Below are 1,037,500 nucleotides of genomic sequence, written 5' to 3'. Positions count from 1 at the left end.
AGGGGTGAAAGGTTAACAGGAAGCGGGACCAGCGCTGACACAGCTTTGGTATGAAGCCTGGACAATGCCCAGGTGCTCCCACTGACAGGTCCATGATGCACCTCGGTCATTTTCCTTTTAGAAGGCACTCCTGGATATGGTGAGTATTTGTAGTGGTGATGGTTTTAAACATGCAGCTGAAACTGTTTGTTTCTGGTTTTATCTTCAAGTGGGTTTACTGTTTTGTTCTGTTTTTTTCCCCAGAAGTTAATTTAAAACACATGAAGTTGTGTATTAGCACGCGCACAGTTTGTGCACATGTTTGTTGATTTTATAGCATGGTTAGAGTTCCCTTAGGTCTAGCCTAGCCCAGCCTTGTGGCATTTTTGTCCCGAGCTTGGCTCAGATGTGTTTGGGGAAATTTATTGTTTAATGGGCCAGACATTTCCTGTCATTTTCTCCCACACTAAATGCTTCAGTTGATCCATAAATGTGAGAGCGAGTCAGGAATAGTGCACACACACACACACACACACACACACGCTCTCAGTGGGTGCTCTAACACTTAGACCCCTTTTTGAGTGCTGGAAAAATATTTTGATAAAAGGGCCGTGCTGTTAGGTTTTTATTGCTGTTGTTTTGATTAGTCATACTTAGGATGGCTATCTTATGGGAATAGTTGCCTCCCAGCTATGTTCAAACTGGGAGGGACACAGCAGTCAGTGATGTCATTAGAGTGGGCTGTTGGGATATGAGCAGCATTCTTATTTCCAGTGGTTTGACTTTCTCATCCTAATCATGCATAAGAGATTTAATGTCAGTGCACTCAGAAAAGGACTGATGTCTTATTTATTTATTGATCTTCTAGCTTCACCACGTTTTTGGTATGGTGCACAGTATTTTAGGATTATCCTGGTGTAAACTGGTGCATGATGCATGTAAAAGCAGAGGGATAATTCGGTTGACATATCTGCTTATTTTGCACAGCATGTGCATGATAAATGCATGAAATAGATGTCGAATCTAAAACCCCGCCATGAACTGAGTGTATTGTTCGCCTTAATATTGCAAACATGGGACCATTTAGTGACATTTCCAGCAGAGACAGTGAAAATTCTGTAGACGTGGAAAGAGCACAGAAGAATAAATGTGATGAAGCAGATGGATGCGATACACGCAAGCGTGTCCACCCAGCTAGTGAGACATACGTATACAAACACACACTTGCATGCACACACAGGGTTTGCTTTCCAGTCAGGTAGCGGATTACAAAAGCAGTACCTCCTTGGTAACACTGTACATGCACATACTGTAAACAGATACACAGCAAAACATCCTGGTTCCTTCTTCTTCTTCTTTCCACATACACTGAAGAGATTATCATGCATGCAATGTCAGGTTGTGTAAACATAGCCTGGGACTATAGGGGCCTATTGTGTAAAGATTAAGTGAGTTAGCCTGTAAGTGGTAAGACGCTGTACATTACCATCCAAGCCTGTCTTAGGTTTTTGCATTTTCATTTGCACCTAGTTTACTCTCTTGTTGCTTCACCTGAAATTCACAAGCCACAAATGATAAACAATCATAAATAATCAAAGCTATTACAGGTATTTGTATAATCTTCCATGGGTGAGATTCTTTGATTTATTGGAGCAAAATCTCACTAATGCGGTTCACAGTCTGCTGGAATGCACTGCGGTGCTGAATTGGATGGATGTAGCAAATATCGTGACAGTGTTGGACAATTCACGCCTGTCACAGTTGTCAGAGACTTGTATCTGAAAATGGGCGATGTGCTTGTCAGACTCGGTTTATACCTCAGGCAGGATTCCCCCCTCTTTCTCTACAGCAGTAAATCTATTTGAGTGATATGTTGGTGTGTGAGTGAAGAGGAGCTATTCATTGCACCGTGATAATGGACACATCCCCTTCTCTGCGTGTTAAACCTGTGGCATACGAGTCAAGAAGCACTGAGAGAAGAAGGCTGATAAAGATTAAAAAGATAAATCCATTCCTGTCTAAAATATGAATTCATATATGCACTCACCCACACGCGAATACGTAACTGGATTCGTTGAACCTTTAAATGCTAAAATAACGCATTTGAGCAGATGCGACTCACTGCACAAGCCATGGAAGAACATTATGCACCCTCTCTTTCTCTCTCCCTCTTTCTGCCTCCTCACTGCATTATTGTCAGGTTATTTTTACTTTTTGCATCTGTATCGATCACCGTGCTTCCAGCCTCTGTATACCTGAAGTTAAAATACCCAGGCTCTCGAGAGCTGTGCAGTAACTGCTCCGTCCTGCAATGTTTGACTGTGCTGGGTGTTGCCCACAGGCCCACAATGAATAAACTGAGATGTATGATTGTCTAAACTTCATTAAACACTAACCAGAAAGGAAATGAAAAGTGTGTGTAGTAATCCAATTAAGTGAATCCAGCGCCTCACAGGCTGGGGAGAGAGAATAGACAAGGCTATATTTAGAACATGGGCTGGAAATGAATTGCTGCATCGCTTTTCTCTGTTCCTCCCTCTGCTTTACATTGGTGGTGTGTACTGTCACTGTCAGATATTACTGTACTGTCAAATATTACATTTTTGAGGGGTATTTAAAAAAAAAAAAATGCAAGCAGTTGGAGGACATCAGGTCTCATTCCCTTCCATTTCTCCCTCCTGTCCTTAACTGTCGTTGTCCCCGAGGGTGGCTACCTCAGATGTACCGCATTTTGTCAGTAAGATAACAAGACACAAGACATTGTTATCTCATTTCTTTGAGGCCTTCTCCCACTGCACATTGTCATTGATTCTGGGCCAATCCCAGCTAAACTTTAGATTGCTTTCTATCACTCTGAGTTACTTTGCTGGGACTGAGGCAGAGATTTTAAAATGGGCTTTTTGGAGGCTGCAGAGACCTGCTGTCACTTTTGGGGAGACAAAGTCATCAGTCACTGGCGTCCCGGAGAACAGGAGTATATGTATGTATGTGTGTGTGTGTGGGAGAGAGAGAGAAATACAGCGTTACTGCTCACCTACAGCATCAATCTTTGCCAGCCTACTGTGCAGTGTGATGCTGATATATTCAGCCTTATTAAAAGCTCTCCCAATTCACTCCCCCCTATAAAGGCCACACAGTTTAACACGGTTTCTTCTTCACACATTTTCTCACGCCGCATTCTTTCTACCTGCTTTGGATCGGTGTATGGTGAATGAAATGATTGATAACTGCTCCTGGCTTGTATGCAACTCAGATTATTTTGCATTTTACAGTGCAAATCAGAGCATTAGGAAAAGAAAAATACTAGCTATAGTCTGTGCCAAGAAAGCTGTGACCCAGCAGTGTAACAGGATATTATTGAATGGTGTCTCTTGAAGCAGAAATCTACCAGGTTCTTCTCTGCACTGCTGGTTATATTTTAATGATATTGGCTGCTACGGTTTGCATACACAAATGCATCTTAAATCGATTGTAAATTTTAAGCTTAGCTAGTCTACAGGGTGCTTTGCAGCACGGTTGCCGTTCATGCACAGACACACTCATGTACCAGCGCCTACAGAGCTGCCATGTAAGGTTCTTGCCTGCCATTAGGATCAACTGGGGCCTCTGTGCCTTGCCTTAAGGACACTTGGATGCATGTGGATGGGTAGGGGGGAGCCAACCTTGCGATTAGTGGACAAGCTGCTCCACAACCTGAGCCACGTCTGCCCCAGAGCAAATAATAAAATAACCAATTTCAAATGCATCAAGTCAACGTGATGACCTGTTATAACTTGTCTGCACTCTCAGCCATACAGAGAAGCCAGCAGCTGCATATCTGACAGCCCAGTCAGGCCAAAAAATCTATGACTATTTAATTAATCTACAGTGCAAAAGCAGATCGGTTGGCAAACACCTACGACAAAAGGGCTGAATTATTATTGTATCTAGTCTCTGCTCATATAAAAGTCATACATTGTGCAAGCATTCCTTTAGTAAGAATTTAGTTGGAGCTTTGCCATCCCAGCTTGAATATAAACTTCCTTGAAGCCTGGCTGACATGTTTTTACTGATATATTTGAGGTTCTCTGTTTGGCACACGCTGCTGCGGAGTTAAAGACTCAACAGCAGTGTTTCCATCTCTCTGTTGGAGAAATTTCATTTAGCCCCTTTTTTGAATTGCTAAATGATCATTATTTCACAGCTATTTTCCCAGGACATCTTGCTGTTGGTGCGTGTTTGTCAGAGCACACACAGTGACTCAGTCAGTACTGGCAGTCTTGAGATTTTCTTTTTCCCCAGCCTTCCACTTGCTTCATCATCCAATGTATCTTTCACACATTGCTGCTCCTGGATTTCTCATTGTGTTATGCTGCCTCTTATTCACGGTTGATCCCTTTCTCCTGTGTGTAATACAGCAACTCCTCATGTGTTACATGAAATATACCCAAAGAGATGCAGTCCATGACAACTAGCGTCCAAAGGCGCTCTTGTTGTTGTTCATTACAGCATCGCACAGCCAAAAGCACGCCTTCACTTTGGCAGACAACAATGGGCTAACGCATTTTAGCTGCATTGGCAGTATTAAAATTATTTAATCAATTATCAATTTTATCCAGGCCAGACAAATAAAATGAGTCAACCTTTGTCTGTTTGCTGAGTTAATGATGGACTGCTTTCAGCATTTAAAAAATGATTGAATAATCATATGCCATTTGTATCTTTGCATTAATATTCTGGTGGGTGATAAAACAAAAAATGCACTCACAGTATTTAGTGTGTTGGTCTTTTCAGCTTTGAACTTTAAATACAGCTCTCAACTGGAAATATACACAGATATGATTTTGATTAATAGACACAGATCAAGGGACAGGGAGATTATCTATCTATCTGTCTATCTGTCTGACTCTTTTGTTTTGGCCTGTTGACTGTACAAAAGATGGAATGTTAAGATTTGGGCTCAAGGCAACTATAATTAGCACTTTCTTACTTCCGTTGTCCTTCATGCTACACAGCCTATTGACAAAGGTCCTTCACCGCTCACTGTTCCATGATCATTTTTTTTTCTTGACATTCAAATGTCATTGTGATTCAAAAGTGCTGATGGCAAAAAACAAAGAAATTAGGAAATATCATTATAGCTTTGTACGTCACTGTTTGACCTAAACAAAACCTCTCTTTTGCCAGCAGATGTTATCAGGCTCAGGCCCTTTCCTGGATGAACAAAGCCGCCCTCTGCGGCAGCTCGTTATAAACTGTCAGCGCAGCTAAAAACAAACACTTGTAATGAAAGAAAAAGATGTGGAGAATAGAAGGTGTGTTGGGGTCAAGGGTCATATGGCTTCCATTTCTTGGCTGCTTGTTTTTGTTATTTAATGATTAACCCCTTGTAGGTTTTCATTGCCAAATAGGTGTTTAGTAATCCATAAAAATTATGCTAATTTTCAGTTCTTAGTCACCCCATCAGCCGGGTCTAATTGAGACACCTCCCTTGCGATGCGTATCGTAGACATAGGAGACGGACACATCACACACGTACTGGGAGTTACCTCATATTAGCAGGAAAACATGTTGATGACGGAGTTTGTCTCTGGGGGGAATTGCTCGTGACGATGATGGGGATTAGGATTGCCATGATGACGGCAGCATTTATGAGGAGGCATAGAAACAGATTAGGAGGATTTAGGCTGAGAGGGAGTCCCCTCACACTCACACACACACATTCTTGCATGCGCACATACCTGACTGGATTTGGAAATATTACAGACACAAGCAGTTTTGTTATTTCAACTAATTCCAATCCCAAGACAAAGGAAGGTGAAGTTGGTTGTTGAGATGTATTTCTGGGTTGTTGTTTGTTTGTTTTTTTCTATATTACTATATTTTGCTATATTATAAAGCTGAGCAACAAGTAACATTCAGGCCCACATAAAACCACTAACCTGGACAGTCAAAATTTTACTGCAATGACTTGTTACAGATTTTCGGTTTCAGTTTTATTGGTGCATTGAGTCAGAGATCCTTTACAGGGGCTGCACATCCATTCTCTTTTTATAACCAGTAAACTAAACAGACAAAACAGTCTACATAATGTGCCTTTCTCGGTATTCTCATAAACACTGGCATTTTATGAATGTATTTGTTGAGTGCGTCCTTTGAGGGAACTCCCACTTGCACAATCCAAACTGTTACATTTCTCATCCATCCGGTAAGACAGACTCTCACTCGCGGGGTGGAGATTAACACTCTCGCAGCAGGAAAGGAATGAACGTGGACACTGAGCGAATTTGTGACAACACTACCTGCACATGTTCTCTATTTAACTTGGTACACAAGGCAAGCGCTGAAGCTGTCTGTTAGAGACTTTCTGCCTTTGTGTCTTCTCTAAATAAGTAAAAATCAGCCTAGTTTCTTTGTGCCCTGACAGTATTTACTAAGCCATTAAAGAAGCCTATGTAAGCATTATGCATTTGCATTAGTACCACTACAGACTTGTAATTTTTGACAGTGCAGCTCAGCAGTCTTTACTGTGAGAGGGACAAAGTAAAGGCAGGAACATGTTCAAGAGAAGAGCCTGTTTTTTAAGTGTAGGCTTTGGAAGTTTTAAGCTTTGAACTGGAGCAAATTTGGGTTTTTGTTAAAAACTTGTTTAAAATAATTGAAGATTTTTCAGTTATTTATCCATCCAGGCAGTCTGTTGCTTCTGCTAGTCTTAGAATTAGGAATAGTTGAACTAATAAAGCTGTTAAATTAGTTCATGCTCCCAGATGTGGTGACTGTTTCCTCCCTGTTAATTTAGTTGTTGTTATTTAGGAGATTTGCAACAGCCTAAACCAGAAACTGTCCAGCAGCATTACTGTTGTGTGTACTAAAAGTGCATGAATAGCTGTTTCAGTATTTCAGGTTTCATTTGCTTTAACTGCATTATCACATAAGCCATTTTCTGCCATGCAAACTGCCAGTTAAACTTCAGTGAGCTGAGTGAGGCTTGCAATCCTGCACAGTGGACAACACCTGGATAGATCCATGCTGCTGTCTCTAAATTTAGACCTTAATAGCCAAGTCTTTGGGCCTGGCAACACACTGTTGAGTTGTCCCATTTTGAGCTTTTTTTCAATATCTTTGTCGCTTAGAAATCAGCCGACTTTACACATCTTGCTGATCCAAGCCTGCATACTGGGTTGTCTTCAAAGCATGGTTTAGTTAAAGTATTTACTTTGCTAATTTTAAGCTGCAACATAACTCACAGAAGCTTTTCAAGACAAGGCTTAGTTCCTTTTGTCTTGCTGAATTTGAAGTGGTAGTCCTTATTGTTCGCTATTTGAACTGCAAACACAGTCGTGGTCTGCAGTTCATTAACCCTTCATGTAAGGTTAACAAGATCCCATCAACCATTTCTGGAGATTAGAGCTGTTTGTGTGAAAGGGAAGGCGTACCTAATAAACTTCATATGAGGAGAGACTATAATTAAGCTAGCCGCTCTGACGCTAGTGTTCCCTGGGTATGTTTTGAGGAACAGCTTAACCTGGATAATCTCTTACGGAGGGCATCCTTGGCGTATACTGGCAGGGGATCCCTTACATACGTAAATATGTGGCCTCGGCTCTTACTTACTCTCAACAGCGTAGTGATGTCATCAGGGTTTTAATGAGGGATTATTCTGACATCACCGGGACTGCTGCCAAGTTAAGCCTATTAGCCTCACCATGTGCTTGAGGTGCGCTAGAGCTGGAGTTGTGACCCTCTGTGTGTGTGTGTGTGTGTGTGTGTGTGATATGTAGGAGCTTATTGAGCAAGCTGTGCAGGACATGGGCATTTGCATTATCCTCCATCTATTCATCTTCCCATTAATGTGTCCTTCAAAAAAAACTGCCTCAGCTTGCCAGCCAAAACAGTATCTGTGATGTCCATAGCTGAGTCTCTACTGAGTGGTTTTGAATTAACAACATAGCTGGTCAACAGCCATGACAATGAAAAGCACTTCAAGACCCATATCATAATATTATTACTCAATATGTATTGTCAGTACACACTGGCATACTGCCCAAAGCACACAAAGGCTCATGGAAGTCATACCCAAAACAAATTTTATGTCAGCGCTTTGTTCTATTGTTCTAACGCACGGCAGCAAGCGTCACTGAGAAAAACCACTTTTGAGATTAATAGTTAGTGCTGTGATCACATTTGGACTGTACAAGCAAAGGCTACTTAAACTGTTTGTTTGTTTTTTCCAGATTATAAAACCGCTAAATAGCATCAGCCTTAATTGTAAACAGTTGTCTTTGTTGGGGTTGCAGCCAACAGACTAGTGACTAAGTCTGTGCACCACAGCTGTTTCTAACAATGGAATATTAAAACCCCTGATGATATATCAACAACAGCTCCATGCCTGCAAGCCTAACCCCAAAATGTTTGTGGAACTTTTTTATGGAGACAATGTATTATAAATGTATGCGATAAATGCTTCTATGTAGGGCTGGGCGATATGACCCAAAATTCATATCTCGATATTTTTTAGCTGGATGGCGATATAAGATATATATCTCGATATTTTTTTTAAAGCCATAAAGTAAGAACAAAAAGAGAGTTCTTAGTCAAAGCTGTGTCCCAGATGTCACACAGGCACTTTTATTAACATACAGCATAGATGTACATGAAAAAAACTACTCAAAAATAAATTATGAGCATTTATTAAAAATAATGCTCCATAAATAAAAGAAAAGTATGTTGTTTTTGTCCATAACAAAAAGCTCACAATTGTGCAGTCAAAATATAAACTAAAAGACGCTGAGCATAATAACAAAGACAGACAGATTTCACAGGTGCTCTGTTCCCAACTTCTACTGCGTGACTGACAGCCTGGAGTTTGAAATCCGCTTCAGGTGCCATTTATGGTCCTTATACACACACAATACGGTAATATTACGTTGAAGCACAGTGCGTATTACTACGCGAGGCTCCTCGGTAGCCGTAATGCTCCGACAATCCATCAAGCGGTGCAGCTCCGTAGCTTACCAAAGTCGTACTAAAACATTTTTTGACAGATTGCTGAGCGCCGTGTTCCACATAAAATCGGTTCGCGGTCATCAAGCACAACCAGAATTCATACATAAGGCGCGCTGTCGATTTTTGAGAAAATGAAAGGATTTTAGGCTGTGCAGCCCCTGTGGGCTGCATGGCGTTAGCGTGGTTAGCTCGTTAGCACGTTGACGCCGTCCAGCCCCACGCACGGAGCGATGCGCAGTAACTCGTTAACGGAGATTTGCCGTGTTCATCTTGTCGCTGCCTGAAGGTGAAGCTATGGGGGAGGAGGGGGAGTTGTGTTCAGTGAAGGAGAGGCGAGGCGGAGTAACGTTGCGTAAAGACAAAAGTGGACGAAAGAGAGGCAAACTTGTGGCTCCACAACTATAATTATAACGTATATATCGATATAAAGGATATGGTCACATCTTATATCTCGTATAAAAATATATCGATATTTTTAAAAAACTCGATATATCGCCCAGCCCTACTTCTATGTGAAATATATAGAGAGAGGTATTTCTTTCAATCTTGATCCTTCCTTAATCTGCAATGTGTGGGAGCACATGTAAAAAGAAAATTAAAAGTTTTGCCTGTGAAAGAAGAAATAAATGGTAGATATCATCCACATGTTTTATTTTACAGAGGTGGAACATGTAACTAACCCACAGCAATGAGTAACCTGTGTCCTGAACATATTAGACTGCCCCATTTTTCTTAAACTGTAATAGACACACAATATCAGTCATTGTGCACACAGGCTCCCTACTTTAAACCCCTTTATATTTAGATTAGACACTTCTTTGTTTCATTACACCTAACAAGAAGATCCTTTGTCTTAAATGGAGACTACAGGTAAACTGACACTTCATTTAGAACTACCATCTTAAAGCAAGTGGCAGTTCATCCAAGTGTTACTACCCTAACCTTTAGGGACAATATACGTTACCCATAAGATCAGCTTCCAAAAAGATAAAGATTGGGCTAGTTTCAGAGAAACGTGCAATCATAGCAAGACGACATTTTCGGGGTGTCTACACTATTATCGTGTGCATTTGACATTGTTCATTGCACGTTGTCCTTTGTGTATTTGCAAAAGTCAAAACATGTCTTGCAAAACTGCAACATTGCGAAACACGATATGATGGTAATGTTGCGATGGTGGTGTCAAAACCTGTGTACCACCCACCCCTGCCTGAAGGAAGAGTAGTATTTGTTGTACTTGCAGGTGTTAAATGTCTAAATATGCCTGTTTCAGATATAGTTTGGACGCTGAGACACAATTAGTCAGTCTACATGAAATCATAAGAAAAGACCTTCTGATATCACCCTCCATCATGACGATGTTGACCATGTAAAGCATTCAAAATTTTGCTATTTTATAAACTAAACTGTGAACAAAAAAATGAAATTGGCAGATTCAGGAGGAATGAGTGTTAGTGGTTACTTGAAGCCATTTATGATCCTGTCCGCCAACTTTCTGATGTGACTCTGAGAGCTGTGCTGACACAAGTGTTTTTATGCCTCTGAGACAAAATCCTTCATGCTGGTGTCAATACACGGTTCTCACATTCATAATGTCCGGCTTCGCTTCAGCTTTAACACATCACGACATCTCTCTCTCGCCACTCTCTCTCTCGGTACTGCATGCAGCAGAATGCATCTGCACTTACAGAGAGCACATTGCACAGCATAACTAAGAGCTTTTGTTGGTCTTATCTTAAGCAGTCACGCTTCTCCAGCCTTTTATTTCTCTCTCCGGTCTGCGCTGCATGTGCTTTCTATTCTCCTCTGTACTCTGGTGAGTTTCTGACCTAAACATTAGGTGAGAAAGCTTAAATCCTCCCCAGCCTGTGACTCAGCTGGACATATAAATAGATCACAGGTAACTCATGCATGGCGGCTGTCACACATTAGGTGGCTGCTGTTTAGAACGAAATTCTTGGCAATAGACGTCCTTTCCCTGAGTGGACCTTAACAGGTAAAATATTAACTCTCTGAAATGGTCTCACTGGCTTGACCCTGTCAATTCTCCTTTTCTCATTACACAGTCTGCCACCGTGTCCTTAGCAACTGATGCCTGATTGGCTGCGAGGACCTACCTGTCCCTTTTGAATTCTGCCAGGTCACCATGGCAACCACATTATAAACATGAATCTAGCAGGGGGACTGTGAAGGCAGGCGGGAAGAGCAAGTCAAGCTGAGGCGAAGGAATTGCTCCTTGACACACATGACAGCTGCCTTTAATGCGGCATGACTGGCAGAGAGCTGCAAATACAGTACCGCCTGAAGCTCAATTACCATTCAGTTGTTGTCTCTTAATCACATTACCTTTGCTGATTTATCTACTTGAAAACAAATATCCAATCACTCTAATCACAGTCAGTTTTCTTGCAACGGCAGGTGCAGTTGCCATGGCCCTGAGCTGCTTCAGTAGCATTAATTCATAGTTACGACTCTCTTTTTCTTCTTATATCACACTACTGCCGTTCAGTTAGCTCAAATGGAGACGCTTTCTTCATTAGCTTCTCCTCTCATTCCCTGTCCTCGTATATAGAAAAAGCTTGGCAACAGCGGGCCAACTAATAAAGCCCTTTCCCTTTCTTATGCCTATTCCTCACAGCCCATCTTAATAATTGTCTTCTGAGTGCTTTAATAAGGTTATCTTACTAATCTGCTGCCCTATAATCATTAAATCATTGAAGAAGCCATGAGTCAGAGAGCAGTGAGAAGAGTATCTTTGCTGTTGCCCAAACTCTAGCGATACTCACTAAAAAGGCAGAGTTGTGAAGAAATAGTAGTTGCACAAGATAACAAAATATTACAAAAACTGCAAGGTGCTGCATACTAGTCAGTGTTTTTTTGCTTTCTGGATCTCATTGGAATATTAAAAGAGCAGCCAATTAAGTGTAAATCAGTCCAGGCAATGAGAACATTTTTTATAATGGTACTACTCAGTTTTGTGAAGTCTAAACCACATTATTTGAAACTTTTGCCTTGTTTAACATGAGAATACACCTTTTCAGCGGTATTTATGACATGAAATGAAAGAAACGAATAATAATTTTAGTGACTTGATGTCATACAGTATGTCCTGCAGATTGCTTAATGCTTCTGTTTCTGTCCTCTCTCTGCCTCCTTCCCTCTCCCACTCCCAGGGTGCATCGTCCCTGCCAGTCATGAGAGGACGCAGTAAATCGAAGCCCTCCTTGTCTCTCTGGCACACAGCCAGTTTGTTAGGCGTGTACTGTATTCACCTTTGTACTAGCCTGCTACTACTACCTAACCTAACCTACTACTCTGCAACCCTGTCACCTGGCCTCGTCATTGATTACACTATTCAGCTTTTCCCTCCACTGTTTTCTTTTCATTTTTCTTCTTCTGTGGCTCTGCAATATTTTTTTTTCACCCTCTTTCCAGAGTTTAGTCACAGCACAGTCATGGTGATTAAATCCCTTTAAGTATGATTTACAGAGTACTGTTAAAAATAGTTTGTATAACACACACCTTTGGTTTGAAAAGGTGTTGCAGCCTGCATGTAGCGCTCAGATACGGTAGTTCCAGTTTTATAGCTCTGATCCTCGGGGACACTGAGTGACGACAGTCAAACCGTCACCTGGCGCTCTGTCACAGCATGTCGCTGGCACTGATGGTGTGTGGCTGACTAGGCAGCTAAGCAAACATACGCTTGTGTTACAGGTTGTGTTTGTGAGAATACACAAGAGATGTAGAGGTCTGTATCACGTTGGTGTAATGACCTGTGTGTTTTATGTCTGTATATGTTGTGGCGTGTGTATTTATAATACTTGCAGTCAGACAGCGTTGTGTAGGTGTGTGTATGTCTGTGTAGGTGTGCTCATATGGTGCCGGCTCAGTACGAATGAAGAAGCCTGTTTTGTCTGTCATTGCGTCTGTGACTTTGACAGCCTCCTTGTCCACCCAGGAGCTGTTGTCACATGCTGGCTGCTTTTGTCAGAGCAGAGCTGAAGCCTCAACCCCACAGAGGTTTACCGCTCTGTGGGTTTGGGCTGCTTTGTGTTTGCCTTCTTTACCCACCTGTGCATACATTTTCCCTGCAGACCAGACTGCCCCCTGCTGGCAGCTAAGAAACAAAACACTCCAGTGATTTAGAGCTCTTTGTCTTTATAGCAGTGAAGTATCTGAAAATGATATAACATAATAAATGATAGTTGTGTCTTTTAAAGGCCATAAATCTCCTTGCTTAGTGGATCCCATTCCACTCGCAGCTCTAATTATGACACCTTATCTTGCAAAACCACCCATAGGCGTCATTTGAAATAAAATTAAAATAAAAATAATAAACATGTCTTTCCATAATTCGTTTACAAGTGTTCTGGCTCAAACTTAAGTTACTACTGTTCATTTTACATGTGTTATTTTGTAATATAGTGTAAGACATGTTTTGTGCTGCTCTGCTGCCATCAACAGGTAAAACATAGGAAATACTAGGGTGAAACGTAGTTCCTATATGGAATGAGGTACTTTACTTCTTTTGTTGCTGTTATCTTTCAGGTCGTCATATTATGTGTAAATGTGCACAGTCATAGTTGTGGTGCTGCCCCCCCCCCCCCCCCCAAAAAAAAAAAAAAAAAATAAGAATTTAAAAGACACTGTTTGCATTTGTGCTAACTAGCATCTGGTTTAACATATATTAAAGTATATTATAGCAATGTTATAAACAACCTTCCTCCTGTTTTGTGTAATGCTTACTTGGAGTACTTGGAAAGTATTATTTTACATATGGTACCATCAGTGTAAGCTAATTTCATCATTTGCATGATGGCCCATAATAAGTGGCTTAAGAACTCTTAAAAAACTGAGAGAGAGTTTAACATTAAAACACTCCTAAGAAGCTCGTTATTTTATTGTTCCTCTATTTCCAAAATAGATTGGTTTAAATGCATGCAAGCCAGTGTGCAATTTTCACACCTAGTTTCTTGCACATTTTTTAAAATCTTCTAGTAGTTTGCATGCAAAAGAAATCAGCATGGAAGAAACAAATTCAAGCATTGCTTTGCTCAATTTCATTTTCTGAAAGAAAAGCTTCATTAGCTCCCTCTTCCTCACGTGTATCTCCCCTTCCTCAGTCTCCATATTTCTCCATGCTTTCCTCTTTTCTAGTCAAACCCATACTGAGCCCTCTGCTCGCCTCTCCTCCCCTCTTCACCTGCCTATCTCTCCTCACACACTCCTCCCTCCTTCCTTTCGAGATAGCTTTATCAGGCGTGCCACTCTGTCACTTCTCCCTGCTTCTCTCTCCACATCTGTCTTTGACGTGAGTCTATGTTCATCACCGGTTAAGAACCGCGTCAAAATGAGTTTGCCAGTTAATTATCTGTCTTTGGAAAGGATAGCCCGGTACCGGCACGCCTGCTCCACCGGGTCACCCTGTGCTACAAACAAGCCCATCGACATCAAACCTCGTGGCAGGAGAGGGTATGGCTCATCTTAGAAACTGAAACTATGTTGCGGAGGGTATGCCAGAGAAGGGACCTAATTTTTTCTCATCTGCATGTTTCGAGTTGTTGGATATTCAATGTATTCTGCTTTTTTTCTCTCTTTTACTTTTTCTTTTGTCTCGTGTGTCGAAATTATGGAGTAAATAAGAAAATAAGAAGTGGTAAGAGAACTCAGAAGGGAAATTTAGTGACTCTCAAGGGTAGTTATGCTTCAGAGTAATTTCTCTTTATTGCTTTGTGTGTATATTGAGACTATGTTATATGCATGTGTTTTAATTTGTGTTTGTACTACTTCTATAAATGTACACAAAGTCTGTGTGTTCTCTGTTATCAGAGCATTAACTGATAAATAGTTTCACCTGGACAACACAGACCTGGAGCAGTGTTCACACCCAAGTGTTGTGTGAATGGTCGTTGCTTGGTGGCTGCTTGTGTTGTTAGAGTTTAGTTCTGCTTTTTTTTTCTTGGCTCTGCTAAACCTTTAGTGCTGGACTGAATTGCGTGTGTGTGCATTTTTGAGTGTCATTGCATCTCCATGAGGAAAAATGTCTTCTGCTTTTACAAAACATGGTTGCGAGCAAGGTAAATGAAAAATATGCAGGTCCAATCAAGTCATTATGGAAAGCTTCAAGTCCTTCTGCAGGACAGGTCCCTTCACTAACTAGACCTGAGCGTAAGCCAATCATCAGAGCACTCTGTCCATTAAGGCTCACACAGAACTGTTAAGACCTTGTTAGGTCAATTTTACAACTGCATTTCTCTGACAAACATGTACCCCTGAAACTAAATGTGCTCATCAGCCTGTGCGTGCGTGTGTGTGTGTGTCTGTGTGTGTGTGCGCCTCTGTAGCATTTAAATATGAAGCAACAGTAATAGCTGGTGGCAACTTTAAACATATAGATATGGATGGAGCCCTGTCAATACTGTGACCTGCCATCTGTGCTTCACTCCCTTAGTTAAGTGCTATTTATATCAGCATTGGCTCGGTGTGTTTGTCGGCACCATATACTGAACATCGTCTACAAGAGAGGCTCTTTAAAAAAAAAAAGAGAGAGCGAGAGAAGAAGAAATCAATAATGCTGTCAATTAATGAGGTTGCTTCATCCATGTTACTGGTTTCATAAGAGGAATATACACATTTCAACACTAGGTGGCAGTAGTGTTTCTCTGAGTTGCACTGAATTGCAGAGTCTGCTATGCAGTTGTTTTAAAGCCAGTAATTTAATGTGCTTATTAGAGAGTAGTTAAAGTATATACAGTATATTCTGAAAATGTACGTATACATGTTATAGTAATTGGTTATGCATGTGTTATACATAGCTTACTATAAACAATATATAGCTAAATATAACAAGGCATAAAACAAGTGCTAATAGCAAATAAAATGTAAAAATCCCCCAAGGGTACAAGAGTACAGCAAGTAAGACCCTCACTTCACGCATGTCTAAACCACCCACTCCCTCCTCAAACGACCACACCCAACTCTCTAGGATAATTTTGTTCTTGATCTTTGTGTCTTGCACCTCTGTGCCCCGGGGATAACGGCTTAGTATAGACTAAATACTCACTATGTGTAAATGTGTGTTTGTGTGAATAGATGCGTTTGCTTGTGGGTTACATTTTTATTCACAAGATACAGTAGGGAGGGGAGCCGTTTATTGGTTATGCTCAGAGGGATTTGGGACTCATGCGGTTTTAACGTAGAAGAGAAGCTGCCAGTTTTCTGAGGAATGTCTTTTGTTGTTCTTTCTCTGACCACATGGAATGTGCAGACCGTGGTAATAGGATTAGTTTCACCACTTTGGCCATGTTATAAAGTACATCATTCTGCCATGCTACACTGAAAGCTTTAGATGTGCCTATTACAATTACTTGTGAATCACATGACTGCATTTTTTAACTGTATAAAAAACTACCAACCCATCTAAGGCACTGCTTATACAGGCAGAGGCACTGAGATATCCATCAGAGTGAAAGCTCTCAAAGTGTTCATTTTTGGTCTCCCATGAAATTTTAAGTGGATAGTATTAGGGCTGCCACGATTAGTCGACTAGTCACGATTACGTCGACTATCAAAATCGTCGACTACTGATTTAATAGTCGACGCGTCGTTTGAAGCTTTGTAAGATCATAAAAGACGCAGGAATAAGTAGTAGGATTTAAGAGTGTAATAACGGACTGAAACAGAAGATGGCAGCACTGCATGTACAAGGATGCCAGCTGCCGTTAAACCCCGAAGAAGAAGAAGTAGCTCTGTCCCAGAATTCATAGCGCGGCCCAGCGCAGTTTACAACAATGGCGGCAGCTAGTTAGTGTTAATATTACTCTTATTATTCTTTCTGGGTCACAAAATAAACGTTTAACATATTTTCAGGCGAGAATGTAGCTGTGTAAACCTCAAATATCTGCTCAGTTTATCAAGACACCACATATTTTCAAAAGCGCTCCGACGTTTTCGGAGACGTCTGTTACCCACTAGCTCGATAGCTAGCCGGGGGCAAGGCTCACTAGAGCCCGTGAGAACACCGGACTCCTGGCAAATCGTTTTCAAACCCACCGCCGTCTTTCGCTACTCAGGTTAAATATATATAAGTCACTTAGATAACTTAAAAATGTTATTGTTTGGCTTTTTTTCAGTATTTTATTTGTTCCTGAGTAAATCGGTTTGGCTGAGATTAAAGTTATAGTTTTTACACAGCTGAATAAACGTCAAGCAGACAGCTGATTATCAGAAGTGTGAGATGCTCGAGAATTTACTCCGGTGTCCTGTTATATTTTAGATAGCAAGGAGCAGACGAGACTGAGTTTATTAAACTTCACCGAAACAATCTGCAAACTTCATTAAAATGTAATAAACTATCATCTTGTCTTTATTTTTAGTTAGCACATACCTTAAACACTTAAAGCTGTAAGCTAATGATAGTTATATAAGAGCAGATGCTGCTGGTGCAATAAGCTGTACATTTTACGTCCAATGGATGATGATCTGATTAGTCGACTAATCGCAAAAATAATCGGTGACTAGTCGACTATCAAAATAATCGTTTGTGGCAGCCCTAGATAGTATGTAAACCTAAACACAGGGCCTCAGCATGGGATTTAAGACAAGCAGACTAGTGCTTTGTAACTGTGCACATATACGTTTTTAGTGGGGATTAATTTGTTACATGTATACATGTACGGTTAGTGGACCATGTCAATACTGTGACACTTTCACTTTCCTCAGGTGCTCATGGTTCTTCCCTCCTGTGCATTGGAAGCAGATCCTTTTTATATAAACTCTGTCCAGTATTGAATTGTATATGTAAGTCCTTTTTCTGGTGCTTTTTATCTCTTGCTCTATTTCTACTTTTTCACAAAAGACGAGGATAACTCAACTGATGTCACTCGCACTGCGGGTGACAAAGAAAATCTTCTCGGCGCTTTCAAAATAAAAGTGCTCAAATAATATTTATTGTTATATGGATTGTTTTTTTTCCCTGTTTTTGCACTTGGTTGGAGATTTTTATTTCTTAGGGCACAATTGTTGTTTTTTTTCCTTTGATCCCATATTTAAAGCATTTTTTAAGCAAATAAGCAAGCTGTGATTAAATATTTTTTAATCAGACTCTCAATAAATGCACCATACTTGCATCTGAATATTCCCTGTGTTGTCTGCTTGGAAGGTGCCATATTTCTTTTGGGATCACATGCTGCAGATGCTGAATGACTGGTGTGACAGACAGCTGTCTGTTTGGGCCTGGTAGAGCCAGTTGAGTGCTAAAATGAGATCACTTAATGTTAAAATATTTAAGATAATAGTGGAAAGAAATGTATTTACCTGAATACAACAAGGCAGCTCATGAAGGGAGTCAGACTTTATCTTGTTGCCATTTTTAGAGGTTCAGAGGTGAATAAGTTAATTTTAATATATATATATATATATATATATATATATATATATATATATATATCCAAATATATACCCAAATTTCCCCTTGTGGGACAGTTAAAGGATTATTCTATTCTATTCATATCTTAGCAGTTTATTCCCTCAGTGTTTACTCTCAATTTGAGTGATGAGTCTTCACAGAAGACACCTGTGTAGTGTGGTTGTACCTTTCTGTATCAGACTGTCTTGACCAGTGGCATTCATAGCTGCTGGTTTCAGGTTACTGTGATAGCAGAGTGATTGACACTTGAGACTATTGTTTGAATTGCCTGGGGATACAAGCCCCGCCCTTTAAAGAATTACTACTACCAAAACAACTCCTCCCACCCAGTACATAGCCCATAGCTGCTGCTCAGGGAAGTAGACAGAGTGGAGAGTCATGTAACTCTTTGACAGGGACACATATAAAAGACAGAGCAAGGGAGACAGAGGTAAGGGGCGGGAGGGGGGGAGGAACAGGAGGAGATCTTATTTCAATCAGTCAGGGGGGGAAAGAGTGAAAAAGAGTAACAGAGCGAGTGCATGGCTGGATTAGGAAAGTGGAAGACCACATGCTGATCTGGCAAGAAAGATAAGAGCAATTGAGTGAGAGGGAGAGGGAGAGCAGGGTAACAAGCCGCCTACTTTCAAATGATCTGAGCTTGACGAGGAGCAGCGGCGTGGTATTGTGCCGGGACGGAGGTTTTGCTGTTGAACAGCTCGGCAGACCTAACCACTCCACCGGACTGTGGGAAGTGAGCTCTCTCTGGATCTCTTCAGACCAGAGAGGACTTTAGGAGCACAGCGGAGGCTGGCCAGTGGGCTCCAGGTGGCCCAGAGGGAGGGTGTGTGTTTGGTTCTATGTGCATGTGGACTGCGCATATGTTTTGTGTTTGGATGTGGAAAGAAGAGCGAGACCATGAGTATCATTCTTAAGCCACGGTCACGCTCCACCAGCTCATTGAAGAACACAGAGGGAATATGGTAAATAGACCAGAAACTTTTTCCCTTATGGCTGCGTTTCCATGTTAATCCTGCTGCATGTGTTTGTGTGTTTTTTGTGGTTTGTGTGTGTGTGTGTATTGCTCTATTGTTCTCCATCTGCCTGTTTGTTTCTGTCGCAAATATTTTTTGCTCTTCCTTGCTGGCACAGTCAAAAATCCTTCCTTTCATTGTTTTTGTCGGTGATGCTTTACTGTGTGGTGTGTAGCATCATTCCTCTCCAATCAAAACTTCTCCCATATGCCAGTTACGTGTTTCAGGGACTGTTTTCTGTGGCTTCCTCTGAGATCATGAACCTTCCTTTTTGCTAGACTGCATCAGAATACTTCATTGACATGAGTCTGGCTCGAAGTGATCCCAGAGTCTTACCCTGAGTATGCTCTTCCCAACTCTCATCTATTCAGCCGAGGAGATTATTTAAAACACAAGACAGCAAAGGCATCATTCATCGAGGAGCGTGTCATGTTGCACCATGCGCTCTCATGTATGCACATGGCTCCCATTAAATTCAGGATACAGAATGCAGTGCCAGAAGCGCAACTTGTCCTGGCGTCCCCGGCTTGTCTCCTTCCCCCTCCTGCCTGAGCTTGTCCTTGCCTGTTAGCATTCATGTCTGTATAAGAAACTGCCCTGTGGCTTGAGCTTTGGCAGTTAAAATTCACTTTTTTCACATGGATAATGGATCAGAACAACCTTAGACAAGTGTATAATGTGCTGAAGTGTCAGAGGTGATGGCAGTGCTTGTGTGGCCCAGCAGCACGTGTTTTAAACCTGACCGACCTTGCGTCAGTCTTCTCACACTGGTATATTTTAAACAGCTCTACAACCTCCCCAACAGAAACAAGGTTTAAATGAAGTGAAGACATGCAGCAGTAATTAGGTCTTCCACTGCACTAGTTTCTCCAAATAGTCCTCTTAACAGTCATTACTGTACCTGATACGGTTTGAGAGGGTGTAAAACTCACAATGTGGCCGTGCATAAAACTGACACTGGTGCTAGTGGTGACTGCAGCATGTAGCTTTCTCTCAATAAAGCCGAGAATCTGGCAGTGCTAGGTTTGTATGAGCCATCTTTTTGAACAACTACCAAAAGCAGCACTCAGCTGGACGAAGCATGCCGCCTCCTCAGTCTGTCCTGCCCTCCTCTCTTCTGTTATTTACTGTTATGTGAAGGGTTCTTTCACTAATTCACAGCACTGCTTTCTTTCATGGTTGTTATTGCTACACTTAGAAGGCAAACATAGATTTGTGACTAATAATGGCGCTTTAAATATCTGAATTGTAGGTCTGGATCGTTAGCGTTGTTTCAAGTTATGGGTGACTGTAGGCTTTTTTGTAGCTATATGGTTTTGGCGACAGAGCGTGTGTCTGTATGCTCGATTGAATGCTCGTGTGATTGCGTGTATGAGTCTGTATAACACTGTTCCGCGGCCTGGATGTGCGATCTGTCCCTTGACCTGAACAAACTCAAACAGACCCCTCTCCACCCAACCTTGCAAATGTAGGTTTGTGTACATGGACTTTTGGTATCCATCAGAGTGTTAGCTCAGTAAACATGGCTTGAGTTTTGGAGGTGATGGATAAGGAAATGGGAAGGATCGGATGTTTGTGATATCTGGTTAACTTCATACCTGAAGAAGCGCTTTTTCCCCTTTTCCACCCACTTTGTAATCATCAGTAATATCCGGTGTGATCAGATAAAGAATGAAAGAGCAGGAAATGTGTGATTTTAAACTTGAGCGTTTGCATCTGGCTTTTGTCAGTCCCCGTTGAGCATTTCAGGCAGGCAGTAAATGCCGAAGGTTACGTGTCTGGCCTGTCATAGGGCCTGAAAATGTGCAAGTTATCTAACATTTTTCCCAGGTTTGACCTTTAGCAAGCCAGTCCTAAGATGATGCATTAGACAGAAAATAGGTCTATATTTAAGTGGAGCTCAATGTATGTAGGAGCAGAGCTGTGTTGCTTTGCTTTGAAATATGTGAACCGAGATGACGCAGCATTGCCATGGTGACCAGCGTCTTTGTCAGTCTTTCATGATTGACTGGGTTTTCTGAATGGTGCAGAGAGTGTGCGCTAAGGTAGTGTCACAGCTTACAGTGAAGGATTGGCATTATTGTATTTGACAGGGCAAGAAAAACCAGATGGAAGAAGTGGGAAAACAAGAGACTCCAAAAAGCTGGGAATTAAATTCAAACAAACATAAAGCTTTACTGAAAACAAGGACATTACAATTTGTTTTCTTCTATGTTAGAGTTACACTTAAATAAACTCCTATATAACATGTTACCATCACTAAAATTCACTAGTCAGTGAATTTCAGTGATGATTTTAAACGCCAAAGACAGATTTTTGATGCATTTGCCAACGGATGGGTGCTAATTTCATGTAATGTGTGTGCATTTGCAAAGCTGCTTGTGGCAATGAATGTGTGACGATGAAGGGGTGTGCATGAGTACGGGGCAGATAGATGATGAGTGTCTTGGTTATCAGCGAGTAGTCTGCCACTTATCAGCCTGACCTAATGCCTTTAGGGTATTGACCTCCTCATAGTTTGTTTTTTCAGTTACTCATGTTGTTGTTGTTGTTGTTGTTTTTAATTTAATCTGAAAGTACCCTTTGCTGTCATTTTTAATAAAAGATGACAGGGAAAGTGCTGAGCATTACCATGGTACAGTATTTTGGCCAGGTCTCTTAGTATAAAAGCGGAACAGCAGACATGACGGAGCCATTCTCCCGTTATTAGGTTCACCATTGTGTTTATAAGCCTGTGCAGAGAAGAAGGTTGAGCCTACGGTTGCCAACTCCCTGAAAAATAAATAAGGGACACCCCGTGGCCAGGGCCGGGCAACCCAGTTGTCTTCACCTTTCCCAGTGTGGTAGCTCTTTTTTTTGTGTGTGAAATTATTTTTTAACCATTTGACTTGAATTTGATTTAAGTATATGCATATTCTTTGTGATATGACCATATGGGAAACAAATGATCATTTAGCCATTTATTTTTAGCTCAAAATGACAACATTAACACAGTAAAACAGGTCTCTTTCTTAAACAGAAGCCTGTCATGCTTAACTTTTGAGAATATAAGTAAATCTTTCTTTAAAAGAACTCTGTCCTGCTTAACTTAAAATTATATAAATTAATAGAAAACAATAGAACGAAAAATATTCTTGTAACAGTGCACATATAGTGCTTTTAGTACAATTGGCTTCAGTTGAGGTATTATTTCAGCTTTTCTAATGCTAATCAGCTGCTCCCGTTTGTAAACCTGCTTGTTCCCATGATTACGCATCTTAACTCATCATCATTATTCATCTAGCTATTACTTTTATGTATTAGTGATCTATTTGTTGTAATCATCTATCCTTGCAGTTGTTTATTACACAAAATAAATTATATTATCACACTTCTGGCCACATAGCGCTGATATTCACTGCACATGCCCATATTAACCTTAACCAGAGGGTTTAAAAAAAACAAACCAGTGTTTACATACCATATCTGCTTCTGCCATGGCCTGGTGGACAAAAAATTGGTTAAGGGTTCCCCGAGCTTTCCCGCCCGTCATGTTCTTCATGTGCCCACCACTAGAAGCATGCCTATGGAAAAAGTGCGCCGGCACACAGTGCAGTGCGCTTTATAGGTGTTATCGTGCACTTTTCCAGCCAGGTGTTTTCCTTTTCCCATTCCTCCCTGTACTTTTGCAGCCTTTTTTTTCTTTCTCTGAGCGAACAAACATTGCTGCTCTAATGCTGGGCTTACACTGTGCGATCTTTGGCCCATTTTGAGGCGATTTTTTGAGTCGTACGACCGATTTGGTGATCGGCCCGATTTTGGCCTTCATCGTGCATCGTGTAGTATACGTGGGGTAACGAGAAGCGATTAACACCTCACGACCAGCTCCCGATCGTCAATCGCTCGTGAGCCGCTCACACTGCTCACGCGCAAACACGTAAACGTCGGTGAAAAAGACGGAGCAGCACGGCTGTGCAGCCTGTGATCTGGACACAAGCGATGGAGGCACAACTTGTAGAACTTTGGAAAGCTCATCCGAGCCTTTTCGATGTGGCATCACAAAATTATCACGACCACAACAACCGTGAAAATAGTTGGATTTACATTGCTGCTCAATCACAGCTGCCTGATCAATGTTTTTCATTAGCAATTTAGCAAAGTTGATGGTGGTGGTGTGTCTGTGTGAGTGAAAGAGAGAGCGACAGATTTTCTGTTATAACCTTCATTTTATGGAGGCACAGTGTGAGCACTCAGGTCGCATCAGAGCATCGGGCGGTATAGTGTGAGACCCTGCATCGTGACCTACCAACTTCTAACCCCTGCGAGTCAATCGTACAGTTTGAGCAGGAGCTGAATAACGTGACTGAAAAAATCGCACAATGTTTGCCCAGCTTTAGGTGTACTGTCATCCGAGACTTGCACCGCAGTGTCGGTGTTTGTTTCCCTGTTGGCCATGCTTCTTGTTGTGGTCATCTGTTGTCTTCCGGTATTTTCTCCGCAAGCGACCTTTCCTCGACCATTGAGATGAGCGGTAATCTGAATTGTCATACGCGAATTGTCATAAGTGTGCTGTCAGCTCATTGGTCACAAAGCAGGAGAGGGGCTGGGAATTATGTTTTCAAACAAAGCGTTAATTCCATAAACATTTATAGACTACTTTTGATTCTCACTGTATTACGGGACAAAGTGCGTCCCTTATTAGCTCAATACGGGACGTGTACTTTTGTTTCTAAATACGGGACGATTCCGTTTTTTAAGGGACGGTTGGCAACCCTAGTTGAGCCCCAGTTGCTCGCACAGCTAAATTTCTTTCCTTTAGAGTCTGAGTCGTTTCACTGAATTTCCTTTTTCTAGACTCATCACAACTTAATCTTAGAGGTATCATAACACTGTGGCACAATAAATGAGCGTTCATCAGTCAGAAATGTGCTACTCTGAGGAGTATGTTCTTTAAAAATGTTAGCGAGTTGCTACAGCAACAATAGCTAGTTATAAGCTAACATTATACCAGCTAACAATATCAGAACCAAAACAGCTCTTTTTGTACTTCAGAATGAAGAATTTAGACATAATTTTAAAACCTCAAAAAAATTGTTGCTTTTATTTTAAGTATGCAAAATAGTCAAGTCACTGTATTTAGTTTGGAAACAGAACAGCCACTGTCTAGCATGGTGAATATCATTAAATACCAGTTAAAACATCCAATTTAGTGCTTGAAACAATCCTCTAACTCATTAGAGCGATTTAAAAAACTCTGTACTGTATTGTACTGTATTTGCATTACATCCAGTGTTACCTTTAACAACTAACTATTCAAAAAGTTTGCATTCATAGAAACTAAAATCAAGCCAGGTGCACACGTACTACCCAACAACATGGTCATGTTCCGAAACAGGTTCTAAACTATCATAATTTTAGTTTCAGACATATGCTACTTTTTTTTTTTTATCAGAGCACATTGTGTTTAGCCTGTGTGTTTTTCAGTGGTGAAAAATCACAAAATAAACCACGTATGGTTAGGACTGATGATACCATCAAGCAGAGGTGTTGGCTCTGCAGTATCTCCAGCAAACAAACATAGCTTTTCTGTTATTCAACATATGCCTGCAACAAATGTGTCATCCGTACCCACTCTTCCATCTGTGGATGTTACAGTACTGTGTTTTTTTTTTCTTCTTATCTTAAGTCATGGGTGGTTGTTTTGCATTTAGAGCAGGGCCAGGTTTACCACACACTTCAGGATCACGTACCTCACGCCTACAAACATGCACGGGATCACAATCCTCTTAAATGCATACACATTTGAATGCTTATGCATGCGCAGTTCTTTCCTTGTCCAACTCTGCTGCCTGCTCCCCTCTGTGCTCTCGGCTTTCTAAAATAAATCCAGTGTCATCTTTCCTCTGTCTGCTTCAACGCGTCTCTGTTCTGATTCGCACAACTGCACACTTTCCACACTTTCCACATTTAAATATGCATCAATTTGATTATTTATATATTTTTAAAAAATGATCCCTTTCACTTTTTTTCAGTTTATGAGATCTTTTTAGACACTGTGCATAAACTCAAAGGAAAACATTGTGTCTCCATTACGTATTGTGTCTGGTACTGGTGCAGATTTTCTTGTCCACCAACTCTGAATGACTGTTGGAAAAACAGAGCCTCACTACCTGCAACTCGGCTTATTATTTGTCAAAGACACTTGTGCACTGACCTCTTTCTCCAGTGCATCTCCCCGCAGCTCTGTCACGTCATCTCCCGTGGTGTTTGTAATTGCTCAAGTGACCCAGGGCTAAAAATGAATGAGTCAGTGATCTATGCCATTTAGAGTGTGTGTGGGAGACGGACGGACAGAATGGGAGAACTGACGGAAACAAAAATGATGGAGAGCCAGACACAAAAAGAGAGGGGATAAAAGAGCTGTGCAGTGTCCTTAGGCATGTATGTGACCCAGCCACGTCCTGCAGTAGAAAGTCACAGCAGCCACTATTCATCTATCTCAGTGCGCTTAAAGTTTCTTATTTTTAAATGGACCACTGCTTTGCTACAGTAAATTTAAAAGGTTTTTGGCAACAGTCCACCCTCCCTTTTCCCCCCCATGCAACCCAAACTCAAACATAAAACTCCACTCCTGTGAGAAACTTTGCTCCAAATATTCATGTACGCTAGCTGCGCACTGTTGATGCCACGCACTCTTTAAGGTACTTTTATGTTAGCATGTGTGTCATCTTCTCTTTTTTTTCAGTGAATCATCTTCTCACACGGGCCTGATGTTGAGCTTTAAGTGTAAAAGAGAGACATATATTTATATAAATTAATAGGTTGGAAAAGTGCATTTAATGAAGTTTTTGTTATAAACTTGTGTATAACTATAGCTATTTGCCATTTTAGCTCAAATTGGCAAACCTATTCCAAGGAAGCTTTCTGACCATGTGCAAAAAAGGAAAGGCCAGTGCAAAACTAGCCTGGACTCTTATTATCTATTCTTCTGTCCCTTATTTTGTCCAAGACAAAATAGTGAGGCGACCTTAAACCTTTCAATGTGGAATAAGACAAATGTTATCCTTATGATGTTCAGCAGATGGGATGTCTGGAACTCTATTAAAGAGCTTTCTGTCATCAATCTAGTGCTTGCAGATCAAATGTTTATTTCCTTGCCTATTATATATATCTCAGTTCTGGGTCACTCCTTTTTGGGTAAACAGAGGTTTTCCATTCTCTTAAGCCCTGAGGTAACACAGGGTTTTTTTCCCCCTGTTTTTTAAACAGTAATTCTCATGTATTTACTCGTGTTGTTGTTGATTGTCACAACATAGTCATAGGGGTGTTGACGTTATTCTGTTTTTCTGTTTTCTGCTTGCTGAACGCAGGAAAAAAGCGATATATTCCCACTACGATGTCATTGCCCGTTCAATACCCCACTAATTCAAGCACATAGATCCATTGTGTCATTCCTGAAGAGGGTGTGTCTGTGGAATGACACTGTACACATACCACCGCATGCTGTGAGAGGGGTTACGTGTCTCTGGTTTTAGGCGCAAATGGGAGTAGACGGTGATGTCAAAGTAGGTGCGATAATGAATCGGTCGTTACGCATATGCTGAGTATTCTGTTTCAACACTTTCACGGTGTCATCTTTGTCCTGTTTGCACACATGAGCCGCACACCCATTAACACTTCACTACAGAGCAGCTGGGGAACGGACCGACTTGTGCAAGGAATGCCAACTTATCGGTCACTTGTGTGAGTATGTGTTTTCACACCTGCAGTGAGGAAAACAGATGGATTACCTGACGTGATAAAAGAGTGTGTGGAAAAGGGGGTTGTGTGTGTGTGAGTGAAGATAAAACTGGTTTAGAGTGACACACTTCTAGAAGAGAAGTACTTTGGGAAGGAGATGGGGGTGATATGCAAGGCAAGAGCTGCTATAAGAGTTTGAGTAGGCATGTGTTTGTATGTGTGTATGTGTGTGTGAGAGAGAAAGATAGATATAGTCATGTACCATGACTGCAAACTACTTTGCAAGGTGACAAGGGCAATACCGTTGCCTTTTCTTGCATAAGGCAGATAGCCAAACTATCAAATTCCACAATCAAAGCTTGCACTTGTTTATCTTTCTGCCACTCCATGAGATTACAGCGGCAACATTTAACCATTTAATTACTGTAGAAAATATGCCCAGCATGTCCTGTGTATTACCTTGGGTATCTGACCATTTAGATGCACAGATTACAAAGTAACTGCACTGCAAACGTAATCTGCATTATTGTATTCCTCTTTCTATACCATGTATGCAATTCATACATTGTGCATCAAATGGATATCAGTGACACTTGGATTATAACATGTAACAGAGAGAGTGAGTGGGAGAGAGAGACAGCCCATCCATAATGAATGGTCCTAGGAGTGTAAGGCTGATACTTGGACTGTGTCAGCGATATTGCTCTGGGGGAGGAAAATTCAACATAATGACTTGTTCTTCCTCACAAAGTCCCTCGTGTTCACAAACAAAAATCCAGATTTTTTCATTATAAAGTCATTAGATGTAGCTCTTGGGTCAGTGAGTTGTCTTTTGCTTAGCCCCCTTTTTTTGTAAAAAAAGCAGCGGCGGGCCCATCTTATAAGCAGTCTTCAAACGACTGTAACACCTTTACCATTTGTGCTAGAGACAAAATTCAAACGGTTTCGGAAAGAGGAGAAAACAAGCTTTGTGAAGATATTTGGTGTATCACAGTAGCACAAAGCACTCACGAGGCACTGCTGTCTAAACACAGTAAAAAAAATCAGCACTTCCTAGATTTTACTATGTGTTTCAGGTTACCGTAACTCCTCAACCAATTTGGGCTAGAAAGAACATTAAAATGGTTCCTGAGAAATGAGAATTATGACTCTATGATACATATGAAGGGTTAAGTTGGGAAATAAACTGCAGAAATCATACAAGATCAATAATTTGTCATTTTGTAGTGAGAAGGAATGTTTCAGTAATGTTTTAGGGACATGCTTTCTATACTATGCAAGCATGTATTTGTGCACGCTCGAAGTGCTCGCTCTGTTCTTGGACATCCTGTGCTCTTCCACATGGAAGATGATCGAGTACTGGCACGACACCACTGACAGGTTAAATCTGTGTTAGTTTTATTTCAGAGGATGCTGATAATCAAGAAGATAATAGTTATAATGATAGAGATGTCATTCTTATGTGCATTGAGCAGCTTCCTGAGGGGAATCCCCCTGACCTTTGCATTTACACAGACAAGATTGTGGGACTGCTTAGTAGCTGCAGCAATAAGGCAGATATCCCTGATGATTAGCGTTAGTCATCACCTGGGTGAACAATCACCCAGGAGACTAAGAAGCTCACCATGACGTCCCAGCCGGAAATGGTGTCACTGGTTAAGAAATACCTCTCAGCTATGAGTCAGTGGCGTTATTGGAGCAGGGGTATTCCCAGTGGCTCTGTGCAGTCTTTAAACAAAGGTTAATGTCTGTAGTTGTATGTTTGATGGCTCTGTATCGTGCAACATTTGTCGTTTACTGTTAATGATGTGCTAATTAGCCTGCCACCAATCATAATCAGCCACATAATAAATGAATGGCTCATTATAATTGTAATAGATGAAACTCGTGAGTAATTTAATATCAGCCAACAGTCCACGAGTAGCGTGGACCCGTGGGCTGACATACCTATAGACGTGCGTTATGCTTTTTCACAGCTCATCACCTTGGGTAATGGCTGAGCATGTTATCCCTAGAGCTGCAGAAGTCAAATGCAACAGTATGTAAGGGAGAAAAACGGAGGGATTGTGTGACTGTGTGTTGAACTATTTCTTTAAGAGCACATTTTGTGTTGGTGGACAGGGCACATGTAAGAATATAAGATGAATAACAGCATTATGTAATAATATGCTAATTAGCCATATGCTCATTTTGCTCATGCTAGTTAGCCAAGTGGAGCTTGTAATGACTTGTCAAGGCAAGCTAGTCTCTACAAAGCTAATGTGTAAGGCTCATTCAGATAAAGAGAACTAAAAATGTGTCAGAATTACGTTGATGATCCAATCTTAAATTAATTAAGTGATTGTGATTGGGGTGATGAGATACTTTTATCTCTCCCTTAAACTCGTTGGGAATCATAGACTGTATAGAAAAAAATAAGGACATTTTTTTGTCTGTCACCAGCTTAGATTTTAAAGTGTGATGTGGATCTGATTGTGAAGAGAACATGTGAGTAACAAAGTAGGCCAGCTCTAATAGGTATGTTGGATTACTACCCTCATGGGCACTAGCAGGTACCATAATATACAAAATGATTATCTTATTCCATTTAATAAGTTTTTACCGTGGTAATTATCCAAGGGAAATATAAATTTGTTTTCACACTGACCTTTCTACAGCTGGATTTCTGTTTTTTGAGCCACATTATTTGCTTCCCGCTGGCAAATAAACAGAATGCAGGTTGTATGCTTTGCTTTTCAGACCTGGAAGCTAAGCTTTTAAAAGTTTCATTAGGGTGGAAAATAAGTCCAGCATGTTATGCACATTAGATTGGGCAGATTAAGAAAAAACTGCACATCAAACTTCTTCTGTTTTATTTTATTCCTATGCCATGTATGCAATTCCTACACTGGACATCACGTGGATATCAGTGACACTTGGATTATAACATATAACAGAGAGAGTGAGTGGGAAAGAGACAGCCCATGCATAATGAATGGTCCCAGGAGTGTAAGGCTGATACTTGAGCTGTGTCAGCGATATTGCTCTGGGGGAGAAAAACTCAGCGTAATGGCTTAGTCTTGCTCACAAAGTCCCCCAACCAGAAATCCAAAAAAAATTATTATAAAGGCCTTCTTTTCTGTACGGTCTATGTTAATAATTAAAACCATGTCTGGTATGAACCTAACTATGGATTTGGAGAATTACGAAACCAACCAGTGGACATTAGAGCCTGGTGCTGCAATGAAAAGTCATCAGCATCGCTAACATGTGACTAATGTGTGCATAAATCCTGTGTTTTCAGGAAGCATAGATAATTGGGTTTTATTCTGGAAACTTCCCTTCCTTTTTTTCACCATTGAACTCAGAAATGTTACTTGAATCTGTCAGTGGTAGAAATCTCAGTTTGCAAGATCAAATAACTTTTTTCACATACTGATTCTGATATTTGTTCTTTTCTCTTCATCTAATTACAGTTTCGATGTGGACAATGGCACATCATCAGGTCGAAGCCCCCTGGACCCAATGGCCAGCCCGGGCTCAGGCCTCATCCTGCAGGCCAATTTTGTCCACAGTCAACGGAGAGAGTCATTCCTCTACCGCTCTGACAGCGACTATGACCTCTCACCCAAGTCCATGTCGCGAAACTCCTCCATTGCCAGTGACATGTGAGTAAATGGTATCTTCTGCTTCCATCCCAACTTAACAATAATCCTGTTGAATCCTGATAAATGTCTTCTTCTTCAGCTTGAACTTGAGACCGGTAGATTTTGGGATTAGTGAGATAACTTTAGTTTTAAATCTGGGTTTGCAAAGTTATGCTGGTTTACTTCTAAAAGAGTTATATAAAGATGATAATTCAATCATAACAGATCACAGAAAACCATGACCAGCTGACCAACCCATTCTCTAAAAAAATAGCAGCACAATTTTTAGAAGATCCTGTGTTGCTCAATGTAGGGATAGTGTGAGTGTCTCCAGTTTTGAGAGGAATTTGGATTCTCGGTCATGGCTCCAGCTGAAGGAATAAGGATAAACATGTCCTACACACCTTTTGAATACATATAAGAAACACTTTTTATAGCGTACACAGATGTAGTTGCAGAAATATCTTCCTTTGCTTTAATGACAGGACAGAGTGTGCAGTCTTTCCTTTCTGGCTTTGCTTGCAGTATCTGTATTGCTTTGAGCCTGTATTATGTTCTTTTAATTCGTCATACTATTCCTAGATTAAAGTTTATTCTTCATTTGAAAAAATGTGCAGCTGTCCGTGTCTGCGATTTGTCATCTGGCGACAGCACCAAGCTTTTTACATGAACTTGCACACAGCTAAGCCCAAAAAATGTGGATTGACTTATTGTGTTTATAAGCAGTGTCAGGGTCACTGTGACTGCTTAGCATTGTTGTGGCTGTTAGGCTTAGTGGAGCCATGTGACAGAAAGATGTCCCAGGTATTTTCAGCTTGCCCTGTAATACAGTCCCCAGGTCTCAAAGCTTCCATCCTTTGGGCCTTATGGAACGTGTGCATGGCCTGCAGATGATTCTGGTGTCATATCTATTCTTGGCCACATTCAGCAGCACAGAAAGGGCACTGTGTAACAAACCATTCACAAGCATCTGTCTATAGGTTTGTTTTCTCAGAGTTACTGGTTTGTGTCTCCTAAAGATAATGGGAAGGATCTGTGCTCTGAAATGTTTACTTTTATGTCTTTGTTTTATCATTTATCTTTTATAATCGTGATTTTACATTATCTTACAGCTGTAGCAAAGAACTCAGACTTCCCAGTAACACACAAATCAGCTGGTATCTCCAGGGTCAGAGTATATATATTGATAGCTCTTTCGTATTTCCCACACAATGGTGCCTATCCAGTTACATGTACTGTACACTTTGTGCTACAGGAAATAAAAATATTGACAAAAAGAGCACTTGGATCTGCCCGAAGGAAAGACAAATAGACAAAAGGATGAATAATAATGAGTTGCAGTAACCTTAGACCTTGTTCTTGCTGCTGCTTTTTGCTCTGTGGTATTACACTAGTTACCATGTTTTTAAAAAAAAAACCTGCATGTTTCTCTCTTTTACATCTTACAGGATGAAATTTGGAAGTACAATAAGAAAGCTTTATGAAATACTTAATAGCATAGCTTTATAAACATAAATCCAGATCAAGTCAATGGAAGGAAATTATTTTCAGTGACCTCTAAAGTTCAGAACTCTCCAGAAATTTTAGGGAAACTCAAAATTCCATCCATCCATTATCTTCCGCTTACCCTTATTACAGTCACAGGGGGCTGGAGCCTATCCAGCTTCTCTGGAAATAGAGGTAGGACAGGATGTATGCCCCCCCCCCGTCGCGCCCCTGCCTGTTACATTTAAAAAACAGAAGTCGAACTAAAGTGCTTTTATTTAGTGGAATTTGCAAATTGATGACGTTTGCTTTATAAATCAAGATAGGCTGCTTTCCCCTAAGCTGCCTTTTTAGGTTAAAACTTCTGGTATCAGTATTGGTAGTGCCATTACTGGCCTTGTATTTGCTATCAGATCGATACCAAAATTTGCAGTATTTACTGCACTGGTGCTGCCAGGTGTTCGCAGAGCAGAGCCGTGGGGTTGTTCAGCAGAGCAGTAAAGCAAAGAGGCTCTGTGACACTAATCATCACCTGAAGCTGTTTATGGTGTTCACATAACTTGGAGGTCAGCAGGTACTGACTCAAAGTTTACTCATTAAATTTATTTTACCTCGGTTGACTGAGAAATGCTTTTCTCTCCCTTAACAGTGTTCACTAAGGTGTCCTTAAGCAAGGCTCATAAACCCCAGCTCCAGGAGCAGCGTGTCTAGCAACAATTTTAAAAAATGGGGGCAATCAGTGAAGACAAGACAGAAATGTGCTTAGCTAACTTTTACCTGGATAAATTAAAGTCAGTAAAAACATGAAAGAAGAACGTAATGATCCCTATAGGTGTAGTTAGGGGCAAAGAAATGGAAAGAAGAGGTGCAAAAACAGCTTCCATGTTTTACATTATCCAGTACCATGAGAATAGGTTTGGTAGTTACTGCAAATGTCATTGAGCTACCTTACGTGTACAGTTACACAACAATAAAGCCCCTCAGTTCTCTCACTGAAGCCTGATACTGCCTTTAAACTATTGAACATTGTGAAGTATATGGCCTCCTCTGATTTGTGAACATAAAGACAAAGGCATGGAAATGAATCACCCTTCTGCTGCTGAATCATTATCATTATACTGTGAGTCTGCGTCTAACATAAAACTCTCTCTGTTTCTTCCAGTCATGGTGACGACATGATTGTAACACCCTTTGCACAGGTGAGCGGTTGCACCAGTTTTGATGTCTTGACGCCTTACATACTGCCATAATGTGACGTTCAATTCTGTCATGTCCCCCTCAGGTTCTTGCAAGCTTGAGAACTGTACGAAACAACTTTGGTGCATTAACTAACCTGCAACAAGACAGAACATCCAATAAGTAAGTTTGGAAGGCTGCAAAGCTTTACTGAAACAAAACCTTGCTGTAGTGAGAGGACTCTAATAATCAGTGTGACCAGCTTATGATATCTGATCACAGTCACCTTATGGCTGAGTTGTTCTACTCTGCATGTGGCAGTAATTTGTCATTCACATCCAGTGGCGGTCCTAGCCTGTTTGGCGCCCTGGGCGAACACTCCCTCTGGTGCCCTCCCCTCTCCCCCCACACACATAAAACATATTAAGGATTGTACATTAACAAAAAACTGTTGTCGGAACCATACTGAATTTCACCAGAGAAACACACACACACATATGAAGAGAGAGAGAGTGCGCATAGTATGCAAACAGCTACCAAACAGCCATCATAATTCATCATACAATGAGAACAGGACAAATCAACAATTGACAATGACTAATTAATATTAAAATCTGTAACATAATGTATTGTTTGGAGTTTAGTCTGTTACTGTTACTGTTTTTACCATTTCTTCTTGGAGCAACTGTAACCCACATAATTTCCTTAATGGTTAATAAAGTATTCTGATTCTGATTCTGATTGTTTCAGGATGACCTGCCATTATCCAATCACACATCTGCTTACCTGTATCTTTTGCTCGTTTCTCCTCCTCTTCTTTTCTATTTTTTCTAAACTGAGCACCTGATGGCTTTGAACTTTTCTTGTCCATCTTCCATTGGTTTTAATTTTGCACTCCAGTATGAACACAAATCCCCCAACTCGAGGATCGCCACAACATAACCTAATAGACCTACACCTTAGTTCACAGATTCGCTTTGTCTAGGGTTTATTTCTGGGATTTCGCACAACTCAGGACTCAAAACATGAATACATAATGGGCTTGGATTTACAACACTATGAATGAAATGTGCTCTGTTTGGAAGCAGCCGGCCCCTCCCCTTTCGACGGGTTGTGTGTTTGAGACTTTAAATCATCAAACTGTATAATAGAAATTTTAAATTGTTATTGATCCCTTTACCCCGAGTCCTAAAGTGTATGTTTATTTTCTTACTCTTCTTATATTTATTGTTTGTTTACTTGCACTGCTGTAACTGGAGCCTCGTCGTCTCGTCTCTCTATATACTGGACTGTATGTAGCGGAGATGACAGTAAAGTTTACTTTGACTTCAGCAGCAGGCTGTTTGTCTGGTGTTTTTGTGTTTGTTGGTTTGTTTGTTTTTATTTTGTTTTATTTTGCGAGTTGGTTATTAGATGCTGCTTCAGCCAGCCAGAGAATCCCTCGCCGCCCCGCCCTCTCCTCCCTGTGCCGCACGCAGCAGGCGCACCTCGCAAACGGAGGGGGCCCTTACTCCCAGCAAATGGGCGATAGAAAACCGATCGGTGCCTGTGCCATTCCCAATATGCGCTGGCATGACGTCGGGGCAGCATGAGAACGAGCAATTTTTTTTTTTTTTTTGCCGATGCCCGTGATGCCGCCCCCCACCACGATGCCGCCCCGGGCAACCGCCCGTGTCGCCGGTATCAAGAACCGCTACTGTTCACATCCTTCACCTGCCTGCACTGTCTCCTGTGCTCACACATAGTCGGGCTTTGCTCGCCCTCTGCTGGATATATTCAGTACTACAACAACAGTGTGACTGTTGTAATAGTTACAAAAAACCAGCAAAAGGAGATTACGTTTCTTTACTTACTGTTATTTTTAAAGTTAATAACCGACTGTTTTGTGTGGCTCTTTGTTTCCCCCATGACAGAAGATCACCCATGTGTAACCCACCACCTATCACCAAGACCACCTTCACAGGTACGTAGACAAAACAGCGGCATGACTTGATGATCTTTGTCTACTGTGTGTCCTTGTGTGTACGCGTGTGGTTCACAGCACTTTGTAAAGCAGTATTTACCTCACTTTGGCACACAGGGATCTCTAGTGTGGAAGCAGATGATAAACAACGATAGTGAAATACAGATAATAACTTAAAATATGTAATAAATGGCTCATTCATTGTCTAAAAGCTGGTGATCAATTCTGAGTAGAACTAAAAGGAGAGCCTTACCAGAGTAGTCTCATCCATAACTGAAACTGGGATTAAATAGTTTATAGTAACAAAACGGAAGCGCTATCATTATCATGATGTCTTTTATCAGTTTTAAGATGATAAATATGATAACAATGAAGGGCTGTCAAGCACACAAAAAGTTGTGCAATAAGCCCAAACAAACAAACAAACAAACCCATGAGCCACAATATAAATATGAACTGTATATTTTGCAGAGAAGTGGTTCACAGCAACAATAATTAGACTGTCCGATAGTATGGTGAAGTGTTTGTTTTTATTTGGTAACACGTCTATTCTAAGAAGCACTCATGAGTCTGTAGCAACAGACGGATCACTGTTCCCATAACAGATTAATAGGTTGTGTGTGTGTGTATATATATAGTAATACTTGTCTTGGATAATCTAATGTGTTGAACACATTGGGCAGATACCCTGTACTGCACAGATTGTCTGGTCTGCTTTAAGTGTTTTTGGTGTGAGGAAGACATGGCACTTTGCTTTTTAGCAGTGTCAATGGCTGCGACCTAGCTTGTGTTTGCAGGAAAGACCAAATAACCTTCACCATTAATAAATAATTTCACTGTGCATTGCTCGGTAAAATGATCATGAGCGCGCGCACACAAACACACGGACATAGTCATTCATAATAAAAGGACAAAACTATATATTATTCTATATATTTATAATAGTCATTTATTAAGGGAGCCAAATTTTTGCTTACTCTTGTATTTGTGGGCAATCCTTACAGATGTTAAAATCGAAATCTCGAGACTTACCAACCTGCTTATATATTAAGAACCGCTGACATCGTGCTATATTTAGAAAATAATCTGGTGCACAGCCCTGCCATAAACTGGTGACAGCTGTGAGTCATGAGCATAATTATTTGAGACTATTGACTGATACTTGTAACGCAAAGGCTTATTGAGCCTGCAACAAGTCGCGTTGCAGAGAAAGACAATAAAGGGAGTATAATTAAAATTAAGTCGGTAAATCAGTCAAGGAGAAGATGCTGGTCAATAAAAGTGAGATTGCATGTAGGGCTCTTTGCCCCTTCCTCTGCTTGTCTTTCCATCTTTAGCTTCCTGCCCCTGCTTGCAAGAGCAGTTTTTTTTTTTCTTCTGTTATCGGAAAGATGCACTAATAGTTCTTTGACCTTTTACCTGTTGTGGATGAGAATAGTTGCTGGTTAAAGTAAAAAGGGAGAGACAGACAACGATTTCAATAATCTAGAACTGGCAAAGTAACAAGGCTAAAAATCAAAGTTTCAAGCAATGCAGGCAGGCAGTAATTTGCATAATTGATTCAAACGGTTATGGCAGCTTTTTAAACATTTAGGCACTGAGGTGAGTTTAAAGAGATGCACGTGTCATTCGCATTCAGTATTCAACACAGTAGACTTATGTTAGAATTGTGTTTTTGGTTACATTAATTCTTTTTTTTTTTTATTGCACACGATGCGGCCAGAAGCTATTTTCAAAGCTGATGCTAAACTCAGTGTTACAAGAGCTGTCCTTCCTCCCGAGCTCTGCGTTCTCCTTCCTTTTCCTCCTTGCTGCTCCCCTTCCTCTCTCCTCTTCTCATCGTCTCCCACTCCAACTTCACTGTCAAGCTGTTCCGGTACATAGTTTGGCTGCAGCCCTGTGTCTGTGCAGCAGAGTGGCCTCTCTGAGCGCCGGTGTCTGATGTCGCACTAAGCATGAGAAGAATGTCATTGACGTCAGTGCAGTTGCTGTCAGAAAGAGTAGCACCCCAGCCACTGACACCACACCAGGGAGAGAGACACCGAGAGAGAAAAGGAGACTGAGGGGAAGCGAAGCGAGAGACAAAAAAAAGGAGCAAGAGAGAGAGAGAGTGAGAGACAAAGAGGGGAAGGATGATCAGTGGAGAAGTGTGGGAGAGGAAGGGGACTAATGGAAGCAGGATGGGAAAGATTTGTCAAAGACAATGAAGCGGGATAGGGGTTCAGAGTATGAGGTCATAGAAAGGCATTGTTGTGCACAAAACAGACCCATATGGTAACAAAATTAGTGTGCATCTCTTCCAAATATAAAGCATGAGATATTAATAAAATTTACTGATCTTGTCCTACTTGTGCAATGGAGAGCTATGAACTTGAAAACTTAATTGTGCACATTTACATCAGTAAAGCCAATATGAAGACAGAACAGTGTTTCCCAAAGCACATTAAACACTTCCTACAAATGCTAAGTTGATATGTCATCACGAAACTAAATGTAGTCCTCGTGTGTTTTAATCTGCCGCTGCCTTGTCTGTGTAACTGAATTATGGCTTTAGTGACCACGCATTACAGATCACATTGCATTAAACCCCTGTGTGCTTTCCGAAATTAGTTAAGGCATCAATATTAATTGGCTTCTGATAAGGTGACATTTTCTGCTAACATAGACTGACTTTGAGAGGGTCATGTCTTTGATCTCAAACGAAAAGAAAAGGATACCGTGGCACTGCGATGTCGGGCTCATCACGCTAAACCGCTGCCATCTTCACCATATGGTCTGCCATCTATTTGTTTACCTCTCTCTTTTGGTGTATTTGTATGCTGAGCACATATTGGCATGCATGCACACTCAGTATAGGGAGCTCCCAGCTCTGGCTTCTCACCTCCAGTAGTCCAGTCCATGTTTTGATGATCTCCCTTCCCCATCCACAGTGCGGTCCTCTCAGGCTTTAGGTACAGCTTGGGGAGAGCAGCACGTTTGGCTACCAGGGACGCTGAAGCAACAGCAGCCCACCCCCTATACACACACACACACACACACACAGCATCCATAGGAAACACTGTCCAGCGTACACACACAGCACTGGATTATACCCTTTGCTTCCCGGATACCATGGATGTTTTCATTGGCAGAGAGGCTATGGAGACAAAATCATGATGTGTTATGGTTAGCATTTTGTTTGGTGTGAGTGTGCATGTGTATGCATGTGTGCGTCTGTTGGTGTCCGTGTATTTGTATATGTGTGTGAATGTGAGATGTATTTCTTAACCATGTCAAGATGCTGTGAACGATCTTGTGTTTGTTCCACCCTGGACAATAGTGACATGGATCTTTCCTGGTTCTGAGCCTCTCACTGGATCCTCTTTTCCCTGATCCCCGTCTTCGCTCCATCCCTCCTATGGCAGACATGGGCCTGCTAAGCAGACTGTTGTTCATCTTGCTACATGACTGGAATTATACTTCTCTTATGAATCATACAGTAAACCCTATACACCCAGATCACTGAGTAGAATATGTGTGCTGTGCATGGGTGATAGTGAGGAAGTCTGTTTTTCTGCTGTTGCTCTCTTTGCTCTGTGGTTTACGTCTCTATTCTCTGCCGATGTTTCCTTACTGTTAACGAGCATCTGGACACACTGAATTGACTCGGGGTGGCTGTTTGCCAACCATCTCTCACAGCCATACTCCCAGGGATTGTATCTGACTTATAAGGAAGAAGCTGGAAACTGTGGGACTGCGGTGAAGGTTTCTTTTCTCCATGGGGAATCAATGAGCTTGGCTACAGCTGACCTCTGCTCATCTGCGGGTTAGGATACGGGACATAAAGGCCCTGCTCCCACGCCCCCCACCCCTACCCCCCTCAGCTGGCTCACCTGTCCAGTATGAAGAGTCACCCATGTGTCTACTCGGGGTATCCCAGCTTAGCTGTTTGTGGGGTGGGAGACCCCGGGCCTGGACCGTCCACTAGCCCTCTGAAGCGGGCCCTTACTGATCCCCTGCCCTCCTGTCTTGCCCCTGCAGAGGAGGCCTACCAGAAACTGGCCACTGAGACCCTGGAGGAGCTGGACTGGTGCCTGGACCAGCTGGAGACGCTGCAGACGAGACACTCAGTCAGTGAGATGGCTTCAAACAAGGTAAGAATAGCTAAAAAGTTGTTGTGTTTTCTTTTTTATTCATGGCAATATGTGTTATAAGTATTGATGATTTCAGATTCATAGTTGCTGTAATGCTCTGTCTCTGTAATGTGGAAGTTGCTTCCTGGGTTTCACTTTAGTGTTTGTCTGCTTTGTTTTAATTTTGTGGCGTTTGAGCAAAATATAGTGTAGTGCTGATGCTGTGTGGGACATGCAGTACACTGTATGTGCTAAACTCTACTTGAAGTTGCACTTTTACAAATATTTACAGTATATACAGAGTTTCCTGCAGATTGAAAGTGCTAAGAAGCTAAACTACTAAACGAAGCTTGACTGCTTAACAGAACTGTGTTCAATGATTAACTTTATATATCTTTTACAAAGAAATTGTGCAGCACACTTTCATGGGAGTTGTCATGTTGCTAACCCACGCCTGTGTTTTTACACGTCCATCTAAAAGAAAATGAAATGTAAAAATACAGTCATTTTACTCATCTTATACAAAACTCTTGTATAAATTTAAATGCCGTAATGGCTTGGTTTTTTCTTGGACAAAGCTTATGTCACTTTTAGCACTGCATTAGCAAACTAACAAACAATAGTGAGATCCATTGTATCACAGGCTGTCGATGTAGTTGATTTTAAACATAATTCCATTGTCTTTAGACCTCCTCATCCCTAATAATGACTCGTTATGAACCCGCTGTAAAAGCAGCACTGTAGAAACTTGATTCTTCTACATTTTGTTTGTTTGTGTGTGTGTGGTTGATCTATGTGCTGCTTGATTATGTGGTTTAATGTCTTTCATAATACTCGTCAGTCATTACACCGCACATTGGTCTGTTTATGTTGTATGGTCTATATATGTTAGCGATAGCATCGTCATGCAAGCGAGGAGTTTTGGTATGAGCATGCTCAGTCGCTTCCACTGCGTGTGTGTGTCCGTGTGTGTGAGAGTGTGTGTGTGCTGCTCTGAATGCTGATCAGCTCTGGGCTGTGGTGATGTCACACACTGTGATGTCACACGAGGTGGGACGAACCAAGAGGAGAGACAGACAAAGGAATCAAACAAAAAGCACAGGTTCACCTCTGATGTTAGTGCGATCACACACATCACGCTGCACAGCTACCTCATTTAAATTTTAAAAAATCACTTCTTTAAAAAGAGAGAGAGAGAGAGAGAGACAGAGAGAGAGAGGTAAAAGAAAAACTGTAACATGCTCTCTTTTATCAGCACAGCTATCTTCGGTCGTCATGGCAACAGCCACAGGCTCAGCCGCCCTGCTATCTCACTCCAGCGATGCACACATACACACTCACACACGTACAGACAAAGACATCACATGTAATACAGTCGCTACATCTCCCACACATGGCCATTACTTTATGTGTGGAGCCCGCAGACTTTAACATCGGTGTTTAAAGGCATCCTCAGCTCATCATCGAGATAAATAAAATAAACCAAAAAAAAGATTGAATTGATTTGAGGAAAATGGAATAAAATTACAGAAAAATCACTTCTCCTCTCAATGTTTGGGACCATTGTTAAAACTCACCGCCCATAAAGAACAGTTCCTAGTGGGTTCCCATTCATCATCTCTGCCCTCAAATCAGGTCACAATATATTCTGGTAAAATAATGCACGTCACCTCGGAATATCACTATTCCCAAGGTTACTCTGTTAGGCTTAGAGGCTGCTGTAACAGTAGGTTAGGCAAGGTCAGTTTGCCCTCCAGGATATTCGTACTGCCATTCTACTTAATGCACTTTCACATAGTAGCTAAAAACACACACAGCACACACACCCATTGTACACCAAATGAAACAAGTTGTTTGCAGTTGTAACACCTTCTTTGACATTAAAAGTGCACATGTCTCTGCAACCCAGTATCACGGCAAAACTTGTAATAGAATCGCTGAGCCACTGGCATAGCTTGTCCATTTCAAGCTTTGACTCTTAGACATTATTAACACAGTTACACGGACAGTCTGTACATATTAGCCACCTAGCTTAATCGATTCTACTGATTAAGGACCCTAAAATGTACTTCACATGTTTTTTTACTCACTACTGACTTCTTGGCTTTTTTAAAATTCTTCTTCTTCTTTTATTATTATTATTATTATTATTATTATTATTATTATTATCTATTATCTCCCCCTGCTGGTAATTCAACTTCTGCATGTGTGTCTATTTCACCCTTTTGCAGAGGCAAAGTGTGAAATTGACACACGTCTAACAGACAGCGTGTCTATTAGACGCTTTGCCGTGATGTCGTATAGGTCTCTGAGGTGACACTTGTTGGTTCTCTGTGGGTTCAAGTTCAGGATACTCCCGTGGTTAGATGTTTTTCCTTTGTGTGTGATTAAGTATTTCTGGGATTCTTTTGCTCTTCTGTAAGATTGATGTGCACTAGTCAAGTCTGATTAGCGTTGGCTGTTTTCTCATTTGAAATATCAGGGTGTCATGCTTGGATGTTCAGGTTCGAAGGTGTCCTTTTTACTAAAGGCAAGAACTCTTTCCCCCTTTTGGACTCCTACTATGGGCAACTCTTGTTACTCTTTTCTGAACTGAGTGGTTTCTTCCAGAACAAAATGACAAGGTGTGAATCAGAAGTTAGTGAGGGTGATCTTTTTGTATACAGCTTACTAGGGCGTCCCTTGGAAAAACCTAGAACCTATTCTGATGGTCGTCAAACAACGTCTTTGTTGATGTTTATTGAGGTCTCAAAACTCGTCATTAAGGGTACTGGGGAGGTGATCAAATGTCTTTTTATGTGGGAAGGAGTTAAGACTTGTGTATTTTGGTTGTGTCATGATCTCATCTGCGGCTCTCCTGGCATATGGCAAGTGACTCATTAAAACTTTCTTTCTGTTTTTCTGGCATCACTGTTTTAGTAAGTCTGATTCACTTGCAGTGCGACTGGAGCGACACCTGAACAAGAATCGGGATCGTGTCACTTCTCTTTTTAACCTAAACCTGTAAGGTTGAGCTTCCCTGTCTTTTGCAAATCAGCAGCAGCCAGTGGGTGTTGGTGGATATCTTCTGTTTTCATAATGACTCTCTAATTGTTGCAGCAGGTAAAGTAAATACCAAAGTCTATAATATGGACCTGTGCTAAATGATGCTTTTCCTGTTATATATGTACACTGCTATAATGGCAGGTGCTGTTATTGAATGTGGCCAAAGTTTCAAATAATGAGGCCAACAGACAATATGTGCAAGTATAACCAGTAACAACTGATTATATCTCCTCCACTTGTTGCAGTGATACTTTTAAATGATTAAAAGTATTATTCTTTTGATATTTCACTATTTTCAAATTAGTGTTTCTTAGCAGCTCATTTCAAGAAAGAGCAAGAGGTTCCTTAGGAAACACCTAGTTTAGCAGCCTCACATCACTGGTCTCAGATCTGTGCAAGGAGAGGTTTCTGCTTTTTCTTAATAAGATGCAGCTTCCCTTTAGAATTCCTTTAGTATCAGTATCAAATTCAAAAAAAGAAGTTACATTCACATTTTGAACCTTTTCTGTGCTCAAGTGTTGTTAATGTTTTCCAACAAACTGTCTTGTCCCTAAAAGTTGGATCTAGTTCAGCGAGGAGGGCTTACACATGCGGTTCAGACTCATTCTTCAGTGGCTGAATTAGTGGCTAGTTCTCTTTGCTTTTGCATCTTGCTGCTGATCTTAGTTTTCATAGGTATACTTTGTGCTATAAATGGTACATGGACTAGTATTTGTGTGGTACAGCCCTTTTCCTAACAGTCATGCACTATGTATTGGCCCTGTGACACATTTTTACGTGTGGATTGGAGGAGCCGGGGGATCGAACCACCAACCAGTCTTACCATTACCTGTTTGTAGCCTTCCTACATATGGATTTCCTCCTTGGTGTCTTCTGTATGTCATGAATGGGTGACAGACCCATTTCATCTATAACACTGACAACAATTAAAGTGTTCCTGCTCCCTCTGCGGAGAGGAGGCGTCTGCTGCCCGAATAAATGCAGAATGTGAGAAACGAAAAAAATACATTGATCTGGAGGTGTTGCGAGCTATATATACACAGCAGGAACAGATATTTTTGGTCACAACACACATCTATGCTCGGTGTGACACTTTCCAATTTTTACCCAATAGTTTGAGTTCACACCTCTTGGCTAAGCTATTGCTTTGTGTGTGTTTGCGTGACAGCGAGTGGGAGTTTGTGTGGATTAGTGAGGTGTAAGCGGGCGTTGTTTAAACTGTCCACCTGAGAGGAGACCATGTGTTGTGCGTGCACACATGTGCGTGTGTGTTGGGCCTGTGCTGGCCTGCTTGGCTGTGAGTCAATCAAAGCGACTGGATCTCAGCTAGCCGGTGGGCTCATCTGCTCCAGTGTAGCTGTAAATTACTCACAGTGCCAAACAGGCTGTGGAAGTGGGGTGTAAAGTAATCAGAGACAGATTTGGTCCCTTTTCAATCAATGTAAACACTCGACACATGCATGCACACATGTGCGTTTACACACACAACATGAAAAAGAAAGAACAGACTCTAAATCTAAAGAAACACAGGGGCTGTGGATGTTTTGTGTGGGTGTGCTCAAGTTTCAATATTCCTGATTATTCTTCAAATTTTCACTGTTTTTTAAAGATTTAAATTTTTAAAAAGAAGTTTATATGAACCATATAAAGATCTGGAATAATCTTTTTAACTTTGACAATTGTAATTTTATATTCTGTTTATTAATGCTCATCAGCATTACTAAGGCCTTTTGCAGGCAGCCTTAGCAGTGCTTTCGACGTTAGCTATGTTAGCGGCCGACATCATCCCTGACATTTATGCTTGTGTGTCATGGATTACGTGTTAATTACCGTGCGGTTGTGTTCCACTGTTTTACATGTGGTGCCAGCCGATAGAAATAAATAAAATGCTGGGCCTTTTTTCCCCTCATCTCCCAGATGTTTGATGTGGCCCTTTTTTTAGGGGCAAACATGCTCTTCTCTCAAGTTTTATCTCTTCATTGTACATTCCCTGCCCTGCAACAGACTGGCCATCTGTCCAGGGTGTACCCTGCCTCTCGCCCTATGGTAGCCGGGATAGGCTCCAACCACCCCCACAACCCTAATAAGGATAGGACCATGTGTCAGACACCCCTGGTTTATGGGGTAGGGTAAGTTAGATGGTGGTGATGATTAGAAAAATGATCCATCATCATCATCATCACTGCAATATTTATCAGTAAAGCTGTAATATCAAAACTTGCACGCTGTCTGAACTCTGAACATTGATTGGAAATGTTTTTGGACCAGTACCTCAACAGGTAATTTGAAGAGCATAAACAAGTGTTTCTACTAAGACATTTCTTTAAATAAACCAAAGTCCAAAGTAAACATGTTTTCACCAAAGTTTGTCCAGATCCTAAGAATAGTATCACAGTTCAGAATTTTCCACACCTGCAATTACAAGAAGCAGTCCAGTAATTATTTGAGCTTACACATCTAATATCACTCATTTTGGTAGGACAAGATTCAGATGCCCTGTACATTTGAATTGCAGCAAACTGCAAACAGCTCTCTGTCAATGCCCTCTGAGAATTTTAAGCCTAATTATGAGGAATGTCTTCAGAGCTTTGTAATGATTTATTTTTTTTTTTTTTCCACTGGGACGTCGTTGGTGAGCTGACTCAACGTGGGTTTTCCTGTAAAATTTCAAATTTAAGACTTGAGATTATCGGCGGATAATTCAATGATGCTGGATGTCAACATTAAAAAATGACTGCTGGAGACATGAAATGCACTCATAAAGCATTAGGTGGATATACTCACTTTGGAGGTGTTTGTCGCTTGGCACTGCTTCAGAAAGAAAAACAAAAAACTCCTGCTTGAATAAGGTTTCATCTTTTGCTTTTGATTAAAGCGACGACCTCCCGAGCTTGCTGACACGCACACGGAGCAGCCTGTGTGGCTGCAGCACTTTCAGTTTCTGTCCTATTGAGCCCACTTCAGATAACTGTGACGCTCATTCTTTTTGTAAGTCTAATGATGGGTTTTTTTTGTGTGTGTGTTTACATCATCTCATCCGTGATGCTGCTGTGACTCACCTCGCTTGAATACCGGGGTGGAAGGTGACCTCAGTTTTTTAAATATTATATCATGTTGGATGAGGTAACCTGCACTTGTATATCAAGCTGTGCAGAAGGTTAGAACAGTCGGCCATGCATCTTATATGAACATGTTTTGCATACACACAAATGTAGGTGTGTACTGTACACACACACATGCATACACAAACTAACATCCCCCTTGCACCGCAGGAATTAAAGGAAAGGGAAGGGGTAGATTTTTCCACTGACCTCAGTCCCAGCCAATCAAACAGCAGGCAGTCTCAGGTCTGTTCCAATCCAAACCAATCAGAGATGATGATGAGCTCACGCTTCTTTCATATCCGGGCCCTGATTCGCTGCCGTCGTACGACCGTGTGAGGGAGGCAGCCTGTGTGCTTCACATGGGAGCTTGTGTCACACATACAGAAGCAGCCAGGCAGTCCTGTTTGGGAGCTGCTGAGAGAAAAATTTTGCTGTCCTGGTGCTTTGGCATCTACTAAGCATCCGCACCATCATCAATTATTCACAGACTCAGCAGTGCATCCCTGTGCCTGACTCTGTGTGTGTGTGTGTTCACATGCCAATCTGTGTCACCGTGTGTGGTCACAATATGCTCGCATCGGATCTTTGGGGAGACACGTTTCTTCCGCTTCTCTGTCAGAATCTGTTTTTCTTCGGCTCGGTTCTTTGGTTATTTGCAGGGCAAGAACGCGATGCTTCACTTACGGACTCTGCACAGCTGATTTACTTGGAATCGAGCTCTGCGGGCTCCTCAGGTTGAGGTCTTTTAACTGGCGGGAACTGCCTTTGTTTTACTAGCTGTCTAGTGTTTTCATTGACTGAGCAGTATACCGGGCTATACACCTGCACCTTTTCTGGTTCTGGATCTGTTTGCTTGATTTGTCAAAATGCCTGAAGCAAATTATTTGCTCTCTGTGTCCTGGGGATACATAAAGGTAAGATCCCTTCTTATATTAGTGTAGTTTTTTTATATATTCATTTGCTTCACACCTAGTTTGATGTGATTGCTTAAATTAATTTTCATCGAGAGGACGTGGTTTTTTTGTAACTTTCATCCGTCAGACCAGTTAAGATATACGAAGCACGTCATATATCTCCTCAAACTGTTGCTGCATTGGTGTGAGATTTCTGGGTCCGTTTTCCATTTTGATGCATTTGTGATGTGAAGAGCCGATGTTGTGCTCGCTTGGTGCTGCCTGGGTGTAATTCACAGAAAAAATAATAATTTAGGTGACTTTGGATTCAAGAGCAAAGATGTTTTCACAAAATCTCTGGATCGTTATTTCCATTCTGGTTGTTTCAAAGGTTAAACGGCACGAGTGGCCTCTTAGGTCAAAGAAAACAGCAACTCTTAGGTCTCTCCTTTTTAGGTCCATAATCTTTTAATTTTAGGTTATACAGATATCTGGAAATCTTGTAGGTTGCATTTTTATTTATATGTTGCTATTTTTATATGTTTGTAATTATTGTATTTGTCGCTTTTCTGCAACAATGGCTGCAAGTGGCTCGCAGCCTCTGGTGTCATCATTATAAAAAAAGCCTGTGGGTGTTCTTAAATCGGACTGAGCTCTAAAGAGACTGCTGTGGTGTTATGGCTTGCTTAAAGTGATCAGTATGGCTTTACATAAATCATTGATATACACTGTGCATTTTACAATTTCATAATTAAATTCATTCATAATTAAATAATTTTTAAATATCTGTTTTGTAACTTTGTGGTTTGGAACATCAGTGATTTAAAGCGTTTGCCTCCACATCAATCAATTTGGTCTTCAAACCCAAAGCTGCAGCTAAATTTGGGCCTGCCACTTCAATTAGGCACCGGAGAGCTAAGAGCAAATGAGGAATAAATAAATGCTGTCAGTTTTTCCAGGGCAGCAGCCCTCTAAATCTGTGTGTGTGTGTTAAAGTGAGAGAAGGTGACATTTCTGGGAATAACTACTGTATTGTTCCTTGAAATTTTAAAAATCTGTCTGCAAAAGACTGTTGCTATTAGGAATGTGTATGCCATCAAATCATCTGTTTTCTTTACATGCATAGATTTTATTTTTTTTCACGTTCTGGAACTTGAACTATGTTTTCAGTTTCTGTTCTTTACTTGAAAATGACATTATTAAGTGCCTCTGAACACCTCTGACCTGAAAAACCAAGTAATTGTGATTATGCCTTTTTCCGAGACACTGAACCCATTATTCATATACGTGTGTGCTCCGCTTTCAGTTCAAGAGGATGTTGAATAGAGAGCTCACGCACCTCTCGGAGATGAGCCGCTCTGGGAACCAAGTCTCTGAGTTCATCTCCAACACCTTCCTGGGTGAGTGATGACACGGGTAGATAGACTCGCCCTCCTTCCTGCATCGTGACAATCTTTGTATTCACTTTTCTTTTTTTTTTTTCTGCACTGTGTCTCTCCAGACAAGCAGCATGAAGTCGAGATGCCATCCCCTCAAACGCAAAAGGAGAAGGAGAAGAAGAACAAGCCCATGTCTCAGATCAGTGGGGTGAAAAAGCTGCAGCACTCATCCAGCCTCACAAACTCTAACATCCCTCGATTTGGGGTCAAGACCGAGACCGAAGATGAACTTGCTAAGGTGTGTTTGTGTGCATAGTTTACATAAATATAATAGTGTGTGCAATTTGATGTATATAGTTGAGGGAATTTATTTCTGATCTTATCTCATTGTTTTTTGGGGTTTTGATTTTTTCAGGAGTTGGAGCATGTGAATAAATGGGGCCTTAATGTTTTTAAAATCTCCGAATTTTCTGGGAATCGACCACTGACAGTCATGATGTACACAATATTCCAGGTAAAGACTTCCTTCTTCTGTTTTTCTGGCTCTTTTGCTGCTTGATGAATCCCCAAATTGTCCAAATCGTCTCACTTGTAATACCCCCCCCCTTTGTTATTTCTTATTTGCAGGAGAGAGACTTGTTAAAAACTTTTAAAATTCCACTTGACACCTTTATAACCTACCTGATGACCTTAGAAGACCATTACCATGCCGATGTGGCCTATCATAACAACATCCATGCTGCTGACGTCACCCAGTCAACTCACGTGCTGCTATCCACCCCTGCCCTTGAGGTGAGGTGCAAGTGCACGCACACACACAAAGACATGGAGCACTCTTGTACACATGCATTGACATGCATATACTCACAAACACGTAGGCCATGCTTCCACAATCAGCTTCAATCAAACTCCTTCTCCACGTCCAATCAATGGCTCTAAACTTGAAAGGGTATTTTTATCCAGCGAGCTGACTCTCGCATCAGTGCCCTCCGCTCTCCCTTCAACACTTGCTTCTTCTTCTTTCCAGGCTGTGTTCACAGACCTTGAGATCCTCGCTGCCATCTTTGCCAGTGCAATTCATGACGTGGACCATCCCGGAGTCTCGAACCAGTTCCTCATTAACACCAGTAAGCCTGAATATGAGTGTTAGCAACTGTGTCATTACCAAGTATTCACAAATTCGCACACACTCTGGCACAAAGGTGAGAACATGAACATTGATGCCTCTGCTTCGTTAGCAAACATACATATGCACACACTCTGCATTATAAATATAATTTCTCTCATAAATCACGTTTCATAATTAATCCAAACTCTGAATTGATTCTTGCATCAACTCCAAATGTGCAGGTTGGGCTTAAACACTTAGTGCCTGCACACATGCACGTGTTTACCAGCATGTTTTTTGCAGGCACGTGTGATGGCTTTGACATGTGATTCCAAAGCAGAGGAGTTCAAAGAGACGATCAATAATTGCCCTAATCCCTGTACTCAACATCATTCAGGATTCTTAGGAAAACGTCCTTCTGAGGACAAATGTAGCCACACTATATGTGCTGACCTCAATATTTTCTTGTTTACATCAAGTGATAGCTAATCAACGCTGAGAGTCTTATTTCTTTTTATAGGCCATTGCATTTTGGTTGCTAAATTCCAGTAATCTCCATTGTTGAGTGAAGGGTAGACATCACAAAGACAGATTTATCAAAACCTGAAGAAATAAAAGCCAGATAATCTGCGTGACTCACTAACACCAAGAGTAGTGATAGAAGCATCTAAACTGAGCTTATAACCAGGCCAGACTTGCATGCCTGCTTCATGCTGTTGTGTTTGTTAATGTATCCCTGAGCTAGACACTAAACCCCTGCTATCTCATTTTAACTGACTCACTTGCTTATGGTTAGCGGTATCACAAATATCACCTTAATTTGGCGGTTTAGAGGAAAACTCAAACAAAAGCAGTTTATATCCACTGGGCACAAATGCATAAGAGTATTACTAACACCAGCCTCAGAACAGAAGCCACACTATGCAGTCGCATACACGTAACACACACATAAAATGTGTAGTGCTTACCATAAGCCCCAAATGGGGAATCCCTGCAGTAAAGGCAGTGTGAGTCATCCTTGTTAAGTGCCACCAGAATGATCTGCTGTCAGCCAGAGAGCAACGGAGCAGGATCCCCTTTCTCTGTTCTGTTGCTCGGTTTCACTGTGGCCAAGACTAATGCATCTTAATGGAAAATCTAAATACAGCTAGAGGTCCTTCAAATGACCGCGAGTGGGAAATCTCTCAGCGGTAAACATGATGGGGCTTTCTTCTGCTGCTCATTCACCAAGGAATCCATAGCAGCACACATAAAATTCAGCAAGACACCATTAGAGAAATTTGTTGCACTAATGGGCGATTGTTGCACATTTATTGTCTTATGGATCTAATTAAACTGAAATGCACAGTTTAGAATTGCTGTTCCCATCTATGGTAATTTGTATTTGGCGGTATGGTTTTGGCACATGCACATGTGTGGAAAGCACAAGGCACTGAGAGCAGCAGCAACACCTCCAGAACAGAACAAGAGCAGGCATGCATGACTGCAGACACTGATTTAACAGGACAAAGCATGAAAAGGAAGAGATGGGGTGGGTTACAAAGTGGTGTGCAGCTTAGCCTAAAAGCAACTTGAAAAGAATTTCCAGTTGGATGTACAGAAGTGTACCAGCGGACGTATCAGCTTCCTGCTAAGTTTCTGCAAACTAAACTAACCAACCGTTTCCCCCCTGCAGATTCAGAGTTGGCACTGATGTACAATGACTCGTCCGTCTTAGAGAACCATCATCTAGCAGTCGGTTTCAAGCTCCTGCAAGAGGAGAACTGTGACATCTTCCAGAACTTGACCAAAAAACAAAGACAATCACTGCGAAAGATGGTCATTGACATCGTAAGTGAAAAGAGTTTCATCTTTTGCCACACAGTCTGAGTAGAAAGCCTTGTGTAGTATATTACGTACAAATTAAGCGACAGTGTTCTTTGCTGAGTACTAGTAACAGTTTGTTGTCTTTATAAGGTGCTAGCTACAGACATGTCCAAGCACATGAATCTGCTGGCTGATCTGAAAACAATGGTGGAAACTAAGAAAGTGACCAGCTCTGGTGTCTTACTGCTGGATAACTATTCTGACAGGATACAGGTAAAACTGGCTGTCTAATATCCACGTCTCTGTTGTAGTATTTCCTGCTGCTGTCTATATTGTCTTTTGGGACATTGGCGCTGTGTTTTAGACTGTGTTACCGGTCACATTCAGGTTCTCCAGAACATGGTGCACTGTGCAGATTTGAGCAACCCCACCAAGCCTCTGCAGCTGTACCGGCAGTGGACGGATCGCATCATGGAAGAGTTTTTCAGCCAAGGTGACCGAGAACGGGAGAGGGGCATGGAGATCAGCCCCATGTGTGACAAACACAATGCCTCAGTGGAAAAGAGCCAGGTAACACACACAGGCAGATAAGTGTACTGTACTTGTGTACTGTTTAGACACACACTGAGAGTCCTGTTTTCCCTGCGTGTCCTCTGTAGGTTGGATTCATAGACTATATCGTCCACCCTTTGTGGGAGACGTGGGCTGACCTGGTCCATCCAGATGCCCAGGACATCCTGGACACGTTGGAAGACAACAGAGAGTGGTACCAAAGCACCATCCCCCAAAGTCCCTCCCCTGCGTTGGACGAGCCTGAGGACAGCACTCGACCTCCAGGAGGGGACAAGTTCCAATTCGAGCTCACCCTGGAGGAGGACGGGGAGTCGGACACTGAGAAAGACAGCGGCAGCCAGCCAGAGGAGGAGGAGGAGGAGGAAGAGGAGGAGGAGGAAAACAGCTGTACTGATTCTAAAACACTCTGTACGCAGGACTCTGAATCAACAGAGATACCTTTGGACGAACAGGTGGGGGAGGACGATGACGATGATGATGAGGTAGTAGAAGAGGGAGAAACACCCTGCTCACAATCATGTGTTGTCGAGGAAGAGGTAGCAGAAGAGGAGGAGGAAGAGGAGGAAGAGGAGAAAGCGAAATCCCCTGACACATAGCAGTTTATGGACAGCATCTGATTAACTCTTCTTCTTAGTAATGACAGATGATTATTTATAGAATATTTTTTGGGTTTTGTTGAATCTGTGTGTGTTTTTTATACATCCATGTTTCTGGTTCCAAAGCGTGCGCTGCTCCCCACCTTGGCCACTCCTCCCTGCCCGCTTTGTTCAGACACGCCCACCGGTACTACTTCAAGTTTTTTTGCACTCAGGAAAACTCCTTTCCATTCCCATTTGTACTGAAGTGGTGTGTCTTTATTTCACCTTTACAGCCCCCTCCCTTTTACAGGCTTAAGTTTAGGATGTGGACCAGCAGTTCACAGTCTCCTCCATGCTGTTCTTACTGTACGTAACATCACGTTTTCCTCCTTTTCTGCTTCGTCTCAGCCTCGCCCGAAGGTTTGCCAGTGTTTCCGTGTTTTATTAAGTGCCCATACTCTACAGAGACAGTTGTTGGCGTGTTCAAGGAGAACCTCCCTCTCGGTTAGGTCATATCCCCCCCTCCCGCTACAAATTAGGAGGCACGTTATGCTGTCATCCGGTCGAGAAAACCTGACGGGGCACCGCAGAGATGAAAGCTGCAGCACACCGGGGAACTTTTTGAGACACATTTCTGCTGTGGAAGTCTTCCTTGAAAACCTGACTGACACCAAGCTCAAATCGAAACGGCTGTGTTGCTGTCCTAGACCTCTTTAATTTTTTTGTATCGTACTGTATGTAAGATTCAGATATTTTCTAGAATTTACTTTTGCAATCTTAGGCTCTGTTTTGTTAGAAATAAAGAAAACGAGGGAACTTTTGGAAACTAATGGGGGAGAAACGTGTCGTAGATATTCAGTGTTTTTTTGTTTTGTTTTTTTTCTTGAAGGGGATATCTTTACAGCTGGGTTACATTGAGTGTTCTGAGCTGTTTGCACTTGCTCCAATAGCATTTATACTACTATTTCCATGCCACTGTACTCATATTTGGTTTGTCCTGTCAGTTTGAATTTTGGAATTCATTCATAATAACTATTGTTTTTGGTGAGCGTCTTCACCGAGAAGGAAGCGTGAAAGCCGAGGTTTTCACACTTCAGTTACATTGTTACAAGCCTTTAAATTTAATTGTCGTTGCCTGCAGTTCTTTTGAACACATCCTAAGACAATGCAATGCTTTGTAGTTGATACAAAAAGCACCTTTTTTAGAAGCTTGTTTAGTGCTCCAAGTATACAGAAATAGAAATGGTATTATAGGGTGATTTTATACAAATGCTACGAAAGCTTTTTATCGTCCTTCTTTTCATTTTCTTGCCCTTATTTGACACGCACATCAAGAACTGCTGCTTTTTTTCCAGTCACTGTGGTTTCTTTTACCTGTTGTAAATGTGCTTTTCATCACGAACACGTTTTTGTTTTTATAGGGGTTTTTTTGCCTACACGACGTTAACTCCAGTTACTGTCTTTGTTTTCGACAAGACAATCAGCTCCATCGTGCAGTCGTCAGATATCCTCTACAGATATCCAGATACTCTTGCACAGATACATATATTCGTTTATGATTGCATTTATTGTTTTATTTAAACTCGCCAAAACGCGTGCGCACATAGGCTTGAACGTTGTCGCCCTACATCACAGCCAAAACTCTTCACTTTTTTCTATCATATTTTACGCCTCAATTTATTATTTATTGCTTGATTCTTTTTTTTCCCTCTGTGTGTGTGTGTGTGTGTGTGTGTGTGTGTGTGTGTGTGTGTGTGTGTGTGTGTGTGTGTGTGTGTTTTTTTGCATTATGAAGATGGTACAGTAAATATTTCACTGTAGCATAGACCACATCGCAGGCTTGCAGGTTACAATATCCAAATATACTTTTTAACCCCAGTGTACATACAATATTTAAAAGAAAATCCACCTCTTTAAAGAAAAAAAACCACTTGAAGTACTGCACACCGCTTTTTAAAGAGTGCTCGTTTTGATTATGTGTCATTTTAAAACTTTTTATTTAATCTTTCATTTTGTGCCAATACTTTTCTTTCTTTCTTTTTTCCCCCCATCCTCACCCAGAGCCCTTACCTGTAATAAAAAAATTTCTGGTTTTATCGCTGTTTACAAACATATATTTATTGTGCTGTACATAATATATAATTATTAATGTTATTACTATCATAATGCAGTTTGCTGTAAATGGTTGATTCTTATCATCCCTTTTGGTGATGGCGTGGCTGTATTATGTACCTCTTGTTGAGAGAATGTTTATTTACACATGAACTTTGGTGTAAAAAAAGAAAAACAACAAAAAAGGAAAAAAAACAAAACAAAAACGATCCATCGACATGTTGCTTAGCTGAGAAGTAGCTCAGTGAAGAGAGAGGGAAAGCCAAATTGTTTTTTTTAAGAAAAAAAAAGAAACTGTTCCTTGGCCCATGGGCTGTGCCTTAAATTCAACACGTCATTTACTTTTAGCCTTTTTATTTTTTGAATTCTCTAGTTCTCTTTTTGCTGCAGTGGTGAATCTTTTTGGCTTGGGTCGGCCCGATCTCCTGCTGAGAAAAGTTGCCTTTTCCACAATCACAGCCAAGCACGGTTTGCTCTGTCTCGCAGCTACGGCGCTGCTTTGAAAATACGCCGTCGGTGCAGACGTGTGCGGAGACTCGGTTCGACCGCAAGCCTGAGATTTACCACATGAGTGATGTGTGGCCTATAGCCAGCCGGATGTCCCAAGAGTCGAGTTTGCTGTAGACCTGGTCTGAACAGCTCACACTTCCTTTACGCTCTGCCTCTACACTCACAGATGTGATTCAGCCTGTCAGAAGGAGACGTGATGCGGGAGTCGCTTTTTTGGCTACCGCATCACCTGCTTCTGCGTGGCTGTCTCGCAGCTACAGAAACACTGAATGGGGCGCAACAGTAGTGTATAGCTGTTGCTTGACTACGGCCCTACAAAGCACAGAGGCTTCGAGACACATCTGCATGTTCAGCCACTGCTGCATTAATTATGGCTGAAACACTGGCGGTGTGTTGCTTATCTATGCTCTGCCCGCACGACCACTCACATTACTTGCAATATCCAAAACCACTGACATCTCTCTGCCTGCACAGGAGAAGGGTTTATTATATTTGTGTAGTGAAGGGAGAGGTGGGGGTGGGGGTATGGGGTGGGATTCAAGGGGTTTGGGCGACTGCATCATTGTCCTGAAACATGGACTCTTATTTTGACACACATACTGTAGATTCTAAACAGCCCTGGACCAATGGAAATAGTGGGTTCTTTTCTCATTATGTGTTCTATTTTTTTATAGTATGAAAGGAGAATACAAACTGTAACTTTAAGACAAAAAAAAGAAGAAAAAAAAAGGTCTTTGGGACAATTATATTTTGGGTTATGTCTTTAGAATGCCAACTTGTCTGGACGTTTCACAGGACAATTAAAATTTTATTTTAATGGATTCCTTGTTAATTGCAGTCTATTGGATAGCACTGTAGATCATACAACTTTATGTAAAAAACAAATAAAAAAGAATGAAAAAAGTTTTTATATGCAATGGATTAAATAAAAGCATGGGTTGATTCTGCCTAATCATTTCTTGCTTGGATTGTTTTTTAAGGTATTGGAGAATTGAGTCACAGTTTCCTCATAAAACAATCTCTTCATACCTACTTCAAAAGAATCAGGGTTCAGCAAGACCACTTGTTGAACTCTGAAGGTGTCTCATAAGGTGATTGAGGCATAAGTTTTGACACTTTGGCAGTGAAAAAATATCAGAAACTTTCTGCTGATATGAATATAAGCAGTGCCTTGAAATTGTGGCTTGCCCTTTGGTGTGCAAAATATTAAGGCAAACCACTGCTGTAGAGCACGTGTCTCTCAGCAATTATGAATGCACAAATTGCTTTGAAATGCTCAAGAGGAAGAGCCAAGACAAAGCAGCTGTACATCTGAGTGACATGATGTCTTTGAGGCAAAGACATGGGTATTAGGGTAATTCGTGATTCTTAATTGGCCATAGGTGTGAAAGATCCCCTGCATCTATGCGTTAGCCCCGATAGACTGGCGGCCTGTCCAGGATGCGCACCAGAGTTTGCCCTGTGACAACAAGGATAGGCTTTGTGAGCAATTTAGGACAAACAACATTAGCATCTCATCAATGCAAATATCTAATAAGCCAATCACGTGGCAGCAATTTGGTGCATTTGGGTAGATACGTAGGTAGACATGGTCAAGATGACCTACTGAAGTTCAATTGGAGCATTAGAGTGGGGAGGAATGGTGATTTAAGACACTTTTAACATGGCAGTATTTCAGAGGCTGCTGATCTACTATGATTTTTCCTCACAACCGTCTCTGGGGTTTACAGAGAACAGTCTGAAAAAGAAAAAATATCCAGTGAGCAGCAGTTCTCAGTGTGAAAATACCTCGTTGATGCCAGAGGTCAGAGTAGAATGACCAGACTGCTTCAAGCTGATCAGAAGGCAACATTAAATAAATGAAAGACTAAACCAAAGTATGCACAAGAGAACAGGGAAAACACAACATGTTGAACACTAAAGCAGCAGAAGACCACACTGGGTGACACTCCTGTCAACTAAGAACTGTCAAAAGTGTTAGACAGTGTGGTCTACAATTCACGCAGGCTCAGCAGATTAGGACAGCAGGAGATGAGTCTTAATTTCTCATTTTCTGCTGCAACGTTTGGATTGTAGAGTGAGAATTTGGTGGATTCCTCCTGCATCAACAGTTCAGGTTGTTGATGGTAGTGTAATTGTGTGGGATTATTTACTTGGGGCAGTTTGGGCTCTTTAGTACCAAGTGAGCATTGCTTAAATGGACTGGTTCTTATATAGTACTTGAAGCGCTTTACATTCACTTGCCTCATTCGCACAAGCACTATGGTATTTCTTTCCAACTGTGATGGATGCATCGGAGAGCAGCTTGGGATTAGTATCATGCCAAAGATATTTAGCATGCAGCCTGGAGCAGACAGGGATTGAACCTCCAACCAACCACCAAGCTACAGTCACCCCGAAGTACACCACAGCCTACCTAGCAAACTGTTTATGTAGCAAAGCTCAAATTATCTCAAACTGTTGTCTTAAAAATGACAACTGTACTCAAGTGGCTTTGACAGTCACTGGATCTAAATCCATCAGAGCACCTTTGGGATGTGGTAGAAGGGGAGATTTGCATCATGGATGTGCAGTAACTGTCCGATGCTATCATGTCAATATGGACCAAAATCTCTAAAGAATGTTTTCAGCACTTTGTCATGAAGAATGAAGCAAAGCTTGACCCAACCAGTACTAACAAAGTGTACCTAATGAAATGTCTGGTGACTGTATACTTAAAGTAGCTTCACAATTGTGTTTTTATTGCACCGCCAATGGAGTTACAGTTAATAGGCATTGTCATAGGTACACACTATCAGGTAAAACTATAGTAAAAAAGTAAATAAAGTGATAAATACAACATTTTCTACTCAAAATAAGTGCGATAAAAGTACAACGTTCAAATGTACATTATAGTCATAGTGGGTTCTACTCACCATAAATTCGTCACTTCCGCTCTGGTGCTAATCCAGCATCGTGTCACTAGGTGGCGCACTTTGCCTTAAAATGGAACCAGAGCAATTTCACTGAAACATCAGGTGTGGGTTGGAGAGCAATCTTCACGCTTCACGAGTGAACAAAGAGTCACGAAGGACACAAACGCCCGCAGATAGAATTGGATTTATTTCCTATAATCTCAAAAACATACTTCTTAGTCTGCTTGCACTCCAACAAATAAATATATTCAGTTATATGTAAAGACATAATGTTTTAAAATGGCATTTTTACTAGAGTGACTGTTGGGCTGAGGCTAACCATCCCTCTATGAAATGAATGCGATCATTACAGTAATTTATTTCATGGCTACTGGCATCAAATCATAATGTCACACACATACACAGATGTGTACATGCAGGCGCTTTAAACTAGTTCATGTGTATTCCTATTCTTGGCATTAGTAAAACAGTATGGCATATGTCATGGACTAAGTTTTCTCCCTGACTATCTGTCACAACAACACTGCATTTTGACATGATAATACAAGTTCGGTCAACAACCAACAGTTAGCAGGAACAGCATATAGTATGTGAATACATTTGTACAAAAGGTATACACAAACAGTACACTATACGTAATTTGTCTCTTCAATATGGCAGGTACACGCACACATACACACTTACAGTCGCACATTCAGTTACTGAATGAAGCACATCCTCGGGTTTTACGAGTTATTCTGACCTACTGTCACTCACATACGGCAGCTGGGGTCATTGTACTCGAGGACGGGAGAAACTATGTACAGGGTATAATTCATAAAATATTGCACTTATTGGCCCATTGCATCTCACGGCGAACGCCATGACAATGCTCCTAAATCTGTAACACAGCGTGATATATACAGTATCTTATCATATAAATCTACACAGGTATATCAGGACTGACTTCATGCAATTGTTTAGAGCTTTTATTCAACTATGTGACAAACAACCGACGATGTGAAAAGAACTGTAATGTTTTGGCACAATTTATTTTCTTCTAAGACTAGCAGAACTGAAACTTTTCTGGCTTTTCAAACAACCTACGACGTTTCTATTACATGGAATTAACATTAAGACACTAGAGTACGCTATGAGAAGTTTCCCTTTTTACATTGTTGTCAATTTTTTCAGAGGGTGGGGTAGGATGGAGGACTTCATTTTATCATACAAACATGGAATTTAAGCATGCTGAGTCAAAACTTAAACATATTTTAATATATGGCTGTTTATTCCATGACAGAGCTGATCATTTGTTGTGTATCGCACACGGTGAGCTGTGCTTTGACAGTAAGAGATTTTTCCTTTAATGGAATGCTAAATCATTGTTTTCATATGGAGCAGGGGATGGTTAGGTTTGGATAAGGCCTATCTTAAAATAAAACAGCACACATTATTGAGTTTTTGGCAGCATGCTCATTGGATCGAACTATAAAAGAGTGTCTTGGAGGCTAAGCACATGGAAATGGTTGCTTAAGATATACTTATTAGATATACTTAGAGGAATCACATCTACAGACAGCGGAGGGTGGAACAGTACTCACGTCAACGTTACACATACTCCAACAGTAAAACAGGACAGAGGGACTTACAGAGGCCGTATTGAAGATGCTAAAAGGCCACTTTTTTCCAAGGTAGATGATTTTAAGATGGCGAAGTTGCAGTCGGACATAATACTCGCATTCACGCAAACCCGCACTCACTTAGTGTGCAGTCACATCAACAGCCACACGCACACGCGTTACACAAAAGAAAGCCGCTACATCCTATAGTGCACTATAGTGCAACTTCAGGAACCTATAAAAGGAAAAAACATACTGTACAAAAACATAAAAAATAAAAAGCTTATTAAAGCACTCACTGACTATCCTTCAAGGTATTATCATCATTATTATAGGTTTTAAAGGTCTTAAGGATTAAGTGTACAGTGTGAACTATTTGCAGCCTATGAAACATACTTGGTTTGTAACCACACTAACTAGCCAAAGAATGAGAATATGGTGTCTGTGTATTCAAGTTATACTGTAATGTTATGCATCTTACAATAGCCACGTTTGTTTTCCTGGTTATTTGCTATTGATATAAGGTGATAAAGTTAAGCGATAATAGGACAGATTTTTGTAATTCTACTACTAAACGGGGTTTGAAGTGTAGTCCAGGGGAAAGCAGCACTATAGCAGGAGTGATAACGCTCAGGGAGAACAATTTTTTACCACCTTACAGGACCTGTGCTGCTCTCCTTCTGCTCCCTGACATGGCTCACTAACAATTGCAGCCGGGCTGCTGGAGGGGTGGAGCGCTGTCTGTGAGTTTGGCAGTGGGCGCTCCCGTGGTGACAGCTGGATCAGCGTCCAAACTCTCAGACATCTTGTCGCAAATTAGGTCGACGAGACGCTCAAAGGTCTGCTTCACGTTGATGTTGTCCTTGGCGCTTGTCTCAAAAAATTCGAAACCTTGGGATCAGAACGTAGAAATGACCGATTAGTGATCACAAGATAAATGTGGGGTGTTTTTGTTTGTTTAGAACAACCTTGACTGTCTGTACAAAACAAATAAATGTCAAAGGTCTTTCTGCAAAAACCAGACTGTGATGCAACCCAATTTTAAAAACACCAAGTGCTGAATGTTGCTCTGAGACCCACCCAACTGCTCCGCCAGCAGTCTGCCATTATCCACCGAGACCACTCTCTCTTCTTCCATATCACACTTATTCCCAGCCAGCACCACCTGCGCGTTATCCCACGAGTAGGTTTTTATCTGGGTTGACCTGCACGTAATCAGAAAGAAAACACAACAAAAATACATCACATTCACGTTAGTGCTGTTTGCCGGGTTTCTCAGAAAGTGCTAGAAACAGATTCTGTGCCACTTTTTTATTGGACGGGAAGAAAGGGCAAGATGTAAATCTGTCCACCATTTGGGCCGGTCATGAACAGTGATTGCATCTCCTTTTGTTTGGCATCGTGTCATATCTGAGTCACTGATGGCATTGCGGAAAAGTGGGTCAGTGGCAGCTCTGTTCTGAAAACTCGTAGTCACTGTTGCTGTAATGTAGGTCATTATTTGCTATTTTTTAGATATTTACAATTTATATTTAGATAGCTATAAAGCTTTTTGGCTTTAGTCACAAACACACACACGGGAAACACTGGATTCCATTGTTAAAATAGTTTTGTGAACTGTGTCAAGTGTTAATATCATTACATGCTAATAACGACATCCACATGAACAAGGATTTCACAGCAAATCAGTGAGCTGCTTGAATGGCTCTTACCTCTGCAGGCTGCTTGCAATCTGGGAAGGAATTTAAGGAACAAATTCCTCCCGTGGTGTTGCAGTTTTGACAGAAAGTAGGGCAGTAAACACACCACAGGCTGAAAACAGGAGAGAAGGAGCCAGCCATAGAAAAAGGAAGAAACAACATCTCAGAGAGAGAGAGAGAGAAAGCAGCATGATGTCGGCACGCCGCTGCTCTCTGTCCAGTTCTGTCTTGTTTTATTGCTTCAGATGTGGGTCAGTCTGAATCTACGTGCAGGTATTATTCACTGACCAAGAAAAAAATAGCACTGGTGTTTGTATCGCATTTAACGAAGCAACACAAGTAATTAAGAGGTGTTAGATTAAACAGGTAAGTGCCTTTTTTCCTATTGCTGTCCAATATTTATTTTATTGGAATCTTAAGCAGTTGATGTCAATCTCACAGCGCTTCCCTCATTTTCCTATGACACAGGCAGGAAATGAGCGCGTCACAAGCTTTAGTCAGCCACTGTCAGGGAAGCAGCCGTTGCCTTGGCAACCTCTATTTTTTTCCTCCAACCTTGTCACAAGGAACAAGGTAGAGAGAGAGAAATCAGAGCTGAGGCCTGTGGTAAAGGCAAAAAAAAAAAAAAAAAAAAGGATTCTGGTTATGTGGCAGGTAAAAAAAGAGCCTCTTCTTTTGTGTACAGCTGATGGATTTGTGCACCGTCTGGTGAACAAGTTCACAGGTGACTCTCCTGGATGGTTGCTGCGAGTGACACACTTGGCTCCATTAATTGAGATACCCATCACAGACTGTGCTCAGACTGCAGCGCTCTATTAAAGTGTCAAGCAGGCCTTAAAAGAATAATAGGTGTGTCTGGCTCTGAGCTGTCTTTACAAGAAAGCTTTTCTGGCTTACAGTAACAGAAAAATCGCTTGAATACCAATCAGGCAGATGATATGAAGCGGTTCCTGCTGAAGTACAGAACCCCAGCAGATTTTTTTTTAAAACATTTCATTTCCAGTTAAACAACAAATATGCGTTTTGTTAGATTAAACACTTTAACAGCTGAGTGACAGAAGCGGAGAAGACAGCGGTCTTACAGTAATGGTATTTATCATACAAGCCACACAAAGAATTTCTCATGCACCCCACTTTTATGAGGACCCCACATAAAAGTGGGGTGCATGAGAATTTTGTATAGCCCAGCTTAATATGATTTTAACCTTTGTACTGTAGTTCCTTTAATTCCAACAACATGATCCAACTGAGAGACCGGAGATGAAGACTTTCTCCAGGACCTCGGAAATTAAAGAGAATTTAGAAATGAAGTATGAAGTTGGATCAACTGCAAAAGTGCCGCAATATGTATAACTCAGTGCAGCTGCTACAACATTTACATCATAAGGATGAGCCTCTGATGATTCACAAATCTTTCCTCTCAAAAATGCACAGTTTGAGCTCCTGTAATCTCTTTTGGCTGGCATTGGGTGAGGCTGGGAAAGTGCAAGAAACAGTGTAAATAAACTACAAGATGTTTCCCATCCCAACACTTTTGTACAGTCAAGAGGAAGGATCAGCAAAATGTAAACCAAAAGACATGTCAGGGCGGGTGGATCTGATGTTTTAATGCATCTTTGATGCTGTTGTGCTGTAATGGTTACGCTGAGGAGAACTTCTTGTTGCTAGAGTGAAAATTCTAACCCAAAAACCCACTTCCTGATTCGATGAAGCCTTCTAAGTCCCATTTTAGACTTGGGTGCATCATCATAAATCACAGATATTTGGACTTGGCTCAGACTTACTGTTACACCCCGCAGACACTTGAGTGACTCATGAATGGACCGCAGCCATGACCTTGACAAGTTCCCTTCCTTGATTCTTAAATCTGACAACAGCGCTGCAAACACTACATAACAAGCCTGTCAAATGTGAGACAGTGCTGTGGCCACTGCGAGGACTTTGGAAAATTAAAACAGCTCAGACTCACAAGGAACTCAAACTATCTCCGCTAACAAGTTAGGTTAAGTTTATATCCATGACTATGTCACAGTCTTATCTGCTATTCCACATTTGTGGTGTTGAATAATTGCAAGGAAAGTGTTGTCCCACAATATGAATAAACAAAGTAAAGGTGAGACTTGACCTACGCCAGTGTCCTAAAAGAAAGACCACCAGAATTTAATCAGTCCATGCAAACAGTTGCTGCACACTCAAAGAAAGCTGCATAGCAAATGCATTGATATTCACAAGAGAGGAATAGAAGAAGTATCGATCATGTACAACATTAAGTCAAGTTTAGTTTATAGCACACTTAAAAGCAGCTGCTGACCAAAGTGTTGTACAGTTAAAAGAAACAAATGACATAAAACACTGAACAAAAAGACAAGAATTTAAAAAGGAAAACATTTAGTGAGAAAACATGAGAAAAGCAACACAAATAAAAATACTCAGAACTCAGTCTGATTTAAAAGCCCAAGAATAAAAACGGATTTTCAAATGCAGCATTTATCTATTTATCAGAAGTAAGAGATAACTCCCAGGTTCCTTGCAAAGGGCTTTTTAAAAAAACGTTAAAAAAGGTCAAAGTGGTGGAGGTGAGGGTTTATAAAAACACAATAAAATCTGTTTTTGTTTTTTTCAATTAAGAAAATTTAATGCATCCATGTCTTAACATTCTCCAGACAGCCCAGTACGCCTTTCAGAGGAATCACAGATTTATGTTTCAGTGGCAGATAAAACTGTGCAACATCAATATGAACCATACTGAGACCAGTATAAAAGTTGAAAAAAAAAAGTCTGAGGACCCCACATAAAAGTGGAGTGCATGAGAATTTTGTATAGCCCGGCTGAATATGATTTTAACCTTTGTACTGTATTTGCTTTAATTCCAACAACATGATCCAACTGAGAGACCGGAGCTGAAGACTTTCTCCAGGACCTCGGAAATTAAAGAGAGTTTAGAAATGAAGTTTGAAGTTGGATAATTTTTAGGAACAGGCTCCACCACAGCATGTTTAAAATCAGACTAAAGACTGCCATTACTCACATCAGCCTCAACAGATATGAACTGCATGCATTATGAAAACAAACAGGCCTGATATGCTGATGTGATGCAAATGATATCCAGAATAAAAAGGGCCTAGAGATGACACCTGTCACAAAAAACTGACAAATATGGGCAGCCATAACTCACCAGTCCTGCACAGCACCAAAGGACTCCTCATTGGTGATGTCGTACATGAGGATGAAGCCCATGGCCCCGCGGTAGTAGGCAGTGGTGATGGTCCTGTAGCGCTCTTGGCCCGCTGTGTCCTGCGCACAGAAAACAAGATTTATCACTGCTGTGAGCAGCTAACTGCACTTTACACTGTCAGGTTCAGCCACATGCAACATATGAATAAGCCGATTGCGCAAACATGATTCAAATGGATACTTTTGCTTGGTTTAAATCAAATAACTTTAAGTTTGGAACGTTATATACACATGTTCACAGCTTCATTTACTGTGCCCATGATGCAGAAACAATCATTATACTAATTGCCTCACTGGTGATGCATTGATGAAGTGCCAAAAAAGAGCAATTCAGTTTTGGCTGATGTGATTGATTCTTTTCTCTCCTCAGTAATAATTGATAATCACTCAGTAGTGTTGAATACTCAGTGGTGCAGGATTAAAAGCTCAGCTTCGTGACATATATTTCTTAGAAAAAGGGGGTTAAATATAGAAGTACAATGATCTGAACCTCGAGAAACCTGCTCGCTGTTTGTGAGTCTGGACCAAATGCTCAGAAGCAAAGCGAGTGATTACACAGCATTTGAGGAGCAGCACACTGCACACAGATCGCCCTGGCAAAAGCAAGCACTCGCCACAGGCTTTGCTGAGATGTCAGTACAGACAGATGAAGTTTTTTGTTCATGAGAAACAAAGAAAAATAGATCCGGGCAGCTTTATCACGATAAATGTTCCTGTGATTGCTTAAATATGTGCAGACCTGCAATTTTACACACAGTTACATAACCAGAAATCCCAGTAAGATACTGTATGTTTACTGAGCTGTTGTTACACCCACAACAAGTGTGCTCACAGCCGTCTGTGAAACATGACAGAGGACTTCTGGCTGATCTACTTGGCTCTTGTTAAACAGAAGCCCAGAAGGCAGCAGTGGATTGTATTTGCCACAGTACTTTTGCTTTCTGTCATACTGCACATGACCGCAACAGTGTGCCTGTTATAGCCAGAGGACAGCTCTGACCTTCACTCCACAAAGACAGAGCTCACAGCCTGCCGAGCTTCCACGCACAGCATGGCTCGGACCTTTTGTCAGTTGACAATGCTGCAAAAACGAATGCATGCAAACATGCGCATTTTTAATGTCAGCAGCTAGTCTGTGTGGTTCTGCATAAACAGCTTCTTTTGTGGACTGACCAACATAAAAAGGGGAAGATATGTTTCAGAAACTTGTTCACTCTCACTGTGCATATATGAAGTTATCCTCCAATCGTATGAATGCTAGTGTAACCACAGTCTTGTTCCTTTCTTTCAGTTTGAAGTGTTTTAGAAGCCTTTTGATTCTTGGCCGAGTGCTTGACAATGACCTTTGCATTTCAAGGATGTTTTAGTGAGTTGCTTAAAAAGATGGAGCGAGAGGGAAAAAATCTGCTTGAGTACAGAGAATTTGAGCTCCTTGAAAAGCTTTGCTTGTAGTCTGCAATTCACCAGAAATCAATCCAACAAGCTGACTGCTTCAAGTGGAGAGGGAGCCCGACTCTCTTCTTCATTGAGTGAAGTGAGTTTCTGTTTTTCCACTATGATGACGCTGCCAGCACTCTTGGTTTCATTCAGCTCAGCCTAATGCGACAGTAAGGACAGCTCTGTGATGCAACATGCAGTTTTATCCCTCAGCAGATTAAGGATGTGCATACCGCAGTGACATTAGCCAATACCCATCACCTTAGATGGGCACTTAGTGTGTGTCACAGCTGTTTCTTAGCCCAATTAAAAGCAACAGGCTGATTACATGAACGTGAGGCCAGTGATTTTCTCTCTCAATATGCTTTTCTGTGCTTATGATGGAAACACATTAACTCCATTAGCCAATTATTTGACTGTTCAAAGTCCGTTTCCACATCCTGACGAAGCGCCTTTGCTTTGTCTCGCTATGTGATTTGCAGACGTCGAATGTCTGGGGGATAGCTAATTGCTGAGAAAGTCAGCTATGATGACAAACAAGAGAGCAGAACCTCTGAAGGAAAGCTGACACTTGTGGCAATACAGAAAGAAAACAGAAAGTAAGTGAGTGGAAAGGAAGTTAAAGAAACAGAAAGAGATCAAGAAGCTTTCTGCTTCTCCCCACTATCTCAGAGGTGTAGTGAGACAATCTGGTTTCACAGCTCAGATGAACTCCTAATTAAACAAACTCAGACATTCTTCAGTTTCCCACACGTTCTAGAGAAGGTGTTGCTTCTGTTTCCTCTCCCACTGGGCGGCAAACTAACACTTACTAGTATCTTGTCAATGATGTTGAAGCTTCCATCTGTCTCAGTGCTTACACTAGAGTGTCAAACACATTATAGCCTTTCCTGAAGCTTTATGGAGTTAATTAAGCGACCAGCTTAATGCACCACACGTTTTCTAAGAGCGTCTTCACACCTAAATTCTCCACGTTCTCCAATAGTCTAGAGCACAGCACCTTCTTCCTGTATTTACTTTTGCTGCGTCGCCCACGGTCACATCTGGCCAATAAACAGATTGACCATTCTCACGTGGTTTGCAGTGATGCATTTTGGTTCACTTGGAGTTCACTTGGATTTTTCTCTGTGTGAAAAGACATCAATCACGGGGAAAATTTTACAAACTCATCAACTGATTTGGAAGAATGTAAACAAATTAGAGAGAAATGTGAGAAATCCCTAAGAATGATGAAGAAATCACTAGAGATATGTTTTGATGTGAATTGAGATAATAGATAAAATTCAAATCCAAATACAGAGCTAAAGTGGTTATGTTCTATCCAATATCTAAATTAATACCTTTGTGTGCAGTTGTGGGGTTTTTTTTTTTACTTTGCCAAATATAAAGCAATCGAATCCTCGAAACACAAGAAGATATGGACAGAGGTCAGGACAAAGTGATAGATTGACAGCCTTTTACAAACAGGGGTCATTCAGCAGGAACACAAAGGTGGAGGGAAACGAGAGATTGTTGTATAGTTTTCATTTTGTATTTCCTTATGCTTATGAGTTTTTCCTCCTGATGCTCAGGATTGTAGTTGTTTAGTTGTAGTTTAGGCATAGATGACTTTAGGTTTATTAGTTCCCTTTAGTGTTCCCATTTTGTTCCTTCAGTCTCATCTTTGTGTTGGTCTTTTTGTTTTTATCAGTTCAGTTGTGGCTCTTCCTGTTTTATTTTGCTAAGTGTTGCTCTCTGTGTCTGTGTTCCTTGCAGTTTCCACTTCCTGTATTACCTTTTATATATTTTATCTCAGTCTCCCCTTTTCCTTTGTCGAGTACTCCTACTTAGCTGATGTTCCTAGTGATTACTAAGTTTTGGAACTCCTATTTTGCAATTCATTTTATAGATTCTGGACTTTGTTTATGCCCTGGACTATCACCATTAAAGCTTGTTTTGGTGTCATTTCAGGTCTCCTACGTCCTCACACAGACTCAAATATGACACAAACTTTTGCCTGTGCTCAGACGGCATTACATAGGAATCCGATTTCTAAAAGAGCGTTCCTTCTCAACAAAATTCGTCAAGTTGTTTCTTCTGGCTAGGTCGTCAGTCAAATATTTTGTGGCTCATTTCTAAATGTTTAATGCTCGTGTTTGAATATTTCATACCCAGATCTGCAGTTTGATCCTCTTGTCATTCTTGTACACAGTCTTCACTTTGAAGTCGATGCCCACGGTGCTGACGAAAGCTGAGGTGAAGGCATCGTCTGCATAGCGGAACAGGAAAGACGTTTTGCCCACGCTGCTGTTACCAATGATCAGCAGCTTAAACATATAGTCAAAATTTTCCCCTCCCTCTCCTTTTCCTTTCGCATCCTGAGTGGCAGCCATCTGCAAAAACAAGGAAAGAGATTGGGGAGGGGAGGTTAATGCAAAGGGTTGGAAACATTTTTAGAAAAGTGCTTTTTAAGATGGTTCATATCTATTGACCACAAAGTAAAAGAGAGTGCTGCAGACAGATGCAGAGTAAAAAGTGCAAGCTTGTTCTACGAGGCCAGATCAGAGGTGACAGAAGGCTGTGTAAGGCAAACCAGCATGAGCAGCACCACAAGCTGTTGTATCGATGACTATTAGATAACCAGGACTTTTAAAAGCCTGATTTTTTCTTAAAATACTTTCTTTAACATATGAAGACGATTGATGTTATGGCAGAGAGAGCGAGGGCAATATTTCTGATTCAGATCTTTTAATGTTTAATTTTACACAACTCCTATTCATATTGTATTGAGCTATTTAAACCTTAAGACTCACTGATTTTTTTCCTCTGTGAAGTTTTCTTCTAGAAATTGACTTCTGTTTGATAAAAACGTCAAATCTCATCCCATATTACCACACACTGGTGTTATACAAAGGGCAGAGCACACATGGATCTTTCACCTTAGCAGAGCATCTACCCAAACCGTTTCAGTGCAAGCTGTCAGCAGCCAGCGACCTCCGAGGAGAGAGTACTACGAACAGGACGACACCAGCACAGTCATATCCGCCTCCAAGGTGAATGTTCCGACAAAGCCTCTGTGCCAAACCTGTGCAGTTAATAAATGATGCCGGACCTCCATCACGCACAAGATCAGGACTTCCGTTCGATTCCGCGTATGAAACAACACCACCGAGGAGTGTTTTTGCAAGGACACAGTTTTGAAAATATCGCTGCAACGATGTCATTTACACGCACCGCATAAAGCAAGAAGCTCTGCTATAAAATTACACCCCGCGGATGAGCGAGAAGCCGCATGCCAGCTAGTGTTTCGGCGACCAATTCTGGGCAGGTCATTTTTATCTATCAATGAAATTCTTCCACGCAATTACGACTATAAGCTACAGAAAAAAAGAGAAGAAGAAGAAGAAGCGTTGATGACATTTATGTGAACAAACCTGTTTTTGGAGGCCTCGGTTCTATCTGTATCTGGCCCTGTTTTTTGTTTTATTTTTTATTTTAGTAGAATGCGTTTTCTTTTAAATCTATATTAATATATGTATATATCTGAATCTAATGCGGGCGCTGGTTTTCTTCCCCCCTCTGCCTCTCGCTTTCTCTCTGTGGAGCTCCGACCAATTTCAGCACCTGGGAGCTGTCCCCCTCCGATCTGGCACGCGCCCGCCTCTCACCCCTCCCCTCCACCCCGCGAGCTGACGAAAAAGGCTGGCTCGCGTGAGCCGAGCACGAGCACACGAGGAGGGTGGAAAAGCGGGTTTCGTGCGTGTCTGTGACGTCACCGTCACCCCGTAGACGGGGGTTGTAGTTTTGCACCGGAGGAGAGTGGAGGAAAACTGCAGCATCAAAAGAAGAGATTTGACTACATTACTCAGCATGCAGCTCAGTCCAACTGTCAACAACTGAAATATTTAGAGAAAGAGAAAACCTTTGTAGTTCACCCTTTGACGGGCGTCAGAGTAACAGATAACAGTAGGCTATGTCGTGTACAGACCCCTGCCATGCAAAAGCAAGAGTGCAGGGATAAAAACCTTTTATGGGTATCTGCTATAGTTTGCCTATATATTAAAAAATGGCGAATCTTACCTTCCCATACAAGTCCATTCTATTATCAGTTTTTTTTTCCCCCCAAATCTTTGTTTTACAGCTCTCTCTTGCATCCAATAAACTCCCGGCTCAGGAGCATAATTTCGTCTTTTTTTTTCAGGAAGCAAATATATTAGCCTCTCCTTTTGCGTCACTGTCGGTCGGTTTTTCTGCCGTCCCCCCGCCCATGAAGCAAAAAAGCCCCACTTCAGAGAACAAGCGGCTGTGCAAATAAGAGCCTACCCCTGAATGCTGATGAATATTGTTATTGTGAACCTTTCGGCTCAATGAGTCTGGGATGAGGCCGCGGCGGAAATGAACAACAACAACAACAACAACAACAAAAATCTTTGCAATTATAATCGCGCCTATAATTAGATGGAGCAGAGAGATTCACACCTGAAATGTATGATCGTAATTAAACACCTATTTGAAGCATTTTAAACACATTTATTTTTATATAACAGCCTTAATTGAAGGCTTTTTTACGCGTTCACACCTGAATCCTAAGTGGCTTATCTTATACTATTGCGCCATGCGATAAGCAGCACAGACCCAGGAGGCATGAAATTACCGTGGAGTACAACTCGGTTTCAGTCAGAGCTCATTTGTCAGGCAGTAAGCAGACGTTTGATAGGGCGTGCGTGAAGTGCGTGAAGCGAGAGGGCGGGACATGCTGACTGAACGCTGTTTGACTGGACGATCTGTGCGTGCGTGCGTGCTGCTGAATGCGCAGGAGACGAGGGGGAGGGTCAGGTAAGGTAGACAGACTTAACTGTCAACAATAGTTGAGTTTTTCAGGTATTGTTAGAACTTTGCACATTTCTCCAGTCTACACACACACACACACACACACACACACCGAACCGTTTGTCTGTCCTGCTGTGAGTGGGTTAACTGTGCATGCGCTTGCATCGACTTCATCCAGAATCTAAAACTCTTATAATATGTCTGCGTGTCTGAAAGTAGCTCTTTCGGGATAGTTTGTACTGGTAAAACTCCTTGTTGTCGAGAATAAACAGGATTGTTGCTTCGAGTAGTTTCGGTGCATGACCTAAATGTTGTCAATATTTTTTTTCTAGAAGGTTTGTGGGCGAGTGAAAGGTCACTGTAGCCCCACCTGCTGTCGGAAACGCTGCTCTGCTGGTATGTGCTATGTGGTGTGGAAATCAGCTTGCTTTATAGTCTTAATAGTGATAAGAGGAATTAAGTTGTTTACAAAGAGAGAATTTGAAATGATTTCTTATGTTGCTTTCCTCATGAAACACAAGAGGTCGATAGTAAGATTTATATATATATATATATATATATATATATATATTTACCAAATTCTTTTTAGATTGTGTGAAATATATAGTTTAAAACTTATAACGATTTTTGCTGCAAATGCTGATTTATGTGAATATTTTAAGGCAAACTCACACCATGATCATTTACAAACTTACATGGTAACCAGTTTCTTTAAAAAGGTGCCGATGTATATATGGAGTATTTCAGAATCCAGCAGGTAAGCTGTGTCAGAATGATGGCCACTACTGGTCTTAAGTTTTATTGTCCAATTAGAAACTACAGTACAGAAAGGAAGTCATTTAAATTAGAAACAGTCTCTTTATTATATAGAATATTTATTTATGAAATGGAAAATGTCGAGCCAGATAATCACAGTGAATTTATTGAAATCTCCAATTTTTGTTGTCTCTAACTGCTCTGGTAACCACAGTGCTGCGCAAAAGCCTCGAGCCTCTCCTCTTTTCTTTATATTTTGCTAGGAAAATGGAAAATAGACACTGCAATTTGTTGAAACGAGTGCAAACATGCATGGAAATGCAGTATATAAGGCAAAAACAGGACAATTCTAATGAGCTTGAAAGTCCATGTTTGGCATGTCTTCTTTTATTTTTCAACATACACTGAACTCTTGTAGACAAGCTTTCTGGTAATTTGATTACATAGTCTTGAAGTCTTAATAGTTTTCCAGGCTTCTTGAAACGCTCAAAGCTCTTCTTTCAATGTTCGCTGCATTTTGTTCCGTTCTCTGTCAAGATGATCCCACACTGATTAAGTAATGTTGAGGTTCGGGCTCTGGGGAAACCAATTCATGACTGATAGTGATCTGTGTGTCTTTTTCTATTCATGCTTGCTTTTACTTTATTAGCAGTGTGTTTGGGATCATTGTGATGCTGAAAAATGAAGCTGTCACCAATCAGTTTCTTTCCAGAATGTGTTGCACGGTGGATCAAAATCTAACAGGACTTTTCTGCATTCATAATTTAATAGATTATGACACAATTCCCAGCATCACAGGCTGTAAATGCAGCTCCAAACTTTCCACCGTGTTATTTATTTATTTTTTAGATGGCTGTAGACACTCACTGTTCTCCTGATCTCCTCTTGTGTAATTGGTCATACCTCAGCCTTTTCTCGCTCTTTTCCTTCCTTAAGAATTTCTTCTAAACAGCCACGCTTCCACTTAGACAATTTCTGAAGGACCAAACCACTATCACAAAAATACTTCTGAAACCCTGTATCTTTATCTATGTTTAAAATAATCAGTATTACTCAACATGAATAAATCAGTTTCCTTCTATTACAACAGAGAGTAAGTTACTCAGAATATCTCACATACAAGTAGAATTTTGTTTCATACAGGCTGCAGTAATATTTCCACTTATTTGCTGTATTTTAACCCCTCCTGCCACAGTTTGCCATGGAAGACTCCATTGAAGTAATCCTGCAAAACTATAGCGGGGTCTTCCCTACCAACAGACCTCATCCCATCTTCTCAGCCTGCACAGGTGCTCTGCTTACAGGCCTGTACGGATTATGGAGCCTCTTCACCCTACCGGGCTTCCGCAAAATCCCATGGAGGCTCAAGGTACCTGAGATCGCCCTGAGATTTAGGGTTTTTAACTACCTGCTCTGACTCACATATCAAATGTTGCGTGTGTGAAATCAGATCATGTAACATAACTTGCACATTAACATTGATTTGCTTGCTTTGGAGCATAAAGCTCCATGCAACAAATATGGGAAAGAAAACAGCGGTAAGTCTAATCATGATTACCTTCTATGGAGAACTGCACCATGATCTTTTGTTAATGTGAATATGCAATAATTTAAATTGCTTTTACCAGTTTACCTCGTATAGAGGAGTGTGTGTACGCATGCGTGTGGTTTGGATTAATGACATGACTCCAGCTATAGCTCAAATAAAACATGTTATGCTAGGAGAAAAATGGTTTTGTAAAGTGTTTACCACAACTGGAAACCAGAGAGTCCTGCTGAGATTGTAATTTGGAAGATTATTGTGAGGCAGTTCCACTGACAGTGAGTGGGAGAGCTGACTCAAGGCTATAGTCACAGCAGGCTTGACTGTTGTGAAGAGAAGTACATTTAATTTGGAGCTTTAACAACAGATGGAAGCAATTTGTATTTTATTTGGGATATTTTCATGTCAATTACTTTGTAATGCATGCTGTCAGTTGTGCAATAGGGCAGTGTTGAAAAGGAGAGTCTTGAGACTAGCGATGTGTTGGTCGCAAACGAAACAGCTCTTAGAGCCGGATCTTTGACGTGAGTGACGCGAGCCGGCTCCTTATTGGGAGCTGTGGGGTTTATTTTCTTTCTCTCACCCTCTCTCTCGCACTTTTTTCACTTCACTCCACATGTGAGCCTTGTGCTTTGCGCTGAGAAGAGGGGGGAGGGGCGGTAGTTACACTCGCAGTAGAACAGGAACAGAGCAGGAGGGAGAGACAGAGAAAGAGAGCCAGGGACAACAGCGTCACATTAGAAAGGTATAGTAATCATCCACAACTATTTTCGGTTGCAGATGATAAAGGATTCAGAAAGTTTATTCATGCAGGCCCATATGACAGAGAATATGCATCTTCTTTTTGTTTTCATATTTTAATTTATGTTTAATTGTATTGTGGTTTGCAGTGTTTTGTGTTGTTTCACTTTAAATTTGTTTAAAAGGAAAAAGCTGAAATTTTAAATGGTTAAAAGTTGAAATGTGAATAGTTGGTTTTTGTATTATATGATTTATTTATTACGTTTTATGTGGAGTGAATAAATAAAAGTATATTTACGGTGGCCCCTAGAGACAAAACACGTACAAACCCCAAAACACGTAAAAACTCAGAAGAACGTAAAAACTCAGAAGAACGTAAAAACCCCAAAACACGTACAAAAGACAACAGAAGTGCTGCAGGATGCTCGGGCGCAGTGTTGAGCTTTTGTTACCCAGTGGCTACACAAGCCAGCAAGTACCAACGACCAGATTTGGTGTGTGGTAGTGACAGGTAAATGAACATTTTTTTTTAAATTATTTGAATATATATGTGTGCCTGTGTATAAATACACAAACAATACACACATGCTTTCAATTGTGTAATTTAAGTGATCTAGGTAGCTCTGTTTTGGAAGTTCAGTTAACGCTAGAAATGTGTTTTGGAGTTTGTACGTGTTTCGTCTTTAGGTGCCACCGCATATATTTATATATAAATATAAATAAAACCACTTTTTTTTACTTTAGTAATTCCTTTTGTGCATAATTTTATATTACTGTTAATAATAAAAAAATTAAAGTAACAAAACAACCTGAAGAGCCGGTTCGGAGCCGAAAGAGCCGGCTCTTTTTAGTGAGCCGAGCTGGAAGAGCCGGTTCTCTAAAAAGAGCCGGAAATCCCATCACTACTTGAGACATCATGCCTGCCATGTGTACTGACTCACTGCATGTTTGCACTGTTGTCCAGGTGCCCTATTTGCCCTCCAGTAAAGATCAGACTGCGAACGTGATGAAGCTGCTTGAGGGTAGATCAGGTCGCTTGGCAGATCTGGGATCAGGAGATGGAAGACTGGTGAGTGAGTGTACCTGTCTTAGAGAAAAAGGTATCTGTGAATATGCTGTGAGTTGAATCAGTAACTGTTTTGGAAACTCCTCCTGTTTGCTTGCCAGGTATTTGCAGCCTCTGCTGCTGGTTTCCAGTCCACAGGCTTTGAAATAAACTCCATTTTAGTGGCATATGCCAGGAGCAAGGCCTGCTGGACAGGAGTCCCCTCCAGGCAGGCAGTCTTTGTTAAAAAAGATTTCTGGAAGGTAAGACTGTGATAGAAATATAGTCTTTTATACTTGGTAATAGCTGTAATTTGACCATATTTTTCTCTTGCTTTTAGACCGATTTGTCTTCATACAATAATGTGACAGCGTTCCTTGCTCCAGGAGTGGTGAGTGGGTTTTTTTTCCCTGTGAAGAATGATTGTTTTCCTCTGCTTTTGGTCATCTGATGCTGTGCTAATTTGCTAATTTGGCTCTTCTCGCTGGTTTACAGATGGAGGTGCTCGGAGAGAAGCTGTTGAAAGAGCTTTCAGATGACGCGCTTGTTATCGCTTGTCGCTTTCCTTTCCCTAACTGGCCACAGCAGTCATCCACTGGCTTCGGACTTGATCAGACCTTTGCTTACGACATCAGCACTGTGCGCTCGTACCTTAGAAGCAAAGCAAAACCAGCAGTGCAATAATAATACAGCACTTTCTAGAATTGGGACAGTAAGTGCAATATAATATGATAAGAATCCCAGACAAAGAGAGCATAAATTGGTAGTCTGGCAGTTATAAACACTGACCAGGAGAGATTGTTCAAAGAAGTCTTTGAACATGGAAGGACTCTGACCAGGCAGCAAAATGTCAGGATGATTTCACCTGACGCATGTACTATTTTTTTTTTTTTTTTTAAGTCTTTGCACTTTCAGAGCCAATGGAGTTTAAGCCATAATGCTGAAGTCCTTGTTTTAAATGTTATCATGCTTCACTATAAAGAATATGTTTGTGACTGACTGCAACTCTCCTCGAGAGCTCTCACACTGCAAGCCATTTATTTCCAGCATCAGCACTAATAAATGTCCTCACTGGGATGCTGCAGGAGAGAGTCTGTGAATAGTTTTCTTTCATTTTGGTTTTGTGACACTGACATTAAATTCAAATGCTGTGGTTTCTTGTGTGTGTGTGGCTTTTCTAAAATAAATGTCTGCGGCCACAGCTGGAGGTCAGGTTTAACATTGGTTTGTTGGGTCTTTCGACACTGCACGTAGTTGTTATGGCCTGCACAGCCACGCCATAACTGCAAGTGGTAATTTGAGCCCTTTGCAATACATGGGTGCATGCACTTTGCCTGTTTGTTTACAGCAATCTGAACAACATGTGTTGGAATATTTCACTTTTAGGCAGAGAAGAGGGGAAGTTTTTGTGTCTTTCTGTTTTTGTTTCAATTCAATTCAGTTTTATTTATTTAGTTTTCACAACAACAGTCACCTCAGTAGTATTAGAAAGAAAACCCAACAGTTGTGTGAATTCTGAATTTAACAAGGAGCCACTGAAGAGAAGATTGGAATGGATACATATGAGGTTGGGTTTTTCAGCCTTGCACATGGATGAATCTGGTCTTTCTACTGCCACAGGCAAATGACTCTGAAAACAACATTTTCTACATCTATAGATACAACCGCTAACCAGCTGAGTGAAGTCCCACGTGTCACTGCTCAGCTGGCATGCACTACATTGATAAACATACTGCAGGTCCCAAAGGTATGTCTGAAACCCGCATTTTAATCTGAATAGTGTCCAAAATCTCCACCTGAGGGCGCTCGTGCTCCAACCTGACCTCGGTGCAGCAACCGGATGGTGTAAGCCTGAAGAGAATGCAAATGATTCTCTTCAGCATAGTAGATATGTGCAAGCATATATTTTTAAAGGGGCTATTTATTCGATGAATTCAGATTCGATGAAATAAATACTACAGTACAGCACGTGTCTATCTTCATTATCAAACTGTATGTGAATGCCTATATATATATATATATATATATATATATATATATAAAGCATATATATATAAAGCATATATATATAATGCTTATTAAAAAAACAAAGTTTCGCACGCCGCTTTACATATTTCCATATCTGTGCCACCACCAACACAAACGTACATGTGAGGTAATCTATAACAGCCAGACCCCCGTTCTCTCATGCCCGTGACGTCAGAGAGAGGGCGGCAGACAGGGGGAGGGTTGAGCGCCAGAGTATAAAGACTCCTGGCCGAGCTCTCCGGGATCCATTCTGAATTTTGTACGACAGACCTATAACTGATGGAAGTACAGAGAAGCGCCGGGCACCAACAGACAAACGGCAGCACCATGTGTGAATCCACGCAGAGGTCCTGCGAGCCTCGCCGAAAGAAAATGGATGAGCGCAGTGCACCCTCAGAAATGGCCAGGATAATCACTGATCCTGCCACGGGGAAGTGCTACTGCCGTGGAAAAGTTTTGGGAAAGGTAGCGCAAGCATTCCATCGTTTTTTCTTTTCTTTTAAAAAAAAAAAAATTTCCCCCTTGGGATTTACCTAACCCGAAGACAAAACATGTTAACAGTGTTGTTCCTTTTTCCAGGGAGGATTTGCTAAATGTTATGAGATGACCGACCTCTCCACCAGCAAAGTTTACGCAGCCAAAATCATCCCTCATGCGCGCGTCTCCAAACCTCACCAACGGGAAAAGGTAAGCGCGCAACTCCGATCCTTGAGCGCAGTGATGTTCAACTTATATGTTTTTATATATATATATTTAAGACATGTTTTGTCTTTCGTTTCGCTAGATTGACAGAGAAATTGAGCTGCACAGATTACTACACCATAAACACATCGTGCATTTTTATCACCATTTTGAGGACAAGGAGAACATCTACATCCTGCTGGAGTACTGCAGCAGGAAAGTAAGTGCTGTTTTTTCCACATGGTAAATTTGAAATGACTTTACTGCCGCCGTGTTTCCAATGTGAACAAGACCTGCATTGCACCCAAAATCCAGCGAGGCACTACTTGGTATTCAGAATGTGCCCCACTCTATAAAGAGCTTTACTGTTTTAATTAACTGTCGAAAGTAGAAAACTTTAATGTGTTACCACGGGGTTTGAAATTAAGGGAAGTAGTCAAGTGTGATAAGCTTTTCTGCACAGAGGACAGTGCTTATATCTTGGGAAAGCTCTATAATTATTCTCATCTCTATGCTTTGTTTTTTTTTTCGCAGTCATTAGCCCATATCCTGAAGGTCCGCAAAGTGCTTACTGAGCCAGAGGTGCGTTATTACCTGAGACAGATTGTGTCTGGACTGAAGTACCTGCATGAACAAGAAATCCTTCACAGAGACCTGAAACTTGGTTAGTGATATTACAGTGCTGTGCATAATCTTTCATTGTGTGCAGGGAGAACATCATTCCTTGTAACTAAACCTCAGTCTGTACATCTACATTTGCTGTGCTCATGCTTTGATCCTGGCTTGAATATCAAGTGTTCATCATCTCATTCACTTTCTTCCCGACAGGTAACTTTTTTGTGAATGAGACGATGGAGCTGAAGGTCGGGGACTTTGGTCTGGCTGCCAAGTTGGAGCCAGCGGGAAACAGGAGGAAGACGATCTGCGGGACTCCCAACTACCTGTCCCCTGAGGTTCTCAACAAGCAGGGCCACGGCTGTGAATCAGACATCTGGGCCTTGGGCTGTGTAATGTGAGTCGGATATCTATAAATTTAGCATTAGGGAACTTCAAAAGGTTTAGTAATGAATTATTAAGAAACTATCTATATTGGCATCGGGTGTCATGGACAGGCATATTCTTGTCTTACTTCTTTCACTTAGAAATATGTGATATATGTGATAAACTACCCATGCATCTCCTATGGCATAAATAGCTCCCTCACTCAATGCCCTCTATCCTCCTCCAGGTACACTATGCTGCTGGGCAGACCTCCTTTCGAAACCACCAACCTGAAGGAGACATACAGGTGTATTAGAGAAGCCCGCTACTCCCTCCCCTCGTCCCTGTCACCACAGGCTAAGCAGCTAATCGCCAGCCTGCTTGCCAAGATGCCAGAGGACAGGCCCAACCTGGACCACATTCTGAGGCATGACTTCTTCACACAGGTTAGACACGATTGCCAACTCTATGTCACTCTATGTTGAACACTGTAAATGTCACAGCGTAGGAGTTTAACAATTACACCCCCCCCACTTCCCACCAGATGACCCACTTTGGTTCTTCACAGGGCTTCAGTCCAGAACGTCTGCCTGCTAGCTGCTGCCATTCAGCACCAGATTTCCACATCTCTAGCCCTGCCAAGAGTTTCTTCAAGAAAGCTGCTGCTGCGCTGTTTGGTGGGAAGAGGGACAAGGTCAAGTACTACGAGACTCTGAGTGAGTATTGCAACAGCATTTAAGTTCTCAGTGTACTACTCGTCACACTAATAGTTTGTATTTGAGTCTGAATTTATGCTCGAAGCACGGGCATCATTACACCTAGCGTTAAGACTGAGTGTGCATGACACATTTTATCACCCTTAGGCTGGTCATGGAGGTCACCCTCTCATTTTTCTGCACTCCTTTTGTCCTTCATAGATAAGTTAACCAAAGAGGAAGAGGAGATCTACAAGTTGCAGCATGACTTGGAGAGAACTGCCATCAGCCAACAGCACAGCAAAAAGGTGTCTGAGGTAAGAACTGAAGACAGGATATTTGCAAGAGTGTGGGTGATGTTGCAGGTAGATTCATCATAACGGCAGTTAAATAGATCTGAGATATCACGTTGAGGAGAATCCAGTGAGTCATTCTGGGGCTGTGCCAAAAACTTTATAACGAGCACATTTTTCCTGAACAAGCTAAAAGCACTTATTTTCAACCTTTAAGCCAACCTCTTTGCATCTGTGGGTGATCACTGAGTCATAGTAGGAAGGGATGATCTAAACTCACAGATTCTAAACCCTGTCGTCACTCATTCCCACCTCAGAATGGAAGTCTACTTCCGCCATCTGCCGAGAGCCCCGTTGCCCCGGCAACAGAGAGCCAGTCCCCGACGACGCAAGACACCATCCGTCTGATCGTCAGGGGGAGTCTGGGAAGCTGCAGCAGCAGTAGTGAATGTAAGTTCACCCACACGTTTAACAGAGCGCAGACAGACTGGAATTATTTTTTGATGTATTATGGAAAAGAAATCAGTGTTACAAGAGCTGCTGCCATAGCTAGAGTGTTTAGTACCATTGTCATGTCAAGCTGACTGAGCACCTGTTATTGCTCCAAAAGGCCTGGAAGACAGCACGACAGGGAGTGTGGCTGAGACTGTTGCAAGTGTGCTGAGGGGGTGTCTGGAGAATATGCCTAAAGGTGAGTGAACTAACAAAGCCTTGACCTCTACATGCATGCCTTAGCTGCAATTAATAGTGCACTTAAGCTCACTGTTTCATTATACCTTTAACTGTATTCTAACCCTCCTCCTCTTTCTGTTCACCCTGCAGCCAGTGACATTCCTCAGGGCTCAACCAGCTGCAGTCTTCAATGGGTGACTAAATGGGTGGATTACTCCAACAAGTACGGTTTTGGATACCAGTTATCTGATCACACCGTGGGAGTTCTCTTCAACAATGGCACTCACATGAGCCTCCTACCTGACCGAAAGTATGTATTCTTTCTCAACGCCCTCCCTTAAATTTAAAAGTTATTAGTCACAACATTAACTTGTCTAAACATGCTGCGGTTATCGTGTCAAATCCTTCAAAAAATGTCATCTAATCAAATCTGACCTTTTTTGTTTTATTTTGGGTTTCAGGACCATCCATTACTACGCAGAGCTAGGCCAGCGCTCTGTCTTTCCCACCTGTGAGGTTCCTGAACACTTTGTCGGGCAGGTCACTGTGCTTAAGTACTTCTCCCATTACATGGAGGAAAACCTCATGGATGTAAGTAAAAAATCGTTATTCCTCCACTCCTTTATCCATTTTTAAAAAAATTGTTATGTTGCTGTTATGTTCCTTTTGTATTTCCACACCTTGTAGCCTTAGAGACGTTGCAGCTTGTCTAAACCTGATGTGCTACTCTTTTGCTTTCTCAGGGCGGGGACCTTGGCACTATAACAGACTCACACATGCCCAGACTTTACCTGCTGCAGTGGCTCAAGTCAGACCGCGCCCTCATGATGCTGTTTAATGACGGCACTTTCCAGGTAAACACACATTATCACAGGAGCACAGCTGCTGCTGGGCATGCTCAGTAGAAGCGTAGTTACACGTGCGATGCATGGCATCAAGGAGCTTTAAACCACAAATCAAATAGACAAAAAGATTGTACTCCAAACTTATCAGTTTTCTTGTTTGTTTTTATCTTCAAAGGTCAACTTTTACCACGATCACACCAAGATCATCCTGTGTTGCCAGAGGGACGAGTACATGCTGACATACATTAACGAAGACCGCGTCTCCAAAACCTTCAAACTCAGCTCCCTGTTGAAGTCTGGCTGCCCTACTGACCTGCGGGAGCGCATGGTGTATTCCCTCAACATGCTTCTGCAGAGATGTAGCTAAACCCACACAGAGCGTGTGCTGGACAGACGAGCAAACCTACCGAACGTGTTACTGCGGTGGAATGAGGATGCCGAAAGAATCCGTGGAAGACGAGTGGATTTCAAGGATGGATTTGAGCAGAGTAAATTAATCCAGCTGTGCGGTGTCATAATCACTCGGGCACCAGTGCGAGGCGTGGAAAAAAATAAAAAAGCAAGAGACTGAAAGACTGAGAAACTGAAATGTAGCACAATAACTGTGGATGGAAAAGGGCTGACTTGTATGTGGATTGTTGGAAGGAGAGAAAGGAGGGCGTATGTTGGTACGAATGCCATCCCCAAGTGTTTTATGGGGATGGGGAAAGAGGGATATTTGGGAAGTAGAGAGAAATGCTGGGCTGGCACCAGCTTCACTGTATAGAGTATAGCTGAATTAATCCAGAGGGAATCCATATATTGATGCTCTGAATGTCAGAGCCTGACTGTGGAATAATGTAAATGTTGTACAGCTTATGTCGTGGCCAACTCACCAGTGCAAAGGAATTACTGGCTAATATGTGAGGATGCTACAGAGTTTGGCTGTGTGTATGAGTGAGTGTGTGTCTGAGTGGGAAGGGTGTAATGTCACACTAACTTTAAAAACTGTGATTTGTTCTCTTTACTGACAGATGGGTTCAGCTTATTAAGTTGAGAACCAAAGGGGTGATATGGGGGAAGGGGGCAGGAGGAGAAAATGACGTTAAAAAAACAACAACAAAAAAACAACTAAAAAACTAGTACCATACATCCTCTGAGGATCCTTTAAGAGCCATTGTCACCTGGGTAAAAAATGTCCTGCATAACTTATTGTGTAAAAAAGCGCAGTATTTATTTATTTAATAAACAAGCTTTTTCTATTAAAAAAAGAGTACTTGTCCTTTTTTTGGGGTGTGGCCACAGTCAAAGATGTTCCCAACATCAGCCAGTAGGTTGAATGTAAGCTTCACCCCGCTGCCGTGCATGTGCATGGGTGAATGTGAAGTGCCGTAAATTGATTTTTAGAGCCTTGCTACGTTAAAAGACAGTATACAAGTGCAAACCTTTCACTGTTGTTATTTTCAAACTCCCTGAAGATGTTGAGATGTTTCGTGCCGTTACTCTTTCTGAGAGTGGCCTTAATAATAGATTAGGGACATGCCATGTATTAGGGTTATTCTCAAACATACTTGGGGGAGCGGGGGGCTGCCCTTGTTTCATAAGAAAATAAGCGGTTCCTGTTCAGTGTGGTGAGAATTAGATTCAAGCTAATTATGCCCATATCTGTGCAGTGGCCTAGGTCAAAGCAAGTATTTTATCTTCCCTATGTTTAAACTTGCAGCAGGAAATGGGTGCAGTGAGAGAGATGGGTTGATAGAGGTTGTGTTTACAGCGCAGTTGTTTATACGGTGGTTCAAGGCCTCTCATTTGCTGAGTTTTCTTCTGCAGTGATAAATGGAAGACGGCAAAGATGAGTGACTGTGCAATATGGCTGGCCTTGTCTCAGAAACACATGGGTTTGTTGGATTGTTCAGAGGAAGAGAAAGAGAGAAGACACTGACAGTGACGTAAAGCTACGAGGCGAGACGCAAAACGAAAGAGCTGGCCCAACTATGTCAGCGATTGCATCACAGCTTTTAAGGCAAAGTGGCTTCAGTGGTTCTTGGACATCCTTTCACGTTCACTGGCTGTAACCATAGAAACAAGCCAGCACCGACCAATTTTGCTCGAGTCGGAAATCGATGAGGGCTGCGTGTAAGACACCTGCCACGGCGTCTCCTCGTTGAGAGTCAGAGCTCGTGTCATCACACAGTTGTGATAAAATTGTGTAACTTGTGTCTTTTGGTCAGGCTTTTCGCCGCTCTCTCTTTGTTCTCTACCGCGAGTATTTGATTTAGCTGTCTGCTGAGCACCTCTTCACCTTCCCGGCTTATGTAATGATGGAAGTTGAACATGGACGCTTGAGTCATCCCTTTGGATGCTATCTCAGAATATCTGTGCTCTTCAGAGTTCAATAATGAATGCCTCATGCATAAACGTACCCACACAGACAGAACCAGAACAGGAAGTAGCCTGCAAGAGTTGCTCAGGAATTATTCATGACGACACCTCCGGGTCTGAGTGTGTGGTTTTTTTGACATTAATGGCCTCTGAAATGGATGCATCTGTCAGACAGAAATAGATCCCATTGTCGATGTAAAGTTTTTTTGCTCTTCAAGGGCATCTACTGCTGGTCCTAACATCTTAACATGAGTGCAGCATCTCTGTCTGATGGATACACTGGGCAGAGCTAAATTGACAACAGGATGGTAACTCTTTCCTAGCAGGGTAGAGGTAGAGGGGCACTTACTCTGAGGTTGTTTGATCGAAAACAAAGCGACAGCCCGTGGGGATGAAAAATGAAGCCAATGCGAAAGCATCTTAAATATTGAGCAGGAGATGACTTCACTTGCTGCAAAAGACATTCTGCTTAGCTCCTTTGCTGCAGTAAACACTTACATATTACGACATTGTGATTTCAAGTTATACTGACGCTTTTGAATTTAGTTATACCACAGTAAAGTCAAAAAGGAGGCCTATGAATATGCAGCATCCCTTGATTTCCTGGCTAGATTCGCTCCTCATTCATCACAGTGAAAGAACAGTAAAAGAATTGTTTATTCACAGAAAATGTTCTTCTTTTTTTTACTGGGAACACATAAAAAACAAACAAACAAAACAAAACTTGTAGTATATAGTAGTGAAAAAACAAAAACTTTTCTGTCATTTACCGGTTTTTTTTTTTACTTATTACTTAATTACTTTAGTGTAGTATGAACTGCCATGGGGAAGTTCTTAGGAAAATCTGTAAACTTATTTAGATGCATTTTAAAAAGGCCAAAACATTCTTCACATTGTCCAAAGCTGTCTTTTGGGCTGGACTGGAATAGTTGCCAGGCTGATTCTGGCCCCTGGACCTTATTAAGCCTTGTCCCATCCCGAAGGGAGGGAGTGTGTAATCTGTTCTATGTGTTTGTCTATTTGCTAGCATTCTAGCATCCACAGTTTTCAAGATATCGCATTTGAATTTTGTGTGACGGTAGATGCTACTAACAGCTTTTTAATATTTTGGTGGTCAAGGTCAAGGTCACATGAAATGTGAAAATCAGTAAAAACTTTATATTTCCTACATTATTTATGGATCATCTTCAAACTTCACTATACATTGATATACTATGACTTGGGCGACATGAGTAACTAGGCTAAGCCTTTGACCTTGACCTTCATTGTTAGTGCCAAAGGTCAAAGTTGACCTTGACGGTTTTTTTCTTTCAAAAAACCATATCAAGAAAAATAACAAACGAAAGAGCAAGGTGACAACAATACAGCACATGTTTTGTTTTTGTTTGATGCCCTGTGATGTGACAATGATGCCATAACAGGCTGACATCATTGTACTAATAAAAATATCAAAGTTTTGATAAAGCCCTTACCCTTCGTGGGGAGTTGAGCTCTCTGAGTGCTATTATTAATGTTTAGTTAGGAGCATATCCACTTTGAAGCACAGATGCTTTTTCAAATTAACTGAAACATACATAGCCACTACCTGCTCCAAAAAAATCCAGCATGTTGACGGCCATCAAGCTAATATTGAGGGGTCAGCATGCAGAGTCCTGAAAGTGGGTGATGTTATGGTGGCTAGATCATACATATAAATGATTCTGCCAGTGAGTCAGCAAATGTTACCTGACTAGCTGCATTGGCTTTTTGTGAGTAAAGCACTTAACCTTGCAGAGACCAAAAAGGAAAGCAGTGCAAGCTTATTTGATGTTCTTAGTGTCACTGCTGTTTGGAGGGAAAATGTTTAGACTTGCTAGTTTTCAGTGTCACCCACACAAAGCTGCTACTCTGCTATGTCACGTTGACGGTGGGAAAAGTCTTGTGCACGCGGGCAGGCTTAGCTCTGGAACGAGTCTAAGCTGAAATGACAAAGGCGATCTTTATACCTCAGCGTCTATGATGAAGTTCTCTGCAGGCCAAAGAATGAGTCAGTTTAGTATTAAAAGTGATGGTAGGCATATTTTTCTTGAAGAGAAAAGCACTCTTTCTTACACGTACACACTGGGATGCACTCGAGGGATTAGAAAGCCTTTGCATATGAAATGTCAATGCTCCTCCTCCTACTATGTGTACAAAAACAGATGTACTGTAGAAAGAGCTGCGATGACTGTAGCTTTGCCCATTCTCTGCTGTAGCCTACATTATTGAACAGAGCGATGAGCAATGCTCAGCAGTCATACTTGCAAAGTTGACAGCACAAACTCCAGCTAATTACTGTAATCTTATTAAGAAAATGTGCTTCCTGAGTGTGCTCAAGCATGCCAAAAATTTGTGTGCACGTGACTGCTTGTCAGTATGTTTGGTTTTCTTTCAGGTGTTCAAAGACGTATAATGTTCCCAATGAGTCACCCTGCACAATGCAGTGGCCATTCAGTGGCTCAGTAGAGTGACGTTCATGTTCTCCCATCTGAATCCTATAATTTCCTACAATCATCTCTCGGAAAAGGTCTTTTACTCTGGCTGAAAATAGAACCTTCTTGAGTCTAAAATACTTCCTGCTCTATTCATGGATCACAGAGTTGTCCAGCTCAATTTCAGAGAATGTAAGAAGGATAAAGGCAGATTTCATGAGCAAAAGCAAACATCACTGGATCACTGCTTGTATTTTATTCCAATAAAGGTTAGTTTCTTTCACTTGCACCATGTTGTTAGAGACGGGAATCAAAAAACGGTACTAAATTGTGTAATTTCATGTAAAATGCATATCACATGCAAAATGTTTTTAGCCACATGTAAGCCTGTTTCTACCAATTCTACTCTGATGTTAAAAACACGCATTAGTAATCAATAAGGGTATTGGTAAAGATCTAACCTTTCACCAGAACCAGTAACACAACTGGTAAATCAGCAGTTTTCTATACTATCCATTCATTCACAGTTTCCACAAGATAATAATTTTGTCTGCTGCAGTTCTTCCTGTTCTCAAACGCACTCTATTAGTTAAATGCTTGAGCTTCGTCTTTTATTAAATGCATCTAATTACCACATAATTACATGGGGAGGGGGTTCTTTATTCAGATATTAGTCACATGTGTCAGACTAACTATACTGGAATGAACCGAGATGAACCACTGCAGACAGCCTGCGTAACAAGGCTGTTGGATTGTCGTACACTGTCACATGCAGTGGATGAGCATCACAGGCTGATCATTATATTTCAGTGACTGATTTTTTTTTTTTATTTCTTGTGGGTCCCTTTCTGAGAACAGATTGTCTTACGTCTTCGCTGACTCTGCCAGCATCCTCCTGTGTGATGTCAGTAGAGAATGTGACTTGCTGGTGATTTCTACAAACACATCACATGAATGTGTGGGCAGACCTCTGACAAGAGGGAAAAGATGAAACTAAAAGAGGGAAATTAACAGAAAAAAAGTTTAAAAATCTGCAAGAGGTTTATCTGAAATGAAAAATTCTGCCACGTAGAAGTTTTAATCCATTATTGCTAGCAGAAAATAGCACACAATTAACTGGGATGATTCAATTCGCTTCTGCCTGTGGGGACTGAATTGCTTTTAGAGCCTGCATTAAAAGAGGGGCAACCTCTGGGGGTGAGAAATAAAGCCAGCGCAACTTCCTAAAACTGCAGTTCCTCTAAAAGCAGCTCAGTCCCTGTAGACTTTCATGTTAAAATACCCAACTCTGCAGCAGATGTTTTCATCTTGGTCAGTGAAATCAATCAATAAATAAACTTTTGCTGTCATTAGATTCTCATTAGCTTTAGTCACTGTTAATGCAACTGTGTTACCAAAAAAATGACTTGCTGTGTAGCTAATTCCACTAAGATGCCAACCGAGAAGCCTGTGCTTCTGTTTTGGGGAGTGAAACTGTGGTATTTTAATCGTCTATTACTTACCATGAATTATTTGGTCTGGCACGGACCCATGCAGTGTCCATGGAAGCATTATCCAATTATTTACAAGTGTGCTCTCTTGTCCTCAAACATGTGGTTACCATTATCTTTCACATACCCTCTATGGCATTACCACATAAAACACGATACATAATACAGATTTTCTGTAGACCATTGATTAGGATAGCACAAACAGTCAGACCTGTCTCTGTCACCAGCATTACAGGCATTTGGTTGCAATTCCTGTTGAAACTAAAGCTCGTCCAAAAGTCCTGCAGCATCCTCCCATCCGTTTCATTATAGCGTTGTGGTTTTACACATGATCACTGAAATGCATCAGGTTGGGAGATAATTATGGTTTGGTATCGCTAAGTAAAAATTCCATCCATACCAGCACATAAAAGGATGTGCTGTGAGGCTTTCTGAAAGTCCCTTTCTCATATTAAAATTCTTACATTTGCAAAGTTTCAACATGTCTGGGAGTTACAACTGAGTCACTCGCAATTTTATTTGTTCCAACTATCACCTGAAGCTGTCATTTTGAAGGTCAGCTTAGTGATTTTTTTAAAAGCTGCCACAGTAGTTTGTAAAAGTACAATCCGGCTAAGTAATACAATACGACCAAATAAAAATACAAAATAAAATTCAAATTAAAAAGCAGACTGACTGGTTGCTGTACTGCTCACACTGCGTGAGCCCTCAGTAAATTAAAAAAAAAGTGTGGTCCTCTCTTCATGATTCTGTCACGCCAAATAATACAGACACACGGCTCAAAGGGTACTTAAGGAAAGCAGTGTTAGTGTCACCAAGTGTGGAAAGCTTTTAGTAACGATCTGCAACGTGTGGCAAGTGTTGAAACACAGCCCTTCTTTGTGGAGGGAGGAAACTCCTGAGGCTTCAAAGCAGCATTTCAATCCAGTGATTCACATTGGAGACACATGGACAAAGCAAATCCTGCACGGCACTCACATGCACACACGCTTAGAGGTGGGGCTGGGTTGCTCAACAAGTTCACACTTTAATGTTAACCTGCCTTTCTAGAGTTGTGCTGAAGCTGCTCATGTGCTGCAAAGATTAAACATAATATAAATCTTATATTTTTATGTAAATATATGTCAGAGTCACGGAATCTAGCCGATTCAGCATTGTTGATACAAAAAGCTTTGATTCAGTGCTGCACCTTTCACATTGTCATAACTTGCCCACACACTTAAGTGCCAGTAAAACTGCTCGATACAGAGGACTGTGTATTCTTTAAGCTCTTCAGAAGCTCTTGTCTTTTCCTAATATCGCTGTAGGAATGTCAACTTGCTGTAACAAGATCTGAACTTCAAGGAGTTTAGATCTCTGACTCAGTAATAAAGTTTGTTCAGCTATTCTAACTGAAAAGTCTGTGTCAAAAAGCCACGGACCTTTGGCATTTCTCCATGCCCACATTAACACGCCTTCGTCTGGTAAATGCCAAAAGTAATGTTACCCAGATTGCCATTCTCCCAGCATGCACTAGGCAAGTGCAGGGGTGGACAAATGGACTGTGGTGCTGGATGGAGGAGGACTCTCCATGATGACGGCTGGGGGAAGATGAATCTCCACAGGGCCAGTGCTTACACACTCAAGGGAAAACATTTTTAAAGTTATATTTAATTTGCGATTTTTCAAATCTAAATTTCTGTTTGAGAATAGCTACAACCTAAACTGTATTTGCATGCTGTTAAATATAGGTTATCAGGTGCAAATATTCACTGAAGGGAAGAAAAGAAGCTGTCATTATATAGCCGAAACTGCCTTTTGTTGATGCTCTTGCTCTCTCCATTGTCTACACTCACTCATTCATGAAAAAATCAGCTTTGGCATAGAAATAGCAAGAGAGAGAAAAATTGAAATGCCAGGACAGAGAGGAAACGGGAGGGTCAGGTATGAGGTTCGCGTGGTCAAGATAAATGTTTCCGGCGGCTTGCCTGACGGCCACCACAAAGAGCCAATCAATGCATCATCTGCAATAATAGATCTGCAGTGTGCACTTGCTCTGCTATTGAGCTGAGTGGGAGACACTACTGTTCCTATGGCAACTGGCACTCTCATCCTCGCCCGCACGTAAACATCCAGCTGTTATTAATTTGGCTGCTTTGTTAGTCATCCTGAATTGCGTGCACACCTTCTTGGTTAAACATTGCAATAATATTATTTCATAGACTGATAACCAAGTCTCACAGGGTACAAATGCAAAAGCATTATATCTAAACTGAGATCTTTCCCTACACATCATTTAAAAAATTCAACCGAAGAAAAAAAATGGGCTCATAATGCTTTAAAGAGCAAAAGTTATGCAGTTAGAAATGTGTATTGCTCATAGACAGTATGGATGTAGTTGCTGTAATGTCATGCACTGACTTGTGAAAGTCCTGTTTATGAGATATTTCTTGCATATTCAATATACCTGAAACAAGTAACTGAAAGCACAAATTAATCAGGAACGTGTTTACTGAGGTCAATTCGGAAAGCTGTTTTCCTGTAGGCATCTGTGGGACTGAAACCCGTTTTATAATCACAGTTATCACCATCTGATGGCCTTTATATACGATGCAAGTACACTTTTGCATTGGGTTAATGTTTCCAAGCAACATCCACGTTTTATACATATTTCATGACTGGTGGGTGAGTGTTTGCTAGCAGTTGCTAGGTGAATACTGTTACACAGAAGTACACATCAGTACACCAGAAACCTCTGTGTGATTGCTTTGATTGTAGGCAGGTTGCTGCGGTCGCCCATAGTTTGTATAGCAAACATAGACTTGTCTCAAAACACTCGTTAACTACTCTCAGAGCAGTAGTGAAACTGCACACAGTGAAAGTGCCGCACAAACCTGAAATTGAGAACGCTCACTTTCAAAGTAATAGTTTTGCCATCCCTGCTGCTACAACTAAGGTGTTCCAAAAGGTGCAACTGCATTGCACTGTTTCCAGTTTCACTCACACTTGGCGAATAGTTTTGGTAAGTGTTTGTCGACGACGACTTTCCATACAAACTAAAGGCAACCACACCAATCTGCTCGTGACCAAAGCAATTACAAGGATTTGTTTCTGGCAACACGCTCTTTGCGACTGATTTCACCCAGCAACAGCCAGAAACCTCCAACAACCACTTGCCAACCAGTTGGAGAATAGTTTTATCTAGTGATCAATAGGTGATGGGTGGTCATTGACCCTTGGACTGTGTCACTGAGGTCATAGTAAAGACGTAGGTAAATGAACTTATCATTTTTCTTGGCTTACTGTAGACATAATATGAATTAGATTTAATCAGTGATAATATCTAAACAATTTTTATGTTATGGTGACCAAAAAAACTAAGGCTGTGAACTTCATATTGTTGCAAGAGTTGATTCACAAATGACTCTCCTAATCACAGCTTTGTTCTTTTCTCTCATTGCTTTCAGCTTACTGGTAACTTGCTCATGATGCATGCAACAGTATTTTCAGACTGTCTTTGTCTTAGCTTTTTGCCAAAACTTATCTTCCTTATCACCATGCTTTTACTTTACACTTGTGTTTATTTTGTGTAAATCACCTGACACCCACAGGAAGTATCCACCCAGATAACACCGTCTGCATAAACAAGTTACACAGATGTTTTACTTGGACCATTTGACAATACCCCGGAGTTAAGAGCAAAGTTTAGGCATTTTAAAATAGACAAAAACATGGCAAGTAAATATGCTATATAATATATAAAGTAAAAACCCATATGATATGGGTAATTTGAGAGCCATAATCACTGCATTACAAATCGGTTTTGCTTGTTATACAACAAATGGGGAGCAGCTGCTGCAATGGCTCTTCTGAATGATTGAAACTGACTGAGACAGGAGTGATAGACAGTGACAGTCACTGAGGTACATGCGTTCATGAATAAATTTTCAGCTAGCCAAATGTGACACGATAATTGTTGACGAACTGTCATGCCATTTACTGTTAACGAAGCAGCAGGACAATAGCAGTTGTCACTGTTTGTATTCCTTTCAGAGGAAGTGAACAGGAACACATCCTACTGGATATCCTCTGTTTAGTTTAGCGGATGAAATGGGAACAATAAGCCACATGAATTTAGAGCTGGAAGGAGAATGGCGAGCTGGACTCTAACCCAACAATCCTGTTGAAATAGCAGGATGAGCGTGTGATGATGCTGGATTTTGATAGTAGATAAGGGAAGAAAGGTTAAGCAGATGTATAAATTATTAAAGCAAAATACAGCCAGTGGGGTAAATAGAGGGGAAAACCAAGACATCACCGACAAACTGAATGTTCAAAGATGCAGGTGGAGTAGCTTGTGTTTCATAAGTGATGTCACTTAGATTATGTCATGTCCAATTTTGTAGGGGAGGGTTTCCCTTGAGGGGTTTCAGGATAAGGCTAAGGGGTAACAAGGAGATACAGTAAAGACAAAACAAAAAAGAAAAGAAGAAAAAATGTTTTTTCTTTATCTTTATCCCCAAAGTTAAAATGACATGAAATAAAATGGCATGAGAAAGATGCAATGTTTACTTTTAGACAGTTGTTGAAGAAGTACAGAGAAGGAAAGGTACTGCATGAGGAAATCAGGAGTGGCAAGGAAGCATGTGAGGGTGGTGTAGCACATGTATGAAGACAACAAGACAGTGGTGAGGTGTGCGGTAGGAGTGTCGTGTGGTTTCAAGGCGGGGGTGGGATATATGAAGGTAAATATATTGCAAAAAGTGGGATTACATCAGACGTCAGGTCTGAGTTACTTTTTGTTTACATTGGTGATGATCAAGCTGACAGATGAAGTCAAGCAGGAGTTTCTGTGGACCATGACTATTTTTGCAGATGACATTGTGGTCTGTAGCGAGGGTAGGCAGCAGGTGGAAGAGAGCCTGGAGAAGTGGAGGTATGCTCAGGAGGAAGAGGAATGAAAGTAAGGAGATGCAAGACAGAACACATGTGTGTCAATGGGATGGACACAGGTGTCACAGTGAAGCTGCAAGGAGCGGAGGTAGTGAAGGTGGATGAGTAACCATCCAAAGTTACAGACACTGAACAAGAGAGGTGAAGAAGAGAGTGCAGGCAGAATGGAGCAAGTGGAACTAATGGCCACAGGAGGCAGAGCTGGAGGTGGCAGACTGGAAGATGCTAAGATATTCACTGTGACTGAGTAGAAAGGACAGAAACTAATGTGGCAGTGGGATAGCTCAGGTTAGGTAGAAGGTAGAAAAGTAAGGCTGAAATGAATTGTACATATACACATATTTATAATCATGTATTCAGATTCTAAAAGAGTACAAAGAAATTCACAACCCTATGTATCTGTTTTGGACTTTGCATTGTGACTTCCATATAAGGACTGTCTGGTTTTCTTTCAGATACCTTTACACGTGCTGAGGAGCAGGTGTCAGCACGTACTCTGAGGCTCTCCTGAGGTCACCTGTGTGACTACACCAGCTAAGTGCAGAAACACAGACAAACAGCTTTACTCACTCTCCTTTCAGAGTGATGCGATGACTGTAATTGCGAGTTGTGTCTGTGCATCTGTGTGTGTGTCAACTAAAAGCCCACCCGCAGGCCCGTATCCATGCTTGACTAACACCTTTTAAATGCATCTACGGTGGCAAGTTCACCGCTGCACAGCAGGTCAGGGGATTTAAATCTCACACTTGTAGCAGTGTTTGTTTTTTGTGTATGGGTTTTCCCCAGGTTCTCAGGGCTGCTGGCACAAAAACAGACTCTGAGCTATAGAGTGTAAATATCCTGCAATGCTCTGATGACCTCTTTTAAGGATGACTGTGACTGTGTGAAGTGCTATGATTCCTTGCAATTGTATACTTGTATTCTACTCTGATATATCATTTCTTTTTATGTGTTTATTAAGGAGTCTGTGAGATTGCTTTGCTTTTAGAGCCACTACACACACACACACACACACACACACACACACACACATATATCTTTTAATGCAATTATCTGCCAAATAATATGTCTTGCTGTGTGGTTTATTGTCCTAACAGCCCATCAAAGTCCTCCAGTTTTACTGAGTGAAATAAAAGTATTTCACTCATACAGTTTATGGATACATTTAGCTGTTACCACCCTCGGATCATTTTTGGCTCCAAACACAAATAAAATTAAAGCTTCAAACCAGAGTCGCAAAACACATGTCTGACACCACAGTGTCTATGTTCATTATGTCTGTGAACACTTTGGATATGGATGGACTTGTGTCTCAGTTGTTTGTCACTGTTTGTCGCAAATCAGAGGAGGCACAGGAAAAATAGAAACAGGATTTTGCTCGTTACCAGCCTGTCAGTTTTGTTGGATACAGTCTACAGCACCTTGCAAAAAGAATTTCACCTCTATCAGCTATCAGCAAATTGATAAGAATGATGGAAAAACACCTCCTTGACTATCCTTTCAAAACAAACATGAAGTAACTCTTTGCAAGAGTGTGAACAAGTCTGGGCATGCTTCCTAGTCCAATGTTCAAACCTATCAGGAATGAGGAAGATATTTTATGTAGTTAGACAATAAAAATGCCTTCCGGTGGTTTATCTTCTATCTGCCTCTGCAATCTCACTCTGCAAGTGGTAGCTTTTGTTTATTGTTCCTTAAGTTTCTTAATATGCGGATCCTTTGTCCAAAATCAAAGAATGATAACGATACCTACATACTATGGAGATGCAAGTTTCTAAGCTGGCGTCAGCTGTCTTCTTTGATGGAAAACTGAAAAATCAAGCAGTGGTGTTTAGTCAGGGCAAGTAAGGCAAGCAGTATTTGTCCAGTGAAATCTAAAAGCAGAGACCAATTAAAACTTGCCATAGTGAAAGCTAGTAATCTCCTATATTACTGCCATGTTGTGGCCAGTCTTGTGGCTATTGTCTCTGGAAGCAGGCTTAAGTCTCCTTGATAAGGAGCCATTGCCACGGTGTATATCGAACCCCCCCATTATGAAACACAGTATGACCAAGATTAATTTTTATTCAGTATGACCACAAATGGTTCAATAAACTCGGCTGTAAAGCAGTTACAGAGATCAAGGTATAGAATTCCTAAAGACTTCTATAGAACCAGAAGTCTTTTTGTAACTTTCACTATTGCCATCTGGTGGCCTTACAATTCCAAGTTAAAGACACCTTTGAACTTGCTTTATTTTTTTGTTTTTTACTGTCCAATTGTCTAACTAATAAGCTGTGAGGCCAGAAGCTTTTTTCTGGTTGGATGAGATGTGCACTGTGAATAAACCGTTGGTGGTCTTTGATGGGAGACTGATGGTGAACTAGCTTGCTAGACAAGCTGCTGCTGGTTCTGCTTTCACTGCTGTGAGATCAATTATGATATGAGTTTTGTGTGGAAACAAAGCCAGCATTAGCAAGTAAATTAATGTTCTGTCATTTATCATTTTAACAGATGACTTTTCTGTTATTAACCACCCTGGCCAGAAACTCCTTCAGCACATTAGTAAGGAAAGCTTTGATGATGACCCAACTTCTGCCATGCTGGGTATAATAAAACAGGCAAGCTTAACCGGTGCAGGCCCCAATATAACCTTCAGATTAGCTCTGAGAAATAATTTAAATGTACTGATTTTAACAGCTGATTTGCTAATAAGACACCTTAATTAATTATTAGTCCTATTTTTATCCCCTGTAGATAGAAAGAGCTAATCACATTACACACAAAATTCCTCCAGTGCTCATCATTGCAAGCTAATGATAAATATTGTGATGAGAACGAGCCAGGAAGACAGGAAAGAGTGCAGAAAGGTGGAGATGTCTGGGAATCTCACATGAAATACACATACTAATACACACACAGAAAAACGCACATGTTAAGGGTTTTCCAAAGCTCTATTTGTAAGTATTTGCAACATTCCAGGAAGCACTTCACAAGGCAGTGGAATAGACACAGTAATTAAAGTCATTTTATTTTTGTCTTTGTCACTGAAATTCAAGTCGACTGGGTAGCTCAAGTAGAAGATTGTCAGTGTTTCTCTCGCTGATTCACCTCACCTGGAAATGAGAGCTGCCACGGTGCACATTTCTATTCACTTCATTAAAACATCCTGTCAGGTATTTTCATCGATCTCTCCGTTTCCAGATTTTGAGTCAGTCCTCATGCATTTTTCTCAGAGCGTTTCATTACATGAAAAATCTGTCAGTGTCTCATGTCTTTGCCTCTGCTGATGATGATGTCATTTATTGCCGATCACAAGATACACACAAAATCAGATCACATGTTTACACAGCCTGTCGTGGGAGGTAGACAAGATGAGCTCACTTGTTCACCCACCCCCCCAAAATCTCCCTTCTGACACAGTGACTAGACAAGAGTCCTGTGCGACTTGACTGACTTCAGCATCAGTGCCTCGGCTCAGACATTTTACTGCCAAGAAAGACTTTAAAAATTCATTAAGCTTAAACTCCTCAAAGATTATGCAACACAGAGGAGAAAAGTTGTTTTCAGCAGCTGTATTTCACTGATGTCTAAACACTTAAAGTGGAATGCGTCACTGAAAAAAGTGAGAATGACAGTACAGAACCCCGTTTCATTTACAGTTAGTCTGTGTGACTTTTATATCTGAATAGATTTACTTGCTGTAGTGTTTATATAACATGCAGATAGATGGAAACCTTCCCCCAGGGGGCTTGGTGGAGTTTTTCCTCTCTGCTTCGTTAGATACTACACTAAAGGTCTTCTGCGTCAATCCAGTCATCCATGACAATAGACTACATAGCCCAGAGGGTTATTTTTATTCTCAAACTTTCCCATTTTGACTAAAAACTAATAGGTCATACAAGGCTCTCTGTTGCTGTTTATAACACTCATATGACTTTACTGGTAATTAATGCAGATGGGTCATTTCTGGGTCTTCCGATGTTAAATGCATGAATTATGTTTAACAGTAAAAGAAAGCCTCACAGTAAATTACAAAGTAACCCCAGCATCATATTCAGATTACTTTCATATTGCTAAACGACTCACTTTAGTTTTAAATACATATTACATTATTAGGTTGACTTTATCAGTGCTATAATTAACATATTAGGGCAACTTAATCTGTAATATAACACAGTTATTATAATGTAATTATTATATAACATAGCTATTTTAGAGTTGTGCGCTAAAGTATTGCCATGTTGTAGCCAAAGACTTTTAAATACTGGCAAACATTGTATATCTGTGAATCCAGGCAGGGGTGTTTTTGTGTGTTTGCAGGTTTACCCCCTTATGTGAAACTCCATCGTCCTCCCACAGTCCAAAGACAGATAGGTTCAGGTTAACTCGTGATTCAAAATTGGCCATAGGTGTGAATCTATGTGTGTCTGAATGGCTGTCTCTATGTAGGTGTTAGCTTTGTGACACGTTGTGACCTGTCCAATTCCTTGCCTCTCACCCTATGACAGCTGGGACAGGCTTCAGTGCCTTGAACTGAAAAGTACAAATAATGGAAAGAAGCAAAAAAAAATAGAAACAAAAAATATTTTTGTTTTTTTTCCAGTTTTGAATTAAACTACCTTGGTGTTTTATCCCGCTTTAAACAATGATAAAACATTCTACTGTACATCTGTGAAGTGATGAAACTGTCAGTGTAAATCTTCTGTTAGAACTTAGTATCATATTTAGACTGAATTTAAATTTGCAGCATCATGTCACCTACAGTGCAGTGACAAAAGAGTCAGGAGGTTGTTTACGTAGCATGAGGGTTTTTGTTTTCCTGTGTCAAAGGTGCAGGAAGAATGAAAAAAGAAAAAGATTTTAGGCTGGCAGGAGAGCTGATTTGTTAGTCATTACCGGTGAAAGAAAAATCACCTAATGGTGGAATTAGGTGCTAAAAAGATTTGGTGGAAGAGTGAGGCATTGGTTGTTACAGTAGGGGATCTGGAATGATGATGAGGTGACGTAGCAGCCTCACAGCAGGACCCATAGTTTCAGTCCATTAGCAATCAACTGTCACAGCACTGTGGAGAATGCCAGCTGCACATATAGCAAACCAATTAGTGCAAAGCCTGTGTGTATGGCAGCATGTGTGTCACATGGTTGTGTGCTACATGGCAACACTTAATTAAGAGAAAGCATTTCTGCAGGAATAGAAAGTAGTTGTGTGATTCCTAAGAAATAGAAAGTACTACTGGCCCAGAAAGGGCAGATTGGGATTCTCAGTGCTCATAGGTAAATGCAACCAAATCATAAGAGAGCTGCCATTTGCTTGCCAAATATCCACGCTAAAGAGAAACATTGGTCACTGAAGTTTTTAAGTCAGTAGGGACCTTGTGAATATTAACTAGGTTTGTTCCTTTTGTTTCCTGGAATAGACTTGCCGAGATAAAGTTCACAAAAAGTGCAGCACTGAGCAGCTTGTGCAAAGCTCTGAAAGACGTCAGCAGAAATGACAGCTCATTATTCAGCTGTGGGAGAGCTGTTAAACTCTTCTTCACAACTTCAATGGCTTTGTCTCATGTTTATGCTGAATCATTTTGACTGCCCAGGAATGGGATAAGGACTGAACTGCCAGCTAACAGATAAGCACATATATGCATCACCACCCGAAGCAATCGCATATTTTGCTGTTTAACAACAAATCGACACATGAAACATGTATACCCTTTAATGCATCTTTAGGTACTTGTTGATTTGCCAGTTGGCAATCAGGTGGACCATTTCATCGACAGAGCCATAACAACAACAACAACAACAAAAGGCTAATAGTGCTTTATGTGCACTGATTTTCTTCTTCTGTAAGTAATTTAACGGAAGCTGTCAGACTGTATTCTGAGATGAATATTATAATAAGGTGTTACCTAGATGTTTTTCAACAAAAGACACGTCACCAAATCCATAGCAGACCTTAGTGCTCATAATAAAAGGAAAGCCCCATATTCCTGAGGACTGTGCTGTTAGATACCCACACATTTTTTCAGAAGATAAGGAAGTCATTCTCGCTGCCGAGCATTGGCATTTTGTTGTTATGTGTCACGCAGCTTGCGTGCGGTTATTTTCACTGACTTACACTTAGATGGAAAAAAAGGTTTTCACATGAATCTATTCAGTCAGGTGGAAAAAATGAACACACCTCATGATCCAGGAGATTGTGGAACCACATTTAGCAGCAGTAACTGTATGACTTTTTGCATGACTTCAGTCACTATCACTATCTGGATTCTTTTCTATTGAAGACTTCCTGGTGATCGAGGGCCCTGTTGGATGGCTCAGTTTCAGCCAAGCTCACATTTGACTCTGTAATACTTTGACATACAGAGGACATTATTAATGAGCTGTTTGTGCTGATATTGTAATAAATGTTGCAGATTATGGGCCAAACGTCACTACTTTGGTCTCATCTGGCCAGTTTCTGGCCAATGAAGAGCTTATTAATTAAGAGTGAAGAACCTTCCGATATGGATGTAAACAGTGGCATCTGTGTGTGCGGAACAATGATCAGTATGCAAAAGTCGCACACAGAGTGATTCTATGAATGCGTTGGTGTGAAGTGGTATCTTCGCCTAACGTTGCTAACATGCCATTTGCATACACACTGTGCAGTGTGCTGATGCCCTGCTGATGCCAATTGCTTAGGCTCATAACTTGAAAACTTATTTAATGGCTATATTGAAGAAACGACAGCTAACTGTGTACGTATTGTGTAAAGACCTCTCTAATGGCAGGATTTCCCCCCCCCCACTTAGCATATAGAACAGGAATGTTAGTTTTATATACAAAGGTCTGCAGCTGCAGATCAGAGAGTGCATCAATGATCACACCTTTCCTTCCAGCAGGAAAGAGAAGGCTGTCTAAGCACAAGGCTTCCTGCAGCCTAATTTAACCCAACAGTACTTTTCCTGCCAGACTGTTTCCTGAGTTAATGAACCGTTGCTAGCCTCTTACAATGAAAATGTGCAGCTGCAAAGCGCTTTCTTTGTGGGTTGCATTCAGTAAATCTGCTTTAATGCTCTGAAGGTTCTTTTAATGTCACCTTCTTCAAATGCATTAACTCTGACTTCAGTTGATCTATTTAGTGATCCAAACTCAAGTGATATGAGATTTGGTTGTCAGTCACGCACCCCTGCTTTGTATCTCTGTCCCACACAGTGTTTAGCCTTCCAACCAGTGGGTGGAGCAGATACAGCTACGCTTCCTGCACAACAGGAAACAGAGATCAGGGCGAGAGAGATGGGAAGGGCTCAGAGGAGTTGATGGATGAGCTCGTTTTACCCCATTGTCTCTGCTTCCCTCGGCAGGTGCAGCAAAGCCTTTAGTGGGATAACAAAAAGTGGCTTTTCTGTTAAAACGGTGTCTCTTAAACTTCTTATGCAACAAAAACTGCAAAGTTCCCATTGGGCTGAAGAGTACTCATGTCCACTCAGTTTTTCCAAATCCAGAACAACTGACTACTGTGTGTACTCGATTTGTGACCCTGAGCTAATTATAATAACTGATTAATACAATTAGTATTGCTAATTTGTACACATTACTTTGATCTCTGTGTGAAAATTCCCCTGCCTCACATAAATACAATATGAGGCAATTAAAAAAAGACAGAACTAGTCAACTAGTTTGCAGAAACTTGTTTTGCACTTGAATTTATGATAAGTTGCAAGGAAGGGCTTGGAAATTGTATCCTTAAAATATGTGTTACATTCATTTGGTTGCATTAGAATCAGTGTTTGTGCAAATGTATTTTAATCTGATACTATATCCAAGAAGTATGTTTTTAAAAATAATGGTTTAATGGCATTCAGCCTGAAGAACTCTTTTAATAAAAAAAACTGTAATCAGTACTAACTTTTTTTTCAGACTTTAAATATCATATCAGCAATTCTGGGAGTTGCACATATGCCAGAGTTGAAGAGGTGGCATTAAATAATACAGCACCAAGATATTTTAAAGTATGCACAAGACACAGTTACATACATTATTTGAGGTTAAACACCAATAAGACCAAGAATATGGTTGCTGATTTTAGGAAGAGCACAATTTGTTCTCACCTATTAACCATCCCACCAGCCCAAGTATCTGAGCACCATTATTAATAATAAACAGAATTTCAATGCCAACACTCAGTCAAGTCTGCAAATTTTCTATAAAAAAGGCCAGCAAAGATTATAGGTCTGCCCAAGATTGCACGTCTTCAGTGTTGACAGGAAAATTATGACACTGTTTTATAAGCCTATTTATTGAACCTGTGCTTTCTTGTTCTCTAATTGCATGGTTTGGAACCTTAAGTGTGCAAAACAGGCACAGATTACAGAATGTTGTGAAACAAGCAAATAAAGACACTCGGTGAACAGTGTAATCTCAGAACTGTTTTTGACCAAAGGCCACTTTGGAAAATATTTACTTATCTTCATGATGAAGTTTTAAACTAAGCATCACAGGCAACCCAGATCTGGATTTTGTATTTTGCAGGTTTAGATGGCATGTAGTGACTGAAAGGGCACCGGCCCCTAAATTGCATCAGCTGCTCACCAACACTATGGCAAGGATTGTAGAACAAGGGAAGGCGGTGCACTCCCAAGATCCATTGCAAGTCTGTCATTTCAGTTATCAAAACAGATAACTAGATATAGTGTAAATGTTTTCCAGAGACATTGTGTTATGGAAAAGTTGTCTGCCAGTTTTTGCATCTCACTGGGATTCTGTGGATTCTCCTTTAGATTTGAAAACTCCAGCAAGAATAAAAAGCCCAAACTATGCATGTAAATGGGTTCGATCCATCTTCTTCCACCTTTTTCCCCTATACATTATTGCAATAAGAACGATTTTCTGGATGTCATCTGGGTTGATGTCCTGGACATGTTGGCCCTGGTTGTATCTTTGTCACACTGACAGCACTGCAGTGCGACACTGTCTTTGTCAAAGAGATCATTCAATTTCACTGTTTTTTAACATCCATATTCATCTACTTCCTGTCTTTTGATGGGCTGGCTGCTGACCAGATTGTTTTGCTCAAGGTCAATTGCGTCCTCATCCTGAAACTCACTATCAGACTCTGAAGTGCCAGAAATGTGATCTTTAAATTCTGAAAACTCATCCTCTTCATTATCTCCTGCAGCTTCACTCTTTTTTAAAATCATCTTTAAAGTCTTGCGAACAGAGACCTTTTTTGCCATCTTAACTGTGATGCACAGGAAAAGCTATTTATTTGGTGTGCCCCACCTCCTGATTTGCTGAGTGTGAGAAAATATAGAATGGTTCTCTCAAGACAGTCAGTACAAGACAAGGCAGCACAGTTTTATGCAATTCAAAATTTATGTGTCATATCACAGGAAATTGGCCAAGGCCAGGAAGTCACAGGTTGAAATAATACTAAACTCAATTGTGTACCTGAGCACCACAAAAGTTTAATCGATGACATGTTCAAACACATCAGTGTCTATCGGCTTCTTTCTGATGTGACAGTTAAACGTTTAAAGTAAGTGCTTGTTGTGTTGTAACAGGATCAGGAGACTGCTCTGCTAAGGCTTAATTTTAAGCCACAATTACAGAGGTGGCCCAAGCATGTCTCACATAAAGTTCAAGAGCATGAAAGCAAGCGCGAATACCAAAACTGCAGGTTTTGCAGATTTTATCTATTGTCTTTATGATAACCTTGCCTTCCTGCTGTCAGCTGCAGGTTTGAACTGACGAGTGATTTTGGCACAAACTAAAGATTGTTTAGTAAAGCAAGAATGCCATGGTGTTTCCTGCAGTGTGACTGTTCCTTTGAAAGCTTGTTCATACCAGTTATTAGTTGCTTAATGGCATACCAACCTTCCCAAAGCTGACTCACCTTTCTATTGCAGGCAGTGAGGTGAGAATTAAGGTGGGGTTGCATCAGTGTTTACCTGCAGTGTCTTAATATTTCAGAGGTAAAATGGCTCACACACACACACACACACACATCAAAGCCCACATTACTGACAGTGCAGGACTGTGTTTTTTCTACGAATGAAGAGATAGCATCAGCATGCCAGAAGTGTTGCTTAAACCTCCGGCTTCATGCAGAGGACAGTGTGATTTGTCCTTGAATTTCACTGCGCTCTCACAGGACCACAGACTGAAATGACTTTGTCACGGTGTGCTCTTGCGTGGGAATACAAAAAGAGAAAGGTGAAGAAGCAGTTCCGCCATCCTATGCTCAACCAAATAAGTACAATTTCAAAATAAAGAGTGACTGGGGTCATACAGTGCATGCAGGCAGCTAGCTTTAATCTGATGGCAAAGTAGGTTTTCCTATCATCTGTGTTGTGTTTGTGTGATACTAGTCAGCATTTCCAACTAGACTATCTTTATAACTGAGAAGGACAACATGCACATATAAGACACACAAGCAGCACTTGAACTCAATGTCAAAGTATTGAATAGAAGGAAGCATTACTAAGCAGCAAGGTAATGAAGTTTACCGGGTACATTGTATTGATTCTTCAGGGTTGTAGAGCAGGATGTTGGCTGAGTAGGCTGCATCATGTGGCTGTACAAAAAGAGTAGAATGATTAAAAAACAGAGCTAAGAAAGCTCCATATTGTTTTCTTGCCTGTAGTGAGACTCATATTGTTTTGTTATGTGATTCCTAGTTTTTCCAGCTATTGGCTGTAAAGATGTGTGCGTTCTCTGGAATATAATGGAACTAAATGGCACTTGTCTTATGATGCTATAATACAATGCAATAATCTGTGATCTAGAGTTTTTCCTATAAATGTTAAAGAACTTCCCTATTATTAATAAATACATTAAATATTCATGAAATTAGAAAAATAGAATGTGAGTTAAAATTTTATGTTTAAAAAATATCAGTGGAAAAAAAACACTAAAAATTGACAGTAAATAACGACAAAATTTCATTTATTTATTAATTTATTACAGAAAAAGACTGTAAAATACAGTTGTGAATATAACCTAATTTTCCATATATACAGATAGTTAAGGTTACAATATATGTACCATTTTCATTTTCAGTTTGGTCATGTGTGGGGTCGTTATAGCAATGTGGCCAAAACAGGATGTTGAGGCGATGGTACACCTGTTGCTCAGTGTATGGCTTTTTTGTCAGACTCAGTGGTGTTGTTTGTTGTGCAGCCATTTCCCTCACTGGTAGCTTTTAAAAAATGGTGGTTTTGATTTTCGTGAGAGAGACGCACTGATGACTAATCGAATGATGCCATATACTAGCCAATCAGTGTCATGCAGTCTGTTGATGTCACATTTTCAGATGGCCTCAAATCACTTAGAACCCCAGCCGAGTAGGTACTAAAAAGTACCTGATACCAAGGTATTACTACTTAATGGAAAGCCCTAAAAACAGAGTGGAAGTTGAGTTGAGCCAACCTGAATAGTTACTAGTAAAAAAAAAAAAGGCTACCAGTTTGTGATACACATTGCACCTACACATAAATGACAACACACAACACTATTTGATTTAATAAGAGATACTCAGTTTAAGAAATTTACTCATCAAATTTACTCATTGAATATGTCTGATATCAATCCTCTGTTGTCCGTGTCCTCTTTTTCAACAGTGTTTAGCGGCTGAGGTTGCTCCTAACAAAGATCTAAGCCTTCTTCTTCTTCTTCTGTTGAAATTTACAGTAAGCTAGACACAATTGCTCGCTGCTTCCTGCTTTTGGTCAATTGAAGATTAAGTGGAATACATTCAAAATAAACAATGGAGAAAATTGATTCCAGCATTTCTCAATGCTCCATACAGTTTTTGCTGCATGATGTTTGATGGGATTTGATGTGGGGCTTCATTTGGGTGCACAATCTGCCTTCCCATAGCTTAATTAGTTAATGGGCTGATTATGAAAAGTGCAGGCAGCAGCACAGCTGTGTTAACTTCACTGTACCAAGTCTTCAGCATCAGTAGGTGAATTCATATTCATATTAATTTTTAACTTAAGGGATCTTTAGCCTTTTTTTTTTTTTTTTTTGCAGTTTTTTGTCATGCCTTTAGTTGAGCTATAACAAAGCAATCTAGATTTAAACAATAAGTATTTCAATTATTTAAACAATTTAACATACAATGCCTCATTAGGGTTCGTTGTAAGGTGTGTTAATTCCTATTGTTATCACATCCCCTTCAAAAGCCTCCGTAACAATGTTACATTTTACATAACTGTTACAACTACTACTAATACAGGCCTGGTGATAGTCCTATAACAAAGGTTGACCGTTACCACTAGTTTCATTAGGACATTTGTTGATTCATTTATTGAATAATGGTTTTAGAATGTGATTTGTGTAACACGTGTTAATTCCAGTGACTGAGACAGTCACTCGCTATGCTGTTTTTATTTGACTCATGTCTTGCACATCATATTATAGGAGTGCCAAATACCAGTACAAAATATATAAAGAATTTTAACAGTTTTAATCATTTTCCCATAATGTGATCAAATAACAGCAACACACCACTAAGATATGACACAAGCAGCAAAACAGTGGCATATCATCACAGTGGCATATGTCAGTATGAAAAAGAATTTGCATGCGAGATGTAGTTTATGAAACTGGAATGAGTAGAGCAGGGGTGTCCAATCCCAGTCCTCGAGAGCTACCGTCCTGCAGGTTTTAGATGCATCCTTGTTTTGACACACCTGAATCAAATGAATGGCTTGTTATCAGGCCTTTGCCAAACTTGATGGCATGCTGAAGAGGTAATCAAACCATTAGGGATGCATCTAAAAACTGCAGGACAGTAGCTCTCGAGGACTAGGATTGGGCACCCCTGGAGTAGAGGATAGGAGATTTTTTTTCCCAATGACAACATCACTCATAATTGAGAGGTGGTTTATAAGACTGCTGCTAATCATGGTGCGATGGAAAAAGGTAATATTTAGTATGTTTGTTGTTAGATTGTACTTTATGAAGTGGCCAGAAACCACAGATGGTGCCAAATTAGTGACAAACTTAAATGCATCTTTCCTCTCTAATGTTGTTCTCTTAAAAGGATTCAGTTGAAAATCTTGAGCAGCATGCAACTTACAAGTATGTGTTGAATATGAGAAGACCACATGGTTTGTGTGGCGTCAGTGTCATGGTCCCAGGTTTGAGTATGAGAATATATCTGAATATATTTGAGTTTGAGTTCCTGTTTGGAATTTCAGGAACCCAAAGTTTTGAAACTTTGGGTTCCTGATTTCATTTATTATTCTATTAGATTGTGACTTTCATTTCTGGCGATTTTATTACAGAGTTTTTGATTCCTTCATCTACTTTATTCGGGTGATAAGTTTTTTGTCTTGAATTTTATTACCAGAAGTAAATTACCTGTAGCAGCTTCAGTTCCTTCAGTGTTTCCCTGTTTATTCCTCCCTCGCTCTCTTCTTTCTGTGCCTGTTCCCCTGTCTACCTCTTGTCTCTCTGATTAGTATTTGTCTTTTGTTTGGTTTAATTTCCTTCAATATCTTGCAATATTTTAACTTCCTTCCCCGTCTGTTTGGTTTACATCTACATGATTTTGTTGTATTTCCTGTTTTACTTTGGCAGTTTCTTCTCGTTTTGCTTCCTCCCTGTCTGATTGTCTCAATCAGCTTCAACTGTGTCTCATTCACCACCTTTCTTCACTCGTCAACTCTCAGCATATATAAATAGCCCAGTATTCTTTTCCCTGTTTGTTTCTTTGGACCTCAGTTTATTTTCTTCTTTCATGCACATCACACAGTTTATCCTGCCAGGTCTCTGCAGTGCCTTTTGCTCATATCTGTTGTCAATAAAACTCTGCCATCCAAAGATTCAGCACATTGTGTTTGAGTTTTCTTCCAAATACAGCCTTTGACAGTGAGATGTGAAATCTGCAGAACTGAGCACAGGGCTGTGAAGTGGGACTGGGATAGACTTGTTCTGTGTTTGTTCTACATGTCCACATTTTTTCCTGTAATAGATCCCAAGGACAACATCAAACCTTTGATACCTCTTCACAGTGTTGCCCGAGGGCCAAAGCTCTGCCTTTATTTCTCTGAGCAGCCCTTGTGTGCAATAAATAGCGAAAAGAGAGTGGAAAAACATGAAGGCTTGGATGTTGTAGCATCACTGAAATTATGACATTTTTGCAGCAGGGGCTGAAGCACCCTTCTTTGCTTGAGTTGGCACTGAAGTGTGAATTACCATATTCTGCTTCAGTGGATATTTGAATGTCTTTACAAATGCCATCTGGGTTGCTAAGATGCAGCAGGTATTCAGTGAGAAAAAGAATAAGTCACAGCATGGTGCGGCCCAGTCCCTCAAGGCTACACCCTTGAGGGACTGGGCCATGTTTATAATATGTGCATGGACATCACGTGGAATGATTTAACTTGCATACTTGCACCACACACATTCATCTATGATTGATGGTAAATGAAAACGCTGTTGCTATCGACTCTGAAAATTCAAGGTGACTATGCCACACTATGCCCCCTCCCCCCCCCACCCTCTTCTTTTGCTTTGTCATGCTGTATTGTAGCGTGCTGTTGAACACTGTGTTGTGTGTCGTGATGTCTCAGGTCTGCATTGTCCTTAAGGACTTATCACAGGCAGAGACTGAGACAGGCTGCATTACAGCTCTAATGAAATCTGTCAGAGCAGACTGCACTCAGGGGCAGCTTGCAGCAGCAGCAGCAGCAGCACTACTTACCACCACGCAGGGGAGTGAGAAAGATAGCGGGGTGGGTGTGGGGGGACAGGATGACAAACAAAGCTGGGTAGATATTTAGCAAGTTGGGTTTTTTGTGAAGTTATTTGTTTGTTTGTGTGTCTCTTTCAGTAATTAAATTCTGATGAATAAAGCTTCCTGCCATGCCGGGGTGCCTCACTCCAGTGGCTTCAAACTAGAGGAGCAGACACCCACAGCCTCCCCGCTTAGACCGACTGGGACTGAACTGAATACTAATGCGAACAGGAGGCAGAGAGAAAAAGAGATAGAAGGAGCCGGATGCTGGAGTTAGTGGGGAGGGAAGAAGAGAGAGCTAGTGTGACAGGAAAAACACAGGGAGGGATGTTAAAGAGTGGGTGCGAAGAGAAATCCTTAAGACCTGAAGACTATGAAGGGATTGTCGAAAGAAGATGTGACGTGTGAAGGTCAAGAATGTGAAGCATGACTCATGAATTATAGCAGCAAAACAGGAGAGTTCAGGATGATGAGAACAGCACACAGTGATGTGAGGACACGTCTTTCTTAACGTCAGTGATAGAGAGCGTTAGTTATTTTAAAAAAGCGTTCTTAGGATTATCGCTATCCTCTGTTATACCCAGATGGGTGGTCCTCATTTAGTATGCACCTTTATGTTATTTTAATGACCTGTTGTAGTGTATATAATGTACAAGACAGAATGTTAAAAAAGTGCAGCTTTCTCTAAAAAACCGTCATGGCAGAGGGAATACTGTTGGAATTTGAAGAACATCTTGGTATGAATCATGATTACAGCCCAAACTGATTGAAACCATGTGATAACAAAACAATGGTGAGTACTGAATGGGAGCGAAGCAGCCTGGGGTAATGCTGCTGAATTCAAATTCTGATGCAGTGTCTGCTTCTTCTCCCTCTATTTACAACCTTAAGCAGCAGCTAAAATTTCGAGCGCCTATAACACACACGCACACACAAATATTTCCATTAGAGCACATGAATGAAATATGACATCATCCCTGCTCACCACATAATCTTTAAGGTTGATTAATATTCATTTTTCACTTCAGCACTGATCGCTGAATGGGAAAGCAGGTGCTCTCTGTTCCTCATCTAGTGCATTTCCCCCATTTTCATACAGACAGTTTGCAACGTGTTTGCAGGCATAAGTGCTTTTTTTGTGTGATGATGATTCTCTGGCTCCCATGACATTTTATGCCCTATTACCAAAAGCAGTCTTTCATTTTTAATCTGGATGGCTGTGATTTGATTTAACCACCTTTCGTTTCTGTTTTCTGGTCTTTGTCTCTGTTGCAGCCTCTTATTGCTCCTGTAGCGATCAGCGCCCCCCACCACAAAGGTTACATTGCACATGTTATGCAACCACAAAGAAACACTATAAATGAATAGAGATCTTTGCCAGGGTCCATTAGAAGCTCTGAAATTCATCTTAGAAGCGGTCCTGTTGAATTATTCATCATTAATGAAGGCTGACAACATTATCAAACGCCAAAAAATTTGATAAATTAATTAAAAAAATGTTTGTATTTTTGTTCGGACACAGCTGAAATACCAATATCAAAATATGCTAAAGGGCATGTCAGCATTATTAGACAGTGTCCCTGGATCAAGGCACAGAGAGCTTCCATTCCTATCCACAAAGCGATTCTCCTGTTAGACGTATTAAAATTATTTGCTTGGTAGTCTATTTTGCATAATTTTGTAGTGAAAAAAATATATACTGAGCTAAATATACCAGAATATATGAAGACAAAACAATGTAAGTAGTGAAAAAAAATCAAGCAATGGAAGAAAATCTCTAATCAAAAACAAAAAAACCCCAACAAAAAACCTGTTGCAATACTCTTTTGATGATCTTTAGCACTGGCTTCTCCTGTGCCATGCTGTGCATAAACAGCTGAAGCACGTGTAACACTAAATCAGATTTGTTTAGCCTCATAGCAAGCCTCATAGAAAAGCATGTCTTTGTTATTGTGACAACTCTTAACCAAATTGCAGTCACTGATGCTGAAAAATTATGATTGCATGAAAGTGCTAAAAACTGCTGTTCATCATATTGCTAGTCATAGCCCCAGAGACTCATATACCCAATCTTACCATGCAGTTTTCAGTATAACTATTTGTACAGGGTACATTTTTAGACTCATTTATTCCAGTTTTGTTAAACTTGGGCTGTGGCTGCTTTGAGTGACAGACCCAAGCCAGATGCTAGCTGTTTGCTAGGTGTTAGCTCAAGTCCCTGAACTGGCCCTCTTGAATCTGTTAGTGGGTTAAAATAATAATAATCATAATAATATGGCCATGCAGATAATTGTCCTGACATACTGTCCAAGGAGTATGTGCTCTGGCATAGAGAGGCACCTTGGAGGGGGGTTGACATAGTTAATATAAGTGTTAGCTTAGCAAAACATGCAAAATATACTCAATTTTGATGTGAAAAACCAAGACGCTCAATTCAAGAATTTCCACAAAGTAAGGTTACGTCACAGTGATTACATATCTATCTATCCTTCTATATATGTACTGTTTATCTTTCTATCTATCAGTCGGTAAGGAACTCAGGCTACTGCATGGTCCTTTGTGTTCATTTGCAAGTTTTGCTAGTCAGTCATTATAAAGCTAACTTCAATCAGTCATATATTTGCACTGTTTTGCAGTTATGCGACCTAACATGGGCGAGAATATAATGGTAAGTGATGTAAAAAAAAATATAAAATGATATATTTGTAATTGTTCCATGAAAAATGAATAGACTAACTTTTAAAGCCCTTTACAACTTGATTATGATGTTCAATAGAATTTAATGCACCATCGTTATTATGGCTTCTTATGACCACAAAAGAAATGCCAACCTTCACCAAAGTTGAGAGCTTTAAATAACAATAAAATCAGGCATAGGTTTTGAGCTCCCAAAGCTTAAAACATGCCTTGAAAACATTTTATGCAATATACTCATTGCACACAATGGTACTGCTGTCTTTTCTTTTTCTATCTCAAATGTTGGTCTAGAGAAACTGTTAAATAGTTGCACTTGTAATATCTTGCCATGACATCATATCCTTCCCTTGTTAACAAAGCACTATTTATACTGGCAGAATAAAACAGTCTGCTCTTTTACTGTGTGCAGTGACTGAATTATTACTGTTCATTAAACTCAATTACACGCAGATATTTGGGCAATGTAGAAATGTCATCATTCCTGAAAAATCTTGCCTCACTTAGAACAGCTGGCACATTCATAGCATTATTGGACTGAAAATTAAAGCTACCAAACAAGGCCATTCAGTCACCAAGACGCATCACGTTGGTTTTAGATCATCATAGCTCAAGTTTGGCCTGGTTCCCGTTGTAGTATCCATGGTGATACACAGATAATGTGTCAAGGAGACGTTCTTAAGGTCATCCCCATCAACTACAATTCCTTTCCTTGCTTGGATGAGTCACTGCTAGTGTTAACATTGCAGCAGTTCACCTAAAACAATATAACTATAGTAATCAAATAAAATTATTTAATATTTTATTGTAACAATCTAAACTGGATATATCTGGGTGTATATCTCTTAGCAAGTTATTGGGGTTCCAAAACCAAATATATGTAGCAAAATGTACATAACATCGTCTGATAGGACAGAACACAAATAGGAAGTTAGAATGATGATTATTCACTACTAAATCGTGGAGAAAATAACATAAATAAAAACAATAATATATAGAAATATTTGCTTGGTAAGAATGATACAAACCTCTACTAACACAGACAACTAAATTATTTATAATGCAGAAGGAATTGCAGAGATAATGAAGATTAGTATTTTTTAGGTGTCTTATTTATTGGGTTTGACAAATACTTACGTGTCAAAAGTGCTAATAATGTGACGTGACTAATTTGAAGCAACATTGTAACAATGCTGTGTAAATACTGCACTGCGATAACAATAATGAGCCTGATGATGTGTTTTTGTATATTGACATTAAATTAAAAATAGTAACAATATGATGAAAAAGAATGACTACTTTTGTTAAAATTGACAAATGTTATTTTTGTGCCTTTGAGCAGGTGTTAACCCACATGTGTCTCTGCTGATATCGTCCGTGTCGATGCTGCTGAGAAAGAGAAGATTTTCTTTTGAAAGTCATTTTCAGTCTCTTCATGTCTGTGCAAAGCCTCTGTTAATGCTGGGGGTGAAGTTCAGACAAAGAAGCTTGGAGTTACTGTCAGCTCCACTGGAGCCTTGGTCCCTGCAGCCACACACAAACACTTTCATGTAGAAACACAACCACACAGACACTTTGTCAAGAATCATCATGTCCAACCAACCACCAAGCAACACTAGCCACCCTTACCCCATGTGGCCATTATTTAACACTTTTGGGTAACATACATACACACAAGCACAGACACACAGTAGCGCTCACACGCACAGATGCATCCTGTCACGCATTTAGAGAACGTCCTGCCCTTCCTTCTTTCTCTTGCACTAAATAACTTGCATATGTAGCACATAAAGTACTGACATTACTCCACACTTACATTTAATATGCTTAGTTCAAGGCAATTGACTAGTAGAAAAAAAAACACCCAAAAACCAAGAAAAATAAATTGGCTCAATGTATGAAATCGTATTAATTTTGTGTGCAAGAAACATGTAGATCACAGGTCTACACAAATCAAAACAAGCATGGTTAATGCGCCAATTTAACATTTTGAAAAGGAGTATTGCAGAATAAACACTTGAACATTTAGGGCTTAGTTGAAGTACATTTTGCTGCCAAATTTAATTATAGACTAGAGTAGTTTTGCACACAGTGCCAATCACTCCGACTCACTTGCCCTAGCTGACTGCTCTGTCCTCTCATCTAGATGGACTAACATGTAATTACAATGAGTTAAGCACCCAGAATCCTCTCTGGCTCTTCAGAGAGCTGGAAAAGATTGTGCTGCTCTTTCCAAACTACAGACTGTCTACTAAAGGTCACACACTGTCTCCTCTTCCTTTCTCTGTGTTCTTCTATAGCATGCTTTCTGCATGGTAACGGCATATAAGACAGTTTGAAGACTGACCTTTACTACACACAAAATCAGATGTTTTTTTTCCTCAATAAAACATCTAAGTGGGTGTTTTTTTCTTTTTCTTTTTTGTCCATCGACTTGAATACCATTGCCATGTGGCTGTGAAAGGGAAAACTTCTTACAATGGGTACAGCATGTACTGCTGTTAGCACTGTGGTATGACTGACAGGTCAATGGTGTTTAACTCGCGGCTTTCAAATGTGGTGAACTTCCCCATACTAACCAGAGTTCAGGGCAACAACTGCCCCCGCGTTGTCCAAGCAGCTGCACTCCACTTTTTAATGAGGACCCAGATGATAGGTTGAGGGTATATAGAGGAGGCTCTCTTGCTCGAGTGCATAGGTAAACAGGATGGGAAACAGCACGGGAGAGGGGCTACGTCAGGCATAGTGAGACAAATATTTATGAACTCAAGCTGACCTTCTGTCCAAGAAATGTCTTACTATAGCATGTCACATTTATACTGCTCTCCACGGTTTGTTGTGGGGACATCTAACAAATAAATGAATGTAATTTCAGCACTACTCTGTTTTAACTATGAGGCATTATGTCAGCAAATGAGTCTGGGTTGCTGCAATCAGTGAGTGCTGGACTGAATACGGAGATGAGAGACTGCTCCACAGATGATGCAACACATGTCCGATTTTTGCAATTATTTTACAGGAACCTGCATGCAAGAATATCTTGATGCATCAAGATTTATATATGTCTTCTCTCTGCCTGCCTCTCGTGCTGGCTCCCCACTCATTACAAAGGTGATGCAATGTTTCATCCAGGGGGCTAGAATAATTAAATTTTGCATGCTGCGACCAAAATCAAATCAATCTGTGGTTAAAAAAACAACAACAACAAAAATAGCAATTGCAGCTCATGAATAAGAATGATAGACTACAGAGAGTAGAACAATAACTGACAAAATAAAAATAACCACACGTCAATGTTGGATGCCAAGAACATTGCATACCACCCCTCTCGTTCACTTATTTTCAGTCTTTCTGATGACTCAGAGGACACTGGAAGCTTAGAGCGGTGTTAACTGATAATAACAAGAATGATGGACGTTAATTAAGCTTTACTTCAGCTGATTTTCATTGAAATATAGCACATGTAATTGGGGATGTTTATATTCAGAATTATTTTATGATTTTTTTTTGTAATCTTCCAAAGTCAGATTGTGATAGCAGCAGACTAAGCAGGGTATTCCTGGGGTTCTTAGTCCCAGTCACACTTTCCTGTTCCTCTTGAGGGATCCCAAGGCATTCCTAGTGTTACGGATTCAAATACGGATTAGATGACTAGGCTAGATGACCTATATAATCTCTCCAGTGGTTATGGGTCTACCCTGGGGTCTGCTCCCAGTTGGGCTGGATAACCTTCAAAGCAGGTGCCCAGAAGGCATCCTAACCATCCTAACTAGGTTGTACCTCAACCGACTGCTTTAGACAGTCTGCTTGACAGTTTATTTATAATTCATGCAATAAAACGTCCATGTTTGTCTAACTGAAGTCAGCAGCCTCAGTACCTCTGTAAGGCTGCACTTACAGGCACAGCAGTGTTTTGAGGTAAGTGCTAACATAGTAATCTGGGAATCTAACATCAAAGTTAAATGTTAGAATATGAACACATGTCACTGGCTCCAAGCTGATTTGAACCACCACAGCTCTCCTCGCCTACAGAAGGGGTGGAAATTGGCACCATTTTAAACTAGTGTATTTTTAACCAACACAATCATGCCTAAGTCTAACCGAGTGGTGCCGGTGCCTAAACCTAACCAAACAACATTTGAAAGCTGGGTATGTTTTTGCTACTACTGCCCAGCCCAACTCCTTAAGGGGACTTTCTGGTTCCTTTAATGTTGGTTCATTGTGACTGTTTAGTTTAGGGATTTATTAGAAAAATGTCAAAATGTATCCAGAGACAGAAAAGGTCTCAATCTAACTTTATGGTAAGTCATTTAATTAATAACGGGCTCACTGTAAACATCATACCTCATCCTCTTAGGATCAATATTGTCTGTGTAATGGTAATTTAGACTCACTGGTCACTTTGTCAGGTACACTGTGCTAGTACCTAGTATCTTTACAAGACCTTAATTCCAAATGGCATAGATTCAACAACGTACTGAACATATTCTAAGATTTTGGTCCATCTTGACATGATAGAATCACACAGCTCCTGCAGATTTGTTAGCTGATAAAGTGAATCTCCTGTTCCACCACAACCCAAAGGTGCTCTCTTTAACTGTGAACTGGTGACTGTCATTTGAGTCCAGTGAACTCTCAGTTTAAGTTTGAGATGATTTGTGCTTGGTGACCTCATGTGTTATCCTGCTGAAACCATGTGCAAGGCACATGATCAGGTAGGTAGTGGTGTTTAAACAATACTCAGATTGACATTGACGTTACTTTCCTCAGAGACATGCTTCTAGCAAGCACACTAAAAATGTACAGCTTTCTTAGCTTAGCAATAAAAATGGACACCGGACCATCTGGTTGCCTGTGCTTTCTCACCGAAACTGACTTTGAAGTTAATTATTTCTGATGTCATGACAGCTTCAAGTGATGGTAGTGCCTTAATCACAGGCTGTCATATTATCCTCCAGGTACCAGAGGGGCTTTCCTGAGGGAGAGGTCATATTTATTTCTTTCACTGTTTGTTTCACATTATTGTTTTGCTCCTGCAGCTGCACACATCGAGAGCCAAGGCCTACAAGGTCCTCCCCTTCCTCTCCTGCCTCCCCACTTACAATGCCCAGCCCCTATCCTGTGTGTTCAAAACATCCCTAGAAGACTTTTTGCCAGCAGAAATTACCTCATCCATTATTTCCGGGCTTAGTAATTTAGCTCTAAACACTGACACAGATGACATCGACCTTAGACTGTATTTTGTAAACAGCTGGGGGGGGGGGAATACAGTGTTTGTTGATAGAAAACACTGTGCCTGAATCAGATTAAGTTCAGAGCCGAGGAATCACTACCACTTAATCACTTAAGACTTTGACATATTCAGTGTGAAACTGTAAAGCTAATGATGATAATGTTCCAGAGTGTTATATGTTTAGAGCAAAGATTTTGATTTTGATTAGCTCTTTACATTTTGATATTCAGAAATATCGCTCATGAGAGAAAAACATCCAGTGAGGAAGCTCTTTCCACATCCCGCCTTGATCTACGCCTTTTCGATTGTAGAAGTTAAGTTCAAGATAAGTAAGTTTCACACTATAATTCATAATTTTGCAGTAGTAGCATTGCTTAGGAGTTGACCAAAACAATAGTTAACATAACTACAAACAGAGTTTGTAAGATTGGTAATATTCACTTTGCAGATGGGCTTTAGTGCAGGACTTTCAAGCTCTCTCTGTGTCAAAGAAAATTTGCAAAGTCAGAATTTCGTAAAGGGGTAAATGTCAGTGTGGTTGATATTTGGGATTATTATATAAAGGACTGTCTGCCCATGCACCTCAAATGCCATGTGCAGCCACTGGGCTTTTGGGGAAGATTTGAAATACAGTAAAACTCACATATTTTATATACATACATACATACATATATATATATATATATATACACATATATATATATACATATACATATACATATACATACATATACATATACATATACATACATATACATATACATATATATATATATATATATATATATATATATATATATATATATGTATATGTATATATATGTATATGTATATACACATATATATATATACATATACATATACATATACATACATATACATATACATATACATACATATACATATACATATATATATATATATATATATATATATATATATATATATATATATATATATATATGTATGTGTGTGTGTGTGTGTGTGTGTGTGTGTGTGTGTGTGTGTGTGTGTGTGTGTGTGTATTTGCATCTATGACAGCCTGTTTCTTTGATCAATCAGCAGGCCAACATGAAGCTGATATCTTATCTTACTGTTTTAGATGGCTGAAATAGGACATTTCCTTTAGCCACAAAAAATATCCCTAATTGAGCAGTACCCCACCTAGCTAAGTGTTGTCACATAAGCTCTCACTGGGAATGGCAACATAGCTAACAGAGGAAGTACAAGAATAACAGCAAATCACAACAAACATTAGTAAACAATTTCTGTTATTATACTGAAGAATGTGTTAGCGGTGATAAACTAAAAATACAAATCCAGCTGACTTCCAGTGCTTCACTATTTCCTGTCAGATTAAATAGTCAGTACGGTATTGCAGCAAACTCTGGACCCAAACTGCAGTGTCCAGCTGAGTCTGACTCCAAAAATAAGTTAGTCCCCAGTGACTCCCATGTTAAATTGCCTTATTAAGCAGCATTAAAAAGCTGCATACAGCCAGGTACAAAATACAGTTCGGGCCTTCTGGCATTGAAAATTAAAGTATGTTATTTTTATACTTGCTATTAATTAATGGGTATATGTGCATGTGTGTGTGGGTAGCATCTATTCAGTCTATGGATGAAGCTCGCTAATGTTAGCTGATAATTCTCCACCTTTCTTGTCCAAATATTGCAACTTCTGTCTAAAAAATTGACCCCAACATAGCAATGGGCTAAATGCTAACACTGAGGCTGAAAAATGCATCACAACGTCGGTCGGTCCATCTTTTATCTACAGTCTATACGTCATGATAAGCTTTGTGTCTTTTTGTTTCTTTGTAACTAAAAATAGAATGCACAGTTTTATTTTTGGACAGGAAACCGAATGGTACTTTATTCACACAGTAGTTGAACTACATGTAGAGCATGGAGTCATTTCTAATAAAGTTTTTGAACAATACTTCTTCTTATAACAGGGCTTTGAATATACTGTTACCTTAAATATGTCGTACTACTAGTTGTAACTGTGCCACTTGAATGACATACTTTTCATGCCATGCTAAGGCATGCCTCAGCTACTGAAATTCATTCAACGGGCACAAAGGTTATTTAACCAGAGTAGAATTTAACTCTGTTTGCCACATTTTAGAGATATTTTCATGTATTTCATATGACATGCATCACAGGATTTACTTTTCTGTTACTGTGCCCTGCTGGATGTTCACATTAAAAATTCTGTTTGCAAGTTGAGATTGCTGAAAGTGCCAATGACATGAATTCCGGCTTACTACATAACCACGCACAGGTGGGTGAAAACTACGTATTCACACATGTGGGGGTTGTGCAAGCCAGGCCACATTCACAGGGACATTCCTACACACGTGTGAAAAATCAGCACAAGCCTTTCAGAGGCTATGAAGTAACATTTTAAATATGCCAGAAATGTAGACAAGTAGCCTTTGACAAATTGGGGAAATGTGGGCATGCATTAATTTTCTTGAATGCCTTTTAAGTGAGCTGAAAGCACCCAGCATTAATCTTTAATGACTCTGATCAGGAAGTGGGCTGGCAGTGGGCTTCAGGTGTTTTACAGCATCCAGGGATTCTGATACTTCTTGATCTGAGTGATCCCAACTTTATTCACACCTTTTCATCTTCAGATGACCGAACTTTGAAGTTGAGGTGAGTGCTCCCCTGCAGGAGGAAGCTCTCTAGTTCTTGCATATTTGCCCTTTGGGAGATTCTTCCTCTGAAAGTGATATGAGGGAGACTTCACCAACCACTCATGGAATCCCTGTGATGACTCACTAACCTTCCTTGGTCTCGAGCATATTATCCTCTCCTCTCTTTGCCTGTTCCGACTTTTCACTCCTCCTCTTTCCCTTTAGTCAGAAAGCCTTTCCTTCTTTTTATTTTCAGTGAGTCACAAGTAAATCCACGGATATAGATGCCCTGTGTGGGCAGATGGTGCCCCATGTGCTCGACTGCTGTTATTGCAACTGCAAGCCTCATCCAGCCATCTTTAGAGACTATGAAAAAGAAAGTTCCCCCACATTGTCCTCATTTCCACTGAAATATGCTTCGCATGAATTGTCTGCAATATGAAGTTATGTTGTTCTTCTGGTGTGTCAATAAACCAGTTATTGCTTTCCAAGTTGAATCACATACCAATGCAGAGATTTAATTCCTTAAACAACATATCCTGATCCCTGGAGTGCTACGGCTTAGTGTTACATTATAAAATCTGGGCTATGTTGCATAAGCTTACAGAAGAACTTCATATAAAATGTCTCAAATTGGATTTTCTTTTGATTTTTCTTGAACTACTTATGACTTTCCCAGACTGTTTAAATAGCCCCTTGCACACAAAGCACATATATTTCCCATTCACTCAAAAAAATGCACAGGCACACACCCATAATTAACACAGATGTGATCGGGATTTAATGTATGAAACAATGCATTACTTAATACTTCACACCCAATCCAGGATCACTGGGTCAAGGATCTTAAGTGAGGAAAGGGTGGAACCCTCCGAGTGGAAGAGGTGTGAGTGGCATCCTCCTATAAAGGAAACACATGGATGGTACTGAAGAGGAAGCAAGTTTCCCCAGAGGGTAAAACAAAGGATATGGAGAGGAAGCCCAATTAATTATTGGAATGTGAGAGATCCATTTTCATTTTTCTTGAAGTCAGCAAGTATTTTAAACACAGCAGCTTTCTTTTATGAAGGATGTGCTTGAAGAGTACCTTGCAGTACACCCTTACTTAGATGCAAAAGATAAATATGAACAACACTTGAAGAGTAATTTGATTTCATTAGTCACCATTGTTGCTCATCACCTAATACTGCCAGTGATGGCTGGTTAATTGTGTACTTGTACTCAAATGTACTCAGCCATTGTGTTCTTTGCAAAGGAAGAACCACAAATGAAATATTTGTCTGCATTCTTGTTTTTTTTAGTCCCGAGTGCTCGTCTCGAATGGCCCCGTTGTAATTTGTCACCTTTTGAAAACACTGATGTGGACAGATGAGAATCAGGAAGTGAAATAAACGTTATAATAAAAATTTCCACTGATGAACTTTTACATATAGTAATTTTTATTCTTTAAATATCCAATACATCAATACATAGAGAAAAAAATGTTAATTCAGTTTCAAATGTCTTTTATGCAGCGTTTTTCTTATACTGTGAGTAATCATGCATACTACTCAAGGACAGAATAATGCCAGTGTTAATTAACATCAAACCTCCTACTTACATTTTGCAATGGGACCTTTAAAATTATGTAAAGTCTCATGCATCTATTTTTTTTAATGGGTTCCCTCCAAACCTTTATTTCTCCTCTCACACTCCAACTCAAACGGACTGCAGCCTAAATTTTCCCTCAGGTATGGGAGAGGATGTAAAGCCTGATGGATTAACAAGATGTCCAGAGTATTTTCCTGCCACCCCACCCTATAAATGTGCTGATAAGCTCAAATCCCCTGTGACCATGGGAAAAGTGGGCCAAATGAGGACCAATATCAGTGCAAATATTAACTCTGTTATGGGATCTGATGCAACTAGGCAATGGATAAATAAAGAATTTAAGTGTTTGTCATTTTTGTGTTGGAGAGCTGTTTACTCCAATTTAACTGTAAGGGAGGTTTTTCTTTAAAAGCCGGTGTTGATACACAGAGTGCAATGTCGTACTCTGTGAATAACAAAATACAGTGCTGATTTCACAGGATCTCATTAGTGTTACTTTGAGCATTCTTTCAGACAATGTGTCTCTGGACCAGTATGTAATGAGGCTATTCTACAGCACTATAGTTGTGTAGTACATTTGTGTTACTGGTCTTCCCACCTCTACAGAGTTCCTCATAGCTTACAGTTGCTGTCCATGAAGAATTTATTTTGTACCATGAGTGAAGGGGGATGAATGATATAAAAGCAGTAAGCTACTTTCACAGCACAGTGTGTGTTTCCAGGGTGTACCCAGTTTTTCATCCAATGACACTAGATAGGCTCCACCCCTCCTGCAACCATAAATTTGATGTGTGGTTAAGAAACTGGATGGATGGACATTCTCCCAGCTCTGTTTAATACAATTTTGCTTGAAATGGTAAATATAGTGTTTGAAATGTCAATCAGTGCTACAAGACTTAAAAATAAGACTTCAATAAGTCACATTTGCAACTCCTTAATTTTAATAGACAGAGTCGTGGTTAGCGTTAAAAATAAATATGACGGTGTTAATGTTTGCTAAAACACGCTCATCTTGCATAACGTCAATCCTGACCTGTGTTGACAAGTGTTACATTTCAGTTATTAAGGGAGTCTCTGCAGCTCTCATGGTGTAAAGTATCTGACACATTTTTAGATCTGTAGTTTTAACTCTCTGTGGTGTGGACCAAACTTTCAAAGTGATGAATTTAACTCTACTGGTGCTGAATGAACAATGCTGCAAATTTCCATCTGATTTTTGCTCTTATCTTACAATAAACAACAGATTGACACCCGGCTGCAGAATCAAGAATTCTGTGTCTGCATTTGGTACTTTTGCCTTTAAAGCCAAAAACGTGCATTTATGCTTGTGAAGGCTGCTCATTAGCATCAAATAGCCTATGTGATCTTTATGTGCTGAAAGAATGTGAGTGATTGCAAACCGTATGGTTAAAGGACTGGAAGACAAAAAGGGTTATCAGAGTCAGTGCAAATGAGGTGTCTGAACAATTGTGTGATGTAGTTGTTGATGCCAAGCTAATATCAACATTCATTCTCCAGGAACTTTTTCAGCATGAAGACTTGAGGGCATCAGCTTCTCAGTAAGAACAAGGTCATTAGGTGTTTTCCCACGGTTGTAAAATTGCCCACATTCTGTGCTATTGAGAAGGATCATGGTTTTATTTACATTTTCATGCTGCGAGAAATACTAAATACAAAAGTAATGATTCTGAGAACACATTCCCCGATAAATGAGAGATTTCTGGAAAGACCCTACAACATAATGCATTTTGTTTTATACTCACTGTTACATTACTCTAACTGCTAATATTCCTAGCGTTGGAGCTAGTTCAGAAGTACCTGTATTTTGCAATATTTTTACAAGCTTTTTGCACACGTAGCGCTTACGTACAAGAAGCGATGCTGTCCTCAAAAGAAAAGCATACATGCATTTGGCTTCATCCCATCATTCCTGGGGGTCATCTTCACATCTGAAAAGGGCATCCTGAGCACAGGCTGAGGGGAAGCACAAAGGAAGGGGATGTGTGTTTACTGTTGTGTTTTAGTGTGTGTGTGTTTTTGCCTGCAAAGCTCTTTAGTTCGCAATGCTGGGAACAGCTGCAAGCAGGACTTCCTGACCTGCACAGGAAACAAAATGGCGGAGAATGGGAGGCTTGGAACAATGCTGTGAAAGTCAGCCACCACCCAGGTTAGGGGGTGAGGTGCTTGTGAATCAGAAAGCAGAGAGGTGAACGGAGCACGTCCCTTCGCTGCTGCATAACCACGTGTTGGAACACCTATCGTCTAATAACCTAATAAGAGAATTCAAAGATGTCTGTTTCCATAGTTTGTACAACATAAACACACAGACTGGAACCATTTTCCACCTCAGCCTTGACAAATCTTCAGTTAGAGATATTTTTAGGGGGGGAAAATAAAAACACAACAAATGTTTAAAACATAAAATTAAGTGTAAATGTAATTTTATTATATTACTAAGGTATCATTAAAACACAGATAGTTAAAACCTTCATGCTTTTAAATTATTTTATGTTCAACATTACAGCACATTACAGTAAAGCTGCTCAGCAGTCAAACTAAGACTATGACTTTTGTCATGAGCATTCTCACGTTTCAAAACTGATCAGAATAGCAAGGAAGGTGGAAGTTTACAGCCACGTACGTCTTTGTTTGCAGGATGTTTCACAGGCACTATATTTAGTGTCGTTGGGATATAATGATCTCCTTTGTGCCTGTTTTGTGTCTTTTGTGGATGACAAACCGGCTTTGACACTCTTCTGTGACTGTTCTCAAAAGACTGATATTAATAGCAACAGCAAACAAGTTGATGCACTTGAATGCTGAATTCGGAGCATCATTAGATATCTTTATTTCCAGCGGTGCATTACTAGGGCCGTACAGAGGAAGAGATGGAGGCAATACACGGTACAAGCTGGTGTACAGCTTGTACCGTAATACTGAACTATTATGTAATGTAACACTAAATGCTACTCCACCAGGGAGTTCCATCCTTTATTCCTTTTCCAATTTAACCACCTACGGTCTCCCGATAAAGCCACAGAAAATAGAGGTGTGATAAAAGCAGGATTCACACATTTCGAACACGTACGTGTAACTTCAAAGACTCCATTCTTCAGAGGTATCAATGAGCTAACGCTCGCAAGTTATAAAAAAAGAATTGTACAGCAAAATATATTCTTTGATAAGCACTTTGATAGAATTTCTCAGTTGTTAAAGTTTGGGGAGACTCTAAACTCATGCATTTAGAGCTACTCTCCTGGGAGCCAGTGTTTCAATAAAGAAATCCCTTATCATTTCTTCTCACTAAGTTCCTTTTTTAACAATTTTTTTGGCTCTTTTCTTCCTCTTTTACCAAATTTAGAACAGTGTCAAAAGTCTGACAAGTGAATAGAGATATTTAACAATCAGATATCTGCACTGCTTTTTCGTCACCCATCAGATTTCTTTGTGAAGCAGCACAAAAGGCAGTGACACTGTCTGCCTTGGCTGAGAACCCATGGGATAAAAATTTTCAGGTGAGGAAATAGTTGTAGATATATATATTATCCTCTTATCACACTTTGCAGATGGCTTTTACATAAAGACACACAACTCTGGATACAGTTGAGCGCTCTTTAAATGACGGGCTTTCTGTTTGAAGATAGCATCAATTATTTCTACTTCCTTCAAAGTCAAATTCATTAATTTTTCAATTTAATTAGGCACCACAACTGATTCCTATCAGTATAACTGACAACATCAGAAGACGTTCTTACTTTTAGTGTGTGATAATGACAATCTTCTAAGTTTATTTTTAAGAAAAAGTCCTCCCACAGATTGGCTTTCATCCTTTAATCACAACTTAATAGAGAACCATGGCCAGATGGCTGGACATCAAAAGATATAGTCACTCAGAACTAATTGTTGACCTAAATTTAGGTCATAATGTTCTCTTCCAACTTCAACTTGCATATAGTACTGTGCAAAAGTATTGAACCGCCACTAATATTTTTATATTTTGTAGGAAAATGGGAAATAGGTACAGCAATTTACTGACATGTATTAAAATACATAGAAACACAGAATACACATGACCACTTTTATTCTTTAACACAACCTGAACTCTTTTAGGTAAGCATTAAGTTTTTAGAAATAGTTCCCCAGGCTTCTCAAAGGACATCTAAAACTCTACTATGATCATTGTCATCTTAAGAAATGAAGCCACTGGCAATCAGATGGTATTGCATGGTGGATCAGAATCTGATGGTGCTTTTCTGCAGCAATTTTGACAAGATCCCCCACACCACTGGCTAGATTATGACCCCAAACCATGACAGAGCTCCCGCTGGTTTTTACAGGTTGCTGTAGACTCTCAATATTGTACCTCTCTCCTGACGTCCTTCATACATATTGACAATGATTTGAACCAACAATTTCAAATGTTGATCATCAAAAAAATTTCAAATTTGTACTCAACACTCCTGTTGTCACAGATTTTTGCTCCAGTCCTTGTGTAATTTGGCATACCTCAGTATTTTCTCCCTGTTTTCCTTCCTTGAGAATGCCTTTTTGACAGCAATGACAGCCGAGACCATTTCTAATGAGGTTTTCGTGAACAGTAGATAGATCAGCTGTGCCAGATGTCTCAGTTCCTATGTCAGGTCTATACAGATAGCTCTGCCACTTCTTCTTCACTTGTCCAGTTCCCTCACATTTTTTAAGGACACAGTGCACACCATAGGGCGATCGTGGCTCAAAGAGTTGGCAGTTCGTCTTGTAACCGGAAGGTTGCCGGTTCGAGCCCCGGCTTGGACGATCTCGGTCGTTGTGTCCTTGGGCAAGACACTTCACCTACCACCTACTGGTGAGGGGCCGATGGCGCGATATGGCAGCCTCGCTTCTGTCAGTCTGCCCCAGGGCAGCTGTGGCTACAACTGTAGCTTGCCTCCACCAGTGTATGAATGTGAGAGTGAATGAATAGTGGAATTGTAAAGCGCTTTGAGGGCCCCGAAAAGCGCTATATAAATGCAATCCATTATTATTATAGACACACACCAAGACATAGTTGGATTTTGCAAAAGAAATGGGAACAAATGATGGAATATTATGTTAAGCATAAAGATAAAGTACAAGTAATGTTGCTATCATAGTCAACAAATCTTTTCTGTACTAAACAATATCATCATCTTAGGATGTGCATTCATGTGTGTCTTCTTGGATAAAGAAACTATCGCAAGCAAAATATAACAAAAAGAAAAGTTATACTCTGTACAACCAAAAATGAAAGATTCAGAAAAAGCCCAAATAGTTCATTGTAAGTGCACAGCTTCTTTGTGGAGTTATCAGAAGAAACCTTTTTCCCATTCACACAGTAATTTTCTCCTTTGTTGTTACAAAAGAAGTGATTAATATGACTTTGAGAATTAAAGTAATCTAAAGCAGTAGCTCTCAAATTTCTAAAGGCTCGTTCCCCCTTCAAAAGTATTTGCTATTTTCTGGGTTGTATATGGCTTTCATAGATGTGAAAATTAGTCAAAGAGTAGTAGTTCAAACCATTTCACTTGTTCCCCTAATCGAAAAGCCAGCCGTGTCCTTAAGGCATAAGATACAATTGTCTAATTAGTCTCTTTTTCTACAATTATTTGGGAACGATCGAGTAGGTGGCTAACCGCGACAGCAGACCATTGTAATAAAGAAACTGTAAAAATGTCTCTGTTAGGAGTGGGAGTTGTATGTGTGATATCTGAATGAAATTATACTCAAAGAAAGGAAAAGAAAAAAAGTTCAAAAACGTCCCAAGTTTTCAGCCTCAGCATCTTCTGTTCTCCTCCTTTCACAAACTGTTCTAGCGGTTGAATCTTGGGTTGCCATGGAGACAGAATCACCCACATGTCTCATCATGAGGATGCTCTTATCGATGACAACACAGCTGTTTCCTCTATCTTTCACATTTGGTACGTTGCTCATCACTTTGCATATTCTGCACAATACTCAAATTAAAGGATCGTTTAGAGCACGACATCCTGCTCACACTAAAAACCTTACCCACTGCTGAGAACTGGCGCTTAGTAATGTTCAAGGCTACAGCTGAATCAATGCTTTTATAGGGAGCATAAATATAAGAAAATAGACATTACACGAGTCTACTGCTGGATCCAATACCTCGTTTTCTCTTCTCCACTTTGTGTTTTTTGAGATCGGAAATTCTCTCAAGCGTTTAATGCCCATCATTCTTACAAATATGGGCATTTCCATAACTGCTATTTAAAACAAGACTTTGAAAGAAGTGATCTCATATTAAAGCATGTGAGTACACAGTATGACGCAGGTTATGGATATATACAAACACCTCCACAACTGCGTCTGACTACAGAAAGAGAGGAAATTGCAGTGCCCACTCACTGTTACTCCGCCTTGAAGTGAGCTCTCACTACTCAGTGTTCCAGCATTTGCAAGAATGAAGAGAGCACACGCTGAACTGCCAAGCTTTTACTACTGGATTTATTCAACATTTGCAACCTCTAACACTGACTGTGCACTGATAAACAGTGTAGTAGGACGGATTTAAAGCACTGTTAAATTAGACTGCATTCATACATGATGTTTTAAGTTAAATCAAATCAGACAGTTAAAGATGAACTCTGTGGTGTTCTGCTGTGGAGCTCAGCATGGGTGCAGAGATGGAGCTCTGCTAATACTCTCAGTTAATGCATGCCTCAAATTCCCGACCACAGCATCACCTGAAAATATATAACAGATACCCAACAAACCGGAGAAGTCCGTGTACCAGCCCATGATGGCTGCATTAAAGTAGTGTCAGTGGGTGCTTTAAGGGCTGATTTAATGAAAAATCTCTCAGTCTGTCAGTCTCAGTTGCTACCATCTGGTACAGTCCACTTAAGTGTGAATGAAATGCCAATTTTCACAAATTGTTTGATGCTGACTGAACTAATATAAGCAATAATGATAAGGTAAGGACAGCCATTAGCAAAGTCTGTGATCGTAATCATGCTATTTCTGACCACTTAAGGTTATTTTCAACTATGCTTTACATTTTTAATAATCTGTACTGAGCTAGTGTCGCATCTCAGGCACAGACAGCGATGTAAAAGTACTACAGAGTATTCTTTCATTTTCAAAGACCCCTCTGCACCTGTATGTACCAACTGCTGCTAATGTCCCTTTAATATAATCAAAATCCTCCTCAGAGACTGAAAGGGTTCATTTAAATTTAGACAAATTAATATTTCCAGAAGCATTTCCCTTTTTGCACATAAACCCATTTTGCATTTGTGGTTTGTGCAGACAAATTTGAGGTAGAGAAAAACGAGCCAAAGTCAAAATTTCAGTAAGACGAATTTGTTAATACATCTTTTAAAAAGAAAAAAAAGTCCTGGATTTAGAAGGCTGAGTGCTGAGAGCAATATTTAGTAATAAACATGCTCAAATCTTGGGTGACCAAACACGTGTCGTTATGTTACAGCACCACTGACTCAGTTTCGTGCCTAAAAATAAAACATCTAACGCTTCAGTACCAAAAAACAGAACTACTTGAGCCTAATAGGCCTTTGAATGTCCCAGTAAAAAAACTGTTTTTTAAAAAACACACTTTTCCATGTTGCATGTAATGTGCAATAACATCCCTGAACAAATGACTCATTAAGTGGGACATAATAGATGTGCTAAAGGATTACAGTATCTTTATGGCATTTATAAAACATAATAATCTCCCAGTGAGTATGTTAAGATTTCCTTCATATCTTCCTAAAAGAGCATCTGACGGCACTAAAATAATGGTTGCACCAGTCTTGCAACAACAGTTACATTTGGACTATTCTAGCAAGCAAAAGCTGTTGATAGAGTTAAATTTAGTGCCCTGTAAACTGTTTGCTTGCATTTTTAGCCACTTCATGTCATCTTATTTTACAATTATTAATGTGCGCAATCAGTATTACAGGATTTCATGGAAATTGCAAAATACTACAGGAAAGAAAGCAGCTTGTTTGTGTTACTGGTGAATAATATAAACGTTTGAAATGGCCGAGTACTACAGAAAATTTATTGATGCTATAGAACTTGCTCTGCAGCTGCTGACTGTTTAGTGAGCAGCATGTGGGAATAAATACTGCACTTCCAAACAAAGCTGTGTCATTGCACATGCTGGAGTTTTACATGATTCATGCTAAAATATCAACACAACACATAGTCAGTGCTCACACTCACTGTTGAAGCCTGAAGGATGGTGTTTGGGGCACAGAGGAAATGGAAAAGGCTAAAGCTGAGTCATGAGGAACACAAATCTGTCACATATTGCCACCTGGTGGTGCATAAATGTATTACTTCAATTAAGTAAACAATGAATTACTACAGCGTTTTCTATAAAAGAACAGCTCATATATGATGTATGTATTTTTATAATTCTGAAAATACATGATTATGAACACATTTAATTTAACAAGTGTGCAGCCACTTTCAATTTAGATTTAAAAGACCATAATGTACAAACCCCACTTCCAAATAAATAGGTGTGTACAAATGTAAAGAAAAAGAAAAAGCAAGGATTTGCAAACTTCATAACCTCACATTTTATTTACAATGGAGAGTAGAAGATAAATGTCAAATGTTTAAACTGAGAAAATCTACTGTTTTAAGAAACTTGGCTCATTTTGAATTTAATGGACCAAATGTTCTCACCTAGTGATGATCTGGACTGCAGGCAGGTGAGTAGAAAATTTCAGATTTTTATACATTTGAACACATAACCGTTTTCCAATTGTCCTCAGTTAATTTTAAATGAGTTTTGGCCCAAAGAAGACAGTTACTTTTTGCATCAGTGTTCATGTATGGCTTCTTCAGCTTTTACCGGCATTTGTGGAAGGCACAGGGAACTGTGTCCAAAGAGTGTGATTGCATGCAGTGTTCCCGAATCCATGCAGTGATTTCCATGGCAGAATCATGCCTGTTTTTCATGCAGTGCTGCTGGAACAACCATCCAGTATTGATTTTCTGTCTTGTCTCTTGTCTCCGCATTCACTGAAATTTATGATATTATGTACTTTAGATGATGAGCTAGCCAAAGCCTGTGCAATTTTATGCTAAGGATGATAATTCTGTCCCAGTTTGCAGATTTTTTTGTTTTGCTTCATTTGCAAGAAGGTGAACCAATGCTCATCTTTGCTTCTGAGAAAAAAATTTTTTGGTACCCAGTTATGTTTCTGACTTGTTATGAATAAAATATGTTTTTCATAAATTTGCAAATTACTGTATTCGTTTTTTATTTGTAGGGTCTTTACCTTATAATATAAAGAACCTCGATGGTGATTTGTCTCCCTATACGGTAATTAAAATTGAATTGAACTGAATTTGCATTTTACACAGCATCCCATTTGGGATTGTAATCTGTGTACAATTAAAGGTATTGCATGCGCTGCATTTTCTACCTTTCATTAGTTTCAGTATGCAAAAAGAATATTGTTATTCTCATACAGTACGTTGCAAAAGTCTTGAGCCAAATAATTCAATAAAAAAAGTCAAAAACAACACCTAACACAGGAGATGAACCAGTTTTGTGCCCACAAATAACACACACACATTTTATCTTTAGGTACTTCAGGGCCTGAAAACACATAATTAGTTCCTATTTTCTTTGTTTAATCTATGAAAAATACCAAAGATAACTGTATTTGTATACTGTGTTTTTGCATCAATAATTATGAACATAGAAAAGTACCATCTAGGAAGTGTGTAATTGGCAACAGCTTCATTTCTCAACATGACATTAACCCCAAACACACTTCCAATGTGGTAAAAGCATACCTAGATAGAAAAACACACAATTGAGCACTGTCAGTCATGGATTGTCCTCCTCTCATAGCGCAGGCAACAAAATTATTGAACCATTGTTGCATCATCAAAACATCAACAAGCCAACATCCAAAGAAGAGCTTTGGATGTCCTTCAAGAAGGCTAGAAAACTATTCCTGAAGACTTTATAAAGAAATGCCAAAAAAAAATGTTTGGGCTTTGTGAAAGAATAAAGGTGGTCAAACCAAATATTGACTGTAAAGCTTTTTAGAATTGTACAAACTTAAAGTTATATGCATGCATGTTTGCACGTATTTTCAATTTTCCTAGCAAAATATAAATAAATGAGAGGTGGCTTGACACTTTTGCACAGTAGTGATTTAATGGTCTTCTTGACAAAATTGAGGAGTCTGTTCCTGTCCTGCTACATTTGCAAAGAAGCATGGTTATCTAACACATTATACTGTGTTAGATAACCATGGAAATTAGATTACAATTTTTTTTTAGTGCTTTAGGGTACAGAATCAAAAAATAATAATACTAATTTTTTTCAAGTCTAACAGTTCATTCAGTGCAACATCCTCCAGTGATGTCTAAATCCCAGAATATGTGGTTGATGTTTTCAGATGGCCTGAAATATAATAGATAATTATGCGTTATTACAGTTACAATGTATTGAATAGCACATCAGTAGAGTGGGCATTTGTCGGGAAGCTGAAAAAACGGTGTAGGTTAGCGTCTGTGTTAATTAGCCACATCCGTTTTTACTCTGCAACAATGTACTGTGACCCTTTATCACCGCCTCCCCATAACCGACGTCAGAGGATAACTTGTTGACCTGACAGCTTCACTCATTGGGTAAGGGCCCACATCTTCCTGGCTACATTGTTGTTTTTTTAAAACTGGGCTTTCAAATAATTATGGCAATCATAAATTATCTACAGAGTAGAGAAGGAAGAAAGACATTTTACCCTGCTTTAATTATTTACTCTACTTAGTATGCAGATGCAAACATGACCACCTGTGCAAAGAGAAACACAAAAAAGAAGAATCATCTGCCGGATACGATGACCTAAACCTTTTGGGGAGGTTATTCATTCGTTTAAGATGTCAACTCAATGCAGTGTATGCATCAGTGGTTGTTTAACTTTTAGTGGTCTAAAGTAGCTTAGATAATTAGCAAATGTGGTGGCCTACAGAGAGATGGGTTTCTGAACTCTCCGAAAAACAGTGACTCATCTGTTTGTAAAGTCCTCCAAACGAAGCCCACGCTGCCCTCTTCCTACGCCTTCTGGGGATTCTGGTTTGCAGACACAGAGGTGTTTACTTGCTACAATAAGTTTAAAACGCCCACCACTTGAAACCCACAAATCAGTGTTTATTAGTTAGATATTACTTCTGGTTTGCATCACAAAGTTAAGATGTGTTTATCCGAGTGTAGTCTTTGTATATATACTAACCACCTCCAATGAATACAAGGTTTTTGGTCAAACACAGCAACACCATTGCAATTCTGTGTCATCTAATTCAGTGCTGGCAACCATTACGAGCACAATCAAGCAGTTCGACCCTCTTCTACGTGTAATGTGGATTTTAATGTCACATCACTCCTGTGGAAACTCCACTTTTTTGTTTGTGCTCTGAATGGCCGAACGGGACAAGCGGAAACTGGAATATTACCTTTTTTAAATCCTTTTTTTGTTCTTGTTCTTTAAATCATACAGACACAAAACCCCTTCCCCAGCTTTTGACACAAAAAAATGTATTCACGTCCCTAGTCTAAGACAAATGTAGTGGTTGACATGGCAAAAGCACACAGATAACTTTGTTATACTTCAGGAAGGCCCCTCACCTCCTACTCTGAATCTGACCCGACCAGGAAATAAGCTCCTTTATCTTTGACGTGCTGTGTACAAACATTTGAAGGCTTTAGTAGCAAAAACTCAAGTTACAACTTTAAGAAACCTTGCTTACTGGCCTGTGAACCCAGTTCAAGAGCTTGAAATGCCTAAATAAATACAGAAACAACGACAACAATTGCCTGTTACCTTATAGATTGAAATCTGGATTCTCCAATATACACCACTCCTTGCCAAAACTGTCAGTTTGTTTTTATATGTGACTGCATGAACAAATAGGATAAGAGCTTTCACGACTCTTATCCCATTTCCCTCTTTTCCAAAACAGGAAAAGGGGGAAGATTGTGTGGGGAGCTCAGTTTTGTGAACAAACTCCTATATATTGTATGATCAGGCTACCCCCTGTTGGCCTGTACAGTACATTTTATATTGTTTTAGTATTTCCCAAAAGTAATTCTCTGGTATGCAGAACTCTTGCATTAAAGGGGTAGTTCACATTTTATGTCATACAGAAATAATTACAACAGCTATTCAGGCAAAATTTGACAGCAGCATATCAAACAAAATTCACACTCTAGTATTTAGGCGAGCAGACACGCCCAATACAACCTGCCGAAGTGAATTGAAATTTTGAGGTGAAATTGTTTGAACTTGGGAAAGGTTGTTAAGGCCAGATGGACTGGTCTGAGTATTTCAGTATCTGAACCCCAACAACTCTAGGGTTTACAGATAAGAGTCTGAAAAATAAAATACCCAGTGAGTGGGTGAAAATGCCTTGTTGATACCAGAAATCTGGAGAGAATGGCTTGTCTACTTCAAGGCGATAGGAAGGCAACCGTCAATCGAATAATCACACCTCAATCACTGACATAGATGAATTGCAGCAGAAAGCCACAACAGCAGTCCGTCCTGAACAGGAAACTGAGGCTACAGTTCAAACAAACTCACCAAATTTGGACAACAGAAGGCTTAAAAAACATTGTCTGGTCTGATGAGTCTTGATTTCTGATCCAGCCTTGCTGATTATGTCCCTCTCTTTATGACCACAGCCTAATGTTCAGATGACTGTTTTCAGCAAGATAATCTACCATGTCACAAAGATCAAATAATCTTAAAGTTGTTTCTTGAACCTGTCACTGAGTTCATCTTAGTCAGATTGTCTCCACAGTCACTTGATCTCAATCCTATAGAGCACATTTGCCATGTAGCGGTGCAGAAGATCCATATCACGGTATGCAGCTAATAAATCTGCAGCGACTATTTGGCCAAAAATCTCAAGAGAAATGTTTCCAGCACCTTCTTGAATCTGTAGTACTAAGGCAGCTTTAAAAGAAAAGGTGGGCGCAACACAGTGTTAGCAAAGTGTTGTTAATAAAGTGTCTTGTAAATGTAACCAGTGTCAGTGCTGGGCATTGTACAGCCTGGAGGCCACATCCAGCCCATTGGTAGTCTCTTACCAGCCCACATGATGTAAATGGGAAATTAGCATTTAACCTCCTAAGACCCGAACTCTTCCACGGCATGCATTTTTAATTTCTCTTTGATATTTGGGCTGATTGGGCCCGATGAATGTAAAAACAAAGAATTACCAGATTTTTTTTTTATCTTATTTTTGTTTTTAAGAAAAATAAGAGCCACATATGAGGATATTCATTTAAAACTTTGATAGAACAGTAGCAGTATAATGTCCTCGTAAGTGGATATCAGGCCCTTGTAGAGCAAAATTGAGTATTTTGGTGTAAATAACCCAAAATGTGATGTTCACATATGTGGACGCCAGGTCCTAGGAGGTTAAACATAAATACACTATAACTATTAAATCACTGATCCAAATTGTTGAATTCAGGTTTTTCAGTTAATGCCATGGTCTCTGGTTTATGAAATCAAGCACCTAGGCATGCAGACTGAAGCTGCAAAAGGGTGAAAAGGGTGGGCTTACATCATATTCAACCCCATGGTTTAAAAATGGAATACATCATGCAGTTTGTCCCATTTTAGCCCCCAAACACTCCATAATGATCCCCATAAGAAAATGATTTACTGGTTTTTGTGATTTTGTGGGAAATCATTATACAAATTTATTGCTTTTGTTTTAAAGTTGCCGGCTATTATTTTTTAAATTTACATACAAGCGAATGCAGCGTCGTGTTTGAGAGATGTGAGTTTGCCAGCGCCGAAAGATGCCAGCTCACACTAAACAAAGAAAGACCGATGCAGAATGTGGAGTTTTTAACAAGACTTGGACTTGTAAGAATGCGTTTACTCAAATCAGAGGCAAAACCGCATGCTTAGTTTGTGAAGAGCTGATTGTGTGTGTAACGATTACAATCACATTCTCCATTATGAAAGTAAGCACACACCGACATACAAGCTCTTGACTGATGCAGAGTGCGGACAGACATCTGAACCTTTGCTAGCAAAGCTGCAAAAGCAACAAGGACTTTTTACCAAGCTTTACATATCCAGGGATGGAACTTTCAAGACCAGTTTTGTGATTTCCCACAAAATTGCAAGTTTATCAAAGAATGTTTGGTGGCGCTTAACTTAAAAAAACCCAGTTTAGTCTGTTTTCTCCTTGGCTCCAGATGAGAGCTCTGATGTTCACCACACACCTCAGTTACACATCTTTGTACATGTGGTAACGAAAGAGTCTGAGATTACAGAGGAGCTGGCAGCAATGCACTGAGTGAAACAGACTCCGATAGTAAGTGAATTGTTCATGGAGGTTGAAAATGGACAAACTGGTATTGCAGCCAATGGCTGTCCAAATCTGACAGGGAAAAGTTTCAGACTTTTGAAGTGGATGCAAGATAAAGAGACATGAAATGACAGCAGGACTGAAACTGGAGGTGTTGTGTGAGTCAGTGCTAAATATTAACCATGTTGTTGATGTGGTAACAAAAATAGTCACCTTTACCACAAGCACTTTTGATTCACTTCTGGCAGATCACTCTCAAATAGAAGAACTTTCCACACATGGTCAGAGACATGAATCAGAAGATGTTGGTTCTCTTTGGATCTATCTTCATATGAGAACAAACAATACAGATCCTCTCTCAGCGGTGAGCATGTGTACACTGTCTTTAAAATTCGCGCCCAAGCAAAACAGAAATAGCACTTTGGATAAAGTTATAAGTCTCTGAAATTTTGCAAAAATATGCACATTTCATTCACAATTGTTTTGGGTGATGTTGATTAAATAACAATAAAATGCTAGGAGACTTCAACGCTCATGTGGGCAACAGCAATAAGACCTGGAGGGGTGTGATTGAGAGGAACGGCCTCCCGGATCTGAACCCAAGCGGTGTTTTTTGGTTGGACTTATGTGCAAACCGCAGTTCGTCCATAACAAACAGCCTTATGTTGAACATAAGGTTGTCCATAAGTGCACGTGGCACCAGGACACCCTAGGCCGCAGGTCAATGATCAACTGGGAATGCCTTGGTGTTCCCTCGGACAAGCTGGAGGAGAGGGAGGTCTGGGCTTCACTGCTTAGGCTGCTGCTCCCGTGACCTGGTCCCAGATAAGCGGAAGAAGATGGATGGATGGATAAAATGCTGCTACTATTTATTTCACATTTTCATTGCCTAATTGTAACGTCTAATTTACTCTTACCAGTAGGTATTTATAAAGAAAGAAAAAGAGCTATAAAAGAGATAAAATAATTATTGAGCAGAATTAAGTTGAGCTTCTCATGAGAAAGTTAAATGCCCACCCCTGTTATATACCAACAGTACAATATATCAACATATAAAAAAATGATTAAAAACATACTTAAACTGTAATTATTGCTATGTTTATCTCTAAAATAATTAGTATGGTGCTTTATAAGAGTATTATTTTTCAAATAGAAATACAACAAATTGCTCTTTCTAGAGTTTGAGGAATGTGCAGACCAAGGAGTTTGATTGGTAAGGGATCAAAATTCAGGTAAAATAATTTTATGAACTTATGTAACTTGATGAACTTAATAAAAAAATGTTTATCTATAGCTAAATTGTGCATTTTTATTTAAGAAGACAGGTGTGTTAGCAGCAATATTACAGTAGCATACAAATTACTGTCCTAATATCCAGTGTTACAGCTGGAAAACCTTAAATGATTTCTATTTGAATTCCGCATTGGACTGTTCTTTCAGAAATACAGCGAAAAACAAGACGGTGTTGAAAACACAGTAGTTTAGATGCCATAGCTTCGATAAATACGGTAAGAAGGAGAACAGGAAATCAGCTGGGATGTACCGGGAATGTTCTAGTAAACCGTCTTTGTGAAAGGCACCGGCCAACGCCATGACAATGATATGTTGTAGGTAGAATGTGTATCGGCAATTTGACTTGTAATCTCAGTTTTTCACATTTTTACACCGTAAATTACCCGTTTATTAGTAATTACCGTTAGTCTGACCAGTAGATGGTTTGTACGGCGTCACGACTCAAGCAGTCACCTGGATCTCTGATTGGCTCAGAGCGCTGATCCGGGTACTGCGCTAGAAGGAGCCCATTAGCTAAAGGTACCAATATGGCGGAGGTAAGAGGGAAAACAGGGGAGAAGCAATCGATGTTAAATCGACATTTTTAAAATTTGTGTGCTGTATTTTTCATTTTTACGCAATCGATTGAAGAAACAATGCTTTTTGCCTTGTGTGTAGCGTGTTTCGTCTCATAATTGTTGTTTTTATTTCTCTTAAATATGCTTAAATGTCTGGACTGATCCTTCACTACGAGGCCTCTGCGCCTTCGCTCTCAGCTGCTTCGGTGAAGCGGCTGTGTAAATTCATACGTAAATTTAACGTTAGCTTGCTGGTTCAAGTAAATTGCAGACCATATAATCTTTATGGTGACTGGAAAAATATTTTTTAATGTTCAGGCTGGAGTAGCGGCACCTACGTTTAAAAGGTTGCTCGACTTTATCGATTGCAGTACCGCGCAAACGAAATTAGTGTTTACATTTTTCGGTGGACAGCGTTAACATTTGGATTTGGAAATAGCTTTCCGGCTAGCTAAGCAGTACTGGATCTGCAATGACATATACAACCGATTATACAAGGTTTTTTTATTCAGTCCTCTGGGGAAATTTTTTATTCCAGCGTTTAAAAAAACGTATCTTTCTCTGAGTGTGCAGCTCGGCTAGCGTTGTATTAGCCACCTATATCAGGTAACATTAGCGACAATTGCAGTTTTCCTGCCCGGCTATTTTCTTGGGTCATATTACACACAACGTAAAAATATTTTATTGGTCATCCTGTTTTAATATTTGAGGTTAAAGCCCCCGAGTAATTTTTTTAATTCAAATTTTCTGTCTTGCTCCAATTTATGGTATTTTTTTCCTTCTTTTCCAGGCTTCCCTAGGGAGTTCAAGTCCAGGTAATACAATTTACTGTGTAATCTATATTAAGGTGTGCTTTCAAAACTCTATTTTTACTTTTCACAAATAATAGTAAACAGAAATATCGAGATTAATTTCTGAAAATGTTATGAGTTTGTAATAAAGTAAGGTTTTGCTTATTGCACGATAACAATTTGGTATTTATAATTCTTTTATTTTTCTTTCCATTTTTCTCATTCAGTTGGCTCTTTATCATCAGAGGACCATGACTTTGATCCAACAGCAGAAATGTTAGTTCATGAGTATGATGATGAGAGGACTCTGGAGGAGGAAGAGTCTCTGGAAGGCGGAACAAATTTCAGATCTGAAATTGCAGATCTGGAAAAGGTATAATAAATCAGTAAATCCATATGCCATTCCAAATGCCATATGATAGGTGCAGTGTATAAATTTGTCCAACTTGAACATCTTGTACTTCGTACATGAAAACGGTATAACCCTGTGAAATGGAATTGATACATTTTTCCATTCATTTTTCTTTTAACAGGAAGGGAACATGCCTTTAGAGGAACTGTTGGCCATTTATCGCTATGAGGCCTCAGCAGGCTCCAGTATAGACAGCTCCTCTGGAGACCTGACTGATGAGCTCCCCGACATGACTTTGGATAAGGTAAGGAGTTGCTGTTATTTGGTAGTTATACAGTTGCTAATTTGTAAAACAATGCTATATTTGTAACTTATGTTTTTTGTATGGTGTACAATTTATATTCCTTTTACTCACTAGGAGGAAATAGCTAAAGACCTTCTGTCTGGAGATTATGAGGAGGAGACCCAGTCCTCAGCTGATGATCTGACTCCTTCAGTTACCTCCCATGAGGCCACTGATTTCTTCCCAAGAACACTTAGATGTAAGTGATAGATTACTACTTTTAGATTAAAAGTATTTTATGTTTGCAACTGTCAGAATTAAATCTTTTTATTGTGTGCAATACAGTGATTAATGTGCTCATTATTTTTTTATATTAATATTATGCGAATACTGAGAATACTAAGATGTGTAGTTTGCTAAATTTCATATTTAGATTTTGGTTGTGAATGCTAAATGTAGTAGCAGTACACTTCTTATTTTCACAGATATTTGGTGCAGCTGACTAGTTTTAATTATTTTAAAACCTAGTGTGTAATATGTCACACAATAAAACAGTAATTTGACTGTGGATCTTGGTGTTATAAAGGAGGGTCACTTACTGTTGTGCACTGTGAGATATTCACTTCTCCCACTCAGCTGTTAATGAAAAAGTTACTGTTAAGGTTATAAATTTTGACAAGGCCCGTTGTCTAACAAAACATTTAGATAAAGATGTGTTAAGTCTGCAGCTAATGTAGTTATTTGTGTAAGTTAAGCGTAGCTTATCTGTCTCTGACTGCTGTTCTCAAGTCCATTTAAGACTAAATTTAATTTTTAGCATGTCCAAATAGATCCAGAATCAAAAAAAAGTACAAATAGGCTGGACTGGAAAAGTAACTCAAATAAAACCATAATTATAACACTGTAAAATAAAGACAAACAGCTGGGATTTGTTATGCAGTTTGCATAACAAAAAAGAATCATTAGCTCAGTCATTTTACTGGAAAAATATTTTTGTCATAAATTCGTTTTTGCAGCTGTGTTACTTACTCAGCCAACTTACCGTGGGTTTGTGGTTTGAAACAGTGTTGGTTCTTTACACATAACTTTACCTAAATTCTTTGGAAAGCTTCAAGTATGTTTGTGTTTGAGGAGATCTTACAACCTTTAGCAGAAAAACTGGAAAAAAAATTTTGGGGTAAAACATCAGGCTTCGGCATTAAGCAGCTGCCATTTAAATTCAGGGTGTGCTAAAGTATTTAAGATTTACTCATTTTTAAACATTTTTTTCTTTAAAAAAAAAAAAAAAATCCCCAGCAAACGCTATTTCTGACGGTGATAAAGAGTCAGAGTGTGATGAAGACGGCCCAAGCCCAGAGGACTCGAGAAAGGTAAATGATTTGTTTCATTTGGAAACATGTAAAGGATATAGTTTACTCGCTGTTTCATGTTAAGTTAGAGTCAGGTTGCTTTTGAATTCAGACATGCCCTCTTATGCTTTGTAATAGGAAATAATGGTGGGATTGGAATACCAAGCAGAAGTTCCTTCTTGCCTCTGTCACTACAAAGATGAGGAGAAAGGTGAATACTACTTGTTTTTGCTTTCATCACACGTTCCTAATCTATTCTTTAATGTTGCTGCTTACAGAGTTGTTAACCATTCAATTAAGAATAGGTGATGTACATCTGGTGATTCATTTTAACATCATGTATTTGGTTGTATAGCATATGAAGATGAAGATGAGTTACTGTGGAGTCCAGGTGTATTATCAGAAAACAAGGTTAGAAGTTTCCTGTGTGAAGTATTGTCACGGACGACAGATGAAAAGACGGGGTGTGACAAACCAGGAATGCATGTGCGAGACAATGAGCAGGTCAGTCATGTCTTACTCAGTCCTTTACGTGGTTTGATAAAATGATGAATGTGTTATTAGCAGTGCACCTCAAGAAATGTATTTTCTCTGACATTCATATCTGTTTAATTGTTTCTGATCAATTTTGGCAAATGCTATAATTTTTACTCTTTCATTCTTTCAATGTAGGCTTTATGTGAGCTTGTAAAATGCAACTACAACACTCGCGAAGCACTAGAAAGATATTGCAACCATGTAAAGTCCTCAAAAGGTAAGCAAGTGATTTCTCATAGGAAATGTCATTGTGATTCGTTTGCACCTCAAGACACTCAAAATGCTTCACATGTAGATTTCACTTTCATTCAAAGTCATTATTATACATGGGCCCCCCATTTTCATTAATTAGACAAATGAGAATTGATGAACAGTTTCTTGATCATGTGAGGTCGAGCTGATTGCAAGTATTGGACTTGATAGCTGTTCACTGACATCAAAATATGAGAGATGATAATGCAAATGTAGGAAGCCAGGGGGCCAGGTAGGGCATTAACAGGGAAAGGGGGGCACAAAGAAATGCTCTACTTTCTTATTCTCATTTAAAATGTCTAGCTTTTAATAAATAATTATCTGAGTCTTACAACCAAAGTGGTCATCTGATGTAAAATGTCTAGAAATCACACATATACCAACAAGACCGTTACATCACTGTCACAACAGCGTTTGTTTTCATTCACAGGCTTTATGGCTTTTCCTACAAATACCTGGTGGCCCGGTCTCTAGTCAAAATGCCCGGGCCGATTTCTTTTTTTTGTCCCAGATCTTGATAAAAGATGTGTGTCATGAAGCCGTGTTGGCATTTATTTGCACTGCTTTCCACTCTGGATATCTATTTATGTTAAGCTTTAAGTATAAAAGGGTCCATTCTACATTTTTTTTTTTTAAGTTGTTGAATATAAACATTACTTTGTGCTGATATTGCACACTTTTTTCAGAACAAGAGTTTTTGAAATCTGCATAAAATTGCATTTTAAATTACTTTTGAATATTACTTTAAATATTATATATTGAATATTACCTTAAAGTTCTGCTAAAAGTTTAAATAAAAAGATTAGTATTGCTGAACTGCAAAATATTTAGGGTGTATTTTTTGCATGCATGTGTAATAGAATAGCTTTAGTGTTTTGTTTGTTTAAAATTTTAGTATGATTTTAGTATTTAGTACAAAATGCAGCAAGGTGTTTAAAAAAAAAAAAAAAAAAAACAGTTTTCTTGATTATAAAATAGACTATATCGGATTCATATCAGTAGCGGCAGATATCCAAATTTATGATATTGGTGTTGGACATGAAAAAGTGTTATCATGCGATCTCTAGTCTAGTGTGTGTTACAATTTGCAAGGTAGCCGCTGTGAGTGTTACGGGCCCTTAACATTTGCTGAAGATTGAGCTGAAGGCAGAAGATCCACAAACAAATAGAAATTGAACACGGCTCCAATGAAAGCATCGCGACAGAAATCAATACATTTGGTATTGTCCACGGGTGCTAGATCTGAGGCAAATTTAAACATTTGTTAAAAATTATTAATTTGTCCAATTACTTTTGAACCTTTGGAATATGGGAGACTATATATAAATGCCTGTTATTCCTAAATGGTTGATACTAAGTTTGGAATAATGGACCATTCAGTTGGGCTGAATTTTATTGGTGGGGCATGTCTTGGTTTCGACATGGCCTGTGGTTACCTTTGCACACCCATTGTTAAAATGGATTCATGGTTTCATTGCAGAAAAATTACCTCCATGGTCTGAAGAGGAATGCAAGAACTTTGAACATGCTCTTCAGATGTATGACAAGAACTTTCACCTCATTCAGAAACACAAAGTGAGTGTGAATTTATGGTTCCGTTTACAAGTGTATGCAAATAAAAATGTATACAAAGTTTTGTAAACTCTGTCCCCCTCCTCTCCTCTCAGGTCACAACAAGAACAGTAGCAGAATGTGTGGCATTTTATTACATGTGGAAAAAGTCAGAGCGCTTTGACTTCTTTGTGCAGCAGAATCGGTTCGGGAAGAAAAAGTTCAGCAACTATCCTGGAGTAACGTAAGTGAAATGAAACGGAGTGTCTGTCTTTATTGCTTTGCTTCAATAAAATGGAAAAAAGTTCACATAATATGGAAGAAACAAACCCAGTGACATTTCTTTGTTTCTAGTGACCTGATGGACAGGCTGGTGGATGAAGCGGAGGGGTTAGCTGTGGACAGTTCCTCCTCCGTGTGTTCAGGTGCTGGTGGTGGTGGAAGGCTGGAAACAACCACAGAACAGCAGCTTAGCCTGCTCAACTCCATCACTGCCAGCGACCTCACGGGTTAGTTACGGACCTCAGTTGTGCAGCGATGGTTTAAAAAAAATAAAAAGAAATGACTACTTCTTGTTGTTAACTGTTTTGTGTCTTTGCAGCTTTGAGCAACACTGTAGCCACAGTATGCAGTCCTGCAGAGGTTAGCTGCCTGGACTCCTACAGCTTTCCTCCACTGGACAGTCTCCATCGAGGTTCCCTGAACCACGAGGAATCCCTTGGGTTCCCTGCTAATGGTGCAGAACCTGACTGCCTCAATATGCTTGAGGCTGGCTTCTACCACTCAGATCTGGGCCAGCTGGGAGGCGTGTGCGTCAACAAGGACTGTGAGCGGCCCTCCAAGAGACTCAAGATGGCGCTGCCTGACTCCTTTATCAATGACGTATCCGTGGGTAACCTCGGAGTGGACTTTGATGCACGACGGACGACGACGCATCACCACCGAATCACCGGCGCCAAAATGGCAGTATCTGTCACAGACTTTGGGAGCTTGGCTGGGAGCGGTGAGCCCAACGGGTTTCTGGGAGCACATGCACGGCACCACACACAGCACACTGCAGCACTTCAGTCAGAGTGATCTTCCTCATCTTCTTCCCTGTTCTTCCCTTTTAAGATCCCTTTTTTTCCTGCTTGTACATAAGACTGACCTCACTGGAAAATTCAATTTGTTTAAATTCTATTATATATATATATATATCTATATATATGTATATGACTATACTTTTTGTTTTCATTTTTTGTGTAATATGACATCAGTGATGTCTATCATATAGAACTAAAATCTTGATTTCTCTCAAGAGTTTATATAGCCATTTATTTTATTTTTGTTTTGCGGTCTTGAGATGTGTAACGTCCATGTACAGCAGGGCCCAGGGGCTGCAGTAGGAGAGATGTGTCTCTTCCTCCTTCACATCTACACCCACCATCTTCAGAGCTTCAGTACCTTATCCTGCCATTCTTCTAGCTGCCAAAAACTTAGTTTCCCCAGCTCTGGTGTTAGCATTTAGTTGCCTGTATTTGTTGTTTAAGGTGGTACTATTTTTTTTTTTTTTCTTTTTTTTGTTTACAGGTACTTTCCAGTAACCCAACTTGTGCAAATGGTTTTTATATGATTTGAATCTACCTGGGTACATAACTGTACGAAGAGCAACACTAGCATGGAGATTAGCTTGGAAACCAGGAAGTGTCGTGGCTTAAGCTGCTAAGGCCATCTTGTTTGGGTTTCTTCTCTTTATGTTCTCTTGTGCTTTGTAGTCTGTCTGCTTATTTACCTTTGTTCAAAGTGGCCAATACTGGAGGTTTTTTTTCCCCTTTTCTTTCAATAATGCCCATGTAGTCAAACCCAAATGAATGGCCTTGTTTTTTGGGGTTTTTTTGTGTTGTTGTTTGTTTTGTTTTTTCTTTACATTTTAAAATAGGTGATTGAAAAATACCGGAGCAAGTTAATATACTGGGAGTCACCTTGTTTTACTGTTGAGTATATAAATATATTTTTAAAATCCTGCTACTTGCTAGAATATCAACGAACCATAACAGCAATATTGCAATGCAAAGATTTTTGGTTGGGTTAATAGCCATTTAAACCTCGACACAGTAAAGTATGTATTTATTGCATATACTTTTCTCTTTCTAAAGTTTTATCTCACCCTTTCAGTTCATGCTTTCACTCACGCTACTCTTAGGCAAGTTAAGCTGTGTGTGTGTCCTAATTAAGTGGATATGTTCCTAAATCAAGTAGCGCCTTTTTTTTTTTCCCCCAACCTGCTAGCAGTATTATTTTTTTTTTTTTTAAAGCTTCTGAGTTTGTATTGAACCTCTGCCTAGCCTGTACTGCCTAGTTATGCCTTTTTGAAATCCGGTTGACAATATTTTGGAGCCTAGTAGCAGAAATGGAGCTGTTTTTCGCTTGACTGAAGTTCATAATTGTGAGTTGTAAAACGTTTAGCAGGTCAGTGTCAGTTGATTGGATGCAGTAGTAGTGTTTACTTAATTTATCTATGCATTGTGCTATGACTATTTAGTTTGTTTCAGGGGTACATCATGTTTGTTGTGTCCATTCATGCCTAATAATCCTTAAGTTTAATCAAGCAGTTCAGTTTCAACGGCCAGCATCAGAGAGGATAATCACATCTGTGTTTCATGTAAATAATTAGCAAATAGCCTTTAAAAAGTCTATTAACTGACCTCTTACACTTGTGAATCTGTGTTGATAAAAAGGTTTTACTTTGATTCCTTCTCAGAAAGGCAATAATTTGTAGATATGTACAGATATTTTGGGTTTTGCATTTTACTGGATGACTTGGTGTTTTCATTTCTTTTCTCTCCTTGGAAAGTCACCCAGACACCAGGACACAGCTGAAACCACGCATGCCAGCTGTGCCCTGTTTCAAGTGTACCACTGAAAACGGCTTTACCTGAAGACGTATTGATATTACTCAATGTTGCAATTTTTGCATTCAAAACATGCAGCCATGTGTAAAAGACACTCATGTTTCTTTCCTTAAAAGAGTTTTTACATGTTGTCGTCGTCTATATTTGTCTCGATGGTAACGGGATGGCTGCTGCTGTAAGTGTGTGGAGAGCTAGTTTCTCTTTTAATGCAATGTGCATAATGCAGTAGGTCCTCCAAGCTCTTCTAGCTTTAGCAGTGCAGTGATATTTATTTCACCTGTGGTTTGTACAAAGACTCAGAAAAACTGTCAGAATGTAAAGGCCATTAAGTAGTAGAAGTAGGTTTTTCACCACCCTGTGAACTCTCGAAAATGTGATATTTTATTGATATCTCTGGTATGAGACTTGTGTGTGCAAGCAAGCACTAAACAAATTTATTTTATATTTTGTATTGTGTTTTGAAGTTTAAAAAAGAAAAAAATATAGCAGTTGTGGTTTTGAAGAAGGAAACAAAGTCCTTTGATGGAAATAAAAACACCTTTGTGAATAAAAACCTACAAAACTTAAAAATGTATATCCAGAAATATAGACAATCAAAAACTTCACTATGAGAAATGTTCAAGAAGCTATCTTTATTGTTTATAAAAATTGTACATAAACATTGAGTTTTTGGTTTTTTTTTTTCTTTTGTTAAACATTTTGTATTTTATGTTGTACTTTAATACCTTGTGTACAGATCCAGAAATAAAGCTCTGGAAAAGGTTCGAAGATTATTGCTGCATCTTTATCATTACGTTTACTCTTTACATGAGAGCGGCAGTTTAACAAAACTTGAGGCTTAAATTCCTCGTGACATAAAAAAAAATTTGTTTTAGTCATTAGTTTTTGGACCAAGTATTATTTACAGCCCCCCCAAAACCATTCTTTAAACTGACAAAATCTCAGCTCAAGTTCTGCTTACCTGCCTGTTCCATCTGAACCAGCCTTAAATCCTTGCAACCACAGGTTGGTAGGGAAAATGTATTGCCTGATTGGTTAGCAAGTGGTTGCTGATTGTTGCTGGGTGAAATTAGTCACAAACCACATGCTATACCAAAATAAAACCTTGCACTTACTTTGGTCCCTATCAGATTGCTTCAGGTGCCCACAGTTTGCATAGAAGACAGCAACATGTCTGCAAACACTTGTCAACTATTAAGTAGTAAATGAAAACATTTGTCTACAAAATAAAAGCTGTCCAATCAACACAAAGGTGCAACCTTTACTTTGTAGGCAAAGCACTAAAAAGTACTTTTCCTAGTCACACTAGGGAAAACTGGCTAGAGATTGAATAATGAACAACATTATTTGGACTGCGTGCAATAAACTTGCTGTCTTTTTCTTTTAAAATTGTTCCTTCCTTGATATGAGATCAGGTTTACAACCACTGCCTGTTTGTAATTCATTGATTAATTAACTGTTAAAAATCTGCGAAATAGCTACAGAAATTCTCAACAACTACTTATATTCAGCCAGAACCTTACAGAGACATTCCTCCACAACCAGTGATATAGTTGCTGGAGGACAGTGATTTAACTGCAAAGTGACATTGGCACTCAGCAATTTTGCTTTTAGGAACCAGAATATAAGACTTGAATAAAGCAAATTAATCAAGCCTGAGATGAAGCATATTGGCCACTGCAAAAACTGCCATTGCCAAGCTCAGGTTCAGAGCCAACATGTATTACAGGTAATAAAATTCCCTAAAATAGAAAAATAGTTCATGATAATATAGATTATCAACGTAGATTGCAAACAAGAGGACCTTGAGCTTGACTTTTTTGTCAGTTCACTAATTTGACTTTTAATAAAATAAAAACAAGTTAGACAAAGAGCAGACAATTTCACCTTACATCATAAAATATACAGACAATTTCTCTGCTTTTAGCCAAAAACACTACCAGCTTTATACTCACTAAACCAGCTGCTTATTACCTTGATCTTCTGAGAGAGATCTGTAGAGTGAGAAAGTCCTCTGCCAGAATCACATCTACCCCAGTGTCCTGCAAAGCCTCTTCAGCCTGTCTCTTTAACTCTGAAACATGGTCTTCATCTCCTTCCTTCACCATGGCGCTGGGTTTGTACCGCTGACTGAAGTGATTTAGCACCAGCCTCCGTGCACAGCAAGCCCGTGCTATTGCCGCTGCCATCTCAGGTGTGCTGTGCCCATGGTCCACTGCTTTCTCTCGGTGCTCGTTCCCAAGGGTGGCCTCATGAACCAGAATGTCCGCTCCGCTGCACAACCTCTGCGGCCCTTCCCCAAGCACCGAGCTACAGTCCCCTAAAATGCAGACTTTCCTCCCAGGAATAGCTTCTTCTACCACCTCACTAGGCTGCACCACACGCCCGCTTTCAAGAGTTACTGACTCCCCAGCTTTGAGGCGCCCATAGAGAGGGCCTGGTTTCAGGCCTGTAGGATACAAAATGAGACCAGCTGCAAGGGTTGCTTTTCTGAAATTGTTTCTTGCATTAATAAATATTGGTGACGACAGTTATTTCCATCTACTTTATATGCAGGGAATTTATATTTTTAATATTACACAAATAATGAAGAGATATCAAAAGAACAGAAAATACCTCTCACCTAGTTCCTTCAGTAGTTCTGTTTTCAACCTTCCAGGTCGATCTCGCTCCTGAATGCAAAAACCAAAGGAAGGGATGCGGTGAAACAACCTGAAGGCTTTGACCACAAACTTCTGGTCTTCAAAGAGAAGATAAGTGTCACTGGAGACATCCAAGGAGATTGTTCTGCCTGGTTGCTCCTGAGGATGGAGAGGACCGCACTCTGCTGCCATCTGGGGAGACAGAGAGGTGCTAGTATTCGTCAGAAAAAAACAACATACAAGTGGACAAAATATAAAATGTAAATGCTCAGGTGGAAACTGCCATAACTGGTGAGCTGAGGAGATATGCTCAAACATGTACCAACGCAAGTCAAAGGAGGCACATCAGCAACAATTTGCACACTGATGTATTTTAAATAAACAACTAAACTATCATGCACAGTAATAAAAAATAAAAAAAAACAGAAAAAAGCTACAATTTAAAGATGACCCTAAACACATCACACACAGAGAAGTGATCATGTAAAGAGGACAGCTATGAAGATGCACTTTCTCTGGAGGAAGAGTATGACTGTCCTGCATGACAGGAAATCGTATATATTTTTATAAAAACATAAATGAAATGATGAACCCACAAAAAGGGAATTTTTAAAATCTTTTTGGCCAACATGGACTTTTTCATACCTCTTCAAAGTCTGTTTTTAGGGCTAAGATCAACTTTTAAAGTAAAAGTTGGAATTAGGTTTAGATTGAGGGTTTAGCACACAGTTAAACCTAGGGGTAAGAATCTTAAGAAGGTATTACTGTCAGTGAATGTCCTCACAAATATAACCTGCGCCCCCTAAACCTAAACCAAAATTAGTAGCAACAACTGCAATCAAGCATTTGCAATAACTGGCAATGAGTCTTTTACAGCGCTGTGGTGGAATTTTGGCCCAGTCATCTTTGCAGGATTGTTGTAATTTAGCCACACTGGAGGGCTACGTGTTCCTTTTTGGTCAGCAGTGGTTTTCTCTTTGAACGGTCCCATGGATGCCAGTGTATACAGAGCTTTTTAATAACACCTAAGTGATGCATGTATTATGTGAAAGGTATCGGTCCCAGCACAGAACCCTGTGGAACTCCAAGACTACCTTTGATGGGTCACTGTTTACACTTACACTCTGTCAGATCAACACGATTGGTGTAGCCAGTGGTGTATTTAAGTCTGTATTAAAATGTTGTGATGAGCAGTACTGAAAGCTGCACTGAGGTCTAGCAGGACGAGGACAAAGACAAGACCACTGATAGAGGCCATAAGATCACTAGGAACTTTCACTACATCTTTATCATTTTCTAAATAGAAAATATGGATTCCAGATTTCATCATTTAGTAAAAACAGGGACTGACAGCAGGGAGGCGTGATATTCTACAACACAGGAACATCAAAACAACAAAATCAACGACTTACCTCTGGGTTAAGTTTCCCTTCTTCTGGGCTCTGGTCAGGTGTGGGCTCCAATTCATGCACTAAAAACCAAGAGAAAAGATGTGAACTATTATATCTTTAACCAGGGTACAACTTAGGTATAACTTGAATTATTTGATCAGTGTCCATCAAGCAGCATATCTAAGCCATCTACTAGGTTTCTTAAAGATTCTTTTTTAAAATGATGCAGCTGCATTAAAAAAAACAGCAGCAAATTATAAATAGCTCAGGGAACAAGATTCAGACTCAGAGAAACTAGTAAACAGAGCATTCACAACAAACTACACTGTCTGCTTGTTCTTAGACCCCTGTATTGAATGCTTTCAATCTTGTATCAATACACCAATCAGGCATAACATTATGACCACGTGCAAGGGAAGTCAATAACACTGACTAACCCATCATGCCACATGGTAATCAGCGGGATATATTAAGGAACAGCTGAACATTTTGTCTTCAAAGTTGATGTGTTAATCGCAGGAGAAATGGGCAAGTTTAAGGATTTGAGTGAGTTTGGCTCCCAAACTCACTCAAATCCTTACACTTGCCCATTTCTCCAAACTAGCCAAACTGTGATGGCTAGATGACTAGGTCAGACCATCTCCAAAACTGTAGCTCCGGTGGACTGTTCCTGGAGTGTTTCTATTAAAAGTGCTCCAAGTAAGGAACAGTGGTGAACCAGCATATGGGTCATGGGTGGTCAAGGCTCACTGATGCACGTGGGGAGCAAGGGCTGTGTATAGGGCTGCATAGCTGCAGACCAGTCAGGGTGCCCATGCTGACCCCAGTCCACTGCCAAAAGCGCCAACAATAGGAATCTGAGCATCAGAACTGGACCACAGAAGTTGGCCTGGTGTGATGAATCACATTTTCTTTGACATCATGTGGACGGATGGCTGGGGGGGGGGGGGGGGGGGGGGGGGGGGGGGGGGGGGGTGAATGAAAATGCACTGCAGAAGGCAGTGTGATGCTTTTGGGCACCTACCTAATCACTGTAGCAGACCATGTACACCCATATAGCTTCTGTGGTATTCCCTGCTGGCTGTGGCCTCTTTTAGCAGGATAATATGCACTGCACACTTGATGTGTTGACTTGGTTTTCAAATTCTTCAGATCTCAATCCAATTGAATCTGATCCATGGATTCCCACTTCGCAAGTTACAGACTTAAACGATCTGTTACTAACACCTTGACGCCACCACAGCACACCTTCAGTGGTCTAGGGGAGTCTGTGCCACGATGGGTCAGGGCTGTTTTGGCAGCAGAACAGGGGCAAACGCAATATCAGGCAGGTTATCAGGCCTTGGACCTACCTGCGTAAGGGAAAAGCAGCTGTGATCCAGTGATGCCAAGAGTGACTCTGAGAAAGTGTCTGAGACCCCGTGGCCCGTAGATGTCCACACAGTTCAGGTCCTGCTGAGATTCAGAGCTGGTGTTGAGGCTCACAGTGCAGAGGAGACCAGGTAAACCAAACAGGTGATCTCCATGCAAGTGGGAGATGAAAACCTTGGTGATTCGCCCTGTGTGAAAAGCACATCCCATTTTTACACCTTCATATCAAGTCAGGCATTTTGCTGTAAACTGAATTAAACTATATGCACTTAAAACAGGTTCATGTCACGATAGAGATGAGGAATTTTTTTTTTCTTTTCATAAACAACACTGTGCACTGTTTTGTCTGTTTCATATTTATGAGCACTTATAAAAGGAAGTCTTAATTAGCCTACAAACAAATGATTTGGGGTATGGAAAGGCATGAACAGATTTGTTTCAATGACAGGACGTTTATTCAGGGGAAAACTTTTTTTTTATTTTTCCAGAAATATTTAAAGGACAGACAGACTGTGTGTGTGAGGATCTGAAGTGGCACACCGGCTCTGAGCTGGCTCTTCATTAGCTGGGTCTGGGTTCCCTCTCCGCAGTCAAACAGCCAGCACTCCCCGTCCGTCCGCAGCACCAGAGCCGAGGCACCGCGGTGAGGGGACGGGTACGCCGAGCCCGTCCCGAGGAAAGTCAAATCCATGGTCATCCTCCCGGAGTTACAGAAAACTGTTAACTACTATCTGCCACACAGTAGCAAGCATGCCATGTCAATGAAAATACTGTCGCCCGCTGATGACGTAGGATGCGTGACGTGTCCGGTCAGGTATGATTGGTCGTAATTTTAAGATCACATATCAAATACGATGTTATATTCCCTCTGTATCCTATTGGAAAAACTGCGGGGAGAAATTGAACTGGGTAAAAATATGACCTCTTCCACAAAATTTCTTAATTCTTATTAAGTTAAAAAAGTTTCTTTTATCCAACCAAACACTTCCTTCGGAAATATAAAGCTTATGTAGATATCTCCTACTCTTTCTGTAAGCTTATCCGTGGACATGTATTCATTTTTTTTTTTTTTTGAAAATGTACCCATTCACAGAACTTTAGGAAAGACATTGCTGCTCTGATCTATATTAATGTCAAACCTGATTTTCTGCTGTTTGTTTGTTTGTTTGTTTTTTAAAAAATTTTGGTTGGAATCACAGAGCTTAATGTGAAAGACTCATCTGTTGTATTTTTTATCAGTCTGATTTTGTTTCATGCAAAATTGCTATATCTATAAAAGCAAAACAATGAATGGGAAACCGCTTTTTGACCTCTTTGTAAAGGATCTGTCCGGTAAGTGGCGCAGAGTGTGTTCAGGGTGGATAACAGTTAGCTCAGTGTCCTCCTTTCCACCACAGCTTCAGAAGTGTCCATTTTGCAGTGAATCACAGAGCCACCCTTCCTGATCACTGTATTTAGTCTATTGTTTACCGTGTTACCAGCTCCAACCCACCTCCAGCAGACCACAGCAGAGTGTGCTGGGCCCACCACGACTGAGTGATAAGAGTATCACCATCATTTCTGCAGCTTACTTCTCACCCCCTTTTGGTATACAGCCTCTGTATTGGTTTTCCAGTTCAGCTTGTTGTCAGTATGGATGCCCATGTACCTGTACTTCTTCAAAACAAAGGACGTCACAGCCTTGGGTCTGATGCTGTCAGGGCCAGCAGCCTTGCTTTGGTTCTCAGGCTGTCTCCTAATCTGGCCAGAAGTCACACTCAAACAGAAGGTGTTTAACCGATGTGGGGGTGTTATCTACAGAATTCACTTGAAGGAACAAGTGCAAATTAGTGAAGATAGTCAGGGTGTGTGGAGGCCAGCGTGTGTGGTAGAGAAGGCAGTAGAAAGCTGTGAACTAAAGTATCTGTGTAGCTCTTTGCTCCCTCCATAGAGTGCTCACTGGCTGGCTGTCACCTTAAACCCAGAGATCTTCTTTCCACACCACACATCACTTATGTTGTTCGGCTTGAGCTCAGCCTCCAGCTTCCTCCTGTAGGAGTCCTTGCAGTTCCTCAGCTTTCCCCCTTAGGTCGGGCTGCACTCTCCTCAGTTCTCCTCTTCCAGCTTTCTTCTTCTTTTTATTAAGCAGTTAAGATCAGTAGTGATCCAAGTCTTATTGTTCTCAAAGCAGCATGCAGTCCTGGGCTGGTAAGTTGGCATGTTTACAATTTGATGCATTCGGTAACGCAGCCACGAAAACTGTTAGTGTTCTCTTTAAGTGGTCCACAAAATATATTCCAGTTGTTGACTCAAAGCGGACTCATGCATCGTCCTCCTAACAACTGGACACAGCTAGCTGTTTAGACGAACGTACTTTGGTATCAGCAGGATTAAATTATAGTGAGAATATAGAGAGAATTCAGTAAGGGTTCAAAAAGGAGGTCACTGTAGTAAACTGCCTGTTAAAAGCAGTTTAACAGATGAATCTGTTAAGAAAGAAAAAGAAGAAAAATAAATGGGATTTAAAAAAAAAAAATTGAAAGACAAGGGAGCCGATGTAAAAATAGGTTTTATTCTGGAGTTTTCACACCTCAAGTATAATAAAGCATCACAAACATACTGCACTCTGGTATACAAACATGACTGCACCAAAAATAAGTGTCAGACTGCATGGGAATACTGAAACCACTAAGAGTCACATGAACTAACCACTCATCGAACAAAACAGCAAAAACTCAAACTGGACAGTTACAGTCAACAACATCTTAACAAACACGTGAGCAACACACCGATGGCATTGCAGTGTTTACATATCATTAAACCATGAAAAGTTTGCATTAAATCTAACATTTATTAGAGAAAGCACTGTATGCTCAATGCTAGTTACACCATTTCATAACAAAACAATAATGTCAATAATTATAGTGTGGCTATCTGCATGGTTAACATAATGAGGCATGGGAGTGACTATGAAGGGACACTGTAATTTGTGCAGGCACTTCAATGTATGCGGTTGGAAGGTCCTTGAGTTAAAGTTTTACAGTGTAAATTGATGGATGACAATTTAAAGGAAAAAGAAGGCGGCTTTTTGCTGGCATGGTTACAGGGAGCATTCACTGCATATGAACCATGAAGCACTTCTATCCTGATAGATAGGTGCCCTCTCCTTGTTAAAATACTCATTTTCTTTCTTTAACCTGTCAACCATCTCCATTTTTACACACATCTCTGAAGACCAATGTGCAATGCTGCCAATGCCCCTGTCATAAAGTAGTTTAAAGTCTTATAAATATGATCAGAGCATAGATTGAATCCTGCATTTTACAGGAAACACTGTGATATACCTTTAGTTTATTTGCTATTACAATGCAGCAATCTGTCACAGAACTGAACAAAAACAAAGCGCTAACAGAGAACCTCAGCAGGTTAACGGTCAGCAGTGTGTCCTACTGGTATTAGGTCAGTACATCAAACTGACACGTGGATTTGTACACTGTATAGCCGACTTGCACTTTATCACAAAGATATTTTTCCAGTCTATACAGTGCTTAGGCACCATTACTATTCAGTACGAAGGACTTAATCAACCAGGGCTTTTCAGTCACTATTTTCTAATGCCAATATTATTTTCAAACAGTTCACAGTTTACATCACTTGGCTGAGTCAAAACAGACTTATTACATGAGGAACACTTGTGTTAAAATACATAGCCTGTGTTTTAACCTCATGGTGGATCATAACACTGAAGAGAAGCTTGGCCTGTGAGTTTGTACAGTCTGCTCAGACGAAACGATAGTAGTAAAACCAACATACCTCAATGCCACACACTACGCATCAGACCAAAAAAGTACATTTAACAACATAAATGAGTATCTAATGAATTCATATAACACTTAAGCAAAATTGTTCATTTTATGGGATACATTCTTCATAAGACCATTCCTTGAGTGTTGAAGAGAGGCTTTTCAAAACAGTTGAATACAAAATAACATGAATTCAAAGAAATAAATATTAGGTGACACAATTAATCAAACAAACAAAAGGCTGGAGTGGATGTTAAAAGGTTGTCTGCCTACATTTTTTTTTTAATATATAACTTTCGTGTATTTTCCCTTCAGAAAATCTCAATTTTAGTGAATCGGTCTTTGTTTGTCTCTAACAGAAAAGCTCTCCTCTTTAGTCCTCTGCTCTGCTAGATGTCTTATACTGGGGTATTAATGAGAAGAGGAAAACCGACCAGAGCCTTATTTAAGGTGGACAAAGGCAATACACAAATACATACTGGATATTACTAAATGTTATGAAATTGAGGTAATTTCTTGCAAGCTTGCAAGAATACTAGAAGACGGAGTACAAGTAAAGAATGGAGTTTGTGCGTGCTAACTGAAGACAGCTATATATCAGAAATGTACCCAACAAAATGACAGATTAGTCTTTATTAGATTAAAGATACAGTGAAACAATAACATCTTAAAAATTAATGGGAAAAAAAATTCATGAAATTTATGCAAATTTAGTGCTGAGTTTTTGATGGAGCAGCATGGAAAATAGATGTAACCACTGCCCATTTCCACCACCAGGTGGCCATCTGGCTTTGTGCAGGTTTCTACATTATGCACATAACGGAGAAGTGTAATTTAAAATGAGAATGGCTGATCTCATTTGAATGCCCTTCTCTTCACTTTCCACTTTGACTGTTCACAGATCCAATAAGACTGGTTTGGTGAAAATGTAGCAGCATGGCTACTGTGGTCTATTTTTAAGCATATGTTTAAAGTAAGGCAATCTTACAAAATCTGTGATTAGGTATAAAGCAGAAAAAAAAAGGAAGAGAAGGCCATTATGACATGAGCCACAGTGAGTGTGCCTTATTTCTAGATGGACTTGGGGCTAAAGTTGACACCTGGCCAATCATAGGTGTCCGGCAGGAAAGATTCATAGTCGGTCTTCCAGACAGTAGCCCGCACAAAGGCATCCTTGTCCACTGGCTCAGGGTAGTGGAACGCCATGCCTTTAGCATAGAGATACTCCACCACCTTTAGTGGGAAAGAGAAAATTTATCACTGACCAAACGTAAGGGGTGACGCAGGAACAACAAGATGACTTTGACCAAAAGGAGAATAGTGTTTGACAGGTTATGTTACGGTTTGTCTGGCTGCAGGGCATGAATTTCTTTTTCAAAAAATCCGCTGAACACAGAGATTATTACTTGGAGACTGTTAATATGTAAACTGACCTTGACAATAACCAAAATTTAAACTGGAGGACGCTTACCTTGACAGCCATCTGGATAGAGACCTCCCTAATGTTGGACAGAGGAGGGTAGAGTCTGCCTTCTGCGAGCTCTTTATCTGTCAGCTGCTCTGCAAGTGTCTGAAAGGAACATAAGATTGCTTTTACAATGAAGAATAATTTCTAGGTCACAAAAAACAGACAAAACTACTACTACTGTTTGTCTACCCACACTAGTCATGTGCTTTTGGCCAGTTGTAATTACAAAATTAATCAAACCCCTTCTAGTACTATTAACACCATGCAAATCACAGTGTTTCTGACACTGAACAGTAACAAAAACACTGGCAACAAAGCACAGTGATCATCTGTTGCACTGATTAGTGTTAATGTATCAAATGCAGCCCAGCAAAGAGAAGCTCTTCATCTGTTATGCCAGTCTAGAAAGAGAGGGAAGAGGAGACATCGAAGGGTTAAACAGGGCTGAGATGAGCATATAGTGAATATACAGGGTGGGCCATTTATATGGATACACCATAATAAAATGGGAATGGTTGGTGATATTAAAGTCCTGTTTGTGGCACATTAGTATATGTGAGGGGGCAAACTCCTCAAGATGGGTGGTGACCATTTAGAAGTCGGCCATCTTGGATACAACTTTTGTTTTTTTCAATAGGAAGAGGGCCATGTGACACATCAAACTTATTGGTAATGTCACAAGAAAAACAATGGTGTGCTTGGTTTCAACATAACTTTATTCTTTCATGAGTTATTTACAAGTTTCTCTTTGTTCACAGCCATTGACATGTCGAAGAGGTTAACACGTGAGGAGCGGATCGAAATTGTGTTGATATCTGGTGAACGCAGTAACCGGGTCATTGCAGCAGATTTCAATGCAAGACACCCTACAAGACCACCCATCTCCCATGCTACAGTTAGCAAACTGCTTGCTAAGTTTGGTGAAACTGGTTCAGTGTTGGATTTGCCAAAATGTGGACGCAAGAAAACTGTCACTAATGAAGAAACATCAGTGGCTGTCCTAGCTTCATTCAGCAAGAGCCCACAGCGTAGCACTCGCCGCATGTCACTGGAGAGTGGCATTAGTCAAACATCCCTTCGGTGGATATTAGCTACTCACAAATGGCACCCTTACAAACTCCAGCTACTGCAGCATCTCAACGAGGATGACCCAGATCGGCGCACAGAATTTGCAGAATGGGCAAAACAAAAATTGGAACAGGACCCTCAGTTCACGCACAAGATTTTGTTCAGTGATGAGGCAAACTTTTATGTGAATGGTGAAGTTAACAAACAAAACCACCACTATTGGTCTGACACTAACCCACATTGGATGGATCCCTCCAAGACTGTTGGAACAACAAAAGTGATGGTTTGGTGTGGTATATGGGGTACAACAATAGTGGGTCCATTCTTCAGCAACGGAAACCTCAAGGCCACTGGATATTTGAAATTGCTACATGATGATGTGTTTCCCTCTTTATGCACTGAAGCTGGCACGTTCCCTGAGTTTTTCCAGCAAGATGGTGCACCACCACATTATGGGTGCCAGGTCCGAGCATTCCTAGATGAACAGTTTCCTGGAAAGTGGATTGGTCGTCGTGGGCCAGTTGAATGGCCCCCAAGGTCTCCCGATCTGACCCCCTTAGACTTTTATCTTTGGGGTCATCTGAAGGCAATTGTCTATGGTGTGAAGATACGAGATGTGCAGCACCTGAAACTATGGATACTGGATGCCTGTGCTGGCATTTCTCCTGCGGTGTTGCGATCAGTGTGTGAAGAGTGGGAGAAGAGGGTTGCATTGACAATCCAACACAATGGGCAGCACATTGAACACATTTTATAAGTGGTCAGAAACTTGTAAATAACTCATGAAAGAATAAAGTTATGTTGAAACCAAGCACACCATTGTTTTTCTTGTGACATTACCAATAAGTTTGATGTGTCACATGGCCCTCTTCCTATTGAAAAAACAAAAGTTGTATCCAAGATGGCCGACTTCTAAATGGTCACCACCCATCTTGAGGAGTTTGCCCCCTCACATATACTAATGTGCCACAAACAGGACTTTAATATCACCAACCATTCCCATTTTATTACGGTGTATCCATATAAATGGCCCACCCTGTGGAATAGAAGAACAGAATGCCTTTATTGTCACTATACAGTTGTACAATGAGATACAGAGCATCTCCTACTCAGTGCAAACATGCTGGGGGGGTCAGTTCTGCAGCACTATATACATATGAACAGTATTAACAGAGAAAAAAATATATAAAATGTACAAATATACAAACCAGTGTAAAAAAGTAAATATGTAATAAATAGTGTTATGTATATATGGATGGATATAAGGGTGGTTATGGGCTTTGGGAAGAAACTGTATGAAGAAAATGCATCGATGAAAGAGTCAGCAAGACAATACAGGATGGAGTGAGGGAAAAGTTAAAGATGAACTTAAATAACAGGTAGAAAAATATTTAGTAGTGTCTTCAGACCTTGGCAGCCTCTAAGAAAACCGTGTCACTGATGTGTCGCACTCCACTCAGGATCACAGCCAGGCCCACGCCTGAAATGCATGAAGACCAATTACAACATACTGCATTCAAATTTGCATGATGTAATGCAATTCATACCATCTTAAGAGTGCTGCATTTAATGTAAATAATGAATAATCAATATTTTTTTTCCCCTCTCACCTGGAAAAATGTAAGCGTTGTTCCCTTGCCCTGGTGTAAGGACGCGACCATCGCTCAGAGTCACTGGACCGAAAGGGCTGCCGCTCGCAAAAAGACATCTTCCCTGTGAGACACAGAAACAAAGCTTGAGAGGTGATGAAGTAGGAAAAACACAATTTGAATGCATAACTTAAGAGTTTGTCAAAAAAGACAAAAAACTGGAAAAAAGTTAAGCCTAGAAAAAAAAAAAGTGTACATCTGTCAGAGTGTAGGCCTCCTCTGCTGTGCACTCTGCTTTATTGGTTGGGTTGCTCAGGGCAAAGATGATTGGCCGTTCATTCAGGGTTCCCAGGGCCTTGATGACATCATGGGTAAACAGACGTCCAGCTCCTGCCACACCTGGAAAAAAGGAGAGACTGATTTATTATTACTGTTTAAAGAAGGTCTGAAATAAGACTACAACCTTTTTGTAACTGACTGAGTTTATTGTTTATTATTAACAAAAAATATTTTAATAAAATAGATATTTGTATAATTCTTTCTGGTTGGCAAGCAGTGCTACAAGGCTACAATTATATGAATACAAAAAAATAAATAAATAAATAAATTAATTAAAGGTCCACACCAATGATAGCTGTAGGTTTGATGGCATTGACAGCATCTAGGAAGCTCTGTACATCCCCTGGACTCTCATGGGTAAATGCTTCCTGGTTAGAGTCCGTTCCCTGCTGTCTGCCCTGGAGTCACATGTGACACATTAGACACAATTACTAATCAACACTTGTTCAGTGAAAATGCCGTTGACTGTTTAGACCGTGGACCAGCCAGGAAAGTAGACAAAATTGTATCATTTTCTTATTATAAATTCCTGTGTCACACACTTACCTTTACAAGTAAGCCATCTTTATCATACATCCAGATTTTCCTCCTGGCCTCAGCTTGGGTCATTCCCGTCTCCATCATGGCCATCACAATCAGATTGGCAATTCCAAGGGCAGCCTACCAAATAATAAATAAAAGAATGAATAAACAATAAAATAAAAACACAAAAAATTTTACACAAAGAAAACATGAACAATTATTCTCTAAATAGACAATGGAGCAACTCCTCAGGTTTTTTGTTCTGTTTGTGGTCAGTCGGGAACAGTACGCTTCTTCCAATTGTGCCTTTTTTGCCATTTTCAAATACGTAACTTTCATATAGCAAAGTCAAGAGAACAAAAAAAACAAAGAAAATCTTGAGAAGTTCAATTGATTAAAAGGATGAATATCAGCTTACCTCTCCTGCTCCCAGGAACAGCACCCGGTGTTCAGTGATGGGTTTGCCAACTGCTCTCTGAGCTGCTAACAGACCGGCAAGAGCTACAGACGCAGTGCCTGGAAACATGTAGACAAACAGAAGAGTAAACAATTGAGTCTCTGCCTCAAAGACATCCAAACACTCATGATAATTTGTCTAAAATCAGAAAGATTTTCAAACAAAACAGCTCATGAATGCATCTTATTTCAGCATCACTCACAACAGATGATTTCTGAAATGCTCCACAGTAATTTAATCCAACAATAAAAATTTACATTGAGTTTCAGGTGGACTCTAATAAAGCAGTGATCCTTTTAGAAACAGCTCCAGTAACTTAACAGTTAAGGCCGTAAGTCATTTGTATGGATGGGCCTAAACTTGCAAATCTTCTAGAACTGTTCTTAGGAAATACTCCGATCTGTAAATATTGCTAAACTTTGAGCCTTTGAATCAGCTGGAAAAATACATAAACATAAAACTGTAAGTTAAGCACTTTGTGTGGTGTAACCTGAATGTGAATTAGGACAACAGAGTCATACAACAAGGTAGACGTTGTCTGCACATATTTAACTACAGTAGTCTCAAAGTGTTGTGCTGTGTCAGGGGTTGTGTGAACCTTGGATGTCATCGTTGAAGGTGCAGTACTTCTCCCTGTACTTTCTAAGGAAGCGGAACGCGTTGTGGTTCCCAAAGTCTTCAAACTGGATCAGCGTGTCCTGCCCGTATTTGTCCACGACAGCTTCCATGAACTCATCAATGAGATCATCATATGCTTGGGAGCGGTCTCGCTTCTGGTACAGCCCCATGTAAAGCGGATCCTTAAGGAGAGTCTAACGGGAGGACAAGGGCAACCATGAGAAGCCAAAGTAAACACAGTTATTATATTTCTCTTCTCTCACACATGCAATAAACAGAAAGAAAAAAACAAAACAAAAAACCAACACCTAGCCTTCCTACCTCGTTATCCGTCCCAACATCGATCACCACAGGGAGACATTTCTCAGGTCTGATGCCAGCACAGGCAGTGTACAGGCAAAGTTTCCCAACAGGTATTCCCATTCCATAAACACCCAGGTCCCCTAATCCCAAGATACGCTCTCCATCAGTTACTACTACTACCTACACAAAGAAGAGATGGAGGAAGCACATTAGTTGGAAAACTGAAGATTAAAATTTGACATATTTATAAGCAATTGTCATATCTTTATGACATATTTTTAGACTTTTTTCCAGTGTAATATCTGAAAAGGTTTTACTATAGTGAGGATTTTGAGACTTACTGCAACATTAGTGTCTGGCCAGTTGTCAAGGATGGAGCGGATATGTCCTCTGTCCAGAATGGAGATAAACAGGCCTCTAGAGAGATAAACAGGATGACAGTTTAGCTATTGCAGCAATCGTGATTAAATCATAACTTTAACTAAGCAGAAAAAGAAAATGCATCTTCAGCATAAAACCACTTTTTAACATTATGTGCATAAGATTCAATACGCCTGCCATCAAAAATAAAACACGTAAGAGCTTTTCCTGACTAAAGCAGGTCTCCCTTCACTCGGTAAGGTCTCAAAGGTCTCGCCTGAAAGGAGCTTCTGTCCTAATTTTAGAAGAATCAATAGGATCTTGCATACATAACATTCCTGCTCCTTTAGACTGAAGATAAGAGCTGTGTTAGCCATATTTGGATAGACAATCTCAGACATGAACACAGTATTATTTGACCTTGTTAGGATATAGCCTTCAGAACTGGCTGTCAATATGCTGTGTCAAGACATGTAGCAATCTCTCTTCTCTTCCATATCAAGCTTTTCTGCACACCTCTGGACGATTTTCTCCCAGCGACAAAATACATGGCTGTGTAGGACTGGAGCAACAAAACCTACATTAAAAACTCAAATTATCTGCTAAGGCCTTACTTTGGTCTTCTAAAGATATGTCCATACTGCGTACAGGCAAGCCCTACAGTGGGAGTGTAAACAATCGGCATCAGCTCCTCTATGTCTTCCATCAACACCCTATAGAAAAGCTTCTCATTCCTTTCCTGGATGCCCATCAGGTAGATGTACCTGTATGGAAAAAGAAAAGTTAAGCTGTGTACAGGAAGACAAATGCTCGGTTTTTATTTAAAAACATGTTTACGCTTTCCAGTACAACAAGAAAAAAAGCATCCTTACTTCTCCAGGGGATCGTGCAGCTTTTTGAGATTTTTCTGAAAGCGCAGGGCCTGAATTTCCTGAGTCTCCACTTTGGGAGGCAGCAGACCATGTATCCCCAAAATCTGACGCTCCTGAAGGGAAAAGGCCATACCCTGTGGAGGAACACAAAAACATGACATTTTAGTTTCTTCAGCTCTGCCTTTCTTTTCCTGACTGCCACCGTCTCCAAACCACACACAACAGGTCTCACCACCATCTTTTTCCACTCTTACTGCTATCCTTCTGTCACAAATCACCTCTGACACTTGCCTCCACCTGCTCCACCCTGCCTGCACTCTCATGAATTTTTAATGGTATTTTTAATTTGTGTGGTCAGGGTTGTTTTTATTCTTCAGACTACTTAAAGAAATTGAAAGAAAACTTGTCTGAGAGTTCAGCCTGTATTATAGAATAAAAGGTGGCCTTGTGTTTATAAGACATGTTTATATAAATCTGCACATGCTTCAATAAATTGCTCCACCTAGTTCCCATTTTTCTAGCAAAATATTAAGAAATAATGGGCGAGTCAAGATTTTTGCACACTACTGTATATTGCGTCTATTATGTCAACCTCTACTTGGGACGCTAAAAGTACTAACGCAACACCTCCTGTAACCGTCTGACATCAAAGTCTGCTGTAGCCATTTCTTAACAGGACCGTTTTTGTGAAATTTACTGGCAAACCATAAAAAACAGGACTCCTCCTGCGACCTGTAGTTGGGGGCAGGGCTTTGTTTATGCCAACCACCCCCCTACTCATGGCTAAGGCATACCACAGTTTTCTCTTGTTCTTTATTAAGTATAGCAGTTTCTGGACTAACTGTTCATGTACTGTAATGTAGTTTGTTTAGACAGTGCACTGACTCATTATGGGACCTTTAACTGAGTTTACCTATTCAGCGTTTGCAGAAATAAATTCAGGCTGAGGGAATGAAGAAAAACAAAACGAAAGCAATTTTGCAGCAGGACAAAGACGGACGGAGAGTGGGGGTAGTAGTGGAGGAGGAGGAGTAGCCTCAAAGAAACCAATGAAGACCACTGTGGGCTGAAACACCCCAATTTTTAAATGAGAGGATGGGGGAGGTGAGAGGTGGATGCAATGTGTTTGCATGTCCCTGCAGTGTACAAGAGCATGTGTTCATGCATTTACAAGCTCCTATCTGACTGAAATATGGGCGTAACAAAGAGGCCGCCATGCCTGGGGCTGCAGAAGGGGGCTGATTATTTTGTCAGAATGATGAATGCTAGGGCTCCCCTCGAAAAATGCTGAGTCATGCTGATAGAGCATTTCACTTCACACAGCTCTACCAATCAGTTCCTTTCAGCGCAATGCCACATGCTGCAAACACCTCAATCTAGCATTTGTCCTTTTGCATAAAATTGAAAGTAACATTTTTGTAAGATTTCAGCAGCTGAGCACTTGCCTATGAAAGACCATCTTGAGCAAGCCCATGATTAGCACTTTAGAAATGCAATTTCAACACTTCCAAGACAGGAATATACTGGATAAAGGTATTAATACATTCTGTACAGTGAACACTTGCCCTGCACAGCTCATACCTACATTTAGGGTGAAGGAATTTGAGATCCTAGCCCTTTTAACAAAGTCATACCAGAGTACATTTCAAACACAGTGACCTTTACTGCTACAGTACACTGCTGATGCAAGTCACATTAAGTACTACTCTTATATTTGTAATCTAGAACTAGCTGGCATGTTCTCGTTTAGAAACTGAGACTTTTAATGCAAGAAGAATTTCAAGTTGACCTTAAAATAAAAATTTTAAAGTTTTATATAACGCTGTTTACTTATTATCTCAGTTATGTATGTGGGTGTCCTTTTCCTGGATGCCTGCAAACTCTCGGACTCCCACTCAGGATTTTTAATGGGTGCCAATTACAGTCATTTTGCCCATGCCTTTAACTTTAGATTACGGCATGCCTTATAATGTCTGGCAGTGCTTGGTTGGTATGGTTGCTAGTTGTATTGTGAGGTAGTCAGGGAGGAGGGGAGTACTGACAGACCTGAAAGCAGCTCTATAGGCCTTTTATATCAGTGTTTTTCTATATAGTCTTCATTGCAAGCCTGCTTTTACAAACCATTATTAAATCAAGTATGGAGCTATGCAGGAGCTCAAAAACTGGCTGAAAAAAAAAAAACAGTAGTTGAAATCCCAGTTTGTGGGACCACTGGTCAGCTGGTCTGTGTCCAGTTTGCATGTAGGTTGGAATTTCTATATTTATCTGGTATGGGCTAAGTTTAGCAAAAGGTCAAATCACCTCAAGTAGCAAAATGTTCATGTTACAAATATCATTTGTAACTCTCAGTAGTTGGCAAACCTCCTGAAAAATCAAACCCTACAAGCCAAATGCTTCACAGCATCATTTCAATTTAGCAAATACACAACACTTTAATTGTCTCACTTGTATGCGCACTGCTAGATACCCTGCTGTGAGCATTTTAAAACCGACAGCGAAACTTCACAAATACCTTAAAGAAAAATTCAGAAAGCAGCCAAATAACAATGTGCTGGAAAGGCATTGACAGACAGGCACCATTCATCATAAATAGTCAATAGCTACAGATATGGGAATACAAATAACTGAAGCATAAACTTCTTTTACAACTTTTGTATCTTGGTTGCAGACTACTAAAAATGGTTATGCCAGTTTATATCAGTCACACTGCAAACAAGCTTAGCTCCCCACTATTCTTTGTCTGAGATATAAACAGATATTGGCATCTGCAGTGGGATAGAGTATGGCATTTAAACGTGTGGAAAATATGCAGGCCTAAAATTTAAAAGCTTACATTATAACCACTGTTATGACATCTTGCAGTAAATTTCTACCCATTTCTGGACACTGTAACCAAACAATAACATTTCAACAATTCATTATAGTTATTTTCTGTCCAGGCACACAGAGAAAAATAATCCTTCTTCACATAATGACATAATTAACATTGATCAAGACAAAAACGGGCTGTCGTCACCGTGTCTTAAAACCCCAACACAAGGTAGGTCCACCTACTTTGTTGGTGCGAGGGCTGAGCATGAGGGGCTTGCCCTTTTCTTTGGTGTGGACCCATCTGCAAAGAGAGATGCATGGCCTCAGAGACCAGGTTGTCCTTAATCTGGACAACATGGTAGACAGTCACTGGTGTGGGTCCACTGGTGCTTTCTAGAAGATCCACTGGTTTCTGAGGGAGACAAGACAGGGAAAGATGAAAAAATACTGACCATGTGCAAATGATTTGCACAACCTGGCTGTAGAAATGATTATAGCTTTACTGACAAAAGTATTGATGTGCAGCACAGTGATTACATCACCATGGTGACACATTTCAGATTTTAAGTTGTTAAGTCTTAACTGTCTACATGGTGCATTACCATTTGGGCTTTTTGGCAGGTTAGAGTCAAAGACTTAATATTAATTATTCTTGTTTCTGACAGTCAAACCGTGCAGTGCACTGTTACCAAAGCCTTTTAATATGACAGTATCAGATTATCACATCTTAAGAAGATATAAAGCTAACCGCAGTCAGTGCTGTCAGCTTACAGACACACACACCTATTCACAGTAGCCAATGAATCCTCTTTGTGTGCATGGACAGCACTTGAGGATTACAAATGCTGGAAGCAGTGGCCAACATTAATCTGGACGTGGCCTGAAGTGATTTAGTGTGCGCTCTAAGAAACAAAGCTTTGACAGATTGTCATAATCCCTTTCGTGATGAGCTCTGCATGAAGACACAGAACAAGATAAATCGCTATGGCATCATCCAGCAATGGACCGAAGGGAAAGGCAGGCAAACAACAGGGATCACATGACAGAAAGCAAGACTCCAACTAATAACTGCAGAAATGACCTGGCATGTGGACTGCAAACAAGAAGGAATGCAAAGATTTTCACTACTTTTAGACTAAAGCAGACAAAAAAAACCAGTAAAGAACTTGGAAAGAAAGCGATTGGACTTCTTTAAATTTTGTGAAGATGTTAAAAGAGATGTAAACCACTTCTTACAAATTTTTTGTATCTAGCAAAATTCCTGTTAGCCTTCCTTAATGTCACAGGAAATGCAATTTGACAACATTGCAGTTTCTATATCAGTTCCTTTTAAATAAGCAGCCAAGGCTTGCATTTCTGCTAAAAACATACTAAACTGAAATGCAAGACACACAAGGAAACCATAGCCGATTATTAGGAATAAGAATTGACAAAGTGTATTTTTCCATTGCAATTTCATCCCAGTGAGGCTTGAAATAGAATTTGTATTAATTTCTTGGCCTGGAACAACATGCAGCTGAGCTCAGCTGGCAAAACAACAAAGTTGGTGTCAGTTAATGTGACAAAAGGCACTCATGTGTGCGGTCAGTATTATCCTGCCCCCTTCCTTTCCTTGTTCATCCACATTTTATCATAATTAAAAATTACCAACACAAAATGAAGTTGTATTAAGCTAAACAAATATTAAAAATACAATATCATGCTATGCTGATGAGCAGCTATATCAAAACAAGAAAACAACTGAAAAGCAAATTAGCCTATCCTTTTCTGATCAACAAATTCAAGCACTTCACACTGAATTATGTATCCCTCTATTTGACCATAATGTCTGGATGAAGGAAACAACAAGTGGAGCCAGCTGGACGAGATGCTGCTTAGAAAGCAGCATTAAAGCGGCAGACTGTATAAGCAGCTCCAACAACCAGCAGACATTTTAATGATCTGTTGATTTAATATCAAAGAGGATGCTGTCTCGACGCAGCGTCTGTGAAATGTCAGTCTTTATGACTCAAACTGTACAAAGATCTTTTCTTGTCCACAGGTTAGGTTTGCGACCTCTTTCAGAAGCAAAAAAAGGCCACGGCTAATGGGAAGGATAATGTTTGATGTGGTGTAGATACCAAATTATTTTTCCATTTGTAGCAAACAAGGTAATCTTTGTACATGTGCCAGCTTCACATCATTATTGTAACACAGAGCATGAACGCACACTATTACAGCCAGAAAGTGCTTGGGACTTTTTGTAGGAGTAACTGTCTGCAAACAGAGTATGAATGGAGACAAGAAACCTGCCTATAATTATGCACCTGGACTGCTCTAAATGGGAATCAAAATGATAGCAAAATTGGGCTGAGATCAGAAAATGTACAGCATGAGCTCACCAGTACTGCAGCTAGATACAGATGCTCTGTAAGTTTAGAAACCATAACTTAGAAACGTTTAATTAAATGCCATTGAAAATCAGGCATCTCACTTGCCATCTGTCTTCCTGTGGAGTACTGGTAATTTAATTTCTTTGTAAACAGGTGAGACAAATTAGGCAGTACAATTTAAACTGCTAATAAATCTTTTCTTATTGGTTCTGGAATAATAACTGGTGCAAACAACAACTGTGTTAACTAAACCAGTCATAATGTAATAACATGCATTCAATCCACCCTCTTGTGCACACTGGGGACCTTTTTTCAAGCTCCGAATCTCACCCACATGCATGATTTTAAGTGTAAACCTTTTATGGTCTCACATGATCAGGGTAAAGTGGTTTGAAGACAGATGATACTTTAGGTTATTAGTTTCCTCAACTGACCAGACAGACTTAACACAGCTGTTAGGTGTGGCCTTACTAACAGGTTATTGTTCTCAGTCTTTCTCACTCACCCTGTCAGTGTGTCTGATCACTGAACGTAAAAAACCCACCTGTGGAGGTTAAATATTAGCAGAACCTGCGATAAAAGGCAAAGAAATACTCAACTGTCTCAAGCTTTAACACTCAAGGGAATGAGAAGATAGTTGGGGGCAAATGCCAAATGTGACCTTATAACATGTTGGAGATCTTTCAAAAAGAAAAAAACCCCAAAAACTGATATCCACCACAACTGCAAGCCATTAGCCTCACAATCACAGGAGCTAAAAGCTAACCTTTTGCTAACTTTAAGTTAAAATAAAGCAGAGGGTGTCGTCATTTGAACACCTCTGTCACCTAAGTCTTAATGTCTGAAGCTGCTAAACTGATTAAGCACACCGACACTAGGCACTTTTTATTCGGGTGACTTAGCTAAATGCAGTCACTTACTCATCACAGCCCTGCTTGTTGCCATCTCTCTTGGCTGAGTAAGCAGGAAGTTCTCAAATGACACACACTTTCTACAATTTAGAGAACAACGACTCCGCTTACCTGCTCTTGAGTAATATAATACTGCCGTTCAATGTCTGTTAGGCACAACTCTTATGATGTTCGCTGTGCCTAACTTCTGTGGACTGACCCTGGGATTAGCCTGCCTGCCAGCACACATACACCAGATTGAGTCGCGAGGAGAGGACACGCTGTAGAAGAACCCGGCCGCTCGACCAATCAGATGCTGGGGTTTCCCCTCTCGATTACCGTAAATACTCCAACACGCGCATTTTATTTTGCGCATGTTATGTCATATTACTAGCTTATCCTAAGCTGTGGTACTGTATTGAGTAGAAAATTTGTTTGTGGCTATGTGGTGCGTGTGTGGTTTACATATTTATCTAAGAAGCAAAACATCCCTGTTCAGTCTTAGGAGAAGACATCTCTCTGGGATGTGTCAGGAAGTGCATCCAGGGTAAAGAATCTGCCAAATCAGACATGCGGAGCTACCAACTGTGCTCACCCCTTGTGAATAAGGAAGTATCTACCATATATTTATTTGAAGGCTACACAGAAACTGGTAGATAATGATGCTCTGAGTAAACACTCATTGCTCCCCTAAACTAACCTACAATAATATTGACAGATTAACAGATGTTAGGATATTGCTAGAGGTCTTAACAGAAGAATGCAAAAAGATCACGAAAGGCATATTTATATATTTATCTGAAAGCAACAAAAATGGAATGTATATTTATTGGCATGATTTAATGAATGCTAAATGTAGATTGTACATAAAACTGACAGTGTCTTTCAGTCAATATGTATGCTGATATTTTTTTAACACACTATTTTATACAAGAGAATGCATTTACATTTTAAATGCATTTTAAAATACAAATTTAGCGAAACAAGCCAATTTTCTAACAGTTTTTTTCAACCCTCCCCCCAAGTTCATTATCATAAACTGAGTAACGAAATATACATTCTGTATTCTGATTAGTCATAACATTTCCCCCTCGTGTTGCCAAAACAACTCTAACATGTGGACATAGAAACTGTGGGGGCTTCCTGTGAAAGCTGGCAGATCATTTGGATTCTGTGGATTTTGGGCTGAGACTCCCATCTGTGCTTGACAGAGTTAGGATTGGAGTTGTGCTAGGAAGTGTTGCTGCCTGAGTTTCCCCACCATTACATTATTATACCACTGCAGTCAAATATGACATCAAAAAATAGTTTTAGTACTGTTTTATTAATTTTCCAGCAAGAACAGAAACTCCAAAAGAGATACTATCAATATAGAGAGAATTAAAAATGTCACAGATTCTCCCAAATGAAAAGCTGAGGCCTCCTTGAAGCATGGATACAACATAAATAGGTGCCCACAGAAACATGACTCTTATCACAAAGTGACACATGATGAAAACAACAACCTTTGAGCTTTTTGAAGAGCCATGCAGAAGGAAAGGGACACGTTACATTCAGCAAGCTGGAAGTATTGAGGTGTACCGAGGCACATTTTCTACATTGCTTTAAACACTTAAAATAATTAACTTCGGCTCAGTACCGACATGTGTTACAGATACTTTTCAGTGACGTTATTGCTGGCTTTGCTCTACCTGCAGCTCAGAAGAAATTTGCTAATGCAAAATATGATCCTTTGTGTTTGACTTAAAGCAAAATTCCTTTTGATTAGGTGGACCGCAGTTTACTGGCAAAAAATAGGGTGAACTCCTGTATTTCTGTATGTGCTAGTGACACTACCTGTGCTTCATTGTGATGTTTAAAAGAACCAACTCGGCTTTGCTGTCTCGTAGGTTGTACTTATGGCAAATCTCATGTATGGCTCAATTCTTTGGAAGTCATTCTAAGTTGTGCAAGTGAAAATGTGCCTACAGCATCTGTATGTAGGCTACAGCATGCATTACAGGTGCAGACAGCATGAGAGTCAACAGTTTTAGAACAACTTACATCTGCACAGTTAACAGCTAAGACTCGAGACAACTTCGACCTGTGTGTGGCTTGTATGGATTTTAAGGAAGGATTCAACTTATTATTTGATAACACGAAAGGAATAAAACATTCTTATTCTGTTGTGTTGCTGGCAGTATGTTTCACGTACACTATATGGACAAAAGTGACAGGCCACACCCTTTAATCTTTGAATTCAGGTGTTTTCAGTCCTGTGGTATATAAAATCAAGCATCTATGTAGTCTACCTGTACAAACATATGTGAAGGAAGTAATAGGATGCTAAACACACAGTTACACAGTAAGAATGCCACTGTTGCAATGCCAGTTTGTATTTATGTGTGTCTGTGGATGGATTTTGTCACTTTTTGAAATGTATTTTATCTTCCATTATCAACTTTAAGGGTTATTTTTTGCACTGCTGACTCAATAACTGCAGTGATCAAAACCTCCTCTGGCATTCACATCAGGACAAAAACTGTGCACTGGGAGCTTCATGGAATTGGTTTCCATTCCAGCTCCTGTAGGGGTAATATATAGGTGCCCCAGTACTTCTATCCATATAGTGTATTTCAGCATTACAACTCGACTCGTACATTCTTTGATCAGTTAACAGCAGAATATCACATTTCAAACAGTGACATTTGAGATGGAGGGATTGAGGCCACAGAACACAGGGAATGTTAAATTAACTGGGTTACGTTTTGGCACTAGCGTTGAAGAGTTTTGCAAAGCCAGTTTTAGCTCCACAGTTCAAGAGAATGTGAGAAGCTCTTGACTAACAGACTATGAGGCACAAGCCAGCAGCATTCACCTACTGCTTAATGTTCACCTGCCATTTAGCCGGGTCTATTTTTTTTTTAAATTCTTTTTATTTGAGTTTCATGTATTAATCTGGCTGCTGCAAACCACTAAAAAGTTTTGAGTACAAATAATTTCCTGCAAAGGTTGTGAAGTATCCATATACTTCAAAATATAGTATACCGTTGTTTGCATGAAAGCTTTCTGTGTGGCTGTCTTGGAACGAGAGGATAGTATATGTTCAGTGTAAAACAGACCTTGCTTGGTGCATCAAGCAAACAAGAAACCACAGCTGTCTGATAGTCAAAAATTACTACCACAGAGCATTCCACATTCAACAAGAACACAATTCACTCCAAATAACATGAACATGGGTCGTAGCAATGAACAAAGAGCACAAGAATAATAATAATAATAGTATGTAATTAAATCTGACTGTATTTTTTACAAGTTGACAGGCCGTTTGGAGCAGTGACAAAATGAAGTTGCTGTTAGAGTGTTAAACTCCTTATGGGTCATCGTGTAGCATAATATGATGGATTATTTTTCCAATAAATACATTCAGAGACACACCGGAAAAACACCTTCTGTGTCACTATTATTAGCTGGTGAAACTCACCGCTGGAAGACCACTTGAATTTTTGTTCCGAAAAGGATTACAAACAGTAAGAAGTAGAGAATAAGTACAGAATCTTGTAAGAAAAACAAATTGAAAGCAAGCCTAAAACAGGCTTAAGCTATCAGTTATTAATAGCGTAGGGAGGTGATGCCAGCAGCTGACTGTTCCTTCTTTTGTCATTTGCAAATGTTTGTGGCACAAAATGAAATTGTTGTCTGATTGATCAGAGCAAACCTCAGTTAATAAGGAATGTCAGCTGATTGCTTTAAAATATGCTCATGTAAATCAAATCTTTGCTGCTTGCATTGGCAAATATGGTCCACATTTCTGACCTCTAACTGCCTGAGAACATCTCACGACGAAGCTGGAAGATTGCTTGCTTAAGTCAGGGGGTTGTTTTATCACAGCATATAGTGCGTCATTGCAATAGTACCAAAAAAGACAAAAGCTGCTAACACTATGGTCTAATGTTTAAGCAGCATATTAAACCACGGGCACCGCTCACAATGTAAAGCACTATGAGCATTTGGGAGTGCTACCCGGTATGATGCTGTGGTGTACCTGCAGTTGAAATTCAACATCAAGAGTTGGGAGTCTGTGGTGTCTGTGGTGATGGAGTCCTGTGCTCTGGGAAGCCGGGTACTTTTCGGTTAATGTTTGGCTGTTTGCTTTCTTCCATCCATCCTCCTTCTTTCGCTTTCTTCCCACTTGCTTTCTCCTTTCTCTGCCTGCACAGTTTCAGTGCTCGGGATATAAACACATCTAGGTCAAACAGACGCTCTTTTTGTTTGACAGGAAGAGACTCCAGGGAGTCAGCGTTTACTGGCTGAGAAAGGGAAGAAGTGGAAGAAAGCGGCTGAGATTCTGTGGGCTGGAAAAATTGTGTGGTGGTGGTGGGGGAAGACACCGTTTGATATGACTGAGGAGGATGCAGGGAGGTGGGAGATGAAGGAAGAAGTAATGGGAGGGCATTAGAGGAAGACATGATAGGGCGAAATGGGCTTAGTCTGCCTTCATCGTACTCTGATGGTTGCCGCACAACCTCCGTGTAGCGGAAGACTGGAGTTGGGAGGTCAGTAGGGGACAGAGGGAGAGGTGGCGAGGAAGTGTAGCAGGAAGGTGACTGCTGCTCCAAAGAAGGACTGGGACTGGGTGAGTGCAGACGAGACTGGGTGCTCTCAACCCAGCGAGAGATTTCCTGGAACAAATCCCCCGTCTCCTTGTCTTCCTCTTCCTTCTCTGCCTCCTCCTTCATCTCTCCCAGGTCCTCCATGCTGCCACCAATAGGCTCAGGAGGCACAAGGAGGCTGTTAATGTTACGCTTCCAGTGTGACAGATCAAGGATGAGCTTAGGCTCTGAGTAGTGTTGAGGTTTTCCCTCTCGCCAGGCAATTTTATCCAGATATGAAGGAGAGCCCACTTTGTAATCACAGGAGCGGCCACAGTCAACCTCCCCGTATCCCAAACCGCAGGCACGTTCCAGAGATGAGTGAGAGTTTTCCAGGAAGCGCTCCGCCGAGCTGCTGTGGGAATATTTGCGTGGATCAACCTATATGAGACAGTTGGTGAGGGAAAAGTAATTAATTTCAATAAGCAATTAATTCTAGTTGTGTTGACTCATATCCCATGTGTTCAATGAAACTTAAGCTCATGACAGAATAAATACTAGAGACAGGCGAACGACAAAAGCATGGTCAAGTGTGACACAGTCAAAAGTTGCCAGAATAAGTTATCAGCAGGTCTGAAATATACTCAGAAGCCTGGCCATGTAGGGCTTTATATGTAATTAATAACATTTTAAATGAATTCTGAATCTCTGTGGAAGCCAGTGAGAGGAAACAAGAAGAGGGGGGAATTATAGGAACTGAGACAATATGGTCATCTCACTGTGACAAGAGCCAACAGGGTTACAAGAACTGCTGACACTTGCAGTATCCCTGCTTTAAAATATAGAAAAATTATTGACCAACATCCAACATCTTCACACACTCCTAGTATCTAGAAAAGGGAGGAAGCATATCCAACCTGAGCCTCCTCTACAAGTGAGCTGGAACTGGCCCGGGGGTCTCTCTGCACCTCCTCTTCCTCTGTAGTGTCTCCCAGGTCAGAAGTAATGTGACAAGGGGGCACGCAGCGACACCTCCCACCTGATTGTTGCCAGCACATAACTGTTGATAAACTGTTTTCGTACCTGCAGAAAGGCAGAAATTACAAGTCAGGAGTAAATAATTTGTGCTCAAACACAAACATTTAAGTTGTAATCTGAAAATACACGAATGAACAGCTGAGATTGGTAGTTGATTTGATGAGAAAATGATCAACAGATCATTTTAGTAGTATTTTTATTATTAAAACATACTAAGAATGACTAGGAAAACATGATCCAATTTTCCCCACTGGTGATTAAAAAAAATCCACACACCTGTCCCACTGGATGCTGGAGGCCTGACTATTGCTGTTGCTGAGGCTCTGCTCAGTGATGAGGCTGTCCTCCAGCTCATCCTCAATGCGGAAGGGATGTGATGAAGTGGGCTCGTCCTCTGGACAAGAGTACTGCTGAAGGAAGGGGTGAGACAACGCCGCTTCAGCTGTCAGGCGATCCATGGGGTTAAAGGTCAAGATACGCTCAAGGAAGTCCACAGCTGGGAGGGGAAAAGAAGGTGTGGGAGTAAAGCCTAAATTATATGTGTTAGACCTCCAAACATCTTCACACGACTCCAGCATCCCTTCATCTGTCACAGGTCAGAAGAGCTGTGGTTTTCTATATATTTTTTTCTCCCTTCTAGCACTTCCATTATTTGTTCCCCTCATACTTTAAAGTCCTTGACCTTCTCCCCATCACTCAGTCCCCATCACTCACCCTGAGGATCCACTTCAGGCAGAAGTTCAGAAAAGGGTTTCTTCACCTTCCATTCATGACTGACATATGAAGGCATCACCTAGAAATGCATGGTTAAAATATTACTTATGTTTCATTATTTTATTTATTTATTTTGTTTACATTTAAGGCATTCCACGCTGAAAAAAAGACACATTTAACCTTGTACAAAATTAAGCCTTTCACAACATCAGACTTTAATAACTTGATTAATAAAAATGATAATATCTCACTATTTAAAGAAAATTTGGGGAAAAAGTAAAAGCAATAAAATGGTCGCGTGAATGAAACATATATTTTGTTTATCATGTGTCTTTTTTTGTTAGATTTATTAAATTCAAAATGCAAGTTCACAGAGGTGAAGCGACATAGTCTTTAGTCTACATTCATAACAAAAACAGGGGGGAGTGCATGATTATTTCAGATATTATAATATGTGCAGTTCTTGACATAATCAATATTTCTTTTTCTTTTTTTCTTTTTTTTATAAATTGCTCTCCAAAGCTGGGAAAATGAATGTCAGGCTTAATAATCAGTCAGACATTATAATGCTAATATGACTTGCAGCAGCCTCTGATGTTTGACCTGTAGCAGATCCTGCCTGTCCTCCTCTCTCAGCACCGGCACTGTGTTCAGAATCAGCTGCATCTGCTCCAGCTCATGAGCTCCTGGGAGCAAGACACAACCAATCAGAAGCAAGTTCAGAAGAGACAGAGGATCAGTTACATAAGCTGGGGGGAAACGTCAACTTTAAGAGTCAAGCATGAATATCTGGGAGATGGAAGATGTCAATTTAAAGACACAGTAAGTTAACAGCTAGGTGGAAATTACTACTAAAGCATTCAAATTTCACACCACACCCTGTGGAATCACTAAACTTGAAACTTTGGGCACACTGTTCTTTTGGCCACTCTCACATTAAGGAATAAACATCCTGCAACCCATTTACACTGGAAAGACATCTACTCTAACTACCCTAGCTTGTTGCTGTGCCTGCATCAACTGGGAGGAATCAGTTGTTGTAAGTTTCCACTCAGTTATAGTTCACAAAGAGCATTTTACCTCTGACAGCTGGAGGGAAAATTCATGTTTTGAAGTCACTGAATGCGGAGTAATCAGAAGTGTAGCATGCTTCTGTGGCATGCAAGTCTTCTTCTAACACAGAGCAGCAAAGCAGCATTTTCAGCTCATCTGACACATGGTGAAGTTCCCTTTAAATGTTTCATGAAGCCAATGGACACCAGCAGGTGGAGCTAGTCATTCTAGTCAGGCAAAGAAGTAGTGTGCAGAAAGAGAGCAAAGTGTCTTTGGTGGAGGACACTGTCAAAGGAAAAGAAAAAAAACTCTCTTTGCTCTAACTGGATGGCGTCACTAGTGTGATGCAATTATTATAATTATGTTCAGTTCAGTTCAGTTCAATGACAACAACAGTTGTCTCAAGGTGCTTTATATTTTAGAGTAAATGCAAAAACCAAAACCAAAAACCCCCCAAACAACAATCAGATGAGCAAGCACTTTGGTGACAGTGGGAAGGAAAAACTCCCTTTTAAGAGGAAGAAACCTCTGGCAAAGCCAGGCTCAGGGAGGGGCAGTTATCTGCGGTTTGGGGTGATATATTAGTAATAAGGTTGAAAATGACAGTACTTAAACGGTGAACGCATTAAAAACAGTAGACATACCTGCAAATAACATGCGTCCAGTGAGCATCTCAACCAGTATGCAGCCCGCAGCCCACATGTCTATGGCCTTGGTATAATTGTTGGGTGACAGCAGCAGACGTGGGGAGCAATACCATTTAGTTACCAAACCTTCCGACAGATAGCCCTGGATAAGTAAAGCAGAGGGATAAAATTGTTGAAAGTGAGAAATACAGAAAATGAAAGCTCTGAGAATCTTAATAAGTTATTTTCATATACGACGGGCATGCATCAGATTGGACTGTTAGCAGGCTGCATGTACTTGAATACGTATAAAGTTTGCTGGTAGTTGTTTGTCTTTAAAATGGATTGCCCTGATTGCCCACCGAAGCAACAACATAAGTCCTCATTAGTGCTGCTCTGACAGGATTCAGAGGACTCTATCTAATTCTCTAAAAATTCCTCTTTGTGAATAATGATGTTATGCACAGAGATACGCCAGTCACCACAGAGATAAGTCCGCATATTCCCTGATGTAGAGATAATGAGATGTTTCTGCCTGTTGCTATCATTAACACTTTCCCCACCTCTTGTATATCACCCCACCTCTCATTCCCAGCCTTGTAAAATCTCAAAATACCTTCACTTACTACGTCATATTTCTATTCCCCTCGTAGTTCTCCTGAGCCAAATTTCGCTGCCCCGGGCTCTTAAACTTCTTCACAGCCCAGCTTGAAAAGAGAGCAGACTGCACGAGAAAATGCGGTTATATTTCCCCTCACACATTTTTAGATTTCTTGGCAGGAAAAGGCAGATGTAGTCTTCACTGCTTTTCCACTCAGCTGCTGTGAATTGTTTTATAATGACTGACATCACTCACATAAACTTTTCATTGTGCTGGGACGCTATTCTGTTGCCCATCTGTCAGGCTAATTTGAATTTGATGATTAACTGGCAAAGATCAGAAATAGATAGAAAATGAACCCCACAATGGCTCATGGCATACATGTCTAATCTGCCTCTTAGCACTATTCTCTTATCCTTTCTGCCTCTCTAGCCCTCATTTTTTTTTTATCCTCGTTGCTCTTCTTCCCTTCTATCCTCCGCTCTCCTAAAGTAATTTTCTATTCTCCTTTTCACCAGTCTCCTATCTTCTTATCTATTTTTTTGGGGGAAAGAGTTACTCTATTTAAGCCAATAAAATACAGACAGCTTGAATTTTTTCCTCATTCAGATAAGCTATCACACTTGAAATGAATACCAGAGACTGCTCTTCATGTCAGTAAATCATCTGGGGGTACCATGCCAAAAAAGTGCAGGCCCGCTTTCTCACGCTTTTGATGCGTCCCAAAGCTGCTTCATATTTTCGACAGCTTGAAAATAAGTGCCTTCTCGATAGGAAAAAGAAAAAGGGTAATTTTTCTTGATCAGCAGGTTATGAGTATGACTCAGAGTCTTCTTCACTGTGGGCCACCCACACCAAGATTCCCACTTATACATCGCTGTGTGCCTGGCCGAAGTAGGTTTTCTTTGCATGTCAAAACGACTGTACGACTCTTTTTTTAAAAGTTAGACTACTCCTACGTGCATTGAATGTAACTGCTAAGTCACTGCCTGTTCTCTTCTTTGTGGCAGGAGACAGTGCAAAAAATGATGCTGACTACTCAGTGACCTTATCTTCTATCTGTCTGGCCCTCTGTTGCCTTTTCATATCGGAGCTCTTGTTTACGCTCCCTGGTGAGAGTTTGATAGATGTTTCAAAAGTACCAAAGTACATTTCTTTTAGGGCCAACCCAAGCCTGGACACAGTTTTTAAGGGAAAAGCAAATTTAGGCCTCAGTTTTATAAAACAATGCATAGATGTGGTCACATATGTCATTTGTAGCTGTGTTTGCTTTGTTTCCAAAACTACCCCCACTTCTGTTTTAGTGTTTTTGCTACTCTTTAAGATTACGGGGTGATTTCCCCCATCTTTGCTTCTTCTTTGTCCCCATTGACCTTCTTCCTTTTGCTTTTTCCTCGCACTTTCTTTATCATTCGTTCATCCCAACCTCCCACCTCAGTATTTCTCTGCGTCATCATTAGCTGCGCCTGTTCCCCTTCCCTTCCTCTTTTCTTCACACTTATTCTCTTTCTTCTAGCCTTCAGTGCATCTCACCAAGCTTCCTTTACCTCCTTTCTCATCTGTTTCTTCCCTCCTTCTCTTCTCTCCAGGTACTTTTAAACACTCTGTCCTTATCCAACTGTCTTCCCCCTTCCTCTGCTCTGACCTTCATCCAGGTAATGAATAATTTCTGGGCAGATCCAGCGCTGCCTCAGCAGGTGGCATTCACACATACACATTCACAGAAGCACCAAGATCTTACCGGTGTAGACTGTAAATAACATCACAAATAATGTTGTTTTCCCCCTCTGTTTTCTGCCTCTCTCCTCTCAGCCCTTCTGTCATCTCTCTCTGCCTGAGTAAATGTTTGCTCTGTGTAGTCAGAAACACACTTCCAGACAGCTCTTCAAACAACCTCATTTCAATGCATGGACTGAGATACAGTACAAGTATTAAAAAGTATGGCTAATACAGAGAAGAAGTCTGTCAGGGGATTGATCATTGAGTAGCAGTGTTGGGTAAGTTACTTTAAATTAGTAACTTAGTTACATTACTAGTTACTTCTATCAAAAGTAACTCAGTTACTTCAAGTTACTCGTTACTTTCAGAGTAACTAGTTACTAGGGAAAGTAACTTTGGTTTTACTCAGAATTCTCTTGTTAATGTGTTGCTTCCGTAACTGGATACCCAGCCAGACTGCCAGTCTTCTAGCTTGCTAACTTGCCACAAGTGCACTGTGCCACCTACCAATAGAAAGGAAAAAAATAATGTACACATTTCCACAAGAGAAATCCCACGCCTGGACCGTCGTTGACCGCCGCATGATTCTAGCCTGCTTTTTACATCCAACACAAAAACTGCAGTCGTGGTGCTTTCGATTGTACTCAGAACTCGGAAATTCTGCCTTCTGAATAGGAAGATGTAGGTAACACCAGACTGCAGATGAGCTGCTTACAGGGCTGGACTGGGACAAAAAAAAATCGTCCTGGGGAATTTGACAATTATAGGAAAAATCATAAAGCCTTTGAATGAAAACAAACGCTGTTGTGACAGTGATGTACACTGTTCTGATGGTATATATGTATCAATCTATCAATTGTTTGTTGTAAGACTCAGATAATTATTTTTTTTAAAAGCGAGACATTTTAAATGAGAATAAGAAAGAAAAGTATTTCCTTGTGCCCCCCTTTCCCCGTTAATGCCCTACATGGACTCCTGGCAACACTTTGCTAGACCCGCCCCTGCACAGTTACCAGCTGTCAGCTAAGTAAAAAAAAGGATGCTGGTGTTATTTGTCTCTCAGAAACAGTTCATAACTTCCCTTCAACTCATTCATGTCACCTAAAAGGTAAACCTGTTTCTCCATCACCTGTTCAGCTCTGATGATTCAGTAAGGACATCTCCTGGTTTCATCTTCATGTTTCCCTCTCACCACATATCCAAACCGACATCATGACCAGCAGCTTTACAGCTGTGGCTCCAGCAAACATCAGCTGTACTAGAAATTAATATTAAATAAATTCTAACATCAGCAAGCTTAAACGTGCTGCTGTTGTTTAGCGCGACATCCGCTGGTTTCCTCTTTCTGGCGCAAAGTGGGCGATAAATAAACAAGAGAGAAAAGCCGATCAGCTGATCATTGATCAGTTTCATGATTGAAGTAGAAACAGGAGAGGGAGGGGAGAGAATGAGAGGAGAAGAGGCAGCTGTGCAGCGTAAACACAGAATAACTCCAGCTTTGTGTCTTTTTCATTGTAGCTGAAGTCCGGGAAAAAATGTTCCTTTTCACCTAAATACGAAACGCGTAATATTTTCTCCGAATACGAGACGATTCCGTTTTTTTACGGGATGGTTGGCAACTCTAATAATTAAACATATGAACAAAATAAAGTTCGACATCAGTAACATAGCACCACCCAGCTGTATAGAAACTCTGTCATGCTAGCTAGTACGCAGTACGAAAAAGTCAGCATAACGAAAATAAACTCCACCTAAACTTGGTTTATATGTGACTCAGATACACTGCAGGTCATAACTTCTTACCTGAAGTTCAGTTCACCTGATACTCGGACCACCGGCCGCTTCGGGTCTCTCCTCTTGCCTCCCTTTTCCTTCATCCACCTGCTGGCCTCCACCACTTGCTAATGTTATTGAATCTGTGGAAGCTCTGCGATAGCCACCACACGAAGTAACGAATAACGAGCCTATTTAAATCCCAGTAACGAGTAACGCGTTCCCGGTTTTGGCATAATAACTAGTTACCGTGCTCGTTACCACAATAATAACGTAGTTACTGTAACGCGTTACTTAATAACGCGTTAGTCCCAACACTGTTGAGTAGGAAGAATTACACATCGCAACTTTCTTTCAAAAAAAACATGATATAAAATCTTCATAAGTTCTTCTGTGATACTAAAGCCTTAACCAGTCTTATTTAAAGTTAACAGCATTTGTGAATTTCCGTCACAGCTGAGGTTAATGCGGCCTACGCCCATTAACAGAAAATGCCTGAAAAGGCACTTTTGGTTTGCATTATTGAATAAGAGCAACAGAGAGAGGATGCTATTGTATTCACTGAAAGCATCTGCTTTGGTATCAAAACTGCATCACAAATAGCCCAAATAGCATCAGACGTTATCCATCCATAATAATTTGAGAAATCCTTTGCAGCATTGTCTAACTTATGAATGAGATTATTCTTCTTTTCTTGAATATTTTGCAAAAATCTTTAGACGTTTTTAATTTGTGTGAGCTGTCATGTGAAGATTAGTCCATGTTGTTGTCAAAATCTGCTGAGTCAATTTAAAGCATATTTATAGAGCTTAAGTGCAACACAGATGCAGCACTTTGTGAACATACTGGATTCTGCCTAGATAAACATTCATGGGGGTAATAACCAACCACCTTGAAGATGAAGGATGTGATGTGGGTAGAATACAGAAGACATCCCCCTGTTGCAGTACAAGGAAGAGTATTAAGTGCTTGGTCATGTCGCCAAACAGAGGGACAGAATGTCCACTGGTTCCTAAGACTATTTTGCTACTATAATAAAGCCTATTTTTGGCATTGACAGTCTGCATGCCATTGTTCTGTTTTTTATCTTTTTCTTTTGTATTGCTGTATTTTACTTCATTTTCAATTATAGGATTCTTTTTCTACAACAAATACTAATCTTTTGCTTTATAAGGTAGAATTTAAAACCTTGAAAACAACATCCAAAGAGTATTAGCTTTGATTCATATTAGCAGTCAGTTATTCTCAGCAAATCAATGGTCTGATATAATAATATCAGTCATGATATGCAGGACAAGAAACAGTCGTGTGAAAAAGAAGAGACACCCTGTTTCAGTGCTGATGACAATAAACATAATTTAGAACATTGTCTGTAGTCTAAATTATTTAAATACAAACTCAGATGTTAAACAACAAAACATATTATACCATGTCATTATTTATTAAAAACTAAAGCTAAGCCAAATATAGAAGCAGTGTGTGAAAAACTAATTACACCCCATCATTTGGTGGTTTGAGGAAGCACCTTTGGCAGCAATAACTTGAAGTAAGCATTTTCTGTCTGACTTTATGAGTTTTTCACATTGTTGTGGAGGATTCCACTCAAATTTGAAATATTGCTTCAGTTTATTGAGGTTTGTGGGCATTTGCACAGTTCTCTTAAAGTCACACTACAGTATTTCAGTCAGGTTGGGGCCTGGACTTTGACTGGGCCATTTGATTCTTGTCGTTGTGACTCATTCTAATGTAGACTTGGTGGTTTGTCTGAGATCATAGCCTTGCTGCATGACCCAGTTTCAGCCAGGCTTTACATGACGAACAGGTGACCTCGCATTTGACTCTAGAAAACTTTGGCAAACAGAGGATGTCACGACTGACTCGATAACTGTAAGGTGCCCACTTCCTGTGGCTGCAGAACAAGCCCAAATCATCATCCCTCCACCACCATGCTTGACAGTTGGTATGAAGTGTATGTGTTGATATGCTGTGTTTCAAATCAAATCAAAATTTATTTATATAGCACATATTAAAACAACAGTGTTGACCATAGTGCTTCACAGTCAATAAAAACATGAGACAGTTAAAACAAACAATAAAAGAGGACAACAAACAATAGGTAACAACGCAACAAGCTAAAACAGCCAACTAGACAGAATCAAAAGCTAAAGTAAAAAAATAAGTTTTAAGACGTAATTTAAAAGACTGGATAGACTCGGCAGTGCGAATATGAACGGGGAGGTTATTCCAGAGTCTGGGTGCCACGGATGCAAAGGCCCGGTCGCCTCTCGACTTCATTCGAGTCCTAGGTTGTGCTAGGAGCCTATGGTTGGACGATCTAAGTGCCCTGTTGGGATTGTATGAATGGAGTAAATCAGAAAGATAACTGGGCGCTAAATTATTCAAAATATTAAAAGTGAACAAAAGAATTTTAAAATCTATACGATATTTAACAGGGAGCCAATGTAATTTGGCTAAAATTGGAGTTATGTGTTCATGAATTCTCGTACCTGTTAAAAGACGCGCAGCTGCATTTTGAATTAACTGGAGCCGGCAAAGAGAGGAGTGTTGGAGGCCCGAGTAGAGGGAGTTACAGTAGTCCAATCTGGATGTAATAAATGCGTGAATAAGCTTTTCAAGGTCCTTTAAAGGAAGGAACGGCTTTGCTTTGGAAATCTGACGCAACTGGTAAAAGCTGTTTTTTACCACAGTGGACACCTGTTTCTCAAGTTTAAAAGAGCCATCCAGGAACACTCCGAGGTTTCTTACAGTGGACGAAAGATGGCTAGCGAGAGGGCCTAGGGCATCAGCTAACTGGTCTAGCGGAGTGTGACTACCAAAGACTATGATTTCGGTCTTATTCTCGTTCAATGTAAGAAAATTATGTGATAACCAAATTTTAACTTCATGCAAACAGTTGAACAGAGGTTGCAAAGAAGCAGTCACATCGGATTTCAAAGGTAAATAAATCTGGATATCATCGGCATAACAGTGGAAGGAGATGTTGTATTTACTAAAAATTAATCCCAAGGGCAACATGTACAAAGAGAAAAGAGCAGGACCGAGCACGGACCCTTGAGGCACACCACAATAAATAGGGACAGAAGCCGAGGAGTGTTGCCCCATAGCAACAGAGAACGACCTCTCTGAGAGATAGGATTTAAACCAAGATAAAACCGTACCTTTGAGACCAACAACATGTTCCAGTCTTGATAGAAGAATGTTGTGGTTAACCGTGTCAAAAGCAGCAGACAAGTCAAGTAAAACTAAGACCACAGAATATCCAGAATCAACAGTTAAAAGAAGATCATTAAAAACTCTAAGTAAGGCTGTCTCTGTGCTGTGGCGAGGTTTAAAACCAGACTGAAACTTTTCATTAATACCATTTGCATCTAAAAAGGCCTGAAGTTGTTTTAGAACTACCTTTTCCAATATTTTGGAAATAAAAGGGAGTTTAGAGATCGGCCTGTAGTTGGTGAGATCAATTAGGTCAAGATTTTTCTTTTTCATAATAGGTTGCACAACAGCATGCTTAAAGACAGACGGTACACAACCTGATGACAATGATGCATTCAGCAGAGATAAGATACAAGGACCAATAACATGTAAAGCTTCCTTAAAGAAACGAGAAGGAAGAATGTCATGCGGGGAACCAGAGATTTTGAGATGATCAATTATATCTTTTAAAGCAGAATAAGACACTGGCTCAAACTGTTGAAAGACAGCCAAGCATTCAGAGGCTGGAACTGGGTCTAAAACTGATGATGGATGAGATGGATGAGAAGCCCTTAGAGCTGAGATTTTATCAGAAAAATACTTTAAGAATTTATCACAAAGAGCAGGGGAAGCATCCCTATAAGTGGTAGTGCGAGGGTTTATCACAGAATTAAAAGTATTAAAAAGTGCTCGGGGGTTGTGGCTATTAGTCATAATAATGCTAGACAAAAAGGCAGATTTGGCAGCTTTAACAGACTTTTGATACTTAGATAGACAATTATGGAGGATGTCCAGAGAGACGTGGAGTTTGTCTTTCCTCCATTTTCTTTAAGCACGACGACATTCACGCCTAAGGGCGCGAGTAGTATCATTTAGCCAGGGTTGTGAGGATTTGGCACGTTTAATTCTCAGAGGTGCCACAGAGTTAAGGATGTCAGCGCATGTAGTATAAAAGAGGTTAGCAAGCTCATCCGCTGATAAAACCCCATTACAGTTAGCATCAGAGAGGGGAGAGTCAAGGAAAGCATCAATGAAGTGGGCGATTGACTGGGAGTTAATCGTGCGCGATTGCCGCACAGGACCATCACTGTTCAAGTCCACAGCGCTCGCTACAGTATTAAACAAAACCGGAAAGTGATCTGAAATCCCAGAGTCCTCTATGTCCGTGATGCAAATATCCAGACCATAAGATAGTACCAAATCAAGTATATGACCTTTAGTGTGAGTTGGTTCACTTACCCACTGGGTGAAATTGAGGGTGCTAATAAGAGCGAGGAAATCCTTAGCTAGCGAACTGTCCTCACAGCAAACATGAATGTTGAAGTCACCAACAATTAATATACGGTCATAACGTGGCACTAGGCTCCCCAGTAGATCAGCAAATTCTGGAAGAAAATCCTTAATAAGTTTCGGGGGACGATACACCACAGCGCAGAGGATGCAGTTCACTTCCAATAACTGCACCTCGAAACTGCGGTACAGAACAGGTGGCAGCTGCCGACATCGACGTTTGTTTTTAAAAACTGAAGCTAGCCCTCCACCTCTTCCAGTGGTCCGGGGTGAGCTAATAAAAGCATAGTCAGGTGGGAGCAGCTCCGAGAAGGGAAAAAGTTCGCCGGGGCGAAGCCAAGTTTCCGTCAGGAATAAGAAATCCAGTCCCGACGATAGAATAAGGTCATTTAAAATAAAAGTCTTATTCGTCAGTGACCTTGTATTTAATAAGGCCATACGGAGAGTGGTCACACTGTTACTGGTAGGAGAACGCCGCAGCAGGCGAAGGTTGCCGAGATTCGCGCCTCCTCTGGAGGACCGCACCCAGCACCGACCGGGTGGAAGATCAGCTGGGAGGTCCAGGTAACCATAAGGTCCAACAGGGCGAATCCAGCGATGACAGAACAGTCTGAAGTTAGCATGGTCTCGGAGGGCAGAAATAGATGACAAAATGTTTGTAGAATAGCGATCATTTATTGCAACATAGGACTTTAAAAGGGCCTTGATACGAACACGGATGCCGCCACGTTTACCCCGTCTCCGTGAACATTTCCTTTGAGAGAAGGTTGATGGTAAGTGGCGGAGGTAATCAGGAAAGTCCTTCGAAAGCGGAGGAGGATTGTCAGATCTCCATTTAAAATCTTGTGTCTGGTAGTCCAAAGGCCGGAGATTCAAAAGAGTTTGGCGATCATAGACAAGTAACGTGGAGACATCAGAGCAGCACATAGAAGGACAATAAACAACAAAAAAAAAAAAAAAAGAATCTGCTGTATATTATAGCCACGCATTTCCACCTTCGTCTCATCTGTCCAAAGGAAATTTTCCAGTAGTCTTGTAATGTGGTGAGATGCAGCTTTTCAAATCTAAGCCATGCTGCCCTGGTTTTTTTTTTTTTTTTTAGAGAGAAGAGACTTTCTCTTGTCTCCTAGCAACCCTTTCAAACAAGCCATACTTGTTCAGCTTTTTTCTAATTGTATTTCCATGAACTTTAACATTTAACATGCTAACTGAACTCTGTAGCGTCTGAGAAATAGCTGGTAGATTTCTTTTGCTTTTTTTTGCAGGGTCTCTGAGCAATACACAGTTTGACCTTGGGGGGAATCTTCTGTGACGTGCATTCCTGGAAAAACAGGCAAATGACTTGAATGTTTTCCACTTGTGAATAATCTTTCTCACTGTAAAATCATGAGCTTCAAATTGTTTAGAAATGGATTTATAACAGCAGCAACACTTACTTGTCTGAGATCATTGCTGATGTCTTTGCATTGTGTTAACAGGCAGTCGAATGCTGCAGACCAGCAAACTGACAAAACCTCTGCTTTATAAATGTGCTCAGTTAATCGGGTCGATTTGATTAGCAGCACCTGCCTGTTACTTACTCTCTTAATTCCTATGGAAGTTGGTGGGTGTTGGAAGAGAAAGGTTGAATATGTGTTTTTCCACACACTGCTTCTGCATTTAGGCTTAATATTTGTTAAATAAATAATGAGATGTGACATGGTGTAATGTGACATGTAATATGTCTGAGGTTCCAATTATCTAATTGCAAGACCTGATAAGGACAAAAAAAAAAAATTTAAATTGTATCTTGATAATAAAAAAAAAATCTTAGAACCAAAAGCGAGTGTACTTCACATTCACATGACTGTGTGAGTGGTGTTGGAAAATACTTTTTCAGTACTGAAATAGTGTTTTGGAGAAATGTGTTTGAAAAAATGGAGCCTCTGACTTTTTCTCGCCCTTGTCCGCTTTGAGCTTTTCTCCACGTTCTTTCTTTTTCTCCCTGCCTCTGCTTTCATACTTTTTTACAAAGCTTTTTAGCTCTTTCGCCCAGCCTTCCCTGGCTTCAAAATTTCTCACTCTTGCTTCTCATCTGTTCTTTCTCTCCCTTCTCCTCTTCCCTTCCACCCCCCCTCTCCGAATGCACCCCTGTGTCTGCACCCAGCTGATCCCCAGTCCCGTGCTCTGAGCTGACAAAGATCGCCTTTCACAAGAGCTCCTCTTCACAAGCACAAACCCCAAACCCCCCCACACAAACATATAAGCTTGCACACACATTCAGTCCCGCTAGTGTTACAGTGTGGCTTTGGGATCTTTGCACACAATAAAGCTGAACAATAGAGCAGTAAATCTTCACACTAATCTTTCAGAAGTCTTTATATGCCATTGCCAGACTATCCACAGAGTTTAATTAGTGAAAAACTTGATATCAGCTCTGGGAAGAACACATAAATAGCTGGGTTCGGGGTGAAGGGGAAGCTTCTTGTGAAAAACGCAGGTTGGCAATATCAAACAGGGAGATGTGTAATCAGAGAATATATGAAACAAACATTAGCCTGCACCGCAATGTGTAAGGAGAGATACATCAGTTACACACTTCTCAAAATTGGAGATTATGAAATTCTGGCTGCTTGGTCGACAGGTGCACTTTACATACGCAGGATCAGACTATTGATAAGCATCCAGTTGTAAAATAAAATGAAAACCTGATAGATTCCTCATTGCAAATTGAAATATAGAAAGAATACGCATACTGATTTTCTTTGAAAGGATTCTTTTACAGCACTACACTATTTATTGTGTGTGATCAGCTGCCTGATAACCACGTAGGGTTTGAGGAATTGGTGTCTCTTCCCTAATAACAACTCTACCATAATGAGATGGAGCAGAGATAATGTTTGATATTACAATGTGCTGCCTAGATGTAGCCATCAGCAGTTGAATGGCATACGGTGCTTCAGAGAAATGAGAAGAGAGGAAAAAAAATCCCCTGCAAGTTGGCTGAAATGTTTGGTATGATTAGTTTTTGTAGAACAAGCCGCACAAAGTATTTCATTTTTTATTTTTTGATTTTGATTTCAAAATCAATGTGGCCAACAGAGCCCTTCGTGGTTGATCAGGGATTTAAAGATGTATATAAAAAAATGAAAAGAGGCATTAATTAGCTTCCAGTCAAAATAGATCTTGGCACTCTGGCTTCATTTACATGCCCTACAAAAACATTAAGTGAGAATAATTGGGATACATCTGGGAATGTTTGTGCACATATCACAATCTCTTCTTTGGTCATCAGACCAGTATTTTCTTATAGACATGCACTTAAATAAAGACTTCCAAAAACTACAGTACTGTGCAAAAAGCTTGAGCACTTCTTATTTCATCATCCATCCACCCAGTTCTGGGTCACAGGAGGGCTGGAGCATATCCCAGTTGTCATAAGGCAAGAGGACATGATCAATCAAATTTGAAAATTTTGTTTCTAATCGTTGTCAATGATGTATGGAGGAGGTCTGGATAGAGGTACAACAATAAGTCAAAACTGATGGAATTATGAATGCAGAAAGTACAGTCGGACTTTGATCCACCATTCAATACCATCTTGAAAGCATCTGCTTGGCAGCAGCTTCATTTTTCAGTGTGACAGTGATTCCAAACACAATGCCAGTGCAGTAAAAACATGCCCTGATAGAACAACACACTGAAACACTATCATAGATTGGCCTCCCCAGAGCCTGGATCTCAACATTATTGAATCAGTGTGTGATCATCTTGACAGAGGACGGAACAAAAGGCAGCTCACATCCAAAGAAGAACTTAAGGAAGCCTGGAGAACTATTTCTGAAGACTACCTGAAGACATGACAATAAAATTTGCCTTAGAGAGTTCAGGCTGTGTTGGAGGATGAAGCTGGTAACACTAAATATTGACATTCAAGCTTCTTAGAATTGTACAAACTCGTGTTTTAATAAATCGATGCACCAATTTCCAGTTTTCCTTGCAAAATATAAAGAAATGACGGTTGGCTCAAGACTTTTGCACAGTACTACTGTAATATGACTCATCCATTTACCAATTTGAAAAGACACTGTAGGTCATTTGGAAAACTTTTTTGAGTGCCTGTGTGCCTGTGTGTGCGTGGGTCCTTCAGTGGTCCTTGTGCGTCTTCACGCTTACCTTATGAGAATAATGAGGGTCGACTATTCTGGCCAGCCCGAAGTCTCCGATCTTGAGCAGCAGTTGGTCCGTGTTGATAAATGTGTTGGCTGGCTTCAGGTCTCTGTGCAGGACGTTGGCAGAGTGGATAAACTTCAGTCCCCTCAGCAGCTGGTAGAACAGCAGAGTAGCATGACCTGCTCAAGGGCAAAAATCAAATCAGCACATCACGATGCACCCCAATGTCCATATGCAATCTATAAACACATATTTTCTTCTTTAAAAAACATCTATTATCATGTCTGGATACAGGCAATAGTAAAAAATAAATACGTATCCCTCTGGCCTGTATTTCTGTTTATCCATCTTGACTGTTTTGATGTGAGATTTCTGCCTTGCCAATTGTCTGCCTTGCCAAATTGTTATAAAAAAAACTGCTTTGTTTATAACTTTGTGGTGATTTGCTGGGCAAGTTTTCTGTATTCTTCCTTTTATTTACCTGTAGGTAGCGGCCCTTGCTCCAGCAGTCGAGCCAGATCAGTCTCCATGCACTCCTGGACAATGTAGAGGGCGCTGAGCTGGGTTGGATCTCGGGGCAAGGGCCGTCCATATGGAGCTAAAACCTCGTGGACCCTCACCACATTTTCATGGTGCAGCCGTCGGGTGATCTTTACCTCCCGCAGGGCATGTTTCACCGTCACGGCGTCTCGCATCACCAGCTTTTTAATTGCTACACGCTTTCCAGTCCGCTGGTCCACAGCAGACAGGACCAAGCCTGTGACACCTGTACCGAGAGGTCGAGGGTCAACAAAGTGACCACCGAGGTCGAAGCCATGGAGAAAGTGCGGTGTGTCCTGTGTGGCCATCGCTGCTCACCCTGGAGGTAACAGGGATGTATGATTCTAGGTACCAGACGGTAGATTTAATCTCTTGATTAGCAATGATTGTTTCACTCTTTTATGCACACATGTTACATCTTGCTGGTGAGTGGAGACCTGAATTTTATTTACTTAGCTGCTGCATTTAGATACATGTAGATAGATGTTTCCTTGTAGACAAAAGCACAATGCAGGACTATTCCTACGGAAAATGGTGACAATTCAAGAGACCAACCAAAACTTTAAAAGGGATTATTAAGAAATGCTTGTGCTGAATTTCAGAGCTATTCTTAGTATTGCAAGAAAAGAAATGATCTCCATGGGATCTAAAGAATATGATTTTGTGCGTCATTTGACCTCTTCATTTAGTCCAGTGTGGAGCAATTCAAGTTGTACTTCACCATTTGTTGCCTGTGTGTCCCAAACTAAGGACAAAGAAGATGAACTCTGATGCCTTTGAGAAAAGGTGCAACTGAGCAAAACATCAAACCCAGTACAGATAAAAATATGCAAAACTGTAATGTTCGGCTTTAGTCAGTGATCACACAGGGACACTTTTAACATGCTGGTAAAGCCTCTACAGTGGATGTTTAAAAATAACTTATTTTTTTCCTCCAGCATCTTCCTCTTGACTCTTGATGGTGATGATGTCTGTCTCTCCCTCACAGATGTTTTATTTTAGAGCTGAAGTCTGCTGCAGGGGTGTACTTCTAATCTCTGCCTGTATCTTCATGCACAGATAGTCAGAATATCAGGGAGCCTTATTAATACTACTCAGGGCATGGGGTATCCATAGAAACAACCCTCCGTGTGGCTGATTCTTGACTTGATGTATCATGGGACAGCAGCAGCAGCAGCAGCAGCAGCAGGCGGATGGTCGGCTCTGCACTCTTCTCTGTTTATGCACGCTCCGCTGTTTGTTACAAGTCATCAAGCAGCCTTTGATGGCGAGGCAAGGAAAAAAAAGGGAGGAGGGGTCATGTGTTTTATATTCAATAAGACTCTGTTGGCTCCTCCTCTTCTTCCATGATACCAGTGAGTGCCTCTATCAGGCACGCGAGTTCATTCAAAGGGAGCTCCACACCTGGGTGCCAGCCAAATCCTAGAACTGTGGTATCCGCTCAGTATGCATATGTGTACATGTGCTTGGGTGTAATCCCTCAGAAATCTGCTTCCTGTTGCCTTTTCCTGAATGTAGGGATTTCAGCAGCATCAGCATCAAGGCCAGTATAGGAAGACACCACCATTAGCTGCATCGCTCAGCACATCTGCTGCTCCTGCTGCTGGGGAGGGAAAGAGGAAACGGGGTGAGAGCTTGGAGACGAGGAAGATAACAAGGAAAGTTAGACGGCAGCAGAGCCCGGGTGTTAACGGGGTCTGTTGCGGCAGAGTTACCATTACATAACACCAAATGGCAGTGTAACCTAATCTATGCAAGCAACTTTGAGTGCATAGAGAGAGGATGATCAATTTTATGGTGCTTTAATATGCGCTATATGAAACTGTTATCACATCAAAGCAAAATGTCTATTTGACAGGGTGGACTAGATTGACATGATTGCAGTTTCTTGTTCATCCTTTCAGTTTTTGATCTGCTTTAGACAATTTTAGTTCCAATTTCTAACCCAGGAAGGTCACATAGAGGTAGCAAACAAAAGAATTGACTTTGTCCTTCTCTTCAGCCCCAGAGGTGAAGTCATCAATCCATAAAACAAATCTCTGTGCTACCAGAAGCCTCAAGGCACGGTTGTGAATGAACTCTTCCCTCTTTTAGCTCTTTCTTACTTGAATTGGAGAGCATACACCCTGTAACTGAACTGGACTGCAGGTGCTTTTATCCCCCCCCCATTTCCACAGCCTTTAAAATACTTACACACTCATGTTAAGCTCAGTCAGAGGCTGCAAGAGTGTAAGGTGAGAACAGAGAGACTAGAGAGGCAGCACTGACAGTGGTGCTGGGTGGGAGGTGCAGCACTGGGGTAACTTTATAAATAATGCATAACCACTAGAGATGTCGTTGGTGCTCTCTCTCTTTCTCTCACACACACACAAACTGAGCATTTATTCTCTATATTTCTTCGGGTTATGCAACAGTGCTATATATTATGAATAACAATGCAGTGTCTTTATCCAGTCCAAAAAATGTTTATGTCAAAAACAATTGATTTAAATTCAGAGTGCATGCCTTTTAAAATAATATAATGTAGTTATTCATTCATATTTAAGAGGAGGGAAATAAAAGTGAACTCTTGGCATGAGCCAATATGATGTTACTAAATTTGTAGGTGATAGCAGATATGAGCAAATAAGGGCACATCTGTCATACTCCCGGCTTTGTGCTGATGATTTTCTGTCCCAGAGGAACCTCTGTAGCTTTGTTTTCTACTCTCCTCTTTTCCATCTTCCTCTCTCGCTCTCTCTGTCGCGCTCTCTTTTATACTCGGTTTACTTCCCAATAAGCGTAAAGGCAGTTTTAGCCCACTTTACATCATGGGAAACACTACATGTTCTTCCTCTGCGCATGCTGGCTTGATGCAGCTGCCTTTGTGTGTCTACACACACTCTAGAAACGCCCCTCTGACAGAACAAAAACAATGTAATGGAAGTGCATGTAATAAAACATAAAGCCCAGTTTATAAGGGGTGGAAAAGTATTCCAACCATAAACAACCCTATGTCAGACACATATCTCAGATATCTTATCAGAGCATCTGTTCTGTGGCAAACAACAAGAGGAAGAAGAAAGAAATACACGCAAAGATAACACCAGGAACCATCCAGCACTCACCGGGGCATTACACAGCCGCAGCCTGCCGTCCAGAAACAAAGATCCGGGGAAACGATGCGAGCTCCGTGCAACCAAAGAAAGTGAAACACGACCGCAGCTCTGCCTCTATGGTGTGTCGGGGAGATTCAGTTGATAGAGAGGGGAACAGTCGGTGCGGGTCGGCACCGGGGCTGGGGGGAGATGAGATAAGCCGGAGGCTGCTACAGAGCCGGTTATTGTGAGCGACTGTCCGCTCTCTGTCAGCGCTTCAGAGCGGTGATCTGAGTGAGGGGGCGGAGAGGAAGCGATCACCCCGATTCAGGTGCATCCAGCAGACCTGAGTGGCCTCGTAGGCTCTCACACACACTGCACCACACATGATTAAGTACTAATCTCTCTCCCTCTCCCTCCTCACTTTCACATCTCTCCCTCATATCTCCCAGACCTTAGTTTCCACGAGTGTCACAGTTACTGGTCTCCAAACCCGCTGAAGGATAAACAATGGGAAAATTATAATTCAGACCCCATCTTTCTCATCCCTTCACCCCTCCATCTCACTCCAGTTTCGTTATTATAGCTTGATGATTACCACGGCCATCTATCATCCTGACAGTCACAACATCTGTGGGTCTGAGATCCCCCAAGACAGGAAGCCAGAGAGGAGCCTTTGTTGACTGTGGGTTCTGCAGAACATCTACCTGGTGGGGAGCTGGTGAGGAGAGTGAAAATGAAAAACACACGGCTTTTGTGAGCATGGCATTGGCTAGTGTTTAAAAGAGGAACAGAAGAAAATGGCTGCTGATGAGCTAAAGTGTGCCAGTTTTATTATATAAATTATGATGAAATTAGTCTATTTCACAAGCCATTTGAGCCATGCTGTTGTTCCTAAAAAACAGAGGGGAAAAACAGTGATGTTAAAGGTAAATCTACAGCTATAGTTGGATAAACGCAGTGTGATTGGTTCCTCATTCTCAAGCCATATTAAGATATGATTTCTTGCTTTCCTAAACCCTTTTCTGACAACTCCAGAAAACTGCGTGAGCTCAAAGTGTGTGGGTTGTTGACCTTTATGAAGACTAACAGAGCGGAAAAAACAGGAAAAAGCAAAGTTTCTTCAGCTTCTCCAGCATCTCAATAATCTGTTGACTTACAAACTTCAGCAGCCGCTGGAAGGTCACGGTGAGCGTAATAATTATGCAGGGTTGCTTCAGCTGGAGGGATTAATAAAGAGGAGAGAGGCTCCACAGAGAACAGATCCATGAGTCACCTAATGTAATGAACTGTGTGTGATGCTGTTATGATGTTGTGGGTTTGTCAAGGAGAAGAGACAGTTACAGATACACTTCTGGATTTTGTATTCCATTTCTGCCTCATTAGTGTACGGATATCTAAGCTAATGGGGATTCATGGCGTGAGAGCACAGATGAAGATGTCTTTCTCACCTCTAATCTGAAACATCGTGGAATAAAACAGTTTGGGAAACAAAACTTTATTAGGTCTTCAGACTGGAAAAAGTATCTGACAATGTTTGGCTGAATTATGTTTCGGGGATGAATCATTTGCTAAACACAAGCCAGTAAGTGGGTCTGTGGTTTCTTTGTGATTACAGAAGGAGGTTTGAAATCAGAGAGCCGCTGCTATCGCTAAGATGAAAAGTGACAAGAAATATTTCCAACAACAGGATTTCTGTCTCTCGCTCTCCTTTTTTTTTTTTTCTAAAGGGAATCTTGGTATAGTCTATCAAATTTGCATCTTACAGAAGCATATCTGCTCTTTGTCCTGCAAAAATAGAACAAGTTTACAAATGGAAAGTAGAAAACTGTCAAATGCTTTGGTTGCAGTTGCACCCAAAGAGACTTCCTCTAAGGATGGTTTTATTCAGTAGCAGGAAAAGCATCAGAATGCATGGTGACAACCATCCTGACCGATATCCCAGCTAACCTATCCCAGCTACCATAGGGCAAGAGGTAAGTTACATCCTGGACAGGTCAGCAGTCTGACACAGAGGAACAGGCAACCATTTGCACTCACATTCACAGTTACAGGCAATTTAGAGTCACCATATAACCCAACCCTACCAACTGCATATCCTTGGACTGTGTGAGGAAGCCGGAGTACCCGGACACAGAGAGAACATGCAACTCCCCCCCACATAGGTGGTGGAGGCGACTCAGTAGAACCTTCTTGCTGTGAGGCAACAGTACCACTGCACCACCCCCTTATTTAAAAGCCTGTTTCTAGTCCATTGAATCCTTGTCAATGTAAAACAGAGATGACAGACATTTCAAAAACATATCTGTCTGCAGATTTTGTTTTTCCTGTGCATATTTTCTGCAACAAACTTAAATGACAAAAATTAAAAATACTGATATAGAAAAGATAGACAAAAATAACCCTTTGTTTGGGGATATATTTTTTAAATTCATTCTGCATTTCTGTTCTGTTCGTTCATGTGGCAAATCAGATTCTTCGTTGAGCAACATAAGCTGGGTGTAAAGGAAATGAGGTAAATAAATAAATAAATAAATGAAAGGAGGAGACGATGGAATAATGAGAAAAAGGGCAAAGGAATATAAAAAAAGGAGCGAGAAGATACGGATATCTCCTTCAACAATGCATGCTGTGAAGATACACAATTATAGCTAATATGGACAGAGCTGTGACCTGCTGCTCCTCATGTGGTCTATTTCAGCCTCTGTTCTCTGTCCTGTGTGTCTGGGCCTCTTCTCTGGCTTCCCTCTCTAATTAACAGTGATGGCGTAGAACAAATGGAGACATCACAGCGTCGGTTGTGGATGACTATGTAGAGAAGCACACATAAACAGTAGTGGGCATGCTTGCTGTCAGTAGCACCTGCTCTTGGTCCTGACAATGCGTATTTAATATTTGGTCTCAAAGGATGGTGAAAGGTTGGAAAATCAAATAAACCTTGACACTACTACAACTCTACTACAATTTGTTTGTATTACTTTTTAATAAAAAGGAGACAAATCCCACCCTTTTTTCCCTGCTGTACCTATAAGAAAGCAAACATCCCTCTAATCCACCATGTGATACACTTCAAGGCATGTTCTTTGTTAAACCTTTGATGGTAAAGCTGACAAAGGCAGCAGTTATGAAACAAATCCAGAAAAGACACTTAGTAGCTGAATAGCTGCACACATCATGAAGGAATGCTTCAGGTAAGTGTCCTCAAATCTTTTCAAAGAGGCAGAAAAACAGTCCTTCTGAACTTTTTGTCCATCTTCCTGCAGGAAGTGAGCAGCAGCACTGAATGTGCGCCCTCCTCAGGTTAGCTCCTGTCAAAATAAATAAATAAATAAAAGCAAAGATAGGAAAGTAGGAAAGGGAATAAATAAATTAGAGGGCAGGCAGAAATCTTCTTGTGATGACATTTGGCATGTGCGCTTGGCTTGTGAGGAATTTCTTCCTGTGAGTTGATGGCCCAAATTGGAGAGCGTGTGAGAGAGCGAGAAAGGGGCCACATCTGGAGGTGTCCACATAAGACAACAGAAAATGCCACAGAAATAAATTATCCACACAAGTGACTCATAACCTCATGAATTCATCGTTCTCTGGTTGGTTCTTTTTATCTTCAAAGTGAACACGATACTGTCATAAAACAACAAACAAACCTAGTGTTTTCCTCCAGTATGCAAACAGGATTCCTAAAAAAAAAGTGTTTGGTCTGTGTAAAATATAAATATAATATTTCATTTTTAACAGAACACAGAAAACATGTCAGATGTTTAAGCTGAAAAAACTATTCTTGCTGCTCAACAGTTCTTTGTCACATTTGGTCCCTCTCTTCCTTATCCCACAGAATGCAATGTCCATGTTTTCCAAATTTTGATTTGTCTGTCCACATAACATTTTTCCGCTCTGCGTTTCCGGATCATGTTCATATTTGGCTTCTTCTTTGCACGATAGAGTTTTAACTTGCATTTGAGAATGGCACGATGAACCGTGTTTATAGCAGTGATTTCTGGAAGTGTTCCTGAGCCCCTACATCGATTTCCATGACAGAATCGTACCTGTTGTAAATGCAGCGCTGCCCGAGGGCCCCAATCCAATCCAATATTGATTTTTGTCCCTTGTGCACAGAAATTTCTCCATATTCTCTGAATCCTTTGATGTTATTATTTACTGTAGATGAGATATTCAAAGTCTTTGCATTTTAAAACCGAGGAATATTGTTGCAAAATTTGTAGATTTGTAGTTTTTTTTTTACAGATTGGTGAACATCTGCCATTCTCTACTTCTGATAAACTCCGCATCTCTGAGATGCTCTTTTTATACCCAATCATGTTACTGACCTTTTCCCAATTAACCTAATTCGTTGGAAAATATTCCTCCAGTTGTTTCTTTTTAGTACCCCCTAAAAAGCCTTTCACAGCCTTCTGCTGCAATAAAATTTAGAATGAGCTAATAATTTTCATGAAATAGAAAGAGTGTTTTCTCTGTTCTATAATAAAACATGCGTTCATCAGATTTCCATATCATTTGGTTCTGTTTTCATTTACATTTTACACAGCCTCCTAAACTTTTTGGAAACTGGGTTTGTATAAATATAAGAGTATAGCACTGTTTTCACACGGGAGCTTTATTCTAATATGTATTTTATGCACTGATTAGACACAACTTTTAAATAGACTTGCTTAATATAGTTAAGCAAGTGCTTAATTCAAATTAACACCAGTTTAGTTCATGATTTTAATTAACTGACCTACTTTTTATAGACAGCTGCTATGTTGAGAACGATTGGTATTATTCGCAGTATTCAGCAAGAGTGAGTGAGAAAGAGCACTATCTTCGTTGCTGCACCAGCTGATACGATAAGGGTTAACACTCGTGAGAGAAGTTCAGAAAAACAAGAAGACAGAACAGAAAACAGATGGGTGCTCCAGGTGTCAGACAGAGATGCAAATACACTTTTAAATGTCAACAAAAAGAAAAAGAATAAGAGTAAACAAAAATGTATGACAAGAAAGAAGAAGGTGAGGCTAGGGAAATGGCACAAACACACAAGAAGAAACTGCCATGAAAGCGAAAGAGAGAGAGGAGAAAAAAGCAGTTTGAGGAACAGGCAAGTCTCGGAGCTGACAAGGTTATCTAGGAGTGTGCGTGCCAAGTTCTCTCTGAAAAGGAACAGCCTGTCTAAATGTCAACACAGCCTGGGGCAGTGGGGATGTGCACGGCATAAGATATGCAGCCAGGAGATATGAGAGGGACTCAGAATGACACGCAGCAGCAGGGTCATTTACATCAGTCGATGTCATTAATACAGCAGCAACCACGGAAAGATCCCAGGCAGATGAAGAGCAACTAAACTTTATCAGAGATGTGAGATTTGCGAGTGTAAATGTAACGGTTAAAAAAAATTCAGATGTCTCTTTAGGCTCTAAACCATCACATCTTACCTTTCAAGTAATTACTGACAAATTATGAAGATCTTCCACAGAAGTCAATGTTTTGAGGTCCCCGTCACAGCAACAGCTGATGGTTTAAACTTTAAACTCAGATAAAAGGTTCTCTAGCACCACATACAGGATTTTATATGTTATTGCAACTAAATACACAGCATCCAACATGACTATGCATTATCAAATGTCACAGCTGCAAACTGAAAAATTGAAGGAACAAATAGGGAAACAAATAAGGATTGAAGTGTGAACAGCTTGCATGTGTCATTAATTTCAAAAACGTAGAACAGGGGATCATTTGAGATTAAATGGTTGAAAATAGTTTTGTCTACAGCTTCATCAGTGACTGACATGTCAGTTTCCTCTTGCACATTGATTGAATACAGATCTTCTGTACAGGAGTTTGTATCATTTATCTATTTGAACACTAACTGGGCTTATGCAATATGAATACTCCTATCTTCTGTATGTGCCACACTGAGGGGCCTCTTTATCAGCAGAGTCAGGAGGTAACAGATAAATGCTTTGGGTCACGTTTAATAGGATGCTCTGAACACCGTGCAGCAGTGAATAGTAAAGCTAGAAGGCACTAAAGTGGCCACAGGAGTAGACAACTGCTCCCTCTGCCCTCAGTTCAGAACAACAGCAACAGAAACAAGAAATGCGATGCTTGCCGTTTCTATAAAAATCATTGAATGTTGCAAATAAATTGACAAGGAAAAAAAAAAAAGAAAAAAAAAAAAGAAAGTGACACAACCACACCACACGCTTGTGAGATATTCACCTTTTTTAATTTAGAAATATAATAAACACAATAAAAGTCAAAGTGGAACTACAACTCAATTTACCAGAGTTAACTGACCATAAAGTGTTGCATGTATTCATTCGTGCAGGTGGTTATAAACTCTGCTGTCCTAGATAAGGCATATAACTGCTGTCTTTTTGTTTACAATCACATACAGCTTAAAACAAGGACAGAGGTCATTCATTAAAGTACAGTGGAAATGCAAAGCGTAATTTCCTCTTAATGAGTATCTACAAGATGCAGCAGGGCAGGAAGGGCCCAGCAGGATTTACAAGCACATGAGTAAATGTTCATATTCGTTCTCTTTTGTTTGATCTTTTTTTCCCCTTTGATGAAATGGCAGCTATGACGATGGCCTGCGCTGGAAGCACAATCGAGCTGCGAACAACATTTATGATTATTTAAACTATTTTGAAAACGATACCAAAGAAATGAAGGAGAGAAAAAATTCCAAGCCATAGCTGGAAAACAAAAACAATAACTCCGAATAAAGAGCTGCGTTCACATTAACCAAAAAGATTCACCAAGATTTCTTTCGTGCAGGAATGTTCCGGTATGACCCCATCAAGGCCCAGAGAATGATCGTCATGTAATTACTTAAATAGAACTAGAAGAGCACAACGAACAGATGCTTCTGTGCAATGTAGAGCAAGCACTCAGAAATCCCAGTGGAGCTAAATGAGGAGGAGGTACAGTGGGAGGTTGCGGGAACTGTTTCAAGCGTAGAGGGGTTCGTAACCACTCCTTCGGCTTTTACAGGTTATCGCACACACGCTCACCATCCCAAAAAACTGGAAAAGGAAAAAATAAAAATCAGAGACACAATTAAAATACGTTTTCTGTTTAGGTTACATGAACCGACTAATAAGGGGATGGAATTTTTTGTCTTACAAACCTATCACAAAGTTTGGCTTCCTGAGTGAAAAAAACCCTTGAAATACATAATTCAATTTTATACACACACACACACACACACACACACACACACACACACACACACACACACACACACACACACACACACACACACACACACTACAATAATACAGACAAGCAAGCACTTGGTGACAGTGGGAAGTAAAAACTCCCTTTTAACAGGAAGAAACCTCTGGCAAAACCAGGCTCAGTTAGGGGAAGCCATCTGCCATGAACGGTTGGGGGGAGGAGACAAAGGAAATACTGAAATAAACAGGATCATACACCAACCGCTTCTATTTCACTTACTAGCTTTCAGCAGCGCTGTCACCGTACACTTGCAGGAAATTATTTTTTTTTAGAATTTCTTTTTTTTTAACAATTCATCTTTTTTTCTTCACATAGAAGACAAAATGATCACACAAGTGCTAAGTTAATAAATCCATGCACTTCAGAGTTTGAAAGACGCAGGTCAATGGCATATCCTCATTTACCTGCCAAACCACATTTAAGCTTGGTCTTACCTTGATGATGGCAAAAGCAACAACGACCAGCATGGCGTAGGTCAGAACGTCCTGTATGAACTTCTCCAGCTTGGGCTCACAACCCTAAAAACACATACACAATCGTTGTGAGTATACATACAGTACATGCACATCAAAGGTATTTACTTGACTTTAGCTCCTTTTTTGTTGCCTTTACTGCTGGGAGTTTTTGCAGACTTAATAACTGTCATAATAACATTTTTTTTAATCATTAAAAAAAAAAATCTGAGACTGAATGACAGAAGTAGCCAAACTGCAGGTGAACACGCAGTCAGAGTAAACATCGTACAGTCCAGAGAAAGACAAACACGTGTGACTCAAGTGTGATTCACCTCAGTGTTAAACTGGTCCTTTTCTTCCAGTTTGCCATTGCACTGTGGCGATGAGGAGTTTTTACAGCAGGACAAAGGCAGCGTTTTGTTTGTAGAAAAATAGGTGGTGTTGGTCCAGTCGGTGTAATTCTTGACACCACAGCACTTTAACTGCAAAAAGTCAAAGAGAAAAGGGTCATGTGCAAACGGAAACTATGATAAAGACAGCGATAAAGGTACAGGTAAAGATAAAGGTACTACAAGAAGTTGAGCTAAGGGAAATATGGTACTGCGGCTGTGTTGCAGTGTTTCAAGTTTTGTACACACTGGATCGGTTTCTTCTTCTAATCCAGTTATCAGTTTCCCACAGTTACGTTTGACAGACACAGGAGAAGTAAAAGTGGTGCATGTAGGTCATGAAGCTGTAAAGTGCAACGACTTCCTATGAACTTCATTTTAATTTTTAGTGTTGTCTTTGGAAGACAAAATTGGAGGAAGAAGAGGAAGTGAAACCATGTAAGAGAGAGAGAGAGAGAGAGAGAATGCACACAACAGCAAAAGAGACAATGGAGAATGAAAGTAGAATCAAGAAAACAAATCTATTATCAAAGCGGAAAATACACTAACCAAAGTCTGCATGCTGTCCACTGCTTCGGTCTCAGAGTTCTTCTCCCCATTATACTTGGAAAGAGAGTCTCTTATGGGGCTCTCAAGCTGTCCATCGATCTGTTGAGAAACAAATCCCCCCCAAATGTAAGCAGTCATGTAAGTTAAATGTGAGCTAACGACAAGTATATTTTCCCTATGTTACTTAAAATAAATAACTAAACACAGATTAATATGTATTATTTAGAACACCTGAAGCATCTGTGACTCACCTTGCCGCGGTAGATGAAGCTAAACACCAAAGCAGTCACTTCAGCTGCAAAGATCAACATGATGATCAGAAAGAACTAAAATGAATGGAAAAAAAGAAATGAGATGTAAATTTTGGATCCTAAAACAGAGCGAAAGATCAACAGAAACAAACATAAATGTAACAGAAAGGATGGTAAGTAGCATCATAGCTGAGGTGATAAGGGTTTGCTCTTGGGCTTCTACCTTCAGATTTTACAGATGAGCATATAAACATTAAGGAATTGGGAATATGATTAAGGCACAAATCACGTCTTGTCCTAATTCCCTCACACACACTTACAAAGCTGAGGCCACATTTGGACTCGCGGAGGGTTGAGCAGCATCCCACGATCCCAACAAAGAACATCACCGCACTGATTCCGATGATAATGGCTGCTGGGATTAGAGTTGACTTATTTTGAATCAGACTCTCAAAGCTGCCAAAGGACTTGATTACATAGTGACCGACATAGGCCAGTCCTGCTCCTGCAGCCTGAAGGAAAGAGGGACAGAACAAAAAAGATTCCACTATAAATAAACAGAGGTTACAATAGATGCTAAATCATCTGCACCTTCACAAGTCATTCTGACGATTTCATGAAGAAACTGACGTTCTAGACATGAAGTTGCTAGAAACCAGACTGCAACCTGTTTTTAAAAGCTTACACTGTTAAAATTTGAGTCAGTCACATGCTCCTTGCTTTGTCGACACAACATTAAAACCAGACACAATGCATCATACTTCCTCCTCTACAACACTTCTGTTTCTGACATGTTACACTGGCCAACCTATAACTGTTAAAATCAATTATTTGTTTTAGTTCTATTTTTTGTATTGATTTTAAAACTTTGTGTTAAAACTCAGCGCAAAGATGTTTGTTCTTATTTTTCTGTCCTACTGGCTCTCATGTGATTAACATACTCTGTGAGGGTCACTGATAGTCTGCCCCATTGAACTTTGATGCATATCTGGCATTAAGTCACACTGCCATCACGACCTTTCTGCTAGTCATGCTTTAGTAGTGAGATCACCAGTCATATGACCGCAGGTATGAGGGCCAAGTTTGTGCATAGGGAGTTCACGCCTAAAAACAAAGGGGAAAAAGGGAAAAAGGGGGAAAAAAAAAAAAAAAGAATCACACTGATTCTTCACACTGAAATTTAAAAAAACAACATCTACTGTAGCAATGAAAAAAAAGACATTTAAAAAAGGCTTCATTAACTAATAAGCTAACATTTTTGTATCTAGTCTATGAAAGATTCTTTCTTTCTTCATACGTTGGTGATGTCAGTCAGAACACAGGAACAGAGGTGTTAACCAGCAACGTTTTCATTTCTGTAGCAGACGGAAAGTCTCAGACACAAAGTTTCCCCGAAGTAAGTCACTCATGCAATTTTCAGTTTTACTTCCCCTCAGAGTTAAGCAACTTATACATTGGTTGCTTGTGTTTAGCGCATCCTAACAATTCACTTTGTAGCTCAGCCCCATGACTCACTTTTCTTGATCACTTCACGGTCACGGGAACCCTGTGGGTTTGTTACGCTGTGCCCCCCCCCCCCCCCCCCCATCCAGTGCTCACCCCCTAATCCCTCCAGAATCTCAGATCCTGGGGCTCAGAAGCAGCACAAAGAGGCTTACACAACGTAAAACGCAACCTCTCTGGAATGTAATTAGCTCTCTGAGGCCACGAGGGGTTCTCTGAAGGTCCGTCTTCAATCTGATTCCAGGAAAAGACAAGACTTACTGTAAATTTTGCGAACCAGGAACCATTTAACTTATAGTTTCCTTAAATCAGATACATGAACTTTATTGCTGTGAAGCAGCAGAAATCCTGTTTTATAAAAGCAAACTATGAACATGTTCACTAAATCTAACCATGAAATATCAGCAACTGTTTAAAACACCTGTGAGGATCTGTGTAATGTTTATCACTGTAACACGAAAGCGAGGCCAATAAGTGGGGTCATAGTTCAGTTCAATCTTTTGAATGATTTTCTTTAAACAATCGAATGAAACCAGAATGAAACTGGCTGTTTATCATTTAAAAAATGTTCACTTTCCCACAGAAAGCTGAAACTCCTTAATTTATCAAATTGCTGGGTATATCATGAAGGTCAATAGTTAATTCAACCGGATACGTGATTTCTTCATCAACTCATGTCTAATCAGGGCTCTTGCTCTGATAAATCAGCAACAAAAAAAAAACGTCAAACTTGCACATTCACCCTGAAGCTCCAACACAGGAATGCTGTTTGTTGGCTAAACAATCTCAGCAGGTTTGACTAACTCCACATCTGAGCTGTGCAACAAAGGGAAAAAAAATAGCAGAGGTGTTTTTAAAATATGGAGTGATTTGTTGTCTGTAATGCTCACATGCTGGGAGGGAGTGAACATTACTACAGCAGGAAAAAAAAAAAAAGATCCTGAAATAAAGTGAAGGTCAGAGAAATGCAATAACACCTTCATTTGATTCAAAGAGGCTCGGTAATCCAACCCACGGCTGCTCGATGTAAGACGTTAAGTGTGGCATAGAAAGAAAGTATACAGGCTGGAACAGAAGATAGGAAAACTAGGAAGTGGAGAGGAGAGGAAAAAGGGATTTGAATACTCAAATTAAAGCACGTCCATGTTGTCTCTGGTAAATATTCACACACACAGGCTGTTTATGTCCTACAGTTATCCAATTAGACACACACATTAGCCACGGAAGGGACAGGCTGGAAAATTTACCCCAGTGACCTTACGAAAGCCTTCGTAAGGTCACTGAAGAGGACACAGGCGGAGAAGCTTGGGTTATTAAGTCAACATTAACGAGCAACACACAACTGAAAGTACTCTGACACAAAGACAGACATGACTGCACGAGGGAGTGAATGGCCGGAAAAATAAGAGCAGAGTCAGGCAGGTCAGTGATCTCATGAAAATTTCCCAGGCCTTTTTTATTTCAGAGCTACATACGTTAGAAGTCTATTAAAGGGTAGGTGGGGTGAAATGAGGAAGTGCTCTGTAATGCTGCGACTGTGCTAGAATAAAAAAGGAGGGCGGGGGGCTGACTACTGGGATCTTTATCAAACCATAATACTGATTTGTTTACACCCCAAACAGCACAATTCACACAGGAGGAGTAAAGAGAAAACAAATAGCAGCAGATTTTTTTTTTTTTTTTGAGAAACACAAATAGAAAAGCCCCACATATTTATTTTTCCCTTTCCGCATCACAGACCGTCGTCAGTAGGAAATAAAATCTCTGCAGGTGGACGAACGACAGAATTACACAGCGACTCACCCAAAATATCAAGCTGATAAACAGGAGGATGATCTTGGCGACTCCGCAGTCCATGGCGTCTCAGTGGATGGTGGAGGAGAGAAAGAAAAAGACCGAATGTCCAGCTTTTTATGTCGCTTTTTATGTACGCCGAGTTTCTCCAGCTGCCCGCCCGCTTTGGTCACAAGTTTTCGTTGTGTTCTGACTGTACTGACTGGTCACATGATGATGGGAGGAGAGCAAAGCTACACAGAAGGTCCTGCAGCTCCCCCTCCCACTCCAACCCGTGCACACGTCATACATGAAGACCGAGACTCTATCAAGCTGCTTGATATCACACGCGTTTTATTTTGGTTAAAGGATTTTAACCAAAATTTTGCGTAGAAAGGATTCTACTTTTAAATGCCTTTGGCATTTAAAAATGTATTTTTATTCATTTCCCCCTTTAATTCAACATGCAGTTCAGTTAAGTTCCATTATAAAGCCAAAGATCTTGTAAGTTTGTAAAGAAATACAATTACCTATGAGCAATTTGCAGTTTGTGACAGCCAGTAGAAAAATAAAAATAAAAACAAATACACAAAGGATGGAACTTCCAATGCTCGAGGAGCCGGATAAGAGAGGCAAAGAAGAGTGCACATAAGCAGCATGCTTTTCATATCACTGCATGAGGAAGGTGTGTTTAAGCTTACTGTTTAAGCATAAATTTTCGCATTTCTTTTTTTTAATTGTTATTAATAACAGAAAAAATATGTATTTTAGTCGTGTGAAGCATGCTTAAGTAGTGACTCTTTTTGCAGTAACTCTGAGGACAATAGGCAGCTATTCTTTCGGATTGAGTCAAAAGGTTATGTGGACAATTTGCAGCCACAAAAACAATTGTTTTATTCAGAGTAGTTCAGCAGAAGGCTTCGTTTGACCTTTATGCGCTCAGTTCTGTATCACTGCAAGAGATTAAAGCAACTGACACATTTAGATTAAAGCAATTGACACTCATTTAAATGTGTGCGGGAGCGGCAGAAATATTCAGTTGCTCTTCCGACTGTGACATGGGTTATAACTCTTAAACCACGGCTGCACGCTATTCAGAGGAACACGTAGAAGCCTCGGAGTAGGTCTCTTTGCCTATAGAAGTAAAGGTTTTGTATTGATAATGAGGCCAAGATGACCAACAACTGCAAAATCAGTCAAGGCTTTGTTGTTAAAGAGGATGAAAGTCCAGCATCTGCCAGGGAGTTTCTCCCACTCTGGGTCCAAATTCCAAGAGTTTATTGCAGCCTTATCAGACGTGCTGCAGTATACCTGCATCATCCTGCTCTGCATACAAGCCCACAATTAAAAGCGTCCACACGCGAGAAATGGAAACAAAAACTACACATCTGAGGCTTTCAGTGGGCACTTCAAGCTGGTCTCCCGTGACAACACTCTCACCACCTACAGGTCTCCATCAGAACTGCACTCCAGCCAAACAAAACTCCAGTGTGTTTGTGAGGAGGCGCTATCAGCGCACTACAGAAGGCACGGAAACGTTTGCCAATCTTTTCTCTCGCGCGCACGCATACACAAGTACATACCTTATCTCACATTAATAATAAGAAAACAAACAAAAGTAGCGCGAGAAAGCACGAAGAAGAGAAAAACACATCCCTCTTTCACTGGAGACGTTTTTGATGGATTGCACTAAGAGTGTAATATTAAAACATTCCCAGAAGTATGTCTGATAATTGCATTCATTTAAAAACTGATATAAAATTAATATAAAATTAATATAAAACAAAGACTCCAATGTTGGACTACACGATTTAGTTTTTTCTGGTTTATTTTCCCGCTGTTTGGCTCCACCTGTGGCAGATTTTATTGCGTGTTTTTGTAAACAAATATCACAACCCCCCTGTCCCCCACGGGTTTGTAACAATCCTGTAAAACCCAATAAAACCGATGGTTTATCATTAAAAGGTCAAACAGCTAAGCCGTGTAAAGCGCATCAGAGTGCCTGAAGTTTGTTTTGGTTTCACAGATGCGCAAGTAAAGGATGGTTTTTGTACATTCATGTGTGCTGTGCTGTTTTACCAAAACCAACACAGGCTGAGGAAAACTGACCCGAGGACATTTGAAACATGATTCGTGTTTTTGCATTTATATGCGCAGAACTGTTATAATCTCATAAGTGAAGTTATTTTTGCACAATTTTTACGCAGCACTTCCTCATAAAAGTTAATTGATGCATAAATAAGAAATTATCTAAATTCAAATTAATTTAAATTTATATTTATGTACAAGCACCCCACTGGAATCATTCCACAAAGTGTCTCGTTAAAAAGAAAACCCGGGAAATTAATCAGAAATTCGTTTCTTGGGCTGCCCCTCCTCACAGGCTGATAACTACTCTGGCTTTGGTCCAACTCCACACAGTGAATACACAATGTATAGCCTTAATTTCACTTTCATGTTACATATATTCATATCAAACTAAATTTTCTGTTAATTATACTTTAACACATCATCCCCAACTCAAAGACCGCCCTCGCTTCGATTCCAAGTTGAATATTTATCCTTAGAAGTCTCTCTGTGGTTACCTCGAAATAGAATCAAGGCAAGTGTGTTTCTTGAGTCTTCTTTAGGTGAAAATATTTCGCAATAACGGTGGAAATAAAACTAAATTTTGGGCTCAGTGTACTAGACACGTCGCTATGTTAGAGCTTATTTAATTGTAAAACTTTTTTCTTACTTATTTGGGAAATATAACATAGTCAAAATGTTAAAAGCACGATTCCCACATTGCATTCTTCGTTTGTCAGCTTCTAATCGCTCAACAGGTGCTAATATATTTGAACGCATGCTGAATAAAAACACACAGACAGACAGTTCACATTTCGCTGATTGCTGTGAAGTGACTTTTATATGGTTGTATGACAATTAACGTTGGAATTTTAAAGAATTATCCAGTTGAAGAAAACACAAATTTGATCAAGTGGCGGAGGAGGAGAAGAGGCTCACTGTGGCAGTGGGACTGACTCTACACGGTTCTCATTGGGGTTTTATAAAGCCTCAACCAGCCAAGAGGGCAAGCAGAGATATCGCTCTCTACTGATTCTGTCTGTGGCCCTCACTGACTTCATCTCGGTATCAGAGCTGTTGCAATGTCTTCTGCTGCGATTGCTTTGACTCCGCCAGCTCCGGCCAAATCTCCTAAAAAGAGAGCCAAGTCTCCGAGGAAGAAAACAGGCCTGACTGTGTCAGACTTGATACTGAAGGCTCTGTCCACATCCACACAGCGTGGCGGTGTGTCTCTTGTATCCCTGAAGAAGGCTCTGAAGGCCGGTGGATATGATGTGGTGAAAAACAATGCCAGGATTCTCATCGCCGTGAAGCGCTTGGTGACCAAAAAGTCTCTGGTCCAGACCAAGGGCAGCGGGGCTTCGGGCTCTTTCAAGCTCAACAAAAAGCCCCCCACACCTAGGAAGAGGAAGGTGGTGAGAAAGAAGAAGCCAAAGGCGAAAAAGGTCAAGCGGGCCAGCGTCAAGAAAGCAGCAGCAGCAGGAGGAGCCACTCCTGCAGCCAAAAAGTCCCCCAAGAAAAGGAGAAAGTCAAAGAGCCCGAAGAAAGCCAAGAGACCCGCTGCGGCCAAGAAGCCCAAGAAGCCAAAGAGCCCAAAGAAGACCAAACGCAGAGTCTCCAAGACCAGGTCTGCTGCCAAGAAGTGAATGGTCTTCCACTGAACACTAAATGCCGGTCTTTGTGGACTCTATGCGGACTGAGCTGCATTCAAGTCAAGCTTTAAGTAGTTTTTTTTCTAAAGTAGAAAAAATGAACTCGCAGTTTGTACAAGCCTTTCTTTCCTGCTTCCTGTCATGATGTTCTAATGAACTGAATAGCACTTGCTTGAAATAAAATTATTTTCATTTACAGAGCGTGCAGTGTGCTTTTATCTGAAAAAGAAATTCCCCAGCCTGCTAAAATTTAATTGAAAAAACAAACAATATCGGGAAAAGAAAAAAATCGATGTTTTCTGAACGGCGGTTAACTTTTTTTGGTGCGTGACGCCTTAACAGCTGATTTGCCTGACTCACGGCTAAGTTTGGGAGGAGTGCGTATTACGCGCAATTACGCACAATTACGCACAGGAAGCTAGTTTCCCAGAGTTATATAGTTTTCAACTCTATGTAATCCGTTTCTTGGGAAGTGGTAGATTATCTGTTTTAGTCCCACAGTGTCAAACGATTTTATGGAAGCTAGTAAGTAGTTAAACAAACAAACAAACAAACACAAAACTTTGGGCCATCCTTATCCATATGTCACAACGTCGGGTTATTATCTCAAAATTCCTACTTAGTAGTCAAGTTTTTTCTCAGAAGTTTGAGTTATTAAATTAAATTGTTGAGATACTTATGCAAAGTTTTCACTTTTCCTATTTTCTATAGTATTCCACATTGATTTAAAAAAAGAATAGATAAAGAAACCGGTTAGATACTCATATAAATGTGAAAAAAGGAAAATCGACAGGAAGCGACACCCATAAGAGTTCACCAATACTAAGAAGAGTGAGGCTTCATGGGCGTATCACAACATGGTTTCCGCTTATCTCCCAAAAAGGGCTTATTGTATCACACTCATTACCGCAGTTTATAACTGAATGTACACAGCAGAGGACAGCTGAACGGCGGTTAACTTTTTTTGGTGCGTGACGCCTTAACAGCTGATTTGCCTGACTCACGGCTAAGTTTGGGAGGAGTGCGTATTACGCGCAATTACGCACAATTACGCACAGGGAGCTAGTTTCCCAGAGTTATATAGTTTTCAACTCTATATAATCCGTTTCTTGGGAAGTGGTAGATTATCTGTTTTAGTCCCACAGTGTCAAACGATTTTATGGAAGCTAGTAAGTAGTTAAACAAACAAACAAACAAACACAAAACTTTGGGCCATCCTTATCCATATGTCACAACGTCGGATTATTATCTCAAAATTCCTACTTAGTAGTCAAGTTTTTTCTCAGAAGTTTGAGTTATTAAATTAAATTGTTGAGATACTTATGCACTGAGATACTTTAACTACTCGGAAATTACACCCAGTTTCACAAAGGTTTAAATATAAATAGACACCTGACTAAAAACCAAGCTCACAGCTTGACCAATTAAAGACACGTGATACAAGTTAAAATGACAAAACCATCAACAGTAGATTTCTATAAGGCCTCTCAAACTAAAGCCTACATTTAAAATCACACCTTGATTGCGTTTTGAAGGTGCTTTACAGAAGCAAAACGAAGAAAGACTGTAGGTACCCAAACAGCAGTGACTCGCGCCACTGTGCGATTCATTAGCTGAGTGGTTTAGTGTTGCCACCTGCTGGCGGGATTAATTAACAACTGTTAACCGGAAATGCAGGCAAGGTTTATCTGGGGTCAGATGCATAGACTGTGTGTGGTTTAATTTCACTGTAACATGCAGCTTATTGACGAAAAATGTAACCAACTAAGTATTTTACAGAACCCTATTACACAAATACAAGCTGGCATCCCTCTCACTCAAAAATGTGTCATAAAACTGAGTGAGCTTTTTTTTTTTTTTTTTTCTTGTAAATTAAATAACAGATGAAAAATGTTACAATTGTTTAAAATGGAGACAGTGCCCATGCTACTGTAATGTATTTCTTGGAAGTTTTACTCTGTTTGTCAGTGGCAGAGCATGAGAGAGGAACTGAGAGAAAAGTGTGAACATACTGATTTATTCAGTGCCAAACATTAACCCAAAATAAACCGAAACAAATAACAATCAGTTGTTCTCCCTTTGCTGTTTTGAATTGATGCATTAATTGAAATTCTGCAGTTTATTCGTACAAATCGTTTTCTTTTTGTTTATTTTTTCCATTAAAATATGTAGTTTGCTAAAGATTAGAACTTTATTGTTGGGCTCAGAAAGTACCAGGAGATTATTGGCCATGTAAAGTGGTGCATTTGAGTTTATGAACTGTTTTCAATTGTCTGCATTTCTTTATGAATATGACCTAAATCATCATCAGGTCTGCACTCAAGTAGGGGAATTGGATTCTATGGAACCGTATGTGTGAAAACAAAGCATGTCTATACATTTACTTCATGTTTTCTGTTTAATAATAACACTGACACTGTGCTAGTCTTAGCTTAGACTAAGAATAAATGTTAGTTCCCTTTTCTGCTGCATACTTCCTCACTTGTATTTGAACAGGTAACCATGTTTGTGTTTGTAAATACTAATAAAAAAAGAAAGTAGTGAGTTACTTTTGAAATGAATAAAATAGATTTGACAGAAGAAAGCAAAGGTCCCTCATTTACTTGCAACTCTCCTAAGTGGCTTCTCATGTTGTCCACATGGAACTTTCCTTTAAAACTGAACTTAGACAATTAAAAAACACAAATCACTGTGTTATCTGATAGTCCAATTGCACAACAGATTCAGCATCATGGCTGTTACCTAAACATTTAACCCAATAATCTCTAATTGTGGTTTTTCTGACACTGCCTTTTACTAAGGCTAGATTTTAATCTAGTCTGCTTGAAGTAATTTTTCTGTGACTGGAAATAGTCTCATTCTTCAGGTCCTTATACTGGTAGTCATGTGTACCTGTATGTAATTAAGCAGCGTGGCATGTCATAACCTGACGACATAGGACGAGGGATGAACACACAGCTAACGCAGAGGATGCGACAAAGGGCAGGGAAAAACACAGGGCTTAAATACATACTGGCGTAATAAGGGAATGCGAGACAGGAGGGAGACACAGCTGGGACAATGCAGGGACGATGAAAGACGGGGAAGCAACACTGAAACCAGAAACATGGGACAAGGATTACCAAAGTAAAACAGGAAACTGAGAATAACACCATGATGCAGACTCGGCACTAAAACATGGAACATGGGAACATGAAGCACTATCAAGAAATATCAACGATAAACCCAATAATAACAAACTCAAGGCACTGAATAGCTTTTTCACGCATTTTATAAACAACAAATAAATACAATTTTATTTACATAGCACCTTTCTAGACAGAATCACGAAATGCTGCGAAAAGATAAGTCATGAAAGGTAAAACAGACAATATAAAACGGGTAAAAATTAACCAAAAGCTAGGTTTTGATATAATCTAGGCAGTCATTCAGAAGCTGGAGCTTGGATAAATCTTGGGGCTTAAAAGAAACTGAATGTCATCAGCATAACAGTGATAAGAGATGTCCTTGAAGGAGCCCATTATATGCTGGAGGGGGAGAAGATACATTAAAAACAATAAAGGCCCCAAGACCGAACCTTGAGGGACACCATAAGTAAGGGAGGTAGAGGATGACCTAAAATCAGAAACCCCACAGAAAAACATCGGTGATGTAAATATGAGGAGAACCACTCTAAGACAGTTCCACATACACCAACCCAAAGTTTTGGCCTTTTAAGCAGGATATGGTGGTCAACTGTGTCAAACGCCAATGGGAGGTCCAACATAAGCAGAACAGAGCATTTTCCTGCATCATTACTCATCAAAATGTTGCTAGAGACCCTAAGAAGGGCTGTTTGCGTGAAGTGAACTCTACGAAAGCCGGACTGAAGCGTATCAAGAAAAGCTATCTTTGTCCAGAGCCTCTATAAGTTGCTTAGCCACAACCTCTTCTAGAAGCTTAGAAATTAACAGTAATTTAGAGATTGGCCTGTAACTGCTCCAAAGAGAAGGGTCTGGCTGGGATTTTTTTAAAAGTGGGAGAATAGCAGCACTTTTAAAATAAACCAGAACTATACCAGATGCCAGTGAAGAGTTGATTAAAGTGAGCACACATGGACCAATAGACTGGAAGACATTTTTGAATAATGATGCAGGTACAACAACAACAAGAGGATGCTTTCTCTGAATTCACTAGTTTTACCAGCGCAGGTAGTGAAACAGGAGAGAAAGTATCCAAGATGACGGTCCGAGATGGGGTAGAGACAGACAAAACAGGTACTGATTGTAAAAAAATCATTCTTACATTATTAATTTTTGCAAGCAGAAAAGACAGAAAATTTTCACAATCTTCATTGGAGGAAATAGGGGCTGCAGGTAGAGCAGGAGTAACAATGGTGACTAATGGTTGAATAACACCTTATGATTGCCTCTGCTCTTTGTAACCATTTGTGAGAAATAGGCAGCCTTCGCATCTCTGATGGCATTATTAAAAGAAGCTAAAAAAATTCAGTTCACAACATGTACCTGTGCACGGTACAAGCCTGTTGCAAAAACACACCATATGTTCACATTTCTTTAGTTGACTCTAAAGAGGTTTTTATGTCAAAGACAACACTTTGGAGATATAAAATAGTATTTGTGCACAAACAAAATGATTCCCAAAGACCTATTAACCAAAAATTGTTTTTGCATAAGCAAAACCGGGCATGTGGTGCAATTTAAAAAAAAAATAAAAGAGGGAAATGCACAATCACAGGACAAAAGAAGAAGTTGCAGGCCTAAAAAAAACCATCAACAGCAGATGAACAGTATCTAAAAGTGCTGTCCTTAAGAAACAGGAAAGACTCTAAAAGACCTCGCACGGGACCTGAAAACTGCATCTGGGCCTTGAGTCAAAAGTTAAAATGATCTCATCAAAAGGGCGGCTGTCAAGCCATTCTTAAGGAAGGGAAACAGGAAAAAAAAAAGCCAGATGTATGCCAAATTACACAAGAACTGGAGTGAAAATCAGGGACAACAGGTTTTATGAAGTGATGAACCCAAACTTGACCTTTTTTAGTTGATATTGCATGTGTGGAGGAGGTAAGGAAAGAGGTAGAACAGTGAGGTGTTGCATTTCAGACAGTGGTGTTGCGGATCTTGTCAAAACTGAGGTCACAATTAAGGCTTTTTCCATACAGCAGACAGGAAACAAGAGCTGAATGTGTGGAGAGTGTCCCCCCCACCCCCCACCCCACCCCTTTTTTTCACATAACCAAAAGAAGTCACACATCAAAAATAAACTATTGGAAATGAGGTAGACATCCCCATGCATGTAAGAGGAAACATGATAACCATAGTTTGCAGAGAGCTTATTATCAACTTCTGGGTAGAAACTGAGAAATTTTCAGGAAAAACCCAATGACGTGTACTCATGTGACTTATTTGCAAATACGTGTGAAAACAGACACAACATGTTTTCAGATCAACTTTCAGTTCCTTTTTATATGAGGAAGACTTAACCAGCCTACCCGTTTCTGGTGCAGAGGTGTTTGATTTTACTTCTCTTACTTAAATATTATTTTCTTTTGCCAGATTATTGTGCATTTTTGCAAGTTTAATAAATATTTTTTTCCTCCTAGGAGCTCTCATTTACCCAACTAACTGCACTTTCCTATGAATTCATTCATCTTTGAATTCATTTCAGCACACTTTGGCACTGACTGATGAAATAAGCTTTAAATGACCTGAAACATTAGATAAATCACTGCAGGTTTATGTGCAGTAGGTAAATAAAAGGTGTGGTGCCTTTACTGTGGCTACATTTTACTGATAAGACATTTTTCTGTCAGGGAATAAGCTAATAAGCTAAAGTTGTGGAAAAAGATGTTCCTCTTTGTCATATGATAAACTGCCCAAAAGTAGGAGGGGCTTAGGGTTTATAGTCAGTGGTGTCAGCACTCACTTTTGACACAGTCATCATGAAAACTGCAGTGGCCCTCCTGGCTCTCTCTTTCCTTCATGTCTGCTCTTCAGTACCTGTGAGCCGTCCAACAAACTGGCTCAGACAATGCCGTGCTTCTACCAACCTCTCCATCACAGCACTGGAGGTGCTGCCAGGTGGAGGCTGGGACAACCTCCGGAACATGGACATGGGTCGAGTCATGAACCTCAGCTACTCCCAGTGCCAGACCACTGAGGACTGGCTCTACCTCATTCCAGATGAAGTGTTTGTCATCCCCCAAAAACAGACAGGTGTGGAGACCAGCTCAGAGATCATCAGTTCCTGGCTTGAGCAGAAAAGCTCGACATCTCACTCCATTAATGCTGACATATCCTTCCTCACGGTGCTCAATGGTAAATTTTCTGTTGAGAACACTAGAATGAAAACCCATCAGGTCAGAGACTCATCAACCACAGCCAGAGTGCAGGTAAGTTTTCAGATGTTTTGAATAAATAACAATAAAGGTAAAGGAAAATGCACAGTACTGATGTTGAGATATGCATAAAAGTGTACAGAGACATGTACAAAAGTGTGTGTGTGTGTGTGTGTGTGTGTGTGTGTGTGTGTGTGTGTGTGTGTGTGTGTGTGTGTTGGGGGGGGGGGTTATGAATACTCCTGGTGAAATATGTACAAACAAGATGCAAATGAGTAACAGCAATTAAAAACAAGTGATATGTCAATTAAACCGGTAATGAGTAAGATAACCATGTTAAACTGTGTTATAGATTCTGACAGCTGCTACCAGTTTGTTATGTTTCCCCATGTCCCTCTCTGCCATTCCACCACGCCAGCAGACCACAGCATAAAAAATAGCAGACGCCAGCACAGTGTTGTAGAACATCCTTAGAAATTTAGCTTTAGTATTTTATTCCTTTATGATCCTATATAATGCACTTCTAAAATCACTGTAAAAATATTAGAGTTAACCAAAAAAAAGCTTTTTTAACTGTAGTCTCAGCACATATGTTAAAAGTAATTTTAATTACAGAAAATAAAGAAGAGATTGAGATACACAGGTACAACAATAATTAATCTTATAATCCTCCCTTTCAAAGGTTCGTAACTTCCTCTACACAGTTAAGGCTTATCCAGACTTCACTCTGGACACACGATTTGTTCAGCAAGTCAGAGACATCGCTGATGCAATTGAGAACAACCAGACAAGAAGTGCAGACTATCTCTCGGAGAAGATGGTGCTGGACTATGGAACTCATGTCATCACTAGTGTGGATGCTGGGGCGGCTTTGGTGCAGGAGGACTATCTCCGTTCCTCTTATGTGTCAGACAGCCAGTCACAAAGCTCCTCTGTTAAAGCACAGGCTGGATTAAACTTCTTTGATAAGCTAAAGTTTGACATTAGCAGTCAAAGTGACCAACAGAGCTCATCACTTCATACATATCAGTCAAACATTACATACTCTCTCATTCAAAGCAATGGAGGCACAACCTTTTATCCTGGTATCACTCTGCAGAAGTGGCAGGAAAGTACCAGAAACAACCTCGTTGCCATCGATCGCTCAGGATTTCCTCTGCACTATTTTATAAACACCAACACTCTCACTGATCTGCCACACCCTACGATTGGAAAAGTTGCTCTTAAAGTCAGTCAGGCTATAGAGCGCTACTACAAGATCAATACTCGCCCCGGATGTGTTGATGTCAACTCCAAGAACTTCAACTTCCAGGCTAACATGGATGATAATTCCTGTGAGGGTCCCGCTACAAACCTCAGTTTTGGTGGTGTCTACCAAGAGTGTGTTAAAATCAGCTCAGATGCAGATCCACTATGTGATGCCCTGGCCCAGAAAAACCCAGATACAGGTGATTTCTCTTGTCGTCCACCTTATTTACCAACTTTACTCAGATCAGAGGTGAGACTTCAGAGTTACTCTAAGTATGAATGTCATAGGGAAAGTCATTCCTGTTGGGGTTTTTTCACTTGTCACAAAACGCGTTGTCAAGACAACAACTATGTTCGTTCTGCTCGCATCAACACCTACTGGTGCTCTATAAATGGACAGGCTCCAGAAAACTCAGGGTATCTGTTTGGAGGCATATACAGCCCCTCGCTCCTGAACCCCCTCACGAAAAGCAAAAGTTGTCCCCCAAATTTCATTCCAGTAAATTTTTTCTCAGATGGTGAGGTGATCTGTATGAGTAATGACTATGAGGCAGGTACCAGATTCTCAGTACCATTCGGAGGTCTCTTCAGCTGTCAGTCAACCAACCCACTGGCAAGGAATCAACGCAGGTGCCCTCCCAAGTTCAGTCAGCACCTTGCTGCAATCAGTGATGGCTGTGAAATCCTCTACTGTGTTCAGTCTGGACTGTTCACAGGTGGAGAGCTCAAACCAATTCGTCTGCCTCCGTTCACAAAACGTCCACTTATCAGCATGCAAGCCACCAACACAGTAATGGTGATGACTGAAGGAGAAAACAGCTGGGTGAGAGTGGGCCAGACCAAAATGTGGAAACTTGCCAAAACAGAAGAAATCCAGGAAATTGTTCAAGGCCTTAACCCTGAACTCAGTCAAATGTCTAATGGAGAAAAGGCAGGTGTAGTTTTTGGTGTGATGGGTGTGATGCTGATGGTGGCCATAGTGGGAGTGGTCCTATTCAAGAGGAGGAGGAGGAGGATGTCAGGGTTTAGAAGTAGAGGCTATGAGGAAATACGTGAAGAAGTTGAGAGGGAGTCACAACAAGATGAGGCTCCCGAGCAGAACACAGCTTAGAAGTTTGATCACTCACATAGAGAAATTAAACCGGTGTGGCAGGTTTAGCTTTGAACTTCTCTTTTGATTGTCTCCACATTCATGCTTCTTACAGCACTGGAAAATATTTACATTTAAGAGCTTCTATTTTGAATCAGTCTTTGCATTACTTTAGTTTATTATGCTCCACATTTTGTACTTTAACCTGTAGACTATTAACATATATGCAGGGAGAAATGACTTTGTAGCAGTCTGCCTCTGAAATCACCAGAATGAGCCATCAAAAAGGGAAAGCAGGGGTGATTTTTATACTAAGGCCCAAGATGCATAAGATCATGCTGTAAATTTTTTTTTGTAAATATCTAAGCACTGTATGCATGACTTTGTTTGCAAATACTTTCAAGAAAAACATGTATAATAGATAATCTGAGAAGGGTTTTCATTTTTTCCACAATATATTCTAATAAACAATCAAAGAAAAAGAGTTTTCTGTTTTGTGTAGTTTCTTGCACACCTTTTCTGTTATGTATCTTAAGCTGATTAAAATGAAAACTGTTTTTATTGTGCACATTACTAATATTATGCATTGTATGCTTCTAGCCCTGTAGAGGCCCAGAATGAAAGCGGCTATGAAAGTTTGTATTTCTTTTACATGACACCCCTTATGGCAGAGTTTTTAAAAACACTTACACTTACAATAAAATACAATCTGCGCCGAATTCAAGACTTTCTCTGTAAGTCGATAGTGGCACAGAGAAGATTGTGCTATGGAGATCACATCATCATCAGTCTTGATGCAGGATGTGTTTGATGCAGGAGGAAGTGGCTATCTTTGGTTTGTACTGTTTCTATCTTGATCTTAACTTCTACTTCCAAACTCTACATGTGTGAGGCTGACAAGAGACTGTCTTATGCATCTTTGCCAACAACGGTTTGTCAACCATGCCGTCTTATTTTTGGGTACTGTATATGTGGACAGATAGCTTTGTCACACCATCTTTGAAAGTACTAAGTGGTGCTTTTAAAACAGAAATCAGAGATTTCCAAACTCCACATTGAACCAATACTGCCCTCTTCAGGCCCAGCTGCAGAATTCCATGTTGATTATAAATAATTTTGTACAAATATTAAGAGGTTGCATGAAACTTTGTTTAAAACTACTTTAAATAAAACACACATAACCAGAGAGCGGGAAGTAACAATGTACAAATACATACTTTACTTAAGTACAATTATCAGGTATCTGTAGTTTATTTGTTTACTTTACGTTAACTTTTTAATTTTACTCTCTACATTCTTTAAACAAATATCTGTAACTTCTACTACTTGTGTTTTCAAAACAGGCTCGTTACTTTTGGTTTGACGCATTTGCGTTATTATTTCATCACTGTGGGCCTTTAAACATCAAACTAATTATCCTAAAAGTAACACATGAAACTCAATCCTGTTCCTGTATTAATCACCAGAGGATGTCGCATAAAAATAGATGAAAGAGGCAAAACTGAGTGCTATAGTCAGGGGTTTAAGTGGGGATGTTTGTCCTTTTTCCTTTTATTTATTTATTTTTTTGTTGAACACTGGAACAACTGCAGGTGTCCATAAATTGCGGTACTTCAGTATCTTGCTAGCCATCAGCTCAACAAACATCAGCAAAGAAACAAACTGCTTGTATGCAGTTTGCACAGTGTGTTGCTAGCTAAAGGTCCAGCTGCTGTATTGCACAGGGAGATTAGTAACATATCTAATTACTAATTATTCTTTGCTGACTTTATAAACGCCCAATTAGGATAACCGCATAATGGCAATATGTCTGTGAAGGTTCTCAGTTATCCAGGTCATCGTAGTCTAAGGAGCTTGGAAAGAAAAGCATCTGGACTTCTTTAAGTTGCTTGAAGACGTTTCACCTCTCATCTGAGAAGCTTCTTCAGTTCTAGGGTCAAATGGTGGAGAGTCCCAGATGGTTTGTATAGCATTCACACTCCACCTATAGACAGTGTTGGGAAGGTTACTTTTAAAATGTATTCCATTACAGAATACAGAATACATGCCCCAAAATGTATTCTGTAACGTATTCCGTTACGTTACTCAATGACAGTAACGTATTCTGAATACTTTGGAATACTTAATATATTATCATGCTTTTTACAACAACGTGAATGTACTATTGCTGTGTGATTTATTACTATTACTGAAGGTCCGCGACTCCGAACTGTAGTAAAGGGACCTCTGACTAATACGGCGGGGTCCCTGTCGGCTCGTAGCCGAAAAATAGCTTTACTTTGTTGTGTGGGTCAACTTTTCTTGCGAGAGACAGAGAGAGGCGTTGAAAGACTGCTGCAACGGAACTTATTGTTTTCGGAGGAAAACACGAACACAGTGTACAGTCGAGTCTTAATAGCTTACTTACAGCTGGGCTCGTCAGGCTCTCTTCTTGGCTACAGTGGTTATTATTATATTTACATGCTTCCAGCTCCCGTTTTTGCTCGATGACAACTCGTACCTTTCCACTCCCCTTTTTCTCCCTCCTCGCGCTCACAGACCCATAACGTGTATGGCAGTCCATTCTCCCTGCAACACGGACTACACTGCCCATGATGCTACATTCTTTAGAGCTATGCTTGTAGCATTCTGCCTGTTAGCTTAGCACAACAACAACAACGAAAAGGCGCTCTCTCACCCAGGAAACACAGTCGCAGAGAGAGCGAGAGAGAGAGCGTCGCCCTGTAACCATGGCAACCGTAACGCTGCCGCCTGGAACAACAGAACGTAGCTGTCAAACAAAACCCAAACAGTCCTGACCCGCGACAAAATGAAACAGGAAAGTACCGCAGTGTAATCCATTTATTTCAACAAAGTAACTGTATTCTGAATACCACCTTTTTAAACGGTAACTGTAACGGAATACAGTTACTCATATTTTGTATTTTAAATACGTAACGGCGGTACATGTATTCCGTTACTCCCCAACACTGCCTATAGAACATCTCCACACCCTGTTGCCAATGATGGGGATTCATTTAGCCTTCCATTAGGTGACGCATGAGTGTTCTGGCAAGTAGTGTGGACGTGGAACTTAAAAAAGTCTTATAATGTCAAAGTAAACCCAACAAGCTGCCTGTTGACTCCCTCAGCTCACTGACAAAGGGTCATCAGAGCTTTTAATCACCCGATGACACATATTGGTTAAACCATATCCATGCATGTAAAAGAACAAAAATACTTGGATATTGCATTTCACTAAAAATGTCAGACTTGATGTTCAATCAGGATGACCTGCAGTAGCACTGTGAAACACCCTGGAGTCATTTTTGACCAGGACATATCCTTTAGTGCACAAATTAATCAAATGTCATTCACATGTGAAGGCTGGATGACTGGGGGACCAAGGTAGCACGATGATTAGCACTGTTGTCTCACAGCAAGAAGGTCCTAATGTCGAATCCATCATCTGGCCTTTCTCAGTGGAGTTTGATTGGAGTGGAGGTGATTTTAAACTGGCCAATGTGAGTGTAAGTGGTTGTCTGTCACTCTGTGTTAGCCCTGCAACAGATTGGCAACCTGTCCAGGTAATCTTGTATGCTTCACATTGTGAACCTCATTATACCAGTAAATAAACAGTGTTGCAAGTGAATGTGTGTCACTTTGGCAGTAGAGGGCAGCAGAGTGCCTTGGAACTCAGTTGTTCGCATAGCCGTCTTAAACTTGCCATTCTGGCGAACAGCAGCATGTTTCCTCAGCTTGTTATCTCTCCTGTTTTACAGGATTGTAATCTGTCTTCACATCCACTGTGTTTGAGTATGTACGGCACTCTGAAAATGTGTTTTCTTATTTCCTCTTCCTTATTTATTGCACTTGTCACACTTATATGTTTCAGATCATTAAACACATTTTACTATTAAAATTAATTTATTCAATTAAAGAAAAATTGAATAAATATAAAATGCTGTTTTTTTTTTAAATTATACTTTTATTTATTGAGGGAAAATAAACTACCTGTCCCTATGTGAAAATATACAGCCCATTATGTCACCACCATGACAGTGAATAGAAGACTAATGATACTGACAGTCGTGCAATACCAAAAACAAGAGCTACACAGCTAGTATACCACAGAGTGAAACAGGGGAACATCAAAACACGTGAGAAATGTAAACACTACGAGTATTAATTGAGTTACTGAGTTTGTGGAACACATCTAATTCTTTAAAACGTCAAGTTTCTGAGGCATGTCTCGTGGGATTCAGCACAACCAGCAGCCGGCAGTAAAAAGAATAACAAAACAAAAGGGAAAGGTGGAGTAAGGAAGGGGGTTGGTGTGTTAAATGGCAAACAGGAAATCAGGGTGGCAGCTGTGACAAGAAGAATTGTCCGTAGTTTCCATAAATGAATAAGCTAAACACTGGATTTTGCTACTAAATAAAGAAACTAAGGCATAACAATCTTGCAGCAGACAGGAGCTGTGGTTTCAAACAGTAGAACCTGGCTTCAACGCTAATACATGACCTGATGATGACTCTAGGCCAGAGATCAAAGTTCTTCTTCATGTCAAGCAGTTCACTCTCACCCTTGTGGGAGGTCAAAAAGTGGAAGATAGAAATGGAATGGAACCAGGCATAGATGTGTTATATCATTATCCACAAATGGAGAAAACTTGGAACAGTGATGATCCTTCCCAGGAGTGACTAGCCTTCCAAAAATGTTTCGAGAGCACATCAATGACTCATCCAGGAGGTCACAAAAGAACCCAGATAACATCTAAAGAACTGCAGGCCTCATTTGCCTCAGTTAAGACCAGTGTTTGTAAATCAACAATAAGAAAGGAGAAAAAACCACTGCTGACAAAAAAGAACAGAAAGGCTCGTCTCACATTTGGTGGTTACATACAGTTCAGTTATCCACGTGACAGAGAAACGTATCTAAGCGAGTGTGTCTGTGTGTGTGTGTGTGTGTGTGTATGCGAGGGTGTGTGTTTGTGTGGCCCCTCGCCATACCATACAAGGCATGACTTTAATCAACCTCTCCAGTCGCCCCCATACAGAGTGTGCCCTTTCACAAACTAACATGTGTACAAGCCATGCAGAAAGCAAAAGTGAACAGTCTTGCAACTTATAGAAACAGGAACTTGTGGTTTCTAAATGTGCAACAGAAAATTACAGCAAAGAGACAGCTTCTTTCATCTTATGCATGCAACAGAAGCTGCAAGAAACATTTTGCAAGCAATGGTTATATATTCTTGCACAAATGACAATTTTAAAAGACTTAACTCTAACAAAATGTAAATAAAAACATAATGCAATGATTTTCAATTGTCATAAACCCATATTTTCTTAACAGTGGAGGATAAAAAACATCAAATTTTTAAAATGAGAAAATGTACCACCATTGGTGCCACTGTAGCAATGGTGGTACATTTGAATTTTTGATGTCAGCAATATGTCACAAAAAAGCTGGAACAGGGCCATATTTACTACTCGGTAGTATCTTTTAACAGTCAGTAAATGTCTGGGAACTGAGGAGGCCAGTTGCTGGATTTTTGGGAGAGAACTGTTGTCCTATGTTTGTGGGGGATTCCAGCTGCTCAACACTCCTGTATATGTTCTCAGTTGGTGAAAGGTTCAACTCAGAGAAAGTTTATTCAGTTATTCTGTTTATTTGGGGGTGAGCACAATTACGTTTCTGGGATTTTCTTACCTGGATGATTGATCATGCATTGAGACAAAACTCTCAACTTGTGAACCTTTGCCCATCTTTACTTCTGTGAAAGTCTGCCTCTTTAAAATCCTCTTTTTATACCGAAGTAAAATAATAACGGTGTTTCAAAAGTATAAAAAAAAGTAGAAAGTACAGATATGTGTCTGAAAATGTAAGCAGTAGGCCTAAAGCAAAAAAAAACTGCCAGAAAAATAAATGATTAAATAAATTAAGATACCTGAAAATTCTACGTAACTGCCGTTACTTCTCACCTCCGGTTAACTAAAGGCACCAGCACACCATTTGGGATGGTTCTGCCTAGTTTAACCCTTGATTTGACTTGTTGGTACCAGAAAAGTTGATATCGCTGTTGATATCACTCACTGTTCAAAATAAATGATAGCAGCATTTTGCATAATGTGCTAGAGCAGGATGACACCTTTATCCTCCCATGTATTGAAAAGTCAGTGCCTGGATTATTCCATGTTGGTGTGTATTTGGATAGAATTGTATGAAGTGCTTTCAGTCAAGCTAGCAGAGCTGTGGCTATGATGAAGTTATCAAAGCACTTCATTCTCCGAATGAAAGCTTCATTGTGTTTCCCAGATTTCTCAAACATAGAACGGTAAGCTTTAGTGATAAAGAATTTCTTGTCCACTGGCCTTGACCACATACTTTTAGAGAAAAAGAGTATTATTATAGAGTATTTTCACTCTTCAGCAGCCAGTGTTTTTGTTCTGGTTTTGTTCACCAACTTTCTTTGTGTTTTTCTGCTCAACCCGTTCCCCTCACCCACCCCAGCCACAGAAGGTTCTTGAAAGGAGGTTTTGCCATACAAGCCTAGGCCCTGGAACTTTCCAGTGACGCACACTCATGTGACTGTTCAGATGTTAACAGATTGTTTTCATCTGCTCTTTTACATGAGGACAACAAAGACTCTACCTTAAGGTGTCTGTCTGTTAATATATAAGATTAAGACTCTCTTACTGTACAGGCAGGTTCTCTGGAGTTAATTTTAGAACACTATACACTTTGAATATGCTTTGATTGAGAAACAGTCAAAGTATAAAAACAATAATAATCAAAAAATTATATAACATAAAACAGTGCAGGAACATATGCAAAAGTTTCAGGTGTACAAGAATGGTTTCTGGGGTAAAAAAATGAACTGGGGTAAAGAAATGGGAATGAACACAAAACTTCAACCTACAGATATTAGTTGAAAAAGATGTCTGTAATATGATACAGTAAGGCAAGTATATGATAAGAGTAGGAGGGACTTGGCTAAAGCTGTATATATGCAGTGGTGCTGGTGCTCAAGTTGACAGTCATCATGAAAGCTGCAGCAGCCCCCCTGGTGATCTTTTTCTTTCATTTCTGCTCTTCAGTACCTGTGAGCCGTCCAACAAACTGGCTCAGACAATGCCGTGCCTCTGTCAACCTCTCCATCACAGCACTGGAGGTGCTGCCAGGTGGAGGATGGGACAATCTGCGAAACATGGACATGGGTCGAGTTATGAACCTCAGCTACTTCCAGTGCCAAACTACTGAGGACGGGCTCTACCTTATCCCAGATGAAGTTTTTGTCATCCCTCACAAAGAGACAGGTGTGGAGACCAGCTCAGAGATCATCAGGTCCTGGCTTGAGCAGAAAAGCTCGACATCTGAAAGCATTAATGCAGACATATCCTTCCTCCCAGTTCTCAATGGTAAATTTTCTAGTGAGAACAAAAGAATGAAAACCCATCAGGTCAGAGACTCTTCAACCACAGCCAGAGTGCAGGTAAGTTTATCTTCAGATGTTTTAGTGTAAAATGAAACACAAGTGCCACAGTTGGGGTACTTCTTCATTAAAGCACTTTTAAACATTTTTTTGCGTAAGAAGTACTCTGTCTTTAAAATTTAGTTGCTAAAATATGATAAATGGCATTACATATTTTTTCTTTATTAGTCTCTTTAAACCAATGAATGAAAAATAAAAATATTTTTTGTGTTAGGAAGAAATAAATTATGACATTCAAGATTTATTCAAAAACATATGGCATATGGAAAATTAGTTATATATTAATGATATGAAATACTGCACTTAGAAATAATAATATTGTAATCATCCCTTTCAAAGGTTCGTAACTTCCTCTACACAGTTAAGGCTTATCCAGACTTCACTCTGGACACACGATTCGTTCAGCAAGTCAGAGACATCGCTGATGCAATTGAAAACAACCAGACGAAAAATGCAGACTATCTCTCAGAGATGATGGTGCTGGACTATGGGACTCATGTCATCACTAGTGTGGATGCTGGGGCGGCTTTGGTGCAGGAGGACTATCTCCGTTCCTCATATGTGTCAGACAGTGAGTCAGAAAGTTCCTCTGTGAAAGCACAGGCTGGATTAAACTTCTTTGATAAGCTGAAGTTTGACATTAGCAGTCAAAGTGCCCAACAGAGCTCCTCACTTCAAACATATCAATCCAATATTCAGTACTCCCTCATTCAAAGCCACGGAGGTGCACCCTTTTATCCTGGCATCACTCTGCAGAAGTGGCAGGAAAGTACCAGAAACAACCTCGTTGCCATCGATCGCTCAGGATTTCCTCTGCACTATTTTATAAACACCAACACTCTCACTGATCTGCCACACCCTACGATTGGAAAAGTTGCTCTTAAAGTCAGTCAGGCTGTAGAGCGCTACTACAAGATCAATACTCGCCCCGGATGTGTTGATGTCAACTCCAAGAACTTCAACTTCCAGGCTAACATGGATGATAATTCCTGTGAGGGTCCCGCTACAAACCTCAGTTTTGGTGGTGTCTACCAAGAGTGTGTTAAAATCAGCTCAGATGCAGATCCACTATGTGATGCCCTGGCCCAGAAAAACCCAGATACAGGTGATTTCTCTTGTCGTCCACCTTATTTACCAACTTTACTCAGATCAGAGGTGAGACTTCAGAGTTACTCTAAGTATGAATGTCATAGGGAAAGTCATTCCTGTTGGGGTTTTTTCACTTGTCACAAAACGCGTTGTCAAGACAACAACTATGTTCGTTCTGCTCGCATCAACACCTACTGGTGCTCTATAAATGGACAAGCTCCAGAAAATTCAGGGTATCTGTTTGGAGGCATATACAGCCCCTCGCTCCTGAACCCCCTCACGAAAAGCAAAACCTGTCCCCCAAATTTCATTCCAGTAAATTTTTTCTCAGATGGTGAGGTGATCTGTATGAGTAAAGACTATGAGACAGGTACCAGATTCTCAGTACCATTCGGAGGTCTCTTCAGCTGTCAGTCAACCAACCCACTGGCAAGGAATCAACGCAGGTGCCCTCCCAAGTTCAGTCAGCACCTTGCTGCAATCAGCGATGGCTGTGAAATCCTCTACTGTGTTCAGTCTGGACTGTTCACAGGTGGAGAGCTGAAACCAATTCGTCTGCCTCCGTTCACAAAACGTCCACTTATCTGCGTGCAAGCCACCAACACAGTAATGGTGATGACTGAAGGAGAAAACAGCTGGGTGAGAGTGGGCCAGACCAAGAAGTGGAAACTTGCCAAACCAGAAGAAATCAAGGAAATTGTTCGTGGCCTTAACCCTGAACTCAATCAAATGTCTAATGGAAAAAAGGCAGGTGTAGCTTTTGGGGTGATGGGTATAATGCTGATTGTGGTCATAGTGGCAGTGGTCGTATTCAAGAGGAGGAGGAGGATGTCAGGGTTCAGATCTAGAGGTTATGAGGAAATACGTGTTGAAGTAGAGAGGGATTCACAACAAGATGAGGCCTGAGAACAGAATATAGCTTAGAGAATGGCCAACAAGATACACACATTAAACTGGTGCAAGGGAATCTGACATTAATTTCTCTTCTTTGCTTGTCGTCTTACTTGTGCTTCCAACATTACTGGAAAATGTTCACATTGAAGAGTTTCTATTTTAATTCAGTCTTGTATTACTGTAGTATAGTAAACTTACAAACCTTACACTGTAAAACTGTAGATAGAGAGTAGCAGTCTTACTCTGAAATCACCAGATGGAGCCATTAAACAGAAAGCAGAGGTAATTTTCAGACTACATCGTGAATCAATGCTGCTCTCTTGAGGCCAAGAAGCACAATACTGTATATATTTTAGTACATAAACATAAACCACATGCTTTTAGTAAACCACGTGTAATCGATACTGTAAGAAGATTTATATATTTCTATAAATGTATAGCATAAGACAAAGACCACTTTTGTCTTTTGTCTATTTTTTAATACTTTGTAGATAGTACTTTAGTTTCCTGCAAAAGAATAATGTGGTCATAAGGTGGAAATAAGAAGGTAATACTGCAAAAATAAGTTATTATTACTTAATTACGAAAGTAATATGCAACTAATAACCAAGTAATATGTCTTAAAAATGGCTATACCTGAATAATATTGAGCTGAAATATATGTAAAAGACGAAGAGGGCAGAATCTGGGGCTAATAATGTGGAAGCAAATGTTTGCTTATGAGGCAAAATTAGTCAGTAATATATAAGTAACCATGTGATCACCTGCTAGCAATAACATAGTAAGATCTGTGTATATACTTACTTTAAAGTAATGCCATAATAACAAGCTAATGTTGGTTGATATTTTAACATATTAGGATACTAATACTATATCAGGATGATTTAATCAATGTTACATTTTATCATTCTGCATTCTGCTTTATTTGAAGGTAACAATGTATTGTTCTTTTCTAATTTTCATGGAAATTCCTACTTTTAACAACCACAAATATGGGACTGTAAAGGGAATTTTTTTTTTATGTATCTGTGCCAACAATAATAAAACAACAGTGTTGCTCCACCAATCAGCCTATCTTTTAGGCTATCATACTGCAGACACAGACACAAAGCTTTGTGACACGCCAACTTTGAATTCACCAAGTGGTTATTTTCCAACAAAAAGCAGATTAAAGTCTTGAACTCTTTTAGTGAGTGCACATTACTAATGTTATGCATGGTATGTTTCTAGTCATGTACACTCCCTGAACACCAGAACACCTTTTCAAAGGTTTTCTGTTTCTGTTTTCACATTGCACACATTATATATCTGACTTTTAAATAAACACAATTTTTTTTTTACAATTAAATACAACTCAACCTGAATTTAAAGGTACAGTCAGTATATGTTTTTGTTTTGTTTTTTTTGCTATTTATTGAGAGTCAATGGGTCAATGTATTTTCACTCACAGAGAAATGTACTCTGAGGTAAACAAGCCTCTTAGTTGTTGAACAAGATGTTTCTCTTGGTCATATGATACATTACCTAGGAGTAGGAGGAATGTTGCTTGACACGTTGCTTATTGGCTAATGCTCATTTCTGACACAGCCAGAAAGTTATATATTCACTGATGCCAATGCTAATATCTGATAAAACTGTCATGAAAACTGCAGCAGTGTCATGGTATAGCTGTGTGGCAGTCAGGATGTAGGACCCAAACGCAAGACACTCAGATGGAGGAATAAACGTAAAAGGGCTGCTTTATTGAAGTGCAAAACTCCACAAAAAATAAACATGTAAAAAACAAACCTAAACTAGAAACTAGAAGCTATTGCTAGACACGAGGAAACATGGAAATGAGAGACTGAAGACGAGGATCAAAGGAAGCATGGAGAGAAACACACAGAGCATGAAAAGGGTACGACGTGACACTGATAGAGCGAAACACAGGGCTCAAATACACTGAGGGAAATGTGTGAATGAGACACATGAGGGGAGCACAGCTGGGAGGAATCAAAGATGAAGAGACCAGGGTGAAGCAAAACTAGACACACTGACATAGGACAAGGGCCTGTCAAAGTAAAACACAAAGTATAACACAGACATGGACTAGACACTGAACAAAGAAAACACGGAGCGAGACAGGAGAGACAAAAGACACGACTGACTGGGCAACAAAAAAATAATAAAAATAATGTAAACGACCACGGCAGACCCAGTGGCACTTTAACCATTCTTTATTAATACTGGACGGTTGCTGTTCACAATACACGTAGAGCTGCAGCTCTCCCACTGCCCGCTCAACATCACCACAACAACAACGCCAACCACAGGACCCAGTACAATATTTAATTCGGCGGGGCGTGATTGCGGATGCCGTGCAGGTGCGTCCGCCTCCTCTGCACGGCACCGCAGGCCACGCCCCGCCACAAATAACAATACAAAATCAAAACACTGGGTCACCGACCCAGGACCATGACAAGCAGTTTCTAAGAGTAGCTCCTGCATTATTTACTTCTGCAGTTGCAATTCAAAATTAAGGGAAATATCCTTTTCTTTACATACAAAGTCCAGTATGTTCTTGTTCTAGTCCTGAAGTTCTTTCCATATCTGTTGCAGAAGTTCCCATAAATGTGTGGCACTTGTAGGTTGCTTTGCTTTCACTCTTCTGTCCAGTTCATCCCTTACCAGCTCGATGGGGTTTAAGTCTAGAGTACTGTGCTGGCCACTCCATGTTTTCAAGCTTAATATCTTGCTCTTTTTTGCTGATGTAATTCTGGCATAGCTTGGACTTGTGTTTTGGGTCATTATCTTGCTGTAGAATGAACCCCTGACCAACAAGGCACATACCAAAGGGTATTGCATTGCGCTGCAGAATGATGTGGTAGCTGTTTTGGTTCAGGGTGCATTCTCACTCTGTACAAGTCATCAACCCTGGATCCAGCAAAACAGCCCCAGACCATCACACTTCCTCCTCCATGTTTGACAGTTGATGCCACGCACTGTGGAAACCATCTTTTCACATAATCCACGGCATACAAAGATCCTGCCTGATTAACCAAACATTTCAATTTTGGATTCATCAGTCTGTGGCAGGGTGTGGTTGGTGGCTTGGCTGCAGGGGAGGAGTGGAGCAGCAGGTTCAGGGTGTGGTGTAACGGTGTGTTCACAACGAACGTGATGGACGCGAACAAAACGCCCCAAACGCCCCTAATTTGACACGTGCACATTCGCGCCTCAACGCGTGTCCAAGAAAAATCCATAGCTTTGACGCGCGTGAACCGGAAATGTGGGAGGGATGTGGGAGGAAGTTGTGCCAGACCGGTATCTTTGCTAGATGGCAGCTGTCGAGTTAGCGTTTGAAGAGAGAGTCTCCCTTCTCTATTTACTGTGGAGAGCAGAGCAGCGGCGTTAAGGACGTCCTCGCCGTACCTGGGTCCATCAGGTCCTTCAGACGCATGAGCAGTTTGGTGACTTTCACCACTTGCTCCAGGAGCTGCGCCTGGATGACGTTCGATTTCAGCGATATCGCCGTCTTTCCCTCGCCCAGTTTGAGGACCTGCCGTCCCGCGTTGGTCCAAGCATCGCCCGCCTAGACACCAACTACAGGCGCTCAATCCCACCTGCAGAGCGCCTGTCCGTCTTCCTGAGGTTAGTAAAAGTGTTTAATATGGTAGTCTTTTAATGATACCTGTGCTAATATATGCTAAACTATGCTAACGTTTATACACTGCTAACATGGATGTGCTATGCTATCAATGAATGCCGTCTGTGTTTACTGAACGCAAACTGTGGTACAGAGACGACTGTTTATAATATTTCTAGTGATACTCGAAAGGTCTCATCAAGTCCCGATTTAATTCGATTTATGCTGTTATCAGTGTTTGCAATGATAGCATGGCTGTGGTGTCATACGTATGCTCTCGGTGTTTGCTGATATCAAACTGGTATTAGGACCACTGTGGGTTAATCTTTGTTGTGATACTCACTCCTTTTTATTTAGACCTGGTTTAATTCTGGTATAGATGAATATTTGTATATAATCCCTGCAGCTGTCAGACTCTATAACAGGGGTCACCAGCCTTTCTTTAAACTGAGAGCTAGATAAAACTGAACAGTTTGATTCATCTTTAGTTATATGGTTCTATCTAGCATATTCTATCTTGATATGCTGTCTTATCACAGGTTAATTTTTCAAAAATATTAACAATGATTTAAGCAAGGAAAGGGCTACATGTCAACATACAACTCTTTATTTCTATTAATGTCTTACTTCATTCCTACATGATTGACATGTTTAGAAATTATGAGTGATTGGCTCACTGTAGTGGTAAAAGTTGTTACCAATCAAATTATGATATGTTAAAGTTAAAACAAAACACAACTGTTTTAGATATTATCTAATATACATTTTGTAATTATCCTTATAATTACAAAATGTTTTATGTAAGATTTTGTAATTTAAATCTGACATCACAAAAGTATTTTGGAATTTGAATAATGTATTTTGTAACTGCAGTACACATAATACTAATATTGAACAATTCTGTCCAGGTTCCTTGTCACCGGGGACTTCTTCAGGACCAAGCGTTCAGTTACAGAGTCGGTGTGTCCACGGTGTGCCAGATCACCCCCCAGGTAGCGACGACCATCTGGGACTGTCTAGTGGACGACTTCATGGCTGTGCCTTCACCTGGAGACTGGCGGTCCATCACAGAGGGATTCCAGGAGCGCTGGAACTTTCCTCTCTGCTGTGGAGCTCTGGATGGGAAGCACGTCCAGACAAAGGCACCCCATATATCATATAGGAGACACACACATTGATATACACTAAATATTTATTCCATTTCTTTTTTTGTGATGCCCAAATTTATGCACCAGCTTGATTTTGTTTAAACAATTATTGCACACTTTTTGTAAATCCAGTAAACTTCTTTTCACTTCTCAAGTATCACTGTGTGTGTCTCCTATATGATATATTTAACTGACATTTTTTATTGTAACAACCAACAATTTATACAGGAAAATGATGGCTATTAACAATGTTGCCCAAACTTTTGCATCCCACTGTATTAGTATATTTTGTCATTAGTATAATATGAAATAAATTCTACATGTGTCAAGTCGTGTGCCAACATTTGCTGTGTAGTAGAACTGAGACATTAGTCATTATAAAAATTTATTTGAAATAATATAAACATTCTCAAACAGAAAAACATTAAACATAAATATATAAAATATAAATATTTACAGAGAGACAGGAATAAAAAGGACCCAGCTGCTCTCCAGAGCAGGAACAAGGCTGAGGAGGAAATGCTCCATTGGAGACTGGTGTGGCCTCTTCAGGGACACCAGGATGGCCAGCTCCACCGCCGATGGACCGTCCTGGGACCCGTCCCTCATCTGCCTCGGAGCCGTCCTCCTCTGTGGGCCTGTAAAACAGCACAAAACACAAAGCAATGAGAAGGCTGCTACTAGATTTTAATTTCAACATTGAAAAAACAAAACAAAAACAGGATCTAGTCAGATTGGTTGTAGATATTTAGTAAAGGTGATCACAAGGGAATGTCACCGACTAAAAAGCTATCAGTGCTTGCTGTACATAACTGTGGGTGCAGCAGCAGGAGCTCAGGGATTGGGGAGCCAGGAGAAGCAACAGGGGATGCTCTGCTGAAGAATCAGTTGGCTCTATCAATACAGTATTAAATGTTAACAGGTTGAATATAATAATCATAGAGTAGACAGTGGTCCCTCATTTATTGCAGGGGTTCTCAGAATAACTAGCCCCTCGCCACGCACTTTATACACTGTTTTCCCCACAAACATGAACATTGGTCACAGTTCTCACAATTGATTCTCAAAGTGCAAACCTTTGTAGACTGCAAAACGTAAAAGTATTATTATGCCGCGTTTTGTCTTCATCTGCCTGCCACTTTCGTGCGCCTTTTTCCCTCGCGGTGCAGGTGTGTATTTCCAAATGAGGGTCATAGTTATGGGTGTTTTTGTGCTGTTTTTTCTATTGGACGTAATGGTTATCAAAACCAAACATGATAAATTTGGCAAGCGCAGGAGACACGACACGGAGCAGATTTGTCAATCAGGCTGCAGAATGCAATGCTGTACTGTGCAATAAAAAAATCAGCGAAAAAGCGAAGAAGTGACGGATGAACAGCGGGACCACTGTGTGCTGTTTATTAATAAACAATAAAATATATTCCTATATGACAACATGCATAAAAGCAGAACGGTATTTGTACGTCAGTGGGAAAATAGCGGTGGCTTGCTAGCTTTTGTGCGGCTTCCCCGGGTCAGTGAAAACTTTCAAAAGAGAAATGAATGAACTTACCAGGTTGCCCGATCTCTTCACATATCTTCCTCCAAGCTCGGTCCTTTATATTCCTGTCTCGGTACAGAAAGCAGCTGGTGTCGTACAGCTCTGGGTTGTTTGCTACAGCATTGATTAGCCTTCCCTCCATTGAAGAATGAAGGGCTTTGGCTGGATCTGCCCCTTTGCCCTAGGTCACAGTCACGTCACCAGGCTCCTGATTGGTTGTCGCGGCGCGATTTGACACTGGAGTTCAGATTTTTCCAACTCGAGCAGTAGACGCGAAATGCGTATGCACAAAATGCAACACAAAAACTCACGCGCGTGGTTTTTTTCGCGAGTCAAATGCCTGAAACGCGCTACACTGACGCGCGTTTCAGGCGTTTTGGCGACGCAAATCTGCTTCCGAATTTTCGCGGGAGCCGCAATCGCGGGTCATCGCGCCTTTCCATTGACTTTACATGTAAACCTGACGCTCTGGCCGCCTCTATCGCGTTCGGAGTGAACACACCGTAAGAGAAGGCTGGCTTTCACAACCTTGGAGAACCATCTAATCATGTCTTCCCTATTTCACTAGTGGCCAGGCCGGAGAGGAGGAGAGTTGCTGGAGTAGAGCACCTGGACAGATCTGGAGTCAGAGCAGTGTGTGCTGGAAAGTGCAAAGAGCAAAAAGTGTCATTGTACCAAAATAAACAAAGGCAAAACACAGCCTTGTTGAGTCCTGTCGGGTCCTTTGGGTTACACAGTCCATAATACCTTCTTCTAGTCTTTAGTAGTCCAGTACCAGTGTTTCATGGCCCAGGCAAGCCCCTTTGTGTTATTCTGACATCTTAGTAATGGCTTTATTGCTGCAACTCCTCCGGTAAAACCTGCAGCTCGAAGTCTTCTCTTCACAGTTGAAACTGAAACTGAGACCTGCTTACTATGAACACTATTAAGCTGTGTTTGAAGCTGTTGTCCTGTGAGCCGTCTATCACGCATTCACTGGACTTGAACTGGAACAAGTGAGGTGTTCTAAAACTTTTGACTGGTATACTTATATACATGTTTAAAATTCCCCTCTCGCGCCTGCAGGCAGTCTATTCTTCAAGCTTGGGTCCTCTACAACAGACCTGGGAGCTTGAGGGTCCTGCACAATATGTTTACTGTTCCTAGGACTGCACTCTTCGCGACAGAGATCTCTAAAAATATTTCTGGGATCTGGTGGAGCCACTCGCCTAGCATGGGGGTCACTGCACTGAGTGCTGCGATTAATGTTTTTGGAAGTCCCACAGGATCTTAGCACGGTCATTCTTGTGATTCTCGACGACCCTAGGGGGAGCCTCCCATTTTGCCCTTGGGACTTCTAGGTCATACTCAACACAGATTTTTCCGTATACTAAGCCAGCCCCTGGGTTATGGCGCCCCATGTATGCCCCACCTGCTATCTTGCACTTTGCTGTTATGTACTGGATTGTTTCAGGGGCATCGTTACACAGCCTGCACCTGGGGTCTTGCCTGGTGTGTTAGCTCAGCCTCTATAGATCTTGTGCTCAGAGCTTGCTCTTGTGCTGCCATGATCAGTGCCTCTGTACTGTCTTTCAGTCCAGCTTTGTCCTGCCACTGGTAGGATTTCTGGATGTCACCCATTTCCTCTATCTGCCAGTGGTACATACCATGCTGGAGCCTGTCCTTCCATGATGGCTCCTCCTCTTCTTCTTCTTTCTTGGGTTTCTGCTGCCTGAGGTATTCACTACGCGTGCGGTCAGTTATGGCCATCTTCCTGATGTACTCATGGTTCGTTATCTCAACCTAGAACATGGTTCTGACACTCACTAGTCCCCTGCCTTCTTCCTTCTGCTTGGTGTACAGTCTCAGGTTGCAGGACTGTGGTGATCCCACAGTTAATGGTGACTTGTGCTGTTGGCTTGAAGTTGGCCTCTAATGAAGGCTCTGAAGGTCCTGTTGATCTTGTCTTCTAGGCATTCCAGGATCCACATTTCGGGCATCAAGTCATAGGCCTTGTAGTCAATTCAGGCAGTGCACAGGTTGGTCAGTCTGGTCTTGCAGTCTCAGGCTCTGTCTACCAGTAGCTGGTGTGTCGCTTCTCTGGTATTTCTACCAATTCCTTTCTGTTCTCCGCTCATGTATTGAGCCATGTGTTTGTTCATCTTCGCTGCTATGATGCCTGACAGAAGCTTCCATGTGATACTGAGCCAGGTCACTGGCTGGAAGTTGGATGGGACTGGCCCCTTCTTGGGTTCTTGGGGATTAGGACTGTCCAGTCTTCAGTTAGCCATTTGTCACAAGGTGGAATTTGCATGTTGTGATTGGTTTGTTAACTTGGCGTTTTTAATTATTTTGCATGTGTAGCTGTGTTTTATCATTTTTAATCTTTTAATAATGTTAAGTGTTTTATTCTTACAGTTTTATTGCATGCTTTTATTGTGATATTGTTGACATGTGTTTCCGAGAGAAGGAGGAGCCTTTGCCACAAAAGGCCAATAACAGGGCCTGGCGGGATGGATGAGCAGAGGGTCATGGGGTGGTAAGCGGCATCATGGCAACTGCCATGAGGTGCACATAACAGACGAAAGGACTACGATGATGATGACCGCGATGACCAAAGCAGCCCGACGGTGGAAAGAGATTACAGTGGTGTTGTGGTAGACCAAAGGAGGAAAGAACACCGTCGGCGGAGAATAAAGAGGTGACGGCAGAATGTCTTATCTCGTTGGACAGCGAGACACTAGCAATGCCTGTCAAACACAACGTGTCTGGATTTTAATGGACTTTTAGCATTTTTAAGAGATCAGCTTAGGCCATTGGAACTTTTTTAGTTAACTGTTTTTATATGTTTAAATTCTTCTTGTCCCTGGCCAGGGTTTTTTATTGTTGTTTTTTTGGTAAATGAATTATATTTTAGCAACTTAGTTTTATTTTCTCTACTGCTTTGGCTCCCCCACTACGCTTTCTGTTTTAGAAGGGATTCCCTTCTGATATAACCACGTGACACATTTTGTGTATGTCTCGTCAATTAGCACTTGGTTCTTCAGCGAGTAGGCATGAATCATTTCGGGGCCTGGTGCTGTCCAGCTCTTCATACTGAAGACCTTTCTTGGATGTTAGTCTTGTTGATGGTTGCAATAGGAATTGTCTGTATTGCTGCATTCACATTATCTAGTAGATCTTCAGAGGGTACTTCACGTAATCTTGGTAGCTTGCTACAGAGGGTGCAGTTGAGCTTCATGTCACAGTTCCTCTCGCAACCAACACTCTTTCTTCCATTGTACTTTGGGCTTGGTACCCAATCTCTGGTGGGGGTGATGGTGATGATATTTGTGTTGTACCTCGTCAATCTATAGCTGTGACAGCCGTGAGTCGAATCCCCAACCTGAAGTTGCAGTATGAAGTATGCAGCTGCATTATAGATATACAAACACGCACACACATATGAGAATGAGAATAAGGAATTGTGTTTTCACTTGAACTTTAAACTTTACACTTCAAGAGGAAAGTTTGTCTAGATTTCATCTTTGCATACTCTATACACTGACAGAGAAGTATACTCTGAGGTAAAAAAAACAAAAACCTCTTAGTTGTTGAACAAGATGTTTCTCTTGGTCATATGATACATTACCTAAGAGTAGTAGGAATGTTACTTGAGCTATATATTCAGTGGCCAATGCTCATTTCTGACACAGCCATCATGAAAACTGCCGTAGCCCTATTAGTGATCTTTTTGCTTTGTGCCTGCTCTTCAGTACCTGTGATCCGTCCAACAAACTGGCTCAGACAATGCCGTGAGTCTACCAACCTCTCCATCACAGCACTGGAGGTGCTGCCAGGTGGAGGTTGGGACAATCTGCGAAACATGGACATGGGCCGAGTCATGAACCTCAGCTACTTCCAGTGCCAGACCACTGAGGACGGGCTCTACCTTATCCCAGATGAAGTTTTTGTCATCCCTCACAAAGAGACAGGTGTTGAGACCAGCTCAGAGATCATCAGGTCCTGGCTTGAGCAGAAAAGCTCGACATCTGAAAGCATTAATGCAGACATATCCTTCCTCCCAGTTCTCAATGGTAAATTTTCTAGTGAGAACAAGAGAATGAAAACCCATCAGGTCAGAGACTTTTCAACCACAGCCAGAGTGCAGGTAAGTTTTTATTTTCAGTGTAAAATGAAATGTACGGTAGGTGCCATAGTTGTGGTGTTTCTTGTTTAAGACACTTTAAAGAGTTTTTTGTGTGTTTTAAAATTTGTGAAAGAATTTTATTTTTTTCGCTCCTAAAGTATGATCAATAGCATTACAATTTTTTTCTTTAATCTGTTGTACAGCATGAATTTAAAAACGTTTGTTAAAAGCAAATTCTGTTCTTGTATTCAAGATTTAATTAAATATAAGAAAAAGAAAATAATTTTTTTACTAATGCTAAAAAAATATATATCTATGAAAAATGTTAATATTGTAATCCTCTCTTTCAAAGGTTCGTAACTTCCTCTACACAGTTAAGCCTTATCCAGACTTCACTCTGGACACACGATTCGTTCAGCAAGTCAGAGACATCGCTGATGCAATTGAGAACAACCAGACGAAAAATGCAGACTATCTCTCAGAGATGATGGTGCTGGACTATGGGACTCATGTCATCACTAGTGTGGATGCTGGGGCGGCTTTGGTGCAGGAGGACTATCTCTGTTCCTCTTATGTGTCAGACAGTGAGTCAGAAAGTTCTTCTGTGAAAGCACAGGCTGGATTAAACTTCTTTGATAAGCTGAAGTTTGACATTAGCAGTCAAAGTGCCCAACAGAGCTCCTCACTTCAAACATATCAATCCAACATTACATACTCTCTCATTCAAAGCCATGGAGGTGCACCTTTTTATCCTGGCATCACTCTGCAGAAGTGGCAGGAAAGTACCAGAAACAACCTCGTTGCCATCGATCGCTCAGGATTTCCTCTGCACTATTTTATAAACACCAACACTCTCACTGATCTGCCACACCCTACGATTGGAAAAGTTGCTCTTACAATCAGTCGGGCTATAGATCGCTACTACAAGATCAATACTCGCCCTGGGTGTGTTGATATGAAAGCCAAGAACTTCAACTTCCAGGCTAACAAGGATGATAATTCCTGTGAAGGTCCAGCTACAAACCTCAGTTTTGGTGGTGTCTACCAAGAGTGTGTAAAACTCAGCTCAGATGCAGATCCACTTTGTGATGCCCTGGCACAGAAAAACCCAGATACAGGTGACTTCTCCTGTCGTCCACCTTATTTACCAACTTTACTCAGATCATAGGTGAGACAACAAAGTTACTCTAAGTATGAATGTCATGATGAAAGTCATTCCTGTTGGATTATTTTTAACTGTCATGAAACACGCTGTCAGGACAACAACTATGTTCGTTCTGCTCGCATCAACACCTACTGGTGCTCTATAAATGGACAGGCTCCAGAAAACTCAGGGTATCTGTTTGGAGGCATATACAGCCGCTCGCTCCTGAACCCCCTCACGAAAAGCAAAAGCTGCCCCCCAGATTTCATTCCACTAAAGTACCTCTCAGATGGTGAGGTGATCTGTGTGAGTAATGACTATGAGACAGGTACCAGATTCTCAGTACCATTCGGAGGTCTCTTCAGCTGTCAGTCAACCAACCCACTGGCAAACAATCAACGAAGGTGCCCTCCCAAGTTCAGTCAGCACCTTGCTGCAATCAGTGATGGCTGTGAAATCCTCTACTGTGTTCAGTCTGGACTGTTCACAGGTGGAGAGCTGAAACCCATTCATCTGCCTCCGTTCACCAAACCTCCACTTATCAGCATGCAGGCCACCAACACAGTAATGGTGATGACTGAAGGAGAAAACAGCTGGGTGAGAGTGGGCCAGACCAAGAAGTGGAAACTTGCCAAACTAGAAGAAATCGAGGAAATTGTCCGTGGCCTTAACCCTGAACTCAATCAAATATCTAATGGAGAAAAGGCAGGTGTAGCTTTTGGGGTGATAGGTTTGATGCTGCTAGTTATCATAGCTGCAGTGGTTCTGGTGAAGAGGAGGAGAAAGATGTCTGCATTTAGAACTACAGGCTATGAGGAAATAAGTGAAGATGCTGAGATGGAGGCAGCAAGATGACGCTACTGAGTGCTGAACATAGTTTATTAGATGAGCACCAAGATACATAAATTAAACTGGTGGAAAAGATTCAGCCTTTAACTTCTCTAAAGTCATATCATCTTAGTCATACTTCTTACTAACTGGAAATTGTTCACATTTAAGAGTTTGTATTTTGAATCAGCCTTTACATTACTGTAGTATATAATACTCTAGCTTATGTACTAAAAATTGTATATGACATGATATGTGTCGATAGCTAATTTTATTTGAAAGTACTATCAATAAACTATGTACAACAAACTATCTGAGATTTTTCACACTGTAAAATAAAGTATAAATCAAACACATGCAACATTGTTTTTCTGTGTAGTTTTAAAATTTTCTATGGTGTTTATCTTAAAGAGATTGTCTGCCATGCCTCTCCCCCCCCCCCCCAAAGTTTTTAAATAAGCAGAAGCATGACATTAATAAGAAACGTTTTTTGCATTTCAACAATAGTTGTACAACAATATTACTCCACCAATCTCCTAGTATATTTTTCAGACTATTATACCATAGCCAGTTGGGAGGATTACGGGTAGAACACCTGCCTCGAAAACAAACTGCATATTCCAAGTTGTTATAAATATTTTTGTAACAATCTAAGGATATAATTTAACAACTGTAACTTTCTTCAGCACCATATGATTAAAAAAAACAGTACAGAGCAACTATTGAGATTATGTCATTAACAGTGTTACATCCTCATTGTGTTTGATAAATCCTCTCACCAGAAATAACTATCCCTGGTATAACTATCAAGCATGCACCTTAAAGGAAGTAACTATTTTTTTAATAAGACACATTATAAATAATTGATCACAGTTTAGATTTTTTTCCCCACAGTATATGAAATACATGATTGCTTGTACTGCCCTTGTATGGCCAACATGTGCAATGGCATTTTACACATGAACACTTGAGCTCCACCATCCAAAGTGCACAATGCATAAAAATGATGAAGAAGAGAGGCAGGGTGGAGGGAGTGGAGGTGAGTGATAGGGATTATTGATCAATATATTGACTTATTCTGCCCCAAAGAAATCTTTTAGAAGTTTCACCTCAAAATGTCAGGATTCTCGATGCACAGGCCGAGGAGGGGGAGTGGCAGTAATCTTTCACTCCAGCTTATTAATGAATTAGAATCCAAATCAGCAGAATCAGCATACTTAATTAATCCCTAATGAAATGACGTGGGTTACAGTTGCTCCAATACAGTAACAGTAACAGAAACAGACTAGACTATTTAACAATACAATATGTTACAGATTTACAAATTTAAGAAATAGCACAATATATACAAATCACTCAATAATAAATGTCAAGGATTGACAGAGGTGATTATAAATAAATATCAAGAATATTGACAGCAATATTACTGAGTAGAAAAGAGCGTGTGCAAAAAGGGTGTAACTACTGCAGTGTTTACAGTGTATTGGATGTAGGAGTTGTGCAGGGAGATGGCCACGGGCAGGAATGATTTCCTGTGTCGTTCAGTGGTCCTTTTTGGTAATCTCAGTCTCTCATTCCAACCATAGTCTCAAACAGTTTCTAATCAGTTAAAAGCCAAGTGCTTTGCCTTGTCCACCCTAAATGTTATCTCTCATCCACCTGGCCCCTCAGAGACTGGGAAAAAAAAAAGCATATTTCTTCCATATTGGCTTCTCTTCATTGGCTGCATGTTAAATTCAGAATCAAATTCAAAATCCTGCTCCTCACAAACAAGGCCTTGAATAATGAGGCCCCATCTTATCTTAATGATAATAATAATCACTCCATTGGAGCACTTCACTCTCAGACTGCAGGCTTTCTTATGGTTCCTTGGGTATTTAAAAGTAGAATGCGAGGCAGAGCCTTAAAAGCATGAGAAAGTGGTAGCGATGTAAACAGCCATAATCATAGAGGATCAATGTTGACAAAAGTCAGTAGAAACCTGGACTCTACCCATGGCTAATTCTCGTTCACTGCCAATCATTTTACCACTTTAGAAATGCCATGAAAAACTTTTTGTCATGAATTGTCCATCCTCTTTGCACAGATGTGCTCACTAGGCTGATGTAGGTAGGAAGTGACCAAAAAAAACCAAAAAAACCCCATAGAATAAAAAAGTTAAATAAATCATGAAACATATAAAACAATATCTATTAAGAAAAACTACACCATAAAAGTATTACAATTATATTTCCTGAGGTGGACATATTCTGGGCTAATAACATCTCAACAACCATTACTAATTGTGAACAAGCTCCACATGTTCAGGGAAATCCTGAGATCTCTACAGACTATATGAATGCAAATACAAATAACATTTCTGGTACAAACTTAGACTGCTCACTTTCTTTCACACAGAGAAATTCCTGTTTTTGAAGCTTTTCTGCAGTTCAGATCATTTATCTTAACTTTTGAATAGTGTGTGGAAACTAAACCAAAATGAAAAGGAGACTTTCTATACTTTGAGGAACAGTTCACTAGGTGGCAGCCTAGAGATCTGATATGTAGCTGCCAACAGATGACTGCAGAAAGAGGTTATTGTATAGCCAAAGTCCTCCTCTAAACTCATTATGGGAATGAGATACAGATCACAGCTACACATATGTACAAAACTATAAGGTGGACCTCTGTTAAGGTAGAAGATGTGAACACACTGCAGGGATATACATTGTTCTTCCAAAGATGGAAATTTATAGTTTATAAACTATATATATATAGAAGGACTGCTTTACTATGACCCAAATATAACTCCTTGGATCTTTTGATTGGCTTTGTCCATTTTGTCCTTAGTGACTGACCCATAACTTTAATAGAAACCTCCACCATCATTCTCTCTTTCAAAAATTTTGTATTTAATATTGTATTTATGCCTCTCTGTGCTTAACACTATGCTTTATGTTGGTATGTTGTTGCTGTTGTCGTTTGTCTCTTACACCCTCACTCCTCATCCATACTATCGAACTGTGTCTCCGCCTTTCTCTTTTTCTTGTTTTATGCTCACTTTTCTTTATACCTATTTTCCTCCTTCTTAACACACACATGCGCACATGTGCACACACACACATACACAGGTTGCATTTAACTGTGTATTTATTTAAAGCTTCCATATCATGGTTTTTCTTACAATTATGAGCTGGAACATACGAGGAGTGGGCTTCCATGCTAAAAGGAACAAAATATTTAATCAACTAAATTTGTCTACTTCAAGAAACTCATATCAAATCCCAATGATAATTGATTAAACTCCAGAAAACTCAATTTAGGACAAACTGCTGTATCAATACTAATCCATCAGAAACCTCATCCATTATTGATTCAGAAGGTAGATTAATCATATATTAACAGTACTAATATCATCATAACAAATATTTATAGTCCTAATAAATTTTTTTTTAAAAACACTAGTAAACAACTTAAACTCCCAAACCATCATAGTAATTGATTTCAATGGAGTCCAAGACCCAGTGATACTCCTCAGAATGAAACTTTTTTACAGTGGCAAAAAGAATTCACACCACAATCAAAAAGATGCATCACATGGGTCAATCAGAAGTAATCAGCTGCCCACTCTCACCTCCTAATGCCTTAGATGATAGGCTGACATAATATGTTACCAGGAGCAGAGGATGTTTTTTGATAGAGACGGAGACTATAACCTGACAGGAAAGCTAACTCTAAAGACATTCAATGCATAAAAATAGTTAGAACATTTTATATTTCCATTTCTGGAATAGAACTGTGGAACATTTTTCCAGTGGACGCACAGCAATACTCATGCATTACTCAGTTTAAAAAAAGCTTTTCAAAACCCACTTTTGGAAGAATATGAAATTAATGAAACTGGCTCCTGGCACCTATAATTTAGTGAAATTATATCTGAATTAATATCACTATTGTATAAATGATCATATTTATATATAGATTTTCCCTTTCTTTTTCTTTTATTTGTGGGGCAAATGTATACACGCGCTGAGGTGAAGTGGGGGTAATGATGAATCCGAGTTTTGAGCATGGGGTAGGGAATAAGTATGTACATAGTTCTTTCTACTTCATTTCAGACGTCATCAAACAAATGTAATTATTAGGAAAAGCTAACACAAGTAAATCCCGTCCCGAGATGCAAAATATAACAGCAATGTTCAGTGGCTAGTGGACTTAAGAGAGAAGGGACACATTGGGGAACAAAGAGCTTGGTCTGAATGAAGAGTCCATGTGTGAGTGGCCTGAGTGATAATGGTTAGATGATTTCTGACTTCTGAAAGTCTGGTGAGCCGTGACTGTCTATAATCCTGCTGTTACGGCATCAGTCCTGAAGCACATAAGCACAGAGCCCACACATCCTTCCCTTACCGGAGTCTTTGTTTTGGCTCTGGCGGTGCAAAATCTGGCCCGGTAACTCCACTGAGGCATCTGGGATTTGGGGATGGAGCCAGGATTCAGTTATAATCAGTAGACAACACTCCCGGACAAAGCGGTTGTAGTAGATCTCTGATTGTAGCTCCTCCCTTTTATTATCAAGGTGTCTGGCGTTGGTGAGGAAGATGGATGGAAGCGAGGTTTATGTTGTTGTTTTCGCAGCTGGACAGAGTTGCTATCTCTGTATCCAAAGTAAAGTCTGGGTTTAAGTTGAGCCCAATGTCTATTAGTTCCTAACAAAAGTAATTAACGCATTGCAGGAAGACACAGTGAAAAGGCATAAAAAACACAAAAAGGTGCACAGTAGTTGTGAGAGCTGTGCCACTGCATACATCTGTCAGCACTTCCATCTTTTAGCAAGAAGAAGCATGTTATCAAAAAAAAGCTCTATCCCAGTACTATCGCTATCTGACTACCATTGTCAGTCAAGGGTTTGATCCACCTCAATCAGCAGTCGACTGGTGGTAATCATGAGGACGATGTCTCACATGCACATGTAATGTGAATAATGTAAACAGGATTGGTCCTTGCACATAACTCTGTGAAACTCATTAACTAACCTTAGTGTGAACACATTGGAGTCTATTAAATAGGTACGATTCAAACCACTGCAGCACAGTACCTTTAATACCTTTAATATCTACAGCATGCTATAAGCACTGTAATAAAATGTCTTTAAGCTTTGGTGGTTCCACTGATTTACAAATTCATCTACAGATTCATCCACCCATCTAGTGAGCTTTGACATGTATACAAAGTAAGAAGCCCTAAGGTGAAATGGACTTCCAAAATTTCCCATAAAGAGGAAATAGGTCTTGAAAGTATGCTGGCTAAACCCTGCTTAGCTCTCCCCACAATCTTTCAGTTCTTTGATTTTAAAGACACTGCCCTGTTTGGCCCCATTTTATACCCATTTTTATTTTATTTTTTGCGTCTTATACAGTACTCTAGTTGATTATTTATGTATATATGTATAAACATGTATAAAGGATCAAATACAGTAACATACTATCAGAGAAATACTACAAGAAGTTGAAATACATACTTTCAGTCAGTGTCACAGCAGCTCATCCACTTTTACTTTCAAGCACATCCCAAGTATGCTCTTCTAGACTTGAGATCTAGTGGCTGTAGAGGCCAATGAAGTCTCAGTTTTCTGTTCTTAGCTGACAAGTGCGGCCCCAGGTATAGTATTCTGTTGCTGTACTCCATCTGATTCAAGGTTAGATGTGTTGTGCTTGCAGAAATGCTCTTCTGCATAACGTGTTACTGCGGCTTTCCTATCAGCTGTAGTTTGGCCATTCTCCTCTGACATCAACAAGGTATTGTCACTCAGGGAAATGCTGTTCACTGGATATTTTCTCATTTCAGACCATTCCCCGTAAACCCTGGAGATGGTTGTGCAGGAATATCCCAGTACATCAACAATGAAACAATGTCTGAAATACATCAGCCTGTCCGCCCTCAGCAACCATCTAGCATTTAATCATCTATTCTAGGTCTAGGTCTAGACTGATGATGCAGGGGTCTTGTATGTTGGCTAAGTAGAACGGGCAGTTATAAACAGCCACCTGGACAGATCTTTTTTCCTAGAACACTGGTGCGTTCATCACTAACCATAGTGACACGGAGCTTCAAAGGCTTTCAACTGTGTGGTCTTGGGCCATCAGTACCAGGAAAGGTTCTTGGGCGAATCAGGGAGAGTGTGGACCTTGTGTCTATGAAGGCTCTACATGTGATATCATTGAACCCCAAATACAATCCATGTGCCTGACCCAGACGGCCTACCCGCAATTGTGACTCAGTAAGGTAGGAAGGGTTTGTTGTCAGTGGCAGTTTGCTCCGTTCTGCCACCCTACCCCAGTTTGATGGTGGCTGTGGTGCTGGGCTTTGTGGACTTTAGCTGGACAGTAGTGTGTAGTGTGATCTGGCCTGGCTTACCAAACTGGTAACATTCACCCCTAGCCTGTGAGGTTGCCCTTTTAGTCTGCTGATGATCTCCCACCACTGAGCGCGGGTGTAGGGCCCATTTACAGGAAGAAACAAAAATTTACGAAGCCTGTATGGAAAACACCTGGTCAGTGTGGACTAAAGATGCTGCAGGCATCTCTGGATGGCACTGACTGCAATGTTTTCCGGACTGCTATGAAAAGTTTTGATGAGTATAAAGAGTCTGTAATGTCCTACATCAGCTTCTGTGAGGACAGCTGAATACCATCACACACTAGGGTGAGTTAATAACAACAAGCCCTGGTTCACATCTAAGGAGGCTAAAGCTGGAAAAGCAGGAAGCATTTTAGAGTTGCGACAAAGCCAATTTCAACGCATCAAAAAACAGGTTTAGCAAGGACGAGAGAGAGGCTAAACAGCTGTACTCTGAAACTATAACACCACTTCTCAGCTCATGGCTTTGCTTCTTTTTGGAAAGGGCTCAGGCAATTACATATAGCTACATATATACTGCATATAGTTGGTTTTGTGGTCACTGCCAGCCGGCCTGCAGTGAGCTCTGTTGTCAGAAGTGTACAAAGTATGTGCTATAACTGCTCTGTGGGCCACTCTTGCTTGTCCTGCTGTTGGTCTGTCAGCCAGCTTTAAAGGAGAGTGAAGTTACAGTACACAAAGAGGTGAAGAGCTCTTTGTATGTTATAACTGATAAACAGCTGAAAAACTATGAAAATTGTCCACTGCAGCCATTGACTCTACTTTTAATAGTCTATTACCCAGTCTTTTTTCATGATTCTCATGTTCCTGGTGAACTGCGCTACCAACCCCTTGTCTTTTCCATTCAGCTTGTCCACTAATCAACATTTGGCAGTCGCTTACATCACCTGCTTCCAGCAGCGGACAGTCAGGATCTTGGTAGACTGCACGGGACCATGCAAACTAACCAGTTTATTCTAGAAAAAAACCTTCCAAGTATTTTCACGCAGCATTTGATTAAAAAAGATGGTATAGCTTAGTTTGTTTTGCAGGATGTTCCACAAAATGAAAATACATAATTTATTTAAAAAACAATACAAATTCAATGTGTGATTAAAATTATTACATGTAAACTTTAAATTTGCAGTTCATAAAGCATCACTATAAAGTGTCATTGAGCAGTCCTTGTCTTTAAATCTAGTCTTCAGGAACTCAGGGAAGACCTTATCCACCCCAGGGGCACTGCTACCAAGAAGTTGCTGAATTCCTCAGTGATGTCGCCCCTGGTGATGGATAATTCAACCCCCTCATACCCAGACTCTGCTTCCTCTACGGAAGATGTGCCAGTGGGATTGAGGAGGTCCTCAAAATATTTCTTCCATTTCCTGACAATGTCCTCAGTCAAAGTCAGCCTAGCTCCACCCGTACTCTATTCAATTCAATTCAATTCAATTTTATTTATATAGCGCCAAATCACAACAAAAGTCGCCTCAAGGCGCTTCATAGATACAGAGAAAAACCCAACAATCATATGACCCCCTATGAGCAAGCACTTTGGCGACAGTGGGAAGGAAAAACTCCCTTTTAACAGGAAGAAACCTCCGGCAGAACCAGGCTCAGGGAGGGGCGGGGCCATCTGCTGCGACCGGTTGGGGTGAGAGAAGGAAGACAGGATAAAAGACATGCTGCGGAAGAGAGACAGAGGTTAATAACAGATATGATTCAATGCAGAGAGGTCTATTAATACATAGTGAGTGAGAAAGGTGACTGGAAAGGAAAAACTCAATGCATCATGGGAATCCCCCGGCAGCCTACGTCTATTGCAGCATAACTAAGGGAGGATTCAGGGTCACCTGGTCCAGCCCTAACTATATGCTTTAGCAAAAAGGAAAGTTTTAAGCCTAATCTTAAAAGTAGAGATAGTTTCTGTCTCCCGAATCCAAACTGGAAGCTGGTTCCACAGAAGAGGGGCCTGAAAACTGAAGGCTCTGCCTCCCATTCTACTTTTAAATACTCTAGGAACAACAAGTAGGCCTGCAGAGCGAGAGCGAAGTGCTCTAATAGGGTGATATGGTACTACAAGGTCATTACGATAAGATGGGGCCTGATTATTTAAGACCTTGTATGTGAGGAGCAGGATTTTGAATTCAATTCTGGATTTAACAGGAAGCCAATGAAGGGAAGCCAAAACTCTACATGGCGCAGGTAGACCACAGCTTTCCCCTCATTAGTTTGCCAGAATCTCTTTGAGGCAGTCCAAAAGTCTTTCTGTGGCCTCTCCGAACTCCTCCGACACATGTGTTTTTGCTTCAGCCACTGCCTGAGCTTTGTTACCACCATGACAGGCGCCAACCACCTTGCAGCTCAGTGCAGGAGCTTCAGCAATGGAAGGGCTGAATATGGTCCACTCGGACTCAATGTTCCCTGTTCTCCTCAGAATGCTGTCACAGTTCTGCCAGAGGTGAGATTTGAAGGTGGTTGGTGGGGATCAGTGCACCTTGGCCTCTCCCCCTGAGCGCCGCCCAGCACACACAGCCCCGACCCCTGTGGCACCTCCTGTAGGTGGTGGACCTACAGGAGGCTGGGCCCATGTCCCCTCTTCGGCCTGTGCCCCTATCCCGTGCAGGGTGAACCATTCCCTAGATTTCACATTTGAAACACTCTTTGTCTGGTCCTTCACCCAGGATCCTTGGGCTACACAAACCCCACCACCATGATAAGGTAGCAAGTGGTGTATTCTCCTGTACTAATATTACATTTGTAGCTGCTCGAAGGACAATTGCATAGGTAACTGGACCTTCTGCTATATTAATATAATATAAATATAATATTACTCTCAAGTAGGGGAGAGCGGGGTAAGTTGTCACACGGGTAAGTTGTCACACTGTTCATAACTCCAACACTAGAGGCTCTATCTCAAAAATGAAATAGCCACTTTGTGTGACTTCGTCTTCTATAGTCAACCTCCTGTTCACATTTCGTCAAGACTGCTCTAATCTGAGGTGAGCACATCTTTTTTATTTTTTTGACCTAAAAGGAAAAATAAATCACTTTAAATTTTCTTCAGTACAACTTTGTTAGGTATAGATGTTACAAATTATTATTTTACACAAAATAGAGGAGACATTAACGTGTCTTTTGATACTTCAGCTGATGTGCTATGTTGAGCTAACCCTGACATTTAGCCAAAATTAGCATAAATGTCAGTTTGGGGCAAGTTGTCTCATTAACTTTGGGGCAAGTCGTCACATGTGACAACTTGCCCCAGTACAAATAAATGCTCCAAAAAATTGTGATATTGTAATTCATTTGTATTTGTAATAAGGTTTTTGAAGTAAGGAAGGAGAGGCAGGAATTAAGGAAGGAAGGAAGAAAGTAAGATGGTTCGAAATTATCAGCGAAAGACAGAGCGTGGCAGAACACCACCTGACATTATGTTAAAGGCAGTCAGGCAGGTAAAGATGCAGAACAAATCAATCAGAAGTACATCAAAGGATTTTGACATAAATTACCGTACTCTAACTCGGTATTGTCAAAAGATTACCAGAGAAGAAATTGAAAGTCAGACAGCCATGCCAACAACAATGGTTGGTTATACAACGCCAAGGAAGATTTTTTCCCCTGATTTGGAAAAGCAGCTTGTTGAGTATATTACTAGGTCAGCTGACATTTATTTTGGTCTGTCACCAAGTGAGGTCAGAAAGCTTGCCTACCAGTTTGCTGTGGCACACGAACTGAAGTTTGTGCCTTTGTGGGCAGAAAAAGAAAAGGCCAGCAAAGAGTGGTTTACAGGCTTTTTAAAGCGGCATACAACATTGTCACTGAGAAAGCCAGAAGCAACTAGCCTTGCCAGGGCAAGTAGCTTCAACAGAGAGAATGTCAATGCTTTCTTTGACAACTTAGAGAAAGTGTTATGCAAATATGAGTTTGGACCAGGAGACATTTGGAATGTTGATGAAACTGGGGTCACCACTGTACATAAACCAGACAAAGTGTTGGCCAGACGTGGATTCAAACAAGTAGGGTCATTGACCTCTGCTGAAAGGGGAACCCTTGTCACACTGGCCTGTGCTGTCTCAGCCATAGGAAATAGTTTACCTCCATACTTTATTTTCCCGCGTGTCCACTTCCGTGACCATTTCCTGATCAACGGGCCACCCGGCAGCAAAGGAGGGGCAAATTCCTCTGGATGGATGAAAGACACACACTTTGTTGACTTCCTGCAACATTTCAATGAACATACAAAGTGTTCAAAGGAGAAGCCCTGTTTACTCCTTTTGGACAACCACGAGTCTCATCTGTCCATTGATGGACTCAATTATGCCAAAGAAAATGGCATAATCATGCTGTCATTCCCACCCCACTGCTCACATCGGCTCCAACCATTAGACAGGTCTGTCTACAGGCCACTAAAGAGGCACATCAACAGCACGTGTGATGCCTGGATGAGGAACAACCCTGGGAAGACAATGTCTATTTATGACATTCCTGGGATTGTGGCAATTGCATATCCTCTGGCTGCAACCCCATTGAACATTCAGGCTGGTTTTAGGGTGGCTGGGATTCAACCTTACAACAGAAATGTATTTCTGGAAGCCGAGTTTGCACCATCCTATGTCACAGATCGCCCTATTCCGGACCCTGCCCTGCCAGGCCCCAGCACCAACTCTGCACTGCCAGGCCCCAGCACCAACTCTGCACTGCCAGGCCCCAGCACTACCTCTGCACTGCCAGGCCCCAGCACCAACTCTGCACTGCCAGGCCCCAGCACTACCTCTGCACTGCCAGGCCCCAGCACTACCTCTGCACTGCCAGGCCCCAGCACTACCTCTGCACTGCCAGGCCCCAGCACTACCTCTGCACTGCCAAGCTCCAGCACCATCTCTATCACGAGCTCACCCTTACCCAGCACTGCAATTACTGACAGCGGACTACCAACTCCAGAGGACATCCAGCCATATCCAAAAGCTGGCCGCCGAAAACCATCCAGCAAAGGAAGAAAACGACGCAAATCAGCAATTCTAACCGACACGCCAGTGAAGCAGCAACTAGAAAAAGAAACGAATAAGGCTGAATCTAGCGAAAAGCTGTTTCAAAAGAGAGGGACGCGAGGGGGGAAAACATCTGGACCTATGAAGAACAACGCAGCTAAAAGAAGAAAAATAATTCAAGAGTCATCATCAGATGATGAAGAGTGCTTCTGCCTTGTCTGTGTGGAGCCATTTTCAAACAGTCGTCCAAAAGAGACCTGGGTAAAATGCGTAAAATGCAACAAATGGGCCCATGATGCTTGCACCTCAGGCCAGGCAATTTATGTGTGCCAGAATTGTGACTCTGAAGTTGAGTCTGATTAATCAGAAATAGGGCATCTGTTTTGTTCAGAGGATAAACATGTTAAGTAAAGCAAGTTATTTGCAGCATTCCATTCAGTTATGATGGATTTATGTGCAAGCCAGAGAACATTTGAGTTTAAAGTTCAAACTAAAGTTTTCTTTCTACTTAATGTTTTGATTAAAATGTGTATTGGATTGAAATAATTGTTTTTTTCCAAATTCTCTTGGCATAATTGTTCAAATTTCCAGTTTTGGTTTGAATTTAACAATTAAAATCAATAATCACAATTAAGTATTTGTGTTCTTATTTTAAGATAATCTAGTGTGACAACTTACCTGCCGATGGGGCAAATTGTCACAAGTGCACATTCTCCATTCAACAGTCTACAACTCCGTAATGAGATAAGATATGAAAATGTAATGAATACATCATATGTGCCCGAGACTTCCTTCTTTCATTTGGTGAAACATTTATTACGTTGTGATGTATGGTGCTCAGTAAAAGTTAGTCAGTGTGAAAAGTGTGACAACTTACCCCGCTCTCCCCTACTAATAATATATTTTAGGGCTGCAATGATTCATTGAGTCATTCAATGATAAAAACTTTGCGACACAAATTCTTTGCTTTGTTTAACACACGGCTCTGCAGCACAACATTGTCACCAAGGCAACGTGAGCATTTGTGAAAATAAGGTGTGTAATGTAATTTAAATCTATTATGCAAAGGACAGCGTAAGTCCTGGAGATTTTTCTTTTCTTATTTTAGAGTTTGCCAAAAATTGGAGCTTGTGATTGACTTCTGGGAAGAGACTCAAAAATTCTCAGAAATTTCCAGTCACGTGTACTCATGTGCCCAGGATCCCATTTTTGCCCAGTGCAAGCCACATTTTCGTTTTATATTCACTTTTGGTTCCTTTAAATGTGAAAAAAACAAAACAAGTTTACCTTGTTCTGGTCAATTGGCATTAAGTTTCAATTTCTCTCCCCAATGGGGAAGAGAAATTAAAACCTCGTTGAGGTTACTGTGTACTTTTGGTGGTGTGACAAAAGAGAAAATTATGACTCTTTAATTTTTTTAAATTTGTATTTTTACAAAACGTCTTGGAGGTCCCATTTACTTACTACGTGTTTTGGAGTAGCTGTAGGTCCAAAGGGCTACAGTGCTTTGCAGAACAGCACTAGTATATACATATTAGCCGCCTAGTTTAATTATTTCTGGCAATTAAGGACCCTGGAATACATTTAATACTTTTTTGCTCACCACCGACTTCGTGGCTTTAAATATTAACTCCCCGTGCCGGTAATGCTATTTCTGCATGCAGTAATGCAACTTCATTTCATGTTTTGGAGAGTTAAAATGTGAAATAGACACGGAGGACCGGCATGTATCATGGTACGCGTTTTGCTGTGATACTGGGCTGTCCAGGTCCTGGAGCAGTAACCCTAAACCATCACACTGCCACCACCATGTTTGACTGTATGTACGATGTTCTTTTTATGAAATAATGCACTTGTTTTTATGCCACATGTAATGGGACTCAAGCCTTCCACAAAGTGAAAATTCTCTCATTAGTCTACAAGATATTTTCCCAAAAGTTTTAGGGATCATCAAGATGTTATTTTGGCAAAGGTGAGACAAGCAGTGGTCCTTGGAACTTTCTCATGGATGCCCTTTTTGCCCATTTTTTTTCTGACTGACAATCTGACAATTAGGAACTCTAACCTTAACTAGCAAGTAAAACCTGTAGTTTTTTTAGTTATTTTTCTGGATTCTTATTTGACCTCCTGGGTAGGTTTGGATGACTTTCTGTTGATTAATCAACTCTTCATTAGAACAACTGCCTTTTGAATTTATTCTGGGTGATCATTTTATGTTAAAATGTGGTTGATTTTCTGAAACATGTAAATGTGGAAAAATATGTGGAAAAAAGGATGCAAATACTTTTGCATCGTGTTAGATCATGTTAGATTAAACTTGTACTAATCTAATGAAAAAAAAAATACAGACTTAGAAATGCAAGTTTCTGAAAATGGCCTTTTCTGTCACATGATATTTTTTTCTTGTCATATGATAAGCTGCCTAAGAGTAGGAGGGATGTGGCTTAAGCTTTATATTCAGTGGTGCCAGCACTCACTTGTGACACAGTCAGGATGGAAACAGCAGCGACCTTCCTGGTTTTCTCTTTCCTTCATGTCTGCTCTTCAGTACCTGTGAGCCGTCCAACAAACTGGCTCAGACAATGCCGTGCTTCTACCAACCTCTCCATCACAGCACTGGAGGTGCTGCCAGGTGGAGGATGGGACAACCTCCGGAACATGGACATGGGTCGAGTCATGAACCTCAGCTACTTCCAGTGCCAGACCACTGAGGATGGGCTCTACCTCATTCCAGATGAAGTGTTTGTCATCCCTCAAAAAGAGACAGGTGTGGAGACCAGCTCAGAGATCATCAGGTCCTGGCTTGAGCAGAAAAGCTCGACATCTGAAAGCATCAATGCAGACATGTCCTTCCTCAAGCTGCTGAATGGCAAATTTTCTAGTGAGAACAAGAGGATGAAAACCCATCAGGTCAAAGACTCTTCAACCACAGCCAGAGTGCAGGTAAGTTTTTACTGATTTGTGTTTTAAGTGTATAAAATGAAAGAAAAAACAGACACAGCTGAGATTGTAATCTTTCCACATGAAAATATTGTTTCATTTATAAAAATAAATACTACTCTATAATAAATTTCTTAAATTCAGTTAATGCAACAAGTTACTTTACACGTCTATCTAATGCAGTATATATTATAGACACTACAAAACTACTTAAGTTAGCGTGAAGATCCCTCTCAAATAAGAGAATAGCTTAAAAAAGATATTTGAAAGAAATTATTTTAACCACAGTCGAAAGGCAAATGTTATAAAATGATTTTTAACTAGAGCAAAGAAAGAAAAGGAAGCATATATAAATATTAGGAAAACAGCATTGTTAACAGTTAATGATAATATTTTCCTTTCTTTCAAAGGTTCGTAACTTCCTCTACACAGTTAAGGCTTATCCAGGCTTCACTCTGGACACACGATTCGTTCAGCAAGTCAGAGACATCGCAGATGCGATTGAGAACAACCAGACGAAAAATGCAGACTATCTCTCAGAGATGATGGTGCTGGACTATGGGACTCATGTCATCACTACTGTGGATGCTGGGGCGGCTTTGGTGCAGGAGGACTATCTCCGTTCCTCATATGTGTCAGACAGTGAGTCAGAAAGCTCTTCTGTGAAAGCACAGGCTGGATTAAACTTCTTTGATAAACTAAAGTTTGACATTAGCAGTCAAAGTGCCCAACAGAGCTCCTCACTTCAAACATATCAATCCAATATTCAGTACTCCCTCATTCAAAGCCACGGAGGCACAACTTTCTATCCTGGCATCACTCTGCAGAAGTGGCAGGAAAGTACCAGAAACAACCTCGTTGCCATCGATCGCTCAGGATTTCCTCTGCACTATTTCATAAACACCAACACTCTCACTGATCTGCCACACCCTACGATTAGAAAAGTTGCTCTTAAAGTCCGTCAGGCTGTAGAGCGTTACTACAAGATCAATACTCGCCCCGGATGTGTTGATGTCAACTCCAAGAACTTCAACTTCCAGGCTAACATGGATGATAATTCCTGTGAGGGTCCCGCTACAAATCTTAGTTTTGGTGGTGTCTACCAAGAGTGTGTTAAAATCAGCTCAGATGCAGATCGACTTTGTGATGCCCTGGCCCAGAAAAACCCAGATACAGGTGATTTCTCCTGTCGTCCACCTTATTTACCAACTTTACTAAGATCAGAGGTGAGACATGTCACTGAAACAAAGAATGAATGTTATACAAGTAGCTATGATTGTGGGTTTTTGGACATGTCAACTTGTTATGATCATTGGTGTCAGGACAACACCTATGTTCACTCTGCTCGCATCAACACCTACTGGTGCTCCGTAAATGGAAGGGCACCAGAACATTCAGGGTATCTGTTTGGAGGTATTTACAACCCCAATCTCCCAAACCCCCTTACTAAAAGCAAAAGCTGTCCTCCAAACTTTATTCCACTAAAGTTCCTCTCAGATGGTGAGGTGATCTGTATGAGTAATGACTATGAGGCAGGTACCAGATTCTCAGTACCATTCGGAGGTCTCTTCAGCTGTCAGTCAACCAACCCACTGGCAAGGAATCAACGCAGGTGCCCTCCCAAGTTCAGTCAGCACCTTGCTGCAATCAGTGATGGCTGTGAAATCCTCTACTGTGTTCAGTCTGGACTGTTCACAGGTGGGGAGCTGAATCCCATCGATCTGCCTCCGTTCACCAAACCTCCACTTATCAGCATGCAAGCCACCAACACAGTAATGGTGATGACTGAAGGAGAAAACAGCTGGGTGAGAGTGGGCCAGACCAAGAAGTGGAAACTTGCCAAACCAGAAGAAATCAAGGAATTTATTCAAAATCTTCATCCTGAACTTAATCAGATGTCTAGTGGAGAAAAGGCAGGTGTAGCTTTTGGGGTGATGGGTATGATACTGCTGGTGGCCATAGTGGCAGTTTTCTTGGTGAAAAGAAGGAGGAGGATGTCAGGGTTTAGAACTATGAGAGGTTATGAGAAAATACCTGAAGAGGCTGAGATGGATACACAACAAGATGTAATAAGAACGTAATACCTTGATCAACTAGATACAAAGATTATAGTAATGTGACTCTATTGGTTGTTATGCTTCTTACAGCACTGAAAAATGTTAAGAGCTTCTATTTTGGATCAGCCTTTTCAGTTTGTTTTTTTGTGTTTTGTACTCGAGAACTTTATACTATTATACTATAGCTCTGGAAAAATGTTTTGACTCTTTTCAAAGCAAAAAGAAGGTGAAGAGATTTTCAAAGGTTAACAGTAAGCCCAACGGCTCCCCCTTGAGGTCAATATGCACATACCATGTTTTATATTAATTCTATTTTTGCTCCAATAAAAGAATTTTGTGCATGATTTTCACACTGCTTGCAATAAACCATGTATAATTCATAACCGAAGAACGCTTTATTTGTAATTTCACAATGTCTAAATACAAAGTATATCATTATTTTTATATTTAGATGCTGTTTGCATAATGTAGCAGTAACTAAGATCTCTGAGATGCTTTTTTTAAAGTTGACTTAAGTAAGAGCTAGACTGGTTTTTAATTCATTTGAAAGTCTAACTCTAAGCCTTGTCTACAGTAATTGTCAAAAACTAGTTTTACTTGTTATTATCGGTTGTCTCCCTGGCCCTTTATCTGATTTTTCACACTTTTTAATCAGATTAAACACACAGGTAAAATCATTATTGTAGGTGATTTTAACATCCACATAGATCCACAGACATGTTAAAAAAGGCATGCATTGATTCAAAACTGTTTTGGTTTTGTGAAAAAGGGAAAAATTAGTGTTGTTACATTACCGTTCAGTTTGTGGGTTACAACAGAGAATGTTACATTTATTGTTCTTACATGTTATCGGATGGGATCATTTGACCAAACCAAGGGTATTTTGCCTGATAATTATTTGTATCCTAACTTTACTGTATTAAGAGCTAAAACCTCAAAAATGTCTGGAGTAATAAGTTATTTTAAGAAGTGTTTGTGAACTAAAAATCAAGAATGTGAGATACTATTTGTCCATGATTTAGACAGCTGCCGCGTGCTCCTGATGCAGGGAAAAATTTTCTGTTGGGGATACCTACCTTGGCACAAAACCGGGCAACTTCTTTTGGAGGATGCTGTTTCGATTTTGGCAGGGGGAACATGAGCTTTGAGAGCGTCTAAATTCTTCTTGCTGTCCTCCAGCAAGAAGAACTAGCAAATGTGTCTTTCTCATTAACTCAATGGAGGTTTCATTTACTTGCAACTGGACATGTTTTGACAGGTCCTAATGATTTTCATAGGCAAATATTATGCTACAGTTGTATTATATAGTACTCTGTGGTTGAGTGCAGGAGAAGGAGCCAAAAGTCGACACAAGCAAACAGAAACTAGAGTTTAACGAGCCTAATTGGACAAATACCTGGTTCCCATATAGTTTATTCTGTTCATCTGGACGTAGCGTTTTCAGTGGGAGAAATGTTTCATCACTCATCCAAGTGACTTCTTCACCCTCAGCTGACTACCTTATAAACAGTACATTGCACAATGACTGAAACTAGCACTAGCACCTAGCACCACTTTGATCAGTAGTTGTTGATCAATGGTCTTGAGAATTTGCACATTAATGATCAAGGAACTCACCTCACAGCCCATTGTTCATTCAGTGGTGCTAGTTTCATTGTGCAAATGCACTGTTTATAAGGTTGGGGAAACCTGCAGTCAGCTTACATTCATGAATTCTTGAGTCTCAGCTGAATTAGTGACGAAATGTTTGTCCCACTGAAAACGCTACGTCCAGATGAACAAAATCAATCTTTTGGAGTACAAATCTAAAGTATCGCATGTTTTTTGCGTGCACTAGAGCATAGCAGACATTATATGGATCAGTCTTTATTGTATCATTGTATTGATTAATGGTATTTCTCTAACCATGTAGACTCCCTTTAGAAGGCAAACAAGGTTCACAACTCCCACTCCAACCCATTTTTAATCAGTCATTAACATTAGTCAAAGTCAAAGTCAGCTTTATTGTCAAAACATATGTACAGATCATACACAGGAACTCGAAAGTGCAGTGCTCCCACGGACCTCAGTGCTTCACTAAAACAACATGAAAGATAAAAATCTCATGTACACAGCAGTGTCCAACACAATTCAAGTGCTTGTGGGCAAGAGGTCATGTGAATCTGGGACGGGGTAATCAGTGAAGGCTGACATTAAAACAAACACAGGATTATTAGAGAGATCAAGGTCAGATCTTGCTTGTACATTTGCCTCAAATAAAACATTTAATTCAGTTTTACTTTATACTTTGTCATGGTCAGCAAAGAAACAGCCCTCACAAAAGACTTACCTAGATCAGGGTGTGTATGATTTTTTTTTCATGATACATTAAATAAATTTGTGCTAGATCTTTGACCTGATACAAAGCATATTTAACTGGAACTTTATAGTATACCTGCTTTATAGTTTGTATAGTATAAAGTGTAAAGAATAAAATTTTAACACTGAAGGGAACTTACACTAGGAAAACTTGCATAAATCTGTGGCACCACACAAAATATTCTTTATTCAAATATGAACTGAAATGAAATCTCTCTACCTCTTACACTGAATGAAACCTTTTGCATAAAGACATGTTTCTCTCCTTTGTCCTCACTGAGAAAAAAACCACAAACACGCCACCCACATCCAGAAATAGACAGTGGCAAAGCTGAGCTCATGGTTTTGGTAAGGTTATCAGCACACAGACAGGCCAGCTCAGACATTATGTGGACGAAAGATTCAGTCCAGCAGACATACACCCGTGCACTGTACACTCACATGTACAAACATACATAAATACACGCCCATTTCCCACAAAGACTGCTCAGACCACTGTTCATCTTTTCTCTCGTGACTACACAAAATTTCCCTCCCCCACAAATGCACATGCATGTGCACAGACATACAGGGCTGTGAGGGATTTACAGAACTGGGTCTTGAGAATAAAAACAAACCCGCTCATGCTGAGGAAATTGGGAAGGCCTTGGGGTAGAGAGGGAGAGAGACAGAGAGGGAGAGAGCAGCATAGCCAGGCAACTCCCTCCATGTTTTTTTTAAAAGGCAGATGATAGACCAAAGTGTGCACGCAGCAGGCTTCCAGCACAACCTCTCAGCAACGCTAAGGCTCGTCCAACCGTGATTTTATTTCCAGCAGGATCGAGACGTCAGCCTGAGGTTCCATTGTTCACAGCGAGCTGTGCAATCAACGGTGCAAATAAGGAGGGGGACTTAAAATCAAGAGATTTATTTTGGCTGTGGAAAAAATACTGGACAACAACGAAACGTAGAGGACAAAGAAAGCTAGGACAAGGTAAGAATGTATGCCACCAATGTGCACATTCTCAGCTTTAACAAAATATCTGTGGCCTGATTACAGCTTATATATTTAAGAGGATTAGAAGCTCATCTACATTTACATCAATAAAAAAATATATCACATTTTCTTTATTTCAAAGGAAAATAACTCAGTTACAAAAATGTGCTTATACACAGTAACCATTAATATCCACTGACTCCCTTTTTTATCCCTCACTGTACCTTTAGGTAACCATGTGTGCAGGAGGATACCAGCAGAGACACATTTTCCTGTTTATGTTGGCTTTGCCAATTATGCTGGAAGACTGCAGTGTCCAGGCCTGTCGGAGTGGCACAGGGTCCCAGTGTGAGAAGGCTCCTTTTGTACCGGGCCACAATCTGGCTGGAGAAGGCTTTGACGTGGTGCGGATGCGTCGGACAGGAGCATATGTCATCAATGTCAAAGCCCACCTAGCTGACAACCACACCTGTACACTGTGTCCGAACCGCTTCCAAAAAGGAGAGGTGAAAACATGAAACCTACTACTTAACCTTCACACTCTTTATCAGCCTCAAGTTCATTCCTTCACCCTGTTTTTTTCTGTACTTTCCTGCATTTTTCCTCCCCCTCAACTTCCTATATTTTCCTCCACCACCTGCATCCCGCTCCACTTCCTGCCTTTCATCTGCTCCACAGATTCAGAGACTCCCAGCTTCAGTGCTTGACTGGCGTCCCTTCAGCCGCTGCTCTAAGCAGCTTTCCAGTGCACTTCACCACTCTGTGGACTCCCTGCTGCGCAGCTCCAACTCGCTGGTTAACAACAACTGGGATTTGGGTTTGAGCCTTGACAACATTGGAAAGGCAGTTCTGGGAGGAAGCCGCTCAGATTTGGCAAAGTTTGCACGTTCGCAGCACAGTGTGGACAAAGCCACTTTTGCCATTCATGAAATCAGTTGCACCTATTACAGGTAAAGCAACACAGGCTCATCCTTTCAGTTGTATGTGTTACAACTGAAAGGATGACCTCGATTACAATGTCAGAGAAATGTTTACTTTTTGAATTGTTGGACTCAGTGGACTGAGCTGCTTATCGTCCCTCTTACAGAAAAGCAAGGTTCAATTGCTGTTGTTTCATGATTTAACTCCACATGCCTTTTGTTTTTGCAGCTACAGGCTGGCTGATCATCCACCGCTGAGTGCAGAGTTCACAAAGCATCTCAAGAGACTCCCACAGAGTTTAAACACAAGCCAGAACAGAGCCCTATACAGACGTCTAATAGACACTTATGGAACACACTATATACACCAGGTCAGTGAAACTTGTTGGATACACAGGGGTTTAATGCTGCAATATGTAGGCTGTGGAAAGCATTTCTGGTGCAAAATAACGGTGATGTTATAATGCATTCTATTACTGTTTTGTGTTAGGTCCAGCTCGGTGGTAAGGTGAGGCGAATCACTGCCTTCAGAACCTGCCTGGCCACCCTGAAGGGCTTTTCAGAGGCAGAGATCAAAAACTGCCTGAATGTTGAACTCCGTATGGCATTGGGTTTCCTCCCGGCCAATGTATCTTTCTCCAACAGGTGTGACAGCCTCTTTAAAGGCAACATGAGCATGGGCTTTTACCAAGGCTTCATGACCCATAAGATTGAGGTTACTGGAGGAGAGAGGTACTTCCCTGACATCCTCTACCAGCAGGACCCATCTGAAGCCTACCACAGCTGGATGAACAGCCTTCATGACAACCCTGATGTGGTTTCTTATGCCATCTTCCCTCTGCATCACTTGGTGGAGGATTCACAAATCAGCGCTAATCTGATAAGGACTGTCTCAGAGTACATAAAAGAGAACCAGCTGAAGGAAGACCAACTTGGTTTCAAGAACTGCTCACCGACTCCCAACCTGGACCATAACTGCTGCCCTTTAAGGGCTGGTAGAGGAACTCTCCAACTGGAGATTCACAGAGCTGCAGGCCTGAGGGCAGACACCTTTACAAAAACAGATGCCTATGTGAAGATCTTCTACAATGGCATATATGAAGAGACTGACACGGTGATGGATGACAATGACCCGATATGGAATGCCACCTATGACTTTGGCTCAGTGGAACTGGGTCAGGAGTTGAGGTTTGAAGTCTGGGATAGGGACGTGCTTTACAATGATATTGCAGGGAGGTGTATTGTGTTTCCAGAGCGAGGAATTCATTCCTTAAGCTGTCAGCTGCGCAAAGGAGTTCTCTATTTTACCTACAGAATCAACTGTGATGCTCACTTGACAGGATATAGGTGTGGACGATACTCCCCCAATGCTGAGTAGATTAGGTATGGATTTACAGTAGTGCAAAAGTCTGTACCTCATTTCTTTTTTTCTCCATATTTTGCTATGAAAACAGGAAATAGGTGCAGCAACAAACATTACAAGATCAACATTTATTAAAAAAAAAATCCAAGACAAAATAAGGGTTTGTACATTTGTAATGAGCTTAAAAGTCAATATTTGGTATGACCACCTGTAGTCTTCAACACAGACTGAATTCTGTTAGACAAGCTTTCTTGTCATTTTTTTTAAGTAGCCTTCAGAAGTAGATCTCCAGGCTTCTTGAAGGACATTCCAATGCTGTACTTTGTATGTTGGCTGCTTTTTGCTTTGTTCTCTGTCAAGATGATCCCCAGACTGCTTCAATAATGCTGACGTCCAGATTCTGATCTATGACTGAGCGTTTGTGTGTTTGTGTGGCCATTCAGATGATTCCCAAAACCACTAGTTCCAATGCAGCCCCAAACCAAGTCAGTCTCCACCATGTCTTACAATGGCTGTGGCTGTTAAGACCTGTTGCTCTTAATTTTCAGTTCAGTTCTTGTGTAATTGGTCATGCCCCAGCCTTTTATCTTTCCCTTACTTGAACAGCTCCTCGACAGCCATTTTTCTCTTAAGACCATTTCTGATGATGCTTCAGTGACTGGTCGATGGATAAACTGGAAAAGCAGATTTCTCTCTCAGATACCATCTATGGTCTTTGACTTATTTAAGTCCTCCTATTTTTAAGGACACGCTGAACACCATGCTGAAATATGTCAAGTTTTAACCGTTTTTAACTTAAAACTGTTTCTTTGCCGAGCTATCTGTGCATAGACAGTACTGGAATAGGTGCTTTTTATTATGCTTGAATAAGCCATGGGTCAGTGTTGCATGGTACAAGGTACAAGGACTGGACTTTAAATGAGTGACCAAATAAAAACAAAGACACTTTAAAAATTACAATAAACTCTTGGAAACAAAAAGGAATTAGATATGGCTCAAGACTTTTGCACAGTACTCTATATAATCATCTGGGGGTTCTGTTTTCCAAGACATTAAGTCCTTCTTGTGATTTGCCTATATGACAGAACAACTTGGTAAAATGTGCACCAAAATGTTTGCTGACCTTCAGCGGTGTTCCAATTTGATGGGGTATTTGAGCACATTTTTACAGGAACAAATTTTTCCTAATTTTTTAATCTGACATGAATGCATTCTAATGATATACAGATATAATGAATGATAAAGTGTGCAATTGTACATTATATTGTATTGATACATTTTGATAGCCTACTTGTTGTTAGTCTTCTATATACATGTCAGCAGCATTTTTGTATAAACCAAAATTAAAAAAACAATTGAATCAAGACATTACCAGTTTCATTTTTAAGTACCCTTGACTTTTCTTAAGCCTGTTGGAACTGTCTACATCAGCAATACGCACTTATACAAACAATTATTTTCTGAAAAAATATCAGACCTCCCAATTTCAGTTTATTAATAATTTCTTATATTATTGGTCTGTAATTATTTTGGCACGCTTTCATTAGATTAATCAAAGAATCTTTTACTGTTTCCCCAAATGAAAAATTGGAAATGTAATTATAGTTCAGCAATGTATACTACTACAGACCGTTACCAACTCTGGCCTTTGGGAGGATCTTTGTAATCTCTGATAATAATAGTTAAAAAATTGTCATTGGCTCCCTCTACTGGTGCATTGTTATAGACACCACACAAACAATTATTCCAATATTTATTATTCAGTTTTAACAAGAAACTAAAAAAACAAACAAACAAACAAACAAACAAACATACAAATGACTTAGTAAAAGCTTTTACAGTAACACTTTTACAATAACAACACATTATCTACTTATACAGTACACGAATGCGGCAGCTGCTTCCTTAAATAGAAAAGTCTTCTCTCGGCACGATAATTAAAGGAGTAGAAACAGCTATGAAAGAAATTCAAGCACCATAGGTTTTTTCTTACATACCAGGATAATTAAAATATCCTTATGCTTGATGCAGTCTGCCTTTCCTAAATATGTAATTAGAAGATGACAACAGGATGAAATGTAAGACATTACACTTAACACTGACAGAGTCCATATGCATGTGATGCAGCCACAAATTTTAAATCAGAAATGGTAGAGGAATTTAATGTGAACAACATTTTCAGTATACTTGCTATTTGAACTGTATTTCTCTGAACACTGTATGGAACGACGGGTGAAAATATATCCACCATTCTCCATGCTCGAACCTTTTTCTTTAAGTCCTAGATTTTAAAATATTTCCTGTATCAAAGTTTAGCAAGTAAGCATCTGAATGGGAGCAGTGCAACACTGCATATGTTTAAACTTAAACGACACTTTAATTCTGTGAGACCAGTGTGATAGTGTACTTTAAATACCTTTTTATTACTAAAGATTTAAAAATCACACTCTTTCAAGTTTTTACTGCTTGGTACACTTACAAAATGCAGAGGCTAAAATGCAGTTTATACTGGTCTTGTAGTCAAAGTGAGAGCAAAAACTGTGCGTATGTAAAAACTGTTTTAGGCACAGCTGCCATGTCACACTGTAAATCTGATCTATCGGATTTCAGTGTTTGCATGGCAGTTTATGGTTTACAGCAGTTCTCAAGTACAGACACAATGGTGTTAGCTCAGTCAGAATACTCAAGTCTTCCCGAAATCTCAGGAGACTCCATACAAATGCATTTGTACAGTTTCAAGTTTCACATGTTTGTGTATCACAGTCCCAGTGAGGCTTTGATCAAAGATGCCATATCCTCAGGTATGGTCCCCTCAACACCTAAAGGACAAATCATTTGTTAGCATTATTTTTGCATTATCCTAACCAACTTAGCTAACCCTATTCCAGTTAACAAAAGGCAGGGTACACACTGCAAAAAATATCTACATTTTCCTGTGATTATTTTCTCAATCCTCATTATTGTTTGCACTTCACCTGCCTAATAATGTTAATCAATTTCCCACATTTTCCACAATAGAATCAGGTTAATCCAATAACTGCTCCTGGAATTCATGCACTTTCCAAACAGAAAACCCCCCAAAAACTTGGCCCAGTTTTAAAGTCAGCTGGAGTTTTAACAGAAATCAAAAGCAAATATTTACAGATGTAGACACTGCAGTCAGAGGCTTGCAACCTTTATCTGACAAAAATATGTCGTACACATAAGCTAAAGATAGCAGCTGTGGTGTTTAAAAATGTCACTCAAAGACAGAAAGAAGCAAAATAGAGTATCGATTCGGGTGCTCACACAGAGAAAGAGAAGTGTCAGATGGCCAGACAGTATTACTTGCTAAAATAAAAATTCAAAGTGTCTGCTTGCAGAGCACAGATGTGAGTGAGGGGCAATAATCTCTCTGACAAATTTGGTACTCGTACAAAATTTGCAGGAGTTTATTGTGAAAGCAGCTGACCATGTTTAAAAGAACAGAAGCACACTTTGGGCCTTAAAGCCCAGAACTTCTTAATGAAATCCTCACTACTGTTTTTTTTATGTTTTGAGTATTTTTTTCATGTTTATTTTAAAAACCGAAACAAATGCATTTATCTAATTGAATTTATCTACTAGAGAAACCTTCGGTGAAAATAGGTACAGCACATATCTTTAAATATCTCCTTACTTTGTTCAGATGAGATCATGTCCTGCTCCAGCTTTAGTTTCTTGTTGCCCAGTTGCAGGATGCAGTCCTCTATAGTGTCCTTACTGATCAGCTTAATCACCTGTACAGTTCTGATACACAGAAGTAGATCCATCACTACACACTGCATGTGTGCAACCATACTAACCACAGAATTTCCTCCCAACAGAACCTGCATTGATATTGCAAAACGCTTTTCTGCCCAGTAACTGACATGATAAGGCACAATCACAAGACATTGTTGGGTAAAATATATCTAGGATCGTACACAGATTCCATCTAACCTGGTCTGGCCCACACGGTGACACCTGTCCTCTGCTTGTTTGTCATTGTAGGGATTGCAGTCGATGTCATGTAGAATCACAACGTTAGCTGAGGTCAGGTTTATGCCGAGGCCGCCAGCACGGGTTGACAGCAGGAACACAAATATGTCAGGGTCTGTGTTGAACTCATCAATCAACACAATCCTGAAGGAGAAAGAAAACCATTTAACAGCTACAGGTGGGTACAAACTGAATTGAACAGACATTGCTTCCATTTCCCTCAATTTGACACATTTTTACCTGATGCAACAGCTAGAATAACAGATGTGCTAAACTTTTGAAACAGCTTAAACTTTAACAAACACTTCTGCAGGATTTAAGGTGCTTTTACTGTAATGTAATATCTGATGTTGTTGAAGTTCCAGTCAAAGTGTCTGTACAGACATTCACATGTGCACAACGTGACCTTTTAGATATTACATTTAAATCACGTTACAATTTTATTCTACTGGTTTGCAGAACATAGAATAACTAGAATCTAAGGAGCTTGGGAAAAAAAGTGACTGGACTTCTTGAAAGAAAAGAAGTTTAAAGAAGTCTAGTCGCTTTTCTTTCCATGCTCCTTAGATAAGCATGACCTATATCAGCGGTCTCCAACCTTTTTTGCGCCACGGACCGGTTTATGCCCGACAATATTTTCACGGACCGGCCTTTAAGGTGTCGCGGATAAATACAACAAAATAAAACTAGTACCGGTACCGAAAAAAAGAAAATTTATTCATAACACACGTGAAAAGACCCAGGAAAACCGAGTTAACGATCAAAACGATAACAAAATAACGCTGAAAACCGATAAAAACCCTGAAAACCATACATTTCACACCTGAGCCTCAACTCTCGCGGCCCGGTATCAAACGACTCACGGACCGGTACCGGTCCGAGGCCCGGGGGTTGGGGACCGCTGACCTATATGACTGAGAACCGCAAGAATGAAGTCCAATAAATACTTTTAAAGGAAAAGATTTAGACCTAATAACATCAAATGCTTGATGCCTTGTTAGCTACAATGATCTTATTTCAATATTTGAAACCCACCTGTCCGCTATGGGTGTGGATCCATCCAGTCTGATGTAACGATGCATAAGATGTTTCAGCAGCACTTCCACAATATCAAGCATCATGGTGAACTGACTGAATAATACCACTCGGTCCCCCTGTATGACGACAGGAAAGTTGTGCTGTAAAAAATCTTAAACCTGTGCTCCAAAAATCAAAAACGCAGAACGAAATGGTTCGGTATATTTCTATCTACCTTCTCTTTAAGTGAGGCCAGCAGCTTTGTAAGGTGGTGGAATTTTCCAGAGTCAAGCAGGAGATCATTTTCAAGCTGGTAGGAGCTGATAGTGGAGTACTGCTGGCACAGACGATTCAGCTCAAAATCTGACATCACCTCCATGTCCTCCTGTATCAGAACAGGATCTGCATCATAGTGTGTTGGCTCCTGAGGAGAGAGAAAAAGAGACGACCCAAAATGTATGAAAATGTACTAAATCAAAGTCCAGCATTCAGCTAGTCAACAGCGTACCAGGATCCAAAAAAATGATGATGGCAAAGAAATCTAAATGTTTGGTGTTGTGAGCCAAATCTGCAAGCTAAATATCACAACTTGAAGACGTTTCTGGATAACAGAATGAAAAACCAGAATGTCAATAACTTCACGATTCAAAGGTTGTTGTAATGTGTGAAGCAGAGAAAGTGATGTTTTCATGTCATTGGTTGTATTGAACTAATGACTAATGAGAATCAAATTTCCTTGAAAACCACCAAAAGTGACATTGAACTTGAACACTATTAGCAAAGACTTACTAGGTGATCACTGTGTGCAACTTTCACAAAAACAAGGAGTCTCCAGAACATAGTAGTGATTCTTCGGAAATGTGGACGGCGGGCTCACTGTCTTAGCATGAGCTAATCGATAATTCAGCCAACAAGACAAATGAAACACAATAAAGAACACAAACAGTGGTTGTCGGGGAGTATCCTCACCTTGAGCATAAGCTTGCTCATGGCTTTTAGTTTTTCAGTGGTGTAGTACTGTCTATGAAGCAGAGGGTGGTTGGCCATCTTCCTCAGCTGCATCATCACATTACACAACTCTCGCTCTGAAGAGAAGATGCACGTCAGGAATTATTAATCAAACATTGTTCTATATTACTGTAAAATAGTATCCCGAGTTATACTAAAGAGCTCTAATTCCACCCAGTTCATTTAATGTGGGGCTTACTTTCGCCATTCGTGGTGGATTTGAGCTTTTGAAAGAGGTTCTGGTATAGACCCCGCTGTTTCTCACTCATTGAGCAGAACTCCACCGTCTCTTCCTTTGCTGGAAGCTGCTGAAGGACCTTGGGGGGGGGGGGGAAGGAGCACCATTAGTTAATTAGTACATATAATCCCTGTAAATGTGTATGATTAAAACTACTGTTTGTTAGTTTTTCCTGGAAGCTTATCTTTTAGCCAAATAGTCATTTAAATAATATCAACTCCAGACAAGAAGGATTTTCATAGAAAGTGTATGAATATTTATTTAATTCTAACTCAATTATGACTTGAAGTTCATTACTATTAAGAGTTTCACACAACTTGGGCAAAAAAAAACTAAAGCTGTAATGCAGGCTTTCATTCCAAATACTTGAAATTCTCATAATACTTGTACAGTACAAATGTGCAACTTTCTCAGATTAACTGACCTCGCTCTTGATCCGTCGGAGGATGAAAGGTTTCATGATGAGTTTGGCCTGAGAAATACGATCCCTCTCAAAACGACTCTGCTCTTCATGTGATTTCTAACATGCAATGTAACAAGCAATTTGAGTCAGATAGGAGACAGAACAACAGAACACGCTACTACTAAACAGATTTTGCATGTTCTTCTTGCACTGTTTTAACCTGTGAAACAGAAGATCATGACATTTGTCTGTAATTAAAGTGAAAACCAGGGGACACTGAATAATCAGTTAATTTCAGAGGCTCAAGTGTATTTTCAAACCCTGTTCCTTGATGCAGCACCTGTTTTGGTATTTGAGCTGTTTTAATCACTCAAATTCTTATTTAATAAGAGAAGACACGACCGACTACAGTTTAACATAAGAAGAAAGAGAAAGGAGTTGCATTTTCTTGTAATTCTGGAGTTATTTAGTGCTTAAAAAGTACAAAAAACCCCACTTCTGTCAAAACAAAATTGACTTGACAGACACTTACCATAGAAAACATTTTTGAGAGCTGGGTAGTGGAGCTGGAGAACATAGATGGCATGATGAAGTTCAGAAGAGACATCAGCTCTAAGAGGTTGTTCTGTAACGGAGTTCCTGTCAGCAGCAAGCGATGCTCTGCCTACAGGGAACCAGACAGAAACCGAACCCCGTTAGGCGCAACAAAGAAAAACCACAGTGGTGTTAAAAAAAACAAAAAAAAGACTACACAGAGGTCAGCTTACATTAATAGCCATAAGATGCCGATAGCGCAAAGAGTTCATGTTCTTCAGCATGTGGCCTTCATCAAAAATGGCATATATCAGCCGCAGCTTACGAAACAGGCTGCGGTCGCTGTCGTTTCCTATTGCCAAGTTATAACTGTAAAGAAACAAACAAATGAAATAAAAGCAAAGGTATGAGTGAAAAGTTTCTATCGTTTCCTCCAGGAGCTCATACTTGACTGCACTAATTCGATCTCCTGGTAGCATGTTTGCTAAAATGATGAGTGATCTGTGTTTGCTTACGTGGTCACAATGACATTGAAGTCAACATCTCCATTCAGGATGTCATGTTTGAGGTAGCGACGATCTTCTATAGATCCTATACAGAATAAAGGAACACAAACACAATGCTTTGTTTACAAACTGAGGAAATTAGATTTTTAAGCAAGGTCAGATACAAACATTCTGAAGCAAAAATCAAATGCACAATTTAAAAAAAACTTTTTTAATTGTGCAAGTGCACACAGCAGACATGTGACATCCAGCTAAACTTCTAACAATCACCACAGATTATGCATATTTACATGTGAACAACATGCTCCACAGAACACAAATCCTCGAGTTCCTAAAACTGTTTCAGTTAATTTTCCTAGCAACACTTAATTAACTAGAACCTTACCATAATAGACGAGAACTTTGAGATCTGGACACCAGAGTTTCATCTCTCTGACCCAATTATCTACAAGACAGATTGAAAACAACACAGGTCAGAAATTGTCATTTCTTTAGGTTTTATATAAATAAAAAGATTTAGATGGAAATATTGAAGTTTGTACCATAAATGTTAATGAAGATAAAAATCTGTATGTATATTGTTCTGTTTCAATTTTCAAGTTATAATTTCAATAAAGTATCTATCTATGTGGACTATTATTCAAGCTGAAAGATTACACGGTATAAAGTGAAGTGGCAAAGCGCGTGACATGTGGAGTTCATTACCCAGTGTAGAAGAAGGCACAGTGATGAGGTGAGGCCCTTCAATACCATTCTGGTACAGCTGAGCTAGAAATGCTATAGCCTGGATAGTTTTCCCTAAACCCTGCAGGTTGGACAGTGAAAGAGACAAAGCGATACAATCAGACATGAGACACAAACAGTAGCAACAGTGTTCAAACACTTATGTTTGAACACTGTTGTTTCTCAACAATATTAAGAACAAAATGTTGACCAACTGCACAAATCAGTGCTCTCTTGCCATTTTTAGGCTAAAACAACACATTTGCTTTAATTCAGTATCCATATTTATACTTTTTGGGAAGAAAAAAAACAAACTTATACAAACTTATGTCGGATTTAACATTTAACAACAGGTCCCAAGCTTATTGCCTCACCATTTCATCAGCGAGGATACCGCTCAATTTGTGTTCATGAAGAAGCAGCAGCCACTTTAGCCCAATTAGCTGATAGGGTTTCAGCTGGAACCTGAAGAACAACAATAATTACAGACTGAGAAAAAGAACTGGGTCTGTCTTTTTTTTCCAAACACACCCTGACTCACTCATTAAGTCGTAATGCATAATTTATGGAAAAATGATGAAAAGCTGTTATAACAGCAGTTAAGGCCAAGTTCATTCTGAGGTCACAAATCACCTCAGTCTTCCTACATTGGTTCCTACACTGTTTGCAAATTCTGCACTTTCCTTCCAACATCGGAGAGTTAAGTTAAAGATCGTTCAGCTTTCACTCAGTAGCAAAAACATTCAGACATTTCTTTCTAATACTCGCTTGTTTTTTGTATCACATTTGCTTGTCTTATACATTGAAATGACAACAGAAAGCCTCCTTTATCAAGTTACAAAATATTTTTTAAAGTTCTGTAAAGACATTTTTAACAATCTTGCTCATAATAAAGAACTGATTTTTTTAACGCAATTTAAATTTTTTGGTTACAAATTATTGAAACAATCGACAGTTTGCACAAATGTCTTGAACTGACCCTCGTCTTTTTATATTTTCCTAGGAAAATGGGAATAGAGATACATTCAATAATTGTGCAAACAAAAACCCATTAAAAAATATAGCATGAAAAGTACAAACAGTGACTGCAGTGGAGACATTTATTTTTTTTAAACACTGTTTCACTTCAGCTCTTTATATGTTGTAACTTCATTCTTCCCCATGGCTGATAGATGAACCAATAACAGTACATGGAAGAGCGGCCCACAGACCGGCTGTACCACATATTTTTGACACTTGCCTCAATTTGACAACAGACACTCTCTGCAGATAGTCTGAAGCTTCCCACAACAGCCCACACGCTACCACCACTGAACTATTATTTCCCCATTAGTCTTTAACACAGCCTGAACTCTGAGATAGTTTTCTTTTAATTTCTAGAAGTACGTTTCTGAATATTTACTTTGAACCCCTGCATTAGAATCTGATGTTGGTCATACTACACAAAAACTTAAGAAATTTAAGATGGTTCACAAACTGTTTTCAAGAATTACACTGTACTCACTGGGTGTTGAGCACTCTGGGCTGTTTCATGGTTCTTGTCCCTTTCTCCATCACTTGAGTGACTTGTTTGACCATTTTTGATGAAATCGTCTCACATTTGCACATCAGCCCCAGGACAACCTTCCTCTCCTTGAGGACGACTCTGCAGCCCACCAGCAAGTCTTCTGAAAGTCCATTGTTCTTATTGAGAACATCAACCTGGAGGAGAAAAACATCAAACAACAATTAACATGACAAATAAATCTGACTAAATATAGAGAGGAGTCATTACTACTCTATTTGTACACATCCTGATAAATCTTGGTTATCCATCTTTGCATATTTACCCTCTGATGATAGAAGTGTTGAGAAAAAGAAAACTATTGTGATAAAACTATTGTGCTGAACAGAGCATGTTATCTGCAGAACAAGCCAATACAGCATAAACAAAAGGTTGCATTCAGTCAGATGATTATAGACTGTGAATACAGCCCTTTGTTTTTATACCTCTTCGGACAAAAACTCTATCAAACTGTTTTATTTAACATAAATAATCTGCTGGAAATCTATTTGTGGTTTCATGCTTCTTGTTTAGAAACACATGGCCTCTTACCAAGCTTTTCCAGCTTTTAAAGGGTCTCAGTTCCACAATTTTCTGTGCCTTTTTAATGGAGCACCCAGACATTAGTGACAGTTCGTCTAGTGATGCATCCTGGAAGAATGCAAGAATCTCCTTCTTCACTTCTGTCATGCCTACTTTAGAGTCCAGCTCATCATCTGAATCCTCAAACTCGCTGCTTACTGTGTCTTCATAGTCGTTTTCGCCCTCTGAACTGACATGTTCATCTGAGGCATGCGCCTTCCTCTTTCTCTCTGCCGCCTGCTTCTTAGCTATGCTGGTTCCACTGGCAAATCTGGACAAAGTCTGGGCAGCAGATGAAGAGGAAGAGGGCTTCAGCGAGGAAGAGGTAGTAGTTTTGTTGGCAGAGGATGATGAAGCCGCTGGACCAGATTTTCTTACAATCCAAGAAGACAGAGTGGCACTTTTCTCTTTGGAGTCTTCGTTGTCTTCCAAGTCAGAATCATCTTCACTGTCCTTTGTATTTTCAGAATCATCTGTACTGTCATCCTCCGTTTCACTGACATGGTCTTCAAACTCCTCATAATCTTGCCTCTTTTCACCATTTTTCTGGTCTTTTTGGTGCCTCAGCTTTCTCTTTGACTTGTCTTTCTTCTTTGATTTGCTGGATACCTTTCCTTCTGACCCATGCGAGCTGAAACTTGTATTATCTAATATCAGAAAACAAACGGAGGTTTCAGAACCAGTTAAGCACTTCAACATTAAATTGAAAGTACATATAAACTGCTTGTTAAACAGTGAAAATATTCAGATGACAGCTGTTGTGTTTGCACCTGTGTCTGAGAACATCTGTAGAACCTGCAGAGCATCTTCAAAATTCCAGTCATGTTCCTGCAGCACCATCCTCAGCTCCTACAACACACAGACTACAGATCAGCCCTCAAACTAACACAAAACATTGTTTCAGAAACAGCTGTAATTTTGACCGACTTCCTTTTCTTACTATTTTGTGTCGATGTAATTTGCTTTGAACTCATCAGTAAGTGTTCAACTACATCTTCTCCACCTTTATACGGTGCTTAATACATTTATTAGGGGATGAAAACAAACATTTTAGAAATCTTGTTTTAAACAAAAACTTTCACTTAAAGACATTGTACATACTGGTGGATTGACCATTGTAGAAGGCAGCTGTGGTAAAAACCATACACTTGGTCATGGTCTAATAAATTTGTCAAGCAAGTTTACTTGTTGGCCTTCTAGGACTGTGGCATGTAAAAAAAGAAAGCAGAGCCAATGAGAGAAGGGGAATTCCCAGGGTGGAATTGAACCAGGACACTACAGCAAGGGTTGCCTTCTCACCAGCCGAACTAAAGTGGCACATTGACACATTTACGTTTTACTGCAGTGTTGCAGGCCATTTTATACAGTTTTTATAACATATTTTTTTACATCAGTGGAAATGTTAATTGTGACATTGTGAATTTAAGACGTCTCTCACTCACCTCCTTGTCCTGGTCAGGAAATTTCTTCTGCAGTCTTCTGACCATAGAGTCCTGCTTCTCCCAGCTTGGCTCTTTGTCCTCATTTTCTTCCTCATCAGAGGCCTGTCCGTTAAAAAATGCAATAAAATTACCATTTTAATTTACAAAAAACCAAAACAAAGCAGGAAATGTGAGTCAGTTCTTGTAAACCACGCTTTTGTTCTGTTTAAAAGAAAATTAAAGTATTCTCAGTGTTCTGTGCACACTGTTTTCATGCTGTATCATGACTGAAGTCACCATTAGTGTCGCAAAGATGCACAATTCTTCCCATTTTAAACCATTAAGACACAGTTAGAAGGCTTACCGCTGATGGTTTTGTCTTCTTGCTAGGTTGAATCTCAACACTGTCTTTAGAGCTGCTGCTTCCATCCTGCTTTCTCTTCCTGCTTTGACTCGGGCCTGAGAGGACAAAACAGACAGTGTTCCTAATAAATCTAACTAATTAAGAAACAGATCTATCTACTTTAATCACTTTAAGAGGATGTTATTTTTACAATAACATGCTCATATATTTGGAATAATTATTTTTCACACCTAATAATTGCTTCTTTTTTTTTTTTTTACTCTTACTTACTCTCTATAAGTTTAGATTTGGTATATTCTTTGTAGAACTAAAGATTTCCCTTTAAGTTATAAAATAAACCTCAATATGAAAAGTAAAATAAATACTTACCTTCTTTATCACCATATTTTAAAAGGCAAGCAGCTACAGCCCCATCCAGTGTGCTTGTACTTTCAACAATCTGAAAGGAAAACCGAAGGGATCATGTCTAATGAACAGTGACTACATTTGAAGTGGCTAATATATAAATACAGTTTTCAATCACCATTATAAATATTACATTTGGGAAGTGTGCTGAAATTGAATTAAAAACAAAAAAACAAAACAAAAAAAAACAAAAAAACAAAACAAAACAAAAAAAAACACACAGGCAGCAGGCTGGTTCTGATTTTTAAACACTAAATAATTTCTAAAGCATACATAAAAAATATAGAACTTATTTTAGGTATTCTCTATGAAGAAGTTATATTCAATGCTAGCAGTTTACAGGCCACACACAAATTTAACTAAAGTAAATGAACATGGGTTAAAGAAAATCAATTGTAAACATTAGTGAGCTGATTATTTACCGAGCAAAGAATTAGCTAAAAAAATGTAGCCTGAAATGGACAGACCATTGAGCTCTTATTAGCACAAAAAAACCCCAAAAAAAACATTCACCCCTAATGTTTTATACTTGGAAACTGGCATTAATGCATAAAGATACTAGGGCTTCCACAAACGATTATTTTGATAGTCGACTAGTCACCGATTAATTTTGCGATTAGTCGACTAATCAGATCATGCATCCATTGGACGTAAAACGTACAACTTATTGACTATGTGCACGTTAGCATATGCTACTTCCGGTGCGGAAACTCCTGTGGGGAGCTTTGTTTCCGGTGTCCTATTCGCACCTGGTTTACGGTCCAAAACAAGTTAAGCAAATGAATGAATCAAGCGGCGATTTACATTTCTATAGACGCTTCAGAGCAAAAGAGAAAAGGGATTCAAATGTTATATTTCTCAGCTGTCCCTCGTTTATCGCGGGTGTTATGTTCTAAAAATAACCAGCGATAGGTGAAATCAAGTAGCCAATTTTATTTTTTGACGGTGCAAAACGTTTCGTGGACATCGTGGACATACAGTACTGCACTTCAGAGTCACACTGCTAGCGATCGATGCAGCGATTGTGTACTGTACAGGAGAGACGTCACGGAGGAGATCGTCTGCAGCGATCAGGACGCAGGACACAAGGTGACGTAAAAAAAAAATAAGCATGCAAACTTGCACTAAAAAATCTGCGAAACAGCGAGGTGAAAGGTGAACCGTGTTATAGTGAGGGACCGCTGTAATTTTTAAGGTAAGTCACAACATACCCTTCGTAAATACTAATGTATAGAAACCGTTACCAACAATCATTCATTTTTGTGTGGCTTTTTTCACGGTTTGTTAACATGCTGTGTATGTGTGTACTTGACTAGCTGATCTTGACATAACGGGGAAACATCTGGTTTGACTATTCTTCACCTGTAGTTTGAATGCTGAACATTTGCCTGTTTAAATCATAAGACCAGTCACTATACAGAGATGTGCTTCTGAATGTGGACGATGTGTCTTCTGCTGCAGTAATGCAGTTCTGCTTGTGTTGAGTGATGTAAACAACTGATCGATCTAAACTCCTTAAATGTCAAAATTGATCATTAGATTTTTTATGACACAACAGTGGTGAGTGTTCCCACCTTCTGCTCTTTGTAACTTAACGCGATCTTTCCGTTTTGGATATGATTTTGGAGTATATCTTCGCAGTAGCGATTGACCGCAAAGTTAAGCTACCGGAAATGTACAACCCCACATCCGGTCTCAAACCAGGAAGTTAGCATTTTCTCGTGCACAGGGTCAATTGAACCAGCATGCATCTGCTCTTATATAACTATCATTAGCTTACAGCTTTAAGTGTTTAAAGTATGTGCTAACTAAAAATAAAGACAAGATGGTAGTTTATTAAATTTTAATGAAATTTGCAAATTGTTTCGGTGAAGTTTAATAAACTCCTTGCTATCTAAAATATAACGGGACACCGGAGTATATTCTCGAGCATCTCACACTTCTGATAATCAGTTGTCTTCTTGACATTTATTCAGCTGTGTAAAAACTAACTTTAATCTCAGCCAAACCGATTTACTCAGGAACAAATAAAATACTAAAAAAAAGTCAAACAATAACATTTTTAAGTTATCTAAGTGACTTATATATGTTTAACCTGAGTAGCGAAAGACGGCGGTGGGTTTGAAAACGATTTGCCGGGAGTCCGGTGTTCTCACGGGCTCTAGTGAGCCTTGTCCCCGGCTAGCTATCGAGCTAGTGGGTAACAGACGTCTCCGAAAACGTCGGAGCGCTTTTAAAAATATGTGGTGTCTTGATAAACTGAGCAGATATTTGAGGTTTACACAGCTACATTCTTGTCTGAACATATGTTAAATGTTTATTTTGTGACCCAGAAAGAATAATAGGAGTAATATTAAAACTAACTAGCTGCCGCCATTGTTGGAAACTGAGCTGGGTTGCGCTATGAATTCTGGGACAGAGCTACTTCTTCTTCTTCACGGTTTAACGGCAGCTGGTATCCTTGTACATGCAGTGCTGCCATCTTCTGTTTCAGTCCGTTATTACACTCTTAAATCCTACTACTTATTCCTGCGTCTGTTGTGATCTTACAAAGCTTCAAACGACGATCAGCCGTCGACGATTTTGATAGTCGACGTAATCGTGGCAGCCCTAAAAGATACAAAACCTTTTATTGAAACTCACCTCCAGCGCATCCAGTCTTGTCAGCTCAGGAAACATCTCCATTAGTCTGTTCAATTTGTCATCCAATTCATTGTCCTCGTCCGTATCATCCAGCAATACAATTTGGGATGCTTTACCAGCAGGCTTGCTATAAAAGAAAGATAACAACTCTAAAATATGCAGTGGATCAGTGAATGAATGCATACATTTGGGGGGAAAAAAATAATTACTAGTTATTTTAGCATATACACACTTGGAGTTTTTTGTTAATGACATCTTGGTTTTTGGTTCAGAAATGACTTCATCCTCCTCTAAATCAACAGTAAAGACTTCCTCAAAAACAACTCCTCGGGCGACGGATTTTGGTGGGGCTTTGACAGGCTTTGTCTGGGCTGGGGAAAAAAAAGACAGCAGAAACATGTTGGTAGATGTTTTCCTAACAGCAGACAAAGAGATTTCATTCGATATATTAAAATTAATGTTTGCAGGAAAAATACCAGTGAAGAAGACCAGTGATACTACAAATTGTATGACACCTGTCTGCTTTTACGTTTTTCTTGGCAAAACATGGAACATAACCACATGCATGGAACTACTTGAAGTTAAAGAAGGTGGATATGAAAAGGACCAAATCCTGTAATTATGGTTGACTTGTGAACCCTGGTACACAAGACATCATCATAATACTGAGCTTAGTGTTTGTATGCTGCTAAAAGATGAAGATTAGACTGACATCATCTCAAATCTCTAATAGGATTTCTGAAATGGCTTAACATTGTTGTCTTTTATGCTGTACGTGTAATATTTGATTGTGTAAATGGCCAGCTATAGATTGAAAGCATTATTTCTAAATATCTACCTTAATACTGCTGCGGGGGAAAGCCATGCTGAGCTGTTAAAGTGATACAGGTAATGCTAACAATAGCATTTCAACACATCTAGCTATCAGCAATGCAGAGCTAGCCTTTACATGTAGCTGCTGGTTACCTGGTTTGTTCTCCTTTTCAGACTCTGGACTTTTTGACCCGTTAACCTGGTCCTTGCTGCATGCCCTCCCGTCAAAACGGAACCGGTCTAAATTGAAGAGACTCATTTTACCAGGTCCTTTATGTGCCTGACAGCGGCACTTCTTTGTCTCTTCCTACTCAGCCGTATTTTTTTCCTGTTCAGCCGTATGAAGCACAACGTGATGCACGATGTGACAGCTCGCTAACTAGCACCAGATATTAGCATAGAGGGTAAGAAAGCTGTGTCACTGCTCCGTTTTTAACGGCATTAGCTTAAAATTGATCGGTAATGTCACACGGGTTTTGTAACAAAGAAAGCTGTTAAACTCCCGAGTTATGTATGCTGCATCCCGACTATACCCGGTTTCCCGCGAACTCCCTCGGCCCTGGAGGAATCCGAGCCGGCACAGCTCATTGGTAAGAGGAAGAAGTGGGCGGAAACTCATCGGTAAGTCAAGATGGTACTCTGTAGCATACTTCCGCTTTCGCTCACATTGAGTTTTACAGGGCTAATGGTAGTGTAATGAGTGTCAGCGTCTCATCGCGAATATAAATACATATGAATGCATCCGTGAGGTATCACAGCGTTTTCCTTTCCACTAGTGGGCAGAAGAGAAGGAGGTTCATTATTTTCACGGCAGTGTTGACGTCGCTTATGAAATCACTGGTGTATAAAATTACACACCCGGTAGCACTTGTGGGTAACCATATCATTTGAATGTATGGATCATTAACTGCAATATGCACTTTGTTTTAAATTGTCTGTGTATGAGCTAATTACAAAGATACAGACATGTCTTTCTAAATTGTAATTACTATGCAATTTACAGGTACTAGCCAAGTCCATGAAATGTGTTTAGAATGGGGTCGTCGGGGTGTACAGAGCGTTGAAAATGAGCAATTCTAAGTAAATCGTGGTGCAGTATTAATAATGATGATAATAATAATGATAATAATAATTTCCATCATGAACATCAAACTGCTGGATGTACTGTGAAAACAAATAGCATTGCATGCCTACAGGGAATGCCTGTTTTTGTGAACCCAGATTTGTCTTGGAAGGATATGTTCTGTTTTCATTAATGTATTTATTACCATCAAAGCAATAATAACTTATTTCTTCTGCGTTTAACCATCCAACACGAGAACTCTTAATGGGAAATATAAATATAAATTTATACTGGGAATATACATTTTTTCCAAAGTCTTCTAAATACAACAAATTTTCCTGCTCTATATGCCATTTATCCCCAGATAATACCCAATAGGTAAAATCTGGCTCTGTCAGGAGAAGGCTCTTATCCCCTGACTTGACGCATGAAGTCCTTAGAAACTCTTTTTTTTTTCTAAATTTTGCTTTTAAGGAGCCAGACTTTATTGTATATTTGAAATTGTGCTTGAGTAATAGTGCTCTGGGATTTCTGAAGAGCTTTCAAGGTTTTTATTTGGGCAAAGGCAGATTTTCCACTCATTTTTAGTTCAGTCCTTCCTTCTACCTTACCGTTTTCAAATGAATGGAGTTTTGTTGTAGTCGTTTCTTAAGCCACTTAACACTAACACGATGGCTTGACCAATGAATCATTCAAGCACAAAAATACACCTAATTGCAGGCATGAATGAGTGTTCACATAACAGACCATTTAGCAAAGAACCAATTTTGAATTTTATATTTAGGCACAAAAACACATCATTTGTTTACATCTTGGCATGGCGTGCAGTGTGTCCTTTAAAAACGGAAGAAACTTGGCAAGTGGAGGATAAAAGAAGTGGCAGACTTAAAAACTTAAAAATCTATAGCAGACAAACAGCATCTAAAAGTTATGTCCTTGAAAAATAGGAAAGAAATGCAGGAAAGACCTGACACGGGACCTGAGAGATTGATGTTGCTCTCCAGTTGATCCATATAATGTTCACCAAAGTCTCCTCAGAAATGGTCTCACTGGAAGGGTGGCTGTCAAGAAGAATGCTCAAAGAAGAGACAGAAAGGGGAAAGGCTGAGGTTTGCCAAATTACACAAGAACTGGACTGAAAATCAGTAGCAACAGGTCTGATGGAGTGATGAATCCAAATTGTTGTCAGGATGCAGGGAGGGGGTCAGGAGTGTGTACAGCCATCTGTAAAACACAATGGAGGCTCTGCTATGGTTTGGGGCTGGATATCAGCCAGTGGTGTTGGAGATCTTAGATCTTATCACAATTGCTTTACCATTAGAATTGTGAATGCAGAAAAGTACAGCCAGATTTTGATCCACCATGCAGTGCCATCTGGAAAGCATCTGATCAGGGATGGCTTCACTTTTCAGCATGACAGTGAGCCCCAACACACTGCCAATGCAGTAAAAGCATACCTGGAAGGAGAGGCCAGACCTCAACATTATAAAAGCAGTGTGGGATCATCTTGAACTCAAAGAATGTTTTTTTTTTTTCTAATTTACTTAAGTAGTTTCACACAACTATGTTTAGTAACTCATATGAAACATCTTAATTTTGACTTTATTTATCTGTTATTTCAGTTAAATACTGTAAATACTCAATGCCTTTACATTCACTCAGTTTAAAAATTTAGAGTACAACAGTCAATTTCTTTAGAGTTACTCAACACAGTTGGGTGGAAACATTTGAAATAACCTTTTTAATTTTACTTAAATAACACAAATAACTTAAGTAAACTTAAAAAACTCATATGTTAAGTAAATCCAACTGAGGAGGATATTTTAAAACCAACAATAGTGAGATTTCATTGTGTGTGTGTGTGTGTGTGTGTGTGTGTGTGTGTGTGATACCAAAGCCTGTTACATTTGTACAAACTCTGTTCTAGCTTTATATCCTGTATTTCCATGTACTGTACGGTTAGCAGTGTTTCCATGAATTCCTGCAGCTATTTTCCCATCTTCCCAATGAAAGGGGTGGCTCAAGACTTTGGCAAAGTACTGTGTATAAAACACATTTAGATCAAATGTATATATGCATTTTTGCATACAAGATGTTTAAACTTATTTTGTCCTCATAATCTGATAAATATCCCGTTACTCAGCAACCAAATCCCCCAGAGTTTAAAAACAAAATACATGAAAAAGAGCCAAACACTGTCACACATTCACAGATCAGCAGGTGGCAGCAGATACATTCTTTTTGAGATGGGATAAAGGACTACAAAGTTTCCTTCACTTCCTTTTGTAACTTCAGCATCCTCTGGAGGTGTGTTCTCTTTGCTCTCGTTTAAGTACCACTTTGGGAGAATACAGTTTGTTCATCCTTATATATTAAAAAAAACCTATCATTATACAGTCCTAGAACTGTCAAACTAGTTCTTCTATATTAAATCTCTGTGTGCAAGGTACTGCCCATTTTAATGGGCGCAGAGACAATAAAGTTGTTAAAGAAATAACAACTTTATTGTCAATTGCCAATTTTATGGCATTAGATGAAGATCACAGTGATAATTTAAATAACTGGTGTATTTGTGGAAACTCTGATGTATCTGGTGTTTCTTTTTGGTTGTTGGATGGATGTTTCAGTATCTCTATGCTACAGGAGATCAAGAAAGGAAGAATTGAAGCATGCTTTGTTTCAGTTCAGAGAATTCCACCGGTTGACTTAAAAGTGATACTCAGACGCTTTTAAGTGATATTACTTAGCAGTAACTGCAGACCATTGGGAGCGGAGCAGGCACTCACCTGTTATTGGTGTGTACTTGAAGCTATTTTTATGTAAGGCAGCGTAATAATCACAATCATCAAGTGAGTATTGGGCTTCTGCAGATTTTTTTTTTGGTCGACAGTCTGTTTAATCAGCTGACCTTTGCTGCTGCTCTCTCTTAAGCCACATAATTCAGTATATTAACATAAGTTACATAAAATGTCATGCCTGTTTAAATGGTAAGTGGCCTGCATTTGTAAAGCGCTTTACTTAGTTCCTGAGGACCCCAAAGCGTTTTACACTACATTTAGTCGTTCACCCATTCACACACTGGTGATGGGATTGGGGAAGGATATTTGGCATGCAGCCTGGGATCAAACCACCGATCTTCTGATTAGTGGCTGACCTGCTCTGCCACCTGAGCTACAGCCACCCCAAACCTGAGCCAAGGTTTAAATAAAAAAAAATAACAAGGGTGTTATGTTCTCTCTTATAACTTAACTGCTATGGTAACAACACCTTTTTGTTGAAGTAACTTACTTTATTTAACATGTTTTGCAAGGGCGCAGGCATATCAATGCGCGCATACACCACACTTGGTGTTCTCTATTTTATAACATAAAGTAGTACCACTACACAATATATTGCTTTTACTAAATACATAACAAAGGGAAACTAAAGAGGGTCATAAATTCTAATTATATTGGCTGTGCAAATAAAATATATACATTTTTCTTTTTAGTCCTGCACTTTGTAGATGTTCTTTGTGCACTTGTCTCACAGCTGGCTCAAAGAAAGCAAAGTTATTTATTTCCATTACAAGTTAAAAATGTTGCTCTCTAACAAATCTTCTCACCTAAGAGAAGCAAATTTGTGAAGCAACAACAACTAAGATTGAGCTCTACTGTAGTTCCTCAACCATCCCACTGGTCTGCCTTCCTTCTGGGCAGTCACACACACACACGCACACACACACACACACACACACACACAGAGAGCTTGAATCAGGTTGTGGTTTGACAGGATGTGGTGACAGATGGATTTAAACTGTATTTCATGTGCAGACTGTGTGCACAGATTATGTGTTAGAGATGGTCTGGCTACATGTCAGACAAACATGTCTGCAGTTTTGAGTAAAACCTGATTGAACTTTGAATGTTCTTCTAATGACATATCACAAAACACTTTAAAACACCGGCCTCTTCCATAAACCCAGTTTTCACCAAACCTGGCAACATGATGTCACTACGCCTTGCGTCGGAGCAGTGTTGATGGTTACGTTTGGTCGTCTCATCATAACACCTCAGCAGCCAGTACAGCGCCATTTTGCCGCCTTACTGTCGCCCCCACCATTGTCATGGAGACCATGTAAGTTATAGCATTGCTTGTGTGTATGTGTGTGTGTTTGTACTCTACCCAAAGCACAATAGACAGACTGACATAGAGTCTGATAGGGGTTGTGACCCTTCACAGCAGGATGCTCAAACTGTGGCTCCTGGCTTCTCCTGTCTCCTGGTCAAGGTTTGTGTGTATATGTGTTCGTGCATGTGTGTGTATGCGTGTGTGTTTGTACTTTCCATTAAAGTTAGAATGTTTTTTCCTTTGTTAGTTTTGCTTTGTCAGGGTTGTTATACATGTGCTTTTCTACTATGTATTTATCAAACTCAGGATTGAACACAGATTCAAAAACAAAACAAGCAAGCATGTCGTGTTTCCAACAACGCAGGCTGCGAGGCAAGAACCATTTGTACGGTATGTTTTTGCTCGAGTTAATAGGCGAAACAAAAGTATGGAAACATACACAGAGCAAAAGTGAAGCAAGTGATATGACATCCTGCTGCTTTAAAACCAAATTATTAATGTAACAAATACACACACACACACAGATAATTTGCTTGCACTTCTCATACTGTACATCTAAATAGTGTTTATGTTCTCCTGTAATATGTGAAAAGCTTGCATCCACATATTCGTTTATGGGGGCTTAACTATTTAGTGCCTGTGTCAAGTGCATGTGTAAGTCCACGCCTTACATGCATGCCCGCACGCTCGTTGTGTGTGCACTTTTAAGGTTGACCCATCCATGATGTCTCAGTGGACTTGTCACAGTGTCTGTCACCACCCAGTCACCATGGCGCCCAACTTGGCCGAGACCCGACGGCGGCAAGGAGCACCTTGTCACCCTGGTAACACGTCTGGGATGTAACCCCCCCACCCCAACTCCCCCAAGAAATGCAGGGAGACACACATACGCATGCACACACACACATACACACACACCCATGCAAAAATGCATAGAAACTCTCTCTCTCTTTCTCACACACACACACACACACACACACACACACACACACACACACACACACACACACACACACACACACACAGAAAGCCACACACTCTTTGAGTGTAGGACATATTTCATGTTAGAAGTAACTGTAACAATCAACGTTAACTGATGTGGCTGAAAACATTGAGAAACAGATTCTAGGTTTCTTTTTTGCACAAAGCCACCACACATAATGTTAGCACTATCTCATTGTGATGTGGCTATTGGTTTTAAACAGCTTGTGATATTTCAAAACAGTTTTGAAGCTCTACTAACATTCATTTACCAAGTTCCACACCACAGACACTATAATACATTTGTGGAGCTGTAGATTACTCTCATATATCCAGCTCTGTCTATACAGCCAACCCTGCACAGCTACTGTATGTTCAATTAACAGAAGGTTTTCCATTGATGTTGTATAAAAAACTTTGCCGCCTCAATTTTCCGCCACAATGCTATGCTTACATGAGCTTATTTAGCAAATTATTGTTATTGTGTCATAGCCAGCCACTGGGTACTTTATGCAAGTTTTGCTTTACGACACTGAAATAAGTGAAATAAGTCACCTAACCTTATTTGTTCCTTTGTGGTTGCGACCAGAGATGCAGTGTATAAAAAGAAATACCAACACATGCGAGTGAACAGTATACAAATGCTGTTGGAGGTCTGTGAAAACTTTTATGGATGTGGTGACTCTTATTTCTGCTGGGAAAACTTGTCACTATTACATTTTGGTATAACTGACATAAAGTCAAGGTGACCACAACTGTTCTATAAAGAGAGAAACTCACACATATCCACATTTGACACGTAGAGGGGTAAAAGTTTAATAATAAAAGAGTATCACTAACTGTGTATCTTACTTTCACTTTTGGCAAACAATATCAAAATAGCCTATAAGTTTAGCTTATGCTCATGCACCGGGAAACAAACAATATCATAAAGTTTTTTTATGATATTTCCAAAAGGTTCGCAGACAAGACTGCGCAGTGCATAATAACTGCAACCAATAAATATGATTTCCTGGAAAAAGGTGGCCAGAATAATTTACAGTGACATAAAAACACGAACCAAGAAAGAAGACAGGATTTGAGGACTGCAGCAATATGCTTTTTATGGACAGCATTTGGGTTATTAAAACATATCCACTTGAAAATCTGCTGTCAGAAAACTTATAAAACACTTTACAGAAAAAACTGCTTTTGTTTAGTCATCACTCATAACCTCTCTCTCTGCAGGCAAAGCGAAACAGCAGCGGGGGAGAATTCCCCTGTTGCTGGCGGTGATGCTGGCGGTGATGCTGCGGAGCAGCGAGACAACACACCAATCACAGAGAGACAATGACTGATCCTCCTGGCTGCCTTACAGAACATCAGTCAAACAGAGCTTTGTTAGCGCTGCATTCCTCTGTATTGTCCTCTTTGCACTCCGTTAATGAAAGATTGTTAATTAGATCTGTGTCAAAAAATGAAAATATATATTGCTACTGTAATCTCTGCATTTGCTTTGTAGCGATAGCGTCCCGTTATTGTGTTTGCCTGAAGTGTGGCACAACTAAACGGTGATTTTCCTTCCTTTCAGCGGCTGCAGTCAACTCTGATGGTTCTGTCACATTATTGCAGTGTTTTAATTAAGCAGAAGGAGACATGCAGAAAGACAGGCGGACAATGACTGATCCCCAGGCTGCCTTATACGACGTTGTTCAGACAGAGCTTTGTTGGCGCTCCATGCCTTTGCATTGTCTGCCTGTCTGCAATTGTTTGAGTCAAATGATGCCAATTATGTCTCTGTCATTTAGACAAATAATATTGTTGGCTTCATGATTTATTTTTCTGCTTTTACCAACTGATTATTGTCCTACTTGGATTGCTTGGTGTAATCTACTACTGCTACAATTTTGTCCCCACAGCTTAGCCTGAAACTGTTGATTTTAACATAAAGGGAGGGTCTGCCTTAAACTTTACCGTTGAAGTGGGAAAAAGTGAAATATAAAATGCAGGCAAAATACTACAGGATATGACTTGGCTCACTGAAATAAGTGCTAGGTGTCCATTCGATTTACTGGTGCCTGAACTTGTTCAGTGGTATTTGCCATATTTTTACTTTTAGGGCTTGTTTCTGGTTGAAAACAAGCCCTAAAAGTAAGTATACACATGTTTACTTGCAGTATTTTAGCACCTGCCTGTGTCAGGAGTTCACTTTCAGCCTTTTGTATGAAGAGATTCAGGTTGCTTGACTCCATGACTTTACACCTATGCACACAAATGTACACTTGCAAGCTCCAGGAAAACTTTCACCCTTGTTAAAAAAACAAAGCTGTCCTGAGAGAAGGGAGCTCGGACAAAGTCTTGTTAGGTTGTTTCTGTTTGTTGGCAGTCTTTCTGGGACAGTCGTGACTGTGTGAGTTCATATGTGCGTGTCCTGGCCTCTCTAGTCTGTAAAGTGGCAGGGACGTTTGAGGTGGCTGAGATGGGAATGCCAGCATAAGATCAGCACCCCTGCTGGTGGACACCAGTTGGGGGTCGGTCCCCTCTAGAACGCCACTGCATCTAAATAGGTGGGTCTGATGGGGCTTGTGAATGAGTGTGTGAGTGCGTTTTGAATTATGTGCGTACATCATAAATATGTTTGCGTCTACGTGGAAGTTAGAGGCCGTGTCTGGGCCTTTTTGCGGGTGGGGGGAGGTTAGTGTGGTGACAGGCTCAGCTGTGCTGAATAGTGGGATAAAAAGAGCTGACGCGACGGGAGTTGATGTCTGACATGACCCCTCTCAGCAGGCGCACCGCAGTGAGCTGGGAGCTGCCACGGTGCGTGCCTGTATGTCTCAGTGTATTATTGGGAAAGTGAAGGAAAGCGATGAAGTTAAGAAGTGAGTTACAGAAAACAGCGGGGGGGAAAAATAACTTTTTTCACCACCCTGATACACAGCAACACACACAGCAGAGTCCCTCTGTGAAACTCCACCTATGTGGATGTAGCTCTGGTGTACTCTTGTGTAATACAATCTTCTCTGGCCCTTTCCTCCCTTAGCTTTCTGTTTTCTCGGACTCCATATGATATACCTCTCCTTGACCTTCTCGCTCTTTGTCAGTGTCCCTGCGCTCCCTTCTTCCACCTCTTTCCGACTTCTTCAGTCTCTCCTGAAGTTGCATTCAGGCTGGTAAAGTGATCTCCAGCGTGCTATGGCTCTCCTCATTCGTCTCCGTTCTCTTTCATCCCCCTTTGCTCGTCACAGTTTCTTGTCTCATCCGTATTTGCATCATCCCTTTTTTTTCTGGGCTCATTCCTCATTCTCTTCCACATCCTCAGTCCAACACGCACACACAGAAACACACACACCTTGGTCCATTTCTATTCACTGTCTCTCCTCTCTGGGTCCAGTTCTTGCCATCAGTCTGATAAGTGTCAACAAAGCCCCCACTGTCTAATATGACCCTCTATTCTTCCCCCATCCCCTCTCTCTCCTTCTCTCCCCATCCTGGAGCAGCCAAGCGTGAGCTAAAGGGAGAGGTGGGGTGGGGGGGTATTTATCATGTGCACACATCACAACTTCTTTTACCTCTACGCCCACCTTTTTCCTCTCTTTCTCCCCATCATACTTTTTGTTTTGATGTATTGTTTATGCTCTGACACATCCTCCGTACTTTCTTGAACTTTCTGTCATTCTCTGTTTCCTTTTCCCCCTCTTTTTTCCCTCCAGCCATCCTCAGCTTGCATGGAAACCTTGCCCTCCCTGCTCTCACAATGGACACCGATGCTTTTAATGTGGAACAATGGGACAGATCTGAAAGTTTAGCCAACCCTTTGCACTGTATCCCCATGCACTCGCCTCCCTCCGCTGATCCTTCTCTTTCTTATGCTGCTACTTAGACCTGATTTTATTCTCCACCCCAAGTCTTAATTGTTTAAATCTTTGAATATAAGTTAATTAATATTATTATTTGTGACCATTTTTATTATTTTTATTTTTCATTTTAAAAAATGTCTTATGATAAATGGATGGCCTGGTACTTGTATAGTGCTTTTCTACTCTAACTGAACCTTTTACAACAAGCCTCAGTCACCCAATCACACACATTCATACAAATGCTTTTTTCCTATACCTAAGCACCTTGTCTACATTCACACACACGCTTTGATGGATGCATCACAGGCAACTCTGGGTTCAGTATCCTGCCTGAGAATACTTTGAGATGCAGTCAGGAAGAAGTGGGAAGCAAACCACTCACCTTCCAAGTGGGAGATGACCCACTTTACCTCCAAAGCTCCGGTCGTTAAGTCTGACGTCACTAGCCGTGTCTGGGCCTAAACTGCGCTGCAGGTCCATATATCAAACGATCACTATGGCATTACTGAGAGTTAAAAAACTGTCTAAAGTCTTTCATCTTTAATAAAATGATCAGCGTTCTGCTCTACCAGGTGTAACAATTGAGTTTAACATCCAGGCATCCATGAAAACGGAATTTATGACATTTAACGGAGTTAGACGTTAGCAGGAAGTTAGCTCGCTAGCTTCTATCTAAATACAATATAGCATGTCCTGACTGCGGGGTTTTGGAAACATATTAAAACGTACAGCTCTGTTATCACTTCCAACATAAATGAAGACAGAAAACTAAACAGCAGTGACGTTTGTAGGGTTATTGAAGTTTGGCTAGCTGGTATATAATGATGTGCTACGTGACCGCTAGCGACACAGCTATGTTAGCATAATATAAACAAGCTAACTTTTTTCCCACTTGATAAAAGTTAACGTGAGTGTTCTCGGTGGTCAGGAACAAATGTAATTGCATGGCAGGATGCTGTAAAAGGACCAAACTTCAGCCAGGAGAACAACTGAGATAATCCATCCACAATACGAGGTTAGTCACTCATATACTGCTGTATGGGCTGGGCTGTAGTTACATCCTAAGGTTTTAAAAACTGAGCTTAAATAAATGATTAGCGGTAATAAAAGCCGAGGGAGGTCAACAGTGATCACTGATTGTTTTAGGAGCTTTTTGAGATTAAATAGAAGAAAATACAAAACATTAAACATGTTAACAACACAAAAGCCATATTAAACGCAGACTACTTTAGGCCCGGAAGTAGGATTCGTCATGTCATCACTTAACGACCGGATAGCCACCCATTATACACCATGCTTTTGGTATAATTTCTTAAAAAAATTATGAGCTTAAGGTAAAAAATAAAAATAAAAATCACACATTGTGCAAAATAGTGTCTATTAAAGGCGGCGTAATAAGACTGAATCTTTCTGTAGATAGTCGTAATGTGCAATTATAGTTTTTGCTCGGATGTCCCACTTAAAAATCTTTCTAGTGATCTGCTGTGTTGGCATATTCACAAGCAAGTATCAAGATGAGATCATCTCACATTTGGGTTTAGTGACCCTTTGTGGCACATTTTATCCATTTATCTTTTATAAACTGTGAGAAGTAAATCAAATGAAATTTTTTATAGCCACTAAGTGATAAAACTGACTTTTGCAGTTTGCCCCATTACAAAAAAAGGATGTTAAATCATTTTATAAGTGAACATAAATACACTGTATGAAAAAGTTTTATTAATTTGAACTTTTGTTCACCTTAACACATAAATTAACCAGACAGGGATTAAGTTATATGTACAAATGTGTATGTAATCACGCTTTACTTTTTTAACGCTCCTTCTTTCTACCCATCACTCCTGTCACTCCGCAGCCTAATCAGTCATTCAGTCAGTCTGCCCGCCATTGCTCTGAAAGTCTGCGAAGTAATAATGGACCTTGTTAGCCACTTAACTGCCAGGCCTGCCCCCCCCCCCCCCCCCCCTCTCTCTCTTTCTACGTAGGAAAAGAATAACCCTAATGGTGCTTGTTTGCCACTCCACTGCTCTCCCTTATCCTCATATGGCTTTATCTTTGCTGATCAGTGAACCCAGAGATAAGTCTCTCTATGACTCTGCAGTATCCTCTTCCTTAAGCTTTTATCGGCCCCGATCAGTGTACCTGGAGTTTTCTGTTAGAGACCCCGTCTGAGAAGGTCATGTTTTCATTCTCCCCAATCAGCTCACAGACCGATAAGACAATTTGTAAGGTGGAAATCAGAGAGGCCTCTTTTTGATCACCAGGAGGACAGAGATGGAGGAAGGAGCTCAAGAAGAGAAATACTAGTGCAATATTGTTTTTCAAAATTTCAGGAATATCTACGAATGATTGCAAAGATTTCCAAGGTGATTTTTGTGTGTTTATTATTAGCAATAACATTGTCCCAAAAGGTCACCTGAAATTTGGTTGTGTCTAAAAGTCACGAAAAGTGAGGCAAAGATTTAAAGTGAAAGTCAATTTAACAGTTCCCTAAAGCAGTATATCAAACGCCAGTATTGTCTGTCTTTTCAAAACTAAAAACAAAAGATAAATGTTTGAAAGTTGGATATATTTCAAGGTGGGTGTTAAAATGACTGGGTTATAAAAAGAGAGAGAGAGACAGAGAAAGATGCCCAGAAATGCTTTGCAATCATTTTTGACAATTTGAGGACATTTCTCAAGGCAAAACTGTAAGTAATTTGGGGATTTCCTCATCTATGGTCAAGACATTGATAAAAGATTTAGAAACTCTGGAAAAATCTCTGTCAGCCACTGAATGGCTCTGATCTTTCGGCCTTCTGGTGGCACGACTTTGGAAACATCCTGTTGTCGTGGTCGCTGCAGGAAAAATTTCAGAATCGAGAATTTCTCACTGTATACTCTGCAGCCAATATCATTTAACACGGCCTGAGCCCAAATGGAAAGCTATTCAATGGTCTGACCAATCAAAGTTTGAATTTCTTTTGGAATATTGTGGATGATGCATCCTCTGGTCCCTCTCCTCTAGAGCTCATTCTTGGGACCAGGCCTTGCTTATTTCAACAACACAATGCCAAACTACATCTTTGCACTTACTTAAAGAGTAAAATAGACTTTATCCTACACTGGTCACCTGCTTACGGAGCCCCGCAGGGGACATGGGAGAAAAAAAAATTAAGACGGACTTTTGCGAGATCTCGCAAAACAAACTCGGGATCTCGCAAAGGTTTTAGCTGCATTCTTCGGAGGCCGCCAGCTCGAAGCCGACCGGGAGGTCGAGGCACGATGTGCCGGGAAAGCGGTGTTCCTCCCGGCTGTAGTAGGTCTTGACCTCCCGTTAGCTTCGAGATGGTGGGTGTCAGATCTCCGAAAACGTCGGAGCACTTTTGCAAATATGTGATGTCTTGTAAACCGAGCAGGTATCTGACGTTTACACAACTACATTCACGCCTCAAAGTATTTTGTGACGCAGAAAGAGTAATATTACAACTAAGTAGCTGCCGCCATTGTTGGAATTCAACTTTTGCGAGATCCCGAGTTTGTTTTGCGGGATCTCGCAAAAGTTTTGCGAGATCCCGAGTTTGTTTTGCGAGATCTCGCAAAAGTCCGTCTTAATTTTTTTTCCTCCCATGTCCCCTGCGGGGCTCCGTACCTGCTGAAAACATTTGGGGCATTTTGAAACTTAGTTGGGGCCCCAAATGTTGACCAATGAAAATCCAGTATCAGCAAGAGTTGGAAAACATGATACTTTCAGAATTACAACACACTGTCTTCATGTCCTCAGTTTTCAAACACTCACAGAGTGCTGTAAATAGAAAAGGTTGCAACTTCTGTTACTGAATATTCTACATTAAATATAGAGTTTAAGTGATTTGGAAATTTTATCATAAATGTACAAAAAAAATTTCCAGTGCTCAGACTAAAACAAAGCAAATACGTCATGTGGTAAAAAGTATTACTTTTTTGACTGGTTACTTCTGGACCTTCTCATCAGTATTCACCCCTTCTCCCTGAAGGTTTCTCACTTTAGCCCTCGATAATCAAATCATCTCCTCTGCAGTCTCACATAAAGCCTCCAATAGTCCAGCCACGGCCCCTTAATCGACATGTTATTGCCCACAATCACATTTACAGCACAGAGGCAAATCTGCACAGATGCGATTGTGTCGGCTGCTAATCCAATAAGTCCTCGCTCACTGTTCTTTTACTCGGCATCTTTCATCTTCAAAAACAAGGTGACAGTGTTTTAATTTTCATTCTTGGGTTACTCTTCATCAGTTTAGCTCACGGTGTGTGGTGGAGCTTATGGACCGAGACACATGTAGGTGCCGATTATTGTACAAGCGCGTCTCTCCTGTGGGAAAATGAAGTGCAGGGTTTTTTGGTTTAGATGTCATTAGAATGGGTGCTTTTTGTTATTATTTATTTACAGATGCAATGTCTATTGGATCATGCTGCGAAGATTTGTTCAAGCATGGTGGCTTAGCACTCATTGTTTGTATTTGATATCTGCTACTGGTCAGTCAGAATAGAGGACAAAGACACTCCTAGCCAGCAAATGTAAAAAAAACAACAAAAAACCCCAAAACTACCAGTTCTTATTATGCAGTTCTTGATGCGAATAAGATGCTATAAGAAAAATCAGTGAAGATTAATAAAACAAACAAACAAATAAACAAACAAAAAATATTATATTATTTTTACATTTTTAGATGTCTCCTGAAATCCTGACTGTAGTCAGTAAAAATTGTTCATAACTACTCATATTATCACATTCATTTCATCTTGGTCAACACAGGGGGTAGTCAGGTGGCCAGTGAACCATCCTTTGAGTACTTGGGTGGACCCCTCAGCTCTCAGGGGGAAGAATGTGTTGATGTGTGTGTTGGTGACTCAACCCCAGGTCTCCAGGTCAGAGTTCCTGACACACACTCACACCCAGCGGGGTGACAAAATAATTAACTCAGAAGCTGATTGACAGACAGTTCATCACACTGGTACACATGCATGTACACACACACACACAACCACGCACACGCACACACACACACACACACACACACACACACACACACACACACACACACACACACACACACACACACACTGTTCCTGTTCTGAAATAAAGATACTAAATAAATAAATAAAAGGTCTCAACTGAACATGTAAAAGATAGTAAAGTAAATGATTCACAAGAAGTTAGTAGTACCTCTGTTCCTGCATATGTTGTGAAGAAACAGAGTTTTTTTTTTCCTTTTTCTTTTTGTTGTTGTTTTTTGAATGTTAAAGTCATTAATACTTAACAATTATCTTGGCTTGCTTGGAAATGGCTCGGTATCCCCCACGGATGAGCTGGAAGAGATGGCCGGGGTGAGGGAAGTTTGGGCTTCTCTGTTCAGACTGCTGCCCCCTGCTATCCGAATCCAGATAAGTGGTAAAAAATGGATGGATGGATGGATGCATGGATGACTGGATGGATGGATGGATGGACATTAATGTACTTATTTAAGCAAATGGCTGAGAAACCATGTGACGGTTTCCCCTTTTGTCTGTATCTCTTAAGTTGTCATATTTCATATAAATCAATGGAATTACTACCTAAAGATCATCCTTAAATCCTGCCTGTGGTCAGCTGTGGGACTTTCCCAGAAGACATATATTTTCATCTATGCCATAATTGGGCTATTTGTTTTTTTCTTTGGTGATCTTCCTTCATAAGTATTGCAACACTTCTCTATTTTTATATTGTTCAATTCTTATTTACTTCTTTATTTCTTGACTGCTTTCAAATTCTTACGAGAAGATAGCATTGCTAAAATCCAATGTGGGAAGCAAGCAAATGAAAATGCCTTAGAAGAGAAAAAAATAAAAGAGAGGGAGAAAAATAGAAGCATCTCGTTCTTGGAGGTACTGTAACACAGACCGCTCTGTCTCAGATAGCATGTTCACCTTTGAAGGGTGCACTTAAAAGTCTGGGTGCATGCGGGGTGGAGAGGGGGCGGTAAAAGCGCGACTGGGTGGGTGGATAAGGGCTAACCCGTGGACTGAAATAGTGTGCCACCCTTGGCTCGCCCCCTCCCTCCTCCCCCGTCCCCTTCGCTCTGAGAGGCCGTTTTTCTCTACGGCCACAAAGGGACAGGGGTCGGATTGCGCCGGCACATTCACGAGCCCACTTTGTTTTCAAATGGTTTTGTTTAGTTGTGACACTGTAGACACCCAACACCTTCCAAGAATCCGAACTCTTCTGTGGGGGAGTGCAGAGGGCAGGTGGGTGGTGTGCAGGCATGAGGGGAGAGAAGGTGGGGAGGCAGGGAAGCAGGAGGAAATTTGGGGGTGGAGGGGAAAATATGGATTCTGCTACAGCATCTTCTCTTTTCTTGCACATGTAGTCTTCTTCGTTCTTCTGTGCTTTATGTGTCTTCACTAAATGATTTGTTATCTTTTGCTGCCCCTTCCTGCTCTCTGACTCCTGCGCCCCACCCTCTTCTATACTACCAGCTTCCCTGCCCTCTGCTCAGCGCTCTCAGTGCTGCCTCGTGCCTTCAGGCATTCACACTGTTTAAGCTTTTCCACCTTTGAGTGTTTAAGAAGCTTAACACAGCAGGATCTGGACCACTTAGCCTAAAGTCGGCTCATGCTCAACAGCTAATACAAGACTAATTCTAGGCTTAGCCCTGACTTTTACATGGCATTTTCTGCCAGTCTGTTGATATTGATATGTGATGCCCAACAAGCAGGTACACAGGCACTGCAAATATTTACTTTATGCAAGCCATTTAACGTCTTCGTCCTGTAACAAAAGCATTCTGTTACTCTGTTTCCTCTCTCGTTGGTAGGATATTTTCCAAATGCAGTTTTCCAAGAGCCATACTGAAGAGTTCATACTTTCATTTAATAAATTCTGCTTTGACCTTAACAAAAATACTTTTTAAAAATCAGTTATCACAATTTAGTTTTAATCTTAAGTCACAATAGACAAGAGAGTTCCTGCAAAGGTTTGCCTGCTCACTGATTATGTATATTTGATAATCTGCTGATTATTATTGCTTATGAGTCAAAGACTTCTGTGGTTAACAAGGCACACAGACAGCCTTTGTAAATGCTTCTTGACATGCTTGACAAGGCAATAGTACCTGAGCTCACAGGGGCAATGGAGTCAATTGCTACACATACGCAGTGCTTTGAAGGGCAGGGGTTGTGTTCTGTGCAGAGCTGGGGGAGGCTTACTCACACACACACAAATGCACACACACAATCCATTCCCAAACTGCATCCCAATGGACGGATGGTGCAGTGGCGGGCTGCAAATTCAACCTCACCAAATGGTATTCAGCCAGTAAAAGCCAAACACACCCGCTAAAAGAAGAATGTGTTTTGACTGTGTGGATTTTGAGTGAATGTAAGGCAGCAAAAGAGGGAAAAGGCCTAAAAAGATAGGTGGGAAAGAGCATGTGTCTCGGAGAGAAAAGAATAAATAAAGAGACATGGAAAGAGAGCAAGGGAAAGACTATCTGCTGCATTAACCTTCCCCTCCACAGTGCCAGCATAGAGTCTTTTCTGCACTCCTCTTTCAGCAGAAAGGACCCAGGGGACAGTAATGCTAAGCCCTACTCCATTCTTCCACCAGAAACTTTGATTTCCTATTAAGTTCCTTCTGATGGGGACTGATGGGGACAGGAGGGGAGAAAAGGAAGGCAAGAAAGGGCAGATATGGAGATGGAGGACAGGAGGGAGAAAACAGAGCGGTAGAAAAAAGGAGGTAGAAAGTAGAAAAGGCAAGAAGGAGAAAAAGTAGAAAAGGTTGGCAAAAATCATTAAACAATTTCAGAAAGCATAGGGGAGAAAAATGGAAAACAATAAAGAGGTGACCACACACAACATGCACTGATGGCAGGACAGCGGCTGTGGGACGTTGGCTGTCCCTGTCCTAGGTACCAAAGGCATTGTTTACACTCAGCCCATTTAGCCCTGACCTTTCCTACCTGGCAGACATACAGACTGAGAGGTAAAATGGAACACTAAGAAGCAGACAGGTTGGTATGCAGACAGACAGGTGAGATAAGAGGACGACAGAACAACAAAGTGTGCAAATCACAAAAAAAGGAGAGAAATAAAATCGGGTGTGTAGGGTGGCATTCAAAACAACAAACAGGTGATAGATAGCTGAGGCATGTATCTTTGTCTCATTTTATCCCATATACTGTAATCCGTTTCATATCAGTATCTACCACTATGCATAATGATAACCAACTTGGATTGTTCATGTTGTCAAAAAATTCATCAAGCGATCGCACTCCTAATTTCCTGCTCTGTTTGCGACTATCAAACCTAAATTGTTTTTTTTCTGATTCAGGAGCCACATTTTTTTAACAATAGTTCACAAATAGATTGATCATTTCATATTTAAGACAATAAAATAGAAGGGCACTCTAGCAAACACTAAATAAATTGAAATAAATGGATTTTCAGCTGTTGATGACTGATGATGAGCTGAACTAGCAAGCATTTATGAGATCAGGAAGGTAAGCTTTGGCCTTTTGCTTCACATGTTCATTAGATTATCTGATAACAGGAAACATCCAGACTATCACTGTACTTGTCATTGAGTATCTTTTTTTGTTCCAGTCTGCATGCCAAAGAACTCTTGGTCAAGATATTGAACCCCAAGTTTCTCTCCAAGAGTGTGAATGTTACACGAAAAGCACTCAGTTGTGTGAATGAATGAATATGTAAGAACTGGATTTACCAAATACAGAGCAGCAAAATCAAATTTAAAGTAGAAAAACAGAGAAAAGACAATACCACCCTTGGCAGCACAAACTACAGTGAAGCCCTTGCAAAAACAGGCAATGAGTTTTTCCCATTACCGTGTAGGAATTATGGCCCGCTCTTCTTTACAGAATTGTTTTCACTCAGCCACATTGAAGTTTTGTAAGCATGAAAAGCCTGTTTAAGGTCAAGCAAAAACATCTCAATTAGATTTGAAACCAGACTTTGACTAGGCCACTTGAAAAATTTCATTTTGTTTTAAGCCATTCAGAGAGGGACTTGCTGGTGTGTTTTCAACCATTGTCTTGCTGCATTACCCAAAACTCAGGGAACAAAATGATGGACTGATATTGTCCTTTAGGATTTTCTGGTACAGAGCAGAATTCATGGTTCCATCAGTTGCAGCAAGTTGTCCTCAAGCAGCAAAGTAGCCCAAGACCATCACCCTACCACCACCACCATGTTTTTACTGCTGATATGATGTTCTTTTTATACAGTGCTTTGTTAGTTTTATGTGGATGGATCCAAATGAAACCTTTGTCTTGTCAGTCCACAGGATATTTCCCCAAAATTCTTGCGAATCATGAAGATGTTTTTTGGTCAAATGTGAGATGAACCTTTGTGTTTTTGTATGGTCAGCAATGGATATCTCCTTGAACTCTCCTATGGAGGACATTTTTGCCCAGACATTGATCTTATCTGAGGCAAGTGAGGGCTGGGGTTCTTAAAGTGTTATTTGGGGTTCTTTGGGGACTTCCTGGATGAGCAGTTGCTGCGTTCTTGGGGTAATTTTGGTAGGTTGGCCACTCCTGAGAAGGTTTGCCACTGTTCCAAGTGTCTATTTGTCGATAATGGCTCTCACCATGGTTCATTAGAGTGCCAAAGCCTTGGAAATGACTTTGTAATCCTTTCAAGACTCAATGATATGTTTCTCATCTGTTCTTGAGTTTCTTTAGATCATGGCATTATTTGTTGCTTTTGTTTTCTGCTTTTTAAATTATTTCTCGACTCAGCTCATCTGGCAGTAGTCAGGCCTGGGCGTGGCTAGTGAAACTGAAATTGAATAATTGTGGTCTACAGTGTATGTAGAAAATTAAAAATATATACAGTAATAAATACCACAATAATAACAGCTACTTGCTGATGGTTACAGTTCACCACCCAAAGAGCCTTCTTCAGTGGCCGCTTTTCTAAGAATTGCTCGACAACATTTATCTGTGCTCTTATGATAAATAGTTCCCATGTTGCGTGTGGGAAAGAAGGAAGCGAGCGATATTAAAGTTGTGTAGGCGAGACAGAGAGATATGGAGACAGATACATACAGAGAGAGACAAAAGGAAGCAGGAGAGAGCTAGTCAGAGGGAGAATGATTGATTGATGTGGTCAGTGAGGCGTCACTGATCTCCACAGGACCCCACCCCCAAAGAGGAGGATGTGGATTGGCCTTAATGATGTGAAAGCAAGGAAAATGAAGCACGGATCTGGGAGGAGAGAGATAAGGATGGTAAAATTAGCCAACACAAACTCCATCAGTGAGCTTAGATATTTTTTCCAATTTCCATTAAAAAACCTGATTTACATTTTTCAACCTCCTTTGACTGTGCAACAGTTAATTTAGGTTTTTATGTCTTATATTGTTCAAGCTTGCATTTGAGTTCCAAGTTCCAAAAATCAACTAAAGTCTTTTTTTTCCACAAGCAGGAAAATACGGTATTTTTTTTTTTAAACTTTAAATAGAGTCTGAATGAAATCTGAATGGAAATGTGGTACACAGCTAGTTTCAGTTTTTAGAAAGCAAGTGGTTTATGTCTCACCAGGAGAAATGATGAGGTTAACAGGTGGAATTTGAGTCACATCTTATAGTTAGTTAAACAACCATTTTTGTGTGTTTGTGCTGTCCCGCTAAGAAGCTCATTAGTCCTTTACAGTGCTCAGAAATGTCTGGCTATGTCATCCTGCTGGGATCCTACAGATTCCTTTAAATGCCCCACAGCTCATCCTACCAACAGAAAACAAATACTTAGAAATGTTAAGAGTTAAGGGTTTCATAAGCTTTATGATATGCTTTTAAATTGTCATAATTAAATTATTTTAAAAAATGAAAAAGAAAAAACTAACAAACCTAATCTTATAAACAACATTCTTGTGAGGGTTTTTTTTTTTTGGGGGGGGGACCCACTTTCCTTCCTGTGTAGTTGAAAAGATCTGTGTTAATCCTCTTCCTTCACTGTAGGAAGTATCGTGCTGTTGTTTTTTTCTACTGGGGGGGGGCTTGTTGTTTCTGAGTATGCCCTATAGCTATTGCTCTGTGTGTAAAAGGACCAGTCAAGAACTACGTGACAGCACTGCTATGCTGATTAAGTGGGTGATGTGTGAAGTTAGTTGAGCTTTAACTCAGAAGCAAACAACACAATCAGTCTTTTCAGCATTTAATGAAAGCTTCAGGTTTAATCAATAATACACACATAGATTGCTAATTCAAGAAAATCAGATCGTAATCAAGCAATCTGTGCCTCTAACACTGAATCCTATCGACATAGCTGGTGGGTATAATAAGTAGGGCAAAGGTGTGTGAAGACACACTGAACTGACAATAGTGGAAAGCCAATATTGATCAATTTTTCTATGTGTTGTGTGCATTAGCGTTTGAACATTTTAAAATTATCCAGATACTATAAACTTATGCATAACTCTTAGTCACTAAATCTCAATTGCTGGCTTTGCAGTGCAAAGAAATGACTTTTCACAGCTCCACTGTGGACTGCCTCCACCTGGGATCAGTGACTGAGCGGACAGGTTGAAAAGACAGATGAAAAAGATAGGACATGTATCTCGAATTGGTAAGACTTGGAAAAGACGCTTGTGTCTCCATGTACGTGTGAACGCACATCAAAACCACTGAGTGTGCACCCGAGAGAGGGAGACAGGCAAGGTGAAGGGGTGCGCTGTTGGTGCCTGTGTACTCTGCGCTGTGTAAGTGCAGGAGGGAGGCTGTAAGTGATACCCTTGTCTGTTCCCTACTTGCCCCACTCTGAGACCGCTCCACCCAGGCCAGCCCGGTAGAGTGGGGGTCCCCTGGGAACTGGACAGGACAGGGAGGAGGGAGCAGCATGGAGGCCAGGCTTTCAGCTGCTCTGAAAAGGAGCGGAATCAAATACAAGCAAAATCTCCTTCAATATACTGTATCCCTCACCTGAGTAGGGCAACTAGCTGAAAGGAGAGCTCGTATAGGGCAACTGTACAATGGGCACAGGAAGGACAAGACAGGAGATCAGAGAGGAGAGGAAAGTTAACCATGACCACTCCATTACCTTACCTTTGTGTTTTTTACTACTGGCAGCTGTGTGTTCCCTGGTTAAAAAGTTTACTTTTCATTACATTGTGTTCATTAATATTGCGACAGAGTATTTGAATCCAACACGTTATCATTCCCTCCACCTCAACACCTTACGTATTGCAATGCAGAGTGGAGTAAGGTCCTCATTGCAGGCTGAATATTAAGCGAAAGACAAGGTCTTATTGAGGCTGGTTGCAAGTCCAACACAAAATCGGAAAAAAGTCCATTTGAAAACATGATGCTAAAAAAAAACAGGCACAGGAAGCAACGACATAACAATTAGGGATGAGGCAAAGCAGGGAAATCAGCACATTATCAACACAGGGGGAAATAAATAGTCAAGGCTATCAAGAGACAGGAAGCAAAACTACGCATGAAAGAAAACCAGCCCTCAAAGTAAGACAGGAAACAAGCAAGATATTTAATACTGGCATGGATACTAACACTTAATAGGAGATCAGACACAGGGAGGCGACACATTAGCAAAAGAGACAATGGGAGGAACAGACAGGGAAACACCGAGAGAACAAAAACTACCCAAACAAAGTATGCAAAACTGACACTTATATGGAAACATCCTAAATGGTTGTTCGGGTCAGAAGACCTTTTCCCTTTATCAGTGGAAATAAATTCTCAATCAATGCTGCATTCATCTTTTGTGTGGTCTGACAGTTGCAGTGATTGTTCAATCTCACACTCAGATTGACTAATTATAAAACAATACACTTACTGGCCATTTTATTATTTACAAGATGGGAAAAAATACACGCACATCCACACCAAAAAAATGCATTGAGCCAAAAAGTGAATCAACACATGAAAATAAACAATTAGCTTTCACACTGCAGTACTCCAATACTAGCAGCATGTACTCTTTCAAGCACACTTGCTCTTCACTTTATTATTTACTACTGTTCAGCTGTTTGTTCACATAAATATCTAATTAACCAATCACATGGTGGCATTTATGCATGTAGACATTGTCAAGATGACTTGCTGAAAAGTGAGCCTCGGGTCTCTGCGTTATTGATGTCAGATATCAGAGGAGAATGGTCACACTGCTTCGATCTGCTAGGAAGGCAAAACAAACTCTGATTGCAACCAAGGTATGCAGAAGATTCTGTGATCCCACAACATGTCAAATCTTGAAGAAGACGGACTACAGCAGCAGAACTCTACACCAGGTGCATGTCAATGAATGTCTAATCCTGCTGCAACATTGGGATGGCATCAATGATTAAGGCTGCTGTTGGGTATGTGATAGTGTGGGTGATATATTCTTGATGCATTTTGGGGCCCTTATAGCTAGTACCTTCTCAGTTCAACTTGACTCAACTCGACTCAGTTTTGGATGTTTTCCATTACAACTGAGTACCACCTAATGTGTGTGAGATCTTTATAGCAACGTGGCCGAAAGTCCTATGTCGTCATTTGTATGCTACACAAAAATCTCAACACTGGAGGACGTCGAGGTGATGGTATACCAATTCAGTTCAATTTAGTTTTATTTATACAGCGCCAAATCACAGCAACAGTTGCCTCAAAGCACTTTATATTGTAAGGTAGACCCTACAGTAATACATATAGAGAAAAACCCAACAATCATATGACCCCCTATGAGCAAGTACTTCGGCGACATATGAGGTTAGTCATTAATATACTGCTGCAGCATCACCCTGTTTTTTTTTTTTTGTGCAACCATTGCCCTCGTTACCAGGCTTCAAAAAAGGCAGTTTTTATTTTTGTGAAGGAGACGCTGTAAAATGATTCAGCAATGCTACTGACTAGGCAATCAGTTGCGTGAAATCTCTTTATGTCACATTTTCGGATCACCTTGGAAACCTGGCTGAGTAGGTACTGAAAAAGTACCTGGTACCAGGTACTGTGCTACCACTTATTAGAAAACCCTAAAAACCAAGTCGAGTTGAGTCGAACTGACCCCGAGTAGGTACAAGAGGAAAAGGGCTCATAGTACCAACGGAGAATTGTTTAAATATCACAGCCTACATAAGTATTGTTGCTGACCATGTTAATTATCTGTTATCTCAGCTTTTACTTTTACATAAGCTAACATTTGACTCTGTGTGACCTCTGTCAACTTAATGGTGAAACACTAATCCTTTCCCAACCTGTATTTGTGCATTTTATGCAAAACTGAGAAGTAAAATAACAACAAGCTTCAAGAGATCACCAATATTTGCATTGCCAAAGTGCATGTTTGTAATCTTAGAGCTGCAGGTACATTCAGTCTGCTATGTGGTTGAGCTACACTGACAGTGCAACCCGGCTGACCCTGCACCATCCTGCTCACAAAGTGTTCTGCTTGCATTACCTTATATTTTTATGGTTTTAATTATAGGTCGTGTGGAGGAGGGAGCAGATCTTTTTACATCAAAAAGACGTGTGGAGTAAAACTAAAACTTTTTTTTCCCCAATTATCAAAATCTTCTACCCTTGAATTTTGACCTAAATTAATAAAATAGTTTTCATTGTCAGGCACAGCCACATGGTTTTTAGATGCGTGTCCATATTTATTCTTCCCCTCACACTCTTCTTTACTTCCTCTTATTCTTATTTAGGTCTTCTTCGTCTTCTTCTTCTTCTTTTTTTTGCTAAAAGCTTTCTTCTTCTTTTTCTTCTTGTTAAACAGGACATCGTTTTAAGCCTTTGCAATTCAGAGCTCTTGAATCCAAAACCCAATATGTGACATTGCACAGATGCTGGTTCTAGCCAATGACTGTAGAAAAGACCATTGACTGTTTTCTACAGTCAATGGTTGTAGCCTGTCAGATCATCAGGGTCAGACTGATGCAGTCACTGCTTCTTCTTCTTCTTCTTCTTCTTTTTTTTTTTAACTAATATTTAATTAATTAAGCCTTTTAATGCAGGGAGGAAGATTATACTAAAACAACCTTTGGTCACATTTTTAAAGTAAATAGAGCCTTTTGAAGTGATGCTAGGTGATGTATGACCTTGTGTTATGGCATGCACACATGTTTGTATTGTACACGTGAATCTGGCAGATAGCCAGCAAAGGTTACAGCTGGTAAAAATCACTGGTGTCAAGTTAAAGAGTTGGTGTCACACTAAAGAAGCTTAGGTGTGTATCAAGCTGTAAACACACAGACACACACACACTTACACACCAATGAGCTGAAGCTAGCTCTCTACATTCACGCCCTCGCGGACCTCTCATGTTTAAATGTGTGAAAAAGATAGTAATGCACCTGCAGCCAAATCACTTCAGAAGCTTAGAGAGGTTTCCTTTCATGTTTGCAGAGTCTTAGTAGAGGGCTCTAAATGCAGACCGACTCCACAGAGGACGGGCTGAACACCCTTTGTAATCCAACCCTGGTGGAAATCACGCTGTGTGAAAAGGAGTAAAAATATTTGCAGTTAAGGTGTTTTCATATTGGGGAGAAGAACTACAATTCGGGTACTATAAATAGAAATAATCAAGGCACTGCTGAGGTCTATAGCCAGCAGTTTTATGTCAATAAAATTCAGGGAAGTCATTCCAAAAAAAGTCATATAAATAAATAAAAAAATATGTGAAATATATATATCTCATTTTAAAAAGTAACCAACCCCCCCCCCCCCCCCCCCCCCCCCCACACACACACACACACAACCAAAAAGACAAAGAAAATAAATAAAAGTTTACAAGATTTAGCACATAGGACCATACAGGAAAAACACACTCTCTTACATATAAAGACACACACTGAGTAATGCTGCATGCACAGATGTACCCAGATACATACTTTCAGATCAAAGCTTTACATCGTCAAACATGCAAATATAACATACACACCCCTTCTCTCAGGCATAAATACACACACAAAAACACACACAAAGCCATGTAACTGATTCCACAGGAGCATTGAGCTCTGTGGATAATTGGTAGCACCATTGTGCTGTTCTTCAATGGACCGGTTACCCAAGAAGCCTCATGTTCGTGTTCATGTACATTTGCTTTGAAGGTGGTGGACACAAAGAGGTGAACCCTGCCCAGAACAAAGCCCTGGGAGACCCTGCTTCACCCATGGACATCTTTCATGGAGCGAACCGCAGAGATAAATGATCTTCTTCCTTGTCGTAGTGCGACTGCTTTGGTGTGTTCGTGTGCAGGCTGAAATGCTCTAAGGCATGGGCGGCATGTAATCACTGAAACCACAGGATGTATTTTGTCAAAATAGCTTAACACCTTTTTTTTTTTTACAAGGATGGACAGCCCTGGGGTCTTAGACCCTTTCAAAATAAAAGGAGAAGTGTGCTTAGTAGTCTTTTCTTTTCTGTAACAATCACATTTTTTGCATTTTCTGTTTTGTGGCTCTTTTTAAATTTTTTTTTACAATTTTTTTAGAGAATCAGTACATTATCTAAACTCAAACTTCTGACTTTGTTGCTTGAACCCTACTGAGAAATATCTTAATGCTTACTCATAGCTTTATTTTCTAGGAGCAAATCCATATATATCCTACACATATATGCCATTTTGCTACTGTGAAGATTTTTAATTTTGCAGAATTTTCTGAAATTTGTTGCATTTTTAATGCCAGGGAGTCTGGGAGTATGGATACAAAAATTTAGAGAGACACAAGTGCAGGCATGTGTGTAAAATGAAGCAGTGCCTGTGTGAGCACATCACATGTTCATACTCATGTCTCATTTGTGCCAGCTCTGATCTTATCAAACAATACTTAGAACAAAAATAACTAAAAAATAACTTTATCAATCTCAAAGGGAAATTCATACTTGCCATTAAATTACGTGCCCATTGTTCAAGTTTTCCTTTCCTGCTATGAGTTTTAATTTAACTAAATTGCATTTAAAAAAATAATCTATTCTACTTCTACAATATAAAAATAGGTGATTTTACACAGACTGACTATCATAAGCTCACTGAAAATGCAAAGTAAATCCATTAAAAAATTTTAATATTTCCCAAAGCATTACATAAATGCTGTCCTCCCACTCTTTGGCTGTTCCTCAGTCAGAAACACTGAGACCTGTGCTCATCTGAATCCAGTGTACACTTTGCTTTATTTACAGTATGTGACAAGTTCTGTTTTTACCAGTAGTTTCACTGTAAAATTACACAAAGGATAACTTTGTTATTCTGTGTCAACATTTCCAATGAAACTCATTAACAATTAATAGCATCACTGAGTTGGAGCATGCAATGCAACAGGTGCTCCTTGCATCACAGCTGCATGGTGTGTTTGCTGGTCACTATAGGTTACATTGCAACGCGTTATAATAGGCTAACTAATGAAAGGTGGGTTCTTTAGGCTAATATGAGGATCAAATAAAGATCAAATAGGTGTTTAGTTATTGTTGCGTGTGTTTGTTAGCCCTTTACAGTTGGTTAAACTGAATAGAAATTAAGTTATTCCAACTTTTGATTGCCCTTACTCTCATCCTGTTCCCTGTTGCTGCTCTTCTTCTCTTTCGTCCCCCCCACCAGCACCACACACACACACACACACACACACACACACACACTCACTCATTGTTCCGTCTCTATATCTGCCCATGGTGTCCTCACTCACTGCCCTCTCTCTACCTCTCTTTCTCTCTGTCTCTGAGACAGCAGATGGAAACTATGGCCCAGTTCTGCCTTTTGTTCTGGGTCCCCAGAGAGACCAGTGGCTTTTTGGACAGCACACAACTCGGCTCCCCATATCTCATACAAAATGCAAGTGCCTTTCTTTTCATTAAAAAAAAAGTTGGGGAATGCACATTTTCTGAATATATTTATAGAAATGAGCACGAAGGTACACAAGCCTCAGATGCATTGACTGTTTATCATCCCAGGACTTCACTGGAACTTTTAAACTTCTTAATGCAGGAAAAATAGAATTAAAAAATAATTATTTCAGTGATCCCTGCTGATTTAACCAGTTTGCACAAAACTTGCACCTTTTTTTCAGTGTTATGCACTGTGCATGATGCATTTAAGTTTCTTATTCTTTTGGCATCTGCACACGTAAAGAAATATGTTAAAGCAGTAAAGACAATGTGCAAAACTTACATCTGAGTTTAAGCTTTAGCCGCAAGCAAATTAAGCTCTATGTGCGTTTGCTGTTCTGTTTCTACTTTTTCCTTCTCCTTTTCCTCGCAGCAGTATCCACACGCGTCAGGGGCCCCAGTTCTCCCGAACTCTGTTTTTTTTTTTTTTTTTTCATAACGTCCATGCATTAATAATTAATGTGCCTGAAACAGCGAGACCTCCACCTGCCTACCAGCATCACACCTGTTACAGATATGCTTTTTTTTTTTAAATGTTTTTTTTTACCTTGCAATTTTGTATATGTTTGTTTATAGAAATTTTAACCCTAATGTAGCCGAAAAATTGTGTCGTTTTATATTAAGAAAGAAGTCAGCAAATTACTCTACCCTGCAAAAATAAGATAAAATAAAGGCATTGCATTATTAGAAGTCGAATCCTGTGGTTTCTGCGGTAAACCATCAATTTAAATCCAAATAGCCTGTTATATTATAGAAACTCCTCGGAAAGCTCAGCGGTTGTGGGTTTCCCAGTTAAGCCTGAGTATTTGCATAGCACATCAAACATGAATGCTTTAGAAATAAAAACAAACTGCTTCGCTTAAACATAAAGCGTCGGGCGCCACATTCTTTGTTGTGCACAATGCGTGGATATCGTTTTACAGCTAATCTCGTTTCATTTGTTTACTTATTTATTTGTTTTTATCTGATTCAGACAGCTGTTAACATTGCGCTGAATAACGAGAAGTGTCAGTGATTCTTTGAACCCGATCCTAGACCAGAATTTGAATACTTGTTGTGGCCCCATTCTAGTCGGTTACGTCTTAAACATCTCTGCGGGGGGTTGGTGGTTACACAGATGATCAGTGTTACTGTTCTGGCTCTTCTGTATCCATCTGAAAAAAAAAATGTTTACGAAACTTGAGCTCGCTTCACCGCAAAACGAACTCGGCTCAAATTGCTGTCCGATCATACTCGGATACAGCTCTAGCTGCATAAATTCTTTTAATAATTTAACACGGATTCCTTATTATATTCCCCTTTATTCCCTGCCTTCGAGGGGCGAGCGCAGGGGCGCAGACTGCGATTGGCTCATAACAGTGGGTGGGAGACAGAGTAGTGACAGGTAGCAAACAGGTTGCTCACCATCATGAATAATTTCGAAGGTGCCTATTTTGCTCCTCTCCCCTGTAGCAGGCGCCTTTATCCGCCAGGGTTTTTAAGCATTGCAGTAAATAGCCTGAAGAAAGAGGGAGCGGGGGTGGAGGGGACGACTAATTTGAGCCTGAGTCACGCAGCAGCCCAGGTTGCCAGAGCCCGCGCGAGCGGGGTGCGTGCGTTCCACGTGCGTGTTTGTCTAAGTTGACGGAGAGAAAGAAAGAGAAAGAAAGAAGCGGAGGCGAAGAGGTGTACACGTGTGTCAGTGTGTGCGTGTATGTGCGCGCACCCGTGTGTGTGCAGGCCTTTCTTTAATGGAGAAAAGTGTGTTCCCTCTCGAGTCAGGTCCTCGGGGACACGGTGGGGACCCGTGAGCGCTCACCAGCTGACAGAGCGTGCTTCACTGAGGCCATCCAACACCTCGGCCCACGAGCCTGCCAACAATAGCCCGAAATTAATGCACATCCCCCATTAATAAATCCGGTATTCACCAAATGGGCAGCATGGCAAGAGTTCAGGAAAAAGAAAAAAAAGTTTGTTTCAAGGAAGCAACAGACTGAAATTAATTAAAGCGAACTTTTCTGTGTTGAAGAAGTCGAACACTGCAACTTGTAGTTTGGAGCACAAGGTGCAACAAGCCAGGGGGGGCGCGTGTATCTGCAACATATGGCCTACGAGCGCGTGTTTACAGCACATTACATAAGAGAAGCTCAAATATTAAAAGCGTCTTTAATTAAACATAAATGCGTGTTTAAATTTCTGTTTTTTTTCCTCCTATAACTTTAGGGATAAAATCAAACTTCTTGGCCTATTTGTATTTGCCTAACTCATAAAACCTATGGAACCAAAACTGACGTTAACGTTATTTGATCGATTCTAAATTCGTTAAGGTTTATGCATCACATGCAAAAATTAGGCAATAAAACGTTTTGGTTCTATTTTACTTGGAATTTATCCATAGAAATAAAGAAATTATTATTATTATTATTATTATTATTATTATTATTATTATTATTATTATTATTATTATTATCATCATCATCAACAGGGTCACAGAAACAGAGACATGACATTTTCGTTTGCTTTTTTTATTATTTCCAAAATCAAATTAACATAACTAAGAATGGCGAATGATTGCTTTTTTCCTGGGGCAGATTTAACTAAAAAAAGCAAATCACATGAAACATAGGCTATGAGCAATAAATACATTACATACAAGAACAAAAACAGTTCTCAACCAAAGAAAAAAGACACACAAGCTGATGTGAAGATAAAAAAAAAAGAAAATACAAAAGGCGGCAGCAATGATGGCTACATTAAATAGGCTATTTGTATGGAGTTGGCAGCACTACACTAACAAACAAAGCAAACCTCTATTTTTATATTTATGGTGTGAAAACAAACAAAGAACAAACAAAGCCTCTGGCTCTTATAGTTTAAAGTGCACATCATGAACTTTTAAAGTTGCAAAACAAAATTCATTTTGAAAAAAATGAAAAAATGAAAAAAAAAACATAAATCACAACAAAACTCATTTCATAGCTACAAAAACGTCTTTACATTATCAAATATAAGCAATTATCCATAAACTTGTGATTTTTTGTGGAAGACAGCTTTTTGGTTGGAGGGACGTGGGAAATACCCGTGGCAGTGCTGCGCGCGACATGGCAGAGGGGTCTTCCAACCACGTCTCCATGGAGACTGAAAAATTATAGGATAGATATTTATTGGCAGAATCGAATTAGGCCTTACTCACATTTTAAAAAAGATCTTTAAACTATGCAACATGTTAAATTAAACATTAAACTTATTTTTCTTTTACTTGCAAAAAGCAAGAATTTCTCTTAAAAACGCATTTCGTCAACGCAGGACTATCGCTATGATTGACACGTCTTATGGACATTACTTCACTGTAGGCTATAGAGAAACTTCGCTATACTGTGTCTTTATGTGGGAATTTAGAAGGAAATTGTGCGGTGATGGTGTGAGGGCAGCTTCAGTTCTGAAAGATCGTCTTCTTCACTCGAATGAAGCTCCATCGCTATTTCATCCGAGTCACTGAAGTGGGAGTGCGGGGAAAACTCTCCGTCGCTCCGGGGAGAAGCTTTCCTCCCATTTGCAAACTGCGAACTGCCCGCCCGAGCAGATGACGAAGGAGACGGGGAACACATCGCTTTTTCAACTCTAGTGGAAAACGAACTTTCGTCGAAGGAGGAACAGAAGGGCACCCCGCTGATGTGCACAGGTAAGCTGCTACCTGAAACGGGCGCAGGGTCCGCTGCTCTGCAGGTTGAGGGAGACTGAGAGGCCCTGTCCTTCATCCCGTCATAACCAGCGGTGGACGAGAGCATAATGTCACACTTTGGCGAGCTGGTGTTGTTGGAGATGTCGTTATTACTGCTGCTGCTGCTGCTGCTGCTGCTGCTGGAGGAAGAGGAGGAGGAGGAGGACGACACCGGACCTTGGAGAAGCTCGGCGAGGGCGTTGATGTAAATCTGCGCCATCTGCAGAGTTTCATACTTCGAGAGCTTCTTGTCGTTGTCAAACGCTGGGATGACGCTGCGCAGCTCATCAAACGCATGGTTGAGCCCGTGCATTCGCCTTCTCTCACGCGCGTTGGCGGCCACTCTCCTTTGCCTTTGAATCCCGTTGACAGGCTTGTGGGAGGGGGCTCTCTGTCTCACGGAGGCCTCCTCTTCGGGCCCGGTGAGGGTGCCTTTAAGGCGACACAACTCCCTGACTTTGAGAGAAGAAGACGTGAGGCTCTTGGCAGGTTTTCTGTAGCTCTGTGGGCTGGGATGGCCTGAGGACCCCGGGGAGCCACTCTCTGAAAAATGAAAAGAAATTAAGCTACACTCTGGGTTGTGAAAAAAGCGTATCAGTACTATTTTAGACAATAAACTCGTTACAACTTTCCAACTGCGTTATAATTTATAGTTATAATTTACATAAAGGCAGCGCTCCTTCTGTTTATATTTAACTTCCAGAGCTTGATAAATTACATCAGTTACCACCAATAGCCCCTGCTGCCTGTTGCATGAGCCGGTTTTTAGATAATTAACGGGAAAGCTGCTCAAAAGTTGCACGCACTGGTGCTGTTCCTCACCGTGGTAGGAGCCGGTACTCGGACATGGCGAGTGCCGCAGGTAGTCGGGTGAAGTGGCGTGTGCCGCACAGGTGCCAGAAGCGGAAGCCTGCCAGGCGCGTGGGTCGCTATCGCTGTCCACGAGCGTCAGCCCAGGTTCGTAGCGGGACTCCTCGAACTGTTGCTTCCCTCCCCTCTCCACCTCTCTGGGGCTCCCACAACTCTGCTGCCGCGAGTGCGTGGCCGGCACCTCACGTGCGCATTTGCTCCAGCCCTCCACAGTTAGGACATCCATGATTCCCCCCAAGAAAAACACTGTGGAGAAAAAAAGTTATCGGAGGCACGCACAGCTATGTTGTCTCACCGTGTGAATGTGAGTGTCGCGTGCGAGACTCCTTCTCTGGTGTCTCAAGGCGCGGCGTCGGTTTAAAAAGCGGCACGCGCCTGGAAGCCCCCCTCCTCGCGTCGGTCGCGTGTTGACGTCCAATGAGAAGTCTCGGTAAAGCCCGAGAGAGGCGATTATGACCCCCCGACGCTGGACTGTTTATGATAACGTTACAATTTAAGGGGGTGTTTAACACAAGGGAGGTAAGGGGAACCTCCCACAGGACGCACGTGCAAGTGATGACGGTTTTTAGGTGAGGAGCGTGGACGGGACAAGGACACCTACCTGCTTCTGAGCCCGTGTTACATCTCAGGAATGACGGAGAGTAGGGAGAGGGTTAAAGAGGCGAATGGCAAGGTTCAAGTGGTTAATTTGCTACCCACTGCCGTGGAAGCGGCGACTCGGTTAATTCATTTAATGCTTTCCACTATAAAACCGCTTCAGCCAAAACCAAACTGCTGGATTTCACCAGTAGCAGAAATGAACAAAGTTGAGGAAGAAAAGTCGTGGGTAGATGAAGCGTGACCAAAAGCCAAAAAAAAAAGAAAAAAAAAAGAATGTAGCGGTTCCTGGGGCTCGCGCGCTCATTCATTCATTCATTCTCAGATCATCTCCAGTTTCCATTTTTCTTTTGTAGCGGCTCTAAAACCTTTTGATCCAGCTCTCGGAACCGCCCTTTCGGTAAAAAAGGGCTTCACAGGGAACGGAAACATGAGTAGGGGTCTCAACACTGTTTCCGTACTGACACAAGTGGCGCGCGGTTGAAGGGTTCTCTCGCGCACACACACACCGACGTTATTGCCAAACTTCACCATGCCTTCTATAAGATAGGCGACCTTTAGAAAAAGGAAATACGGCTTTTAAAGCTACAGTTAAAAAAAAATCAACGGGAAGCAAATTGAACCACGTTCAGTCTGATGATCAAAGGAGCCGTGCTTACCGAGATGTAAACTTTAGGCATCTGGCAAAAGAGCAAGAGGATGATTGCTGATGGGAAATAGCTCAGCGCAGTCAATTAGAAGGATTAGAAGGATATGCAGAAGATCGGTGTATGGGACACAAAGATCAAGAGATGCAAACCCGAATGTAGCTGCCAAAGTATCCTGGTAATATTAAAAAAAATCTAACCAAATTCAAATGAAATAAACTTATCAAATAATAAAAAAAAATAAATAAAGAATTCTTTTTTTTTTTGCGTTTTCATTCATAATCCGCGAGATATCCACGACACAATATATAGCAAGGAATTGTGTGAAGGAACCCCATAATTTCAGAGATAATCCGACATCAGTCTTTTCCATTTTTTATTCATGTATTCATCATGGGGACGTCTTGCGGGCTAGAGGTCTGGCGCCGAGCGTTTGCCCCGTCTTCCCACCTACGAGCCCCCCCATCTAACGGGCTGTGCCGGGCTCCTGAAGCTACCGACAGGTTGGATATTGTAGCTGACGATTATTAAAGTGTCGCAGCAACAATGGAGACTCTATGTTCCATTGGTCACGCCTGGGGGGCTCCTCGAGGGAGAGTGGCGGGCTCCCATTCCAGTGCGCGAGAGGAGTCTGCGTGCTGCCCCTTCTCATTCCCATCTCCCTGGAGACAGGGGCGCGACGGGCACGAGACTGGGGTGAGGGGAGCTGGACAGGGATTTCAAAACGTATCTGCGTTTCAACTAAATCAACTAAACCCGCATAGATCTGGGATTGCTTCGGATGAAGTAATCTTCTAAATGTGTAACTTTAAAATAGGAAACAACGGAGGGGAAGCTTCCTGTTCCCGAAAAATGAAGATCATGGAATTTAAATACTTGATGTTTTAATTGGAACTCACTGGAACTCATCCATTTTACCTACAGCATATGAGCAGTGTCAATAAAACTCGAAATTAACAGCATTTCAACTAGACTCCCTTCATTATAGCTGAATATCTGCTAAACCAGTATAGACTTAATCTTTAGTAAAATCATATATAACAAACCTTTGTGCATGTCTATATTATTTTCTTGAGGCTTCTCATTCAATATATAGAGATCTATTACAAGTTATATTTTATGCTATAAAAAGAATCCATAGTTGTTTTAGAGTCTATAATCTATATGCTTCTTCTTCAAAAGGGTGAAATGTGAGTGGTTAAGTCTACATTAAGTTGCTTACAGTGATCTCAGACCTTTAGTTCAAATTTGCTGTGGCTCAGCTGTGTCCATCACTGCCTTCCATTAATTCTAATTAGCTCTGGGAATGCCTGACAACCATTCAACTCATCACTGAGTGCTAACAGTAAGTTCAGAGAGACACTTGTGGGAGCTATGTAGTGCCACTATCTGGTTCACAAAGGCTATTGCAATGTAATGCTCCAGTGAACTTGACAGCAGTCATCCTCAGCAGGATCTCTATCCAGCTGTTAACAGCAGTATACGGGCCTTTGAAGTGATAGCCTATATAGGAAAGACACAAAAGCTTAGCTCAGGCTTGAACTTCACACGTATTCCACACATGAAATGAACTCACAAAACATTTGTATCCACTTCTATCATGATTCTGATATCCAGTATCTGGACCAACGCTGCCGTAAAATACATGAAAACAGTGAAAGCTGTGAATTTAAATCTTTAGATGCTTCCTTTTTAAAAAAAAATATGTGAAGAGTTTTCCCGTGTGTTGGGAACCAGGAAGTGATATGTTTAGTGCAGTGTTTCTCAGTCTGTGGTGGGGTTTAGAGCCACTGCAGGTGGGACACAGCCAAGCAGGTTAGAAAAAAGCAAAAGTGACACTATGTAGAATTACTTTTTTCCTCAGAAATAAACAATAGTTTGCTGGTGTTACTGTGCTAATGTTTACATCACAGAGAATTCATCTGGTTGTTTTTATATTGTAAAGAATTGATGAAATTCATGGGGCAGGGGGAACATGCCAAAATAAGTTTGAGCACAGCTGTTTAATGTAAGGAACGATAAATATCCTCTTCTTTAACTAATTATTCACAAACTGTTGTATTTTTTCATGTTGAATTTTGAAGTGTGACTTTCCTTTGATGGTTGTCTACATTAGCAAAGACAACAAATACCATCCCACTGTAGAAAACCTGTTTATTAGACAAATTATACACAGAAAGCTTTGCCACTTGTAACAGAGGCCCCAGTTTGTTCGGTTTTTGAATAATATGCAACACATACAACAAAATAGGCCTATATTAAATACTGTACATCATAAATTTTTGAAAATTATCAAGTAAATCCTGTAGTTCTATGTATGAAATTAAAAATGTTAACAGATAGCAAAACAGCAAGTTTGTGCATGCTTTCTTTTTAGTGAACTTGCCACTTTTTGTTATTTAGCTAGCAAATAATAAAATGAACTCAGGATGACATGAGAAAAGCAAACGGTTCGTGTGTGTTCATGTTTACCATGGGCAAGACAAGGGAAAAGCCAAATGCAGCAATGTGACTGCTCAAACTCAACACCAAAGCCCAATGTGATATACTCTTTTCTTTTTGTTAAACAAAAATAGCATTGACATGTAAAATATACATTTTTATAATGTCTCTTTCGTTTATACTAAATAAAATTTTTTAAATGTCTGTGTCCTATTTGTCATTCGATAGCCATACTGTAGCCTAATATAAGAAAAGAATGCCTAAGAACGCTTGCTTCAAAACACTGTGGCTTGACTGAATTCTCTACACACAACATTTTGCAGTTTTAGTTCTTTAAGATAACAAACTGAAAACTTGTTCTAAACAACTATCGTTATCAATTATTAATACAGCGTTAGTGAAAAAGGTTTGGTTCCGTTTTACCAACCCCGCCCACCCCCCACCCGTGACCCATAAAATATTCCTTTAATGCTCTCAGTGTACCATTCCCCACCCCAAAATGCACCTTAATGGTCTCATTTTAATTAATTGGCACTTAAAAAAACAAACAAACAAACAGACACACAAACAAAAAGTTATATAAACAGTACCCTTAACATGAAAAGTATGAAACAGAACCGCATTTTGGACTCGTCTCGCAAAAGGCAGCCATTGAGTTGTGATGGCCTTTGGATCTTCATAACTTTCCCATCACCCGCAGCACAACCACTGATCTGTTCTTCTTAAATAGTCCCAGTACACTGATATATTGGGTTTAACTGGAAGCTGGGAGGTTACAGCGAACTAGTTGTCACGTAAGGCCTGCACTGAAGATGCTGTTGCAATGGCTTCTCCTCAACACAAAATAACACTCCATTTCACCACTTGAACCTGATAAGAAGTGATTCATGAACTTGATGACATTACAGAGTGACATTTTATCTTTTTTTAAACACCCGAGCCATGGTAGCACTAAAAGTAAGCAAAACAAAGAAAAAACAAAAATCAAACGTCTGAATGACTTAATGATGCAAAACCAGAGACTACAGCACTCATTTAGCAGTTTTTCAAAATTTGCTGAAAAATAAAAAAACAACATAGACAGCTTAGAACAATGTTAATTTTTTTCTTGTACTTCCTGACCAAAACACATTCCACGCATTAAAATCTATTTTTTTTTCCAAAAACAAAATTCAATAAAAGACATATAATAAGCACAAGCTTTTTGAAGTCTTTCAGCTTGTCTTTTATGTTTTTTTAAAGTTTTTTTTTAAGCTGCTTTTTACTATACCTCTTAGAGTCAGATTAGAGGATCTCACCTTGACTTGAAAAGCAGATAGCACAGTACAGGTGAGAAAAGAAAAGGTCAGATCTACATACAATCACTTACAGGTCTGTGGGCACTGGTACAGTGCAGTGGGATTGACAAAGAGTTTAATGTGCATCAGAATGGTGAAAACAGTTTCAAGCTGATGCACCAAAAAAAGAAAAAAAAATGGCAGAAGTAGTTTAAGATTGATGCACCAAACTGGCAATTTGTGTGTGTCATACTGTTGCACTGTCATGGCATTTCAACAGTTTCCAGATCGATGCACCAGGAAGGTGTCGCTATGTGTTCAGCCTTCTCTTTAGTCAGGCCACAGTGTGGACACCATCTTGGAGATGATTACACATTTAGAGCCCCAGGTATTGGTGAAACGCCACCAGAAAAGAGAAAACAGCGTGAAAAGGCAGAGTTAAACTGGCGAAGTGGAATCTTCCAATATTCATTGAGTTGGGGCCTTTTCAAAACACTACACGGGCTGTGTACTGTATGTATTCCGAGGGCCACTGACAAAAGTATATGTGTTTTATATACCTTCACAAAATAACAGCCCCATAATTGCTTAGTAGTAGAAGCCCCCTTGAAGTTGTTTCATGGCTAAAGAGATCACCAGTCATCCACAAATGACAGCCCTGGAGCTAACAAGAATATAAGAGTATTTCCTGGAGCTGAACTAGTATAAACTAAACCCTCCGAGACGGGAGTTTAGATAGTAATAGGAGTCAGGTTGTTTCATCAGATCCCGTAACATGAGGCAGATCCCATGTCATAAAACTGAAACAATAAAAAAAACAAGATTCCCTTTCACACACATCTCAAAAAGAATCCCCCAATCACAAGAACAACAACAATAAAGCAAAGAGTCAAGCCCCCTCCCGCACCCTTTCCCCTCTTGCACCTCACCACCGTGGTTTGCACAAATGAGGAACACCCCAACAGACTTCCACCTCCTTTGACTTCCCCATGTATAAAATAGACACCCCTGGAAACACCCCAGCTGAAACTGAAAACAGAAAGATTCCTATGTACACAGATCTCCACCTTCTGACTTTCGAACTTAGCCACATCATATCTGTTCTACCACCTATGACTGACTAGAACCACCTCGCCTCCTCCTGCATATAACTCTTCTTCCTGAAACAACCTTAGCAACTCCTCATATGGAGGTGCCCCTGTCTGGATCATTGCCATAGCCAAAGTTGGGTCCTGGACCTGTGGGCTGGTAGGGAATGGAGGACATTGTTTTAATGGGGCTGCGGAAGAAGCCACCATTGGGGGCCCTCTGCCTGAAAGGGCCCACCCCACCAGTCCGGTGGTCCTGGAGGACACCCCCGCCACTGCCACCGCTACTGAAACCAGCAGAAAATCCAGCGGCGGCTTTGGCAGAGAGGCTACGGCTTAGGGTCTGGATCTGCTCAGGGATGAAGGTGGTGGTGGTGATGTGGGTGTTGCGGAAATCGCTGATCTGCTCAAGCGCCTGGCGGGCAGCAGGTAGCGCATCCATGTCAAGGGGTGTTAAATCGACGGAAGAGGTGGAGAACTGCTTGTGGGGGCTTTCGTCCTCGGTGCACAAGCTGTTAACCCGGCGGTGTAGGTGCTCCAGGTCGATCTCCTTATCGTCCTGTAGGTGGGGAGGGGCAGGGAAGGAGTAGAACGGAGAAGAGGTGATGGTAAATGGAAAGAGGGGAAAATGTTAATGGGAAGTGAGGGAAAATAGAAAGAAGACGTTTGAAAGGAAAGGCGAGAAGGGATGGGATAGAAGAAAGATCGAGGGACAATGTTTAAGAATGGGAGATGGAGATAAGGAGATATGGAGAAGGACAAGATAAGAGGAATGCAAATGGGAGGGATAAATTGAGGAAAGTTGGATAAAGGAAGAGAAGGAAGTAAAGGGAGTAAAGGAAAGGAGTGAGGGTAGTGCAAATACAGGAGTAAGGAAGAGAGGAAGAGAACAACAAAGGAAACAGAGTATGTGCAGAGAGGACATAGTATGGGGTGTATTTGTATTCAGCAAAAGGGATGTCATCCATCCAACCAGTATAAATGGTTATTAAAAATAATAGTGAAAGCAAGAGAAAGGTGTTAGACAAAGCAGATGGTGAAACGATGAGGGCGGGACAACAAGCAAACATGACACACGATTTCAAGTCGTTGTATTTGCAATAGTTCAGCACAAAAATGTTTTGATGGCCACAGGGAAACATGGATTTGGCAGGAAGCGGGGAGAGCAAAAAGAGAGGAGGGGAAGGATGGAAGGGAAAGATAGAGAAGCACACTCTGAGCTGTGGTCAGGATATTGGAAGAGAGAAACATACACACACTTGTACAAGGTCTGTAAGGGAGTGCAGATAATCTGGAATACCAGCAGGAAACACACTGCAGTCATGCTGTGTGCTCTGTGATTCCAGGGTGTTAGGTCAATTATCAAGCAAGCATTACCATACATTATCTACTTAATCTTCAAATACAACTTATTCTATGCAAGACAGTTCAAATGTTGGACAGGACCTGACTTTGACTTATGTATTTTACCTGGTTCATTATGGCCACTTTGATAAGGAAAATTCACATTGAGATTAACATCTCGTGAATTTGGTACCAGGCCATAATTTATTGCTGAAGTTCTTCTTTTTTAGGATTGCATCATTAACTTAAATCAAAAAATGTCTAACAATTAACAATCTTAACAATTCCACTTGAAACACAGCAAATACATTAACTTAAGCTTTAACTTAACTTACAGTATCAGTTAAATGAAACTTATAAAGAAATATGACTATATTCACATTTACTTATATAATAACTTATCCACATAGTCTAAAGAATGGTAACACTCAGTGAGAGGTGTTTCATGCTTTTACTGCATAGGGTAGGTTAGATAGTAGTGCAGGGGAGTTCAGTTTGCAATGAATGAGGTGAGCACATAGACGAGAGAGGGCTCAGGTGAGCAGAAGACAGTGCTGGAGAAGTTTCCACAACTTTTTCGTTGTTCATTGTCCACAAACGTGCCAGTGTGCTTCTGTAGGTTTTTAGGTGGTGAGATGAGGTAAGGTTTTCTGTCTCAGAGGTAGGTGAGGTGGGGGGAACCACATAACTTGGATGTCTCATTTTTGGTGTTTTAAATTCCAGGGTAGTATTATTTAGGTAACGTCATACAGGGTTTTTGTGATGATAGGAGTCACATTAATACGGGTAGGGGGGATAGAGAGTTTTACTGACCGTGTCCTTTGGGTCTGGGGGATTCTGGAGGGGGCTCTGGCCCTACTGTATGTAGTTCACAGGACGAGGGGACCAGGAGTGATGCCCCATCTAAAGGAGGGACAGTGGGAGGAAGGAGAGGACGAGGGGGCGCTAACTGTCGTGAAACTATCATACAAACACTAAAAGTTTGAGTTAGGGGACATCAACGGGGCAGTGTTGGTACAGAAAGAAATGAGGGGGAGTTGAAAGAGAAGAGTGAATCACAAATGGTCAGCCTGCTGTCTGTGAAAGGAGACTAATGGGTAACTGGGTGAACAAAAGGGACTGAAGCAAGGAAAAATGGAAGGTTTCTTTCCTCTTTTTTTTTAAGAAGATCCCAGAGCCGGATCTGACTACAAGATTATGTTATACTGTGAAGAGTGTAACATTTCCCAGCATCACAAGATCTACTATAACATTACATAAGATATAGCAACACTAAGTCACTTATTAAGAACTATAATGGCCTATAAGTAAAATAATTAATGTAAAACTCAAATTTTTCAGTCAAGGCCATATTTGAAGAACAATGTTTGGTTTAGACAGGGAATATTTTGTGGCTTCATTTGGGATATAAAATGTAGCAAAAGTCTCTGTGACCATAAATAAACACTTTGCTGACCTGACATACACATTTATCTTTAACTGTCTGGTGAAAGATGGTGCTTAATTTGCCTCAAAATAGAGCAACAGCACCCTCTCGTGGTATGAAGGCATGATTGCACAGTTCAGCTGGCACCATGCCAGATGACAAAACTTTTTTTTTTTTTCTTTAAAATGAGGTACTTCTGCATCCAGCATTTGCACCATTCTTCCTGATTTTCATTATATCTCTTAATAAATAATCATTCATATTGACATTTCAAAAACACATTGGGCTACAAGCATTAATAACCAATTATATATATATTTTTAAATCTTCTATTGTATATATAACCTTGGGGTTGGAGGTGAGGTGGTGAAGGTTGTCATTCTCATTTTGGGGGTGAGCTCGGAGGGGTTTGTGGGTTCGAAAGAGTGCTGGACAATCAGGGCGCAGGGAATGTCACAGCATGCTGGGGGCTGGTAATGGGTGGCTGTAGGGGCAGTGGTGTTGGCAGTGTTGGGGGTCTGGTTCTGGGTCTGACAGCCCAGGGCAAGGGGGTGCTCGCTGGGGTTGTGAGAACATGGATCGGCAGCTTGCCTGGCAGATGGGCCATCTGCCTGTGTCTGGTGTGAGTGTGGGATGTGCAAGCGTGTAAGTGTGTAGGTTTGAGAGAAGAGAGACAGAAAGAGAGCGGTGGAGTGAATCATACGCATGTATGTGTGTTTGTGTTCATGAAAGTTGAGTGAGAAGATTAAAACAAGAACCCCGCCAAGGAAGAAGCCAAATTGACGCACAGGCAGACGAACGGAAGACGGGCAGAGACGGAGAAGGGGATGAGTGACAGACAAGATCAGGCAGATGGGAGGACGGTAAGGTGGAGGAGAGAGAGAAGGAAATTGGAAAGACAGATGGGTGGGGGGTGAGTGAGAAGAAAGACATGGCAGTCAGTCAGCACACACAGTTAAGCAGGTCGCTCTGTGTTTTGTCCTCAGAGAGACATTCACACAGTCGTTATATACCTGGAAAGGGGAGATGTTTAAATGCCATTTTGTATTGCTCTCTCCCTCTCTCTCTTTCTCCCCCTCGCCCGCTACACCCCTCAACACAGAGTACTTATCTACAAAAACAAAGCAAAAAGGCAATATGAGAGCTTTGAGCCACAGTGACACAGATCATTGTGTAGAGGTAGAACAAGAAGAGTGGCAATTCCCATCCAAACCACCAAGAAAAAACAAAAAAGAGAGTGATAAGAAGTCACCTGTTTTGTGTGTATCAAAGAACCTGATACACAAGGAAGTGCCAGCTCCTCTCATGCTAAATCTACACAGTCAAAACCACAGATGTTACCATTATGGAAGAGTTCTGACAGTGATTGTGATGTGATTTCTGAAGTTCCTCTCAGATTTGAAGTTTTGAAGATTGAGTCCAATGACAGAACTCTTTCATACAAACCTCTGGTTGAACATATATATGTGTGTGTGTGTGTGTGTGTGTGTGTATAGGCAAAAAGGGGTAAAGCAGTACAGCCGCCCTGTTATGAATGAAATGGGCTTCAGACACTCATCTAGAAAGAGCTTGTCAAAAAAAAGCATCAAGAGCAACTTCTAAAGTAACGTTAAGGGTTGATCAATTTTAGCCACCCTTGTGACCCTTAGCACATAATGAATTCAGAAATTATGCTTGTGCCTTAAGAATGAACATGAACATGAACTGCAGTCATAACTCATTTGAGAAGAGTGAATGACTGTAAAAAAAACCCCCAAAGAACTGCAGGAAGGACTTGCAGGGAGACTGTTAATACACAGTCATACAAACTCCCCTTTATTTTCCGTACATAATATCCTTTTTAAGTGTGCTCAGGATGAAATTAATATCATTGGTTACTCACACGAGTCAGGCCTGTGGAAGTGTGTCTTTGTGTATTTGTGAGTGTATAAGCCCGATTTAAAACAAAGAAACAAAAAAAACTCTTAAGCAAACTCTATGCACAGAAGCAGGCTCATAGATAACAATGTCAGCCATTCCACAACACAGAACACAACAGCAGCATGAACACGAACACCGACAGCTCACAGTCAACACAAGATACAGCGTATAGTATGAATGTGAAGGCATGTAAAGACATGTACAATATGTGATTATGCATGTTTTAATATTCATAAGAAACACAGAGACACAAACACAGATTAGTTGTATTAGTGTTTGAACAGTGAATTGCTGATTGTCAGGTATGCAGAAAGCTTGTATGGCTGTAGGTATGTGGCAAGTGAAGGCGCTGCGTTGGCCAAATGTTTGATGGATGAATGTAGTCATGATTTGTGCAAGTGATTACTTTTTATGAGTGGTTTGCATTCATCATAGGATGCTCATGTGGCCCGCTAAGAGCAAAACAACCCGATTCTTCATTGCTGCTGGTGAATGGACGTACACCCGGGCCAACGAAGCATGTTTAATACAAATTGTATACCTTGATTTAAATGGGTTTTTATGACATGGTATATCTTACGCAAAGTTTGAGCATTCGTCACTTTGAGGCAAGCCTGACATGATGGAAGAGGTGAGCTAAAACCGAGGCAGCAATGACGTGTATGCATGCAGGCATGAGGGTGAACTCAAAAGGTGTATTTAGGTGTAAAGGAGGCCATGTTCATGTATCATGGGCGACAAATCTGGATTTGTCTTTGATGTTCTTTAATCAGACATGATTACATGTATAAGTGCACTTTTTAGTACAGAATCTGGAGATGTTTGTCTCCTTTGACAAACATCTGTGGGAGGAGCGACCTATCTGATCACCCCGGTGACATATTTACACTTACAGTGTTTCTCAGTCATGTTTTATCTTTCTTCACTTGTAGAGGAAACCATTCAAACCACCGGGTGGCAGATATCAAAGTGAATTCTCTATAAAGATAGTCTATAAATTGTATGCTTACTGGACAGAGTAACTAACTGTGTTGGAGTAGGGCAGTGGAAAGAGTCCTCATGCCAAGTCTGCACTCCCAATGTATCTTTCAGCTGCCAGTGCATCTTACTAAGCCAAATTTTCTGTGCCCACGCATAAAGAGTGGGTCACCAGGCTTTTCCTACTTTATGCGAAGCTTTCAAAAATGAACAAAGAGCCACACGCTCTTGACCCGTTGTAATGGTTTCAAGTGGTTTCAACATTCACTCTGACAGTAAGACAGAGGCCATCAAGTTCTTTATTTAAACTGTTAGAAAGTAAAGCATGGAGTTAATTACAAGCGTTATGGCTTGATTCACTTTATTAATTTAACTTTTGGAAGCTGACTTTGAACGCACTAGGCTTACTCCACTGGCCATGACTAAGGCCAAATTGCATGCAGATGCAGAGATTTCCCAAGTCGATAAATTGCAACATATGCAATTTATCTAATTAGCTGCTTTGAAGTTGACTTAAATTTGTCTTCCTTCCTCCACTGAGTCAGGACATGCTGCGGTGGTCCCAGCTTGACACTCTCCTGTTCTGTTCTCAGCAACCGTCTTTGCAGCTGGCTGCCCGTTTGAAAACACTCTGCACAGATGGTGATTTGAGATCAGAGTGTGGCATTTGCACAGTTTTTGCAAGACACGAAATACCATTTCGGCCAAATAAAAATGTCCAACGAGGCGAATTCTATTTTAAACTTACCTTTATAGACAAATATACATTTTCCTTCATGTTTGACTATGAAAGCTCTAATGTTCAAAGCTGCGGTGAAACATAATTATCTGATAGTCATATATGGATGCATATAGTTCACACGTAGGGCCAGTAACTCCTCAATGAATTTCATGTTTGATGAAAAGTGATGGTAGAAGCTGCGCGGAGAATGAAAATAGAGAGCTTGAAAGACAAGTTCACATCCTGCCTACATTTCCCCCTCCACATCTATCATTGAGTGAGCTGACCACGCTTGTTAGATTGTTGGTTTCAGAGAGGCTGCGAATGGGAAACGTGTAGGTGTCGAAGGTTTCAGATGCTGTTCGATGATCCGGCAGGCATTGCATTTGAAGCATACTGACTCCTTTATGTTCAGCGGTTGCTCTGGGCAAACCTTGAGCTATACAACAGCAATCAATAGGTCAATGCTGTGACAGGGTGAAGGATGAATGTCAGGGGTCAGCCATCAAAAACAATCACGGCTGACTGAGCCAACTTCATTTCAACACGGAGCCGGTGAATGGACTATTTTAACGATGCTCTATTAGGCTGGTCTTAACTTTGATATCCCATCTGTTTGCGCCCACTGCTTTACGAGGGCTTTGTTTTGATTCACACTCAAATAATATCTCACTCCCTCATCTACATAACTATCGGTTCTCACTGACATATATCCATTATGGTTATATAACATCCATATTAAAGGGAAAGTGTCTTAACATGTTAAAAATAAGATCACCAGATCCAGCTGCCACCCATGACATGCATCCAACTAAATTGATAATAATAGTGAGTTCTCTGTGACTACCTGAGTCCTTGATATGTAAAACCTTTATTCTCCACAAAGAGAATCAAATCCCTGCTGTCCTTCCTGTTGTCATTGACGCGATTCCACTCCCGTGTTCAATCTGGGGCTGATTCCACTGGCTGCTCTTAGTGGTTAATGAAGATAGCAGGGGGGTTGGGGGTGGGTGGGTGTGTTTGTTTGTGTTTCAGCTGAGCCACACTGGGCTTAACATGACTTTGGGTCAACTCAAGGTTTGGTGTCTTTGTGTCTGCTCAGTGGCAGACATGACTACTGGTCTGAATGACAGATTAAAGCTGCTAACTGAGCTGGGAATTAGAGGTAGGGGGTACACTGTGTGTGAGTGTGTATTACAAAAAAAAAGAGAGAGAGAGAGAGCTAGAAAAAAGCTGACTGATAATAAACAACGAAACATTGGCATCTTGACTAACTGCCAATGTTGCATATGTTGCCATCCGACGCATGTTGTGGAAGAAGAGCTTACAATTAATAACTGTTTTTTTTTTTTCTTATTAGCTACAATGCTTAGGCAGGAACTCAACTAAGAAATATACCATCTCTTCCTCACTTACATCTAGAATGATCTCTACATGAGTGCTAGCATGCTGGGTAAACATCTAATACATTTAACTTGATTTACCAAAGCAATTAGATGGTAGAAAATGAAATTACAGCCTCAGTATAGAAGAAACTAAATAACAGTCAAGCAGAGAGGACTGCAGTTGCTCTATTTTCACCGCAGCTTGTAGTCAGCTTAATGACACATTATACCAGATGCATGGAAAACTTCCCATATGACCTTATAGCTCACTCTTACATATTCAGAAAAGAGCACAAATCCCTTCATAACATTAGCAAATCAAATTGATTAGGTCTTTAAAGAGGAAAGAATCAACACCGAGACCAAATGTAATTGTGCAATTACATTGATCAGTGGACAAGGAGCCTGAACGACGTGTAATAAACACAACTAAACATTTGTTCCCATTGAGCCTTGCAGGTGGTATATTGGAGTGAAGTGAACAAAGGTGCTATAAGTCCGACTTTCAGGTTTTGTGCCAAACAGTCTCGTGCACATTAGCCGATGAGGCGCATTGTTCAAGCAACAAAACACCCCTCTGCTCTCCTCTAGTGTAATTCTGCCCTTCATGTCACAGGACATCACCATTTAAGTTACTAAATTACCATAACTAGAGAGAATTTAGATATTGTAGCGATGCAGTAATTTTCTGATGACATATCAATGTTCTCCCATTTAATCACTTAATGATTTATAGAGTTTTCAAGCTAAAACTTTCAACTAATTGACTTTCCAGATGAGTAGTGTTATTGGTGTTTTATCATGAAAAGTAACCTGAAAAGTCTCTAAATCATCCTGACTGTACAGTCACAGTTTCCACTCCCCCTCTATTTGTCATTTTTTCCAAATTATTCTTAGCGGAATTTTAAATTAGCGTGACACCGGTGATTAAGGAGAGGGGACAGGCTTCTTTTACTTGTTTCTCGTCTTCAGAGTCACGCAGATAACAAATCAGTAGCCGAAGACATTTTTTTTCTGCAGCCCAAACATCAGTAACACATTATGTTAGACATTTCAAAACACCTCTCATCTGACTGCCAGTAAGGTGTTTTTATGATGTTCTGGTTAAGAATCAATTTAACATGAGTTTTTTTAAACCATTACATACAGGTTAACCTTAACCTGTCTTCATTAGACAGCCTCCTGAGAAAAGGGGAAAAAAGCAGCTGTTTGAAGCTGAAGTAATTTACCTGATGGGAAAAACATTTTCAGCTAAAAATTAATCTGTGCTGCTTCATGTCTCACTCTAATTTGCTTCAGACGCAAAAATAATAAACTTTTCAGCAAAAGTGAAAATATTATTTCACACATAGTTACAGTTCTCTCAGTTCATCAATGGCATGTTTTGCATATATATATATATATACTCATTAACAATTTCTCCTTCTGTTCTGGCAAACTGAGTTCGTGGATAAATCAGCACAGTGGTTGCAGCAATGGCTATCGCGTCTTTAAAGCAGATGAGCCTGATGAGTCTGTGTCAGGGCAAATTGTTGGATGCCACCAAATGTGGCATCAAAAGTAAAATGCTACCATTTGGGCTTTTCTTTGAAGATATCACCAGTTTTATTAATGAGGGAGCAAACAAAGCTACCATGTCACACATACTGCAGGGTTCCTACCAGAAGAAGATGTTACCAGAGTCATTTTGATTGCCTCAAATGATATTCCTGCTGAGGTGATCAACCGCACACAGCCTGATTGGATATTTCACAGGGTGCTGCTGCTAATTTACAAGGTGGAGTGTTGCCACTGTTTAGTACGCTGGTATAAATATCCATGTTTAATACTGTGAGTCAGTGCTCTTTGGTCTGCAGCTTTCCAACAGGCCCTCTGGCTGTTTCTGTATTCTGCTTTTAACAGTGCCAGTGTCCTCTTTTTTTCTCTCACAAAATATTAACTTAAAAATAAGTGGTTGATCATCCTGTTGACACTGATGCATTTGTGCCACTTTTATTTAGCTAAAGCGATCAAAAGACCATTAATTAAGCATTAAAAATGAGGTGAGATTTCACAGGACAGCAGCTGTGGGAAACTAAATCCATTATAGGGCAAATATTCTCTAATTCTGAAAGAGTATAAAAAGAGTAATGACAACAGTTTATTAATACCCTGAGTCCGAACTGGGGTTGTATGTTGTGTATCAAATCCTGTAGAGGCTTTTGTGATGACAGAGTTAACCAGGCGTTGGTGCACGTGTGTTGGGTTTGCGATTTAACTGTCAAGATATTCATCTACTTGGACGTCTCACCCAGACCGTTGTCAGTTATTAATATTTGATTTTATTTGACATCACTATAAATTGGGAGTATACCGTAATGATGATTAAGTAGGACTAACACATGAGCGAAAAATTAACACTCACTTCAATTAACCTAAGTTTAATTTGCTGCTTAATTCAGTTTACACTGACATTCAATTTGCTTTTGGAAGACAATGTCTCTGGTTAATAATTTCGATAATTTGATGGTTACTTTAATTACAAAAACAATTGGAATTTAAAACATGACAGCATGTTTTATAAGCTAATAGTCTGTGTGTTCAGATGGTGATTGTGGGTAAAAGTAAAATGAATTGTTTTTTTTACCCCACTGAGCTTCTGAAATCGTTGAAGTCGTGTTTTACCTTTTTGTTTTCTACCATTGTAGAGCTTTATATTCACAAGACTAAGAAAAAGATCAATGCCAGTTATATTACTGGAGAGCTAATAAAGGACTTCCAAAATTCTTTTTGACAGATTATGCAAAAGCATAGCAAATAATGCAGTTACAATGTGTGCCATAGAAAGTGTATTGATGACACTGCTTATGTGCAAATTCACTTTAGGGGAAGTAATGTTGTGAACGAGGGTGATTTTCAGCAGTTTTGGGGGCTGTTAGAGTTCACGCCTCCTTCATTATGAAGTCTCTGCTCATGTGTTTGGTGCTCCTGCATCCCAAACTGGAGGAATTTGTTGATAACTTTAATTACATAATTATTTAAAGTCTAAACTTTTTGTTATATCCTTCTCCCCTTTCCTTAGCTTGACCTGTAAGTTAACCCATCCCCCATTCCATCAAAGTCTCTCTACTCTCACTTTACACGTTTTCCCCAGTCTTGATCCATCCATTCCCTTTGTTCAACCTATTACATATTTATGCTTTTCCCTTTTCACAGGATGAAAAGAGCTAGAATCTATTGTAGGTCCTGTACCTCCTTCTATATCATTGCTCCTCCTTTCAGTCACTCATCCATCACCCTACCTCCTTGGAGGGGACCCTGGATCCCTTCCTTCGTGACCACCAGCTTTCCACCATGGCAATGAGACAGGAAAGCACCACGCCAGCAGCCAGGACGCAGAAAACGCCAGCAAAGCTGTGGATATCAAGGGCACTGCCACGCTGTCGTGTCTGGACTGAACTGTAGAGGTCACAGGGGCTGTCCTTGGGCCACCACTTGAGTTTTAGTATATCCATGTCACCATTCTGCTGGAGTTCCAAGATTCTAGGATATAGGCAAGGAAGGCAGGCATGTTAGTCATACAATTATCCATCCATACTTTAATTAAGTACTTCAAAATCTCTGTTTTGGTATATTCAAATTTCTGGCAAATGGAAAATGTCAACATACACAAAGTTCATGTAAAAAAAAGAAAAGGAAATGTTCAGCAAGCCAGCAGCTACATTCACAGAATTAGACTAATTAAGTAACTGATGGTATCTGAGCGACTTTTTAATGATTAAAGAGTGCAATTAAACACACAGCATGTTTGCATGTCACACAACCTGACGACACTGCAGCGTTTCCTGCAGCTGCTGTAACTCCTCTCTTCCATTTGAGGGCAGTGTTTGCCAGCTGAAATTCACCCTGATCCCTGACAACCATATTGGGCTGTCAAACTCATTATGGCTAACATTAATATGTTTTGCAGCACAGCGAGAGTACACTGCCACAATGTCATTATGCAGCCTAGCTTTAGTCTCACGATTGATGGCTTCAGAGAGGATACAGCTCAGAGGTTGATGGGGTCCCTCTGTTAGCCTTCAGCTTATTATTTAACTGGGTCGTTCATTTCAGTTTGGAGGAGAGCTGCAGACACACAAGCGTATAGATATTTAACAGGTAATCTGGCGAGGAGTAGAGAGGGGCACAGAAAAAGAGAAAGAGATGAGTTTGGGAATATGCATATCCAGTCCCTTACAGACACATACACACTGACACAGAAAACAAATAGATTCATCAAAGACAAACTAAGCCTCCACACTGACTGGCACCAGCATTGTGGATGCACAACCAGGCGTGCACAAAGGTCGCACATTTGACTGCCACGCATGTTCAAACTGATTTGGGATTCATATATGTGCACATCAAGACAGATGCTTGCAATTATCTGCAGAACTTCCTGAGGGCAAACGCCTTTCTTGCAATTTCAATGGTCGCACAAACGTCAGTGCCCATCTCCCCTCTTCGTTTTTTTCATCACACAAAACGGACAGAAATCAATCAAGAAATGCAAATGAGCACCGCAGTTAGTTTACATAATTAATTTCATTCACAATACCTAAAAAAAACAAAAACCCAAACAACATAGATCATTTAGATGTAAATCAGGTAAACATGCACGGCACGTCGCGTTATAGCAACGCCACTCTCATTTAGGGATGTTTTCTATGCTGGTGGGAATGTGTGGCACTGTACAGTTGCAATGGCAGCTATGACTGAAATTGATGGGGTGAAAAAAAAGGAAGGAAGAGAAATGAAGAGGAGAGGAAGAAAATAAGACAACAACAAACTAATTTGAACAGCAAATCCACCGACAGTCACTCGAATGAGAGATCATGTCCGTCAACTGTCGACTTGATTGTGGAATTGTTCGGCTCAAATCAGCGCAGATTAGTGCCATGATTAGATAAGACTTTGATAGTAATGATGCGGATTAGTCACTCAAATCGAACCGATCTGGATTGATAGCCATTATAGTAAACAGACACTACTGGCCTAGTCACGTCCTGGTTGTAAAACTCTCTCATCACATATCAACCGTGCATTTGTTTTCTTCTTGGTAACACAGCCTGCTCTGCTTCTTTTCCTTTCAAACATGTTATTAAACTACTTTTAGACTATGATATTGTACAACACAGGACTCCAAAATTGCTTCATGCTTGACCACTCTGTGCCCCCTTCTGAGTTAGACTTCTGATTGCTGAAGGAGCAATAGCCCCAAAACACTTCACTGTTGCATGCAGGGCGCACTGCTGAACTGCAAGTTAGCATGCCTAAGATTAGGTTTTTGAACCGAGCCCTTGTTTTGATTATTTTATTATTATTTTTTGTTTTTTACACACATGGTCACACAGGAAAGAGATGCAGCAGATGCCAACTTTAAACAAGATCAGAACATCAGGACAGAAAAGCAAATATACAACAGAAAAAAGGCGACCTGAGTAAACACAAAATGTGAGTTTTAGATTATAATAATTACATCTATCGATGCCAAAAGGCAAGTGTGAAAAACCAATTGGTCCTTGAAAGTAATAACTAGTTCAATCAGACAGTTTACTTTTGAAATGATTCATTTCTGCATGAGAACATAGTTGCAGGTTAGTGACAACGTCACTGGCAGGAAACATGGAGGACATACAAATTGGTGGCTGATGAGAAATTATTTCCAAGTGCCTACAGGCAGATTCTGTGGTGGAGAAGGGGTTGAAAGAGCCGACAGAGGCATTGTCTAGTCACAGGGATGGATGGGAATACACACAGCCTAAAGAAAATGCTAAATTGGGAGTATATGTTTGGTATCTTACATAAACAGAGTGAGGCACGTTACGTGGTTGTGATGCAGCACAGCTCGACTTGTCTTGCCTGAACTGACTTGCAGGCTTTGTTCCATTTGTGGCACCTTTAACAGCAACAACTGCAGTTGAATACTGTCGGACATTGTTGGTGGGTTTGGGGCCCACTCTTCTCACAGTTCTGCAGCACAGGTTTGTGAAAATGAAAGGCTCTTTTGAGGTTACACCACAGCATTTCGCTGGGGTTCAATTCTAGACCTTAAGCCACCCCCAAGCATTAATTTTATTCCCAACTCAGTCAGAGGTGGACTTGCTCTCATGCTTGTGATCATTGTCTTGCTGCATAACTGATTTGCGCTTGAGCTTTAACTCGCCCACTGATGATCTGATGTTATCCTTGAGGATTTTCTGCCAGAGAGCGAAATTCATGTTTCCCTCAATTATGGAGAGTTGCCCTGGCCCTGAAGCAGTTACTCCTACCTCTGTGTATGTCTGTAAGTATAATGCACTTTTTATTTGTATAAAATTCTGTGTAGTCTGTGGTGTACAGCACATGTAGCAGGGGCTCCTGTCATCTAAGTACTTCACCTCAGAAAATTCTCCCAAAACATATCAGACAAGCCTTAATTTTATTCTGGGATTGAAGTGGTGTTCAATTCACCACTCTGTCATTTTGCCCAGTGTCTGTTGGATAGTGGAAACATGAACACTGAGATTTACTGAGGTGAGAGAGGCCTGTGCTTGCTTGGATGTTTTCCTTGTATCTTTTTAGATTTCCTGGATGAGGCACCGCGGCGCTTTTGGAGGAAGGTTGGCCACTTCTCAGAAGGCTAACTATTGCTCCAAGTTTTCTCAGCTTTTGAATAATCTCTCACACTGTGCACCATTGGAGTCCAAAAGTCTCAGACATATTTTTGAAAGCATTCCAGAAGATGTGTTTCAGACATCTTCTTTCCCGTGTCTGCTGGATTTGTTTTGTTTTTTGTTTATTTGGCAGAGTGTGTTACAGGTGGGACCATTTAGCATACGCCATGCTTCTGAAAATTGTCTAATTAACTAATGATGAGGGCTGGTAGTAATCAGGCCTGGATTTGTCCAGTTGAGCAGCAACCAGTTATCAATGCAGTGCGCAATTAATTTTCTTTTGGAAAAAAAAAAGTGAGTGAAAGTAACATTTCTGCTTCAAATTTAAAACTTGTATTTTGTACTTACCAGGTTGGGTATGTTTAGGCTAGATGTAGTTGGAGTCATATAGGAGAAGACAGAGAAAAAGAATAAGAGGAGGCTACTTCTGGATTCTCCCTTGGGTCGTCACAGCAGGTAGCTCTGCATGTTTGTCATATTTTACACTGGATGCCCTTCTGGATGCAACCACAAAGGGGATTATAGGGGTTATATATTGATGTATATTTAATGACAAATGGAGTGATATTGTGCACTTTTAACTGTAGCTATAGGTATAATAAGTCAGCCAGTTATTCAACAACATATCACTCATAAATATTTGTTGTTGTGGTTTCAGATATGGATTCACTTTTGTTCCATGAAGATGAGGGTTTTACTGCGAAAAGCTTTTTGTGTGCGCTGGAACTTGACAGTTATCCCTCAATGCCACAACGAGTCAGGACTCTTTCACTGTGATATTTTTTATTTAATGGACAGATTATCTGAGGCAAAGCCATTTGGGCAGTTAAACATTGTTTTATGAATGAGAACCTTATAAAAGTGTCAAGACCTACATCATATTTTTGGAAAATTTGACAGCGGTATGCTGTCACTCATATTACGCCCATTGCTTTTAAAGTTTTATTGATTGTGGGAAGGACATACAGTCATGTGAAAAAAGAAAGCTTTCACAGGACTCAATGCAGTCCTACACCCTTACTGCTTCTATAGCAATTAAGAGGAAAGCAGCCAGGTGCTGATAATGAAACTATAAGTAATAAGTATGGCATGTAAGGGAAACCAGGAAAAAGCCTATTTTCTCTAAAAAGAAATAACTTGCAATGTTGCATCTGAAGAAACCACAAGACTTCAGGAACACAGTGGTGATAATGTGAGCTTGTTTTGCAGCCACAGGACCTGGACACCTTTTAGTCACTTAGTCCTGCAGCACAGGTTTCTGCAGCACCAAAGGATTCTCAGGTCAAATGTGAGGCCATCTGTCTAAAGCAACAGGAGAGCAATCTCAAGCACAGCAGCAGATCTACAACAGAATGGCTGAAAAAGAAAGCGTCAAGGTCCAGACCACAACTCTATTGAAATGCTGTGGCAGGACCTTAAGAGAGCTGTGCATAAATGAATACCTGCAGTGTTATAAAGATGAGTGGGCCAGAATTCCTCCACGGCAATGTGAGAAACTGATAAAGTCACACAAAAAATTTCAAGTTATTGCTTCTTGAGGTGTTTGAACAAGCTATTGAATCATGGGGTGTACTTAGTTTTTTCACAGGACTGCAGGGGGTCATGTGAGAAGTTTCTTTTTCACATTAATCCCACACTGTGATCTTACTCGGGGGAGGGGGGGTAAATCTGGTGCTACCAAAAATAAAAAATAAAAAATCAAATGTGTCCTAGCAGTCCTGGGCAATTTCATAATATAGACAATAATGCTGAGATAAGAGTTTAAAGTGACACCCGGTGAAGATATTTATATTCATCCACTTCCTCAATCTCCTTTTAATGAATATTTTAAAAGTGTCAAACGTCTCTCCTTTAAAGACAAGCACATTAACACTCTTGAGGTTCAATGCCAAGCAGTTGTTCTGTTTTCAAAATTTAAACAACATCTTTACCATTTTGTTCTCAGCCGTTGAAAGCATCGCAGCTTATAAAAGTTAAAACAAAGCGTTTTTCCCAAGAGAAATGTTGCGCCTTTCATACTGTACTGACCCTTTTTATCTGCCGCTCCGACAACAGATGCTTTACACACACAGAGGCGCACAAACAAGCACGCGCGCTGACAGACGGCTTCAGAGAAAGACGGATTACACACCAGGCTAATGAGATGGAATAAGAGAGATCCCACCTATCAAAGAAGGCAGGCCGTGTTTTGTCAAAATATTTCATCATTTCTCGCTTGAAAATCAGCCATCTTCTAAAGATTTCTTGTCTGAGTTCATATTGTTTCATGTCTGTTGAGAGGAGAGGCACGCTTTCTGTTTAGAGTTGCTGCTTCTTATCTCTGCTCATGAGATGACTGTTCTTATGTGTCAAAAATGTCATGTGATGCGAGTCGCAATAAGCAGTGTCGCTGCCATGTTTCATCTACTTTAACACCTGTAAACACAGTGACTATGACAGTAAATGTTACAAAAGGTGTTTTTGTTGTTGACATTTGAGGGAAATTAATAACCCTGTTATCAGAGAAAAAGGACATTGAACAGTGACTGACGTCACCTCGGTATTAATACCAACACGAAAACTCAGGTGAGCTTAAATACAAGCTCCGTCAAATGCCTCTCAGCTGAGTTAAATGTGATTTTCAGATATCAATACAATGACTCACCAAATTACAACCTCTTTTCCCTCGAGAAGGATGCCAAACAAAACAATAAATAATAACTTAAGAGCTTTCTCCCCACACCAGGAGTAAAGGAATATTAGGGCTACACCACGTGTATCTCTGAGTCTCTGGAGGAGGACAGAGGCAGAACTGAGTTAAGATTCAGGACAGAGTGCTTTCTCCCGTCCCTTTATTACGACCCTGTCTTCCGCGGAGCTCATCATCTATCATTCTGCACTAATTGGCCTATCAGAGTTATGCAAAGGCTGCTTCCCCGATAGGCCCTTGAATCAAACCCTAACACTGACATTCACTCGCAAGAACATGCACACACACACACATATTGGCCACATTTACATTTAGCTTACATTTATCTCATTGAGGTTAATTATCCTGGACAAATGCACACACGCACAGTCGCTGAATCGCAGAATACTTGGGGAAAAAGGTAAGAATTTATGACCAAGCTGATAATATTTTGCGATGCTTGCTGCCTTTTTTTTTTTGTTATCCAACCTTGTCTGAGTTATGCGACTCAAACTATGAAGAATATCTTTACTCGTCAAACTCCAGGACCCTTTAAATGCTGACGTCAAACTAACATTTTAATTTGTAAATAGAATATTGTCAATATAGCTCTTGTTCTGATGACGTGTCAGCGCCTTCAGAATCTGTGAGTTCGGAATAACAAACTCACAGATACTTAATATACTCGTATGCTTATTTTTCACCACACAGCTCCAAACTGCTGTGGTCACATTTAGACGCAAAGCAAGGCATACTTATGTGCGAGAAAGTGGGCATGGTGATGTTCATTTTTAAGCAAACAGAAGCAGTTACCACTGTTCTTCATTCATCTCCATCCCGTTCCTGACCGGGAATATGAAAGGCCACTGTGACTGCCTGACAAAAACATGGGTTGAGTCAAAGGGCTCCCGCAGTACACCATCTGTTTCACGCTCTAATTTAACCGTCTCACCAAAGAAACATATCTTCCTTAAAAATAAATAAATAAATAAATAAAAAGCAAAATATACATCAACTCAGTTGGAAGTGTGGCCTATTCACAAAGTTGCTTTGAAACAATGATAAACTAAAGGGATCTGTGAGCAGTTAATTAAAGTATTAAACTGTGTGTGCCACAGCATGCACATCCTCATGAAATACCTGCTGTATCACACTGAGTCTGATGGGAGATCATAATAAAGCTCAGTTGCCCCCTCATTTCTTTTAGCATAATATACCAGTGTGTATTTGTTTTCACCCACCCCCTTTCCTCCAAGGTCTGTTGCATTCCCCCCCCCCAGGGGTTCATCACTCACCACGCTGCAGCCAGAGGTCTCAGGAAATAGATCACTTTAATCACCCAGAATAGCATCTACTATACATCATTTAAATCTGAGGACATAGAGTACAGTTATTAGTGTCAGGTCTAGCAGTATATAATGGTGGGCCTTCCATATTAATGTCAACTACATGTTAGCATCCGATTAAATGCTTCACTGTCAGGTAAAATATATGGCATATATTGTACGCCATAAGTTCTGGATGTGTAGATATATACACATATATTTTCTTTCCTAGTAACAGTGTATATTTACACATGGTATGTGTTTATGGGGCGTCTCTGAGTGTATCTGCGAAACAGCTGGTGTGCTGTAAGTGCGCATTAACACCATGTGTGTAATGAGTTATCACCTTGCTTTAAGATCATTGACTTTGACTGGGGAGATCTATAATGGCTTTAACACTCCCACTGGTTGTTAAAGCAAATGAGCAAGGGTTTGCTCCATGTGATGGGGGCAACTGTTTGCTTCTATGTGTGTGTGTGTGTGTGTGTGGGTACAAGTATGTGCGCGCTCTGTCGCTGGCTCCCTGTTCTCTCTGCAGTGGCCATTACTGTGTGTGGACTAGGTGTTGCCATGGCAACTCTATGGCAGCAGCCTTGATGCTGGGATGATCACACATTATTAGTTGACTCAAACTGAAAAAAAGAAGGAACACCATAGTGATTTGGATAAAGGACCAAGGGGCAGAAGACAAGAATAAAGAAAAGGGGGGCGAAAAGAAAAATGTTTAAGTTGAGAAAAGCCTGAGAATTCTGTCAAACGACAACACACAATCAAGGCAGAAATATAACGAGATCACACACAAGAAGAGAGCTAGAGTGTGGAACAGTACCAGAAGAAAAACGTTCAGCAACACGTTTAATGTGGGCACATACTTAAAAAGAAGGAGAGAAAGACAGCCACAAAGGGCACAGGCATTTGCAAATCTTCTTTTTGTTACGAAGAAACACTCCTGGGCGGTTTTGTGATTCTGTCTTTGTGAGGATAAATCTGAACTTTTTATTCTGATTACAAGTTTGGTGGATAATATAACGGTTACAGTTTGAGGAGGCAGGCTGGGCGAGGGGTGTATTAAGATGCAAACAAAACTAACACGGTGTAAAAGCAGGTTTTACATACGGGCTATTGTCTGATAACAGTGTGGCAGTTCAGTTCGGTGAGAGGCAGCTGAAGGAGAATCAATATGTTTTTTTTTATATAAGGGCAAGCACCTGTGTTAGAAATAGCAAAGGACTGTATGTGTTGCTGAAGACTGAGACTCATGTGGAGCACAGGATTCATCCAGAGGAGGGCTGTGTTATATATTATAAGCTATTACAACATGTAACCCTGAAGTAAAAGAGAGAATTAAACAGAAAAAATAAAATAAAAATAAAACATAAAGGTCTCTCTGTGCGACTGCCTGCAAAATAAAGAGTACTGGGATTCTCCCCCACTCTCCGACGTTACATGTTGAGCTCAGTTAAACATCTGTCCCATCAAAATACCAGGACTACTTTTCAGGACTGGGCTCCAAACATCCAGGGTGACGACTCAGTGAAGAGTTACAGGGCAGAGCCAAAGTTTTGGCACTGTGCTCCAAGCTCTGAACCATCCAGCCATGCCAATTATACTCTGACAACATTTCCCCCTCTCATTCCAAATAAAAGAAAACTCCTACCTGTAACTATCAAAACTATTTCAGATGCAAAATGTGACATGATTTTTTTCTGGCATTTGCTCAGCACAATTTACAGTAAATTCCAGGTTTCTGTGATTTATTTAAATATTCCCCTTCCAAACTTTTTCACTCTGAAAGGGAAAACATATGCAATAAAGCTAGACATAAAAAACACCCGTCCCCACCTTTCAGATGCAAAACGGACCCTAAACGAGGGTTATAGTCAGGCGCAGACCTTTAGTACAAACAAGCCACCATATGCACAAACACTGTTTTACACATTTAATCTCCCTTCCCCACCCGAAGGTACCTGCACCGTGACTAAGCTGTGTCTGTTAAAGGAAACGTTTTCCATTTTCAGAAGGTCACCAAACATGGTACAGTGTAAAGAGGCTGTCTTTTACTACTACGAGACTATAATTTAATCTCTATTTTAGAGTTTTGAGACTTCATTCAGGCCTGGGGATTTTGGCTCATGATATTCCAAAATTCTCTCAAGTGTTTGCTGTCCATAGAGCCCTAGGCTATTTAATTTGGCCTGACATTTCCGTTGCTGTAACTCATTTGGACAGATTTGAAGATGTTTTTCCAGGTTGAAATAGCGCAAGTTAGGCTAAAGAACTGTCATAAAAAACTAAAAAAAACCCTGCATATTAACTTTAATGGACTTAAAAGTAATTTCCTTGTGCTTGATTTAGTCAAAAACCCAGTCAGAGTTTGAATATGTCCAAAATATATCACATTTAAAGTTAAATTACCTGAAAAGAGAGCTTTTACAAGTTAATCTGACAGCATTGTCTATTTGTAACTGGTTTAATAGGCTGCCCCTAATGTTAGAAATTAGATCCCTAGTGTGGTGAAAATGGACTGTTCAGAGATGTCACACTGTGCTGCTACACCACTGCTGGGGTATGGGGACTGTCTTTCGAACTCAAATGGATGGCGAGGCTGTTCCAAACAGAGACTACAGGCTACAAAGTGAGTTTTGAAAGCCTGTTATCTCAGCACCTGGCAAACTGATGGTTGAGTCACTGGTATTGATCAACTTGGCTTTCAACCCCGTCTAGATATATTAGGGCTATTTTCTGCAATGGGATGATAAAAATCTCACTTACTGCCCTTTAAATGCGCTATAACTTCATATATTGTGTTGATTCTGCAGTCTTCCCCAGGCCCATCCATAAGGAGCCTATAAATGCAGGCGGTGGCCAAAGCTTTACATTCCTAGTAGCAGATTTTACTGCAGCTGTAGCCAGTTAAAATGCAGAGCAGTGAGAGTTAGACGATCAAGAATAATGTGAAACACTTCAGTGAATTTCAGAGCTTGCTACATAGACTTAACTGTTTCTGTAAGAGGGGTAAAGGCAGAGTGCATCATTTTGGAGCACACTAACATCTGTGGAGCGGTGAAACATGTCTGCAGTAGTTCCATGAACATTTATCTTCTGTCACCTCTGTAGCAAACACAATTTTAAGTTGGAGACAATGAAAGGTAGAAGTCATAGTGAAGTGAGAGGTGGGAAAAAAAAGGATTTGAAGATAGGGGGGAAGAAACCCAAGTGAGTCCAAGAGAGAAAATGAGAGGGGTGCAAAAACCCTGGCAGTGTGTTCTGGCTGAATGGATGACTGACAACAGAATCATACAATGGAGGTAAAGGGGGAGCACAGGTAGGAAAGTAGAGGAGACAGAATAGTAAGAAGGTAGCCAAGAAGGGTAAAGAGAGGAGAAAAGACAATGATGAGTGAACAGAGGAAGAGTGTGGAATGAAATGAGCGGAGAAGGGGTAGTGGAGGGAGATGAGAGACAGAGGTGTTATTCTAAAATGAGTTTGTGGCTCACAGACGACTGCTGACTGTCAGCTCCTTAAATGAGAACAACATTGGTTTGACAGCTCACTTACTAGCTTAACACAAAGCTGGCAGCATCAGCGGGCCCCTAGCCGCCGCACTCGTGTTAGACCCATAAGAATACACGATTGAGAATAATGTCCATATAATAAAGATGAAAAGTAGTTTCTCTATAGTTTTGATGAGCGCGGGGTAAGAAATGTTGCCTTAAATGTTTCGGCTTGTCTTAGAAAAGATGTGAAAGGTGTGCACTAAATCACAACACTAGCTTGAATTGCCATCAGCCCATTAGATGTTCGATCTCAGTTTTAATTATTCCCATAGGCGCCCTTGTGGACCTACTAGTAGGTTAGAAGGTGCATTGTCATCCATTCTGATCACAGATAAACAGAAAGTATTCTGCTTTACAGATATGCTACCTCTTGCAGACGTGAATTAGTACATAGCTTTCTACCTTTCACTTCGTACTGTGTGTATTTTAACCAAAACCCTGATATTTTTATAAACCTAAAGAGTTTGGGCGACTGAATTTAACCAAACAAAACTTAAGGCTATCCATCCAAATTAGGGATTCACGCTGGACAGGTCCATCACTAGGTCAGCAGACCATTCATTCTTGTATTTACACCTACAGACAATTCAGAATTAACCCAACAATCATGTGTTTGGACATGGTTAGAAACCCATGCAGGCACAGTGAGAACATGCAGACTCCATTAAGATGAAACCTTAACTGTCTATATTTCAGTTACTTCGGGTAGGTGAGATTCACACACTGATTAGGGATGTCAGCCTTCAACTTGAGAGCTTAGCTCAAAGATGCAGCAAACAACCCACCCAAGTATTCTTAAATGCTGAATCACCACAGGTAAAGGCCTGCTGAAGCTATTTATTTTGACCTGTGTGTGCAAGGTGTGTAGGGGAATCAATAAAACATCGGATCACTCTCTCTGCATCACATCGTGTTTCTCTGTGACCCGCCTTAGAAAAACAAGCCAAACTTGTCAGAATATATCACAAGGAGGTAAAAAAAAGTCAGCTTCAAACTGATGTGTCACATTCACTTTGTTGAGTTGTAAAAATCTCTTCATCACTTTTGTGAGCAGGGCCAAGACAGAGCGCCAGAGAGACTCGGCGGCGTAAACCAATCAACGAAGTGCACCTGCACCTGACTGCACACTTGTGTTTTAGCAAAGAACAGCTGTGAGAAGCTGAGACTGACCCAGCAGCACACATCAATACCGCAACTTCTAGGTAGTCTGTTTATTCAGCCACAGAGTACTAGTCAGCTCAGATAGAAGAAATATTAGTTCAGCACTGTTGGTGCATAGATTTGCTTCAGAGCTAGATTATTCATGTCAACTATAAAAAGAAGAAACCCAGAAGTCTCACCAGTGACCTTGCTAGGCATAGATCAAGCATTTTAACTGCCTCATTCTAGCAGCAGAGATGGCACGCTGCTCTGCCTCACGTTTAAGATCACTGTGTGTCATCTTTGAGGCTGGGAAAACACACAGAGCATGGGGTCCTATAGGCAAGAAACACGCCATAACATGGGAACTCTGGAGGGAAAGAAACAGGATGATGTTAAAGTACAAGACTATCCTACTGCGAGCCACCAATAATAATCATCAAGCTGCTCCGATTGCTCAGGCAGTTAACAGTGGCTTCAGTTGCAAGGAAACATTTTTTCATTACGATCGAAGCTTTTGCATCAGCTGCTAACACTTAGTCCGATCAATGTGACGTGCACAAAAGGGATCAATACTTTATGCATTTATCTTCTTCAACAGCTACTCTATCTCAGTGGCACGTGCTTTATCATTTGGAGAAGAATATGTCCACATTTATGGAGGAAGGAACGCAGATTGGAGGGCACGTACAGGGAGCAGCCTGAAAGCAACGAGGGTCAGTTGTTTACACAATATAATTATTCAGTGGAACTACTCCATTGAAACATTTCAAATTTCCATCTTTGTTTATTTTATTTGACTGAGTCGTTTATATGAAGCATTTTGCTTCTGTTTTGGCCTCATAATCACAATATAAGGCCCCATGTCAACACAGATATCGCTTCTACAATGAATCCCGAGGACTGGAGTGAGGGAGGTTATTCACCCTTGGGTCTCTGGTCCCTCAAGTAAAGTTTGCTAAGCTTAATTATACCAATTAGCACCCTCAGGGTTCAATACACATTCATACACACTGTCAACAAAATTTTCAATTAAGGACCATTAAGCCACAGTTGTGTTCACGAAGTGAAACAGATTATCGAGCTGAACTATGATAAACAACGCACAGAAGTAAAACAGCCATTAACTGTCATTAACATATCGAGAAAGAAACAGGGTAAGAAAAAAGACCTTCATCGTTAATTGATGAGTGATTTGCAAAGATTAAATGAATGCATGGGCTGAGTTTGACTGAGAAATGACAAAGAGTGACAGTTACAGACTGAGAGAGCTTAGACAACTTAGACTTAGGCTTAGACTGTCACCTGACATTAAATCACAATGTGTCATAAACACATACAAACACATAAATTTCAAAGACAAACAAGAGTTTCTTTAGAAAAGACTTTTTTGGGGGTGATTTCCATGCAGTGAAAACTAAGGGCCTTAGAGCCTCCAGCTTTACTGGAGCTTAGTGAGTACAACAGAAAGAGAGATGCAGTGAATCAAATAACCAGCATGTAGCTTTTGGTTTCTTTGGCAGAAGCCTTGATCAAGCCTAATCACGCTTGTCGCTCAAGGTATTATGCTACTACAAAGACACCAAAAAGATCAAAGGCACAGTTCTCAAAATAAAATAATTTCTGTTGTTTAAAATCTGAACTTTAAAAACTGATTATACACTATTTGGAGGGTATTCATCGAGTGAATGCATGACAGCTGCTGGTGCATTTGAAACTTGTGCTGTTTGCAATTGAAATTGCTTTTGAAATGAACTAATCAATAAGAAAGAGAAAGATGAGGGAGAGAGCATGAAAAAGAGACTCAGATAAAAACATCAATACTTAACGGGGCCCCAAAAATCAAACCAGCAAGTAAAGCTAAAATACAATTTTCTCACTAAGAATCTAGGTGAAAGTTTTCTTTGGAAAAGGACTTGACCCACAGGACTTGGATTATTCTTTTAATACAGAGTAATACAGTACAGTTGGTTACACACTGTAACCACAGATTCTGTGTGTATAAGCATAAGCTGCTAAAAGTTGGAGCTATTGTGTTTATCCCTCTGTGCCTGTCCAACCTTCAAGACTTTCTTTCATGTCCTTGTGTTCTGTAAGTCAGCGTTTTCTTTCTGACACAGGGGGAACAAACACAGCTTACAGCCTAATGAGTTGGTCTGTCATCACAGAATCTGGGCTTGCTGTAAGTAAGTATTATGCACATGCTAATTCCTCTAAGAGCTGTCATTATTAGGATAAGGCATGTGGTCAACATCCCACCACGACACCAGTGTTTCCTAGTGGATAACACACACACGCAAAACAATACGCTACAATAAGGTATTGAAATAAGGTTGGGTTTTTTTTCCATGATAATTTACTATGTCAGTCCATGTGTGGAAAGAAAAAGAGTGAAAATTAGACTCCTTTGCCACAACACACCTGCAACAGCAGGGGAGAGTGGGGCATTACACACTGCGCAGTTCACTAATCCATGATGGGATTAGAGGAACACCTCTTGGCACGTGCATAAAAAGGGTGAGATTTGACAACGAGCTGTCAAGTATGCATAAAAATGAGTTAGTCAGGGAAAACTAACATATATTGTGCAGATGGAAACAGATGAATGGGAATGTGAGAGACCCAAGATGCCGCTGTGCAGCTGTTCGACAACTCCATCCCACTGAGGAGGGATGTGAATGAGATAAGGTGCTCGCGAAGTGAGCACAGACGCCCTATGGAGGCTCTGTTCCTGCTGCTGTAGGCTTGTCTGATAGCTTCACACAGTCAGCGAGACATACCTCATGAGTGTACTTTGTGTTGGATAAACAGTTGGATCTGTTTGATGTTAGCCATGTGCAAAATATAATGAAAAACCTGTTTATGCTCTTAAGCATGTGGAGATGGGTCACCACAGGGGATAGAGGACACAACATGAGGTCTGCGCTTCTGTCCATGCACCACTGCTGGAAGGTGCACCATTTTCCTGCATGACAGGCTTTAGTAGAAGGCTGTAGTAGAAGATCTTGCTCCTTGGATATTGGGTTCTATTAAGCAGGGAAAGGCCTGTGAAGGAAATATTGTGTGACCAGGTCAACTCCTGCAGAATGAACTCTGCAGAGTCAGAATTATGCAAGAGTATTTAATGAAGTTCAGCCGAGGAAAATAGTGTGCTTCAAGTCGTACATTATGTATGCAGGAGGTTTCAAAAGGGAGATGAGGCATGCTAACTATGCAAGGTTTTTTGTAAACTTTGATGAAAAGAGGAGCCCGTGGCGCCTCAAATGAGATGCTGACTCATTACCTACTCACTCGTACATGCTAACAGTAAGCCACCACGAATGACCTCTGAGATCCCTTCACAGAGTCCAGATAGGAACCCCAGCTTAAACAGGAATCTCTATCAAAACTCCTGTCCATTGGGTTACCATATGTTTTTCATATGTCTTTGTGACAAGACAACTGCCACAGCTCCCCCACTAACAGCTATACTATGCTTGTTTGTTCTGGTGCCACCAGAATGAATGGAGAAGTAAGTGCAGTTCAGTGAAAATTATGCGAGGAGACAAAGGTTTCTTCACTTCCCACCAGTGACTTAAGATTGGTATATTCATCTCTAGGTGGAGAGAAATGCATCTTTGCATTCTGTTATGTCTGACACAGTTGTCCCAAAGGAGCTCCCCTTCAGAGAGAACATGTGGGATTTTTATGTATGACAAACTGGCTGCAGTGGGAGAGGAACATTAAATATGGAGTTTTGGTACTGTATTTCGTTGAGGTGCAGGCGGCTAAATTGTCCTGAATTTACCTGATGTGGAGGACTCCCAAGGGGACAACCACAACACTTTCAGGCACCAAATCCAGCAGACGTACAACAGGTAGCACATGCGCCACTCTGTGGGGTGCAACAAGTGATATTAGAGAGTTTAGCACTTTCAGTTTCACTGGGGACAACTTTGCTGTCAAGGTGGTTTAGTTCTTATGTAGATAAATGCTCAGTTTGGTGAAAAGAAGAGCGCTTTGGTTTTAAGGGGAAGCCCAGAATTCAACAATGTTGCACAAGTAAGTCTGTCAGAACTGCATCTTTCTCATGGTGGTCCTGATAAAGCATCTGATCCCTTCCCTACACAGTAGCAATGGAAGAAACAATTGTGGGTGGGCTGCGGGACCAAGTGTACTGAAACATTGAGACCCAGGGTTAGTAATGGTTGGAGCAAACTTCCTCTTGAGGTGAGCATCTCTGCGATTTTGATGTTGAGACGGTGAAAGTCTTCTATCGTTTTGGTTCCTTGATTGTTTAGTGTAAACGAGCCATGGCTCTGTCAAAGAGTGGTCTAAACGCCTCACTCGGGGGATAAGGGGCCATCCAGCATCCTCCATCTGACTTCTGGAGAAAGCTAAAACACAAAAGCAATGCAGTATGCTGTTGATGCTCATCGTCCACTTTGTCATTATTGCAAAGAGGCTGAAGCCGTGCTTCCTGATGTCCGTGGTTATCTCTGGGGAAAGAGCGATGGGCTAAATTGCTATGGCAGACAAGGCGAGGATAACCTTGCCACGTTGTTTGCCCTGCAACATCTTGAGCAGCATCTGGCTTAAATTTCTGAAAAGGCTTCCCTGGGATGTAGCACCTAAGCTAGGTTACGCTTTTCCAAAAATAACAGTAGAAAACCAACGTCCTTTGGAAAACCACTGTTCACTGCTTCACTGTTATGAACAACTTGTGGCAGGATAGTGGGACGAGCGACACATATATCATCTTAAAGAGGAACTCAAGATTCTTCATTACTAAGCTTGAAGGGTCCCAAAAGAGAACTGAGAAAAAGCCACTGGAGTCTGGCCTGTTATTTGGATCCGACTCTACAGTAGAATGTCAAAGAATACCTCCTCTGCCTCCTGTACGAGATTATCATCAGCCATTATCATCAACTGCAGACATCTTCACCTGCAGGGGCAGTCTGATGGAGAAATCACAAAGGCAAGCAAAGCAGCTGGGTCCAAAGTTTCCAAATGGGGGATGAGGCTAGTCTGGGAGTTGGTGCACAGGAGAAAACTGATACTTCACCATCTAATTATTTGTTGATTGCTGCAGAAAATTCAGAATACAACTCACCACTCAGTGCATGTAGGGGCTGTAAGGGCACAAGAGAGCTATTGGCTATGCTTATTTAATTAATAAAAAGATAAATGTTTTGCTAATTTAACAAATCCTAGAGAATGAGTTCACCCTGTTTTGTCTCAAAGTTAAAAAATTCATAATGAGTGAAAGCCAAAGAAAGCAGAAATGGTCACTTGTAAAGCTTGAGTCACATTGCTGATACAGTATGACACACTGCCGATTATTAAATGACTATGAAACTACTATTACTTTTCTGTCACTGATTTGACTTACTGGTTCAATTTTCCATGCTAATTGTTCAGTCAGTATAATTGTGTGTTCCTTCTCATTGCGAGTTTTATACAATTGTGTAAGTGTGACTCACAAGCACAGGCAAACCTCCTCAATTAGACCTGACCTCCTTTTTATTTTCAATGTTCAGATTATATTTGAATTTTTATTGGTCAGGTGAAAGGACAATTACATAGACTTTCATTAAATGTATTTCAGTATTTCATCCGTGTTAGCCACTAGATAGTAAAACCGCCTTTCACCAGTAGATATAGTAGATTTTTATTTTTAAATGCATGAGACACCTCTGACAGAACAGGACAAGGCAATATACCTTCATCTCTCTTCTGCAGGTTCTGTTTACAACCCCTCTGCTGGGACTAAAATGTAAGATTTACATGAGCAAAGGCAGCTTTAAAAAACGTTTATATGTGCCCTTCACTGGTGTAATTTACTTTATCACTATCATATACATTCCCAAAGAAAAAAAACACTATACAATTCATTAAATTTCCCTTCAAGGTTTGCAATAACCAAACTTTCAGAAGTCAGTTCATCAAGAGTTTTTTAACTATTGCTGACAATTTTATTGTCATGAGAGCTGGGGATATAAAAGCTTGCCAGAATGCTGAAAGCATCACAACGAACTGTTTATGTGCCCTATATAGTTTACCTTGTATTTACTGGGACTCGATGCGCTTTAACATCATTTAAAATAACTTTTAGTCAAAGTCCACTTCCACTTCTCAACACAACACTTACTATTGCTGACTTTGATTTTTCATCTGGAAATGGAATTAACAGCAACAAAGAATACATGCACCCATTGCTGGATTAAAGGCTGAATAAAGACTTTAGCCATGGTGTTAAGATACCAAAATTAAATAAATAATCAAATAAGAGTAATAATAATCACTTCTGAATAAAGTGGCATCATGGCAAGCTACTCCAAACAAACCTACATTTGATAACACAATACTGAACCCTAACAAAGCCTTCACGGTAGGTTTCCTACTTTTGCCAAGTTATTTTGTGGAGAAACACATGATTCCTTTCAAGATAAAAATAAATATATATGAAGTTATAAAATAATAAAATAATAAACGGCCAACTCAGGACCTCCAAAAGTTCTAATCCCTGCTTTCATATAAACCATGCCAAGAAATTACATGACACAGTCTAAGAAGATAATGTAATTTCTCCAGAGTGAAGCCAGGCTCGGGTGCTCACCACAGCAATCCAAGCCACGGCCTCTGAGGTGTGATTTATCTGTTTGTAGCAGTGATTTGTTGCAGGTGTATACGTCATTTCTCCCCTCAAATGTACCATACAACATGCACTGCCAAGGTCCCCACAGATATACAGCCCACCATGGCTCTATTTTTGAAGCAGTTAATGATTAGCCCTCAGGCCACTGATGAACAGTTGCCTGCAGACAGGTAATAAAACAACTATATAAATGTATCTTTGTGACCAAAGCCAAACTCATACGGTAGATGTGGCTCTCCTTGCTCACCTCAAATGTGCTTAAATTGAGAAAGATAATAATGAAAGACAAAATTTGATATAATATTGGTCGTGTAGTTGATTTTCTCTGAAGTGTTCCTCCTAACATTTCCCAGGTATCTATCTATCTGTCTATCTATCTATCTGGGCACCAACACCCTCAAGATGTCCATCAGCTATGGATTACATTTTCACATCACTGCCTTCAGACAAACAGACAAAAAATAATATTTGCCAGGGAGAAGGTTTTTTTTAAGTTCTTGGCCCTTCAGCACTTCAAAGCAACTTGTCAAAAGCTGTCGGTTTAAATTAGAGGACTACTCCTTTACGGCACTGTTTTTTTTTTTTTGACTGGTAAATCTGCAGGCTGTCTCCAGCAATCACAGAGCATCACACATACTCAAGCATGTACACATTTGCACTCTATTTGTTCTACTGTGCCGCCAAAAACTTTTAGATCCGCACAGTCGCACAAACAGAAGCAGGCATGCGCTGGTGCTGCACTTGAACTCTGCCGATGGTTTTCTCATTACAAACTAAATGGTTTAAACTGATGAAGCTGTAGCAGTCTGCCTTTTTCTCTTTTTCCTCAAAGTGTCGAAGCAAATAAATTCTTTTTCATCTCTCATATTATCTCTAGGGGCATGCAGATAGCGAACACTCCTCAAGTATACAGAAGACGCACACTGATACACACAGTAAATACAAAGTAAAGTAAATACTCCTCAGAAGTGGTTAAAGCTCTCCCCAGTTAGACCAGCCAATCAATGACATCTTTATTCATCATTGCTATATTTTAATCATCTTGCTTATCTTAATGGTGTTTGTATTAGTAGTATCTTTTTAGGACTTTCTAACATAGGACAGTGCATTAACATGGAACTCTCACTAGTAAAAGTTACTACACACTGATGCGCTGATGCCTATTTAACGCATGTTTTGCTTTCAAACCAGTATCAGGTTATGGGGATAATATATGAAAATGAATCTAGAGTGTACATAGGTGGAGTGCTTTAAAACTGATCCTTCTGAGACATGTTTCTAAGTATTTCATTACGACCGATTTGAAAGCAAGAACAGCCTACCAGGAAGACATGAGAACCGGCTTTAGGCAGAATTAGCCAAAGCCACGAAAAGCAACTTACATAGGGATAGAATCAAAAAGCTTCACAGAGATCCTAATACAAAATGTGTTTTTCTAACACAAAGGCAGAAAAGCCTGCAGCTATAGCTATTATACTTGTTCTGTCATGTCATGTCAAGAAATGAAATCTCAAAAAAGATGCAAAAAGAGAGGGAAAAATGACACAGTGGTCTCAGACACATGTGCTTGTACTTGAATCAGAGAAGGTTTTGCAGGCTTAACAGATGTTGGCTGGTTATATAATTCCTCCCACTGGCTCTAGTTGTTTTTGGCCAGCTTGAGCGTTGTCTACCCATACACTGTGTTACTGCCTTTGAAATCCCTTTTAGTAGACGAGATTCATACCAGTATAGCGATGCACTGATATGAACAAAATCATGCCCATCTCATTTCTGTAGACAACGCAGCATGTGCCATTTGGTACGCTTAATAAACACTCAAGCTTGTATACTAGTTCCACAACATTTCCCCTCAGTATTTTGGATAGATTCCATCACTCCACTCTGCACTGCTGCTGCCTACAGAGAATGTGATTGACTGCTTGATAAACAACCTCATCAGTTTGTGCTACTGACCAAAAAAAATCCCCTTCTGCTCCACATTTACATAAGCAAGACTAGGCTAGACTTAACTATGAACAAAAGATGTAATCTAGAGTTTATTATTATTTATTGAAGTGGGAAAATACACTCACTGGGCACCTTTTAAGGCATATCTTGCTAGTCCTGAGTTGAACCTCCTTTTGCCTTCAGAGCTGCCTTAATTCTTCATGGCATATATTCAACAAGGTGCTGGACATTCCCCAGAGATTTTGGGCCATACTGACACGAGAGCATCACACAGGTGCAGCAGAATTTTCAGCTACACATACAGAATGGGAATCTCCTGTTCCAACACATCCCAAAGGTGCTCTATTGGATTGAGATCCAGTGACTGTGGAGGCTATTTGAGTACAGTGAACTCACTGCCATGTTCAAGCACGAATTTGAGATCATCTGAGTTTTGTGACATCCCAAGCCAATATCCCCCACATGCATTCATGTGGTTTATTCCAAATTCAGACCCTACCAACCCAACAAAAGTTGCAACAGCAATCAAGACCCATTAGACCAGGCTATGTTTTTCCAATATTCTGTTATCAAAATTTATGGAACCTGCTCCTTCAAGATCTGACGGGTTGTCAGGTCAATTCAAAGATGCTCTTCTGCATAGCTTGGTTGTAAGAAGCAATTATTTGAGTTACTTTAGCGTTCCTAGCAAGCCAGTCGGTCTCCTCTGACCTTTGGCAACAATAGGGCATTTTTGCCCAGAGAACTGCTGCTCACTGTAAATTTTCTCTTTTCTAGACCATTCTCTAGAGATGGTTGTGTGAAAAAAATGCAGCAGATCAACAGTTTATGAAATATTCAGCCCCTCTGGATCCAACAACGAACACTTAAATCACCTTTCTTCTTCATTCTGATGCTTAGTTTGAACTTCAGCAGGCCATCTTAACCATGACTGCATGCCTAAATGCAACAAGTTGCTGCCATCTGGTTGGCTGATTAGATAATTGTGTTAATAAGCAATTGAACAAATGAACAAGGGAATGTACACAATGTATCCCTCTCAAATACCGTTGGATTTCCCAGTCAACACAAATCCAACCAAAAGATGTGTCAAGCCTCCAGATTTGTTATTACCTGGCCTTCAGCAATGACTAAACATAATGAAACCTTTCTTTCCATGGTGTCAAGACACTGACTGGTCATATGATTCCCGTTAAACCCAGACTTTGTGCTTTGTCAGTATGTTAGAGAATAGCACAACGTAAAATCTAAAACTCACTGCAAAGAAAAACAAAATAATTATGCCTCTGTAATTTTTTTTCTCCTGATGATTTCTCCCTGGTTTTTCGTTTGAAGCATGGGGACCAGTGTGAGTTAACGGTTTAAAACTGACTTCCCAAGAGTGTGACACTGCCTCCATAGCCTGTCAATTAATTCCTTGTTTATTTTAATAGAAGTCATGATAGGCAATATTCAGAAGCGTAACGCTTCACCAGATATGGAGCAGACAGACAGGCCTACCCATTCAAACTCTGTAAAGCTTGCAAACTTAGGCCCACACACACAAGATGTTCCACTCACTTACAGCACACACAAATCCAAATCCACAAATAGACCAAAAAACTCATAACTCATAAGCCCACAGGATTAAGATGCAACCAATACGCTCATGGCTTTCACAGACACTTCACCTCATGTGACATCACTGCACAGCAATAAAGATTAATGCAAAAAACAAATGAGGCCTCTCAGTGTGTAGATGCATGACTTTGTGTTGCATTTCAAGAAACTACCAAGATTCCTGGTTACTGTAAGAAACTAGATGTATAATGAAAAAAATGAACAAATTCAGTTACTGTACTCAGCAGTGAGAACCAACAGAGTCTCAGCTTTGTGCTACAGTAACAAGATACACAACCAGAAACAGCTTGCACTGCACTGCACCTTTGCTGACTTATTTGGGAGGCAAGGTAGTCACACTTGGTTAACCTCACGTTAAGCCTCACATAACTGCACAGAAGATGGGAAAAAGGCCATTGCACTCTTAATTCTGGAAGACAGAAGTTGGCAATTTTTATCTGCCACCTTGTTGTTGTCTAGATTGATGTCTTAAGGTTCTTCGGTCACTGTACAAGGGCAAATTTTATGGTAGCGGCCATTTTTTTACAGAAATTAATCTGGAGCAGCAATAAAAAAAACCAAATTACTGGACTTCTCCATAACTAGGAAGATACATATAAATATATTTTGAATGCTACTCATTTCCAAAACAGGGGGATTTTTCAATACCTAAAAGAGAAGACAATCTAACTGAGATGAATGGTATGAAACAGAACAGATCCAGCAAGTAAAATATGTACTTTCTTTGTAAACTAACAAATAAAATGCAGTTAATGATGCAGCTGGCTGCTGTTTACTGTTATAAGGCTCTTACCTCTGGGAGAAAATGTCCCTGTAGGGGCTGCCGTGCTGCATGGCGATACCGTATCCACGGTCTGGTGCGTTGTTGCTGACGGTGTAGAAGGAGCAATCCTCATCATTATTAGCAACGTACTCCAGCACTGCTGCATCCCACACAAAACCAAACCGGCCATACTTCACCTGAAAGACATTTACAAGGTGGTTAACAATGCTCAGAAAGGTGCATCGGAGGTCACGCAGAACACATCCCAGAGCATTCAGCACTTGAGTTATTGAGATGGTTTTCTAAGAGATCCAAGAATGGCTCACAGGTTGAAAATTGAACTATTTAAAGATATTTATGGGCTGAATCATCTTAGACCTTTTCTGCCTAACGTGCTCTAAGGGGACCAATTCACCCCAGCGCTGAAATTTCATAACTACAGTCAGCAGTTTTAGTCCAAAAATGTTGTGTCGAGCCAAGATTACACTATTTGTGCGTTGCAGGACGGCAAACTTCATAGCACAGCACAGCAATTTTACTGTTCGGCATTCCCCCTTGACTGTAGATTCATGTAGTGTTTTGGCTCATCTTCATTGAGCCCTGCATAGGTGTGTGTTGGATCTGTTTTTCATTTTCATGTCCTTGTTGTGTATGTGCATGGTCAAACTGCGGGTATGAGTGAGATAGCAGCTTGTGCGTGAGAAGAATTGGAAATGGACTCAAGGTGAGAATCACAGCTTGTTTCACAGTAAAAGCCAAGGTGCCCGTTGTTAACATAGCTTCTAGTTAATATTCTGCAAATCTACGGGATATTTTCGCAAGAAAATGAAAAACGGAGAATAAACAACCAGATTGGGACATTCACATCCTAACACCTCCTGACAATTCACTTAAATAGCCTCGGGTGACAACAGGCACACAGACACACACTTCTCCTCTAATACATTATTTTGGACTTGGTGTGTCATTAACTTTAATGGAGATTTATAAATTTTTCAAAACCCTCTGTCTTTGTGTGTGTGTGTGTGTGTATGTATCACCTCACTTGGCCTATGTGAGATGACTAATGTCTGAGAACTGACAAGACCTTGTGATTGGGTAATTTCACAGCCTGTAGCTCTCTGCAGTGTGTACATGTGTGTACGTGTGTGTGTTCAATAATTCACCGCAGGGCATCAGAATAGCAAATTCAGCTCTTTACAACCTTAAAAAGAGAAGAGAACACTTTATTACTTTGAAGAATAATTTAATGGCTTTTCATTATTGCTTTTGAATTGAAAAGATTATGGGCTTTGTGCTACGTAAATTAGCAAAAAAAATCTGTTTCAACAGCTTAAAATTGAGCAATAAGGGCACTTTTCCCCTACATTTGGGTGAAAAGAGCTCAAATCAATTATTAAGCACAATATATGTGCAGTGACCTCTGATGTCAAATCAACCAAAGCTCTGCTAATCTGATTAACACTGTCATTGCCCTTTGTGTAAAAACCCCAACAATGAGTCAAAAAAAGTGCCAGTAATATACCCCGATGACACCATTTGTAATTTTCCTAACATTTAATGTTTTAGCTTGTGTATTGAATTGTAAATGGTGCCCTGCAAGGGAGAGAATGCAAGAAAACAAATAGGATGGATGTAAAAGCCTCTATGTGTGGATGAAATTAAGACAGAGTGGAATTCATGTGTTTGCTTTGAGTAATACGCCATATTGGGGAAACAAAAATAGAGTTGGCTTTACACAGGAACACAAAAAATATGAATGTAATTGTATAAAAATGAGTGAGTTTTGTAACAAGGCGGCCCTTAGCGGCTGGAAACACAGTGAGATGGACCAAAGCAAGTGTAGTGGAACAAAGTATTTATTTGCTATACAGCTCTCCTTACAACAACTTGTCAAGCTTCTTCACAGCACAAAAAAAAAAAAAAAAAAACACCCTCTAATGACAACTGGCAGCCTTAAATATGTTCAGCTGTCACAGACTAAACCATTATTCCACTCTCAGGTAAATTCTTAAATCCCAACCTTCCACCACAGTATACAATATATCAATTAGAATAAATAAATACATTTTCACATTTACATATTAATAAATATTTCACACTTTACTGTTACACCAAACCCAATATTATAAAAACCCAGAAACCCAAGCACAACAAGATTCACCACACTCTCTTTACCAATGGTCTCTCCCGGAACCTTTAAATGGTGTCTGGACCCCCGGGGAAACATTTGCCAAAACACCTTGAAGAGGACACAGGCAAGAAAGGTGAGTAATCATTATCTTACAAACACTTTTTTGCACCACTTTTATCCCTAGATTTCACACACACTTGCATTAGTTTTCCTTACTGGTAAACCTTAATCACAATCTCAATCACCATTCTTCTCTCCTGACAGACAACCACCACATTCCTTGATGAGGAGCAGCTGTGCCAGATCTGAAATAAGGCTACCAACTGATTTTAAAATTCCCAATAAATAGTCAATAAATATTTAAACTTCTTGTGTGTGCAAATCCATGCTTAAAGTGCAATGCTAAATAAAGTGCTTGATAAAGTGCTTTTAATAAAGTGAAAGGTGTGCTCTAAGGTGCTATACAGATAATATAATATAAATAAATGCAGTAAGGGAGTCCTCTTCCTTACATTTCCTCCTCCCTGTCTTTAAGCACGAAGTGCTTCAGTCCTCTGTCATCCTAGATAAACAGTCAGCAACCACATTTGACTTCCCCGGCCTATACTGGACCGTAAAGTCATAAGGCTGCAGAGACAGGTACCATCCTGCAATGCGGGCATTTGCATCCCTCATGCGGTTCAACCACTGGAGGGCACGATGATCAGTCTCCAGAGTGAAGTGACGTCCCAGAAGATAATACCTCAAGGCCTCAATAGCCCATTTCATGGCCAAGCACTCTTTCTCCACCGTCGAATACCTTGTCTCCCTGTCGAGTAGTTTCCGACTCAGAAACACCACAGGCCTTCTTTCACCATCCACCTCTTGCTGAAGGACAGCTCCAAGGCCAACTCCTGAAGCATCAGTTTGCAAGATGAATGGCTTGTTGAAGTCTGGACTGTGTAGAACTGGATGTGTGCAAACTGCTTCCTTGAGGTCTCTGAATGCTTTCTTACAGTCTCCTGTCCAACGCACTTTGTTGGGGGCTGAGCCTTTTGTGAGGTCATTCAGTACAGTGGATCGCTCTGCAAAAGAAGGTATGAATTTCCTGTACCAACCTACTAGACCCAGAAAACCTCTCACCTTCCTTTTTGTTGTCGGAACTGGGAAGGACTGAATTGCTTCAATCTTTCCAACCTGCGGCTTTATCTTCCCAGAGCCAACCACGAAGCCCAAGTACTCCACTTCTCTCTTGGCTATGGAGCACTTCTTGGGATTGATAGTCAGTCCAACCATTCTGATGGAGTGTAGCACCTTCTGTAGGTGAATGACATGCTCTTCCCAGGACTGGCTGTACACCACCACGTCATCCAGATATGCTGCAGAGAATGCTGACACATCTCTCAGTACATGGTCCATTAATCGTTGGAATGTCGCTGGTGCACCTTGAAGCCCAAATGGCATGACTTTAAATTGGTACATACCAAAAGGAGTTTTGAAGGCTGTCAGCTCTTTCACTTCTGGTGCCAAAGCCACTTGCCAGTATCCTTTACACAGATTGAGTGTTGTAATGTACCTTGCTGATCCAACTCTCTCCAGCAGGTCATCCACCCTGGGCATTGGGTAGGGATCAAACTTGGATACTGCATTCAAATATCTGAAATCAATACAGAATCTCAGGGTGTCATCTTTCTTTGGTACCAAAACAATCGGGCTGCACCACTCACTACTTGACACCTCAATGATTCCCAGGTCCAACATCAATTTTATTTCTTTCTGCAGCACTGGCACCAACCGTTCTGGAATTCTGTAGCTCTTTTGTCGAACGGGTGCATCCTCATTCACCCGTATCTTGTGCTGAACCAGTGATGTGAAGCCTGGTGTTTCTCGAAAGAGCTGTGGGTCCATGAGTGGTTTTATATCAGCCTGCTCAGTAGGAGACAAATGAGAAAGGTCAACTGAAGCACAAACTTGAATGTTAGTTGGAAAGAACTTCTCAGTCACCTCCTCATCCTTAACTGAACGCACCAGTAACTGATAGACCGGCTCTTGTCGGCTGTGGAATTCCTTCAACAAATTCACGTGAAATGTCTGATATTTTTTTAACTCTTTCTGGCATATTCAGCTTATAAGTGACTTTACTCACTTGTCTGACGATCTCGTATGGTCCATGCCATTTTGTCAGCAACTTGTTATCGCTGGTAGGAAGCAATAACAGTACTTTCTGACCTGGAAGGAAGACCCTATCCCTGGCCTTCTGATCATACCAAGTCTTTTGATATTTTTGTGCAGCTTTCATGTTGTCTTGCATCAATGATGCCATTTTCTCCAACCTCTCTCTCATGGTGATGACGTAGGCTGCGATGTTTTCGCCCTCTGCTTTGGATTCCTCCCAGCAGTCCTTAAGCAGATCCAGGGGGCCTCTCACTTGGCGACCGTATAAAAGTTCAAAAGGCGAGAAGCCAGTGGAAACCTGCGGGACTTCCCGGTAGGCAAACAGAAGGTATGGCAGCCATTGATCCCAGTCAGCACCTGTGTCGGAGACAAACTTGCGCAGCATACTTTTGAGAGTCTGGTTGTATCTCTCCACTAGCCCGTCCGTTTGGGGGTGATACGGGGTGGTCTTAAGTCCCTTTATCCCTAAAAGCTTATAAACCTGCTGCAACAACTTGGATAGAAAGTTCGTTCCACAACCCGTCAGAATTTCTCTTGGTATGCCTACCCTAGAGAAAAGCTGCAGAAGACAATTAGCAATGTGACGAGCTTTAATTGATCTGAGTGGGAAGGCCTCAGGAAACCGTGTTGCATAGTCACATATGACTAATATGTAGCGATGACCTGTGGAGCTCCTCTCTAAAGGGCCCACAATATCCATGCCTAGCCTCTCAAATGGTGTTTCAATAATTGGCAGTGGTTGCAACTGGGCTCGCGCTACTCCTTTGCCTGAGATCAACTGACATTTTTCACAGGAACGGCAAAACTCAGAAACCTGGACATACATCCCTGGCCAAACAAAACGGCTGCTGATCCTATTCAGTGTTTTGTGAAAAGCCATATGACCTGCCCATGGAATTGAATGACCCAAATCCATAACTTTGTTTCTGAACTGTTGTGGGAGTGCTACAGCTTCGCACTTCTCCTTTCTCTGGTACAAGATGCCTCCTTTAATCAAGTAAACAGTGTCTGCAAGACAGCTTACCTGACCTCGACTAGCCCCCTCTACCTCTGTTACCTTCTCAAACCAGGGTTTTAGAGTAGGGTCGCTTCTTTGGAGTGCACCTAAATCTGAGGGAACATCAAACTCAAGTTGGTTATTTGGCTTAGGGAACAATGCTGTACCTTTTTCCCCTGAGCCTTTGAACTTTTCTCTTCTTTTCTGAGCCCTAGACTTCCTAATCTTCCCTGGCTCCGTTTCAAGAGACTCCTCAAAAAAGGGTAGTTCTTGCATCATTTCCTTTGCACTTTGTGCTCTTGTGACTACATGACAGGGTTTAAATGGTTCACCTGTCATATCTAGAGGAAGTGAGCTTCCAGATTCATCACCTAAGCCTTGAATGTCTTTCTCAGCACTCACTTCAGGGTCATAATCTGACTGATGTATTAGATCAAAAAGAGTGGGGATGTCATTACCAAGTATCACTGAATATGGCAAACTGGGAACCACAGCTACCACTAACAAGTAGGTTTGACCTCCCACTGTCAGGTAAACCTCAGCAGTGGGGTACCTGTGTTCGTCTCCATGCACACAACTTATTGTAGCCCCAACCCCACTTGCTTTTCTCCTGAAATTATGCTAGAATGTACAAGAGTTTGGAAGCACCCAGAGTCAAGCAAAGCTTCCTCTTTACGCCCATTAATTAAAACAGGGACAGTACAAGCTGCCTTTCCTACCAGCTCTGTGGCTGGTCTTGGAACTGCACACAAAAGAGATGGTTTTGACTTAAGGACAGGGCAAAATTGTTGTGTATGGCCAAAGTTATGACAGTGATAACATTTAATATCCTGAACTGAAGAATTAAAGGATTTCTTCACATTGTGAGGTCTATGAGAAGGGAGCTGCCTAGAACTAGAAAGATTTCTAGCCTGAACTTGACCAGAACCCTGTTCACCCCCAATGGACTTACGTGGTTGGGCGTAGTGGGGCTCGCGGCTGAAGTAGGTGCTCTTGCTTCCTTTTCTGGCTGAAGTGAAAACCTCTGCGAGGCTAGCTGCTTCCTTTGCAGTCTTCGGGTCATGCTCACGTATCCAGATCTCCAGCTCTGGGTTAACCATTCTCAAAAACTGCTCCAGAATTATCTGCTCAGATATTTCTTCTACAGTTGATTTTTCAGGTTTAATCCATCTTGAAAACAGGTCTTTCAATCTTACATAAAGTTCACGTGGCGTCTCACCTGGTTCAACTTTCAGAGATCTGAAGCGGCGTCTGTAGGTGTCAGCAGTGATCTCATATTTTGCCAGAATTGCCTCTTTCACCTTATCATAATTCTCAGAGTCTGTTAAATCCATAAGAATGTAGGCTGTGCGGGCTTTACCTGTCAACAGGGGAACCAGACGAATAGCCCACTCATCTCTGGGCCATCGACACACGTTTGCCATTCTTTCAAACATAGTCAGAAAATGTTCAATGTCATCTTCTGTTGACAGAGGAAAAAGTTTTGGTTCAATTAAAGACCTGGACCCACTGGCCACTGGAATGTCTTCACCATTGAATCCAAGTTCTTGTTCTTCAGATGTTGTAGGGGGCGCTGGCGCCTCTGGTGGATCAGGCTTATCAATTACAGCGTTAACTTGTAGCTGGATTTGCTGAAATTGATGCTGCATGCCTTTCCACCTTTGCTCCTGACGTGACAAATCCTTCTCCCACTTTTGGTCTCTGGCTGCTTGAGACCGCATAAGAGATTTCACCAACCCTGTCAACTCCTCCAATTTGTCCTCAGGGCTTGTTGCTGCCATGGCCTCTAGCTCAGATGAAGCTCCAACTCCTTCATCAGGCTGCTCCTCTTGGCCTGGCTTTCTTCCACCTCTTGTCATCATCTTCTCACTGTGGCATGAGTGACACACTTCTGACACCACTTGTAACAAGGCGGCCCTTAGCGGCTGGAAACACAGTGAGATGGACCAAAGCAAGTGTAGTGGAACAAAGTATTTATTTGCTATACAGCTCTCCTTACAACAACTTGTCAAGCTTCTTCACAGCACAAAAATCCACCCTCTAATGACAACTGGCAGCCTTAAATATGTTCAGCTGTCACAGACTAAACCATTATTCCACTCTCAGGTAAATTCTTAAATCCCAACCTTCCACCACAGTATACAATATATCAATTAGAATAAATAAATACATAAATACATTTTCACATTTACATATTAATAAATATTTCACACTTTACTGTTACACCAAACCCAATATTATAAAAACCCAGAAACCCAAGCACAACAAGATTCACCACACTCTCTTTACCAATGGTCTCTCCCGGAACCTTTAAATGGTGTCTGGACCCCCGGGGAAACATTTGCCCAAACACCTTGAAGAGGACACAGGCAAGAAAGGTGAGTAATCATTATCTTACAAACACTTTTTTGCACCACTTTTATCCCTAGATTTCACACACACATTTGCATTAGTTTTCCTTACTGGTAAACCTTAATCACAATCTCAATCACCATTCTTCTCTCCTGACAGACAACCACCACATTCCTTGATGAGGAGCAGCTGTGCCAGATCTGAAATAAGGCTACCAACTGATTTTAAAATTCCCAATAAATAGTCAATAAATATTTAAACTTCTTGTGTGTGCAAATCCATGCTTAAAGTGCAATGCTAAATAAAGTGCTTGATAAAGTGCTTTTAATAAAGTGAAAGGTGTGCTCTAAGGTGCTATACAGATAATATAATATAAATAAATGCAGTAAGGGAGTCCTCTTCCTTACAAGTTTAAAGGCAGCAGAGAGCAATGCAAATTCTAAAAAGAACTGCACTGACATATAATATTAGCCTGTGGCCTAAATGACTAGCTACAAAAGAAAATATGGGGGAGCAGAGGTTTAGAGCATCAGCTTCAACTTTTAGTGACAGAAATGTTTCCTGTTCCATTTTTTAATGAATTGCACATTGAGTAATAATGAAAAACTCTTCAGTAGTGCTTTCATAATAAAAATGTCACTTGGTTATGACTGAGCGCGGTGATTTTTCTGTGTCTTTTAGTCACGAGGTTGTTGATCTCACAGGATCAGTTAATACAAACACCGGTTCAATATGTCTTCTTAAAGGTTACATCAATTCCACTACGTTACAGCGCAATCACATAAAAAAGGCATTGTCCCGGTAATGAAGAGGATGCTGTAGCCTGTGAAGGGAAATGCTTTTGCCTCCAGCTGCAGCTGTTTCATAAACAATGTACAGTATGTGTGAATAGGGAGCACTTGATTTTATGCACCAGAACAGCCACTCTACGTGCAAAGCTTAATAAAGGCTCGTAACCTGGTTAATTACTGACGACAAAATCTCACTTAGAATGGTACCATAGAGTGATGTGCTGAAGGCCAGCTTACCTCTTTTTACGTAGTGTATCTGAAATGTATTAGCATTGTGTTCTGACTTTCTCTTTCATGGTATTTCTTATCCAGTTTATGAACAGTACCACTGCTTGTGTCTGACGTTTGTAGTTCATGACCCTCAGGTGTGCAAAGAATGAAACAGAGTTGTGGTACGGAAAAAGGGAAGAGACTAAAATGTCTTCAACTTCAGCATTTATCGCAATAGAAAAGGTAATGTCACTGCTGGTAAATGTAAGGCAGCGGCTTGAGCGATTGCAATGATTTTCCATGTGCACGGCTGAAGAAGCTTCTCCTTAACAATTTGGCGGTTGCATTAAAGCTGTTGCATCAAAACTGTTTGGACATAACCTAATAAAAATGGCGTGGTTACCACAGTAAATGCATAATGTTAATTTTTACTGAATGGTAGAAGTAACATTTTCTCTCACATCATTCACTTCCAATTCACAGTAAAGGAGATAGGGGATGCTTGTCAGCGGACCAAATAACTGTGAGGAACATGAGGGTGAGTTTATGTTTTGAATGTAATGCTTTTCCATCTATTAAACCCATAGCTTTCAATGTAACATTTGTTTTACCATTGCGTATTTACATATTTTTCTCTTTTTCCCACTGTAATGTCCATCCACAGTTGCACTAGTAATATAACACAATTTTAAAAACAGGTATACAATAAATGGCCTGTATTTGTATAGCGCTTTACTAGTCCCTAAGGACCCCAAAGCGCTTTACACATCCAGTCATCCACCCATTCACACACACATTCACACACTGGTGATGGCAAGCTACATTGTAGCCACAGCCACCCTGGGGCGCACTGACAGTAGTAGGAGCGTAGTAGTACAATAGTAGGAACGCATATACAGATTATGTATATTCATGTCATTATTTCAAATTAAATATTTCCAATCTTTACTTTATCAAGACATAGTCAGAGAAGAACCAAGATATTAATAGGTAATGGTTACTATTCACTAAAAACCTGTTTATAGCAAATCTCATCATCTACAAATTATGCTTACAATATGATGAGAAATAAAATTTCTACTGGGTTATGTTTTTGATTAAAATAAGTGATGCAACTCTACATATCAGTATCTCTATATTCTATCTGCATTGTAGGGTTTTTTTTAAACTTATTATGGTTACATGTACATATTGACACCTTTTTAAAAAAATTTATAGACTCATGCGATGCAGAAAAATCCTTAGTGTCCGGAGGCCCCCTTTATGACCACGGTGTACCCATCGTCTGATGACTATGACTATTTGACGACTGTTTTATCAAATGTAGAGCTCATTTAATTGTTTTTCAGATGATCTCCAGGATCTCTTAAATGAACACAATCCACCAGTGTGCCATGTTCACTGAGTATTTTTGGTGCTAAATAACATTTTGCATTTTAGGGTTTCATAAACCCTCCCATTATCATACAAATGGGGTGACTGGGGGTGGTGGAATATTCTTAAACTACGCTGGGAGATATTTTTTGGTGCTTTCATTTGCAGGTGTGCTGTCTTCAGGTTCTTCTGGTGGTAATAACCACGTTTGTATTTGTCGAGTGAACTTTGATTAATTGCGTTCAGGCTCAAGTTTTAAAATCCTTGAAAATGTTTTCAATGCGTGTCTAAGTTATCGTGCTCTTGCCGAATGTACTTGATATGCAAGTGATGCTTATCTCATGCAACACTAACTGCTGCATCTAATATCCAACCCACACACACTGTACAGACGTGCTCCTTCCTCTCTTCCACAGGTACAGGGTTGTGCCTCTGCTTGGGCCAAGGTAATTAAATCATAAGCTACTTTTCCCAGAAACATTGACACTCTGGAAACAATCACAGTCACACGCAGATATACCAAAACAAACACACCCAAGCACAGTCGCACCCAAACACAGACCACACAATCACACGGACACACACTATCAACCACCAATGCATCCTAATCACTGCATTGGGCCTTGTTTTCTTTTCTCATGAATGTGACAAAGACAACTCGGTAAGGTCCATAATCACTAAATTAAAGTCATTGCAGCGTCTCTCTTCTTTCTGCTTCCTATTTTTTCTATGACTCACGCCACTTTTTAATTTCCATCCCTCCTTCCTGAAAAGGATTCAATTCAACTTTATTTATATAATGCCAAATCACAACAACAATTGCCTCAAGGAGAGAAAATGAAACCAATTCTGTTGCTCTTTCATTGTTTATGGTCTATATATCTTGTTTATCAGTTTTAAAGGGGTTTAGTGATGGTGAAGCTCATTTAATGAAGCCATAACACCACTGAACCATGAGCCAGAGTTGTTTCTCAGCAGCTCTGATTTGTGTTTTCACCCAACCACAGGACCAAGAAAACACGAAAGATGGAAATGGTTAAATCGAAACTAATTATTCATGTCTTTGCTTCATTATTTGTTATTACTAAATTTGAAATTATGGGAGCAAAATCACCAACTGGGTTGTGATGAGCGTGTTAACATGTTGTATAACATCATTTTGCGTAACCACAGTCTAGCACAGTCAGTGTATTGGAGTGCCACTGCAGCTATGTTGCAACAGAAAGAAGAAAAAATGAGTAGTTTTACATTATACTGGAAAAAAAAGAAAGAAAGAAGAAATAACTGTGACATGAGAAAATGTAGGACAGGTTAACTTAGCGACCCAAACAGATCCAAAATGCTATTTTAGAATGAAAGGATGCCAGATTTGTTAGCCTGAATTCACTGGCTGGTAACTTCAAAGCCCTGGAAAAGTAAAGCTTCACAACATTTGAGCATATAAATGGGTCTTATCTGAAAAAAAAAAGACTGACTACAAAGTCCACTAACTTTCCCTAACTTGCCTAACCTTAAATAACCCGACAGAACTAATTTCCATTATAGCAGAGTTTCCACACATAACAGTGTATTTTGAGCTTAAAGATAGCTATAGAAAGTGCAATAAAAAATATTTCCTTAAACAATATCCAAAGCTCAAATAAAATTATGGTGCACAATGTTAACAAAGTCAGACACATGAGAGGACTGAGTGTGTTTTTAGTTTAAAATGACCAACAAATAGTTAATTAAAATGAACAGTGCTGCTTATAAAGCCTGTGCGAACAAACAGCACATGAAACCTCCTTCTTTCTACATAAAGAAAATAAAGAAGAAGAAAAAAGCATTGAAATAAACAAAAGGCTGAACTTTGAACTTTGAGGGCCATTCAAATGAAAAGTGGCCACCTACACATACTCCTTGGGGTGACCGCACATACATTCTGACTTATAAAACTCTCTCTAGACGCTACATTGCAATTATATTACAGTACTAGCCCCATGTGCGTGTGTCTCTGCAGTTTTCAAGAGGTCTTTCTATCTCATCCATGGTTCAAACAGTTTGGCTTCAGAGTCTAGGCATGCTGAAACTTCAAAATGCCCAAACTACTCCAGGGTCCACTCTCTTTTTCTCTGTCTGATTTTTTTCCTCTCTCTCTCTCCTCCCCTCTCTCAGAAAGATCTCTTGAAGGGCACCCAGCATGCAAAGGAATACCAGATTCTTCATCTCGCTCAAAGTTTAAACTAAAGTATATCAAAAATCTTTTCCCTCATCCATAAATTACATCTTAGATTATAAACACTTCTTTTTTACAGTGGCACATAACAAATCATCCCCCAGTGTGAAATTAGTTTCTTAAATGATCACCATTTAGCCTTAAAGCAATGTATGTGAAATGTTTTACACACGGGAGGCTGTGTGCTTTGTTCTTTAAAGTGAGAGTACACTGACAAAGTTGCAGCAAAACAGTAGAAACTTAAGAGGAAAGGTCATGGCTGTAATAAAGGACATTCTTCCTAATTTTATTCATATATTATTTCAGTATTGAGTTTTGTGCTATCCACATGGATTTGTTACAGCTTATCCTCACATTTTTCTTTTGTTTATTCTCCCAGTGAATTTATCAGCTTTCAACAGAAACTGATCTTTAATCATACATTAAAAAGACAAACAAGCAAATAAACAACAATAAAACAACAAAAAACCCAACTTGAATTTTTAAATGTACCTCTATTGACAGCTACCTGGTTAGGTTTAGCTTCTGTCCCACTGACCAGCAGTACCTGGTGGACCACCTTTGCTTTGGCACAGCGACCGCCTTGTCTCCTATTTTGATTTTGAGCTTGGACACGACTCCTGTTTTGTCTGTGAGTCCATCTGGCCTTAGTTCTCATCATCTGAACCTGGATTAGTTTAAATTATTGGCAGCTGATGTTCCTTTACTGAAAAGATTGATGTCCATGATGAAATGTCCATGTGTAAGTGATCAAAACAACATTTCTACTGTGTGATCTAAAAAGAGCAGCAGTGCTGGAAGTGATCTAGAAGTGCATGAGAAGATGACCTAGAGGGGAAGGTCAATCTACTTTAAATTACTGATGGCTTTTGCTTTTTATAGGCAAGAAGAGTGAATGAGCATTTATCATTTACACATTTAAACAGACAGATTACGGCATCCTTTTTCTGTTGGGAAAAGGCAGAGCAGCCTGCCTGTTCGGTGACCCCATCATAATTTGATTTCGCTTCATAGAAATGAGTGAACATTAAAAAGATTACCTAGCTCAGAAATTACATCATTAAGCTTTGTATTTTACAGTGAAGTCTCTCATCTTTACTCATAACTGCTACCAGCTCAGAACTGTCTCCCAGCAGCCTACACTCACGGCGTACTTCTGCATATGTCTTCTTGCATCACTCTCTTTTGACGCTGATTTGTTTGATTTTGAGAAATGTGAGAGCGACTGATGGAAGACAGACTCTGACAGAAAAAAGCCAACAGCCCAGAGACAAACTTAAATTTACTTGCAGTACATCTCAGGCCAGAGATCTAACGCTTCTGCCAATTTCTAAACTTTATGGGTAGTCTCTGTCGCTCTCACAAACGTCACACAATCAGTCCATAGGCGTATGTTTCACGTCTGTAGCATTTAGAAACATTCACGTTTGGTAACCGACTTTATGCTTTCACTCAGTCCAACCAGATTGATCTTTAAGGGCTGAAGTTACAAAGCTTTCCACCTTTTTGCCAGTTTGAGAGAGAGCAGGTAGAACTGATTTTTAATTCACAAAATGCTACTGGAGGATTCTGTGTAGTGAATGGTGAAATAATACATGCAGTAGATAGGAGAGAATTTGGTGTGTCTGCAGTGTAAGGACAATGACAGAGGGTAATAACAGTGTCTGATAAAATACATTTTGTATCACAGCTCTGATGACTGCTGCTATCAGCTTGTGAGCAGTACAGGTTATGCTTGCAACCTTACCATCCTGCTTTTGTCCACACCACGTGAGTAAAATTTACCAAGCGGATTTTGGTCTGACTGCGGCATAACACTCAAACCACATCCTCACAGCTAGTTCTGTCTCTCTCTGTCTTGTTTTACTTGCATCCCACATGCTTTGTGCTGCCTTTGTTTGGGCTCAGAGAGCATTACAATGAGAGGCTGCTCCCCAGCCAAATTTTCGCCCCAGTTTGCACTAGCTGGCTTCTTGTAGATATATGACGATCCGAATAAAGATAAGATTAGGTGCAGGCGAATCAATCAGGGCACCAAAAAGAGAGACAACGACTCCCCGTCTATGCATCTTACTGCATAAATACACATGAGGAAGGTTATTTCAGGACAGGTTTCCTTGAAACGTACGAGGTGATGTGTTGGGATAATTCTACAGTTTCTTTTTGGCTGCATTTTTTAAAGCTTTAAGATCACAGCTTTTGTATAGTATGCTAAAAAATGGGAAAAAGGTGCAATCGTTTATTGAAGCATGTGTAAACATATCCAGAAATACAGTTTATAAAGCAAAAACATAAGTTGCACAGTTCAAACAAGCTTGAAAGTCAATATTTGGTGCGACCAGTTTAGGGACTCTTAGGGAAGCTTTCCTATAAATTCTTTAAGTAGTCTTCAGGAATAGTTTGCCAGGCTTCCTTGAGAACAAAGCTCTTCTTTGGATGTTGGTCGCCTTTTGTTATGATCTCTGTCAAGATGATCCCACACTGCTTCAATATTGATGAGGCTTGAGTTCCACTGTATCCAGGTAAGTAGTTTGTGTGTTTGGGATCATTGTCAGGCTAAATAATCAAGCCGTTGCCAATAAGATGCTTTCCAGATGGTACTGCATGTCGGATCAAAAGCTGCATTTATAGTTCCATCAACTTTCACAACAGCACTGGCTGAAAAGCAGCCCCAAATCCAAGACAGAGCCTCTACCGTGTTTTACGGATGGCTGTAGACACTCACTGTTGTACCTCTCCCTTGACCTCCTCTATAAACTAAAGATGATTTGAACAAAATTTTGCGTTTTACTCACTCCATTAGACTTCTTAAACCATTTCTATGAGTCTTCGGTGAACAGCAGATGGATCAGCTGAGGGGCCACGTGCATCTGACAGGTCCTGTGTCAGGTCTTCGCTGGATTTTTTTCCCCTGATGTTTTTAAGAACCAGACTTTCAGGTACTTTTCATCTGCTGAGACCTGTCACTTCTTTTTTGATCTTCCACTTGTCCAGTTTCTTTAAGTTTTTTAAAGCACATACTGCACACCATGCCAAGATATGCCAAATGATCCCCTAATAGCTCTCTGGGAAAAATATGTGCAAAAATACAATTTTATGCCTGTCAAACTATGTTATCTTTGGGGTTTTTCATAGATTCAACAAACAAATTAGGAGAAAATTAGTTTTTTTTCAACAGGCTGCCAGTAACAAAGTGCCTAAAGACATTATTTAAAATTGTTTCTTTGCTAAGTTGCCTGTTATGTGTAGACACAACACTAGCTCCCAGAGTTAGCTTTTTTTATAGGTCGGTGTTAAGGGACTTAACAGAGAAGCAAAAAATATCCCTTTGAAAATGGTCAGGTACAAGGACTGGACTGAAGATGAAAATATATAAAATATCTATATTCTTACCTAGTGAATGAATAATTATCTACCTTTTCCAACAACATACTGATGGCCAGGTTTGAGGTGCTAAAGCCTGGCATGCAGGTTGCGCCAATTCCTCCTGAGTTGTTTCGTCCGACTGCTCGCTCTAGTGGCAACAGCCGCCTACATCCTTAGAGACGCAATATGACAACTTCTTCACTCCCTCTCCTCCCTTTGTTTCTCTGTTGTTTCATTACCATCAGCTGTCATTAGTCGTCTTTGTTTCTCCAGGAAGAGGGAGTCAAAGAAAAGAGAAATTAATCGCCTATTGCCACGCTCTATGAAAATCTTTGCTCAGACCGGTTAAGCCGATGAGAGATGTGATACTAGAAGAGAGAAGTAATTGGAGACAGATGTTGGAGAGACGGATCATCCGAGACGGATCAGTGAGCCAAAACTAAGATGCCAGCCTTAATAGGATCTGGCAGAAAAAATTATTTCTCTCTGTTTCCTTTTCATCTTCCCTTTGCTCAACAGTATTTTTCATAATGAAGTCTTATGTTATATTTGCATGGCTTTACAAAGTATGAATTTTTTGTGTGTGTGTGTTGTCTTTTGCAATTTTTTTCCGGCTTTCTAGGAGACCCAGACGATGTGAATTTGTTGCAAATATCAAGAGAGGTTCATTTACTTCCTGGGTTACTGTTAGATGCATGCAGTGTTGCCGGGCAACGCAGCACACAACATTGTAACTTAAACAGCCCACAACAAAGATGACACGCAGCAGTAACTAATTTAAAGAATTATACTTGCTATAGTCTACACAAATACCTTAAAGTACTCTTTAATTGTAAAGATTTTTGCAGTGCCCCAAATGAAAACATACCAAGACATTATTAATGCTGACAATGAAAAAATCCCTGACTTATCACAGGAGTAGAATCAAAGGAGAGAAATTATAGTTATATTAGGGCCCCTTGCTCTAGACTATGCTTTACATTTCTATTAAGAATAGAAACAAGAAATGATGTCTGAGAGAGTGCAACTACATTACATGTAATGAAAATACAGATATATTCATCTACATCCAGAAACAGCTGAGCTTTATGCACAGCTGGGTCACGTATCATTAAACCGTTTTTTGTTGATCTTTTTAAATTTGCAGAATGCAGTGTCCAGGGCGATTGCTGGTCATGCTGATTGTAGCTTGGCCCGGCTAACTTTGCCCTGACAATGAAGATGAAATGAACTGAATCAGTGAATGTGTGAAGAAGTGGTGTACCGTTTGAATAAACTAGCCAGGATTATGTCTCAGGTCCCTGCAGAAGTTTCTGAAAGTAAAGGCAGAGAGTCAAACAAATAGAAACTCTCGGGGATGTCTGTGAAATGTTCTCTGCCTAAAAAAGAAAACAAAGGTGGTCAACAACCTCGACACTGTCCTCAAAAAAGTCAGCGAAACAAACACAGACACAGACTGATGAATCTCAGATAAAGTTTCAAAAATAAAGGAGAGCACACATGCTGAGTCAAAGGAAGAGCTATGTTTTCTTTCTTTTTTTCTTTTTCTATAGCCATGCTTGAAAAAAAGAAATAGAAAAAAAAGTTGAAGTTGCAAAAACTTGCTAGAAAGGTGACGCGAGAGAAAACGAAGGACCCGTTAAACTTTATGCATATCCAGATCACTTTCTTTAATTTGAAACTGAGTATTGGGTTTGGCAGAGAATGAGCTCTCCGAGTCTCCTTCAAGCAGTCTTTGTTTTTTTGATCAAAAAATCATCAACATCAACATTTGCACAGCGGGGTGGCAGAACAGAGAAGAAGCTATAAGATGCACACACACACTGACACAGACAAAAGGCAAGAGAGGCAAAATCTGTCCATGACAAACACAGACGGTGACAGACTGAGACAGACGTGAGAGCAAGTTAAATGTGAAAAAAAAATATACAAAGCATGCTGTGACTTGCAGATGAGACAGCAGCATAGAATAGGAACCTATTCAGTATGCAGATTTTGCTTTATGGATTCCGCTAACAGTCATAAGCATATCAATAGGGTTGCCATTAATACCTGGACAATGCTGAAATAATTACTATAAAAAGTGACACTCAAAACATAAAACACAAGGCCATGAAAGTACTCGCTGTCTCTACACAGACATGCACAGAGAACCTTATTTGCTTGCATCCTGCGAGCCCATTTGACAGCTTTCAGGTTGACTAACAGAAATGAAAATGGTGCAGAGAGTTTCTTATAGTGCCCCTCACCTCTGAGTCAGTTCATTTGTGACTATATAAATGCGACTCTGGATCCAGGCCTTTTATTTTCTCACTGATTTTCCAGTTTTCCTTATGCTGCAGGTCAGGGTAGTAAAACACACTACTTCAAAACAGCTTACGGGTATTCCACCTTCTCATTACTGAGTGTCACAATCCATTGGCTTCCATGAGCAATATTGCCGTACCAACAAAAAGGGACATGATGCTATCAGTCCTGTCAGACAGAGCATTCATTACAGAACGTCTGTCTGTCCATCTGCCCATCAACCTATAAATGAGCAGGTCTTGCCGGTCAACCCCTTGATCGCCATATACTCGGTCACGCTCAGCAGATAACACTAAATGTATGAACTGTGTCTCCCACCTTGTGCCTCTCCGTGCGAAGGATCAGTGGCTGACTTCAAGGTCATCACAGATTACTGAGCTCCTCACCCTGTCAACACCAGTGAGACCAGACACTGCGTGTGCCCTCATCTGGCAGGTGGCACATTTCTGCACTGTGGTTACGTTACACATTTTGCAATCACAGACACGCATCAAAAAGAAAACAAGTGAAGAATCAGGACATGTGAATAGAGCCATCCACCTCTGGCATAAATTTGGAAGGAAGAACTGTAGAGATCACAGCCCAAAGAAGGTCGAAAGCACACCATACCACTGTAGCGCTACTTTGGTTGTAAGTATGCAGGCTCAGTTTCAACAATGATCCTGAGCCCTCCATAACACCAAGGAGTAATTGCAAGGGAAAACACTGGCCCATATTGCAGACAGACTCCATGTCTATTTCAGATGGAATTTCTATTAAAACTTCAAGTTATCTTACTACTTGTATGGGGGAGAAGAAAAAAAGTCTTGCAAATGTTAATGTGGAAGCAATACAGCCTGATTTGGAGGAGTTTTAATTGGAACCGTGGGAAAGAAATAGTTGTGAAGGCGAGGAGAGAAAATGATGACTGATACACTCAGATGCTCTTCCAGCAACAGATTTAGGTGCATGAGTGCTCTCACACCATCAGTCACTGTAGCTCCATCGACTCCCGAGGGTAATTAAAAGAAGTAACTTTTTTTTCCCTCAATAGTTTCTATTCATTTCAGAATAATTTGAATTTCACAAAAAAATTCTTACCTCTATAGTACCTGAAAATACTACTGTAGCATATGAGTAAATGAATGTCAATAAGCCTGACACGTAGGATCTGTCAGGGAGCCGAACATCACCATCAGTTAGCAGAGTGACTGACAAGCTGTGCCAGTATTTCACAACACTTCGGTTAATTTGAGTGGTTCCGCAGTCGCACTTGCGCAAAATTAATGAACAGCTGGTGTTTGCTAAAACAAATCTTGTAGATCACACAGTCCCTTTAGCCACAACTCCATTTGAAAACATCTGCCATTATAATACCACTTGACTGCTATTTATGCAGCATTTATGGCCTATCTGACCGAAAGGTGATGCTAGCATTGATCACTGAAAGGCCATTACTCTTCCTCGTGTAAACATGCGAGACAGAGTGAAAATCATTAATGTACCTTTACTCATTCAGTCAACACAAGCACCTGTCAGATGGAAAGAAAAGATCAGACACTAGGCTACCCAGCATTCATTAAGTTATGGCTAAGGTTCACAAAAACCTGCCAGGAGTTCAACTCAGACCTGAGGTGAATGATAAGATCTTCAGTGCAAATTAGAGTTTCTGCCCTCACAGGCTGTCAGCATACTTAGAGATGCGTGCCTTGCAGTTTGATGGGGGTCCGCTGTAGACTGGGAATGAGTTTGCCATTGAAAGTCTGCACTTGGTTATTACAGATACATTTCAATGTCCACCTGACCGCAAACCGCCCATGAAGGAAGAAAGTGCAGTGTGGAAATGAACTCTGCTGTAACTACTCTGCAAGTCGCTGGATGTGTAGGTGTGTGTCATTGGAACTCTGTTCTCCATTCCAACTAGAGGTCATAACTCTGCAATGCATTACTGGCTAAGAAACTTGTTTGTGTGCACCTCCAGACTCGTGCATCCTTTGGATTCTTCTCACCTATAGGTGCGACCCAGACATCAGAGATTATTCTACCTGCTAAGATGTAAGCTACAGCTCACAGTGTTCATTCTGCTTTTGTGTATCTGGAGGCACATTTCAAATACAAAAAAACCATTTTCTACTTGTGAATTCTGTTCTCTTTGGGTGGCCAGAGTTTTTGTTACTGGGAACTTAAGTCTGGCTGACTTACAGCAAAGCTTTGCAGATGTAATAAAGTGAGCAGGACTTTAGCTAAACTCCCTCATTCGGCAAAGAAGCTATTACATTTAACATCCACAGACAGATTTTCTTTATTTATTTAAGATTGCATTACACAATTATGTTAGAATGCAACACACTCTTTTCTTAGTAGATTTCTATTTTTTTTTTTTTTACCAATCTGATACTGTATGGCACCATAAATCCTTTGCATACTTTCACAACCTGCCTTCAAGGTTCTTTGGAAGTGGTTTAATGCCACAGAGGGAGGCTTCACAGGACAGAAGTGTAGCGCTGAGAACCAATCTCCCTCTTGCATCTAAAAAGCCTTGGGCTTGTGGCAATGTTCAACATTAACCACGAAATTTACACATATTTACAGCAACTCATTTTTCCTCCTTCATGGCATGCTACAAAATCTGGTCAAGGGTATATGGAAATTAAATAGCTAATCTATTGATCGTGATGATCAGCTTTTCCACAATTCTGTCAAATCAAAATTCTAATATCTGAGATGATAACAGGCAAAAAGAAAGAAATTATCCACACACATCTTGAATTTATATTTTTACTACAAAAAGTGTGAAAAGAGGCTATTTCTAAAAACGTTGTTGTCCAAGTAATCCTATAGTTGAATAATCTTCAAACTGAAACACTCTTTAGTCACTTTCTAACTCTTCTTGGCACCATTTGGAAAAAGGGCTCCATTATTATTTTTTGCAAGCTTTTAAACCACATCACTTTTTAAAAAAATGTTCATAGCCATTTTCTCTGTTTGCATGACTATGATGAAGCTGGCTGACAAAGTTGCATTGGTAAATTAAGGAAAGATGTGCAGTGTTAAATCTGTAAAGAATTTTTTTTACAGATGCCTTTATTGATTATAGCTCCCACAAGCAAAATATTTTTCTCCCCTATTTCCTTTCCATGTATTGCTTGAGAGGATCCTCTAACTTAAATTTTTTTCTTCGCTATCACTCTTTCCCTCATTCGTCTGTTTCCTTCTCTGTCCCAAATCACTCTCCCTTTGGCTTCACTCCAAATCCTCCTTCTCCGGACTGTGATGCATGGCTGTCTGTGTTCTCCAAAAGTCCATTAGTTGCTGGCACTGGGCTGCCTCCTCTCCCACAGACAGAGATAAAGACGCTGAGTGTGGCTGCCCAGTGAGTCGCATGAAAATGAGAGGACAGTGGAAAAAGAAGTATGGAGGAGAACAGGGGAGAAAAGAGCGAGAGGCACAGAGAGAGAGAAAGGAGTGTGGATGTGAAAACACCTTGATAATGAAGAGAAGCCCAAGAGTATAGGTGAAGTGAAGAGAATGAATGGAAGGGATAGAAAAGGGGATAGATGATGCAAACACAGAAAGAGACATCAAACAGAAAGGAGTGAAAAAATGAAGACAAACACCACTGAGCGAGCACCAGGAGGAGAAAAAAAAGAGGAGGTGAAGGAAAAGAGCAGGACATGCAGGTGAAAGAAAAGACAGAAAGAGAAGCCTTCTATTCACAGTGAGAGTGGTGTAGACATAAGAAGACAAGGGAGAAATAAATAAAAGGCTAAGAAATACCAGAGAAGAGGGAGGGAGGAGAGAATGAAAAATAGAACGGGTTGAACGTGAAGCGACGATAAGAGATGAGGGTCAATTGTAACCAGATATCCCACCACGAAATCATTAATAAAATGCTTTTTTTTTCCACTTTTAAATTCCCTCCACCTCTTACTTTGTCCTCCTAATTAATCTACAATCTGGAGATTAAACTTGCCCTTCCCACTTTCATTCAAAACACAGGGGACTGAGTGATCCATTCTCTGTTTTTTCAGTTTCAGACTCTTTTTATCTGGGAAATTAAGATGTAATCTAACAGTTTGCTTCAGGTTGCAGAGTTGGCTAGACATGACGGAGAGCAGGCAGATGAAAAATGTGTTTAAAAACGGTTATTTTTCTTTCTTTCAGCAGGAGCATTTGGCTCTTTGAATAATACTATTGTCTAACTTTCACAACTTTGCTCTTTGTGCTTCTATTGGCCTAATTGCTGTTGTGCTCCCTTTCATATTTCTCTCAGCCAGACTCTGTGTGCATTTTAATCTCCAGCAGGGCCTATAAATACAATAATTATGTGCTATCTTTTTCATCTTGGACTTCAGTAATAGATAAAAAGGAATTCAATGAAAAAAAAAAACATTTAATCCTATTGCCTCAAAAAAAAAAAAAAAGGTTGTTGGAATGTTTTATCATTTTAATTACTATTTGGAATTGAGATTGCCCTTTTAAATTATGGTGTTGTCTGTATTGTAAAATCAAAATTCTTTTATGTGTATCATCTAATTGCTAGAAGTTTTTTTAAATCAATTTCTCTGCAATAAGTAGATAACTTTGGTATTATTTTTTCTGCATGGTTATCTCTTGTTAGTCTATGGATGAGAGAATGTGGGCTGGCTCATTAAAGGTGTAGGAGAAATCATTAAGGCTGCAAACTTCTATGTTTTGAGTAAAGTGGATGCTTTTCAGGAAGAAGAATACACAGTTCTCAACAGCAACTGCCCACGAAGGATAAAATAGCATGCTTTTTTTAGATTACACTACTGTAGGATAGATTAAAAGATGTGTTTTTGCTTAAACTCTCAAATACGCCTTATGCTACTTGCCAAAAAATAATCAAAGCAGTTTTTACTTCAATATTCAGTATTCTTATTCTAACATCTTACACTGACTACAGGTTTCATCTCCTCTACCTACACAGCTTTTATGTTACCCAATTAACCACCAACTATGTAAATGAAATTATTCCTAAATAGTTTTACAAGCGAGAAAGCTCAGCTTGATTAAAGCAATGCCCATGGAGACTGACCGATACATAGCTGTTTGTGCTTGCTGATAAATAAAGTTTGGTACAAACCACTACAAACCTTCATACACCACTCAGCTCAGTTGACGTAGACAGCAACATACTGACTTTTTTCATACTTACTAAATACTAAATCTTAACATTAGAGAGCTAAGAGGACATCAGATTCTTTAAAATAAATGCTTGTTGCTGGTTATCCTGCAAACATAACTCAATTTAGCTGCTTGCAGACTTTGGAGAGACTTAATGTTGAAGTTTGGTTAAGTATTAGTTACAACTTACAAGTACACAAGTACAGCTTACAACTAGTTACAACTACAAGTAATGCATTTGGCATCTAAAGATACGTAAGTAGGTATATTCTTGTTAATTTGGGCTAAAACAAAAACATAAGCAGCACAACCCTATTTTTTTAAAGCAGTTTAGCTAAAGACTACTTTTAACTTCACATATTTAGAGACCCAGATCCTTTATATACCTAAAAAATAAACAAACAAGAAAATCAAAAGCATAATAGCAAAGCCTCGGTGTTTGCAAGATAATATCTTTAAAATTTTAAGTAAAAGGGGAAAAAATAAGAAATATTTCTGTAATTTTCTCTTTTACTAAACACTCCAAGTAAAGAATGTGAAACATGTTGGGGAGATGATTTGTTTCTGCGCTTGTCTCTACCAAACACATGAGAAGCAAACTGTGACATGTTTCCTTTTTGTTAGTGTCTTTAAAAACAGCACAGCTCTAAGAGCTTAAACAGTAACTTAAGACCAGCTGGAATGTGAGTTTATCAAAGTTTGCCATCTTGTTGCAGGGGAGAGGGGAACATGCAATGGACTGGATATTGTTACGGCAGTGCTAAGCATGGTTACGGGTACATGAGAGTGCATTTCATAGAAGATCACCAAACAGAATTTCTTTGAACCAGAACCAGAGTTTAACCTGTGTTTGGCCTGGTATTAGGCTATTCTTCCAATTAATTGATGACCAGTAACTATAAAAGCAGCCGTTGGTGTGGAGCACACAGCTATGCGTTAACACAAAACCACAATGGAGTGGAGATCCCAGCAAATTCTCCCCAAGGCGAGACTGTGCATGTATCAGTGAACAAAAACCAAAACAAAAAAAAACACAAGTTTAAATGTTAAAGTTCAAGACAGTATAGTTAGCAAAAGGCTGAATAAGTATGGCTTGTTTTTGAAGGTTTGTCAGGAGAAAGCTTCCTCTCTCTAAAAACAACATGGCAGCACGGCTTAGGTTTGCAAAGCTGCAGCTGATCAAACCAGAAGACTTCTGGAATGATGTCCTTTGGATAGACGAGGCCAAAGTGAAGATGTTTGGCAAAAACCAAACACCGCATATCAGCACAAACACCTCCTACCAGCTGTCAAGCACAGTGGTCTGGGTACCTTGAAGACTCTGAGTCGACCACAAACTCCTCTGTATACCAAAGTATTCAGATGCAAATATGAAGCCATCTGTCTGACAGCTAAAGTTTGGCAGAAATTTGGTCAGGCAACAGGACAATGATCCCAAACACAGCAGGATATCTACAAAACAAAAAAGAAAACTAAAGAAAAGGAATCGAGGTGTTGAACAAAATCAAAGTGTAGATCTCAGTTCCAAAACTAGGAAGTGATAAGGAAATATCCACTGTGTGGGGGCCTACAGGTGATTGTTGGGTAATCAAGGGACTGAAAGGGGAAGCAGCAGGGTCGATAACATCACACAGGGAGAGATGGGAAATGTTTGCACTTTTTTTGCACCCTTCTGCCAAATATTGAGGACAGTGAATCCTGAACAAGTGCATGTTGCATTGCCAGGATTACATGCTTAGCTGGACAAGCTCACATACTCTTCTGGGGAAGACTGTTAAAATGAGAGGGGGGAAAAGTAATATGGACCAACAAGGGATTTTTTTAAACCTTCTGAGCAGTTTCTCCTATTTTCTCTAACTTATTTCTACAGGACGTAACCTTAAATCTCTTGGCCAAACTTGTTTTTATTTTTTCTTTCTTTCTTTTTAATGCAAAAAAAAAGTTTCTTGGTTACAAATTGTAAAGCCGTGTCACAGATATAGACCTTTGGATGAACATGCAGGTATACCTTTATGACAACAGACCTGCATACAGCAGTATACTGTACACACACACACACACACACACCTACACTAAAATGTAAACTCGAGTTCACAAACACAGATGTGTGCTCCCAAGTGCTGCATTAATGCAATTTATATCCTGCAATAAAGCAGGTCTATAAATTGCTGCATTCATTTGCTGACTTTCATTGATTTCTTTGTGAGGTGCTGTAATTATTATTAGACACAAGAGGTATAGCATGGGATGAAAGGGAACGAGAGGAAAAACACACACTGACTCGGTGAGCGAGGGAGGCAAACAGAGGAAGAAAAAACTAAATCCAGAAGAAGACTGTTGTGCGGCTGTCAGATGGATTGATGCTTGGGCGGCAGAAGAAGGAGAAACCGATACGAAGGCAATTTCGGCATCGTTCTTAAATATAAGAACAGAGAGAAGAAAACATAAATAGATAGAAATAGATAACATAAATATTTCTTCTTCTCTTCTTTGAGTTTTTTTTAACCATACCGAACCCTTATCTCCTCTCCTTACTTCAATACTTTCTCTCCCTCTGTTCCCTTCACTCTATGCCGATTTGTCACATCTCCAGCAAACACGCCAGTTTTTAATCAATCACCACAGCGAGCAAGGATGAACTTCCATCTCTCCCTCTCTCCATTTTTGTTTAGCATCTATAATTCCCTTATTTCAAATGTCTCTTTCAATCCTTACAATCTTCCCTCTTTAATATGGAGAGTAAATTTACCCCCATTTCCTTCGTCTTTAGTCCTCTTTTCATCTGCTTTCCCCAAATCTCAGTCACAACACAGAAACACTGTCATCACATAGGCACAGAATTGTAACAGCAGGAAAATATGTTTGCTGTTTGGGCTTGTTGTGTTGAATTCTAATGAGCTATCAGGCTCTGCAGGAAAAGAGCTTTCTCTTTTTCCTGTCGGGGTGATTTGCACTACTAGAAAATAGAAAATGAGAGAGCCCAGCAGCCAAAAAAGGCATTTTCTGGTCGTAGCATAGCCTGGATTATTACAGAGGATATTGCAGCAGTCATACCATGGCATAGTGACAGATATATATCACGGGCTTATATGGCTCAGCAGAGATTTCATTCAAATCCAATAAAATACATGACAAACACGTAAATATGGCATCAATTTTTAAAAATCTAATGAAACGGGTCTTGCCTCAGCCCCTCTTGTAAGCGCACCGTGTCAGAGCACTGGCTCAGGCACAAAAATACCGCAAGTGTCACTCCGGACTACAGAAGCGCAACAACATCAGCAAAAAGAGGAACCAAGAGCACACGAGGAAGAAAGAAACAAAACTGAAGGAGTGACAAGAGGAAGCGCAGGGAGAATATTGTGTTAGTGGGTGCAGTGCAAGAGATACAAGTCACATAGCTGTAGGCAACCTTGGGACCTGAGAGCTTTGTTCATGAAAAGTCGACCTCTCTCAAACACAGGGGGAGAGGAATCATAAACACAGAGATCTGTCACCCCGAGCACAGCTGGGCCACCCTGCTCGGTAACCTTGGCAACTCCCTGACCAATGGGTGGTTGGCAGGAGGTCCTTAAAGAACTGTGACACTGATACAAACACATACAGACTCAGAGAGCACTGCTGCCCACAGATACAATGTTAACCGTGATTTGAGAGGGTAAACAGGTGTTAGAGAGGCCTCTCTAAATTGAGAGCAGAGTAACATGTGCCTGCACTCACACACGCACACAAAGTGAGGCATCCGGGGTGAGCTTCAATGTTATCCTCTGTTTAAACATAATCTCCCCACACACCCCCAGTCCACCTCGCTGATTCACAGTGGATGGCTGACTAATGAAGAGAGAGAGAGGCAGTGAACAAGCGCTCATAAACCTTAAATGGGAAGGTGATTTTTTTTTTTTAACCTGTTCTGAATCTCTGTGCTTTCTCAGTGTCTTATCAAAGTCGCTGGAGTCTCACAAACAAGGTGTCCTTTGACTTTGATGCAGCGACACGCTTGGGTTTTCATAGCGGTGAATCTCACTTCCAAAAGATACTTGTTAAGGACTCCTTGGCTTCACATTTGAATGCATGGGGCAAGCATCAGCCTTCAAGTGGACGGCTTATGTTGTAAAGGAGCAGATTTTGTCAGCGAGTTTGGTTCTTAAATCTGAATGGAGGGCAAACAGCAAAAATAACCAGCCACTAAAAATGAAACTAATCAGAAACTGGAAACATGGCTGGTAAATGCTTCTTCCTGTTAAAAGGGAGTTCTTCCCTTCCAAGTGCTTGTAACCCTTTCAGAGCATAGCACTCAGAATCATTGGTCTCATATATGTATGCATTTAAGGCCTTGCTAGAGCAAGAGTGAAACTGTAAGAAATAAACAATATAGTCAATAAAAAATGTGTTTTAGCAAAATATGGCTAATCCTTTTCTTCAGTTGTGTCTAGGTCACTGTCTACCTATTCATTCTCTATTTCTATATCATCCCTCCTTTCAGTCCTCTCCTTGCACTTCTTTCTTGTCCCTTCATATCCACATGCATTCACTCTCTCAATTTTAACTAGTTCGTCTCCCTCCCCCCTTTATCGCCCTCATGCCACCTAAATTTCCCAATTTCCGTCTTCCTACTCCTCGAGCACCAATTCGCCATCTATGTCATCTTCCACTCCTCCCTTCATCTCTCCTCTGCTTTGTCTCGATTGTCCTCTAGAGTGCTGTGATGGCTGAAGGATCCAAACAGGTCTTGGATGATTTGCCACCAGCTCTATCTGGATGAGGACTCGGCATAATCTTTATCATCATCACTGAAGTCATTATGGTAAATTGGCGAAACCTTATAGGCTTACATTATACAGATACTTACTTCCTGTTTCAAGATATATGCAGCAGAGGTGAAGAGATGATGGTAATTTTTAGTACAATTTCTAGAGTCGTTATGCTAAATGGGGAGACGGTGATGGGATGAAATTAAGTGGCAGAAAATGGCTTGTTGCACAATGGAGTTGAGCATATGTAGGATAAGTGGAGGAATTTTCCTTCACTGGTAAACGTTACATAGTATTACATAGCATCGCTTACAGGTATTTTTGACGTGTGGGGGGACCTGACAGCCTGGCTGGGCCATTTACTTTGCATCATTTTCCTACTCACTTTACCTCTATTTCCTGTCTCCAGGAAATAAAATGAAAGACAATTCTGTGTGGTCAGAAAACTTCCATATGACAAAAACATACTAAGGGATTATAGAAAGTGAATTTATGTTTATATATTATATGCTTCTCTTGATTGATGTGACCTTATCAGCTCAGTGGGTCAGATCCATTTTCAGGTAATAAGAATTTGAAATTCAAATCCAAGAAATTGGTATTTTTCAGTGAAGAGACGGCTTCACAAGTGACAGCAGCTATGTAAAAGCGCTTTACCTGAAGTAAATGCTCCTCTATATAGTATAATCCAAATATATTCATAATGTATGAAGCATTTAATTTCAGATTCACTGCTTTCAGCCCACTCGTCTGACCTCTTTTTCTCCATCCATTTCCAAGCTTTCATTGGCTGCTACAAGTATGGGAAAATTTTTTCCAAAGCCTTCATCGTCCTTTTGAAAATTATTTATTGCAGGGTCAGGTTGGAAGGATAGTGAATTCACACAGTGTTGCGTGTCTTTGTTGGAGAACAGGACCTTTATACCGTGAAGCCCCCCCTTCCCCAGCCTATCGTTGATAATGTTGCAGTGAAGGTTTCAATACTTTCTGCTCTTCTTTTTTAGGAATAACGGTAATATATAGTAGGCAATGTCATGAGGGGAAAAGATGCATTTTCTAAAATGGTACCTTCCCATGGTGGATCAGAAAGTCATACAGACAGAAAATCACTCACTGGCAATCCACTCAACTCTAAAATCACTCAGTGGTCATCAGAGACTCTTAAAGCCTGACAGAGAGTAGCTGTCAAATATTCACACAGGGATACTTAATTCAACCGAGTCAGGTGTGTGTACGTGTCGGCATTGGCACGTATGTGAATAAACATGCAAATCTGAAGGTTTTAGTTTCGTGAGCTTCAAGTGAAACGTGACAGAGTATGCCAAGCATGCATGTACATGCATGCTTCAAGTGAAATGTGACAGAGTATGCCAAGCATGCATGTACATGCTATAGTATTAGAACATAAACGGCGCTCAGTGGAAAACGTTTCCATTTCACAGTCTCCTGTCACATTGGCTGAAATTATTATCAACAACAAAAATCACTAGATGAGGCTTTAAACTATAGTCGCATAAGTAAAGCACGCATTTTATTAACCATATAGAGTCATATAAAGAAAACGTAAGACAATGCTCAGTGATCCAGCTAAAGGAGTTGCGAGATTCTACAGTTACCATCGCACATCTTATTATTATCTGTGTCAGTAAGGGTTTCATATAATTCAGAGGGTAAGTAACTGATACTGACAGACAAAAAAAGACTTTGCTTTCACTCTTGAGACAATGCAATAATAAACAGAGGGGACCACAAGTAAATCCTCCATTGACTTAAATGAGGATGCCATTATGTCAAACAGTGACACAGACCACAGCGGTCTTAGATATCATATGTGACACAAAGTTAATGAGATATCAAGGCGGAGGTGCAACACCTCTCACTCTATTGAGTGCCTTGATCATTGACTGAAATGGGAGCGACACATATATTACTCCGTGACAGGCCTCACCCTGGAGCGCTTGGCTGGCTTGGTGTGTGTTTGTGTATCAAAGTATGCAAGGCGCGCATAAGGGGAAATGTGTTAATGCATGTGTAAAGCATGCTACTTAGGGAAATGCAAATTTTGTATCTATGTTTGCATCTGAGTAGATCTTTGTGTATGTGCATTTATGTGTGTGTGTAGGCTGCACGTTTGTGTGTGAGTGATAGCAGAGACAGCCCAGACACTGACCTGTTCTGACATATAATATTATTCTGCCACGGGGGATCGAAACTGAAAAGGGAGAAAATCCATAGTGCACAGGAGACAACGGTGACGGAGAGGGGTAAGAGGTTTATTGGGAAAGAGGAGAAAAAAACGGAGAGAAAGTGCAGGAAGAGAAAGAAGGGAGCGAGAGAGCATGACACTGAGGGGGGAAAATATATCAAGTTCTTAACCTCACGGGAATCAAATATAGCAAAAGGGACGGGATTGAAGAAGACAAACGGATCAGAATAAATCAGACAAAGACAGAAAACCAAAAATGTCTGACTCATGGAGTCTGTTAATAATATTATAGCTTTGCGTCTAGCCTCCAGCTTAAAAAATAAATAATTTCAGGGGTCTGTTTACTACCTTCTAAATTTATTTGTCAGCATGAGAAGAATTCTTAACAGGTTGAAAGTCTCCACATTGACAAAATGTTTTCTCTAAAGGAAAAATCAATGATTGGTAAGCTCTGCATGTACATAATGTAGAGGATGTATCCAGTGTTTCCCAATTCCACCAAATTTAGGAATAATTAAACCGATAATTTGATTCATTTGCTTAAACATACACAGTAAAGGCGGCAGTGTCACTGTCAGTGGCACTGCAGCAGAAGGGGAAAAAAATCAGCTTGTGTCAATGCAGTCAGCAGAGAGGGACAGGCATTAGTGAACCACTAGAGTGCACCCTGTAGCTTTTAACACAAAGTAGATGAAAAAAAAGACAGACAGAGAGACAGCGGGGTTGCAGAATGAAATATTATAAGGAGAAGCAGAGAACGAAAGAAAGATTTGGGTAGGAGTCGAGAGCGGGGGAGGCGGGGCGCGATGGAGAGATAGAACGCTAACAGCCAAATATTTGGTGGTGCAGTGCAAGAAAATAAAAAAAGAGGGGGAAAAAAGATGCAGGTGAGAAGAAAGGAACCGAAATGCAGAGCAGGGGATGAAATAAGTATAAAGTATAAAATCAAGAGAGACATATTCAGAGGGGATATCGGCTTCCTTCTTGTATTCGCTCTCAGTTCTGCTCTGCAGTGCTTGCTTGCCACTCTGGAGGTGTCACCCCTGTCATAGAGAATTTATCCATGAAAAAGCAGATCCTCTCTCAAAAACCTTCATCCAGTCCTGCCTCTTGTCAGTCCTGCCTCCTCCCACTGCGCTGCTTCTGAAAAGCAGCCCTTTTTTTCATATGACTTACTTATCATGGAAAATTCAGTCTCAGCTGATAATTACTGAAGCACTGCCCAGAAGAACTGCTTCTTGATATATATTTATGAGTCGCCCCAACCCAGTCTGCTAGCAGGAACTGGACTTTTACATTTCCGCAACAGCATGATGTCTGACAGTGTCTCTGGCCATGAACTCATTTAAAGCGTGCACACTGTGTCTGAATTGCATCACATAGGGAGGTTCAGGTGTTCCCCTGGGTTGTACAGTTGCAGTGATACTTCACATTCGAGTTCTTCTTGTTAAGTGTGGTATTCCAGTGATTCGCACGCAGGGTGTAACAGATTTTTTTCCCCACAACTTCCTGCTGCCAATTGGAGTTTGACTTTGGTCTTGTCGACCTTAATGGCGAGCGCCACGGCTATGACCTGCTGTTTTCATGTGAACCAAATATCCAGAGTGGTGGGAGAGCACACTATTATCTTATGTGTTGCCATAATGACAGGTTTCACCGTGGTTCGTGAACAGGACTGTCTCCCTAGCAAAGCCATCAAATGACAATGTGTATTCAAAGGAGCTTGCAAAGAAAAGCGTCTGGACTTCTTTAAGTTACTTGAAGACGTTTCACCTCTCATCCGAGAAGCTTCTTCAGTTCTAAGGTCAAATGGTGGAGAGTCCCAGATATAAACCTAGTGGGAGTATCCCCCTACAGAGGGACAAAAGGACCCCCTGATGATCCTCTAATCGCCTGAGCCAAGGTGTGAAACTGGGTGTGGGTCCCAATCAGCCAGAGTTTCGGGTGTGTTCATTGTGAAACCTGGCCCCACCTTATCATGCGAATTATTCGCATGATAAGGTGGGGCCAGGTTTCACAATGTTTCACTTTTCTTTGCAAGCTCCTTTGACTACGATGACCTGGATGACTGAGAACCTTCACAGAGACAATGTGTATTCATGATCTCTCTGTACCATACTAGCTTGTGGTAGCCCATGTGCTGCAGAAATACCACAATTTTGAAATCCTTTAAAAAATCGTTACAGAAAATTCGAGGTGTGATTTGTCTTTGGTGCCACTATTTCTCAACCCATTATGCCAGAATCACAGATGTCAGCTCACTAGGTAAGCGTGTTTTCTCAAGCTGTCGGTGTCAAGTTTGTAGTGAAGGTGATAAATACTTTTGCTGGTGCAACAAACAACCTTATTTTGCAATAAAATACTACCTTATTTGTGTTTCTGGGGATACTAATAATTAAGTATACATGGTTTTTTTTTTAAACTGCATTACCAACAAAAAATGATTCTTAGTAAGAGTTAATGGTTCCACTCTTACATCTTATTAGACACTGGATTGAATGCATAATTTTAAAACTACCGTGTGCCACTTTCATCACTCCTTCCAATGCTGGCTCCGGTTTAAGTCTAATATATTCTGGAAGGAGAAAGGAGAAAGTGGGACCCTCTGGAAGAGCGAAGCACGATGCAAACGGAAAGTGGGATGCATGCAAATGAGATGCAGCAGTCAGGTATTTATGATGCTGGGTAATCACCAAGGGAATTAAGTATTTAGTCATGCGAACGTTATCTGTGTATCATTAACATCATTTATCCCCGATCAACACAGACGACCCTGTAACATGAGCGGCATTTCAAAACAGGGCCGAGTCGGTGCTTTGTAAGGATGCACTGTAGACCATACGGTAAACATCTTCAATTCTCTGTATTACGCATTATGAATTAGGCATTACTAGCAAATGTTGAATGGGCACTGATATTTGCATAACTTATGTAAGAAAAAAAATAAGAAACTTTAATCTGCATATTGGAGCACCTGATAAAAATGACTGGGTAATACATAGAAGTACATAAAAACATAGTAATGACAGTGAATGTTGGAAAGGATAGGAAATGTCTGTGAAACTTTTAAAAGACAAGATCCCAACAATAGAAATTGTTCAATACCCATAATACATCAAAAATACGCACACTAAAAATGAATGGTCACAAATATCACTGTATTAAAAATACACGATAGCAAAACTTGAAATTCTTTCCTTCTTACGAGCAGCCAAAGGAGCATGAAAACCTTTGGAACGTGAAAATCTACTCCAGCTGCCAAAAACATGCGCACAGTGTGTGACGTGCGCCTTAGTCACATGACAAATTTTATGATGAGTCTGAACATTTAACAATATGCTGTACAGCAATGCTTTCAAGTAAATTTTCCCTCTTGGAGAGCAAAGATGTTGGGTGATTCATGGAGAGAGATTGAGCCACAACACTAAGGAGTTTTTGTTTTTTAGGGATGCTGCCTTATACCATGAAATGCAGAAGGATGACAAATAAAGTGAAAAGCCAATATAATGTGTTTTAGTAAGATTTTGTGCATCCAGAGCGGCTTCAACTCCCCCGCCCGGCATTGATTCTCCAAGTTTCTGGACCTCTGCTGGACCGATGAGCATTATTCTTCCAAAGCACATTTCCTCATTTGGTGATTTGATGATTGTGGTGGAGAGTGCTGTCTAACATTCAAAATCTCAAGTGCTCATTTGCAGTGAGAGGTGGTAACAGCCATACCAGTATCACAGATTCACATCATTTCTACACTCAATAAACCCCTCAGTGACCTCCCCCCATCCCCCTAGAGAGACTAAGGAACTAGATGGTACCACTGACATCAGTATAAAATAGTTTTATGATGACAATGGTTTCAAAGGCGAACACTCAGAAAAATTTTGCACTATTTTTTTTTCTCACACTTCAACCAGAGTCACCAGGGGACTCACGACATTTCTTTTAATTTGACACCCATCTGTATGTTTTTAAAGTGAACAGTAAAAGCTGATTTAGAAGTACTCAAATCCCCCTAATCCTCTAATCCTTGCTATTTTTTTATATTGTAGAAGAGATATTTAACACCACCGGCAAACTGTAACTTGAATTATAACATAATCCAAAAAATATGTTCGTGCAGATATGTCACAAAGAATATATAATATATGAATAAAATCCTCTCCTCTGAGGTAGATGTCATTTTGCCCTTCAGGGAAGTTCACTCTACAACCAATTTTTTGGTATGTATGTTTTCAAAAATGACAGGATCAAATTATAGCAAATTATGTTTCCAATGTGTTCTGAGCTGCTGCCCTTCTTCACCTGTCCTGTTCATTCAAACCCTATCAGGGGAATGACTCGACTCCGGTGTTTATTTCATTAACCACAATCATTTTGTGTGTGCCAAAGTTTAATTAACCCAAAAAAATAATAAAAAATGAAAAGACGTACCTTGCGAATGCCTTCTTTTGACTCCTCAACGTTATTATCGCCTCCTCCTGTGCGGTTAATCATCCGCCACATTTGGGAGTACATGGGATCCCTTTCAAAGGGGTTCATTGCCTTGGAGCGCACCTGATCATAAACTGCAGAGTCCAACACTGTACCGTAAGGCAACTCTGTCTGCTTGGATAAGTCTTGCAGAGACCTACAGAGACACAGGTGGTGAAAAGGGTTAATATTCACATCATCTTCATTCATCTATCAACTGTAAAATAAAGGCTGAGCCTGAAAGATCCTTCACCTGTATTGATACATATTTGATCCTTGATGACTGTAGATGTAATACTTTTTAACAGCATCACTCTTGTTCTACTAGTGCTCGTAATAATAGCAGACACTATGATTTCATTTTATACTTTCTGGGTAACTCTTCTGTAAAATGTTTTTCCAAATGACGGTGGTATTAAAATCACAGAAACGATCAGACCCCAGGTTAACTGCACTTTAGCAAAACACTGGTTTCAGCTTTCTAGTCACTCACTTCACATTACAAGATTACTACACAGCTCGGTCTGCACTTTTACATATACGGTACATTTATGATGGAATCAGCCTAACATGAAACCCCTATTACAAAGCATATAACTATATCTGGCTGAAAGCAGAAAACACCTAAATCAACTATCTATTCACTGACTAGATTAAATCCTAATTTTGGAGCTTTGGGCTTGGCTCTACAGGACATGGTGAATAATCAGTCTTTTGTTGCTGTCTTGGTAATTCCCTGCGATACCTAAGAAAGGCTGGAAAGGGGGGATTTTGGATGGTACAAATTGAGTATAAATGGAGTGGCTAGCTGTACTGTGGTTCAGACACTCACCTAGCCATTAATTTTTCTAAGGACCAAAAGCAGGAGTTGGCAGCAACATTTAATTGACATTCAGGATTTATTTTAAAAAAGGAAACTGGCCACGACAAATGGGTATGAAAAGATGTGGCTGGAAACCAGTTTCAACAGTAGCACTAATAAGATGGCTAGGATAACCACATACTCGAGATTTCTAGAACTACACCAAGAAAATGGAAACACTCATAAAGAACTGAAAAACACAAACACACATACAAGTTTCTCTTCCTTTCTCCTTCGTTCCACCTCTCACCCATAAATTGTCACCTCTGGGGGAATACACAAGCTATTGTTAATTATAACGCAACGGTGCTTGGGTTGCCTTTCAAAGAGTTTGGCCGCTGAGAAATGTAATGGAGAACCATTACGAGAACTAATTACTGTTTGTTTGTTGAATGGTTGCTACATACCACCCATGGATTTGAGAGACAAATGTTTGGGAAACAAAACATGCACACAAAAACACTCAACATGTCCTGCTTAATGAAGAACAACAAGTATATATTATCTTACTTCATTAATTCAGTTGTAATACAGTACACCCACGAAGCAGACTTACAATGGGCACAAATATAAGTAGCTACTGCTTGCAATATTACTACACTGTTCATTTTGATAAATACACACCCACACAGACACGCACACGTGTGAAATAATATGGAAGGGACAGCTCTTGCGCTTCCCCCTTGGCTCCAGCCCTCCTCAAATATCTCGCTGACCCATTCTAAAGAAAGAAAAAATCCTTTGAAGATTTTAATGAACTTTGCCATGAACATGAATCTTTTATTTCCGCCAATTAATCTTTGGCCTAAATAATCTCCCCTCCCCCCCGCTCCCCCGTGAATATGCACGCCTGTCAGCACACTCTTTGACCGGGATTCCCCCTTTGTGAATTGCTTTCACTGCACAGTAACTCTAAGCTTGTTCTTTAATGGTGCGTGTGCAGGAGACAGAGAGAAAGAATCATGCATTAGCTCTGCATTACATTAGACCAAAGTTCATTTGGAAGAAACCCCCCAAAAACAGATAAAAATGGTTTGTGTTGGTTTCACTGACTATTTTGATTAATAATGAAACATTGCAAGGATAGTATCCAGCATACAACTGAAATTTATGTTTAAAGAAAATACAGATCTCATATGATTTACCCTTTTTTGAACAACCACTGCATATATTTCCACGATTGACAAGGCAAGGAAAACACAAAACCTTAAAACTGAAAATGTGTGTAATTGTGTGGTTCACAAAGTCTAAAAATACTGGCCAGTGGTACCCCTCAGCCTCCTAGTAGATACACCTATGGTATAGATTCCAAAATCCTATGCCACCTTGTTCTCAAGTTATCACATTCAGAATATTTTCAAAGAATTTGACCTCGAGGTCAAGGTCACTGAGATTCAAAGTCATACAAGATTTTTAGTATATACACTTTTCATATCAACTTCAAAATCCTACGTGACTTACTTCTTGAGTTATGGTTTGAGTGGAAGGGTGGCTGTGTGGGATGACATTAACAGAGAAAGGATCAAAAAGCAGCCAACATTCAAAGAAGAGTTTTGGACAGTCATTAAAGAAGCCGGGAGATTTATTCATGAAGACTACTTTTAAAAAATTAGATGAAAGCATGGTGGTCAAACCAAAATCTGTAAACGTAAGAAGTATCTATAACTCTTATTTTAATGTATTTTTTTCTTTAAACACTATTAAATTCCTCAAATTATTTTACTATTCTGTGGGTGTCTCATGGAAAAATGCCCATATGCATTATGTGTTTAACTGTCTTTCTGTGAGTGCTTTATGTGAAATTAATTTCTCTGTGTGTGTCTGTGGATCTGTGTGTCCACAAAATTGTGTTCCTGTCCTGTGTATGCTAGCTCATTTTGCAACCAATTATATTACCCCTAAGCAGCTCAGTGAGCAAGTAAATGGAGTGAACAGCAGCTGAATGTTTTGTGGGACAAATAGCGAATATGTGTGTGTGTGTCTGTGTGTCGGGGTGAGAGAATGATTTAAAGACTGAATAGCTAGACAGGGTCCCTTTTAATAGCAGGTTAATCTGAATATGTGCAGGAATAATTCCTGTGTGCATAGCTTTGTTTCTGCATATTTGGTCACCTGGTCATCTTTGCTAAAAGCTTCTGTCAATAAAGATCATCAGCTCCAAAAACTCTAATTTTGGTGCTAATTTGGCCTAAATGAACTTGGAAGGACATAGATGATCGTGGCTACACGGTTTTGTAGGAGACTGAATCTGTAAATGTAGAAGCCTTTATCAGAAACACATTAACCGCTAACTATATTGTGCACGGGAATAGGCAATCGATACTCGGAGTGAAGTCAGCTGAAGTGGCAGTGGTTCCAGCTGTGGCACATTTGGTTAGCTAAATTGAAAATCGTTATTGTTTCATAATTTAAAAATCCCAGACGTTGTGTGGCCATTTCAGTCTCTATGTTTTGATCAGATCATCAATATCATTGAAGTGCTGGTGCAGCATGCAATATTTTGTATTCCTGTTCATTTTTCAGGGACACCGATGTCAGAAGCAGAATGAACGTACAAGCCAAGTCACAGCAGATCAAATCAGATTTCATATCATGCATTTCTTACTTAAGCTTTACGTAATCTAATCAATATCTGCCAGTGGACAATGTGCTGCTTTATCTGATTACTAAGAATGCAACAGCCACCAAAGAGTCACCTGTAACTATAAAGCCAGCAGACACATTCACACAAGCAAGTGTGAAATGACCTGATTGACTTTATTGGCAATCTTTATCAACCATAAAATATGTCTCCTCCTGTACGAGGTTGGGCCAGGAAAGAAGCGCTTTATCCTCAAATACTCCATCCATCTTTTAGTCTTCCCATCCTAACCAATTCTTCCGCTCCATCTATTCTCTCTGTTCACTCTGCTGTCTCTCACCTCATTTTTACCCCAGAAAAATAAATTCCCCATTCTGACTCATCACCACTACCAAAACCCTTCACCATGCTTCCTTCCGCTCCTCTTCTCTCTCTGTTTCCTTCTCCATCTCTAACCTTTGCCTCTTTACTTCCGTTTTCTCCATCTCATCTTTTCTTCCACGCACTTGCGCTCTTCATTTCCACTTTATAATGCTTATTCCCCTTTTGTCTCTCCCTTCATACATTCCTCTCTAGCACCCTCTCTTTGCTACTCTCCACTGCCATCTCTCACTGTTTTCCTAAAGGATTCACACTGAAATTGAGGGAAAACATCCAAGCGTGAAATAGTCCAGAGAGAGTTCTGAGCGTTCACTTGTTATTTCATTTTCAGGATGAAACAAGGGCATTAATACTTAAAAATCCTGTCTGTCCTGATAGGAGACACTAAGGAGAGGAATGCCTCCATTCTTCCCCCGACCTTCTCTTCCTTTCTTGCCCATGTGTGCGCTCTTTTGCTCTTTTCCATACTAACTAATTTGCTCTCTCAATCACACAAATGCATTCAATCTAATTCCATCTGCATAATATGTTAATCAAGGATTATCAGATAAAAGTGCATGCTAATCACAACATCACAGACTGCTATTTTTTTCTGCATGGCTACATTTCTCATCTCTCCATTGAGATTTTGTTACACTTTACAATTACTCTCAGTTTATTTTAGGAATGTTCCATCTCACTACTTATCCCCAAAACCCATCTTTGGAGGCCTTGGGCCATGTGGGTGCTGCTGTTTAGTTGGTAATTATGGCACTAATGACCCAAGAACAGTCAACACACTAAAGATAATGCATTAAAATTTATGGAAATCCTTAATTAGCTCAATGTATGCTGAATGAGGCAGCAAACTGAGAGCCACTCATTAATGACAGCAAAGTGAAAAACAAACAAACAAAAAGCAATTGAGGACAGACAAAAGAAAGAAAGAAAGAAACTATAGATTGACACATTTTACAAGAGGCTGGGCGGAAGGACGTAGAACAAAGAAGAAAAAACAACAGCATGAATGAGGGGCGCAGTGTGACCAAAGTAAACTGAAGGAAAGGTCTTCTAAACACATAAAAGAGAATGACAGAGAAACAAACTGACAGAACCAAATTAAGAAACAGATAGTTGTGAGATTTAGAGAAATAAATGTTGTTTATTCCAAAGCCAAGCACAATTAACTGTGGCACTGCCGGGCATAGCGGATGCTTCGGCATGCTGATTAGTCCAATGAGAGATGAGCGTTTCCTAGTGCCACCAGGAGAGAAGCAGGCAAACATATTATCACAAGGATAGATAAACAGAGGGCACAGTGCTTCAGGAAATGTCTGTGTGTGTGCGTGTTTGTGTGTGTGCAATGAACGTAGGCAGCTTTTCTAGTTGCCTTGATACCTAGGCAAAAAAAAAAAAAAAATAGATTGCAAAAACACTTTTAAAAACAATTTCAACATACTTTGACTGTTTCACTAACTCTCTTTGCCATTTTTTCTTCCTACCTTGATCAGTAGAACACACACGGACACACAAACACACACATATGTGAGACAGATAATATAATGGAGGACTGAGCTTGAGAAAAGAAAGGGTAAAGAATTAACTGCGCGTGTGTGTAAGCAATCTGCATGCACATGCATGCTTGTGTGTTGCCGGGTTTCAGCACACTGAAGGCGCATGCAGTGTGTGTCTGTGTGTTAGGCACGATTTGTCATGTATACTTGTATACTTATACAGAAAGATGTGTTCGTGGTGTCGTGCAATCATAACTGAAAGCACACATTTATACAAATGCACTATATGTCTATATGTAGTTTTTGCCTTGGGCTCATCTTTCTTTGCAGTACAGAGGTTGTGCATCTATTTAGATGTGCTGTGCAGTTTTAAATAGAGTTAAATAAGTCTTAAAGAGGTTGCAAATGTGTATGATATGATCCACAGGCATAAACCAGATTTATAAATGGGTAAAACAATTCATCTGTGTGTAACTCTGAGTACTTACAAACGCATGCACCAATCTACACATGGATACAAAGCAATTTGAACATACCTAACATTATTTTAAAAATTCATGTGTCGAAACCTGAACAAACAGTGATCATTTACAATATTTAAATAAATATTTAAAATATTTTCAAGCTCAAATTTTCCATGTAACCAGTCTGATCACTTTCACTTTTAAAAAGCTTCCCGTGCGTGCAAATATCTAAAAATATTTGCAACTTTCTTTTCGCTTACTTACAGATAAATCAAATATGTGCGCACCAGTCGCCTGATATGCACAAATCACAACACGTGCTCTGGGGTTTTGAGGCTCTTACTCTTTTCACACTGCCAGCTTGGCACAGATCCACAAATCTAAGCTGCGTTCGAGTGCTAGTGGAAAACTAGGACATTCAAGCCTCCTTTGTATTCCTGGGTTATTTCAAGGAAAACAGATGTTTCACATTTGTGCATCTGTACCAAACTGATAGTGTGAAAAAGAGTCTGAAAACCACAGTGCACATGTGGCATGATGATCAGGTGACTGGTGCACACGTATTTCCCGATATTTGAATGAACAGAAAGTCACAACTATTTTTAGACAGTTGCACGGGAACCTTTTTGAAAGTGAAAATGAAAAGATTTGTGAAGATGGACTTACAGATTAGCGTGTAAATGATCCGTATTTATGCAGGTTTTAGCCCTATGCATTTGTGTTGTATGTGTTCAAACTGCTCTATGTTTGGACTGGAGTATGCAATTGTGGACACCCAAAATTACACACAAAATGTTCAATACACATTTGTAACTCTTTTGAGAATCATTTAACTCCATAGGTTTAAATATACCTAAATATGACACCAATAAGGATACAATAAAGGTGGCAGTTTTTACTTGAAAACATTTAAATCAATATATCAGTCAGTATGGTAGCTACCACTAAAAACAGTAGGTGAAAAAAATTAGTTGAATACTTACTGTATAGAATTCTCTATACGCGTGATTGTGAGGAAAGCTGCTAGATTGGCAGTATATGAGGATATGACAATTAGAGCAAACATCCACCAAACCCCCATCATCATCCTTGTAGCTAGGGTGGTGTAAGGCACCTCTCCACCTGCAACAAAAGTAAGAAAACAAAAGAGAGAAAAAAGAGAGTCAAAATCACAGTATAAGAAAAAAAAGCAGCTCTTTGCTGCGGGAGAAAAAGCTGTGAAAACAGCAAAGCACATCCTGAATGATTATCATTGGATTAACAGGATTTGATCTGATGCTTTGGCATAGATCTGATCTTCACATGGTCGGATCAACTGCAAGAAATTGCTGTGAACTGGAAAACATCAAAATAACAAATTCCAAATCACTGCGATAAGAAAATCTTTGACATATGAAAACCAGTTTATAAATAATCATATATTAAGTAACATTTGAAATCTTAGGTCTTAGCAAGCATCGGGTGAGCAGAGGTGTCTTCCATTGTCTCGTGATGTTTTAATACACTTTAAATAACTAAGAACTAAAAAAAAAACTATTTGGATGCACGTTTAAAAAAAAACGGTAACCTGCTTTTTGCAATAAATACTGTTGAAAAGATGTGATGAATGCGAACAAAATGCTTGTCAGGCTTTCCCATTAAGATGCTGCCGGGAACACATTACAATGAAAAGTGGCTTGTCTGTCTTCAAATATAAAATCGCTTTATCCTCCTCTTGTGTTATAAACAGCTTTTCTGGCCTTGTCCTCTGAAATCTTGTTCTGCAACAGTAAAACACAAACTGGCTCCGCTTTATATGTTTTTCAAGAAAAGTTGTCATTCCAAATGTAGCCCTCAAAAAACAAGAAAACAAAAAAATAAAAAAAAATAAAAAAAGAGAGAGAGAGACAGAGAGAGGGAATCTATTTGTTTGTGTACTAACCAGCGCAGAAAACGGGACACATTTATCTTTGGCTCTTCCATTCTTCTCAGGTAGCTGTGTGGGGTAGCCTTTCTATTCATACCCACACACTTGCTTACTGACGACAGTGTTTTTGCATACATTTACTGTAGCTATGCAGTAAATGTGTCATGGTGCTGGGTTGTTTGCCCAGCGTTTTGTGTTTTATGATTATGTCCCTCTGTTCTAGTTATTCTGTGTCCTCCCCCCTTGTGTCCGGTTCGGGTTCTAGATTTCCTGTTTTGTTCTGAAAGTCTGTGTCTGTTGTCATTGTGTTCAGCTTGTCTCCTCCGGTCCTCATGTGTATTGGGTTCAGCTGTTCTTCCCTCCTGTGTGTGATTACCTGATTACCTTGTGTGTGTGTGTGTGTGTGTGTGTGTATATATATATATAGTGGGTGTCGGTCTGTGTTCGTTGTCGGCTCGTCTGCGTTCATCTGTGTATCTCTGCGTTTTTGGTATCCTCCGTCAGTCTGCGTCTCTCTGCCTTTCACCCTGTGCCCTGAGGATTTCTAGTTGCTCTTTAGTTTTCCCAGTTTAGGTTTCTCAGTTGTTTTGTCATGCCTCACTGCCTGTTTTTGCCACTGCCACCTTGTAAATAAACGTCACTCGAAACATCAGTCACTGCCGCATTTTGGGTCCTCCTTTTCCTCCACACCACACGGCTCACCCCGCCAGCTGTGACAAAATGTATGTTTTTATACCTGTGGTGATCACGGTTACATCAGCACAGACCAGCCAACGCTCTCATGTCTCCCACTTCCCTTAGTCCAGCCTCAACAATATATCTGACACCCACATAATCTCTCTCTCTCTTTATCTCACCACCTTCTCTATATCCACTGGATTCTTTTTTTTTTCCATCTTCCCTTCCTGTATACCCTTTGAATTATTTTAAACGTACTATCTCTTTTTCCCTCTACATGTTTTCTGTTATCCTTCTTTGCATGATTTGCTGTTGACACCAGGTTTTAGCACAAGCCCGAAGGCATTATAACGTATACTGTCTGGATGACATGGCATCGTGAATTATGTCTTTAAAATGTTTCAATCTTTCATGTCTCTTGACTTTTTTCAGTAAATGGTCACACATAACGTGGTTGTGTAATAATTTTAATTTTTTATCAGGTAACCTGAAGAAAAGTATGTGTCACTGTAATTACATAACAGCTATTTTTTTATGAAAAAGAAACTTTATAATGAAATGATCGAAATAATAAGCCAACACAGGATTCCTAAGAAATCACTGTGCATGGAAATGTGCGTGGGAAGATGAGATGAATCATTTTCATGAATGAAAGCAACCAGCAGGCAGAGATGCTTTTTGGTGCCAAAAAACGTCCGAGTATATGCCTGAGTGTGACTGCAGTATCTTGGACTTCAATAGCTTCTAAAACATGACCTTTGTGAATCGTTCCAGCTGCATAAGGTATTTGGGGATTTGGGGTTTCACACTGGCAATATCCATGGAGGACCGATTAATTCACTGAAAAAAAAAGCCATTGTCCAGTCTCAGAACAATTTTTATGTTGATTTCTGGCTGCACAAGTGACTTTTATAAAATATTAATGTAGCTGGCGAGTTTAGACATCCAAGTGTCACAAAATTTTGAGCTCGGAATCAAATCACGTAGAGCAGATTTTTAGAAAAGATCATTTTGTTTCCTAGTCTTTATATGGATATCTATATATATCTATATATATATACATACATATATATATGTGTGTGTGTGTGTGAAAGACAGAAGCAGATTAATATTACAGAAACTTTAAGCTTATTTGACCATAAGGCGAGCATTGATTTAAAAGCTAAAAAATGTGAGATAATCTCTATCCCACTCTCTTAACAACTATAAACCTATAATACCTTTACACTTAGACACTTTTAGTGTCTCATTATCTCATCCTAAATGTGAGTTGCCAAAAAGCATATATGATTTTATTGAGCAATATGTCACTGTTCACCTTTCACGCGTCACCAACTACCATCAGAGATTTTAATGATCTATAGCTCACATAAGTTAAAAAAAAAAAAAAACCCTGAATCCTCAGGGAAAGATGATCAGGACAACACTTTTGAAATTTAGACTCACAGGTCACTTTGTTATGGACATCTGTTCAAGTGCTCATTAACGCACATATCTAATCAGCAGCAACTCAATGCACTTATCGAATTAGGTCACCTGCTGTTTAAACCAAGAAAGGTGATTTAAGTGACTTTTAACACGCCATCGTTGGTGGTGCCAGATGGGCTGGGCTGGACTGAGTATTTCAGTATTTCGCTGATCTACTGGAATTTTCCCACACGACCATCTCTAGGGTTTACAAAGAATGGTCAAAAAAAGATAAAATATCCAGTGAGCAGCAGATATTTGGGTGAAAATGCCTTGTTGAGGTCAAAGGATAAAGTTTGATGGACAACAGAAACTCAAATAACCACTAACTACAAACAAAGGCATGTAGAAGAGCATCTCTGAGCACACAACACATCAAACCTTGAAGCAGATAGGCTATAGCAGAAGACCACACTGGGTGGATCTTCTGTAAGCTAAGGACAGGAAACCGAGGCTACAGTTTACATGGGGTCACCAAAACTGGACAGTAGAAGATTCTAAAAGCATTGCCTGGTCTGCTGCAAAACTCAGAGAGAAGGATGGTAGGATCAAAATTTGACATAAACAATCTGAAAGTATGCATTCTGCATTATATCAACAGTTCATGGCTGTTCAATTCTTGAAGAATTAAGGCAGTTCAGAAGATAAAAGTGGATCCAACTTAGTACTAGCAAGCCTCACCAGACTAAGGGGTTTATTTATTAACTAAATTTACCCGACTTTAGATATGTGCAAACTAGTGTATTGTAAAAATGTATAGTTCTATAAAATCCAATACTAAAGTATATTGTACCAAGAGAAGCATCATTTATAGTGAGTGCTCTCAAAACCATCTTTCATAGTGGGGGAAAGACTTAGATGGATGTTACCATTTAGTATTGAAACAGCAGTCAGCAAACGCTCCAAGTGAGTGAGTGGTTGTGTCAGGTTTCATGGGCACATATACAGGCATGTACGGCACCTTTTATATCATTTTAAAATACACCTTTTATCCTATTTCATCAGAAAATGGGGTCTGAGGAAAAATGACAAAAGATTTTGTGCGTTATTAGAGGTTCACGACTAAGCAGCTATCTCAAAGGATAGTGTGAAGTCAGCATGACATTTCAAACACAGACTTTCTGAACAGAGTATGTGTATCTCAGAATCGAAATGATTCAGATTGACTGGTAGGAGGTGACAGCTGGGTTAACTCATTCTATACAGATACAAGACTAATAATGTTATCGTTCTTCTTCAGGGTTCCTTTAACTAAGCTAATCAAGACTACTTAAATAAATCATAGTAATCTTCTGTCTAGGATTCAGAGATTCTTTTCTGAAAGAACTTTTACGTTTTCCTGTGGTTGAACTCCTGAAAAACTTTTTTTAAAGGTAGGTGTCTCAGTTTGCATATGGGTACACGTAAGGATCCTAAGAGAAGCATAGCTGCCATGAAGCAGCTTTTGCAAATACAGCTCGGCGGCTTCAAAAGCACCCCGTTGTGTCCCCTCGATATAGCTCTCCATTCTTACCCCCATGTTTCTCCTGCTACTCCTCTTATTCTCAGCTGTGACTCGTGTAGCTCTGGGCAAACAGGATTACTTTATTTCTTCCTACACAACTCAAAACTAGGAATTAAAACTGAAACTTCATTTAAAGAGGCATACTAAGGATGCTGCAGTTCTTCAAATTACTCTATGAACCATGTGGCTGTCTTTCACGTTTTAATGTATTTTCCCCTAACTTTCAGGTTTCCATTAGCCTGATGCTAAGTGCTGCTTTCTGTCTTTTTTGATTGAAAGAGTAATTGGATTGCTGGATATCTACATAATTGATTAGTTAATTTGATAGCTGCCCCTTGGCCGTGTAACTGACCGACTGATTAACTTGCAATTTTGCTGGCTAAAAGACCCCTTGGCATTTCATTTTCCCATCTTTTTTTTTTTTTTTTTTTTTGCCGCTTCACAATCTAATTTTGTTTGCCTGAACAGACTGATGTTTTGGGTATTATTGGACAAAAAAAAGAAGAAGCCCTATATTGTAGTGCAACCTGACTTTCCCAACCCTCTAGACTCTGATTTCTGTTAAGAAAAAAACAGCCCTTGATGGGATATTTTGTAACCTGACACTCCAGATGGTTTGGTAAACACGGAACCATCTGGGAAGTTGTCCTTGGAAACTTCTTGGAAAAGGGCAGGGACTTTCAGAAATTTATTTGGCATGAGTTTGGATGAAGCATATGCATACAACCAAGAACAATGGCACATCTTTAAACAGTCAGATAATTAAACAACAGGGCTTGGCAGCAAAAACCTTTATGTTATAAGTCTGTTTTTTGTTTTTTAATCTTCACCGGGAAAATAAAAGACAACAGGAAGCAGTTTCATCCAAAATACTTGGGACATGATTGGTTGACCCCTGTACCTGTTGTCCAACACTGTGAATTTATTAGCCAATAACTCCTCATAGGTCTGATGACTCATCCACAGCAATCATAGTGGAGCTACAAATTCAAGGAAAAACTCTGGCTAGGCAAACCAGATCAGTTGAGTATTATAAAGTATTAGTAATAGTGTCCAAAAGTTGATTCTGTTCATCTGGGCGTAGCGTTTTGTGGGAGAAACGTTTCGTCACTCATAAAGTGACTTCTTCAGTCTCAGCTGACTGCAGGTTTCCCCAATCTTATAAACAGGACATTTGCATAATGACTGAAACCAGCCCACTGAAGGAACAATGGGCTGGGAGGTCAGTTCCTTAATCTTAATTATGCAAATTCTCATGACCATTGATCAACAACCACTGACCAAAACCCACTGATCAAAGACCACTGATCAATGGCCATGAGTACCATTCACAGAGAGTTGGGGAATGGCTGCAATCACAGCATTGTAAGATGGCAATGTACCCTTAGGCCCCCTCCTCGATTCAGAGATGGTCTTTCCCTTTTCACGTAAATGGCCTCCTTGACTCCGCGCTCAAACCAGCGTTCCTCCCTGTTCAAGATGTGTTCATCCTCATCCTTGAAAGAGTGTCCACTGACCTGTAGGTGCAAATAGACTGCAGAGTCCTGGCCTGACGAGGTAGCTCTTCTGTGTTGTGCCATCCGCTTCGCCAGAGGTGGTTTGGTTTCCCCGATGTATAAATCCTGGCAATCCTTCTGGCACTTAACAGCGTACACTATGTTACTCTGTTTGTGTCGGGGGACCCGATCCTTGGGGTGGACCAGTTTTTGGCGCAGCGTGTTTTGGGGTTTAAAAACCACAGAGACCCGGTGTTTAGAAAAAAGGCGTCTCAACTGCTCCGATACTCCTGACACATATGGGATCTCTACAGGTTTTTGCTTGGGCAGCGGTTGTCCTTCTCTCCTGGATCGGCTGGAGCTTTCTTTAGGTGCCTTTCCAGCTTTGACAAAAGGCCAGCTTGGATTACCACATTTACTAAGGGCCTTCTTGATGTTCTTCTGCCTCCCTGGCGATGGTGTTCGCTCTGTGTTGTAGCATCCTAATGACACCCAGTTTGTGCTCCAGTGGATGATGAGAGTCAAACCTTAAATACTGATCCACATGTGTAGGTTTACGGTACACGTCAGCTTTTAGATGTCCCCCATTACAGATGGAAATCTCACAGTCTAAGAAGGCTAACCTGCCACTTTTCATATCCTCCCTGGTGAATTTGATGTGTCGGTCCACCGAGTGAAACGTTTCTCCCACAAAACGCTACGTCCAGATGAACAGAATCAACTTTTGGAGATTTACCTGGATGATTGAGAATGCAACAAGATATTAGTAAGAGTGAAAATGTCCACAATAAAAGTTTGACATTGTGGCGTGAGCTGTGTAAAACCCACCTTTAAGCAGATAACACACTTTTTTGTGGATCTTAATACAGTCTGTCTCTCAACTTGCAACGTCTTGCTCTTTTACTGAAATATCTAAAACTTCAGGCACACAGCTCAGAGACCAGTTGGCAACTGCTGGTTTCTAGTAAAGAAAGTGCATTCCCCAACATGTTACAAGTCATTGCTGATGCTGGCTGTTGACTGGTGAAAGGGGTTGCAGACTTCTTTTGACTCCTTTGGATCACCCACAGTTTGCATGGAAGATGTCTGCTCACCAGTTCTCTCTGAACTATAATAAAACTTGATGAGGACTTGATGAAACCAGAAACAGAGGACATTCACCTTGAAAGTAAAAGCCGAACCTTTTGAAATGTGTTGGTTGCGCCATTAAGGCACAACTTTTACTTCTATTTTGCACTGCTTTTCAAAGATTCACTACCACTTGGAAAGTAGCACCAACCATCTCCACCAACCACTCCCAACCTGTTGAGTGAATACACATGTTTCCCCCATTAGTGGTTGTTGCCAGTAGGTCAAATTAAACTCAGTGTTTAACTGAACTTAAAAAACAGAACGGACCATGTGTCTTTACATTTGATACCTTTAGCATGTATGAACTAATATTAGGATGAGACTCGTGTAGATTCGTTTGTTAAAACTGCACTTCTGGATATCCCGCATTTTTAGGGGTCCTGGCAAAAGTAACCACACACACAAACACACACATCCACTGCTCACATATTAGGGAAGAACATCAAGTGCTTAGATAAATGAGAGCACCGGACATGACCCCCATCCCACAGCCCTGACTCAAACTAATCAGTGAGGATGATGATTAGTCCAAAAAGCCCTTGATCCCGTGTATGATGCTGTAAACTTGATGGGGTGATTTACAGGCCAAGACTTTTTGTTTCAAAAGCAGCCAAAGGTGCAGGACAGTCCTTTTCAGTGTCACTCGTAAGACTTAATGAGTCACAGCACCTTAACAAATCAGCTCCTGAATGTTAAATTGAATTTGCACTTCAGTTAGCTAAGTAGGTAAGGAAAGCAAGAGATTGTTAAAGATTTTTATGCAAAAATGGCAAGGAGTATTGTGGCATGTATGATCAACTAATACAGACGCAGAAGTGATGGCAATTCATATTTAAAAGGTCAAAGGTTAAGTCACGCTACTTGGCCCGTGTACATAGAGTGCAGCATATCTGGTTGATGAAAGCACACAATGAGTCTTAGTGTACTGTAAGCAAATAAAAATCTCAGTGAGGCAATAAAAAGTATAACAGTGGCAATAAACAATTCTCATTGAGCTTCCATATTCGTAATGTTGTCATTTTTAGACATAACAATGGCAGAATAATGAACCAAACTGAAGTAACACCAGTACCGTAAGAGATAAGTGATGCATTTGTCTGTTCTTTAGTCTGAAAAGTAAAGAACCTATAATTGAAAGTGCAACCTGAGGTCAGGGGAAACAACATGCTCTCTGTTCTATGTACAGGTGTTTTGTAAATACTTGCAGTAAAGCAGCCTAATAGAGAGATTTATCTTGTCTGTCGGGAAAAAAGCCACATTTCAGAGTAAATGAGACAAAGAGGTCAACCGCTAGAAGACGACACTGGACAAATTGATGATAAGGACCAGCTCCGTTACTGTGCACGGTCCATATCGACAGTCTGCTCTCTGCTCTTTTACTGCATGCTGTCAGTGTAAACAAGCTCCTTCAAGACACTAGTTTATGGTGCTGGTGCAGTGCGTGTTTGAGATGCCCATTTGCAAAGACTTACTGACCATTAATCTCATCCCATATCATCTTTATCATCACATAGAAAAGAAGTAATGTGTTTAAAAAAAAAAAATCTGTATCTTTCTCCCTTTCCGCAATTTTAGACGATAAGGAATGTCTACACTTTCACCCAGTGTTGGAAATCAATTTCTCTCAAATGCATCATCAGTTTCTCAAATCTACACGCCTGCTGCCAACCTTTCTGATCCATCTCTTAAAATTTAAAGCATCACACTCTGGTTATTCTTGGATGAAATAAGAGCAGAGTAGTTCATTAGAGTATTGTTTTTTTAAATGAGTAAAAAAGAGCTAGAGTGTGCTCAGCTGATGTCATCCCCCAGTTGGAATCCATGCAATCTTCCCGTAAGATGATGTAAGGTTCTTTTTAACAACACTTTAGGCATTCACTTTTCATTCTTCCACACCACTGAAAAGTGTCTCGAAAAATAACAACAGGTTATCTCCGTTTAACACATTAACGTATCAAGTCTTCCACAATCTAGCTTTGCACATATGGCTGTTTCATACCAAACGGACAGTCAAATAGGATTTTGAGCGCAGAAAAACACCAAACAGTACCAGTTTTGCTTCATTGCTTGTACATGCGTCAACACTGTCAGAAATATGTTAAACTGAGGTTATGATTCTAAAATTCAATCCATCTTTTAAAGTATTTTGAAAAGTTTCAGACTTTCTTTTGTTGTCTAAGTCTTATACAATATCAAATAAATGTCAGTGATCACCCACATCATCAAAAGTCTTGTCATCATGTCACAGAATTCTGCAACAATGTTTCCTCAGACTTTAAAATGAAAGGAAATCTAGAGATTCTTGAATTCTCTAAAAACAAATGTCAAGCATCTCAGTACTTTATAATGAATTACTACATCTTTAGTATGAAATCATCACAATGTCAGCTGAAAGTCACATTAACATGTGGTTACACAAGGTCACACTAAATGATATATATAGTATCATTCAGTATTATTCATTTATAGTACATAAAATATAGTGTTACTTTAACTGAATGAAGCACAGAGGGAAAAAATGAAGACGAGAAATACGATGCAAATGTATCACCCGCCCCCAATATGTTAGTTAGAGCCATTTTAAGTGACAAAAAAAAAAAAAAAGGAAAAAAGTGCATCGGAAAAATACTATAATCTCTTAAATCTGCAATTATGAGCTATGTAATTAATACCTTACACCAGCTCCAGGCAGTGTTTATGTGTTTATGCATGGCACTGATTTCTAAAGTCAGGTTCCAACAAAATATCATCAGTATTACCTCCTGAATACCAATGATCTTAAGTGAACTGGATTGCTAAAGAAACTTAAAGACTTACGCTAGAGTATCTGACAGTATAAGAACTTGCTCCCAGGGTAGGCTGTAATTTTAGCGCTATTGATTTCCTTTTTGTTAAAGGCAACGAATGCACCAGCTTTTCAAGACAAACAAAATCAAAGAACATAAACTCGCAAAAAAAGGAATATGCATATGTCTATACACTGTTATTTGTTTGCTTTGAGAGAAATAAACACGTAGATCCAGGAAGGAGGATGAAAACTTGACAGATACAGGTGCTGTTGTTTCCCGCAGGTTTGGCAAACAAAATTATTCTATAAGCCAATTCATCTGCATCACACATTCTTAGTTTTTCTGCCTGCCTCCTTTCTGCATCTCTTACTACCTTCCTCCTCTGCTCTTCTCCTCTTTTCCCCATCCTTGTTGACATTCTGCAGTAAAGGTAACTCGAGATGAGTGCAGCTTTGAAGCCAGTCGAGCGGTGGGCACATCCTGCAGGGTTTTATATATGTGTGGCTTTCTTGTAAAGCTTCAAATCTCACCACCGAGCAAGCACCTCCACTGCCTCAGATTATACCCCTCCACCGTCTGAAGACTTGCTGGAATCATTATTTATTTTTTTACCATCTATTTCTCCTCTAGCACCTCAATCACTCCCGTCTGACGGTGTCCCAGTGATTATAAACAACTTGGGAAAGACATATTACAGTGCAGGAGCCGGGGTGAAGATGGAAAAAGCGAGAGAATAGAAAAAGGGAGGAGGAGGATGACAGAGTGCATGCATCCCTCCTCCATCACCTCTCCTGCCTTCTGCTTTTCAATCTCTACATTGTACATGTGCCACCTCTAATACCCCTGGCTATAAGCCAAAGCGAAGAGGTATTTTCCATGTGGTTAGCAATTTTTTTTCAAGCCATCAAGTGCAACCATTAAAAAGATCCAGCAGGCTGGTAATGTTGTGGATTTGAGCTGAGATGCACGAAGTTTCCGATTCAGGGATGTGCCCCAATGGTGTCTCCCTTCCCTGTACGCTCCCTGAATACGTATAGGAACTTTAAGACATCCTCAAAAATTATGGCTGAAGTTTATACACAAGTTCAAATTCACACACACCGAAAAGCAAGGTTTACTAAGCACTTTTAATCTAATACTCTCACAATCTTACCCAAGGACACTTCAACACACGGACTAAAAAAAGCTGGGGATCGAACCATCGACCTTCCGATGAGCAGACAACTCACTCTTGAACCGCAGCCACACCCTGAGCAATTCACACAGTTTAACTTCAGGCTAATTGAAATTACAGTAACTCAACAACAACAAAAAGCTTTTAATAAAGTGAAATTTGAACTGATTGTTAAATGATTGTCATCTAAATTTCTGATTGTGACAGCAAAGTCTTGATTACACTTAGCATAACAAATAGACACCGCAATCAGCAACTTGACAACCAAATTTACATTTCAGAAAATATCCTCCTATGAATGTGCATTTCCGCTGACAAAGTAGGCAGCCCTTGCGTGTGTATATAGGCTCATATGACTCACATTTTTCCAATATCATTTACATAATTATTTCATTTTGCTATTGGACAAGGCCACTATGATAAAATAAAGAATATTGAACCACACAGTCTCAAGCTACAGCATAACATTCAGGTGTGATCTGTGGGCAATGTGAAGCCCAATATACTGCTCAGAGGTAAGCACTTTAATTACTCGGTAGCACATAAAACTCACATAATGCAAATAAATCCATATTATTTTGTGATTTGTGATTATTTTTATTGTACTTTAAAGCTACATGTGATGTGAAGGAGAAGCGCTGATATTATGGCAATTGCATCAGAGTTATTAATATTCATGAACGTTATATTAATTTTTTATATTGCTGTGATTCACCTCTGCGGCCGACAAATTGCTCTGGACCCTCCCTCTACTGAAGTGTGCATATGTATAGAATACACGTATTATGTATGTGTGTAGAAGTTAATACAAGACCAAACTGAGCTGGCCAAACATGAATCATCTAAGTTAATTAAAATTAGACCGTTGAGTGCATGTGTTCGTTATATAGATGGTAGACCCATGTTCTAACAGATATCAGAAAAGCAGCATGTGCCATCAAACTGCAACAAATCTTTGCAAGTCATTTGTTTTTTTTCTTTAAATGTTAGGTTTTCAGGTCTAGTTATTTCGTAAATGACAATTTGAAAAGCAAAATCCTCTTTTTGGTCAGAAAGGTGTTTCTCTTCGTTACTTGCTCTCTACATTCTTACTCACACTTAAGAAACCAGCAAATCAAAGCGATCCTTGCAGTCATGTCATGTTTAGAACATGACTTAAGTTGAAACCCCCAAAGAATTCAATGTGTGTAATATAAATGTGAGTTTAATATAAGTTCAACTGGGGGAAAGAGATATTCAAATATTATAGGATCGCCCTTAGGGGGGATGCTGAAATGGGGTTCTGTACTCACTCCAGTTAGCTTGTAGAAGTTGGCTCAATTTCACAAAAAGGGAGCAAATTAAAAGATTGAAATGCAAATTATTCCCTCACTTAGCTGTGCTTCAGAGCGTGCTCACCATGAAAAAAAAAACCCTGCTATGTCTGCATTAGTGCACGGGGGAAACAGCGAACCAAAGCAGACTTTTCGCGCTCATGTGTACTTAACATATGTGTTTGTGTGCATTTAGCAGAAATAACACATCGTTTCATTTCATCATTTCATCAAGCTTTATTCCTTAGGGACTAGTAAAAATACAGCTGTACAAATACAGGCCATTTACCATTTACCATTTTTCATAAGGAAAAGAACAACAACCACATCAAGATGATAGTTTTCTTTCTGGTATTTAAAGCCATAAACCAAACAAACGCTATCGCCTTGCTTTTGCATTCCTTCTGAGCCATAAGAACCACGTTGTTCGAGTCTAGTTATAATACATTGCCAATTAAAAGACTCACAATACAGATATGGAAATGATTCGATAATGTGACCATTTACATGGTGCATTTATCGCTCATTCCTCATTATGAAAGGCGATTCTCTAACAGTATCCAGCTGCTGCTTGTGAGAACAGCTATTGATGCTTAGTCTGACTGACTGTGTAGGTGAGGCTGAGTATGCTGTATGGCTCAGTCTGTGGTGTTATGGATATGTCCAGCTGTTACTATTTGAACCTGATGTCCTTCTATGACAGATCATCATAGCACAGGAGTTCAGGAATAGAAAAGATTCGATACAACACTCAGCAAGCAAACCCATCACTGAACACATAACCGCTGCATGTAGTCAGTTTTATACCAATTAAAAATGAACATGTCACAGCCAGATTCATGAGAACCAAAGTACAACCAGTCAGAGAGACAGTTACTGTATGCAATTACAAAGCTGCAGCAACGATCATAGCTACAGTCATAGCGTTCATGGAGAGAGCTGGTGAGCTAGCTTCACTGGTATTCTTTTAAATGCAGAAGGGAAATTTTGTGCCTGTGCAGTCAAAGCTCAGCATGCAGGGTCTACATGACACTTTATCACAATACAGCCAAGACATTCGCTACACAATAGGCCAGAGGAAATGCAAAACTCAGAAAAAACCCTGCAGTGACCTTTTGGATTGCATCAGTTACAGTTTTTATTTTTTAGTTTGTCTTTTGGGGAGTTTGTGGTGTACTGCTTTAGTTTTACTGTCTTCAAACTAAATGTATCACTTAAAAGTATTTTAACTTTAACTGTACCCCGACAACATTGCCTTTCTTTCTGAAATACTGCTTGCTTCTGTTATTGTTCTGGCTGTGGTGTAAAGAGACATATTAACTTTCTTCCAGACAGACAGTGAACATATTTATTTCTTTTTACTTTTGCAAAATCACTGTAAACCAAAGCACATGTACATTCATACAAGTTTGTTCGCCTGCCATTCAAAAACTGCAACTTACTGCATCATCACTTGTGAAAATTCATTAAAACTGGTTGCTTTTTGGGATGGGAGAGCAGCTTCCCATTCCCTAAAATGAATGAAGAGCAGCCAGTTAACCTGTAGGCTGCAACAGGCCAAGTGTGGAGACTGGCGATAAACAGCAGTTTTTTTCTGTGTCAGGGTGTGTGCGTGTCTGCACCTTTATGTGTGCACGCTTTAGCAACTTCTTAACGCCCTCCCAAAATAGCTGCGGTAAAAGTCCTCCTCTGAATGCGTGTGTAAGTGTATGTACCATATGCAGACTGCAAACTGCTTGACATTGGACTTATTAAATAAACGTTCTTTCCCCTCTTCTCTCTTCCTTTTTTCAAGCCTCATCAGCACTTTTTGCCTCCTTTTCACCGTTGAAAGGAACATAAAAATGATGGGGTCAGCAGAAATTTCTTTGAGCTTATTTACAGGCTATGTTTCTCCGCTCGGCTCCTATACGTGGATCAATACAGTCTGTGTACGATATAAGGGTTACAACAGCCAACAGGAAGTCGAGGCTGTATGTGCCTGTGTTCATGTGTATGTGGCTGCTTTGTGTTTGCTTATTTCTAAAGGCCACAACTAACGGCTTTTCCCAGACAACATTTCACACACCAGTGTACATCCAATCCATAACACTAAGGTTGCTGAAAAAGTCACAAATAATGAGGCTATTTCTTAATATCCCTCCCCGATAGTGTCCATACAATAACAGTAAACATAAATAACATAAAAACTGTGGACGATTGTTAGCTAATGCCTTTTACTCTCAACAATTAATCCCAAAGAGGGTGTTAAAGGAATTAAGGAAAAGTTTGATGGAAACTATTCCAATAGCTCTGTGCGTTTCAAGCCCACAGTAACAATGGAGCTTCCCATACAAAGAAAAAAAAGAGCAAAATAAACACGTACACTCACAAAAAGGATGTAATACAAAGCCAGTCAGAACAGTTACACATGTGCACATCCACAGACATGCATGCAAATTGCATTAAGCTGAAAGTACAGTACTGTGGACTCATTATAGGTGGCTGTATGCAGACTGTGTCTTGTTCAATCAAACCAATAAGACCATGGCTGCCTCTCTGAGTGCAACTTCTGACAGATGGCTCTCTCAGCAATTTTCCCTTGACTAGGACAAAGTGTGTGCGTTCCTATGCACACAAGTGCTCACAAAAAATACACTTCTTAGACTTCTCTCTTGATGGTGATTGTGTTTGAGTCGCTCATATTCAACTTTAACAATGTCATTCTCAATATTTCGCACATTGCACGCCACATGCCCTCCCTCTTCCTGTCACTTCCCTCCATTTCCATTTTCTTGTCTCATCTTCTTTTCCTCTCCCTTTTTCAAGGGCTGCAGGTCCACACACACTGCCAGGTTACACAGATCTGCACCTTTCCTCGTTCAATAACCATAAACCTACACGTACTGCATACCCCAGGGGTGGGCAATTTTTAGTCTTCGCTTCTAATCTGTAATGTGAAATCCATCGAGGCTTTGAATTTCTGCACGTATGGCACTAATATTTTGAGAGGTACACTAAGGAAAGTTTGATGTGTAAATCCCACTTTTTCATCCTTGTGTTAGCTAGTTAACAAAATTTCTGCCCATGTTTCAACTACTAATTTGACCTGCAATTGCTGGGGAAAAGTGAAGCTGTTTGGATGAGCAGTGGTCTCACTTACAGGGTCCTGTTTTGTGGCCTTCACTATGAGATGAGATTGCAGGCGATGTCACAGTTCACATACATTCTTACACTTGATTTTTGTTTGCCAAGTGAAGTAGATCGGATGATAGCTGAATAAAAGACAGACAGACAGATATGTCTTGATTTATTAGAGATACTCCTGCCTCAGCAGACACTATAATGACTGGCTGAGCACTAACAAGGTGTCTAACAAGGTGCGAAACAACCAGCTCTCCCTCTGTTTTATCTCTTTTGACTGACCTATCCTCCATTCTCCCTCTTTTTAAAAAGAATTCTATCCAGCTGTGGGATTTCGGAGTGTTCTTGGGGTGTGGTAGAAAAAGAAGCTGCCTTGTTAAGGTAAATGATCTCATAAATCTTGCAATTATCTAGATTCGTGGAGGGTTACTGAGTGAAATCAGGACTTCATTTGTTGCCGTGCAAGTTGTGAAAGAAGAAAGTAGTAATTTTGCTCTATTGCTTTTCTGACAAGCGTTAAATCCTATAAATGCTATCGATCCTGCACTGGTAAATTTTATAAGCGTCTTATCTGTTATGTGTTTACTAATTATGTTGTGAGCTTTTTGGATTTGAATTTTTGTGGACAGGTTTTAACATTTGCCCAAGAAATGCCCTAAACAACTGTACATTCATTCAAATTCAGAGAACAAAAGTTACTGTGAGCACTAGAGATGGACCGATCCGATATTACGTATCGGTATCGGTCCGATACTGACCCAAATTACTGGATCGGATATCGGTGAGAAATAAAAAATGTAATCCGATCCATTAAATATCAAAAAAGCACCTCACAAAACTTGCTACACGGCGTAACTCGGCTCATACCGTAGCACGTCGCAGCAGTATGCATCACGTGATAGAGCGGTTGTGTGTATTTGTAGCCTCACCAGCATTTCATCTCCGAGGAAGTTATCCCAGAGAGAAGTAAAGCAAGTGTGTAAGTTCATCTCTGAATGTCTGTAAAGCATTCCCACGTTAAGCTTAACAACAGATATATGGAGCGACTGCCTCTCTCTCTCTCTCCCCGGCTGCTACTTCAATCGTGAAACTGCTTAATGTTCAGCTGATCGGCTTTTCTGTCGCGAGTCCCTCTCTCTTGTTTGTTTTTGGCCCACTTTGCACCAGAAAGAGGAAACCAGCGGCTGAACAACAGCAGAACGTTTAAGCTTGATAAGCTGCTGTTAGAATTTATTTAATATTACTTTCTACACCAGGATCCTTTTCTACGTAGCTGACGGCTGGTAACTGTGCAGGGGCGGATCTAGCAAAGTTTAGCCAGGGGGGCCGATAGGGCATGAACAGGGAAAAGGGGGCACAAAGACATACTTTTCTTTCTTATTCTCATTTAAAATGTCTAGATTTTAATAAATAATTATCTGACTCTTACACCCAAAGTTTTAATCTGATGTAAAATATGTAGAAGTCCATTACTGTAGTAACTGTTAAGTCTAATATACCCTAGTAAGCTATAGTACTTTTTCCTTTGGGAAAGTACCATCTGTGAATTCTGCAATTCTGTTGAAGAAAGATGTTGAATCTATTTAATTATTCTTAAAAAATAATTTATTTCTGTGCATTTTTCCCCCTGCATCAAATTAAATTTGATTACATCGATTAAGCATCATGAGGTGGAGGGTGGGGGTGGTTCCCTATTTTTTTTTGCTGGGAGTTTGCAACCCTATTAGTTAGGTTGCTTAATATTTCTGCTAAGTACTCTTTAAAATACCAGAATAGGGAGGATGGAGTAGGTTTAAGTTTATTAGATTGATCAGTGTTGCTGAACTATGAAATATTTTGGGCACAGTGTATTTTTTACATACAGGTATAACAGAATAGCTTTAGTGTTGTTTATTTAAACTTGAGTATGAACTTATACAAAATGCAGCAAGATATTAAAAAAACGTTTTATTGATTAAAAAACACACTATATCGGATTCATATCGGTATCGGCAGATATCCAAATTTATGATATCGGTATCGGACATAAAAAAGTGGTATTGTGCCATCTCTAGTGAGCACACCCACCAAGAAGCAGTTAGATCTATTTTTTTTCCACTTGCATTCTGCACAATGCCTGACCTTTACAACACATTCACTGGGAAATAAACTGCATTCACTCAGCCTGTTTTCTCGAGGCAGTTAACAAAACAGTGCCCAAAATAAATATGCTTGTATTTAAATTAAGCCACCCTCCTCATTACTGTCCCTGGTAGCTACAGCTTCTTGGACTCCCTGGAGAAAGAATCTGGATAAAACGAGACCAGCAGATTGCAGTGTGCTTTGGAGCTGCTTTGACAGATACACATTTAGTAAGAGATACACATCTTCAGTCACTAACAGCATGGTAAGATGCAGGCAAGCATGATATTATATTTATTTTAGTTCAAGAATTTCTTTCCTTTGCAAATGTTTGCAATGCATCTCGCTATTTGTCCTCACATAGCTCGTTTTTTTGCTGTCTGCAGATGAAAGTTTGATTACATTTAAGTATGATTAAACATTTAAAGACGGGAAAAACAGAGAATGCGAGAGAAAGAGTACACAGCATGTAAGAGTCATGTAAAAATATGACCGAACAATGCTTGTCAACACAAAATGGACATTTGAATGTGTCGGTGTGGTAACACCAAAGACCAAATCTGTTGCCCTACGCCAGCTATAAAAACAAGACAAGGAGTCTTTGGCATTTTTCAATTTTTAATGTGCTTCTTCATGCAAAAAGTGAAGCTGTTTAACATTACTTTGTTATGCATTTTGAATCTGGAAAACGTCAGTGTACTAACAAAGTCTCAGAAAATCCCCTGATGGAGACAAAAATGAAAGAAGGCTCATGAAAAGCAGTTTCTATTCTTAATAATAATAATAATAATACATTTTATTTATGAGCGCCTTTCAAGTCACCCAAGGACACTTTACAATGTAAAGTCTTGATATAAATTAAAAGCAAGAGCTAATCCAGACAAGAATAATCATAATGAGGAGCTGATCAACTGCACAGAATTACCATCTCCCTCTATGTATAGAAACAACTGTTTCACTAAATGCCAGACTTCAAGACATCCTCATATCTGGTGAAACTACATCTTGATATTCAGACAGCAAATCTGCATAAAGGCAACGACACTGCTGCATTTACAAGAATATAAATCTTATTTAACCAACATCTGAAGTCTATACTAATACAGTATCACACAAGAAGTGAAAATTCTCACAAACAGTGGCTTACTACAAATATACTCTCACCAGACACTTTATTAGGGACACCTGTTCTAATCAGCGAGTCATATGGCAGCAAATGCATTCAGGCATATAGAAATTTGGATGAAGTTCCAACTGAGCACCAGAATGGAGAAAAAAAAGCGTGAAAACACAGACATACCCTGCATACAAATCTCCACCAGTTATGTGATGTTATCGTGCCAATATGGAGCAAAATATCTAAGGAATGTCTCCAGTTACTTGCTGAATCTACATCTCAAAGAATTTGAAGGCGTTCTCAAGCTGGTATTAACAAGGTGTGTCCAGCGCACCTTTATATGTGGAAATAGACATTGTTGATGACCATGAGGATGATGAAAAATTTTGTTAACTAGCTAGCTCAGCCACACGCTTTACTCAACCCTCAAACATCTGTCCGCATCACACAATTGCAGATATTTCAGTTGAGAAAGAAAGCAGTGACTGAAAATTAGTTTCAACATGATTTTCTTTTTAGTGATATTTATGATTATGGATGCTTATAACTGAGTTTAGGACATAATTTGCATGTTTATTGAGGAATATTTACATTAACACTTTAATATCCTAAAAGTAAAAGTGAAATTAAACAAAAAAAAGTTTTTATACCTATTTTGACTTTTTTTTAAATTCAGGTTCACATATTTCATCATTTTGTTTCCTCAACAAATACAGATGCAAACATCAACACCGGTTTTTCTGTACTGCCCTAAAAAAGAAATCTAATCAGAGGCTTGATGATTTTTAAATAGCGCTACTCTCTAGTCGTCAGCCACTCCTCCTCTCAGGGTTTGCACCAGAGCTGATTAAACTAGCTGCTAACTTTCAAGCATGACTGTAGGAAGTTCTGAAAATGGCGAGGACACAACTCTAACCTGTAAGCATCTGTTATTGGCAGATGCAAAGACTGAGCTATGATCAGGGATTTGCGTCTCACAGTTTGTCTCTGAGTTTGTCTGTGACAGGAAAATGTCAGCTAAAATCTCATTTTCTGAGCTTTCCTTGACAGTTTGGCTCACTGGCCCTTAATAGTCAAACAGATTTAGGTAAAAGTAGCAATAAAAAACACCCTAAAAGTACTTGATGGCAACGTAAGACTGGATCGATTTGTAAGTACAGAAATTTAGTAAGTACAGAAACACTTTCAGACAAATGTATTCATGAGAACTCAGTACAGGGAATTTTCAGTGGCAGAATCTAGGACCCTCACACTGAAGTACATACTTGAGTAAATGTACTTAAATAACTTTTTGCCCACTGAAGGAACGAGGGGAAGACAGATGTGAGGAGGACAGAAGGTACACATTCTATTCAAACCTGCTTTTAGGATGAGATTGCACCAGCTGGATATAATCATACATGAGCAGAAAGAAAGAAGTGGACAGAGGGGGCCAAGACAGATTGCTGCTGAATGGAGAGAAAAGGGGAGAAGGACAGGAAGCAATTGTGACAGAAACAGGAACAGAACAAAAGTGCACAGAGTGGAAGAGAGAGCAAGAGAGAGATGCATTTAATGGAACTGCTGAGAGACGGTCTCTTCTCACTGTGGCGCATCTTTGTTGCAGGAGAGACACTTTGAGGGAGACGGGAAAAAGGAACAGAGGAAGGATAGATGGAGATAGAGGGTTAAAGTCAGGAGGGGTGGATGTCCTAAAGTTGGGTCCACTTTACAGCAGCACAAAAGAGTTGTTAGAGAGGGATAATGGATTAGAGGGAGTCATAAAGAGAGAAAGAGAGGAAAGGAGAAGGAGAGAGCAGGAAAATGATGATAACGTTGGCTTCCCAGCAGTATGGCACAGCAGAAACAGAGACAATGATTGAGGGAGAGACACATAGAGGAACCAAGAGACAGAATGAGGAGTGCAGACTGTGAACGCACTCACACTGAGAAAACTCAGCAGTGAGTACAGAGATTTGGGGAATGGAGAGAACTGGGGGATGCTGGGTTGAAATGCAAAAGGAGAGAGTAGGGAAACAGTTTTTTTTTTCATACAGTACAGTATATGGTTCTCCAAAAAAGCTCTCTCTCCTTCACACACATAGTCACATACAGATAGATACACAGCAGGGGTTGGTGGGAAAAGGGAGACGCACAGAGAGGAAGAGAGAGATGTTTAGAGAAGCAGATGGAAAGATGAAAGCACTGATTGTGGCCTATGGCCCTGACTCTGTGTGATTGTGTCTGTGTGTGTGTGCGCGTGCATTTTTTCATAGAGTGAAAACTAATTTTGTAAGAGTGCATGCTGTATCTGTGTGATTGCATATGCTTTTCTCACAAAAACTGTTGTAATTGAGCTATACCAGCACTCACACTGACAGGTAACACACACACACATATGTGCAAACAACACCAAAAAACAAAACCCAAAATACCAGTCTGTTTCTCCACGGTGTTTGTTCTCCCCTACTGGTTTAGACATTAATTATGGACACCAGAAAGTGAGAGAATGGCTGACAAAGATTTGCATAAGACAAATATTCAGTTTGACAACAGTTTTGCTTTTGACTCTTCTACTTTAGCTCAAATTCTGCTGGCAAAACTTGGGAGTCAGGACAGGGCAGAGAGGAAAAGGAGAGAAGTTTGAGGCAGACACGGGGAGACAGGAAGTTTAAAAGAGGAAATGGGACGGGGAACAGGGTAACCTGTCTATCTCAGTTTCATTGCTTCTTTTTGTCAGGATGTCCAACTTGCATAACAGAGCTTCTCTCCCTGCTGCACAGGTCAGCAGATATGCGGCCATTTACCCATTTCAATACCGACAGAGTTTATAGCAAATTTGTTCGGTCTGGCCGTTTTTGCTTTCATCTCGACGAGAGAATATAGCCTTGGATGAAAAAAGAAAAAAAAAGTCAGTCAAAATAAAAAGTGTTGCAGTTCTAAAACGACATATGTTGCAGATGCTTTTTGTCTGTCATTTTATTTCTTGGTTTTCTATTTTATTTTTCCTCCCTCCTTTTTATATTTGTCTTACTCTTAGCACTTTGAGGTTTGCTATCAAAGAAAGGCATCACTTATTAATTAATTGCATCAATATTGTATTTTTTTTATTCGAAATATTCAATGCAATTCTTTAGCGAGACTTAAACATGCTGACAAACGAACACTTTAATTTGCCTTTGGATTTATTCTGTCTCTAATATCCCTAGAAAATTATGTTTATTCTTTGCAGGCTATAATTAGAACCACATTATTATCCTCAGTAATGACAAACACTTTAATTCCATGACATGTAAATGTGTCTATCTCACAAAAGCTTCTTCCCTTTTGAGCACGTCATTGTTGTCTGCAGTTACGCTGAGTGAGGCAGGCCCTTCCTAATATGCTTTTGGAAATTTTGGTCTGATGTACTGCAACTTTCTTCTGACCATCGTCCCTGCATGTCATCCAAACTGCTGTAGGGTGTATTGTTTTCTATCATCTTGAGTTCTTGCATGTCACCCTCCCCCCTGCTCTATCTTCGCTGCCTGCCTATAGTGGCTCATTTCAGATCTAAAACCAGGTGTACAAGACTGCAAACTAGTGCATATCCTCATCCCTCCAGGCCATGTTCTGTCCGAGGCCCTATATACAAGTCAGTCAATGCCCTGCACTAAGCTAATGTTGTCTGCTGGGCTGTCCTAATAATGTGACCTGGTAATCACTCATCCCAGCCTTGCCTCCCCCGTCCTCTTGGTTCTGAAAAATATTGGAATGACCTTCCCACCTCAGTCAGGGCTAACGTGCAACACAGCAGAAGCTGAAAATTAATCTCCTTAGGAACATTTCCCATCTTTTAAGTCATTTCCTCTCTTATATAACCTTTCCTCCGCGCTGACTGCTTACATACTTCATTCTTACCCTGGATATCTTTTTTTATTGTGTGTGTGTGACTGTGTGTGATCGCCTGCAAATTTACTAATTTTCCTGCACTTCCAACTTTTAGTCCCCCTTGAGGACTGCTAAAACACTTACATTATATTTGTGTTGGCAGCAAAGGAGACACCGTCTGCTGTCAGATGGATTCTGTAACTTATTTATTAATCTTTAGTATCATAGACTAATTCACCTTATAGCTCCCTGTTGCTTTATGTTTTTTTGCTCTCTTTCTTCCCCTTCCTGCAGCATATCGTCAAACTATATCTGTGAACAACTGATCTTTTTTTTTCTGCAGAATTTTCTCTTTGATGTGCTGTTTTATTTGAGAAGATACTGTATTACTAGTGCATAATAAAACCAAATCCCATGATTTTTTTTGTCCCTTTGATGTAGCAGTTAGGAAGTCAAGAACCAAGCAGCAGATTTCATATGATGCAGTCCCTCCCTTTGTGTCTTTATACACGCTTCCTTCTTCTGTCTCTTTCACTCTCATTGAGACCAATTAGAAATAGTTAATGGAGTACAGATATTTTTCCCCACTACATCTTCTGTACACACGCCAGACAGAGAGACCTCTGGGTGAGGTTGTAAACAAACAGTCACTTGGCTGCTGCCCTAGTGGCTCACATGAGCCACAGTGAAGAACAGAATTTGTAAGGCAGACTCTTAGAAAGGAAGAAGGGGAAAAGACGAAAAAATGCGGTGGAAGAAATGGAAGTGTGCAGTAAAAAAAAAAAAAAAAGAAGAAAGTGAAAGGGAAGAAGAAAAGAAAAGAGAAAGGTTTGTAAAAATCAGTGTAATCCCTTTGCACCTCTCTGTTTCTCATCTCACCCTTGCTCCGTCTTGCAGTGAGTGACAGAGCCAAAAGCAAAATTCTGGCGTCAAGTTTGACTATTCACTCCCATCACTCATCTCCTGCTCCCTCCTGCTGTGGGTGTCTTTGCATCTGAATCAATTTTCCCTGGGGGTAATATTTCTAGGTGAAGCACAAAGGTCTGGGACATTATAGAGGTGCTGTGAGAAAGCTGCTGAATGAATATTCAATGTACCTGTGTGTGTGTGTGTGTGTGTCATGTAAAAAGTACAGAAAAAAATCTGTAGACAGAGGAAAATATCAGGAATGGTGAAGCTTAATAGTACTTCCTGAACAATCTGTCATTTTTGATGAACTTGACTTGTTTGATGAACAACTTGACTGAGTGGTGCAAACTTCACAACCTTCATTTTCTTGGGAAGTGAAAAACATGCCACTCGTTTGAAACACTGCCTCAGTAAGCTCTCTTATTTTCTACATACCATATCATACACAAGCGCAGGACAACCCCACTGTGGAAGAATGAGATCCTTTCTCTCTCTTCTTTTCTTTCTAACGATGCCATGACTAAAATGTTAATTACAGCTAAAAAGAGAAATGATTGTGAATATCAAACAGCAATTAGCATGTATCATCATCATCATCATTACCACCATTAGCTGCAGCACAAGATGGAGGATTATTTACCAAATGGCGAAATGCTCATCAGTTGCTTATTCAGGGCTTGAAATGTTTCACAGGCAGTGTTAAAAAAAACATTCCTCCTTAAATTTGCATAATTAATGTTGCTTAAAAAATTAACTATTGCAAGGCCCAGAGCATGACAACAAAAGAACACTGTGCTCATTGGCAAATTGCACATATTTTGCGAGAAACCCAAGATTGAACCTGAGAATATTAAGATGCTTATCTTCAAAAGTAGCTTCTATATTCTTTATATGGATACTTAATGAAAAACATGCGCAAGATGGAAAACAGACACATTCGTATGCACACACACAAATACACACACCTAACTCTATTGAAATTTTCTCCTTATGCTGTGCATCTGTTTCTACGCCGATGAAATTTAAATCCTTTTCCACGTGTCAATTGTCTGATCTTCACACCTGAGCACAGCCTGATGAATTCTGGAAAAATCTTCAGACCGATCACTGGGATAAGGCCATTATCTTTCCTTCAATCCATGTGGAACAAAATGTCTCCTCCTTTTTGTTCTAATTTGACTATTGTGCTATAACACGAAAAGGCAGTTCACACCTATGGTACTCAGAGGAGCTATTTTATTTTATTTTTAAATTAGATTGCTTTCACAAGCTCATTTTTTCCCTCTATGCTTCCCATCCCTACCATTATTCCCCTGTTTTACCACTGAGATAGACCCTGCAAATAAGCCATGCGAAAGACCCCATCGACCACAGCGGCCCAATGCATAAAAAACACGCTTTGTTTTAAAGGTTGCATTTGTTTTAAAGGTTGTAGATTATTAAGAGATAGGTTTTTGGGAATGTATTCTTGCAGACAGGGTTTGCCACCCTGTCAAAATAAATAAAACGGAAACTTGAACTTTCCAACATTTGGTTAACATTGTGAAAAGGTCTAACGAACTCAAACCATGACCTAATCAGATCTCATCAGTCTTGGTACATAAACATAACTTAAGCAACAAGTGAAAACAAAATGACTAATGAATATGACTAATAGATAAATAAATAAACCATTATTCTGCTGCTGCTGAACTTGTCTATCCTGCTTTCTTACCTTGTTGTACAAACGAGCCGTACACGAACCACATGGAGTTGTACAGCGTTGTTGAAGACACAGATCCCATGGGGAGCCGAGGTGGGTTGAGCCAGTTGAGCAAGTACACCAGGATGCCAACGAGGAGCACGGTGCCTGCGATGCACGCCCACAGTGACAGGTCGAAGGGTGCCAGGCAGGCAAACATGTCCACTGTGCGCTCAGCCTTGCGCAGCAGAACACCCACAGAATAATCCATGTAGCGTGTGGTGAAGTCCACAACGCTCTCTCGCTCAGGCGTGATGGTCAAGGCAGAAAGTCCCACATCAGCTCGCTGCAAGAGGCAAAGAAGTTTGAAGTATTAAAACTGTGAAAATGTGTAAGTGAGGAAGTCAGCCGAAAAATGTGGATTCTTATAACAGCCTTAAAGTCCATCTGCGCCTTCTCATCACCTAAAATAAAGAATCGAAGGACAGCGTGCAAAAAATTGAACAGTTATCTGGAAATATCTGGCATAGAGGAAGAAAATACATGTCACAGTGATGGTAACTAGTAGTTACAATTACAGTACTTTTAAAAACGTCATAATGAACCCCCTTGTAACAGCCTACTAAATTTAGATATATCTGACAGATATCAGCAAGAGATTTAAATCCATATAGGCCCTGGCTCAATTTGCACTTGTATTCTAATATGTGGCGTTTGAATCATTTACAAATGAATTAATTAATCTGTTTTCTGTCAGTATGCTTTCTGAAGCACTTAAAACCTTTCTCTTCACTTGTAAGGCTTGTTAAGAGACAACAAATGACTGCTTTAAATATGTGCAAAGATTTTAAGTTGAAAAAACAGCCGTCACTGAGTGCGTCTGCCAAGGAAAACAGGCTGAGCTTAGCTTTAATGCAGAAACAATGATGGATAATTAAAACGTTTTCAGTCCCCAGTGCTTGACTAGCAACTGCAGACATCTGCTTATACTATAATAGGGATTTAAGATGCTGCTGTGAGCGCATGCTGGTGTTTGAAATCTATACTACTGCGAGAGAGGGCACATATTATGAACTTGTTCGATAATGAGATTTTCTTTGTTGCCATAAACAACTGACTCTAGCAAGTTAGGTGAATTTGTAGGCAAACGCTGAGCCCTACAGGTACCGTACACACACAGATTATGCACTTATATAGACACAGACCACATCCACATTCACATACACACACAAAAGCAGACAAAAAACTTAATTCCCGCCCTCCATCCAAATTTTACAGCTCAGTGAAAAAACAAAATGCTTAAATGTGGAGAAATTGTCACTTACACTGCAAAAGGCAAAAAATTTGAGCAATCCTGTAAGATGGCTGTGGGTTGGGACAACAGTGATATGCATACAACCGTGTGTGTGTGTGTGTGTGTAGGATGAGATGAATTGCCATGCTGACACATGTGGTCAGTCAACATGAAAACTTACAGGAAGCACTCTGGGTAATAATTATCTGGTATAATTTGGTTTTGGAGAGATAAACCTTGTTGCTGACTGATGGGGAAAACAGAATTATTTGCATGTTCAGTTTATTTGCAACTTGTGCTCATCTGTGTACACATAAATATGCATTATGCTTGAAGCATTTCTCGGTAATTTTGTGAGCCACAGGGGGAGAGGGGGCTAGAAATGTTAAATACAAACTGCAAGTATTCAAGGTCAAGGAAAGGAGAGCCAAGTCTTACAAAATCATTCAAGCCTGACACACAGCCGAAGGAAAATAATGAAGTGATGGAATCGGAAATTTCTGAGAAAACACTGCTCAACTGAAGAAAACAAAAGACAACAATCAAAGAAAAATATATACTTGACCTAGGGTGAACAAAATGTGCATCGGGTTAATATGATTTCATCAAAGGACATCAGCGGGTATTGTGCAGATGCAGATATAAATACGAACTTGCACAAACACTTTCAAGTGGTCATAAAAAGGTTGTTAAAATTAAATTAGATCTAACTGTATAAAAATAGTGCATGTTTGGGCTGGAAATTGGAAAAAAAGTTTTTCCTGCCATTAAGAGATGATCATGGCAGAAAAACACTGTACTACTGATTTGAAAGGATCTGGTAAGATGCACACCTGTAAACCACGGTTTTTAAAATCAAACATTCAAGATGCGATCAAAGTGCAGCAAAACTGAAAAGCAAGCTTTGTTAGTCAAAATCAGGTAACTGACTTTGGCTATTGAAGAATATTCCATTGCTTTGCCTTGACAGGCTCATGGGCTGCTTTTGCAATGTGCTTTGGGTCATTATCTATTTGCACTGTGAAGTGCTGTTTGATCAGTTTTGCATCATTTGGCTGAATCTGAGCAGAGACTACAGCCTTGTACACTCTACAATTCATCCTGCTACTCCTCTCTGCAGTCGCATAAAAACCCCCTCTTGTTTCATTGGCTGCTATATATACATGTGGTAAGCTTTGAATCCTGAGCTGTTTATCTCGTTTCCACAGCTTTGTCTTCCATCAGTGTGCTTTAAGTTAATATTGGTTTCATGGACCCACAGAATTTTTTACAGAGCTGTGCAGGTCTTTTTTAGATGTTTTGTGGTAAAGTTTAATCTACCCTTTCTCTTCTTGAGCGTAACCAGTGGTTTACACCTTCTTGTATTTTCATTCCTGAAGGGATCTCTTGATTGTAGTCTTTGGCAATGATACGCCTACCTCCTCAAGAGTGTTCATGAATTAGAAAGATGGTGTGAAGGGGGTTTTTCATGACCAGAGAAAGACTTCTGTATTCATTCACTTCAGTTGTCATAAATGATCTTCCAGGCCTTTTGGTGTTGTAAGTGCCTTCCTTTTAAGAACGTACCAGAGATTGACAATTTAGCTACTCGAAGTTGTCTTATTTTGTTTTTATACTCTAATGATGGACACCTTGCCTTGCTTCAGTATCTCTTTGGACCTCATGCTGAGAGTTCCAGTGAACAGCTGCCAAATGCAACTTCCACACTTTGCAACAACTGATCTTTTATCAGCTCATTGTCATGGAATAATGAAAGAACAAAATGGTTGTAATTCCCAAACGTCTAACTTTGTAAAACCCCTCGATTTATAGATAAAAGCTCCCAATTAAATCACATCTTGGTTGCTTTGTTTAAAATCTAATACGGTGGTGGACAGAGGCAAAATTACAAAAACTGCGTTAATAACCAAATATTTTTGGACCTAACTCCACTCTTTCCTCCCCTTTTCCACCTTAGTGTGTGAAGTTCAAAAGAATTGTTGACTTGTGAGTGCAGTCACGAAAGAATAAAACAGGTAAACTCACCTTAAATGTTGAGTTTAAAACCTAAAATATTTATTTAGTCCTACATTTGCTCAGACCTCATATTTAATAGGAAAAAAATATTATCAGTGCACTGGTGTTGTTGCATCCAGTTTTAGCAAAACATAAATTATTTTAAGCATAAAAGAATGACTTGATTGCAAGAAACTAAGGTAAGCTCAGGGTTTATTATTGGCTTCCACATAACAACAGTCAATGACTATTTTAAAGAATCAAAGCCACAGAGGAACAGAAAATGCCTGTCAAATCATGAGTTATTTTCACAAGGTTCACAAGAAACACTTTCCTGTGTTGCCTTATCTTTTAAGATGGACTCCAAGCGAAGCAACAGCAGTCTTGGATGTAAAAGTTCAGCTTGGTTTTATTGTGTGACTTTGTTTAATCAGCAAAAGACGGTGAGATTATGATATGAAATATATGTATGATGTGACAAATAGTTATCAAACTCAAGCATTTACAACTAGCGCAAGATAAGCTGCCAGGTCTCCATTTATGTTTCTCTAGGATATGCTGCAAGGAACAAAACTAAAAAACAGCTCTCACACATATAATAAGGGCACTTTGAGATATAACAGAATATTAAACAGCAATGAAACTGGTAAATTTTGAAGTATGTCAACTGAAGTCTATGTCAGTAGGGCTAAGTCATGGTCAAAGTAATTATTTTTCAAATATGCCAATTTACTACCCTCAATCTAGAGGCTTCTCCATCTTTGGTGAACCCACATTTATAGTGTCACTATATCATCTCCACTTTTCCACTTTCCACTGAAGCAGTTCAAGTGTCTGCCAGCAGTTATAACACTTGAAGATACTTGAAGCTAGTCAAATTATTATAAAGTTGTTGTGTTTCTCTAGTATGCAAAATCACACAATATTTCATCTCTGCGCCTCCCAAATCCACTTCAGCTTACATAGTACAATTCTTTATGAATGAGTGTCTAAATCTCTCATTCCAAATTAAAGAAGTTTAAAGACATAAATCCAGTGGTTGCCAAGTGGGTGATGATGGAACCCATCCGAGTGTGAACTAAACCTAAGAGAGGCTGTTCTGTTCAGCAAGTGATACGTGTCTACATGCAAGCTTCTCCTCCTTCTGCAGTGATATAGTATAAGCGTGTGCATAAACAGGGAACATATACTTCTTTTGCAAATTATGGGATATCATTACTTAAGCAGACCATTTTATGCAAACTGGATGTATTTGTTTGCTCATGTGCATTTGTGATCTTCTCACCTTGAAGACTAATTCGCCCATCAGTCCATTCCATTGACCATCAGGCTGCAAGCTGCCATATTTGTGGTCTGGAGCAACATAGATCTCGTACTTAAAGCCCAGGTAGTTTGACAGAGCATCCAGGACATCGATGGAAAAGCCCTGGTACTTCTTTGGTTTCCCAAGAACATTCTCTGACACCATTACAAACGGCTCCTCCTAGAAGGCAACGAACAGTCAGCGTGTCAGTAAGTCAGTCAAGCAGCCAATCAATGCACCATTCATTCAAGCATCAAGTCCCCCATTACCCTAATAACCATGTTAGCAGCACAAAAGATCATTTTGATGGCTGCAAGCATATCTGAGAGAATCTACATTTTACATTTAAAGATAATGATACATGCAATGCCTGAAAAGGTAAAACTATATGTTACAGGTAGGCTCTTCTCTGGGGTTTATTTTCTACTACCTACTAGAGATATTAATGCTGCAAATGTGAAAATAATCCAATGTGTTATTCTAGAAGAAATCAAGGTATGAAAGCAAGCAGACATCTTTCAGCATATGTTCATTATTTAAATTATATGCTGAAGCACCTTTTGAGTGAGTGTATGTTGACTGTAACAAGTGAAAATCATGATTAACCCCATTATTTGAAGTTCTCATCTCGGCATACTTGTATTCATTTATGGAACCAATTTATTAATTTACTGAATTGGTACCCTGTCTGACAACTTAAAGTGAATTAAAATGTTGAAGATCAATAACTGCACCATAAATTCCAGCAGTTTTGTTTTTAACGGTTCATTCTTAAATACCATTGGCACTTGGATCTCTGTTGAGGTTAAATGACATCCAACAGCGTTGTCATTTTAGGCAATTAAGTGAACAAAGCACAAGGGAAAACAAGGTTTTTTTTTTTTTATTATTTTCAAGGAAACTTTGCTTATACAAAAAATAGAAAGCAACATGAGACTTATTTTCATTTCCTACACCTTGGATTATGTGTTTTCCTTCTAGCCGTTTACCACACAATTTTTGTTTAATAAATCCTTACTGATGAGTGAAACATTGCAGACCAGTGTGTCTTATTTTATGAGACTGTTTGTGTTATTGACAGGATATTGGTTGCACATTAAGCACAGACATTCAAACAGAAACATATACACACAGGGTATTCTACACATTAACTTGGCATTTTCAAATCCTTGCTAGCAGCTGCAGTTCAATAAACTATTAGACAGTGAGTGGACATGCATACCAAGTCCCTCTCTTACCACAAGCATCCATCAATTCAGGTGGGAACACCCACTAACAAAAACAGCCATACATACTGATTTTCCCCTCAACTGACACTGATTGCTTCCTTATTTGGGGGGTTCTGTAAACCTTTATAAACAAATAGACATGGTGGAGAAAAGCTGGTTGGCATTGTTCTGCAGGACAATCAAGGCAACGTAATGGTACAAATTTCCTGACCTACAGTTAATTACACTATATAACTTTTAAACTACATTATGTGTGAAAGACAGAGTAGGTGTGGAAAACACATAACACCAGCAGTTAACGTGTTTTAAGCTTAACTTTTTTTTCCATAGCATTAAAGTATTAAAGTACATTAAAGTATCAAAGAGTTAGCATAAATGGCATGCATATTAACGTTAGCCATTTCACTATAAGCACTTACCGAACAAAAATATTAGCTGTCTGCTCTGATTGAGGCAGCAGCTAGTAGCTATAGCTGCAAAACAATAATATTAATGTATCAAATGCACTTGATTAATTGGCCAACAACAGGTGTGAGGACCTCTATAAAGCAGAAGTTTTGTAGATCTGTGTTAACAAAATAGCAAAGAAGAAAGGCATCAGCAATAGTTTTAGAGAAGTAATTCTTGCTGCCCATCAATCTGGGAAAGGTTATATGATCCAAACAATTTCACATCTATTATTCTACAGTAAGAAGAATTATTCACAAGTGGAAAACTTTCAAGACAGATGCTAATCTTCCCATGAGTAGATATGGAGTGGAGCCGGACTATGCGATGCTACTAGTAATGCAGTTAACGTGTTACAAACGTAAAGCTCATAGAAAAAGAAAAATACTGAATAAGTATGGCTTGTTTGGAAAGGGCTGCAATGGCAGCACAGGTTTGGTTTACAGAGATACATTCAAACCACAAAACTTCGGGAATATTGTTCATTACACAGATGAGACCAAAGTGCAGATGTTTGGGCATTTGGTGAAAACCAAACACGACATATCAGCACAAACAGCTCATAACACCTGTCAAACACAGAGGCGAAGGGGGGGGGGGGGGGGGGGGGGAGATTTGGGCTTCTTCTACAGTGATCATAATCAAAGTATTCTAGAACCAAATATGAGGCCATGTTGGAAAAAAATCAAAATATTGCAATCACCCAAAGTCTACACTTCAACCCAATTGAAATGCTGTGGCACAACCTCAAGAGTGCTGTGCATAAGCGAATGCCTGCAAACCTCAATGATCTAAAGAAGGTGTCCACCAGAAATCCTCCACAATAATGTGAAAAAAAAGCTATTGAATCATGAGGTGTACTTGTGAAAGTGTGTCCTTTCTTTTAGTCATGACTGTGTTTTATCTTATCTTATCTCATCTGATCTTATCTCATCTTATCTTAGCCCTGAGAGAATTAATACACTTGTGGGTATGCAACTGATATTTTTTTTCACTTGCAAAATAATGAGACTATCTAAAAGTCAACAAAGAGTCATGTAACCATCTGAACATTGCGCTGTTTAGTCTGATTTTAAACTGTTGGGCTAAATCACTTCTCAGTAAATGGTTTACAGACTGAAATCTTGCAAGAAAATTATCCTTTGAGATGTAGTATTACTGTGATGTTAATCTGTATTTCTCGAGTTGCTTTTCTTTCTCTGCTTTTTTCCTTACAGCCCTTTGTTTCTCTTGCCACTTACCAGCTGACATATAACACTTTGCATCTTTCCAGAGTGCAATGTCTGTAGATTCTAGTTTTCCCTGAACATATGTCTAGAACACCTGATCTTCACACATCCATCAAGCTACAATACTCCCACTTGTCACCATGCAGTATATAATCTCACGTCCCTTGAAGTTACTGTTCCCATGTCTCATTTCCATCATTTCCCCTAACTTTCCTCAAGACTAATTCCTGTAACTGGAAATGTTCCTCTTATTCTTTTTGGAAAAAAATACCAGAAACAGGAATTGCTCCCTCCACAAAAACTAAGTAATACCACTTGAAGTTCCCTCTAAGGAATGCTAGTTTTGACAGAGTCATGTGGTAAGTTGTGCCACTGTGATCATTTCCAAAACACTCTGAGAAATGTATGTGTACCGTAAAAGTAAAATCTATTTTGAAAAGCCCAGACAGCGCCTGCAGTAGATTAGATTTTATATCGTGTGATAATGATTTTTCTCTCAGTTTCAGTTTGGTACAGAAAGATGATATAAAGTTCAGAACAACAGAAAAGCAATTCAAATTGAGACGCAAAGAAAAATGTACACTAAATTCATATTTAGTGTACGAGACAGTGGACAAGTTTTTTTTCTTTAGAGAGCTCTTTTTTATATAGGAATTTTAATAATTATGTTTTCATTAGTGTATAGACAATCATCTGTATCGATAGAGCACTGTCACATTCTCCATAGTCGACCATATTTATTCTCCAAGAACAGACAAACCAAACAGGCTCTATCAGCAGCCTTTTGCATTTTGAGTTTGCATTCACTTAAGGCTCTTCTAAGCACTTGGAAAAGGATGGGTAAGCAGTTGGTTGCAATCTCCAACCTCATCATTAGACTGAATCCTACAGATGGTCCCTTTAAAATACATTTTATTGTTAGATGGACTATCAAATGAAAGTAAAGGAACAACTGTCAAATTGTAAACATCATTTAATTTGATTGCTAATTCATCAATCTTCAGTGATCGATATCATTAGCCACCTTGCAAAACAAATTTGGCATTAATTACACTTGTGGTTACTGTGTGTCTTATCTTCCTTCAAAGTAAAACTTTACTTTTTATTCAGAGAGAACATTGTGAGCTCTCTTCATTATCTCCAAAAATATGAACTCAAGTTAAAAAGGGACATATTTTGCCTTTGGCTGCATATTTGGGCTACTGTAGCTAAATCCACAGCTTGCTACTTAAATCAGAGAAATGTGCACCCTCGCATAAAAAAGGACAAGACCACTACACATGATGAAAAGAAGAAAGCCATGCTGCTGAGATTAAACAATTTAATTTAGAAACATATATAAGTCAGTAATTTTAGATTGTTAGGCCAGCTGACTATATAGTCTTACATATAGTATAAAGAAAACCACATTTTGATAACTGCTTAAAGCTCTTAAACTATATTTTTTAGTTTTAAAACATTGTTTTTGGCTAATTGTGTCACTTGTGCCCAAAAGTTTTTCTACCTCTGAGTCTGTATTATAAAGCAGGATTTATTCTTATCCAGCTAACTTCACTGTTAACCCGAGTTTTCAGTACCCTGAAATTGGGTCACTTCTTACTTCTAACTTATGTTGCAAAACTAACCTGCTGTAGAGCAGGTTATGAAATCCTACTGACCAAATAGCATCACCATTCCTGCAAGATCCTTCTGTGCATGGATAGCAGGAGGTACAAGTGTCTGAAGTTTTCTAATAATGTCTAATGTCTTTGTGTTTCCCCAGTGAGTATCAGTGTTAAATGCAGATTGAAATATGCCAGACTTTAATATACTATATATTATTTAATATAGTAGCTCTTCTCCAGTCTTACTGAACAAAACCCATGCAGTACATTTAATACTAAACTACTGTACATGGCTTTTCCTCCCACACATCCATAAGTGCCTGCACAATTATGGGTCATAACCGCAACAATTTACACATGGAAAGATCTGGGAACGCACATGGACATTTCACACCCTTTCTTGGCTTTTCTGCTATTAGGTCGACAAGGGGGATCAGGCATTTTGGGTAAAACATAAACATTTTTACACAGGCAGAGCTACAGAACAGGAAGACAGGAAGAGCAACACAAACTTAAAAGTGTGCAAACAATACACCTCACATTACTAGAGATACTCCTTCCCAAAAATGAGAAGAGGGACAATATTCACAGCCCATATCCTTTTTGCCTTTAAGGATGATGAAAATCAAAGACTGAAAAAATTCATGAAAAGATCAGTAAAAAGGGATAGCCACAGAGATGTCTAGCATTATCGCTTTTTTTTCCTCTGTTTCTCACTTCAAAGGGGGGACATGAAGAATTTATAGCTGTGAATCTTTAAAGCACTCAAGGGATATACTCAAATCGATGCTGCGGGCGAGGCAGATAGAGCTGGAAAGCCAGAGTCCCACCACCATCAAGACTCCATCACATAGTTGTCAAATGTCAAAATGAAGGCTAATGAAATTATGATAGCTTGGTCCATTAGTGAGCTCACCGTGGTAGGTATTCTTCGGCTTTTATGACCCCCATCTTTACTCCTAACACTGTATGATAAACTGTTTTTTTTTCATGCTCTCACATAAGCTCTTAAGCTGTCCCTAGATCCATTCCCATATATATAAAGTGGAATGACAAAAATAGACAAAAGGACAGATTTATAAAGGAGCAAAAGTTTGAAATGTCAAATTAATACAGTCCCTCCTGATTTTTCAAGATGAACAAAAGGAAAAGTTGTATAAAGACTGAAATCGGTCTTCTTTGTCTTTGGACAATTGGAAATCTTGTCATAATCGAAGAACAGACACACACACAGATTAACAAACTGGCCAGTTAAACTCACCAGAACAGTGACAACTCGTAGCACAACTCCCCTCATGTTGTTTTCCAATTTTCTGTCTGTCAGAGTGCCATTCAATCCATGAACTGGGTCCCATGTGGCTAGCTGTAATGTACACAAACAAAAACACACAGAAACACACCAAACAGTTAGTTACACAGAAATCTGAAACATAAGACTGGTTAATTCCTCAGTAAGAACAAAAAACAACTGCAATGTAAGTATCACTGATATCATTGAAATCCAAAAAGGCTGGTTGTTTAACAGAGCCATATCAGAATGGAGCTAGATTTCAGTGTTTTTCCACAATCTTTTAAATATTCAAAATAAACTGTAAGCTTGCAGTGTTTTAACTACCTTTATTTAACAGTGTGTTAAGTTATTGTTTTGAACAAAATGATAATTATCTCTGGTGCACTACGGTAGTTTCACCACTTTGGTAGCTTATTTCCATCCCAGCTGGACTCACACGCAATGCCAGAATACACAGTTGTAATGGTGACACACTTCATCAAACATAAAAGACAACAAACTTCTCTCATAATATATATATATATATATATATATATATATATATATATATGTCAAGCTGTATAAATGTAATTGGCCACACAAAGGTTTCCTTTCTTAAACGCAGCTCAATTTCTTGAAAGTTCACCCGAAAGAAAAGTACAATTCACAAAATAGTGTGGCCCTTAAATACTTGTGTAATGAGCAATAAAACAAGAAAATAGTCTTCTAGTCTCAGCTTAAAAGTAAACAGGCTTTTTGTTTTTACGGAGACCAACCATAAAAACGAAAAGCCTGTTCATCTACCTGATTTTTGTCAACACATGGAGGTGCTTAACAGTTTGACAAATTCAGCTTCACCTAAGTTTTCCTACGTTTATTTTTTAATTCCACAAAATTTTATTTTTTTCATTTTGTTCCAAACATTTACTGAACATCTTTTTTTGTACACTGGGTGCAGTTAGTACTGAGCATCATGAATATTGCACTCTAATCTATTTCTGAAAATTAAAAAGAGTCAATTAAGCAAAATAAGTATTTCGACTAACTAATCTATGGGTGACCAACCAGTATGTCCCAATTAAAAAACCTTCTTGTAAACCACCAATCAGGCATATTCACATTTCGGGTTACACATTTGGCTCATCTAACTTTTATGTCTTATGTTTTGACGGTTCCCATTCCATATTCCCGCTAATCGCCAAAAAACCCTTGATCAAATTTCTCTAGAATGTATAGTTTACAATCTGCAGTTCACCCCCAAGTGCATGATGCATAATGTGGAAAAGGACAAACACAAGGCTTATATGATTTGACTTAACTGAGCACTGAATTAATTACCTTCTGAATTACCTAGGACCCCAACATAATCATAAACAGCACATAATATACTGCTTTAACTCCCAGTATACAAGATTTCATCTATTTCCTTCTGACCCAGACTTCTATCAAATTGCATCATAAACACCCAGTGTTTTTTTTTTCTCTTCCTCTGGACCAAATTATTTAATCTGCCTGATGTTTTCAATAAAATATTGTTTTTAGCTTCAAAGATCAGACTAGTCTGTTTTCCCTGTGGAGATAGAGGCAGTAGGAAAAAAAACAGGGGGAAAAAAATCTTTTTGTGTATCACAAGCACACTATGATACACACAAAACTGCATGTGATGATTTGTATTTAAAAGAAAACACAAACACATCAGAGAAGCAGAGGGCACAGTGCAGAGGGAAATACGGGATTATCCATTTTTCTAAAGCCAGAAGTTACTGTTGGATATACAGTTTTCTGCCAATTCTGATCAATTCCCTTTTGGGACCAGTACTTATGGTAAAGCTTCTCTAAAATTGTGGCTTTTTTCATGCCCTGCTACATCCTGTTTGAAGTTTTTTTTTTTTTCACAATCAAAGCCAACAGTTTAAATCACTCCTCGTGGAATGATTTTTGTAGACACGGATAATGTGTGTGAGTTAATTCTAGATTTGCCATTAGAAGCCGGTGCTGTATTATAACTACTTTTTGACTTATTCTTGTGGTGTTTCTCCCATGACTTTTTTTTTTTTGCCCTCTTAGTTCCTGTCTGTCTGTGGTTGTGTCTTTCTTCACCTCTGGTAAAAGTGCGAAAAGTTATACCCACTCTACCACCAACTAAGTCATTATGTTTGTCTTCCCTTTATATTGTTGCTGCATTATATCAAAGATTCAGATGAACCACCATGCATGGAGTGTTTCACACCAAATCCAGCAGCCTGAGAAAAGAAGAAGGCCAGGGACTAGTGAGTGTCAGAACCACTGTCCAGGATGAGACAACAAACATCAGTGAGTACATCAGAAAGATGGCCACAACCGACCGCATGTTTAGTGAATAGCTCAGACAGCAGAAACACAAGAAAGAAGAGGAGCAAGGCCCCTGCACGATGTGTATCATTGGCAGATAGAGGAAGTGGTTAACATCCAGAAGTCCTACCAGTGGCTGGACAAAGCTGGACTGAAAGACAGCACAGAGGCCCTAATCATGGCAGCACAGGAACAAGCTCTGAGCACAAGATCCATAGAGGCTGGGGTCTATCGCATCAGGCAAGACCACTGGTGCAGGGGCTGTGTAAAGATGCCCCGAGACAATCCAGCACATAAGAGCAGGGTGCAAGATGCTAGCAGGCAGGGCATACATGGAACGCCATAACCAAGTGCTCGTATTGTATACAGGAACATCTGTGCCAAGCATAGCCTGGAAGACCCGAGGTCAAAATAGGAGATGCGTCCTAGGGTGGTAGAGAATGACCGAGCTAAGATCCTGTGGGACTTCCAGATGCAGACAGACAAACTGATGATGGCTAATCAACCGATAGTAATGGTGGTGGACAAGCAGAGGAAGACAGCTGTAGTGATAGATGTAGCGATACCGAATGACAGCAACATCAGGAAGAAGGAACACGAGAAGCTGTAAAAGTGCTAGAAGCTCAGAAAAGAACTGGAGACGATGTGGAGGGTGAAGGTAACAGTAGTCCCAGTGGTAATCGGAGCACTCAGTGCAGTGACCCCCCAAGCTGTGCGAGTTGCTCCAGCAGATCCCAGGAACAACATCTGAGATCTCTGTCCAGAAGAGCACAGTCCTAGGAACAGCTAAGGTACCCTCATATAACGTGGCATTAGTCTATTTTCTACATCCTTGATGTTTCTTTGTTGTCATTACTTATGCAACCTTTTATGAGTACTTTTGTGTTTTGTTTTCTTTTTGTGTGTGTGCTGTTTCTTTCTGTAGCCTGCCTGCCTACCTGTTTGGGTCTTTCCTCATGAGTGAACCATGACAGACAGCACTGTTGATCAATGGGGAGAGAGTAACTATCACTGGGGATTTCATCCATTACACATTTAAATGTGTTAATACTGCACGTCCACAGGTACTTTTTACATTTTTAAACTCTTATTTGATATCTCAAGCATGCGTGGGTGTACTTCACTGGCATCTTCCCAACATCACTGAAGCACCTTTTTCAACATCTTTAAGCATTCTTGCTGTTAAACTAAGCTGATGTGTGCTTGAACTGCCAATACCAAAGTAGAGATGCAGGGCTTTTATAAATGCACGCTGTGAGCAAGGTCCTGCCCTTTAAAAGAGCCATTATTATTTTTATTTGCAACGTGCCCTCTTTGTTGCTCCTTGTAGTGGAAAATATTACAACCTTTATCATTCCTATTAGAACACAGAGTCCAGTGACCTTAGATAATTCACACAAGGGCCTCATCAACCTTCACTGTGAGTTGGATATATGAGGGTGTGTAGGATGTACAACTGTCTTATTGTTATGTGTTATTGCAACCACACAACATTGTTGCCATTCCAGCACTTAAATCAACAACACAGTGCTCATCTTTGCTCATCTTTCTGCATTTACCCAAATCACACAGACAAACCCAAGTAAATCAAATTCCATGCTATCCATGTTTTTGCCTGGAGAGGGAGATGTGGAGCTAAATGTAGCTCATTTCTCTATTTCATAACGGCCCAAAATACAGAGGTATCTGTAAACCTGTATTTCTCTTAATATTAGCCTGCTAGCCTTTATTTTGCAAGACAGAAAAACTACTACTGAATAATTTTTTCCACAAACCCACTGTCAATACAGTCCTTAATAAAAGTGTGTGAATGTGTTTGTACACGCTACTCTTTTGCTGCGCCTGTCTGCTGTTTATATGTGTGGCAACAGAAGCAAACCTGGAAAAGGAGATTGTGGTAACATGAAAAACATAGAAAGGTCTCACGAATAAAAACACAGGTGAGAAACAGTTAACACAAACCAAACAGCGACACTTAGGGAGGAAAAAATATGGAGATGGATGAACCTCATGCAAGACAAACAAGATGTTGATAGGTGTTAAACAAAGATGATGACACACTGTAAAAAAGTTGCAGCACAGCAGTTGCCATAAGTGCTTCTAAAAGTGTGAATGTGTATAATCAATAAAATATTAGTCCTGCAGCAAAATGCCGATTAGAAAACCAAAAGCAGACTCTGTTTTTCACTTTACATTCACACCTGACCACATCTGTAGGAAAACAAATCCATACAACAACACATATAAGTCAACCTGCTCCAAAGAGAACATTATCTAAAATCCAGCAAAGGGATTATAAGCGGAACTCATAATAAAAAAAAAGGGTTCAGCGAGACACACATTTTTACACAGACACACACAAAAAAGCCTTTGGCTAACAGCAAAAGCACACCTGCTATGGCACTCTGTAAACCTGGCTTCCACAGAGCTGTTGAGCTATGCAGCAGTGAGCCCCAACAGTGGTAATCAAAACTCAGTGATTGTACTGAGATAAGAGTTAGTGATAGTGAAAGAGTTAAAAAATCAAAACCACATGGTTTTGCTTCATTAGTGTTTCCTGCACTGCCTCCCGGAGACAGGAATTGCCTACTGTAGTCATCTTACCCTTAAGCAAGGTACTTAATATTTATTTCTTGGGACTGCATTAATAAAACAAGAGTTCCTAAAAGACTGGTTTAATAACCACGTGCATTTGCACTAGTTAAATCGGTCAATTGCTCCAGCTACTGATAAGGTGCTAGATCCTACAGAAACAATGTGGACAGAGAATATGCACAATAACATAGAAAAGCAGTGAACCCAATGAGGCAGTCTATTGCATTCTGCATAGCATTTAGTTATAAGTCAATAAGATTAGGCAAAACATATCAAGCACTAAAAGCAAAGGACTAAAGTAATAACAGAGGGTACTAATCAGGGTCAGGCTGTTTAGCCATTAATGTACACTTACAGACAAAAACATTCACCCACCCAGACCAACACACATTACATCAAATTTCACTCCCCCACTCTCATATAGAGCCATAGTAGAACCACAATAGATGTACATAGTGCACTTTGAACGGTATGATTCAATACCTAAATGCGTCATTGCCAGCAACTACAATAATTCTTTTTTAAAGCCCACTTTCTGGTGAGGGAAGTGATCGAATTTTAATCCACATTGTTTACTGTAAATGCTCTTTCATTCTTTTGAAAAACATCTTCCTGGATCAGTTGTCCATCTGTTTGTGAGAACATAAAACTTTATGCCGAGTTTGGGCACATTCCTACTTTTTTCCATTGTCATTTATTTTGCATCCACTTAAATTGCCTTATTTTATTAATGACATGCAAAAACAGCCTTACTGATAAGGGTATGTACACTTAACAGTACATACATTGTTTTTACATTACTATCTTCATTTTTTCTTTGACATTATAAATGGATGGTAAAGAGGAAATAAGAGACAAAGCCATAAGCTCGAAGGAGATGGAAGAACCTTTGTAATATTTCAACAAATGTAAATGTCAGTATTTTCACTTTTATCCTCTTATGCATTTGCTTCCACCTAAAAGGAGTAATAGAGGCTGCTTCACTGTAGAGGTGTGCAGGCGATGAGTTAAAATGGTTGGATGACTAGCAGAGTGGCCACCAACCTCTGCTTATCTTCATAGCTCTGGATAATGGCTCTCAGCCTGACAGTATGAAGTAAATGTGCATTTGTGAGTGTTTGTGTGCGTTTGCATGTTATAACCATTAGGAAGAAGACAGCATCTAAACACGGCCATTAACATCCCACACTCTCTCTCCTTCTTTCTCTATCACTGCTTTAATTTCCTTTTTTATTTCTCTTTTTTCATCATTTATTGCTCTCAGTTCAGTTTTTCTTTTGACAAAGCATGCTATCTCTTTGTTTCTCATTTTACCAAAATTGTGTTTCAACAACATTTGATGAATCACCATGGGCTTCTGGAAGGACATTCAAAGCTCTTCTTTGGATGCTGGATACCTTTTGTTTCATTTTCTGTTAAGATGATCCCACACTGCTTCAATAACGTTGAGGTCCAGGCTCTGGGGAGACATTTCCACGACTGATAGTTTTCCATTGTGTGTTTTTCTATCCACAATTGTGTTTACTGCATTAGCAGATTGTTTGGAATCAACAACTTAAAAAGGAAGCTGTTCCTGATCGTATGTTTTCTGGATGATATTGCAATAACCGGGGGCCAAATGAATCTCATAGATCCTGTGTCACATCTTTACTGGGCTTCTTCCTATTTCTTAAGGATATGACTTTCACATACTCTTCGTCTTCTGCAGTTAGTTTTTTAGGCCTGAAACTCATTCTTTTGTCCTACATTTGTCCAGCCTCTTCAAATATTTTAGGGAGACGCTGCACAGCACAGCCAGTTTTTAGCTAATAGCACTTCTTGGCGCAAAACTATTATGTTATGCCTGTCAAACTGTGTTATCTTTGGCATTTTTCATAGGTTCATCTAAAGAAATGTGAACAAATGGTTTGCTTTTATAACAGGCTGCTAGTATAAAAGTGCCTAAAGATACAATTTAAAACTGGTTCCTTGCTAAGTTTTCTGTTATGTGTAGAAACAACACTGGTTCATTCTTTAATTTAGGTGGCGTTTTATGCTAGAATCATTCCTAGGTCAGGGTTAAGGGTTTTAAAAAAACTTATTTAAAAATGGTCAGGTGCAAGGACTGGACTAAAAATAAGTGAAAAAGTAGTAGTATGTCCAAAGAAGATCTTTAAAAGACATTCACAAAGGCTAAGACTGCACAGTAGTGTACAAATAAAAACATCTACATTAAAGTGTCAGTCTTTCAGTATTGTAAAACATTATTATAACACTGAACAAAAAATGGATATACCAGTCTATATCAGTCTCCTTCCTACTTCCAGCCACCGCACTTGCATAGACTCAGACAGATCCCAGGCACTTTAAAGGATGTGTAACCACACACATTTAAAGGTAATTGGACCATCGACCAGTGCTGTGTTGGAGCCACGAGTCATTTACTGTTACAACAAACCCTTTTCTCGGAACACACATCAATGTGAACACAAACCCCGCGTACTGTATGTGGATGCACAATCAAACAGCATGCAGGTATCCTCTAGCCTAAATAGCATCTTACAATCACTAAGGGGTGCTTTGAGATTTCATGTATCTCTTATTTTCTCTCCCTGTGGCAAACACATCAAAGCACACTGTGACACAAACTGTGGCTTCTGGCCTGATTGTTACATACATGACTCGTAGCAATTCAAAATGCAGTCGATAGCAGGTGACATTTGGAAGCCATGGAGGTGGGAAAATTGTACACAGCGCTGACAGACACTAGCGACTGCAACAAAATCAATATGCGTAGGAAGTTGTAAAAGTAAAACAGAGATGTATGAATAAATGTTGTCAAAATTCTGCTTTACACCTTACCTCAAATTACTGCTGGTAGACATAAGAGCAACTCCCCATGAAATTAGACCTGGGCAATTGCTGTATTAGCTGCTGCTGCACTTCCTCCCACCTTATATGATGAGCTCCACCAGTGGATAGACACAGAGAGAGATTTGATTTTGGACTTTCTAATGCAGTGTAATAATGGACTCTTGGTGTAGGCTACTCTTAGCTATTAGTAGTTTATCTGCTTCACCTTCAGCAGCAGAAATACTATAGGGCTTTCCTCCATGATCATACGTGGCTACCTCTTTTCTTTTTTGTTTCTTTTTTCCCTGTGTTAACTGGATTTCACCTGCCCAGGAGTAGGTGTTCTGCTCCTGGGCAGGTGGTGTTCAGCATCTGTTGTGCTATAACATTCCCTCTGTTGACTCCACTATGCAGTCATATGTTTGCCATTGCTATAAAGAGAGGGCAGCCAGACATGCGCACAGTCAAACCGAAGAGCAGTTCCACTACTCCTGTCTCCCTCCCTCTCCTCAAGTGACCCCTCTCTTACCACCACCCGAACCTCAGTTTCTCCCTTGCTAATGAGCAACATGCGTGTCAGTCTACGAACAGCTTGCACACCAAGCCTTCCTTCTGTCCTCTCCCCTCCCTCTGCCATATTTGTGCTTGCTGGTTGACATGTTTTAAGGAACCAGCTAAAAGTCCAAGGTTCTCTCCCCACTCCGTGCTCTCTACCAGTTCAGCGGCAGTCAGAGAAGCACCAGCTTGTTGCAGCAAGCAGTCCACTTGCACTAGTATGAAAGCTCTGCACCACCAACTGCCTTCTCTCCACCTTATAGCGTGCAGGCTCATCCATCGGCCTCGAAAGCAGTTCCAAGCATAGCTCTAATCTATTCTATTCACTGCCTTGATTTATTTGGACAGTTTTATTCAAAAATATTCCTGTGATGAAACTATTAAAAAAACAAAACAAAACACTAATGCCTCATTATAATCATTCTTTGATCATGACACTCCTACACTCCTGGTGGTGGTAATAGTAACGGTAGGGCTGATTCACAGTAAGTAAAGATTTTACATCCACATTTTTTTGCTTTTAACATCTAATGCACCATTTAAGGAATATCTTCTCAGTTCAGCTCTATCCAGCTGTGCATCTGTTTGTGGGAACAGAAGCCCAGTATGGGCACATTACTCTTTATTTTCACAGTATGTTTTGTAATTATTCAAAAAGTGCTTAAAGAGTGTTTAATTAGTAACATGAAATAATAACATTACTGAAGTTTACACCTGACCGAAGCTACAAAACTTCTAAAGATACAGCTTATTTCAATAATTACCTTTTAAAATTTTGATTCCTTAATCACCCATGCTGAATTAAAGAGGTATTAAAAAGAGCAGAAAGATTAAATGAAATAAGTAAATGAACTCTACAATAATGAATTTACTTAAACAACAATATGTGCACTTTAATGCACAATAAGCCCGCCCTCTCCGTCTTTCTCTCAGCTAACACAGGGTGCTTGTTGCACCACTTAGACTAGGTCTGCAACACCAGCTGCCCATTCTCTACCTCATAGTCTGTGTGCTCATCCACTCTAGCATGAAAACTACTTCCAAGTGTACAGGAATTCTCGTCTCCTCTCTTCCCTTCTTTCACTTACTTGTGTTATTTTATTTTGCTGTTTGGTGTTATTAAAATAAAATTATAAAATACAGCAAAGCATGCCCCATTCCAATCATTGTGTCTTTGAACACAAAAACTGCAACCTGAATGGCAATTAAAATCAAAAAGCCACTTTACTCTGTCCTGCCCTTCCACCAATTTCCTAAACAGAATTGAATTTGAGGGACACAATTAAAAGAACAAAAGCTATACTGATGGCAAATTGTTGATTAAGTGTGTCATGTAAAAGCTAATAATGTAAAAAGAAACAATTTTTTTTCTAAAGAGATTTTTTTTTCCAGCATAGTTGAATTCATAAGGTCTTCAGTCAACAGAACAACATTAGTGGAGACTTTCTTGTTTTCCTTGTTGTGATAACGTTTGTCAAAAGAGAGGTTGTCAAAGGAGCTTGCAAAGAAAAGCGTCTGGACTTCTTTAAGTTGCTTGAAGACGTTTCACCTCTCATCCGAGAAGCTTCTTCAGTTCTAAGGTCAAATGGTGGAGAGTCCCAGATATAAACCTAGTGGGAGTATCCCCCCAGAGAGGAACCAAAGGATCCCCTGATGATCCTCTAATCTGTTCTGATTTTATCTGTTTTGATTTTTGATTTTATATACTGTTTTGTTTGTTTGTTTGTTTGTTTGTTTTCTTGTTTTAATCAATTTTAAATCATGCTTTTTATTTGTTTTTGTTTCTAATGTCTCTGTAAAGCACTTTGAATCACCTTGTTGTTGAATTGTGCTATACAAATAAACTTGCCTTGCCTTGCCTAATCGCCTGAGCCAAGGTGTGAAAATGGGTGTGGGTCCCAATCAGCCAGAGTTTCGGGTGTGCTCATTGTGAAACCTGGCCCCACCTTATCATGCGAATTCCTGAGGTCAGATGGCCCAGGATGTGAGTGGGCGTTAAGGCGTCTGGGGAGGGAACTCAAAACTGGATTATAGATGGCAGACAGTTGGTGTCGTAAACCTTTTTTGGGGGGATACTCCCACTAGGTTTAAATCTGGGACTCTCCACCATTTGACCTTAGAACTGAAGAAGCTTCTCGGATGAGAGGTGAAACGTCTTCAAGTAACTTAAAGAAGTCCAGACGCTTTTCTTTGCAAGCTCCTTTGACTATGATGACCTGGATGACTGAGAACCTGAGGGTGTGTTGTTTTTTTTGGTTCCTCCTTTAGGGTAGGTACTCTGGCTGTACGAGATGAACCATATGACGTAAGTGTGAGGTGATTCATCCAGATGGAAGTGAATGCTGACTAGCTGAAGGCACCACAACCACCATTTCAAACAAACTAGTGTACACAGGTACACATTAGGTTTGAAAAAACATGAAATAATAACATTACTTAAGTTTACACCTGACCGAAGCTACAAAACTTATAAAGATACAGCTTATTTTAATAATTACTTTTTAAAATTTTGATTTCTTAATCACCCATGCTGAATTAAAGAGGTATTAAAAAGAGCAGCAAGATCAAATGAAATAGATCTGGGTTTATCCAACCGTGAAAATACAGAGGAGTTCTGATTTATCTATACAAATCCACAGTGGGCTATCATGTGAATTCAGCATTCTAGTATCTAAGCAAACCCCCCCACCACCAAAAAAAAAACCCAGCATAACTATGAGTGTGATAAACTGTGTATGAGCAAAAATTATTACTGTCATTTTTATGCTATAATAATGCCATTTTATGCCTGTGATACACAACATTAGTGAGAACAGGATTGGCAGAGCAAACTTAGCTTTAACTGAAATACATTTAATTTAATTATACACAAAGCTCTAAAAACATTTAGGGTATCTATTGCATAATTAGTGATTTTTTGGGGGGTTCTAAACAAATCAAAAAAGTGTTGGAGAAGAGACAGAAAATTAACTGATGAGTGTTCATAAACTCTTTATAATACAGACATGTGAAATTTGCATAATATCAAAAAAGGAAAAGGGAAGGGGGCAAAAAGATATTCTTTGTTTTATTGCTTATTTTATTTTGTAGGAGTTGAGGTTATTCATAGTGGGAGTACTTCATGTTCATGACTTGAAGTACAACATTTGACTATAGATTTTATTCTCTTTCTTATATATATGCAAACATATACACATGTTCACACACCTACGAATCCACACTTGCATTCACACACAAACACACACACAAATACACTGAGCAGTCTCTAATCAATATAACGATGACAACAACAAGTCCTGTTCTGATTTCCCAGATGAGCCACAAGCTGTTTTATGGCTTGCTTGAATTGTTGGGAAGACGTGTGTCTGTGTGTGTGCAGTGCGGGTTAGATTGGGTTCTGGTATGTATATATAATTCAAACTTCCTTACTTAATGTGCTTTTAAATACCAAACTTTAAATTAATATGTAACTTAATAATTAAACTGCGCTATCATTTAATTCAGTGTCCGTCTCTTTTTAATTGAATAAAGAAGAAAACGTTTCATCACTTATTGCCTAAAAAGATGAACGCAATTGGAGTTCTTGGAAAATGCCTTTTAAATCAATTAACCTTTGTGTTTGAGATTTGTCTGGCAAATGAGAAAAAATGTGTTTGTCTAAAACAAAGCTATATAAAAGTCTATGATTAACACTACAGGAAAAAAATAATGCTAATTATTGATAAGGTGATACATAATTTGTGTATTTACCTCTGTATGTGTTTATGGCTTTTCTGTTCTCTTGAAACGTGAGAAAAAGACAAAGAGACAAAAAGGCAGACAGAAAAAAAAATGGAAAGTAGAGCAGAGATAAGTAAAGCAGGAGATGCTGTTAAAAAAATGGGGAAAGTGATTTAAAAAATGTTCTTCACCCTGCAAATACTCTTGGTGAATAATGGGAGATACAACAGAAGGAAGAGTGGGAGAAGGGTGAGACTCCACTTGGGAATACAGGTTTGATCTAATAGAGTTTACACGCAAGGTTCCCCAAAAGTCTTAACAGAAGTAAAAATTCTCAAATCTAGTTATCTTCCACTATTTCCACCATGTCTGCCTGGTAAGTGCAGGTAGGTAGGCATGCAAATAACTCTATTTACTTGCTTTTTGCTTTGCAATCATCACAGATGAAAAGAAAAAAATGCTAAGGCTTACAGTAAGTAGTTATATGTGTTTAACACAACTTCACTTACATGTAGCTAAAGAAACACAGCTATACAGCATGCAAAATACACACACACACACACACACACACACACCAGTGCCAACATATACAGTTGTGTGGAAAAATATTCGGTCCTTCCTGGTTTTCTCACAAATACATATTTCAGATATATAAAAAGTTTTAATGTTAGACAAAGAATACCTTAGTAAGCAGAAAATTCAGCTTTAAAATGATGATTTGATGAGCTTTTGTGTTCTTTTTGGCCAGGAGTGGTTTTCACTTTGGAACTCTACCATGGACGCCATTGTTGCCCAGTCTCTTTCTTATTGCTATCATGAGCTCTGACCTTAACTGAAGCAAGTGGGGCCTGCAGTTATCTAGATGTTATTATGGCTTCTTTTGTTACTTCCAGGACGAGTTGTCAATGTTCACTTGGAGTAATTTGGCCAGAAACTCGTGGAAAGGTTCATGACTGTTCCAAATTTTTACCATTTGTGGATAATGATTCTTGGCCAGGGAGCTTTGGATGTTTTTTTTCCCTTTAATAAATCAAATTATCTTTTACAAAACTGCATTTTGTATTTACTTGAGTAGTCTTTGTCTAATATTACAATTTGTTTGATGATAATGAAATAAGTAAATGGGACAAATATGCAAAAGACTAAGGAATCAGAAATTTTCACTGCACTCTAAGCACACAGAAGCTATCATTATGATTAAAGTGCAGCTAAAGATGTAAAGCCATGGGGACTCTTAATGTTGATGATGAGAGAGAGAGTGATGAGATGAGATAGCCTTTATTTGTCAGTTGCAGGTCTTTTGCCCACAACTGAGATGACAGACCTTGCCGACCGTACATACAATACACAAACATCACATTGGGGAGACAGGTCAGGCTAGGTAGCGAGGAAAAAAACATTGAAATGTGTAATACAAAAGGATAGTACAGGAATGCACAGATCAGGGAGTTTTTGTTCGGCTCCAGCCTTGAGCCCACAGCTGGCGCCGAAGGGGTAGCCGGATTATGATGGTAATTTGTCTTTTGCAACAACTCGTGAGAATTTCAAAGCTGTTCTTTAACACTCCAACACTGGTCTCTCAATCTCCCGTTGGAGAACCGCGAGCTTCCCCATGATGGTATCAAACTTGCGTTCCGTGGTGTTGTCATTCTTTTGCTCAGAGAGCCAATTCTGAGAACTCACGGCTGCAGTCAGCTGTTCCACGATGTAATCCAACTTTCGCTCAGAGGTGTTATTCTGAGTATTCACGGCAGCTGTAAGCATCTCCAAGATCTTAACCATGCTGCTCTCAATGAGCCCGTTCTGAGAAGTTGCGCCTTGTCCCACCGTTTCAATCCCAGCGGGCGGCCTTGGGGGGGTTTGAACAGCCGGTTCCGCTTTCTTAATTCTCCGATAAGCCAGGGCCAAGCCAGCTCCGATCAGCAAGAACCCTGTTATCATGGTTCCGAATAGGTAGATATCTTCAGCGTCTTCGATCGACGGTCCCGCCAGGCACACGACCCTCCATTCCTGCCACCCGTCCATTGTGTATCCGGCAGGGAAAGTCCCTCCAGGGCACTCGGGCTCTCCAGAGCCCAGACTTCTCGTTGAGAAAAGGGTGTCAATAGCATTCAGAGACCAGTTGATCAAATCCATAATTCTCTTTAGGTTTTAGAAACAGACTGTGAGAGAGTGTTCCAGGGAAAGTAATACAAAAAAACACGAGACTAGACAAGGACATAAGCAGGGAAGGTAAGGGAGAGGAGAGGAGAAAAAGTGCGTCCGCCTCCTCCGAGAGCCAAAAAGGATGTCTTCAGTATAGCGGGAACGTTTAAGCCATTATATACCACAGGGGTTTAAATAATACATGTGCATACATGTGCAGTTAGAAATTATGCATGTACATATACAATCATGATAACATGAAATCTGGAATCTTACTTTGAGAACATCAGAAAGGCAACATGCACAATGTTATTTCATTTTTGTGTAGCTTTTCTTCTGATTCCACTGACTGTATATTACGTAAGCAATGAATAATATTACATTTTTTTTGCTCGTTCTGTGTAAAGCTCATGCACAATCTTTTGGTAGCTGAATTTCTGTTATATAAGAGAGTAACATTTTTATTGTTTTGAGAACCTTTTACATCTCACAGTTTGTACAGGAACATATCCTAGTGCTTATTCTGTAATACGTTATTGCGTGCTTTATTTGCTCTACACTTTCATGGCCCTTCATCATAACACTCTTATGTATTGTCTTATGTAATTTCTTATTATTTGCTTCATTTTCTACAGACAAACTGCAGGTAAGTGTTTTCAGTAACCCGTATTGTAAATGTTTATGTAAATATTTAAGTTGTTTAATTATTCATCTTCTTCGTTTACTTCTTAACACAGCAAGGTAAGAATGTTGACAAAAATTTATTTTTTACATCTTATGTCAAGCTACACTAGAGTAGATATAGTCCTTTTTTCATAGGTACAAAAAACTAATTCTACCTAGTAATTCAGTCAATATGATATCTGCAGCACTCAGACAGCTAGACTAACCTGTGCCAGTCTAACCACATAGCTGGTCCCTCAACAGATCTCTGTGTGTTTGTCTGTGTGTGTTTGTTTGCATTATAAGGTGAGATCCTGATAATGGATCTCACCATACTATTAAGGTCCAAAAGCTTTGGAGGGACCTTGTAGATTTCAATGACTATTTGAGGGTTAAGGCATGTTTTAGCGTTAAGGGCTACATGGACGTTTATTCAGTTGTAATGGTTAAAGTTAGGATAAGAGCTGCATGTGTGTATCGCATGTGGATACAGTTAAAGTTAGTTTTACAGCCATTCTGGTACACTTGGATACACTTAGCACCCTTCACTTCTCAGCTGTCCAACACTCACTTACTCTCACTTTCATACAATACACTCACACACACAAAAACACATTCAGTCCTGTCACCCATCACTCTGATTCTTGCTGTTCACTGAGGGCCTGTCTCAGAGTCTGGTATGTCCAAAAGCAGTTATTTTGTTGCATTAGCACATCTCTTGACCTCTCCTGTAAACTGATATTTATCTAGCAGAAAAAGACAACAGGCACAAAAAAACAGAGCAGAGGTACAGAGCCTCAAGCAGGAAAAGAAATAATAAAATATTAAATCACAAAAAAAGAAAAAGGTTAGAATGATATAGGAAATGCAAATCATTTCAACCCTGTATTTAATTCTAAGTGTAGCATTATAGAAATTTTGAGAATGAAATGAAAGATTTTTGCAAATAAAAATAAACGCTTTCTACTTTATTATTAGCCACATGTTTAAAAGATTATTTTTACACTGGTATAAAGGGATCTCAACAATTAAAGAATAACCAAACTGAAAGATATAAGTAATCAAGAAATTGGGAATTTATATCCCACATAATCTTATAACACAGGACAAGGCTGACAACCAATATTAAATAGCTGCACAGTCTATGGAAGCAGAATAGCCTTTAAACTACATAGGATTCTTGATGGGAAATCATTACTTCAGGAATCAGGAATGCTTCTGAAAGCCACTCTCAGCAAACATAGTTCATCACTGCTCAGCAAATGACAGTTAAAACTCTGCTATGAAAAGAAAAAAAAACATAAATCATTAAGATCCAGAAGAGCTGTTGCCTTTCCTCGCTTGATTTCATTAATGATAGATAGAAAAAGCAAATTTTCCATGCTAATATGAGAGGGCCTTAGTGTACAGGGAAGCAGGCCAAAACTAAATGAAGCTGTGTGTATTTTAAGAGCAATGCTCTATAGTAAAATAAACCAAGGTGAATCCACTTGTTTTCAGTAAACTAATGCAAAAGCAAATTTTTCAACCGCATTTCGTGGAAGAATCTGGCCCTTAAACCACTCTGCTTACACTCTGGACCTATTAACCAAAAACTTTCCAAATTATGAAACAAAACTTTTAAAACAAGTAGGCCTTGTAGGTAAATACAACGCTTTTCTTTATTTCATCACACAAGCTATTATAAGCAGGCTGCTTTTTTAAGAAATAAGAAAACTTAAAGACTAAACTTAATACATTTTAGTTGTTGTTTTGCAGGTACTGTAAGTTCAATATTAAAAACTGGTGATTTAGCTGAATGCTGAAAGGCATTATGCTTATACATGTCCTTGCACAATGTGAATAGAGGCCATGGGGAAATAGGCAAACAATAGCAATAATCAGTAGAAAAATTAGGTAAACATACTGAGGAGCAGAAAGGTAATCCTCTAGTGAGCTCACTATGATAGTGAAGGGACGTTGTGGAACTTAATGCAGTGGAGAACAGTGTAGACACTAAGCTTGTGTAGTCATTGTGTGCCTATACCGCAATGTATAATTGTCACAGCATTGTCTTACTTTAAGGCGCATGTTTATCCAAGGCTATTTAAATATCATATATGTTTATATGTAAATGATGAATGGGTGAATGTCACACTTGTGTATTTGTGATCCACAGAAGCATGCAGTGCTAGGCAGATTCTGGGTGCTGTAATCCGAGGTTTACAAGCTGTAATGCTGCTGAAAGCCTACAGGCCCAGCTGGCAGACAGAAAGAGAGGGAGAATAAAAGAGAGAGACAAGAAAGGACATTGTAGGTAAGACAAAAAAATGAGTCGCTAAAGAAAGGACAGTCATATGAATCACAAATTAAACATAGAGCAAGGAAGAAAGTTTTAGATAGAGAGTGGAGAGAAACATGGAGAGACAGAAAAATACAAGCAGCAAGATACACTGAAGAAGTTTAGAACTAGACAAATCTACTCATATATAAACTACAATGTGTTAAAGATAGGCAGATGAACAGCTAAATACATTTCACAGAGAAGAAGAAAAAAGAGTCTGAACTTTTCATCGAAACTCTTTTGTTAGTCAAGTTTCATTCTAAATAGTATTTACTTATAGGCTTTGTAAACATTGTTTTCACAGATTTGATCAGTTATGACCATTTTTATTAGCATGTTTTTTTTCTTTGAAATTACAGTTACATGTTTACATAAACAGCAAAAAGCTGTGTAGACACAGGAAGTCACTGAATTGTTGCTCGTGGCTTTGACACTGACTGTAGTGCACATTCTGGGCTCGAGTAGTTTAGCTGATCCTCTAATGTATTAACTACTTTAAAATATGTCAATCACCAGTATGTTGTGGTCTCATTGGTTTTGGTTTCATTTTCTGCCCTTAGAGTTGAGGGAACTCTCTTAGGCTTTTTTTTCAATTTCTTTAGTATTCAGTATTCATGAATAGTCCTGCAGGCTTTTACAAGGATGTCTAAAAGCTCTTCTTTTGGATGAAAGCTGACTTCTGCGCTGCTTTCTGATGGGGTTTTTTTTATTACACACACTGTGGCACAGTATGGTAACAGGTAGTTTTTACATACATTCACACTGAAGATTACAGATAGTCTGACCAAGGGAATGGTGTGGACAGTCACACCTTATCTAATTGAGGTACTCTAAGTTCTTAAAGGACTGTATTGTAAACAAAAGAGAATGTGTGGCATGGAATAAAATGAAAAGAGGCGCATTGAAATGAAATGAGAGAGAACAGCCTGACAGGAGTTAGAAGAAGAGGAAGCGAAAGAATGATGGCATATCAAACCAATACAAATCTGCCCACCCCCAGCCCCCACTATAATCCCTTTATAATGTGCAACAACACAGACACATACACACAAACTGGAACAGGCACACCATAAATCCTTCTTGTCTTTGCTTATCAAGCCTATGAGAAGATCTACTGTAGGCATGTGGTGATTTACTCAGAGATTATCAACCAATGATACCATTGTGTTTTTCAGTCCTCTGGTAGTTTCTGCTTGTGTATGCCAAAGACTGAAGTCAGGGGTAACTAAAAATGAAGATGAAGAGAATGAAGATGAATGAAGATGAAGAGAAATTAATTTAATTTCTTAAGACGAATACAAATAGATTATTATATTGTCATTAGACATATTAACAGGATATATATATACACACACACACACACACACACACACACACAGGGCATATACTTGTTAGCTCATTTCTTAATTCTTAGTCTCAGTACTTTACTACTGTCTTTGTGGGCTAGATTCAACAACCTGCTCGAGCCACTCCTCACAGACATTGGTCCATATTGATATTATTTACTGGCTACAAATCCATAATGTTAATCTCCAAAATATGAATTTTATCTAAAAATTGATGAAACTGCCATTGCTTTTAAAAACTAGTGAAAAAGACCTTGTTATTTATTAAGACTGTTATAAGGAGACCAAAGTATGGCATAGTGTGAGATATATATTCCGATAAATTTGCTGAATTTTAAATAAGGTGATTTATCAAATACTGCTCAAACAAACCTTTGGTTAAACAAGATAGATGAGCTGTAGAGACAAGAAAGCATTGAGTTACTGCTAGGTGATTGGCTGACTGGATATTTGTGTTGACAAGCTGTTGACCAGGTGTATCTAATACCATAAAGTGCACAGTGAGTGCTGAAAATCATGAATAAAATGGGAATAAATGGTGCAACATTATAATGAAAGAAGTCATGTAGCTACTCTTGTAAAACTCTCTATACAGCGTTTGAGTGCCTTTAAATTTATGTGTAAACCAATTAACCAATAAACTAATAAACAGGGGCAAAATTACAGAAGAAAAATAAAACTTTTTGGTGATGAAATTGTGACTAAAACTGTGATCATAGAGGGTGCTCATTTTAAATAGAAGCAATATCTCTGGCGGGATAATGTAGTTAAGAACAGGATGTTGAAGCCAGAACTGTGTAAGACTGATGTGCTGATAGATTCCATCAGTTCACATAACTCCTTCATCAGTTCCATCACTGCAGCAGCCTCTGCTTCTGCTGGTGCCAGCAGTAATATTTGTCACAGAGCCAGCACAGATTTAGCTTGAAGAAAATGTGGAAAGTTTATGGGAAATTTGCCAATTTCATGGTGAAATAAGGTAATGTTAGGTAATGGTATTCCACATCAATACACTAGTCCAGTTTGCCGCAGGTCCTCCTTATACAACTCAATTTCAGGCTGTGCCTTGCTATTCGTTTTCACCATTGTGTGCTGCTAATCAAGGCCATAGTTAATTTGAATGATTGAATGACTGTGTAGCCAATTTGTGTACTATATGACGTTTATTTCCAATGTCACTATTTTTAGGTAGGCATACAAAAGTCTGTTATTTATTAAAAAAAAATTATTGTAAAAACGTATTTTTCTACATGAGATCTCCACTCCCTCTAGCACCAGTTGCCACTATTCAGAAATCCACTGTATGCTTAAGACAAGGAAACAAACCTGGTGTCAGATCCCACTGATCAATCACCTTCACTTCTTTGCTAATGATCTCTCAGTCATTCTCAGCTGTCACCTTACTTGTGCTATGTTTACAACCAGGTCACAGGCAATTAGGCCTCCTCCCTTATGTCTCCTCCCGATCCTGTCAATCCATTTATCCATCCATCAATCCATCCATCCACTACATAGCAAAGATTAACCCAAGGACTGATAACCCACCTCATTTCCCTACTCCACTTCTCTGCTGTCCATCCATCACTCTCTCTCCATACTCATCCATACATACATCTCTCTGGCTTAAAAAACATTAGCTTGACAAAACAGGGCTGCTTCTTGTTTCCTTTTTCTCCTTCGTTCATATAACCATCCTCTTATCCTTTCACAATTTTATATGTTACTCACACCTCGCTGAGCCGTTATTCTTCCATCCACCCAGGCGCATCGGTCTAACCTTTTCTTCCCCTCTCACTGCTATATGCCTTATATTAATAACATAACATCCACGATTTGACAGTGATCTCTGTACCTTGGTGGCACTGGTGCACATGCAGCCCGACTATGTGCAAAAGACATAAAGAATGGATAAAGAATATATAGAGTATTGCAGTACACTGTAGAATAACACAACTAATCTAAAGACTTCTAGTTACTTTTTCTTTTGTAAGCTAATAAATTTAAAGATGTATAGCTGTTTATAGCAAGATATATATATATAGTTTATATATCTTACCCCTTTGCAAGACCAAACACTCTTATGTTTGGTCTTGTAGGCTTGTATTTTTTAAATAGGGGCAATTCAAGCTCATGCGGAGACAAGACAATTTCATACTTTACTACAGCAGAATGGAAATAAAGAGGATAGGGTTGGGTGAAGGGTTCTGACATCAGAGATATTTAATTCTGTCTTTTTTTCAGTACTCCTTTGCATGTTTTTTTTTCCTTCAGGGGTAAGGGTTTATAGAGACAATAGTTCCTGCAGTATTCCAGAAATAGGTATGGAGCAGAATGTAAAACTTTTATAATGCACACACAATAACACTGCTGTTCTTTTATCCCTTCTTTTGTGCTCACTTTCTGTTTTTCTGTCTTTCCTTAAAATTCAGGGAGCCGCTTCAGTACATCACGCTCCCAAATTCTTTAAATGATAATACACAGCGGAACCTCAGTATATGCAGCCACCTATTACAGTTGCGGCATTTTCTTAAAAATCAGTGTGCTTATGCTCAGATTCCCTATGTCACAGCACAGAATCTGCCTTGGAGGAGACATGAGACGGGATTGACAGTTGAGTACCTGGGGAATAAAACTTCTCCTGGCTTGTCTCAACAAACAGAAAAGCAGAAGAGTGGCTGTCGGGCTAGTGTTTGGTGTTACCCATACTGTTTGCACAACGGATGTTTTTGTTTGGCACCACAATGAAGTTCCCAATGGGGTTTGTTTGACAGCAAGTAATAGTTAAAAATGCTGTTTCCCTCTCCTCTGTATTTTCACATTTGTTTGCCTCACTTATCTGATTCTCTTCTTTTTCTCCACCCGGCTCTTCATTCTGCCTCTCTCTATGTTTTTTTTTTATTGGGGGGGGGGGGGGGGGGGGGGGGGGGAGGAGACTGCTGTTCAGTCACAAGCACACACAGATAATATTCACATGCGCTGCCAAACTTAGACTGATCCATGGACACCAGAGGCACTTCGTCAGCTTCAGTTAGCATCCAGTGTCCACTGTGCTGTGGTCACCCGGATTATAACTTGCTGGTCAGTGCATGTGTGTTAACTCTTGACTGACACGACCTTCCAGCTAAAACAAATGGAAGACATCAATCAGTCCCACAGAGGAAGCCTGCAAATACTCTAGTATTCATGAGTTCACAAGGGTAAAAGCTGTTACCACAAAGGTTGAAAAAAAATAATCTGGTGTGCTCTTGCCCTGACCACACTGGAAATGGACAGAATAATGTGATAGGACTGAGGACTTGAATGGATACTTTGACATTTTACCAAGTATGTTTGACTGACACCTCGCAGATCAGATGGTGTATGCTATCACTGAGCTTATCACTATTAATAGTAAGCTTACTCCTTGTTAAAGTAACATGTTTTGTTTTGTTTTTTTCCCCGTCATCTGCATGTAATCATTCACAATTTGTTATTGTTCTACTGTGCTTGTACTTCTACTATTTTGGGCTTCTGATGTCTTTTCATTGCAAATTATGTACTGACCAGGTTATTTTAACTTCCCTCTCACAATATGTCATACATCTTTTTTTAATCAGAAATAACTAAAGTCTATTTGTTATGTTATTTTGTACCACTTACTGGGATCTGAGTACATAAACACTTTGCTGTAATAAAATCTTTGTACATAATGGCCAATTTTACATAAGAGCCAGGCGATTAGGGATGAAATGTTAAGCCTTGAAATATAAATGCTCATTTGAATTACATATTTTTAAATTCTCTTAATTCCTATGTTTTTAATGTATCTTCATATTTTAAAAATATCTGCAAAAATTTTACATCTCTTTATTTTCTACCATTTATCAAGATCTGAGTCACAAGGGTAGCAGTCTAAGCAGAGAAGCACAGAGCTCCCACTCCCTGTCTACCTCCTCCAGCTCATCCAGAGGGTACTGAGTGATCCCAAGTCAACCAAGAGATGTAATCTCTCCAGCATGTCCTGTGTCTGACCCACAACCTCTTCCTGGTACGACATGCCCAGAACCTCTCATCTAGGAGGCACCCAGAATTTATCCTATTCAGAGGCCTTGACCATCTCAACCTGTTCCTTTTGATGTGGAGGAGTAGTGGCTGTACTCTGAGTCCCTCCCGATTGATCAAACTCCTCACCCTATCTGGGGAAGCTCATTTGCTTGTCTCTGTGATCTCATTTGGACACAATCCAGAGCGCGTAGCCATAGGATAGGGTAGGAATGTGGATTAACCAATAAACTGACACCTTCGCTTTCATGCTCAGCTTTCTAATTTGTTACAACGATTGGTCAAGAGTTGCTCCAGACACGACACCAATCTGTCAGTCAATCTCCCACTCCCATCTCTCTTCACTTGTGATTAAGATCCCGAGATGCTTAAACTCCTCCACTTGGAGCAGGAACTTGTCCCTAAATTTGAGCAGACACTTCTCCATATTTCAGCTGAGAACCATGCACTCAGACTTGGAGGTGCTAATTCTCATTTCCACCACAAAAAACAGAGGTGACAACACTTGGCTGTGCCTAGAAATTCTGTCCATAAAACTTATGGACGGGATCAGCAAAAGTGCACAGGGCAGCCTTGTCAGATTCCAACACCAACCAGGAATGGGTAAGACTTATTACTGGCAACATGGACCAAACACTCACTGTGGTTGTACAGATGCCTTCTGTCACACCAACTGTGTGCATGTCCTCCTTCACTACATCTATGAATCTCATCTGAATGATTGTTCAATGTTGTTGTATTAAAATTCTAACTTCATTAATGCTGAAAAAGTTTGGTTGTTCACTAGTGGCGCCTGAAACATAGATACTAAAGATCTTTTGTGAAATCGCAACTTTGTTTTCTGTTACTTATCCAGGTTCTGTCATCCCACACTACAATACAGCCTCAGCAACATGCAAGAACATTACACAAGGCAAAGGAAGCCATACACAAGTGCATGGATGCATATGCACAATGCTAACAGTTGAGAGAACCAGAGAAGTGGAGAGGAAGGAACCTGCAAGCAGGATAAATCAATGACATCCTCTTGTCTCTCTGTCTCTCCCTCTCTCTCCGTCACTCTGCTCCTATGTCTATCTCTCCTGTTTCCATGCCCTTTTCCATCTTTCTTTCACTCATGCATCTTTTACAGCTTCCTCTTTCCATCCTTTCTGCAATCTCCCACCTGGCCTGGAGGTGGGGGGCATGGTGAATGAAGAGTCATGCAAATCTACTTAATAAGATGGAAAAAAAATGAGGAAAATAGAGATTTTTCTCCTTGGAGACATTTTTGTCTATCACTGTCTTTCATTCTTCACTTACCATAACACTGCATGTTTCCAACCAGACCAGCTTTCTGCAGCTTATTTATAAAATTTTACTTTACTTCACGAGCCAATCAAAATGTCTTTTTTTCACATCAATCACTCTAACCTCTCTCTGTGTTTTACCATTACCTTATTTGCCTCACCCTGGACCTTTTCATATACCATTGACAGTCAGTTTCAGTGGTATTAGCCCTCATCCATAGAGCTTGGTAACTTGCCCTTCAGGGCTGTTGCCTCTCAGATGTGTTCCATAATCACAGATAATCTGAAGCGCTGCTCAACATGCTGTGCATGAATAATCCAAATTAATTAAACATTTTAATATGCCTATTTCTGTGTTATCAGCTATAATGTATTTGATGTTATCAGGAATCTTTATCTGGCCTGTAGGTCTTAGGATTTCAGTTTTGTCTCAGCTGAGCTACAAATGCCTATTTATTAAAAAAAAAAAAAAATACTACCTCAATCTTCCTCAGGGGTGTCCCTTTATTTATATATATGCATTTTTTTCTCTTCAGGTGAACCATTTCATGACATGTTAAACAACACTTAATGCTGGTTAGAAAAAAAGGTGATAAGTCAGGTAACATTAGTTTAGGCTCTGAATTCAGTAAAAAGCTATTTCAGCAGATATATGGAGGATTCCTGTTGGGACAGTGCACTGCCAACATCAAAACAGAGACAAACCACAGGATATTAGTCTGTGAGCCAATAACAGGTGTGTTATTGAAAGGAAACACAAGACAGTGCTCAATTTTGTCTGACATTTTTCTGCTTACTGTAGTGGTATTGAAGTAAAAATATATCTGGGACATGTGTTCAGAATAAAAATTCACCATTATTGTCCCTTTAAAACACTACATAGAAGCTTTTGTTGCATCCTGATCCAAAGGTTAATTCATATGTCTGTGAAGTGCTGGTGAAAAACAGCTTTGTGTGTCACTGTGGCTTGGATTTCTCAAATTTTAACAGTAACTAACCCTGTCTGGAACTCAGTTTCTGGTTTTGTTTCTATAGCAGAATCTCTCTGTGTGTTTATGTGCTAAACAAGAGGAAACTCTGCGTCTCCCTCTCTGTGTCACGCATTTATGGTCATGCAGACTGACATAAATTGGTATGCAAAAAGAAAAAGGGTTAACTGAACATTTTCAAACATGTCAGAAGATTTATGCAAATGCGCGTGTGAATGGGCTTGCATGTGTTCCTAAGTGACTGCGGCTATTAAGGGTATTTGAGCTTGTGCGCGCATTAAGAGATCGCATAAAAGAAAAATGTCTTTCAATCATTCAAAACATGTAATGGTGGGGAATGTTTTTCACATGGTGGCGGGACTGTGAAAAGGCTCCCAGGGTCCCATGACTCTCTGAAGTCACTTAACTTAATTTACCACATATGTCAAATAAGACTGGAGATGATAATTGAAGTGACCTCAATTTAGGAACACTGCAGTTTGCAGGCCATTGATTCGCATAAAGAGGGAGAACGTTTCAATCTCTCCTCCAAAAGATGGAAAATATGAGCCCATGTGTGAGTGGGAGGAGACCATGGGCATATGTGAGAGTAAGAATGTAATGATTGTGACTATATTATGACCTGAGCTGCTGTTTCTATCGCTTGCATGGGATCTGAAAGGATTAGGTCATCTATCTCCTTTCTAGCTGTCTCTTGTGCTGTTCAGCTTGTTTCATTTTATCTCTCTTTTCTTCAAATCTAAACCTCCTTCCTTCTTATCTCCTCAGTTAGCCACAAGCCTTTTTTTATTGTGGCTGTTTTAAAGTACTCGATGCCGTTTTTCTCTCTGAAGTCATTTAAGATGTAGCTGATAGCTAACGAAGCAATTACACATGGCAGTCTTGTCGCCTCTCTGTAAGAGATCAGTGGAGCCTGACATGCCTGTATATGTATATATATAGAGATATCTAGGCTCTGTGTATAGAAACCGAAGGTAATGGAGCAAAAATCCAATTCTACCACAGTGTAGTGGTAATAATTATGACTGATCTCAGGTATTTGCTACTATTATTATTAGGCCTAGGAAAGCTCAAAGAGAAACCGTGAGGAAGGACAGAAAAGAAAGGTCAGGTTAAGTGGTATGCTCACATGAAACCAGTGGTATTACTATAATTAGGGGAATAAGCATGTATTGTTAATGGTTCGGTTAGGTCAAAAAGGCACACAATAACATTGATTGCAATTTAGCTGGGCTTTTTGAGGACTTGTCAAAAACAGAGAAAGCTTTAATGCAGAACTGTACTCGGTACAAGAAAAACACATTAAACTTCATATGGCATGATTAATATATATGTTCTAAAGATGAAGTGTGAGAAGGGAGATGATCTATAATTTATGCAGGAATATAACCAATGGTAATTGTGTGGATGCTTTAAGCATCCACACTATTGAGTTCCTGTTTCTCTTTATTCTTTATTATTATTATTATTGTGTGGATGCTTTAAGCATCCACACTATTGAGTTCCTGTTTCTCTTTATTCTTTATTATTATTATTATTATTATTATTATTATTCTAGTTGCCACTTTTTCTGCTTTTTTTTGGCACTTAACTACTTCCACAATTTTTATGCTATTTTCACCGTTCAAATTTTATACTATTCTGCTATTTCTGCTAATGATCGCTATGATTTTTGCTATTTTTTGCTATTATACTTTTTAAAATATTAAGCTTTTTTCCTTTAATTTGTCCCATTGAAATGAATGGAAAACTTCCAAAATTCTGCTAAAACTTGCTCTTTTTTGAAACTTAACTACTTCCTCATACTTTTGCCTAGAACAACCATTCAAACTTTAAAATGTTCACAAATTATTGGGCTATTCATGTATGATTCAGCTTTTTCATATCTGTTACAGTTTTCATCTTATCCCTCTTTAAGTTTTCAGTTGCAAAATTGTGATTTTTCACAAAATACATGCGTTGTTATGGTTGCTATGCACTTGGCTTCCAGTGTGCCACTCTAGGTTTCGCAGTCTTCTCTTCATGTCCGAACAACTGTTTGCTACTTGCTCAATTTTCACTCAACTTCCACAAATTATACATCAAAACGTAGGTATTTTTGCTGGCTTTCAGAAAATGTCACCATCATTGTTGTGAGATTTATAGAATTTTGGCAAATCTCCTCAGACCAACACAAAGTCGGAAAACTCTCCATAGAAAGTCAATGGAGAGCTTGTTCAAAATCACCGCTTGATTTCTGTAATGAGAGGCATATTCGAATCGTCATATCTCCTTAACGAAGCGAAGTTAAAACATGAGGCTTGTCCCCGTATATCTTCAGACACTCCTGACGCTCACAATTCAAGAATTTCTTTCTCACCTATTACCGTTCTGAAATGAGTTGGACTTGTTTGAGGGTAGGAAATTCGTCCTTCGCTCAGATTTCTTCAGATTTCAAACTCTGGAAATGAACCACTTTTTTCTCTCGTCATATCTTTTTGATGGTTTTCCACAGAGACCTGAAAATTTCCATGACTGTTCACCAAAGCCTGCTGTCTCTTACGGTGAAAGAATGATATCGATACTCCAAATAGATTTAGAGTTACAAAGCGTTGTTTGAGGGCAGGTCAAGGCAGTTTTTGCTTTGCTCTACTCAGTTATGGTGCATTAGAAGTCAAATATCTTTAATAATTCATATTTTAATGATAAATTGTCAACACTGGAAGATTCCCCCATCTCTTCTGAACAAAACGGTGTAAGAATGACCGTTCTAGCCCCTACGGTTAGGAAATTATGGTCATTTGTTTGAGGGGAGTCATCATTATGAGAAATAGACTGCAAAAATCCTGTGTCTCTCTGTGCTGCGTGCACCTGTTTTGGCGGGAAAAAGTGCACAGCCTCTCTGATTGGTGGATTCAAATTCAGCAGCTCCCAGCCTGCTTGACTGAACTACAAACTTACTTCTCTCACCCTCTGTGTGTGAGTGAGTGAGTGAGTGAGTGTGTGTGTGTGTGTGTGTGTGTGTGTGTGTGTGTGTGTGTGTGTGTGTGTGTGTGACAGAGAGAGAGAGAGAGAGAGAGAGCCTTTTTATGGGATGATCTCATTGTAAGATTCAAATTCAATATATTTAGACTGGTTGACTGAATTGGATCTTGTGTGTGTGTGTGTGTGTGTGTGTGTGTGTGTGTGTGTGACAGAGAGAGAGAGAGAGAGAGACTTTTTATGGGATGATGTCATTGTAAGATTCAAATTCAATATATTTAGACTGGTTGACTCAATTGGATCTTGTGTGTGTGTGTGTGTGTGTGTGTGTGACAGAGAGAGAGAGAGAGATAGAGCCTTTTTATGAGATGATGTCATTGTAAGATTTAAATTCTATATATTTAGACTGGTTGACTGAATTGGATCTTGTGTGTGTGTGTGTGTGTGTATGTGTTTGTGTGACAGCGAGAGAGAGAGAGAGAGAGAAAGCCTTTTTATGGGATGATCTCATTGTAAGATTCAAATTCAATATATTTAGACTGGTTGACTGAATTGGATCTTGTGTGTGTGTGTGTGTGTGTATGTGTTTGTGTGACAGCGAGAGAGAGAGAGAGAGAGAAAGCCTTTTTATGGGATGATCTCATTGTAAGATTCAAATTCAATATATTTAGACTGGTTGACTGAATTGGATCTTGTGTGTGTGTGTGTGTGTGTGTGTGTGTGTGTGTGTGTGTGTGTGTGTGTGTTTAGTGGGAGAGAGTGAAACCTACCCTTATTTGGCAGCATGTCATTGTAGGATTTAAATTGAATATAGTTAGACTGCTTGACTGGATTAGAGCCTGTGTTTGTGTGTCCCTCTGTGCATTTGCATTTCAATATGCGTCCATATTTGTAATTTTGTAAGTTATTACTATTCTGCTAAATCATAGTATTTCTGCTACTTTTCGGTACTTGTGCTAAATACAGTATTTCTGCTAAATCATACTATTTCTGCTTTTCATAGGATTTGTGCCTAATATAGTATTTCTTCTCAATTATAGTATTTCTGCTTTTTATACTATTTGTGCTAAAACATAGTATTTTTACTAAATGTAGTATTTATGCTTAATCATACTATTTCTGCTTTTTATAGGATTTGTGCCAAATATAGTATTTCTGATTAATTATAATTTTTCTACCAAATCATAGTACAGTATTTCTGCTTTTTATAGGATTTGTGCTTAATATAGTATTTCTGCTAAATTATAGTATTTCTGCTTTTTATAGTATTTGTGCTAAAAAATAGTATTTCTACTAAATGTAGTATTTATGTTTAATCATACTATTTCTATATATTTCTGCCAGGTCCCCAGGCAGCCAATCCTCTGTGAGGACTGAGACATTCAAATTTTCAAATCAGGGCCTGCACGGCTTCCCAGCCAATCTTATATGTGGGCTGAGGCATTCAAATTTGCATATTGGGGCCTTCATGGCTTCTAAGCCAGCCAATCATATCTGAGGGCTGAGGAATTCAAATCCACAAATCAGGGCCTGCACGGCTTCCCAGCCAGCCAATCATATATGTGGGCTGAGGCATTCAAATTTGCATATTGGGGAATTCGTGGCTTCTAAGTCAACAAGTCATCTATGTCATATATCTCTAAAAATTCATATTTTAATGATAAATTGTCAACACTTGACGATTTCCCCATCTCTTCTGAACAAAACGGTGTAAGAATGACCGTTCTAGCCCCTACGGTTAGGAAATTATGGTCATTTGTTTGAGGGGAAATCCTCACTATGAGAAATAGACTACAAAAATCCTGTCTCTGTGCTGCGTGTGTGCACCTGTTTTGGCGGGAAAAAGTACACAGCCTCTGTGGATTCAAATTCAGCAGCTCACAGGCTGCTTGACTGAAAACATGCTTCTCTCTCCCTGTGTGTGTGTGTGTGTGTGTGTGTGCATGAGAGAGAGAGAGAGAGAGAGACACCCTCTTTAGGGCAGCATCTCATTGTTGGAAAAAAATATAATATATTCAGACTGGTTGACTGGCATAGACCCTCCGTGTGTCTCTCTCTCTGTGCATTTGTGTATACATATTTGATTTTGTGTGTATCTGTTGGCTGTTCCTTCTTGTTTTTTAAATTTATTTTTATTTCTTTATTTTTTTTTCACAGGTGAACAACAATTAGTTTTGAGGGAACTTAACCATGTTCCGTTTTTTTTTTCAGCTTGTCATCTTACTTTTCCAGTATTTTCTCTTAAGTTATTACTATTCTGCTCAATCATAGTATTTGTTCTAAATCATTGTTATTATGCTATATTGTAGTATTTCTGCTAAATCATACTATTTCTACTATATTATATTTTTCTTTCTAAATATAGCATTTCTGCTATATAATTGTATTTCTGCTATGTTATAATATTTGTGCTAAACCAGAGTATTTGTGCTGAAACATAGTATTTCTGCCAAATGATAGTATTTCTGTCAAATTATAGTATTTGTGCTAAAACATAGTATTAATTTAAAATGACAATATTCATAGTTCATCACAGTGTCTCTGGTAAAACACAGTATTTCTGCTATGTTGTACTATTTTTCTAAATCATAGTGTTTCCGTAATGTTTAAGTATTTTTGGCTAAATATATTCTTTCTGTTATCTTATACTATTTCTCCTAAATTCTTGTATTTTTGAGAAGTTATCATGTTTCTGGTAAGTTACAATATTTCTGCAAAGTTCTGCTATGCTATTGCATTTCTGCCAAGTATTATGTTTCCTCTAAGATATTGCAGTTCTGCTAAGTTATTCCATTTTAGCAAAGTTCCTTTGCTTCTGCAAAGTTTTTACAATTTCTGCAACTTTTCAGCTTTTTCAGCTAGTTTTTGCAGACAGCTTCAGCTTTAAAGCATCCACACTGCATTTTCGCAGGAAATGCAAATTTTTCTAGTTATTCTTCAAGTTGCTTCCGTACACTTTTTGGCACTTTACTACTTCCACAATTTTTATGCTATTTTCACCGTTCAAATTTTAAACTATTCTGCTATTTCTGCTAATTATCGCTATGATTTTTGCTATTTTTTGCTATTATACTTTTTAAAATATTAAGCTTTTTTCCTTTAATTTGTCCCATTGAAATGAATGGAAAACTTCCAAAATTCTGCTAAAACTTGCTCTTTTTTGAAACTTAACTACTTCCTCATACTTTCGCCTAGAACAACCATTCAAACTTTAAAATGTTCACAAATTATTGGGCTATTCATGTATGATTCAGCTTTTTCATATCTGTTACGGTTTTCATCTTATCCCTCTTTAAGTTTTCAGTTGCAAAATTTTGATTTTTCACAAAATACATGCGTTGTTATGGTTGCTATGCACTTGGCTTCCAGTGTGCCACTCTAGGTTTCGCAGTCTTCTCTTCATGTCCGAACAACTGTTTACTACTTGCTCAATTTTCACTCAACTTCCACAAATTATACATCAAAACGTAGGTATTTTTGCTGGCTTTCAGGAAATGTCACTATCATTGTTGTGGGGTTTATAGAATTTTGGCAAATCTCCTCAGACCAACACAAAGTCGCAAAACTCTCCATAGAAAGTCAATGGAGAGTTTGTTCAAAATCACCGCTGGATTTCTGTAATGAGAGGCATTTTCGAATCGTCATATCTCCTTAACGAAGCGAAGTTAAGACATAAGGCTTGTCCCGGTATATCTTCAGACACTCCTGACGCTCACAATTCAAGAATTGTTTTCTCACCTATTACCATTTGGCCATGAATTACGTTTGTTTGAGGGTAGGAAATTTGTCCCTCGCTCAGATTTCTTCAGCTTTCAAACTCTGGAAATGAAGCACTTTTTTCTCTCGTCATATCTTTTTGATGGTTTTCCACAGAGACCTGAAAATCTCCATGACTGTTCACCAAAGCCTGCTGTCTCTTACGGTGAAAGAATGATATCGATATTCCAAATAGATTTAGAGTTACAAAGAATTGTTTGAGGGCAGGTCAAGGCAGTTTTTGCTTTGCTCTACTCAGTTATGGTGCATTAGAAGTCAAATATCTTTAATAATTCATATTTTAATGATAAATTGTCAACACTGGAAGATTCCCCCATCTCTTCTGAACAAAACAGTGTAAGAATGACCGTTCTAGCCCCTACGGTTAGGAAATTATGGTCATTTGTTTGAGGGGAGTCATCATTATGAGAAATAGACTGCAAAAATCCTGTGTCTCTCTGTGCTGCCTGCACCTGTTTTGGCGGGAAAAAGTGCACAGGCTCTCTGATTGGTGGATTCAAATTCAGCAGCTCCCAGCCTGCTTGACTGAGCTACAAACGTACTTCTCTCACCCTTTTTTCAGCTGTCCATTTTGCTTTTCCAATTTTTCTGTTTAAGTTATTACTATTGTGCTAAATCATACTATTTCTGCTATTTTATAAGATTTGTGCCAAATATGGTATTTCTGATTAATTATAATTTTTCTACCAAATCATAGTACAGTATTTTTGCTTTTTATAGGATTTTTATAGGATATTTATATTGCTTAATATAGTATTTCTGCTTTTTATAGGATTTGTGCTTAATATACTATTTCTGCTAAATTATAGTATTTCTGCTTTTTATATGATTTGTGCCTAATATAGTATTTCTGCTTTTTATAGGATTTGTGCTTAATATAGTATTTCTGCTAAAACATAGTATTTCTACTAAATGTAGTATTTATGCTTAATCATACTATTTCTGCTTTTTATAGGATTTGTGCCTAATATAGTATTTCTGCTTTTTATAGTATTTGTGCTAAAACATAGTATTTCTACTAAATGTAGTATTTATGCTTAATCATACTATTTCTATATATTTCTGCCAGGTCCCCAGGCAGCCAATCCTCTGTGAGGACTGAGACATTCAAATTTTCAAATCAGGGCCTGCATGGCTTCCCAGCCAATCATATATGTGGGCTGAGGCATTCAAATTTGCATATTGGGGCCTTCATGGCTTCTAAGCCAGCCAATCATATCTGAGGGCTGAGGAATTCAAATCCACAAATCAGGGCCTGCACGGCTTGCCAGCCAGCCAATCATATATGTGGGCTGCGGCATTCAAATTTGCATATTGGGGAATTCGTGGCTTCTAAGTCAACAAGTCATCCATGTCATATATCTCTAAAAATTCATATTTTAATGATAAATTGTCAACACTTGAAGATTCCCCAATCTCTTCTGAACAAAACGGTGTAAGAATGACCGTTCTAGCCCCTACGGTTAGGAAATTATGGTCATTTGTTTGAGGGGAGTCGTCACTATGAGAAATAGACTGCAAAAATCCTGCACGGCTTCCCAGCCAGCCAATCATATCTGAGGTCTGCCGTTTCTTCTCTCGTCATATCTCAGCGACGGATGTACAGAGAGTAATGAAAATCGCGGTCAAAGTACACCAAAGTCCGCTGATTCACCCAGTACAAGAATCATGCTTCTAGTCCACCTAGTTTTTGAGTTACACAACGTGTTGTAACTCCAAAAAACGGCGCTTTTTGCCTCTCACCGCGATCTAATTCTGACTGCTCATCACCCTGTTTTTCAAGGTGCTCGCTCTCTTTCCCAGTGGCGCAGTTGGTAATGACACGGGTCTGCAACCCAGACGTCATGGGTTCGATTCCACCTTAGTCAACAGGTTTTTTTCCATACAAATTAATACACTATCACAGACCAGTAATTCATATTCATCATTTATTACAATTCTGCAAACTTTTAGCATTTTACCAGCTTTTCTAATATGGACCTCACATTCTTGTTAACACTCCATGGCACAAATACTCTTCCCTTTAGGCTCTGTATGTGTGTGTGTCTGTGTATCAATATTTCTCCCATTTTAAAGTATTACTCCTCCATAATTGTATTTCTGTTAAATCAAAGTACTTTTACTACATCTTGGTACTTCTGCTCAATCATAGTATTTCTGCTACTTTTTGGTACTTGTGCTAAATACACAATTTCTGCTAAATCATACTATTTCTGCTATTTTATAGGATTTGTGCTTAATATAGTATTTCTGCTTTTTATAGGATTTGTGCTTAATATAGTATTTCTGCCAAAACATAGTATTTCTACCAAATATAGTATTTCTAATAATTATAGTTTTTCTCCCATATCATAGTACAGTATTTCTGCTTTTTATAGTATTTGTGCTTAATATAGTATTTCTGCTTTTTATAGGATTTGTGCTTAATATAGTATTTCTGCTTTTTATAGGATTTGTGCTTAATATAGTATTTCTGCTAAATGTAGTATTTATGCTTAATCATACTATTTCTATATATTTCTGCCAGGCAGCCAATCTCAGACTCAGACATTCAAATGCACATATTAGGGCCTTCACGGCTTCCCAGCCAGCCAATCATATCTGAGGTCTGCCGTTTCTTCTCTCGTCATATCTCAGCGACGGATGTACAGAGAGCAATGAAAATCGCGGTCAGAGTACATCAAAGTCCGCTGATTCAGCCAGTACAAGAATTATGCTATTATTTCTGTTAAATCAAAGTACTTTTACTACATCTTAGTACTTCTGCTCAATCATAGTATTTCTGCTAAATCATAGTATTTTTGCCAAATCATGGTTTTTGTGCCAAATCATAACATTTGTGTTATATTATAGTATTACTACTAAGTGGAGGAATTTCTGTCATGTTACAGTATATGTGCTGATTACAGTATTTCTGCTAAATCATAGTATTTCTACTATATTATATTTTTCTTTCTAAATATAGCATTTCTGCTATATAATTATATTTGTGCTATGTTATAATATTTGTGCTAAACCAGAGTATTTGTGCTGAAACATAGTATTTCTGCCAAATGATAGTATTTCATTCAAATTATAGTATTTGTGCTAAAACATAGTATTAATTTAAAATGACAATATTCATAGTTCATCACAGTGTCTCTGGTAAATCACAGTATTTCTGCTCTGTTGTACTATTTTTCTAAATCATAGTGTTTCTGTAATGCTTAAGTATTTTTGGCTAAATATATTCTTTCTGTTATCTTATACTATTTCTCCTAAATTCTTGTATTTTTGAGAAGTTATCAAGTTTCTGGTAAGTTACAATATTTCTGCTAAGTTCTGCTATGCTATTGTATTTCTGCCAAGTATTATGTTTCCTCTAAGATATTGCAGTTCTGCTAAGTTATTCCATTTTCGCAAAGTTCCTTTGCTTCTGCAAAGTTTTTACAATTTCTGCAACTTTTCAGCTTTTTCAGCTAGTTTTTGCAGACAGCTTCAGCTTTAAAGCATCCACACTGCATTTTCGCAGGAAATGCAAATTTTTCTAGTTGCGTTTGGTTCCAGACTTAGACTTTTTTTTTTTTCATTTTTTATGGGAAATGTCATGTGACTTCACCACCTATGTTAAAATACAAGATAACCACAAAGCAATTTCTAAATAATGGATCAAAAGTTTCTATAAGGAATGTGGTCCCTTTATTTGTTTACACTTCTGTAACACAGGTCACCAGACCTCAGGGGTGGTTAAATAAATATGTTACAACATTTCAGCAGTGAACAGAACACGTGGGTTTATTTGAGTTTCAAGAATTTTCTTTTCAGCAAACATATGACAAAGCTTATACAAAAGCTTCCTTTTCTCTGTTTGCTCTGAAGTGTAAACGACCCAGAGTCTATGAAACTGAGGAACTTTATCAGTAATTCGTACAAATGAAAGAAACTGTTTCTGTTCCTTTTATTTCACGGCTGTTTTTTACTTTGACATTATTATTTCTTTCATAATAATACCAGCTTGGATTGAAAATTATAGAGTGCGACCCTTTTTCTTCCAGCTTTCCTTTCTGATGGCTCAGTTTTTTAACCATGATAAAAAAATTGGATGTTGGTGACAAATATATATTTTTATTACAGTATTTTTTTTGCAATCATTTTTTTATTATTATAATTTTTTGTAGTATGTGTGCACCTAACACATAACAGTTATTGGCTTGGTTTACATATTTTAGAAATTTAGAAAATTATGCAGTAAGGTCAACTTTTCTTTTTTAAAAAAAAAATCTTTTGATTTACACTGATTTAAGTTACTTTATTTTACATAAATTGTACATTTTACTTTGCAAATAAAACAAGACCTATGTATCACTTAAGCACACAGTACAAAAGAAAAAAAATGACTTGAGTGAGGGAAACAGATAGTTTTTGATAATATTAAGTATATTTCAATTAAGTATATTCTTTCTTAGCTTTTTTTGGTAAGAACACAATGCTGAGGAGAAAGGAAAAATAACAGCTCTTGGTTTTCATTGCAATCAGCATGCATTGGTGAAACTTCTGCAACGTACCCACATTTGCATTCAGGGACTACAACTAATTGAATGACTGCTGTATTGGTGATAGTTCTTTTTCTGCTGATATACCAGGATATTAATTTCTTTTATAGTTTTTCTTCTCCATGGATTTATATACATAAAAAGGTTCCAGCAGGACTTTCCTCTTGCTTTTTTTTCTGTTTCTGAGTGAATATTTCAGTATATTTCACTATATTTCCACCCGTACACACTGGCTCATTGACATGCTTTTATTGAAGGTTAGATGCTCAGTATGAACACGATTTAAGAGGGCCACATGATTTGGAAGGGTTTGGTCCAGCTGCAAAAAAAAGTTACTATCCAGACCCTCTGAGCGGAATAGCAGCCTTTCTTTAGTCTTTATTTAATGCCATGTATGAATTTAATTGAATCCCAATGACAAATGAACAAATGTTCAGAGAATTAAGGGAGACTGTGGCAGGAATACTGTATAACAAGTGCTTGAATTCCCTAAGAAGTAATTATGCTCTGCGATTAGGGAATTGTGCCTTAATGTAATTATCCTGTGCTTTAAAGATTAATTTTGTCTGTGATGGCATGCTGTGTTATGTTGGTGCCTCACCACATTACCCATAATCACAGATCACTGTTATCTGTGAAGAGATCCCTCTGGTACAGAGGGACAGACGCACTCTGCATACGTGTCTGAGGACATCATTTTTGTGTCCTGTTTCTATAAGTGTATTGGAAACAGGAACATGGACTGGGAACGTCTTCAAGCAACTCAAAGAAGTCCAGACGCTTTTCTTTCCAAGCTCCTTAGACTACGATGACCTGGATGACTGAGAACCTTCACAGACACTGAGGCTGTTCACAGCACTGTCCAGTAGAAAGTTATCAGCATTATGCATAAAACAATAACCAAGTAATTTATTTATCCGCGGTTTTTCACAGAAGTGTGTTCTTTACCAGAGACGTATAGATCATCTTAAAAATAAAAATTTGAATGATTTGATTTGAATGTACAACATCTTTTTTTAATATAGCCTGCAAAACACAACTAAGTGCACACATACACCCACAACCACACACTTGCACACAATCCATGAACAAACAATGTTATGAATATGTGCATGCGTGGCTGTCTTTTATGATGCCTGTTAAAATTCATTATGCACGTATCATTACCAGATAGCATTTGAAGATGCTTCTAATGAATCCAATTAACACCATGCTTTATTGAAGGGGAGGTGAGCTGCAGTGCTCAGGCTTTACCCGACGGGTGGACAGAAAACATAAAAAATGAAAACACAAAAAAATCATTTGTTCTGTTCAAGACGTTAATGGCTTGGGAAAGAAAGAAAAAAAGAAAGACAGAGAAAGAAAGAATACAGGTGTAAATATAAAAGAGCAGCTGGACTATGCTGCTATAGGGGTGACAGGCAAAATGAAGAAATACCTGTGTAAATATGAGACACCATTTAGAGACTAGGTGCAATGGAATTCCCCAGTAAATCCAGGAATTACGCAAATCTACTCTACGCATTTGAAGAAATTATCCTCCCTTCACCCACAGTAGAACACCACACAGAGGTTCTGTTTTAACTACTTACCCTACTGACTCCCCGTCCTCTATCTTCTCCATAATTTGTGCCCAGGATTTCAAAGAAGATGTTGGGGTTAGTGCCGTTGTCAGTGAACTCCAAGAAACTGGTCAGGCCGCTCACCCCGAACTGCAAGGAAAAGATTTAGGATGTGTTATATTTGGTTTATCTTACAATTATTGTTGTTATCGTCAAAATTACTGTAATTATTATTGTGATTTTCATCACTATAATGATGTCAGCTTTTGTTTCGTCACTTCTCCCTACATATCTTAGAAAACTAACAGTTTTTTCAGCAAAAAAAAAGAAATGGTAACTGTACACAGCGAAACCGAGACACGTATGATTTTTACATCACATTCACATTTATATTATCACAGTCGTAGGTACTGTGTGTGACATTTGACAGTGATACATAATACAGGTGGTCTCTTGTGATTTTTTTTCTCATCATGGAGGCATTACTTTCTCAGTTATAGCAAAAGAAGAAACATTCCATTTCACCTACACACACTTTAGTAACCTTCGGTGAATGGACCAGAACATTATTAATCTGTAGCGTATAAACTGCGAGTCTGCAGACAGACCAATGTCATACCCCGTGTCATTTTTAGGGATAATTATTTAAGTTACTGTGGTTTCACCACGCGGATAAATTTGTGCAACTGTCATACGCTGGAGAAGGACTGAAAGGGCATGCCGTTGTCTCATGCTGCTGTCATATATTCAGTGGGAAAACTTCAGCTTCTGTTGATGTTTGTCAGGATAGAAATTACAGTGATTTGAACTGATGAAAGCAACAACTGTTTATATTTTAGGAAAGTCAAATAAATGCGCTTATGGTTAATTTCAATAAGGAAGATCAATATTCACTCATCTGCCTGCTCTACAGGGTGTTAGGCTGCTTTTCTGTTTTCTACATCACTTTCACTTTTCCCCGCTGTCAATCTCAATACTGACATCATCATTCTAGTCCAATCGTCTTTTTACCCGTCTTCTTTGGGGCGATCAGCCTCCAGTTTGCACAGTTTAAATCTTTGCTCTCCGTCATTCTCGCTTTCAGACTCTCATTCATGCAACCCACCTCATCCCCAACTTCACCTCACTGACACCTCAGTCAGAGCTTTTCATCTTCACCATCACCAGTGTCTAGACTCCCGGGGGTCCTGCAATAAATCCTTTCATGGCTGATCGGCGGAGTGTAATCGCCATATACATTAATATCTCTATCTAAATAAACCAAGTTCAATTCTTTCAAGTACCGTAATCTCTTTTTATTGAACCCTCCTTATTTGATATCTGATGTCTGAGTTATAGAATAGTGACAGTCTTCCCAATATTCTGAGAATTTCTCAGAACTAAGATGAAAGTAACAGCGTATGTGTGTTATAATAACAGCAAAAATAAATTGAGAATCATTAAGCCTAGATTTGAAAACAGTCCCCCAGGTGCTGCAGAAGATGTAGGGGCTGGGTCACAGGCCTTACAATGCCTTTAAAGTAATCAATAAAATTTTAAAATGAGTCCTAAACCTCAACAGTTTATGTCGCAGAGATTCAAAGGTGGAAATGTAGCAGGCAATACATAGTCTTCTAAGCACAAACACAACACGCACTTCAGGTGTAACAGCAGCATTTATTCTCCACTCTGAGTTTGTCAATGAATACCAGACAACAACATCAATAGAGCTCCTCATCAACACCTGCAAATTAGTATTTATCATTACCATATTGGCCCCACATACCAAAACACTGATTAAACACACAGGCACGCACAGCAAGTAAAGAACACTGCTGATACAGTGCGAAATGGAACTGATGCCAGGCTGTTGAAATCAACTCTATTACTGCTTAGGGCTCTTTAACAGAGCTCTGCTGAGACAGTCATCAAGGTTGGTTCAGCAGGCTGGCTGATGAAAGTGTTGCCAAACCCCAGCCTGACCGCAAGGTGAAGTGCAGAGATAGATATGAAAGCCATTGCGCTGCATTTATTATTGTCTGACACTAATCCTAAATTAGCATTTCACTTGGCTTCATCATTCAGTCAAACTGTCATCCCTGGAGTATTTTTTTTTTATTATTGATATCAAAACAGGGGGCATTGATCCAATTGGATTTAACAGTAATGAAAGTGTTGCCAAACCCGCACTTAAACTCAAGGTGAAACGTTGAGATTCCTAAAATCACAACTGCAGAATGAAGTCATCTACCTGCCGAAAGCCAAATATGCAGGAACTGAGAAGAACTTGCCGATTGGTGGATTTACTTTGTTCATGCAGTCCTTTGAATGCACGATCACTTGGTGTGTAAGGTGTACTCAGGACAAAGGTAGAAAGCTATCATTAGATTTATTGATAAAAAAAAATTGATCTCTCTGTGATGAGAACAATATAAAAGTTAAGACAGAGTTTTTTCCATTCGCATTCTTCAGTTACAGGTGACGCCAATGTATTAGTCAATTTAGCTATGACTACATCTTGCTGTTTCAGCCAAGGAACAATAAGAGCTGTAAAAAGGTGTCTTGAATTGCAGATTAGATTGTATCTAAAAGAAAAGTTGATATATTTCAAAAAGAAGGATAAATATCATTTGATATTTTTTTTTGAAAGAGATTGATTCATAAAATTTATTTTATTATTATTATTATTATTATCCCAGCTACCATAGGACAAGATGCAGAATACACCCTGGACAGGTCAACAATTCAGTCAACCCCACAGAGAAAGGCCCCAGGCCAGATGATGGCGTTTAACTCAGGATCTTCATGCTGTGAGGCAACAGTGCTACTATTATTATTATTGTTGTTATCATTATTATTACTATGATTATTATTATCCTGGGTTTGAATACACCATCTGGCCAGGGGACATGTAAACTCTGTGAAGTTTGTTCTCCCTGTGTTTGTGTGGTTTCTCGCCAAGTACTTTCTGGCTGGCTGGCTGGCTGCATGGATGGATGGATGATTATTTAAACAAAGATTTTTTTTTTCAAACTGGCATATACACACATATGTGCATACTGCAGAAGACTGATGAAATAGATGGATTGTTTAAAAAAAAATAACAGAAATATTTTCCTGGCTGTCCTTGGGACAGTAAAATTTTGAATAAAATTCCAATATTAATCACAGATTATAGTGTTGGTATTACAACATAAATCAATATAAACAGGCTATTAAATATCCAAGCATTAGTCAGATACTAGAAGTAGTGACTGCAATGTAAAAACATCAAATTAAATCTGAAATTAATTGGAAAACTGAAGATGAAATGAGAAAATGAGAAAACTCATCAGTCCCTCACTCCCGGTGTTCCCCAAAGCAGAACTTCAGTCCTTGATATTGACCACTTGACTCCTAGATGCCATCACATTTTCCCACCAGTTCCACTCACTTGTCTTTTACACCAGCCTCACCTTACCCTCATCCCTCATTTCCGTTTCCTTGGCCATTTCTGCCTGCTCTCTGCCATATCATCTTGATTACAAGGGGCTTGTTCAAAATGCCTCATCTGAAGAAAGCTCCAAGCCAAGTTCATGCATACGGTAGTACCATGTCCATCTGTATACAACAGAAACTACAGGTCTGCACTATTTGAGACTATAAAAGCCCAAACCGTTATGGAGTCACTTTTGAGTATCGTTACAAGTGCTCCTCAGCATTTTCACACTGATTTGGCCTCAAAGCCAGGAATTGTGCTCATTAATAACAAATAAACAAATAAAAAAATGTATTTGGCAAAGACAGTGACACCGCAAATACTGAAATATTATGAAATAAATAACGCAGAGATTTCAAATGTGAGAAGGAAATGCAGGCAGCACTGATAGTAAAAAGCATTGAGATGCCAGGGGGGTGTGGAGTTGCAGTGGACACAGCTCATTGGCAACCCTTGGGATCCATGTCCAAAACATTATTCTTAGCACAGCATCCGAATGTATATATTACAGATGCCTACAGTGTGGGATACGTCATGCTGATCTAGTGTGTCTGGTACCTCATAATTTCTAAATGTTAAAAAACTGATGGTCTAAATCCAAAAGCACTTCAGGACATGAGTAAATGCCAATGTTTTGATGAAGACAAAACAGTCAAGAATTTACAGTCTGGGCTGTCCAGGCTTCAACACACACTAGGGCTACTGAAAAAATCTCCAGTGAATGAATACGCAGACTGTCACAGCCTGCGTGAGAGATGGGGGATCGTGTGATGGACACAAGAAATTGATATTCAGCATGCAGAAACTGTGCTCCTCTTTTCTCCTGCAGGAGTTGAACACAGGGTTCACAGGGTGTATCACACAATAGATTTGGTCTAAACATTTTTGATGACCCTCTTCTGCACAATGAAATTGATCAAGCATTCAACTCAGGAGCAGAATTTGGAGGGTTTTATACTCATAGCCATTGGGAAATGAATGCTAATGAAACATGGACAATGTCAGAAAACAGCAAACACTTTTTTAGCTTGTTAAACAAATGGTTAGGCTCTGTTTTTATATACATAATGACAGTGTAATATGCCTTTTTTATGTTCTGGTGAAGGTATTGCAATAAAAAACTGCTCTTTTTATGTTTTAAGAGAGCAAGTGTATTATTGAGTGCTGTGCACTAATTTGTATTTCGTCTTAGCACCTAGTGATATGCTACTTTTATAGCATGTGAATCTGAATCTGTTTCATTTCTGCATTCGAATCAGTCTGTAAGGTTTTATATGTATGTCTGTATGGTTTTAAAGTTACACATTTGGGTGCAATGGTGTTGGATTTGAAAACCCATCAGCTGTAAATACAAAGCTGTTTATTAACCTCAGCATGTGACTCATCTTAAACTGGATTGGTTCGTTTATTGTTTTTTGTTGAACTGCATCCTGACTTACTCTGAATTAATGCAAACACAGTTAAAGACAAACTCCGTGTTCAAGCTGGCTGTAAGTTTAGGAGCCTAGATCTATTCTGCTCTCCACTGACTGCACAACTATCTGAACTAGCATGCCACAGATTTTGGCCAAAAAACAAAGTTTTATGGAAACTGAATTGGATGTTGCAACACGTAGGCTTATTCTGTGATAGAACAGGTGTTCTATGGCGAGGTCTGTCCGCCATTCATATAACAGTATACGGCTCTCACCGTGGTTTGCTAGAGTTCTAAAGGGTTATGAATGCTTTTTGACACCTTTCAGACTGATACACTGATAATCTAATTGGATACACCTTGAGGCGACTTTTGTTGTGACTTGGCGCTATATAAATATAATTGAATTGAATTGATACAAACATTGGACAGCTGGCTATATTTGTGAAGTAGTTAGCAGTAAACAAATCTCTGGATCTTATTAAACTGGGTTTAATTCAGATTTAATAGGATATAGTTGTTTTCTTGACTAAAAGCCACAGGAAGCTGTAGGTACTGACTCCATATTAATGTCTTAAATGTATCGTACCTCAAGCACCATTAATCTCAAATTAGCATACTAATTATTACCCATTCTGGTTGTTTCAACCTGTCAGGAAGCTATTGTTTATTTTCACCAATAATCACCATCTTCACTGTCTCTGCTTGCACTCCTGTGACACATGCACGGCATTACTGCGTGAACTTCTCATTAATGGTAATTGATGTGTTTAAGACATTGCGAAATGAAGTGAACAGAATAAGTTGCAAGTATGCTCCCTAAAAAAGGTTCACAAGTCTTGAACCACATATGAAAAGTTCTTACTGTATGAACTGAGGATGCTTGCTTGCAGAACAACAACCATCTTACCTCTGTGCCTACATCTGTGTATACTCAGGTAGACTCACCAGAACAGCCAAGTACACATTATGCTTGCACGCTTGGTGAAACACCTTCCTGTAAGCCTTGAGAGGAAAAAACACAGTGTGCATTTCTTCACCATTTTATACCTTTTTGACAGTATCCAGCATACTCTTGCCTCCCTGCCATGGTTTGGAGTTCTTCCTGATGCAGCTCAGACTGGCCATGCTGTGCCATTTCCTGTCCTCCAACTTTCTGTGGAAGGTATTGGCCAGCAGTAAGACTGTATCATAGATGTAGCGGTTGGTGATCTACAGAAAAAAAACATAAAAAGTAAGATAAAACATGGCAATGCAACTTGAATTGTGTGAGAAAATAAAGACAAACTTGTAATCAGTAAGTTTGACAAAACAAACAGTCCAAGCCTTTCCAGGTTGAAATGCTATTAAAATTAAACAATTTATTTCCAGACAAATCCAGCAGCTTCTTGATCAAAAAAGAAAAATATTACCTTGTCTCCTTAAAATCAACAGTATACACCCTGACTATGCAGCCAACATTGTTTTTGGGTACATAGATGCTTATAAGTAAGAACAAAAAAAGCTTTCAAGATTAAATAAATTAATGTACTGAAAGGTCATTGACACCAAAACAAAAACAAGTAGGAGACGGGAGGAGTCCACTCATTCTGTGATTGATCATTGTGTAATGTACAGTACCAAGCCTCTTGTCTCTGTGTAAATGGGAACGGGGTAAAATAAATGAACTACAATGATTCCACGCCTACACACAAAAAAGCAAGCAAGCAGTGTGGATCCACTCACATTAATGGACAAATAAATACAATCACACAACACAAGCAGAAGCCTTGATCTCTCTAATATTGCATTTTGTACACCAAAAAGAGGCTTTGAACACAATATATTTTTAATATATTATACTACACAGTGTTTAAATCTTCTTCAACTTTTTGCCCAGTACTTCCATTGCTGTGAAAAAGTATTTGCCAACATCCTGATTTCTTAGTTTTTTTAATATTTGTCACACTTAAACGTTTCAGATCACCAAGCTGATTTTAATATTAGACAAAGATAGCCCGAGGAAATACATAATGCCCATAGCTCTGAATGAACTTTATCCCACTCTTTTTGCAGAATTGGGGGGGTGCTTTGTTTTGAGTCAGAGGTGGAATTGTTGCAGTGCACTTGACCTTTATGATGGTCGAATATGCTCCTTCATGATTTTCTTCATGATTTTCTGGTAGAGAGCAGAATTCATGGTTCCATTATCTGTCCAGGTTCTGAAACAGCAAAGCTACCCCAGACCATCACACCACCACCACCACGTTTGACTGCCGGTGAAAAAATCCTGTACTAGTTTTAGGCAAAATACAACTGGACAAAAACTTTCCAAAAAGTTCAACTTTCGTCTCATTAGTCCACAGAATATTTTTCCCAAAAGTCTTGGGGATCATCAAGATATTTTTTGGGAAATGTGAAACGAACCCTGGTATTGTTTATGGCCACCAGTAAATTTCTCATTGGAACTCTCCCATGGATGCCATTTTTGCCCAGTCTCTTTCTGACTGCTGAATCATGAACTTTGACCTTAACTGAGACAAGTGGGGCCTGCAGTTTTTTAAATGTTGTTCTGGGTTCTTTTGTGACCTCCTGGATGAGTTGCCGATGAGGTCTTGGAGTAATGCTGATAGACCGGTCACCAATGTTCCCTCTAAGCTGCGCACGTGCGCAATTGCGCACTGCTGGCACGGTCTCTGCGCACAGAAAATCTGTGTTGTGCACAAAAGAAAAAAATCTAACCTGCATTGAAATTAAAATTAATACTTTTAACAATTCTGTTTTGCAGTGTTAGTCAGTAAGTGACTGGCTGCTCCCGTATGGGATTAGAATGATGCCACCTTATCCCATAGTCCAGCCAATGATGCAATTCACATTCGTATATATGCAGCTAATCAACGTGGTTGGCAGGCTATGACAGCGTCCTTATGTTCCGACACCGATGTTCTAGCGAGCACAGCGGCGTGGCTGATGTGGTGTGAAGCCACGTTAATGACAACGTGTACAACCATTGGAGATGTGAGCAGGACAGACGGAACAACTGACGGAAAAAGTGTGGACTTTATACCAGTTTTTAAATTGTGTTGATAGGCCAAGTAAAACCAGAGTTGTGATAAAAAAAAATATTCAATGTTTGGTTTTCTTCCTGAATACTATCGTTGTTTATATTTACTGCGGGAATAAACGGTAAAAACTGCGTTTTATAAGGAAAACGCTGGAAAGCCTGTGAGCAAAAACAAACTCCACCCCCCTCTCCCTTTCCTATTCGTCCAAAAAAGTACCATGTCTACCAATCAAAAAATGATATGGCAACGTGGCATCTAGTTGTTAAGAAACGGGGGGAAGTTTTAGGAGTGACGGCGGTGCTTTGAGATGTGAGAGATTTTCGACGTTTAGCGCAAATCTTGTGTAGTTAGAGTGTAGTATAGTGTTGTTGTGCGTGTGTCAGAACAATGAGGCGACTGCTGAATGTTACAGGTGTTACAGGAGTGATATATCTCCTGTTGTCAGGCCTGCAGGTATCAGGCTGTTGTTCTCCTTTATCTCATAGTGGACAGAAATTATTTTTTGGAGTGACACAAATAATTTGTGTGGCATCAGATTTGATGCAGAACAGCTGATTGTTCTGTAAATAGTTTGAAATATTTATTTAAAAATGCCTTGGCTGCATTTAAAAAAAATAGCTGCAAAAAACCTTGTTGTTTGCCAAAATGAGTTACTTTTTTGAAGAAGTAACTATATAATTAATTGCCCAACATTGGTCATTATATACTATATTTTGCAGACAGAGAGTTACAGGACTCTCTCCCAGACCACAGACTCATAATACAAGTCAGAGCTTTTTTTAAAAAGAAAGAAAGTTGTGTTTTCAAAATTGGAGTTCAAGTTATTTTTACTTCCAATAGTGTTAACATACTGCACAGGTCAATGACTAGATTTTTTTTTACATTTTCATTGTAAGTGGGCTAAAGCAGTTAATTAAAAGTAGTCTAACATAAATGCTGTAATTTGATTATTTTAATAAACCATGTAACTTGGATGGATTCGATGCTGGCGTGACCACAGTGCACACGTCTGATGTCGCTCACAGTGGTCCAAGGGACCGCTCAGGGAGTTTGTGTGTTCGCTCAGACACGTGAAAAATTAGAGGGAACATTGCCGGTCACTCCTGGGAAGTTTTCTCTATTTGTGGATAATGGCTCTCAATGTGGTTTGCTAGTGTTCCAAAGGCTTACAAATACTTTTGTAACCCCTTTCAGGCTAATAGATGTCGCCTAGAAAAATGTGATTACATTTTTAATTCGTGATTTAAAAGGGGGGTCTAATTACTTAATTACCAGGAAAGTTTGGATAGCTTTTTTCCCTTAACAAATGAAATCATCACATAAAAATAATGTTGTATGTACTTGGGTTATCTTTGTCTAATAATACAAATTCTTTAATTATCAGAAACATGCCAGTCAGACAAACATTAAAAAAAAGAATCAAAGACGGGGACAAATACTTTATCCCAGCGCTATAATTAGCCATTTTTGCATGGCAACAAACCCTTGTGGTTGATTCATTCCTACTCAGGTCAAAGATGTTATTCACTGAATAATCTTCAGATATTGTTAAAGTAAAAAAACAACAACCAGCAAAACATGAAAGCTATGAAAACATAGCTGTTTATATTAGATGGGATATTGTAATTCAGACGCAGACATTCATGGCCAAAGCCCCACAGTATATAACAGCCAAGCTTACAGGTACACCTCATACAGAATAAAAACATTAAATCATAAAATGTAAGGGATAGAACCAGGTTTTTTGGTTTCTTAAAAAGTTGGCATGGGGGATGAAAGGATAACAAAAGATATTGTCTTTCTTACTGCTTATCAAACTGTTTACTGACAGTCAGGACAAAAGGACATGCCAAATTTTCCTCACATCTAAGATACTTCTTTCAAAGTGTCTTAGCTTTCACAGCATTGTTTTATGTCTTCCACGTGGTGATTTTCTTTATCGTTCTTTTTCTTTTAAAATTAAAGGGAAACTCTACTGCTCCGTGGGGAGCTTGGTTTCGGCTCTCCGAGCAAGCTTTGTATGAGTGTGTGTGTGCTTGTGTGGTCAGCCTGAGTTGATGTGCTTCATTGCAGTGTGAAATTGGGCTTCTGGGCCACTCTCTGACCACTGAGCTGATCTGCTTCCTCAATCTCAAGCTCGCTCTCTCCCACTCGCTCTCTCTCATGTCCTCCTCATCCTCCTCATTGTTTTGTTTTTCATTCAGCCATTCATCAGTCTGCATATGGAAATGAACATGCATGCAGCAAGTGCATGACTTTTGAGATCACTCTTTTTGCTTGACACCCAAAAACACATTGCCCTTGACTTAAACGACTTACACTTGCATGTTGACACCTATATTACATAAACACATGCATTTCCTTATCTTTCCTCTATGAACGGCTACAAGCAGCTAGTAGGCAAAAGTCTAGAAACAAACTCTTCCAGATATCCAAATGTTTCAGTGTGATTCTAACATTCATCAAACATGTTCCTCCAGGGTCTTGCGCATCTACATAAATCAACAGCATATTAATTTAATTTGATATTTTTGTCTTGACACATAAATGAGACTGTGCTCCCTTTTCTCTGTTCATTTGATGGCAGCTTGATGAGTCACATAAAAATAAAAAAATACATATATTGCGTATGTATTGCCACCCCAGGGGCCATTTACAAAAATAGTAAACAAAATGTGAAGATGGAAAAATAAACTGTCACTCTGTTTTCCATTGCCGTACTGTAAATGAAATGTGAGGTCTTACATAAAACTGCATAAGGATGTGGTCAAAAATAATTAATTTTACAGGTTAAAAAAAGCCTCAGTAACAATGGATGGATGACTGGACAACATCGAACCAGCAGGCCTGCTGTAATTGAAAGCATTAGGATCAAGTGACATGTTTAAATGGCATACTGAAACACCTGTTGCATTTTTAAAAGATGCAAAAACAGAGCAAGGCAGAGGAACATTTGCCCATAGTAGTTTGTGTCTCTGTTTAAATAAACCCACATCATTCAGACACAGTGTGAACCAGTATATGTAATGATACTGGAATCTACTGCATGGGTCAAAATTAAATACAGCCATCACATCACATCACATATAATTACATACCCCCCCCCCCCCCCCCCCCTTGTGTTTGCATCCTCTTTCCTTCGTTCCTATCTGCTCCCATCTCTCTACTCCCTTACCTATCTCTTCATTCTTTTCTTGGTGTGACCGGGCGAAGTAAATGATAATTGCCTTGCCCCAAATTAAAGGAGGCTAAGAAAGGATTTTTCTGTCACCCAGACCAAGGAGCTGTCTAGCATCTCCAGACCCCTTCTTCTCTTTGGGAATTTATTTTTCTTCATTTTGGGTTGAAGGTCCTGGTACTCTGTTTTTCCAAGGCTTAATTTATTTAGCTTTCCTGCCTCATTAGTTTGGGAAGGGAAGTTTTGGGTCATAAGGCTCATTTCATGGATGGCCAGTCTTTTTGTCTTTTTTGCTGCTAAACACAAATTGGGGTGTGGCATCATCTTCATTGAGAGTCACAGAAAAAAAAATAGCAAGTGCACTTTAATACATTTAAGTGTGGTCCCTTAAGTTTCAAATACTTGTTTCTGGTGACATTGTTAGGATTATTAAAATTAAGATTTTTCTCATTAGAAATTAAAGTTAATTAAAGTTGTCATTGTACTAGATTAAAGATCCTTTTACTTTTTGTACACTTTGTTCTGTTCTAGAGAGAAATTAAAGTGGAAATGAAAAAGTGACAATTTCTGAAATTTTCTGGAAACCTATTGGAAGTTCAAAATGTGAAATTTCCCTTTTATAAACATATCCGGTCTTTAAGTGATGACATGATGAATCCTGCTTCCGGGCCCAAACTACCCTGTGTTTAATAAGGCTGTTGTGTTTTTAACATGTTTTAAAGCTTTTTATCTTGTTCTATTTAATCTCAACAAGCACCTAAAAACAGTCAGTGATCACTGTCGGCCTCTCTCGGTTTTTATTACCGCTATTCATTTTAAACGTCTTGATGTATTCTCAATCATCCAGGAAAGTAAATCTCCAAAAGTTGATTCTGTTCATCTGGATGTAGCGTTTTCAGTGGAAGAAACGTTACATTATAAACAGTACATTATGCAAATGTACTGTTTATAACATTGGGGAAACCTGCAGTCAGCTGAGACTGAAGAAGTCACTTGGATGAGTGACGATAACGCTACGTCCAGATGAACAGAATCAACTTTTGGCTATTCAGTTTAAAGCTTAGTTTTAAAAAACCTTACGATGTAACTACAGCCCAGCCCATGCAGCAGTATATGAATGACTAACCTCGTATTGTTGATGGATTATCGCAGTTGTTCTCCTGGCTAAAGTTTGGTCCGTTTACAGCATCCTGATTGACTGCATTTGTCCCTGACCATCGAGAATCCTCACGTTAACTTTTATCAAGTGGAAAAAAGTTAGCGTTCATCCTCCAGCTTCACTTTTTATATTATGCTAACATAGCTGTGTTGCTAGCGATCACGTAGCACATCATTATATACTAGCCAAACTTCATTAACCCTACAAACGCCACTGCTGTTTACTTTCCTGTCTTCATTTATGTTGGAAGTGGTAGCAGAGCTGTACGTTTTAATTTGTTTCAGAAATCCCTCAGTCAGAAGATGGTATATTTATATTTAGATTGAAACTAGCGAGCTAACTCCCTGCTAACTTCTAATTTTCATAAATTTCATAAATTCTGTTTTGATGGAGGTCTGGATGCTAAACTTAATTGTTACACCTGGTAGAGCAGCCACACTGATCATTTTATTACAGATGAAAGAATTTAGTCAGTGATGCCGCAGTGACTGTTTGACTTTGGGACCTGCAGCGGAGTTTGGGCCTAGACACAGCTAATTACGTCCGACTTAAAGACCGGATTCTCAGTTCATTCTTTTGTCAGATAGAAGTTTTAGGTTTAAGTGTAGGGTAAGTCTCTGTCAGCTTTCCATACAAGGAACTGTACAGTTTGTCCAATTCTTTATGAAAGAGCCTCTCAAGCTGCATCGATTTGAAAAGAAAGGATCTTGAGGCCTCTCCACAGATGTTAAATGGGCTTGTAGTCTGCTAAACCATGTCTTACTATATTTGGCTTCGTTCATCTTTTCTTCTTTTCACACAAGTTTCAGTTCCCATAGCTAATACAAATGTCCATAGCTTTTCTTTCGTCAGACCAGAGAATGTTCTTTCTCGTGCTTCCTTTAAATTATGTTTGTCAAACTCTCATCAAGCAGTCACGTGCATTGTAATCAAAAGCTATTGAGTTTTACAATTCTTCTCTTTTACCATTGTGATTTTTAATCAAAATATAGGAGTTTCTTTTGTTTGCCACTGAGCCATGCTTTTTTGTCTATAGAGAGTGGACATCATGGCTTGGTTTTTGTGGTCACATGTGGAAAAAAACAATATATGCACAGCTACTTGGTGGACTGGAGCAGGTGGATTTCTGTATACACATCAAAGGTAAAGCGATGCAAACAGGATGCAACTCAGCACAATAAGTTGGCAAGTAAAACTTCACCATGACAACGATCTGCCTTGACAGTGTCAAAACAAAAGGAAACAAAAAAAAATATTACATCATTAAAAGCAGAATGTGTTAGAGGTTTGCATTTAATGATACACTAGAGCTGCACCAAGTGTATTTAAAGTCACTTATTCTCATTCATAATGTCATCAATGACTGGGGGCAAAGATTTCCATCGACTCGACTGTATTCCCACTGAACATCCATCTTTTCTTACCCGATTTAATTAAACTGGAAGGGGACAACTTGTCAAAGACTAAGCCACAAGCCACTCATCTCAACTCCCTACAATTGCTTGATTTTTGCTGACAGTTTTTGTGAGCAACTTTTCTGCTCGTTGTGAGTGTATGTCAGCCAGTAACCGTTTCTGCACAATTTTTCAGCTAAAAATTAAAAACAAATTATTAGAATTCACATATTTTTCAGTGAGTCATCTGTTACGTTATAATCAATCATCTGTCGATTTCTTTCTGTAACATCAGGCAAGCCTACTTCTCAAATCAATCACTCTTTTCACAACTCCTTAATGGGTGTAATAACTGTTCTGAGTAATGAACCCCTGTTGATTTTGAAGTTATTTATTTCATAGCTTGAAATATAAAAGACATGTATGAAAAAAAACAAAAACAAATGCAAGTCATGCCACATATTTGAGTATTACTTAAAAAATTCACAAATAACAGAAAAGTGTTCTTGGCAGTGAGCAACAGAATTTGGACAATTAAGCTAGTATTCAACATAATACTGAAAATCAATAACCTGCCAACTCACCTCTAGCTGCTGAGCCTTTGGGTTTTTAGGGTCACAGAGGGAAGTGTTAATTCTATGGTTGTGTTTGACACAGCGCTGGGTTGTGTTTTGGGGCATTGGGAACATCTGGCGCACCAACGTCAGCCGACCGATAGACTTCATGACTAACTCCTGCAAGTCATAGTCCGAGATCTCCTGGAAAAGGGTAGAATAGAGGAATAGGTATAGGAAAGGAAAGAAGGGATGAAGTAAATGTAGGTATGTAATTAACAACTTTATTATGCAGACATAAAGCCAGCATGAACAAAATACAAAAGAACTGTAACTGCGCACACAAAATAAAAGCAAAAAAAGAAAAACGTGGTTGAATATTACACCTCAAAAGCCTCAGATCTAATTCCTAAACAAGTAAAAGTTAGGCTTTGTTTTAGATACCCTATGTTTCTCATTATCGCCACACCGAGCGATGAAAAGCTGTCTACATCATATGCAAAAATAGTTATTAGATATGAAAGGTACAAGTCAGCCTATGGAAAGAGGAAGAGAGAAGGGTAAAAAATATCCGCGTGTTGGTCTGACTGTGCGCATATGTTTGTTATGTGCACACATGTGCGTTTGCACGTACTCTGTATGTCCTTGCAAAACCTTGGGGGAGGAATCACTGCTAATTTTAGCCCTAGGACACACACTCTCCTTCCCCGCTCTCCATCCATGGATCTCCATCCATCCTCCATGCAGAGGGTCATGTGGTGATGAGATGAGAACTGACGTTTATCGTCCCTGGTGGAGGTAATGCTGCCATCAACTGAAACAGCTTTTACTTCCTTTGTATGTGTATGCAGTGATTGTGTTTGTGTGTGATTTCATGTGTCTTTTGTGCCCGTGCCAGTCTGTGCATAAATCAGTCAGGGTTTTTTTTTTTTATGAGACTGTTTTTAAGCCGTACAATCATGAAAAACCCTTATGATTCCCTTGTGTATGCACCTGAGTCCGCTTGATAGGATTGAAAGGACTCAGATTATGCACATGCATAAACAATCCATCACACACACACTTTGTATTAGTGAAGGGTAATATTATAGATAACACACCTCATTGACTAATAGGAATGGATTTTAATTGAGTGTAATTAACGTCCATTAAGACCCGTGAGTCCTCATGGGATATGATCAATGGTGATTAGAGGTTGTTTTATATGGACTTTATTGGTATACCCAGTGTCATCTGCACTAATAAGGATGATGTATTGCCTTTGCAATGGCCCCTAGATCTCCACATCCACCACCAGACACAAAAGTATTCATTTGCTTCAGCTTAGAAGTTGATTTTCAAGTTTCTGCTTTCTATACTTTTTCCTCTGTGGTCATATTTTACTGGAACCAGATGTAGTTCTACAGTTGATTTAAATTATTTATAAAAGTTAACAACAAAAGAATGGAATTTATACCTTGACAAATTACTCAAACAACTTAACATGTTTAACCTTGCATTAACACTCTGAGCTCTGAAATATCTACTTTCTAAACAGTCCAAGTAAGGAATCCGTTTGCTGGCTTAGGGGCGAAAACGTGGCAAAAATCCCAAACAGCTGAAGACATAAAACCCTGAAGGGGACTGAATTACAAAGCCAACAAAAAAAGAAGATCTAGAGCAGAGAGAAAATGCTGAAAATTGCTAAAAAGGCAGATTTGTGGGCCGAAAGAAAATTAAGATGCACAGCAGGCCGTCAAGGGCACGCAAAGAAAGATCGGTAGACAAAAATTATCCAGAGTGCACCACTCAAAGGATCAAATGCAAAGAAATATAGATGAACCAACACACAGCAAAAACAGAGACAAAGACACACTTAATTGGGAGGTTTGAGGTTTGCCCTCTAAACAGGGATTTGTCCCTCTTCCTTTGTCATGTTCTGTTTGGCTCTTTGTCTGGATCTCCCTGGGGATAAACTAAAGTGACATCACCCAGTGTGACTTTCAGTGCTCTGAAAGTTGTTAGCCTTTTAACAGCTAAGACAAAATGAATATGACACATGGATGCACATACAGTAGACTGGCGTGAAGAAACACACATGCTCTCATCTACAACCCTAGAGTCTCGGGAAGGAGAGGGTACTGCTACACAGTTGATATTAACCTCATATAATCACTTCGCTCTTTTTCACGAGTTTCACTTTACCCCAACCTTCCCTCAGGTCACTAACCATTAACCTTTCATGGACTTCTTCAATCAAAACATTATAAGACCAACGCTAAATGTCTCCGCAACACTGAGTTAAAATAGGGGTGAGGTTTGAGTTGGATTTACAACAATGACCCTGAAACATCCATGAAATAATTACTGCTCATTATCTAATTACCAGCTCAAAATTTTAATTCTTTAATTCCCTCTTTCATGCCCATCGTCATTTTTGTCTAGTTTCAAATTACTTACTCAGTCTTTTAGTCCTAACCAACAACTGAACAAACGTGAGATTGTTTTATCACTCATTCCTTTTAATCCTCTTAAAGATTAGCATTTAATTACAATATCGTTTGGTCCTTATGTCAGTGTTGTGGGCTTAAATTCTACACACCAAGGCCAGCTACCTCAAACTAAACACACTAGGTCAGTCATAACAGCCAGAATGCCCTAAACCTAATTTCTGGAGTTCATCATGAGCTGTTTACTCTGTAAACCAAATCCGTTCAATTTATCCCCATTCTTGTTGACCATTTTACCCTTATCCTGATACTTCTTTCCCCGTGGTATTTCTCCCCTTCCCTCTTGGATGACAGGAGAAAGCTACTTTTATTTATTTTTGGGGGGGTTTCTGTTTGTCCTCCGCTACTCAACTGCTGAGCCCATCAGTGCCTATAATAATCTCCTCTGGCTTTAAGTCTTCTCACATGTTCACTTCAGGAAAGAATAAAAAAAAAGAGCATGAAGAAGAGAGAGGCTAGGATGAATGAAGCCGTTCAAAGCAATGCTCAGAAGAAAGTATAACCCAAAATTCACTACAGTCTGCTGTATTACACCAGCCTACCTGCTGGTGATAGGGGATCAGTAAGCACAGTGTATTACAGTGTATTCACTGTGAATGTTAGACATGATGGAAGTGATAAGACTAACATCCCATATCTGATAATGTCTAGATAAATATTAAATCTTTAAGAAATGCATTACATCCATGAAGACTTCAAAAAGCAAAGAAGGGTAAAAGAAAGTAAAATGGGATTTAACTAATAATCGTATTATTTAAACTATTGCCGTTAGTGTTAAGAAAGGGAGGGTTGTAGCACAGGGCCACAGAAGAAATGTACTTTAAGTCTTTAAATCCCTAAATTCTATTAGATTTAGAAGGTTGATAGCAAGAATGCATCAAGATGATGGAGAAAATCTGCGGCAAAGTGAAATACCATGCAAACACACAACACACCAACACTATGCAGACAAGTTATGAGGCAGGAGCAAGGACAAAATTATGATCAAATGTGTTCTAATTCAGATTTCCAAGCCATGCAGGGAAAGGTGGATAAGAGAGGTGCCACATTTTCTTTCGACAAGGCAAAAAAAAAAAGATCCGACAGTTTCGGCATAGCCACTTATTAACAACAAGGGTATGAGATAGCTGAAGTCATAGTGAGCAATTTCAAGCTGTGGACACAGTATGCACAAATGTTGACTCATTCTCTCCCAGCAAGTCCTTCTGGAGCAGCAAATAAAATTGTTCTTTAACTTAGCTGAGATTGCAGCCTTAAGTTAGAGTCACTTTGTATCCTTAATCTGTTTCCAAGAACAATAAATGAAACTAACCACCACACAGTAGGCTTTAATAGGGTTCAATTATGCGAAAGTCTGTAGAATGTTCTTAAATTGGACAAGACCTCATAATCCAGCAATTATATTAAAAAAAAAGAAAGAAAATCCGAAGAGTTCCAGTTACATGGCTTTCATAGTGATGTGTTAAGCTCCAAATTGACAGAAAATGCTAATCTCAAAGCATCTTATTACTATGCATTTTTCCTCTGAGAGGCAGAAGAGACAGACGAATGGAGCGAAAGAAGAACAAAAAGGAAACGGGTGTGAACGACCACAGAAAAGATCAAGAATAACGAATAATGGGGATATTGTGAATGAGCGGGGTCAATAGTGGAGTTATCCTCCAAAATGTAAGGGGCAAACAGAGAGAAAGAGAAGTCATGAACATCTCTTATCACTTCTTCTCCCCACACCCCTCATCCTCTTCTCCTGAGAAGAGCAAAGGAGATGGGTAAAGGAAGGATGATCAATTATGAACTGTGAACTCCCCCTCAGTGGGGCTGTCTGACTGTTGGCTGTAGATAAAGCACAGTTATGACAACCATACAGTACCCTCTCATCCATAATAATCTACAGGGATGGAGAGGACTTTCACACATAGGAATATTCATTCTCCACAGAAGAAGTACAAGAGGACATTCTATATGACAAAATATTTTAACCGCTCATCTATTTTAAACACCCTCTGAACCATTGCATGTGGCCAATGGAATATAGTGTGTGCATCACAGAAATCTATGACTATATTTTTGTCTTGATCTTTAAATTTTATGCAGGGAGACTTGGTAAGCATTGATTTTTAGCATAAAAAAACTGTGTGTGTGTGAGAGAGAGAAAGAGATATAGGAAACAAAGAAGCTCTGTCATTCACAAAAGTCTGAAATTGCTTAGAAATTAGCTTTTTTAAAGTCATAGATGCCTGACCACTCTTTTTTGCTACCCTCAAAGTAAAGCATTATCTTTTTTTTTAATAACTAACAAGCAGCTACTTGAGTTTTGCTTATGAATTTATAATTAGTAACAAACCACAGGCAGTACAAAAAGAATAGCTAATGATTACACAATTTGTAGAGAATGAATCTATATTAGCTGCGGTGCTTCAAACATATTCATGATCTTATCATCACCTAATGATTCATTCATTCATTCCAATCTGTTCTTTTGAAAAGCGGTTTTATCTACTACATACACTGGTGTGAAAAAGTGTTGGCCCCTTCCTGATTTCCTGTTTTTTTTTTGTATGTTTGTCACTTAAATATTTCAGATAATCAAAGAAATGTAAATATTTGACAAAGATAACAAAAATATTTGAAATGAAGGTCTTTATTATTTACGGGGGGAAAAAATCCAAACCTCCATGGCTTGTATGAAAAAGTGATTGCGCCCGCCTCTGGTGTGACATCTTTGGAAAGCTAAGTTCAATTTCTTTAGTCATACCCAGGCCTGATTACTGCCACTGTTCTCAATCAAGAAATCACTAAAATAGGATCTGCTTTACAAAGTGGAGTAGACCAAAAGTTTCTTAAAAGCCAGACATCATGCTGCGATCCCACGAAATTCAGGAACAAATGAAAAACAAAGCCTTTTCCACATCTATCAATGTGGAAAAGGTTATAAGCCATTTCTAAAGCTGTACGAAGAGTAAGGAGATGGGTAAGGGGTTTGTTGTGAGGTCACAAAAACAACCCAAAACATCCCTCCTCCATCACTGTGCTTGACAGTTGTTATGAGGTATTTGTGGTGTGGTTTTATTGTGTTTCGCTAAACGTGGCACTGAGCATTATGGCCAAACATTTCCACTTTGGTTTTAGATGTAAAACATGTAGCCATGCTCTTATATAGACCTATTCTGTTCCTGCTGTAGGCAGGAAAACAGAACAGCTGTGCCATGGACCAGTCTTTGTTTCGAATTTTTAAGCAGTTAATAAAAGGCTAGAATGTTGCCAGATGACAGCTTACGGTTTCAAGACTTCACCAGTGTTCCCATCTTTGCTTTTTTTGTAACAGAAGCCTACATTTATGTGACTGGTCCAAAAACTCAGACTGAAAGCAAAGTATAGTTTATTAGGCCGCTGAATCCATATTTAGCCGAACAGGCATCTAAATAATGATAGTCTTCTTCACAGGCTGCTTGTTACTGCCATCAGAAAAACAAAATATACTAAGACATCTTGTAAAAAAAAAAAAAAAAAAAAGCAAGCTTTTGTCAAAATCCCTAATGGTACATGGGAAATGGACATTATGATATGCATTCTATTTTATTTAGCAGTTAAGTGACATAAAAAGCCCTGTATGAAGTAATTAACTAAAACAGAGTCATTGTTTTTGTCTGATTTATTCACATTTTACATCTGAACAATCATGTTGAATAAAAACCAGGGCTCCCTTGGTTTCCTCCACTCTGTTGAAGTGAGAAAATACAATAAATAAATAAAAAAAAGTTGAGGGGTTATCTAAGGTACTGGGGGAGATTGTAAGTGTTACTGGAGCCTCAAAGTCTCAAAATCTCCACTAAACATCAAAGAAAAGAAGATTGGCTGTCCTGCAGAACTAATGGATGTCATGCATTCCAATGCATGAAGAGAAACACTCTCTTTGCATAACCGAGCAAATAATAGGACTAGCAGCAGTTAGAAGCAGTGTTATGTTACAGTTAGAGGCTTGAAAATGGAAGAGAGAGAAAAAGACAGAAACTACAGTACACTCAAGCATCTAGATATATTTTCTTGTTTTGTCCCACATTGCTTTACTTTCTGTTGTTCCCATAGTGAACGCTGCTTTTTGCTCTTCTCCGATGTATCTGCTTGTGTATATGGTTGTGTGTTTGTTAGTGTGTGGCAGAATGGGCTCCCTGTTGTGCCCTGCAAGTTCATTGTAATGCCCGAGGCTACCAAGACACACTGCATTAGCTTGTAGTGCACATACACCCCCTAACATGCACACGCACACGCAAAAAATGTAGCTAATTCTGCTGTTTTTCTAAAAGGCATTTCTCGCGAAGCAAGATCAAAGATCGGCTCCTATTCAAAATTAATAGGAAATTACAGCCAGCATTAAAGTTTCATTATGTTTCGCTTATGACCAGCACTCACTCTGATCAGCGATCATGAACACGGATGAGAGAAATACACGGGGTGATAACTGTACACTCTGAGGAACAGGAAATTGACTTTGTGAACTGTTTGGGCTTGTCTACAACTGTTAATCCAAAAAAGCATTGAACTAGAACTGATTGTGAACTTTTAAAGGTCATACACCGATGGCATGTGTGTTTTTGTAAAAACTGATGTGAAACAAAAAGAGCCAAGTTTTCTCTCAAATATCCAAAAGATAGGAGTCAAAAAAGGGTTTTGGATCTACAGCCAGAAGTATTCACAGAATAAATAAAAGAACAAGGTCAACACAAAGCATACAAAGTACACGATACATAAATCACTGTCATGGCACTCACCTCGTTAATCAGGATCCAGTGACAATCGAAGGCCACCAGGTTTGTCTCCACCACCTAAGAAAACACAAGACACAACATTTTCTTTTTAAATTGCGCATAATCTCTGTGACCAACAAAGGCAACAGTGGTCAGGCTTTTTATGATTTACAGTAAAATAAATTATTACAGACTTTCATATAAATTATACTGTCATTGTGAATCATGTCTTCTAAAGTGTGAATATGATGGTAAACAATTTAGTGGAAAGCTGCAACGGTGAAGCGTGAAGGTGTGAAACTCGACACAGAATTTCTATCAAAGGTGCTCAAGGTATCAGTCAAAAATCTTTTCAAACACATGCAAATGTAGTCATGCTTGCCTGTGTGTGACCCAAATACAGACTTCAACATCAAGTATTTTATCAGTTTACACAATTTAGGCAAACTTCTGAGGGGATTTCATTTGCTTTTCCTCCTGCAGTGATCTCTGTGTGTGCGAATAACACAAGACAATAGCAGGGGCAAACAAAAAATGCCTCAGAATTGTGTGTTTTTCAGCCTAGAGAAAAACAAAACAGTCTCCATGAAGTGCAACTTAAATATTTATATGTGTCTATCTAACCAGCAGCTACACAAATGTTAAACGCTGCAGTGAGGACACATTGGAAAAGGGCTGTCTACAGCAGAGAACAGAGAGAGAACAGTACTACAGTCAACGCTAAACCTTTGGAACTTCAGACATGCCTGCAGTACATTTGCACATATCGTACATTTCTATTAAAAGACTAATCTGCTCTGCTATATATAGCAGTAACAGTTCTTTGTGTGTGTGTGTGTGTGTGTGCATGTGTGTGTGTGTGTTATTCGCCTGTGATCACATTTAACAATGACATATGATATGAGGACATCAATGACATAATAAGTAGATATTTTTGTTTGTGTGTGTGTGTGTGTGTGTTTGAATAAAACAACAGACTTCTTCTCATTAGTATTCGGAGTATTTGGTATTGATCTATTTAAGCTAATCTAATTAGCTTTGTCTTTAACACAGTAATCTAATTCATTACTTTTACCAAAGTCAGTAATCACATTACACTTACTAGCCAAGCAATTAGTTCAGTTGTGGTAGATAAATGCTCGAGGTTTGCATCAGTGGCAGAAAAAAACAAAACACCCAAAAAAAGACAATTATGTGATGGGAAAAGGAAGAAACTGATAACGGGAACAGTAAAGGGTCTGCACTTATTAGCATTTATATATTATGCATACTATATTTATATCCCATTTAACCTTTTCTAGGATCCACAAAGAGCTTTGTTATGTGGTTCTCATTTAGCCATTCACACACTGGCAAAGGGCTGGAGCTGGCGAGGTGTTTACCTGCTTTCAGGAGCAACATGGGGTTTAATATCTTTCCCAGGGACTCTTTGGCACATGAAGGTGATCAGCCCTCCAACCCCATGACTTCTGGACAGCCTGCTCTAAAACCTGAGTCATGGCCAACCCCATGCATCTTAAGCAATGTCATGGTGGACTGCAAAATTAAACATTTACTGAACAGACTGAACAGAGATCAGAGGGTTGAGTATTCTTACCTTGCTTTTGACTTTCTTCTGTCAAAAACACTCACCTTTGCTTTTTACCTCTTTTGTCTCTCATTTTCATCCTCCCAGAACCACCCTCTAATTTTTGTTCTCTTATCGTTGCTCTCCCCTCACCTCTCATCCCATCATCGGGCTTTAATTACTCACTTCTCACTCTGTGACTGCTCCTACTCCTTTTCTTCGCTCGCTCTCAGCCCTTCTCCCTTCAATCCCAGAGTAAAAATAGAGTGCCACTCATATTATCATTAGCTATAATTGTCTAGGTGACTATAGCACATCACGCCATAAAACACTTTTTAAACAAAAGGCAACAGCTGGAGAGGGTGGCGGTGTGTGGCTAATAATGGTTTAATCTCCCACCGAATCGCCATAAAACTTATAACACAGAAGGCTGCTGTAAAACACTCGACAGAAAACATAGTTTCGACACAGACAAGGTGTAAGGCAGAGTGACTGAGCTGTAAGACACAATATTTTTCTTAATTTTTGTTTTTCTGTCAGAACCTCTGTTCCCCTCTACTTTCACTTATTCCCTCCATGTACGGGATCTGAAATGTAAGTAATGTGGTTTTTGTCGTTTTGTCCTGTCACAATGTTTCTGTTTATCTCCACTGAAAAATTGAATGAGCGGGCAGCGATAAAGGCAAAAAGGAGAGGGGAGAAAGACGACACCGGTTTCTCAAACTCAGCTTTTCTCGTCAGCTCTCTTTCTGGCTTAATGTCCTTTTTTGCGGTCCTCTCTCTTGGTATTAATTATGAGTATTTGTGTGGGATTGCTTGCAAAATTTCCACTTTTTAAATATGAAAAACTTTAATCTGATATTTTATTCAAGATCATGGGAAAGTGAATGTGCTTGGACTGCAACATTGCTAAGCCAGATAGTACGTGGGTAGTACACCACAAACAAAGTTTTTACAGCAGAATATTACTTTGTAATGAGCTGATAGATGATCTTCACCTGTCAGCAGTTTCAGTTTTGTGGTTGTCTGGTGTCGCTGCTTGTACGCAACTACTGCTGGTTCTGAAGTAAGTGCTTCCACTTTTCCCATTATGACCTCCCTCTAGTATCCGTATGGACAGATGTTTTAAGCTAATTAGTGAAATGGAAGATTCATAGAACTAGACATGACTCCTCAGGGGTTGGAATTGTTCAATACACTGTCTCAGACAAACACACACACATATTCACACTCATACACACACAAGAACCAAACACCCACAGCTACAACAATTACTGCTGCTAAGTCCCGAGGCTGGTTTGTCTGTGTGCTTGCCCTTGTGTATTTGTCCAGATGTACACACACTTACAAAACATCACAGCCTTCGTGCCACCAATGGAGGAAGGTGGGGGGGGGGGGTCACCTGGGCATCATTCCTTTAGTGATAGCAAAGAAATCCTTGTGACCTCTCGGACCACCTTCACAAAAGCTTCAATTCGCCACAGTTCTTCTTCTCTGAAGTCAGAAGATCGCACTAAAACCAGCTCCGTGATCTGAGACAAATCCAATCACCCAGTGTCAATATAAGTAAGCCTTTTCTTAAAGTCTGAAAGCACACACAGAGAACTAAGACTGATCTGTAACATCATGCTACAGTGCACACCAGTCTTGTACGTGTTTATCAAGCGGCCGTGGGACAGCCAAACACCGTTTTGATCCTGCAAATGACCTCTGCTCACCTGTCACTCCCGAAGGAGTACAACAAAGAGAAATTGTTGATTTTGGCAAATGGTTTAGCTTGACACACAAGTGTCAGGGTTTGCCGCTCACACAGAGGTCTGACTTGACAAAAGAGGGCGTATTACTAATATTTTACTCACACACGTTATGCTAATGCACACGCATAATAAATATGAGCCTATACAACACATTTTAGACAACTGTTCAAACAAACAAGGATATACGACTTCTTTTACAGACTGCTGTATATTCCCTGTATAGTGGGGCACTCTGTGTGAGAGGTTAAGAATGTAAAAGCAGTGGTATGATGCCTGAAGTGAGAGAGTGGGTGTTGTTATTGAATAAAGTGCTCTAAATTAAAAATTTGTTGTGTCATTTAATTTCATGCACTATTTGTGATCAAATCAAGCAAACAGCCTACAGCCAACCCTCCAAACTAGGCATATCCAGCTTCAGATTTGAACATGCAAGAACAAGCTGTGAATTTATAAACACACATACAAAACCACACAAAGAAAAAAAATCTATAAACACAAGCACAGTGATCCATTTCTACTTCTTCTTCTTTCACAGTCCAGCCCCTGTTGCATTACTTGTCTGGAAAGCAAGATGTGCTGTATGATTATGCGCCTACTGACACACACACACACACACACACACACACACACACACACACACACACACACACACGAACGCTGTGGTTCATCCAAGTGTGGTTTTTGATCACTGTAATTAATTTGTGTTCCTGTGCGTGCACATGTGTGTGCCGGTCTGCGCTTGAGTGTGGACATAGGGGTCTGTGATTACTGTTATCATCTACAACCCTTCATTCCACCTGGAATCATAATATGAAAGACACTTGCACTAGAACAGAAGAGAAACTTTAGGAAGACAGGAACAGATGAAAGAGAAACAAAGAGAAGTTTAAAAACTGATCGAGTGACACAATGCATTGTAACCAGTGTTTTACTTCATCTTTTTTATTTTCCGTATTTTGTATCAATGATATTTCCAGCTTTTTTTTTTCATCATCTACTTATCTGCTCAGCCACTGTGCTGCTGGAAAATTAAACTACCCAGTGATTTGAGAATGCTTAGTTAACCAAATAAAGTTATATTTGTGGCAGGTTTATTTTCTTACTTAAAATAATATGATGGAAATCAGAGTCAGGACTCAAAAAGCAGAATAAGAATTAAAATCTATTAAATCTAAATTATACACAGTAAAACAATCCTGCTGTGTTGCATTCATATGAATGGTTTCCAATTTGTTTATTACCAGAGATGGGAGTCTCTCTAGTTCCCACTTTTGGTTTTGATTAGCATGGTTGTCCCACTGTCAGATCAAGCTAGGGATACTTTCTACATAGTCATCTACCATTAACTTGCTCCTTCTTCAGCGACTCTTCCTGTTTTCAAATCTAAGTTACAAAACATATGAAAACTGCAGCTATACAAAACACAAAGCGGGCTTTTACTAACCCATTACCCCCATTTATTCAGCCCGCTACTCAGCCTCCCTGTGCATGAAATAAGCATTTAGCACACACCAACTGAAGCACTTTTCCCCGAAACATACAGTAACTGCTGTATGTCAGCACCTCACCCACATTGCTCCCACAGTGTGCTTTATGCATGACGCATGGTTGAGATTGTGTGTCTTGATGTCAAGCACGTCTGTGTGTACTGTGCTAAAAGACAAGATGGCAAGCAAAGGGTGGTGCATTATGACTGTGCTCAGCCTGAGCGCTGCCAAAAATGTAATCCACAGAGCAAAGCAAACAGACTTCAGCAATTACAGTGCTAACTAGACTTCTAATGTTAAGCCTCTTTTTGTGTGTACATAACTGAATTTCAAAGGGTGTCCCACACCACATTCACCCAAATACATCATCTTGACATTAGATCCTGCTTGTCCTCCTCTTGTGATACCTGCTTGTCATGTAGCGACATAAACTCAACTGACATGCATGTATCTCTGCATCTGGGATATGACAGTCATTAATGAAGCAGTAAATTATCATGTTAGATAGTGCCTTTGGGAAATAATACTGTGTATCCTGATTTACTGTATGTCTGTGTATGTAGAGAACAGACACACAAGACACATAAATACTTTTTACACAAGCAACAGACAGCTGTTTGCTAACACACAGTAACTGTTGTGTTTTCAAGACTTCGGTGTGTCTGAAAACCTGTAGTTATAAAAGTGACAAATCCTTTTTTTTTTCGTAAAAAACACTATCCAATAAAAACAGTCAGACCACACAGGCGTAAACTGTGTAGATGGGTGGCAAATTAAAAGAGAAAAACTGAAACCATTATATAGATCATGTAGTTCATTTATGCTGCGGTGAGCATTTTGCTGGCATTGTTTGGACCAACTTGTCCCCTTAGAGGAAAGGGTCACTGCAAATCAATACAAATCTGTTCTGAGCGATCACCTCTATGCTATGTTGAAGCATTTCCTTCCAGGATCAGTGGTCTTGTAATTTGTGGGTCACGAGGGGGTCAATGAAAAGTTTAGGTTTCAACTTTAAAGCAACCAATCAATTTGGTTCTTACTAGTTAAATTAACTAATACATTTCCAAGGCCATAGTTAAGACACAATCCAAATTTTAAAACACAAACTAAATAACAAATAATTATAACTGTGGCTTTTACTGTATTTACAGTACATGCTGCCAAAGGAAAACAGCCTTCTTTGTGCTGAACGCGCTTGAGAAAAGTGACATGAATCACATGGGTGTAAGACCTGTGCGATTCTTCCCAACAACTAATGACTCTAAATCACTACCATAACTGTTTAATTAGTTTGATCAAGCTGCGGTCACACGCCAATGAACTAAAAAGCCTATAACGGTTGTGCATGCATTGTGAAAACAGAGCGGTAGGTGGAAGAGACACAGAGATACTAAACATTACACAATGTGACTATGCCTGTGTGAGTATTAATTTGTGTGTGTGAGAGTATTTCACTGATTATTGTCTCTTTGGAAATCCAATTTGAATAGTTCTCTCCCGCACACAGCTGTCATCTTGAGTAGATCTCGCACTGTTCACCATCCAATTGCACAAGAGACTGCCATTGCTGATCAATTGCTTGCTTTTTGATGAAAACAGGGGAGAAAAGAGCAGCAGAGTCATTCACCTTTGTTGAATGCTGTCTGCAGATGTTTTTTTCAGCAGCAGCTTTCTCTTTCTTTTCTCACTTTCTGTCTTTCTTTTTCCTCTTTATGTCTGACATACTGTATAATGTAACGCTAGGACAGCAAAGGTCTTGCAAAAGTATGTGTTGTGACGGCAAGGAGTAGCAGGGCCAACATGGGAGGCATCTATCATCCTCAAACTGTGTGTGTTGGTGTGTGTCTGTGTGTGCACAGCGGAGCACACGAGACTTTGCGGGCACTGTATACGTGTGCTTGTCGGCCTTTCGGTTTATTGATCTGACCACAGATCCGAGCACTGCTGAATCCACAGAGAGATTGTATAACACACGCACAACAGAGCGTGCACGTACAATTGCACGCATACACCACAACCACCACCAGCAAATATAACGATGTCTATTCAACCTGACATTTAGATATGAACGGATCAATGACTGGAACAAATAGAATAAGCTGTCTTGATAGGCCCAAGGTACATCTTTGTCTATGCACATGTGTGTGTGTGTGTGTGTGTGTGTGCTTGTTCTTTATATTGTTATAGGACTTTAAATGATTTATAAGCTGCTTTCTCTTGGAGTACAGCAGAAAATGGGGTGTGGTCTTTTCATTTCACACATCACTATTTATGTCCACAACGTATATAAAATATTCCTCTGTCTCTCAAGTTATAGTAGAAAAGTGGCTATTACAGCAAGCTTGGTTCAGCTCACAAGCTTCCTTCTTTTCAAAGGTTCCTTTTATTTTTTTGGACTCTATTAAAAAATATTAGCAACTATGGAATTATGGAACTAATTTTATTTTCAGTCCAGTCGTGTACCTGACCATTTTCAAAGGAATCTGTTTTTCTGTTTTGTTTTGTTTTAATTTAATTTATCAGTTCCACCAAATAGGTAACACATATTATTTGTGTGCACATCATCACTCTGTCTCTAAACAAATAGCTCAATTTTTTTAATACATTCTGAGAAAGCCTTGCAGGGGTGTAGAGTGGAGTAGTGTTAAAAATACATTAAAATTTGGTATTAAAGGTCAACTTAATTTTTTAGTGTTTAAAAATAGACTAAAAGACTGATCTGAACTTCAAGTGATATAGTGTTTGTTGACAGTCCGAATGTCTGGAAGTGTGGGAGCTGATTGACCTGAGGCACCGACCAGAGGGCAGCAGGTCCAACAAGTGGTGAGCGGGGTGCAACGGGTCACGTGTGATGGCCCTGCTTTTCCTGAGACAGGAGGAGGCCTCAAAGGGTGGCAAAGGAAAGCCAGTGATATTTGGGGGGCAGTGTTAATTACAGTGTTAAAGCACAGCTTCCCTGTTCTCAGGTGTCCCTGAGCCTGAGTTATGAGTTTTTCTATTGGACATTTTTTTCTTGAGAGGTTTTGTTACTAGCAGACACAAATACACATCATTTGTTCCCATATCTTTTGTTGAATCTACAAAAAAAAATCTCACAGATAACAGACAGGAATAAAACAGTATTTTCGCACAAGGTGATTTCCAAACACCTATTAGCCAAATACTTGGCAGCATGGTGTGTAGTCTGTCCTAAAAAAATTGTGAAAACTGCACAATCATAGGACAAAAGAAGAAGCGACAGCATCTACAGCAGGTGAATCTGTATCTGAAAGTCATGTCCTTAAGAAATTGTAAAAAATCCAGCAAAGAGCCGACACAAAAACTGGGTGAAGTGAATAGCCCTTTACTTTATTTATCTACTGTTCACCAGATCCTTGTCAGCATTTGCTTACTGGCTCAACTGCGAGGAGTTCAAGTGAGTACAGAGAAAAACAAAGCAGAAGAGAACAGAACACAGGTGAATTAATTTTGAAACAGCAGGTTTATGCTAAATACATATGATTTTCAAAACACAGATACAGAAAGGTTTTTATTTCCAGGTGTAGCAAAGAAAGTAGTGATGCTGCTGCAAGTGAGCGCTCTAACCCTGCACCAAAAAGCCAAAAGGCAGAGGAAAAGTCTGTCTGAAGAAACTGAAACCATAATGTCCCAAAAAGAAGGCCAGACAATATTAAATACTTCTACCTTCTACTCATCTCCCCAGCTGAACAATAAAAATTGAGCTTCATTCATTGTGCCTCATTGAAGACTACATTTACTTAGCTATGTATCTGCATCAATGGCTTGTGAACAAAACACATTGAAATTTAAAATATGACGTCTCAACTTGCACAAAAAATATAAAATAAAAAATAACCAATACTTTAGCTTGAAGGTCCCCTTTATGGCTCAGTCTCAGTAGAGTTAATATAGTAAAGCATCCTCATTGCAAGTAGAAAAGAATTAATGGTTGCCCAGGGATTACATTTTTTTTCCTTTTTTTTTTTGCATTCAGTGACTGATTGAAAGCACTTGCAGTGACCAACTGGTCATCCAGAGGTTGATTATGCAACACTCTTAACCTCTGGATAACCACTTTCAATCACAAGGCGATTAAATGGGTCACCTGTTGGGAAGCAGCCTGGTTCTAAACAAACTCTGTTCAGCTCAGAGTAACTGCAATAACTCTCAGCCACATTGGGGAAGGTTTTCAAATAAGTGCTGTCTAATTTAAAAACACAGACAGATTGCGAACATCAATCAATTTGAGTCAGTCTGCCTCAATAAGCGTCATACATATGGGACTTTGTAATAGAGGACTCGACTCCCTTGGTTGCTAAGTGTTTGTATTCTGGTGGTATTTCTATATAAAAGCAAGGTTGCTAAACGTCACTTTACAGTTCAGTTGCTGTCCTGCAGCAACTATGTCACTATTTGTGGAGAAATTTTGAAATTTGACTTTCTGTTTAATGTGAATCTGCTGCAACATATTTGCAATTGATTAATCACAGTTAATTACCTAATTATCCCAAACAAATTGAATGCAATTAATAGCTTTAATCCACTCAACTCAATCACAAACTGACGGACTTAACATAGTTGCTCTGAAGATGGCAACTCACCAGGAGTGGCTGACGAACTGCTTCTCGACTGTGAAGCAACAATTTTAAATGCAAAGAAAGTCCAAGCTCATAGTACAGTCATGGTTTTTGTTTTGTTTTTTGGTAGTGCTGTGTTAACCAACCATAGATGGTTAACATGACAGTTTTTAGTGAACATCAAATGCTAATGTCATGGTTTTAAAGACGTTTACTGCTACTTATAGCTGTGACAATGTATTACTTATCCAAACTAGGACAAAAGATAACTTATGCTAACTAACTGTAAATAGTATTTACAGTACAGATGTATGTAAGTTATGATTTCACATATGTTATTCCTTCTGCTCCAAATATAACCAGAGAACATCCACTTCTGTCCAAGAAAATAACACGTTTGCATATGGAGTCAAGGAAAGTCACGTTCTGAATTAGTAACCATAATCATGTAATAACCTTACAACATGAACTTAAGCAATTACCAATGGGGAGAAATAAAGAGTTCATATTAGTGTCATGGAATGAAGGGCTGGTGTTTGAGCAAGTAAAGGGAATAACCAGCTGTATATGGTGGAGCAGCAGCTGCTGTGGTCCTCAGTTACACATCTGATGTGGTCTCCATGGGTTGAAGCATATGTTAAAGTTTTCAGCTGGAGGAGATGACCCCACTCATGCTTTGCAGTTAATTCTGTAGACCTTGACATACAGCAGGATTGGTAATTTTTACAAACTTTAATTTCTCCTCAGTTTCAAATGATGAAAAGACTAACTTATAAGGATATAAGGCCATTTAAGTACTGTAAAATGATGTAAGCAAACAATGTCAGCTGTGAAATTAAGTTACTGAGCTCACATTTTATTGACACAACCTAAAATTAACTGACCCTGTCAAAGTTACGAAGTAACTCCCCTGTAGTTAAGATAGTTTTGACACATAAATTCAACGTGTCTTTCGTGATTTGATCAGAGTAAACAACCTCTACAGTATGCCTTTTACTTCCAAAGACAGAGGGTAGTCATTTTGTGTTAAATTATCCTTGTCAAAAGACAACAGTTCATCTCCAACATGAGGCATCTGTACAGGAGCAAATCTATACCGTGTGGAATTAAAATAAAAACACTTGAAAGATAAAAGTCACATTTGGGTTATCAAAATAAATGGATGGAATGGCATGTGACCTTGTGCTGATTCATTGTGTTTTCACAGGAAACCAACTCTAAACAGCTGCAGCCTGTGCCTGAGGTGGGTGGTAATAAGTTACATTTACTCCTCTACATTTACTTAAACAGCTCTTCTCAGTAAATTGTGCTTGTTTTAATGCCACTTAGCTTTCAGTATGTACACCTAGGAACATTTTAACACAGTAATTGTTAGATCATTTTTTGTGTTATAAGTGCTCTTTAGTGAAAGCATTAGCACAGCAGTATTTTGTTGTTTGCATGCTGTGTGCTGTAGCAAACAGGCCTGTTCATGCAGGAGGCCAGAATTCGGATTAAAAGACACAGCTTTTTGAGCCACACACAAGACTTTTTGGCTCCCCATAGCAGGAGACATGCCATTGTCAAGCAGGAACAGATAGCAAGAATGATGAGACTTATTTTCTCAGCTATAACTGTACTCCATGTGCCTCACATAATAAGGGGCTTTTACTTCTAACTGACAAGAATTAAATGACTAGAGTAACATACAGTCCACTTTCAGGTTCTCATTGTTCTTCAGAAGGACTGGAATAAAAAATGCTGTTTAACCTTTCATTTGTCACTTATACCTCAGTCAAAAGCTGTTTTCACCTGAATTTTGGACAAAACCAGGGAATCAGATCATGATATTTTCCATAGCTGTCTTAAAAATGTCATTTAAAATGGTCCACTTCAGATACATTTACACCAGCTGGACAGAGTGCACAGCAGGCAGTGAATATGCCTAGCAGTAACTGCACTGGGATATTAGCCTCACTATTGACACACAGGTGCAGTCCAAAATGACAAATAATCTGCACTCAAAAACTGGCAGGTTTAACGCCTGATCATTTGAGCTTTTTCATGCACCTCTGTCAGGTTGTAATGAAGTTCAAAAACATCGGGGCTGCTGTGCATGCGTGGTGCTGAAATGGCCACACTTAGACTGCAGCTATTTCAGCGTATACCTGGGTATTACATCTAATGAGTACAGCATACTGAGACAAACTAAACAATCTCATTTAGAATTTCAATTACACACTTCATTTACAACAAGAACCTCCCACTATGCTCTTGATCAGAGAGCATGTAGGCTGCTTGATAAATAAGTTATTAAACACAACATGGAGGCAAAATGCCTTCTGCAAAAATCAAATTCACGAGGCACTGTGCCCTGAAACTAAAGCAAAGCTCACATATTAGATCAACTGACCCTAAAGACATATTACATCTTCTGCCTTCTCAATTATCAAATCATTTTAGTCCTCTATTTCCTGCTGGGCCTGTGGGAGGGAGACTTTTTGACACTGAACCTGATCCGATTACAGAGATGAGTGAGAAGTGGATAACGTAGCCGTCTGCAAGTCTGCAAACCATGTTCAAGTGCAGAATTTGTATCTTTTGCATCTGAGAGGAAAAGAGAGACACCCTCAAGTATATTCTGACAATCTGAAGTTTTATCAAAACACCATCAAGCCCTGTGAGGAGAATCTGTTTATAACAAAACACAGGGAAAGGGATAATGAGATTAAGGGACGGGTGGATAAAGACAAGAAGAATAGTAAAAGGAAAAAGGTGATAAATGCAACCACAAGGCAACAGTGAAAAGGCCACATCTTTCAGCCATCTTCAACTATCAGCTATCCTGTAAGCTCGTAAATAATAAGGTGAAATGCAACTGCTCTGGGAGGTCAAAACACCTTCCAAGCTGAGAAAAAGATCCAAACCACATAAGTTAAAACCACAGTTCACAGTTCAAATATGAAAAAGACTCAAGTTTATTTATAACTATATGAGATTATATACTTAACTGAATTTTAGTAAGGAAACACTTTTTGGAACTGTATTCTTCAGTAGTCAGACATTTTTATCTGTTAGATACTACTTGTACTGTCTGCAAAGAAAAAAAGACGACATTGCACAACAGTGTAAATGTCAGATGTTCTTCTTAAAAGCTACTATGTTGTTTGTGGCCATCCAGCCATACACAATAAGAGGCATTCGGGTAGGCAAGCCTCATTCTTTATTGTCAGCCATAAGTGGGGTACTGTACTTACAGCAACTCTGTGTTTTCTGCTGAAACATTGCATGCTTTTATCAGTTCCCTGTTACCCCCACCACCCCACCCCTCCAAGTCTTTCAACCATGATCATATTCCCATTTGTCCTTTTTCACTGCACACTCTTTCTGCATTCTTCCTTTTCATTTCTGATTTTATTGTGCTTCATCTCCCTCTGTTTCTCCTTTTTTATTCAACCCAGATAATACCATGTATTAACATCTACTACATCTTCAACACCATAAATCCTATTACAGGCTATGCGCAGAGAGATGGGAGAAAAAGTGAAGTAGAAAGCTTCTTTTCATCCTACTTATTCTATTATTTATCCCTAAACAATACACTCTCATCAGTGGGTGGGTATATCATGGCCAATCTTAAGTTGGGTAACTACTACTGTGTACTCCAACACACGCACTATAATTGGAGGCGGGGGAAGACAGTGGGGGTATATATACAATATATATTCTGATTTATTTCAGTAACTCACAAGGGCTGCAGAGCAAAAAAGCACTAGCATCACCAGCTGCTGCTCAAAATGGCAGAGTTAGAGTTCATACACCAGATGAGGTACTTATTGTTGCATCAGCATCAGAGTGTATTTGTTCTTATTCATTTATGTGCACAGAGCTTATGCATGCATATATGTGCAGCCTGTGTCACTACAGCCACATTCTCTTTCTGTTGGAAACACGGCACGATTAGGAAATTTCTCCCCTGCTATTTTTTCCCCGTCAAATATCTGCAACACTTCTCTAATACTCAGCATCTGACTTTTCCTAAAATTGTGTTAAGAAATGTCCCCTATTATAAATTGCCCAGATGAAGGCAAATGTGAAAAATCATTTATAGTTATCATTGCCAGCAGGTACAATTTACCCTGACCGTGCCTAGACCTTTGATTTGGGACATCTTGCATCGTGACATGAAACAGCAGTTTCTCACTTGAAGGACGGCCTGTCCACTGAGCACCACAGGAGGACTAATGATTTGCCAATTTGCGCCATGGCTGGGACCATCACCATTATTGAGCAGGGATATTTTAAATATGCTTGAAACCCAGTGTGTGAGCAGGCTTGACATCAGTAATAAATAAGAAGGCATTAGATTCAACAGCATATACTACATTGGTCTCCAGTAACCAATTAGAGAAAACCGAGGCCACTTTCCTTATGGAAATTGGTTTGAGTGCACAGAGTAATCAGTTTTAAGATAGAAACTGAGGATTCCTCCAATTCCTTTAAATTTTGTACTATTTGATTTAAAAAGCTGATAAATTTGCATATTTAAAATTTTTGTGTGGATATTGCAACACCTTTTGTGCCAACATTTGTGTTTATTAAACCAAAGCCCTAATAATGTCTCCATGTAATTACCATGTAAGACACAAGTCATAGGACAATCTTCAGTATGGAGACAATGTAAATCAGGATTGCACTTGCTCAGTGAATTATGTGAAGAAGAGTTTAATGATCAGGACATTTTAGGACTGCTGCCATTGTCAGCAATCCAAAAACTTCACCACAAACAGACCTACTGGAGGCAACTGTCGCCAACATATTGTTTCTTGTTTTTATTAATACCTATTGCCCTGCTTTATATCAGTAAAAAACACACATGCTAGTTTTACTTTACTTACACTGTTTTCTTGAGTTCAAATCACCCCCACACACAAGTGTAACCCAGTTCAGACGACACAAATGCATCTTGTAAGAAGTGTTATATAAATATAGTTTATTATTAAATTATTTTATTCCAATAGCAAATACAAAAGGCCCTGCATTTTTTAAGGATATCTTTGCTCGAGGAAACAGAGAAAAGTTTGTATGCTTGTAACTATGTTTTGAAAGTGGTTAAAAAAAATTGGGAGGGCATAGAGTGCATGAGGAGTGTGCAGGTGAGATTAAGCATCTATGTGTGTGTGTGTTTGCACGAGTATGTAGGTGCTTGTGTACAAAGCAGGAAAACAGAGGAAAGAGAAAGAGGCAACAGATAAGCACATTGCCAAACTGAAAAAAATGTGCAATGACAACCTTACACAGGCCTTCTCCTCCTATACCCAACCCCCGGCTCCTTCACCGCCACACACACCTGTATCATCTCTGAAGTACTTCCTGGCATCCCCATTAGTGGCTCCACTAGCAGCAGTCAATAGTGCTAACCTTTGGTGCTCTACACATACACACACACACACACACACACACACACGCACACACACACGTGTGTATTTATACACACACATACACACACACACACACACACACACACACACGCGTGTGTCAGCATCAGCCCTTTAGTTGTAATGCTCTGTAATCATTGTGCTCCCAGCTCCATGTGCACCGATAAAGCCTTAATGTCATCACACATCACACACACACGCACACACACCCTGTTTGTTAAGATAAGAACATAATGCCATCTCTGTCTGGTGATAAAGTTCAAGGAGCCCTTGAAGGGCCCTTTTAAGTGCACTGGAAAATGGTGAGCAGAAAATGCTATCTCTCCAGGTAAGCGTGTGTCTGCTTCGTGTGACACCAAACAGACACACGCAGAAAGTACAAATATTATGACATAACCTCAAAGGGACACGAACCTTCAATAGACCCTGCAACGAAGGAATACTGTAATTATCAACCTTGGGTTATTTTGTTGTGGCCATGTAGTACAGGTGGCGAGAAAGATTGCTTTGCGCTGGCAAAATAATAAACACACACACACATACACACACACACAATAAAACAAACTCCTGCTGGGTTGGCACAAAAGATACACACACCACAATTTAGGTTGCTTGTGGTAAATGTTCTCCATCAGAATGCTCAGGATGTTACAGTAGAACTGCACACTGACAGCCTATCCCCGAGGCTTGAATCCACACCGCAACCCTATAAATGTCATAAAAACAGCATTCCCCCTAAAAGTGCTGTTCATCTTTTCCATCATAGTCTGAAACCAGTGATGAGAGGTAGATTGGGGAGCTAAAATGTGGGGTCGGTTTTGTCTATGGCAATGTTGCAGCTGCACAAGCAAAAGTGGTAGACAGAGAACCTCCAGAGGGTGATTTAGAAAACTGCAGTAGAGGAAGAAGTCAAAAAGTCCATATGAAGACGTTTAAAGAGAGGTTGCACAATGAAATGTTTTTCATTCTTTTTGAGCAGTTGCCCAAAACACAAATGAAGCTGCGGCTCATTTAAGTCTTCCACTAAATCCACAATAAACCAGAGTTTGGTTTCATCATTATTATCATTATTATTATTATGTCTAGAATCACATCTTCACTGCCTTGGAGTTGTGGGAAGCAATGACACATGTACAGCTCACTCTATGCACTCATGTGAAAAACTAAATATACCCCATGATTCGCTAGCTTGCAGGGCCTCCTTTTGCAGCAATGACATCAAGTAAAAATGTTCAGAATCAGTCTTTCACACCCTTGTGGAGGCCCCACTCTACTGTAGAAAGTTGCTTCAGGTTATTGAGGTTTACAGACAATTTATCTGCACAGTTCTCTTAAGGTCCTACCACAGCATTTCAATCAGGTTGAGGTCTGTAATCTGGCTGGGCCATTGCAACACTTTGACACTCTTTACATTCTCTTATAAATTTGTTGGCATTGCATTATCCAATTTGGGCCAGTCTTTAGTTTTCAAACATACACCCTTTGGTATACAGATGAGTTCATGGACAACACAATGACTGCAAGATCTCCAGATTCTGTGGCTGCAAAACAAGCCAAAATCATCACCCTTCTACCACTGTGCTTGACACTTGCTATGGGGTGTTTGTACCGATATGTTGTGTATTTTGTTGTGTTTTTTTGTCAAATGTGGTGTAGTCGTGAAGCTTTTGCTCCAGAAGTCTTCAGACCTAAGCCTAACATTAAACATGCTAAATGAGGCTTGTGTAATATAAGGTTTAGCTCTTGCATTTGCTGTATTTTCTCTAAGCATTTCACAGTCTCTGAGGTAAATTTGCTGTAACGTCCACTTCTGGGAAGATCGTGGCATTGCGTAAACACATACATGAATGCTCCAGACCAACTAACTGCCAAAACGTCTGCTTTTATAGAGGTACCCACACTTGCAGTTTTTCAGCTCATCAAGTGCATTTATATTAGCTCGTATCATTGGAGAAACAGTAAGAATGTACTTTGTTTATGATAGGACTGCAGTTCTTTCAAAATTTACACCTATTCAAAACATCAAAAGTTGCTTAGAAATGTTCTTCTTCACGTGGCTATATGTTGCAGATCCACATCCTTTGACTATAGGCCAGATATTTTGACAGACTTTGAAGACTCATTTATCAAATAATTTCAGTCTGGCCATTTTGGCCAATACTATGCTGTCTGGTCTAAGAGGGATATTTTCTTTCATATCTTTAGGGAACCGCTGAGAAACTGACTGTGTATATGTCTGTGCTTGATGACACAATCTAAATGTCACTTCACGGAAGGAGGAACACCTAAATGCAGCACTTTATTCAGGAGACAAATTTGTCTGTATGTGTTCACATTTATTGACTCTCCTTTGTTCTTGCTCCTTCAGCGTAAGAGAGCACATCTGTGTGTTTTCTCCCGCAGTGTTTACCTCATCCGTTTATTTCATCTTCAAATGTTCACCCTTCACATTCTACATCATCTGTTTATATCTAGTTTTCGACGTCTTGTCTCTGAGTCACTCTTAATCATTCTTCCAGTGACCTGTACCAAGAAGTAAATACAATTTTTACAGTCATGAAAGTGCCAGGCATGTACTATAAATCAAAACTAACCTGAATAATCTATATTGTAACTGACAGAAACTCAATAAGTTTCTGTCTTCCCTACAATAACTTAAATCACCACATCTCTGCTCCTCTTTATATCCCACCCCCACATGCCACTTTTTCTACCAGAGTTGCTCTCTTGAGATCTTTTTCATTCTCCTTTCTTTACACACCCACCTCCTTTTCACAATAGTCACCTTTACATAACTTTGCTTCGTAAAATAAACTTCATTGCCCTTCACTCGACCCTTTCCCTCCATGCTATTCCATCAAGAACTACTTTCCTATTTTTTACGCCGTCTGCTACATGTCCCATAATTATAAGGGTCAACATTTGCTCCTCAAGCTCCATTGCCAAAGTAAAGATGCCAACAGAGCAGCAATCTGTGTGTAATGCCAAGAATATGAAAACCTAAATAACTCGAACAACTCACTCAAACTACCCACAAATCATCATGATAATAACTGTCATTTTCTAACCTTCAATTTTATTTTGACAAGGCCCAGCAATATTTGAGTGGTTAATATAGGAGACATTCAGTAAAAGTTTACTTTAGACTGAGAGAATGCAAAATGGTGCCCTTCATGTGTCAGTAAGCAAAAAGCGAAAGAGGAAGCACGTGGGAAGATACGAAAAGGGGGATTATATTGGAGTTTATTTTCAACAATATTGAGTCGCAGTTTGTATATTTATGTGCTGGCATTCCTCCAAAATCCTTTAATTTCTTGTACTATTTGATATTTACTCAAATAGTCCAGTAATACTGTGGTTCCCAGTATAATTAACAATTACTGTGTCAGTCAGCCAGAGTATGAATCTACACCAAAGTTATTAAATCAAACCACTGAATGCATTCATTAATACGCTCAGATTAGCCATGACATCAATCTATCTTGTAAATCGATGCATAATGAATGCTTGCTTAGGAGTTCTTTTTCATTCCTAATATAATATGAAAAATGAAATATAATATACATGTAATACAATATGTCCTGTAGAAAATGTTGTCTTTTTTTAACTGTAATTGACAGCATACATTGTCTCTCACAAGCATATATTTCATGGCCCTTTGGTCCAAAAAGAATCAGGATAATTTATTACAAATTGTGGAAAATTTATATGCAGAGTGTTGATGAGAAAATACATATTCATTAGTGGCAATGGAGCAGGGCAGAATCACAACACCTGATTTAAGGCTCCATTTGCAGTGGAAACCTCTTAATCCCGTCCCCTCGGGGATGATTATAGCAAATGAATTAAAGGGGACATGTAATGCACATTTCCAGATCCATATTTTCATTCTGGTGCCCCACTGGTGTATTTTTTGCATGATTTACAATTTAAAAAGACACATTTATCTTAAAATGGCCTTCACGTATTCTCTTGGCTCAGCCTCTGTCCAAAAAAAAAAAGCCACTGCAGTGTAATTGTTTGTAAGTCTTCAACCCAGTAAGTCCAATCTATTCTGATAAGCCAGTTTTTAAAACTTGCCCTTGTTTAGGCACAAAAGTATAAAAGATTCTCTGTGCAAACCAAAGTTAATGATTTATGATGCACAAATGATCTGAGTCATGACAATCTATTTAAACTGACCAATTATATGCTTCCCCTCACTGAAATCAAAATAGATAAAAAAATTCTCAAAACAATTGTCCTTTGGTAAAGTATTGTCCACTGTCAGCAGAATTTACAATGAATGAATTGCCAATGAAGCACCAATCTAAAATGTTTTTAAAAAATCCTATAACAAATTCCATTGTGGCTCATGACCTGAATTTCACCCACCGTCACCCCTTTCAGAAAAGCAATTGTTCTCACTGTCTCTCATTCCACTATTTCTCTGACTGTTATTTCTGATAATGCGTACCATTATTTTAAACGGGTAAAATCAGCCCCAACCATAAGTCATTATTTTATATAATAGCTTTTTTAAAGGCTTTTTGTTTGATTAAACTGTACATTTAATATACCTGTTTCATCGCAGACATTTTGACTCATTACAGCGAGAAAGCGCAGTTGTAATAATGATGGCTCATTAATACGGTTATATTAAGCGCCCAAGACATGACAGTGAATCTGTATGCACCAAAGAAGGGCCTGCCTCAGTGGAGCACAGCCATTATTACTACCCCCCGCTTTCCCTACTGTGATAGCTGAAGACATCTGCTGTGAGAAGGGTTTATATAAGCATGTGGATGTATTTTAAATCAAAGAGAGTCAGAGGAAATCAACATCTACATCTAAAAGTCCAACTTTTCTACCATCTCATATAGTAACAGCTGCACAGCTGATGAGTCAGTTAGGTATTCATTTGTCAGCATAAACTTTGTTACCACACAAAATAATGCCAAACAAAGTATAGCGGAGGGAAATGTTATACATACAGTACAGTAATCCGTCACCTGTGAAATGCCAAGATGCAGTCAACCGAATTTTACCACATTTATCCTAAAGAAAGAATTAAATTAAATGTGTGTCTGTCTGCGTCAGTTCAACTTATATTAGCTATATCTTCCATATTCCTACATTTTCGGAACGCAAGGAGATTTTTTTTTTGGACAGGCCGTTAGCTGCCACATGCTGCTGCACTTCCTGAGGGTAACTGCTCTTTGTGGATTTAGCCAACTACAGTGATCACAGTGATTAGATCACAACCCAATATAAGGTTTATGTGACAGGTGCAATAAATTAAGCAGTATTGGTAATTACCAAAATCATTTTTTGTTTCTGCCGTGGTTAAACAACCAATATGAGCAAGTTCATGATCAAAATGATATTTTCAATGCTAAAATATAATCATTGTTATCCATAAATGTTCAAATGTGTTGTTTTACAAAAATCCAAAGAACAGAAATATTTTTTTAATTAAGATGCCAAATAAAAGATATTTTCTTGCAATCCAGAAAGTGACTGAATGTTATCTTTAATAAATTTTTGACTTCGCAGAGAAGTCCAGTGAACTAGCTCAAATTTGGGGATAAAAACATGCTGGTCATAAACAATTTGTGTGTAATGATGCGTGTTCACCTGTTTAAAATACTGCATTTGAAAGCCATGACTTTTGAAAAAATGTAAGTAAAAACAATGAAGCAAGAAACATAAAAATATAAAAAACCCAAAACAAAACAAAAACAACAAATAAAAAGTTGCTCCATAAGATTGTTTTTCAGCTAGCTAGATGCAGAAGTACTGTGAGGGTGTACATGAGAAAGGGAAAAAGTCAAATTTATTTATATAGCACATTTAAAACGACAACCGTTGACCAAGGTGCTGTACAATTAAGATAATTAAAAGAAATAAAAACATAGATAATAGTTAAGAAAAAGAATCATAAAATTGTAAGATTTGAGTGAGAAATAAGATAAATAAAAGTAACACAAGCTCATTCTGAAAAAGGATGAGTGACTAAACTAAATCAGTGGCTTGAGTAGAATGGTAAATGGCCTGTATTTGTATAGCGCTTTACTAGTCCCTAAGGACCCCAAAGCGCTTTACACATTCAGTCATCCACCCATTCACACACACAGTCACACACTGGTGATGGTAAGCTACATTGTAGCCACAGCCACCCTGGGGTGCACTGACAGAGGCGAGGCTGCCAGACACTGGTGCCACCGGGCCCTCTGACCACCACCAGTAGGCAACGGGTGAAGTGTCTTGCCCGAGGACACAACGACCGAGACTGTCCAAGCCGGGGCTCGAACCGGCAACCTTCCGATTACAAGGCGAACTCCCAACACTTGAGCCACGATAGCCCGTAGAAAGAGAGTTCCAGGCTGCACCATAAATGAAATGGCTTCATATGGCTTTATAGTATTTTTTATTTAATTTATATATTTATACATTGAGTTTGCTATTTTACAACTACAGGGTTTATCATTTTAGAATAGTAAAAAATAAATTTATATTAGTTACAATTCACCAATACACAGTGACTAGAAAACATTGATTAAAACATCTGAATAATTTAATAATTGCAGGATATCAGCATTATGGGAAACTTAATTTGAAAGAATATTATTTTGTTTGGGTTCAGCCTATCTGTAAAAAAAAAGTATATAAAAAAAAATAACAGCGCTCCATATTTATCATATTAAACATGTCACAGCCTAAATGTTAAAATTCATCAAACTGCCTGCTACAACAACGAAAGTAACACATTTAAAAACATTATTTATTGTAGACATCAAACAGTGAAAGTTTGTAATTGCACTTCAACTAACCTGCAGTCACTCTCAATCATCTACCATCTGTTCTGACCTGCCCCAGTCACCCTGCTCATCAGACTCCGCTTCTGAATGTGGGAAGCTCACAGCTCTGCTCACTTCAGTTCTGGTTTTCCTGCTTCCCTACGCAGCAAAAAACCTGCCCAGTTCTCCATACATTTAGTCATCCACTTTGTGATATCCATTCAAAACTCCAATAGATATTCATCTTTTTTCAAAGTCTAGTCCCCATTATGTTTATCTATCATCAGATTTTGCAATTGAATTAATTCTAACATTAGCGCTCAGAAAGATGTAAAAAAGAGGAAAATGCAAACAGATAAAAAAGACCAAAAAAACCACCCTTGAAGCTGTTACAACAACAAAAAAAAGAGCCACATAACTGTACTATACCAACAAATTTCACAACTTTCCAAGTTCCTTGTGTGCTTAATGTTTTTTCTTCAGGCTTTTTACAGACATGGCAGAGGAGGATCATAGATCATGAGGCCTTTATGTACCATTTCTATGTGAAATTGGAAAACTGTCAGCAAAAGAGAGATTACACAGACATGAAAGTATGATCAAGGATACATAAATAAGAAGCAAGCTGTCCCAGGTTGGTATTATAATTCATCAAGTGACTGAGCCAAGGCAGGGAAACAGCCAGCAATTCAAGATGCATTATGTGTATTATGCTGGCTTTCTTATTGTGTAGAATACATAGAATGTTTTAACGTTCTACCTCCCCCTATTCTGCTGACATATACTTTTCACCATATGAAATACTCTTGTCCTCGTTGATTCATATACTCTACATTACCCAGTTGTGTTAGTTCAATACTGCCTCTCTATTTTAGATTTTTTTAGGCATAAAAGACAACCAGAGAAGGCTTTACTAAAGAAAAAAAAAACACTCTTGTAGTGGATGGAGACTTCAGTGAATACATTATTCAACATGTCCTATAAAGAATATTTTTCTTCATGTTTCATTTGTGACATCTGTCATCTTTGGAATAATCTCCAACTTGTTTGATGGTCCTTCAAGTAAGAAATGTCAGTTACAGAGAAAATAGTCCCAAAATGTCAACGTTTTAAAATTTTAACACTTTAAGATCAAATGGCAAAATTCATATTTTCAACTTCTTTGCATATCTAATATGAAGTCTCTGTGTGTATGTGTTGAGGCAGAGATAAGGATAGGCAGAAGACCAGTTTCTCAGAGTAAATTCTGACTCACTGTATTATATACTAGTACATTTGTTCTTAACAATAAATACTGACTCATTAGTTCATGCTTTATCTGCAAAAACAAAACTATTAGTGGTGAAAAAAGTGCTGACTGATGCACAACTGGAGAGAAAAGTTTTCTTTTTAAAGAACAGGACCACCTAGTTATCACTTATGGTGCCCTATCATTTATTGTTCTTAATTTATGGAGCAATTTTAGTTATTTATTTTCTGTTTTCTACTTTTTGACTACTTACCAGCTGTGTTACTCTTGCTGCTTTAAGAATCAACTCAAGCTGCACGTAAGATGAAAGTTGCATGAAAGGAGCATAAGAGGGGAAATCGCCTTTCATGTCTTTATATTATCCTCTTATTGGTTATTTATTTGCACTGAGTCCAGGGAAATCACAAAGAGTAATATTTTTAATAGAAAAACAGTCCCAGGGTAAAAATCCAACTTTACTCTTATGTCTACATGAAGTGGATGGAATAAGGAAATGAATGCATCGTCAAGAAACCTTGCTGCCAGTGGCTAGCAACTCGACCATATGTACCAGATTGAAAAAAGGCAACAGAGCAGGAAAATGTTAAATAATGCAGAAAATTGAATGGGAATGTTGGGCTTCAGATTAGTTTGTGTGGTGAAGTGAAAGGATGTGCTTGGAGGAGGATGTTCTGCTGAGAATTCAGAAGATGCTGGACTATAATCTTCACAAGAAGGGATTTAGAAAAGGAAGGATGGATGAAAACAATAATCTGACAATTAAAAAGAGATAAGCCAAGAGGTACACTTCACCTTATTGTAAATTTAAACAGGCAACTGGCAAAATTGTTGCTTTAAGTTATGATCATGACGTTAATGGTGATTGAACAATTTAGTGGCTATGTAATGACATACTTAGTTTTCAGATTAGTTCCAAATATGTTTGCATTCGGTAACATGGTAATATCTGCCACCGGGTACAAAACGTCCTTGTGCAGCTTAAAATGTAAGTGGACAGCAGTTAAATTGAAAAAGTAGAAGAGTTTAGTCGTCAGAGGAGTCAAAGAAGGTGAAGAGGAAGAGCGACAGAAACTCAAAGTAAAACAAGAGTTAACCTTGGACAGTGAGGCATAGATCAGGGCAATAGTATAAAAGCATTACTAAAGCATTGAGTGTTCCCCAGAGCCCAGTGCCATTTAAAGGACTCAGAGAGCACAAAAAAAAATCCTTCTCTGGTCTCACAAGATAAAAATGTTCTCCAATGTTTGTTTGTTTTTTTCCAAGCACTATCTCTCACAAACACCAGACATCATCACCTGGCTGGCTAACACTATCCTTACAGTGAAGCACAGAAGTGGCATCAAAACACTGTGTAGGGTTTCTCACCAAACAGGGTCAAAGTGCTTAGGGGCTAAACTGAGGGATAAATGCAGCCAAACACATAGAGGTCCTAGAAGAAACCCTGCTCCACAGTGACATGAGATTGGGATGATGAATTACTATTCAGCACCAGAGTGGCATTAAGTAGTATTGCAACACTGAAGTAGATATAAGACAGTTGTCTTGTCCTCAAGTGGCATAAGCAAAGCTTGTAAGAGCTCCCACACAGATGTCAAAGCTCAGTGCCCTAGATGAAAATCCAAAATGTCATTTACGTAAATGATATTTGGATCTTCAATACACCACAAAAAAATAAAAATAAATCTCTGAACTTTTGAACTTTTTTTTGTGATTTCCTGCCTCTTTGGAGCTAAAAGAGGCCACCCAAACACATGAGATATCAATGGAAAGCCCAGGATGTCCTCTATTTAGTACATCGGGACTTAGTAGGGAAGCTCAAATAAGTCAAAAGATATACATACAAAGATCTTATACAAATATATAAACAAATGTCCATTACAGAGGACATGAATGAATAGGCTGGTTCTCAGGAGGATATACTTGAGAAATGGTAATATGGGTTTTTAGGCTCGATTGACGGAAAAATGGTAATTTCACTCATCTAAAATTAACCTCCTAGGACCTGGTGTCCACATATGTGGACATCACATTTTGGGTTGTATAGACCAAAATACAAAATCTTGCTCTACAAGGACCTGATATCCACTTATGAGGACAGTATACTGCCACTGTTCTATCGAAATTTAAAACAATTGTCCCCAAATCTGGATCTCATTTTTCTCAGAAACAAAAACCAGGTAAAAAAAAACAAAAAAAAAAAACTATCAGCCTAAAATAGGAAAGAGAAATTAAAAATGCAAGCCATGAAAGAGTTCGGGTCTTAGGAGGTTAAACTCACAACTTGATGGCCTCTGGATTTTTTTTGGTATACTTTCAAAATCAGTATTCAGAGCAAAAAACTTAATGCTGAATTGTTAAAGGTTGTGGTGGGAGACTACAGCAGAGAGCCACAGAGCCTTTGGTAAATGGGCTGGATCACATATAGTGCTTTTCTACTCTACTTGAGGACTTAAAGAACTATATACAACATGCCTCATTCATCCATCTAAGTGATTTATGTCTAATATTCACATACATTGACACAACCAAGAAAACTTTCTGAATAGTAGGTGATCTGCTGCTCCATCTCCTTAGTGATAGCCAGCTCTGACATAAAGCAACATATAAATAACACATTACTAAACAGCAAATTACGAATGAATCATGAATGTATACGTCAAGCATTCATTCTCACTTGAAACATTTCCACTGGCTTTGCTCCTCTTTATCACAAAATCATCACCAATAAGTACTTTAAACGAAAAGACCGAAGTTTCTTTTGAAAGATGGTAAATTTAAGCAACGTTACGTTGTCTTAAATGTGTATCATTCTCTGCTCAATCATCTTATACACCTTTCTCTCTCTTTCTGTCAAGTCTTGTTATTTTGCAACAGCTTTCAGTTCACATCCACCGTAGCCTAGAGCATCTGGGTGGGAGGTGCTTTTCATGACAAATGACCTCACAAATAACTGATAGAGAGAAAAAAAACAACATCCCACTCATCTCTCGCTGTCTCCATGACAGTCTGTGTCTGTCTCTCAACCGGTGTATATGTTTCTCCCTCCCCGAGCATCCTCCCAGGTAGAGTGAGAAAGAGACATCTGTGACCATCAATCTTATCCACCAATATTTACCGTCTCCCGACACTTCATCTCAGAAACCCCTTTCCACTTGATGTCTGACTAAATTAGATTAAATGACTGCTTTGTCAACCTTCCCAAAGGAAAGAGAGAGAAACTCTAGAAAACTAATCTGGGTTCCAGTCACACACTGAAATTGAGGCGGGTGCTTTCATATTGTATAATAGCCAAAGCAATATTCCACACCAACTGTAGATCAGATTTTGTAGTTTAAATGAATAAATTATAATAAGGATGCATTCCATCATCGGTTTACATTTTGACTCTATGTACTGTTTTGCTTTCTTTTTTTTATCGAAGGCCTTTTTTATATTTAAAAATGAATCCCAAGGAACGTGTAAAGACAGACAACCCAATAGATGAGAGATTAAAATAAATTAATTTTGCCTGTTTGACACCTATCCCTGCCTGACTGTTCTCTATGCCTCAAGGATCCTCTCTCCTGTTCCCCATTCACCCAGCAGTGATTCATGTTAGCAAGTAAACCAAAGTCAAGATAAAATGAAACAAGGAAATAAATAAAAAAGCAACCATTCAGTGATCTGAATCAGAATCAGAAGACAAGGGGCAATTGACAGGTGACATAACCTGTTCAGTCAGAATAACTTCAACAAAATGCATATTTTGTGACTTTGAACTGGAATCCCATTATCTGGTTACTGGTTACCAGATCATTATCTATATAATGGGCAAAAAATAAATGAATAAATACTTTTGGTTACTCCTTTGGTTATATTTTTGATTTGGGAGATTTTATTCTTTCTCATGAAACCTCAAAAGGATTTGTGTGAACTTCCAGGACTGAAAGAGGGATCTCTCATTTGTTGATTTGACAGCCAAATAAGGTCAAAAAATAAATGAATAAAAAAACAAAATGCACCTTTCATTGCTACAATCATATTAAACAGGAAAATGGTGTAAACCAATGAAGGAGTGGCGATATGTAAATCAATTTTTCTTGCACAATAAGGGATATTTTGACAACTGCCCACTGCTAACATGAAATCAGCTGCTTTCAAACACCTGCAGTGACAACATGTTAACACACCGTCAGTAGTAAAGAAGCCTGGCTCCATCTAAAGTTCGACCTTCAACAGGTAACAAATGGGCAGCCAGGCTCGCAGCAGTCTGGGCTCCATTTCTCACCCCTGATTCTACAGCAGAATTGCTCTGACCGCAACATTTTTCCCTGAAGTGCTCTTTTGGGCTGGTTTTTACTAACTTTGCCAATGGCTCTGTTTGAATACTTAAAAATACTGGTGGTGGCCAGTGGTACCACTCAGCCTAGTAGTAGATACAAAATCTTAGGTGACTTCATTCTCCACTCATTGTATTCACAAGATTTTGAGAAAACTTGTACTCTGATCTTGACCTTGAGGTCGAGGTCGCAGAGATACGAAATCATCTGAGATTTTTAGTAGATACAGCTATGATATCAATTTGAAACTCCAGTATTGCTTCGTACTCGAGTAACTGCATTCACAAACTTGGGTGTCCAGTTTGCCCGCCTGCCTGCTCGCCCAATGGCAGGGTGACGACAATACCTTATCAGCCTCGTACGGCTCAGGGGTAAAAAGTAAAAGAAAGACCTTGTGAGTCGCCTCATTATTACAGGGACCTCTGTCGTGTGGGACTGTAACTGAAGATTTATATTTTTACCTGAGAACTAATTACAGTATGACCTATTTATGTTTACCATTGTTGCACTCACAAATGATAATGTACATTAAAATTGACATTACAACTGCTGATCAATGGCATGTTACGGTCATTTCAGCTTGTCATGCACCTCTTGACTTTTGTTACCTGGCAAGCACAGAGCAGCCAGCGCCAACGGGTTGGAGACATAAGTGTGCAAGCAGGTTGGCCTTCACCACTATTTCAATGATATATCAAGTCAGGAGCTCAGAAAGAACAAGACACTACAACAACTTAAAAAGGTTAGATTTTTACAACCACTTTTCTTTCTTTGTTGAATCTTACGCCATGCAGAGATTTTTCCGAGTTGTGACACCTATCGTCCAGAAGAAGACTGCAGTACAGTAATATAAAGAGTGACGTAATGAGCTACTTTCTACAAAAAGCTTCATAATGCACTACATTGGATAAGAGTAACAAGTACTGCATGATGCATCAGGTTTGTTTGATTAACGACCTCAGCACTGAAAGTCATCTAAAGTGAGCTCTTTTCTGAATGCGAGTGCAAAGCCTTGAAGCTAAGAGGCCTACCGCCAGTGTATTTCCATGCTAAACTTAAAAGGCTGTAACACAGCCACAGAAACACTACGATACACAAACACTGATGCTAACACACTCACAGTCACACAATAACACCCCATTTTTCACCCCCCACCATCCACCCCCACCCCTGTCACGCCTCCAACCAAATTAGATTGTGATTGCTCTTTCCGAGGTCACTTTTAATTAAACTGAGATGAGAACATGACACATGGGATTAAGCCCCATCCTACCAATTCAAATTAAGAATTCATAACTAATGCTAGAGCCTATTGCTTTCAACCATGACCTCCATATCATTTATGTATAGGAGCAAAAGGAACTCCTCTAATTGTCTTCTTCTGAAGCGATAAAGAGTATGATGAGAGGGGAAGAGAACTGTGTGTGTCTGTTTGAATATGCATGTTTCCTAAAAATTACATTAAAAACATGCACCTTGTCTGTGCACCATAAATTAACACTGACTCGTACCAAGAGAAAGAGCGGGAGTGAAAGAAGTAAACCAATGAATACTTTCATATCTTCCCATCATGCTCAGGGCTTAACAAATAATACTTCAGTGGCCTTGAGAGGACTAACTCCAATAATTTCATCTGATCTGGTTAATAGAGACACACAGGGCTAACGTGAATTAGCAAAACATTCATTAAGCCTGGTAACATTGGTAGCGTCACAAGAGTAAACCCAATTCAAAATACCATTAATCACTTAACCGTGAAGAATGTAAGACAGATTCCTACTACATTTTTTTAATTTGCTACTCATGTAACAACATAAAATCTATATCTATAGTTTGCATATTTAATTTGGTATTCCATCAAAGCATTCAGCTCTTCCAGACTTGCTAACATCTTTATATAAAGTCCTGTGAGGCTATTTAAAATGTAAGCTACCTATTTAACATGCCATTCGCCGATTGAGAAAGGCTTAAACTATTGTTTGTAAAGGACTTTTTCTTTAAAGTAGCTCTCTCCTTTCGGTAAGACCTCAAAAGTCATAATGACTCAGTGGCTTTTGAAATTCCTAATTGGCATCCTTTCCATGCAGTATTAGAGAGGCATATGTCAGACATTTATGTCGGCCTTATCTGGATATCTGGGTGCATGTGCTGAAGGAGTGTAAACATGCCATTAGGGAACATACTTGAAACTGGATGACAATTTGTCTTGTCAACGTGTGTGATCATCTCTGCTCTCCCTGGCAGTGAGTTTGAAATGTTCGTCCTGCTCCAGTAGTTCTGGTTCCACAAAACTTCTAAAATGCCATCACTGGTGTTGTTTACCTACTTTATTAACTGACAAACGAAGGCCCAAATCTAACTTTCCTTACCTCGGTAATAAACGCTTTGGCCGTAGCTGGGCTCATGAACAACACAGCTCTGCGCAGTGTATCCCTATAGCGATGCAGCTCCTCCACACGCATTGTTCTGAACAGACTCGTGATCATCATGTTAATGTTGGATTCCACTTTCTGAAGGGATACATCCATCCCCTGCTGAGAGGTACTGTCAAGGAAATCCTCAATGCCACGGATATCTGGAAAAAAAAGATAGATAGAGGTGTAACTGTGCAGAACAACAACCACATTCTTCTGAAAGCATCGTGCAGAAAAATTACACAGGACTGGACAGGACATAAATATCAGACAAATATTAGAGGCATCACTGATCACTTTACACCATATTCTCTCTTTCAGTTGATGGATTATCTCTCTGCAGGAATAGGTTTAGTAAATATCTCTATTTATAAGCTCTTACTGGTAAGCAATCCTCACTATCACTACATTTGTTCGACTCAAGATTTTATCCTTTGTGTTATTTGAGCTCAGTGTTTCATTGTCTGAAAAGCACACACTGTATGCTACTACTACATAGCTTTCTTTATGGAAATTTCAATGCTGAAAGCATGATATAGACACACACACACACACACAGACATAGATCAGAAATACATTAAATCAAAAGCATATTGCAATAGGTAATTAGAGCTATTGTTAGTTTTTAGTTGTGGAAGCTTTGGTTCCAACATATTACCTTTGTAAATAAGTATTCTAACGTTTTACCTTTTGAAGTGGCATAATGCTTGCAGGTGTACAAAAATGGTAAGCTTTTATATTGTCCACTAAATCCAGTTAATAAAGTTAATGTTATCATAATCTGATTGTGACTTTTTTTGTAAAGTAGTGGGTTTCTAAATGTGTAACAAATGTAAACAAATCTAATTGAAATAATTCGATTGAAATGAGTGAAATCATCAACCCCCATATTGGTTTATTAAGCAAGACTTGCAGTAATTGCCTTGATTAACAAAGTAGTTGTTCAAACAACAAGATTTAATTGTGTTTTCCTAAACTTTTTAACTTGTGTAGAATGAATTAAAACAAATTTCACTCTACAAACTTAAATAAATCACTTCAAATCAGTGTAAGTATACTATGTTGATCCAACGTAATCTGATTACATTAAACCACCAAATGCCAAATGTGTTGGTTTGACATGATCGAAAATGGTTTATTGTACTTGGTTAAATTGTGTGCAAAAAGGGTGCCATGATTAAATTGTGTTCATCCAACAACAGATTTTTTTGAGTGTACTTATAATGAAGGACTAAAACATTAATAAGGTATAAACTAATAATATGTTTGCAAATAAACTCTAGACCAATAATGGACTTTTTAATATGAATTCACAATTTTTTAGGAGCCATTTCAAAACAAGTCCATCAAAATCTGTATTCCAAACATCTGGAACTGCAGATCTATGCATATGACACAGAACAATGGCTGCTCGAAATCCCTAAAATATCTGAATGTCCGATCTCTCACAGCAGATTTGGAGGTCTGTAGTTTATAGGTAGAGCACTGATATATGATTCACAGCTGCTCATATACGAGGCACATAATATTCTTGGAAACAGCTCACATCAGGTCTCATTGATATTTAAGCTTTAATGTGAAAAAAAAAATCACATTTTCATTCAACTTCAGTGTGATTTCCCCCAGATATGACACCACATACCAAATCTGAAATACTTTCATTAAATAGAGCAAGTTTCTGTCAGTGTTATGTCCAAAATTTGTAATGTTGTTCTGTCTCATTTTCTCAGTATGAATTTGATGGCAGCCAAATGTCAGAAGCAGAGCAAGGTTTGTTTTTGAAAATATAAATTTTTCGAAATATATCATGCTGCTGTGTACCAGTCAAGCAGCAGCACAGCACACATAACAATCTGGAGAATGAATGAGCAAATTAATCTCACATTGGTCAAACCAGAACTTATGTAATCTTAAGGACAATAAATATCCCTGTATACATACTTCATTACTCTAGCTATATGTTACGGGGGAAAAAAACCAAAAATCTTGACCTTTAATCCGACAGTGATTTGTTGTCGTTTTCGATATCTGTTAATACCTGTCCTAATAGAAGAGGAAACAGTAGCTAAAAAAATATTACTGAATCCATGATACTGTCTCACCACTAAGAGAACCAATAAGTCATGTCATTATTAAGACTTTTCAATGAGAGCACTAACCACTGTAATTATCTCCATTAAACTTATTTTTGTGTGGTAACAGAACCACGATGCTAGTATGAATATTTTTACTGCTTCTTCTGTTCTTAATGGGATACATTCCAGGTCAAGGTAATCCTAATTAAGGTATTTTGGTTGAGGCCACTGCTAATGATGTCAAAGGATGTGTATGTGTGTGTAGTTATGTAACTACCTAATGATCTATTTGATATGGAAAACGGATGACACCGCCGTCATTGCCAGTGTCGCGGCAGAACAATTAACTGGATTGATTATTCTTGTTAAGTCCCAGAGGGCTGGGGAGATGCTCTGATTTCATCAATGCCAATTTTAGGAGGTTTATAAAAGTATTAAGAGGAGAGAGAACAGCATTGATTCAGAAAAATATGGTATTTAGAAGTAAGACGAACATAATCCCTGTGCACACACACACACACACGCACGCACGCACACAAGCCAAAAATGATCACAATGAGTTCCTTGTGTTGTCAGTCTTTAAGTCGTTTAGCAATAGTAGGGTTACATGACAAGGAAAAATGTGACTTTTTTTTCTTTTTTTGTGCAGCATACAATACATACAGTATATGGGTGCAAGACTCCAGAGGACAACGGCTAAACACTCTGTCTGTTTACGGTTTAGTTTTAAATTGGAAGAAAAAGCTTCTGCGTGAGCATAAATGTGCATGCATGTAAATAAAACCTTCATTTAAATTACTGTGTCACTTTGGGTACTTAGTTGTGAGTGATGATGAGAAAACATATATCTCCATCATCTATCTATATATTTAAGGCTGGAGAAACAAAATTAACTGTAGTGAAACAAACTAAGTTGTCAGCAGTTTGGCTAATCATAACTTTCAGGGCCAACCCTCCGATCCCCACTATTTAATTTAATTTAGTTGAATTGAGTTTTATATATAGTGCCAAATCACAACAACAGTCACCTTAAGGTGCTGTGATAAAGACCCTACCATAATAGAGAAAAAACTCCAACAACCAAACAAGCCATGATAAGGAACTACTTGGGGACAGTGGGAATAAAGACTCCCTTTAAAAACATGAAGAAACCTTTAGTAGAACCAGGCTCAGAAACGGGTGAAGAAGAAACACTCAGTGTATCATGGGAAATCCCAAGCAGCCTAGACTTATTATAGCGTAACTAAAAGAGGATTCAGGATCACCTGATCTATCCCTAACTATAAAATTGATGGAAAAGGACAATGTTAAGCCTAACTTTGATCTGGTTACACATAATAGATACTAATAATCACAGTTACAGTTAAAAAAGCTTTTGCCAACAGAACAAAGAGAAGTCTGTATCATATCTATTTATTTGCATTTTTATGTTATAAATAATAGCTTGGGCCTGATCACGTGTCTGTCATGGTGTGCTGTTGTCTGCTCAAGGGTGGTGGGGCAATCTGCTTTTATTTGCCATCATCAATCCATTCTCCACCCTAGCTTATAATACAGGTTTTGTGTCTAATTCATTTGCCTTGCCCCATTCTGTGAGGACCTTAAAGAACAAACCTGACCATCTCACTGCATGCAGGTCTTTCCAGCCCACAGGATTAAGCAAAACGAATGTAAAAAAAAAAAAAAAAATGAAATTATAATAATAAAAAAAACTTATACAACACTTTTTATGAATTACTAATAGTGACTGATTGTAATACAGTGAGAGAAATGGAAGACCAATGAAAACAAACCAACAGGCAAGTAAACATCCAAACAGATGAGCTAGAAAGCCCACTGACTCATTCACTTTTAAACATACATGTCTTTGATGTCAAACTTTGGTTGAGTTCCTGCCTCCTGCTTCTCAGAGGACAAGGCTTGAGCATGTACCTCGCCACTGCTGAGTGGATCATTGACTGTCAGCTACTTAACATCAAGGAGCTTAGGGACTCAACAGTAGAGAAAAAGAGGGGTAAAATTGCCACCAACCTTGCCAGCCCAGGCAACCATCTGTTTGAGAGACATCCCTCTGTGACACAGTACCGGTACATTAACACCATGATCAACCATCACCTCAAAAGTTTTCCCCAAAGGGCTGTCACCTTACGCAGTCACTCAGTGTATCCACACAGTCCCAGGCTTCTTAATTTAACTGAGATTACAGTATAACTGCTGTAACGTTAACCATGCAAGTCTTCCTAAAACACAATCTGTATCTGTGTATTATTGACTTTCATATTATTGAAGAAAGACTGAAAAGACATGAGGGTAAACAAAAGCTCCAGTCATGTCTCCACTGAGGATGAGAAGAACCTAATTGCATTCTTGGAGCACTTTTCCTCCTAGTTGCGAGGCTGTGCGTCACTGCCTTTCATGACTTCTTTCAGTGAAATGAAAAAAGGCATTTTGTGACGAGAGCTCATCAGCTGGAATGGCTTTAATAATATCGTATAAAATAAGGTCAAGGCTTGTATAGCAAAAGGTTCAGTGTGTGTCCCTGAACTACCATTTGTTAGGATTCCCTCCTTTTGCCCTCATCCCATCTATTCCCCAAGTCCCTGGCTCAAACTGAAAGCTAGAGTTAATGTAGTGTAGCCGCCAACAGCACGCAGGGATTTCACCTGCATGTACCGAACAGCTCTGTGGTACTCTGTCTCTGCTCGGACGCCGCCACTATTTTCTCCCTTGCTTGCTTTCCCTCGATCCCTCTTGCTTTCGCTTAGTTTTTCATCTGAAACCTCTCTCTGTTTGCTTTCTGTTCTCGTGGGCTGAATTCTCATTTTGAGTGTTTGTGAAGTCCACACTGTTATTCCACTCCGAGAGGCAGATTCTGTGCCGTGTCTAATGTCCATCAATCCTGCACCAGAGACCAGTGTTTGCATTCTGCTAGATGTCAGTAATGATTTCCCTCAGATGGAAGTGATTTTTACTTTACCTATATAGCTGTAGCTGTTTTAACTTCCTCGACAAAGTAGAATTAATGTGAAATTAGACCCCAAAAAAAACCCTTTATATATACAAATAGCTTGGGCTTCTTAAATTTCTTAAAATCAAATTTGCAATTATTGATAAAAGTCCGCCATTTGGACAAGTTGGCATAATGTAAAAAGGACACATAGATAGAATGCGAAAAGGAAGTGTTAGCACATGCGAGAAGGCTTCTCTGTGTGTAGAGAAAGTGTAACATCAAACACCTGCAAATGAGATTCAGCTGATGCAACACAATATCTGCCTTCTGAGTTACCCCATTCTCCCTATTTCACCTTTCTGACTTGAAATCCTTCTCCACCTTCATGTGAAGGAACATACACAAGTTTGCAACTACTGACTACTCTGACTTTGTGCCTTTCCCTCCTCCTGCATTGTTTCATCAGCACTCTTCCAGCATGAGGCATTTAAAGCTTAAGTTGTTTGCATTTGTTTTGTTCCAGTTATATTAGAAAATACCCAAACTTAAATTGTAAAAGAGGATCCATCCATCCATCCATCCCTCCATCCCTCCCTCCATCCAAACAGCTTGATCAAGCTACCAGGTTTTTCTCCAATGATTTGTGCTTGCCCTACAGCCTGAAATGGCATTTGATTACACATTGTCCACATTATAATATGAATTTTTTGAGGCCACAGAATCCATGCTAACATAAATGAGTTTGGGACGGATTACCTTACATCCCTTTTTTTAATCAGGGTGAGTTTTTTTACATGGTGAATTGGGTTGAGGCCAAAGGGAGTCGTAGAGTATAATTCCAATCGATGTGTACTATTTCAGATTTTTGAAACTTGTGGATAATATGGTTTTAACAGAATTAAAATTATTGGCAAGGAATATTTTTTTTCCAGGTAAGGTTCTTTGTCAGAATCAACAGATGGTGGGTTCAAAACAGTTTTGTAAGTGGTGAGTGGGAAGAAAAAGCAATGGTGTAGGTGGGGGGAACAAATTTTGATAAGCAGTGTTTAGACGGAGAACCCACCGAATAGTAACAGGAGGCATATTTGCTTTCTCCTCGGCCATTACCTCTGGCTATCCGAATACCTGCCTCAGGCATTCCACTGTTGCTCAAAGCAGTGGTTCTTAAAATATAGACTTACCTTAAAAATGAAATGTGGGACTTCTTCTTGTAAAAGAATTCTAGAGAATCTATTTCTCATTTAAAGTTGTGGTTAGAAACACAGCCCTTTGGGCCTAGCCTAAACTTGGGAAGTTTAGTTCCATAGGAGAAATAAACGCTTTAGGTTCTAAACCATCAGCGTCTGACTGCCTATGGCACGACTCCTATCCCTATAGATGGACGTGCTGGTCTCCATTCACCACTTTTTTTATTTTCCTCTTTTTCTTGCTCTCTTTTTATTCGTTTTACCTTAAAGCCTGGGGCTTCACATTCTCCGAGTCCCCACAGAGAGCTTAACAAACACTTGTAAAAAACCAACACTTTATAAAAGGCTTGGCACCTTTTAGATGTGCATCACTTTCCTATCTCCACACAAACACACACACACCTACACACACACTACTCCTGCTTTCATATGCCTTAAGTGTCCAAATTCTTCTCCCCTGCTCTAAGCTGCCTTCTTTCTTCTTAACTGATATTTCTTTCTATATTGTTTGATCATGACCTTCGTGTGAGTTGAACTGAACTACCACTCTGGTCATTTAACAATGTCTATATCTAAGAAACAATGAATCTCCACCTGAATATAAATGAGTCTCTAATCTTATAGAGTTTTTCTTTATTTTCCTTTCTTTCTTCTGTTTTTTTGGATTAGCCTTTCCTAGTTTGTTTATGTCTCTCCAAGCCTCCTGGGTCAATAACTGAGAAAAAGAGATAATGTGTTTTTCTGCTAGTGGATATTATTGAGGACATGAAAATATATAGAATATTACGATTAAAATGTGCCACAGACAGAACATTAAATACTACAGGAACACAGGACCAAACCACAATAGCATGGTTTGGTCCTATGAAATGTTTTGTTGGATTTCCCAAACCTCATTCTCTTAATGAGGGTTAGATTATATTCTCTCTCTCACGTGGTTTTCAGGCCCACTGGACCCATGGGTCATAAAGGTGTGGAGATGCTGTGTCCCTTCACTGTTGGTTTGTGTGTGTGTGTGTGTGTGTGTGTGTGTGTGTGTGTGTGTGTGTGTGTGTGTGTGTGTGTTTGTATGTGCAGTGTGTATTTGTATAAGTGTGTTTTCCCTTACAAGGTTGCAGCATTGTTATATTTCTATCACCTACACCTGTCTGCTCCCAAATTCCCACACATTTTACCCTCTGCCTTGCGGGAATCTTTCTATATTTTCTCATGCTCTGTCCCAGCAGCAGATTGGATGTGGGACACAACAAATAAATAGCTTTGCCCGTGTGGCTTCTTATTGATCAAGACAGTGAAAAGATTTTCCGCTCTGAGAACTTCAGTGATTTTAGAAGAAAGGAAGATTTTGAAGCTGATGAGTTTTCAGAACATGAGTCCTTTTTTTTCTTTATTGGATAGGACAGTAGAAAGGGGGGTGGAGAGAGAATGAGAGGAGATGGTCTGAGACAGACTCAAAGCCAGTCCCTGCAGCGAGGACTCCAGCCTTCAGTACATGTGTAACTTGTTCAGCCAGGTGAGCTACAGCAGCAACCCCAATTTAGGGTCTGACAGTGAGTTTGAAGAGAAGGATTAGATCGACCATGAGATTGGCCTTCTTGCCCAAAGAATGAGCCAACTACTTGGTTGCCAAGATGGTAAAACCAGGGCCAACACAAATGGTGTTTACTCCTGTGCAGGACATCAGATGGGATTTTTAGCTTTTCATCGACATTGCCATCTAGAAAGTTATTTGTATCAGATGTTTCTTGATGTAAATTCTGATCCAGTAGCAACAAAAGTAAGAGGTGCACTGTGTGAGGACCAAAAATGGTTATGAAGACACAATATACATGCATCAGGAGAAAGATATACATATGCAACACACAGGTCAGAGTTGCCCTTTAGTTGTTGTATAGGCGGGATAAGAAAAGACCATTTATTCGGTCGGGCTGATGTGAATCTTTTCCATTTCTAATTAAGTTCAAAGAAGTAAACATCAATAGGATTCGGAAACCCTGCTTCAAGAAAAATATGTTTGGATTTTTTTCCACCCAAATTGTGGACAGAAGGTAAATGCCAGATTTTAACCATATATGTGGTCTATATTCTCCAAAAGTTGATTCTGTTCCTCTGGACGTGGCGTTTTGTGGGAGAAACGTTTCCCACAAACTGTGGGACTGAAGAAGTCACTTGGATGAGTGATGAAACGTTTCTCCCACAAAACACTACGTCCAGATGAACAGAATCAACTTTTGGAGATTTACTTTCCTGGATGATTGAGAATGCAACAAGATGTGGTCTATATTGTTTGAAATGGGGACAAAGTAAACATCTGTTAAAAGTTCATACATAAACTGTTATAGGTATTGACTTAATAACCCAGTAATACCATGAGTCCACCAGACCCATAAAAAAACTTCACAGTAGCCATTTTTTCAAGCTCTCCCTTTTCATCTTCATTAGCCCTCACTCAGTTGTGTCTTGTGCAATTTACTGTAGGCACAGTTCAAACACGGGTTCACATTCAGGACTGGAAATAGAAGTTGTGCAGGCAGACCCAGAAGGAGCAGCAGCAAAATGGACCACATAACAGTGAATAAAATCAAAGGAAAGTTTTCTTCAAAGATCAAGTAGACTTATGGAAAACAACTTAGTTCACTCTCTATTCAAGATCTGCCTGTAGTAAGGGCTACAAAGCATGAAGGTGGTATTTTCAAAGTCTTGGATGGTTATCTCAAGGGTGTGGGTGAACAACTATTAATCAGTCATAGTTTTCTTATAACACACACCTTTTGGTGCAACTAGTGATCTACCTGGGGCCACTGGGTGTTTCTCCAGACTGATTCAGCTGGTGGTGATCAGGCCCTAACTTGTGACCAGCTAGCATGACCTCCCTGACCTCTTTCAGTTTTGGTTGCTTGATGTCAAACTGGGTGCAAGGTGGAGGTGGGGATAGTGTTCCAGTGATCAAGCTTTTGATCTCCCAGTGTAGCTGTAAAAGTGGCTGAGGTAAGGCAAGGCAAGGCAAGGCAATTTTATTTGTATAGCACACTTTCAGCACAAGGCAATTCAAGGTGCTTTACATGATTAAAATAAAACACAAAAAATAAAATGTAAAACACTATAAAAGTAAAATACAAGAAAACATTTACAATAAAACAATAATCAAGACAATAATTTACATGAAAAAATTAAAACAAACAGGTAGAGAGCCATAATAGGATCAGTTACTCATAAGCAAGTCTAAATAAGTCAGTTTTAATTTTAGACTTATAAGAGTTCAGTGTCTCTGCAGCTTTGCATTCTCCCGATAGTGTGTTCCAGATGTGAGGAGCATAGAAACTAAAAGCTGCTTCTCCATGTTTAGTTCTGGTTCTAGGGATGGTCAATAAACGAGAGCTGGAGGACCTGACTGATCTAGATGGTTTGTACCATGATAGCAGATCCTTAATGTACTCTAGTGCTAACCCATTCAAAGATTTATAAACTAATAAAAGCACTTTAAAGTATGTCAGGTGGAGCCAGTGTAATGACTTTAGAACTGGAGTAATGTGCTCTATTTTCTTGGTTCTAGTGAGAACACGAGCAGCAGCGTTCTGAATCAGCTGCAGTTGTCTAATTGATTTTTTGGGTAAACCTGTGAAGATACTGTTACAGTAATCAAGGCGGCTAGAGATAAATGCATGGATGAGTTTTTCTAGGTCTCCTTGTGTCATCAGTCCTTTAATCCTAGAAATGTTCCTCAGGTGATAGAAGGCTGACTTTGTTATAACTTTTACGTGGCCCTGGAGGTTCAGGTCTGAGTCCATTATTACACCTAATTTCTGGCCTGATCGGTAGTTTCTAGTTGGACCAGTTTGAGCTGATTACTGATATTTAATCGATCTTTTTTGGGTCCAAAGATAAGTACTTCAGTTTTGTTATTGTTCAGTTGAAGGAAATTATGAGACATCCAATTATTAATTTGCTCAATGCATTTATTAAGAGTTTGGATAGGTTCAATATCACCTGGTGACATTGAGATATAAAGTTGAGTATCGTCTGCATAATTGTGGTAGTTAATATTATTGGTGGTTATAATCTGGCTTAACGGGAGCATGTAAATGCTAAATAAGAGGGGCCCTAGGATGGAACCCTGGGGGACCCCACATGTGATTTCTATATTTTGTGATACAAATTGGCTAATGGACACATAGAAGTTCCTGTTCTTAAGGTAGGACTTGAACCAGTCGAGTGCTGTACCAGAGAGTCCGGCCCAGCTCTCTAGACGTTCCAGTACTATATCATGATCAACGGTGTCAAACACCGCACTAAGGTCCAGTAGTACCAATACTGTGGATTTCCCACTTTGAGTATTTATACGGATGTCATTAAACACTTTGACAAGGGCTGTCTCGGTGCTGTGGTGCCTATGAAAACCAGACTGATAAATATCAAAGCGGTTGTTCATTGTGAGAAAGCTGTTTAACTGCTGGAAAACAGCTTTTCCAATAATTTTACCGATAAATAGAAGATTAGAGATTGATCTGTAGTTTTGCATTAATGTGCTGTCTAGGTTCTTTTTCTTTAATATTGGTTTGATAACTGCTGTTTTTAAGGCTTTGGGAAAGACACCTGATAGGAGGGATGCGTTAACTATTTGGATCAGATCCTCCCTGATGACTGGGAGGACCTTTTTAAGAAAACCTGTCGGTAATATATCCAAGCAGCAGGTGGCAGAGCTTAGATTCTCAATAATTTTATCGAGGTTTGATTGATTTATTGTTTGAAAGTGAGTCATTTTCTCTGCATAAGTGCTAATTGGGCTTAACGTTGGTATTGGGGTTGAAACTAATGTGCCAATCAATCTTCTGATTTTCAAGATCTTTTCAATAAAGAAGCTGGTAAATTCATTGCAGGCCCTGGTGGAGCTTAGTTCAGGGGCTATTGCCACAGGAGGAGTAGTTAATCTCTCCACTGTGGCAAATAATGTCCTAGCATTATTGTTGTTTCTATGAATAATCTCAGAGAAAAATGACTCCCTTGCATCCTTCAGGGCTAGTTGATACTTATTCAGCCTCTCTTTATATATCTCGCAGTGAACCTGGAGTCGAGTTTTCCGCCATTTTCTCTCAGCACGCCGGCACTCTCTTTTTTCATTACATACCAGTGGATCACTTCTCCACGGAGACTTCTTTCTACTAGAGACAGTTTTAATCTTGAATGGTGCAATCTTATCCATCATGTCTAAGATTTTGGATAGAAAATCATCTGTCAGTTTGTTTACTGAATGTGTGTTGGTGGATGTTGGTGATTTAAACAAGGTGGAAGTGTACATCAGTTTAAAATATTCAGCTGAGTTTTCTTTAAGGAAGCGTTTTTTAACAGTGATCTTACTCTGATTAGTACGGAGCCCCGGAGGGGACATGGGAGAAAAAAAAATTAAGACGGACTTTTGCGAGATCTCGCAAAACTAACTCGGGATCTCGCAAAAGTTTTGCGAGATCTCGCAAAACAAACTCGGGATCTCGCAAAACAAACTCGGGATCTCGCAAAACTTTTGCGAGATCTCGCAAAAGTTTTAGCCGCATTCTTCCCGTTAGCTTCGAGCTAACGGGAGGTCGAGACCTACTACAGCCGGGAGGAACACCGCTTTCCCGGCACATTGTGCCTCGACCTCCCGGTCGGCTTCGAGCCGGCGTCCGAAGAATGCGGCTAAAACTTTTGCGAGATCTCGCAAAAGTTTTGCGAGATCCCGAGTTTGTTTTGCGAGATCTCGCAAAAGTTTTGCGAGATCCCGAGTTTGTTTTGAGAGATCTCGCAAAAGTTTTGCGAGATCCCGAGTTAGTTTTGCGAGATCTCGCAAAAGTCCGTCTTAATTTTTTTTTCTCCCATGTCCCCTGCGGGGCTCCGTAGATTAGGTATATTGGCTAAGATGTTGCTATCAAATGAAATGCAGAAATGATCAGATAATACAATATCAGTAACGGCAATGTTAGAGATATTTAGATCTTTGCTAATAAGTAGGTCCAGAGTGTGTCCTCGATTATGCGTTAGCTCACTAATGTGCTGGATTAATTCAAAGTTATGGAGGACATCATTTAATGCTTTTGTTCCGCTATCTTGAGGTTTGTCAGTATGAATGTTAAAATCTCCCACAATTGCTATCTGGTCATAGTCTAGACATATTGCAGAGCAAAGGTCATTGAAATCATTAAAAAAGTTTGTATTAGATTTTGGTGGTCTATATATGTTTAGAAATAAAACTTTCTTTGGTTCATTTATTTCAGTAGCTAAATATTCAAAGGTGCTGAACTCACCTAGCGATACCTTTTTAAAGTTTAGTGATTGGTGAAAGATTACAGCAAGACCACCACCTCTTTTGTTTTTTCTGGTCTCACTAATGAAATGATAATCAATTGGGCAAGTCTCTATTAATACAGCTTGTTCTGAATTTCCATCTAACCAAGTTTCTGAAAGAAAGAGAACACGTATATCATGTGAAATGATGTAATCATTGATTAGGAGAGACTTCCCTGATAGAGATCTAATATTTAGTGCAGCTGCTTTAATATTTCTTTCAGTGATTGAGAGATTATTTTTGCACAGTATTATATTCAGATTCTGTACTGTTTGATTATAAGTACTTTTAGTGTGTAAGGATCTGTTGCTTATAATAACTGGTATTTTGCTTTCAGTATATGAATGAGAGTGACCGGACACATTTTGGTGGGAATGATGCAATCTGGTAACGGCGTCCGGTCGGTATCAGATATCAGACTCGGTTAGGTGGAGTGGAGAACCATATTGTTTATAATTAGTAGGTGGGTGTGGTCCCACTTTTGGTGTCAGACGAATCCCTCTGTTTATTTGGGTTTGAAGGGGTTCGGGAAACGACTTAAATGGTGATATGATCACTGATGATGATGATGATGATGATGATGAAGGTGTACAGGCATCAGCTGGTGAGTTTCTGCACAGAGTTGAACCTGCATAGTTGGCTGGAGTCGCTGTAATCTCTGCTGGAAGTGAAGTTGTTGGGGGCTGGCATAGTAACTCAGCTGTTTGAGCTATGTCAACTGATGTGTTTCTGCACAGCATTGCTGAAACTCTGTGTTTCTTTCGAGAGTCATCAGGTGCCGTTGTTTTTGGGTCAGCTGATATGTCTCTGGCAGGCTTATCACTGAAAGGTGCAAGTACGTCATGGTCTCTGTGTGATACAGCTGGTTGGCGTCCACTGTGTGTCTCAGCTGATACTGACGTCTTTATCTCAATTTGAGAACAGGGCGATGAGTTCACATGAGACAACAAGTTCAGAAGATAAAGCCTCTGACCTTTCTTATTAATGTTACGTTCATTTCTTGTAAACAGGTGCTTCCTTCAACAGAAAATCTTAAAATTATTTAGATATCGAATTGACCTTTCAGCACAGACAGTTTTAACAACCCTACTGAACGATTTCATCCTGCTATATTCTTCATTGTAGGGCGTTGCTGGAATCGGTCCAGATACATGGAGTTGCACCTTGTGGTTGTCAAAGTTCTGAAGTAAATCCAAAAAGTCTTTCTTTAAAATTTCGGATTTTTTCATAAGAATGTCAGCAGCTCCAGCATGAACAACAACTTTTTCTAGGTCTGGGTTATTCTCAATAATTGATGGAATCCTCTTTTACTGTCATTTGTGGACAATTAAAGACACTAGTATTGATGCATAGCTGTTCAATTCCTTTGATTGATCCGTCATGAATAATAGCAAGTGCTCTCCCTCGCTTGCTGTTCTCTGTTCTCTTTGCCCATTTCGTGCGGCTTGTTTTATCTTTATTTACATTCCGGTGACCTCGCTCTGCAGCTGACAGTCTTTGCGGGCTGGACGGTGATGAGCTGAGAGGCGCAAATCTATTTTTTAGAGGAATAATCGAAGTTGTTTCTTGTTGGAGTGTCTTTCGATGTTCCTTTATCTTCTTGGGAGTCTCCCGTCTAAGTGGGGGCCAAAGGTCTGATGAATGGGGAGTTCCTCCCGACAAACGTCCTCCGCTCAGAGGGGTCCCACTCTGTGTTGATGGTATTGATCCGCCCGGTTGTTGCTTGCCGTAAGCCACCGGCAGAGTTTTATTGCTTTTGCTTTTGGTGTTCTCCTCAAGGCATCGGATTTTCATTTCCATGTCGTGGATTCTTTGTAATAGTTCCTGAAAAGCCTCGTCCGAGCAGAGGGCCATCCTCTGATCCTTGATTCCGTGCGCGGCCTCCTCGCTGTCTCCTGTGCGCACCCACGAACGCCACAGCTAATCGTCAGTAGCGCCAGCAGCAGGGCCGGCTCTGCGGCCGAAAACGGAGACCGCAGGCAGCTGGACCGACCAGAACCGGGGGCCGCTCGGTTTTCTTTGATGCCACACCTGTCTACACCTATAGTGATAACGAAGGTGCTCATTGTCTGGAGCCTCTAGCCCACCTCTCCCTTTGCTGCAGCCACATCTCCATTAAACAGGTGGAACTCTGTCTCTCCTGGTTGGTGTCTTTTTTATGCAAAGAAATTCTAAAAAGGCTTTGTACAGAAATGAGACTAAATCAATTGTTATTTAAAGAAACTAAGAAAAACACTCCTTGCCTAAATCTCTGGGGGAGTGGTAGGGCTGCCACAAACGATTATTTTGATAGTCGACTAGTCACCGATTATTTTTGCGATTAGTCGATGTTGTGGAAATTTTAATTACCAAAGCCTGCAGACATGATGAGTTGTAACAACACCTTTATTTCAGCTATCTCATGCATAAGGAGGGACGTCAGTCAGGGGGCACTGAAAGTCGTCTCTGATAATGAACAATTCAGGTCCCTTTTATACACAGTCGCAGAACAAAAGGCTTTTACAGTTGCAGTTCACACCTTGGCTCTAAACAGAAAAACTCTCTATCACCTGTGTGAATCTCCCCCACTCTGGGGTCAAGTCTTCCTGTGTGAGCTTCCGTCTCCTGGGAGACATTCACCAGTTTCTCACTATCTGTTTCCCGGCGTGAATGAGGTGTGAACCAGACGTACTAAACTAAGTAACATGAAAGCATTTCATCAAGACAATACATTAAAGGACAATACACTAAAGAGAAATCCCACAACAGTCGACTAATCAGATCATGCATCCATTGGACGTAAAACGTACAGCTTATTGCGCCAGCATGCATCAGCTCTTATATAACTATCATTAGCTTACAGCTTGAGGTGTTTAAGGTATGTGCTAACTAAAAATAAAGACAAGATGATAGTTTACTAAATTTTAATTAAATTTGCAGATTGTCTCGGTGGAGTTTAATAAACTCAGCTGTCTGCTCCTTGCTATCTATAATATAACAGGACACCGGAGTATATTCTCGAGCATCTCACACTTCTGATAATCAGTTGTCTGCTTGACGTTTATTCAGCTGTGTAAAAACGATAACTTTGAGAATGGACTCTATATTTAGGCTTTAATGACATTCCTGGAACATCAGCATCTGTCCTCTGGGAAGCAGGGAAAGCCGTGATGAGAGGTAAAATAATCTCTTTCTCATCACATAAGAAGAAAGAAGAAAACAAAAAAATTCAGGAACTAGAGAAAAACATCAAATCCTTAGAAAAAGCCTATGTGTCACACCAAGATCAAGAAATATTAAACAAAATACGCAAGACAAAACTAGAATTAAATGAAATTATTAATAAAAAGACTAAATTCTTAGTACAAAGACTTCGCCTGCAAAATTATGAACACGGTAACAAATCCGGACAATTTCTTGCAAACCAGTTAAAAATCAATAAAGAAAAAACAACTATATGTGCTGTTAAAGATTTATCTGGGAATACAATATATGATCCTAAAAAAATAAACAAAATTTTTAGGGATTTCTATGAAACTTTATATACACCACAAATAAACCCATCTAAAAACGAAATTGATCAATTTCTCGACAGCATAACTCTTCCAAAATTATTAGACACCCAAGCAATGGCACTGGATTCGCCACTGACGCCAGGTGAACTCCAGGAAGCTCTGATAAGTATGCCCAATAATAAGGCTCCAGGTCCAGACGGTTTTCCAACAGATTTTTACAAAGAATTCTGGACAATTCTGGCACCAGTTTTTCACAGGATGTTGCAGGAAATCAAAGAAAATGGTAGACTACCACCAAATATGAACTCTGCAAATATCAGTCTCTTACAAAAACCAGGCAAAGACCCTGTATTTCCTTCAAGCTATCGTCCAATATCCCTTATTAATGTAGACCTTAAAATAATCTGCAAAGCTCTCTCAAAGAGATTAGAGAAAATAACCCCCCTTTTAATTCATCCTGACCAAACTGGTTTTATAAAAGGTAGGCACTCATCAACAAATACACGTAGATTACTTAATTTAATAGACTACTCATGCAGTAAAAACATTGAAACCATAATATTTTCTTTAGATGCAGAAAAAGCATTTGACAGAGTTAACTGGAAATTTCTATTTGCAACTTTACATAAATTTGGTTTTGGACCCTCTTTCATAAACTGGTTAAAAATATTATATAACTCCCCAACAGCTTGTGTCAGAACAAATGACCAAACATCCTCCAGCTTCTCTCTTCTGAGGGGCACCAGACAGGGATGCCCACTCTCCCCTTCACTGTTTGCAATTTTTATTGAGCCACTAGCAGCAGCAATTAGACAGGCTACAACAATTAAGGGCATAAAATGTAAGAATATAGAACATAAAATCAGCCTTTATGCAGATGATGTGTTACTTTTTCTCCAAAACTCACAAACCAATATCTCTGGGGTAATTACATTGATAAATTCTTTCTCAAGTGTCTCAGATTATTCAATTAACTGGTCGAAATCAACAGTTCTTCCGATTAATTGCTCCTTCCATAATTCTTCTCCTTCCCCACTGCAATGTGGAAATATAACAATATTTAAGTATTAATGTCTCTCCTAAACTTTCAGAATTAACTAAATTAAACCACATCCCACTTTTAAAGACAGTAGAAGGCGACCTGGCCAGATGGAAATCTTTACCCTTATCACTCATGGGAAGGGTCGCCGCTATAAAAAATAATGGTCTTGCCAAAAATAAACTATTTATTTTCAATGATCCCAAATAAGCCATCACAAGATTGGTTCAGATCTCTAGACTCGTATATTTCTAAATTCCTTTGGAAAGATAAACCCCCACGTATCAGCTTAAAAACACTACAAAGGACCAAGGATAAAGGAGGATTAGATCTGCCTAACTTTAATCACTATTTTTTAGCCAACAGGCTTCAGTTCATCTCTAGATGGTTTAAACACACCCTCTTAGATGAACCTTGGATAGATGTAGAACAGGCACTATGTAATAACCTAGAAATTTCAGACCTACCATTTATCAGCTCAAACATCAAACGACATGAATGCTTTAAAAGCATCAATATTAGCTCTTCTCTGACAGCATGGTGGGAGTTTCTAAAAATGACAGAGTCTTCATTAATCCCATGCAAACGTACACCTATCTGGAACAATCCGGACATATTACAAAACAATAATATGATAAACTTTCCAGATTGGAGTTGCAAAGGAATTAAATACTTGGAACATATGTTGGAAGGAACAGACTTTATTTCGTTTGACAGACTAGTTACACAATATGGGATCAACAAGAAACGATTTTTGGAATATCAACAAATTAAATCCATAGTAAAAAAGAAATTTAATCCCAGTGAAGCTGAATTACAAACACCACCAAGTGTGGTACAATTTTTTAGTCTAAAACCCCCCAAATTATTGTCTAAAATATACAGAACACTTTCTAAAATAGATGAATCAATATCCCTTCCTATTGCAAAATGGGAAGCAGATTTATCAATCAACTTAGACCCAAACCTTTGGTCTCAGATATGCTTAAAAACCTTTCAATGGATCAGAAATCCCAGTTTGCAATTAATACAATACAAAATATTACACAGAGTGCACTATACTGGTCATAGGATGTCTTTCAACAGGATGTTCAAGATGGGCTATACGCCTTCCAACAACTGCTCACACTGCACAGCAAATACACCGGACAATTACATCCACGCTCTTTGGTTCTGTCCACCAGTTCAGAAATTTTGGCGTGAGATATGTGAAGACTTATCAAAGTGTCTGAAATGTAACATTCCAGCCTCCCCTTTAGTATGCTTGCTGGGCAACTTGGATGAGGTCACTGCAGAAATAAACACAGCCCACGTTGTTTTTACGGCCCTATGCATTGCCAAGAAAATGGTCCTCATTAACTGGAAAAATAAAAATAATCTTAATTCTAACCAATATAAAAACCATCTAATAGATCACATTAGTCTTGATACAACGTCTGCCATCACATTTGATCAATCCCTTTGGGCTCTTTTGATCGGCTTCATCACCTAGTGGGGGTGGGGGGTCATGGTTTGGTCCTGCCTTCGCTATTGTGGTTGATATGGGGGTAGGGACGGCCTTAGGGCGTCTGGGGAGTCCCTAGGGACGTTTCCCTAGAGGGCCTAACCTGGGGAATGTGGCCATGACCTGGTTAGGAGCTCTGGGGGCTCTTAGATGGTGTTTTCCTTGTGGCTGCGTACAGCGGAGATGGGGGAGGGTCTGTGCTGGCGGACGCTGGTTACTGGCCTGGTAGCCTGGCTGCCCCTGGGAGGGTCCGGGACGGGCGTGGAGGCTTGGGGGTCTGGGGGTGCTCCGCCCCCCGGTCTGGGGTGCTGGCCGGGCCTTGGGGGCTTGGGTCCTGGCTGTTGTGTCGCCGGAGCAGTGGGCGGGTGGGTACAGGGGGGCTCAGCCCCAGTGCAGGGGACCTCTGGTGCATCGGCCCAACTAGGGGGCTCTCTAACTGGTGGGGAGGTTGTTATATCTTTGCAGGTGGTCTCCTCACTACAGGAGCTCACTCTGCAGGTGGGGGGAGAGATATAGGAGAGGTGGAGAATGAACTCAACCTGGGTGTCTATTGTCTTGTGTAGTTTGGGAGATGATTGGATGATGGGGTGGGTGCAGTTTTCTCTGGGGTGGAGTCGGGTGGGCTGCCCCGGACTCTGTGGGGCTGGGCGGTGCTGCTGCTGCGGGCCCCAGTCCGGATGGGCCTGGGCCCCCTTGCCCTGGTGGGTTCCAGAGTGTGGGGGTGCCTACTGGGGTCAGCGGGGGAGCTGGCCCCAGGGAGGGGCCGCTTGCCCCTCCCTTTCTTCCCTCCCCATCCTCAGCTGCCTCCCTATTCCCAGTCTACCACACCCACCCACACACGCAGGGCTTGGGGTGCAGGTATGTCACCAGGGTGCAGGGGAGGCACTCCCCCTCTGTCCCCTTCTGGCCGCCTGTGCCTCAATTTTATTCTGCAACCTAGACATCCACATTACTCACACTCTCACATAACACATACATATAGGGCCGTGGGGGTGGGCACGTTTTACAGCATCCAGAGGATGGTCGGTGTACTCCAACCCACCTCTGGCGCTGGTGCCCTACCCTCAATTTTAAATGCATTTAGACACTAAGGGTTTTCGGGAGGAGCCGTGCTGCTCTCTGAGAGGAAGCTAGTACCATGCTCTCCTGAGTTTTAAATGCACTTTAGAACAGCACACAGCAACACTACATATGAGCGGGCGTAGGGAGGTTTGAGGTCTTCACTCACCCCGGTTCTGTTAGCCGTCAGGGCTGGGGGGCTGGGAGGAGGTGCTGGCCGTCAGACTGGGGTCTGGGATGCGGGGCCTCCCTGCTACTGCAGATAAGGAGGTGGTCCGCTTGCCTCCACCCCAGAGAGAAGGGTTACATCTCCTGGGTCTAGGTGCGGCTTGCCCCTCTGAGGGCGGGGGTACCTGGACCTGGGATATAGAGTATGTTTGGGGAGTGCGACTGTCTGTGCAGTGTCTATTTGTGTCTGTCTACACGTTGGGTGAGTGCCGAGTATTTGGTTGTGCATATGGGGTGGGAATGCACGTTTGTGTCCGCGTGTGCCTGTTCGTCTGTGTCTATATGTCAGGTTGGGTCTTAGACTCAACCTCTCTGGGTACATCTCAGGCCCTCTAAAGTACGGAGGCCTATCTCCCCTCACCACACTCCCTGCCGGTGGCTGATGCCCTCAGACGTTGGTGTGTTGGTGGTCCTTGTCGTCTGGGGCTGGGCGCTCATGTATGTCCCGGCTCACTCCTGGTGGCCGATTGGCGGGGCTGGGCGCCTGTGGCCCGGCTGGGCTCCTTCCGGGGGGTGGGATGCCCTCAGGCCTCTGGCCTCTGGGCCTGAAGCTCGGTCCTCTCTGGCACAGCTGGCTGCCGGCAGAGCCTGCGGGCACGCCACTGCAACCCCCTCTGGCCTCTGCTCCGTAGCTGCGGGGTGACCTCTCGTTTGGGGCTCTACCCAGCTCTTCCCAGGAGGGTGGCACGGTTCCCCCCCTTTGGTGGTCCTCCTCGGGTCCTTGTACTCTGGGGCCTCTGGATATCTGGGGCCTGGATCTCCTCCATACCTGCTTCATACCCTGGTGGACGGGGCTATGGCTCCCCACACTCCCTAGCAGATCGTTACATGGAGAAACTTTTGGAATACAAGCATGCTGATCCACACAGGTATGCACACAGGTGTACACACAGGTGTTCACAGACGCGGACTACACCTTTCTTGGCTGCTGCCTCAAAGCACATTGTGCGCTGTCTATCTTGCGTGCTGCACAATATCGTTTATTATTTAGTATCTACTGTTATCTACTGCTAGCTAGTTTATTGTGATGGTGCTGTTTTGTTTTGTTTTTATTATGTTGCTCTTTGTTGTTTGCTTTCTCTTCTGTTTTTTTTCTCCATACAGGTGATCCAGGTGTTTTGTTTGTTTGTTTTTTTTCTTTCTTCCCCCCCTTCTCACCGTCTCTTCTCCACTTTGGTTTTCTTTCTCTCCCTCTCTTTCTTTCATTCTTTCTCCCTGTCCTATCCCCCAGTCATGTCTGTCCCGTTTGTAGCAACCGAAAATAAAATAAATTCATAATTATAATAAAGGTCAATCAAATGGACCAATATGGCAAGGCCATGATGATCCACTTGGTAAAATAAATCTGCTTGGCATCTTTCTTGGCCTTAAGACAACAATTCTGATGGCTAAAGATCCAAACGGGACACAAAAAAACCCCCAAAAACGATAACTTTAATCTCAGCCAAACCGATTTATTCAGGAACAAATGTACTAAAAAATACCAAAAAAAAAGCCAAACAATAACATTTTTAAGTTATCTAAGTGACTTACATATCTTGTTTAACCTGAGTAGCGAAAGACGGTGGTGGGTTTGAAAACGATTTGCCGGGAGTCCGGTGTTCTCACGGGCTCTAGTGAGCTTTGAACCCTGGCTAGCTATCAAGCTGGTGGGTAACAGACGTCTCCGAAAACGTCAGAGCGCTTTTGAAAATATGTGATGTTTAGCAGATCATTACATGAAGGAACCTTTTAAATACAAGCGCGCTCATGCTCACAGGTGTACACACGAGGACTCACACACACAAACTACACCCTTTTTGGCTCCTACCTCAAAGCACACTGTGTGCTGTCGATCTTACGTGCTGCACAATAATGTTTAATATTTAGTATTTACTGTTACATTCCCATAGATCATCGTGATGTTGTTTATTATGTTGCTCTTTTTTTCTTTCTTCTGCTTGTTTTCTCTTTTTTCTTTCTCAACAGGTGATCCAGGTGATTGATATATGTATTTTTTGTCTGCTTATTTTGTTGTTTTTTTTGTTTTTTGCCCTTTATCCCCCTCCCTCTTCCCCGCTGTTTTTCTTTCCCTCTTTCTTTCTCCCCTTTCTTTTCCCCAGTCTGTCCCGTATTTAACAAGTAAAAATAAAATAAAATAAACAATAAAAGGTGAATCAAATAGACCATTACGGCAAGGCTGGGATGGTCCATTTGGTAAAGTAAATCCGTTGGGCATCTTTCCTCGCCTTTAGACAATAATTCTGATGGCAAAAGAGCCAAACGGGACAGGCAAAAAAAAAAAAAAAAAAGAAAAAAAAAAAAGAAAATATGTGATGTCTTGATAAACTGAGCAGATATTTGAGGTTTACACAGCTACATGCTCACCTGAAAATATCTGAAAACTTTTTTTTTTTGACCCACAATGAATAATAACAGTAATATTAAAGTAGCTGCCGCCATTGTTGAAAACTGAGCTGGGCCGCGTTATGAATTCTGGGATAGGTTGGGCCACGAAGGATACAACTGACCCATCCTTCAAATCTGGGGAAATGAAGGCCGCATTTGGAAGAGTCTTCGAATTTGGACAGTCTTCGTCGTGTCGCTGTAACGTAATCGGCCTACAAATGTGGGCTGAGGAGGATGCGGTTCCTGAATTTGCACACCGCTACGATACCGGACACTGCTTCTTCTTCTTTGGGGTTTAACAGCAGCTGGCATCCTTGTACATGCAGTGCTGCCATCTTCTGTTTCAGTTCGTTATTACACTCTTAGATCCTACTACTTATTCCTGCGTCTTTTGGGATCTTACAAAGCTTCAAACGACTTCATCAACTATTAAATTAGTCGTCGACGATTTTGATAGTCGACGGAATCTTGACAACTCGACTAATCGTGGCAGCCCTAGTGAGTGGGTACTTTGTCCCTTTAGGAGCAATCTGAGAAGAAATAATTAGCTCTGAGTGATTTTTAATATGCTTGTCATGCTATAAATATTAGAGGTGCAACGATACTCGCATCGATATTGAACCGTTCGATACAGTGCTTTCGGTTCGGTACGCATATATATCGAACAATACAAAATTTTTAATTTATTTTATCAACTTTTCTTCTGATGATGCTGTCTGTGTTGAGCGCTCAGTGGATCTGCGTTCGACTACTCCGCCTAGGCTGCAGTGTCGAGCGCAGATCCACTGAGCGCAGTGCAAGCTAGCAAGACAGAAGCTAAGCTCGTTCCCCACCCTCATTCAGATCTGGCCTTTGGAACTATTTTGGTCTTCATGTGAAGTATGACCCTGAAGGTAAGCATGTCATGGAAAAAAGTAAAACAGGTACCTGATATGTTTAATATGCTGCTGAGAGTATACCCCAGAAGAAGCGTATAGTATAGCTTTTATTTTGGAAAGAGCCATTTCTCTGTAATAAACTCTCTTTTCCAAAGATGAGTGATTTCTCGATCAGATAGATTTATTTTTTTATTACTTTGTTATTTCAGCAACATTAAATTTAAAAACTGTACTTTTGAGTTAAAATATATATTTATAATTTTAATAAATGACAAATTAAAAAAGCATGAACATTTTTTTGTATCGAAAAAATATCGAACCGGGACACCAAAGAATCGAACCGAACCGTGAATTTTTTGTATCATTGCACCCCTAATAAATATATAGCACTCCAATGATGGTGTGGAGATCAACCGATCATCTTCTTCCATTTAAAATGTAAAACAGGCATACTTGAGCAGGCATACCAACAAACTTAGTATTAAAGAAAATGTTAATATATACATAAAGTTGTTCTACGCAACCACCTTTCCCAGTGATGAAACATTTCTGTCCTGATGGGAGTGGTGTCTTCCGTGCCAGCATCTATGAATGATGAATAGTTTGATGAAAATGAAATAATGTGAATAATTTGCTGAAGCCTTGATAAAGTCAGATCTTGACCAGACCGAAGAGTAGTGATGGTAAATTTGATTCTTTTTACTGAATCGAGTTTTAATGAGTCACTCACCAAAGTGAATCGGGTTTTTGAGTCATTTGATTCACTGAGTCAGTCGACCAGAGAGTGCAAAAAATGTACATTTTCACTCAAACTTAATTTGTTTCTCTTTTCATGTAAATCCTACTGCTAAGATGAATGATTCTAAAAGAAAACAACTATTTTATAGAGCAAAAAAGAGCAAAAACATTTCTAAAATTAAGCAATTTCCTATCAAAATTGCTTAATAAACATTTATTTATTTTTATTTTATTTTAATATATTTTTATTTTTTATTTTATTAGTATTTTCCTTAAATGTGTTAAATATATATTTTCTCATCTAAATGTCCACTGAGCTGTGAGCCAGGGGGCGGTAATGCACCTTAACATTGGTTGCCAACCAAGAAGAAGAAGAAGCTGTGAGCCAGGAGGGAGGGGCTGAGTGAGTGAGTGAGTGATTCGTTCGCTCTATGATTCAGCACAGGAGGGAGGGGGTGAGCGAGTCCTGAGTGATTCGCTTATGATTCAGCACAGGAGGGAGGGGGTTAGTGAGTGAGTGATTCATTCGCTCTATGATTCAGCACAGGAGGGAGGGGGTGAGCGAGTCCTGAGTGATTCGCTTACGATTCAGCACAGGAAGGGAGGGGGTGAGTAGCTCAAATGTGCTGTTAGCATGTTAGCAGAGCGATGCTACTGTGAACCGAGGAGCTATTTTCTTGATGTGAGCTTCTACTCAGGGTTTTTTCTTCCAGTTCAGAGCAGAAATTTTTTTGTTATGATACTGGATGTTGTGTTTTTCTCCACGATTTTAATTATAAGCTAGATACATTGCTGCTAACAGCAACAGAGATGAGCCAGTGAGTCAGTTGGGCTTGTGAATCATGATTCATGAGTCAGTAAAGTGATTCTCGAGTATTGAACGATTCGTTCATGATTCGCGCATCACTACTGAAGAGTAATGGCGAATTATGGAGAGAGGTATGACAATGCTCCCCACCCCCATTATGAAAATACCAAATGAGGTCAAAGTATTCTTAGGGAAAAATATTCAACCCCTACTTACCCCCATATATCTCTCAATGTCAGAATGTTTCTGATAGAAAAAACACTAAGTAAAAGTGACTGAGTGATGGAATAGAAAAGTTCTGCCAAAACACCACTCGATTTACCATTTTCTTACTTTTTCTGATGTTGGCTTTCTCCTTTAATTTGTTACTCATCTGTATAATAACACAAGTGACTGCAATGTGCAGTGGAAAGTCAATACTGTGTTTCCAAACTTGGTTATCTTTATTGCTATTGTTTTTTTCATTAAAAAATAGACAAATTTTCAATTCTGTTACTTCTGAATATAAAACCGTTTTCAGAAAGAAAAATCCCAGAAGACCTAGTGTTTAAACACTTTTCTTTCCCCAGTTGACTGTGTAGTCAACAGTATTACAGTTCTTTCTTTCTTTCTTTCTTTCTTTCTTTCTTTCTTTCTTTCTTTCCTCAATGCAAGGTGGCATGACACTCTTTAGTGTAACATCAGCACAGCAAAGTCATACATAACAAGCTGTGGCAGCAGTGGCATTTTCACACTTTTCACAGTGCAATAGTGGGGAAAAATGGAACAAGGAGGTCCATGCTACTCATCTCGTCCACTGCTCCGTACAGAAAAATTGTTAAAAGGAAGTTTAGATGAAAATATGGTCGATTTGAAAGTATAACATTTTGTTTTAAAACTACTAACATACCTCGTTAGGCAGTACTCTTCAAGGTGACAGTCATTTTTAATTACAATGGACCTACACAAACCCACGTTTAGCACAGGAAACTGCAGCATTTACAATATTATGACATATAATTTGCAGAGTTTTTCTATTGACCTCCAAAGTAAATTTAGTGTTGGAGTCTTTGTGAGGAAAGTAATATGTTGATGCATATACGTAAGTGACTTCGCAATAGTCAGCCTAATGGCATATAGCTGTTTTTGATGTCACAATCTGTGGATTAATGAGGTCAAAAATTAAGTATATATTATCTGTGACCTCAAAGATAATATGGAATTCACTTGCCATTGGGAGAAATAAGTATTTGAGCCCCTACAACCCGAATTCTGAGTCCTGCAGATTGACCTTATGCCTATGTGGCAAACAGATTACGATCAATCAATCAATCAGTTAATCTATTATGGATACTCCTGATTGACACTCATTGTTTGATAAAGCTCAACTGTGCACAGAACCAGTTTCATACATCCCAACTTATCCACCACCATGGGCAAGACCAAAGAGCTGTTAAAGGATGTCAGGTACATCCTCTGTAGACCAGCACAAGGATGGAATGGGCTACAGGACCATTAGCAGGAAGCTTGGTGAAAAGGTGACAACTGCTTTTCCAGTTATTTAGAAACATCAACTCAACTAATCTATGTTTGTCAAGAGAAATGCTGAACATGACCCAAAAAACACCGTTCTGACAGTCAAGCACAAAGAAACATCCCTCCTTCCCTCAGCAAGAACACTGAAGATGGTTCTTTCATGATGACAATGACCCAAAACATATCGCCAAGGCAGCAAAGGAGTGACTAAAGAAGATGCACATTAAGGTCAAAGAGTGGCCAGAGTTCGAGTTGTCAAGCAGCAACTAAGAAACCTAAAGAATTTAGAGAGTTTCCGTAAAGAGAAGTGGGACAATATCCTGAAATGTGTGCAAACCTGGTGACCAACTACAGAAAAACAGCTTACTGCTGTAATTGGTAACAAAGGTTTCTCTACCAAGTACTAAATCATGTTTTACTTATGATTCAAATACTTATTTAACTCAGTCACATGCAAATCAAATTACAACTTTTATGTAATGTGTTTCTATGAATTTTTGGTTGATATTTTGTTGTTTGTAAGTAAGCGAACTTACAAATTCAACAGGGGATCACATGAATTTTTCCTCCACTCTAATAAGATTTCCAGTAACATTCTAAAAGCAATAAGTGCATTTATCCACACAGAAACTCATATTCAGCAACTGTATTGATTTTTCAGAATAAGAAAAAATAAAATGCTGTTAACCACACAGCACAGTTTTAAAATGGCTTTTCCATGCAGCTATAACCTTTTTCCATTGTGCCTAAGGTCCCTCTTGTCATTGGCTAACAGCAAAGCAAAACAAATCATCTTAATGTCAACAGGGTTTTTTCCACAAAGCGGTGCTCCCTGTGTTTTTCCAACGAGGCCAATGATCCTATGGTTCTGAGTGGATTATGAGCAAGGTCACTCAGTTGGTAACGACAACTGTCATTCTAATTTTCAACATACATCATATTTTACAGTTAGAATATTAGACACCTGAGGAAAAACTGGAAGAAAAATCACATAGGTGGTCAGAGAAGAAAAGGAAAATGGAGAAGAGAGATAAACCGTGAGAAGGGAGGGAAAAATGATAGAGAGAAAACGTGTTCTCAGTGTCCGGAATGCACCAGTAGAGCTGAAAATAGGGATTGGGACAGTTTCACCGTAGCTTCATTTGAGAGGACACACTTGACTGTCTGTTCTCTAAAGAACTCTCCTTGTACAGAAGCAAGGCCTTTTGGGAACATTGCTATCATCTTAAAAGACCATCTCTGTTTCTCTTTCTGCTTCTCTCTAAGTTTCTCCCTCTCTCTCTCTCTCTTGCCTCTGCCTTTTCTCCTTAAACAGGAGGTTAAGCCATTAGGGAACTGCAGTGATGTCTTTAAAGGGGCCTTCTGTGGCTGAGAGAACAGCATGGAGAAACCCCAGATTATCCATCTGATGAATCAGTGGTCACAGACGGCGGAGGGATTAAAGTGAAGTACCAACATGTGTCTGCATGCGTGTGTGTATATGTATCTTTTGTACATTATATTACATATAATTTTACTATATTACATGTAAACGGTACATTTGGGAGTAATTTTAGATTTAAAATGGGTGGTTTAACAAGTGCTAGCTTGAAAAGGTAAAAAAATCCACGTACAGTCATGATAAAAGCAAGGTTAGAAAAAACGTATCCCTGAAGGAATAAATATATCATTTCATAATCTGCATGCAATTTTAAAGACCTCGTGGTGTGTATGGAAGGCTTCCACAGGATTGCTAAACTTTGCATAATCAAGAGAGAAAACTAAACCTACCGGGTTTGAGTATAATGAAAGGTTTCGACCTGTTAACTCTGACAAAAACTTTTGGATTTAAAAGTTATTGTCAGACACACATTAGTTGTATATCTATATATTCAATGTGACACCCCGACCGGCCTAGCTGTTTCTACCAGAGGTTCTTTCCTATTAAAAGGGAATATTTTTCTTTCTATTGTCAAGTCTGAAGTGCTTCCTCGCAGGGGGTCATCTGATTGCTGAGGTTTTCTCTGTTTTTTAAATGTGTGTTTTGTTTTTATCACTGAAGACCTTGTAACATTAATCTTTCTCCACAAACTAATGCCATGTTAAACATTAGCTAACATTATGCTAACAGTGTAGCAGACTCATAGAGGAAGACTGTGGTTCTTAGCACACTTGAAATTGCTTTTGGAATATAGACTATCAACTACCAGACTGGATAAAAATTCTGTTTTCAACTGTTGTTTTATTATGCTGTTAGCATTAGCATTTCTAAAAGGGCACCATTAACAATGTTCAGTATTCATTCAGTATAAAATGCTTGGCAGAGCTGCCTAGTTAGAAGATACATTTTATGACCTACTGTTCTCAGTACACTGACTAAATGCTTCAACCTTCAACTTATAAATATGTCCACAGGAGTGATCCCATCGGAGTTCAATGCATACAACATATTGATTGTGTAAATTGACTGCAATGAGGGGAATGGAGCTCCATTATGGCTATGACAAGTAAATCAAGAATGAATCACCTAGGGCAGAAAGCGTATACATTGCTTTCTATGAGCTAAAGCTCTTAGTGCTGTACTTCAGTAGACCCACCAATGAATGATGTCACTGCTGGTGTTTTCCATTAGCAAGCATGATACCAAAGTATTTTTTTCTGAGTTTTAACCTATTAGAAGCTTTGCCTTAGTACCTTTATCTTCTGTATCACCTTTTGAAATGAAAGTAAAGATAGATGGTTGACCTGGAAGGAAAGCCCTACAATGACAGGCAGTCAATCTAGTGATGAGGAGGATAAATCAGACCAGAACATGCTCTTGACCCCGTGTAGACATATACTGAAAGGGTATATGGTATATGAGAGTTTGATCAAGTTTGTAACCTCAAACACAAGGAGAGGATCAACTGAGTAAAGAGATAATAGGTTTGTTGTAGACAAGAAATTGCAAAGGGTGGGGTCACTAATCGTACAACTTATGCAGCCCCAACAAACGTCATGCACAGATACTACAAAAAAGCAAAACAAAAAAACCCAACAACATATATATCTGCACACACACCAACAGCAAAAGAAATATTAGATTTCTGTTGAAGAAAACTGACCAAGGTTGACAAATCTTTTCGGCTCTTTATAAAAGGGACACAGGATGTTTCTGGTCTAATGATAGAATTAATGGACCAGAAAGCGTGGTCGCGAGATAAAGAAAAGTAACGCATCCACACAAACAGATGTGTCACTTGCATGAAGACACAGGTTGCCTCTTTCAGTGTGCCCTGGCACACGTATACACATGCATACACCTGTCTATCCATGTGTGTTTGGGCAAGAGAAGGTAAGAAAAAAACAAAAAGGAAGTGTGTCCATTATCTTTCTCTGTAATGTACTGTTGGAGACGGCAGTTAAAGCAGATCGTCTTCATAACCTACTAAAATGTCGCGTTTGTATGTAATGGACACAGACAGACAGACAGACAGACAGATAGATATATATTTCCTTACCGAAATCAGAATCATAGAAGAGAACAAACTTCTGCCAGCTATACTCAGATACCACTTGCATGATGACCTCATTGAGATAGACAGGTGGGCGAACCATTAGGGTGTAGTCATCTGTTCCAGGGACTCGACTGGTCGGTGGGCAGGCTGAACGGGGTGTTCCCGCTGGGGAGCGCTGGATAAAGAGGTGGGGGATGTGCATGGCATCAGCTAGAGTTTGAAGGCTGCCTGCCGACATGCAGCCAATTGAACTGACCAGAGCCAGGATTCCACGGTTCATCAGCTCACAGGCTAGCGGAAGGAGGGAGCAGACAAAGAAGAAAAAAAGAAGGCATATATTACATTTCAAAGCATAGAAAAAACGTTGTACTACTTGTTTTATTCTAAGAAAAATCAGCAGTGAAAGTATATGTCATACTGTTGACCCTAGGAGTCTTTCTAAGAGAGTAAGAGTGCACCAAAGCAAGGTCACCACATTGCAGAGTTAATTAAAGGGCCCGGAAAAACATTTTGGAGATTGTTTCCAAATGCACTGGACATTTATTATGAATACCAAGCTATTACAGTCATATGTTGTGTTGTCTAGAAAGAGAAAGAAGGAAGTATAATTAAACAGATATATGGTAGCAGAGTAGTAACAGTGTTCCCGTGATGTAAAACGCTATTAGAAAACATAAGGACTCATAAATATATCTATTCAAAATATGTCACTTTTGCCAGAGACTTTTTGTGCTCCGCTTCCTAAATTCTCCTCAGCAATGAGACACTTTGTGTGTGCTTACTTCACTTCTTATTCCTTCCTGTTAGGCCTCTAGTGCTATCAAATATACCTCTACCTCCTACCCTCTCAACCCACTCCTCTGTTATCTCCCTTCTTGTTCAAAACAGCCCCTCTGAGTGCTTACCTTTCAGCCCCAATCATTTCAGAGTCACAGTCTTGCAGTGATTTTTATTTTAAGTGCCTTACAGCACTGCAGAATACTATACAGTGTCCTCAGTTTGGAATCATCTGCTTTCCCGTGCCACATCCTATCTAACATTCCTCCTTCAGAATCTTTCGATTTTCACCTCCCAATCTTTCGCAACATCTTCACTCACCAGCCGCTTTCTCCATCATCTCTTGTTTACCCTCATGGCAACATAAACATTCACCTATCCTTGCTTCTTCACTCTTTTGACTCTTCACCTCTTTATTGCTTTGGTTTTTTGTTTGCCTCTCTGAAAGTCCCCAGCTTTCCCTCTCCCTTTTCCATCCCTTATCTATCCCGATCCTCATTTCATCCTCCTCTTCTGCTCCTCACTGCATCCTTTAATGTTAGCAGTGTTTATTTTACTCCTAGCTGACTAAAATCCTGTCACAGATTCACTGAGAAAAACAAAGAGCGGTGAAAGAATGTTTAAAGACAGTATAGCAACACAAACAGAGATGCAGACACACAAACTGTGAAATGGCAATGTATAAAAGCAAGTTAGCACAATCTAAAACACACACAGTCAGCCTGTGTAATGCCACAGGGAGTAATCTGTTGACACTGCAAAAATAAAGCCGAAGAAAGAAAGTGAAAAGAAAAAAAAGTTTCAGAAAAAGAGAAGCTCGAGGAGACAGAATCATTGTGCTGAGAGGGCAGAATAAAGCACTGCATGTGTGCAAGTGTGTGTGTGTGTGTGTAACATGTGACCTATACAATATGACAATGAATACCGTGTCAGCTGGTTGCACAAAAACAACCTAATGAGTTGGATTTCAAAGTGTTCAAAGAGGTGAGGATGAAGTCTCAAATCAGGAGAAATTAGTATGCGTGCCTGTAGATTTGTGTGCATGCGTGTTTTACTGATGCATAGCGTGCTGTCTGATTAATTTCTTTTTGTAGTTTAATTCAGTTTGTTTAATTAAATCAAGTTTAATTAATTCACGTTAGTTCAAGCATCACTGGCCTTATTTATTTACGAGATGTTACAGTCACCCTAAAACCAAATTCATGTCACTCTTTATTTGTCTGAAATTGTAAACAAAAAAGTTAACACAGAAGATTAAATACGTATGAGGGATGGTCTGCTCAAAAACAGTTTGAGTTGAAGTTGACTGACTGGCTGAAGTTGTCACTCAAGCAGTTCCAGGACACTGATCTGATTTTATGAGCAATAACTTTAAATATATGAACGCAAACCCTTTTTGTAATTAACTGGCAAAAACATTGTTGGAAGCAATTTTCCTTTTTAGCAATAGCTGAAGGGTTTATACCCAAAAAACCATTTCATTCTGCATTGATGTAGATGATTAATGTGTAGAAGCTAATACAGTTTCAGTCTCACTGCCCATTGTTCAAGTCCACTTTTGAGGAATTAATTAAACTCTAACAATATATGATTAAACTTCACAAACTCTCACCATGCTGCTTAGTCACAGCCTCTATTCTTAAAAATCATTGAGCCCAGAATCGATCTACCAGGAACCTAATGTTTGAGCACAGGTAAGTCCAGTCATGTCTAGTGAGCAAGTGAGCAAAGACAGTCAGATGGTGCAGCCTGTGCAGTGCACCATAGCCCCAGTCAGCATGTCTATCAAACAGAGCCCTCCACATTACACGGCATGGTTATACTTGCTGCATTTTATTAAAGTTTGTTGACATGTTATGGGAGTTGTACTATAGTTGTACTTTAAGTCATTGTGAACCAAAGGCCAATGTTTTTTAAGAGATGAGAGAGATAAGATATGCTTGGTCACGGCAGAAAGTGGACATATAATAGAATAAAATACTATGTCAAAGGCAGTGTAAATAAAATGTTCAAATGTCTAAATGCACAGTATAAATCTAGGAATATGCAGCTCACATGCTAGTTAATGCAGCCTGTGTTTGTGTGTCTGTGTGAAAGAGGAGGAAAGAGTATATGATGTGTGTTTGCTCAATATGATGTGGCAGTAAGGGCCTGAAAAATATCTGCACCTGGGCCTATCACAGGGTTGTTAGACCTGTGCGAGTGAGCCTACATGTCTCTGAATAGTTGAACACGTAACCCGAGTGATGAAGTCACGTCACTGGCTCCCAGTTCATTACAGAATCCCCTTTAAACTCTTTCTTTGAGTTCATAAAGCACTCAATGGTTTGGACCCTCAGTACATCTCTGACTTGCTCAGTGTCTATAACCCAACTAGACTCCTCAGGTCATCGGCTGAGGATCATAAGACAGTTCCCAGAATTAGATCTAAGTGTGCTGAAGGTGCTTTCACTTACTGTGGTCTTCTTCTTTGGAACAAGCTGCCCGCTGACCTGAGGTCAATTGCAATTGTGTCTACATTCAAAAATAGACTTGAAACCTTTTTATTCTCAGTAGCTTACAGTTAATAACTGTGTGAGTTTGTGTGCATGTTAATTTCTATTTTTTAGTTTTTGTCTTGTTTTTTTGTTTTCTCTTATTTTTGCCATAGTTTTAATGTTTTTATTTTTCATAGCTCACGTGAAATGGATTGTGCTATTTAAATAAAACTGGCACTGAGATTGATTTTTGAGCTGAGGACATCTAGTGAAATTACTCAGTCTGTACATGTGTATTATAGCTGGCATGCTAACTAACTTTTTTTTTTTAACTAGCTGCATTGTTCCAGTCTAGAAACAGCGCATTAGCCTAGCACGATCAAGGCTTTGGCTAATGGAAAGCTTTGCTAATCCATTAGTTATTAGGGCACTTTGGAGAATTAGTGCCCTCATCCCCTCTACATCACACATTCTTAAGTCTGTGGGGGGCTTCTAAACATTAGCCTCATTAATACTTTTTGCTAATAACTTAAAGGGCTCGTTGCATTAACCCAACCCAAGTTTACATCACTCTGATGTAGGCAACAGTTTAATGAGTGAACATGAGAAGGAGGTAGAGCTACTGGTACGATGTTAAGCTGTAGGGATGAACAATGTTTTAAGAGTAAATGATAGATCTGTATTTCAGTTCAATTTGGTTCAATCCAATCCGATTAAATTCTATTTCTAGACTGCCAAATTAAAACAATAGTTACTTCAAGGCACTTCATATTGTGAGCCATGGCGTAGGCAAAAAATAGAAAGTATTGCTAATTGGAATTCTTGACTTATCATCATGAACTACAACCATCACCAAACCACACTCACAACCCAACATCATCGCCAACCCACGCACGCAAACGCCCCACCCCTGTGTGGGCAGTATGGTGATGCATGATAAATGATGCCGGACTCAGTCTCCCTAAAGCAGCTAAGACCTGACAAACAGCTATGGAAAGGTGTTCATGTGAGAGATGTAAATATCAGTCATTCCTAAACACAGGCGTCTATCTACAACTTCAGGTGTTTGGCCATGGGGGTTTTATTAGCCTCGTCTGCTTTTCAGTACCATTGCAAAAACACACACTACATAAATCAAGTATACACTCTGTCCCATCCACTTAATATTTATATGCAGACGTTTTTATGTTTGTATGTCAGCGTGCATTTTACATGAGTTGTTTGCAGCAGAGCATGTTATTGAGCACTGTCTCCTGCTTGTTGGTCTGTCAGAATAAATGAACTGCAAGCACTTCACCTGCGTCCAGGTGTGACCGATTCTTCTAGCTGTGTCTCTCAAAGCAGCTCTCCTTCCACCACACACTGACACACACCATACAGACTTTATCACACTGACACACTGTCCTCCAGATTCTGTGGCCCGGTGTCTGAAGGATGGAAACAACAGTGAAAGACAGATGGATAGGAAGCAAGGAAATCAATACCTGAAGAGAACCAATAAACACAAGAAATTTAGAGTCTCTCTCTCCCTAAAGCACAGCCTCTGCCTCTCTGTGGAACTATTTTATGTCAAATAAGGGGAAAGTGTAGTTAACATTAGCATATTATCTCTAATATAACAGTCCTCTTAATCTATGATCTACAATGCAACAAAGATATTAAAAAAGACTGCCATTGTGTAAGAGGGAGTCTCCTCACAAATCTCCCAAGCGTCTCTATTCAGCAGCAAAAACAAAAACACCTAGCAAACAGATATTGTATTATTTATTCATTAGGTTATGATTATACTTCCAGCAACAGGGAGGACTTAGTTTGTTTTCAGCAGATGAGTGGTTGAATGAAAAACCATGTATCCCCTGGCTGTAAGATGAGTGTGTAATCAAAAGGAAGTGGCTGGTTTGATCAGAAATTCATAGAAAAATAGGAAGTCCTGCAAGCTCACAAAGCACTGTCCTAGCCAGAAGTGTATCTCTGTGTTTAGTGTGTGAGTGTGTGTGTTTGAATGACCTACTTGTGTCCGTATATTGTTACATGTATTGTTTGAAGGTCCACAGTTCCAAACTGCTGCCATGCACAGTGCCATACACGACTAAGCACTGAGTGGCAGGGAGAGATGCTTACTCACAGTACTGGCAGGCTGAAAATATGCTCTGGTCTATACTGTAAATGCCTCTGTGAGCGCCTGCGTGGATGTGTGGACTCTTAGTTTGCTGATATACGCTCCTTCAGGGAATTTGCACTTGAATTAATGTGCTCAGGGGGGTAGAATGAGTAAAAGATAACATGCCCTTTTCGACTTTGTTTCTTTAGAAATTTATCACTGTAGGTTCTTTAGACTTCTGGCACTTCCTGTTGCTGAAAATACCAGACCAATGATTTCTCACAAACACAATCTGTTCTTATTCTTGCCCCGGGTAGCCTCTCGACCATCTACCCTGTTCCCATTAACATTTAATGGACCCCCTTTGGTCCCTTCATCTTGTCACATTTAACATCATCTATTCAGCTCTAGTCTTTGTGCCCTGGAGATGTATACATCCTCTCTTTCATCCAGGCTCTTTTTGTCTTGTCTGTAACTCTATCTGCGCTCCTCTCCTCATTTCTCTCCTCATTTCTCCCTCAGTACCCTTTACCACTATATTCATCCAGTGGCTGCATTCACTGTTATCACACTCACCAGATGAATAAGCCGTCCCCTTTTATTTCAGTATCTGTCTCACAGTTTTTTCTTCTTTTTTTATTTGCAATGAAATTCCTAACATGCCACTTTTCCTACGTTCCCTCTTCTCTTATTTTTGCAAAATAACCCTTAATTTCACTCCACTCATCCTTCCACCTTGCTCTCTTTTGCAACTCCTCTACTCTTCTCCTGCCTCTCACAAATTCAACTTGAAGTGAACTGTATAATGAACCCAGATTTTAGTTCCTAGTTTTTATGAGAATGCCAGATAAGTGCCTCTTTACCACAGCCATGCTCTATTTTCTTTTTCCTCTCATCTGGTCTAAAAACTAATTCCTTTACTTTGTTATCCATTATCTGAAACATGTACAGGAGATAATTGTGGGAAGTTTTTTTTTGTTCCTTTTCTCCATTTCTTCATCCACTCATCAATCCAGCAACTCAATTGTTGTTTAAATCCAATTAAAATGCACCCCATGCCCTTCTTCTCTAGTGGCTACTTCATCCCCTGTTAAAATTCATCATTCTTCTTTCAGCATCTACCACCTATGTGATTTCCATTGAATTAGCATAACTTTCAGTTTTCAGCAAATAGTAATCCTCAAAAATCCATTTGTCTTATGTCAACCCACAGTCAAGAGTGATTTCTTTTAGACAATATCTACACAAGGAAAAAAGACAAGTGCGAAATGTGATACTTGCTCACTATTTGATGCTTCTCAGTGCCTGCCAGTGAATTAATTTTTATTGTGTGTGTGCGTGTGTGTGCTCACAGGAGAAAGTACAGAATCCAAATAAACTATGGACATATGTGGTGTGGGTATAGTGGCCCATGGGTTGACAGTTTATCCTTTTTCTCATCTCTTCTTTCCTTTGGCTATTCGCTCATCCACCCTCAATCCATTCAGACAAACCTGACACCATATATATCTTTGTGCCCCGGCTCAATCTATTGTAAAGTCAAGGAGATGAACGTGTCCCCTGGGAAAATCCGCAGCTCTTCTGTTTACAGCCTTTGGGCTTTTACTGCTATTACTTTCTTTTTTCCCCAACACTTCTTTAATCTAGTGGATCTATCATGTGAACATGTAGGGGGAAAGTTTTTTTTTTCATTCTTACTAGTATTTTTAAATGTGTAATACGCTTGTACACAATAATTACTCTCAGAAAGTGAAACGTTTCACTGGAAAGAAAGAAAGTCTGATCAGATTTTGACAAAATAGCTACAGGAACTGCATTTCAATCAGTTCACTTTGTCATCATTTGGCAATAACTGGCATGAGGTGGGGAGCTTGGGTATGTTCATTTACCTGTAACAGATTGACCCAATCCAGAACTGTATTATTTATAGGAAACAAGATTTTCTGATTTCTGAGTGGGTGAATATGTGTCTCTTTGGTATTTTACACACGGATTGCGCAAACAGGCTGATCTGATGGTGTTTATCTAACACATTAGTGACATACTGTATATCAAACAAAATATTTAGCAGTGTTTACACCATTTACCAGTAAGGGATTTCCCAATGCTATTGGTGCCTTTCCCTGTGCCTGAGCCAGCATGAAAAATCTTAATTATCTGCAGCTGTGTACATAGATTTGGAAGACAGTAAATAAATTGATGAATCGTGAGAGCAACATTAGCAAACGAGTAGAAAAGGAGAATTAAAAAATAAATGGGAAGACAAATGAAAAGCTGGATTGAGATATTTTCAAAGCATGCATTGCAGTAAAAAGCTCAGGGAAATAAAGTAGGTATAAAGGCTTGTTGAGTAAGACGGAGACAAATGCAAATCATAGGGCAGTAAAGGGAGATGGTGAAGGTGATGAAAGGAAGGAGGGAACCGCAGAGAGATGAAATATGGAGAACTCCATAATGATACAAGACTCTATCAGAGTTACTTCAGTAAGAAAGAAAGGGATTGCATACCCACAGATGGAAATATTATAGGAAACAACGGAGAGCAGTTGATAAAAATGTGAAGGGAAGGGTTGATTGATTATCCAAAATTCATTAATTGAGCACTTCAGTTTCATAAAAAAGTCATTAAGAAAAAGATATCAAGATCCTTTAAACCCAGAGACAATACCTTATTTTTTGATTAATATATTTATAATTAAGCCATTTGCTAATTGCCTAAAATAATAGAAAATTAATGGAACTGAAGGTAGATAGCTGCCTTGTTTAAATATGCTCAAAATTAGCTACATCTTTGCAGAGAGGTAAAGGGTAGGTGGACTGTGATGAAGGGATCAGAGTATATGTATCTGTAGGTGTCTAAGTAACCACTGCTAATGCTGATGATGCCATCAAACAATGATGCAGTGATATTTATTTCTATAGATGTTAAACACAACAAATAGAGAAAGAAAGGATGGATCTCTCCAGCATCCATAAGCAATACAGTGAGTCAGTTGGGGTGACATACACTCACACGCAAATGCGCACTGACAGAGTAACTGTATACTAGCTGACCATAGCTGCTTGTATCATGCCTAAAAATCCTGGTACTGGCAACAAGACTGTGTAGGGATCTGTAGCCCCTTTCTTCCAGGCACCCATCCAGTGCAACATGCCAGCAAGTGTCTTGTGTTCTTCCACCTCCTTACTGTCTTTTCCAAGCAGCAGTAGTCAGTACAGCATCAACTATTCTCTTTTCTGGCTCTCTAATATTGCAATGACATTTCAAACTTAGACAAAATGGCAGCTATACCATTTTTCAACCCAAAAGGTGAAATGAGTTCCCAGAAGGATCTTATATCATCCTTGCTTATTTGATTATTCACTGGAGTGCTTTGCACCATGTGATGCATAGCCCACGTAGCACCTATGTTTCTCTGTCTGGCTGTGCAGTCTCTGCCTACGGCAATGACAGTTTATATAACTAATTTAAACTTGTTGTTGGAAAAATGAGAACGTACAGTGTCAAGTTTGAAGTTATCAAAGACAAAGTAAATTAGAAGATAAAAAAAACTATAAATCAAACGTATGGTCATCAACGCCAAGGTCACTAAAACCTGTGTACCTCAATTTGCAGAAGTGTTTCAGTTTTTAAATGAGCAAATTGTGTTATGCATAAAAATTGCAATAATGATAATAAAACATGGGAAACACCAAAGAGCAGCTGATAAAAATGTAAAGCTGGACTGATTCACCAAATATGTGTACCGTTACACCCCTAATGGATAGCACTACTGCCAGTGAAATGTATTATTTGCCTTTTTACATTGGCAAGTTTCAAAATTTATCATGAAAAAATAAACTTGATCAGTTTTTTTTTCTACATGGATTTATATTTTCCCCCAGTAGTGCAATCAGCCTATAAGAACAAAAAAATACACTGATTAGACATAACTTGCAAAACACAAAGAAATTAATAACACTGATTATCCTACCTACAACTACACAACTCAGTAGTTTGTGATGCAGTCACAAGTTTTAATCTACTGGAGTGTGATGTTGGACACTAATTTTCTTTCTTTTTTATTCCTCGAGTCTTTGGCATGAATTTCCCAACATTATTTTATGTCCCTGAACAGAATTTTTCATCACTCAGCTCTTACATGTGCTGATCAAGATGCAAGAAAAAGTCCACATCTGGTAGTTGTGAGTGATGGTGGTGGAGTAGGCTGTCTCGACTTTCATCCTGGAGACTCAAGTTTTGAGTCATACACCTCACAGCTTTTTCACATATTTTTTAAAATATGTTATTAATTGCAAATATCATTTGGTTAACGTAATGCATTACAAATTTGTGGCTTACGCTTTAGGTTAAAATACAGCTTGCCGTGTCTTTTAAAACTTTGTTTTCCTGGTTGTCATGGTGACACATCCCTCGACAAAAATACTATTCCTGACGCGAAATATGCTCCCTATTATAATTCATTACTTATAAATTCACTCTCACTGACATGACAAATTTTAACAATTCATGTCCATTTTTTGAGAGTATTCCTCAAAACTGCTGAGAGGCCAGGCTGAAATACAAGGAGCACCAACAGTTTCAAAGGGAGGTACTCATATACACAAATATGCATATGCAGCTGGTACTTAAATCCTCAGGCTTCCCTGTTACATGCTCACACACATTGCATTTTTGTGTTTCTGGAGAAGTAGATGTAATTAGGAAGCCTTAGACATACTTGGAACAGAAGGTTTAAGTCATAGCCATATACTGTATATTCAAACTGAATGTACAGTAGCTCCTTCACACTTGAGATAAAATTGGCATCGATAAGAGATCAGACAGAGACAAGGGCCATGTGGTGAAAAGGTTATGTGGGTTTATAACAGTACTCAACCTTCCAATGATGAAAAGAGAGAGGGAAAATGAGAGGGCTTTGAAGTGCTAGTACCTAGCTAAAGGCTATATTCACCTTTTATTTTACAGATGATCTCGATGGAGGAAGGGAGGGGAGGGGAAGGAAAGAAAACTGACAGAGAAGTGTATATGTGAGAGAGTGAGGAGGGGGAAAAGAGAGGTTAATAGATCCTAGCACATATGAGGTTATGGCAAAGACTGAGAAACACATAAATTGAGATGTGAAGAGACAGAGAAAGAGGAATTGGAGAACAAAGACAGCAAAAGATACAGCTCGGAGAAAAATAGAGATTCAAGTGCAGCGGCACCGGATTACTGACAGATCCAGAGGAGCGAGAGAGAGAGAGGAGTTTGTGCTCCATATGATGCATTCCCATTGTATTTGGATACAGTTGCACACACTGTCAAACAACAAAGCATATGGAACTGAAGTAAATAAACTCTACACTGGAAAATAGGCAATAGAGCAGTTTTTTGGGCTTCTGCATAGAAATCATGAGAAGAAAAAATGGACTACTGTGAGCTAAGAAAGGTAAACTGCAGACATCCAGTCAAAAAAAGACACCAACATTTCCAATCTTCACTCCACTGCAGTGTTTTTCTAAACTACAGCGGAACAACATATCTAGTCCAACAAATATCTCGATATCTACTAATACAAACTGAAACGCGCAAAGACTGGTGGAATAAACCCTATGTATACACAGTGTCCCAGAAAATCTAATTGAGATAAATATACAAGAGCTACACTGCAGCCAAAGCCATGCCATCCTTTCTTTGTCATTCTCCCCCGCTGTATTTCTCTCTCCCATTCCCCTGACAGGATGCTTGATAACTCTTATGTTGCTGTAACAAGAATGAATGAGTTCAGAGGGAGGAAACAGTGCGTGCACGTGAGCATGAGTTTGCTGGTTTTTGTGTGTGATCGCTTATGCCACTGCATGCTTGTTCCCAGGAATTTCTTTATATTGGTGTGTTTGTGTGCATCGCTGCTCATATACTGTGGACACCGTGTGTATGACGTGTGACTCTCCATGCGTGCACCACATGACAGATGGCAGGCCCCCTGTGAAGGCCTAGAGAGAAGACAGGAGCAAGGGACTGATGTATTTCAAGTTGAAAAGCGACAGCAGAATCTGTTCAAAGTACTCAAAATTGTGATCATGACTGCAATAACTGCTTTTAAAAAAAGAAATAAATCTTGCACAAACTGCCACGTTTAGTCTGTCAAGGCCTTGATCTGAGCCATTTTTTCCCACTCTCTCTAGATAATGCAAAATAAAAAACATGGCACACATATTCCACTCTCAAAAAGACGCTGACCTTGATTGTCAGAGTTAAATGAGTGGCGTAAGGGACGTGTATGCATGTGCACTTGTGTGCTAGTATTAGGTAGACTGTCAATGCAAGAATATGACAGAAAAGTATTATTTAACTTTGAACATAATAAGAAAACTACTAAAATTTACATTAGGTGTCTGGAGCTAAAACATATAGAGCGTGTAGTGGATTACATAAACGGTTATGTGAGTAAACTGTTTGTTTGCTTATTTTTTAAATATACCATACCAGTAACGCCTACATCATCATCAAAACTGCCATCATCATCACAGTGTGTGCAGTGACCGTATTTGTCATGTATTTAATCCAAATTCTACTTTTTTTTTTGTCTTTTCGTATTTTGTTTTTGAAGATGCTTTCACGAAGGTGGAACTTCTGCTTTCTGTTTACTCAAAGCAAAGATGAAAACCAGCCCAAAGATTCTACTTTAGAAACATGAACAGGGAGAAATGGAGGCTAGACGCTTTCCTGCCCATCACTGCCTGTTGTTGTCTGTTGAAGTTGAAGGTCTGGCTGCTAAGCTGGGCTCAACATGCACTCAGCTTTAAAATCAGCCTGGGTTGTTGCCTAGCTTTGTATTTGTATGTTGTCTGTACAGATGCTTGCAAAGCACCAAACTTGTGTTACCATTATAATGTGGTTGTTTCCACTTTACCATCACGCTACCACAGCCTGTTATTGTCAACTTTAGGCTTATTTGCGATTCTTGAAGGAAGGAGATGTTTTCTGTTTACCTCTCGGGTTGGTGGCGTATTGTCATCACCTCACCAGATAGGTGAGCAGGCGATGTGGACACCCAAGTTTGAAATCACCTAAGATTTTGAAATTGAATTTCCTCTCACACCCTCAACATGGCAGATGGGTGCCCATCACTGAGGCTGCTGCTTCCAGAGGACCCTTCCAGTTTAAAGGGAGTTCGTTCTCCCCACTGTCACTAAGCGCTTGCTCAAAGAGGATCATCTTAGGTTTGGGGTCATTGTGGTCTGATATATTAGGGTTTTTACCTTATAATATAAAGCATCCTGAGAAACCTGTTGCTGTCCACTGGTGCTATATGAATAGAATAAAATTAAATAAACTTGAATATTAACAGGATATGAATATCATATTTACTATTTTGACACCATGGGTTTATATCTGTAATTTAAAATGTAATTTTAGTTATTATTATAACTAAAATTATATATATAATTATATAAAGAGACCCACTAGCTAATGCCCTCTTTGACCAGTTAAGCAGAATGAAAATAATTTATATAAAACTATTTTTAGCTACATTATTAAGCAATTCTGAAGTTGTGTGTGGATGTGTGTGAGAGAGAAAGATTGCTTTTGTTAATTGCTTTGTGTTCATAGCATATTCGTAATTAAGCAATCAATTTCCTTCTCTATTTTCCCAGTTTCTGTTCACTTCATTAAAAGCAACAAGGAAATTTTTTTTTAAAGTACATAAACAATATAGGTGTAAAACTCATAGCGTAACTGAAATGGCTCTCAATTCTCTTCTGACAGAGGAATGTTCTACTAAGACAACATTTCTAATCAAAGTTTTAGACTCAAAGTCAATTAGTTTTCATCAGGGGGGTCACACAAACAACCACTCAACAATGTGCTGCTCATTAAAGCAATCAGTGTTTTGGTAAACACATCAAATTCAAATTAATTTTTAAGAAATGAAGCACCAAAAAAAAGACATTTGCTGATGTCTGTGTGTACACAGTATGGTGGATGTAGGCCTTTTTCATTTCATTTTTAATGAGACTTTGCTATCCTTATGAGATGCAATTACAATGTTTGTCACTAATTGGCATGTGTGTGTTTGTGTGTCAGTGTATGAGTATCCATTTGTGTTTCTAGCTGTCTGAATCTCAGTGGTGGTTTGTCTGTTGTCCCGTTTCCACCCGGCTGTTTGTGCCACTCGACAGCACAGCGCTAAAAGCTGTTATTGCTGTCATTGTGTTGAAGCAGTTTGCATCTCCTGCTGTCATACCCAGATACTGTTATCTAAGGAACAAGTATCTGTCTGTTGAAACTCCAAACCTGTGAAAACGGTGATGTTACTGAGGAGTGAATGACTACTATTCAAGATCAATTTTCATAACAGATTTGCCCATTGGTTGGTTCTTAGAGAACACATAATTTAATAGGGCAGATCCCTACCAATATCATGTGGAAATTCCAGGACTTCCAATATAGATACGTACTAGCATTATATTGGCTTAAAATGAGGGATATGTGCGAATACTGTGGACTACTTACTGCTCTGCATGTTGAATTGGGAAAATAAATAAATAAAAACACTTCTTTGTAGCCAAACCCACCCCCAACTCCACAAGTTTTACTTTGAAGGAAGTATTACTATATTTATATCATTCAGAAGGTACGTGTTAGAGCACAAAAATACATTTCTAATTCTAATCTAAACTTCAAAGCTACAACATACAATAGATAGACAAATGTATTAGCATTATCGCCTCTTCACTTTTTAAATCAGGTGTTTTCAGTCCCACTGCCAAATGTGTATAAAATTAAAGTAAAGTTAAGGGTGGGGGGGTTGCTAAGGTGCATATTGCATCAAAATTGCCAACACTCTGCTGACTCAGTAACTGCAGAGTTGTTGAGAATGCATCAAGATGTTAAACTCTGGTATTAACACAGCACAAAAAACTGTCCACTGGGAGACTCGTGATATTGGTTTCCATTGCAGAACAACTCCTGTAGGTGTAATGTGTCGGTGGCCCAATACTTTTGTCCATAGAGTGTAAGCATTGCACAGCAAAAGCATATATTATAAAGAAATATAAATACATGCAGGCTGAACATTTTAGTTGTCCAGTACCATCAATAATTACTGTAATTAGTGCAATGGCATTTCCATATCATATAGTTTTATGTGTAATGAATGTCCTTGAAAACAAGTGTAATGTAACGAATGGTTGTCATGCATACAATTTCCGGCACTGTACTAGTGAGCATTGAAAACAATGTTTTTTATTATGTTTGTTTTTTGTTGACTGCATTTTTTAAATGCATTTGTTTTTAACTTAGATTAACTTAAAATGCATGACAGGAACTTCTGGCTTGGATAGTTTGTTACAAATGAAAGCGATTTGGGAATTTGTATTAGCATAATACCTTGGTCATGTAAGTTTATGTATTCTCAGTAGTGCCAAAATGTACTGAGTACATTTATTATTCACGTATATATATAATTATGTGGCATTAAATGTAAAAACAATAGCCTACTCTATGTAAAGTATATTTTTCACAAAACTTGCTTGGCTTGTTCATCTGTTTAATCTTGCCTCAAGCACTTTTCACAGGAAAAATCAGAGCAAATTACTTTGTTGTTTCCAAAATAGTAAATATGGAGTGTGTACATGTACTTCCTGTGGGTTCAGAGTCACACATAATAATTTAGGCTGACAATTATTTCTTATTCCCAGTGCTTTCATTCCTGTAACAGCTTTTGCCTTTATCTGACCTTTGTGGATTGACATTGTCTCTCCCTCTGCTGTTGGATCACTTCTCCCTTTTGCCTCCCACTCCTGCTCACTGGTTTCCTCTCTGTTTCTTCTCCCTCCGCTTCATCTCATGCTGCTGTGTTCTGTTTTTCTCTCTTCTCACTCCCTACCACCTGTCTGTCCCCTCCCTTAAATCTCGCCTCTATAATCTCTCTCCCACTCACTCCCCTTTCCTGCCCCGCTCTGTGCAGAAACCAGACGGATGCTAAGGTTTAATGCTTTAATTTGGCTGGCTGTCAGCCCTTCAATCTCTTTGATACTTGTACACCTAGTCCCCTCGAAGACACTGTGATCCAATTTGGACGAGCTGGCATCCGCTCAGACAGAGAAGGCCCGGAGTTTATACTCTGTGCTATTTCTGTGAGTTGACATGTTTGTAAGGGTGCATGTTTATATTTATTTCACAGCATGGGTTTGTAGTTTCATTAGAGGGAGGGCAAAGGCAAAAAGAAAAAAGATGATTTATCATTTAGAAGCATGACATGTCTATTGATGCACACAGGCACACACACACACACACACACACACACACACACACACACACACACACACACACACACACACACACACACACACACACACACACAAGCTCTTACATAAACCTATTTACCCTTTTAATTAATACTTGGAGTTTCATGAGGGTGAACTGCTGACTAGAGGAGCATGTACAACCTTTAAGCAACATGAAGAGTAAGCTATATGACGTGTTTGAGCATCATCCTGTTCTATACTCATCTTGTGCTCATCACTTTTGAAGAGGAGTAATTTGTTATTAGTACATGGAGCTGAGACAGCTACCAGTAATAGCCATTCAATCGAATCAGCTCTTATAATTGCTTTTAAAAGTTGAGGACTCCCTGCGATGACACACGGACTGGTTTCTAATCATCTGAGAGTTGAATCCAGGCCAGTGTGTAAGAGGAAGTTATTGTTCTTGTACAAGAGGTGTAAATTTTCAAGATGCTGATTTAATAATAATTATTATGCCACACCCCCAAATATAAATACAAAAGAGAATTTAAAAAAAAAAACCAAACATGTCTAATGACAGACACTGAAATCCAAGATACTGTACAGTTAGCATATTATCCAAAAGTTATTATGGACACTCTTATTACTGCTTGTTTTGGGGGGGTTTCTGAGCAACTAAACAACTGTAACAGGTGTCTTTATCTTTCTGGTACACTTCCTAAAAAACCCTAGTGACATCTGATCCAAGAGTGTAATACACTGCCATAAGGAAAACTGTAGACTTTATGTACTGACTATAAATAGATGAATGGTTAGATGAACTACAAACAGCTGTGTGTTGTAATACTGGAAAGAATAACTCATTAACCCAAATGAAATGTCTTAATGAAATAAAAAGTGAGTTTGGTGTTGATTTAAAACACAGACAGTGTGTGATTTTAATTATGCTACAAGCCTAAATAAAATGTAAGTAATATGGAATGACTATGTTCTCATCTTCCAGTAATCACAATAATAAAAAGCACCTGTGTTTGCACTGAGAATATTGGTGGGGAAATACAGCCTCTGTTTCAATCCAAAGTTACACATAGGATCTTTGTTAAAAGATGCACAACCTGGAACAAGCAAACAGGGAAAAAATGGAATACTTGCCAATATCACAGGTAGGATTTATCTCGATAGATACCCCTTAATGAAAATCTGTGTCTTCCAAATTCCCTCAGGGCTCAACTATCCACTGTGATCTGAACCAAAAAATATTACCTTGTGTCTGATTAAACAGGGATGAGGGAGAGAGAGATTCTGTTTATGTACTTACCAGTATATTCTTTTCACCAGGCACCTCTGACAGCTAATGCTTTTTTCCCCCATTCTAACCAATTTTTATTAAACCTAGATTTTCATTATATGCCTATGTTCGTAGAAAAGGTACTTTCTAAACTGCCACAGCTTGTTGACCATAAAAAAGAACTTTTTTAAAACACATGATTCATTTCTTTAATGTTTCTATTTCCTGACTGAATAAAGTTTTAGGCTTATTAGAGCTGGCATATATTTTAAGTCCCTGTGTTGTTTTCCTGAATATGATAGCAGAAAAACAACTTTTCTCTTTTAGGTTTAGACAAGGTGGGAAGCGTACGATAATAGAGCAGACCAAAAGAAAGAAATGCTGCCAGAATACTAAAATAAGAGTAAGCTTAGTTTGAACAAATGACAACAACCAAATGCATTACCCACAAAAAGGAGCAAGTTTTTACCTTTTATGGAAAAAAAGAAGTACTGGGTCATACCTCTTAACACCTTTATAGGTTGTTTAAGGTTGTCATATGAAGGAGTTAATTTGAAGATGCAACAAGTAATTTATTACTTTTTAAAGTAACAAGTAATGTGTAGTACATACGTTCAGTATCGCACAGTACCCAGTGTCGCAGTATCGCACAGTACCTTTAAAGTGTTACTTTTACAGCAAGCAGTAATTACTTGTCAGTCCCACCCAAAGAGACATCTGGCACTGAAGAATGAAGGCAAGCAACTGTTACCAGACAAAGAAGAAGATTTAAATGGGTACATGTGCTCTGTTTAGTAAAACTCATTATAGAATAGTAAACTGCTATATTTTCTCAAGCGATCATAACTATTTGGTCAATTCTGATGTGTTTAGTAACTATCATATTTTTGTATACCTCATTCTACACTTTTGTATATCTTATATTTGTCTTGTATATCTGTTGGTGTACTGAATCATTTATACAAGATTAAATCTGACTGAATGCAAATTATCATATTGAAAATTATATGCTGTTTTTGATTTCTCAAATAGAAAAAACAAACAAACACACACACATACACAAACATACACACACACACACATATATATATATATATATATATATATATATACACATATATATACATACATATATATACATACTGTGCTTTCATTTCACAGTGCAATAAGACATCAAACATAATTTTCAATAAAAAACTGGAAAAACCTGGTGGTTCTAAATCTTTTGACCAGTAATGTAAATTCAAATACAAAAGTATACTTTTTCAATATTTTTTGCTTATTGAGTAAATAGGAAAACCATGGAAAGCAAAGGCAGAAGGCGCAGAAAAACTGACCAGAATTATATTTGGTATATTCTTCGTTATATTTATAAATAACAGAGATTTTTCTATTTTGATCTACAGCACAATTAGCAACTTTATTTTGACTGTTTTTAAGGTTTAATTAAAATTAGAAAACTGGGCTGCTGATATATATGTTTCTCCCTGCAATTTCTTAAATTAGAGTAATTTGCAATTACAAACAAAAGCATTTTCCTATATTTATAGGAGTTTAGTGTTTATACTGAGTGATTTTTTTTCAAGTCTTTAATACTTTTAATAAAGTTTTTCTGGTAAATGAAATATTTAAAAGATACAAAGAATATTTCAACTGAGTTCATTAAATCACAACACTTTTACAATATATATCCATGGAAGTAAGTACAACAAAAATAGCTCAAATGCTAAACCTGCATTAACAAACCTCATTTAATTTTAAAATCCTCTCCATTTTCATTTTGTATGTACTTTCCTTTGTTCCCAGAGGACTGAATCAGACATACAGTCAGTCATTCTAACAACTAATGGCTTTCACTTGTTTTTTGTTTTTTTTAATTTATTTTAATTTAATTTAATTTATTATTTTCTGTTGCAGGCCATTAACAAAAGAAAATAATCCAAACTGAAACCTCCAGTATGCAATTTTGGTTACGATCTTATTCTCCTTTGGAAACTGTGTGAACATAGCTGGATAATGAACGAAAGCTGAGGGGTTGTATACATTAATGCCAGCACTTGCTAGCTTATGGTTTTGCAATGTATTCTTGCAATTCACAATGACATTACATGTAAGTAAAACATTGGCTTACAACAAAACTAGATACAAAATAATGACCACATTTAAACATGGAGCTCTATGGAGTATCAGTCTCTTGGAGTCAACTCATGAAATTGCAGTTTTTGGTTGCAATTGGATTTAACATTTCCTGGTCTACTGTGTAACTGAACACAAGTTTAAACCATCATTGGTAATTGCTCTTTGCTATCCACATTTGTCAATTTGCTCTGATTGGGAACAGTTTGTAACTGAATTAACCTTTTAAGTAATCAATCTGCTCTTGTCAGTTAATGGATTACAGCTCACTGAACATAATTATGTGTGTGTTGGAGGCATGTGTAAATGCACATGTAATGAGAAAAAGAAAAGTAGTCCTCTTGACTAAATCTTCATCTGTCTTTTAAGAAACATGTGGCAGAAAACACAGTCTTTATAAAAGTGTAAAAGAAAGTGTGAATTAGGTATGTTTGTGTAAGAAGAATAACAAAGATTAGCAGCACATGTTTCAAAAATTCATCAGTATGAATCACTATAGAGGGAAGATAACAACCGGGCCTTATTCCAGTAAGCATGTTTGGCTAACAGCTCTGAGACTGTTAACTGAGTTGAGGGAAACTGCGTTACCTGTTTCCAAAAACTGAGTCACTCACTGGGATAATGGACTGTGCTTGCTGGCAGGTCTTCTACTACAAACTGAGCTTTTCTCTAACTCCTCCTGTGCTGCTACTGCTGAACCAGCTGACTGACCCTCTAATTAATTTCCTCATTAACAAAGTTGCTATCAAAATGCATAGCAAGGCAATTTGTGGAAGTTTACAGTTTTACAAACACTGGAATTGTAGTTAGTTGTTAGTTTGCTAGTTTTTTGTATTTAACATGAGCACTTTTACAATCATTCATTTGTCAATATACCTAAAAGCAAAGAGGTGGAGATTTGATTGCAGATCTATTATTTATTTTTAGAATAAAACATTTTATTTTATTTTCTGTGAATCTAATTTTTATTTTTAATTTTTATCTACTAATGGCAGAAATAATGTATTCTCTCTATAAGAAGAAAAAAGAGGTCATTAAATATTACACAATATATTATGCATCTGCTGAAAAAATGATTCTGCCATGAACTGTGGCATTTTTTATTTCATGAAAAAATTACTTAAAAGTGGATGGTCTAATGCTGTCTGTCCAACTAATACCAAATGCCCACCGGTAAACTGTGTCGTGTCATTTTGCCACTGTCACGTTGCAGCTGAATAATTACATTTAAAAATTCACTAGGCTTCAGTAAATGAAAATTCAAGTTGAAAATTTTTTTTATCACATTTTGACACTGTCTTTGAAGATGACAGATTAAAAATATTCTTTTGTTCCCTGCCATTTTTTAACATTAATATATTTATCCACTTTGACAGGTTTTGGAAGCGTTGCTTATTATTTACCAGATGCCATGGTGAGTTGTGGCACACCACTAACAATGACTTTGTGTCTTTACTCACATATGTGCTTAACCTGGGATCATAGTCAAAGTTGAGTGATCTAACACAAAACACAGAGCTGCCAAAGTTAATCAATTAATTTTTAAAGTTTGCTGAACACGCTTCCTAGAAGAGGGCCCTGATTTTTGCTCACTTCTATCTCTGCTTGGCCAACAAATAAATAATCACATACAACCAAGAATATAAAGCATGCACAGCTGGAGTCTAAATGAAGAGGTACAGTACTGTTTGTGTCGATTTTAATAATAAGGTGTATGAGGTTCTGCCTCATACACTTGTGCTTGGAAGCATGTATATGCTCTGCTGACCTTTTGTTGTGCATAGGTCAATGAAACCTTTCAACCACTCATTGAGGACAGCCACATTTGCAAAACAAAGCATAAACAGAAATGTTGAGAGGCCAAATTAACAATCTGGCACATCCTTTAAAAGAAGGACTACATCACCAAGAAAAGCATGATCACAGAATTCTTTCCATGGTTACGAAAAAACCCTCCACAACCAAGTCAAGATGACCCTCGAGGAGGTAGGTATATTATTCTCTAAATCTATAACTGGAAGATGCTCTCAGGAGTGTAAATACAAGCGCTGCAAAACAACATCAATAATAATGTAAGAGTGGTAGTGTGATTTGATAATAAAGAATTAATGCCAGTAAATACCATGTAATTAATTGAGTAATTATTTAATTATGTAATACTAGGTTATTAACATTTAGCATATTAAAAAAAGTTATTTTACAGAAACTATCAACTAGTGTTTCCATGTAAAAAGTTCTATAACTAAACCTCCAATTTATACAATGTAACCTTCAAACAAGACGGATTGTTTCAAACATCGGGGGAAAATAATTTTGAGTCACACTGTAATTTTGAAGGTATTAGCCTGAAAGCAGTTTGAAACATCAATTTGTATTACTTCATTACTGTTGTCTTGTCATTGATTTCACCATGATATGTCACCATCCAATTAAAAATATCTACATGCTGGTATACTAATAAATTATTTTTTCTTAAATTAAAGATTTGAATGTCTATTCCCAATATTCCCCTTTGTTTATCAATGTCAATACAATGGTTCATCCAGTCTACTTTACTAGGTATTTCTGTGTTGTATTTCTCAACACCTAGGTCTAGCAATGAGCCTGTAATTATCTGGTTTTAATATTTTGGTTACTGTAGCTTGCCTCCACCAGTGTGTGAATGTGAGAGTGAATGAATAGTGGAATTGTAAAGTGCTTTGAGGGTCTCGAAAAGTGCTATATAAATGCAATCCATTATTATTAAAAGTTGTTTTCTGTTATGCTCTCACACAGGTCAGGCAAGACAGCCAGTTGTTTGGGACCCAAGGCAGTAAAGGAACAGATTCTGCTCCACAGCAACAACTCAAACCCACAGACTCCAGTAAACACAACCTCTCTTCCGTTAAACAGCCAAATGATGATTTGACATCTCAGTTGAAGACCTCCTTAAAGACGCTCCATCCTAAACAGCTTGTAGATTGAGTTCTGAGATGAGTCTGTGTGGTTTGTGAGGCGTTCAAAAGCTCACTGATAGCTCATTTTAAAGTCAGCTAAACTCCATACATACTTCCTACACAGTCCAACGATATTTTATTGCAACATACCTTTTAAATTGAGTGACTAATAAATCAGTTTGTGTTTGGGTAGTTACTAATGCCTTGCTTGCTTTGGATATTTTGTTTTATATAGCAACACACGGAGCAGAATGCGCACAAAATGTTTTACTTATGCATGTAATATAAATCTACATAATATATCTGTTCAATACTAAGGCTGAATCATTGCAGCTCGGTCTTGAAATACTACATTCTTATGGACACAAATGATTTCACTTAATCACTTGGGATGCAAGCTCCACACCACCCCTCCTGAATAGGCACATTTTGAACTGAAAGTAAACTAGCTAATTAAAATCAGTTTATCTTTCCTAACCTAGATATTCCAAGTCTAGCAGACAGGGGAGAACTATTCTCACACTACTCTCCTAAAATGAACTAATAACTGTTTATGTGAAACATCTGAGCCTGAGAATTGAGACTGATGGAGCAAAAGGACTATGAAGCTGAAATTTGGTCAGCAAATTTGTAAAGTGATGACAATATTAAATAAAGTGAACAATTATACTGACAGAACCTGTAAAGAAAAAATAAACAAATAATCTGGTCTGAAAATAAAGGTTAACTTTCTCCGTGCATTTTACATGAATGTACATCATTTGCTAAACAGACCATTATTTCATGACAAAAAAGCTTAAACGAAAAAGCTACTGAGTATTTTCGTCAGTGTTTGCTCGATGTGCTTCTGTAACAAATTTCCAGTTTCCAGGTTGTGTTATGCAGTTTCCACAGAATACCACAAGACGTTGTTGTATTCTGTGGATTCCCAGTTATAATGATGAACTTCATGAGCTGAATCTCAATAACATGGAAACTCTTCACTTGACTGTGTGTCTTTTCAGTGAAAACACAACATATTAAATTAAACACACAAACTTTACTAAACATTACTGCATAGAAACAGACAGGAAGATTTGATGTCTGATCTGCAAAAGCAAGGATAGCATAAGCATGTGTTTGTATATTTTATACATGTTTGCAAATATGAAGACCCGTGCATGTATTTTTATGTCATGTAATTGATACTAATAATATCAAACGGTGTTCACTCTGAGCGTCATTATAATGCTGCAGGCTGTCATGAATGCATTTTTCTGATCATAGTGTCTAAAGGTGTAATGGGCTAACAGTGCATTAAAAACACTTAGATCACATACACATTATTATTGTTAATTCAATGACAAAGCTATAACCTTCTCTTAAAACTCTCCATAGGGTGTTTTCAAGATATGATTAAGATGGTCACTTGTAATTCTTTTTTTTCCATTAGTATTTTCACTTCTTAAGACTAGGACAGAAAATAGAGGAGGTGATAGAAAGTAATTAGGAAAAAAAACTGGAGAGAACAAAACAACAACAAGGCCATTAAGGATGCAATAAGGAACAGAGAAAAGAGAAAGGACCCCTTGAGCTGTCTCCTTCTTAATTAATTTATTATGCCTTTTCATAATCATCTGAACAAATAAAGCAGAAATTATATTAAACATATCTATCCAGCTTTTTCTTCTTATCCAGCTGTCTGTCTTAATTTACTGTATGCATCAAATGATATAAAGACATTTTCTTCTCTGAGACGAAGCCAAGAACAACACATCTCGAGGAGTAAAGTCAGTTCTTTTCCTTCTCACATGCACCCCAAATCCAAACATAACAACACTAAGTTATGTATGTTTGGGTTTTTTTTAGTTTAAAATAACAGAGTCACCTAATATACAAGGCTTCGTATTCAAAAAGGGAACTAAAGGGGACAACTGAGTCAGTTTCCTCTATTCAAAGACTCATTTGTAAAAGTGACACAAAACAATGGACACTAGAAAGCAACATTTAGCATTGCAGGCCGTAAGCCCTTTATTAGAAATGGAAGTTCAACATACCCAGAATATCCTTCAATCCCTGGCTTCACTTACTCTAACACTAGCAATTGGGCTAAGCAGTAAAGAAGAGTTTGCAAAAGAGGAAAAATGTAGAATTAAAATCACTGTATGAAAGTGCTTTGCTTAGTTATACTGGAAGTGTTACTATGTGAATAGCATTTAGTTTATTTGATGACAAGCAAGAAAGTTGGCCTTTTAATAGATCCTTCGTATTGCAGCTCTTTTACTAAGACATGGACGAATCTAACAGACTATAATTACATGTTCCAATAATGTTTAGATATGGGTGAAACAATTTCAGCCTCATTCATTCAGCTGAAGTCCTGATAGTGTTTAAATGTCAGAGAGCAAGAACAAATACAAAGAAACCCATATTATTCAAATCAGCATTTAGCATAGTTGTAAATTTCATATGAGGTCAACAAGTACAAATAGCCATGCTAGTTCAGTATATCATCATATTAATGCTTACACTGTAGACCAATAAAGTTGTTAACTGACATTTTAAGTTGAGTGGAAAAAAGTAGACGTCATACTGATGCACAAAAAAACACAAAAACTCAGGGAGGCTCGGGGAGGAACAGCAACGTTGAGGGTGAGGGGAGAAAGACAGGACAAAAGGCACAACAGGTTTAAGACCAACAGGAAGGTAATGAGACACAGGTGAAAGCAATAATACAGGTAAAGAAAGAAAACAAACCTTTGCCGATCTGTGGAACCAGCACCCCATTACAGGAAGTCTGGATTGGCTCTCTGTTTAAAAAAGTCCTGTCTCTGATCCTACAGTATGAACATGCCCCAGTAGGCAGCGCAGAGCTAGGATGGAGTCGATAGGTGAGAGGACTCGCCCACTCCTAACTATTCTAGCCTCCCAATGTCTACCCTGCCTATTCTGATAAAAACAACAGGAACCCTGAGTAGCTTTCCAAACTAATCTCTGGCTCTCTCCCACAGCATGTCTTTTGCCCTGTGTTCCTTCCTTCACCAGAACTGGTTGTGGCAAATAGCCGCCCCTCCCTGAGCCTGGTTCTGCTGGAGGTTTCTTCCTGTTAAAAGGGACTTTTTCCTTCTCACTGTTGCCGAAGCACTTGCTCATAGAGGGTCAAGTAATTTGGTTTTCTTTGTATTATTTAACCTTACAATATAAAGTGCCTTGAGGAACAATATAAATGAAAATTTAACTGAAATGATCAATGAGTAGAGCGTGAATGATAAGGCGACAACACACAGCTAGGTTTTCTGCATCCTTAACATCCTAAACGAGTTGGAGAATTTCATGATCAAGAAACATTTGGAGCAAGCCAATGTATGTTATAATAAAGATACCACAAACAGAAAAACATGCAACTTAGATAGACAGTATTATTGGTGCTTCCTATGAGACTATGTAAACTTGAAGCATGAAGGCCTTTGTACCTAAGCATGGTCTGCTTAGGTATCATGGCCTGGTAGAACAGACATCAGCCATAAGACATTATCAGACATAGTGTAAGTCTGTTCGTAAAGGTACAGTGTGGGAAACATTCACCACTGATGTCAGTATTTGAATTCTGTTGTCTTACCTTTCCCAATTCAGGTGCATAATCCTATCTACTGTGGCCACTATAGGACAAACATATTTGTTTTGTTTTTTAAGACAGACTTTCTCTTTTTTCATACTTCTTGTCCCTAGATGTTAGGTTAAATGTCTACAAGTTCCCCTTTCCTTTGCCTTTTCCATACTACACGTATGGCTGGTGGGTTGGTGGGGCAACATCTTTCACAAACCGGCATCCACTCCTATCTATTTTTAATTGATTAATTCAAAGTTTATAAGAATGCATTGATTTGTTGTAAGATAATTGATGTAAATTTATATAAGTATAATTATCTTTTTTTAATGAAATAACCCAAAAACAAAACAAAACGAACAACTGTATGTTTAAAGAAACCAAATCTTTAAGCCTAAGTAGACCCCACAGGATTCCAGAAACGCAGGTGGAACCATTGAAGCAAGAGGTGGAAACAAAGCTAGACATGGTACTCACTGAACCGTTTAAAGTGATTGGTCTAATCCTATTGTCCTGGCAACCAAGAGAGACTCACCTCATTGTTGGTTTTCCTCAGATATGAGAAAACTGAAGAGGACTTCTTGTTTTAATTCATATCCAGGGCCTGTATTGATGAGTTGCTGGAGAAGTCAGACAAGGCCAAGTACATAATAATCTTAAAACTCTTTGAAGGCTACCGGCAAGTACCCCTTGACCCTACTTATAATTAATGCACTTGTCTTCCTGGTTCCAGGGTCAGGTCTGTTTCATTTTACTCCCATCTCTTCGACTGCATGAACCACCAGTGACTTATTAGCAGTTGATGGGCATTGCTTTCCAGGACTATGGGTAGGATAAATATATAAATAATAATATCATGTGTAACTGAGTCTAGAAAGGAGTTTATGGTACAATATGCTTCATATACTGGACTGGAGATAGTGGTCATCCAATGGGAACTAGGCAAAGAGAAGTCCACCTTGTTTTTAAGAAGAAATAAGTGTTCTGCTATTGAGAAAGGCACTTTAGCCATTAGCTGGGCAATTAGTACCCTGCACTATTACTCCCTGGAAAGGACAATCTTGCTGAAATAACTGAGACATGAAGTAAATACACTCGGTGTTACACTACATTGCCAAAAGTATTCACTCATCCATCCAACCTGTACAACAAGTCCAGTTATAAAATTTTACTTACCACAAAATATTCCACTAACAGTCAACTGTTAATGGTATTATAAGATAGTGGAAGTGTCTGGGAATGACAGCAACTCAGCCAAGAATTGGGAGGACACAAAGAAACACAACAGAATACAGTCAGCAGATGCTGAGGCACATCCCTGTGCCTGTGCAGAGGTCGCCAACTTTCTGCAGAATCAATCAGTACAGACCTTCTAACGTCTAGGTGCCTTCAGGTTAGAGCTTCATGGAATGGGTTTCTATGGTGATGTAAAGCACACCACCACTGGACGCAGTGGAGAAGTGTTTTCTGGAGTGACAAATTAACTTCTCCGTCTGGAAATCTGATGGCTGTGTCTGGGTTTGGAAGTTTCCAGGTGAACAGTACTTGTCTGAATGCACTGTGCATTGGCAGAGAGGGGGTTAACCTTAAATTTGTATGCAGAGTACTCTAAACATTTGACCTTATGAAATTGATAAGTTCCTTCTATTTATGTGTTCTGAATAAACTATTTTTCTTTGAATGAATGCCTGCATTCAGGGCCATCCTTTGTACTCACACCATCTTGCATCCTTATTTGTAATAATGTTGCCTCAAAAATGAAAATTAACATATTTTGTCTAAAAACTCTAAAACAAAAATGACAGAGAACAGAGAGAAAAGCAATGCGCTTATTTCAGCCTCCCAAACATGGAAGAAACGTTGTTTTCCAAGACTTGGTGTAATATGGTCTAAATGTTATTTCAAGTGCACATTTTATGTGAAGACAGAACTGTAAATATGCATTTGTGTGATATATATCTTTGCCACTTTGCCCCATTAAAAACCACTTTGATTGCCCTGTTGGTTTTTGTTGGCTTTTTAATTCACACTGCATGGTGCCCCATCTATCTCTCTGAACTTTGCTCACTCCTCCACATGTTCCACATCCCTCCTCCCCCAGCTGTCTTTACCTCTTTTTGGCTTCCCCCAACTCCCTCCAGGCAAACACACACTGCTAGTTCTTTCGCCTTCTTTCTCACTCTGATCTCACAGGGGAGCACTCCTGTCCTGCTACTGTTCCTCCTCATGACTTATTTTGCTTCAGGCTTTTGCCTCTTTCCAACTTCTACACCTCTTTCCTGCCTCCTACTCTCTTCTTTCCTTATTCTTCCCATAACTCCTTCAGGAAATTTTATGATCTGCTTTTAATAGAAGATTCCCATCTACGAATTGTTAGTTCTTCAGGGTTAAGGGTTTTAGTTCTTCCGTGACACTGGGATATGTTACCTGGAGCATTAGTTCATGGTGAACTTTCCCATCTAAAACTGAACCCAGTAGAATGGATGTAAACCAAGGAGGCAGGTGAGGCAGTCTGCCTCGTAACAAATAAACAAAAGGAATAAAGGAGATAAAAACAGAAGATAGTCATCGCATCCCAACTGGGATATGAATAACATGGCACAGTCACCACTGGCAGCTATAAGTGAAGCCACCTTGAAAACTGTAATTTCTGTCAGTACTTTTATTCTGAGTTATTCACATTCCATGCCCTCCTAACCCAGTTCAACGCTGTAAAGTGGGGTTGATTTTTCCTCAGTTCAACATTTATTCATGCTCTTATCACCTCTCCTTTCTCCCCCATCCTTCATTTGTCTCCAGTCACCTCAGCTCTCCTTGCCAGCAATTTTTCTTTATCCTCACTTTGCAGCTCGTTCCCAAAGGGTGCGAGTTCAACTGATTTTCTTTCTATACTTAGAATAAGCTGCTGTTTTCGTTACCTTCCAATCTTTCTACCTTCCGCATCTGTCCCTTGTCCATATTGATATGCAGCTGCCCTTTGGTTTTCTGCTGCTACCCACTTGTTGTGCAACTTGTGGTTATCGCTTCTTCTTCACTGATTCACTGCCTCCTTATTTTGCCCATTTCCCTTTTTCCCTCTTCACGACTGAGTCTAGCATTTCACACTGAGCTGATTTCTAACCTCTTAAATGCCCCATCTTTAATCTCTTTTTTAGCTCCTGTGTTACTCCTTTCTTTGGTGAGAAAGATTAAACTTCAACGGGGAGTGGGGCTTGGACGCAGCAACCACAATAAAGAATACGAAAAGCTAAAGACTCCTGTATGAAAGACAACGACCACTGGATATTGGTGGTTTTTTCTATCCTGTTTTGGAGTTTCTTATGCTTTCACTGTGTTTTTATTCACGTTCAGCTGCACTAACAAAACATATTTACCCAGTATGTTAAATTGTGATGTGAAGGGGAAGCAAATACGCTTCTATATGTGTCTACATGCATACTAGCACACACATCAACAGCAGACCTCATAGACATTTGCCTTCGCTCAACTTCTCTCTCATCCCCATATCAATAGTGTGGCCCAGTTAAATCTTGGGATCTGGTTCCCTCTTCCCCTCTTATTTCACATCATTATACAACATTTTGTTTCATTTTTTAGAAGCAAGCTGTGGCCACCATCCCTCCATGACTGAATGCCAATATTCCCCTTGGGCAAAATCATTTTCTACAAAATGCTCTGATTTAGCTGCTAATGGTCATACTGGGTTGCCTCAAGGTGAATGTGTGCGCATGTGCTACTCCTGATTGTTAGAGAGCTTCTCTGTGTTTCCGATTCTCAAAGAAAATGCTTTGTTCACTAATCTGCAGTGTTGGGACTAACGCGTTATTAAGTAACGCGTTACAGTAACTACGTTATTATTGTGGTAACGAGCACGGTAACTAGTTATTATGCCAAAACCGGGAACGCGTTACTCGTTACTGGGATTTAGATAGGCTCGTTATTCGTTACTTCGTGTGGTGGCTATCGTGGAGCTTCCACAGATTCAATAACATTAGCAAGTGGTGGAAGCCAGCAGGTGGATGAACGAAAAGGGAGGCAAGAGGAGAGACCCGAAGCGGCCGCTGGTCCGAGAGTGTCAGGTGAACTGAACTTCAGGTAAGAAGTTATGACCTGCAGTCTATCTGGGTCAGATATAAACCAAGTTTAGTTGGAGTTTATTTTCGTTATGCTGACTTTTTCGTATTGCGTGCTAGCTAGCATGACGGAGTTTCTATACAGCTGGGTGGGTGCTATGTTACTGATGTTGAACTTTATTTTGTTCATAAGGTTAATTATTAGAGTTGCCAACCGTCCCGTAAAAAACGGAATCGTCTCGTATTCAGAGAAAATGTTACGCGTTTCGTATTTAGGTGAAAAGGAACATTTTGTCCCGGACTTCAGCTACAATGAAAAAGACACAAAGCTGGAGTTATTCTGTGTCTTTGCTGCACAGCTGCCTCTTCTTCTCTCATCTTCTCACCCTCCCTCTCCTGTTACTACTTCAATCATGAAACTGATCAATGATCAGCTGATTGGCTTTTCGCTCTCGTTTATTTATCGCCCACTTTGCGCCAGAAAGAGGAAACCAGCGGAGGTCGCGCTAAACAACAGCAGCACTTTTAAGCTTGATCAGCTGTTGTTAGAATGTATTTAATATTAATTTCTAGTACAGCTGATGTTTGCTGGAGCCACAGCTGTAAAGCTGCTGGTCATGATGTCGGTTTGGATATGTGGTGAGAGGGAAACATGCAGATGAAACCAGGAGATGTCCTTACTGAATCATCAGAGCTGTGATGGAGAAACAGGTTCACCTTTTAGGTGACATGAATGAGTTGAAGGGAAGTTATGAACTGTTTCTGAGAGACAAATAACACCAGGATCCTTTTCTAAGTAGCTGACAGCTGGTAACTGTGCAGGGGCGGATCTAGCAAAGTGTTGCCAGGGGTCCATGTAGGGCATTAAAAGGGAAAGGGGGGCACAAGGAAATACTTTCTTATTCTCATTTAAAATGTCTCACTTTTAAAAAAATAATTATCTGAGTCTTACAACAAACAATTGATAGATTGATACATATATACCATCAGAACAGTGTACATCACTGTCACAACAGTGTTTATTTTCATTCAAAGGCTTTATGATTTTTCCTATAATGGTGGGCCGGTCTCTAGTCAAAATGCCCGGGATGATTTTTTTGTCCCAGTCCAGCCCTGTAAGCAGCTCATCTGCAGTCTGGTGTTTCCTACATCTTCCTATTCAGAAGGCAGAATTTCCGAGTTCCTAGTACAATCGAAAGCACCACGACTGCAGTTTTTGTGTTGGATGTAAAAAGCAGGCTAGGATAGAATCAGGTGTGGGATTTCTCTCGTGGAAATGTGCACACTATTTTTTCCTTTCTATAGGTGGCACAGTGCACTTGTGGCAAGTAAGAAAGCTAGAAGACTGGCAATCTTGCTGGGTATCCAGTTACAGAAGCAACACATTAACAAGAGAATTCTGAGTAAAACCAAAGTTACTTTCCCTAGTAACTAGTTACTCTGAAAGTAACGAGTAACTTGAAGTAACTGAGTTACTTTTGATAGAAGTAACTAGTAATGTAACTAAGTTACTAATTTAAAGTAACTTACCCAACACTGCTAATCTGTGACAAAAACATCATTTAAAACACAATTAATGAAAATGGTTTATCAATATAAAACCAGGCTGTATATATGTGTATTCATGGTACTGGAATCAGTATTGTTTATTAGGATTCACAGTTTTTCTGTGCTGGATTTGGACATTTTGTTGAAGATTCAGTAAACCCATCACCAGCACTCATTCAGAAAATGTATTTCAATCACTGTTTCAGTAAATTTGACTTAAACACTTGATTTATATATACAGTTATAAATTCTAAAATTATGTGAATCTTCATCTCTCACATGGGAGAGAAGAGAAGGGATTATCTGCTGCATTTACAAGCTGTTACAGGAGGAGGTTCTACATGTCACATGTGGCTTCCTTTCTATAGTAATGAAGCTTATGCGCAAGTTCAATGAGGAGAGGAGAGGCAGCACATCCTCGGTAATTCCTGGGTATTTGGCTGCTATTCTATTCTTTACACCATTTTCATTTTTCCCACGCTGTCAAACTCAATTCTGACATCATTACTCTAGTCCAGGGTTTGACAACCCATAGCTTGCAAGCCGCATGCTGTCTAATGACAGCAACTTGCTTGTGAGCAGAAAAAAATGTGTAGCAGCCAGCTGATTGCACTGAACTTTTTCACATTTTGGTCACCCAGATGTTGAACCTGCAACACCGTAAGCTATCGGAGACAATTTGGAACTTGAAGGCAATTGGACAGCTTGCCATCCTATGACAAAGGTTTGCAGATAATTGCCATCTAATTTATATATGCAGAAAGATTGCCAACAGTTTGCAATCCATCTGACTCAGTCTGAGCCAACTGGTTGATTTCATCTTTGAAGCAACCATTTCAAAGGCGACAAGATTGCAAGTTCATAGCACGTGGGAGAACAGTGGTCTCTGACCAGCACCCTAGTGTGACTGTAGCTTTAGCATAATTTTAAAAGGATTTCACTGTGTTGAGAGTGGCCCAGTAGACTCTAAAATGTCAGTGTTTGACATAGACACCATGAGAGAGTAGGCAAACATGCTCTTCTCGTGTCGCCCATGTCACACGAGACATACATGGCATGGCATGGTAAGAAGCTTACTACAGATACTCTGCCTTAGAATATGTGGTTAACATTACAAAGAGCATACTTTTGCTCAAGTTATAAAATTATATTTTCCTAACAAAAAAAAATCCTAACTAAACAAAGCAAAGCTGATGAAATGAAGAAAAAAGTAAGAGAATGACAGTCAAAGTCCAAACTGTTCATATTGTATCTTTTCTGAAATTGAGGGAAAACCTCTATAATAAAGGCCATTAGAACGCTAAGCCCAGCTGCGAAATCCCTCATGTTGAAATTTTTCTTCCCCTTATTGTATTTTTGTAGCTGTTTGTGTGCAGATAACAATAATAAATAAATAAATAATAAAAAAAAAAACCTGGATGCCTCTGTAAATGTATCTTACAGAGCTGCGAATTTGGCACCCTTGGACACAGAGTCACTTATAGCAAATCAAAGTGCTTGACACAGCATTCTAACAGAAGAAATAATCATTTTGAACTGCACCATTGAACCAGTGGTTTTCGTTGTCTGCACGTCTACATGTTTAAGTATCTATCTGTATGCTGTTATATCCTGGCACCGGATTCAGTGAGTGCAATAGGATTAATGGTTGACTGAGACAGAAGTCAATTTTCATTCTAAAGAACAAGTGAGAGGAAACAAACTTGATGGTCTGCACACTATCTCTCTGCCCGCATCCTTGAGGGATCATCTCCCCCAATCCTTGCCTTCGCTGTCTCTCTGGAGTCTACTTTTGCAGATTATTATTGTGGATCCATCTCTAGTTCTCTCTCGATCCTTTCTCTGCTTCACACCTCTGGGAGCTCACAAAGAAAATAATCCTTTCTCCCACAAGAAACAGCATGAGTAAAAAAGTTCAACAAAGCTAATTAAAAAGTGAAGACTGATGTACATGTTCATAGACAGAGCAAGGAATCGAGGAGAAGGTGATTTGTGGGAAAATCATGTTTGAATGACGACACTCTTTCCACGTATATAGTCACAAAAGTACCTAGTTGAATATAGAAATTCACAAAGCTGCACAAAAACAATACATAATGCTTTGTCTTCACATCACGCTACACAGTCACACAGCATCAGTGTATCTATATACACAGCATTTTCTAATGAAGAGGAAACTGTGGAAGAGGCACCAGTGCCATCGCTGAATGTTTTATGGTCATTTAAACAAGCCAATTTCATGCTAATGTGACCACTGCTTACCATGCTAGAAAATTTTAAACATAGTGAGGACGGTCGTAAGCAGAAGGTTGCAAGATGAATAAAAGAAAATATTCAGTGACAACAGACGGATATTTCTTATTTTACCTCTGACATGTGTTAGTCCAGTTTGACAACCGAACAGTGGTGATTATTAAAAATAATAAGGAATAAATGAATGACAAGCTTATGTAAACACCATCTGAACACCATCTCTTGGACTTTGTCTCTTTCTGTTTTGAATCCATCTTGAAATATGTGCTGATCACACATCCTTTAGACAGTTACAGACCACCACTAACAAGGTGCACTGCACACACCAATGATCTAGTCTGTTCTCATTTCACAAACCCTCCTGCTGTTTTCTGCTTCAGTCTGCTTCTCTTTTCTATTTGTTAACCTTGTTTTCCTTCATTCTTGAGAGTCACATTACATTACATGAATAGTTTTTTTTTTCTTTCCCCCCCCTGGGGCAGTATCCCAGCAAACACTGAGATGCTGAATATTCAATGTTTGATCACCCAGTCAAAATGATTCATGAGTGTAATGTCATCAAATGGACCTGCACTTGGGCCTGTCTGCTGGATAGATTTTCTGAAAGAAGAGGTTGCATGATTCACACGATTTACAATGCTAAAAAGCTTAAGATGAGAATATTTTATACATGTAGATGTATAAGACTGCCAAAGAAAGTGAACAGATAGTCATGGACATTTTATGAAAATGGAGAACTTAAAGACAAGGAAGAAACAAAAGAATGTACGAGGAAGAGGGCTGTACTGAAGGAAGCATCCTAAATATAGTTATACAGATATAAGTGAAGCAATCGGGGAGTGTTCAATTCTGGAGTGAATATTAGCAAGACAAATCATCCATAATATGCCTATCAAATCCCATTTGCTGATGTAGTGTGTAACACAGCTCTATGAGTAGAATGCCATAAGGATTACATGACTTCTCCTTTTTCTTCCTCATATTTTACTCTCTACCTCTTTGCTTTCACTCTCTCTCAGTCCTCTGGAGCCCTAACATTATAGTGCATAATGGAATATCGACAGAGTCGCTCTATTGTGCTTTAGACACACACAATTCAGCAAAGAGATGAGCCCATATTCTATTCTAAAATGGGAACCAATGTGCTTATAGTGCAAAAAGGAGGCTAAGGAGTATGGGACAGAGTGTATCTGACAGATCGAATATTGTAATCTAAACCTTATCATTGTGTGAGGCGCCGGAATGAATCCTTGATAAGCAGCACACTGCACTCAGTAAATACTCATTTGCTCCATGTCTCTCATTCAGTCTGTCCATCATTGTCGCAGTGCTGCATCCTTCACAGACACATTGTCGCTGTTTTTCTATCACACCTTTTCTGTCTATTTATCCCATTTACGCCTCCCATTCTGTTTCTCTCTCTTTATGTACCCTCTTTGAGTCCCCCCTTTTGCTGCAGATTGCCATGGTAATGGGTTATAGACTCAGGTTGAGACTGAAGGCTCTCTGCCACAACAAGTGCGCTGTTAATTTTTCATTTCATCACAGGTGTAAAAAGTACCAAATTTATGTATCGTTACTCTATTATATTGTTTCAGTCGTCGTAAATAGTGTTGACAAAATCCATGTAAATATGACTTCAGGAAAGCTTGGCTTCTTCAGTCACCAAGTGCCCCCCATAAATGTCTTATAGGGTAACGTTCAGTTCTGAGATCCTTTCTACAAAAAGAAAAAAAATCCAAACACTCAATTTCATTCCTGGGTGAAGCACCCTTTTTTTGCGACCTGAAATTTAAACTTTTTTAAAAAAAATTCAAAGTACTTTTCCAGTCATCTAAATCTACAGTCACACTACAAAAAAGCATGGTTGGAGATGGCATGACTTACACAATCAGCTTATAATGCCACGTCTTTTATGGTCCTTTTGAGAAATATAAACCAAGTTTGAGCTTACTTGGACTTAGTTGTCGCCTTTAAACCAAGTTTGGTGTATCAAGAGGGAGATAAAATGGAAATAAAACAGCACAACTCTCTCACCCACAGACTGGGCCAGGTCTAAATGAGACAAATTTGTAATAAATAATTGCTTTAAAAACAAAGATGCAGCTAGTTCAGTTCATTAATGACCAGCATTCTATTAAGAGCAGCTTAAATATGAGGCAGAAATATGAGGGCATAAGTAAGTCCGAACAAAATAATACAGTGTAAGCTGTGTTACAGTGTAATACAGTGTAATGCATGTGTTTCTCTCTGAAAATAGCATGGCAGCATGCATAAATGAGAGAAGGCTGAAGAGGAATCACTACGTTTGTGATAAGGGTATAGCTCCTCACAAAATGTCTGTCCATAAAAAGCTGAAACTGTGCGTAACTTTTATGTATGCGAACACATATTGTTATTTATTGTCAGTTACTGAGGCATCCATGTGTTAATGACGATGCTGCTACTGTGCCACATGTGTAAATACACACTGGGTTTTTCTGCAGTGTGTGAAACTGAGGACACCAGGCTGTCTAACATCCCACAGTTACAAAGCCTTGCTGTGAGAGGGTCTCTCAAGAAATGCTACATGCATGGTGCAGCAACTGATGGTGCAGCTGCTGTAACAGACAGATAGAGAGGAACAACCTTAACCCAAATATCATTCACTCATTCACTGGCATTAAAACTGACCATTATGCTGTAAAACACTTTACACAGCTGAGTCATTTTTACACATTAATTAACTCTCGAACTAAGAAAATCTGCTGGTGATCTAAGTAAATGGAACAACAGACCTCCTATTCCCTACAGATTCTTTAGATTAAAAAAAAAAATCATGATTGCACACTGCAAAAAAGCATTTTGACATTATTTGACATTTGGTACAGCTGGTCAAATAGCACTAATTGGATGGAGCACTTATTTCTGGTATGTTGACTTTGGATATCTGAGGAGAAAAGCATGAGACTGGGGATATTGTGCATATTAATTTAACTAAGCATAACAGTAACATATTATAACATTCAGATATTAATATAGCACTAACACAATCCTATTAATAGCCAACCTGATATCGCAAAAATAGACACCCTGGTCCGCAGTGTGCATTTCATGCTTTGCCTAAATAGGCATGTATGCAGAAGTCGCCATAAGTTACTGTAATCTGCAGTAAAAGCGGAGGGAGATACAGTGGAACCCCGGCTTACGAAATTAATTCATTCCCGATGGTCTTTCGTAAGTTGAAAATTTTCGTAAGTCGAAGCACCCATCGCGCCTTTTGACTGAATGATAGGCTATAGGCTAATTGCTAACTGCAACAACAATACGTTGTTCAAGTGGAACAGCGAAGGGCAAGTACGAAAGCCAAGGGGGTTGTCACATGATTCGGAAGGCATTCTGGGCATTGTAGGCATTCTGGGCTCAGCCAATCAGAGCCAGCCCATTTCATTACACGGGCATTTTGCCGTAACACAGGCAGAAATATTGCCGTTAAGTTCCTTCATAACTTGAATTTTTTGTTAAATGGGGTAATCGTAAGTTGGGGTTCCACTGTTAATTTTAATTCAAGCCAACATGAAAACAATCATGGGAAGTGTTTAAACAGACATTATTAAAACATTTACATGTATATACATATTAGTCCCTTCGCCTAATCGATTCTGACGATTAAGGACCCAGACAGTTTTTGCTCACTACCGATTTTGTGGCTTTAAATATAATGTTTCCCCCTGCTGGTAATGCAATTTCTGCATGCAGTAATGCAACTTCATTTCATGTTTTGGAGAGGCAAACCATGAAATGGACACAGTGGATCGGTGTTTCTATTAGACGTTTTGCCGTGATACTGGGTTGCCATAACATTTTGACAGACATATGTTATTGTGCCTATCGAGAGAAGTAAAAGAAAGAAACGCGACTGTTCAGTGTGCGAAAACTGCTGAAACATGCAGAGATGTTTTCATTTTATACCGATCTCTGTGTAGAAATGTGATTAAAAGCCTGAAACACTGGGACCTGCTCAGTTCTCTTTTAAAAAGCAAAACAAGATGTATCCATGTCCTCACCCCAACCATTTGCAGCAGATGGCTGCCCCTCCCTGAGCTTGTTGGGGGAGATTTCTCCCTTTTAAAAGGGGGGTTTTCCTTCCTGTGGTTGGTTATAGGTAGTTGCCAGATTGCTTGGGTTTCTCCGTATTATTACAGGGTCTTATCTCATTATTGATACGGGGACTGATGTTGTAAAGTATAAATCAAACTGAATTCTACATTATGTGTCTTATGTCAGGATTCTCCTTCTCTCTCCCTCTGTTAAGTTCAGTTCAGGTGTGCTGTATATGAATACCAGTGAGGGCTGAGTAAAGAGCAACAGGACAGTCAAAGTTTCAGCATTGTGCTCACAGCTTTGAGAAATCCATGCCAATAACGCACTCGTTCTGATAACATCTCTCGTTCCTAATAAATAGACTTTTCTAGTGGCAACTACTGCACACACATTAGGAACAAATTAAGTTTTTAGTGTTCAGTTTGGTTTATATTCCCTGCAACAAACCTCAGTAACTCAGGTTTATATTTTTCATTGTTTGATGTAGCAGACGTCTTGTGTTCATTGATGCATTGACCATTTGCGACGTTCATCTGTCTGCATTTATATATTAGGCGCCGATTAACTGCAAATCTTTGCCAAACTCTTTGAGTGATTGCAGTCAGTCCAAGTCTGACTGAGACATGTTGCCTCCAAACAAGGCGCCTTGTGCATCCTCATTTCTGTTGACAATGCTTTTTTTGATTGGAGTCTAGTGTTTGCATTAAACATTTCAGTCTTATTGATGAAGCTGCTTTTCTAACCCTTAGTGAACAAAGCTTGATGTATCGATTCTCTAATGTGGTCACGTTCAAGTCTGCGTGACTGCATGCCATGCACCATCCCCTTAGAAACAGTGTATCAGTGATTTAATGCCGACAGCAACACTGTTACTTAGAATAATATTTTAAATTTGTAAACTTGCTTCTGATGCCACGTTTCCTACAGTTTTAGCCCTGCCTTGTAGAAATATTTGGCAGTCATAGTTACAAAACATTATGGCTGCACACTGATTTGATTGTGGAAGCTGGGAAATTCAATCCACCTGACGGTTAAATTAAACTGCACTTTAGTGGAAGGGATACAGTTTTAAGTAACTGACCTTTTTCAGTTATTATGCTCAATGCCAGAAAAACCTCCTTCTTCATGTGGTGTCAGACTGTTAGACTGCAATGTAAGTCTATTTATGTGTCATCATTACTATGATGATAATAACTTGTGATAACACCATGATTTTCAGTGTCTCTTGACTCTTTGAGCAATTTCACAGTGCAGCAGGCACAATATGATAAAGAAATATGGAAGGAAGTAGTCAAACTGCTTAGGTCTTATACGGTTAGGTGTAAGCAACACCTTTTTTGTATTTTTGTACACTACCAAAGTGGATTTGTCAGATTTGCTAAAGTCAAATTTGTCAATGCAAGCCAAGAACAAGATAATTAGGCTTAAATAAAATAAAATAAAAACCCATCAGCAAGACATCTTTTACAATCTAAATGATAAGCAATGTGTTGCCAGCTCAACAGCACCAGAGAATACAACCAAAGTGGTTAATGACAGAATTATTTCCATGATTAAGAAAAACTCCTTCACAACATCTAACCAAGTCAAGAACACTCCAGGAACATTTTACATTATTGTCAAACAAGAGATGCTTTCATGAAAGTGACAGCAAGGTGAAATCACATCTGGAAAAAAAATGTTTGGAAATATGAAGCTACAATTAACTTGAATCAGAAGGGTGGAAGATGCAACTCGTGATCCAAAACATACAACATCATCCGTCAAACCAGTTAGAAGCAATGTTATGACATGGCCATGTATGACTGCCGGGCCACTAATGTTTCCTGATGATGTGACTGCTGTTCATTATTTAAATATCTTAACCTAATCATTTCTTTCTGCATTCATTTTCCAGAAACCCCTCAGTCGGTTTTTCCCTCCCCACTGAAGGTTTGTGCCGCTGTAATGATCCTAAATCTCTAAACCCTGGTCCATTTATCTCTTCACTTATCGATTCATCTGCCTATCTATCCACCCATTTACACATTAATCTCCTCATCCGTCTATCACTTTGCCACTTTTCATTTACTCCTTTCCCTGAATGAGCTGAAGGATGAAGTATACGCCCGAAAGATTCATGGTTATCCACATCTGTGACTTTCCCACGTTTCCTTCATCCTGCCAGTTTCCTTCTGTCATGTCGCTGCACCCTTTTCAATCCTTCACCTCCAAACATAACTGTAAGTCCATGAAAATGTGAATATGTGCATAGAAATATAAATAGAGAAGTCAGTGTTGTCATAGGGATAAGAGGAGGTAAAAGAGGTGAGCTAAGAAAGGATGAGACCCAGTAAATTAACATATTAAGCGGATAAACTGGTTTCAGGTGGATATTTTTTCATGTGTGCCCATGTAATTTCTTGTAATGCCACTCCTCTTTTCTTTTGCTCTTATATATTTGTCAGTTTTGCTGCAGGAAGTGTGTAGATTTTTTTTTTGCATAAAAACACTAAAACTACACGTACTTTGCTTACTGCTTTTCATCTTCTTCTTTACTAAACTATAACACGAGCTGCATCGTTTTAAAGACTTACGGAGTAACTTTTGAATCATATTGGTTTTAAATTGCAGTCCTGCTACAGCAAACTGTCAGAGATGTTCCTGCCAAAGTTTTTTTTTCTCTTCTTGGATAAAATTTGAAAACTGTTATCTGACATGGCAAGTCATGTCATCTCATCCTATTCAGCTCTAAGCCTATCGACCCAATTAAAGCGTGTATTACAAGGCTTTTTTTTCCTTTTTCTTCAAGCTTGCCTATAGTATGACTGCTTGCTAACACCAGCTTACTATTCCTCTGGCACCAGCCTATCAGAGGGCCCAGGGCTATACCATAGAGTTGTATATAATCCTTTCTATGATCTCAGTCTGTTTCTCTGGGAAACAGGCCTCCTGAGGTGAGTTTTGTATCCGTCTCAGCCAGAGTCAGACAAATCTTGCTGGAGGTAGTTAACAAAAGAGAAAAGAAAAGATATTGAGAAAAGAAATATCACAAAACAATCAAAACACGTGTCCCTTATTTATTTTCCTGATTCTTAACATTAAACCTAGAGGACAGGAGTGAAGATGTCAGACGAGGAAAAATCATAAAAGTATCTTTCTATGGTTTTTTTTGTCCCTTTCAAAACTATTAAAGAATACGTTCATATATGTAACGCTTTTATGTATTATTTTTGCCTGTCCCATCAGCAATAAATGTTAGTTATGTTCTTCTCTATTTTCAGGTAAACAAAGCTGCATAAGTGTTTATTCTACCACTTCAAGGACAACTTACAAGGGCAGAGAATGTTCTGAACAAGGACACTGTCCAAATCCCTCTGTGTTCTGCTTCTTAGTAACTTTGCTATCTCTTACATAGGGATTTTAAATGAGCTGCAACAGGCTTATGTTTGTTCTCAGAAGACAGAGATGAATTATTTTAGTATCTAAAGTACTCTGCCTGCTGCTATGCTAGTATTAAGCTCATGAAAACCCACAGGAAAGCCAGGTGATAAAAAATATGACCCATATTTTAAAACCGAGACCAGGTTGCAAGAAAGCTGTGCCTATGTGTAAGAGAAAGAGTCAGCACAGGCACTGTTAAAGAGGAAAATATGAAAGAGAAACCGGGACCACAATTAACATATGAACATGTTTTCACACACTCGCACAGCTTTCCACACATACGTGGACTCGTGCCCAAAAAGCTGAATCAAATTCCCCAAAGAAACATTTATGCTCTTTTCAAAAGGATCTGTGATATACTACAGTCTATTTAGCTGTGTCTTGGCACCAGTAAGCACACTAATTTAAATAAATGACTATTTCAGTGTTTACTCCCACTGTTCACGTTGATTCCTCCCGCTCGTCCCCATAGCTCCAAATCTAACTGTCTGTAAAGCATTCAGCAGATACAAAAGAAAAACAAACAAACATACAAAAAAGTGCAGGGAATTCTAATTCTCCTCTGATTTTGGAGTCTGTTGGCCAAGACAGCTTTGTGAGGTGAATGCCAGGTTTATGATGCCAGGTGTCTGGATTACTGGTACTGTTTGCTGAGAGTAGATCAGTACTGGGTGAGAGACAAAAAGAATGAATGAAGCTCATTAGAATAGTATTTCTCATGTGTTACAGAGAATCAAGAAGGGTAATTTTGCCAAAAAGGAAGAATAGGCTGAATGCACTGAGGCGCACTATAGTTAGTGTGCTACTGGAGGTCTTGGATTTCTTACTATATATGACAACAAACATCTCTCACCCAAGCCTTGTATATGTGTACTTAATTCAAATAAATGTTTAAGCTTATACACAAAGGCTCAAATATTTATTTGAGCAAATGCAAACTCCTGACAACAGCTGTATTAGTTTGAATTCAGCTGTTCTTCACTTGTTCTCAGATCACTTAACATAGCCAGGGATGCAGATGAAAGAATAAGGCTAAAACTGTCGACAGTGCAGCTAGAGCCAACAGCCGATTGGCAAGCGTGAAAGAGCCACCCCTAATTCGTGAAATCTGAGAGGTCCATAAACTCTTTCCATCTTTAGCAATGTCGCTATTCAAGTGTACATCAGGCCAAAGTCACCCTTAGGCCACTGGGAAACTTCCAAAGTCTCCCAATACGGTGATACTGATAAGTCTGCTGACTGACAGATTTTATATTAATATGACTTTTCCAGTTATACTGACCAAAGGGCTTGGAGACCCACTTTCATACCTTGTTTTGAAGTCCTACATATACTGTACCGCTGTTTTTCCTCTAAGACAAACTGTGCTGCTTTATCTGCAGCAAGCAGCTGTGATGATTCCATTGTGTTTAACGTCTATATTTTTTCCTAATAATATACATTAAGTTTGATCATCTTTGTAAAATATGTCAACAAACATGCAAGAAACATAACATTATGTGTGGAGGGTAGAGTTTCTCAATTTCTAGACAAAGAGGAGTTTTTTAAGGAGTTGAACTACAAATAAAGTTCAACACAGTCGGTCTTTCTTTGGGTTAGCTGGCTCAACAAAACCTAAAACTCCAGTTAAAGATTACAGGTATTACAACTGTGATGCTGCTTTCTGCATCAGGCTCTGTGCGAACTTATAAAAATAGGTATTTTTTGGTCCATGTGACCCCTCTTCCACACAAAATTACTCCTATGAGTGCCACTCCAATCAGAGACATTATCAGATGATGATAAAATAGCAATTAAAATTAAATTAAAAACAAAACAAAATATAATAGTAAAATGTTAAAGGAAAAGAGATTAATGCCACAGAAAATCATTAATCTGGTGATTTAGCCCATATAGCGGTAAAATAATTATTTTAATTCAAGTTATTTGAAAATAGTTAATTTGTTACATGTGCTTTTGGTGCTGCTGTTTATTTCTAACTTGACTTGAGCTATGCAACTTTAAACTGGACATATTCTAAGCTTAAAAAAGGCTAAAAAAGTTGCAATCAAAAACGTGGAAATTACAGATCAAAAGTGATATTAATTTTACTGATATAATAGGTGTTCTTCAGAGTAAGCAGACTAAGCCATGGATTACAACCAACTATAAAAACATTTCTAAATTTTCCAAATAACCAAAATAATACATGCACATTCCTGTGACAATGCAATGCACAGTTTACACTTAATTTAGTGGTTTTATTACCGACAAGTAACGGCACAGCTTTACAACTTGCACATAAAAAACCCATAATCCTCCAGAGGAGAATCTAGATTGCACTTAAAACATGTTGTAATTAAAAGGATCCGCAGAGCCGTGGCACTTCCAGGTGACCGTAAACGGAAGCTCGGAACAAAACCTTCTGCTGACCAGCTTACGTGTTCAGCATCAGTTACCATTGAGCTGATTACTATTAAGCCAGATATACAGAGAGCCACGTCGGTGACACAGAAAGGTTTTGACTTTAAACTCAACATAGCTTTCTATGCCATTAATCTCAATTCGTAGGACAGCTCTCTCCAGTCTTGAGGTTCTGAAAGTTTGTGGATGCAACATGTTTTTTGGCAAAAGATTAAACAAGTGAAAGACACCAGCCATACCAGCCTTTCAGTATATTGTATCTTTTTGGGCTGTCTTTTTTTTAAACACCTGAAAATCTAAGAAGGGTTAGGTGAGCAGTATAAAGCAATGTGAAGAATGAAAAAAGTCTGCACTGGAAGCAACATGTAGCACCGTGGATTAAGCAGTGATCTTCCACCTGGGAGCAGGAAGTTCAAATTCTGTGTAAAGCCAAAAGTCAGCATTGGCTTGGTTGCTATTAAAATGGATTAGGGAAAATAAGGTTGTTACATAGAAAGTCTGTTTCTTTGAAACTTTAGGGACATGCAGGAGAAGATTCTAACAAGTACAGGCTGGCTTAAAATCTTATATTTAAATTGAAAAGTAAGATCAAAATCTTTCTTAAAGCAGCAGCAGGTTGAGTCATCCTGCTACCGGATCATATGAAAGCAGAGTTTGCAACCTGTACCTACCCACTGCTCTACCTGTCTCTCTTAATGTTGCTTGTTTGTTGCTCTCTGCATGGCATTTTGCACACTGCCAGCCAGTGACTCATAAGCCAGAGAATTGCGGCAATTTACACATACGGTTTTATGCACACAATTTACACATGAAACTACGGTGAAAGAAAGAACGTGCACATACACACACTATTACTTGGTTCATAGAAAAAAAAGGAAAACAAAAACAAAATAAAACAATATAACAGGCACCTCCAGCACCACCTTAACACAGCTTAATGTTTGTTTGGCTGTGCAGCCCAGTCAACCATAGCTGGATTTTCCAACAGCTAGCACACAGGTGCATCGGATTAACACTTAGTGGGGTTGAACTGCAAAAACAGCCTATTGCCATTTCAAAGCCCTGTCACACTGTGCTGTTCATGAAAAGTTCCTAACACCTGGACAGTCAGTGATTATAATTGAAAAAATAAATAAAAACAGATGTAACTGTATCCAGCTGTATGAAAACACAGACTATGTGTTTAAATTTGATGACGTCTGTCAATAAAAATGTATAATGTTTCTAAATAGTGGCGAAATTACCGACAAATTATCAGTCAGTTTTAGGAAGTTTTACCTTTAAAACACATGAAAATGATTTATTGTTTGTAGTTGATTCTGTTCTATCCTGATTCTTTTGCATTTGAAACATCTGGCCATTACATCTTTATAAACTACCTTGAATGCCCTGGTAGCACCGAGATATGCTGCTCTTTCCCAGTTTTGCCCCTACTTATCAGACAAATCTCATTCTCATCCTTTCTCTCTCACGGAGTGTTCCACAGTGGCCCATTCTTATTCTCTATCTATACGGTTCCACTGGATAAGATTATCTATAAATGCTGTGTTACTTTCCACTGTTATGTGGATAATACCCAGCTATATGTTCTGCTGACAGACAGTAGTCTAAGGGCAATCTCAAATCTTGTGGCTTTTCTCTCTTAAGTTCAATGCTGATGTCACAAAATGTCCTACAGGTCAAATCAGGTCCGATCTGAGATCCTTCTCGTGGGTACCTAAACTCCTTATTGATAAGATGGTGAAAAACACATCTATGTGGTTCTTTATCATGTTTGGACTACTGTAATTCCCATCAGATTTTCCACCTACAGCTCATTCAAAACTCAGCTGATAAACTTTTAACATATTTACTGAGATACAATTATATCACTACCATTCTTGATACCCTACACTGGCTACCTGTTGGGTATCAGATTGACCATTAATTGGAGATAATTTATCAGAATTTCAGGAGTGGGACCAAACCTCCATACATGCCCCTTCCTGTTCTCTGTCTATATATGATATTAGATGGGACCGTTTTTGGGGCCTTACCCAAAACACAGCCTTAATTCACGTTCAAGACATCTGCCTTTATCTACTAGAAATGCTGTTAAACCTAAACCTAAAAGTATGTGGTCCGAGCAAGCAAACTACTTTTAAAGCTGTACACGAGCTTGCTCACATTTTTGCGAGAACAAGGCATTATGTTACCTTATGTTACTCCATTCAAAACGTTAACAAAAAGGATGAATTTGTGGGTATTATCCCTCTGCAGGTTTCTGGAGGTTGGGCACTCAAGGGGACAGTGTGATATTAATGAGAGATGTCTTACAAAACCTAAATCCAAATCTTGATTTTCAGGCTCAACTGTAGTTTAAACCAGGGGCTGCCTAAGAAACAGCTTAGATATTTTTGAACTGTCAATCCTGAAAGCAACTTTTACACAGTTCCTGGTTAAAAACTATTAGGAAATAAGCATAATATGAATCCTTAAAGAACACAGACACAGTTCAACTTGAATATTTGTATTAAAATAAATGAGGAGCTGTATTGATGGAAGAATGAGTCATGACCAATTGATTCAGCTCATTTTATATCTCTTCAACACACTATGCACGCTGCCAAGGTGCACTAAATGTTTTATAATAATTCCGTGAGGAAAGTCATCTAATCTAGTTTTCCTAACTGCAGAAATTGACAATGTCCCACTTGATTATTGCTGGTATGAAATGAGTAACCACTAAGGGCTCGTTTGGCTGGAAGCCCAAAATGATTGCCAGTCAAGTAACATGACTGACAATCCATTCAAATATAAGCTAATTACTTACACATTTTCCACAGCATGGGCATGAAAATAACATTTGTATAATTATATATTTGAGCTAATAGTTTATGTGGCCTTCTCAGAGACAGTTTGAGAAGCACTCAGTCAATGCTAAAAGGCATCGTTTCCATCCAGCCTACTACAAGAAGGGAAGGGAGAAAAAATAAATGAAAGATTTACAACAAGATTTACAACAAAAATGATCTATGGGATTTGCCTTTAATCCAATTCTTCAAGCTTTAAAGCCATAGAGAGAACTATTTATGAAAAGCACTATTCCAAAAAAATCAATTAGCTACTGAAAAGACAGACGACTTTTCCCTGTGCTAACTTGGTCACTCTCTGTCTTACTCAGTGTAAAACTATGAACATTAATCCACTCATGAAGATGAACTACACAGTGTGACTAATATGCAACACTGACCTTTCAGTTTGTTTATGATGTCATGTGTTTCTGGATGAAGTGTGAATCCCAGATTGTTACCAGCTGTGATAGAATAGCTGATATTGATTTGTGTGTGCGTGTGTGTGTGTGTGTGTATTTGTGCACTTTGGTAATAGTGTTGATTGATTCCCAAATACTCATGCATCTGAACCTCAATGTGTTGATTGGTGTTGCAGCTGCTGTGATCTTATCACAAGATGGTCCTCGGTTAATTCATTTTCTTGTTTCCTGCCTGATGCTTATAAATCAACACACTGAAAATTGCCTTTCTTTATCTGCTTACACCAATTATTCACACTAAACATTCAGATTTCTGTGAATGTACAAATTCACAAGTGTGTATGTTTGTGTTTCCCATAGGGTCATCCTCCACAGCTTCTCTGCAATATTACTTCGAGTGTTATACAAGATTAATGCATGTATGTGTGCTGGTGTCTCTTGAGAACTCCACCAGCTCATCAACACTTTTTCTCATGCTAGCAAATCGGGGCAACTTTTGGATAAGCATACATTTGCTAACGATGGTCTCTTTTTAGATTTAGACTTTTACATTAATGCCCTAACTATTATCATAAAAAAATAAAAAAAGAACAGATTTAAGAACAGTGATTTTTTTTTTAATCTGGTGATTAGTCTACAGTAAACCCAGCTTTTCACCTGCAGTCAGCAAGGACAGGTTCCTGTGACATCCTGGGTATATTAAAAGGATATATTACCAGCCAGCAGCCCAATCAATATACAGGGCATACAGGGCGGGGATAGCTCGGTAGGTAGAGTGGTCGCCGGAAGGTTGAGGGTTCGAATCCACTGAACGGCTACCCTGACGTACCCCTGAGCAAGGTACCATCCCTACACACTGCTCCCCGGTGCGCCTGCTTAGTAGCTGCCCACTGAGTGAATGGGTCAAATGCAGAGAGAGTAATTTCCCCACGGGGCATCAATAAAGTATACATTATTATTATACTGTTTATTTTTAGAATTTCATTGTTTTTTTGTTTTTTTCTTTGTGATGTTTGTTCCATTTTCACTTTTAGTTGTGGGATTATGTAGGAAAAAGACAGATCTAACCACATTACTAACATATGAAAAAATACAAGAGTAAAACAAATGAGGTTTTGAAGGCAAAAAAAGAAAATAAAACAAAAAAAGGAAAAAAAGTTTAGTTTTATTATTATTATTGTTAGTTGTAGTATTGTAATCTGCAATGATGGCACATGTTTCTCTTTTTTAAAGTGATAAAATCCAAAAGGAAATACCTAAAATATATTACAATGGAAGGAAGTGTTACTTGAGTTGTTCACTCGCCACCTCCATAACAAAATGATTCAAAATGCTGGAACCAGATTGGTCAAAAAAAGGTTGGATAGAAGTTGCAGCAGCCACCTGCAGGGACAGAGTGTTCCTGGGCCTCAGAACAGAACGAGCAGCATGGATATTATTTGAATATTTGTATTATTTTTCTTTCCCTGTAAAAATGATGATGTTTTACTTGTATTTAACGTATATATGATTGTTCTTATTTTATTATTACAACAATTATTATTATTGCTATTGGTTGTTGCTATTTTTTTTTTAATGTTTGAAATGAGCAACAAATGGAGGTGTTGCATTTCTGTATCCCAGTGTTTCCTCTGAGTTTCTAAGAACTGCATAAAAATCACACAATAATACACTTTTTTTTAAAGAGACCCAAATAGAAACAATACAACCACATGGCTTCTCTTTACCATGCCATGTCAACATGCTCTGCACAACTTATTTACACAGTGAGGCTGGATCAAATTGCAGCCACAATCAACATAATTGGAGCGCATTTTAATACCAGGTGTGACCCTGCCAGCTATAAATTATGTTCCTATACAATGAAATTGTGGTACAGGAACATAACCTAATTACAGTTAGGTGAAATGTAATCACTGCCCGCATTATGTTTACAGGCAGTCTCGCTAATTATCTATCTATCTTTTTCTTCATGAATGATGTGCCACATTTATGAATGGGTGATTTTTTGGAAAATGCATTGTAAGCACACAATGTCAAAACAGAGACGCAGCCAACTACGGGCACATTTAGAACATTGTGGTTTCATCAATTAGTGCCATTAGATAGTGGTGTTATTGTGCGTGTACCTTGGGTCTCAATTTGCTGTGGACTGTTTTGGTTCCATTTTTGAGAGCCTCTGTGAGCATTATTTAAAACTGTCCAGTAGTCAATATCAGTCTTAGTATAATGGTATGACACTGAGCAGACATTGCAGCCACTAAAAGTACTGTGGAGATTTCAAATATCACTTAATGAATTGCTCTCCTCTAGGGCTGCCACGATTAGTCGACTAGTCACGATTACGTCGACTATCAAAATCGTCGACGACTGATTTAATAGTCGACGCGTCGTTTGAAGCTTTGTAAGATCCCAAAAGACGCAGGAATAAGTAGTAGGATTTAAGAGTGTAATAACGCACTGAAACAAAAGATGGCAGCACTGCATGTACAAGGATGCCAGCTGCCGTTAAACGCCGAAGAAGAAGAAACTGTGTCCCAGAATTCATAGCGCGGCCCTGCTCAGTTGTCAACAATGGCGGCAGCTAGTTAGTTTTAATATTACTCTTATTATTCTTTCTGGGTCACAAAATAAACGTTTAACATATTTTCAGGCGAGAATGTAGCTGTGTAAACCTCAAATATCTGCTCAGTTTATCAAGACACCACATATTTTCAAAAGCGCGCCGCCGTTTTCGGAGACGTCTGTTACCCACTAGCTCGATAGCTAGCCGGGGGCAAGGCTCACTAGAGCCGTGAGAACACCGGACTCCCGGCAAATCGTTTTCAAACCCACCGCCGTCTTTCGCTACTCAGGTTAAACATGATATATAAGTCACTTAGATAACTTAAATGTTATTGGGTTTTTTTCAGTATTTTATTTGTTCCTGAGTAAATCGGTTTGGCTGAGATTAAAGTTATAGTTTTTACACATCTGAATAAACGTCAAGCAGACAGCTGATTATCAGAAGTGTGAGATGCTCGAGAATTTACTCCGGTGTCCTGTTATATTTTAGATAGCAAGGAGTTTATTAAACTTCACCGAAACAATCTGCAAATTTCATTAAAAATTAATAAACTATCATCTTGTCTTTATTTTTAGTTAGCACCTTAAACACTTCAAGCTGTAAGCTAATGATAGTTATATAAGAGCAGATGCTGCTGGTGCAATAAGCTGTACGTTTTACGTCCAATGGACGCATGATCTGATTAGTCGACTAATCGCAAAAATAATCGGTGACTAGTCGACTATCAAAATAATCGTTTGTGGCAGCCCTACTCTCCTCCCAATGTAGTTCCGTAAAAAATGAAGTAAACAAGAAAAATGCAAATTAGGTATAATTTGATGTGAGCACCCTTTCCTTTTCAAACAGCAGCAAATATTTCATGACCCTTGGCAGGGAGGTTGTTCCAAGCCCATTGGAAAGCTGGCAGCAGTTGTTATGGTTGTAGGCTGTCAAATTTATTTTTGGTCAGACAATATCAGCGATACTGAGAGCACAAATCTGTGTTGTGTTGGCGTCTTATGCAGGATTCCTCATTCTTGGTGGTGATTACCCTAGTTGCAGGACTGTAGTCATGGTATAATGGATATCTGGGATAACGAAAATGTAATGTAAAGGCGAGAGTATATGTAAAGTGCCTTTCTACTCGAGTAGAAATTACATTTACCAATTCACAAGCACAAACACATTCATACAAGCACTCTTGTCTATATCTATAAATTTGAATGCGTTGGAGGTTTGGGATTCAATACCTTGACCAAGGACGCTTTGGCAAGCAGACTTGAGCTGCCAGGGATCAAACCACCAACCCTCTGATTAGTAGATGTCCCGCTTCAGCTCCTAAGCCACAGCCTCCCAAAAAGCTGATGCTCTCTTTGTTTTAATAGTGTTAAACTAGAGAAAACTAGTTAATAGCATCAAGACATGTTATTCACCAACATCTTGTACTTTTAGTTCGTCTTTCACACACAAATCAACACACACAAAATGTCATCTTTCAGTCCTCGTGAAGTCTACACAGTGCAGGCAGAACAAAATTATTTCCAGAAAGTCCACTTAAGAGTGCTAAAAGTACAGCTGTGGGTTAGCAAGCATATGGCGAAGAGTGGGATTTCTGTGATGCAGGGTACATCTGTATGCTCAATTCTCTGAAGTGAGGTGATACACAGCAGCCACTTCTGGGAGGGCTAAACAACATTTTCATTCTTTATAGGCTTAGCTCTTCTTTTCAACTTTGTTGTCTTTGAAGTTGAGTGTTTATAGGGCTTTCCTTGTTACAGCTGCCATTACACTGTGGAAGCACATAATCTGGACCTGAGAGATAAAGACTGAGTGAAATGAAAGAAGAATAATTATTTTTAAAAAGTCACAAAAATATAATGAAAGTAGTCTTACTCGCCTTGAACCCTCAGACAGATGTAGAAAAAGGCTAAGGTCAAAAAATGTTTTGTCTTATTATATGTATAACAAATGAGTCAGAAGTAAGAAAAAAAAAAAAAAACACACATTTTCTAATTTCTTCTGACCTGGATTAACTTCACTAATTACGGTCCATATGGATGAATACACATGGACACGCATTTACAAAATAGGATGCTAACAACTTCATATTCCTTGTTATGCAAATGATTTCAGTCATGCAACATCTGGCCCTACAAATAATAACAAGGCTATTGCCAGCGATCAAAGAGTTTATTTGACATTATAATAATGCCTTAAGTTGCACAAAAAATATATTCTTTCAGTCATGCAATTAACTTGAGAATGCTTGAATCTCTAGCGAGCTTTACAAAGACAATGGCCTCATTTGTACATCAAGTCTAGCATTTCAGTACCACTTGGAAAAAATCTTCCATCATTTTTGAAAATATGACAAGAACGCACGACACAGGTGAACTCTCTCCTTCTGTTCACCAGTGATGGGGTTGGTGTGAGTGTATACATCAGTCAGGTTTGATATATTAAGCCTTACATGTCTATGCAAGAGGACTGTGTGTGCATATGTGTCCAGATGTTCACATCCAGCTCCTGTCATGAAGCATCAGGGCAGATTAATCCTAGCATAACCAAAAGCCCTCTATATTTTTTTAAAGGCAAGCACAGCAGCATGAGACAATAACAGAACAGTTGTAATACATTAATGAAAAAAAAATCCAGCAGATGTGCAACTCTAAGAAAAATATGAGACTTTCTAGAACACAGAATCTCAGACTTACTAAGACAGTGGAAATGTTGCAAAGTAACATTAGTAATGCTATCATAACTGTCCAGAAGTGCACATACTTATAGGTGCTTTTCATGCCTACATGATAAAAATGTGGGAATGAAAACACACATGAGCAAGCAAATACTTGATTTTCCTTTTCAGCCTTTTCAGACCACTGAGAATATCAACAGATGTAATATCTCTTTGTCTAAACAGTAGTACACCCTTATTCCCAGGCTTTAATTGCACTAAACAAGAGCACAAGAGAATTTGGAAAGTGACGAGTGCAAAGCAGAGAGAATATACAGTAATGAGACTAATGACTAGTTGGAAAGAGGTGAGGCACAAAAAGGAGACAGACCAATGACTGGAAGTGCAACTAACTGCAACTACAAGACAAACTGGAACAAAATAGGAAACAACTCAACAGAAACTCAACATCATGAAGCCTTTAGCAGAAATAAGTTTGTTGTCTATCATTTTTAATGCATGCGCGCAGAAAAATGTAAAAATCTTCTCAGTTGCATTTTTAATGGTTGTCTTGCGTGTACTGAAAGTTCAAATCTCCACCACATTTCATTCCACATATAAAACAATAACATTATCTTTTAATTTACCAGATATCATTCTGAAGGCCTGACTTTGACAGTTTGGCATTTGCAATCCTGTTTTCTTAAACCAGATGTGACAAGCGAGGGGTAGAGCTGACTGAGTTCCAGAGGACAAACCTATATGGAGACTTGTCAGTCACAAGCGGGCACACCCAAACCATGCCCTGCTTTATTATTTCCTTTACCCCAAATGAGAAGAGAGTTTACAGCAATACTGAGAAAGAATTGAAGAAGCTTGCAGTTATCTCCATAAACTTACTATTAAAACTCTTAATTAAATCACATAAGACAGCGGGTATGATTTTCTCATAAACTTCTAAACAATCTGACTTTTTGCATCCCTCTGCTGGCCATCAGAAAGAATGCAACTTTCAGGCAATTCTGCATTGCCTTCACTTTAAGACGTGGACTTTTTCTGTCTTTTACATAAAGTCTGTGAGAGCATAAAACACTTTTAAAGGAAACATCAGCCCCAGTTTTGCAGCAAGAGGTACATTTACAGCACTATAGATCATCTGATTTTAGATGCACAACAAGTGTTCGCAATGCAGTGAGAGGTATTGAAGCACAGATACATTATTTAATAACTGATGAGTATTACACAACTTATGAGTGCTGGAGGTTTTTTCACTTTTACTGCCATCACCAAGAACATGAAACAACAGTTAAAAAGACTGGTGTTTTTTCCTTTTCTTATCCAACCATCAGGGAAAGCTGGGCCCTCAACATCACAGGTGTATGGCTCTCAACATCAGTTAAGCTTTCCTGGTTCTGCAGCTCCAGAACCATCCCTGTTGGACCTGAAAATAGCAGATTGAGTTCCTCCCCTGTGGATGGTAAGTCTTAATATTATCGACTAAAATACTAAAGTACTCAGCACAGTTTTTGTGCTTCAAATGTCATTTCCATGCATAATAATTCTATTCTATTCTACTGTTCAGATCACCTGTTGTTATTTAGCTCCAGTCCCTGGTCTAGATGACATTAAGGAGTGTAAAAGCCAAAGGCTGCATGCCCACTAAGATGTGGCAACTGGCTGGCCTGTAATATTATTTTAAAAGCTGTCTCAGGTGACTTTTAGACAGTACGCTGGCACGAATCCCACTGGTAAAACCAGGGAAGCCTGTTATATCCATTAATGCCTTTTTGTGAGTGTGTAAGGTTGGGACATCCAGTGGAAATTAAACTGACAGCTTCTCATTGTGTGACTTAAAAAGTGCCCTAACTGTTTGTGTGAGCACTCTACTAACCCGATGATATACCCAAGTCATCACTGCTGTTACATTTTCCAGCTACAACACATCTTCGTGTTGTGATGACTTTCATTTCTGCTGTGATAGCATTATTGGATTGGTAGAGAGCAGAGCTGAGATGCGAACACATTCCTAATGGGATCAACCGCAAACATTATCCTTGCGCGATCTATTCTGTAGCATTTCATTAACTCACTGTCATTCAGTATTTGAGAAATATTCCTCCTACCTCTTTGCCTTTCTCTTGTTTTTCTCCTTCCCTGCTTATGATTCTTATTGTTTTCCCCTCTGCTCAGTTTACTGCCTTTAGGTGTTCTCTGAAGGACTGTGAATAACTTTTCTGCAAAGTTTTTGCACTGAGAAGCTTTATGAATAAAGCTCCTAACCTTTGCCAGAATGGTAATTGGCAAACTGTTGTTGCTCTAAAGTTCCTATTGAACAGCAAAGGCTTTTTCTTGGTAAGCTTCTGATGCAGGTCATATTTGTAAAATTTATTTCGAGGTACACACACGCGCGTGTATGTCTGTATCTGTGTGTGTTTTAATGATGCGGCCTGGTCCGTGGTTGAATTTATTTGAAATCTGGAATCTTCTGCTTGTAAATGACTTTCTCTACGTTTTAGTTCACACAGTTTGGAGGCCTTTTTAGATTCATTCCCAGACTCATAGGCAGCCCTGATCTTTCATCCCAAGGCCTTTGAAGAGCTCTTTGGATCTTGACATGATGACACAACATGCTTCAATGGCAAAGAGAATACCAGACCCCAGGTGTGAGAGGTTTAAATGAGACCAGTTCCACCTGTCACTTCCTCTAGAGATTAAAATCACTGGCATCTAATCTGGAACCTATAACCTTCCATTTTATAGCTTTCCAAGCGTATTAAAGTAGGACAAAAAACAAAATGTTTTGTAGAGTGGACGGTTGAGATGAAACAACCAAACTCTTTATTTGGAACAATATAGATTGATTTCTCTCTTCTTCTTTTTTATTTATTTTTTAATGCAACCCCTGCAAAGCTCTTCAACATGAAATCTTGAAATATAGTGACGTCCTACTATTAAACATTTTTGCCCATTGCCACTTTCAGTGGATTAAGAAAAAGTAATGAAGCTGATGACAAAAGCAAATTAAAATAAATTACACACCTCGAGCACCGGCACTTAAAAAATATTGATAACTTCTAATTATATTCATTTCTGGAAAACAAGAAGTGAGTAATAGCTGTAATTTAAGCTTGAATTCAGTAGTTTTGGTGTAAATATATCCTGTAACATTTCTTGTGGCAGTTTGGTTGTTCCAGTTAAACTCCTCATTATACTATACAGATCATAAGACAGACAGACAGTCTAACTCATTCAAATAGTTTCTCACATGAGATGGAGAATCAGAAAAAAACAACACTATCATTTCCATTACTATTACAATGAGTCTTTAAAAAGCATACAGACAGTTGCATATAGAGCTTTCATGCCCCTGAACACCTGCCACATACAAATCATGGACATGGTAAAGTGAACACACACACAAGCAAATGTAAGTTTGTCTGCAGAAATACTAATGTTTACAAGTCACATACAGCAAATACACATGAGCTGATGCGTATGCAACTTGCCAGATGGCATCAGAGTTTGTTTTCTTTGCCCAGAATGGCAACCTTACCCAGAAAAGACAGCCATAACTTCTACTGCATTGACCATACACAAGGTACCACTTCAACACACGTGTTCACACACACAAACAAAACTGCACAAAACACACACAGTGTACATTAAAGCCTTTGCATTTTAATGAAACCAGTACTTGGGGAAAGATGGGACGTATCCCTCCTCTTTGACAAAAATCTGAATATATTTCTTTTGCCGTGTGACGTGTTGGATAATGTACTGTTTATGGCTTAAGGGACTGCTAGATTTTTACAACAGAACAAAGAACAACAGCCTAAGAGTTGGATATAAACACACATGCAGGCGTAGGCAGGCACACAAACACACAATTCAGCACACACTGATGCTCTGGTCTTACATTCCCCTACACCCTCCTTTGCCCTCTTCACAGTTTTGAAATAGCTTTGCAGTAGCAAGTAGATGTCAGTGCAGATAAAATGACAGTGACATCTCCAAAGGCAAGAACAGAGTTTTCCATGCTGAGAGAGCTGTTTTAGTTTTTTTTCTTCTGGTTTAAAGGCATGCATTTACATGCAAATGAACAGAAAAAAAGACAAATGGTCCTCTCTTTAGTACCTGGGTCATCAACAGGGCATCAATTCCTGTATGGAATTACATCCATACATGATGTAATCCATACATACATGTTCAAATGTTGAAATGTTGATGGTCTAGTCCAGATTTGAATCTGAGAATTACCTTTCTAGTTTGCTTGTTTAAGTTGGGTTAGCAATTTGAAATATCATTTTTTGACATATCTGGCAAACAAGCATTACTGCATTTTTTTTAATTTTTTTTTTTACATGCAATCACTGACCACGGACCACAAGAGGGAATTCATCCACATATTCCAAACATACCTCCTCTCTGTAGTGAGGGCTGGAGCCCATTATAGGTTTTCTGACTAAAGGTTTATTGATACTGCTTTAAATTATGTGGATAATAAGTGTTGTAAAAGTCCTAAAAGAGATCCTGCCACAGAGTTCCTGCTGTTCATCCATCCATCAAAATAAGTGTGGGTGTATATGAGTGTGTGTGTGGGCAGGTGGAGGATGATTTCACCAAAGAGTTCCTGCAGTCCCTTCATCCGTCAAACTAAGCAGCATTAGAGGAAGCTGTGTGTCCCATCAATTATTCCCTTCATCACATCCATTATTGATGACTGCTACTTAAAATAAAACACAGAACGACTGACAAGGCACTGAGCTAAGTGATGGCTCTGGGTTGGAGTGTTTGGGCACGAGTTGGTCTTTGGATATGACTTTGTGTGTTTGCATGTGCTGACATCTATATGAACATTCGATCTGTTATTTACCATGTGTGAATGGTAAGATTTGACAGGGAGACTTCTGAAAGACAGAGACAGATTTGATGATCTAGTCATTCACAGCCTTGGACAGAAATATGACAGAAATCTCTCACATTTGGAGGAATGTGGTAACCAGCAGGGAATCTTTTCAGCTTTGGTCTTGTAATAACTCTGCTGTAGATATGTCATAGAGCAGGATCGCTCTTTGTGCTGCCTCCAACAGCACTATGCCTGATTTTAAGTAGGAAAATTTAAGTTAATATATATGAGCACTATTTTGCATTCATACAGCCATACATGACGTTTCAGCATTCCCATGAGTTATAGTGTGCTGAGAAAGAATGAAAGCGAATGGGAGAGAAAGGATACATCATATGGCAGTGCAAGCTGCTACAGAAAGTATTATGAGAAGAAATGGATGTGAAGAATGTCTGTCAAGCTCAAGTGATTTTGAGTATATGGCCTTATTGTTCACAGTAAATCTCAGATCGGCGGTCCTTCTGGTGATTCAGGACTTGCACTGCAGGCAACAGTTGATGCTCTTGTACTGTAACAGTTGGTCAGACTTGACAGATATGCCACCATGTAAAGTGAATCATACTTAGAGCTAGGCACTTGTTGATGCACACCTCCTCTGCTTGATCTTTTCGTGGTCAATATATACACTTACACTGTTTCGCAAATTGCTCAGATAAGCCTGAACGGTAATAGCTCTCATCCTTTCGTTGATCTCCTGCTCTCACCTGATCTCAAGCTGTCTAGTTAAGTATCGCCTCTGAGCTTGCCTGTCCACAGCCAGAAATAGAGCTTGTAATTTTTATGCTAGGGGTTTTTAAAAATAAAACCCATCATGAAAAGCTATATGTTTTTGTCCTTCTTTAATCTTTGGCTTATAGCCATTAAATAAATACTACATCAGCTTAACAACAATCAAGATTTATATTAATTTAAAAAATAATTAGTTTAATTCATTTTCAAAAAACCTGCAGGACAGTGTTGCTGTGGTTAGGACTGTCACCTCACAGTAAGAAGGTTCTGGGCTTGAATCCACCAGCCAGCTGGGGCACTACTGTTTCTTTTTGGTCTCCACATGCCTGGGGCGATCGTGGCTCAAAGAGTTGGAAGTTCATCTTGTAACCGGAAGGTTGCCGGTTCGAGCCCCAGCTCGGACAGTCTCGGTCGTTATGTCCTTGGGCAAGACACTTCACCTACTGGTGTTGGCCAGAGGGGCCGATGGCGCGATATGGCAGCCTTGCTTCTGTCAGTCTGCCCCAGGGCAGCTGTGGCTACAACTGTAGCTTGCCTCCACCAGTATGTGAGCGTGAATGAATAGTGGAATTGTAAAGCGCTTTGAGGGCCCTGAAAAGCGCTATATAAATGCAGTCCATTATTATTATGCCTGCATGGGCTCTCACTGGTGACTCCCATAGTCCAAAGAAGTCTATGTTAGGTTAAATGGCGATCCTAAATTGGTGTGAGTGAATGTGAACATGAATGGTTGTCTGTCTCTAATGTGTTAGTCCCGCGACAGACTGGTGACCCGTTCATGGTGGACCGTGCTTCTTGCCCCATGAGAGCCAGCTCCCACCCTAGCGTGACCCTGACTGATAAGCAGAAGGATGGAAGGAAATTGTTAGCTAAGCTAAACACTTATATCAAACTAAACCTCTGCACACTCTCTCTCTCTACATATATACAGCCTAAAGAGGCTGACAGATAGATAAAGTCACCTGGGATTTAATTTTACCGTTTATGAACTGTGTGCAGTGCAAAACTGGAGAGAAAACTCCCCTGTGCACACTCTCCTCCTGTTCTCTTTTCTCTCTCCCTCTTGTCCTTCCTGTGTCTAGTCCTGTCTTGTCTCAAAGCATGCCAGTGGCCATGTCTCTCCCTGTGTGGCCAGCTGTGTCATAGGTGATCCATCACCACAGGTGGAGGCTTATTACTGGCCGAACCCTGTGGGCCCGCCGATCCTGACAAATCAGCTGTAAATGCCAGCCCTCAGCCGAATGCTCTGATTGCTTCTGACAGGCACAGCGGGCCTTATGCCAGCTTCATGCCCCCTAGACCCCAAAAACCAGGTGTAGGCAGATATGTGTGTCCCTGAGTGTGTGTGTGTGGTTTCTCTACTACATTATTCAATACCTGCTGTTGGGGGTTTATGTTTCTGGTTTCTTTTTTGCTTGTTCCCTCGGTGCAACAGTACACAGTGTGTGTGTGTGTGTGTGTGTGTGTGTGTGTGTGTGTGTGTGTGTGTGTGAGGGAGAGAGAGAGCGCACACTTCTGTGTTCACGTGCCCATGTGTTCGTGTCACTCCACAGCACGGTACTTGTGTCTACATGCACATTCAGCACTTTTCAACTAAAAACTCAGCCCAGAATCAACTTTCTTCTGTGACCTGAGCCTTCACAGCAAAACTTTTCTGCTTACAAGAAGCTTTACGAGCTATTTTTTGCACATCCCCGACTCAAAGTTTGTCAAATTAATGTGGTCAATGCCATGCATGCTGGATCAAACTTGCCAGCCGCCTTTAATCTATTTTCATTCTGGCTCAAATTATTAGCTGTTGCGTCTGTTATTTTCCAGAACTGTGTGAGGTTGAAGTTGAGAAATTGCCATTTGTCCTTCCAATTAAACACTCTGTTAAGAAACTATTGTGTGACCAGGTGTTCAGTCACACAGAAATAATATTTCAGGAGACACAAGTGTAACTATAAATATATTTATTATGGAAATACTTGATATCAAGCAGAAGAATTTCAAGTAGATGTGTTACAGCAGGTATGATTATCATACTGTTCAACAGTTTGTCTACATCTAACACTCTTAGCAGTAAATAAAGCAGAGATCCCTGAATCAGGTCACAACCTTTTAGGGACCTAATCATATACAGAGAGATCTTCTCACATCCATCTGTAAGCCTATTCATGGTCAGAATATAAAATAACACAGTAATCTGTTAAAGAAGAAAATAAGGGCTTCTATTTTTCTTCTGTCTCCCCTGCATTTCCACATTTTCCATACATTTTCAGCCCATTACACACAAAGTGCTAAAACATCAGTATTATGTATGGATAAAAGAGGATCAAAGGCATTCCAGATTCATTTTAAAAGGCTTTCATCTACTGCCTTATCATTATTTGAAGTTAAAACCAGCCCTGTTTGGTCCTTTCACTTCATGATAGACTCATGGAAAAAAAAAAAAGCTTTAAAGCTGGATTTTTGTGGCCCTATGATTCATCCGTTTCAGCTGGCTAAAAATAAGCCTCTCTGATGCCAAGTAAGCATCCACATAATCCAACCCTCGACATTACAAATGATAGACCAGTGGCCCAGGTGCTGGGGCCAGGATTACTGAAGTTATCGGAAACATCATGTGAAACATGAAATATGCGATGTCTTCCTTGTTTTACATGTGATGAAAATGATTTATAAAAGACTTTTCTTTTCTGCCACCTTTTAATATATTCTGATCTAAAATAATAAAGTTACTGAAAGGTCAAATAACTTATTAAAATGGCTTATTATTAGCATTATTAGGATGCATCCCATGATCTCTGGCATTGGTGTGAGAACGAACAGTTATTATTAGCAGTACCACAAGAGCCCGCTTGTACAGAAGATGCAAATGAGGAGTTTTAACTTCTGATTAAACAGTTATCAGCGCTGTCATTTTTCTTATGAAGACATCATCAGAGAAGAAATTTCCGAATGTATGCCAGCATGGGGAAGGTACCCTGGGGAGCCAGTGCTCATGAAAATAAACTCTCACTTGGGAATGTCACACAAGCACACGCAGGCATCCCACTCATACCATGTTTGGGTTTGTGGGATCGTGTGTGTGAGTCAGACTTCAGCCCACTCTGCTAGCAGGGGGTCCTAGTTATATGCAGTGTTTAAGTAGTCAGAGCTAGACTGTTAGTCAAAGTTAAAGCAAAGGGCCTCTTGCAGCAGCTTCTTCTTTGTGTGTCTGTGATCACTTATTTTTAAAGAAAAGAAAGTAGAACTCAAAACTAAGAAACAAGACAAGCCACAAGTCTGCCTAAATGAACACATTTCACACGTAGTTAAGATATACACCGAGATTACCAAGATTGCATTAAGTTTTACACATCGAAGATGTAACACAAAAGACAAAAATATCTTTTCCATATGGGTATATATCTATATATACACACACATATACATACACACACACACACACACATACATACATATATATATATATATATATATATATATATATATGTATATATATATATATGTGTGTGTGTGTGTGTGTGTGTGTGTGTGCGTAAAATTGTTCTTCTAACGAGTAAATACGCTACATGAAAAAAAAAAAAGCCAAGAATTCAAGAACCGGGCCAAAAAGGTCACATACTCAGCCGTTCTAATTGCGGAACAGATTGAGTGGATGTCATTGATTTACACAGCAGGTGTCTAATATCTTGACACCTTGATTAGAATATAATTGGTCACACAGGTAGAGCGGCTCAACTGTGCTCAACGAAAGGAAGCTTGAAATGTATATGTTGTCTCTAGTCTAAGAAAGCTTTAGCATACTTTTTAAAAAATAATTATAAAATACAGTTATATTATTATTACATCATCGATAAGGTCACGATGGAGAGGAACCTTAAAGCAAAAATCACAGCAGTGATTAAAGTGATGCTCGCCATAAAAGAAGAAAGCAGTGAAATACAGGGACTCCCTTTGTCCTCTGCAAACTGACCCAGCCTTTCAGCCACGATCTTCCTCTATTCTCACTTCAAACAACTGAGAAAAAGTATGAGTGACAGAGACTGGAGATTAAAGATATATAAACGACGTAAATGGGGCACAGAGAAGACGAAAATGTAGACTGGAGAGGGAGTTAAGGGAAAAAAATGATAATAACAGTCAAGACTTATTTAACAGTGGTACAAAGATAATAAAAATGTGAAGCCATGAAGGAATCAAAACTGCTGGCTTAGCATAGCCAATGATGTCAGAGATAGTCACTGGAGTGATGAGAAAGACGGCTAAGAAAAGGAGTAGTGTGCGTGTGTGTGTGCCCATATATATGTGTGTGTGTGTTCTCTTGTGGAGGGCAGGTTCAGGGCAGGGCATTAGCACGTTTCTGTTTGTTGCCTGCATATCTTTATTCTGCCTTCTGTTGTACCTGACAGTTATGTATGTGTGCATGTGTATGTGTGTACATTCATATGTGTATTATGGGGGAAAAACAGTGCTGAACTGCAGTTTCAACAGAAAAATATTGTTTTTTCTTACAAAAGTAAATCTAATATTGTGCTCTGCTGACAGCATATTGTATTTGCAACTGCCACCACTAAGGACACCAAATGTTTTTGTCCTGTTTTCTTAGGCAGGTTTTGGTTGTTTCAGTTTGCCTTCAATTGTTTTAATTTTAAGAAGATAATCTTTCGGATTATTGCTATGGCAAGCAGCTAGACATGAGAGCTGACATTTCTCTACATTGTCCTTCGCATACTTTAGTGTACCTTTATAGTATCTGCTTTGCAGAAGTGGAGTTGTTCTTGATCTGCAACCTCACAATCCGTTCCTGCGCAGGGTTCTAGTGATGGTCTTTTTTGAGACTACGATCCCTGACTTAAGTCATTCACTGGTTTCTTGGCAGTTATTCTGGGGTTTTTCGATACGTCTCTCACTAGTTTTCTTTGCAGAGTCTTTCGTTTCCTACCTCTGTCAGGCTTGTTCTGTACTGTGCGGCTCTCATTGAATGCCTTGATGATACTTTGCGCTCCAGTTCTTCACTTGGAAAAGCTGTGATAATTTTGCATCACCAGCCTCTGCTTTGAGAGGATCAGCGGTTGTTTTTCTCAAGTCTAAACTGATTTCTTTTATTTTTTGGCATTATGCATTCTCAAGTGACCCCTCAAACTCCTGCTGAAGCTTTTAAACTGAGTGTAAATTGGAAGATAATCATCAGTTTTTACTTGATTTTACAAGCTTTGTGTAGTTGGAGTTATATTGCCAGACAAAGGCTTAATCAGTATCACCACATCTGAAGTTTAACCTTTTTCTATGGAAAAAAACAAATAAAACCTTGGTCTTTAATAAACTAAGATAAAAAAGACCCGAGATTGTAATGGGCCTGGGTCTGGGCAACCTGCATAGATCATGACGGACAGTTCTAAGCAATAATAAACAATGGTTATACTGTATACATAGATGCGTGCACACACATGTGTCCATATTTGTTTATAGCTGTAATAACCTTTAATCTGATCTTCAGATTTGTAGCCTTTTAGTTGAGATTAAATATGTGTGTTGTTAGTATTTCAAAAGTATGTTTTAATTTTGTTGACTGTTCCAAAATTAAAAAGCCACCACATGTCAGTGAAAATTAGCTAAAATCCCTAATGAAACTGTTTGCAAGTTAACTGACTAAAGGTCACTGTCTGCTCTGGTCATATCAAACAAGGGTGCTGTTAAAGTAACAGTTTTTTTTTTTCTTTTAAGAAAAAAAAGGTTTTTTTGTTGTTTAGTGAAACAACCATGAAAGCAGTGACCTAGATAGGCTTGGACAAAAGTTTGTACCTTCATTTCAAGAGTGCACTTTAATAATATAAAGTGCTCAATCAAGTTTGGTAATCAAAGATGATTAAGGCAGACAATTATCTTCAGTAATCAGAGCATGTTTCATATCATGTAAAGACAAACACGTTTGTGTGCGGATTCAGGTACGTGTTATCGTGTTCATGTGCACATACTTCACCGCAGGAAGTAAAAAGCACAGCGGAGGAATAGTTACTCAGAATATATAAACACACATGCATACTAAAGTGGCAGTGGCCTTCAGCTACTTCCTTGTAAGCTCATCACATGAAAAGATAAAGCGCTAGAACATCAGGTGCTTCACAGAAGGTGGATGACCAATATCGACAGAAGGATCTCTGAGCAAGTGTGTGCAATTGTAGCAAGACACACTTATAGCACCATCAAAAAGAATGGGGGAGATTGTCGTCTTTTGCCCCTATTTTCAATGAAGAAACAAAAAAGGAAAAAAAAAATAGACTTTTGCATCCTAAAAAACATAATCAGGAATTCCTGGTTGCAGTACTTCTCTTACATGCTTTTAATATTAAGACTAATTTAATTAGGGAATAAATCAAAGAGCAATTGAACCCAGATAAATAACCTTGCCTGTGCTATCAATTATTAGTGCCTATATATTCCACACAATGTGCAAGACTGGCCAGCAGGATGAGTTACAACAGAATGACTTGGCAGAACTTAGTACTCAGTATTCTGTCAATACTTTTCCTGAGCTCCTACTTCGGCAGAGTAAATGTTGCCCTAAAATTTTGTAACAACAACAACAATAATAATAATAATGTATTTATAACATGAATTTTAAAATCAAAATACAGGGCAATGCAAATAAAATGATCCTGCAAACATATAACCGTTTTTAAAACTAAAAATAAATAAATAAATTTAAAAAATCACTGAATTGGATAATCTAATAGCGAGACAGCCTCATCATCCCCATCTTCACAATGTTCGAGGGCATGTGAGTAATGCGTGTGAAAATACTTCTTTGATAGAAATGTGCAACATTCACTGTCTCAGCAGCTAAACGCAAACGCATTCTGACTGCAGGGAAGAATAATGCCGTTCACACTTTGGATATTAAGTCCCTGAAATCTACTGCCTTGACATGCGAGTCGGTTGAGCAGAAAACCATGACCTTTCTAGAACTAAATCAGGACACTATAGATAAAGTTATGCATCTACTATGTAATGCACTTACATAGAGGCCTCATTTACAATGCCGCATTAATTAAACTTTGAAAGACTGAATTGACTGGCGCGATGCCTTTCAGTTTATTGATATTGAACACTAGCTAGCACTTAATGATAAAATACCTGCAGCTTAAAACAGTCTTGTTCCTCTGTATCAACATTTAGTAGGCAGTACAGTGTGTGTTAATTAGCTCATAAAGAATTTTTTCACCTTTAACTCTCCCACAATAAAAATGAGGTAGAGAGTAAACATTATTTTTATTCTTTATCATGTTACTGAAGAGCTTATAAATTCACTTGGGAAGATTTTCATTTCAAATTGTTCCCTTGACCCTCTTTAACAACCAAAACAAATAGACCAGACTTCCGATTATGTACACACTGTAGCTAAAATTAGATGCACCTTGTCCAGACATGGTATCAGCATATTTAAAATGGTTGCAACATGGCACAAAATGTCTTCCCTCTAAGGTAATGGTGAAATTAAGAGACTCAAATCCCAGCAGAAGCAATAATGGCCGGGTGATTGCCTCAAACAGAGATTGTAAAATGTTTGAAAAGCCCCACACGCTGAGGACAGATTAGGAGGGCTTTTATTTCTGGTCTGTTTGTGAAGTCGGAATGAAACAATCACACTGTTAAATAGAAGTTTGCCTGTGTGAATGTGCATGTACGGGTGCATGTGTGTGTGCGTGTCTTGTTGCCAGAGCTGTCTTAGTAGAAATCTGACAAGGTGCTGACAAGTCGATGGCATTGTACCAAATGGTGAGAGACTTGTGGATATTTGGTTCTTACCTTGTTGGAGAGACATCACATAGTGATTGGACAAAAAGACAAGGGAAGGAGAGAAGAAGAGAAGTTGGTGGGGTGGGTGATAATAGAGAGAAAAGACAAAAAATATATTGTTAGAATTTGTCTTTTCGGTATAACAGTTAGAGCATTTCATATTCTTAAGATGACAAACCAATGAATACCAATGCATCTGAAACTTGGATATGTAAAAAACCCTAAATACAAATAAATACACACTCACAGGTAAACAATAACTATATACTAGGGGTGCAACAATACTCGTATCGATATTGAACCGTTTGATACAGTGCTTTCGGTTCGGTACGCATGTGTATTGAACAATACAAAATTTTTAATTTATTTTATCAACTTTCCTTCTGACGATGCTGTCTGTGTTGAGCGCTCAGTGGATCTGCGCTCGACAGTGCAGCCTAGGCGGAGTAGTCGAACGCAGATTCACTGAGCGCAGGGCAAGCTAGGAGACAGAAGTTAAGCTCTCGTTGCAACATGGCAAATTGAACCTCCCCCACCCTCATTCAGATCTGGCGTTTGGAACTATTTTGGTTTTCATGTGACATATGATTCTCCTCATGGGGACCTGATATGTTTAATATGCTGCTGAGAATATAGCCCAGAAGAAGCGTATAGTATAGCTTTTATTTTGGAAAGAGACATTTCTCTGTAATAAACTCTCTTTTCCAAAGATGAGTGATTTCTCGATCAGATAGATTTATTATTTTATTACTCTGTTGTTTCAGCAACATTCAATTTAAAAACTGTACTTTTGAGTTAAAATATGACAAATTAAAAAGGCATGAACATTTTTTTGTATCGAAAAAATATCGAACTGTGACACCAAAGTATCGAACCGAACCGAACCGTGAATTTTGTGTATTGTTGCACCCCTACTATATAGGTAAAGCTTAAGATAGCCCCATGGGTCGCAATGTTCAACAATATGACCTAATGTACATATTGCTTGCATAATTGAGAATATTAGCTTTACATGCAATTTAATTTTCAAAACAAGTCCAGTGGGGCTCATGTACATGTTTTAAAGAACTCCAATTGCTGGTGACAAAGGAGGCATTATATCATTTTATCAAAAATAATATATTGCTATACTAAGCCGAAAACAGATCAGATGAAACTCTTTAAAGCAAAAGGCCAATTTTGTCATAATGTCACTTGTCATTTATTGTGAAATACATGACTTTATTTCCATGGCATCTTTGAAAGTAAGTGTTACAACATGCTTTGCAGATGTAGTTAAATCTATAATATGACAAAATAAGAGAACTGCTAACAGTGTCAAACCAAACAGAAGAGCAAATTCTCAAGATGAAAAAGATGGAAACTGCTTTCCTAACTGAGAATTTGTAACGAGCACTTCATAATTTGATTGCTACTTGAGGCAAGTGGTATCATTAGCCCAGTGGCACTAGTATTATATTTATTATTGTCATGGCTCTGGGATTTATACCCAGGGTTTTAACTATTTTTTGAGAGTTAATGAATCAAGTTAATGGGTTAATGGTGCATTGTTTGCAATAGTTACATTTATTGTTCCTGTATACTTTATTTATTTATTAAAATTTGAAAGTTTATAAACATTTTTTTATTTTAATGGTATATTTTCTAGCCTTGTTAGATAAGTCTGTAACTACAGCAACTTTCACATTGTATTTAGTTAGTTCCTTTTTGTGGTTTCATTTTCTGCTCCCCCTGTTTTTCCTCTGTCTTTCAGTTTTCTCCTGTGTCAGGCTTATTCTGTTTAGCTGTCTGTCTTCCTGTTTTATTTTGATAGTCTTTTGTTTCTAATCTTTTGAATTAATTTGACTTCCTTTGTCTTGTCATCCTAATAAGCTTCAGCTGAGTTTGTTCCCCACCTGTTCCCCCTTCCTCATTATCTCTTATATATCTCAACTTTCATTTTTCCTTTGTTGTGTCATCCCCATAGTAGTGTGTCCTCTAGCTCTGTGTTCTCTAAGACTTGGTAATCCTAGTGATGTCTGATTTTTGGATTCCCTGGTTTTGTTCTCCTTTTTTGATTTTCTGTACTATGACGGACAAATGAATCAGTCCTTTGTTGATACAAACTAACAGCCCTGGGATGCAAACTGATCCTGTTTTTTTTAATGAAATTGAAAGTCATGGGCAGAAGTTTCTTGCTTAAGAAGACACATTTTTTCACAGCTGTAATATAAAGAGCTGCTGGCTTACTTTCGTTATGAGGCTAGAAGTCTTCCCAGAAACTAAAGTGTGTGCTTACTTCTGATTGATTGAATTTTTCTTCTCTCCCCATTGTCAAGTACTTTCTGAAATGGGTGCTTGTGTTTTTGCTTTGTGTATTTCATGCCATAAAATTTAAAACGGAAAGAAGTGGACTGGGAATATCATTCCATTTCATTGCAGGTACTTTTTCCTTGTGCTCTCTAGTGAGTGTGCCTTCAGGGAAAAGATGATGCAAAGTATAATTCATTTTTCTTCTTCGCCTGTCCCAGTGTGCAAAGAATAGAGGGCTCAGAACAAATAGGTAATGTTTCCATCAATAACGGTAAAATTGACTCCTGTAATTCAAATATTCAGCTCATTGGCACATAGCCAAGGTAAATATATGTTTATTCACAAGGACACATTCTTCGACATAGACATTGCTTTGATGCCTGCAAAAAAAGGCATGGTACTTTGTGTGCATTTGTGTGTGTGTGCGTGCCAAGGGGACACTCTCGTAGTGACTAAATCAACGCATCCTTTCAAGTAGTCAATCAGAATAACATTACTTGAGCCCCTTGTCTCAGCATTGAATGAGGGTTTTGCTTCAAGATTACATGTTGAGGATGAAAGGCACTGATTGTTGGTTTTCATGTGGTTCTCATTCAGCAAACAGATCACAAGTGATGGCTTTGAAAGGAGATGCGAAGATAAGTAAGAACTCATGTGGCATTTTTTTGTCTTCATGTCTTAACATGTGCTTATTATACATAAAAAGTGTAGGTGGTGTTATATGTGTGTGAAAAAGATGTATATATAGGACCTATATGTGATTACTGCACTGGCTATTACTTAGACTGATTTCAATTGAGAGGTCAAAAGAGAAAAGCTAGATTACTTTGAGGTGTTAGGAAGGCAAGAGTAACTCAAAAAATACTGGCAACTACCAGTGCTACCCCTTGGTCATTGCTACCAGTGCTACCCCTTGGTCATTGCTACCAGTGCTACCCCTCAGCTGGCTAGTAGATATACCCATGGTACCAATTTCAAAATCCCGTGTCACCTTGTCCTAGCCTTCACGAGATTTTCTGAAAACATGACATCTGATCTCAGACGTTAAATGTTGTTGACTTCCTTCTTGAGTTATATTGCATTCACAGGATTTCCAGATGCTCAAATCATCTCAGACTGGTTTCTTTCTTTTCACTATACTCAAATGGCCTCTACAGTCACCGGATCTCATTCCAATAGAGCATATTTGGAGTGTGGTGAAACAGGACATTTACATCACGGACGTGCAGTCAACAAATCATGTCAATATCAACATCATGTCAAAATCTCTGAGCACTTTACTGAATCTAATCCGTAAAGAATTAAGTCAGTTCTGAAGCAAAAAAGGTGTTGAGGGGGTGAATAGTAAAGCTGAAGTTAAATGTATATTATATTTATTACAGTGGTTAGTCATGTTTTTGATACTTTGATGCTTTTTTAATGATATGATTTTCCTGCATCCACTGCAAACTACAACCTCAGTAATATAGTGAATAAATTATGTTTTGACAATGTGAAAAAAATACAGATCGCTGTCTCTGAAAAGTAGAATTAATGGATAGGCTTAAATATATAATTATATTACATGTAGTACATAGCATACTGTATGTATTATGCTGCATGTATAATGGATAAATGTATATTTAAGCGCAAAACATTTGTAATGGGAGTTTAAAGTTCTCGCTGCTGTTTGGATTGACAGACCTGACGATAGAATGATGTGTGGGTATGCTGCATTACATTTGCATCTGATATGAGAGACGAAGAGGCATAGCTTGTCATATGTTGCAACAGAAATCAATTTATCTATCCAGCATATATATTGGGAAATGCAATTCCGCCCGACAAAAAGTCATCAGAAATTGTAAAAGAGGAAATAAGATAGGAAAGATATTGAAAACCTAAATATAGGATGTTGATTCCATCCCACATTCTGCCCCACATGAGAAGACTCAAATCATTTTAAGATAATGCATGTGTGTCTGTGTGTGTGTGTCAGCATCAAACCCGCTTTGACTTTTATCCATCTTCATGCACAGAAGTCAAAAATTGCAAAAATTGACGAATTAAAAAAAATGATCAAGTTTACATTTACAGTTGTATAATAAATAATATTCATTCTCTCAACAAACATGACCTCTTGATGGGTTCATTCTCTGGGGCAATTTAAAGAAATATGATGGTGGCTTGAATGCAAGAAAAATAAAAGAAATAGAAGATGATGAAGGACAAGAAAAATGAGAAAAAAGTTGCTGAACCTCTTCCCAGTCCACTAACAACAAAGGGTGATGATGAGTGAAAGAGAGAAAAAATGAAAGGGATATTAGCCCTGAGCAGAGTGATAAGAGAGGGATGTAAGCGGCTTCCTCTTATCAGTCCAGACAGAAACAAACCCAGTCCATTCCAGCTCACAGCCAAAAGACAGAAAAAAGCCCAAATACACAAACAGATATACATGTGCACAAATATACACAAAATTGCTCTCTTAATCATTTAAATGTCCATAAAATATCAGTAGTGGAATACAGGGGCATTTGTTTGAGATGAGTAAGCAAAAAAAAAACCCTTTCAGATATCTAACTGGGAGCTTCGACTACTACAAGAAACTTCTACTGTTCAGAGGAGACTGCAAGTTCCAGTGTGACACAATGAACAGTCAGTCATGTCATGGTTTGTTGCAAATAATGAATACAAGGAACACTGAACTCCAGCCAAGTCTTGATCCAAGAAATATATCTAATCTTTTTTTGTTAGAAAAGACTAACATTCAAGGTAATACAACATATGTATACACATAAAAGAAGTAAAAAAAATCAATTGATAATTGGTAAATTCCAGCATTCCAAACGTGGAAAAGGTAAGCAGGCTCAGTCAGTTGACTGAGTTCATTACAGCTGTGTTGACGTGCGTTTTTTTTTTTTTAATTTTAAAAACGATTTATTAAAATTCTCTTAAATATCTCTACATATGGCTTAAGCACCAGATGTGCATGGGAATTACAGTTTTTCTATTAGCTGGTAAGTGAATAGACCATATATTAAGTACTTTCTTTCCTATAATTAGCTCCATGGGAAGCAAAAAGGTTGTGATTTTGTATCTCACTTGGTTGTAGAGTTTTAAACTGAATTGTGTTTGTTTTGAACACACCAGAATATCATTTAAGTGATAATGTACTAAAGCAAGATTGAGATGATATAAAGTAATATAATATAATGTATTTCAAATATTCCTATTAAATTATATTATATATATAGGTATTAAATTATAAAGGAATGCATTTAGAGGCTGCTTATCCAATACTGTGTAATGCTTCACAAATGAAGTTAATGGATTTTTCATTGCTGGATTACTGCGCTGTGTTTCCCACTTAGAGATCTACTCATTTATTCATTTATGTTTCAATGTCATGTGTTAAGATACTAATTTGTTTATGGTGAAATGTTATGTAACGGTATGCATGCTGTTACAATACAAAGCATTTTGTGGATTTGGCGGTCATAATGAACTCAAATATATAATTAGCATGTATCTTGTGGCCTTACAGAATCGAATGTAGATTCAGAGTAGCATTGTCTCCGTGCTGTAAAATGTAGTACAGTGAACTTGCTCGGCTGTTCATCATGCATACTGTAGTGTGAGTTTTCACATAAAGGAAGAAAAAGAAAAAAAAACAAAATATCATGTCTAACACAAGCTCAGAAAGACTCAATATTGATTCTTTTTTCTGGTAATGCCTCAGGTGTGCAGTTAAGACGAACAGGATCAATGCACTATAGAGAAATGAAATGACCACGGATGTAACCATTTATCTGACACACTACCTCTCTAGACCTCACATATGGAGTTGAGTGCTCACTGTAAAGGAGCTCCAAATACAATATTATGTATTTATTATATTTATTTATTTTTTATATATACCAGTTATGTTCAGATAAATTTAACAAAAAGACATTCACTTGTGTCCTTTAAACATTACTTTGCTTTAACGTTCCTCAAAGGTCACTAATAAAAGACAAGTTATCTGTATTTATGGAAAACATCATATAAGTTACTTAAAGCCTATTTTGTACTTGAAGACTACCATTTGACAGCTGCATCCATGTGTTACAGGTTAGTGGAAGTATTAAAGCTGTGGGAACCAAGAGGGAAACATAAATAAGAAAAAGAGTATAATTAAGTTTAATTGATAGTAGAGGAAAACTGAAAACAAATCATACTGCCCCTGTAATCACCATGTGAGTGATTATAGCATTAGTGCTATTCATTTATACAAAGAAGAAATTTTGCACTTTAACATAAATGATGTAAATTAAAGTATTTATTTCCATAAAGCCATTTGCTAACTTAATTGGGTCTACAGAAAGTTTTCATAGAGCTAGCCCTGTAAAAAACTGAGTAGACCTTGTGTTTTAATACTTTTAGCTCACTTGTCTCTAAGACTTGTCTGTTTAACAGCACTGCTTCAGTTCACTGATGTTTGTGGTTATTCGTTTATGCACAGCTCTCTTAAGGTCCTATCGCAATTTAATTGGGATGATATCTGGACTTTGACTTTTTTGGATATTCTGTTGCAGATTTGCTGGTGTATTTGGAATCATTGTCCTGTTGTGTGACCCAGTTTCAGCCAAGCTTTAGTTTTTTGACAGATGGCCTCGCACAGAGAACCTTATATGTACTTGATCAGAGCATTTACCTAACTCAGCATAATAAGATGTGTATTAAATGGAGAATTTTTGAATCACTAATGAATGAAAGAATAGCTCGTGAATAGCTAGTGAAAATACATGGACATTTTTTGCATGTTATCCAAACATGAATTTAGTGGTACACTAAAATGTTTATCATTTTAGGAAGTCAAAGGGAATATTTACAAATGTAATGGCATATCACAAATAGTCACCAAATAATCCCTCAAGTTTTCACTTATAAATGTGGTATCAAATTGAATTAAATATGCATATATCTTATTAACCGGCCAGAAGCTAAAAGCAGGTACTTTAAAATTACTCAGTGTTTTTCAGTGTATTTCAAGTATCAGAGAAAGGCTGTAAAGTAACTATTATAATAACAAAAGTATTATACATTTGTGAAAGCGTTCATATTGACTGATAGCCAAAAATGGAAAAACAGAAGTTAAAAAATGTTTTGTTTTTGAGAAGAAGTTTGTCTAAAAGACGGGGCAAAGACGGATACACGTGTGCATAACCCAAAACAGCAATATGTGTCTAGACTTCTCTATATGCATATTTGCATTTTTGTGTCTATTTGCATATGCAAAGGCAGATGTGCACATATTTGTACTTGGCAACTAGGCTTGCTCTGTTTCTGTGTGTTAATCTCTTTTGAGTGGAGGTTAATAGCACAGAAGGCTGAAAGATGGACCCTTCCAGCATTCAATGGCTGTTTGGCTGCAGCAGTGCATTTTTTTTCCCAAATAAGCGTTTCATCCGCCAAATCATGCAATGACAACTTGTTTCATCATTGCAACCATTATCAGGGAGGAGCCAGATGCATCGTATAGGAAAAAAGCTGTTGTGGCAATTCAAAACGGCTTTGTCAGTTGAGGTTTGTCAAGTCCATTGTTGAGCATGATTTCTTCTCCTGAATATTTAAATTGAGATAAACAATGGCGTGCAAGATTTTTGGCTTTATTTTCCTAAGAAGTTTTGTCTGACTATGTCAACAGCTAAATGAATTTAAAATGGAATCAAACTGTCAAACCCAATTATTATATTGTGACACATGCAAAAAAAAAAAGACTTTGTAATGATACCAGTGCAATGTAAAAATAGAAAAAAAGTTTCTCTGACCAATGATTGTGATCATTTTCTGAATGTGGCCTCGTGTTTATTTCTCTAAACCCCTACTGTCAGGGTAGTGTTAAGCGCTCATTAAGCCCAAAGAAAAATCTTGAAAGAGGAAATGAAAATGCTTCCCTATGGTTTTTTGCTATTTGCCAAAAACAGTGAGTGAACAGTAGTAAGTAGCTAATGCAGCAACTCAATCAGTGGCTCAGTGTGGGCGTATGCTCTGTGCATGTGTGTTTGGGGTCTTAACAGACTACTATGGTGTAGTGGATGAGCCATACAGGCAGGCTGGATTACTTCTCAATAGGAACACATTTTTGGCCCTTGATAGATTATGAACAACCAGGTAGCTTTTGCTTTAATCAGTGTTTATTCACTGTTGTGTTGGTTTTGATTTTTTTTAAATGGTTCCTTGGTCCACAAGCAGTAATTTAACAGATCTTGTGTATTTTCTTTAAGGCTTTCAGACACTGAATGACGACAAGACCAAAGAACAGGCTTAAAATGATTTAAAGTCTAACTGGACCTAACAGCATTTGGAAAAATATATCATTAAGTAAGTGCGCCTCCTGTGGATATAGCCAAATATCACAAACATACATTTCTGATAAAACCCCTGAGAGTGAAGTGGGAAATCATTTGAACTTTTCCGCCATGATCAGCCATGCTTTCAGAAACTGTTTTGTGTTAAACTTGAAGCATTACGTACTAGTGAATAAGAACTTGTCATTTACCCACCAACAAAAATAGTTTGAGCTCTGCTCAGTATCTTTCAGAAAACATCCCTAAAGAAAGACAGAGAAAACAAACACATAAACCAAGACGTGCATTCACGAAGATGCACGGTCCTACATACATATACACACAGTCACATGTGTATTTGTGCACACTCTGTTCCATGGTGGGATGACAGATCTGGGACAACCAATTGTGAAGTTAAAAGACCCCGTAAGGCACAGTGTCTACCACCCCATATTTAGTGCTGGCGGCTGAACCAGGCCAAGCTCTAAGTAATGATGGCAGCATGTGGCTCACAAGGGGGTGCTTTAAGCTGCTAGAATGTCTGCAGTGCAGTGGTTTGTCCCCACATACAGTACACATACACACACACATACACAAACTCACGTCACACAGAGGCAAACTCTTAAAAACCTGTGTACTTTCAACCTCCTTTTAAAGTGTATATAAAGAACCTTATGTGCACTTGATAAATACACACAGACACACAAATATAACTGCTTACACATCCACTCACATTTCTCTGTGAAGACATATGACAGACCAGACTGCTTTTAGTGCGTCTTACATTACCATATGGAAACACAAAAGGGGGAGATTCAAAGAAAAATGCTCTCTTGTTCGAATGTTTTACGTGCACGTTGTTGTGTATGTGTCTGAGGGATGGCTGAAATCTCTGTCATTGTGTTTTTCCATTATGTGCTCCTTGTTTAACATTTCTCTGATATTAATGGTATTTTAATAGTATATTCACTTTGCTTTCCCTCTATGGTTCAAAGTAGCAATTAGCTGCACTTTAGAAGAGATTTTTAAAAAATTAAAGTCGTCCTACATAAAGGGATGGGCGGGACAAGGATGCATTAGGTAATGCAAATATCTAAAAATGACTTCAAATTAAAAAGCATGCAAGATAAGGAGCTCTATAGCTGAGAATGCATTTAATCACACACAGAACATGTGCACTGAGAGCTGACTATACTGTATTCTATTGATTATATATGAGTCAATGAGTCAAAGTTTGCAAGTTAAAGTTTTAATGTCATCCATTATCAGTGGATGTCACAGGAAGACATAGCACTAAGATAAAAATATATGTGGCCAGTCAAGTGTTCAGCAACCGTGTCGCATTCAGATTCAGAACACATACGTATTTTAATTTTAAACAGATTTAAGCCTAGAGTGGAATGCATATAAGCAAGTGCAGTAGCAGCTGGAAAACCCTCCCTCACAAAGATGCACTGCACTCCTTTGGTTACTGCTGACACCCTCCGACCCTCCACCCCTCACTCCGCCTCCGCATACTGCTTTTCTGAAAGCAATCAAGTTAACAGCATGTCACCAGAATAGCAAAGGGGCACAGGTTGCAAAAAGACACAAAAAAAGTCAGGCACTGTGCACTATTACAGAGATCGCTATATGGACGTAGCATTCACTTTGTAGTTGAAGGTCCCATGAAATGGTTCTCAGATTATAATTTCCTTTCACGGTTTGATGTGCTTCTGCATCACCCAGGGTATAAAGGGGCAGGAAATGCTGCTAGAAGGGCAAAAACCTCAAAGTGGACACTGCAATAAACTTTGTTTCTTTAAGAAATTGAGATTCCAGTTTAGACTTCATGTACATTTTCATGTGTACATTTTAGTACATCCCACCTTGCCTAACCAACTGCCATGCACCTCAAGAAAATTTGACTTCCAGGCTCCAGATAGACTGGCTACATTCTTTCTCGTTATGATTATGACTGTGGGAGTGTGCTCAAAAATATGCTGACGATTAAAAAAAGAAAAATCGTTTTTTATATGTTCAGACTAACAATGAAGACACAGAGTAATTCTAAGCATGACTTATATTTCTTCGAATAACAACCTCATACATGGATTGTGTGGAAGCATCTAGAACTACTAAAAAAATGTAGTTATAGCTTATGTAATATTGTAAATTCATCCACGTGCACATGATTTTTCTATTTTTATTTTTTTACAGAATGACCCTTTTGCTCTTCTGTATTTTCAGAGTCAAAGTTTATCTGACAAAGTCGGCAGGACAGTCTGGAGCGATAACACCAGGGTGACAAGATAAGGAGAATAGAGGATACAGTGTGACCAGATCTGTCACACTCACACACTATGTTGTCAAGCAACGGCACATAAAAAAGATAACAAAACATGATTCTCACAAAAAGTAAATGTAAATTTAGTGCTATACCCTGGAAGTAACCACGACACGCAGGTTCACAATACCGAACCTGTACAGTATAACTTTCTTAACCAAGTGGGATAAAAAATTGCGAAAGCAGTGGCTCGAGAATTGTTCGAAATTATATCACATGCAGAAGAATTGTTTGAGAGCTGAGGAGCACGAGGGGGCTTGTTGGTGTGCTGTGTGAAGCAGAGAAGAAGTAAAACTTGTAGATTCAATTCAATTCAATTCAATTCAATTTTATTTATATAGCGCCAAATCACAACAAAAGTCGTCTCAAGGCGCTTCATAGATACAGAGAAAAACCCAACAATCATATGACCCCCTATGAGCAAGCACTTTGGCGACAGTGGGAAGGAAAAACTCCCTTTTAACAGGAAGAAACCTCCGGCAGAACCAGGCTCAGGGAGGGGCGGCCATCTGCTGCGACCGGTTGGGGTGAGAGAAGGAAGACAGGATAAAAGACATGCTGTGGAAGAGAGACAGATGTTAATAACAGATATGATTCAATGCAGAGAGGTCTATTAATACATAGTGAGTGAGAAAGGTGACTGGAAAGGAAAAACTCAATGCATCTTGGGAATCCCCCGGCAGCCTACGTCTATTGCAGTATAACTAAGGGAGGATTCAGGGTCACCTGGTCCAGCCCTAACTATATGCTTTAGCAAAAAGGAAAGTTTTAAGCCTAATCTTAAAAGTAGAGATAGTTTCTGTCTCCCGAATCCAAACTGGAAGCTGGTTCCACAGAAGAGGGGCCTGAAAACTGAAGGCTCTGCCTCCCATTCTACTTTTAAATACTCTAGGAACAACAAGTAGGCCTGCAGAGCGAGAGCGAAGTGCTCTAATAGGGTGATATGGTACTACAAGGTCATTAAGATAAGATGGGGCCTGATTATTTAAGACCTTGTATGTGAGGAGCAGGATTTTGAATTCAATTCTGGATTTAACAGGAAGCCAATGAAGGGAAGCCAAAACAGGAGAAATATGCTCTCTCCTTCTAGTCCCTGTCAGTACTCTTGCTGCAGCATTTTGGATTAGCTGAAGGCTTTTCAGTGAGTTTTTTGGACATCCTAATAATAATGAATTACAGTAGTCCAGCCTGGAAGTAATAAATGCATGAACTAGTTTTTCAGCGTCACTCTGAGACAGGATATTTCTAATTTTAGAGATGTTGCGCAAATGGAAGAAAGCAGTCTTACATATTTGTTTAATATGTGCGTTGAAGGACATGTCCTGGTCAAAAATGACTCCAAGGTTCCTCACAGCGTTACTGGAGGCCAAGGTAATGCCATCCAGAGTATGAATCTGGTTAGATACCATATTTCTAAGATTTTCAGGGCCGAGTACAATAACCTCAGTTTTATCTGAATTAAGAAGCAGAAAGTTAGCGGCCATCCAGGTCTTTATGTCTTTAAGACATCCCTGCAGTTTAACTAATTGGTGTGTGTTATCTGGCTTCATGGACAGATAGAGCTGGGTGTCATCTGCATAGCAGTGAAAATGTATGCTATGTCTTCTAATGATGCTGCCTAAGGGAAGCATGTATAATGTAAACAGAATTGGTCCTAGCACTGAACCCTGTGGAACTCCATAATTAACCTCAGTGTGTGAAGAGGACTCTCCATTTACATGCACAAATTGGAGTCTATTAGATAGATATGATACAAACCACTGCAGTGCAGTACCTGTAATACCTACAGCATGTTCTAATCGCTCTAATAGGATATTATGGTCGACAGTATCGAACGCTGCACTGAGGTCTAGCAGGACAAGCACAGAGATGAGTCCACTGTCAGAGGCCATAAGAAGATCATTTGTAACCTTCACTAAAGCTGTTTCTGTGCTGTGATCAACTCAAGAAAAAAATAAACTTTCTTAAGAAACTGAAAAAGCATCCACACTCAAGGAAAATAATCAACAACAAGGTCTTAATTGTATGAATGTGTGATGCCTTTTGTTTTTGTCTGAAACGCTTTTGTTGGTCATGGAGGTGAAAAGGACTATTTCATGAGAGTAACGGGTTGTTGAATGTGTTATAATTTTCTACATGTAATTATAAGTTTATTAATTACTATATGTATCAATTCTTGCATCAGTTTACACTCATCCACAACCGCAGAAAGCATGGGTTCTTACCAAGGTTATGACACATCAATATTCCAAAGGTGTGCTTTTCATGCTTTTGCTCACTTATTCACACCTCTCATCTGTTTTCAGGGCCTAACACCATGCAGTGAAAATCACTTCATATAATGAGTCAGACAAATCTGCATAGCCTATCAAAGACGTCTTACCAGTGCATGGCTCATTCATATGCATGGGGTTATGGTGAGACGTGCTGTCATTGGATCTGTCATGCTGAAGCCCGCCTCTGTGATCAGCACTAATAGCTACTGGACGGCTGTTCATTAGTAACTATATAGTAATATTTATATATATAGTAATATAGTAACCATAGTTTTTTTTCTGATTGCCTGTGGGGTGTGATTCAAGACTTTAAACTAAAAGTGGCTTGAAATGATGTCCTCTTGATCTAAACTCCAAAGTGCTTGAACACTACTATTAGTGAGGCCATCTCATACAATATACATGAGAGGTATTCCTTGTTTGCGATTTTTTTTCCTAATAGAACTGCATACACTGCTACTGCTACTTTCTGCAGCAATTCTCCAAAATCCAAAATGACCAACCTAAGATTCCAAAATTAATTAGAACTTTACATGTAAGCTTTAAATTTCCAGTTGATAAGATTTTACTTGCTACATAGTTCCTACCTTTGAAAATAATCTTTCCCTCTTTCTCTCCTGCTGTGTATTTGTTACTGTCTCAGTCTTTGATAAATACATCTTTGATTTATTTAGCTAGCAGCAGAAGTGTGTGTTTGGTAATATTTGTTGACCCATTTGCCATTTACCTACAATTACCTGCAAACCTGCAAACGGTTTATTCTGTTTAACCCTCTCAGGCTCAAATTAAGTTTTTGTTGCTAATGCACAAAAGAATACCTGCAGTGGTACTTTTGAGTAAAAAAAACCTCATAAAATATGTATGTGGGGTAATCAGGTTGTTAGCTTTTAACTGTTGCAAATCTGCAACACCTGCCTTGAGAGGGTTAAGCTAATTCCTCTTCTGTGGCGCTAGCTAAATGCTGGGATATTGCAAGCAACTTTATTTACATCTACAACACCAACGTATCACAGGGACAGGAAGAAAAAAGGGATGTGCTCAGGGTGTAATTATTTTCTTATTACTGCATAAGTATCTGCATGCCATTACTGGAAGTAATGCCATGCTGCAGCACTTGAAAAATTGACTATTCAACCATAATATGCACAAACTGGCTTATCAGATTTAATTACTATAAACTGAAGGTGTTGGAATGTCTTTCCAGTTCTTTCTGGCTCACTCAAGGATTGTAGTTATACTTGTAGCTGTTCTCTAACTTTGCCATTTAAACTATACTTAGAACCACAAGACTGAAAACTCCATTCATTTAACTGAATAAACTTATTCAACCAAATGATGCTTCGCTGCAACAAAATAACAAAGTAAATAGCGACATGTCATTTAATTAAAAAGCAAAACAAAACAAAACAAACTGTTGATATAAAAAAGATAAAAGAAAAAAAACAAAAGGAAGAGCTAGCGCATGCTGATACACCCACTTTGTTCAATAACTCACTGCAGCTCTTGACTTAACGTGGCATGAACACTTACAGAAATAACTGAAGAAGGTCAACTAACTGAAAAATGAGCTGAAATTATGACAAGAGAGAAACAACTAGCCATCAGAGAAGTGTGACAGAGAGCTGCGGTTTTTGTTATCTCTCTTTATTACATTTGCGTTTGAGTGTATCTTTCCAGCTTGAATATTCTGTGATTTTGAACATATCATATCACTAAAATAGGTGTAGACATATTTATATGGTGTAACATCAGATAATTACAGAAAATTAGCATATCTCACATGGTGATGTTTAGTGATGTGGCAGGACATAAGGGATTCCAGACCTACCTTTGAAACAGTCTTGTAAAATCCTGTAAATGCGTTGTTGCTATGCATATAAAGTTTAACAAAAGTGGCAAATGAAGCCATAACTATACATTTTCTACACTCCTCATTTCTACCTGAAGAAGGAGTTATAGTCGCTTCCAACTAAATAATAACCAAACAATTTCATATTTTATTACTAAACATAGTAAAGATAGTGGATCGGGGGGGAGGGGGGTTGGACCGTTATCGGAAAATGTAGAAACCACACCTTTAAAATATTACCAACTAGGGACTATGTAAGACCGAGGCAAAGAAAACAAAATGATTAAACAATGCAGTACCTTTTTGAGACTAAGTATATAATTATATTAACTGGTATTTTATTTTTGGGGGGGTTAATGGTGGTCAAAACTTGATATACTGTCTCCAGGAGCCTGAAACCATCCATATTTAATTCAATTCAATTCAATTCAATTCAATTTTATTTTATTTATACAGCGCCAAATCACAACAACAATCACCTCAAGGCGGTTTATATTGTAAGGTAGACCCTACAATAGTACATACAGAGAAATTCCCAACAATCATATGACCCACTATGAGCAAGCACTTTGACGACAGTGGAACAAGGAAAAATTCCCTTTTAACAGGAAGAAACCTTCGGCAGAACCAGGCTCGGGGAGGGGTGGTCGTCTGAGTGACTGGTTGGGGTGATAAATGTATAATAGAGATCAAACTTGCTCACTTGCCTTCAAGCAACCCAAGCGTATCCTTCAAGCTGGGGTCGTCTACAAGAGGCCTGAAGCTCCTCCACAGTATTTTTGCTGTTCTTAGGACTTCTGGACATCACCAAGTGCTTTGATTGCCACAGGAGACCACTGCTGCATTCACCCTTCACATCTTTTTGAGCTCCTCTCTTAGTCCTTGGTATTTCTCGAGTTTCTTCACCCTGATGTTGTTATTGCAACAGCCAAATGCATGTTTACCTAATCTATGACCACCCAATGCATTTTCATAAAACTAAATATGAGCTAACTGATTTCACAAAAAAGATATACACTTTACTCTTCTTCAGTCTTCGTAGAGAACTATCATTCTCTATCTCTGTCCCGTTTTTATCTTCCCTTTCATCTTTCCTCTTCGTTCTTAAAGAATAAACGTGGCTCCATTTCATGTCAGCACTTTTACTGCTCAGTTCAGGGTTGATACCTGTCGCAAGATGGACTGATAGCTATAGGAAACAAAATATGGTGGCCGATCAAAGGATCCAGAAGTTCAAAGCAGCTCTTCTCAGGTGAACAAATTTATGTGTGCTTCTTCACAAAGGCTCAAATTACTCTTTGCCCACAATTTTTCCTTATCTTGCTGCCTCTGTCACTTTAGTCACACTTGTCTTCCCTCATCTGTGCTTATTTTAGCTGTCAGCACAGGCTTGTGCTTTTTTTTTTTTTAAACACAGGCTGCCTATGCCTTTGCTGATTTATTTTCTTTTATTATCAATTTTACCTTTTCTCTACCTGTCTTTATTCCCATCACACTCTCGTAAATGTTCAGATGTTTTATAGAATCATGTGGCTCAGTGGCTGATAAGCAGTAATTAAAGTGTTGTGATACAGTGATAGCAGAGGATTGAGAATCACGTCAATTAAAAACCAATTACTAGGTACATATTAGACCTTTTATAGGACACAGAGGGTGCACCGATGATGTGCATCTGAGAGAAGATCAGAATAAAAAAGAGATAAAGTTAAAAATCGTGAAGCCTGATAGAAATATAGAAATGTTGATGTTTACAAGAATAAGAAAAGAGTAATATAATATAGTATGAGTGTACATTATGTATGTACATTAAGTTATAGAAGTGCTGCATAGTTTATTCCCCCCCCCCCCTTTTTTTTTTTTTTAAATAGAATCTTTATTAGCTGTTTGTTTTAGTGAATGCCTCAGAGTTTAATATTTCACCAGGTGGGACTCAGTTGATCCAACATTTCTGAGTCACGTTTCTGGTCACTGCCAATAGTTTTGTTGTTAAGATAACACATTTTTTCTTGGTAAAACACCACAAGATTTGGAAAACTCTGCTTTGGACAGATGGAAAAATGTAAAATTTGCCATTTAGTAACATTACACTTATTCCAGTATGTTAGTATGCAAGCATGAATAATCTTTTTTTTTCCCTTCTATCAACCCATTGTGGAGGGAACTACGTACTCTAACTCCTGTATAGCAAATGCCAAGTTAATCGTTAACTGTCTTAATAACAAAGACTTGTAATGTGATTACAGCAATGACATTTCACAGCCAAATTGATCACAACAACATCCCAAAGTAAGATGCGTTCAGTTCAGTTGTCTCAACAAAACAGTTTCTCCAGCCGACTGTGCCACTAATCTTCAGCTTTAGAGTACTGCAATGGTGATCTTTTATGCTTTGAAATAATCCAGCAATGTTACACATATGTATCCTTTGTATTTCAGGGGTTTCTGAACATTTTGCTGCTTGACCCTGAACTCTCCCTGTGCAGCTACAGAAACAGGATACAGGGGAATCTCCCGTTTTAGGTTTAGAAACCCTCTTCTACACTCCTCTCTTTTACTTTTCATTCATAAAAAAATGTGCGGCTGCATATTTCTAATGAATGTATGAAAACTGATACACATTACAGCAAACATAACAACCTCTTTTCTTTCATATTTTATTCCCATCTGTTGAGGAACTGAGCAAGTGGGACAATTTATTATTTAACTGGTGGACAAATAACAAATAAATACAATTGTAAAAAATGTGCTTATACATTAGTTCTGTTCCAGATCTTTGACTGGTTGAGGGTGTAACCAGTCTCTTGACTTATGGCAACTGCAGTAGGCTCTGAATGAATCTGAACTGGGTAAGCAGCAGAAAATGCATGGATGGGTGGATCGATGTGTGGATGAATAATATTTTTTTTTTTACAAATTCATATTTTTATTATTTAAACATTTTATTATTAAACATCCCCATCCAATTTGTGGGTGAGCAATGGTTAAGGCTAATGTGATCAGCGACACACACTGACCCCAAGATTCACGCAGTTAACCAGATTCATACCACATACCTCTTTCTAATGCAGTACAAAAAAATAATAATTAATAATTCACAGTGTGGGGCAAGAAAAACAAATTACTTCAAGTATGCAATTAAGACAAAGAAGGCATAGAAACAGCACCTCTGCATAGCAGTGAGGTATTCAGACCATGAGAAGGAATAAGATAATTATATATCTAGAATTAAATAATGAAAAAAATCTGTAGATTATTCCTCAAAGTCATCTCAGCACAGTGTCTCACCCTCCTGCCATGCACACGCTGTTAAGAGTGAGGGAGTCTGAAATATACTTGTGATTATCTTTGAAGTTACTTTACATTTTTATCAGCAGAATTTAAAAGGCTCAAAGGCACAATCGCATCAAGAAACACTGTTCTTGATGCATATTTGGTTCACATGGCACTCTCTTCCTTTTACTTTTTTAATTCTTTAATAAATACTGCAATGGCACATTTCTGCCTAAGAAAGATGTTAAGGCCATCAGGAATACTGTGATGCTATCGGCAGAATCTTAAACCAACAGTATTTATAGCACCTAAATCTATAACCTAAGACTTACTCTTCAACCTATGCAAGGAGATTTTTTTGGTAAGATCTCTCAAATTAGCATCGTAAACCTTTCCAGCTTTGCCCAAAAATAAGATTGTTGTGAACATTGTGAAAGATGGAAAAACTTTTCATTCCCTCTACTTCTTCTTTCCCTTTTTTACTCCTTTCTGCAAAGTCTACCTGATGCATGAGCACCTGCTTTGTAGCTGACATTTAAGCAACATCTCAGCACACTGCCAAGTCTGATCACAGATTCAGTCTTCACAGTAACATTGGGTCAGAGCTTAGACCCCTGTGTCGCTTATCTTATCTCAGTTTTTGCTATTTTAATTATACACTGACATTTACTTTTACAGGTTGTACATGGTGGTGCAGCTAATAAATAATTAAATGTTGAGGCTGGGAGTTGTATCAACTTTCTTTAGTTATATTAATATATTTTCAAATGAGACATAGGTAGAGGCAATAATGTTTGTGTTTATTGATGCTGCATTACGTAATTCATTTTTCCCACACAACTCCGTGCTGCAGTTTGTATGTTTCCTTCTTAATGCTCTCCACAACGAGCTAAGTCCCAACCCCATTCTCCCTCTCCATCTACTAAATCATAGAAAATGTTAATGTCTCCTGGCAGAGAAGCTGACTGCTTTGAGTGATGTGTGCTGAAATGTAGTCTTTTTTTATGTTTATAAGACCTCACATGTTGATTTGGTTTACATCTGAATCCAGTAAAAAGAAAAAATTGGGCGACATTGTGCAGTTCTAGCCCACGAGAACATGCATGAATGCAAGCATAGCAGTGTCTCACATGCAGGTGTTAATGCTCACACACATTCACTGGTGTTCAAATGAAGCCCACAACCCTGAAAACTGTACACAAAATAACTAAAGGATGTTAGTTAAAAGGAAGCGGCTGTGTATGAGCAACATGGCTCTGGCCCCTGTCAGTCATAAAGTGTGATCTGCCTGTCTGCTTCTTTCTCGAGGGATGTGAGCTGTCAGTCCAGGTCTGCATGACTACAATATGGGACAATTTTATATCCATTCATCTACATAATAAGGGTACAGAGAGACACAAACACACATTCACTTGTATATGAATACAAATGTATTCAATCCCATTATAAGGAAGCAAGAATAATCAGACGCACACAAGAACACCTGCAACCTCTCCATCTCCGTGGCTCGACCAGAAACCTTCCAACTCATTTAAATATACACAAACTTACACACACACGCTGAAGTAGGTGGACACACAAACAAAGGGGAATAAATGGTAATCAGATTGTGATTATGGGTTTCTGTGAAACTACAGAGACAATGGCCAAGGTGGGCCAGTGTTCTCCCCACTATTTGAGCAGCTAATACCTGTTATAATACAGCCCACCAAATAAAAACACATTTACACCCTTTTCAAAATAAAATTAGCCAAAGTATCAAACAAAACCTGAAAAATAAGATGAAGGACTCATTTCCCATTGCCAGGAGATGAATTTACATATCATGTGTACATTTTTTTTTTGTCCAAGTGGAGCTGAACCCTACTACTGAGGACATCTGATCTGAAGAAGGGCTGTTTTAGCATTGCCCACTGACACAGAAAGAGTGTCTCTGTTTTGTTTTGTTTTTCTTATGTAAAAGGTGCTGTAGTTTATGTAGGTTTATATCTTTGCATGCAGGTGTGTTTGTGTGTGTGACAGAGTGTATCTGAGAAGGCAGTGGTGTCTGAATGATTAATGATTGCTGTACAATAGAAAACACTAAATGTTAATATTGAGGGACAACTGGACTCACTTGAAAAGAAATCAATGCTTAAGCAGAAGAAATACACATATGTGTTCACGTGTGTGTGTGTGTGTGTGTAAATAATCCCTGAGAAGACAGAAGTGAATAATAGCTTTGAACATGAGCTTCATGCAATTAACTGTGAGCCAGAACAGATAGACCCCACAGTCAATATGTCTTGTGTAGCTGACGAGAGAAGAAAAGAAAAAGAAATACTGTGTGTTTGTGTGTATGTGTGTGTGTGTGTGTGTGTGTGTGTGTGTGTGTGCGTGCGTGTGTAGATGTGTATTTGCATGTTGAAGTGAGTATACGCACATTATAAGGATTCGTTAAAACCACCCCAGGCTAAGAGAGAGGTGTAGGATGTTAATGTTTGTAGCGAGGTGTTGTGTGAAACAAGTGTGTGTTCACGCTTGTGTATATGTGGAAATCTAAATACACTGGGCGAATTGTCATTATGGTAAGCATGGTGGGTTATTCCATGGGTCCCTGAGGGCCACATAAAGGCCACAAAAAAAAATTATACAAGACCCGTAACAGAATCGAACAGGTTGTTGTGAAAGGTAATGCAACAAGTAAAACAACATGGACAAGGCTGAGAATGAAAATAGGTTTATTTAGAAATAATAATAATAAAGCATGGGACATTAAACATAACTATAATGGAGGAAAGAAAGGAAAGAGGAAAGGGAGATTGAAAGAGGATATTATATAGACAAAGAGACCAAAGCCAGAAATCAAGGTAAGCAACATGGCTTGACACAAATAAAGTAAAGCAATAGCAGGTAAGCTACTGCACAGTTAAAATGTACTGAAACTATTGAAATAATCACTAGTCTATACCCTTGAGGGACAACACAGCAAGCACAATTTAACATGCACGTGCATCAGCAAAAGCAATCAATGTAAAAACAACACACAAACAGCCACCCACCCTGACACTCCCATCCACATATAAACAATCGCCCCTACTCTCCACTCTAAGCCCAGCACTGACTGTTTAGAGCTGCAGGTTCTATATTGATTTCTCTAATCACTTTTAAATGAACAATTATGGCCAACCATTACTTGTAGCTTCTGCTTAAAAGTGTATCTATGTGTATAACAATTTAAACTCTGGTTTTTGTAAGTACACATAAGTCGCCTCAAGGCGCTTTGTATTTTAAAGTAAAAACCCTACAATAACACGGAGATAACCCCAACAGTCAGACGACTCCCTTTGAGCAATCATTTGGTGACAGTGGGAAAGAAAAACACCCGTTAAACAGGAAGAAATCTCTGGCAGAACCAGACTGAGGGAAGAGCAGCCATCTAATAATTAAATACAGAGGAGTTTATATACATCTGACTCTACTTTCAAATACCCAAGGAACCACAAGTAAACCAGCAGTCTGAGACCAAAGTGCTCTATTGGGGTGATGGTACTAAGCTGTGCTATGATGTCTTTAAGATAAGATGGGGCCTGACCAATTATTTAGTTATCATTTTATTATTTATTAAATTTGATTCTGGATTTAACAACGAGTTAATGAAGAGAAACCAATTTGGGAGAAATATGCTGTCTCTTTCTAGTACCTGTCAGTACTCTTTCCAGGGTGAAAAGAGGGTTTCAGCCTGCCAATAATGAATTACAATTGTCCAGCCTAGGAGTAATAAATGTATGAATTAGCTTTTCAGCATCACTGTGAGACAGGATGTGTCTAATTTTAGCAATATTCCACAAACGCAAGACAGTAGTCCTACAGATTTGTTTAATATAAAGGATATATCCTGGTTAAAAACAACTCAACTGGAGCCCAGGGTAATGCCATCCAGAGTAAGCATCTGTTTAAAACCATGTTTCTAAGATGGTGTCTAACCACTCATCCATCCATTCATCTATTTGATTCTGCTTATCCAATTCAGGGTCACGGTTTTGGCTCGAGCCTATGGCAGTTGTTGTAAGAAAAGAGTCCCTGGAGCGTCACAAATCTGGCACAGGGCTAACGCTTAGACACAGACAACCATCCATGCTAATTTTCACACCATTGGTCAATTTTCACCAATCAGCCTAATGTGTTAATTGTCTTGGGACTGTTGAAGAGAGGAGAGAAGACACAAACTCTAGACAGAAATTCCTTAGCTGGCCAGTGGATTCTTCTTATTGTGAAGTGATGGTGCTAACCACCACACCTTTGTGTTTCCCTGCTTTTGAAAAGTATTGTCTTTTAAACACTCATTACTTGGAGCTGGAGTTGGATCCTTTTTACCACAAAGTGTTGCCTCTATGCGACGTAGCATGGAGGCCATTAGCAATGGGGAGGCAAGGGGATTTAAAATACTTTGAATGAGGTTGTTGGTGCTAAACATACCGGTGTGAGTATCTCAGAAAATGCTGAGATACTCACAGATAGTGGGAATCTATCACAAGTATCCAGTAAGGGGCGATTCTCTGATTCAAGCTAATAGGAAGGCAACAACAACTCAAATAACCACTCGTTTCCACCCAGACATGCAGAAGAGCCTCTATGAATGCACAACATGTTGGAGACCACACTGGGTGCCAGTCCTGTCAGCTAAAAACAGGAAACAAAGACCGCAATTCATACAAGCTCACATAATTGGACAATAGGAGACAGGGAAAAACATTATTTAGTCTGATGAATCTCAATTTCTACTGCAATATTCAAATAGTAGGGTAAGAATTTAGCATAGGAAGAATGAAAGTGTGGGCCCTTCCTTCCTTGTATCAGTGGTTCAGGATGGTGGTGTAATGGTGTGGAGGATATTTTCTTGACACACTTTGGGTCCCTTAGAACAAAGTGAGCATTGTTTAAATGCAACAGCCTACCTGAGCATTGTTCCTGGCCATGTCCATCCCTTTATTACTACAAAGTAACCAACTTCTGATGGCTGCTTCCAGCAGTATAATCTCACAGAGCTCAGATCATCTCAAAGTGGTGTTTTGAACATCACAACGAGTTAGTTCACTAACAATGTGTTCACTGTACTCAAATGGCTTCCACAATCACCAGGCACCACATCACCTTTGGAATGTGGTGGAGCAGGAGACTTGAATAATGGATGTGCAGCTGACAAATCTGCAGCAATTGCATAACACTATCATGTCAATATGATCAAAAATCTCTGAAGAGTGTTTCTAGCAATTTCTTGAATCTATCTAGGAAATAAAGCAGTTCTGTAGAAAGAATGGGACCCAATCTGGGACCTGCAAGGTGTAACTAATGATGTGACAGGTGAATGTAAATGTAAATCAATGTAAAGTGTAATCAATAAATACTACCAACAATAGGGGACAATACCAATAGGGAGGGTAGTAGCAGAATAATAAAAACCTGTTACAGAATGCTAGAAAACTGTGATGAAAAGACCAGTCGGGAGGTAAGAAGATCAAAGACAAGTGAAGAGAAAGACAATAGGGAACTAAGGAAAAGTAAGCATTAGATCACAGTAGCATAGTGCAAGTGTGTGTGCAGAGTACAATGAGTGTTCATAATTATACTAAAGCAAAGAAAAAGTCATTAAGGACACTATAAAAAAAGCTTAAAATGTAATTTCATGTTTATCAACACCTTTTCTTTCCTTGCATTCCCCCTACCAGCTGTACATTTTGACAAACTTGGGCTTCAATTAGTTTCATGAAAAAGAAGTACCTCTCCTCTAGGCCTGCCTAGGCTTCATGTATTGGCATTTGTTTTGTGTGCTATTACATTAGTAGAATTTAGTCCTTGGGTCCTGTTGCATCATCACAACCTCTCAACAGCTCTATTTAGTTTCAAATTAATGGATTTCAAATATTTTATTGAACTAAGCTGCAATTATCCCCAATTTTAAAAGGTTAGTATCCAAAACAGCAATTTTTTTCTTTCTTCAGTTCTGAATGAATTACTTTTATTGTCATCAATTATAGAAATTATATAATGGTAAGTATTTGTATAGCGCTTTACTTGGTCCTAAGGACCCCAAAGCGCTTTACACTATACACAATCATCTACACACACATTCACACACTGGTGATGGCAAGCTACAGTGTAGCCACAGCCGCCGTGGGGCGCACTGACAGAGGCGAGGCTGCCAGACACTGGCGCCACCGGGCCCTCTGACCACCACCAGTAGGCAATGGGTGAAGTGTCTTGCCCAAGGACACAACAACCGCGACTGTCGGAACCGGCAACCTTACGATTACATGACGAACGCCCAACTCTTGAGCCACAATCGCCCCTAATAATCACATGTCAGAAAATGAAATCCTTTGCAGTAAATGATAGGTTTAAAAAAAGACAATGTTTGCATTCTGACAAAATTTGGTCACCTAAGAAGAGACATGATTTTATGATGAAGACACACACACACACGCTTGGCAAAGAGCCCAGGGATATACCCTGTGCAATAAGGTAAAAAGTATGAGATATGTGTGTAGGAACAATAAACCTCTGTACCCATAATTCCCTCTCACCTCATGTCATGCCTTATTGGCTGCCTAATTCAGAGAAAAAAGAAAGAATGAAAGAAAGAAAACAGAAAGAGAATGAGCAGAAAAATCATTAAATTGCTTAAAAGAATTCAAAATTAAAAAGATAATGTAAGCCAGATAAAAATAAATTACAGGAGATCATCAAACTGTGAAGCCCTGAGAAATGTCTAGCCAAGGGCCCCAGATTCTTACTGGCAGGTATAAACAGCCTTATTGTTTGCCAATTAATGACGGGGCAGAATTGTTTGGCCAGGTTTCTTCCCTATGTTGCACTTTCTCCCTGTCTCACACCCACTCACTCCTTGTCCATCCTTCCCGTTCCCTCTGGTTGAGAAGAGGAGACAGTGATGAGCAGAGTGAAAAACAGCCTAGCGATGCCACGGTTTAAGGCTGAACACATTGACCGTGAGAGAGGTTGACTTAGGGTCACTTGTAATCAGGGGTTAAAGTGGGATTTGGCAGGTAGGGGAACCCTAAGCTCTAGTGTAGCTATGCAGTAGGAAAAATGACTCGGATGCCTCAAAATATCTCTCGCATTGATTTCTACTGTGAGCTCCACTAGATTTGTTTTCTTTGTGCACAGGCTATGTGAGCAGATGATCTGTGCTGCTGCTGCTGCATCTCTCAGGTTTACTGTTCATTGTGGATTTAGCCCACTGCATTCTTCAAAATAAACTATTTCACTTTTGTAACTGCTTGCAAGTCCTTAGTCTAAGAGTATCATCAGCTTATAAACTAAATATTGATGACTTCTGCCCTTGACCTGACCCAACAGTGAACTTACCACTGTCTGCCTTGCACCAGGCCAAATTAGTCTACTACAGAAGACTACTGCACTTGTTTCAATCTTTCCATAAAAATGAGAATTTTTTTTTTCCCTCAATTTTAAAAACAAGGCAAATTAGTTGTACGTACACTGAAAACTGTGTAATCTGAACATCTAAAAGGTATAACTTTTTCCTCCTATAAAATATTCTCATTTTCCCGAAAGTTTTTATTTTCAGTTTCCTGTGGTTTGTTAAGTCTGCTCGGGGAAGGACTTTCCCGTCAGCTGCACCTTTCCACTTGTCAAGAAGCGCACACAGGGAGGCTGATATGTTACCATCTGTCATTGTGCACGTGACTCAGCAAGCCAGTAGGAGTCACTAATGCAGCAGGTAACCTGTGCTTCTTGTAACACATGAGAAGCTGGGTTTTATTGTTTTTGTTTTTTTCTTTTTGTTTACATTGAAAACTACGTCTCTCATCTCTAATATTTAAGCATACTCTATTACATATCATCAGGTTGCTTTTACCTATTTTGACCATCAGAGACACTGAAAGAAATCCACAACTACACTGTCAAAGTATTTTATATCACAGTAAGAAAGCAATTCATTTGAAAGATCTACATTTTGGAGGACCTACTCCATGTCACATGTTTTACAGCTAAACTTTGACATAGTCAGACATGCATAATAGAGAAAAGGACTGTGTTGTTTCCCCTTTGTCTGCACTTTCTGCCACAGTAATATTGGCATTCATCCCAGATCAAAATGTTATTCAAATGTGCTGTAGCACGGTTAGGACAAGCATGTACAGCTGTGCCTTCTTGCAGTTGGCAGGAATGGGCTCTTGCACCTGTTTTCCCTTGTAAACCAATGATTTGCTTACTGAGGGCACTGAAAGGATGTACTGATAGTCTGTAAAGAGGTTTAGAAAGAGGAGGGAGTGAGTATGGCTTTCCATCCCATAGGAAAGCGGATAGTAGTGTGGAGGATGATGCCAAGTATATGCTGCATCTGGAAGCAAGAGACAAGAACTGTGGGCATTGGATATTGAGTGCCTGCCAGATGACAATTGTCTAGACCAACACAGACGGAGGAGAGTCCTCCATCTAAAATCTGCTGGCTTTCTGAGATTGTGAGCCAAACAGAAGAATGCAAAGAACATAGGAGAAGGATGCCAAGCTTTGCTACGCCAACCGCAGGATTAATGGGCTTGTTGCGTCAGGTCTGACTTTCAGCAGCATCTGTTAATATGAACAAGTGCAAATCAGAAAAGATATATAAAACAGGCACAAATCAATATATCACACGTGTCATTACCAGAGGAGAAAGCAGATTCATTAAACTCAAGAAATGCAGATAGTAGCTGGTGATTAAAATAAAACCACTATACTGTATAAAACAGAAACACACTTGAAGATCTCTTATTTTTGATTTTGGGGAACAAATGTAGGTATCGTCCCTGACAGCCTAATAGAGATGTCTTACTCTGTTTTTTGAATATGTCTTCTATTCCCCAGCCAATGTTAATATTTATCGCAGTGTTTTATATTTCCATCTCTATGTCCTCCTCATTGTACTTATTACCTTGTTATTCTCACTATCCACCTTAGACCCTTATTTGAATGCTAATCCCATTGTGTTCTCATCCTAGGGAATCAATTGCTGCCATTTTGTAACAAGCCACTCATGTCATGGGTATACAGGCAAAATATTCTTTGTATCTTGAAACATCATCCACAAAGGATATTAGAAGCCTTGATATAAGAGTTCTGCTTAAATTAGTGATAAAATCTGCATGACAAGGCAGTTGTCCAGGTCCCATTGTATTTTGCACTTTCGTTCATATGCTTTTCACTCTGTTTTATTTTTCCACTTTGAGGTTTTTGGGTTGGTTTATCAACCCTGAACTTTGTGAAACAAGGGTCCATATGTTCATGGTTGGTACTGACATCAGTCTTCCTACTGCTTTACCAGACGAGTCATAGCACCAAAGAGAAAGGATACCTTTTTCATGTCTTTGAGGGGCTTTGACAGAATGGCAACATTTGAAGCCCCAGGAGTGAGAAGGGCTTGCTTATTCACTTATCTCTCACTATTGCCCTTCCACCGTGCTGTGTCTTTAACCTTCAGTGGGTTTTTTTTTTAGTCTGCATTATCCTCTCTTCCACATACAGTTACTCAATCCCGTCTGGATTCTCAGATTTGAATAGTGCTCTCATCGGTCTCATTCTCTAAAAGATTCTCTAAACCTATATTCTGTTTTTAGCACCGATAATGAACTCTAACGTTCTAGAGTTCTAGTACACCTGACAATACTTTCCTATATATCAAACACCATTATCAAAAAGGTAACCTTCTCCTTAGTCTCCATGACATCCAGTCCAGTCCAATATCTGACCACACACCCACACATTTGCATTCAATACCCTTGCTACTTAAGTGTTACACTCTACCAGAGTGGTAAATGTCACAGACAGAGTTGAGTGAAGACCCCACAATGTTCATCTGTCTTTGGTTGTATGTGTGAGTGTGTTTGCTCCAGAAGATAGATAATAAAGTGAAGAACTGGCAGACAGTCCATAAAGGTTAATTAATATAGAGACAACGAGCAAGCAGGGGCTTGCTATTACATGGATAGATTTCTAATACACATACAGGGCTGAATAAAGGGATTTTATCCAGCATCTCTCCTGATTACAGTACATCAGGAGTGTTGATCAGACACTACAGTGCTGGCAGAAATGTTGCAGAGAAATGCATTAAATAGCTGGATGTGTACTATAACAATCAGGCCACCGAATGGACAACACTGACAACACCAATTAGTCAGTATAAATATTGCTCTGCAGGCCAACTACAGTTTACCTCCCACACACACATTTTATGTTGGTGGGTGATGTTTGTGATGATTGTGAGCTGCGAACTTCATTAGGGGGCAGTACGCTGTAGGAGACATCTGCACTGATTTGCTAACTGTTCACTTTCTAATATAATGAACAATATTAAATCACATACATGCAGCATGTGTAGGTTGAGCTTTAATTACGGCAAATGATTTCTAATGCAGTAAGATTAATATCTGCACATGACTGTGTCACATGGCTGACATTTAAAGCCATGACACAGCGGTAGTCTGTATGAGAGTTCATAGTCTCCTGGAACGAAAGCAAGCCTAAATGTTGAATGGCTGGACAGAAAAAAGCAATTGCAATTGTACTATGCAAAAGTTTTGAGCCACCAATCATGTCTGTATATTTGGCTTGAAAAATGGGAAATGGGTGAAGTGATTTATTGAAACATGTCCAGACATAAATGGGAATAGAGTAAAAAAGGCAAGCTTAAAAGTCAATATTTGGTATGACCACCTTTATTTGTAAACGTAGACCAAACTCTGTTAGGCAAGCATTCCTGTAACTTCTTTAAGCAGTTTTCAGGAAAAGTAGCTGATGACTTGATGATGATCTGAAACACAAATTTCAAATTTGGATGCATCACTACATAACAGCAGTCAAATTCTTGTGTAATTTAACACACCTCAGCTTTTCTTTTTTCTCCCGGTGGGCAGCCCATACAAGCTTGGGCCATGTAGTTTTACTAGTCGGGGTCCCCATGACTGTTTTGTGGCAGAAACCCATAATGGGCTTGCCCAAAGAAAACCCATATAGGGGCTCCCGTGGGTCCTGTGGGATAAGTTTAATTTATATAGCACCAAATCGCAACAGCAGTTGCCTCAAGGTGCTTTATATTGTAAAGACCCTCCAGTATTACAAGCTTACAGCGCTTCCCAGGCAGCCTCCAAAACCGGATGAGATGGGGTGTGCTCAGGGTGGCATGGCCATAAGCTTTTTATAATGAGGAAACACTAGATAGGGAACTGTAACTATGGTGAGGACCCTGAAGCTGCAGAACATGTTTTATTGTCACACTTGCCCCAGTACCAGAGTGCCTCAAAGAGTCATGTTTGCTAACTAATACCTCCTTAGGAATTGTCTTGCTTGCACAAAAGTACAGTTAAATGCCTGACAAACTTTGGCTTATTTCATATATCTAACTGAAGAAATTGTTGAATTGTTGAAGAAAAACATCGTCTTCCACCATTTATCAGTTTAACATGACACATTTTAAAACATACTGTTTGTGCTCTACATGGACAAGTTCACCTTTCTGCACTCCCTCCTGGCTGAAGAATTGTAAAATATTATTACCTTTGTAGTTAAATAAATATCTATTATATTAGCAAAAAAAAACTTTACTTTTATTTACTATTAGCTTAAAATGACAAGAGGTGGAGAAATATTTCTAACCATTAAAATAGGAAAAGAAACACTATGAAATGATCTAACCACACTTAAAATCGTAAATTTAATTGTGAATACAATGTTTTATGAAAATTACAAATAAGTGTTAAAACTAAATTAAAAAGCTTGAGCGATGTAGTGGGGAAAAAGTAGATCGTCAAACCCCACTATAAACACAACATTATTTTAAAATGAGAAAAAAGGAGCTGATGTCCAACAAAAAGCAAACAAAAAAAAACCTCTGGAAATCTTAAAGAAGTACGACTCCAAAGTCTGGCTACTACAATACAAACAAATGAGGCAACACGTGGCTCAACTCTTTTTCACAGTTCTCTAATAATCATGTCCAAATCACAAAAGGGATTTCTATTTTTATGATGAATATATTGAATATTACATATATCATGGTAATGCATGCTAAGATTTTTATTATAAATTAGTATGGCGATATAAAAATATCTCAGTAATCAGCCAGATACTTCATCAGTTGAGACAGTGGGGATGAAAAAAGCCAAGGTGAGCCTGGCAATCATTTCACAGTGTATTCTACCAAGTTAGGAAATTGCAAATTGCGTATTGTATTTTGAAGGGTTGCGAAATACGGGGAATATTTTAAAAATCTAGTTTCCAAGAGTGCCTGGGAATTGCTCACAATGAGGTGGCCTGAATTAGGAGGAAAAACAGTGGTCATACAACTCAGCACTGCAGAACAAAAGACTGATATGCACTCAACACAGGTTAGCTTGGTGGGGAACAGGACACATTTATAATATAACCTTTTAAAATACAGCCTGTGAACAATTTTCATTGATCCATCATTTATAAAGTGCTGTTTTGTGCAACAGCTTTCTCTGCTTTCCATCGTCTTTGCTAAGATTGGTACATACTGACTCAGAGCCTCTTAGTAAGTGCATTACTACTCTCTCATACCCACAAACTGTAAAAAAGACAAATCCAGATGATGAACCGCCCATAAAACTCCCCGGCTAAGTTCACAATATTTTTTAAAATGCTAGAGGTCAAAGTGAATTTAATGTTGGCATGGAAAATGTTTTGAGGAAGATGAAATCTATTGGCCGGCTAGGTTATAAAGATAAAAGCCTTAAATTGGACACGGAATGATAAATTGTTCACCACTGGTGAGAAAATGCACAATTTCTGCCATCTGAATTGCACTTTTTCATAAAATATATCATCTTCACCAAAGAACAATTTTTCAACTGGGAATGGTGTGATGCTGTTGAGTCACAGTGTTCAAATGTGTCAAATGAGAACAAAAGGCAAAGTTAGAAAGACTCCAATATATGCAGAAGGAAGCATGGGAAAAACAATCATTGCACTTTTATCAGATATAATGAATACCATTTTCCTGCGTCAATCAATAATGACCAAAAAGGAAATTGCCCTTACTTTTTTTTGTAATGACTCATTGCTTCACCTCTCTACAATATGTCCACTCCATGGTCTATTTATGCTAACCAGTGGATGAATTTTAGTGTGCAAAACTCAAACTACTGAGGCTAGACTCTACAGACAGTGCTGCACAAATCACATCTACTCCATCAAGTAGCAGAAGGTAGTTATATCGTTACACCCCCCCTTCTTGTTTCATATTAAGAAATCCACAAAGGGTTTTAAATAAATGATGCTATTTCAGTGAATAAACCCATTAAAGATAAGGTCTAGCAATGAAGTGATTATCTTGTTTTCTTTTGGTCCCACTGTTATTCTGAAGAGGCTTCTTGGACAGCCTCTCCTAGTGATAAATGAGATTGTATGCTGACAGATAAAAGTAGTTCTCCAGCAACATGAAATCCAATTCTTGCAGTTTTACAGTGATGCCAAAAAATCTTGGACTCTCAATGGCTGTTTTTATTTATTTATTTGTTATTTTTCTTATATTAAACAGGGCACTATTACAAGGCTGTGTAAGATTGCCTTCTTTAAAAAAGTCATTTTTGGTATCTTTCAGTCGTCGGCTGGTGTTTATATTGGAGCTTACAGGGGCTTGGGTGTTGTTAGAGATGTAATAAAGGGGGGAGGGGGGGGGGGGGGCTGATACCTCTGCTTCTTGACACTTGGTGCTCATTTGGAGGATTCATTAAGTCTATTTGCTGTAGTTATTTTCTTATTTCCCATTCCTTACCTTTAATGTTTCTCTTGTTGTGGACCTACCTTGACTAGTTGATTAAGTCTAGCTCAGCAGTATGCCTGAAGCCAAGGAACATATACAGCGGGTAAAATAAGTGTTGAACATTGGTGTTCTCACCAGATGTCGGTAACAACCTATTCAATCCACACATGCAAAGAAATCAGACCACAGATGCCCATAAATTATGTGTAATAATGAGAATTTCATGTTAATAGCATCAGTAGAAATATATTTGCTTACCAAATTGGTGACGTGTTCAATCATTTTATCCGCTGTAGGTATAACAACAACAGCTGCCTAATGACCAATGTAATGACAGAACTGGTCATTCAAGCGCCTATTAGCTTTGACCTACAAACACAAAGGGTCGGATGTGAGCTCACTGCATTTTTAATACTCATTCTGTTTGTGTAGTAAAGTTGCAAGAAGCTCACAAAAACCTCCAGCATATTTTTTGAGGAAAGCAAGGACAATACAGTGAAGTAGAAATGGAAAAATAAGGTGTGAGAGAATTTTATCTTAAACAAAACCAACTGATTTCTGCTAACAAACTCAAATACAAATTTTGCGTGCAATTTATCATTCCAAACTTTGCATAAATAATTTAAGGTATAATCTCACCTCTTATTGTTACTTAGTATTATTATTAGCTGCAGTCATATATAATCATTTGGTTGTTTTCACTATTACTAGGCTGACTATTCCTGTTCCTCTGCCAGGATCCTTTCCTCTTAGAGTGACTTCCTTTCCTTCAGCAGTTTTTCTTCTGTTTGTGATTTGTGACTGAAGCACTTTTTCCTTTTCCCTACTTCTCTCGTGACTTTGACAGTTTGTGAAACTGCACTTCTTTGCGGTCCTTTTCACTTAAAAAAAGTATAATACAAATGAAAATTTGATGTTTAAACACATAAAATTGATCCAAGAGGCACATGGATACACACAGCTTTATACATTTTGATGAAAAGAATGCTTGTGTTTACGCACTGCTTTTATATCATCATCTCCATTTACATTGGCACTTCACCAGAACATAGGCTGGGAATTGGATAATTCATGCCCTTTTTTGTAACACCTGTAATGTCCTATTTGCTCCACATCTTGACTTGCAAGGATTAGTTTAGCAAATCGACACATCGTATTTTTCGGAGCTAAAGAACCATTCATTTGCCAATTTTTTTAATCCGTCTCTGAGTTTTGGGACATAAATAATGGAACAAAAAATGAAATAGGTCACCAGACAAAGCAGCAAAATACATAACATAAGAGTGGATTTTTATGACCCATAGAAAGTATCATCATCATCATGCACGGAGAAGCTTTTAGTGTTACAAACTGAAACAACTCAAAACTGCTGTCACTTAGCTAATAGCTTCCTCCATGCTTTTCTAGTTCTCCGACCACCAACCAGTGCACCACTGCTGACACATGGTGTAGTAAACCCACAGAAAACTAACAAAAAACAAAAATAACACAATTGTAATAGTTACATTTTTTTTTACAACTTTAAAGCTTTTCATCAATTAACCTGATGTGCCAGATGTTTTGCTAAACAAAACCATCTGTGAAGTGAACTGGAAAAAGAAAGAAGCCAGTAGTACTTGATTGGATAAAATACCTATGTCCTTTTGGGTCCTACATTTCATTTACTTCTTTCTGGTAAACTTTATTAGGATAAGATATAAAGAGTTAAAGGAAATATTGTCCAAACCCTCAGAAATGTTTCTTTTAAATGAACATTTATATATATTTATATATATATTTTTTCTACAATAACTTTACAAGTGGGATTTCAAATGTGCAAATTCTTATTTTAGAATCGACTCTTCATCATCATGAGGCAGCTAAAGATCCCTGAAGTGTGGTTGGTTTTTTCTTGGCTTTTTCACCACACAGCCACATGACTAATTAATAGAATGTGCCGATCCACCTAAACCAGCTGGCTAACAAGTGTACTGACAACCCTCCAATGACCAAGAGGCATCAACACAGCACAGTGTGAAAGCATGCTATTCAGTCAGGTAAGCTAGAGTATGCAAATCAGTCACAGATCAGACAGTCAATAAAATACAGACAGGTGAAGCACTGCCTGGCAGTTTCATGCCCTGTAAAGATTGCAATAGTCACAGAGGGCATAGTGTTAACTAAGCTAATTGGCACATATGCCCTCTGAAAGGATATTATAAAATTCTCTACAGTTCCAGAAACCCGGACAACTTATCCTAAATCAACCTTTCACTATAATAAGACTGACACACTGGACCCATATTACTAGACTAAAGACTAGGTGGAATGAAAAAATGACCAATAAAAAAATACAAACATACATACATGATTACATAATAATATTAAATACATAAATAAAGACTGAAAAAGCAAAAGGAGTTTTGAGGTTGTGTCTGTAGGCCATAACAAAGATGAAAAACAATTTTATATATTTGACAGGCTTCAATAGTAGGTGTCAACAGACGCTGTGGCCAAAGCTTAGCATATTCTTTAAGTTAAATTAAGTTAAATATATGTTCAAAATATTAATTTGTGGAATGAAAATCTGTAATCAAATTTCATTTGTATGACACATGCCGTTTCACTGGCTACTCATATGTCAACTCAAAAAAGAAGCTGTTTTGACTATAAGCTTCAATACATATGTGAAGAGTCATCTTTATCGTCTAAATTATCCACTCTAAATATTTATTAGATACATTTCCTCCCTTTCACAGATATTCGACTTCATTTTCCATTTAGGAATATTCAAATTGTGATCCAACAAAAGTGTGAGTAGAGTTTCCTTGTTTGAGCGTCTGGGCTCATCCCTATGAAGCCCTGAGACATCCTGAAGAAGCTCATCATAAAACCAGTTCCTCATTTTGAAAGGAGGCTTGAGAGGTGGTTTCAGGCACCTGATTAAAATACCTCCTACACACTTCCACATGGATGTGTTTTGGGCATGACCAATTGGGAGGAAAACCCGGAGCAGACCCAGAACATTCTGAAGTGATTACATATCCTGTTTGACCTGGGAATGACATGAGATTCTCCAGAATGAGCTGGAAGCAAACTGAATAATCAGCCAGACAAATGGGCCCTAGATCCATTTCTTAGGAAAAGAATTAACATCGTAGCATGAGTGAAAGAAATGTAGAAGTGCCTCAAACCTACATTCTTTTTAAAAGCTACTAGGGATGAAGTTGTGGTTGCAAAAATACTTCTGATCCTATAGAAGGCTACAGGAAAATAGCCCTCTGCCGGGACTTCTTTGCTGCTGTGTTTATCAGCTCAGGCTGTCATTTCGAGTCATGGTGTATAAAACAACAGCAACAACAATGTCAATTCTGCCTCTCATCATCACATTTGGTTTCAAAACACCAAGATAGTGACAAAGAAAATGCTGTTCTCGAAGCTTCAACATAGGACAGAACAAAGGGTGATGTCACTACATCCATCTTTAATACTGTCTGTGGTGGTTAATAACAAAAAATATGACATGCTAAGTAGAAATATTTGAAGTGTAAATATTTGAGGTAAATAATTAAGTTATTTAACTTAATTATTTACCTTCTTATTTACCAGTTACCTAGATACTGAAATTAAATATCCATGTTGTGCCTTTTGTTGAACTACTAGGTGTAAAATTATTATTTGTAATCCAAATTAGCTTTACAGCACATCTTTGCACGGAGGAAAAAAGAGGGAATGAAATTTTCTTTTCTTTTCTTTGTGAATCTGAAGTCTACTTGATAAAATTACACACTCAACCAGGATGAGCACTTTTTTGTCAATATACAGAGATGCAAAGAGTGTGTGTGTGTGTGTGTGTGTGTGTGTGTGTGTGTGTGTGTCTACAGATGGGCAATGTTCTTGTCATGCAGGAGGAGATTTACAAACTGAGACAACATCTAAACGGATGACAACAAAGACAGCTATGAAGAACAAACCAGACCATCTGTTTCCCACCTTACAAGCAACTTGTGATGTTGTATTGATGATTATGATAAAAGTTGAAATGAGAGATTAATAAATATATAAGTTGTGCTGAAACTGTTTGTTCCTTGACAAGCAGCCATTCTGACAGTTGCCAGTGCTTTACAACAGTTATGCTGCTGTCTCTCACAGATAATTACTATAGATCTCTTTATGCATATGAACTGGGACACTCAGTATCTTATTTTTCATCTGACAAGAGTGACAATATTTGGAACCAGAGAAGAACTTGGAAATTCAAAAGTTTCACTAATGGGATAATAACATAGATGAATTCTGGCTTGATTGACTTGCAGATATTAGTATAAACATTATATATTCGATTCTATTCTATTATACATATTTTCGGTAACAGGAGGCAAATAAACAAATGTTTATATTTTCTTTTGCCACCTTGTTAGGTATTTTTTTAACCTTTACCTTAGATTTCATCCAATTTTATGATAACGGTAAAGAACATTTAAGATAGCAATACAAAATGGAACAATGTTATGAAGCTTTTCTATGTCAAACTAAATTGCATTTTCTCTAATAATGGGTGGAATTGAATGATGATGAATGAATGGCTGACAAAAAAAGAGTTTTATGCGTTCAAGAAGGATGAAACCGCGCTGAGTCAATCTTGAACCGAAGGTTGGCTAAAACATCTATTTTTTCTGACTGACTGAATGTAAACTGGATGTTTACAGTAACGCTCACGGTAAACAGTTCCTAAGTTTAGGTCTATCTCTCCATTAACCCCTGTCTTGTAAGAAAACATGAGAAAGGGACAATGAGATCATGCAGGGAGAGAAGTTAAAAACAATAAAAAATGTCCAAGCTATAAGAAGCAAGAGGAGGAGAGAAGGGGAAAAAAAATCAAGATGACACAATAAAATGACTGCCCAAAGCAGCACTGTCTTTGTTTTACTTCCCAATGGTTATTATTAACTTAAACTGTGGCTTTGAGTCCTTAATCATAATCATAATGCAATTGGGTATTTCATCTACAGAAGATATTCCTGATAGTTACACTCAAAACAGCCATGAATACAAAAGTATCAGATAGAGAATGCATGAATGAGAAAGCCTGCAAAGCTCAGTTAGACAGATAGGGCAGGGTGAGTGACGGTGATAGGCAGATTCTCCAGCTTACCTCGGCAATCCAGCTGCTTGCTCACTCCCCTCCATTTTGCAGCATTATTCTCTCGCTCATTCTAATGTGCTTTTCCTCTTTTTTGTCTCTCTTCTCTCAGAACCGTGCATCTATAGACTATGCTTGTTTATCTTTTCCTAATTCCACTCGTCACTCAATCTCTCTCACCAGACAGATCATTAGGATTAGCTCTCTGACACTGCCTATCCCATCAGATGTTGATCGGCCACAGTGGCAGTGTGGGAACCAGAAAATGAGCTCCTGACAGATAATAGCCTGCTCTGTACCTTACATCAGATGAAAGAGATCGAGTGAGGGAAAGACAATTAGTGAGAGTCAGTCAGATGACTGCCAGAAGTCTCTTTGGTTTTCGCCTTTAGACTTTAAGGACATTGTTGTTCTTAGAAAATAATCATTTACTCATTGAGGTGTCAGAGCTCTTTCACAATGACATTCAAAGTTCCTCAGCAGCAGAGAGCTGCTAAAACAAAAACTGTTTTCTTGATTTAATATTATAACGATGAGGTGTACGTTTTTCTTTGCTTGAATTGAAAATTAATACAGTTCTTTTTGCATTGTATAATGTTGTAGAAGCTCTAGCTTTGCTGTCAGAGCTCAAAATGTGTTATTGGTGTAACTACATCACATGCAATCAGAATCTCATTGTTCAAAAACGGCCAGCTTTTCACAAAGCCTTTGGTGAAGCACTGAATAATGTTCGCCATAAAAAGTCTAGAACTGCAAAGAATTGAACTGCAGATGTCTTCGGGCCTACACAAAGTCTAAAAACTACAAATTTTACAGTTCTCTCTAATTTATACTTTGGTGTTTTTACTGCAACACTTTTACAGTCCAAGAACAAAGCCAAACTGCTGGAGCAAACTGACTACCTGTGTAGGTGTGAAGGCAGGCAACAATAAAGGTCTGTTCACAAAACAGCTTTTACATCACTAAAGTTAATAACATAAAGTACTTTTTACTTTATGGCACGCGTTGAAAACAGTAAGCAAAAATAACACAACACTATCTTAACAGAAACAATAACACAGGGTTTAGCCATTAATAGTCTGCTGGGCAAAAATGTAACTGGTCTTTGTTTAACAAGTACATAATTAAATGGCTCTGCGGGTCTGAATGGGACTTAGGTAATGTTCAGGTAATGAATCAATGAACATTAGAGATGTTCTGCAGAGATTTGTGGAAATCTTTATGCACAGGATTCATGGCTAAAACAAGATCGCTAATGACATACAGAGAGCCCAACGTGTGGGAGACATTGCACCTCCCAGCTGTGTCGTGTCTGCTGACTAATGTAGCGTCCCCCACATAAACAGAACCAGGCGATGGCTTGTTATAGCTCTAAAGAGGAAGGTCGTCTGTGGCGTGAGCAGATGTAGTGTGTGTGCAAACATTTCTATATTGTGTACACACACTTGTAAAAATGTGAATTGGGTGTTTCTTCAGTTTTGTTTAGTTTTTTGCCCCAAAAGAGGATTGTATACATGAAAGTATACATTAACTTATATGCTTTAACTCTCCTGTTGTGTTGCGGACTAAACTGACCAGTTTTGAAATTTAAAAATTAAAAAAAAAAATTGTTAAAAGTACTTTTTAAATATGATCAGTATCAACATATAAAATGGAAAAGTTTAATTTGATATATTTGTAATCCCCCCCCCCCAAAAAAAGATATTTATATTACATATATACTGTTCAGATTAATTTGACCTTTGCAGTGAAAGTGGGGATTAAAGAGATCAAAATTGTTTGTTTGTTTCTTTCAACTGTGAAACATATTTTACCAAAATACACACACACACAGTTTTTTTTTTTAGATGGCAGCAGCTCAGGCGGTAGAGCAGGTCACCTACTAATCAGAAGTTGGTGGTTTGATCTCCATCTGCTCCAAGCGGCATGGCCAAGATACTTACCCCCCAAGTTGCTCTACAATGTATCCATCAGAGTATGTATGTGTGTGAATGTTAGACAGAAAGCACTTGTATAGAAAAGGCATAGAAAAAAGTACTTGGGCGAATGAGGCGAGTTGTGTAAAGCGCTTTGAGTGCTCAGATAGAGTAGAAAAGCGCTATAACAGAACCAGTCCATTTACACATACACACATTATTATTCACTTACTGACCCTATGTGTAAAGAACAAAAATGCAGGTGTTGTTATAACTTTGGACAGGAAGCTTTTCTGTTCTCATGGGCAAACTCCACCCACACTGAGTGAGCACTCAGGAGCAAAACATATAAAGATTATCTGCAAGGCAGTCCTACCAACATTGCACTCTGCAGCTACATATGATATATTCCTCTGTCAGAGTTTCAGTATACGTCTGAAGTTGAAAGCTATCTTGAGGTCAATTCAGAATCTGATGATTTTTATTATGAACCAAATGAGGAAACTGCTATTCACATCCCTCAAAGCAAGACAATCGCATCAAAAATGGTAAAATATAGTGGTCTTCATCCTCAAATATACATCAGGCAAAAATATCTGCATGAAAGACAGTGCCAGGGCCCACTAGAATGGCAGAGACTTGGCAAAGATAGAGATCAAGTTAGCTTTTGAGCTGGTCGTGTCCAACTCCATACAGAAAATCATTGTTGAAATGACTAATCTAAAAGGACAGTGTATTTTGCGGGGAGAATTGGAAGGATGGATATTTGGGGGTCCTCATCCAGGCTGGGGTTTATAATTCAAAGGATGAATCAACAGCCAGTCTGTGGGATCCAGAGGCAGGCTACATTTTGTGCCACAATGTAATTTCTCCAGAGTTATCCGCTTTGATAATTGAAAGACAAGTGCTGTCAGATGGGAGAGAGACAGGCTGGGAGCTATTATTACTTCATAAAACAAATCTAAATCTAAAATAAAATTGAAAAAATCAAAAAGATTATGGTGTTTTACATGTAGGACTTTAATCTAAAAAGATTTTAATATAAATGTTTTATTAAAAACAGTGATATATCCTCATCGCACCATGATTTGTGAGAGGTACAAAACACCACTGCACTAAATACTGATTAAAATGGTTAGTAATGGAGTTAATAATTAGATAAAATCAATGTTTACTTGGTTAATTGACTGCAATCATTATTTATTGCCTTAGAACAAAGTCTAAATGCAGACACTGGTTTGGTTTAAGTCCTGTTCTCATTCAAAAAATGTTCATTCCATTCCAAAGGTCCATTGCTCAACTCATTCCCATGATGCATTCCTAAGTTCATGAAGGCAACTTCTTTGCAGTCCTGGGCAGAAAAAAAAGGTTGCATGCAAGAGGTAATATGATAATGGGAGAAAAAGTTCTTTCTGTTTGCAGGAACCCACATGGAAACACTAACAGTGCATTCAGCTACGTTTAAGCTTTAAAGGCTGGAGAGTCCAAATGCCGAAGCTGAAGTCTGAGATTCAATATTTAATTTCACACTACCTTTCACTGCTACATTTACAGATCACATAAAGGTCAATATAAACTTTCAGTGAAAGCTTGAAATGTCAGTTGACAGTTTTCTTTCTTTAGTCTTTGATGAAGATATTTTCTGTCTACTGTCATAAATGTGAGAAAAAAATGTAAGCAAGAAAATGTATTTCATTGATAAATACTTCCTACTGCAAGCCAGAAATGAACAGAACTATTTTTCCCTTTCAAACCACTCAATTTAAACTTGTCCATGGCCATAAATAAATAGTTCATGTTTATATTTTCTATATAAATATGTAACTAAGAGTTACATATGGAAGTGGTCCAACAAAAGGGATCTACTCTTAGAGATTTAATATAAAATATAGTGAGAAACATAAAAATCCCACGAGACACCAGCCCATTGGCATTCACAAGGGGTTAACCCAAACCCATATCCCATAACGTAACAAAGTAGTATTTGACAAACCTAAGACTTCTGGCACCAGCACCATTCCAATTACCTTATCACGTTCCCCTCAAGGCCCAATCATTTCTACGCTTTGACATCACTGAAACACCAGTAAGTTCAGGGACTCGAGGTCAAAGCCAATTCAAAAACACTAACTGTTTGAGAGTCATTATTGATGATAACCTTAACTCTACACCAAATGTTAATTTTAGGAAAAAGCAAAACTTTGCTGCAAAAACAAAAAAAGTATCAAATCATTATAGCATGTTGAGGATGATTAAAAAAAGAAGAATCAGGGTTAGTGTCGGGGTTAGAGCTTGGAGGGTTAAACCATTTGTTACTTGCTGCTTTTGTTTTGTCTTTTCCACTCCTACACCTAAACGATTTTAACTTTAATTTAACTTCTATGAATAAAGTATGACACAAAATGTTCAGGTAAACTGGATCAAGTCCCACTTGTCTCTAGTCTCATCAGGGTAGTTAAACAAGGTTATGAGTTCTTAGCCGAACTCATATCTCCACACTCACATCTCACAGCATCTGACGTGTACTATAGCAGTTAGTATGGTATTGACTAACAACCTATAGATTTGGTTTAACATGGATTCGTGACTTTAAATTATGCTACATAATTAGATCAACTCTGTTATCTTGATGTTGCTAAATGACAAAAAAAAAAGTTATACAGACCAATGGAAGAAGACAAAACAAAACACAAGCACTGAATGAAGCAAATCAACTATTATTATTTTTACAAGCCCATGCACCAGTACTGTTTGCTCTATAATCTAGTCTGGTTGCTCGGCAACATAGAATACCATGAAGACTAAATATCTCAAATATTGAACATGTTGTCCAGGAGGAGTTTGGGAACAAACATACAGATCATTCCAATCATCAGTGAGAAGATGATGATAACGATGATGATGATTAATATTATTACTATGAATTTAAACTTCACACCTTTATGAATTTAAAAATAAGTGTATTAAACTCTTAAAACCAAGACCTAAGTGCAACGAATAAAATAAAGCGTAACTCAGCAGTTTAAAGTGTAAAATAGCAAAATTAGAGGAAAAGTTACAACCCATGAATTACAAATAGGTCTTTATAAGTTATTTCAAAGAAAATACTGATTTAACAAACCAGAGTGTCTTAGCTAACTTCTTCCACAGCCTGGGAGACATTACAGTGAATACTTGGTCACCTTTACTCTTTCATTTATTAAGTAGGAAAGGTCAGCAGGTTCCTGCCTAAGAACTTCAGAATGAGCACTATTTAGTCCTGGGACAACACTTCCTATATACACATTCAGGGCCCAGGCTAAATCAAAATAAATCGCATCTAAAATAAACAAATAAATGGGTATCCTGTGTAAGGTAATTAAAATCAGAGTTGTTCATTTTTCTTGGTCCCTGAAAGAACTGGCAAATTCTTTAATGATGAATCTACCTGTACAATACCTGTCAACACTGTTAAAATAGTCTCACCGAGATGAAATAAAAACATGAATAGTTTGACTGCAGCCTAATTCAGCATTGAATATAACCTTGCAAATACCTCAGATGAAAGTAGCAGAATGGAAGGACTTTTGTTTATATTTCCTAAAAGCGAGAATAGTAACAAATACCTCAACCAGGCTCCTGCTTTAATCATTATTACATAAAGGACCACGGGAGAAATAGATCATATGATGCAGTTTATCAGAATCTCCACAAACTTTTCTAGCATATTCCCATCGAATAGCACAACACAGTTCATCCCCCAGTCCCAATAACAACAAAAACTGTTCAAGTTTGGTTTTAGTGAAACACCAAAAATAACATAAGCAGATCTTTGCAAGTTTTCAGACACAATTTACATTCATTTAATTTAATATCACTTCATATTTAGCCTCCCTAACTGTCCATGCACTCTTTTGGTAGAGGTTAAAATGAGGAAAGTGACTTGTAAGGGTTAGTTTTCTACAATGACAAGCTAGATCACTTTTTTATGTGTGAAACATTACAATCTATTTCAAATCTGTTACCTTCTGATTTGAGTATTTATTCAACATGGATTTTCTGTCTAAAAAGCTGAAAAATGAAATCCAACTTGCAGCCATCTTCAGAAATATTTTCCTGGGCTAAATTTCTTTTCCTTGCACTCACTATCTTCCTCTATTCCCACCCAGATGCCCTTCATCTCTTTCTTATCTCACAATGCCATGTTTAAACATTAAATGTGTGTCTGCGTAGCATGTTAAAAAGCTAAGTCCTTGTCTGTGTGTGTGTGTGGGCTGGTGAGTCACTGTGTGGGTGGGTGTGTCTGTGGGGTGGTGGAGGTTTTTGGGTTGAGTTTTCAATTATGGATGCTAAGGTTTCGGTAAGGCGATAATGTTTTTATGAGAAGTTTCCTTGTTAAGGCCAGGGGAGTGGTTTTGCCTTACTATTTCATTTAGTGGTGGCTGTCTACCACCACAGATACACAACAAATGCTCATGTGCTTACATGCAAACACACATCCAAGCACTCCTCCCAAACTGCTGATGCTCTCAAAGCAGCTGGCTCTTGGGTACAAACAGTGACAGTAGCTTTGCTAGAGGAACTTGACATGCTGCTACTGGTGTTTGTGTGTCTTTGGAAGTCTGTGGTGCGTGAGTCTGTGTTTAGCTCACTGATGTCAACTTTCATCTAGTAGAAAGATTTTCTTTCTCTTCCTTGAAGCACAATCTCAACAAACTTATATCCTACTGTATAGGTATTTGGTATTTTTGGCTTACTTGAAAATTTCAATTTGCAATTTTCAGCTAATTGTTCTATAACATTTCATCTGAAGAGATAAGTTAATATAATGTATAATTAAATTTAGCTACTCAAAGCCAATACAATTCTGTTTTCATTTAATAAGTAAACCAAACTACATACAAGATGTTATTAAGGAAATTGCTCACTGAACCTTGCACAGAAAGTTAACCTTTCCATTATTAATGAGAGCAAAGCAAAACTCTTCTGCATACAACATTCAAACCACTGAAAGTATTCAATTTCAGCAATGACACAAAATCTTAATCACTTTCATCTACCAAACAAAGGTTATTTACAATACTATAGATAGATAGATAGATAGATAGATAGATAGATAGATAGATAGATAGATAGATAGATACTTTGTTGAGATGAGGAATGAACACATGACAGAGATGAGAAAAAAAAAGGCTTACAGCGTCAGCAGGACCATGGGATGACATTACTTTCTCATTACTAAGCAAGTTTCTTCATGCCGTCAGCTACAAGCAATGCCAGATTGCAGCTCATGAAAAATTAACTCACTTGACTTTCCTATGTATTAATCTGCCAATCAGTTTCAATTACTCAGTTACTGAAGGTGCCAGAACACTGTTCCGGATCGTTCTGGACCACTTTAACCTCTACTGATATTAAAGATGGCCAGAGTTATTAAAGCATGAAAGCTGTATATATAAAATGACACTGAGAGGACGCTAAAGAAAGAGACGGCGAGAGTGAGCATGTATTCCCATTCACTTGGGAATACACAGTTGTATCAATGGATGGAGAAAAGAAGTGACATTCATAGCCTGAGGGGTTTTCGCTCTCTCTCACTCTCTCTCTCTCTCTGTCTCACTGACACTATGCCGTTATTTTTGTGCCACTATTCTGAGCGCATGTAAAAAAATTTGAACACACGTAAAAAAAATTACAGGTGCAAGTGTTGCATTTTGAGAAGAAATTTATTTTGAGCGAGGAAAAAATAATTTGAGTGAACAAAATTCATTGCAAAAACTAGGTCATATTTGTTGTGTTCCCACTAGTGCTGTCAGCGTTAATCTCGTTAAAATGACATTAACGCCATAACGCGGCAAATCTCCGTTAACGAGTTACCGCGGATTGCCCCGTGTGTGGGGCTGGACGGCGTCAAAACACGTTAACGAGCTAACTGCGCTAACGCACTAGTTCCCACCAATGTAATTGAGATTGCGTGGCACATCCAACATACTGTTTTACTTTTGTCCATGACGTGCTTACCATCAGGGTTATGCTTCACATGAAAACCAAGATAGTTCCAAACGCCAGATCTGAATGAGGGTGGGGGAGGTTGAATTTGCCATGTTGCAACGAGCTTAGCTTCTGTCTTGCTAGCTTGCGCTGCGCTCAGTGGATCTGCACTCGACAGTGCAGCCTAGGCAGAGTAGTCGAACGCAGATTCACTGAGCGCTCAACACAGACAGCATCGTCAGAAGAAAAGTTGATAAAATAAATAAAAAATTGTTCGATACATATGCGTACCGAACCGAAAGCACTGTATCGAACGGTTCAATATCGATACGAGTATTGTTGCACCCCTAATATATACATATATATATACACACACACACATATATATATATATATACATACGTATATATGTATCGCAATATATATCGTTACCACACATGCTTCAAATTATACCGTAATATGGATTTTAGGCCATATCGCCCAGCCCTACTACCAATACAGTAAAAACATACCTGAACAAAAAAAAAACAAACACTATCTATGATAGATATGAGCAATCTTCTCTAAGACAGTTCAAGCTGTGCTGAAGAATAAATATGGTCACACCAAATATTTACTTTTAGTAGTATATGAAGTAGTACATTGTATCCAGAAAGAATAGTCACTTAATTTTAAAGGTATTAACTGTAAGTTGAAGACAGGCTAACACAGCTTAATACAAGGAACAGGAGTATAGGTAACTGTAACACAATGCTACAATATATTGTCATCTAAATGTAAAAAAAGAGAGTGGGATGACAGAATGGAGAGGGATAAGGGAACAGAAAAAGTCAGGGGAAAAGGGAAAAACAGAAGAAAAAACTGGAACAATGTCAGAATATAGGTACAAATAGAACAATGTCTCATGTGTCCAGCCTCACTTTCTGTGTCTCACTCTCTTCTCTGTTATGCAAACACACAAACATGCACACACACAAACACAGGACTATGACTGGGACTTCAAAGAAGTGAGAATCATCAAATCTGAGCTCAGCTGATGGCAGTCAATGCATGGCGCGTCAAGCTCAGGCATAGCAGCATGGGGTAAGGCGTTCTGAGTGTGTGAAGTGCGTGTGTGTTTGTGAGCACTGTATGTGTGGCAAAAAGTGAGTCTGTGTGTTGCTGCCACAGCAAAAAAAAAGCAGTCGAGCTGTTGAATTTACAAGATAAGCATTCTGGATGGCTTCTCATGGCTGAACTCTTTACTCACACACACACACACAAAGAGAGTAAGAGAGAGAGAAAGAAGCTCCAGGGATGATGAAAGATCTGGCCATGACACACATATGATATGAAACCTAGTGTCTCTGCACAACAGAGGTTTTACTATGTGTAGCCACTCAAATCCAGATAAGATCTTATCGGATTTATGTGTGTATGCATACTTGTATTACTTATATTGTGAGAACATAAATTTAAACACAATCACATAGCACTCCCTTTTGACGATAAAAACAAGTCCCCTAATGCGGAATATTGAATTTTAGGTTGAGACTTGGTTTAAAGGTAGGACTAAGGTTCGGGAAGCAGCGATAATGGATAGCATTAGAGAAAGATTCCAGAGAAGTAGTGTAATTACATGCTAGGACCTTTTAACTGATGTAAACATAACTGCATGTATTCGTGTTTGCAGCTGTCATTTTTTGTAACTATGGCCCAGAAAGACAATCATGAGTGAATGCACACAAATTTTTCGGTGAAATCAAATCATTGTCGCAGACACGGGTGTCACAAAAACCATGAAAGGGACTATTCGTTACATTTAAAATCAATTACATATATCCGAAAGATAAATTGTTTCATTTTAACACCACATAATTGCTGTGACCACTGCTGAATAAAAACTTCAGTATATTGCAGCTTTCAAAATGTGACTTCTGATTCAGCGTCTACAAAAGTGATATCACCCAGTGGCCATGATATCTGTACATTTAGGCAGGGATTGGCCAACAACCTGCAATCAGCTAAACGGGCTAATGGGCTTACTGATCAGCAATTAAACCTTTATTACTTTATTACTAATATTTGTTTAAAAAAGAAATAAAGAATAAAATAACAAACTGCAATAAAATACATAATACTATTCATAATTCTTAAAATATCAGTTTTTATTCCACAGCTAATAATGTAACTATTATTATAATTACTCATAATTTTTATTGTACATTAACAGGCAATGCTACTCTTCCATTGGTAGGTTTACCAGTAAGTGTCACCTTAAAAGGTAGAGTATCCCTACCTGCTGGGAATAAAGCAGAAAACTTTCCCCACAGTTTAGTCTGACAATAAAGCAACTGAACCAAGTATGTCTCCGCCTCTTAAACTCAAGAGGGGACGCAAACACTCTTATCCATGCACTCACACACATGCATCTTCTAACTCCCACCACACATGATATGCATTGAGCATTTTGGCAGCTGTTTAATTAGAACTGCAATCAGACTTCATAATGAGTGACTTACCCAAGTAACTGTGATACACGTTATTATTTGAGACATTTAGTAACACTAAAGCGTGAGAGAAATCAAAACTAACTTTAAGCTTTGCTGAGAGTCAGTATCTACCTTTAAAGTTTCAGACAAGTAAAAGCATAAAAATATGGTTAGATACATTTGTAATGGACTTTAAATTTAGGATAATGTACTACATTATTATGAAAATTCAATTTATAGGGCATTAGCATTTGCTGTAAATGCCAAAAGGCTAATGGCACTGTTTTGGAAAAGTAGCTCAACAGACCAAATGTTACACACTGGATAAGAAAAAAATCATATCAGGCAAATGGTTAGACAGAATGACACATTTGTTTGTCTTTCAAAATATACTTGTGTAATCGATCCCTTAATTGATTAACTTAGGGACATGGATATTCTAGGTACTTTCAATGAGGAGAAGAGGAACAAGAAAACTAGAACACTTCCTTATGCTGTCTTATAGAGAACACTCTATGGCATTTATTACAACACAACACATAACAGTCTCATCAGCAACTTCAATAATATGCAGAATGTTAACAACACTTATGAGACAAAAACCCAATATATTCCCCCCTTCAATCAGTCAGTTCAGTTTCCATATTAGTCCATTTATGTCTCTTGTCACAGTTCTACCTCCACCAACCACTCTGGTTTGGTGAGGAAAGGAAAAAAAAGTAAAATATGGTGTTGAAGTAAAAAAGAATAATAATAAAATAAATTCAGAGCTCTGAGAAAAACTTTGTCAATCTACCCGGGTAGTGTGTGTGTGTGAGTGTGTGGATAAGCCCAGTGCTTATCTGCAAAGATGAGTAAAATCCTCGTTCGCCATCCTTCTGGGTGGAGCGATACGTCTCTGGAAAAAACCCCACTGGATTCGCCTTCCAATCGCCGATCGAGTATCCAGCAACTGTCTCTCGCACTATGTCTCAACACAGTAAAAAACAACTGGAAAAAAAAGGATGCGTGGTAAGCAAATCCTAATAGTCTGTAACTATAAAAACCTTAACACTTAGAAAAAAAAAGGTTTTTATGCTCTTCGGTACTCCATGCGCTCGGTGTGTTCTTCTTCTAGCTTGCTGGCTATCTGCTCCGCTGCAGCTCTTCTTCTCGCCGCATAACGCAGCGCAGGACAACTATAGCGCCATCACTGCCCCCTGTTGGATAGAATTAGTACTGCATACATTAAACATTAAATCACTGGCTTGAACAGCAGTGGATAACCTTGAGGGGGTTACATTCTCCCCCCCTTAAGCCGCATGCATCCTTGCATGTGGAACTTTACACTGTTTCAGCAGTCCCGGGCATTAGTTGATCTACGCTGGGTACACTGTCGAGGGTGAAAGCTTGGGTGAAAGCTTGGTCTAACCCAGAGAGAATGGAGTGCATGACTGTCACCAAAGGATTTCCCAACGTTGGATAAGTTAGCTTCTTTGGAGCTGATCTCTCCCTTGATGACCTCCTTAGTCCCACACCCTCTTCAAGATTAGGGACATCTTTAGAGAGATTTGGTTCTCCTTTTCTTTCTTCCTCCACAACTTTCATTTTGTGGCTCACTCCTGTAATCAATGTACGACTATCACCCAAACTGCGTGAGAGATCTTTAGATTGGCTGTCTTCAGCTGAACTGATCTCATGCAGCGGTGACCCCTGAACCTGGTCCCTCTCATCGTCTCCGTTCTGGGTTGTCACTGGCTGGAATTCGTGAGCATCTGGATTTAGAGTAGAGAGCTCTGGACTCAACTCAGATTCAACTGTGTGAAGCTGATCTATCTGTCCCAAAATGTCTTCTGTAGCTGACTTTTCGTGGACTTTTATTCCAGCCAGTCTGTCTGTGACTGCAATCTGGTCGGCTTCTTGGAGTCCATCTTGCAATACATTAGGCTCGTTACAGGGTAGAGAATGAAGAGAGTAATACTCAACTTCATCTTCAGTGCTCTCCTCATTGCTGGCTTCTGAAGAATCAGTCTCAAATGTGTCAACTGGTGGTGAGTTTGCAGGTTTAGACCGTGACACTGTTACTTTGGGTGCTGTCTCTTCAACAGTGGGTGGGAGAAACCCACAAGGTAAGAGCAGATCTCTGTGTAGCACTCTTTCAGGCCCATCTGTTCCTTCAGGCACCACCACAAAAACAGGCGAGTCCTGAATCTGTCTGATCACAGTGAACACGGTTCGGCTCCACCGATCAGCGATTTTGTGCTTTCCCCTGATGGCAACATTCCTTAAAAGGACTCTATCTCCCTTGGCAAGGGTGGATTCCCGCACTTTACTATCAAACCTCTGTTTGTTCCGGAAAGCACTCTTTTGACTGTGCTCAATGGCTAACTGGTAGCTTTCTGCGAGACTCTCTCTCAACTTTTTGATATATTCAGAGTGAGAGAGGCTGCTGGATCTTTCAGGGCATAGGCCAAATGCTATGTCGATTGGGAGCCTCGGTTGTCTGCCAAACATCAACTGGTAGGGAGTGAAACCTGTGGTATCATTCCTTGTACAGTTGTACGCATGTACTAAAGGCTGCACAAAATCTCTCCACCGAACTTTATCTTCTTCCTCCAGCGTCCCTAGCATTTGAAGAAGGGTTCTATTGAACCGCTCAACAGGATTGCCGCGGGGATGGTAGGGCGTGGTCCTCGTCTTTTTTATCCCAAGCAGCGAGCAAAGATCTTTGATCAAGGCAGACTCAAAATCACGACCCTGGTCGCTGTGCAACCTCTCAGGAAATCCATAATGGATTAAAAAATTGCTCCACAAGGCCTTTGCCACAGTCTTTGCTTTTTGATCAGGAGTCGGAACTGCAACTGCGTATTTAGTGAAATGGTCTGTTATGACCAAGATGTTTTTAGTCCCTCTCTCATCTGGTTCCAATGTAAGGTAGTCCATACAGACCAACTGCAAGGGACGATTAGTTTTTATGTTTACCAAAGGAGCACTCCTTTCAACTTGTGCCTTTCTTCTGAGACACCTTTCACATGTCCTGACCTTGTCATTTACATCGATGGTCATGCGGGGCCAATAGAACCGAGCTCGGACTAAGTCCAGAGTCCTATCAACACCCAGATGGCCCACAGCATTGTGGAGCTGGTCAAGGGCAACTTCTCTGTAACTTTGCGGAAGAACAAGCTGATACATGGGTTCCCCTTGAATGATGCGTTTTCGGTATAAGACCTCATCCATTACAACTAACTGATCCATTATTCTCGTCATTAACTGAACTTCTCTGTCTTCGTGCCGTCTTGCCTTGTAGGAGAGACGTTTTCCGGCAAGTACAAGAGTCATTACTCTGCTGACGACTGGATCTGATTTCTGCTCACGTGCCCAATCGGGAAGAGACATTTGCGGCAGGGGGCATGACCCAGCTACATCAGTTTGACAGAAATCTGCTGGTATTGCAGAGGTTCCAATAGCCAAACATTCTACTCGTGCAGGCGATGGCACCGCTGCCTCCTCCTCGAGAGTTGAAGAACACTGATGTCTCTCGCATACTGCCTTTACTGCCTCAGTTGGAAAATCGGGCCCTTTGTTGCGGCGTAAGAGCTGTGCAATAAAGCTTTCAATGAGATTTTCCTCATCAGTAGGACTCTGATCAGAGGCATCACAGTCATGTGGATGCGGACGTCTGGAAAGCCCGTCAGCATCTTGGTTGTTCTTCCCAGCTCTATACTGGATGTCAAAATCAAAACTGGAAAGAGCTGCCAACCAACGATGACCTACTGCGTCCAACTTCGCAGAGGTTAAGACATAGGTGAGTGGGTTATTGTCTGTCACCACTGTAAATTTTGCTCCATAGAGATAGTCAAAAAACTTCTCGGTGACGGCCCACTTCAGAGACAAGAACTCAAGCTTGTGTGCAGGGTACCTTTGCTCGGACCTGGAGAGGCCCCTACTGGCATAGGCAATGACCCTTAACTTGCTCTCCTGTTCTTGATATAAGGCTGCACCGAGTCCATGGGTGCTTGCATCAGTATGTACAATATAATGTTTCTTAGGATCGGCAAACCCAAGAACAGGGGCTGTTGTGAGCTTGTGAATCAATGTCTTAAAAGCATCTTCACAGGCTGGGGTCCAATTGCCATTAAATGGCTTTTTGAGATCCACACTTGTAGAAACCTTATGGGTTCGGCCAGACAGACTGGATTTTCTCTTTGGTGGGAGGTAACCAGCTGTTAAGTCATTAAGAGGTCTTGCGATCTTGGAATAGTCTTTTATAAACCTCCTATAATATCCAGCGAACCCAAGGAAAGACTTGAGCTCCTTGATGTTAGATGGTCTTGGCCAGGTAGTGAGGGCAGCTATTTTTGCTGGATCTGTTTTGACCCCTTCTGAGGATACAACATGGCCGAGATATTGGACAGATGTCCTGAAGAACTGGCATTTCTCTGGCGACAACTTTAAACCAAATTCTTTCATCCTGTGGAGGACCTTCAGCAGTCGTTCCTCATGCTCCTCAAGTGTCGCAGAGAAAACGATGACATCATCAAGAAAAACCAAGACTTCACTCAAATTCATGCTGCCCATACACTTTTCCATGACTCTCTGAAAGGTACTGGGAGCATTTGTCACTCCTTGGGGCATTCTGTTAAACTCCCAGAATCCCATGGGTGTCACGAAAGCAGTCTTACATTTGTCTTCTTCCTCGACTTCCACTTGATAATAGCCGGATTTCAGATCCAGGATGGAGAACCACTTGGACCCAGTCAAAGCCGAGAAAGATTCCTCAATGTTGGGCAAAGCGTAGGCGTCTTTGATGGTCTTACTGTTCAGTTTGCGATAATCTACGCATAATCTGATGTTGCCATTTCTTTTCTTGACCACAACAATGGGAGAGGCATAGGGGCTCTCTGACTCACGTATGATGTTCGCATCTTGAAGCTCTTTTAAATGTAGTCTGACTGCCTCGTAGTCGGAAGGATGGATGGGTCTGGGCCTTTGTTTAAATGGAGATGGGTCTGAGAGTCGAATTCTGTGCTTAATCTGAGTAGTGTGGCCATAGTCGAGATCATGAAGAGCAAAAACTTCAGGAACTGAGTTTAATTTCTTTGTTATTCTCTCTTTCCACTCCTCAGACAAGCTTGACTCAGCAAAGTCAAAGGTGAGTGTTCCTGTGTCAGACACAGATACAGAGTTGCATGCAGCTGTAGCTGGAACCGACGGATATTGGTCACCTGACAGAGTTTTGACAGTTCTTTCAGTCAAGGATGACACAGCTTTTGGAAGGATGAGTTCTGCAATAACCTGGCCAGCAGGTATTTTAATATCATGTGCTGTGTCATTTTTAACTAGAACCGGGACCTTAAATGATGAACATAAAGGCCGTGTCATTACAAAACTGCAAAACAAGAGCCCACCAGGCAAGGTTGACTCTAGAGGCTCAACCATCAGGGTTGTGTCAGATGTTGTTGTGAGCTTCCTTGCATATCCATTCAAGGCCATTTTTTTCCCTGCAGGAACAGTAATGCACTTTTTGCTCTGCAGCTTCACTTTCCCCACTCTGCCATTGTCTTGACGGGTTTTGAACCTGTGATAGAGATGCTTCACCAGTGGAGAGTGATGGATGTTTTTTTCCTGTAAGACATGATTTGGCTGAGCTTTTCCTAAGCCAACTGTTTCATACAAAATATCCAGGGTATTAGTCCCTATCAGCAAGGGCACTTCCATGTTTGTCCTGTGATCAGGAACTACAAGAATAAGCGTGTCAACTTCAGCTGATTTCCCCATGACACTTTCAGGGAAATGGATGGTTGTGGATATGTATCCCAGATAAGGCACTTCCTGACCACCAGCACCTTCAATGTCCAGCAGATCCTGGATGGGAAAGATTTTCTGACTGGAAAGGTTCCTGTCATAAAAGGACTTTGATACTGTGGTTACTTGGGAACCTGAATCAAGTAGACTGTTACACTGACTCCCTTCAATGGAGACTGCTGCAGTACACTTTGGGCCAATAAGCCTTTTTGGAAGACAGTCACAGAGTAATTGGGCTTGGGAATGGCTTTCACATGTGACTTTTTCTTTGTCCTGAAATCTTATGGGACATCCTGGCTCATTCTTGGGTGCAGTCAGTCCCTCCACTGCGACCCGGTCCAGTTTAAATGACCATATTTGGCTTCCCACTCTCTTTGCCTCTCCCTCAACTCCTTGTATTTCTGATCAACCAAGATCTTATTTGGAGGACCTTCACACTCTCTGGCTATATGTCCATCATTACCGCACTTGAAACAGAACCAAGGTTTTGGTCTGGGTTTAGGTGCCATTTGTTGGGCTTGTACTGCAACTGGAGTAATACTAGCGGAGGCATTTAGGGTGGGATTTCTCTTTTCAGCATGTTTTTGTTTCCTTTGCTCTTTCTTTTTGTTAAGTTGCATTTTTAACTCAGTTACCTGCCTCCTCAAATCCTCTGTTTCAGTGATGTATGTCTGAAGTACACTGGTATTCTCATCATGCGTGGAAGACATGTCTGGGACCAGCTGCATGTGTACGGATGATTTAGCTTTTGCACCCCCTAAATGACGGTTCATTCGATCAAATTTTGCAGCCCTTCTATCTTCTTCAGTCCTTAACTGTAGAAGAAAATCAGAGAAATCAGGAGCTGTATCTGAATTCAGTTCAGACTGCAATGCTAAGATTAGGGACTGATCCCAGCAGCCGCGGCGAAACTGTCTCAGCAAGTGTTTCCCAGTCTCTGAACTCCTCACACCACCCCTCTGTGCAGCTGTGGTGAGCAACACCTGCAACCGCTGAAGATACTCAGATGCCTTTTCCCCTGTGTTCTGGTGGGTATTCAGAAACCTTGCGAAAATTTCCTCCCCATCCTCAACTAATCCATAAGCTGAGCCAAGAAGCTTGACATATTCACGAGGAGCCGCATGTGGGCCAAGCTGCCTCACCAAGTCAGAAGCTGGGGGGAGTAAGCTCTCAAGAATCTTACGGCGTTGTACATCAAGTGGGAGATTATCTTGAATCATGAGTTCCACATGAAGTGACCACGTCTCAAAATCTACTTCATTTTGGGGTTTAGGAACTCTTCCTGAAAATGGGCGAAGACCTTTAGAGCCCTGACTTGGAGTGGGAGGGGCATCGCTTTTGATGACATGCTCCACGATTATCTTTTGGACTTCAGGAGGGTTGTACACATCACTGTCTAATGTTAGTTGAGAGACAGGGTGAGTTGGCTTGGAGATCGTTCTCTGTCCTTTTACTTTAGAAGCGGTTTCGGCTACAACCTCTTCAATCTCTTTATTCTTTGCAGTCTGTCTACGTAGCAGGGGTGTCCAACTATTATCAGAATCTGGTTCATTTTCTGAGCCCGAACTGTCACTTTGTTGGCGTGGGCAAAGTGTGGGTGACATTGTCTTTGAAGACTGAGCAGTTTTACAGGCACCATCTACACGCCACATAATGTCTGGGTTCGAAACGCTGGGAAGGTACAGAGGGAGGGTGGAAGCCAACTTTATGACAGTTTCTTCAGATTCAAACTCCACCAGGGCTTTAACACCAGTACCTTGCCCTGTCTGTCTTACTCTAAGAACTTTGTCAACACAGCCAAATTGCATACAAAATTCTGTAATTTGATCATCAGTAGTTGTTGCTGTAATTCCTTCAATGTATACACACTTCTTCATATCAGTACCATATTCCTGTTCTGCATACATTGTGAAAAATGGTAACACTTAATAATCAACAGCTGTGAAATTTTAAACAAAGACTTACAAAAATCAGCTAAATGGAAGTGTTTTCAAACTAATTTTCCATCTACTCCTCCTGGCTGGCTCGCCAACTTTTGTAATCGATCCCTTAATTGATTAACTTAGGGACATGGATATTCTAGGTACTTTCAATGAGGAGAAGAGGAACAAGAAAACTAGAACACTTCCTTATGCTGTCTTATAGAGAACACTCTATGGCATTTATTACAACACAACACATAACAGTCTCATCAGCAACTTCAATAATATGCAGAATGTTAACAACACTTATGAGACAAAAACCCAATATATTCCCCCCTTCAATCAGTCAGTTCAGTTTCCATATTAGTCCATTTATGTCTCTTGTCACAGTTCTACCTCCACCAACCACTCTGGTTTGGTGAGGAAAGGAAAAAAAAGTAAAATATGGTGTTGAAGTAAAAAAGAATAATAATAAAATAAATTCAGAGCTCTGAGAAAAACTTTGTCAATCTACCCGGGTAGTGTGTGTGTGTGTGAGTGTGTGGATAAGCCCAGTGCTTATCTGCAAAGATGAGTAAAATCCTCGTTCGCCATCCTTCTGGGTGGAGCGATACGTCTCTGGAAAAAACCCCACTGGATTCGCCTTCCAATCGCCGATCGAGTATCCAGCAACTGTCTCTCGCACTATGTCTCAACACAGTAAAAAACAACTGGAAAAAAAAGGATGCGTGGTAAGCAAATCCTAATAGTCTGTAACTATAAAAACCTTAACACTTAGAAAAAAAAGGTTTTTATGCTCTTCGGTACTCCATGCGCTCGGTGTGTTCTTCTTCTAGCTTGCTGGCTATCTGCTCCGCTGCAGCTCTTCTTCTCGCCGCATAACGCAGCGCAGGACAACTATAGCGCCATCACTGCCCCCTGTTGGATAGAATTAGTACTGCATACATTAAACATTAAATCACTGGCTTGAACAGCAGTGGATAACCTTGAGGGGGTTACACTTGCATTGATTTGAATTTGGAAAAACTCTTTTACAGCTTTTAAAACTTTGTAAAAAAAATATATATATATATATATCTATATATATATATAGATATATATATACATATATAAAAGAAAAAGTCAGTCTGATTAATTGGTTTTTGTGAGCCATGACATCTTGGATTTGTTGTATGTTTTGAATGGACAAGAAAATTGAAATCTTTATTTTTTTTTTATATTTGCAGACGTATATCATTAATCACTGTTTCCTGTTCAATTCCATTTTTTGTTTCTGCTTTCCACTGTGTAACTGAACAGTAATACAGATGTTGTTAAAAATGTAATGAACAGCAACAGACTTATTTTATTAATTTATTTTTATTTATTAATTTATTAATTTATTTATTAATTTAAAAATTATATAAACTGCAATATTGAAATGTACATTTGGAAAGCACTGCCTATGCTTTCAGATATTTCGGAAATGCACTCATATGTGCAATTAAATAAACGTAAAAAATATTAATTGAGTGGGTATACACTATGTGTAAATTCCTACTTAATTTGCCGTAAAATAGTATCAATTTCCATTTTATTTGTAAGACAATGTAGTTTTCACCAAAGAACTAATCATCTCCTATCTAAAGGAGACGATTAAGCTTTTCTGCACAGTGTTTCTCATTTCTCAGAAGCAATATATCTGTCACTGTTAGATTAAAAAAGAAGTATTGATGGATATCTGGCCTTAGATAATAACGCATCAGTTGTAAGCAATGCCTAATCTTCATCCATGCTTCAAATGTGTATGCAAGTGTGAGGAACAACATCAATTTGCGCTGACATGTGGGGACTGTGATGGATCTCTTATAATACATTTGATGGATGAAGAGATTATTGTTTGAAGCGGTGGCATTCTGCTGCTTTGAGTGTGTATGTATACGTGTTTTCCAATTCATGTAATAATGCTCCGACGATACACTGACTGACCTCAAAATATCTCCATCTACCTTTTTACCCCACTATCAAACTCATCTCTCTCATTTATCCTCCTAACCTCATTTGTCACCCTTTTTTTCCTTCTCACTCCATTCACAATGTTTCCTTAATCACTTTCATTGCCTTAACAATGATAATAAGACAACACCTTACAGAAAAGAAAAAAAACCCCTCATCTCTCCCCTCTAGCAGTAGACAGCTATTTTAGTGCTGCTTATCTAAAAACTATTAATGAGCGTCATTTGCTTAAATACTGGATTTCACACATTTTCCAGGTTGACTGGTTGTCTGGCTGTTCATTTGCTTAATGGTGAAACTAGTATCACTAAAAGTCAGAGTAAGTGTCACTGACTATGGGCCTCATTGACTGCCTGCTATCCCAACGCACTAACTGGCTTAATAAATAGCACACTGGGACAAATACAATCCAAGACATTTGTAGAACTCTGAAAGGTGAGAGCACTGGCTGATGAAAAAGGTTTATATGTATGCGATGATGTAGACTGTGATTAGACATAATGAGGTGTGTGTGTATATGTGTGTTCGTAAGACAAGAAATGCAGCCAACTGTGAACTTTACCCAGGTAAAATAAATTGCAGAGCTTTAATTAAAGAAGATTCCAGCTGTTGGAGTAAATGTAGCAGTGCACAGCATACAAACAAATACTGTATAAAAGAAGCCACCTAAGCTTAAATACCTCTGCAATATTTTTTCAGAGTCGTCATTAAAACTGTCTCCGATGATTTTCAGACCAAGCCTCACAGCAGTCACATGTATTTTTATTGAATTATTATGATTACAACTATTTTTAAAGCTTTTGTTTATCAAAGCTAGTTAAATTGGCAGCTGTTCTGCTTAACAGAAAGTGTGGTTATTTCTCAGCATCTCTTAGATATATCAAAACCAAGTTTGTTACATGGACTTTGAACCCCGTTGTGAGGAAATTATGTGCTGTTTGACGGCTACTGTTGCGAATACTGCAGAAAAATGGTTGTTTGCCTTAAATACATACAGTAATACTTGTGTTAGGCATTAATGTGGGTACTCACAAACCACTGAAATGTCAAATTGTCATATTAACCTTATCGCTGTATTACCAGAAGGTTTATAGAGTTCTTCACAGGTGACAAATGAGCTTCACAATAACTTTTTTTTTGACTTTCCAAAGGATTTTCTAACTGCAGTGACTTAAAATTGGCAGTGAAACCATCAAAAAAAGAGATGGGATCATATTTCATTAACACTTTGACAAACTGACACAAAATTTGATATATGGACTTAATACCGCTTCCTGCGGTAATCCAATAAAGTACTTTTATGTACTGGGGCAGCAGGGGGAAAGGGAGGCGACGGTACTGTAATAACAAAAATGTATTTTTCTTTATCCTATCAGTTCTTAAAGCAGTGCTTTTAACATGATCAGATCAAGTTGCCACTGTGCCCAACTGAACTGCTTGGCCCCCCTCATCGCTGCTTGGAGCGATAGTTTATAAATGCCTTGTTTGGATTGCAGTCAAGAACAACACAGCTGAGCTGCAACCAACCTGAAAATCTTATATAAAGACATAAAATGTCACAGCAAAACAGATTCCTTGAGGACAACTGCCCTTTCATGGGATGACAGTGTCACAAAAAACTCCAATCATGTAGAGCAGAACTGACATGCAACATTTTGCCATGTTATGTTTCCATTTTAACTGAGTCATCTGTGATTTGGCTGTTGTAGTCTACACAAGGTTGTTTCTGTCTTATGGTATGATTCATGGTCTAAGCTTTGCTGTGCTCTTTCACAAATAAGTGGCAGTCTGTTTTTTCTCATAATTTATTCAAATCTGCCAATAAATAATATGATAAGTGCTCCCTTTTGCCTGATAGATCTGCATTAGCATGATGAGGATATCAACTTAAAGCTTATGTTTTGTTGTTATTGTATTTATCTACAGAGTCCTCTGTTATCTGAACTGCTACAGAACTAATTTGTCCTCAGGCATCAGTGCAGTTTATCTTATCCTTAATCTTCTTAGAAGATAAATAAATTCAAGATTACATCTTTTTAAATGATGGAAATGGACCAGGCATCGGTCATGACCTTATGCTCTTAAAATCCTTTAAGTGATTCTCGTAAAGAGGAATTATGATTTAATAAGTACATTGTGAGGACATTGTCAGAATCTAAACATTTGGTTTGGACCTCACAGAATAAGATGGTCAAGCATTCTTCAGCTACTGTAGTTGAAGTAAAAGGGATTGTAAATTATACCCATAAGAACAAGTACAACACACGTGTAATTTAAAAATTATTCCTACCATAGAAAAAAATTAGTGTAAAGCAAAGTGCATGGTTGTTTAGTATAAATCACTTAAATCAAACACAACATGATTTCTATTATTTCTGTGTATAAGGTCGAATTAGAACAAAACTGAACATGAAAAGCTTTGCTTTTCTTATAGTGCTGTTATACTTAATTTCATTCAATTCTACAAATATTCTTAACTTGGTGTCCGTCTTATGTAATCTTCATTGCTTCACAGCTGTCTGTGACTCAGTACACCAAGGCTATGTGTCCTAAATTAACTGTACACAAACTTTCCTGGATACCCTCCATACTTTTCATGTTTGAAAATGTTGAAATTAAATCAGACTATTAAAGGAACGTATGTTAACAAATGAGAAATCTAAAGTTGTAATGGGTTACTGTTACCACTGTTTCAATTTCCAACTTTCTGGCATGACCTTTCTTTGTCTACCTCTCTCTCATCACCGAGAGGTATTATTGACTGTCACATATCCATGCACACTGCACTGCACACATGATTTTCTCTTACCTTTGTTGAAGCGAAGTGACACCGATGTGGAAGGAAAGCATGAAAAAAATGGGAAAGACAAACAAATGTGAGATTTATTTACATCCTGAAATTCCTTTACTGTATTTCACAGACCACAAAACTTTTTTTTAATTACAGAGCAAACACAATGTGGGTGTTGCATGTCTTTAAGTTTGACAACAGAATTGATTTATTTGCTGAAGACCAAACCAATGCATACAAAATTCTGTTGACTGCATTGTGACTTCCCCACTACACAGTTAATGCTTCCACATATACACTCACACATTAACCTTTGATATCTTCCTGCAGCCTCTAGACAGTCATTGTAAGGTAAGTAACTCTGCAGAATAATTGTTAATTTCCTGTTCCACTCTTTAGTTTAATGATAGAGAGGAAATTCCACAGACAGACAGGGAATCAGACATGCACAGACAGTTAGGAGGATAGAGTGAGAATGCCAAACAGACAGATGAGGAGGATAATTGTTAATTTCCTGCTGTGGTTGTGAGAGGTTGATCTTCACTGTGGTACACAAATTGCACATTTTTTTGCTCAAGTCAACTCAAAAGGCAAAAATGCAGCAAGGTAATAGAAATGATCAGAATGACTGCAACTGACATCTTGCAGAAACTAATATTAAGTTCATAATGTTTAAATAAACTGACAACCTGTCCAGGATGTACCCCGCCTCTTACCTGATGGCAGCTGAGACGGGCTGCAGTTGGACAAGTGGAGTAATGGATACATATATAAAATATATCCCACCTATTTAAAATACAGCACAGACCGATAAGGCACAACCTTAAAGCCACTTGCTTAATATTGTATAGATCCTCTTAAGGCAGCCAGCCTTTGCCTCTGGGGGCTTTTCAGGACACCCTGTGGACGCTCAATCCGATTTGGATGTGGGGAACTTGGAGACAGGGTCAGCACCTCGGACTCGATGCTGTGTTCCTTGAACCACTCCTGAGCAGTTTATGTGGCGTTGTGGGGATAAAGAGGATTCCCTGTGGAAGTGCCTTTGCTATGGGTGGTCTGCAGAAATTTTTAAGTGGGTGGTATGTGTCAAAGTAACATCCACATAAATGATTAGACTAAGGTTTCCCAGCTGAACACTGAATTGCATCACTTTGCCTGTCAGTGGTTTTTATGTTGTGGGTGATTACCGTATATTCAAGGCTTTCACTGATATAAAGCAGCAATATTTTTTCTCATTTCCCTCTGTCTTTCACTAATCTCGCTGAGTTTCCTTTTCTCGTTTTTATGCTGCCTGGCCATCTTGCAAGATAGAGTTGGGATCTCTGCTAATGATAAATGCGTTTAATTACTACACCCTGTGAGGAAAGAAGATATTCAATTTATTCTCCCTGATGCCCAAACCTTTTTTTCTTTCTCTATCTTTAATACAGTCATAATGCAGCATGCAAAGCTGAAATTTAAAAACCTTCATAAACAATTCCCAAGCTCATACCCCCCAGGTTTCTCTCTGTCTCTAAGTGGAAGCATGACTGTCTCACAGACCTTTCAGTCTGTCTGCCTCTCCACCTACTCCTCTTCCTTTGAAATGAATAGGACTAAAATTTGCCTAGATGTACAAACAAGAAAGGTTTCACTAACCCAAGGAGTTTTGTGGCTGCTTGGTGAAACTGAAATAGTATCTCTCTCACTGTGCTGCGTTGTGGAACGCTTTTTAACTATGCAGATAGGGGAGCATTCTGTTGCAGGATTCATTTCTTATTTGTAGCTTTATATCTAATTGCAATGACTTGTTAGGGTCTCTGCCAAAAGCTTTGAGACAACTACTGACTGTGCGTGTTTACCTGTTTAGATATCTTTGTGGGGACCAAAAACATCTGAACTTTACCATACTTGTGGGGACCAACAGCCACTTTTGAGGACAAAGGTGCCTGTCCTCACGAGTTTGAAGACATTTTTGAGACTCAAAATGTGGGTTTAGTGTCAGGGTTACAATTAGGTTATGGTTAGGTTTAGACTAAAGGTTAGGGTTAGGCATTCATTTTTGATGGTTAGGGTTAGGGTAAGCAGCTAGGGAAAGCATTATGTCAATTAGATGTCCTCACTAGGATAGCATAGTGTCTGAGCCTGTTTGCAAAAATTCAGAGAACGAGCGCACGCAGAGATACTGGCCTGCTCCGCAACATACAGAGCTAGAATTCCTGACACGCTCCTTGATACTGCCTGCTGAAGCAGAAAAATCATAAGGCTCACTCTGTACCACTCGGAAAGACATTATAAATTTAGATCTAAAATCTATTACTGAAACAATCAAAAAGTGAATTGTTGACCTTTGAGTTTTCTTTTCTTATTTAGTTAGACCATTTGAAGGGTACTGGGATTGTTTTTCATCATATTTCAAAAACACAGAAGGAAGACTAAGTGGAGAATCCAATTTTTTTTTAAACACTAAGGAGCTTTGAAGGGATAAAGAGAGAAAAGCGTTTCAAAAGAAGAGCGTTTCAAGTGCAATAAAAAAGCAAAGAGACAAAAAAGAAATCCTATGTAAACTTCCTTATGTTGGAGTTTGGTGGTCATTTTTTTTTCACTCATCCCTCTGGGGAAATCTGCAGCTGGGGATGCAGTCTGGAGTTTAAAAAAATAGCATTAGCTAACAAAGCTGAGTCTGCATATTTCACTGCTGAATCTTTTTGTGTTTTAATCAATTGTGTATTTGTGTGTAAATGTGTGTGCGTGCGTGCGTGCGTGCGTGCGTGCGTGCGTGCGTGCGTACGCGTGCGTGTGTGTGTGCGTGTGTGTGTGCGTGTAAATGTGTGTGTGTGTGTGCGCGTGCGTGTTTGTGCGTGTTTGTGCATTTACACTCTTAAGCATGCAGTATGCGCACATGCGATAGTATAACGAGAATTCTAGCACCCTGTGTATTGTGTTTGTTTATAGACACAGACACACCACGGTTGTAAAGCCCGGTAATGAAAATCTTTATATAGATGACCACAGGTGGCTGCAACAAAGGGCTCAATATGGTGTTAATGTACCAGTTCTAAAGAAGGAAAGGACCAGCTTTCTGGTCAGGGTTATAAAGTGATGTTAGAAATCGTCTTTGTTATCCTGTTGTGAAAAAGCACACACTGACATGTTAATGCACACATGCGCGCGCACACACACACACACACATACAAGGGTGTCGCTCTACTTCATCCCTAATCTTTAATAGCGGTATGGGTGCACTTAAAAACTGCTGGATATGCGCCAACAAACACATACGCACACTGGAATTGCCTCAAGATGATGAAACCACTTGAAATTACTCTCTTTTTGGGAACTAATGAGTCTGCAGCGTTCCTTTTCAGAACCACTGGGTCCATCAGGTCCCGATGTGTACTCTGAAACTAGATTCATGAGCAAGCAAATAAGAGCACATCAATTTATGTTTATGGACTGAACTTTACTCTTTCCTCTCTCTCTCTCTCTCCCGTGCACATTTGAACCATGCATACACACTAAGTCCCATTCACAAAATCATTAAATAAAGAGACAGTAATAGCTTTAAGTATTTCTAGAAGCTATTGTGTCCCACAGTACCATCCCTTACACTATCACTAGCACATCCTTAAATGGAATCACATAACAATCAACTGCCAGTTCGACCCACTTTAAAGACTTACTGAAAAAGCTTTCACATTGGAGCCAATCAAGGATTTAGGGAGGCCTGTGATGTATAACAATATTGTAGCAACAGGGAGCCTTGGCCTCTGTCAGTGAACTCAAACAATTAAAGAATAGACACATGGCTTGATTATTCCAGTAAATAATCTGATTAAGCAATTCTTCCTGAGTATTTATTTTACCACTCCAATCCCATGTAATTGCAACAATCTTACATCAAATTTATTATATTTCTATGAAAAAAATAGGAGCACACTCAGAATTATTCTTTTTTACCATTAGGCCATCTGATGTGAGAAAATGAGCGCCATTTATGAGCAGACAAAGATATGTGAGCAACAACTTTAGTGCTGATAATACATCCAAGGGCATTTCCCTTCACCTTTTCCTACTTAAGTGAATCTGATGCATAAATGTGGAGGTGTTTATGTAGGGTGTCAAGATCAATACTGGCCTCAAATCAATAATTTCCTGGGAACTTATTCACTAGCTGCCTATAGATTGGGCTACATCAATCTCGCTTATCTTGCTCTTCCTTTTGTTTTCTCCTTACCATTTAAATCCATTTTTTCTCCCACTGTGAAATTGAAAGTCCATATTTTTTCTCTTGGTTGTAGATGCCTTTAACTGACTGTCCATCTCAAGACTTTTCTGTACTTTCTCCAAGAAACTTGGTCTTCTTCTACAAAGGTGACAAAACTTCAGACCTGCTGTACAGTATAAACTATTCTACTCACTGCCCACAGCAGTTAATATCTCTTAGCACTCATCTTTTCCCATCATTTGGGAATTAATAAAGTACAAATACTTTGTTACTCTAATGTTGAGTAGAATTTTCAGGTATCTACATGTTACTTGAATAATTATTTTTCTGAGAAATTTTTACTTTTACTCCTTACATTTTCAAAACAGGTTAGTTACTTTAGGGTCAACTATCGCTTATAGCGTTTATATTCGGGAGTAAAAGTGAGCTGGAAGGAGTGCAGGTGTCCGTAAGCTGCGTTTATGATACTTCAGCATCTAGCTAGCACTACAGAAGCATGGGAAGAAGCATAAAAGGTCATTTCAATTACAGTGTTTCTATCAGGTCAACATACATCAGCAAACAGACAAACTGTCTATGTGCAGTCTGTTGCACAGTGTGTTGCTAGCTGCTGTATTTCCCATGGAGAGAAATAAGAGAGCGCTAACTTTACTAAGAGATGGAGAAAGATGTCGGACGACAGAGGGGACAGGAAGAAGGGTGGTGAGATTTAAAGGTCAGGACTGCTCAGTGATGATTTAAAGTGATAAACAGCTAATTTAAAGCTTGCATGTGATAATCCCATCATTTTCAATCACATATTGGATTAGTATATTTTGTGTTTTGATAAAATGTATGTTTGTGAAAACATCCTGCAAAACAAACTCAGCTGTACTAACTTAGTGTGATTCAAATGCTGCATGAAAATACTGAGTAGTTCTGTCCAGGATAAACGGGTTAGCTTGCATCAGTGTGGTGAATTCACAGCAAAGCACTGTTGCACTGGTGCGCAGTGCAGAAAATAGTTGTTCTTTCACTGCTTGTGCTCTACATAACAGATTCAAGCTAAGTACATTCATTACAATTACTATTTAAATTTGTATATTATTTTTTTATTCTGATACAGGAATAATATTTTATTATTATAATAATATAGCACAAGGTTCAGTTACCTTTGTACAAAAATGCTTAGTAGACTTGTACTTCGAGGAGCTAAATTTACTTTTTTACTTTGAGTACATTTCAGAGCCGATACTTTTTCACTTTTACTTGAGTAAAAAAAAGAGTTTAACTACTTTGGCTTTTACTGGAGTTTTTTTTTTAACCCAGGTAACAGCTCTTTTTGGTACTTAAAGCTCTTTTATTGCTATTTCTTTCAGTGCTGCTGTGATATCATCAGTAGCCACAGTAGAAGTAAAGATCACTTACAGCCTTTTTCTTTTCCTCGTGGGGCTTCAGTAAAGTACTCATAAACACAGATTAAAAACATAAATAAATAAACTGAGACGTTCTTTTTGTGGAAGATTTTGTATTATCAATATGTTTGTGTATTAGACTGGAGACAAAAAGTAATGGTTTTAAAAGCACCTTTTGTAACAGCATTTAGCAAGATAGTCTTTCAATCTGGTTTATTTGCATTTCCATTTAGAAAAAAACTTAGAGTTGCACTTCGCACTGCACTGCAGCAGTCAAAGACGTTAATCAGAAATGATCCAAAGGGAGACCACTAAAAGCCGTTTTCCATACCGGAGGAGGAAATCAATTAACTGACTGCACCATATGCATTTTTGAATGGTTTGGTCGCTTTGTACCAAGGTGATGACCATGAAACATCGAACATACCATCGACCACAGGGAGGCCTAACCCAGAAGCCACTGGGCAAATCAGAGCACTTTATTATTCTTTCAACTACTAAGACCCATCAGATCATGGTCCAAGTTCTGTTTGAAATTAGATTCTAGCCCTCTCATCTCTCAAGTCTGTATTGATTTTGCCAGTGTCTTTGAAAAATGGCCACCTGGAAGTGACTGATTAGTCAGCTGTAATCAATCTGTGTGATTGCAGGCTTAGGCTTGCATGATGTATGGATGCTACAGCAGGACAGTCATGTAATGCATGCTATGTTTTAACCCCTCAGACTTGCACAGTTTCACTTTAAGAAACTGATTCAGATGGAGAAATTTGTTTTAATTATAATATCACCAGAAGCATGACTCCTGTGTTTGGAAATTATCTGGAAAAGTATCTTAAGCAATTAGTTTATGTAGAAACTGCGAGAATTCTAGAAGATAAAGAAAAACCATGTAGAGAATGTATTTCATTTGAGGGGAGAGAATGCATGCCATCATGAGCTCTTTCTTGCATTATTTTTTATTTTAACAAAAACATTACATGTAAAAAATATTTGGATAATCAATATGGATAATCAAGAAATATAGCCAAATAAACTCAATGACTGTTATTTTAAAGAAAGCAGGCTTCATTTTACATATAGTAGATGTGTTTGTCTTTAGATCTTTCTTTAAATGTGAACCTAATTTTTCTATGTTGCAAGACAATTATTGCCATTTAAGAAACACCTTTGTTCTTTTCTGAGAAGCTACTTTTGGAAACTTAATTGACACAAGAGGTCACCACAGCGGATAGCTCTGCATGTCATACTACTGTTTACAAAAGACTGTAGTGTTCTTTTACGGGAACACTCACGCAGATTATTGGGCATGTTTGAACTCCAGAACCCAGTTCACTGTTCTATTTTTACTGCACTTGAAACACCTCTTCTCCACTCACATCTTTTTCAAGGATGTCAACTGGACATAGGCACAGCACACATGTAATGTGATCTGCACTCCAGCACAGATTCTCAATACTGTGTCTTTGTGGATCTAGAGAAAGCATATGAGCCGAGAGAGGAATTTTGTTCTCATTTGATAATGCATAGTAAGTCCCCTAACCCAGGACGGTGGAAAGAGAGCCTTTACAAAAATGTTTCCAAGAAGATTGTTTTTAATTATAATTTACTTTTAAGGAAACCCAGCATTAAAAGGATGCTATACAAGCCAATTAGTGTTTTTTTCTTAAGCTATTTTGATGAAATTTGTTAACTGTGGATTTTTACTTTAACTTAAAAATGACTTGGGTGGGTGGCACAGTTTATAGCAATGAGATATGAAAAGGTCATAGGAGTTAGTTTTTTTTAGTTTTTTTTTTTCACGGTGTAATTTCCACAAATTCAATTGGGTCACCTTCCACGATAATAGTTTTGTAGAATTTTGTCGAACACCAGTGCTACAAGAGAACAGGGTATTTGTCTTTCCTGTCGTTTTAAACCGCATATTCCCTGCATTACTAGAAATACATATAAGAAAATCATTGGTAGCAAAATATACCACAGGGAGCACAACCTTACTAAATTACGGAGGCTTTTGATGATTGAGAATGCTTTTTACAGCATGGTTGTGGTGTAATCATTTTCTACCAAGGACAAGGTCAATGATCTTAAGTGATTATCTACACCCTCCATAATAATGAAAAATAGTAAAACTGCTGTCTCACATATTGCATTTGATCTCCCATAAATACATCACTGGGGCCATCTCTGATTGGTTCAGCATATGCCAATCATCAGTCTTATTGCTTTTAAAGCCCACAAGCTTTCAGTAGTGGAATATTATTACGGCTACTATTTAAAAGAAAAACTGAATAAACTTCAATTGTTAGATATAATGCAAACTTAACTTTTGAGTGCCTTTAATTAGTGATTATTGTAAAAACTTTTCAAAGGAAAATGATTATCTTTTGAATAACACATTAATGTAAAAAAATTCATTTCATGATTTGTATAACAGAATCAGAATCTTAAGATGTTTTTAATTATAAATTATAAATTAAAAAAATTCTTGAAAGAGTTCTTGTAAATGAGCTATCGTTTGCAAATGAAAAATTAATTTGAAGAGTTTCATTTAGAATTTCAGACAGGCGTTCGTCATAGCAGTGAAAAAAGACACTAATGATCTCATGGCCTCAGAGAGTGCTCTCTGTGCTTCTTCCTCCATCGCCATGCAGCGTGTAATACTACTGAACAAAACATTTAACTACAAAGACTAGAGTACACAATTTACACTGAAGGAAATTTATCTGATCGATATCAATTTGTTCATAAAAGTTATCCACAGTGTTCCACGAGGTTCTGTGATGGGTCTAATACATTTTATGTTACGTATTGTTTTCTTTACTCAGTGTTACTGAGAGAAAAATCAGAATCACAATATCTTTGTTGCACTTATTACAGTGACAAACAAAAAAAAATATGAATATAAAAGGAATAAAAACAATAAAAGGATATATAAAGGCGCTGCATTAATTTCTATTGCTATGCAAATGTGCAGTTACACGTATCTATGAAGTGAGATGATACAAATAAAGTACAAGCACAACCTGAAGACATATAGACCTGGATGACTTGAATATTTCACTTATATACTTGGACAATAAGTGAGGTTATTGTATTTGGCTAAAAAAATTGTCAAAAATCCAACATCTGACCAGATACTTACTCTAGATGGCATTACTTTATACTCTAGCACTGCTGTGAGGAAGCACAGTACTGTGTCGTATTATGTGATAAGAGTGATGCTTAAAAACTAGTGCACAGAGATGGGCAGTAACACATTAATCCGATTACTTTTTTCAAGTAACGAGTAAAGTAAGGGATTACTATTGCAAAAAAGGTAATTAGATTACTGTTATTTTCCCGTAAGCACGCTGCGTTACTGTGTTACTAAAACCGTGATTTTTTTGCGAGAGTGTCTCATGACAATGATGTAGGTGAGTGCGACGTTCGTGGCAACAGTTGTGTGCAGATCAACAATGGATAATATATGGATATTACAGTACGCTGCCACGGGAATGTGAAACTCCCAGATCCTTCCACTGACCGCTACGACACGCCTGCACCAGGGCAAACCTCCGCCTGCCCCACTCCTGCTATACAGGTGAAAATAGAGCAACAGGATCGCTGAGTGTTTATTTATTTTCTGCTGTGTTTTACGTGCATGTATTTGAAAGAGTGAGTGTAAACACAAAAAACAATTTTATTTTATGTGCTGGAATGTGCAGAAAATAGGTTTAAATGTTAAACAAATTTCTTCCAGTCAGAGAATGTTGCATATAATTTAATGTTTGCTTCATGCGTAAAGTTAAAAGATTAAAACTAAGGAAGTTTCAAAAAGAGACTTTTTCATTTGATTACATTTTATATGATGGGTTATGCAGAAAAAAATAGAACTGGGCTGAAAGATCTATTGCTTTATTACCTATTCAAGTTGTAAATATTTTTTAAAGTAACTAAATAACTAATTACTTTTGAAAATAAGTAATCAGTAAAGTAATGGGATTACTTTTGGGGGCAGTAATCAGTAATTCGTTACTGATTACTTTTTTCAAGTAACTTGACCAACACTGCTAGTGCCTGCAGTTTTTTGTTTTGAGGCTGGACTATTGTTAAGTCCAAATTATTAGACTGTTCTATAATCTTTCCTTTTTAGGTAAAGTTTATCCTTAGCCTCAGGCTGCCTGTGGATCTTCCATGACACGCTGAACACCTCTTCTCCACTCACATCTTTTGAAGCATTTATATGCCATTATTGTGTGTCATTGACTTTTGTCTACTCTCTCTTCTTCTTATCTCTCTTTTTTCATTTTCCCCCACAACCTCCCAGTCTAATGTATAATGCCTTAGAATATAAAACCCTTTAAGGTGAATTTGTCCTGTACAAATAAAAGTGAGCTGAATTTATTTTTTCTAAAATACAAATTGCTTTCTAACATTTAGCTACCTTTTTAAAAATTCACAAGAAATACAAAGCGTCACATCTCTATCATCAGTGGTCTCTCGAAAATTATTTTAATGATCAGATGGAGAGTAAGGATGGATGGATGGAGATGGAAAGTTTTGGAATGAATGATCAAAATTCATTCCAAAACAAAAAAAGGCTGACCCAATCAATACAGTGGACTTTAGCGTGCCTGTTTTACAAATAAGGCGGTACTGACTGACAGATAAAGTGGTGAAATGCTCACCAAAATAACTTTTAATGGATCCCCTAAAGGTGCAAGTGGATGCCTCTAATGGTAATATCCTTCATTTAATTTCAGCTTGGAAACGTTGTTGTATGTGATATAAATACAGTCCTCCATTCTAAAATTCCTATTTATTTTTACACTGTTAACCATTAACAGATTGTTAACAGCTCTGCAAAAGTGACTTTTGACAGAGCTCCACAGGAAATGAATAGGAGGCTGCCTTGTTGTGTTTGGCTTTTTTCGAAAGGGGCATTAACAACAGCTTTAATACAATATCAATAAATGTGGCAGAACTGCTGTGTCTGCAGGCTGCAGCACTTGAGAAGTCTACCTCGGTTGTCATGGAAAGCTAATAGTGGTGGAAAAGCACAGACAGGCTACAGTAGGCAGGCGCATGTGAGAGAAGGTTTAGGCCACATATATAATGGCGAATGGAGGGATAATTGGGGTAATGTCCAGAGGGAGCCTCGAGGAAAACACTGCGAAATGGATGTGCCCAGGAGGAAAAATGACCTCCACGTCTTCCTCTCCATTTCTCTCTCAGTCAGACAAAATGTCTCCTTCTAAACTGTGCAATCTCATTGTGTCTCCACCTCTACATCATTGTCCTCAAACCCACTCACCCCTCCAGCCTCTCTTCTCTCCCAGTCCCCTGCCTGATTGCCTTTCCATTAAATCACTGCAACACAGCATTTCCACATTTCATACTTTTAAGAACCAGCTGCTTTCTCCTGCCCAGAAACATTTATGAGTGTGGTCATAAAGGGCATGGCTGACCTAAACAACTATTCAGGGACCTGATCTTTCATGTCAGTCCTCATAATCTGACACAAAAGGGGAGAGAGGAGAGGCATAGGGACATGGATAAAGAGAAGAATCACTCACAATAAGCAGGACAATAAAGGAAAGTAGAAACCTCCATAGAAACCAGTAATCTTGCGGTCCAGTCTTCCAGCAATAATGTTTGACAAGCTCCTGTTGATCTACTTAATATTCAGCTTAAGTAATATTTTCCTGTTATCACCAGCAACAATTTATGATTCACCGTGGTAATTGCTGCTGTCAATTTCTGTGCATGAGAGCCCTCCTACATTGAATATTCATAAAAGTCTGATAATAATGCTTCATTCAAATGAACAATTTCCTCTTTCAAAATTGAATGCGGAAGGAGAATACATAAGCGTGCTACACACACTATGCCCAAATTTCAATCAGCTGACTTATAATCAGAATCTATGAAAAAAAAATCATATAACCAAGATTTTTACTTTACTACCTTTGAAGGGATGCCACTGAAATATAATTAAAAAGGTGCATAATTTCTAAGCATATGCTGTAAATAAAGGTACCTATGTTTTATGTCTGTGGGCCTGTTTGTCTTTGCTTTTCACATTAAAACATGAAATAGATATACAATGGGTACAATGTATTTGTTTTAAAATATTACAGTATTGTGATATTACAGCCACAAAAACCTACAAAATCAGCCTGACGGGGTAGAGAATATAGCATCATATACAGTACTCACACCCATGAAATTGCAGTTTGTGTCCAGTGCTGTTATTTAATTATTAATTTTAAATTTCTTTAAACGTATATTCATCATTTTTAGACTTACATGACCATTTAATTATAGCTGGCGATAATAATAACATGCTTAATGCTTAATAAACCATGCCAAATCCTCGACAGTGGTTAGTAGAACTGGACAACATTGTAAACTCTTGAGTGCTTTCCTGGAGTGCTTTCATTCTTCTCTTGAACCACCAACACTTAAGGCAAAGCTTAATCAGCTCCCCTATTCTAATCAGACAAATGTCTCACACACTATTGGCCTTTACGATGACATTCTTCTAATGGACATAGAAAATTCTCTCTCGCTCTCTTTTTTTCCCTCAGTATTTGAGGACTTCAAAGTAGTCGTAAGAAATCAGGTTTAACTGATTGAAATCATGTGTGATTTTGATAAATGAAGGGGTTAAATGATTGAGTCCACTTCCTATATTACCCAAATTATAGAAGGATCTCTACACTGCACACACACACATCTCTCAAGATTATAGTGAAAAGTAATTATGGCAAAGAAAAACCTTAAACAAACTTGAACTCGATGTATTGCTTCCCAGGTTTGCAGGCTCACTGGTGACAGGTTGTGCCTTGTCTTTTATTTTCCTAAAAACAGAAATAATGTGAATCTGCAGGGAACACGATAATAAACTAATCACATGTCTTAACTGAGAAATGCCACCTGAGTCTGAAATATGTTCTTATTACTTGTATTAGAACAAGAATTTACTGTAAAGTCACAGTATGTTATGTGATGCAGTGACATAATGAAGATAAGTATGTGTTTGTAAAATGATCCAAATACTGTAAGTGCTTCCAATACAGAGTATGCATTAGTACATTAGTATATTATCTCAGTTATATAATCTGTTATACAAACTCTTCATTCTTTTTTATGTTTTCACTCTCTGGCTGACTGGGGAATACTGCTGTTTGGTGTTATTCAGGTCAAAAATGGATTGTATATTCACTGACACAAACTGGGGATGTACAAAGTAACTCTCAAAATGTTGTGAGTATGACTGACGGAATGTTCAAAAGAAAAGAAAAAAAACAACAAAAACAAGCTTTCAGGTATTTCAGCGACCATCAAGAACGAAATATTCGTCATTCTTTGGTGAAACTACGCTGTATAAAAATCGGCACCTGTTGATCTTTTTAGATCCTTTTTCTATAAGAAAAGTGAATTCTGGCTTCACGTTTGATTCTCAGAGTTGGCAGTCACAGAAGTGATGAGTCCTGGGTTAAAGGGGGTGTTGGGCCATAAATGGGGCAGCAGATTTCACATCCCAATGTAAAGCTGATCAATCCATCACTCCTCTAAAGCAGCATTTCATATTCATGACATGTTTCCCATCTGCCTGCTTGGTGCCAAATGACTGAAATATCACACAGTCTACTCTAATCACATTAGTCTGCTCATGGAGAAGTCACACTAGGCCCCCAGTGTAAGGCTCCAGCCTTTTGATCCCACATTCACTCGCTGTAACATACAGAGCTCTGACTGACAGTCTGTCTAAGAGCATGAATGGGAGACTTTTTGGTTGGTCAACCACTTAAACGGCCGACTTACTGCTTAATAGTAACTGACACAGTTTTTGACTGTGATTTTTGGTTTGGTTTGTTTTATTACAAATATTCCATATTTGCAAAAATATATAATTAAAAAATGTTTTAGAAGGAATCAAACAATAGATTAGAGGTCATAAAAATCAAGTATATGAAATATTTTCTTTACAAAATGTGCAATGACTCTAAATGTCAGCTAACTCGTGAGCCACACTCTTGAGGGCGATTGTGGCTCAAGAGTTGGGAGTTCGCCTTGTAATCGGAAGGTTGCCGGTTCGAGCCCCGGCTTGGACAGTCTCGGTCGTTGTGTCCTTGGGCAAGACACTTCACCCGTTGCCTACTGGTGGTGGTCAGAGGGCCCGGTGGCTGTGGCTACAATGTAGCTTGCCATCACCAATGTGTGTGTGAATGGGTGAATGACTGGATATGTAAAGCGCTTTGGGGTCCTTAGGGACTAGTAAAGCGCTATATAAATACAGGCCATTTACCATTTAAGTTGAGCAGATTATTACAGTTTAAAAAGCACAGTTTAGAAAAACGTGCTCTGATATCTTGAAAAATATAAAGCGACTTATTAAATAATGCAAGTAGGCAAAACTACCATGCAACAGATGTTTTTAGAGAGAACATTTGCACAGTTGTTTTATATTATGCATTAAAACCACAAAAAGAAAATGCATTCATGAAACAGCAACAGTGCAGAAGGACTCTGCAAATATGAGGGTTTTTTTTAATTTAAGATGGTCAAACTTTCTGCCCTTTACTGTCACATTGTGTTATAGTGTGAATTTAATTAACAGAATCCCTAAATATATAAGTTGTCACAAACGTGGTTATGCTAATACAACATCTAAGCACACAAAATACAGCAGCAGCAGGCTGTAACAAAACACTGGACAGATGATGCAGCTGTGCCACACACCGTATTTATTTGACATCACTTTAAAACAACAGTTCAGAGGCGACATTTCTCATTGTGTCAAATGTCCTTTTACTGCAACTCCTCATGTTTCTTCCTTGCCTTGTCTGGTAGGAGGGGTTAAGATGTGAAGAGAGTATGCGAGGGAAGGATTATATAAAGAAAGACATTAGAAAGGGGCCAAGTGTGCCTCTCTTTTCACTATATGTGTCTCGGTAATAAATACTTCCTGTTCTAACATTATTTGCTTTGGTTTGGTTATTTTGTTCCGCTTGTTTTCTATTCATAATTGTTAGATTGAATCTGAATGTTTCCACCTGTGCCTTCAATCAGTCCCCAGTGAAAATGCCAATATCCTCCTGTGTTGATTTTGATTTCTCATCAGTTTTCCCTCCAGATGTCTACCTCCACGTGTTCCCTAGTTTTTCCCTTAGTTGTCCTTAATTTGAACAAGTATTGTATCATATCTAATGCAATACTGTGCAAAGTCTTGAGCCACCCCTCATTTCGTTATATTTTGCTACCAGTTGGTACACATTTCAGCAAATGGTGATGATCTCGTCAAAACAGATGGAATTATGAACACAGAAATAGACTTTAAGATATTATTCCACCATTTAAAAAGCTTATGATTGGCAGTGGTTTTATTTTTGAGTATGACAATAATCACAAACGTGTGGATAGAGCAACAGAAAATGGGACACTACCACTGTCACCAGAGCCTGGACTTCATCATTAGTGGAGCACTATGAGATCATCTTGACAGAATGGAGCAAAAGGCAGCTAAGATCCAAAGAAGAGCTTTGAATGTCCTGTAAGAAGTCTGGAGAACAATTCCTGAAGACCGCTTAAAGAAATTAGAAGAAAGCTTGACTAAGAGAGTTCACACTGTGTTGAAGAATGAAGGCAGTCTTACCACCTAATGACTTTCAAGCTCATTAAAATTGTAAAAACTGCCTTATGTACTGGATTTCAATGTATGATTGCACGTTTCAATAAAACACTACAGCCATTTCCCATTTTCCTGTTAGGATCCAAGTGAATACTGAATATTAAACTTATACGTGTATTCAACTTGACCACTGTCTTGTGAGCACAAACATCTAGCCAATGACCGATGATATTAAAAAACCTCAGAAAGTAATAAGCCAACCTGTACTCTCTGTAAATGCCATTGGCCCTCTCACATTTACTGAGAGGGCCACTGGTAGAATTATGTTTCGGTCCTTCAAACAATAATAAAGTAATAATAACACAGTTATAATAAAGGTCAGCAGAGAAAAAAATGTCAGTGGCTGGTGCACATGTGGCTGTAACCCCTCTACATTTTTAGTTTAACCAAATACAACTTTCTTGTACAGGAGCCATAAGTGATACTTATTTGTATCTATTTGTTCCTACGTCCGGCTCTGTTATTGGCTAGAAAATTCATCATAAAAACCACAACTTCCTGCGGATTGACCTGAAAAACATTTTCAGTATGTTATAATGGGTATGCTATTCTGAGCACACAATAACCAAATACCCACAGAACCATAGAAAAGAAACAGACCAACAATAACCAGTTTAAATATTTCTTCAGTTAAGACACTGCTTTTAAAATTCAACTCTATGTACTGAACACTACTTAAGCACAGAAGCTGCCTAAAAATCTGTGTCACTGCTACTTGATATTAACACCCCATTTACAAACAGCAATGTATTTGCGTTCCTAAGGTCTGATTGACAAATCCCCTGTTGGAAAGATCTCTACAAAACAGAATTAGACTAATCCATACACATCCTTCACTGTAAGTGGTACTGCATGTAATCCGAAATTCTGCTTTATCTGCCATGGTTATGCCATTCGAAGTCTTTTACTCACTTTTTACCAATTCATAGTCCTCAGTGAAAGCCACGTCTAATTCAAGCCGTGGCTGTCTATCTTATTGTTACATTTATGGACATTTTCTTTTTAAACGAGATGCCTTATTATGGATGCATAACTTGAAATGTTTAGCCCTAACCAATTTAGTATTTCTCATTCATGCAAGATTTGATCAAATACAATGAAAACATCCAATTGTTTGCAAGGGAAATCTCACCAAAATGACAGAAACTGCATATAGGGTTGCAAGAGCTATAGCTGGTGTGAGTCTAGTGGCAACCAGTTATCGTTCCTTTGTGTTCTTATAGTTGTTTGTTATGGTGTTTAGAATTGTCGTCTCAACTTTTCTTCCATTTCACTTCACTTGACTTCTCTGGAGCGATGTAAAAGTCAATATTTAGAAACTTGGAGGACTATTGCTACTTCATCTGTCACCGTTTCCCCTTTCTGAACATGGTAACAATCTCTGTGGCTATGAAAGTATAGCTTACACTCCAGTAATCATGCTGGGCAACTGGTTCTCACACCCGGAGCTAATCCTTGTGCTCAGAGGAGCTATAGAGCCAATACACACATATGCATGGCAGGACCAAGACACAGAGGTAGAAAGAGATACTGGCTTCCCTTTATCTCCTTTGTCATGGGAAATGTAATTAGACATACATTTATGAAGGATGCATAACAAGTAAGTGAATCCTCATCTGTTTCATCAACGCATAGCTGTTGGGTAACAGAAACTGCACACAAACATGAATGCAATTTTAAATACTTTCAATCTTTCTTTTTAAGCACTGATAGAAATTTGAGCAATAAACAAAAAAGGCCTATGCCAAATTATGCAAATTATTTGTATCATGAAAACTGTAGAGCTAAAGACATCAAAATTTGTGACTCAGTGGTAATGTATAAAAAACACAATCAATTCAACACATTATTCGCTTCTCTGTGACAAATACAGTATAAACCATAATGGTTCTACATTTATCAAGAGTACATACAATATTCAAACAACCATATAGACTCACTTGCCACTTTTTAGGTATATCTGTTCAACTGCCTGTTGCCAATCTTTAGGCATTTAGGCACATGGTTAAGGTCATGTTAAGACAAAAGTTCAAACCAAGCATAAGAATGGGGAAGATGATTTAACTATGAATGGTTGCTTATAACTCAAATAGCCACTCAGTACAATCCAAGTATGCAGAATAGCACCCTAAATTTTCTGCATATCTGCATAATAGTGTCAAATATTACAATGTTAAACTTAAACTCAGATGAGCTAAGCAGCAAAAGATCACCCTGGCTGCCATTCCTGTTAGCTAACCATAGCCTACCTTTATGTCCATCCCTTCTAACACTGTCAGAAATCTCAAATCATCTAAAAATGGCTTCTTGAACATGACAATGAGTTCACTGTACTCAAATGGCCTCCACAATCATCAGATCTTAATCCGGTAGAGCACTTTTGGAAAGTGCTGGAACAGTAGCCAGTAAATCTGCCCAAAGTGTACGATGGTATCATATAATCATAATGCTGTCACGAATGTTTCAATCGCTTTGTCGATTCCATGCACTAAAAAGTTGATGCAGTTCTAAACCAGTACCAGCAAGGAGTACCTAAAATAGTGCAAGGTAAGTGTAAAATTTATATCAGGAAGAAATCAGAATGTTACATAATTCTATAGCACTTGTTTTTTTTAGCAGGAAAGCATAAATATTGTTCGTACAGATTGACCTGGTTGACCCCAATCTGAGTTGCTATGGTTACTGCACAGCATAATAATCCCTACTTAATCAACTCTTTGAAATAAAAAGGATGAACATAGTTTGTGTGAGCATCTGTGCGTTTCCAAGTTATTTTCGTCTTTACAAGTAATGAGTTCTCATGAACTAATCAAAGTCTATCATTAGAGGATTTAGAATTTAAGATAGTATGGTATAGATGCTTTAATGGACTCGTCATCAAAATCTTTCTTACCCAATGTAAGATTTTTAGACCACAGAAAAAGGCTCATTGACAGCCATGTCACCAAGGCAACAAGGTAATTGCAACAAGTATTTAAAGGATATATGAATGCGACCCTCCATGAGAGAGAGTGTGTGTGTGTGTGTGTGTGTCTGTGTGTATGCGTATGCTTGCATGTAGGGATGGGTATCGAAAACCGGTTCTTGTTGAGAACCAGTTCCCACTGTTTCAATTCCTTGGAATTGTTTGCCATTTTTGCAAACGATTCCCTTATCGATTCCAGTTTCCCCGAATGACGTCACCACGTCATTTACCTGGCAGGAAACATGGCGGCTCAAACGCTCAAAAGTTTGGTTATACTTTTCGAGAATGGATGACAAAAGGGCAACTTGCAATACTTGCAAAGTAGATATTTCATTTAAGGGAGGAAACACTACGAATATGCAAAAGCATTTTCTCACAAAACACGCGATAACCTTAAATGAATGTCGTGTTTTTAATTCCGCTCCGGACTCGTGAATCTCAACCCAGCAGCAGCGGTAACGTTTGCACGTCTTCTCCCGTTAATGGGGCAGGTAAATAATCAACTAACAGTGCATATTATGTTAGCGCGATCTGCCTTATTTCAAAACCTGCTATTACTGTGCATTTAGGTGACCATGATGAGAGAGACAGACAGAGTCTGGTTGGCTCAGATGCTGGCAGTTCTCGCTGCAGTCTACCGTTAGCGTCTCCTTTCAGGCCAGGATAGACGAATGTCACCGAGCAGTGACTAAGTTTGTGGTCAAAGGCTTGCATCTATTTGCCACAGCAGATGCCCCCGATTTCCGGTAAGTGAATGTGTTTAATTGTAGGCAGGGACATTACTGGATATTCTTGTGTAATTGCTACTGAATAATTTATGTTATACTTTGTTGTTGCTACCGAAGAATATTTATTTTATTATTTTACATTTACAATTTTTTTTCCTGGGGACCCTGTGACACCCCATTGAAGAGACATAGGCTGTGGATCTCTTAAGATGTCACTGTTGGGTTTGTAAGGACATGTTACTCCTAAATTTCTATCTTGTTCAACGAGAAGATATAAAACAAAGTTCTAAGCTAATCGACCTTAGTGTTCTCCTTTTTTAAAAAGAATCGATAAGAGAATCGATAAAGGATCGAATCGTTAAACAGAATCGAAAATGGAATCGGAATCGTGAAAATCTTATCAATACCCATCCCTACTTGCATGCATATGATAAAGTGGTAATATGTCAGTAATTTCCTTGATATGGAAATAAGATTAGTGACCATTATCTATTTTCTGTCAACCTGAAGCTCATGATGACTTAAAATAAATGCAATGTAATCTCAACCAATAAAAGTTTATTAGCTGGTTTGACAAATGTTAAATGGGCATATTACATGATAATAAAAATATGAATATACTGTAAGTATACACATTAATATTTTTAAAACAACAAATAATTAGCTGCAGTGAGCACCTCCTCATCTCTACATTTGCTTCAGAAAACATCCCAAACCCTTTTTTTCACAGAATAAAAACAAAAAAGTTATTCTTCAACTAATATTGGCATTCTTGCCCTTCAGTCTAAACTGAATAACCCACAATGATCAAGTGAAAACATAGTTTTAGAAATGTTTCCAGGCTCACAATAGCCAGTAACTGAATTCGATGAATAATGCATAACAACAAAACTGACAAGAGTCCAGTCCAAGCTATTGCAGTGTTAAATATTACCAAGACTCAATAAAAACACACCAAACCAGTTCAAGGGCAGAAGAGACTCTGCATTAATTCTGTTTTAATCACTGGAAAAAGACTTTTGATTTACTGACAACACTATCTGAACTCAAGTAACTTCTTTCAAACAGGAACATTTTTGTATTGCTTCACTAAATGTGGAGGGGTCTTTAACAATGAGAGGTATTACTTCAAATGAAGCCAATTCCTTTTTTCCCTTTGCTCATAATAGTATATAAGCAAGAACTTAGTGCCTCATTAATTTTTACTACTTTGTAGAAATTACACGGCTATTTCTTTAATCAAATTTACTAACCATCTTTTACATTAAACTGTAAAATGGTGACATGTGCACTGGGCTGTAGTTGTGGTTCACTCTCCAAGCTTCCACATTAGAGAGTGCTAAAGCCAGCCATCCAAATCAACAGCCCCTTATTAACCACTGTAACTATGAAGTATTCCTTAATGCTGCTGGCGTTGCTCCAATTACTATACTTCTTCCTCTAAAATATGTGTTTAATTATTAATACCAATGACCAACATACTTTTGTGAAAGATAATGATGAATAGGATATTTTTGTTTATTTTTACAAATTATATCACTTAAACAGGTATGTGTGGCTATTTAAATATTATCTATCACAAAAATCCACATCAATATATACATTTTTGTTGCAATCTATTCTATGTGCCAAATCATTTTACAACGAATCGAAGAGACCTAGTCAGGATATTCCATGGTTTGAAAATAAAGGAGAAGAACCACAGGCAGTGCAGATGTAGCACACGTACACACACACACACACACACACACACACACTTTGTATTCAAACAACCACAAAGCCACCAAAAGATGATTAAATTAAAAGTGTGACTACTGCATCTATGTGCCACTGTGTGTCTCTCTACACAGCGAAGACAAGAAGACCACAAACCTACAATCACAAGACTAACTCAGGATTTTCTTCGTACACATCAAACACACACACATACAGGACGAGCAGCAGCTAAGTCTAAGCAAGAAGTACAAAAGTTAGAGAAAAACTGTGTTTAATAACATTTTGTGTTCCCAGGGGATCTATAAAGACAGTCTCTCTCACTCTCTCGCTCTATCTATGTGTGTGTGTGTATGTGTGTGTATTGATTCAGACTCCTTCAGTCTAACTGAGTAATTGCCTTTTAACCATAAGTCATGACTGAAGGACACTAAGGGACCTGTCATAAATGGAGTGAAAAAAGACAATCAGGAAAACAGAGAAAGCAAAAATACAGAGATTTAAACTACCAATAAACCGAGGTCTCTCTTTCACCGTCTCTATTTTCATGTTACCGGTTTTTAAAAAGCAGCTGAAAAAAATTAGGCACAGTTAGAGGGAGAGGAAGGTATTCACAGGCTGTATATGAAATGGACTGAAAGGCCATTTTGCTTTTCATTGCCCAAGTTTTTTTTCTTCACTCACTTCTCTCAATTTAAAATATTCAATTTTGTTATAATAAACTTTTCTTCAGGCACGGCTTTCACCTTGTTTTCTCTTTAAGCTGCATTTTTGAAAAGTCCGATTTAGTGTGTCCCCTACTTGTTCAATGTCTCAATGGCCCATCCAAGCAAGTAAAACCAGTCAAAAATGTGCAAGTAATCTGTGCACTGATATTACCAGATATTATGTGTAAAGTGAAACGGGTTATATATTCTAACTATTAGGGATGGGTATCGAAACCCGGTTCCGGTTCCCACTGTTTCAATTCCTTGGAATTGTTTGCCATTTTTGCAAACGATTCCCTTATCGATTCCAGTCGCCCCGAATGACGTCACCACGTTGCGGAGCGTCATTTACCTGGCAGGAAACATGGCGGCTCAAACGCTCAAAAGTTTGGTTATACTTTACGAGAACGGATGACAACAGGGCAACTTGCAATACTTAAAAAGTAGATATTTCATTTAAGGGAGGAAACACTACGAATATGCAAAAGCATTTGCTCACAAAACACGCGATAACCTTAAATGAATGTCGTGTTTTTAATTCCGCTCCAGACTCGTGAATCTCAACGCAACAGCAGCGGTAACGTTTGCATGATGAGAGAGACAGACAGAGTCTGGCTGGCTCAGATGCTGGCAGTTCTCGCTGCAGTCTACCGTTAGCGTCTCCTTTCAGGCCAGGATAGACGAATGTCACCGAGCAGTGACTAAGTTTGTGGTAAAAGGTTTGCACCCATTTGCCACAGCAGATGCCCCCGATTTTCGGTAAGTGAATGTGTTTAATTGTAGGCAGGGACATTACTGGATATTCTTGTGTAATTGCTACAGAATAATTTATGTTATACTTTGTTATTGCTACAGAAGAATATTTATTTTATTATTTTACATTTACAATTTTTTTTCCTGGGGACCCCATTGAAGAGCCGTAGGCTGTGGATCTCTTAAGATCTCACTGTTGGGTTTGTAAGGCCATGTTACTCCTAAATTTCTATCTTGTTCAAGGAGAAAATATAAAACAAAGTTCTAAGCAAATCGACCTTAGTGTTCTCCTTTTTTTTAAAAAAAGAATCGATAAGAGAATTGATAAAGAATCGAATAGTTAAACAGAATCAAAAATGGAATCGGAATCGTGAAAATCTTATCAATACCCATCCCTACCAACTATACAAAAATACATTAATATTGCATTGAGGTTGCTGAATAGAAGGTGTGTATTCCCTCTTTAATGCATGAAAAACATGTACCTACAACAGATAAAGACTTTAGATGTATTGTGAGGACAAAATGTCAACATATTTCTTTCTTCTTACCTCTTCAAGTGGCTAAACAACACCACTGGTAAACATGTGTTGGAGACTTCTTACAGTGAAGCAGTGAAGTCTCTAAACAGTACAATCTGTTCAGCTATCTAATGCTCATAGACATATGAGTGGGAAGAGTCATCGCAAATATTTTTGTACTGATTCATGCATGCATCTGGTATTTTGATGCTTTGACTATAAAAATAACGCAAGCACTTGCACGATCAAGTGCCTACTTTAGAGTTGGAGCTTAGTGAGCTACTTCCTACACAGCGTCTTAATTTTTTTTTTTTTATTGAATCAAAAAAATCTGTTTTGTACCAAATTTTAGTCATGATAACTGTCGATGTAGCAGGCATCATGTCGACAGTGTGATAAACAGATATAATGGTGAAAAAAAGCAGATAGCGATGATTCGGAGTCTCTTCTTCTATCTACAAGCAGGGAAAAAGTTTAAAGAGTCTTTGAAAGAAGAGAGTTCTGTCTGCAGCCTAAACAGATTATCATCAGTAACTACACATTTTTCTGTTTTGTTTTTTACAGACACACAAACCTCAGAACAGAATCCGATTAAGAGACAAAATGAGTAATGCAGGATCCAGATTCCCAGAAATCAGACTTTAATAATCAATTCAAGGCTGTGCACAAACAGGCTAAAGACTACTATGAAAAGTACAAGTTATCTGTTATCCTACCTTTCCGGATGATTCAGCTATTACCTTTCAATTAAAAAGTATTGCATCTTCCTCCGAAAGACCCTCACATTGGACTTATGGACCCATGATTAACTGACAAGATACGCTGAAACCTGAGCTCGAACGATACTTGTGATTGTTTTCCTTTAGGTTGTGCCTTTAAAGTCTTGTGGGACCAATTATCTGTGTTGCAACCTGAAAGTAACCAAAATAACAACCATCCAAACTTTATGTTTTCATGTTCGTTGCCCCATAAAGAAGGAATGCTATGAGAGTGGCTCTCGCTGCCTATTTCGAATAACTTTCAAAGGTGCTGATCTTTGGCTTGTGTTATTTGCTTATGTCCATGTGTTTCCATGTTGTTTAAGGTGAAGAAAGCCTATAAGAGCCTCACTCGAACAGAAATACCGATATGTGACCTGCCTCATTATTCAGGCAAATGCATTTGATAGTAGACTAATAAATTAAAAAAAATAATAATAATCATGAGCTGTACTGAATTTAAAATCAGATGCAACTTAAGGGGGAAAAAAATCCCAATTCAAGGACAGGCCTAACCTCCATTCACTGTACATTGTTGTACATAATGAGATTAATGATTGCATGGTGGTCTGCAAACAAACAAGGTCACATTAGACCATTTAAGATAAGCTAAAAAACAGTATAATCTTAAAAAAATATGCACATTACCTATTAGTATTCCTCATTAAAGACAAAGGATTTTTAATCGATTCTTGGGTGAGCTTTGTGCCCGTGGTTCACAAGAATCTTCATGCTCTTATGGGGTATTAGATTGCAGAAAAATCCATAAATGCTTTGGTTTGCTAGAGGTGACATGGGACTTAGTGTCCTCAAGGCTGACTCTGTGGTTAGGTATGTATGTGGTCATTGTACACTCAGTGTTAGCTGCTCTTTGACCTCTGTTTTTCTTTTCCTTTTAGCATTTTATGGCACACTCAGGGTGATGGGTATGAATCAAGTGACTATGGAAAGACGCCGAAGGGGAAGGATGGTGTAAGATGATGAATAACTTTGATCCGGATACATGAAGTTCCAGCATTGTATGTTTTACAAAGAGAAGTGTGCTGAAAGTGCTGGTATAAGTGTTTAACTTCACTAATAGGCAGGTGTTGAATTTTCCTTTCATGTTTCCATAATATATAAATGACTATATAAATGTGGCGCATCTTCAGTTCTTATCTCAAAAGCTGCATTAAAACCGTTATATGGAAAAATAATTGGGCACTTGCGGTAAATTAGAGAAAAAAATCATTATGTTTCATTTGACCACAAGACAGCAAGACACAAAACAGCACTTAATTGCACAGTCTGCCTCACCATTATAGCTGTCACCCTTTATACAGGAGAAATTTGGACACTTCCTGGTAATTACAAGTCAGGTTCATAGAATCAAAGGTAAAGTACCAGTTGTTACTGCTGGTTAATGTACTGTTTTAATGAACACTACAGGAGCAAAGAGAATCCTGCTTGCATAAAAGGTTCCTGTTCTCTCTAGTGGAAAAAAAACCCTTTAAGCGAAGTAATTCTCTAAAGTAATTTTTTTCCCCTGTTTTCCAGTGCAGGGAGCAAACTCTTCAGTCTAGCCTCACCATAAGACCACGTCTTATTAGTCTGAGAGATGCTGCACTGAGAAAACATTCACATGAATGTAAACTGCCAAATCACATAGATCACATATGCTGTTTGTAATGGTAGGGAGCTTGGATCTCCTCCTTACCATGATGTAAGAGCACACAGCAAACTACAAAGCAAGGTCTCGGGTGACTGAAGACACTGAATGTCCTTTCTCAGCAGGGCAAATGTGACACTGCTGCATTTCATCTGGTGGGTTATAATTACTTCAACATGTGACACAAGATGGCAACTCATATCTGTCAGCCTATTAGAGTGGTCTTTTTGATGTGTGGTTAACACAACCACACATGTCAAAGCAGTACATATATCAACTCAGTTAGTTTCCAGTTAAACAGAGTTTCTCCCGTAGTCGAATAATCACAGTCTCTCCCACTTGCAAGTTTATGTTTCTCTCTCTTTCTTACAAACAATGCAAAGACAAAACCCACTAAGGTCTCACGACAGATGCCAACAGTGATCCTTTCGCAACTCTTCCTGCGATTATTAAACAGAGCAGCCAAGCATTCACAGCAGCAAATAGATGTTGTGGAGAAGAGGGAAACATGAATCATATATAGAAATCTGTATTTAGTACATTTAGTAAATTTACATAAAACCCTCTTCAAACCAACTGTTTTACAATGGTGTCCCCCAAGGAAGAGCCATTAATCTCATAGAGACATTTAGTGTAATATGATGCTTATTAAATTAACTAACAGGACTCATAATACACTGTTAGATATATAATGCCAGTATATAAGGCAGCCTATTAACTTATCGCATTGTATGTTTTATAATTGAGGGGTGAGTTCAGCAGACCACATCATTAGATCGCATCGATAATAAAATGTTTAATATTTTGAAAACCATCTGTGATAATGACTTCTAATCCACTGGCCTGTGTGGACTTTGTTGCATGTGTCACAAAAAGCGCTCTCACTGACTTTTGACTGATAATAATAAGAGGCTTTGAACATGCTAAATATGAGCAGGCTGTTCTACGGCTGTTTCACACAGGATTGCTTTCAGTACTCTAAATGTGTTCCACCTATATTCATTATGAGGTTTTAATTACACTGTGCAGTTATTACAGGGGGTAGTAAATCACTATGCATATTAGCTGAAGACAGCCAGTGTGCTGTGTTGGTTGACTGTTGGCTATATTTAAATTTAAAATCCTCACTCGGAGAGAAAGAAGCAACTGGCTGTCTTTTTAATTTTATTTCATTCTTTTCTGCAACAGTCTCTAAACCGCAAGAACACTGCGCATGTGTAAACACCCTCATTCACGGGTGCTGCTGCTCATTGCTCTGAACAGATTTAGATAGAGGGAGATATTTTTACAAAAAAAAAAGTTGCTAAAGGGGTATGAAAAGTTAGCAACAATGAGGGGAACTGAAGCGTAACGATCCCTGCTGTGAGCGAAAAGAATGTCAGGCGCCTGAAGTGAGATGTACAGAATATATTAAATTTTAATGAAAATAAGAAATAACCAAATCCCCAAATAAAGACTAAATTCCTACCCTGCTAACAAATATCTACACTGCTTAATATTTCTGATAATTAATAGAAATAGAGACAAGATGGAATGGTTTAACTGATTTAGACTGTGATGGAAAAAGACAGTATGCCAGTTACACACAAACAAACACGCACACACTGAACAGTCAAAGACCATACATCTGTGTGTAGTAAACTGTAATCCTTTTGTTTTATGCTTCTTTTTCAAGTGCAGAGACCAGAAATAGATTGACAATCAAACCAGGAGAATATTGAGCGACTTGTTTGAAGGCCTTGAACAAAAATCACCCAAGAAACCCTTAAAACTAAGTAATTGCTGTGGCTTAATTAAATAATGGTTCATAATCACCCCTTGGTCCATTAAAACCTCTGGGGTGTTATTAGTTTTCTCTATTTCTATCTTTTGTTCAGACCAGAATTGGCAAGAAAAATGAATTTGTCCCAAAACTGAAATATCTGAGCTACAAATATATATGTATGTGTGTGTGTTTGTGTGTGTGTGTGTGCCTGCATTTATGACTACAGTATGTCCAGATGTACTTCAGCTAATACAAGTGCAAGACCTGCTAAGCATATAGTTTCACTTGTTGACCAGTTCTGCCTTTAACAAGGGGACTAATGTCTAAATGGTCCCTGCATGTAACAAAAAGCAACACACATTAGTCAGGTGTATTTAAAAGTCTAATGTGTGTGCATACTGTTGTGTGGGTGTGTATACACATAGTGGGTGAGCACTTGTGCACCACTTTCAGTGTTAAAAAGAACCTGCGTTGCACCCATTTACCAATGCATGAGGTCAGAACCCAGTGAGAGCAATCATCCGGCTCCTCACCTCAGAGCTCGGCCATTTCATCTGTACTGCCTGCTGATTCCTCCACCTTATGGTTCTCTCTCACTTTTGTTACAAAGCGCATACCATGCAAACTCTTGAGAACATATGCATGGACAAAAACATGACATATTTTTGTTAATGAACAGTCAAACGCAGCTGTAAAAACACCCAAATGTTCCAAGGGAAAACAGGAAATGCATTTTCTGCTTTCATATGGTAATTTTCAACGTGTGGGTGTGTCTGTGTGTATGTGTGCTGGTCAGTCAAAGTGTAGCGGTATAGAGAAAAATGATCTGTCAAAACGCACAATTGCTCTTATAGAACACTCCAGTATCTGCCTCAGCTCCTGCATAATTTCAGGTTACAAAGCCAGTGATGTACATATTTCAATACCTTGTCTCCAGCGTTCTTTAATTCTCTCTGGCCGCTCTGCATTTCACCCATAATGGCCATGAATGGCTGGCAAGTTTCTTCTACTGTCTTTGCATAAATTTGAGCAATAAATAGGAAATTAGAAAAAAAAAACCTGATGTGTTTAAATTAAATATTTTTCAATTTTTCACATTTTTACTCCCAGGTCACCTCAAATACTCTGGCCAGTGTTCATCTGTAGTAAATGTAGGCTGTCCGTCCACCGTTTACCTCAGCTGTCAAAATGCCAGGTGTGAAACGTCCATGTCTCTTTACTCTTGAGGAGGCTGTAAAGCTTTGTGAAAGGAGTCCGATTCGGGTCGATGGGTAAATGAAGCTTACTTCTGACCAATGACAGTGATCTTGAACTTTTCTGTCAGTCAAGCCTAACTTTAGCTGCATAACGTTAGCTTTTAATCAGCTGTTGTTGTTCGAGCAAGCTACTGGAGACAGGCAACGGCTGCATGCTGAATCTGCTAACAATAAGTAACCTGGATGAGGTGGAGTTGAGTGAGGAGCGAGGTAAGAAAAGGAGAAAGAGATGAAAATTTGAATGCACACACACTTAAAGTTTGAAAAGGGCTATTTGTGATCTTAAAACCAGCTTATAAGTAGAACTTTTAATAGTTTTTGAGCTAAATTTTAATGTGTAGAATGTTCATCAGAATTGCGCTTTCTTTTGGAATTCTCTGGAATTTAATTGAATTCCATTTAATTATAGAGGGATAAACTGTGTAACCTGAAAACTATAAAACAAAAAAAAGTGAATCTGCCTCTACAGGAGGAAGGAAGTATACAAAACAAAAAAATCTTTAGAAAACCACTGGATAACTTTTACTGTATATTAAATATAAAAAGCTACGACAATAAGTTACTCTAGTGCCTTTAGAAACGCATTATACAGTAAATACAAATACAATTTACATTCAGATGTGTAGTTTGTGATGCTGGTGATGTCTGGAACATCTCATCTGCTTGTTTCTTCTTTCCTTACAGACTCGGGCCACTGTGGGTTTTCCTTCCTCTTAAGCTTAGTCGATTAATAGATTTATCCAGTGTTTCATCAGCAATGAATACACACAATAGCTGTCACGCATCCCTGTGGCACATCTCTCCACCTTGTGAATAGCATGCACACATGAAGTTGACAGAAATAATAGGATTCTGAAAGACAAAGATGAGTTTCCAAGAAAAGTCAATGGGGTTTATGAGCGGTCCAAAAGCGTTGTGAATCCGTAGTCCTGGACACAACGAGAGTTTGTGTATGTGTGTGTTAGTGGGCTTACATTTGTGTTTGTAAGTTTCTGCCTGCATATCTTTTCTTTTAAAGTGATGTCATGTGGCCGAGATCCCATACTCAGGGCTGCAGAGGCTGTTGCCATGGTTTTAGCTTCTGAAGGCTGTTGTTTCACAACAGTGGGAGGGAAATGCACGCTGTATAGAGTGACTCATCCTAAAAACCGCCACGTTTTTAGTAAAGCCACACAGTATTGTAGTGTGCATGTGCCTGTATGTAGTTATGAATCATATGTGCCAATTCTTTAAAAAGTTTGACTGTCAATGTACGTGAGCATGTGTGTGTGTGTATGTATGAGTGTGTTGTCTGTGAATCACTGTGTTTCTATGTGCTCCCCTGTGTGTCTGTGTTTCTGTCAGCCCACCATTTAGACAGCTCAGATAAAAGAAGATCAGAAAGCACAAAATACAAGAAGACAGAAATGACAGCAGGGAAACAAGTGGGGGTGAATAAACAGGGGAACAAATGAACAACAGACGAAGGAGCAAGAAATCAAGGGAGAATAGAGAAAGAGGAGGGACAGAGGTAAGGAAAAAGAAAAAGGTAAAACACAAATGGTGGAGAAAAACAGACAGAAAAGGAAGCAAAAGCACTGAGGGCACAGAAATAAAAAATTCCTCTATGAAGATTGAGGCAGAAAGAGAAGAAACAAACAAAAGATATGGAAGGAACTGAAGTATTCACTGACCCTGATGGGCACACTAATACACAGACACTAGCTTGGGAAAAAAACAGACTAACTCACAGAAAAATAGCTGCCAAAACTGCTAACCTGCAGGGCATTATCTGGTACAGAGGCCACCCTGGAACTCACAGAGCGAGTGTTGGAAACATTAGCCATGCAAAAGACAGAGCGGGCTGTTGATATTCAGCCAAGAAAATGCCATTGGTATTGAACTGACCTGTACTGTCCAAGCCCCCACAAGCTGGCTCTATGACTCAAAGGCGAACTTTGCCAACCAGGTTTCTTGGCTTTGGAGCCACAAAGTCAAGGGATGTATTAATATTTCTACCAATGTGTAAACACATTAATTAAAAAAAATACACGAAATATAATATTTATAATTAGTCTTCAACAAGCCAGCTAAAGGGCATCCGGCATTTCAGACAAGGAACAAACATATTTCTCAGTAGTTGGAGGAGTAAAATCATTTTAGAAAACATGCACGTGACATTTTACTTCAAAGTGAAACCTTGCAATCTTGTAATTCTAAAGATGATAACCACTGTGGTGTGTTACTGCAGAGAGCAAAATGACAGATTTGCCCCAGACTGAGCATGATGGGGCTGAACTCATGAAAGCCTGCCAGAGAGGTACGAACACGGAGATGCGTTTGGTATAGTCTGTTCCAACCTTTTGCCAAACAAGAGCCCCTGTGGGAAGGAGTTATCATGCAACCTCTGCCAAGATGAGGCCAACGTGTGCCAGCCTAGCATAGGGCAAGTGCAGTACTGCAGAGAGAGGGGAAAGCTGTATCTCCACGTGGCATAAACAGCTTAACCTCTGCCAGGAAGGTGCTACTCAGTGCCAAGCTAACACAAGGTAAGGGCTTGCAAGAGGGGTAAAAATCCCTCTGCGTGTGTGATATGTCACAGCTTTTCATACTGCTAACATAAATTCAAATTAAAATAAATGCTGTCATGTTACCAGTGTACAAACTCAAATATTATAATGATATTAAATATATAATTTAATCCACAGTCAAGTCAGATGAAGTTGTGATGCAAAATAAACAAAACGCAAGACTTCCACAGCGTTGTAACTACAGTATGGTATCACAATTTAACAGAGACACTAAGCTGGGCCAAAAGAAGGTTCCCTCTGAGATTTGGCCTTTCTGTTGGGATAAAGTGCCAACTGCATGAAGAGTATTTATCATTACAATAGCACAAAGACAAGCTGTTCCTGGGAACACTATAACTGCCACAAAATAAAGAAAATATATACAAAATAATAGAAACTTGGGGGACAAAAGCAAATGTAACAACTTCATTCAGCTGGTCTTTAGCCTACAGTGTTTACTCAGCCGCCACTTTATTAGTCACAACTTGTAATTACAAGTATTACTGAACGGTCAGAACTGCCTTGATTCTTTATGCCAAAGATTCAAGAAGGTTTAGGAAACATTCGTCAAAGATTTTGGTCCTAATTGACACGACAGCATTACACAGTTGCTCCGTATTTGCCCCAAAGGTGTTCTATGGATCTGGTAACTGTGGGGGCTATTTCAGTACAGTGAACTCATCGTCATGTTAGCGAAAACAGTTTGAGCTGATTTGAGTTTAATTACATGATGCGTTGTGCCGCTAGAAGCAGCTGTCAGGAGAAGAGTACAATGTGGTCATAATGGGATGGACATGGTCAGCAACAGTAACGAGGTAGGCTTTGGCATTTAAACAATGCTAAATTGCTATTATGGAAGCCAAAGTGTGCCAAAAAAATATCCCCCACATCCCCAACAGCCAGAACCGTTAATACAAGGCAGGATGGATCCATGCTATTATGTTGTTTATGCCAAATTCTGCCATCCAAATGGCGGTATAAGAACCAGTCTATGTCACAACAGAAACTGAGACTCATCAGACCAGGCAACATTTTTTATTTTTTTTTTGCTTGTCTGTTGTCCAATTTTGGTAAGCTTGTGCAAAATGTACCCTTATTTTCCTGTGCTGTCATGAGCGCTGCCCGCTGTGGTCTTCTGCTGTTGTAGTCCATCTGCTTCAAGGTTTGACATGTTGTGCATTCAGATATCCTCTTGTCATTCTGGTGAGCAATCTGAATTTCAGCATGCCATCTTGGCCATGTCTACATGCCTAAACGACTTATATATTTGTATTAACAACCAGTTAAACAGGTTCACTTAATAAAATGACCAGTGTGGGTATTGTGTCTTTATAAGAAATAAAATGCAAAACTACAGAAAACAACCACAAGTCCATAAAAATTTAAAATTCATGAGCCAGTGGATTCATTCATTTTTGAACATCAGATGTCAGCTGGACACTACTGAGTACACCTGTAAAAACTGCTAGAGCACATTATGATCCAGTACTTAAACCACTTGTTGAGGTGGTCTGGGACACATATGACTACATGTATCCGGATGATCTTCCCAGAAAAGTGTAACAAGATAATATATAATCTCTGCAGAATGTGGCTCTTATTTTGCAGTCGCTCAAAAGTGACTGTCTTGCTCATCTCAACAGTATAGGCAGGTTATATTTATCATTTTGTTTTCTTTGGTAGTTCTGGGTAAACAAATGTGACGCTTCACGCAGTTTCTCAATTTACAGTTAAAACTGCATGAAGTGGCTTTCGAGAGGTCTGGAAATGATTATTATTATTATTATGATTATTAATCGGTTGTGTGTTAATTTTGAAATTTACCTCATAAGTCATAAACTATTTCAACAACAAGCATGTTCCTGTTATGTCCCTAACCTTTTAGCAACCCCTGGAAATATAGCTAGTACTGGTGTGTGCTACTTGAATATTCTCAGTATTTTTCTAAATGCTATGCAGATTTATGTGTGTTTGTATGTGTTTGTGCTTATTTTGTGTTTTTGTTTTGCTTTGTTTTCCTCAGTTTTAGTGCAATCAGCTCTCCAGTACATTTTTGTGTATGCGGGGCAAACCTGGCATGAGGTAAAAACAAAGATAGTGAAAAAGGATTGTCAGCCACAAGACACATGGACATAGAAATCACAATGAACTGGGAAGAGAGATAACAGCCCTGTGAGGAAAAATGACAAGCCAGCTGACTTGTGACTACAACCTGCCAATGAATAGGAGCACCGCGGGGCAAACGGACTGACCCATCTGTATGAGATGGAAGGAGGTGAAATTGGGGTAGAGAAAGCGGAGGGGAGTGCGAACACATCCTGAATCAATGCCAGTCAGCTAATATACACTGCAGATAGGAGAGACCAGGTGGTAGGGAAAGGTCAGACAGCTCCACACAGTGTATAGCTCAGACCACTCAGTGTTTTCCTCTAACAGTCTGGCATGCTCGGTGTTTCTCTTTACCAGCCCAACACTAACAGAGGAATGTCATCCTATTTATGAAACAGGTGCACCAGTGTGGAGGAACAGATTGCCTGTGGTCTGAGTTGCAATGTGAGTGTAATCAGTAAATTGCTGTTCTTTTCTTAGTGCATATGCATTTAATAGAGGATTTAAAAAACAAAAAAAGCATGATTGATGAAGATATGATATGATGGTTGATTACACACTTTGCTGGAATTGAAATTAACTCATTCTGTCTGACTTCACCACATAAAAATATCAAAGGTGGGTATATTGGATTAGAATACTGATTTCACAAAGAAGGGAAACGTGCTTGTACATAGCCAGACCAAAAGCATCAAAGTGCAAAACAAAAATGCTATGTGAAATTTATTATTGAATATGTGCATGAGCACATGCACATATTCTTATATATTGTAATGTCATGTTAACAGACACCTATCCTTTCTTTCTTTTCAGTTTTTCACAGATGGAGCATTTGGATCTTCAGCCTCACAACATTTTGAATCATTGCGCGATTTACTACATTGACAAAAAGTGAAAAGTTCAAGTGGCTGAAAAAATGAGCTGCTGCTTTGGAAATAATAAAAGAGCACAGTAGAAAAAAAAGAAACATCAGCCTAAAGATGAGAGTAAATGCCTTTCTAACATAGAAATGTGACTATTATAGATACAGCAGATTTAGTATCGACTCTGTACTTAATCTAAAACACGGTGTTCAGTTTTTGTCTCCGTGCTGTGTTTATCCTGATTTCTGTGAAGTGTGACTGCAAGGTGCTATCCGGCGCATTACACTCTCTCATTATCCTTCCATTCACAGAAACACACAAAGTTGTGCTCCTTCTAATGAGATGCACACGCGATCATTGCAAGTTATCTAACATACATTCACTCCTTTATGTAGCAAGCAAGCTCTGCTCTGTGTATTTGGTAAAAGACGGAACAATTTGGGCATTTCACTCAAAAGCACCAGCCACATAGTAACATTTAAAATGTTATCTAAATGGATTCTAAACATACGACAAATATGGAAACACAGTAGTTCTGTATATACTGAATACTGAATCCTTGCGTATACTGTTAAGACCATGACTGATATCAGGGAGAGGCAACTGTAGAAAATGTATTTTCCACAAGACTGAGAAAAACAAACTAAAATGCATGCTGGTTAGAAATCCTTTCACTGATATTGATTTCTACTCACATACCATTATAAGGTAGTTTCACTGATATTGATTTGTGAATTAGCTAATAGGTTGAATAAGAAATACGAAATATTTTAAGGGGAGATGAGGGGGAGGGAGTGAGGCGGTAAAGCTATCACACATCTATCAGTCTGCAGGTGCTGACACTTTTAAATGTGAATATGGGCTTGTGTGCCTTCACGTGCTGATCTGCATAAGATACAGTCATAATAGCTCTGTCTGTGTGTATGAGTGGATGCAGGCATTTGTTTGTTTGTTTGCAAACGTGTTCTCTTGTCTGCCAAGCTTTTCTCCTTTATCACTGTCCATTTATCTGTCTGCCCACTTGTCTATCTAGCTGTTTGTATGCGCATCTAATCATGGAGCTTTGACAAAACTGACCAATCCAGATCACTGACATGACATCTAAGCATCCTGCTGGAACTGGATACTTCATTTACTTCCTTAAAGTTGACTTAGTCTTTTCACAGTTACATGTTGTGTGCTGAAAACATATACAGGAAGCAGAGAGAGTAGCTGAAGAAAATAGTTTTATTAGCAGTTTGGTCTAAAAGAAGCTTGCACAAAACTAAAGACGAACAAAGCACACAGATGCAGGCAACAATGCACACGTGACATCTTATTCCCTAACCCTAACAGTGAATTCTGTTTATTATCAAGACAGATCATGTTAACTTTGTACTGTGGGCTATAGCATGATAAACACCTAAGTACCAAACGTCTACGTCCTTTTTATTCTTGGCATGGTTTTTCCTTGACCCTACTGTCCCCACTTTGGTGCCATTATTCATTTCTGTCTCAGCACTTATCATATCTACATAATGGATTTCTGTTTATACTTTATACGTTCTTTCTTTTTACAACCTTTTTCTCCATTATCTATTTGTGCATTACATCTCCTTTATAATCATCCACTGTTTCCTCTTCCCTCCTCTGTCTAAAATTGGATTTCCTGACATAATCAGCAACATAAATTTCAACTTCCTGTTTCCAATAAGCTGACAGTATAACACAAGACATAGCTAGTAGCCTGTGTTATTTGTGCTTTTTCTTGGTCACATTCTGATTCTACTGTCTTGCATTATCCTTTGGCGATATCTATCAAATACTGATTAAGATGAGGATAAACTAGGCTCCTTTAGACTGAATGACAGACATTTCTAGAAGTAGTTCCATCTAACATTTTATAGTAAATGTCTTTTTTTAGTTTCTTCCTTTTTAATATCTCAGTAATAGATGTTTCTTTTCTTTTTTTTTTACCTCTTTGTTTCAACAACGGTTCATCTTCTTATTTTCAAACTTTGGGGATAAGGACTCAAGTAAGTGTAGTGCTGAGTACGAGGTCATTCGAAATGAAAGTGGTCTCATTTTTTGGATCTTCTCCCTGTTGAAAAGCTGCCAATTGCAGAGGGATGTTGCAAAATGATGATGATACCACAGTGCAGGTAAAATTGTAGCCTCATAACCTTAATGTGTGACCTCACAGTTGAAGGCACACTCCTCTGGGATGATGTAACCATTTCAAACAACATTGCTTCTAAATAAATCTCCACGGACTGTAATATCTACCTTCTGATGCTAGCATCACTAGTACAGTATGTACAGCTGCAGTGCACCTACGCAGCAATATTCACATATGCACTAGTTTTAATTTGACAGCAGGGAGAGACAGTTTATGACTATAAGTATGGCAAAACACATCCTGGAAACACGTACTATATGACATGAGTGACATTTGTCATGTCAGTAAAGCATGCTTTGTATCACAGTGATCCATGCTGCTAATGCTGATAGCATGGGTATTTAAAATAGTTTCTCAGCAAAGCTCAGCAGCATCACTGTCAGGTCAGCTACACTGAACTGATTAAAATATCTCAGACGTGTGGAAATATTTAACTTTAAATCTACCCACAAACTGGAATAGTTCAGTTTTGCTTTGGTTTAGAATTTATCGAGTAGGAGATCCTTCTTTTGTAGCAGCCTCCCCTACTCTAATGTAAATCTAGCTTAACCGTTACGCCTTCAGAGTCAAGCTATTTAATCACAGGGGGAAAAGAAGATGTTGGTGACACACAATTCATCCAACGTGTAGTACAAGCTGGAGAGTACACAGGCCAAAGTCAACCAAAAGCAAATAAGCTGGCCAAATATAGACAAATTCTAAATCTTAAAGCACTGTCTACTGTTAGTAAATCCCTGGTGTTTCTTTTATTCATTCTTGTAGCCTCCTACAGTGTACAGGCACCTTACATTTAAACATTTCATGCATCCATGGTCACATAAACGCAGGTTGCTACCCAAGGGCTCTTAAACACATAAGCCAACTTCTTCAACATGAATACATGTAAGTGGTATCTTGGCAACTGGGAACATGGACACAATAATATAGTGGCTTAAGGGTATGGTTTGTGGAGCCTGATATTTTTCAAGTGTCAAAGTTTCTCTCTAAGGCACCTTAAATTGATTCAACCAAGAAGAAAAGAGCACATTCACACGTATAATATGCAAAGGTACAGCTGCAATCTGCTAGCTGCTAACAGGCCACTATATTTGGAGCTGTTACAAGGCAAAAGCCAGTCACTTTTGTTAATTTTGTTCAATAATCTCACTAGTTTTTAAATTCATGAGTGTGACTTAAAGATGTCAGTCCCAAGATATGTGTTACAGGATTAAAGGTTAAAGCAAAACAGGTTAGAGCAAACTATGCATACAAACATCTATGAATTGTTGCCTCTGTGATGTAAAGCTGAAAACGCTTGACACACAGTACTGCTCTATATTTTTTCATGTTATTTTTCTTTCATTTTCTTTTTTTAATTTCGAGATTAAAAGTGTAGTAGTCTTTATTTAGCATTGGGGGCATGTCTCAGTAATGTTCCACAAATAAACTGCTTGTAGAAGCAGCACAACAAAATTTAACAACTGAACAATCTTTGTAACTGCTCATTATAGACACACATCTTCATGACTGACAGGAAAAGGCTGTCATAGGGAAGTTATCTTTTTTAGTTGATCTACAATTTTTCAGCTGCACAAACTGTTCTCGGCGTAACTGACTTCAACACAACTTCGAATGGCCAGAAGAAACTGCGGAGCACGGCTTAGAATACCTAATAAGTCGACAGGGACAGAGTCTGGTGCTCGTTGCGCAGTACTTAACCAGCAGATCTGCAATTGGTCCTTGATAGTGTGAAACATCACTCCAAAATGAGACTTCAGATGAAAGAGACACCTGCTGCTTTCATTTGGCTGTAAAGAGAGTCAGCCGGATAAAAATTCATAACTGGAAAAAATTTATACTTTTTCTTTCCACAAAAAGAGAGAATGAATGAGTCTGTGTGATTTCATACAAGGTTATAATCACTAAATAAACCAATAAGTGCACTAAACAGTTGACCAGGCTTAATCAAGTGGGCTGTAGATTATGTGAGACTTAAAAACTTTTGGCACCAAAGTGGCAATGCACTTCACTGGACTGGCATTGCGGGATCCGCCGTGCCTCTACTCCCACTGGGGCACACAGTGAGTCTCCATCATGCTAAACCAGTGTGGCTGATGAAATCAACATAGCCCCAGAAAAGATTTCAGTTAACCAGTGCAACACTGTGTTATGCAGCATCTGCCACAAAGATGTCTACAGATGCTGGATTTTCACTATGCATCTGAATTTACTGAACTGTGTTCAGAATCGACAGCTGATTCTCAGTGTCTGCACACACATGTATACTGAAGCAATGAAGCATTTTTTCAGCATCAGTGTAGCTTTCTTATAACACACATAGACACATGGAATAAAGACATGCATTATGGACACATGGCCTGGCATTATGTATCTTGGATTAGGGATACAAAACGGGCTAATTTTGTTTTGAAGCATTGCTCTCTCAGTTTCATGTGTCCCCTGGTGAGATAATCATCTGTAATGGTAATGCTAGGCATTTTGCTCATTATTAAACCTGGATACGATGGAAATAATGCACTGAGAAAAAAAACAGACCATTGTAATTAAGAAAGCCATTTATCAATTTGCACAAACACACAACACCTCCTATTAACAAGGTAACCTTGTGTAACAGCAATAGTGGTATGGATTATTGCTTTCTTTATTTTTTGCCTGCCGGATGACAGACCTGTAAGTTTATCACATTAAAGTGTTATTATTTTTTAAATATGACATTGTTATTTTATCCTTGCATCCCTGTATGTCTGTAAATATTGACTTTAATCTGACTTTAAACAGCCAATACTAAATATTCTTAAGCTTATTCTTCCATAGGCTTTTTACACACTCTTATAGATGTGTAGCAGCGTTTAATCTGAAAATCCAAATGCAGTTCAGCTGTGGTTTTTCCCTCGTATAAGTCAAACCTAATAACTATTATTGGATCTGAGTGACCATGCATTTCCTCTCTTACACACTGGCGTGCATATATGCACACATGCACACCTGCATACACACACCCACACGCAGATAACCTGAAGCGCTCTGCAGGACCATTTATCACAGGCTGGCAGAAGACAGTAATGACTGAGTGATGGAAACAGATGAGGAAATGGAATGATGTAAAAACGATTTTAAAAAAGAAAAAGAAAACAGACACAGCGTTCCCGGGGGATGGTCCAGGACTGCTATTAAGACTTCTAACAATTCTCACACCCAGGTCCTCTTCTCTCATGAGACAATGGGGGAGGGTTGGAGGGAGGCGCGGGGTGACAAAAGAAGATGAAAGAAAGCAAATACAGTAAAAATGAATCATGTCTGCAAAAGAAAGAACAGAGAGAAAAAGTGGGAAATGAAAGCAAGGGAAACTGAGGACAACTTGGATGATGATTAGAAGGGAAAAGAAGGAGGCTGCGTGGTAAGAACAAAGAGAAGAAAAAAAGAGACTGAAAACAAAAACACAGGGACAAGGGGGATAATAGGTAAAACTGTGTGCATGTCATAAGGGACCAAAAACATACAGAAGTGGAAAATAAACAAGGCAAAGAGAAGACTGACACATAGATACTGAGGAGAGAGCAGACTCAGAAGCCCTTGTAATTAATGGGAATACTCAAGAGATATAGAGAGAAATCAAACTGCTGGTGTATCTGTGAGCTCCCCTCTTCACTGACAACTCCCTATACATGAGTGAATCATACGTTTGTCCAACTGCTACACTGATTGGTCTTCATTAGAATTCAACATCTGACTTGTTCTGGTTCCCAAGACGAAAAGCAGCAAGGTGAGACAGAGAGAGGCAAAAAAGTGACCAACCCAGAAGATTATTAACTGCATATAAAAGATGTAAAGCTAACAAAGCTAGCATTAAAAATCAATAGAAAACACAGCAGACGCATAATTACAGCACCATTATTAACGATAAGAAACAAGGGAGTCCAAGAAGGAGTGAGACTAAAGCAGGAAACAAAGTAACTTATACTAATATATTTATATTTGAGCGGGAAAAGAAATACCAGCTGTGCAATTTATCCACTATCCCTCCCAAACAATCTTAGCCTTGCCTCTGTAACTACAAACAACATTAAATATGGAGCTGCCATGAAGGAGGAAAAGAGGAAGACCACAGAGAAGATTCATGGATGTAGGGAAGGAGGACATGCATAGGGTTTGGTGTGACAGAGAAGGCTACAGATAGGGTGAAGGCAGAAGATTAACTGTGGAGACCCCTAAAAGGAGCAGCAAGAAGAAGAAGACGCTTGCTTAGTATAAAAAAAGGAAAGATGCAAAAAAAAAGCTCAGAATGGTGACCCATATTCTTTTAGTTATTCAGCGCGGTAAGCTTGCTTTGAAAACAGCTTTTCAACTTAATCTAATGTGTCAATATAACAACTGCACAGCAACAAACTGGAGCTTCAGACTGGAAAAAAAACAAAAAAAAAAACACTCTGCTGCAGTTACACAAACATTTGTGCCAACCATACAAAGAACCAGCTTTAAATTATGTTTAAAAACTACACATCAACAGTTCTCATTATTTTTATATTCATCAGACGTCCTCAGAATAGCACGTGCCACTTGCCAGGACCTGTATGCATCCAATTTATGGTTATCTAAAGACCTGAGAACTCAACAAATAAAATCCACATATTTGTCAGTCTGTCATTAATTGTTGCTTTTTCAGGCCTAACTTGTAAAGTGTCAGGAATTTCTGGCATCAAGTCTGTTCCAATAAATAAATGAAAAAATAAACAAATAAATAATGGTAACAAAAACTGTAGCAACTTATTCTTCACAAGCTACTTGATAAAAAATACCAGAGGCCCTGCCCTGAAACCATTTAAATGTTCAGTTTAAATTTTTGATATGTTATGAAAGTACTTCCTCGACACACAGTTTAACAGCAGTGCCCATTAGGGCATGCAACAACAGCCTTAACTCTGTCATTGCTGCAGTGACATAAATCTCACTGGTTAGACGATGAACATGACTTTCCACTCTGTATTACACAGGTCTCTTAACACAGACTGCCTTGCAAGAAAAGGTTGCCTTCCAGCATATGTCTCTATTCCCCTTCTGTTCCCTTCCATTTAGTTAGGCTTGCAATACGTGTATTCAGCTTCGAATATGAATCGAAGGCATCACAAAAAGATGAGTCACAAATGCCCTTGGATAACTCTACTAGATGTTCAGTCAGTGATTTTTCTGCATTTGAGCACTAACAAGCATCCTTGCGCTTTCCATGTTTGGAATACTTAATAAGCAGGATCTAAAAAAAAAAAAAATAGATGGTGCTAGATGGATAAAGATTCAGGAAATACTTGTCAAGTCAAGAAGAACTGGATAAGGAAGGTTTAGGAACACATTATGTACGTGCTTTTTAAGTTCTGTGAAGTACAACTCTATTTCCAAGGAAGTTAAGTTGCTGTGCAAAATGTAAATAAATATGAATGCAAAAAACCATAAAGTAAAATAAGTTTTATAACATTTATTGTCCTGTCTTGCTATTATTCTGCTTCTGGCTGGATTGAGGGGGCGTCTTCACCTCTCCTCTTCTCTGAGCAATGCAAGCTGGCACATTGCTTTCCGGAGATCAAAGAATTACCACACAGCAGCCTTTGTTCTCTCTTGCTTGGAAAAAAAAGAAAAAAGCATTTCATTGTCTGTATCAGACAGTGTCATTGATCCCCATACAAGAAGTACAGGAGAGAGATCTCTTTGATACTGTGGGTACGACATTTATGGTAAGGTGACTAACAAGGCTTATATTCTCAAGATGAAAAAAGAAAATCAGCGCAGTGCTCTGTAATTATTGAAGAAATTCTTCTCACATAGTATGCTGGTGTTACTTTCATAGATATTCTGTACTTTGAGATGATAAAAGTTGTTGGCTATTGGTTTATTGATTTCCTGTATGTACTGTTAATTAGTAGAGATCAATAGCGGTCACTGTAAGTGCCGATTAAAACTGACAAAAGGGCATAATTCAATTGCATGACAAGATAGTGAAGATTAAATCTAATTCTGTTGCGACTGTTCATATTCTTTATGCATTGCACTGACAAAACAGTCAATGGAAAAACACAGATTAGTCTAGGAGGAGGAAGGAAACGATCTGAAGAAATCAGCTTTTTATATTCATACATTTTCCACGACTCTTGGGGCACTTGTTTGTTTCTTTCCTGTGGCGACGTGCATTCCACTTTACAGTCTGGATTGCTGTGTTGTGCTATTTGCTGGGCTGAGCTGCTCTAAGTCTTTTTTTCTTCCTCTTTTTTTTTTTTTTACCAGTTTTAGAAGTCTGGGGGTTGAAAGGCACAGAGGCAGTGTTTGGAAATTGGAAGTCATGCTTCTTAATCCTCTAGCATTTGAATACACAGGAGCGGATCTAAAGTCGACCACGTTCACGCATGTGCAGCTACCTAACAAAGACATTCACAAAGAGAAGTGCGTACAAATTCATAATATAAAAGAAAACCCAAGACTTGTACCTGCTTACACATATCCAGTACACAAAGTGTGATTATAGCGTAAACACTGGCCATATGGGGTGATGGGGTGTGGATGCAGCCAACAACAAAATTATTCATAAATAAAAACATACTTAATATTGATTTGACGAATGGCGGGGGGCGGGGGGCGGGGGGGGGGGGGCGGGGGGGGGGGGGGGGCGTGAAAGATTAAGGCACAGAGAGGGGCACAAGGGAAGGGAGAGTGCCACGAGGCCAGACAGTGAATGGATGAGAAATCGAGAGTGAGAATGAAACGCAGGGCAAAAGGAAGACAAATATTGGCTTTCAATCACACATGCGAGCACATGCACGCACTCACACGCACACACGTGCACACAGAGGCCTTATTGTGTTTTAATGCAGTTTAATGGGGCCCTTTCTCCAGGCCAGGGGGAGTGCAACCAATTCATTGCTATGCTGTACACACCATCTCTCAGAGCTGAGGCAAGAAACTGAGCAAGAGCATGCATGAGTAAAAGGAGAGGGAGAGGCAGAGAGGGAAGGGGATTCAGGACATCAGTGTCTGTCAACCTTGACTTATAGCACAAGCTTCTCTTTCTCTTTGTGTCTCATCTCAGATTCTTTATTCCACTGCTTAGAGTGTCATACTGTAGTTTTTGCATATTTTAGTGTATGTACAACAAACTGCAATTCCTGATCCTACTTGTAAACTATAGCATAAGTTTGGAGTGCATGGTTGCACTAACGGGACTCCTCGGCTTCACACCTCATCTCTGCATGTGTGAATGCTTTTCATTCACAGATTTTTATGTTATGTAAGTGGCCTTTCATAATGGACACTCAATCTACTGCTCATCCATTTTTCTTTAGTGACCAGCAAGACATGTTGAGAGCCAAGGTTGGCTTTGTCACACTCCACTTGCCTTTGCCCCCCCACCCCGCCACTGTCCCTCTGTAATCACCAGACATGTTTCATCTGCCTTGGCACCGAGTGTGCTGCTGTCAGCACAGAAAATCCACCTGCATGCCTGGACAGCTTTCCAGTGATTCAAGGGTAAACACTGATGAGATCTGGTGCTCTCTTCTCATGGTGTTCCATTTGGATGACGGCAGCATGGAGGAGTACAGTGACGAGCTTCCTGAGCCCTGATGTCTGAACACATCATGTACTTTACACACCAACATCCCCTGCCAGCAAACAACAGACCAAGGGTAAAATTGATAAAGGCTCCAGTTATGGTCCCATGCCCCTCCTTTCTACTAAACACAGGTATTTAACAAAGACCAAAGCTGGTTACAGTAGTTCGGATCATTGATCCTCTCTACAGGGTAGTATGTTCAATGTTCTGCTGTTCTTAACATGTATTGCTGTCAAACATGACATATCCACTGCCTGTTAATGTAAATATGTAATCAGCTAATCACATGGTGTCAATGCAATGCATTTTATGCACTTAGGCATGGTCAAGATGACCAGCTGAAGAATCAAAATGGTCAACAAAGATGATTTAAGTGCCTTTGAAGTCATGATGGTTGTTTGTTTTAGATGGGTTAGTGTGAGTATTTCAGAAATTGCTGATCTCTACTCTTCCAACAGGAGTAACAGAGAATGATCTGAAAAAGAGAAAATATTTGGTTTTTAATTCTTTGAGTAAAACTAACTTTTTGATGCCAGAGGTCAGAGGAGAATGACTCGTGTCCTTTGAACTGATAGGAAAGGTACAGAAACTCATATAACTGCGTGTTACAACCAGTCTGTACAGAAGAGCATCTCTAAATGTACAATACATCAAACCTTGAAGCAAATGGGCTCTAACAACAAAAAGGCACACCGGGTGCTACTCCTGTCAGCTAAGAACAGGAAACTGGACAATAGGACCTTGGATAAATGTTGCCTCATCTGATGAGTCTCCATTTCTGATGCAAAATTCTAGCCAAAAAATGCTAGGGTCAGAAACATGAAAGCATGGATCCATCCATCTATGAACAGTTCAGGGTGCAGGTGGTGGTGGTGTAATGGTGTGGGAGACATATTCGTGCCACACTTTGTACTTCTTTGTACCAATAGAACATCCTTTTAATGCCACATCCTACCTGAGAATTGTTACTATCCCTGTCCATCCTTTTATGACTACAGTGTACCCATCTTCTGATGGCACAAAGCTGGAATCATCTTAAACTGGTTTCCTGATAATAATGAGTTCACTGTACTCAAATGGCCTCCACAGTTACCAAATGCCAACCCAAAAGAGCACCTTTGGGATTAGGTGGAAAGGGAGATTCACATTTGTGTGATGCTATCATGTCAACAAAATCTCTGAGGAATGTTTCTAGCACCTTGTTGAGTATATGAAAAATTAAGGCACTTCTGAAGTTACTGAGACCTCACAATTAGTTGCGTTGTTGGTAGTTTGTACCAATACTCATTAATTATCCAGATTGCACTAAAGGTCACTGAGATATTGTGTATACTGAACTTTAGGGTGAATTACACTATCTGAGAAACCACCTCTGTGTACACATTTCTCCAATCATTCAAGGAAAATATTAAGTTTGCTGGACAAGAATAGTTTACTAAAAACGCATCAGAAATTAGACTATTTATTAAACTGCTCTTTTTTGGCAAATTAAAACAATGTCTTGCTGTGGTTCCTGACACTGGGAGTTTGGACTCCTACACATATCACTTGAATCCCACTTGATCAAAGAGCATTTTAAAATATACTTTTAAAAAAAAGCCTTGTGCTTCCAGTCTATGCACATCATTCATATCAGTGATAAAAGTAGTGGTATTAGCCTTATTTACTCTTAATAAGCGCTATGGTTTTATTTTTATTCATTATGGGTGTAAGTATTTTGGTGTTTTTAGTGATTGTTACATGATGCTATTCAACTGAGCTATGCAGAGTTTGAAACTATTGGTTGATGGTTTTTATTGCTCTTTTATATAGGGTTAGAGTTAGTGTTTTTTTCTGTAAGAAACTCTACTCTTTCACTGAAATTGTAACCTTATCTTATGAAACAATCAATAAGATGCAAAAAGTAGATAAATGCACATTTTACAGGACCAGGTTTATTAACCTTTATTAGTTTAATAAAAGCTCAAAGTTAGAATGAAGGTCATTAAGCTTAATTATGGTTTCAGATCACGTTTTTTGCTACCAGTTTGTTGAAAAACTACCAGCTGAATAGTACTCTGCGTGGACAAAAAAAACAAACCAAGCCAAAAAAACAAAACAACAGCAACAATAAGTTTTGTCCTACTAGATTAAATTCTGAATCCTATCTTTGCACATCAGTGGATTTAGCTGTCACAACCCATTTAGTCCCTGAACTCAGGTTGCATGCTAGGCAGTGACAATTGGCTGCTGCAGGACATATGTCACATTAGCAGTCATCTTCATGTTTTCAAGCTGAACACAGGCTTAACTTCCTCTCCTTTTATACATTTTAAGTGTTTTTTAATGCCTCATCTGGGAACTTAGTTTGTATTCTTCCTATTTTGCAGATTGTGTACCACAGGGAACTAGATAACTGTGTAATATGTCCTCAGATGCACCAGTTGTCAAGGACTCCAGAAGCAACATGTAAGTGTGTTTGCATGATGACAAAGAGGGTGTTTTCAAAATTACCAATGTGCTCTTAGTGAGGCGGAATAAATTTAAATGAAATCCCCACTGGAAGGGCAGGGGCAAGGTGGCAGTGCAGATTAAACACAGGACCTTTAACCAGGAGGCTCATGCTCATGTCCCATGTTGAAACATCGTTTTTGGACCTAGCTCATTTAATCCCCCCCTCTTTTTTTCTTTTTTTTCCTGGATTCCTTTCACAGTCCAAAGAAGTGTATGTTGGGTTAATCTAAAGCTCTATAATGGACTGGAAACCCATCCAGAGTGTACCCTGCCTGTGACAGCTGGGACAGACTCCAGCCACACTCCAAGTTGAGTTCGGTGAGCAGTTAAGAGAGTGGACAAAAAAACTAAAGACATCTATAGAGGACTGTTTATTTACTTATAGTATACAATCACTAGTGGCAAGAAAAGGTTGCTGATTGAATTCCAACCATAGACACAAATCCCTTTTGGAGTGGTGTCAGGAAGAGCATCTCTGTGAAACGCCGCCAAATCAAACATGTGGAGCTACTCGCTATGGAGACCCCTTGTGACAAGGGAGCAGCCCAACTTGGGCTAGACTGAGAAAAAAACTTGGCCCGGGCATTTTGACTAGAGACCGGCCCACCAGGTATTATAGGAAAAACCATAAAGCCTTTGAATGAAAACAAACGCTGTTGTCACAGTGATGTACACTGTCTTGGTATATATGTATCAGTCTAATAAACTTAAACCTACACCATCCTCCCTATTCTGGTATTCTAAACAGTACCCGAAAGTAGACTGCTTGGTCGAGTTAACCTCCTGAACTATCTACAACACATGGTGAAAACCTGAAATTAAGACAGAGAAGACTAGAGGTGAGACGTGATCGTTACTGATTACTGATGACAGATTTAGATATATTTTCATAAACCATTCATTTGCCACATCAATAAACAGCATGACAGGGCAAAATATTTTTTCTAACATGGCAACCGTTAAAAAGTGTAAGGAGATAGAAAGACAGGTGAGAAAGAATAAAACTTAATTGACTTTTTGATGGCATTTTACACACCGTACTGGTACAGTATCTAGAAAATGTGGGAAAATACTGGCATCATATACAGTACTTAGCTACTTCTGAAGAAATTATGATGGGACCCTAAAAAAAATTCCTATGTACAATAATGGATTTCTACACATTTTACATCAGATGAATACGTTTGTTGTAAGATTCAGATAATTATTTGTTAAAAGCGAGACATTTTAAATGAGAATAAGAAAGAAATGTACTTCTTTGTGCCCCCCTCTCCCTGTTAATGCCCTACCTGGCCCCCTGGCAAAACTTTGCTAGACCCGCCCCTGCACAGTTACCAGCTCTCAGCTACATAAAAAAAAGGATCCTGGTGTTATTTGTCTCTCAGAAACAGTTCATAACTTCCCTTCAACTCATTTATGTCACCAAAAAGGTAAACCTGTTTCTCCATCACCTGTTCAGCTCTGATGATTCAGTAAGGACATCTCCTGGTTTCATCTTCATGTTTCCCTCTCACCAGATAACCAAACCGATATCATGACCAGCAGCTTTATGCGACATCCGCTCAGCAGTATAGAAACTCCGTCATGCTAGCTAGCACACACTACGAGTTATTGTAACTGACTGTAAAAAGTCAGCATAACGAAAATAAACTCCACCTAAACTTGGTTTATATCTGACCCAGATAGACTGCAGGTCATAACTTCTTACCTGAAGTTCAGTTCACCGCCTCGGGTCTCTGCTCCTCCTGCCTTTCCGTCATCCACCAGCCAGCGTGTTGCATCTGCTGGCATCCACCACTTGCTAATGTTACTGAATCTGTGGAAGCTCCGCAGTAGCCACCACCAAACAACTGAATTATTTTTACACATCTCCCAGCATCTGGCCAATCCACCACCTTTCAGTGTTTATACCGTTACGGAAAAAAAACACAAAAAAAAAACATCGGCCCATAAAAACGAAAAATCACCATCGGCCCACCGGGCAAATGCCAGCCCAGCTATGAGCCCAAGGTAGCTTTTAAACTATCACAGGCTATCACCAATTTACAAATCAAACCACAGACCTGATTAATTCCAGTTAGCCCTCATCCCAGACTAGTCGGGATTACATATCAAGAATTGTTATGACTTCCACAGTCTAAATAAATGTTTCATGTTTACTTCAATCAATGAAACCTTAGTCACTTTGAGCTAAATGAAGATGAGTAAAAGGCTGCTCACTTAGATCAACATGGTCCCATTTAATTTTGCTTGTCATCTCTGCAGTTAGTTCTGTATGTTGACAATTACTTTAAACATGTTGTTTTCCAGAATCTTGGAGTGTAATAAGCACGGGATGTCAACAAGATGTTAAAGCTGCAGGTGCTCAAATACAAAATAAATGAGGACAGCTGGCAAAGGTGGCTGACATCACAAGCACAAAAGCATTCTGTGGGTCCAAAAAAACCCCTCTTCCATTAAGTGCTTGTGGTCTCCACGGGGCAGTTATAAAATATGAATGAATTAGTGGTTACACAAGGTTATTTCACACAAAATAGATGACAGCCTTCCTTTTAAGAACGGTTTACACCAGGCACATATTTCCCAAAGGAAATTTGTGATAAAAATCGCAGCTTGATGGCTGCCAAGAACATGCACATACACAGAAAAATCAGAAAGCCATTTGTGTTCAACAGACAACATATCAGAGAGCTTTAACTGCTTTGGTCCCATGGTAATACACATCAAACACTGTGTATCCTCTTGTCCTTTCTTCAACTCTCTGCTGTCACTCTAGTCTCCTTTGCCAATCTTTTCTCCACAATCATCCACTCTTTCCTCCTTTTTAAATGTTTACGCTTTTGTCCAAAATCCATTTCTTCTGTTACTTTTCACCCAGTGGAAACACCTCTCGTCTCTTCCTCAAAGCTCCTACATCACCCGCTCAGTAATCTTACCAAGAAAATAGTGTCACTAGCCAACTATTCAGGCATCTTTCTCTACTTTTCTTTGTTATTTAAACTTTCCTCCCTTCTTGTCAATGTCAGCCCTCCTTCCAAACAACCCTCAGCTTTTTATAGCTGCCAACTTTTACTTTGATTTTAGATTTGCTGCTCTTATTTTCCATCCTCTTCTGACCTGCCTTTAACTTCCAGAGTATCATGTACTTAATGTTAACTTTGAGCATTTGCTACAGCTTACTTTTTTTCCTAACTCCTTTCTCATGACCCATTAAGACCTCTTATTTCACTGTTTCAGCCACTAAGATGATTAGATGCCCCAATCCCATTATTCATGAAGCTAGACTCATGGATTCACATTTCAAAGCTAACTGGCAGCACCTCCCCTCATTTGTTGCTTCCTCTCCTCTTTCTTTGTCATGTCTTTTCTGGCCTCTCCCCTCTAACTTGTCAGTGCTGCTCTCCTACTTCATTCCTTTAATTTTCTCTTCTTCTATTCTACCCATCTGCTCATCTCCTTTCACTTTGTCTTTTCTTTTCTCATCTCCAGAAAGAGGCAACCGCACCCCTTTTATTCTCACAGTTTACCTCCTATAACCTCTCTAACCGTGTTATTCTCCTCTATCTTGACTTTCTTTCTTTTCTCCTTCTACTGGTCTCTCTTTCTTTATCTGACTCTCAGAAGACCTTCTGGCTAAAAGGTGTGAAGGAGGAACTAAGTGCTTTCTCCTGTCTATAAACACTGTCCTTTATGCCTGTGTGGCTCCGGGCCTGCCTGCCTGTGGGAGGGAAAGAAGGGAGCTGTCTGCAGAGATTTATCTAGTGCTCAATCTCTTTTGTCTGAAATTTTCGAACACTTGCTCGGTCCCACCTTGTCCCCTTAAAGAGAAAGAATGGTGAAATTAATGAAAGAACAATAAAGAGGGTGTAACTAGTCAAAAGAATAAATGTCCTATTCTTGTATGTAGACAAAGAATAGCACCCAGCATCTTAGTATGCAGTTTCATCAAAGATGCAGTACATTGATGGACCTGAAAGTGAGATAAGTAAATATAAATGTAATCTATTAATATACCTTTTCTAACCCATCAAATCAGAAATCTTTACCTTGGTAATGACTAATAAAGCACTAGTTTAATATGTAATACATTAGATTCACCCCAAGGAAAAAATATATATAACTTAATATGAGAGCTATTTGCACTGTAACTCTCAGAAGTAATGTAACAATTTCCTTTGGACTTAAGGGCTTTATATTTATGCCAGAAGCTAAGGCTTAGAATTACAGTCTGTAACAATAAATGAAGGATAAAGATATCAAGGTTTTTGTTCAAGGGGACCTCATGAGGTCTGCTTGAGGCATACTGGAGGCTTGGACCTTGAAATGAAGGACTGCAAGAACGATGAAAAATGTACAGTAAGAGTTGAAAAAAAAGAAAAGATAAAGCCAAAGAAAATTGTGTGCCTTTTGCACCCGTGTACAAGAATTGAGGAGAAAAAAGATGGTGCAGATAATACCAAACTAAAAAAAAGAGGACTTATTTTGGACTTTAATGAATTTGCGCGATACTGACATCCTGTTTTCATCTGCTGTTCTTTGTATGGACAAGTGAATGTACTTATTAGTGCAGCTTCAAGTTTCTGAGCTAATGTTAAAGGATATTTTAGCACTTATGTCACTTGGGGTAAAGCTGAATTTTAAAAAAAAAATGCCACAAGTGGCTTTGTATTCACATTATGTTTCATGTGGAGCTGACATTTCAGTCATTATTGACATCTTCACCCAGGAGGGCTCCAAGTGCATGAAGAATAGACAATTTAACAGTCAAATAGCTCATTTCCTCTGGGCACATTCCCTATTCACCTTCCCCTTTCCCAATTTTCTTCTTCAAACCACAGGGGGTGAAACTTATTTTCTTGTTCTTTTTTTTCTGCTTTGTGCATCTCTCTCTGATTTCATCTCTCATGAATGGATATCTCACTCTCCCTATCTATCTCTTTAAGTGCTTGACTAGGGCCAGTGCCACTGCATTGGCAGTTCCGAGCATTTCATTAAAGTGCTTCGTATACCTCCCTTCTCTCCACATTCACCTCCGTGACCCTGACACTGTTGTTTGTAGGTGGGCATGTGCGCAACCATTCCCTGGGGAGCTGCCAGTAATGGTTCCACTTATTGCCTAAAAAAAACAGACCAAATATCCTTGATAGGTCTCTTTTCTCCTCCTCGCCTTTACGCTCTCCTATTTTCAAATCTCTCAACCAGTTTCACCCACATGATTTACACACGTCAGCCACTTGTGATGGAGAAAGAGCAGTTTTAGCTTCCACTATGATAAATTAGCGGTCCTACTGACAGATTGTCAACTGCATGTCAATCATCAGCGTGAAATAGTTTCCCTGTGGGTGAAATGGCAGAGTTTAAAAGTTGGCAGAGACAAGAGAAAAGCTGTAACAGAGGAGTGAAAAGGAGGGGTTGACGTTTTTCTTGACGCAGCTGCAAATATCACAAGTTGCGTGAGATTACGTGAGTTTCAAACAAGACTGAGGCATAATTTCAGCATGAATTGTTATCATTTCAAAATTGAATTTAAAAGAAACACCGCACATCGTGTTCCACCTGTTGTTTCACCTGTTTCTCGCCTTCATTTGTCAGCCAGTTGCTCCTCTGTCTCTATTTTGGAAGCAACACTGAATGTAGCGGCTTTTAAAATGAGGAGAGAAGAAGAAAGAAAAAAAGGGAAGAAAGCCAAAATCACAACAGCAGTGGCCACAGAGGGGGCAGCAGGCAAAGCTGTGTAAAGATAAAAGGAGTATGCGTGTGTGTGTGTGTGTGTGTGTGTGTGTGTGTGTGTGTGTGTGTGTGTGTGTGTGTGTGTGGATTTGGGTTGGTCTGGCAGTGGGCAAAACAATTACAATCTCACTACGGGGTAAAGGGAATGCAAACAAATGCACATGCTAAACACACACAGGTGAATTAATCTTGTCCATGTCCTTTCATTTCAACAACTGTGTGTGTGTGTGTGTGTGTGTGTGTGTGTGTGTGTGTGTGTGTGTGTGTGTGTAAGGGTTTCAGTGAGGGCATGCACGTGCGAACACATAATTCCATGAACAGACGTGAAGACACTGAAAGGTATAATGGGGATAAAATTCATAGCCTGAATCACGTTGATTATTTGTTTTTGATTTTTGTAATGCAGTCAGCTCTGATGCCAGTAGTACCTTGAATTCAATTGGGCAGAATAAAAAGCAGTGAGACCACAAAAGAGCACTTTATTTCCAAAAAGCATCAAATCAAATCAGGACGGAGTTTTTGGGGGTTTTTTGAGGGGGGGGGGGACTCTGATAAAAACACAAAGCATTAGAGTTGGGTGGCTTTGAGTAGCACTGTGTTTATGTGTGTTGATGTGTGGGCACTTGTGCTGCCACACTGTATCAGTGCTGTTTAGCAATTTATTAAGGGTTTTGTCCACTGGTGAAGCAGCACTCCACCGACTCAAGCTATTTCAGGGACTTTCCATGCTGCATAGCAATTCTAGTTTGCTGTTATGACATTTGCACATGTTTATAAGCTTATGCCGATATTTGTCTGAGTCTCTGTGCACATGATCCTAGCATTAAGAAAACAGACAAATACAAAAACAAATAAATAAAAACAATGCTAAGTTGATTCAGTCTCTACTTGAGAGTATTTAGAGATCAGCATCCTTAATGCTCATTATCAAGCTCAAAATCAAGCTCCGAGCTTTAAATTTTAATCTGAGTTTTAAGTGAAGAACTGGACTGTAGATATATATACTCTTTTAAATACATGGAAACCCAGGAAGGTGAAAACATCTGCTGTATTTCTTTACAGAATTTTCCACAAAAAATCAAAACAATGACTTTGAATAGCTTCATGTGTATCTATCTAATTTTCTTAAATGTTTAACACTATTGGTCACAAGTCCATGTCTTATTTCAAAGTGAATTTTTCTGAAGCACAGAGCCTGAAAAATGTGTAACTGCCAAGCCATTAATGTCTAGAAAGTAATGCACTCCCAAGACCTGAGATGAGCAGTCAGATATAATGTGGCTTGCTGCATAAAATTACAATGAAATGTTTAAGCTATGTTCAGTCCAATGAAAATCATTAACCCTCTGCACCCCATAATGGCCGCAGCCGCCTGCTCTGCATATCCATCCCCATAATAGCCGGAGACAGCCAGCATTTTAATAAATGAATGAATTAATAATAATACATTTTATTTAAAAGCGCCTTTCAAGACAGTGGAGGATCCCATATCTGCTGACACAGAGTAATTGTAATGATATCAGGGGAAAACAGTGTTTTATACATGTTTTTTGTGGTAAAGCCCTGATTTTAGTTCAAAACATGAGGCTTCAGGCAAGGAGGAAGAGGGTGAGGTGGAGATGAGGTAGAAAAGAGCAATAGTGGAATAGGCAGATGAAGATAGAGAGGAGAAAGAGGTGTAAAATAATATAAAATCTTAAATGGTAATGCCTAGTTTGAAAGGGTCATTTTAGTCTTCAAATTCAAAACTCAAAAATGACACATTTCAATAGTTTTTAAACTAAATTCATTACTAATGAATTACCTTACCAGACTCTCAGGATTCTGGAACATGATAATAGAATTCTGCTGGGATACAAATGGTTAAAGGAGTGACCAGGGCTAATGATTCAAATATACTACAATATTCTTAAAACAAAGTGTATTTGATATCCATTAACTTAGCATGCAAATTAATAGATATCAAAAAGGGAAACAAATGAACTGGTAGTGTTGGCCAATTCTACTAAACATCTTAAAACTGATGTACTACGATAAAATCAGAATCAGGATACTCTCCAACTCTGTAAGGAAAGTATGTAGACATATTAGTTAAATGCAGTAATATGAAGAAAGTAGGAAATAATGCACAAAGTACTCTGGGCCATATTATCATCGGTACTCTCACAGTATGTTTGGGGAGCTTAAAAAGGCAAATATGACCTCCTTTCCCATTTAGTTGGGTCTCCTTTTTTCTTGATGCAGGATACGGCTCTTTGACAGAGAAACCTTAACTTTATGCCAACATTTTTTGTGTTTCAAAGCTACCTGGGATATTAAACAAAAAATATTGTTTATTCATTTTTCTCCCAGGCATAGTCTGGATTTAATAACAAGTCATAGACTCTCTTATTTCACACCGAAAATAGGAGATTGACTTACATCCCTGGTATAACTGGTAAAAAAAATATAAATAATGCTGTCAGAGTTACAAATTACTTAGTTCTAATACCTCTTAATGTAATTGTAGTGATATGTGTTTGAAAGTTTAACAAAGTAACCACGGTAAACAGTGACATCTACACCAATACAACATGCTTTATTGTTCATATAAAAGGCATATAAAATGGGTGTTGGATTGGGGTTATTCATAGATATGTCACAGTGTGTTATGACCAAGGATCAATATCATTTTTTGCCAGTTGCTAGACTGTGCTGCACTGTGTGCAGAGGAGGGAAATTATGATGTCCCTCCAGGGGAGCGTTGCTATTGAGTGCTAACTTGAAAAGAGAAGTTACAGCAAAATAATTTCACAGTCATCTTTTCCCCATCTACCGTGAAGACAAAGACAACTTTGTAACTTTGTAAATGGGGAAGTTGGCTGTCAAGCAGCCATGTAGAGGAAAAGAGAGTTTTCATTGGTCAATGCTCAGCAGGGGCAGGAAGGAAACCTAGTCCTCTCTTTCTGACTTCTATTCAAATGACACTTTCTATCTACCAACCAATCAACAGACCTACCACCAACTGAGCACACACACACACACACACACACACACACACACAACATATAAATTACTCAAAGCTCCAAAAGTCTGGTTGGAACTATTTTGTGCCCAGCTGTCAGCTGCTGGACTCCGCACACACACATGCACAAAATAACATCAAACTGCCTCTTGTAAAATGTCAGCGTTGCCATGGATACCCTCCACCCCCACCCACGATTAAATAAGAGGTTAATTGAATTATTGCCATTCATTACTTAATAAAGCAAAGATTGAAAGAGAAAAAGATAAAGTGGAAAAGAGCGATGAGGGGGAAAAAAAATGATGGGAACAGATAAAGATTAAAGAAGAGAGATGTTAACATCTTTGAAATTCAGCCATTACTACAGCAGACAGACAAACGGATAAATCTAGCGAAGAAGAATGAGCTGGGAAATGTCAGTGCATCACGAAAGCCACCATGTCCTCTGTATAAGTGGATCTGTGTAGGTGTATGTTTCACTGTGTATACAGTTTTTTGTTTGGCAGTTGGATAAATGGACAAATCAAGACAGGATGGCAAACAGGAGGAGGGCATCTGAGCTCTGAGTGATGGAAGGGCCTCAGAAAAAGCGATTTCGTTGGTCTCTATGGCAGCTGACTGCTCTGTGCATTTTCATTGGAGAATGAAGACAGAATGCGGAGGATGGATAGAAACATCCATCCATCTGTGGAAGAAGGAAGGAAAAGAGGACAATGGGGCATAAGAATTGTTGAGTTGCAAATTAACATAGTGCAAATACTTTGTTACTATATTTAGGAATAATTTTCAGGTATCTGTACTTTACTCAAGTATTTATTTTTCTGACAACTTTTTACTTTTATTCCCTACATTTTTAATCAAATATCTCTACTTTATCCTCCTTACATTTTCAAAACAGACTCGTTACTAGGTTTAGAAGTATCATTTATAGCGTTTATGCTCGGGAGTGAAAGTGGGCCGGAAGAGGTGCAGGTGTCCGTAAGTTGCATTTGCGGTACTTCAGGATCTAGCTAGCACTATAGAAAAGGAGGAAGCATGAAGAGATTGAGCTAATGTCACTCAGAGATGGAGGAAAATGAAAGAACAGGGGAGGAAGAAGAGGTTAGATTCATAGTTAAGGACTGGACAGTTACACTGATAAACTGTTAATTTAAGGCTTACATGTAATGTTATCATTTTAATTACATATTCAATTTGTAAATTAAGCATGTATGTATGTTCTGTGTTGGACTGGCTGTGGTGCTCATGGTTAGATGTAGGTTACATCAAGTGTAGCACAGATGAATTTGCATTTAATATCATGATGTTTATATTAATTCACTGAAATCCAACTTTATGCCAACTATATACTGTCTAGTATAAAGATAGTGTAGTGTCAGTGTATGAGATGGACATCAGGCAACATGTCAAACTGCGTACATCTCATCGAATTCAGTTGTGTAAATCCACAAAGAAGAGCAGGTCAGCTAATCACATCATGTACACCAAGACAATCTGCTGGCACTCTAGAAATAATTGTGAGTTATAATTCTTTGTCCACCCCACCTGCCGAATCCCACTTTAACCCTTGACTATAATCATTTTACTGTTTGGTGTGGAGGCAAAGTCACCCTCTACTATGCAGGCAACAGAAAATAGTTAATTTTTAAAATTATCTTTCACTGATTGTGCCCTACATAACAGACCTTTGTACAAAAATGGTTAGTAGAATTGTCCTTCGAGTAGCTACTTTGTACTTTCTTACTTTGAAAACATTTCAGAGCAGGCACTTTTACTTGAGTAAAAAAGTTGCTTCTGTAACCGGTTTCTGCCTCATCCCGCTGCAACAGTTCGGCCCAAACAGACTCCTCGACTCTGCGTTGTGTTGTGTTTTTAAGAAGACAAGGAGTCTCTGATCGATCGTTGCCACTTTATTTCCTGAATGGAAACAACGGTGTTGTATCAGTGCAAATGGCTCGCCACACACCACTCCGCACAGCACACTCTCACATAGCTACGGCAGACTGGCAGCGATTACTGCAGCAATATTACAATTTCTAATATACAATAAAATAACAGCAACAACAAATGATGTACCTGAATGGAAACAACGGTGTTGTATCAGTGCAAATGGCTCGCCACACACCACTCCGCACAGCACACTACGGCAGAACATCCCATTAGCATTACGCTTTAGCATACAGTTTTACACAATAATAAACAAATGAAAAGTACATAAAACTGGTGTTGGACATGTGTCCACTAAGCACTTATTACACTCGGTGCCCATCAGCTAATCAAACATGTTTTATGTATCTGTACTACTTAGCTATATCGTGTGCGGAACAATACAACTCACCTCTCGTATGGCTACGGCAGACTGGCAGCGATTACTGCAGCCAGCTCACCTAACCAGCCACGCCGAGAGGGGGGGGCGCTGTTTCCCCATTACACTGACATTTGTGGCAAGTGGAATAATACCACATAAACACTGTTACACTTCCCTACTTCAACTTTTAGTGGAGTATTTTTTTAACACGTCTGTACTTCTGTACTTCTACTGATGTAAAGCAAGTCTGTAATTTTGCCACCTCCGGTTTCTTTTCTATAATCTTAGTGTAAGTCTGCCTTGCATGTCAAACTGATGCAAGCACAATACTAAGCCAGTACACAAATGCAGCAAAGTGTAGATATGACAGTCTATGTGATATAGAACAACAAATGAGAACATTACTAAAAGATGTCAGAACAGAAAATATAACCTAGAACACTTTTGCATTTCTGCCATAGATGAAGTTTTAAACTACCTTTGAAGACAAAACAACTTTTTTTCCTTGGTTTTTTTTTTTAGCGTTTGAGTGAAGGGCTCCGTAATGCACAAAAGCAACTCACCAGCTTTCAATAACAGTCTTTGTTCAAACTATGCAATATTCAGAACACTGCATTCTTATAAAGCCTAAATAAGAAGGTATAACTAAAAGTAGGAGATATTTCATTTTGCATTTGAAGTCTTTTCTGAGAGCCAGCGTTTGCTTTTCCAACCAGATTGTTTTGCCATATCATATAGGAGACGAGCGCACTCATTCGTTTGAATAAAGTGTCACTTAAAGTGAGAATAAATACAATCACACAGTCTACACAACTCAACAAAGAAAGCACGTAAATATGAGCATTAACACTTCCTTTATTTGACACTTGAAAAGGTAATTTATTTTAAGGACAAAGTTTGCAATTTAAACAATGCACACTAAAAATACATAATTAACTCCTCAAATGAATCAAGTGCATTTTATATTATTTTGTATTAGCAGCCTTAAATGAATCTCCTAGATGATGTCATTGAAGGAAAATTGAATTGTTGTTGTATTAATCAAATGTAGCCTTAAATGAAATAATGCTAATGCTGAAAAAGATTGCTTTTTTTGAGCAAGGACTTGTTTATCACTTATATGAGGAAGGATGTAAATACTTCGTCATAAAAGTGAATCACGGCAGGATCTTTTATCGTCTTCTCATGGCAGATCAATTTAATCTATTATAGGAAGGCAGGAAACTATAAATATATGGTCAATTAAGATGATAAGTTATTTTATTATTGTGGATTATTATTTTAACCTGCATAAAACATGAGACATAGGACAAATAAATTAAACTACTGTGCCATGTAAATGCTCTGCAAAGGCCCATGGCTCAGATTTTAGCCACACTTTAGAAGAGATAATTAAAATGAATTGTGATTAGCGAGGATCGCTAACCCCTCCCAGGGGTGAGAAGGGAAATACCTCCATCGGGTGCTAATTTAATGCACGAGCTGTTTACTCCTTGTATTGAATTGATTGTTTTCCATATCAGGTTGACATGAAATTAGGAAAATAATCAGGGTTTGAAAAATTAGCTTCAAGATTTGTATCACATGCAATTTTTTAACTAGAAACATTCAACGTGAAAAACATTTTCCATTTAATACTATGTTTGTTAATGAGCACGATGACTCAACAGTTCAACCGTAACCACAAGGTTGAACCGTATTTCTGAGATTTAGTGCATTTTCACACCTATACCTTATTTACTCTGGTCTGAATCGGTGGAAGAGTTTGTAAAACGGTTGCTTTTTCCTATAGTTGGGTTTCTATTCACAGAGAAAACTTCAAGTGAATTGAAAGTGAACCAAAATGCATCACTACAAACCATGTGAGAATGTTCAGTCTACTTATTGGCTAGATGTGTCTGTGGTGGGAGCAACATAAGTATATACAAGAAAAAAAGTGACGAGTTCTGGAATGTCATTGAATTTTGTCCTCAAATTGATATTTATTTGGGCAACATCAAGCACTTTGAGTACTCTGCACATTTATAGTACGGTTCCACATGCCAAAATGCAAAGTATACCAGGCCAGGGGAAGGCATTTAGCTCAAACTTGCAGTATAGACCCGGTAACCAGGTTGGACTCTCAAACAAACTGCTCTGGAGTTAGTCTGGAACTCGATCGAGACCACCTTTTCCAAAGGGTCTTGGTGTAGTTGTTTTGGTCCACTCGACTATCAAAATCATCAGCGACTAATTTAATAGTCTACACGTTGTTTGAAGCTTTGTAAGATCCTGAAAGACGGAGGAATAAGTAGTAGGATTTAAGAGTGTAACAACAGACGGAAACAGAAGATGGCAGCAAAGCATCTACAAGGATGCCCGCTGCCGTTAAACGCCAAAGAAGAAGAAGAAGCAGTCTCCGGTATCGTAGCTGTGTCCAAATTCAGGGGCCGCATCCTTCGCAGGCCGCATTTGTAGGTTGATTACATCACAGCAACCTGACGAATGTCAAAATTCAACTCCTTTTCCCCAGATTTGAAGGATGGGTCGGGTGTATCCTTTGTGGCCCGACCTATCCCAGAATTCATAGCGCAGCCCAGCCAATTCCAGTATCCAACAATGGCTGCAGCTACTTAGTTTTAATATCACTCTTTCTGGGTCACAAAGTAAACTTTTAAGATATTTGTAAATGAGAATGTAGGTGTGTAAACTTCAAATATCTGCTCGATTTATCAAGATGTCACATATTTGCAAAAGTGTTCCGACGTTTTCAAAGACGTCTGTTACCCACCAGCTCGATAGCTGACCGGGAGGTCAAGGTTCACTAGAGCCGGCAAAAAAAGAAAACTCCTGGCACATCGTTTTCAAACCCCTTTTTTTCTCAGGTTAAACATGATATTTAAGTCACTTAGATAACTTTTTCAGTGTTTTATTTGTTCCTGAGTAAATCGGTTTGGCTCAGATTAAAGTTATAGTTTTCCCACAGCTGAATAAACTTCAAACAGAAAACTGATTAAACAGAAATGTGAGATGGTAGAGAATTTACTCCAGTGTCCTGTTATATTTTAGTGAGCAAGGAGCAGATGGCTGAGTTTATTAAACTCCACGAGACAACCTGCAAATTTCATTAAAAGTTTAATAAACTATCATCTTGTCTTTACTTTTAGTTAGCACATACCTTAAACACTTCAAGCTGTAAGCTAATGATAGTTATGTAAGAGCATGCTGGTGCAATAAGCTGTACGTTTTATGTCCAACGGATGCATGATCTGATTAGCTGACTAATCACAAAAATAATTGGGGCGACTGTGGTTCAGGGGGTTGGGAAGCTCATCTTGTAAACGGAAGGTTACCGGTTTGATCCCCAGCTCTGTCTGTCTTGGTCGTTGTGTCCTACTCGTGATGGCCAGAGGGGCCGATGGTGCGATATGGCAGCCTAGCTTCTGTCAGTCTGCCTCAGGGCAGCTGTGGCTACAACTGTAGCTTACCTCCACCAGTGTGTGAATGTAAGAGTGAATGAATAGTGGAATTGTAAAGTGCTTTAAGGGTCTCGAAAAGCGCTATATAAATGCAATCCATTATTATTATTAGTCGAGTATCAAAATAATTGTTTGCAGCAGCCCTAGTACACACCCGAGTGTGATTACCATGTTTGAACCACACCAAAGGTAAATATGAACCAGAGTTGTTTAAATGGACTGAATAGTGCAGGTGTGAAAACATGCTTCGAAAAAGTCTAAATAAAGAAGCCTTAAGTTCTAAATCCAATACCATTCCCTCCTCTTGCACGTTAAAGATCACTGAATTCTATACCAAATGTCGAGTGCTACCGCATACATGCTTCTGCACTTGTTTATGTTTGGAATACATATTGAGACTTCAACAGAGGGGTGTGGGGTTGTGTAAATCATTTAAATGCCAGATTAATATTTTACAGATGGAGAAGACGGCAATATTCAGAAAACAAATTCAAAATAGCCTGATTACAAAATTTAAGTCTTCCTTTTTGCATTCTGGGCAAAATGGATCCTTCAAAAAAGGAAAGATGTATGATTATTAAAAATTGTAGGTACAATATGAAAATATTTGGGATGAAACATACATGGTAAGTCCCATAATAATGGTACAGGCTTTTGCTTTTTCGTGTATGTTTACATACCACAGTGTACTCATCAACTCGGCAAAGTCTGATTGAGTTATTCTCAACACGCTCATGCAGTCAAATGTTTCTCACACCCTAAAGGCATTTACTTCATGCTGACATTGGCACTATACCACATCGTTCCTGTGAATCACAACGACTTCTGTGTCAGAACATATATATAGAAAAGATGAAAAAACTTCTTAATATATTTTAGTCACTCAAATCCATTAAAACTTTAATTAAGATCTTAAGAAGATGGAGTATTTTCTAATTTTTATACACATCCTATTTTGCATTAGCATCCCGTTTAATTCATCTTCACTGCTGCTGAAACATTTCCACCACTATAGCTTGTGTCATTTTAACACATGAAAATATTTTGGGGGAAAAAGACTGCCATGATCTTTTAGGCTAAACAACATTGGGATTGTGAACTATGTAAAAGCTTGTAAATGTGATTGCATATAAATGTTCATGTCATCTATCTTGCTATTCTCTACCCAGAAACCACCATATCCCAAGTTTAATCAGATTTTTAACCTTTGCAATGTAACCAAAAATCCAACAAGAAGCAAATAAGATTCATGCAAGAATTCATTTATATAACGTAGAACTCTTGGTGGTGTTTTTAATGAAAACAGACTCACATCATGTGAAAGTTAAGATGTAACAAAAAAAAGATGCAAGGTCATTTAGGGATGTTTCACTTTAATTCCTTTTAAATTAATGAAATTGACTTTTTGCCCATTAGTCCATTACCCTGACAGTCAAAGACTCATCCTGACTCACGCTGACCTCACTGTTGGAGCTGCATGTTTTTTGTTCACTGCTGAGCTGCTTCATTATACTTATGAGAGTTCTATGTTTTGTAATTTCTTTTTTTTTCTGGCAACCCGGAAAATAAATGAATCTGTTTGGAAAGCATATTTTGGTTCTACTGTTGTTTTAAATGTGTTATAAAAATCACTTAACTTCACTTTAAAGGTTAACTGACGCCCCAATCTTAGACTGTTTGTGTTCTGGAGCTGGCTTTCTTCAAGAATATTTGCAGGCAAGCAAATTAAATTTTGACCATTCTCCTTATCCTTGCCACTGGGAAGGAATTTTACAGAATGATGCTATCACCACCATCATGTTTGACTTTAGTGATGATATCAGTGAGGTAATGAGCAGTCTCTGGTGCATGTCAGACATAATGCCTGGAGTTCTGCCAAACATCGTTATATTTTACTTATCAGAGCAAAGAATCCTTCCCACATGGTGTCTGAGTTCTTAAGAAAGGCTTGTTAAATGACTACGTCAGTTGTTAAATGCTTTATAATGAAAAGTCTTTTTGTGTCAATCACCACTACAACAAGACAGTGTTCTAACATGGCTGTTCTTTGCACAGGTTCTATCTCTGCATACTTGGTCACCTCTATCAAAACCCTTCATTCTTACTCTGCTTTGCCCATTTCTGCCCAAAAACAGAGTACTGTACCGTGATTAAATTACATAAAATTTATCTGTATTTAATTGTATTTTTAATTTAATAATGGTACAGTACTCTGTTTTTGGTAACCATTGTCCTTTTATGTAAATATGTAAAAATTGTGTCTGTTTCTGTTCTGTGTCTTGTGTACTGTTTGTTTGTATATGTGTCTTTCTTGCTGCTGTTACACCCAAATTTCCCCTTGTGGGACAATTAAAGGATTATTCTATTCTATTCAATTCTTTTCCATTTTATTCTATTCAATTCTTTCTTCTTCTTAGTTTTGGAAGCCACTGTGTTCTCATGAAGAATCAAAGCTTAAAAAATAGTTTTACACAGTTGCCCCGATTTACTCTAGACTTTTGCTACATTTATTTATTTATTTTTTTTCTCATGGACATGTAGTGTGGTGTCCAAGGCTTGTTCATTTTGCCAAGGCTCCAGTCTACTTTAGTCATATTCTAGATACATGTGAAAGCATAATTAGGGCACACAAAACAAAATAACTTTGCAAAATAATACATAGCGCAAAATATTTTATTATTCAATGTAGACTGATGGTGAAATATGTAGAAACTATCATTTTAAAGCTAATTCTATATGTGCAAGTGTTGAAGCAAATACACTTTGAAGCAACTGCATTAGTGTCTGCAACCTTTCATTGCTTGTAGCCTATTTTTTCATAAGTCCAAGGCAAGCCTAAAAGGTAATGTGTGAGGTTTGGCACTGTCCATGGTGCTGATCTGTCTGAGAACCGATTGACGGTACAATAAATGCAATTTTTTAAAAAGAAAACTAATGTAAAAAGATTGTAAAAAGTATGACAGGATCTGCTGTTGTGTAAATTGTCAGATAATTAATTAAAAGCTCTGTTGTGACATTGCCAAATAGCTTTTTGTTTGTTCAACAGTCCGAAACTGAAAGAAAATCAATGCGCAATCAACTAAAAAATATCAAACAAAGAAAGGCAAAAAAACAACAACAATGGAATGAATGTTCAGGACTTTTGCTTTATGAATAAATTCAAAGTGTCAGCAAACAAAACATGGGAATTGCTTGGGAATTTTGACTTCTAGGAAAACATTCGAGATATTGGGAAGTGAGGAGATTTTCTCATATATTTAGAGCAGCTAACATGCTGCACTCAGTCTACTGTGCTGTGAGTATAATTGAGGGATCATTTGCAGTCATGTGATGAGATTAGTCATTCTATACATAAAATAAAATAATTAGCTATTACAGTATTTAGCGTTAAATATTAGTGATTCAATTATCTAAACTATTTAGATATTAGCCAGTGATGCTGGCAAGCTCTGTCATAATTCTGCACACCTTCTAGAAAAGGTACTATATTTTTATGTTTCTTTTTTTTGTTGGTTTGATATTTGTTTGATTTCTTTCCCCTAAATCACAGTGTGTGGCAGTGTGCATGCAAATGCAGCTGTGTGCCCTGTGTGTCAAGACTAAGCTGAGATGAAAAATAAGCTGAGACAACTATTGAGTTCCCTCCATCCTGTGGTCTCCTCCTGCTTTCCATTTCCTCACCCCCCACTTTTCCATAGACTGTTATCCAATTAGGTGATTCTCATTGCTTTAATCGATAGAGACGTGAACGGGTAGGCTAACATGCATACACACACACACACACATACAAATAACCCACCCCACAGAAAGCTCCACCTGTTCCACAACTAGTGTCTATTGTGGATGGACTATAGAAATTAGAGATATCGGGTAGGGAGTGAAATGTGAATATAAGTGACAGGAGCAGACCCACAATTAAGTGCCACACAGGATGGCAAAAGGGAGGGAAAGTGTGTGATTAAATCCAAGCCACTTTGCACACTTCTGACACAATTCTGTACAATCACACACACACACACACACGGCCATCGGGCAAAGGGAGCAGTAAATCATCTGAATAAATCATTCAAAGACATAATTTTCTGTGAGACTCAAATCTTTTTGGACAGCTCTTTTGTAGAATGGTCTACAGTTTTAGAGATGCAGATACTGACATGTGCCATTTTTCTATAACTCACTTTGCTGTAACAGTTCTTATCCTTTATGGCTTAGAGATTACTTTCAGCAGTTCAGATGTACTGTGGCACAGATCCAGATTTAGACATAGATGTGGTGGTCTCTCAATTAAAATTAGCAGGCACACTCTACTGTGGTTTATATTATCTTATGTCTTTGCTGTGACTTTGACATGTATTATCAACATGTATCTTGGAGTTAGTAGCAGTAAAAAAAATGAATTCACTCTCTATGGGAAACAAACTAACGTAAACCATATTTTTAGTCGTCTAAGGAGCTTGGAAAGAAAAGCGTCTGGTTTCTTGAAGACGTTTCACCTCTCATCCGAAAAGCTTCTTCAGTTCTAAGGTCAAATGGTGGAGGTCAAATGGTCGCAGATTTAAGCCCTATGGGAGTGTTCCCCCAAGAGGGACAATAGACCCCCTACTGATCCTCTACCTAATCACACGAGTCAAGGTGTGAAAACGGGTGTAGGTCATAATCAGCCAAGGTTTCAGGAGAACCCGCTGTGAAACCTAGCCACACCCTACCATGTGATTTCCTGAGGTCAAAAGCCCCAGGATGGGAAGGGATCTCAAAACTGGATTATAGATTGCAGATAGTTGGTGTCGTAAACCGGGTCTGTTCAAAGATTGTCGTTCACAGTGGACATAGATGGCTTCTTTCACTCCTCTTTCAAACCATCTGTCTTCTCTGTCCAAAATGTGAACAACGGCATCCTCGAAAGAGTGACCTTTGTCCTTTAGATGCAGATGGACCATTGAGTATTGTCCTGTCGAGGTGGCTCGTCTATGTTGTGCCATGCGTTTATGAAGTGGCTGTTTGATCTCTCCAATGTAGAGGTCTAAGCATTTCTCGCTACACTGTGCAGCACAAACTATGTTGTTAAGTTTGTGTTTAGTAGTTCTGTCTTTGGGATGAACCAGTTTTTGTCTGAGTGTGTGGCTGGGTCTGAAGTATACTTGGATGTCGTGCTTAGAGAAGACTCTGAAAAGTCTTCAAGCAACTTACAGAAGTCCAGGTTTTCTTTCCAAGCTCCTTAGACTACGATGACCTGGATGACTGAGAACCTTCACAGACACATATTTTTAGTCCTTTTTAATAGTAGACTCTATTTATGTACAAGAACATGGAAATTCTGTTTTTAAATATGACACTGATTTACTTTCCTAGATTTACTGTGGGTCACAGAATTTGTCACACCTTTGAAAAATAAATTACTCAATTAAACTACCTGAAATCTCTAATGGCTAAGAGGTGCATTTTGTGATATGTCTTTATGCATAAAAAATGAAGATAATAAATCAACCAAATTGTATATATATGACTGATACATAATACAATTGTATTAATTAATAATACAAAAGACAGAAGAGATGCAGAGCATGGACCTGAACTTGTTTTGTTTATGAATCTTACATATCACTAAAATCTGGCAAATTGCTTCTTTTGATCATAAACCTGGCTTCTTTAACCTATCACTTCCACTGAGATGTGAAACATCAGAGATTCTGCTGAACCTTCTGCCCTACAGCATTATTACATCATGACTTTTTTTTTTTAGCTTGGTGATCTCCAACTAATCCCTCTACTGAACTGCATCCACCACCCTCTGCTTCAGACACATAATGTGTTTTAGAGAGAGTAACAAGTGCTGACTGCATAATGAGCTACTACCTTTGCAAATCTGGTACTTAATTACACTTAGACTGGCGCCATAAAGTGACTGAAAGGCGAGGTGCAAATTGCCACGCTCATGTATGTAAATCTAGCCCTTAAAGACGACATGTTGTTTATGCTGCTGTTCATACTTCTGACTGCAGTAGGTTTTGACATTTATTGTCAATTATCTTTAGAAATCCCTCATGAAAAGCCAATTTAGTGCCACTAAATGTTGAATTTATATGGCAACAAATTCCAATATTTTTCATTAGTGGACTGTAAGTTAGCAAAAAGATAAGTGAAATGCATATAAGTAATTTCTGAAAATGTGCTAATTGTAGCTTATAAGGTTTTTAACAGAGAAAACTCATAGTTAAATAGTACTTCTGTTTGAAGCAGTGTAATTCACTGCTTTTAATCTACTTAAATTGCCACCAATCCATTTAAATTATAGTACGTGAGAAACAGGCAATGGCAAGGTCGACCATGTCACTACTTAACCAGACAAATAGGCTGATAGACAAGTTCAGCAGCCACAGCTACACTAACAGCCGGGCAAACAGAAGAAGAATAGGCTGACTGGCAGAGAAATGACAGGCAGTATGCTCAATACCAGAGAAACAGAAAGACTGCGAAGATTTTTTTATTTTTTGCAGTGCCCACAAGTTTGGACAGACTGACCAACACACTGATGGGCTCTGAGGCCTGTAGGAGCCAGTACAAATGAAAGTAGGGGAAAAGAGAGAGCGACAGAGAGAGAGAAGCAAAATAGTTATTAATCAGTAATCATTAGATTCCAAATTTTAAAAGATCAATTTAATTTAGTCTTCAATGCAAAATGTGCACTATCAGCAACACTAAAGGACAAATAAAGACATGTATTGGAGGATTCAGAAGCATGCTGGTGGCTTAGTGTGCCCGGTCAAAGAGCAAGCATTCAAATGCAGTCTCCTGGAGCGCTGTCACATCTCTCTTCAGTCTTTATTTCACACGGTTCTAATATTCTAAATAAGACACTTGACATTCAAGCTGCTCAGTTTCACTGAAATAAATAAGGAAGAAACAATTGCAGAAACACGCACGTAGAGCCCAGCTAATGGAATGACTAAGATTGGAACTTCAAAGAATTACAGCCTGAGTACCAAACATCACTGTAGACCCTTATATCAAAGCAACAGCTTTAACAAGGCTCTTAGAGGTACACGAGTGCACATGCACTCATGCACATACAATGCATCCACACAAACTCCCCTGAGGGAATCTCTAAAATGGAGATACACTTACAGTTTGGCCACCATTGTTTGCTATGGGCATTAATCCTGCTGCCTGTTTTGAGTGAAATGCAAACAAGCCCACAGATGTATTCTCTGTTTTTCCCTTTTCTCTTTCACCAAAGCTAATATAATGTTTTATGTGTGTGTGCTCTTACTTAAGTGTGTGAATGGATGTTGATAATAGGGCTCTTTGTATTTGATTATCAGTTAATTAAATCACGGAAGGGATTCAAAGTCCTAACATGTAAACTGTCAGAACTTAGAAATCCATTCAGGGCTTTTTCCCCTTTCTTTTTTTAAATCTCTAAAGTCAATTAAAAAAAAAAAACTGCAAAGCAGTGAGAACAGTGATTCTGTTTTATTCACGTTTCTAACTTTGACCCCATTCTACCCTCCTCTTCACCTGTTTTCTTTAATCAATAAAAAAGGGATCCAATACTGAAAGAAGGAATACTAATTAATGCAAATCATCAGTAGTAATTTTGTCGTGCAATATTAAAAAGCTTTATGCATTTGATCACTCTGAATTCACTTTTAAATATGTAATTACTGCAATTTCTTAACTGACCTTCTTCTGCTGGTAGAATAAAGGGTCATGGGGAAGGGCTGAACCTCATCCCAATTACAATGTATGTAAATTTAACAAAACTACAAATTAATCACAGTCAGCTGTGTGTACTCTAAGGTATATTTCAAATATAAATACGAATACAATGCATGCACAAGTATCAGACGAAGCAAATAAACTAAAAGGGCATAAACACGAGTGCAACATGGTTTACAACAAAATGTTAGATCCCCGTTTGTTTCTTTTCGTGCCTGCTCATTATTGTGCCTTGATCAAATCTCTGTTTATTCTAAGGCAGCCCGCCAGTCAAAAACGATCACAGGCACATGGATGCTTGTGTGACGATCGGTTTGTCTTTCCATTTCACTTTGTGCCAAAATACGAGCTTCTCTATGAAAAACTTGAACTCAGTGAAATGGTTCCCAAATCATGGATACTGGCCCATATGTGCAGCAGTTGTATCTGCTCGAGATAGCCTGATTGTTGGATTTTGTTAATTCCATGTTCTATAGAAAGAATTTTGTACTACACAGTAGACGTTTGTAAGAATGAATCAACCACGACATTTCTAAAATCACATAATCCTTACATCCTGAGAGGAAGACAATAGATGCGAATTTATTTACATTGCACAGGCTTTTGGATGACTATTAGACAATTTAGACAAATGTCCTGATTAGCAATTCACACAGTGTAGTAGAAAAGAATGTGTGTGACACAGCCTGTTGTCAGATGACTCATTAGTCATGTAGGCAGTGCCAATACTTCTGCCTCATTCCTATATTTTGTAATTTGCAATATTTCTGAATTCAAATGCTTACACCAATAAAGTGAACATGTCATTCAAAGTTGCTTAGCTGAACTGAGTGTCCACATCATTAAATTACATCCTGTAATTTTTCACAGCACTCTTCATTAAGCAACGATGCCATCTGTTTAAAAAAAAAATGATGATGATTTTAAGATTAATTTTTAAATAAAAATAATGAAAGTTTAAGGTAAATGTTTATAAAGACAGCTATTCTTGGGTTCTTTTGTTTCGTATCTCCAGCAGCCCCAGCTTAAAGTTAATGTATATGTTTATTTGTTCACGTCTTGCATGATGTTATGGTGTGCTCACTGTGTATGTTTGTTCATGTATGCCCTGTGGCACTGTCAATTAATACACCCACACATTCTTTCTCTCTCTGCTTATTTTTAATGATGTTCTGGGTTATTTTAATTTATGTTGTGCTACAGAGCCCATTGGTGAAAACGAAGGTTGCTGCTAGGAGTTTAAGCATGTGATCAGCAGGTAAACCAACAAAAGAATTGGGTTTCAGACTCCATTGTTCTGCTACAAAGCAGTCAGGTCAATATATTTTAGTTCTGTTCTTAATACCCAATTAAAATACATTTATATCTTTAGGATCCTTCAAGAGCTGCATCCTAAATCTGTATCCTAGCTAAATGAGCTAATTTGCAACCATACATTTGCTAGTAAAAAGATGGGTAAATGTTGTACATACTTAGTAAAAGTGTTGCACTATCTGTTGTTTCTTTTGCATACATGGGAATACCATGTGTACAGTTCTAACAAGCTTAAAAGTCAACATTTGGTATGACCACCTTCATTCTTCCGCAAAACCTGGACTCTCCTCGGCAAGCTTCCGTATAAATTCTTAAAGTAGTCTTCAAGAATAGTTCCCCAGTCTTTAAGGACATTCAAAGCACTTCTCTGAATCTTGGCACACTTTTGTACTATTTTTCTGTCGAGATGATCCCACACTGCTTGAATAATGTTCAGTTGCTGAGGTTAATTTGGAATACCTCAGCCTTTTCTCCCCGTTTCCCTTCCTTAAAAAGGGCTTCTTGACAGTTTCCCCTTGATTGAGACTATTTCTGATGAGGCTTCAGGATACAGGTCCTATGTCAGGCTTTGTTATTGCTTTAAAGTTATTATAATTTCTTAAAGACATGTCTATCAAATCCCATCTTTCTCCTGGTAAATAATTTTGCAGTTCTCCCACTTCTCTCCTCCATTTGTCCAGTTTCCTTAATTTTTTCAGGGTATTCAGCACACGAAAATGTGGCAAGTTTTGGGCTACAGTAATAGCTCTTTCGGAATCACCTTGTTAGTGCAAAAATACCATCTTATGCCTGTCAAACTATCTTGCTATCTCTTTTTTGCATTCTTCACAGATTGCACTAAAGAAAGGAGAAAAAAAGCAAAAACAACTACACAAATGATGGGTTTCTGTGACAGGCTGCTAGTAACATAGTGTCCAAAGTTACAATTTAAGACTTTGCTAAGTTGTCTGTTAAGTGTAGATACAAAACTGGTTCATCCCTTGGGAGAGATGTTTATGCTTGAATGATTCATAGATCAGTGTTTGGTGGCTTAACAAACAAACTAACAAACAAAATGAAGGCATTCCTCTGAGGATGTCCTTGGAAAGGCCACTCTGAAAAATTAAAAGAAAATCTGACGCTTTGGAAGGAAAACAAAGTAACAACTTTTGAAAAGTGTATATGCACTGCAAACATGCTCAGATTTAATAATTTTGTAAATGTTTCTGTTCATATAAAAAGCACAAACCTCCAGTAGTCCTCACTGAATCCTGTTTCTTATTACTACCAGTGATAAGTCAACAAGTCAAACTAAGCTTAGTTATACATTATTCTTTCATATTGAATTCCAATTTAAAATCAAGCCTGTTGGTTTGGCTTGTGAACCAGCAGCTCTCTCTGACAGGCATAGTTTGTAATATTAAAATATAAATGCCCACATGGATGAAAAAAAGTTGTATAATTCAGAAAGTCCGCTGATTAAAAATATGAACATTCCAGAGTCAATTTCTTCTACAAACTAGATTTTAATTAAACAAATTGGCTGGAAACCCAAACAAATAAGAGAGAGGGGAAAAAAAACTCATATCCTCAACTGATTGTGATGCAGGTCAACTCATAAAGGCCTGCCAGCAATGCAAAATAAAAATAAAATATTTTTAAAAGTTGGCCAACTTTTCAAATCTTTATTTTTTCCTACATGAATCAGTTCAAGTTCTTAAGATAGAATAGGTCAGGAAAATGCTGAAATGACCGTGAAAGCACCGCACGCTTATGTGTTTCAGTTATAAAATGATAAGAAGACTAAGATTGTCTGTAGAAATACTGCAAATTTTACACATTTTTAAATATATCTGCATTGGATCAAATGGAAATTAATACATGTATTTAACTGTGTTACATAAACAATTCAGGATTATTTGAAAATCAAAAAAGGAGCTGGGGTATCAAAATAAACACAAATGATTCCTTTTTGCATAAATGTTACAACACAGTATTATCTCCCTACCTTCTTGCACAGCCTGGAAAGGGTTGTTCCCATCAACGAACTCCACAGAGATGGTGATCTTCTCTGTCTCCAAAATCTCGTTGTTTAAATTGAGATCCGCCACAGCAAGGCGAAACACCTCATCATCTTTCCGTGCTGACTCATCAAAGATGGCACCTATTAGAAGAAGAAGGAAAGCAACAAAAAAGGCATTATCTTTTGGGTTATTTTTACAGAACTCTGAAGTATGTAATCTACACAGGGAATTCTTCAAAGAAATGCCTCAAAATATAATTCCATCCAAGTGGATTTAGTGTTCACCCTACCTATAGAAAAGCCGCTGATGCCTTTTCCACCTGTGCTTGAGTTCCCCAATATATAACCACCTCACTACTACTCACTAAATAGCTAGTAATGTGTTTACAGGGAATCTCCTTCATTTACATTCTTTAAATGGCTAACTGCCTTGTACTACTGGTATTGGAAACCAAAGGCATCAAAATTTAACCAATTATATTACCCACATTCATGAAATCAGCTTCAAATAACTCTAGAAATATAGACTTTGAGTATTTAGCCCCTGATCTGGCATCCTGCATGAAAAAGAAGGGACTAATGGGCTTACATGAATGTTCATTCCAGTGTCAAAAACTACCTAGTGTAGGGCACTGACTCAGACAAAACAGTTGCCCCACAAGGGGAAATGGAAGAAGAACTGGTGTGTGTTAGTATCTGTAGTGGCAGATAAAGTTCCCACTAGTGAATACTAAATTAGTCATAAAAATAAATGTCAACCTGCAGTGCTGCTGAGACAGACAAATGAGGCAACGTGAGGTGTTGACTGGCTAGCAGAGATTCGGTCTATGCTTTGGTCTGTTACACACAATTAACTGTATGTTTTTTTTCTTATTTTACTTCTCTTTAGCCTCTCAATTCAACCCAGTTTATCCCCTGAATCCACTGGGCCACTAATTGTGTAAGCCAGCGCAGTGAAGCACTGCTAACCGCATTTCATTGACCAGAAAATAAGCCTCATACTGTATAGTGTGGATGTGTGTGCCTGTGCATGTAAGACACAGGTAGCAAAATCCATTAATAACCAAGAAGGCTGCATTGGCTGAGGGCTGTTTTGTACCACATTTAGAAAACTATATCTGTAATTGGCTGTGCATAGCCTGATGTTAATACCACAAAGGTTGTGGACTAAATCCCAGAGAGCCCAAACTTCACCGTCTTTATTTTGCAGTACTTTGGATAAATCATCCAGGAAATCATATACAGTATTACATTATTACAATAAGATTAGTTGGTTCTTGTGCTTTAGAAATCCACTTGCCTGTTTAATCGTTTAAAAATACATTTATGCTCTTTTTTAGGTTACTGGAATCTGTTAAACTGTCAATAATTTAATTGTCAATACATTTAATTAGAAAAAGATATGTGGCTAGCAAAATTTGTAAAACCCTAAATATTATCACATCTGCAACAGTTTAAACAACGTTTTGATTAAACTCAACTTCTGAAGGACAATCCATTTCAGCACAGCCTTTATACGCACACCTCATTCAAAACCACATGCGGTTAGGAATGATATGTTAACTGCCTCTGCGTCAAAGGCCTCATTAAATATGTATCGTTCAATCACTTGATTCCTCAGCATTAGGCAACTGTAAATACCAGGCAACTGATTGAGTCTTGGTTGTTTTTATAATCATGCAGTATAGATGAGGTGAGACAAGCAGGCCTGGACAAAGCGATAAAGAATGAAGAACAAAGACATTAACTATTCCATTAGTGATAAATTTTGAATAAGGTCCCAATCAGTTTGAAGATGACACTGCTGGGAGAGGATTGGTACAGATTTTAAACTGGAACCATGACACTGTAAAGGTTATATGTCTAGAGGACAAAAGCACATCGAAATGTTTGACATTAGTAAGCTGATTTATGACTTTCTGTGTGTTTTCCTTTGTGGATAAAGTTTTGTAATTTCTTTTTTGTCTTTTTTTTACAAACATGCAGAGGGAACAGTAAATGGCTCCTTTAATCTAGGTTTCTACAAGGATGTTTCCATAGTAACCTGCTCCCAGGCATATGTTAAAAGCTTTACTGCATCGTACACCACTCTCTTTGCATATGGTTTGTTTCCTTGTAAAGTGTGTATTTCCTTTATCACACCAGCAATGCATTTTGGGATCTAGTGACCACAATGGAAACAAAAAGATATTGAAATGGAGAAGAAGACACCATATTGTAGTATTTTTTCATGTCACTTTTCTTTCTTCTGTTATCGCCTATATCATTTCTCTATCAAAGCTGCTACACCTGCACGGTGATATATTAGCTACGTGCATGTGACTGAAAATAACACTCTTTAATCGAGACCCAGTGTGCATGCAGAAAGGGAGATGAGAAAAAAATGTAGGTGATAATGAAAAAAAATGTCCTTGGTCTGTGAAGCAGATTTGAATCTTCATCCAAATGTGTTTTAAACATGCTTTTATGCCTTAAGGCTGTGGTTCTCAAGCTGTGGGTGGGCCCCCTTTCTGGGGCATGGAGTCACTGCAGGGGGGCATGAAAGTCCAAGGTAAAATGTGAACAAAGAATCGGAATTAAGTCTGGAAAATAAACACACTACAGTTCGCTGACTCTTTCTCACCTTTATTTCACTAAAGCTAAACTTGGCTCCTGTTGTTCCAAATGATTGAAGAGTAGCATGAACCTTTTGAGGCTTCTGAACTCAAACCCTAATCAAACTATTTTGGAATCTCCCAAATATTACCATCTTTAATGTGTACATATTAAAAAATAATTAACTTTTCACAAGAAGAAAGCACAAGACAAGAGATGAGAACAGACGATTGGTAAATGTCTGCTGTTTACTGTCAGCTATTTTGGAACAACAGCGTTACTGCATGCTGATTAGCAAACACGGACACACAGACATGCACACACACAAACAACACACAGGGCCCTGGCTCTTCCTCCCTTCCAGTAATGTGATTGTGAGTGCAAAGGCAGACGTCACAGCATAAATCAGCAAGCCAGGATATAAAAGTACTGAATCTTGCTTTACACGGATGCCTCAAGGGCAGTCACACACACACACACACACACACACACACACACATATACGGCGTGTGAGCAGAAGTACTAAATCATCAACATTTTTCCCCAACCATGCCTTCGACATCAACAGCATCATCAGCAACAGTGGTCAATTTCTAGTGATGTAGGATTCAAAAACTTAAAGTGTTTTGGTCAGGAAGTATCGATCAAATGTCATCCAATGTTTAAGTGTTTAGTATTCATTTCCTAGTTTGTTTACATTGATAAAGAGGTAATAAATAACTTGTTTATCTACTTCCCGCCAAACAACCCACTGGGATGGATGAGTGATGCTAGAGGTAAAAGAAAAAAGAGGAGAATGTGTTATAACACAAAGCCACAAATAAGTTAGAATAGTCTTTTCTTTTGCCCCAGCCAATATCTGCTGGAATCTCAGTAATGTTCGCTTTTACATGTCCTCTCTTTTTATTCACTGTAAATATATGCAGTTAACAAACAAAGCAGCATCTACATGTTCATATTTGGTCAATTTCTCCTTCTGATTTGAAAGTAACAAAATCTTGATTCACACACTCAATCATCATCATATATATACATATACATAGATATAGATATAGATATAGATATATATAGATATATATGTGTGTGTGTGTGTGTGTGTGTGTGTTTGTGAAAGATCAAAGGATGATCATTAGTCAGTATGTGGGCTTTAATGTCAGCTTTATTGCCATCATTGTGTAATCACACATGCATATTTATCTGCATAATTATCTGGTTTGCACAACAGAAGTTTATCTAGAGGTTAATTTTTATTTTTTTTTTAGATTTTTAACAAGGCTAAGAATCTACACCCACGCTAGCAGTTGCAGCCGTGTGATGCTGTGCTGTAGAGTGCAATGGAACCACTGCAATTTACTATGTAGGCATGATAACCTTTATAAACATTTAATGTGCTTAATTAGCACTACACAACATAAAATGCTGCTTATCACAGAAAAATGGGTTTGCTTTTTGAAAAACAAAGGGATTACTATTCATTCTGTGTAAAATTGTATATGTATAACTCACTGTGGTTTAGTGAGATGCTGTGTGCGGGAAACATAAATATTTGCAATATGTACACAAAGAGTTGAATTTTTGTTTTTAAAAGGAGAGATAAGCGTTGCCATTGTGCAACAGGAAAAGTCTCGGCTACCAGAGTCAATAATCTTCAACTGAGGAACAATACCTATGGACCAAAATTCACAGTATTCCAGGCAGTAGTGTGACTCTGACATAATAATAATTGGTGGAGAGACTCACAATGCCATCTATGCTGCTTTGGAAAATCCATTCCCACCTCACTTAGTTTTTACACCTGCCTCCTGGCCTTTTACGCTCATCCATTCAAGCTTTTTACTACTGTAAAGCTCCCCCTTGTTCTTTTCTCTCCCTATCACCATATGCCTCTATCTGATTCTCTTCTTTTCTTAAGGACGACTCGAAACGGGGCACTTAAGAAATATCTGAAATATCATTCCTTTGTCTCTCGAACAAACACACACCTGTTGTTGAAACTGCAGCTGATGACAGTAATGTGACAGGAACCCTGACAAGGATAATGTGTAGGAATACACACACACACACAAACACACGTCACAGCATAAATCACATGATGTATTACTGATTTGTGACAAGGCTAGACTTAAGTGTTTCCGGCTCAATGTGATGATGAAAGCAAGGTAGCGGCAGTGCTGAGTGATGATGGCGATGAACGGCAGAGGTTATGGTCCTACAGTGTCAAATGCCCTAAATTACACTCGCACACAAACACACGTGTGCGAAACACACAAACACACTGTTATTTACAGCAGTGATGTGAGAGCTGAAAGGGAGTATAGAATTAATGTGTAAGAGTGTGTAGGTGTGTGTGTGTGTGTGTAAGAAAGGAAAGGGAGGAGGACAAAGAATTAATGGTCACTGGTGACCAGAGCAGGCCAGTGGAGTATGGCAGGAACAGATATAAAAACAGCTCTAATATTTATCATGTGACCTCACACCAGAATATACTCACATACACAATTCTCATGTAGTTTTGCTAGATACAGGGTCTATTGTGTTCAAGTATTCCCAGAAACATGGTTACTTTGTTATCAGGGTTGTGCATCTGCAGCAGGTTACTCTGACCATATCTAGCATGTGTGCACAATTAAATGAAATATGGAAGCAAACTGTGTGTGTGTGTGCGTGCTTGACTATATGTCAGAGGGATGCCTCTGATTGCCGTCTATCCCCTTGTGCATTCATGGACAAATCTCCCAGGTAACCTGATTTGTGCAAGAAAAATCTTTCGTTCTCCTACTTTTTTCATCTCTCCTCCCTGCTTCCCTCCTCCTTCACTTCTTTCATTATAGGCACGTAAATTAATTTGCTCCATCATTAAGGAGGCGAGCAGCCAGCAGAATTTGTAGTTCAGCAGCACGCCAGTTCTTTGTCAAACTGTCACACAAAGCTGTGCCAAGGTCGCCGCTTTCTTTGCCACGTCTCTGTCCCTGTCTTACCTTTTTCCCTTCTAATCTAGACAGACCTTTGCCTTACTGCTTCTTTGTAGAGACCTGCTGTTGATACCCAAGGCTTTGCTTCCTCCCACACATATGAATATACTTTTAGTAGGTGGAACATTTGTTGTGTGTCTTCATTCATTAAGCATTAGGTGAAATAACTAGCTCATCTGAGATACATTTGAATTCATATCCCTTTGTGTGCAACCAGGGACAGAAAACTGACGGCAACATTTGTTTTGTGTTTCTCTTTAAGTCAGCTCTGGACTGTTTTTTGGCAAGGTCCAGCTGATTTCCAAACAACAGCTGACTCAGCTCCTGTCTGGCCAGCATTGTCAGGGATCTGGAAACAGTAGAGTAGGTGGCTGTGAGCCAGTTATGAAAATATACTGAAGCCCAAGCCAAGTTATCAGTAAATGATAATTAGAGTGATAGCAATGTACCACTTGAATGACCTAAGGTGTATCTTCAGTGTACCTGTGTATACCCTTGACAGCTACTGTGAAATGATAGCTCTGTTTGATAACTATCTTCTCCTTCTTATCTATCATATCAGCATGTAGACAAAACTTGCACTGATCCATTTCTTGTATTAATTGTGACCTGAGTGTGAAATTACTCTGGCCTCAATCACAGAGGCCATCTGGCAACCACTGGTCACAAGGGAAAATGTGTATTCCTCAACCAGTTGGCGAGTGGTTACTAGAGGGTGATGTTAGGCAGAATGAAATTGATAAAGTTTCTAAAGTTCCAATCACCCAAATCTATGCGTGTACAGTGCTGCACGTACAAACTCAAATAGATTGCTTTAGTTGCTAGCAGACTGCCTGCAGTTCGTATGAAAGATTTGAAAAGTAAGACAAGCTGTAAAACGGAGAACATTCAAACTAAAAGTTATGCCTTTCCCAAACATGTTGGCTACAGTGGTGAGGCACCACTTAAGCTAGCAGTCAGTGTTTTCTAGACACTGAATGTCAGACACGGAGAAGCTGCATTCAGCTTTTATGCTCCATATATCTGGAACAAACTCCCAGAAAGCCTCAGATCAGCTGAAACACTCAGTTTATTTAGATCCAGGTTGAAGACTCACCTGTTCTCAGCTGCATTTGAATACAACACCAAATCCACACTTTTAAGCTTAAATTTCAAAACTTACATTTTAACTACTGATTTTATCTACTGTTCTGATTTTATCTACTGTTTTTTTAATCAATTTTAAATCATGCTTTTTATTTGTTTTTGTTTTTTAATGTCTCTGTAAAGCACTTGTTGTTGAATTGTCCTATATAAATAAACTTGCCTTGCCTTGCCTTCTATGTAAACTACAATGACTGCCACAATCACAAAAACGTTTTGGTGCAGCACACATTTTGCTACTGATTTCACCTAGCAACTTGCAAACATCTCCAGCAACCACGTGAGTGCACCTCCTCACAGACAAATGTATGGAGTAGGATACAGATGAGGCAAAATAATATTGAACAAATAACAACATGCTATGTTACTGTAAGCACAATAAAAGCTTCCATAATGAGAGTGAGAGGGACAAGTGTTGTCATTGGGGCTTGTCAAAACCTTTACAGACATAAAAGAAATGCTGTTTGCCTCACAGCACGAGTTACGTCCAAACTGCTGTTACCTACCATGCTATGTTAGCTCTCCCTCTAGCAACTGGTGCATAGTTACTGGCATAGTAAGCATAAAATACTCATGGCCAATCCAGCTTTTTGAGCCAAAACCAGACTGATAATCAATCCAAATATTGGATTATTGCCTTCCTACTTCCTGATTTGGAGCTTTACCTGTTGAAGAGATTCCCTTTCTTTGTCAACTATCCTAACTTGCTTATTTCCTCTCCACCTCACAATTTCTCACATACTTTTCCTTAGGTCTGTCTCTTTTCAACATTCTTTTAGCCAATTTCCCTAATTCTCTTTCTCTTTGTTCTTTGTCCTCTGCCTTTCTATCATGCTTCGTCATGCCTACATTCCCTTTCAAGCTGTTTTCCGTTTTGTACTCCTTATTTAGCTCAACCTTCCTCCATTTTTGGTGCTCTCTACCCCATGTTTCCTTGCTTGCTTCCCTCCTCATATTTCCCTAACTATCTCTTCTCTCTGCTCTCACTATCACTCTTGTCCCCCCCTTCTTATTTCAATGTGATGCAGTGTGTGACATCTAATCCAAGTAAATCTGGCCTGGCTTGAAAAGACTCGATGTACTTAAAAATGTGTATATGCCTGTGTGTAGCAGGCAGGCAGAGGCTTTCTTATTACTGAATCAATAATTCAGATGTTTCCTGCATCATTTAAAACAAATCACATATTCTATTTTTCCAACAAGGGCTGTCAAACTTGGCCAAAAATAACTTTCGGTATTTCCTTTAAAACAAAGCAAAGCAAAACAACACAAAATCCTAGTGTACTTATCTCTGCTGTTCCTACTTCGCCAAACAGTATGCAGTATTGCAGGTGATTATGTTTCCTAGAATCAAGAAGCCATGTTTTCAAATACAACAGAAAACTCTGAAAGATATGTCCTCTATTGAGAAAGGCACGATTCTATCTTTACCTTCTTTTGCAGCATTGTCATAATGAAGCAAAAGCCTTGCAGGCACATTTGAATGGTGGTAATATCCAACAACCAAAGGTTAGGTACCAAACAGCAATTCATTCACACTATATTAAAAATCAAACTCAACTGGAATATAACAAGCAAACCTTGACCATCAGCATATGAAAACATTAACCCTTTAACAACCAAATAAATAAAACTTACACAAAGCTGGCTTGTTTTTTGTGGAAGACTTTTTTCAGTATTTGATGAATTACAAACAACAACAAAAATTAACAAACAAAAATGAAGGAAATGTGTTTAAAAGGAAAGTGTAAGAGAAACTGTAAGGGACTTGAAAGAAATGGTAATAAAAACAGGTATCAAAAAACATCTGAATTTAACATTCATATCTGCTTTTAACGCACGAAGCCGCTCTACTTGAGCACCTTGAGTCTTTAAAGCTCACCCTCCTGATTAATGCCGAACATTTGGGAGGATTTTGCCTGAAGCGCTGGTAAGAGGCTCCAGATTTGTACACATCATAAATGTCATATTATATTTCAAGGAAGGATGGATTTATACAATCCGCCCTCTCTTGCCCTCCTTCCCCAGCAAACTGCATGTCTTCAGCATCTTCTGACATTTATATTCCTGCCGTAGTCTTCTTCAACCTCACGCTATCAAACTCTATCCTCGTCCCAATTCCCTATAGTTACAATTTCAAAACTTCTAAACTCTCCACCCCTTTGTCTCTTTTTTCTCTCCAGCATTTTCCTCTACTTCACTTCACTCTTTCACAGTTCTCTCTAATTCACATAGCCTCTCTGCTTCTCCTTCTTTTCACCCAGCCTAATCTTTATCCCTCCCTCACATACTTGTCATCTATGTCATCTAACATACATGATTTTTTTCCCCTGTCATCACCTGCCATCCTCTGGCCCTTCTCTCGTCACTTATCTTTCTCTTCTTCCTCTCACATCCCCCGTCTTGTCCATTTTGTCATCTTCCCCGCTTGTTTTTCCTCACAACCTCATGTCCTCTCTTTGTCCTCTACAGATTTTTGAGTTCTGTTTATCATTACACAAGCACTTCAATAATAAGTAGTTCTCTTTTCCTGTCCTTGGTTATGCTGCCACAACTTTTCTCTTCTGCTTAAGCACTTAAATACTAGTCGGGCTACACGAATGCACGCAAGAATAGGAACATGAATGTTTTCAGTGAAAGAAAGCACTCGTTCTAAAAGCAGCACTAATATAAATGAAAATGAAAAACAAACTCCAAAGCAGAACTGTCATGATCTCAGATTTGTCTTTGTGTTTTTTGAGGTTTATTTCCTGCTTGTGTGTTAGGTGTTCTTAGTTTGGTTTCTGTTGTTTCTATTCTTGAGTATTTTGGGAGCCTTTACTCTTGTTATAATTTAGTCCTAGTTATAGAGTTTAATTTGTTTCCTCAGTGTTTCCTGTCTTATTCTCATTTGTCTCCTAGGTTAAGTTTATGCAAGTGTTTTTATTTCCCTGTTTGGTTTTTACTTTCTGTTGTATTTTGGTAGCCATTTGATTCTAGTGCCTCGTGTTTAGCTTCGCTTTCCCTTCTGTGTTGTTGTCAATCTACCTTTGTTATCCTCCTGTGTCTATTTCCCTGATTACCCCTTTGTCTATAAATTGTGCTGTCTTCCCTCAGTCCTCATCTCAGTGTGTATTATCCATGCTGTGTTTCACCAGTCAGTTTTGAATTCTGTTCTTTGTCCTGGTGAAATTCATATTGTGAAGTTTCCATCAGCTGAAATAAAGGTTTTGCTTTTGTTTTTCAGTCCATTTTTTGTGTCGGGATTTGGGTTCAAGTTCAAGTTAATTGTCGAGTCTATTCATCTGTCTCCATTTCCCTGTTTAGTTACTGTCTTCTCGCTCTATTTTCATTTGTCTCTAGTGTCTTGTGTGTAGTTTTACTTCTACTCCATTTTCATTGTCTTTTACTATCTCCACCTGCATCTTATTGCCCTCCTGTGTCTAACTCTCTGACTACCCTTTCACATACAGATAGTGCTATTTTGCCTACGTGTTTATCTTAGGGTCTTCAATCATTGCTGTGGTTCAGTTTTGAATTTTCTTCACTGTCCTGGTGAACTTTATATTATCAAGTTTCCATCAGCTGAAATAAAGGTTTGTCTTTTGTTTGTCAGTGAATCTTTTGTGTCGCCATTTGGGTCTTCAATCCTGGATATCATCAAGTAGATCTGTAATCATTTCCTAAATCCACATTTTAGTTTATACCTCAAGTCATTAAAATTGATGAACAAGAAAAAAAAGAGTATATAACAGATGTGATAGCTTGATTATGATTACATCATAAAGGAAAACCGTACTTCATTATTCTGACCTATTTGTAATTAATGCTTAAAATAAACGTTCTAAGAACATGTTAATGAATGATTAACTGCTCCGTATGGCTAACTAGCATAACAGAATGAAAACATGGCTTATTAGCATATCATTACTTACTGCAAGTTACTTATTTCTCATTCAGCCCATCATACACAAGCCGCTGAAAAGATCCAGTTAGCTACAGCAACAAACCATTCCCCACATTTCTCTTCCACGGCTATTGTGTAATAGTCGTGGACTCCCTGCTTTCATTCATGTACTGAGTTGGGGCACGTACTTTTTATAACTGCTATATGCCTTTCTTTGTAAGATAATGACAGACCGAAGTAGGTGGTTCAGCAGGGGGATAATCACAACACAGAACAGTAACATGAGACTACATTTGTAGTCCAAAATTAGGTTGGATTTTAGAGCCGCAATGGTAGTATCAGGTGTATATTTGCTTCATAAATGAGTGACTGTTTTTTCTTTTTCATTTACTTTGTCTTACTATATTGTTCTTCATTACTGCCACTCTATCTGCCCACACACAGCATGGAGCAGAGTTAGTACCACTTTTGTTTTCCTCATTTTCACTCCATCATTCTTTTTTCTGTCTCGCTGCCTATCCTTTTATCTCTCTCTCTCTATCTGATGAAATACATTTTCTCTCCTCCGCCCATCATTATCCCTCTGTCATGCTCTCTCTCCACCACCTATCTCTCGAGCCCTCATTCCCTCAAGGCCTCTTCTCAGTACACTACCACCCCCACGGAATACATTCTGTTGCAAACCTGCACTCAGCTTGCTCATATTCACTAATACCCACACTCATGCAAATGCACACACACACATATATGCTCACCAGTGAGCTGTGAGTCCGTTAAAAAGTCATAAAGAGCATAATAAAGCTCCTCTATCTACAAACCTATTAGCAATGGGCAATCCTCGTGGTTGCACAAGCATGCTAGAAACAAAAACACTGACATATTTGGACACGTGCACACACATGCTCTTCATACATGCAAAAATTAACCTGCCAGCCTGCATTTCCGTGTAGGTTTAAGTGGTTATAATCAACTCCTAATGAATCCTCATCATCATCATCATCAACTTTATTTATAAAGCACTTTAAAACAACCACAGCTGACACAAAGTGCTGTACATTGGAACTGTAAAATAAAATTACATGAGATATAAATAAAAAACAAATAAAAGAAGAGTGAAATCATTAATTAAATAACTACTTCAATTAAAAGAGAAAACTAAGTCTCACTGAGGTTAAAAGCCAAGGAATAAAAGTGGGTTTTAAGACGTGATTTAAAACTGGACAGTGAAGGGGCCTCTCTAACGTGCATGGGCAAATTATTCCATAATTTTGGAGCCACAATAGAGAAGGCCCTGTCCCCTCTGAGCTTCCTCCTGGATCTCGGTACCTCCAGGAGCAGCTGGTCAGCTGACCTGAGAGACCGACAGGGTATGTGGGGATGAAGAAGCTCAGAGAGGTAAGGCGGAGCAAGACTGTGAAGGCATTTAAAAACAAACATAAGAATTTTAAAATTAACTCTAAAAGACACAGGCAGCCAGTGCAGGGAGGCTAGCACGGGGGTTATATGCTCTCTTTTTCGAGTTCCTGTTAGGAGTCGTGCAGCTGCATTTTGAACCAGCTGCAGACGTGAGAGCAATGACTGACTGACCCCCACATAAAGTGAGTTACAGTAGTCCAGGCGGGAAGAAATAAAAGCATGGATCACTGTTTCAAGGTGCTGCCTCGAAAGAAAAGATTTTACTCTTGCCAGTCGCCTTAAATGATAAAAACTGGACTTCACCACTGCTCTGATTTGGTTGTCCAATTTAAAATCACTGTCCAACTTAAAACCAAGGTCAGTAACAACAGATTTAAAATAGACTTCCAGGGATCCTAAAACAACAGAGGAGGACTCACAGGGACCACTGGGTCCAAACACCAACACTTCTGTTTTCTTTTCATTAAAATTTAAAAAGTTTAGAGCCAACCAAGCTTTAATGTCATCTAGACATGTCAAGAGAGGTTTTATGGAGATGCCATCCTTGTGTTTTAGTGGCAAATAAATTTGGCAGTCATCGGCATAACAATGAAATGAGATCCCATGCCTTCTAAGGATAGAACCCAGAGGCAGTAGATACAGTGAAAAGAGCAGTGGCCCTAAAATTGAGCCCTGTGGGACGCCGCATGACAGAGGAGCAGAAGACGATTCGTAACCGAGAAGGATGACAGAGAAAGTTCTATCTGACAAATAAGACCTAAACCAATTAAGTGCAGTGCCACCAATACCCACTACATCATGTAATCGAGAAATTAGAATATTGTGGTCTACGGTGTCAAAGGCAGCAGTTAGGTCAAGCAAGACAAGAACAACATGGTTACCAGAATCACATGCCAGAAGGATGTCATTAAAAACCCTTAATAATGCAGATTCTGTGCTGTGAAGGGTTTTAAAACCTGATTGAAAAACCTCAAAGATTCCATTTTCATCTAGAAAATCTTTCAGTTGACTAAAAACAATTTTCTCTAAAACCTTGGAGACTAAAGGCAGCTTGGAAATAGGCCTATAGTTCGCTAAAACTGTGTGATCAAGGCCAGGTTTCTTAAGCAGTGGCTGTACTACTGCATGTTTGAAATTTGCAGGAACCATACCAGAAGACAGACTGCTGTTAATAATGTCGAGGACATACTGTTGTATACTAGAAAAAATTTCTTTAAAGAATTGTGGAGGGACAGGATCCCGTGGGGAACCTGTGGGGTTAATATGGCGAACCACATCCTCTAAAGTGGAGAGGGTCACAAGCTCAAACTGAGTGAAAACAGCAGCGCAAGGGACAGAGACAGAGGGGTCAGAGTCAGGAGCTGTGATAAGAGCCCTGGTGGTGACAACCTTTTCAATAAAAAAGTTCAGAAAATCATTGCAGATCTCAGGAGAAACTTCCAAACAGACATTCAATGGAGTATTAAGAACAGTGTCAATGGTCCTAAACAACACACGTGGGTTATGACAGTTGGAAGAAATAATATTTGCAAAATATTCCCTTTTTGCCTCTTTAACAGTGTTCTGGTAACGATGCCAGCAGTCTTTTAGAATTTGAAATGATACATGCAGTTTATCCTTTTTCCATCTCCGTTCTGCTCGACGACATTCCCTCTTAACAGCACGACTGCTCTCATTAAACCAAGGCTCAGGTTTAGCCTTAGGCTGCCTGATTTTTAAAGGAGCCACAGAGTCCATGATTTTTTGACAGCAAGAATAAAACCAGGAATTTAGCTGTTCTGTATCAGAGGAAACAAAGTCAGAAGGGCCGCCGAGCTGATTAAAAGCAGCAGAAAACTGCGCAGCAGTGGCGGGGTTAATAACCCGACAGCACCGAGTAGCAGCGCCAGATTTAACTCCGGTATATGTCAAACCAACGTTGAATAACACAGGCATATGATCTGAGAGTGCACAGTCACAAATCTCCAAGTCAGTGACAGGCAGACCATATGACAGAACAAGGTCCAGTGTGTGTCCCTGCTCATGTGTAGGGCCACGTACGGACTGTACCAGGCTAAAAGAGTCAATAAGGCTTAAAAAGTCCTTTACCAGTGGCTTATCAGGACAACATACATGTATATTAAAATCTCCAACAATAAGAACACTATCATAGTTGGGCATAATCCCAGCTAAAAAATCAGAAAAGTCGTTTATAAAGTTCTTATTGTATTTCGGGGGGCGATAGATGACAGCGCAGAAAATCGGATTTGTGCGACTCACCTCAAACGAGATAAGTTCAAAGCTGGAGAACGAAGGCTGTAGAAAACACTGCTTACATTTAAAATCCTTTTTGTAAACAGTCACTGTGCCTCCACCTCTGCCTGACGTCCGTGGCGAGTTAAAATAGCAACAATCCACAGGTAAAAGTTCAGATAGAACACTGGACTCACCAACACTCAGCCACGTCTCAGTCACACACAGAAAATCCAGATCACGGGAACTGAAGAAGTCCCGAAGAATAAAAGTTTTGTTTAAAAGTGATCTGGCGTTCACCAGGCCAATCCTAGCGGGAGCTGGAGTTGGCGCTCGGGGTTCAGGAGGTCCAGAAACCCGCCGCAGCGATCTCAGGTTCCGATGATGTTGACAGCGGAGGTTTAGCCTGGGAGGGCATGGGCAGCGAGGCCGAGGAGCATCATCATCAAAGCCGACAACAGGCACCAAAGAGGCATCAACAGGATCCAGAAAACGCCGAGACGCAAACAGCCTTGGCATGAATCCATGCACTGGTCGGAAAACAGCAGAATAATTCTTTAGGTAAACCTTTAGCTTCACCAGGCGACCGCTTCGTTTACCCCGGCGACGATGACGCTTTCGCCGGGAAGGTAGCGTGGGAACCCGGTACAGGTAACCCGGGGTTTCCGATGCAAATGGGGGCAGGGGTTGCTGCCCACCAGCTCCAAAGGACACAATATTTTGGACCACAGGTTTGAGGTCCAATAGTGTCTGGCGATCATACTTCAGCAGAGACTTTGTTTCATGGATGACACAAATTAGAAATAACATAAACAGGAACAAACTTGGCAGTGACAGACGAGCAGCCACACACACCGGCGCCATCTTGCCACTGTTGACTAATTCAATCCTGATGTTAGATATTCATTACAGCGATAACACGTCAGTGTTTGTAGCTACATGATGGATGGTTGCCAAAGCGGTGGCGTCGTTGTGAACAAGCAGAATCTTGATGCACTTCTCATTCATCAACTAAGAAATTCCTTCTGCGTTTTTGAGGTTTGGAAATTCAGCAAAGATTAAAGTTAGAGAAAGACTGTAGTACAAATCACCTGCTTTGGGAATTCTACCTGGGATCTTATTGAAATATTCTGTACCTTTCTTGAAAATTTAAGAAAACTTAAAATGACACATAGAAAACTCACAGAAACATCTAATACATTTTCCAGAACAATAACTCACTAATATGACCATAAAAGCAACATTAGAATTTTTTAAATGCATGTTCACAGTATTTATGCAACCAGAACAATGTAATATTTCACTTGGGAAACAGTTTCCTTATTGTAACTTAAAGAAAGGCAGGGGGTCAGTGGTATAGCCATCTGATAATGTTATGGTCCATTAAAGTGACATTCTCTGCTTCAGCTGTAATTCACATTTATATGATTACAATATTTGATCTAATGTTATCTATCCAAATAATTAACTTAAAAGCCATTATAAAAGAAGAACAGAGTTTGTAAAGCATATGTAAATATAAAATGCATTTCTAGGATCACTTTTGTGGGATCCACATTTGATTAGAATTAATGAAAAGGCCTGGTTTCCATGATAAAAAACTGAGTGAGCAAGATTCAAGGAATTTTGAAGCTGAGTACATAAGCCCTTGACATTTTTTCAGGCAGTCAAGTAATAAAGTTTGCTTTCAAAAGCCGTGTGCAGAGATCAAGGCTTAAATGGCTTGAAAAACCCCTTATGAAGGTTAAAAAAAAAAACAACAACCTAAACCAACACAAAATCTAACCTGAAGACAAATGTTTTACAATTTTTTACGATTTAAAAGATGTTTCTTGAAACCTTTCAGCCATTTCTCAAAACTATCAAAGTATAAAAGAAAAAACTGTTTTCAGTTTTCATTCACAAAACCTGAGTGAACGAGTAACAACCAACAAATGCATCAAAACAGTTTCCAATGCTGAAGAGAAAATAATTTTCAGATCACACACAAAGTAACTCAAAAAAATGTTCAGCACTTTCACCCTCATGTGGTCATCATACAGTTTACAAAATAAATCTACATGGCACATTTACTATTAGAAGAAATGAGATGTTGTTTTTGTTATAAAAGATGTAATTCCATTAAGCAAGGTATGGTCTACCACACAATTTCATCTTACATTACTGTTCATGGTCTTGTTCTTGTCCTCCTTTTCGCCCACCATCTCTTACAGTACACTCATTATTCCTACTCTGCTTCTCAAGATTGTGTCTATAGATCGTTGCAATCATTAACCTTGTGCTTGCAGCTTCTGCAAACGTAACTGTGAAACTAGAAAGTGCATAGCTAAAAATGTGTTTAGAGCTTTGCAAAAAAGTTGCAAAAGGTATCTGCAAAGGTCTTGATGCATGCTTAAAGTAAGGAATTCCCAAAAAAGTTGTTTATGTTCATCTGGACATCATCTGGAAACACTACGTGCAGATAAATAGAATCAACTTTTTGAGTATCTGCAACGTTAAGTCATTTTACCTTATTGAGTAAAATGACTCAGTAAGGCCTCAGTCACACAGGCCTAGGAAGCTAATTAATGATCCCCTGGCAAATATCGGACACTAGGGAAAAGTGTATATCCCACAACCGCTTGGTGAATAGTTTCTTTGCCATTGTTTTGGTAACTAGCAGGTTGTCACAGTAGTTTGTAAGATACACGCCAAATTCCCTGCAAACAATAACAGACTACTTTTATTACCCAAGTGGTTGTGAACGCTCGGTGGGGTGAGGCACAGTCTTTACTTTGAAGGTGAATGTTCTCAGGTTATGATACTACCACTCAAACAAATAGTTAGAGAGTGTTTGCAGACAAGTTGCTGCAAACACAAGGAGGGTTTTGGTCCAGCACCCTGCTTACAGTCGATTTCACCTAGCATTAGCCAGTAACCTCCAGCAACAGGTCTTAAGGTCTTGTGGCTGAGGTCTAAAACTATTCAGTACAAAATGTAGTGAAAGACACTGATCATTAGAAATCACACTTTGAAGTAGTAGTGTGGACCTTCCAGTCAGAAAAAAACAAAAAGAAAAATAATAGCACGATGTTTAGTTGACCTGCCTTAGTCGCAGTGCAAAGGCATGTGAAAGATGAATGATGCCAAGTGGATGAGTCTGGCTTTCTTCTGACAGTGGTCATTTACTGCTGCTTCTCAGGTTATCGTATATGCATGCAGACACTTAAATCAGGTTGCAAGCCAAAGAGCCAGCCAGAGGAGTTCATTTAAAAGCCAGCACATCAGCAGAAGCTTGCCATACACACACACACGCACACACACACACACACACACACACACACACACACACACACACACACACACACACACACACACACACACACATAGCTCCAAGTGACTGTTGTTTTATTCATCAGTGCAGTAAGGTAGGTGGCCAGGTAGCCAGGTATTTGACATGTTAGGGCTTTGACATTTTCACAAGAGAAAACACTTGTAGATTACTTAAGGGGTGACCATGAATTAAGTCTTTAGTTACTAAAGATAACAGAAAGACGCTACAAGGATGTTATATTAAAAAAAAACCTCCTTTCATTACTTTTCCCTGAAATGTAATTAGAGATGTAAGTAGGCATGTAATTAGAGATCATCTTGCAACAGGATGCAGCAGCAAAGGCTTTCACCATGTTGACATTTCAAACAACCTACAGTAGGGGAAATAATTATTTGATCCCTTGCTGAATTTGGAAGTTGGATAAGAACTTTTCTCCAGCATGGCAATGATCTAAAACATACTACCAAGGAAACAAAGGAGCACATTAATCCAGACTTCAGTGGAGACCAAATGCCAGTGACAAAACCTAAAAGATTAAAAGAGTTTTTGTAAAGAGGAGTTGGCCAAAATCCCTCCCGAGATGTGTGAAAACCTGGTGACCAACTACAGGAAACATCTAACAGCTGTAATTGCCAATAAAGTGTTTTTTTTTTCCACTAAGTTGTGTTTTGCCTGGGTATCAAATACTTATTTCACTCAATCACATGCAAATCAAGTAATAACTTTTATGCAATGCGTATTGTAAATCCAGAATTCTGCTTTATATTATGTCTCTACCATAACAATTAGCAACTATTCAAGTGAGAAATCAAATAATTATTTAGCTCACTGTATATAACTAGAGACCAACCTATAACAGAATCACACCAGCCACCACACCAGTGGGGTCTCGCACCACAAGCACATTCAAATTCTGCCTTTAATTTGATGTACAGTGGTCCCTCATTTATCGTGGGAGTTACGCTCTAAAAATAACCCGCGATAGTTGAAATTGCCAGCTTTATTTTTTTTACAATTATTATAGATGTTTAAAGGCTGTAAAATCCCTAAATACACACTTTATACACTTTTCTCAGACAGGCATGAACATTTTCACACTTTTATCTCTTGCTTAAACACTCTCAAAGTTCAAACCTTCGTAGAAAAATAAGTCCAGTATTATAGAATGAAACCAAAGATCAAACCCTGTTTTCAGGTCCAGAACATGGAGCTGTGAGAGAATTTAACATTAATGAATCAATAGTACGGAAGTGGAGGAAGTAAGAAGAATGAGTTGAGTAAAGTCTGACTTATCTTCTGACTGTTATGTTTCGCTTAATGCGCCTTATAATCCGGTGTGCCATATGGTCCGAAAAATACGGTAACGTCTACCTTCCTTTAGCGTGTCTAAAAGTCCAACGTTTTGTGCGATGGTTAGCATCTTCCCCTGCCTTTTGGCTGCTACCGCAGGTGCCTTTGATGGTGCAAAACGTTTCGCCGATATAGCTGTGTTTGTTGGCGAGAAAACTTACAAACAGCACTTCAGAGTCACACTTCTAGCAATCGAAGATTTATGTAAATTTGACAAGCTGAAACATTCTGTACAGGAGACATGGTATGGAGGAGATTGATTGACAATGGTCTACAGCCAATCAGGACGCAGAACACAATGCACTGTAAGAAAAGAAAAAAAAAAAGCATGCAAAATTGCACAAAAACAATCCGCAAAACAGCGAGGCCGCGAAAGGTGAACCGCGTTATAGCGAGGGACCACTGTACACTGTTTTGTTGAACAGTTGATATTGTCAGTAAAAGTAGAATAAAGTACACATCATTACGGAAAATACAACTGACCTTGATGTACTGCAACCAGCTTTCCTGCCTAATCAGGAAGCTGTCTTGTCAGAACAGAAACATAAATGAGTGGAGTAAAGGGAACAGTGCTGGTTAACCCTTGTATGTAACAATATATACAAGATGCTAAATGGAGCCTTGAATCCATAGTTTTTCATTGTAAACAGAATTATCTTGAGTTGCAAAGCGCTAAAGCAACATCTCGAAAATATAACAGTAACTTGGGGTGGCTGTTGATGCTTTCCAGCTTACAGTGTAATGGTATCCACTGAGCAGGGTTTCGCACAGGCAAACGGCAGACTGAGCTTTTTTGAAATGATCAATGTGTTCTGTGGACATGCATGTAACTGAAACAGAATGAGATAAGTTACGGGAGGTGATAGAAATTGCTTTATATTCCAGCCTTAAACTTCCCTATGAGCTCCATAAGCTCCATTAATGTGCATAAATGGGAGATTTTCTACACTAATATCATAAAAGAAATACATTCAGTTATATTATTAGATCCCCTGGCTAAAGATTTTTTATTATCCAGCTATGCAATTACTAATCAAGTTGAGCATTCAGAAGAGGGTCAAATTCAGGCCAGTAATCTGTATTGCTACCACTCAGGAAACAAAAAATGAATTAAGGAAAGTTTTATTGCATCTCTTTGTAATATACACACATACAAAGCCTTAGGAAGATTTATGTGTGTCCATGCTCGTACAGTGGGGAGGGAAGGGGTTGATATTAAAAGACAGACAGAAGAAATGCTGCATAGGAGTAATAAAGCCTAATCCTAAAATGTTCCATTTCATAATTTAGGAAATAATCATGTGACACTTTCAAAGGCACATTGGTCTTTTTGAAATTCAGCCCTGTGAATAAAAATAGTCACTTAAAGCATTCAAGAAAGACAATAAAATACCCTGAAACAATCAAGAGAATTATATTGGTAGCATATTCAATTTGAGATTAGTGAATTCCCAAAGAAATCTTTTGTGCACAAAATGCAAATTATTCCAGAAGGTTTGTATCTGAAATTCCAATCTGCTTTAACAATCTGGTTCAAGTCCAAATCCTCCACCAAATTCAGATTTAGTCTTTTTTGGGTGGCTTTGATAAATTACTTGACATATTAAATAGATGAAAATTCAAATTGAGTGCAAATGATTCCCCTTGAACGCATCTTATAAGGAGATCTAAGCTTGGCAAAGATGGTCAGCAGAGTTGGACATACTACCGGGAAGCTGCTTTAAAAATTACTTCTATTAGAGCCAGAAAGAACTATGTGGAAAAGTACAGAGTTCTGCAACTGAACCAGTGTCCTTCTGGCTCATTTTACATAGTATTTAGGCAATTATTGCATGGATATGGCTTAACATATATATACCCAACTATTTTAACTACTTCCCAACTGAAAGTGGAAACGTGGTATACTTAGCAGCAACACACAGCAGTATACATACATATACATATGTCTAATTTACAGATAGTAAACATGGTTGTCTGAACACAGCTTGTGCTTACTGTTGTAAACAACTTTGGTCTTACGGCATCTATTTTAAGCAAAACAAACCCCATTTCCTGCCTTGTCATTTCCATGTAGTCCTGAAGCAACCAGTTATTCTCATATTCTAAGATATTTGCTTTCTTATCAGTGCAAAAGCCAACTTTCAGGTGATTTGATGGACAAGAGCAATTTTATTCAGTGCCTGAAAGACTTTAACTTTTATAGTTTATTGAATTTTAGATATTTAGAGAAAAGAAATCTCACTGACTGACCAACAACAAGGTGGTTCTAGATTTCAATGTGACCAAGTGTAAAGCACATCACATACATAGCTGTGACATTAGCCTTTGTTTTCTAACATCTTTCTGACCCAGAACTGACACCATTCAAAGCCTCAGTTTGTTCAACAATTATTCAAACACATTATTAAGCACATATTTATCATTCAGTACCTTTATTTCAAAGGAAGGAAAGTGAAACATTTCTGAGGGGTACTACAGGATAATGGGTACAATTAGTACACAATAAGAACAAATTTTATGCAATTAAGGCCAGTACAGCAATTAGAGAACCTACAGCACCCCAGCAGGACTCTTATCTAGCTGTGATATCAGAATATTTACCTATGGTTTTTGAGTCACAAGACATCCTCACCTACCAGAAACCATTCAACACTTTAAGATCTATGACAATCAGACTTGGCCAAAGTACAGACTTACAGAAGTACAAATACTCCAGTAAAAGTTGAAGTACTGATTCAACTTCTTTACTCAAGTAAAAGTAAAAAAGTACCAGCTCTGTAATATACTCAAAGTATAAAGCACAAAGTATTAAAGTAGCTCTTTGGAGGAGGTTTATATTTTTGTGCAAAGCTAACTGAACCTTGTGCTATATTAACCTAATGATAAAATAACATAACACAATGATGAAATAACATAAAATCAGCAGATGGGAATACAAACTTCAGCCTAACTTCTTTATATTCTAATTATAATCAGCTTTGGGTGACTTTGCCTCTAAACAGGAAAATATGTATAGTGAGGAGTTAAAGTGGGTTTCATTAGGTGGGGAAGCCTAGAATTGGTGGTAATGGCTCATTATGGGGAAAAGAAACATAACCCACAATAATTTCTATCGAGCTCTCCAGTAGATTTTCTCAGTTCACAGGCTGTGATCAGCTGACCTGCTGCTCTTTGTGGATGTACACAACTTAATTCAACCAGATGTCAGCAGATGTTAAGTAGTCCTGGCTGATTTTCATCAATGACAGTACACTATTTATACTATCTTTTTTCTAGATGGTATAAAATTGGTATGAAGGTGGATTTCAGTGAATGAATCTAAACATCATCAGCTAACATTCATACGAATCTCTGCTACATTTGATGTAACCTTACTCTGACCATGAAACCACAGACACTGCTCTAAATCCATCACAGTACAGCAAACAAACCTGTTCATCCTGCACTAAACTGCAGAGTATTTTCATACAGCCTTTAAATAGCAGTTAGTCTACCTCAGTTTAATTTCACAACATTTAAACATCTAAAAACATGAAGACTTACATGTAACCTTTACATTTCCAGTTTATCAAATCCCACTGAGTAGTTCTTACCTTTAAATCTAACCTCTGTTCTTCCTCTCCTTTCTTATCTTTCTCCATCTCTGAGTGAAGTTAGCTCTCTTTGTTTTCTCTCCCTGTCAAATACAGGAGCTGGGCCTTTAGCTAGCCACACACTGTACAACTAACTGTAGACACAAACAGTTTGTGTGATTGCTGATGTTTGTTGACCTGATAGAAACATTGCATTTTAAATTACCTGACACTTGAAAAAAAGTCACACCCTTTATTTTCTCTCCTCTTCAGTAGGGCTAGCTAGAAACCGCAAATTCCGGACACCTGCAGTCCTTACGGTGTTGTGCCAATTTTTTTTTAAAAAACATCATCCCACTTTTAACCCATGACTTTGGCCCACAACATTTGTCTTTATGCCACACCTCATAGTGATTAATAAACGAACAGGATTGCCTTTCATTTGTTACTGTTTAGGCACAAATCATTTTCATGAAGGGTCCCCCTTAAACCAAAAGTAAGAGCCTGTTTTGAAAATGTGAGGAGTAGAAAGTACAGATATTTATTTAAAAATGCAGGCAGTAAAAGTTAAAAGTAGTAGTAAAAAAAACTACTCAAGTAAAGTACAAATATCTGTATCTACTTAAGTACAGTAACAAAGTATTTGTACTTAGTTACTTTCCGCCTCTGATGACAATACACTCCAATGTATCATTATGATGTGTATGATATAATTATTATGTGGTATCACTAACTAATATAAGTTAAATTATATAATAATTATCATTATTACTGTATCAGTTAGTAAGTCCCAGCATCCCATAAACCGAGGCATGAGTAGTGACAGTCTGTGCAGATCTGCAAGAGTTCAGCTACGATGGTCAGCCAACACCGGCTTCTAGCAAAATGAGAATTGCATCTAACAAGAGGAAAAAAGACTGAAGTCTTATCTGTGCCCTGTTTGGACTTTAGTCTGTCCATCCCTGGGGGTTAGCTAACACTAGGCAGACGTTCGGCTGATGTCCAGTCATCACAAATAATGAGTTAGTAGACTCTGTAAGTAAGCAAGTAAGTAGACTTTGAGTTTCATCCTGTCTAAAATCAAAGTTATGACTAAACCAATGTATTTTTACACAATAAAATCCAGCAATAGGTCTCCACTAAATCAATCAACAATCCAATTAATGTGCATTTTGGCTAAATAAAATGTAATTTCTTACAAAGTGTTTTAAAATACAAAGCTATTTTGCTCTCCACATTTGAAAAATATAAAAGATGTTTGAATCAATAGTGGTTCCAGACTTCACAACACTAACCTGTAAAAAGAAGTTCATGTATTCATTTCTGAATCTGAAATAAGCTTGTGAATTTATAACTCTCCTTTGTCCATTCACCTGCTCTTTTTTCTGTCCTGCTCTTTGCGTCTCTGTTTTCCACATTCTCAGTGGAGTTCATTTTTGTCCTCGTTAGGTCAGAAAAGCTAATTGTGTTGGGGATAGCAAAAAATGAAAATGAATACATACACACATCATAAGCTAAATCCACCAACTGACAGGCTTTCTCTTAACAAGGGCAGCCGGATCAAATGTAATCCAGTGCACAGCTTTCTTCTTTAAAATGCGCTATCTGTACATCCATTATTTTAATGCTACTAATAGAACCAGTTCTTAGACAGTATTTTATAACTTATAAATTCTTGACCATGTTGTTTGGCTTTAGGAATGTATTTCCCTCACAAGACTGAACAGCAGGTATGACTAAAACAACGGTAAGAGCACATAATCAATTTACGCCCTCACAAAACCCAATTTCCTCTGTTTCTGTGTCTCCCTGCTTGAGATGTAATTCCAATTAGTAACTAATTACAGAGGACCTAAAAAACCAAGGCATCAGTATATCTAATTAACAAATTAATTATCAAACTGTAAGGGACAGAGTGTACAACTCTATCTACTTTAGGTCTCTGTGGACAGAGCTACTAACACGGAGAATGAGGCATGAATTCATTTCTGTGACTCCAAAATTAAACAGAAAGCACCACAGTTTTTTATGTTATTGGTCTTTAAATTAGCAGAGAATATCCCCCTAAATAACCCTTTCCATCCTGGTCCATTCATCCATTCCTTTTCTTAGCTGCCTATGTCTGCACCAGGAAAGAGAACCAGGAAACTTCCCACAGTGGAGGTAAAGCAGCAGTTGATAATGCATGATGGATTTTACAGACAAAAATGCAAATACATCAGCCAGTTTTTATCCATTATTTTTAAGGAGTATTAATTAGATAAGAATAGAGATGATTGTTTAAGAAATTTTATTACCAATTCACAAGAATAGCACTAACATTGTAGCAGCAACACTATATCTCAATAAGAGGATGTAACTTATGTAACAGAATAGGACATCACCAGAAAAAAAAAGGCTATGAATGGAAATATGTTTAAGAGTACCAATTTATAATTGTATAATAATAGTTTATATTAACCTCCTTAAAAATATATATATCTCTGCAATACTTGCATTAAAAAATGTGATAATAATGAGACATTAAAAACATCATAATAACCAACCTTGTGCCCAAATCACCCATTTGCTGGTAAATGATTCTTGTTCACTATATTGTCTATAATTCCTTCAACTACCTTCTACTACTACAGCTATTATCTATCCAAAATTAAAGTGCATTCGCTCCCTGCTACTGTCTCTATTTACAATTAGTGATGTGAAAGTTAATGTGTGCTTAAAATTAGCAACTACAAGTTAGACTTTATTGAGGTTGTTTAGTTCTTTTGTCAGATTCAGGGAAGAAACTTGTAGTACCCCTGAAACAAGCTCAGCACGCAGTTCTCAGCCATTCTTTGTATTCCATTCAGCTGTGTATTTTAATGGCTAAAGGTGCTCATGTGGAATGGCTCTGCTAGTGCGGTGATGATCCAAGTTGCTGTTGTGTGTCCGTGTGTGCGTGTATGTGCACACGTGTCTCAGAGGAGGCAGTGTTCTCATTATACAGGGGGCATCTATACACGCAGCAGGGGTGCAACTAGCCATGTTTTGTTAGGAAAACAGACACATGCACCTGCACATGCAGTAATGTCCATTGTTCAAAGACCTGCATCTCTATGTATGTAGCGACAAATACCACTAACATCCAGCTACCTCTCTAAGAAAACTGGAGTAAAGATATGTGTGCTAAACTAGCACAATGGTCAAATTATAGACATAAATCTGCTTTGTGTGCCACTTGGTAATCACCACATGATACTTTCACCCCTTTGGTGTTCACTATATTGTTTATGAAGTGCTCTACACCAAATCTTGGCAGCTTTGTTGAGGCTAAAACCACCTGCATGCTGACCTTTGAGAATGTAACCAATGACTACGAGAAACCGCTTTCTGACTTGCGGTAGCTGCTGCTGTCAATTAGAATAGCTTTAACCTAGAGCGTGAGTCGGCAGGTTTTGATGTAAGTTGGAGAAGTTTAACATTTCTGCGTAGAAAGGTACAGGTGTATCAGATTCTGTGGTTTTCCACAATTATGTTATTCCCTCATTAACTATTCCTGTCTTTTACTCATCCCCTTTCCCCCTACATCTCAGTGTGAACTTTTTTTTTCCTAAGCCCTGATTTTTCCCCTTTCTGAGTCATACAGTCTGACTTTCTGCCAGTTTTCTCTTCTCTCCCTCTCTAGTTTGCACTCCTCTCTGACTGTCCTGCACTGTCTCATTTTTTAACATGAGACAGAACTGTGTCAAGATGCAATGTGAATGCTAAATTCACATTAGGACTTCTTTTTCCATTTAGATCACCAAGGCACAGGAGAGGTGAAAAGAGACCAGACGCAGTGTGACACAAGCAGACAGATTCATGTCAGACACATACTCTCTCCCCTTTCCTTGTTTTTTTCTTTTTTTTCCCAATGACATTCAACATTCTTTCACTCTCATTCTTATTCACCTCACTCTCTCTTTAACTAAACCTATTTTTCTCCTTATTTTTCTCCTTCTCTTGCAGTTCCATTTTCTTTCTTCCTTGTCATATGTGGGTACTATTCAAAACGGAATCTGCTTAGACTGTAAGCTATTTGACAATGCAGTTTTTAAAAAGGGTAGACCGGAGTTTCTATCATTGCCTTTAGAACTGCCTTAATTCTTTGTGGCACAGATTCAACAAAGTGCTGGAAACAAAGATTTTGGACTATATTGACACAATAGGATTGCACATTTGCATATCCATGATGTGAATCTCCTCTTCTACACCACATCCTAAAGGTGCTCTACTAGATTCTGCTGACTGTGGGGGCCATTTGAGTACATCAAACTTACTGTCATTGCTTAAGGAACCAATTTGAGATTATTTGAGCTTTGTGACATGACAGGTTATCCTGCGGGAAGTAGAAAATGGCTACACTGTGGTCATAAAGGGATGTATATGGTCAGCAATAATATTCCAGTACGCTGCAGTGTTTAAATGATGTACAGTTGATACTAAAGGTTTAAAGTGTGCCAGGAAAATATTCCCCACACCATTACATCAGTGGCATCAGCCTGAACCATTGATAGATCCATCCTTTCATGTTGTTTATGCCACAATCTGAAATGTGCACATTAGACCTATTCTTAGGTAACAGGAGTGGTAGCTGGTGTGGTTTAGCATTGTAGTTGCATTAGCCCATCTGCTTCAAGGTTCGATGTATTGATCAATGTGTTGTGCATTCAGACATGCTTTTCTGCATACTTTGGCTGTGCAAAGCTGTTATTTAAGTTACTGTTGCCGTCCTATCAGCTTACAGTAGCGTGGCCATTTTCCTCTGACATCAACGATGCATTTTCACCCAGAGAACTGCCGCTCACTGGGTATTTTCTCTTTTCATGACCACCCTCTGTAAACCTAGCAGATCAAAAAATATATCTATCTATCAGTTCCTCACTCACACTGTGGGTAGACTTTATCCTTCAAGCTCAGGACATCTACCAGAGGCCTGGGAGCTTGTCCTGCACAGTATCTTTGTTGTTCCCAAGTATCCACTCTTCCGGACAGAGATCTCAAATGTCTTTCCAGGGATGTGCTGGAGCCACTCTCCCAGTGTGGGAGTCTTCATACACTATATATGTACACTTTAAAACTCTGACCCTTAAAATACTTGCACTGTAGCTGCTGTGTTGTGTTATTCATTTCCTGTGAAACACCAGTCTACCTCCCATTGCGAATGACTCCACTGTGAGAACCTGCTTTTTTCCCTGATCTGGATTAGAGATGCTCGTAAAACCATATTTTCAGTTGAGATCTAAATGACACGTCACTGATCTTTTTGCCGACTTCTACAATTCTATGAGCCTTTGCGATTGTGAGCCATTTAGATCAAATGGAAGCAAGAAAGGAAAGAAAGGAGGAAAGAAGTACAGTGGGTCAGGGCGAAGGAGCAGTGTGTTATCCATCTAGTAAAGTGTCCACCATGTGAGTCAGCTTCCAGCTGCATACTGGATCGCCCTGTCGCTATGGCCCACAGAGCTATTTTTAGCATTGCACACCCACCCCCAAGCACAAGCACCCACACATATTATGCATACTCACAAGCAGATGCATACACACAGTAATACACAAGCAATCAGGCACCCTAATTTTTTTCTCTCTCTTCTTTTTTGCAGCAGACAGATGAAAAGCTAAAGTGTGGAGACACACACAAACAAAACAGTCTGTGTGACTCAGGAGGGATTGCCCAAATACTGAAAAGCCACTGGGGATTACATAGCAGTCATGATTTTATACCACGGCTGTTTAGGTAAAGACTAAGGGAGGTGAAGCCGGGAAGCATGAGAAGTCAGTGTGGTTAAGGACACTGGAAAGCAAAAAGAGATGGGATTCAAGAAGAGAACTCCAGCCCGTTTGGTGACAGACTCGGATAAAGCTGATTTATAGCTGGTGAAAAGCACAGGGAAGTGATTTGTCAAAAGCAATTGTGATTACTTTAAGTAATCCAAAATTTGAAGACCAATCTGGTCTTGGACAAATCTGGTTAAAATCTGGCTAAAATTGCCATATGTTAAGAGAAGACATACATTCAACTCAATATCATGGATTACTTGATCATCAGTCATATTTTTGCTCTCACCATACTGTTGATGTGCACCAAAACTCAACTAAACTTTTTTTTTTTTACCTTTATGAAAATATATCAATCAACCTCTCAACTGCTTACTGCTTTGTATTTATGATACTGATAATTGATTGATAATTGATTATTGTTGATTACATATGTACATGATATAGTCTAAACACTCATCTGGCCAACTACTCAAATGAAAATCCTGCTGTTTGGAAATCAATAAGTTTTTATCCACTTAGAACTAACTGTCTCAAAGTGTAACTAATCAGAATCCAGGAGGCAGGCAATGTAACTGCTTACTCAGTCATTATACGCCCAACTGGTAACACCTCCCCCAGTTTTTGATTTAATAGGCTAAATCTATCAGCCATATCAAAGTTCAAAGAAATTCCGAGATCCTCCCTTTTCTCATTCAAAAGAGGGCTGCATGAAAAATCTGTCAAAACTTTATTTCAGTGTGTGTGTACAGTGTGTGTGTGTACAGTGTGTGTGTACAGTGTGTGTGCGTGTGTGCGTGCGTGCGTGCGTGTGTGTGTGTGTTTGTGTGTGTGTGTGTGTGCACGCGCGCTTGGGAGACCTCAGGCAAAACATCCCAGATGATGTTTCAGAAACCCTAAAAACCATTTAAAAGTAGAAGGCAGCTCATTTTCTTCCTTACTGCACCGCAGAGAGAGAGGAGAAGGAGAAGAGTGAGAAAGAGAGTGACCCAGTTAGAGAAAATTTAAATAGGGATTCCATTTAGAGGGCCACATTAATTGGAGCAGATGCCTTCTCAATTATTAAGAGGCCTCCAAGGGTGTTAGCACGAGCTAAATTTATCCCACACGGCTTTGACTGGGCTTGTCCAATCTCATACAGCATCTGCAGACAGAGGGAAGGAACGCGCATGGTGTTTTCATACACCAGTGTACACACGTCATAAGCACAGTTCACTCACACACACACACACACAAGACCCAACTGGCTTGAGTGAGTCTCTTTATACCCAGTGTTTCCAGTGATAGAGATACACATAAAGAGAACAATTTCTAATGCAGACAAGCACACAACTACATCCAGACTACAATAAATTAGGTATTTGATAAAGAAAAAAACACCTTCTAAAATATTCTCCAAGTGAGTCAAATGCCCAATTCTACAGCTCGCCTCCACCCATTTGAGCCACAAAGGCTTTCAACAGCCACTGAAATGAACCAAGAGGCAGAAACTAGTTGCATAAGAATAAAACACTAAAACTGTGATAGAACCATGGACAAAAGGAGAAAGAAGGGAGAAAGAGAAAAAAGATGCAGACTCAAAATGAAAGATAGCCCAGCACCATTTCATCAATTTATTAATAACCTCTCTTTCTCTTGTGCCATAAAAAAGACTGAGGAGAGTCAGAAAATGACAAGCACAAGCCTAACATGTAGATGATGAGGGATTTTGGTGACCAAAGATGAAACATGGCGTCAGTTCCTAATTAATTCATCATTATGTATTACGTTGCTTGGTGGCCACAAGCTGGCGAAAGGAGATGTAAATAGCACATCATGAGAATTAACCTAACTACAGAGATCATTCCAGGAAAAAATGATTCTTTAACACAGTCTGAACTCGCGTAGGTAGTGTTTAAGAATAGTTCTCCAGGCTTCTTAAAGGACATTTCAAAGCTTTTCTTTGAGGTCCGGGCTCTCGGTAGCCAGTTCATGACTGATTGTGTTCCACTGTCTGCTTCCTTATCCAAGAATACTCGGTACACTCTTACTGCTTTGGCAATGTGTTTAGGACTCACTACCATGTTGACAGGGAAGTTGTTTCCAATCAGACACTTTCCAGAATGTATGGTGCCCAAAATCTGGCGGTACTTTTCTGCATTCAGATCTCCCCACACCTGGTTTAAATGAACCTCCAAACCATGACAGAGCCTCTACCATGTTTTACAGATGACTGTAAACACTCACTGTTTTACCCATCGACTGACCACCTCATTACATAATAATGGCAATCAAAAATTACAGCTCTGTGATGCCTCTTTAGCTCACTTGGTTGAGCATGTGAGCATATCCCATGACCGAAGACTACATTGAGCAGCCTTGGTTCAACTCCAGGGCACTTTGTTGCATGTCTCTGCAGTCTCTGTCTCCCTGCTTTCCTATCCTAATCTCCTAAACAGACCTGTCCAGATTTTCAGTCTAGTTTTGTCGAACTTTGCGTACCCCAGCCTTTTCTCCCTGTTTTTCTTCCTTATGGACAGCTTCTTCACAGCCAACTTCCATTGAGACCATTTCTGATGGGGCTTCAGTACTAGATAGAGAATTGGAGGATTAGATGCATTCATCATATTTCTACTTTTGTAATCACCTTGTGTGTGCAACTTTATGTCTTCACACTTTCAGCTAATGTGAAAAATTATGTGTTTTTGTGATAGGCTGCTTCTAACAAATCACCTAAAGATGCTATTTAAATGGGTTCTTTGCTAAGTTGTATGCTATGTGTATACACAACACTGGTTGTGAGTTAGGTGCCTTTTGAATGAATGATTCATAGTTCAGTGTAAAGTGGCTTAAGAAACGTTCTGGACTGGACTACAAATGAGCGAAAAAGCAGTCATTGTTCAAAGGAAAACTTTGAATGACCTTCAGAAAGCCTGGAAAAGTATTACTCAAAACCACTTGAAAAAAGTACAAGAAAGTTTGACTCCTTAAAAGCAATATTTAAAGAAATTAGGAATGGTTTGAGGTTTTTCCCCAGTATGTATGTGAAAAACAAATGGATCCCATTTCTGATTTTCTAGGGGTGACCTTTGAGTCCTGTGTCCATTTTTCCTTGGAAGAAATAGATGTTTCCAGCTGTGTCATATGCTACATACAGCAGCTCAGCCAGGCTAGTTGGTAATCAGCATCAGAGAGAGTCACCGGGGTTATAGCAGACTAGTGTCATTTTATATGAAACTGACTAAAGCAAATGGGGACCACAAAACTCTTTCAAATGGTGAAGTCAACTGATGCTAATGTCTGTAAAACGCTTTTTAAAAAAAAAAAAAAAAAAAAAAGCACACACCCCCCAAAATCAAAGTGGTTTGTCTGAGAAAACAGCAGCTAATCAAAAGCCAAAAATATCTGTCAACGACTAAATTGTGTTCTTTGCTAATAGCACACCATGGGGAGTTCAGTCAAGGTTGTTAGAAGCCCTTTCTTATTAATAACAAGAGTGGAATTAGAAATATTTTCCAAGTCGAGATGAAACATCTGTGCCTCATGCTGTTCTTATTCAGAAAATGAGGTGAGCTGCCATACACTGAGACCCAGAGCATGATGTGCAATTTAATGTTAATTTTCCGCCTATTCACTCCACACTGCTCATTACATAGACAACTGGTACTCCACCTAGATTTATAGAAGCTAATTAATCTGTGCCAAGGAGGTGAACACAAAGACAGGGCATATGTGCTCACACATGAACACACAAACACCTGGAAAGTTTACGTTAGATGAGAAATCCAGATAGCTGCGTTAGTAATGAGGCCAATTTGAGTCAATGTTTGAATGTGGGAATCAAAGTTTTCTAGGTTCTCTCTGGCAGCTGTTAAAGGTAGAGACAGAAGGAAATGGTTTCTTTTTTACATTGACATGACTGCCTTTAATCTTCAGTCTTATTCTACTTCTACCCGGAAAGACATTTTTTAGTATGTCAAACTTATCTCTCTCTTTTTTCCTGGCCTGCTACTGTCTTCCCGTCTCTTCCAGTCTATCCCTTCCTCTGATATCGAAAGGGCATCCAGCAGAATAGGGAATAAGGACAAGGTCAGCAAATATCTGGGCCATTCAGTCCTACTATAACACCAACTGTCAATTATCTCTCAAGTTCTCCTCTCGACCTTGACCCATTCCCCTGTGTCCTGCTCAACTGCCCTTCATCGCTCCCCCTCCTCTTCAATTTGCCTCTCCTACTTCCCATTTTGGAATGATTGATGGCCATGATGCTTTGCTCTTGAGCAGTTTATTAACTTCATAGAGACAGGCTAGATAGACAGCAGACCTCACACTGTCTCACCTTTTTTCTTATCTGTTCTAACACTTACTACTCTGGCGCTGTCACTCTACTGGTCACCCTGACCTCTGTCTTCTGCTTCCTTTTCCTCCTATCTATCCAAACTTGACAAAAAAAAAAACAGCTGTGGATGATGTTGTTTAGCATATTGATATATATCCTAACACATATATGTGCTCGGTATATGCTCGCCTTTCCCATTTGAGTGAGTACCGTGGTCATAAACATGCTTTATGTTGTCATTACTTAGTGGGAAGTAGCAGATGCACTTCATGTGAAGAATCAGTTGAGTTCAGGGGATGTGAGTTACAGCGAGGTAGAGGTAGATGCCTGGACATCTCGTACATACATGATGTGCACATCCTGGCTGAACAAGCCGCTATACATACGGCCAAGTTCACACACCATTGGCCACGTAATGGCATGTTAGGCAGGCCCAGGGGCATGTTGACAGGCTGTACTGTGGGCAAATGGTATTACTTTATCTCCCCATTGTTCTTGACCTTGAAACTATAAACATACAGTATCGAATATAAGAGGGAGGTTTTTTTTTGTTTGTTTTTTTTACGATTTTAACTTAATGAACAAGTGGCACTTTTTCTAAGCTATGGCCAGCACAATGTTTTCAATCACCATCTACATATTATAGTTGAAGGGAAAAAATATGCATAACCCAGAAAAAAAGAATCTTTTTTTTTCCGTGCCTTATGAGTTGGGTTTGATTTGTTTTACATTAAATCTATTTTATAATTTGCATGTTTTTACTTTGAAAATTGCTGCTTTATAGTATTTGGAGATGGTTTTTACTTCCTATCCAGGTCTCCCTTATCAACAAATTAACCACATCTCGGCAGTCTACCACTTCAAAAGAGAGTACTAGAGAGGAGCATAGGAAGGAGAGAACAACAAAGGAGCAAGACAGCAGAGACACTGACAGAAAATATACGGAAATGAATTCTAAGACGGTAGCCTTGGCAGGGAGGCCATGGAGCGGGTCAGTGTTTTAGGGATTAAAATGAAAGCTGGATGCAGAGAGCCATGGGAATCATCCGAGTTGTCTCCTTTCTGTACCAGAGGTCAGCGCCGTCCGCTGTGGAGTGGCCAGCAAGTTCCTGTTACAACAAAGGATCGGACCTGCCCCGTAAATGGAGGGTTTTTAGCACAGTTGTTTTCAGAGGCTGTGGTGTCAAGTCAACTAGCACATAGCCAGTTTCTTCTCATAAATTCAGACTATTTCTATTTAACTTTTATTTATTTGTTTATTTTGTTTAACCTGGGCTCCTTTTACTGACTTATTTTTTAGTGTAATTAAAATCTTAATTGATTTTTGGGTTTCTATTGTAAATACTTTTTTCAATACTTTGGTGTTAGCAAGGTTTCCTTGGTTTGCCACCCCTCCTTTAGTTGCTCTCCACCTGAATAAACAAATGAATGTAATTTTTTATAACATCCAAAATACCACACCTGTCATTACATCACGTATGATCATCCCAATAGAACCTACTTTTCAGCCCAGCATGACAGCAACAAGAGGTGGAATGCTACCAGTTGTTAATAGTCTTCGTGGCACGTAAGGGGGTTTTCGAGAGAAATGGTAATAGGAATCATGGGCTATGGCCAACCTGACATAGGCCATATTGCAGCTCAGGTTAGAGGGAGTGAATAAAAGAATGAGGTATCAGAAAATGTTTAAAGGAAAAGTCATTAACAGATTTATGGTTGGATTAAAAGAACATTGAGAGAGAAGAATAAAATCGAAGTGAATAGCATTAATTAAAGTAGACATTTAAAGGAACTGCTTAATTTTCAAGCAACTGACAATACAGGATGACATAAAGGAAAAAAAGAGGCACATTAAACTGATAAGTTTAAGCCTGTCTAACATAAATCTCTAAATCTTAATGTAGCTCTGACAAGTGTCCGTTCCACTTACTGACTGCATGCATATCTTTAGGTTCCTGTAGCACGCATACAGGAAGGAGTGACTAGAAAAAAAAAACATTTTTCTGTCTGCCAATTTTTGCCTGTTTGCAGCCGTTCTGCTGGCTTGCGCAGTCCTTGCAATCCGCTGTGAGTTTCACCAACAAGCTGTTCATCACCCACAGGACTCCTGCTGTAGGATTTCTTTTTTTCCCCTTTTTGCATATTAAAAAACTGCCACACATAGGAAAAATAAAAAGAGAATAAAAAGTGTCCTTACATAACAGAGAGCAGCATTAATATCCAGATCAGTGAAGTTACTTAAATCTTTCACCTGGCACATCATGTTCACTCAAATGACAACAGAATCTATTTTTTGCAGTATTTATTAGTATGCTACATATTTTGCATCGACTGTTGATACAATGGGAACAGTCAGTTCAATGCAGATTTCTGTTTTTGTGCAGCTGCGCCAAGCCTTTTTTGTGTACGCGAATGAGACTCGCCCACAATTTTTCCCTATAGATCGCCTGGTGTATCACTTTGAGTTCTGCGGATAAAAGCTTTTGTCAAACAGCATATATAATCATATAACTAATCCATTGGAGACATGGCAGGATTGCAAGCTTCCTTTTTTTGTCCAGTACACAGAGAGAGGTAAAAGGTTCTATTGAAGAGAAAGTTCAGTTCACTCTGCTTGGTCTGCAGGAAAGGTGAGAAAATAAGAGCAGGACAGGCCAAAGAAAAAAAAGAAGAATGATTATGTGAGGTTGATGCGTGTGATTTAGACCTGTACCTCTTTTACGACTTTGAGTCAGTTGCATGACCCCCTGCTGGAGATCCCTTACACCCCCCGCTTCCCTCTTCCTTGCCTCTTCGATTTCTTCAGACTTGTTGACTCCATATATCAGCACTTCATCACTCTGCTTTCACTTTGTAGGGAATCGCTCAAGCCGACCATGCACCTCCCCGAGTCCTCTCCCGACTTTCCCTTTGTTTATTTCTTGCTTCCAAATCTTTTTCACTTTCAGTTTCGCCTTCTGAATCCTTTACACCTCCTGTCTCTGTTAATCATCCTTCAATCTAATGGGTCCCATGTTTTCTTTGTTCTCATCTCCTCTATGTACTACAGAAAAATGTTTTCTTGTTTGTTGTTTTTTGCATTTTGTTTTCCTTCTGATGTCTAACTCTCTTCACTTTAGACCTACTTTTTCCTTCTACTTGTCTGAAGCCCTTTTTTTCAAATAAACCCGGACCCTCTTCTCTCTCTCTCTCCCCACACTAGAGCTACTATTCCAAAATTAGCATGCAAGCTTGAAGTTTAAATAAAACTGGACTTGTTTCTGCATGCAGACCACCAATCACTGCAAAAACAAATAGCAAGAACAATTTGTCATGGTTTCCAGCAGCATTAACAGTAATTGCTGGTTTCCTGCCCCTTGTTACTGTTTTAAAAAAACAAAGAGTATTTTAAGGATTTAAAAGAGGGCTTTTTTTTTGTTTGTTTGTTTTTTTGTTTGTTTGTTTGTTTTTTTCTGCTAAGAAGCCGAGGATATACTGCATAACAAATAGCTGGATTTTCTTGTTTGAGTGCAACTAGCCAAACAGGGAACAGCCACTGAGACAGAGAGTTACAGAGACAGGCAGTGAAAGTGGACAGTGTGTCCTCTGTTTCTTAACATAAAACTCATTGCTGGAGCACAAATGTGATCCCCTTAAACAGATTTTCAGTTGTAGTGTCCTTATTTTCCCCTGAGTTACCGATTCTGTCACTAGTTAGCTAACATAAACTAATGTAAGTCTATTAACTGCAACCAACCACATTTCTTTTCTTTTTTTTTCTTTTTTTTTTTGCCTGTCACGTTTGGTTCTTTTGCCATCAGAATTATTGTCTACAGGCGAAAAAAGATGCCCAACGGATTTACTTTACCAAATTGACCATCCCAGCCTTGCCGTAACGGTCTATTTGATTCACCTTTTATTGTTTATTTTATTTATTTTTTATTTTCACTTGCTAGATACGGGACAGACTTGAATGAGGAAAAGAAAAGGGAGAAAGGAAGAGAGGGAAAAAACAGCGGAGAAGAGGGACGGGGATAAAGGGCAAAAAAACCAAAAACCAACTAAATAAGCAGATAAAAAAATACATATATCATTCACCTGGATCACCTGTTGAGAAAGAAAAAAGAAAACAAGCAGAAGAAAATGAGAGCAATACAATAAACAACATCACGATGATATATGGGAATATAACAGTAAATACTAAATATTAAACATTATTGTGCAGCACGTAATATCGACAGCGCACAGTGTGCTTTGAGGTAGGAGCCAAAAAGGGTGTAGTTTGTGTGTGTGAGCACCCGTGTGTACACCTGTGAGCATGGACGCGCTTGTTTTTAAAAGGTTCCTTCATGTAATGATCTGCTAGAGGGTGTGGGGAGCCACAGCCCCGTCCACCAGGGCATGAAGCAGGTATGGAGGAGATCAAGACTCCAGACATCCAGAGGCCCCCAGAGGGCATTTTAACTCCTAGGGTCGAAGTTGTCTGCTCGAGCAACCACCAGCAATAGATCTTTCAGTGTTTTGATCAGACTTTGTTTTTTTTAAATTGGTGAAACAGCCTTTGGTTAGTATTCTCTCTAAGTAATTCAGGATTCATTCACAAATCTTTCCCTCTTATCTCAATGTAAGCTGTGCAGATATTGTCACATCAATTATGATATGCTTCAGCTGCTAAAATAAAAATGCTGATTTCTAGTTGCACTGAATGCTGTTGAGTACAGTTCTCTTAGCTCGTAAGCAACAGTAAACTGGTAAAAATGACAAAAAGAAACCAAAAAACAACAAATGCGTGCTACTTTTCTTTTTTATTTCAATATACAAATAGAAATCTCATCAAAAAGTATAATAGATTTGCAAACACACAGACAAGTACAGTCACCAACAACTCTGTTTACCTTTTTCTGGATTAAGAAGTAACCCCAGAAGAAAACTTAAGACATATTTATGTTTCTTTGCATGACTAGTCATATGTTATAACAGCATCTGTTAGAGGAATGTAGGGGGAAAGCTCTCCTCTTTTCTCCACATACTGCACCTGTGTAGCTGAGTACACCGTGCATCGTATCTTCCCATTAACTTTTTTCTTGTTTTCTTGCCTCTCAGTTTGTTCTTTTCTTATTGCTTTAATAAATATATAATTAAAAATAAAAGGGTTGGGGCCTAGTGGTTTGAACTCCAGTAGTGTTAAACCTCTCCTTAGTTGGCTGCAGCTGCTTCACCAGAGGTGATTACAGAACAAATACGTGTGGAACAGAATGCTGAACTGAATTTGGCTTCTTTGTGGAATGATCATGCATTCTTCAACTATGTTATTCATACCTGACCTATTTCTGGCAAAATCATGCAAAGTATGATTGCCTGGTTGAGCTGGATTTTCTTATCCCCCCTTTTCACAGAGCTTCCTCTCCCATGCAGCATTTCAGGGTGCAGGCAGAAGCGTTTAACATTTTCTGATTCTTCTTCTGATTAAAAAATGGTTATGTATGATGCAGATTTAACTCCAGAAAGATCCGCCCTACAGTGTTCCTTCGTGCACTGATGAATGATTTCATCAAAACACACACACACACACACACACACAGTTCCTGTAATGGATCATGGGAGCCTCACATGGAGTCTCATTTGACCAGTTTGTATAAAGAAAGTCAAAAGTTGACATGGCACCATGAAGTGCTTTTCAGATGCTAACACCCCCATTTAGTACTGATCTTCTGCAGCAGCTACCTTTTTCAGCGCTGGTTACATTTGCACACATTCAAGCGTAGGATCAACCCACAGCAGTCTTCTGTGGGCAGCTGAGCTATTCCACTAGAACTGCTGAGGGTTACGTGCCTTACTCTAGGGCACCAGTGCGGCAGAGGAGAGAGCATATTTCATTCAATTTCCCCTCCTAAGACTTTCCCCCTTAGAAGTTTAAGGCTTTGATTTAGAAACCTTTATGCTGCAAGTGTTCTTTATCGAAAATTGATTTCACAACAGCTCTGGATAAAAAGACAGAGAGTTCAATAATCAATGCAGCATCAAAAATTGTAAGTAATGGCAGTAATGGAGAATTTCAGAACCCCTTTTCAAATGTGATGCTAGTCAAGGGATTTGAGAGACTAAATTATGAACCACAAGTAAATAGCACTGTTATTCACTAACAATGGAGTCTGAGACTGCTGTTTATGTTGGTCCAACATTAATTCCTTTAACTATGTCATTATACAGCAGATCTATTTGACATCAACCCTTATTGTGCCAGTCCTTGTGTCAGCATGATGCATGTCTGTGTCCTGTCACAAGGGAGTGGTGGTGAGTCCACACCCCTCATGTGTTGAGGGGTGTGGACTGTGATTTATGTGCTTAATAATGAAAGTAAACCACAAGTATAATAAGAAGCATTACAGGTGAACACTTTTCCTTCTTTCTGTGGGGATTTCTGTGAGGAACCACAGAATCACTGAACCAAGGGCTTCTGCAGCTTTAGGAGATACTGCCGAGCTCCAGTTCTCTGCAGCAAAGGCCCTGATGAGTAATGAGGTTTGAAATTGTGATGAAACAAAACCAAGTCTGGTGCCGCTTCTTGTAAAAAATTTAAATGTCTTCATCCTGCTAGCAGTTTTTTAAAAGGGTGCACTGCAGTGTCAAAGTTAAACCGTTATAATGCAGCAATATTAAAGACATTTTTTTCCCATAAAGTAAAGAAGACTAAAGAGGTACTCTCTCGCTATGACTCCCTCACTTAACCACTTACTTTCTGTGCCTGTTGTTTTGGGCATCTATATGAGCAAGTGACCAAATTATTTATTTATATTTCATATATTTGACAGTTTTTGAGGCAGAGGGCTTGAATGGTTTTTGAAGACCTATAGTAATAAACCAGTGTGTTGAATATCTTTTTGGCCAAGATATCAGGATATGTTAAGAAAAAATAGGGTTAGATTACTCAAAGAGAACTGGGGAGTTATGATCACTCAAGTTGTTAGAGTCCAATCAACCACTGAGGTCAAACGCAGCGGTATGAGACCGGTCCATAATTATGAAAAACACAAAAAAAGAGAGAACTAAAGTGACAGAATGACTCTGAATACTCAATTCAACTGTAATTTCATTCATTATTTCCACTTCAGCCTATTCGCCTAATGTGTAAGTTTGTAAGTTTAAGGACATTTCAGGAAAAGTTAGAGGGGCACAAGTGCACCCGGCACACACCGCAATCCCACAGCTATCAACACTATCTCCCTGTCCTTCAGACAATCTAAGGCAGCTTTATGAAACTTTTAAAAGCCATAATTTCTTTGAAGTGGAAACTTGTTCTGTCGATGGCTTTGTATAATCCCACAGTTCACTTGCTTGCTGTACTGTGAAAAGGATGTTTTTTTTCCTGGAGATAGGGAGTGCCTCCATCCATACAAAGAGCTTAACCACAACATCTCAGTACTCCCTTTCTCTCCTTCTCCCTCCACCACCGCGAGCACACAAATAAATGCACTAAAGCGCACGTTCAATAAAATATATCATTTTTCCCCAGGTTTTTACCTTCACAGCCATGTCTTCGGCTTTGTCCACTCTGACCAATTTTTGTTTCTCCCACGTGGTATTACTTGGTCAACCTGATCTTATAAAACATTCAGAGACTGTTTACATGCACCAAATCACCCTGCATGCATTATGCAGGGAAGCAAGTGGTGTAGTTCTCAAGTCTCCTTCCTTTCCGCTCTTTGCACTGCACCTATCCTCCCTTTATTTCTTAGAACACACAGTTTTTCCTGCATACATGATTTCTTGCCAAATAAATAGGAGACTTATGATCAAATTATATTAGACAATTTAGGTTATCAAATGTTCAGAAATAACAGACAGCAAAGACTCATTGCCTATTTTACATGGACCCCACAAAGGCCCATCCAGAGCCAGGGAACAACCCAAATAGCATCTCATCCTTTTGGCCTTTTCCAACTTTTAGAATTTGAATTTCAAAAAGTCTTGAAAACTTGTGCTCTACCATTCCCTATTCCCCACCCCTACTTTCTGTCTTCACATATTTGCGTCTTCCTTTAATGCAATTATGCTTTCAGTGGCCCTTCAACACACATCGTTCTACTCTCGTCACTTTATTCAGGTAGAGGTGAAAAGTTGAACTCTTAATACTGCTGCATCAGGAAGAGCTAAAACACTCCCTGAGCTAGATCTGCAAATCAGTTTTTTCTCTTTTTCCTCACTTTGTTGATCTCCTTCTCGAAGCCTAAATCTTTTCCTTATCTCTGTTCTGTTTATCGCGCTTACTTTTTCTGTGTGTCTATGTCAGCAAGTCCTTTACCTATATATTGCTGTCTGATATTTCGGCTTCATGACTTGATTTGATCTTCATTTGTTCATCCTTATCTCTACTTTGGCTCAAACTGTTACCCTGTGTAAACAGCACAATGTGAGCTATGTCAATGACAATAGACCCCCACAGCCTTCAGGCTACAGTTCAGCTTAATGGAGTTCCTCTATATGTGGAGCTTAAAATACTTGCTTTTCCAATTCTCTGCGATTGATTTTTGCAATGTTTAGGTCAGTGAGTAACATTAGTAGAAGAATTTTGAAAATAATTGTGTTTTATTGATGATTATTAATTAATTTATTAATAGTTGAATAACTGAAAGAAAAAAAAGGGGGAAAAAAGAAATCCTGGGCCAAAATTTATGTATGAGGCTTCAGCTGAAAAGTACCATGTGGCTAAAACACAACCTAACACTGACCTTAAATGACACCAACCAGACAGACAGAAGGTAAGGGTGGATGTTAACCTGAACTTTAAGCAGATATCTAGAGAATAGAGCAATTATTCATGTTGATTATTGGCTACAAATTATAACACAAAACACGAAATTCTTCCGCCATAATCATAATTCAATGTCCAAACTTTTAATGGAAAGATAGTTGAACTGATCAGAGAACCTCTTTGTAGCGAGACAAACCTGAATCACATGGGTACATGAAGTTTGGTACAACCTGCTCTGGAATGCAATTAAAATGGTGAATATAATATAAAAAAAAATTCAACAGTAGCCAAGTAACAATGTTGCCAACTAAGGTTATGTAACATCTGTTCTTAAGCTACGTAAACAAAGTGCAACACTCTGAAGAGTGTTATAGAAACATGATGCTGAAATGTGTTACAATCCATAACAGATTGCTTAAAAATAGGTGGGTCCAACTTTTTGCTTAAATGTTTTTGTTCTCTGTGTCAGTCTGGTGTACAACCAACTGAAATGCTTAATGTATTTATGCATTGTTCCCTACTCATGCAGTGTACTTTGATCTCTGATTCCGAAGTGGCTAGCTATCAGGAACGTGACAGCTGTCGCCCCTTTCCCGAAATCCCTGAGTGATGGCTCTTGATGCACTGGCACCAGCTTCAGTCCACTCCTTGTGAAGCTCCCCCAAGTTCTTAAATTGACTTTACTTGACAGTCCTCTCAAGACTGTGGTGATTACTGTTGCTTATGCACCTTTTTCCATTAAATTGAAAACCATTAAATGCCTCAATACAGCACCCAGCAATTACCCAGCTCCTACCCCAGACAACTGTTGAATCAGCAGTCTACTGACTAAACTAAGTGAGAGATACACAATATTACACAGTATTTATACCATTTACTTGAATCCATAGTGTCTGGTATCAATTCAAGGTCTTCAAATCCCATTTCTGGCAGAACGATTAAAACATACCAGGGAGTCTGGGGACATTTAGTCCAAGAAGACTACGTCCCACACCTCACTTACTGATGGGACTGTACATTGTTGTAGCCACAAGGCAGTTGGTGTCTCTGATGGGGGTAGATGAGTGTACCAGATGAGATACACTGAAGGAAAGTGAAGGAAGCGGTTAAGCTGAAGAAAAAGTTCTCTTGAGCTTTGAGATAGCTGACAGGTTCTGGCAGGCAAAGCACGGTGCATCTCTGGCAGTAGTTAAAGCAAAAACTCCAGTGTGGGAAGAGTTTGGTGAGGCCATGGAACAAGACTTTTGATTAGCCTCAAAGCCAGTCTGGCAAACCATCAGGAGACTCGGGAGGGGACAGTAGCTTCCATCTTACACTGTCTGAGGTTGGGATCAGGTTATTTTCACTTTAACAAAAAATACAATAAGGTGGTGGAAGTAATATTTCAAGTATCTCCTCAATCCTGTTGACAAAGTTTCTGTTGTGGAAACAGAGTTTGGGAACAAAGGGCATGACTTGGTTACTACTGGGGGCAAGTTCACTGAGGTAGTTAAATAACTGTCCCTAGGGGACCTACCACCTTTTGGGCAGTTGAGATTTACCAGTAGTTCTTTCAAGTTCTGGTTGTTGTGGGGCTATCTGGGTTGACACAACATCACTCAGACTAAGATGTGATTTATAAAAACAAAACACACAAATATAAGATTTGAAACTACACTTTTTCCTCTCTTTTGTTTTATAACCAATAATAGTTTTAGCAAAAATGATACAGAATGGATGGCAGCTGTGGTAATTGTGCTCCTCACTGCCAAAGCATTAATTTTTTCCTTGGTATCAATGAGAAAACCTTCACATGAAAAATCCAACTGCAGCAACCATTGCACTGACCTCAACTGACTCAGAAAGAAGGAAGAGAGAGCAAGAGTTGACTCATTAGATATTTTCTATCTATCTGATGCTGGATTATGGCAGTCTCTCACGTTACACACAAGTGAGATCAGTAATTTCCATGCACAGACTTATAAATCTGCATAGACACACTCTTTCCATACACATTCACACTTTGTCCTTGGTGTAAAAAAACATTACATAAATCTCTCAGTGGGGAGGCTAACACAAATGCACTCGTGCACAAACGGATGTGCATGTAGGCGCAGCCCTAGATATCAGATTGGGTCATGGGAGCCCCAGATAAATGCAAACTACTAATCAGGCCAACCAAAATAGAGCTCATCATCTTTAGGTTGAAATTAGGCTGAGACGAAGGTTATCTTTGGCTGTCCACTGGGCAATCACAGGGAAAAAAAACCCATTCACACTAGAGAAGCATCGATGGTGTCAGTTCAATGTGTCTGTACTGTGGCAAGTAATTACATGATCTCTATCAAACTGCCAGTTTTGCTGTGGCCTTCAGGTGGTTAACACGCACAAAAAGACAAAAAAAGTCACTCACTTCTAATAAAGTGTTACGCAAGAATAATGTAAAAAATGTTTAAGAAAAACAAATTATGCTTTAAATAAATGAAATAATAATCTGACTGTGAAATCTTGCAACTTGAAAGCAGGTACAAGCACCTTACTACGATGATGTTAAATGCGAACATCCTTGGTGGCGCTGATCATTTTGAAAACATTCACAAAAAAGTTTTTCCAAGTCTGAAGTAAGTGATAATGTATTTGCAAGTCTCATGTGTTGAGCACTCTTCTTCAGACTGCTCTAAACACTGTCAGAGTTTTTCTTCCTTTCTCTCCGGAGCTGTATATAATAGCAATGGAAAGAATATCCATAATTTGATCATCTCAGGCATACAGCTCTGAGAGCACAGGAGCCCCCAACTCCAGCTGCTTAGATCGCTTTTTTGAGAGGGGTAGTCAATCAGGATGGTCTAGAACCAAGCAGAAGCCGGTACACAACAGCAGCAAAGTGCAGTCGTGAATGTCTATATGACCGTGAACAGCAGATTAGTAGATGTGGTAGTGTTGCAACATAAAATATGCCCAATTTTTCATAAATCAGTCCTGTTGCAATTTATAACAGGACTGTAGATCATCTGTGTTCTATAAGGGAAAATGAAAAACTTAAATGGATATTAGGAGTAGAGATGGACCTATCCGATATTACATATCGGTATCAGTTCAATACTGACCTAAATTACTGGATCGGATATCGGAGAGAAATAAAAAATGTAATCCGATCCGTTAAATATCAAAAAAGCACCTCACAAAACTTGCAACACACCGTAACTCGCCTCATAACCGTAGCACGTCGGAGCAGTGTGCATCACCTGATAGAGCGGCTGTGGCGTGAGACCTGTCGGTGGTCTGGTTGAGCATTTGGAGCTTCGCTACCAACCCAAAGTTATCCCAGAGAGAAGTAAAGCAAGTGTGTAAGTCCATCTCTGAATGTTTGTAAAGCATTCCCACGTTAAGCTTAACAACCGATATATGGAGCGACTGCCTCTTCTCTCTTCCTCCCTCTCCTGCTGCTACTTCAATCATGAAACTGATCAATGTTCAGCTGATCGGCTTTTCTGTCGCGAGTCCATCTCTCTTCTTTGTTTATTGCTCACTTCGCGCCAGAAAGAGGAAACCAGCGGCTGAACAGCAGCAGCACGTTTAAGCTTGATAAGCTGTTGTTAGAATTTATTTAATATTACTTTTTACACCAGGATCTTTTTCTACGTAGCTGACGGCTGGTAACTGTGCAGGGGCGGATCTAGCAAAGTTTAGCCAAGGGGGCCGATAGGGCATGAACAGGGAAAAGGGGGCACAAAGACATACTTTTCTTTCTTAGTCTCATTTAAAATGTCTAGCTTTTATTAAATAATTATCCGAATCTTACACCCAAAGTTTTAATCTGATGAAAAATGTATAGAAGTCCATTACTGTATATAGTAACTATTAAGTCTAATGTACCCTAGTAAGCTATAGTACTTTTTCCATTTGTGCAGTCTGCAATTCTGTTGAAGAAAGATGTTGAATCTATTTAATTATTCTTGAAAAATAATTGAGTTCTGTGCATTTTTTTCCCCACACTGCATCAAATTAAAGTTGATTACGTCGATTACGCATCATGAGGTGGAGGGTGGGTGGTTCCCTATTTTTTATTTATTTTTTGCTGGGAGTTTTAGAACACTATTAGTTAGGTTGCTTACTCTTTAAAATACCAGAATAGGGAGGATGGAGCAGGTTTAAGTTTATTAGATTGATCAGTATTGCTGAACTATGAAATATTTTGGGTGCGGTATATTTTTTGCATACAGGTATAACAAAATAGCTTCAGTGTTTGTTTTTTTTGTAACTTGAGTATGAACTTATACAAAAAGCAGCAAGATATTAAAAAAAACATTTTTATTGATTAAAAAACACACTATATCGGATTCATATCGGTATCGGCAGATATCCAAATTTATGATATTGGTATCGGACATAAAAAAGTGGTATCGTGCCATCTCTAATTAGGAGGTTGGTGGTAAGGAATGGAGATAAAGCTGGAAGGAGCAAGAGCACAGGGAGAAAAGAAAAGCACAGAAAGAAAGGAGGAATAAGATGTACAAAAATGATAGGGAGTTCAGGGGTGAGGAGTCAAAACAGAACCGCCAACACTCTCAAGAACACCTGTGGGACTTGCTACACAACCTTCTGTGTCAAATAACATGTGTTCAAGGCTCTTAAGCTCTTTGCTGCTTTCACACTCTGACTTTCTCTCCTGTTCAATCTTTTCCCCCTGTCTCACCCATCCCCCTCCGCTCTCAAGACATTTTTTTCCCCTCTCTCACACCAAACGGTGGTTCATCCATTAGGATTATTGATCAAAATAATCAGAGAGAACAAGCGAGAAGAAGAACGCAGAAAGAATCGGAGCTTGCAACCTAAGCCTTCTAATCTCCAAGAGAGATGTACAGACCAGTGCTTTCACAAGTGCCAGTCAGAGTTGAAATATGATATAAAGAGCATTTTCTAGTGTGATGTGCTACAAAGATTATTGAGGGGTTTTTTCCCCTGATTTTTTATTTACTCTGTTTTGAGTTAACATAATTCAAAGGCTAATCTGTTTTGGTAAATTCAATAAAGTGATTAGTTTTCATTAGTTTTTAGATTAGTTTTCGACCTTGCTACAAGATTTGATGCAATATTACTAAAGTGCAGTGTGGCTTATACACACCTATGTAATTCAATTTTATGGAACATCCAGGAAATATTGAAGTCAACCCCCTCTGAGGTAAAGAAAAAGTCCCCAGCATTCTCTTTATGCTCCATGCGTTTATGTACAAAGATGGTGCACCAACAGGGGGTATGGCAGACAATATATATCCCCGTTTGACTGAGTGATAAACCTTTCAACAGGCTGTCGTGAATAATCCATTCCATTAATGTTCCCTCCCTGAGCCGAACAATGAGCCCCCTCAAGTATGACCAATAGAACTTCATTATTTCCCATTGTGAGAGAGCCTTGCTTCCTATAATATTACAGCAGCGTGACCTTGACATCTTGTTAGAGCTTACATTAAACTTTATGAGCACCGCCTTTGGTGTTTAAGAATGTCTAAGATATGTATGGAGTCTGCTCATATGGATGTGGATGAGAAGGGGGGAGCATGAGGGAGCAGTCATGATATCACAGATATGTTATTTGGCTTAAGCTTAAAAGGGGTCTTGCCATGCAAAAAAGAAAAATGGAAATCCCATTTGTTTTAATAGCTTACAAACCACAGAGAAGCTGTGAATTAAATACTGCCATAATACCCTGCCTGGCTCGACCAAGATGATTGCTTTCATTAACAGCCACTGGCCAGTATTCTTACTGCTATTAGCCATATTGTACATTGCAGCTGAATGTAAATCTGTTAAATTGCTCAGATAAACAAAGATTACAGATACAAGATTTGATGACTGCATGACGCTTTCTGTTACTTTTAATCCTTGTCTTCGGTCTCTATAAATTAGCTTGACTTTTGTGTTACAGATTAATACTACAGTACATCTACTGTAAACACTTTTAATATGGAGTCATAATTATGCCTCAGTTATTGTCATGTTTAACTGCTGCTCATTTCAAAACCATCGGTCTTATGCCATATTGCATGGCATAAAATGAACACGGGCCTGTGTTATTCACTTTGCCTGCAGAGTCCCACTTGTTCACGGCAATTACAATGAAACGTTGGCTTGTGATTAGGGATTTACAACGGGCAAATTAAAATGCCAGCATTACAAACCAGGAAGAAGACTTTGCTATCGTTAAGGTGGTAGGCAGAGGTGTATTAAATTTATAGCACAATGGACATGGGTTTATGAATATTAGATTTACGTTTATACCCACAAAGAGTGGGAAACCTCATAGCACTTTTGCAACGTCTGTGGATTAAAACTGAAAAACCATCTTTGGAAATGAAGGCGAGCAGAGCTGCAGGTGGTCTTTAATTAAAGTTTGTGAACAGATGCAAAATGATACCTGAACTAAAACAAGAAGCTTGTTTCAAGCCACAATCACAAGGAAACAAAGGTTATTCAATATACAATACATCAAAAATAAATCAGTTTGTACATTTATGAATCCAAGGATAACCCTGGCAGAGCTTCTGTGTAATAAAACAATATTTAAGTCACAGACTTATCATCTCATGACACTCCGATTATAACCCACAGAGCTTGTTTGCTGACACAAGAAGAGACCAAATGTCAAGAAATGCAGTAATTCCATTACACATACAGAGTCACAGGACTTCTTTTCAGGGGTATTATGAGCTCAATTTTACGAGTCATGAATCTGAGAATCTAATCTTTTCCAGTTTCTGTTAACACAATGTATAATATGTGTGTGTGGGTGGGTGTGTGTGTGTGTGTGTGTGTGTGTGTGTGGGGGGGGGGGGATACAGCGATGGGGGTGGGGGGGTGGGGCTGTGGTTTTTGTTGTTTTTTTGTTTTTTTCAAACTTGGTAAATTACACAAAATGTACTATTTTGGAACTATGGACCAAGCGTTTTTTTTCCTTTTCTTTTTTAGTTCTATCTGTGTACTGTTGTTCCCAAAGGACCCCCATCACTGCAAGATTTTTTATCCAGTTCCCAAAATAGACAAAACACATTATTACAGTAGTAATGCCATCTTTATCAGTCAGAAGGATGTGAATTTTGTTCCCTGTAAACCCTCAAGTTTTTGCACACTGCACATGGAAGCCTGCATTCCTATACTTGCCTTTAAGCAGGACAATGCATGGAAAACAATAATGCAACCAAGCATGCATGTATTGACTCTGCTCCGGATGGCAAACAGTTCTCATAAAGCCCAAAAGTCTCACTGTATTAGCTTAAAGTAAATAACAAATCTGATTTATTTGGATTTGTTGAAAGCTACAGCAGCGAAAGTGCACATTTTGCTAGAGCATTATCAATATTAAAATTGAATGTGGAGACCATGGTCTCTTTGGTATTGAGATCTCTAAATAAATTTCAAAGGAGAGAGAAAAGAGGACGGCTCTTGTTTTAGTATTTTAATTTCAGTCACTTATGTTTAGACTCCCCAGCTGGGTAATCTGGGACTTGAACAGTCAGATGGGAGATTCTCCACTGTTCCAGCACTGTCACATCCATTTGAAGAGGAAATTTGGTGGATTGTTTTATAAATCTTTTAAATGACTTGTTAATGCAAAACTCTTAATACCTTTGATTGGTTAGCTGGGTGATGACTGTTTTCTTCATGTGACAACCCAATTCTCTCTTGGACTGAACAGTAATGAGCTTTGTGTCTTCACTGAGTTCGTTTCAAACTTCAGTTTTGATATGTCCTTTGGTTCTAAGGTAAGTTTTAGTCTATAAATATTGTACTTCCCAAATACCAAAAGCTGTTAAAATATGCTTCATACTTTTTTGATATGCATTTGACTCATCAATTGTACTTAGACAGTTTATGAAGGGAAAAAAATGACTTAATGCCCTCACGAGCACCAATTTCTTGGTCTTCCTCTTAATATCTGACTTCAACACTCTGAAGTTGGCAGGAGTTGATCTTTAGCATATTTGTATTATTTCTGCTTCAGTCTTTTTCTGTATGGTTTTCTCTGCTTCACAATGTGTAAGAGACAGATAATAGGCCTGGGGCAGAGAAGAAGTTAAGTACAGAAAGCCCAAGAATATAAAAACAGGGAACAGAAGTTTCCCAAAAAGTGGTAATGTGTAAGTTTTACCAGGCTAACAATTCTCCATGTTTAGCACGGTGTTGTTATAATTTTGATATTACAGTTTTAGTCAGCTTGATATTATTTCACATTTGAAGTTCCTTTGACAAGTCATACTAATTATGTTGATTTTTTTTAATCATTCATTTTGTATATTTGCAGATTTAAAGATTTAATATTTAAAACCTTGACCTGTTAGTAAATTACAGTCTCAAATAAAGGCATAGCAGTGTCCTCTAAAATGCACACTGACAGTCCAGTTATCTTTAAAAAAAAAGTTATTACAAATATATATTTACCTCAATACCCAGTTCTATATGAGGCATACTAGCTGTTGAATTTAAACTCTTTCACTAAAACAATGGACTATGTATTATACATTATACATATATTCTATTCCACATCTAGAACATTACGCTTTGGGGGTACTATGGGTACTCACAATTAATAAAATAAAATAATTAAAATAAAATCACAAAATCATAAAATCTCTTCATGATCAAAGCTACCATTGAAATAAGTCAATCTTTTTAGAATAAATGGTGGCTGTTCTCAGCTAAATGTAAGAAGCACAGGACACATCTGTAATCCATGCAGGCATTGAAAAGTAATGAGTCACATCTAGCGTGTCCATTTTTCATTATTAAAATGAAAAATAAAATGTTGTACTTTAGTCTTTTTAGTACTTCCAAGGCATTGGAAGCCATTAAAATATTACTTTTGCCCCATATTTGATAATAGCACACACCACGTAGTTCTGCATGTTAACTGTGCCACATAAAAAATCATAATCAAAATAATTTTGTACCTGTTTTACTCCAATAATTAACAATCCCAGCCTTTCTAATAGGTATCAATCACTGGTGAACCAAGAGAGCCACAGCCAACTGCTTGCCTTTTAAACAGGTGTTTTCGTATAATGACAAATTTAAATGCATCAAGAGTTCCCATTGTGTTAAACAATTGCAACAATTCAATTTGGATTGTAAAATTGGATGCTAGATTCTTTAATAGTTAATGGAAATAGTTTGAATGCATCGCCAAAGTGGAATAAGCCGGAGCACCTTCCAGTGTTTTATTAACATATTTAGGACTAAGGTGGAAAGGTTTGAGTGGAGTCTTTAGCTCGAGCTAGAAGAAAAAAATCACATTGCTGCTGTTAGTCTGCTGGCCACAAGTACAATAACAGTCTGAGTCAATCTGTCTTTGTTTGCTTTGAACAATCTGAACAGAAGAGCAGGTAATGTTCAAATAAAGAGCCTTCCCCTCCAAACTCCATCTCTGTTTTGCTTTCACTTTGGAGTGGAAATGTTGCCGGGCAGCAGAAGTCTCGTTTTTCTCAGTGGACCAGTATGATTAAACTGTTGGTGCAGTTGTTGCTACAGCACCTCTACTGAGAGCTTTGGCCAGAAGGATTACCTATCCTTTAACTGTACAGAAGAAGATCAGCAAAACGTCTTAGGTAAAGATGCACTGTTGCTGCCCTGAAAGCGTAAGCCAGTTATTCTAGCTGTAAAACTGCAGTGGAGGATTACAAGATCACCAACAGCTCTTTTTGAGTTCATTTTAATCCTATTTGACACATCTTTGCACTAGTTCAATTTGCTAGTCTCTCATATTTAAAAAACAAATTACCATTCTTTTTCTTTCTTTTCTGTCACCAATGGCTAAAACAGCTCAATTCCTTTAGTAACTCTGATTTCTCTTTTTCTTTTAAATTCTTTTTCACTTATTTTTCCTCTCCCTTAAAATAGGAGAGGTTATTATCAATTTTAACCAAATAAACCAAATCAGCCAACTTGAGCTTTTCAAATCTGTAATGTCATGTAAAAATATTTTGAATACTGTCTAATTGAAAAGGTTTTGATTTTGGTTATTGTTTGATGAACAATGTCCACTGCAGCCTAACTAAGTCAGACTGATACAGTGTAATTGCTGATATCGACAGTCCATTTTACTCGCATGTTGCCACAGAATCCTGATTTTTATAACGCAGTGTTGATTTTATAGTCTGTAAATGTTAATTCGATGTCTAATCAGTGAGTGAATAACACTGATTAAAATAACATGCAACATTGTTGGTGAATCAATATGACTTCAGAGTGCAAAATGGATGTTAAATAGGAGTGTTGATGCATTTACACAGATTCTGTGTTCTCAGTGATTACATGTTAGCCTGCTATTTATGCCTGGGGAACAGACAGCCCACTTATTCAACCGTCAAGGCTGAAATGTGATCTTAATTAAAGGCAGCTGCAACTGTATATGAGCTTGAACAAAACAGAAAAGTCATACTGTAGATAGCTTAACCTCTTATCTTTAAAAGAATTCTGCTACTGATAAAGTCAGGTTAAGCTTGTTTAGGGAAGCAGGCAAATGAAAGTGAATTCTCTTGCAGTAGAGATAAATAACAGAAACTAAACAGACGTCAACAAGGCGATGTGTCAGGCTGCAGTAAATATCTGAGTGATTTGTGGGCAATAAAGACAGGCGGAATTACTTTTACTTGCACTGTAAAGTGTGGGGGATTGCAATATGAATTATAAATTCAATATAACTACTGAATTTTACAGATAAGTGTGAATGGTGCTTTAAGAATGTGTGCTTCTTAGCTTTTAAGAAGGTCTAGCCTTGGGACTTTGGGCATGGATGAATGCAGAATATTACAAAGTATCACAGTATCACCCCTACTATGAAAATGTTTTCACTTTATACTTAAAGGCAGATAGATGCCCGTGTCTTGGAGACAGGCCATAATCTTAGTAATACTGAAGACAGGTAAGGATAAAATGTAATTCCCGATATTATAGATGATGATAAGACAGGTTTCCTCAAAACTAAACAAATTCATGACAGTGTAAGGCGAGCCTTAAACTTATAGATGGTATGAGCAAAAATCAGTCAAGTCAAAAGTCCATTGTTTTGAGCTTAGATGCAGAAAAGGCCTTCGACTCCATTTGATGGGATATACAGGATACCTGGATGACTGAGAACCTTCACAGACATCTTTTTCTGACATTGCAACTATTTGGTTTTAATGAATCAAGAATAAAAATAAATAAAGGTATGACCAAGAGGGCCCATTCAAGGAAGCTGTCAGCAGAGGTGGCCTCTTAGTCGGGTCCTATATGCCTTATTTGTTGAAGCGCTTGCACAAGCAACATTGATGCCTTAGAAAGAGTGAAAGAGTTCCCTTTTTTGAAAAAGGGGAGAAGAAGCAAGAGATTATACATATACCACCTGTATTTCAATGACATTTGGGGTGTTCACTGATCAGCCTTTTTGTTTTTTGTTCTTTTCCTTTTCCCCATATTGCTGAAAAAATTGTAAAAAAAAAAAAAAAAAAAGTTAATTAATTAAAATAAAATAAAATAAAAAAACAATACAAGTTGAAAGTTAAAAAAAAAAAAAAGGTGTCGCCTTTCATAGCTTGGTGATGTACAGTATGCCTCCGTCTGTGGGTTTTAAGCGTTCAGAAAGAACACAGTGACTCAGTAACTGTGCCAATAGAGTTTTTTCCATGACCCAAAAATCACACTTGCGCTTTTTATAAAAAGCGGAAACTGTGCAGCTGTGTGCTGTGCGCATCGGCAGTCAAAACTCCTCCAGGCCTGACAAATTTTATTCAGCAAAGCACTTCCACGGGAACAATACACAGTTTTGAATGTCACTCAAATCAACATTTTGGAAATATATTGGTCATAATATTGAGATCTATACAAATACATGAAATGCATACAGTCATGGTGAAGAGAAAGTATAGCCTCTTTAAATTCTAAGGTGTCATTTATCAGGTTAATTTAAAAAAATAACCTAGAAACAACCTCAGATGAATTACAAAACATGATATGACAAAAAAGTCCAAATGCAGAAGCAATGTGTGAAAACCAATGTACACCCTTATTGCTACCATAGGAATTGAAACGGTAAGTAGCAGCGAGGTGTTGCTAATCAAATGCACTTGACTAATTACAAATTAATTTTATGACCTGGTAAGGAATACATAGTCCTGGCATGTAAAAACTTAGAAATGAAAGAGGGTGTACTTTCTTTCCACCATGACAGCAGATGTGAATGCATCTCAGCAGCATTTCCAACAGGTTCAAAGCCCACACGTGCTTAGAATAGGACTCTGCAGCAGAGTATTGAATAAACTTCATGGAAATGAAACATTTTTATAAATGCTTGTTCCAAACATCATGAATACTGGTGCAGTGTTTCATCTTTGAACTGTTTCATTAATCTATTATTTATCTAATATGTTTATTTCCACCTCATTCCCCTTTGCAGACTCAGTGTTTTGTTATCTGTTTACACTTTACTCAAAGAACATCCCAAAAGTTAACTTAATAAAAACCTGACTCTAATTTTGTATCTAACTTTGCATCTTTACTGAGCTAAATCTGTCATCATTTATATTTTGAGATCCATCATTAAGAACTTTTATTAACTTTGGTTTAAAGATTATTAACTTGTATCTTTTGCTCACAGCAGATCCCTCAACAGTTTGCTAAGAAGTTTCACAGGGCATGACAGTTAATATCAGAAGAACAAAAGAACACACACACACGCACACACACGCACACATGCACACGCACGCACGCACACACACACACACACACACACACAAACCAAAAGAAACAGGTCCACCCGAAATGCCAAATATAGTGTTAATAAGACTAAAGAATGCATATCAGCTGTTATAATTTATACGGATAAGACAGCTTTTTTTTCATTTATTTTTATCCTCTTTATATCACTTTGGTGTTGTTACCTCACTGTATCTACATGATGTGCATCTCTCTTGTATTCTACCCCATCCCTAGACACTCTCTTTCCTATCCCTCTGACTTTCTGTAGGTTACTTTTTGAATTGTATCATCTTGTTTTATTTACTGATGCCTTTATCTCCCGATCCCTTCTTCCACCATTCCAATCGCTTTTAAAATATTCTTCATCTATTTTGTGTCTCGTGATTCCATCTGTTTCTGTCAGGACATGATTCACTTCTTGTTCTCTGATCCTTGTTGTCATCTGCTTATCTTTAGCTCATCTATGCTCTGTCTATCCACTTTTATCTGTAGCAGAATGAAAGCGACCATACTGGCATGGATCTCATTCTTATCATACAGCTTGTAGATGTCACTGCTGTTTTAACTCTCTTTTTTTAAATTCTCTGTTGCTTTTTCTTTTCTCTTGTTGTGCTCTTTGTTTAAATCTACCTTCTTTTTATCTGCTTTTTTAGTTGGTGAAATTATTCAGGCTCAACCTAAGTCATTTTGTCTAGATATTTGTAACTTTCCATCAAATGGTCTTTTGCTTTGCTGTACTTGAAAGATATTCTAGTTTTTAAAAACAAACAAACAAACACTCTTTCTTAGATATCTTGGAAGTCTTATGCTCAATTTATGTTACAGTGGTTGTGTGTGTTTGCATAGGTATTTGTATAAAGACGGCAACATGGAGTCCTGTAAATAGCCAACAGTATGTAGCTTAACATGAATTACATTATGCATAGATCAAAGCAGTGAAGGGAACAACAGTGGTATTCACCACAAGTGTGGGATCGGTAAAAAAAAAAAAGATGAAATAATAAGGCATGATAAGCACAGATGGTAGATGCAGTGGAAACTTTTCACTGCTTTTAACACCTGTTTCACTTCAGTTGTTTGTATGTTATAATTGTGCTGTTCTATGATACTGGAAAACACAACAGGAGTAGCCCACTGACCAACTGTTTGTGATGATGTCCAGTGACAGTAAACAGGCTGTATGTAGGACCACCACAGAACCATATTGGAGCCCTTATTCTGTTGTGCAGATCTTATTCCCTCAGCAGGTGGAGAACTGCTGCTACACTGAAAGGCTGTAGCACTTTCGTCACAAACAGCAGTTCAAGGCAATATTGTCAGTGGGAAAAGACACTAACTCAAGAGGCAGGTGCATATACTGGTCCAAAAGGTGTTCATATGAGTGCACATCCACCAAACTGTGTGATGGTGCTAATAAATCAGTTCATCTGTGTGTCTTTGTACAGACCTGACAAACTTGCCATTCAACAACAGCTAATAACCATTCAGGTTTGAAAAACAAAAGGCACATCCTTGTTTCCGTGATGTAAATGAGACCCTGACTCTAAGGCTTCCTTTCCTCAACTTCTCAAGTCAAGCAAAAACATATAAAGCATACAGGAAGACCTATAGGTACACAGACACAAAAAAGGCTCAAGTGGTTAGTTAAATTGTTGTGTCATTTAGCTGCCACATTACATGCATTTTCTCTTTCATTGCCTTGCACATTCCCTCGCATCTCCTGTCCCTTTTGGCTTCTGTAGTGAAATCAAAAGCCCTGTAATAAGATGGAGATGCTGCCAACTCAAGTTATCCCTCTGGCTGAGACAAGCAGCGAGACAGGAAGGCATGCATCCAGGAACACATGCACACACATGCAGGCATACAGAAAGACACAAAACACAAGCAAAAGCAGGGACGTATTTAGATTGGTTGAATTAAATGTGAGATCCTTAAAATACATTTCTTTGCCATTGCACTACCAATGGCCAAATCAAGGCCCAGTGAGTGTTATTCACTATTAAGGCAGCTATGATGCAGATAACCAGCCTGACATGATATTATTTACTTTAATTTGTATCTGGCACACTAAATAGTTTACCCCTCTACCCCTTTATTTTTGCCAAAAATTAATTGCCTTGATCCAAAAAGCAATGACTTAAAACCCTTTAAGCTTATTTTATGCTTGAGTTCATGATATGATACGACCAAGCGGAAGAAGCAACGCCTGAAACAGATGCGAGGAGGTCAGTCATACTGGATACACCTTACTGTTTTGATGCAGTCAAGAGTGCAGATTCACTCACTCTTTCTGTGGTTATACAGGAATGTTGCAAACAATGTAAAACTATTTACCTCGTACTTTTTTCAAATGGGTTGAAGGGTTCAGGGTGTTGCCTTTCACACCCTGGAAACATGCCCAGCTACCCTGGACTGGAGCCAACACTGAGTGGCAAGCTTACTGGAAATATGAACCAGTCTACCCAAGGCCTAATGTTATTTATTTTTTGTGCTATCTGCATTATTGTGCTAAAAGGGCACTCGGTCAAGGACAAATATTAAACCTACTGCAAAATTCTGTGCGGCTTTTATCATTGTGATATCTTGAATGTTTTTCTTTTTCTCCAGGCAGATAATTAGTATCAATAGAGGAGTTACTGCTTTATTTTATTCTTAAACAGATGCTCCAAGTCTAAGAGAGCTCACTTACAGTTTCACATCAGTGGCCATTTGGCAGACATCAAAGCCTCTAGGAAAGAAAACTCAATTCCAAAGTGGCAACCGATGCACCTGGTATATGGTCCATATTTAGTGACTGAAACCGCAATGAAATAAAGGCTCAGTATTTCAAGAAAATATTAAACAAAGTTTAAACTTAAAATGGGGCTCAATTGTGCCTTGTGATTTTCTGAAGCCATCACCCACTGGCTGCTTGATACAGATAATAAAGTAAATGTATTACATCAATAAAACTTCCAGTGCAGGAAAACTCCATAAACAGACTTGTATATTGCACTTGTATTGAAAAAAAATGTATAGTGAAATGGCTGAACAGCCAGCTTTGTAAGCTATACTCACATGCATGCAGTCACAACTCCAAAGAGACACACATTCAAACAAAGCATCTGTTCAATAGCCCAGAGTAAGGAGACTGTTCTTTTTGTTTCATCTGGAGTTGGAATGAATTTCTGTAAACACTTGGCCCTGTGAGAATATATGACACTGCACAAAGGATAGTCTCAGTGAGATTTAGATAGCAGGATACACTTCAAACACAAAAACACTGATGCACACATATAATACACATAATCCACAAATCATTTTAAGGTTGTTACAAATCTCATTCTGAGATGACAAGCTTTGTCAAAAACTTTCACTTTAAACTATTAATGAAGCCAAACTGTGTGTCTCTCTGTTTCTAAGTCGGCCTTATAAATGTATTTGGAAATGATTATTCATGTTTTTGTTTCATCTCGCTTAGACTATTGTAATTCCTTGTTTACTTGCTTAAGTAATGCCTCCCTGGAACGACTGCAGGGTGTTCAAAATGCTGCTGCTAGGCTTCTGATAAAGCATCACAAATACTCCCATGCCACTCCCCTGCTGATTCAACTGCATTGGCTCCCTGTCAAGTTCAGGGTGCATTTTAAGATCATAATCATGACTTATAGGCCCTGCACGGTGTAGCTCCAACTTACATAAGTGATCTTCTTCTTCCTTATCACCCCAGCAGCTCCCTGAGGTCTTGTGGCCAGGGGTTGCTGGTTGTCCAGCATACAAGGTTAAAAACAAAAGGTGACAGAGCGTTTGTATCAGTGGCTCCCAGACTCTGGAACTCGCTCCCTTTGAGTTTGAGATCTGTGGACTCAGGCATGTCTTTTAAAAAGCAGTTAAAAATGTATCTGTTTAAACTTGCTTTTGGTTGATTTTGTTTTGTTTTAGATTTTAATGTCTGTTTTCTGCCTTTGTAAAGCACTTTGTGATTTTATCTTGAAAGGTGCTATATAAATAAAATTTTACTTTACTTACTTTCATGTTATCATGTCGCTATGTCTTGTGGGTGGATGAAGCTCAGGAGGCACAGTAGGTCATCTACTAATTGGAAGGTTGGTGGTTCGATCCCTGGCTGCTCCAGTCTGCATGCCAAATATCCTTGGGCAAGTTGCTCTCCAATGCATGTATGAGTGTGTGAGAATGTTAGATAGAAAGCACTTAAGCATAGAAAAAAAAGTGCTTGTGTGAATGGGTGAATGAGGCATGCTATAGTTACATGCTTACCAATTATGTAGCTATAGTTCTCTTGTGACTAAATATTGTAGGCAAATGCACTGTATGCTTGAGCGTATGTGTGCACATAAATCTCCAATTCCGTCAAAGTCGAGCTTGAAACCTGTGGAACATGAACTCTGACAGCTAGCCTGTCAACTTGAAAATCAATGCCGCACGCTTCAACTGTTATAAATGATGGACAGGCTGTCATTCAAAGACAGCAATAAAGGAACTGGATAAAGAAAAGAAAACAAAGGAAGCCAATAGTTTAAAAAAAAAATCGAGCCACACAGACGACATGGAAAAGCTGGGTTAAAGGAAAAGAACACGTCGGCAACAGTATACACTATGAAACGTGCTCCAGATTTTCCCGGGCGAGCACAAATGAATGACACTCTTTGATAGACCTGAACTTGTCAGCTAATGTGCTGTTCAAGGACAGATCGTGGATGGATGGCTCGAGACGAAAACTTAATAACTATCTAGAGACAAAACTTCCTAATAACAGTGCTGTCACAGATTGATGGAATCAAAACCATCCCTGGTGGGAGTGACAGTCCTTTTCTTTCCATGCACATTAATTTGTTCAAACTCACATTTCCCCTTAGACAAACACCCCATTCCCACTGACGACTACCTGGAAAAGAACTCAATTCTTTATTCACAGCTAACAACTGTGACCTGAATATGTCGCTACCAATTCTTAGATTGCCGCAATACTGGCCACTGAATGATGAGCTGCATTCTAAGGCACAAGCTCTCAAATCATATTATGGATGTTGCCACAATTGCTGCTGCGAGCAATTCTGAACTGTAGGAGAGCAGTTTCTTTTCATTAGCGAGCATACTACAACCGCAATTCTGAAAAAGTTGGGTCATTGTGTAAATTGATACACAAAAACAGAATGCAACACTTTGCAAATCTCATAAAGTCACATTTTATTCACAAATGTTATCATTTTAAACCCTTTAATGGGAACTATGCCATATTTGACATGAGTTTTTTAAGCTTTACGGTACCAGCATGATTTTTTTCCTGAAACACCTGAAAAGATTCCACAGCACATTTACGGATAATACAAAATGATACAAATTAAAGGCAGTATATGCAAATGTATAATTATTCATTTTTTTTTAAAAAAGGGTTCGATAAACACTACAGTTTCCAAAGATTAGAACTTCCTGGTAATTAGTTTGGGGTTTACAGTGTTAACAATTGTTTGAAATATGTGGAATGCAGCAACATGTTTCAAATAAGCTGGCACAGGGGGCAACAAAAAGTTGAAAAAGTGTTACTTAAAAAGAATCAACTGAAGGAACATTTTGCAACTAATTAGGTTAATTGGCAACAGGTCAGCAGCATGACTGGGTATAAAAAGAGCATCTAAAAAAGTTCAGAGTTAAACTTGTGGAACTATTTCAGAATAATGGTGCCCAACAAAAAATTGCAAAAACTTTAAATATCATACATAACAAAATATAATCAAAAGATTCTGAGGGTCTGCAGAAATCTCTGTCTGCAAGGGACAAGGCCTAAAAAAATGTTGGATGCATAAGATCTCCGGGCTCTCAGGCATTGCTGGATTAAAAACAGGAAAGTTTTGTATGATGGAACTACTGCATGAAATCAGAAACACAGTCCACCGTGCCATCCACAAATTCAGGTTAAAGCTCTATTGTGCAAAGAAGAAGCCATATGTGAACATGATCTAGAAACACTGCCACCTTCTCTGGGAAAAAGCTCATTTAAAATGGACTGAGGCAAAGTGGAGAGATGTTCTGTGGTCAGACGAATTAAAATTTGAAATTCTTATTGGAAAACACACACACACACACACACACACACACATCCTCTGGACTAAAGAGGAGAGGGAACATCCAGCTTGTTATCAGCACTCATTTCTTCTCATTCATACTAAACTGCTACACAATGCTCAAGATGTATATTGTTTAAGTATTCATAATTCACAGTTTACAAAGAGTATTTACACAAGTCTCTCAGCAAACCACACAGATATTAGAATATATTCAAGATTCAACTCCTAGCTTCTAATCAGGCTTCTAATACAAACACTCAGCAGATCACAGCGTTGGTAGCAAACTAACTGCTGGCACTTTGTTGGGTGCAGAGAAAGCAAGAAGAGCATGAGATGGCTGTCAGATAAAGGCTAAGAAACTGCTGTCCATCCAGTCACTGAACCCAGACAACCCCACTAACTTCTTCAAACCAGTCAATCAGCAGTTTCCATGTGATTGTGGATCTCCTGAATTAGGGCTGGGCCATATCATACCGCTCACGGTAATACCAGTATAATGTTAGGCAATGATAAGAAGATAAAATATCGCGATAGAATATGGGTAAAACGCGCATGCGCAGTGCCTTTGTTTTTATATGCACATGGCAGAAGAAGCATGGCGGTGACGGAGAATGAGAAAGGCGAAAGTGGATCGTTAAATGAAACAGATGAACCAGAATTGGTTTGTAAAAATGCTGCAACTTTAGTGGCGTGGCACTGGTTTTGCTTTCGTCCGTCAGATACACAACAAAGCACTATTATTGGTAGAGCATGCAAGCGTTATTACCGTAGTTTTTCGGAAAATAAGTCACTCTTAAAATCCTTAGATTTTCTGAAAAATCGACAGTGCCCCTTATATTATATTATATTATTATATATGAATTCCGGTTGTGCTGACTGACCTCGAACCAATTTTATATGGTACACGGCACTCGAAAATCTGTCATAAAATGTTTTACTATGACTTTGCTAAGCTACGAAGCCGCACCACTTGATGGATTGTCGGAGCATTATGGCTACCGTAGTCAGGAGATTCGTGGAGTGATACGTACTGTGCTTCAACATAATATTACCATATTGTGTGTGTATAACCTCTTTTTAAGTTTTGTGGATATTATACATGGTTATGCTGATGATATGTCGGCCAATTTCCACTGGAAATGCCTTCTGGTTAAACTGTCAGCAAGGAATTTGCATTTGCACTGTTAATTTTTTATATAGCTTTAATGCACATACAAAACAACTGCTTGTTTTAGTGAAAATACATTGATGTTGTTGCTGTTTTTGGAGTTGTAAAATATTTTGTCTCACGTTAATTATATCGTCAGTTATATCGTTATCGCAAATTTTCAAATATATATCGTGATAAATATTTTTGGCCATATTGCCCTGCCCTAACCTGAATCTCCTTCTCTGATGCACATGCATTCGAATATAAAACTGGCAGCTTGGATGTTTGGAAAGACAGGAGGACTTGACTTGGCTGGTTGCTCAACTGGTTGTAATCTGGTTGCAGTTAAATCAATGCATCAATGTGAATTTCTGTTTAATGTGAATTCTTGTGAATGTAGATGACAAGAGATTTATCAAAACCAGATTACATGCAATTACAGTACCTATTTGACCGCACACTGATAGCAGACATCACCATCTTGATATACCAAAGTCCCTTTGAAAAAGGCAGCTGACTGTGAGTAGTCTCACCAGTTTCAGAGGTGAGAAGACTGCAAGTTCATTGCCCATGGCTGCACTAATTTTGATCATACCCTGTTCTTAAACCACTAGTGTGACTGTAGAAACAACAGGGCTGTTTCCTTGAGTTCTATTAACAGAACACATTCCTGAAAAGGCCACACTTAAAAGTAAAACAAAGCACTTTTGCAAACATCGCTACAATCGACGGCAGCTACAGCGCACATTCCCGCATGACAAATTGAAAAATGTGGAGAAGTGACAGACTGTAGAATATTGATGGGATATGATGCAGGATCAAGCCAGCTCAGCTAGTCTTTTGTGTGTGTTCAAGTATGATGTGGTGTTTATTGGATGACTATATTTAGTTCATTCCCCTGCGCTTCATTTTAAGTGGACTCTTCTAAAAGAATTATCTGCTGTCACTACAATTCTCTATGGACGCTGACGACCGTGTAAAACACTCCATCCCCATACGGGCCTACACTAACCAAGATGCACACATAGTTGAAGTGATCAAACATACCGCTTAATTTCTGCACACAACAAAGAGCGGCAGCATAAACCTCTTCTTACCAATACTTACCCAAACGTGAACAAACAAATGTTCACCTCTAAATAGGATTCGTGCTCGTGTCACAGCAAGAGAATATTGAAAAGGACAATAACTCTCAGTAGCTGTTTAGCAGATGGAAAGTGTTTATGAAAACAACTCGTATCAGTGTGTTGGATTTACAATATATGCTCACAAGAATATAAACCCCTCTCACTGTGCAGCACACCCAGCTCTGGAGTCCTACACCAATTTTCTCAACCACCACTGCACCGTTGCGATAAACGTTAAATCAATCTTTTCTGTTTTGTGTTGTTTGTTATGACACATTCTCTCAGCTCACACCCAGCCTCCGTGGACCTCTGACACCTTACAAATAGAATTTTACTGCGAAAGCAGAGAGGGTGAAAGAGAGAGAAAGGCATAGAGATAGAAAGTATGAAAAAGAGACTGTATACAAAGGCAGTGGAGATTGAAGAGGAGGGTGACGAGAGATATGACAAAGAAAGCAGGGATATAAGGCAGGGAGAAAGAGAGCAGTGAGGATGAAGGCAGAAAATAAGGCACAACAAAGAAAACAAATAGCTGATGTTGTGCTTACAATTCTGTCTCTCCATTTATCAGCCCCTGGCATTCTCCCACAGTGATTAACTTTGTTCTCTAATGCTTTGTAGTTTTTCCTGTCAAAGTATTTCCCTTTTTTTCCAAATTAGGGGAAAAGTACAAGGCGATTTTGATGTTGCTTTTCATTGGTGCTTGCCCCAAGCTGGCAACCTTGACTTTGAGAATTGTGCACTTGAAATTATTTGGAAAGTAAACAAAAGAGACTAACAGAGGAAGGAGTATAAATTAATGAAAAATAAATACAGGAAAAGAAAAGAAACAGGTGCTTCAATGTGACAGAGCTGCTGAATTTGGCTTTAGGAAACAAAGAAACACTGACATGTTGAATATGCAACCAGCTCAGGGTTGATACTATATAACGAGAAAATGCCGTTCCACACGAATTCACATGCTGCACATATGCATATACATATATGCCGAAAACAAGCAGAAACGCTATCTAGATGGAGAAAAGTACCTCAAGTTTAAAAATATTCTCCACCATCAATATTAATCAGTCTATTCTGAACCAAGACATGTTTTTGCTCACACACGGATAAACAGAACAGACAGAATGGAATCTTGAGGAGGAATGTCATCCTGTACAAAGAATGAGTAGAAAATTACAGCAGCTAGTTGGTGAGCTGCCAACGGCAGCATGCAAGAGAAAGAAAACAGCAAAGAGAAATTCAGATTAAGAACAGGGGAGATATGCACTGCATTTGCATGCAAAAAAAAAAAAAAAAAAAAAAACGGGCAAAAAATCTAGCAGGGCAGACACTACTGTTTCCTTTTAATACAATTATACAAAACCTATCAAGTATTTTTAATGAAAAATGACCAATTTAGATAGAATTAGCAATATGCTATGTTAGAATGCTGCGCTCTTTTTTTAATATTTAACTGGATGAAATCACAAACTTAATATATGCTGCAAATAGTTTATGGCATCCACAGAGAAATTTAGAAAGCAATGTGGAAAACTGTGAGGTAGTAATAGTGTGCGTGCTTTCAAAAGTACGTACATTTACAGGTTCTTTTATCATGATCAAGAGACCTTTTGCAAGGCTCCCTTGTTCTGCCCTAATGTAGTCTATCCCTGTCATGCTGTACAGTGTACCAGAGATCAATAACATACCTGCCTGGTGGAACCTTCTAATACATAAAAATCTAAGCCAAAAAAAAATGCCTTAAAGATGTGTATAAACTAGAGATGGTATCGGTATCGGTCCGATACTGACCTAAATTACTGGATCAGATATCGGAGAGAAATAAAAAATGTAATCCGATCCATTAAATATCACGAAAGCACCTCACAAAACTTGCCACACGCTGTAACTCGCCTCATAACCTTAGCACGTCGGAGCAGTGTGCATCACGTGATAGAGTGGCTGTGGCGTGCAGTGATGCCAACTTAGCGACTTTGTCGCTATATTTAGCGAGTTTTCAGACCCCCTTAGCGACTTTTTTCTAAAAAGCGACTAGCGACAAATCTGGCGACTTTTTCTGGTATTACTGGAGACTTATTTATGACGACTTTTTGAGGTGAAAACGCGTATCGCTCTTACTCTCAACAGGCAGCGATGCTGCCTTGGGGGCACCTCACCCGTGCCAAAGCGCTCCCAGGCGGAGGATAGTCCTCCCCCAGCTGCTATCAGGGCAGGAGACGTTCACACCTGTGCGTCCAAACGGCAAATGAATCGCGCATGAGCGAAGCCGCTGCTCCCGCACTGACTGTAACGCAGTCAATTCTTTTACAGTTATGTGGATCACAAGGTTTAAAACTACTTATAAACACACACTCTCACACACACAGTAACTCCACCAGAGTGCCAATTTCGGGTCACTTTTGCCGGTCCAGGCCCGGATAAAGGAGCAGGGTTGGAATTGTGACATTAAAAAACAATAATTGCTAAAAGAAATTTAATTTGTTGTTCTAAATAAATTCTAACTGCATTTAGGACGTTTTTTTACTCACTTTATGTGTCTTCCACGATGTTATTTCTCTCTCCAACAACGTAGGTTACAATTATATTAGCATGACCAATTATGCAAATTAGGCGATGACGTCATTTGGCGACTTCTAGCGACTTTTAGGACAGCCAACAGCGATTTTCCTTACTGAGGAGTTGGCAACACTGGTGGCATGCCAGACCTGTCGATGGTCTGGTTGAGCATTTGGAGCTTCGCTAACAACACGGCATTTCATCTCCGACAAAGTTATCCCAGAGAGAAGTAAACCAAGTGTGTAAGGTCATCTCTGAATGTTTGTAAAGCATTCCCACGTTAAGCTTAACAACCGATTTATGGAGCGACTGCCTCTTCTCTCCCTCTCCTGCTGCTACTTCAATCATGAAACTGCTTAATGATCAGCTGATCGGCTTTTCTGTCGCGACTCTGTCTCTCTTGTTTGTTTTTGGCCCACTTTGCACCAGAAAGAGGGAACCAACAGATAAACAACAACAGCACGTTTAAGCTTGATAAGCTGTTGTTAGAATTTATTTAATATTACTTTCTACACCAGGATCCTTTTCTATAGGCTGGTAACTGTGCAGGGGCGGATCTAGCGAAGTTTAGCCAGGGGGGCCGATAGGGCATGAACAGGGAAAAGGGGGGCCCAAAGACATACTTTTCTTTCTTATTCTCATTTAAAATGTCTAGCTTTTATTAAATAATTATCTGACACCCAAAGTTTTAATTTGATGTAAAATTAATAGAAGTCCATTACTGTATATAGTAACTATTAAGTCTAATATATACCCTAGTAAGCTATACTACTTTTTCCTTTGGGAAGGCACCATCTGTGCAGTCTGCAATTCTGTTAAAGAAAGATGTTAAATCTATATTTCTTGAAAAATAATTGATTTCTGTGCATTTTTTTTTTTACACTGCATCAAATTAAGGTTGATTACGTCGATTAAGCATCATGAGGTGGAGCGTGAGGGGTGGTTCCCTATTTTTTTTTTTGTTGTTGTTGTTGTTGCTGCTGGGAGTTGGAACCCTATTAGTTAGGTTGCTTAATATTTACGCTAAGTACTCTTTAAAATACCAGAATAGGGAGGATGGTGTAGGTTTAAGTTTATTAGATTGATCAGTATTGCTGAACTATGAAATATTTTTTTTGCATACAGGTATAACAGAATAGCTTTAGTGTTGTTGTTTTTTTAAACTTGAGTATGAACTTATACAAAATGCATTTAAAAAACAGTTTTATTGATTAAAAAACACTATATCGGATTCATATCGGTATCGGCAGATATCCAAATTTATGATATCGGTATCGGACATAAAAAAGTGGTATCGTGCCATCTCCAGTATAAACTGAGTACACTATATATTCTAATATATACAAAATATACTGTATATTCCAAAAAAAACCCCATAGGTTTCCCTTGGAGAGCCACATGGAAATGTTTTCTTAAAGTTGTTTGACAATTCCTTACATGAACCATCTTACATGCAGAAAAGCCAAATTTACTCTGCATACCCACTGATACTATACACACACACATAGCCTATACAAACAACAAAAGAGCAAAAGGGTGAGAAACAGCACAAACTAGTAGAATATTTGAGCTAAACTAAGCAGACTAAGCTGTCGAAAAATTGTAGCAGGGGAAAAGGTCAAACATTGCTGCCGGGTATGTTCAGTTGATTCTAAATATCCAGAAATGCCAGCTTGCAAGAGTAAGAGAGCTGATTCTAGCAGGTAGTACAGCTAATGAACTTGTACTTACATAGAGCTTTTCTACTCTAAATGAATACTCAAAGCCTTTTTATTACTACAAGCCTAATTCATCCAATCACACACGCACACACACATACGAACAAGCACTTTTTTTCTATGCCTGAGCATCTTGTCTAACATTCATGCACACACGCACACTGCAATGGATGCATCGGGGCAACTTAGGGGTAGCATGTAGCCAAAGGATACTTTGACATGCAGACTAGAGGAGTCAAGGACCTCCTGAGCCACAGCCACCCAAAGTTTGAGACACTATTATTGGAAACACATTTTGACATTCATGATAAGAGTTAAGTGACACAACAAACAATCGCAAACAATTTCTATACAAATCTGAAGCCATCTGTGGAGCACCACCACATTCAAAATAGAGTCATTAAATGTAATAAGTCATCCTGTTACACTGATTAATAAATCTGAAGCACAAAATGAGATATCATAACTGAGTCACCATTTTTAATGGCTCAGTAAAGGCTGATCAGAATCTGACCATTATGCAATGTGTCCCCTAATGTGTATTGTCTTCCTAAGCTAGACGGTCTGACTCGGCTGCTCTCCTTAATGATACACAATGAACATTTTATTTCATACAAGAGTGTGAATAAAGCAGTGACAGTGGTCAGGCAAATTTACTCCATTTATAAAAGCCTGTCTTTCCTGATTGTTACTTTCCCTGATTACACTGCTCTTATTATCATGTTACCTGTTTTCAACTGTCTGTAATTTATTCACAGTTAAAAAGAATAATGACAATAACAGGTAATAAAACTAGACTATTTGGCTTGTATGGTTTTTGCAGTGTGTACTGATTTTTAGTTTAGCGAGGTATGTTTTTCTAGTTTAATAAAGTAATAGTTTTAAATCACAGCCATCAGAATTTTGAAGAGTAGCTCATGAAAAATAAGGTGACTAAGATGTAAAACGCTAACATTCCCTTTTCCATCTGCAAGGATGTGCATGTTTAATCAGCTTTTAGCTAAATGAACTAATGGGCCATGATCTATGTAGTAGATACCCAATATTAATAAGCTTGCACGAGATCAAGGAAATATTCCTGTTTACCAAAAGCATCAATATTTCAAGTTAATATTGTCCATTAAGGTCTATTAGATTTCATTCATAAACAGGGGTAATCAGACTGAGAGCCATGCCAGTAATGTTTCTCCTTTGCTTCATTCATTATATGTGGTCAAGCAACCACTGCATAAAAATGTTTTTTATTTTGTTGTGTTTCTTCAACTTTCTTCTACGTGGTGCCAGTTTTTGAATTTCCTTTACATCATACCATCGTCTCTCCTTTTTGCCGCCATTCTGCAAGAGACATTTTCAATACTGTTAACCCTCATTACAGTTTATTTAACTGATGAGCTGATTATGGGTCACTCTTTTCAGATTCTTTCAGCTCTGCCACAGCTCATTTTGCGACCATGGTATCCATCTGAATTTTGCGAATAACAAGTCATTAGCAGTGAACCGACAGATCAATGAGAGAGAAATTGCACTGGATCAACATAAACCTCAGTGTTTGATTATGACACTAAAAGTGTGGTACTAGTAACCAACGGAAACACATGCCACTTATCTAAGTGATGAGATTAAAGCAGCATCCCGTGGCATTTATTTCATTAATTTTTTGAGGAAGTTGTTCTGTGTTTTTCTTGCTTAGTTTGTTTAATTTTTTATTTACTAGATCAAACATATTGTGTTTATCGTACATTTCTGTCTATGAAGACCTTTTAAAATCAGTCTGTTATTAACACAAAGCCTACTTATCTGGTGTGAATCCCACTAAATAATAGACCTAAAGTTGCAGTGAATGCACTGATTTTGATTACAGCACCGACAGCGGTTCAGTCCACTTCAGTTTATTTAATATGGCTGACTGAGTTACTCTGAATATGAGCTGTCTTTAAGTTATTGACTGAGCTATTTCTATGATGTAGCTGCATAATCTACAGCTACCATACTCTGGAAAATGTTCTTTATATTGAAAGAGTTTAAAGGTTTCTCAGACAGGTACCCTTTTTTGTCCGTTAAGCAGACTGATTATATACATTACCACCTTTTATATTTTTTCATGCTTTTATTAATATCTAAGCAAAGCAGTAAAGGATATGCTAATACTCTGGCTGGTTAACTTACAGCTTTTCTATAGCAATAAAAGGAACACAAAAATAACTCCTACACGTTCCCAGTCTTTTGTTGACTTACAAACTATTTGGTTACCAGGGTAAAGCACCAATCACAGAAGCTTGACTGTCACCATGCCTGTCTAAAAAATATATTATTTTTTTAGACAGGCGTATCATAATGGCCACCAGGCTTTCTCCAACTATTTCTTCCATGTGCCCATGGAAGTAAGGCAGTGCAATACTTCACTTAGTTTTCAGAGAACCAGGTTTACGCTAGTAACCAAGCACTTACTTTCAAACCTTGCTCGATATCTCACTATAGGAGCTATACCCCAATCACCCTGACTGTATATATCCCAAAACACATCGAGCCCGGCAGGTCAACACCTCAGCCCCAGCCCCAGCCCCAACACTAAGTGTGTGGACACATTCACATTGAGACTGTAAACTCCTCTAAATGTGTGACCAACTAGCAGCCTGACAGATGTTCTTCACAGAAATACCCTGAAACATGGCGCATGAGGTAGCTATTGAAACTGGAATCATAACAATCTCTACCATCCAGTGTGACAGCCACTGACAAGGCAAAGGCAAGAAAGAGTTGCTTTTCCTAAACCCCTTAGTCCTGTTTAAATAAATGTGTAATGCTCTGATGGGAAAGAGTGAATTAAGCAGATTCTGGCTCTCATCTGCAAATGATTGGAGATGAAAAACCTGCGGGGCAAACATATGCAAACTCCCTAACCTTAGGCATGAAGGCAGAGTAAGGATTGTCTATTGATATAGGGTGTCGTAAAGAGTATCCTTCACTGATCCTTATACTCTGTATATTTCTGTAACAACCAGAGAAAATAGAGTAAGATAGAGAATAGTGGAAAAGAGGAAGAGGAGATGGCATGTAGCAGCCAAACTGGGAACAAAATGTCCAGGACATTACCACAGTGTATGCAACCTAACCACATATCACATCACCAAGGTGCTCTGAAAACATTTGACCCCAATGTGTGCACATATTCTGTAATTCTAATATGAATCCATCTGTTTTAATATTAATTTGTTAATGACTTATTCATTCTAATTGCTCGTTCTCATATCTTTTTAACTTTTCTTTGTCATTTTCAATTTCACTCTGAATTATAAATTCATTCTTTCTCTTTTCTCCTCACTCAGTTCTCCTGCTCTATCTCCTGTTTGTGCTCTCACCCTCGCCTGCCCTTTCTCTTACTATTTACTTCATCTGTCTGTCTTTTTACATCCCGCTGTGATCACTTTAGATTAAAACCATTCCATTTGGAAACCACAGGTTCAGTCAAAGGGCAACATCTAAACACTTCTACGACTGGCGAACGGTTTTCTAAAAAGTTCACATTCAAGCAAACCGTGACAGATTAAATTACCAGGTAGCACCTGAAGCCTGGGTTTGGATGATATTCTCATTTAACACTCTCTGTGGCCTCAAACTGTTTACTCCAGCGGTCAATAAAATAAGGGAAGAGAAAGAAAGGAAAAAGATACTCCATAAGCTGTTATAACTGAATCAAACAAAACAAGTCTGACAAACAGAAAGCCAATCATCAAAGGCGGAAATACTCAAATTAAATCTATTCATAGATAGCTAGATAGATAGACAGACAGATAGACAGATAGATAGATAGATGCTAGTAACCTTTTTACAAACTTTAAAAATGTTGAGTTGAATTACACATTTATGTTTCTTATGTCTAATTTATGTAAATGTTTACCACAGAAGTTGCATTTCAATTAGCAATCTTCAAGCACCATCTTATAATGTATAATTTGAAAGCAAATTTTGCTGTCAGACTGTGGAAGTTTGGAAGGGCAGGGAGGCCATTAACTCATTTCTTTACTAATGTTGAACCTGACAGCCCCAGCATCACTCCAGTTCTTTCAGATGCCAATTTAAACTTCTTTGATTTGACATAAAATCACATTTGTTTGTTTAAGAAATGACATACTGTTAGAATGAAAGGAGCAAATTATAAAGAGAGAGCCTGCATTGCAGTTCATGATTACTCTCACTCCTGTTTATTTAACTCCCAATCTTCCAATCTCAATCTACTGAATTACTGCTTTAACCTATTTCTGAAACCTTTATCCTGCAGATTTTACTTTTGGCAGTCTTTTCACATCTTTTTCTTCTTTACCCCTCTCATCATTTTAAGCACTCTTAGTCTTCTTGAGAAATCCGGATTCCAAAAATATCTGGAGCATCTGCTCGGAAAAATGTCAATTCTGAGAGGGATAGAAAAGAAAATACATGAAACAACATGGCATAATTACAGTTTTGCCTGAGATGAAAGTGAAAATGCAATTTTATTTTTGTTTTCTGTTTACCAATATGGTCATTGAACAGTGACAGTAAGTGTGGGTTAGGTGTTTTCTTGCTATTGCTTGTTCAGCAGGGGATCTGCAGTGAAGTGACTATGAGGAAATTGTGTATGAAAAGGAGAAGCATCCAGTTCTCCTGTGCAAAAACAAACAGACACACATTATGACAGATAAACAGAGAATCAGCTGCTGATTTATATCTATGGCCTCTTCGGCAAGACTCTCATCCCATGGTTGGGCACTTCCACTGTCTTAGATTGCAGTTAGCAATAGAAGTTTTTGTTCTGCTCTACAGCCCATGAACCCACTCTCTTCTTACTGCTTGTTCTGGCTGGAGTAACCTGCGAGTTCACAGTGGAACCTCAGAACAGAAAATGAACTACTGCTGCCAGCTGTGGTCCAAGATGGTACAGCTGTGGTTCCTCTATCCCGTGGCCAGACAGACTCCATCAGTGACTGATTGGAAAGGCTGAGGCTAGCTCATTAACAGCGACTGAACTTTTAAAACAGGGGCAACGGCGGTTTGACAAAACAAAGACTTCATTAGATTTGAATCTTGAAACCATGTTTGACTTAATTTAACAAGGGTAAAAAAGGTTAAGTGAGCACACCCTTAGGTGAAATTCTCCACCAAGTTACATTTTGTTTTCATGATAAACAAGTATGACAGCTGATCTGCTCATATTATCTGCATTCTATGTCCAGTGTTCACGACATCCCAATATTTCATTCTTGCTTCCCTTTTACAGTCTTGCTCCCTTTTCCAGCTATGGTTTTATTTGTTCAACTCCAAGAGTTTCATTGCTTTATTTATTAATATCACCATGAAAATTGTGTGCAAGTTGCCATTTGGGTATTATGGTATGAAGTATATAAGAAAAGTTTCTAATGAAAAATTAAATAAGAAAAGTTTTTAAATGAAAGCCAAGACTGTTAAAGTCTCTCTTTATTTGAAGAACAAACTTCCCAAATGTCTTATGAGTATCTGCCTTATCTCAGAAAGGCCTAAATAAGAACTGAGAGAGCTGGTAAATTATATCTAATGTCTTCATGAGGACAAAAAAGACCGCATGGCTGTAAGAAGCAAACTGTCATAAGACTGTTCCACTGCACCACTGAGATTAATATTTTAACATTTGTATTGGCTCTCTCATAATCGTGCATGTCTGCAGTGTGTTGCATGTGGCTGTAAAATGCCATTTCATGCAGTGTGCTACATTATTACAAGAAAAAGAAATTTCATTCTTGATACCTGTCTCAACAATATTGTTAAAGATCAGAAAAACACTTGGAAACTGGCGATAATCTTTTGATAATTTAGAGCACAAAGACAGGAGTTTCTGCAGTTAAAGTAGTTAAAGTGACATTTAAATCTTACCCATATGGCTAATTTGTGCCTGTGCTTTTCTTTCACTTTGGCTACTTTCTGTAAACACTGTTCTGTCTGGAGTAAATGATGAATGAAGCCGAGCAGTATGCCACTAACCTTGATGCAATGCAGAGTGCGGTTTGGGTGTCAAGGATTACCTGGCTTTGTAGCTGCTGTTCCCGCCTGCTTAAACCATTTCAAAAGTAAATGGTGCAATGAGCAGTCATATCTTGTGCTATTTCCATTGTTCTGTCAAGCGATGCATAAATACCTCGATCCCACTCAAAAACTAACCAACCTGCTTAAAGAAAGATGGATTGGCAAGTCAGATTTCCCAGGAAGGAAGGTGTTCTGTGGTGGATCTACACTACCACCAGACAGTTTTCTCCATTATAGATTGCTGTAATGCAAAACAAGTGTTTTCACAGCAGGTAGGTAGGTAAAGAAATTTAATTATATGTTCTCAATATATCATTTTTAAGCCTATCACATTTGGTTGAAATGTTTTTGTACACATTTGAGATGAAATTTAACAAAAACAAAGATTACCACAACCTGTGGATTCCCACAGTTCCAAGACCCCTGAGGGTCCTGCTCACAAGATGAATGCGATGCTTGCCAATAAAATTTGGCCTGGGATTTGAAGAACAATATCAGTTTGCTTTCCTTCTGCCAAATATTTCAATATAGTTCCTTTGATCAAGCTAATGCAAAGAGATGACGAGCTTCCCGTTCTACTGTGTAAACCATGACACAATGCACTGTGCATCACCGTGTGTCATTTATTTAGTCTGTATGAGTGAGTACTAACAACACAGACGTGTTTCATCACAATATCAGGGAGGAGGAAACAGATGCGTAGCTAGAGAAATGTTACAAAGAGACAGACAGGCATGTTCTCTAGTGCCACAGGTTGACCCCATCAAAGTGCTGTCAGACCTGAAGACGTAACAAAGAACAGGAGTTATTGAAAACAGCCACACTGCTTGTCTTTCTGTTTATTTCCTATTTTATACAGAGACCATGTGTGGACCAAGAGGAAATATAAAAGCTACATTTTTTCTCAATTTTCTACCATTTTTATATTTAGAAAAACTGAAACCAGAAATGAGAAAAACATTTCAGTTAACTAAAATAAAAATAAAGACAAGACCGTAAAAAAAAAAAAAAAACCCAAACTGAAGTGATTTTTTGACCTTGCAATTTGGCTAAATTTGGTATCACAGCTTGGCTGATGTGGATTTGATGAAAATGTTAAGTGAGAGTTTGGATGGCTACAAGAGTGTGAGTCAACTGCTTTGAAAAAGTTTTGTGTTTTTGATGTAATACCTGTGCTAATTTTCCAAAATCTTGCCTCCAGCACGTTTTCTTCATACAATAACACTTAAAACAACTGAAACTGAAATCAGAAAACTGTGAAAATAAATAAACACTTGAAAAAAATTTTTTTTTTAAAAAAACCAAACTAATTAGTAAATACAAAAGTGTAAAAAGGCTGCAGTGGGTATAAAATAAAGTAAACTGCATTTCTCTACTTCTTTTCTTTGGAAGCTCATAGAGGAGATGAAGCTAAATATTTCATTGTGGAGCACGATGTGATGTATTCTTTATAGCTTTATGCCTAATAAAAGCTAGGCATGTTAGTGTTGTCACTCTCATCAAGGCTATTGTTGCACAGGTGTCTGTAAATAAAAGTCTGACATTTAAAAGCAGAAAGTTTGATTGTAAAATAACGAATCAGGCCCACATCGCCTGTACCATTTCTCATGAGTGGTAAAATAAGGCAGATCAAGCTGGCTTTTTCCATGCCTATCACAACTGATGCCAAGACAAGCGCCAGCAGCTTGTATTTTGGCAAAGTAGGTAGCTGACAACACCTCATCAGGTTCCATTAATGTCCTGCCGAGACAGATGAAGGGAAGGTCCGGCCTCATGAAATTTCTGTCACTGGCAGTGTTATACTGCTTCTGGTTATGGTTACTGAACAGCTTTAAGGGTACAATGTGTCATCCATTGAGTAACAGTTGTAACAGTCCATTTGAACTTAGAATTTTAGATAAATGCAATACATTTTAAATGGGATTTGGTGTTTTGTACACTCTAGTGGTTCTAGCCGGCCATAAATTTAAAATCAAGCCCTCTATAAGAAGGGGGTAGATTCAGGCAGTGGCAGGAGAAAATATGCTAAGCTTCATTCAATAATTAATTTATTCATTCTTTCATATGTCTTGTGCTCAGTGGTCCATTTTGACGAAGGAGTGAAGCTGACTGAGAAACAGAAAGTCAAGTTGGTGTTCTTTGATGGACGAGTTGAGACAACTCAAATGCAAAGGTGCATTTTTGATTTTGGTCAGAGCCGATCTAATGCTTTGAGTTCCTCTGTACAAAATATTCTTTCAACAGGCCACTAGTATTCTTTGGACCATGAGCCCATGAGACAGATACACTTTTGTTACTTCAATATTTTTTTTGGCTTAATGCTTTAAAGCCTTCAACCAAACTCCTCCATTCACTTCAGGCTTTTGAGATGTGATCAATAAATACACGAATGTGAGTACAGCACCAGGTTTTGAAATTCTCTCCTTCGTGCTTTACCAGATAGTTCAGTCTGGTTAATCCTTCCCCTGGTTTTCTGCAAAGAAACTTTCTATCATCAAATCCATGCAATGTCTAAAAATCACTGTAAAGTGCTTTCTGATAGCAAAATTCTGAAAAAGCAACAGTATTTTTTTTTATTTCTGCATTTTTTAAGTACGGTGGGTACGTTAGACAGAATATGTATCAAAGCTTCTGTTCTTCCACAACTCGTGGACCAGCATATACCTGCAAGATCTCTCGTATATCTTTACATGCCAAAGAAGAAAGAAAACTTACTCATAACAAAGATAGTAAGAGTCCTGTATGGCAGCTCTTGGCATTGTTATCCTTGCAATACATGTTACGTGTTAGTTTGAGAGAGCTGGTATTGTAAAATAATATTAAAATCAGCAATGTTCTAAAATGTTACTATAGCTACTGTAATGTTACTAACGATATACCGCTCAAAGTTACTAAGCACAAAACATTTTAAAATACCATGTCATGTATTTAAAATGACTTTCTGATTATTGAGCTTCTGTTTCAGTACGTGGGATAATCCCAGGGTATCAAACTGGGCATGAGTCATGTAATCTACTGGTACTGGTAGTCTGGATGTTATGGCATTAATAATGTGCCGCTATACTTCTTCACTTAAGTCACAATTCACAAGTAGTAAACTGGATGATAAATTCATAATTAATGCATTAAGCATTTAACCTCCAGTTCACACAGGTGACATTAGCAGACTGATGTACCTGAAAATCAGAACTTGCCCAAATGTAGGTTATTGCTAGATGTTTCCGACTCGCTAATATGACAGCCTCGTTTCATGTCATAATCTTATGGCCGTGCTTACGGGTCACTATCACTATCTGACAGGATGAAGAAAAGGAAAGAGATTGTTTTCCTTTCAAAAATGTCAAATCACCTTCTAAATGTAGTAGAAATCACACCTTTGAAGTTAAATTACTAACCCAACACTGACACAAAATCATTGAGGATTTCGACCTAAGGCAGTTGGCATGAACCCTCAACTGATGTGAGATAGTGGTGCTAAAAGAGCATGCACGCTACCATTCCTGTCTCACTCTGCCAAAGGCATTCCCCTCAGACTACAGTCACTATCCATTGCATAATAACCTAAAAAGCATGCACATAAACCAGAAACATCCAACCACATGTCTTTAGGCCACAGCAAAAACACGCTGCTCCTCCCTGGAATAAAGTGCAGCTTATTTCGGCTAACAGGCACTACATCTTCCTCATCCTCCACAACGGATGTACTGACTACTTGATTGTTGACTGAGTTTAGCACCAACAGATCACAGGTATCTGCATCTGTAAATTAACAGCTTTCACAAAACTTTTTTAAAATTTAGGTTTTTTTCTCCATTATTCTAGGATTTCTGCCATCAAACATACAAAGAAACCTTACATACCAGCTGACTTCAGCTTGGTATTACATAAAAACTACCACTAAAGTCATTAAACCGTTCATTTATATTAAAAAAAAGCACAGTAGAATGTATTGCATATTATGCATATTGCTTTCTAGCCATTAATTACATTTCTCTACTGTCTGATTTAAGATCAAGACCGGTGCAGAAAATAAAATCTGTGTTATAACCATATTTTACATCTAAAGGAACACACTTCCAAGTATCCAAGTAATTAGCAAAAACTGGAATGAAGGCGGTCAATACTAGTACTGACTGTTAATTATTGTCAAAAATATAAAGTTTAAAATACATGGTGCGGCATCAGCAGCTCTCAGGCAGTTTGGAAGGAATGCAAATAAGAGTAAATCAAATAAACCTGTTATAGTAAGAAGAGCTTTTAAACATAATTTCAAATAAGCAGGCTACATAATTGGACACTGTTTAGAAACTTCCCACTGGAATGCATAATGTCAGCTCCCTTTCAACTTTTCATGTAATCTCTTACATCCCCTGTTTAATGGTACATTTCAGCAGCGCTGTCATTTTTCCACTTGAAGAATTAAGACGCATTACACATTACACTCTTTTCCCCAAGCGTACTGCGTATATTCACTGACATAGTCTCCATAAGTACACGCAGGCACACAAACACGCTGCATACCATGGCATTTTTACAATATGGCGATATGCCAACACGTTCAAGCATACTGTACAGCATGTCGTGCACCGAGATGATCTTTATAGCGCTCACTCACACATACAGTATGAGAGAATGCACACAGGCCTGATTTGGCTTGACTGCACAGTAATGCACTGGGGTTAGATGGTTGTCCAGTGTGCATAACCCTCGGCAACTACATGGAGATGAAAAAATAAGACTGTCTGTTCTCATATTCCACTGGGCTGCTGAGCTGCACAGCTAGACAGGACAGCAGGAGATAGGAGTGGAGTGTCTGTGTCTGTATGTGCACATTATCAGCTGACTGCCTAGGTTTACCACTTGCAGCGTGTACTGTAAATCTGATATGTGTATTTATTGATACAGAGACACACCGATAAAGAAATCACATTATTTGACCGAGCTGGGATTTGTTTAATCATATTTCTTTAAATGGATTCATAATAAAATTGTGAGCTGAAAATTATATTTCCTCTAACGCTGACTTTCTGCTGCCAGTACTGGAGGGTTTAACATTTCCAAAATACCATAATAAGTCTTGTTGTACTGCATCACTCTCTGTTGATGTAAAATCTAGAAATTTGTTGACATGACAAACTAATCCAACTAAAGCCTTGTCACATGCATGCACACAGATAAACAGAAAACAAATGAAACACATGCTACACAAAAACCTCTGTGTCATCAATAAACTGTGAACATCCACAAAGAGTGAGACGAGGAATATCTAAATAAGCACTAATTTTTGCTGTCTAAAGTTAATTCCACTTTAATTCTGAATATTGACTTTAAACTCTTGCCTTTGTAGCCTTGTTACATACTAATCCACTCTTGCGCTCCCCCTCACCACTAAACCTTTCCTGAATTACAGCCCATTGTCCTACTGTGCATGTCCGGTTCTAAGCTCTTTGAACTCTGTTAAATTTGAGTGTACGTAAGCCAGTTTCTCCATGTATGTGTGAGAGCATGCACTATAGTTTTCAAAATAATACCAGACAATTTGGAAATGGAGCACAAATCTGATTGACCTTTCCCTACAAGCTTTTCTATGCATACACATATAAAAAGTAAAATAAATAAATAAAAGAACACCCACTCGTATTTTCTCCTGTACACAGAGGTCACCGGAAATCAGTGGAATTAATAGGACCAAAAACAACAATATCCTGACGATTAGAGCCGGGACCTTCAGACTAAAGAGGATTTTCAGCTTAACTTTTTAAGATTTAGCTACAAGACTTATGCTCAGGACCACAGTGTAATTGAATAAGACATTTGCATAAGGATTACCAGGACCCAGTTCTAATTCTTTTTATTTAATACCGCAAAGAGATATTTTCAGTCAAGTGAATAATGGCTATAAATAACAAAGGTAAAGCAATAATGCACCCTCTGACATCACAGTGTGTGTAAAAGGGTCAAGAAATTAAGCAAAATAAAGACATTCAAATTCTACTCATCCAAACATGGAGTTATGAATTGAATTACAGTGTGTTAAATGCAACAAAACTCGTGGTGCATGAAGCTTAAATGTTCTTGACTGAAGTTCACTGCTTTCCCTGAAGCAATAAACACTTAGACAAGATTATTCTTCACAGACAATTTATAAATTCCCATTTTGTTGAGACTATCCTAACAAGGACGAGCCAGAGGAGGGTCAAGACATTACAAAAAATACAAGTAATGCAAATTAGTGCAACGGCAGTAGTTGAATATAGATTTTAGTAAAAGAAAAAATGCACATAAACCTGACCTACACTGTGTTAAATCAAAAAGAAAAGTGTAGTTATCATTCAACTAACTGAAGTAATAAATAATGCAACAGTTATAAAGAGTGCTTCAAAAGAGGACTTCTCTATTCCATAACCATTAAGAACTTCTTTGTTTGTAGATACCATCCTCCCTGCATCTGGATGCTACATTAAACAGAGAGTCTGAGTCAAGCTGCAGAATGGTACCCTGGTGACAAAGATAAAGGGACTGATCAGATCGCATAAACATTTGAGCTGAAAGACGTGCACACTCCGCTGTAAGACAGAGCGAGGGAACAAATCTTCTCATAATTCACCCACAGAGCTTTGTCAGCTAACATTAGCAGGCTCGGTGTGAACTGAGATGAAACTCAAGAAATTTATCTTATTTAATGCAGCCAGGCGTCGTTAACATGTTTTTGATGATGAAGATTAATGGCAATGTTCTTAAAGCACTCAAAGAACATATATCTTGCAAATACAACCCAGATGGCTAAACTATTTCTCTGCAACTGAAGTTGCAGTCAAGTGGATGCTCCCTCCTAGGAACACTCCAGGCAAAAATGTAAAGAGGAGCAAAATTCAAGCCTGTTTTTACTAGTTTCTATATTTAACCCGTGTATTTACTGAGAAACCACGCTCACAAAAATACATGTTGCAGTGAAGTATCTGTATCTGTGCTTTTCCCTGAAAAAGTTCCACTGAGATTTACAGCACTGTACAAAAGTCTTGAGTCAGTCCTCATTTCTTTATATTTTGCAATGTGAAATGTGAAAATTGTGCAGCGATTTATTGAAACCATCAATACAAATACAGTATACAAGGCAAAAACAGAGTTTGTAGGATTCTAATTCAATGTTTGGTATGACCTCCTTTATTATTCAACACATCCTGAACTCTCTGTTGCAAGCTTTCTTCTTACCTCTTGAGTTTTGGGGAATAGTTTTCCAGGATTCTTAAAAGACATTCAATGCTCTTCTTTGAATGTTGGCTGACACTGTTTCAGTACTATTGATGTCCGGGCTTGGGGAGACCAATTGATGGCTCTGTTTTTCTATCCATGTATGATTTTACTGCATTGACAGTGTGTATTGGATCATTGTCATGCTGAAAAATGAAGTAGATCCCAACCAGATGCTAACCAGGTAATATTCCATGGTAGAGCCAAATCTACCAATACATTTCTGTGTTCATAACTCCATTAATTTGAAAATGATTTCCAACACCATTGGTTAAAATGCAGCCTCAAACCTCAGCCTCAAAGAGCCTCCACCCTGCTTTACAAATGTTAGCAGAAGACACTGACTGCTGCACTTCTCTCCTGACCTCTTCCGTACAAACTGATGACAATCTCAGCCAGAAATCTGAAATTTGGATTCATCACTCCATAAGACCTGCTGCCATCTGTTTTCAGTCCAGGTCTTGTTAAATTTGACATACTTCAGCCTGTTCTCCCTGTTTCCCTTCCTTAAGAATGGCTTTTTGACAGCCACCCTTCCACTGAGACCATTTATGATGAGTCATCACTGAACAGTAGATGGATCAGCTGAAGGACCAGATGCATCTCTCAGGTCCTGTGTCAGGTTTTTGTTGGCGTTTTCCCATTTCTTAAAGACATGACTTAAGAAATTGTATATGTTTCTGTGGCATGCCATTTCTTCTCTTTTCTTCCACTTGTCTAGTTTCCACAAATTGTTTTAAGGACACATTGTACACTATGCTCAGATATGTCAAGTTTATCTAACAGCCTTTCGGGATTGTACCTGTTACACCGTGTTATCTTTGTCTTTTTTCGTAGGTTCCGCTAAAGAAGTGGCAACAAATTATACAATTTTGCAACAGGCTGCAGAAACACAGCCTGTCTCTTTAGTAACAAACGGCCTAAAGAAACAATTTATAATTGATTGTTTGCCAAGTTTTCTGTCATAGATAGACACAACACTTGTTCATCCGTTGAGTTTTTTATGCTTTTTTTATGCTTCATAGCTCAGTGTTAAGTGGCTTAGCAAACAAAAAAAAAGACATTGTTCTGAAAAATCAAGGACTGGGTGAATAACCAGCCAATGCCCAATGAAAATCTTTGAAAGACCTTCAGAAAAAAGCTATTGTTCAAGACCACTTTTAAAAAATGACAAGAAAGTCTGGTTTATTGGAAGAAAAATTCAAAAAGAAATGAGAGGTGACTCAAAACTTTAGCAAAATGCTGTAATAACATTTTTAACATTACTCAGTATTTCTTTTCCAATGCAATGCTACAAAAGTGACTACAGTGCAGTGAATTATTAAGCTCAATTATCAGTCAAAGGGTTTTTAGCAAGGGTGGGTAAGTCCAGGCCTCGAGGGCCGGTGTCCTGCAGGTTTTAGATCTCACCCTGTGTCAACACACCTGAATCAAATGATTAGGTCAAAGTTTAAGGCAGGGGTGTCGAACTCCAGTCCTCGAGGGCCGGTGTCCTGCAGGTTTTAGATCTCACCCTGGGGCTACACATCTGAATCAAATGATTAGTTCATTACCAGGCCTCTGGAGAACTTCAAGACATGTTGAGGAGGTAATTTAGACATTTAAATCAGCTGTGTTGCATCAAGGACACATCTAAAACCTGCAGGACACCGGCCCTTGAGGCCTGGAGTTCGACACCTGTGGTTTAAGGGTTAAAATATCAGTATGAAATGTTCAAAATGTATATAAATATAGAAAAAAGCTGTAGATGTCATCTAAGTACCAAAAATACTGTCTTATTATACACTACATGGACAAAAGTACTGGGCTATCTATACACGTTGCACCTACTGGAGCTCCTCGGCCACAGAAACTCATGCCGTGAAGCACCTGGGGCAGAGTTTTTGTGTTGATGTTAATGCCAGAGGAGGTTTGGAACTCCACGGTTATTAAGCACTGGTGACCTCGCTCTGTAACATTACATTGTCTTTGCCTTTATGGCACTTAAACTTTGTACCACTTACATCTAATTGTGGAGTATCTAGAGGGGAAGAAATCAACATTAAATTCCTAAAGTGACTTGTTGTTATGGTTGCATCCTTATGCAGTACCACACAAAAGTTCAGTGAGCTCTTCTGAACAACCCAATCTTTCATGAATATTTGTTAAAGCACAGCTAAGTGATTGAGTTTACACAACTGTGGCAATGTGACTGAAAACATCCGAAACACCTTTTTTTAAATTTTCAGCATCACTTTTACATCTGTATTGAACATTGTTGTTGAAACTTCTATCTGAGAAACGCCAGTAATATGCATTCATCAAGCTGGTAGCAAGGAGAATACACTTTACATATACATCACATAAAGAAGGCACTAAAAGAATATAGGCTTAATGAAAAGGACACAGAAATGTGAGTTTTCCTTTGATAGTGGGTCAACAGATGGTTAAAGAACATAGAGTAAAGGAAATGCAAGAGAGAGGCGCAAAGGGGAGACAAAGGAGCAGGATAAAAGCAAGTCAAAAGCATAGAGGGTGAGAAAAAGAGAGCCCAAAGGGTTCTCTGCAGCCAGACGGGTTCTAATGATGCCGTCTCAATAACAGATTCACTGTGCACGAAGTAGTGGTTGTGCTTGAGTGTACAATGAAGTAAGACATTTCTTTTAGTAGTTTTTTTTTATCTGGACATAGCTTCTTTTTTTAATACCGGAACACAAAGAACAGTGTCATATAAATAAACATATAAAAATTGTAGAAATCCTTTAAAAATAAATTATTTCCGCCAAAGCAGCTTTAATTTATTTTTCAACACTTCAGCTCTTTAAAATCACATACATTGGGCTCTGGAGTGAACAATTCTTCTAGTCTGAAGAATGTCAGCAATAGAAATAGAAACCATAGTAATGATTTAAACCTTAAGCAAGCAGTGTAGAATGTTATTTTCTGAGGTTCAAAGCCCCTTACACATATAAAAGCAAAACATTTCCCAGGAGCTACCTGCACTACCTAATATTCCACCACTTTAATCTGGATACTGCAACTTTTACAGTGGCTGCATAATCAGCACAAAAAAACAAACAAAACGCAACAACAATCAATATGCTTGCTTCCTCGCTAGAAGTCCCTGTGGCATTCATTACTGTAAATAAGAATGAAGTTTACTTGACTTGCTTAAGGATACAAATTTGTAAACCATTATCAGGCTGTGACTTATGCCACATTGGGGGATCCAAGAGACCAGCATGTGTTGATTTAATAAGAGATACAAGAGCTATATGTTTATATACTATAATGGAATATGTATTTAAAATTAGCTGTAGATTACATTTCTGAGACACGCCACGCATAATAAGAAGAAACAGTGGGAGCTGCATTAATGCAGTTAGATCAGCGCCACATTCTCATCACGTAGTGCTGTTTGAATGACCAACACAGCTGTTACTGTCTGTCTAGCATATTTATTATTACCTTATGTTGTTTGCACTGCATGGAGTGTCTGCATAAATCATTTCACAGGAAAGGTTTTCAGCCTCCGGATCTGTGTTAATGCAAAGTATGTGCTGATCTCCATAGATGCACATAGTTTGACTGTAAACATTTAAAATATATATATAAAATCAAGAATTCTGCACCTCTGTGTAGGAATTTGACCTCTGTGTTTAACCCAACTGGGAGATATGAACACACGGTAGAAGACATAAGCAAATGCACCCACCACTAGCAGTTAAAACAGGAGCCAGGGCACCAGGCAGCCAGCGGCAGGCCTTCAGAAATAACTGGGGGAGGGTTTTTCTGTGCATTGCAGCACTTAGGGTAGAGGCAGGGGGCGCTACTCCAACAATCAAGAGTCCACAAGTGGCTTTGTTGAATCTGATATGAGGTACAACACCTTAACAGCACAAATGGAGCATGTTCAGGAAACTTTATCCTATAAAGAGCTCAGCTCAGATTTACGATGTTAAATCACAACTTACTGTCCACCACAGTAAATTGTGGCATATGAAAAACAATGATGGCCTTACCCATATGGAAAAGATATATATAAATCTTATAAAGTTTGTATCTGTCTTGTGTGAAACTTGTATGAAAAGCATACAAGAGTGAAAACATATATAAGATCCTTTGAAAAATTATATAAATGAAACTTGTATGTTTTGGATACTTAATAAAACAATATATGAAAGTAATGAGAAAGTGGCCACCGTCATGAGTAAATCATATAAGCCTTATATGATTCACTATATGAAGTAGGCCACATCTTATGCAAGTGTTTTATAAGTTTTTACTATTTCTTTTCCATATGGGTAAGAACAAAAGTCGTAAATTCCTCCATGACTGCAAGCAGATGAAATCATTTACCAAACGTAACAAAGCAAACTGTGTGCAAATATCTGCTCTCGCTGTTGTCTCCCTTTGAATTTGTGGGAATTTCTTTTTCAGAGCTTTAAGGAACACTATGGTGAACGCTACAATTCAGATGGGCACACGCAGGCAGCGTTGTGACGTGTTGCCAAGTGTGTCAGACAAACAAACAGCACATTACAATTCCATGACAGTGATTAGCAAAGTGTTTAACACCTCTCAGTTCTAATGTTTATTTCTGTAATCGCTGACAGCATTTTAAGCACTGAGGGAGAGACAGAGAGGGAGAGGGGAGAACAACGGAGGGAGATGGGGAAAGAGGAGAGGAGCCGTATATATATATATATATGGATACATACAGCACAGGTACAGATATGAAACATTATATCACAGAGAATATGACTCCAAACAAAGACTGAGGTGGGAGCAGAGGCCAAGTCAGGGGTGAAGTCTCACTGTGTTATTCACTGAGAAACAGAAATGAGTCCAACAGTGATACAAGTTTTTCCTCCTCCGCTATCAGGTAAAAGCTACTACTGCTTATTTATGTACTGTTTTCATCTTGTGAGCATCTGAGTGTGTGTGCTGATGTGCGTCTGTGTGTTTGATGTTGCACAGGTCACATGTTAAGTATTGTGTTTGCATTTCTGCAAAGCAGTCCAAAGAACAGCTAAAAAAAAAAGATTCTTAAATATTCTTTTGAGCTTTTGAGAGTAAATCAATAAATCTGAAAAGGGCCGCGTCAACAGAATCGTGTAATAAATATTTTTTTCCTCCGCAACGTGGAAATTAACTACTTCTCACCGAAAATAAGAAAAGGATCATTGTGAGAGAGTTGTGAAAATTACCAGTGAAAGTGTGAAACTAAAAGTAAGCAGAAAGCACACTACAAGACATGCATGTGATCAGATTTGTGCAGCTCTAGTACAATAGAGTTCGTGACCGATCATCTCCATGCGTCACTGTTCAGTGAATCATTCACAAATGAATGAAGCAAAGACAGAGCACAAAGGGACGATGCAGGCAATGCTCTTTGGATTTCAAAGTGTTATAAATGTAACTGTCAAGATTTTTTGCGGGGGTATTTTCCCTCGCCAATTTGTCCTTCTTCGCATGTGTATACTGGGCCACATGTGTTAGTATATCTGCATGTGTGCACAATGCAGAACAAACTTCCAAATGTCATGTTTACTTTGTCTTTAGATTGCCACTCCATAATTTGCTGTGGAGGAAATATTTTTGAAAAAAGAAACTAATAATGTTGGCATTCACACAGACACGCTTGCACAAAGATGCATGAACAAACACCCATGCTGAATATGTGGCCAAACACACAGATTGTGGTCAGGACATGTGCTTACAAATGACCTCTATTACTTGCATGCAAGCTCAGACAATATGCACACCGACTAATGCGTGCTCGCATGCTCCCACACAAGTGTGCCTGAGACACTCACACAAATGTTGTACACATGCAAAAACATATTTTCTGCACATTCAGGGAACCTTGTACCCCTGTGAGACACAGTGCAGATAACTGGAAGACTAAAACAGCATTTGTGTCAGCAGAGACGGTGAACAAGACCGTGAAAAACCACGAAAAAGAGAGCGGAAGGATAGAGAGGGCAGCTGTAAATATTCACACAGCTACAAGGACGTAAGAGGAACAAAAGGGATGAATAACACGCAAGGACACCCACATATAGTATATATGTCATATAGTACATGCAACAGAAATGTGCAACTGCACACTCACACACACACATAAAGCTGACAGTCCCACTAGTATTTATTACAATGCATACATAAGGTTCACCATACACTCTACAAACACTTTATTATGGACACCTTGTTGGTACAGGGTTGGACTCTTGTACTATATATATAGGTCCTGGAATCATCCCTCAGATTGTGATGCTATCATATCTTATTGACATGACGACAACGAGTGGTTATTTGAGTTACTGTTGCTCTCATCAGCTACAAGCAGTATGGCTACTCTATTCTGACCTCTGACATCAACAAGGTATTTTCATCCAGAGAACTGCTGCTCACTGGATTTTTTTTCTGGTTTTTTTATAAACCTTATAGATGCTTCTGCAGAAAAATCTCAGTAGGTCAGAAGTTTGTGGAATACTGAGACCAACCAGCCTGCAAGGCACCAACAACCATGCCAAGTTCAACATCATTTAAATTAACTTTCATTCTCATTCTGATGTTCAGTTTGAAATACAGGAGGTCATCTTAACCATGTCTACAAGCCTAAATGCACTGGGTTTCTACAATGTGGTTGGCTGATTACATATTCGCTTTAAGGAATAGTTATTCAGTTATTTCTACCATGTGAGTAACTTCTAGTCACTGCACAGTCTCTAAAATCAGCTAGCTTCTCCGCTCTTGAAAAATACATTGAGCTGAAAATCTTTCATTGAGAACACAATATTAAGAGCACAGAGCCACAAAGGCACGCCTTTACATTTTTTATATTTTTTGTGTGGATTCTTCATGCATTCTGTGCTGCCAGAAGTGGTTTAAATCAATCTACGCAAAAAGCAAGCTGACACTTGCAACAAAAGTTTTTGTCCTCAGATGACATTAAGCGTGTGCCAACTGCATAAACGCACAATACAATCATCCGGGAACAAGGGCCTGTGTTGTACAAGTCCTTCCCAACCCATCTGGTCCATTCTACCTGTATTCTGACTGATACAGTGAGATGAAGCACCTTCAGCAGGGCAGGCCAGTCTACCCTCGCCTGCATCTGCAGTCAACCTCAGACAAGCAATCATACTTCTTCTCACAGTTACCTGTCACTTCATCTCAACTTCAGAAACACACACACACATTCTCAATTTCTCTCTCTGCCTGGTTAAGAGTTCTGCCTCAGTGACCAGGTACAGACGTCAGAGCAGCTGCCACTGTCTGTCTCTTTCCTTTACAAGAAGATACATAACAGTCCCAAATATCACACCGCAAACATACAGAAACCTGACAAACAATTTGAACCTCAGTGAATCATATTCACATACAAAACAAAAAGGAGAAAAAACCCACTATTGTTCATATACTAAGAAATATGAGGCGCTAAATCTTTCAAGTCAAAGATAGCACGGACCAGCACATCTGTCAACACTCAGACATAAAACTCAAAAGAGATGAAGCGTTTAACACACGCTGCCAAGCGCCCACCCTGCTGAATTGGTGCATACATTCAGATTTAAATATATGTGTGCACACACAAACAGAAAAGGACAGTTTCAAAAAGGAAGCGGTGTTGACAGCTGTGAAACTTGGAGACAAAACCAGACAAGAACAGCCATTCACACAAACTGAGATGTTTAGAAATCCTTCTCCAAGGAAAAGACCGGAATAGCACCAAAGTGAAAGGAAAAACCAGGACATGCCACCCCAATTTCTAAACCCTGTAAATAATGGAAACCTCTCATTTGGTCTTTCAACTCGTCCCATCCAAATGACAGAAATTCTTCTCTTTCTCAACAGTATGAAAGGACTGAGCCCCCCGTGTTCAAGCGCTGCAAAGATCCAATAATCTCGAAGTCAATTCTCTCACTCGTCACTTTATAACCTTTTTTTCTGCTTGCCTGCTTTATCTTTACCAAGTCTGTGACAACTGACTGAAACAGGGTTTTTTTTAAACAAATTAATGCTCTATGTTTCTGGATATTTGTCTGTATTAAATAACATGAGAAGCTACCATGATGTGTAAGATGTAAGAATGCAACTATGTTAAATACGAATCCCAGGAGCCATTCACCAATATAGGACGTGAATCTATATCATTTAGTACATGGTAGTGGGTAGTCAAAGAACCCATGCTAAGCTACAGTACAGAACAACTAAGCCGTGTCAAATGAATCTCAGTGGACCTAAAATATCTGTGGTCACAGTCTTTGGCCCAGTTTTAGCAACACATGGGCTGGTTGTCAGCAGCACATTAGAAGCTAAGATCCTTACCCATAAACCAGCGCCATCAGGGAAGTGTGTGATCGACATCAGTGAGTCAGCCTGGGATCACAGAAGGTACAGACGCAGCCTCCGAAGCAGAGCTGTTCCAAGTTCCTCGGTACGACTCTAACAACCTCACTGCCAAGCATGTCGAAAAACAGTGCAAAAAATTGTTTTACATGGCATTCCTGCTGGCAGCTATGAGGAACCTCAGCAGTGTTGCCCTCATGAAAATGGTTTCTGTTTCAAAATTTCTACTATACAAATATTTCACTTTTTGCAAAAAAAATAATTTGAAACCGAAAAGACATCAAATACTTTATAAAACAAAAGCAACTTCTGGCTGCTCCCTTATTCAGAAGGGGACGCCACAGTGGGTAGCTCCACATATTTGACTTGGCAGATTTTTATGCCAAATGCCTTTTCTGACATAACCTCTATGTGATTTGTGTCTCCTCCCAGGATTGAATTGAGGATCTTTTGCTCACTAGACAAATGTAAACAACTACACTATGGATCCACTAAAAATGATAATAATATAATATACTATAATAACAACCTGTAGCCTCAGACTAAGTGAAAAACATAAACAGCACTGAAAGTGCTATGAATGGTGATCGTGCTGAGAGACAGAGAAAGGTAACTGTGCAAGACATCGCTTGAACCGGGATGAACCAGGTTCACAGACAAGGGAAAGAAGCCAGCATCTTTGACTCGTCTCTAATGCTTGATGTACCAGTGGATGCACTCTGACACACTGCATGGCTAAAATTCAGTGACACCACAGTGAGGACTTAATTTGGCTGAATAAATCACCAAAGAATACAAATGTGCTTCTCTAGTAAAGGTCACAAGGTTGAAGTGTTTGCATGCTTGCTTACATAGCCGGAATACAATGATAAAACTGAGAACTGTCAGCTATTTACTGAAGTTTTAGATAAATGCTGCGGGTTGACCTTTCAGTATTCAGCACTGGAAATACATGATTTTAATTTAGCACCACAGATAAATGAACTGGGAAGGTTCAGAGTTTTTTAAAGACTCCAGTGGCATCAAAATATATATATACATATATATTATACATATATATAATATAATACACTAATAGTCATATGAAAGCAGACATAAATTACCCGTATGTACTTGTGTGTATGTGTGTGTGTGTCTTGGTCATTCACGATCTCTCACACTGTGACAACATACTGTCTGCCTCGGGTCGTCACTCTTTTCATTTTCAGAGCTCACCGAGTTCTCCTACAACCAGAATTAGAGGAGTTAAAAATGCTTTTTGTTTCACTGAAACATTATTTCACATTGTTGGGGACCGGTCTCTCTCATTCCCTAACACACACATGAAGAACCAATATGAACTGCCCTCATAAAGCAAAGAGACATTGCCATGCAGAACACGATGCAGTGAGGGCCAAGAGGCAAGCGGACTCCCCCCCCCCTTCCCTCTGCATGCTGATCATTAGAGAGACAAAATGGGAGAGAGACAGAGTGAAAAAAAGAGAGACTGGCAAAGCAGTAGTGCCAGCTCCCCTTGCAGCTCAATCACATTTAATGCCTGGATAGAGCAAGATGAAAACATCTGCCGGTCACTCCTGCAAATATCACCCAAATAACGGCAAGTCAGTTACAGACCAACAGGTTCTCAGATTAGACAGCTGAATGGTATGTGATGGTGATATAAAGTCTCCCTTTGTTGGTGCTTTTTTACTCTCTGTCTTCCTCTTTTTCTCTATTTGATATGCATCTCCCCTTGCATGTCTAGTTTTCCACCTCGTCCCCTCATTCCATCTTCAACAGCAACAAAGAGATTAAAGAGGGATTACTTCTGACATGTCAACGTGATGCGCCCGGTGGGCATACTACTTTTTTATTTTTCATGTTGACCTAAGTCAATAAGATACACACACACACACACACACACACACACACACACACACGTGGACTCACACAAGCAGAGATAGAGCGACGGAGATAGAAAGTATCTCCACTATTGGCCTCTACTTAAAATAGTACCACCTTTTGTGAGCTACAGCTCAAATCACAATGCGCCTCTACTTGTGTCTTCTAATTCCATACCCTTGCTTATGTACCGTTTCCAAGATCTGCTGTAAAAGTGAGGATAAGGATGGATATTTTAGAGACAAGAAAACTATGAGCGACAGAGAAAGAGTATCATTTTGTGTTTCTAACTTTTAGCTGTGATTCAAAGTACTAGTATCTAGTGGGGAAATAAATAAACTATTGATTAGAAATAAGGTGGACAGGAGATTGAGCAAGAAATCACACTGCCCAGCTAACCATCTGCACTGAACCTTCTTCCATAAACGCATACATAGATAAGCTTGTACCCAACAGAAATAACAGCCCATAACAGACTGCACAGTTCTGCTAATTTCAAAGCATTTCTTGCCCAGGTTTCCACTGTATTGTAGATTTAACATACTAAAAGCTGGAGTTATTCCCCTAACTTTGTTCCCTGCTGTGCAAAAGTTGTAAGCAACTGAAAAAATGCTGTAAACAAAGAATGCTTTGAGAAAATGATTGTTTATTGGTCCCAAATGTATTCTGCAATGACAATGACCCCAGACATACAGCCAAAGTCATTAAGAACTATCTTCAGCGTAAAGAAGGACAAGAAGTACTGGTAGTGATAGTATGGCCCCCACAGAGCCCTGATCTCAACATCATCGAGTGTGTCTGGGATTACATGAAGAGACAGAAGGATGTGAGGAAGCATACAGCCTCAGAAGACCTGTGGTTATTTCCCCAAGATGCTAGGAACAACCTCCCAGCCGTGTTTCTTCAAAAACTATGTGCAAGTGTACCTAGAAGAAATGATGCTGTTTTGAAGTCAAAGGGTGGTCACACCAAATATTGATTTGATTTCGATTTTTCTTTTGTTCATTTGCTGCATTTTGTTGATTGATGAAAATAAATGATTAACACCTCCATTTTTAAAAGCATTCTTTGTTTACACCATCTTATATAAACATATATCTATTTCTATATAGATATATATATGGCAAAATTCCCAGTCGGGGGCCGGTCTATCTACATCTATTTATCTGTTTAATTTACAGTTTGGATTTGTTGAATTTTTGCAGTTTTGCAGAAGCTTCATCTGCAAAAAATGCAGATTTTAACAACTAACCAAATCCCATTCTCAGAAAGATTTAAAGGGTAATATGTAGGCGAATGACTGGGTTTCGCATGCCAGTTGTAAAACACTGGGTTTAAAAATGATTGGCTAGAGTTTATTCCAAGAAGACAATGAAAATTTGACACCATGTCTGAAATATATGAAGAACAGAGAACAGCAGGTTCTTGCCAGCTACAGTTCCAGTGGCTGACAAGTGTAGTTACCCAAATTTGATCTGTCTTGTTTATGGTGAGCCTGAAAATGTCTCTGATTTAAGCACATTGCTAGCACTCTTATCTGAAGAAACTTACAGTCAGCAAGCAGGTAAAATTTGAACTCTTGCTGTGAGACACTTGCAGAACATGAACCTGCTGCTGTGATCAAACCATCACTCATGGGGATGAGCTGCCTAACCGCTGCCACCTGCACAGGGCAGGAACCACAGCACACAACCCCAACTAAGCTTCTGTGCACTTTACTGACTTTACAGCACTCAAATTTATGTAAAACTAAATTTAAATCAGAAACAAAAGGGAGGTTTTTGATCTACTGAGCAAACTACACTCAGTATTGGCAGGTTCCATTCTCTGCAAATTACCAGAATATGCATTTGCTGTCGACAAGACAAATCCCATTCATTTTGCCATACTGCTGTTGTAGTTCTAATGTGGAGCATCTGCTTGGTCCATGGCCCAGAAAGGACCTCCAACTCAACCAGTGATTTTGGAAACTGCACTCAGTTAGCCACAAACCTGGCCTGGGATCAGCTCTGTAAATCACTAGGGTTTAAATGGATCAGGGTCTTCCCTCCTTGGCAGCATAATACTGTGAGATAGATGGTTTTAAGTGTGTGTGTGTGTGTGGGGGGGGGGGGGGGGGGGGGTGTCAGTAAATCTGGATGTGATCTTGACCATGCACTTCAAGTTAAATAAAAAGTGGACAGGTGCTTATCTTTTTGCATGTGTATGCTCTCTCTCTCTCTGGTCTATCGCATTTTCGAGGCCACCGAGTTGTGCATCGAATATGTGTGCCCACCACCACCTCGCGTCCTCATCTCATCCTGCAAGGCACGCTCTCCACTGTCAACTCTCTCCCTCCCTCTCTCGCTCCCTCTCTCTTTCTCTCCCCCTCCCACTCTCTCCCCAACCTATAGGAGCCGGAGGTGCTGCTACATCGACTCAAAGTGTATGCTCCTTGATTTGGAAATCACTCTCAACGCAACAGTGCCATGCTACGCGGGTGGTGGTGGAGGGCAGAAAAGACATAAGGACAGACAAAACCTTTTCTTTTCCTCTTGACACTGCAGTAGCTCGCGAAAGAAAGGTGACAGTGCCCCGTGCTCCAGGAAAATCTATAAGTGGAAAATTTCCTACCATCCAGGATAATCTCTCTGACACGCAAGGCAACATCACGCCATCCAAAACCACCTGTTTTCCGCGCACGCTGTGCTCAAAGCAAGGCAAACGCTGCACTCTAAGGGTAGACCCTTTTCTGGACATTGTCCGCCTTTAATGTATGTGTTAATATATGCCCCAACTATATATATATATATATATACATAGATAGAGAGAGAGAGAGAGAGATTTTTTTTAAACAAACCCACTATGGGTAGACTAAACAGAAAATGGGTTTATAAATGCAAATGATTTTCAGTAATGCCCCCAGCACTAACGCAAACTTCATTTGTATGACGCATAGCATATCTCCAGGTCATCATTTTAGCTGTGGAACAAAAGGCTAAAATTCACAAATATTCGCACTGAAATCCATTTAAAATATATTGTCTACATCCTGAATGCAGTGAGCTTCATTAACAAAGAACTCCACTTTATGCCACAGTGCGCCAAAGATATCGCCAGCGACGCTGTGATTTAAGAAGCACCGCGCATAGCAAGGCTGAAACATCCCGTCTGTTTCCTGAGAGACGCACAGAGAGTCTCGTTCTGGCTGCGATTTAGAGGAGGAAAAGCGCAGTAACTTACCGATGTGAATGATTGAATCCGAGAGTGTCGACTTCCACTCCTGGCTCCAAAAAACGGCAACGAGCAACACAGCCGTTATAACTTTCATTATGTCCAGAAATATTTTCCCCCAGAAACCGAGAAAAACTACAGCTCTCTGCGCGAGAGCAAACTGAGTTAAAATCCCGAAAACAGAAGCTTCCCTTTTTTAGTCCATCTGTAAGGTGGTCAAGGAAATTCCCGGTGATCTCTGTCTTTATGTGTTCTCTTGAGAGTGTAACGCTTGCCTGCAGATGAAAAGAGGAAGAGATTCCTGGGTAGTCATAGACTGGTGCCCTGTTGAAATTCCTCCCAACATTAAATCATGTTCTGGACGAGTAGAGACGTTGAGCCGTGGAGAAAACAAACCGCATCCAAACGCCGACGCGTTAAAACGAGCTGACGGGCTGGAGGTTGTGGCAGCTCATTTAAAGGAATAAATCTGTAATCATTTGATAACGTGAGAGGAAACCTTGTTATCTTGAAAAGCAGGTTCTGTTATAATGACTCGAGATCCCCAGCCTCTCAGACCTGGCGACGCAGTTTCCCCCTGCACCAATCACCAAACCACCACCAGCAGCAGCAGCAGCCTCAACGGAGCAAGCCAACGGCCAAAACTTCCATTTATCCCAAAGGCTATCTTTTTATTTTTCCTTCACCTAGCCACTGTTTAAACACCACAACAGGCAGAGCACCTTGACAAAACCCAGCAGCGACTTTTGACAGTCAATACAAGAAATGATGAAAAGCCTTGTCACATGGCATTAACACGGAGAGGTACCATATTCCGGAATTGTCTGTAGCTTCCTGAAGAGATGAGAGAAAGAGGAGGGGGCTCTAACACGTATAGTATAGAGAGCTCCAAAAGCCACTATTATTTTCTTCGCCAGGAGGGGGGAAACGTAGGCTGGGCTACCAGGAGAAAAATTAACCGAGGGTGCGCGCAGCGACACTCCCGCGGTCCGCACTCCGTATGCGGGTGTTAGCGTCGGCCCCAGCAGCACGCGCGGTGGCTGGTAAAGAGGAGGTATGCTGCGTCCGTGAGGGGTGGGGGGGAAGAGAGAGGGGTGGGGTTGGAGTGAAGAGAGAGAGAGAGAAAGAAAGAGAGGGAGGAGACCCAGGAGAGAGATAAAGAGAAAGAAGCGGCAGCAACTGTGAGCAGCAGCAGTTGCCAGCCGGGGCGCGCATCTACTGTCTGGAATTACCTTGGTGAAAGACAGATGAAATGTGAATATCAGGGAGGGCGGGGGATGCAGAGGGGAGTCTAACGGAGAGACAGACAGATGAGGAGAGGGGTAATCTGCTCTGCCACGGGCACTTCACTCAGCCGTTGATAGCTAACCCCCCTGTACAACAGGAGGTGGTGATGAGGATGCCAGTTTCTGTGCTGTATGAGGTTATCCGTTTCATCAACTGGACACTTTTTACATAAAAAACATTTCCATTAACTTTACCCTGCTGTGATGTTTTGTTTTAAGGCGATCCTGTCTTTTTTTTCTGATCAGTTCACTCATTCACACCACATCCTGGGAGTTGTCTTTCATACATTTCCTTATCCGAACTGGTTTCATTTCTCTCTGTGTCTTGTAGTTAGCTTAGTTTCCCCACAACTATTCCCACCACGCTTTACTACTCTCTACTCTGTCCTCCTCTGTCGCCCTTCCCTGCCTCCCTGGAAAGATGAAGTCCCCTGTGTTGCTCTTAATCTGCCCCAGACCGTGGATTAGAGATTATAAGGGCTGGGAGCCACAGGCTACTACTGGACTGACTATTTTATATGCATTCAAGGAATGAGGGATTAAACTGACAACAAAACTAAGACTGTCAAAGTTGCTCTCTCGTGTCCTTGTTTCATCCCATTGATTTATTATTAAATGTTTATATAACCACTCACTTTGTATTTTAATACTACTTCTCTTCCAAAGTGACCTGTCTCACACCTGGTGACAGCTGGGATAGGTTCCAGCCCAGTTGCCACCCTAAATTGGACAAGTGGAAGAAAATGAATAGATGGAAACGAAATGAAAGACTTCAATCATGCAAAGTCCAGCGTTTTGCATTAAAAATGAAATACTTATAAAAAGTGTCTGGTAAAGATGGTGTGTCCATGAGGATATCACTGATATTAAATAAATGAACAGAGAGAAAAGAGAGATCTTTGAAAGCATTCATTCATTTTATGTTTCACTTCTGTTTCTACTGTCAAGCAAAGTGATTTTTTAAAATTTCCTTATATTTTTAATTTTAATTTTTGTCATTTTATTGCTTATGATAACCAAAAAAATTGTGTCTTTCTAGTGTGCTGGTTCCATTCCAACACATAACAGGTAAGAGCCTATCTATTATAATGGATACGCCTTTTATTCAGGCAGCTCACACAAAATTACAAGCATTTCTTCTGTTCCGGCACGCTGAGGCATTTGCACCCCAATTCTTGAATTTTAAAACAGTGCATAGCCACAAACTTTAAAACACTCTTTGGCAAGTTTTATGGCTTGCTAAAAACATTTAGCAGGTTGTATACAGTTTTTCTCAGTCGCTTTGGTGCATTTCTCAGAACACCATTAACATTTGCACAGCAGTTAGTGCATTTCCCAAAACAATTAGTGCAAACTGCAAAACCTAGTGGATAGCCTGCAAAAGCACGTCACATGCACAGAATTGATTATCCATACCTCAAAAGCAAGTATCCATGTCAATGAAACTGTCAGTGCCATCAAAATGAAAAGTCTTGACACCATCTTTATGAACAAGATAGTCAAATGGCATTGTCATGTTTCCACTATGACAGTTTATAATTTCAGTGTTTCCCATTGCAAAAACAATTGGTGACACCTGAAAATGCTGACGACAGCACTATGGCCTACCTGTACAGCCATCTGAAATGTGCAGTAAAGTCACTGTAGATGTTATGGGAGTCTTGGGAGTAACTGAGACACTGAATACGTACGTTTCACATTTCCATTGTGTAGAAGTGTTTGTAATCCTACAGAATTGTGCAAAAGAAAAATATGCTACAGTCACTTGTTCACTGTAGAATACATGTAAACATAAAATCACCCATTTGGTAGAGCTGTGCACTAATGTGAACAATAAACAGCACATGTAACAGTACAGTAAATCATTCTGGCACATCCAGACGTTCCTGTCTGTCTGGCCACATATTTTCATCTACATCACAACAGATGTTATCCCTCGCAATGCAGCGAGGAAAGTATCTCCTGGAGTGGCGAATCCATCCTCTGCAGGACCCTGCTGTGATGTCGTCACATGCTGCATCCATGGCTGCTAGCAGGGCCATTTGCTCATGTGGATGCCGGTCATAAACTTTCCACCTCCAGGCAGAGAAAAACTCCTCTATTGGATTAAGGAATGGGGAATATGGAGGGAGATATTCAACCAGAAGTCTGTCATGTGCTGCAAACCACTCTCTGACCTGATGGGAGTGGTGAAAACGGACATTATCCCAGACAACAACATACTTGCTGAGTTGGCCTCCACCTCTCTCATTCTCAGGGACTAGGTCCCTGTAAAGAGTGTCTAAAAATGTCAGGAGATGTTGGGTATTGTATGGACCAAGAAGGGGGATATGGGTGAGGACGCCGTTGTCTGAGATGGCTGCACACATGGTAATATTCCCTCCGCGCTGACCAGGGACTTCAGTGGTTGCCCTCTGTCCAATGCGATTTCTTCCACGCCTTCTGCCTTTGGCCAGATTGAAACCTGCCTCATCAACATATATGAATGTGTGCAGTGTTTCCCTGGCTTCCAGCTCCAGTACACGCTTTAGAGAGAGACAGAAATGCAATGTCACAATATGCCTGTGTACAGTAACAAACAGTAATGCATGCATTTGGTAAAACACATTGTAGAGTATGTGCTGTGGAATTGCAAGTGTACTGCATGAAACTACGAAGTACTGTAAAACAGTTTGCAGTGCAGAACATAGAAGACCAGCTTTACCTGCACATACTGGTGACGGATCTCCTTCACCCTGTCACTGTTTCGTTCAAATGGCACCTTATACAATTGCTTCATGTGGATTTCATTTTTCTTGAGTACTCTGTCAATTGTTGAAATTGAAACAGATTCAATATTGCCAAATACCGTGTGATTCTCTATGACAGCGCTTTGTATTTCTCTCAGCTTTATTGCATTGTTTGCAATGACCATTGCACAAATGGCTTCTTCTTGCTGTGGGGTAAAAAGGGGCCCTCTTCCGCCTCCGCGAGGTTGTCTTACAATCCTATGTGGTGCAGAGTGAACTTTTTGTGAAATTGCAAATACAGTACAGTAACATGTGATGTGTCTGAGATGGCACAGTACAGTACAGTGTATTACTGTTTGCATACCTGTTTTCCCTACGGAATGTTTGGATGATTGAACTGACAGTAGTTCTTCCAATATTGGGTTGCACCCTTCGACCAGCCTCCTCCATGGTGAGGCCGTGATTGACAACATGGTCCACAATTGTAGCCCTTATTTCATTAGGAATCCGCCTATATCTGCCTCTTCTCCCTCTTCCCCTTCCCCTTCCTCCCCGCATCCTCACCCCTCTTCCACGGTGCTGACCTTCCATTTTGTGTCACAGAAGTGTAGAAATGGTACACACTAGCTCCTGCGCAGTTTATATATGCTTGCCAATTGGGGATTCACAGGATTCATCCATAATTGACAGTGAACAAGTTGTTTGTCATTGGTTACAACTAAACTTTCACACGCCTCCTCATGAGTGACAGCTGTGATTCACCTGAGATCAATTGTTCAATTTCGGAGACATTTCCAGGAAAAATGATACAGAAAGGTATAGGATTTGCTTGACAGATGGCCAATATTTGGCATGTGATAACTAGTTCAACAATTTTGTGTGTGATGACTCAAGCAATGGATGTATGACTATTAGTTTTATTGGGAACGACTATTCAGCATCCATAGGTATGATTACTTTTGACTGACATGACATAAGCAAATGGAAATGTCAGAAAGCAGCAGGGAAATGTATGGAAGCAACTGATTCATGTCCAAAATCATTTGCAGTTTGTTCAGAGAGAGGAGAAATTGCTACTATGATGTGCACAAATGACTGAGTGTTGTGGAGGTTGAACTAATAGTTATGAGAATTTCAATTCTGATCTGAGAAACGCACCAAAGCGACTGAGAAAAACTGTAAATGTCTAACATGTTGGAAAATGCTTGACAGCTGTTGAGTAAACAGACAAAGTGAGACCTTGACCACCACTCAGATGATTGCATCCCTGCTCACCAGTTTATGTATTTTTGATAATCACTGCTTTAAAAGAGTAAAATCTTGCACCAGATGGACAGTGAACCGTCAGACCTAGATATCTATCCTGAATTTAGCAGAAGATTGATCCCTAACTGTAATTCCTCTATTATTGGTGACCCAGAAGCTGAGGACGGTGTGGATAATGATAGTATCCTGTCACTTTGCAATGAATGTATGTACAAATGTGGTATCTGGGAGTTGTAAAACTACCTATACTATATATCTATAGGATGGATGAATGGATGGATAGATGGATAGATGGATAGATGGATGGATAGATAGATAGATAGATAGATAGATAGATAGATAGATAGATAGATAGATAGATAGATAGATAGATAGATAGATAGATAGATAGATAGATAGATAGATAGATCAATCCAAGATGTTACTTCAGGATACAAAATAGTGAAATTAAAAACTTTTCATGCGTAATATCATCCATAAAAACAGCTGAAAATGGTTTAAAAAATGGTGGCTTTCAAATGGATTGTGTGTTGTATATACATGACTATTTAATTCCATTTGTTCAGGAACTTTTATTACACTAGCTTCCTTATTAGTCTCATTTTTCAACAAGAAATTAGCCTAGCAGAATTCAATACACAGAATTCTGAAATAGATTAAATGGAACTGTAGTCAGATGTTATGTTATCTGCTGGTGTCAACACTGTCATGAAACTTGTTCACATAACAATGAAGAAAGTCACTGAGAAGCTTGTTACTTGTTACTTAAGCTGTTTTGCACCATTTAACTAACCAAAAAGTTAACTGTCAGCAAAAATACATATGCGACCGACCGACCAACAGACAGAAAGTTATAATTTTACCCAAAAATGTGACCTCTTTCTAAAGGACTAAACCAAACCAGCAAGTAAAAGCAAATATAAACAATTAAATGAAAACCAGACAAAGATCAAGTGAAAACCAAGAAAAGCAAAAAGCTAAATACATCTCCCAAACAGGACATGAACCACGGTCTCTTCAAAGAGGAACACAATCTCTCAAAATGCTACATTTGGTGTTTCCAGACAGATGCAGCAGACACAGATAATCAGTATAAATTATGGATAAACTTATTATAGATGATTTCTAGGAGAACACAAGTTACAACAAACATAGTCACTCAACACTACAGTACTAAACTCACACAGCTTATAACACCCCGCCCTAGTCATCTCTCTGGAGAAGCAGATGTCTATGCACTATGAATAAGCAGCTATCCTGTCCTTGATGCCCATTATTGAGCAAGAACCCAGCACCATCAGCTGGCAGAGGTCATCATACTGCTAAAAGCTCAACTGAGAAGAACCTTTTTTCAGTCCTCCCCAAATAGCAAGGCCAAGAAAACAGAGGATTTAACCCTAAAACAATCCATTAAAAAGGAAATCTTCTTTATATCTCTGAGACAGCAGCCGCATCTGAGAGCTTTTGATTCTCTGGGATGAAATTTGTGTGTCACACAAGAAAACAAATACACTTTTTACTTAAGAAAGGAATCAGATCTAATATTTGAAAAAAAATTTATTAAACAATTACAAATTTCACCACCGCTCTTTACTCCATAAGCAATAATAGCAAAGGAAAAACTTTTTGACTATAAAAATGGGTTTTGAGTTTTTTAGTAAACTCATGTTAAAAGCAAGGGCACTTGTGCTTAGGTACTGCAGTTAAGTAAATGTCAAATATTGTAAAATGTTAGTAAAGTATTGCTTGTTTTTTCTAATTTACTGGAACATATACATACATAACTCTTTGATTTATTTACATTATATTTACTACAACTTACTATGTATCATAACATACTTTTTCAACGCTATGCTGATGATACCCAACTTTATTTATCAATGAAGCCAGACGATACACACTAATTTGTGAAACTACAAGAATGTCTTAAAAACATAAAGGTCTGGATGACCTCCAGTTTCCAGCTTCTTAATTCAGATAAAGCTGAGGTTATTGTACTCATCCCTGACAATCTTAGAAACAGGGTGTCTAACCAAATACTTTCTCTGGATGACATTACCTTGTCTATCAGAAACACTGGGAAGAATCTTGGAGTAACTTTTGACCAGGATATGTCCTTTTATGCGCATACTAAACAAATATGTAGGACTGCTTTTTTGCATTTGCTCAATATCTGTAAAATTTGAAACATCCTGTCTCAGAGTGATGCTGAAAGACTAGTTCATGCATTTATTACTTATATAGTCAACTAGTTTAATCCATTATTATCAGGATTGTTTTAAAAGCTCGTGGAAAAGCCTTTAGTTCATCCAAAATGCTGCAGTGAGAGTACTGACAGGATACCAATATTTGCTCCATATTAGCTTTCTTCAATGACTCCCATGATTTGTGGTTTTTTTTGGTCCTGTCTTTTTTTTGCTCTCTTTTTTCCCTTCATCATCCCTCAGGAGATAGACACCCATCCCTGAGTCTGGTTCTGTTGGACGTTTCTTGCTTCAAAAAAGGGAGTTTTTCCTTTCCTCTGTCGTCAGTCACTCATAGGGGGTTGTTTGATTTTATCTCTATTATCATGATGTCTTTGCCCTACACTATAAAGGACCTTGAGGTTGCAGTTGTTTTGATTTGGTGCTATATCAGTAAAAATTAATTGAATTGAATATATTTAACTCTGTAATCTGGGTCACAACGTATTTTCTGTTTTAATTTACACACCCATCTCTCCTGGTATCTGTTTGATAGCAAGTGAATTAAAAATAAATTAAGGACAACGATGACTAAATCTGTTTGCAAGAGTAAATACATCAAAAGCTCATCCATTATTCTGAAATGACTGTTGCTCTTTATTTGTGCAACTTGGTAGAATCACCTTGGAGGTTTATGCGATTGTAAGTGTAGTAGGGTTATTATCTGGGTACTACAGAGAAAAAAAAAACATAAAAGTAATTTTATAATTCACAAAAAAGGCACACTCGGAAAACAGAAAAAAAAATGTGCTCAAACCTCACAGAGTAGATTAATTCAGGTTTTAGCTGGGTGGCTTATTGTTATGCATATCTACAACAGTCAACTGCTCTCAAGGACGTTGTCTGTCTTGGGGGGTAAGAGTAGATGAAGTTGTTCATTTGTATATTCATGTGGACATGGACGTGTGTGTGTGAGTTAATGTCAGCTGTTTTGCACATTGTATAAGCTAACCATGCTTGAAGCCATTAAGCATGCCACTGAAGCCATTAAGTGGCAGGCCAGTAAAAGCCAACATTATTGTGACAGAAGCAAAACCTGCTATCAAGAGGGTGCATCCTCTGAGTGCATCTGTTTGTGTGTATTATGTTTGTGTGTCAGCATGTACGTGCTTTCAAACAAAAGACCAGACAGCAATTATTAAGCCCGAGCACCGTTAGAGACTTTCAAATGGCCTGCAACCCACAGAGATGATTTATTCTCGAACAGAAGACAAAGAACAAAGATCAGTTGAGTTGTGTTTTTCATAAACAAAACCAAAACTGTTTTTTGCTTTTGTTTTTTGGTTTGTTTGGGGGTTTTTTTGGAGGGGGGTGTCTATGAATTAAGAACTAGGTTGAACTGTGTCAAACGATATTTAAACGGCAAAACATTATCTTCTGTTTGGGTCAACAATTTTTATTACTTTCCCTTTTCCTTTTCTGTCACCATGCAAACAATACCAAGCAACTGTGTGGTACTTGGAAACCAATTACACTGTATTTTGTATGTGGTATTAAGTGCATCTTGGTGAAAAATCATTTTCTGCAGGCAAGGTTGAAAATGAAGCCACACACAGAGAGTACAATATCACCAACATCAACAATGTGAAGCTATCTATCAAAACCCTTCCCGTGGATGTAATGAATTCAATGAATTACCACAGTTCTGCTAATGATAGTAAGTGCTTCTTTATTTATAGTTTGTGTTTATCTAGCAATATGTTAGAGGTGCTTCAGTTGTCCACCTACCTATGGTTTTTGCATGCTAATGGCTACCTAATGTGGCAGAGAGGAATGTTTTTTCTGGCATCACAGGACCCAGTCTAATCCCAAACATACCCAAGCAACATGCCACAAAGCTCCCACAGAGATCCTTATTCCCAGGCACCGTAAATCTAACTGTGGCATTAAGATCACACATGCACACAACCACTACCCAGAGCTAAACTTTGTGAATAATTGATGTTAATTTAAGTTTTTTTTCTTATCTAAGAGTGGTGGGACTAACAGAAACAAGCAGGACTTGCAGACAAACAGAGCGAGAGGGGAGGAAAAAGAACAAAGGGTAAGGTGAAAAGAGCGGAGAGGAGTTTTTGGAAAAGGTGTGTGTTGTGCAAAGATAAGAAACGTGATCAAGGCTTTGACCTGCATGTGCTCTTTGTGTGCGTGTGCGCATCGTGTCTCTATTTGCATTCTAACTGCATTCAAAATCTTGATTCCCTACCTGTCTTTAATTAGTAGCACACTTACCTCTCTATCACATGTCAGGGCTTAAATGAAGAATTCTGAAGAGAGCCATAAACTGAAATCCCTTTATCTCCTCTATTCCACTTGACCCAGGAGATTAAGAAAAAGGGTATGGTGGGGAGAACTGGTAATGGGTAGGGTGGGGTGTGGAGTGAGATGTGGTGGGCACTGGCAGGCAGAGATTTGAAAGATTGAGAACATAAGAAAGACTGAGCGAAAGAGTTAAATCCTAGCCTGGGGCCTTGCTATTGAGCTAAGAAAGGTGCTGAGAGGAGCTTCTCAGGCCTTACACAGGACCACACCTTTTTTCTTTTTTTTTTTTAATTTAACCCTCTCCTTCATTCTGTTAGTTTTCTGTTTCCTTGAAAATCTAATGACTGTGAATGTCAAGTGAATAAGGAATGAACACATTTCCCTTACAACAATGTAAAGGTGAAGATTGGAAGCATACATTGCTTTAAACATTGTTGACACACAATTTTTTATATCTAAGAACATACAATACGAGGGACTCAGTGTAGGAAGGAAAATTGCCTTTTTTTATGCATTCATTCACTGTAACATGTGTTGGCTTTACTAAAAGGTGTGTGAAATAACTACTCTGTGTTCAGAGGAAGCAAGTGTGCTAACACACTTGGGTGTATTTTCAAATGTATTAGCCAGATGTAATAAAGGTGTTTAATTTTTAACTGCCTTTTTTATGTAATACCCTATTCATAGAACAGAGCATTTTATTTCATTCTTAATAAATGTAGCTGTTGCAGGTTTGCCAGACGGTAACATACGCATTTTCGGGGAGCTGTCCTTATACAATGGTGCTGAAATGTTCAGCTGGACTCCAGCTCAGCCCTGGAGCTCTCCAATATGATGGTGCTGAAAGCCCAAACAAAGCCTCTCCAGTTTCACATGTGGAATAATAGCCATCTTCGAACAGTATAAAGGCTCTCATGCTGGAAAATGAAACTTCAGACAAAATATTTCTAGCGTCAATGTAAAGAATTTAAACATTATTTAGTATCAGAGGGTCACCGATAAACTTGCAAAGGGTACAATAGTATATACTGTAACTGAACAAATTAACAATCAACTTTTGGAGAATTACTTACCTGGATGATTGAGAATGCACAAAGCAGGAACTCCAGCAACACTTGAGGGAAGATGAACAACTTTAATAATAGACCAACGCATTTCGGCTTGTGGCCTTCATCAGGGTGATTGAGAATGCATCAAGACGTAATAATCAAGACGTAAATACTCTAAGTATGAATATGGACATGCATTTTCTGTCTATATTTGAGATAATATGTTAAACTTCTAACATGTCTGGTTACGCCCTCCTCTTAATACAGAATCTACTCAGTGTTCACAACCGTAACTTCATGTAAAATAACACATTACCTACAGGCATAGACAGATTTAGTAAAAGACATATGCTTGTGTTTACTCTGCATCCAGCTTAGGAAGTGGTTAATTACATATAAAACCCCACACGCTCCAGGCCTGTTGAAACCCTTCTGATCAGGATCTTTTACCCAAACACATTTTTGAGGTTGCAACTCCTAAACTCAGGAATAGCCTTCCTCATCAGGCTGGCTGAATCTGCAGTAAACAACTACTGAAAACTCATTTTTAACAACCTAGCATTTCCTTCATCGTAATCTTAAACTTTTGCCTTCTTGTTTTTCTGCTGTGTGTTCTGGGAGTGTGTATGCAGGAATGAACATAAGTTTGTCTTTTTGACTGAGCTTCTTTGTATGTTTGGACACTTTTGTTTAATGTGTGGTTTTATCCAAGTGTTTTTAACACGCTCAATATTACATTTAGTATTAAAAATGAGAAGTTTGGGGGGGTTAAAAAAATTTTTATTATTTTTTTTAGAAAACTCAGAAGGTCTACAGTACTGGAACTTTTCACTGCATTTGCTTCTGAAGTCAGTGCAACATTTCATCCATTTAAAGTGATGAACAACACCATGAGTGCATACATTTTGCAAATAGTTACTAGTGGAAATACATACAGTCTCTGGAAAATATCAGCAGCTGGCTGTGCCAGTGGGCTTATATAACATGAAGGTTGTGTGGCTGGTGTGCATCATTGCAGCTGTCCATCAGGTACAGTCAGGAATCTATTTAGTGCAGGCATACACTGTCGGAGAAAAGTCTGACTATTGATATTCTGCTTTAGTACTTTTGGTGAACTGATCAGCTTCTATTATACCACGTGACAAAATATTTGGCAATAAGAAGCTTTTGCAAATAAATATGCCAGCAGCCATCTACTAAGGGTGGGAATTTAAAATGGCATTCAAACAGCATTGGGAGCTGTGCTTGCTCAGTGGAGCTAAAATATGGTAATATAGGCCATTAACATGTGATATTTGGTGGATGCTTTTATGCTAAGCGGCTTACACTTCCATGAGTGTGAATCTTTTTCAGCATGAATGACCCCAGTGGCAGTTGAACCACCTATAACTAGAAGTGGTCCCCTGTAACCTTCAATAGACTCGATCTCTGTACTTTATTTTCCTCTCGAAACTGCATTAAAAAAATGCAAAAAAATTCTAGTTCTTTTTTTTGTATTTAAGCTCTCCTATATTATATATCTATCTCTATCTATACATATAGATATATACAGACAGACAAACTGATAGATAGATATAATGTGAGCATTGATTATTGGTGTATGGATTGTAAGTGTATACTGAAAATTCTTTGGTGAATGTCTGGAAGCTGTGGAATAAATTTAAGACACTGGGCAGTATAACAGGACACAGGAGTCCTGTTACCAGTGCTGCTCAAGGTTGAGTTGAAATGTTGGCGCCATCAGTAAATATTTTTCACCATTAAATTTTTTAGGGGAAGCTACTTTCTTATACAAATTCCCAAGGATTTTTTAATGGTTGTTTTGTAAGGGGCCGTGATCCACTGTGCACTCATACAATTTAACATCTATTAAATTACAAATGGTAAATATAAAATCACCATAAATTTACTTTAAGGCTGATACATCTCACCTGCACGGAAAAACCCACTGTCCTCAAATAAGTGTTCCACACTGAAACTGATCTAAGTATATGCTAAACAGACATGTTGTCTGTTTTTTAAATCAGCACTCCTACACAGAAGCATCACAAAGCCTCCCCTGCTGCTCTCTGTCATAGCTCCATTGTAGTCACTGGGTCTGGTGAGTAACGCTATCCCATCAAAAGCCCATTATTACATTAAAGCAGCCCTCTGCAAACATGAAACCTATAGAGATACAATACACTCTTTATCTAAAATCTCTGTGCTGGCTCAGTTGGAATAACTACTATATAATATGCAGAAAAATACACATTTTGATTTATACACACAACAATACTGACACAACCTCATTTTACCTCCTTTCATATTATACCACATTATGGGAGTCATTTGTTTTGCTAACCTCCTGCAGTTAGCATTTTTCCACTGCCAGCCCTATTGAATGTGGAAAGCACCGTAGTATCCTGGCACTGTGACTGCATGGCCATTTTCAAATTCAGTACTCTGGGAAAGCCAAGAAATCACCAAGTAGTGCATGATGTAGTGTGATATTCAAGCGCCGCAACAAATGTAGTCCTTCATTCAAATATCGTAAATTAACAATGATTTAGTCATCGCATAACGCAGACGGAGCTAAGGTGTTAATGTCTGAATGTATGCTGCCGTCCTACATGACCAGAAGCATCACTTTCTGCCAGTAAAAAGCATTAGAGCCGCCCACTGTGACTTGTACTGAAGAACAGATTGCCTTGTTCTGTTCTGGTTGTTATATGGGATGAGCTGAAGTGGGGTGTTGTCTAGCTAATATTTTCGTGTCTTATTTAAATTTCAGTCATTACGTGTCCTCAGTGTGTGAACAGTATGAGCTAAAAGAAAAAAGAAAAGAAACATAAAGCTGGTTAACCTTACATATTCAGTCATGTGATAATACATTACGGGTCAGTTACTAATAGCTGCCTGTTTTATTCAAAACCATACTACTGACCAAAACCAACTTTTTAAATCAAGCAAAATTCCAACTATGCATCCACTGGACTCCTGAACACTTTAATGGAGGTCTGAGCACTCCAGTATGCCACTGCACATTGGATCATACTCTCACTTTAGTCTCCCAGCTTAACTCCAGCGCTGTCTTTCAAAAAGACCATGCAGAAATGAAAAGTTGTCCAAACCCTCTATGGCTCAATGTCATTTCAGCTTAGAGTTGTACAGTGTTTGTAAATGAAGAAATCTGTGGTAATAGTGCAAATGTTTTCCAGCTGGGAGCTTTTTCTCTCCTGCCATCTTTCACCTCAAATATAAAAGCTCCCTTTTCTCTGGCATAAAAGAAATGGAAGCGTCGCCATGATTGGTGCTGAAGAGGTCCATCCTGCTGTGGTTCTTTATTAAACAGAATGCATACACTATACCCCGCATGCAAAATACTGCATGCACACTCTGTATCACCACATAAATAAAGAACATTTCTGTCAACATTATGGGCACCGTTTCCCTATATCATGTATAGGATATTGCATTTCTATTAATACGAGTAATTCAGCTGTATGCTGGAGTACAACTTCTGTTGAAAGATCAGTGAACTTATCAAGCATACTACAATAATTAACATGTATTGATTAATTCTGGATAGCCTGCTAGTTCTCCTTTCAGTTTGTACACAACCTCTTTGCTACTAAAATGCCATTCCTTTTTCTGTAATGTAATCACAGCTGGACACAGAAACTAGCGGTATATGTTTCAACCTTCTCCCAAAACAATAGTAAAAATGATCTGTTAGGCTCCATGTTGTGCTCAAAGAAACACTTTTTTTGGTCTGTTAAATACCGTCACAACAGGGAACTCTTTTTTGGAATGAGTAATGCTTTGAGTAAATTTGGAATTAAAATCCAAACGAAAAAGCTGGTTTTCTGACTCCAGAGGAAACATTTAAGAGATACAGTACATATGAATATCAAGCCAAAAGTAATAAAAGCAGTTTATGAGTCTTTTGTTTTTTAAATCCAAAACAAAATGGCTTTGACGCAGCTACACAAACAAAAAAAGAAAACAAATATTTGTCTCTTTAATATTGTATGGGATGCCCCTAATGCTTGCCGAGGCATGCGTTTTAGATAAATTATTTAAACATTGTACTGTCCAATAAATTTTGACCAAACCTCGGGGAGTCCCCCCCCCCCAATTTTATCAATATGTCAACAAATGGCTTCCTGAAATCGTTATGGGATTTCCTCTCACATTTAATGTGTTACTGGAAGGTATTTTATCAAGAACACAGCTTGAGATAAGTGCTCAAATCGAAATCCAGAAAATGTATCCAAGCTTGCCTGTGGCGTCGTCTTGGATTGAACCAGCACTGATAATGCATCTTCAAAAATCCTTTTATCAAGAATAGGAATAAACTCAGTGATGGTAACCATATACAAACTAACAATCTATGCAGCTTCAGCTAATTTTGTATGAAACAGAAATCACTTCTAAAAAAAATATCTTAAAAATATGTAGCTTTGACAGATTGTTCCATTTTTATACCCTCAACAGTGACACTAGAAATTAAAAAAGAGAGTGAGAGAGGTAAAATGAGGTTGTCTGTGAAGGTTCTCAGTCATCCAGGTCATCGTAGTCAAAGGAGCTTGCAAAGAAAAGCGTCTGGACTTCTTTAAGTTGCTTGAAGACGTTTCACCTCTCATCCGAGAATCTTCTTCAGTTCTAAAGTCAAATGGTGGGGAGTCCCAGATTTAAACCTAGTGGGAGTATCCCCCCAAAGAGAGACAAAAGGACCCCCTGATGATCCTCTAATCGCCTGAGCCAAGGTGTGAAACTGGGTGTGGGTCACAATCAGCCAGGGTTTCGGGTGAGCTCATTGTGAAACCTGGCCCCACCTTATCATGCGAATTCCTGAGGTCAGATGGCCCAGAATGTGAGTGGGCGTTCAGGCGTCTGGGGAGGGAACTCAAAACTGGATTATAGATGGCAGACAGTTGGTGTCGTAAACCACCGCCTCTGTTCAAAGATGGTCACTCATAGTGGACATAGATGGCTTCTTTCACTCCTCTTTCAAACCATCTGTCCTCTCGGTCCAAAATGTGAACATTGGCATCCTCGAAAGAGTGTCCTTTATCCTTAAGATGCAGATGGACTGCTGAGTCTTGTCCTGTGGAGGTCAAAACGTGCGGCTATCCTAAATGGGAGTTCTTAAAATCAGCAAAGAGGCACAGAAAAGAAGATCAGACACCAGCGAGGGAGGATAAGAAGGACAGACGCAACAACATTGTCATCCCCTATGTAGCCGGTGTATCACAAAAACTCAGGAGAGTTTTCTCCAAGCTTGACATCCTGGTGCATTTCAGACCCAGCAACACGCTCAGACAAAAACTGGTTCCCCCGAAAGACAAAACTCTAAAACACAGACTTAACAATGTGGTGTATGCTGTACAGTGCAGCGAGGAATGCCCAGACCTCTATATTGGAGAGACCAAACAGCCACTTCACAAGCGTATGGCACAACATAGAAGAGCCACCTCCACAGGACAAGACTCAGCAGTCCATCTGCATCTAAAGGATAAAGGTCACTGTTTCGAGTGTTCACATTTTGGACAGAGAGGACAGATGGTTTGAAAGAGGAGTGAAAGAAGCCATCTATGTCCACTGTGAGTGACCATCTTTGAACAGAGGCGGGGGTTTACGACACCAACTGTCTGCCATCTATAATCCAGTTTTGAGTTCCCTCCCTAGACGCCTGAACGCCCACTCACATCCTGGGCCATCTGACCTCAGGAATTCGCATGATAAGGTGGGGCCAGGTTTCACAATGAGCTCACCCGAAACCCTGGCTGATTGGGACCCACACCCAGTTTCACACCTTGGCTCAGGCGATTAGAGGATCATCAGGGGGTCCTTTTGTCCCTCTTTGGGGGGAAACTCCCACTAGGTTTAAATCTGGGACTCTCCACCATTTGACCTTAGAACTGAAGAAGCTTCTTGGATGAGAGGTGAAACGTCTTCAAGCAACTTAAAGAAGTCCAGACGCTTTTCTTTGCAAGCTCCTTTGAGTAAAATGAGGTTGTGTCAGCCCACAGCAAATTAGAAGATTCAAGGTCAATTTTTATTTTTATATAGGAATTTAAAAAAAAAAATAGAGTTGACCAAAGTGGTTTACATTGAAAGTATAACAAATGATTCTATCAATGCTGGTAAAATAAAATCTTACCCCTTAAAAACTTGTGAAACTCTGCAGCTGAAGTGTTAAGGCAGTAATCATAAACTGCAATGACCACTGTTGGAGAATGCATGCCCGTTAGAGTATTTCCTTGCATCTCTCATTCCCTAATTTGTTGTCTACTAGCGTCTAATGGAGGAATTAAATGCCCAGGAGCTAACCAGGGGTCTTCAAAAGACAGATTTCTGTGTAAGGGATGTGCTACCTTTCTCTAGAGGTGGTCGCTGTTGCTTCTAGCAAACAGCAAAGAAATAGTGAAGCCAGCACATTAAGTGTGTTGCTATGATGTACATGCATTTCTGTTTTAATACTGGTTCATAGGGGTTTTTATTCAATCAGCATGAACAAAGAAAGTAATGGGGAGACACAAAACTAGATATAAATATCATCACCTTGCTAGTGCTGGGACAGAGGCTGTTGGAGGCTATTTGAATAAAATGAACTCACTGTAATGTTCAAGGAACCAGTCTGAGATGATTTGAAGTATGTGACATCACTGTGGTCATAAAGGGATAGACATAGACAGCAACAATACTCAGGTAGGCTGTCATTTTTAAATGATACTGAACGGGTAGTAAGGTGTCCAATACAATATCCCGCATACCATTAAATGCTTGAACCATTGATACAAGGCAGGATGGATTCATGCTTCCGTCTATGTCAAATTCTGACCCTGTCATACGAATATTAGCAGAAATCAAGACTTGTGTGGTCCTATAGTGCAAACTGTAGCTTCAGTTTATGTTCTGAGGTGACACCCAGTGTGGTCTTCTGCTGCTATAGTCCATCTGCATCAAGGTTTGATGTGTTGTGCATCCTGAGATGCTTATCTGCATACATTGGTTGGTTATTTGAGTTACTGTTGCTGATCTCTGACATCAACAAAGCATTTTTCCCCAGAGAAACTGCTCACTGGATAGTTTCTCTTTATTGTGCCATTCTCTGTAAACCCCAGAGGTGGCTGTGTGGGAAAATCCCAGAAGATCAGCAGGTTCTTTCAATGGACAAGCTTTTTCTGTTGAAACATTTAATGCTATAATAAACAAATATCAAAAATAAGAGCGACAAACAGAACACTTGTTATGTTATATTAAAGAAAAGATAACATGTGAGATATGTAGGGGATGATGAACGAGGTTCCCTGAGACGGCATCCACACAGATTGAAGCACAATTTAAAGTCCCTGCTCAGTAGTCAGTACTCTGTTAATAGCAGGCTGCCCCAGCTTTTGCCCAGCTGCGGCCCACTTTCACTTTCATGTTGCGCAGCCACACAATCCGCGAAGCCCCTCCATCCATCCATCCATCCTGCATCGCTCCCCGTTCTTCTCTCTCTTCCATTTCATATCTCTCATGTTTGATTTCTCTCTATCCATCTTGCTCGGCTCATCTACCTCCTCGCTACCTCCCTCTCCCGCTCTCCCTCTCCTTCTCGACTGATCAGAGAGTTGGTTGATCTCATGTTGGTTATGAGACAAGCCTGCAACAAAGCGCTACAGAAGAAAAGGGAGCCATTGTATTGTAAATACAATGGCTGACACAGCCAATATGTGTTGTTTAGAAGAGACAAGAACATAGAATTTGGAAACTATTTGACAAATAAGCAACTACAGGCCATAACAATCATCCTTTGTTGTCTTCACTTTATTACAAATGCCCAGGACTGAACTCACTGGTGTGATAGTAACCACACAAAAGCAAACAATGACTGGCATGACAATATCCAGCCACACAAAAGTGAACATGAAATATGAGATGATAAATGATTGTCCTGTTATTATTACAGATGTCAGGGCAGAGCGAGCTGATATTAAACTGATATGCACACACAGAAATGCACAGCGCTTTTGTTAAATGCATTTTTTTTATTGAATTAAAATGCAAATGAAAAAATGTGTGAATTTACTGTATATGCGATACTGTTTTGAGAAATGCGAAAAGTATATGCAGAAAAATCTCCATGTTATAACCTCTTAGACTGATGTAGAAAAACAGAGGATGAAACAAGTAAAAACAGCTCACTGACTCATTGTGTTCTATCACAGCTGCCAAGGAAAGAGGTAGGAGGGCTGGAATAAATGATCAAAGGCCCCGTGGATTCACCTGCATTCATTGCACAATTTGTCCAAATTTAACTACATAGGGTAGTGGGATGATGTTGAAATTATGCACCCCCAGTTTTTTCATCCAACAAAGCCAACTGACATATACAGTAAACTGTCAAATCAAAAACATGTGAAATGTTTGTGTTCGCACGGCTAGTTAGATATCATATATTGTTAGTGGCGGGCACAGTGGTGCAGTGGTTCGCACTGCTGCCTCACAGCAAGAAGATGGAGGGTTCCAATTCCCCCCCCCCCCCCCCCCCTGTGCCTGCGTGGGCTCTCTCCAGGTACTCCGGCTCCCCACCCCCACAGCATAAAGACATACATGTCACCATGTGACAGCTGGGATAGACTTCAGCCCACCTGCAACACCAAATACGATAAAAACCCCAGCATAGATATATCATTATCATTTATGGTTGCATTCATAGCTAAGTTAAAGCTTACTCAGCTTGAAATGAAGGAAAGAATGTTGAAGTGGTATTTGTGGTATACCTTCAGGGGATTTTTTTTAAGTTAGAAAGGAAAGTCAACAACTTCCTGAACTGCATCCATAAAGTTTAAGGATTTCCTGCAACCTCTGGAAACTGTCCAACAACCTGTTCTTACAAAATAAACCTTTGGGAAGATGTTGTTGTCTCTCTCTGCCTGAGATGTTACAGCTTTTCTTCTCTATAAAGTTCTTTCCCCCCTCCTATATCACTGGCTCTCTAAAGTGAATGGCAATGGGCTGGTTGCTGACCCTTTCTATGACTCATCCCTAATCTGTTAATACATGAGGAAGCAGCTATTTAAATATCAAGAGGCCAACATCCTGGGTAATAGATGTTCTCATTGATTCTGATGGAAATATAACCCCAACTTAAGTATGCAAAGGCTTATTAAAATCAACTAAATATAATGTATTATTTCATTATGTCTCTCCATCTGGACTATATCAAACAACAAAAAATAAGTGATTTATTCATAGTCAAACACCATGTTAAGTTTATATTTTTCCCACTTTTCATATCAAAGCTAACTTCTGAGTCAGCATACAGACAGCAACACTGAGCATGGTCGACTCAAAGTAGTCCACAGCAACCTGTAGTAATTATAGACCACAGCAGAGGGCTCTGTTCCTACTAAATGTCTGACATGTATTCATACTCATATGCACTATAATATAACTGATGTATGGGGTTGAAGAGAAAGCCAACAGTAAAAGTTTTGAAGTCAGTCCTTTCAACATCAACGCAACCTACAGAGAGGCATATTTATCTTTACAGCGTAATTTGGGAAGAACCTGCTGGTCTGATTACTACTCTAAACAAATTACCAACTGCAAACAATCATAGAAAGAGAGTTTAGCATCTCAGGCATAATTTTGTCAATGCAGCAGTGCAGTAGTGAAAAACAACATGTGATAGCCACAAAATGTTAAGCTGTCTGTCAAGGTAGGCACCAAGTTTTTTTCCCATCACTGGATGAAAAAAATCTTTTATAACCTTTCAGTATGTGCCTTTTGTAACTCAAGTGGTTTGAGGAGTAGCTAGATTCCTCTACTTCCTTGGGGCTATATTTTCAAACTTTAGAACATCTACACAGTGGCAAGAGACTCTGGCCATTCACATGTCTTTTCAGAGCAGCTCAGAAAGCAAGAAATGATGGTACAATGGGTGTAGCGCGGGCCTTTCATCTAGGAGAGCATGGCGTGAATCCTATATAAAGCCATAACTCAGAACTAACTTATTAGACTCATTATTGGCTTTTTACCTTACCCAAGCAGGTGCATTGCTGCACTCAACTGGTGGCTGAGCAGCAGGATGAGAGCTTACTATTTTAAATTCTGGCTGCTTTTTCTAGCTTTCTGCCTACTGCAGCTGTAAGATGAATATAGCTGACGAGAGGGTCCCAAATGGCGTACCCCGAGGAGAGCGGTGTTAAGCCTCTTCAAAGCCAATGTAAAGCCAACATGACAGTATTGTGCCCACCATCCTTTCTTTGTTTAGGTTTGTGAGGATTACAGTCATCTAAAAAAGATTTTTTTTTTCTATGGGCCAGCAATGCTCCACTTTCAGCTTACAAGACTTGGATACAAATTATAACACAAGAATGGCAGAGACCAGGTATTATTCACAGAAATAAAACCTACAATATACGACACAAACAGAATGCATTATAATCAAAGCTGTATTAGATAATACCTCTAAAGTGGTAAATCCTCAGAACTCATTTTACTTTAAGCTCTTTGTACTAAACCTATTCAAGTACAATATAGGAGTTCTTTGATCAGACGTCAAATGAAAAGTGTTCATGAAAGCAACAACAACATAACTACCCGCCTAGATGAAATTTATAGAGCAACAAATTGCTTAATAAAACCCCCAAAAAACAAATAAAAGACAAAGCTAACATAAGTTACTGAAATTTCAACAAACATTACAAATATGCTGATCACGAAGAATCAAAATATAGGGTTTAAATGATTTGCAAATCATCTGTTTTCACATTTCTCACAAAAAAAGAAACTTTTTTTTCAGAGAGAATCACTGTAAAAAAAAATTTCCCCCAGCATGCTTAATTATGTTTATACTTGTTCAGAGTTCTTTTTCACTAAGACCTCATGATGTGGGGTAATAGTTGCACAGTGACTGTAATTACAGACTATAACTGGATTGGTCCAGTGTATCATGAGGACATTAAGCTGAATGGGAAGGATTACATTTCAGGGAAATGTGTGTGCTTTCACGCATTATATGTTAAGCACCCTGGACTTTTAAATGGACCATATAATATGGAGAGAGGAAGAAAAAACTAGGAAATAGATTCTATGGGAATAAACACTGACAGACTTACAGTTTCATTAGACTGTAAAAAGTTCAGAGATTTTGAGGTTGTACAGACCGTCCTGAGAAGGCTGGATAAGTAAGGCGTAGGTTTTTAGGAGGACGCTTTAGAGGAAATGTGTTGGCACGGTGTTGAGTTGATGTCATACCCAAGCTGAGCCTTTTTCCTGAGTTTTATAGACATATGGTGGATTGTGTGGATGATGATACAGAGGTACCAAACACTAAAGCCCAAGATAAAGCTAAATCAATCTAGTGGGTTGGCCTCCTTCCTATTCCGAGGCATCAACATTAGGATTTGGCATCAGCGACATGAGAACATGAGTCCAGGCTAGTAGTGATGGTGTAATGTGTGGGGGATATTTTCTTGGCATATTGTGGCCATCTTGGTACCAGCCATCAACATTTAGAAACCACAGTCACAGCCATGCTCTTAAAAGTATATCTGAGTATTGTTGCCGACCATGTCCATCCTTTTGTGAGGACTCATCACAAAATTCATCCTGCTTCCAGCAACATCATGAGCCACAAAACTCAAATCATCTCAAACTGGTTTCTTGAACATGACGATTCTTAATCCAAGAGAGCATCTTGCATGCTGGGGAGCTGAGAAATATGGAGAAACTGTGTGATGTTAGCTTATAAACCAGCCAGTGAGTGTATGGTGACCTTTGCGAAAAAAAAAAAAAAAAAAAAAAAAGTGGTCAGTTATAGTATGTAATGTTGTAGCACTTGCAGCCGAATTCTGTTTGTACCTACCTTCACCTTCATGTCAAGGCCAGCTACACACTTAAGTTTATGACTGATTATGCTGAAATACTCACACATACAAATACAGAGGTACGTACAGTGGTGTCTTTAATCATTTTAATTTTGCAACTTTGCGATGAATAACAGTCCTTTGGAAAACTGATTACTCTATGTTAGGCCATCTGTTTATGCCTGAGTGTGACTTTTATACTGTGTGACTCTTGCTTCAATATACAAGGGTAGAGCCCAAATAAATTACCAGTTTATATGGGTTTAAAAAAATGTTTTTATGTCATAGGTGCTGAGGTCAATGGGTTTTGATCTTACAAATGATATTGTACCAGTATTGTACCAAAAATATAGTAAAAAGCAATTTTCCTCTGTGTTATGGCCATTCATAAGAAAATAATCACAGAATGTGTTCTTTTTTTTCTCTAATTAATCAAACACACACACACACACACACACACACACACACACACACACACACACACACACACACACACACACAAATGAAGTGATCCTGAAAGGTAACAATAAAGCTGCCAAGGCAGGTGCTAAACAATCATTTTCTTGCATTGACATAACTGCTGGGATTTGAGCCACACATGAAATGTTAAGCCCACTGAGGCTGGCTTCAATTTACAGATTATCTCTAAGTGTTGCTGAAAATGGCAGTCCATTTGGAAATTACTAGGTTTCATGTGAAAAAGGTGGGAATGTAAGATTGTGATGGCGTGCAGCTGGTTCACAGCTGTATACTTGCGTATATACAGTACATGCTTAGGGCTACGTAATGAGAGATCAGTGTTTTGATGTGTCTTATGTCATCATAGCTGTTGAAGAAGCCACTTTGAATTATTTTTCTGAATGAAAAAAGAAGTAAAGATGGACTGCCCTTTAATCAAGTGCACATATTCCACTATTTGACACACACACACACACACACACACGCAAAATAAGGTAACCTGAGAGGCTGCATGCTAGGGAAGCCTCATTAATCATGCTGAGCCAATGAGGAGACACACAGCATAGAAATATGTTAAATAGGAGGTAAGTTCCTTCCTTGGGTTTTCCCAGACAATTGAAATTGTGACTATGATTGAGTGTGTTTGCTTGCATGCGTGTTGGTGGTAAGTGAACTCCTTTGAGAGAGCCTCTGATGTGTTGGCATTTACTAAGAAAGTAACACTCCTAAACATCCGTGCCCTTGAAGAAGAAGAGCGAAGAGAAACGTGCATCAAAAATGGTGACTGACTGTATTACTTTTTAATACATAGCATCTGAGAGTTTATTAATTTCCTTTATCTCTTAATCCCCTTTCTCTTCTATGCTGATTTTGTTTTGTTATGTAGAATATAATATTTTCAGATTATTACTAGAAAATTGTTCCCATTCAATAGTTTTTCCTCCTCAGCCCCTTCTCTCTTTTCGCCCTAGGTCAGAGAGGTGGCTTTGTTTCTGGGCCCATCTTTTGGTTAGCAGGAAGGAAATGCAAGCCATCTAACCCAAGCAGCATCCCAAGCTACTGGCAGGAGGGAAGAAATTATGTACCCATAATTTGCTTATGCTTTGCAAATTGAGGGGTGAATTTGCTTCTAGCTCTATACTGCATCTGTCTCTTCCGTTCTTTTCCCTATTCTCCTCCTTCCACAACACTGCTATCCCCTTTTCCTCCATTTTTTTAAAGAACAGTTGTGAGGAAAGTAGGCTATTAAATCCTTGGATATATGAAGCAGAGAGGGTATCAAGAGCTGATGTAAATTATCCCAATATTTGCATCTGGGTTTCCTTGCAAAAAGGTCCCCATCACTTTTACAACCCAATTCCAATTTCATCTAGCGGATAATTGTCAATTCAACCAGGAGTGTAAATTCTATCAATACGTCCCCCATCAATTGTCCCTCTCACATATACGCTCATATTTTCTCTCGCACATTGGTTTTCCTGAATTGTTTCAGAGAGAAGGAGAGAGGTGATCCATTTTCTGAATTTGCTCTTCTCATTGCTGCTGTTGTTATTCCTCCTTACTTACATATGAGAGAGGATGACAGAAGTGGAGGGTTTGCATGTGTTTCTAAATCAACCCAATATAGCAGTGTCAGCAGGGCATGGAGTATATTAATATCTTTGCCACGAGGCTTTTTGTCTTCCCCTGTCTCTGTCCTCTCCTCTGTTAAAAAATAAATAAATACATACATACATGCTTACCAGCCAACAGATATACAGCTATAGCTTGGGTCCACTGTATTACAAGAGTATGACAGTCTAAATATAATATCTACTGATGTCCTTCTGCTGCATCAAATTGTCACATTGGCAATGACACATGCACACCCACACTCACAAACACACATATGCATTCCTAAGAGCAACATCCTAATTGTCTGTCTAGCCAGCTGACCCTGAACGCTATAGATAAAGTGAGGGAGGAGTGGCATGAGGAGGAGTGAGTGAGATAAAATGAAGTCAACTGCCAGACAAATGGGTTCACTGGGATGCACAGAAGTCACAGAGGATTCAATGACACTTATACTTATGGGCTAAATTTGCAACGGCTGCACCTAATGTAAGTGATGTGTCTGACTATATTAGATGTGATGTTTGGTGTTAAATTAGTAAAGGGAAGGAAATGATTACTCCAGATGACAATATGATGAATTATTTTGAAACTTGATATATCTTGGTGGAATGATTTGTGTTGGGTTTACTTAGCTTTGGACTATTAGTAATACATAACAAAATGAATCACCATTCACCATTCAAAAGGTTCCAACTGATCTGTTTCCAAAGCAATCTAATGTTTCAGCAATTATGTAACGAGAAAATAATGACTCGGTGGACTGTTTAAACAAATTGTCACTCACTTGACACAAAGGCCAGAAAAAATAGTCTAAAGACAGTCAATGGAACAGTCAGCAGAAGGATAAGTGACACCTTCATGTGATAGCGTTTAACTCTACTGGAACACAGTTCAAGCCTTAGTTGTTTCATTTAAACCTGTCCAAAACACATGCAATTCCTTTGTGTATCGCAACACAGAGGCAGGGGCAAGACACTGTACTGCAATGAATTTGTGTCCTCTGAATGAAATTTTTTTTAAAAAAAGGTTAATGTGCTCAAGAAAAGGCTTAAAATTTTTCATATCCAGTGCTGGTAATAAGATTTGTTCAGTCTTTTCTCTCTCTCTCTCTCTCTCTCTCTCACACTCACACACACACACACACACACACTCACACGCACACACACACACACACACACACACACACACACAGACACACACACGCACACACACACTTAAGTTGCATTTTTCTTGTTTAACCTTGACCCTAACCAGGGTCCCTCTGGGGACCTGAAGAATTATTTACTGCTAGAAGCAACTATAATAGCAAAATAATAATAGCAAAAACTATTTATCCTCGAGGCTTTATTAGTAATGTGATTCATACGCAAAAGAAGACGTCACACACAACGCACTCTGTTTAGACCCAGACCAAACAGTATTGTTTGACTGATGGCCGTTAATAAAGACTTGTTTCTGACTTTACGTTACGTTATAAAGTTATTTTGTTAGTTACATATGGCCTAATAATTATCCTTATTGCTGTTTTAGAGAGGAGCGGTGCTTCAAAGAATCGTTGCAGATTTCTGTCAGAATCTGCAGATTATACAGTACAAATAAAATGTTCACGTTACTCCAACGTTGTCTTCCCAACAGTTTCACTGGATGGCCAATGAGCGTTCACGATGTCTTCTCGGGCGCTTCTCCGGAGCTGATAATTGGCGTCTGTCTTGTGTCAGTGACGTAAAAGACGGATTTAATGCGACATGACCGTTCAAACAGCAGTCGCTTTCTAAAACATCAGATATGTATCAGATTCAGTACCACATACGAAAGTGACCCAGATCGGATTTGAGAATATCGGATTTGTGCTGTTCACACCGTCATACCACGATCGGATATGGGTCGCATAGGGTCAAAAAAGTCGGATTTGATGCGCTTTCGCCTGCAGTGTGAACGTAGCTTTAGACTCCAGTGGGATCCCAAAATATTTGTATTTAAACAAAAAAAAAAAAAAAAACAACACTAATCCGAGCAGAAATAGAAAGATGTGACATCATTAGGAACAAACTGACTAACAGAGTCATAAAAAAATAGTGACAGGGGAAAAAACAACCTGACACCTTACCTGCCCAGAATCCAGTCGGTAGAACGAGATTTAAGGCACGCTGGGTTGTATATTTCTTTTAATTTAACTTCTGATATTGTTTTTTTGTTCCTACATAAAACAAATTACATGGAACCAAGACCACATCCAGAATTTTTTCATAGGGGTGGCCATATGGGGTCCACTAAAAATATTGGAGTGGCACACCAAAAGCAGAATTTCCAGTTTTATTATGCTGGTGTCAAATATAGAATTATATTTGACAAGTGAATTATATGCCTAGTTAATTTCCTGCTATTAAAGTTGATATCACTGAAAATAAGATTTTGAAATCCATAATAATCAGTTTTAATTGTTTGATTTATTGATTGACTGACTGGAAGGCCCAACCATCGCTTTAATGATTCTCAGCAGAGCTGAGCACAAGCAGCGTAAGATTCACTCTGCTGGAATGGAGTTAACTTTAAGAGCAAACTTGTTCAGGAAAGACAAATAAGTATTAGATCACGTAAGAGTGTGAACTGTTGCCTGTCGCCACTGTATGTTGGTTCTGAGATACAACAGTGATCTATACAGGGATTGGCACCAGCTTTTCTGCAACCTTATTATATTATTACTAACACAGGACAGTCTTGCCGGGGGGATGGCCAGTTCCCCCCTTGGTCCCCCTTTGGTAGCACCCCTGCTTGGAACTAGTCATGGCAATGGGAGGATCCCAGATATTAAATAACTTTTGTGACTTTTAAAAGAAAAAACAAACACTTTCTCTCAACAAAGTTGACAAAGTTTACAACCATACCATAAACACACTATTTAAAGCCTGTTTCCACTGCAGCATATTATGTATCATCATCAGTAGTGCAATAATGTTCCAACTTTGTCATGGCTACTTACCTCCATTTTCTTAAGGTCAGTGAAAATTGAAGCAGTAAAAGAAAGACTTATAAGATTGGTTTTTTCCTACAAACAATCACTGTGGGTTGTGAAGGGGAATGATGTATGCCTTTGAAGCCTATCAGCATATACTTTATTTGATAGGAGATGTCACTTTTGTGAAGGGAGAAGTCCAGCATACAGTGACAGTGCCCAGTTCAGTCATTCATTCATTATTAACAACCAACTTGTTGCATGTTTTAACACACTCTTCATGATAAACACTCATATGCACAACAGTAATAACATCATCACTGCTGACTTTGATTTCAGGAGGAAACCACAAAAAAGAAAATTAATCTTGCTAGTTTTTTTTTCTTACCTTAGTAACCTTTTCTTACCTTAACAAGAAAAACTTAGCTCAGACTTAAAATAACTATCCTGACCTTTGAAAAAACAGCCAAAATGTGTAAAAAAGTGTAATTTTACAGAGTGCATGAGACAGTTCAACTGTCTGAGTTACTCCTGACTGATCCAGGTTGACCCTCCTGACTGATTCGACTAATTGAATGAATGAATAAAGTTTTTCCACATGATCTAGCAATCCTGAACTTGTTACCTGAAATTATTAAAAAATAAAGTCATGTCTTCTTCTGCGTGTGGCACAGTAAGAGTCACTTCACACATTTGGAGAGTCTCTTCATAGCTGCCATGAGTTCTGCTGCACCCGATCTTTTAAGAGCAGGACAGAAGTAAAAGCTTTCTGTCTTCTTTGGATCTTGTAAGACCAGAGGGGTGTACTATCAAATGAGATTAATGGATTAACTGGGTATGTTGAGCTCAAAGTTACTGTTTGCAGTGCCAAGGAGGATAAGTCTGGATAGATCACCATGGTAGCTTATTGCTGACACCAGAATTTGGTTTAAAATTTGCTGGGAGAACCACATTTTCACCGATTCTTCTGTAATATGCTCTCTAGTGTGTAATAGACTCTCTGCTGAAGCACTACAATAATGCATGCAACAAGCTGACATGTACCTCAATAATACCACTGAATGAATCCCTGAAGTAAAGTTACAGCAGATGTGTAGTAGTTCATGTATTTTATGTATTTCATTATCACAGGAATTTACTTTTACATAGTTGGTGATGCAATAAATTTTAAAATGTTTTCATGCTTGGTCCTAGTGCTGCTAATTTCCAGTCTGAAGTGAGAGAGTATGTGATCGGTTCAGATCGTTTGTCTGTTAGTAGTCTAGCATCCAGTTTTGATGCCCTACAAAGGCATATCGGTCATTAAATCAGGCTTTTTACAACAGTTCTCAGAGCAAGAGACTCAAGAGTTAATTCAGATTGTTTTCGGTCTATGAATTTAAACGAGAGGTGAACTCTCTCACTAAGAGGGAATTTGTGTTAACAAGTGATTGTCTTTGTTTCTATATGTTTTCTATCTGTAATACATCTGCTTATATTGGTCAATAGACTATAATCAACAGGATTCATGCAGGGGTTACATATATAATGAATTAATTACCTTTTTGACAAGTATGAATCTGCATTATTGTCCCTAAGCTATAGTCAATCCAGTCTTTTTGGCCACTTAGGATACCTTAATAGAACTCTAATGTTATATTTGTTAAAATGTCTGTTTTTATGTCAACGACACTTTTTACCTGGATAAATAAAGGTCACTTTAAACTGATTGTTGCTTCAACCTCGTAAGAGGAATTTTGTTTCGGGCTCAAAACGACTTGATATAACACGTAAGAGACATGTTTGACAGATTATATGTTGAAGTCATACGTTTGAAATCATTTCCGACACTTTAAATAGGGCCAGTCTTTTTTTGGCAAATATCAGAAATCACTTTTTGGCAGACGATCACTATTTGGAACAACACCAGTACTCAGACCTTAACTCCCATTCCAGAACATAAGTCTGTGATCCCAGGATTGAACAGCTAGGCAGTTTCCAGGTATCGTATGTGATGGGGGAAAAGCTTCAGCATGTAAGATGTAAGCAAACAGAAACCGAACAAATGGCGAACACATGCTGTCAATGACTGACAGGCTGGTGGATTTCCTGATGGGAGTAACAAGACTGCACCGTGTCTTTTTTCTGATTATGTGATATGGGTTGGGTGTGTATGTAATGTGTCATGTGTCCATGACACATTACATGACATAGAAAAGGTGATTTCCATGTGGCTTCAAACTTACAAAACACAGTACCTATTCATTTGCTGCTCTGTTTTGTCAATGAAGTATAAAGTTTGCTGCCACATGTCGTGGTTTGTCTGGCTGGAGTCAAATGCAGGGCTCAGGAATGAAAGTTCAGTGAGTTTATTTACAGTATTGGTGCAGATAGTGCTATATACAAAGTCTTTGTGAAGTGCTCAGTCCAAAAGTCCAGACGCACAGGAAGACTGGAGTAGCATGGCACAACAAGAAGCCAAAAGGAAGGGACTCCCTCAAACCAACAACTGAATATGACTAAGTTATGGAAGCCTTAAAAATCAGGCTTTCAGGATAGTTTCTAGAACTTTGACTTACTCCCAAGTAACTTGACATTCTAACATGTATATTAACAGAGAATCAAAGTCTTCTTGGTGCCAGTCAGATGTGTTAATCATATTTGTATAATCAGCATGATATCAAAATTTCATATTTTAAATATCATGGTTATAATCAAAACCACTATTATATTTTTAGATATCATTGGATTGCACATGAGCAATATTTTACATAGTGACATTTGCTTTTTTTTAATTTTTTACATATTGATAATATCTATTTATGCACTTGAACTTTGGCACTCTATTTCCTGTCTGAAAAAGGTTCGCTATATGGCAGAAACTGAGCCCAAGACAAATATCCCCAAGGAGCAGCATAACATCGATCTTGATAGCAGCTAATAAACCTGTCTGATTTAAGAAAACCCAACAAAAACATCACATTACTATAGCTAGATTGGCTGTTGAATTTCAACTTTACACCTGGACTAAAATTAATAAAATGAACCAAAATTTTGCTTCGGTGGTGAGTGAAAGACAACACCTTTCAAAAGAATAAGTTCACAAAACTGCAAGATCCAAATGCATCAGCAGCAGGGCACTGCAAACACACAAAAAACATACACACAACGACCAGCATAGGCACTCGGACACACGCACGCACACATATGCGGGCAAAGATATACACAAACACTAATTCAGTCACTCACATAGACACACATCAGATTAGTGGAGCCACAGGCTCTAAAGCCACAAACAGCAGGAACTTAATTGAAGCAGGCAGGAACCAAAGAATGTCCTGAGCGTGTCAAATGCTTTCTCTCGCCACTGAGATTGTGACACAGACTTCTGAACCAATGGGTCATCATTATCAAATAGAGGCATGACTCACATGCTTACTCTCTCTTTCTGTATTACTCTCTCCATCCCTCTCTCTCTCTTTGTTTCCCCCGTCTTTCATTATCAATGAGACACATGACTGCTCACAGCTGCAATGCATCGAGGGAGCCATAAAACAGGTCAAAATAAATATTCTCTAGACACGCTTTAGACTCAAAATAGGATAGGCTCTGATGGACTAAGGAGAGAGAAAGGTGATGCAGGAGAGAAAGTTTTTTGTGTTGCTGTGTGCCTGTGTACACAAAAGAGGGTTTATTGCATATTTCAGAGAGGGTTTTTTTGTTTTTTTTTTAAACAGCTTCACTGTTTAAGTTGAGGGTTGCATATTTGACAGGTATACAAATTCAAAATATTCAAATCATTGACAGCACAGAGGTGCTCTGTCAGTATTTTGTCAGCTCAGTCTGCCAGGGTACAAACCCAGAGGTTGTTCAGATTTTGGCCGATGATGTGCCCTCGGATTTCTCTCCTTCCTATTTCTCCGGGGAAAAGTTTATCATATGCCATGTTGTTACTTATTGTGTCTTTTCATACTTTTTACTTATCATTTGCATGTTTTCTTTACATTTCACTTGAATGCATTTATTTTGTAATTTGTTTCCATAGGTTTTTACTTCCTACCCGTGTCTTCCCAATCAACAGATTAATCAAAAGACATACACCATGAGGCACACAGTAAAGCAAGAGGAGCTAGACAGCAGAGCAACCCAGCAGGGAGCCTAATGGAAAGTGGATGATAGCAAACTTTAATCAGCAGCCATGGTGGAGTGGCCATGGAGGGGTTCAGTTTAGTGAAAACGCTATGGAAACAGGAGGAGGAGCTCAGAGAACAGCCAGTTATTGGTTATGATGGCTGTGATACTGTTGTATTAAAGATTTTGAGGTCAGTCCACAGCTGTTTTGTTTTTGTAAATATTCCCTCTCAGTCTAGTTAAGTTACCTTTTTATAATTTTAACTTGCCTATTGCCTATTGTTTTTTGTATGATTATTTTAATTAATATTATTAGTATTGATTTATTGTAAACAGAGATTCTTAATGTTATTAATTTAGCCTGCGTCAGGCCCCCCGTTGGCTTGGCATCCCTCTTTCTTCCTGCTCTCCAGCTGCTTAAAATAAGTTGTGCAATTTTTATTAATATTACACTAGCCCATATTACAGTCCCATTTTGACAGCTTTTGCTTGTGTGTGTGTGTGTGTGTATGTGTGTGTGCGTGTGCGTGTGTGTGTGTGTGTGTGAGTGTGAGAGAGACTATTGTATGAGGTAACCACAACAACAGACATAAATGACCTTTACATCAAAATGTAACACTGTGAAACACACACATTCATTTTGTCATTGGATTTTATTTCATTTTATCTGTATCAAATTGTGTATTGTGTAATTCTACTAGTGATGGTATCAACTAGAAAATCTCTGGTATTGTGACATCTCTACATTGTACAAAAAAATAAATAAAAATGGCTGATCATTGTCAATTTTATATTGGAGTCACAGTCAAAATGAAAACACAATGCCACCGCCCATTGCATGAAATTACATGTATCAACTGTAGACCCTAGGGCCAGTATGAAGCATCACTGTGCAGCTCTAGAGAACACACACAGTGTAGTACAACCATTTAAAGTGTCTGTAGAGACAATAAAATATTTGTTTGCTTGCTTATGGATTATCTGCCTTCATAAAAGAGCTGGTCGATGTTCCACCTCATGTTTAACACAATTAACTGTGAATTTCACACTTAGACGTATAACACTGGGGTTGAGTTGCTCCTGTTATCCCATCTGCTGGAATCCAATCTAACATTATGGTGGTCACTAAAGCAGATATTGTAGATCATCTTCAGTAAATCTCTTTACTAAATAGATTAGTGAAGAAAACTAAAACAGCTTGAGGTGTGGCAAAATTATATAACAAGCAATGTATAGTGTTACTGCTGCTGTTGCAGAGTAATACAAATCTAATAATGTTTTTTAATGAGTAGCATGTAATAAGACATTTTTGTTGTTTATCACTAATAATGTTCCCAACTGACCAGTGCTGCAGGAATACAAAATGATTGTGCAGACAGAAATATAATTTTTATCCTAGAAAGACCATCAGCATTAGGAAATAATAATAATCCACAGAAGCCTTGCAGTGCCCCATTTTCAACAAATTCAAAGTAGGCATATATTATATGAAAAAAATAAAATCAATTTTGGTTAAACTCCAGACTAGAGATTCCCAAATTTAGCACCAAAAAGTCATATTTACTCTACAATAACTGTTTATTTCTAGGTCTGTGGTATGTGTTGACATATGTTTGTCATTTACTATGATACTTAATTGAATTCAAATTTAATGATAGGATAAAGTCTGTTTTAGCAGTTTAGAGCCTGACTGATATATTGGTAGGCTAATATTATCAGCTCGTGTAAGCTATTTACCGATGTGCCGTTATCAGCACTTAGACGACAAATGAAAATGTAAAAAGTAAAGAAGAGAAACACCCTTCAGCCCGTGTTGAGTGTTGACATTGCATAATTTAACCATCAGAGAAAACTCTGATTAAACACAAAATATTGTTGTTGGTGTTAATAATCCTGTATTGGTCAGGGTCTATTAGATACGCTTGTAAAAAAGCTCTGAAAATCTGTTGATAGCTGCGTGATTAACAAACAAAAGACCTAGATTTACTAATCAAAGCTAACGATTATCATAAAATAAAACTGTATATTGTGACTACTTTACACAGTCATTAAGGTACTGAATGTAAGAGACACAGCAGCACAGAGACATTCACTCTCATCATTTGGCAGCAAGTGAACCTTCACTCGAGGTAGGGACAATTTTAGGTCGTTGGAAAAGTGGCAGGTACATGTCCATACTAGAGCTACCTAAAATTACACTGCTGATTGCAGCCAGTGCCTGCGGGGTATATGAAGCAAATGGAGGGTGGTGGAGAGGAGTAAAGAATGTGTGGCACAGGGCACCTTTTGTTAGACTGCCCAGCAGGGTTTTACATGATGTATTTCCTGTTTCTTTTCTAACAAATTGATATTAAGCAGAGAAAAACAGAAATAGATATTTCAGTCATGCAAGTTGGGCTGAAATGTATGATTGCATGACATGACAACATCACAAATAATCATTAAAGCAGGTGGATTATCAGAGAAGAGGAGATATATGATGAAGTTTTATCCCTACATAATATCAGTTGGTACCAGGAATAAGAAAACTATGAGGAAAAACTACCAAGCTGGGCAGAATCCTTAAGGTCAAACATGATTATACAGGGCACAGCCTGTATCAGACATGTGGGATCTCTCAGAATATAAATGCAAAAGGGGAGCATACTCAGAAATTCTTGCTGATGTAGTGCATGTTAGAACATTTTTTCACATCGAGAAAACTAACTATTTAGGTGAAGTGACCTTCACCTGACAAGAAAGACACTTCATCTTTTGTTGCATACTTTTTTCCTTTTTTTTGAGTTGAAATAGCACGGACAGTTGCTTTGATGATGCAAGGACACTATGTGCCTGAGCCCTGTACTCTACAGTGGTCTCAGGGACCCATCCAGCTCTCACTGTCCTCGCCTAATGCCGTCCTTAAGCATATTAAACAAGAAAGTGACGAGGATAGATGCATACAGACATAAAATTAAGTGCAAACAAGGCTCGCTGATTAACTAATAAAAGGGCAAAAGTAGCCAGTTCAGATTCACTAAAGATAACTTTGTTGATAGTATTCATTGCCGCCGTGACAAAGCCTACTGCACTGCATACTAAACTCCTGTCTTTACAGGGAGCAGAAGGGCACTGCCGGGGCTTTACAAGTGAGAGCAAAGACTAAGGGAATAAGTTAGACAAAGGAAGAAGTAAGGATGTTTCCTTCTGAGCATTTTTTATTCTGTTATGTAACATTTTGGCTTCTAAAAAGGAGATGAGTGGGAAACCACACGTAAGATTGGTATACTGCATCAGCCAGTAGTCCATCTTCATAAGGCTGCAAAAATTGTATCTTCAGCCAAACACTCAATAGGCTGTAATGTTATTTTATTATTTTCACCTTCACTTGGAAACATTTCACTTCACATATTAGTGAATTCTAACAGCTCAGCATGTGGCATGTGCCTACATGATGTTTTGTGCTGTACTTGAGTAGTGTGTGTGTGTGTGTGTGTGTGTGTGTGTGTGTGTGTGTGTGTGTGTGTGTGGGAGGAACTACTTGCATGATCTTGCCTAAAGCACAAACATAACTAGGACCACAGCATGGATGGTGGCACAGGTAGTTTAAGCAGTGTATGGTGTCGATTATTACTTCTCCAGTTTTTTTGGCTGTGCAGGCTAACATACTTGTAAAGTAGTTCTGGATTTATAAGGTTATTTTATGGCCCTAATTATACCTCACATCTATTCCACCCATTGACATCTGTGTCCTGTGTCCTGAGGTGTTTATGAAGAGTTATTGGTCTTCTTTTCCATTTTTTTTAGCTCTGCAGATAAGTGTTTTGGCTCGGAAAATACCAATAATCATCATTATCCAATATCACAGACACGCAAACCCATGTCAGACTACACTGAGTCACAATTTAGCTGCTAAGATGAGTGGTTCATCTACACCCATTCATTTGCTTAATTTTCTTCGCTGGATACGGTGACTGTCGGAGGTCGGGTGCCAGATCTGTAGGCTGTCTCAGTGGTAGGGTTTTCCAAAGCAAACATACAAATTTATTTACAAATGCTGCAGAATCACCTATCAGCTAATGAGGTTGAATTTTCTCTTGTTTCCATACTGTTATTTGCTTCATGAAATATTTAGTAAAACACTTTAATACGTTTCCATCGAATTGTCTTTATAATTTTTAAGTAATGTAACTCTGAACTCTAAAACTGAAAACAATCAAATTCATTCAACCAAAATCATTTGTTTCCAGTAATAATACAATGTACTTGTTCTTTATACTGTGTCGAAAGATAAAAAAATAAATAAATTCAACATTTAAAAAAAAATAATCAATGCACTGGGAATCACAACACTAGACCTCGGTGACCTAATCAGTCCTAAAACTTAGTTCTGCTCCAATCACGCACCTCTGTCTCCAATAACAGGTTGTGTTGCAGGCCAGACATTCAACTCGAAGCAAGAACATCTCCAAAAGAAAGAAAGGCAGATAAAACTTTAATAGAAAAATATGATGCTCTGAAAAACTGTAACAAAACAAATCTCATATCTATAAATGGGTCTTCTCTGAAATACATTTATATTTACTGGATTTTAGAATTTCACAAATACATCTTTTCATTTTCCAACATGTCATACTTTTGAAGGTAAACATTTGGCTTAAGTAGTAGGAGTCCATTTCTCAAGCATACTAAGATTTTATTTGTGGTGACCTGTATACATGTGCAAAATTAGACATATGAGCTGCAGAAAAGAAAGAACTAATTACTTTGATAAATAAAAACATATTAAAAAAAATCAGCTGCCTTTCCAGACAGTCTTTTATCCCACAGATGACCTTCAACTCTATGGTCTTAGAGTGCAGCTGGCATCTGTGGTCCTTGTTCTGCTCTACAGGCTCGGTAAGCTTGCTGCGGAATAACATAAAACAGTTTTCCTACTGTTTAAAGTGGCCCTCAACCTTCCAGCAGATCTCCAGAGCAGAACAAGGACTATCGTCACCAGCTGCAGTACAACTGTGGGAGGAGAGACTCTCTAGAGAGGCAATAGAATGACACTGACGATTGGCACACCAGCGATCGAGCCACTGAACTGCAGAAAGACGAGACAAAAAGACAAAAAACACACTAACTGGTTAGTGTTAACTAAACTTTTAAGATAAAAGTGAATAGATTGCTTATTGAAGGGATAAAGCTTCTTCTTCTTCTTTTTTTTAAGTGATGCAACACAAGAAAAGCTGGCCAAAGAAGCAATCTGGCTGCATACAAAAACAACTAAGTAATCACACAATCACAAACAACAGGACTTTCAAATATTTCCAGTGTTTGTTATCTTAACTTCACTTTTGGCAATATCTCTCAAAATTATGCCTAAAACAGTTTCCTGAATAGTTTCTGATGTATAAACTGCAAATAAAAAGCACACTATTTTGCCCTAAATTCTCACCCAGCAAACCTCTCAGAGAGCAAAACCCCCACCGAGTGGAACCACGCAATCCTAGTGCTGAAACCTGGCCAGTCAGCCAGTGAAATTTGTCCCCTTGGTGATGTTAGTGATACTTTTCAATCTTTAGCCTATTACAATAATGTTGTGTGGATTGTGATCTGTCAATAATTTCGTTGAAACCTTGTTAAGATTTTATCAGAGGCAATGTATTTGTATCTTTACTAAAGCACCGTAAGAATGAGCACAGTTAAAAGTTCAAAGGAAATAAACAAAGATAAATGAAATCTTTTTTTTACATGTTGATCTACAATTTTGGAAATTTTAGGAAACATGAAACAGTTAAAAAAAAACAAAAAAAAAAAAACACGTGAAGGAATTAATAATTATAGTTTGATTATGTTTGAAAGGGAAGGTATTATATATCTGAGTGACCTGCCTCGGTGAAATGCATGAAACCCTGGCAGTGTTAGAAAAATGACCATGAACTGATGAGTTAAAGCACACAAAGGAAAGTTCTACAAATATATTCAAACAGCTTTAGTCATACTGTCATTACGATCTGATCATGTTAACACATTACCATGCAAGTATGTAACAAAAGAGCTTTATGACCTTCACACTTCAGTATGTATGAAAAACCTTCTACAACATGGGCCTATAATGTGTAATCTTTTCATTATGTGTAGCAAAGGCTATGATGGCGTTTGACTTTGAATTTTTTTTTTAGTAAGTGAGACAAGTCCTTGTGCCCTATTGTTAATGTGGAATTTGAATTACTGTGGAATTTTATGAGAAGAAAATTTCTTAACTAACTCCATTGAAATTCTAAGGGGGCTTTTCAAAAGTGTCAAAAGGTGGATTTCTAATATTTATCAAATAACGGAATTGTAATAATGGAAGAATGAAATCAGCCCACTTAGAGTAATGGGGGAAATTTAAACACCTGTGGCTCAGTGCCTGCGGAGCGCTAATGTTTTTCCGTGAGAGGAGTCAAGACCCTGAATCAGACACGCACATTTTCCCATGACTGGAATTGTATCTGTCACAAAGTCTAAAAAGTTAAGACCGTCTTGGACTTGCTCAACTGACCTTAATGTCACAATATCAAAAGGATGCATGTGACCACACTCACACATGCATGCACACAGACATCACACTGTTTTACACACATCAAAGCAAAAGCACAAGAGCCTGCAGACCCTCTTCTTCTAAGGCTGGTGCATACTGATGTGTGTGTGTGTGTGTGTGTGTGCGTGTGTGTGTGTGTGTGTGTGTGTGTGTAGCAGGTTGGAGCAGGTATGTGTTGCTTTTTTTCATTTTTTTTATTATTTTTTTTATCTCTGTGGTCTTCTTAAGCCGGGGGTTTGCTTTTCTTTTCAACACATCAAAAAAAAAAAAAAAGAGTGGGCAGTCCATCATCTCAGAGAATTTCATGGATTCCCCTTAGTGTTACCAGAGGTAACGGTCATTTTTAATAGCCAAAGAAAGAAAAACCAAAAAACCACACAGCAATTTTAATTATATTCTTCCTTGAGATGAAGAATAAATCAGATTTATTTGATAAAACAGCTTAAAGCCTAGTTTTCAAGAACAAAGATGCTGAATTGCTGGTGATAGAAAATGCTTTAAATGAATATGTCTGTGATAGTTCTCAGTCATCCAGGTAATCATAGTCTAAGCGACTTTTTTAAGTTGCTTGAAGACGTTTCACCTCTTATCCGAGAAGCTTCTTCCGTTCTAGATGATCAACTGGGGGTCCATGTCTCTCCCATAGGGCTTAAATCTGGGACTTTCCACCATTTGACCTAAGAACTGAAGAAGCTTCTTGGATGAGAGGTAAAACGCCTTCAAGCAACTTAAAGGAGTCCAGACGCTTTTCTTTCAAAGCTCCTTGGACTACTTTAAATGAACTAATAAGCGTATAGAAACTAATAAAATAATAATACCAATAATTGTACTGGCCCATGTTCTAAAAATTTAAAAATTCTGGTATTTTCTTTTTTTCTTCGCTTGTTGTACTCTGTTCTCAGATCTGTGTGACAACAAAAGACCAAATTTACTGCTGAATTGTCGCTCAACTAAACAGTGCAGCAGTGTCCCCCTGTGACATTGCAGAACTTTCCAATCCATTAATCCACAATGGATTATTGTGGAGGTAGTGCTGATATCATTACCCCAAATTGAAAGCACGTTTTCCTACTTACGCCCTTCAGCTGATCTGTGTACATAGGTCGCTGAATGTCCGTCAGCCATACAAAACAAATTCCTCTTTGACCAACGTTAGAGGTCATAAAATGGAAATTCATAAAATACAAGATAACTGAGAGATAAATAAGTATGTCCTTTGAAGCATCATCAACACGTTACCCCAGCAGTTGCCTAGACAGTGCTAGACTGTTGGCACTTGTTAAAATTTGTCTTTCTTCTTCATCTGCTTTGTGGCCTTAGGCTGGAACTGACTTTGTGTTACAATGACACCATCCGTGTCCACGCAATCTACACAAATACAGTTTCTGAACTAGCAGCAGCCATATGGCAGGTTACTGGCCTGCATAATTGGCTTAAACAAGAAACAGAGTGTGCAGTATCTGTGTGTGCATGCGCGTGCGTGCGTCACAGGGAGTGTGTGCGTAGGCAGCCTTTCCTCTATGTCGCAACAACTCTGTCGATAATCATGCAGCAAATGAGCCTGCTGTCATTGCTGTGGTCCCTTGACATAGCTGCTGCAGCCAGAGAGCACCCTCCTCTCAGAGACACTCACGCCCAAGACACACACTGAAATCTGAACACCTAAACCTCTTTATCCGTGATGCCATGTCATTATGCATCATCATCATCATAATCATGGCGTATCACTTTTCCCCTTGAAGTTCTCTACCAGGGTATATAGTATATTCTTCTTTCCCCATCATATTTTTTCTTCTGGAAATGCCCAACCCATAATCTCCTAACACATCTCCTGTCTATGTTCCTGTCACCGACACCGCCTCATCTCTCAGATTATGAGAGCGTCTCTCACTTTCTCACTATCCTGCCATATTTTTCAGTGGGAATAAACTCAAAGGTGGCATTAAGAATGGATACAGAATAAATGTGTAAATTTATAAAAATCCTTTTAGATACACTGTATAAATCATGATGTACTTAAGCTCAGTCAGATTTTGGAGAACCAGATAATTTGATGATGGAAATGCTATTTTTAAGTTCAGACAAATTTCGAAATGAAACTATGTAACAAATGTAATTTCTAGCTGTTGTTGTTTTTTTTAGCTTTGACTAAGATGTGGACCTTTTGTGTCTTGGATCCAGGCCAATGTTGTCAGATCAACTTTTATCACTGTTCCAGTTTCCAATACGTGGCTTTTCTTGTACAGCTGAAATCCATTTTCCCAAAACACTGTGAGAAATATAAATATAACCAGATGTGGTATATAATGAAATAAGGATATTGAAAATGGCACAAAAATAGCAATTTATGATATGACTGGATATACAACGGGCAGTGTTGGTCAAGTTACTTGAAAAAAGTAATCGGTAACTAATTACTGATTACTTCCCCAAAAAAGTAATCCCGTTACTTTACTGATTACTTATTTTCAAAAGTAATTAATTACTTAGTTACTTTTTAAAAACACGATTTACAACCTGAATAGGTGATAAAGCGATAGATCTGTCAACCCAATTCTACTTTTTCTGCATAATCCATCATACAAAATGTAATCAAATGGAAAAGTCTCTTTTTTTTAAACTTGTTTTATCCGTTTTAATCTTTTAACTTTATGCATCAAGCAAAAATTAAATTATATGCACCATTCTCTGACTTGAAGAAATTAGTTTAACATTTAAACCTATTTTCTGCACATTCCAGCACATAAAATAAAATATTTTTTGTGTTTACACTCAGTCTTTCAAATAGATGCAAGTAAAACACAGCAGAAAGTAAATAAAATCAAAGACTAGCAGTCCTGTTGCTCTATTTTCACCTGTAAAGCAGGAGTAGGGTAGGCGGAGGTTTACCCTGGTGCAGGTGTGGCGCAGCGGTCAGTGAAAGAATCCGCGAGTTTCTCTGTGAATTTCCCATTACGTCGTTGCGCACTCGGAGCTTGTTTAGGGGTTTTTTTCGGTGTAAAAATAAGTTTTCTTCCCACGCACAACGGACGCTAATGTTTTTGTCACTTTTTATGGAATCAAACTCAAAGTAAGGTCACTACTTCCACGCTTTAAACGCTGCACGCTCATACTCTCTCCCGCACTCGATACATTGTTGATCTGCAGACAGCTGTTGTCACGAACGTTGCGTCACTGTCATGAGACATTCTCGCAAAAAAAATCACGGTTTTAGTAACGCAGTAACGCAGCGTTCCTATGGGAAAGTAACGGTAATCTAATTACCGTTTTTGCAATAGTAATCCCTTACTTTACTCGTTACTTGAAAAAAGTAATCAGATTACAGTTACTGCCCATCTCTGACAACGGGTGGCGTAATGTGCTTTAGATGTGGGAAGTACTGATAGTACAGACACTTGTGTTGTATTTGACTTGTCCAGTCAAAGTTGAAGTACTGATACAACTTGTTTACTCAAGTAAAAGTTAACAAGTTCTCTACCAGCGATATTCACCATAATGTCACCATCCTGTTACAACCACATTGTACCTATCTTCAAGATTACCACAAAAATTCACCTCGAAATGATTTCTTGAACATGACAATGTGTTCCCTATGCTCAAATGGCCTCAGTCATAGGCCCAGTCACTCCATCTCAAGCTAATAAATTGATTCAATTTTGGAGTGCGGTGAAGATTGCATCATGGATTTCCAACCTACCAATCTGCAGGAGCTCTGTGATGCTATCATGTCAAGATAGACCAAAATCTCTGAGGAGTGTTTCCAGCACCTTGTTGAACCTATGAAATTAAGAATCAGGGCAGCTGAAAGCAGCAGGGGCTCCAACTTTGCGTTACCAAGGTCTACCCAGTGAAGTGTCCAGTGGGGGTAGATCTTGTCAGTACTCTGGATAAATAAAGTAATAATGTCACAACACTTTGCACATGTATTAAAGTTATGGGTCACTCCCTATTCATTTAAATAGGGGCTTCAAAACAGCTGCACAAATAGCTACCCAAGGGTGTTACGAAGATGCCACTATGTTGTGCTAAGAACCTTGAATTTGCTTTCCACTATTTTACTCCCATTTCTTGGTCTTGTTTGTTGTTTCTCTATGTTGTTCTTTCCTGTATTCGCTTTATTTTCACCCCAACTGGTTGCAGCAGATGGACGCCCTCCGTGGTTCAGCTGGAGGTTTCTTCTTGTTACAGAGGAGAGTTTTCTGTTTTGTTTTGTTTTTCTCATAGGCTTGTTGATTGCTGGGTTTCTTTGTATAATTTTGTCTGCTCTTCACCTTACAATACTAGAGTGGATATTCTTGCAACCACAGTTGTTAAACAGCTGTCAACTTCTACTGCACACATTTGTTAGCACCACAACAAATTTAACTTACACGTTTTCTATTTTATCGGGGACAGATGCTATCTGTAAGGTATTCTCTTAGGGATTTCTTCCTGTTATTATCTGGCATAATTCTGAGATGTCTCCGGGTCATCTAACCCAGCAGCATCTACACTGCTAAAAAAAAATTAATGATCATTAATGACCATCCTAGTATAAGTCAGATAAACTCCAGCGATATTAATCTGTCCAGTTAGGAAGCATAAACCATCGTGAATTAGTCCCTGGTCTCCATGTTCTTGGAGCTTCACACTAACCTCCACTTTTTAGCCAATGGTAGTCTGACTGCTGTTAGGTACAGGGACAAAATACTTGTCACTGTCAGATCTTGCGCTGTTGCAGTAGCCCTGGGTTCCCCCTGGTGCAGGAAAACGCCCAGCATCACATGTCAAGAACATGTAGGCCTTTCCTGGGTAACAAAGGCATTGATGCAACTGACTGAGCATCATGTTCCCCAGACATGAATGAAAGTTTAAAACCTCTGGAACGTAACGTATCCTTGCAACACTGCCAAATGGTGCCATAGACTATTCAACAGTTTAGTAAGACCCTGATCCAAATCTAGGAGAGGATGTTGCAGTGCATCATCCACTGTGACTTCAGGAGCATTACTGGATGTAGGGACTGCATAAAGACATGTAAAGGCCATGAACATTACTGGGCTACACTGATGCAAGTTCAATAATTGCACTGAATCACTGCTGAACTTGTATTTAGTCACTTTTGCACCTTCACCATTATTGAAACAATGCTGAAACCAGAAATGGTATTTTAATCGATATTAAACACATCAAATTGCTAATAATATTAAAAAATATTGTACTTTTTTATGTTACAGTAACATTGTAAAACAAATACGGTGTATTAGTCCACAAGATTGTCAAATAAGATTACACAGGTTTCCTGGGAGCCTTCATGCTCAAACAGTTCTCCACACTTCTGTTAACATCCAAATAAATACAGCTGCACTCAAGGACAAACCGCAAGCACTGAATGACTTCAACACTCCTTAATACTTATCAATGGATATTTAGTACAAAACATGCCATTACTTACCACAAGATAACTTGCCTGGAAATATCCCAGCATATAAACGTGACAGCAACACAAACATACTTTCATGACTGTCTCTGCGCCGTTCACTAGCATTCCTAGTTAACAGGCGTAGCTCAAAAAGAGCAGTGCCATCTGGTGGCACGATTAAAAACAACACCATCTGTCCCACCTACACATATTTAATCTCACTACTAAACATTAGGCACATTTCACAACTTAACATTGGTTTAAAACACAACTTTACATAATGTATGAAATTAAGATTAGCTTAAAATCATTTTTGGCTAATTCGAATTGTATGATGTCAACACGGTCAATTTCTGAGTCAAACCATCTACTAAAGAAAAACAAAGGTGCAGTGAATGCAGTAAAGTGGATAATGGATATGAAAAAAGTAAAATAGCTAGCTAGCATAGTATAGGGTCCTAACTAACCTAACCCTACTATCATCTAAGCTTCATGTTCGCAGGCTAACATCATTAAAGTGTCTAATAATGTCCACTGTGACAGTCACAAATCTACAGATGGTATCACAGCATACAGCACTCAACAATGTACATAAACTATAACGAGTGTCAGGAAGCACTAAGTCCTTCCCTATTCGCCAAAATAGAAGCAAAATGTTTGGTGTAAGTTACCCAGCTTAAACCTCAGTGGCAGCTACCTTGTCTTGTCGGTAAAAAGGAACCCACCTCAAATGCAGCTCTTTTAAAGGATCTGAGCTGGAAAGAGTAGGTATTTGGTAGGTCAGCTTTTTGCAGAAATTTAAAATAATTAGAAGTGTGAAATGACCTTTAAATTGCATTAAATTGTGTATGTGACATGTCTGCTTCCATTTTTGACAAGTGATTGATAATGTTAGGATTAATTGTGAAAACTAATCTTCTTTGTTCTTCTTTTCCCCGTCTCTGGAAGGATTATGTCATAGGCCAGTTTGAATTGAGAAGGCATGGTAAGAGAGTATATAAAGCTGTAGAGAGACATGGATAGGTGGCCATTTTGGAAGTTGCTGTGTGTGTGTGTAAAAGATTGGCCAATAAACTAAAGTTGTTCTCTGTTCGGTCAAGACAGAGTGATGTCTGCTGTTTTCACAACACACCCCTCTGCGTAACACGGGGTTAAGAAATATATATCATAAAATTAAAATATTACACTATAACAAAACGCTTACTTGACAAAATTCACAGAGGAAACCTCTGGGGTGGAATAGTGTCATCTACCGAAGGATCATCTTCCTGTCAGCTGTAACATACACATAACATACATAATACTCAGTACAGCAACTCACCAAGGAAAAAGATCTGAGGTGATGTTAGTGGCCCTGAATATGACTGGGTGTTTAGTAGGAAGGTCTTTGTTGTTGTTGTTTTTTTATCCAGGAACTTTCATAGAAGATTCAACTGATCAATAATCTGGTAATTACATTTATTTCAGAAGCTAAAAGGGTCAGAAGACTGGAGTGGTGAGTAATGACTGTATCTGTTGAAAAGTGACATTTACAATGAAGTCTTCTTGATGAGTGGGGGATTATGACTTTTTCCAAGTTATGGCTACAGCTGGGAAAGAGACCAAGAAAGCTTGAGTTTCATCTAGATTCTTATTTCATATATAAAGATCCCATTGCATCTTCTTTCTTTGGCTGCTTACATAAAGTTCCTGCAGATGGAAACCAAACAACACACAATCGCATGATGGTAAATGAAGGAGCAATAGAGATCTGTGTGGCTGAAGGAGGAGAGGGAAAGTGGAAGAAATTAAAAGAGAACAGTAGAAAAATTAATCTCAGTGAATTTCCTCTTACAAGCCAAAAAGGCCCGTCATATTTGATATTTTGCGTCTCGGTGGAGGAGGAAAAGAGCAGAGATGCTGAGTGGGCTCACTTGAAGAGTCATCAGTGGCAAACAGTATCGCCAGTATGATACCATACAATCTGCTTCCAGTAAAAGCCCAGGCTAAATTTGTCTTGTGTTGTACACATGGTAGTCAGGTAGCAGAAAAGCAGAGAGACACTGAGTGGGCAACATGAGCCCCGATGAGTATGCTCGCATAAAGCTAAGCCAACTGTTACGCCAACTGCCTAGTTCAAACACAAAAAAGCCATTCTAAAAATGTCAGCTGAAATCGACTATCTGCTCATTTTTATTTGGGAAGACAGCGGCGTAGTGGAGAGTCAAACGATGCTTCTGTGTTATGAAGTCGAACCATATCAGAAAAATCTCTGGCTTCACACGCAGGACCAGAGAGGGATTTCAGAGAAACACACTGCAGGCTGACAGGCTCTGTAAATGTGAATCATGATTAGAGGACGATGCAAGCCAGCACATGCCCTAAACTGAGCGTTCAGGCTGGTAAAGGATTGCTGAGCTTCCATGTGACCTTAAGCAAGGCATAAAGGCCTCCAGCAGTTTACATATATTTTCAGATGTCTACAAACCTGTGTACTATTTGTGTAGTTGTACAAGTGAGTTTATGTGCTGTATGTATGAGATACAGATTTGTGTAGGGAACCTCGAGTGACCCAGGAGCAAAATTCTCTGCAGACTTGAGTTCAGGGTTCATTTCCCAACATCTGTGCCTTCAGCTTGGTCCTGTGGTCCAACAAACAGAAACTGGCAGTGTTCCAGTGTGAGCAGCCAATAAGGGATCGTGTCCTTGTCACTGAACCACTGACTCCTACTGGGTAGGTTAAGGTCTTCTAGAAATGGCTGTGTGGGGCACTGAATCTGAAACCTCTAGTTGCTTTTGGTGAGGCTCTCCACTAGAAGCTAAAAAAACAAAACAAACAAAACCCACTGCATGTGAATCCATTCCCAAACTATCTGGAGAGTACATTATGCAACAACAATCACTGTATGTAACTGAGGAAAGGAGGATAGATAACAGTTTTAAACAGTATTCAACACGCTTTCAGGACTATTACAATTGCACTCATTGAACTGAGTCGACCCAACATTTTCACTCATCTCAACATTTGAGCAACACCCAGCAAAGATTCTTGAGGCAGTGGTGCTGTGTGCCTGGACAACAATAGCCGGGGGCAGAAACCCTAAAATTACAACATTGTCATTATAACCAGAAGGGACATTGGTCCCACTTCCACTGGTGTTCTACTCACTCACTCTCTGTTCTGCAAAAACAAATGCCACTGTGCAACATGTTTTTGTGGACTAAGAGGAGGTATTCAATCACATCCTTCACGGCTTTTTGATCCATAAAACTGTAGTGAATTCTTGGTTAATAATATTAAATAAGTAATATTTAAATAAGTAATAATCATTAGCTGTGGATCTTAGATTTGCGAGGACTACAAGGACTGTCCATTGTCACCGAATTGGTTCAAAATCTTTTAGGAGCAGCCAAAAGGATGGAGAGTGAACTGTAAAGGGCGAATGGTGGAGGGTTCAGTGGTCTCAGGATCTTATCTCGGCTTTTTATGGACAGTGCAGTGCTGCTGGCTTCATTGAGTAATGAGCTCCAGCTCACATTGAGGCAGTTTGCAGCCAAGTGTGAAGCAGTAAGGAGGGAGAATTAACACCTCAGAGTTTGGAGTTTCCAGTTGTCAGCAGGAGAAAAGGGTGGACTCTGTGCTCCAGGTTAGGGATGAGTTGTTGCCTTGAGTGGAGGAGTTCAAGTATGCTAGTTTCCTGTTCACAAGTGGGAGGAGAGTAAAGCTGGAGATTGACAGATGAGCTCTAAATCAACGCTGTTAATTTATCAGTGTTCCTAAACTCACCTGTGGCTCTAAAAGAATAAGATCACAGATACAAGCAGCAGGTTGCTCCAGTGGGTGGAGTAACACAGAAGACCCACTAGTCCTCCACATCAAAAGGAGCCAGTTAAGGGGGTTTGGGCATCTGCCTGTGCTTCAAGGACACCTCCTGAGGAATTTCACTGATATTCAAATGGATGGAAATAAGCTCTTTAATCAATGTTTCTCTGGAAATTAAAAGCAGAGACAAGATTTGTAACATTAATTTTGCCCATTACCCACTGTCATTAGATGAAGAGCAGCAGGGATGTTTAAATTCATTTGTCATAAAATGAAACCAAAAGCAAAACTAATTTGACCATGACGTTGGTAAGAAAAATATTCTGCTGGTAGCACAAAAGTAAGTGATGGCGAGAAAGAAAAAAAAATGAGGAAAAAAGGAAAGAAAAGAAAAGCTTCCAAATTGCTACACAACTCTGTAAAAGCTCCTCTGCATGTGTTCCCACTGGATGCAGAAGGAATGATTTCTGTAGAAAACTCTGAAAAACACTTTTCCTTTATGCACTGCATGGTCATTTTTATATGGCCAATAATGACTGAAATGATGGGGAAACCGTTCCAATAATCACCATTATATTTAGATGTCTGTCTATGAATCATATGTCTTGAACATCAGTGAGATCTTGGCACAGCGTAGTACGCTTTTGTCTCGCAAGACTGATGGATCGCTGTGGCTTGCACGTGTAAAACAGCCAAGATTACTCATGTGGACTGTAATCATCCAGCTCCACAATAAGCACGTTAAGGACAAAATAATCATTCACACTTCATCTTCGTCTTGGATCAGAAAACTTAGCCAAGAGCTTACAGATGGGCATCTCCTCCTGTTTGTGACTGACAGAAAAAAGGCAGCTCTCTACGACCAAATGGCCAGTGAGCAAATTTTTAAGCAAAACAAATTATGAGTCAAAGCTTAAAAAAGGGAAAAAGATAAAGTGATTTTGAAAATGATTAAGCTCATTTTTAAATTCTTTTGGGGTTTTTCTCCTCTAATCTACATGGACCCGGACACAGCTACAGCAGATATATGAAGTAGCTCTTTATCAATATTTTTGTTTCAAAGCAAACTAAACCTGCGTGCCAAGAAACCTAAACCCTAAATGAATAAGACAAATGGAGAGGCTTCAGGAATAGTTCTCCAGGCTTCTTGAAGGACATTTAAGGCTCTTCTTTGGATCTTGGCTGCCTTGTGTTCCATTTTACCTCAAGGTTATCCCACACTGGTTCAGTAATACTTGGGGTTCCATTGTGTGTTTTTATATCATCATGCTTTTACTGTATTGATAGTGTGTTTGAAATCATTGTCATGCTGAAAAATTAAGCCAATAAGAAGGAGAAACTTTCCAGATGGTATTTCATGTTGGATCAAAATCTGACTGTGCTTTTCTGTGTTCATAACTCCATGAATTTTGACAAGATCCTCAACACCACTCCAAACCATGACAGCACGCTGGAGTCTCCAGTGTGCTTTGCAGATGGCTGTAGGCACTCAGTGTTGTACCTCTCTCCCGACGTCCTTTGTACATACAACAATTTGAACCAAAAATCGCAAATTTGGATTCATCACTCCATAAAATCTGTTGCCACTGAGCTTCAGTCCAATTCTTGTGTAATTTGGCATACCTCAGTCAAGAATGGCTTCTTGACAGCCGCCCTTCCACTGAGAGCATTTCTGATGAGGTTTGAGTGGACAGTAGATGGTTCAGATGCATCTCTCAGGTTGTGTGACAGGTTTTTGCTGCATTTTTCTCTCCATTTCTTAAGGACATGACATTCAGTGAATGTTCATTGTGAGTTTTTTTTTTTATATAGATAGATAGTTAGACAGACAGTGTATGTGTAAATGAATGGTTCTAAATGCTGTGTATTTATAGTGTATGATTAATCTGTGTGAGCCTTTTTTTCCCTTTTCTTTTTTTAAGACTGTCACCTACGGTACTGTGCATTGGTGTGAACTGTGTCTGATTTTAGTTCTCTAATTTATGGGCAGCAAACTAGACAAGAAATAAGCTTGATTTGAAAATAAGGGAGCTGGAAGGATGTGTTGTTTTGTACGCACACACGTGTATGTGTGCATAATCTCTGTAACTTCAGGGAAGAAGGTTGTGACTGAACACCAAATGTGACTGGCTGCACGCTGCAGTCAGTGCATGTCTCAGTGCCTTTGTGTCTCAAGTCTAAAAGTCTTTTGGCCATGAAATACAATAATAAAGTTTGCTTTAGACAGTTTTGGGGGACAACCCGAGTTATTTGCACAGACAGACAAAAAGAGAGAGAGAGGGGGGCTGTTGCACACAGACAAGATGGAGGAAGAAGGAGCAGAAGAGCGAGCAAGAGACAGATGGGGGACAAAGCTAAATGGATCCAACACATCCCCACTGATTCTGACAAATGGCAGAGTGACAGAGTGAGACGACTGCAAGACACACGCGCTCTCTGTCACAACTACAGGCATCAATAGTCGCGTGTCACAGTGGCAGTGGTTAGAATCCAAATAAGTTCAGCCAGAAAAAATAAAACCGATTCAAGTAGCAAATAATTGAGAGCAGTCTGAGTCACACACATATATACCAACACATACACAAACACCACCCACCTCTTTTACCCTTTCACTGCAGGCTTGCAGACATAAGGGAAGCATGCCTGTCACAGCATACTAAGCCAACAGCTAGAAGCGACAGTCTGACTGAGTGGTCTGGCAGCACTTCAAATGCTGTTATTGATCTGTCTAGAAGTCAAGTTATATTGAGAAATGCAAAAGACTTGACTAGTTAACATCAAATGCTACTCCTGAGCACATGCTACTACTGTATGATGTATGATGGACATATGATGACTACAAAGCGAACAAAACAGCAGGCATCTTCTGACGTTTTCTTGTTTTTTCTTTCATTGCTGATGTCGGAGATAAAACCTCAGTCCTTGACAGGTCTGTTCATTTTGTTCACTTTACACTATATATGTTGAAGGTTAAAAAAAGAAGAAGAAAAGAACCATATAAAAGACACGCTGATGTAAGATTAATTACACACAAATAAAAGTATTACATAGAGTCTGACTATATTAGATCACATATAGATTATATTTATTTATTTATTTACAAAGAAATAAATGTTCAAAATCAGTCTTTATCAGTAAGAAAAACTGTAAAACCTTTTAATTCAGGTAAAAGTCTAAAATTTATATCCTTCACATTTTTCAGTTGTGTCCAGTGGGCCAGGTTAGAGTCTTTGGTGGGCTGATTTTGGCCTCTGGGCCTTATGTTTGACACCCCTGATCAAGAGTTTATTTCGATGGGTTTAAAATGCAAACAGACATCACCAGATAATATAATCACCAGTTAAACTAGAACACCTGTAGCAGACCTGCAGATTATATGTACACAAACAGAAATTAGTTGAATTCAGTTTTGTTTACCTGTATATGCCATTTCGGTTCACTCCTGGCATTTTATTGCATAGTAAACATTGTAAATCCCTATTAGATGACTTTCTCACATCAGATCTATTGCCAGCAGTAGGAAGAACGAACTTCCTTTTAACACGAAGTGACCTCCATCTGAACCAGGCTCAGGGAGAGTCAGCCAGGCTGGCGGTGAGGTGAAACAAGGAGTATGGACTAGTTATATCACAATCACTTAATTTCTTTTAGATACTATGTTCCTAATTTTGGCACATATGAAAAAAGGAGCTCCAGAGATTTTTCGAATGTGTGAAATGAAAGACATACCCTGGCCAAACATTAGTCTAACATTCTGCACAGCATTATTGCAGCCTAAAGGAATGCTAAATACAATAAATGTAGTTTTGCCTGAAGTTTATAAAGTAGGCTTTATATCTTTAACACATGCTCATACTTTAACTGTTTTGTGTCATGTGGGTTAATAGTTAAATATACCTGGGTGGATATCCTCTGGGTGGAAAAGTCTGCAGTGGGTTTTTTGTTTGTTTGTTTTTAAAAAAAATATTGCCTAATGGAGTTTTATATTTTTCCAGGATTCCCAGCAGTTCTGTCAGTCAGATCAGTTTGTTCCTGGCCTAATTTCATAAAAGCATGGGTGCATTGTGTTCTTGGCAACCTCTAAAGTCTTTTGTCTCTTACAAGTTGGGCTGATATTCTGAGTTTCTTTTTGTTTTGACTGGTGGATAAAGTGTGATGGCCTGGAAAGTTGTTTTCGTGAGTCCTGATCAGCGACTCACAGGTTTGTGAAGTGGGAGGCAACAGTGAATAAAACTGCAGGATTAGTTTAGCCGCCTGTGCGTGTATTCTTGTTGCTTTTCCATTCATCTTCTTAACTGTTTGTTCAGTTCAGGATCACAAGGGGGGCTGGAGCCTGTCCCAGAGTTCAGGGGTACACCCTGGAAAGATCAGCAATCCGTTGCAGGGCTAATACACAGAAAACCATTCACACTCACACCTAATACCAATTTAGAATCAAGATTAACGTAATCTAAAGTCTTCGACATATGGGAGGAAGCAGAAGTATCACCCAGAATCTTCTTGGTGTGAGTGCTGGGCTGCCCAAGTTCCTTTTCACTTGAGTATCTGACTTGTGTGTGGGTATAATACCATATGCTCCTGGTCTGAAGTATGTCCACACCCTTCAGTGGTCATTACCTACAATAAGGTGTGAGGAATTTTGATCACATGGCTTTTGTGGATGTGTATTTGGTCCGTGGCGTCTTTCCAACAACTGTGACATTGACTGTACATCTGCACAGACGTTTTCAGTGCTAAGAAGAAAAACTACTAAACATTACAAGAAGAACTGGTAAAGACAGTACAACGTGTGCACACACCGCGCTTTAAGTGTATAATAATTGCAATGAAAAAGGAGATTCTTGGTTACCTGCAGGCCAACAGTGCATGTAATGCAGGCCAGTCATTTATTTATTTATTAGTTTCACCAGCTGCTGTGTGCTTTCGCACAGATTATTATCCTGTATTTGATTTAATTCACAGTTTCCAGTGCATTTTAGACAGCTGGAACTAAAGATTATTGATTTACATTGAAACTGCTCAAATTCTAAACATCTTAACTCAAAATCTGCTTAATAGCATTTTCCCAAGCTTTTAACCTCATCTCACAGTTGTTTGCTCCAGTTAAACAGAGACATACACAAAACACAGAACAGATCAATACCTTAATTAATATGAACACTTAAATAAGTTTGTGTAAGACAGTGGTGTGGGTGTGTATTTAACTTTAAAAGGAAAAAACAAACAAACCCCAAAACATGTGCTTTCCCCAAACCGCTAGCTTCAAAACAACATAAGATCAGTATGGTAAGATCAGATCATTTTTTATTGGTTGGTATTTAATGTGTCTTTTTGGATTGGTAAGTCTGTGCTTTGAAGCAGGATTTTATATTATCCACGTAAGGTCAAGTTTAATCCTGGCTTTTCTGTATTGCAAAGTATAAACAGAGAACAAAAAAGTATAAACAGGCAGTATATTGCCATATGTTACATTTTAGATTAGCAATCAACAGGTAAAAATGACAGCCTACTCACCAATAAATTCTCCAGAAAATAGCGTCACCCAGTGTTGCCAACTCCTCAGTAAGGAAAATCGCTATTGGTTGTCCTAAAAGTCGCTAGAAGTCGCTAAATGACGTCATCGCCTAATTTGCATAATTGGTCATGCTAATCTAATTGTAACCTATGTTGCTGGAGAGAGAAATAACATCGTGGAAGAGACATAAAGTGAGTAAAAAACGTCCTAAATGCATTTAGAGTTTATTTAGAACTACAAATTAAATTTCTTTTAGCAATTATTGTTTTTTTTAATGTCACAATTCCAACCCTGCTCCTTTACCCGGGCTTGGACCGGCAAAAGTGACCCGAAATAGGCACTCTGGTGGAGTTACTTTGTGTGTGTGTTTATAAGTAGTTTTAAACCTTGTGATCCACAAAACAGCATAAGAGTAAAAGAGTAAAAGAAGAACTGACTGCATTACAGCACCCGCTGCTTGTTGAGAGTAAAAGCGATATGTGCTTTCACGTCTTTTTTTAGCGACTTTTTTTTTGAAAAAAAGTTGCTAAGGGGTCTGAAAACTCGCTAAATATAGCGACAAAGTCGCTAAGTTGGCAACACTGGCGTCACCATTCCTAGAAGATTCCTCAGACCAGTGAAGATTATCTGATGTCACCTCATTGGTACTCTAACCCAGTGTTTCCCAACCTTTTGGAGCCGCGGCACATATTTCACATTAGAAAAATCACACGGCACACCACCAAACAAAAACGTCACTAAAATCATATTGATCATTTTTCCCTGTGCACCAGGCAGAGCGGAATTGGCTGGATTTGTCCCCAATATACATTTTTTGCTTTCCTCTGACAAACACGGATTATAAAAAATACACCCCATCGTACTCTTGATAATGTTTATAAGCCACTGGCGGAAACGGGCTTCTTATGGAAGCCCGTTTCCGCCACTAAAAAAAAAAAAAGGATCCATAACTCGAAATTTCGAGTTATGGATACTAGCTTTTTTGTTTTTATTTAGTGGCGGAAACGCAGCAGGACGAGATAAATTCTTCTTCGTCTTCTTGTTTTACTGGCAGTTAGCAATACATTTAATTGGAACAATAAGTTGTATCGCCCTCTAGTGGAAAAGATTGTAATTGTTCTGTCCGTTACTCATGCCGGTCGCTGGGACGCTAAGCGACTTCTTGCTCCAATTAAATTATTCACTTTGTTGCCAGTAGAGCTGTGATTGGTCAGAAGATACCGATGTGCAGAAGAAACCCTGGTTTACTTCATAACCATTTTTGTGATCGTCAGTTTTAGGGTAAGTGAATCCATATAATTGAATTATACCCTGGATATGTAGGGCCCAGATCTTACAGGTGACACTGTCCAAAACATCCCACATATACTTCAGGAGGAAGCTTTTTTGTAAAAGGGTCAGCAGTCTAGAGACTTTCATGTATGTTGCGAGGATGGAGTGAGTGAATGAATAAATGAATTCATGAACAACCTTTGCCCTGTGATAGATTGGGGTAGGCTTGAACCACCTTGTGACCCTGAACTGGATAAATAGAAGAAAATGGATGGATGGAAGGATGGAATGGAAGTCATTTAAATGTTTAAAAAAAGACACATTTACCAGAGGTTAAGGTTCAGTTACATTAGACTACTCTTTATAAGCCATCTATCATGTTATACGTTAATGTTTTTGTGCAAATACTGCAGAAAAATTCAAGCGAAGTCAACAAGAATGTCAGGAACCATAGTTTAACTTTTACATCTTATGTTAATCATGTTAATAAGTCTGATGCAACTATAATCCATATTTTCCTAATAGCTTAATCCAACTAGTGTTACGTCAGACAGTTTGCAGCCAGGACAGATCACCAGTCCATCAGAGAGCCAACACAGAGAGACAGACAGCCATTCATGCCCACATGCATACCTACAGCCCATTTCCGCACACAGAAATGCATACGTGGGAGGAAAGTGGAGTACCTAAAAGAAACCCACGCAGTCTAAGAGAGAAGTCCACACAGAAAGGCTGCCCGCCAACAGGAATGAACATTCTTGCTGTCAGGAAACGGCACTGACCACCACAAGCCACACACACACACACACACACACAAAGAATAATTAATCAGAATACAAGTGTCTTAGATTTATGTGCTTTGGCACATGGCTAAGAAAACAAGCAAAACATATTTAAGGGGTTATCAGTTGTCAATATTAGCAGATGATTCATTTTCAGCTTTTCGGTAAGATCAGTCATCTAAATTTTTTGAACTGAATATCAAACACCAGAAAGGCTTATTGCACAGCCTCCGGAGGATTCAGCAGCAGCAGCAGCAGCCGCACAGATACACATCCTGTCAATTATGTGAGCTCTTTGGACTTCAAAGCTCTGTTAATCAGTAGCCTGTTTACTGATGTGCTGACCTCCTGTCCTATCAATTACAGCAAGTTAGTATCAGAACTGCTGTCTTCTGTGTGTGTGTGTGTGTATGTGTGTGTGTGTGTGTGTGTGTGTGTATATGTATACTCCTCAACCAGTCATAACATTACCAACACTAATTGAGTGAGTCCAGAAATGAGGAGCGTGCACAGGTCCTCCCTAAGGGGTAAACAGTAAAAGCCTACATTCCCCCCCCCCCCAAAAAAAAACAAAAAAAACCCCCAAACCCACACACACAAACTTGTGCTAATGTAATTGATTTTCTAAACACTTCCATACTTTACGGTCACTGTCAAATGAAAACTTACTCAGATAGGTTGGAGGCTGATGTCAAATGAGGTAGAATTACTTCTGTCTGCACCCACTGCCGTGCACAACTCTTTAAAAGTCCACTCAAATGTTGTTGCTGGAAAAGTTTTTCCTCAGTCAATCTTGGCGAGCGATGGCCCCTAAGATTCTTTATTCATTGCTTTGTTGTATGTTCTACTTTCAGTCTTTGATTTTATTCATTCTTTTCTTTAGAGATTTGTGCAGCACAGTCTACCCAGTCTGAGAGAGGGAACGTAGGTCCCTGAGATTTATTGCTTTATTGAGATGCACTTTTTAATGGAAGCAGAATCCATCACTCATTCTCACAGCTCAAGTGCATCCCAGCCTTTCTTCAGATACAACTGACTTTGCACCACTGATAATAGAAAATGGAATGAAAACATAAAACAGTAACAGATTCCACCATTTTTCTTTTACTCGGCAATTTTAATTATATTAAATATTAACAATAAGGACACAGTGGACAAAAAATAGTTCTCATATGAAGAAAGAAATGTGAGGGTGGGGGGGAAGAAAAATACTTTGGGTAAACATATACAGCAAAGCATACCGACCGCCAGTTAGTCCTTTAAAAGAAGTCCTTGTCAGAGAGATAAAATTCCTAAACTTTAAAGAAGGATCAAGCAAACTCTGAAGAGTTTCTTTTTCTTCTTCCACATCCGTGTGGGTGGATTATTTCTAATAAATTGGTGGACTAACTGGTCAGGGGTTCACAGCACGTGTCTACCCGAGAGTTTTGTACACTTAAGACATACATGTGGACCTGAAGAGGAAAAAGCAGTTTTAACAGATTATCATCGTTCACTTTCTGGAGCAAAAGGCTGAAGCAGGGAGAGAGAAAGTAGAATGGCCTTCACACTTATTAAAACTGTCACATTTGCTTTCTGGCGTGTAACCAATTGTAACCTCTAATTACCTCTTGTTAATGTAAAAACCAAAACACAGTTTTTGTTATATTTTAATCTTCTGTGTGACAGCAAACAACACATTTGACCCCTGTTATCAATAGTGATCATATGAGAACACAAACTGTTCGTGACAAATCACTAATTTATGTACAATTATTCATTCAAAAAGAAAAAAACAAAATATGATTTAAATACAATAAGCACATTGAAGAGCTAGGACAGCATAAAAACTCTTTAATTCAATAAAATTCTAACAAGGACAGTTTTATTATTACTGTAATGTCCGTTGTGGTTATTATCTTCACTAATATCTTTATTTATTAGTGCCAAGACACTTCTTATTAAACTGGTCCTATGGTGATAAACAGATAAATAAGGCAAAAATACCCAAAACAAAACAATAAATTACTCCACAACAAATGTTTGTAGTGTCTTAAATCCACAACATGCTGCTAGGTGAAAAGAAAAAGATATTTAGAGGTACCACTTTTGCCGATTCTGGTTTCCTAACAGTTTATTCTTTTAATCTGAAAAGGAAAAATGTCTTCACATAAGACAGGCCCACGCCACATTTCAACTGCTGTCTTATGTTTTCAGGCATTGACATATGACATTAAACAGCAGCGTACCTCTGTGGCAAGTTTTAAATTCAAACACAGTGGAAATGAGCTCAGCTCAGCTGTGTGTGGAAAAAAATAACACCTGAGTGGGCAGTGGAAACGGGGTTAAACACTCTCCTAAGACGTTTCACATGCCCTCAGCTAAATTATGATGCATGCATAGATGAGGGATGTAAATAGAATTTCTTAAGAGGTCAGCCAGCGACAAAACATTGTTCCCCTCCACCTGTAAACAAACCGAGCAGGGAGTGTTTAGATCGCATTACAGCTGCGGTTTTTCAGTCCCGAGTCCTCAGGAGCCATCTTACTGCCGCTTGTCTATCCTACCAGGTAGTTAATTGCATTTACCATGTGTAAAATTACTTCCCAACTAGAAAACTGGAATGAAAATCGGCAGCGCCGCGGGTCCCAAAGCTCAGGACTGAATGCCACTGCAACAGAGTCTGTAACAGACACGCTGTATGACAATACAAGCTGGGCTAGAGGAGCGAGCTAGAGTGGAGAGACCAGGGGTGCGACAGAGGGGCAAGGAGGATGAAAGGAACAGAGAAATAAAAGCAGCTACAGATCACATGCTTCACGAGAGGGACGGAGGAGAATAAGCAGATTGCATACATGAAAAAATAAGAAAATATGTAGAAGGTTGGGAAAAAAAGGAGAAGAAAAAAACAGACAGGAAGGAGAGTTGTAGCTTCCATAGCTGGGAGCAGAGCTGCCATCCTTTAGGCTTTTCTTCACCTCTACCAGCCCCTTGACTCACAAGGTGTACATTACAACACACACATGATTTATACAGCTACCCTACAGCCTGGTGCTGGGACAGGAACAGGCAAGGTCAAGAACTTCTCTGAAATCTGTAGACGCTGGGAGCGGTGAACTACCCGTCTGCACTCGGCAGATGTGCAGGCTCCCACCGCCCGGCTAACATTAGAATATTTGTGTACTCCAAACCTGTCGGGAGTGGCAGGGCTGTTTGATAAGTCTTGCCGGCAGAGCAAATATATGCACCAGCGGCAGACGGAACAGGTCGTTATGCAGTGCAGTTGTAAAAAGTGTCATCACTTATTAAAAGTTACATGTCTTGTCCCCAAACTGTGAATAATGTATGACTCAGTAGGTCAAGGAGGTTTCAGTTAATATCAATTTCAAAACAAAATGTGTGTGTCGCATTGTTCAAAACAGCTAAACTGCCGTTATACCAAAAATGGCATCTAATTAGGTCAGTTCTTTAAAGTGTAAGCAACAGAACTGAGATCAGGAAGATCTAACAAGGCTAACATATGAGGGCTGGGTATCAGAGGAAAAACCCGGTGCTCATGCTTCTGACAAATGGGAGAGTTTGTAAAACTGATTTTTGTTTCTTTCCTTTCTTCACTTGATCAAGTATATACACTTTTGTTTCATTATCTGCTTCTCTAAAAAATAATCAGACTGATTGATTCCATCAGTGATGTAGTTTTTCTTCCTGAATCCCCAAAAACTGAGAAAGCACCAGTAAGTTTAATACCCAGCCCTGAAGAAGACTTGGAAGGGTTTCATTCCAAAAACTGACACCTTTTTCCCCCTCATTAGTTGAAGAAATGCATCAAACCGCTTGTGCCAAATTGAAAAACCGTGCTCTGCTCGAAGACCTCGCTGGGATTTTGCGAACTTTATATAGGTGTCATATTGTTCATGTCGCAGGCATCTCGTTTTTAAATGAAACCCTTCATTTCAGCTTTTGCACTCTACTAATCTAACATTGTAGGTACATGTTGATTCTTGTATATAATGCAAGTAATATTGCAGCATGGTATTTGCACAAAAACAACAGTGGTCCAGATTGAAGCACAGAGTAAATCTAATTATTTATGTGAGCAGAAGGAGGGCCGTTTCTTTCTATACAAACGGGCTCTTATTGGTTATGATTCCCTTCTTTAAACACCGACATTAATCTCCACACCGAGAAATTGTTATGAAAAGACTTTAAAAAGTCGCCCCAATCCTGGTTTTGTTGCAGTACAAAATGCTCACCTGTATCGTTTCATAAATCTTAGAAAGCATGCAGTAAAAGGGTCGTATCTGTTCGTCTAAACATGTTCCTTAATCTGGACCTTAAGTGGACGTCACGCAATGAGGATTTGATCTGATGCAGGATTTGGCAATGTGAGAATATATATATATATATATATGTATATATATATATGTATATATATATATATATATATATATATATATATATACTTAGAAGCGCAATTCATGGCAAGTCCCATAGTTCCTTAAGCAGCAGATGGTTTTCACTATTTAAAAAAAGGTTAGATAAATGGATAAAAAATACAATCTCAACAATGCACACATCTCATCTCTGTTCGCGTTCACCACCCTGTTATGTGTGCAGATAGTGAAGCGGAGATATCACAGATGATGTCTCTGTGTGAGGAGTGTGTATTTTAATGTGTGCATGACAAGATTTGCGTATGTGTGCATGGATTTGAGGTTGTGAGTTTGTGTGCACTTTGTGTGTCTGTGGGCGTAAGCACATCTAAACTGTCAGCATGACACAACGTGGGAGGTCTGACAGACGGGTGAGTGCCTTTTTCATACTCACAGCTAGATGTGTGTGTGTGTGCGCGCGCGTGTGTGTGTGTGTGCAGTTGTAGCTAAGTGTTTGTTTATCAGAGCAAATTTATGAACAAAATGTCAGCAAAGGGCTCGTCTGGATTGCAAAGAGAGACAAATGTGATTGTAAGCGCGCACGGTTCGTGATTCAGGGCGATACTGAGGCAGTGAAACATGGACAACTCGTACTGAAGGAGCAGCAGTTTTGCTTTTAAGTCACTATGTTGTCACTTAGGTTGATGATATGGCTGCTTATAGGTGGAATAGTGTGACTGTGTGCTCTCAACTGTCTCTCTGTGTCAGAGCTTGCAGTTCGGCAGTATGTAGGGAATGTTGGAGGAAGACATTTTTGCGACTGTAGCTATGCAGAGACAGCGGGCCTCGAGGTGGTTGTCCCAAACGGCCGGTAAACGTGGAGGATGAGGAGGAAGAAGAGGAGGTGGAGGAAGGAGTAGGAGGCGGAGGGGAGACTTGCTCAGATGAAGAGATGCTAGCAGAGGGGCTCCCTCTGCTCACAAGACTGTGGAGACTTGAAGAAGCACTGGCCCCGACTGCACGAGGGATCTGGCTGGGGGGATGGTGATCTCCTCCTCCTGCTCCTCCTCCTCTCCTCCCTCCACCTGGCAGACTTGCTCCTCCTCCTCCTCCTGGAGTTAAGGACTCTGCAGAAGAAGAGGATACCCCCTCCAGTAGCTTGGAGGACAGTGATGTAACTGGAGAATGAGTACCGGCCACCGAATTGGACACTGGGCATTGATTCTGACTGAGGCCCGGGTGTGAAACTTGGAGCTGGGCCGGTGTGGTAGACGAGCTTTGGGCCGACGCTGCAGAAGTGGCAGAGGACAGGTTAGAGGAGCCTGGAGCCAGGTTTAGAACAGGGTTACGGGCCACCAACTGTGCCAAGACCCCCTGGTGATGGCGCTCCTCCCTGGCAGTGTGCCGCTCAGAAGCAGAAGGCCGGCTATGCAGAGGTGGATAGTGTTGTGGGAAGTGCTGGTTAGAGAGGTCCCCTACGAGTGCACCCCGCACCACCCTTCGGTCCCTTGGGGCCAGACTGGTGCTGCTGCTGTTGCCGAGTCCTGACCACCGGCCTGGATGATTGGTCTGAGAGAGAAGCAGAAAAAAAAGGGAAAGGGCAGAAGTTAAACAGACTTTATAATTTACTCTGTCAGGAAACGTGTGATGTGAATCTGCCATTTTCCAAAAATTATTTACTGAGCATGTCTCGAGTGCAAAGGAGAGGCAGCGAGTAAAACACAGACAGACAGAGACAAATAGTGAGTCAGGGAACACGAGACAAGGAGAGTGCTGCTGTGTGCTCAGTATAGATTGTTAATTGGGTGACATTTGGCGAATGATGTCTTTGGGTTCCTGCAGCTTCATCTAATTGTTTCTAAACGAACCGGAACCCTGCTCACTAAAGAAAGTGAAGAACAGACTCACAAATACCACTGAGAGACACGCACACATTAGCACACAAACAGGACGCGGTAACATGTGGACGCATGGAGATATCTACTTGAGGTATGTGCAAATCCCCACTCACGAAGCAATGTGGTGTCATTGTCTTTCTATCACACGTACACACACACACACACACACACACACACACACACACACACACACACACACACACACACACAAGCTCAATGGGGAAGATGGCACATAAAGTTAGATGGCAGAAACAGAAGCCACCTGTTTTCTTTCACACTCCACTGCAGCCCCTTATGCAACATATCTCATCACTGCCCCCTTCTTTCTCTCTCAAACTCTCTCTCTCAAACACACATTACTAAAATAACACTGGGACTAAGTGCGCAATGTTCACTATAGAAATGCAATCTCATCCGACACTGAACCTCAGGGGAAAGTAAGCCGAGTTGACATTTGCCAACACGATGGTTGTGTGTGTGTGTGTGTGTGTGTGTTTTTCCTGTGTATGGCATGCATATGCATGAGCGTGTGTACGTGCGCACGTATGCCTGCGCAACATGACGTGCATGTGCTTTCCTCATATTTCCACACAACCATACACACAAATTAACACTAAAAGAAATGTAATTACTGCACCGAGGTTGTCGACAGGAATTTGGGGTGAAAGGTAGAAATGCAATTAGCCAGAACATAGCTAACCGAATAAATGCGGTATAACAATGGAAACGCTAATTCAATGAAACAGTTTTTATTCATGAGCTAATACGGTCGCCCTGGAATTAAATTAAAAAAAAATGAAGGGGGAGAGAAAGTGGAGTAATTTCTAAGAAAGTGAGAAGATGGAGGTCCGTGTTACAAATTGTGCTTATTAGGCCGCTGTTGGTTATAAAGTATAGAACGAAAGAATGAGTAAAAACTGTGAAATGAGGAGTCTGTGTAGGTTTATAGCTGTGTCTTAGCAAACTCCAGCCAAATTAAAATGTAAATCCTTAATCATATTTAGGAGATGATCGTAATCTAAATGTGCTATCATGATTCTTACACACGCTGGGGCAAAAGGTAACACATGCCAAAGGCCACTCACCAGCAGTGTCAACACAAAGCCTTTCAGGTCAGTCCCACTGTTCTATTTTCCAGCACTGACATGCATCGACGATCCAGCAGAGCAGCAATTTTAATCAAATTTACTCCCCACACATTTGACCACTGTGTGTCCACAGTGTGCCATTGGTGTCAATTTACATCCAATAAAGCAAAAGTGTGTGATTTTCACTAAAATAACATATTATTGTAGTGCTGATGTCAACTCAAATACAAATTAAAGCACTGGCTTTACTAAAAGCACATGTTGGGTCATTAGTTTAAAAAATCCAAACCTTTTAGCACATGGTACATACATTTAATGAGTATTTAGAGAGACATAATTAATGAAGTAGCCCTTTTATAACAGTGAAAAAAAATGAAATAGCCCTGATTACAATATGTTGTTGGAAATTTCAGCTGGTGAAATGGCATGTGAAAGCCTCCAGCTACTGAACAGCACCAGATTTTTAATATCTTACTTACTAAGATGCTATATCTAGGTTCTTTTTTAAATTTCAAAATATTCTATGAGGATTTAGTTGTGACTGTGCTTGGCACTAATTTAGTCTGAGGGGGTGTAGAGTATGATGTGGGTTAAATATGATAAGAAAACAAATTCCTGAGGGGGAAAAACTGAACAAAACTGAAGTCGACCTTTCTTTGAACGTTTTTGTTCTTGCTACTGATTTTCAACACTGGAACTTGAAGATAATGTAAAGTGAATTTCTTTCCTTTTTTGGTTTTAATAATAATTTTATTTTACTGGCATATACATAACAAATGTGACACAGCCACTGCTTTCAGAATAGATGGGATGCTTGAAAACAAACAGCATGTAAAAATGTGAAAATCCTTAAATCACACATTTCAATCACAGTTTGTCTTTTGTACTGACTACTCTCCTGAGCTTGGTTCTGCTGGAGGTTTCTTCCTCTTAAAAGGGAGTTTTTCCTTCCCACTGTTGCCAAATGATTGCTTATAGTGGGTTCTTGGGGTTTTGTCTCAATTATCTTAAGGCACTTTACCTTAGAATACAAAGCATCTTGAGGCAAGTGCTGTGAGTTGGGGCTATATAAATCAAACTGAATTGAATTAAATCACTATATTAAATGGAAGCAGTACAAACCAATAACAAACAATAGATTTTGTCAGTTTCAGTTGATTTTTTTTTAACAACTTTCAATTAAATTCTGGGGAAAGAGTCACAGCTTAATAAAAAATGTTGACTACAAAAAGACTGTTACACTCTTAATCTGTCCATGCGGCCTGTCTCTAATGCTTGTAATGCTCCACCTACAGTATACAGAAACATAAAAGCAGTAGCTGACAGACTCACTGGGTTCAGAAATCAAAAATTGGAACTGAAGCCAAGCAATCTCCATTTTAACGGTTCCGTCTATATGCTTTCATGTCCAATGGTGAAAAAAAAAACTACAACAACGCTCAGCCAAAATGTCAGACGCTGTCATTGTCTATACAACTTACTTAAAGAGCTTTGGGAGTGGATCGCAGCTTTCTAATGGGCTTTAATGGGTGGATAAATAGTACAAGACTCCTTGTGAATTCCTTGATCTAATTAAGAGTGAGAATTTTCATTCCAGCCAAATTTTCTACACGGGGCGCTGTGAAAAACATGAGGGAATTGCAACAGCGTTGAATCTCTACTGTGGTGTTGCAGGTTTATGTGGGACGACTTAATTAGGGCTAAATCGCCAATCTTATAAAAAAAAAAATCTGTAGTGTTATTCCACCCTCAGTCATTTGAGAAAACAACAGAAGGTAAAGTGAGAACAGTAAGATACAAATTGGCAGGCAACTTTAAAGGAAATAATTACCAGGCACAGTACAAGAGTTAGTTGTAGAGACATATGCTCTCTATCAAAGACTTTTCTTATCCAAATTAGAAGGACAGACACTTTAGAGATAATCAATGACAATGACTCAAATAAAAGCAAACTGGTAAAAGTTGGCTGTATGTGAGAGTACAGGAGGGACATACATAGGGGGAAAAAGGTCAAGCAAAAAAGTAAACAAAGGGAAGGAAAGGGAAGAAATGAGAAGGTGATTGAAAACAGAGATATAGAAAAATGAGACCAAAAGTAGAGTGGACAGGAAAGTGCACAGAGAAAGTGAACAGGAGAGATTTACAAACTCAGGTGTCCTTTCTCAAGTACACGCTCTGCGGCAAGCAGGCTGCCTCTTTGCCACTGACAGAACAGCCTGTGTGCGCGCAAACACTCTGGAGAGTCTCTCTTTCACACACTGTCCTAAAAATACACATACATACACCCACACGCACACGTACACTAGTCATTGGTAAATCAGAGTGATTTAAAGGGGGCCCTCTCCTGCGGGCTCGGTTTTTATTGGGCAGTGAAGAATGGAGCAATGTTGTAAGGGCCAAGTTTGCATAAAAGACTTCCTTAAAACCCTAAAACAACCCTATACAATGTTTGCTATCTCCTGTCTTGGTAATTTTTATATTGGGAGAAGAGCCAGCGCGGGAGATTTATTTTATGACTTTTGCTTGCCTTGCAGCACAGCAAAGTAAAAGCTAAATTCAGGTGTAACACAGGCCCAATGTGAGGAAAATACTCCCATGTAATTGCCATCAATCACACACCACGGCCCAGTATCCCGACACCCACACGTCTAACTCTAATGAAGGTCCAGGGGGATGAAATGCATCGGACCCCAAAACTTTGCAGCTTGAGATAAGAGATAAGAGAGGCAAAACTTTGTCGCTGTGATTTCTGTATATTCTGTGACACCCACATACTTTGAACAAAGTAATCCTGTGGTTCTTTGGATGTGTGAAACGCTGGGGTGTTTGGTACAGATACAATAACAGTGCAGTACACCCACATAGATGGTACTCTAAATCCTATTTAGACTATAACCAAATACATTCTCCAATTGTGATGCAGTAGCCGAAACCATCCAACCTTTCCTGTGCTGCATGCTAGACAGTCTCATATATATTTGCTTGAAAATTTATGTCCAGCGTGATGGAAAAGTAGAGTTGGAAACATGCATAAAAAAGTAAAATGGATCCTTATTATGGGATTTAAAAAAGCGAAATAAAGTGCACCGAGGCTTACAACAAACCAGTCCTCATGCACTAACGGTACTACCCACAGGTTTACAACCATGTTTGAAAGTGGAGTAGTAATAGAAGCAGGTCAGACAAGCTGAGAAACATGATGTCAGCACTCGTGAAATCCCACAAAGCCCTAACTAGCATTTCCTATGCCCTGATAGAAATATTGAATATTCACAGACAAGGTGTGTGCAAGAAGAGTCTCCACGGGCACTTTGCTGGATAAATAATCAACAATCAAACGAGGGTGAAACTAAGCCTGGGCTGGTGTCTCAAGGCCATAGCCTACCTTTACTTTGAAGATGCTGGTTTTCATCAATACACACCCCCCTAAGGAAGTGAATCTCTTGCACAGCTTGTAGCGGCAAGCCTTGCTTTCCCTCACTCAGATTAGTCTTCTTTCTTTGTCTCCCCTCTGATCCTCGTCTCTCCGCACCAGTTCTCTATACAACTTTCCCAATTTTGAACTGCTCTCTCGCTCTGTAGTTCACCTCTCTTGAACTTTTATTCAGAAGATGGGCAGTAAATCCACATAATCATAGCAGTAAGAACAGCAGTGGACATGGCAAAACGAGTAAATAAGATTTTATAGGTATATCGCTTTCGTTGAAATTAGTTCAGACGAATTATAAAACAGGAATGGAATTTTTCTGTTGTTGGAGTCTTTTAATTAAGCTATAAGTTTTAACAGTTGAACATTTAATAGGTTTACCCAGCATTTGACTCTTTGCCAGTGCCTGCTCAGGCTCACGTTTCAGTTTAATTTCTCATTCAGTGAATGCTAATGCTTTCAACTGTGCGATTATTTGCATTTTGGAGGTTACCTCTCTGACAGCTTGCTCTGGACTGCTGGCAAAATACACCGAGTTTGTGGACCATCCCAGGATGCATGATAATAGCCGCCAAATATGCTCTCTTTCCACACATTGTTATTCTTTACTTGTCTCTCACCTTTTGTCCCCCCTCTTGACCTCCCTTCTTCTCTTATTTCTCACCTTATTATCCACTCTGTCTTTTCTTTTGTCCCTTCTTTTCTCTCTTTCTTTTGTTATGTAACTTGCTGGTTAAGAGTGCCAGTGGCAGCCAGGCTGAATAGGACCTGACAGCCGGAGGACTGATGGTTTGCTACAGCAGTCTGGAGACCACAGCGACAGAGAGAGATTGGAGGTAGGAAAAGTTTTCTCCCCCTTCTAGGTGGTGACAGTTGGGGTGGGTATGGGGCTGAGATGATGAAGAAAGATGGAGAATAAGAGGGGACTAAAGTTGAGCTGTCACTCCAACCCACACTACAGCACACTGCCAACCAGTTGGCTGAATGTCACATCCTGGACCTTCCCAACAGAGGCGCATACTGAGAGGCAGACCACTAATGTGATGCACTGCACAGCTAATCGGCTCACAGTGCCACCAATCTTCAATGCCGTCACAGTGCTTTTGTAAAATTATCGACTTTAGGCTGATGTTATATTGAGTAACAGCATCCCGACACACTGCAGCCCATATCAAAGAGGGTTGTCTGTCGGTAACTTGATAAATATTTAGATTTACAATATCTTAGGCGGGGCAGCTTCACTGCATATCAGTGTGGCTGAAGGCCTGAATATATTACAGTGTCTAAAGCTTAGTCATCAGTTGCCTATTTGCAAATTTGGGAAAGAAAACAAACTTGGCTTCAGGGAAAAGTTCCAACTTGTAACCATATCTGAATGCCCCATAAACCATTACAAGTACACAACTACTAGCTTGATGCCTCTGTAATATTCAAGATTGTCTGTCCACTGGCTTGCTTGTCATTATTATAGTGTTAATGCACTCAAAGAAAGTTTGCTTATCTGATCTAAAAAATTAATGTTAATCAGCTGGAGAGAGCAGGACAATTGCAGCAAACACTGTGCAATCACAATGCAAATTAGTTTACAGTGTTCTCTGATGTCTTTTGGAGTAGCCGTAAACCATTTAAAGCAACTAGAACCACTGAGAGAAATGCTACAGAGAGAGAAACTTTTCATGAATGAACCAATTGGATGGATTTTTAGATTCGTTTGTTTATGGTGTTGTTAGGAAATGCCGCTGCTTGTAATAGTTGACTGACTGACATTATGTGTTGCCTGGCAACAGTAAAGCTCGTCTCACTGATTAAGTGATCGGGATCACTGCAGGGAATGGGGCCGTCAACATTCACATCAGTTTAAAGACCTCCGATGTGATCACGGTCAAATACTGGAGTTGCTGAACAAGTGTCTGATCAGTGATTCTATGTCACTACTTATGATTGTGGGTGTTGAGAAGTGCATAGCGCTAGGTCTTCAAATTCCTCCCAGGGCAAAAAAGAAAAAAGAAGTGGGTTGGCGAGTACCGAAGCCAGTACCATGCTGCGGACAGGAGGCCTAATGAGGTTTCTTGAGCAGCTCTGATAGGCACGGATGCTGAGAGTCTGGCATTGCTCATCAACCACCATCTCCAACAGGTCTGTGCGTGCAGGCACATAGGCATGTGTCTTGCGTGTGTGTGTGTAATCATGGCAAAACCCATCGACCACCAGCATGTGCCAATATGCTTGGTGAACACTGCCCAGAACCACAAGCAAGAGGAGTGGGATGTAAAAGCAAAGGGAGTGAACAAGTAAGGGGGGAGGAAATGAGTGTGGGGGAAAAGTGGGGGTGAAGAAATGAAAATGACTGAAAGGGTAGAGTGGAGGAGGAGATGTAGAGGGAAAACAAGGACAAAAATGTGCGAGGAAAAGGTAAAAGACAAAGATAGAATAAGGAGCTAAAATAGGGAGAAAAGAGGGGTCATAGAAAAAAGGGGATGACACAGTGCTAAAACAGGTGGTGAAATAACAAAGGAACAGAGAAGAGGCCAAAGTGTAGATGGGTCAGATGGATGAGAGGTACTGTAGGGGACAAAGTGAGAATAAAAGGTGCCAGCACTGACCCAAAGTTATAGAAGACAATTGAGATAATTAGGAAATGCAGAGACATGGTCAATGTTAGAACAGTGGCATCGGCAAGAAAGCAACGTGGTGGAGCAGAACATTCACTCCTCAACAGGAATTATGTGTGAATGCCAATTTCTAGTTCCCATTGGTATCCACACAAATAAAAGGCTTTATTTGAAATGCTTCAGTAAAAGTTATAAAGGCTAGCTCGTGTACACCAACACCTCAACATATATCATGTGGTGGTAAGTAGTGGTTTTAGTCTAAACAAGAGCACAATTATATTTGAAATAATTGCTGGGGCATGCATGCTCGTCATGTGCTGCTGCTATTAATTGTGGCTCAGGGAGGATTATTTTGTTACGTTTCTGGTTGCAAGCAAAACAGAAAAACAAAAAATCCGCAACCGACTGATTTTTAGTTTCTCTCCTGTATATGAAAGTATCTCTCCTTATGCTCTCCAGTTGGATTGATTGCTGCACTTGGCTGCCCCCTCCGGGTGTCACCATGGTCCCCACTGATGCTGTCTAATTATTGCAGAGACTGTGATCTATGCACCATTACTCTGTGCCTAATACATTCCTGTAAGCTGTCACTACTGCTCACTCTGTAAGTGCACAATACTTACTGTGTACTTCGCTGTCAGTGCTAACCCACTATTCCCAAACTGCATTTCACCGAACTTCTATCCGGTTGTCAAACTAAGTTGACAGCATTGCATTACCAGGGGCTTTCCTCAAAATGAGGATCCCTGGCCATACCTAAAGCTGGACTCTTGGCAGTGTCCCTTCTGTTGGCCTGACATCCTTTTTTCCCCTCGCTGAGACCTGGCAGAAGACCTGGGATTATTCCACCTTAATCAGGCTAGCACTGTAGGCTTATCATTCTTCTATCAGTCTCACCCTCGAGGCTGCGGGGGTGTGAAAGCTGTACTGTCTTCCTATATGCCCAAGGCTTGTACTGTAACCCTTAAAGAGCCTGCGTGCATGGCGATTAATCACTACACATTTTATTGCACTGCTCAGTAAGCTCTGTAAGCGTTTAAACTTGGCTATTTCACACCCTTACATCCGCACAAGAAGCATCTTCAGGACGGCAGATTTAAATTCTGAAAATGTCATCAGGCTAGAATATTTTCTCCTCCGGCCAAATCACAGACATAAACACCTATCTGCCTAAATGCTCACTTATATGTCATTTCCTGCAGCATGTACAGAGCATCCATCCTCTCCCAGTTTCACTCAACAGTCACTGGATCAAAAGAACGTTAGTGCTGCTTCAATTACATATACTATCAACCTATTTGGCAACGCTGGCAATGCTTCGATTTAGCATAAAAGCAAAGCATCTCTCTTCTTTTACTCCAATAATGTAATTTATGCATGGGGGACCTGGCAAAGTGGTTGGTTTTAATTTTTCCAGGAGTCATTTATCAATGACTCATTGTGCATGTGATGAATGTAGACAAACAAAAATATGAGTTCTAAAGTCTGCAATAAAGAATGGTGGCTTGACAGCTTAGCAGAATAGATCAAAGAGTGACAGTAAGGAAAATAATGAAGACTGTAATAATGACAGTGTGCTGAGGACTGTCAGAGCGATACATCATGTGGGAGAACTTAGCGGTGGTGCTGAAAGTGTGTGAGTCTGGACATCTTTACAGAGATGTGCACCTTTATAAATATTGTGTGAGGCCGCAGAGTGGCCTGCAACACAATTGTGGGCAGTAATGGAGTATGAAGATGATGGCAGAGGTGTGCACCAAGCCACACTCACACAAACACACACACACACACACACCCTCCCACCCTTCTGTCAGTTGCTGCTGCTGCTGAGTTCCTTTCCCAGTTTCTCATCTTGCTCTGTGTGACAACCCAGGTGGGCTGAAAGAATACAGGAAATCGGAAAGGTGAGGGTGAGGGGGAAAAATGATGGATGAAGAGAATTCCAAAGAGGAAGAAGAAACAGGTAGATTTTCCATTAAATGTCTGGGAGGCCTGATGATAACAGTGCATCTGCCACCTGTGTCATCACGTTGAAAATAACTGACTGCCCTGCTGCTCCCACACTCCACTCGATGAGAGAGAAGGAAAAAGGAGGGCGATCGAGCGTTCTCCCATCACATATTTACAAAGGTTACTTAGCTACTTATCACATTTGCCAAAAAATGCAGAATAAGGAGGCAGATTATTAGCACGCGGAGCTTCAAAGGATAATAAAAGCTTTATAACTGTGCAGTGAACACCCGTGCTTTTTTTGATTGTTAAAGACAGATGCCACAGACTGGCGTACTGTGCCTGACAAGCTAGAGCAGCCACACGCTGGCAGAGAGCCAAATATTGTTTCACTGGCAGATGTGGGAATGTGGCCACACCGACAGGAAAGTAAGTAATTAATGCTACCGATTTTTGAGAAGAGATTTGTGGTAGAAATTTGCGTCTGCAAAGGAACTCTTAGCAGGATAAGCGGAGCAGAATTGCAATTCCAGAGCTCCTGGAAAGAATCCAGAAAGACATAATTTTTCCAAATGAGACACATTTTCCAAATGAGGTTGGGCACAGAAAATGAGTTTGCAAAAGTTATTTTGTTCTAATTATGTTTTAATGAACTATTTTTGTTCTGAATAATTGAATCTTTTCTCCTATAAAAGCCACAGAGATCATTAGCCTACATTCTACATTGGTGTTGTCATTGTTTCTGCACCGTGTCCCATTTTTAGCCTTGTTATCAGCAGATACATTAAAAGGCACTATTTAAATCACTACCCATTCCATAGCAGTTAGACCAACCAGCCTCACTGGGAAGATTATCTGCAGGGAGCCACAGTACACCAACCCAAAATTTGAGGAAAACAAGAGCTGAATTTGAAATAGCTAGAAAACATAAAATGCACTCTATGTATACAAATGTGAAAAGACCGAGCACAAAAATAAATAAATACATTTTAAAAATTGCACCGTTTATTTGCTGCCTCAAAAAATGACATTTGGCCCAGAAATAACCTTATTTGAAAAGAAAATGGAAACAGAGATGTATTTTAGAAATATGTGCAAAACTGAAGGAAGCTGACAGCTGGATGGTTAATCAATTTATTATCGCATATCAAATATCTCAGTGGATACAAAGAAAAAGTGAGGGGAGACGACTGAGAGAAGAAAAACACATGTGGCCTTCAGTGACTCCTGGTGTTCATGTATTAATCGTGAAAGTTCTGCATTAGATTTGTGCAATCGTGAGTCTGCGCTGTGGAGGCTAAGTATGTTTGCTGGTTCGTACATCAGAAAAAGGTCTTGTCATATCTCTCGGAGTACCTGAGGGCCTCAAATCCAACACTGTACGTCTCTCCTTACTTATTAAACATAAGGAAAAAGAGCAGCAAAGAGAACACAGAATGAGGAAAGAGGCAGAGGGACGACACAAGCAGAGGACAATAGAGGACTTGAAAGGGAGTGGCTGTGCGTGAATACAACATTACTGGTGTAAGAAAAAGAACAAAGGAATGAAAGGCCAGAGATTCATTCTGTGATTAATTATCCTCATTGTATTCTCAAAAAGCGCTGAGGAAAGAGAACTGGAGGCACGCACAGAGACACCGACTGACATACACAAACACACAATCGAGCAAAGTTTGAACAACAGTGTTTCTGAAAGGTCGTTAGATTCCCCTGAAGTTATGAGGACAGGGCTAAAATTACATTTTAACTGAGGTGGACTGCCTCTCGGTTTATGAAGTTATTAACTACAGGCTGTGTGTAAACACTTTCACTTTCTCGCTCTACAACTAGAGTTTGAATTCTGTAATCTTTTATGAAAACAAATTAGACCCATATTTGATTTTTGATGAGACTGCCCTGGAGTTTTAAAAAGGCTTTAAAAGTTTGATATGTGAAGGCTAAAACAGCCTGCAGCACAGAAAGACTATTTCCCACATTTGCAACTGCCATCAAATAGAAAAACACACACAAACACACACACACACACACACACACACACACACACACACACACACACACACACACACACAGAAAGGAAACATTCACACAGCCACAGTTGTTTGATGGAGCACCCTTCTTTCTACTTATTTCTTTGACAAGCACCAAATTAACTATGTAATGAAACTTCCATCACTTACGGTTGTCTGTATACATATGAACACAAACATAATAAAGCCCAGATTAAAATGGTCAATATTCAGGTAACAGCTCTGCATTTTCGGAAAATGTGCTGCTGCCTTGGCAACCTAATGGTGAAAACATCACTGCATCATCAGAAAAAATCCCGTTTAAAACCCCGCCGTGCCACTTTTGCTCTTTGCTTTTTGTTCAGATTAAACAAACATGATAAAATGAGTTAATTAGTGATATTTAAAGGTGCTGGGAAGCAGGTGGGCCGCTTATGTGAGCAAACAGACATGAAAGTGGTATTGATCTTTTTCATCTAATTTTAAGCAAGAAAGTCAATAAGCACGCTTCACAAAACATCAATTGTCAAATATCATGTGTGTGTGAATAATTAAAAAAGAAAACAAACAGCCGTGTGAGCGTACCTAGAATAAAATGGAAGAGAGAGAATTACAAAAAAGAAACGAGTCACAAGACACAAATTGGAGTGTCTTTGTGCCGTAAAACAAAATAAATAAATAAAATAAATAAATAAATCACACATTAATTGAGTATTGTGGTGGTGGTGGTGGTGGTGGGGGGGGGGGGGGGGGGGGGGGGGGGCTAATAATGCAGCAGTTCTTTTTATTACTTCTGGGTAAAGCTGATACAAATACAAGTTGTGTAGAGTTCTTGGACCAATGTTTACAACAATCTTTCTGGTAAAATATGGAAACACGAGACAAAAAAGAGCAACACCTGCATTAAGCTAGCTTGCAGTGCATTATGCTCCAGTCTTGCTTGCAGGGCAGAGCACATCCTGATCTTTGTCTTGGCTATCTCTACTTCTAGAGCTTTAGCCTGTTATTAGTTATGTTCTTATGAATGCAGACAGGCCATGAAGGTTATAACCTCCAAACTCCAACACCAAACTGCAAACTAACTTCAGATAACACACGGACTGGATGCCACCTTCTATCTAACATCAGTCTTTTAGATAACATTTAGTCACAGTTTTGAACTAATTCCAGATGGAAATCATAAACTGAAACTCAACATTGATTCAGTATTAAATTAGCTGCACTGTCAAAGAAAAACCACTGCACATTCAGGGGAAAACATTGTTAGATTTAGGGATAATAGAAGATATAAATCTTTATATCTACATTTGGTTTCAGTCACACAGATCTGTCAGCAACTACTTGTGTCAACAAGTAATTTATGGCTGTCTCAAAGTGAACTAAATGACAAAGAGAGGGCTGCACTAAAGAGCTCCTTCTGATTGCTTTGGTTGCTAGCAGATCACCATCCATTTCCAAGTAAAAGTTCTACCTTACCTCTGTGACCAACATGTTTCAAAATGAGCAAACTTTACTTTGAAGGTGGGGACCCAAGGCAATGTCAATGATTTTGGTATAGCAAACACTTGCCAACCGGTTATGGGATATACATTTTTCTCTATAGCACCTTGCTTTTAGCAGCAGGTCGCTGAGTGACTGGTCAGGTCGCTACAGGTTGCTAACTGTATGATTTTAGATGTACAAAATTTGAAGACAAAAGAAGCAATTAATCACAATTAACAGCACCATTGTTCACTTAATTTTTTTTATATTACAAACACAAAGCAGGGTGCCAGTTCAGCTTAGTGTGTTGAGCAGGCGACTACATGCCGTACAGAGGGCAGCCAGCCCAGGTTCGAGTCCAACCCGCGGCCCTTTGCCGCATGTCTGCCACCGTCTGTCCTCTGTTCACTGTATCTATCAAATAAAGCTGAAAAAAGCCCCCCAAAAAAAGCGGTCAGAAACACTACAGCTGACACTACCACCTAACTTTTCACTGAATACGATTCTTCAGATGAATGGATCTTTCAGACAAATAAAATCAACACAAAGAACAGGAAACACAAGGAGGGGACATTAAAGGACAAAAAAAGACGACAGCTATGTGCGAATACAACACAAACTGTAGCTATCGTATGTGTGTGTGGTTCCAACTAAAAAGAGTGTATGTGTGTTAAAGTAGACAGAATGGCCTTACTTAGAGTTGGAAGACATGAGAAACCCTGACAACTTTACATTCCATGTCACTAAATATTAATTTGCAACATTTGTCAGTGAAATATTCCATCTCTGTGGGTTTGTGCATGTGTGTGTGTGTGTGAGGGTGTACGTGTGGATGTGTCTTACAATTTTGCCTTCAGGCCATCCGGAATGTGCAGATTGCAAAAGAATAGCTCATCAATATTCATGTGAGTTTATGCTTTCATTAATGTTGCAGCAAATTGTCTCAGATCAAACTCAGGGCTTGTATATGCGTCCACTAGTGTATCTCACAGACTGAGAAGGAAAAAGAGTGAAGTGAGAGAGTTATCAGAGGGGGATGGAGCTGGAGAGAACAAAGAGAGGGCTGGAGCTGTTACAGATGGCCCTATGTTTCCAGCAGATGAAAAGGAAACTTTGAAAAAAGAAGGGGAAAAGATCATACACATGAGGAGAGAAAGAGAAGAAAAAAGTGGGAAGTCAAAGGAAGAAAGAGACAAAACAGAAGAGTGTAAAAGAGAGGAGGAGAGAATGAGTAGGAGGGAGGAAGAAGAAAAGAGAGAAGAACAGAGGAGAGTTAAGTTCTAAAGGTATCTGTCCTACTTTGGTCTGACTAATGAACCCGAAGTGTCCCGAATCTGTCCTGAATCACCGGAGGCCCGGTTAGACCACCCTGTGCTCGAAGTAAGTGCGCTTTTATTTTTTCTGGCATGTGTGTAAGCATGTGAAACATCTTGATGTGTGTTTGAGCCAGCGCGACACTGAATGTGCACTTGATTTAATATGCTCTCTCTACTGTACGCTGTAGTTGCGTGTGTGATCTCATTGCCCTGCCTGTGTTCAACGAACCCCTGCACCTTCTAGTCATTTGACTTCACAGCGACATGTGTCAGTGAGAAACACAAACACATGCGCGCGCACACTCTTGCGCAGAACGGTCATGTATCATCTGACGACAGATTGTTGTACAACCTACAACGGCAAATTTAAAGTTGTGGTGCCACAAACATACACGCTGTTTGGAAACAAAATTGCACAATTGTCTAACATCAAGAGAAAGAGGGAATACATCAAACAGCAGACACGTCCTTGGTTCACATCCAGCAAATGTTTTGACGTTGAAAAACCATCGCCTGGCGGCCTTTACTTGACATCTAGTCATTGCTGAAAAATAGTTCCAAGATTAAAGCTGAAATATTATTTGTCTTTTCTTTTTTTAAACAAAGACAAATGCTCGTAATTCCTACTTTGCAAAAGTATGATCTATATTTCTCACTTTGTAGGAGACTGTCTAACCATCGACATCCATCCATTAACAGTCGGGTTTTTGGCATCCAAGGAGAGAGCGTCTGGGTTTCAACCAAGTTTTCTGGGTAATAGCAATAAGATGGGCATAGACAGTAGCTCATAGTTCAAATCTCATTCTGATTCTCTGGGTAAGCAATATCTAGACCCTTTACATATCTCAGCCTATGTGTTATCATGTTTAATCTCTATCCTCCTGCCACTTATGCATGATTAAATATGCTCACAGGAGACAACTATGAGTAAGCAGGAGTCATTAATGGCTTTCAGTGTGCTACATGGGGGTGCGATGCTCCGAGAAAGAAACATAACAAATGAATGTATGACCATATGTTTAGATATAATTGCTCGGAGATAACATTGGCCTAATGTTGGCCTGGTTTTTACAGTTCATTCTCTGAGTAAAGTCGATGTAACTGTCTCACAGTGCTAGAGCCAAGTTGCTATTGTAGAAAATGCTAATTACCATTAGCAATTTTCATTTATTTTCCCTACCAATGCAGGGATGTGTGGGTAGGGAACAGGAGAAAAGTGGAAGAAGAGACCGTAACAAAAGAATAAAAGTTTTTTGGACAGTATTATGTAAAATGTATAAAGTGAGGTATCTAAAAGTTGCCAAGGTAACATTTTTTATCGTTTCTCCAAGAGAAAAGCTTTCACCTGACATTCTACTTTATATAAATGTTTGAAAATTCTTTGATTTGAGAGGTCCTGGGTTTTCTCTCCTGGTACGCCGGCTTGCTCCCACTATCCAAACATGGGACAAAGAAAAACTGACCTTTAGCCCTGTGATGGACTGGTGACCTGTCCAGAGTGTAACATGCCTCTAGCCAAGTGACACCTGGGAAAGGCTCCAGCTTTAAGAAGACAGATGGATGGATGGATAGATAAAGAACACACTATGGATTCATACAAGTCTACATCAGCACTGCCTATGTGTCATTAAAACAAACAATTGAGGTGAGGCACGGTGCTGACGTTCACGCTGTTCACGCTGAAGTCAAAAAATTTCATTGTTTCAGTTCTTTTGTTTTCTTAAATTTTTAAAACTTCCCAATTCACTTGGAAAAAACAGATTTGATTTATCCATCTGTGTTTACTTTCTGAGGTTTCTTGATGTCAAACTGTGTCCGTTCATTAATTATTAAGGTTTGGACAATACTTTAGACAGACTCACTTTTAGCATGTTTGTAAATGATTAAACATCTGACAAAAATCCACTAGGTTTACAATCCAAACAGAATTATTGCCACAGGCTAGAGACCAAAAAGTTGCTAGCATCAGAAAGGCGGTAAATTTCTGTGGCTGACAGGTGTGTGGTGTGTGTGAATGTGCTGAGCAGGGGTTATTTCTAAAAGATGAGAGTTTTTCCCAGATGAAGATTTGGCAGAAAATAGTTTGCCCCCAAAAAGTTTATGCACTTTATGCAACAGAAACTATTTAATAAACATTTTTGATGTACCTTTGAAAGATATTTGCAGACAGTGATGTTAAGATATTTGAAATATGTCTGGTTGTTCTATACTGCATTACTGCTTGGACTTTTATTTTGCTCAACTGGGATTTTCAGTTTGTGTCTTAGGTGAGCTTCACTCTTACTGGCTTTACTCGTATTTTAGATATATGTAAAAATGTACAGTGCAAATTCAGAGTTAATACTAACTGAACCTTATCTGGCTTACATTCAGCTTGGTAATATCGTAATGATAGTAGTAAAACACTGATAATTAGATTAATAAAGTAGTAACTACTTAATTATTACCTTTTCATTAAGCATTACCAAGTAATTACACAGTAATAACCAGGTATTAGCTTGTTATTAATGATGACAATTTATTTATTAATAAAGCTAGAAAATATTTGCCAGTATAGTAATAGTCTGGTAAAAATATGAAAACCGGTCAAGAGAATAATAGTATAATTTCAGTATTTGGATTGTAAATGGTACAGGGTAACATCAAAGGGGAAAACTGATCCTAATGAGGTAATAGCGGCTGATGTTTTTACATTTGCACCGATTTCCCTCAGCCTAATAACTTCAAAGTGACGTGAAAATTTATGGAAGCCATAATTACCATAAAAATACTACAATAAATAATTCCTTATGTTCCATTTATACATGCTTCTGTTATAACCAAACTGCTCTGCTACCTGCTTCTATTAGAATTCAGAGTAAAAATAGACAAAACCGAATGTGGAGAGACATAATCACTGAAAAGAGTGCTTCCAGGTAGCAACTTTCTTTGTAATCCCAAAAGTGTTTGGCACTTATTGAACGATAATAGAAATGTAATTACATCTAATTAGACTCCATGAACCCTGTATTTAAAAAAAGAAAAGAAAAATGAAGGGTAAAAATGGATAAATGAATAACAATTTCTCCTCCCACATTACAGGCACTGTAGAGGTAGATGTGCTTGCAGGTAACAAATGATCTAAACGCTGTCATTATATCTTATTCACTACATCCACTAAATATTGATTTAATTAAATTTACTACTACATTATCAATTCAGTCTTTTAACAATTTAAGCATATCTAAATTGTCCTTTGGCCACCAGAAAGAAGAAATGTGACCTTAATTTTATGCTGCAAGGCAGTTATGATCAACATGTGAAAAGCACGAAATACAAATACTTGTCCTTTATTGTTTGTCTATAAAAAGCTTCCAGTTCGGAAAACTGGATCTGACTCTATTTAGCAATAACAGTCCATTTCCATTCCTCTATGTATTTTATATATGGACTAAATAAATATCTTATATCTCTGTCCTTTCCAATAACACAGCTTCCTGTTTTTATTATCTTCCTCTTCTTTCCACATTTAGCAGCACAATCTTTACAGCTCAAAGGTGTAGAGGCTATATTTTCCCCTCTCTCCTTCACAACCCTCTGCAGACCTCTCATTCTATAATCTACTTGATTCTCACATATGAAGCCAAGAACTAATTGCTTTTTTAATAGCTTGGATCATGGTTTATTGTGTGCCAGTGTGCGTCCCCATGCGTATTTGACTGTATAGCTGTGCACACGGGCATTCGTAGAGCGATGCGATGAAGAGCGTTCTGCAAACGTTTTTCTCTTCTTATCAATAAAGATATTTGATGTTGGTCTCAAGCCTCACTGAGATGTTTCCATCATTCATTTACCTTATTGCAAGGACTAACGTGGGAAAATATAGTTTTTGTTTTCCCACATTTTTAATGTTATTGAATGTAACTCTTGGGCATGTCTATATCATCTGTTGGATGAAATAAAGCTGAATAATTATTCCAATCATTTTTGTGTTCTTTACAACTCTTTAGGGAAATATAAAATTGGTTACTTGTCTTAGCGCATGTATCTACATTTCAATAACAATACAGCACTTGAATAATTATAGTTTAGCTAGCTTAAACTTTGGAAGTGAAGTATTTATGTAAAAAATAACATTTGCACCAGTACAACATGCACCAGGACAATGACACACAAGGCAATAATATATATATATTTTTTTTTTAATTAAGCCAAATTTCTTTTTAAATGACAAAAGGAAAGATGAATATGGTTTTAAGCAGTATGCAGAGAAGTGAAGAGATCTGATATGGGCCTCTCTTCAAAGGCAAATGACCTTTCATCTCAGCTGCTGAATTTCACAAGCATTTCTGGGCAGGCATACACACACAAACAGACACGGTTCCTAAAAACAGAAGTATTCATCCCCTTTGGACTTTTTTCTCTGTTATTGTTTAAAACTTAATCACAGGGAGTGTAATTATAGGCTTTAACAAAAAAAAACCATTAAAAAATAAAAGAGTCTTTATGTTGTGGAAACAAAAAATATACAAGTCAAAGGAGCTTGCAAAGAAAAGCGTCTGGACTTCTTTAAGTTGCTTGAAGACGTTTCACCTCTCATCCGAGAAGCTTCTTCAGTTCTAAGGTCAAATGGTGGGGAGTCCCAGATTTAAACCTAGTGGGAGTATCCCCCCACAGAGGGACAAAAGGACCCCCTGATGGTCCTCTAATCGCCTGAGCCAAGGTGTGAAACTGGGTGTGGGTCCCAATCAGCCAGGGTTTCGGGTGAGCTCATTGTGAAACCTGGCCCCACCTTATCATGCGAAATGATAAGGTGGGGCCAGGTCCTTTTGTCCCTCTGTGGGGGGATACTCCCACTAGGTTTAAATCTGGGACTCCCCACCATTTGACCTAAGAACTGAAGAAGCTTCTCGGATGAGAGGTGAAACGTCTTCAAGCAACTTAAAGAAGTCCAGACACTTTTCTTTGCAAGCTCCTTTGACTACGATGACCTGGATGACTGAGAACCTTCACAGACAAAAATATACAAGTTAAGTCAATGAGAAAAACAAATAGAAAACATAAGATAATTAATTGATAAGTATTTGTCTTTTTAAAAATGAAACACCTATCCGTCTTCCACATATAGGCCATCTGCCTACTTTTATGCCCATAATAATAAGTGTGTGTGTGCCATCAATGGGTCGGACCTTTTTTATGAGTCCATGTTACAGTGATGACAGCTTCCATTTTGCTGTATCATACCACGTCTGTCAGTTTCTCATTGTCAGTCATCATTTCTTCTGTCTCTCCATTACATAGACCATCAATTTTTCTTTCTGCCTATGAGTCATTCAACCCTGTATTTCTTTCTACCTTCCTTTGATGATCAGTAAAAGACTGCTTTGAAATATTCTTCAGGTAGTATGAAAGTAAAAATGATGTAAAGTGATAAAGTGTTACACTGTACCGTATAACATTGATATAATGCACTGTAGAGACTCTATGTAGAAAATATAAATAAAATTAGAATGTACACACACCGGTCACTTCATTATCTACACTTCTTTGTGGCAAGCTTTCCTCAGAGATTTTGGTCTATATACAAATGACAGTGTCACAGACGATGTCCAACTCCACCATATCCCAAAGATCTTGTATTAGACTGAGATCTGGTGACTGTGCATAGCATTGGGGTACAGTGAACTCACTGAAACACGACAATACATTACACCACCACCTTGAACTGTCGATAGAAGCCATGTTGTCAGGATTAAGTCAAATTCTGAATCTATCAACTGAATGGCGGAGCAGAAATTGAGCCCAGGCAACTTCTCAATACTTTTCTGTTTTACAATTTTGATGAGTCTCTGGAAATGGTCGCCTCAGTTTCAGTCTGGCTATTCTCCTCTGCATTTTTCACTCAATGGATTTTTTCTATTTTCTAGACCGTTCACTTTAAACCCTTGATATGGTTGTGTGGGGAAATCCCAGCAGATCAGCAGTTACAGACCAGTTACAGACCACTGGTCTGAGTATTCGGTTTTGACACCATCAAACACGGCATGTTCAGTCACCTTTCTCTGCCATTTTGACACCTGATTTGAACTTTAGCAGGTCATCTTTATAAAAGCCTACATGCAGGAAGTTGCTGCTGTGTGATTGGCTCATTAGATATTTGTTTTATACAGCATTTAAACAGGTATACCTAATGAAGCAACCAGTGAATGTATATCTCTTGTTTTCTTTGGACTGGTTTAATGAAATATAGGGTTAAAAAGACTTGCAAATCATTGCATTCTCATTTTAGTCTAAATATTGGCCTAAATTCTTCACTAAATAGTTTGTAGATGTAGATAGAAAACCAAAATTTCTCAAGGGCACAATCCCACAGCCATACCTGTCCATATTTTCTAACTAGACTTTTCCAAAGTTTATTTTTAGGAAAAGTTCAACACATTTTGCTCCTTTTTTGCTCAATGAACAAACGGTACCCTTTTAAGTCAAAGACTTAATTACCACGAGGGTCTGAATCTGCCCGTTCAACCTCACAGTTGTGGATGGCTACTCGCTGCTTTTCACTTGTTTGGGCTACTCCACGATACACTTGACTCACAATGATGTGATACAGCCATCAGTCACGCCTTCATGTGCACTGATACCATTACTGATGCTGATTTAAAGGATGGACAAAGGACATCTTGACCTCAAAGCATTTAACATGGTTACACACAAATTACATTACTGCATCACCCTTTCCTGGCTTTCTAAATAAGCCTGCTTCCAACAATTAACGAGAAATTCCTCAAAATGCGGATTAATGAATTCAAGCAATTTTCTAGTTTATTCCTCATTAAGGTAACAAAAATTGGGCGAAAATCTAGCAGTGCACAATGAAACTATCAGGGCTAACATTTTAAGTAAACACGTCCAATTAACACTGACTCATTCGGGAAACTGTGAAGTGATGTAACAGTACATTCAGTGGCTCCTATCATTGTCTGTATTGTTGCACATTGCAGTGCCTACTGGAGGAAGTGTTCCTGACGGCCTTCAGGTTAAATGCCTTGGAGAATTTTACAAGCACTGTATGCTTACACTGCAGGGACTCCTGTTTCCTCTCTGTTGGTACCCATGGCAACTCTGAGATATTCTATGTCCCAATTCTCCAGCTCCTTCTAAAGATATGTCCTAAATTCTCTTCCTTCCTGACAAACTGTTAAATTACCTCCACTGCTACTGTATTTTATTTCGAATAAATGCACCCCCACGCTAAAAGTCAATGAATGTGTCAGACATGAGGAGTCACGGCCATCTTTGAAAAACTCTACGGTAAAACATAAAATGCATCGGAAAGTCACATGTGTCCAGTTATCCTAAAGATAATCAGATGCTGCTGATGTATCACACACACACACACACACACGCCTTGCTGTCTGCAATACATGCAGTTAAAGCTAAACCTAAAATATCTGGATGCACTTCTGCAGGGGTCCATTTTTTACTTATTAGCAAATACAGGCTTTGCTTTAAATAGAATAAAATGCATCCTAACAAATCAAATATTTGCTCGCCATATTCACCATTATTTCAATAAACATATACACTTTTGAATTTATCAAAGCTGGAACGTGAGGTACACTATTTCTCAGTATTACGTTGGTTGCTAATTCAGGCATAGTATGATGATGACATAGTAGTATAGTATAGCTTTTTAAAGGGCAGCTATCTAGGAGCTGCTTTTTTAATAACAATAGCAGTGATGAGCTGACCTTTTGCATTTTTCTTTGTCCATTATGGAACAATGAAAAACTCATTAAAGCTGTTGAGGCCCATTTGAGCTTAATGACCAGAGACCGACAGCAGCCGATCTAAAACACAGGGAACTGACTCATTGTAGTAAAAAATTTCATCATTTTGAGTCACGCAAATAAATCCCAAATCATGCAAATTTAAAAGCAGCCATCTTTCCACATGGCAATATGAAGCTGTAAATGGATATATGCTACAGAGAAATACATTTTTTAAGGCCGTAGTGACTATTTTAGGAATTCTGACTGGGAAAGATTAGCACAGCAAGATTTTTTATTCATCACCTCTCAATCATTTAAGCAGAAGTGTCTCACCTCCTCTATTAGGCAAGTCTCCCTCGTTGCTTTATTATACTGATTTGCATCAAAGTTACTGCATGAAAGGAAAAAAGACTCAATGAACTCGATAGTCAAGGTCACACCATGTATAATGCTCATTAGAAAATTATTAGGTGACTCAGACGGATCAACACGACTTTTAAAATAGACTTCCTGATGTGTGGGCAGGTCTGTATATAATAACCATGGCGACGTAATGCAAAATAGTATATAAAGTCCAGTGAACTCTGGGAACCCTGGAAAGTTTTGGCAGAGCATCAACTATTGTCTATCAGCTACACAGCAAGCTAGAAGGCAGAGCTGGATGGTTTTTGTTCTGTGATGATTCCAATAAAGTTTAAGCTACCAAGGTGACTGTGGCATAAATGTGGACAAACAAAAATAAGGGCAGTGTTATTGCATTGATTAACATTGCATAATATTTAATATTTGCCTGGTTATTTTTTTTTTTTACTTGTCTCCAGTTTTACAGCTTTTCATCTGTTCGTGCATAAAAACACAGTTAAGAGCTGGCTAGTAAGATACACTGGCTAACTTCTGTAATAAAGAAAAAAGTGAATATTTGCAATGCCAACGGTCAGTTTGCAGAAAATTGACAGAAATTCTGAATGTGTTAATGTAGAATGTTACTAACCTTGACCCTAAAGCCACAATACACAACTACAAACTTAATGCATACCTAAAATATATATATATTTTATTCTCTACTTTTCCATGAGTCACACATAGTCCGGCATAGCTGGCTTACTTATCTTAAGCAAAGCTGCACCAATATTATATAGCTAATCCATTCACCCACCTAAATCCTCCCCCATGAGAAAAAAAGAAAAAAAGTTTAAAAGCGACTAAGAAGAATGACTAACAGACTTCATGTTGCATTTTCAGAGAGCGATGCAGAGCAGCTTGACATCACTTCTTTAACTGAAGCAACTGCCTGTTCAAGGATTAGTTTCCAACTCTTTTTAGACCCCTCTTAGACTTAAGCAAGAGAGAAAAAAAGCATAATTTTAATGTTATTTGTCAGATGTTGTAAATATGCATACATTATTTGCATGCATCTCCCCCTGAAAGAAAAACAACATTTGCATCAACTTTGTTGAAGCATCAAATCATCAGTTCCTACTTGTGACAGTTTTAATTCAGTCAGTGAGCTTCCACTTCAGACTTAATATGAAAGGACGCTAGATGGTAATACATGCAGTGAATGTGCCTTTACATCAGTTAAAGGTCAGCTGGCACATGCGGCTGCACCGACCATTTATTAAATGATGTACGTTTATGTCCTGTGTAAAAACTTATGGCTCTTCCTTTTCTTCATCTCTTGTTCTTGCACTCTATTTCACAATTCCTTCTATTCCGCCATTTCTTCTCCCTTGTGTCTGCGTGTCACAGTCTTTCACTCACATGTCATGTTCTTTCATGTTCTTTAGTTCTATCAAATTTAATTCCATATGAAGTCAGGCTGGGGGCGAGTGAGTCACTTGACTTCACGGTGCAGTTTGAGTAGTTGCAAATTTGGCTTAAGACTATTTATAAAGGTGGTGCATTTGTGGTTGATTTTTGCACTTAAAACACTGCTGACACAATTTCTTTAAAACCAACTAACAAGTTAGCCTAAGGAGCTTGGAAAGAAAGCGACTTCTTTGCGTTTCGTGAAGATGTTCCACTTCTCATCCAAGAAGCTTCTTCAGTTCTAACATGTTAGATCATCGTATAAATAGACACTTGTTTTTAACTTCAAACTTTCTTTCAATTTCATTTTTCATCACACTGGCATAACCCAGTAACTGTTGCATCATTTATTAAATTAATTGCTTGGCTGGAAAAATATCAAGAAAACTGTAGAAAGAAGCTCAGCTGAAAAAGGTAGAACCAGACAATATTAGCATTTGTCTTGAATGGCTACTGTTACAGCTAATTAATTAGCGCATTTGCTGTTGGATTAACTGGCTAATCAGTTCAGATCTAGCAAGTGTGGCTAGTTTGAGATTAGAGACTTGCAAACGCAGACAGTGATTTGAATGCATACTGAGTGTTGTGCTTAAAACTGAACAAAATCTGAGGCAGCACAACAGGCTATTCAAGACTGAGTAAGGGTGTCTAACAGTGAACCTGTCTGACACCCATACCTCTAAGGCCTTTCTTATATATATTGTAAATGCGGTCTAGCTGTCTCTCCATCATGCTCTCACTAATTCACCCATTGTTCCCCTTAGTCTTACCCTAATTAATACTCTTTATCTACCTGTTTCTCTTTCTCTGCCTCATCCATCTATCCTTCCATCCATCACCCTCGCTGGCCTGCCCAGGTCATTACCCACTGTGATGATGGTTTTGTTGCACTAATTAGGCTAATTATAGTTGTCAGTTCTAACCTGGTCCTCTGCAGGGACTTTGTGATCCTACTGTGACTCGATCTGACCTTGGCTATCGACTGTGTGTGCATGTGTGTAATACCGCTGTTGCCATATCTGACCTCAACACTGCACATGTTGCCCCCGTTTTCACTTCTATTTTAAATTCTCTCTTTCAGTTTGTGTCTGTTTGTTTCTCTTCTAAACACCTCCCACTTGGTAACACTTACACTAGTTTTTTGGACCGTTCTCACCCTTTTATACTTTACCTGGCACCACACACATAAATCGCCCCATTGTGAGAAAACAACATGCAATTTAACTTTACTATTTCATGACCAGTCCACAAACGTCTAATGTTTTATTCTTTCAGTTTTAAGACGACACTAGATCTGAAGTTGTCGACCACCAGTTCAATTCCATTTTACTCGATCAAATAAAAAGCAAATATAACACACTCTCTGCTAGGCAATGGGAGTTGCTCTGAACCTATTTATGTGCAACAAGTATGAGCTTTATCTTTTTTTTATCATTAAAAGTGCAAATTGTCTTTGTGTTTTTCAGTTGGTGCAGTTATTTTGGTGACTAAGTTGTTTTAAAATAGCTATACTAGACAAACATTACAACCTAAAATCTACAAAACTAATCAAACTCATTATTAGACTGCTGCCAGGGTCCAAATTTGAATATTTAAAGGTAAAAGTCAAAGTAAAGCATAATCTGTCAGGAAGGTAAAAACAAAGGAACAATGTGTCACAATAACATGAACATGACAAAAGTTTGACGCCACCACTGAAACACATCAATCTGTAAAATTTATTGCTCTAAGTAGTTATTATTGGACAGCGGCAGTATTTAGGAAGCAAGGCGAATCAGTTACAGAGTGGCAGACCTCGTTACAGACTGGAGCCACTGACTGTTGAGTAAGTTCCAAATCTCCACTGGTGTTAACATCAGCATACAAACTGTACACCAGGAGCTTTATGGTATGGGCTTCCATGGTAAGGCCACATAGCGTACCTTGGAAATTTGTTTGCTGTTTTTACATGAAGGTAGTGCTGCTACAGGAGACATGTTCATATAAATGACATAGAAGATGTCACCTCATCTGTTCTGTGAAAGCAGTGTGGAGTCGTGATGCCAAATGAGATTAAACGCATTTGATTTAACCTTCCCTAAAGAGTAGCCATGAGCTAAATGGTTGCTGCAAGAATGACTATTACTCAAAAGCCAGGTATGCGGGTATGAGGTGGAGCAATACTTCCTATGGTGAACATCTGTGGCTATTTTAATTATGCACATGAACACAAAGTCACTGAAAGATTATTGAACGTTTATCACTCTGAGAAGAATAAACTCTATTAGGTAAACTGGTTTTCTAGCTAGTTAAATTTAAAGTTAAATTTCTGCTCAATATAACTGTATCTCCTTCTGTCATTTTCAGCTACAATATGACGTTATATTAGATAAATATCCAATATATGCAATCATACTATAGTCTATATGAGCGAACTTTATATTTTGAAAGTACACCGATACAACAACACATAACACAAATTTCAGCAGTTTACTCACATATTTATATGTTTCTTATTTCCAAAAAGTGGCTATACAGTAACAAAGTGGAGAAAAGAAAGCCATGCACCATTATAAACATTAAAAATAGTGAGCAGAATTTTGGTGTCTTAACAAATGTAAATTCAAGAGACAAAGAAGAATTGTTTGCCTTTGGCTGTGGACCTGTGGTCGCATACTCACACATTGAAACTGTTTATTTCTCACATTAGTTAGTCTTTTTGAAAAAGAAGATATGTGTTGTGTTATCATTTGGTGAGATATATTACGCCTGACACAGATAATTAAAGTAATAGGACTTACATTGTCTTTACACACCACGTCTTTTGGCTGCCTGCACTTTATGTACCTCAAACATTATTTACCACTTAAATTCCATCTTTTATTGAAGTGTTTGTGAGTGCTTGACCTCTAACTGTTTTTTTCTTTGGGTTAGTATCTTGCAGAACCACCAACCTTCTGATTAGCAGATGACCTGCTCTACCAGAGCTGAGCTACAGCCACCCCTTAATGGCTTCAGGAACCCCTGGCAACCACCGGTCGCTAGCAAAAAATCCAATAACTAACTGGGGAATTCTTGGCTGTTACTGGGTGAACTCAGTCACAAGAAGTGTGCTGTACCAAAAACCTTCTTGTGAATGCTTTGATCACTAGCAGATTTATGTGGTCACCCCCAATCTGCATGGAAGATGCCAACTTGTCTGCAAACATTCGCTTACTAACCACAGAGCGGTAAGCAGAGTAAAAGGTGTGTGGTAACAGTGAAACCGACACATTTTAAGGGGAAGTTCCAACAGACACTAAGGGTTTTAGCGAGTAGTTATCAAGTGTCGGCGTGTTCCATGCAAACTACAATCAATGAGGTTTTTGGTGCAGCGCCGTCTTTGCAACCAGCAACAGCCGGCAACCTCCAGGACCTATTTGTCGACTAGATGGGGAATCCTCATTTTCCCAGCATTAGTTCTAGTTACATGTATTTCTGAGTTAATTTGTGTTTTTACGATGATACCTGATGCGATCTGTAGAAGTATGTATATGGGTGTAAAAGCTGGACTCATTCAGTCTCAGTAGGAGCATTCCTGCCTAAGGGTCTGACATCTCTTCCTAATTTTTTTTCTTACATTTCTATTTCAGGTTGCCTTTTATTTCCACTTTACTCAGCCTCAAACCCCCTGTAACCACAAAGCATCTCTGCATGTCTGGTCCTGTCTCATTCTGGCTCTCAGCATGTGCTCCTCTTTAGACCGCTTCCATCCCTCCCTCTCCCAGGCATCTTTCTGCTTTAATGAAACAGATGTCCCTTCATTAATAAAGACCTGCTCTACCATGATAATGAAGGAATGAGCAAGCGTGTACAATAGAGACGGGGTGAGGATGCCTACAAATGGATAATATTTAACATATTTGTCTGCGTCATGCTACGAGCAAGAACACATTGTATTACATCAGGAACACATAACCTCACAAAACACACACAGACTGTTACGTGATGTTATCAAAGTTCTTCCATAGGCTACTTTTTTTTAAAAGCCATTATTGGTTAAAAACACAGATATCATGCCATACGTTAAGTCACACATGAAATGCTGGAAAGGATTTTTACCGCTCAGCTGTCCATAAATTACGTTAAGTCACACATGAACATACGTTAAGTCACACATGAAATGCTGGAAATGATTTTTACCGCTCAGCTGTCCATAAATTACGCAAAGAAATAGAGCGTTTACCTGAGGCTGAAGCACAGTGTGAATCCCCTCATGCCCATGAAAGAGTACGGTAGCTAAAGGAAGTGCTTGGTTAGTTTCAAGGAGAATTTAAGTAGCTTCCTGTTGTGCTCTCATGTCTTTTCCCCATTGAGATTCCCATGTGCTGAGACATACCAGCTGTTCACAAAAGCTCTCATCACCACTCTTCCTCAAATACAGATTTATGTAGCATAACCGCACGTGTTCATATGCACTTCTTAATACTCAGTCATGGGAATTATCTTTTTAAAGCTACCGATCTTCTGCTTCTACTACCACTACTACAGATCAGTTAATCAATTTTTAATTTCCAAAATACTGCCTGTCCAAAACAAATCAATCAGCCAGTGAACTCTGGAGAACAGGGCAGGGGAAGATGAAGAGACATGGGAATTGGAGGGCTCCAAGGGCCACCGCGCTCTCAACTTCACACAGCTGGCCTCTTCGTTTTTGCCTCCCTGTGAATCACTAAAGGAAGGAAATGAAGGACCCCACTCCACTTTCAAAGGGAGAATAACTAGCTTTAAGGTCTCCAAGCTGCCTACCATTGTTTTTGTGCTTGATGCTAAACACTGTTCTGTTACAGTTTCATATTTATCACAGTCAGACAGAAACACCTCTTGAAATCATCAGCTGTGGAAAAACACGTCACATCATTAGAAAAGGGCAGACAAAATGTTAACTTCTCCCCTGATAAAACACTAGAGACAAACTGAGCGTCGTGGCCTTCCACTCAGTGGTGAAATACTGAATTTCTTTCAGAGGCCGATTCAGTCAGCTCCGAACTGATTACGCTAACAAGCCTCCGCGTTTTCTCTTCATTAGACCATTTGCTCAGCCTTGTCCGTACTGGCCAATTTAAAAATAAAATCAGACTAACTCTGACTATTTTGTCCAATACAGGGTAATGCACAGAGAGGACACTGTTATCTGCCTAGGCTCATTGCTGAACACTGTCTCTGTGAGCTGATGAAAATATCATCGCAAATAGCTCTGGATCTAATAGACGACACAAATACAGAGAAGAAATATTTAGTTAGATGTCAACGTTGTTTTTATATAAAAGCCACAGACTGACCTTTTATAATGTACCTCTGTTTAAACAGGGATCTACACTAAAAACAAAGCATCTTAGGCCAAAACAATAGATGGAAGAAGAATCCAACCGGTAAAGGAAAACAAAGACATCCATGTCCACTTCCACAGGAACAAAACTTCATTCCTATGATTCATTTGTGCCTTCAGGTATATCAAATTAGCATATACATGCTGTGCGATGTGTATAACGCAGTTCGATTATGTGACAAATTTGATTTGAGATGAATCTTGACACTTAAGTCGGTCAAAAAATGCAGTGCAATCACAGCTATGCAAATCACCAGCCATCAATCAAAATGGCCAACCGGTAGCTTCCCTCGGCATAAATTACGTGGAGACAGGTAGTTTGGGCATGCAAATCAATAGTAAGTCAAACTGATTGATTTTTTATAGCTCAAACAAGAATCATGTAGAGTGTACAACAAAATTGAAAAAAAGGCTGATTAAACAAGAAAAGAAGATAATGAATGTTGAATTTTATGGCTATTTTAGGGACATCAAACTTGACATAATAGGATTATCAAATCATCATTCTCACATGCCATTATGAGAGATGGGTAATGAAACTGGTGTCTGAGTTAATAAATTGTCCTGTAAATCTTTTCAAGCTGGAGAGAGATATCTTTTAATTTGCTCATATTAGTACAGAGCTTGTCAAAGAGAAAATTATGCCAGAAATCATCATGCGAAATTAAAGAAGTTACTTCTTTTATTGTGTTACAGTTAGAAACTATCCTGTTAAATTGATCTCAAGTCAATGAATAGTGAAAATAATGTCTCAGCAGTCTGAAGTGGTCGTCCTGCTACAATCAATCACTGTCTTCTTTTTTTCCCCCTCTTTTCCTGAATTCTCACAGATGCTGTTAGACTAACAGATGGAATTTGATTTCCATCTTTGAGAGTGGAGGTGGAGAGGAGACTTGGCAGGGCTAAGAGAGCCACTTGAGAGCACTGAGACCTACATAGAATTAGAAGGCTTTGGAATATACCCATGAGGTCACATTTACTATAACGAAGGTAAATCAAATGTTCAGCTGTCTAGATTGGAGAGAGAAACAGGCTAAGCAATGAACGGTTAGAGAAATGATGGATAGATGGCAGATGGCACACACAAACCTGGGCCAGTTGTGAGCTTATCTCTGCCTAGAGGGCGAACAGACCATTACATAGTCTGTGGCCTGCCAGATGAGATCAATCAATTACAAAAAATAATGGAAAGATAAAAAAAAAAGGAGTGAGATATCCACATAGATTTCATGTCTTTTTTTTTATATGTTGGTGCCCTTCACAACAGATGTGGTATAAAATCTTGAATTTATAGCTGGAATCCAATAAAAACAAATAGTATTGGGGCAAAGCAATTTTCAGACCCAGGATTGTGGTGTCACCCAACTCACGCACCCATACCTGTTGCATTCCTCCGTCATACCATGCTGCTTACTGCTTCCGGACAAATGGAGGTAGACGCGTATGGATGGAAAACATAAGAGAAGACACAAAAGACATGGTGTAGTGAGATGAATGTAGTTGAATATGAACATGGGATACACAAAAATGAATGCAAGAACACGAATGAACGTAGGCAGGGAGGTGCACGGAGAAGAAACAGAGATGAGCGTGAGGGGATAGGAAACAGCATGTGTGAATGTGGTCCCAGTGCAAAGCTGAATATTACAGTCCTCTCCATGTACTGAGGATCAGATCAGATCAGCTCCTTTAATCTAATCAGATCCTTTACATGTAGATTATGCACTGATATTAAAGTGTAGTAAAGCAAGATAACACCAAAGGTCCATCAAAGCAACACATGAGTCCATAAATAAACATATATGCTCTCACAACTGCAATAAAGCTGGCCTTAGCAGATGCAAACCTGCAGTCTTTTTCTACAATACACAACAACACATCCACTAAGAAAACATGCAAGCACACAGCACGTTCACACGACAAACACTCATTCAAAATGCACCGTAAGATAAGAAAACTGTGTCAGTAGAAGTAATGAGGACCTAAAAATGAAGGGGGGGAAAAATGAAAAGGGAGGTAGACACACAGAGATAGAGGAACCATGAAAGGCAGCAGCACCTGAAGAGGATGCCAAGACAGTAGGAGGTCTGGAAAAGGGACAGTGGCGAATGGAGGAAGATGAGAGGAGGATCAAAGAAGAGGACAAGGGGATAAGGAATGAAGGTGCCAGTTTAAATTAGGATTTAAGAAAATGCCCTCGCAACCTATTCTATAGGTGAAGGCTGTTTTTATCAGTATTTTAAACTTGCAAATGGTACAGTAGCCAATATTTTCTTTATCAGTTTTGTCGTGCTGTACACTGCTGGCGCAAAAATCATGGCGCCTGGGCTCGAGCGTGGCTATACCATGCCAAAACATAGTGCCAAGCGTTATGTTAAAAATAGACGGAAACATGTCTGCCTAAGTTGGTTTGTCAACAACAAATATCAACACAAAAAATATTAATGAAGAGGAATTTTTAGAAATGATCGGCGCTTACAACCCTAAGAGCGTGAAGATGAAAAGTGGATGAACGAATTTTTAAAAAAAAAAGAAAAAAAAGGGAAAAAACACTGTACTGGCTTCTATGGGTATTTTTATACCTGCAGAACTGGGTTAGGGCTGTGATCCATTGCAAGTGTTGGAACGCCAAACAGACTGCAGCTGCTGTCTTGCTCAACAGAGAAAGCTAAAACCTTTATACTTTACTTTAAAGATAACAAACGTCTGATACTGAAAACATAGCTTTTTGTCAGACAAGATTATATTGCCTGTCATTTGAAAGCAAGTAACTCTCATGTGGGACACCGTCCCTCTTACTTGACATTGCTTCCGTGTGTGCGTGTGAACACAAACTGTTGCAATTTCTCTGTTTTTTTTCTAGCGGAGAAGCCGAGGCTCCTTTTACCAAATAAAAGTGTGCCCTTTTCAATACACCTATGTGCAAGAAAGCCAAATGCCCTTTAACATGTACTGATTATCTACCAGCTGGAAGAGCTGGCATAAAGTAAAAGACATAGATACAATTGTATCTCAAGTTGGAGACTCGCTACATATGCGGCCATTTCCTGACAATCCTTGTTTCTTTGATCGTTTCGAGCTGAAGAATAGCCAATGAGGATGGGAGATGTTATGAATTAATGATGAATTCAAAGTGAATGCTAAGAGGGCTGTAGAAAGCAACATGGGAAATAAAAATGTGGTATATAGCTAACTTACAATACAGTAATGCGCCGTGGCTGTGACTGTCAATGCACTGGCTGTGACTGTATCATCTATTATAGGAAACACTATATATGCAAAATGTGACTTCCTGTAGCTAAAAGAGAAAAATGGAAATGAGCAAGGAGCTAAGAAGTCAAGGAAGGAAAGGGAGGATTACATCTCGACGCCCAAAGTTAAAATGTTAATTTGGTCTCGACCTTTTAGAACTTATCTAATGTCGATGAGAGCCAGCAGGAGCACCGGCATCTACCCACGAGCCTTCTGCAGTCAAACTCTACACCCCTAATTATGTTAACCTGCTACTCAAATATATTAATAAGTGACCACAGATAGGGTGTTTGTGGCTGAAAGCTTGGAGAGGGGGGAGGTGCAGGAAGGAGAGAGAAAAGAGAAAAATGATGGGGAGACTAAAGCGACAGAGGTGAAGCGAAACAGGTACTAGAAAAAGAGAGCGAGACGGAGGGGAAGACGGCATATGAGGAGGAGAGAAAAAGCCAAGAGGCCCTCTTGTCATTCATTACAGATAAAAGCAGTTATAGGTCAGCGGACGACACACGCATGCAGGATTCCATGCATGATGTGGCACACACTTGGCAAGAAACTCACACACACCACTAGATGCTTTGTCCACCTAAAGCCTCCCTTCTGACTTGTCACTGAACAGCAGAGTATTGCTTTCATCTGCCTTTCAATGTAGAGTAACTGACTCCCTCTTTTCCCCTCTGTCATGTTTCCTCAATTTTCATCCCACTTCGTCTTTACCCTCGCTCCCGTCTTGTCTCTTTTTCTTGTCTGATGTTGAATCCTTTCCCACTGCTCTCTCCACCTCTTATTTCCTTCACACGGATTCATACCTGGCTTTTCATCTCTCTATTTTGTTTTCCACCATAACTCCTTTATGGAGTTATAGACGCAAAACTAAAAACGATTTTGCCTTTGAGGTTTTAGCTTTTAAACTCTGGCACTCCAGCTACTACGGCTTAAAATCTCTAGATAGTGAAACGGCAGCTTTAGATTCACTTGCTCAAACTGTGTTAAGTTATACATTTTTAAATGAATATCAATATCAACCGTTGTTAATATTTACTGGAGCTCTCAAACACAAAAACTCAAACACACACAAACACACACTTTAGTCTTCTATCACTTTTCTTCATAATTTCATATTCTTTCTTCATTTCCTTTGTCCTTTACTTGACAGATTCTCCTGGTTTTCTTTACTCTTCATCCTCTCTCGCACCCTTTTATCCTGCCTCCTTCCTTTACCTCCTCTGTCACTCTTTTTCCCGCTCTTCTCAAATCCTTCTTTGTCCATTTTCTTCACGTCCACCCCCACCCGTCTCCTTCTCCCCTCCTGTCCTGCAGTTCCCCCTCCCGTCAACTCCGGTGTACCCAGTGTCATTGTATAGATAATTATTTATTAACGTGTTTATATCACCACCGCCCCTGTCTGTCTGTCGCTGCCATCTGTGCCCAGTTAGGTGCCCGCCTCCCTGTGCTGTTATGCCCTGCCCGGGGGGAGAAAGCCATACATGAGGACACAGATCAGAGACTCCCACACAAACACAAGCACACTCTCTCTGTCTCTGTTCCTCTTTCTTAGATGCACAGTCCCACACACAAGCACACCTTCTGCTGTCAGCCCCCACTCTCCCCTGCACTGCCCCTGGGGCCAGGTGGGGTTAGCCTGGATGAGAGGCACGCAGCAGTAGCCACCACAGTCCCTTCTGTCCCGTCCTGCTTGCTTTGTTCCCTTCTGTCAGCACTATGTATAGAGAGAGGTGGTGGTGGTAGCAGCGGTGTTACCTTGATAAAGTTATTTAGAGGACGCGAGAGGAAGGCGCAGTTAAGGCACATAAGTGAACTAACTATGCATCGCCTGGGAATGTTTCAACAAGCTTTGAGGGGCATACAAAGCAAGTTAAATTAATTGTATTGTTGCCTCCTGCTCTTGGAATACTTTTAAGAAAGCTGTGCTGGGAAACTGCAAATAGCTCCTTAATGCACAGACACAGGAAATTATGTGGGTGACAAACTACAGGGGAGAAAAAACACAACACAAAGTAAGAAAGGCCAAGAACGACTTCAGTGCATTCTGTGATTGATTTTACTGGGCCTCTCGACAAGTCACAGGATAAAGGTGAGCTCTCAGGACAGCATCATATTGATTTGCACTTCCCTCTACGGAGCAAGTGTACCCAAAACATGGCACCAAAATGCCCTTCACAGGATAACATAACAATCAGATAACATCAGTGTGTGTAAGGTTTAAGGGTTTGATTTTCTTCTTTAATATGTCGCCCAACTGTAAGTTGCCTTCACCCAGACAAACTGGCACAAAGCCTTCAGAGTTTTTATCGAATATATCATATGGCACAGTGACTTATCATATGTTAACGTATCCTAACCCAGTCTCGAAGGATTTAAGGATTTGACTGCGTGCCATTCTCACTCTGCTGTAACATGACAGAATGGGGGAGGAGGAGGAGGAGGAGCACAATGAGAGAGGAATGAAAACGACCGAGAGGGATAAATGAGGAAACAATGAGAGTAAAGGAGATGTAAAGATAGAGGGACAAAGAGAAAAACCTCTGGGACTGTAAAAGGATTGTGATCATGCATCTTGGATCTCAATAAGTAAACAGAACAAATGTTCTCCATCTCTTCTCCTCCTTCTCTGCTCTTCTCGCAAGCAGTTCCAAGTCCCCCGCTGTCCGTTCCCTCAACATGATCTCTATCTGTTGGCTTCTCCACTTCTTGGCAGACGTTCTCCATCTTCCCCTGCACTCCCCATGGCAGCTTTCGATCATCCCCTCCGTTTTGCTCCACATCTCACTGCATTTCTATAGTTATCACTGCGTTTGTATTATTCGTTTTCTTTTCATTCCCACTTCTGTCTGACAAATGGCGTACACATGTTGGTAACTTTGTGTATGAGTAGAAAGCTGAGAGGTAGGCTGCAAGAGGAGGTGGTCTTGGTGGCCTCCATTAAGGAGCAGAGAGGAGTGTGGATACTTCCTCAGGGAGAGTGCTTCATTAGCGTGAATGGTACACAGGAGAGCATGTAGAAACTGTGTGTATATGTGTCTGTTTGAGTGCCTCTGTCTATAATTAGGAGTCACAGTGAGTAGCACTGTGGATCACAGTTAGATAAGTGCTCTGGCAGCTAGCCAGCATTGGAGATTAGCTCATGCGTGCGCACACACACAAGCATGCACAAAGACAGCCCCCACTTCTTTAGCAGTGCTGTGTGGTTGGTGGTTGGGGGCTTCAGCCTTCTCTGAAAAGTACCACCTGCACATGGACGGGGCCACTTGGAAGTATCCAGTTTTAGCTTGACAATATCTGTCGCTAGCTGGAAACCACATCCACAGATACACCAACCCACCTGCGCTTTCTCATCTCCCTTTCTCATTTTAGGTAGTCAAAAAGGGACATGCAATAGGAGCCCAGAATAGTGGATCAAAGATGTGACACAGCCACGTATGCATGCAAACGCTATGAAACACTCAAAAAAGGGACTTTTCTTCTTTTAACCTCGGGACAGCTGAAGGCACCTGTGTGCTGTGTTGTTGGTGCTATAAAAATGCAGTCTTCCTATGTAGCTGTCTGCTACCACTCAGATATGTACTTTATGCACTCTTGTTCATATTTGTGATGTTGCTGCTGGTCATTTTGAACAGAAAGCAAGTTTTAAAAAACACAAGATGAGAAGTGTAGAGGATTTTTAGTTGCCGCCGACCTTTAAACCAGTCAGCCGTCACTTTGTTCATATAGGTGGTTTGACAAACTCACACACATACTCCACAAAGACAACACTTCCTCCAACATGCAACCTCCACCTGGGTAGAGAAACCTTTCATCTTAATGTGACTGCCACTGGGCAGGCGGGCAGGCTCGAACACCCCCACGCACATTCATGCACTCTCTCTCCATCGCTTTCACTCTCTCCACCTGCTGCCCCTTTTCGCTGTGTTGATGTCAGCAAAGCAATGGCACACACATTAACACAAGTGCTAACTCTGCTAGTTGACTAGTAAATGCAGATGTATGTTTTACAAGGCACTTAATCACAAAGATTCAATGTATTTACAATTCAAATGAAGTCATGGAAGCATTGTTTCTCCTGGAGACTCTTTTGCTCAAGCCTTTATGAGACGCTGCAAAACATTTCGTCCTAATGTCATGGTTTACAACTTCAGTCAGAACTTTAAGACTGCGCATTTGATATAGTGCCTCTGACATCATCTCCAGTTTTATTTTGCCTCTGCTTCAGGTTTATCACTCAGTGCCATGCTGTTATTTGTTTGGAGGATAAAAAAATCACATCTTAGAGCCTGAAAGGAGCTCAGAGTGAGTGGCGAATGAGTGGGAACCAATACACAGGATCCCTTCTAACATTTGCTAAAACATTCAAACTGTAAATAGAAACATTTCCTTACCTATATTAAATAGGGTAATAAATACTGTGCAGCGTGACTCAATTTATGTTAGTCGTGTAGGTTTATTTACATTTTTAGTCGACACGCCGTTTGTTATGTACTTGAGCATAGACAGTTCTGTAGTGTAGATGTTCAGTTGAACAGGAACCAAAAAAAGTTAGCTCTCCAACTACCAACACATGAATATGAACATTGTGTACTCTTTTTTACAAAAAAAGCTGAGAATAATAAATAAAATAATAAAGCATCCTATTATTTTGGGGTTAAGCTGCCAAATTGCATTTATTTACTTGCTGTCTTGAACAGAAAAATTAGTTTTAGTGGTTGAATGCTTTGAGTGATTAATTTCAGACTTCTCAGAGAAGTCCAGTGTGCCGGCTCAAATTTGGGTATAAAAACTTTAACAATATTTAGATAGATTTATTACTCTATTTGTGCTTTCTTGCCTTTATTGCAGTTAAATTACATTTTTCATAATTGCAGATGATTATATTTCAGCGAACCTCAGGAATATTAAATCAGTTTAACTTAAAGTTAAGGAAAGCTCACTTACTGTGAAGTTGTATAATTACACTACACGTTTTTCAAGACCTGCCTCCCAAAAATTTAAGGTCTTTTCCACCAAAGTGGACATTATGAGAACTGCGTTAAGAGGAATCTGTGCCTTTAGCCTCCTCCGTTTTGGTTTCCACTTGGTTTGACCTTGCAAATGAGGTTTAGCTCATTATGTTGTTTTCACTGCAACAGGTCCAGAAGTGACTAATAATTCAACATCACAGCATTACTGTCAGTCCTTGAGGAGTTTAATGAGAAAAAAAAAGAATCATCACCACGTGCACATTAGCACACAGGCACACACAAAAACGATGAGGTATTCTTGCAGCAAACCTGTATGTTTGGGTAAAAATAACTCAACTCCACACACAGAGGCAAACAACCGTATGCACATACAAAGACGTGGAAGTGTGTAGGTGCCCTTGCATAAATGGGGCACCGATGGCTTTTACAGTCTCTTTGTGCTTTAACCTTCAAACACGGAGGTTATATACCTCAGAAGCAACAAAAATGGTTCCTTTGTAATTGATGGTTAACATAAGACGTGTCCTTGAAAACTCAAAGGTCTTCATGTGCAAGCGTTATACTGAATCAATGCCTGTGTCTATCAAGGCTTGTGTGTATGTTATGTAATGCCAGGGTGGGCTGAGTAGAGAGGGGAGGGAAGGATGAAGCCTGTCTGGGGAAGGTCACAGGTCACAGGCGTCAATAAAAGGCTTGCATATTGTGACAGCTGGGATCGCAGTTCATAGTGCAATGACGGGGAGGGTTAAAGTTCACACAAGAGCAGGAGAAGAGAGACTGGGACACTACATTCAAGCACTGGTGCTCTGAATCCTAAAGCATGCTTGACTTTAGTACAGTGCAGGAAGGTAGGCAGGGAATACACTTTAAAAAACAAAACACACAAAAAAAACTACTTTATTTAGGTCGCCAGAGGAATTTTCACCTTGGGAAGTTCCTGAACTTCCCTGCAACATAATATTTTCTGTGCAGCGACTGACTTCACAGCATGTACACTTTTCATACAGCTCGCGTGGAAGTTGAAATGAAGTTGATGAATCTTTTGAAGTGAAAACACTTAAAGAATATTTGATAAAGTGGTCCACTTTGAACAGTGTTTCACTTTGTGGACATCTTCTGGGTTGTTAATTTGTTGGGATGGCACGTCCCATTCTTTAAAGCGCTTTACAGGGAAAATAAGACCCTGTAAATAACATGTGGATACCGAGAAAAGATATAGATTTAGATTTCTTCAAATGGGCTAAACTCATGATTTGGCACTTGAATGCTTTGTGAACTTAGAAACGGAGACTACACTGCACACTGTTCAATATCTGAAACCATGCCATTTGTCAAGCTCATCGGCTTATAACAGAGATGATCTGCACCATCGAATTGCAGTATAAGAGAAATTATCTGTACCACTGTCTTCTGCTTGAACAGATTTTTCCCACTCTGACATAAACCACAGAAAATATTACATTGGCTTTTTCAGTGAACTCCAACAGACAGAGCAGCTCAGTTACATTGATTTAAACAAGAAAAGAGATGATCTTGGAGCCAAGATCTTTCTCGGTCACCATCCCTTTTAGGCAGGATTGATTCACATAGGTATAATAAATAGGCAGCATTCTTGTCTACGGTACAGGATAAGGCAGTGCAGGTGGCATTCATCATCGCACGGAGGGTCTCCACACTGGGGCTTGATTGATTCTTAGAACTGGCTCAATGTACTATTTGCCATGGTTTTACTTCACAAAACCAGCATCCATCCACCGATCTACTTCAGTCTGTAGTGAGACAGTCATTCCAGATGTGGAGAGCTCATAATATAACCGAACAGTTACGTGAGTAAAGTCAGGTTAATCAAAGAATGTAATCAGTTCTAACAGTGGATGTCAAGAACTGGATTAGCTCATTTTGTGAAGCAAAACAAGTGAAGATCAGAGTAGAGCCGTACAGATGAATCAAGCCCTAGTATCAAGACCCCCTGTGCTTCCATCTAGTACATCAAGATAGATCACTACATAGACACAGTCACGTTCAGTCAGGTGATAGCAGAACAGAGACACTCACTCAGTTGTCTCCTTGTTGACAAAGTAGTGCTTCCATGGGCCTTGATGCCCTGTAAACAAAAGAGATGATGACACAAAAGAACAAGCAGCCAAAAAAAAAAAGAAAAGAAGAAGAAGGTCGGAGACAAAGAGGAATTGTATTTAGATCAGAAGAAGGAAACATAGTTTTCAACTTCACAGCAATCCTAAAGGAGCCTCTAACACTTCCTGCCGGCTTAATATGCATGACTGTAACTTCTCATTACGTCTAAACACCGCTAACAGGTCTTTCCAAACTGAACAGGAATAGTCATTGATGCAAAGAAGCTTACAATGCTTAGAAAGCTGAATCCTTGTTCCTTCTGTTGGACCGCATCATGTCTTGCACTGCAGTTCATTTGTTCATATCTCACTCACTCATAGCGACTCTATACATGTGCACCTGATACTTTCTTTCCGACGACTCGGCAATGCGAAACGACTACACACTCGCTTCCTTTTTATACTACTGAAGAACTGTGTGGTGTTTTGCGTCAATGACATAGGTTTTTGATGAGCAGAAGAAGAAAATAGAGCTAGTGGGTGACACCACAGCAAAGTAGAGGGTTTATAAATACCGGTGCTTTGTTCTTCATGTTCCCACACATGCTTGTTCTTTCCTGTACCCACACAGAAATTCACTTGCCAAAAACTACAAATGTTATAGCAATTCCACAACAATGTGTTTAAAGCCAACAGACAAGGACATCATTTTTGGGCAATTGTGTAAACATGTAGGAACAATACCCAGCTAACAGCATTTCCATGGCTTTTTCCCTCCGCAGTTACCTCCGTTATCCATATTAATGATGTCCCAGCTGGCAAGGTTATATTCCTGTTACTATAATTATTTGAATTTTTACACTGTGAAACAAAATGTATGAATAAATATGATTAGTTAACACTTCTCTTAAGATACCAGAGGAAAAACACTGTCTATTTATAACATAATCTTAAAGTTTGTTATTTTTTTGTTACGCTACAGTCATTTTTTTAAATAGAGCCCAACGTGTTTTCGGTTTTGCTGACTGCATATCATTACTACTTAATATAATGGTCAGCTCAGGAGCCCCAAATGGACTACTTAATGCGTCCAGACTTTGTAGTGGTAAAATGTTACATAATCTCCTGTTAACAAGACTTTCGACTGTTAAGGAGGCCTTAATGGCGCCAGTAAAGTGTTAGCCTCACCAAAGCTGATTCTAAATTGTTTTATTGTTCCCTTTATTTTACTGCATTTCAAAACATTATGAAGACAGCAGATGAGCTATATAGCATTTTAGATGGTAAATGGTAGATGGACTGATTTTTATATAGCGCTTTTCTACTCTCCTGGAGTACTCAAAGCGCTCTATACAACACGCCGCATTCACCCATACACACCCATTCACACAAGCACTCTATGCTTTGTCAGTGCTTTTTAACTAACATACACTCGTACACATTCATACTCCGATGGATGCATCGGAGAGCAAGTGGGGGTTAGCATCTTGCCCAAGGATATTTGGCATACAGACTGAGGGAGCCAGGAATCGAACCACCAACCTTCTGATCAGCAGATGACCTGCTCTATGTCCTGAGCTTCGTATGTAAATTGACCTCACACATACAAAAAAAAGAAGGCACAGACACCCGACCTCTGCGACTATTAAACCCTTCCTTTACGACCCCCAAAATAAAACATATAAACTAAAAGACAAATAAATGGCTGCTTGTACTGTGCATTTATTATTACTGAGCTGCTGCACACAATCTCTTCAACTTAATAAGCAAAACAACGTCTTACAGGTATGACAGGATTTTATTATATACAAACCCCATACTAGAGCCTGACTGATATCTGATTTTAAAGTTCGATATCGATAACGATATTCTTGTGATTTTTTTTATCTTTCAAACGCTTGAAGTATAAACTGATTCCCTAACAGTTTTGTGTGTGTTTACTTATGATTCATTACCAAGATAATATTATAACAGAATACAACAAAGACTAAAAAAATAAAATATTGCCAGTCTTGGTAGCCAGGAATCGCTCCGCCAGGATTATATTGCTCAGCTGGCCTGGGAACGCCTGGGTGTTCCCCCGGAAGCTGGAAGCTGGAAGAGGTGGCTGGGGAGAGGGAGGTCTGGGCTTCTCTGCTTGGGCTGCTGCCCCCGCGAACAGGCCCCGGATAAGCAGAAGAAAATGGATGGATTGACTAAAAAAAATATCTTTCTTTCATGGATTACTTTTTTTCAAATTTGCCCAAATTTTTGTTTGTCGTGCTCCAAAGGCACGTTACCAAAAGCTGTAGAATGACCTCAGGTGGACAAAATATGCAACATCAATAGCTAAAACATTTTTAACTGGAAGTTATAAATGCGATACCCGTGTACTGGCAAATATTTAATGTCAGCCCTGTCAATATATCAGGTGACCTCTACTCTAAGACGTGCAGCCAGCCAACCTCCGAACACATGCACCCACCATGATTTTGTTTGTCTTCATCTGTTCAGCTTGATCCCAAAAAAATAAAATCACTAGACAAATATGCCTGCACTGTGCAGCAGAATATCAGGAACCAGAAATATAAGGCCTGTCCTCTAACACCTATAAGACCCTAAACCAACAAACTGCCTGCAGTACTGAGAAAAGGGTACCAGTCTTGGAGAGCTCAGACTTTTATCAGCTTAGTAAAACACACAAAGACTTCTTGCTTCATGGTCATTATGCCCTGTACTGTATGCCTACATGTAGCCTCTTCTGCAGTTCTCTTCTGGGAGTTTTGTACAGCAACTTCAAGCCTCCTCTAGAAACCTTGTAAAAAAAACAAAAAAAAAAACAAAACCACCTTGATTCGTGAACACCGGCTAAATGAGAGAGAAGCTTTCTAAGGCCTTCTTCTTTGAAGAAGTCTGGTATTTTGATCCTTGGGTTGCTCCGTAAAAAGACCAGGATGACCACACTTCACCTCCTACAGAATCTTCTCCAGAAGACACCGACATTTAAAGTTTCTTAGCCTGCCTGGCCAGCTGGTCTGAGGATTATCAGCACATGGTTAGAACTGAGAATCCTCAAAGTCAGTGGGTAAAACAAAAGTTACTCCCAACATTACCACAGAGTTTAAAACGCTGTCTGAGTTGAAAACAGAATTTAAAGTATGGAGGACTGACTGGTTAAAGAGGAGGTCTGTTGAGTGTCTACATCAGCCGGGGATAGAGGAACCAGACCAGATCCTTTTTTCTTTTTATTTAATCCAGACCTGTTGCTTAAGGTGAAGAAACCCTTGTGCAGTTTGAAGACAAAAGGCTCTGAATGCTAACCAGTCCAGTGAATAGGTATGATGAAAGGATTACAAGAGGTACCCGTTTTCCTAAAAAGCAAACAAGTCTTTGAGTTATTACCAACTCACCCCAGCCTCAGGTACATGCTACTTAGTTAAGCCATTTTTCTTCTCTATATTTACTTTGTTTTAACCAATTTATTTGCTGTCTGAAGCATCTCTTTTAGGCTAAACAGTTTCTTTTGAGTTGGCTGTTCTTGACTAGTCAGCTTTGTAATCTTTACAAAAGAAATATAACAAACTGCCATTTTCTAGGAAATTACCGATCTCCTCGGGTGAATATGACTACTGATCATATTTTTGAGACAATATCAGAGCACTGAGACAGGAAGTCATCTTCTAAGATTTCCACGTGTATATTTTCAACATTTTTGGTGTTTGATTCACTTGATTTGCTGTTTTTTCAGCCTCGGTTGTCTGACTTTCTATCTAGCGCACGGTTCTGTCTGCCTACTGCTTATATTTTTCTCCACAGCTTGTCCCTCAGTATTATCAGAGCTACTGTCTATCACCTCACTGTTATGCCTCACAATTCGTTCATTGTTCAGTGTTTTCTGTGCCCGGTGCCAGTGGGGGCCTTCCTTGTTCCATGCAGAGCTACCTGTGGGTTGCAGCTGACCTGTTTTGTGCATACCATACCACACTCAAAGCATGTCATGTTGCTACATTGACATTTTGCATTTAACTTCTAAAATCTGTGCTGGATCATTCAGATACATGAAAGGCTGTCTTTGAAAAGACTACAAATGCTGCAGTCGTGCGAGAGAAGACACGACTGCCTCATTCATCCGAGAGCCATATGAAACGTTCTCATGGCCCACTTGTTCTTCTGCAGCCAAGACAACCAGCTAAGATAAGGGAGGCGAACCCTTCTCAAATACAGTCAGTATAACTTGGGTACGAACATTACCCAAGATGCTTAATCCGCACAGTAATTTACTAAAATAGTCTTACCTGCACACACAGGTTGATAAATAACATTTTTTAAAAAGCCTTAATGAAAAACACCAAAGCATCAAACTAAATCAGCAGCTTCACACACTCTAGCAGCTACTAATGCTCTCAAACTCCCAGCATGCAGTTAGAGGAGTGGAGAGGATGGACACAATCATTTGAGAGGACAACATGACTTGTCTGTGATGACAGAAGTGTGCACTCCATCAATCAAAATAACTTGTCCTTTTTCTTGACCTCCCTAAAACTCAGCAAGACGTAATGCAGCCCAGTTAAAGTGGAATAAAAGAGGAACACTGTGAAAAGTTGGCCCTAATGGTGTGCTGCTGTGGGATAGAGACCAGAAGAAACCTGTAACACAGCATGAATAGCGACGAGGAAGGCCAAGGCAGGGTGACACTGTAACGGTAATAAAGGAGTTGAGAGAGACGAGCGAGAGGGACGGACTGTGAACAGAGGGGTACATGGGTGGAAAGGCTGATAATAAAGATGAGAACAGAGGAAGAATAAAAGGATATTAAGGAATGGATGAGAAATGTGAAGAGGATGGAAAGAAAAGAATAAATAAAGGCAAAAGAAATGCTTGGAAGTTTATGGACAGATCAGACTGAAGAAAAGTGATGAATGTAGGAATAGGAAAACCAAAAGCAATGAAGGGGCACAAACAAGGAAGAAAAAATTACATTTCAGACAAGTAAGTAAGAAAGAATATGAAAGGACAAGATGTGAGTTGGATATAAAGTAATAAAAAGAGAAGAATTTATGAAAACTATAAGTAGGACAGAAAGCTGCATCTCTCACGCTCCTCCTCGTTCTCGCTTCCTTCCTTTTCTCTTTTAGCAGCACTATTACTCAGTAAGGACTAGGCTGTACAAAATGATCTACTTTACAGGAATAGGAGTCGGAGACCTACATAGTCACAATCATCACTGGACCCTCCATCCTCTGGCTTAAACTGGCACAGACATGGAGAGCACTGATGCTGGAGATCTGTATTAAATACTGATTCAGGATCCCCGGCTCCAGGAAGACACGGATGGATAAGTTAGCTGTGATTTCTAGGAGCTCGCATTGAAAATGGGGGTTCGCTGAACATGATCTGTGTAACCATAGCAGTAATAGGTGGACATAAGTACAGGAATACTACACTAAAGGCTTCTTTTCCCACCGGACTCAATTGATCAATAACTCTAGACAAAAACATCCCCAGAACAAAGGCAAAGAAAAAGGATCAATGACTGCTCTGCTTTAGTTTGTACAAGTGCCGGGGCAATCATTTCACTTGGCTAAAAGGTGGCTCCAGTTTGCAAGCATCATTACTGCAACTGATCAGTTAACTGGGGACCTTTTTTGCAATCAGTCTACTATTAAAGAGCTGACATGGAGAAAAGCAACCTAAAGTTTTGAACACATTTTTGTGGACATGTGATGATATGCAAACAAAGATCCTTGAAGCAGTTGCTGTGAATGTCTTAATGTTGTAATTCAACCACAAGCTGAAAGAGAACAACAATGAAGAAAATATTGTCTGCTCGGTTGGTGAGGTCACAGAAGAAGAAGAAATCTCTGCCCCGACCATGATACACAGCCGCTGAAAAAAAAATCAATCTGTACTTTAAAACTTAAACGGTACAGGAGACTATACGTGCTGCTTTTCTCTACAAAATTGTTTTCTCAGAAAGAACTTTAAAGGGCTGTCCCCACAGGGAGACGTGTCAGCAGAATAAACTTGTCCTTTGCTTCGGGGTTATGCACAGACATATATAAATATCTATTTCTGTTTTTGCTGCCCTGCACTGACATTAGCTGTCAGAGTTTTAGTTATTCAACACATCTAATTATGTCTAAACATTTATCTGCTAGTCTTGAGCAGCCGTGAAACCACAGAAAAAAAGTATGCTATTTTGAAAGCAGAGTGGTTTCAAACCTAAGTCTAACTCATAAAAATACAGGCTTCTTATGCTTTGTGACCCATTTAAACTCATGGACCAATTTCATTAGGTACACCTGTTCAACTGTTTGTTGCTGTAAATACCTAATCGGCCAATCACATTGTAGCAACTCAATGAACTTAAACATGTAGACACAAACAAGATGTCACGCTAAAGTTCGACCCAACTATCAGAATGTGGAATAAAGGTGATTTATGTGACTTTGCACGTGGAGTGTTTGTTGGTGCCAAACTGGCTGGTCTGGTATTTCAGAAACTGCTGATCTGGGATCTTCCTGCATAGGCTGGTCAGATGAGTCTCGATTTCTGGTGCAACGCTTGGATCAGAATTGGCACACTTGATACCACATGACGCGACAGTCTGCCTTAGCATTTCTGCTATGTCCATCCCTTCATGACCACAGTGTACCCATCTTCTGATGGCTGCTTCCAGCAGGATAGCACACCATGTCATAAATAAGGCTCAAATCATCTCAAGCTGGTTCAATTCAGTTTCATTTATACAAGATCCAGTCACAACAGCAGTTGCCTCAAAGAACCTTATATATATATATATATATATATATATATATATATATATATATATATATAAGACAGAGACACTACAACAATACAAAGAAAACTCCAACAATCAAACAGCCTCTGTAGCGCAAGCACTTAGCGACAGTGGGAATCGCTTTTAATAAGAAGAAACCCGCAAAATTGGAGGCAAGAGGAGGTTCAACACTGTAGTAGCAATTTCTAGAAAAGAAAGTATCGAGTAAGTATATATGGGTTTCGCTTCCATCATAAGGTAAATTAAACTCTTATTAAATGTGTTGTTTACAATCACTTTGGCTTTTAACAACAGCCACCAACTATAAACACTAACACTTTTATTTTCTAAACCTAAATATGTATAAATGATTGTGTTTTATCATGATGACCTGTCAGGTGGTGTTAGTCTGTGAGTCTGTGATTTTCAACATTCACTCAAAAAAAACGCCGGCACATTTTCATTCGAAATGACCCACCAAACTCAAAAAGATGCTCCTTCTCCTCATTAAACGTGGGAGAAAAATGTACTCCGTAGCACAGTTTACTGCTTTTGAGACAGTAAACCAGAATGAGAGACAAAGAGGAAAGAATCTGCGTGATCTTCTTAAATGTTTCTTTATTCAAATGTAATGGCCCACAAACAGACCATAAACGACGCGCTCCTGTCATTCTTTTTAGATGCCACTGAGGCGATAGGGGATGAGGAGATGGGTGGGAATGGAGCAAGGGGAGAAAAGGAGAAAGAAGTAGGAGGCAAAAAAAAAGGAAAGTTGCACAAATCTACTGAGAATACAATACGACGGAGTAAAGGAGTGAGGGGGACAAAGTAAGAAAGGGAACAGGAAAGAGTGAGCTAACTATCAAGAGCTTTTGATCCCATCCATAAAACGTTCCTTTTAAGAATGCCCATGAAATTAGCTTGGTGAAAGAAAGCAATCTCAATCGACTGAACCCGCTCTAAGAAACTTTCAAACAGCCACCACATCTCCAGCTCTTAAGAGTCTCCGCGGACATAAAATAGCTCCTCGCCTTTTTCTCCAGGCGCCTTCTTTTTTGTATTCTTTCTCAGTTTCCCTTTCACCTTACCTGCCAACTCAACATTGGCACAATCACAGAAAGAGAAATCTCTAAGTGTACAATAGAAAAAATGGGGTCAGTTGACACTTTCCAGTTTGTGTTCGACTAAAGCCAGGATGCTACTTGTCAGCTTAAGGATACATAGAAATCAATGGGGGAATTCTGAAATGCTAAAGCCAATCAACATCTAAAACTAAAACACCGTAATCAATCATGCTGTGGTGACACATTCACACAGTAGACAGTGATGACCGTTTCCGCTTTGTCAGCAAAAGTGTATGTCCATATTGAAAAAGCAGTGCCGGTGCATTTTAACTTTTTAAAATTTACTGTATCCGCATGTTTGATTCGGCCACAATTTCGCCCCGGGTGCTCTTCCTGACCCAATCCCCCTGTTTTATCCCTGCTTGGGGCAGCACTCGGAGTACACTGGCTCATGGCCTACCCTGTGGCTGGGTCGGCTAGAGCTGCCAGGCAGGAGGAAAAGAGGAAGACCTCAGAGGTTTATGGATGTAGTGAAGGAGGACACACAGAGGGGTGGCGTAACAGAAGAGGATGCTAGGGATAGGGTGAGATGGAGGCAGATGATCTGCTGTGGCAAACCCTAAAGCGAGCATCCAAAAGAAGAAGAAGAAGAAGAAGAAGAAGAAGAAGAGTCTCACTGTATCCACAGCACGGCCTTGTTTCGAAGCTCTTGTGAGACAATCAGAGACACTGTTTGAACTAAGCTGTTACTGAATCTGTTTACATGATGGGGAAAACAGTCACCAGAGTTTTTAAATGGTGCGTGCTGGATTTGAATGCTGATTCCATATGTGTTCTAGTTACCACTGTAAATAAAGTTATGGCGCTTTACTGTAGATAGATAGAGGCTTCAAAGTAACTGTCTCGATTCATTCCAAGTTGGCTGCTGGGTTGTGAGACTTTCTTTCATAGCTCTTGTGATAAGGATCCAGAATACCAACTATATGACACATGTCTAAATCTGTTTTAGTACACAGAATCAAAAATCACACAGATTGCAATACAAAAAAGGCAACTGGACCATAGCCACTTAATGAATAAACATATCATATATGCAGACAGATTTTTATTTCATTAGTTACACATCAAATTCACATTTTTATTGCACTCTTTTACCGAGGTCTCAGTTTTCCCATTATTCTTACCAATTTATTCTGGCAATCTTTCGTCACACCAAAGCTTAAATCAGCTGAAAAAGGTCACTGGACTAAAATGTGCTTGATTAAGGGTCTTGTTTTTAAAAAAAATATTATTACAGCATATTAAATTTGCTTAACTTTGCTCGTTTTTCCAGCTACAACGGTAGGAAAGTAACAAGATGAGTATCTTTAATCTAATTGGACTCAAAATTTATGCAATCAATCACCTGAAAGGACACCCTGTACTTGTCAGTGAGAAGTGAGGCATACGCACGTGAAATTCAAGTAGCTCTTCTCTTTCTGACCTTAGTAGAAGGTCAGAAAAGTAGAATACAAGTGGTATAATGTGAAATGTCAGCCTGAAGTTGTAGATCTGTTGAGTACGGGGCCAGGAGTTGTCCCTGGGACAGAGTGTCAGAGGCAGGGAAACCAGGGCAGGACAATCCCACATGAGTTTCCTGAGCTCGGAGAGGAGAGCTTCTGAAAGCTAACTTCTGCGCTTTCGGGGGGTCAGCGATCAAAAGCAGGATGGAAGAAAGAAAGGACGAAAACCAAGTGAGGAAAAGCAAGAGGACGTTCCAGAAAATAGGGAGCGTGAGGTAGAGAGAGAGAAATGGAGAGAGTGAGATGGTCGACCCCGCGAAAGTGGTAGAGGCAGTAGAAATAGCTGCCCCACTTGTAGACACACTTTCTGTTGCTAGCAGACTGTCCTTGATGCACTGGGGTAGCTAACCTATATAGGCTTGCTCCATGCTGTAGCAAAAAAACTCTGTTACTCTTCCCCTCGCCTTTATGCACACATGGTGGGGTGGGGGGTGGAGCATGGCATAAAATCAGGCCACACATGCTGAAATCTACTGCTGAGTTAAGTCACCTGCATTGCTAGCCTAGCTTGCTAGCGGGCAACCAGCTGCTCCTCTAATTAAGGGACCATCTTCTCGAGGGGCTTGAACATATGGAAGGCTGTATAGCCAGGTAATATTCTTATAATAGACACCAAAGCCATACTCTGGAGTACTGGCCAGACTTCTTAAAGCTGGATGGACTCTATTAAGATGAAGAGATCGTTATATGATCCACGCCTATATTCCTTCCTTTACAGCGTGGTAAAAGAGTTTTTTGGAAAACTGCATACCTCCAAAGTACCTTCGATACTTCAATGAGCACGTTCAACGCCCATAAGACCTTTGTCCTACTGCTGTTAAACAGACCAATACAGCATGCTAACATCACTGTTTTCCACCTGCGGAGCAGATGAGACAATTAGTGGCACTTCTTGAATTAAAATGATTACCCACCAATTAATCAAACCACTTCACCTCAGAGAGTGGATATAACTGAGTGAATCTTTAGAGCTTGAATCTCTCTTTATATGCACTACATCGCAGGAACAAAAGCCGAACATATTTTTCACTACCTGGTGGTCCTGGTGAGGCAAATCAAAGTGATTGTCTGAAATTAGTTTTAATGAAAAGAATTAAAAGCAATCAGAAAGTCAGGGAGGAAAAAAATATTAGAACTTAGGGTATCAAACAACAGTAGCTGCTCAATATGCAGTCCCTTCGTCAGGACAAACAATGAGTAATAATTCAACTAAAGTCATGTCCCGTTAATGGCATGGCCATACTGATACTGACAACACATAAAACACACAAACAGCAGCATTAATGAGTGAATTATACTGTATGAGGCATAACGCAACCTATTTTACTGAAGTTACTCTGACACTTTCAACAGCATTTTATTGACACCGCTGTCCAAGGCCAGGACTAATGGCTACTTCGCAAAACAACCATACACACATACACACTTGCATAGGCAGACACATGGGCATGCATACAAATTTGCACACCAATACAACTGCAAACAGAGCGCCACACCTTTATTTACTTTAGCCTTGAGCACCAAAAAACTGCACATAGCTACTTCAGACTACGTTTTGAGAAGTCCATTAGCCAGTAATTGCAAATGAAGCCAACAAACAGTGTCAGTGTGTGTAAAAAAAAAAATTGAAGTGAAGTAACCAACAGATGTATACAACAAACAGCTGATAGGGAGAATGATTGCAGGTATGGTAAAATTATAGGCTTCAGGATTGTATCATCATACATATGTAGCAGTAAAGTAGCATTTTTCTGAGGCACAGCAAGGTCCCTGCCTTGCCTGCACCTGTTTTGGTGACTCACTGTGCATCACAGAGAAACAAAGTAGGGGGAGTGTCACTAGCAATCCTGCACTACACTGCAATTTTGGTGTCAAGATTCACAGAATTTTTCTTCTCTCAAGCCTGCCCGTGTGGACCTGGTCAGAAGTGCACTGCAGCTACTGTAGATCTGTGCTATTTTCGATAGCTAATGTGTGTGACAGACCTTTCAAAACCCTGTGTGAAAAAAGGCATATTTGTCTTGTCTGTTTCACATTTACTTTCCATTCTCCCGACAACAGAAACATCTACTAGCACTACATGTTCATAGCCCAAAACAGCTCGATTTCCAGTCAGGTAAAGTAAATATCAAGGTTCTCACCAGTTATTTTGATTAAAGGCGTATCCAATTACCTGATTACTTTACTCAGCTGGCATAAAAAGTAGGCATGTGTGTTCAATCTCTAATTTGAGTAATGACATTGTTAAAGCACAGATGCACAAATTATGAATGCTTTGTGGAGGTTTTTGGACTACACTGTATCAACACAATAATCTGACCAGGTAGCCCGGTCTGAACTGTGCGGGGTGTTGATTTGGGTTAGGCAGGAAAATGGGGATCAGGCAAGACAATGAACCATTTTATGTCATAGAAAAGTGAAGTTGTATACCAAAGACATAAAAAAAATTTAAAAACGCAGCTCTGTGGCTTCTTTGAAGTTCTAGTATACGGTTCACCAGCTATTGTAACTAGCACGTTTAGCTGTGTGATAAACACATAAAGCCTTGGTTGCCACTATCTGTTTAAAGTCTTATCCCAAATCACCAGCTAGTGCCTCCTTCCTGATCACATTATAAGTGTCAAGAAAGAGGGAAAGCAGGACTGAGTGAGGAGCAGTATCTCTATCAACAGATTCAAGATTTTGTGATTCTATAATCACAAAATCTGACACTGCGACCACTGTAACGGGCAAAAAATATATCGTCCAAGCCGGGCACAAACAGGCTCTTGATCTGCCGATGCCAAGATGTTACAAAGTCGAAATAAATTTCATAAATCTGACTACTTTAATATAGTAATATTCTACAGAGGCTTCAAGAGTACAGGGTAAACATGACAGGCTTTTGATGCAAAGCTTCTTAGGTTGATATTAGGTAGTGATGCAAAACCATATCTGTTGATTTAACTGTGTTTGTTGACTTTATAGCTACAGCAAGTGACTCAAGAGTCTGCACTCCACTGTGTGTTATTTATTATTTTTAGCCTTGATTTAACAAAGTAGATTTTTCAATTAACATTCCACTCTCTGAGGTCTCTGCTTCAGGCTCTCATCTCTATGACTGCCATGTGTAGTAAGTGACAATAAAACTTAATAAAAATCAACTGTTTTAAAACTGATAGCTCTGCATGATATTTTTTTCTGTTGCTGAATATGTGGAGATGAAGGGACACTGCTGCTCATGCAAAACTGTTGTTTCTGTTACAATGTCCAAATAATGTATTTGATTTGCTCTCAAACACTATCCTGTGCCAGTGTGTGTTGGGAAGTCAGTGCGTTGGTGGGAATACTGTGCACCTACTCACTCACACAAATGCAAAGCTTTCTCTCTTTAACAGTGTTTCTTGCCAACTTTATACACAGCAGGATTAAAGATATAAAGGAACCTTGAGAGCAGCAAAGAAGACGAGGGAAAAAAGTGTTTTAAAAGAAAGAAAAGAGTGACAAAGAAACAGACCCCAAAACTCTGCTCCTGTTTCCACAGGCAGCCATTTTTAGACAGTCATCCATTAAGTCTGCTATGTTCCCATACTGTCAGCCCCTAGTGAAGCCAAAGAGGCCATGTCAGCTGAAGGCGTTAGGCAGCAGGCAGGTAGGATGCATCACAGCACTCTGAGCACTGTGGGAATTGGAGGAAGAAGGGGCGGAGCAGGTAGTGGACTATAATATGACTGTCACTGCAGGAAAATATCTTCAGAAAAAAGTAAGATGGATTATAGATTTAGTTCAACATGAAAAGATGGTTTTTAAGAGATGGAAAAGAAAAGGAGGGGCAGAGAGACGGCTGCTGTGACGCAGCATAAAATGCAATGATATACATATGAGGATAGAAAAATAGGGAAGGAACGAGTTTGCACTGGAAAGTTAAAAACTGAGCCTAATTTTGTGACTCAGGTGTCTTAAAAGATAGTGTACAAAGCCCTGTTTGTGTGTCTGAGCCTCACAAAGCTAAAGTGTGCCTACTGTCTGTGAGTGACTCACCTCTGGCCCCATGTGTTCAGTCTGTGTTGTGCGGTCAGTCATTTGGCAGTCTTTCATCTTCAGGGCAGCTTTGGCACTCTCCTGCACAGAAAACAAACACACACCCATCAGCCATGTCCAAAATTTCACAAAAAAAAATAAGCGAGAGAAACATCAAATATATATAAATGAGAACAAGTACTCTCCCAGCAGACTTACGCCATTTCCTCCACTCGCAACGCTTGCATGCTTAGTTAACTATCAAAAGAAAAAGAAAAACTGCATCTCTGAACAGCCTTAACCATTTCTTTCCTTTGGCTGCATTTTCTGGAAATCAAAGAGGTCGTAAAAATGGGCTGAATTGCAGGAAAACTTTTCTCCAGCCAAATATTGGAGCATGGACCTTCCACAAAGTGTACCCTCAGAGAAGAATTCATAAAAATTGACAGGTAGCACTGTCCAGCTCACTAAAAAGGTCCTTCTACTGGATAATTAATAGGTTTCCTCTGGCAGATTTACAATCAAAGGATAGAGAGAAAAGCTTTGGCTCTTTTTCTTTAAATGCAGAACTTTTACCTTGACCGGGAGGCTGTCGGCAACTCCAGTGTTAATCCCTGTATGATTATTTTGAAAAAAGCAGGATGCGAGTCCTCTGAATGAAAAGAGCTGAGCACTACTTCCACCGGGAGCACTTTATGACGATGTCACTAATCATTCTGACATCTCTGCCCTACGCTGCTCATGGGTTACAGAAGAGAACGGTTTGAAAGGTGCAGTGGCTATGAAATATTGAGAAATTCATTAACCTTGATTAAAATTCATCAACCAAATTAGGACTAGGCGTAAGGACGGGTTTATGGTAAGTACTCTAGAATAAAATGAATTTATGTTATAGTTCTTAACTCAAATATATACTGTCTACTTCAGAGTGAGCACAAGTAAGCTGACAGATTGAGTTAAAAATCAGTTTTCATTAATCATGCCTTCGAATGCATAAAAAGCAAAGGAAGGCTTTCTGCAGCTAAATGCTGCAGTTGGAACACGGTCCTTCAACAAAATGCACCAGCAGAGAGAGAAGAAAACTCATAAAAAGTGACAGCTAGCGATGGCCAGCCAGCTAGCAGGTCCTTCTAGGAGATAATTAATAGGTTTTCACTGGCAGATTTACAGACGGAGGCAGAGCGAGGAGAGCTTTGGCTATGAGCTGCCCTTTCCTTCAAATGCTGCACTTTAACTTAGCTGCAGCAGGAAAGGTTTCCCTTTTAGACTCTCTTACACAAAGACAGGTACAGATCCTCTGTAATGTTCACGCACACAAACTGCACAACTTCATAAATGTGAAGCAATGCCAATGCCCAAGGGCGTATGGGGCAGATAAAACAGGGCTAGGCTGTGGATGCAGTGCGGATGAGGCCTAGAGTTAGATTATTATTATGCAAACAAACACGCAGACTTGTTCTCGTGACATCACACAAGCTGTATATGTTTGGAAATCGTATCCAGCTGGTTGCGGGAGCCAAAACATCTCTGTCAGTGAGAAGTGCCAAGCAGATGAATACACACTGTCAGTGGTGATCAGCATCTGTGTGTGTTCAAGCATGCAAAAGCAACTGCATACCCTAAACTCTGAGTGATAGAACCATGTGTGATCTAGGAGAATAAAATGAGAATGAAAGAGAAGAATTTTGATAATCCCAGCAGGAAAATGTCCCCATGTAGAAGCAAAGGAAAGAGAGAGAGGGACAAAGAGAAAAAAACAAGCAGAAAAGAACCATAATTATAGATTCAGGTGTAAAGTAAATACAAGAGGAATGTGATTAAATTAGATAAAGACTTGGACTGTTTTATGAATAGGTCAGGTGATATTCTATTTTTCCGTTAGTATGATAAGTAAAACTCAAGTAAAACTTTACCCAAGTTGAGACCTCAAACTTTTGCACAGTTCTAAGTCACAGCGGGAGTGTTTCAGTAGCAGATCGTGAAGTTAGCATAGGATAATTTCTTTGCCGGGTCTTAAAATTAGGTAAGTACAACCTCAGATGAATAAAAGCACGTGGAATATTACACTGTGTGATTATTTATTCAGAAAATTAAGCAAAGTCCTGTGAAAAACTATGTACTCCTTCAAAAGGAATTATGAGGGTAAGTAGCACCCAGGTGCTGCTAATCAAAGGCACTTGATTAACTGATCATCACCTCTATAAAAGCACCAGTTTTGCCTGTTTTCTGGTTTGGAGCATTCAGGTGCTTTAACATGATGCCAAGAAGGAAAAACATCAGCAGTGATCTTGGAGGAGGCAATTGTTACTGTCCATCAATCTAGGAAGAGTTATAAGGTCATTTCCAAACAATTTAAAGTCCATCATTCTACAGTTAGAAAGATTATTCACAAGTGGAAAACATTCAAGTCAGCTGTCAATCTTCCCAAGTGGTCATCTCGGTGCATCCACCCCCAAGGTCAGACCTGCTCTGCTAAAAAAATAAAATAAAATAAACACCCAAGAGTTACATCTTAAGGTGGATTTATGGTATTGTGTTTGTGTCTGTTTGTGCCTATACACAGCTTTGGAGACCGTCGTCTACGTGTGGTAGCTGTTACCAGTGATCAACGTCACAAACAACTGGTTTGTGGACTGCTCTTGCTTTAGACAAAGAGCTGAAAAGTCCACTGCAGCCACTGACTTTGCCATGCTGTTTATTTTAATATTTGATGTTTTTCACTCTACTTCTGTTTGTGGTGAAGTCTTCTTCTACTCCATTTCCTGCTCCACCCTACTTTTAAACTAGTCAGCACAATTTGAGAAAGACTGGACGTATGACTTGTGTGGAAGGATTGTTCTGCAAAGTTGCATCTGAACGACTCAGAAGATATCTGGAACAACGGCCCTTTTGACAGTGGAGATGTTTAACCATAAATCACAGCACTACATATGGCCAAAACAGAAGAGGATATCAACGCCATGATACATCGGCAATATCAACCTGTGGAACAACTAACACACAGAATGAAAAAACAGACCCCCTTTTGCTACATCACGAACAATTAAACCTACAAACAATCTAGAGTACAAGATTTACCAAAAGGTTTTTTTTATTTATCTACTTCTTCCTTCATTTCCACTCAAATACTGAGCATGAGTATGTTAAATATTTAATCATAACACATCTTAGCTGTAGGGGAACAGACTCATTTTGGTAATATAAATGTTTTTGTAAGCAGCAAACATTTGACCAAACAGTTAAACTCTAATTTATTGAGGTCAGTTGTCCCATTATCATGACTGAGGGGGGGATATGAAGGAGGATGTAGATCCCAGTGCAAAGGCATTCAATAATAGGGTAGGTCCAAAAATAATGTGTGGGAGAGGGAGTGTGAAACACTCATGCACAGAAGAGAGACCTGTGAATAAATGTGTTTTATTTAGAAGCTGCAATGTGAAAAGGCTTAAAAAGGTGTTTTAATGTGTGAGTGCTAAGTCTGTTACACTGCCCATCAACACAAATTTCAGAGAGGAACATTGATGTTACACGTAGCCTACTGCCTGTCTGCCTGCCTGCCAGCCAGGCTGCCTGAAAATTGCTCAATTTTGACATTAATTCGACATTAGATGCGCACAGCACTGAAAACAGCACAGTGAGAAAGAGAAGAGAGGGGGATAGGTGCTGCTGATAGAACGCCAGAAAGCGAAAGGACGGGAGTGAAAGAGAAAGAGTTGGGGGGGGGGAAAAATAGACGCATGTTCCAGAGAATGATCAAACAAACAGATGCCACATGAGACTCAAGTCTGGGTTAGACTGGCATCTCTTACAATACCGCTACAACATTGGCACATTATTCTACTAAAGCCTGGCACAATGTCTGCATTGCATTACATCGACAGAATAGGTGACAAATTGCAGACATTTTAATGGCATTTCTGCAGATGATCCAACAATCACGCTCCAGAGGACGAGAAGGAAAAAAAAAAGGAAAACACTGTCAAGATGATACATTTTGCATTTACATCTCTATATTTCAAATAAATGGTGAGCACATTTAAAATGGAAAAGTCGTCGCTTCGCATCTTATACCTCTCGTTTGGCGGGAGTCCCAATAATTTTTTGTCATTACATTAAGCTGGCGTGAACGAGCAGTTTACATTAACGAAGACAGGCTTTCTGCTGTTGATGCTGTGACTTCAAGCCAACTATAAAACCATTCTCACATAATGTACTCTCTCTTTTATGGTCAATCTTTTCTAGAAGATCTTAAGAAGATGATAAACTGACAAAGCGATTTTAACAAAAGTTACACTTTCTAGTCCTTTGAAATCCATATGCGTTTTTTTTTTTAGTTATCATTTCTTTTAAAAGTTTGAACCCTTAAAATGTGCTTCAAAGAAAATTTGTCTTTAATTTATATCCTTAAAACAAATAATTCAAACACATTCAAGCTGTTTTAATTATTCATATCAAAGTTCCAAAAGACAAAGATGAAGAAAAAGACACTGTGATAGAGATAAAACACAATATATGAGCAAACCTTCCATGTCTCAAACTTTGAGTTGCTTCTCTTATCACCTACAAAGACATTAGAGTATTTTTTGGAAGGGAAAAATAAATATTTCACCTCACTGGATTCATTTATATTTACTAAGGGCATCATCAGAAGCTGTCACTTACTGTCATTTTATTTTACTTTTTTCTTGTGCAAAAAAGAAAGGAAAAAAAAACCCATGCCACATTGCAAAAGAAGGAACTCGGGCATCATTATCATCAAAAGTCTACATAATGTTTTAAATTACTTTTAGAACTAAGATCTTACCAGTTCGCTCTGGAGTTTCATAATCAGCTCATCTTTCTCTCTCAGTTGTTGCAGCAAGGCTTCCTCTCTGCTGGAATCCTGAACACAAGAAACAACAAACCATGTTTAACATTACAGTTTTATCTAAGGGACCATAAAGCCACCAAAGCAATGCATGCAGCCAAAAGTACATTACAGGGATGCTTCTGTGTGTTTGTCTTTGTATGTGATTCTCGGAGAGTTTCTGTGTGTATCTGCAGGTCTTTCATGTGTACTTATGAGTCTGTTGAGTGTTGCGATTCTTGCTGAGCCCTGTGTTTGTGTAATAAAGTTGTCATGCGGTGCGTTCTGCACGACTGTGATCTCCTCTTCTCTCTACATCACAGCGATAAACTCGTTGTGTCCTGTGGCAGCGCCCCAGAGCACACAGCAGTTTTTATTTGACCTTGTGTTGTCAGGGGATGGTTTTTTTTTTGCAGGGAAGATGAAGAGAAGCTCCAGAAGACATAGAAAATAATTAAACTAATAAAAACAACTTTATTCTTATGGCACCTTTAAAAACAATTTACAAAATGCTTAAGGGCAAAAGAAAAGAAATTATAAGTGGTTGTGTCTTACATTAAAATCTGGGTGATATTTATGTTATAATTGTGCCGCTGTCCTCATTTAACAGTGTTAGTCTCATTTATCCAGTGCAAAAGTAAAAAAATAAATAAATAAAAACAGTTTTTGTCACGTAAAATTAGTTGACGTGAAATCTTTTTTTTTTTAAAGCAAAAATGTAAGCATGGCGCCTCCTTTTCACGCTCAGTGTTTTCAAATGCCTAGTCATCTTCAGACCCTGCCTGCAGTCAACAGAGAGCTTTGAGAGGATGGCTCATGGGGAAGTCAGAAATAAGATATCAGGCACAACAGTCTTCGCTAAAAATATTCAAGTTAAGTCTGCAACAGGCAGTTAGTTAAAATGTGGACAAAGAGCGACGCAATGTGAAGAGAGAGGGAACAAGAGAAAGGGGATAAGGAAGTGGGAGGAAACGAGCAATAAGATAGAGAGTGCAAAATGACAGGCAGATTGTCATTACCTCTTCAAGGACATAAAAGCAGAAGAGGAAAAGAGGGGCAAGATAACAGGAGGAAAATGAGGGGGAAATGTGAGAAAAGGGGGACATTGATAGAGGAGAGGACAGAGAGGCCCCGAGGCTGAGCATGATGGTCTGAAACCACAGGGAGCCATCTAGCTAAAGGACACGCAGAGTCAGAGGGACACCACAGGGAACCATATAGCTACATCGTCGTCCTTTAAATGACCTCTGTGATGCAAAAAAGACCCATCGAGCCTGACAATTTTCTTCAAGTCACTTCAAAATTCAGAGAAGTAAATATGGAACCTGTACGGTGAATCAGTACAGAACACCCCCGGGGATCGAGGGCTAGAAAAAAAAATATTTCTGTAAGTCTGAGTCTGTGTGAGAGAAGCGATTGTGAAACTGTAAAGATTCAACTTTCTCACCCTTTACGTGTAAACCATGAGGAGGTTGTAATCTGCCTGATCACTGTAGAGTACAAAGTTTTGTATTGTACATGTTGACACTTATTCATTCAGTAGCTTTGGTTGACCCTTTGAGACAATTGTGACTTAATCAAGGGGAAGCTGGATGGATGGATGGATGGATGGATTTTTGGCTGACAGACATTTTAAAAATAAATGAATGAGTGTGCTGTATCCGTGTTATCTGTAAAGTTTTTTTAAAGTATATATAATATCTGATTGTTTTGGCTTCATGGTTTATGGTTTTTTGGCAATCATTTGTGGTTCAGGGTAATATAAATGAATTTTCAACACCATATCTTTAAAAAGGGAAATAATTTAATGTTAATATAAAGTTTACTATGTAATGTTTTGTTTCGACATCCAGATAATATTCTTGCAGTAGTGCAGAAAAGAAAAAACTGGCATGTTATCTTAGCCAGTCTGTTTTTCTGATTGGCTATAACACAAAACTGAACTAACAATGGTAGAAGTGCCAGACTAAGCACAATTTGTGCTGTTGCACAGTGAATAAAGTTAAGGATATTATGATGTACGCGAGGTGTTGTATGTAGATGGGTGATGTATGTGTCAGTGGATGTACGTGAGGGCATAAAGAGGGAGAAGACTAGGCTGCTAAAACAAAATTAAAGAAAATATAAAAGGAAAATAATAGTAAAAGGGAAAAAAAACTAAAACTATTGAAATGTGATAAATCTTTAAACAAAAGGATCGTACCAAATGCTGTTAATCTTTTCAGGTAACCATTCACAGTGTTCCCTTGAGGTGTTCCCATTGAAAAGTGCCAGAAATTGTGGTGAACAAAACAAAACAAAAAGAAAAGAAAAGAAATTTCACAGCATTCTTGCTTCTTCAATTATAAAAACTTGGCCAATCATGAGAGGTTGAGTCCCACCAATTTTGGCAATTAAACAAAGTGGGGGGAAATCAGATGTTGTTTGATCTTTGCGTGATAAGCTTACAGTTACAGAGGTGGTGAGAAGGTTTCACACTGTCTGCAAAGTTTTTAAGGTGGTTTTTATTTTTTAACGGCTTCTTTATTTTGCAAGTCTAATTGATGTTGAAGTGTATGCAGGGGCCCTTACCTTGGCACACGATAATGGTCAAGGAGGACATAACTAAAAGCTTCACTAAGTGCTTCCACGGTAATAAAACCTATAAAAGAATACATTTTCCACCAGGAAATAGAAAAACAATTAACAAAAACAAAACCCAGTGGTGTTAAATCAGAATGCACTCTGTTTCCCTGCCTTTGCAGGGGAGATAACAGTATTTATAGATAATAAGGATATTATTTTCCTACTAAAGAACACACATACACACACACAAATTACTAACATGAGATTTGGATGGGACTGAAAAATCACTAACATGCTGTGACAATTACTACATTAGTCAGCCTCTAAAATTAATCTCACCCGAACAGGACTGAAGGCTGCACTAAATGAGCTGTCTGGCTACAACGGCACAGTTGGTATCCCTCATTGTCTTGTGTGTGCATTTCTACGTGGCTTATCTGCAGCTTTTAAAACTGCATGTATAAGAGTAGTTATATGAAATGCTGAGAACAGGCTAATGACTAAATCCAGGGACACTTTATTGACTTCGTCGGTTTGTTTACGACCCAGAAAACACCTTAGGAGTATAAACTGAAGAAAGACATGCGAGAGGGTATGTGAGAGAAAGATAAAACGAGTGATAAAGAAATACAGCAGCTTAATATAATCTGTTTCAAAACTCTCACAATATTGCATCTTAACCGCTGAAAAGATCGTTCTATCGAAAGATAGAACTCTGCTCGCAAAGAGGTGACCAGAGCGTTAAAGTCAAACGCTCGTGGAGAGCTCCTCTAAGAAGATCTGCCTTTTCAGTTTAGGCCATGAATGAGTATAACAACAGACATGACAGTCTGAAAAGATGGTTTGATATTCAAATGTATTTAATGTGTCTTGTCCGTACTCAAATGGCCAGCACAGTCACCAGATCTGAATTCAATATACAATCCAAGGGATGAAGTGGAACAGGAAATTTGCATCGCAGATGTGCAGCAGATAAATCTGCAGCAACTGTGCGATGCTATCGTCGTGTTGACGTCAGTGTTGAGACTAAATCCAATGCTTTATTGACCTAATGGGCTTCTTTACAGGACAAAAAACTCCTTGCGAGTATAAACAAAAGAAAGGAGTTATTGATGAGAACAGGCTTATGATTAAATCCAGGGACACTTTACTGAACCAAAATCTCTGAAGAATGTTTTCATCACATTGTTGATTATAAGCCACTAGAATGAACACATTTCTTAAGACAAAAGGGGTCCAACCCAGTACTGGCAAAATGTACCTAATAAAATGTCTGGTAAGTGTATAGTGCACTTATAAATGCAGCAATAAATGATTTAGTCTACAATAATTTGTGGACATAAGTGGATGGCTATTGGCTGAACATGTGAAATATGTTTATGCAATATTATCTTCCTGTTTCTTTATTCCCCTTTTAAACTTCTTTATAGTAAAACAAAGAAAAAAAATCTATTTTCATTTTATGTCTTGGTGTGGTGAAGGTGATGGCATAGCATAGTTCATACACAGGCCATATGTTTGGTTGATCAAATCATCCAATTTGTATCTACTACCTTTATAGTTTGGTTTGGTCATTTTTGAACAGTTATACAGTTGTCACAATTCTTCTCTGTACTTCTACTGGAAGGCAGACCTCAGCTTTACTTGAACAGAAATATTGCATTAATCCCTGAGGAATTACAGTGCAATGCAATTTTTATCCATGGCCCCATGCAGAGCCAAGCAATGCCAGGGCAGTGGGCATACAAATAAGATCTCAATGCGATGAACACATTTAAAGCTAAAATGAGAAATTTTATTCTGCTCGCCGAAAGAAGCGCCATAAAGTGCATTCAGTCACCCATCAGGTGGCATTCAAACCAATTTTTCAAGGCAGAATAGAATGGAGAACCCATGGCAGAAAAGTGGGGCATACAAATTTATTTCTAATGTGAACAGAACAGCCTCAGTGGGGCTAAATCTGATCAAAATCATTGGAGTGCATCCACTTTTGCAAAGAGATGTGATTTTGTAAAGCGTTTGAGGCTCTCTATGCATGTAATCAGCAGTCAGTTGAAGAGGGTATGGGGATGAATTTTATTCCTCTTGTTACGAGAAATGATTCAACTTTTTAAATTTTTTTTTGGGAAACATCATTGAGAAAATGTGCTGGTTGTTTGTCAATTAGTCAACATCCAATTTTCTGGAATTTCTTTAACAAATTGGAGTTTTCTTGATATTGATGATATGGGTGTAAGCAAGAACAACATGACAAAATGCCTTCTCAGTGTTATCTTTATACCAATTTATCCAGCATTTAACCCTAACCTTGCACTTTAACTATGAGTGTTGGAGAATTAAACTAGCTAAAATGTAAAATGTAATAATAATAATTGACCACACCTGGAGTCTTACAATCGCACCACAGTTAGAGGGTCTCCCGGACAATTTTACTTTTAGCAGCACTGCAGCATACACATGTTGGGAAGGGACTCAGAAACCCTAATTTATTAAACTTTGCTTTTAGTACAGACAAAAACAAAACACAAAACAATAACAGCTAATCTGATTTGACTTAAACGTTTCAGAAGCGTCCATAAATCTTAAACCCGCAGGGAGGCACTTCCCGTATTCTCGGCAGCTGTTTCAAATGCTCAGCCACCCTTTAGCTTTAAATGGATTCTTTAAATGGACTCTCAGTCAGTCAGAAGCCGACTTCTTGATGCAGGTAACGCACGGAGAAAGCCTAATGTGTCATCACAAAGAAAGACATGAACTAAATTGTGAATCTATCACTCATAAGCCGAGATGCAGTCTCTGAGATACACGAGATTTCTCATGAGAGATGGACTGAACATTCGGTTTTATCATTTTAAACCTGAAGGTTAAACGGGATGAAAAAGGAAAAATTCTTTCCTTTATACATATTACATCCATGCAAGTTTTTTAAAATAAATCTTAATTACACAAATGACTCCTTGTTTCTAACTAAAAAGTACATCTGTGGAAGTTCTGATCACGTTTTGAGAGTCTGATATGGTCACAGCTGAAAAATTACGAAATTAAGTACACTGAATGCCAGCTTAAGACTCCATGATTTATGTCCACATATCGAATGCTTTCTGTTGGTAAATCATTTGCATAAAAACTGTGTACTTAGCTACGCTGTGTGGAAACCCCCCCAGAAAAAAGCGACAAAGACATGCAGCACAATGTGGACTCCTCAACACAAATGAACGGTCTATAAAAATGATATGGCACAGTGTACCAAGACCAAATATAATTCAGGCATCTCACATATGGCTTCTTGGAGAGACCAGTACAGTTTGTCCAACCTCACTTTTCATTTCGTCACCAAAAAAACAAAAAAGATATCACAAAGACAAATGTGCAAACTGATCCAGCATAAAGTTGCTTGCCTCAAGTATTTAATATTCACCCTGTATCTGAATCTATCTTCATTTCTATCTGCTGGCTGTCTCTGTTTATCTACTTTATGTCTGCCTTGGTAACTATATTAATAGCTTATTTATGCACATTGAAAAGGGCAAGAGAAAAAGCTTATATCAACAGCCCTACAGATTAGATGAAAAATATGTAGATTTGATTTTGTTGTGAACTTTTCCGTTTAACCTCCTAAGACCCGAACTCCTCCACGGCATGCATTTTTAATTTCTCTTTGATATTTGGGCACATTGGGACCTGATGAATGTAAAAACAAAGAATTACCAGATTTTTTTTTTTACCTAATTTTTGTTTCTGAGAAAAATGAGAGCCACATATGAGGATATTCATTTAAAATTTTGATAGAACAGTAGCAGTATAATGTCATCGTAAGTGGATATCAGGCCGTTGTAGAGCAAAATTCAGTATTTTGGTCTAAATAACCCAAAATGTGATGTTCACATATGTGGACGCCAGGTCCTAGGAGGTTAAGTCAAAAACAGAGAAGAGGTGATTCAAAATGTGTGATCTGCATCACATTATCAAGTCTTATCAAGAATGGATAACAGGTTACTCTGACCTCGGTCAGCTGTCTTTTCAAATTAAATTAACTGTCAATAGCAGGTCACCATAATGTCAGTAGCTTTTAAAATAGATTTAAGTGGCTCTGGACACACCCATACACAAAGAAACCAATGGATATATCTGTAAAGTAAAGTAAAATTTTATTTATATAGCACCTTTTAAGACAAGGATCACAAAGTGCTTCACAACAAATAGCAGCATAAAAAAGTTAACTAAATCCAAGTCTGAAAAAAGACAAAAAATGTGCTTACTAGACGTCTAAAACAGCAGTCCCCAACCTTTTTTGCGCCATGGACCGGTTTATGTCCGACAATATTTTCACGGACCGGCCTTTAAGGTGTTGTGGATGAATACATCAAAATAAAACCAGTACCGGTACCAAAAAAAGACCCAGGGAATCAGAGTTAGGAAATATTTTTTTTAATAGATAAAACACTAAAAAATCCTTAAAACACTGAAACCCATAAATTTCACACGCGAGCCTCAACTCTCGCAGCCCGGCACCAAACGACTCATGGACCAGTACCGGCACATGGTTCAGGGATTGTAAATATACTCACTACACCGGATCGACTGCTTGTTAATGCTGTCTTTAACAAGCCAAACACGTGGTAGAAACTTAATGCATTTAGGCATGGGGACAAGATCAAGACAACCTGCTGATATTCAAACCAAGCTGAACCAATCAGAATAGAGAAGAAAGGTGATTTAACTTTGAATTTTGCATGGACTCGTCTAAGTAATTCAGAAACAGCTGTTCCACTGAGAATTTTTCCACACGATCATCTCTAGGGTTTACAGAAAATAGCCCAAAAAAGACCATCCAGCAAGAAGCTTTTCTCTGGGGGAAAAAGACATTTTGATGCCATACGGCAGGAAGAATGGCCAAACTGCTTCACACTAATAGGAAGGCGACTCAACTAACGACTTGTTAAAACCAAGGTATGAAAAGCATCTCTAAACGCACATCATGTTGTGTCTTGTAGCAGATGGGCTACAGCAGTAGAAGACCACACCATGTGTCCCTCCTGTCAGCTAAGAATAGAAAACTGAGGCTTTAATTTACACGGACTCACAAAAACTGCCCACAGAGGATTTGAAATATGTTGCCTGGTCTGATGAGTCTCAAGTTCTATTTCAACTTTCAGATGGTAGGCTCAGAATTTGGCAGAAAACAACATGGAAAAGGATGGATCCATCTTGCCTGTATCAACGGTTCAGGCTCGTGGTGGTGTAATGGTGTAGGGGATACTGTCTTGGCACACTTTAGGCCTCTTAGTACCAAGCAAGGACTGTTTAAATGTCCCAGTCTACCTGAGAACTGTTGCTGATCATATCCTCCCCTTTACAATCACACTGTTCCCCAGTATCGATGGCTTATTCCAGCCCCATAGCTAAGCATGTCTCAAAGCTCAGATCATCTCAAACTGGTGTCTTGAACATGACTGTGATGTCAGTCCAACAGAGTACCAGAAGGGGAGATTCACATCATGGATGAAGCAACTGTTTGATGCTATTGTGTCAATATGGACCAGAATCTCTGTGCAATGTTTCGAGCACCTTGTTGAATCAGTGCCACAAATCATTAAGTCAGTTTTGAGGACAAAAAGGGGGTCCAACGCTGTACTAGCAAGGTTTGGCTAATAAAGCATCCAGTGAGTTCATATCTGTGTAAAGTAAGAACTCCACATCCATTAAAGCTGAAAGAAAACATTTGGCTTGTAGGGAAATTTTCAAATCATTAAAATGTTTTCCTGTGAAGTCCAAAAGTTGAGTGCTGTGGTGATAGAAATAATATAATATATACAGTATCTGTACTTCCGAGGTTTAAAGCTGTCTCTAAAATATCACTTCTCGCTCTCTGACCCTATTAGCAAATCACAAATAATGAGCCATGGTTTCCTCCTATCAGCAGGTGTCGTGGAATCAGAAACACAGCTGTCTAGTTCTAAGGTAGCCCAAGGGCAGGGTGGAAACTTTCCAGGCTTTATCATAGCACACAGTAGAATGGTCTAATTTGTATTTTTTTTCTGACAGCACCCCGCACTGAGCTAAAACGTAATGAATAATTTGAGATGTAAAAAGGCGAGTAACAATTTCACTATTAACGGTTTTGATTTTAACCCGAGAACTCATATCACAGGACCACTGATGCAGAGGAGCAAAATTTGAAGAAAAAAAAAAAGTGGAATTTGATGCCTGAGCCTCACAACAATTACTAAACGCGAAGTTTCTCACGCAGTGTAACAGAGATAAACGGTTATCTGGAAAGAGAGATTCAAAAACGACACAAAGGATGAAACGGGGAGATGAGAGTGGCAGTCTGTTCTGTGCTGCAGCTTAAAGAAATGACATTTTGTGCATCTCGATATAGCTGCGTGTTGTCTGTGTCAGAAAGGTGTGTATAACGCACATAGCCGCATATCTCCGTGCTTTCCTCAAAGCATGCATCCTTTTAACCCTCTCGCAGTGATTAGGGCATCACTGTGGGGAAAAGTCGGTAATTATAAATTCACAGTCATCAGAATTATGCATTATTAATTTCTAATTACGCTGCATCTGACATGATGATAAGTGTTCCACTATAAAAAGAAGTTCACCGTGCTGCTGAAGCAAAGGTGAGTGTACACAAAACAACATTTCATCAGGTGCAAAACTTGCTGCCCTTGACATTTTTTTCTTTAATGAACACACTGGTGGAGTACACCTCTAGCGGCAACTCTAGCGTGATTTCTTTTTTCTGCTACTTTCTTCTAAGATACAGTAGAATACTTTAACTGGGACAAAATCTGGTAAAAATCATGTCATATGCATTGGGTCTAAATTAAACTAGGTCGCACTGTGACACTGCAGCCTCTCAGGTGGATACCGTAGATTATTTTTACACATGCCGAGTCGTTTTCTAGAGTGCCAGGGCAAATTCTCTTCTTCTCAGCCCTCCCTCTTGTTCTTCCTCCATCTTCACGCAGTATTTCTCAAACACCGGCTTCTTTAACTCTATCTCTCGTTCATCGCTTGGTCTCGCCTCCACCTCTTGCACTCCGGTGTTTATTTCCTCCCCTTTTCCTTATCAAGTTAATGTCATCAAACCGAATGCTTTGCTCTTGAATGGATACACTTCAGCTATAGCTCCCACACTTTTCCCAGCAGCTTTTCTCCCTCATCTCCCAAAGTAGAAGTGTATACAATGTCCTCTTCTCAACACTGAAACTTTTTCCTCATATGAAGCTTCTGCTCAGGCGATATACCCTCTCTGTATTTATGTTGTTTTCAATTCATCTAGCTCTGTGAAAAGCTCAGCCTTTACCACCTACCTCTCTCCTATATATACACTTCTCTCAGTCATCTACCTCTGTCCCATCTTCAAGTTAAACTCATTTCCTGCAATTCTTGCTTCTTTCTCCCTGATTTGTTTTTATCTCTATCGATCGTGACCCTTTCCTCCTTTAAGAAAACTCTCCTCACCTGATGACAAGCACAGAGGATCTGCTGAATGAGTGTTTCATCTCTCTCTTTGGCTCTCTCCCAATCTATACACACACGCTCATGGCCACTTCATTAAGTACACCTGTTCAACTGCTCATAAATGCAATTATCTAATCAGCCGATCACCTGCCAGCAACTTAGTGCATTTAGGGATGTAGAGATGCTGGACTTCAAACCCAGCATCAGAATGGGGAAGAAAGGTGATTTAAGGGGCTTCGAATGTGCTATAATTGTTGGTCTATTACCGATCCAATGGGATCTTCCCACACAATCTCTTGGTTTTGCAGAGAATGGTCCAAAAAAGTGTAAATATCCAGTGGGTGTTATTCCTCTTGATGAAAAACTGGGATTAACTGGAAATGTTCTGTTTTTAACTGAGGCACGATACACACTTCCAAAGTCGAGATAAAATCAAACGTAGACATTCTAACACAAATCTACAGTACTCTGATTGATCTGTACATAGTAGCACTCCAACCTTTTTCCACAGACGGGAAATTACAGCTTTTAGGATTGAAAGCCTAAGCCAGATGGTTAAAGTACATGTCACATAATCCAAATGTCCACGGTTCAATTCAATCCAGTGACATTTGTGACATGTCATACCATATCATTTCTTCTCTGCCTCCTCAACATCCACTGTCACATCAGATAAAATTACCCCCAAAAAGAAATTTCAGGTTCCCCCTGTCCAGTCAAATAATCTATTGATTATAGTCAATTGCCTGTCTCCAAGTCTGTTTTGGATAGTTTACTGAAACCATTTCCTACTTTTTTCTACCCCATTTGATCCCTTCTTTTCAATCGGTCCATGTTCCCTGTCTGTCCATCTGTACTTTTCAGCCAGAGCTGCTGTCAGCATGCTGTGTCCCATCCTACATTTTTAATTTTTCCTTATCGTCCAGCTGCCACTGATACAGCATGTAGGTCAATAAAGAGGGCATACACTCACACAAACATCCACTCTTTGTGAAACACTAACACGCTGTGACAACTATACAAACACAAAGTCTATATACAGCCCTAAGATTAAGTGGTACACACATACAGGTGCACTTAGTGATAACCAAACGCAGTATTTGTTGGCAGTGTGTCAGTATTTTGTGGGTAAATATCACTAGACTGTATTTTAAAAGACCTTTACCAGTGTGTACATTCATGTATGTAAAGGGAACTTCATTATGTTGCAGTTAAAAAAAACACACACACACATCAAAGATGAGAACCACAGAGCTGATGGCTCTACTACGCCTCCCTCCTCCAACTGGCTAACAAGACCTCTGATGTGACCCAACTAAATCCGGGGGGAAAGCTCGACAAAAGATCTCCCATGGCAAACTTAAATCCCGCTCACACACAAGCACCCACTTGAGCAATGATGCACATGCTCCCTACAGAGATTAATAAATCTCATCCAGATCGCATTGCTGGGATGGACAAGGTTGACAGAGGGCATCTGGAGCCTGTCAAGACAATCAAAACACGTTGCCCCTCTCCCATTCAATATCTGCAACTCTCCTGCTTTTAATCGTCCTTTTTCCAACTCTTTCTCTCTCTCTCCTTCACTCTGCCTTCCTTGCTGCTCTGCTCTCTTTCTTCCTATTTGATCTTTTTGTGATTCATTAGAAGCTGATGTGAAAAAAAAGTGTTAATTGTTCTGATATGGGTAAAACTGAACGAGACACATGGATCAAAGGAAGATTCAGTTTTATATTTTTGATCACACCGAGCCTGCTGTGTTCTTTTAATTAAACTAGCTGGCTAATTGAAGTGAAGGGCTGGCTATGGAAAAAGAATAACAAGTGAGCACTACAACTTTACTGTACATGTATTAAGTGAAAGCATAAGCTCTGTTTTTGTAAGATATAAAGCTGGGAGGACATTTTTATTAATATTTTTCATTGCCTCACACTTTTAATGGATCTGTAAATTTGATGCTTGTAATACAGCCGTTCTCACTGAACAAATAGCTAAATTTAGTATAAAACAGACTGCTCCGTGTTACCTTAAATGGAAGAGATTTTTCACTGCAAGGGCTGATGGGTAGAGACTGAAGGCTGCTGGCAGGACTTGTCTCTGTGCTCTGCAAAAAGACAAAAACACGGCTATAACCAGAACATCACGATGAGGTTTGCGTGCTGTACTGTGCTGAAGATAAACCAGTCAGGTGCTTAAAATGACAACATTACAACATTAAGGAATTAAATGTCTTCTTTTTCTGCTAAATATATTCACAGTTAGGCAGTATTACAAAAGCCTCGCTAAACATTCAGTATGAAAACAGAGGAAGGTATAAAAAAACGTTAGTTCTGAAGACAGGTGCTCATTTTCATCCCTGACTTTTCATATATTTTTTACAGAAAATCTGATTCATCTACATTTGAATGACATCAAAAATGTAAATGTAGGTAACATGTCTGTATCAGAACAATTTCATGTTGCCAGCTGCATTATTTTCACCTGGTTTCTTACAAAAGCTCTTTTTTTCTGATGACAGTTGTGATTTGACGCTTTTTGGCTCTGCTTCTCAGCACAGTTATCTAGTGGGCAGAGAGCAGAGGCAGCCAGAAGGGGATCCAAAATGCACACGCGCGCACACACACACACACAAACACACAGCCTGTTTTCATGTGACAAAAGGAGCATGTGCAATCACGTACAATCTGCACACAGGTGCACAGAAACACCGTCCCTTAAGAAGAGCATATGCGGGTATATAGATCACTGCTGAGGGCTCCTGATGGGTCATATGGGAAAGCAGAGAGGAAAATCATGTCTCAAGCTAGGACTGCTGCTATTGGTGTACTTTTGCATGGTAGGGACATGACAGTACACAGATGGAAGATATGACAAGAGAAGGAAATAGGAAAGGTAAAAATAAGTATCATCTAAAAAAAAACAAACATTATCTCCACTTGAATATTCGGTGAAGTCTATTCCTTCCCATATTTTGCCCTTTAGGAGATTTATATGCCAACTAACCCCACTGTTGTTAGGCGAAATGACCAGATACAGCAAGAAGTCTATAAAAATTGGATTTTTAGGCTAAAGTTTAATCATATGTGCATAGTGTTAGCCTACTTTCAGCTTTTAAATAACCTAATTTGACAGATGGTTTCTTTCACAAACATTCTGAGATGATGTTGTCCATGGCTTTCATTTTAAAAAGGGCAAATACTTAAAAAAACATACTTGGCAGGTGATTTGGTGAGTGTCTCCCTATCATGACATTTTAGATCACATTACTGAATCATATGAGGAAGTAAGAGAGCATCAAAGAGGAAACGCAACATCCTGCTCTCTAAAGATCTTTGAAAGATAGAAAGCACTTGGCTTGCATTCTTTGCTCTTCTCTTAATTAAGATAATCTTTTGACAACACACATGCTATAGAAGCGGTTACACTAATTATGGGCTCAAAATGTGGTCATAAATATTTTGTACTTGTAAAAAAGATTTGTATGTGTAAAAAAGATTTGTGTGTGCGTAAAAAAGATTTGTATGTGTAAAAAGAATTTGTGTGTGTGTAAAAAAGATTTGTATGTGTAAAAAAGATTTGTGTGTGGACTTGGCCCAAAAAAACCCTGCAAGTTACAAGTACGAATTTTGACCCTATTTTTCTTCCTTTCATCTGATTGGTCAATGTCATGTCAATCACAAATGTAACAATCCAATCAGAGAACAGATGGGTTTGGCTGTTGGAGGGGCGCTTTTTTTGAACTGCAGGTCTTTGAAGGGAATAAATGCCCTTTTACATGCCAACCCAGCGTTTTCCTTCATCACCACGAAGGAAAACAGTCTGTGGTCGTCCGAGTTTGGTGATTTTTGTGTCACAGGTCTACGTGTTTAATATAGGGACTTCCACAGCCTTTTCAACAGCGCTGCGGACCGCGGGGTGGGGGCGGGCAGTGTTTTGGAAATGACAGTCTTCATTACAAAGCTTTCTTCGTTATGAATTAGCATACATGTTTTTATTGAACATTTGAAGAACCAGCAAAAAAAACAGAAACTCTTGTAGAGGACATAAAGTCAGAGATAGAAAAGACAAGGAGCAGGTGCATCTAGTACAGGTAGAGCTGCTGCAAAAACCCACAGAGCCCAGCAGCCAGCGCAACAAATTCTGGATACTTTGCTTTTAGTTAGCATTAGCAGCACATCCTGCGTCCGATGTGGAAGGACTTTTATGCTGCGCACTGTGACTCACAGCAATGGTCCCGGGTCAGCCCTGACTTTGTGTTAAACTAATCCTAAAGTAATAATGGTATTTCTAACCACTGATATAGCACAACTTTATCCTTTCAACAGCTGCTGAAAGCTAGGGGACCTAGCTGCTATCGGATATTTATATAGAGATCCTCCAGCTTCAAACTGTATTACCCTTCAAGGACCTGCAGTTCAAAAAAGCGCCCCTCCGACAGCCAAACCCATCTGTTCTCTGATTGGATTGTTACATTTGTGATTGACATGACATTGACCAATCAGATGAAAGGAAGAAAAATAGGGTCAAAATTCGTACTTGTAACTTGCAGGGTTTTTTTTGGGCTAAGTCCACACACAAATCTTTTTTACGCACACAGAAATCTTTTTTACACATACAAATCTTTTTTACACACACACAAATTCTTTTTACACATACAAATCTTTTTTACACATACAAATCTTTTTTACACACACACAAATTCTTTTTACACATACAAATCTTTTTTACACACACACAAATTCTTTTTACACATACAAATCTTTTTTACACATACAAATCTTTTTTACGCACACACAAATCTTTTTTACACATACAAATCTTTTTTACGCACACACAAATTCTTTTTACACATACAAATCTTTTTTACAAGTACAAAATATTTATGACCACATTTTGAGCCCATAACTAATCTCCTAAACAATCACACTTAAAAAGCCAAGTTGGTCTGCCTGCAGATGCACAGCACAGCCACTACAAAACATGACATGCCCACTTCACTGTTACAAGGTTAGGTTGGGATTGCGGTTAAATTCATTTAATGATAATCTTAGGGTAAAGTTAGATTAAAGTTATGGTTACTTGTAGTCTGCAAGTCTCTCGGCACAGCTGCCAATGTTTCCTCCTAGGATGCTGACTTGGTCTGATCAACTCAGGATGAGCTACTTAGCTTGAAGCCTGACAAGATCAATTTCCTTGCGATTGTGATCTTGCGAAACTCACAAGATTCCAGCTGTCTCATTGGTTTTGAAGGAGGTTCTGAGAAACACTTGAGCCCAAATCTTTGCACAGCATAAACTTGATGCTTTATTGGTTTGGCTGACCTTTTAAAGAAGCATGCCTCCCTATCAGAGTTATAGGTGTGCTGTGGCGTCAGGCCCTCAATGTGTCATTGGTGATCAATGCCTTTTCCTATGTAGACAGACAGGCGTGTACTCAGTGACACCCCCCTAAACACACATACACACTCTCACTCTGTCTCCTAACAGATACCCATCCTCTTTAAGGTCACCCCTGTCCCACAGGCCTTAACACACAACTGTCCCCACAATTAGATGTGGCTCAGTAAAAAGGCTCTTAGATTTAGGAATTGGCTGCCGGGGAGCCATGGATTTAATGACTGGCACTACACTGAAACTAAATGTCTACAGATGATGAATGGCCTAAGAAAGGAAAGCAGGTTTTGTAGTTTGATGCGCACCTTTAATCACATCCACACATGAGTTAAATCAAGAAATGAAAACCTTCAAATACCTCACGGGGCATTCATACCACCTCGCTCTCTGACAGACATTCGTCTTTTTTTATAGAAATTGCTTTAAAATACTGTCATGCGGTAAAGCGAGGACATTGAATTACTCCGCTTTGCTGTGTTCCACACCTATCTGTACAATCCAACACAAATTTATTTGTAGAAGTTCATCAGAATTTTTGGAAACGCTGATGGGAGCACATTAGCTGGTTCTGAATGGCACTGTTCTTTCCAAAAACAGTTTTAACAGATTTGGATGGCACAATCGGAACTGTAAGAAACACCATTTTCAATGTCATTCTGTTATATCCGCATTCTGACAACGTGGTGGAGGAAGCAGTCTGAGTGTAAGCCGTAACAAAAAGTCAGTCACGGTCTTCCTAGAATTCATGGCTGACACTGACAAATGGAGATCACCATAGGAAACATTTCTGGACACAGACAGTGGCATTTTACCAATGTTCGTCCATGCAGCCGACAGAAAACACTGTTAAAAAACCTAAATATCTGAAAAGAGTGTTCATGGTTCAAATTGTTTGTGTCTGCATAATGATAAGCATCTTTTATTTGTATAGGACAATCCTTTGTTATTATTTTTGACATCAAATCTTACTGCTTGTGCTAGTATTTTGATTTTTATTAGTATCGTTTGTATCATTTCAATTTGAAATCGGAAGCTATATAAATTGTTTTTCCTGAATTTTTTGAATTTTTGGTGCCATAAGAAATTTTTATCCAACCCCACTGGAAAATACGTTCCTCTTAACTAACTGATAAAAAGAAAATTCTTTTAAAACAGTTGTTAATCCTGTTCTACAGATATTATATATCTATATGTTTATAAAGAATGGGAAACTGCATCAATTTACATCAAATAAACTCACAACAGCTGTGTGCAGCCCAGTCGTGTCTTGATAACTTTTACAACCTCCTGAATTCAAAGGTGTAGATCGCTCACAGCTAGGCTGTCCCAAAAATCAAGGCTGGATTCTGGATTAAAAGGTCAATGTTAGGTGTCAATGTAAACTTTCAATTATGCAAATCTATTTTTTCTGAGACGTGATGCTCTCACATTCAAATCTTTTAATGTACTTTCAATGTTGGGCTTTTTGGTAAGCTCTCCAAAGATCTTACTATTTGGGAGTTGATATCTAAATATGTCGGTCTCTGGGGCTTTGAGAGTCTGCTCTGTTAATCTCACCCTCCATCTTCCATGAATTATTGCGATGTATCAACTAGGTTCTTCAGTAAGGTTTCTGCAGTGGACCAGTGAGGCCTAATGATGAGCCTTCTTTTTTGGGGGGAAAAATTATTCTTGCAAAAACCCGTGCATGGAAGGGAAGAAGATATGCAATAGTGTCTCCAGTCTCCTGGGAACCCAACTCAAATCTGTTTGATGTCTCTAGAGCCTTGGGAGCTGAACCACAGGGAATTCTGTGTTTTGTTTCCACCTGCCATAACTTTGACATAAGGTTAAGACGTGGCGAGTTCTCTTTCCTTCAAATCATTAAAGTTTAGTTCATAAGTCTATAAGTTTAGTTCTGCAGAGAATTTCAACTCAAGTAATCTCTGAAAGCACCTAAATCGAGTGGTTTTGCATGTTTTTGTGGCACTTGAAAAAACAATGGAAATTAGACAGAAGCCAAAAACACAGTAATCTGAATTATATGGTCAACGTTAAGTAACTGTAAAGATTTTCCAGAATTTCAGGCTATGGTTTTGGGGACTTGAGGTTCTTGGTTTTAAATACATTATAAGTGAATTTCCATAACTTTCCATTTATTTGCAATTCAAAGAAGACACTGTAGAGATGTAAACCCATGATAGTATCGCTCCAACATGAGTGCAGAACAACACATCTGAGCTTCAGTACCTCAAAGCAGCTGAAAATAATGACCAAAGTCCTTTTCAACAATCACAAACCTATGGATAGTTGAAAAATAAAAATTATAATTTTCAACCCAGACTGATGAAATGCTCAAAATTTGGGACTAATTTTTTAACGTAAGTGAAGTAAGTGAATTTTGATTCACCTATATTTCAATTCATTGGTGACTTAAGCTCAATTTAGGGTTCTTATTGAGCCTCAAAAGTCCCCAAAATTGATTAACTAGTGTGTTACTTCAGAGGGGAGAATTCACAGGTCTGCACTGAAAGCTTGCAAGTCAATAAGCATAATTAGGTGAAAGACAAAATCTTTGGGTAGCCTGTGGACAATCACCACCATAAAGTGTCTTTTGATTTCATAACCTCTGATAGGGTGACACAGCAACGGGGAGGTCTTCTCAATCACCAGATGTAGGTTAGATTAGACATTAGATAAAAGAATCTCTATGTGACCTTGATGCACGTAATGCATGTAATACAGTATGTAATGATGATTTGATTTGAAGTTGAATTTCCAATAAATAAAGTAAAAAGTGAACAAATTACAGTCCCTGCACCTTTGCACACACAGAGGACTGACAGCAGGAATTCTAATCCCAAAGTTTCACATGCCAGGTTCCACATACTGCAGAGTTATGACCCTGTCTACTTGGCTGAGCTTCGGCCCAGTGATAGGACGTTTGAAGTGGACAAAAGTGTTTGACAGTGAAAAGTATTGGCACCTGCTATTGATTGGCAAAAGCTTGCAAAAGCAGACACAAGTGTACAACGGCAAAGGTGAACGCAAGAGGCTATAAGTTAAGTTAAACAAAGCCAAAGACCGGGGCTCAATACCAGAAGGTCAAGCAAATGAAATGCAAAGAAAACAGACATGTCGAGTCACCCTCCCCTTGTTGCAGAATGGTTTATGTCTGCTTTTGGAAGGTAACAAAATTTGCAAGTTAATGACACAACAGAGCAAGCAAAGAGGGCAAAGAAACGCCTCTTTCATATTCATGTTCTGCTGCTGTGTACCCTCTCTCTCTGTTGCACTCCTTTAGTTTTTTTTCCATCACCACTTTAGTTTACCTCTCTCTCTACAAATTATTATTTCATTTACATGTCTCATGTCTCTCTCACAGAGGTCCTGGGGGAAAAACAGAGATATAAGCAGGAAAGAAATCAGGAGAAAGCCATATATATGCCTCTGTGGACTGTAATTCACAGCAGGCTTTGATCTTAGTTTAGAGATACTAATGGTGTGGTTTTGGGGAAGGTCTGGTCACCCTTTTATCTTTTTGTGTATTTGTATTTTCAGTACGGGTCTGTATAATACTTCCATATATGGTTGGGGTCAGTCACCCATGTAGATTTAAAAAAACCCAAAGCATCAGACAATCAAAGCTAATGGATGTTCTTTCTGAGCTTATGCTATTGCTAACATCCCTTATTGGTATGTTGGCATGTATTATACACTGCCAAAGGGTATTAGTGAAAATATTAGCACTTTCACTCTAAAACAAAACAAAACATTCACCATATATATTAAACACCATCAACACCCCCTTCCAAATGACTCCTACTGACTTCAGAAAACAATCATTTCGGCATCTGTCATTTTCGAGCAAAGTGTTATGATCTTTCTGGATCCTGATTTGGACTAAAATGTAAAACAAAAATTTGCATCTGCATCTCGTAATTACCTGAGACCCCTCAAAAACGTGTGGAGTCTGGCATCTAAAGAGGATATGTAAGTGCAGAGGATGGCAGATAATGTGGTTTCCTGGTTTATATTGTTAGACCTTGTAAAGGTATTCCAACGTGTCAGTGCTTTACTAAGTGACTGTTTCAGCTAATCATGTCCATAATGGTTTGGATGTAATTTAAGTTGGTTCCAAACATTCACACTGAGACAGACACATAGCCTGGGGTGAAACGTTAGCTTTAAACAGGCTAAAACATTTAAAGAGGAGATTTATAGCCTGAAACAGGAGGGATAATATGTGTGTGTTTGTGTACATGTAAAGCATAAACTGGCAGATACTTAAAGTCTCCCAGTTTCCCCCTCTAAACGTAGAATCTGATTAAATTAACAAAACGAAGTGATTAAATGGACCTTTTAGAGACGGGAATGCAACCACTTTGACCAGATTTCATGGAACTGAAATAGAGCCTGATTAAAATAGGGGGTGAAAAATTCGTAAGAGCAGCGTGGTGCACTGTGGTTCCAGATGAAATTGCTTTTTATTGTTTGCTAGACCCTTATCCTCACTGGTTTAAAACAATTTGATGCGTTTCTATCTTGGTAAGGGCTGTCAGTGTGGTCTACCTTATGTGCTCTGTAGAAGCCAAATATGCCAGACTCACTAAATGTAAAGCTAATCTTCCTTCATTTGTTTGTATGTCCTTGTCGAGAAGAGCTTATGTGCTGCTGACTGTTAGCCATGTGCATTATCTCACCTCCTGCAGTGTCCGTCTCAGCCTTAGAAGCAGGGTTTTGACAGCAGTGCACTCCTGCTGCATGAGTCTTAGTGGAAGGGTTTCCAGTCCCAGAGGTAAAGGGTCATCTTCCTTCCCCGTGCCCAACCCGGCGCTCCACTCAGCAGGCAGCAGGCTGGTTGGACGGCAGGGTTCCCTAGAGGAGGGGAGGGATGAACAAAAACTTCATCATAAACACGTCTTCCCCGGGTCCCGCTGTTCTCCACTTGTGGAATCTCATCATTGCCTTCGCTGGTTAGCGATTATATAGCTGACCCATTACACAGTAAAGTGAAGATGCCAGCTGCTTCTCAATACCCCAGTAATTCCTTGAATTCTGTGTGATACCATGTGTAACAAACTAAAGTGCACAAACATAGTCTGAACAATAACTTGGCAGAATGCAAAACAATAATTTGTAGCAATTAGATGCAACGTAGTAAACTACTCCTTCTACACAACCTTCCTGCATAGCATAAAGCTGTTATTCACAGTATTTTAGTCTGATTGAAACCCAATGTGAACATTTTGAATCTTTCATCTTTATTATTTCAGAGTCATTGAATAAAAAAAAATAGTCCATTGCCGCAAAAATAGTTGGCTTTAAAAAACACAGAATGAAAAGAAAATGAGACAGACAGAAAAAAACAGGAGAAGGAAAATTAAACCAAAAAAAGTGACAGTCAGAACCAACTGTCACAATACACAGCAGCTACCCCACAGGATCCACAGAGGACTCGATTTTAATGACAAGTCATTTCTACAATAATTCTTTTTAGAGAAGGTTTTAAATCAACAACGTGAGGCGATAACAAACTACCACACAAAACAAAAAGTCCACCTTATCATCCTGTGTGATGAAGTCAGGGGGAGACTTCACTACCAAGAGATTTGTGGACGTCCACAAGAAAGTTTGAATGTTACGTGCAGCAGAGCTGACCGTAGGTAGATGCTGTTAAAAGTCACAGTTTAAGGCCGGACTATTAACTATTAGCCTCCGAAAGAGGCAATGTTGTGATGGCACAGGATTGGATTCAAACACACACAAACAACAGGGGGGAGTTCAACCAAAGCCTTCTTGTAATTAACTGTCCCATTTGGGAACACACTCCATTAAACAGTAAACAGGTCTTTGTACCAGCATGTCTTTGGTCTCCGGTGCGTGGCCTCTATTCCTTGTCTCACCTGAAAGTCACAGCATTTAGGAAAAAAGGAGACAGATTTTTGGAAGGGATTCTTACAAAGAGCCAGACCTGCTTGGAGCATCTTTCTTTGCCTTCCTAAAGCTCAATCCATGCACCTCGGGCTCTTATATTAACATAGTCATTAATTGCTTGGAGTCCGCTGTACTCCTTTTGCCAGTTTGCCACATTTCCCTGCTCGAGATGTCAGACCTCTATAGTCCACCAGACATGAAAACAGTCTCCGAACAAAGATCAAGACGTTTTTATTCTATTTTGTGGCCGTGTGTGAAAAGCATCGGGAAAACAAAGCACATCAGTTTACTTTATGATAGCTCTGCACAAACATGACGGTAATTGAATGTCTGTGGGGCTACTGATGTGGTTTGTAATTCAAATACTTTTTTATTGAGTGGTAGAAAAAAAAAGATATATTTTCTAAACAGACATTTTAATTCCCCGACATTCTCATTTTGGGATTAGCACTTACCTGAGGTTAACAATTTACTTTTCAGACAACAGCAATTACACAAGCAATTAACCACAAAACACACTGGAACACAAACTGCATTCATGGGCATAACTTTGTAACCTAAAGGGTTACATGATCCGTGGATAAACATAATCCGTGGATAAACCTTTTGTTCTGTTTATGCACTTCTTTGCCTTTTAAAATGCAAGCCATCATCAATCCACTGGCAAACAGTCACAAACGTCTCTGATCAATAAAAATGTGGCGCTGACTCTGACTTGGACATTTCGCCAAGTCTTTACTCTTAAAAGTTCCTATTAACACAACTACACGGAGCTCGATTGTTTGCGAAATAGACTTAAACTATTTCAACTATTAAACTAGAGTTGACGCATTTCACACAGAGAAAGCAGAGAGAAAGAAAGTCGGAAAGCAACTAGAATAGTCAAACTTGTTTCAATAAAGTAAATTCCTGCATTAACATTTCTCTGCCAGGTTGTGATATTTTGACGGAAGTGCATAAAGGGGGACTGTGTATCTCACCTTCTTTATGACATTTTCAAAAGGTGAGCCGAGAAATACCACCCTCTTGTCTGAAAACCACACAGACAACCTCAGAGTTCACAGTCTGCATAACAAGAAAAGAAGAGGGATGGAAGACAGTGGAAAGGCAGACATGGTAGCAGAAACAAGAAGCTCTTAATCATCAAGAGCCCGTGTTCACTTTCACAGATTTAGAGGGAGGTTCTAAAAAAAATCACCAAATAAAGAGCAGCCATAAGCATTAAGTCAGCCAGAAAAATCTACTTTACTTTTATTCTCTTTTCTTTCTAAAATAAAAAACATCACAAAAATATCGAACAACATAAGCCATTCTGAACACAGCTCGGTGAAAAGGTCAGGCTGAATCGCACCCTCGTACTTTCTTCTCTGACTGTTCAACATCCCACCCCTCTTTTGTCTTTCTTCCCCCTCCTCTATATCTGTCTAACCCCACATTGTCGCGCTTTTTCTATTCTTCAAACCTTCGCCACTCTCTCCAGGCTCCCACCTCTGTTACTTCTCTTTTGTTCCCCTGCCCTTCCCTTTCCCACCCCCGCCATACCCCTCACCTGAGTCTGCGCCTTCCATCTCTACAGCTCTGCCCTTGCCTCTTCATCTTTTTCACGTATTCCTCTGACAACCACTACACTAAACTGATGCAGTATCAAAGCCTAGGTGTCCCCCTGGGGATACTGCTGAGTACCTCATACAAATGTCGAGGAGGCCTGCTGTCTTTTGAGGACAGGTGAGCGCTGTCTGTCAACTAGTCAGATGAGATTTTTTTCCCCCCTCTTTCTTAAACTGAATTATTTGCAGCTTTTTGTTCCTGTCTGGCATCTCTGAAAAGAGTGAACTTTCTCCATGTATTTCTGTATTGCTCCACTGCTATTCAGGTAGGATGAACAGGGGGTAAATAAACGACAAATGATCAATCGTGCACTCTTCTCTGATGTGTCAAATGGCACAGTGCGGTTCCAAAACAAAGTTTTTGAGGGGGGAGGGGAGGTTTCTTCACAAGGACGTTTTCTTTATGGTTCTCTGCATCTGCGCCTTACTCCATGCCTGACAATCTTGCCCTTTCTCTAGCTTTCACCAGAGTTTCAGGTTTGGATTTTTCTTTTGGTGTAGCTCAAACAGAGTGACAGGAAAATGAGTAGGAGTAGGGTTCAAACAACACTTGAATCACCCATAACAACAATCACACATCAGGCGCAGGTATGCACAGTATTTACTCTTTCAGGGGACTAGAAGTTGAACATTGCTGCTTGAACTGAGCAGCTGAGGGCTGTAAACACATTTTATTGTGGACACTTTTTAAACACTTTTTAAAAAATGTGCATATCTTTCAGTGCATGTCTACACTCTTTGTAATGCTGACAGGTCCAAAAACATTAATATATATACTTTAGGAAAGTTTTTGATATAATTAGTAGACATCAGGAGTTATACAAACATTTTATCTCCAAAAAGCTTTGTAAATGCAATGTTTGATGTACAGGGTGGGCCATTTATATGGATACACCATAATAAAATGGGAATGGTTGGTGATATTAAAGTCCTGTTTGTGGCACATTAGTATATGTGAGGGGGCAAACTCCTCAAGATGGGTGGTGACCATGGTGGCCATTTAGAAGTCGGCCATCTTGGATACAACTTTTGTTTTTTCAATAGGAAGAGGGCCATGTGACACATCAAACTTATTGGTAATGTCACAAGAAAAACAATGGTGTGCTTGGTTTCAATGTAACTTTATTCTTTCATGAGTTATTTACAAGTTTCTCTTTGTTCACAGCCATTGATATGTCGAAGAGGTTAACACGTGAGGAGCGGATCGAAATTGTGTTGATATCTGGTGAACGCAGTAACCGGGTCATTGCAGCAGATTTCAATTCAATTCAATTCAATTTTATTTATATAGCACCAAATCACAACAAAAGTCGCCTCAAGGCGCTTCATAGATACAGAGAAAAACCCAACAATCATATGACCCCCTATGAGCAAGCACTTTGGCGACAGTGGGAAGGAAAAACTCCCTTTTAACAGGAAGAAACCTCCGGCAGAACCAGGCTCAGGGAGGGGCGGCCATCTGCTGCGACCGGTTGGGGTGAGAGAAGGAAGACAGGATAAAAGACATGCTGTGGAAGAGAGACAGAGGTTAATAACAGATATGATTCAATGCAGAGAGGTCTATTAATACATAGTGAGTGAGAAAGGTGACTGGAAAGGAAAAACTCAATGCATCTTGGGAATCCCCCGGCAGCCTACGTCTATTGCAGCATAACTAAGGGAGGATTCAGGGTCACCTGGTCCAGCCCTAACTATATGCTTTAGCAAAAAGGAAAAAAAAAAAAAATGCAAGACACCCTACGAGACCACCCATCTCCCATGCTACAGTTAGCAAACTGCTTGCTAAGTTTGGTGAAACTGGTTCAGTGTTGGATTTGCCAAAATGTGGACGCAAGAAAACTGTCACTAATGAAGAAACATCAGTGGCTGTCCTAGCTTCATTCAGCAAGAGCCCACTGCGTAGCACTCGCCGCATGTCACTGGAGAGTGCCATTAGTCGAACATCCCTTCGGCGGATATTAGCTACTCACAAATGGCACCCTTACAAACTTCAGCTACTGCAGCATCTCAACGAGGATGACCCAGATCGGCGCACAGAATTTGCAGAATGGGCAAAACAAAAATTGGAACAGGACCCTCAGTTCACGCAGAAGATTTTGTTCAGTGATGAGGCAAACTTTTATGTGAATGGTGAAGTTAACAAACAAAACCACCGCTATTGGTCTGACACTAACCCACATTGGATGGATCCCTCCAAGACTGTTGGAACAACAAAAGTGATGGTTTGGTGTGGTATATGGGGTACAACAATAGTGGGTCCATTCTTCATCAATGGAAACCTCAAGGCCACTGGATATTTGAAATTGCTACATGATGATCTGTTTTCCTCTTTATGCACTGAAGCTGGCACGTTCCCTGAGTTTTTCCAGCAAGATGGTGCACCACCACATTATGGGTGCCAGGTCCGAGCATTCCTAGATGAACAGTTTCCTGGAAAGTGGATTGGTCGTCGTGGGCCAGTTGAATGGCCCCCAAGGTCTCCCGATCTGACCCCTTTAGACTTTTATCTTTGGGGTCATCTGAAGGCAATTGTCTATGGTGTGAAGATACGAGATGTGCAGCACCTGAAACCATGGATACTGGATGCCTGTGCTGGCATTTCTCCTGCAGTGTTGCTATCAGTGTGTGAAGAGTGGGAGAAGAGGGTTGCATTGACAATCCAACACAATGGGCAGCACATTGAACGCATTTTATAAGTGGTCAGAAACTTGTAAATAACTCATGAAGGAATAAAGTTACGTTGAAACCAAGCACACCATTGTTTTTCTTGTGACATTACCAATAAGTTTGATGTGTCACATGGCCGCCTTTCCTATTGAAAAAACAAAAGTTGTATCCAAGAAGCCTGGAGAACTATTCCTGAAGACCACTTGAAGAAGTAGAAGTAGTTTTTGCCTTACAAACTGTATGCCTACGTGCTTTTGCACAGCTTCCATTAAGTCTTTGCACCTATTTCCCATTTTCCTAGCAAAATATGAAGGAATAAGTGGAAGCTCAAGACTTTTGTACAGCACTGTATGTGGGAACGCAGACGAATAAGCATGTCAGAATGCATACTTTTGCTGCAGTTAAACTGCAGTTACAGGCCAGACAAAGTCATTTCCAGCTAAGCATGAGTCTCACCTGCAGGTAATTACTGCACGCGCACACACACACAGACACGCTCACGAGCAAGCGCAGGGCACAGTTGAAGACAAGTCTGTTCAGTGATGATAGATGTTACACAGGCAGGGAGGCCGTTCCTCTACTCAGGGTCATCTGTCTTTTCACTGTCATGAGCTGATAGCCCGACACTCTCACTCTATTTCCCTTTTTTATAACTCTCTCTCTTTCACACACACACACACACACACACACAGGCACACACGCGCAAACACACACTGCCCCTCTGAACAGCTTATATGTATGTGAGTGCAGAGAATGGGACCATGTGATAGCAGTCAATTAGAAGATTACCCAAGTGGACCAAGTTCTAATTTGAATTGATAAAGATGTAGTATTACACCAGCTAGTGGTAGACAATGGCACTGCATCTTCAAATAGGGCATGTAAATGGGAAGATGATTACAAACAAATATATGGATTAAAGCACAATTAAATGTTTCCAAAGAGATTTTCCCTCTACTGTCTTTTCGGAGTAATTAAACAGAAAAGGAAAACACTGGTAGAGTATGAAAAATGTCCCCCCCTCCTTTGCATTATGCTCTTGTTTTCTTTGTGCCTTCTGTTATGTCATTTCTCCTCCTTTCTCTCCTCACTTTCATTCCTTTATAATCCATATCCTCCCCCCTCGCTCACCTCCTCTCTTTCTCTGTTTTCTGCTCTCCTTTGTTTCTTTCTCCTCCCTCTCACTTACTCCTCTCCATCCTTCTGACTCTCCCCTCTGCTCTAAGAAGCCATTTCTCAACAGCAGCGTTAGAAGTGATCCATTTCACCAACCCGAAAAAAGCCAATTATCTGCGTTTTTATGACTTTCATTATTTTACCACTCACACGGGGTTTTATGACTGTGTTGTTGACTACCAGCACCTTGTACATACCTGCACACACACATGTTATCCACATCCACACATGCAGCAAACAATACACGCACACAGGCGAGGAGAGACCTGAGAAGCATGTATATGAAAATTTAGATGTCTGTGTTTACACGGTGTTCGGTTTGTGTGTCAAGTGACGAATAATGACTCCCGGTCAAATAAATCACGTGGGATTCAAGTACATCATCTTGAGCAGCCGTGAGAAGCGGTGGGCTGTACCCTTGTCAATCAGCAATATATAGAGACAGCATTGTCTCAGGAATAATAATAGTAAAGGACACTTCAGCGCTGAGATACGGCGAGAAAGGCAGTCAGTCCCCACTGCCAACTTTTCCATCATTAAATTTTTACTGACGACAAAGAACATGTTTATGGGAACAATCCAATATATATGAGTGTCTACGGCTGCGTGTGTGTGTATGTGTGTGTGTGTACTGCAGCCATCTGTGCGTCATGTGTGCTTGCTTGTCTGCACATGTGAAGTACAACTGTATACCACAGCTAAAAAAGAGTGATCACCATCATTTGTCACTGCTTTCCACCTGACAGACACTGTGTACTCATCTGCATTCAGCACCTGAGGCTACGGATGTTTAATGCTACCATTAAACTCATCTCCGACATAAAGTGCATCTGTGACTAAAGAGTGAGCGCAAGCCAGGCTCCAGGCAGTGAATCTAATGGTGAATTCAACTCTTCAGACACAGAAAGGGGGAGAATATAAAACTAATGTAATATGGCAGGGGTAACTTTCTGATTAACCCAACTGTCCTTCCTGCTTCCCTTTGCACTCTGCACTCTGAATGTGTGCTTCGTTTGCAAGAAATCCGTGCTTTTGCTTGACTCTTGCTTGTTTCACTCCCCCTGACTTCTCTAACCTCGATCTATTGCTGTCTGCCACTGCCCACTCACCGCTTCCTTGGCATCTGTGAGGTTAATCCATAAAAGGATGGGAACCACCACATTAGCTCTTTGTGGGTGGTGGTGGTGGTGGTGGGGGAACCTTTGGGGAGTTATCAGAACATACTTGCACTAATTACTATCACAACTTATTGTTGCTCGTAGAGATCTATTTAATATCGGTCCCATGTGTCGCATTCCATTTTTCATTTTCCGTGAATATTGTCATGCCAAGTTGCCAAATCTTACCCTGTATAAAAGCCTCCAAGCAATATTCCATTAAAGTGGAACAGTTTCAATTTTTAGCACAGAAACCCTGCTGCGAGTCCACTACCAAAACTTATTGCCCAAGGGAATCTGAGACATTTCTCTCTCTCTCTCTTGAACTTATGTTGTTATGCAAGCATGAAGGGATTTCTTCTGTGATTCACATGTTTTAAAGTAACTGCAATTTTTAGCGAGAATCGCATAAAAATGCCCGAGTGCCACAGGTGACAGCTGATCACAAAAGCAACCACTGGTTGACTAAGCCCGATTTTTATTTTATCTTATTTATTTTTTTAAACTCCAGCCAACAAATCCATGTTTAAAATGCAAATTCTGCACCCAAAGGGAGTTTTTATTTAGAGGACACATTAATGCTTATCCAGTCTGTTCATTACTTAAGGACATGATAATTTTTGCATTATTTATTCTAAATCCCTGATAACAAAGGACCAGAATTTCAATGACCTTATAACCGTGTTGCCACTGCACAGCCTGATTATCTTCTGCTGATCCCGCAGTCATAAAAAAATCAAAAGCATCGAATTTCAGATAAGATTTTGACCAGAAATGTAATAAGTGCAAATTAATGTGATCTTAGCTGCCAATGTGTGACTCAAAGCTCATATTAATAAGACAATAAGACACGGAGGAGCAAGCTTGTGTTGCAAATTCCCAGTATAACACATGTTGTTTGAGACAAACACAAGTGATATTTTATGACAGAGAGTAACAGCATCACAAGAAATGTAAATGTTGCCTCTCTCCTTTTCATCTAATTTCCTCTTGTCATTGTGAAACTGCCCACTTTCCTTTCAGAAAGCCATATATTGTTTAAGATGAGTCACAGTTTTGATTTGTTGTGATTTTTGCGGTGGCACTGTTGTCATCGCAATGACAAAATAATAGCACCTAAGAACAAGTTTCCATACTGACTCATGCAAAGGAAAGATTTAAATGACAATTATTGTGCCTGCATGTTTATTGCAACAATCTCTGCACTTAGATCAGATTCACGTCGACTGCCCACACTGCCCATATTCTTGTTGACATCATTTCTAAATAAATGTTTCTCAGCATTCCCCTGATCAATCCCTCATTTTAGGCCTAATCTTATCGAGACTGCCGACATGAACATATTTCTTCGTCTGTAATCACCTGCAAAAGCTCTGATCCTGATTAAACAAAAAACATATATAAAAAGGTACCACAGATAATCCTCTCCAATCAAGAACATTAAAAAGCACATATGGCCATCATCCTCATTTCTTTAAAAGCCGTTGTCATGGCAGTACTGAAATAAGACTATGAGGTGCCTAATAAGATATTATGCACACAGAAAGCGACAATTTTGCTTTGATTTTGCTCTCTTCGTGTAATTTTGTGGAGACTTACGCAAGTTGACAACAGAGTCTGTAAGTATTAGATCTGTTTGTTTGAAACATGATTTACCCATGCTGGGAAAACGGCGAGGACATCACCAATTAACACATAATATCTACTGTTTTATCAAGAGTTCCACACTGAAATTGTATTTTGGATACACAATCTGCCCAAGTGCTTATGTATAGCATCTTCAGTTTTCCTAATGTGGTCAGTGAGTTAAGATTTTCGTTTTGGTCGCTGAATATGAACAATGGCACTTGGGCTTTATATCTTTTTCAGACTCTGGTGCTTTCATAGTGACCAACACTGTGTTTTGTCTGATTTGACTGTATATCTGCAACACTGTGTGACAAAATTATCACGCACCTAAGTTAAAGATATTTACAGTTTTGTGTTTTTTTATTTTATTACATTTTTTTTATGAGGGTTAGAAGTTCGAAGCCAGATGCTGGAAGACAAATGAGTCTCCAAATAGTTCAATATTTGGATAAAACATTAACCTTTAGAGAGAGTGCACAGTCACTGCATCCAGCTGTTGTTTGACATAGTTACAGCACTCCCACTGAACCTCTTTTTTTCACCTTTCTGCACCAAGCCAAGCTACCACTTTTTTGAGCCCAGCCTAAATATAATATATAATAAGTTCAGATAATCTCAGCTTGCCAAAAAACAAACACTTGGCAGTAATGGGAAAAAAAAGTTTTTGTAGGACTCTCTGCAGTCCTGTGAAAATATCAGCAGTCCCCATGATTCAATAGCTTGTAAAGCCACCTTCAGCAGCAATACCTTGAAGTACTTTAGTTTATTTTATCAGTCTTTCACATCATTGTGGAGAAATTTTGGCCCTCTCTTCTTCACAGTCTTGCTTCTGCTCATTGAGGTTTGCAGGCGTTTCTTTTTGCACACCTCTCTCAAGATCCTGCCCAAGCATTTAATCAGGTTGAGGTTCTTTTCTTTATTTTTCAGCAATTCTATTGTAGATTTACTAGCATGCTTGCCCCACTGTTCCACTGAAAGACCCAATATAGGCCAAGCCTTAGCTATCAGACAAATGGCCTTGCACTTGACTATACAACACTCTAATACAGAGAGGAGTTAATGGCCGTCTCAGAGATTGCAAGGTGCCCAGATCCTGAGACTGCCCAAGCCCAAATCCTAACTCCTCCACCACCGTGTTTGATAGTATGTATAGATGAAGTAGTCTGAGCTGATATGCTGTGTTTTCTCTAAACATGGTGCGGTCCTTTAAGGCCACACACATTGGACTCCTCTTTCTAAATCAAATGCTCCAGAAGTCTGTTGGTTTGTTAAGATGCAAATTTGCCAACATAAGCTGTGCTGCCATGTTCCTTGACTTGACTCGACTTGTTCAGTTTTTCTCTAATTGGACTTTCATCAACTTTAACATTTAACATGCTAACTTAAGCCTGTAGAGTCTAGCTCATGGCTTCTTTGCAGTTGCTTTTTTGCTGTGATTAGCTGTGATGTCCACTCCTGGGAAGACTGCAGCATTTTGTTAGCACACCTAAATGCTGATGATTATTTAACAAGCGCAATTTACTCTCTTAATTCTCACCAAAGCAACATGGGTTGACTTAGTTTCATAACCTCTCTCCAGTCCCTGGATAACAACCTTTGACTAAAACATTCACTAATACCCAGTGTAAAGAGTCCTTTCCTTACCTGGATGATTGCATCAAGCATCAAGACTCATGTAAAGAGGTTTTCTATTTCAAACTCTAGTTTTTTTTGTTTCTTTTTTTTTTTGAGGGGGGGAGGGGGTATCATTCTTTAAGCGAGGTGCACCAGACAGCTACAAAGACCAAACATCAAGAAGAACAAATACAACAGTAACATATTCTCATGGGAAATATTCAGCATTCACAAAACATTTTTTATCACTGACAACAGCAGAAGGAATGTGTTGGAAAAAGCAACAAAACGGGGCGGGAAATATCTTCTTAGAAACAATCTCTAATCTCATCCTGTTGTATTAAAATAGATTTAACATTTGCATATACTATACTGTGGTCTGCAACAAATTGAGACAAGATAAAGAGAGCCAAAGACAAAAGTGCATTGCTATATTTATGATAAAAAAAAGTCTTGAAACGTCTGGAAAGTCTGGAAACGGCGGCACTAATGCCATGTGTCTTACAATCTGTTGCCGTACGATTTACAGTGAACACCACTTCAACACTCCCTTTTATTTCTGGAACACACTAGTTGATTAAGAAAAAGGTTATTGGAAGCACAGGGATGTCTTATTTATTGCCAATCTACTGTTTTTCTTTGCGTTACAAATCAGGACAACAAGTTCCCGCTCGAAGCAAGTGGGATAAAAATGAAAGCCAATACTAATTAGTCTCCTCATGCTGAACATTTAATAAACCCTATAGGGTGATGTGAATTACAAGCTAAACAACAATTGACAAAAGAAATGCACATGCCAACACATGCACACTATAACGCTTTTAACGGGTTTAGAGTTTTAAAAATTAAAAGCTGTCAAGGCATGTAGCCAAAGCTTCTCCACTGAAAACCCACAGATTAAAACGAGATAAAAGACCGAGTCTTGTCGCTGCTTGTTGGATTAACAAATTCTGCATCGTTATACACCAGCAACTGAAAAAAAAGAGGGTGGGGGGGGTCTACTTTGTGTTCCCTTCAACTCCCACTGTATGCTGTGTTTCTCTGTGTGTCTGAAAATCATGTTGCAGGGAATTTCGTCTGTCCTCAGCTCCACTCCTTAAACTGGATTCTTTATGCTTGTCTATTTTTATGAATGTGCATGCGCTTAAATGTTTGTGAGTATGTGACTTACGGTAGAAGGAGATGCGTGTGCTACTTTTGCAGACTATATTAAGTCTGGAGGGATTCGATTACAACATGGTCGATATACTTTGTGAGTCGTATTAACATTAAATAAATGTGTTCCTTCCTGTTTTTTTGTGCATATGTGAGAAAATTCTATAAAATTGCAGATTACAGGTCTCCGTTTGAGACTACAGGATATATGCAGGAGAGTATATCGCTATGTAGCATTCCAACCAAATGTGAGAGAATTGGGGGGTTTTGTCTGAATTACAAGACACTTTCTCAACACTTGGTCTTTCTGCTCAGCAGTATCTTAATACCCAGCTGCCTCAATGAAGACAGCTATGAGTAGGCTGTCTTTTCTACCGCCATCTCACTGCTGCCATTTACACAGCATTCAGTTCACGAGCAGACCCAGCTAACTCCTTTCTCAACACATTCAACCAGAGGAAAAAAGATTTTTAACCTCTATATACGAATAAGGGTCAACAGGGTGAATTGGGACCTGCGCGCGAATGTTGACATTTTTCTAATGCGCCTCATTATGCCGCCGCAAGAGCATGTGAGTGTAATACCTACACATTTAATCTTAAATTGAGAAGCGGAGATATGGGAATTGAGACTTTTGTGATTGTCCGCTGCATACTGACAGATAAGGACACCTCTGTGTTTGCGTGTCCTCTGCTCAGATTGCCCGTCTTCCGCATAGCAATCAAAAGCAACGAAAACTGAGAAAGGGGAAAATGAAGACAAGAATGGCAGGGGAACACTCAACAGGCAGGCTGCCGTTACCATAGAAACAGGCAAGCTTTATCCCAACTGTCAAAATTTAATTTCCTCTGCATCTTTTTGTATAAGAGACGGGAGCACTTCACGTCTTAAAAGAAAACAGACAATAAAGATACATCACAAATGGAACCAAAAGTCTCTGAGGGACATTTGGTATTGTCATGCTTTGATGGCGGCACTGCTACTGGCAAAAAAAGAATGCACTGAAGAGATCTGTCTTATTTTATTTTAGATTTCAAGGCAAATGTAAACATGATAGAAGTTCAAAGACATAATATCACACTGACCCAAACCTATTATACTCCAAGGGAGGTCTTCTGGTGTACTGCGAGGCAAGGACAAAGTCACTCGGGCGGAAATGTCTAGAGCCGAGGCACCTGGGTATTAATCGATTAGTCAAATATTTTTGTTAAGCCAGAATGTAAGCCATGTGCAGGTTTTAGCTGTGGAAATGGGGAGGATTATTCTGCTTTTCTTGATTTTCTGTGACAGTAGAGCTATTTTTTTGTTTGGAGTTGTTGTTGTTTGGTGTGGCAAATTTGTTCAGAAAACTGGATGAATCTATAATGAATTTAACCACGATTTCAGAGCTGGAAATCTATCTAAAGTTGCATCTCTAAACTTTGTATTGTACGCTCCCTCATTCTCATCAATAACTAAAAACAACAATAAATACTGTATTCTACGTTGCTGAAAGCTGCTACGCAAGGTATACATATAGGGTGATATTGGATGTTGTGACACTGACTGATGTGCCAGCCCCCCCACCCCACCTCTCTCTGTCTCTAAACACCTATGCAGCTGCAAAGAATGGAAATAGATTTTGAGCACCTGGCTGTTCACTGACATGGCTTTGTTACTGCGATATTAATGTTTACAAAGTCATAAACATAGACAATTAAAACCCTGCCATCAAAATCATTCAACTGCCATACATCAAAGAGGTCGGAGCTGTGCCTGCACGCCTGTGTGTGCGAGTGTGTGTTTGTGTGTGCGTGCATGCAGCAGATGTTCTGTGCAGCCTGTCAGACAGCCAGCAGTATCCTGCAGCTGATACTCTCTCTGGACAGCCTGACTGACTGACAGGTGTGTGTGTGCATGATCCTGTGTTACTCATACTGTGGGGACGTAAATCTGTTTACACAGTCATATTCTGGGGACCGGCTGTGGCTACAGGGGACAAAAAAACAAAGTAAAAATGGAAATTCAGTTTTATTACGAAGCCTTGATTTTAGATTAAGTTAGGTTTAGAGTCATGGAGGGTTAGGTAAGTTACAGCTGTGGTTAGCATTGCAATAAGTCTTCAATGTAAGTTGGTGTAATGTCCTCTGAAGTGATGGAAACACAAATGCATGCGTGCATGTGTGTGTGCGTGTGTTGTGTGTGAACAGAAGGGAGCTTGCTTTGCCTCCAGCAAATCAATGTCCCCTCGAGGGAATGTGGAACCTGAGACAAAGAGCAAAAGCAACTCCAAGAGAAAGAAAGACGGTGTGTGAGAGAGAGAGAGAGAGAGAGGAAGCCCTGGGCAAACAGATTTTGCTCTCTTCCCCTAGTTCCAATCTCAGGTTCTTCACTCACAGACTTAAACATTTGCGTGAAAATATTTTGTTGGAAGAAATCAGCGAGGATGGTGAACTCAAACTGTAGGAAATTAACACCTGCCAGCAGCCTACATCCTGGTCAGGCTAAGAATCATACACCTGGTTTCATTATCTAACCAGCTCCGGTGTTTCCGAAGCCAAAACAGTATGTTAAAACTGTGACACTAGCACCTGATTTCCTGCATTTTAAAATGATGCTTTCTGAAATGAAACAGAATCTAAATTTACTCTGAATCCAAAACAAGTCGAGTCGACAAGCCTGCAGTTTCCTCTAGTCTTTTTTAGTGTTTACTGAAGCTGCTCTGCTGCTCTGCACTTCAGCTAAAAGAACTGCTCCTTTGCTGTGGAGAAGTTAGCTCAACACACACTTCTCTCTAATCCCACTATATCATATCACTGTCTGGCTGTCAGGAGCACACTCACTGTTAAATTGTGTAATGTGTCTACAGTTTTGGAGCTTTAAGTCATTCTGGAGTACAAGGTTCAAGACTTCAGCGCGGACTGTCGAGTTGTTATAAAGGTTGGCATATAACCCATTACTCAGACGCAACATGACTTGAATGTAAAATTACTGCATACACTTTTAGCCACGATAGCAGCATGACTCCTAGGATGGAAATGTCAGTCTGATGGTCAATTAGTCTACCACCTTGGTCCAAAATAAAATGTGTATCTCAGCAAGTCCTGGATGGATCGTCTTGACATTTGGCACACATATTCACGCCCCGCTGCACCCACGCCTCCACCCAGGATGAATAAACACTTTGAGGTGTACCAACATATTCCCAATCACCAGATAAAATGTTTATTTTCCCACAACTAACCACTTCTAACAGACTTGCATTTAGAGTTAATTGAAACATAAAAAAGTAAATGAAGATGAGAACATGGTATATGAACCATTATCGTAACAGCTGCTACACATCGCTGTGTTAACATGGTGATGTTGGGCCCCAGTCACACAGCGGAGAGACCAGACGGCAACAATCCGAAAATCACTGGTTGCAAAAATAAAAATATATATTCTCCATCCAGCTATGAGTGATTGCTGGATGTTACTGGAAGCTGCTGGTATGAAATTGGTCATAAGGAGGTAAATGGTGCTTCTTGCGCTTTCTTTAGCAACTAGCACCTTGCCCCAGTCACCTATAGTCAGTGTTGGGTAAGTTACTTTAAATTAGTAACTTAGTTACATTACTAGTTACTTCTATCAAAAGTAACTCAGTTACTTCAAGTTACTCGTTACTTTCAGAGTAACTAGTTACTAGGGAAAGTAACTTTGGTTTTACTCAGAATTCTCTTGTTAATGTGTTGCTTCCGTAACTGGATACCCAGCAAGATTGCCAGTCTTCTAGCTTGCTTACTTGCCACAAGTGCACTGTGCCACCTACCAATAGAAAGGAAAAAATAATGTGCACATTTCCACGAGAGAAATCCCACATATGATTCTATCCTAGCCTGCTTTTTACATCCAACACAAAAACTGCAGTCGTGGTGCTTTCGATTGTACTCAGAACTCGGAAATTCTGCCTTCTGAATAGGAAGATGTAGGTAACACCAGACTGAAGATGAGCTGCATACAGAGCTGGACTGGGACAAAAAAAATCGTCCCGGGCATTTTGACTAGAGACCGGCCCACCATTATAGGAAAAATCATAAAGCCTTTGAATGAAAATAAACACTGTTGTGACAGTGATGTACACTGTTCTGATGGTATATATGTATCAATCTATCAATTGTTTGTTGCAAGACTCAGATAATTATTTTTTTTAAAAGTGAGACATTTTAAATGAGAATAAGAAAGTATTTCCTTGTGCCCCCCTTTCCCTTTTAATGCCCTACATGGACCCCTGGCAACACTTTCCTAGACCCGCCCCTGCACAGTTACCAGCTGTCAGCTACATAGAAAAGGATCCTGGTGTTATTTGTCTCTCAGAAACAGTTCATAACTTCCCTTCAACTCATTCATGTCACCTCAAAGGTAAACCTGTTTCTCCATCACCTGTTCAGCTCTGATGATTCAGTAAGGACATCTCCTGGTTTCATCTTCATGTTTCCCTCTCATCACATAACCAAACCGATATCATGACCAGCAGGTTTACAGCTGTGGCTCCAGCAAACATCAGCTGATACTAGAAATTAATATAAAATAAATTCTAACAACAGCTGATCAAGCTTAAAAGTGCTGCTGTTGTTTACCGCGACATCCGCTGGTTTCCTCTTTCTGGCGCAAAGTGGGCGATAAATAAACAAGAGAGAAAAGCCGATCAGCTGATCATTGATCAGTTTCATGATTGAAGTAGAAACAGGAGAGGGAGGGGAGAGAATGAGAGGAGAAGAGGCAGCTGTGCAGCGTAAACACAGAATAACTCCAGCTTTGTGTCTTTTTCATTGTAGCTGAAGTCCGGGACAAACTGTGTTCCTTTTCACCTCAATACAAAACGCATGATATTTTCTCTGAATACGAGACGATTCCGTTTTTTACGGGACGGTTGGCAACTCTAATAATTAACCTTATGAACAAAATAAAGTTCAACATCAGTAACATAGCTCCCACCCAGCTGTATAGAAACTCCGTCATGCTAGCTAGCACGCAGTACGAAAAAGTCAGCATAACGAAAATAAACTCCACCTAAACTTGGTTTATATCTGACCCAGATGGACTGCAGGTCATAACTTCTTACCTGAAGTTCAGTTCACCTGACACTCTCGGACCAGCGGCTGCTTCGGGTCTCTCCTCTTGCCTCCCTTTTCCTTCATCCACCTGCTGGCTTCCACTACTTGCTAATGTTATTGAATCTGTGGAAGCTCCGCGATAGCCACCACACGAAGTAACGAATAACGAGCCTATCTAAATCCCAGTAACGAGTAACGCGTTCCCGGTTTTGGCATAATAACTAGTTACCGTGCTCGTTACCACAATAATAACGTAGTTACTGTAACGCGTTACTTAATAACACGTTAGTCCCAACACTGCCTATAGTTTACGTGAAAGGCATCAATTTGTCTGCAAACTACAATGGCCCTGAAAGGTCAAACGGACTGCAACTTAAGGAAATGCCACCAAATAGACAAATGCTCCAAAAACAAACAAAACAACAGAAGTTGACTAAATAAACAGAAATTGTTTCTGGAAACACAAAAATGTTCGGAAACGACAGAAATCTAAACTTTTTAAGCGCACTAAGATAGACTTAAAAGAAGCAGAGCGTTCATCAGTGTTGCAAGGGAACCAAATCTGTAAGTAATGTGTGCTTTAATCACATGATTCAGATACATGTTTGCCATGGACAGCTCCCCAAAAAAAGCCAAAACATCTCTATCGCCCCCTGGTGTCTGACTGCAGTATAGGTCATAAACCCCGCCTCCTCCATGTTAGCGGATGGGACGGGGGTCAGACTAAAATAAATTAATTCTCCTCAGATAAATTTTTTCCAAAGATTCTTTCTTTTGTTATCAATAGTTCTCAATAGTTCTCACCACGCTGATTTATGTCCAAGGGGTCTCCTTTCCCATAAGTTTGATTCTAATTCCTACCACGGCGATGTTAAATTGGGATGTAACGTCATCACAGCAGCTTTGACTGGCAGCTGCAGTCACGGAGAAACTTGCGTATCTCTGTTCGGGAATAGCAGATAGAGCGTAGGCTCTGAGAGGAGGGCCAGCGTTTACGTTATAAAAACACGATCGACTGTTTTAACCTGACAGCCTGAGGTGTTCTTCAGTAAACTGGACTACCCGACAGAAGGACCCGAGGCCCCGCTGCACTTTTTCGGTAAGTTAAACGTGTTTGTAAGCTAAACCGTAACTACTGTCCTTAGCTAGGTCCTGAGACCTAGCTAGCTAAGATGAGGACTTGGCTGTCGGGGAAACTTGTTTTCGTTCGTTCGTTTAGCTAATCCGTGCAGGTGAATTAATTTACCCTGACTAAAGAAATCAAGAGAAACGCCCCGGGCTGCTCAGTCACTAATTATCGTTACTGTACTTTTATTACAAGTGTTATACTGTAAAAGCAACAGGCTGCACTCTGCTTCAGCTCCTGTGCAGAGCTGATTATTAAATATGTGCAAACAACAGCGTGTTTTCTGTCTTTTGCCACATCTTTAAAGACAGTAACACCATTTTTTAAAAAAGCTTGTACTTCAGTAACTCCTCATTAATCAGTAACTGTGGATTAAACTGTAGAACTGAATAAAATGTAAGAGAAGAGCTTCAGATCCTGAGTGTGTGGGACAGAGAAGGGTCAGCTTTATTTCAGACTTGAGAGAAACTTTATATTTCAGTTTGTGATGGTTCTGTTCTCTTTGTGATTACAGGAGCTGCCCTCAGAATCAGACCTCAGCACCACCCAGTGACAGCAGACAGATCATCCAACATGTTCACATGTCAACTGCAAAATTAACTGATGAAAACAGTACAAAGGTTAAAGTACCACATGTGCTGTCAGTGAAAGCTGCAGCTGTTTATTGATAAAGTTAAAGACAAAAAGTCAAAAGGATTAATCACCAGCAGTGCCAGTATATATCAGCATTAACAGGACCTCAGTTTGGTGTTTTACAAAGCTGCTGATCTCAGACCTGCACAGCTTCCGTTTTAAATACTTTATGTACTCAGCTGCATGAAGAGCACATTTGATTTTCTCTGACACAATTAAATAAAACCTGATAAGGTCAAAGGTCGTCACTTGGATGTTTAACTACAAATTTGTGATCTGGAATTCTTTCAATTTTTTGCAGATAGTGTGTTATTTACCATAAAGTGATTCAGAGTTATTCATACCAGAGTAACCAGAGAGGATCATATATTTTTAAATATATAACTTTCTACAGGACTGTAGCCTCTGTGGAGTGTGCAGCTGATCTCATCACTGTCTAAAAATGGAAACAAAACCTAAGCAGTGCTGAATCCTTCAATAATACAGACTATTAGAGTAACCGGTGTGTAGCATCGCTAACTAGCTAGCAACAAGCAGTGCGTATGCTAGCGGCTAATCTAGCAAACGAATTAACAACAGAGTGATTTTAGAACTATAAGATGATACGCTGTGTGTCTTTTTTTATAACAGTGACATGGTTGTATTTACCTTAATTAAACGAGTCGTCAGTCGCGGTAAACTAGCTAAAAACTGGAGCAGCCGGACTACGTAAAAAGTGTAGGGGGGCGTGTTTGCGGTCACGTCCAGCGGGTGTGTGGGCGGGAGCGTTACACCTCCACCTCAAGTCACTACTGCGCAGACTGTGGCTCCAAAAATGCAAGATGGCAGCCTCCACAAGCGGGATATTTTGGCTTCATTTTTGCACAATGGGTGGAGGCGCTGTCGCGTCGTCCATGTTTTCTACAGTCATTGCTGTAAAGAGTGCAACACAAACAGAAAACTGAGTATATTCACCTTCAAAGCTGAACCTTTAGAAATGGCGATGTGCGATCGTGGCTCAAGAGGTGGCAGTTCGTCTTGTAATCGGAAGGTTGCCGGTTCGAGCCCCGGCTCGGACAGTCTCTGTTGTTGCGTCCTTGGGCAAGACACTTCACCCGTTGCCTACTGGTAGTGGTGGTCAGAGGGCCCGGTGGCGCCAGTGTCCGGCAGCCTCGCCTCTGTCAGTGCGACCCAGGGTGGCTGTGGCTACAATGTAGCTTACCATCACGTGTGTGAATGGGTGGATGACTGAACGTATTAAGCGCTATACAAATACAGGCCATTTACCATTTTAAAGTTTCACTACGGCGTGGAGATTAAATGGTGAATGTCTGCTGATAAGTTGGCATCTTCCATGCATTGTGTCAACTAAATTGGCAACCAGTTTGGTGAAACACATTTTTCCCTTACAACTGTTAGTTACCCAGGGTTCATGGATTGATCTCTAGGCTTGTGTGACTGAGACCTTACATTTTTAGTTAAAAGCACCAGCGTATTCATCCATTCATGCTTTGGTTCATTCATCTGCTTTCTCTGCTAAAGGGATCCTGTCAAAACACCAAGTCATGTCACTGTTTTGATCAAGAGGGATCGAACCAGTTCCTCAAGTAATGACATTTCCAGGCTAAACATCGCTGGCTCAGTTCAGACAAGCTCAATAAAGCCAAAGAAGGTTTCAGCAGAATGTTATTTTTGCCATGACCTTGTACACAGAAGGCAATAATGTAAATATTTTTGAGCGTGTCTCTATGTGTGCGTCTGATATGAAAGCTCCTCCACTGCTTTTCAATGATAAGTGAGACTTCACTATAAATGAAACAACCAATGAGTCTGACAAAAACCTTGGATGATTTGAAAAGGTTGACTCCCGACTTGCATGATTCACTGACACTGTCTAGACACAGAAAATGTCTCTCTATTCATTGAAACTTTCAAAGAGAAGCGTTAGAAGCGTGATAAAAAAAAAAAACTTCTCACAAAAAGAGGCCCCGGTTAAGTCCAGTGACTCAATGGCATAGTATAAATCTGTCAACCTCTACTTTAAAACCACTCACACAAGTTGATCTGCACTGTCTCCACAAACAGAAGATCAGAGCTAGTTTATTCAAGGAAAAACACATTTAGACAGATACAATTACTCTGTGGGTTCCAGCAGAGATAAATTCAACTAGTGAGTGGAGAAAGCAATACTGAAAGGTAAAGCAATAATCATCTTTACCTAGCCAATGGTGCTACAACCCCTTTATTACTCAGTTGGCTCCATAAAACCCAAATAAGCCCCATCTGAAAAGCTGCACTGTGTGTGTTTGTGCTTGTGTATCTTTATGCAGACAAATGGCTTTGCATGCAGGTTTGTGTGCGTCCAGTAAGACTTGTCCTGGTTCTGGGCAAAAAGAAGCAACAAGTGGGCAAATCTAATCTGATTTTGAAGTGTCCTTGGCAGTGGAGCACATGTGTAAACAGAAACTCTTAAGTGTTTTGTTTCAGTCGCTGGCAACAAAGGGACAGAGGAGAGGAGAGGAGGACAGTTTGCATATTTATTCAATCAGAATTAATTTATTTATATTCCTTCTTGCTGTCTCATCTCAAAGAGGAAAAGATATAAAACATGTTTGCATGCATTTACACAGAACATTCAACATCAGCAAGTCCCAGAATAGACAATAACTGCCTACCTTTCTCGCTCTCTTCTAATATGGATTTTATAAGGTAAAATGAAAAAACACGCCCACACACACACACTGTGCATGGCGACATTTTTTATGTGATTCTGGTTCTATTATCCCAGTCCGATATAGTCCTGGTTTAAAAAACATCCAAGTGAGACCGGGATTTCATTAACAGACAGAAGAAAGTGAGAAAGAGAATTTTGACAAGTTCTCTAAGGTGCTGGGAACACCCTACCTTCCAAATACCTTAAAAAAAGCTGTGTGCAAGTTCACCTCCAATAACTTGACTCGCTCACTGATGATTTGGGCATATTTTTACTTTTGTGTACTGCACTTACAGGTCACTGCAAAACAGTAACACTGTGGTATTATTTTTTATTTCAAAAGTGTCCTCACCTTACTTCAGCGTGCATTGTTCAGGGTAATAATACACTCACTGGCCACTTCACTGGTTACACCTTGCCATCCCTTTGTTGGAGACCCTTTTGCCTTCAGAACTGCCTTAATTCTTCATGGCACAGATTCAACGAGGTAATAGAAACACTCCTCAGATATTTTGGTCCATTATTTGGAATGAGTTGACTGTGGGATGAATCCATTGTTAAAGGAACAAGAGTTTGAAATGATGTAATCTTTGTGACATGGCCTGTTATGTTACTTAAAGTACCCATCAGAAGATAGCTACACTGTGGTCATAAAGGGACGTGGTCAGCAAGGAAGGCTATGGAGTTTAAATGGTGCTCAAGTGGTACAACGGCGCCCCAACATCATTACATCATCACCATCAGCCTAAATCGTTGATCGTGAGCAGGATGGATTCATGTTTTCATGTAGTTTACACCAAATTCTGAACCTAGCATCCAATTAGCAGCAGAACTCAAGACTCTTTAGACCAGGCAACACTTGTTGGATCTTCTATTGTCCAATTTTGTTGAGCGTGTGTACAATGTAGCCTCAGCTTCCTGTTCTTAGCTGACTGATCTTCTGCCACTGCAGCCCATGTGCTTCAGGGCTGTGCACTCAGAGATGCTCTTCTGCACACTTTGGTTGACACACGTGATTGTTTAACTTTCTGTTGACTTGCTATCAACTTGAAGCAGTCTGGCCTTTCTCCTCTGGCATTAGCAAGTCATTTTCACCCAGAAAACTCCCATTCATTGGATATTTTGTCTTTGTTGGACCATTTTCTGTAAATCTCAGATATGGTAAAATCTAAGTTGTTGAAATACTCAGACCAGCCCAACAACCATGTCACATTCAAAGTCACCTTTCTTCCCCATTCTGATGCTGTTTTTGAACTTCCAACAGGTCTGGATGCCTACATGCTTAAGTATATTGAGTTGCTGCCATGTGATTGACTAATTAGATATTTCTGTTAACGAGCAAAAGAATGGGTATACCTAATAAAGTGGCCCATGTGTTTTAAAAACTAGCTGCTGTTTTCCCTTTTTTTTAAGAAGCCAAACAACTCTGCTCTTTATAAAATTACACTAAACGGACTTGAGACTTTTTAAGATAGTCCCTATAAACCTATGTATAACACAAAGCACAGAAAAGCACTACAATAAAAACACATGTATTTATTACCTCTGAATATTTTCTTTTCCCAAAACGCGATCTCCAGATGGGTCCAAAGGTGAGGGCAGCAGGTTCAGACAGGAAGCTAGAGACTGGCTGGAGTCTTCTCTGGACACTGTGCACACAACCAAACAGACATGTAATGAATTCAAGTTTTCTCTAACCCCAGGTGACAATCTGACTGACAACATATGTTAGCCTAAGAAGAATTCACAGCTCTCTGTTTAAATCTTCTTTTGAGATGAATTAGAGCTATAAAACTCGGATCAAAGAGGTTATTAAAATTCAGTAGTGATCCGTTGGGATCATCATACCATCAGTTGTTGTTTTTTGTGTTTCTTTACAATTATGCCTAAATATTCAATGGCACATTTAACAGGCCAATATAAAAGACAGTGAAATAAAAGTTGGATATAAAGCCAAGATTTGGTATTTCTTTATGTCTTTGCAAAGGTCTCTGTCTCTCACACTGTCCCTGTGTGATTCCACAGGGCATGAGTCACCATAGGAATGAGAACGCAGAGCCCTGTGGGCCATAAATTGCTGTGAAACTGCTTGCTTTTTAATAAAGGCTTCAACAAGCCACCTGAGAGAGGTCAAAATGAGGAGTACCGATGAGTGCGTGGGCGTAAGGGATTGTGAGAAGGGTGTGCATCAAATTGTGTACGTCTGTGTGTCTGCATACATCTTTATATGAACCTGTGCATGGATCTGCGCGTGTCTGTATTCTGTATTCTGCGTGAATGTCTGTTACGGTGTGTTTAAATGAGTTCCTGTAATTTGAGTTTGTGGAAGAACCTTACTCTTCTAATGCCAGCACAGAGTCTTAGTCCCTTGACTTTATGAGAACAATTCATCAAACCTTTAATTTCATGCTACAGTCTGCAAACCATTAGGTCTAATGACTAAGCATGCACGCTTGTGTGCTAGTGTGTATATTAATGATGGTGCCTCCCTTAGCTCTGCATCAGCCAGTGCCTGTAGAGATCTTTTCAGTGTGTGTGTGTGTGTGTGTTTTGACTGGCTGTGTGAGTGAACCACCCAGCCTCCCAATGCTCTTCAAACCCCATAAGCATAGGAAATTCTGTTTATTAGCGCTGAAGCTTCCATTGTATTCTTTACTTCTCAGTGCTGCTGAGCATTTTACTTTATTTGACTGCAACTGCAATATTCTAGGAGCCCATCTGGGACTTAAATATGGCCTAGAAATAGATGAATCCAACCTCACATTAACATATAATTTCACCGATAGATCTGTTGATAAGAGACAAAGCTAGTCGAGCTGACATAAACGCACCCCGTCGCTGCATTGTTGTAGTCCCTGTGTCTGAGCAACATGAAGCACAGAAATGGAGTATGATCACAAGCTTATGTTTACCTCGTTGAGTCATTTTCTTCACGTGTTGCACTCTACCACACATCAACTATGTATATCTGTCTGGTTTGACGCATATTAATACGAACTAAACCTTTGCAAGCACAGATCAGAAATATAATCAGTACAGACAGTAACTGCAAGAGCTTTCGATTTTGCTCAGTTATGTCTGTGCAAAAAAACAGCACTGCTGGTTAAAATCTAACAATTTCACTGTAACATTGACTCATAACAGAAAAATCCCATTTTAAAGACATGGATGCAATAAAAGCCAATACATGAGCACACACAGAGTTTCTCTTAACAGATTTGTATGTTTGGTGGTTAGACTGCACTTTTTCAGCGCAATACTATTCTTATGTGTTGTATGAGAGGAAGCTGGGGTTCAGGGTGTTTGGCACTCCTATGCTCCACCGTGGCAGGGCACGAGCAACGATTTTCCTCCGACAGATACTTTTCAACTTTGACGCATGTCAGGAGAAGTGTGATGGAAATGCCAGAACAACAAAGGAGATGAATTGGTGTAAATGAGGCAGCCGCATCAAAGTCCCAGCACGTGTTGAAAGAAGCAGGGAGAACACTGGTTTCATGCTTTAAGGTGATGAGGGAGAAGGGTACTAATAAAGGAAAAAGAGAGGCAAAGATTGAAGCAAAACCAGACAGGGGAGAGACTGTGACACCAGAGAGGAAGGTGAGAGAGGAGATATTCCTTTTAATTAAAAGAGATACAGATATAAAGGACATGAGTAATGTAACCTACAAACATGAGTCTGGGGGGTCAGAACTGTCCTCAAAGAGGGTCCAATCTGGCCCCCCAGACTGGATGGATTACCAAAGTGTAAAAGTCGCAATGAAGTCTTTTGTCATTGTAGTAAATGGGAGTGCAAATCATGAATCATAAAGAGTAAAAGAACTTGTTTAATTCCAAAAGATATCTCAGGGTTTTAACTTATGATGGAGTCCATTAACTCCCCTACACAGAGTTCTTCTAGAAACAAAGTCCCGCTGCATAGGAGGCATGTTGAAAAGCTATTTTGAAGTATTATCTAAGTGAACTTTGCATGTACAGAATCATCAGTGAAATCTGCTAAGAACTGGTTAAAAAGATTAAAAATGGTTGCAGAATTCTCTCACTGATTTCTTACAATGTCACCGCGAAATATGCAAATGTTTATTATGGCGGAAACAGCAGAAAAAACGTTACCATGTCGATGTCGCTGATCATCGGAGAGATCCAGATCTAACATGAGGTCGTCTTCATCCAGCTCCGAGGAACCCAGGTTGTTCAAAACATCCTGATGAGAAAGAGCAGAAACACAAACATGAAATAAACTCCGAAAAGGTGAGCGATAAAGCAACAACTAATTATTATCCTCACAATAACATAATACACGCTGGTGTTTTTTTTCCTGCTTTTGTAAAATTAACAAAAATAAAAGAGAATTTTTTGCCTGATGTTCTTATGATAGATTGTTTTAATACAATTTCAGTGAGGTAGTCATTAATCAAAAAGGTTCTGAAAACAAACGCTGAAACACAGAATACTAATTACTATGTGACAACTTTACAAAAAATTATGAAACGATTCTCATCAAAGTAATCCAGGTGGGTCAGAACAATCAGAAGAAGAATCACTTAGCTGAAGAAATTAAACGTTATAAATATTAGTAATGATAATAATGCAGTTCTTTTTAATAGTGCACTGTATTTCTTCCCCCATTCTGCTTGCATTTAATAAGATATTTAGTTCTTCATCATTACATCCAAACTATCGAGAACAAATTGCTCTTCTTGTTATGTAGGGACGATTAATAAAGGGTTTAGTTTGAGAAAGCGAGAAAGTGCTCAATGAGGCTGTAGTTTGGTGCAGCCACTGTCAGCTTTTACCATGCTTCACAGGCTAAACATTGCTGATGAATAAACAAGGGGAAAAAACAACTAGAAATCTACAGGAATTTATTCCCCATGACAAAAAACGAGCCAGTCCCTTCTGATTACTGAGTTTAAATTAATTCTCTTATGTAAAAACCAGTGTTGTCCAAACGTCAACAATAACAATCCAACAAGAAAACCTCCCTCCACCTTGGGTGGCCTTGAAATATCAACATTATCTTCACTGACGTTACGGTTTTAAAATTCCTTACAAACTCTTTAAATTTCAGAAAATAACTGATAAGATTTTCCTAATCCTTCGTCTCTTAAATGAGCTATAGCCACAGCAGCGCAGTGAGTCATGCTTCATCACTTAACAGCAGATATTCACTTGTAATCTTTCAGCAGAAGCTTCCATGTTCTTGGCATTATGAGGTTATAATGACGCAGTAAGATGTGTTTCCTTTACGTTCAGCTGGATTTTAAAAGTCAATACTGCCATCCGATGGTTACAAATGGGTAAATTCACTGCAAAAAACACACAGAAGTATAGTGTGGCAAATACATGTATTAAAACACTGCATATTCCTGCCTAACAGGAAGTGTACTTATAGGCTTTATAATATTTATGAGACACTTCTACATAAACTCATATATGTCAACCTCCCTGGGAACATGTTTTTATCATCAGCAGGTCTCTGTTGAGAATCACAACCTGCATGTCAGTGCAGTTCTGCATCAACATGTAGTGTAAGTGGGTAGCATTCCTGTCCTGGTTGTACTGGTAGAAATATCTTCCCTGAACTTGTGTGCACTAAAAAGTTACAAACCAAAACCAGAGTGAAATACCAGCATTCACAAACTACCAAGTACCAGTCTGGCACAACATCTACAGATTAAAATGCATCAGAAAATCCAATAACCATCTCTGTTCACCCCTCATCACTGTTGTTTGGACATAAACTGCCTCCGAGCGACTCTGTATCGATCTCCTCCCATCTGAACCTCAATGCTCAGTGGCATCCCTGACCATTAAACACACCTCTGAATTTCAAATCAGTTGACTTTATGTTCTCCAAAGCAGCAGTTACGTGTTTATGAACATTCAAAATTATATCCTTTCCTTTCCCCCTCTGGATGGCGGCGCGGTAAACATCAGAAAAAGCTCCGAACGCATTTCAGTGTAATGCGCCTGAACACGTAAGCCCTCATTTCAGGCATTAAAGCTAATAGCTAAAAGGTATTGGGAAAAGAAATGAAGAGCCATACTGTGTGATGCTACTGCACACAGACTTCATTTGAAGCAAAATTACCCATTTTAATGTGCCCCTCCAACCACAGAAATGTGTTAATACGATTTTACAAGCCTGAGATGTCACCTTTTTTACATCACTAATGTGAGTTGAATGAGTATAATCCTTGAGTTAATAGAGATAATATCAGATTCTGCTCTCATCAAAAAATGGCTCCATCTCTTAAATGCCAAGCAGAATGACATCCAAAACAGGGATAAGAGGAAGCAAGAGATTCTCTCTGTCCATAAAAAGCCAGCGGTTTCCACTCGCACTCTGTAAAAAATACCACATATACAGTCTATGAAAATTACATTTATTCACTTCTTTAAGGTGGTGAATGCATTAGTATCGCAGCAGAGCAATTTGGCTTTGCAGCCAGGTATTATGGCTGCAGATATTTATGGAGTAAAAAATGACTTCCTTTCTGTCTGAGTCGACAATTCGCAGCCAGTTGTGTTTACAGTGCGCCTGAGGGCATGAAGGATTGAACATCCAGTGAAACTTCCGTTGAATAACACCTACTTGAGGGGGAAAAAAAACCTTGTTTCACAACTTAACACCTGACATTTGACATTTTCTAACAGCCATCACTCAATACAGAAACACCAGTCGTCCAAGACCGAAGTAACCCGAGTGAAACGTTTTCATATTCAACGGGCGATTCGATAAGAGAAACAAATCCAGATATTTGCACCGCTGACGCTGTAAGAAACTCGCTCCGAACGCGTGGTTTAGACTGACAGAGCTACATTTCTAACTTCGGTAGCATGAAATCTTTTCCGAGAAGATTAAGAAGATATCACATATTGCAGGTTAAGATTTATTTCAGGTCATCTTGGAAGGCCAGCTGAAAGTTTGCAAGCATTTTGACAAGTCAGAGCAGGAACTCACAGGCAAATTCAACAACACAAAAAACAACTTCAACTCTGACACGAGGCTTTCTCAGACAAAAAGTGTCGATCAGACCAGCTTTCAGATCCTCTTTACAGTGAAACAAGTGAAGACATATTTATTTCCAGTATCAAATCTTCATGGTCTGCGACGTGTACAGTCGGGGGAAATTGCCATGGAGCACTAATTCAAGGATCAGTTTGTTTACATATAAATAGCTTTTATCATTATTATTATTATTATTACAGACTACTCATTCTCAATTTGCAATAAATAATAAAGAATATATTTGAATTTTCATGAGCTAGCTGTCAGACTTACATATAAAGAAAGCTATTGCAATTTGTTACTTTTTCTTTTAATTTCATTATTAATTCTTGCTTTTATTCAGCTGACTAGATTTGCTTGTTTCAACATAATTTTTAATAATTCTAAATGTTAAGTTTTACCACATTTTTTTTACTGTTGTTTTTGTTACTACTACAATAACTGAACAACACATTAGAACAGTCTCAATAAAATATGCGCACCAAAGCCTCTCAAGTGCTGACAACCAGTTAAATAAAACCTAATTAATTAACAACAATAACCTTACTTATAATAATAATAATGATGCGATAATTTACTGCTGCCTTGATCTCAGGTACTTGTCTATCTTATCTGAGTGAATATATTCAAGTCTGAGTTTTGTTAAACAGTCGATTCTTGTTTTGATTTCTTGTGATGTTACAGATGTTTTTGATTCCTGTTGTCATCTCGTGGTTTTCTTGGTATTCATTTTCTCTGTTAGGATTCTGTGTTTTGGATCACGTTCTCAGTGATTGCCACTTGTTTTGTATTGCTTGAGCGCTGCTCTTTATAGTCTCCTGGTTTTTCTATTATATTTCCAGTATCTTGAGCACGACTTCCTGGTTATTCTGGTTACTGTTTAGTGTTTATGGAGTCTGGATGCCCGTTAAGATGAATTACTGTTATAATGTTTAGTTGTTGAATTTCAATTTCTCTTTTGAGCTTGTTAATTTTCATGAGTGTAGTTGCCTTGTTTTTCTAAGTTTATGACTTTGTCCTCGAGTGTTTCCTTGTATCTGTCCTCTTGTTTAGTCCAAGTCTTCTTACGTCCACATTTAGTTATGTGTCTTTGGGTTGTTTGGGTTTCCTTTGGCATTTGTTTTCTTTATTGTCTTGCCTTGAATTTTGCTTAGTGTCTGACTCCCATGATTGTCCTGACTGTGTGTACCTGTCCCTTATCCCTAACAGTCCTTGTGTTTATATATACTCTAGTCCTCCTTATGTCCTTTGTCCTGTTGAGTGACTCTCCGTGTGAGCTGTCCTTCACTTGCTCAGGTGTTTCCTGGTACTTTCTTGAATTACGGTCCACAGTTTTGTAGTTTAGGACTCTGATTATCCACAATAAAGTTTCACATTTCCTTTAGTGCTCTGCCTGCAGTGTTCTGTGCTCGGGTCCTCTGCACGACAATCTACACACTAAATGTGACAACTGCATACTTCAAAACCACCTTAAATTCGTGTTTATTTTGCAGCATTTTGGCTCATCTAGTCATTGGTGCGTATAAGTTGCAAGATTTTTTCCCCATAAACCATTACTGTCAGGGCTCTGCAGTATAACCATTGTGCATTAGCCTCAGAGAAAATCATTTGATTTGAACTTTCAAGTATATCATAATTGGTACTGCTTTTATGTGCTGTCTTGGGGCCAAGAGAGCATATAACACCAGTATGTGCGAACATCCTCTCTGTTTTTCATTCCCAAACCAAACCGTCTGCTTGTGGTCATTACAAATTCTGTCTTGGAGAGGAAGTGAATCCTTATCTTTGTATGATTAATACAAGTGCCATTTATGCTATCTAGCCTGCACAAGGCAACAATCAGACTGAGAAATATGAAAACAAGAGCCACTCTGTAGTACAACACTGACTAGCAATCAAGAGACCGTCTATAGTTGATATACATAAGTAAAGCAGTCAATGTAAAGTGAATTCTGCCATATACATATCCATCAAACTACAAACTAAAATCCATGTTCAAAGTTGTTTGTTCTCTGAGATAAGAGACAATTCCCCAAGAATGGTTTTTTCAGCCACTTTTGAGTGTAATCATTGTCAGACTGTCACAGTATTATCACAGCTGTCATTGAGAGACTTATGAGCAAACAACACTGAATATGGTGACAAAATAAATATCTCACAGCTTCTCACAGGGATATCAAAAAACAATAACTACTGGAATGAAATCGCCAAACGGCTCAAGCAAACATCGGCTTGCTTCAGTCCACAGCGGCGCGTCACAGTTTATCTTTGCAAATTTAACAAATTAGTCATTTGTCACTGCAAACTAAATCTTTAGTTTTTTGTATTGTATCCTTCAGCCGTTCTCTGTTTTGCGTCGTATAATCACTGTATCCCACAGGCTCTGTAACACATTACCACCATAATCATCCAAACAGTATACGTATAAACAATAAGCAAACCATTTGTATCCCAGTCATGCCCTCACTAAGTTTAGTTCTGTATTTAATTAGAAAGCTCACACTTAGGTATATACCTAACAGCTACCCCACAAATTTACATGACGGTAACAGTGGTGATGCATAATTTAATACACACTCCCAGGCTCGTACCTTTCCTTCATGACTCAGGCCCCTGACGGGCCCTTTATATACAAAGAAAAGGGAAAGAAGACATTCCTTCATCTTTACTGAAGTGTGCATCATGTCCAGAGACAGATGCAATGAGTAAGGTATAAAAGACTTGTATTAGGGGTTGGAATCACACAATCCCTCATAGTATGATACAATACCATAGCAATGAGGGATTTGGCAATACACTGCAAGACCATCATCTACACCTGACATGCACTCACCGACCAAGAATTAGAGTGCAGTAGCCCTGCCATATTCAAATCGGCACGGTGAAACTGCTGATCTACTGGCAATTTCCCATACAGCCATCTATAGTGTTTACAAAGAATGGTCTAAAAAAGAGAAACTAACCAATGAGCATGCAGTTCTCTGAGTGAAAATGCCTTGTTGATGCCAGAACTCAGAGGATGTCTGGCTTCTTATCAGCTAGACTGCTTCTAGCTGATAAAGAAAGCAACAGTAACTCACACAAACACTCGTTACAATCCAGGTATGCAGAAGAGCATCTCTGAATGTACAACAGCAGAAGACCACTCCGGGTGCCACTTCCTGTCAGTTTAAGAGCAGGAAACTGAGGCATGAAATCATGGATCCATCCTGCCTAGTATCAAGAGTTGGGGGGATATTTTATTGTCACACTTTGGGCCCCATTTGGGTACCAATTGAACATCATTTAAATGACACAACCAGCCTTGCTGAGCATGTACATCCCTTAGTAACAATCTGTGAGTTGATGAACCACTTTTCCCTAATCCGTTTGTTAAGTACAGCTAAAAAGAATCAAGAAGTGGTGACCCTTAATAAACTGTTCCACCTCTACAGTGTATACTTCTGCATTCACCATTTAATTTACAGTCAATTCAACAGCATCTCATTTCAAAATGTTACTTCCTGAGATTATCAGGACACTTACTCACCACCAACATGCCATCACACCAACAATTTACAACTTTTTTTCTGAGTCAAAGCTGAAAAAGTAAACAGAGCTATGTCTGCATTGCTGAGGGCATGCTGGAACATTTAGTGTTTGCATAGCCAGAGGCATGAGCACTGAGTGAGATTAGGCCGGATCCTTTATTACATTACATATGAAATGGCATTGCATTAGTGGTCGGCTATGATTGAGGCCAATTACATCTTCTCTTTTTATTCCCTTTCAAAAGAGACACAATTTTATACTTGAAATGACAATCAAGTAATCAACTAAAGAGGGTATTTTTCCCCTCGTTATCTTTATGTGTATTGTTGAAATTAAATGTAATCATTTAAAACATGATTTTAAATAGCAAACCGTCTTCATCCAGACAAGGTTTAATTTTTTTAAAAATCTCTTTCTATACTAGTAAGCCTGTAAATGCATTTCAAATAACCCTTCATGTACACTGAGTATAGGCGTGCCAGTATGAACAGGCAGTACAGTGTTTACACCAGCTGTGTTTGCACAGCAGTGGCAAAAAGTAAGGTCAGAGAGTCGTAGCACTACTTTAATAATGACTTGATGTTGTTAGTGAAAGTGACCAAACCCAGCAGCATTTCCACAAGTATCCTCTTTAAGGGTCCTTTAGCCAGCGTGAACGTTTTACATTTAGAACTGCACAACTCAGCACCAGTATACCCCACCCTTAGTGTAGTTTGTTTGTGCAGATGTTAATGTGGTAATTCCACTCAGGTGTGGATCAAAACAAGACGCTTTGGAGAAGGTGGTATGAGTCCAGTTCCAGATAAACTCCAGTGGGGTTTGTTTTTGGCATAAATGTGATCCGACTTTGATCCGATCCAACTACTGTGTGTATGCTGAAAGTTGGAGCTAAACGCCTTCCTGTAGCCAGCTATGTGGCGCATTCTGGGATGCAGCAGAGTATTATAGACATGCACAAACTACACAAACTATAGCAACTACCTGCAAAATCAACCAGTAGCTCACTTGGTATGTTGCCTTATTGACAATTTGGTCAAAGGACTACATTTTTTTTTATCTCCTTCTGTATTTATTTAGTTCACGTGATTTGTAGTGATGCTTTTGGATTTTCTTGAATTTTCTGTGTGAAAAGAAACAAAATCACAAAGTCCATACCAGAGTAAACAAACCGTAGGCATAAAAACACCTTAAATACCTGTAACACTGTTTCCACAATTGGTTGTTACAGCATTTATCACAATAAAATCAATTGCCCCTCATCATGTTAGCTATGTTTCTGAGGAGAATTTCTTTGAAGCAGGGCCAACAGAGTGGTGTGGCCAATATCTCATCTGAGATGCGTGCATTTCATAAAGTGCCTCCATCACTGACCAAAAAGGCAAAACTCCTGTAGACACCTCAACACAAATGAGTATATATGCATGATATAAAGCAACACAATACCACACAAATAATAAAGCACAAAAGTGCTTTAAATATACAGAAACACACACACACACAAATTAATATATTTGTAACTTTTTTTTCTTTACACTTTTGTGCTTTATTATGTATTATAGCCTCACAAAAATATATGACTAGCTGATGTAAAATATATATATAAATAAAAAATAGTTTACCGCAAATGTGCACAAACAACTACTGATGACATAATCATCAAAGGGCACTGCTGTCGAATAAACACAGGCAAACAAACACAGAAAGCTTAAGACCTACCAGGCTCCCGAGTTTAGACGATGAGGAGTTGTTTCTGTGTTTGAGCAGACCACATCCCTCCATGCCGGGGGCGTCTCTGTGGTTTCCATGGATACGAGGACCACCAGCCCCCTCGGACGAGGAGCGCAGACGTCTTTCCATCCGCATCACCTCGTGGTAGGGGCTGGCACTGCTGCACAGTGAGGCTGGAGGAAAGAATGAAACAAAGAGAATTACACAGTCAGACAGATGGAGAGAAATAATGAATTCAGGTGAAATTGTTTTAACAGTGATTCCACAAGCATAGATGTAATCATGTTTTATTGTATTCCTAATGCAGTCAGCCCTATTTCCTGTTAGAAAAGGGCTTTTGTTTCATGAAACTAAATCACAATGTTTTTATATATTCAGCATTTTAAACGACATTCAATCTTCCATTTACAAAGATTTTCAGCAATATTGCTTTTGGTCAAATGCTATTTATTGTTTTCAGGGGAAATACGCCTCAGATAAATGAAAGATTGTTATAATTGCTCTATTTTGATCTCCTAGAAGATTGAAGTGAAAACAGAGAGACAATACCACATCCTGTCGGTAAGCAAGAGGAGACACACAGACACACAAAAACAAGACTTTGTATGAGCCATTTTATCTGCCTTATTTCTTGCTACACTTGCACACTGTTACCTGAACCTTTACACGCGCAAACAACAGGTATGTAAGTCGGTAGCCTTCATGCAAGAACTAAGCAGACATGAGAACACTGAAGAAGTGCCATGATTGCATCTGTAGCTACACATGGAGTTACAACACATTGGGACCCTTATTGTAGACTGTTCAAATGTTTGCACAAAAAATTCCTTTTTTGTAGAGTCAACAGATAAGCTTATTTGTCTCAGTGATAGTCTGTCAGTAGTTCTCACTGCCTGGAAGCCAGAAACTCAAAGTGTAAATCAATATTCAGCTATTTTCCTTCAGGAGGGATTGCAAAATGCTGTGTGTGTCTGTGTGTTGCTAAAATAGGCCATTAATACCATGTTACGTGTTCGCTTTGCAGACAGTCCTTCGATCAAGCCATGTTTCGACTGCACAACTGCATGCCTTGAACAGTTGCAATAATCAAGGTTACAGTCCTTCTAGAGTTTCTAACAGAAGAAAAAAAAAAGGCAAATCGGGAGCATCATCAAAGTGTATCAATGCCCACATTTTATACAGGAAACGTGGATGGCGTTGATGTTTTGAACATGACTAAACCTTGGTGGTTTCTTATCAGTCTCTTCAGTTTCAACTGTGAAGGTAACAAAACAACAATTTAGCGCTACAGTGGTTAACACATTTGTCTCACTAGTGAAAGATCCTCAGTTCGAGACGGTGAGGAAACACAAATCCAGTCAGAAGGCGACATAATGCCAGTACTAAGCCCGGATAAAAGAGAGGACTGCATCAGAAATGGCATCTGGCATAAAATTGTGTGAACCAAATCAAACGAGTGGATCCATCTGCTGTGGCGAAGAAAATAAGGGAGCAGCCAAAAGTGCCTGTACTGCCGGTATGCAACTGACCTCTGATTCCTCATCAAACAGTTTAGACAGTCCTCCCAGTGAAGCCCTGGACTTCATGTTTGAATGATTCAAATTTTCTTCTTCTATCGCCTGGTGCCTTTAGGGCTCGCCACAGCAGATTGTCTGCTTTCATCTCACTCGATCTCTAACATCCTCTTCTGTCGCTTCTGTGGTCTTTCTCTTGTCCTTCTGCCTGGGAGCTCCATATTCAACATCCTGTGTCCAGTATATCCACTATACTTCCTCTGCACATGTCCCAACTGTCTAAACCTTGCCTCTCTAACTTGGTCTCTAAACTACTCAACCTCAGCTGTTCCTCATTTCTTTTCCATTCCAGTCAGTCCTAACAAAAATCTTAGCATCTTCAACTCGGCTTCTTGTCTTTGTTGTAAGTGCCAAACCATACATCATAGTAGGTCTCAGTACCATCTTGTAAACCTTTCTTTTCACTCTTGCAGCTTCCTTCTGTCACAAATCACCCCAATAGTCGTCTCCACCCACTCAACCCTTTCTTCTTCACCTCTCTTGAGCAGTTTTGTAGGCATTTTTTGTTGTTACCAGAGAAAGTCTGGCAAGAAGAAAGTGCGCATTGTGTTGCAGCAGCTGGAGGTGAATTAAGAATAACATTAACAAATCAGCTTTATTTAAGAAAAACACTTTCAATGTGACACTTACTGTTTCAGTCAGTCCACAGCTGCCACTAATTTAATATACTGAAAGGATTTTTCCAGATTAACTGCCTGAGCTGCTGCAAGAAGGACTGACAGCCACACGAGTTTCAAATCTGATTTGAAATTCATGTTGCCGATTTCCAGCCCTAATTCGTTTATTGTCTGGAAACATTCTCACTCCCAACTTTGAATTAGCAAACAATTTGGAAGCAAACAATGCAAAGGCATTATGCTCCGTATGTCAATACAAATCATCTTGTAGTCTGCAATCATCAAGTGGGACCAAGCTGTGAGACATGAGAATAATATCATTTTAAATCTCGATTATGCCAATTTACAGCACCTCCACTTATCAGCTTCCTGGGAGAATCTCTTTGATAGGCTTGATAATGAACTCTCAAGATTTTTACTGGCATTCTAATTCACACTTGTACAATCACGCATAGGGAAGTAATAAAACCAAACAACACTGAAGTAGCAGGAGCATAGCATCACTTTAACTTCATAATAAATGTTTACTGTCAAACTCATTTCAGCAGAGATGAATGTGGATTTTTTTTGATGAAAACGTAACAGTGACTATATTAACAGCAATTTGTTCAGATCATACTTACAAATGAACATCTCCCAATAATACAATAATACTGTTGCCATAAATTTTTTCATGGAAAAACAACAATTTAGAATCCGACAATGATTCACGTTCAATATGTTTGCATGCATCAGTATGTGACGCGGGTCCACGACATGTTTGAGGACAGTGAGACAGTGATGAGGTGTATGTTAGGAGTGACAGATGAGTTCAAGGTGGGGGTAGGATTACATCAGGGATTGGGCCTGATGAGCCCTTGTTTGTAGTAGTAGCGCAGAATTCTCTATCGACTATAACGTTTGATGACATTGCGATTGCCCCTGAGAGTAAGTAGCAGGTGGAAGAGAAACAGGTGGGGTGGAGGTATGCTCTGGAAAGGAGGAATGAAAGTTAGAATACACGTCTGTGAATGAGAAGGAGACAGGTGTAACAGTGACCATTCAATGAGCAGAAGGGGTGAAGTCAGATGAGTTTAAGTACTTTCGCCTGTCTCATGCAAATCCGAAGCAACAAATGGTGCATAACAGAGGTGAAGAAAAGAGTGCAGCCGGGGTGGAGTAGGCGGAGAAAAGTGTTAGGGGTGATTTGTGATAGAGGATAGCAGCAAGAGTCAAAGGTAAGGGCTACAAGATGGTAATAAGACCTGCTATGATGTATGCTATACTAGGGCTGGGCGATATATCGAGTTTTTTAAAAATATCGATATATTTTCATACGAGATATAAGACGTGACAATATCGTTTATATCGATATAGTCTATGTTACGTTATAATTATACTTGTGGAGCCGCAAGTTTGCCTCTCTTTCGTCCACTTTTGTCTCTACGCTGCGTTACTCGGCCTGCCTCTCCTTCACTGAACACAACTCCTCCTCCCCCATAGCTTCACCTGCAGGCAACGACAAGATGAACACGCCAAATATCGAGTTACTGTGGATCGCCCCGTGCGGCTGGACGGCGTCAACGTGTTAGCGAGCTAACCGCGCTAACGAGCTAACCGCGCTAACGACATGCAGCCCACAGGGGCTGCATGACCTAAAATCCTTTCATTTTCTCAAAAATCGACAGCGCGCCTTATGTATGAATTCTGGTTGTGCTTACTGACCGCGAACCGATTTTATGTGGTACACGGCGCTCAGCAATCTGTCAAAAAATGTTTTAGTTCGACTTTGGTAAGCTACGGAGCTGCACCGCTTGATGGATTGTCGGAGCATTACGGCTACCGTAGTCCGGAGCCTCGCGGAGTGATACGTACTGTGCTTCAACGTAATATTACAGTATTGTGTGTGTGTGTATAAGGACCATAAATGGCACCTGTTAAGAGACGTGGTTACAAAGAGGATTTCAAACTCAAGGCTGTCAGTCACGCAGTAGAACTTGGGAACAGAGCAGCTGTGAAATCTGTCTGTCTTTGTTATTATGCTCATTGTCTTTTAGTTTACATTTTGACTGCACAATTGTGAGCTTTTTGTTATGCACAAAAACAACATTGTTTTCTTTTATTTATGGAGCATTATTATTTAATAAATGCTGATAATTTATTTTTGAGTAATTTCTTCATGTACATCTACGCTGTATGTTAATAAAAGTGCCTGTGTGACATCTGGGACACAGCTTTGACTAAGAACTCTCTTTTTGTTCTTACCTTATGGCTTTAAAAAAAAAAATCGAGATATATATCGTATATCGCCATCCAGCTAAAAAATATCGAGATATGAATTTTGGGTCATATCGCCCAGCCCTATGCTATACTGCCATAAGTATTTATTCACCCACCCAAATAACTGAATTCAGGTGTTTCAATAACCTTTATAGTCACAGGTGTACAAATCAAGCACCTAACCATACACACTGCTTCTGAATACCTTTGTGAAAGAATGGGTCGCTCTCAGGAGCTCGGTGAATTCCAGCCTGTGCAACAACTCCAGTATTCGACAGTCAACTATTAGTGGTATTATAACAAAGTGAAAGTTATATATAAAGTGGTAGGCGACATAAAATCACAGAGTGGGCTCAGTGAATGCTGAGGTGCGTAGTGCGCAGAGTCAGTTGCTACAAACTTAATGTGACCTTCAGATTAGCTCAAGAACAGCATGTAGAAAGCTTCATGAAATGAGTGTCATATCATGATATCAATGATATCAATCAATACAGCAATTCCAAACAAGACAAGCCCAGGCATATCTGACAGCAAGAGCCATGTGTCAGCTTCTCATGATGATGATTTAGTACCAAATGTGTTTCGCCACTTGAGGCCAAAACACACCATCAGAATCCACACGACGTGGAGATACTAGCAACTGGTCATGTGCAACCAATAGTAAACAAATGACTCCCCCAAGCATGGCTCGGTGTGACAGGACGAGCAAACAGTGGAATGAAATTACTGATTTGGTTTGCTGTCTCACCACTATTGCACTGTAAAGCTGCTTCTGCTGGCACCTTGTGGCAACAGATTTACGCTTTCAATTATGTAGTCTGTCATCACTGACAGTAACTCGCTGGAAAAGGAGGACAGAAAATGCCCTCATTTTGTTTGCAGTAATAAATGCTGCTCTCTGTCGCTGCAATTACAGATAAAAAGTTGTTCAGTAGTTTTTTCTCTATATCTTCTAAACTGTCATCAAAATCATGATCGTAAGTTCCCTTAAAATGTTGTGATATCATTTTGAGCCTTTTATTGCCAAACCCTACACTGGTGTTTTGGAAATGCCTTATCTGTTCAAGTCAGTACAGTGAATCTGTGTGTTTAAGTCATAAAGTGTGGAAAGAAGTACAAGACAATAAAAGTGTCAGAGTGAACAAAGTGTATGTGTGAAGTTAAAGGCTTAGTTTCCAGCAAACGTAACGTGTGTACATTTTTTTCTTGGTGTGTGTTTCTTACACCATGGGATCAGCCCAGCTCTATGACTCACACTGACCACATAGGCTGTATACATTTGTATGCCTGTGGCTTTGGCTTTGCATGTAAATATGTTATTTACCTGCAAGCATTTGCTTGAATTTGATACCTGTGTGTGGTTTCCTCAAGTGAGAGGGTCTGGGTTCATGGCAGCCGCAGAAGCTTCCTCTTTCTTGAAAAGATCGCGTGGTTCTTGCCCTCCTCTCTGACTGCTCAGGGTTAGAGTGGCAGCCCTCACTGCGTACGACGCACGCCTCGCTCTCACTTGTGGTCTCTGTGTGGTAACCTGTCTTCCTCTCTAAGTCCAAGTCCTCCCTCTTCTCTGCTGACAACTCTTTCCTCGCTTCCTTCCTTTCCTCCTCCCTCTCCTTCCTCTCCTCCAGTGACTGTTCCCGCAGAGGTAGGCAGGGTACGGCCGTCTCAGGCTCCGAGACGGAAACGGCAGTCTCATAGTCTGTGTTGTTGGCTGTGCTGGCGTCTGGGAGTAAGGGTTTTTCAGTGCTTGATTGGGCAGGAGTGAAGAAAACCTGAGGAGAAGGCATTTTATTTAGTATGTGCAAAGTTCAAATTTCTCACTGGCAAGATAATGAAGCAAAAAGCTAACAGTTTACATACAGAAGATCGCCCTTCAGCTAGCATTTAAAAGGTGGATGTTTGTGTTCTCATGCACCAAAGTGCACATGTTCAGACAGCAAAATAATGCAGTCTTTACTACTCTAAAGCCATAAAGGAAAGTGAATGGTTTCATTTTTTGAAGTTCCCTCAGCTGGCAGTAAAACAGAATAATATCTCTGAATAAATGCTTTGAAGGAGGAAAAGTTGTGAGCGTAAAGGTGTGAAATGCGAAGGGCAGAATTCAGACATGCACTAGTCTTCTTTTTCATGCCTAAGCTCTTTCAATAAAAGGATTTTTTATGCCCGGTGCTCAACTTTTATTCCATATTTCACACACTCCAAACAGTGGTCACAAATACTCGTCCTTTGTGCTTGTTCTTGTTTTTGCATTTAACGGCAACTGCAGCTGTATTCCTGAAGCCCTAACATTTTTTGATCTTTTTAAGTCTATTTGGTTACATGCAGACCGATTACTTAGTATTTAAATGTGGTGCGTTTTTATCATAAAAGCTGTTATGTGTTATTAAACTCATTGTTAGTCTATACTGGTTAACCCCATTTGATTTTAAACCTTCTTCAACAAAACAAACATGATACCTGGGAGGTAGAGACAGCCACGCTGAAGTTTTCTGGAACAGGTGGATGATCGGGTGGAGCAGCTTCCGTATCTACCCCTGGTGTAGAGGCCGGTTCTGGTGCTGAACCCGATCCGGGGCTCGGAGCTGGCAGCGCATCTACTTCAGATACAGAGTCTTCAGTGATTGGAATGAACTCGGAAGGAGTGATCGCTGTGGTTCGATCCTCTGATATCATAGGGGACTGGAGTGAGCTCTCACCACCAGCACCAAGTTCACCAGGCCAGGATCCTGGGGTGAGCCCTCCTGCCCCTGGAGTGATGGTAGCGGTGGTGCTGGGAGGCTCCAGCTTCACTTCAGGGGGCCTGTGATGATCAGATGTCCGGGAGAAGCGTTGGTGAGCTGAGAAAGACTTCGGAAGCAGCTGTTTCTTCTGGCGTGATGACCGTCTGTTGTTGTTACTGCCGCCACTGTAGTCATCAAGGATCCCGGAGTCATCGCCCTCATTGGTTCCCGAGCTGCTGATGCAGTTGATGAACACATTTCGATTGGTCGTAGAGGACGATGATGAAGCCTTGTCAAAGTCCTCAGTCTGAGAGCGTGTGATTTTCTTTTGCTTGTGGCTGCCAAATCCAAATGAGTGGCGTGACTTGGGCCGTCCGCCGCCATCGCTGAACCCCGTCGACACCGACGTGCTTATTGCCTGCTGATTATTTCCGTTGGCATCGGTGCTCTGTGTCAGCGGCGGTGTGAGGTTGAGGTTGATAGGCTGGACACGTGGATCGCTGTTCCGTTTACTTGCGAAGCTGAGAGACGGCGTGCGGAACAGGCTCCGCCGTTTCCCAGTGCTGCCGGAGCTGGAGTTGGTGCTGGAAGGCGAGGAGGTGTGGACGCCATTTCCCACTCCGCCTGAAGATGGAGAGGAGGGAAGGGACTCCTGCCTCTTGCTGCTGCTGCGGCGGAAGATTGGCAGGCGGGAAACAAGAGTTGATCGCCGTGAGCCTGATTCACCCATTTAAAAGCTGAGGCAGTGGGCCACTCTGAGAGAACAAGCAGACAGAGACATTTAATAAATAAACCATTCATCAACTCCTGAATACAGCATGGCATACACCACTTCTTCTCTGGTGCCAAACCCTTATGTGGCAGCTAAGAACTCTCAAAGTCCGGTCCATTAACCCTTGGAGCACAATTTTATTTTTCAAAAATGGAGTTTAACTGTACAAACTGCTCACATTTCCCACTCTTAAAGTTCCTGCTGCATCTTTACCCATTCTGATATGGAAAAAGTGTCATACTTAAGAGATTTTTCCCAAATCGGGCATGTGAAATGACTCCTTAAACCAAAACAGTGTTGTTTACACCATTTCTCCTAGTGTCTATGTGTGAACTTTCTCTAATGGAAAAATTTAATCAAACACCTGCCTCAAAAGAGCTCAAAAGAGGCAAAAACAGAATCTCATTTCACATTTATTCCATACAAATAAAGTGGTTGTCAAGTCTGAACACACCCAGCATACTGAAGGGGCTTAGCTGAAGTGTACTTCTGTTTATTGTACATCAGTACATGTGAACAAAGACGGATCTAACACTCTCACAAAGGTGTGAGATCTCACAGAATGAGAGGCAGTATTTTTCATTCGGTAAAGCAGGTATTCTGGGTGTAAAAGGCCTTTTTGTCTGTCATCAGCCTGTCAGATAACATTCAGCGCTAGCAGCAGTCGATGTTCATCTGTTGAGCCACATCAATTCGGGGCTTGCTAAATGTCTGAAGACAGGAGGGATGAAGGGGTGAAAGACTTTAAAATAGTTCAATTATTTTTTCATAGTGAGAATTTCTTTGTTTCTCTCTAGCACAAAAGTGGATTAAACTAACAAGAAAACCAAAAAATAACGTCTGTTTTGGCATCGGCTACTGGACAAATTGTTTTTTTAAAAACATCAATACTAGCCGAGAACTTCACTTTTAGCCCATCCCTACTTTAAGGTCATCTGGCGTGTCTCACAAAAGAACTGCTGCTCTGATACATCTCATATTTCATAAGATCAAACAGTAAAAAAAAGCTCTTTATTGCCCCAAAATGTCATTTTCACTTGGAAGTGCATGTAAAGAAACGTGACTATTATTAGATCTGCTATGAGACCTGGAGGGTTGATTTCTGTTTAACATGTCACACATTACAATTAACATTTACTTGACAACTAAATTGTGCAGACAGACCTAACCCAAGGGGAGAGCCAGACAAACAGAATGGAAGGAAGTGAAGAAGAGAGAGTTACAAAATATCCTAAGCGCTCTTTCAGGGTTTTTCTTGTATGGATGTACTAGAAAAAGATCAAATCTTAGCACAGTTATTTACAGGTACAGTAAGTTCATTTTTTAAGGTCATTTGATAGAAAAAAGAATGTTGTACTCATAAATATACACTATATACACCTCTAATAAACAATTTGACTACGTTCCCACATTATACGAGACTTTATCCACTAAGTATCTGAGTCCAACAATGCTAGATCAACTTTAAAAAATGTTTCATTAACAGAGACTAACAGCAGCTAACAGATGCTAACAGCAGCTAACAGAGGTTTTTCTGTGCTTACCAACAGAAAAGTTCAGCGTATCCTCAAAGCTCACCTCGGTATCACAGAAGCAAGCTTCACTTAATTGTTTATCCTACATTGACCACCATAGCTAGGATTCTGCACTTGAATTAGGAGGGGTAAGGAAATGACGTCCAGTATCACCTTCAGCCATATGCAATATGGTTGAAATGACCTGTGGCTCTTTAGTGGTTCACTGTGTGTGTTCCCCTGGTCTTTCTCCTCTCACTATTAAATAAAGGGGGAAAAAAATGCCCCTAAAAGAATTCAGTAATGGATTTATAGATTTTACGTGCAGAACCTCTAAGTGTTTGCAGTGGTGCAGATTATCCATACATTATAAACTACTATGTAGCTTTCACAAGCACTAATAAATCAGCCACTGACTGAAAGCACAACATGGAAAAGAACAAAATAGGAAAGACCAGAATTTTGGAAAAAAAATATAACAGCACCAGTACAACTCATGGCCAACCATAACTTCCTGGCCTATAGCTCACCCTCTCACCTGCACTGGCTGTTGACAATACAAAATTAGAGCGTCAGCCTGCAACAATGTTCCTCACATGATCGTACAAAGAGAGTCTCTGAGTAAACACAATGCCCCACTGCTAGTAGGAACTGACTAAAGTTCCCCTTTTTGAGTCATAAAGGAAGGCTTTCATTTGAGCAAATACTCCTGTCATTGTTTTTTTGCACTCAGTAAGCGTAACAGTGACTATGCAGTCCCTGTACTATTGAAGAGGCGACCTCTCTAAGAGCTCCTGAAGTGTTTTGTTTTCAATCTCTGCCTAATAAGCTTACATTAACACTCTCCACTCTGAAGTGGCGTATTATTAGTCTCACCTACCTGAAAGTAAATGTTCTCATATTCTAAATGTGATGCAAATTTTAAATTACAATTTAACTCAATGCAATGTATAAAATGGAAAAGGAAGAGAGAGAGGAAGTCAATAAATAGTACTGCCAAACAACGGCGTTAATATCACACGTAAAACAACTCATCATACACGTATTAGGCTAGGGTCTGTCCTCGATCACATCTAGCTGTTCGTGCAAGTCAAGACAGAGCGGTCACCAGCCGTATCAAACACTTCCTTTTCAGATTAGCCAACAGTTTAGTAGCTTTAGATTTTCAACCCACCACACAGCCATTTGACCTGGTCATAGTACTCTGCGCTAACCGATTAAGACAACCAATTAGACAGATTAAATCAGATTGAGAACGCCTCTCTCATTTAACAATAAGGGCAAACAACCTGTTGTCAGACTTTACAGGGGCTGAAAATGTCAAATATACACTCACTCAATACTACCTTTGGAAGCATTGTTTTATTATAATCATGCTGTCATCTATAATCTAACACAAATTACATTATAGGCTCAAAAGAGCTAACAGACACTCAGGCATTTGCCTAAACTCATCACTGCTCAGTAACTGCTCATGAAGCGAGGCTACCTACAAAAAAGGAAGCAAAACTTCACCTAATCTGAGTTCCCCTTTGCTTTGCAATTAGTCTCAGAGCTGCTGAGCTGAATACAAAGTGCTCGTTTTGCTGTGAGCTGGAGTTGTTTCTATATAACTGTCCGCTTAGATGTTCACTTAAATCAAGAATTACTTGAATTGGAGAAGAAAGATTTCTAAGCACGTTTCTAGATCTCCAGCTCTAGTTTTCCCAAATTAAACACATGACAGGTTACGTTTTCTGTCATTGTGGCCTTCACTCCATGTAACAATAGTGATATATTAATATCACAATCCTCAAATAAACCAAAACAGAATGAAGAACTTTACTCATGCAGCGCTCTGCGGTTTTTGGCATCTTATCGACACACCCTACAACAATAGTTAACAATCAGCAGACAATGCCACAAAGACATCCTCCCATCTCAGAGTAATTTTACACTGATACTGTACATGATCATCGGTTTGAAATAATAGGTGTGTATAGGGTGTGAAAAATGGGTGTTTCCTATAAAACAGGTTCTGGGTGCGATCATTTTCAAAACCATAACCACATGTTAGAGTTAATGCAAACCATACTCTTCTATTCAATGTAATGAAAGATTGCAGGGAAGGAGTGCTATTTGAAAAACGTGTGTTTTCATAGAAGGAGTAAGCTGGCTGCAATGCTGCTGTAGACAGTGTTATCAAAGAAAAACATTCCCATATTTTTTAGCAAATACCTCTATGCTGAAAAACAGAAATACTACTGGATTTGAACTACAAGCTATAGTGCTACATTACAAATAATCTAGTGATACAGCCAAGGTTATAACTAGTCTTTTATCAGTCTATCTCATCTAGCTTCTTCTGACGGTCTGTGTTGATAATATTTAATAAACGCACACACCTCTTTCCCACAAGCCAGGGCACATCTTAGCTAATTATAGGCCAATCTCCAACCTTCCTTTCATATCAAAAATCCTTGAAAGAGTAGTTGTCAAACAGCTAACAGATCATCTGCAGAGGAATGGTTTATTTGAAGAGTTTCAGTCAGGTTTCAGAGCTCATCACAGCACAGAAACAGCTTTAGTGAAGGTTACAAATGATCTTCTTATGGCCTCTGACAGTGGACTCATCTCTGTGCTTGTCCTGCTAGACCTCAGTGCAGCGTTCGATACTGTTGACCATAATATCCTATTAGAGCGATTAGAACATGCTGTAGGTATTACAGGTACTGCACTGCAGTGGTTTGTATCATATCTATCTAATAGACTCCAATTTGTGCATGTAAATGGAGAGTCCTCTTCATACACTGAGGTTAATTATGGAGTTCCACAGGGTTCAGTGCTAGGACCAATTCTGTTTACATTATACATGCTTCCCTTAGGCAGCATCATTAGAAGACATAGCATACATTTTCACTGCTATGCAGATGACACCCAGCTCTATCTGTCCATGAAGCCAGATAACACACACCAATTAGTTAAACTGCAGGAATGTCTTAAAGACATAAAGACCTGGATGGCCGCTAACTTTCTGCTTCTTAATTCAGATAAAACTGAGGTTATTGTACTCGGCCCTGAAAATCTTAGAAATATGGTATCTAACCAGATTCATACTCTGGATGGCATTACCTTGGCCTCCAGTAACGCTGTGAGGAACCTTGGAGTCATTTTTGACCAGGACATGTCCTTCAACGCACATATTAAACAAATATGTAAGACTGCTTTCTTCCATTTGCGCAACATCTCTAAAATTAGAATATCCTGTCTCAGAGTGACGCTGAAAAGCTAGTTCATGCATTTATTACTTCCAGGCTGGACTACTGTAATTCATTATTATCAGGATGTCCAAAAAACTCACTGAAAAGCCTTCAGCTAATCCAAAATGCTGCAGCAAGAGTACTGACAGGGACTAGAAGGAGAGAGCATATTTCTCCTGTTTTGGCTTCCCTTCATTGGCTTCCTGTTAAGTCCAGAATTGAATTCAAAATCCTGCTCCTCACATACAAGGTCTTAAATAATCAGGCCCCATCTTATCTTAATGACCTTGTAGTACCATATCACCCTATTAGAGCACTTCGCTCTCGCTCTGCAGGCCTACTTGTTGTTCCTAGAGTATTTAAAAGTAGAATGGGAGGCAGAGCCTTCAGTTTTCAGGCCCCTCTTCTGTGGAACCAGCTTCCAGTTTGGATTCGGGAGACAGAAACTATCTCTACTTTTAAGATTAGGCTTAAAACTTTCCTTTTTGCTAAAGCATATAGTTAGGGCTGGACCAGGTGACCCTGAATCCTCCCTTAGTTATGCTGCAATAGACGTAGGCTGCCGGGGGATTCCCATGATGCATTGAGTTTTTCCTTTCCAGTCACCTTTCTCACTCACTATGTATTAATAGACCTCTCTGCATTGAATCATATCTGTTATTAACCTCTGTCTCTCTTCCGCAGCATGTCTTTTATCCTGTCTTCCTTCTCTCACCCCAACCGGTCGCAGCAGATGGCCGCCCCTCCCTGAGCCTGGTTCTGCCGGAGGTTTCTTCCTGTTAAAAGGGAGTTTTTCCTTCCCACTGTCGCCAAAGTGCTTGCTCATAGGGGGTCATATGATTGTTGGGTTTTTCTCTGTATCTATGAAGCGCCTTGAGGCGACTTTTGTTGTGATTTGGCGCTATATAAATAAAATTGAATTGAATTGAATTGAATTGAATGTGGAGAAAAAGTGCAGTCTGCAAACATATCCTAACATAAACTAAGCAACTTGTTATATAAACGTCAGCCTGATATTTGGACAGTACATGTTTAAATAGGGAAGACTTCTGAGTGTATCGTGGATAGAATGCAAACTCAAATAAGCATGTGGATGGTTCTTAAAAGCAACTACGTTTTTTTAAATCACAGCAGAAGTAACATTAGAGAGAAACGGGATACATATAGGAAACTTGAAGGATTAATGACGCATAGAAGTAATATGTGAGCAAACAGATTGACAGAATGAACAGCAACAGAATGATGTTATAACTGTGTCACTCACAAGCAACTTATAACACTTTAATAACCCTGTAATATCCAGCAGTTCAGCCGCAACACACTTACACTCTATTACATACATTTTTATAGGAGTGTGATACACTGCACCGGGATCACTGGAGCCATGATCACAAAATACTGTTGTAAACAGTGCTGCACATCATGCCAAAATAAGCATTTTTCCATCTGCCAACACAGACCATCGCTGTGTGCCAACCACGCACAATAATAAGGCTTCTATTAACGTGAAGCAGCGATGTTAGATAACCCTGAGGCCACAGGAGGCATTTCACAACTGCTTTCATGAGCTCCAGCAATGAATGCTGTGGTCCTTTAAGCTTCTGCTGAATTACATGCTTCTTAGATCTGTTGGTGATGATGATGATGGGCTCAAAATCACAACAATGAATGGGCCTCGGCGTCTGTAGTTACAGTTTAACCTGCACTTCTCACAACTGCTCAGAGGACCCTGCTCATTTATTATTGTGCCCGTGAATCAGCCTGCAGCTGCTTCTGATTGTAAATTATTTGCATTAAGATAAGAATTGTGGATGTAAATGAGTGAAGCCAGCAGGTCCTCAGCGGGGCGCCGACAACTGTCAAACCGAAAACGTCAACAACCCTCTTAATGCTTGTGAAGCCTTAAATCCCGACTAGCTAACCGAGACCGGGAGACTGAAGTGCTGGCGCTAATCGCCACCACGACGCTGAATCGGTAAAGCAGTGGGAATCGCTTTCTCTACTCCGCAATGGTCAGCGGTGTCCGGGGGAAATACAGCGGCAGGCTCCGTCCGGTGGTTCCGGTCAGGCTGGCTAGCAGGTAGCGGACAAACACACAAATGTGCGTATTTTACCTTCAGAGGAATCCCGGAGTCTCCACCGAGGCCCCCCTCCGGCGCACAAACAGATGGATATACCTTTGCTTTGTGCTCATACGAGTTATTATAACCTACATGAATGAAAATATCTGGGATAGGTAGCACCTTGTGTTGCACTGACGCCAATATGACACCTCAGTGACGTGGATTCGCCCTTTCCTCGTTCGTCGCTTCCGCGTTGCGACGACGGGCAGCGAGCGTGGACAACGTGACGTCCGTACTCCTCCTCCTCCTCCTCCAATACCCTCACAGACCAGCATCCTCCTGCAGGTGGATGATTGGACGATTCAGTCTTTCTTTGGCGAATTCAACCACAAGAAAGAGAGAAAATCCTGACGTGTGTCCTTATAGTCAGAAACCACTAAATACCAGGATTGCAGGGTTCTGGTTTCCTAAATGACTACTTGTTATTTTTTGTGTGCTAAAATGTGAAGGCTATGTTTTGTTTTTCTAATTTTATTATTGCTGACACATGGGAATTGGAGTATCATTGCACAGATAAGACAAAAGAAAAGACTGAAAAAAAGAGAAATGCACGACGTTTACAAAATAAAGCATTTCGAAATGAGGGTAAAGGCCACTAAAAATATATTTTCAGTATATTTTTGGATACAGCCCTGCTTGAAAATTCAGAAGTGAAACTGTTAGATACTGGAGAATGAGCTGATAAATTATTATTATCAGGGGTGGGCCAAAGTGTGCAGGTTATCAAAAGGATTCACACATGCTGGCTCTGACACATACCTTGCTAGTACTGGGTTACACTTTTTTTTTTACCTTCTGAGCTTCTTTAATTTCTTGTGGTGTACCTTCAACAAGGTGCTGGAAACATTCCTTGAGAGATTTTGGTCCATACTGACATGACAGCAGCGCACAGTTGCTGCAGATCTGTCGGCTGCACACGTATGATGTTAATCTCCCGTTCCACCACATTCCAAAGGTGCTCTGTTGGACAGATCTGGAGACTGGAGGCCATTCGAGTACAGCTACCTCATTTTCACGTTCAAGAAACCAGTTTCATCTAAGTTTCTGTCACAAAGCTAAAATTAAATGTACACATCAGAAAATGGTTAAAATGTGGCCATAAAGACGGAAATATTGTCAGCAATAACACTCTGAAGACTGTTGTGTCTAAGTGATGTTTAGCTGATACCAAGGGCCCAAAGTGGACCGAGAAACCCCAACACAACGAGCATGATGGATCCATAGTTTCAAGTTTGTCATATTCTGGCCCTACTATCCAAATGCTGTGGTTCAGTCTCAAATGTTGATTGCAATGCATACTATATCTAGACTACAATCATACTGCAAACAAGATTTTATGTTCAAGTATGAAGACTTAACTGTAACCGGGCTTGTGATGATGCTGACAAACATTTTAAGTCTGGTAACTGGGACAGTGTTCGATTCATTCAGCAGTTGTAATACACACAAAAGTAACCACACAGCTGTATAAATACATAAACAAGATCACAAGAAAAACTGCTTTTAAAAACACTACCTTTATTTCATGAAATCCCCACACAAGAAATTAAAGTGTAGCCTTTACATGAATCAGAGCAAAGTATACTGACAAATCTTTAACGTGGTACACACAGAAATCCACCATTTACACACCACATACAGTTCTCTAAAGAAATGCACTGTCACCGATATACAGGATAGAAAATCTCAGTGTTGCACTTACAAAAGAAAGTTTCAACATTTACTTTGCATCAAGCTAAAGCCCAATTTTTTAAAACCACAAAAGTAACCTAGAAAATGTTAGCAGTGCAAATTTCAGTGTTCTCTTCAGTTCTGCAGCCCATTTAGTAATAATATTGCACACCCATTATACACACACAGAGCCAAACATTTGCTGACATGCTACAGATTTTTAAAGTGCTAGCTTGGAATTAGATTGAGAGCCAGCCTTCAAAAATATTTGGTTCTAAATTTGTAAGCAAAAAGAAAATCTTATTTAGGATGCAGTTTAATGTAGAGTCAGCTGTGGTATTGCGATTACAGGTCTTGTATCAGGATGCTATAAACTACATGAGTGTGCTGTGACCCTCAAGTGGAACAACTACATACTCAGGAAAAATTAAGAACCTGAAGACATTCAGTTTGTTCTGTGATTAAGAATACATTCTGTGATGGAAATAAAACATAAAAGCTGCACTGCCAATTCATAAATGCATAGAAGTGTTTTACAAAGATGTTGAGGACTCAAGTGAAAATAAACATGTAAGGGGGGGAATTTTTAAAAAATAAAATAAAACTTTGCACCATAAGAGAAGTTAAATATTTCACCTTGAGACTAAAAATTTCTATCCAGATAAAATTAAGAGCAAATTTCATGTTTTTAAGACCCAAAACAAGAATGTCTCCCAAAAAAGGCAACTGAACCAGGTAACATCTGCTTACAGTAATTTCCATTAAAAGTGATCTACAAGCAAAACACCAACCGATTATATGAACATTTGTGTACTTTATTTCACCCAAAATAATATACTCTGGATTAAACTGTACATGGAATTAAAAAGCAAACACAAGCAATCAGCTTATTACGTGACATGAAAGAGAAGGCAGATACTGCACTGTTAGGTGGACAGCTGTAAATCAAATCAAACTAGTTTCTGTAAGGAAAGGTACAGTAGTTAAGGTTTTCCAGGCCTGATGGACAGAGGTAGGTAGCATTGAGCCTCAATCGAGGCCAGAAACCTGAGAAAACGCACACACACCGACGACCCTAACCCTCCAGAAATCAAAATATATATACACATGTACAAGAAAACCCAGGTGCAACCACATACAGTATGCGTGTATACAAAAAACAAATGTGGTTTCCTATTGAACAGTCTAGTGTGCTCTTTGAAAAAAAGAAAAACCAATCAGCCACTCTGGCGTCTGATAGCGACACATGCTACACAGCATAGCTACTAAACAGTGCAATTTGTGATAGCACTTTGTAAGAACCTGAAGAGCTAGGTCTGTTTTTTTTTCTGAAACTAAAGGCTGTGAGGCCACAAAGACGTGGGTTGCAATCAAGTCAGCACCAGAACCAAAAAAAGCTTTGGCTAATATGCTTTATTTCCACCAAAGCAGTGCCTAGTCTACAACTAGCTCCATGCCTTTGAGTTAGACAGCACTACTGGGTCCTAAAAGCTAGCCAAGTTTGGATCCATAGTAAGTGGCTACAAAAGGCACTACTGCAAGAAAGTTAGGTGATTCACAGATGTAGGCTGAAAAAAAGACCCCCAACTTTTATGTAATGCCATGCAACATTTGCATCAAACCTGTCAAAGCTTATGCTGGTTCTCAAAAGCACCAAAGTAGAACTGGCACTGCATCAGTGGTGAAGAGCCATTTGTGACTTTGCAGCTGTCAAACAGTAAGCACCTGGTGTTCTGATACCTTGACAGTTTTATGGTGTTTAAATTCAAATTGTGCTGTGCAACAGAAGTGAAAGCAAAAAAAACCAAAAAAACAACAGGAAACACAAAAAGTCTCAAATCACAGTAAATACTCCAGGGTTTATATCTGTTAGTGAAGGTAGCTGTGAGAGTGTACTGATAGCTGTATATCGGCAACGTTTACGCTAACTAAGTAGTGATCCAGCTGTGAAGACTAAAATTTATTGTGCAAGACTCATTTTATTGTGCAAAAACAGCTAAACATAAGTGTGAGGAGGAGTAGCGTTTGTGACAAAGAGTAAATAAGTCCTAATATCTATGAGGCCAGTGTCTGATCCAACTGTACCTCTGTACCTACACTAAATCCTCACATCCAGTATTTAATGTCAACATCTGGTTGCTAGAGAGAATTCATCCATTTCCAAAAAAAAAAAAAAAAGGCACAAAGTTGCTAGCTTCAGTCAGCTACAAGGCTCTCAGGTCCACTAATATATCTACACCTATGCTGCTACCTTAACGTAAATGGTTACAGAAAACAAGCAAATACAAACCACCCACTAATTGAAACAAACACTATTTAAACTGAAACCTGAAAAAAGGAAAAAAAAAAAATAAGGAAAGGAAGATCGAAGGCGTTTAATGTTAAAAGACTCAGTTTGAGCAGTTCATCATAAAACCAGGTCCAATACAATTACCAGATCCAGAGACTTTGGTATATAGAGAAGACCTTTTACATCTATACGGACTACCGAAGACCTTTATGCAGACACTGATATTCAGCGTCATTATCTTAGTGTGGGTAATACTTTATACATGCCAATACTGGGGGAAAAAAAAAAAAAAAAAAAAAAAAAAAGGGCCAGTCCCTGGCAGGGATCCCATTTCCACATTAGGACCAAGTGCCCTAATCACATCTGCCTGATTTGACCTTCAAAAATGGTCTGAATTGTATTCCATCACCCTGTCAATAAAACCTGCTCTTCCCAGAACACACTAAAAATGAAATGGATTCCAGGCTTAATGCACTCCTTAGAAGGCCAGTCTCTTACTGGTTAGGAACTCTTCCAGCTGAACCTTGCCGCTGCCCATGAGGCCAAAAGCCGGATACATTGTTCCCGAACAATCCACCTGCCTCTCGTAAAGGCACCTCATGGTGTCGGCGTCGTAAAAATACACTCGACACGCGTCATAATCAAGGCATACGCCCAAGCGCTGGGGCATAGGAAGGATGCGGCTGCCGGGGTCAGCTGACTGTGCGTTTGCTGTGGAAGAGCTAGACAACGAAGAAGCCTTCGGGATGATGAGTTTGCCCATGCCCAAGGTGACGAGGGTGAAGGGCTGGGAGAGCTCATAGCATGCATCTTCACTGCCGCTGTCGTGCCCGCTGTCGTGGTCATACCTGGTAAAAGGAAGGTAGCGGTAAAGATTTGTTTTGCACTTGGAAAGTTTATGCAGAACTTTATTATTAGATGAACTTATGAATTTCAGGCAATTGATCTGGAGGAAACATCTAAGCATTGTCTGAACACTGCCTGGTCCTTATCAATTTGCATGCGTCACATGGAAGTCAAATTTATTTGCATTATGTAATGTTCTCCTTTACATGGGCTAATTTGCTGAAAAGGCCAAGCTTCGTCTCAATGAGCTCTTTAAGAGTTTATACTGGTTCTCTTACATCACAGGATTAGGTATGGCTCAAATACACTTGGCGCTATACTGCATTTGTTATGGTTAGATTTGTCACCTGTAGACCACATGCCTATAGATTATAGCAACATAAGGGGGGGGGGGGGGGAATATGGCTGCACATACCTTGGGCTGCTGGTATCTCTCGGATTGTGAAACCATTCAATCAGCTTTGTGTCGGAGGCCACGCCAACTTTAACCATGTAGGAGTATGGTTCCACCTTAAAGGCCCAGTAATGTCTGCAAAAAAAAATAAAAATGCATTTTTTTCACCTCAGAAAGAGGAGGTTATGATGACCAGTTTGCCCATTCATTCACTAATGGGCTCATTTGTACCAAACCTGGGAACTGGCAGAAAATCTTACAATTAAACCTACTTTGCACTGACGAAACAAAATCTACTGCTCAGTGAGATTTTTGTATCAAGTCCCAGTGTTGGTCGTTTGTGTTTTGCATACCTTCCCTGAGAGATGCCCGTGTCCCCAATTATGTAATCTAGTCCGATGTAGCTGCCTGTCTGCACACGTTCGGCTGCGAGCAGGAAGGCCATGCCGGCTACGCTCTCCACAGTATCCCGTCTCTTATTTAGAATGAGCCTCTCCGTGCTGAATCCACACTTGTCACTGAACAGGAAACCAAACACTGCATGCAAAAAGACAGAATAGAAGAATTAGATAAGTGGGACATAAAAAGGGTGAACAAAGAGGAGAAGAGTACATGGAAATCAGAAATATGAATGGGACAAACAGACCCAGTTTCAGAAGAAGAGTCCTTATTGAGCATTTAGCTCACGTAAAAGGGAATATTTTCTCTATTCTGTTACTGGGTAAGTGACAAAGACTGACACAAGAGGGTGCTATAACACAATCCTAAAATGTACATAAAGAACTACAAGTACCACCATCATCATAACACCATGACAGAGAGAAGTCTAATGAAACCATGTCCTATATTTCTCATCTGGCTGCAAATGTATTCTATAAATAGTCTGAAGGACAAAGGCCATGATTACCATGCACCAGGATACATACAAGCTAACATGATTATGCCGGTTCACTCAGCCATTCTCTGCAATCTGAGGCCTACACTGGGGAAGACCTAGTTAATTAGCATGCGTCTAGGGAAGTCCTTTAAACAACTAGGGCATGATGATCATATTCGTATAAGCTAACCCAATGTGTGAAAAGACAACGATGCAGTCTTATTTAGCTTTGCATTTGTTTCAAATATTGCACACAAGCTGGTAGATTCCCATTTTCGAGTATGATAAACTTTGTATCGCTGATGTTGAAATATGTATGCAAAGTGACCTGAGCTGTTTCCATTCTTTAGATTTTATATAAAGACTTCAATATTCTCTGTGCACCCTGACATCCAAGAAATTCCACTAAAGGGTTATACACCAAAAGTTCAAACCCCTAGGTGAAATCCTTGTCTAGTTATCGCATTCACTAAACTTTCAGATTCTAAACATCTGACCTTAGCCCCAAGTTCACTGAGATGCAGATTTGCCCAAGACTTTCAATAGAAATGCCCACGGTATCAACTTATAAAAAGGTTCTATGTCGCTTCATTTTCAAGTTATCGCATTCACAAACCTGAGTGTCCATGTTTCCCCACCCATCCACCGACTGCAATACCACATCAGCCTTTAATGGCTGAGGGGTAAAAACTAAAGACAGTCCGTAGACTATACATCCATTACACACACAGGAAAAGGAACATGATATCAGACATTTACATCTGACATCATTTGAACTACTGATTCCACATACACAGTGACACAGGGTGACTTTTCCCTCCAGACATTGGATGCATGAGTCAGAAGCATCAGGAGACCATCTGTTAAATTTGACTGCGGTATTACAAGTCCTCAGCAACTATTTGTACTGTAACGTCAACAATGAATGTGACATCATGCAAAAGTGTAAGACTGTGGGGGGGGGGGGGGGGGGGGGGGGGGGGGAAGGAAAAACAAACAAACAAACACACAAACAACCAAAAAAAACAACATGTTCACATGCAGATATAGAGGTGGGGGTTTGAGGAATTTGTCTGACATAAATGGTCATCTTTAACCATTTGTACAAATCCTTTTCTTTTTTTTTTCTCCACACCTTCTCTAACCCAGATTCTGAAACCACCATCTGTTCTTCCAGCCCTAAAGAATGCAGCACCCCATAATGGGGAGGGGGAGAGGGGAAAAAAAAAAAAAAAAAAAAAAAAAGGGCCAATATGCTTTGTGCTTGTCCATACAATTTCTAAGGAAACCGTTTGTGCTGTCCTCATGATTTGGGATCTGCAGAATATTTTAAGTACAGTTTTAGTGGAAGATACGGAGGAAATATTGCAGAACATAACAGCTGCAACTCCCTCGATACATAAGGCAGGTGCAAGAACCCATGTCTCAGACTGGATTTCTTATTTTTCCCAAGTTGATTTAATTAGAAAACTCAGTTAAGTAAAAATGTAAAAACTTATTTCTACTACTTCCAATCAATGACCAAATTATTATTATTATTTTTATGTTTGTTATCAATCTGGGTATCAGTGGGTCTAAGGTTTCCCTGATCTCACTAAACAGTTGAATCATAAATCAACATAAGTAAATAATTTTTATTAATAAGCAGAGGTTCTGTAACTGGTGTCAATTGCTCATCCTTCTTTAAAAATATGATGCAACACTGATGAGTAACCAGGTAAAAAATACTGACAAGTCAGGTTTGCTAAGAACAACAATCATGTCATTGGTTTACAGATATTTTATGCTTTTGCTCCTGAAGCTAGATGTCCGACAGGCCCGTCTGCATTTTTCTTGCCACAGCCAGGGGGCAAATAGGAACAACACTGGATGGAAGCATTATTCAAAATTCCTAATAAAACATGGATGCTACCATCCATTTATTAAATCTTTAAAGAAACGATAGCTCATACAATTTATGCAGCTTGAAATTAGTTTCCAGGTAACCATTTTTTAATAATCATTTTAAATCAAATTCAGGCTAGCTAGACATTTATGCAGTCCTTTTGGTTAAGATGTCATGTAAATATCAACTTATGAGCGCTTAGAACAGGCAAAGTTTAACATGTCAATGTTTGACATGTCAGTCACCTGCTTGGCTGGGGGCAGAGTGTTAGCATCTCATAGGAACATCAGGCTGTCTTAAACTGAAGCTGTTACATCATAAACAGCTCCTTGCAGGAGCTACAAGGGTGTAGGTTTTGTCTTTTGCATTTTTGCCTCCCTTGCTTGAAATTCCACCTCATTACTGACGCACACAGAGTCCATCCATTTGGACTCACACAAACCAGACAGCACAGGAATGTGGACGCTCCGATCGCACAACAAAACACCACAAATAACAACACTTATCCGCAAATCAAAACGCAGGCCTATCAGATCACAGGGGGATGCAACATGTTTACAGCTGATTTTGATACAGGCTCCTGGCATGACAGAGTGGTGGAGCCTGGAGATTTTCAGATTTTAAGGATGACTCGTTACAAAAAAGGCTCTGCAAACCTCTTGACTCCTGAAATTCGAGCATACACCCAGAGAAAACAGCCCAAAGTGAGGAGACTAACACCTTCCAAGCAGGATGTAAATCAAAGTGATACAGTCCCTTACTGGGAAGGCTCCATTTGAATTCAAGCCCAGCAGATGGCTGGAAATGATAATCCTTTTTAATGAATTCCACCTTGCATCTTTGAGGAAAGCTTAAGAATGCCAGCAACAGATGCAACTGCAGGTTTCTTCTCCAAGCTGACATGCTGTATGCCATCCACTCCCACGTACACAGACAAAAGCTATATTGGTTTCAGCAATCTCAAACAAAAGCCATTACTATGGTGATAAACTACACCACCACTCTGCTTCATTACCTCCATCCTGCATGCTGTAAGGAAATTCAAAAATGTTTTAAAAACAGTGGAGCATCCATCATTTTATAGTCTCCCTAAAGTCAAGCATAGCATTCAGCACAGACGTGCTTTGAGAACTAGAGGGGATAGAAAAAGCTTAGCTGCTGCCAGAAAGAGGCCCAATAACAGGGGTTGGTCCTCCAGTAGTCAGCGTGGCAAGTCATTAATGAGCTCAGCATCAACAACAAACAACAGCTTAAATTGAGTAAGTCACCCCATTCTTTAACACTTTTACTCTTCTGTCTCCAGCAGAAGAACCAACACAGGATTGAAGGGGAAATGCAACTAATTTTTAACTGATTGGAATAAATCATGCGTCTCAGGCTTACCGGGTGCAGGTGGCGTGTGGAAGGTGACCTCAGGACTGTAGGGGCTGAACATGGAGTTCCTGCAGCTTCGTACTCTGAAGGAGTACAGACTGTCAGGCTCTAGGTCACACACCACGGTGCTGGGGCCGTACACTCTGTCTGTGGCCCTCCAGACACCATTGTCCTCACCGTCTTCCTGGGATGGGGACTGGCCTGGGCCTCCAAGTCTGGAGAAAAATTATATTTTTCCTTCAAGTATCTGTAACTCATCCGTGGCGCTACACATCCCTCTACTCCCAAAGTCATGCTTGCACTCACCTGCGGTACTCAAGCATGTGGTGATCAGTAGGTAGGTGGTCATCAGAGAGCCTCCAGCAGATTGAGGCCTCATTATAGACTCTGCTATTGGACAGGTCAATCAGAGGTGGGTCTGGAACTGGAGAAGAGGAAGAAAGTGTAAAGAATAGAGCAAAGGAACCAGTCAGTATAATCAGGTGAAACAACAACTAAGGCCAAACAAGTAAACAAACTGCAACCAGGAAAGCCTCTAAAATATAGCATTTAACATCTGTTATGAAGATTTTCAAAACAATGACAAATCTGGGGAAGAGCTTGTTTTGTCCAAATTTAAAAACAAATCTCACATGGCAGACAGTAGTTCTGGAAGATTTAGGATTTGCAAGACAACAGACCATTCAATTTTATTTATATAACAGCAACTTACAGTCACCTAAAGAGATGAAAGACGCATATGAATTTAAGAAAAAAAAAAAAAAAATACACAGCAATAGCAGCCAAATTACTTGCATTCTAATCATGCTGAGCCCTGTATTTCAGCTACATAGCTTGGGCTTAAGCAAATGAAGCAATGCAAGTATAGCTAAGATTAGCTTTGTCAGGATCAAGACTACCCACTCAGGACAATGGACTATCTTGCATAATGAAGCTTAAGAGTTTTTCCCAGACTCACAGCCAGGAAATGCACTTACACCCAACTCAGCCTCTTTCCTTTACTGCACTTTGTTTCTTCCCATCCATTTTCTCAACAGTCATTTCAATTTCCTGCTTGTGTTGTTAACCCATCTCTCCATGGCTTTACATTCACCTACATATTAACTGCCTCTGGCTTATGCTAGAGGACAAACCCCTTGAAGGATTCCCTCAGTTACACTCCTCAGCTAATTTTTTTCCTCCAGAAACAATCAAATTACTGCAACCATGTAGGTCACAGCTCCTCTCCAAGATCAAAGCATTTCTCTGTATACTTCCATCATCCTCCCAGTGAGAGTTCCCCTCATCCCTTTGAAAACTAGAAGGGGAAAAATATAACCAATCCTTCCCATTTTTGCCATCTTTTCCCCACAATAGTAGATTCCCCTCACTGACCAGTGTCACCACTGCTGTTAAGCTTTCAAAGTCACTTGGCTAATCCCGAGTCTCCAATTTACTTCTCCCAGGCAGCTCTCCTTTATGAGCTTGTGTAATCTGAAAGCACAATGTATTAAGAGTTCTTAATGTAGATTAGCATTAACCAGGGAAAGTAAAGAGTAACCACCACAGGCCCTCTTTGATTTAAAAAAAAAAAAAAAAAAAAAAAAAAAGCCATCTGCTACCCTGACAAATAAAGTTTTATGTTTTCACCTGTTCAAACAAGTGAGGACCAAACGGGGCAGTCAGCCACCCAACTCAGCAGGAAGCCCTCGTTCAGTGATTCGGAAGAAAAACACTATTGATCATGTACATTACAGCTTACACTGCAGGGAGCTGCTCTGACTCATATTCTTTATCATTCCCCTGCTCCCTGTACTGGACTTTCAACAGCTCCACAAATGGGCATTTACACTTGAGACAAAGCAGTCTTTCACATCCTCTTGAGAAGCAGAGCTTTTTTTTTTGGGGGGGGGGGGGGGGGGGGGTTCGTACGCCACAGTATGGCCATAGCTGGGTTAAAAGGAGTGAGCACAAACGCATCGTTATCCAAAGGATGACGAGTGCACTAGAAAACATGGACAAGACACAAGCACTGAACAAAAAACACTTGGGGTCAGCCTCAAGTTTTTAAAAACGCAGTCAAGTACAGTACAAGGATGAGGGAGAGGATCCACCAATAATGCAGTCATTTTTTAACCTCCTTAAATGTAATTACTGCAGTATACAGGCGCACTCACAGCTTATTATCTCATGGGCTTGGCCTAAGCTGGCTCCTGCAATCCTTTAGATTAAAGGCTGCCGCCAAACTGCTGCATGCAGCACTTTTCTAAAAAAGAAAATGCATCACTGCTACACAGGCAACACTTTATACAAAGAAAGTCAAATCTGAAATTTAAAGGACGTTTTTAAAATCAAGCCGAGGACTAAGCAAGTAACTTCTTTAAAAATATAAACTCGCTTAAGTCTTTAAACAGCTTCATTGACTATTCAAAAAGAAAAGGTTTTCCAGCAGCATTACCTTCCCCCCCTTTATACTCCTGTAAAAAAAACAGAATCCACAGCTCTCTGCTCTTGTGGCCTTTGTACAGAAACCTTTTCCTACACATTTTTTTATGCATCCATCGTTTTTAACCACAGTAAATTAAAGCTGGCCCGTAATCAGATTATAGAGGAGATAATAACTAGATCGTTATCCAACCGTTCTTCATCAGTCACAGAAAAACAGACCATTTTCCTTCAGTGTCTACACCGAGCCAGCGGTAGCCTTTGAGACGTCTCACATCACTGATTTTCAACAAACCAAGCGGGGCTGCTCTTCAGTGCAGTAACAAAAGCCCATAATCACAAATTCATGTCACCAACGGTCACTGGAACAACTGCCAGCTATTTAGTTGCACTAAATAATAATGTTCAGTTGCCGTTTCACTGAACAGCACAGAGAGACCTCAGTGCTGTCTATAAATATCAACATTCAATCCCTCGATATTTACTATCTAGCGCTTTGTCTGAGCTAAAGCCTTTACTGCCACCGAAGCAGCTTGTCAAATAACTGCTATCAGTTTTCAGGATGGCCTCAAACACCAATCAAGTGTCACTGCATAACTATGACTGAAAGTCCTGTCACAACTAACCATCACTATATGCAGTGGAGAATATCAATACCACCTTCTCTCAGTCACTAATACGTATTAAGTTGTCAAGTTAGATTAAAGAAAGTAAAGCGCACGAGGAATGAGCCTCACCCAAACAGAGCCAAATGTCAAAGCATGACTCACAACAAGGCTGTGTTGAACTCCAATTTGATCATTAAGGAAAGTCAGACAACGTCTGAGCTGGCTACCATGACAACAGCTATTGGTCTGTGCAGTCTGAGCACTTTGATGGCTGCTTTTTTTTTTTCTTTTTAAATAAATAAAATGTGGCTAGTTGTAAAGTTGACAGAACCAGAGATGATTATATGCATACAAAAACTATTAAGTATGTTTCTGAGACATCAGGTATAAGATAAGACTATTGATCCCACGGTGGGGAAATTTTTGCATTACCTCAGCTCAGGTATAGATAGAAGGAAGGAACATACAAAACATACAAATAAAATACCAATAAATATAAAATAAGTAAGATAATGCACTATATACACACACACACACACACACACACACCGGTAGCATACAGTATGTGATTATGGATATGGTTGTGGAAATATGCAAGACATAAACTATAAAGTTATAACTATTCTACCACTACTATTCCTATGCAAGTCATAGATATGTATAAGTATAGACATGTACACACACTTACACACTAAATATACCTGCACATGTCCATACACATAGAAGGTCCATTATGCATGAAGTGGTGACTGTGGATCTCCACAATGTCCAGTGACTTATGACATTGTGATTGAGGAGTTATAGAGTAACTGCTGTTGGGATGAATGATCTGCGAAAGCGCTCCTTCCTGCAGCGTATGAAGTACTTTTTCTGCCCAACCAGAGGTCATTTGAAAGAATGCAAGTTTGCAGTGCTTCTAGTCTTCAGTACGAGTAAAACTGTTATACAAGTACCAGTCTATTAACCATTTACTGCTCAGATACACAGGCTGTTTCAATTATACAACTAGTCTCCCTGGGCATGTCTATGATTAGAGCCAAATGCCTGGAGCTGGGCCTTCTTATAAACAGGAGAGTGGGTTCCTAGGTGACACCCGTGTCACTTTTCCATTCCTTCAGATTTAGTGACAGTTCGAGGGAGGCATTGAAGCCAAAGATGTCCCCTTTGCGTTTTCAAATCTCTGGATATACTGATGTAAATTGTATAAATTAGGACGACTGATTGAAACGTATGGGGTTGAACCAGAATTTGAGTTTGGAGTGTGATTCGATGTAGCAGTTGAGGCCGGAGTAGCTTCTCCAGTTTTTCTTCACATATTGTGTGTCAGATAAATGTCAAAGAGCATCATCTTTTAAGGTTCTAGCGTTGCCTCTGACCGGCCTTTCAGTGAGCTTGTGATGACTTGCATTTCCTTAGCAGGACATTTTTGCAACCTGCACAATAACCTGGATGCACTTTAAATAATCCAGGTCACTCCTTCACAGACCTTTGAGTCTCAAAACTGGTGAACAGATTTAAAAACAAATCTTTCAGATCAATAGAGAGGTTAAGTACACATAGCTTGTTAGATAATGAACAGTTACGTACCTTGATCAGATATTTTAGACATTTTTTGTTTGAGTGCTTTAACACTGGTATGGTCTTGCTTTGAGATCAATCTGCTATGACTTACTGTTTGCTCATTATTTTGAGGCTGTGGGAAGACAAACCTGAAATAGGTCAGAATAATGCAGGTTGCCAATGCAATTTAAGAAAGCATATATATTCTCAGCCCTGGGAAACTTCTACCTGAGCAGCTTTCTGACAGAGTAAGCGCCTTTGTAAATCAGCAGACCAGAACAAACCACCAACATCCACAATCTGTGTAGTCACGGCTCTCATTTTGGTTGCCTACAAATGACCTCTGACCTCTTAGCATAGCACAGTTTGAATGGCTCTGCATGCAACAACAAAAATAACTTATTCAAGTTTTAACCAACTTGATTTGTAAGGAAATACAACGGCAGGGCTCTACATCATATTGCCACATTTTGCCATGATCTGGAGGAGCCACAAACAAAGCCGGTCTTCATGCTCACAGATGAATAGAAGCATAAATGTCACCATGTTTTCTTTCATGAACTGATGGGATCACTTTTTCCAGCAGAGCACGATCAAGAAGCTCGCTGTTTCCCACCGTTTTTCCAGAAATGAGTTTGACTGAGCACACCAAACCCCTGAAAACAATATTTGCAAACTATCCTGTAAACAGATTAACCTTTTAGTGCATCAAAGTCAACTGAAACAGGGTTTAAGTCAGAAATGATTCATTAAATGACATTTCTGCCAACCCAAGTGTTGCCTTTACTCTGAAATCATTTACCTCCACCAAAGCACATCTCTTTAAGCAGCATTTCTTCTCTGGACGTGTCCAGGACAAACTCATCAAAGCAGGGGTCAGCTGCAGGGTGAAAGGTCCTCAGAGACTCTGTGGCTTTCTGGATCCTAAAACATAATTAAAAAAAAACCAAAAAAAAAAAAACCCCTCATCATTAAGGTAAGATTTTTAATTATAGACTTCTGTAAGGACACAAAACAGCAACACTATTCACAGCAGACAGAGTGCCTTCATTGCCCTAATGTATTTTCAATCAGTCCTGTACTCTGGGGTCATCTGGCAATTTGATACAGTCTCTCATAAGCACAATGAAGGATTAAAGGCTGAATCTTTGTCAAGAGTAAACTGGACAAACCATCCTATCATGTCTGTAAGGGAAAAAGGTTCTAGCTTACAAAAGCTGCTCAAGGAGATCAATTAGTGAGCTTAAAGGAGAGGATACTGAGATACACAGCACTGACTTGGCACTGTGGCACAAGTCTTCTTTAAACTGTCCTTGAGTTTGGTAACCTGTGGCTCAGTAACACGTGGCTTTGTGACACATTTTAGTCAAACATTTAATCTGATTGAATGCAGCACAAAAATAAACCAAATCTAAAATAGACAAAAACCTGCTTATGGCATCTAGAGAAGAATAAAAACTGTAATGATTCAGTTCAGATTTCAAACTCTGCCTGATGGTTTCTTTGACAAGACTAAAGTTATTTGTAGTTTTTGCGATTAATTAACTATGCACAGTCGTGCAACTCAATATTGTAATCGTTGGACAGCCCTAACAATCATATTTAGCTTCATTTTTTAAATTAATGTATACTTGGTTACTTTATTCATTAATTATCACTTTTACAGTATTTAACTTCATAATTCTGTAGCTCATATTTGCTTCAAGTGCACTGCTCAACTATTCCTTCACAAAAGTGCAGCTTTCCTCACGAATAATACAGATGATTATATACGGGCAGCTTTTACTGCTCACCATTTGCATCTCTAAGCTTTGTTACATTATAAATCATTTCTATTATTGTACTTTTTTCTAAATGTTATCAGATGACTGTAGTGAAAATGATAGTTTTCTGGTTACTGAACCTTTCCATGTGCTCCTGCTAAGGGACGTGAATCTCTCTACAGATGAAATATAGATATAAATCTCACCAATTTGCATACCTGACATGCAGCTGCTTCGCAGTCTGCACAAAACAGGATTGATCGGTTTCCTTCAGCACCTCCTGAGCATAGCCCACCAACCCACTGTTCTCCAGCATACCTTGGTACTCCTCCACCTGGGCAATACCATTTATAAGTCAGTTATAAGTGTTTGTTACAATTGTGACAGCATCATGAGAAGTCAGACTAGTTTTTAAACATCTATTATGGACTTCATGCAAATATGACACATGAGATAGAGAAATCAAAGTCTCACCTGGCCTCTGAGCTGCTCCATGCGACGGTTACGAGACTGCTCGATTGACCTAAGCATCTCAGATTTTCTCTCTTGCAGAGTCTCAAACAGACGCTCAAAGTGCTCGTTGGCTTGACGCTCTGCTAACTGGCCATTTTCCTTCAAGGAAAAGACAAGTTTCTCATCATCTTAAACTAACAGTATTCATTAGATGCAATAATCAAACATTTCTTTAAGCCAGCCAGAGTGCAAGTCATTGCCACTATGATCATTTAAAACAAAGCAGTGGGCATCGATTCCTCACTTTTTCCACTCGAGACTGTTGAATGAACCTTGACAGTACGCATTTCATTTTATTGTAATTCAGCTGCAGACATTCAACATTTTAAACTCATCTCATCTAAGCCATTGTTCGACACATAAGTAGCAAACATGAATGAATTAAGGCCTGTTTAGTTTTGAACAACATAAAAGTCACTCCCATTTATACTCAACGAGACAGAAGCATCAATTGCAAAATGAAAAATTAAAAGCATAACAATCACCTATTGCTCACACACCCAGTGCCCTTTACAAAACTGAAAGCGTGGGTATGTTGAGCGCTCGCCATCTATGACCAACATCAAAGTAAAAGAGGAACCAGCTGAGACACTAAAAACCCAGACTTGCGTGAGGGAACCAAATCCTGCGTTTCCTTGTTTGTGTGGTTTGCATACTGCTTGTTCAATGATGCTGCTTACTCTTACAAAGACTGTAATTGTTCGACTCAGGCTGCTTTCGACTGAGCCGTATTAAAATTTGTTCTCTGCAGCTATCAACGGGAATTAACAGATGCATTTGTTTTGCGTTATAACATCAATTTGACTAGATTCAAAAGGTTTAGACAGAAAGCTGCTCCTCCTTCTTGAGGAGGAGCAGCTTTATTGGCACAAACTGATTAGAGAAATGCTAAAAGTGTGAACAAAGTTCATAATACCTTCATAAATGTGATAAAAAGCAGTATAGTGATAACCTGCCCTTTTATTCCATCCTGAGTTACAGATTCTTTCAGCTGCTTCCTCATTGGGTCACCACAGTGGCCAGATCTACATGTTTGACTTGGCACAGATTTTACACCACATGGCCTTCCTGATGCAACTTTCCCCATTTATCCAGGATCCAAATTAGTTCTCCTCTCCTCCCAGAATCAAACCCAGCATCTTTAACATGTAAGTAAGTGAGTGAG

At 39.4% G+C, this 1,037,500-nt stretch overlaps 19 protein-coding genes and 1 pseudogene across 39 annotated transcripts in view; 10 read left to right on the top strand and 10 right to left on the bottom strand.

Annotated features, from left to right (window-relative positions):
* Positions 1-55,545, top strand: part of pde4d (phosphodiesterase 4D, cAMP-specific) — a 211,326-nt gene extending 155,781 nt beyond the window's left edge. For 3 of the 5 annotated variants that reach the window (XM_084947255.1, XM_084947254.1, XM_084947257.1), the window contains 14 exons: positions 30,579-30,770; positions 33,397-33,433; positions 33,517-33,593; positions 35,324-35,373; positions 39,394-39,506; positions 47,834-47,927; positions 48,029-48,204; positions 48,322-48,420; positions 48,534-48,698; positions 48,934-49,033; positions 50,690-50,844; positions 50,971-51,093; positions 51,208-51,390; positions 51,480-55,545. In XM_084947255.1, coding sequence (XP_084803381.1) covers positions 30,579-30,770; positions 33,397-33,433; positions 33,517-33,593; positions 35,324-35,373; positions 39,394-39,506; positions 47,834-47,927; positions 48,029-48,204; positions 48,322-48,420; positions 48,534-48,698; positions 48,934-49,033; positions 50,690-50,844; positions 50,971-51,093; positions 51,208-51,390; positions 51,480-51,989 — 2,074 coding nt within the window. In that variant the 3' untranslated portion in view covers positions 51,990-55,545. Of the gene's footprint in view, positions 140-18,875; positions 19,354-30,578; positions 30,771-33,396; positions 33,434-33,516; positions 33,594-35,323; positions 35,374-39,393; positions 39,507-47,833; positions 47,928-48,028; positions 48,205-48,321; positions 48,421-48,533; positions 48,699-48,933; positions 49,034-50,689; positions 50,845-50,970; positions 51,094-51,207; positions 51,391-51,479 lie in introns of those variants that run through there. The other 2 variants (XM_084947258.1, XM_084947259.1) reach the window with 2 other exon arrangements.
* Positions 55,546-57,674: 2,129 nt separating this feature from the next.
* On the bottom strand, positions 57,675-69,660 carry rab3c (RAB3C, member RAS oncogene family). Of its 2 annotated transcripts, none has more exons than XM_084947260.1 (5): positions 69,540-69,660; positions 67,631-67,852; positions 63,985-64,103; positions 60,190-60,314; positions 57,675-60,000 (listed from the first exon to the last, which is right to left on the bottom strand). In XM_084947260.1, the coding sequence occupies exons 1-5, from the start codon at positions 69,555-69,557 to the stop codon at positions 59,810-59,812; spliced, it is 675 nt and encodes a 224-aa protein (XP_084803386.1). In that variant the 5' UTR covers positions 69,558-69,660; the 3' UTR covers positions 57,675-59,809. The 2 variants fall into 2 exon arrangements, with proteins under 2 accessions (XP_084803386.1, XP_084803387.1); XM_084947261.1 differs by lacking the exon at positions 69,540-69,660 and adding an exon at positions 68,894-69,100.
* On the top strand, positions 68,443-75,593 carry LOC146376295 (ATP synthase subunit C lysine N-methyltransferase). Of its 4 annotated transcripts, XM_084947263.1 has the most exons (7): positions 69,838-70,295; positions 70,622-70,685; positions 72,241-72,414; positions 74,294-74,398; positions 74,497-74,637; positions 74,715-74,765; positions 74,870-75,593. In XM_084947263.1, the coding sequence occupies exons 3-7, from the start codon at positions 72,247-72,249 to the stop codon at positions 75,056-75,058; spliced, it is 654 nt and encodes a 217-aa protein (XP_084803389.1). In that variant the 5' UTR covers positions 69,838-70,295; positions 70,622-70,685; positions 72,241-72,246; the 3' UTR covers positions 75,059-75,593. The 4 variants fall into 4 exon arrangements, with proteins under 4 accessions (XP_084803391.1, XP_084803389.1, XP_084803390.1 ...); XM_084947265.1 differs by lacking the exons at positions 69,838-70,295; positions 70,622-70,685 and adding an exon at positions 68,443-68,512; XM_084947264.1 differs by lacking the exon at positions 70,622-70,685.
* A 1,062-nt stretch (positions 75,594-76,655) lies between these two features.
* On the top strand, positions 76,656-81,819 carry plk2b (polo-like kinase 2b (Drosophila)). 2 transcript variants are annotated; one of them, XM_084946927.1, is made up of 14 exons: positions 76,656-76,867; positions 76,982-77,089; positions 77,187-77,303; positions 77,618-77,747; positions 77,912-78,095; positions 78,312-78,510; positions 78,633-78,780; positions 78,982-79,076; positions 79,370-79,502; positions 79,663-79,743; positions 79,875-80,034; positions 80,186-80,315; positions 80,468-80,578; positions 80,745-81,819. In XM_084946927.1, the coding sequence occupies exons 1-14, from the start codon at positions 76,682-76,684 to the stop codon at positions 80,934-80,936; spliced, it is 1,974 nt and encodes a 657-aa protein (XP_084803053.1). In that variant the 5' UTR covers positions 76,656-76,681; the 3' UTR covers positions 80,937-81,819. The 2 variants fall into 2 exon arrangements, with proteins under 2 accessions (XP_084803053.1, XP_084803051.1); XM_084946925.1 differs by having other exon boundaries at positions 78,609-78,780.
* Positions 81,820-134,599: 52,780 nt separating this feature from the next.
* mier3b (mesoderm induction early response 1, family member 3 b) lies at positions 134,600-143,630 on the top strand. Its single transcript, XM_084946577.1, has 13 exons — positions 134,600-134,839; positions 135,651-135,675; positions 135,879-136,024; positions 136,185-136,307; positions 136,422-136,545; positions 137,583-137,656; positions 137,774-137,846; positions 137,991-138,139; positions 138,308-138,389; positions 139,905-139,999; positions 140,092-140,219; positions 140,330-140,484; positions 140,577-143,630. The coding sequence occupies exons 1-13, from the start codon at positions 134,831-134,833 to the stop codon at positions 141,050-141,052; spliced, it is 1,659 nt and encodes a 552-aa protein (XP_084802703.1). The 5' UTR covers positions 134,600-134,830; the 3' UTR covers positions 141,053-143,630.
* A 92-nt stretch (positions 143,631-143,722) lies between these two features.
* On the bottom strand, positions 143,723-150,432 carry elac1 (elaC ribonuclease Z 1). The gene is made up of 5 exons (XM_084946578.1): positions 148,811-150,432; positions 148,252-148,458; positions 146,921-146,979; positions 145,490-145,700; positions 143,723-145,315 (listed from the first exon to the last, which is right to left on the bottom strand). The coding sequence occupies exons 1-5, from the start codon at positions 148,965-148,967 to the stop codon at positions 144,837-144,839; spliced, it is 1,113 nt and encodes a 370-aa protein (XP_084802704.1). The 5' UTR covers positions 148,968-150,432; the 3' UTR covers positions 143,723-144,836.
* Positions 150,433-150,800: 368 nt separating this feature from the next.
* me2 (malic enzyme 2, NAD(+)-dependent, mitochondrial) lies at positions 150,801-166,011 on the bottom strand. Its single transcript, XM_084946688.1, has 15 exons — positions 165,854-166,011; positions 162,703-162,871; positions 159,649-159,782; positions 159,391-159,540; positions 158,758-158,833; positions 158,435-158,596; positions 158,094-158,307; positions 157,457-157,554; positions 157,063-157,176; positions 156,803-156,914; positions 156,434-156,576; positions 156,199-156,301; positions 155,998-156,068; positions 153,524-153,622; positions 150,801-153,285 (listed from the first exon to the last, which is right to left on the bottom strand). The coding sequence occupies exons 2-15, from the start codon at positions 162,814-162,816 to the stop codon at positions 153,124-153,126; spliced, it is 1,752 nt and encodes a 583-aa protein (XP_084802814.1). The 5' UTR covers positions 162,817-162,871; positions 165,854-166,011; the 3' UTR covers positions 150,801-153,123.
* A 1,015-nt stretch (positions 166,012-167,026) lies between these two features.
* On the bottom strand, positions 167,027-190,776 carry mapk4 (mitogen-activated protein kinase 4). 3 transcript variants are annotated; one of them, XM_084945648.1, is made up of 9 exons: positions 190,119-190,776; positions 186,953-188,614; positions 186,475-186,650; positions 173,742-173,886; positions 172,648-172,730; positions 172,045-172,123; positions 171,607-171,826; positions 171,210-171,375; positions 167,027-170,733 (listed from the first exon to the last, which is right to left on the bottom strand). In XM_084945648.1, exons 2-9 carry the CDS (start codon positions 187,317-187,319, stop codon positions 169,765-169,767), a joined length of 2,205 nt encoding a protein of 734 aa, XP_084801774.1. In that variant the 5' UTR covers positions 187,320-188,614; positions 190,119-190,776; the 3' UTR covers positions 167,027-169,764. The 3 variants fall into 3 exon arrangements, with proteins under 3 accessions (XP_084801774.1, XP_084801773.1, XP_084801772.1); XM_084945647.1 differs by having other exon boundaries at positions 186,953-188,611; XM_084945646.1 differs by lacking the exons at positions 186,475-186,650; positions 186,953-188,614; positions 190,119-190,776 and adding an exon at positions 182,269-183,264.
* Positions 190,777-196,289: 5,513 nt separating this feature from the next.
* tspan36 (tetraspanin 36) lies at positions 196,290-202,526 on the bottom strand. The gene is made up of 7 exons (XM_084945649.1): positions 202,281-202,526; positions 199,295-199,486; positions 198,975-199,049; positions 198,724-198,822; positions 198,118-198,267; positions 197,765-197,848; positions 196,290-197,116 (listed from the first exon to the last, which is right to left on the bottom strand). Exons 1-7 carry the CDS (start codon positions 202,332-202,334, stop codon positions 197,042-197,044), a joined length of 729 nt encoding a protein of 242 aa, XP_084801775.1. The 5' UTR covers positions 202,335-202,526; the 3' UTR covers positions 196,290-197,041.
* Positions 202,527-205,327: 2,801 nt separating this feature from the next.
* LOC146376288 (histone H1.5) lies at positions 205,328-206,165 on the top strand. The gene has a single exon (XM_084947327.1). The coding sequence runs from the start codon at positions 205,400-205,402 to the stop codon at positions 205,961-205,963; it is 564 nt and encodes a 187-aa protein (XP_084803453.1). The 5' UTR covers positions 205,328-205,399; the 3' UTR covers positions 205,964-206,165.
* A 5,730-nt stretch (positions 206,166-211,895) lies between these two features.
* On the top strand, positions 211,896-216,848 carry LOC146376287 (macrophage-expressed gene 1 protein-like). Its single transcript, XM_084947164.1, has 2 exons — positions 211,896-212,360; positions 212,989-216,848. The coding sequence occupies exons 1-2, from the start codon at positions 211,911-211,913 to the stop codon at positions 214,663-214,665; spliced, it is 2,127 nt and encodes a 708-aa protein (XP_084803290.1). The 5' UTR covers positions 211,896-211,910; the 3' UTR covers positions 214,666-216,848.
* A 4,802-nt stretch (positions 216,849-221,650) lies between these two features.
* On the top strand, positions 221,651-229,203 carry LOC146376286 (macrophage-expressed gene 1 protein-like). Its single transcript, XM_084946563.1, has 3 exons — positions 221,651-222,118; positions 222,458-227,731; positions 228,635-229,203. The coding sequence occupies exons 1-2, from the start codon at positions 221,669-221,671 to the stop codon at positions 224,111-224,113; spliced, it is 2,106 nt and encodes a 701-aa protein (XP_084802689.1). The 5' UTR covers positions 221,651-221,668; the 3' UTR covers positions 224,114-227,731; positions 228,635-229,203.
* Positions 229,204-230,614: 1,411 nt separating this feature from the next.
* LOC146376285 (macrophage-expressed gene 1 protein-like) lies at positions 230,615-238,320 on the top strand (annotated as a pseudogene).
* A 12,027-nt stretch (positions 238,321-250,347) lies between these two features.
* Positions 250,348-253,236, top strand: LOC146376284 (macrophage-expressed gene 1 protein-like). The gene is made up of 2 exons (XM_084947580.1): positions 250,348-250,806; positions 251,214-253,236. The coding sequence occupies exons 1-2, from the start codon at positions 250,357-250,359 to the stop codon at positions 252,882-252,884; spliced, it is 2,121 nt and encodes a 706-aa protein (XP_084803706.1). The 5' UTR covers positions 250,348-250,356; the 3' UTR covers positions 252,885-253,236.
* Positions 253,237-255,698: 2,462 nt separating this feature from the next.
* Positions 255,699-259,841, top strand: prf1.5 (perforin 1.5). The gene is made up of 5 exons (XM_084946532.1): positions 255,699-256,191; positions 256,425-256,700; positions 256,873-257,144; positions 257,344-257,485; positions 257,605-259,841. The coding sequence occupies exons 2-5, from the start codon at positions 256,431-256,433 to the stop codon at positions 258,490-258,492; spliced, it is 1,572 nt and encodes a 523-aa protein (XP_084802658.1). The 5' UTR covers positions 255,699-256,191; positions 256,425-256,430; the 3' UTR covers positions 258,493-259,841.
* A 374-nt stretch (positions 259,842-260,215) lies between these two features.
* smarcad1a (SNF2 related chromatin remodeling ATPase with DExD box 1a) lies at positions 260,216-275,390 on the bottom strand. The gene is made up of 23 exons (XM_084946531.1): positions 274,830-275,390; positions 274,096-274,234; positions 273,864-273,990; positions 271,185-271,254; positions 270,816-270,910; positions 270,473-270,574; positions 269,801-269,879; positions 269,001-269,677; positions 268,410-268,606; positions 267,280-267,370; positions 266,888-266,987; positions 266,568-266,627; positions 266,192-266,267; positions 265,910-266,045; positions 265,675-265,806; positions 265,164-265,259; positions 264,701-264,818; positions 264,463-264,578; positions 263,729-263,917; positions 263,512-263,630; positions 262,438-262,620; positions 262,136-262,245; positions 260,216-261,296 (listed from the first exon to the last, which is right to left on the bottom strand). Exons 1-23 carry the CDS (start codon positions 274,933-274,935, stop codon positions 261,235-261,237), a joined length of 3,180 nt encoding a protein of 1,059 aa, XP_084802657.1. The 5' UTR covers positions 274,936-275,390; the 3' UTR covers positions 260,216-261,234.
* A 29,603-nt stretch (positions 275,391-304,993) lies between these two features.
* atoh1a (atonal bHLH transcription factor 1a) lies at positions 304,994-310,355 on the bottom strand. The gene is made up of 2 exons (XM_084947221.1): positions 307,028-310,355; positions 304,994-306,748 (listed from the first exon to the last, which is right to left on the bottom strand). The coding sequence occupies exons 1-2, from the start codon at positions 307,299-307,301 to the stop codon at positions 305,880-305,882; spliced, it is 1,143 nt and encodes a 380-aa protein (XP_084803347.1). The 5' UTR covers positions 307,302-310,355; the 3' UTR covers positions 304,994-305,879.
* Positions 310,356-310,459: 104 nt separating this feature from the next.
* On the bottom strand, positions 310,460-833,663 carry grid2 (glutamate receptor, ionotropic, delta 2). Of its 3 annotated transcripts, none has more exons than XM_084947220.1 (17): positions 832,465-833,663; positions 739,078-739,233; positions 542,421-542,708; positions 512,715-512,920; positions 483,218-483,271; positions 475,990-476,163; positions 467,681-467,842; positions 461,790-461,909; positions 424,090-424,191; positions 418,302-418,499; positions 413,761-414,073; positions 388,453-388,591; positions 381,650-381,845; positions 347,268-347,434; positions 324,182-324,422; positions 316,242-316,513; positions 313,466-313,685 (listed from the first exon to the last, which is right to left on the bottom strand). In XM_084947220.1, exons 1-17 carry the CDS (start codon positions 832,550-832,552, stop codon positions 313,580-313,582), a joined length of 2,982 nt encoding a protein of 993 aa, XP_084803346.1. In that variant the 5' UTR covers positions 832,553-833,663; the 3' UTR covers positions 313,466-313,579. The 3 variants fall into 3 exon arrangements, 2 of the variants coding, with proteins under 2 accessions (XP_084803345.1, XP_084803346.1); XR_014801858.1 differs by lacking the exon at positions 316,242-316,513 and adding an exon at positions 316,910-317,007 and having other exon boundaries at positions 313,598-313,685; positions 832,465-833,661; XM_084947219.1 differs by lacking the exon at positions 316,242-316,513 and having other exon boundaries at positions 310,460-313,685; positions 832,465-833,660.
* A 55,015-nt stretch (positions 833,664-888,678) lies between these two features.
* ccser1 (coiled-coil serine-rich protein 1) lies at positions 888,679-1,020,343 on the bottom strand. Its single transcript, XM_084946730.1, has 11 exons — positions 1,020,122-1,020,343; positions 1,012,220-1,013,237; positions 1,011,117-1,011,534; positions 1,005,304-1,005,488; positions 997,155-997,245; positions 994,585-994,690; positions 971,277-971,451; positions 963,228-963,305; positions 951,122-951,199; positions 946,339-946,419; positions 888,679-893,515 (listed from the first exon to the last, which is right to left on the bottom strand). Exons 2-11 carry the CDS (start codon positions 1,013,210-1,013,212, stop codon positions 892,694-892,696), a joined length of 3,027 nt encoding a protein of 1,008 aa, XP_084802856.1. The 5' UTR covers positions 1,013,213-1,013,237; positions 1,020,122-1,020,343; the 3' UTR covers positions 888,679-892,693.
* A 1,285-nt stretch (positions 1,020,344-1,021,628) lies between these two features.
* The window catches only part of trim36 (tripartite motif containing 36), a 32,705-nt gene continuing 16,833 nt past the window's right edge, over positions 1,021,629-1,037,500 (bottom strand). For all 8 annotated transcript variants that reach the window (XM_084945812.1, XM_084945811.1, XM_084945816.1 and 5 more), the window contains 8 exons: positions 1,036,297-1,036,434; positions 1,036,041-1,036,156; positions 1,034,862-1,034,983; positions 1,029,774-1,029,891; positions 1,029,477-1,029,682; positions 1,025,685-1,025,868; positions 1,025,353-1,025,466; positions 1,021,629-1,024,939 (listed from right to left, as the gene is read on the bottom strand). In XM_084945812.1, the coding sequence (XP_084801938.1) occupies positions 1,024,570-1,024,939; positions 1,025,353-1,025,466; positions 1,025,685-1,025,868; positions 1,029,477-1,029,682; positions 1,029,774-1,029,891; positions 1,034,862-1,034,983; positions 1,036,041-1,036,156; positions 1,036,297-1,036,434 (1,368 nt within the window). In that variant the 3' untranslated portion in view covers positions 1,021,629-1,024,569. The remainder of the gene's footprint in view (positions 1,024,940-1,025,352; positions 1,025,467-1,025,684; positions 1,025,869-1,029,476; positions 1,029,683-1,029,773; positions 1,029,892-1,034,861; positions 1,034,984-1,036,040; positions 1,036,157-1,036,296; positions 1,036,435-1,037,500) is intronic.

Source organism: Perissodus microlepis, chromosome 12 (genome assembly GCF_051167445.1).
Source record: "Perissodus microlepis isolate ML-2025 ecotype Zambia chromosome 12, ASM5116744v1, whole genome shotgun sequence".
Lineage (NCBI taxonomy): Eukaryota > Metazoa > Chordata > Actinopteri > Cichliformes > Cichlidae > Perissodus > Perissodus microlepis.
The sequence above is the reverse complement of the archived record's forward strand: the minus strand, read 5'-3'. Positions and strand labels throughout refer to the sequence as shown.

What these genes read in the sequence shown, in the direction of transcription:
- rab3c (XM_084947260.1), bottom strand. An exon ending in GGATCAAACTGCAGATCTGG is followed by an intron (nt 64,104 to 67,630) that starts GTATGAAATATT and finishes TTCTGTGCGCAG; the next exon opens with GACACAGCGGGCCAAGAGCG. An exon ending in ACTGCTGGCGGAGCAGTTGG is followed by an intron (nt 60,001 to 60,189) that starts GTGGGTCTCAGA and finishes TCTGATCCCAAG; the next exon opens with GTTTCGAATTTTTTGAGACA.
- LOC146376295 (XM_084947265.1), top strand. Translation starts at nt 72,247, where the DNA reads ATGGAAGACTCCATTGAAGTAATCCTGCAAAACTATAGCGGGGTCTTC. An exon ending in AAATCCCATGGAGGCTCAAG is followed by an intron (nt 72,415 to 74,293) that starts GTACCTGAGATC and finishes ACTGTTGTCCAG; the next exon opens with GTGCCCTATTTGCCCTCCAG. An exon ending in GATCAGGAGATGGAAGACTG is followed by an intron (nt 74,399 to 74,496) that starts GTGAGTGAGTGT and finishes TTTGCTTGCCAG; the next exon opens with GTATTTGCAGCCTCTGCTGC.
- plk2b (XM_084946925.1), top strand. Translation starts at nt 76,682, where the DNA reads ATGGAAGTACAGAGAAGCGCCGGGCACCAACAGACAAACGGCAGCACC. An exon ending in GTGGAAAAGTTTTGGGAAAG is followed by an intron (nt 76,868 to 76,981) that starts GTAGCGCAAGCA and finishes TCCTTTTTCCAG; the next exon opens with GGAGGATTTGCTAAATGTTA. An exon ending in AGCCTCCTACCTGACCGAAA is followed by an intron (nt 80,035 to 80,185) that starts GTATGTATTCTT and finishes TTTGGGTTTCAG; the next exon opens with GACCATCCATTACTACGCAG.
- mier3b (XM_084946577.1), top strand. An exon ending in CCTAGGGAGTTCAAGTCCAG is followed by an intron (nt 135,676 to 135,878) that starts GTAATACAATTT and finishes TTTCTCATTCAG; the next exon opens with TTGGCTCTTTATCATCAGAG. An exon ending in CACTGCCAGCGACCTCACGG is followed by an intron (nt 140,485 to 140,576) that starts GTTAGTTACGGA and finishes GTGTCTTTGCAG; the next exon opens with CTTTGAGCAACACTGTAGCC.
- elac1 (XM_084946578.1), bottom strand. Translation starts at nt 148,967, where the DNA reads ATGACCATGGATTTGACTTTCCTCGGGACGGGCTCGGCGTACCCGTCC. An exon ending in GCTGCTTTTCCCTTACGCAG is followed by an intron (nt 146,980 to 148,251) that starts GTAGGTCCAAGG and finishes CTTGGTTTTTAG; the next exon opens with TGCATGAATTGGAGCCCACA. An exon ending in AAGGGAAACTTAACCCAGAG is followed by an intron (nt 145,701 to 146,920) that starts GTAAGTCGTTGA and finishes CTGTCTCCCCAG; the next exon opens with ATGGCAGCAGAGTGCGGTCC.
- me2 (XM_084946688.1), bottom strand. Translation starts at nt 162,816, where the DNA reads ATGTTGTCCAGATTAAGGACAACCTGGTCTCTGAGGCCATGCATCTCT. An exon ending in CAAACCTACAGCTATCATTG is followed by an intron (nt 156,577 to 156,802) that starts GTGTGGACCTTT and finishes CCTTTTTTCCAG; the next exon opens with GTGTGGCAGGAGCTGGACGT. An exon ending in CAACGCTTACATTTTTCCAG is followed by an intron (nt 156,069 to 156,198) that starts GTGAGAGGGGAA and finishes CATGCATTTCAG; the next exon opens with GCGTGGGCCTGGCTGTGATC.
- mapk4 (XM_084945646.1), bottom strand. Translation starts at nt 183,246, where the DNA reads ATGTGCTGCTCTGATGTCTCCACGTTACTTGTCTATGATCGCCAAACT. An exon ending in GCCTGAAGTGGATCCTCAGG is followed by an intron (nt 171,827 to 172,044) that starts GTGAGTGATGGG and finishes TTCCCCTCCCAG; the next exon opens with CTGTGGACTTCCTTGAGCGT. An exon ending in TCCAGCATCCAGTGGGACAG is followed by an intron (nt 171,376 to 171,606) that starts GTGTGTGGATTT and finishes GCCTTTCTGCAG; the next exon opens with GTACGAAAACAGTTTATCAA.
- tspan36 (XM_084945649.1), bottom strand. Translation starts at nt 202,334, where the DNA reads ATGGACTGCGGAGTCGCCAAGATCATCCTCCTGTTTATCAGCTTGATA. An exon ending in CCAAATGTGGCCTCAGCTTT is followed by an intron (nt 199,050 to 199,294) that starts GTAAGTGTGTGT and finishes CATTCATTTTAG; the next exon opens with TTCTTTCTGATCATCATGTT. An exon ending in TGGACAGCATGCAGACTTTG is followed by an intron (nt 198,268 to 198,723) that starts GTTAGTGTATTT and finishes GACTTTTTGCAG; the next exon opens with TTAAAGTGCTGTGGTGTCAA.
- LOC146376288 (XM_084947327.1), top strand. Translation starts at nt 205,400, where the DNA reads ATGTCTTCTGCTGCGATTGCTTTGACTCCGCCAGCTCCGGCCAAATCT.
- LOC146376287 (XM_084947164.1), top strand. Translation starts at nt 211,911, where the DNA reads ATGAAAACTGCAGTGGCCCTCCTGGCTCTCTCTTTCCTTCATGTCTGC. An exon ending in CAACCACAGCCAGAGTGCAG is followed by an intron (nt 212,361 to 212,988) that starts GTAAGTTTTCAG and finishes TCCCTTTCAAAG; the next exon opens with GTTCGTAACTTCCTCTACAC.
- LOC146376286 (XM_084946563.1), top strand. Translation starts at nt 221,669, where the DNA reads ATGAAAGCTGCAGCAGCCCCCCTGGTGATCTTTTTCTTTCATTTCTGC. An exon ending in CAACCACAGCCAGAGTGCAG is followed by an intron (nt 222,119 to 222,457) that starts GTAAGTTTATCT and finishes TCCCTTTCAAAG; the next exon opens with GTTCGTAACTTCCTCTACAC.
- LOC146376284 (XM_084947580.1), top strand. Translation starts at nt 250,357, where the DNA reads ATGGAAACAGCAGCGACCTTCCTGGTTTTCTCTTTCCTTCATGTCTGC. An exon ending in CAACCACAGCCAGAGTGCAG is followed by an intron (nt 250,807 to 251,213) that starts GTAAGTTTTTAC and finishes TTTCTTTCAAAG; the next exon opens with GTTCGTAACTTCCTCTACAC.
- prf1.5 (XM_084946532.1), top strand. Translation starts at nt 256,431, where the DNA reads ATGTGTGCAGGAGGATACCAGCAGAGACACATTTTCCTGTTTATGTTG. An exon ending in ACCGCTTCCAAAAAGGAGAG is followed by an intron (nt 256,701 to 256,872) that starts GTGAAAACATGA and finishes TCTGCTCCACAG; the next exon opens with ATTCAGAGACTCCCAGCTTC. An exon ending in ATCAGTTGCACCTATTACAG is followed by an intron (nt 257,145 to 257,343) that starts GTAAAGCAACAC and finishes TTGTTTTTGCAG; the next exon opens with CTACAGGCTGGCTGATCATC.
- smarcad1a (XM_084946531.1), bottom strand. Translation starts at nt 274,935, where the DNA reads ATGAGTCTCTTCAATTTAGACCGGTTCCGTTTTGACGGGAGGGCATGC. An exon ending in TTAAAAGCTGGAAAAGCTTG is followed by an intron (nt 268,607 to 269,000) that starts GTAAGAGGCCAT and finishes TTTCTCCTCCAG; the next exon opens with GTTGATGTTCTCAATAAGAA. An exon ending in CACCGTGTGGGCCAGACCAG is followed by an intron (nt 262,246 to 262,437) that starts GTTAGATGGAAT and finishes TCTGTGTATCAG; the next exon opens with AACTGTACAGGTGATTAAGC.
- atoh1a (XM_084947221.1), bottom strand. Translation starts at nt 307,301, where the DNA reads ATGGATGTCCTAACTGTGGAGGGCTGGAGCAAATGCGCACGTGAGGTG. An exon ending in GAGTACCGGCTCCTACCACG is followed by an intron (nt 306,749 to 307,027) that starts GTGAGGAACAGC and finishes TTCATTTTTCAG; the next exon opens with AGAGTGGCTCCCCGGGGTCC.
- grid2 (XM_084947219.1), bottom strand. Translation starts at nt 832,552, where the DNA reads ATGAAAGTTATAACGGCTGTGTTGCTCGTTGCCGTTTTTTGGAGCCAG. An exon ending in TTTCCAGGCTGTGCAAGAAG is followed by an intron (nt 542,709 to 739,077) that starts GTAGGGAGATAA and finishes TCCTTCCGCTAG; the next exon opens with CCTGTGAGCTGATGAACCGT. An exon ending in CGGCTCGTTTGTACAACAAG is followed by an intron (nt 388,592 to 413,760) that starts GTAAGAAAGCAG and finishes CTTTTGTTGCAG; the next exon opens with GTGGAGAGGTGCCTTACACC.
- ccser1 (XM_084946730.1), bottom strand. Translation starts at nt 1,013,212, where the DNA reads ATGGGTGAATCAGGCTCACGGCGATCAACTCTTGTTTCCCGCCTGCCA. An exon ending in TGAAACTCCAGAGCGAACTG is followed by an intron (nt 946,420 to 951,121) that starts GTAAGATCTTAG and finishes TTTTCTGTGCAG; the next exon opens with GAGAGTGCCAAAGCTGCCCT. An exon ending in CTGAACACATGGGGCCAGAG is followed by an intron (nt 893,516 to 946,338) that starts GTGAGTCACTCA and finishes CTTCTCTCTCAG; the next exon opens with ACCAATCATCCAGGCCGGTG.